We start from the raw sequence: 910,691 nt of genomic DNA, 5'->3' as shown, positions 1-910,691 counted from the left end.
ATTAACAAGTGTAACTATTAACACTATAATTTAAAGATTCATTAAAAAGCAAAATTTAAAGAAATTCAACCATATGAGTATAATAATCAATCATGCCCTTTTGGTGGTTTAAAATGCTATTAGAGTCTTTCCCTTCACATTTTGTGAGAAAATACAAGTCCTCATTTCTCCTCAAATACTAATAAGATATATGAAAACAATGTAATCTTTCAAGAGGCAGCCATTATTTTATGTATTTGTGCTCTGTGAGAACCTATTAATCTTTTAAAAAATTATTTGGGGGACTTTTTAAAAATAAAATTTGGAAAGCCATCTGAATTTTGGAAAGGTGGGTAAAGCCTGTCTCATTCTGTCATCAACTATAATTTTATTACTTTCAGATATAATTTCCAATTATAATCCCAAGGCAATAACATCAGAATTATTAGAGCACAATTAACTATACATCAGATAAATTATCTTTTTTTTTACTTATTCTAGTGTCATATAGAAGCCGTGTATTGCTTTGAAACCAGAAATGTTAAATTCCACATTTTTAAATCCCAAATCACTGACACCTCTAAATAACTGTTAAATTGTTGTGACTTCTGTTTTTGTTTCCTATGTTTCTAGTTTTAACTGAAAGAACCCGAGATCTAGATTTTATTTATTACCTGTGTCCTGAAGCTTGTCAGCCACATCCTCTGAGCATCACATTTCTCCTCTGCAAAGCAAAAATAACAATTCCTTCCTTAGTTCAGAAGGTGGTTGTAAAAATGAAATAATATAGAACCACATGGTAAACTCTACTGCAACTAGAAATGCAGTATTATTTTCTATCAGAAATACAAAGTGCTTAGATAAGCATCCCAAATTTATTTATTTATTATTATTATACTTTAAGTTTTAGAGTACATGTGCACAATGTGCAGGTTAGTTACATATGTATATATGTGCCATGCTGGTGTGCTGCACCCATTAACTTGCCATTTAGCATTAGATATATCTCCTAATGCTATCCCTCCCCCCTCCTTGAACAGGCAACCTACAAAATGGGAGAAAATTTTCACAACCTACTCATCTGACAAAGGGCTAATATCCAGAATCTACAATGAACTCAATCAAATTTACAAGAAAAAAACAAACAACCCCATCAAAAAGTGGGCGAAGGATATGAACAGACACTTCTCAACAGAGGACATTTATGCAGCCAAAAGACACATGAAAAATGCTCATCATCACTGGCCATCAGGGAAATGCAAATCAAAACCGCAATGAGATACCATCTCACACCAGTTAGAATGGCGATCATTAAAAAGTCAGGAAACAACAGGTGCTGGAGAAGATGTGGAGAAATAGGAACATTTTTACACTGTTGGTGGGACTGTAAACTAGTTCAACCATTGTGGAAGTCAGTGTGGCAATTCCTCGGGGATCTAAAATTAGAAGCATCCCAAATTTATTATTTCAGGCACTTGAAATCTCAGGCTTGGAATGTTACAATGAGTAAGTTATACCTCTTCCTACCATCCTTTCTCCATTTTGTCACCAAAATTATTTTCTCAGAGATGTTATGCTCTTCCCTAGAGTTCAGCCTCCTTAGAGTGTCTTTCAAAGCAGGTTTTGGTATTGCCCACATTTCGTGGATCTTCTCCAGTAGCCCTGAAACTTGATGACCTGCCTTTAACCCAAGTCATCAAGTTTAAACCTGTATTCTTTCTGTCTCTGTTATCTTGCTCATGTAATTCACTTTAATGGAAATATACAGTCAACCCCTTATGGTGTCTTCACTTCTTGCCCTATCCATTACTGAATATGTAATCCTATCACCTTTGAGAGAAACCCTAGTACAGAATGTGCTCTTTCCTCTATATATGCCCACTGCTTTTTAAAATACCAACAGTTTTCAGGTGCATAATGTGTTTTCCAGAGCTCATATTTTTATCTATTTAATAAAGTTGGTACTAAGCTCAAGATGTTCTCAAATTGCCCTTATATCTTAGAGTGTGGAATCAAAAGATGAACCATAAATGAAAACGATCATGAAAGAGGATGAAAAAAAAAAAAAAAGAGCAGAGGCAAAGTTTTGAGATGTTGGGAAAAGAAATCGCAATCCAGGACAGAGGAGAAAAAAAAAAAAAAAACGGGGGGGAGAAAAAAAATATATATATAAAAACAATAAAATAAAGAAACAAATGAAACAATTCAATTATTCCCTTGGCTGTTGATTTTTGTTTGTTTTAATGGTTCCCCTGTGTTTTCTCCTGAGGATTTAAATAAGGCCTTTTTAAAGCTGGATCAGTGGGAAGAAGCAGACATTCAGCAGTTCTTGCTGCTTAATTTTGAGATGTAAATTCTTTGAATTCCACTGTTTCTGAACATTTTCTCCTTTCAGTTAGTAAGGATAAGGAGAGTGGTCATGATTCAGTACCATTTTGGTGTGTCGGAGTTATGAGAAAATCTAGAAACATTATGTTCACTGTCTTATTTTTAAGGAAGAGATCTACTTTCACAATTAATTTATTCACTGTCTTAATTATTTGAGCTTTTGTCACTGACACCCAAGGCACCACTGTTAAACATTTAGAAATTTATTAACACTTTCTTAAAAATCAGATAAAAATATGAAGTGATAGTCAATTTTGCTTTCAATTTTCAAGGTTTTCTTGAGGGAGCAATCTTCAATTTCATTTAATTTTACCCATATTTTAAATGTAAAAATAATTTAATCCAGTGTAATAGAAAATATGAACATTATAATTCACATCATGATAATAACTACCATTTATTTAGCATCTACTATATGTCAGGTGCTTCATATACATATATCTGATTCTCACAAAAATTTTAAGTGCTCAGTATCTTAATACACATTTTATAAATGTGGAACCCAACTTTTTAAGTGAATATGTTGCTCAAAGTTATGCAGCTAATCAATGACAGAGCCACGTTTTTAATCCAGTGCAAACACACGCACACATTTTCCACTATGCCATGCTGAACAGGCCAAGCATTTTAAAAATTATCAAATGTCTTCAAACTCTCTGTAGCATTTGTAAAAATAGGACAAAAGAAAACATATAGGTTCCAAAACCTCTAATTATTTAAAATTCATAGTAGAGATCAACCAACTCTTCTATCCTGTGGTATGCCATGCCTGCAGATACCTCTAGGTGTCACTAGCAAGCCTAACGCATAAGTAGAGAAAATGCAGAAAAACAAGGAGATAGAAGAAAAGAAAAACAAAGAGCGAAATAAAAGAGAGGATACCACCACCAAATGGCTACCAGAGACCCCTGTTGCATAGATCTGTTTTCGTGTCAAATGCATTTTTGAAAATGTGTGTGAAAGTCTCATGCACATTAACCAGATAATAGTCAAATATGGGAAGAGTTTCTCTTCCCAGAGAGTTTAAAGAAAAAATTTTAAAAAGGCAACCTCTTCTTGTTAACACTTAATCTTCCATGATAAAATTCCAACATTTTATACATATTAAAGTTGTTTTTTTTTTTTTAACTTAACAACCAAATACAGGGTAGACCTGCTTACATCTAATCAGAATCTGGTTAAAATATATATATTTTTAAAACCTTAAAAATTTTCCACTTCTATTTAAAATGTATTAGGTTTCTGAGAGCCATAGCTCTTGTCAGCCGAGTCAGCATGTTTTGTTTTTCAGTTTTCATTTTTGTCAAGCAATAAGGACAAAATGCAATAAGATTAAAATAAGTATAAAAACTCTGGTGCACATAAATGGTGATATCAAAATGGAATAGCCTAAGAAGAGTTCTTTTTTGTGATAGCTTAAAATGTGCATCCACTGCTTATGAAAATCTGAAATCAGAATTCTGAAGGTCGTTTAAAGGACATAGATGTATAATTTGTGAAAATTAAACTATGGAAGAGGAACACATTTAGAAAAAGGTAACTACCTATAATTATCTACATTTTGTCTCCTTGGTTCAATCTCTCTGAGGCCATCTGGTTTTCCTTTAAGTATAATTTATCAAAAACAGGACTGCATTTTAAAATCTAAAGTAGTGAAAAGTTCATTTCATTACTTCAGGTTTTTTTTTGTTTGTTTGTTTTGTTTTTTTGTCTAAAAGGCAAATGCCCTCTTCCAGACACCATGGAAAAATGTAAGAATGGATCAGACTGAGTCTTCTTTCAAGGAACTACAAACCCTAGATCCATGAGAAGGCAAAGACTTTTTTGATATTGCTGAATTACAACAAATATTGGTTGAGTGGATGAATATGGTTTAAGAAGGGGAATGTATGCTATATAGATGTAGAAAGGAAGGAAAGAGAGAGAGAAAAAGAAAAAGAAAGGAAAGAAAAGGAAGGAAGGAAGAAAGGAAGGAAGGAAAGAAGGAAGGAAGGGAGGGAGGGAGGGAGGGAAGGGAAGGAAAGAGAAGGAGAGAGCATACTAAAACTAAAGGACTTAGAGCCAGGGGGAACTTCAGCAGTTACGTAATCTATGAAAAACCAGTCCAAGGTATTCCATTGAATAAGTGTTAACAAGCAATTGAATTGAGAATTAGTTTTTCATTTATAGTTCTCAATACAATGTTTTCCCAACAATGTAGTAAAATAAATGAATATGTATTAAATACCCAAGGTGAACTGAGGCAGGATCAGGCTTTATAAAGGATATAGGAAAAATGTGACTAGATTTCTTTGCACATTACTGTGTTTGCACAATAAATGGTAACTATCATTTATTAAGTAGTTCATGTCTAGAATTCTGAGGATGCCTCTTATTAATAAAACCATAACTACAAATACTTCTCAAGAAGTAAATAGGAAAATAAGAGCAAAAGGAGTCAACGTATTTTTATTTTCTTTATTTTATGTATTTATTTAACTTTTATTTTAGGTTCAGAGGTACATGTGCAGGTGTGTAACATAGGTAAATTGGTGTCATGGGGGTTTGGTATACAGATTATTTTGTCACCTAGATACTAAGCATAGTACTGGATAGTTACCTTTTTCAGGTCCTTTCCTTTCTCTCACCCTCCTCCCTCAAGTAGGACCCAGTGTGTGTTGTTTTCCTCTATGTGTCCATGTGTTCTCATTATTTAGCTCCCACTTATAAGAGAGGACGTGCAGTATTTGCTTTTCTATTCTTGCATTAGTTTGCTAAGGATAATGGCCTCCAGCTCCATCCATGTTACTGCAAAGGACATGATTTCATTCCTTTTTATCGCTGCATAGCATTCCATGGTGTGTATGTACTATGTTTTATTTTTCCAGTCTACCATTGATGGAAACTTAGATTTATTCCATGTCTTTGCTATTGTGAATAGCGGTGCATCGAACATACAAGTGCATGTGTCTTTATGGTAGAACAATTTATATTCCTTTGGTTATATACCCAGTAATGGAATTGCCGGGTAATACGGTAATTCTGTTTCTAGCTCTTTGAGGAATCTCCACACTGCTGTCCACAATGGCTGAATGAATTTATACTTTCACAAACAGTGTATAAGGGTTTCCTTTCCTCCACAATCTCACAAGCATCTTTGACTTTTTAATAATAGCCACTCTGACTGATGTAAGATAGCATCTCATTGTGGTTTGATTTGCATTTCTCTAATGATCATTGATAATGAGCTTTCTTTTTATATGCTTATTGGCCGTTTGTATGTCTTCTTTTGAGAAGTGTCTGTTCATGTTCTTTGCCCACATTTTAATGGGGTTGTTTTTGCTTTTAAATTTGTGTAAGTTCCTTATAGATTTGGGATATTAGACCTTTGTCAGAAGCATAGTTTGCAAAAATTTATTTACCATTCTGTAGGCTGCCTGTTTACTCTGTTGGTAGTTTCTTTTGTTGTGTGGAAGCTCTTGGGTTTAATTAGATTCCATTAGTCATTTTTTGCTTTTGTTGCAATCGTTTTCGGCAGCTTCATCAGGAAACCTTTGCTCATTCCTACGTCCTGAATGGTATTGCCTAGGCTATCTACAAGGGGTTTTTATAGTTTCGGGTTTCACACTTAAGTCTTTAATCCATCCTGAGTTGACTTTTGTATATGGTATAAAAAAGGGGTCCAGTTTCAGTCTTCTGCATCTGGCTAGCCAATTATCCCAGCACCATTTGTTAAATAGGGATTCATTTTCCCATTGCTTGTGTTTGTCAGTTTTGTCAAAAATCAGATGGTCGTAGGTGTGCAGTTTTATTTCTGGGCCCTCTCTTCTGTTCCACTGGTCAATGTGTCTGTTTTTCTCCCAGTACCATGATGTTTTGGTTACTGTAGCCCTGTAGTACAGTTTGAAGTCGGGTAATGTAATGCCTCCAGCTTTGTTCATTTTGCTTAGTATTGTCTCGCCTATTCAGGCTCATATGAATTTTTAAATAGTTTTTTCATATGAACTTTTGTTTTCATATGAATTTTCAAATAGTTTTTTCTTGTTTTGAGAAGAAATGCCGTTGGTAGTTTGATGGGAATAGCACTGAATCTCTTCATTCTCTTGGACAATATGGCCATTTTTAACATTATTGATTCTTCCTATCCATGAGAATTTGTTTGTGTCATCTCTGTTTTCTTTGAGCAGTGTTGTATTTTTTTAATTTTAGGGATGTTTCACTTCCCTGGTTAGCTGTATTCCTAGGTATTTTATTCTTTTTGTAGCAACTGTGAATGAGATTTCATTCCTGATTTGCCTCTGGGCTTGGATGTTGGTGTATTGGAATTTTACTGATTTTTGTACATTGATTTTGTACTCTGAAACTTTGCTGAAGTTGTTTATCAGCTAAAGGAGCTTTTAGACAGAGACTATGGGGTTTTCCAGGTATAGAATTAGGTCCTCTGCAAACAGGGATAGTTTGTCTTCCTCTTTTCCCATTTGGACGCCTGTCAAAGTAATTTTAAATAGCACCATAATATTGCTAGACTTTGCCACCCTTTACATAATATTTATCTCAGTTCTTTTCAGTAAACAGCTTACTAAACATCTTTCAATGTCATGAGGCATTTATTCTTTAAGATAAACTAAGGCTATTAAATGTTTCTTTTTAACTTCAGTTATACCTTATCTCTAGTGTTCTTTGGAAGTCTTAAAGTTTTTCAGCTTTGATTTCCGAATGGTGCCATTCCCTGAGGATGTTATCCTGTAAAAGAGGCAGATTAATCCAGCATATATCAAATAAGCTGCTCATTTTCCCTGAAGTAAGCTGAACAGCATTGCTGAGTTAGACCAAGTGCTGGAAAATACCTTCCTAGTATCTAGACAGCGATTGCAGGCATACTTGGGAACTTGCTTCAGAGAGTGGTGGTTTTCTTTGTTACTTGTTTTCATGTTTTTTTAAATTCTTTTCTTATTTTCATGTTAGATTTGCTTTTAGGGTAAATAATGACAAAACATGAAATATGATGGAGAAATATTTGCTGTAAGATCAAGCAACAATTTGAATTTTTGCTTTTGCTGAGATAATTTTTGGCATCTTCATCAGGAAATCTTTGCTCATTCCTATGTACTGAATGGTAACGCCTTGAATACCTGAATGGTATTGTTATGTTACTTTACAAAACGGCTGCACAAGGGACTCACTCAATAGCACAAGAACAGCAAGGAGGAAATCCACCTCCATGATCCAGTCACCTCCCACCAGGCCCCTCCTCCAATTTGACAGGAGATTTGGGCAGGGACACAAATCCAAACCATACTGTATGGCTAAATGAAATTATCCGTTAACACCTGCCATCACAGTCTTAATAAGTGGTACAAGAATAGTCTCAGAACTCTTTGTTTCAATTGGCCATTTAAGTTTAATAGTAAAAATCTGGGTAATGATAACAACACATCATAAAGCCTTTAGAAGAAAAGAAGAATGTTTTGTGGACTATTTTGTCATTTTCTGCATGGGGCAGTTTTAAGTTATTAGCTTTTAAAGTGAGTAATTTTTAATGGAAACAACTTGATTAAAAATCTGCCACAGAATTTTGAGACCCATTATAACAACACTTAATGAGAAAAAATTATATAGTAATCACTCATATTTAACTTATGTACCTTTTCTAGAATTTAAAAAGTCTGGATTAGAATACAGATAGCTATGTTTATTTCTTAGCTCTCATTTCAGAATCACAAGTTCCTGGAAGTTATAATGTGGGTTGATTTGTTTGTTGCCTGATGTTCCTACACTACATATTAAGTACTCTAGGTGCTGCTGCAAAATATTAGTTGACATTACTAATTAATTAACTTCAGACTTAAAAATTATACACAGCAAATTATTTAATGTAGTCACTAAATTAAACCTTTTTAACATTCAAGAGCAATCCATGTTTGCTAAAGAATATTGAGAATATTTAGAATAGAGTATAAGCCATAATAAGAAATCAAAATTGTTCATAGGTTCGCAAATAAGAGATGCATTTGTTCATTCAAAATTGTTCACCACCACGAGGGTTTAGGCTGGTCCCTTTGGGTACAGAGCTCAGACAAGCCCTACATTCACAATGCCTACGTTCCCATGGTGGGAGACAAACTGCAAACAAAATGAGCAAACAAAACCATAAAACTTGGAAGGAGCATGTTCTGGGGCAAAGATCACAAAGTGGGAAAGAATTTGATGTATGTGAAGCTTTTGTAGCTGAAGCAGAGGATGAGAATGGAATGAACATGTAGATGTTCATGAGGGCCAGTGTTAGGAAGTTGAGTTTTTACTATAAGTACAAAAGGAAGCCATTGAAAGCTTTTAGATAGGGAACTAATGTGGCGTTATTGGAAGGAAATAAACCCCCCAAATAAGAAGGCAAAACCAAACCAAACCACACTGATTGCTATAAGGATGGTGGGGGAGCAAAACTGGATCAAAAGAGCTCCAACAGGAAGCGGCTGCAATACTGCGTCTATCTAAGAGATGATGTGGCTTATGTTAAGGGGATAGCAGAGGAGGAGAGAAGATGATAGAGTCAAGATGTATTTGGGAAATAGAACTAAGAAGACTTGCTGATAGACTGGAAGCGGGTAGCAGGAGAGAAGAATGATCCTGGGATATTTTACTGGAACATTAAGTGGACAAGAGTTCTATTTCCTGAGATGGCAAGGGCTGACGGAGAGTTAGTGTGGCAGAGACCTGTGCTTTTCACGTATTACCAATAATCCCTTTCTTTCTTGGTGTCAGAATTCAGATTTTGTTAAGGATGGGAATGGATCCAGCCAAAATCCATTGCTGCCTTCCCTTTCTTGAAGCTAGGTATGTGGCCTTCGGCTGGGTTATGGCCAATCAGATACACATACTGAGAAGTATTATGTGAGATTTCTATAAAGGTGTTTGAGACTACATGATGTGACCCTTTTGTATTAAAGCTAAGCATATGTTTATCTGAAAACATAGCACTTGTTTTCTTAGATAAATATCTAGCAAAAAATGCATACATATGTTTACCACGAGGCATGTCCAAGAATATTTAAAACAGCACTATTTCTATAACTTCAAATTAGAAACAGGCCAAAATGTCCATGAACAAGTAGAATGGATAAATAATTTTTGGCATAATCATTCACAATGAAAACTGCTGCAAAATGCCACAAGATGAATGAATTTCACAAATATAATGTTAAACAAAAAGCAAGATACAAAAGAATATATATTATTTCATTTACAAAGGATAGTAACTAACATAGGATGTAGGAAGTCAAAGAGTAGATAGCAATGGGAAGGAGGTGGGGTTGATGATTGGGAGAAGCCATTGGGGGAGGTTTTAGGGGTGCTGGTGATGGTCCATGTTTTTAAACGAGTGCTGTTTTCATAAGTCGTCATTCACTTGGCAGAGTGTCAAATATAATAGGCATTCATTAAAGATGTGTGTTGAATAAACTTGTTGAATTTAAGGTGAGAAGGAGTTTTATCAGTGAGAAAATAGCTGTTGTATTATTGCAGTACTCCATAATGATTTATACTCCTACTGAAACCAAAATAACAAACGTGGTTAGGTTGTGCTTCACATATTCTTTTTAAAGCAAGAAAATATTTGTCAACCGTATATATTTTCCACATTTTGAATATTTAAATTAGCAAATTCCTAATTTCTGGAAAATTTCTTATTCAGATTATTTCTTCCCTGATTATTCTAGATTAATTAGGTAGTGGGGGTGAAAACATGTACATTGGTCACTAAATGTGTTTCTTGTGGTAATATCCAAGACAAAATGGTTTTCATTAAATTTCAGAAATGCAATGTTAAAGTTAACTCTAGAAGTTTTAGGAAGTGCCAGGAGAGAAAAATAGGAAAGCTTAAAAATGTCCCTAAAATGATAAGGCTTTCAACTCCACACTAATAGATTCTGAAGAATAAATTGGAATGCTTAGGAACTGTTACATGACAAATGAGAGTACAAATATTTTCTTTTTCTAAATGTGCTAAGAAAAAAAGAAAGATAAATACTTCCTGAAGAATAACTAAGCCATAGAAATTCAGAACATTTCAAATTTATGAGATATTAAAGCCAGGAAGTATTGCACATGAAATAAATTCTAACAATCTTAGAAAAAAATATAATAATCTTTTGTCTCCATGGTAAAGGAAGGTGATGGATTTCAAAGGGAAAGGAAAAAAAAAAAAAAACAAGTTTGCACTTTCATGTTCTTCTTTCCTATAACTAAATTTCAGATTTTCTACTTGCAGAAAAGGAGTGAATTCCCTTTTGTATTATAAGGTTAAGGAAGAAGGAAATCATTTGAACTCTCGATTATACTTTGAAGTGGACTCTGATTGTAATAATACTTTATAAACATTCAAACATCCCCAAAAGGCTGTTAATAAATAGTTATCTTAGATTTAACAACAAACAAAAACCCCCTAATGTTTCCTAACTACGGATTACATTTCCAGCTCCATTTAGCCAGCCCCACAAGGGTGCTCCTATTTAGAGGAACCAGGGGAGAGAGCAAACAATTTAATTCAGTGCAACCCATTCAACTCATTGAAAAACTACTCAAAGCATGCGCCTTATCAATGTGTATCTACAGTGTCATTGATTGTTTGTTATTATTACTATGGAATGTACATTATGAGAGGCCACTGGAACTCATAGTTCAGAATACAAATTCTAGAGGCAGATAGAGTTTGAATGCCGCCTTCACCACTTTTAAGCTGTGAATTTGGGTAAATTGCTCAACTACTGAGGGCCTCAAAGTCATTAACTGAGAAATGGGAATAACAGAGTCATATGTCACTTCTTGATGGGAATTCATTCTGAGATATGCATCAATAGGTGGTTTCATTGTTGACAAACATCCTTGGGTGTACTTACACAAACCTAGATGATAGAGCCTCCTACACATCCAGGATATATGGAATGAATAGTCTGTTGCTCCTAGGCTGCAACATCGCACAGCATGTTAGTGGACTGAATGCTATAGGCAATTGTAAGACAATAGAAAATATTCATGTATCTGAACATAGAAAAGGCATAGTAAAAGTATAGTATATAAGAAATAGTACACCTATATAGGGCAGTGGCCATGAAAGGAGGTTGCGGAATTGGAAGTTGCACTGGGTGAGTCTGTGAGTGGGTGGTGAGTAATGGCCTAGAACATTACTGTACACTACTGTAGACCTTATAAACACTGTATATCCAGACTACATTATTCAAAAATATTTTTCTTTCCTCATTAATAAACTAACCTTAGCTCACTGTAATGTTTTAATGTATAAACGTTTGATTTCTAACTTTTTGGCTCCTTTGCAATAACACTTAGCTTTAAAACACAAATTCATTGTACAACTGTCCAAAAATGTTTTCTTTTATTATATCCTTATTCTACAAGCTTTTTTTCTCTTTTTAAAATTTCTCATTTTTAAATTTTTTACTTTTGAAACACTTTTGTTGAAAATTAAGACACAAACACACATATTGATCTAGGCCAATACAGGGTCGGAATCACCAGTTTCACTGTCTTCCACCTCCACATCCTGTCCCACTTGGAAGGTCCTTGGGGGTAATAATATGTATAGAAATGTCATCTCCTATATAAACAGTTCCTTCTCCTGGAATACTTCCTGAAACATATGCCTGAGGCTGTTTTATAGTTAACGTTTTTTAAGTAAGTAGAAAGAGTACACTCTATAATAATAATAAAAAATATAGTATAGTGAATGCATAAACCAGTAATAACATTGTTTGTTATCACTAGCAAGTATTATGTATTACACATAGTTATGCTATATGTGCTATATTTTTACATTGCTGTCAGCACAATAGGCTTGTTTACACCAGCATCACCACAAACATGTGAGTAATGTGTTCCACAATGACATTAGGATAGCTACAGTGTCACTAAGCCATAGGAAGTTTTCAGCTTCATTATAATATTATGAGACCACTTTTATTTATGCAGTCTGTCTTCCACCAAAACATTGTTGGGAAGCACATGACTGTTTATTTACCTCATGGAACTACGAAGATTAATGAGTTACATGTAAAACATGTACTTATGATCTAGCACCTAGTAAGTTCTAACAAATGTTAATCATCATCATTGTCACTTTTCTTGCTATTATTGTGTAACGCAGAGAATAGGAAAGGTCAGAGACTTATACACTTTGCCCTAAGAAAGAAGGATGCACGAGTCATAATTAAATTGATCCAAGTAATCACAGCATCCCCTAGAGCTGCTGTGGGAGCAGAGTGTGGAAGAAAGAATCAGTTGCAAAAATGCTTTCTCCATCACTTCCTGGTCTAAGTGGGAGTCTTCCACTACCACTGGAGCAGTTGCAGCTCTTCCTATGGATGATGGGAAAAGACATGGGAAGCCCCACTACCTGCTGGACCAATCACTGTGAGGCTGAGAGATAAGACCTTGAGGCTAGGTGATGTGAGATGCATGATAATGACTGAACAATGGGCAGAGGACCCAGGTGAGAACAGTGAGGGGAAAATGGGACTCCTGCTGAGTCTGCCATACCTCTAACAACTTTAAGGAGCTCTTTTTTTTTTTTTTTTTTTGATTGTTTGTTTGTTTTTGATACAGAGTCTCACTCTGTCACCCAGGCTGGAGTGCAATGGCACCAACTCAGCTCACTGCAACCTCCACCTCTTGGGTTCAAGTGATTCTCCTGCCTCAGCTTCCTGAGTAGCTAGAATTACCTTCCAAAGACTCTACCTCCAAATATTACCACATTGGAAAGTAAGTTTTCAACATACGAATTTTGAAGGAAAACAAACATTTAGTCCATTCCATGTATGTATGCGTGTGTGTGTGTGTGCATGTGTGTGTGTGTGTATCTGGTTTCTTTTGCTAGGTAGGGTAGTGAGGGAGGCATAAGTAAACATAATGTGTCCTTATGTTTTTGATAATGGTAAATTAATTCAACTTTCTAAGCTTCTCCCGTCTTTTTTATTTGTCTAAACATAGAATTTGTTTTGCCCAATGAGTCAGTTGTGATGGGCCTGTCAAACATTGGAACAGACTGTTGCCAAATAGCCTCCAAAAAGCAAGTGCTGATTTACAATATGAATGCATGCCAGCACAAACGCTCCTCTATCAAAGCACTGAGCCAATATTTCTTAAAACCTATAGTAGACTGTATGTTTTACATCAAGTTTACAACAAAACAACAGTAGTGAAGAACCCCAAATGCATTCTATGTAAGGCAGCATGCTTAGCCTTGTTGTGGACAGAAAGACATGCAAAGACCCTACTCTCTAGGTACACAGAAAGAAAGTAAAAACACTGCGGAATGAGAGATGTATTCATTCCTGCCATGCAAACCTGTGAATGTGAGCCATTTGTTTACCTCCTCTTGGTGAGCCCCAGTTTCCCATACATTCTCAATTCCCAGGGTTGATCTGAGATAACGTGGAGGTTGTTCTTACTCTTGAAATTCTTGAAATCAATCTGACTAGAATGTACACACAAGAAACGTAGGCAATAATGTCAAAACATAAGGGAGGTTAAGTATGCAATGAGTGTTATCGCTACCGTGAGAATCCAGGGCAAAGAGTTCACTGCAGGCTGAGAGGTGGAGGAGAGGCTCCCTGGAGAAGGGAGGACTTCACTGGAAACTTCAAGACAGAGTACGAGATGGATACACAGTAAAGACAGGATAGGGAGTTTTATTTGGCTGACGTGGCGGTAGGATTGTGGGTGATAAAGATGGAGGGTAATGACATGAGAAGAAAGTTTTGTTGAAAATTAAAAACCACAAGATAAGTTTGGGAAAATACGCTGCAACTGCTATGATTCACTCATTCCCCACCTTTTGGTGAAAAATCTCAAAGAAACATGATGCCTTGTGAGATGAACTCATTCTGGCAATGTTATTAATTACTTATTTCCATAATTTTCTAATTGTGTTATATATTTAATAAATTATGAAACAGAACAAGCTTTTATAACATTTTCTAGTTTTTATTTTCTTAAAGCAAATAAACAATAAATTTGTATAAAAAACCCTTTATAGTAACAAATAATGTTAAATATCGTGAAAAATAACATATAATAATTTAATAATTTTGTAATATATATAATTGGTCTAGATGTCAATAAATATTTATTTGGCACCTCCTATGCGTCAGGCTCTGTGGCAGGTGCTGGGACAGATACAAATCAAAATGCTCTCTGATTGGAGTAAGAAATAATTTTTCAAACCACGAGTGAATGGAATAAGGAGGAAGTTATGAAACCAACAAAACTCAGTCAATAATATAATGAAAATAGGTCTTTCTGATAAATGAAGAATGTTTCGATTTATATGTACTTTTTTCCAAAGAAACCTGACAAATATTTTTTGCCTTGATTTATTAACATTGATCGATCCTGATACATAACTATTAATTTCATTCAACAAATATGTTTTTACAATATCAACGCAGAATATTTAAATTAGATTGATTATTCTTAGCTTGTAGAGGTGACCAAATTTATCATATAATTATTTCAAAATATCCATTTATTAGAAAGAAGGAAATAGAAACTTTGGACGTCCCAAAAATGCCCACGAGCTCTGTTTCCTTAACTACAAAATAAAAAGGTGGTGACAGAATGATGACATTACTTCCTGGGAGAAAATTTTACAATGCCATGAATTTGGCAGGGCATATCCTTATCTATCAATTTTCAGACTTAATATGGTTTGGATGTGTGTCTACTCCAAATCTCAGGCAGAAATGTGATCCCTAGTGTTGGAGGTGGGGCCTCGTGGGAGGCACTGGAACACGGGAGCAGATCCCTTATGAATGTCTTGGTGCCATCCCCCTGGTAATGAGTGAGCTCATGCTCTGAGTTCACGCAGGATCTGATTGTTTAAAAGTGTTGCCGGGTGCAGTGGCTCATGCCTGTAATCCCAGCACTTTGGGAGGCTGGGGCAGTCGGATCACATGATGTCGGGAGTTCGAGGCCAGCCTGACCAACATGGAGAAACCCGGTCTCTACTAAAAATACAAAAAGTAGCCGGATGTGGTGGCACATGCCTGCAATCCCAGCTACTCGGGAGGCTGAGGCAGGAGAATCACTTGAACCCTGGAGGCAGAGGTTGGGTGAGCCGAGATCGTACCATTGCACTCCAGCCTGGGCAACAAGAGTGAAACTCCGTCTCAAAAAGTAAATAAAGAAAGAAAGAAAGAAAGAAAGAAAGAAAGAAAGAAAGTGTATGGGACCTCCTGCTTCTCTCTCTTGCCATGTGATGTGCAGGTTCTCCTTTGCCTCCTGCCATGATTGTAAGCTTCCAGAGTACCTCATCAGAAGCAGATGCTGGCACTGTACTTTGTGTACAGTCTGCAGAACCACGAGCCAAAATAAAACCTCTTTTCTTTATAAATTAACCAGCCTCAAGTATTCCTAGATAGCAACGAAAAAACAGACTAACACAGAGTGTTTTGGATTTTCCTTGAAGAAACAGAAGCTATAGCAGCAGGAACACACAAGGTTAACTGCATAGTTGCTTTTCAGGGAAGAATTTGTTAAAGCAGATAGACTCAGACAGTGACATGAACAATGACACAGGCTTTTCACTTGTTATCTAAGTCCCTTTCCTTCCTCAATTCTCTGAGATTTCGCTTCTGTAATTTCTCTGAGTCTACAAAATACCCATCAGTTTCCTCCTACAAATGACTAAACAGTCACATTTTAATTTTTTAAGCAAAGTGTTTAACGTTAGCATTAACAATGGTGATTATTAGTGGGGCGTGGCTAATACGGGATTAAGAAGATGGAAGAGAGGGGTGAAGACTTGGAAGCAGGCGACAGAGACAGGAAAGAGATGTCTCACTGTATATATTTTAATGTTTTCTGGTATCTGAAGCACATAATTGTAGCCCCTTGACAAAAACACAAGTAAGTGCCTAACAACAACAACAAAAAAAACAAACACCTACCCCCAGCAACAATAACACATCTGGAAAGAACAAAATTCACCCTTCAATATATATGCAGATTGTTAGTATCAAGTTATAATAACCAGAAGTTGCTAGTGATATATAAGTAAATTAGGTAAGATATTTCAACTGTGAACTTTTCCTGTAAAATATACAACCTACACAACATTTTAAATATTTCTAATGGCTGGGTGCAGCGGCTCATGACTGTAATTCCAACACTTTGGGTGGCTGAGGCAGGTGGATCACTTGAGTTTAGGAGTTCAAGACCAGCCTGAGCAACATGGCAATACCACGTCTCTACTGAAATACCAAAATTTGCTGGGTATGATGGTGCACACCTGTAATCCCAGCTACTCAAGAGACTGAGGCACAAGAATTACTTGAACCCAGGAGGCAAAGGTTGTAGTGAGCAAAGAGCATGCCACTACACTCCAGCCTGAGCAATAGAGCAAGACCTTGCCAAAAAAAAAAAAAGAAAAAGAAAAAGAAAAAGAAAAAAATCTGCTTATGTTTTAAAATATTTACTTAATTGACATGTTTACACCATTAGCCATCTTCCCAAGCCCCAAATGCCTCAGATCATATTACTGTCACTCTACATTTGTGGGAAGGATATCAGTCTAATTCCTTGCAGCTTGAGCTAAGGTTAAATATTGCATGCTATTAGTCAAGTATGATTTTACATATGATAATTCACAGAGAAAGCCAATATTTCTCAAGTATTTTCTATTAAAAGAAAAGCTCTCTTGCAATTCTTTCTGAAAGTAAGGAAGAGAGGAGTTTTACTCATTTTCTTATTACATGCTATTTTTCTAGTACAGAAAACATTTTAAGTACTTTTGCCATTCCTGGGTTCTAAGAAGAGTGGTAAATAAAAAACACTGAATGATTGTGGCTGCTCTAATGCCTTACATCTCTAGAAAGTCTTCCATAGGCAACTTCAAATACATTGCATTTAGAGTACTATAGTACTATCCTTATTTTACACACAAGTCAACAAAGGCTTTAAGAGGCTAAGGGAGTTATCCACAATTACAGAGTTAGTGGGGAAGTATGTTCTCAGAGAAATCCTCATTCAGGCACTTTGCTAATGACATCTGACTACAGCGTGGAAAGAATGACTATGACAATGTGGAAATGTATATGGCTACACAGGGTTAATCAGTGATATTATGATTTGAGAGACCTTATGCTACAGACTGTATGCTTGGATCCCCCCAAATTTATATGTCTAAACCTGACCCTGAATGCAATGGTATTTGGACATGGGGCTTTGGGGAGATGATTAGGTAATGAGGGTAAAGCCCTCATGAATGGGATTAGTGCCTTTATGAAAGCAACCCCAAAGAGCTGTCTCACCCCTTCCACCATATGAGGACATAGCAAGAAGAAGGTCATCTGTGAACCAGAAACAGGCCCTCAATATCTACCAAATATGCCAGAGCCTTGATCTTGGACTTCACAGCCTCCAGAACTGTGAGAAATACATTTCTGTTGTCTATAAGCTACTCATTCTAAGATATTGTATTATAGCAGCCTAAATGGGCCAAAAAACTTTTTTACTTAAATATACATCTTCCCGGAGTTTGGATTCAAGCTGAACCTTGTGGCTGGAATGCCTTCTCCTCAGTCATTGTTTTCCACGTTCTACTGCAGAAAGAACATGAGTTCTCCAAGAGTGTAAGCGTAAGAAAATGTTGGAAAGTGGAGAAACTATTGTAATAAATATATTTTTAAAATCACAAAATTGAGTTGATGAACATTTAATGTCTACAAAGTGCACATTGTAGTATCTTGTCAAATGTAATTCAACTCACATGATTATGCATAAATGGGCACATTTTAAATATGTTTCATGTCATTAAGTACTTCAAAGAATGTCAGAGGCTCTGAGGGACTTAAAAGAACCCCACCTCTTACCCTGGCCTGCCTGGAGACAACTCTACATTGATCAAATGCCAGCTCAACTTCACTTCCTCTGAGAGGCTGTTTACTAATCTGCATTTCTGTTTCCTCTAGGCTAAAAAGTTAAGCATGTATTTCTCTGTGTTGTGATGATAATTTATTCGTATTATGACTTCTGTCATTTATTGTGGTTTTTGTTGTTTGCTTGTTTTTGGGTGTGCTCTAAAATACTGCCTGGATTTTTAGTTTATCTAGAACAGGGACCCGGTATTACTCATCTCTTTATTCCCAGCAGTAAAAACAGTACAGGTAAGATAGTAGGTGCCCCAAAGTCACTTACTGGATTAAATTCCATTTCTGTTCAGATGCCAGCGCACCTGAAATTATCCCTATATAATTACACTTTTTTGTAGTTTACCAATCTTATAAAATGCACATAATCTTGAGAATTATATTGGAGGGTTTTCCTGGATCTTTTGCATACCTTACTGTTTTACCTAGGAGTGCATAGACACAGAATATCGGAATCGTATTTGATCATTTAACTTTTACTCAAAGGATGATGGATAAACTGAAGCTTCCTCTCTCCCCCATTTACTTTTTCTGTTTCTTCTCTTTATTATAATAAAATGTTTTCTCCTCATTCCTTCCAATTTGGACCTATCATAAAGATTTTTACCAAGAATCAGTTTTCTTTAGGGTTATTTATCTCAAAACTTTGAAGATTCAAGATTTTCTTTCAAATAAACCTTTTCATAATTTACTCTTAATTCTAAGATATTCATTTTCTCTTTTAGTGAATAGGAAAAAAACAAGAGACAGAGAATGCTTATCCTCATATTTAATATTTTTACATTTACTGATTCTTGATTAATTACAGCTATATGCTACAGATGTCCAGCATAAACTGGATCATTTAATGCATAATTGCTCTTTTTAGATGAACTCAAGATCTGCTGCTGTTATTTTCCATGGACTGCGGCAATTATGTGCCTGAACAGAATTAAGTTCCCATCTTCTCATGTCATGGGACATTGTCTCATGGAATATAAGAAAGAAATAGAAACTAACTTGAGGAGAAAGTGTTCTTATCATAGCCAAAGTGATAATTTTATGAATGCTTTGAGGTTCCTGAAAGGAGGAAAACTGCAGATATCACCATTAACTCATGTAAAAAACAAATTTCATTTTGCAGAAACTGTTCACATGATAGAAATATTGTCACTAGAGGAGTAAGTTTTCAAGAAATGCATCATGGATTTGGTAACAAAATATTGTTCATATGCTTTAACTTTCTTCAATTAACAAGAAAAACCTAAGAAAAAATTTAGAGTGTTGAAGAGATGAAAGAGTCGAAGGAAGAAAAGTCTATAGCATATATTTTTGCTTCATTTTGAATTTTATTTTTCATATTGACATATAGCTAACAAAATGTGTTAGTTTTTCCATAAGGATAACTATTATTTATGACAGCACTGAGTGTGTGAGGGCTGAATTTTTGGTGACAACAGTAACCTTTTTACAATTTGATTGGTTTAATGTCATAACAGCATTAGAATTCCAACACAGACTTTTGAAAAAAACAATATCACCTATATTTCCAAATTATTTAATTGAATCGTGCACCTACTACCTTAATTTACTTGTTGGTTTTGATCACTTGTCTCTTTCTTGGAGGCATTTTTCAAATGGGATTAACAAACTGCTAATGTGCTTTTGAACCAAAAAGGTTACATGTCAGAGCTGCCTTGCAAAGGCCCTCTTTTGTAGAGCTATTTTATTGAGGTCTAAGGTCTGTTTCAGAATAGGACGATGAATGTGGAGCCCGCTGAGTGGCAGGTTTGACATGGCAGAGTTGTAGGCTACAAGCCAGAAGCCAGACTTAAGCGTTCAGTTCCATAACTACACTTTGTGATTGACTTTAGGCAGGCAAGTCATTAATTGTATAAAATTGGGGTGAACATACCTCATTCAAAGAATGGCTTTGAGAATGTGATGAGATGATACATAAAAAAGCACTTGAAAAGTGCAAAAGACAAAACAAATCTCAAACTCTATTTAGATTTTCTCCTGCTCTGCTACCTTAAAGCATCAAGCTTGACCTAAGGTTGAAGTATTCTGTTAAATCACAAAACTGTACCAAGAAGCACTTCTTTGGATTTAACTTCAAACACATTACAGGTTGAGTGCTCCTGATCTGAAAATCCAAAATTGGAAATGCTCCCAAATCTGAAACATTTTTAGTGTTGACATGATGCTCAACATTAATTTTATATCCAGATTACAGATGCTCAACTTGTAAGTATAAATCAAATATTCCCAAATCAGAAAAAAACCTGAAATCTGAAACATTTCTGGTATCCAGCATTTCAAATAAGTGATAGTCAACCTGTATGTACTCTTTTTGGTTGATTTAGTTCATCTCTGTTAATACAAATCAGACTTCATTAATAAAAAGCATCAATACTTAGATGGGGAGAATAAGTACCGGTGTTCTATTACATAGTATGGTAACTATAGCTAAGAACAACGTATTGTTATGTTTGAAGATAGGTAGAAAAGAGGATCTTGAAAATATCATCACAAAGAAATGATAAAGGTTTCAAGTGGCGGACATCCCAACTACCCTGATTTGATCACTATACATTGTACACATGTATTGAAACACCACCCTGTACCCTATAAACATGAACAATTATCATATATCAATTACAAACAAAATAAATAGCATCATAGCTGTCATTTATTGAAGCACTGTCCACTTCTAATTTAATCACCCACTAAAAGCTCTGTGAAGTAGCTCGTATTACCTGTACTTTAAAAAGGAAATTAAAAGAACTTGTTTAAGAAAACCAGAATGTAGGCCGGGTGCAGTGGCTCACACCTGTAATTCCAGAACTTTGGGAGGCCAACACAGGCAGGTCACCTGAGGTCAGTAGTTCAAGACCAGCCTGGCCAACATGGTGAAACTCTGTCTTTACTGAAAATACAAAAATTAGCCTGCCATGGTGGCGCATGCCTGTAATCCAGCTACTCAGGAGGCTGAGGCAGGAGAATTGCTTGAACTCAGGAGGCAGAGGTTGCAGTGAGCTGAGATCACGCCACTGCATTCCAGCCTGGGTAACAGAGTGAGACTGTCAAAAAAAAAAAAAAAAAAAGAAAGGAAGAAAGAAAAGAAAGAAAGAAAGAAAGAAAGAAAGAAAAAAAGAAAGAAAGGAGAGAAAGAAAACAAACCAGAATGTACATCCAGGTCTGCCTGTTCTCGCTTTCACACTTTCACATTGGTCCACAGATCCATGTTACCTACAGTGTATTACAATCTTCACTGTAATATCTAGGTTACTGAAATTTAACATGTTTAATTCTGAATTGATTATTTTCCTTCCAAGATGAGATTCTCGGCCTTGCATTAATAATTTAGTTAATTATAACAATATCTACTTAGACTTGCAAGCCAGAAACCTACAGTCGTTTTACGTTCTCTTTCTCTAAACCACCGTGGCCAAATAGTCAAAAAAATAGCCACTTCTACTATAAAAGTAGGTTTCATCATCTTCTACCCACACAGCCATATTTTTAGTCCAAATTCAAATAATTGTTAGTTGATATGATAGCCTTTACATTGGTCTCCTTGCTACCAGTTATTCTCTATCTAAAAGCACCTATCACGTTATAACTCCTTATCAAGACACAGCATCCTTTATTAACATGCCTTGACCTATATTTCCGGTTTCATTTTCGGCATACTTTGTATCCAATCCTTGGACACATGAAACTTGTCTAGAAAGTGTTTGTTCTAGCTTCTACTTCAATGGGCTTCCCCAATATTTCTTGCCTTTAAAACTCTCTTCCATTCTTCAGACTTAGCTTTTCCTAGCTCCTTTATTAAGTCTTTCTTTAGTTATCTGTCTGCATGCGTGTGTCTCCTGGTAAACTGACAACTCCTGGAAGGTAAGACTCAGGATTTAGTCCCCCATACCTGAAAACTACAGTATTATCATATATAGAAGTGCTTAATAATTTTTTTTGTGAAATAAATGATTGAATTAATAGTCTACATCTGAATACACAAGAAATTCAAAAGGTTATCAAAACCATATTTTATTTTAATAAGGTCTGGACATATTTATACTCAGTAATATTGTATAGACATAGAAAATGTTAACCTTAAATAATGAGATTCAGAAAATATAATTAGTTATAGAGTACATTCCAGCTCAAAGCTTGAGAATAGCCACCTAGTAACACAGATTCCAGTTTCCCTAAATATATACTCCAATTAGCAGCAGTTCCAGGTAGATTTTTAAAGAAAAAAGAAGAAGCCATTCCTAAGTTGTTTTCCAATAATTTACCTTAAAATAACATAAGCTCTTGATTGGCTGTAGATTGTTTTTTGCGTCACAAATTCCAGGAACATGAAGGTAATGGAGGAGGCAGCTAGTCAGGAACAAAATGCCCTTTAACAATTGCCCTGGCATGAGTGTGGTAGATGTGGAGTGGAACGTGACTGAAATAATGAGTAATGCCCCAACCAGGAAAGGAACGCTGATTGGAAGTCTTGTTGCCATTGGCCAGACCACCAGGTGGCCCATTACTCAAGATAACCATCACAACCAGATAAGCGACCTGCAGGCCCTACCCCTCACCCACTTTGCCTAGCAGAGCCTGCATACCCTATCCCTGTTGTTGTCGCCGGAAAAAGAGGTCCTGATCCAGACTCCAAGACAGGATATTTGGATCTTCTGCAGGAAGGAATGCAAGGCGAGTTACAGAGCGCAGTGAGAAGAGAGAGTTTAATGAAAGCTACTCAGTTACAGAGTAGGGTGTTCTCAGAAAGCAAGAGGAGGAATGCAACATCTGTGTTTTTGAGTTTTTTAAGCTTATATAGGGGTCTTATCTATGCAAAAGCTAAGCTAAATTATGTCTGCATGTGGGTGGGCTGACAGAATGACAGAATTTATTACTTTGTTGATTTAAAGAAGGTTATCCTTGGCATTTTAGTGCATAAGCACAAAGCATAAGTATTATCACTTAAAAAATGCATATTGTTATATAATATTGGGACATCTGGGTGTTTAGTTGTCCCAGGTGTTTATCCTTGCAGGCATTATTAAGCTGCTTCCTCAGCCTTAAACATCATATGACCGTGGGTCATGACTGGCAAGGAATGTGCCTTGATAGTTTTAAGATGGAGTTGATTTTTAAAAAGGTGTCACTCGGCCGTGACACCGCGGTGGCCCATGCCTGTAATCCCAGCACTTCGGCAGGCCAAGGCAGGTGGATCACGAGGTCCAGAGATAGAAACCATCCGGGCTAACACGATGAAACCCCGTCTCTACTAAAAATACAAAAAATTAGCTGGGAGTGGTGGCACCTGCCTGTAGTCCCAGCTACTCGGGAGGCTGAAGCAGGAGAAACGCTTGAACCCGGGAAGTGGATGTTGCAGTGAGCTGAGATGGCGCCACTGCACTCCACACTCCAGCCTGGGCGACAGATCTAGATTCCATCTCAAAAAGAAAAAAAAAAAAGAAAAGAAAGATGTCACTCTGGCTCTCCTATGCTCCCGTTTTCCCAGCAAAGTCAATTCCTGCACTTTGTCTAATAAAAAAAAATCCCTACTGGCTTTTTTTTTTTTTTTTTGACAGAGTCTCGCTCTATCGCCAGGCTGTAGCACAGTGGCACGATCTCGGCTCACTGCAACCTCTGCCTCCCAGGTTCAAGTGATTCTCCTGCCTCAGCCTCCCGAGCAGATGGGATTACAAGAACGCGCCACCACGCCCAGCTAATTTTTGTTTGTTTAGTAGAGACGGGGTTTCCCCACATTGGGCTGGTCTCAATCTTCAGACCTCGTGATCCGCCCGCCTCAGCCTCCCAAAGTGCTGGGATTACAGGCCTGAGCCACCGCGCTCGGCACCTACTGGCTTTTTAAAGAGCTGGCCAGAGGATACTTGTACCTCTGCTGTTTCCCTTGCACTGGAGCACAAGCCCTGAAATAAAGCCTTATCTGGGAAATCCCCTTGGCCCATGTAAATTTCCATTACATAAGGCCCCAAGAGCCTGTGGTCTGTAACAAAAGTAGGTAAGAAATTAGGTGATAGACTTCCAGCGTGGCAGCATGAGGAACCACGCTCCCCTGTTCCCTACTGAAATGGGTGAAAACTACAAGAAATAACAACCTTGTAAAACCTCTAGAGATCATCCCAAGGACAAAGAGCAAATGAACAAACATCTATTCAAGAACACCTGTGAAAATTCAATAATAAAGGCAAGAATTTACAGTACTTGAGCCAAGACCAGTTCCTCCCGACTCCCTGTCATCTCAGTGAGGCAGACTCCACACTACTGCCTCCAAGAACACAGGGCTGCATTTCCTCCCAGTTCTCAATTGGAGGGCTTTCCTCCCAGGAGGAGCAGGGCATCCTTCCTTTCCATTCCTGATCCCAACCACCTGCTGCTGAGGCAAAGTTCTGTGTGAGTGTGGTGGAGGAGTGGGGATACCCGTCTGCCTAGGCATCACTCCTGGGTCAGAGACTCTACCAGGGGTGAGTTCTGCTGAAATACTGGGGCCATGCTCACTCTTGCTGCCACTCACTGAGTACTGGGGTCCTAGAGCAGGGATGTCACTCACAGAGACCGCCATCCTCTCCGCCCATAATTCCAGAACCTTAGTTCAAAGATTTTGCCTGAGTGAAAACAAGCCAAAAAATAGTTAACACCTGATTGATTGACTGAGACGGAGTCTTGCTCTGTCGCCCAGGCTGGAATGCAGTGGCACGTTCTGGGCTCACTGCAACCTCTGCCTCCTGGATTCCAGTGATTCTCTTGCCTCAGCCTCCGGAGTAGACTAGCTAGGATTATAGGCAAGTGCCACCATGTCGGGCTAATTTTTGTATTTTTAGGAGAGACAGGGTTTCACCATGTTGGCCAGGCTGGTCTCGAACTCCTTACCTCAGGTGATCCACCCACCTCAGCCTCCGAAAGTGCTGGGATTACAGGTGTGAGCCACCGCGCCTGGCCCACCTCATTTATTTTTAAGGAACTGACTTCATTTGCAACAGAGAGAAGAAATTCAATTCTAGAGGCACTGTCAAGAATAATGGCAGTTGTGGCTGGGTACAGTGGCTCACACCTGTAATCCCAGCCCTTTGGGAGGCCAAGGCGGGCGCATCACCTGAGGTCAGGAGTTTGAGACCAGCCTGCCCAACATGACGAAACCCCGTCTTTACAAAAAATACAAAAAATTACCTGAGCATGGTGGCGGGCCTCTGTAATCCCAGCTACTCAGGAGGCTGAGGCAGAAGAATCACTTGAACCCGGGAGGCGGAGGTTGCAGTGAGCTGATATCATGCCACTGCACTCCAGCCTGGGCAACAGAGCAAGACTCTGTCTCAAAACAAAACAAAACAAAACAAAAAAACAAAAAAAAAACAAACAAAAAAACGAATAATGGCAGTTGGAGTGAAAGGCAATTGAAAGGAGATTTAAGATCTCCTTATAAAGTAAGTCTGGCTAGGCTAGGCTCATGCCTGTAATCCCAGCACTTTGGGAGGCCAAGGCAGGAAGACTGCTTGACTCCAGAAGTTCAAAGCCAGTGAGACCCCATCTCTACAAAAAACAATTTTAGAAAACTATAACTATTCTGTCAAAGAAGCTACAATTTGATTGGGTTAGTTCATGGAACAGTTTATGTCACAGGGCATTGTTAAAGACAATAGAACAATCTACCGGCAACTGGTGGAGTTTAATAGCTAAGAGTGGTCAGTGAAAGAAATGAAAATAGTCCTACTAGTACCACTGTCATTTTAGGGTGACTATAGGCACACCTGAAGCTATACCTCCCAGAGGAAAGACATCAAAAGCTAACAACAGAGATGAAGAGAAATAGATTTTGCTGAAATAATCCACTCAGGCAAATAATAACAAGCCCTCCCTGGGGTTGGGTAGTACTCAGAATTTCTGAGTAGTCTTATAAATTAATTAAGATATACATTAAATATATATGTAATTATATATACTATATACAATTTTCAACAAAGAAATTGTGAGGCATACAAAAAAAAGGAAAGTATGACCCGAACAGTTAAAAAAAAGTAAATAAAGCAATAGAAACTGCATGTGAGAGAGACCAGATGTTAGGTTTTTCAGAAAAAGACTTTGAAGTAGCCATTATAAGCATGTTCACAGAGCTAATGCAACAAAAAATAAAGAAATAAAGAAAGAATAATAACAACATTAAATCAAATATACAATATCAATAGAGACAGAAATTTTAGAAAACAAATGAAAATTCTAATTACTAAAATTTAAAAAACTATCAGAAGGGCTGAAAGAAGGGTGCAACATTAGATTTGATCTCACAGAAGAAACAATAAGGAAGTAGAAGACAGATCAATAAAAATTATGTAAGCTGAAAAAGAGAAATAAAGAGAATGAATATAAAGAATGAAGAAAAGTGACAAATGCTTCAGAGAAATGTGGGACATCATTGAGCATATCAATATATGTGTAATGGGAGTACCAAAGGAGAGGAGAGAAAGGAACAGAAAAAGAGTAGGCAAAAAATCAATAGCTGAAAGCTTCCCAAATTTATTGAAAAACAGTATTGTACCCATCCAGAAAGCTCAATGCATTGTATATAGGATAAACTCAGAAAGAACCACCAATGTACAAATCATAGTAAAAATGTTGAAAGGTGAAGACAAGGAAAACATCTTGTGGGCAGTAAGAGAAAAATTACTCAGTATTTAAAAGGGAACCCCAATAATATTGCTAAGCCATAAAACAAGCCTCAATAACTTTAAAAGGATAGAAATAATGCAAAATACGTTCTCTGACTACAATGAAATGAAATTAGAAATCAACAGCATTCAAAAAATTGGTAACTCATAAATATGTGGAAATTAAACACACTCCTGAATCATCAGTGGGTCAAAGAATAAATCAAACGAAAAATCAGAAAATACTTTGCGATAAATGAAAATGAACACACACCATATCAAAACTTATTAGATGCAATTGAAGCAGTGCCTAGAGGCCATTTCATTGCAGTAAATGCCTATCACGTAAAGGAAGAAAATATCTTAAATCAATAACCTAACCTTCTACCTTTTGATGCTGGAAAAGGAAGTGCACACTAAACATAAAGCAAGCAGAATGGAGAATACAATGAATAATAGAAAAAAATTAACGAATTAATGGATAGGAAAATAATAGAGAAAACTCAATGAAACCAAAAGCTGGTTCTTTAAAAAGAATAACAAAATTAGCAAGTCTTTAGCTAGATTTACCACAGAAAAGAGAGAGGACTCAAGTCACCTGAATCAGAAATTTAAAAGGGAACATTACTATGGACCCTACAGGAATAAAAAGGATTTTAAATGAATACTATATAGAATTGTATGCCAACAAATCAGGCAGCTTAGAAAAAAATGGACTAATTCCTGAAAATGTATAAATGACTAAAACTGACTCCAGACAAAAATAGACAATCTGACTAGACATGTGATAAGTGGCTAGACTGAAGGAGTAATAATGATAATAATAAATTACCCACAAAGAAAAGTCCAGGCCTAGAGGGCTTCACCACTAAATCTTACCAAATATTATATTTAAAGAATAATTAAAACCAATTATTTATGAACCCTTTCAAAAAAATGGAAGAGAAGGGAATATTTCCCAACTCTTTTTATGAGACTTCTATTACGTTGATACCAAAATTAGACAAAGACATCATAAGAAAAGTACAGCTTAATATATCTTATAAAGATAGGCACAAATTTCCTTAACCAAGAAAACACAAGAATAAATCTTTATGACCTTGCATTTGGCAATGGATTCTTAGGCATGATACCAAAAACATGAACAACAAAACAACAAATAGATAAATTAGATTTCAACAAAGTTAAAAAAAAAAAAAAACTTTTGTGCTTCCAAGGACACCATCTAAAAAGTGAAAAGACAACCCTCAGAATGGCAGAAAATATTTGCAAACCATATATCTGATAAAGGACTTCTATCCAGACTATATAAAAACTCTAACAATTCAAAAATTAAAAAAAAATTAAAAATGGACAAAGGATCTGAATAGACACTTTTGTAAGGAAGGCATACAAGTGCCTAATAAGCACATGAAAAGATTCTTGACATAATTAGTCATCAGGAAAATGCAAATAAATATCACAAGTTACCACTTCCTAACCACTAGGATGGCTAGAATCCTAAGTCTGATACTATCGCGTGTTGGTGAGAAACACCAACACTGGATAAATCAGTACCTTCATACACTACTGGTAAGAATGTACGATCATGCAGCTGCTTTGGAAAACAGTCTAGCAGTTTCTCAAATAATTAAATATGGTGTTATCAAATAACTCAGCAATTCCACTGCTAGATTTCATGCCAAATAAATAAAAACATATGTCTACATAGAAACTTGTATAAGGATATTTATAGAAACACTATTTGTAACAGCCAAAAGGTGGAAACAAACTAAATGTGCATCAACTGATGAACAGATAAACAAAAGGTTGTATAGCAACGCAATGAAATACTACTCAGCCATAAAAAAGGAATATAGTACTGATATGTTCTACAACACAGATGAACCGTAAAAACAGCATGCTAAGTGCCAGAAGCCAGTCACAACATACCACCTTTTATACAATTGTATTTAAATCAAAGTCCAAAACAAGGAAATCTGTAGAGACAAAGTAGATTGGTAGTTGCCTTGGGCTGGGGTGACAGCTTGGGTGAGGATGATAGCTTGAAAACTATGAGGTTTTTGAGATGAAAAAATATTCTAACATTGACTATAATGATGATTCTACACAAATCTGAATATATTAAAAACCATTGAATAATTGTACACTTTAAATAAGTGAATTGGTATGGTATGTGAATTATATCTCAATAAAGTTGTGGGTTTTTTTGTTTTGTTTTGTTTTGAGACGGAGTTTTGCTCACTGCAACCTCTGCCTCCCGGGTTCAAGTGATTCTCCTGCCTCAGCCTCCAGAGTAGCAGGGATTACAGGCGCCTGCCACTATGCCCTGCTAATTTTTGTATTTTTAGTAGAGACGGGGTTTCACTATGTTGGACAGGCTGGTCTGGAACTCCTGACCTCAGGTGATCTACCCGCCTCGGCCTCCCAAAGTGGCAGGATTACAGGCATGAGCCACCGCACTCGGCCAATAAAGTTGTTTTAAAAAAGAAGAAATCAGGCAAAACTCTAACATTTTTTAAAAGGCCAAGCATGAGCTAGCATGTCAGTTGGTGGAAGGTGGAAGCCTCAGGCACAAGTTGCATTCACAATTACTTTCCATAGGCTTCTATCAGGTGCTCACAAAGAAGTCTGGAGGCAGAGCAAGAAACTGGAGATTTCCCTTTGATGGCAACAAAGGCAACTGGCTGCTGGTGGGGGACAAGCCTGGAGTACTACCACTTGGATGGTCTCTGCTGCAATGTAGAAGGCTTAAATCACCAGAATAGGGTCAGCAATTCAGCTCCTTGTCCATATACCAGGAGCTCAGCTGACAATCCATGTCCTCTGGGGAAGAGTAGAAACAAAATCCATCTGCCTGTAGAAGGGTAGGTAAACCTCTTGTATCTCAGGACACAGACAAAGGTTTATTGCTGCTAGGGAAGGGGGACAAAGGGAATGTACTGGTTTGTGAAGGTTGTCGTAACAAACTACTAGAGACTGGGTGGCTTAAATAGCAGAAATTTATGTTTTCAGAGTTCTGGAGGAGGTCCAAGATCAGTTGACGGGTTTGATTTCTTCTGAGGTCTCTCTCCTTGGCCTGAAAACAGCCACCTTCTGTGTTCTCACATGGCCACATCTGCCCAGGTGCACATCCCTGGGGTCTCTATGAGTTCAAATTTCATTTCCTTATAAGGACACCTGTCAGATTGCATTAAGGCACATCCTAACAACCTCGTTTTAAGTTAACGTCCTCTTCAAAGGCTCTGTCTGCAAATACAGCAGCATTCTGAAGTACTGAGGGTTAGGGCTTTGACATAATAATTTTGAGTAAGACAAAATTCAGTTCTTAACAGGATAGAAACTGTAACTCCCAGTCCTTAGATCAGAAAACTGTCTTGTCTGGGATCCTAAATCAATACTCAGAAGAGATCTATTAACGCTGGGTTAGGTCAGAGAACTCTTTCCTCCTTAAGACCAATGCCACAGTGAGGATACCTGGGAGTGCTGAAGTACAATCCTCGAAGGCCAGTCACACACACAGGCCAGAAGGAGACCCAGCCCCGAGGGCCAGTCACACACACAGGCCAGAAGGAGACCCAGCCCCGAGGGCCAAGAAGGAGACCACAGAACTCCCTCCATTGCTGCTCCCACCCTATATCTAGCACCTTGTGGGGATAGAAAGGGAAGAGAGACTGTTTTTTAGCTTAGACATACGGGTGCTGCTGAACATGAGGGTGGAGCGTGAGCACAGAAAGAAACCTCTAGCGCCTTAGTCTGTACTCAAAGCTCAAGATAACAATAGCCAATTGCTAGAAAATTCGAAGTCTGGTAAACTAAAGAGCATGAGAACAGAAACAAAGACATAAGCTTCTGATTAAAATATCTCAAACCCACGCACTAAAACCATGACTAAAGAAGAGGTATATGCTCATTTGCACACATAAATACTATTTACTTCAGTCTCTGCTGTTCTATGTATGATATCCAGCATTCAATAAAAATCTACCAGGGCCAGGTGCTATGGTGGCATGCACCTGTAATCCAAGCACTTCAGGAGGCTGAGATGGGAGGATCGCTTGAGCCCAGAAGTTGGAGGCTGCAGCAAGTCATCATTGTGCCACTGCACTCCTGTCTAGATGACAGAATGAGACCCAGTCTCTTAGAATAAATAAATAAATAAATAAATAAATAAATAAATAAATAAAGCTATTTATCAGACAGATTTAAAAAACAAGGAAAACAATCCATCATGAGGAGACAAAGTAATCAAAAGGTCCAGTTTTGAAGTGACTGAGATGTTGAAATTATCTGATAGAGAATTTTAAATAACTATAACTCACAAGAAGCTTGTGGAAAAGTAAACACGTATGAGAAGAAGGGGAATTTTAGCAGATAAGAAGAAATCATTTCTAAAAAGTCCAGTGAAGACATTAAAAATAAAATGTAGGATATCAGAGGTGAAAAAGTCCCACAATGGGCTCATCAGCCGGCTAAGTGTAGCTGAGAAAATAATAAATAAACTTGAACATGGGTCAGTAGAAATGATCCAGACTGAAGCTCAAAGATAAAAACTGTAAAAACAAACCCAAAACAGACTGAGCTCCCAGGAGCTTCAGGACAATATCAAATGGTCTAACATATACGAAAGGGGAGTCCCAAAAGAAGAAGAAGACAGAGAATGGAACAGAATAAAAATATGCAGAGAAAATAGCTAGACATTTTTTCTTTATTTTTTTTCTAGACGCCGGAAAAGGCAAGGATTGTTTTTTGAAATTTTTCAAAATTAATGGAAAAAACATAAGCCACAGAACTATGAAGCTCAAAGAGCCCTAAGCAGGGTAAATTTCTGAAAACACACCTATACGCATCATGATCAATCAGCTAAAAATGAATGCTAAACAGAAAAATATAGAAAGCAACCAGAAAAAATACAAATATTACAGAGAGAAACAAAGATAATAATTTCGTTAGACTTCTTAGAAACTCTGTAACTCCTCCAAAAATTAGTGATATCTTTAAAGTAATGCAAGAAATCTTTCAACATGACTTTTATACTAAGCAAAAAATATCTTTAAAAAGTTAATACGAAATAGAAAGTTGATTAGGCAAATAAAGGCTTAGAGGATTTATTGGCATTAGCCCTTTGTTTATTAAAGAAGTTCTTTATTCTTTAGACAGAGGAATATAACATCAGATTGAAAATTAGAAACTATCCAAAGAAACATTGTGCCTGGAAGGGTAAAAATAATGGTAAAATATAAAAGACATGTTTCCATGTTTTGAATTGCTTTAAAAGATAATAATGTAGAAATATTAGCAATGTACTGTGGAGTTTTGACATATACAGATGCAAAAGTATACAAAAAACAGCATATAGGAAAAGAGGGAGAAGATAGAAAAATACTGTTGTAAGGCCCTTACACTATACGTGAAATGACATTTGAAAGTTTACTGTGATAAGTTACTGATGTGTAGTATAAACATCTACATCAATCACTTAAAAATAATATAACATTTTACCTGTAGTGGAGTACAAGAAATCCTTAAAATAAAAATATAACAGTTTAAATCTATCTTGATAATAATTAGTGATCTGATGCTCTCATAAAACCTTTGCTATCAGTTGAAAATGCAAACATATTTTAATGTAAGTCTTTAATTCTAAAATCAATACATTTATCTTTTTACATGCTGTAGTCTTTCTGCAAATTCAAACATAAAATAACTAAGATTAGCTGGGCATGGTGGTCATGCCTGTAGTCTCAGCTACTTAGGAGGCTGAGGCAGGAGGATCACTGCAGCCCAGCCCAGGAGTAAGTTCAGCCTGGGAAACATAGCAAGAGGCTGTCTCAAAAACAAACAAACAAACAAAAACCACATAAACAAACATAAAAATCCCCTAATATTTATATAGTAAAGGATCTTGTGGAGCAAGTGAACAATATTTTGTTAGCAAGTAATAAGATGAATTCTTCTCCGTTCCACTCCTTACCATGGTAGAAAAAATAATGAACATGCATTATAAAATCACTTTCCAAGGCATTATATTTCTAAATATACCACTGCAAATATATAGACAGTGTAAAAAGCTTCAGCACAAAGAGGAATTTTATTTGTGGAGCTTTTAATGGGAAGAAAGGACATGGTTTATTTGGTCCTAATGCATTTTACTCCACTTTAATTCATACTGATATTTTAGATCCAAAAGACATCAAGAAAATATAATATTTATCTTTTTAGTTCCCATCAAACACATTTAGTTCCAATAAAACACAAAAGTTGAGCTTTTAATTGTAATATCAGCTTTGATAATTTTTCAACTTCCAAATTACAGTTATTGCTGTAATATGATTCATAGAAGCCCATCAAACACTGTCTCCATTCTTGCACTAATTGATACACATTCATTCTGATCTTTGGCTTGGTAGTGGTTTTATGCTCTGCATGGAAATAAACACTGGCCAAGCTGGTTTTCAGAAATCTTTTTCCATCATTCTTCCTTTCTTTTCAGTTCTGCCTCTAGATGCTGCAGTAGATCAAAGCATCTCAAAAGCAGCAATGTGCTCATTGTCTTTTGAGTCATGGTATGATAGAGAGTGATGAAGAGGAACAAGAATATTTGGAACAGCTACAATAGTATCTATTATGCATCAATCATAGAAGGGCGAGCTGAACTGTGCAGAATTGATATGTGCCTATTGTAGAAGGTTTTTCTGTAACCTCAGATAGAAATAATCACTTGGAACTAGGATTTTTAGGGGGAAGATAGCCTCTGTTGGACGAGCATTTTCAGTGCAGTAGGTGGTTCTGCAATTAATGTAAGACACATCAAATGAGCAATTCAATTTCAAAGAATTGGTTTTAATTAGTTTGGCAACGCGAAATGACCAAGCATTGAAATCTATAATACCAAGCACCGGTTGGCAGTCTTTTGAATCAGAAATAGTCTATTATCATATTTGTGTCTTACAAGCATCTTAAGTGTGGAAAAAGGCAAATGTTTCGGGAAACTGCAAGTGGGCATCTGCCAAATAGGTATCCATTAGGAGAAAAATTTCTAGTGCTCTCAAAAATTTTAAAATTTGCTTTCAGAAATTTCTAGATCACAGAAATCCTGTTTGGCACATGCATAATGTGTCTTGTCTCTATATGTAGGGCACAGGTGACTGTGCATTGTTTTCCTCTGTTAGCATTTACAGTTTTAAATAAAAATGTTCCATATTTTATTCTATCTAATTATATGATACAATATCTCTGAATCTGATAAACTCCATCAAATGTTCTTCAAAAAGTGAAATTCCAAGGTCATTTTGTAATCAAAATTTTCTAGAGGAATTTATTTTGTAGAAAAATGTACACATTTAAGAAAAACTGGTGGATTTTTGTAGCTTTCTGATACTATCAAAAAATACATTTTCTAATAGGCACATTATTAGAATGAAAACTGACCAATTTTAGCAACTTAAAAGGTGACTAAAAAGAAAAAAAAGTCTCATGCGAGAAGTTGAACTTAACTTATAGATTAAGGAATCTATAAGTTCCTTACTATTTTTACATGTAAGGGAAAGATCTGCCTCCAGACTATCACATGGGATTCTTCCCAAGAAACAGAGCTCCCGGGACCCAAGAACTGTGCAGGCATAGAGAGGGGGTGACCTAAGAATTTCCTACCAGGGGCACTGAGACACTCGGCTTGTCTGGGCAGGTGCAAAGAGGTGACTTCTTTCCATCATGGCCACAATTAGACTGGAGTAGACTAAAGAGGGTAGCAAAATAAAGGACTCAAGCCTCAGTTTCATGATTTGACACAGACCAGAACCAATCTCTCTCTCTCTCTCTCTCTTGCTCCTCTCGCTATACATACGTACATAGACATAGACATAGACATGTATCTCTATCTCTATTTCTATCTCTCTATATTGTTCTTGAGAATGCTATGCTTTTATCAGTACTTTGTTCTACCATCACTACAAAGTTCTCTGTTAAACTGCAAATTTTCTGGACAAAAAGAGTTTTCCTTTTGCGGTCTGTAATGTAACACCTGTGTACAGACATGGGCTAGAATTATATATGGGTTTGAATGTGCTACTTTTATACCTGGACAGACTTAATGTCATTTAAATGAATACATTTCCTTCTTTCTGTAGCTGAAATAATTACTAATTTTCAGGCACACTGACATCAATTATTATCACTTTTGATATTAATGTGATTATAGTGTCGAGTTCTATCACAAGTCTGCTTTAATTTGACATTAAATACCCTCTACTTCCTGAAATTTGTTTCCATGAGCAGATTAATAATGAACAGTATTGTGACATGTATTTTAATGTGCTTCAAGATTTGTACAGTTCAGTACTTTACACATTTGCATCTGCAGCAAAAGTAAGGTCCTATACATTGATTTGTGAGGAATAACATATCACCTCCTCAGAATATCTCACCATAGAATGTTTATTAGGAAAGTCAAAGTAAAGTGGAATTGTGCTTATTGGAGTGTACTAGACCAAATGAATGCAAAATTTGCCAAGTAAGTATTTATTGTGATCCTTCCTGATTTATTTTAAAAGCAATTTTAATAACTTTGCTAATTCAGTGATAATCTTTCATGAGTTTTATTTTTAAGTTATTTTTATCATTCTGCTCTTACAGTCTGTTCTCAAAGCACGTAATGCCTTCTGTATTAGTCAGGGGTTTTCTAGAGGGACAGAACTAGTAGTATATATGTATATATGAAAGGGCGTTTATTAAGGAGAATTAACTCACACGATCACAAGGTAAAGTCTCGTAATAGGCCATCTGCAAGTTGAGGAGCAAGGAAGTTGTGGTTCAGTACAAGTTCCAAAACTTCAAAAGTAGGAAAGCCAACAGTGCAGGCTTCAGTCTGTGGCCAAAGGCCTGAGAGCCCCTGGCAAGCCACTGGTGTAAGTTCAACAGTCCAAAAGCTGAAGAACTTGGGTCTGATGTTCGAGGGCAGGAAGCATCCAGCACAGGAGAAAGATGAAGACTCAACAAGTCTCCCTCATTCCACTTTCTTCTACCTGCTTTATTCTAGCCATACTGATAGCTGATAAGATGGTGCCCACCCATATTGAGGGTGGGTCTGCCTCTCCCAGTCCAACGACTCAAATGATAATCTCCTTTGGCAATATCCTCACAGACATATCCAGGAACAATACTTTGCATCCTTCAATCCAATCAAGTTGACACTCAATATTAACCGTTACACCTTCTGAAAATCTATCAATATAATATTTTGGCTGGGCATGGTAGCTCATACCTATAATCCCAGCACTTTGGGAGGCTGAGGCTGGAGAATCACTTGAGCTCAGGAGTTTGAGACCACCCTGGACAATGTAGTGAGATGTTGTATCTACAAAAAAATTTTAAAAATAGCTGGGTGTGGTGGCATATGCCTGAAGTCCCAGCCTCTTGGGAAACTGAGGTGGCAGGATCACTTGAGCCTACAAGGTTGAGGTTGAAGTGACCTGTGATCACACTGCACTTTGGCCTGGGTGAGAGAGTGAGACCATCTCAAAAAATAGGAAAAAAAAAATCAAAAAATTTTTTTTTTATTTTAATAATTTTTTTCTGAAAAACTTAACTTGTGATTGATTATGATTGACCCTGAATAACAGGCAATATGCAGAAGTATCTGTAAAGAAGATGTGGAAGAATTATTGGAAACCTGAAGGGATACATTTTTCTAACACATTCCTTGTCTGCATTCCCAGGTCCTCATCTGCATCTGAAGTTGCATTCTTATTCTCTTATATTCTCAGCCAATTCATAATATATTTCCCATGCATATTATCTATGAACTAATAATGGCAAAAATGGTAGGTTCTTATAATGGTAGTATTATGAACTGAATGTTTGTGTATACTCAAAATTCAAATGTTGAGGCCCTAACCTCAATGTGATGGCATTTGATATGAGGCCTTTAGGAGATTAATTAAGATTAAACGAGGTTATGAAGGTCGAACCCTCGTGATGGGATTAGTGCACTTATAAGAAGAGAAACCAGACCGGGCACGGTGGCTCGTCTGTAATCCCAGAACTTTGGGAGGCCAAGGTGGGTGGATCATCTGAGGTCCAGAGTTCGAGACCAGCCTTGTCAACATGATGAAACCCCATCTCTACTAAAAATACAAAAATGAGCTGGGTATGGTAGTGCATGCCTGTAATCCCAGCTACTTGGGAGGCTGAGGCAGGAGAATCTCTTGAACCCAGGAGGCAGAGGTTGCAGTGAGCCAAGATTGCACCACTGCACTCCAGCCTGGACAACAGAGCAAGACTCCATCTCAAAAATAAATAAATAAATAAATAGAGACACCAGCGAGGTGGCTTGAGTGTACACAAAAAAGAGGTCATATAAGGACAAATGGAGGTTGCATCCACCTCCAAGCCAGGAGGCCTCAGCAAGAAACCTGACTTGTTGGCCCCTTGATTTTGGACTTCCCAGCCTCGAGATGTTTGAGAAATAAATGTCTGTTTTTTAAGCAACCCAGTTGAGGATACATTGTTATAGCAGCCAGAATAAGAAAAGCACCAACTTATGTTGCTTAAGTTGGTATTCTTTGGTTGTTTAGCAACAGAAACTAACCTTAATAACTTAAGCAACAAAAAAAAAGACACTCTGGAAGGATACCAGGGAGCTCTCAGAATTAAAGAAAAAAGCAGAACAACCAGAATCCGAGAATAATATGATGTAGGTTTGCTTTGAGTGTCGCCATATCGGGAGTAAGGTCATCAGGTTTCCAGGCATTTCTCTCAGGTGCTTCAGCCTTGTTCACTTCATAACCACTTTCCATTCTATGCCTTTGTTTAAGACACAAATTCCCACTAGAGAGAACTTCATTGACCTACCTGGGATTGGTAACATTTATTTCCTAATTGTATATCAATTTTTATAAGTAACATCTGTCAAAATTATATTTTCTTTGCTGTATTCCAGTTTTTTGACATAGTAAGGCAGGTATCACAATTGAAAAAGAAGAACAATGGTATAGAATTGTTTAAATCGCATGTAAATATCTTCTTTTCTTTTTTTGTTTTTTGAGACAGAGTCTCACCCTGTTGCCCAGGCTGGAGTGCTGTGGCACAATCTGTGTTCACTGCAACCTCCACCTCCTGGGTTCAAGTGATTCTCATGCCTCAGCCTCCCAAGTAGCTGGGACTACAGGTGCGTACCAACATGCCCAGCTAAGTTTTGTATTTTTAGTAGAGACTGGGTTTCACCATGTTGGCCAGGCTGGTCTTGAACTGCTGGCCTCAAGTGATCCATCCACCTCGGCCTCCCAAAGTGCTGGGATAACAGGCATGAGCCACCGTGCCTGGCAAAATCACACGTAAATATTTTTCTAGAAGATCTGAAATAATTTCCTTTGAAATCATCTTTGCTTTTGGATTTCTGAATGTCTGCTACAGTTATTACTCCATGATTTCTGTTATCTGTTGTCTCAATTTTTTATTGACATTTCCCAAGAAAATCATTAATTTTACCTAGGTTTTCAAATTGATTAGCCTTTATTAGTACAAATTACTTTTTATAGTTTCAAAATCTGGCCAGTATTTGTAAAGCTTTTCCTTATCTCATTTCTCTTCCTCATTTTCACATTTTCTTTATTTTATTGAACTAGCTGGTAGCTTATCTCTTTTATTACCATCGAAGTGCATGGGTCTCATAATCAGTTTTAATATATGCCCGTGTGTTATAATTTGTCAAATTTCCCATTTGATCTTTATTAGTCAGTTTTTAATGTAGTCCATAGGTTTGTTATTCTTTTGCCATTTTTAATTGAATTAAATACATAATTAAATTAGCCTTATACCTACTGGCAAAATAAGTAAAGTGACAAATCTTCACATGCATACATCTTTAGTGACATCTCAGAAAAAGATAACTCTTTGTCACCAATCCACAAATATATTACACAATCAAACCGTTCTTTTATCTCTTCTCATTAACAGTTGTCTCTGAGACAGATTTTAATTTTCTGTCAGGTAAATTAAGTTTCGGTTTGGTTTCTACTTAGGCCATAATGATTTCCGTTGCTTTTTGAAAAGAGAACATAATCAATTCAGGTGATGTTATTGTATTGATTTTTTTAGGATTCTTTTAATTATCAATTTTTATAAATATTTCATGGAGCTTGGAAAGATATGTTTTTGATAGGGTGTAGATTTTTATGTGTTTCTAGACTAGCCTTATTATTTATACCTTATACACTTAAGTTTTTGACGTATTTGATTTGCTAATGACAGGGACAATTATGTTTAAATCTCTCCCTAGTATTGTTTTCTACTCAGAGGATTTTTTTTCTTTATATATTTAAATATTATGTGATTTGGTAAAGAGGGTTCGTGGTAGTTATGCTATCATTACTGATCATATTCTTTATAAGCATAAAAAGAGCTCCCAGTAACACTTACTGATATTTCCTTGGCTTCAGCTTTTTCAAATATTAATTTTCTTAATCAGAATATGATTTTGCTGACATTTAAAAAAATATGACTCAGTTCACCACTCTACTTTCAACTTCACTTTACATTAGGTGTATGTTTTGTATACAGTAAGTGTTTTTGTGTTTTTAACCAATAAATATTCTTTTTGCTTTTACTAAAATATCTATGGTATTTATAAATTTTGTTTACTGTCATTTTTAAGAGCTGAAAGCATAAAAATTTAGAAAGCATAAAAATTAGGTCTCACCAAAAACAGAATATCAACAAATATATTGAAATTATAAAAAAGAACTAAACTGAAATTATGCAGGTGAAAAATACAATAACTGAAATTTTAAAAAGATTACTAGAGGGTCTCAAAAGCAGATTCCAGCATGCAGAAGAAAGAAGCAGTACATTTAAAGATTATACAGTTCTCTAGTATGAGAAACAGAAAGAAAAATAAATGAAGGAAAATGAACAGACTTCAGAGATCTGTGGGAACTATGAAGTACACTAACAACCATTCATGGGACGCCAAGAAGAAGGAGGAAAAGTAAAATGGCCAGAAAGAACGTATGAAGAAATATGGGCAAATATTTCTCAAATTTGATATCAAAAAACTATACACATGCATGAATCTCAAGAAAAACTCTAGAAGAAAACAGTATAAATCTTCTTGACCTTGCAATTGGCAAGAGTTTCTTAGACATAACATGTAACACACTACCAAGGGCAAAACATAAAGAAATCATACATCATAAAAATAAAAACAAATTGTACATCAAAGGACATGATTAAGGAAGCGAAAAGACAACCCACAGAATGGCAGAAAGTGTTTGCAAATCATCTGTCTGATAAGGGTCTAGTATCCACAATATATAGAGAACACTTACAACTCAACAATTTAAAAATAAGTCCATGAAAAATGGCCAAAGTATTTGAGTAGACAGTTTGTTTTTGGAGCTCCCAGCTAAACTGAGGTTCTAGTACTAGAGAAGCTAGCAACCCTACCCTAACACAATATGAAGAAGAGCTAGATGTGGGTGTTTACTCTGTGCTTTTCATGGGATACTTCTTTTACCTGGCAGGTGACCTGAAGCCTTGCTGTCCAACCTGTGACTAGGGGATTGTCTCTCACATGGGAAACCTGTGACACTGGCAGATGCCCTTGTGGCTCTTCTGCAATGTGTCAAGTTTATGCTTCTCTGACTAAGGCTCTGGGGCTAGGAACCTGACCTTGTGTTCTCTTCTGGTGTCCCAGGGAAAGCTCAACCTGGAGCAACCCTTGGTCCTTTAGGTGGAAGGCACAAATTTAATACACCACCACAATAGGGAACAAGTTCAAAGGTTTTTACTTACAGATCCTGGTCAAGGAGGGCGCAATGAGTCAGAAGAGTGGTCCTTTATCCCTGTATCATGTAGGCAGGAATGAAGAGTCAGGCAGAAAGAGAATGAGCTCATGAAAGTATATATAAGGAAATAGGGTGTGGATCACTTTAAGTTTGTGGGCAAATGCTTGAATAGTGCATTTAAAGGAAGTGGCAGGAAAGAGGGAATCCCAGTCTCCTAGACAGAAAAGGCATCCCTAAGTTCTCATCTCTGGCCACCAGCTTGAGTAATTTGGGTGTGGTCTAGACTGGACACTGTGTCAAGGGTAAATGAGTGCTGCTTCTGGTGTGAGAAAGTTAAGCTTGTATTGAAAATGGATACAGGTGCAACATAAAATTTTAAGAATTCATTACACAGATCTCCAAAGAAGATACACAAATGGCTAACAAGCACATGAAAAGATTCCTAACATTATTAGTCATCAGAGAAATCCAACTTAAAACCACAAAATACCACTTTATCACCACAAGGGTGGCTACAATAAAAAATATGGATATTAACAAATCTTTGTGACAATATGGGGAAACTGGAAACCTCATGTGTTGCTGGTAAGAATGTAAATGATGCAATCAGTGTGGAAAATAGTTTGGTGATATCTGAAGAAGTTAAAAAATATAAGCCAGTAATCTTACTCCTTGATATATACACAAGATAATTGAAACCATTTGTCACACAAAAACTTATACATGAATGTGCATAGCAGACCTATTCATAATAGCTGAAAAGTGGAAATAATTCATTTTATCAACTGATGAATGTACAAAATGTGACATATCTATACCATATAAATATATCCATATATCTATATATTATTCAACAATACATAGTATTAAAGTACTAGAACATCCTACAACATTGACAATCTTGAAAACATTAGCTAAGTGAAAGAAGCCAGACAGAAAAAGTTACATATTATATAAGTTCCCTATTTTTCTGTGAATTCTGCAGAGAAGTAGATAATTTCATCTATATTAAGTATCCAGAATAGGGAAATCTACAAAGACAGAAAGTGCATTACCGATTGTCAGGTAATGTGGGAAAGGGAGAATTGGGAATAAGGGCTCACAGATATGGAATTTGTTTTTGAGGTGATAGAAACATTCTGGGATTAGACTGTGGTAATAGATGCACAAGATGAGCATATATATAAAAACCACTGAATTTTATAATTTATATAGGGGTAATAAGGCTATTGTTTTTTGTAAGTTCTTCGATGATGATTCATTTAGGCAGGAACCCTGTTAATGGGGGTAAACCTCCTAGGGATAGTAGAATTAGTGGAATTATGGGTGTCAACCATGCTCATTTGTCTCAGGCATGAGATAGTGACAGGGTTGTGGTGCTTATACTCAGGTTGAGTGCTAGAAATGCGGTTGTTGTTAAGATAAGGTAAATAATCAGGTTTAGGGTGGTAATATTTGGGTTATAAATTAGTACTGCTATTATTCAACCTATGTGAGTGATTGAGGAGTAGGCCAGGGTTTTACACAGTTGGGTTTCATTAAGTCCCCCTCAACTGCTAACTCTAATGGATAGGATTCTGATAGATAGGAGGATGTTCATGTTTGTTGATGGGAAAATTTGAAACATAATTGAGATAGGGGCTAGTTTTTGTCATATCAGGAGAAGTGTACCAGACATTAGAGAGATTCCTTGGGTTACCTCTGAGACTCAGAAGTGAAAGGGGGCTATTCCTAGTTCTATTACTAGGGCCACTATTATTAAGAATGAGAATTGATTGACAGTGTTTATAATTATTCATTGTTTGGAAGCCAGGTTATTGGGAGGGATGTCTATCATGAGAATTATAGATGTGCTTGCTTGTGTAAGGAAATATTTGGTGGCTGCTTCTGTAGAGCAGGGATTTATTTTTTAAATTAAGATTGGAGTAAGGCTAGTTTGTTTATTTCTAGGCCTGTTCAGGTGAGAAATCAGTGTGAACCTAGCATTGTGATAAGAGTTCCTGTGAAAATAGTAAGAGAAATACTAAGTTGAGCTAAGGGATTAATTAGTACAGGAAGGGTGTAACCTACATTTGTGAGGTATGGACCCGATAGCTTATTTAGCTCACCTTGCTCTAGGATGTGGTGTAATAGACAGCAAAGAGAATTTTGGATTCTCAGGGGTAGGTTCAATTCCTATAGAACCTAGGAATTATTTCAAATCCTAGAAATAAGAGGATTTTAACCTCTATTGTTTACTCTATCAAAGTAATTCTTTTGTCAGACATATTTCGTATGTTTGGGGTGGGATGCTGAAAATTAAGACAGGCATTGAGATATGTCATATGCAAAAATGCTAGTGTAAGTGGTAGGTTTGTTAAGATGGCAGAGCCCAGCAATTGCATAAAACCTAAAACTTTAAAATCAGAAGTTCAACTCCTCTTCTTAACAATATGCCTATAATTAACGTTCTCCTTATCCCCACTCTTACTGTTACAGCGTTCCTTGCACTCATAGAACAAAAAATTTTAGGCTATATACAACCACACAAAGGACCCAATATTGTAGGTCCCTATGGCCTGCTTCAACCATTCATTGATGCAATAAAACTTTTCACCAAAGAACCTTTACTGCCCTCAATATCTACTATTACCCTTTATGTTATTGCTCCAACCCTAGCCCTTTCTATCACTCTCTTCTTACGAAGTCCCCTCCCTACGGAGGTTGAATTATGCTCCGAGGTCACCCCATCCAAATTTTTTAATGCAGGGATACTAGGCTAGGGCCTCTAGGCTTGTTTGAGTTTTTATTTGCATTAACGAATTACAGCTCCATAGGGTCTTCTTGTCTTATTTGTTTATATCCGCCTCTTCATGGATAGGTCAATTTCACTGATTAAAAGTAAGAGATAGCTGAACCCTTGTGTGGCCATTCATACAAGTCCCTATTTAGGGAACAAGTGATTATGCTACCTTTGCACAGTCAGGATACCACAGCCATTGAACATATATCACTGGGCAGGCAGCGCCTGTAATACTGGTAATGCTAGAGGTGATGTTTTTGGTAAACAGGCGGGGTAAGATTTGCTGAATCCCTTTTACTTTTTGTAATCTTTCCTTAGAACATGGCTGTGTTGGGTTAACAGTGTAAATAATAGGGTGCTTATTATATTGTTTATTAATATTAGGCTGTTAACTATCAGTGGGTTATTCCGGTCTGATGTAAGCTTATGCAATGGAGAAAGTCTTCATGTTACTTGTATAATAGGCTAAATGGTAAATATTATGGTATATGAATTATCTCAACTTAAAAAAATCAAAATACATAGTTTCATGAATTATCACATAAATCATGGTTGTGTAATAGCCTCTAAGTCAAAAAGGAGGTCATTGTCAAGATCTCCTTTTCATATTCTCTTTCGTAATTTCACCACCTAGACTTGCACACCTAAATACTATATTCCTCATATATATGTTTTTGCATCTACCCTCTTTCCTGAACATTGTGTTTGTGAGATTCGATACTGTTGCATGTACTGCAGTATGTTCATTCGATTGTTCTATTTTATTACTATGCTACACTTCACTTAATGTATTACACACACACACACAATTGACAGATATTTGGATTTTTTCCTATTTATCATAATGTGGTAATCATTATCCTTATATATGTCTCTCAATCCACATATGTATAAATTTTGTGTACTGGTTGCACATTTTATTGGAGATATATATATATATATAAATATATATAATTCCTGGATTCACATATGTATGGAATTCCTGAAGGGGGTGAATGGTAGGTTATGAGGTAGCCATATGCTCAGCTTTAGAAGATAATGCCACACTTACATTCTTAGCAGCAGGTATGAAAGTCTAGTTGCTTCACTTCCTAGGCATTGTCAACAGTTTGTTGGCAACATCCTTGGTATTTGCCAGTTGTCTTAGTCAACTTGGGCTACTGTAACAAAACACCATAGTCTGGTGGCTTAGACAACAGAAACATATTTCTCACAGTTATGGAAGCTGGGATATCTAAGATCAATGTGCTGACAGGGTAGGTTTCATTTTGAAAACTCCTCTTGGCTTTAGGCAGCTGCCATCTCATTGTGTGCTCACATGATCTATTTTTTTCACATGCATGGCATAATGGAGAGCAAGACAGAGGAACAGAGAGAGAGAGAGAAAGAGAGAGAAAGACAGAGGCAGGGAGAAAGAGAAAGAGAGAAAGAGACAGAGAGGGACACAGAGAGAGGTTTCTCTGGGTGTCTCTCATAAGGCCAGTAATCCCATCATGGTGGTCCCACTCTCATGACCTCAGCTAACATTAGTTACCTCACAAACGCCCCGTTTCCAAATGCTATCACATTGGGGGTTAGGACTTAACATATGAATCTGAGGAGACACAGTCAGTCTATAATACTAACACTGAGTATTGTCAGTCTTCTTAAATTTTAGCCATTCTGCTTGGCAAGTAGTAGTCTGTATGAACCTAGTATCTAGTGCCATCTAGTTGTACATTTAATTTGGATTTGCCAGATAATTTACAAGGTTGGGATGCATTCATATGATTATGTGCTCATTTTGTTTTGTCAATTTCATGTTCAAGTATCTTGCTAATTTTTCTGTTGTTTTTTTCTTACGGGTTTGGAGTTTTAAAAAAAAATACGTTCTGTCCAGGCATGGTGGGTCATGCCTGTAATCCCAGCACTTTGAGAGGCCAAGGCAGGAGAATCACTTGAGACCAGGAGTTTGAGACCAACCTGAACTACATACTGAAGTAGTGTCTCTCCAAAAAAATAAAATAAAAAAATAAAAAGCACACATCAGTAGTCCCAGCTACTCTGGAGGCTGAGGCAGGTGGATTGTTCAATCCCAGGAGATTGAGGCTGCAGTAAGCCATGATTGCACCATTGCACTCAAGCCTGGGTGACAGAGTAATAAAAATATATTCTTTGTATATGTATCTTATTAGTTTTATGTAGTTCACTCTTTTTCATCTCTTAATGGCATCTTTTGTTGAACAGAAGTGTCTAAATTTAATATCATCCAATTTATTAATCTTTTCTCTTATGGTGAATTTTGTGCTCATTTAAGAAGTCTTCCTCTTACGGAGATAATAATCATATTTTTGTATATATTATATTCTAGGTCATTCTAGGAGGTTTACTCTTATGTCTTTCACATTTAGATGGATAGACGCTCCTCCACTTATGATGGGGTTACATCCTGATAAACACATAGCAAATTGAAAATATCATAAGCCAAAAATGCATTCAACACATTCAATTTACCAAACTTCATAGCTTGGCCTAGTCTACTCTAGACATGCTCAGAACACTTACATTAGCCTACAGTTGGACAAAATCATGTAACAAAAAGCTTATTTTATAATAAATTGTTGAATATTTCATGTAACTTATTGAATACCATACAGAAAGTGAAAAACAATGGTTGTGTGGGTACTCAAAGTACAGTTTCTACTGAATATTCCTTTCATAGCATTGTAAAGTCAAAAAATCCTAAATGAAACCGTCATAAATTGGGGAACATTTGTTCAATAAAGCCCACCTGGAATTGATATTCACATAAAGTAGATGCGGGATGTCAGGTTTCACTAATTTTTCTGCATGGAAACAAAGCTTTAGCCCATCATTGAAAATGCCCTTTCTGCACTATTTTGCAGTGCCCCATTTGTTGGAAATCAGATATCCCTCCGTGTGGGTGTCTGTTTCTGGGACCTCTACTCTTTCTCTTCGGTTTGTCTATCTTTATAGATAGACAATATCACAATGTGAAAATTATGCTAACTTTATATATGATCTTCAGTAAAGAATTCCTCACACCACATTCTTCAAGACTTTCTTAGATAATTTTAGGTCACTGGATTTCCTTATGGATTTTAGAACCAGTTTCTCAGGGCTTTAATATCTGGCAGAAATTTGGTAAGAATTTAATTGAATCTTTACAGATCAATTTGAAAAAGTACATAGCATATGTCTCTATTTATATGTCTTCTTTAATATCTCTTATTAAAATTTTGAAGTTATATGTGTCTTTTGTAAAATTTATTCTAATGTATTTATTTTTACTTATTATTTTACTTATTTTATATTTGTTTCAAGATCTATAGCAATTCAATTAAACATTATATATTAATCATATAACTAACAAACCTACTAAAGTCAATAATTTATTAACCTTGAGATTGTTCTAAACTTTCTGTGTAACCAATCATACTATCTGTAAATAATTACAGTATTTTTTTCCTTTTCAGTTCTTATACCTTATATTTCTTTTTCATGTCTTATTTTCTCAGTAAGATACCCAGTAAGCAGTTAAAATATCTTGAAAGAAGTGGCAATAGTGGGTATACTTGGCTTATTCCTCATATCAAAGTGAAAGTTTTCAACATTGTACCATTAACTATAGCTGTGAGTTTTTTTTGCAGTTGCCTTTTATCATATTAATAAAGTTAACTTTCCTTCATTTCCTAGTTTTCTAAAAATTTTTATTATGAACAGATGTATTTTACCAAATGTTTTCTATGCACCTATTATAATTATCATGTACTTTTTTCTCATTCCGCTAATGTGTTGAGTTACACTGAGGTTTTAAGTTAGACCAAACTTGCATTCATGGAGTAACTATAAAAACAGATATATATATTATATATTATATATATATATATACATATTATATATATATATACATATAATATATATATATATATATATACATATAATATATATATATATACATATAATATATATATTATATATATACACACACACAAACACACACATACACATATATATTTGGTTATTCACATATATCATATATTTATATTATGTATAACATATATTTATTACTTCACATCATATATTACATAATATATATTATATGCACACAATGCTTCACATTTGTGTTTATATGTAACATTGGCCTAAAATTTTTCTTTCTTACAATGTCTTTGTCAGGGTTTGTATCAAAACTATGCTGTGCTCATGACATGTATTGGGAAGTATTACATCTTTTCCTATTCTTTGAAAGTACTTGTAGAAGTTAGTCAATTCTTAAATGTAATCAATTTAAATGTAATTAAATTAAATTAATTAAATATGATTAATTTTTTTTTTTTTGAGATGGAGTCTTGCTCTGTCACCCAGGCTGGAGTGCAGTGGTGTGATCTCAGTTCAATGCAAGCTCTGCCTCCCAGGTTTCCTGCCTCAGCCTCCCAAGTAGCTGGGACTACAGGCGCCTGTCACCACACCTGGCTAATTTTTTTGTATTTTTAGTAGAGACGGGGTTTCACCATGTTAGCCAGGATGGTCTCCATCTCCTGACCTCATGATCTGCCCATCTCGGCCTCCCAAAGTGCTGGGATTACAGGTGTGAGCCACTGCGCCCAGCCAAATGTGATTAATTCTTAAAAGTTGCTAGTGATGGAACAGGAATTAAAAGAAATTAAAGAATGTGTAAGCAAAAATTCAGTTGTATGTAAGAAAACCCAATTCCCCCTGAAGAAGAGAAAGAGCTGGAGTCCTTTAAAATTAACTGCCTGTTTTTCTGTGGCTAGTGAGCCTTATCTCTCCCTTTCCCAGGCATTGTGAAGACCCTGTTTCTCTAGCTGTGCAGCTGCAAGGTCACTAAGCAGATAAACTCAAGTCGTAAAACGCGTTGTTCCTTGAAAAGTAAGAAATGATGTAATGCGTGTCTTAATTGAATAACTGTCTTTGTTTCTCGCTTCTGTAATATGCTTCCCCCTGCACAGATCTCCCCCCACCCCACAAAATATTTAAAAGGTAACCAGACTCTTTGTTCAGGGCTCAGTCCTTTGGATGTTAATACGACTGGGTCGGTGCACCTAAATAATTAAATAATGCCTCCTCAACCCCTCGGTCTCTCTGATTCCTTAATTATGCCACTGCAGTGAAACTTATGAACTTAGAGTTTGTTGAAGGAAGATTATTTAACATGAATCAATTACTTTGTTATAGGACTACTTAGCTCTTCTATTTCTTATGTTTGTTTTAGAAAACTTGCATTTTTCAGAAATCTATTTCCACTGAATTTTGATTATTTTTGTCATAAAGCTTTTCAATAAACAACATTTTAATTATCCTCTTAATGTTTGTAAGATCTGGGGTGATTATATCATTTTTATTTCTGACATTGGCTATTTGTGCATTGTCTTTTTTCTCTGATTTTTAAGTGTTTATTATTAATTTTGTAATTTGTTTTTGCCAGAGGTTTATCAATTTTTGTTTCATCAAGGATTTATCACTGTTTTCATAAAAGCAATATTTAGTTTTGTTTACCGACTTCATTTTATATGTGTTTCTATTTTATTAATTTCTTACCTTGTATGCTTGAAAAAACTCCAGTACTGATGAGAGAATAATTACGAGGCTGGCATCTAGAAGGCAGACGTCCTAGGAGGATAGATGGGCAATGGCCACATTATACACATTGTTTGTTACTCAGCTGTCATCTCACTTCCTCATTGCCTTCTCTCACTTCTTTCACTATAAAAATTCTTTACAAAGATTTGTCGATCAAATTAACAGCAAGACAAGTTTTGTCACAGTGACTAAATCTTTTCTTTAACCATTAGTTTATGGTTATTAATAGATTAAATATTTATGTAATAGTTTTAGTAAGAACTGGATAAAAAAAACTAGATTTGTCATTGCTGATCTGTTAGGATGACATTTCTTTTATTGGCCCTAAATTATATTACACTGACTGCAGATAATTATTCTAATTTACCAAGCAGATTTCTCAGTAACAAAACTCTGGATAGATACTATGAAGTTTCAAGGGAGTTACCTCTAAAAAAGCCAGACCAGGCCTAAATAAATAAGCAAAAATTTAAATAATTAGAAAAACAAAAAACTCTTTATTATTACGTCTCCATTCTAGAGAAGAAAACGTGCTTTTTAGAGCACTTTACTTTCTCAGAATGTTTAATGACATGTATCACTGTGAATTTTTAAGTAGGTCCTTAAATATTATAATCATTTATATTTGTTCATGCATACTCAAATTGATTCACAGATATAGAGTCCTTTAATTCAAGATATAGCTTGTACCTAAGTTTCATTAAAATTTCACAAGTGGATGCTTGCAGAAAGTGGTGCCTTCTACTTGTAATTAATTATTTAAAGAGTAGGTTCTTGAGTTTGATGATTACTTGCTTTAGGTACTAACCCTTGCATTGGTTTTATAGACATATTAACAATGAAATGCAAAGCATTTTGCAAGTTGACACCAAGAAAAGCAGAATAACATTAAGAACTGCAAAGCTGTCATTGGTTTGACATTGAAATATACACTTAAAGTTTGATTTTTTTTTAAAAGGCCACTAGGGAAAAAAAAAAGTCCAGTCTTTTTATATTTCATGATGAATTTTCCCTGGTTTTTATTTATAGGAATGAAATTTAAGACTACTTATTGCAAAAAACATTCCCCTGGATATAGTAATTGGTTTATCTAAATGCATACCCTTAAAAGCCAAACACAATGCAGTTAGTATTTCAAGGAGAACATGAATCTTCAGTTCTTAGTGTGATAAATATGAAAAATGACTGAAGAACAGGAAGCTAAAAAGGGAAAAGCAAATTCTTACATAGTTTTTTCAATGTTCCATCTAAATATAAAAAGGAATATTCAAAGATGATATGGATATAATAGAATGACATAACACATTTATATTGTGAGAAAACATTAAAATGAACTTCACATACATTTGTTTTCAGCTCAATATCCTTTGTATTATTTTTAATTTATTATCATGTGAAAATTGGCTGTTTCTGATTAAAATACACATATGGGGAAATAATCAGAGCACCAATTAGATTAATAAATATTACTCTACTATATATATTTTTTTTTTTGAGACGGTGTCTCTGTTACCCAGGCTGGAGTGCAGTGGCGTGATCTCAGCAATCTCAGCTCACTGCAAGCTCCACCTCCCGGGTTCACGTCATTCTCCTGCCTCAGCCTCCTGAGTAGCTGGGACTACAGGTGCCCGCCACCATGCCCGGTGAATTTTTTTGTATTTGTGGCAGAGATAGGGTTTCACCGTGTTAGCAAGGATGGTCTCGATCTCCTGACCTTGTGATCTGCCCGTCTCGGCCTCCCAAAGTGTTGGAATTACAAGCATGAGCCACTGGGCCCGGCCTACTGTACTATTTATAGTACATTATTTCAACATTGTTCTAAGCTAATGCTCATCAAAAGAACTTATTGGGATGATGACAATGTTCTCTAGTTGCCCAATATAGTAGCTACTGGCACATTTAGCTACTGAGCACTTGGAATGTAGCTAGTGTGTCTGAGGAACTACATTTTAGATTTCATTTAATTTTATTGACAGATGGAATCTAATTAAACTAAAGAGCTTCTGCACAGCAAAAGAAGCTATCAACAGAGTAAACAGACAACCTGCAAATGGAGAAAATTTTTATAAACTATGCATCTGACAAAGGTCTATTATCCAGAATCTATAAGGAACTTAAACAAATTTACAAGAGAAAAACAAACCCCATTAAAATGTAGGTGAAGGACATGAACAGACTCTTCTCAAAGGAAGACATACATGCAGCCAACAAGCATATGAAAAAAAAGCTCAACATTACTGATCATTAGAGAGACGCAAATCAAAACCACAATAAGATACTATCTCACAACAGTCAGAATGGCCATTATCGAAAAGTCAGAAAATAACTGAAAAGATGTTGACGAGGTTGCAGAGAAAAAGGAATGCTTATGCACTCTTGATAGGAGTGTAAAACAGTTCAACCATTGTGGAAAGCAGTGTGGTGATTCCTCAAAGAACTAAAAACAGAACAACCATTTGATCCAGAAATCCCATTATGAGAGATCTACCCAAAGGAATATAAATTGTTCTATTATGAAGACACATGCACGCATATGCTCATTGCAGCACTTTTCACAATAGCAAAGACATAGAGTCAACCTAAAGGCTTGCCAATGGTAGACTGGATAAAGAAAATGTGGTACATATACACCATAGAATAGTATGCAGCCCTAAAAAAGAATGAGATCATGTCCTTTACAGGAACATGGGTGTAGCTAGAAGCCATTAACCTTAGCAAACTAACATGGGAGCAGAAAACAGAATATGCTTAAGGGTATGCATATTATCACTTATAAGTGGGAGCTAAATGATGAGAACACATAGTGGGGAACAACAAACACTGAGTCCTATTGAAGGGTAGCGGATAGGGGGAGGGAGAGGATCAAGAAAAATAACTAATGGGTCCTAGGCTTAATACCTGGGTGACAAAATGATCTGTACAACAAACTCTCATGACACAAGTTTACCTACATAACAACCCTGCACATGTACCCCCAAACATAAAATAAAAGTTTAAAAATGTATATGTAATTTTAATTAATTTAAATTTCAAATTAAATAGCCACATATGGCTAGTTACTACAGTAGTATATGGTATGTTATTCACATTTACATGAGTTAAAATACATAAAATACTTAGAACAGTATTTGGCAGATAATCCATACGTACTTGTGTTTCTTGTTGCTATTGTTATATAATTTTATGCTTAAAGTATGTTTTGGAAAATAGGTTGTATAATTGTGGGCACTGTACACTGGTTTTTCCTTCTTACACCTTTGCCTGTTTTTACAATCACAATGGTGCAAATTTGGACTTATGCCAAATGTTTTCCAAAGAAAAATGATGCAAAGAAAACTAAATTCTTCATTCCTGAATCTCATATCAAATAAAGAAAACTGAACAAGGGCACTGAAACTATTTTACACATTGAATAAGAAAAATCAGTTTTATTCTTTTAGTTTCACAGAATTGCAATCTGTATTTATAACATCTTACTAACTACTTGCTTTAAGCAGTTTAGGGCGCATATAACTTGCACCTGAAGAGAAACTTAAACACCCTTAAGAGTACTCTCCTTTGGGCGTATACCCAGTAATGGGATTGCTGGGTCAAATGGTATTTCTGGTTCTAGATCTTTGAGGAATTGCCACACTGTCTTCCACAATGGTTGAACTAATTTGCACTCCCAACAACAGGGTAAAAGCATTCCTATTTCTCTACATCCTCTCCAGGATCTGCTGTTTCCTGAATTTTTAATGATCACCATTCAAACTGGCGTGAGATGGTATCTCACTGTGGTTTTAATTAGCATTTCTCCAATGACCAGTGATGATGAGCTTTTTTCCATGTTTGTTGGCTGCATAAATGTCTTCTTTTGAGAAGTGTCTGTTCGTATCCTTTGCTCACTTTTTGATGGGGTTGTTTTTTTCTTGTAAATTTGTTTAAGTTCCTTGTAGATTCTGGATATCAGCCCTTTGTCAGATAGATTGCAAAATTTTCTCCCATTCTGTAGGTTGCCTGTTCACTCTGATGATAGTTTCTTTTGCTGTGCAGAAGGTCTTTAGTTTAATTAGATCCCATTTGTCAATTATGGCTTTTGTTGCCATTGCTTTTGGTATTTTAGTCATGAGGTCTTTGCCCATGCCTATGTCCTGAATGGTATTGCCTAGGTTTTCTTCTAGGGTTTTTATGGTTTTAGGTCTAACATTTAAGTTTTTAATCCATCTTGAGTTAATTTTTGTATAAGGTGTAAGGAAGGGGTCCAGTTTCAGTTTTCTGCATATTGCTAGCCCATTTTCCCAACAGCATTTATTAAATACGGAATCCTTTCTCCATTGCTTGTTTTTGTCAGTTTTGTCAAAGATCAGATGGTTGTAGATGTATGGCATTATTTCTGAGGCCTCTGTTCTGTTCCATTGGTCTATATGTCTGTTTTGGTACAAGTACCATGCTGTTTTGGTTACTATAGCCTTGTAGCATAGTTTGAAGTCAGGTAGCATGACGCCTCTAGCATTATAATCTTTTTGCTTAGGATTGTCTTGGCTATACAGGCTCTTTTTTGGTTCCATATGAAATTTAAGGTAGCTTTTTTCTTATTCTGTGAAGAAAGTCAATGGTAGCCAGATAGGAATAGCATTTAATCTATAAATTACTTTGGGCAGTAAACCATTCTACTATAAAGACACATGCACACATATGTTTATTGCAGCACTATTCACAATAACAAAGACTTGGAACCAACCCAAATGCCCATAATTGATAGACTGGATAAAGAAAATGAGGCACATATACACCATGGAATACTATGCAGCCATTAAAAAAGAATGAGCTCATGTCCTTTGCAGGGACATGGATGAAGCTGGAAACCATCATTCTCAGCAAACACACACAGGAACAGAAAACCAAACACCACATGTTCTCCCTGATACATGGATGTTGAACAATGAGAACACATGAGCACAGGGAGAGAACATCACACACTGGGGTCTGTTGGGGGGTTAGGGGCTAGGGGAAGGAGAGCATTAGGGCAAATACTTAATGTAGATGAGTGGTTGATGGGTGCAGCAAATCACCATGGCACATGTATACTTATGCAACAAACCTGCACGTTCTGCACATGTATCCCAGAATTTAAAGTAGAATTTAAAAAAAAAAAAAAAGAGTACTCTCATTTCTGTTCTTTGTTGATTTTCTGTCACTAACCTGTATTTGGGGCTCCTTATATGTCATGAATTCTCTCAATATCCCTGTGAAGCAGGCCAGTTGAAGTTGTAGAATAATCTTTATTATCTTTTGTGTAAGGAATTGCATTTTCCTGCATTTTTCATGTAGTAGCCTCAAGTTCTTTACTGAGACCATAGCTGAATTTTAATTCTATTCTTTTTAAAAGAATACTGTATGCTTAAGCAAAGATTCTGAATCTATGTGGATAACATTAGTAGTTTTAAGCTAAAACAAATGCAACTTTCAAAAGTGCATATGTCCCACAATGCCAAGATTCAGACTGAGTCAAGGACAAGAACAACACCTGCTACTACTACTGATCTTTCCTTGTGTGAATATTTCTGAAATCAAAAACGTTGATGTCAATATGAAGGCAGCATTTAGTAAAAGACAATACAGAGCAAAGGAATAATGCATTCAAAAAAATTAATTTAGATAAAATTTGAGATTAATTTACTGCAAGACTGATGAGAAATAATATTTCTCCACCAGTCTGTACTTTTACAAAAGGCACTAATAGAATAATGAAACTTACATGGTGTACAACTGACTTTCTATTGGGCTTAGAAATGTCCCAGATTATCACGTGGTAGTGACTCCTGGCTTTTTCTCCTCTTCAACCCCTTCAGGGCAAAGGCTGGGCAGATTGCTAATCCATTCTATCTAAATCCACTGAAATGACTGCAGGGCACATTACTAGAGAGAGGGACATTTCTTTCCTTTAGATGCTGATTGCTGCCTAATAGATATAATCCCCTTCACCTTTCCTAACTTCAATTTCATTTAAGAACCTACCGTCATCTGCTTCACAAGGTGCTTCACAGACACTCTCAGCGCCAGGGGGTGTAAGTTGAGGGTTCCAGCCAATCATGGTGGCCTCATCGCCTTTGAAGCGATTGGCTTAGCCTGAGCTCCACGTTTATGCTGGCCAATAAGAAGAATGCTGTGGAGGGAAGTGCGTGGGGGAAGGGATTTTTTTGCTGGTAAAAAATGAAAAGCAGAAAGAAATGGGCCTTTCTCTGCCTCTGAACTTTACTGCGAACACAACGATGCTGCAGCTTATGGAGCACTCATCTAACCTGTAGGGGAGCTAACCTGAGAACACAGGCTGGGAAGTGAAACTCATCAACCTATGAGGTCCTTACTGGGGTCATGGAAGTGTTACAACGACCATCCTAAGAAGGGCTCCATCTCCTAATTTCCTGGTTTGGGAGGTAATTATTGCCACATGATTCAAGACATTCGCTTGGGGAGTTTTCAGTTTCTTGTAGCTACAAGCTTCTTAACTCATAGGTTTAGCATTATTTGTATGCCTATAGAAAAGCATTAAGTAATTATTTGAAAAAGGCAAGAATAGGAGGATAATTTATCACATTTTTTTACAAAGTGCTGAAACAACTTATGATTATGTTGCCTTGGATTTCTTTGATTTGTCCATTTCTGCCCGTGTGTATACCAAGTCAGTTCACCTGTGTTTCTAAGCTATACGGCAAAGAAAGAGCATTTTAAAACGTGTTTATATTCAGAATCTGAAACAAATTGATTCATCATTTTAAAAAAAGATAAAATCAAAGAAAAACAACAAACTTGATTAAACAGAAATTTTATTAAAATATTCAGATGTTCAGTGAAGATAAGGTACTGATTCTGATTCCATATAAACATTCTCTATATTCTGTAAGAAAATTCATTCATAAATGTTATAATTACACTGGCATTTACAATCCTTTCTCTTTTTACCATTGTAGAAGATGAGTTTCTATCAGATTGTGGAGACTTCAATTTTCTAGAAACTACACATGTTGGATCAGACTTGGTCTCGATGCTGCTGTTTGAGATGATGTGACAGGGTATCCAGGCTTCCTGATGTTGTGCCATATAATGGGTTTGAGAAGGAATAGACAGAACTCTGACGAAGAAAAACACATTTGAAAGGGTGGAATTTTAGGCATTAAAATAAGAAACCTCTTTAAAGATCAGGCAGAATGCAGCAAAGGTCCCAATGGATTTTCACTGGAGTAATAACTAGAACATCCCTGACGCTTCTTCCAGCACCTACATCCCACACTGCTTGAGTTTCTGACATAAGCCTAGATTCCATGTATCCTGGGGTCCTCAGGACTTAGGCACCACTGCCTCACCTCTGGTGGGGTGGGGAAATGCAATGACCAATATTTTGGCTACTTCTTTCTCTGGTGCTGGTTTCACTAAGGCTTCTGTATTGAATATAGTTAGGTTAGACAAAACAAAACAAAACCGATGGCTTTAAGTAAATAAAGACATTTTATATAAGTTTAAATGCCATTTCATTTAAGTTTCCTGTAAACTATAATTATATAGTTTACAGGAAAATCTACAATGTGCGAAATTCTATAGGACAAGCAATCTGGTTTCTTCAACAAATAATGTGCAAGAAAAAAAATGAGAGAATGGAACCTAGAGATGAAAAGAGATTTAAGAGACATATCTACCCATTTGGATGCATATACCTTCTAAAATTTCTGATTTTTAAAATATAGCAACAACAAAACCCCTACAGAAAACCTTTTAGGTTTTAATGAGACAATTGGCGTAGGTTGAACACTGAATGTTTGATGGCCTCAAGACATTACTGTTAAATGTTTAGGTATGATCCTGCAGTTATATTTTTAAAAGTCCTTGTCCTTTAAAAACACAACTGAAGTCTTTACAGTTGAAATAAAATGATATCTGAGATTTGTTTGAAAACCTTCTGGAGGGTGAGGAAATGGAGGGCAGTAGAGGTGAAACAACAATGACCATGGGTTGATAGTCCTTGAAGCTGGCTGATGGCACGTGGCAGTTGCTTACAATGAATATTGCCATGAATATTGGCATGAATTGCCAACGAATGTTGCCATGAATATTCTCTCCATTTCTGTATCAGAATGTGAGAGTTTTCTCCAATAATTTAAAACATAGTTTGAAAGATAGACTTAGAGAAGTCTATCTTTCTCATGATGGGGAAAGTAGACCTAGGTTAATCAATACAAAGTCATTTGTTTCTGAAACAATAGAAATCAAAATAGCCACAAAGGTCAGGAGATGTGCCAGGATTTCTTCTTTAGCCATTCATAATGAAAGGAAAACAGAAAATGAAAAAGGAGTTTTTCTTTTATCGAAATAGAAAATAAACATAAATCACTTCTGAGGTGCTCTCAAGTCATCCATTATGCCACCACACTCACACACAGTGGAAACCATCTTGAAAGCAGGTTGAAAGGTGGGTCTTTGATGGAGGCCCCTTCCTGTACTTGCTGAGAAGTACAAATCTGAATGCAACAGAACCCATCTCAGTAGAAAGTAAAGAATCCATAACACCTACCGAGCCACTTTTTAGTTACTACAAGTTTATGAGGCACTAATACAAAAAATATAAAATTTAAAAGATCTCACTTTAATTCCTTATCTCATGTGTATCTTTCAGACAGTAAAAGTTAAACTAATCTGAGGATAAAAAATATTAAATGTTCTGGCCAGGTACAGTGGCTCACGCCTGTAATCCTAGCACTTTGGGAGGCCAAGGAGGGCGGATCACCTAAGGTCAGGAGTTCGAGATCAGCCTGGCCAACATGGTGAAACCCTGTCTCTACTAAAAATACAAAAATTAGCTGGGCATGGTAGCAGGCACCTGTAATCCCAGCTACTCAGGTGGCTGAGGCAGGAGAATCACTTGAACCCAGGAGATGGAGGTTGCAGTGAATCGAGATCACACCTTTGCACTCCAGCCTGGGTGACAACAGTGAAACTCTGTCTCAAAAAATAAATAAATAATAGATTTTCTTTCTCTAGTAAAAATGAAAATATATTTATATTACACCATCCTATTTTGTCAAAAAGATATATTACATTTGTCTTCTTAAATGTGTATGTGTTTTTTTATCCATGAAGTAAGTCTACCTTTTCATTTTTACTCTGTCTTGATTTATTTGTCAAATCATCTAAATTCATTTTCTTTGTGCTTTAGGAAATCATTTACTTCCTGTTTTCATTCCTATCAAAACAATACTAAAAGTGTGTATCATATCATTATTGACTGAAGCACAAAAAATAAAAAAGTCAAGTGTTTTGTTAGACTTCGGCCACAGCACTCAAGGCTCTTAAACTACTAGAAACCACCTGACCTGATACCTCGCTACTCATTTTCCTAACCAGAAACAAGATAAAAAACTAAGACCTATTTTCATAAAGAAAGAGAATAATTAAAACTTTAGCTTTTTATAATACTCATTTTATAAGGAGTGAATTTTATATAGCTCTAAACTCAGATGTAATAAACTTTTACAGTTCAGAAGTGGTGTGTCATAACTAAACTTACTTTATATCCAGATGAATTCTCATAACACTTACTTAAGAAAGGAATGGGAAAATAAAAAGAAAGGAATGAGATATTGATCAAAGAGTGCAAAGTTTTTGTGCAGGATGAATAAATTCTGGGGATCTAATGTATAGCATGTGACTATAATACTGTGTGATATACTCAAAATTTGCTAAGAGAGATCCTAAATGTTTTCAGCACACACACACACACACACACACACACACACACACACAAAGTTAACTATGTGAGGTGATAGATATTTTAAATAGTTTTATTGTAGTAATCACTTCACAGTGTATACCTATAGTAAAATATAATGTATACCTTAAACATATAAAAGTTTTATTTGTCAACTATACCTAAAAATGACTTAAAATTTAAAAAATCTAAAAAAGGAACAAGAAAGGTTTTCCTTGCCATTTTCTCCCTGCTTATAAAAATAAGGGGTACTCCCAAAAAGAGCCAAGGAAGATGTAATACATTCTCATTTCTTTTTTCTCTTCTAAGTTATCAGGTAATGGCCCTCACTAGTCATCCTAAATTTAAACAGAACATAGAATGCTATCCTCTCTTTTGTTTTTGAGAATAAAATATGAAAGACATTCAATGAATAGTTACTGTAAGTAGCTGACTAATACTCTGTGGGTTAAACTGATATTTTCCAGATTTGTCAGCTCTTTTTGAGTATAAACAGTGACCACAACGCCATTTAGCAGTGAACTGATCTTACAAGCGGACTGAAACTGTCCTGAAATGGACAATTCTCACAGCATATTTATAGAGACAGAAACTCCTTTCTACCCCCAACTGAAATAACTCCACTAAAACATTTCTTTTAGTTATGATGTAGAAACATGTTCAAGCAACACTGGTTCAGTGTGTGTGTGTATGTGTGTGTGCATGTGTGTGCATTTGTGTGAAATGATACAGTTCACCCTTGCCACTTACCTCTGTTTTTTCTGGGTTGCTCCAGTTCCCGTAAACTGGATTGACAAAGGCACAGTTACCACTTCCCTCGGTTTTCCTTAAAGCACACAGGGCCATCAAAAATAAAAAACGAATGACATTTACCATAGTACATTTTCAGGTTATTGTTTGTTAGAAACTTTTGAGAGACATGTCGTCTAGCGAGCACACTTATTTTCATGAATGTATTACCATAAGTAAAGTTTGTTTCTTATGTTTTATTTTTTGCAAGACACCAAGGTGACCACATTCATGAAAGCAAATGTAATTTGAACTCTGAGTGTTTAGATCCAAATAAACCCAGGCAAATAAAAGAAATGGCAAAAGTTAGTCTTAATGTTGATTTCTTAAAATATGACTCAGTGCAAAGTGTCCAACATTAGAAAGAACAATGTAACATGAAGCTGTACTGGTGATAAAGAAAGGCCATCTTCAAGTCCTTGACACTGCAAAGTGCCAAACCACTACATCCTGAAGACTGTTTTCCATGACAGTATCTGTCATAAAGATCTGTAGCACATGAGTCATAGTCTTTAACATTTTAGTCAGCAAATTTAAATACAAGTGCTTTGAAAAGTTCTTTAGGGTAGCGTTTCATGAAAATCAAAAACAGCAAGCCCTTGGTAATATCACATATTGGACTAGATATGCATAATTCATTATAATTAACTGGGCTCCATATGATTATTTTCCTTTTATACTTTACTTAAGAATAGACTTATTAGAAGACACGCAGCCCTGGACTACTTGGTGACAACTGATGAAGAAAAAATGTCTATCATAGGAACAACAACAAAAAATAACCAAAAACTAAATAAACACACACACACACACAAACACACACAAGAAAGGATCGTATGCATGCATGTGTACACACACACACACACACACAATGGAGAATGGAAGACCAATTCCAGGATGATTATTTTAAGAGCTTAATGACAAGAATAACAAATATATAATGTGTGATAATTGTATAATACAATGTATAATGTATGTATAATGTATATTTTTGCCTAATCAGGATATAGTGAAAATTAATGTTTGTCAGTAATATAATTCTAAATCCCAAAATAAAATGTAGCAAAAAGGGGGCTCTTACTGATTTGATTTCTGAAAACAAATTGCCATAGGCATAACTGCCTATTGTCATCTACCAAACCACATGGTCCTTTTCAAAGAAACTGCAGCATCAGTGAGCCTAACAGTCTAATCTGGCTAATTATGTTTGGCTGGCAATACATTTTCCCTGTGGATTCAGTGTCTTTTAAGCTTCCTGATCTCCACTGGCTTAAATATACAATAGATTAAATGTTTCACCCTCACTGCGGGTACATTTTGCTTATTGATGAATACGGCCATATGCATCTATTTTGTGGGTTATTATTGAAAAAAGTCTGAATTGAGTCAACAAATATCTGTTAATTCATTAACCACTAATTGAATGCTTATTAGGTGCTCTGATTAATTTGAATAAGTTGTGTTTGACTCTTTGCCTTTACTTTATTCAAGACTAGTCTACATTAAATTCTCAGAGTAGTAATCTCAGTACATAGCATGGTTAGTGCATGAACTGAGCCAGGGATGATCTTGGAGTTGAGACTGGGTAGGGAGTGAAGTGTAGTTTTGAAATGCATCAAAATACCAAAGCAGGAAAAATTGGACATGGAAGTAGCGATGATCAAAACATAATAGAAATTAGGAACTAAGTAAAGATAAGACAGACACTGACACCAAGAGCTCAGAAAAATTAAGAGGCTGAAATCAGGCATGAAATCAGGAAGCAGGAGGAAACCCAAACCACAGGGCTAGACAGAACAGATGGTCAAAGCCTGAGCATACAACCAGGAGCTGAAGGGACCAGCTTGGCCGTCAGTTGCAAGGATGTGAGGCAGAAGCAACACAAAAGATCTTGATATGAAGCAATTATTTTTGGTCTTAAACTGCTGGAACTCCAGATGACCCAGACCATGGTCGGCAGGCAGAAGCCAGGTAAATTTATACAATTCTCAGCTCTGTTAATTCAATTATTGAAGCTACTTGTCTTCTGAAAGGGTTTTAAGTCTGAAATAATTTTCTAGTAAAATGAAAAAACATTTGAAGGTGTCTGGCCTTCAAGATTTGGGTAACTACAAAGAAGGAAGATGATTTTTAACAGTAAGGATGTGGAGTTGTAATAAAAGAAGAAAGGGTTTCAGTGTGGGTATTGGAAGGTGAGGAATGGCAAATCCTTCCTACTTCAACTTTTGTTTTTTAGTATTCCCAAATTGCTTTTATTTTTCCTAGATCAAAGATATATCTCCCATTCTTGAAAATCCCTGGATTATTAGGCTTAAATTTTAACATCTTTCCTATTTATTTATAAGGTAAACTATTACACCGTCCACAGATTCTTCCATGAAGGAAATTGCTAGTGTCACTCTATACATTTACTATTTCAAGTTCAATATTATGATTTTCCATTTTCATCAACTATGTCCATTTGATATTCAAATACAGGCAATTTTACTTAAAATGGTGGATCCTTACATGAGGGAAATAAAATGTTTGTTTCATTATAAAGTTTCCTGCCAGTTCTGAAACTCGATGGTGTAATGATGAGTCTTCATCAGGCCAAAAAAAAAAAATGCAATGTTTGACTTACTGTATTTGTCAATATGCCGGTAGCTCTTAAGCAATTGATTTTTTTTACCCCCAATGAATAAGTGAGTTGTAAGAATTGAGGTTCTAAAGAATATAACCACTTCCAGGAATAATGATGATAAAGGAACTGACTTAGAAATTTTGAGTAGAGGAAAGGAAGTTGCATGGATCATGTAAGTTTTTCTCCCTTATCATGCATTCACATAAATTATTATTAAGTTTATCGTACATCCATTACGTGCAGATACTGTGTGAAGTGGCATTCTGAATGTGCGACAAGAGACCTAGGTCAATGCACAACTAAGATAATTCTGATGGCAGTTTCCAATTTTAATTTAGTGAGCATATTTATACTTCTAATGGAATTCACTTATTAACTGACAACATTGTTTTAGTGTTGATAAAAGCATGGAAGTGTTTATAATAGTCTGAAATTATTACAAATGGGAAGGGAGAAAAAAAGAATAAAACAAAAACCAATCTATGTTACATCCAATAAATATGACTTGGAGGTGAATATTTTATATTTTTATTTTTAACAGCTTTATGGAGCTATAAATCACATGCCATACAATTCACAAACTTAAAGTACACAATTCAATGGTTTTCAGTAATGTTACTTTTATTAATTTTTAATTTTTAAAAGAGTGGTATATATCACATAAAATTTGCCATTTTAACCATTTCAAGTATACAATTCAATGCCATTAATTCCATTCACAGGGTTGTGCTACCATTACCACTATTTCCCACGTTTTTATAACTCTGAACCGAAACTCCATGGCCAGTAAGCATTAATACCCCATTCCCCTCCAACCAATCCCAGGTAAATTCTGATTTACCTTCTGTCTTTATGAGACTCGAGGTACCTCACCTAACTGGAATCGTACAGTATTTGTCCTTTTGTGTTTGGCTTATTTCACTTAGCATAATGTTTTCAAGATTCATCCATATTGCAGCATGTATCAGAACTTTAATCATTTTTATTGCTGAATAATATTCCATTGCATGTATATGCCACATTTTGTTTATTCATTCACCTGTTGATGGAAATTTGGGTAGTTTCCATCTTTTGACTATTGTGAATATTGCTATGGGGAACACTGCTGCATGAATATCTGTTTAAGTCTCTATTTTGATTCTTCGAGGTGTATAACTAGGAGTTGAATTGATAGAACACATGGTAATTCTTATTTAGCTTTTGAGGAACTGCCAAACTGTTTTTGATAGTGCTGCACCATTTTACATTCCCACCAGCAACGTGTGAGGGTTTCTATTTCTCCTCATCCTCATCAACACTTGTTATTTTCAGTTGTTAAATTATTATTATTATTGCTATCAATGGATGTGAATTGGTATCTAATTGTGGTACTGATTTTCATTTCCCTAATGACTAGTGATGTTGAACATCTTTTTATGTTCAACTATATGTAATCTTCTTTGAAGAAATGACTATTCTAGTCCTTTGCCCATTTTGAAATTGGGTTGTCTTTTTGTTCTTAAGTTGTATGGATTTTTATATATTCTGTATATTAAACTTTTATCAGATACATAATTTTGAATATTTTCTACCATTTTGTAGATTGTCTTTTCACTTTTTTGATAATGTCTTTTGTTGCACAAAAGGTCTTGATTTTGATAAAGTCCAATTTACTTATTTATTTTTTGTTGTTGCTTGTGCTTTTGGTGTCATATTTAAGAAAGAATCAATTTCCAAATCCAAGATCATGAAGATTTACCACTATGTTTTCTTTTAAATGCATTATGGCTTTTGCTCTTACATGTAGCTCTTTGATCCATTTTGAGCTAATTTCTATATGTGGTGTGAAGTAGGGGGTCCATCTGCATTCTTTTGCATTGCAAAATCCAGTTGTCCCAATATCATCTATTGAAGAGACTATTTGATCCCCATTGGATGGACTTGGCATCTTTGTCAAACAACAATTCATGATTGATGTATGGGATTATATTTGAATTTTCAATTCAGTTCAATTCAATTGATCTATATGTCTGTTCTCATGCCTCATGCCAATACCACACTGTTTTGATTACTGTACTTTTGTAGTAAATTTCGAAATTTGGAAGTTTGAGTTCTCCAACATTGTTTTGGCTATTTGGTACCCTTGCAATTTATAAATTTGAGAAGAGGTTTTTCATTTTTGCAAAAATGGCGTTGGAATTTTCAATAGAGATTTCCTTGAATCTGTAGGTTGCTGTATTAGTCTGCTGTCATGCTGCTGTGAAGAAATACCTGAGCCTGGGTAATTTATAAATGAAAGAGGTTTAATTGACTCACAGTTCCACAGGCCTGGGGAGGCCTCAGGTAACTTACAATCATGGTAGAAGGGGAAGCAAACATGCCCTTCTTCACACAGTGGCAGCCAGAAGGGAAGAGCAAAAGCAGGAAAAGCCCCTTATAAAGCCATCAGACCTTGTGAGAACTTACTCACTATCATGAGAACAGCAGCATGTGGGTAACCACCCCCATGATTACATTACCTCCCACTAGGTCCCTCCCACGACTTATGGGGATTATGGAAACTAGAATTCAAGATGAGATTTGGGTGGGAACATGGAGCCAAACCATATCAGTTGCTTTAGTTAGTATTAACGTCTTGACAATATTGTCTTCCTTTCCATGAACTTAGTGTGTCATACCATTTAGTTAGGTCTTATTTAATTTCTTTCAATAATGCTTTGTGATTTTAAGTGTATAAATCTTTCACCTCATTGGTTAAATTTATTCCCAGGTATTTTATTCTTCTAGATGCTATTGTCAATAGAATTGCCTTCAAGATTCCTTTTCTGATTGTTCATTGCTGGTATGTAGCAATACAACTGATTTTTAAGTGTTGCTCTTATACCTTGTAACTTCTCTGAATTTGTTTATTTGCTCTAGTAGCTTTCTTGTGGACTCTTTGGGATTTCTTATATATAGTATCATGCCATTTGTCAATACTGAATTTTACGTCTTCTTTTCCAATTTGAATGCCTTTTACTTCCTTTTTTCCCAATTCCTCTGGCAAAAGTTTATTTTTGATAACCACATTTATCCCTAGCTTAGTGGGGCTATAAAACTTCCTTAATATAAACAATTTAAAGCTAGTGTATAGGAAAATTATTATGGCAATGTTGGACAGTTTCAGGGTAGAGTCTCATTGCCACTTAAAGTGAACATCTTTAGACTAGATAAGTGAATAAACCTTTATCTGGGTTGAAAGGAAACAATGGTGACAGTGAGACTAGCTGTCACTCCGAATGCTGAAGTGTCTAGGACAGAGTGACAGCACAGTGTTCCTGCTGAGAGGCCTGTCCTTCAAAATGAACATCTTTTTACAAAGATTGCAAGTTTGTTAATTTTTAAAATACACTTTTATAATTTGTTTTACTGAGTGTTTTCTATTAACTTTATTTACTAAATTGATTGCCATTTTTGGTGATAAATGGGTGATTTAATTTCTTTATGTTAACTACAGATGTGTGCTTTTTTTTTTCTTCCCCCCTAATTTACAAGTAAGTCACTTGGTGTGTCTGTAAAACTGCTCAGACTGCTTAGTGAAACTCACCAGACACCTAGTTTCCACTGCCATCTCATGGGAGTAACACTGTTGCAATAGTTCATATTTAAAATTAGGTTTAGAAAATATTCAAAGAAAAATGAGCTCAAAAGCTTAAATTTTTTTATTTTTTATTTTTAGAGACAGAGTCTCACTCTGTTGCCCAGGCTTGTATACAGTGGTGTGATCATAGCTCACTGCAGCCTTGAACTCCTGGGCCCAAGCGATCCTCCCGCCTCAGCCCCCTGAGTTGCTGGGACTATAGGTGCATGCCAACACACCTGGCTAATTTTAAAACTGCTCAAGCTGCTTAGTGAAATTCACCAAACACCTAGTTTCTACTACTATCTCATGGGAGTAACACTGTTGCAATATGTTCATATTTAAAAGCAGACTTAGAAAATACTCAAAGAAAACTTAGCTCAAAAGTTTAAATGTTTTTTATTTTTTATTTTTAGAGACACAGTCTCACTCTGTTGACTAGGCTGGTGTACAGTGGTGTGATCATAGCTCACTGCAGCCCTGAACTCCTGGGCCCAAGTGATCCACCTGGTGTACAGTGGTGTGATCATAGCTCACTGCAGCCCTGAAATCCTGGGCCCAAGCGATCCTCCTGCCTCGGCCTCCTGAGTTGCTGGGACTATAGGTGCATGCCAACACACCTGGCTAATTTTTTAATTTTTTGTAGAGATGGGGTCTTGCTATATTGTCCAATCTGGTCTTGAACTCAAAACTCCTGACTCAAGCAATCCTCTCATCTTGGTCTCCTAAAGCACTGGGATCATGGGTGTGAGCCACTGTGCCTGACCTGAGCTCAAAACTTTAGGACGGATGTTTTAAGTCAAAGGGAATACCATTTGTGAGGGTCATGGATGATTATTTCTATTGTATCTTGGTGGACTGTGTGATAAAACTTTAGTGTGAAAACCTGTTCACTCAAAAGTATGAAGAATCATACTGTCTGAAATTAGGATAATTACAATGCAGCTGTCCAATGATGTTAATGGATAAACATAATAATTTATCTATTAAAAGATATTTTCTCTGTATTTCATCTGTGGAGGATTGGTTCTCATGCTTTCATGAGTGAAATGATTTCTAAACATTGTTTCTAAGATGTCAGACAATATCCTAAAATCTGAGACACAATTGTCATGAGTTAAGTGCCTGAAAGGAACCGATGCTCTCCAATGTGGTAACTCACTCCTTAAGATGGTGGAAAGAGAATTTTTAAATGTTACTTATCATTTTTCTTATTTATTTATTGACATTCACCCATGTCTAGGACACATACTACGTAGTAAATGTTGCACTGGGTCCTAGACTTACTAAGTTGATTAGTATACGGCTCCTACCCCTAGAGGTTTTCAGAGGGTGGCAACTGCTGGTTTCTGTCTCTCAGATGAAATGATGTGTTTATAAAAATGCTTATCACAAGTAGGTGCCCACCAATAGTTGAGTGCTATTCTCTTCACCTTCTTTCCTTATGCTTTCCTCCTTTTGTCATTTACATCTTCTTTTAAACTTCCTGCTTCTTTCTCCTGATCCCCAAATTTGTGAAATGAAAGGACATTGGTATAAAGAACAATAATAAGGAGGTGTCAAAATTAATAATCACTGTAGTACTTTGAACTTTTTCCACCTTTTTTTTTTTTTTTTTTTAGAGACATGTTCTTGCTCTGTCACCTAGGCTGTAATACAGTGGCATGATCCTACCTCACAGCAGCCTCCAACTCCTGGGCTCAAGAGATCCTCCTGCCTCAGCCTCCTGACTAGCTGGGACTACAGGAATGTGCTATCACACCCAGCTAATTTTTAAATTTTTCAAAGAGATGACATCTCACTATATTTCCCGGGCTGGTCTTGAACTTCTAGCCTCAAGCAATCCTCCCACCTCAGCCTCTGAACGTGCTGGGATTACAGGTATGAGCCACCATGCCTAGCATTACTTTTAATTAAAAAAAATAGATTTATTAATTTAGAGTCTAGCAAGAACCCTTGCAATCATCTTGTCTCTGTCTTCTATTACAGATGGAGCAACTGAGATTCTTCCCCAGCTAGATTATAAGTCCTCTGAGGGATAAGGAACACATCTGGTTTCCTCATCTCTCTGTCACAGCACCTTGTGAATGCCTAGAAGACAGTAAGAATCAACTGAATATTTGTAGAAAGAATAACGATAATTACCTATAGTCTAAAGGTTTAGTGATGAAATGAAGTCCACTAACTTCTCTCTGCTTATTTCCACCCTCAATAATATATTTCCTCAACCCCCACAGAGGAAAGACAATTCATTTTTTACTATTGTTTAATACAGCCATGTTTGTACATAGCTTCCTGTTCTGCTTAGCCCAAGACGTTAAGTGGGTCAGGAGTAACCTCTGCCCTCTGTTTTTTTTCCATTCCTCTGTCACCTGCTTAAGTGGCAGCCCAGAGTAGCTTGGGGGCTTCCCTGAAGATGAGCAGAGTACAGTAGATTAGGCATGGCTTTTCTATTTCTACTATGGAGAAACTGAAAAAGCTATATGGCTGGAAAAAAATCACCTTGGTACTAATTTGCTATTTTACAATATTTGAAAATAAAGACCTGTGGTCTTCCTATGTATTTATTTTGAAACAACGAGGGGTATGGAACAACATCTATGCATAAACATCAAGGTCTTCAAGTGAATTTTCAGGTTGTGAAGTATGTGATCTGTTACTACGAGGGAGAGATGTTTCCTAACCATAAAAATGAATGTGACTTTTTTTTAAAGGATGCATCTAAATTATAAAAGACAATCATTTCACTGGCGGGAATAGAATTCACTTATTCTGAGTCATGCCTATTACATTATATTTTGTTTAGCATAATTAATGGTGAATCTGAGTTGTCCCAGAGAAGTAAACCTTAATTCTCCTCTCCCTACTTCCACCTCTCTCATTTTAAAGTCTTCGATTAGTTTTTCCCAAATGTTTCCAGTCTTAAGATTTAAGGAATTTGAAGCCTTTCCCAAAGATCCAATCTTCCAGATAAAAGGAAAATATAACACAGCATTCCAATAAAAATAAAATATTCTTGGGTTTCCATTTTTAATTATACCTATTTTTAATGCTCATTAAATATATTTCCCTCTGCCAAGAAGAGAGCTTTTTAGAAATGTTTGTTTCTTAACCAGTGTACTGTTTTCTTTTTTTTAACTTTGTCTTATCCCAAAAATCAATGAGCAATGTTCTTTTATTTTTTTTTTCTTCCCTGGCTTTATAACCTAAGGAAATAGGTTTTGTGGTATGTTTACTTGTTCATTTTTAACTTGCAGTAATCATGAGAGATTGGTGCCCTGTGTTTCCTATGTAACTCACAGTCTCAAATGATTCACATGTATCATCTTTCTTTTCTCAAAACCTTAAAGTGTTATTTTACACCTGGTCTCTGATCATTTACAGTCCATTTTTTAGCCTGTTTGAATAGACTGTTTTTTCAAGGAAAGTAATCATAAATTTTAATTTTAGGCACTATTTTGTCCTTTTTGTACTAAGGACAGATTTATAGCATTTTACAAAGAAAAAAATAGCACAGTAAAAGAACATAAAACAAATACGAAATAGGAAGTTGGAGAAGGGGAATCTGAGAACAGGAAAATAGAATTGAGGCAAAGGTAACAAGACGGAGAGTTCATGAAATGGATATCATCAGAGTATGTATATTTATTAGAGGCAGGATGCAACTTAGACTTTAAGATTCTAGAAATCAAATTTAAGCAGGACAATCAATTACGCAGGCTATAATTTCAAAAAGAAACAAACAAACCGGATGCTTAGAAGCACTTCTCTAACTCAAGAGATAAAGCATTTATTTTGTGGATCCTGTTACTGTAATCTAATGTAACAAAGTAACAAGTCCCTAACCACATTATTTTAGGAAAATCAGCAAAGGGTTACACTAGGTTGTTTCAACGAATACTCTTCAAACACCAGGCTGAAACGATGCCAAGATGCGCTTCAGTAAAAGCTACCCAGAAAGTGTTGGCAAGGAGGGAGGAGAGATTTTATGGAGATCTTGAAGCACAACAATGCCTTAGAGAATTTGATTTTGGGGGCATTTTCATATGTTCATGTTTATCATAAAAAAGTCAACACCAAGCTTATAATTTATAGTGCATCATTGCAGTGTAACACATTAGATCTGTTATAAAAGTCTACAGGTAGAAAAAAAATTGCACAGAGTCATAAGGTAATAGAAGAAATAAGTTGAGTCTATGAAGTCAACCTATTCTCATTGAGTGTACACTCCCATAAAATACCATGTTATCTGACTACTGCTAATAAAAAGAGAGACAGAGAGAGAAATTATAAGAGAATGTAAATAGTAAACTATCTAATTGTCTCTATTCCTGTCAAAATGATGATTTTTTTAAAAAAAATAAACAATCTGGAGGAAAAGGAAGAAAGAAAAGAAGTCAATTTGAAAAAGCAAGGATACATTAGGGGGAAATGTCTATGAGTTCACATTTTCATTTCCAAGTCCTTAAGGAACAAACTGAACCAAATGTTTGGGTGAAAAAGTTCAGAAAGAACTGCGTTTGCAAACACAACCAGAAATGCCACAAAAGGCAGAGGAAAAGATTCATCACCCAGGGTCACAAAACCAAACAACTGGAACACCAAATTTTGCCAAACTCATTCACATGATACAGCAGCTGCTTTATTTTTCTTCCACTCTTTTCAGGCAGGAAGTAAATATGCTGACCACAAAAGCTGTCACCGTTTAAGCACTCTTGCTGTGGCAGAGCACTTTAACGGGAACATGCCCAGGAATATGGAGGCAATTAGTAGGAATAAAACTGACCCAGGTTTCTGTAACTTAATCTTAAAGAAAACCCAGGCTGCCAATGGGAGCTCCGTCTTCACTCCACTTCACAAGTGCAGTGTTAGCAAATTCACAACCACCTAATAGAAACCAGATGCCTAGCAGGAAAGTCCCTTTGGAAATATATTTTATAGCATATATATATATATATTTGGACAGTGTCTTGCTCTGCTGCCCAGGTTGGAGTGCAGTCATGGGATCATAGTTCGACCTCCTGGACTCACGCAATCCTCCCTACTCAGCCTCTTGGGTAGCTAGCCCTACAGCCACATACCGCCATGACCAGCTAATTTTTTTTTTTTAAATTGTTTTGCCAAGATGAGCTCTTGCTGTGTTGCCTTGAGCTCCCGGACTCAAGCAATCCTCCTGCCTTGGCCTCACAAAGTGCTGGGATTAAAGGCATGAGCCACCATGCCTGGCCTAACAGCACATTTTAAAAATCCATCTTGGCCTAGTAAAAGTATTGGAGTCAGTCTTTAGGTAATAATTAGAGAGAAAGACAAAAATGTATATAGAAAAAGTTCATCACAAATTAGAAAAATTAGACGCAAGCTCAATGTCTAATAATAGGAGAATGGTTAAATGACAATGCATGTACTTGACACAGCATTATTCAACCTCTTCAAGTCATGCTTTAAAGAATGTTTAGTGGTACAGGGCTGTGACATGGTTTGGATGTTTGTCCCCTTCAAATCTCATGATGAAATGCAATCCCTAATATTGGAGGTAGAGCCTGGTGGGACCTGACTGGATCACGAGGGCAGATCCCAAGGAAAGGCTTAGAGCCACATCGCCTAGGTGATGAGTGAGTTCTTGTGTTGAGTTCATGTGATCTGGTTGTTTAAAAATGTGTGGGACCTCCTTCCGGTCTCTTTTGCTCTTGCTGTTGCTACATGATGTGCTTGCTCCTGCTTCACCTTCTGCCATTAGTAAAAGCTCCCTGATTCCTCCACAGGGGTTGAGTAGATGCTGGCACCAAGCTTCTTATGCAGCTTGCAGAATTGTGAGCCAATTAAGTCCCTTTTCTTTATAAATTATCCAGCCTCAACCTCAGGTATTGCTTCTGTGCTGCTGTTGTTGCTTCTTCTTCTTCTTCCTCTTCTTCTTCCTCTTCTTCCTCTTCTTCTTCTTCCTCTTCTTATTCTTCCTCTTCTTCTTCCTTTCTTCCTCTTCCTCTTCTTCCTCTTCTTCTTCCTCTTCCTCTTCTTCTTCTTCCTCTTCCTCTTCTTCTTCCTCTTCTTATTCCTCTACTTCTTCTTCCTCTCCTTCTTCTTCTTCCTCTTCTTTTATTTATTTATTTATTTTTTGAGATAGAATCTTTCTGGAGTGCAGTGGAGCAATCTTGGCTCGCTGCAGCCTCCACCTCCTTGGTTCAAGTGATTCTCATGTCTCAACCCCCAAGTAGCTGAAATTGCAAGTGTGTGCCACCATGCCTGACTAATTTTTGTATTTTTAGTAGGAACAGGGTTTTGCCATGTTGGCCAGGCTGGTCTTAAACTCCTGACCTCAAGTGTTTCACCAGTCTTGGCCTCCCAAAGTGCTGAGATTATAGGTGTGAGCCACTGCACCCAGCCCCAGCCTCAGGTATTTCTTTATAGCAACCCAAAAATGGCCTAACACAGCCTGTGGTTTTCAAAGTGTGGGCTCTGGACTTCTGGAGGTTCTAAGACACCTTCCAAGGATCTACAAATTCAAAACTAATTTTCTCATTAGTAATAAAACACATGGGTAAAATATTCACTGAAATTTCAAGCTAGATTAATGAATTTTTATTATAATAGACTTTTTACTGGGATGACATTTACACTGATGGCCCAGATGTGATGGAGGGGAAAACTGCTGGTATCTTAGTACTAGTTCTTAGCACTAGTTAAAGCCATGGTGCCAAATTATACACTGTGTTCTTCATCACCATCTGCTGCCAGTAAAGCCAGTTACGCTGCAAAATGACTTTGATAAAGCCTCAAAAATTATTAATCATATTAACTTTCAAGTCATTACTACAAGTCATTTTTATATTCTGTGAAGTATGCATATAAAGCATCTTTGTGGAATACTGAAGCACATGTTGTCTTATGGAAAAGCACTGAGATTGAGTTGCATGCTAAACTAGCCACTTTTTCATCCCGGAGCAAAACTTGTATTTGAAAGAATTACTGACAGAAAAACTATGGTTCTTTACACTAGGGCATTTGGCAGACATTTTCATAAAAACAAGTGAAGCAAGGCTCTTAAATCAAATAAAACACCTGATAGTATCTATTGCTGATGAGAAACTTCAAACATCCAAAGAAAAATGAGAATTTTGAAAAATAAGTGTTGTTCACCATGAGTATGACAAGTTCCCCATACTTTAAATACTTGATTGATGAAGGTTTTGTTTTGTTTTGTTTTTTGTTTTTTTGCTAAATTGCAGAATGAAATGGGTCAGCATCTGACACACTGCATAAATCACTGAACCAATATTTTCTAAATGTAACATGCATGATGCTACAAAATCACACATAGGTAAGTGATCCATTCAAAGTGAAAAATAGACCAGTGAATTTTTAACGTAACAGTTCAAAAATTCTATGGATGTGGTTTCAGATTCTGCATTACAACTGCATTTTAAGAAACTACCCCATGTAAAGTTTTGGTGTAATAGAAAAGTATCAATAATTATCTCAAAAGCTAGTAAAATACACCTTCTGTATTTTTCCATTCTTGCATTGCTATGATGAAATACTTGAGACTGGGTAATTTATAAAGAAAAGAGGTTTAATTGGCTCATAGTTCTGCAGGCTGTACAGGAAGCATAGTGGCTTCTGTTTCTGGGGATGCCTGAGGAAATATACAGTCAAGTGGAAGCAGGCACGTCTTACATGGCTGGGGCAGGAGCAAGAGAGAGTCAGGGCAGGTGCCACACAGTTTTAAACAACCAGATCTCACAATAACTCACTCACTATCAGTAGAACAGCACTGGTGGGGATGGTGCTAACCCATTAATGAAAACTCCGCCCCCATGATTCAATCACCTCCCAGCAGGCTCCACCTCCAACAATGGGGATTACAATTTGAGCTGAAGTTTGGTGGGGACACAGATCCAAACCATATCACCTCCTTTTTAAAAATACATATCTGTGTGAGGTTGAATTGTGTTTAATATATTTCAACAAATCAAGATAATGGCTTTAATGCAGGAGTAGATATAAGAATCCCACACTAGCCCTCACTAAAGGTTTGTTTTAGTTTGAGTAGTGATATGATTTGGATGTTTTGTCCCCTTCAAGTCTCATGTTGAAATGTGACCTCCAATGTTGGAAAGTGGGCCTACTGGGAGGTGTTTGGGCCACGGGGGCAGATCCCCCATGAAGGGCTTAGTGCTGCCCTTGCAGTAATGAGTGAGTTCTCACTCTACGAATCCATGAGAGGTCTAGTTGTTTACAAGAGCATGGCACCTCCTCCCTCTCTCTCTCGATCACTCTTGTCATGTGATGTTCCAGTTTCCCCTTTGCCTTCTGCCATGATTGTAAGTTTCCTGAGGTCTCACCACAAGCAGATGCCGGCATTATGCTGTTTGTATAGCCTGCGGAATCGTCGGCCAAAAAAATCTCTTTTCTTTATAAATTACCCACCCTCAGGTATTTCTTTATAGCAATGCAAATGGAGTAATACAAGTAGCTTTGTTCTACTAAGCACTGGGGGTTCAAATATGAGTAAATACTTATTTACTTGGCTAACATATACTTTTCTCCAGTAAATTTTTGCTAGTTACCTATTCTGGAAATATTTTTTTCCCACACTTTCTTCAACAAATGTGATACCTCAAAGCCCCACAGTTGGTAAAGGTCATTTTTAAATAGAATGTTATATTTTATATATAGATAAATATTATACATATACTTTAAATATACAAATATGTTTTCATAATAGGTTATAATGGATATCTTGTCATTTTAAAATATATTAACAAATATAATTGTAAATATTTCTTAGTTTAATTTCTTATATGGTAAGTCTTGATAGGTATAAACCACCTTAAGAAAAGTCTTTGGGGTCTTCAATAAGTTTTAAAGGTGTGATGGTATGTTGAGCCCAAAATGTTTGAGAATGGTCAGTATAGGGAAATAAGGAGAAATAAATTTCATAGCAATATCAATTTTAAGAGGAAAGAGTGCATGTACATATTTATACATTGATAAAAGTTCAAAAGAAGATACATCAAAATGTTAACAGTATGTAACTCTGGGTGATGAGATTAACTAACATTTTAAATTATTTTAAACCCATGTAGTTGGATTTCCCAAGTTCTATTTATGGGGCTGTTGTGCATTGGAATCTCAGGGTAGGGGTGATAGTTTCACAATTTGGAAAGATCACAAGCTGTGTCCCCAACTTGAGCTCCCCACCTCCACCCTGCCCACACACCTTGTAGGACATTCGCCTAAATAAAAGATGCGATCCGCATGCCTCATGATCTTCACGTTCCCTGTTTTGCTGATTCCCCTCTTTTATCATCTCTTCTCCTAGCCCTGCAGCACTACTCAACACTTTTTGGATGTGTTACATTGATATGGGGATGGGGACAGGGAAGTGCTTGGTAGAAAAGGCAGGTCCCTGGTGAGGGCTCTACCCCCAGGACTGTGCCCACGGACCTAGGTGAGGACAAGCATTTCTGCTTTCTTGCCCAAATGTTGCATTTCCCAGACCATCCCGGCCTGCCAAGCCCCCATCTTGTGCGTATAAAAATCCCGAGACCCTAGCAGACAGACACGCAGGCAGCTGGACGTCGAGAGGAACACTCTGGTGGAAGAATACCCAAACAGACGTCAGCAGAAGCCGGTAGACGCCGGCAGGCTGACCAGCAGAACGATGCGGAGTTTGGCCGGGGTGGTTGGAGGGGAGTCCGGCCACTGGGCAGCCCTACTCTGGGAGAAAACCACCTTCCCAATCCATTCCCTTCTGGCTCCCCCATCTTCTGAGAGCTACCACCACTCAATAAAAACCCTTGCACCCATCCTCCAAGCCCACGTGTGATCCGATTTTTCCAATACACCAAAGCAAGAATCCAGGAAACAGAAAGCCCTCTGTCTTTGCCATAAGGCAGAGGGTCTAATGGAGCTGAATAACACAAGCCGCCTACAGACAGCTAAACTGAAAGAGCACACTATAACACACGCCCACTGGGGCGCTGTAAAAACTCAACTCTAGACACTGCCATGGGGGTCGGATCCCCACAACTTGCCTGTCTGCATGCTCCCCCTAGAGGTTTGGGCAGCGGGGCATCGACAGAGCGAGCCCCACACACACATTGCATGCTCTGCAAGAGCGATAAGGGGACTTTTCCCATTTCAACATTTTTCTTAACTCTTGGATTTGCTTTTGAATCCCTTTCTCATTGGCCAGAACCTTTGCTAACTCCGGAACCAGACTGACCACTTCTCTGCACGTCACTGTGCATTGTGCATTTTACCACCAGGATGTCTAATACTTTCTCTCTTTGCAATAAAATACTTTTCCAACTAGATTGCTCTATATGCAAACTCACTCTACTTTCCTTATTAAATTCTCTTAGACATATAATCTCTTGGGTTGAAAATGAATTGCAATACTGCTCTTTGTGATTGCCCTTAGCAACCACCTAGCAACTTGCTTCTTAAATACTTTTCAGACAATTAAAAGTTGACAACCTATGTAAGAATCTGACCAGAAAAATGGACTTAGTGGCATCTATTTATTTACATTCATGTCTCTTGAAGATTAACTTCCTATGGGCAGAGACAAAGTCTTTATTTTCCAACTTACTTAGGAAACATTATTTGAGCTCCAACTATATGCTTTATCCCCTACCACAGAGCTACTCAGAGTGTGGTTTATGTATGGTTTTGGTCTTATCTGGATATGGTTCCAGGATCAGATAAGTATAAGAATGAAGAATAAATGTTTAGAAACATTCATAGCAATTTGACAGAGTAATTTTATGTCTGTTGATGATAAGAATAAGAAAGTTGGACTAGTATTTTGCGTGTCTTTTTATTTCCTGTTTCTTTTTTTATGTGTGGTTTTAAGGAGTGGAGAGTTTAATAGGCAAGAAAGAAGGAAGACAGCAGAAGAAAGAAGCTCCCCTGTACAGAGACAGAGGGAGGCGGACTCCTCCAAAGCCAAAAGAGGAACCTCCCCCCTTCATTTCTGGTTTCTAAGAATTATTTTTATTATATTTTACAAAACATTGGCATATAATGGATTGTAAACAAAAACAAAAACACAAAAACAGAGATGTTCTTTCAACACACAGCATTTGAGTGGCTCTGTTCTATTGACAGGGATATGAGTAAATATTGACTTACATGGTTGACTTCTATTTTTCATTCAACATGTTTTTGCTGGCTATCTCTTCTAAAAATAGTCTTTTCTCTTCCTTTCCCCTTATGAATGTGATATCTCCAAGCTTCCACAGTTGGAAAGGTCCAGGTACTGCCTAACCTTCTCTGATCATAAGGAAATATTTTTTCCCTACAAATTGCTCTATATGAAAACTCACCATAATTTTTTATTGGGTTCTTTTAGACATATAATCTGTTTGATTGAAAACTAATTCAATGTTAAAGTTAATTATCAGCTTTCATGATTTCCCTTAGCAATCACCTAGCAGCTTCCTTTTTCCTATTTTTTAGACAATTTAAACTTAATAGCCTTATGTAAGAATCTGTCTAGAAAAATGATCTTATTTCATTATGACTCCTGCATATCCACAAATTCCTTTACATATATCTCATTTTGGGTTTATTAATACATTGAGTTAAACTGTTCTGAATCTATGAACAATTTCAGCTTTTAGGACAATGGAAACACTGCAAAAGGCAATAAAAGTGCATTTTCTTGTAGTTATTTTAAAATAACCTATTTAAAAACAAATTATAGGCATACAAAGTTACGATTAGTATTTTATTCGATTTCTTAAAAGTGATCTTTCTCTATTAAATTCCTAGTCAATTGCCCACCATTTTTTCATCCTTGACCTGTGTTCTATTCATAGTAACCATGCAATTCTGAAGCTGACCCAAGTGTTCCATAGAGCTGATGTTTATAGTTTCTTTGACTAAACACAGAAATTGATATTTGTCTTATTTGAGTTCCTTTCTTGGGAAACCAACCATCAGGCCTCCCAGATCGTATCAAGGACCTGAAACTCATCAGACCACTGGATCTGGACAATGAGATGTCAGACCCCTCACCCATTATGATTTTCCCACTGACCACCTGTCCCCTTTTGACCAGTTCCTCTTCCTTACCCCTCTCTAATTCCTGTTTTCCCACAGATAGTTATATTTCTTCCCTGCTACTCCATGATTTTAATTGGTAAGGGAGATGGATTTGAGACTGATCTCCCATCTCCTTGGCTACAGAACCCCATTAAAACCTTCTTCCCTGGCAATACTTGTTGTCTCAGTGATTGGCTTTCTGTGTGGCGAGCGGCAGGGCCTAGATCAAACCCCTGGTGTTTCAGAAACAATTCCCTGTCACAGTCTGTGCCACACACATATACACAGTTTGCTATATTTTTTGGGGTGCTCTTCTTTGACACTTGGTGGATTTCAATCCATGAGTCCAGGTTGGAGTGATACAGCACCTCTGCACCAACCCTTTCTCAACCTTCCATATTATCATTACCTTCAAACCAAAGACTGTCTCTCCTTTTCCAGTGCTTTCTATGAAGTGACTGTATATGTTTGATATATGCTTATTGCAGTATTGAGATTATTTGCTTTTATATATACCTCCTCCATTAGAGCATAAACTATTATTTATTCTTATATTCCTAGCCCCTAACACAGTGACTAGCAAATAATAGGTGCTTAACAGATGTTTGTCAAAAAATATAAGAATGAATTTCTAAGAGTTTCTGACTTATATGTTTCTTTCTTTGAAAAGATGAAAATAAACTGGTCTTTGAAGAACTTTGATTCATTAGTGAGCTTGAAAACCCCACACAATAAACAGATAGTGGAAGTTGAAGGAGTATCCCTAAGGATGCATTTAAGGAGAAATGATGTGACAGAAGATTTGAAAGCAAAAAAGAATCTATCAGGAAGATAAGAAAGCAATTATTAAATAAAAATTAAGAAGCCAATTGCCCTCCCAAGTTTCTACCCCTTGGTAACATGATTGATTCACACTAGTCAAAAGTGCTGAATAATTTGCTACATGCCATTGGAAAACTATATAACCTACTACTAATAAAACACCTCACTTGTTTTTACTGTCTTTCTTCATTTACCCAAGTCACCTCTTTTAAGAGGCATCTCTGATTTGCCTACAACACATTCATCTACACTGATTGCTTGTACAAGAAAATAATGCAACCCAGAAATGTCAGAGACTGAAAGGTTGTCTTCTTGCTGTGTAAGATTTACTGTGAATACAGGGAAGATGCGGAAAAATGCTACAACCATTGCTCCAGGGACTATCTCTGCCAAACAGAGATATTATACTGACGAAATGATAATGGTGAAATAGCTGTCAGACCAAATAATTAGAATATGGATCCGTAATACAGTAAAGTAGTCTTCATATATTTTATATAGTTTATATTGTTCTATAGGTTGCTTGGAGTTTGCATCCAATGAAAATGGATTTAGAACAACCTGGGATACTTAGTAATAACAACGCACAAACATATGTATACACACCAAAGAAGCGTGCATTATTCAATAAAAGTGTTCCTGATACGTTGCATGTAAACTGATTTTGTATGGTCAAATAATATCTTAAATGATCCAGGAATTGATTAAAGAAATATGAGATATTAGTTACAATAGGAAATCATTTTGAAATACATGTGAAATTTTAAATCATGTTCCATCAATAAATATAATTATTACTTTTTTAAAAAGGGTTCATCATGCACTCATTTCTCTAAAAAAATAATGCAAGAGTGATATCCTTATTAGTAACATTGGTAAATACGTTTTCAGCTGCCAGGCACTGCTTTTCAGGAACTTAGGGGCAGACTCTGTCACACATATAGATATCCAAATTAAATAGTCTAAAGTGAGGGCAATATTGGAATGACTGAGCACAGTCCCTCTGCTTGTTTGGTTTTGTTTGGTTTTGTTATTCAGATAGGGTCTTGCTTTGTTGCCCAGGCTGGAGTGCAGTGGTGTGATCATGGCTCACTACAGCCTCCAACTCCTGGGCTCAAGCGATCTTCTCCCTCAGATTCTGATTTTGCACCTGCCCAACATGTTATTTATAAAATTCCCACAATGTGTTAGGGAAGATGCAAGACAGGCAGTGCTGTCCCTACTTTCCAGAGGTTTTTCAGCAAATAGAATTACAACAAATGAGCCCCAGACTTTGTTGTTTTAACCATCAGTCAGTTGTGTAGTTAAGACCAGCATACAGATAAACTTGCCGAGTGTCTCATCTAATCATGAATTGTAAATTAGGCATCTTTTTAATTTTTAAAATGAGCATTAACTCTTTCAGGGAGTTGTAATGCAAAGATAAGTACAGAGCACTACTCAGTCAAATTAAAGACACCCTAATAGCTGAAAGATCTAATGCCAAGTTACACTGCAACTAGGGAATACTTAGGACCCAAAAGAACTAAGCTCAATATTCTATTTAAATCATAGAATTTCAGAGTTGGGAAATAACCTTAAAATAATTTATTATTTCCCATTATGTTGTGGGTGTGAATGGCTCATAAAAGAGATTAACTTTAGGCAACACAAAGATTATAATTTTATAGATAAATTTCATATTAAAGGTATAATGAAAAATAATACATATTTAGACAGAATCTTGCTCTATCACCCAGGCTAGAGTGCAGCGGCCAATCTCCAATCTTAGCTCTCTACAACCTTTGCCTCCTGGGTTCAAGGATTCTCCTGCCTCAGGCCCCCAAGTAGCTGGTGCATGCCACCATACCTGGCTAATTTTTGTATTTTTTTTTTTTTAAATACAGATGGGGTTTCACCATGTTAGCCAGGCTGGTCTTGAACTCCTGGCCTAAAATGATCTTCCCACCTTGGCCTCCCAAAGCACTGGGATTACAGGCATGAGCCGCAGCACCCAGTCATAACGGAAATATTTTTAAATGGCACATCAAACCCATGGCTTCATGAATATTTTTGCTTAGGAAAGAGCAAAGTAAAAAGTCAATTTTAAAAAATGAAAAAAAAAAAAAAGGCTTATCCATGTTTCTGAGATACACTGTTTCCATTTCAAAATAAATGTGGCCCGCCAGGTGTGGCGGCTGATGCCTGTAATCCCAGCACTTTGGTAGGCCGAGGCGGGCAGATCACCTGAAGTCAGGAGTTCCAAGACCATCTTGGCCAACATGGTGAAACCCCATCTCTACTAAAAATACAAAAATTAGCTGGGTGTGGTGGCGTGTGCCTGTAGTCCCAGCTACTCAGGAGGCTGAGGCAGGAGAATCGCTTCAACTTGGGAGGCAGAGGTTGTGGTGAACTGAGATCGTGCCACCGCACTCCAGCCTGGGTGACAGAGCGAGGCTCCGTCTCCAAAAATAAATAAATAAAAGTAAAAAATAAATGTGGCCAGGCATGGTGGCTCAGGCATATGATTCTAGTACTTTGGGAGGCCCCGGGAGGAGAATCACTTGAGCCCAGGAGTTTGAATCCAGTCTGGACAATATAGCAAGACCATGTCTGTACAAAAAAAAAAAAAAAATAGCTGGGAATGTTGGGTACACGCCTGTGGTCACAGCTATTAAGGAGGCTAAGATGGGAGAATTGCTTGAGCCTGGGAGGTTGAGGCTGCGGTGAACCATGATTGTGCCCTTGCACTTCAGCATGGGCAGCAGAACAAGACCCTGTTTAAAAAAAAAAAAAAGTAAAAAAAAAAAAAAAAAAAAACATAACATCATATGTAGTCATGGTCTAAATTGTGGGGGTAGTCTATACATGATAGAAGTTTGGATAAAACTGATTTATGCCAACTGCCTCATTTTATACATAAGAAGATATACATTATCAAAATAATTTCCTTCCCTACTGCCCAAATAAGCTTTCCTCTTCAGTTTTCAGATCTCAGCATTACCAACTGTGCAGTCACCTAAGTATAATACTATGGGATCATCTTTGATGCTTGCTTTTTTTTTTTATTTTCTCACTTCCTGTATTAAGTCAATCACTGCTGCTCAGGTTCAAGTCCTCATCATCTCTCATCTAACTCGTCTGAACAGGCTTATGCCCTTTAGACTGAAAATCTCTCTCAATCTTTTAAAATCTATTCTCGTACTCTGCATTCTTCTCTTAAACACAGACATCCTCTTGTCTTCTTCTGCTTAGAGCACTTGCCTTGTTCGTATCAGTTAGAGCCCTAGCAGGAACCAGCTGACATACTTAAATTGGAAAATTTGAAGTTTTGATAAAGTGGCAATTTACAAAGGTGTGGCCAGAATAAAGTGAAATCCTAAGTGATGTGCATTGTGCTGGGCTAACAATATCAGGCCTGTTACCACCTTAAGCTGGACGGAAGAAGAAGGAGAAGGAGAAGGAGGAGGAGAAGGAGAAGGAGAAGGAGGAAGAGAAGGAGGAGGAGGAAGAGGAGGAGGAGGAGGAAGAGGAGGAGGAGGAAGAAGATGAAAGGAGGAGGAGGAGAAGGAAGAAGAAGAAAGGAGGAGGAGAAGGAAGAAGAAGAAGGGAGGAACAGGAGGAGGAGAAGGGAGAAGTAGAAGAAAGGAGGAGAAGGAAGAAGAAGAAAGGAAGAGAAGGAGAAGGAGGAGGAGGAGAAGGAGGAGGAGGTAAAGGAGAAGGAGGAGGAAGAGGAGGAGGAGGAAGGGTTATTGGAAGTTGTCAGTGTAAAGGTATGCTGACAGACCTGTCACTCCAAGCAGCCAGCTGGAATTAGGTTGCAGGAAGGAATCCAGGGTTGTGAATATCCAGTTCTCCCTATTTTTCCTGTCTCAAGGTGCTCCAGTTTGGTCAAACATAATGTAAATTCAGATGACAGGGAGCCCATTAATGAAATCCATAAAAGCCAGCTCCTAGATCCAACTGCTATCCTTCTCTGTCTTGTTTGGTGGACAATGGGTGGAGGGTGGATCTGAGAGGGAGACAGGAGACAACACTCGGCCCTTTTTTTCCTTTTTAAAAATAAATTACAGTCAGTGGCTCATGCCTGTAATCCTAGCACTTTGGGAGGCCGAGGTGGGCAAATCACCTGAGGTCAGGAGTTTGAGACTAGGCTGGCCCACGTGGCAAAAACCCTGTCACTACTAAAAATACAAAAATTAGCCAGGCGTGGTGGTGGGCACCTGTAATCCCACCTACAAGGGAGGCTGGGGAGACTGAGGCAGGAGAATCACTTGAACTCGGGGCCGAGGGGGGCGGGGGCAGAGGTTGCAGTGAGCTGAGATCATTCCACTTCACTTCACTCCATCCTCTAGCCTGGGCGAAAGAGCAAAAGTCCATCTCAAATAAAATAAAATAAATGAAAATAAAATAAATGAAAATCACTTTCGTTAGCTTTCAAAGACCTTAACCACGTTTCTACAACACACTTTTCTAAGTGTAATCTGTTTCCCTTCCCATACTCTCTAGCTGTGTTCATCATTTTTGAAACCACAAGTTTCTGCATTTTCTTTTATTTTCTTGAACTCCCTTTCCGCATCTCTACCAGATTTCTCCATCCTTCAGATCTCAATCCAAATGCTATCTCATTTTATAGCCCTGTGAATTCATCCATCCAAATTGCTGGCTCTCCAGTATCCTTCAATACTGGAAGCTCTTCAATACTGCTGGCTCTTCAGTGTCTAGTATGACCTTCAAGTCGTATATCAAGGTGCACCTCTCATTTGACTCTGAACAAGGAGGTCTAACTTCATGAAATCTCTGGAAAAAGGGTAAGGGGTAGAACGTTTTCTGGGTGGAATAAATAATGACTGGCTTGAAAAAAAATACTTTCTTTCCTTTGAAGCCTCTCTTGTGGGCCTTTTTTTTTTTTTTTTTTTTTTTTTTTTTTTTTTTTTTTTTTACTATTGCAGGACATGAGTACAAGGTTAGGGAGTAATGAAAAAATCAGAGATCAGGCTGTTTAGGCTTCTCTTTTAAAATAGAAAAGAAGAAAAAAGAAGGAGGAGGAGGAGGAGGAGGAATCACGCTGGTGGCCTAACCCTGTTTTTAAGGCTAAGATTTCAAAACCCTGTTCTCAATTTCCCTTTTCTTGCTCAAAGTTAACATTTAGCAGGATTGTCAGAGCGTGGCCAATATATGCACAAGGGACTGGGATTTGGGAGTGAGGTTTGTGGATCTCAAACTGTGAGAACAGCTTTACTTCTTGTAGGCGAAGGCACATGTGGACACGTGGAGAGAGTAACGGTTTTGCCAGCATTATGAGATGACCTCGGTCACTGTGCTAGTGAAATTCCAGTTTGCTAAGGCTAAGTATTTCTGGGACCAGGACATGCTCACTCATGACACTCTAGCTGCAAAAGCAGCTGTATGCCTTGAGGCACAGAGTAAGTAAGATTTTGATTTTTGCTAAGGATAAATATTCATCGGTGGGTGCAGACTAGGCCTACCTAGGGATGTCAGGCTTGGACAGCAGCTAAACTTCTGCCTTCAAGGATTCACATTATCATACAAATGTCTGAGGTGAGAAAGGGTCTGATAGAGAGAATATAATATTACAGGAACAGATATTTCATTTGGGGCCAGGACCAACCATTCAAGAATCTCAAACAATATTCTGTACCTCCCACGGGGTTAGCTAGTCCAAGATTTGGGATCCTAATCACCTCTCTTTCTTTCTTTTTTTGTAGAGACAGGGTTTTGTCATGTTGCCGTAGCTAGTCTTGAACTCCTGGGTTCAAGTCATCTGCCTGCCTCGTTCTCCCAATGTGCTGGGATTACAGGCATGAGCACCCACTCCTGGTCTCTTTCTTTCCTTATCAGAAATATAAACAAGCATCATTCTCTTGATCATTCTTTCCTTCCAATTTACCCCCAAAGTATTTCTATCACAGCATTTATCAGAGTCAAACATATATTATAACTGAACATATTCAGATGAACCAGAAAGTGAGGGTATTATTTGCTGACACAAAGGAAGTCTTAATAAATGTTTGTGGAAGGGAATTATGAGACTTGCTCCAGATCACATTCACATCTTATAATTTCCTACTCAACAATCTTTCTACCATTGCATACTTACTGTGATGAACTGAACGTTTGTGTCCCCCCATATTTATATATTGAAGCCCTATTAAAGCGATGGCATTAGGAGGTGGGGCACTTGGAAGTAATTTGGCTTACATGAGGCCACGAGGGTGGCGCCCTCATGCCCTTATAAGAAGGGAAACAGGCTCCAGATCTTTCTCTCTTTGCCATGTAATAATACAAAGGAAGGTGGCTGTCTGCAAGCCAGAGAGAGGGTCCTCACCAGAAACTGAATCTGCTAGTTCCTGGATCTTAGACTTTTTAGCCTCCAGAACTGTGAGAAATAAATGCTTGTTTATACCACCCAGTTTATGGTATTTTGTTATAATAGCCCAAACTGACTTATGATTCTATGAAATTACTCAGAATACTTCCAGATCTAAACTTTTCAAACAACTTTTCACATGAATATATGTTATTTCTCAGCAGAGCTAAAAAAAAAATTCTGATTTTTAACTTTTGTTAGTTTATTTACTAAATTAGTACAATGCTTCAAGAGGATATGCCCCAATGCTGAACAGTAAACAGTTATTTATTGCAAATGTTTCCCCAGTCAAAGATGATACAGTCTAAAAAGGAAAGCAATGGGCATAGTCAGGCTGCTGGTAAGGTAAGAATAAATGGCTTACTGTTTATTTTTACCCTTTATTTTTAAATTTTTATTTAATTTATTTATTTGTTTTTGAGTCAGAGTCTTGCTCTGTCACCTAGACTGGAGTGCAGTGGCACAATCTCAGCTCACTGCAACCTCCGCTTCCTGGGTTCAAGTGGTTCTCCTGCCTTAGCCTTCTGAGTAGCTGGGATTACAGGGACCTGCCACCACCCCTGGCTAACTTTTGTATTTTTAGTAGAGATAGGGTTTTGCTATGTTGGCCAGGCTAGTTTTGAACTCCTGAGCTCAAGTGATCCACCTGCCTTGGCCTCCCAAAGTGCTGGGATTACCGATATGAGCCACTGCACCAGACCTATTTGTACCCTTTAATCTTGATTTACAGATACAGATTTGATGATTACATTTCTCTTCTTTTACTATGAACTCTTGAAGGCTGCTGTATTTCCTGCTTCCTTGAAGGTGTCATGAATGAGAATCTTCAGTATTTTAAACCATAAGGATAGATGTAGAAGACAGCTTTCAGAGATCTTTCATGATGACTTCTTTTTTGGCCCGTCCCCACCACGAAAGTGCCTTGGTATGTTTCCCTGTAGCTATGGTGTGCTGTGGCCCTTGCCCCATATACAATCACCCTCTAGGCAACACTATTTTGTCATAGGGACAGGAAGCAGAGAAAATATACCTGCAGAGAGAGAATCAAAATAGACAAGCAAAAAGAAGCAGAGATGAGAGGCAGATGAAGAATTCCTCTGGCTCAGGCCTTTCTGAGGCCCCACTCATTCATTCTCACCCTTGAGCTCTGTGAGACATCCTGTGTCTTTACCTTGAATTCTTTATTTTGATCAAATCATCATGAGTTGCTTTTGTTCCCCTGTAATCAAAGTGTCCTCACTAACACATTAGGTGGCAAGTAGCCAACAGAAGAGTCACAGAATGTGTAATAAAATCCAGGAAATCAAATCTCTAACAACAACTTTAAGAGGCTTGTTCCTGTGCTTAGCTTTGTCTGAGCACACCATGCTCCATTCCATGTTTTTAAAAAGCAATACAAAAATTTTACTTCAAGTTATTGAAGTCCTCTTACGCCACAAATTCTTTGTACAAAATCTAATGAAAAATCTTAAGGTTAAGGTTAATTTCAAGAGGGTGATGGTTTTCTGCTTACATGAAGTTCTGTGTAGCTCAAGGTTTGGGCATTATTTTCAAGGTGAGCCACATTATTTCATTTAGCCATCTCTTGCCCAAACATTTTAACTTACTTTAGGGCTTAAATGATTTCATGCAAAAAGACTGATTTTGAGGTTTAACTTGTAATATCATTATGTGGATGTAATCAATGGATATAAGCAATGGTTTTGGTGATGCTTTCAAGTAGATAATCTTAAATAAAGTCTAGATAATCTTCGGCAATCATATATTGGATACAAATTATGCATACAATCCCAGATACCAGAAATATAAAAATAAGGATTAATATGGAAATAGCTGTTACAACATGATGTCATCATTGCTATAACATTGTTGCTGAGGATAGCATTCTGAGTGACTCACCCTGACAGGATGGCAGGAAATATTTGCCTGGTATCAAATATATATGTGGTTGAATAGCTCTGCCAGGCAGAGGGCATGAATAGTCATGTGCTTTTTGGAAATAGTGAGACTTTTCCCAAGAGTAGGGTGTGGAAGAATGGGAACAGTGAAAAATTAAACTTGCGGTAGTGGTTTTTGAACATTATCACTTGAATATTTCTTAAAATAATTTTGAAAAGCTATGCATCTCCTTTTGCATCTTTAAGTTCATACCTAAGACTTTTACTATACATTTACATTTCTAACAAATTTTATGTTGTAGATGTGCTTTAAATATAATAGCATGAAATTCTGAAGATGTAAATTGAGTTCCTTAAAACTAGAGAAATTGTCTTTCATTTAGTCTAAAGGACAAAGCCAGTTGGGCTGTCTGTCCAGTCAATGAAATCAGAATTTTCTTTTGAGAAGTTTAACTTTAGTGTCCAACTCAAATAGAAATGTTAAAATATGTCCTAGCACAATCATCTCTATTGATTGTGATTTCTAACTCTAAGGGGTGAGAAGAGAAAGGAAGAAGAGGGAGAAGGGAGGAGGGAGAAGGGAGAAGGTAAGGGATGGAGAAGAGAAAGAGAAAAGAAGGAGGAAAAGGGGGAGGGAGAAGAAGAGAAGGGGAGGGGAGAGGAGGGGAGGGGAAGGGGAAAGGGAAGGGGAGGGGAGGGGAAGTGGAAGGGGAGGGGAGGAAAGGGAAGGGAAGGGAAATACAGAAACTTGGTAAAGGTTTGTCTCCTGCTCCTTTTTCCATACTGCTTGTCTCAAATCTCATCTTTTGCTACTTAAGTTTCTTTTTTGGGTGCTTCAGTCCCTGACTGTCCCTCCGCTCCCTTCTTCCAGGGCATATTCCTCCATCACCCCAACCCAGTTTTAAGATAAGGAAAAGGACATTTGAGAAAGAGGAAATGACAAAGAAGGCCCAGCAGGCTGGTGCACCTTCCTCAATCAGATCTCTTTCAGAAGAGAATATATGACATTTGAGCATCTGCAAAATGATTCCCTAGAACTATCTGGGCCACATCCACTCATGAGGTCACTGAGGCCTGAGAGTAAGCATCTGAGGATCTAAAGAACTTGAGTAGGGTGAACCTTTGGGTCTGCCTAGCCATCTGCTGGGCTGGTCTGCTTCCTTTGAGGGACTCCTTCTCTCTCTCTTTCTCACTTTTTAATTTATTTTATTTTATTTTTAGAGAGACAGGGTCTTGCTTTGTCACCCAGGCTGGAGTGCAGTGGCACAATCACAGCTCATTGAAGCCTTGACCTCCTAGGCTCAAGCAATCCACTCACCTCTGCCTCCGGAATAGCTGGGACTACAGGCACATACCACCATGCCTGGCTAATTTTTGTATTTTTTTGTAGAGGTGGGGTTTTGCTATGTTGCCCAGGGTAGTCTTGAGCTAACGATCCCTCACCTTGGTCTCCCAAAGTGTTAGGATTACAGGTATAAGCCACTGCACCCAGCCTGAGGGAATCCTTCTCTCTTGAGTGCAACTTGTAAGAACTTCATTATCTTGGTCTTAAGAGCAGGTGTGGATCAAATGACTCAAAAGGTCACCCAGACTGACAAAAGTCTTGGGTGATAATTGTTTTTGGCAGTCATAGAGAAAAAAGCCTTTTGTTTGGAGATTAGGGAAATCAGAAGAGAAGGTTATCAAGGAAAGGGAAAATGACAACAGGAAGATAATCAGAGGGTTAGAGACAGATATTATCTTGGACCTAACCCACTTCTGTTAGGTAGTAGAGACTAAGACTTGAGTCACTCATAGATCGAGTAACACAACAAGGTAGTTTAAAAATATGAAAGTGCTCCTATTTTTTGCAATTATTCATTTCTTTCATATTTTATCAACCTCCTCCCTTCCTGGTCCAGTTCATCTATCTTGGGCAAATTTCATAAATTCATGGTCACTTTTAATGATTAAAACTTAGTCCAGTCCCCTTTAAGGCTGTCAAATAAAACCAAATTCCAACCTCTATTTGCCTCCTACCCTTTCCTCATGGCAGGTTGCAGATTTGTACAAGGCTGCTGCCTCGAGCAAGGAAAAGGGGGAAAGTTATGTTCTGGCTCTGAAGCATGCCCCTCTCTTTTGTCAAGGCTTAGCTGTAAGGTGTAGACACAGAGAAGAGATGGAAACAGAGGCTGGAAACTTCTTCAGTAACTTGTTACTTGTCAATAGTAGGGAGGTGTCTTCTATTGCAGTGGGTTAATGTAGTTCTGACCTTTTGGCTTGACTTTTCTGTTGTTGTGGACTTCATGGTGACAGTGTAATGATTTCGTGTGTGTGTGTGTGTGTGTGTGTCTAAATCAATTTCACTTGGGACGCTTCTATCATTGGATGTCTTTTGATATACTATGATATATTAATAGTTTGGTTATTTATTGCCACCCAAATCTCATGTTGAATTATAATCCCCAGTGTTGGAGATGGGGCCTGGTGGGAGGTATTTGTGTCATGGGAGCAGATCCCTCATGACTTGGTGCTGTTCTTACTGTAGTGAGTGAGGTCTCACCAGATCTGGTCGTTTAAAAGTGTGTGGCACTTCCCCCCTACTCTCTCTCTCTCCTGCTCCTGTTTTCACCATGTGACGTGCAAGTTCCTGCCTTGCCTTCTGCCATGAGTAAAAGCCTCCTGAAGCCTCCCCAGAAGCAGACGCTGGTGCTATGCTTCCTATATAGCCTGCAGAACTGTGAGCCAATTAAACATCTTTTTAAATAAATGACCCAGTTTCAGGTATGTCTTTGTAGCAATGCAACAATAGCCCAATACATCTTTTAAAGGAAAGTTAGCTGTGTCTACCTTCAGCTCAACCCTGCCCCTATTGCCCTCTCCAGGAAGGGCATCACCTCACCTGAATGAGCACTGCCTGAACAACCCTACAGTTCCAATTTATCTCTATTTTCCATGTTTCCTCAAATGGACTGAAAGTAAACTCCAGCTTCCACATCTTCCATGGATCTGCATAACTGAGACATAATACAATTTCCTCCCTCCCTCCTTTCCCTCCTTTCCCCACAGTACAATTTTCTCCCTTCCCAGGTACATATTACACCATGGTCTTTATTATTATTATTATTATTATTATTATTATTATTATTATACTTTAAATTCTGGGATACATCTGCAGAACGTGCAGGTTTTTTACACAGGTATACATGTGCCATGGTGGTTTGCTGCACCCATCAACCCGTCATCTAGGTTTTAAGCCTTGCAGGCATTAGGTATTTGCCCTAATGCTCTCCCTCCCCTTGTCCCCATCCCCCAACAAGCCCCAGCATGTGATATTCCCCTCCTTGTGTCCATGTGTTCTCATTGTTCAACTCCCACTTATGGTGAGAACATGCAGTGTTTGGTTTTCTGTTCCTGTGTTAGTTTGCTAAGAATGATGGTTCCCAGCTTCATCCATGTCCCTGCAAAGGGCATGAACTTATTCTTTTTTTATGGCCACATAGTATTCCATACCACAGTCTTTTTAAGACTTGCTGAGACAGAATACTCCAGTGGCCATCTACTTTCAAAACATTAAGCCAAAAATTGTCTTTACACTCCTAGAAACGTTTTCTTTACTCTCTACTCTGATGCAGCTCCAGGGAGATTTTTGTAGATTTTGCACCTGTTTTCCAGGCATCATCAATCTAAACTATTGGTTCTTTTGGAGCCTTTCCATCATTGGTTTTGGGTAGTGCTGGTGATGGTATCTTCCTCTCCTTCCCCATTTCTTCTCCCAGAAAAGAGGAAAAACTTCCCACCAAAGATACTGCACTATTCCAAAGACAATAACTTCAAAACTCTCATCCTCCTTTCTTTCCAGTTGTCTCCTGGTACAGACTGGGAAGAGGAAACAGATGGTTCAACAGAAATGGTTCTGCTTCCTTTTGTGAGCCTCAGGGATTTGTGTCTGACCCCAATTATTAGTAGTATTTGGCAGTTGATAGAACATCTGTTACTTGGACCTCTTATTTGAGGGGTGTAGCCAATTTTACTCAATTCCTTGTGATACTTGTATATGAGGGATTGATACTATTAGAGTTCTGATGTGTTTGGTAAGATAATAAAAACAGCTATATCTGAGCTTTAAACCTCAAATAATGAGCTACCCTTTATTCCTCAGGCTTCACAGGTAGATTCCAGGATATAGAAATTATAAGCACTAATATCTCATATGTTAAGGTCAAAGTAGTTAGAGAAATATTCAGCTGGAAAGTCTAACAAATGGTTGAAAGCATGGTATGGATCTGGAGCTTGGAAAAATATTTCAGTAAAAGAGAGGCCTGACTTGAAAGCATTCACATCTAGATGTCACTTAAAACCTTGAAAACGAATGACATCTGTGGAGAATGTGTAGAGGAGGAAGAAAAGTGGATGGAGAGGCAAACCCTGGGGAATCTAAATAAGTTACTGGAAGAAAATACTCTTAGAAACAGGGAGACAGAAGAAAAATTGAGGTTAAGAGAAGATGGACAAATAAATAGGGAAAGGGTAAATAGGAGTAGAGCCTGGCAAAGAAAGAAGGTAAGAAGCAAAGAGAAAGGAACATGTAAAATTAAAGAAAATGAGAGAAATAGAAGAGAGCAAGAGAGGTGGCTCTGTTGCACTGTGGCATAGTGCCACCAATATCTGCCCGAGGGGCCTCTCAATAACTTCCATATGATAGGCTGTTCAACATGAATCTGGAGAAACTGTGAAATTTAGAATTCTTTTGGAATGCTCTTGCTGGGGGTGTGAAAATGACAGCTTGTTTCTATATTATGAAAGTAAACTTTTTGTGTTAACTTGGCTAGGCTATGATGCCCGATTGTTTGGTCAGACACTAGTCTAGAGGTTGCTGTGGAGGTAGTTTTCAGACGTGATTAACCTTTATAATCAGTAGACTTTAATTAAGGCACATGGCCCTCCATAATGGGGGCGGGGGCGGGGGCTCAAGTGCAGACTGGGATTTCCTTATGAAGAAAGGGTTCTGCCTCAAGACTGAGATGCAAAAACTCTGTCAGAGTTTCCTGCCTGGTGGTTTGCCCTGCAGATTTTAGACTCAAGACTGGACCATCAACTCTTACTTGGATTTCTACTCTGCTGGTCTGCCTTATAGGTTTCAAGCTTGCCAGTCCCCACAATTGCACGAGACAACTCCTTAAATCTTTCTCTCTCTTTCTCTTTCTCTCTCGGTCTCTATCTCTATATCCTATTTTTTTGTGTGTTTTTCTGGAGAAGCCAGACAAACACACGTGTGTATTCCAGCATACAACTAGTATTTCACCTAGTGGTTTATGTATCTGCTTCTTTCCCTAGATTACAAACTTCTTTAAGTCTAGACTGCTTCTCATTCATGTTTGTGTTCATGTTGTCTAGCATATTGTAGGCTCATAAAAAATAAATAAAGAATTAATAATGAATAAGATATCCTTTTTTTTTTCTGGAGTCTCACTTTGTCACCCAGGTTGGAGTGTGGTGGCATGACCTCAGCTCACTGCAACCTCTGCCTCCCAGGTTCAAATGATTCTCCTGTCTCAGTCTCCCAAGCAGCTGGGATTACAGGCATATGCCACCACACTAGGCTAATTTTTTTTTTTTAAATTTTGGGCAGAGATGGGGTTTCCTCATGTTGGCCAGGCTGGTCTTGAACTCCTGACCTCAAGTGGTCTGCCCATCTTGGCCTCCCAAAGTGCTGGGATTACAGTTATGAGACACTGTGCCCCGACCAAGATAGTCTTAATAGATTAAAAATACCATTTTTTTTCTAATGAACACCATAATTCTCTAATAACCTTGCTATAATTGCTGTTATCAAGATAGCTGTCTGCTTATTCACATGATTGCAGGCTGGAGATCTGAAGAGAATTCATCAGGCGGATGTACAATTTGACATCAAGGAAAACAGTGAATTATCCTTTGCTCTGTGACATGTTTGGTGTTGCAGCAGAGCTGAATTTCTGACCACAAACTCAGGTATTCAAGACATGATGTATTTCTTTAATTTCTAAAAATGTTATTAAATATTTTAGTGAGCCCTTATCTTGCTGAGTTCATAAAAGCCAATCACATTCGTTACTTGGTTTACTCAGAACCCATATACTAGGAATGAGAAAATGGGTAATGGGTTGAAAAGATCCAGGACCCTTAGTGTCACTGTTGATTGGCAGGGTCTCTGAGTCTTGCATGAGCCCAGCCTGCAGAGTTCCTTCATGCAGATGCAGCAGCTCTTGGCCCCCGTTTTGCACATGCTCAGTACATGGGATGCTTGGGCTAAAACATTAGTGCCAAGAGTCCTGCCTCCCTATGTGATACGGTTCAGCTGTGTCTCCACCCAGATCTCACCTTAAATTGTAATAATTCTCATGTGTCATCGGAGTGACTTGGTGGAAGGTAATTGAATCATGGGGGTTAGTTTTTCCCATGCTGTTCTTATGATAGTGATTACGTCTCACAAGATCTAATGGTTTTATAAAGGGGAGTTCCCCTACACAAGCTCTCTTGCCTGCTGCCATGAAAGACATGCCTTTGGCGGCCGGGCACGGTGACTCATGTCTGTAATCCCAGCACTTTGGGGAGGCTGAGGCGGGTGGATTACGAGGTCAGGAGTTTGAGACCAGCCTGGTCAAGATGGTGAAATCCTGTCTCTACTAACAATAAAAAATAAAAAATAAAAAATTAGCAGGGCATGGTGGCAGGTGCCTGTAATCCCAGCTACTCGGGAGGCTGAGGCAGAAGAATCACGTGAACCCAGGTGGTGGAGGTTGCAGTGAGCCGAGACTGTGCCACTGCACTCCAGCCTGGGCAACAGAGTGAGACTCCATCTCAAAAAAAAAAAAAAAAAAGAAAGAAAGAAAGAAAAACATGCCTTTGCTTCTCTTTTGCCTTCTACCATGACTGTGAGGCCTCCCCAGCCATATGAAACTGTGAGTCCATTAAACTTCTTTCCTTTATAAATTATGCAGTCTTGGTATGTCTTTATTAGCAGTGTGAGAACAGGCTAATACACTGTGTAAGTGAAGAAAGAATTTCCTTTGCCGTTCTGCTATCTTCCCCAGGCACCACCACTAATGGCAAATCTAGCCCTTCATCTCTTTTTAGTCTGTGGATAATGTCATATATATATATTTCATATATATTTATATATTTCATATATATTTATATTTTTTTATTATACTTTAAGTTCTAGGGTACATGTGCACAACGTGCAAGTTTGTTACAACTGTATACATGTGCCATGTTGGTGTGCTGCACCCATTAACTCGTCATTTACATTGGGTATATCTCCTAATGCTATCCCTCCCCCCTCCCCCCACCCCATGACAGGCCCTGGTGTGTGATGTTACCCTTCCCCTGTCCAAGTGTTCTCATTGTTCAATTCCCACCTGTGAGTGAGAACATGCGGTGTTTGTTTTTTGTCCTTGCGATAGTTTGCTGAGAATGATGGTTCCCAGCTTCACCCATGTCCCTGCAAAGGACATGAACTCATCATTTTTTATGGCTGCATAGTATTCCATGGTGTATATGTGTCACATTTTCTTAATCCAGTGTATCATTGTTTGACATTTGGGTTGGTTCCAAGTCTTTGCTATTGTGAATAGTGCCGCAATAAACATATGTGTGCATGTGTCTTTATAGCAGCATGATTTATAATCCTTTGGGTATATACCCACTAATAGGATGGCTGGGTCAAATCGTATTTCTAGTTCTAGATCCTTGAGGAATCACCACACTGTCTTCCACAATGGTTGAACTAGTTTACAGTCCCACCAACAGTGTAAAAGTGTGCCTATTTCTCCATACCCTCTCCAGCACCTGTTGTTTCCTGACTTTTTAATGATTGCCATTCTAACTGGTGTGAGATGATATCTCATTGTGGTTTTGATTTGCATTTCTCTGATGGCCAGTGATGATGAGCATTTTTTCATGTGTCTGTTGGCTGCATAAATGTCTTCTTTTGAGAAGTGTCTGTTCATATCCTTCACCCACTTGTTGATGGGGTTGTTTGTTTTTTTCTTGTGAATTTGTTTGAGTTCTTTGTAGATTCTGGATATTAGCCCTTTGTCAGATGAGTAGATTGCAAAAATTTTCTCCCATTCTGTAGGTTGCCTGCTCACTCTGATGGTAGTTTCTTTTGCTGTGCAGAAGCTCTTTAGTTTAATTAGATCCCATTTGTCAATTTTGGCTTTTGTTGCCATAGCTTTTGGTGTTTTAGACACGAAGTCCTTGCCCAGGCCTATGTCCTGAATGGTATTACCTAGGTTTTCTTCTAGGGTTTTTATGGTTTTAGGTTTAACGTTTAAGTCTTTAATCCATCTTGAATTAATTTTTGTATAAGGTGTAAGGAAGTGATCCAGTTTCAGCTTTCTACATATGGCTAGCCAGTTTTCCCAGCACCATTTGTTAAATAGGGAATCCTTTCCCCATTGCTTGTTTTTGTCAGGTTTGTCAAAGGTCAGATAGTTGTAGATGTGTGGTATTATTTCTGAGGGCTCTGCTCTGTTCCTTTGGTTTATATCTCTGTTTTGGTACCAGTACCATGCTGTTTTGGTTACTGTAGCCTTGTAGTATAGTTTGAAGTCAGGTAGCGTGATGCCTCCAGCTTTGTTCTTTTGGCTTAGGATTGACTTGGCTATGAGGGCTCTTTTTTGGTTCCATGTGAACTTTAAAGTAGTTTTTTCCAATTCTGTGAAGAAAGTCATTGGTTGCTTGATGGGGATGGCACTGAATCTATAAATTACCTTGGGCAGTGTGGCCATTTTCACGATATTGATTCTTCCTATCCATGAGCGTGGAATGTTCTTCCATTTGTTTGCGTCCTCTTTTATTTCGTTGAGCAGTGGTTTGTAGTTCTCCTTGAAGAGGTCCTTCATGTCCCTTGTAAGTTGGATTCCTAGGTATTTTATTCTCTTTGAGGTAATTGTGAATGGGAGTTCACTCATGATTTGGCTCTCTGTTTGTCTGTTATTGGTGTATAATGTTTGTGATTTCTGCACATTGATGTTGTATCCTGAGACTTTGCTGAAGTTGCCTATCAGCTTAAGGAGATTTTGGGCTGAGACGATGGGGTTTTCTAGATATACAATCATGTCATCTGCAAACAGGGACAATTTGACTTCCTCTTTTCCTAATTGAATACCCTTTCTTTCTTTCTCCTGCCTGATTGCCCTGGCCAGATCTTCCAACACTACGTTGAATAGGAGTGGTGAGAGAGGGCATCCATGTCTTATGCCAGTTTTCAAAGGGAATGCTTCCAGTTTTTGCCCATTCAGTATGATACTGGCTGTGGGTTTGTCATAAATATCTCTTATTATTTTGAGATATGTCCCATCCATACCTAATTTATTGAGAGTTTTTAGCATGAAGGGCTGTTGAATTTTGTCGAAGGCCTTTTCTGCATCTATTGAGATAATCATGTGGTTTTTGTCTTTGGTTCTGTTTATATGCTGGATTACATTTATTGATTTGCATATGTTGAACCAGCCTTGCATCCAAGGGATGAAATTTTAAATATATATACATATAAAATTTCATATATATATAAATTTCATATATATATAAATTTCATATATATATAAATTTCATATATATAAATTTCATATATATATAAATTTCATAAATATATATATATATATATATATATATATATATATGCCCTCAAAAAGGCTCCTAATATAATCTGAAAAGTAAACTTCAGGCTTTATACTAAAAAAAGAAGAGCAATTCTTGTTAGGTAGCTCCTCTTTTCTGACCAGAAAAAGAAATCCATAAAGCAGCAAAACACTAAAGTTTCCTGCATGTAATATGGAGTGAAAGAAAAAAGTAGCAAAGGAAATGTTGCAGAAAATTTTTCTGCTATGGTGTATTTCATTTAGTAACTAAAGGCATCACTTACCTTATTGGTACTTTCCTGTTTGCAAGAAAACACAAGACTGCAACTGTGATATGAATCATCAGGAATGCTAATCCAATACCCAGGAGAGTCCATATATCTGGAATTTTAAACCAAAGAAAAAGATAAATATGCAGTCAAATATATTAGAGACCACCCCAAACCAAGTCATTTGTTTAGTCATAATGTCACCTACTATTCTGAGCGTATGTAAAGTCTGTAGTAGGAGGATTAAACTTGATATGGCATCGATTTCCTTTCCATCCTTGTCTACATCTGGAAATGGATAAAATGAAATAGTTGGAAAAAAGAAAAGTGAAAAGATATCTGAACACAACCAGCATGGGATAAAATCATGAATGTCAATAAATAACGAGATACTAGGAACATGGATAACTTTGATAAAAAACCAAAAACTCTAAGCCAAAGCAAAACCAAAATTAAATTGTATCATTTTCATATCGTTGTGTAAGATAATTTTCTTCAATATTTATCTTCTTGACTTTATAAGGTAGAAACATGGTTTCCACATCATTCTTTGTTTTTAAAAATTGACTCATTTTTCACCAGCGTCCAATATTACTTTCCTTTATCCATCATTTGCTTCAAATCCAAAAGGTGGCACATTTTTCTATAGTGAAGAGATTCAAGTCATTTCAGAAAACCAACGGAGGAGATTCAAATTTTACATTACCATAAATACAAACCAGAGAACACACTTATTTCTCATTACAAAGGGATAATCCTTCAAGTGTTTAGATTTGGAAACAGGTTAATAATCTCATTTGATGTACTAGTAAATTCTCAGACACTTACTAGGGTTCCATCACCTTTGTTTTATTTAGGGATGTACATGATGAAACTTTTAACACTGGTACAGATGGTCTTGAGAAAGTTAAGAATGAAAGAGTACCTTCTGCCTCTAAGGGATAAGGTTTATTGCTAAGCAGTAAATGCATTGAAATTTTTCTGGTAGTATCTGAAAGTTCATGTACACACACTTGTTTAACAGCAGTAACAGGATACAAATTATGAAGGGTTTGGTCAAATTTCCTGCCAACTTCACAGTACATGCTACAAAATAGGATGAAAATGTAGCTTTTGCATATGAGTGTATAAAAACTGAGTGTTAGAAGCAATGCTTCTTCAGCCCAATGTATTGAATTTTCACTTAATGTCTTTTAAATTTGAAAATTTGTATGCTCAAAAGTAATTCCTTCACAAAAGCAATCAGCTTCTTTAAATATAAAAAGCTTAGAGGTTCATGGAGGCCTATCAGCATGCCTTTCTTTCTTTAGCAAATATTATTTTAAAAGTAGAAATGAAGACAATTTCATTGTTTTAACATTTCTGCAATTCAAGTTAAAATAAATTAGAATTGTGAGAGATTGGGGTATTTGTTTTTTTCCCTCACAATCCTTAAGATGCATTCCTTGTCAGTCCTCATTTGACCTTGTGAATCCTACCTGTCAATCTTTCACACGTGCGCACACTGGTATGATCTAGAGATGGGGACACATTTTCACTCTGAGTTAATTCAGTTCCTTTAAATGTTGAAAGTGCCACTTTCCTAGCATCAGGGCTACAGTAATCATCTTAGACAAATAGTACACGTTTGAATGTGCTTACTGATAAATTTTAGTGGAAAACTGTCTTGGATTATCAGTTAAAAAAATAATGGAGAAACCCAAGACATATGGAGAAAGAATATGAATGCTGTCTGTCTGTCTAACTATCTATCTATCTACCTACCTATTATTCTTTCATTCTATCTTCTATCCCTCTATCTATTATCTATACTGCCTATTTATCTAAATGTATATATATTTATATTTATATATAAAACCTGGTGATGAACAAATAGAGTACTGAGTGGCATTTTGACAGTTCCATGGAGAGTTCAACTAGACTGAAATAATTCTTATGTTAATTTTACAGAAAATACACATAGAATGAGGGATAAAACAAAAAATAAAGATAGAAAATTTGCTCTTATTGACAAAAGTTTGCCTATAAAAATAAAAATAACAGAAAGATTTGGTGAGAAATAAACCTCATCACCCATTTAGAGGCCCAGGATATTCTCTAATTCTGAACTTTGTAAAGACCTGCCTATTCTAGTGTTAGAAGTTTTATTATGTATGTTTCTAAATAAAACAAAGGAATTGGAATCTTCGTAGGGATCTTCCTTCCGATAGCTATGGAAATATATACTACTAATTGATTGATTGATTTTCCACAGAGCAGTTACGCTACAGAACAAATTAAAGTAATATCATCCTATCAGTTAACATGAGAAAATAACAGGAAAAAACTACTGTAAGGGTCAAAAGCAGTTTCAAAATATGTTGAATTTTAGTTATTTTTGGCCAAGGAAAACTTGAATTTAATAAGTATGATTTATTTGTATCGTTTTTTGTTGTGTATTTACATAACAAACTGTTAAAAAAATGATTTTAGAGAAAAATGAATACACTCCCCCCCAAAAATTTCCACTTCAGTTTTTTTTGTGTATCAGCCTGCCATCTTGAAACACAATAATTTCTATACATGTTTTCGAGATAATTTACCTTCTATAAATTGTAATAGATTTCAGTAAATTTTCAAATGGGAGTAGAGATTACTGAGATTTTAAACTTATATAGTGAAATCTATGATTCCAAAAATTTTAGTCAGTAAGTATGACTATAAATGAATATGTTGCTACTTGAAGAAAAAATTGCAATCTCCACACTAAAATTCTCAAATTATCCCCTCCTGCGTAACAATTTTTCTTGTACAATCACAGAACTGTCATGGGATAAAATGATGAATGTCAATAAATAATGAGATACCAGGAACATGGATAACTTTGATAAGAAACCAAAAACGTTAAGCCAAAGCAAAACCAAAAATAAATTGTATTATTTTCATATCATTGTATAAGATAATTTTTTTCAATATTCATCTTGTTGACTTTATAAGGTAGAAACATGGTTTCCACATCATTCTTTGTTTTTAAAAATTGACTCATTTTTTACCAGTGTCCAATATTACTTTACTTTATCCATCATTTGCCTCAAATACAAAAGGGAGTGCATTTTTCTATAGTGAAGAAAAATGTTCTATAGTGAAGAAAATTTTCCTTGTAAAATTGTCACTTGACGTTTATTACATTAAAAATAATATATGCTTGAAGTGTCAAGGAAATTACCTGCCAATGTATGTTAAAACACAAACCTTCATTCCTATATGCAATTCCATCCTCCCAAGGTAACTAAGGTATGTCTCCTACTATTTTCACCTTCTCATAGAACACATACACGTACAGATACACACAAACACACACAGAGGTATCTATATATCAGTTTTGTATGTGTGTTTCCTGTAATAGAAGCATATACTTCTCTCTGCACCTAGATTTTTCTCTCAGCAATGTATCACGAACTTCCTTAAGGTCAGATGTCTGCACAAATAACTGTCACAGACATTTATTTTTAGAAATTATCATACTGTATGTGCATACATAAATATATATTTTTAGTTCAAACTTTTTGTTGCTGTTGCTTTTCTTTCCTCTTCTTCTTTCCTCTTCACCCCAATACATAAAGGTGGAGGGGGAGGAGAAGGGAGAGACATTTGCTTGGTTGCAGAAAGAAGCAAGTGAGAATATTTAACATGCATTTTCATCTTTGTTAAACTAAACCTCCTCCATGGAATATCCAGTGTTCAAAGTAGTTGTGGCAGTCTGATTCCTGGATTTCTTTAAAATCTCCCTGAAAGGGGTGAGTTTCCAACCCTTCTAATGGCACGCTGAGAACAGCATTAATCACATGCTAGAATGGTGTGTTGAAGTTCCACCCATTCTTTGAGCAACAGCAGTGAAAGAAATTTCTCTCTTACCATCCCCGAGTACTGTGGGCTGGAAGCGAAAATAGAAAATCCTGTCTGCACTAACTAGAGCTTGGTGGACTCTCTTATCTTCCAAGCTGACCATAACTACCTATTAAGAATCATTAGAGCTGGGCATGGTGGCTCATGCCTGTAATTCCAGCACTTTGGGAGGCCGAGGTGGGAGGATTACTTGAGGCCAGGAGTTTGAGATCAGTCTGGGCAACAGGGAGAGACCTTCTTTACAAAAATTTAAAAAATTAGCCATGCAAGATGGTGTGCCCCTGTAGTCCTAATTACTAAGGAGGCTAAGGTAAGAGAATTGCTTAAGCCCAAGAGTTGGAGGCTGCAGGGAGCTATGCACTGCATTCCAACATGGGTGACAGAGCAAGACCCTGTCTCAAATAATAATAATAATAATAGGCCGAGCACAGTGGCTCATGCCTGTAATCCCAGCACTTTGGGAGGCCAAGGCAGGCAGATCATCTGAGATCCGAAGTTCCAAGACCAGCCTGGCCAACATGGCAAAATCCCTTCTCTACTAAAAATACAAAAATTAGCTGGGTGTGGTGGTGGGTGCCTGTAATCCCAGCGATGTGGGAGGCTGAGGCAGGAGAACTGCTTGAACCTGGGAGGCGGAGTTTGCAGTGACTCGAGATCACTCCACCGCACTCCAGCCTGGGCAACAGAGTGAGACTCCATCTCCAAAAATAAGATAAAATAAAAATAAATAATACTAATAATAATTAAGGTGCTTTACAAAGAAAATGCTACAGTGATTTTCTCCATTATTTTTCACATGGAATCTGGGTAGGGAAGCTTAGCTATCTTCCTCATCTATTTATTAGATTGGTGCGAAAGTAACTGCAGTCATTGTCTCTAAAAGGAATGGCCAAAAGCGAAATTACTTTTGTACCAACTTTCTCAATAGTAAATCAGTAAGATTTGTATAACAAATGAAAAACGAGAAAATGTCTAATCCTGAAGGGATAAAGCAAGTATTTGTTTTAAAATGCTGTGTTGGGTATTTTTATAGTTGGTTGGGGTAAAGGGTGAAGGCTCCTGTAGAGAGAAATAGGACAAGGAAAGTGGATAAGCTCTGTGAAGGTAATTCAGTGGGTTTAGGCTAGGCTGATGCCAACCAGAGAAAACCAGTGCAAGTGGGGACATCTTAGGCATAGCTGTGGGAAGCTGAGTGGTTGAGTGGGTTGGTGGGTGGGTATGGGAAATGCTGAACCATTGTCTGAGTCCAGAAAGAAGGATCCTAAAGGAATAGCACAATGAGATTCACCTTATGAGCTTGACAATTACTTAAGGACTAGAAGAGCCCTTTGCAGGTAATCTCTGCTATTTTACGACTACACAAGGCTGAATGCAAATATGATTCTGCCCCTTGTGTAATCCAAAAAGATCCATAAAGACCATGAACATTAAATAATACTTGTACTAAGACACATCAGTCTAAATTAGAATGCTTGTTTGTTTTAATGTCAAGAAGAAAAAAAATGTTAGATATGATGTAATTACTTTGGCCATCTTATAGGAAATTATTAGAGTCAGTTTTACTCATAAAATTAACAATTAAGCTTAATAGAAGGGAAAAAAATCCACTCATTATTTTTTTTTTTTTCAAAGAGCACTCATAAGTAAAAAGCATCCCGGGAGGACCTGATGTATTTTGAGCTTTTATGGGGCTCTAAATTTTACCACTTCTTTTGTGCGTCTAGTAAGCGTGACTGTAACACTGCGACATTTCAGCCTTATTTTTTGAACTCTGGAAGTTTAAACTATTACCCAATGTATGTTGCACATGCTGTGGTTGCCGCCTTCAAATTCATTTAGCCTTCCATCCTCACTCCCTTTCCTCCACAAATTGTATAGCATTTCCACTATTTGGTTGGGATTGTCACAGTAGGTCGCTAGTCAGATATTAACAGGGCAGGAGAAGGGACCCCTCCACCAGAAATGCCAAGTGACCATCAGGTGAATGGTTAGGCAGTTGTTAAGCTGCCTCTCTAAAATAATAATTGGCCACAGCCGGAGCAAGGGAAAGGCAGTCTCCCATTGGATAGAAACACCTGAAACTGGAGATCAGCAGCTTCCTAATAAGATCTCAGGAGTTGAGCAAATGGGCTCACACATGCACACTAAGAGGCAAAACGGCAGAGTTTAACTGGTACATGACCTTCCTCTAGGGATGTTGGACTGGTAAGGGAAGAATGCCTCGAATGAGCATGTGCACAAGTCCAGCAAACACGCCATGCACGGCCACTCCCAAGCATCGGTGGGCCCCCACACATGCAGACAGCCCACCCCAAGGGAAGAATCACGGGAGAAGGGATGCAAGACCCTGGAAGTATGCCAACATGTAAAACTCCAAGTCAAACGTCAAACTGTGCTCTTGATCTCTCAAGTTTCCCTCTTGGCCCTCTTCCAGGTGTACTTTACTCCTTTTCATTCCTGTTCTAAAGCTTTTTAATAAATTTTCACTCCTGCTCTGAAACTTGCCTGTGTCTCTCCTCTGTCTTATGCCCCTCGGTGGAACTCTTTCTTCTGAGAAGGCAAGAATGGAAGTTGCTGCAGACCCATAAGAATTCACTGCCTACAGTAACATACTTAGGTGCTGCATGACTCAGATACTCTCCATTGCTAACAGAATTGGACCCTCAACCCGATTCCTAGGGCCATGCCATTTTTCTTCCTGTAATTGGGCTCAGAACCACACCTATCACCACACGGCATTGCTAATCCATGGGACTGGTTCATAGATAGACATGGATGTAAGTTTGTCCAGTAAGAATTCTGGCACAGAAGGGTATATTTCGATGGATAATTGTGGTAAGAGACCTATTTTCCCCAACTCTGATGTAAAAGGAAGCATCCAGCCCTCTTAAGTTCAGGTACTCATATGCTACCATTCTGCTACAATAAGCAGCCTAGGGATAAAATCAGTTGATAGGAAGACAGAGCCTTCAAAGTCATTGAGAAACAGCAAAGCAACTTTGATGGCATTGCAAACTTTTCCACCAGTTCATGTTCCAAGCCTGCTCTGCCTGTAGACTTTTAGTTGTATAAGTCAATAAATTCCTGTATCATTTGAGCCAGTTTGAATTGGGTCTTCGATTACTAGCACACACACACATCTACACACAAACTTTAATTCTTCTACTTCTCCATTTTGCTCCCTACAGCTCTTCTCATTAAATCAATAATCCTGTGTTCATAAAATATTTATTGAACGTCTACTATGTACAAGATACTCTACCAGATATGTTGAGGATATAAAGATGGACAAGCCATGGCTGGGGAATTTGTAGAAGCATGAACTTAGAGAGAAAATGAAAAATACATGTAAAAATAACTAAGATGCAAAATAGAAAATAAAATAGAAGAAAGACAAAGAAAAGTTCTTAAAGAGAGCATGAAAAAATTGCTTCATGAATCTTTATTTTTCCAGACCTAGAAAGTAAAAAATGTGCAATCTCACCTGGGCATTTATGGACCATATGATATATTAAATTATATTTATTCCAAAGAAGGAAGTGTTTATATATGTATACTGTATCTGTGCTTTGAAAAAATTGGTTATCCAAGTATACAGAAATCCTATAACTGATTTTTTCTGGAGAGATACATCCAAATATGAGTTATTAATAGGATCCTACACTAACCTGCAGATTTACTAATTCTATATCATAGTATACTGATTCCATACCATGCTCAGTCTCTAATTTTGTAGTTTTAAAGGATGTGGAAGAAAAATTCCTTCAGAAGCAGTATGTTTGGAATATATTCCAGATTCGATTTATAATTTAGTTTTACAGTACGTAGCCTTGTTTTTCTTTTTAGCAGGCTATGTTTATTTATTTATTTGTTTTTGAGTTAGAGTCTTGCTCTGTCACCCAGGCTGGAGTGCAACGGCACAATCTTGGCTCACTGCAACCTCCATCTCCCAGGTTCAAGCGATTCTCCTGCCTCAGCCATCTGAGTAGCTGAGACTACAGACATGCGCCATCATGTCTAATTTTTGTATTTTTAGTAGAGATGGGGTTTCGCCATGTTGACCAGGCTGGTCTCAAAATCCTGGCCTCAAGTGATCCATCTGCCTCGGCCTCCCAAAGTGCTGGAATTACAGGCATGAGCCACCATGCCCAGCCATTAGCAGGTATTTTTTACAGCAACATAACTATGAAACTCATGTCTACCATGTTGAAAGGTGATGGTGTCACTCTCCATTTACATGACATGCTTTAGAAATTATATAAAGCCCACCCAATAAGAAATATTTATTGAGCACTTGTTATGTGCTAGACAAGATTCTAAATGCTTTCTAGATTTTTTTATAATATGATAATATTACAAAGTCAGAATTATTTCCTCATTTCACAGTGAAGAAGATGAAGTCACAGAGAGATTGCACTGTAAATCACCAAAGGGTGCAATCTGATGGAGATTTTCAACTTTGGCTCTGTTGACTACACGGTTTTGCTTCACTAAAGTTAAAATACGCAGACATAAAAAAGAATGAGTTCATGTCCTTTGCAGGAACGTGGATGAAGCCGGAAACCATCATCCTCAGCAAACTAACACAGGAACAGAAAACCAAACATTGCATGTTCTCACTCATAAGTGAGAGCTGAACAATGAGAACACATGGACACAGGGAGGGGAACATCACACACTGGGGCCTGTTAGGGGGTGGGGGACAAGGGGAGGGAGAGCATTAGGACAAATGCCTAATGCATGCTGGGCTTGAAACCTAGATGACGGGTTGATATGTGCAGCAAACCACCAAAGCACACGCATACCTATGTAACAATCCTGCACGTTCTGCACGTGTATCCCAGAACTGAAAGTAAAATAAATAAATAAATAAAAGAATATAAAAAATCTTTTGTAATGCTAATTAACTTTTCAATTTTTATCTGTTATGAGAGCAACACTCTCATAACATAATAAATTTCTGGCTGTAAAGGTCTGAAAATGTCTGTTTATCACATTAAGACTCACCCTGCAAACATCTCAAGATATAGAGAGGCAGCTGTGACGCTGGAAAGAGAAAGGAATGCAGGACTTAGGGCACCTGGAGTTCAAGTTAGACTCTGCTGCTTTCTAGCTATGTGGCTTTGGGAGAGTCAGGGAGATTCAGTTTCCTATTTACAAATCGCAATGAGTATCACTCTCAGAATGTGTATGAGAATTAAATATTACGATGCACATGAAAATACATTGTAGACTGTAAAGTGCTATGCCAAGCTGTTTGCTACACAATCTTTAGCTTTCTGCTATAAATTCTGGTCGTGGCTTTTCCCAGCTGACCTTAGGCCCACATTCCCTAACAGCCTGGCCCGCCAGGGAGCTGGATCTAACAAAGGCAGTCTCCGATCCCATTGTGAGCATTTGGTTAAGACTTAGAAAGAGTAAAAGGTCACAGCCATAGTTTCTGTTTTCATGGCTTACCAATACTTCCATTTCGAAACCTCTTTTTTTTTTTTTTTTGTAGAGATGGGGTTTCCCCATATTGGCCAGGCTGGTCTTTACGACCTGGCCTCAAGTGATCTGCCTGCCTTGGCCTCCCACAGTGCTGAGATTACAGGAGTGAGCCACTGTGCCTGGCCTCAAACCCATTTTGATGTCTCAGTAGGCTGGAGGCTTTTGATCCTGTTACACAGGAATGGGAAGAATCAGCAGGTGCTGAAGATGCTCAGGGCCTGACATGTGCATGACTTTTCCCTATGCCCAGGTGAGGTTTCTATCCCATCAGAAGGGCTCCAGGCGGGAGAAAGTACTACTCTTCCAACTTAACTTGAAAGCTGCAGCTCAGATCGAGTGTTTTCTGGGCCATATGCTGAACCTCTGTCAGCAGAAGGGAAAATTGAGGTAATCCTCAGCAAGCCATTTTCATTGTCATGGGTGAATTATATCGTAACAAAATGAGAAAGCAAGAGAAGCCACTAAATAATCTCTGAGCCACAAAGCGCTAAAATTCCACATTGAGTAGCAGTGATTAATTTGCTTGGACTAATTTCTTCCACATCTAATTAGCTCTGGCATGTTTCATAATGTTTATAAGTATTAGGCAGAGCCCACCTGAAAGAGAGAGATAAACATCCCGCTCCATTCATGCATAAGAGCCTGTTTTCTTAGCATGAAGAGGAGAAAGGAAAAAATAAAATATAATTGGACGCTTTCAGCCACAGCCAACCTAATCAAATCTTTCTTAAATTCTAACAGGTCTTTTGCTATTAGTAGGTTATAACGAAGGAGTTTTTGAAATAACTTATTTCTGAGTGTGCCTGGTAACACCCATTCATTACTCACTAACACCTGGAACAAAAACTCCTCCCACCCTTATTGTCATTGTGTGCCCATCTCAGCTCATTTGTCTCATTGTCAGAGAAAACAAACGAGGAACCTCATATTTTCTAAGCATGGGTTTACGATTAATTTGGTTGGAACTGGCAGAGGTTTACTCCAGTCTTTTAATCAACTTGAATTGTTCTAATAAGTCTAAAGTAAAAAAAAAAGTTTTATTTATTTATAATTGTTCTAATAAGTCTAAAGTAAAATAAAGTGCTAACACACAGATGTAGTTATTCCATAAAATGTTGGTGTCCCAGAAATTAGCTGGGTGTGGTGGTGCATGCCTGTAGTCCCAGCTACAGCTAATGTGGGGAGACAGAGGTAGCAGTGAGCTGAGACTGTGCCACTGCACTCCAGCCTGAAAACAGAGCAAGACTCTGTCTCAAAAAAAAAAAAAAAGTGACATTTCCCCACAAAAACCCCATCCAAAGGTCAGTAGCCTTAAAGATCAAAGATAGAGAAAGTCATGAAGATGAGAAAGAATCAACGAAAAAATGCAGAAAACTCAAAAACCTAGAGTGCCTCTTTTCCTCCAAATGATTGCAACACCTCTCTAGCAAGGGCACAGAGCTGGGCTGAGGCTGAGATGGATGAACTGACAGAAGTCGGCTTCAGAAGGTGGGTAATAATGAACTTTGTTGAGCTAAAGGAGCATGTTCTAACCCAATGCAAAGAAGCTAAGAACCATGATAAAACATTACAGGAGGTGTTAACCAGAATAACCAGGTTTGAGGCAAGCATAAATGACCTGATGGAGCTGAAAAAACACAACACAAGAACGTCACAATGCAATCACAAATATCAATAGCCAAACTGACCAAGCAGAGTAAAGAATTTCAGAGCGTAAAGACTATCTTGCTGAAATAAGACAGGCAGACATGATTAGAGAAAAAAGAATAAAAAGGAATGAACGAAACCTCAGAGAACTATGGGATTATGTAAAAAAGACCGAACCCACGACTGATTGGGGTACCTGAAAGAGATGAGGAAAATGGAACCAGGTTGGAAAACATACTTCAGGATATCATCCAGGAGAACTTCCCGAACCTAGCCAGACAGACCAACATTCAAATCCAACATTCAAATTCGGGAAATCAAGAGAACCTCAGTAAGATACTCCAGAAGAAGACCAACCCCAAGACACATAATCAGATTCTCCAAGGTCAAAATGTTAAGGGCAGCCAGAGAGAAAGGCCAGGTCATCTACAAAGAGAAGCCCATCAGACTAACAGCAGACCTCTCAGCAGAAACCCTACAAGCCAGAAGATATCGGAGGCCAATATTTAACATTCTTAAAGAAAATAATTTCCAACCCAGAATTTCATATCTGGCCAAACTAAGCTTCATAAGCAAAAGAGAAATATTAATAAAATCCTTTTCAGGCAAGCAAATGCTGAGGGAATTCATCACCACCAGGCCTGCCTTCCAAGAGCTCCTGAAGGAAGAACTAAATATGGAAAGGAAAAACTGTTACCAGCCACTACAAAAACACACTGAAGTACAAAGACCAATGACACTATGAAGCAACCACATCAACAAGTCTGCAAAATAACCAGCCAGCATCATGATGACAGGATCACATTCACGTATAACAATATTAACCTTAAATGTAAATGGGCTAAATGCCCCAATTAAAAGACACAGAATGGCAAGATGGATATAGAGTCAAGACCCATCGCTGTGCTGTATTCAAGAGATCCATCTCACATCGAAAGATACACATAGGCTCAAAATAAAGTATGATACTGGCAAACCGAATCCAGCAGCACATCAAAAAGCTTATCCACCATGATCAAGTGGGCTTCATCCCTGGGATGCAAGGCTGGTTCAATATACACAAATCAATCAATGTAATCCAGCATATAAACAGAACCAAAGACAAAAACCACATGATTATCTCAATAGATGCAGAAAAGGCCTTTGACAAAATTCAACCACCCTTCATGCTAAAAACTCTCAATAAATTAGGTATTGATGGGATGTATCTCAAAATAATAAGAGCTATCTATGACAAACCCACAGCCAATATCATACTGAATGGGCAAAAACTGGAAGCATTCCCTTTGAAAACTGGCACAAGACAGGGATGCCCTCTCTCACCACTCCTATTCAACATACTGTTGGAAGTTCTGGCTAGGGCAATTAGGCAGGAGAAGGAAATAATGGGTATTCAATTAGGAAAAGAGGAAGTCAAATTGTCCCTGTTTGCAGATGACATGATTGTATATCTAGAAAACCCCATCGTCTCAGCTCAAAATCTCCTTAAGGTGATAAGCAACTTCAGCAAAGTCTCAGGATACAAAATCAATGTACAAAAATCACAAGCATTCTTATATACCAACAACAGACAAACAGAGAGCCAAATCATGAGTGAACTCCCATTCACAATTGCTTCAAAGAGAATAAAATACCTAGGAATCCAACTTACAAGGGACGTGAAGGACCAATTCAAGGAGAACTACAAACCACTGCTCAAGGAAATAAAAGAGGATACAAACAAATGGAAGAACATTCCATGCTCATGGGTAGGAAGAATCAGTATCATGAAAATGGCCATACTGCCCAAAGTAATTTACAGATTTAATGCCATCCCCATCAAGCTACCAATGACTTTCTTCACAGAATTGGAAAAAACTACTTTAAAGTTCATATGGAACCAAAAAAGAGCCCGAATCGCCAAGTCAATCCTAAGCCAAAAGAACAAAGCTGGAGGCATCACACTACCTGACTTCAAACTATACTACAAGGCTACAGTAACCAAAACAGCATCGTACTGGTACCAAAACAGAGATATAGACCAATGGAACAGAACAGAGCCCTCAGAAATAACGCTGCATATCTACAACTATCTGATCTTTGACAAACCTGAGAAAAACAAGCAATGGGGAAAGGATTCCCTATTTAATAAATGGTGCTGGGAAAACTGGCTAGCCATATGTAGAAAGCTGAAACTGGATCCCTTCCTTACATCTTATACAAAAATCAATTCAAGATGGATTAAAGACTTAAACGTTAGACCTAAAACCATAAAAACCCTAGAAGAAAACCTAGGCATTACCATTCAGGACATAGGCATGGGCAAGGACTTCATGTCTAAAACACGAAAAGCAATGGCAACAAAAGCCAAAATTGACAAATGGGATCTAATTAAACTCAAGAGCTTCTGCACAGCAAAAGAAACTACCATCAGAGTGAACAGGCAACCTACAAAATGGGAGAAAATTTTCGCAACCTACTCATCTGACAAAGGGCTAATATCCAGAATCTACCATGAACTCAAACAAATTTACAAGAAAAAAACAAACAACCCCATCAAAAAGTGGGCAAAAGACATGAACAGACACTTCTCAAAAGAAGACATTTATGCAACCAAAAAACACATGAAAAAATGCTCACCATCACTGGCCATCAGAGAAATGCAAATCAAAACCACAATGAGATACCATCTCACACCAGTTAGAATGGCAACCATTAAAAAGTCAGGAAACAACAGGTGCTGGAGAGGATGTGGAGAAACAGGAACACTTTTACACTGTTGGTGGGACTGTAAACTAGTTCAACCATTGTGGAAGTCAGTGTGGCGATTCCTCAGGGATCTAGAACTAGAAATACCATTTGACCCAGCCATCCCATTACTGGGTACATACCCAAAGGACTGTAAATCATGCTGCTATAAAGACGCATGCACACGTATGTTTACTGTGGCACTATTCACAATAGCAAAGACTTGGAACCAACCCAAATGTCAAACAATGATAGACTGGATTAAGAAAATGTGGCACATATACACCATGGAATACTATGCAGCCATAAAAAAGGATGAGTTCATGTCCTTTGTAGGGAGATGGATGAAATTGGAAATCATCATTCTCAGTAAACTATTGCAAGAACAAAAAACCAAACACCGCATATTCTCACTCATAGGTGGGAACTGAACAATGAGAACACATGGACACAGGAAGGGGAACATCACACTCTGGGGACTGTTGTGGGGTGGGGGGAGGGAGGAGGGATAGCATTGGGAGATATACCTAATGCTAGATGACGAGTTAGTGGGTGCAGCGCACCAGCATGGCACATGTATACATATGTAACTAACCTGCACATTGCGCACACGTACCCTAAAACCTAAAGTATAATAAATAAATAAATAAATAAATAAATAAATAAATAAAAAGACTAAAATTTAAAGAGTAGGGAATTAAAGAGCTAGTTCAATGAAGACATTTTCAAGAAAAAAAAAAAAGATAAAGTATGGAGGGAAATTTACCAAGCAAATGGAAAGCAGACAAAAGCAGGGGTTGCAATCCTAGTTTCCGGCAAAACACACTTTAAAGCGACAAAGATCAAAAAAGACAAGGGCATTACATAATGGTAAAGGGGTCAATTCAACAAGAAGAGCTAACTATTCTAAATATATATGCACCCAATACAGGAGCACCCAGATTCATAAAACAAGTTCTTAGAGACCTACAAAGAGACTTTTACTTCCACACAATAATAGTGGAAGACTTTAACACCCAACTGTCAATATTACACAGATCACTGAGACAGAAAATAAACAAGGATATTCAGGACTTGAGCTTAGCTCTGAATCAACTGGACCTGATAGATATCTGTAGAACTGTACACTGCAAAACAAAAGAATATACATTCTTCTTGGCACCACATGGCACTTACTCTAAAATTGATCACATAATTGGAAGTAAAACACTCTTCAGCAAATGCAAAAGAACTGAAATCACAACAAACAGTCTCTCAGACCACAGCACAATGAAACTAGAACTCAAGATTAAGAAACTTACTCAAAACCACACAACTAAATGGAAATTGAACAATCTGCTTCTGAATGATTCCTGGGTAAATAATGAAATTAAGGTAGAAATGAAGTTATTTGAAACCAATGAGAACAAAGGGACAATGTACCAGAATCTCTGGGACACAGCTAAAGCAGTGTTAAGAGGGAAATTTGTAGCACTAAATCCCCACATCGAAAAGCTCAAAAGATCTCAAATTGACATCCTAACATCAAACTAAAAGAACTAGAGAACCAAGAGGAAAAAAACCCCAAAGCTAGCAGAAGACAAGAAATAACCAAGATTAAGGTGGAACTGAAGGAGACACAGGCATGAAAAACCCTTCAAAAGATCAACGAATCCAGGAGGTGTTTTTTGAAAAAAAATAATAAAATAGACCACTAGCTAGACTAATAAAGAAGAAAAGAGAGAATAATTAAATAGACACAATAAAAATGATGAAGGGGCTATCACAACTGAACCCACAGAAATACAAACAATCATCAGAGAATAGTGTAAATACCTCTATGCAAATAAACTAGAAAATCTAGAAGAAATTGACAAATTCCTGGACACATACACCCTCCCAAGACTGAACCAGAAAGAAGTTGAATCCCTGAATAGACCAATAACAAGTTCTGAAATTGAGGCAGTAATAAATAGCCTACCAACAAATAAAAGCCCAGGACCAGTTGAATTTACCACTGAATTCTACCAGAGGTACAAAGAGAAGCTGGTACCATTCCTTCTGAAATTATTCCAAACAATTAACAAGGGAGGACTCCTCCCTAACTCATTTAATGGGACCAGCATCATCCTGATACCAAAATCTGGTAGAGATACAACAAAAAAAGAAAACATCAGACAAATATCCCTGATAAACATTAATGCAAAAATTCTCAATAAAATACTGGCAAACTGAATCCAGCAGCACATCAAAAAGCTTATCTACCACGATCAAAGTGACTTCAACCCCAGGATGCAAGGCTGGTTCAACATATGCAAATCAATAAGCATAATTCATCACATAAACAGAACTAAAGACAAAAATCACATAATCATGGATTGTCTCAATAGACGCAGAAAAGGCCTTCAATAAAATACCACATCCCTTCCTGTTAAAAACTCTCAATAAACTAGGTATTGATGGAATGTATCTCAAAATAATAAGAGCCATTTATGACAAACTCACAGCCAATATCATACTGAATGGGCAAAAGCTGGAAGCATTCCCTTTGAAAACCAGCATAAGACAAGGATGTCCTCTTTCATCACTCCTATTCAACACAGAATTGGAAGTTCCGGCCAGGGCAATCAGACAACAGAAAGAAATAAAGGGTATCCAAATAGGAAGAATTACAGATTACATACTCCTATATCTAAAAAACCCTATCATCTCAGCCCAAAAGCTTCTTAAGCTGAAAAGCAACTTCAGCAAAGTCTCAGGATACAAAATCAATGTACAAAAATCACAAGCATTCCTATACAACAACAATATACAAGCAGAGAGCCAAATCATGAATGGACTCCCATTCACAATTGCTACAAAGAGAATACGATATCTAGGGATACAGCTAACAAGGGAAATGAAGGACCTCTTCAAGGAGAACTACAAACCTCTCCTCAAGGAAAGCAGAGAGGACACAAACAAATGGTAAGACATTCCAGGCTCATGGATAGGAAGAATCAATATTGTGAAAATGGCCATACTGCCCAAAGTAATTTATAAATTCACTGCTATTCCCATTAAATGACTATTGACATTCTTCACAGAATTAGAAAAAAACTACCTTAAAATTCATATGGAAAGAAAAAAGAGCCAATATAGCCAAGACAATCCTAAGCTAAAAGAACAAAACTGGAGGCATCATGCTACCTGGCTTCAAACTGTACTACAAGGCTACAGTAACCAAAACAGCATGGTACTAGTACAAAAACAGAAACACAGACCAATAGAACAGAATCTAGAACTCAGAAGTAAGACCACACATCTACAACCAACTGATCTTTGACAAACCTGACAAAAACTAGCAATGAGGAAAGGATTCCCTATTTAATAAATGGTGTTGGGATAAGGGGCTAGCATATGCAGAAAATTGAAACTGGATCCCTCTTTTACACATTACACAAAAATTAATTCAAGATGGATTAAAGACTTAAATGTAAAACCCAAAACTATAAAAACCCTAGAAGAAAATTTAGGCAATACTATTCAGGATGTAGACACAGGCAAAGATTTCATGATGAAAGTGTCAAAAGCAATTGCCACAAAAGCAAACATTGACAAATGGGATCTAATTATACTAAAGAGGTTCTGCACAGCAAAAGAAAGTATCATCAGAGTGGACAGACAACCTACAGAATGGGAGAAAATTTTTGCAACTATTCATCTGACAAATGTCTAATATCCAGAATCTACAAGGGACTTAAACAAATTTACAAATATAAACCCCAAACAACCCCATTAAAAAGTGGACAAAGGACACAAACAAACACTTCTCAAAAGAAGACATTTATGCAGCCAACAAACATATTTTTTTAAAAAAGCTCAACATCACTGATCATTAGAGAAATGCAAATCAAAACCGCAATGAGATACCATCACACAGCAGTCAGAATGGCGATCATTAAAAAGTCAAGAAACAACAGATGCTGTGAGACTGTGGAGAAATGGGAATGCTTTTACATTGCTGGTGGGAATGTAAATTAGTTCAACCATTATGGAAGACAGTGTGACGATTCCTCGAAGACCTAGAACCAGAAATACCATTTCACCCAGCAATCCCATTACTGGGTATATACCCAAAGGAATATAAATCATTCTATTATAAAGATACGGGCTCACATATGTTCATTGCAGCACTATTCACAACAGCAAAGACATGGAGTCAACCCATTCTAGTCAATGATAGACTAGAAAAACAATGTGGTACATATACACCATGGGCTACTATGCAGCCACAAAACACAATGAGATCATGTTCTTGGCAGGGACATGGATGGAGCTGGAAGCCATTATCCTTAGCAAACTAACTCAAGAACAGAAAATCAAACACCGAATGTTCTCACTTATAAGTGGAAGCTGAACAATGAGAACACATGAACTCAGGAAGGGGAACAATACACACTGGGTCCTGTCGGGGCAGAGGGAGAGCATCAGTAAAAATAGCTAATGCATGCCGGGCTTAATACGTAGGTGATGGGTTGATAGGTACAGCAAACCACCATAGCACATGTTTACCTATGTAACAAACCTGCACATCCTGCACACGTATCCCGGAACTAAAATAAGACAGTGACATTTATATGTTCCAGTTTAGAACACGTTATAAATGTAAACAAGATAACAGGATCCAATACTTTTCCCTGATTCAAGATAATGGAGAGAACACACCTGGCTGCATTATTCAAACTTAAAGGAATCATTAAGTCCATTTCAAATCATGACATTCCAGGCATCAGAAAGAGATAAGAATTTTATATTTAAAAACTTGTAGGTTAAAAAGTATGTCCAAATTCTCATATTCACTCCATCACTTTATCTTAGTCAGGACTGTCCCATCAATTTCGCCTAAATATCTCTAGGCTACTTTGTCCTGCCCATCCTGCATCTGCCATGTGGCAAAGGCCCTCATCACTCTAGTACTGTACCAGGATCCGAACTTCATTTCCTGACTCCAGACTGATGTCACGTGGTATAAGTTTCCTGACTCAAAAGCTTTACTACTTTCCCACAGCTTTTAGAATCTTGTCCCTATGAGGTGGTTTTACATACAGGCATCTTGTTATCTGGCTTTTCGCTGGCACAGCTAGTTTCATCTCAATTCCTGCTTAACTCACAAACCCTCTGCTCTTATTCAAAGCCCCTTCCCCCAAGAAACATACTGTCATACTTCAAGGGCTTTCCACGACATCTATTTTCATTGACTGGAAGATGGCTTCACTTCTTATCAATCTTGCTAACTCATCTTTACCTTTAAGGATACAGACCAATTATCATTTATCTCTGGAAGCCTTTCTTGGTGCCTGTGCTTTAGACATGCCATCTTTGGTCTCATGGAACCCAGCAAACTCTTATGACAGTGCTTAATCACACAGTACTTCCCTTGCCAGTTTCTTTATCAATCTTTGCAAGCTATATGCTTTTAGAAGATAGGATCTATACCTGTTTACTCTTGTACACTGCAATTAGCACAAGCTTGTCCATCAATATTTACTGAAAATAGGCATTACCATCACAGTAACAGTAGCTAACATTTGGATAATGTGTTATGGTTAACAAAGCACTTTTTTGGAGTACATATATTATCTCATTTAATAATGAAAATAATCACTTACAATTTTAGCATGCATCAGAATCATCTGGAAAGTCTGTTAAAACACAGATTATTTAGTCTCCTCCCCAGAGTTTCTGATTCATTAGGTCCGGGTTGGCCCAATAATTTCGTTTCTAACACTCTCAAGTGATGCTGCCTCTGCTAGTCTGGGGTACACACTTTGAGAACCACTGCCTTAAAACATCCCTGTGAAAGGTTAAATGTTATTCCCAATTTACAGAGGAATTGAAGCTCAGAGAGCAATGGCTTTGTAAGTAGTAAATTCAGGGCCTCTGAACTGCTTGTCTGCTTGTCATTGTACCATGTGAATATTAGTGAAATGGTAAATTTATTTCAGTTCTTCATAAAAGGCAGTTTATATATTATCAAATTCTGTCCTTAGGAGATTATAATTTGAAAACGCAAATCATGTGCTCTTGTGTGGTTTTTATCGCAATTTTCATTTGAATTGGTAGTCAAGTTGCATAGAATTGCAAATGTAGGAAGGAAGCACATTTCAACATTATTTCAAAATTATTACAGTACAGTAGAAATAACTTTAATTACTTGAGTAGAAATGCAGCAGATAAAAAGTGTTCTTTTCCCTCCTTGTTCAAACAGGTTGATAGTATGATGTTATGGCTGAGATGATACTAAAAAAAAATGTTTTAGTTAAAAAAAAATGTCCTGAAGTTGGTGTTTTGAGCTTCTATTTCTCCTGCCTTTCCTTTTTTTCAAGCTGTTATGAAGTAATATTTCCCTGGAGCTGGATAGAAAAAAAAAGGAAGAAGAAATAGAGAGGAAACTAAATAATTCAGAAACTGGGCAATTGAAAATGGCTGCAAGTCAATAGAAATCAGTCTTGTTTTAAGGTGAAGAAGGTGAAGGCATTAAATTTTTGCTGTGGAGTGTAGTCCTTCCAAGAAACAGGTTTTTGAAATTTTTCTCCTCTTTTCACAGGAAGTCTGAAAAATTTTTCCTTTAAAATGTATATTCTGGCCTCTTATTTCCAGTAAGATCGTATTCATGTTTTCTCTTTATCACTTGAAATATACACAAAAGCACACAAATAAACAAAAATGGGAAAGTTGAAATTAGAATAAGCAATGAATTGCTGGGCTCTGGAAAGAAGGAATTTCTACCAACTGCAGAATCTGTGAGGGGCCAGGCTGAGAATCTATGAGGCTCTAAGACTCTCTTTGACCTTTTGGGAAAACAAGGAGGTTCTCTACTTGCTCAACATAAAACAGGAAATTTTTCAATGGCTTTCCATCAGACGGAGATAAAAAGTGTAAACTCTGAACATGTTGGCTAGCGAGTAATCATTAAGTACCTTCTATTTGCTAGGCTTTGCACTAGGTTGTAAGCATCATATCCTATCAAACCATGTGCTTTCTGGCCTCTGAACTGACTCACTGGAGATAAGGTTACGCCATTCCCTAAATATACTAAGCTTATCCTTTTCTTAGTGACTTCATGTTTGCTCTTTCCAGTGACAGATACACTCTACCCAAATCTTAGACTATCTTGCACTTTCATGGAATTGAGGTCTTAACTCAAATTATACCCTCTCAGAGATGTCTTAGTCAACAAGTCTAAGATAGGCCACTGCCATCATCTCTTCCCCATATCTTTCTGCCATCTGCTTACCCTAATTCTCTTTATTTCATTTTTTACTACCCAAACTTTACGCACACACACATGCACCCAGACACATACATGCACACGCATATAAATTATGTATATATATTTAAAATATATTTGTAAGTATAATAAAAGTACTTAAATATTATGTACATATATTAAAATAGATATATCAATAGACATCTGAAAACCTGAACAAAATGAATGATTTTAAAGCGATACTATAAATCATAAAAAAGTAACAGAAACTGTAGAAATCCATGATAGTTCAATAATATTTATGATACTGAAAAATTCTTACCACATGCTTCAATCCAGGCTATTTGGCTGTTTGTTCTTTTCAGGAAAAGGTAATCTTCATGCTATACATTTGGAAAATAAGCCAATATTTGCCTGGTAATAGAAGCTCAAAAAATCTTATGCACAGAAGAAAATCTGAAAACAGTGTCATTTATAGATGTGAACATCTTAACTAAATTATCGGCAATCTGAATATAAGAGTACATTGTGCTGCAGCATTTAGTGAACACTGCCTCTTCCCTCAGTATACAGTTCTAATCCATAAGGAAAAGGCAAATAATTTTATTTATTTATTTATTTATTTATTTATTTATTTATTTATTTTGAGACGGAGTCCCGCTCTGTCACCCAGGCTGGAGTGCAGTGGTGCGATCTCGGCTTACTGCAAGCTCTACCTGCTGGGTTCACCCCATTCTCCTGCCTCAGCCTCCTGAGAAGCTGGGACTACAGGCGCCCACCACCATGCCTGGCTAATTTTTTTGTATTTTTTTTTTTAGTAGAGATGGAGTTTCACCATGTTAGCCAGGATGGTCTCAATCTCCTGACCTCGGGATCTGCCCTCCTCAGCCTCCCAAAGTGCTGGGATTACAGGCGTGAGCCACTGCGCCCGACCAAAGGCAAATAAATTTGTATAAAAAGCAGAGGACCTTGTGGGAGAGAAGTAAAAATACAGCAGAAAATCTATTGTCCTAAGTTATCCACAGACTACCTCCAATAATATTTCCACCAAAGAGCACTGTACTTATGAATTTCCTCAAACTCTTAGTGAATAAATAATCCTCATGTTATATAAGCTCTTCTAAAGATATAAAATGAGTAAAATCAAAACTACTTTCCTATTAATGAAGAATCTCTTAAGATATTTTCTGGCCTCCATCAATTTACTGGTGAATTATCTCAAAAATGTTTAATAAACAGGTAATTCTCAGGTTATATGTACTCTTTTAGAAAGATGAAGGCTAACTGATAGGTTTCAAAAAGATATATATCGGTCAGATGCAGTGGCTCACACCTGTAATCCCAGCACTTTGGGAGGCCGAGGCAGACAGATCACCTGAGGTCAGGAGTTCGACTCCAGCCTGGCCAACATGGCAAAACCCTTTCTCCACTAAAAATACAAAAATTAGCCAGGCATGGTGGCGTGCACTTGTAGTACCAGCTACTCGAGAAGCTGAGGCAGGAGAATTGCCTGAACCCAGGAGGCGGAGGTTGCAGTGAGCTGAGATTGTGCCACTATACTCTAGCCTAGGTGACAGAGAGAGACTGTCTCAAAAAACAAAATACAAAAAAAAAAAAAAAAGCTATATATCTCTGGTTGCATCAATCAAATATAACACATCTACAAAGTCAAAGATCAACCTCAAAGTTGATCTATGCAGTAGATAATCTCCTATAAAAGAGTCTAAAGAGCTGGCAGTAATATAATATTATATATATAGAGAGAGATCTAAGAGCAATTCCACTGTTTATATCTTTGTTGTTAGATGACTTAATGATCTCTGAAATCTTCACACCCTTGGACAAAATGAAGAATGATGGTCTTTAATGTGTGACACCTGTGAAGATGGGGCTGGAGGTGACAGAGATGTGGACTCTCTGGAATAAGAATAGGGTGGCATGGCTAACAATGGAAGAAAAATGAGTCTCCTAGGAACTATTTCATGTTGTAATAATCTCATAAGTTTTAAGGACAATAGAACATTTACCACCTGGCCTGTGGACACTCTAGTTGGTTCGGGCAAGAGAAAATTGGAAAAAAGAAAGAAAGAATGAAAAAAAAAGGCAGAGCAAGAGATGACTGCTACCAAAGAAAGGTTGCCTTATCTTCTGCTTCAGGTTCAGCAGTTTCTGTCACAATAAATCCTGGTACCAAGTGATTTTGCCCCATCCCATCTACAGAGCAACAGGAATTTTCTGTTAAATTAAAAATGTGTAGAGTTTTCATTATTTCCTGAGCATTCTACCACATTTTCCAGGAAACAAACGGACACTAAAATTCTAATTTTTAGGCAATGGATACATAGCATGTATTGGTGGTGTTTGTAGCGATAAATATTTACTTACTATTTATTTTTTGGAGACACAGTCTCACTCTGTCACCGAGAGTGGAGTGCTGGAGTGCAGTGGTGCCATCTCAGCTCACTCTATCCTCCACCTCCTGGGTTCAAGTGGTTCTCTTGCCTCAACCTCCTGAGTGACTGGGACTACAGGTGCGTGCCACCACACTTGGCTAATTTTTATATTTTTAGTAGAGACGAGGTTTTGCCATGTTGGTCAGGCTGGTCTCGAACTTCTAACCTCAGGTGACCCACCCACCTTGGCCTCTCAAAGTGTTGTGATTACAGGTGTCAGTCACCGTGCCTGGCCAATATTCAGCTATTTTTGTAGCATGTTATATTTACATATGTAACATACACACAGATTGGTGCAAAATAATAAATGCATATCAGCATGGAATTTACATTCCATATTTATACTAAATAGAAGGGGTTTTAAGGTTTAGATTTTAAAAATCTATTCAAGTAGTCCCCATATTGTACATTCCACAGTGTGCACTATACATTTTATGCTAAGATATCTTTTAGAAAATCATTGTCTTATCCTGGCTAACATGGTGAAACCCTGTCTCTACTAAAAATAAAAAAAAAAAAGATAAAAAAAATTAGCCAGGCGTGGGGGCAGGTGCCTGTAGTCCCAGCTACTCCGGAGGCTGAGGCAGGAGAATGGCGTGAACCCTGGAGTTCGGCTTGCAGTGAGCTGAGATGGTGCCACTGCACTCCAGCCTGGGCGACAGAGCAAGACTCCATCTCAAAAAAAGAAAAATCATTGTCTTGTTGAGAAATAAAGATATTATAGTGGCCAAAATATTTATTGAAGGCTAGGTGCTATGTATTAAGAATCAGGATAGCAGCACAAAAGATAAACTCCCTGACTTCATGAAGTTTACATTTTATTGAAGGGAGTGTGTGTATGTGTTGAGAAAGACAATATGCAAAGACATAAGTAACTAGGTTGTTGGTGGAGTCAGGGGTGTTGCAGTGCCAGTGGGAGGACCAAGTTGGAAACAGCAATGTGGTCAAATCTTTCAAGAAGTTTTATCACGAAATGAACAAGACGAATCTGTTGGAAGTTGGAATACGAGTGGGGACAAGTGAGGGTTGTTTTGTGTTTTTCTTGTTTTAGGGTGGCCGTGTGAATCTGCTTGTTGATAATTCAGCAGACAATTCAGTAGAGTGACTACTGTCTGAATAAGAGAGCAAGACCGTAAAGAAAATTCTTGGGAAGAGGAGGAGGAATGGGTTTCCGAGTGTTGGAGGCAAAGGGTCTTTTCTGAGGGAAGACATGGATCACGACAACACGTGAAAGCTGGCTGATGGGTTTGCTGATGGAACAACTTGGGAATTCTTTGATAATGAATCACTTAAGAAAATTCATGGGTAAATAATTCGCAGAAATGTGGAGTGGGAGGATTGAGGGGAAGAGAAGAAAGCATACATTTGGAGTAATTTTTAACTTCCAGAAAGCTAGAAACATATCGTGAAACTTTAAGGCAGGGCTGAATGCCTATTTAAGGTTATAACTGTGTGTGCGTGTGTGTGTGTGTGTGTGCGCGCAAGAGAAGAGGGCATTATACTTTATTTTAATTATTTTATGCATATTGTTCAAAAATTCAAGTTGCACTAGAAGTCTTGAGCTCTGACAACAAAGAATTTTGATTTCTTTGTTTATTCTAGTGTAAACCTCCATTTTGATAAATAATACACATGTGTGAGGTTCTTTATCTATTTTATTGTTATAACTAAAAATTTTTCTGTATTATATAATCAGCAGTTTCTTATTCACTCACTGCTTCCTAGCAGCCTCTCTCTATCACCTGATACAATTAAATTCATATTCAGAGTTTATAACATTATTACTACATAAATAGTATTGTTTACTGCTGAGCCAATAGTGTATGAGGATTAATGATCATTTATTTTTTATTTTTTTTCTAGAGTTAATTATCTAATTTATTTTCATTTGCTCAGCTCTCTATACTTTATGGCTAATTCCTAAACTCTCCAATAACTTCTCAACATAATCTTATACTAAATTAAATTATTAGATAAACTATGAGTACCCTTTTCCTTTAGGAAAGGGAAACTTATAAATGTTTTAGAAGAAGACTCCCAAAACCCCCTGTCCCTTTGCTCCAACCTGAATGGCTTGTCCTCAGGGTCTTCCCCTTAACAACCTGTAGGCCTTCTCTCAAACATCAGCCCTGGGTCCCAGATCCCAGCTCTTCCTCTTCCTCAGTTTCCTCCCTCATTTTGCTAGAGTACAGGATGCATGGGAGGTTAATTTCTAAAGATTTTTGTTTGTTTCAAATACTATGTTCACAGTCCATTTTTAGTTTGGTTGGCTTTGGAACTCAGGTTCAAAAATTATTTAATCTAATGAACGCAAATCTTCTAGCTTCTAGATAGCTTCTCCATTATCTTCTAGCTTCTAGATAGCTTCTCCATTATCTTCCAGCTTCTAGATAACTCTATCATCTTCCAGTTTCTAAGAAGATCACTCCAGTGTCTTCCAGCTTCCAGCGATTCTTTCAGTATTCATGAATCTTTTTATGTTAACAGTTATATTCACAGATAATCTTTATGGATAGTGCTGCCATCTCAGTTTCCCTGAAATTTCCCTATGGAGGGCCTTGGCATAAATCTTTCCTAATTTGTACCTGGAAGTTAGAGGCTTTCATCAATCTGGGGAAATTTTTGCATTATTTATTTTACCATTTTCTCCCTGGTCCATTTTCTCTGTTCTCTCTTCCTGAAACTTCTACTATTTGCATATTGAACCTTATGAATTGACCCTTAAATTTTCTTTTTTTTTTCATATTTTCCTTTCCTTTATACTCTTTTTTTGGAGGAGAAGGGGTTAAATTTATATTCCAGTATTTTTGTCAATGTCTAAAATTTTCGAGTGTTGTATTTTAATTTCCTAAATCCCTTTTTTCCTCTAGTCATTACTTTTTCACAGACACCAGGTAAATATTCTAATTCTTTGCACATATTAAATAGAATTAAATGTTTCTCTTCAGCTCTCTATATCATTTCTGTTTCATCGGGGTTATATTTTTCTACCAGAATCTGTTGATTTATTAGTTTTATCTGCCTTTCTTATTAGTGGCATTCTGCCACATTTGGTTATTCTCAGCTTTCTGGGTGCATTGATGAGTAAAGCCTTGAAAAAATGATCACTGGATGCCTAGCATGGGCTGGACTGGGTGACTGAAGGGCTATGTTTTAGGTCACCAGCCTCCCTTTCTTGGTGCATGCCCTATTATAGAATTTTCAAGGCTTCATTCTGGTGTCATTTTGCCTCCCCATTGAGAAATACTTCCAACTTTCACTCTGTGGTGACAGTGGGAGTTTGGCATGGGGAAGATCTAAGTGTGGCTGCTGGTGTCCCAGGAACCAGGGAGGAAATGAGAATAGGTTTCTCTCCAATAAACATGAAAATGGGCAATTCTTGCGTGCTATGGTCTGAATGTTTGTATCTCCTTAAATTTATTTCTTGAGAACCTAATTACCAATGGGATGATATTCAGAGGTGGGGTCTTTAGGAGGTGTTGAGATCATGAAGGTGGAGCCCTCATTAATGGCATTAATGCCCTTATAAAAGAGACCCCAGAGGATTGCTTTGCCCCTTCCATCATGTGAGGACACAGCAAAAAGCACCATCTATGAACCAGAGATTGCTCACAACAGACACTGAATCTGCCAGGAGCTTGATCTTGGACTTCTCAGCCTCCAGAACTATGAAAAATAAATTTGTGTTGTTTATAAGTTACCCCTTCTATGGTGTATCAGACCATCATTGCATTACCGTAAAGAAATACCCTAGGTAATTTATAAAGAGAGGAGGTTTGATTGGCTCACAGTTTTGCAGACGGTACAGAAAGCATGGTGCTGCATCTGCTCGGCTTCTGGTGAAGCCTCAGGGAGCTTTCAATCGTGGCAGAAAGCAAAGGGGAAGCCGGCACATTACACAGTGTAAGCAGGGGTAAGCAAGCAGTGGTAAGCAAGAGAGAGAAAGAGACAGTGGCAGGGAGGTGCCACACACTTTTAAATAACCAGCTCTCACGAGAACTCACTATGGTGAAGACAGCACCAAGCCACAAAGAATCTGTCCCCACGACCCAAACACTTCCCACCAGGCCCCAACTCTAGCATTGGAGATTACAGTTCAACATGAGATTTGGGCAGGGACACAGATCCAAACTATGTCATGTGGTGTTTTGTTACAGCAGCCCCACAGGACTAAAACATTGGAACAGTACCTCATAGCTGGCCCCTGCTAAGTAAGCTGTTACTGAGTCCAGATTTTTTTTTTTTCCTTTTTTAAATAGAGATAAGATCTGCCTATGTTGCCCAGGCTGGTCTCAAACTCCTGGCTTCAAGCGATCCTTCGCCTCAGCCTCCTAAAGCACTGGGATTATAGGTGTGAGCCACAGAACCTGGCCTCAGTCCAAAGTTTTTAGCACAATTTTTCTAGAGAATAAATCTCCTTAATTGAGAGGCAGTGCTGGGGGTGGGGCCTTCTGGGGTGCAGCTGGAGTTTGGATATCAAAGAACTCCTTACAGGGTAGCAAGCAATTTCTGTCCAATTTAGTGTTCCATCCAGCAGTGTGAGGTGCAGGTTACCTCTAATTCCTGGGCCTCCTAGGGTATCTGTAAAGTGAATGCATTTGCTCCTCATTGATAGCTTCTTCTGCAGGTACACAAGTTCTAGCTCTTCCACTCAGATAAGTCACTCCACCATCTTCTAAAATGTTATTAACTTTTTTTGTTCATTCTTCACTGCCCTGCCCTTGTGGATTTATACGGCTTTATTCTTTTTTGTTATTGTTTTGGTGAGTCTGGAAAGGGAGAAATTATAAAGGCTTATGCTACCAGCTACCTACCAGCATTTAAAATTTTCTCCATCTACTTTAGCTGCTCTAACGCAGTCACAGAAAAGACAGGTAGTTGGGTTCATTTGGAAGTATAGCTTTTCCCAATAAACACGATTCAGGGAGAAAGGTAAAAAGAAATTGGCAATATTCCCAAGAGAATACTCTCAATAATGGATCATGTAATTTAAGTTTGGTAAGGATGGAGGTAAAGGAAGATGAGGAAAATAATGAAATATGTAAAAATGGGTTTGAGGTCAATAGTTTGAGAATCTGAATAAGAACAGAGAATACTGCAGTGGAAGTACTAGACTGATTCCATAGCCTAGTAGTATACAGCACTATAGTCAGAAACAGTGATATCTGAAATGGAAATACTATAGCTGTAGGTGGTGACAATGTCCAGAATGTGACAAAAAGAATGAAAAGATCTGAAAGTATAGAAGAAAAGCTAATTAAGGAGAGGTCAGAGAATTGAAAGGACCAACAGCATTTGGAAGATAAACTCATGGATGGTTAGGTGACTAAGAATGATTACAGGAATGGAAATAAATACAGGTAAAAGATACAAATCAATAAATGTGAGGAGGTCGATGCCAGGAACTATGAGGAATAGCAAACAGGGTAGCTAGATGGCACATGCCCCAGAGAAGCTAGTGGCTTTGAAAGAGGAGGGAGGATGAAAGTTTTGGGGGAAGCAAGGAGGGATGAAGAGGACACCTATCTCCCTCCTGGGTTTGAATTCCAACCATTTGACTTGTGAATATATAACCAGCTTGCACTGAGAGGGCCACAGCGAAAGCACTGTCCTCCAGGGACAGTCTGTTTTCGTTAGGGCAAGGAATTAAAAAAAAAAAAAAATCATTAGAGAAGATCTCAAGGCTACAGGGCAGTTAGTTAACCACAGAGCCGGAGATCCAGGGAACACAAAGAAAGAGTTTGGGAAAATGGAGGGACGACAGGATTAATTTAGATGAGCAAATGTATTCTGCAAAATGGAATCAGAAATCCTGAGTGGTAATCGATGGCTTTGAGAGCAAAAGCATAGATAAGTTAATATTTAAGTTAAAGCGCTGAATGCCCACATTTTAGTAGAATTTCAGGGAAGCTGCTGTACCAGTAGTGTGACATGGTGAGATGTCTTGGGGGAAGAAGGTGAAGGGGATCTGAGTTATGTCACCCTAAAATGTGCCACTTTGGAAAAAGGATCACTTTGAGGCAAACGAGAAAAAAACCACAGAGGATGAACTCTACCATTCCCTTTATCTGCCTGAAAACAGAACAGAAATTCTCCTTAGGAAGGTCCTACCCCTGCTCTGCTTCCGCTACGAGAAATGGGAGAACAACCTTATCACCGGAGGAAAGATGGCACTGAGATGCTACGCAAAGGAACCTTATTAGCTAGCCCTCATCTACCATTAGTTTCCCTCTATATTTGTCCCACAACTTTCCACCCCAGAAGCTCAAAATCCATTTTGTTTGTTTGTTTGATTTGTTTTGTCTTGTCACTTCTCTGTAAATATATTGTTCTCTTGTTAGGATGCTATGTAAGCCTAAATTCTAACCACCTCTGAGTTACTCATCACGGAGTTCTCCCACATGTATATATGCGTTAATAAACTTCTGTTTGTTTTTTGTCTTGCTAATCTATATTTTGTCAGTCTAATTTGCAGAGCCCTAGTCAATGAACCTAAGATGGGTAGAGGACAAAGTTATTTTCTTCTCTTACAAAGGGTATAAATATAATCAGTCTTAATAAGTGCCTCTTGATCTGGTAAGATTCAAGGTAATTGGCCTTTGGTTTAAATCTAAATTTTTGATGATAGGTGAATGATTAATATTATTTTACAATAACATTTCTAATGAAATGCAAAAAAATGGTCATGATAAAAAGTACAAAAATAAGCATTCCAATGGTTAATAAACTGTATGATCCCACTTTTAAAGGTAAAGATACACAAACATATTAATTTTGGTTATTTCTGAGGTTTTCGGTTTAAATTGGATAAGCTTCTGAATTTTTAAATTATTTACAATAAATATATTAAAACACACTTTTTCAATATAGAAATCACACAAATTTAAAAATTGTATCAGTAATACAGGAATTACATGTTTTTCTTTCCTTAGATGTGGGGCTCCATTTATTTAAAGAAAGATGTTGTTATTCTGTGAAGCCTTTAACTTAATAAACAAGCTTGCTTTTGACATATACAAAGGCCATTAAATTGAATTAACACTTGAAACCAGCAATTTACAACTACACTCATCATCAGAATTACCAGGAAAGCAATTAAAAACAGAAGGAGGAAAAAAAAGAGATCTCCTGAGCCTGCCCGAGAATTACTGAATCAAAAATCCCTGGAGCGCATGATTATTCTGATGATTAGATAATACATAAAATTTTGAAACCACTGTCACAAGAAAGGCACAAAGCAAAAGAAATTAAATTAGATCTAATTAATCATTAAATTAACAATCTAAATTAGCAGGTAGATGAAACTAGTCAACATGTTTCTTTATTTTAATTTGTACTATGACACTAGAGTCGTAGATGGTTTAAAGGCATTTCATTTTATTCTTGCCGCTGATCACAAGAAAAACAACCCTGGAGAAAATATGAAAGTCACCTATGGAAGACTCTGAAGGTAGAGAAGAGAAGGCAAATTGTTCAGGGACTTTAGGAATCAATGAACCACTTAGGGATGAATTCCCTCTTGTTTTTGATTGTTTGTTTGCCTTTTCCTTGTTTCTTATATGTCCCTGCCTGGCCAGTAGAAAAGGCCACAACCCAGAAATGTGTATGGGTGTGGCCAATAAAAGTTCCCCAAAAGATCTGTTCTGTCTAGCCGAAAAAACACTGGTCAAAGCTAGCCCAGCAGGACAGAACATTTTAACCATATCCACCTGTTGTCTGGACCAATATCAGGGAAAAAAAACTCCCATTTCTCTACCCTAACAAGCGAATTATTATGAAATGGTCTGAAAGCAGTTCATCTGTTTCCCAGATGAAGGGTTTGAGAGCCAGATGTTGTCTGCCTGAGGGTTGTGGGAGCTCTGTGGAAGCTGAGTGCAGCCCCTACCATGCAACCTGGGTTCTGCTCTATCTTCTGACAACCCGTTAAAAATCCTGCTCCAATTTCTCAAAGAACTAAAACTAGAACCACTATTTGATTCTGCACTCCCTTTACTGGCTATCTACCCAAAGGAAAAGAAGCCATTACATTAAAAAAGACACCTGCATTTGTATGTTCATTGCAGCACTATTCACAATAGGAAAGTCATGGAATCAACTTAAGTGTCTTTCAGTGGAGGACTGGATAAGGAAAATGTCATAGATATATACCATGGAATACTACTCAGCCATAAGAAAAAATGAAGTCATGTCTTTTGCAGCAACATGGATGAACCTGGAGGCCATTATCCTAAGTGAAATAACTGAGAAAAAGAAAGTCAAATACCACATGATCACACTTATAAGTGGGAGCTAAATAATTTGTACACATGGGCATAGAGAGTGGAATAACAGGCACTGGAGGCTCAAAAATACGAAAGGGTGGAAGAGGGGTGAGGGATGGAAAATTAACAATTGGGTGCAATGTCCATTATATGGGTGATGGTTAAGCTAAAAGCCTAGACTTTGCCACTACACAGCATATCCATGTAACAAAACCGCACTTTTACTCCCTAAATCTATAAAAATAAATAAAATAAAACATACAAATCCAGTAATTACAAAAAATACCACTACAGGGCCACTCAAGCCATCCATGGATATGGTATACTCCTTTTCTGAGGGTCAACATTCCATGATTAACGAAAAATGGACTCTTCTCTTGAAGCTTTTTACCTTGGCTTTTCCTAGAATGAATTCTTGGCCTCCTCATCACACTTATCTGAGTGATCTCTGAGAGTTTTCAGATTTTTGATTCATTTTTCTTACTCTTATTGCTTTTGTTATGGAACTGGCATGGGTGATAGGCCAAGTCACACCTTGATGAATCATAATCAGGATCATGTTTTCCAAAGTTATATACAGAAATGCACAAAATGGTGCAAAAACATGAGCAGTTGAAAATCTAAAAACCAGACTGTTCTCTTTCCTTGAATAATTGGATGACCTTGCGTAAATCATTAAAACTCTTAATACATTGGTCTGCACACACTGCTGTATATTCTTTACATCTTAGAAATGCTACAAATACATAATGTTTTAAGAGTGGGAGAGTCTTTTGGATTCTTCAAAAAGAATGACAGTATATTAAACTCGAAAATAGTATTTAATTTTGTTAAATAACAAATGGTGAATAAAAGAATGAGTTATCTCTCTGCTTTTTGCTTCTGCAACCTGCTGCTCTGTAATGAAATTAGTGTGCTTCCTAATCTCCCTTAAAGATCAGGTGAAGGAGAGCCTCAATGGAGACTTTCATCTTAAAGGTCCTTTAACTTCCATTCAAGCTTTGATTTTGCTGTATGCATTTTGCTTCAAATAACAAGTTAATTTATGTGTATTCAATTATAAATATGAAATAGTGTTAGTATTGAACAGTACCTAGTCAATAGCAAGAATATATGAAAAAAGTCTTATTCAATTATTTTTTGTCTTCCTAGGACTTAGAATAGTACATAATAATTATACTCTTTCATATTAAAATAGTCTGTGATTACATTAACAGATGCTACTTCTTCGGATAGTTAAAAAATAAAAATGTAGGAATGTGTGTCATATTGAATCCATTTATATATTGGAAAATGAATTTAGAATCTCAGTTTTTGAACCTGAAGTACTTATTTTGTTCATCTTGGTGTTAGCCATGGTGTTTCATAGATGTATCATTTCTGACAATAACAGTTAAGGCTGTTTTCCTCAGTTTGTTCTCTGTAATTATATTCTTGTTAATTTTCATCTGTCACTTGTTTTCCTTTTTACCAAACAAAAATTCTTTTTTTTAAAATTATACTTTAAGTTTTAGGGTACATGTGCACAACGTGCAGGTTTGTTACATATGTGTACAGGTGCCATGTTGGTGTGCCGCACCCATTAACTCGTCATTTAACTTTAGGTATATCTCCTAATGCTATCCTTCCCCCCTCCCCCTACCCCACAACAGGCCCCAGTGTGTGATGTTTCCCTTCCTGTGTCCATGTGTTGTCATTGCTCAATTCCGACCTATGAGTGAGAACATTCGGTGTTTGGTTTTTTGTCCTTGTGATAGTTTGCTGAGAATTATGGTTTCCAGCTTCATCCATGTCCCTACAAAGGACATGAACTCATCCTTTTTTATGTCTGCATAGTATTCCATGGTGTATATGTGCCACATTTTCTTAATCCAGTCTATCATTGTTGGACATTTGGCTTGGTTCCAAGTCTTTGCTATTGTGAATAGTGCTGCAATAAACATATGTGTGCATGTGTCTTTATAGCAGTATGATTTATAATCCTTTGGGTATATACCCCGTAATGGGATTGTTGGGTCAAATGGTATTTCTGGTTCTAGATCCCTGAGGAATCGCCACACTGACTTCCACAATGGTTGAACTAGTTTACAGTCCCATCAACAGTGTAAAAGTGTTCCTATTTCTCCACATCCTCTCCAGCACCTGTTGTTTCCTAACTTTTTAATGATCACCATTCTAACTGGTGTGAGATGGTACCTCATTGTGGTTTTGATTTGCATTTCTCTGATGGCCAGTGATAATGAACATTTTTTCATGTGTCTGTTGGCTGCATAAATGTCTTCTTTCAAGAAGTGTCTGTTCATATCCTTCACCCACTTTTTGATGGAGTTGTTACCAAACAAAAATTCTTAAGTGTGTTAGGAAGAATGGTGTTGAAGTAACTGAAGTATCTACTACCTCTTCTACCTCTTTCTGCATGCAAAAAATAACAGGTTGAACTTAGGGGAAACATAGTTAAACAAGGAAATCCAATTGTAAAACAGTTCTTTGAGGAACGATGAGAACTGTGGCTAACTAGGTGTCTCTTTTATGAAAATGAAAGGAAGTGGAAAACCCTGCTAGAATTAATGCCACTGGTATTTTGACACATGCTATTTTATTACATTGGATACTTATGGGAGAAAATATCCCATGCTTTCAAGTGATGACAATTGCTCTTTACTCTCAAAAGCAAGTCAAGTCAAAATAAAACAAAACTACTTTTCACATGGAGGAAGGTGAAGGTAGTACATAAGTTACTCTGGGAATTTTAACATGGTGCCTGATGACTGTAAACATGCCTAGGATGTTGTTCTTCTACTCCCATTAAACTCATCATGCATATAGAGTGACTCATTAAAAGTGTATTTCTCCTCTCAGCCTCTAAGGTCCAGGAAGGCAGTAGTACCATCTACCTTGGTCACTGCTTTGTCTACAGGTTTGGATAGGTTTGGTTTTTGGTCATAAAATTTACACATTTTGAATTAAATTGTGCTGATGTGGCTCTATAACCCAGAATGTCACAGAGAAAAAGAAGAAAACTTAAAATCAATATTGTCTGGGAGAAATTTCTCCAAATCATAAATCCGGCAGACTAAGACAAACATACCCGAGCTCTGACATATTGTCTGTATAACCAGACTTTAATCACAAGTTCAGAGTCAGTGCCTAGCAGAGAACAAAAAAGTCATTTTGTTACTACAAGGGTGTACTTTTCTCTCTATGTCCTTTCAGTGGAATAAACCCCCAGAGAGAAACACGGCCCAAAGGTACTGACTGGGGCATATGACGACTGTCTGATTTAGTTCTTACAGCTAAAGTCACTGTAAGGGGAGATGGAGTTAGGGAGAAATTCTCCTAATAGCTCAGGCTGTGCTCTGTATCTTAGAAAATTCAGTGCCTGTTATTTACCAATTCAGCAAATCAGACGACAAAATAGCATGGATAGGGAATTTTCTACCTCAGTAGAGTGTGGAGCTGAAAATAGAACACTCATCATTCGATTTGAGACGGGGCTTCAAATTACCCAGGAAGAAACGCAACAGGGGCATTAGTACTTCATATATTTTATTTATTGACTTTATATAAAAACATGAGAAAATTAAATATGCAATCTATGTGTAATCTTACAATTATGTTAGAAAAAGTTAAAAAGTTGAAAGGAACATTATCCTGAAGATCCAGACAATGTGTTATTCTAAGCAGAAATGGCTTTTATGAGGCAGACAACTGGTGAAGAGAATGAGATCGACATGAACAGGAAAAATATATGGAATCCCATATTAAAATTTAAAATAAAATTTAAGATTATCTATATGTCAGTGGTAATGAATATAGAAATAGGTATTTCAAAAAATAGTTGATTGATGAGGAGTAACTTAAGAATCTCATCACGTAAGTAAGAAGATAAAGACAATGATTTAATCCCTTTGTCCTTCTGTTTCCTTATTTGTGAAACACACAAACATAATAGCACCCATCTCCTAGGGCTATTGTAAGTCTTAACTCATTAAGCACATGAAAGTGCCTAGAACTGTACATATTACATACTCTATGAATATTTGCTATTATTACCATAAATGATCATTTTATTAAGCTCCTAATATATGCAGTGTATAGTGCTAATTATTAGAAGTATAAAGGCTAAAGCAACTGACATATTGATAAAAGTTGTTCAGATAACTAGCAGAAGACTGAAATAGGAAGAGCTCTCTGTCCTAAAATAACCCTGATGGCTAAAGAGCAAAAAGTAGGAAAATACACAGACTAGTCATTTTTTTGGTCCATTTGGTAAACAGGCAGCTTTCTGCTTTGCCAATTAAAACATTTACAGATAATAAACCATTTGTTTTCCAAAGTAAACGTTTGGCTCAATTGATTTTTCATTTCTTTCTTAAAAAAAATCAAGATTGTTTTTAATGGCATTCTTCTAGGAAAATTCATGCAGCAATGACTACTGTCTGAGGTAAACCATCAAGAGAGACAGAGCGTGGTTTTCAACTCTGGCCAATGGTACAGTGGAAAAGAAATAGTATGAAATTGGAGGTCATACCAACTACCATGGTAGGTAAATAGGAGAGAGTAATAGAAATTCAAGTTGGCAGGGACCTTAATTGTTCTTCTTGTTCAAGTCCCTGCCTCTACTTTGATTTACACATAAGAAAGTTGGAGATCAGAGAAGTGAATCAACTGGAGAGAAATAGCCCAGCTTTTGACAGAGCAGTTATTAGGCCGATAACTCTTGACCCTTACTTAATATAAAGATCTCTCTAATATTCCAAACTGGGGTGTGTGTTTGTGTGCATGTATGTGTATGTGTGGTGTGTCTTCCTAACCACTAGACTACCAGGGATAAACTGTTTAGCTCTCTTGCTCTCTTTCAAAAGCTAAAATATCTTTGATGCTTGATATCTACAGAATAGAAGCTTCAAATAACTTCTATACACATTATTTTATTCAGATCTCAGAATAGCCCTATGAATCACCCAAGGCAAACATTGTTACTACATTTTACAGACGAAGACATTAATGTTTAAAGAGGTCTCAAAAGCAAAAATAGCAGAAGGCAAGATGTGTAGACTTAATGAATGTATAATGGAGATTCTTAATGTTTTATGACTTGTACATTTTGAAATTAGTGGGGTTTTTTTGTTTATTTTGTTTTGAGATGGAGTTTCGCTCTTGTTGCCCAGGCTAGAGTGCAACGGCATGATCTCGGCTCACAGCAACCTCCGCCTCCTGGGTTCAAGAGATTCTCCTGCCTCAACCTCCCGAGTAGCTGGGATTACAGGCATGCGCCACTATGCCTGGCTAATTTTTATATTTTCAGTAGAGACAGGGTTTCTCCATGTTGGTCAGGCTGGTCTCAAACTCCCAACCTCAGGTGATCCACCTGCCTCAGCCTCCCAAAGGGCTGGGATTACAGGCATGAGCTGCTGCACCTGGCCAAAGTTACTGGTGTATTTAACTAATTATTAAATGCATGTGTAAATAATCTATATTGTTTGATTCTTCTTTCATCATTCCTTTATTTTTGAAGTAAACCACAAAAAAACCCTGTGAGACTATAGTCAATAATAATTGTTTAATTTAAAATAGCTAACAGAGTATGATTGGTTGTTTATCTCAAAACATAAATGCTTGAGGTGATGGATACCCAATTCTCCGTGATGTGATTATTAATCATTCATGCTTGTACCAAAATATTTCATGTGTCCCATTATATATATGTCTAATATGTAACAACAAAAATTAAAACTAAAAAAAAAAAGTTAAGAAAAAAATCTCAACTCTGTAATTTACTGTCTTTGTAGTCATTTCTCAGTATGTAGGGAGGGCTCCTTCTTGACTGGGTTTCCTGACCCCAGATACAGATGCCCCTGATGTGGACCCTTGGGCTGGAGTGTGTTCTTCCTGGGTTCTTCTGGAAAGCCTCTCTGAGCTCTGAATTTTTAAGAAAGAGAAAGTAAAGACCTGAAGATTGAGTACGGAAGAATTGTACATTGTTAGGATGTGGGAAAGGGGAGCTAATTCAACAAAGAATAAAAACTCAATTAGTGTAAAGGCCAGATTAGTCCTCAAAGCAAAAGCTGAAGATAGGTCAGAGAGAGAAAAGACTGAATTAGCTAATTAGGGAGTGGGCGAGGGGTCAGAACACCTTTGCCAGTGCATCACAGTATCAAGGGTAAAGGAATGAAAAGACTGTGAGAGAATGAGGATAGAAGCTGTGATCTATAGATTGGAAAAATTTGGTGGACGGAAGGAAGGACACAAAACCATCACTTACCATTTTGGCAAAACATTATTTGATCCATATCTATGTTGGTGCAATACATTGATTTAGTAGCAACTATGCTTTTAGATCCTCTAAATTAAAAATAAAAAGAAACCAGATCGATAGACAGCTCACAACAAAACTGCAAGTGCTTGTAAGCAGAGTGAAGAAAGGTATTACAGCAAATGAGATTGAGTGTGTCATAATGAAAAGAGTCTCAAAATAAAATGCTTCATGAAGACAAGGTCGAGGTCACTATTAGACAAGCTGATAGACACCCTAATGAATAAATGGTTGTCTGCTCTAAAATCATCATACCACTCATAAAGCAGGTATACAGCTGAGAAATGTTCCCAGAATGCCAAATTTGTATCTATTGGGAAAGTTTTTGTAAGATTACATGGAGGCTGCAGATAAATACACAGGGCAGAGGTTAATTTGAGTCAGACAGAAAAAACAAATGTTTGCTGTGTGAAATATTGCCAGGGTTTCTTGGGCCACAGTAGCAAAACGAATACTGAGAATGAATGGTGGCCCTTCAGCAAGAAGTAATTGGCCCTTATTATTATTCTACATCATATTTAATAAAGAAAAACACTTATTTATAGAATTAGTAAATTGGAAAGTTTAGGTGAATGTATCTGATTATTGTTCTCACAAAACACTAATTATAAGAGTAATATATAGGCTATTGTAAATAACACCAAATAAAGCACTCTAAAATAAGTGAACTTTCATAGATATTTTTCAAATATGAGTTTATAAGTGGTTAGCATAAACAAACCCAAGAATGGCTTGGAATCTCTAAACACCTCAAGTAGTATTAGGACTCATCCATTTGGGTCAAGATATCAGATACTCTGCTTTTTGATAAATTCTGTAAAATGGTAGAGTTTTCCTCGGTGCAAATCCACTGAAATAATTATAAATCGTTTCAAGAACTGAGCACTTACTTTTTACCTGGCATTGTTTTACCAATATTCACTCATTTAATCCTTACACTTAAACTCTGAGATGGGTTCCATTACTATCTACAATTTATATATGAGAATATTGAAGAGAATGTGATTAACATGTCCAAGCTCCTGCAGCTAGACAGCATCAGAGCCAGGTACCAACTCAGACACTCTGTCCTCAAATTCCATACACTTAATCAGCTAGATGGCATCAGACCCAGATACTTACTCAGACACCTGTCCCCAAATTCCATACACTCTACTGCCTGAAATCAATGAAGGTAAGTGTGTGGCCCTTTAGCAGAATAGAAATATGTAGAAATTGGCAGAAGATAAATTAGAGATGTGGTAATAATGAGTCTTTCTATTTCAGTCAGTACCTGCCCTAAAAGAAAATCTTTATCCTATTGGTATTTTTTTTTTTCGACAAAGAGTATGTCGTATGTCTAGATATATCTCACAAAGCAATTATATCTCATGTATAATTAGAATTAGAATTGTGAATAAAATTATCTCCATAAATATATATATATATACACACACACGTATACATGTACACACACACATATATATGTACACACACGCATATATATAACTTCCTGGGACCTCTAGGCTCTTTGATGTCAACAATATCTTCAAATCAACAATAATTACATTGAAGAAAGTAAGATCTGGAGGGCCAAATAATATGGAGAAATTGGGGCCAGAAATGGTTTATAAAATTACTTGTCTCTTCCTGCCATTCAGGCATACTAGGGACAAATTTCTAGAAACAGACCCTTTTTCTCAAGTCTTACTGCAGAAATTAAAAAAACCTCCAATTTGCATTTCATTTTCAAAATTAATTTGACCAAAAGACTGTGGGAGAACAACAACAACAACAAAAATTACATATGTATGTTTCTTTTTGATCTCAAATGCAGTTTCTATAACCTTTGCAGCTTTATTCTGTCTACAGATTCCTATTCTTCATGATTCTTATTCCATAGAACATGGCAAAGTATTGACAAATTGCATCGTGTTTGTTTCTAAAATGTATATTTAGTTTCACATAATTCTGATTTATTTAAAGTTATTATTAACAGGAAATAATGTGGCACTTCTTTAATCCCTACTGAACTCAAACAGCTCAAATCTTCATAAGATTTTTATGCAGCAGGTGGGGTAGGAAGCTGAAACAGTCCATAAATATGTAAGCGTCCAGCCCCAGCACACACAGATGTGTCTATCTTTTACATTCCTTTCTTGTGTCTAATTCTCTTGGTAGCCACTTCCTGATTTCCCTTCTGTGCCTGGATATTTTCAGCTTCAATTTTCATTCTGTCTCATTGGTATTTTACTGTACTCAACAACAAAGGCAGTTTCTTTCGGGAACTTTGTTTCCTAAGCTCTTTTTACTTTAAGAACATTGGATTTTAGATTCAACTGAAAGTTATTTGTTAGCAATTGAGAGTAAGTGAAAGCAAAGAAAAGGCAGTCATTTATTACCAGCAAAGGTTTCCTTTCTCAAATATAGTCAGAACAAGCAACTTCACTATTTAATATGACTCTCCTTTTGGGTTCATCTATGTAGAGATATTGATAATGGTCATTTGTCCCAGCTGAAGTCAGCCTTTATATTTGTTTCCATTGATGCTTACACTATAAATCATCAAAGCACTGATAAAATTAAACAGACATTTACACACAGGCTTGAATGATGACTGTGTTTGGTTAAACGTGTTCTGCTACACATCTTGTTAATAAGACATGCTTAAAAAAAACCCCACTTTTTTGATAAAATTGTTTTCTTTCCCTTTTCTTAATCGTGGCTTAGTCTTTTATCCACCAAACGTGTTTGTTCCCACTGGATGGAGGATGCTAGGGGATGTATCATTCCTGCCAGGTAGATGGCAGTGCTTATGGGAGGTGATAAATCATTTTGTCATTTCAAAAAAATCACAAATTCATCTGCTCCCAAAGGAGACAATATTATGCTTTAAATAGCTATGGCTGCCTATTTTTAATGTGGCACATGTCAGGAAGTTACTCACTGTATTAATGATAACTCTGCTCATTGGTAACAAAGAGTTTAATTAAAAAGTTAACGCTTGTGATTAGTTGCGCTTGGATTTCACCCATCTGGATGACTCTGGTTTGAGATGTAGAATCATTTCTCAGCAGCAAAGGAGTGCCCAAATTAGCTCTCCATCAAAGTCTCAAAAAAATAGAGGAGAAAGACAAGACCTGATAGTGGAAAAATTATTGAAATGGATCACCATGGACCACCAAAGAATAACTTTGATATTACTCTGAAATTTACATAGACTATTTGGATGTTGCCTTTGAGTTACCTGCTTAGAGAAGAAGTTTGATATTACCCTGAAATTTACATAGACTATTCGGACATTGCCTTTGAGTTACCTACTTAGAGGTAAGAAACAAAGTCTCCCAGAGGCAAGAAGAAAAAATTAAAAATGAACAAATGAAAACCTCAACACAAGAGAACATAGGAACTTTAAGCTCTTTCCCAAGGATTTCTGTCTGCTACTATTTCTGTTTCACTTTTAAACCTATGGAACAACAATTTAGATCTGAGGAAACAAAAAATCTTGCTTCGGGAGGCTGAAGTGGGTGGACTGCTTGAGACCAGGAGTTTGAGACCAGCCTGGGTAACATAGTGAGACCTCCCTCTTTCTAAAGAAATTCAAAAATTGGCTGAGTGTGGTGGTGCATGTCTGTAGTCCCAGCTACTCAGGAGGCTAAGGTGCGATGATCACCTGAGCCCAGGATTTTGAGGCTGTAGTGAGCTATGATTGTGCCACTGCACTCCAGCCTGGGTGACAGAGTGAAACCCTGTCTCAAAAAAAAAAAATTAATAAAATGTAAAAGAGAAATCAGTAAGAGATGGAAACTGATCAGATGTTTCCAGCTGCTCAGGGATGAAAGAAAATGAATGGCTTCCCAAAACACTCAAGACTGCTGATTTGTACAATAGATTGCTAGGAATAATGACCTCTGAATCAGAGAGGCAGATACATTAGAAGGTTTTGCAAGATGATGTTGAATTCAATCTTAGACATACTGATATGTAAATTATGCCTATGGTGATTTCTCCTGGAGAGTTCTAAATGAATGTCTGGCACTTAGACAAGATTGTTGAGAAAGAACCAACATTGCATGGTGTCAGGAGCCAAAGCTTTTTGTCAGACTCTTTGGTTTGAGTCTCTGCTCTACAACTTACAAGCTATATGATCTTGATAAGTTATTTAAATCTGTAAACCTCAGTTTCTTCAACTATAAAATGGGAACAATCTCTACCCCTAAGGTTTATATAAAGAGTTAGATAATGTATGCCAATCCCAGGGTATACAATTTCCTGGTAAGCTGGTAGTTCTTAGGTGTTGGGGTTACAGGTGTGAGTCACTGCACCCAGCCAGTTTAATCACCTCTGGACAAATCCTCCTTGCTTCAGTGCAGTATTGACCCACACTTGGTTCACAGAGCATCTCCCACAGCACACAGTGAATTTCATAAAACTCAAATCCCAGAATATCTCTTCCCATCTCTCCAAGGATAAAGTTTATACTCTTTACAGTATCATACACAAACTTTCATGATCTTGGTACTATCAAACTTTGAAATTTCACCTTCCATGCCTCTCTCATATGGGCCACATACTCAAGTACTACTAAACTACTTGCAGTTTGAAAATTATGCTTTTGCACATTTGGCTCTTTCTTCTCAGAACATGTAATTCCTTGCCTATTTAGTAAGCATGTATTTATTGTTCAATATTCACCTCAAGAGTGCTTTAAAAATGAAGTGGGAGGACAAACCAACCTTGTATGATAAAATCGGACACACCTGCCACTTGCTTTTTTGGTTTCCACATCAGCCAGGGTGTTGGCACATGACACAGGCTCTGCCAAGAACAGGCTCTCATCCTGGACTTTGAATTTGGATCTAGTCATGCCTCATGGTCACCCTCGCTGGCCCTGTTGGCAGTTTCATCAGTTGTCAGTTTCTGAGACAGTATCGCCCCAAGGCTAGCCCTAGGTTCAAGTCGCAGCCACACTGGTGCCCCTTCTCCATCAGCTCTGTGGCATCAATTTGGCCCTTGTGCCTGGCTTCATAGACCCCAAGCCTTGTTCTCCAGACCTCCAGGTGTTTCTGTGGGTCATGCAACATTAAAAAAAACAAAATTCCTCCTTGGTATTTAAATTCGTCAGAGTCATTTCTGTTGCTTGTAACTAAGAGCCCTGACATCATGCTCAGACAGAATGAATCAAGCCCTACTCTCTGATCTCATGGCATTCTTTCTACAGTGCTTACATGTCTTTTACAGTGAGATGTTGTGCAATATCTCATTATATTGTGGCTCTGTTGCTCATCTGTCTCTCCCATTATATTAACCATCTGAGAGCTTGGATAATTGCCTTCTTTATGTTTTTATCCACACCTGATCCCAGGTCCTTGTACATAATAATGCTCATTAAGTGTTGTTTGTTTGTTTGTTTGTTTTGTATGAGGGAACTATTTAATGAATAACTGAATAATTGTGGTTTTGAAGTAGTCTGCTTTTTCACGTTATGCTTTTTCTCCTTCAAATAATGGCCTTCTTTTAAAATAAGAATAATATGTAAGTAGGATGCATTGGCCTACCTTAAATCATTATTTATAGTGTTTTCTAAAGACACATGGTTGAGGGATGAAACAATCCCTTGTTTTTAATTTAGAAAGAAACTAACTTTTTTGAAGTTAGATAAGAACTAGATCACCATAGCACATCCCAACATATTCAAGGATGCTCCAGTCCCAATCAGTTTTACTAACTAATCTTCAGTTAACTAGAAATATCAACTTCCTAACCATGACAGTTAATTAAAATATTACTGTAACTAAGACAGTAACTAAATTCTTTGGACTTGTGGCCATTTAACATTTTTTTAAACAGAGAAAAGGAAGAGAAATGGCATTGTGTAAAATATGCCATTATTGACTTAAAGTATTCCATTTGGGTCAAGAACAGAGACCATCTTTTGATATGGACAAACAGTGGGGAGACTGGCTTTCTATTATCCACTCAGTGGGTTTGGAAACCACTCCTGATGCATTCTCTAATTTGCAGTACACTCTCCTGCTGTCAGGATTGACTGTCAGGCCAAAAGGACACCTATTCTCACTCTTAGTAGAAACTGCTGCTAAACTGCTGATACTAAACCTAATAGGAGACAAAGGAGGCAGCTCCGGGAGCCTGAGCTGAATTGAAAGGTGCTTGAGAACTTGTTGGAAATCTGGAATGTTAAGACGTATTAAAATGCGATTACAGAGACATTAGTCGAGCCTGCAATCTACTTTTATTGACTTTACACCTCCGTATAATTGAGAAACTCCCTATCTCCTACTTTACAAATGTAATAAATTCACAAGAATATAATTCCATTGCCCCACCTCATCATTATTTTGCTATTATTATATCTCTTACTCTACATATTTCCTATTTCCTACCTAACGATGTTACAGAAAACTTATTACAGATTTTCTATAAGCTGTTAGTTGTCTTTTAAGGAAAAATAAGGAAAAACAGCATACTCTTCTACATTTATTTCTTAATTGCCATTCTTGATGCCTTTGTTTTTCTCTATAGATGCACGTTTCCATTTTGTATTATTTCTCTTCAGCCTGCATGCTATTTTTATGCATTTCTTATAGTAGACAGCTGCTGATGACAAATTTTCACAGTTTTTGTCTATCTGAAGTTGTGTTGTATTTCATGTTTGCTGTCAGTGATATTTTTATTGGACAATTCCTTTTTGCTTCATCACTGTAGACTTTTCCAGATAGGATAATTTCTGTCTTCAAAGCCACTGAATCTTTATTCTGCCATCTGTAATCTGCTAATCCTACTCAGGAAAATTTTCAGTCCAATTATTGACTCTTCAGTTCTAGAGTTTCCATTTTGTTCTTTTTTATAATTTCCATTTCTCTGCTAAGATTCCATATCTGTTTAAAAATTAAGATCATACTTTCCTTTAATTCTTTGAGCATATGACAAAAACAAGCAATGGGGAAAAGACTCCCTATTCAATAAATGATGCTGGGATAACTGGCTAGTCATATGCAGAAGACTGAAGCTGGAAACCTTCCTTACACCATATATAAAAATCAACTCAAGATGGATTAATGGGTTAAATGTAAAACAGAAAACTATAAAAACCCTGGAAGACAAGCTAGGCAATACCATCCTGGACACAGGAACGGGCAGAAATGTCATGACAAAGACACCAAAAGCAATCACAACAGAGGCAAAAATTGACCAATGGTATCTAAACTAAAGAGCTTCTGCACAGCAAAAGAAACTATCAACAGAGTAAACAGACAACCCACAAAATGGGAGAAAATATTTGCAAACTATGCATCTGACAAAGGTCTAATATCCAGAATCTATAAGGAACTTAAACAAAGTTACAAGAGAAAAACAACTCCATTAAAAAGTGGTCAAAGGACATGAACAGACACTTCTGAAAAAAAGACATACGTGTGGCCAAGAAGCATATGAAAAGAAGCTCAATATCACTGATCATTAGAGAAAGGCAATCAAAACCACATGACATACCATCTCACACCTGTCCAAATGGTTACTATTAAAAAGTCAAAAAATAACAGATGCTGGCGAGGTTGCAGAGAAAAGGGAACACTTACACACTATTGGTGGGAGTATAAATTAGTTCAATTATTCTGGAAAGCACTGTGGTGATTCCTCAAGGAGCTAAAAGCAGAACTACCATTCAACCCAGCAATCTCATTACTGGGTGTATACCCAGAGGAATAGAAAGCATTCTACCATAAAGACACATAAACATGAATGTTCATTGCAGCAGTGTTCACAATAGCAAAGCCATGGAATCCATCTAAATGCCCATCAATGACAGACTGGATAAAGAAAATGTGGAAGATATCCACCATGGAATATTATGCAGCCATAAAAAAGAACAAGATCATGTCTTTTGTAAGATCGTGGATGGAGCTGGAGGCTATCATCCTTAGCAAACTAACGCAGGAACAGGAAACCAAATACCGCATGTTCTCCCTTATAAGTGGGGGCTAAATGATAAGAACTTATGAACCCAAAGAAGGAAACAACAGACATCGGGGTCTACTTGAGGTGGGTGAAAGGAGGGAGAGGAGCAGGAAAGATAGCTATTGGGTACTGGTCTTTATACCTGGGTGATGAAATATTATGTACAACAAATCCCCATGACACACGTTTACCTATATAACAAACTTTCACATTTACTCCCAAAACTAAAAGTTTAAAAAATGTTACAATGAAAAATTGTTTTAGCATATATACAAAATAGATGCTAACTGCAATAATCAGATATTTTGGAGTTGGTTTGTATTGGCTGCTTTTTTCTTTGACTAAGGGTTACCTTTTTCTGAATCTTTAAGTTTGTATTCACTTGATCTGTAGGTTATACGCTGGAGATATTTTGGTCATCTTCCTCTGAAGAGTGTTGATGTTTTTCTCTAGCAGACCTCAGTTGTTCATTTATTGGTTGATTATCTTGAAACTTGTGAAAGCATGGTTTTAAGCTATGATAGGGCTAATCTGTGAAAGCCTAAGGGGTTTTCCAAGCTCCTCTAACTTGGTGGACTCAACCTCCAAACTTTCTCTCCCTGGTGCATTTGTCAAGGTTTGATTTTAGGCTTTGTTGTAATGATCTATGGAATAGGCCTTATTCTGGGGTGTGATTCTTAATCTAAAGTAAGGCTTTCTCTTGTAACAGATTTTATGTGTCTTGAATGAATACCAGTGATGCTAAGAAATGTCTTAATAAGATCTTTCTATTTGGTCATGTTGGACTTCCAACACCTGTCAGAACTGCTTGATCTCTAGTATTTCTCTTTCATTTCTGGCCCCACAGCAGTTTCTCTGGTAACCCATGAGGAGTTTCACACTGTGCATGTGGAACACAGCCTTCACATTCTTCTAGGCCTCTCTTCTGCAGAGGTTCCTCCTCCCTGAGTCCTGCTTTGCAAATTCCAGTAGCTCCAGCTTCCCTAGTCATCATACTCTGCTTGGACACTTACATTCTGTGCCACAATTGGGAAATTATCCCCAGGCAGAGAGTCTGCAAAATCATGGGACTTGCCTCCTGAGTTTCCCTTCTCACAGGGATTGCTGTGTGGTGCAGCCCTCTTGTCCAGTGTTGGAAAAGAGTTGTGTCATGTATTTTGCCTAGTTTTATGGTTGTCGAAAACAAGTTGGTTAAGTCTCATGTGAGTTATTCCACAATAGCTGGAAACAAAAGTTCTAATATTTCATATTATTGATGTAATGACTTCATTTAGTCTATCTCCTGCCAATCTTTTTGATACATAAGATGTCAATATCCCAGGTTAAACCAGTTGGACAGTTCTTGCTCTATCAGTTGCACAATTTACTTAGGCTCTCCCTATATAAATTAGATTACCACATGTCCTGGTTTACTTGGGACAGTGTTGCTTAATTTGTCCTTGCTAAATTGTGACCCTTTCACATTCAAACGTGTTCCACTTTCCACTTTAGAAAATAAATCACTGGTCACTTTACTAGTCTATTCCTATTCCTATTCAGGTGCAGCCCATTTTTAACAGTCACTTTCCTATGGAAGGCCTACTTGCCATGTACTCCCAAGGAGACTGGGCTTGGTAAGCTCCTCTACCTTGGTTTTCCTCTAACAGGCTGGTCTAATAGTGGTGTGCTAGGAATAATCAAAACACAGTAGAAATGGCATACTTAATTGTGAGACATCAATTAGATTCAATGAGTTTGGAAAAAACATTGCTATCTAAAGATACATGCAGATAAAATAGGGCGTACATTGCAAATTTTCATGACTTTTTCAAGATAAAACAGGGCACTTTGATGAAACGTCACGTTTGCAAGGAGCTGCTTCAAGCTGTACCCTCAGATTTCTCCAGGGAAGTGCATTCATTTCTTCTTGATGCTAGGGCTCTGTTGTTGAAACATATTTAAGAAACACTTCTAGGTCACCTGAGGACATTTTTCAAGTTTCATCCAGCTTTTTAAAGTGATCTCTGTTCCTTTCTCCTGTCTGCTCAATTACCTCTCATAGGTCTTTGATCACTCAGTGCTCAGCAGAGCTCAGTTAGGAGTTTTCAGTTAATGATTACACCTCCAGCACATTTCATATCTTAAACTACGATGCAATGCCTTCTGTCCCTTTCTTCTGTCACAAACAAGAGTGAAAGATTACGTGTGTTATCTCTCATTCAACACACAAAACAACTTTATAAAAATGAGGATTATCATTAGCATTATATATATATATTTTTTAAAGCACACATTTGCCAGACACTGTTTTGAGTGTCAGGGATACAGAGATAAACAGTACTTACCTCCTATTGTTGAGAAACTAATAGAGCCTAACAGAAGAAACTTCAAGACCTACTTTAAACTTATTATTATTATTTTTTTCTTGAGACACAGTCTCGCTCTGTCACCCAGACTGGAGTGCAGTGGTGCGATCTCGGCTCACTGCAACCTCCGCCTCCCAGGTTCAGGCAGTTCTCCTGCCTCAGCCTCCCAAGTAGCTGGTATTACATGTGCGTGCCACTACACCCAGCTAATTTTTTGTATTTTTAGTAGAGATGGGGTTTTGCCATGTTGGCCAGGCTGGTCTTGAATTCCTGGCCTCAAGTGATCTGCCCCCCTCGGCCTCCCGAAGTGCTGCCATTATAGGCATGAGCCACTGGGCCAAGCCCTAAAATATTTTATGTTCTACAACTATTTTGGTCATTGGTTAACCAAAAGCTGGAAGTCATGTAGTAGATCAGACAGTGTAGAGAGTTTTCCTATTAGTAACCGCAGCCAGCAGCCCCTACATGCCAGCACTCTTCCTAATGAACTGCTGTATAGGAAATGCTAATCTTTGGATAGTCTCAGAGAAAATAAACAAAAGAAGAAACAGTCTCATGTTTTAAAAAGAAAAGAAAAATTTTTGAAAAAACTTTATCCATGTTTATTATAAAAATAATTTGCTTTTTCTATTTCTACAAGCTACAAACTTACATTTAGTTCACAAGAACAAAAACAAAAATAAAGGCAAACCAGAATTTGTTTTCATAGGAAAACAGACAAGTTGTTGTTTAATTTACTATTTAAAAATAAAAAAAGAAAAATTTGACTCCTATCCATTTCTTTTTTTTTTTTTGTTATTATACTTTAAGTTTTAGGGTACATGTGCACAATGTGCAGGTTAGTTACATATGTATACATGTGCCATGTTGGTGTGCTGCACCCATTAACTCGTCATTTACATTAGGCATGTCTCCTAATTCTATCCCTCCCCCCTCCCCCCACCCCACAACAGGCCCCAGTGTGTGATGTTCCCCTTCCTGTGTCCATGTGTTCTCATTGTTCAATTCCCACCTATGAGTGAGAACATGCGGTGTTTGTTTTTTTGTCCTTGGGAGTTTGCTGAAAATGATGGTTTCCAGCTTCATCCATGTCCCTGCAAAGGACATGAACTCATCATTTTTTATGGCTGCATAGTATTCCATAGTATATATGTGCCACATTTTCTTAATCCAATGTATCATTGTTGGACATTTGGCTTGGTTCCAAGTCTTTGCTATTGTGAATAGTGCCGCAATAAACATACGTGTGCATGTGTCTTTATAGCAGCATGATTTATAATCCTTTGGGTATATACCCAGTAATGGGATCGCTGGGTCAAATGGTATTTCTAGTTCTAGATCCCTGAGGAATTGCCACACTGACTTCCACAAAGGTTGAACTAGTTTACAGTCCCATCAACAGTGTAAAAGTGTTCCTATTTCTCCACATCCTCTCCAGCACCTGTTGTTTCCTGACTTTTTAATGATCGCCATTCTAACTGGTGTGAGATGGTATCTCATTGCGGTTTTGATTTGCATTTTTCTGATGTCCTATCCATTTCGTATATACTGAATTCAGAGGTCATATCTAATATTTTACAAGATATAATGACACTATTGAAACGAGAAAATAAGAAAAATGATCTGATAATGTCTTTGAATTTGAATTAATGTGATTTATTCCAAGTTTTAATCAGTACTAGATAATTGCTTCATTCTATTATCAAAACAATATCAATTTTTACAGGATCTGTTACTTACTCCACATGGACAATAGATTTGTGAACTACTGCTTTTTTTATCTGCACTAAGAGGCTAGTTATGAGGGTTAAGAGTTATAGGAATATTACTTACAGGTAGACAAATTTGGTTTACATTCCAATTTTGCTGCTTGTTAGCTGCATGACTTTAGGAATGTATGTCTAATCCTCAAATTCATCATGTGAAAGTAACACCCTCATTATTTTTCTTAGAATTAAATGAGACAATGGTGCCTGACTCATAATATTAAAAAATGGTGACCATTTATATTATTAGATGTTATATTATCTACTAACACATTTTTTCGGGGTCTTGTCATGGGATAAGATCTTCTTGGAAAGTGCTTATCTTTAAGACTGTCCTGGCTTAAGTTCATTTCATGGCTTAGAATAAGATGCTGTCTTGTATGGAAGGATAAAGTCATATAACCTTTACTTACACAAGCACAAACTGGCCCCCATCACTATGCATAATCTAAATGAAGTAACTGCTTCCTTTTGTTCATGTCTGATGACCGTAAGCAAAGCATTTGGGGGCATAAATTTCTTCTAGCAAAGTAGACTGATAAGGCAGTTGCAGTAAGAACCTTCTGAGCCTCCAGGCAACGTTAATGTCTCTTTCAAATGAATGATGATGGGATTTCTTCATCAGATCAGGTATCTAAAATGAGCTCAGGAAGATAGTATCCCACAGAATTTCTGGTTCCTGTAGTTAGGGAAGCTACAAACCTATAAAGCATTGCCTTTGAATCTTCTCCCTTCTTAACATCAAGAGTTTGAAGACGAGGAGTTTATCAGGGTTCCAGCAGAACACAGAGGACATAGTCAAGTTGGGTTTTTAAGGAGAGTTCATTGAAGGGAATTTTACAAAACACTGGAAAGGTTTAGGCAATGCAACAAAAGATGGAGCAGTATGTTAGGTCAAATAGCAGTAAAAAGCTGAAGAGGCAAGAGGAGAGAGCTCTTTGAAGAAATAGATCTCTAGCAGAGAGCTGCTTGCCAGAAGCTAGCTCTTGTTAAAGCACAGTCAACAGTGGTGCAGAAGGAAGGGAGCTGGGGAAGACACTCTCATTCTCCCTCTACCCTCTGACCTTTGCCAGTGCATCCCACTGGCTAATTCAGTTAGAAGCCAGAGGATAAGGGAGCCTCTTGATGCGGCCCAGGATGGCCAGCATCCCAGGAACAGAGTATGGGAGAAGAAAGGGAGAGAATAGATAGAAAAGGGGAAACGCAATGCATGCTTCAAGGAAGGGGACAGAATACGCAGTGTTTCTGGACTTGATACTGTATACTAATAAATGCGATTCTACTTAAAACATTCTGGTGTCTACACTTTAATCTGTTATTGGAGTAGTGTAGGGGCTCAAATCAGAATTAGTGCTGATTTTTCTACTCTAATGTCTTAATTAATATGAGCATCTATTATAAAATTATGTTGAAACTATTGGGCATTTTAGTCAAAGAATCGATTAACTTTGGTTAACTGAATAAATAATAAACACAGTCTTATTCATGAATGCTTAAACATTTTTTTTTTTTTTTTGAGACGGAGTTTCTTTCTTGTTGCCCACACTGAAGTGCATTGGCGCAGTCTCGGCTCACTGAAACCTCCGCCTCCCAGGTTCAAGCAATTCTCCTGCCTCAGCCTCCTGAGTAGTTGGGATTACAGGCACCTGCCACCATGTCCGGCTAATTTTTTTTTTCTTTTTTCTGTATTTTTATTAGAGACGGGGTTTCACCATGCTGGCCAGGCTGGTCGCGAACTCCCGACCTGAGGTGATCCACCCACCTCTGCCTCCCAGAGTGCTGGGATTACAGGTGTGAGCCACCGCTCCGGGCTTAAACAATTTTTATTTTACCCACATTACCACTAATTACCACATTACTACTAATTCTACAACAGAGAGAATATAAAAAAAGAAATATGAAGACAACTGGACTTGATCACTAGCCACAAGGATGTGATAAGATGGCAACGTTCAAACTAACTACAAAATTACTACAATTATTAAGTCATAGTGTGAATAAAGTTCAATGAGAACCTGAAGAAGAAGGAATTTCTGGAGCCAGTGGTAACAATGCCTTTGTTTGCTCACGCCTATCAGCATCTACTCCCTGAAACCTATTAGAAATGTTCTCTCTCATGCCCTCCCTCTTCCCTAACAACCTTATACCCCCTACTAGTAATACATAGATGCAACAATCTTTGACTCTTTCCCTCTAGGCTCTCAAACTTGAGACATTTAATGAAGGACTTCAAATTTCAGAAGCCTCAGATCTTCTCCTAGGAATGTTACCCACATTGAACTTGAGGATTTCTATGCAGAATGTGTTTTTTGTTGTTGCTTTTAGATCTAATTTATTCCTAGCTTTAGAAGTAGATTTATCCAGATAGATGGTAGGTATTAGTTACTGTACTGCTAATTTTGATATTTTTCCCCCTGTGATTCTATTCAATACATTCTAGCTTGTTTTGTATTATTTTGCTTTTCCTTTATCTTCCACTTTTACTGAGGAATGGGAAGTAGCAATGTAAGAGGGTCAACTATGCAGGCAGACTGAGTTTCAAATAAAGAAATTTGTCATTCTTGTTTGCTTTGGTTAGCTCTTTGTAAGTACTTTCTGTATCTCTGAATGGATTTCAAAAGCAGGAGTACAGTCTCATTAAAAAAAGAAAATTTTTAAAATGACCCATTTGCTGATTCTCGAGATCACAGAGTTCAATATACCTTCACAGAAGAGTGACACAATTAACTACCAAGATTCATTAGATTTTCTGGAATAGTCTGTCATCTGGTTTCTACAATTCAAGCCAATATGAGAAGATGCATAAACTAACAAGCAAAATATATGTTTTGCTGATATAACCCTTTGAAACTAAGCATGCTATGAACTTTTAATAAATTTAGTTTGGGGTTGAGTTTGTAATGTATCATTTGAAGACATTTTTTAGAAATATTCTCCAAATGATCAAGATTAGTTTTAATTTTGAGGCAGATTATGCATTAATCTTTTTTTCACTCAAAGACAATCTTTGACTCCTACTATTCTGAACTACCTGTTATTGCCAATAATAAAAGGACAGAGTTTAGATCTGTGGGTTGTAACACCACTTGGGTCATTTAACATACATGAGCATTCAATTTACAATTTCCCTCTGGGGAAGCCATGTCTAGTGATTGGGAAATATTTTGTAAAATGCACCTGTAATTAAATTTATGCTGCTTGTACCAGCCATGAAAAATCAACTAATGAGCTTGCATAAGGGAGAGGCAAGCTCACGTTAGATTATAAATTGAGAAATTGAGAAACATAGCCACAATGCTAATTCTTTCCGAACAAAGGTTCTTGACTCCAAGAATATAACAAATGGTTTCTGAAGGTCCTGTTTTTTCCATAATTTATATGTTGCCTCCCATGATATGCAAAGAAGAACTAGAGTCTAACAAAGAACCAGAGTCTAACAAAGGGTTCTAAATGATGTCCAATGTGGTACTGGGGAGAAGACATTTGTTCAATAAGTGAAACAAAATTATACATCTTTCTTAGTGCAGGTGTCTTTTGCTTGTCCGAATCGTATTCTTAAAATAAAGTATTATCCACTACCTTGTTTCCTTTTTGTATTTCAGAGTGCATTCTTTTCTTTTGCATGTAAAGCCTCTGTTTAGTGATCAAAGGGCAATGAGTGGTGTACATATAACTATTGCTTTACACTGTGACATGTACAGTTTATCTATAATATCTTCGGTGTTGCATTATTCAATTACTTTATCCGAGAACGAGGTTTTGAACGCTAAATCTGGAATGTCACTATGTATCTAGCTGTTCGTCACATTCATCCTACCATATTTGTTGTCCTAAAAAAATTACCCGCCATCACAGGGACTGTATTACATTAAATATACCTTTAGGGATGTTTTAATCGGATAAATGGATGCAATAGTCTTTTTCTCTCATTTAAGCCTAGCTTTTTCTGCCAAGGGACCATTAGTAAAAGTGAATATCCAAGATAAATAAATGTACATGGCATTAAAATGATAATATGGGTAGAAAACAATTCTTAGATGATTTCCTATTGGATATGAAAACTATTTTTTTTTTCAAATACAGAACTCCATTATTTTAACAAATTATTTTATTTGCCTTTTAAACAATTTTCATTAGATAAACGAGAACTTACTATATCATTTCCACATTTCAGCAATTTTGCTGTGTAATACCACAAATACAGTTATTTCTGGATTGGGTAGAAAGGGGAAAGGAGGAAACTAGATAAGTTCAAAAAATGAAATTTAAAAAAAAAAACCTTTTTAACCACAGGGTAACAGTGACCTAGAAAGATACAAATTAGAATTAGATGCTGTTGGATACCACATTTTCCAAAATAGTCTCATGCTAGGAGACTTCATAAAATACCTTATATAGAACAGGGTTAGGGTAGAAAGGAACACGAATAAATGTTGCCTCAATTAGCAACTTTTTTGAAATTCTCCACAGACATTTATTTACTTGAAAAAAAAAATTAAAACATACTTTCTTCTCCTGTCGCTTCTTTTCCAGGAATGAAAGTGCCTTTGGATGTTGCGATGGGACCGTAAGGAATGTTAGCCAGTGAGTAGAAGACAATGAAGGCCAGGTGCAGTGGCACATGCCTGTAATCATAGCATTTTGGGAGGCCAAGGTGGGTGGACCACCTGAGGTCAGGAGTTTGAGACCAGCCTGGCCAACAGGGTGAAACCCCATCTCTACTAAAATACAAAAATTAGCCGGGTGTGGTGGTGTACACCTGTAATCCCAGGTACTCGGGAGGCTGAGGCAGGAGAATAGCTTGAACCCGGGAGGTAGAGGTTGCAATGAGGTGAGACGGGGCCACTGCACTCCAGCCTGGGTGACAAGAGCGAAACTCTTTCTCAAGAAAAAAATAAAATTAAAAAAGAAGACAATGAAGCATCCCTTCCCCCATGGTGGGCCTCACAGTCAATGGGGAGTAACTGCATTTACTCCCTATGCACTTGGGGGAAAGAAAGTGACTTGACTCATTTCAATGGAACCTGCACAGCTTTGCTGTGGACTTAACCTCCATCTCCATTCTTACCACTCCCCCCAAAATCCCATATTTTCTAATATATGTAAAATATAGATACAAAGCCACACATTGACTCTTTAGGGCAATGGTAACTCTAGGTTTAGTTAATGGTGACTGAAACTACAACTTGCCCTGTTGTGTTAAAAACATTCATATTACCTGTATTCTGAAAACGATACTGTGCTTAGCTTTCCACCAGAGGCATATATGTTGGAAATAGGATCAGAGAGCATACTAACATTCAACTGCTATACATTTATACTCTTTTAGTCTCCTCTCTCAATAAAATCATTTGTGTCTGTCATTTCTCACACTAACATGGTGGAAGGCTTGAGATGCACACTAATGGTTCCCGTGAGCTACAGGAATGGACCACTGAGATTTAAGTGACTCCTTTAGGGATACTGTGCAGAGTGAAACTCCGATTTTGAAGTGTTATTTTTGTTGCTGATGTCTCAAAATGTATGGTGTGAACTGAGGAAACGTTGCCTTAAAGGGTATGGCATCTCCATGTGTGGTAGGCAGAGAATTATTTTATAGGATTCTTGTGGAGATCAAAGAGATGTGTCTATTTCATTTTAACTCCATCTCAGCCACTTGCCCAATCAAGATCCCTTAGAGACGACTATATCCTGGAGTGTTCTAGAGACAAATAATAAACTCATTTAAGTTTCACCCATCTGTGTACAGCTGAGTCTTCCTTGATGATATAATGGATACTTTTTCTGAAATAAAAGTCCTGGATCAAGACTATTTTATTTTTCTTTGCTACACAATCACTTTTTGAAGGAGAAAAATATTGCTCATTTTTAACCGTATATGTGTTTCTACATCTGAACTTTTGGACCATGCCGTACTTCCATTTCCTAATTTTTACTTTCGGTTTGGTTTTCTTTCTTAGGGAGCTCTGGTTGATTTCTTCCCCAACCTTCGCCCCCCTCCGACCCCCAAACAACCCTTAGATAAATCAAATTTTGAGAACTTAGTATTCATGAGGCTTCAATTACAAAAATAAAACATAAAATAAAATAAAGACTGGCTTCCTGTTACTATGGTCACCCACATGACAAAAAGGAAGTTAAACTGTTTGCTGACATGTCTCTTATGGTTTGAGTCTGAGCTCCCTTCTTAGGAGTCTTGCCAAATACTCAGCTTCCACAGACAACCTTATGTGGGTGGTGATCTCACTGGAATCTGAGGGCAAAGGCTAAAATACATGCCATAATCATTGCAAACAAACCCTAGCTCTGGTGCAGGATTGCTTGACTCACATTCCTGAAGTAGCTGGAAATATGCTTTTTGGACAGTTTAATAGAACAGTAGGTCTCTTCTCTTAAAAACAACACTTCTAGACATTCCACTTCCTTCTTAAAGTACTACCATTTTCCAAGTGATTAAGAAGGCTCAGCGTACTTTGATTTTTCTTTCTTCTTGATCATCCCTCACTCATACTCAATTAATTAATAATTCTAAAATCTCTTTTCTAAAATAAACCTTCTGCTACTCCCTTAATGCAGTATAACTTTACTTTTAGATGACTAATAGAGTGTCTGTCACTTTTATTATTTTCAATCTCTGTAAACAATCTCTCTACTTTCATCCCCACCTCCTTTTGTTTTCCCTGTGTCTGTAACATACTTGACATGTTTATATAATTCATGGAAAGCAACAAAAAGGAAAAAAAAGTAGCCTTTGGCATGTGACCTTATTCACAGCCTTTGCTTAGATACTTACCTTATAAAACCTTGGTCGTCGTTTTGTTGACAGATTAGCATGGATAGTTTTGCTATAGCTACCGAATTCTATTTTTTTTTTTATTTTTTTGAGACTGAGTTTTTCTCTTGTTGCCCAGGCTAGAGTGCAGTAGCACAATCTCTGCTCACTGCAACTCCTGCCTCCTGGGTTTAAGCAATTCTCCTGCCTCAGCCTCCTGAGTAGCTGGGATTACAGGCACCCGCCGCCACCACACCTGGCTAATTTTTGTATTTTTAGTAGAGATGGGGTTTCACCATATTGGCCAGGCTGGTCTTGAACTCCTGACCTCAGGTGATCCACCTGCCTCGGCCTCCCAAAGTGCTGGAATTACAGACATGAACCACCGTATCTGGCCTACCGAATTCTTAAATGTGCCGCGTGATGCTCTCTCCCTAGGATCACCTGGCTGCTTTTCAAGAAAGTGATCTCAAATCGGTTTTGGGAACTACATGTACTTTCATTACCACATACCAGTGCCCTGACTTAGCCCCAGGTGCCCACCACGTCACGTGGCTGCATGTTGGCTAAGGCATTTCTTTTTTCTACAAAGTGAATAGGACAATAACCTCTCTAAAAATAATTTTAATCATGTGGCTTATGTAGTCACACACCATCAGCAACTCCTCTCTCAACTGGATTTCTGGAGCCAGGTCAACATGGTATCCAGTTTTATCGTGAGCACAAGGGCAAGCTTCTGAACCTCTCTATGACTAAGTCACTTTACCTGGTAACAATAAACTTGATTTTCTAATAATTTACTTTTGATTTAAGATTAATCTGTACTTCCTTTCCACTGTCCTTAATCATTGTTGATACCATCATTATCTCAAGTCTTATCCGATAAGTAGGATAGTTTTCTACCTCTTTTTTTGTTCATTTGTTTCTGAGATAGGTGGCATGAAACTGACATTATTGTTGAATGAAAATTTGGTAAAGTTAAGCTTTAAAACCATCAGATATGGGAGTTTGCTTTGCAATTATTTGTTAGGTTGACATATGTATTTTCTTCAATTTTCTAAATGTATATTTCACATTAAAAGGTGAAGGAAAAAGTAAACTTATCAAGTCTTATTGGCCCTTTAATAGGATGACTTTTTGGTTATCAATTTAATTTATTTAGGGTGACAAGTTTACTTTTATTTCATCCTAAGTCATTTCTGGTAATTTAAAATTTCCAGATAATTACCAATTTTGTATAGTTTTAAAATTTATTGACAAAATAATATAGTAATCTCATATTTAAAAAAAATCTACTCTGAATGCCTTTTATTTTTTATTTTATTTATTTTTTTTTTGAGACGGAGTCTCGCTCTGTCACCCAGGCTGGAGTGCAATGGCACAATCTTGGCTCACTGCAACTTCTGCCTCCCAGACTCAAGTGATTCTCTTGCCTCAGCCTCCGGAGTAGCTGGGATTACAGGCACATGCCGCCGCGCCTGGCTAAGTTTTGTATTTTTATTAGAGATGGGGTTTCACCATGTTTCTCTGGCTGGTCTTGAACTCCTGACTTCAGGTGATCCACTCGCCACAGCCTCCCAAAGTGCTGGGATTACAGACGTGAGCCACTGTACTGGGCCTAAGTTTTATTCTTTCTTCCATCCTAGAAATGTATTTTTCTTGTAATTTGGTCAATTTTTACTATACATATTTATTTTGAGGCTGTGTTGTTTTGTGTATTTAAGTTCATGAGGAATTTTTTTTAATCCACCTTTATTCATAAGAAAGATTGGTCTATACTTCTTTTGTTCTGTCCCTAGGCATTGTTGATACCAACATTATCCCAATTGTTTTGTTTATCTTCATGTTCTTTTTGGGGATAAACTTCTCTTTTTGCTTAAATACGAATTACCAAGGAATTATTTGCTTTATTGGAAAGTCAATGGGTAGTAAATGTTCCTAACTCTGTTTGGCTGACAATGTCTTTATTTCTCCCTCCTGTCTTAATAGAACTAGTTTACTTGGGCATGAAATTCTAGTTCGACAATTTGCCTTAGTATTTTCTTTCTGTTGTCTTCTGATATCTATTGTCCTGAGAGAATTCCATGGTCAATGTAGTTGTTAAAACTATATAGGTAATTTGTACTACTTCTGTGAAGGCTTTTAAAATATTTTATTTTCCAAAAAATTAGCCGGGCGTGGTGGTGCTCGTCTGTAATCCCAGCTACTGGGAAGGCTGAGGCAGGAGAATTGCTTGAACCCAGGAAGAGGAGGTTGCAGTGAGCCAAGATTGTGCCATTGCACTCCAGCCTGGGTGACAGAGTGACACTGCGTTTCAAAAAAAAAAAAAAAAAATTAACAATAAATAAATAAATACAATAAAAATTTAAATATTTTATTTTCCTTGTTTTCCTGCAATTTTACAATAATATGTCAAGGTGTGCATTTTTAGTTTATTTCAGTGTATGTTTTGCATGCATGTGTATGAGAGCATTTTGTGTGTTAATTTTGAGGTTATTTTATGCAAATTTATGCAAATATGAAATATTCTCAGATATTTTATTCTTTCACTATGTTTAAAAAATATTTTAGCTAAGACTTCTAGAAATCCTAGCAGCCATACATTGTAGCTTTTCCATCTATTCATCCATATATCACATATATCATCACTGTTCTTTTGTATTTTTTTATCTTTTTTTCTTTCCGTGTTGTATTCTGAGTAAATTCCTTAATGATATCCTTCACTTTATTACTTCTCTCTTTGACTGTATTTAACTTGGATTTGATTTTAAATTTCCAGGGACTAGTTTTTATGCCTAATTTTTCTTTAATCAGCTGCTTTTGAACTTTTTAACTCTTTTTGTTTCTTACGAACTATATTTCTTCAAGTTTTTGAGAATCATAAACACACTTATTTAAACACATTTTCAGTTGACTTATTCTTTTTATTTTATCAGGAGCATATTTTCCAATTGCCGATTTCACTTTCTGTCTCTTTTACCATAAGATTTTCTTACTGTCTTGGAGTTTTATTTTTGAGCTTCTCTTGAATTGAAGTTTTCTCCCTTATGATGTTTTTGTATGCAGTGATTTTACGGTTACTTTCCTTAGGTTTTCTTCCATTCTCCAGTTAAGTGTTTTGCTGTTTCAAGGTCCCTGTGCTGCCATCACCTTAGGGATTATTCCTCTAAAAGGTCTAATCCAAGTACTAGTTGCAAGGCAGTCTGTGATCCTTGCCATGACAAATATTCAGTTCTGGAAAAGCTACAGATCAAGGCAAAATTTTACCATTTCTTCATTCTAATTTCATTGGTACAGGATGTTGCTTGCACACCCAGTTTCATATGGCGAACCTCTATTTCACCAACCTGGAAGCGCTTTTTGTTGATTCTTTTAGTGGAGTCAGATGTCCAGCCAATTTAGCTTTGTTGTTGTTGTTGTTGTTTTTCAAATAGGTCCCTGGAATCCAACTTTTCTTGCTAAGTTTTTATAGTGTTCTGACTTCTTATAGCATATGATTATTTTTTAGCTGTGCAACCATGTTGAGGTCCCTGGTCTAGTTCACTCTGCTTGCTTTCCAGATGAGTATTACGGAAAAGACTGCTGTGATCTTAGCCCATGTCTATTTTTTCCTTTCTTACCAACAGAACCCAGAACAATGCCGAGCTGAAAATCTAAGTCTCTATATTCCGAAAGCATGACTTTTGGAATATAATTTAAAATAGAAATCCATTTTGTCTTCCATGATCTTTAAATCTGCTACACTTGAATAACATTTCTACTAGATCTCATGACTTCCTTGATCACTCTTGGGTAAACCAATAATGTGATGGGCACTCTAAGTCACAAAAATGGGCCTAATTTTGGTGACTTAAATGCTCGGTGTTGTGTAACAACAAAAACCTCAAATTTAGCAGCATTTCTTCCCCTCCAGAAGGTTGACCATCGACTGAGTAGGTGAGTTGACATTTTTGTTCTTCTTCAGCTACTCCAGTCCCAGTGTCTTCCGCTCATCTGGCATTGGAGTCTGAGAAGGCAGCAGGAAAGGAGAGGAATAACTTTTTGATTTGAGTGTGCTTCCAGTTCTCTGGGCCTGGCAGGTATTTTAGGAAGAAACTGTGTAGCCGGGTGCGGTGGCTCATGTCTGTAATCCCAGCAGTTTGGGAGGCCGAAGTGGGAGGATCACTTGAGGACAGGAGTTCAAGACCAGCCTGGCCAACATGGCAAAACACCATTTCTACTAAAAATACAACAAAACTAGCTGGACCTGGGGCTTCCCCCTGTAGTCCCAGCTACTTGGGAGGCTGAGGCAGGAGAATTGCTTGAACCCCAGAGGTGGAGGCTGCAGTGAGCTGAGATCGTCCCACTGCACTACAGCCTGGGTGACAGAGCGAGACTCTGTCAAAAAAAAAAAGAAAGAAAGAAAAAGAAAAGAAAAGAAAGAAACTGTGGCCTATAATCATACTATCCTGAATGTGTTTGAGTGTCTGATCTCATCTGGTCTTGTCAAAGCTAAGCCAGGGTTGGGCCTGGTTACTACCTGAATGGGAAGCTTCCTGGGAATACTGTGTGCTGTAGTCTCAAAAAAAAAATCTGTAAGTTTTTTTTTCACAAGGCTTTTTGGAGTTTCTTTACTTTGGGGTCTCCTCAACTTCTGACAAAACTATTTGGGGAAATCTTTTTGAAGCCACCAGGCTGGCATTACTAATATGGGTAGGATATTCTGTCTGTAGGATTTGTATATTTTTGACCCACTTCTAAGGGGAGAAGTGGAGTTTCCAGTGTTCCAGCTACTCTCACTCTGCTTTGACATGATGGGCCAACAGCCACAGCAAATGTCTTTAGATACCTCACGTGCTTGACAAACATTCCTACGAGCTTTTACTACTGTAAGAAACATATCAATGCTCTCTGGGAAGTCCCCTTGAAGTTAAATACACTGTGCTTCTCCGTTGAGGGGGCATGAAACCCACAACATGGCCAAGAAATCTTGAAAAGTCCTCTCTCTCTCTGTCTCTCTTTTTTTTCCTTTGAGACAGAATCTTGCTCTGTTGCCAAGGCTGCAGTGCAGTGTCACGATCTTGGCTCACTGTAGCCTACACCTCCCAGATTCAAGTGCTCTCCAGCCTCAACCTCCGGAATAGCTGTGATTACAGGTGTACACCACCACACTCAGCTAATTTTTGTAACTTTAGTAGAGACAGGGTTTCACTATATTGGCCAGGCTGGTCTTGAACTCTTCACCTCAAGTGATCCACCTGCCTCAGCCTCCCAAAGTGTTGGGATTACAGGCATGAGCCACCGTGCCTGGCCCAGAAGTCCACTCTCTTAACATTTCTCTCTCAACACTTTTCATAGCCTCAATGTAGCACAAAAGTTCTAAAAAATCACACTCATAATCTGGATAATCTCTTATTTATTGGTCATTATACCTTAATCTAAACATCCACTTAATATTTTTTCAGCATATTTCTTAGGAAAATAAGACATATGTAAAAATTGTTGGGTGAGGCCTCTGGTTGAGCTCTTTTTGTTTTTCTGCCCTGTCTTTTTTGGGGTTTGTCTGGAAAGGGGTTAGGGTGGAGCTCTGGGCCCAGCACGAAAGGTTGGGAGAATCATAGATTTGTTTCTGACATCCTTGAATAAGTGAAACAATGTTGGTAATCATTTATCAACAGAATTTTTGTTATCAAAAAAATCATTATTCCTTAGGTTTTTAAGCCAGGTTTTTATTTCTAGAAACTGAATGATCTTTATAACTTTTACATATACTAAGATAGAGATGAAAAGATTCACCAGCATCACTATGCTGGCTCAGAGCCTCTTCTATGCTCTATTCAGAGCCCTGGGAGAAAGGAATCTATGGACTGCTTTCCTATCCATGTTGCCTGGTTGGCTGGCTTCCTGCTGTTCTTGGCCTATGGAAGACAGCAACTGGAGATTGGAAGGTGGAAGGACAGAGGATGTGGAATACATTTTGCCTGCTTCCTCCAACTTCTTCACGATGGCAGTAACCAGGTTGTCCTCCAACTACAGATTTTTCTTTGAAGCTCTACCACAGTGCCAGTTCTCATTAGAAGCTAGTTAACCAAGGTCTACTCCTTGTCTCTTTAGATTTAGGCTTTCTACTGCTGCTAGTTTTCTGGAACCTCAATATGTTGTTCTTTCAACCTTGCTCATACCTTCATTAAACTAAGAGGCCACTTTATGAAAATTTTGTTATTTGGGCCATCTGGCTTGAATTCTCTTTCTACCAGGTTCCTGACTGATACTGCTGTACAATTATTAAGTCCAGCAGCAGAAGAAACTATCTACAGAGTAAACAAACATCCTAGAGAATGGGAGAAAATCTTTGCAAACTAGGCATCTGACAAAGGGCTAATATCCAGCATCTATAAGGAACTTGAACAAATTTAGAAGAAAAAGCAACTCCATTAAGAAGTGGGCAAATGACACGAACAGACTTTTCAAAAGAAGACATACATGCAGCCAACATGCATATGAAGAAAAGCTCAATCACTGATCACTAGAGAAATGTAAATCAAAACCACAATGACATACCATCTCACACCAATCAGAATGGCTATTATTAAAAAGTCAAAAAATAACAGATGCTGGCGAGGTTGCGGAGAAAAATGAACCTTACACACTGTTGGTGAGAGTGTAAATTAGTTCAACCATTGTGGAAAGCAGTGTGATGATTCCTCAAAGAACTAAAAGAAGCTACCATTGGATCCAGCAATCCCATTACTGGATATGTACCCAAAGGAATATAAATTGTCCTACCATAAAGACACATGCATGCGTATGTTCATTATAGCACTATTCACAATATCAAAGATATGGAATCAACTTACATGCCAATCAATGGTAGACTGGATAAAGGAAATATGATACATATACATCATGAAATACTATGCAGCCATAAAAAACAAAGAGATTATGTCCTTTACAAGAACATGGATGGAGCTGGAGGCCATCATCCTTAGTAAACTAATGCAGGAACAAAAAACCACATACCACCTGTTCTCACTCACAAGTGGGAGCTAAATGATGAGAACACATGGACACATAGAGGCGAACAACAGACACTGGGGCCTACTTGAAGGTGCAGGTTGGGAGGAGGAAAAGGATCAGAAAAAAATAACTATTGGTTATTAGACTTAGTACTGGGTGATGAATAATCTGTCCAACAAACCTCCATGACATAAGTTTGCCTATATTACAAACCTCCACATGTACCTCTGAATCTAAAATAAAAGTTTTTCTAGTGCAGTCAAGGCAGGTCTTTTAATTCCAAGGCCAGTCTTCCTTCCCTTGTACATCACAATGTTTCATATACTTTATAGCCAATGAATGACTAATTTAGTTTTATATATTATGATGTTTTGCCATAAAAACAAACCAAAAAATATAGGCAAATACTTGTCAATATAAATATATATTTGTTTGCTAGGGCGATTTATCCTAGTTAAATATATGCTTATCAATACATATTTATATATATAAAATACCTTTCACTTATTCTTTTTATGTACATAACTTGTGTTCCCTTGACACCACAAAATCCATAAACAATAGCAAAAGACAATACATCATAACTTACATTGCTATGGAGAAAATTCTTATAATATCATTTTTAATTTCAACAAATGGAAAAGAATAATATATGCAAAGCCTTATTCTCATTACTAAAGTCTTTATTCAAAGTAAACACACTCTCATTCTAACACTGTAACAGGAAAATACTGCTTTTTGGTTTTTATCTACAGAATGAAAAATGTAATTCTTAGAAAATGTTCTTATTCCAAAGTTAGAATTCCCCCTGTATATTCAGAAAGCATGCTACATTAGTCCTCAAAATTGTTAGATGGTGGTAGCACTAAAATGAAAAGACTTACTATGAAGTGATATTATATGTTTTCATTCTGGATGCCCAAACAATAAATTTTAAAGAGATATATTTTTGAATTCAATACCAAAGTGTATGTTTATATAAACATATATAAAAACTCTAACCACTGATCATGAATAGTCATAATTTAACCTTAAACTGGGGAACATAAACCAATTTCATTATCTCCTTCTTTTGCCTGGTGGACATAAGGAAAATAAGTCTTTCTCTGAAAAATACAAAGGGATTTCCTACGTGGCAGATTTACAGACAGCAGATTAGGGCAATGGCAAACATAAACTAGTTCTTTCAGAGGATAAGAAAAGTCCCACGGGGGTTTCAAAATTAAAATGCATTGAACTACTTAGATCTGTCAACATTTCTCTACTAAGAGGGATAAGTTCAAAAAGTTCTACCTCATTTGCTAGATTTTGCTTCTGTAAGGCAGAGATCAGCCACCTAGCAACAGCACAAAAGCTTCTACTCTGACATAGTTAAACTCATGCTGGCTGAGCAGGAAGAAAAGCTGTGTAGGATCAGAGCAGAGCTGGATGGCCTGCCGTTCCAGGGCCACTGGGGAGGCCTGATTGGGGAAATTGTGAAATTCAGCCTGAGGAACGACTTTTTGTCAGCATTCTTAGAAGCTCCCGTCTCTTGAGCGCCACCACTGAGCTGTGTCTCTTGCTTCCATTCAGTAGAGTGCGTTGGCCACATGCACACACATCACACAGAGCAAAGAAAGAAAAGGTGTCATTTTCAACCAACCGCTACCCCATGAAGCTTGGTCGTGCACATGCTAGGAAAACTGATAAAGTGAAAATTGTGTAGAAACATTTTCCTATGCAGTCACTTTAGGATGGAGGATGGAGTGAGCTTTTTGAATCTCCTGATTCTTACACTCTAGACAGCTATTTCTTGTTCTCTCTTTTAAAACAAGTCCTCTGGCATTAGGTACTGCCTCACAAATAACCCACCACTCCTCTCAGAGGACAGAAATATCTACTTAACAGTCAGGTCATACCAGAGATCTTGGAAAATATCTGGATCACAAATCCCTGTCAGCAAAGACCAGTGAACAGAATCTGGGCCATGCCTTTCCTTAGAGGATGCCCTCCCTGGATGAGTCAACAGATCATTCATTCGGATGGTGCCAACTGCGAATGCTTACAGCTATCACCAAGAGCCTAAAAACCATTTAATAGCTAAGTGTACAAACATATCATGAGGCTTTCTTTCTGGGAAAGGGGCAGAGAGGGGAAATTAGGTATCATTGTGCTTTTCATTTTTGTGACTCTGTTAGCATATGTGATTGGAGTACAATCCAGCTCTGCAAATTAGGCAGGGAAGAAGGCTTGGTGAGCTTGGCGAGAGCCGTTTGTTGCTTCACCTTCTATCACATTCCTGGTCTGTCTTGCTTGCTTGGATCTGCAAGAGGCAGAAAGTGTGTAATGCTTTCTAACAACACGGAAAGAAAAACTGAGGGACGGGCACATTCATCTGCAGGACACTTTGTTAGAAGCAGCCAACTGACTCTGCCTTTTACTGTAAGACATGTTAGTATTTTTAAAAATGTAAAAACTCTTTTTTTCTTTTATTTTGTTTCTTACCTGAAAAAATAGCAAAATATGTTTTCAAAAATCTTTTTAATCCTTTTTTTAAGTTATAAAAAGCAGTACCTGGTAAAACAAAAATGCAAAAATTCAAGTATGAAATCTCTCTTTCCCCCAAGCCAATCTTCTACAGAGCTCACTAACTATTCTTAACAGTTTGATGTGTAACTCACCAGTCTCCTTTTTTTCTTTTTCATACACAGTTACACATTTTCTCCCTCTCCAAATAGGATCTTAATATACATATTATTCTGGCATTTGCGTTTTCCCCTAACAATATGGATACTTTTCTATGTCAGGATTTATATTTTGTATGTCAGGATTTATATCTTCTATTTAAAAAAAAAGTTACATACTATTCCATGACATTATTTGGAACACTTAATTGTGTTTTCAATATGGTGCTATTGCAAAATGCTGAGAGCAATACGTTTGTGTTTGTATTTCTTGTTAATATGTTAGTAGGCTAGACTCCTAGGATTGAGATTGTTGAATTAAGGAATGTGTATATTAAAACATTGAATGAATATTGCCACTTTATTTTTCAAAAAGTTGTATTTTTCTCCATGTTGTATATTTAGAAAAGCTATAGTCCCACAAGCTATATATAAAAGGGACAGTGTTTCTATAGTTTCACAAATAATGGATGTTACCAAAAAATGTTTTGTCACTTTAATAGGTAAAAGCAAGATATCAACGACTTACTTTGCACTTATTTATTCATTAGGTTGAATTTTTTTTCAGATGTGTGTTGACCATTTATTTTCCTTTTTCTGTAAATAATGTTTGTCTAGTTTATCTGTTACATAATTTTGTTTTGAATTTTTTTCAGATGTGCGTTGACCATTTATTTTCCTTTTTCTGTAAATAATGTGTGTCTAGTTTATCTGCTACATAATTTTTATTGTTTGAGTATATATTATGACTAATCCCTAGCTGTAGTGTATCCTGTATATTTTCCTCCTGGCCTGGCCTGTTATTGTTTTTTTTTTCTTTTTTCCTTTTTTTTTTTTTTTTTTTGAGACACTCTCGCTCTGTCACCAAGGCTGGAGTGCAGTGGTGGAATATTGGCTCACTGCGAAACCTCTGCCCACCTTGTTCAAGTGATTCTCCTACCCCAGCTTCCCGTGTAGCTGGGATTACAGGAACCTGCCACCACGCCTGGTTAATTTTTTGTATATTTTTGTAATTGTATTTTTGTATTTTTAGAAGAGATGGGGTTTCATCATGTTGGCCAGGCTAGTCTTGTACTCCTGACCTCATGTAATCCACCCTACCTGGCCCCCCAAAGTGCTGGGATTACAGGTGTGAGCCACCACACCTGGCCCTGTTATTGTTTTTTTGTTGCTTGTTTGTTTGTTTGTTGTTTTTTTCTTAATTTTGTTTATGGTGTCTTTTACCACACTGAATACTTTTAAGAATCATCCACGTGATCAAGTTTTCGAATCTGTTTATCTTTTATTTTATGGCTGCTTAGTAAGCTTAGAAAAGACCTTCATACTTCAAGATTTTAAAATATTCTTGTATGCTATTTTCCCAAAGAAATTTTATACTTTTCCTCTCTATATATTTTTAATAATTCTGAAGTTAATTCCTGTGTGTTATGTCAATAATAATTTACATTTTAAATTAATGGCTAACCAATTATCATAATATCAATTATTACATATTCCAACTCATCCATTCTCATTAACTTGAAAGCCACCTATTTTATACTAATTTTATGTAACCACGTTAAGCTATTTACAGACTTTTTATTCTTTCCCAAGTGTCTATTTGTCTATTCCTGTTCCAGCTTCATAATATTTATTACAATGACTTTATAGCAAGCTCTATTGTCAAGTATTGTAAATACCATTTCATAATTTTGGCTTTAAGTTTTATTTATTTTTCCAAGTGAACATTAAAATCCATCTGCCTATTTCAAAATCAAACAAAAATCTAAATTATTAACTAGATTTAATTAGCCAATGTAATTAATTGGCTAATGGTCATTTGTGCAATATTGAAAATTACTAACCCTAGAAAGTGGTTTGTTCATTTTTTTTTCTATCCATTTATTTAGGTCTTCTGTGAGGGTCCTTCATTTGTGCTTTTTAGCATTCTTTATGTGGGTGATGCGCATGTACTATTCAGTATAGGCCTCTATATATTATAATAATTGCTGCTATTTCAGAATGGAGCCCTTTTCCAATTATCAAGTTTAATTATTGTTACTACTGGTGAAAAGGAAATTCACCTAGTCTTTTATATTTATCTCATGTCCATCTATCTCGCTGAACCCTGTTTTTAATCTAATAGTATTGCAGTACATTTGCGTGGATTTCCTAGGCTGTCAATATCTGCAAAAATATTTGTTTCTTCTTTTTCAATATGTTTAGCTTCTACTTGTTTTGGCTTGTACCTTTGGCTAAAACCCCATGAGCAAATAGAATAATCTAAGGCCTGGCAGATCTCTCTGACTTAAAAAAAAAAAAAAAAAAAAATCTTGGTTTTAAGGGAAAATGCCTTCAGTTTTTTGACAGAAAACACATTGAAATTTTTTGAAGGGAGAGACTACAGTTTTGACTTTCATATTTCTCCTATGTCCACCAATGTATTCAACTTTTATGCCTATTCTTGGGCCAATTTTAGTAATTTATGTTCTTCCACAAAATTGTCTTTTCCATAAGTTGGATTTGAAAATAATGCACCACCCTGCATGGCCTCTCACGCTTATTACCTAAAAGATATCTAAATATTCTCCACTTTAAATTGACTTTTTGAAACTTTGGAATGATTTTTCTTTGCAAAACATTCCCATGTTATTATGAGGATTTTTGTTGGTCCTTAACACTTGAATACTATGTTATATTTGAAAAAAATAACAGCAGAGGCCATGGTCTTCAATTTTGATGATTTGTTCTGTATTCCACCTAGTAAAGAATGATTGTTGGTTGCTATGGAGATGATTTAGCTGATGTTAAATATGCAATTGGCAAACAGATTACTAGTGACTCCCACTTAGATACACAATTTTTAAAAAACATTCTTCAGTAAAGAAAACAATTATTAATGATATATTTCAGCAAATGCACTACTCCCTTTTAATTCACAGCTTCAACATGGCAGAGAAGGTGAGTTTTAAGCAAATGTCCATTTTCATCTTCGGCCTTGGAGAGAGGTTAGGTCATTTTTTTAAGTCATGGAGTTAGTTAGCAGTGGAGCTCATATCCAAACCTGGGTCTGCCTGTTTTTAGAATCATATCTCTTTCCTTTTCTGTACACTGCACTGCACACAGGATATGATCTGTATGCTTATGGGTTCAGGGAATGTTCTAGAGAGGATATTCTACATTAACTGGGAAGTAAAGGATAAATCTGGAGTTTTTCAGTTAGTCAAGGTGGGAAAGCGTAAAATAGGCAAAAGCAACCATATGAATTTTCATAGGAACAAAACTGCACAGTACGTTAAAGAAAAGGAAACAGCCAAATGCAAATAAAGCTAAGGTTTAGATTTTCTTTAAGGCATTTTATTCAAATTTGTCCTCATAGTATCATGGAACTCTGGAATCATAAGCCATCTAGTCAGATCTCCAAAGAGGCAACATCCACAAAGGTTGAGCATAGATCATGGCCTGAGAACTAGGTTTGATTCTGGACTCTAGCTCTGTTTTATTTTTTGTCTCTGGGAAAAGTACTTAATTTCACCATGTCTCATGTCTCTCTCTCTCTTTTTAAAATAGGATCTCGTTCAGTCACACAAGCTAAAGTGCAGTGTTGCAATCATAGCTCACTACAGCCTGGGCTCAAGCAATCCTCCCACTTCTGCCTCCGAAGTGCTAGGATTACAGGTGTGAGCCACTGTGCTCAGCCTCATCTAAATGTTCCCCATCTTTTTTTTTTTCTTTTTTTGAGAAAGTCTCACTCCACCACCTAGGCTGGAGTGTGGAGTGCAGTGGTGCGATCTCAGCTCACTGCAACCTCCACCTCCCAGGTTCAGGTGATTCTCCTGCCTTAGCCTCCAGAGCAGCTAAAATTACAGGCACATGCCATCACCCCCGGCTAATTTTGTAGTTTTAGTAGAGATGGGGTTTCACTATGTTGGCCAGGCTGGTCTCGAACTCCTGATCTCAAGTGATCCACCTGCCTTGACCTCCCAAAGTGCTGGGATTATAGGTGTGGGCCACCATGCCCGGCCTAAATGCTCCTCATCTTAACTGCTAAATTACACATACTACTATCTGCTCCACAGGTTTATGCCATGACCATAGGCATGTCAAACACGTGACATGTAATTATCAACAATAACACACTTTTTAGGTTATTTTAAAATTTGAGTCAAAGGAAAGGAAGCTGCAGAACAGTTTCAGTGATGATAACTATATTTTTTTCATTTTCCTTTAGCTTTCCACAGAAAATAACTTTCCTATACCTGGCCCAAGGAATGCTTCTTAACTGTTCTATGTTCCCTTGCATTCCATTGTGTTGGTGTATCATATAATAGATTATTCATCCGTGGGCATTTAGGATGTCTCCAATATTTTCAAAGTACAAAAGCAACAGAGTGAGTAGCCTTATGGACATGTATTTTCATAGTGTTAGAACTGTGCCTACAGAATAAATTCCATAAATGGAATTGTTAAGTCCCAAAGTGAATGAATATGTAGTTTTGTTATAGATTACCAAATTCACCTCCACGAGAATTACACCAATTTGCATTAGCAATTAGCAAAGTGTGTGTTTCTTCATATCTTTGCTATCAGAATATGTTGCTTATTCAAGAGGTGAGAAATGACATCTTAGCATTGTTTTAATTTGCTTTTTTAAATAAATGAATCTTTTTTCATATGTTTATGCACTGTGATGGTTAATTTTATGTTTTAACTGAGCTAAGGGATGCCCAGATAGTGGTAAAATATTATTTCTGAGTGTGTCTGTGAGGATGTTTCCAGAAGAGATTGGCATTTTAATCAGTAGACTGGGTAAAAAAGATTCACCTTCACCAATGAGGGGAGGCTTCATGCAACCTATAGAGAGCCCAAATAGAATAAAAAGGTGAAGGGAGGGGGAACTGGTTCCTTCTTGAGATGGGACAACCATCTTGCTGCTGTTAGACATCAGAGGTCTTGGTTGTCAGTCTTGGGATTTTGGATGTACACCAGCCATCCCCAGTTCTCAGGCCTATAGCCTTGGACTGGGAGTTACAGCACTGGCTTCTCTGGTTCTTCTTAGTCCTTCAAACGGGGACTGAATTACATCACTGTATTTCCTGGTTCTTCAGTTTGCAGATGGCATGTTGTGGGATTTCCCAGCCTGCATAACCACAGGAGCCAATTCTCATCATAAATCTTTGCTTATATATCTATACATATCCTATTGGTTCTGGTTCTCTGAAGAACATTGATAAATACAAGCATCATTCTCTATATTTTAAAATGAATTTTTTATCTCTTTCTTCTCTGTGATATTCGGGCTTTCCCTGTATATTAAAATAGTTCTTTATGTATTAGGGATATTTGTCCTTTTTCTGATACATGCAACATAAGTATTTTCCCTCAGATTGCCACTTATCTTTTGATATTGCTTATGGTGGTATTTTTTGTCATTAAAAAAGGTTTTTAAAAATAAATTTTTATGTAATTAACTTTATCTGTCTTCAAATGCAATTGCATTTGAGTCATTGAAAAAAGCTTTTTCCTACATTCATAATATAAGAAATTTACTGCGTATTTATATAGTGTGTATGGTTTCACTTTGAACTCTGATTTAAGTGAAGATTATCTTTGTGTATATACAGTGTGAGGTATGGCTCTAATTTTATCTTTTTCCAAATACTTAACTAGTTGCCCCAATACTCCTTTTTAAAAAGTTCATCTTTGTCCAGAAATTTGAGATGCCATCTTTATCATTTACTAAATTTTCATTTGTACTTGGATACATTTTTTAACTTTCTACTCTGCTAGTCTGAAATGTCGAATTGTCTATTCAAATGCCTGCATAATACTGGTTAATAATAAGAGCTTTATTCTATTGATACTGGTAGGCTCAGTACTACTGAGCTATGAAGCTCAGTAGTACTCATATTCTCATAGCTACTCAGATTCTCATAGCTTGGGTTTTTTTTTTTTTTTTCAGTGTTTTACTAGCTATTGTTCCACTTATTTTTCCATACGAATGGAATATCTAATTATTTACCCCTATGAAAAGCTTGTAGGTCTTTTTTGTTGAGATTGTGTTAAACTTATAGAATTACCTAGGGAGAAGTAACATCTTTATGATGTTGAGTCAACTATCCAGGAAAGGAAATGTTTTTCCACTTGTTTAAGTTCTTCCAGATTGTTTTTATTATATAGATTTGCTTTTATTTTATTAAATGTATTTCTAATATTTTATCTTTTGTTGTCAATGTGAATAGAGTTTTGTTTTTCATTTTTTCCTTTTAATAGTTTTGTCTATGTATGTAGACTATTAATCTAAGAATACTAATTTTATGTCCTCCAAACCAACTTACTAATTGTTTTTATTGTTTGAATTAACTTTTATCAATTCTCTAGGGTTTTTCAGATAGATCATCATGATAACTTCTTTTCTGATTCTTAATAATTTTTTTTCTTATTCGTGACTACCTTCAGTACAATATGAAATACCAGTGAAACTAGTGTTTATACTTGCTTTGCTTCTAACTTTAATGGAAGTGCTTTTTATGGTTTTCTCTTAAGGGAGGTGCTACATTTAGGAATAGGGAATATAGAGTTTACCACACTTAAAAAATATCCATCAATTTACATTTTCCATAGTGCCTCTTTTTAAAATATAAAGAATGGATGTTAATTTTTTTCAAAGACTTTTTCACAACTCTGGAGACAATCACGAGTTTTCTTTGTTTCTTTGCTTTCAGAAGTCTAATGCCAACCAAATTCTTTGTCCTCTTGTGTTATTTGGTTCTTTTCCTAGAGGCCATGAAAAATTTTTTTTCTGTATCTTAAAGTTAAATATTTTTACCAGGATATACAATAGAGTTTTTGGTTTTGTGTTAAAAATTTCACGTACTTGCTGACTTTTGCAATATGTAAATTCAGGTCTCTTTTCATTTCTTGAAAAAAGTTTACTTGAATTATGGTTTAAATGTTAGTTCTGTTCTACTATTTCATTTTCTTCTTTAGGGACTCCAATCATATGCATGTTCTTTTTCTTCCACTTTAACTACTTTCTCTTTGATTCTCCTTATTTTATCTCATTTCCATTTCCTTATTTTTCCACCTTTGTTAAACATTTCTTAATACATTTACATTTGAATATATCATCGTTTGAAAATGATAATTTAATCTTTACTTTTTCAATTTCATTTTTTCATGAGTTCAAGCAATTCGGTTAATTCAGCCAATTTATTTCCTGGGGTTCAACTGATTCTTACTGTTTTTTTGTTTTTTTTGTTTGTTTTTTTTTTTACCTATTTTTATACTTAGACTTTAAACTTTTAAATTAAAGTGTTGCATGTATTTGTTTTCAAATATCCCCAATTATATGTTTTATAAATAATATTTAATTTAGCTTGGAATTGGAGTTCAAGGTCTTAATGTATTTTATTTTTTACACCATGTTTCTTTGTTGTTTTTTGGGTGGGGAGGGGAAGTGTTCTAACTGAATTTTATTTTTAACAAAGGCCTTGTATGAATGAAAATTTCATTTGTCTCTTCATTTGATGAAATTTGAGATAGTTTACAAGATTTTTAATTTAAGAGCACCCTCTTCTGTCATTGCAGTAAAATGGAATTTCTTTAATAGATGATTTTTTTTATTTTTTTGGTAGTTGCTCTATCCTATAAACTGGAGAGTAATTTCTTTTTAGTATAATGAACACATCATATGCTTACTCAATACTTCTTGTTGCATACATGGAAAATCCCCCACTAATTCTTTTTTGAATGGTAGTTTGGGTTGTGGTGAGGTCATTTTCTCATATTTCAATACATTTCAAGAATATATTTCAATGTATTGATGCTTTTCTTTGAAATTTCAGGACTTTACATTCATTCATCATTTATTTTGTGAGCACATATTGAAATAACTCTTGCAATGTCAGTTATTCATTAGGGATGGGTCATGAATATGTACTGAAGACATGATGTTTATTTTCTTGGCCCATGGTCTTCAAAATTTTTGCCCAGGAACTCTCCAAAGGAGTTTTTGAAAAATTTCATAGCCCCTTTAATTTTAAGTCAAAATTAATGTTTTTCAGGTTAATATTAATCAATTGCAAAAGATAGAATTTCCAGGTTACTGTAAATGAAACTGACATCACTCTCTTAAATGTGGACATCAAAAATGCAATTACAATGGTGATTGAATATACGTCATCTTTCAATACAAAATACCTAAAAGTTTTTAACAGTTAGACATTTTAATTGGGAGCTAAACATCAAATATACATGGACACAAAGAAGGGAACAACAAACACTGGGGCCTACTTGAGAGTGGAGGGTGGGAGGAGGGTGAGGATAGAACTGCTACCTATTGGGTACTATTCTTATTATCTGGGTGATGAAATAATCTGTACACCACACCTGTGAGACAGCAAACCTACACATGTACCCATGAACCTAAAATAAAAGTTAATAAATAAGTAAAAAAAATTTTAAATGTACCTCTCCTCCTTAAACTAATACTTTGATTTCTCTTCTTGGCATATTTTTATCCTAATCTATTTTATACTTTAAGGTCTTTGATTATATTATTAATCTTTTTCTGCCACAAAATATAAATAATATTTTATTATTATTATTATTATTATTGAGACAGGAACTTACTCTGTCACTCAGGCTGGCGCGATCAAGACTCATTGCAGCCTCTACCTCCCAGGCTCAAGCAATCCTCCTGCCTCAGTCTCCCAAAGTATTGAGACTATGAGGGTGAGGGTGAGCCACTGAACCTGGCCCTTATTTGGATGAAATGCTTTTTATTAACCATGACATTTTTAAGTTGTCACATTTGTGAGATAGTAATTTAGTTTTGATATTTTGAACAAATTATCAGATCAGAAATATAAATTCTTGCAAAAGATAAATAAGAATTAATAGCTAGAAAAACTAGCAATGCAATGATGTCAGTATATAATGTTACACTTTACAATAGATGTTTCTTTCAGAAAAGCAACTGATCTGTTGTGCTATTATTTATTCCTTTCTTTCCTCTTTTGTGTTAGTTTTAAACAGTTTTCATTCCTGTTTCATTAATTTATATAATGTATAATTTGTAAGAAGTCAGCATATTTTATATTTTTTCAATGACCATAATTGTTGGAGGTATCCTTAAAAATGAAAACTAGTAAAAAGTTGGGCAAAACAAATTCTGATCATCATAAAGAACAGAATTTTACTGGAAATGCATTTTTTAGATAGATAGGGCTGATTTTCAACAGGTAGTTTTGTAAAACTAACACTCATAAAATATTGTGGAAACGGAAGCAAGAGAGGAGAGGAGCCAGAAGGAGGAAAAAGCGACCCTCCCTGGCTGGAATCGGCTTCCCAGAAAAAACATCACCTATGTTGGATCTAAAGGATGAAAAGGCATCCTCTGGGCAAATAGGTTAAACAAAGAGAAAGTTCTAGACGGAAGGATCAGTTTATTCAAAGCTTGGAGAAATAAAGGAACATGGCCTGTCCAGAAAACTGGTCTTTTAGAACACGTGAACTTCGTGATGCCTAGGAGATATCCAAATAAAATCTGAATGAGATCTGGCGTCCTGTCGGTGGTTAAATCTAAGAATGCGAACTCTGGTCTGCTGGTAAGCTGTATTCGAAGTCTACAGATTTTATTCATAGGTCCAAGGCTAGACAAGATTAGAGAGTGAGCGAGTGTAGACAAACAGAAGAGAAACTGCAAGCATCGTCTAACGTCCCAATATTTAGACAACAGGAAAGAAAAAGAATGGGTGAAGGAGAGTAACAGGCATGGTCAGTGATATCCCAGAAATCAGGTAATGAGAAAGGGCAATCCACTGTAAACACTGCCAAGACAAGAAGGTGAAAAGTAAAGATTATCACTTTATTGTAAATTCCAGGTTAAAGTGCCTTTTTAATATAAGGGGTTTCAAATTTACAAGAAGAAAACAAACAACCCCATTAAAAAGTGAGCAAAGGACATGAACAGACATTTTTTGAAAGAAGACACACAAGTTGCCAATAAGCATATGAAAAAAAGGCCCAACATCACTGATCATTTAGAGGAATGGAAGTCAAAACCATAGTGACATACCATCTCACACCAGTCAAAATGGCTATTATTAAAAAGTCAAAAAATATCAGATGCTAGCAAGGTTGTGGAGAAAAAGGAACACTTATATACTGCTGGTGAAAGTGTAAATTACTTCAACCATTGTCAAAGCAGTGTGGTGATTCCTCAAAGAGCTAAAAACAGAACTACCATTGGACCCAGCAATCCCATTACTGGGTATATACCCAAAGGAATATAAGTTTTACTATCATAAAGGCACCTCCATACGTATGTTCACTGCAGCACTATTCACAATAGCAATGACGTAGAATCAATCTAAATGCCCATCGATGGTAGACTGGATAAAGGAAATGTGGTACATATACACCATGGAACACTATGCAGCCTTAAAAAAAGAATTAGATCATGTCCTTTGCAGGAACATAGATGGAGCCAGAGGACATTATCTTTAGCAAACTAACGCAGGAACAGAAAACCAAATACCACATATTCTCACTTACAAGTGTGAGCTAAATGATGAGAACACATGGATGCACAAAGGGAAACAACAGACACTGGGGACTACTGAAGCATGGAGGGTGGGAGAAAAGAGAGGGTCAGGCAAAATAAAAAATGAGTACTAGGCTTAGTACCTGCGTGATGGAATAATCTGTACAAAATCCCCCGTGATGAGTTTACTTAATAAATATTTAACTCAGTAAATTTTTGATAAATAAAACTACATATGTAGGTTTGTTACATAAGTAAACTTGTCATGGGAGATTTTGAACCTAAAATAAACCTTGAACCTAAAATAAATGTTAGAAGAATATATAAGGGATCTAGGAATTTAAAATTGTGTGTATGTGTGCTTGTGTAAAGAAAAATATATCTAAATGGATACAAACCTTACTACTACAGTGTAGGATTTGAGTGTCAAGAGTTCCACTTTTTGCCTGATAAACTACTGTATATTTTAAAAAGACTCATGACAACCCACATATATTACTTTTTTAGTACATAATTTTAAACAAAGAAAAACTTGAATGAAATGGCTAAGCTATTACAATACGGAGAAAGTTTCAAAAGTCATTTTTTCATACCTACATTCTAGACAGCACTAATTCCAACATTTGTTTGCATTGATGTTCATTATAGTTATTTCACTATTTGTAAAGTATTATTTGCTATCAAAAATAATACTTTAGGATATTTGATTGACTTTCTTAGCAGTGAATTCCTTTCTACATTTTTCTCCACTGACTTCCTTTCTTCTCTCAATTCTCTGTCTCATCTCCCTCACCTTAGAGTTCTCCCATTTGAGAGAAGTCTAAGACTTCACCATCTGGATTTTAATTTTTCAAGTTTATTTAAGACCACGAGAGTGTTGCCAAGAATGTAAAGCTCTTTTCTTGCTCTTTCTGGGAGTTTTCTGGCCTGTCAGGATTAAAGTGGACAAAAATCAACCTCTTTACTGTAAGCAGTTGACATTAAATAATATTATCTACTCAGCTGATATTTAATAAACTTTTTGGCATCATTCAAACTTCTTTCAGGAGATTTTAGAAATTAATATTATGTATCCTGTCTTTCCATCAAGTAATAGTTTCTGATAAATTAATTTCCATGGAAACTGATATGGGGAAAGTATAATTTTGTTGACATATTGAGAAATAAATTATGTAAAGCATTGAAAGAGAAAACAGTTCCAAGAAACTCATTAGTAATTACATTTCAACAATATTAAACTAAAGCAGTGTCTAAATATGGTCCATCATAAAATTTTTGTTATTGTTTTAATTGGTAGAATTTTTTATTTTTTTAGGAATAAATTACTTTTTCTAAACTATGTGTGTTGATTAAGACAGAAATAAGGACTCAAACAACTATTAATCATTGTTTTTCAGATACCTTTGTGTGTTTTGTAATGACTTGAATAGCAACCTTCAATGAGTTTTCTAATAAGGAAAGTGATATATCCATTGGTCTGCTAAATTATAAAGGCATAAACACAAATATAATGAAATATGCATCATTTCCTTTGGAGTTTTTGAAACTGTTTTGCACAATTCCCCAAAGTGTGAGAGAAGAAATCAAGCCATCTTTGATATGCAATATAAATATTTCCCCAAAGAAATCACAAGGCCTATTTTTGTTTACTCTTGCTTTGAGTATGCACATGTATTTCTTATCTATACCTTAACTTTACTTATAAATACCCACTGCATAAACCAGCAAATGATATTATTTATAAATTAATTTCATCCTTTGTTAAAGAGAAATAAGAACATTGAAATGAAAAGAAAAATACAGACACAAAGTTCATCTGAAATAGAAAGATATATCAGAAAAAAACTTTTAAAAACCTGACAGAAATAATAAATGCAAGGAATAGTGAGTATTATTAAAATTATATATTACACATATAAAATGTTGAAAAACATGCACAATCATAATAAATAATAGATATTTCTCTGAAATGCACTCACATATTCCTTTACCTTATTCAGACAGATAAATGCAAATAGTGCCATTATCCACTATTTTTACCTTACTAACCACAAACTGATTGATGCTCTATTATATCAGCCTATAGAAAAATAAGTAAGCCAGCTCCAAAAAATCTTAAAAAAAAATTAAACAATGCTTCTTACCGACACATGGGACCATTTTTCTCCACTACACAAGTCCCACCATTTCTGCAGTAATTTAATGGACATTCTAAAAAGAAGCATCACAAAGACACCAGTTAATTATAAATAGTATTAGGAGGAAGAAGAAGATATCACTACTTGTCATTACATTAAATCTAATCTCTGAGAGTAAATTCCTTTCCAGGTGCAAAAAGCAAAAGAATTCCCATAGGCTACTTTCCTGTACTCTCTTCAAATTTGTTCACTGGCCCCTGCTGCCCTGAATGTGTTCATGCCCTTCGCGTGCCTGAATAATCCGCAAAAAGAGAAGACTTTTAAAAAGTTATTTACTTGTTTAATTTTTTAATTTTTATTTATTTTTTGCCATTCTTTCTTTCTCTCTCTCTCTCTCTTTTTTTTTTTTTTTTGAGGCAGGGTCTTGCTCTGTCATTCAGGCTGGAATGCAGTGGCATAAACACAGCTCACTACAGCCTCAACCTCCTGGGCTCAAGCAATCCTCCCACCTCAGCCTTGAATAGCTGGGGCCACAGGGGCACACTACTACACTTGCCTAATTTTTAAATTATTGTAAAGATGGGATCTTGCCATTGTTGTCCAGTCTGGTCTTAAACTCTTAGCCTCAAGCAATCCTGCCACCTTGACCTCCCAAAATGCTAGGATTACAGGTGCGAACCATCGCATCAGACCTCTTTTTTTTTAATTGACATATAATAATTTTTCATATTTATGGAGTACAAAGTTATATGTATATAGATAGTGTATAGTGACCAGATCAGGGAAATTAGCATATCCATCATCTCAAACATTTATCATTTCTTTGTGTTGAGAACACTCAATATCCTCCTTGGAACTATTTGAAACTGTACGATATATTATTGTTAACTATAGTCATCTCACAGTGCTTTAGAACACTAGAACTTCTCCCCTGGATTGGGTATCATCTACTTATTTAGAATGTGTCTGCATGACATATTTGTGATGACAATAAAGTGTTTTGTTAACTGAAATATTTCTGTAGTTCTACACAACAGTCCTCATGTCATGGCAGGCAAAAGCCTTTTTTGATAAGTCACTCACTTATGAGCATGCAGATGTCCTACCTCTGCATCCATGATCAATGTCAGTATAACTCAAATTTGTCCCTGGTCCTCCTATTTCACTGCTTGTGTCGCTCTCTAGTTCCAGTTTAACAAGAGCATTTATTTTCAAAGGCAGTTTACTTATAGGTTAAAAAGAAGCTAAATATCTTCATAGAGTAACTACCGTGAGAGTGGTTAGCACAGTTAGCTCCTGATGTTGTGTTCATATGAACTGCCTCCTTATTCCCTCATGAGACATCTTGACCTACTAAGGCCTGTCAAGTCCCCTATTCAGTTAAGACCCAAGTTGCTCCTAGGCCTTTTGTTTTTACTTAACGCATTGCAATTGTACATATTTATGGGGTATAATTCAACACCTTTCTTGCAGAATACCAGTCCTCCCTTGTTGGGTTACTTTAGCTCCAACACTTGATTAAAATTTCCTCTGTCTTTAATTTTAATTGAACAAATTTATTCTGAGCACCTATAAAATGTCTGGCACTGGGCTGGGCACTGGAAATATAATAATAACATAGACATCTTAGTATAGTTGTTCATACTGAGGGCACAGGAGCCCAATTGCTCTTCTCAGCTCAATTTATTAGCTGAGTAGTATTGGGTAAGGTAGTTAATCTCTCTGTGCCTCTGTTTGCTTTCTGTAAACAAGGTTAACAAATAATAACTATCTCATAGGGTTGTGAGACTGTTAGAAGAACAACCAGTTCATAGTATGAGTTTAATAAATGTTGACGTTAAAAGATATACAGCCAGGGTTCCTGCTCCTACTGTCCTTCCAGATGAAAAAAAAAAATGTGAGTGTGGCATTAAAATGCAGAATGAAATTACTCTATTGGGATGGATATTCTAAGGGTGATGGGAACACCAAGAAGAGCACTTTGGTCACATTTGGGGAGTAAGACAAAGCTTTCCAGAGAGAATCAGCAGCCATTTATTTGGGCAGTAGTGGTAGTGTGTGTGTAAAGGTGAGCATAAAGATCCAGAGGCCAGAGAAGAGGGTGTTGCATGTTTGAGGAACTGAAGACAGCCCAGACTGGTTGAATTGCTCATAATACAAAGATAGTGTAGAAAAAATTCAGAGACACACAGTTTCTGGGTCACACCAGCCCAGCAGGGCCAAGATTTTAAGAAGGAAAGTGCCATGTTTCATGTGTTAGAATTCTGGCTGCAGTGTGTCAAGTCAACAGAAAGACCAAGACTAAAATTTGGGAGCCCCATTAAGAGTTTTTTTGGTAATAAACTAGCAAAAATATAATGGTTGCCTGAACTAAAGGATTAGGGAGGGGTTGGGGGTAGAAAGTTGTCGAATTTTTAAGAGATATTTAAATATTGGGATTGAAACATCTCGGTGACTATTTGGAAGAGTCGAGGATAATGTCCACACTTCTGGCTGGGTCATTGGCTAGTTGGTGGTTTCATTCACCGAGGGGGATTTATGGAGAATTAAGATTTTTAAAGGAAAAGATAATGTTATATTTTAAGTGCATAAGGGGCATCCAAGTGGAAGTGACCCAACCTGTGGGCATTGGAATTTGCAGGTCTGAACCTCAGATGAAATATTTAATATGAAGTAGAGATATAGATTTGTGGTCTTTCTTCATATTTTTTTTTCTGCCTTTTAGATAGCACCACTGTTCAGGGTTTTTCCTCAAGTCATTTTGAGATTATTGTTTCTGGTACATAGATATGCTCCTTGTCTTTGATAAGCCCAATCTTAGCAGAGACAGAGAAAACATTTACTAGAACAGAGAAATGATGATAATCATGAAGGATAGTGAGAAAATAGAGAACTAGAAATTTTATGTAAGCAATACGTATTGAAGTAAAACATACAAGGAAAGGGTGGCATGAGAGAGTAGCCTGTTAAGCAGTGATAAGGTTTGGTTCTGTGTCCCCATCCAAATCTTATGTCAAACTGTGATCCCCAGTGTTGGAGGTGGGGCCTAGTGGGAGGTGACTGGATCATGGGAGTGGTTTCTAATAGGTTACCACCATCCCCCTAGTGCTGTCTCATAATAGAGTTCTCATGAGATCTGGTTGTTTGAAAGTGTTTAGCACTTCCCGCTCTCTCTCTCTCTCCTGCCAGCCAAGTGAATATGTGCTTGCTTTGTCTTCCATCATGATTGTAAGTTTCCTGAAGCCAGCTTAGAAGCAGAATCCTGTCTAACCTGCAGAACCATGAGCCAATTAAACCTCTTTTTTTTTTTTTAAATAAACTACCCAGTCTCAGGTATGACTTTATAGCAGTGTGAAAATGGGTTAATAAAGGCAGTCATTGCACACTAGAGAAGGGATAGCAGGCATTAAGAAAGAGGAAAGCAAGGAAGGAGGGAAGTTGCCGTTTAGGATCAAAACTGAAATATATCTTGAGTCTGGCAACATTTTTGGTTTAAAAAAAAATCAGCAATTTGTTTTCCCAGGGATGTATTTCCCATCTTGCCCTCCCTTAGTCCTCCTTATTTAACTAATTACATAAAACAGGGGAGTAAGGTGCCAAAGATGAGAGTAAGGAGCTCCATACCTCAGGACTGGGGGGCATGCTCCTCTGAACAGAACAAACATAAGCTCTCCTTTACAAATAAGGAATTTGCTGGTTTGACTGAAGAATAGCCACCAAGATGATAAAGCATAAATTGGTATAAACCTTGTTAGATAAGCTGTTTTATTGTTATTTTTGATCTTAGGTATAATTTCAGTCTTCCTCAAATATGGATTCTGTTTTATTGAAAAATGAGAAGAGTGTCTGAGACTGCAGAGTATCAGAAAACAAACAGTACAGGAGAGCTGCCCATTTTTGGGTGGGTCATTCATATTTAAATTTATTACAGAAAATGAAACATAAGCTTGCTTTACATCAGAATGATTCTGTGTGAATCTAAATACGCATTTTTATGCTGTATAGTGGAGCACAGTGCAAAGAACACAGATGTTCACTGGAACCAGAGGTGAATCCTGTTGTTTTGCAGGGCAGAAAACTCACAGTTCATCTCTGTGATAAGATTTTATAACTTTCTGCTTTAGACCCAGGTTCTTTATCCGTAATACAGAAAGACACAGCACAAAGTATTTTCAGCTTTGATTTACTCAAAACAATTTTAAGCAGAGAGCAAATGAAACGGGGAAGGAGATGGATATGGCTAATTAGCCATGAAGAGGCTGAGTATTCCCAAGAGATAAGTAGATATAATTCCCAATATGGGAACTGGGAATCTATGGGATAATATTATCATTAGCAGAGGTTCCCAATCTTTAGCCACAGTAATGTCTCTCTGGTTTGTACCCCTTTGTGTTGGTTATTATGAATATGTGTCTGGAGGCCAATACAATTCACAACTGATTACACAGAAATATCATTCTGAGTATTTCACATTGAATCCCATTCTGATATATGTCAGTGGAAAAGTAGGAACATGCATATAAAAACAATAGTAACTTTAAAACTTAAATAGAAATAATTTGCAAGTAAGCCCTCATTTTTCCCCCTTAAGGTACATAGAGACTAGGGAAGTGACAGGTGCTATATACTAGTTTGCTGGGAAGATTGATAACCACATGAGTCCTGGTGTACCCTGATGATACCTGGCTCAGTCATTTAAGAGTTATGGGACTTTGAGCTAGGTACTCTAAGATTCTTCATGTAGAAATATGTATGATATCACTTTCTTATAGGACTTCTAGGAAGGTGAAATTAAATTTCTTAGAATTTTTATACTAGTGAATGGTGTGTATAAGGTATTAAATAATTGTTCTCAATCATCTTTCTATACTGGGGGGGAGTATTTGCATTGTCTATGAAACCTAGTTTCCTCGACCTTGTTCTCTCCATCTTCTCCTTCTTCTCTTCCTTTTCTTCCTTTGTGGTTATAATCACCATCACCATCACTATCACCACTACCATTTACGTAAGGCCCGCTATGTGTCAGGGACTGGCCTAAGAGTTTTACATGTGTTATCTCACTTAGTCCTTCATAACATTGTGTCTTATATACCATAATTATCCTCATTTTGCAGAGGAGGAAAGTGAGGCCTCAAGTGGTTCATGTAACTTACTGGAGTTAATAGCAAAGAAGCATCTGAACTAGAACTAAACCCTGGTCTTCTGACTCCAAAGCCTGTTAGAGTAAAAATGTCAAATGATTGGCTATTTAGCTCAGAATTTCTACAACGCCTTGCAGTTTTTGATGCTGTGGGCATACGAACCTCTTTAAATCATGTGGCATTTATGTACTGTCCCAGATAAGTATGCATATACACAATTATCTGCATATAGTTTGAAGATATATATACAACCTAGGAGTCTACCCGAAGATTTTGTGCAACAAAGCAAGTCTCAGAGGGAAGAGATTATTCTCTTTATCTTGAAATCCTGGCACAGGGACTGCAGGAAAATCTATCAAACCTCAAAAGTTGATATCATAGAAGCAGAGAATAGAACAGTGCTTACCAGTGACTGGAGAGGGGAGGAAAAGGACAGGCAGAGGTTGGCCAGTGGGTACAAAGTTACTATTAGATAGAAGGAATAAGTTTTGGTGTTCTATTGCACAGTAGGGTAATGCATAAATAATAAGATATTGTATATTACAAAACAGCTAGGAGAGAGGCTCTTCGACGTTCTTACCGCAAAGAAATAACTAATGCATGAGGTGATGGATAAGCTAACTACCCTGATTTGATTATTATACAAAACATATGCACTGAAATGTCAAATTGTATCCCATAAATATGTACAATTATAATGTGTTAATTAAAAAATAATAATAATAATAATAAACAAACTTGAAGTAGCTCCACAGTACTTGCCTGAGAAGTGTTTGTGTTTGTTTTGGTTTGTTTTTTAAATACTTCTGAGACTTTATTAAGCTGCATCATCATCATCATCACCACCATTGTCAATATTTATTATGTTAAGTATTATATTTATAATGTCCCATCCTACAATTTTACATTTTTAGTGTCCTTTCCCAATTCTCCTTCAAATGAATGATTATCATAATTATAGTTTTGCCTTAGCATAAGCTTTATTAACCTCTACTACCACAAATGACTAGAAAAACACTTTCAGTTTAGATTTACCCAGACAAATGCTGGCCAATAATTTCTGGTTGCAAAGCAACCAAAACTTGAAAACAATATACTTTTATAATATAAATTAGGCATGAACAGGATTCATTGACATATATGTAGCCTGCAACATCCATACAGTGCCCGAGCTTAATGTTTTTGTTTATGACTTAAACCTCAAGGTAGGTGAGGCCAGATTCTGACCATGGTGAGACCACTATGGGAATTATTGGATGCTGTAAGGATTGGGTTCACAAAAGCCTATTAAATGCTGACCTTAAAAGAATATAATGTTGGAAAGAAAGAGTAATGTGTAATGTACACTGACAAATCTTTAGTGTGGGTCAGGCTTAAAGATATCTTAAAAACAGAAGCTTGGCTTTATTATATTTGATTGACAAGCCAAAAAGCATACAACATGTAAACAGATAAAACATAATATAATAGGGATTTTATTTCTGAAAACTGTATTTCACTAGTTCTTTATTTTACTCTAACCCAATAGCTGTGTCAACATGACCTACACTTTGTAAGTGAACTGTAAACATGACTGGTGAGTGATGAAAAGGGATGGACACAAAAATGTGTTCTATAGTACTACCTACAGATTGTCTATGGCTGGGTATGAATGACAAGTCTTCTGTTTTTCTGATCCTGTATTTAAAAGTAGATTATATCAAAGAAGATAACAGATTATAACGTATTATATTTGTGCTCATATAGGACCATGCTGAAGATAATCTTGTCTTTATGTAAATAAGTTTGGGTCTGGCATAAATACTGTGTCTTAATAGTGTCAAAGAATGGAGCTATTCAGTAATGGCTTTCTTACTCTCTGGAAAGAAAATAATACTGGTATCTCATCTGAAGTACATGCATTCTGAGTGCAGAAAAAGTGACAAAGAGTACCCATCTTTGCACATTTTATGGGGCCAGATCTGGTCACTTTCTCATTTGCTTTTGTACTCATAAAATGCAGTGGTATGTGAGTACTCACCTCCAGTGTATTAAAAAATAAGACTTTTTCACAATGTGGTTGGATTACAATTATCATGCTTCTACCATATATCTCATAAAGTTCTCCTCTCTTGAAAGATACAGAATATTTTCCTAAATAGTTTTGATATAAAATATTTCCAACTTATTTAGGAAATTTCACTGAATATATCTCTATAATTAATTTACATTATCCTTTAGTTAGGACAAAATCATATTACCTTTAATGGTCTGTTATTTTATACATCCCCTATGTGAAATAAAAAAATCATTTACTCAGGAGAGATGTTAACAAAGAGCTACAATAAATTAGAAAATTTTAAAGCAGTTTTGATAAAAGTATAATGACAGATATATACTGTCAGTTCTTATGCTGTATAAATGTTCCAAGGTCAGAAGAAAGAAAAATGTTTAGAAGTCAAGCTAACGTTTAATAAGTTTACTATTAAATATGTAACTAGATTACGCAAATAGAAAACTCTTCTAAAGAAGTGGACAAAGGAAGACCACAATTTAAAAATAAAATAATAGCAGTAGATTGTATAGGGTTGCCTTACTATAGAAACCAAGCAATTTTCAGATGAGAGATTATTAAATGCTAATAATCTTAAATTACATTGTGTTAAAATTACATATTTGATTTTTCTTTTCTTATCAAACATTGTGTAGAACTAGCATGAGCCCATTATATGTTTATAATTTTTTAGACATGTAGCAATTAATGTCAACATTCTTTCTGCCCCCAAACGAAGAATAGAAATTCAATTATTCCACGCTTGCCATTATTTAAAACCTCAAGTTTTAATATTTTCATTGTGTTGCAGGTTAAGTTGCTGGTTCATATCACAAGACTATTTGAATGGAAATGGGGTACCTGAGCAGCTGGACTCATCAAGCTGGAAATCCATGCAGTCAGCAAAACCATCACAGCGCTGGTGGGCTGGGATACAGCTGTTAGAGGAGGCACACACCAGAGCTCCATTAGAACAGCTCTTGTTGGCTGCAAAAAAAAGAATAATGATCAGGGATGCAAGCATGAATTTTTTTTGTCCCAATGAATTCTCACAACAAAATAATATAAAACAGTTTATTATATTACTCTTGATTTTTTCTAGTCTGATATTTTAGAACACAGTTCTTTTTGAAGAATATTTCAAATGGATTAACTTAAAAATTTCTGAAAGAAAAACCACATTTGCCTGAAGAATCACTTCCCAGACGTGCATTCTTAGGGACTGAATTGTGTCCTCACCTCGACGTTCATATCTTGAAACCCTAACCCGCAATAGGACTGTATTTACAGATAGCAGCTTTAAGAAGGTAACAAAGGTTATAAGAAGAGAGAGACATCAGGGATGCACTGACATACAGGAAAGGCTACGTGAAGACACAGCAAGAAGGCAGCCATCTGTAAGCCAAGGAGAGAGGCCTTAGGAGACACCAAACCTGCCTACATGTTGATCTTGGACTTTTAGCCTCCCGAAGTGGGAGAAAATAAATTCCTGTTGTTTTAGCTATCCAGTGTGTGTTATTTTCTTATGGCAGCCTGTGCTAATACATGCATTATGTAGTATTACACATATCATCAAATGCATTGCATGAAATGCAAGCAGACACTGATCTGACTTCAATAGGCAAACATTTCAATAGCATACAGATGCTATTACTCGTAAGACTTCAGTTGTTTCGAAAAGTGTCCTTATTGATGCCCATCAAGAGCACTGATGCCTGTTCAATGGCTACCTAGTCTTACAAAGCACTTTACCTTTCTGTATACAACTTGATTAATTTAATTATATCTGATTTGTCTATTAGGAAGCCCAGTTTTCAGTTCTAAAATTGTATTATCTTCTTCCTTTCTTTAGGATTACAACATCCTAGAAAGAAGAGGCTATGGTTGGCATTGGTTTTTATGTGTTAGAGTTAAATGGGTACTTCTCATTTCAGGCTGCCATCAAGTGTGAAATATGGTTCCTCTATTATCCTGCTTGCTTCAGGACCTGGAAGCCAAGAAGCCTGCGTTGCAGGCCTGATCCCTTTTCTGGTTCTCCTCTGGTTCTGGTCTGTGCCAGTGGTGATTTCATCTTGTTTCTCAGAGTGTTTAATGGTATAACTCTACTCTCTAGCACTGTGATGTGTCTGGAGCAGAGGGAACGTGTCAAAGCAAGAACCTACTGCACCATTTTGTCAGAAAGTCTGGATAGATTTCAAAAGCACTAAAAAATAATGGTATTGATCTATACTTGTTTTCTAACCCTGCTCCTCTGAGTACCAGGGTTCAGCAGAAATATGTCAAAGGCAGCAGTAGGTAGTCAGAACTGTCTTGCACTTAACCCAGGTTCAACAAGAACAGCTTTGTTTTCCTCTGATTTACTTAATGCTGTCATATACAACTTCTCATTTGAACATTTTACTCCAAACCTGCTACTAAAAGTTTAAAGAGGATTAGTCTGAAAAATTCCTTGCACATGAATAAAGACAATGAAGTTACAACCTTTTCAAGGTAAATTACTTAAATGACCCAAGAATAAATGTCCCCATATATGGTTCTTATACAGATATTGCCAGTTCTTTCATAAATTATTGTTTTCTTCAAGTATAATTATGGGTTGGAACAAATAATTTATTTTACTTATCATAGGTAATCGACACAATTAATTTTGAAAACGGCCCATTAAAATATATTTTAAAGTTGGACATAAAAAATAGTGTTTTTAAGAATATGTGTCTTCATTGACTGAAAATGCTGACTCTGAAAAATTTAGGCAATACTCTTTATTGAGCAATTCTTCCTAAGGTGCTAGAATATCAATTCACCCCCAAAAATATTGAGCTTCCACCACATGTAACACAGTGTCTCAGAACTGAGAATGTAGAGTTCAGGGGAGAAATTTAAAAATGAACGACCAGAATCATACATGGTGATGACAAGAGAGCAACAATATAGGAGTGATAAACAGCTTAAAATAATAAGAAAAGAAATTCCATAAGGTCAAACTTAGTAGGCAAAGCATTGTTGTAGATAAGAATTTATAAAAACGAAAATTCCTTTAGCATATGGAGATCTATAAAGACTGAAGGTTAAGACCAGAATATTGAAATACATTTTAAATTTTAATATTTCTAGAGAAAAGCCATATAGTAAAGTAGGAATAAAGTCTACAGATGGAAAATCAATGTTTTCTATTGGTTCAGTGAGTACAGCAGGTCGCTTTTGAGTAGGGAGGTTGGATAAGGAAGTAGCATAGATAAACCAAAAAAAAAAAAAAAAAAAAGAAAGAAAGAAAAACAAAGCTGGTCCAGGCGCAGTGGCTCACGCCTGTAATCCCAGCAGTTTGGAATGCCGAGGTGGGCAGATCACATGAGGTCAGGAGTTTGAGACCAGCCTGGCCAACACGGTGAAACCCCTTCTCTACTAACATAATAATAATAATAAAATTAAATTAAATAAACATAGCCAGGATTGGTGGCTCATGCCTGCAGTCCCAGCTACTTGGGAGGCTGAGGAAGGAGAATCACTTGAACCTGGGAGGTGGAGGTTGCAGTGAGCCAAGATCGTGCCACTGCACTCCAGCCAGGGAACAGCACAAGATTCTGTAAAAAAAAAAAAAAAAAAAAAAAAATCTGTAATCAAATGGTAGAAATTGTCTAGGGTTTCAGGAGAAGACTGATTTTCAGCTTTCCCAAACGTTTAAATCATTTTAGGATATACATAGCCAAGATAAATTACATTGCAGACCAAGTAAACTAGGAAATAACAATCTTCAAACTCTTATAAGATAAACTCTTGAAGCAAAATCTTAAAGATAATGTTTATTAAAAATGAAGAAGTATGTACAGGTATATCTCAGCAATATGGCAGGCTCAGTTCCAGATAACCATAATAAAGCTAATGTTGCATTAATGCAAGTCACATAAAATTGTTTTGTTTCCCAGTGCATATAAATGTTATGTCTACACTATACCTTAGTCAATTAAATGTGCAACAGCCTCATGCCTAAAAAAATAATAACTAGAAAATATTTAGTTTTTAGTTAAGCCAGGCATTGACTTCTCTCTAGCTGTGGAAGTCCTACGTGGCATCTTCTTCCAATAGAAGGCGCTTTCATCGACACTGAAAATCCGTTGTTCAGTGTAGCCACCTTCATCAATGATTTTAGCTAGATCTAGATAACTTGGTACAGCTTCTCCATCTCAGCATTTGCTGATTCATCCTGTACTTTCATGTTATGGTGATGGCTTCTTTCCTTCAACTTCATAAACCAACTTCTGCTATCTTCCAGCTTTTCTTCCAAAGCTTCCTCACCTCTCTCAGACTTCATAGAATTAAAGATAGTTAGAACTTTGCGCTAGATTAGGCTGGAGCAGAGGGAATGTGTCAAATAATGAACCCATTGCACCATTTTGTCAGAAAGTCTGGAAAGATTTCAAAAGCACTAAATAATAGTGGTATCAATCTATTCTTGTCTTCTAACCCTGATCCTCTGAGTTCCAGGATTCAGCAGACATATGTCAAAACTTTCTCCATATCCACAATAAGGCTGTTTTGCTTTCCTATCATTTGTGTATTCACTGGAGTAGTGTTTTAATTGCCTTCAAGTATTTTTCCTGCACATTCACAACTTGGCTGTTTAGAGCAAGAGGCCCAGCTTTCAGCCTATCTTGGTGTTCAACATGCTTTCCTCATTAATAGTCATTTCCAGCTTTTGATTTAAAGTGCGAGATCTGCATTTCCTCCTTTCACTTAAATACTTAGAAGCTATTGTAGTCGGCCAAACTGCAATATTGTTCAGCCTCAGGGAATTGGGAGACCCAAGGAGAGGAAAAGACAAATGGGGGAATGACTGATTGGTGGAGCAGTCAGAACATACACAACTTTATCAATTAAATTTACCATCTTATATGGGCATGGTTCATGGCACCGCAGAACAATTACAATAGAAACATCAAAGATCACTGATCACAGATCACCATAGCAGATATAATAGTCATGAAGAAGTTTGAAATATTGTGAGAATCATTAAAATGGGATACAGACACGAAATGAGCATATACTGTTAGAAAATATGAACCCAAAAAAGGGCCCGCATTGCCAAGACAATCCTAAGCCAAAACAACAAAGCTGGAGGCATCATGCTAGCGGACTTCAAACTATACTACAAGGCTATAGTAACCAAAACAGCATAGTACTGGTACCAAAACAGAGATATAGACCAATGGAACAGAACAGAGCCCTCAGAAATAATACCACACATCTACAACCATCTGATCTTTGACAAACCTGACAAAAACAAGAAATGGGGAAAGGAGTCCCTATTTAATAAATGGTGCTGGGAAAACTGGCTAGCCATATGTAGAAAGCTGAAACTGGATCCCTTCCTTACACCTTACACAAAAATTAATTCAAGATGGATTAAAGACTTAAACATTAAACCTAAAACCATAAAAACCCTAGAAGAAAACCTAGGCAATACCATTCAGGACATAGGCCTGGGCAAGGACTTCATGTCTAAAACACCAAAAGCAATGGCAACAAAAGCCAAAATTGACAAATGGGATCTAATTAAACTCAAGAGCTTCTGCAAAGCAAAAGGAATTACTATCAGAGTGAACAGGCAGCCTACAGAATGGGAGAAAAGTTTTGCAATCTACTCATCTGACAAAAGGCTAATATCCAGAATTTACAAAGAACTCAAACAAATTTACAAGAAAAAAGACAAACAACCCCATCGACAAGTGGGCGAAGGATATGAACAGACACTTCGCAAAAGAAGACATTTATGCAGCCAACAGACACATGAAAAAATGCTCATCATCACTGGCCATCAGAGAAATGCAAATCAAAACCACAATGAGATACCATCTCACACCAGTTAGAATGGCAATCATTAAAAAGTCAGGAAGCAACAGGTGCTGGAGAGGATGTGGAGAAATAGGAACACTTTTACACTGTTGGTGGGACTGTAAACTAGTTCAGCCATTGTGGAAGACAGTGTGGTGATTCCTCAAGGATCTAGAACTAGAAATACCATTTGACCCAGCCATCCCATTACTGGGTATATACCCAAAGGATTATAAATCATGCTGCTATAAAGACACATGCACATGTATGTTTATTGTGGCACTATTCACAATAGCAAAGACCTGGAACCAACCCAAATGTCTGTCAATGATAGATGGGATTAAGGAAATGTGACACATATACACCATGGAACACTATGCAGCCATAAAAAATGATGAGTTCATGTCCTTTGTAGGGACATGGATGAAGCTGGAAACCATCATTCTCAGCAAACTATCGCAAGGACAAAAAAACAAACACCGCGTGTTCTCACTCATAGGTGGGAATTGAACAATGAGAACACTTGGACACAGCAAGGGGAACATCACACACCAGGGCCTGTCATGGGGTGGGGGGAGCGGGGAGGGATAGCATTAGGAGATATACCTAATGTAAATGACGAGCTAATGGGTGCAGCATACCAACATGGCACATGTATACATATGTAACAAACCTGCACGTTGTGCACATGCACCCTAGAACTTAAAGTATTAAAAAAAAAAAAAAAAAGACTATGCTACCTGCAAAGACGGACCAAAAAAAAAAAAAAAGAAAATTGGCACTGATAGACCTGCAGGATGCAAGGATGAAGACCTCCAATTTGTAAAAAATGCAACATCTGTGAAGCGCAATAAAGCAATACACAATAAAACAAGGTATGCCTGTTTTATTTATTTTATTTTGTATGCACACAAAAATATGTGTGTATATATGTATCTATGATATATATGTGTGTACATATATACACACATATTTTTTGTGTGCATACATATTTTTCTCATTATTTTTCATTGCAAAAAGCTGAGAGATCATATAAGATCATAGTTTCAAGGTTTTAAACAATATAACATATTAACATTTTTATACAAATATGGCAGATACTACTCATCTTCTTGAAAACATATACTTTGAACCCTTCCTCTACTGGAGATAGGAATTTATCCATATTTCTTCTTCCAATTTCTAATGTGACTGGTAACTTATTTTCAAGTTGACTGTATAATAAAGAGCTCTAATTTATAAGTGTTATAAGTTCACAACTTTGGCACAAATACAGTTGAAACACACTAAAAAATCAGAAAATAAATGGTTTCAATATAAAAAGCTTTACTTTTTTCTTAGAAAGTTAACCGCTTAGATAGTTAAAAACTGACTTTGGCTTTACGAAATTTGTAAACAAAAATATTAGCTTCTGTTGCATTTTAAATAGCATTGTTATATTTAATATTTATAAATTTTCTTTTAAGAGTAGGTAGCAAATAAATTATGAATGCATCTAATATTTATTGGCATCCATAAAGCAAATAACATTGTACTGAATATAGGAAAATAATCTGAGCCATTTACTTTCTATTGTTCCTTCTTTATTAATATATGTACAACATAGAATAATTCCAAAATTAAGCCAAAAAATTCACACATAAAATTCATGGAAAACTTAGATTTCAAAATGTTTCCATGAATAATATCTATTTTTTGGTACATTCTCTTTCAGATATTATATTTTAATATCTATAAAATATTTATTTGGCTGAGCACAGTGGCTCATACCTGTAAGCCCAAAACTTTGGGAGACCAAGGCGGCAGGATCATTTGAACCCAGAAGCTTTAAACCAGCCTGAGCCACCTAGCAAGACCCTACCTCTACAAATTTTGTTTTAAAAAATTAGCCAGACTTGGTGGAGCATGCCTGTGCTGCTTGGGAGACTAAGGTGGGGGGATTGCTTGAGCCTGGCAGGGCAAGGCTGCAGTGATTTACAACTGTGCCACTGCACTCCAACCTGGGCAAAAGAGTGAGACTCTGCCTCAAAAACAAACAAACAAACAAACAAAAATAGTTATTTCATCTATCATCCTAGAAATTGGTATTCTTTCTTAACAAAATAGGCTAAGTAACACAGGGCATTTTGTGCCACATAGCTCATTCACTCAGGTTGATGATACTTTAAACAATTCACGAATAGTTCATTGGCGCTACTTCCTGAAAGCAAAATTTCTTAATAGATTATAGTTGCTGCATGGAAAATATATTCGAATGTAAAGTATGTAAGACTATGGATGTATACCCATTTTCTACTAAAATAAAATTTATACGCAGCAGGTCAATATTTCTAATGGTAGAGAAACTATGGTCTTGGGCTATGAGAATGAAGGCTACAAGCCCTTCAGGGCACACACACCTAACATACAGCAGGATGGATATTTATTTTATTCTTGATTTCAATTCAACCAGTACTCTTATTAAAATACCTTAGCAGTTTAAATAATTTTCAATGAAACTATAAGATAATTTAATGGGGAAAGGATAATAATTTATTGTGTGTATTATGCACTTTACCATATTGATTTCACTTACTCCTCCAATATCTCCCTGAAACAGATGAATTACCATGATTTTTAATGTCAAAAAAACTGAGGAACACTGTTGTAAGAAATGAAGCTTGTAAATGCAGAGGAAAAATCTTTACACTGTTGTTCAAAATCACTATCAGCTGTTGGGATCATAGCTTTCATATTTAAAGGCCAATAGCAAAAATATTGATGATAAGGTTTGATCTACAAGTCTTAAGAACATGGCCCTTTCTAAATCACCAGAAGTGGCCTGCACTTCACAGGACACCTCCACTGCTACTGGAAAGGAGGTAAACTACCCACTTCTTCCCTTTGTTTTTCACAGTTGTTCTGTCACTGATGGATAGTTTCCATGTACTTCTGATCTATTCTCCACTTTCTCTCCCCATCTGGGACCTGGAAGGCTGGATGATAAGGATACATTAATAAGCCTTTTAATCTTCTGGTGTGTGATTGGATTTGGCCAATGGGTATCACCACCAGCAGATTAATACAGAGCGAAGAGACTCTTTGACATCAGCATGGACTAACTGCTTCCCTTAACTAAACATCATGCCTCTTACCAAGTACTCCCTTCTCACTCTAGGCTCACGCAACTGAACCTCCTCTCACACTCTTTGGTCTATAGGTGATAAAAAACCCCCACTCTTACTATCCCTTATGGCTTTGCTATGCATACTATTTCTCTAATAAACAATCCCCTTATTAATATTTTTTCAACTTATGCGATATCAATAACTATTTCTTGCCAGGATATTGACTGACACAACAGCTGATGAAATCTTGAAACCCTCCTGGTGAAGAGAAGATGGCTATCAGAGGAATATCAGTGAAAAGAGTGTTTCTAGTTTTGTGATGTTCTTCCATATAATTAACCATGCTTCTTTTTTCTTTTTCTTTTTTTTTTTTATGAAAAGGGGATATGTTTGATAAAAACTATATTGCTTCAGTCCATGAAAAATTAACGCTTCCAATGGAAAGACAATATTCAATATGAAGTGTTCTTAAATGTTGAACTCACAGGTTTATCTAAACACTTCTAATGCTAGAAAAATTATTTCTGCAAAAATAAAGGCCTGTAAATATCAATTATTATTGATTTCCCTGTCTAAAATTGTAAACATCTCCAAATCCTTAGTCCTACAACATTTAAACATGAGAAAGCCACTGAAAACAAAGAAACCAATTCTTTTTTCCTGCATTCCACTCCAATTACAACTTCTTGAAAGAGTTATCTACAATTGATTTCCCTCTTTGACATTTCCCATTTGCTCTTAAAAAAGAGTGGCTTCAGAATTCTGCCCTCCCACTCCATAAAAAGTTCTCTCTCCAAAATCACCAAAACCCACTTTTTTGGCTTTTTCCAATTTATATTTTTTAGGCCCTCTCTTATTTGATCTCTCAGAAACATTTCGACCTGTGAATATTTTGATACTAAAGGATTTTTGCCTTTAAGATCCTCAGTCTCTTCTGACCCCGCTATGTCTAGGACCACATCTTCTCAGTGTCTTCAATGTCTGCTTTTTCTAAATGGTCTTTTAGCTGTTCCTTCAGGTTCTGCCTGCCACTTTATCTCTGTCCTCTCTCTTTGATCTCATCTACACCCACAGCTTCAATAATCATATGCTGATGGCCATGTATCCTTATATTATTTTAGCTATCTCCTGAGCTTTATATATACACACTTCCAAACACATTCTGAACCTTTTCATGTGCATGGGTCACAGGTATCACAAATACAACACATCTAAAAATGAAGCCATATCTTCCCCCAACATGTTCTTCTCCTCTTATTTTCCCTAGCTCAAGCAATGGCACATGAGCTGACCTGATGTCCAAATTAGAAACCTGGAAGTCCTTCTTTTTTTTTTTTTTAATTAAAAAAACCACTCAGACTGCATTCTCTCCCTTTTACTTTCTGGAAGGAAGAGAAGGACATAATCAATGGCAAATGGTAGTTGGAACAAAGCAAGACCAAGAGCCAGCTTCATGCTCAGGAGAGAAGGCTGTGCCTCTTCCTTGTGCTTCTGGTGCCCTACTACATGTTCAGAAAAACTTCTCTAGTGGCAAACTACAGACATGATCCCTGAAAGCATAGTCTTGGAAGTCACTGTTGATTCCTTTCTCTTCCTCATCACCTGACCATCCCTTAAGTCTATTAATAATATTTACCTTACACTGTTACCTAATCAATTGCTTTGTACTCGAACTGTGACATCTCCTAACCATTCCCTCTTCGTCACTCCAATCCATCTCATATCCAACTTAAGTGCAATTATATAGCATTGGCATGGTGGCAGGGTGGTGAGGATTCTGCAAGATCTGGGTCCTGCTTCTGTCTACAGGATTCTTTCTACATTTCCAACCACAGGCTCTTCTCTAGCAACACAAAATATGCTTCACTCTAACGACTTGTTCTCTGCTCCTGGAACAATCTTCACTTCACTTGAATCCAGATCTCTGCTTTATTCGTCCAATGACTATTTGTCTTTCCAAGTTTGGCTGTGTAATCACTCTTCTTGTGAAAATGTAAAGACTCCCTAGCACCATAGAGAGTTCCCTATGTGCCTTCTAACACAAGGTGCTTGTCTCTGTCACAGGATTGATCATATAGTATTCCTCACTTTCATTGACTAGCCTCCTTCACTAATGTATAGCACATCTTCAGCCTGAGCTCTGACAGTGTCATATCCATCTGTCTCATCGATGTGTAACATAATATGTGGCATCAGTTAGGATCTTAATGAGGTTTGTGAATAAATGAATGAATGAATGTGAGTTTACAAAATGACATTCTAAACCAATAGGGAAGCCCCCAAAGACTGTTATATCTTCAAACGTTTGGTGAATTGTGGCCACTGAATTCTCTTATTCTATAATTTTGCTCTAGAATTTTGTTCCCAGTCTATTCCTAACATGGGCTTATTTCCCTTTTGGAACAGAACTTCACAGGACTAGGCAAACTCCAATTTTCCAATGAATGCCTAGCATTAAAAGGACACAGTACTTTCCTAAGCTTCTCTTTAAATAGCAGTCTTATTTGAAGCCAAATATCATATGGCTATATTGAACTTAATATGATTTCTATCAGCCAAATTACATTACAGCTCTGATGGGAACAGGGATAAGTAATTTGGCAGGCTTTCTCTTTTCTATTCACCTCCATTTGCTTACCTTTTTTCTAAGAAAAGATTATAAGACCTGACAGGTTGGCTTTATCTCAGAGAGAATATATAGGTAGGAAATAACAGGGAGTTGGAAAACCAATTTGTTAGCCCGAACCAGGAGAAGAGTTTCACTGATTTAAGGCTAAAGCCTTTAAACATCCCAAGGCCATCTGTCTTTCCTTTCATTCATCTTTACTCCTCTTCCAATTGTTCCAGATTTCTAGAGGTCCCATATTACACAGGACCCTAAAATAGCCCTTGCTTTCTTCCTTCCATCTTTCCATCATTCCTTCCTTCCTTCCTTCTCTCTGTCCCTCCCTGCCTCCCTCCCTCCCCCATTTCCTCCTTTCCTCCCTTCCTCCCTTCCCCTCTTCTTTCCTTCTCTCTTTCTCTTTCTTTCGTTCTTTTCTTTTCTTTTCTTTTCTTTTTTTTTTTTTGAGACAGAGTCTCACTTTGTCACCCAGGCTGGGGTGCAGTGGTCCAGTAGCACAATCATAGTTCACTGCAGCCTCAAACTCCTGTGCCCAAGCAATCCTTCCACCTCAGCCTCCAGAGTAGCTGGAACTACAGTCATGCGCCACCAAACCTGGTTACCACTATTGCTATTTTTGTATAGATGGGGTCTCACTATGTTGCCCAGGCTGGCTTAAACTCCTGGGCCCAAGGGATCCTCCCACCTCAGTGCTGGGAGGACAGGCCTTTCAAAGGCCACTTTCAAAGTGCTGGGATAATAGGCCTGAGCCACTGCACCCAGCCTCATTCAATGTTCCCCTCTTCTAGTTACATTTCAAAGTGCCTTTTACTATTCCAAAAAGTATAATCATTAACATGTAGTTTATGGACTACTAGCACTGCAGCACTCATCCAAAAATACAATATGGTATAAAAAAATATAAAATATAAAATAAGTAAGGAAGCAAACAAATAACTAAATAAAATGTTAGGGGCATTTGGACACCACCATGATTATGTACTCACTTTAAGATGTGTGTAATTACTTCTTACCTAACATTTTTCCTTCCCTACCTGACACTGGCTAATTACACTAAAAATAAAAGGTACTGAATATACAGCTTGGAATTTTACATGCATTTGCTCAAATCATCACAGCCTTGTAAGTTAGGTATTATTGAATTCAATACCTGGATGACAAAATGAAATTGGCAGCACTCAAATAACTTCCGCCAAGACTGCACACATAGTAAGTAACAGGGATGAAATGCAAACCCACATCTCTAGGATGTATTATCCCATGAACTCTTAATGACATGACATTTACTCAGGTAATTATCCAGATCCAACCCTTAACTATATATATCCATTAAAATCAATATTTGTCACTTGATCAAAAAGGAAATCTCTATCAATATGCCCTTTACTTGAGCCATTTTCATGAATCTTTATGGTAGGAAGAAATTCTAACTGAACTTCTTCAAACCACTCCCATAAACACATGTTAATAAGAACACATAACGGCATCTCCCACATAAATGACTCAGATATAAATGGAAAAGGAAAAAGACAGGTTTAACAAAAATTAGCATGACCACAAACGGGTTGTTGCTAGAAACACTAAGCAAAGGACAGATGCCTTGTTTTGCAATATAACACAGAAAGCTGTGTTATTAACGATACAATCACAGTAAGGCTCCAGAGAACTTCATTTTATCTGTCGAGCTTTCTTTCTTATTTTAAAACAGCATTCCTTCCCTGACACACTGAGTTAGTGAAAATAACTCACAGCAGATGAGCTCATCTTCATTAAAGTGGCAGTCGGGCACTCCATCGCATAGCAGGAGGGAAGGGATACATTCGTCTGTAGAGCACGAGAACTCCATGTTACTGCAGAGTGGAGGGGTGGGGCTGAGAGGACAATCCATTTCATCAGATCCGTCTATGCAGTCTTCATGTCCGTCACATTTCCCTGAGAGAGGGACACAATGGAGTGTGTAGATACAAGAAAACTGATCAGCTTCACAGGGTGATGGCTGCACTGGGACAGGACCTAAAAAAGAGAGCAAGTCAAGTCATTTTGGCATTAGGGAGTTTCCCTCCATCCAGTGTTGGGACATTACAGGTTGCATTTCTTATTGTATAGAATGAATTTTGTTAATTGAAGTAAATTAATTTCCAATTAGGATTAATATGAAGCCTACAAACCTGATTCAAGAATATGCCTTATCATAATGTCAGGAACATAAAAAATTATTTTAATTTCAATAATTTGGGGGGAACAGGTGGTTTTTGGTTACATCGATAAGTTATTTAGTGGTGATTTCTGAGATTTTTGTGCACCCATCACCTGAGCAGTGTACACTGTACCCGATATATAGTCTTTTATCTCTCACCACACGCCCAATCTTTCCCCTTGAGTCCCCGCAGTCCATTATATCATTATTATGCCTTTGCATCCTCACAGCTTAGCTCCCACTTATACATGAGAACATACAATATTTAGTTTTCCATTCCTGGTTTACTTCATTTAGAATAATGGCCTCCAGCTCCATCCTAGTTGCTGCAAAAGACATTTTCTCATTCCTTTTTATGGCTGAGCAGTGCTCCATGATGTATATATACCACATTTTCTTTAACAACTTATTGATTGATGGGCATTTGGGTTGGTTCCATATCTTTGCAACTGTGAATTGTGCTGCTATAAACATGCATAAGGATGTGTCTTTTTCATATAATGACTTTTCTGGGGTATAAATACCCAGTAGTGAGATTGCTGGATCAAATGGTAGTTCAACTTTCAGTTCTTTAAGGCAGCTCCATACTATTTTCCATAGTGGCTGTACTAATTTACATTCCCACCAGCAGTATAAAAGTGTTCCCTTTTCACCACATCCGCACCAACTTCTACTGTTTTTTTACTTTTAATTATGGCCATTCTTACAGGTACAATATTTTTTAAAAGGCATCATTGACATGAAAACTGACACCTTCAAATTAAAGAAGAAATTTTGATTTCTATGCCTTCAATTGGATTATTAAATCAGATTGTGCTCGAGTGTAAAGATACTTTCATGCAGTAAATTAAAAACTTTGGAAAGATGCACTCACAATTTTAGAATTTAAGGGAACTGTTACAATATCAGATATCATTTATTTACTGTCTCATAGAGGCCTCCACCCAGGGAATTTGGCTCTTGAGACCCTGGCCACAGTTGGGCCACAGAAATAGAGATCTGCTATGGTTTTGTCACACTGCACTCTGTCCTTGAATCTTGGTTACAGGTCAAAGGCCATGTGCTGTCATATCCAAAGCTAGATAAAATCACAGTGTAATCTAAGATGTTGCATTAGGAATCCTGAAGATAACCTGCTTCAAACCCAACCAACTCATTTTACAAATGAAGGCACTGAAGCCCACAAATTTTAAATATCCAAAGACTCAATGCTAGTGTAATAAACTTTTGTTACATGAAACTTTTCTGCAGCAAAGGTTTGAGTCTACATTAAGTCAAACTTAAAGCAGAGGCTGACTGTTGAGTGTTGACTATCTCATGTTTCTAAAGGTCAGAGAATGTATGTGAATATATAGAACTGCACTAATTGGTGATTAGTGGGATGCTTCTTACACTTTGTATTGTCTCTGTGCTAGTTAATGAGGGACTCATCAATATATTAAGGGAAAATATAGAGCCAGGTAGCAATGGAGGCCAGTTCAGGAATGGTTTGTTTTCTTGACATTTTAAACTATTTTTATTTATGGGTTGTATGAGAATAATTTGTATTATATGTAAAGATGTTATAGCAAATTCATTTAAAAAATGAGATTTGAAAGTCCCTCTTCCTCCTCACTAAACCAATAGCAAAGATGTATCTAGAAGGTATTTAGACTCTGACCCTATGACCAAAGCCATGTATCTGAGATATATGTGGCTGTGCTTAGGGAGCCTATGTTTGTGGAAATCAGTATATTTAAGTAGGAGAGAGATAAATGTATGACTTGGCGACATCGCTATCATGTTTTAATCTAACTGCCTGAGATCACAGCAGCATATAAAATTGCAGTGTTCCAATGTGCAAATTATAAATTCGAACTCTGAAAGCAAATTGGATTTAAATCTTTATACTTTTATATATAGCTCTTCTGGTACTGGACCATGGTCAAATAAATAGTTTCTCTGCAATCTTTCCATAAGATTAATCTCACACTTAAAGGACAGAAATTCTTCGTTTTTTTAAAGTATTTTATGCATAAAACTTTCATCTTTATGAGCTCACCAAAGGTTGAAAAGATTCAGCAAATTCTTTGCATATAACAAGAATCTACAACCAACTTTAGTAATATATCTATGACTTAGCTAAGTATTAACATTTTCTTTTTAAAAAATGAGGAAAATAATGTCCTCTATTCAAAAACAAAGACTTTATGTTTCCCAGTTCCTGTTCAGAATGGTGTGTGTGTGTGTGTGTGTGTGTGTGTGTGTGTCTTTATATTTTTCCTTATAGTGGATATGCAAAAATAAAATTTTCTCCTTTTGGAGGCAGGCATTGAATTAAATGCAGAAATATTTTTTATTGAATGGTACTCAGAACTCACTTGTTCTAGGCCCTTCTTTTCAAGGACGCCATTGGGCTTGTCCTGCATAAAATAGATACTGGCTTGTACTGCCCAGCTTTCTCCATCCACATCAAGGTGTCCATTCCCCCAGCTGCTGGGAGGTTGCCAGATGACAGCTCGTGGTTGAGTCAGGCCCCAGGAATTGCCCTCCAGAGTTACACCTCCTCCTGGGAACAGCTCCATTCATTGACCGGTGAGTTGGAGATAAGATGGCCCAGGCCCTATGCCTCAATGTAGGGCATCTACGAAGAGCCATTGCAGCTCCAGAGCTCCCCGTGGTATCGGCTGAGCCTCTTATTGCACCTGCATCACAGCTAAACCCCACCTGCCACCAGGCAGATGCCCAGTTCTGTTTCCTCCCCTCCTTTGCAGGGATGTTCCTGAGAGAATTTCTAAGAAATCTCTGATTTGGAGTCTGCCTTAAAGTCAGCTTTCAAGGAAACCTGACTTATAACACTCTCCACACATAAAAATGAATCTAGTTTAAACTAAATCTCCTCTAAATTGCCCCTCAAATTTTCTAATGAAATATTTCTGATGTAGGGAGAAAATGACTTTGCTTCCCACAGAGAGTCTAGGTAGTCTGTTAGTCAAAAGGCAGTCCTTCATTCACTTCATGTTTCTTTTGTCTCTTGTTTTAACCTAATGAAAATTCCGTATTCTACTATAAATCCATACTTTTTTGATATAAGTGGTTTCCTTTAGGTGATCAAATAAAACTAATACTCCTGGAAGATATACTATCTTTATCTTTTGACTTGGATGCACTTTGCCACATACATGCTTCAAGAAGTGTGGCTGGATGGGCATGGTGGCTCACGCCTGTAATCCCAACAGTTTGGGAGGCTGAGGTGGGCAGATCATCTGAGGTCAGGAGTTCGAGACCAGCCTGGCCAACACGGTGAATCCCCCCGTCTCTTCTAAAAATACAAAAAGTAACCTGCATGGTGGCACACGCCTGTAATCCCAGCAACTCAGGAGGCTAAGGCAAGAGAATCACTTGAACCGAGGAGGCGAAGGTTGCAGTGAGCCAAGATAGTGCAACTGCACTCCAGCCTGGACAACAAGAGCAAAACTTCATCAAAAAAAAAAAAAAAAAAAAAAAAAAAAAAAAAAAAAAAAAAAACTAAAATAAAGGGAAGGAAGGAAGGAAAGAAAGAAGTAAGTGTGGCCACTGTTAAGAAAGTTAATGTTAATGGATTTATTCTTGGGTTTCACCCATGGATTTACCTAATTATCACAGGAGGATCGCAAATTTCAAGTGTGTTGGAATCAACCATAAAGTGTATCTCATTTTGCAGTTTGCAGTTGATTTATTCTTTATATATTGGAGCTGATAATAATATACAATTCCTTTAACTCTGTAAAATAAGAACAACATTCATTGCTCTCTTTTTAATACTCTGAAAAACCTCAGCACTACCTTAAATGCATGTTACTAAGTGAAAGAAGCCAATCTGAAAAGGCTACGTGCTGTCTGATTTCGACTATATGACATTCTAGAAAAGGTAAAATTACGGAGACAGGAAAAAGATCTTCCAGGAATTATGGGGTGCGAGGTAGGGCAAGGAGGATTGAATAGGTAGAGTACAGGAGATTTTTAGGGCGGTGAAACGAACTGTATGTGTCATATTATAATGGTAGATACATGTCATTATGTGTTTGCCAAACTCCATAGAACTTTCAACACAAAGAGTGAAACTTAATGTATACTATGGACTTTGGGTGACAACAATGTGCCAAAGTAGGCTCACCTCATTGACTGTAACAAGTGTTCCACTCTGGTGCAGAAAATAGCGGGGAAGACTATGAGGGTGGGGGCAGGGAATATATGGGAAATTTTCTTCTCAATTGTGCTGTGAAACTAAAACTGTTGCAGAATATAAAGTCTACACATACACACACACGGACACACACACACACACTGTATATATACACGCATTAATTTTGAAATATAAAAATAAAATACTGGTGGTGAGATATCTATCTATTGATCTGTCTTATGAAACTTTGAGGAGCAATTCAGAGGAGATTTAATTTAAACTAGATTCATTTTTATATTTGGAGAGTGTTATAAGTCAGGTTCCCTGCGAAGCTGACTTTAAGGCACACTCCAAATCAGAGATTTCTTAGAAATTCTCTCAGGAACATCCCTGCAAAGGCATAGGACAGATCTATAGATAGATCTATAGATAGATATCTCACCACCTATATATGTTATATAATATATGTATATAAACATATATTATATAACTATGCATATATACATATATAAAATATGCATATATACATATATAAAATATATACATATATAAAATATGTATATATACATATATAAAATATATACATATATAAAATATGTATATATACATATATTATATAAAATATATACATATATAAAATATGTATATATACATATATAATATATATAAAATATATACATGTATATAAAATATATACATATATAATATATGTATATATACATATAATTTATATATATATATAACCACCAATATTCCTTAGAACCTACATTGTAACCAACACCTCATGTTTGATGATTTTCTCTTAAAATTTCTATGTTCTAATTTCTCCAAATTTCTTTGAGAATGTAGCAATTCAGCAAGTAAATGCATAACATTTTGATAAACGCACTGTGCCTTGATCAAGCACATTGGTCCATTTCTTACTATGCCCAGTGAGCTGCTTGGTCAGGTTGCTTAAAACCAATGGCATTGAGGTGTAAGGCCAGTGATCGTGCATGGGAAATGTTGTAAGGCCGGTCCCGACAGTAGTTAGCTTCCTTGGAAATTCATGTTGTTGTTCATTGTGTGAGACAATTACTGTGTAGAAGAGCCTAACACGCTCAGAGCAAAAATAAAACTTAGATCAGGAAAGCAAACGAAAATAGCACATTCTGTGTTGATAATGTCGTTCGCATATACCCCAAAGAGTACCATCAGAAAGGATGAAGGGATGTACAAAAGAAATGTAGATGGGCACTCAGAAATGTTGATGACTGTGATGGAGGGAAAGAGATGATAAAATAAAAACATTCCAAAAAAGTGTTGATTAATTTTGACAAGATGACTCATTATATATCTTAGGGGTGTTTGTTTGTTTATGTTTTGTTAAGTCAACAGTTTTCAAGCTACCTCTGATTAGGGGTATTATACAGACCTAATGCTGGGGTGAGAAGAACAAAGAGACTTATATGAAAGCTTAGTTTATATGCTTTAGGGAGTGTTTCTCAAAAGCAGGATCCCAAGTTTCAAGTGTGTTGGAATCAGCAATAAAGCGTTCTCATGCCATTGTTTGCAACTGATTCATTCTTTGTATATTGGAGATGATTCAAGGCTGTACCAGCAATAAAGTTACTCTCATTCACTTGCATGCCACCAAATATGCTTCCTTCAGTAAGGAACAAGGGTGTGGAGTCACATCTATATACACAGCTACATATACATAGACATACTTTATTTATACACACTAATACTGGTATACGTAAATACCAATATTGGTATTGAGCTATCTATCTTCTATCTATCTATCCACTCATCTATCTATCTATCTATCTATCTATCTATCTATCTATCTTGGACCAATATCCCTTAGAACCTATGTTTCAGTCTGTACAACATATTTGATACTTTTCTTTTAGAATTTTAATTTTTTAATTTCTCCAAATCCCTTTTAATATTCAGTAATCCAATGCTTAAAATGTACAATAAAATGTTTACCCTTGTCTTTATTGTGCAAGTAATGTGACAAGCACATAAACATCAGCTAGCATGGGTTTCAGCAGAAAACAGGTTAAGAAATGTTGCTTTAGGCCGGGCGCGGTGGCTCATGCCTGTAATCCTGGCACTTTGGGAGGCCGAGGCGGGCGGATGACTTGAGGTCAGCAGTTCAAGATCAGCCTGGCCAGCATGGTGAAACCCTATCTCTACTAAAAATAAAAAAATTAGTCAGGCATGGTAGTGGGTGCCTGTAATCCCAGCTACTTGGAAGGCCGAGGTGAGAGAATCACTGTAACCCAGGAGGTGGAGGTTGCAGTGAGCAGAGATCACGCCATTGTATTCCAGCCTGGGCGACAGAGCAAGACTCCGTCTCTACATACATGAATAAATAAGAAATGTTGCTTTAGAATTTAGGGAATCGGTGTACAAATTAGTTTTGAGAAAAAGGATTCTGAAACAACAGAAAATCCCACAATCAAAGCTATACTTGTGCTTTGTCAGGAAATTGTAATTGCACCACTACAACAGCATCTTCACCAAGTCTTTACTCATGTTTTGCTCAAAATTGTGACTTCAAATAGAGCTTGGACACTCCAAATCATATTGGACAAGTTTTAACCTCTCTTTGAGAATACACTGACATCCTAATGCCCAACAGAGTAAATGGCATGAGATATGTGTTCAATCAATATTTCTTACACTGATGAATAATACATCAATGATTTAAATAGTAATTTTACTTTTCTTGATAATTAATATGGAGTTAGATAATCAAAATGGACGAACTGAAGAATGCTTTCATTGACTATTTCCATGGAATAAATCATAAATAGTAAAAGGATAGATCAACAATATAGAAATTGGAAAGGTCTTTAAAAAATAAATTTTCAAATATATTTGAATATAAACTTATAATTAAGTAAAGAACTCTGTCATTCATTTCATATGCATCCTACAGGTCTTTACCAATTGCTTCAGAAGTTTTATATGATTTTACATAAAGGACTTTTGCAGATGATGTTGTATATACATGTATATATATTTAAAAGAATAAACCTGCCATTTTTGTTTCCTACTAGGTCTTAAATGAGAGGAAAGGAAAATATTTAAGAAAAAAAAACACCTAGGATAAGGGATTTAGGAACTGGCATTTGGGACCTTCGACATTCCTAGTAACCAAGACATCTCTTTGATTACCATACTCCACTTCACTTTGTGCTATGCAGACAGTTCCAATTCCTGGCATTTAGGAACTTTGACATTCCCAGTAACCAAGACATCTCTCTGATTCCCATACTCCACTTCACTTTGTGCTATGCAGACAGTTCCAGTTCCTGATATTGTAGGTGTTTCTTTGTCCTCCCACAAGATGTTTTCATTGTTCATTTAATGTTTGCACAGCAGTAGAAACATATTTCTTATGGCAATAAAAATTACATCACATGGATAATTTGCAGTGAAATTCAATGAAATGTTCTCATGAATTTCATACAAGTTCCGTAAAAGCCTAAAGTGCCCAAGGATAATCTGATGGATTTTTACCTTTATGATTAATATGTTTAGAGAAAAGGAAAATTGTCTGTTTTGAAAGAAAAAATGATATGCAAGTAGAACTTCAGTTTTAAAGGGCAGAAATTATGTTGTTGCCAAACATTGTCATACTCAGTGATATAGACAGTAAAAATGCTCATTGTAAAATATAATACGCCTGTTACAATTGGGTAACTGTTTCTGGTAGGCATTTTATTAACAGCATTCAAAAAGATTACAAAAAACTATGAGGGAGGAAACTATTATAATTTAGTGGCTGCAATTATACATACTCTTGTTTTGAGGTTATTGTGAATTATAACTTTGTGCTTATGTCTCCATAAGAGCCTTTCATAAAGTATACAAATATTAATTTCTTTTTTAGTTTAAAAAATCATCCTCTGTAATGGGGAAAGAGAAAAGAATAATTTGATCTTATTTCATTTCCATATATTTATTAGCTTAAATATTCCTGGAAAGATGGAACATGACCTCTATTTGACTAAAGACTCAGAGAGTCCTGGCGTGCGTGGGAAAGTACACAGAATGTGTGTAGTATAAGGAATCAGGAAGGCTTGTTTGGCCATGACCAAAATGTCAAAAGCCAGACAGAGAGACAAGAGTGAAGAAAACGGAGAACTTTCCAGAAGTTTTGTCCAATATGGAAGCTAACAAGTACCTGAGAAGAGATGCCAAGTACAAAATGATAATTATTTTCAAAGTGAATAACTGCAGCTAGTCGAGGCCAAAGCTAAATAAAATCAACATAGGAGGGAGCTGGAAAAAATTCAGACTTAACACAAACATAAATGCACTTATGTATGTATATGTGATTTGTACAAATATGTGTGCATGCATGTACACATATCCAGAGGCAGGTTACCTGAAAGCAGGAAGCTACTCACTAATAATAGAGGAGTTTTGGAGAAGATAGCTGGGCAGTGGATGATGGGCAATGTCATTCAGAGGAAACATGAGATTGAGGTGGAGAAGTGAAAACCCTATTATCAGAGTTCTTCCTTTCCTCCAGCACATACAGAGGCTGCAAACTTGAAAGAAAATAAGATCTGAAGAAACAGAATGTCTTAAGAGGCCCCAAAAGAGTTATCGCTTTTACCCAATATCAATATTTGCCAGGATTATAAAGAATTCCTCCATAACCAAAAATAGTGATACCACTGCAAATGGCTGAAATTGCATACATGATGAATTTGCTGTCTTCGTATAACCCCCAATAATCTAAAATGTATGTGAAAGTGATAGAATATATTAAAAATATAAAAAGGGAGTGTGGTTGCTGGCCATTTTTTTTCCTGCCATGAGGCCTGCAACCCAGAAGGACCCCTGTGGATTACAGATTCATTCCTGTTTAATCATTTCCATATGGTGCTTTAGTTCCCAGTCTGACGTATCTGTGTTAGTGTGGCCGCAATTATATGCAATGTTGGACGAGGTTGTGTACTTGGCCTAATTTAACGCTGTTGCTCACTGATAGCTCTAGCCCATATTGACTGCAAGTTTATTTAATAGCTAAAGCATTCCCCAAATCCTCAACTCTTGACTTCTAACTTTAGGCCCAGTATTATTAAATACATTCCTCTTTCAATTCAATGTTCACATTTCTTCCAGCACACATTTCCCAAAGGAAGAACTCTGCTCAAAAATGGTTCTCCAATGCCTTACAGGGTTAAGTCTACCGTTTTTGGTTGGTATTCAACAAACTGACACCTGATTCAGACTCACCTATGCTCACATTCTTCCCCAAAAAACCGTAAAATTACAGAGGAAATAATGAATATATGAGATGATAGGACATGCATTATATTCTTGGCTAGCTGATATAGGGCTGAGAAAGAGAAAGTCATCATCGGTCCTATGAGTGGAAAGCTGTTACTTACAGAAATTATGAGCAGGTGCTTTGGTACCAATACATAATCAGATCTTTCTCTTAGTATAAAAGGCTGAGAATGGAGAGTTAGAAGCCATCTCTCATCACATACCGTAAATACATACAATAAAAAAATTCTAGTCTAGGAGTTTTAGACAATCTATCAGTGAAGGAAGAATGTCAAATTTCACATGCACTTTGGGAACAACAGTTTTATCTGTCTTAGAAAGGTCAAATGAAAGACAAATCATTTAGTGAGATGGGCATTAGAGAAGACCACTCAAGAGTCAGATATTATTCTACAATTGTCTATTAGAGACCTTCCAGGTGCAATATCTCAACTACTCTATGATGCAATCAAATAGAACAAGTGGCTGTGATACCATAACTTCCAGTTAATAGTGATCGGCACTGAAGACAAAGACAAATATAGCTATGTTTAATGGAAGAGTAACTGAGGAATGTGAATGAGTAGCTTAACCTAAAGTTTAGAGCATTGTATACGACTGTATCATTATTTTATAAAAGAAAGAGGTTTACGTGAATTTCTGCATTCCTAATAGAAACAACTAAATGTGATTAGATTAAGTGGTGTTGGGTTATCTTGTCCCATTATATAACACGTGTTCTTGGAGACTGTTGGTCAGAACAGGATGGCTCAAGTATGAAGATGTAAGCTAAAAGATGTATATATGGAAACCCACAGGGCGCACATCTCACCAGCATAACATGAGTTACATTACCATCAGAAGAGGAAGGAAGGGCAAAACACAAGGTTTAGATATTTTGGTTCTTGGACTGGTCTTTAAATTGGACAGTCGTGTACTGTGAAAAAAAAAAAAAAAAAAACCCAGCCATGAGCTTGTCACCTCTTTTCTGTCCCCCAGGCTGGAGTGCAGTGACATGATCTCAGCTCACTGCAACCTCTGCCTCCTGGGTTCAAGCAATTATTCTGCCTCATCTTCCCAAGTAGTTGAGGTTACAGGCATGCGCCACCACATTTAGCTAATTTTTGTATTTATCGTAGAGACGGGACTTCACCATGTTGGCCAGGGTGGTCTCAAACACCTGACCTCAGGTGTTACACCTGCCTCAGCCTTCCAAAGTGCTGGAATTACAGGCGTGAGCCACTGTACCCGGAACCTGGTTATTTCTCTAATCCCATGCTTTCTATTTTGAGCAACTTTACATTGGCGAAAAATGAAAACTCATATATGTATACACAGTCACTCTTTGTTGAACCATGAATCCCACCCAGGCCGTCATTTTCAGCTATTTCTACAAATAGCAACTGGTCCTTTCTGGGTGAAATATTCTTACACATCAATAAGATGCTACTGCAAAACAAAACAAAACAAAAACTGGTCATTCTGGGAAAGTCTCGTTTTTCTATTTGAAAAAAAATCTTTTCTTAAAACGTAGACTATTTAGTAAAACAGCGTTGCATTCTCCTATTTATTAGGCAACAAATGAACTTGTTTTTATAAAGTCTGGATGCTTTTCAGCAAATAACATATGTGTTCCAGGGAATCAGAAAAATCGTAATAAAAGTAGTCTCTCACAGCCCAAGAGAACAAAACAGGGCCAGACTGACCCTGGCTGTGAAAAGCCCACAGAATCTCTCTGACATATTTGGCCTGGTAAAACATTTGGATGCTGAGCTTTTCTGAGTGAAAATAAGAGTCAGCAAAGGTTATAATTTCCAAAAGTGACCAGGAATTTAGGAATTGATTATTGTTTCCATATGGTTGTGAAATGACTAAGTTACCATGTTATGCTTTATTTTATATATATATATGTTATGTTACATATATATTAATGCATATGTGTTTATGTGGCCAATGTCATTGTTCACATAAAAGCCTTCATCTTTAAGACAGAGTGTTGGGACAGTGATTTGTGTTTTATCTTTGAGTTCTAGATGAGATACTTGTGAAATTCAAGCTAATGGAATATAGTTCACACTGAGAGTGATTTTTCCATGGTTGTCATTTGGAGTTCTTCCTCCTAATTCAACAAAATTCCTTCCAGCCTGATGATCAGCAGGCAACCAAGTAAGAACCACCTCCTAGTATAACAGGCAGACTCCTCCAAAGGCTGAGAAGCAGGGAAACCAGGTTTTACTCCCGTAAGCCTGCCTGGTACTAGCATTTAATGGCATTTTCTGGCTCTAGTGTTTTTGCCTTCAAATCTAATATCCTCTCTAGGAGCAAAACGGAATTAACCCATCTTTTGACAAACAGTAAGGACTTCATGACCCACAGTAATAGATTTAAAAATCTAATAATATTCTATAATTCAATAAGTGAATCAGGATTGCCTGGTAATCATTTCCTTTCGGCTTTTATACATTTATCACTATTCATTTTAAAACGAGGCCTTATGTATCACTAACTGAACCAAAATCATAAAAATGACACTTGTATTAAAACCAAGTTTTAAATAATTTATCTACAAATGTTATATTACATACAATACATACCTACTCTACGTTATATATTGACTTGAAATTTATTTTACATTTTTCTCAATCAACTTTGAAGTTAAAGATCACTCATTCTTGCCAAATCAAAAAAAAATGACAATATGGATTTTTCAACGAGGAGGAACTAAAAATGACAGAGAAAAAGCTACAGATATCAACAATACCTTATAAGATATACTATAGAAGAACTGCAAAGTTAAGACTAAGACAATCTCAGAGCATGGTTTTCTGTGGGGAGGATTCAGGATAAATTCATGAAGAAAGCAGCTTTCGCTCTGCCCCTGAAATTGGAGGAGGATTTACACAAGAGGAGATAAAGGGCTGTGCTTTCTCAGCCAGAGAAGTGGTAAGACTAAAATCATGGAGAGGAGGGGATATGGGTAATGACTTGAGAAAGACAAACGATCCTGTTTGAAGGGATCATTTTATAGACAGAGACAGACAAGTCAGTAGGTGTACTAAAGAATAAGAAACTTATTTAGTAGGCAATTAACCACTAAGCATTTTTCTCCTCTTTATAACTTACATGAATTTATGTATTTTGATTAATTTCCTTTCCATTTGCTCTATATTATACAACACAAAAGTATACATAGAGGGTTTATTGTTGCTGGTTAATGTTATAATTTGGCACAAATGTTGCAGAATTTTCAAGCTTAATTCTGATAAAATGAGAGTAAGAACTGCTATCATCCAGAGATGCATGTTGCGTAAATAAAGATGATAGAGTAACTTAATGTGACTTTGAAGTGTGGAAATATGACTTGGGATTGGAAATGGTATGCTCCAACCAGCACTTTCAATTTCAGAGGAATGGCATAGGGAGTATTTGAGATTATTCATAGTGATGTCAGAGGGGTAGATAGCACAGCTTCCAAAGCTATTACTTGAAGGCAGTGGTATTAGCCAGTCTTACCCTTGAATGTTGTCAACCTCACTTGCCTCCTGCTCATGTCCTTGGTTTGGGTTCTTAGCCTTACTTCTGAATTTTTGAGCAATCCAATAACCTTTCAGTAAACTTACTTTTTGCTTAAGTTAGCCCAAGTGCAATTCTGTTGCTTGCAATAACATATTCTTTGGGCTATTGTGGTAAGATAGGGGAGTGGTCTATCTTTCTGGAAATGACAACATAATTGGTACTAGAGGACTAATTTGGGAGTTGTATATGTGTGAGTAAATTAGATATATCAGTTATGTGGCCATTACAGAGAATCTAATGAACAATCATAAGGTTTCAAATGAGAAATTGGGCAGTAAAAAGAAACCGGGAGAAGAAAAGATGGCAACATTTATAGAACATGCTGACTGAGCTGTACTAAGAGTAAGCATATGGAGCAGTGGACGATAACTGGTTTCAAAGTGGATATTTAGAAAGGTAGGCACAGGCACTGAAGACATTAATGGCATTTTCTTATTATTTATAACCAAGAGATTTTTGATGCCTTCTTTATCAACTGAAACAACAGGTACAAATATCCTTATTATGAAAAAAAACTATTGCTCGTTGGCAATAATCTCTATTGGTAAGCTGAGTAAGTGTGTGTGTGTGTGTGTGTCAGTGTGTGTGTGTGTGTGTGTGTGTGTGTTTTCCATGAACCATGGCCTTTACTTTCATTCCACTGTCTAGCTGGGAGGGAGGTGGTGCTGTTGAACCTGGGGCTCACTCCTCTGACACTATGTGTAGCAGACTGCTTGTACTGTGCTGAGCATCTATTTTTAATATCACCTTCAGTGATGTCACATGCACAGCTTGAAATCAACCATGCTGGGAGTATTTACACCAAAGAAATAGGCAAATGCCACAAATTGGGGCTTTGTTTAGCCCTACTGGGTCTTGCTTATACCAATAGTTGGTCCTCTGTATATGTGGGTTTTGCATCCCATGAGTATTGCATTTGCCATCTGCATTTGGTTGAAGAAAATCCATAAATAAGTGAACCTGGGCAATTCAAACCCATGTTGTTTAAGGACAAACTGTACTTTAAACTTTCAAGTATGCCTCATTAGAACAGTATTTTCTTAGACTGTAAACTCCTTGAGAGCTGTAGACACTACTACATTCCTACCTGTCTTTCCAATCCAACTCAAGGGCACCACACAGATTTTCAACAAGTATTGACCGAATGAATGGCAAACTTAAATTCAAAGACACGCCCAGTAGTGAGAAGTCTTCTGCACCTAACTGCAATGACATTTCTACTTTTACCTCACTGCCCTAATTCTCAGATCTCCTTTTAACTCCCTCCTCATTTTCTCTGAACTCTCTCCTCTCCCCGTGCCTTCTTTCTGTTTCCCTAATCCTCTCCACCAAATTCGGTATCATATAATCATAAAATGGCAGAGTTGGAAGGGATTTAAGCAATCATCTATTTCACTTCCCTGGTGACATAACATGGTCTAGAGAGTTTAAATGATTTGCTCAAAATTGTACAAGTATGGCACAGCCATAGTTTAGATCAAGCTCTCCAAAATTTTATTCCAGTGGTCCTCTTTCCATCACTTGATACAACCACACAGAGCCTGCCAGCCTATTCACAAAATTCATTCTCTCTCTCTCTCTGCCTGTCTCTTGGTCGCGATCTCTCTTTTCCCCAAACACGAAATTGAGAACAACTTTGGAGGCTGAGGTCATTGGTGAGTATGAAGAGAGAGGTGCCACATAACATATAAATTCATCTGATAGTGACTTTTACTTAATTATCTCTTCATTCAACATATTTCTCTAGTCATACAACATACTTATTTAATGCTTACTACATAACAGGAACTCATCCAGGCATATAGAATACACCATTGAACACAACTGACAAAGATCTCTGCCTTTAAATAATTTGTGCTTAAGAGATTACACCTGAAAATACTTACTTGGACTTGCTATTCAAGCCTAGAGACACGAAAGAAGAATGGGGGTCTCTATTCATTAATGAAGTGAGAGCTATTATTTTTCAGCAGTGAAGCAGAATTTGCACTATTCCCCTTGACTTTCTTATGAATTTTATTCTTTATTTTGTTTGGCACCTTGCTATTTGCCATTAACTTATATTTATCAAGTCAAGACAAAAAGGATGCCCTATGATGACATTTCTTTTCTTTAGAATCTGCATTCACTCTCCGAAGGTCTATTTTGTTTCAATTCAATAACAACAAAACCTAGTTGGGGGGCGGGGTGGGGAAAAAGTGCCCATAATGTTAATCTCCCAAACTGGAGTTTTCTCAGCTTTTGAACATGTCGTAGCACCTCATTATCTATTGTATTTATCTAAGGGAGTTTCAGATGCAGCATGTTTCAATGGGGAATATTAAATGACACATTAGGTCACTTAAGAATTATTCTTAGGTTTTTCAAAATGATTCCTCATTTGTGTGAAGTGGTTAATGCAACTCTTAGGAAAGGCATATTCCTAAATCCTGACAATAATCATTTCACGGATGAGAAAAATCAGGTCCCATGAGTAGTAAGTTAGCATAATGAAGATTTTTTTTCTTTTTTGGGGGGAAGGGGTGGCTGAACATGGGAAAAGTTTAATGATTGTTCTGGGAAGAGAACGAAAATGAGACAGGCAGTGAATCCATGCTTTTCCTGACTAAAGTTGGATGAAATGTGATTTATTTCCTCATTTCTCTGCTCCACTGGGCTTCCATGAAACCACTTCCTGGCTGTCTCTTCTGCCCAGGGCTGCTGCCGCCACCTGACTCAGAGGAATGGGCACCAGGGGCTGGCTGAGCTGGGTAGGTGCCCTGATCTACCACGCCTGCCATGCAGAGCCATGCCAGCCTTGAGTCCCTCCTAGGAGAGGGCCATGGTGATGTGAGTCTGAGCCTTAACGGCTTCCAGGGCCAGGGAGGGTTTCCAACCACCTTGACCTGGGCCAAGATCCAGAAGGAACACGTGCCATGGTCAAGGTCATCTGCCCACTGTACAGAATCTAGAGCTCATGGCTCAGTGGGGTCCCTTCCCAGACAGCAAACAAGAGAGACAGAAAGCAAATCAGGAAGCAGTGCGTAATGAAGATTTGCACCCAGTTCTTGACTACAAAGTAGACTTCAATGTTCCCAGTTGTGTTAGTTTCCTAAGGTCGCGGTAACAAAGTATCCCAAGCTGGATGGCTGAAAACACCAGACATTTATGCTTCCATAGCTGTGGAGGCCAGAAGTCTGAATTCAAAGTATTGCTAGGGCCCTGCTCTCTCTGAAGACTCTGGGGAGAAGCTGCTCCACTCCTTTGTCTTAGCTTCTTTTTAGCTGACCATGTTGGGCATTCCCTGGCTTGTAGATGAGTTACTCCAATCTCTGCCCCCTTCATCACAGGGTACTCTCTGTGTGTTTTCTCCTCTTCTTCTTCTAAGGACATTGGTCATATTGGATTAGGGCCCATCCTACTCCAAAATGCCCTTAATTTACATCTTAATTACATCTACAAAAGCCATATTTCTAAATGGGATCCCATTCTGAGGTCTTGCAAAGGACATGGATTTTTGAGGAGATGCTATTCTACCCAGTATACCAGCCAACTTCTCTATGGAAATAATCCACTTCCTAGCTATGGTGCAGTCTCCATAGGGTTGTGTCTATTGGTATTTGCCACCTTATTAAACTCCTGACAAAACTGTGTAGAAACGCACAGTATTTTCAAGCTGTTGTTGTTTCAAATATTTTACAACCTCGCATATAGTTTTAAAAGTATCAATGTCCTAACAGTGCTGTAAAATGTTTCTTCATCATGGAGACAGATGAGATCCTCCTTGTTTCAAATGATAGAAGTAAAACAGAAAACACATTTCTCTCTTGGAAACTCACATGGCTAAGGAAAACAGATGCAATAAAAATAAACACACTCTTCTGCTGACTCAGAATTTCTGGAGATGCTCTATTTCATCAAGTTTGTCTCATTTACAAAATGTTGCCCTGGGAAACCTAAAGGAATTAAGGTAGGACAGAGAAGTAATAATGCAGAAAGTAAAAGTTGGTGGGGGATAGGACTGCTGGTTTTAGTGGAATCTTCCACATGGAAAGAAAACTGCAGGTAACTTGGGGTGACAAATGTTATTCTATATTCCTTCTGATTATGGGAGTTTGTGAGGTGGTAAAAACAACAACAAAACACCTAATACGAGGTTGAAATGAAGTTGAGAGTTTGCCGTTTTTCATCGTAAGATGTTAATCTGGACCTGAGCAGAAAGCTGGCGTGTTCAACATACAAATCTGGATGTTTTGTTATAAGATCTTAAGAAAACTATCTGTTAATTCAGGCGCCTTGGTTCATTTGTGTCTTGTCTGAGTTAACTAAGGAAAGACAAACAAAGCTAGTAGTTTTAATGGTATAGACTTTTTCACATTTCCTAAGGGCTGAAGTATGAATACATAAGTGAATACTGAAAAAAAATCTATTTAATTTCCGTTTCTTGCTTTATTCAGTAAACATTCATTGTGGTAGGTCCTGTATTATCAGAATTCTTGCAATTTTTAACAAATATATTTCAATGGAAAACTGCATCATATTCTGAAGATTTTTAGCCTATAAAATAAAAACTTTAAAGAGGAATGTCTCAAAATTTGACCTATTTTAAATTTTATGTGAAAAAGAATGCTTCCTTTATCCAGCATTTCTGGGAAATGAAGTTTTCCTTGCTAAGTACTAACACTTAAAAGACAATTTTTACCAAATGTCTCTGAGGCATATGTATAATTGTTATTTTTTTTTTCCTTCTTGAACATCTAAAAATTCTGTCTGACTTCGTTGGCTGCTATTTGGAAAGTTAAGGCAACTGGAAGAAAAACTGCTAAGGCAAAACTAATTCTAGATTACTCATTCTTACACAGGATAAAGATTTGCTCCAGAACAGTGAAACATCAGATCCCTGAACCACTAGCAGAACATCTCACCCATAATTTTTATTCTGCCTGATGTTCCCTAACTTTGGCAAGTAAGAAGAGCTAATTATAATCTGTTCTCACATTTCTCAAAGTTTCACAGATATGAGTTATTATTAACAGGAATAACTATTGGAAAAACACAGGACTCAAAGTAATAGAAATAAATCCATCTATGAAATAGTTCCCTATAAAAATCCAATAAATAACTTAATTTAGGGCAGGATTAAAACAATAATTAACCCAAAATATGTGGTTCTTAATTATATGTATCATGACCTTATATTTTTACTTGATAAAGTAACATCATTATTTTTTCCAAATTACAAATAACACAGTTTTAAGAAGACATTTTAAAATACGGAAGAAAAATACCACGAAGAAAATAAAAATAATTCATATTTCTATTTTTCAGAGACAGATATTATATTTTGTATATCTTTCAGGATTTATAGATAGATATCTTTTTTGATGGATACCTTATTAAAATTGGTTTCACACTTTACCATTTTTCTACACTTAAAAACAGACTCTTGTATTATTTAGATCTTGCATTGGTTATAACTTTCATATTCACCAATATATTATGCATATTGTCCATTATATGACACAGGTGTTCAATGTCTAAATTATCTATTAGCTACCTCTCAAAATTTTCCACCATAGTGCCACAAACCACAGGGAAGAGGACATTAGTAATAGCGCTAAAGGATCACATTTCTTTAAAGCTTTCTGTTTTCTCTTTGACATTCCAGTCTATAGTAGATTTGAGTTTACTTCAAATGTCACATAATAAGTTATTTAACCTTTCTTCCCAAATCTTCAAATAAACCCAATGAATTACAACAGATTTATTTTGTGGTATTGCATAATCCCTAGGACATTGCTGTGGGCATCTGTACACCCCAGTTGGAGGAGTGCTGATCTAATTTATGATTTTCTAAAAGCATCTGCCTGAATCAATGATGAAGTCGTGCTGTAGAAGCTATGCCTTAAGACTCTGGATTTTGGAGGAGAGAATGGGACTGGGGAGAGGTACTTTTATTACACAAAATGACAAAGTTCAAGGTTTAATGCAAAAGGTCTTAGTGTTTTGCTTTTTTAAATCGTCCTTGACAGTAAAGTCTGTCCTATAACATACAGGAAAAGATGAACCTTTATACTTTGGTGAATGTTAGGCTGTTGTTCACATAATCAGTTTTCATTGTTAGTATATTATTTTGAAAAATAGTAATTTCTTAGGCTACATTTCCTAGGCCCTATGTTAGAATCTGGAGATGAAATACAAGCTCTAAAGCTTCTCTTGCTCTTGAGGAGCTGAAAATTAGTAAAATACATACAAATATGTATTATTCCAATATATACATATGGAATAATATATATAAGAAATATATGTAAATATATATTCCAGTATATATAGAATATATATAATGATATATATGGAATTATATATATGGACTGCATGTTAATATATGTTATTAATGTATAATATAATAATGTAATTAGCAATATATAATAATCTATAATAATACATTTTATAATATATATACATATTATGGAATATATATATAAAAGACAGAGCCAAGAATGAGTGAAAGAAGAGGTATTGAAGACACGAGCTACAGAAGACTTTTATGGAGCAATGGCTGAGAGAAGTTGAGAAAGCAAATGTTCTAAAAATATATATTCATGCTTGGGAAGATGGAGATTTTTTTTCCTGAGATAAATGGTGAGAAAAAGAATTTGGAGGCAGATGCAGGCCCATTTGGAGGTGAAAATGAGAAAATTAAAGGAATTTGTCACAAAATGGCTTTATTTCTCTTCAAAGCACACAAGAGAACCAGCAGAGTGAAGAGCATGCCAGGGAGAAATCGGAGGATTTGAGGGTTGCTGGAGAAAATTGGTGCCAGGAAATGAGAAACTCATGCGTCTGGGACCCCACAAGGCCTAGCTAAGGGGATAAACCAGCATATTTAGTGCTCCCTATTAGCATGACCAGCAGCAGTTTTGGAAACTTCAAATGGTTATATGACCTCAACTGCAAAGATGATTAAAGCCATCATGGCAGAATACGGGATGAATAATCTATTCATATTATTATATGAATATAGATCTAGAATCTATCTACAATAATAGATTTACTTACTGTAAATAAATTATAATTTATTGTAAATAAGTTTATTTATCATAAAGCCATTATGGCAGAATATGAGCTGAATAACCTATTCCTATTATTATATGAATATATATCTAGAAACTACAGGGGTGTGCTGATAAATAAATGTATGAATATGTGCAAAATGCTTAGCAAATTGCCTTGTACATACAATTCAAATTTGTGCGAAAAATTTAAGAAATAGAACATAATAGAATTCAAAATTCAGAATGCAAATGGATTTGGATAAGATGTTAATCATTAAATCTATAATTATTGGGGGAAAAGGTAAGAGGCTGCTTATGGAACCCCAAAAACCAGGAGGCCTTGATGATCTAGAATACATATTTTTTTCTTATTAATATTACTAGAAAACGGGTTTAGGAGGAGTAATGAAGATGAGAAAGTGGTGATTATATGAGATTTTTAACCTTAAGATTTCAAAGGGGATGCTCAGGCCCTGAATGTAACTATGGGAGTGACTTCTTGAGGAAGCAGGTTTGCACTGGTTATCAGACTTGAAGAAGTTGATGTTTTAGATAGGGTGTGTCACCTGAAGTTGAAATTGCCCAGGATTTTGAATCCAGAGAAAAACTATGAGAAGAATAAAAATTCAGATGTATGGCCTTAAAAGGAAAGAAACTTTGTTAGGAAAAAAAAAACAAAAACAAAAACAAAACCACTTTAAAAGAGGCATTGAGTAGCTAGAAAGACAATGACCCTACTATTCAATATTTTTAATGGAAGACTGAGTAAGGAAACAAACAGCCCCACTTAGGGGGAAACATCTTAAACAGCAGAAATTCAGATTTCAGTTAAAGGGGTGACTTTTTAGAAAAGGTGTTTAGAATAGAACATTTTTTTTTCTTTTTGAAATAGAATGAGCATTCTAGCCTGTACAGTAGAAATGGTTAGGAGATGGAACGTGGCCTGGGGAAGGGAAAAGGTTAATACAGATGGAGAAGACAGTCTGGAAGATAATAGGTAGCCACAGGGGCCTTTGCCTTGTGCAGTTCTTGTGAACCTTTGGGAATAAGGAAAGCAGAAAATAAAGCTACATTCACTGAACAAAATTTCCTCAGGGTTTCTAAAACAACTTTAGTGCAAAGTTATTTTGCTGTCTACAAGACATGAAAATTTCATGGCAAAGTTCATGGGCAGAGAAACTTTACTTCTTACTATATATGATTCTTTTCCATGTGTAAATAGAACTGGACCCGGAAATAAATGTAATTCCTCAGAGATTCCCAAATCTTTAGTATATTTAGATACTAAAAACAAATACTTATTCCCATTTTCTGAAAGAATCACTTACCTCCAGTCACACACTCTGGAGTAAAAGAGATGTCATCAAGAGCAATAAAGATGTCCTCATTTCCATCCAAATCAGCTTCAAATGCCACCTTAAATGGACTGTTACTGGAGAGAGGCACATAGCTATATGTCCATCCCGTTCTTTTATTTCCAATCACTGACCATACCAGGATGTTTAGCCCCGATTCTTCAATGGTATACACCTTTAAAAATGATTAAAAAATAACTTTTTATGATTGGATATTAGAAGTATCAGGAGATCCACATGACTGATGAAAGAATGAAATCTCTGGCTATGTAACAGCTCAATATATTGACTGTTGTATTTTCTATCTGTAGAAATTGTGGGTTATAAAGTGAGCCAACGGATGTTATATTTTCCTTGGTTAGTAGGACCTTTGTTTGCTTCTGTCATCAACTTCTACATGTCAAACTGGACGTAATAAAAAAAACTGGAACTGTCTTAAGCATTTAAAAAGCTGGAGGAGATATAAACACAAATTTTTTATTGCTAAAGAACTTTGTCTATGTTAGACTAAGGTTGTGTGACTGCAGAAAAAGAGGACCCTCATGATACATGAATATGATAAATGAATATGAGATTATAGAAGTCATTTTAAAAACCACAGTAATGTGCAGAAAATATTTTAACATTTTGAAGACAGAAAATCTTCCTGGATTAACTAACATCGATATTCAGTACTTTTTTTATAGTTCAGTGACTAACAAATGCAAGAAACAAGGAAAAAAAAATAGAGTTAGCTTTGAAACCAACAAACATGCCAGATTCTAGTATTTTTGTTTATCAGTAGAAATAATTAAAAAAATAAAATATGGCATTTTCTAGTGCTATTTCAAACATTTTATAATTAATGAGAAAAAAGGTAAGATTAAAGAGTTGTATTTCTATGTTCTCTTTTTGCACCTAAATTTTATAGTTATCAGATACCAACGTTATATATAATTTGGTAATATAGTAATATTTATATATCATACCATATATAATTAGATATATATATAAAATACTATCTATATATCTCTATATATTTATATTTGGCTTATAGTATACTTCAGCAATGAGTTATACAACCATTTTTTCACATGGGAAAAATGAGACCCAGAGAAAAGAAAACACATGGATATTAATTTTCTTCTATTGCAATAGTACATTTTTCCAATGACTTCCCTCTTACTAAAAAATCTTCCCGTGTCACTGTTTTCTTAGTGTCAAAATTTAGCTACAGTTAACTACAGTTAACAGTTATACAGTTAACTATAAAATATGGCTTGGCGCGGTGGCTCACGCCTGTAATCCCAGCACTTTGGGAGGCCGAGGCGGGCGGATCATGAGGTCAGGAGATCGAGACCATCCTGGCTAACACAGTGAAACCCCGTCTCTACTAAAAATACAAAAAAAAAAAAAAAATTAGCCGGGTGTGGTGGTGGGTGCCTGCAGTCCCAGCTCCTACTCAGGAGGCTGAGGCAGGAGAATGGCGTGAACCCGGGAGATGTAGCTTGCAGTGAGAGGAGATCATGACACTGTACTCCAGCCTGGGTGACAGAGGGAGACTCCGTCTCAAAAAATAAACAAAAAAATAAAAAATAAAAAATATATATCCAAAATTTATTCTATAAGGAAAGAATAACAGTCATCTTATTACATTTTATGATATTAAATTGTCATTCCAGAAATACTAGGAAGAATCACCAAATATTCCAGAGCCAGAAGATAAGAATGCTGCTAGTGTCCCCAAGTACAAAATAAATCTAAGATCAATTTCAGAAATCGAGCTGTTAATGGAAATTAAACAAAACAAAAATAAATCAAGATGATTATAAACTAAAGAAAAATTTAAAACTTGCCCGAAGTTTGGAAACCTGAAATGTGAGACTTTAACCCTAAAATCAAATTGGACATTTTGGAAAAGAAGCTTCTCAAGACATTTCTCAAGCAAAAAATTACTTTTAATGTTGATCCTTTAATTAACAAAAGCAGCTAAGATTCAATCTGAAGGGAATTTGGATCCGTTGACTACTTCCAGTCTGACACGTAAGCATTCATCCCAAAGAATCTTCAGCTCCAGGATCTGGTGGATACTTGGTTTACAAGTTTATGTAATTACTTTTCCATTTCTTAAAAATTAAAAATAAAAAGATGTGAAGTTTCTAATTCAAATTGTTGATAACAGAGCATACTATACAGAACCTAATTAAACTGAACTCTGATTTTTACACAAATCTTGGTTTACATCACAATAACTTAAAAAGAAATGGCTTTATTATATTTATTTTGTAAGTTTTTTCTGGCAAAATTAGTTTACAAATTACATGAAAATGTAACTGCAACACTTTGTTTTTCCCCAAACCTCAGCAAATATTTATTTATTAATGTGTCTATTTTTATTGGTTTTACAGTTTATTTTTCTCTCTGCATTCAGTCTTTTTAATCTTCAATCCTACATGCTCTTGTCAAATTCATTTTCCTTCCATTTTCTTCCTACTCTACTTCTCAATGACTTTCCCTCCCCAATGTCATGAGCATTAAACTCTCCAATACATGTCAACACATCTTACCCCATTATTTGACCCTACCACTAGTCCCAATTAATTCTGGTCAACTTTTCTAACTCACTATTTATTTCAATGAAATTTCTGGCCAGTTTGTAGGTTATTTCATTAGTAACATGTTATTTATAATACCTCCAGTGTATTAAGTTGAATAATCACATGTTATGTCAAGTGTTTTCATAGCCACTGCGGCCAATGCGAAAACTAGGAGTATTACTTAGGAACTCATAATATTGTTTATTCATTATGTCTAATGGGAAGCCCACTAACAACTAAAATTATAGCATATATTTCTGTCCTTCAACAGAAATGATATTATTGTATTCTGAGGGTGTCTTTGTGATAACTCTCAGCAAAGTATTTATTTTTAATAACTTTTAAATGTTGACAATTTTGAAAAACCACAATGGCTAACTTCCTTGAAAAATAATTAATTCTAATGTCATTTGTTTCTAATTTTACATTTATTAAACATACTTAACTAAAATGGCAACTCATATCACAGTAATAATTATTTGAAATAGCTTTCTAAAAATTAACTGCTGGATGAATTTGGCTATTTCTATTTTAATATTTTTTAAATTTTAGTGAAACACAGGCCCAGTAATATATTAACTGTCAACATTTTGTAATGTAAAGTAATAATTTTAGCATAACTTTTGTCATAAAATATGGATACCAAGAATATACAAAAATATTAAATTATAGTAGAGTTTATGCTATCATCAAGGTTATATGCAAAGGTTATATTATGATCAAAGCTACTGCTTATAATGTAGAACATTAAAAACTTAAAGAGAACTTGCTAAATTTAAACATAGATAGACCAAAATCAGGTCATCTAAATATAACTATTATAATATTATCAAATTAAATCTATGTTAAATTTTTTGATGAAGAAACTCCTCAGTATTTATTTATTTATTTATTTATTTATTTTTTTTTTTTAATATGAAAATTGGTTTATGGTTCAATCTGATTCCAGATGTAGGTGTTTGAACATCTTGCAGTGAAGTTATCAAACACTAAATACTGATACTCTGAAGAAAACTAATGAGTTTTTGAAGTATCAGTATTTATTTTTAATGAAGACACCTTTGAAGGAAAACATTCAACAGCAGATATGAAGAAGTTATAGAAAATATGAGTGTTAATTGTTAAGTTCCAGAATAGATGGTGTATTAAGCCATGCATGCATTTCTATAAAGGAATACCTGAGACTGGGTAATACTTAAGAAAAGAGGTTTAACTGTCTCATGGTTCTGCAGGCTCTCCAGGAAGCATGGCACCAGCAACTGCTTCTGGGGAGGCTTCAAGAATCTTTTTCTCATGGCAGAAGGCCAACTGGGAGCAGGCACATCACATGGGGAAAGCAGGAAAAACACAGTGCCGGAGGCGGGCAGTGTGCCACACTTTACAAAAATCAGATTTTGTGAGAACTCACTATCAGCCATGAGAGATCCACACCCAAGACCCCACCAGGCCCCACCTCCAACATTGGGGATTACATCTCAATATGATATGGAGGGGACATACAAACTACATCAGATGTGTATTAGAGACCATCTACTTCAACAATGTCCATGTATCTAGAAAATGATTAGGAGTTTTTCCTGAAGTTCCTCTCCTGCAGTATCCAGACACTCCTGGTGCCTGCAATGTTGAAGGCAGGTCACTGGCACTGACTTGAAGTCTCTGAGTGAAATCCTTTGGCTATGAGAAACACTGCATGCATTTCACTAGGTTTGTAGCTTATTAAAACCAGTGTGCGAAATGCATCAGTGAGAGGACAATATGACATTTCTTGGCCCCAGCTACACTCAGCTGTTCTAATAGGGGTCTGCTCTTTAGTTACCACTGATGAGGCAAAGCAATGAACTGAGTTACTGCTTAATCATTAGAAGTGCATAGTTTCCTATGGGTTAGTTTGAAAACACTCAAATAATATATAAGAAGAAAGAAAAAAATCTAAAGTAATAGGAAAATTTCCCTTGAAGAGAAGAGGTTACAGGTTTTAAGGTAAGTTGATACAGGATGGACATAACAACAATGCTACCGATATTAATGAAAATTTAGCTCATTCCCACATTTTCTGTCATGTCTCCTAAGTGATGTATGAGTGTAGGGTAAGACCAATTAACTGCCCTCTATAGCTTCAGAATTACAGATATATAGAGAGATCGAACAATCCATTAACTATATACAGCACAGACTTGCAGTCTCTGGTCCAGCATATAAGGAACTGGAAATCATTGATCCAGTCTTCACACACACAATAAAAGGCTGAATAAACTGAAAATCAACAACTATTTTCAGATCCATTAGAGCAGTGATCCCCAGTCTTTTTGGCACCAGGGACCCTTTCATGGAAGACAATTTTTTCCACGGATGGGGTGCCAGGGGAAATGGCTTTGTAATCAAATTGCTCTACCTCAGATCATCAGGCATTAGTTAGATTCTCATGAGGAGCACACAGTCTAGGTCCCTCACATGCACAGGTTACAATAGGGTTCATGCTTCTATGGGAATCTAACACTGCTGCCACTGATCTGACAGGAGATGGAGCTCAGAAGTTAATGCTCACTCACCTGCCCCTCACCTTCTGCAGTGCAACCTAGTTCCTAACAGGCCATGGGCCCAGAGCTTGGATACCCCTGTGTTAGAGAATTGAGGTCACAGGACAAACTGCTACCCCTTAAACTGAAGAAAGAGAGAGGGGGACACATTGAACCACAATGTACTAGAACAGAAGCTCAGGGAAAGGTAGTCCTGCAGGAACTAAGACAAGGGTAGAAAATCCTAAACTGTAATTGATCAACTCCTGGAGGCTCAGTGTGAACAAGTTTGAAAGTTAAATACTCTGAGTGTTGAGGGGAGGAACTCTTTTGAGGACACCCACAGTTTCATGAGTGTTACTTCCAGAAGTCTCATCAAGTTCTTTATTTATTTATTTATTTATTTATTTATTTATTTATTTATTTATGACAGAGTCTCGCTCTGTCGCCCAGGCTGGAGTGCATGGTGCAATCTTGGCTCGCTGCAACCTCCACCTTCTGAGTTCAAGCAATTCTCTGCCTCAGCCTCCCGAGTAGCTGAGATTACAGGTGCCCGCCACCACGCCTGGCTAATTTTTGTATTTTTAGCAGAAATGGGGTTTCACCATCTTGGCCAGGCTGGTCTTGAACTCCTGACCTCGTGATCCACCCGCATTGGCCTCCCAAAGTGCTGGGATTACAGGCGTGAGCCACTGCGCCTGGCCTCATCAAGTTCTTATAATGAAGATCAGAGCAACATTCCCTCCTGTTTCTGGTAGGAGGGGGAAATAGCTATTTTGAAACATACCAAGAATGTTCTGTTCTTGCCAATGAGGCCTGCCTTTAAGGTAAACTATTTAAAGAGAGCTTAACTGACTGGAGCGTACCACAGCCTAACAAAAGTATGGGAGGGAAAATATAAAACTCCATCCCCTCTAGTTCTCCACGGGGGAGAAGGGAAATAACCAGTTCCAGGCATTCCAGCCTTCTTGTTTCATCCAAGAAGGAGAAAAAAGAAAAAAAAAAAAATGCTGAGAGGCCATTGTAAAGGACACAACTCAGGGCGCAGTCTCGCTAGACTGAGACCTAATCATAACCCCATTTAAAAATTTCTTCTATTCACAAATGACCCAGTCAAAGACATTGTTACAGCAGCCCAAATGGACTGATACAGCATTATATAATGTTCAAGAGACATAACAATCATTTATGTGTATGCACCTAACAACAGAGCATCATTTGAGGCAAAAGCTCACAGAATTGCAAAGGGAAATACTTGCCAATTTACTAATGAATTTACTATTATAGTTAAAGATGCCAAGATTCCTCTCTAAGTAATTGGCAGATCAGAGGGCAGCAAACCAGTCAGGCAGTAGTTGAACTTAACAGCATCAATCAACTGGGTCTAATTTACATTCATAAAGTACTTCACCCAGAAACAGCAGAATACACACTCTTCTCAAGCTCACACAGAACATTCATGAAGATTGACAACATTCTGAGCTATTAAACAAACTGTAGCAAATTTAAAAGAATAGAAATCATACAATGTATGCTCTTAGAACACAATGGAATTAAAATAGAAGTCAATAACAGGGAGATGGCTGAAAAATCCTGTTTGATATTATACTACACAATTTTCTTTTTATTATAAATTATTTTATTTTTATTTCTCAAATGCCCAATTCCCAAATTGCCATTAGATATATTAGACAGATTTTTAATTATGCATAGTCAGGAAACTTTTTATTTTTTATTTTTTCCTTTAGTATGATTATCAGTTCTTTTTATTATACTTTAAGTTTTGGGATACATGTGTAGAACCTGCAGGTTTGTTACATAGGTATACACGTGCCATGGTGGTTTGCTGTACCCATCAACCCGTTATCTACGTTAGGTATTTCTCCTAATGCTATCCCTCCCCTATCCCCCACCCCAACAGGCCCCAGTGTGTGATGTTCCCCTCCCTGTGTCCATGTGTTCTCATTGTTCAACTCCCACTTATAAGTGAGAACATGTGCTGTTTGGTTTTCTGTTCCTGTGTTAGTTTGCTGAGAATGATGGTTTCCAGCTTCATCCATGTCCCTGCAAAAGACATGAACTCATCCTTTTTTATGGCTACATAGTATTCTGTGGTGTATATGTGCCACATTTTCTTTATCTAGTCTATCATTGATGGGCATTTGGGTTGGTTCCAAGTCTTTGCTATTGTGAATAGTGCTGCAATAAACATACATGTGCATGTGTCTTTATTTATTTATTATTTTATTTTATTTTATTTTTTAAGATGGAGTCTCACTCTGTCACCAGGCTGGAAAGTGCAGTGGTGCAATCTTGGCTCACTGCAACCTCCACCTCCTGGGTTCAAGTGATTCTCCTGCCTCAGCCTCCCAAGTAGCTGGGACTACAGGTGCCTGACACCACGCCTGGCTCATTTTTTGTATTTTTAGTAGAGACAGTGTTTCACCATGTTTGCCAGGATGGCCTCGAGCTCTTGACCTTGTGATCTACCCACCTCAGATTCCCAAAGTGCTGGGATTATAGGCGTGAGCCACTGCACCCGGCCATGCATGTGTCTGTAAAGTAGAATGATTTATAATCCTTTGGGTATATACCCAGTAATGGGATGGCTGGGTCAAATAGTATTTCTGCTTCTAGATCCTTGAGGAATCGCCACACTGTCTTCCACAATGGTTGAATTAATTCACACTCCTAACAACAGTGTGAAAGCATGCCTATTTCTCCACATCCTCTCCAGCATCTGTTGTTTCCTGACTTTTTAATGATCACCATTCTGGTGTGAGATGGTATATCATTGTGGTTTTGATTTGCATTTCTCTAATGACCAGTGATGATGAGCTTTTTTTCATATGTTTGTTGGCCTCATAAATGTCTTCTTTTGAGAAGTGTCTGTTCACATCCTTCGCCCATGGTTTGATGGGGTTGTTTCTCTTTTTTCTTGTAAATTTGTTTAACTTTCTTGTAGATTCTGGATATTAGCCCTTTGTCAGATGGATAGATTGCGAAAATTTTCTCCCATTCTCTAGGTTGCCTTCACTCTGATAATGGTTTCTTTTGCTTTGCAGAAGTCCTTTAGTTTAATTAGAACCCATTTGTCAATTTTGGCCTTTGTTGCCATTGCTTTTGGTGTTTTGGGCATGATGTCTTTGACCAGGTGGATTCACAGACAAATTCTACACAATTTCCAATAACACACAGGTCAACGAAGTTCCAAGAGAAATTTTAAAATATTCTATTTCAATTAAAAATTAAAAATAAAATATGCTTAATCAAAGTATATGGGATGAAGTGAAGCAGTGCTTAGAGGAAAATTTTATAGCATTGAATGCATATAGTTTAAAGTAAGAAAAACTGGAAATCAATAAAAAGTTGATTCTTTGAAAAGATTAATACAATTGCTAAACCTCTAGCCAAGTTACCTGAGAAAAAAAGAGAGAAGACCCAAAGCATTAATATTGAAAATGACAAAAGAACCATCACTACTGATCCCATGAATTTTAAAAGGGTAAAGAAAAATATTATCATCATCATTATTATTATTGAGACAGTCCTGCTCTGTCGTCCAGGCTGGAGTGCAGTGGTGCTATCTCGGCTCACTGCAACTTCTGCCTCCCAGGTTCAAGCAATTCTCCCACCTCAGCCTCCTGAGTAACTGGGATCATAGGTGCCCACCATCATGCCTGGCTAATTTTTGCATTTTTAGTAGAGACAGGTTTCACCATGTTGGCCAGGCTGGTCTTGAATCCCTAACCTCAAGTGATCTGCCCACCTCAGCCTCCCAAAGTGCTGGGATTACAGGTGTGCGTCACCGCACCCAGCCAAAAAATATTATTAACAATTTATACCATATATTTGATAATCTAGATGTAATTGACCAATTCCTTGAAAGGCACATCTACTGAAATTCACACAAGAAAAAACAAATAATCTGACTACACCTATATCTATTAAACAAATTCAATCAATTATTAATAACCTTTCAAAACAAAACCATAATACAAAACCAGACAAGAACATTACTAGAAAGGAAAACTACAGACCAACATTTCTCATGAAGATAGATGCAAAAATTCTCAAAAAGTATTAGCAAATTAAATTCAACAATGGAAGAAAATAATAATATACCATGATCCGGTAGGATTTATTCCAAGTATGCTAGGCCAGTAAACATTGGAAAATCAATTAATGTAATCCATCATATCAACAAGCTACAGAATAAACATTAAATAATTATATCAATACATGCAGAAAAGAATATGATGAAAAGCAATACCCATTCATGATGACAACTGTTAGGGAACTAGGAATAGAAGGGAACTTCATATTGATAAAGAATATTGATGAAGAACCTATAGCTAATATCATCCTTAATAGTGAAAAACTAGCCATTTTCCTACTAAAATCATGAACAAGCAAGGATGTCTGCTCTCACAACTCCTATTTAACATCATACTGGAAGTCTTTGGTGCATAATGATAGAAAAAAGGGGGAAAAAGCATACTAATCGAGAAAGAAATAAAACTGTTCATAGATGACATGATTGTCTCTGTAGAAAATCAACCAATAATCAACCAAAAAAATTCCTGGAAGTGAGAAGCAATTAGAGAAAAGTTGCAGGATGCAAGAATAATATGCAAATTTAGTTATTTTTTATATAGCAGGAATGAACAATTGGAATTGAAAATTTAAAACAATGCAATTTATATTACCACGGAAAAAGAAATATATATTTATAAATATAACAAAAAAGTACATGATATATATGAAGAACACTATAAAACTGATGAAAAAATCTCAAAGATAGATAAATAGATGTTATTTCATAAGGAAGACTCAATATTGTCAAGATGTAAGTTCTTCCCAACTTGATTTATAGATTCAATCAATCATAGTCAAAGTCCTAGCAATTTATTTTAAGGATACTGAGAGGCTCACTTGGAAGTTTAAAAAAGGAAAGTCAAAGACTCCGAATAACCAACACAAGGTTAAAGGAGAAGAACAAAGTCACATAACTGACACTACCAGACTTTAGACATAATATAAGGCTATAATAATCAAGACAATGTAGTATTTGTGAAAGAATAGACACATTGATAATGGAATAGAATAGAGAGCCCAGAAACAGACTCACACAAATAGAAGTAACTGATATTTGACAAGGAATCAAAGGCAATCTAATGCAGAAAGGATAATGCAGAACAACTACACCCACAAACAAGCAAACAAAAAAAAAGAATCTAGACACACAGTATACATGTGTTACCAAAATTAACTCAAAATTGTTCACTGAATTAAAAGTCAACTGCAAACTATAAAACTTGTAGAAGATAACATAGGGGAAAATGTAGTGGCTTTGGGTGTTGCAATGACTTTTTACATATATCGCCAAAACCAGGAACCATAAATGTGAAATTGGTAAGTTGGACTTTGTTAAAGTAAAAACTTCTATGTAAATGACACTGTTAGGAGAATGAAAAGACAAGCTAGAGACCAAAGAAAATATTCTAAAACACATATCTGATAAGGCCTGGTATTCAAAATATATAAAGAACTTTAAAAACTCAAAAATAAGAAAATAAACAACCTGATGAGAAAAATGGATGAAACATCTGAATAGAAACCACCCTAAAGAATCTATTCAAATGGCTAATGGCATATAGAAAATACTCAAACTCATTTGTTATCAGGGATTTTCAAATTAAAACAAAAATGAGATGCCATTAAACATCTTTTAAAATGGCTATTTCCAAATCACTGACATCATCAAACACTCCTGAGGATATAGAGGAACAGGAACTCTCATTCACTATGAAACATTAGAAGATAACAGAGGAGGTTATCTTCTGGTGGGAATGCAAACTGGTATAGCCACTTCGTCAGACAGTTTGGCAGTTTCTTACAAAACTGAACATACTCTTACCGTGTGAACCAGCAACTGTACTACTTGATATTCACCCAGATGTGCTGAATGTTTATGTCTACACTAAATGTGCACGTGATTGTTTATAGCAACTTTATTTATAATTGCCAAAACTTGGAAGCAACCAACATGTCTTTGAACTGGTGAATAAATGAACTCTGGCACATCCATAGTATGGAATCTTATTCTGTAATAAGTAAATGAGGCATCAAGCCATGAAAAGACAGAGATGGGACTTACATGTATATTTTTAAGTGAAATAAGTCAATCTGAAAAGGGTAGTTACTGTATGATTCCAACTATGTGAATTCATGGAAAAGGTAAAACTATGGAGACAGTAAAAAAAAGGGTTTTGGGGGAGAAAGGGATAAATAGGTGGAGCAAAGGAGAATTTTAGGGCAGTGAAACTATTCTGCATGATACTATGGATATAGGTCATACATTTGTCAAAATCCATGAAATGCGCAACCCAGAGGGAGCCCTAATGTAAACTATAAACTTTAATGATAATGCCTCGATATTGGCTCATCAATTGTAAGTAATGTTCTACACTAATGGAAGATGTTAATGATGGATGAAAACTGGGTGGGACAAGGGGAAGTTGAGAGGGATTATATTATATGAAAACTTTGTTCTCTCCACTCAAGTTTTCCTATAAACCTAAAACTGCTCCAATAATAAAGCTGTTTAACGTTTAAAAGTAAATTTTTAAAATACACAGTACAGAAATGATAGCGCTGGTGAGAGAATTTTCCTTATTTCCTTTGGTTTACTGAGTTGCCTTAGTTGGAAAAACACAAATGTCTCATCAATTTCAATGCCAATTAAAGAAATTATTAAAATAATCACTTGTTCCCTTAATACATTTAGTCACCCTCCTTTTCTCTCTCTCTGTCATGCTTTCTGTCTCTAATTTTGGACTTTAAAATAAATCAGTAGCATACCATCATTAACCTTGCCAATATCAACTACTTTCCCCAACTCAATCTTTAGAGACCAAACATCTTTGCCTAATTAGAGGCAAAAATGATCGAAGTACCAGGTACATTAATCTATCAAAGGGGACACTTTAGAATTAACTCAGTAATAGTTTTCTAGAACTGGGTGCCACAAACACATCGTAAGAATGTCTTTACAATGGTGTAGAAATTTTCTCTGGTACTGTTGTGAGAGCTAGTAGTGTTCTTACTATGTTTACAAATAAGGAGACAGAGACACACACACACAAAAAAAACATTCAAAACATCAACAAATTCAAGAGCTGGCACTTTGAAAAAAATTAATAAAGTAGGTAGACTGCTAGCTAGACTAATAAAGAAGAAAAGAGAGAAGATTCAAATAAACACAATAAGAAATGATAAGGGTGATATTACCACTGACTCCACAGAAATACAAACAATCATCAGAGAACACTGTAAATACCTCTATGCACAAGAACTAAGAAATCTAGAATAAATTGATAAATTTCTGGACATATACACCCTGAATTGAATCCCTGAACAGGCCAATAACGAGTTCTGAAATTGAAGCAGTAATAAATGGCCTAACAACCAAAAAATCCTAGGAAAAGATTAATTCACAGCTGAATTCTACCAGATGTACAAAGAATAGCTGGTACCATTCCTACAGAAACCATACAAAAAAAATGGAAAAAAAGGGACTGCTTCCTAACTCACTCTATGAGGCCAGCATCATCCTGATACCAAAACCTGGCAGAGATACAACAAAAAAAGAAAACTCCAGGCCAATATCTTTGATGAACGTGAATGCAAAAATCCTCAAAAAAAAATACTGGCAAACTAATCTAGCAGCACATCAAAAAGCTTATTTACCATAGTCAAGTAGCCTTCATCTCTAGGATGCAAGGTTCATTCAACATACAGAAATCAACAAATGTGATTCATCACATAAACAAAACTAAAAACAAAAACCACATGATTATCTCAATAGATGCAGAAAGGCTTTCATTGAAATTCAGCATCCGTTCAGGTTAAAAACTCTTAATAAACTAGATATTGAAGGAATATATCTCAAAATAATAAGAGCCACATAGGATAACCCACAGCCAATATTATACTCAATAGGCAAAAGCTAGAAGTGTTCCTCTTTCAAGACAAGGATGTATTCTCACCACTCCTATTCAACACAGTGCTGAAAGTCCAGGCCAGGGCAATCGGGAAAGATAAAGAAATAAAGGACTTCCAAAAAGGAAGAGAGAAAGTTAAATCACCCCTGTTTGCAGGCGACATGATCCTATATCTTGAAAACCCCATTGTCTCAGTGCAAAGGCTCCTTAAGCTGATAAGCAACTTCAGTAAAGTCTAAAGATACAAAATCAACATACAAAAATCAGTAGCATTCCTATATACCAGCAACAGTCAAGCCGAGAGCTGAGCCAGGAATAAAATCCCATTCACGATGGCAACGAATGAATAAAATATCTAGGAATACAGTGAACCAGGGAGGTGAAAGATCTCTACAATGAAAATTACAAGACAGTGCTGAAAAATATCACAGATGACACAAACAAATGGAAAAACATTTCATGCTCATGGATAGGAAGAAGTAATATCATTAAAATGGCCATACTGCCCAAAGCAATTTATAGATTTGATGCTAGTCCCATTAAAATACCATTGGCATTCTTCACAGAACCAGAAAATACTATTTTAAAATTTATATGGAACCAATAAAGAGCCTGAATAGCCAAGGCTATCCTAAACAAAAAGAACAAAGCAAAAAAGAGCCCAAATAACCAAGGCAATCCTAAGCAAAAAGTACAGAATAAACAGACAACCTACAGAATGGGAGGAAATATTTGCATACTGTGCATCTTATAAAGGTCTAATATCCAGCATCTCTAAAGAACTTAAGTTTATAGGAACAAAAACAACCTTATTAAAAATGGGCAAAGGACATGAACAGACACTTTTCAAAAGAAGACCTACATGCAGCCAACAATCATATGAAAAAAAAGCTCAATCACTGATCTTTACAGAAATGCAAATCCAAACCACAATGAGATATCATCTCACACCAGTCAGAATGGCTATTATTAAAAAGGCAAAAAATAACAGATGCTGGCAATGTTGTGGAGAAAAAGGAACACTTATATTGTGGAAGACAGTGCGGTGATTCCTCAAAAACCTAGAAACAGAACTAGCATTTTACCCAGCAATCCCATTATGAGGTATATACCTCCCAAAATATAAATCATTCTATTATAAAGACATAGACGTAGGTATGTATGTTCATTGCAGCACTATTAATGGTAGCAAAGAAACGGAATCAACCTAAATCCCTATTAGTGATAAGGGATAAGGAAAATGTGGTACATACACACCATGGAATACTACGCAGCCATTAAAAAGAATGAGATCATGTCCTTTGCAGGGACATGGATGGAGCTAGAAGCCATTATCCTCAGGAAACTAATGCTGGAACAGAAAATCAAATACCACATGTTCTCACACTTAAGTGGGAGCTAAATGATGAGAACATCTGGACACACAGAGGGGAATCCACACACACTGGGGCCTATCGGAGGGTGGAGGTTGGAAGGAGGTAGAGGATCAGGAAAAACAATTAATGGGTACGAGTTATTTGGATTAATACCTAGGGGATGAAATAATAATAAAAAAAACCATGACACATGTTTATCTATGTAACAAACCTGCACATGTAACCCTGAACTTAAAATTAAAAAGTCTAAAAAACATAATTACTTTGTTACACTAAAACTTCATCACAATTTCTGGGTTTGGATGTCACTGAATTATAAATAATCTAGGGCATGTTATAAAGAATGTACCATAGGCAAGTAGGGGAGTGGGTAATTATAAAAAACAAATCTTAGAACAATCAGAATTAGGATGAAATAAGAATCTACAATTCAGCTGAGTCATTAAAGACTGAGGAAATAGATCATTCTTGTCTTTTTTTCACCTTTCTTATTTATGATGAAGACCAAGAATCCCACAGTTTTCTTTCTAACACCTCACAGCAAATTAAATGGTTTTATATATGAAATACTTTTTCAAACTATAAAGGACTGTCCAAAATTGGTTGATGATTATTTGTGATATAGGGAGGCATTTCTCTCTATTATATTTCAAAAGCACAAAACTTTCCCCCAATGTTTAACCTACCTATTAGCCAGAAGGCTGAGCAATGTAATAGTTAGGAATTAGGACCCAGATTCCAATCCTGTCTCTGCCCAGATTAATTGAATGTTTTAGGCCAAGTTACTTAATCTCTTTAAATTTCAGTTTCCACTGCTATTAAATGAAAGACATTAATAAGCAGAGCTCAAAGATATTGCAGGTTCAGTTCCAGACTACTGCAATAAACCGAATATTGTAATAACGTGAGTCATACAAATCTTTTGGTTTCCCAGCACATATAAAAGTCATGTTTACACTATACTGTAGTCAGTTAAGTGTGCAACAGCATTGTGCCTACAAAAAGCAATGTATATACCTTAACTTAAAAATATATTATTGCTAAAATATGCTAATGACCATCTCAGCCTTCAAGTCATAATCTTGCTGGCGAAGGGTCTTGCTTTGTTGGGCTGCTCACTGATTAGGGTGGTGATTGCTGAAGGTTGGAGTGGCTGTGGCAATTTCTTAAAACAAGACAATAAGCTTGCTGCATGATCGACTCTTCCTTGCTCAAAAGATTTTTTTGATCTTTTTTTTTTTGATGCTATTTGATAGCGTTTTACCCACAGTAGAACTTCTTTCAAAATTGGAGTCCATCCTCTCAAGCCCTGTTGCTGCTTTATCAAGCACTCTGTGAGCACTTTCTGCTTCACTTTGTACTTTCATGTTACGAAGGTGGCTTCTTCCCTTAAACTTCATGAACTAACCATCCTCTACTAGCTTCCAACTTTCCTTCCACAGCTTCTTCACCTCTCTCAGCCAAACTGAAGAGAGTTGGGTCTTGCTCTGCATTAGGCTTTGGCTTAAGGGAATGTTGAAGCTGGTTTGGTCTTCTATCCAGACCACTTAAGCTTTCTTCATATTAGCACTAAGGCTGTTTTGTTTCGTTATCATTTGTGTGTTCACTGGAGTAGCACTTTTAACTTCCTTCACGAACTTTTCCCTTGCATCCCCAACTTGACTAGCTGTTTGGAGCAAGAGGTCTAGCTTTCAGCCTATCTCACCTTTCGACATGCTTTCCTCACTAAGCTTAATCATTTCTAGCTTTTGATTTAAAGTGAGAGAAGTGCTGTTCTTCCTTTCACTTGAACACTTAAAGACCATTGGCCTTTAAGGATTGGCCTAATTTCAACGTGGTCTTGTCTCAGGAAATAGGAAGTCCCGAAGAGAGGGAGAGACACAAGGGATCCACGGGTCAATCTAGCAGTCAGAACACACACAGTATTTATCAATTATATTCACCATTTTATATTACAGTTCATAACACCCCAGAAAAAAATACAATAGTAGCATCAAAGATCACTGATCACAGATCACTATAAGAAATATAATGAGGCCAGGCACGGTGACAATTTTAGTAAGTCATAGAGCTGTTAGGGAGGATGATTCAGGCCAGTCATATCTTGCCAAAGATCTACTTTTACTTGGGTGATGGGTAAGTGAGAAGTGTGCAGTTAATTTTCATTCATAATAAATAACTTAAATTTTCACCAAATTTTAAGGAAAAATTGTCAGTATCTAAAAATATTCTTCTATATCTGCCTCATCTTACCTTCATACTCTGAAATTCCCTTATAGCAAACAGAGCTAGGGAAACATTAAAAATTTACCCTATTTATTTTCTGGAACTAAATCAAGCCTTAACTATAACCTTATGAGAGTAATGGGAACTACTGCTGGCTTTAAATAAATAAAAGTCATTGTTTTCAACAGTGTAAAAATCAATCAATCAATAAATAATTTAATAGGCAATAAAAATTATGTCCACTTTAGAAAAAAAGGCACAGCAATTAAAATTTATAAACACTGGGAATAAGGAAGAACAAAGAAAATCTAACCAACCCATCTAAAGACTCAAGTAGGCCGGGCGTGGTGGTTCACGCCTGTAATCCTGGCACTTTGGGAGGCAGAGGGGGGCAGATCACCTGATGTCAGGAGTTCAAGATCAGTCTGACCAACATGGTGAAACCCCATCTCTACTAAAAATACAAACTTAGCCAGGGGTGGTGGCACATGCCTGTAATCCCAGCTACTTGGGAGGCTGAGGCAGGAGTATTGCCTGAACTGGGAGGTGGAGGTTGCAGTGATCTGAGATTGTGCCATTGCACTCCAGCCTTGGCAACAAGAGGGAAACTTTGTCACAAAAAAAAAAAAAAAAAAAAAGTATAGTGATAACAGAAAAGCTTGAAATGTTGGGAGAATTATCAAAATGTGACACAGAAACACAAAGCAAGCACAAGCTGTTGGGAAAATAGCAGTCATACATGGGCTTGTTGAATGCAATGTTGTTACAAACCTTCAATTTGTAAAAAAAAAATATATATATATATATACACATATATATATACATCTGTGAAGTTCAGTAAAATGGAGTACAATAAACAAAGTGTGCTGTAGCTCCCTGATAGATCTGTTATTAGGTTTAAATTTAAGTGAAGTATGTCAATTCAGTACCAACACTAAGCACATTTTATTACTATTGCTATTATATATCATATATATCTTATGGTGGAAAAAAGGAGCTAATATAGAAGGATAAGTCATGTAATGTTAATGGGAGTGGTAACTGGGGAATTTCATTATGAGAAGCTGGCATTCTTTTGTGGGATTAAAAAAATAATAATTTCAGATGTAGTTTTAGGTTTTTCAGATTTTTTTTTAAAGCATTGCTAAGGTCCTTGCAAATAAGAAGGACGAGAAGCAGAAAGCTTTAGAAATTTCTGAGTTTCTAATCCTTAGTGACTTGCAAAGCTGGGTGTTGGACACAGGTTTCCTGTGTTCCAGTCGGGCAGTCTTTCTTGCACCTCACTTGGTTTGTAATAAACATCACTGAATGTCTCACGGGGGAAGAACTAAAAACTTATAGCTACTATGCATGTGGAAATTGAAATGGCTGATTTGTATTTAGCTCTTCAACGTTAACCCCACATTATTTGAAAGAGACCAAGTAATTAGAAATAGGAGTAATCAGAAATAAAGCACCAAGAAAATGCCTCTTCATAGCAAAATGACCAATGTAGCATTTAATGTTAGTTAGCCCGACACTTACAGGCTTTTCTCTCAATGAACAATATCACTGCACAGACCACCTTCAGAATGCCTTCAAAACACCTCCCCTCAAATTGAAAGAAAATTTACACTGCAAGACAGCAAATAGGGGAAAAAATGAATTTCTGAGCTGAATTACTCTTCTTTCAGTAGGTTCTTCAGAAGTTGTAAATATTTAGAAAAATCATTTCTGGTTCTGATGGCGAACTGAAAACACACACTTACCTATACTCTCCAAAAATGTTCCACTGGAAAGACAGGAAAAACACTGACATAAATCCACAGAAGCACTGGAAAATCAGGATCACAGGTACCAGCTTACAAAAATAGTTAGAACTTTCTGGAAGTTTTAAATCAAATGGAAACTGTTTGATGAAAATACGTAAACAGAACTGAGGCATTTGCAAACACCTACAGGTAAAAGAAAAGATCAGTACCAATGACAAAAATGTGAACTGTTCCAGCCAAGTTCTGGAATAACTCAAAGGGACAAAGACCAAAGAGAAGAAGCCATGCATATGTCACCATCTGGTAATTAATCCAAGGACTCCAGAAGAGCCAGGTTGATTCCTTGGGTTAGGAGTTGCTGATTCTAGCATTTGTACCCAGAACAGACAAGATGGGTAAATATTGCTGAAATGGAGCTCTGACACAGGAGTTTCCAAGAGTTTGTACTGAGACCAGAGAAATGATGTAATGTCCCTTATGACTGCCATAAAAATACATGTACCTCCTTCAACACATAAACAAGCTAACAATACATCATAAACATAAACACATTAGAAAACAGCTAGTCCTTTACATCAGGGCAATATGAAACCAGAGATCCTGAATCAGAATGCATATTCACTGTTAGGGAAAGGAAATTTCTTACTTGGTCTGAGAAGATAAAGCACACACAGTAATATTATTCAATCTAGACTCATCTATCTATAGAAATAGAACACTAATACTAAGTAACCAGACAGTTGTGAAAAACCGTAAAATAGAAACTCTACATTAAACAGAATACTGAACACCATGGGGAAGACAGTTAATAGAACCAATGGAAAAAAGACAGAAAGAAATATAATTAACTCTCTTGAGAGATTTGAGTGTCAGTCATATCTAACAGGCAAATATGAAAGGGGGAAGCATTCACAGTTCTTGGAAATTAACAGTATGATTGTAAAAATAAAACCCTCAGAGATAGACTGAATAGGAAAACTGATCCAGATTAAATACCAAAAAGTGAATTGGAAAACTGAAAGAAGTGATCCTCCAAGACCACAGTGCCAGAGGACTAAAAGCTGAAAACGTTGTGAATTTACGTGAGGGCTTGGTGGGGAAAGGTCCAGAAGTTTGCAGATCTGTCTAATGATTTTCCTTGAAGGAGATAACCAAGCAAATTACAGCTGAAAATCTCCCTAAGGTGACGAATGATGAGGGCTCATTAAATTTCCAGGAAAATTTATGGATTCCAGGGAATAAAAAGAACATTTTATTCACATATGGGGAAAAGTAGGTAGTGTAAAAGTCTTGAAGGAGAAATAATCAGACAGATGTCAGTCTTCTAAAAGGTAGGCAGGTACTGGATATTAGCATGCAATGCAGCCACATCTTCAATTATGTAAGGAAAAATAATTTTCAACCTAGAAATCTATACCCAACCAATATTTCCAATATAGACACATGATTGTTTTTTTCAATCAGGAACTCAAAAGGTTAGCATTTTGCACTTATCTGAAATGCATATGAGCAAAACATATTGTTACAGGATGAATGTATTCCCCTAAAGTTCATATGTTGCAGCCCTAAACCACAGAACCTCAGAATGTGACTGTATTTTGAAACAGGGCCTCATTAAGTTATAATGAGGCTCTTAGGGTAGGCTCTAAGCCAATGTGAATGATGCCCTTATAAAAAGAAAAAATTTAGACATAAGAAGAAACATGAGGGATAGATATGCCTGCACAGAGGGAAGACCTCATGAGGACAGTGGAAAGGTGACCAGTGACCAGTCAAGGAAGAAGCCTCAGAAGAACCCACACCTGCTGACACCTTGATCTTGGACCTCCAGCCTCCATGATTATAAGGAAATACATTTCTATTGTTGAAGCCACCCAGTCTATGGTATCTTGTTATGGCAACTCTAGCAAGCTAATACGCATATCAAACAAAAAGAATCCAATATAGTAGACTGCATAGGCATTAATAAAGAGTGGTGGGCAAAGATAACTTGCCCACTGCTTGATATTATCATTAAGTTAAATGCATAGTTTTACTTGATGATAATATACTGTGACTTGAAAAATTGAAGAGAGGCCATGGTCATTTTTATGAATATGATTGCCAAGAAGGTAGAGAAATGATTTGCACTTTGGTTCCAGAGAATTTTAATAAGTCATAGAGCTGTTAGAGAGGATGATTCAGGCCACCCAAATCTGGCCAAAGATCTACTTTTAGTGAGTGGTGGGTAGGTTATTAATTTTCATTCATAATAAATACTTTAATAGACAATAAAAATTGTGTCCACTCTAGAAAAAAAAAAGGCACAGCAATTAAAACTTATAAACACTGGGAATAAGGAAGAATTAAAGAAATCTAGCCAACCCATCTAAAGACTCAAGTAGGCCTGGTGTGGTGACTCACGGCCTCAATCCCAGCACTTTGGGATGGGAGGCCTAGGTGGGCGAATCACTTGAGGTCAGGAGTTCGAGACCAGCCTGGCCAACATGGTGAAACCCATTCTCTACTAAAACTACAAAAATTAGCCAGGGGTGGTGGCAGGCACTTGTAGTCCCAGCTACTTGGGAGGCTGAGGCAGGAGAATCGCCTGAGCCCAGGAGGCAGAGGTTATGTCACACCATTGCATTCCGGCCTGAGTGACAAGAGCGAGACTCCATCTAAAAAAAAAAAAAAAACACCTAAAACAAAGCAAAAAAGACTGAAGTAGAGGGGAAAAATAAAAAATACAAGTAGAAAACACACAACCAAAAGATCTATATGACAATGAAACCGTAACCACAACACATATAAAAAGACTGAACTGAATTATTTAAAAAACTAGAAGCTCAGATTGTGTGAAAAAAACACAATTCAGCCATATAGTGTTTATAATAGGCATAACTAAAGCCAAGTAGCATGGAATAATTAAAATAAAGATAAGATATATATTGATTTAAAAAGAAGAAGGTGAGATGAAATTAACGTTAAGTAGAGAGTTTATTTGGGGCAGGCTTGAGGATGGAAACCCAGGAGCATAGATTCCAGTTGCCCTGAATATACACTTCATTTAGCAGCAGTTACAAGTTGATTTGTAAAGGCAAAAATAGGGATAAGGAGTAAGTTGATACAAAGTTGTTTGCCAAGAATTCTCCATTGGTTTGCAGAAATAACATGGATTAGTGATTGGCTATGCATTGTTAAGCTACAGAGTTTGGGTTACAGTGTCTGGTGTGCCATTATTATCTTAATTCATAGATGGTTGGGGCAATCACAAACAGTTTGAAGAGATAACTACATAACTCAAAAAGGGGAGTAAGCCTAGTACGGTGGCTCAGCACTTTGGGATTCTCAGGCAGGAGGACAGCTTGTGCCCAGGAGTTGGAGACCAGCCTAGAAAACATAGTGAGACTCCATCTCTGTCTCAAAAAAAAAAAAAAAAAAAAAAAAATCAGCTGGGCGTGATTTTTACATCTGTAGTCCCAGCTACTTGAAGGCTGAGGCCAGAGAATTGCTTGAACCTAGGAAGCCAAGGCTGCAGTGAGCTGTGATTGCACCACTGTACTCCAGCCTGACTGACAGTACAAGACCCTGTCTCAAAAAAAAAAAAAAAAAAAAAGGAAAAAGAAAAATCCAGGGGAGTAGGGTGTGATTGCTATCTCAGTTTAATGTCTTCCTCGATGTAATAATTAATAGTACTCTTGCATTGCTCAGATAAAAGTTCCTTCATTTTCTTATATGAATCAGACAAAAAATGAAGACAGTAGAACATCCATATTATTAACAAATAATACAGGATTTCCATGGAAAGTACAAAGAAGGCTATTTACTGTTGATAAAAGTTGTAATTCCCCAAACAGACATAACTGTCTTGAATCTTTAGGCATTCAACAACATAACTTCGACACATAAAAATCTAAGACAGGTAAAACAAAAAGACAAATAGACACTTTTATAATTGTACTGGAGGCTTTTAAAACACCTTTTTCCTACATTGACAAATTAAGCCAAAAACAGTAAGGATAGAGAGAATTATGGTTTGTCTCTGTATTTCTAACATCTATTTATCTACCTATCTTTGTATCCAACTGAGAAGCTATCATTCTTTCACACATTTCAAGAAAATTTACATCTGTATATATAAATTTAACATGTGATAGTGGAGGCATGTCCAATCCACAGGAGAGGACAAAGAATTATATCAATGACATTGGAAATACTATACAGCAATTTGGAAAAAAACCATCAGGAGATTCTAACCTCTCACCACTCATAAACAAAAATGAATTATAACTAGATTAAGTAGTTAAAACTAGAAATCAGAATTATATAATTATTAAAATTATAAATTATATAATTATTAAAACAAATGAAAATATTTTGTTATTTTATGACAGAAAATGGCTTCCTAAATGAGGCATTAAACCCAGACTCTGTAAAGAAAATAAAGATGGGTGGCTTTCATGAAATAAAAATGTAAAAGAAAAGTTACTTGAGCTTCAAGTATATTAAATAGTTTTTATAAAGAAATAATATTCAGCTTCAGACCCAGACTTCCAAGTGAAGCTGATTAAGGTTTTTTCTCAAGGTGACTTTACACCTAGTCTGTTTGTAGTCAGGTGTAAGAAAGACCTTCTTTTGCAAATTCCCATGCCTCTGTCTTAAAACTGTGACTCGATTTTAATTTTTAGTTGCATAACTCCTCAAGTTGAGTTTACTTTTATTTTTCTACTTTTATTATATTGTGAAAGGAAAGTCTATTTTGAAGGCCAAATTAGATTAGCTTTTTCTCTTGAGTGTTGACCTTTGCATTTTGTGTGGTGCCTTCCCATCCTGCCTAATTTATAATTTAATGGCAAACTTAATACCAGTGTTTTTTGCCATCCTGTGGTTTATATTTTCTATTATTCACAATGGAAGATACATAGCACATTTTAGCAAGGTTTACTCTGGCGCAGCTGTCAAAGTGTCTCTTTGCTATCAAGACCTATTCACCCATCTTTGCTAAAGTGTTAATATGAGCCGGTGATTCTTACTATGTGAGAGATTATGTTTGTACGCTTGACACAATCCTAAGTGTACCTTGTCGCAGGATCCTAAGTGTCTCTGGCACACCAGACCAAACCTTGCCTTTTTCTGCTATTCAATAAAACATATTAGATTGAAATATAAGACATTGATGCTATAGAGGGAGAAACTTGAATCTGTTCTTACAAAGAGAAAACAATCACTAAAAAATACGCTGCTTCATTTTAACTACTGCTATAACACATTACTCATGTCATATTGTACAAATGATTTCAATGTGCCAGGACGAGTGACACATTAAGAGCTATTGCCCTAGAATATTACTTTTCTTGTTTCTGCTGAAAATAGTAAGACATGCTCAGATTTAAGGTATAATAAGGTTTTATAAATTTGTTAAGTATGCTTAAAAACTTCTACACACATCTCCCTACCTTTTATGCATGGGGATAATTGCACATGTCTTTTAAATACTATCTAATATTTTTCTCCAAAGCTACCATTGAAAAGCAGTTTAACACCACTTGTAAAAATGATGGCCATGAGGTTCAGCATAAACAGAAATGAAAGAGAACTGGTTAGTCTAGAAAATTAGTTAAAATATACTTTGAAAATGAATAAATTTAGAGACAGAATACTGATAGTGCCACTCAATAACTTTCCTAATAAGATTGCATTTTTACAGTGTCAATAATACAAGAAATACAACAAAAAGCCCCGATGTTTATATTGCCTTAAGCATACGTTATACAAACTAGTACCCACTTAATTCCTTTCATTTTTTTACCCTGAATGTATTTTTATTTTTAAAGAGACAAGGTCTTGCCATGTTGCCCAGGCTGGTCTCAAATTCCTGGCATCAAGCAATCCTTCTGCTTTGGCCTCCCAAAGTGCTGGGATTACAGCCGTGAGCCACTGTGCCTGGCCTTCCATTTTTAATTTCTGAAAATATACATATTTTTGTAAATTTAAGTGAATATTCAACTTTTTTCCACTTCTCTTTTCACTCAACATATGCCTGGAGAAATTTCTGCAGCACAAGTGATAACTATGAGATGGGCTGGGTCCTTGTCTATATAGTAACATCTCATGAGAATAACCAGAGCCTTTTTAGCAGCTCATTAACAAGGTTTATCATTTTCTAAATTATTACTTCACTGCAATAAATGATAACCTAGTACCTGATTAAGTGAATATAAGTATCAATGCATTTCCTCTATTATTAGAAACTCTTTGTGCACCATATTTCATTGGTTCATTATTCATATTGCTGTGTTATCTTATTATGGGTTGTGAGAATCACTGTTGAATGATGTATCAAAAGCCTTACTACCTCAAAATACCTTGCACTGTGGGTGCCATGTGTCTTTGCACCACACCCCAGAGGGCCCACAGTCATTCTGCATTTAAGAGAGGCTGAGTTGGGGTAAGACTCTTTTTCTTCCCTGCTAAACTTCCTATTCTGATGATTAGATGTCTGCTATCATCACAGGGAACAGAATGTCCTCTTGCACTAGCCTAAAGAAGGGGTTCCAGAAACGTCTGACAATTCTAACAGGACAACTGTAGATCTAATGACAAATTCTAGGTGATTACAAAATCGACCAGAAGGGCCCTCAGTGAGTTTGACAAAGAAGATACAGTCTTGGTGGCCCTTGTCCTTGAGCAGCTCATTCAAAAGTTAATCACCTCAAGCAGCAGAACACGCTGCGCATGTGGCTCACACCTATAATCCGAGCACTATAGGAGGCCGAGGTCGGCAGATCACTTGAGCTCAGGAGTTCAAGACCAGCCTGGGCAACATGTCAAAACCCCATCACTGTGCACACACACACACACACACACACACACAAATTAGCTGGGTGTGGTGGCGCATGCTGGTAGTCCCAGCTACTAGGGAGGCTGACGTCGGAGGATAACTTGAGCCCAGGAGGTTGAGACTGCAGTAAGTGGAGATTGCACCACTGCACTCCAGCCTGCGTGTGACAGAGTGAGACCCTGTCTCAAAAATACAAAAAAATAAAAAAACAAAGCAGCAGAACAAAAGGATTGCATGGCATGTCTTACAGGCAACTATTGGTAAGATAAATACTTATAGCATCCCCCATATCAGCTCACACACACTAAGCATTTGGGGACACATCTAACTATTTAAGTAACCATGATGCCATTTTGTAAAATTTATAATTCAAATCAAATGTATACTGAAAAATATAATATGCAGAACACAAAATATGCAAAATACCTTTTAAAGAATTAGATTTTATCAACTCCAGGTAGAAAATATAAGACAATTTTGAATAATGAAAATGCAAACCCTCAATACGTCACAAAATAGCCCTCTAGTTCTGAAAGGCAGAAAAGCGTAGTAGTTATAAGCAGAGAGTAGAGATAGGCCATGTGGAAAAACCTGCCCAGCTCTATGACCTTGGACAAATTCCTGAAGCTTTGTCTGTCTCATTTGCCTTATCTGTTAAAATGTAGATAATGTCAGGACTTGCCTCATTGGAGGGTGTGAGAATCAGATTAATTAATTTATGATAAAGGACTTTGAATGGTGTATGGCATATCGTAACCATCTGATCTTATTAAGTCTGACTCTGATATTATTCTCCATTTTTTTCCTCTGCTTTTACTATCTTCCTAAATATTACATTGAAACAAAACAAAACAAAACTCAATAGCACCAGCTCACAACAATAATAGTTTTCTGAACTGGAGCATATACATGCTAAATGTCTTATCCTATGGGTTTTACTGAAACACATTTAGGCCTAAGAATGCCTCAAATCTAAGACAGAGACTATTTCAACACCATAGGCTACTTGTTCTGAAATACAAACAATCGGTTTCCGGAATCCCATATATATATATATAACCTTATCTGTTATCACGGAAGTTTTAGAAAGTAGCTTTTTTTTTTCATTAGCAATTAGAAATTTATATAAATTACAAAAATATTATGAAAAGTATAAATTGTGAGTTACCTATTCATTTTCCCTTTATTTCTTTAAGTTTGGAGTAATAAAATATATTAGATATTTTTAGAGAAATCATCTTGTTCAGTGCCAAGTTATCTGCTTTTTGTAGATCAAATCAATTGAGATAGCATTAAACATCAAAACAAGACAAAAGGTAGGAAGCGGAAAAACTGTAATTAAATAATATAATGGGAAATTAATTTGGTTTCATTTAGGGCTCTTTTGGCAGTATGGATCAAAAAGGGACCAACATCATTTTAAAGAGTGCTTTTAATTTGACATGTAAGTAGGTAATTGAAAGACAGAAAGAAACTGAACTTTGTAAGTTCTTCTGGTTTGGCATTACCAGAAAATAAAGCAATTATTAAGTAAGTACAAATTAGCATTGTTCTCTAATTCCTTCAGCCTTTAATTGAAGGATATTGATGCCCATGTGAACATTTTATTATTCTGATTATCAGTCACTTACGATGAAAAGACATTGAAGTCTTCCTAATTTCTATAAAATATTTTCTTTATGCAGCCCTCTACTTTGAAGGCTGAGATAAATCAGCATAGTTTGGCTTTTTATCCTAAAACATAATAGGAAAATCATAACTGAATTTCACCTTGATCTCATCGACTATACTAGTTGTTGATTGCTTTTGCTTTATATGATACACTTCATTAATATGCTAATAAAATTCAGCTATGCTTTATTTAGAAAATTATCTTAAATGTCAGCGAAGATCTAAGTCCTGTACATTATTTACAGACATTGGTTTTCAGTTTATCTTTATATTCCATTTTAAATCAAGCCACATCTTTGTTGCCCTGGACTTCTGAAATCATCTTTACTTTTCTCCCTGTGCAATGGACTGAACATTACTCCCCAAGATTCACATGTTGAAATCCTAACCCCGAAGGTGATGGTATTAGTAGGTAGGGCCTATAGGAGGGACAAGATCATGAAGGGGGAGACCTCATGAATGGGATTAGTGCCCTTATAAAGAGACTGAAGTCAAGTAAGAGAAATAACAGAAAACAAACAACATAGGTAGCTATGAAACTTTCCATTTGTGATATAGTTCTCTGGAAAAAAAAATAAGTTTCCCATGATAAGTAATTACTCATCTTCTGCTGAGAGAGGTATTTTATATCAAATGATAAGAAAGGCCCTCTGAGAAAGATGATGTTTGAATACAAGAAGCCAGCCTTGTGAATATCTGGAGAAAGAGGAGGGAGAAGAAAAAGGAGAGAGAAGAGAGCTCTCCTGCCTTTTCCATCATGTGAAGTCACAAAAAAGGTCTGGTAAGACACCAAACTTGCCAGCCCCTTGATCTGGGACTTCCCAGCCTCCAGAACTATAAGAAATAAATTTATGTTGTTTATAAGTCATGCAGTCAATAGTATTTGGTAATAGCAACCTGAAAGAACTAAGACATCAAGTTTCATTTTCACTTTGGCCTCCTCCTACCCACCAGATTCCAGCCCTTTTCCACATAGCAGCCAAACAGCCCTTTTACATATTTTTAATTACTCTTCATGTTAATACTCTCCGATAGCTTCCCATGGCTTTTAGAATAAAACTGAGTCTCCTTATCATGTACAAGGTCATAAATGACCTGGTCTCTTCCTACAACTTCAATCTTATTTATCCTCTTGTCTATGTTGTTCCAGCTATGCCAGCCCTTGAAATTTCTACATGGGAGCTTTTTCATTAACTTGCAACCTCTGCTTAGAGCAGTTTTTCTCCAGATAGTTACAAGGCTGGCTCCTTCTTGCTTTTCAACTCTAAATCCAAATATCATCTTTCTCAGAGGGGCTTTCTTACCATTCAATATAAAATGCCTCTCTCAGCAGGTGATGAGTAATTATCACGGGAAACTTTCTTATTTGCTCCAGCGCTGTACGACAAATGGAAGGTGTCACAGTTATCTGTTTTGTTTGTTTACCTGTTTTCTGTTATCACCTACTAGAACCTTATTCAGAAATAAGTTAATGTAATGAGGACAAATTGAAGCTGACTGTCACTCAATTTTTTTTATTATTTTGTAAGGTCATAGCATCAAAAGATTTCGTTTTCTTTACAGTGCACACTTATATCAGACAAATTCAAGTTTAGAGTAGCTAAACTAACATATTTCAAATAAAGGAAGTTTAATATAGAGAGATAAGGGACTGATTACAAATGTTATGAAAGAGATGAGAAATCAGCAAGGAAATTATGATGCAACCTACCATATGTAGAATGTTTCCATCCCTAAAACGAGAGGGACAAAGGAAGAATGTCACCAAAGTCAAGCTGCTGGAAGAATGTAACAAACCTGCACGTTGTGCACATGTACCCTAAAACTTAAAGTATAATTAAAACAAAAAAAAAAGAAAAAGAAAATTTTTCGGGCATGTTCTATGGGAGCTGGAGCTAAGGAAGCATGGCCTAATTGGGGGAAGCTGAGTCACAGATAAGGTACAGTTAGAGACTCAATCCAAAACAGGAAGAGAGAGGAGAAAGGCTTGTCTTCTCTTCCTGTCCTCAGGTCTTTGGTGAGTACCTTCCATTGACCAAGCCTACCTAGGAAGGCAGAAAGCAAAGGAGCTGGGGAAGTGTAGTTCTCTGGAATAAAGAGCAGATCCTGGAAGGGCAGGGAATGCATAAACTTTAGTGAGATTTCAGAAAATTTACGCTGACAAGGAGACATACTCCCACAATCTACAATTTGGAATCTCTTTTGAGAATGCATTCCTATTTTTATTGCCTCATAAACCCTTGCCTCTGAAAATTCATCTTAGGTATTTTCTTTGCCACATCCCCTCTGAAGGGTTTCTATAATCAACGCAAGAAATAGTTGCAGACAACTGTAATCTACCATATACTCTGGAGCCACATTTGCTATTATTAACTCAAGACATCATGTGTTTATGGCACATTCTGGGGCAGTGTCTCTCAACCCTTCCAAATATGAGGACCCTTTAGAAATACATAATTTTTATTAGAAAGCTAATACAAATTTCATGTAGAAAAATTATAAAATACATAAGACTGCAAAATAATAAACTTTTTCATCTCAAAAAGTACAAATAATTAACCATTGTAGTGTGTATTTCTCCATTTATTTCTTTTCCCTGTCATATACATATGTATATATATATATACATATATATACATATATTTATGAGGTAAATATCTATAGCCATATACATATTTTCACACAAAATTTGATATTTTTTAAAAAATTTCATACTAGTATACATATTCCTTAACAATCTGCTTAGGTCATTAAAGAATCATAAACATTTCTTTTTATCACTAATTATTCATTCACAGAATTAATTGTTCTACAGTGTTTCCGTATGGCTGAATGTACTATATTTTAGTAATTCCTACTATATGATGCTCAAGTGGTTTCCAGTATTTACTAGGGTAAACATTGAGATAAAAAAAAAAAACTTTGGTCGGGCGCAGTGGCTCACGCCTGCAATCCCAGCACTTTAGGAAGCCGAGATGGGCGAATCACTAGGTCAGGAGATCGAGACCAGCCTGGCCAACAGGGTGAAACGCCTTCTCTACTAAAAGTACAAAAGTTAGCTGGGTGTGGTGGCGCCTGCCTGTAACCCCAGCTACTCCGGAGGCTGAGGCAGGAGAATCGCTTGAACCAGGGAGGCGGAGGTTGCAGCAAGCCGAGATCGCACCACTGCACTCCAGTCTGGCAACAGAGTGAGACTCCATCTCAAAAAACAACAACAACAACAACAATAAAACTTTATAAATAAAATAGCATATATATCTATCTTTATTTCATTACAATAAATTTCTAGATGTAAAATGTTTTAGTAAATAATATAAAAAATATAAATTTTTTAATTGTCAAAATATTCTTCATAATTGTAAATTGATAGTCCAGCTAGCAATGAATATCTGTTTCTTTACATCCACACCAACAGTAGATATGATCATTTATTTTATTCTTTTAAGATTTTTTTTTATGGTGGCAACATTATTAGAGAAGGGGAAAAAGGACTTCTTTTTTACTTAGAAAAAGAAGTTTTTTCCCACCACAAGTTCAGATTATATTAATTGGACTTTTGGCATCAATTATTTGTAAAAACTAGAGCCACAAACATGGGTCCACATCTCCTTTATAAGGAGTGATCCTGCAGTACTATAATACCCAAATTAGAGTTTGTAAGAAAGCACAAACTTGCAGGTGAAAGAAAAGCATGCTAATGGAAAGCCTCAATCCAAAGAACAGGGAGAATGGGTTTCCACTTCATTGGTTCCTCCACATGTAAAATTACTGCATGCTTAGGAAGGTTTTCAGTCTGTGAATAACTCAAGATTTTCCACAGCAATAGTTGAGAAAATAAGATTTTCCCCAGCTGCTATGATCCATCAGTGATATAAGGCCACATTATGAAAACAGTTTTTGCCGAGTTTCTGTAATGGTTAGGGCTTTTTCAGTAGCAAGTAACAAAAGGAGAATTCTACTGGTGCAGAAAAAGTGGGATTGAGGGTACCTTTCTGTTTCTTCCCCTTTCTTTAGCTCTGTGTCCCCGTGTGTTAGCTTCTTTGTCAAACAATCTCTCTCCCTTTGTGGGGAAAGATGGCTTCCAACAGCCCCAAGCCTAGTCTATGTTCCTACAACTTGTAATCCAAAAGAAAGAGAAATACCTCTCTTCCTCTGCATCAAATGCTTAGAGGGGCCTATGAGTGGCCCTACTGAGGTCACCCATGGACGTGGTAAAAGAAAGTCACTGTGGCAGTCAACCCCACTGATATAGTTTGGATGTTTGACCTCGTCCAAATCTCATGTTGAATTGTAATCCCCAATGCTGGAGGTTGGGAATGGTGGGAGTTGTTGGGTCATGGGGGCAGATCTGTCATGACTGGATGCTGTCTTCATGATAGGGAGTGAGTTCTCATGATATCTGGTCCTTTAAAAGGGTTAGCATCTCCCTCTCTTGCCTCTGCTTTCACCCTGTGACAGCTCCCACTTTGCATTCCGCCATACTTGAATGCTTCTTGAGGCCTCATCAGAAGCTGAGCAGATGGCCGATGCCATGCTTCCTATACAGCCTGCAGAACTGTGAGCCAATTAAACCTATTTCCTTTATAAATTACCAGTCTCAGGTATTTCTTTACAGCAATGCAAGAATGACCTAATACACCCACCAAGACCGTTGCTACAGAAAAATCAATATCATGCTGATTATCAATTTCCTGCCACTATTCTTTCTAGTAGACCTCTCTGAAAACTTCCCAGAGTAGAAAAGCATCGTTATACTTAACTGCTGCTTTCTGGTTAGAAAAACCAGTAAGCACCAAAGTCAGGTATCAGAAATCAGACGTGAGGTCAATATTTCTATTTCAAAGGCTATTTACAGAAACATGGCTAAACACAGAGGGCCACTTAACTGGATGACTAAGGAACTGAAGGCCCAGCTGGTGAGCAGCTAAAGAACACATGGGTGGTCTTTTTGAATTGAGGAAGCAACAATTTCTTAGAAAGTGACCGAAATCTGCATGTATTATATGAAAAGGTCTGGTGGCCTTTCCATTGATACTTGCTTCGATGAGGAACTGTAGACTAGTGTCCTCTTCAATTACAGCAATCTGTGTTTAATAATGTCAGTAGAAATAAGGTGTTGTTGTGGAGTTTATTGAAAAATTACACTGGATAAAATTTAGCATAAGCAATAGGCTAATCTATTGAATATTCATCGATTAGATGTAAAAACTATGAAAAATAATTTAAAATTTTTACATGCTTTGCATTTATTCGTGTGCTCCCAAACTGCTAAAAATGAACCTCTTTCTCTGTTGTTTTACTGGCTTCCTTTGAAAAAACAGACATTCTCATAGAGTCAGGATAAATTCTCAACTTTCTTTGCATGTTTAGATTTTTACTTAAGAGTTTCAATTTCTGTCGATGTCTAGAATTGATAAGACCTTTTTACTTTCTCTCATTTTCCCACGTTTCTCTTCTGACTTCTTTGGTTGACCACAGAGAATCTGAGAAACAAAACTGGGTAATAGATATCATATTTTTGAGAGGAGGGGCTTGGTGGCTCAGGCCTGTAATCCCAGCACCCTGGGAGGCTGAGGTGGGTGGATCATGAGGTCAGGAGTTTGAGACCAGCCTGGCCAACATGGTGAAACCCCATCTCTACTAAAACTACAAAAAATTAGCTGGGCTTGGTGATGCATGCCTGTAATCCCAGCTACTCAGGCGGCTGAGGCAGGAAAATCACTTGAATCTGGGAGGCGGAGGTTCCAGTGAACTGAGATCGCACCACTGCACTTCAGGTGGGGCGATAGAGCAAGACTCTGTCTGTCCCTCCTCCCTACCAAAAAAAAGATATCCGATTTTTGAAATCAGAATTTTCACTGTGAAATGTTGAAAAAGTTACTAAGGCTTTTTGAGTCTCAGTTTCTTTGTTGTAAACTTGGGGAAAATATACTTACCTCATCAGGTGAAGGTGAGAATTAAAATTGATACCATAGAGTATTTATAATACACGTAAATATAAGGCAGAACTTCATAAGACCTGCTATTATTTACACAGGACCATATTTGATATAAAGACAAAAATCCCATTTGTGTTTATTCAAAAAACATCATTGGATAATTGTAAGTTAATAACACTAGGTGTGGTGTGCTGATACGTAATCATTTAATTAGAAACCAAGATCTTAAAATTGGTTCATGATGATTGAAAAACTCATTGATACAATGAAAAGTATAAGTGCAGCAACTTGTTTCATTACAGGTATCTGCATTTGGTACAGATTATTGCTTTAAACTAGTTAAAAATAGAGCATGCGTGTTGATTTTACTGTGAGCTGATATATACTTAAAGTCTTAAATTTGCTTTTCCTTTACTGAATTTTGGGTAGAAAATTATCTTCTTCACCATTATGCATCACATCACATTTCTTTACTGTCCCTAGCTAAGCTGCTAATAGAAAATACATGTGGAATCTGCCCAAACTCTTTTATCTCCAGATAATCTTTTAAATCGCATGTGACATAATTGAGTTCAGGTGGCAGCCGTCAGTGAGATAAATCTTGAATGAGATTAAGATGAATGACAGCACAGCTTGCCAAAGTCCCATTACCCCAGAAAGAAATGAGAAATTAATGGCATCAGCACTGGTAATGTGACCAACAAAAATACAAATAAGACAAGGGAAGACAATGTTTAAACATGTCATGCATATTTCAATGATCGTAAATCTCTGGCTTCCTTTTTTACCTTTAATATTCCCATACTCCTGGGATCGATCATGTAGAACCAGAATCGAACAGTACACATTCCAAGGCTTGCTGGGAAGGATTTGGAGGTAGTAATTCTGGCAATGGATCCTTCCTTGGAGCCAGATGAGTTGACGTACAGGAAGTGCTGACCACTACCTTGAAATAGATTAACACAATTTTCTTCAGTGCAATTATAATATCGCATGAGTCAGAACGCGTTTAAACCATTAACAGATATCTTTTTATCCTTATACATACACACAATCAAACAGAACTCATTTTCATTTTGGGAGTCATATATCAATAACATTTAATTCTTCTGAGCCAGAAAAGTGTCACTATGATCATGTGATTCACAAAATTTCCTTGAGCCAGTGACTCATAAAGTAATCAAATATTGGTTTTGAATATGAAGATGTATTCTTATTCTCCTAATTTGCTTAAACCTGTCAGATTCCAGAAATAAAATACTCTGTATGCTGTGCATACAGCAAATACAGAGTAGGTACTGGGGACTGATAGGGAGTGTATCTTATTTTCAGTTGCTCTGATTCCCACACCAGCCGGGGTAGTAGTGACTGGCTATAACCGCAAAGTGAAATGTGATTCTGAGAGTCATTACAACAGCTTTTTCTGAGTAATACACTATTTCTTTTCTTCTCAAATGCATTAGTATGGGAAAGATTTCTGCATTTAATCACAGTTGGATTTTTTTCTGTTGCCATTGTCAGAAATTCATCGTAGCTACCATTCCCCTTTGTGGGTAGGTAAATATAAAATATATATATATGTGTGTGTATTTTTTCCTTAAGTTAAATATTTATTTGTAGTCCCATTCAAAACTATTAATATATTTATATATAAATATATTATATGATATATATTATAATTATATATTACATATTATATAAATATATATTATATATAATATTTATAATATTATATTGAGAGGACAGTAGAGTTTCCTGTGTATATTTATAATATATTTATATAATATATATTATATAGATATATTATTATATATTATATAATATATATTATATAGATATATTATTATATATTATATAATATATATTATATAGATATATTATTATATAGTCTAATTATACATCATATATTATATATAATATATAAATATGTAGAAAATATATTAATAGTCTTGAATGGGACTACAAATAAATACTTAAAGAAAAAATACACATATATTTTTTAATTCACGCTATATGTATTTACACACACATCTATATTTATATATTTATAATACATAATATATAATTAAATATATTTATCATATATTAATATATAATTTGATCATATATATCTTTAATATATAATATATTAAAATATTTTCTATATATATTTATATATTATCTATGTGTATGAGTGTGTATTTTTTCCTTCAGTTAAATATTTATTTTAGTTCCAAATTTAGGCTATTAAAATATTTTATAATTAAAAGTATTCTTGATTTCCTGTGGTATTTTAGTATTGTTATTCAGACATATATTTTTAAAGCATTACTTGTGAGTTAGTGGTCCAACAGGCTTCTCTTTTGAAGACTTTCTTTTTAAAAACTTGTTGTCAGGTCAATTGAGTACCCTTCATATCATCAGGGTATGTATTAGTTTACCTTTATCTCCCAGCATTTAATTCTTCGGTGCAAGGAATACTCATGTGCTATACCCTTGAATACAATTGAAACTGAATACAATTGAAAATTGAAGTGGCTAGAATATACTGCAAAGGAGAATTAGAGAACCATGTCATACCAACTAATGGCCTGGCTTTTTGTCTTTTCATTTTTTTGAAGGACATTTCAACAATGTCCTTCAAAATATAGAAGATGACGAAAATGAATACACAGTTTTTTAGAGCAACTTTAGGTTTAAAGGAAGTTGAGAAGATAGTAGAGAGTTTCTTGTGTAATCATAACTCTCCCACAGACCATTTGTGTATTATTAACCTTTTGCACTAGTGTGGTACATTAGTTACTATTAATGAGCCAATATTGATACATTCTTATTAATTAAATATTGTTTTGGCTATTGTGAGTCTTTTGACTTTCCATGCAATCTTTAGAATCGGTTTGTTAATATCTACAAAATAACTTGGGATTGGAATTGCATTGAATTTATACACCATGTTGGGAACAACTGTCTACAAAATATTGTCTTCCTATCCACGCACATAGAACATATTCTATGTTTTGTCTTCTTGGAGTAATGATCTAATTATTACTACATAATGTTATGTAATGTTTCTTTTTGTTCCTGTAATCTTCCTTGCTCCAAAGTCATCTTTATCTAAATTTCTACATTCTTTTGATTAATGTTAGCATGGTATATGTTTCTCTATGCCTTTACTTTTAATCTGTGTGTTTATATTAAATGTAGGTTTCTTACTGACAATACACAGTTGGGTCTTGTGTTTGCATCTATTTTGACAAATAGGTGAATTTAGATGATTAGCACTTAAAGTAATTATTCATATAGTTGGACTAATATTTATAACATCTACTATATTTGTCTTCGTTTTGTATTCAATAATCTTAGATTCTTAACCTTTGTTTTTTTTCCCCCACTCTCCTGTTTTTTTCTGTCTTCTCTGGTATTTTAATTGAAAATTTCACGATTCTGTTTTTATCCTCTCTTAACATATCAATTTTACATCTTCTGTTTTTACATTCTTTTTTTAGGGACTGACTTTGAATTTGCAATATACATTATAACTACCAAACCAAATCCTCTGTCAAATATCATCATACCATTTTATAAGCAACTTACATAACAACATAACTAACCCATTTCATGGGTAGTACAAGTACTATAAAACAGAGTATTTTCAACTATTCCCTCCCACTTCTTACAACATAATTGGGTATTTCTATTCCCCTAGGTTGGTTAGGTTCTGGTAAAATAGTTTTCTTGAAGGCAGGCTTTGTTAAGAATAGAATGCTCTAGGAATATTTCAAAATGGCTACTTTCCCCCTTTTCCCTGCTGAAAACTGAAGGGATTTTTCTTTCATCTTTGCTGTGAGAATGTGGAAGGGCTCCTGAAGGGACATTCACCAAAGTGTTTGGGCTACCAAGGGCTGGGTCCTCATGACATTATTATCTCTCAGACTTGTCCACATTGAGGCAGCAGCAATCTGTCAGTTACAGTTAGGATTCCTCCACCAGTACTTGTCCCTGAAGAGTTCCCGTTCATGGGCTACTTGCCCAGGTAAGTTGCGATACTCTGTGTCTGGCTGTCTGTCTGTCCAATGTTGGGGGTAGTGGTTTGCCTGTGACTTCAGTTCTCTAATGAATCTAAAAAGAATTGTTGATTTTCAGTTGGTTCACATTTCCTTCTATGATGATAGGAATGATGCCTTCCAAGCTCCTTACACGCTGGACTGGAAGATGCAAATAACTTGCATCTATTTTTTTTTAAAAAAGCTATTTTACTGAAAATATCTCTTTTCAACAATACCCCTTTATAAAGGCTGCCAAAATAAGAAAATCTCAATAAAATATTTATTTATTTATTTATTTATTTATTTATTTATTTATTTAGAGATGGAGTCTTGCTCTGTCACCAGGCTGGAGTGCAGTGGCACGATCTTGGCTCACTGCAACCTCTGCCCCCAGGGTTCAAGCAATTCTCCTGCCTCAGCCTCCCAAATAGATGGGACTACAGGTGTGTGCCACCAAGCCCAGCTAATTTTTGTATTTTTGGTAGAGATGGGGTTTCACCAGGATGGTCTCGATCTCCTGACCTTGTGATTTGCCCACCTCGGCTTCCCAAAGTGCTGGGATTACAGGCGTGAACCACCATGCCCGGCCTAATTTTATGTCAGTGAGATAAGCAGGGAACTTTGTCTGAGAATTATTGCAGCAAAATTTTCAGTAGAAAAGATTACACATGAAAGCAACTTGGACTGTTCCTGTAGCATCGGTAAGCTGTTTTCTATCCTCATTGTCCTTTGAAATATATTGTATGTACCACCAAATATTGAGTTAGGAAAACTGAACACAGTACTTAATTTAGCCACAGAAAAAAAAGTTTTCTAAGTTTTACATTTTGTTCCAAAAATACTGCTTGTTTGTTTCCTTATTTGGAAAATCACAACATAGGTGGCATGCAAAGCCAATATACAGCATCTGTCAAACCTGCTATTAACGGTGGCTTATTCATTAAAAACGTACTTTCTTTAAATCCATGGTATTTTTAATTAAATAAGAACATCTGGATTTCTCCACATTCTGTTGCCTTTTACACACTTGAGAATTTCTAATGCATTTAGACTGCACTTTATCAGACCAACTTTAAAACATCATCTTCAGTAAGAAAAATATGGTATAATCCAATGAGCTATAATAACTTTTCATGTACAGTAGGGCTTAATTGAAAGTATGGAATATATTCATCCTATATTGGATGTGAATAAATAGCCTTGACTTTGTCCCAAATAGTTAAATAACTAATATGTTTGTATAAGTTATTTTTATTTTATAGTTCAGTTCTCAAATACTATAACGTATATAATGATAACTCATGTACTTCCATCTCAGAAGCAGATCCTATTTAATTCAGACTTTAAATATTTCTTTTTCCATGTTGTAGTGTCAACCTGATGTTGAAAGCCAAATATTTAAAGCAGTAGGTAAATTAGTAATTAGGTTCACTGACACAAATTTAACCAATTTTGCCAAGTTAGGAATTGAATTCTGATTTAAAATCTTGTATTTATGTAAATTTATTCCTCCAATTGCATACACACATTGAAACTTCACTAATTCAGATATTTCTTTTCAATACTTTTACTCCAATATTTAATTATAAAAGGCCAATTTTAAGTTTCCACAGCAACCTGAATTAAGTCACACCAAATGCTCCATTCTTTGTAATAACTTACAGGCTCCTAAAGTAACTCAAGTCACATCTTTAGAGTCTCAGTAATTTACTAATAAAGAAAAGTAAAAAACAAAATTGAGATATTTCTTCCAGCCTGGTACCTAACAACATTTCAAGTACTTGAAAAATATTCTAACAACATCGCAGGTACTTGGAAAATTACTGCACACAGGTGGAAACAATAACATATGTATTATTTCTTTCTTAAATAGCCACAGTTATTTTCTAATGGGGTATGTGTCTTTTGGGCCCTACACAAATTCCCAAACCTTGAAATCAGACTGAACATCACCTTCTTTTCCTATTCCACATTTTCCCCAGTAAATGTCACTTTTGTGACAGCAACTACTAAAACCAGCTTAGCAAAGATATGACTTCGTAAAAAGAAATGTTATATAATCTAATGTTTGCATTTTAGGGCTACATCATGAAATGCAATGTAAAGAAAATTAATTCACTAGGAATGATAATCCACCATTTCACTGCAGCATATTTATTTTGGCACAGGACAATCAATGTCATGTAAGGCCCAATATCAAAGCTAACCATTCCAATTATTAATTAAGGGACTCTGGGCTGAGTTATCAAAGTATATCCCCACTTAACATCTTCAAATTTGCATACTCAATTTTGGTCTTACAAAATTGTGCAGTCTAACACAAAAGTCAGAAAACTGAATCTTGGCCAAAGTATTAATGCATGCCAAGGTATTCATTTTAAAATTTAAGAATGCAAAAATGTACCTGGAAATTTAGAAGACACCATTGCAAATTTAATCTTTGGCAATTTTTAATTCTGAAACTCTAGCATATCTAAGTTTGACCTTATAAGAGGGACGAACTTTTGTGATGCCATATATATATATATTTTTGGAGAATCATAAAGATGAAAGTTGCTTAGCCTCTTGAAATTATTAATAGAAATACATGAATTATCCAGAAACTATGTACTGTATCTCAATGTTATAACACCTTACATTGAATTATACTTTCAGAAATAGACTCATTCTTTATCTAGCAAGCTCAGACTAGACCCACTTTCAAACATTTACAAACTTTCAGTTGCTTCATTGAGACCTACCTATTTATATCTACCAAAATCCTTGGGGAAGGTCAATGTAGCCTCTTGCACAAAGTTCAGAATTTATTAAAGCAGATAATAAAGCTTAAATGTCTGAACTGCCACAACATATTTAGAATTTAATGGTAAATCATTAAACCAACTCGCTTTATTTATATGACTCTATGAAAAGATCAACAACATTCACAGGACAGCTATTTATAGAAGCAGAATTTTCGTTTATTTGTTTGATTTTGGACTGTTCTACAGCTTACTACTTGCCATTTCAAAAGCTACTTAACTCTCATATATTCAGATCAGAATGCATTCAATTAATTTTGTAAAGTCGATTACACTTTAATTAAATACTACCAGGTGTAGTGTTCTGGAATATTGTATTCATTAAATATATCTGCATTTTGCCTCTCCCAAACTGACACCAAATATTTTCTGGACACTTTTCATTTAATACTTCACTTTTGCTTGTATAAGTTTATGATTGTAAGTTCTTAAGATTCCTGGGGCACAGATTTTATATTTTGCATCTTAATCAGCTACAGTTAGGCAATGAATAGAGATTTCCAATTAATATTCAACTTTTACCTTAAAACCTCTTTAAAAGAATTGCACATATTTTTGAAAATTGTAGCTGCTTAATGTCAAATACAATAGTATAAATTCAGCATCAAAGTGTACTATCCTCAAATCACAATAGTTACTTAATATCAGAATGCCAAATATATACTATCCAAATTCAGAATCGATCACTATGCTTCATGGACATTTTTTCACATTGATGTCAGCAGAGGGTTAAAAATTCTAATTTGTCTTTTAGATGTGATTAGCTACACTCTTGAGATTTTAAAACTGTTTCATTGAGTCATTCTACTATAAGGTAATCAATTTTACATTTTTCTGTTAAAAAAAAAAGTTGATACTTCTAAAGGAAAGCTAGCCGGGCTCGGTGGCTCACGCCTGTAATCTCAGCACTTTGGGAGGCCCAGAAGGGCAGATCACCTAGGGTCAGGAGTTCGAGACCAGCCTGACCAACATAGGGAAACCCTGTCTCTACTGAAAAAAAAAAAAAAAAATTAGCTGGGCATAGTGGTGCATGCCTGTAATCCCAGCTACTTGGGAGGCCGAGGCAGGAGAATCGCTTGAACCTAGGAGGCGGGAGGTTGCAGTGAGCCGAGATTATGCCATTACACTTCAGCCTGGATGACAAAAGTAAAACTCCATCTCAAAATAATAATAGTAATAGTAATAAAATTTAAAAAATAAAATAAAGGGAAGGTATGCTTTGGCAGCTTCAGTGCCCTAAGAAGAATCATACTTACTGTACTAAGGAAAAATAATAAAAGACAATTTCTCACTTCAAGTGATCTGAATTCAATCCCTGCTTTAAATTAAGACTCAATTTTAGACTTTTTTTTCTTATTTTCCCATTCATAAAATAAAGCTGGCTAATAGTTTTTAAAAATGCTGTGCATTATGCCTCTTTCAAAATAGCAAAAGCTCCATTCTTCAGAGTCAGATTTATTCAGTCTGCCTCTGCATCCTCCATAATTTCTGCCTGTCTCTCACTCTCAATAGAAGGGTGTCTGATGACTATCAGGTGAAATGCTCTCAATCTCTTTTTGTGCTTTTATTTTCTTCCCGCAGATTTCCAACGTACATCTGCAATTATTTTTTTCTCACTCTGTCTCCCAGGCTGCAGTGCAGTGGCACAATCTTGGCTCACTGCAACCTCCGCCTCTCGGGTTCAAGTGATTCTCGTGCCTCAGCCTCCCAAGTAGCTGGGACTACAGGCACGCACCATCACGCCCAGCTAATTTTTTGTATTTTTAGTAGAGACAGGGTTTCACCATGTTGGCCAGGCTGATCTCGAACTCCTGACCTCAGGTGATCCACCACCTTGGCCTCCCAAAGTGCTGGAATTACAGGCGTAAGTAACTGCACCCTGCTCACATCTGCAATTTTTAAAGGCTGTGAAATGTAAGTATGGCCAGCGAGAGACCAAGTTTCCTCAAAGTTGTCAGAATGGAAAACACAGACGCAGTGTTTCTGGAGGCAAATGAATTTTTCTCATAGCATTTGATAAAAATGTCTGTTATTACATTATTTTGATTTGCTTTTTAAAGAGTGATACAATGACTATTTCCTTTAAATGTCATAAATGATATTTTGTTCCAATAAGTTATGCTTTAGGCATTAATCTCTTTTGAGACTAATTATTGGCACTTTAAATAAAAACACTTTTTTACCAGAATGTCTCATTTTAATGCTATTAACTGAAATCAAAATCAATATTATAAACTCCCCCCATGCACCCCCCGCAGTATGCATTAATCTGATACAAAAATGAAGCTTCTGGTTGTGGCATGCCAACACAAGGTAGAGTCATCTTATTTTTAAAGATCCTAATATGCTTAGCAGCAAGAATACCTCAATCACAGGAAGATGATATATAAGTGAAATTTGTTGCCATTTCCTATAAGTTACAGCTAGAGACAAGAGATTCTGAATCTCTGCATCCTCATATTCAAAGAACCCTGAAAAACCTCTTTATGAGTCACTTATTTGTCAAGATGCCTTTGGAAACATGAATTAACTTAATAACATTTCCGTAACTTTGTTTTCCAAATGAGATTACAGGTAAAATTTGTTTCATGGTCATGCAGGCAGGCAAAACTAATAAATGATAGATGCTTTTACTTAGGTAAAATGATAAGTGGTCACTATTATAAAAGAGCTTTGACTTCATTTAAATTTCAGATCTATTTTACCTGGAGGAGTGTGGAAAGCAAGTAAGAACAGAAGAACAGTTATTTTCATTGAAACTGAGAAATATATTATCACATTATTTTAATGAATATGTAATCGGCAGAACTGTAGGCAGGATTGTCCACTGGTTAAGTCTGAAGGCACTGGAGCTCTAGACTTTGATTTGCATCCTGACTCTACCGCTTATTAGGTATGTGACCTTGGGCAACCTACTTAAATTCTCTAGGACTCAGAAGCGATAAGAGATAATTATAGTACATACTTCAGCCTCATGGGGTTGTGGTAAAAAATAAATGATCTACTACATGTAAAGTACTTAGAACATAGTTGCAAATTAGTGCTACTCTCCTGGGAAATTTAGAGAATAGATATAAAGATGATTCTACCAGTGGAAATTAGACAATTAATTGCAAGTTATTGATTGAATAACTACTATAGAGAAGGTAGCATGTCTTTCATTTGGATGTAGAATGATGTGCAAGATAAGACTGATAAAATGCGAAGCAAATCCAAAAGAATCTTACAAGCTAATAATATGTATTGTTTTAAAGACAAGCTCTGAGTCAAACTGCCTGAGTTAAAAGCCAAATACTGATACTTATAAGCTTTGTGACTTTGGGAAAATTTCTTAATCCCTACTATGTCTCATATTTATCATCTATCAAATGGGGATAATAATAATTTACAGCTCATTTGGATTATTCGGAGCATATAGTACCAAATATTGATGTAGATCATAAATGCTATATAGTTCAACAAATAAAAGATGGCTTAAATTTGGTGGAGGAGGAAAAACTTCACAAAAGTGTGTCCTAATGGGGTACTACCACTGAAAGACAGGCCATCCTGCAGTTCTTATTTAAGAAGAAGCTTCTAAGGAAATTCAACTATCATAAGGAAGACAAAGACAAGGATACCAGAGGAAATGTTACCTTCTGACACCTACAGCTATAACAAACAGTAAATACAATCTTGGTCCTAGTCAGATAAACATTAAAAACCTCACACTAATGGCCTTTTAATCTCAGTTCCTTTTACCCAGTATATAGTGTCTACTATCAGCCAAAAATAACAAATCACACCAAAACAATGGTACAATGAAGTGTTGATATTAATAAAACCCAAAGAACTTTTGAGCTGCAAGAACTCAGTTTGTAGAAGAAGAACGTAAGAATTAAAATGAAAAATACAATTTGTAGAAGAATGCAGAGAGTCCTTGATGCTAAACTGAAAGGCAATGAAGAGCCTCTGATTATTTGGAGGACCAGGAGTCACCAATTATAAATATTAATCTTGCATCAATGTGAACAGTGGCCTCGTTCAGAATAGTTGCATTGTAAATGAGTGGTCTTATCTACAACAGCCCAGAAGTGAGTATGGATGACAGATGTGAAAATGCAAAGATATGAAAACATATACTCAGCTGAGAAAGAGAGCTGACAGAATTTGAAATTGAGAAAGAATTAACGGTGTTAACAATGATGATGACAATAACAGAAATACTAGGGTCATGAGAAGAAGAGGCTTTCTGCAAGGAAGGCAAGTTTATGTTTGAAAATGTGACTTGGAGATACTAACAATTACCTAGTGTGCAAATGACAGTATGGAACTCAAATGTGGAAATAAGTGATAGATCAGTGGTATTAAATACATACAATAGCAAGAATCAGGTTGTTACAATTTAAAAAATCATAAACGTCCTTGAAGAGAACTAGAATATATTCAAGAGGACAGAGACTGCAGTTTGTAAAATACTATCTTTACACTATCTAGATCAATGACCAAGAATGAGTGATCAACAATTATTAGTTACAGAAATAATATTTTGCAGAAGACAGATTGAAGGGCACCAAGGAAGGTGTGGATAGTGAGGGGGAGGATACAAAGTGCATGAGGAATGGTTATTTAATATATATTAATATCGAAAACAATAATCATTAGAAGAGAATCTAGACTAAGTGTATTTCATTTTATCTTATTTTGGTTAAGGTCAGAGAGAACTGTGATGCTTGAAGACAAACAGTATGATGCAGTGATTGAATGACAGTTTAAAGACACTAAAGGAAATAAATTCAAGGAAGCAAGATTTTGGAAAGATAGAAATGATTAAGCAGTTCATTATTTTACTGGGAAATACAGTCTGTAAATAAATACATATTTAGGAGATTATTTTTAGAGAAATTACGGTGTCTAGATGCTTATAAAATGATGAAATAATTATTCTGAAAAGTTTTCAGATTACATATTCAGAGTTTAATCATGCCCTCCAAGATTCCAAATGAACTGATTCATTCACATGTTTTTCACTCAGTATCATCTCACAGATAATACCATTCACATAAACAAAAAATGCAAGCAAGCAAGCATCATTTGGGTCGTGCTTGAAACAGTTGTTAAGTATTCTTGGAAATATTTTAAATAAGTGTAGACAAATACACCAAAGTAAAGGAAAGAATATTTGATTGGGTATCTGATTCAGATGGTACATGTGGATGAATAGAAGGGGTTCATATTTTCACACCAACATTGCTTTTTGGCAGCAAAATGAAAATTACTGTTTGTTTGATGGGGTGAATAGCTGAAGAAATATAGAGCAGCTATAGATAATCAGTGTTTGTTTTTGTTGTCTAAACATCACTAAGGTAAAAAACCTGTCTCAGAAAAAAATAAAAGAAACAGGAAGGACCCTAATCTAAACACTCACTATGGTTTCATAGAGAAACATTTTTATTCTAATTGTGGTTAACAAGCAAACAATGTCTATCATTTATTCCTTTTCACAGAAAACTTTTAAGAAAACTAAATCTGCAAGACACATTCTGAGGCTTATCAGCCAACAAAGTCACCTGGATTTCTTTTTTGATGGTATTGTATGTTTGGAGTAGAATACTTGTATTTCTAAAAAGTTAAATAAGACAAGGAGAAAGTAGAAATGATACTGATATGTAGGAAGAAAACAGCAACCAGAGTAACTAAGGAGGATAGAAAAAACATACTTACTTGTTTTGAGCCATTTGGTAGACAAAATGCAATGACAAAGATGATATCAATTGCAGCATTTTTTTTTTTAGAAAACAAACCATCAATTACCATTTTTATGTCATCGGTTTTATACATTTTCGGATGCTTTGAGAAATCCACATTAAAGGACAGTGGTTACAAATATAGCCTTTTGCTTTAGGCGCACACGAGTTTCAATGCTAAGTTCAACAAGTGCCTTCTGTGTAGTTGGGGGAAAGTTAGTAACCCTCTTTGTGCATCAATTTCCTCTTCTGTGAAAGACTCAAGGTTGTTGTGAGGATTAAATGGAAAAGCCTGTTCAGAGCCAGGTGCACGGTGATTGACACTCAGTGAATAGTAGCTACAAAGGGTCACATCAGTTTTGACAACAAGACATGTTCTATTTAGGTGGACATAACAATGATCTACCTTTAGTTATAGGTTATTCCTTTAAAAAGAGGTAAACAATAGCAACTGTAAGAACCCCTCTTCATTTGCTTTGTATGAAAGTAGACCGTTTTATAGTCTTTCGTTCCAAACTAAAGTATTTACTTAATCATTGAACAAATATAATATTTAGAAAATATCAGAACCAGGTTTTTGTTGTTGTTTGAGAAGGCACCTAGCTCTGTTTCCCTGGCTACATTGCAGTGGCGTGATAACAGTTCATCACAGCTTCAACCTCCTGTGCTCAAGCAATCTTCTCACTTCAGCTTCCCGAGTAGCTAGGACTACAGGCACACACCTGGCTACCTTATAAAAAAAATTGTAGGAACAGGGTCTCACTATGTCTCCCAGGCTGGTCTCAAATTCCTGGGCTCAAGGAGTCCTCCTGCCTCCTGCGATGGCCTCCCAAAGTGCTAGGATTACAGGTGTAAGCCTCTGTGCCCAGCCTAGAACCAAATTATTTTTAAAAGATGATACTAAAGATTTTTCAAAGTATATAATGAGTATAGGAAATATTAGTAATATTAATAACTGTTCATTTTATACTAATAGTTTGTCATTCTCCTTGATAAAAATCTCCTTTCACCTCATGCTTATATGTTTTGGTGACATAATAGGAGAAAAGTCAAAGGAAAAGAAAAAGTAGGAGGCAACAATAGAAGAAAATGAGAAAAAAACTGATATTCATAGTGTAGATAAATGCTATTATGCAAAACTTTACTATGCTGAAGAAAAATTTTGACAATGAAAGAAAATTAGAAAAAGTATATACTTTTTTAAAGTAATGGTAAACATGAAAGGGATATTTCTAGGGCAAGTCAAAGAAAAGAGACAAAAAGAGAGAAAGCTTTTAAAATAACCTGAGATACATTCATACATCATTTAAAAGTGAGATCCTGCATTACATACACCAAACGGCATTATAGGGATAATGCTGTCCAATTCATTGTAAAAGCAAAACATCTAAAGCAAATCAACTTTATGACTAGTGTTGCACTGGCAGTGCTGATGGTCATAATTGTCACTGTGGTTGTGAGTGATTTATGAATGGCAATTGCCACTAAAATTGAAACCAATTACGTAGTAAGTCAAAGTTTGTTCTATTTAGGAAGTTTCAGAACATGATTGTTAGTGAAACAACTAAACATTTTATTAAGAAAAGTACCTTTCTGCTGACAAAGATAATTGCATTTTAGCATTTATGAAAAAAAAATGTTCACACCATTACCTGAAAATGCAGAGCCTGTAACAATACAAAATTTGGAAATAGAGATCTGGATGATTTTGTATAATTAATTATGAAGGCAACATATGTCATTATAGAGATGTTATCACACTATCATAAATACTATCTCACAGGTCAGTAGAGACTCTGTAATTTCAAAAAATAATAAAACATCAACTTTGACATTATATAAGAAAAAGAAAAACATATAAAAGATAAAGAAAATACAAAATTAAGAATGTCATTGTTTTTCTCTATGGAAATTAGAAAACAGAAATGATAACATCTGCACAATAATTCAGAAGACAGTTATTTATGGATATTGAAATTGCTGATATATTCAGATTGCCATGTTAATGTTGTTAAATTAAATTAGCAGGAGGCCACTAGTCTGAGGTTGTCTCTTTGAGTTTCTGCAAAACAAACTACAACCTAACTTAGTATGTACACAAACTATAATAAAACTTAGGAGTATAACAAACAACAGAGCTTCAGCTAATCATAAGCAGCTGTGTTTCAGCCAGTCACAGGCAGGCAACTAATCACAACATTCCGAAATAAAGCAGATGCCTAGCAGTATGGCCAATCAAGGGATTCCCTAAAGTGCTTCTGTGTTTGGCTCATAAAAACTTGCTCAAACTCAGGCAGAGCTCTCTGAAACTTTTCTGGTTCTGAGTGCTACCTGATTTATAAATCATATCTGCAGAAATAAACTCTGCTAAATTTAATTTGTCTAAATTAACTGTTTGGTGTCAGAAGTGGGATGTGGAGGAAACCTCCTATGACCCTCAGAAGCACCAAGTGACCAAGCAAAGGTACTTGCCGAGTCCATTATGTCCATTGCTCTCTTGCAACAAGTGAAGGCTGTGGGTGAGTTCTCTCTTAGATTTGAGCTCCTTGAATTTGTGTTTTGAGCTTCCTGATTTTATTTGAACAATTATTCGATATGACTGTGCCCAGGCTCATACTGAACTTCATAACAAAACTGGACTGGATCCAATAGGTAAGGTTACTACATAAAATTGTAGGTCATCTGTATCCAAGGTATCTAGAACTCCCCCATCTGGAACACCAGTTGATTTCATATATAAGAACTATGGACCTAGAATCTGTGTTTTTCTACAGAAATGGGTGAACTTTATCAAAGGTAACTTAGAGTTACATTGGCTACAGCGAGAAAACTCTTTAGAAAAGGTGTGATGCATGTCTTTGTATCTATGGGACTAAGAGGTCCTCCTTGTGTGTATTTTAAAACCCAAACTGAGATATTTCAAACTAGAACCTCGTGCCCTGAGATTTCTGCCTTTATTGTAAATAGCCAGGCTATTGGAAAAGAAATTGCCCGTGTTTTCACCAGCCATCTGATGAATGCACTCACATTGGCCTGGAATGCTTCCCTACTGGAGAAAGTACTTAAGGGCTTGACTCCCAGGATGATAACCAACCAATCCCTCAGATAAAAAAGCATATTTCTATGGTGGGAGTTTCAAGTCATGCCCCCAAAAGTCTACAGTCTTAATCTATCCGATTGATATTTGGATCATTTTCAGAAAAACGTTTGTTAGAATTAGTTCTGTTTTTTCTATTCAATCCTGCTTCAACCAGGGGAATTACTTGGTCAACAAAAACCCCTCATCTCAAACCCCTGATGACATAAAAAGCCTTACTTTTGTTTTAAGTGCTTGTCATGGCCATCTTGTCTTAACTGGGCTTTTAACTATGCCGTTCTTTCTTGGTTTAGGCAGACTACAGTATTTAAGCCTGAAGTTTAAGCTCTGTGACTTTAAGATGTAAAAATTTAACCCTGTCTTCTGTAGGACCTCATAGATATCATTTTAAAATGCAAGTATAGAGAAAATGATAATGATGAAGGAGAAGGAGGAGAAGAGGGAGGAGAAGAAGGGGAAGGAGAAGAGAAAGAACAAGGAAGAAGGAAGAGGGAGGGAGGTAAGCAAGGGAGGGAGGGAGGTAAGCAAGTGAGGGAGGGAGGTAAGCAAGTGAGGGAGGGAGGTAAGCAAGGGAGGGAGGGAGGAAGGGAGGGAGGAGATGAGGAGGAAGAAGAGTAGTAGGAGGAAGAAGAGTAGGAAGAGGAAGAGGAGGAGGAGGAAGAGGAGGAGCAGGAGGAGGAGGAGAAGATATTTGAAAATTGAACAAATGAAAAAATCTTAAAAGTTTCCCCACAAATATTAGTAGAATATTTAGTCATCTAGGAAAACAATCTTGTTCCACGGACAAGAAAAAGAATTTTACTCTAGATCTTTAATAAATTAGTGAGTTTCATATTATTGTACTTGAAACATGGTTTAAATTTTTCAAATAAAACCTATAAGAAATGTTTCTGTCTATATATTTTTGTCTAATTGTCTATATGTTATGTATGTGTGGTATTTTTCTACCACCTTACAGGACTGCCAAAATTAAATTGTAAAAGAGTTCTGTTACACTGGCTTAAAAAAATGAGCACTTGCGTAAATTAGATATTCCTTAAACTCTAAGATAGAAACTAACACAAATTATTTTCAAATTTACATAATCTGGGATACTCTTTGGTAAATAAAAGCTAATTAAAGTGTGTGAGTTTGATTAAAGCAGGTACATCTCCAGATTTCTCAACATTAGATATAATTCAGATGCACAACTTTTTCTGCCTAGGTTTATTAGTAAAACAAGCTTATGTTATCACTATATTACAAAATTTGTCAGCAAGGAAAATAAGTTAAGATGATAGCTAGTTGTTTAATGTCTCATCTTCATAAGCAATCCAAGCATAATCATAAAAACAAGTGAATTAAATAGATGTAAGTAATCTAAAATTCCCATGTGAATGATGTCCTTATACTAGCTGTTTTAACGTTGTTATCAGCAAGAAAAGAAAGTTGGCCGTGCACGGTAGCTCACGCCTGTAATCCCATCTCTTTGGGAGGCCAAGGTGGGCAGATCACGAGGTCAGGAGATTGAGACCATCCTGGCTAACATGGTGAAACCACATCTCTACTAAAAATACAAAAAAACCCATCTCTACTAAAAATGCAAAAAAAAAAAAAAAATTAGCCAGGCGTTGTGGCGGGTGCCTGTAGTCCCAGCTACTCGGGAGGCTGAGGCAGGAGAATGACGTGAACCCAGGAGGCAGAGCTTGCAGTGAGCCGAGATCGGGCCACTGTGCTCCAGCCTGGGCAACAGAGCGAGACTCTGTCTCAAAAAATAAAAATAAAAATAAAAATAAAGAGAAAGTTGAGGCTAAGGGAAATCTGTACGAACAACCATTTAAAGTGACCTACTAAAAAAAAACTTTGTAAGGACAGAGATAAAATTTTGCCTCTTTTATAGTTTCTCATTACAGGACTAAAGGTGGTTTAAACTGTTAGTACACATGTTCCGTGTCATACCAAAAAAAGTGTACTACGAAAAAGTACATGTTTCTAGAAATTATGATTCATAGATTTGCCAATCTACAGGAAGCTGGTGTAACATACCTCAGTTGCTTGCTTCCTAGTGTTCCCTGTAAATTAAGGTCACTAAGAGTTCATTATTTGAATTCATACATGTAACTAAAATTACTAGAAATAATGAGAAAAACCATTCTAAATCCAAGTATATAAAGATGGTAAGCTATGCTTTTGGTAAGAAAAGCTATAAAGTATAAAGTTGTGTTTTTGTTGTTTGTTAAGTAAAAAAGATTTTTTTCTGTCCTAAAGCATAAGAAATGGCTGTTTCAAAATGGGAAAAAGAAAAAAGTATAAAGCAAAAACTGAATGGACGTAAGGGTATTGTAGATGGAATGGACAGACATTTTATGTGTGATCAAACTGGCTGCAATTAGAAGAGAATTATTTTTAAGTCTTCCAGAAAAATAAGCATTTATATCAAAAGTACACTGATACAAAACAAGAATTTGATCCTCTATGTTAAAACAACAAGGTTGTCTTGGAGTATTGGTCTGCTTTTAGTAGAAAATTGTGAACGGCTTTCCTTTAAGATAATTGACCTAGGAAACAAATATTCTGTGTTTTATCAAGATAATTTCCTACGCTTCATGCAGTCTGTATGGGATCTTTCATTTCTTAAGAAAAGTGAGTTCTGTTTATTAAATGAACTAAGGTTTTTCTTTCCTGTAACTATGTACCTTTCTGTATTTGTCTTTAAATATTTTAATTATCACTCTAGTTAAATGAGTAAGCATTGTTTCACAGTGCCCTGTAATCCCATTTTAATCAAGTATTTAAAACCTCTTATTTTTCACAACTTCCCAAAATCAAAGTCTAAATTAGGATCTTTTGACTTTGAACTAACTTAGGGAGTTTTCCTACAGGCCATAGAAATATCTCAAAAGAATTTTTTTCTTTCTCTTTATTAAAAGAGAGGTGTAAAACTAATTAGGCTTATCTAACATGTTAAATGGCATGGGAAACATTGTTAAATAATAAGTGACACTAAACCTTATTTCAGTTATATTGTATGATATGTTATTAATATGTGTTTGAGAAATTATATAAAATTCCAAGGAAACTGATAGTTCTAGTATAATGCTGTCAGTCATAATTCTAGTTATTACCTTAAATTATTTTATGTTGCAAAAACAAAATTTTCTTGCCAGTTGCACTATAATAAACTGTAATAAGATCTTTAAGCCATGGCCATTTTAAGTCTTGTCATCTGTAGATAGTTAATTGTTTTATTCTGTTACGTTCCTGAAAGCTATTACAAACAGCTGTAAGCCTAAAATATTTTGTCTTTGAGGGGATTCACAGAAAGGACTCTAACAAGTACAGGTTTCTGGTAACTTTAAGATCCCATCATTTGACTAGGTAAGAATTCTCAGAATTTTAATGAAGAAACTGATTGGCACCTAAATTGCTAACCCAATATCAAGTAGAACAAGAATTAATTGAATGCCAAGAAAATGCTGTTGCAGATTTTCATGGTAAGTCAGCCAATACTGAAATTGTTAAGATACTGTGTTAGTTAATTTTGCATTGCTATAAAGGAGTACCTTAGGTTGGATAATTTATAAGAAAAAAAAAGAGATTTATTTGGCTCATGGTTCTGCAGGCTGTATAAGCATGGCACCAGTATCTGCTTGGCTTCTGGTGAGGCCTCAGGAAGCTTATAGTCATGACAGAAGGGAAAAGGGGACCTGCTGTATCACATAGTGAGAAAGGAAGCAAGAGAGTGAAGGGGGAGGTCCCACACACATTTTAACAATGAGTTCTCATGTGGACTCATTACCAGAGGTGGAGCACCATGCCGTTCATAAGGAATCCATCCTTATGACCCAAACACCGCTCACTAGGTCCCATCTCCAACACTGGGGATTGCCTTTTAACATGAGATTTGGAGGGGACAAACATACAAACCATATCATATATGCAATTTAAGTGAACACAGTAAGATTGACCCCAGTCAAATTATCTCTGGCAACCTATTTAATAAACAGTGCTATACACCTGAAATGAAGAACAAATGTGTTATTTAAAATAAAGTAAATTCAATGTTAATTGTACACCCATGGAGGACCCAGATGACCACTTGGTCCTTCCTGAGTCCTTAAATCTTCCATTATTTAAAACTATGCACTCCACGAATCATTATGGAAATTTCAAAATGACTTAAATTATGAAAAAAAATCTTGGAGTGATTAGTCTAAAATTGTTAAATGGTTTGTAAACATTTTTTGGTTTGTCAAACCCATAATTCTGGGAAGACAATCAAATCTTTAGGTGTTGCATTTCTACCAATAAATCTTTTAAACTTTTACAAATGGATTTAACTCAATTGCCACCTTCAGTGGGATATCAATGTGTTCTTGTAGTTTGTATGTTTCCTGGTTAGACAGAAGCTTTCCTGTATAGGAAAGCCAATGCTATGACAGTAACTAAGAGGTTATTATAAATGTTTTTCTTTTATGGGGTATTCTTGAAGAAATTTCCAGTGATGGAGGCACTCATTTCACCGGGCAAATCATCAAACAGTTAAATAAGATATTACAAACACAATGGCATTATGCAAAGCTAACTGAATAGACTGGATTGCCTTGGGCAAATGTGTTACTGCTGTCCTTGATGGCAATAATATCTATTCTCCCTGGAAAACACCAATTATGAAATCTTATAAAATAGTCACTGAAGCCTTTGCCCATAATAATAGAGCTGCCTGTATCTCCTGTTCTTATAAATGATTAAATATTGCCAAGCTTTAATGTATTATGCCAGAGTATATGTTTACCATGTAAAAAAAGCCCTTTGTGACCCACCAATTGATGATAACCACATTTTTCATGATCTAGGACACAGAGAATGGCTCTTTTGGAAATGACATTAGAGAAAGACTGCCCCTTAGCCCCACTGGAGGGAAAGCTACCAAGCTCTTTTAAGCAATCATACTGCAGCAAAACTTTATAAACTTCAGTCTTGGCTCCACATCTCTCAACTCAAGAGGACTCCTCCAAGACTGCACATCTTTTGGAGACCTCAAGGCAAAACTGACCAAGGAGATTTCTGTTCAGAAGATGACATCCTAGATGTGGCCAACTTTCCCAAAAACAAAGATCAAAACTTCTCCCCTCTCTCATTGTGAAAACTTTGTCTTTTTTATTTTTTCTCTGTGTTTCTTTTTGGTTTACAAATGGTAACATAATGCCAAAATCAAGATTTCATAGTTGATAACTTCAGTAGAAAACCTAACTGAATGTTGACTATGTCATGTTAAACCAATATCCCTACATGATCTTGGAGATCCTCTAGTTCACCCTAAAACAAAATTTACTGATATTCCAAACGTGACCACTTTCTCGTATTGCAGATTTGGTTCTTCTATAGGGTTAGACTTTTAGATTTACATATTCATATTCCTTGTTTAAAGCTAACAGTAGACAAAACATATAGTGAGGGTTTTGCAGTTAATTACGCCAGAAATTGAATAGGAACAACAAAAGATAGTTTGGCATTTTGTAGACAAATAGATAACCCTAATCGTTGATGGGCTCTAACCATGCTATGATTTGATAATAAATCCTTGGATAAATTTTAGTACTTTCCTACCAGTGACCCTTAAATCGCAAGACATCTTAAAGGGAACTGTCTGTTGTGGCCCTTGAAGATATATTTTTATTTGTAGAGAATTTAAAGATCAGCCGTGTGCATAGCAACTCCATGTCTCAAAAAGTGGCCAATGTGGGTTAGGTATTTTAACGGCACCACTCACTCCGTAATCAACTGGAAACTGATCATTGATCTATACAATTCAATTTTCACTGTAAAATAAATAAGATTTTTTCTAGCTGTAAATGAGCATCTTTGGATAGAACGCTCCTTTCCTGGCTTGGCATAAATATAATAAAGTTATGGTTAGAAATCGGTCTCAAATATTAACTGATATAGCTGACTATACTGCAAAGGCTATGGCTGTCCAGTACATTTCTTTAAATTCTCTTGATAAGGTTGTTTTAGATAGCAAGATTGCTTTGGACAACCTGTTGGCTGAACAGCGGGGAGTATCTGCAATAGCTAACACCTCTTGCTGCACACGGATACATACATCTGGTATAGAAACTAATTTGCAAGAATTCAACAAACAAGCTATTTGGTTAAAACAAGTAGATTCCACTTCTGGTTTATTTTTTGATTTATGTGATTTTAATTTATTTGGTTCATAGGGCTCCTGCTATGGAGTAAACTTCAGTGTCTTGGTATTATCCTTCTGATAGTCATCATAGTAGTCTCCCTGGTACACTCTATTCTCTCAAGAGTCTTAATTGCTTGTGTATAGCCATTCACTGTGTATCAAATGGTCTCACTTTGGTATGAACAACAAAAACACAAAGAGAACATAATCATTCAGCTGACTCAATGCTGTACCTTGTGAGTTCCATACTGAGACCAAAAATGTCCACTATGATGGTGACAAACAGTAGCATCAATGCCCAAGGTTTGTATCAATTTCTCAAGATTGAGAGACTGACCAGAAAAGGGAATTGTCAAAGTAAATAAGCAAGAGGCCATTCCTGAAGTCCTCTTTGTACTTTGAGTTCCTAGATGACCAACTGCAACCTAACTTAGTACGGAAATAAACCAAAACCAAATTTAGGAGTATAACAAACAGATAAATTTCAGCCAATCATGGGCAGCCAGCTCATCGCACCATGCCCAAATGAGGCAGATGCCTAGCTATAGTCAATCAGATAATTTCTCTACTTTGCTTCTGTTTTTGGCTCATAAAAGCTTGTTGCTCACACTGAAAGGTGGAGCTCTCTGAACCACTTTTGGTTCTGAGTGCTGCCCAATTCATGAATTACTCACTGTGCAAATAAACTCTGCTAAATGTAGTTCGTCTAACATTCTTCTTTTAATAATGTTTAATTATTAGGATATACTTCGTTAATATACATAATGTAATATAAAGATAATAGATTAAGCTAAATTGTTATAATTACACCACTTTGCTTTTCATTGTTCTCTTTTTCTCCAAAGTACTTTTTGCTCAAAGTGGATTGGATGTAGACCATCTTTGCCACTTCTTGCTGCAAGTGTGCAAATTTATAAGTAAAAGACTACTCATCTTCAAAGTTATATAAGGATGGCTTTTTTCAATATTTCTTTAGTCAAGTCCAATGTTTTATTCACTTGGTAGACAAGAAAGCCTTCTTTACCTATGCAGTGTAATATTTAACAGGGTTGTCCAATGAAAACAATGTGAGCCACATACATAGTTTTAGAATATTTAGTAGCCACATTTTAAAAAGTAAAAAAGGTAAGTTTTTAGTAATTTATTTAATCTAATATATCCAAAATGTTATAAATTTCAACATATAATAAATATAAAACTTACCAGTACAATATTTTATATTCTTTGTTTGTTACTAATTTGAAATCCAGTTTGTAATTTACACATACAGCACATCTCAATTTTGACTAGCCACATTTCAGGGGCTCAATAGTTCCATGTGGCTAGTTGCTATCACATTGGGCAGTGTAGGTTCAGAAGAAAGTGTTTTGAGTCAGAAAATTTGGTATTCCAATCTACCTGCTCAGTCATCCATGTGACATGGCAAAGCTTTTTAATCTTTCTAAAAATATGATATGTTTTACATCACAGTGTTTTAAAAATATTAAATAAGACAACATACATAAATTCTTTTTTTCACAGTTTCTGACTAGGAAACATTTAATAAATGTCAGTTCTCTTCCTCTAAATCATTCTGAGATTTCTCATTGTGTTTGAAAAACACTTTTTTGTTTATTCAGCATACATCACACATCCATCCATCCATCCACAACTCTGTGAAAAACTAAAAACACTAATGAAAGCATCTTTATTGCAGTAGTTACATGCAACATTTTATTTAACTCACTCTTCTTCCCCCACCATCATCCAGAAACCCCTACTTTTCTTTTTTTCCTATAGCACTTATCAACAACAAACAAACTATACAAATTTGTTATGAATAATGCTTCATATTGACTTTCTTTCTCCCTTTGCTACAGTGTCAGCCACATGATGGCAGAGATCCTTCTCTGATTTATTCAACAGATATTCCAAGCACCTAGAATAGTGCCTCAAAAAATGGGCTTCAAAAAATATTTCTTGGATGAATGAACGATTGAAGAAACATTTCTTTCATCATGCCAACGTACATTATTTTACTTTTCTGTCACCCACCTGTGAAAACGCCTCCATTTATTCACACACGTTTTCAATGTGGTGATTGAAGCATCACAGAAATCCCAGATGTTTCACTTTAACACTCTCAGGATTTATTATTATCATGACTATTCGTAGTAATTAACTCCTCTTGAGTATCCAAACACTAACCAGTATTAAACAGAAATTTGTTCTGAACTGGCATCACAATAAATTCCAATGCATTGTTTAAAATTCATATTAAAGAAGAATTTATGTATCATATTCTTTGTTATGTTTCAGTATACCTTGAAAACCTAGTGAAGAGATATTATTATTTATTGTCTTCACTTCTATCTGGTGTACAACTCCCTTGGTATTTTCTAAATAATCAGTTCTAATTCCACACTAGATTTCACATTGTTAGGTTTTTTAACTTGGTTTGATCACATTCATACTTTGTGGGAACCATTTTTCTAAACAATTTTATTTTGAAAATTTTTACATTTATACCAAAGTAGAAAGAATAGACTAATGAACTCCTACCTACCCCAAACCCAGTTTTAACCATTTTCAACTCATGGTGATATAGTTTGGATATTGGTTCCTGCCTAAATCTCATGCTTAACTGAAATCCCCATTGCTGGAGTTGGGGCCTGGTGAGAGGTGACTGGATCATGGTGGAAGATCCCTCCCTCATGGTTCGGTGCTCTCTTTGTGAGTTCTCTGGAGATCTGGTCATTTAAAAGAGTGGCACCTCTTCTCCCCACCACTCTCTCTTGCTCCTGCTTTCACCATGTGATGTGCCTGCTCACCCTTCACCATCTGCCATAATTGCAAGCTTCCTGAGGCCTTCCCAGAAGCCAAGTGGATGTTGGCACTATTCTTCCTGTAAAGGCTGTAGAACTGTGAGTCAACTAAATTTCTTTATCAATTACCCAGTCTCAGGTATTTCTTTATAGCAATGCAAGGATGGCCTAATACACATGGTCCATCTTGCTTTGTCTATATTTCCACCTACATTTTCAATACAACAGAATTATTTGAAAGCAAGCCTGGTATCAAATTGCACCATCTTTAAATACTTCAGTATGTATTTTTATCAGATAATGACTTCTTTTTTATTACTGGCATATTACATTTAACTATACTTATTATCATATCTAACCAATAGAAAATATATTTTATGTAAATATTTACTTAAATATATATGCACATTTACATTAGAATATATACATGTATATGGGAATATATATATATATCAACAATATTTTTAGTCTCATGATAAAAATGGTTGCACTTGTATGGCACACAAGTGTCAACAGATGAGGATAATCGCTGCTCACTTCCAAATAAATGCCTTCTACTACATCTGATTGATAGCTTTCATCCTAAGTACATGAGAATTTGAAGGAGATTGGGATCATATAGCTGGATAATGAACCTAGTCACAGTTTTCTAAAGAGCAATGAGAAATCTGATTTTTGTCCATTATGCTGAGTTCTATTTCTTCCAGTGATAACTGTTCTTTTCCTCTACTTTCTCTTTGATGACATTGGTTGTCTTCAAATGTAAGGTGATTCTTGGTTATTCATTTAAGCTCATGAATGAAAGCCTGTGTTGCTTAGCACACAATAAAGAATTTCAATAGTCAACATAAAGAACTGTTTTCCCAACAGACTTCTTTGATTGGGAGGATGAATAGCAGGTGCTTTGAATGTAGGTTGAGCATGCAGGCAGTACGCTTCCCCGCAGGGCAGGCGTTCTCATCCTTGACCATGCACTGGAATCCCATGCAGAATTCTTAAAAATCTTCATGCCCAGGCTACAGCATAGACCAATTAAATCAGAATCTCTGTGGGTGGGACCCAGCTATTAGTACTTTTATTAAGTCTCTAGATGATTCTAATATGCAGCCAAGGTTCAAAAGCACTCCCTATTGTGATGATCCTGTGTAACCCCAACTACAACACTGACTCATTTTCAGGCTGTAATTATCTCATGATTATCTTTCCCCAGGCAGATGTCCAAATTTCTTTAGACTGCCCTTCCCTGACTTTATCCTGAGAGAAAAAGCCATTTATGTGAGCAGTTGTCTTTGGAAGCAGTGATCATTGGTGGGAAATGTGAGAAGCAGGGCCAATTTCCCTATTCCTCCAAGTAGTCTGAGTGAGTTCCCCTGAAAAGTTCTTCACAACCTTTCTTAGTATTTGTATTAGTCTGCTAGCACTGCCATAACAAAACACCAGAGGCTGAGTGACTTAAACAACAGAAATTTATTTCTTCACAGTTCTGAAGGCTGGAAGTCCAAGACCAAGGTGCCAGGAGATCCGATTTTTCCCGATGCCTCTTTCCTTGGCTTGCAATGACTGTCCTCTCTCTGTGTCCTTAAGTGGCCTTTCCTCTGTACTTGAAGATTCCTGATGCTTCTCCCTCATTTTATGAGGACAGCAGTCCTACTGAATTAGGACTCTTATGACCCCATTTAACATTAATTACCTACTTAAGATCTCCAAATAGTCACAGTAGGATTAGCACTTCAACATAAGAATTCTGGAGGAAGGGGGCACAATTCAGTCCTTACCAGTATTTTTTACTTGCATCTTAGGATATCTGTATATATGTGTAGCTTCTTTGGGAAGACCTATAGTGAACTATTTTTCCTTAACTTAGGATTTCTGATGTTCTTCCTCCATTCATTCTGATCCCATTTGCCTTTTTCCTGTTCCTCCTACTCTACCTCTCCCTCTTCCTCCTCCTCTGCCTCTTTCTCCTTCTTTTTCTCCCCCCAGCTCCCCCCATCTTCTCCTTCTTTTTCTTGGAATGCCTCAAAAGTTTTTTGTCCAACAGTTGAATCTTTAAAAAATATGTTACAATATAGTCATTATATGTTTCTGTATATGTGTGTGTGTGTGTGTCTGTACATGAGTGTGTGTGCAAGTATGTCTTTAAGTGTATGTGTGTGTTTGAGCACATATGAGTAAGATCAAAGTGGATCCAAGAATAATGATCTGGGAATCACCTGAGGGAGGGCTGGCTTTTCTATACCTAACTCCATATCCCTGTCCAACCTTCTCAAGCAAATGAATCAGTAGAAGCAGAGGAGTCTCCCTCTATTCTATCAGAGACCAGGGTGATATAAATCAAGAGTGAAATCGAGGTCTAATGGCCCTGAATATGAAGGTTAAGGGGATTCAGGCAGAGCTGTATATAAGGAAAGAACACACTACAGTGATGTCCTGGAAAAGGGCTTGGATTAGGATCCATACACCAGGGTTTCCACTCTGGCTTTGCTACTCATTTTACAGGCTAAGAAAAACCATAATATCTGTGTTCCTCATCTCTGATATCAGAATAATGTCTGTCCTGTCTGCCCATAGGAAGTACAGTTATCATCTGCTTAACCTGCAGGACACTATCAACCAAATATCAAATTGAGTTGTATTTATTGAATACTATATGTCTTAAATTGCTATTATACATAGGAGAGCATTAGCTTGCTAAGATTATTTGGGGGTATTTTCGGACCTTGAGTGGTGAGTATAGAAATGCATGATAGTAAGCTTGTATGCTGTTATCAGCCAGCATATTTGATTCCTTAGTTACTTACCAATCATTTAGTTAATTCATATTCTCAGTTCCCAACACAATGAATGGTATTTAGGAGGCACTCAGGAAACGCTTAATGCATTAAGTAATCCAAAATACTTCACTGTCAATAAATATAGTAGGGGATAGTTCCAAGTAACCTGCAGAAGTATTTATCAGGTGCAATTCAAACTTATTTAAATGCTAGAGGAGACGTAACAATAGCAAAAGATGTGACAGTTGTCTTACTGGAGTTGATAGTCTAATTGTGGAGATGGCCAATTATATCATTTAAAAGAACATAAAGTTATGAAGGAAGGGAAAAAGAGAGACAGCAGCAGCTTTGTGCCTTATGCCTTCATTAATTCAAGCTACATAACTGTCACTCTTGCCATTCAATCTTGTATATATTAAGTCTAAACAGTATTCATGTGTAGACCAGAGAGTCGATTGATGTTTGTTGTTTCTCTCTCAAACTTCGTCAATGTCTCCAAAATGGCTCATAAATAGCCCTGTGATGGGCATTGAAAATGGCCCTCTTACGTATCTAATTCTTCATCTTGATAACAATAAGTGCAAAGGTTCATAAATACAATTTTAATTAACAGCTATGATGTGATGCTTAGAAATAGACCATAGGCTCATTGAATTTGTTGGCCTTCTCATAAAAATTTTGTTTTTCCCAGAGGGTCAAAATTAATTAATGTCCTTACAATTTATTCAGCATCCCATTATCTCAGAGATGCCTAAATAGTCTCACTCAGCCGTATTAGTGTATTAAGAATGATATAATCAGGCTGCTTTGAAGAGAGCCCTCTGTAAAATATACTGTCTCAAGTAGTGATTAACAAGGTGGATAATAAAGTATTCTGTCAGAATTACTGCTTTTTTTTTAAATCTGCAGACAACATTGCTTATATATAAGATTACATAAATAACCAGATTCAAAACATTTCATGTGGTCTTTGATGAACATACACAAGCTCTAAAAGTTCAAAAAAGAAAAATTAATACTCTTATTAATAGTCTTTAATGTTTCCATTAAAAGGTATTGATTGATCACTCGTGTTTTCTTTCTGAACAACAGATGTAAACTTTCTCATATCTATTGACTACACTTTAATCTTGTTCTCAACTGAGCCTGCAGTTTTTGTATCATTAGTATTATTAAGCAGAAGACACGCCCTGTAGTTTTCAAATACCATCCTAGGATAAGGGAAGATTGTGGCAGATAATATCTAATGAACTCACAGGCATTTGTGTCCACACGTTATTGTCTAGATCTTAGCAGAATAAATGAAAATTGGCTTGTTTCTCATATTTTCTCAAAAAATCCCATACATTCATCTTTGGGAATTAGAGAAGTAAAAAAGTTACATCTAAATGTAAATTCGTTGTTGTGATATTTATCATAATGGAGAAAATAATATGTTTATAGTACAATTTTATAAATTTTGATACTTTCAAAAAGTAAAATACTATAAAACTACGCTGTGCAAGATACTTCACTACATATAAACTTATTTACACTGTATTTTTAGAATTACAAAATCAACTAGAAACCTATTTCTCTTTGAAAATGCATACATTAAGAAAGAATGGGAGTATGAACATACACAAGGCTTATCGATGGTTTTACCGTTACTCTGAGGTTACTAGAAAACTTTTTTCTGCTTATTTATATTTTAAAAATTTTAGAAAAAGTATATTCTTTAGTAATGTAAAATTGATAAATGGAAATATTGAAGAAAAAGTAAATATTGAAAGGACAAGAACAGTTCAGACCTTTCAAGTGGCAAACCTTAATATATTCACCACGTTTTTCACGAACACGCAAATGTGCTACCACCATGTATTATTGCATTTTCTTTTCAGGTACAGTTCCTGTTACTTGCTTCTTCTTTTCTTCTTTCTTTTTTTTTTTTTTTTTTTTTTTTGAGACAGAGTCTTGCTGGAGTGCAATGGAGTAAACACAACACTGCAGCCTCAATCTCATGGGCTCAAGCCATCCTCCTGCCTCAGCCTCCCGAGTAGTGGGGACAACAGGCACAACACCACACCTGGCTAATTTTTTATTTTTTGTAGAGATGGGGTTTCACTATGTTGCCCAGGCTGGTCTCGACCAGCTGGGTTCAAGCAATCCTCCTGCCTCAGCCTCCCAAAGGGCTGGGATTACAGGCATGAGCCACCCTGCCCAGCCTTGTTTCTTTTTCTACTGAGTTTATTTCCTTCTGTATTTTAACCCTGTCACCCATTCAAGTAATCTATGTTCATAAACAAGTATGTATCCTTTTATCCTTTCCTCCATGCTCACAGTCATTCATAGAAATATCTATGTACAGATTTATACATATGCACAATAAGGGTGTACTAGTCGTTGTCTGCTTTAGAAAAACTAGATCACACTATCTTAACATTTTGCATATTGCTTTACTACTTCAACACTGTCATTTGGAAATCCTTTCAAATCAAATATACATGACTAAACTCTTTTTAGTGACTGCATAATATGGCACACTGTGGATTTTACAAGTTACCTTGGCTTCCAGGCTGTTTCTCTGGGTTCTCAACAGGGGAAATTTCTAAAGATATTTTGGCTTTATTATAATTAGAAAGAGGAGTGCTTCTGACATCTAGTTGGCAGAGGCCTCAAGTGCTGCTAAACATCTTACAATGGCACAGGTCAAACCCCTAATTAATTAGACTGCCCCAAATGTCATTAGCAACCAGGTTGAGATACCTTCCAAACACAGGCTGATCTAGCTCTGGAACATTCTTTCCTTAGGTAACCACAGGTCACTTCCTCACAGCTCCTTCAGGTCTCTTGTTGAATGGCATTTCTCCACACGGTCTAATTTGACCAGCCTATTTACATGGCCATCCTCCCAACTCCAAGGCACATACCTATCTACTGGCTTTCACACTCCTATGTACTCTATTCCTTTCTTTTTCTCCCCTTAACTTCTAAAAAGCCATCTAATTTATTTATTTATTATGTTTACCCATTATCTGTTCCCTCCTTCTGTAATGTAAGCTCTACTGTGACAGGGATTTATGCCTGTTTTATTCACTGATGCATCCACAGGACCTGGCCAAGTGCCTGGCATTTGAGAAATAGCTAAGTGAATGAAGGAAGGAACACATAAATGATCACATAATAGGCATTCATTTATTTCCCATTATTTCTGCTAAAAGCAATGCTGACATAAATATCCTCATATAAGTCATTACGTGTTGGCCCTTCTATGTCAAAGAGGCCAAAATGCTTTCTAAATTGGGTTTAGAAGCTGACTTCAGGTTTTAAAAGTTGACTTCTATGTCAAAGAGGCCAAAAAGCTTTCTAAATTGGGTTTAGGAGGTTTTAAAACATTCTGCTCTAAATTACACACAGTTTACTCTCTGTTTTCTTGCAAAGATTTTCTTGTTTTCATTTGTTACATTTAAGTCTTTATCTATATTGTATTGCTGTATATTATGTAAAACTTGGATTTGATTTTAAGCCCTTCTAGGTGGATAGCCAGATATGGCAGCACCATACTGTATCATCCATCTTTTTCCCACTGTTTTAAATATCTACCTTTGTTATACACTAAATCCTTCTAATAACTGACCTTAGTTTCTTGATTCTCTGTCCTGTTCATCTTGTAGTATACACTAACTTCATGTTTTTAAGGGAAACAAAAACTTGTGAAAGGGAGCTACAACATGGCAAGTCAAAAGGAGTTAGAATATTCAATTTAAAGATTAATTCTACCAGACATAAAAAGAAGAGCTGGTGACAATTCCAAAAATTCAAGGAGGAGGGACTCCTCCCTAACTCATTCTATGAAGTCAGCATTACCCTGATACTAAAATCTGGCAAAGCCACAGTGAAAAAAGTAAACTACAGGCCAATATTCCTGATAAACACAGACACAAAAGTCCTCAACAAAATACTTGAAAACCAAATCCACCATCATATCAAAGAGTTAATTCACCACAATCCAGTAGGGTTCATTCCTAAGATGCAAGGTTGGTTTGACACATGCAAATCAATACATGTGATTTACCATATAAAAGGAATTAGGGAAAAATCTTTAAAACAAGAATGAATGTCCATACTGTAATTGAATAACATGATACATTCAATCTGCCTGGAATATATAAATAATAAAATTAATGTGCTCTTTTCACTAGTGATATAATGGCTAGGACAATCTTTTGAAAGTTACTGAAATTCCACATAATCTTGTTCTTTTTTACTGTGCATATGCTTCAACTGTTTTGAAGAATATTGTATTGGTTAGGGTTCTCCTGAGAAACAGAATCAATAGGATGTGTGTATATATAGAAGGAAATTTATTATAAGGAATTGGCTCATGACGTTATGAAGGCTGCCAAGTCCAATATCTGCAGGGCGGACTGTCAGGCTGGAGAACCATAAAAGCCCATGGTGCACATGAAATCTGAAGACATTCTCTTGGGGATCCTCCTTGCTGCATAGGCTGGTGTTTTGTTTTGTTTTTTTTCTATTTAGGCCTTCACCTGATTGGAGGAGGCCACATTATGAGGGGCAATCCACTTTACTCAAAGTTCATCAATTTAAATGTTGATCTCTTGCAAAACACCTCCAATTTGACACATAAAATTAGCATCACAAATATCTTAGATTTTTTTTATCCCTAATAAAAGCTAGATTTCTAAGATAAATTCTGAGTCAGTAGGACTTTTTTGTAAGAGTAAATAAGATTACAAGTTTACTCCTACTTTGAGTCCATTAACTGTAAAGCCATTAAAGATTGCATAATCTGAAATCACAGGGTAGAAAGCAACAATTGTGAAGATTGTGCTGATACTCACTCATTCCATCACCACTTACCATTTTACACTTTGGCTCCTGTACTTCAAAATGATGGGAAGGAAATTGGTGGTCAGCCATTTCATTGTTGTGACTGGCCATTGTTACAACAGGATAACTTTTAGCATTCCCAGTTGTATATCTTTGCATATTGCTATCATTAATTTGAATGCCACCCACCTACCCTCCCCCAATTGAGGAATTTAATGGCACCCTTAGGGTACAGTGAGTAAAATCTGCGAGTCTCTTAAAATATGAGTCATGAGTTGCTTTGTTGTAGCAGTGTCAGCTCTGGGTCTATTTAGTAATTCAGAGTTTGCAATAGAAGGGACTAGCCCTCTTTCCATAAAACCTACTGAGCTCTATCCCCACAAACACATAAGAAATGCACACTGAAATTCACACAAATTGTTAAAGCAGACTTCCAGATGAGTGGATTTCTTGGTCTAGAGATGGCTACTAGATTTACCTGGCGTGTGATCAGAGTCTGGAATTAACACTTCGGCAGGAATTCTGCTGCCAATGGCCCAGTCCAAGTCATCCTCAGAGTCTTGAGTAAGACTGCAGGCTGTGGTCCAGTTTCCTGAACTTATTTCAAAATTGCAGCTTCCTGTTGTGCTTGTATACTGTGCTGGGGAAGCAAAAACATTCATGGAAATTTCTGGAAATGTCTATCACATTTGCTACTACCCTCTATTTGGGATCATTTAAAATTAGTATCTGCATATTCTAATTCTTTATAAATACATTTACAGCATCAAGACATTTATACTCATTGGTAATATTTTAATTGAAGGATCTAGAAGCAGTGTATGAATGTTGTCACTTATTAAGGAGTCATATGCATTGATGAATAATATTTATAGATGATAGTTAAAACTGTATCTACACATGAACAATGAACATAACATTATGCTAATACAAGATTATTCAGGTCAAATAAATAAACAGCTTCAGTTGTCTGGATGTTTAATTCACTACCTTCCCTTATTCTGATGTTTGAATAGCATAGCCTATTAGCGATGCAAAGTCATTTACTAAAGAAAAGGCACTTTGGTAGAAGTAGTAAACTGTATAGGAAACAAATTACCTCGGACACCATACCAATCACTGCAGCATCAAATATCAGAGCTAGTCACTAAATTAAAGAAAGAAATTCTCTTCTAAAAGTGTTGATTGATAACTCATTAAAAATTAAATTATTCACAATGAAAAAAATTAATAGATAATAACTGTATCTATTTCTAGTCACCTGTGAAAAGTGCCATCATGATACCCTGATCTAGGCTTTCATTTTTCTTCCTTTTTTTTGTACATTAGTTATTACTTTTGAGCACTCACTGTAAAATCAGACTGTGTTGTACAGACAGAATGAATGATTGGGTGATTTAATCAGTATGAATCAATTGAAATTGTCATTGACTTTTCCTTTCTTTTTAGAAAGAAAGTTTGTGTTATTTTTAAACTTTCTTCTCATTCACAACTTTTCCTTAACATACAACCAATGTTAGCATATAGAAATGTAATCAGAAAAAAGCCTTGCTATAAAAGTTGATACTAAATATACAGCACGCAAAGCTTTAATATTTCCACACAAACTTTCTGGATCCCTGAGATTATTTAAATAAAATATCAGCATTTTACTTCTCAAGCATTATTGTATCTTATCCCTACAAATTACAACCACTTGTATTCATGTACATTCCTTTCGTTCATTCTATATGACTATATATAATCTATTGCTTCTTGTATGCTTATTTATGGGCTCTGTGTGCCTTTTTTGTGTTTGCCATGCCAGTGTTATATAATATAGAATAGGTTTTTATTATATGATATGGATAAAAAATGAGACATTCCGTTCTGCTGGTGTTCAGCCAACACATCTGTAAAAATTCAGAATCTTGCAATGGACATAAAAGACAGCCATTATATGTTCTTTAGAATGATGTCACCTGCACATTCTTTACTAGTGTTCTATGTAAGTGACTCCCTGACATACAGCCCTACGATATTTATTCTGCATCCTTTTCTATTCTCTGTGATCATCCTTGTACCTCCTGTCCCGCCTTGCTTAATATATGACTTTATCTTTGACGCTAAAGATACTTATCCAATCAGGATAAATTCTCTTACATTTCATTCTCTCAATCTCAAAAATATGCCACTTTTCTCTTTCCTAAGGCTAATCTCTGTTTATGATCTCAACTCCTTATCAAAACACTGCTATTGACATTCTACAGCTTCATTTTCTTCAAAGTTACACATTTTTCCATGTCCTTCAATTTCACATTCTCTTCTAATTCCTTTCTTCTAATTTGCAGCCACACAGCCAGGCTGCCCCTATTAATTTAAAAACATTCACTATATTTGCTTGCTTACATTTCTCACTCTGTATTGGCCTTAGTCATCCCTTTCCATGACCTTTCACACTTTTACGCAGATGTCCCACCAATCAATGACTGCGATGGTTAATTTGAGATTATTTGAGGTTGTTAACTTGAGATCTTTCCAACTTTTTGATGTGGGCATTTGGTGCTATAAATTTCCCTCTTAACACTGTCTTAGCTGTGTCCCAGAGATTCTGAAATGTTGTATGCCTGTTCTCATTAGTTTCAAAGAACTTCTCAATTTCTACCTTAATTTCATCATTTACCCAAAAGTCATTCAGAAGCAGGTTGTTTAATTTCTGTGTAAATGTATGGTTTTGAGAGCTCTTCTTGGTATTGATTTTTATTTTTATTGTGCTGTGATGGTTAGTATAATTTCATTTTTTTTTGGAATTTGCTGAGGATTGTTTTATGTACAACTGTGTGGTCAATTTTAAAGTATGTGCCATCTGGCAATAAGAAGAATGTATATTCTGTGGTTTTGGGGTGGGCTGTTCTGCAGATGTCTATTAGGTCCATTGATCAAATGTTGAGTTCAGGTCCTGAATATCTTTTTAAATTTTCTGCCTCAATTATCTGTCTAATACTGTCAGTGGGGTGTTGAAGTCTTCCACTATTATTGTTTGGGAGTCTAAGTCTCTTCATAGGTCTCTAGAAACTGGCTTTATAAATATGGGTACTCCTGTGTTGGGTGCCTATATATTTACAATAGTTAGGTCTTCTTGTTGAATTGAATCCTTTACCATATCTACTGTCGTTGTCTTTCTTGATCTCTACTGCTTTAAAGTCTATTTTGTCTGAAATGAGGTTTGCAATCTCTGCTTTTTATTGATTTCCATTTGCTTGGTAGATTTTTCTCCTTCCCTTTATTTTGAGCCTATTGGTGTCATTGAATGTGAGATGGCTCTCTTGAAGACAGCCAACCACTTGGTCTTACTTCTTTATTTAGCTTGCCACTCTGTGCCTTTTAATTGGGGCATTTTGCCCATTTACATTCAAGGTTAACATGATATGCATGGATTTAATCCTGTCATCATGTCATTAGCTGGTTGTTATGCAGACTTGTTTGGTTGCTTACAGTGTCACTGGTCTGTGTACTTAGGTGTGTTTTTGTAGTGGCTGGTGATGGTCTTCAGAAGCTCTTGTAAGGCAGGTTTGCTGATAATGAATTATCTCAGCATTTGCTTGTCTGAAAAGGATGTTATTTCTCCTTCATTATGAAGTTTAGTTTGCCTGTATGTGAAATTCTTGGTTGTAGGTTTTTTTGTTTTGTTTTTTTGTTGTTGTTGTTGTTGTTTGTTTTTAGAATGTTGAATACAGGCCCTCAATTTCTTCTGGCTTGGAGGGTAAAAGATTCACTGCTGAAAGATTCACTGTTAGTCTGATGAGGTTCCCTTTGTAGGTGACCTGCCCTTTCTTTTTATCTACCTTTAACATTTTTTCTTTCATTTTGACCTTGGGAAATGTGATTATTATGGCCAGGTGTGGTGGCTCACACCCGTAATCCCAGCACTTTGGGAGGCCGAGGCAGGCAGATCACTTGAGATCAGGAGTTTGAGACCAGCCTGACCAACATGGCAACACCCCATCTCTACTAAAAATAGAAAAATTAGCTGGGTGTGGCGGTAGACAACTGCAATCCCAGCTACTAAGGAGGCTGAGGCAGGATAATTGCTTGAACCTGGGAGGCAGAGGTTGCAGTGATCTGAGATTGTGCCACTGCACTCTAGCCTGGGTGACAGAGCAAGACTCTATCTCACAAAAAAAAAAAAAAAGTGATGATTATGGGTCTTGTGGATGATCTTCATGTGTAATATCTTGCAGGGATTCTCTTCATTTCCTGAATTTGAATGTTGGCCTCTTTAGTGAGGTTGGTGAAGTTTTTATTAACAATATCCTGAAAGCAATTTTTCAAGTTGCTTGCTTTCTCCCTGTCTCTTTCGAGGATACCAGTGATTCATAGGTTTGGCCTCTTAACAAAATCCCATATTTCTCAGAGAATTTTTTCATTCCTTTTTATTCTTTTTTCTTCGTTTTTGTCTATATTATTTCAGTAAGCCAGTCTTCAAGCTCTGTGATTCTTTCCTGAACTTGTTCTATTCTGGTGCTAATACTTGTGATTACATTGTAAAATTCTTGTAGTGTATTTTTCAGCTCCATTAGGTGAGTTAGGTTTTTTTTTATAGTGGATATTTCATCTGTCAGCTCCTGCATAATGGTTATTCTTAGCTTCTTTGGATTGGGTTTCAATGTCCTCCTGAATCTCAATAATATTTGTTCCTACCCATATTCTGAATTCTATGTGTGCCATTTCAGCCATCTCACCTGATTAAGAACCCTTGCTGGAGAACTAGCACGGTCCTTTGGAGAACAGAAGACACTCTGGCCACTTGAGTTGCCAGAGTTCTTTCACTGGTTCTTTCTTATTTCTGTGTGCCAATGTTCCTTTAACTTCAGTGTAGATTGAGTACAGTCATTATAATTCTTTTCTGGATGTTTCCAGAGGGCTGAGGCTTTGCTCAGGGTCTTCATTTGTAGCTGACTTCTTGCCTTTGGTTTGATGGAGGGTATGCTAGCAAAGTACTTTGGTGTTGAAGATCTGGGGTGTAATCCAGCCAGCATGTGGCGCTAAGTGCAGTGGTCAGTAGGTAGGCTCTTAATCATGTGGCTCCTCTATATTTCCTCACAGTTGCAGCTGTGCTCCCTCTTAATGCTCTGAATGTGTGGGCTCCTCTTCCACCTGAGTGCTGGCTGCAGTTTACAGGCTTGAATTTGTCCAAGTTTTTACTCTTTCGTGGGTGACTATTAAATGCCCTACTTAGTACATCTTGTGGGGAAAATGGTGATTTCACACGTTTTAGAGTCTTCCATTGAAATTAATTCCTTACTCTCAGTATTTTTAAAAATACACTTTTGTCGTGTTTTTTTTTTTTTTTGAGACAAGTCTCACTCTGTCGCCCAGGCTGGAGTGCAGTGGTACAATCTCAGCTCACTGCAACCTCCGCCTCCCAGGTTCAAGCAGTTCTCTGCCTCAGCCTCCCGAGTGGCTGGGATTACAGGCGTCCACCACCAGGCCCGGCTAATTTTTTTTTTTTTTTAGTAGGGATGGGGTTTCACCATGTTGGCCAGGCTGGTCTTGAACTCCTGACCTTGTGATCCACCTGCATCGGCCTCCCAAAGTGCTGGGACTACAGGTGTGAGCCACTGCGCCCAGCCGATGAATTTAAAAGAAGCTAGAAATAACACTAAAAAGTGTTACGCAGTGCACTATAAGTTTTATTTGAGAATGTACTTACTATGAAAGAAATACATGATATTTTATAAAATTAATACTATAATTCTTTGGCATTAGTAATAAAGTCTTAAGATGTGTTGATTGTTTTGACTTTTTAAAAATACTTTCATTTAAAATTAAAATACGAAATGAACCTTGAAGACATTATGGTAAGTGACATAAGCCAGTCACAGAAAAGAAAAATACTATATGACTCCACCGATATGAGGTACCTAGAATAGAAATGAAAGATCTTTTATAGAGATGGACATGAGAAGGGTAGTTACCATGGTCTAGGGGAAGCGGTAAATGGAGTGTTATTCTTTAATTAGTACAGTTTTGTTTTTTTTGGATGAAAATAGTTCTAGAGATGGATGGTGGCAGTGGTTGCACAACAATACAAACGTACTTAATGCCATTAAATTATATATTTTAAATGGTTAAAATGGTAAATTTTTATTATGTATTTTTTCCCACAGCTTTTTAAAGTTTAAAAATATATTTAAAATTTTAAATAGAAAATAAGCCCATTGGAAGCATCAGTATAAGATCCTAAGAAATAAAAAATTAAATTGAGCTATAAAATTAAAATGTAAATATGCTTATCTGGTAGTTTGTCTCCGGAAAGGTCACCCTACAACCTTCTCTTCATTTGATGTGTGATGTTTTCCTATTGAAAGTCTAGTCTAGACTTTGTTTTCCCATTGAAAGTCTAGTCTAGACTTTGTTATTTGCTTGGCCATTAGCAGGAATCAGGTATGGTATTATGGAACATCTGAGGCTAAATCAAAGTAACTGTTGCTATTTTTCCTGAGGCTCGGGGGACACTTTCTAGTAGAAGCCAGCCCTGTGTACAACGGCTTACCACCCTGTGACTGCCATGTTATATAAAACCCAAGCCACATGGAGTACTCTGGAGGATGAGAGTACTCCAGAGTACTAGAGAGATGTCTTACTCTCTCTAGTAAGACAGAGAGACCAAAGAGTATCAAGAGAAGAAGTCATCTTGGATGTGATTATCCTGTCCCACCCTATCAGTTCGACTCAGGCCATCAGAGACAAACTGCCCAGAAGAGCTCTTCCTGAATTACTGACCTAAAAAATTGTGAGCAAAATTTAACAGTGGCCTAGACCACTAACTTCTGGGGTAGCTTGTTAGGCAGCAAATGGTAACTGCAACAGGTAGCTGGTATTGTATCAATATTCTCTAGGAAAGATAAGATAAATGGAAAAAAGATCCTTTTTTTCCAATACAATATATGGAAAAAAGATCCTTTGAATTTAAATATCTGCTCATATTTTAAAATTATATACTTAGTTTTATATATGTTTTAAAATATTGCTTGAATTAAAGCTTGAATAAAAATACAATGGGGCCCATCCAGTCCTCTTTCTCCAGTGCAATGTAATTGATAAAATTAATTACTAAACTGGTATTTATTAAAAGTGCTCATTTTCAGCCACATATACAAAATCAACAATTTTTTGGAAAAAAAATAGAAAAAAAAACAAAGACCAATAAAGAAAGACAGATTGCCACTGCAGTTCCTAGAAACTTTAATTCTCACCCTAGACACAGTGTGCCTAATTACAGAATGGGATTATTTTTCGGTAAAATGATTTTCTATAGACTTGTTACAGTTCTCAGTACGGAGTAAAGAATATGAAAGGGCTGTCATTTGTATTTGTATTTGATACTTGTATACAAGTTTGGGGAAATATTTGGGCTATTCTAAATCTACTCTAGTGCGTGAAAATAATATTTCTTCTCCATCATCAACGCCAATATCTAACTCTACTTATGAAGGAAAATCTCTGCTGAACTGGCTGCCATACAGCAGATAGATAAACTTACCACAGTGAGCTTCATCAGACCTATCAGAGCAGTCTGGCTTATAGTCACAAACAAGGTGGGATGCAATGCACTTCTTGTCCCGGCACAAAAAATCAGTGGTTTCCGGACAAATCTCAGAGATCTCTCCCACTAGGGAACACCAAAAAAACAAAAGCAGTGTTTCATCAACATTTTCATTAGACTTGAAGATTCCTGTTAGGTATTTTATAGATTTCACACCAGTAAGGAAGTTAAGGATTTCAACAGTTGCCTAAGGTGGACTTCCCCAACTTCCTCTTTCTCAGTCCCACCTTCAATGGTTCAGCAAGTTATATAGATTCTACTTCTGAAATATCTTTTATGCACTTTGATGGTGCTGAAAATCTCCTTGCCTGTGATTCTCATGGATGAGACACTCAAATTTGTGGCCCACAACTACCTGGAACCTGGTAAAGGGTATGTGCAGCCTGCCACCAAATCCTGCTCGTTGTCAGCATGCACCGATGAGATTTCCTGGCCATTTGTGCTGCTCATAATGCTCCTGGTGATCTGAGTCTATAGCACAGACACCAATTTTAGTGATATGTTCCTGTCTTGACTGACAATTTTACATAAAGAAGATGTTAACTTTATCGGTTAAAGCAACTGTCTATTTCTGCTGAATTTTCACATGAACATACTGGCTGGTGGAGGTTTCATACTCTAAATTTTATTTTGCTTTTTCTGACTTCCATGGGGCATGATTTTCCTTTTTTATACACATAATTAAACTGTCCATTGACAAGTACAGAGAACTAACACTATTTTATGCAAATTTTTTTGTAGATGAAAAAGTATGGACAGTGTTTAATACTCATCCTCGTATAAAAAAATAGTCAAGCCAGCAGACATTGTCAGAAAATTAATTGGCAGCAAACTTTAGGAAATGAATGTGTGTGTTTTATTCTAAAACTAAAGAGCATGTATTGTGTCTTTTGCATGATGATCTGAATTTAATTTGATATCACAGTCTAATTTTTATTCATAAGCCAATTTTTCTGCACTGAGCAGAGTCCTGCTCCCTCAGTTAGTGTTGTTTTGGTCTGCCATTTCACTCACCCACCTCAGCCTCCCTTCACCGCACCCCCACTCTACCCTCACACCCCTAACCCTGCTCCCCACCCCGCCCCACTTGGCTTCTTCTGTTTACATCAGTTTTAAAGAGAGGTATGCCTGTTTACATCAGTTTTAACGAGAGGTATGCCTGTACTCGCTTGTGCAGAAAACATCGTTTCAGATTTAATCGACCGGGTTTATGTCCCTTCACATGGTTTTTAAGATTATTTAAATGTCTAATGTGTTATATTGTAACAGACATTGTTTTGCCAACATTGCCTATTTCAGTGGCACATCACAACCTAATTTAAAAAGAAAAATCAAACATTTTAAATGGACAAAGGAAAAAAAGATAAAAAGATATTTTTTCTTTCATAATTGAGATCGTATTGGTTGAGGATCAGTACAGACATTTCAATATGTACATAATTCTTAACACATGTGCCAAAAATCTAAAAAGCTATATATTGTAATTCTTTTTAAAAGTGATTCCAGTGACTTTCCAGCTTAAAATCTGGAAGCAAATTTTCCTTAAGAGGCTATCAAGTACCAGTATCTTCACATGTTGACAAGCTGTTACCTACATCCCACCAATTCACAACTGAATAGCATGTATACTACATATTCAAATTTTTGATCTTTCACAGCACAGTAACAAAGTTATTAGGAAAATAGGACTATCACAACCAAAGAGGCTACAGAGTGCCCACAATTCTGACAGGAGAGCCACGATCAAGGAGTAGTTTTCTTTAGGAAACAATTCTACTACAAAACAACATGGGAATAGAAGTAATTTAAAATGCTAAAGACGTTAGATGCAAGACTGTGACTCCATACTGCCATTTAATATGCTTTGTATTATAGGATATAAAAATTAACCCCCCATCGACGGAATGTTAAGCTGACACCCAAGACAGTGAAAGCATCCCCTAATTCAATATCCCACACTATTCTCTGGTTGTACCAAAAAATAAACAACCAGCGAATGATTTCACCTCTTAAAAAAAAAGCATTTACACTTAAAAAATAGGATGAGATGGGATTCCCTCCTTCTTAAAAATGTTTCTGGAGCTGCTACTAAACAACTTGCATTTACAAAATGGTTGATAAAAATATTCCCCTGGATTGTACAAGAAGGGAGACAGGGACTACTGATAAGACATGGTACATAGTATTAATCAGACTTGGCTACTTTCTCTCCTGCTTCATCAAAGGCTGGACTCTCCTCAGTTTTCGTTTCCCCGTTTTCTGCAGGTAACTCTTCTTCACTTTCGTGGTTAGCCACTTAGGCCTGTTTTCCCTTTGCTCCCCTTTTCCCTTTCGTTTGTGCTTTTTTGTCTTAAGAAGTATCCTTCGCTGCTGCCTTTTTTGGCTTCGCCTCCACTTTTGCAGGAGCAGGTTTACCTGACAACAGCGCTGACCTCCTGTTAGGCTCTTCCTGTGGCGGTCCCTTCAGCGGAGCTGACCTTCCTCTTGGGCGCTCTGGCTCCGGAAGGGCGCGGGTGCGGTGCCTGGCGCTGCCGCTCCTCCACCCTCCGAGCTGCTGAGACCCCTGGCGGGGGATGGTGGGAGAACCGGATAGAACCGGATTGGGAGCCCGCCTTCTCCTCCGCCCCCCTAAATGTTTTCAATACACGGGATCTTAATAACCCATGGAATAACCCAAACTACTTCTTAGAAAATGCAAAGTATTCTTAACAAAAATCCTAAGTCTGCAGGAAGGTCATTCATGACATTTGACCTCTTTGCATGGCCACATACCTTTCCATCGTTGTACACGTGGGGACTGAGGCTGATCATTACCTAGTACATACATCAAAAGCCCCTAATAAAGACATTAAAAATCCTTTGTCCTTGGTTCCAGCTTAGTTTTCCAGTCTTATTTTCTGTGACTCTCAAGTAACTGCAATCGGTCTATATCCTGTGACTGAAGATTTCACATATCTGTCCCTTGCTCTTCGTTTTTACAGGCATTCACAGGAGCTACTTCCTGTCTGCCCTGACTATTCCCTCCAGAGCCCCAGGTGCCCGCTGCCCAAACTTATGATTCAATGAAATGACTTCTCTCTCTCTACTTTTGTCTTGCCTTTCTCACTGCCATCTTTGTCCCAGGTGAGACACTTCTGTTTCATGCCACCTAAGTACCCTTTTATTCCTATATTACAATGAATATCATCACATATAAGAGCTATTTATACATGGCTGGCTGTCCCCCCCAGACTCCAAGCTCGTTAGAACCAGAAGTTTTTATCGTGTTCTCTTGGGCCTCACATAGAACCTGATATATAGTTGGCTCTTTATAAATCTTGGTTATCATAATTTCAGAAACAATGGTTTCATCTAAAGGGGGCTTAGAAAAGTGAATTGACATAGAATTTTTAGAGCAATTCTTATATTTAAATATTATTTAATCAGATATGTAGTCAAATGATAATACTTCACAGATTCATAGTGACTTATATTAAAGGTTTACAATTTTTTTATCAACTTCAACAAATTAAATAAAATTCAGCAGTTCCTTTGTTACACAGGTGATTATAGGTTCAGAGGTGATGTACCTGAGGTGGAGGTAATTTACTGACAATTAGGCAGTACTTCCACAAATAAAAAGAACACAGCTCTACAGACTTGACTAAAAGTGCATATCCAGAGGCTTTGGATTATGCCCATAATACAATAGCTAAAACCTGTATGATATCCAAGAACAATTTACCAGTAAAATTTGGTGTATACAAATATGAAGACTGAAGAAAGAACATCTGAGACAACAGCAAATGGTCCAATTATGGGCATTAACAAGACGAAGACTTAAAGGTCATGTTTACCGAGTAGTTTAGGAACTTTGCCACATAATTTTAATTAACACTAGTGAGAATTTACAGTTAACCCTAGGGCAGTATGTGGACATTTTTTCCATATGCAAGTCTGTGCATTTGAGATTATTTTATTTTTCCATGCCATAGGATGTAAAGCCATATAATTACTCCACAGGGGAAATGTGCTTTGACATCACTCTAAATAGTTGGTTATTTGGTTTTTATAAAAAAAAATGGCTAAAATAGGCTACATCTCTAAATAAGGCTTATTTTCTTTGATAATATAGAATAGCAAAGCCATGAAGAGAAATAAAGTGATGCTTTAAATTGCAGTAAACTGAACAATGACTAGAATATCTATGAAACATTAGGTGTCCAAAGAAAAAAAAAAACAAATAAAAAACAGCCTCACATATCTTTTTTAAGAATACAGTAAATTGAAAAGATAGATTTTTTTAATGAAAGACTGTTTTGCGTGTGTTTAGCCATTTTATATTTTTTATTCAGCCAAAATGGTAATAATAAAGGCAATAACTATTCACCTGGTTGTCAAATATATAAAATGAAAGATATCTCACATATTCTATATTTGATGATACAAGAATGGATAGAACATTGGTGCTCACAATAAAAGTTGAAAATAACCTGGCCAACAGATTATGGCATATGAAAAAACTAGAATATTTATTTTGCTATTAATAGACTGACAAATAGAGATCTAAAGACCTAACTAAAGCATGAGAAACTGAAAGATCCTGTGAAGGCCGTGGAAAATAATGCAGCCATAGGAAAACAAAATTTAATCCAGTAAGAACATAAGGTAGATATAGGACTAATCTACTGTAGATTTAAACAGACTCTCACCAACCTGAAAGTGACATCAATTGAAAACTAGTTTCATTTTACTTTGAAACAGAACTTACAAATCCTCGATCCTATAAATTTCAATTTGGATTAAAATCGTTTTGTACACAGAGCTCATTACACTGAACTAGACATAATCATTCTATAGATAATATTTATGAAGAAACACTTGTTGTTTTATTACTTTCTTAAGCTGATGACATTCAATATGCTCTGAGATTCCAGACGGCAAGTTTCATATGGACACGCATTTCCAAGCACCTTTGTTTTTCACGTAACCACATGAAGAATATTAAAATGGGCATAATCCCTGCTTTTGAAGACTATGCTATTTAGTTGACAAATCCACATATTCAGCTTTGGAATCAACTGAAAAGAAATAATTAGGGTTTCTAATGCTGCTATATATGTATGGAAGACCTAGTGAAATTCCAAGTACAAGAGAACTTTCCCACGGAATACAGTGAGTCAGGAAACGTATCTAAGAAAAGTCCTAAGCAAGTAAACATCTAGATGCATTGAAGGCATGAAAGGAGCTTAGACCACAACAAAGAATTTTAACTATCAAAGACTCAAAGATGTTCATGAGTGAGCAGGAGTTTAAAAAACTGATCAGACTTAAAAAGGTATGTTGTTCTGTGAAGTATTGGAGAAACTACGTCTTTTGGTTCTGAAAATGCAGATTGACATTTGATTTAATGTGATAAGTAAATGGAAACCTCTGAGCTTTTAAAACATATTTTATTATGATAAGAGTTTAAATACATAATAATGTAGAAAAAAACAAAAAACAATCTCTCCTTCTTTACACAATGTCTTTAACATTTTGTCGCATTTTTCTTTTTAAATTTTTTTGTAACTAGGTTAAATACTTGTAATCATAACATATACACAATATTTTCTCTACCTTTTTATATTTATCATATCATAAATATTTTGTGGTCTGATTTTCACAGTAATCACTAATATCTATAAAATATAATGAAAACTGAATATACCCCTAATTTAGTTAACAATTCCATTCTATTCATTATAGAGTTGTTTCATTATTTTACATTTAAACAAAACTATATTTAGCTTCTTCACGATTGGAAATAGTTATGTAAGACAGACTCCTAACATGCCATTATTGGGTATAAAAATGTGTTGATGGATTTGTGTCTTTTAGGGCTTTTGATATCTATCAATAAAATTAATTGCTTGTTTAAAAAGCTACACTGATTTATTTTATTAATATTACTATTTTTTTTTCTTTTTTTTTTGAGACAGAGTCTTGCTCTGTCGCCCAGGCTGGAGTGCAGTGGCGCGATCTGGGCTCACTGCAAGCTCCGCCTTCCAGGTTCACGCCATTCTCCTGCCTCAGCCTCCTGAGTAGCTGGGACTACAGGTGCCCGCCACCACGCCCAGCTAATTTTTTGTATTTTTAGTAGAGACGGGCTTTCACCCTGTTAGCCAGAATGGTCTTGATCTCCTGACCTTGTGATCTGCCCGCCTCAGCCTCCCAAAGTGCTGGGATTACAGGCGTGAGCCACCGTGCCCAGCCTTCTTTATTATTTTAAAAATATTTTTAATTTTCATAGGTTTAGGGGTGGAAATGGTTGTGGTTACATGATGAATTGTATAGTGATAAAGTCTAGGCTTTTAGTGCAACTATAATACAAATAGAGTACATACATTATACCCATCAGGTAGTTTTTCATCCCTCGAACTACCCTCTCAGCCTCCCTCTTTCTGAGTTTCCCATGTTCTTTATACCATTCTGTATACCACTCCATATATCCATAGCTTAGCTCCCACTTTTAAGTGAGAACATGCAGTATTTGGTTTTCCATTCCTGAGTTACTTCGCTTAGGACAGTGGCTTCCAGTTCCATCCAACTTGCTGCAAAAGACCTTATTTCATTATTTTCTGTGGCTGAGTAGTATTTCATGGTGTATATATACCACATTTTCCTTATCCACTCATGGGTTGCTGAGCTCTTAGGTTGATTCCATATCTTTGCAATTGTGAATTGTGCTGTTGATAAACATACACATGGAGGTATCTTTTGTAAATAATGCCTTCTTTTCCTTTGGGTAGATACACAGTAGTGAGATTGCTGGATCAAATGGTACCTTTAGTACTCTGAGAAATCTCCACATTGTTTTCCATAGAGGTTGTATTAGTTTACATTCCCATCAGCAGTGTATAAATGTTCCCTTTTAACAATATCTCTGCCAACATATATTATTATGCTTTTAAAAAGTATTTTCAAATGTTTCCAGTGAGTGGGAAGCATATCCTATGGTTTCATTAATTTTTCTGTAGTCCAATTTGTAATATAAAATTAATAGTTTAAAAAACTGTTGCTATTTTGCCATGAATTATAAAAATAACCTCATGAAAACCCCATAAATCAATTTTCTGCAAATAATACTCCTTATTTAAGACAAACTTTATGCTAATTGCATATTGTCTAATAGTAAATTTATTCTTTAAAAAAACTTAAAACTGACACATGCACTCTGTTTTTCATGTTCACATACAAGTAAATATGTATGAACATCTGGGTGCATTAATTAAAACAGAAATATTAAAATGCATTTTAGTAGCTAGAAAACTTTTCTTATTTATTTTTATAATTTCAATTTTATTTTAGATTCACAGGGGACATGGCACAGGTTTGTCACATGGGTATATTGTGTGATGCTGAGATTTGAGATACAAATAATCCTGTCACCTAGGTAGTGAGCTTGTCACAAAAGTTAGCGTGTCAATCTTTGCCCTCCTCCCTCCCTTCTCTCATCAGTAGTTCCCAGTGTTTATTGTTGCCATCTTTATGTCCATGAGCACCCAAGGTTTAGCCCTCATGTTAAGTGAGAAGATGTGGTATTTGGTTTTCTGTTCCTGTGTTAATTCACTTAGGATAATGGTCTTCAGCTACATCCATGTTGCTGCAAAGGATATATCATATCTTTTTATGGCTGTGTAGTATTCCAAAGTGTATAATATGTACATTTTCTTTATTCAATCCACTGTTGATGGGCACCTAGGTTGATTCCATGTCTTTGCTATTGAGAATGGTGCTATGAAGAGCATATGCATGCATGCATCTTTTTTTTAGTAGAAATATTTATTTTCTTTTGAATATATATCCAGTAATGGGATTGCTGAGTTGAATGTTAGTTCTAAGTTCAAGAAATCTCCAAACTGCTTTCCACAGTGGCTGAACAAATTTATATTTCCACCAGCAGTGTATAAGCATTACCTCGCCAGCATCTGTTATTTTTTGACTTTCTAATAGTAACCATTCTGACTAATGTGAAATGGTATCTCATTGTGGCTTTAATTTGCATTTCTCTGAAGACTGGTGATGTGGAACATTTTTCATGTTCGTTGGCCATATGTATGTCTTCTTTTGAGAAGTGTCTGTTCATGTCCTTTGCCCACTTTTTAATGGGGTATTTTGCTTATCAACTTCAGTTGCTTATAGATTCTGAATATTAGACCTTTGTTGTATGCATAGTCTGTGAATGTTTTCTCTCATTCTGTAAATTTTCTGTTGACTCTGTTGATAGTTTCTTTTGCTGTGCAGAAGCTCTTTAGTTTAATTAGGTTCCATTTGTCAATTTTTGTTTTTGTTGCAATTGCTTTTGAGGACTTAGTCATAATTTATTTCCCAAGGTCAATGACAAAAATGGTGTTTCCTAGGTTTTTTTTCTAGGATTCTTATAGTTTGAGGTCTTCCATTAAATCTTTAATCCATTTTGAGTTAATTTTTGTAAAAGGTGTGTGGCCTTATTTTTGGGTTCTGTTCCATTGGTCTATGTGTCTATTTTTTGTACCAGTGCCACGCCGTTTTGGTTAATGTAGCCTTATAATATAGTTTGAAGTAATGTAATGTGATGACTCTAGCTTTGTTCTTTGTACTTAGGATTACTCTGGCTATTTGGGCTCTTTTATGGTTCCATATGGATTTTAGGATAGTGTTTTCTAATTTTGTGAAAAATGATATTAGTTGTTTGATAGGAATAGCATTGAATCTGCTGAATGATTTGGGCAGTATGGCCATTTTAATGATACTGATTCTTCCAACCCATAAACATGGACTGTTTTTCCATTTTTTGTGTTATTTATGATTACTTTCAGCAGCGTTTTATAGTTCTTTTTGTAGATATCTTTCACCTCCTTGGTTAGATATATTCCTAAGTTTTGTGTGTGTGTGTGTGTGTGTGTGTGTGTGTGTGTGTGTGTGTGTGGTGGGTGGGTGGGTGGGTGTCTGTTGTAAATGGGATTGTGCTCTTTACTTAGGTCTCAGCTTGAACCTTATTAGTGTATAGAAATGCTACTATTTTTTGCGCATTGTTGTGGATCAGTTACAGGGGCCTTCTGGAAGAGTCTTTTGGGCTTTCTAGGTATAGAATCCTATCATCAGCGAAGACAGATAGTTTGACTTCTTACCCTATTTGGATGCCTTTTATTTCTTTCTCCTCTCTCATTGCTCTGGCTAGGACTTCCAGAAAATTTTCTATAAAACTGTTTTTTTGTTTGATTTTTTTAATCTTTTTAATATATGAATTTTCCTTGTCATCTATGTGTTTTGACTTGTTGATAAATTATCTTTGGACAGTTTTTATGGTAGGCATGTTTCAAAAGTTTTGAATTTACAAGCAAAAGTTAACCTCTTGTTAGACCTGGTAATTCTGGAGAGTAAACACTGATTGCTATTGAGCAGTGCAAATATGTAGACCAAGAAAATGATTTGAACCCCAGTTCTTATAAAAGTTGTAATCTTTGATAAGTCATTTAATGTGATTTCTAAATGAGAATAATAAGAATAACCACTTTCTCACACCAAGTACAGTGTGTTTACATCTAGTGATGCCAACAATTTAGAACCTTCCATTTATTCAAGCCAGAAACATGTACTGAGCAACTATCAGACACTATGGAAAATATTGAGATAGCTCTCACCTTCGAGGAATTTATGATCCAGTGATGAAATGTTATTAGTAAAACAGTATATTTAGTGCTATAATTGAATATATTTATGAGTTGCTGTCAGAAGACAATAAAAGCAGCCCTAGCTTATACTGGTGTGTTAATATAAATTGTTGACGACTTTTCAAATTACCTACCATTCTAGCTGGTCATTTAACCAAGTAGAATTAATAGGCCAGACACTCAATAGAAAGGGATCAATTCCTTTTTGAATTTCCTTATTTATAAAATTCCATTCTTCTCAGTTTCCTTATCAAGCAAGTTTGGCAACATATTGCAAATAAATATGACTAGAAGATTCATACTTACATGAAGGAAGAGCAACATTTGAGAAAATAAAAGGGACATATATTTTGGGAAGATCATGCACCCAAATGTCTCTTCACAGATGAACTACTACTTATTTCACTTGGTTGCTCTCTTATTCTAGAAGGAACTATCAGGGGCAAGTTTGCAAATAAAAGGACATCTCAACACTGCCAATGATTTGATATCACATGACCAGTATTTTCAAATGTCTAGAACATACACATAATAGAATATTTTCGATTCACCATGATAATTTAAGTCTATCTTAAGTTCAAAAGAATTAGGTTTAAAGGTCAATGCATATATCAGGCAATTAATAGCAACACGTCTGAAACTGTAGCCTTAGTGATCTCAGTGACAGCAAACTTCAGTTTGCATCAAAATTATCAGAGGTGTTATCAGAGTTACTGGACCATGTATCAGTGTACAGAAACAGTTTAGAAAAATATTTTAAAATGTGATTTCACTGGCAATACACAGAGGCAAGGTGCATGCTGAAAGGAGTATTTCCTGAAGTTTGACTTTTCATATTTTAAATAAAAAGATGACTTCATAAACTGTATGTATACTTGTTTGAAAATATATATATATATATATAGAGAGAGAGAGAGAGAGAGAGAGAGCAAGCTCTCTTTTCTGACATGAAACTCATTTTATCTTTAGTATTTTGTGCATGGACATATTTTAAATATCCAGTTTTTAAAATGAATTCTTCATATAATTTTAGAACAACTGATTGCTGAACCGTAGGCTATGCATACTTCAAATCACTGGTTTAAAATTTCAGACCAAAAAAAAAAAAAAAAGCCTGTTCAGAAAGCCTAGAAAGAAGGAAGAAGAGATAACAAGAAATTAAAGCAACACAAGAACAAAAACTCAGAACAGGTACACCTGACAAGGACCACTATGATCTTATGCAAAAAGAAACATTTTCAGTGCTTTAGTGATTCAGAAGTCATCATTCACTCCTTGCTTCTTAGCAATTTCTATTACTGCACTAAAAGAACTCTTGCTTATATATCTAATGATGTCCTAATTACCATTTTAAAATAAATGTCAACCCTTCCCATTCTGGATTTATTGCTGCTGCTGATATGCTGAAAATGCCCTCCACTTTGAAACGTCAATTCCTTAAGCTCTTTGGCGTGATATTCCTGGTACTCTGTCAGTGTCTCAACCCTCCCTCTCCTCTCTTGGTTCCTTTTCCAGTCTGGACTTTTAAATGCTAGAAAAACAAACTGTGACTCCAGATGATTTTCCTTGGTAGTCCCACTTGATTTTAACTGCTATCTGGAGGCTGATGGCCCGATGTCTACAATCGCAACCTGTTCCTTTTGCTGAGATCTAAACACTTATTGTGCATTTTCTGTGAGATTTCTCTGCAACATATCAGATACACTAAACAGGATTAAAAATTCACACACTATCTTCTTTCTTTACCTCCTAATTTATCATTCTCTACTCCTTGACTCATGAGCAATCTCACGATAACCATCCATGTATGGTCCAGAGATGTACACCATCTTCTTTCACACACTCGTCCCTCCTCAGCTGCATGGTGGAGAAGGATGGCTATTTCAGGTTATTTGGTCACGCTTCTATAGGACATGCTTGTTTCTGGGCTGTGGCTGCTCACACAGGCACTTTTATCAGCTCCTTTTACTACTAGGTGAGATCATGAGGTTGAGTTCTAACCCTTGGAATGTGAGTAGAAGTAATGTGCACACATCCAGGTGAGGCCATACAGACTTCCACACACTGTTCCCCATGTTCTGTACCTCTTCACATGGATGGAAAAGTCATGATCAGTGGGATGGACCTTGAAGGCCACGGATTGAAGGCCTGGGTCCCTGAGTAAATTCAATAGAAAAGCCGCCCCACCAATCTGTTTACATGACAACTGCTATAAAGTGGATAGGAGATAAACTTCCTGGATTATGTTTTTTGGGGATCTATTTTGTTATAGCAGTAGCCTGATATGATAAAGATGTGATGATGATGATGGTGACACTAGCGCTTATGGAGAATTTATACATGCCTCATTCAATTTAAGCACATTACATATTAATATATTAACTCATGTAATTCTCAAAACAGTTTCGTGAAGCAGGTACTAGAATTCTTATTTCACTTACCTAATTTCATGTAGTTACTTAATAGCCAAGCCAGAATTCATGCTTTGGCACCACAGTCTTTACCCTTAGCCAATAAAATCCATATGTTCTCTCATCTGACTCAAATATGAATTCCTATAACTCACACCTTAGGTGCTGTTCCTTCCATGAAGAATTATCTGACCTGCCTCAGACCCATCTATCCATCTGGCTCTCCTGGGACTCCAGATATCCTAATTATAGCACATGATATTGAAATGCTATACAATGGTGCATTTTCTATTTGATTTCCTTACTCTGTAACAGATAAACTAAACTTGCCCATTCTGAAGAAAATGAAGAATCCTTAAAGGAAGAAATTGTATTATAATCATCACTATATACTCAATACTAGCACAAAACCTAGATACCTTTTGAGTGATCAAATAGTATTTTATGGGACTGTGTTTAAATTTGGTAAAACTGCTTGGGCTGCCTTCACCATTGCAGTGAGAATAGGTGGCTATTTGAAACACCAAATACATTCTAAACATGCTATTTGTACTAGGCTAATTCCTACATTTAATGAATTTAAAATACTTTGGGTAAAATGATTCTTAGAATATTTTACAGTTAAGAATGGTTGCTAAAAAGGCTCTCAACCATTGAAAACCATTCAGAGGATAAATAGCCTGTGTGATAATTATTGTCATTGCCCAAGATAATTTCTGAAATGTGATGTATTTGGGGACTTTAATACTCTATATAAACACAGCTAACGAAGTAATTCACTGGTTGATACATAGACAAGGAGGCCCATGGTACGCGATGAAATGAGGCAGAAAGCAAAGGTAAACAAACCAGAAATGGGTCAAAGCAATAAGGAGTACTGAAATAATAAATGCTCTTTTTGAGAAAGGTGAACTTAGTACGAGATATAAAATTGCAAGGAAAGAAAAGAAATTAGACTAGGAAACTGTAATCCTCATTAAAAAGGGGCCCTTCATTAAGGGTACTTTTCACGTGCTGCATTTTAACTCTAACTTGAAGAAAACCATGATTGATGAGATATGTTATGTGTTTAGTCTTAATTAATATTTTCTAATTGCTATATTGAGAGGGGAGTGCACACATTACTCCTAGCTTATCTCCACTCCACTGAAGGTGAGGTGTAAAATGAAATTTTTACAATAAAGCATCAATGTCATATATATATGATAGGGAATGGCAAAAGGAGGCAGGTTCAACTGAGCATCTTACTTTTGTCTTGGGAGATGATTATTTCCTTTGTTCAGATAGCTTTTGCTTAGGATTTGCCTTGAAGCATTCGCTTATCTTTTCAAAACAATAATGCGCAGTAAGGATATGTGTTTAATTGGCTATATTGTGTGATAAAGTTGATTTATTTTGATGGAGTTTGAAAATGTTAGGGCCAGAGAGTCCTTGGTAAGATTTCCCTTTTAATAAAAGCAGCCCCAAAATCATTTCCTTTCCAACAAAGAGCAGCCTGTAAAATCCAGCTGCAGACATAGAAAGAGAAAATAGAAGGTTGCACAGGTGAATGCCGGCAACTGTGCCAATAGAAAAGGGTTACTTGGGAGCCAGGCATGTTCAACATGGCAGCTCCAACTTTCCTTTTGTCAACCATGTGTACAATAATGAACAGACAACATGGTGATGGCCAGGTAGAGACTCCATCTGCATAATAAAAGATTAGGGTGGGATGATCAGCTTCTTCATGTGCTATGCAAATGTCACACCTGGTCTGACCAATCTCTTGGGCCCTGTGTAAATCAGACACTGCCTCCTCAAGCTTATCTATGAAATCTGGTGCATTTCATCATAAAACTAGAAGTCCCACTTGGGAGCCCCTCTCTCTCTGCAAGAGAGAGCGCTATTCTTTTTTCTCTTTCTTTTGCCTATTAAACCTCCACCCTTAAACTCACTTCTTGTGTGTCTGCATCCACAATTTCTCTGGCGTGAGACAATGAACCCCAGGTATTTGCCCCAGACAATGATGCTGCTTCATGACCAAGCAAGTCAACAATTATTATGTTTATTTATTTATTTATTTCCAACTACTCTAAAGTAGCAGAATAGTCACTCAGCTGAGAGCTAACAGGCCTTATTTCTATTTTCCCATTTGTAAAATCCCCCAAGCAACTTTGAATGATATCATTCAATTACTTTGGATCTTCAAAATGTTATGGAGTATTGAATATTACCTTGAAGATACTTAGTTAATTCATTGACAGTTCTTTTGTTGCCTTTAAAATATATAAATGCAAGTATAAAAATTTCTATGACAAGTAATATAAGAGTATCATTTTCAGCTATGCAATAATATATTCCTCTTATGAGGTAAAATGTAAGATTAAAATTCTATTAATATTGTTGAGCACTAAGAGGTTAAAACGTATTCTTGTAGTGCATTTCAAGCCATAGGCATTCCGATCTCTGAATGTATGTTTCCACTGGAATAAAAAAATCAAGAATTATATAGAGCTGAGAGTTTACTACCATTGATCCTAAAAAATGAGATGTTGGAATACCTGCAAAAAAATCAAAACATTAATGTTTTTCAGTAGAAAACTTTTTTTTTTAAATTTGACAAAGAAGTTAGGTTAATGAAATGGAGAGTTTGGAAGCATATGTTGAAATATAGAGATGTATTTCTGAAGTGTACATATCTCCACGAAAGACTCATGAATCTTCCATGTTCATTGTGTAAGAACATGTCATATGAAAAAAAACATAATTAGAGTCTTGTAAAATAAGTGCTATTATGTGCAGCCTGGAATGGTGTCCAAAGTAAACACAAAATGAATGTATATCCTGGTTCAAGACGACCGCTCAGGCTATAGTTGTAGATCCACCTCTAACCTATTCACATACAAATGCCTCAAATCCACAGTCATTGCTTAGTCACCCCATCAGCCTGGGGTAAGCACACCAGCAAGGCAGATCACTGAAAGAGGACAGAGCTGGGGAAGAGGACTACAAAGACCTCTGAAGTAGACGTGGACCACAGGAACCTGAGATCCTGGATCTGGAACAGGGAGTATGTCCCTGAGTGGGCGTGTCTTCTTAGCCGGACACATCCCTTGCCAAGTGAGGAAGGGTGTAGCTCAGAGAGGGACAGAAAAGAGCCCTCAAATACTCATTATCCTGGATCTCAAGATGGTATTATATGGCTTATTGACCTAAGGATAGACAACTGATCAAAGACAGAATAACAGGACTATTCCATTTGGGATTGAATGCTGTACTAAAACACGTAGAGATGCCAAGTTTGGCGTAGACAGGCATCTAGTGGGCAGCTCATTGGAGCAAATTTCCGTAAACACCTACTGCTGAGATCCTTGGACCTTACTCTCCCCAAGGATGGCTTCCACAATTGTTTCTTCACTTTTCCGACCCATCATTCCCCAATCTTTGGCAAAAATGCCCTTGATTTATTTAAGGTATGTGCACTAAAAAGAATATTAACTATTAATTGCATCTATTATTGCTCTTTTTAGGTCCCAATCTAAAAGTGAGGAGAGGAGCGCAACAATAATCACTGATGTGTGTAATAAAAGGAAAACAATCCCACATTCAAGGAAATATAACTTTCCCAAACATAAGGTTTTAGAATCTCTCTGATTTTGATAACATTAATGGGCTTTAGTGAAGAATAAGAGATTTTGAGAAGCTGAGCAATCACATTGAGACCTTTTAATTAGCCTTTCTTGTGTATTATTGACATAGAAAGGTCACTGCAGAACACAGTTACATAATTTTCAATTTATGTGCAAATTTCAGGGTCAAACAATGAACAAGTTATGTTTTTCTGCATAAAATGAATACAAACAAGTCTAATCACAGCCTAATATTGTCTTTGACCCTTTCCATTGAACTTGCTTATATTTAGGGAATGTATAACAATTTAATCTCTACTATATTTTTGACATAGTATTTCAATCATGCCTTCAGAATTCAATAGGTTTGCTGTGAACTGAGGATTATTATTGACACTGGGACTCAAGATTAATATTTTTACCTTATATTCTTTATTTTGTAATTGTTAACAAAGCTACAAAAAAGAAAATTTAAGGAAAGTTTATTATTATTTTTTTTTTGAGACGGAGTCTTACTCTGTTGCCCAGGCTGGAATGCAGTGGTGCAATCTTGGCTCACTGCAAGCTCCGCCTCCTGGGTTCACACCATTCTCCTGCCTCAGCCTCCCGAGTAGCTGGGACTACAGGCGCCCACCACCACGCCCGGCTAATTTTTTGTATTTTTAGTAGAGACGGGGTTTCACCCTGTTAGCCAGGATGTTCTCGATCTCCTGACCTCATGATCTGCCCGCCTCGGCCTCCCAAAGTGCTGGGATTATAGGCATGAGCCACTGCGCCCAGCCAGAAAGTTTAAAATGTTTTTAAATGAAATTTTAAAATCCTTCAGCAAAATCTGCCACAACTGTGTGATTTGGTTAAATTTAACAAATCTTTCTGAGCCTCATATTTCTCATGTGACAAATAGGGATTTTGAACTTCCTATATGAAGTGGTACGTAAACATTTAATGAACTAATGAATGCAAAATTTTCAGTACATGTTTGGCATTTAATAAATGTTATATAACATTCATTTTTCTAGGTTTTTTTTCCTCCTTGATTCTTAATTTCCTGCCCTGTTACACCCTTATTTCTATAAAATGGCTTCTAGTAAGATTTTGCCAAGATAAAATAAAATATATAAAGTTGACAAAACAGTTCTTGATTTATAGGAAATGCTGAAAGTTCTAATTTTTGTTGTTGTTGTTTTCATCCTTGGCCAGCATTCTTTTAAGAAGAAAATGCTTCTTTGAGAAAACATAAATAATATTTTATATTATCATTTACATTCTAAATAAAGTTATAAAATAATATTAGCAGATGATATTAAAATTGATAACTTACAATGGGCTTATTCCCTATAATTACACCAGGGAACAACATCAGTTGGTGAATGAAAAGGATGGCAAAAGACATTGTTCAACAGACTGTGTCCAAATGTATGGTAGATTAAAAAGAAAAGCTATGCCTTAGAGCAAAGAATATTTTGTTACTAATGAGATTATAGCAAACAAAGACTTGACTATTTGATGAAGAGATTTTTAAAACTTGGACACTTCTATTCAAATCTCTTTGGATGTACATCGGAAATAGGATAAATTTATAAATGTTTCTATATTTATAACTGTATATGCACTTATATTTTCTTATTAGCTGCTCAATGACAAAGCAGAAGAGTGATCCTACTCTTCACATTCATCTCTTTACTGATTTAAAAAAAATGACTGCTTAAAACTTGACAAAAGCAATAATAAAAAAAATAACCTGACTAATAAATGGGCAAAGGACTTAAGTAGATATTTCTCCAAAGAACATACACAAATGTCCAATAAGCACATGAAACGATGTTCAACATCACTAATCATTAGGGAAATACAAATGAAAACCAAAATTAGATACCATCTTACACCCATGAGAATGACTACTATGAAAAAAAACAAAACAAAACAGAAAATACGTGTGTTGGTGAAGATGTGGAGAAAATGGAACCCTCGTGCACTTTTGGTGGGATTGTAAAATGATAGAGCCGCTATGGAAAAGAATGTGGTGGTTCTTACAAAAATTACAAATAGAATTACCATATAATCAAACCGTTCCACTTCTGGCTTATATCGAAAGGAACTGAAAGCAGGGACCTGAACAGGGATTTGTGCACCAATGTCATAGCAGCATTTTTCACAATAGTCAAAAGGCAAAAGCAATCCAAGTGTCCATTGACAGATAAAATGTGGTATATGCATACAATAGAATATTATTCTGCCTGAAAAAAACAAGTTTTCATGGAAGTTTTGACACAGGCTACAACAGGATAAGCTTTGAGGACATTATGCTAAATGCAATAAACCAGTCACAAATGGGCAAATACTGTATGATTCCACTTATGTGTGGCACCCAGAGTAGAAAAATTCACAGAGACAGAAAGTAAAATGGTGGACATCAGGGGCTGGGGAAGGAGAAGACGATGCATTATTGTCAACAGGTACAGAATTTCAGTTTTGCAAGATGGAAATTCTGGAGATGGATGATGGTGATGGTTGAACAACATAAATGTACTTAAGGCTACCGAACTGGTAGGCCTAACAATGATTAAGATGGTAATTTTATGTTCCATATATTTTACCACAATTTTTAAACACTTTTTAAAAAATTACACATTTATTTGCTTGTTGTCTGTAGTATGCCAGGCACTGTTATAGGAGCAGGGTATACGTCATAAGCTCACTTTATCCTCAACTTAAATTTTGAGGATAAAGTGAGGTTATGAACAAGCTTTCACATTTCTTACATATGAACAAGCTTTGGATGCCAAAAATGTTTAGCTTCAGTTTCCATTGAGTGTGGAATATTGTCACTGGAACGGCAAATATTATTGTCTAGGATATTAAAATTGCATATTTAAAAAATATATGTGAAGGATATGAGATAAATTCATATTTATCAATGATTAAATTTAGAAGTCAGAAAATCATGATTAGAACAGAAATAAATGACATAGGGAACGAGAAAAAAATTGAAAAGATAAAAAAACTACAAGTTTGTTTTTTGAAAAGATATACAAAATTGATAAACCTTTAGCTAGACTTAGAAAGGCCAGATAACAACATAAATAATATTATAAATGATATTACCACTGTTACCACAGAGATACAAAGGATCATATGATACAACTATTAATAATTGTATTCTAACAACTTTGATAACCAAAAGAAATAGATAAATTCCTAGTAACATACTTTCTACCAAGACTGAATCATGAAGAAAGAGAAAATCTGAACAGACCAATAATGAGTAAAGAGATTGAATCAGTTATCAAAAACTCTTAACAAAGAAAAGCCCAGGACTGGACTGCTTGACTGGTGAATTGTACCAAATTCTTCTTTTAAAAAAGATTGATGACAACCCTTCTCAAACTTTCACAAATAACTGAAGAGGAGGAAATACTTTCAAGTTCATTTACGAGACCTGCATCACTCTGATATCAAATCCAGACAAGAACACTACAAGAAAAGAAAATACAGGCAAATATTCCTGATAAACATCCATGCAAAATTCTCAGCAAAGCTCTAGCAAACAGAACTCAACAGCACGTTGAAAGGATCATACACCATGATCAAGTGTGATTTATTCGTGAGATTCAAAGTTGGTTCAACGTAGGTAAATCAAGAAATGTGGTACACCACATTAACTGACGAAGGATTAAAAATCATACAATCATTTCAATAGATGGAGAAAAAGCATTTGACAAATTTCAACATCTTATGATGAAACCTGTCAACAAATTTAGGTATAGAAGGAATTAACCCAACACAATAAAAGCCATATGTGAAAGCTCAATGGTGAAAAAGAAAAATGTTTTTCCTCTAAGATCAGGAACAAAGCAAGAATGCCCACTCTTACCACTTTTATTTAAAACAGTACTGCAAGTCCTTGCAAGGGAAAATAGATAAGAAAAGGAAATAAAAGCCATCCAAATTTGAAAGAAAAAATAAAGTTGTCTCTGTTTGTAGATGACATTATCTTATATATAGAAAACTCTGAAGAATCCACAAAAAAAATCTGTTAGAATTATTAAACAAATTTTGTAAAGTTGCAGGATACAAAAATCAACTTACAAAAATCAGTAGTGTTTCTTCATGATAAAAATAAACTATATGAAAAAGAAATTAGGCAAACAAACCCATCTATGAAAGAATCAAAAAAAAAATTTAAGCAGAGGTGAAATATATGTATACTGAAAATTAAAAAAAAATCCTGAAAAAAATAGGAAAAGGGACAAATAACTGGGAAGAAATCTCATGTTCATGAATTGAAACATTAATATTGTTAAAATGTCTATACTACCCAAAGTGATCCACACATTCAATGCAATCCTCATCCAAATTCCAAGTCGTTTTCCACAGAAATAGAAAAAAAAGTCCTAAAATTCATATCAAATTACAAAATACCCTGATTAGACAAAGCAACCTCAAGTAAGAAAAATACAGCCAAAGGCATCATATTTCCTGATTTCAAAAGATATTACAAAGCCACAGTAATGAAAACAGCGTGGATACTGGCATTAAAACCAGACCCATAGACCAATGGAACATAATCAAGAGCCCAGAAATAAGTCCATACATGTATGACTAACTAATTTTGGACAAGGGTGCCAAGAATACACAATGAAAAAAGAATAATCTCTTCAGCAAATGGTACTGGGGAAACTGAATACCCACATGCACAAGAATGCAATTGAACATTTATCTTACAAACAAAAAAATCAACTCAAATGGATTAAAACGAAACAAGACCCCGAATGGTAAAACTCCTAAAAAAAAGATAGGGGAAAATTTCCTTGACATTGATCTTGGCAATAAATTTTTGGATGTCAGCCCCTAACGTCAGGCAACAAAAACAAAAATAAACAAGTAATACTACATCAAACTGAAAAGCTTCTGCATAGTAAAGGAAGCAAACAACAAAATGAAAAGGCAGCCTACACTACCCAAGAAAATATTAGGAGAAAATATTTGTGAATCATATATCTGATAAGGGATTAATATCCAAAATATATAAGTAGCTCACACAACAGAAAAAAAATAATAATTAACTTGCAAAAATTGCCAAACACCCTGAATGGACATTTTCCCAAAAAAGACATAACAAATGGACAACAGGTATATGAAAACATGGACAATATCACTAATCATTAGAGAAATACAAATCAAAACTTCCATGGGCTATCTCCACACACCTCTTGGGATGGCTATTGTTTTGAAAAATAAAAGATAGGGGAGAATGTGGAGAAAAGGAAACCATTGCACACTGTTGGTGAAAATGTAAGTTGGTACAACTATACAGAAAATAGTAGAGAGTTTCCTTCAAAAATTAAAAATAAAACTATCATAATAAACTGGCAATCCTACTTCTGGGTATATATCCCAAAGGAATTGATATTAATATCTCAAAGAGATATTTACACCTGGTATCACAATTGCAGCATTATAACCAAGATATGGAAACAACCTAAATGTCCATGGATGGATGAGTGCATAAAGAAAATGTGGTATACACACGCAATGGAATATTATTCAACCTTGAAAAATGAAGGGAATCCTGCCATTTGGGAGAACACGGGTGACTCTGGAAGGTATTAGCTAAGTGAAATATGCCAGACACAGAAAGATAAATATGACATGACTTTAGTTATATGTGGAATCTTCTTTTAGATTCACAGAAGCATAGAATGGTGATTGCCAGAGTCTCGTGGAAGGGGGAAATGTGGAGGTAATGTTTAAGAGGTACAAAGTTTCAGTTATGCAAGATAAATAAGTTCTGGGGTTGCCCTATATTGTATAGTGCCTCTAGATAATAACACCATATTGAATATTTAAAATTTGGGAAGAAGGTAGATCTTATGTTTAGTGTTCTTACCATAAAATGTCCAACGAAGGGGATGGGGAGGAAACTTTGGGATGTGAGGTACACGTCTATGGCCTTGACATTGGTGACTTTTTTCATGAGTGTATACTTATTCCCAAACACATTGAGTTGTATACACTAAATACAGCTTTTTATATGGCAATCACACTTGAATAAAGTTTTTTGGAAAGAAGGAGAATAACAATTTTTGATTATGCAACACTGACTTTTGGCATGTAACTTACTTTTGGCATGTAACCCAGTTCAAACACCTGCAGGACAATGCAATAGCAAAACTCCTATCTTAGCAAACATCCCAATTCTATGTGGATGAGGTTTCTTATTACTTACTTCCATAAAAGAAAAAAATTAGAAGCAAAATGGAATTCTTTCTTATTTTAGGAATATTCATCCATGATTACATAAAGTCATTGATGAAATGAATGAGTCACAGCGCTGTGCGTAGTGAAGAATCTCAAACACACATCGCTCAGAAAGAAGCAAGTCACCAAAATGCATACAATTTTGTAGTGTGACTATCTTTATAAAGGATAAAAAGCGGCAAAATTAAATAGCATTATTTAGGTATACAATCAGCTGTGCTAAAACTAAAAATAAAGTCAAGAAGATCATTATCATAAAAGACATGGTAGTGACTTCCTCTAGCAGAAGAGAAAAGTACATAATTCGACAAGAACACATAAAAAATTTCCCAAAGACAGGTAATACGCTTAATTTGTGTGGAGTAACTAAGGGGAATATCTTATTTTATTATTAAGCTGAAAGTGTACATTAAAAATACTCTTTTATGTGTATAATAAGGGTTCACATTACTGTCTTCACCTCAGAATAATTTGAAGCTTTAAAAAGTACGGATTCCAGGACCCCATACCGAGAGAGAATGATTTAATTGGTCTGCTGTGGGGCCCAGGCAGAAACAGTATTTTATGTTCCTCAAAAGATTTTTATATGTAGCCAAGTTTGAGAACTACAATCACTGAGGCATTTCACGATAGGAAATAAACATTATTTATTAAAAAAATTAAGAGGAGGGAGGGAAGAGTGATTGAGAAATAAAGAAAACTGAAAGGAAAACAAAGTTTTACCTTTTCATAGAAATATATTTGTCATGGAGGGCTGTGGGTAACAGTATCAGAACCAATGAGAACAAAGGGCAAAAAAATTAAACAAAAGCGTATTTCTGGGAATGGGTTTTCTGGGATCTTGTAAACACTGGAGATACAGAATCTTTCAGATTATATAAACACTGAGGCTTTGGTGGTGTAGGGCCCCCAGCTAACCTCACAGAGGCTGTGTTATTACAGTCTGTTTCAGATATTCCCTAGCTTATTGGAAAATTTTATCTAGTTCCCAGAGAAAGCTGTAGTCTACTCAACTTCATTTCAATGTGCTTATGATATTTAATATATACCAAGATAACTTTCAATCAGTGACTCAACTCATGAAAATATATCTAGGAAAAAATAACTCACACTAAAGAAGATCTAGAAATATATTAACATGAGTAAAACATTAGTGAGTGATACAATTATTAATTTCTAAATATGTTCATCTCTTTTTTGTTTTCTTTTTAAAATTAATTCAACTAACACATTTAATCTTAGTATAGATTAAAAGAACCTTTTAATATTTTGGACTATGCTTACATTTTAAGCAATTAAGAAAATAAAAGCATCACCCAGCCAAATGAATTCCTGTAAGTCTGCGATAATCAGGATAATCACCTAATTCCACAGTTTAGTTTCCACCAGAGTGGGACAATTAAGGGAATTCTAATTAACCATTAAGAAATAAACAACTAAAATGAATACAGGATGTTCTCTTGGTGCAAAGTACAACAGATTTTTTTTTGTTTTAAAGTATCTAGGCCAGGCATGGTGGCTCACCTACGTAATCCCAGCACTTTGGGAGGCTGAGGCAGGTGAATCACTTGAGGTCAGGACTTCGAGACCAGTCTGGCCAACATGGAGAAACCCAGTCTCTACTAAACATACAAAAATTAGCTGGGCACGGTGGCGCATGCCTGTAATCTCAGCTGCTCGGGAGGCTGAAGCAGAACTACTTGAACCCAAGAGGCAGAGGTTGCAGTGAGCCAAGATCGTGCCACTGCACTCCAGCCTGGGCAACAGAGTGAGACTCCATCTCAAAAAAAATTTTTTTAATTAAAAAAAAATTTTTTAAGTGTGTAGATTATGCAACAAGGGAAATAATATATACTAGCATTTTGTAAAGGGAAAAAACCTTGTTAGACAAAAGAAGCCAAAAAAGCTTTATGGTACATTATTTTGGTAGGGAACTTGGGAATAAGGTATGGTTCAAGGACATTTGCATATGAGGACTGTAGCATTATTGTGGGGTGAATTACATCCTTTCCCCCAAAATTCCTAAGTTGAAGTCCCAACCCCTGGTATCTCAAATGAAGTCATATTTTGAAATAAGGCCTTTAAAGAGATAATTAAGGTTAAATGAGATAATATGGGTAAGCTATAATCCATGTTATTATATTTAAAGATAGGGCTGTAACAAAGGTCTTTTTTTTTTTTTTTGAGACTAAGTCTCGCTCCGTCGCCCAGGCTGGAGTGCAGTGGTGCAATCTCGGCTCACTGCAAGCTCCGCCTCCTGTGTTCACGCCATTCTCCTGCCTCAGCCTCCCGAGTACCTGAGACTACAGCCGTCCGCCACCACCCCCAGCTAATTTTTTTGTATTTTTAGTAGAGACGGGGTTTCACCGTGTTAGCCAGGATGGTCTTGATCTCCTGACCTCATGATCCGCCCGCCTCAGCCTCCCAAAGTGCTGGGATTACAGGCGTGAGACACCATGCCTGGCCAAGAAAGGTCCTTAAATTGAACTGAAGCCCTAAGGGTGGAGCAGTAATCCAATGTGACTTCTGTCCTTAGAAAGCATGAGACAGATGCCAGGCATGAACATGTTAAACATCCCTAATCTGAAAATCCAAAATTGGTAATGCTTCAAAAGTCAAAATGTTTTCAGCACGGAGTTATGACGTCAGTGAAAAATTCCACACCTGGTTTCATGTGATGGGTCATATATATTATCTAAAATATTGTATAAAATTACCTTCAGGCTATATGCATAGGTGTATATGAAACATAAGTGAATTTTGTGTTTGGATCTGGGCCCCATTCCCAAGATATCTCATGTATATGCAAATACTCCAAACTCTGAAAAAATAAAAAATTCAAAACACTTCTGGTCCCAAGGATTTCCAATAAGGAATACTCAACAGGTACATGCACAGAGGAAAGAACTTGTAGTAACACAAGCAGAAGAAAATCATCTTCAAGCTGTGGAGAGAGGCCTCAGAAGAAACCAAGCCTGCTGACACTTTGATCCTGGACTTCCGGCCTCCAGAACTGTGAGAAAGTTAACTTCTCTTGTTTAAGATGCCTAGTCTGTGGTATTTTATTATGACAGCCCAAGCAAACTAATATAGGCACGAAAATGTAAAGATAGAAAATATAGAAACACATGAATAATATTTATTTAATTTTAGGGGGCTTCTTAAGCTTAACGACAAAGGCAGAAGCAATAAAAGAAAATCTTGACTAAATTAAACAAATTGGAAAAAAAGTTTTCATCAAAATTACTAGAAACAATATGCAAAGACAACAAAAATCAAGAAAAACATATTTACATTATATCTTATAAAAAAGGTTAATATAGTTAATGAAGACAGACCACTTCTGAATGAATACAAGAAAACAAGAAGCTCAACAGAAATTCTTGGCAAGAAAATAAATGGATAATTCTCAAAAGAAGAAAAATAAATGTTTAATAATTAGCACATGAATTTTAAAAAAAGATTCAACCTCATTATTAATCACAGATGTAAATTAAAACAATCTATAATTTCATCTGCTTGATTAGGAAATTTTTCCATTTAAAAAACTGAAATTTCTTTTTAAAAAGTTTGGTGAGAATTTAAAGAAATTGACAAATTATTTCATCTAAATTAAAAAAGGAAAGGAACCTGATGGGAGTGGTGAGATTATAAGAAAGGTTCAAGTTTTTGAATTACAGAGACAGGGAAAGATATCCACAGACTCTGGAGAGGCCAATCGTGGTGGCTCAGTAATCGCAGTACTTTGGGAGGCCAAAGCAGGTAGATTGCTTGAGCTCAGGAGTTTGAGACTAGCCTGGGCAACATGGCAAAATCCTGTCTCTATTAAAAATACAAAAAATTAGCTGGACGTGCTGGCACATGTGCCTGTGGTCATGGCTACTTGAGAGGCTGAGGCGGAAGGATTGCTGGAGCCTGTGAAGTTTAGGCTGCAGTGAGCTGTGATCATGCTATTATACTTCAGCCTGGGTGACAGAGTGAGACTATGTCTCAAAAAAATTTTTTTAAAAAGACTCCAGAGAATCAAACAACAAGCAACCTCAACAGAGAGTATGTGAAGAAACAGCCCTAAGAACACGGGGTTAGGCGAAAATTTACATTTGATACAAATTCTTAATTGACAATATATATTAAAGTCATACTTTTACATATTTTTAAGCTCACAAATAACCTTATAAAAAGCCATTTATGACAAACTGAGAGCCAATAGAATAATGAAAGGGGAAAAGTTGAAAGCATTCCCTTTGAGAACTGGAACAAGACAAGGATGCCCACTCTCACTACCTCTATTCAACAGAGTAGTGGAAGCCCTAGCTAGAGCAATCAGACAAGAGAAAGAAATAAAGGACATTTAAATTGGTAAGGAGGAAGTCAAACTCTCACTGTTTGCTGATGATATGATCATATACCTAGAAAACCCTAAAGACTCCTCCGAAAAGCTCCTAAAACTGATAAATGAATTCAACAAAGTTTCAGGATACAAAATTAACATACACAATTCAGTAGCTCTGCTATACAACAACAATGACAAAGCTGGGAATCAAATCAAGAACTCAACCACTTTTACAAGAGCTGTAAAAAAAAAAAAAAAAAAAAAAAAAAAATTGGAATTATACCTAACCAAGGAGGTGAAAGACCTCTACAAGGAAAACTATTAAACACTGCTGAAAGAAATTACAGGCAACACAAACAAATGGAAACACGTCCCATGTTTGGGGATGGGTAGAATCAATATTGTGAAAATGACCATCCTGCCAAAAGCAATCTACAAATTCAATGTAGTTCCCATGAAAATACCACCATCATTCTCACAGAACTAGAAAAAAACAATCCTAAAATTCATATGGAACAGAAAAGAGCCCACATAGCCAAAGCAAGACTAACCAAAAAGAACAAATCTGAAGGCATCACATTACGTGACTTCAAACTGTACTATACGGCCATAATCACCAAAACAGCATGGTAGTGGTATAAAAATAGGAACATAGACCAATGGAACAGAATAGAGAACCAATAAATAAACCCCAAATACTTACAGCCAACTGATCTTTGACAAAGCAAGCAAAAACATAAATTACAGAAAGGACACCCTATTCAAAAAATGGTGCTGGCATAATTGGCAAGCCACATGCAGGAAAATGCAACTGGATCCTCATCTCTCACCTTATACAAAAATCAACTCAAGATGGATCAAGGACTTAAATCTAAGACCTGAAACTATAAAAATCGGAAAAACCCTTCTAGCCATTGGCTTAGACAAAGACTTCACGACCAAGAACCCAAAAGCAAATTCAACAAAAACAAAGATAAACAAGTGGGACTTAATTAAAGAGCTGCTGCGTAGCAAAAGGAACAGTGAGGAGAGTAAACAGACAACCTACAGAGTGGGAGAAAAATCTTCACAATATATACCTCTGACAAAGGACTAACATCCAGAATCTACAATGAACTCGAACAAACTAGCAAGAAAAAAACAATCCCATCAAAAAGTAGGCTAAGGACATAAATAGACAATTTTTCAAAGAAGGTATACAAATGGTCAACAAACATATGAAAAAATGTCCAACATCACTAATGATAAGGGAAATGCAAATCAAAACCACAATGTGATACCACCCTATTAGTGCAAGAATGGCCATAATCACAAAATCAAAAAATAATAGATGTTGGTGTGGATGTGGCGCAAAGGAAACACTTTTACACTGCTGGTGGGAATGTAAACTAGTACAACCACTATGGAAAACAGTGTGAATAGTCCTTAAAGAACCAAGAGTAGAAATACCATTTGATCCAGCAAGCCCACTACTGGGTATCTACCCAGAGGAAAAGAAGTAATTATATGAAAAAACATACTTGCACAAGCATGTTTATAGCAGCACAGTTCACAGTTTCAAAAATATGTAACCAAATGCCCACCAGTCAATGAGTAGATAAAGAAAGAGTAGATAAAGATATATATATGTATATATACACTATATATACATATGTGTATATATACACACATATATCTGTATATATATATATACACACATATATCTGTATATATATACAGATATATATATCTGTATATATATATAGATATATGTGTGTATATATATATATACAGATATGTGTGTGTGTGTGTGTGTGTATATATATATATACAGCAACCTGTATATATATATGTGTGTGTGTGTGTGTATATATATCTATACAGCAACCTGGATGGAACTAGAGACTGTTATTCTAAGTAAACTAACTTGGGAATGGAAAACCAAATATCCTATGTTCTTACTCGTAAGTGGGAGCTAAGCTATGAGGATGCAAAGGCATAAGAATGATACAATGGACTTTGAGGACTCAGGAAAGGGTGGGTGGTGGAAGAGAGGTGAGGGATTAAAAAACTACAAATTGGGTTCACTGTGTACTGCTCATGTGATGAGTGCACCAAAATCTCTCAAATCACCACTAAAGAACATACTCATGTAACCAGATACCACCTATTCCCCCAAAACCTATGGAAATAAAAAAATGAATAAAATTAAAATTAAATTTAAAAATAAAAGAAATAAAAAAAGAAATTACCGTATAAGAAATTGTGGTAGGCTATTGGTTCTCTATACAAATATACATTCCCTTCCTCTTTCCTAGTAATACAACTTAGTTTTGAATAAACCCATTTCATAGATTTCCTTATGATTTAACCACACAACAAAATTTTGTTTAATTCATTATAAGTAGAATTAATACACAAAAGCTTCAAGAAAACAATTTTAAAAGACACCAAGTATGTGTTCTTCCTTTGCCTCTTTCCCTGCCTTATTTTTTCTTGCCAGCCAGATGAAAGCTATAATAACCAGAGCTAAAGCAGTCTCTTGAATTATCATTCCTCTCACAATATTTCAGGCAGCCCCCTCTCCGTCTCCACTCTCACTGTACTGCTCTAGTGCAGTTCATTACTTTTTATCCTCACTATTGGACTAGCCATCTATTAGAAGAATCGACTTATCTGTGTAATATCCTTCTATACTTGCTAGTAGGAGGTACTGTATTAATATTTATTGAATGCAAAATATCATGTTCTAAGAACAGATTTTCAATGAGCTTATAGTGGATTTGTGTTTTCATTTAGGTTTTAGTAATATTTAGGCATGGTGAGGCCAACAGATCAGGAAATGACTGCCATGGAAAAGATAGGTTTTTATACTCACAGAACCTGAGTGAAGGGAGAACACTTCACTGTAGGGAGGCTACACAGGGAAACACTCGGATTGATCCGGAGGCAGAAGGAGATGCAAAATTGTGGGCAAGAGCCTTTATTGTAGTTTCTATGAGAAGCAGATTTACAATTGGCTAGTTTGAATAATTTCAGTAAACTCTGGGGCATGGTGGCTCTTCCTAGTCTCTGGTACTTACCCTAGGATGATTAGGGCAGGTGGATAGTGGCTCTGAGTGTGAGGGCTTCATAAAGGAAGTAGGTGGAGATGTGGGCTCTAGAGTGGTTGGTTTGCATTTGAAAAATGCACTCAAGAGGAAGTGCTTTACTATTGCTAGGAAGCATCAGAATACAGAAAATAAGACATAGTGAATATGATTTGTATACCCAGCTCCCCTATTCTGGTGACACTCCTTCATCGATAAGGTCACCAAGGTGGAGTTCCAGTAGGCATGTTTGTCTAATGTATCCTGCCATCCGTCTACAATAACTAGTCTGAGGGTGGCCATTTGACCCAAGATAGGTCAGAGAATTTAGAAATAAAACTAAAGGATGCCTGCAACAATGTGTCCAGGCTCGTGTATTCCCCGGAGTCATGTTTTCTGTATGTATGGTAAAGTAGAGATGGACGTTCCGCAGAAAGAGAAATTAAATAGATGAGCTGAAAGACACAGTTTCTGTCACCCAGGTTGGAGTGCAGTGGTGAGATCATGACTCACTGCAGCCTCAACCTCCCAGGCTCAAGTGATCTTGCCTCAGCCTTCTAAGTAGCTGGGACCACAGGTGTACACCACCGCAGCAGCCAATTTTTAAATTTTTTTTGTAGAGATGGGGTCTCACTATGTTGCCCAGGCTGAACTTCTGAGCTCAAGTGATCTTCCTGCCTCAGCCTCCTCCCACAGTGTAGGATTACAGATGTGAGCCACTGCCCCTACCCCCTCTCACTTTTTAATCTTTGATTTTCATATCTTCCTGACGTTGTACTGTATTCTTGATCTATGTGTTTCCTTGTACCTTTACATGAACTCCTTTTATTTTGACATTGTTGGCAGTTAGAGTAAATCTAGTTAACATGGAGATTTCCAAGAAATCATCATGAGAATGTACAAAGACTAAAAGACCAAAAAAGTAAGCTAGTGGAAAGAACTCCAAACACACTTGGTTTCTTTTTCTGAACTCCTTCCTGACCTTTTAATCAACGATTTTAAACTCTTCATTTCCCAGTTTCTCTAAGACAACTTTCCAGACAATTTGTGTGAGTCATTTGACTCAAATCCTTCAAGAATCCATTCCATATTAAATATCCTTATTCCCCTCTTAAATGAGATTGTGTATATGCTGGGTCTAGTATGATCTTGTCACCCATTGATTTTTCAATATCTATTCATTTCCTTCCATTGTCTTGATTGTCACTTATTCAATGCACGCTTCTGTAAAACAACTAAACAAGTAGGCATGTATGCAACTGATCAGTGGAGGAATTAGGTTACTATAACACAGAAGTTGTATTCATTGGTCCATGATTTTGACCACTACAGTAATTCTTGTAGCACCAACATAACAGCAGATGAAACCAAAGTGTACTTGCACAGCTGAGCTCAGCAAGTCATAGAGGAATTCCAGGACTGCACAGAGTGTGCTTCAGTCAACGTTTTCAGATGAGTTATCCACGTGCTCTCTTTTGAAAGTGCTTCTTTATTGCCTAGTTCTCCTGGTCTTCGGGTAATTTGCTCTTGCCTTCAAAATTCAACAGCCTTAAACATTTTATACTACGTTTACATCAAGGGTCCTTGCCTCCCACCCACCCCCACTGTTTTAGGTAGAGTCATACATTTACTCAAAAGTTCCTCTATTTATTAGGAATTCAAGATACTTTAAACTGTACTAGTAGTTTGAATATGATTGCTAGTGTTTATATTAGTGCTGGCTAACTAGGTTACCTATGATTACAGTGGCTTGCTCCAGTCCTATTTTTCCAAAGGCTTTCTTCTTTTCATATTATTCAAAACATGAGGTTTTTCAGAAACTTACAGTAAAAAAAAAAAAAATCTGTGTGCGAGTACGTGCATTTGTGTGTGTGCTCCATTAAGTGTAATAGACAAGAAAATTGGTTTCTAGTCCTGGCTTAATATTTGTGCATGTATAAATATCTGTAGATTTTATTGTTAACTGTTTCTTTATGTTTGGCTCAACTAGATGTAATTTTCATGTGTTCCACATTTACTCAAGTTCAACTGTAGCTTATACATCTTATATACTAGTATATATCTGTACCGATATTTCAGGACTAAATAACATATACTTCAATTATGTAGTGGAAAAAATATATATCAGTACAAAGTAGGAGTCTTCTTGATAAACATCAATATTCATTTTGAGTGAAAATAAGTAAAATATAGTTCAGTAAAAATTGAAACACCATATCATCACAAAAACTCTATGCAACGGTCCTACTGACCTAGATCCTAAACATGAAAATTTTCATTGTCATTGAAACAAATTCTAATTAGAAATTACATGAACTGAGGATAATGTTAACATTCAGATTTACAGTTGCCTCTATTTGAACCTAGGGATATTTCAAGGGCTATTTAAGCCTTACTAAAATGTCTGCTCAAATAATTATTTTTTCTTAATAATGTAAATGAACCAAGTTATATCATTGTGCTTGGATTATAATTAAATATAATTACATTAAATAGTAATATTTATCATTATAATATGATTTAAATTACATCTTTAAATATAGACCTTTTTAACATTCAGATGCTAATTTTCTTAATTTTATTGAGAGATAAAGCAGTATTTGATGCTTTCAAGGTATGTAACAAATGGTTTACTTGAATACAATGTTAAAGTAATTAGATTCATCCATGGCTTTGATTTTTTTAATTTAAAATCACTGATTAAAAGTATAATAAACTCAATCACATAGTTCTTTTGATTAAAGAATGGCCTTGGACCAGAAAAAAAGAACTAGTCCCTGATTTTATAAGAAACAAATAATTGGGCTCTAAGGCTTAATGAAGAACAATGCAGTTAGTTGACCATGGTAATGAAGCCTCTCTTCTGAAGCCTGTCTCAAATCAATTCAAGCAATAAAAGAAAGCTAGATTTATAACTGGCAATGACTGAATGTAGAGAGTTGATGTCACAAAGACTATCTCCACCTCTTCGTTCAGAATTTTGTTTAGTGTCAACTTTATTCACTGAGGGTACTTCCTCAAAAGGCTGAACCCAGGAATGCTGGGAGCTTTTGGTTAACACTTTTAGACTATTAGAATCTGAAGGTAAGTATACTTCTCTCTTACATCTTCAGGTTGAATAAAACTGCAAAGGATTGATAGCTTGGTTGTGATTTCTTTTTGTTTATTAATTAAGCAACCATAATCCTCAGACTGTGACCTTAAATACAGCAAATGTATTTGCTTCCAAGGTGGAGAAACTGGAAAACTCAATGTTAAATAATGTCTCTTTATGTAATATTGCATTGTGTGTTAGGTAGTAGATTGCATGTTGTGTTAGGATGGGCTTGATGGTATACTTTTAAAATACCACTTAAATCTTAAAAAGAACTATATATATATATATAACTCAACTATATGTATCTAAAAAACAAGTTGGCTAAGAGGTTCTCCTCTACAGATTCAGGAAGATGAGGCAGATGTAGATATACTATCAGGGATATAAGGCCCCTTTTAACATGCAAGGGAGACCTGATGAGATTTACTTTTGAATTCAAAATAAATCTGTAACGATGAAAATTGTACACTACATTTTAAATATTTCAACTGGAAATGACACATGCTACTTCCTCACAGCACATTGGCCAGTTCTGATTCATATTGACCCGTTTAACTAAAAGGGAGACATGCAGGAAAGAAACTGATATCATTCAAAGAGTAAATATCTCTACCACATGTGGTGATACATTTTCAAAAAGATAGCATCTGTTTATAAATCAATGACAAAGATGTCACCATTCTTACCTTTTGATAATCAAAATTCTTCAATCAATAAAAATCAGTTACCTTTCACTGAAAAGTCAAAATTAATCTTTGTATCCATATATGATATCTAGTTAGTAAAATATGAATTTATATACGGACATGTTATTAATATTGATAAGTAAGTTGGAATACAACATATAATCAGGAGATTAATTATAACAAGCTATTTTTAAACATGACTTTGATACTTTTTGTTAATCAATATTTGCAGGGATGTAGTTACTTCAAATAAGACTACTTTGTCATTTGAGAAGCATTACGTACTTCATCCTGCCAATAAGTAAAGTTTCATTTAAAGTACAGGTTTAAATATATGGATTCTTCTATAAAGAATATATTTAACAAATTATATCAATTGTTGGCAGAAAATTTTAGCTCTAGGTACAAAAGGTACATTGCAGTGTATAAAGAAACCTAGTATAAAAATAGTCATACATAATCAGGTAAAGAAATAAACTGCTATGATGTGGGTCTGATTCAAGTTAAATAATATTTGTAGTTAAGGGTCATATTCTTTCCCCTCCCTTTCCTTACTGAAAATATTTTGAATCCAAAGTAAAACAAACCTGGAACAATAAGGATTATTTGAATATTAAAAATTTTTAAAACATCACTTACAATGCTTTAAAATACTTAAACTAGTATTACTAAAACATTCTACTATTAGAAACACTAATGATATGACTGATATCCCTTATTTTCTTTCAAGACCATTTGAAATCATTGGCAAACTAGATAATGCCAAACATTTCTCCCTGTGGCCTTGGACCAACCCAGTTCTCCCTAGTTTCTTGCTTGCAGTTCTCAAGAAGAAACGACAAATGTGCTAGGAATGCAACATTCCGAGATAAGAAGGAACGTTCTAGAACAGCCCAGTCTTGGTTCCAATTTCTTTTAGAAACAGAACATCCTTTCATGCTTTCACCTGAGGTATAAAACCCAGGGCGGACTTTGCCAGATCATCAGCTGTGGTGCAACAGGGTCTTGCACAGATGAGATTCCATCCATCCCGGGCAGCTTTCCTGAGCCTTGGGGGACCAGCTTAATGATGAACCCTAATCTTCTGTTGTCCCTTGCTGCCTATCTGTAGGTAATAAACCCGCTTTACGTAACTAGTGTATGAGGATTCTGTCTCACCAGACTCAGCAAGTTGGTAACCAGTAGACAGTGAACCTGCTTGACAGATATGTCAGGTGCTATGTGACTGCTGTTACCTCCAAGTTGTTTATCATTATTTTAGTAGTATTCTATGATGTTATGGCTAAATATGGCTGTTTCCATGCCATTAAGCATCAGGAAGGAAATCACCTCAGCTGATATTTGGTTTAACATCTAGCTATTTCAATTTTTCAGAGTCTTAAGGATTCAATTAAATATGATGGTGTTGATGAGTGATGGCAATCATATCAAACATTGCTTGAGTAGTTACCATGAAGAGTTATTGTATAAAGCACTTGGCATATAGTAACTTTTAAATCCACACTATCATTCTAATAATATAAGGCAGGTTCTTTTTTCCTTTTTTTTTTTTTTTAATCCCAGCTACTCAGGAGGCTGAGACATGAGAATCACTTGGACCCAGGAGGTGGAGTTTGCAGTGAGCTGAGATCGTGCCATTGCACTCCAGCCTGGCGACAGAGAGAGACTGTCTCAAAATAAATAAATAAATAAATAAATACATACATACATGTCACTTTTAATTATTTCATTAGGGTGAGATGTGCATTACTTTTCTACTCATTGCCTTCTTTTTCTTGTCTGACATTTACTTTAAAAGAAGACTGCGAGCGATCTGAATGCAATACTCAGAGCACTCAAATGTGAGCAGAAATACAGCTTTTCATGTAAACTAAGTGAAGAAGGTAAGTTCTGAAGTTAAACCCTATGGAGTTCTCTTTATAGATTTATTTGTGTGTGAACTTTATATAGAGCAATCACTACTTTGCGATCTCCCAAGTTCAATTTGAATCCAGAGTGATGCTGCATTGAGATCATTATCATCATGCCACGATTTTTCACTACAGATCAATCACTGTTTAAAGGACACTCAGGAGTCATACATACAGTTTTTAACAGGAAAAAATGAAAGATGTGAAAGTGGCTATAATAAAAAAGAATGTCTTTTTACATTATGTGTGAAGACAACACCTAAGACATCTGAAATTATAATAATGCCAGCTTCTTTTATTTTACCCTCAAGGTATTTTTTTCTTTTCATAATTAAGATTATTTGGGGGGTGTGAGTGTTTTGCTATGTATGAATGTAGGGAAAGATTGAGTAGCTACTGTCAGAAGATTCTGGAAACATTCTCTGTTCCCTAAATTATCTCTTCCTCTTCCTTGAACTGAAAACTGGTCACCATTCAATTGAATTTTCTAGATATTCAGTTGAAAAGGCAACATCTTATACCATTATTGGATTCTATCCTGAGGTCATGGGTTTACCAGTGTCTTCGAGCAGTTCACAGAGGGGTCTTGGAAATAGAAAACATGGGGCGGGGGTGGGGAACACACTAGGGAAGGAGACAAATGCCAGGAATTAAGAAAGGGGCACTGAAAAGGGAAACAGAAAAATCCACAGAACTGAACACTCTGGAATGCACACATTTCAGCCCAGCTCTCCGTAGATGTGTGCAGTGCATTGCACAAAGCTTTCTGCAGACTAGAAAATCGATGTTTGCAGAACATGTGAAAATGAAGAAACAAAATAGAATAGGATTCTAAATGTGATAATGTGATGTAAAAAGTGTTGTCCCTAAAGCAATTAAGAAGCCTTGCAGTGTAGCTCATTTATATGTATTGGCCAATGAATATTCAGATGCTTGCTATATCTCATGTGTTTTTCAAAGTACCTTGTATAGAGTTAATAATCTAATCCTCATAAGAACTTTATGAGATAGAAGCATTATTATTACTATTTTATAGATGAAAAACATAAGGCAAAAGAAGATCATGTCATTTGCCTAAAATCATAGAGTAGATAGCAAATGGGTAAGCTAGGACTAACACCTAGTGGTCTTATTGCTGATCTGGGATCTTAACAGCTGACACAAACGCTACTTAGTATTAATAGTAAGCTCCCTGAGTATCAGGTGAATGACTGTACTTAAGAAATGACTGTACTTTAAGTAAGGTTCTGAAATTTTAGAAGTCATTTAAATTTTGAACTTTAGAATTACAATGATAGGATATCCCTTTCTTTTCAATATGAATTGTCTTCCTACTTCTTTGTTCTGTGGAATGGTTGCTGCATTTTATAAGATTTCTGTACAAACCATTTTTAAACCAACTTGAATAAAAAGGAGACACATCAAATTTATAATCTGTCATTTATTTTTCTATGAATAAGCTACTTGCTTCCTTATTAACTTGTCCAAAAAGGAGAGAGGCTTCTTACTGTGTTCCTGGACAGACTACAGAATATGCCCATTATTTTGCTTTATTTTTCTTTTTAGAAAAATACATTTGATAGTAAGTTGAAGATAGCACCATAATGTATCCAGAATGCAAAGAAATAAAAAAGAATATGTCTAGCTTTATGTTGGCTATTTTCTAAATATTATCTAACAAATTGAGTTGTAAGTTTTTGAATAGAAAGTGAGAAAGAAATATGAAACTTAAATAGCTTTCCTATTTGCAGCTAAAGTAGATAACTACCAAATATGTACCATACATATTATGGTATATATAATGTGTGTGTGTGTGTGTGTGTATGTGTGCACGGACAGTCCTGGATTTACAACGGTTTGATTTATAATCCTTCAACTTTACAATGGGTTTATCAGGACATAACCTCATCACAAATCCAGGAGCTTCTGCATTTACAATGATTTGACTTACAATTTTTTGACTTTATAATGGGTTTATTGGATATGGAATGCATTTTCAACTTATATGGGTTTATCCATATATAACACCATCATAAGTCCAGGAATATTTGTATTGCCATTATATATAGATATATATAATTTATATGTATGTATCATATAATTATATATATATATCGTATGTATAATCCACCTTTCCTCATTTCTACTCACAACCAATTTAAAATTTGCTCTCAATGATTCTGAAATTTAAAAACATATGCATAAATTCCAGAGTTTTATCAGATAATTGTAGGGAAATCGCAGAGACTACCTATTATGATCCTGTTGTTTTGTGGATAAGGAACCTGAGGCTCTAAAAGAATATGATTAAATTAATATGATTAGGGTCAAAATCCGAAAAGAGTACATAAGTCTATAAAATCTATATAAATCTATAAAAATATGGTGATTGCTTTTTGACATTTCCTAGCTAACGTTCTCTCTCACACTTTGAAGCGAATCTTTTCTTGTCTTCAACTGTCCCTAGACTGTTCAATTTGATTCCACTCCCAGGAGTGTTTTTATTGGCATCTTTGTTTTTTAATTGTATGGTTTTTGAATGTGGGCTGTTGTTATAGAAGGGAATCCTGTTGGATCAATTTTGAGAGTTCAAATTGTTCCAGCCCCACAGACCTCATCACAGATAAGTTGGACCCATTCATTCTCCAAGTCAGAAAACCTGTCCACTGTTAGTTGCCATTCTCAAACCTGGCTGCATTTTCCAGTGAATACCTGTTGACTCTTTTTGTGATTTTCCTGCCTTCCCCCTTATAGAAATAAATAATACACAAGTCTTGTAACTGTTTGTGGTTTGTCCTATTCGTTTGTATTTTTGGATTTTGTAAGGATGTATTTTCATTTAATTTTGTTGCATATGTTTTTCATGACTTGCTGACTTTGCTAATTAGGTTCTCTGACTGTTTTGTGTGAGGACTTAAGAAAATCCAAAAGCTGTTATGCCACTACTATCGTCATCTTTCCAGAATTCTTGATCTTTTTTCTTTGAGACAGGGTCTGACTGTTACCCAGGCTGGAGTGCAGTGGCTCATTGAAACCTCCAGCTCCTGGGCTTAGCCTCTTGCAATTCTCCTGCCTCAGCCTCCTGAGTAGCTGGGACTACAGGCACAAGCCACAATGCCTGGCTTATGTTTTAATTTTCAATTTTTTTTTTTCAGACGGAGTCTTGCTCCATCACCTTAGCTGGAATGCAGTGGCACGATCTTGGCTCACTGCAAACCTCTGCCTCCCTGGTTCAGGCAATTCTCATGCCTCAGCCTGCTGAGTAGCTGGGATTACAAGCATGTGCCACAACACCCAGCTAATTTTTCTATTTTTAGTAGAGTTGGAGTTTCACCATGTTGGCCAGGCTAGTCTCGAACTCCTGGCCTTAATTAATCCACCTGCCTCAACCTCCCAAAGTGCTGGATTGCAGGAATGAGCCACAGTGCCCGGCCTAAAATTTTTATAGGGATGGGAGTTTCGCTATGTTGCCCAGGTTAGTCATTCCTTTCATTTAAAAAGTTTTAGTGATTTATAATTTACATGCCATTAAGTTTAGCCACATAACATTTAATGTTTCTAATATGTTTATGAAGTTGTACAATGATCACTATAAACAACATTAGAATATTTTTATCACTCCATGAAGAAACCCAATATCAATTAGCAGCCATTCCCCTTTCCCCATTCCCTCACACCTAAGTAACCACTCACCTCCTCTCTGTCTCTATACATTTGTCTGTTCTGTACCTTTCATATAAATGGTAGCATACAATATGTGGGGATTTTTTGTGATTAGTAAAATGTGACAGAAATAAACATTCAGTCATTTTTTAAGTTATTTCACATGCAGAACATCAACAACTTCATGATAAATTGTGTGGTGACCTGGTAGTTTATGATCTGAAGTTGGTTTCCTAATACAGGGCAATAAAGCACCATTTGAGAATATGGCATGTTACTAATAATGATGATCACTGTAATAATAAAATGTAACATTAATTTTTCTATGTGCCAAGACTATTCAAAGAACTTCACATATATTAACATATTTAATATTCATGTAAACCTACAATGAAAATACTACTTTCATCTTCTCAATTTTATTGATGAGGAAACTGACGCAAAGCGAAATGAAGAAACTTACCTGAGCCAGATGACACAGCCAGATGCCATGCCCACATAGTTTGACTCAAGGCTCCTTGTTCTTAACCACTATGATAAAGTGCCTTTCTGACTTTGACGTGTTTTGTTAAATACCATTCTCATCTTCTAAAGTGGCAACTGCAGAAAGCAACTTAGTGTAACTTACACTCTAAGCTCCTTCTGATCACCCATGTTACACAGCCCTGATATTTCACCGGCATAAAGCTAAACACTAAGATGATTAAAAAGAATGTTGTTTAGTTCCATTCATAGTCTTTCAAACTTTCTCATAATTTTTTCATTTTTTTTATCTTAACTGAAAAACAATTTGAAAATCCTTGTTAATTGTAGATGGCTGGGCTGTTAAAAACCAATGGCTACTTTTTCTGAAAATGCATTAAATGTGTAATTTACTATATTCAACTATAATTGACAACATGATGCCTCTTTACTTGATGAAAAAGAAAGAACTATAGGCCTAAAAGCAGTTGATCACTAAATGTAAGATATTAAAGTATAACTTAGTAAGCCAAGTGTTGGCTTCAATTGAACAAAATTAATTGTAATCACGTAAACTCTCACAGAACTCTATTACAAAAAAGGGAAGAAAGAGTGCAGACTTCCACATGAAACTAGCAAAGCTAGAATAATAACTCTCAGTTTCCTTCCGTCCTGAATCAACCCATCTAGGAATCATTCTGCTTCCCTTGAGAGGAAAGGAATTTCTCTTATTGAATAAAGCTTCTTTCTTTATAAAATCTTAGAGAAAGTTTTGAAGAATTTTTCCTTTTCAAGTTGCCAGAATCATTTCTAGATTGAGTTACTAACCATAATAGAATTTCAACATATTACTTGGAAAGTTACTAGGAGAGAGTTCAAGAAGCATATTCTCACATCTAAGATTCCCTTTACACAAATACATGTGCAAAACCTCATCTTCTTTCATTAAGACACCCTCTCCCCAGCATCTTGAAGCCCAAATCCTGTCACCTGCATGACATAGATACCTGGAGCTACATGCTCCTTACATGGTATGAAACACATAATTTCTGATTTTATATAACATAAGGTGGCTGAGTAACAACCACCTTTTCTGGAAACATAGGTTGGAGGAGAGGGAATTCAAAGTTTAAAGAATGTATTTCTAAGCAGAATCTTTTGAAACAGTACCGCTCATAAAAAGAGCAGATGCTCTAACACTACGAAAAAACCAAAGTCACATTTTTGAACTGCCTCAGTGAAATGATATTTTAATATGAGAGCAACAATAAAATTAAATAGCATTCAGGTTTAGCTCTTTTAGTCGCAGAGGCTTACTGCCAAGTGAATCAGTATAGAAAACCACAGAAGGCATATCTTTCATTGGCAGTATATCTCACACAGGATTATTTTGGAAACCAAATGGAATAATTCCTCTGAAAGAACCTTGCAAACTGTGAAATTGTACAAATGTATTTATAATTATTTTTGACATTTTCTGGGTAGTTTTGTAAAGAGAATCGAAGTGTAGTTATACTTCTCATTTAGAAACGTGGTAAGTGGCAGTACTTTTTTTTTCAAGTTACTGTTCACAGGCTGGAGTAGCATCTTCAAATCTCCAAAGCACAGCTCTCAGCTCAATTTCTGCTTGAATTTTGCCTGATTGAATTTATTTCTTATAGATGCACTAACTACCACATTTTTAACCTGTTTTTACTGGTTCATTTATAATTAGTTTAAATTAGGTAAATACATGTAAATATTAGGCTCACATTTAAAATTGTGTTGAAAAACAAATTCAGAAGGGAAAAAATATTCATGTTAGAAAGTGGATGGTATGGAAGGAAGAGGGGAGTTACTTGTGCAATTGAAAAATGAAGAAGATATTGCTACGGCCTAACTGTTTATTCTCCTCCCTTCATTCCTATGTTGAAATCCTAAACCCAAAGGTGACAGTGTCCACAGATGGGGTCTTCAGGAAGATGACTAGGTCATGAGGGCTCTGCCCTCATGAATGGGATTAGTGCCCTTATAAAATAGGCCCAAGGGAGCTCATTTTATAAGGGCTCCACTTGGACTCCACCAAGTGAAGACACAGCAAGAAGGTGCCGTATATTAACCAGGAAATGAGCCTTCACCAGATACCAAATCTGCCTGTCTTGATCTTGGACTTCGCAGCCTCCAGAACCACAAGGAAAAAATTTCTGTTGTTTATATGCTACCCAGCTTATGGCATTTTGTAACAGCAACCCAAACAGACTAAGATAGGTATTATCTCTTAACATATAGTTTTAAGTTCATAATTATAAAATTATACCTTTCCATTGATTTGTGTATGTGTACAAAATACATAACAGTAAAGCATTTTAAACATATGTAACAAAAATGAAATGGCTAGATTACACATGTGTTACCAAATGGAAGTGCTTTCTGGAAACTTACCAGTTGTGCAGTTTTTAAATTCAATATCATCAATTGCAGCTCCTCCTCCCAGGTCCCTTGTTCTGATACCTTGAAATATGACTTCAAAATTCCTTAACTTTCCTAGCAGGATGTCAGCGTTTTGCCAATGATTACCAGGGTTCTGCTTACTTTCTTGCCATACTTTTGATAGTCCTTTCTCTGTCTGAAAGTAAAGAAGTTTGTATGAGGGAAATAATCAAACACAAAAGAAGATGACGTAGTATGGGGCAAAACCCAGTTATTTATCTCAAAAGCATTTGACCAATAAAAACTGAAAAAACAAAGAAGCACTGAATCTGTGAAAGCTGATCTTACAAACTGAGTCATTCTCATCAAACCCAACTCAAACACAGTCAAGAGGTCAGGGGTCGGGGAAAGCATTCAGGGCACGTAACACTGCTCCAAAAATATAATTCTCTACAAACCTGGCTCCTGAAACTGACAATTGTAACCTGAAACTAGTTGTATCTGACAGATACTGAAACAATCTGCTGAGACTCTAAAACTAGTTTTACCCATCATGCACCAGTTAGAGCTTTCCAGCTCTGCACAACTTTACTAGTGCCAATGAACTTTCTTTCACAACAGTATGGAACATTTATTTTTTTTTTCCCCCTGAAAAACTTTTATTTTAGTTTCAGGGGTACCTGAGCAGGTTTGCTATACAGGCAAACTCCTGTCTTGGAGGTTTGATGTACAGATTATTTTATCGACCAGGTACTAAGCATAGTACCAAATAATTATTTTTACATTTCTCTTTTATAAAACCTCCAATCTTCCCTTTGTTCTTCAGATATACTGAAGACCACCTGGTCTGTATATATGCCCCAAATTGCAATTCTTGCTTCCCTCAAAAAAATTTTTAGAGATTTTCATCTATATTTTATTTGACTTCAACATATCTCTGATGATAACTATGACATAGTTTATCTCACCGAAACAGAGGCATATTAATCTACTAAAGTATTTCCCAAAATAAAAACTAGCAGAATTAGCAATACACTTATTTTGGAATTTTTAGAGACACCATTATTATAAATTGCTCTACTCGGATCACGAGGTCAAGAGATTGAGACCATCTTGGCCAACATGGTAAAACCCCGTCTCTCCTAAAAATACAAACGTTAGCTGGGCATGGTGGCGTGCACCAGTAGTCCCAGCTACTTGGGAGGCTGAGGCAGGAGAATTGCTTGAACCCAGGAGGCAGAGGTTGCAGTGAGCTGAGATCACGCCACTGCACTCCAGCCTGGCAACAGAGTGAGACTCTACCTCAAAATAAATAAATAAATAAACTAAACTAAAATAAAACAAATTGCCCTACTCAGTAAAATCTACCTTTCCTTGCATTTACACAAATTATTTATATTTGATGAAAACTGAACGATTTACTGAGGCCCTGGGATTCTAGTTCCAGATATCATTAGCTATCCAAACTTCTATTCATGCTGTGTAATTATTCAAGGTGTAGCTTCTTACAAAAAGCTTAAATCACTGACATAGGAAAAGAGAAAAGGAGAAACATGTTGGAGAAATCACTTATCCCTGAAGGATGTAATAAAGGATTTATGAAGTGAATTGAGTGTGGAGGAAAAGTGATAATTTTAACAGCAGTCAGATTCCAAAAATTATATTATTATATAATCATATTATTTTGATTTTCATAAATTCTGTTATAATGTAATTATTAAATAACAACTATAATTATTTTTAAATAAAATTTTTTAATTGAAAAGAAAAAATTAATTTTCTAAAAATCTTATATAAACATGAATACCTGAGGTTGGTTAACTAGTAATTCAATATTCTAATATATGAACAGTCCCAGTATAAGGTAACATGACATAAAATGACATATAATCCCAATGACCGAATAAAAATGACAACTTCATTAAAACAGCATATTAACCAGTTGAGCACAGGACGAGGCTTAGATTGTATACACTGTTCTTTGGCATTCTAGGTCTAGCCCTGTCTGGGAACTAGATGATTTAACAAATCATAATGATGGATATTTGGCAAAGAAAAAAATATACATATATACACACTATTATGTTTGTTAGCTCCCAGTTAATATTCCTTGTTCCTGGGTCATCGTATTTTCTTTTTTTTTTTTATTATTATTATACTTTAAGTTTTAGGGTACATGTGCACAATGTGCAGGTTAGTTACATATGTATACATGTGCCATGCTGGTGTGCTGCACCCATTAACTCACCATTTAGCATTAGGTATATCTCCTAATGCTATCCCTCCCCTCTCCCCCCACCCCACATCAGTCCCCAGAGTGTGATGTTCCCCTTCCTGTGTCCATGTGTTCTCATTGTTCAATTCCCATCTATGAGTGAGAATATGCGGTGTTTGGTTTTTTGTCCTTGCGATAGTTTACTGAGAATGTTGATTTCCAATTTCATCCATGTCCCTACAAAGGACATGAACTCATAATTTTTTTATGGTTGCATAGTATTCCATGGTGTATATGTGCCACATTTTCTTAATCCAGTCTATCATTGTTGGACATTTGGCTTGGTTCCAAGTCTTTGCTATTGTGAATAGTGCTGCAATAAACATATGTGTGCATGTGTCTTTATAGCAGCATGATTTATAGTCCTTTGGGTATATACCCAGTAATGGGATGGCTGGGTCAAATCGTATTTCTAGTTCTAGATCCCTGAGGAATCGCCACACTGACTTCCACAATGGTTGAACTAGTTTACAGTCCCACCAACAGTGTAAAAGTGTTCCTATTTCTCCACATCCTGTCCAGTGCCTGTTGTTTCCTGACTTTTTAATGATTGCCATTCTAACTGGTGTGAGATGGTATCTCATTGTGGTTTTGATTTGCATTTCTCTGATGGCCAGTGATGATGAGCATTTTTTCATGTGTCTTTTGGCTGCATAAATGTCTTCTTTTGAAAAGTGTCTGTTCATATCCTTCGCCCACTTTTTGATGGGGTTGTTTGTTTTTTTCTTGAAAATTTGTTTGAGTTCTTTGTAGATTCTGGATATTAGCCCTTTGTCAGATGAGTAGGTTGCGAAAATTTTCTCCCATTTTGTAGGTTGCCTGTCACTAACTGGGAGGCACCCCCTAGTAGGGGCAGACTGACACCTCACACAGCCGGGTACTCCTCTGAGACAAAACTTCCAGAGGAACGATCAGACAGCAGCATTCGCAGATCATGAAAATCCGTGGTTCTGCAGACACCACTGCTGATACCCAGGCAAACAGGGTCTGGAGTGGACCTCTAGCAAACTCCAACAGACCTGCAGCTGAGGGTCTTGTCTGTTACAAGGAAAACTAACAAACAGAAAGGACATCCACACCAAAAACCCATCTGTACAACACCATCATCAAAGACCAAAAATAGATAAAACCACAAAGATGAGGAAAAAACAGAGCAGAAAAACTGGAAACTCTAAAAGCAGAGCGCCTCTCCTCCTCCAAAGGAACGCAGTTTCTCACCAGCAACGGAACAAAGCTGGATGGAGAATGATTTTGACGAGTTGAGAGAAGAAGGCTTCAGACGATCATACTACTCCGAGCTACAGGAGGAAATTCAAACCAAAGGCAAAGAAATTGAAAACTTTGAAAAAACTTTAGACGAATGTATAACCAGAATAACCAATACAGAGAAGTGCTTAAAGGAGCTGATGGAGCTGAAAGCCAAGGCTTGAGAACTACTTGAAGAATGCAGAAGCCTCAGGAGCCGATGCGACCAACTGGAAGAAAGGGTATCAGTGATGGAAGATGAAATGAATGAAATGAAGCGAGAAGGGAAGTTTAGAGAAAAAAGAATAAAAAGAAATGAACAAAGCCTCCAAGAAATGTGGGACTATGTGAAAAGACCAAATCTACGTCTGATTGGTGTACCTGAAAGTGACGGGGAGAATGGAACCAAGTTGGAAAACACTCTGCAGGATGTTATCCAGGAGAACTTCCCCAATCTAGCAAGGCAGGCCAACATTCAGATTCAGGAAATACAGAGAACACCACAAAGATACTCCTCGAGAAGAGCAACTCCAAGACACATCGTATTTTCATGATGATTCACAAGAAAAACTTTGTCTCTGAAGCTTGTAATCAAAACAGTAGACTAAAGAAGATTTAGGCAAATGACATACAGAAGTGAAGCAAAATGTTCCAATAGATTTATAGCATATAGGTATGAAATGTGTAATTTATACATAATTTAAAGAATAAAAGCTAAAGAGGAAAAAAAAAGGAATGTCTGAAGAGGGTATACCAAGGAGCTAGACATTCATAACTTCATGTTTTCAGGGAACTAATGCTAATAAATATGTCTGACGCCTTGTTCTGCTGAGGTAGATGAAGATGTTTGATCAAGTGGTTCTTCCTCTGCATGGTTACACAGAGCACAACTATGCACACGATAATCTAAAATTAACTTTGCAAAACAACTAACAGTTTATAGATAGATCATTAACATCCTTATCAAAACAACAACAATCTGACACCCACAGATTCATGTAACTTCTGTATTGAAAGGGGTGGAGAATTCACACCTAATTAATGGAATTTCGTATCTTTTTGATGAGTAAAGAAGGTAAGTTCTTCTCAAGGTTAGTCTTTGACTCTGATGTCTTAGTGATTTGAAATCAAAGGGATGGTTAATTAAATTAAAAATTAAATGAAAGGGTGGTCTATCTGACTCCTAGCAATATTAGAGGCTGGATATTGATAAAAGCCTGTCTTGATTTACAAACTTAATTCAGTTTACTAACTTTTCCTATTTATCGGCCTCTGCAGTTTATAAAGCCACTGATTAGCTATGCCAAATCCCCAAAGAATTTTCAACAAATACCATCAAAGAAGAGAATACGATCACGCTAATCAAAAAATACAAACCATTTCTTAAATCTTACAACTGGTCTTCTAGTAAAAAAAGAGACTACGTATTCACTGCCATTTTATGTGTTAGAAAAAAAATGAGGGTAAATTATTTTGCAAACCAACCATGGATCAACCTAATAATGATGTACTACAAGACATCATTCTAATATATTAGCTGTTGTTTCATAACATCAAATGTTATCCCTATAATTAACAAAAATACTCATCTTAATGTGCAATGGAGGTTTATTTCTTTATCCATTCATTCATTCCTTTATTCAGCAAACTTTTTGTGCTCACACAGTGCCAGGTACTATGTTAGATGCCAGGGACAAAAAGGTGAAAAGACATGGAGCCTATCTGGAGATGTAATAATTTAATACAGGAGAAAAAGTCATAAAAATAAACTACTATAAAAGTGCTCTCACTCTTGCTCGTGCTCTGTGTGTGTGTGTGTGTGTGTGTGTGTGTGTGTGTGTTCCTAACAGAGAAACTTCTTAAAAAGTGATTATGTAGTCAATTCCCAAATTTTTATTCCACATATGTTGTTACTTCACCTATTTACTTAATATCCTGATTTAAACTCATTCTAAAGTGTGAAAGTGAGAAATTGCTCACTCCCAACTCATAACTTTGCCACTGCTGAGGGACTTTTCCCTTGTATATATATAGATTTTAATCTCAATACCCAGAGGAAATAAGCATTTGAAAAGTGATTAACCACATTAATAATAGGAAAAAATAGACATTAATACAAAAATGGATAGAGATATTGAAGAATTATTTCCTTCTTATAATTTAATCTTTTTCCAAATTTTGAATTGATTCCTCACATAGAGTATATGCATGGACCTTTTGTCTTACAAATTGCATATTTATTTTATAGTGTGTTTGTCTTCATACTTTATGCCAGTCTTTCCTTTATGGGCTGTGCAAAGAAAGGCAATAAGAAACACTAAAAAGACAGAACTACTTCAAAATGTACAAACATATTAATAGATAGATCTCCTTGGAAGTTCCATTTCATATGTTTGAAGTGAATATACAAATTTTTCCCAAATAACTAGCCATTTTTTTAAACCATTTAAATAATACCTCTCTTTTTTCCAACTGACATCTTTATCTATTTCCAGACTTTTTAGTATTTCATAAGGGTAAATAAATATAAGAATGTATTTTTCTGCATTTCCAACTGAGGTACCGGGTTCATCTCACTAGGGCTTGTTGGACAGTGGGTGCAGCCCACACAGTGTGAGCTGAAGCAGGGCAGGGCATCGCCTCACCTGGGAACCACAAGGGATTGGGGAATTCCATTTCCTAGCCAAGGGAAGCCATGACAGACGGTACCTGGAAAATCAGGACACTCCCACGCTAATACTGCACTTTTCCAATGGTCTTAGCAAACGGCACACCAGGAGATTATATCCCGTGCCTGGCTCAGAGGGTCCCACGCCCACAGAGGCTCGCTCATGGCTAGCACACCAGTCTAAGATTGAACTGCAAGGCAGCAGCAAGGCTGAGGGAGGGGCGTCCACCACTGCTGAGGCTTGAGTAGGTAAACAAAGTGACCAGGAAGCTCGAACTGGGTGGAGCCCACAGCAGCTCAAGGTGGCCTGCCTGCCTCTGTAGACTCCACCTCTGAGGGCAGGGCATAGCTGAACAAAAGGCAGCAGAAACTTCTGCAGACTTAAACTTCCCTGTCTGACAGCTTTGAACAGAGTAGTGGTTCTCCCAGCACAGAGTTTGAGATCTGAGAACGAACAGACTGCCTCCTCAAGTGGGTCCCTGAGCCCAAGTAGCCTAAGTGGGAGACACCTCCCAGTAGGGGCCGACTGACACCTCACACAGGTGGGTGCCCCTCTGAGATGAAGCTTCCAGAGGAAGGATCAGGCAGCACCATTTGCCATTCTGTAGTAGTTGCTGTTCTGCAGACTCCGCTGGTGATACCCAGGCAAACGGGGTCTGGAGTAGACCTCCAGCAAACCTGCAGCTGAGGGTCCTGACTGTTAGAAGGAAAACTAACAAACAGAAAGGACATCCACACCAAAACCCCATCTGTATGTCACCATCATCAAAGACCAAAGGTAGATAAAACCACAAAGATGGGGAGAAACCAGAGCAGAAAAGCTGAAAATTCTAAAAATCAGAGTGCCTCTTCTCCTCCAAAGGAACGCAGCTCCTCGCCAGCAACAGAACAAAGCTGGACAGAGAATGACTTTGATGAGTTGACAGAAGTCGGCTTCAGATGATTGGTAATAACAAACTTCTCCGAGCTAAAGGAGGATGTTCGAACCCATGGAAAAGAAGCTAAAAACCTTGAAAAAGGATTAGATGAATGGCTAACTAGAATAAACAGTATAGAGAAGACCTTAAATGACCTGATGGAGCTGAAAATCATGGCCCGAGAGCTACGTGATACATGTACAAGCTTCAGTAGCTGATTCAATCAACTGGAAGAAAGGGTATCAGTGATTGAAGATCAAATGAATGAGATGAGGCAAGAAGACAAGGTTAGAGAGAAAAGAGTAAAAAGAAATGAACAAAGCTTCCAAGAAATATGGGACTACATGAAAAGACCAAATCTAAGTCTGATTGGTGTACCTGAAAGTGACGGGGAGAATGGAACCAAGTTGGAAAACACTCTGCAGGACATTATCCAGAACTTCCCCAACCTAGCAAGGCAGGCCAACATTCAAATTCAGGAAATACAGAGAATGCCACAAAGATACTCCTTGAGAAGAGCAGCTCCAAGACACATAATTGTCAGATACACCAAAGTTGAAATAAAGGAAAAAATGTTAAGGGCAGCCAGAGAGAAAGGTCGGGTTACCCACAAAAGGGATGCCCATCAGATTAACAATGGATCTTTTGGCAGAAACTCTACAAGCCAGAAGAGAGTGGGGGCCAATATTCAACATTCTTAAAGAAAAGAATTTTCAACCCAGAATTTCATATCCAGCCAAACTAAGCTTCATAAGTGAAGGAGAAATAAAATTCTTTACAGACAAGCAAATGCTGAGAGATTTTGTCACCAACAAGCCTGCCTTACAAGAGCTCCTGAAGGAGGCACTAAACATGGAAAGAACGACTGGTACCAGCCACTGCAAAAACATGCCAAATTGTAAAGACCATGGATGCTAGAAAGAAACTGCATCAACTAACGAGCAAAATAACCAGCTAACATCATAATGACAGGATAAAATTCACACTAACAATATTAACCTTAATTGTAAATGGGCTTAATGTTTCAACTAAAAGACACAGACTGGCAAATTGGATCAAGAGTCAAGACCCATTAGTGTGCTGTATTCAGGAGACCCATCTCACATGCAGAGACACACATAGGCTCAAAATAAAGGGATGGAGGAAGATCTATCAAGCAAATGGAAAACAAAAAAAAGCAGGGGTTGCAATCCTAGTCTCTGATAAAACAGACTTTAAACCAACAAAGATTCAAAGAGACAAGGAAGGCCATTACATAATGATAAAGGGATCAATTCAACAAGAAGAGCTAACTATCCTAAATATATATGCACCCAATACAGGAGCACCCAGATTCATAAAGCAAGTCCTTAGAGACCTACAAAGAGACTTAGACTCCCACACAATAATAACACCCCACTGTCAACGTTAGACAGATCAACGAAACAGAAAGTTAACAAGGATATCCAGGACTTGAACTTAGCTGTGCACCAAGTGGACCTAATAGACATCTACAGAACTCTCCACCCCAGATCAACAGAATATACATTCTTCTCAGCACCGCATCACACTTATTACAAAATTGACCACACAGTTGGAAATAAAGCACTCCTCAGCAAATGTAAAAGAACAGAAATGATAACAAACTGTTTCTCAGACCACAATGCAATCAAATTAGAACTCAGGATCAAAACCGCTCAACTACATGGAAACTGAACAACCTGCTCCTGAATGACTACTGAGTACATAACGAAATGAAGGCAGAAATAAAGATGCCCTTGAAACCAATGAGAGCAAAGACACCACATACCAGAATCTCTGGGACACATTTAAAGCAGTGTGTAGAGGGAAATTTATAGCACTAAATGCCCACAAGAGAAAACAGGAAAGATCTAAAATTGACACTCTAACATCGCAATTAAAAGAACTAGAGGAGCAAGAGTAATCACACTCAAAAGCTAGCAGAAGGCAAGAAATAACTAAGATCAGAGCAGAACTGAAGGAGATAGAAACACAAAAAAACCCTGCAAAAAATCAATGAATCCAGGGGCTGGTTTTTAGAAAAGATCAACAAAGTTGATAGACTGCTAGCAAGACTAATAAAGTAGAAAAGAGAGAAGAATCAAATAGACGCAATAAAAAATGATAAAGGGGATATCACCACCAATCCCACAGAAATACAAACTACCATCAGAGAATACTATAAACACCTCTATGCAAATAAACTAGAAAATCTACCAGAAATAGATAAATTCCTAGACACATACACCCTCCCAAGACTAAACCAGGAAGAAGTTGAATCCCTGAATAGGTCATTATCAGGCTCTGAAATTGAGGCAATAATTAATAGCCTACCAACCAAAAAAAGTCCAGGATGAGATGGATTCCCAGCCAAATTCTACCACAAGTACAAAGAGGAGCTGGTACTATTCCTTCTGAAACTATTCCAATCAGTAGAAAAAGAGGGAATCCTCCCTAACTCATTTTATGAGGCCAGCATCATCCTCATACCAAAGCCTGGCAGAGACACAACAAAAAAAGAGAATTTTAGACCAATATCCCTGATGAACCTCAGTGCAAAAATCCTCAATAAAATACTGGCAAACCGAATCCAGCAACACATCAAAAAGCTTATCCACTGTGATAAAGTGGGCTTCATCCCTGGGATGCAAGGCTGGTTCAACATATGCAAATCAATAAATGTAATCCAGCATATAAACAGAACCAAAGACAAAAACCAAACGATTATCTCAATAGATGCAAAAAAGGCCTTTGACAAAATTCAACAGCACTTCCTGCTAAAAACTCTCAGTAAATTAGGTATTGCTGGGACATATCTCAAAACAATAAGAGCTATTTATGACAAACCCACAGCTAATATCATACTGAATGAGCAAAAACTGGAAGCATTCCCTTTGAAAACTGGCACAAGACAGGGATGCCTTCTCTCACCACTCCTATATTGTCCCTGTTTGCAGATGACATGATTGTATATTTAGAAAACTCTACCATCTCAGCCCCAAATTTCCTTAAGCTGATAAGCAGCTTCAGCAAAATCTCAGTATACAAAATAAATGTGCAAAAATCACAAGCATTCCTATACACCAATAACAGACTAACAGCCAAATCATGAGTGAACTCCCATTCACAATTGCTCCAAAGAGAATAAAATACCTAGGAATCCAACTTACAAGGGATGTGAAGGAACTCTGCAAGGAGAACTACAAACCAATGCTCAATGAAATAAAAGAGGATACAAACAAATGGAAGAACATTCCATGCTCATGGGTAGGAAGAATCAATATTGTGAAAATGGCCATACTGCCCAAGGTTATTTATAGATTCAATGCCATCCCCATCAAGCTACCAATGACTTTCTTCACAGAATTGGAAAAAACTACTTCAAAGTTCATATGGAAACAAAAAAGAGCCTGCATTTTCAAGACAATCCTAAGCCAAAAGAACAAAGCTGGAGGCATCATGCTACCTGACTTCAAACTATACTACAAGGCTACTGTAACCCAAATAGCATGGTACTGGTACCAAAAAAGAGATATAGACCAATGGAACAGAACAGAGCCCTCAGAAATAATGCCGCGCATCTACAACCATCTGATCTTTGACAAACCTGACAAAAAAAAGAAATGGGGAAAGGATTCCCTATTTAATAAATGGTGCTGGGAAAACTGGCTAGCCATATGTAGAAAGCTGAAACTGGATACCTTCCTTACACCTTATACAAAAATTAATTCAAGGTGGATTAAAGACTTACATGTTAGACCTAAAACCATAAAAACCCTAGAAGAAAACCTAGGCAATACCATTCAGGACATAGGCATGGGAAAGGACTTCATGACTAAAACACCAAAAGCAATGGCAACAAAAGCCAAAATTGACAAATGGGATCTAATTAAACTAAAGAACTTCTGCACAGGAAAAGAAACTACCATCAGAGTGAACAGGCAACCTACAGAATGGGAGAAAATTTTTACAATCTACCCATCTTACAAAGGACAAATATCCAGAATCTACAAAGAACTTAAATTTCCAAGAAAAAATCAAACCACCCATCAGAAAGTGGGCAAAGGATATGAACACACACTTTTCAAAAGAAGACATTTATGCAGCCAAAAGACACATGAAAAAATGCTCATCATCACTGGCCATCAGAGAAATGCAAATCAAAACCACAATGAGATACCATCTCACACCAGTTAGAATGGTGATCATTAAAAAGTCAGGAAACAACAGGTGCTGGACAGGATGTGGAGAAACAGGAACACTTTTACACTGTTGGTGGGACTGTAAACTAGTTCTACCATTGTGGAAGACAGTGTGGTGATTCCTCAAGGATCTAGAACTAGAAATACCATTTGACCCAGAAATCCCATTACTGGGTATATATCCACAGAATTATAAATCATGCTGCTATAAAGACACATGCACACGTATGTTTATTGCTGCACTATTCACAATAGCAAAGATTTGGAACCAACCCAAATGTCCATCAATGATAGACTGGATTAAGAAAATGTGGCACATATACACCATGGAATACTATGCAACCATAAAAAAGGATGAGTTCATGTCCTTTGTAGGGACATGGATGAAGCTGGAAACCATCATTCTGAGCAAACTATTGCAAGAACAGAAAACCAAACACCGCATGTTCTCACTCATAAGTGGGAACTGAACAATGAGAACACTTGGACACAGGGTGGGGAACATCACACATCGGGGCCTGTTTGGGGTTGTGGGTGGGGAGGCATAGTATTAGGAGAAATACCTAATGTAAATGATGAGTTAATAGGTGTAGCACACCAGCATGACACATGTATACATATGTAACAAACCTGCATGTTGTGCACATGTACCCTAGAACTTAAAGTATAATTTAAAAAAAAAGAATGGGTTTTAAGCTATAGGTAAAAACCCTCATAAGAACAAAAATAAAATGCAAAACTTGAAAAAATATGAAACAGAATAGCAATAAGCCTTATCATAATACAAACTGAAACATAGACTACAGACTAAAAACTAGTATACAAACAGAACTCTCCCCAAGTCAATGCGAAAATGACAGTAAAACAGAAAAATATGAAAGAGATCTTTTTAAACATTTTACAGGAGACAACAGTTCAACAAGCATGAAGAGAGATGCTCAGACTTGTTGGCAATCAGACAGTGGTAGGATGGATACCTAAAGTGTGATGAGTATGCCCCAGGAAATGTTTCACAGCAGGGAGAAGCAATGGACTGGATGTATACATCAAAGCCAAGATGGATCTTTAAGATGTAGAAAGAAGGGGAAAATGTAATAAAGAATATGTAAGTTTTGACACACTCGAAGTAACAGCACACATATTATAAGACATATTCAACCAAAGAATATACATTAGAAAAGTTGCCTATGTAGTAAAAGGGAAATGGAGTGGGGAAGGGGGATAAAAGGTAAAATAAAATACATACAATACAAAGTGAAAAATATGACACATTCAAAACAATAGTATACATATTATATACTTATTATTTATATCTATGTATACACACACTAAATACATTAAAATAAAGAAAGGAAACTATATTTTTAGCTAATTACTATAGTTGTATAGCTAATGTACTGTACTCTAAATACTTTGACTTTTAATTATATTGTCTTGTTACTGCATCGGTTTTATTTACTCCTTGCTAATATTTATCCCCCTCTTTTTTTTGAGACAGGGTCTTGCTTTGTCGCCCAGCCTAGAGTGCAGTGGTGTGACTCTAGCTCACTACAGCCTCTGATCTCCCAGGCACAAATGAACCTCCTGCCTCAGCCTCCCACTGTCAGGACTGCAGGGATGCGCCACTACAATCAGTGAATAGTTTTAAAATTTATTTTCGTGCGGAGACCAGGCCTTACTATGTTGCCCAGGCTGGTTTTAAACTACTGGGCTCAAGCTATCCTCCTGCCTTGGCCTTCCAAAGTGCCGGAATTGCAGGCAAGAGCCACCATGCCCAGCTTCTTCTCGCTTTTAACTTTATTTGTACATTGCCTTAATCTTTCAGAACCATGTTTAACAATGAACATAATAATGGCTGTTTTATGTAATTTTTAAATTAAATTTTAATTAAAATTGTAATTTTTAAAAACAATTACAAATTAAAATGCAACAGATGGGTAGTTTTCAAGTATTATCTGTGAGAATTTTGAGGAAATTAGCATCTTGTAAACATATCCATGACCTCATCATGCTCCTAGTTCCCTGATGGAGACACATAACTATGATAGTAAACAGCCAGTTGATTCAAGAAAAAGCATTGGTTGCCAGTGAATCTTGGATGAACGGTACCCATGCTGCAGGCATTGAGTTCAGAAGAGCCTGGGATAGATCCTGTGGAAAACGTTTTTACTGAACATTATTCACGCTGCAATCTACAAAGAAGTCTTGTCTGTCTGAGCCATGGGGTCTGGTGGGCACAAGAAAAAAAGTCACTCACCACTCAGTAGAACCCAATAGCTTGTATGAACACTAAAGTAAACCATCAAAATCACACCAAGTCTATTTCACACCCACTGAGATGGCTACTATAAAACAAAATAACAAGTGTTGGTGAAGAGGCGAAGAAACTGGAACACTTGTGCATGTTGGTAAGAATGTAGAATGGTACAGTCACTGTAGAAAACAGTATGGAGGTTCTATAGAAAACAAAAAATAGAATTACTATGTGACCCAGCAATTATGCTTCTGGGTAAGTAATTGAAGGCAGAGACTTGAAGAGATATAGTTGTAAACCCATGTTAATAACAACATTATTTGCAAAAGCAAAATTTGGAAGCAATCTACATGTGTATCCATGAATGAATGGATATGTGGTATATATAATCCATTATGTAATGTGGTATATATATAAAATGGAATATTATTCAGCCTTAAAAAGAAAGCCAATTCTGACAAATGCTACAACATGCATGTACTTTGAGGACATTTTTATATTTGAGGACATATTTATATTTCTATTGTGCAGAGTAGGGTAGTGATGAAAAGACAAATACTCTATGATTCCACCTATATAAGACACCTAGAGTAAAAAAAGAAACACAGAGACAGAAAGTGAGATGGTGGTTTTTAAGGGTTGGGGGAGGGAAGAAAGAAGAGTTAGAGTGTAATGGGTACAGAATTTCAGTTTTTCAAGATGAAAAGAGCTCTTGAATAGATATTACCGCAATTTAAAATAAAAAAATCTAAAACTCACATCAGGGACTTCTATCAAGGCATATTTAATAGCAGAGAAAGACACGTTCTCAAAAAGAAACTACCAAAAATTGTAAGGAAGGACTTGGAATGGGGCAATTTGAGGATGTAAAGAACTGGGTCTATTAAGACAAAATTATTTCAGAAAAAAAGCTTAAATGAATAATAGAATTGAGATTTCTAGAAGCCAAATATGTGATCTGAAATAAGTGAGGTGATCTCAAAATACAGCATGTATTACTGTATCAATGGGCCTCTAGGCTCTGAAGGTAGACTGCCAGGTCTAAAACTAAGCTCAGCCCTTATCAGCAGCTAGCATTAGCATATAACATTAGTTGTTGATATTATATTCAAACAATATTTATTATTAACACTATTAAGCAAAATGAGAAAAATGAATATTGTGAGTGAAAAGACAAGCAATGTGAATGGATTCAGGAAATCTAGATCCAAACGTGAGTTCCAGAGGAAAATAGGTTGAGGAGAAAAAATAATAATAATAAAAGACAATTTCTGGGCTGAAGAATAATTCAAAATGTTAAGATTGAAACACGTCCTGGTGACATTTCTAAACTCCAAGTTTAAGAGAAAATGTCACAAGCTTCCAGAAACTGGAAGTTATTTACTTACAAAGAAAGAAAATCATATCTGTATCAGGGCCCTCTCAACTGAAACATTAAATATACAAAGCAGTGGAACAAACAAACAAAAACAAAGAAAATATAAATAAATAAAAAGAAGAAACAAAATAAAACAAAGAACAAAGAAACAAAACATGTGATCTTAGGACCAATACCCAAGCCATCATATCATTTATCTGTTAACTACAAAGATTTAAGCTCTGTATTGTGGCCTTGTCCTTTTGGGGTGTTTGTCATTTTCTTCTGCTACAGAATCCTGTCTACAAAAAAATCACACTCATTTTGCTAATATTCATTGCACGTTCAGTGTTTGAAGAATCATTATATTCCCCCTCAAATACTCCTCCTAAATGTAATTGTCATAATATTCTAGAAAACCCAAAAGTATAGGATTTGATAAAGCTATCAGTGACTGTCAGTGGTCCAGTAGTATGGGAAGATAACTGAATAGGTGAGGAACAGGGGATTTCTTTAGAGCAGTGACACTCTTCTGTATAATGTGGTAATGGGAAACTCAAGATACTAAGCATTTGTCAAAACTCATACAACTTAACAGCATGTTATGCCATTAAAAGTAAGCCATTTAAAAAGATTATTTAGGAGTTTTGAAGTATGCCAGGAAGAAACGCAGAATCTGACCAATCAATGCAAATGTATTACAAATGTATGAAACAACCTCATAGAGGGATGAGTGGAAATAAGATATTGACCTAGGAAAATGGGGAAATGAGATGGAGTCTGTAAAACTAAAGGGAAAAGGAACTGCACATAAGCACTGTACTCTGCTTACTAAAGCTGTTTCCTACAGGGGTATAGGTCTACAATTCTGAAAGCACTATCCACATCTACAAAAATTAAATGATTAATTAAATGGTTAGGGGATGGAACCATTTTAATGAAATGTTATATAGAAATCAGGTTTCTCACTGTTGGAGTGAAAGATTACAGTTAAGCTAATGGAGAAGACTGGAATGATCCCTGTGGTAATAGACTGTAGTTGGAAATAATATAAAATTGTATTTAGATCAATTTAGATACAGATGATTGCATATACAAATATTTATAGATATGTGTATATTCACGGATCTGTACATAGACTCAGGTCTCTTAGCTCTGTCAGCTGAGAGGCCCAGCAAGCAACACAGCGCTCAGTTGTCGCTTCTAGTATTATTCTCCAATAAAAGAACCAGTGGTCTTTGGAGAAATGGCTGATTCTAGGACTTGGTCTTGCAATCTACAAGAGCCTGGGACATCTTGTAGGGCTGAAGTCAGAAAGTGGTTAAATAAATAAATTCCCACAATAACGGGGATACATCAGGTGATACAGGTGCTGAGAGTTCCCAGTGCCCAAAGCTGGAACAACTTGAGCAACAAAACAAATAGAGTACTATTGAATTATAACCCACATTACAAGATAAATATGAACGAGCCCATACTAATATAAATAAATGGTTGAATAAAGAAATAAATGTGAGAATAGATAAACATCCCATGCTAAAGAATTCCAAATGATTTACATAGATCCTCCACCCTTACGGAGGTGGACCATGATTTCTCACTCTTTGAGCGTGGGCTGCACACAGTGGATTTCTTCTGAAAAGTACAATAAGGGCATAAGGGACAGCAACTTTCCAGGGATATGGGAAGGAACTTGACAACTTTATCAAGTCTGGTGATTAAATTTACTATCAACCATGACCTTGCATTTTGATACTACGGACTCTTGACATGATGTGATAACAATGGGACTTCTGTGGTCTTATTCTCCAACATATTACCCCAATCTATTCATTAAAAAAAAAGCATCAGATTAAATACCAATTAATGGACTTTCTAAAAAATACCTGATCAGTATGCCTTAAAACTGTCATGATCACCAAAAACAAGAAAAGACTGGGAAACTGTCACAACCAAGAGGAGGCTAGGAAGGCCTGAGTACTACAACAGAAAATGACATTAGTCAAAAACCAAGGAAATCCGGATAAGGTATGGACTCAGTTACTAATAGCGGACAATACTGGTTCATTAATTGTGACAAATGTACTATCCTAATGTAAGATGTTAATAACAGGGGAAAATGAGTGCGAGGTATATAGGAACTCCCTGTGCTATCTTTGCAATAATTACCTAAATCTGAAACTGTTCTAAAATAAGGCAGTTAATTAAATAAATTTTTAAAAGCTGAAAGCTGCTCTCTCTATATATAAATAGGATATTATAAAATAAAATATATATTATAAAATACATTATGTATATTTTTGTATAATTCCCACATGTAATGAGAATTTATCAAATTGAATCTGACAAAGTCAGAACAATTAATAACTGTAAGAACTGTCTGATCTTTATTCATTTTTAATATAATAGAGCATAACTTTCAATATTTTAATTAAATAAAACTTTCTTTTTGTGTCTGGTATGTCCAATACTTATTTTGTTAATTTTTTTCATATTTTATCAATTAAACCTTAAGCTATGCTTAAGGCAGAGCATGCAAATAATAAATAAAAAGATTCAGGACCATATAGGAATCATTTTGAATCTAATCAACAGCAACAGAAAAATTATTTTACACGTGTGTGGCCCTAATCACTGCCATGAAGGTCTAGTTTTATCTTTTGCCTCAGAAAAAGACTAGAACATAAAAATATTTCAAGCTACATAGATGGTTTTCTGGTATTAAAATCCTCCATAGTTACAATAAAATATTTTTAAATATCTTTAAAAAAATGCAAAGGAGTGGCTTGAATGTAGAATAATATCTGAATCTAGATTAATATATATAATTATTTAAATCATTTAAAATATTAAAAATTTGGAAAAAAATGAATAGAAAAGTTATATTCTTTAAACTGCAAACATTTTGAAATGTTTAAAGTTTATACATATGTTAATTATATTTTGAATTTTTAAAAATAAAATGAAATCAGTGTAGACTATTTTAAATTTACATAAAATCTTGTCTACAGAAATATCTTGCAAACAACTATTGTTCTTGTAGAAACACCTGTATCAGTGGCTCTTACATTTATAGGAAATTTTCTTCCCTGAGATAACAATTATGAAGGTTAGATCAATATACACATTGGGTAGACAGGTGTAATTTTAGACACACATTTTATAAAATCGTTTTAAACAGACAGAATGTCCTCCCATTCTTTACTAGAATAGTGTTCTTTAAATCTGAAATATTTATTTACTGACACTTTTCTTTAAAGATTTGGGCCAATACGCGACTCAAAGGTGAAGGAGGAATTTAAATGCAAATCATGAAGATCAAAGGAGCTGAAGAGGTAGAAAACATATTTAGTAATCATTTTCGTTTTTACCATACCAGTCTTTCTCTGTTTTTCAGGGTTTCCAATTACAGAACCATAAACTCATTTATATTATATATGATAGAAAGTTTAGTTTCTCTTTCATTCACACAAACACACAAATATGATATAAATATCCCTGTGTGTGTGTGTGCGCGCGCGTGTGTGTGTGTTTGCCATATAACTGCTGGCAAAGGTCCTTCAAGGGTCTTCCTATGGAAATAGAAACCACATTCTCACCCTGGCCATTATTTGCCCCGTGTCTATCTACGCAGTGGTCACAGTTCCCATGCATGACTCTCACTGAGCCTTTCTACTCTCCACACAGGTGTTCATTTTTTTTTCTCCATGTTCAAATGGTCATTTTCTGCTATGATCATGAGTGGAAGTTAATAAAGCAACATCTGACAGCTGCCTCTAGATCTTCAAAATAGTTAATGGAGTTAAAAACTTTTCACAATGTCCTAAAGCATGTCCAATAAGCCATCTAACTGACATGACTGCTGACCAAAATTTGACTTATCAAGTGATCTTATGAAATCAATACCAAAATATGACACTAAGAGGCTGTCGTGTTAAAAGGGCTCAGAGGCCCTCTGCCCAGCTTCATTTCCTATCATGCTTCTCCTCACTCCTGCTCCAGTCACACATTCCCTTTCAAAGAGTCTTCCAAGATCCCTCCCATCTCAGGACATTTATAGGAAATACTCTTTGTCTTTCCCCATTTCAAACTCCTTAATTTCTACACATTTCAGCGGAATCACGTCCTCATGGGAGACTTCACTGACCCCCTCAACAAAGGCATGCCTCCCTGCCATACACTCTGAGAGCAGGATATACTTCTCCTTCTTAGAACTTACTACACTTACATACAGTTTTCCCTGGTATGATAACCTGATAAATATGTCTCTTTGATTAGATAAAAATAATATAAGGATAGAGAAAATCTGATAAGGAGTACCTAACACAGTGTCCTGCACATAAAAAGTGTTCAATAAATAACTGCAAGTGGAATAACTGTATCTACATATACATATATGTGTGCAGAGGCACTACAAGTGTATTATGTAACAGATACTGAGAGTGCATGGAATGTAAAGAATGTAATTTTAAAATGTGTTTATTATAAAGCATCCAAAGTTATTCAGTTTTCTCTTTGAAATGTTCACAACAGCCTTTGGATATTGCAAGTTTGTGGGAGAAAGAGAAAACATATCAGGAATGCAATCGTTGGAATTGCAGAAAAGCAATATTTAGTGATTGGCTTTTTCTCTTCAAATATCACTTTGGAGAAGCCTTTTCAGAGATTTCACAATGGGCTCCATTCTTATTCATGTTGAATCAACTTATTTTTTTATAGCACCTTTCACTTCTCTTTTCAAAATCATAGTTGTTCATTGTCTGTCTTCCCATCACAATTTAAGATTCATGAGGACAAGCCCTTTCTCCACTTCATTCATTTCTGGATTTCCCATGCCTAAAACAGAGCATTGTGAAGGCACTAAATAAATATTTGTTTAATCAATTAATTTCAACTGAATGAATTAAGGCATTTCATGGAACCGTAACCACTGGCTAAAAGTTGACTCAAAACTTCCCTATCCAACTATTAGATTTCAGATTCTTTCTCTGATATAGGTAAAAAATAATCTTAATTAGTTTAAATTGCATAACTAAATTGCACAAGTGTGTTTTTCCTAAACAGTGAATTGTTTCATTTATATAGGTGATTTTCCTGAGGCCTACTATCATTGTTCTCAATCTTACATAACACAAAAAAGAGTAAGCATTGTCTATAACAGACAATAGCCAATGGTGCTCATTGCTCTGACAAAGTTATATTCAGAATGACTCATACCAGGTCCTTACTATACTGTATAGAAAAGGCTCACTAACCTAATTAAAACCCCAATCCATGACATTCAAGATGATTTCCCACTTAGTGGTTGACGGCTGATTTTCACTGTCTTTCACACTACATTTGGTTCCTGAAGGAGAAAAAAAATTCATATGGTAGAACATAGAAGAACAATGGGAAAAAAATTAAAAATGAAAAGTCCTTAGGAAGCACCTGACAGGAAGAGTAATAAGTAAAGGCAGCAAGGTCAAAAGCAAGGTGTCAGTTATGAATGATTGTATCTGTCCCGTGGCACACTGTCATTCATGAAGGTTGATAACCATTCAATGCAAACAGAAGAACAGTATTTTATGGCAAAATTATTGGACATAACTCAGCTCACTTGTCTTCCTTGAGGGGTGGGGAATAATGAGAGAGAAAATAAAACAAATGTATGCATGTGAAACAGCAACTGTGTATAAAGGAACAACAAATTCCAAGCCAAGATTCTTGTACCAATTTCTCTTCCCAGAGAACACCTGCATACATTGGGTATAAATGAATAAAAGTCTTTTGAGGAGACTTTTCATTTATTCATTTATTCATTTGCTAAAAGCAAAATGTTCAACGTGAAATTTTCTGAAAACCAATACTATCTAACAGTACATAAAAATAAAATATAGAAATATGTTACTACTCAGAAAAGTAGATACTGTATACATATAAGGGAATGGGAGAATTTTCTGGCTTGAATAAATTGCTGGATTCTCCAAAATAGAAATGCTATTTTGTATTTCCTTAACAATAGACAGGTCAAAATATCCAAAATTTACTCTCAAAATATACTAATGAATTAGAAAGACATACTGAAAAAAAAGAAGTACAAACCTAAAAAATGAACCTTATGCTAAAACAACAAAGCATTAAAGGAAGAATTAAGTCTATAACAAAAGAGAGAAGTCTAGCCATTAATTCAGGCAGGATGGGAATTAAGTAGGATAAAAATTGGTTTACTATTCATGGGGTCTGGGGAGGGAAAGAGTTAGGAAAAATAGCTAATATATGATGGGCTTAATACATAGGTGATGGGTTGACAGGTACAGCAAACTACCATGGCACACATTTATCTATGTAACAAACCTTCACATCCTGTACATGTACACCAGAACTTGAAATAAAAATAAATATTAAAAAATGGCTTATTAACTAAAGATTAGAATCCCAACATGATAAATTTATTTTTTTCTTACTTACTCAACCCATATATGGAGCATCAAGTCTACATTAGGCACCCTTCTATTTGCTGGTAAAGTGTTATAATAATAGAAATACACCTTAAATTTATGCTTGTTTTACACAAACTCGAACGAGGCATATTTAACTTGCTCAATACATTTTAATACTCCTTAGCGCAGGTGAGGACACATATAATGAAACCTGCACAGATACAATCCACATTAAGGTCATATTTTCATTCAAATCCAATTAATATTAAGTGTCTTTTATGTGTCAATAGAACTGGGTGTCACATGGGAAAATAAGAATACATGATTTAAGGAGCTCACAGATAAAAGGCAATGAAAACACGTAACGATACTTGTGTGTGAGCAAATTTTATTATATTATAGTAAAAAGGGAGAGTACTTTAGTGGGCTCTCAGTGAAATGAAGGACCTGCATGAAATTAGCAAGGTGTAATAAAGTGTGTAGCACTTGAAGTGGGCCTTGGAAAGTGAACAGGATACCAGCAAGAGCATAAAGAAAATGAGGAGGCCAGGCATGGTGGCTCACGCCTGTAATCCCAGCGCTTTGGGAGGCCAAGGTGGGTGGATCACGAGGTCAGGAGATCGAGACCATCCTGGCTAACAGTGAAACCCCATGTCTACTAAAAATACAGAAACAAAATTAGCCGGGCGTGGTGGTGGGTGCCTGTAGTCCCAACTACTCGGGAGGCTGAGGCAGAAGAATGGCATGAACCCAGGAGGCAGAGCTTGCGGTGAGCCGAGATTGCGCCACTGCACTCCAGCCTGGGTGACAGAGTGAGACTCTGTCTTAAAAAAAAAAAAAAAGAAAGAAAATGAGGAAATTCCAAGCAAAGAAACCAAGAAACTGCATGATTGAAGGCACCGGAATATGGAAGTGTTTGAATATTTTGGAACCTTGAATAGTCTGAGATGTTGAGAACATCAATAGTGAGTTAAAGACCTTAAGAAGTCATGACTAGGTACATAGGCCATATTCTGAAAGTGTCTATGACAAGGATTTGTGGGATGGGTGAGCGCAGGAATCTTAAAGATGGTAGGGAATTTGGGGAGGTGGAGCTGAGGGGCCTGAGAGTAGGCAGGGCCTTGGAATAATAAGTGGGAGAATTGAAGGGTCACAATGAAGATCTAGTTGACATTAGATATCATAAATTCATTAATGGAACTGATCAATATGAGCTCAATATCAAGAACTAGAAATCAGATGAAGATAATTGAACATATGGGGGTAAAATATCTAGGATAGGGCTGAGAATATAGGGGGCTATAGCAAGTATCAAAAAACCCACAAGATTTGCAGCAACTGGACACAGGCTCTGAGTACCAAGTGACTCTATTTGTTTTGTTTTGAGATGGAATCTCACTCTGTTGCCCAGGCTGGGGTACAATGGCACGGCCTCAGCTCACTGCAACCTCCACCTCCCAGGTTCAAGTGATTCTCTGGCTTCAGCCCTCTGAGTAGCTGGGATTACAGGTGTGTGCCACCAAGCCTGGTTAATTTTTGTATTTTTAGTAGAGATGGGGTTTCATCATGTTGGCCAGGCTGGTCTTAAACTCGTGACCTCTGGCGATCTGCCTGTCTAGGCCTCCTGAAGTGCTGGGATTACAGGTGTGAGCCACCGCACCCAGCCTAAGTGACTCTATTTGACTCCCAGTCACATCACACTAGTATGTGACTTTGGGCAAGTCACTCAATTTATTCTGGCTTTGTTTTCCTTAGTTGTAAAATGAAGATAATAGTAATACGTATTTACAGTCCCTTAATTCAAGCCTTTGTGGTCAAGTGTGTTTTTAAATTCAGAATTGCTTAAACTTTAGAAAGTTTTTATAGAACACATACCATATACTAGGTGTAATAACCACATAAGTTTGTAATAGCAGTTCCATAATAAGATACAGGAATACTTCCAAAGTAAAATATATGGCTATTTATGTTCAATGGAATAAATTCAGACTACAAATAGGCTCACATCAGTTTTTGCCAAATTTGATGGCAAGTGAGTTACAATTTTTTTAAAAAGCTTCAGAGCTTTTTAGACTTTGAATTTATGGTTATTTTTGTAGAATAGATTTTATGCAAATCTAAAATAGTCTACAGTTAATTTCATTTTATTCTGAAAATACAAAATGGGATTAACTTATACGTAAACTTTAAATATTTCACTATGCTTGTGGTTTAAATAATGTAACTTTTTTATTACCTGATTTTTTTTCAAATTTTTGACATTTCAAATGATTGAAAGAGTTTCTGGATAGGCGTGTGTGGACTTTAGCACCTAAACCATAAGGTTGTGATAATTAAAAGAGATAATAAGTGTGAAGGATTTTGGAGAGCATCTGGACCTGGAAGCACTCAGTAGTTCCTGTGGTGGTGATGATGGTGGTGTTTATGAAGGAAAAGAAGAGGCAGAGATTAGGAGAATAAGAGGCATTTGGGGTTACCGTGAGATAGAAAAGTCATTTGAGAAATAAAATGGCAGAAGATCGTATTCAGGGATTAAAATTTCAGAGTTAAAGATTTCAGAATGAGATCAGAACAATTTCAGGTGAAGAAGACTTTTCTGAAGCAGTTTCCTAGGTTCAGGTCTAAGAGAAGAAAAAAGAGGAAGTCAGATAAACCTATGCGTGAGCTTCATAAAGAAGGAAAACCTTTGATGAAATTAATTAAACATGGAGCTTGCCATGAAATCTCAGTGAAACGCTTGGAGATCATCCACCCATCTCCTAACTGCCAACACCTCATCTCTCAAAGCTTCCCTGCCCACCGCAAGGAGAAACTAAGGCAGTAGAGGAAAGTGACGCTGGGTCAAACTGTTCTTTATTCTGTCCACAAGGTGGGAACGTTGATGCTGGTCAGAGATTCTGGACAGGTTAAGAGAGGCAAAGTATTTAAAGCTCTTGATGCTTCTAGCTCAGGAAATTAGTGTATGCAAATTGAGATTTAGGCTGCATTCATATGTGTATACAGTGATATGCAGCATACATGAGCTTCTCACTGGGATTGCATTCAAGGCAAATTCCATGTCTTAAATCTCTGTGTTCCTCTATCAAAGATGCATCCTACACAGAAGATGCTCAGTAAACTGCAAAATGATTGGGACTCTTTTAGCCCTCATGTAGGTATGTTCTATATATAAATTATAATAATATTAACCCCAAAATAGATGTAACTATACTAGGATCTTACACACAGTCTATATAACGCCAATAATAACCCCTAAAAGACCTATTATTTATCCATTTTACAAATAAGGAAATTGAGGCTCAGACTACTTAGGGGATGAGGCCAAAAATACATTGCAGGAAATTTAAGAGATTGAACCCAGATTTGTTTGAATTTGATGTCCATGCTACCATCCACTACTGGGAACTAGAGAGCTAAATTAACAAGAGGCCATCTGCGAGACACGGTTTAAGCCAGTGTTAGGCAATTGTCATATTTCTCTTTAAAATGGCAATAACAACACTCACTCTATAATCTATTATCTGGACATTTTAACTGCTGAAACACCAGGGTGAGAATTAAACATAAAATTTTTATTTGGTTTAGCCTCTCAATTTATTATGTATATAAAAATATGATAGCCATGCTCATTAAGGTTTAATATTATGAAATAGCTGTGTATGTCTCTTAAAGCCTTGGGCAACAGGACTGAGACCCAAATGCCCATGAATAGTGGATTAATTACTCAGCAATAAATGGTAAGACATTTACTAAGAACAAGGATGCCATACAGAAAGAAAAATTATTGATTTTATTAATTCATATCCTTGTTCTAAGGATTAAAAATGGAGGAACTAGAATATAAAATATAAAACTAAGCAACAAAACTGGTTAAGAGAAAATTCATGTAAAAATAAAGCAAATCCTAGTGCACTGACCTAGGTGTCAGCATCGACATTCATCACAGCGACAGTCATTATGGAAAAGAAACTGCAAATATACACATGCACATACAACACACATTTATATAATTGAAAAGAGGAAGCTAATTAGAAAAGTGTTACGAGACCACATTTAAAAGGAAAAAAAAATATGAAAACCTACCCATAGACTTAAGATGCCAGAATTTATTTTCACTTATCAAAGCCTGAATGTTTTTGTTTGTTTGTTTGTTTGTTTTGAGATGGAGCCCAGGCTGGAGTGCAGTGGCGTGATCTCGGCTCACTGCAACCTCTACCTCCCAGGTTCAAGTGATTCTCTAGCCTCAGCCTCCCGAGAAGCTGGGACTACAGGCATGCCCCACCATGCCCAGCTAATTTTTTGTGTTTTTAGTGGAGACGGGGTTTTACCATGTTGGCCAGGCTGGTCTCAAACTCCTGACCTCAAATGATTCACCCACCTCAACCTCCCAAAGTGCTGGGATTACAAGCATGAGTCACTGCGCCCAGCCAAAGCCTGAAAATTTTAAAACTGCATGTGGCTAGTAGGAAAATATATATATATATATATGATGACTGATTAGTGATGTCTTTCATAAGTGCTGAATGGGAAAAAAAATCACGCTTTCTGCAGGTATTTTCCATCCCTTAAACTTCATGGTAAGTGACAAATGAACTGAACTCTTTCACTATTCTCAAACTCCACTCATCTATATTTACTTTATTTTGAACTCAATGGAGTGTAACAGAAATAATCCAGCTCTCTATTTATTTGACATGTTTTAACCACTAAGTACCCCATTTTCCTCATTCTGAAACATGGAAACTGTCACATTTACCAAGCAGGCTACCGTGAGGATTGGAAATCAAGGATTTAAAGCTTCTCACATGATGCTTGGCATATGGAAGACATTAACATTTTGCTGATATATATTCACATGTCAACACTCATTAATAAGACTGTTAAAAGTATTGTTCTAAAATATAAATAATAGTTGTTTAAACAATAGCATCCCTCATCTTATTTTCTTTCCAGTGAAATGTTTTGGGAGAGAGATGAAGAAAATGAAAACTAAGGAAAAATATACATGTATGTCTGAATTTGTCATGGATTAGATTAGTGCTCTGGGATTTGGGCAGGAGGCAAGACTAATGAATGAGCTGGTAGCCTGTGGTTCGAAGGAGACTCTAAGGACAAATAATCACCCTTATTTTAATTTTTAACAATTCAATCGTCCTCCTCCACAACTCCCAGGACCACAGACATTTCCATGTTAAAATTATTTGTTCTATCAAGAAATGGAGTCAAACGCGGGCTGGAAATCTTTTCCCTCTTACTTCCCTCTCCAGTTTTACACATCTCAGGAGCATGCGCTGAACTCCCTTAATGCAACAGAGAACAGGTACATTGTCCCTCACTTCGCTCTGCCCTTGCAGTTCTCTGCAGCCCATCGAGAACAGTTACATCCTTCCTATAATGCACACTTGTCAGCCTTCGGTTTAAAAGAAAGAAAAGAAAAGAAAAGACAGTCACAGACAGATGTGTGGGTATGGATCCATGTATACATACACACACACGTATATACTTCCACACACACATACACACTTCCACACACACGTACACCCTTCTACCAGAACATACTCAATGCTACTATTCCTTAATAGTCACTGGAGACCATTTTTTCCACAGGGCTGACTCACTGATGATGAATAAAGGGAAGAAGGGGAAATCATAAATAATACATTAAGACCAAACTGAGGTAAAATGTCAAAAGCAATAGCCAAAACTCTATTATTAAGGCTAATAAGGAAAAGACGAATTTTTAAAGGCTAATAAAAAGGGCTTGGGTTTACTTCACATTGTCATTTAATAGCTGCTAAAGGGCAGATCGTCACTCTCTTGGAAAGCCACTCTGGAAGATAAAAAGAGAAGAAATGGCCCCCAAGCACTTTTTAATGATGTGATTAAATATAAAACTATCATATTTTAAAAGTCAAATCCAAAAATAATTCACGTCAACCATGAATATGATTTTTGGAAAGTGTTCTCCCTGTTGTAATCCTATCCTTTTCTCCTTTGTTGCCTTTATTTTTTTTCCATTTCACTCTTTGGTTCCTTTGACATTCAGTTTTAAAGAGCCACCCTTTTGTCAGCTAGAGACCCAGAATTTTCTAGTGCCTGATATTAACCCAGTTGCTGGTATCTGCTCCCAAGCAAATTCAGGTCAGAATTCTACTGCTTTTGGATAAAAGCCATATCAAGACTTGGAGAAAAAAACAAATGTGATTTTTAAAGAAAATATGAATTCTTACCATCAAACACAATTGGAGGAGTTTCTGAAAACCAAATCAGGCAATACTGAATTGTCCATTTCACAAAAGCAACGAACACATTTATGTAATATTTTAATTGTAACACTGAAAATTACTTTAGCCCTGATTTTTGAAATATCAGTGAAAAAAGCAGATCTCGTATTAGTGTATGTTTTTGTGTAGAAAAGTGAGTATTTTTATTTTTAAATATTGTTTTAGAACTGAAATTAGTTAAGGTTACATTTAAGAATAATTGGCAGCTGGGCATGGTGGCTCACGCCTGTGATCCCAGAACTTTGGGAGGCTGAGGCAGGTGGATCACTTGAAGTCAGGAGATCGAGACCAGACTGGCCAACATGGCGAAACCCCATCTCTACTAAAAATACAAAAATGAGCTAAGTGTGGTGGTGGGTGCCTGTAATCCCAGCTACTCGAGAGGCTGAGGCAGGAGAATCGCTTGAACCTGGAAGGTAGAGGTTGCAGTAAGCTGAGATTGTGCCACTGCACTCCACCCTGGCTGGGCAACAGAGCAAGACTCTATCTAAAAAACAAAAAAATAAACAAACAAAAAAAAAGAAAAACAAAGAACAGGTGGCATAATTGCAGAAACATACATGAGCTACATTTCCAAACTCTTGGCTCAACTTGTTTCATTAAACTGATACTCAAAACAAATTGGGTTTTTTTTTTTCTATTTTCAACTATAGATGTTATGTCCATCTCTAAGGTTGCATTAATATTTGTACATGTCATCTCTGTAAGATTAAGATCCAGCATAAATGATCCATATGAAATAATCACCTCCATTTAGTCTTGTGACATTTGAGTCAGCCCCTTCCTATGTCAAACTGTGTTCATTGTTAGGACAGCCGCCTGTATGCAGATTGAAATCAGCCTCCCTGCTGCATCCTGGCTGTTCTTGAACAGCAGAAGGAAGTGCTTCAGGGTGACATGAATCTGCCAATTTTACATGTCTCTTTTCAGTTTTAGGGAAGGAACACATGACCTCTCTCCTAGGGCCTCAATCCCCTGATTTCTCCTCTCCCATTCCTGGCAGCTGAATGGGTGCTCTCATCATTTGACATACATGATGACCTGCCATGGGAACCTCTCCATGTGCCTATATTCTTCCATAGACACTCAGAGCACCACCTGTACTACATAGCTTGCAGACAGAGTGACTCATGGCTTAATGTATTTTGTTTAAACTTTGCCATCACCATTCACTCAGAGCACTTCATTGTAGGTTTATGTTTTTCTGGGGAGTGGGAGGGTATTTTTGTATCAGATTAATCTACTTATCATTTAATATATTATTTAATATTGATTTAATAATAAGCTTCTTAATTATTGGGGAAACAGTCTACCTTAAAAATAGTAGAAATCATCATTATAATATTTGTTCGTAGATTGGTAATAACTCCAGGTCCACAGAGATTAAATTTAGAGTCAAATTGAGCAAATAGGATTGCATTTTACCATGGAGTGGTAGGTGTGTACAACATCCTAGATCTGTTTGTTTGAACAATATAAATTGCAATCTGACAAAATCTTCTACACAAGATTTAGATGATCCTCAAATAGCCACTGCTAGGCTTCGCAAAACTTGCTAAATTGGAATTAGCACATTTTTTGGTTGGTATTAGTCTTTCAATTCTAAAGGCATCGTCCAACCTGACAGCATAGGACAGGAAGCCACGAGTCTATGGTGAGCACTGCAAGGGCTTAAGAATCTCACTTCTTAGGAGAACAGCAGATGTGAGCAGTACAAGAGATACCAGAGCCTACTTACTGATGGGATTGCCCTGAAGTGAGATAGAAACAGAGCACAGGCCCAAACTGCTTCTCTTGGAGGCATACTTGAAATACAAGAGCCAAAAATGAAAATGCTATCATTATTCAGCACTTTTTGTCATTGAAATTTCCAGCCTAATTAGTGAGGCTTCATAAACTTTCCCCATTGAGGGGGAAAGGAAAACTCAGACAAAATAAACTTCAGGAAAAGATTCTAGACACAAGGTGAAATCTGGCTTAGAAAATGATATAATATAGTAATTACTTTACATAGTTCCAGTAAACCATAGATCCAGGGTATTCTACATCTACTCATGAAGTATAAAAATGCAATTCTCATTTGTTCAATTTCACTCTAAATCTGTATCTCTGGGGCCAGAAGGCAATTACTACTCTATGCACAAACAATACAGAGTAATAATTATCTTTACTATCCTTAAATCCTCTCTTACATTTTGTCTAACTAGCCTTCAGGTTTTATACCATGACTGATGCAAATGTCGTAAGTCTTCTGGTTACTCCATGTTTTTCTGTGTTTACTCTCTATATATGACATTTTTAACATCTAAAAGATATTTTCTCACCAATATCTTTGTTATTGTTTTGTTTGAAATGTATTTCTCATACATTGATTACTGTTCTGGCACAAAGGTATTTTATTGATCATAAAATTGCAAAGATACTGCGAAGTGGGATTCCATCTCAGGGCTTCACAGAAAATTTTACTAATTATTAGTAATGCCAACATGAGGTTAGAAAAGAACATGATTTAAATGGAACCTAATAGAAGCAGTAAGACTTTCTAAAGGTTAAATCAATGTGGTTTCCTTTTGAAAATGTTTTCCTGGAAGAAATGCTGTTTTTCTACACCAGCATCTTTATCAGTCTTCCAGATGATCTTGCTCATTACTGGGATCATTCACTATTCTTTGTTGTGTTTTAATTATTTTTTGTTGCATCATCAAAGGCAATTTGCTACAGATGGGTCCAGTCATATGCTCCTTCCATCCTTCTTGGCACAAACACACTCACTTTGGCTCTGATCTTCAAAATCTCTGCATCTAAGCCAAACTCTCAACATATCTTTCAAGTACAGGGTTTAACCCTTTACTGGCCAGGGGAAAAAAGGCAATAGCAATCTGCCTCTGAAAAGTGGAGAGAAAAATGATTAATTGTAAAAATTGCCTTTATGAGCTGCTGACAATCCAATACTATGACAGTGGGAAAAACACAAATGATGTTTTTAACCTTATTAACATTACTAGAAGAGACGGGATACGTTGACTAGTGCAGCCATTAATCATTGATGCATTTAGCAAAATTTGCAATAATGAAATGTGTTTCTCATACTCTTTAGTGTGTAAAGCTTTTAAACATTCTCTAACTGGGGCATAATTATCTAGGGACACAGTAATTACAGGACTTGGTATCTGTAATGCCCCATACTTATTTCACTGCAGCCTCTAACCAGAAATTAAAAATACTCCCTTTTAAGATTGCCCATCTTTTCCCACAATTACTTGTTATTCCCTACTTAAGTTAGTGACTTTCTCCATTCATCTCCAAAGCTAGCATTAGAATGTCAGCGCTTAGAATCAGAGTGCATTGGAGAGCCAGTGTTCAAATCCTGGTGTCACTGGCAGAGTTTCTAAAACATAGCATTTAACAAATTCTAGGATGAAAGTGTGCACAAACATACACACCTACACACACACACACAAACAGATGCATCAAAAGCATCTTCAGAGACAGGAAAAGACATTAGGTATTGTTGTTTTGGCTGATTTGAAGGGGGCACTAACCCTTTGAGGTGGCTGATTACAGAGCAAGATCTCTTCCATTACCCCAGACTCTGTGCCCCACATATCCTTGGGAATATTCATCTTTATCATTCAAATCCCATAATCAACCAAGGGTAGAGTCATTTTGCAAGTGTAAGAGAGGGTACTCAGGTAAGTCTATGTGAACAAAATCAAAATGAATGGCAACTCAAAAGAGACAAGTAGCCGTGTTTCCATAAAAAATGAAATGCACCCTTCTGATTCCAGTGGTGAGGATGGTTTCACAGCCTTCCCCACTTTGGAGTTGCCCATTTTAGTGATGCTGTGAGCCTCTGATGGCGTTGCTATCCCTGTGCACTGCATTTATTGTGTATCTCTACATCCCTGGAAGTTTCTGTAAGTCAAATGCATTTTTTTAAATTTTACAATATTGCTTTGCAGCATGGGAGACAAAGCTCTGATCCAGGCAGAGTGTATGTGCACAAAAGACTCTAAAAGACACAATAATAAGGATTTAAAAATAACATGTTCCTTATCTAGTTGCAACTTGATTAAATGGCTTGTTACCTAGAGCATGAATCACTGATGAGCATTAGTTAAATATAGACATGACTTTAAGAGAAAACTTATTCCTCTGTTTTTCATATTAGATGTAGGGAATAGTGATTCTATGGAAACAAATATATGATTGCTTTTCCTTACGAAGATAACTTGTGTTAGATATAAGTTCTAAATTTCTTTTCAAAGAATCAATAGTATGTTCAATTCTTTGCCTTCTACTTTTAAGCTTAACTTCTTCATAAAGCAAACTTTTTCGATTGCCTGCTCCACCCTGACTCATTCCGATTACCTGCTCTGTCATAACCATTTTTCCTGCCAAACCACTCACCCCGTCATTCTCTTTAAATGAGCCAATCAGAATTATTTTAGCCTGCTCAGTCTAACCCTAGCCAGCAGGGGAACGACACAGCAGCAGGGGCCACATGCGTCGGGCATAAAGAACCCCTTCCCCTCCCTTGTCCAAGTGTGCGCTCCATTGCTCCTTCTGTAAGGGTGCAACCTTCTATAGAAGTATCTTGCCTTGCTGAGAATTAAAAAGAAAATTTTATATTCCAGTGCTATTCATTTTGTGGCATTGAAACTTTACATATAACACTTTGATCTTTCTATTTAATAGAGGACAGTGAGTGACACTTTATGTCTTCTTTTTATTTTTTTTCTTTCCTAATAGTAGGATAGTATTTAGTTTATTGATCCATTCAATAAACATTTATCATGCCTGGCTCTAAGCTCTACGAATAAGAAAAGTTGACGGCTATTCAGGAGTTCAGAGTCTATTGGAAAAGATAGCTGTAAAATACAATACTATAACTACTACAATTAAAGTATGAATATATTGCAGGGATCACTGTTTTGGGCTGGAATGTTTCAGAGAAGCAGTAATATTGAATGGGATTTGAAGAGTAAAAGGATTTTTCCGTTTGAAAGAAGGAAAATCGGCCAGGCATGGTGGCTCACACCTGTAATCCCAGCACTTTGGGAGGCAGAGGCCAGCAGATTACCTGAGGCCAGGAGTTTGAGACCAGCCTGGCCAACTACTCTTTTTAGTAGAGACAGTGCAACCCCATCTCTACTAAAAAAAAAAAAAAAAAATTAAATTAGCTGGGCATGGTGGCGTACACCTGTAGTCATGGCTACTCAGGGGGCTGATACAGGAGAATCACTTGAACCCAGGAGGTGGAGGTTACAGTGAGCTGAGATCATGCCACCGCACTCCAGCCTGGGTGACAGAATGAGACTCAGTCTCAAACAAAACAAAACAAAACAAAAAACAAAGAAAGAAAGAAGAAGAAGGAGAATGAGAATGAGAATAAGGAAAATCATTTTAAGAGGACTATGTTTTAAACCAGGAAAGTGTAAGGATCATGAGTTAAGGGAAATGAAGATATTAAAAGACAAGGGTATACAGATCACGTGGGAGTCAGGTGGCAGAGGATGGAGATGTGGAAAGGAAGGCGGTTAGCTGGAGAAGGTTGTGCATATTGAAATGGTTGAGTTCATCCTCTGTGGTTATGGGAAACCACCAAATGATTTTGAATAATGAAATGATCATGTATGTGCTCTACCATACTACTTTTTTTGTGGCAGGATAGATAGAATAGCTTTCAAGGAGACAGTGGATATAGGGCATCGTCCCAGGCACTAAGAGAGATGTGAAGTTAGAATGAAAGGAGGCCAATCCCAAAACTGCTATGTGATAACCTGAGCTAAGATTTTGGTTATAAGGATAGAAAAAATTATGAAAGGCTTAAGGGTTTAATTGATAGACAATCACAATTTATTGACCTTAAGATTTGAAATATATATTTTTTCCATTGGCAGATAAAGAGATATCTCTTCTATGTGGCTTGGAAAAGAAGCTTTTATATCACATTTCATGATTAAAATATGATGTCTTAATTTTGCAATTATTTTAGTAATCAGAAATGTATCTAAGGAAAATTATATGATCATAACAGTGTAGCATCCACACTGAAATTATTCTCTGTTATTGTAAACAATTTAGACATCATAGAAGGCACTAAAAGCAAACATTCCTTACAATGTTACTACATGTCAGGCATAGCAGTGGCTGTTGGAGTTCATTTAAAGGTGAATAAAACCTTAATCTCAATCTCCAAAAAACGTATGCTGAAATCTCAAGAAAAATATAAAACATACCTAAAAAGAGATTAGCTTGAAAAACATAATCTTTTTTAAAAATTATTTTTAGTTTAAAATCTTAATCATGGCATTCATGTTTGAAAGCAATGTGTATTTGTTGGGGGCGGGGGGGGATGGTGCATAGTTGATCTATTTTCTAGCTAGTTTACTGAACATATCTCTTTCCTAGGCACAGATAATCTATAATGATAGTTTATCAACATATCTATATCTATAGATAGATAGATAGAGACAGATCAATTGATCTACATTCATCCTAAGGCTTTACTTTATGATGAAAATATTCATTTGGGATCATCAATATTAAAAAAATTTGTCAAGACTTTTCTTAGATAAATTTGTTTTACTTAAGAGAAATTAATCCAGAGGGCAGGTATGTGTGTGTGTGTGTGTGTGTGTGTGTGTGTGTGTGTGGTTTGCTGTTGTAAACCCAGTGCACTGTAGGCACTCATTAACTCAGTAAAGTTTTGTTGAACAATAAGGAAATGATGGTTTCACTATATCATACATTTATATGATGTGACACATAGTGTAATCCATACCATGTTACATGCATTCAGCTCGCTCAGAATTGAGATCTTTACATTGTATTGAATTACTGAGTAAAAACAGTGCTCAATTAACTGCTGCTCAAGGTGTACCTAAAAATGAATGATCTCAGTCTAAGGAAAGCATTCTGGAATGCTGATGTGACACTCAATATCATAATCATTTAAAAATATTACATATGCTAACTTAAGATAAAATTTTAGAGATCTCTGCTTATGTAAATTAGTAAAGCTAATTAAAACTTTACTTAAGAGTAAATTTGTTCCACTGCCTAAAGCTGTGGAACAAATTTATTTCACAGGGTTTGTCTTGCCATATTGATATGTTAATGGAATTCAATGAGTATTAAATACCAAATAGTCCCCTCTCCTGGTATATGTCATAACAAGTTGAAAAATACAAAATGCTATTTACAACTAATATACAAAAAGTATTTACAACTAATTTGGGGAAGATAAGTCATATACACATGAAAGTGTTATAAAATAGAGAAACTTAAAAATGTCCACCAAAATCAAAGTTCAATTTGGTATGCTAAATTTATTGTAAATCCAATTGATTAGGCAGTTTGATATGAGTTAAAGAATAAAACAGTGGACATTTATAGCTATATGAAAGGATACAACGACCCAGAGAGACCATGTGAAGAGAAAAATTAAGGAGGCAAAGACCCAGTATCCAGTCCTCAGGTAATCCAGTATTTAGAAGTTGGAAGGGACACAGCTGGAAAAAGAGATAAGAATAAAAAGCTGGGACAGTGGGAGGAAAACCAAAGAGGTATGGTATCCCATAAGCTAAGAAGAGAAAGGGCTTCCAAGAAGGGCTGGCCATAGTTGTTGAATGTGACTGAACAGTCAAGCAATTTGGTGACAGGCAGCAAACTGTTCATCATCTGTTGGTGAGATGAAACTGATGACCTTTCCAAGAGCAGATTCTATGGAGTTTCAGGGATTGGTCAGTGAATACAAATTAAAGAAGCGAGAGAAAGAATGGCAAGTTTTTGAAAAGTTTTCCTGTGCAGGGAAGCAGAGTAAAGAAGTGATAACTCAAGCAAGGAATATGATAGATGAAAACCTTTTAAAGTTGTTTGTAGGCTCATTTGCTGACACAGTGAGAGGGTGAGACTTGAAATAGAAGAAAGAGTATCAAGTAAACAAGGTCCTTGAGCAGAAGAACAGGATTAAAATCCAGAACATAGCTGGATGGTAAATAGAGAGGTATTGTATGAGATATAGCTGTAAAAGTTGACTTTTGTTGCCAAACTGTTGAGAGTGATACACAAGAATTACATGTTTGGACTTTTTTTTTCCACCTGGCAATGAGGAGCTTGCTGAATATATTTGAGCAGATGAGAAGGGTTAGAACTCACATCAATGAAGATTAAGCTGCCAGTGGTTATCAGGATGTCCCTGGGGCAATCAGCCTCCAAGATGGACCTTAATCTCTGCCTCTCAATATTCATTTATTCTAGCCTGCGGTGCTCTTCGGTAGTCCCTTCCCACATTGAATAGTACTGGCTGATACAATAAATCACATATTGTGGAAATGCTGATTTGTGGCTTCTCTGATTCTCTCAATTGGGTTACTTTCAGATAATTCGTGGAACAGATCACTTCCTTGTAACTCTCATTTACTATTTTTGTACTTTCTGCTTTTCATACTGCCTATAATACATTTGGAAAATGTTTAAGAATTGCCTAAATGAAGGTAAAACTGACAAAAAACTATAAGCAGTCATGGATGTTATCCATGTATTAATTATGTGACATGGCTTGGAACAGACACAGAGCAAGCTATTAATTAACTAAAACCTGAAATATCAATGACTAAGATTATTTTGTTGTCCATTTTGTGATGATATTGTGGACTACAGATTGTACAGATCTAAATATGTCATGATCACCATATATTATATGTATCAAAATATCACTATGCACCCCATGCACATGCATATTATTTTTCAACTAAAATTAAGTTAAATTAAAAATTAAAAAAGAAGATGGAGATGCTTTTACATTGTACAAATTAGAAGTAAATTTTAGCTGTATAAAAGCTAAATGAAACTAAACCACCACTAGAATTTAAATTTAACACAATTATTTTTAACCAAAGTTTTTATTGTGAGATAACTATGAATTCACATTAAGTTTTTAGAAATAATATGGAGCAATCTCAAATACCTTTTATCCAGTTCCCCCAATGCTAACATCTTTCAAAACTAGAGTACGATATCATAACTAGGATATTGACACAAATACAGTCAAGATATAAAACATTTCCATTACCACAAGGATTGATAATATTCTTCATGTTACTCTCTAATAGCTGTACCCACTTTTCTCCTATCCCATTTCCCTCCTTAACTGTTTGCAATCCCTAATATGTTATCTATTTATTTTTATTTTATTTTTTTTTTTTTAAAGACGGGGTCTCACTTTGTTGCCCAGACTAGAGTGCATTGGTGTGATCATAGCTCACTGCAGCCTTGATCTCCTGGGCCCAAGTGGTCTTCCTGCTCCAGCTTCCCAAAGCACTGAGAGTACAGGTGTAAGCCACTGCACTCACCCAGCCTGTTATCCATTTCTGAAGGAATTTGGTCATTTCAAAAATGTCATATGAATGGAATAAAAAAATTAGTCACTTTTTGGAATCCTCCTTTCACTCAATCTGATTTTTTAGTGATTCATCCAGGTTGTTGCATGCAATAGCTTGCTCTTTTTCATTGCTGAGTGGTAGTCTATGGTATGGATGTACCACAGTTTATTTAACCATTCACTCACTGAAGGCCATCTGGGTTGTTTCTAGATATTGGCTATTACAAAGAATGTTGTTTCTAGATAATGGCTAGTACAGTTAACAGAATGCTGTTACAAACATCTGTGTACAGGTATTCGTGTGAACATAAGTCTTCATTTCTCTGGGATAGACAACTATGAGTGCAACTTCTGGATTATATGGTAGTTGCATGTTTAGTTTTTGGTTTATTTAAGAAACTGCCAAACCCTTTGTTACAGAGTTTCTATACCATTTTATATTCTCAGCAGCAATGTATAATGATTCAGCATCTCTATATCCTCCCAAGCATTTGGTATTGACATTATCATTTAAATTTTTTTCACTATTCTGGTCAGTGTGTAGTGATATCTCACTGTGGATTTACCTTGTATTTCCCTAATGGCTACTGATGCTGAAAACCTTTTCATGTTTTTGTTTTGCCATCTGTATATTCTCTTCAGTGAAATGTCTCTTTCTGTCTTGTGCCCATTTTCTAATTAGATTGTTTAATTTTTTTGTTAATGCATTTCACTCATGTATGATTTTCATTGTTTGAATATATCACCGATTATTTAATGGAGTTCATCTATTCATTGGAAGGATAGAATATACGATTCCTTTAAAAAAAACTCAAAGGAGAGTCAAATCTGAAGTCAAGGATCAAGGCTGGGAACTAGAATGTGCTTATGAAGAGAAAACATGTGTGAAGTTTGATATTTGTCTTTCATTTTGTGATGAAACTGGCCCAATTTTCCAAGAAGCCAGATGCCCATAGAACTGAAGATTGAGAAACCTACAGTTTCACCTACAGATGGACCTGCCACCTGCTGACCAACTGCTATTCCTTACCCTTCCCTAATTCCTGTTTTCCTTCACGTGGTTACCATGAGATACTAGACCCTTCATTCAAGCACCTGCTGCCTGTTCATCAACTTCTTTTCCTTTCCCTTCCTGTTTTCCTTCCCATCTATAACAATCCTTTAGTTGGGGAGGAGGAATGGAGTTGAAATTTGGCTATCATCTCTCTGGCTGACATTACCTGTAATATATTAAAGCATTCTTCCCTGGCAATACTCATTGTCTCAGTGATTGGCTTTCTGTAAGGTAAGCAAGGGAACCTAGACTGAATCCATGGTGTTTGATAACAGTATCATGGAAACACCCATTTTGAGGGTTTTTCAAAACTCTCTGCTTTGAACATTTTTGCTTATGCCTCTTGGACACACAGATAAGTATTTTTTCTAGAGAAAACACAAACGAGGAACATAGCTATGTAATGGGATAATATATGTAGCTTCAATTTTACTTACTACTGCCAAATTGTTATTGTTTTACCAATTTATACTCCTGCCAGGAGTATACTAAATTTTTAACTGTTTGTTCCACATCCACAGGAATCCTTGGTATTAGCTTTTTAACTTTTGCTCAACATTTGGGTATTTAGGCTTTATTTGCATTATCCTGATCACTATAGTGGTAGGGCATCTTTTTATAGGTTTATTAGTTGCCTTTTCTATGTCCTCTTAGGTGTGATACCTATGTATGTCTTTTGTCAATTTGTCTATGCTTTAGCAATTAGAAGTTCAGTATTTTTTATTTTTATTATTATTAATTTTTAAGAAACAGGGTTTGCTCTGTTGCCCAGACTGGAGTGCAGTGGCACAATCATAGCTCACTGCAGCCTTAAACTCCTGCACTCCAGTGAGCCTCCCACCTCAGCGTCCTGGGTTGTTGGGACTACAGGTGCACACCACCACATATGGCTATTGACTATTATTTTATTTTATTTGTAGTGATAGGATCTCACTATGTTTCCCAAAGTGGTCTTGAACTCCTGGCTTAAAGGAATCCTTCTACCTCAGCATCCTAAAGTGCTGGGATTACAGCTGTGAGCTACCATGCCTGGCCAGGGGTTATTTATAGAGGCAGTAGTATATGGTGGTTACAAGCACAGGTACTAAAGCTTAAATCCTGGGATTTGATCCCTGCTCATAAAAGCCTGATTCCAGAATTGGGGAGTGGGGAGTAGAGTCAAGACTAAAGGTGGAGGAGGTGGAATTCATCAGGAAGACGGACCCCTCCTCATTTAAGACAGGAAGCAGCACATGTGTTTGGTGGTGGAAGGTATACACGAGGGTTCTATATGAAAAACTAAAAAAAAGTCTGATATATTAATCATCAGATTATCCTCCTATTTTGTGTTTTTATGGAGAAGTTGGCACTCTAATAACAAGTGAGGGTGTTGTATTTTTTCTCACTGAAGAGCTAATAAGTGAGTTGTTTATGGCACTATGTCATCTTAATGCTCTTTTGTCTGTGAGATAGGGTCATTATTTGAACATTCATCATGTACGAGAACGGCAGAAGGTTTTTCTTTTTTTTTTTTAAAGAATATGTTAACAGATCTCAATGCCCTTCCTTTGCTTTAAAAACAAACATTTTAGTTTTCCTTGGATATTTATTCGTCATAAATAACTCACCCGCTGACAACACTCTCCCTTTCTAACATTATCTCCTAAATGACAGACACCCTTAGCCAGGTTATGGGAGGCAAACAATAACAGCTTGTGCTCTAAGCTTAACACCTGATGGGATCTCATCGAGGCCCAGCTATCAGTGAATACAGGCACGAAGTTTAACGAACACCCATCCAAACAGACAATGTGTGAGAACAAACACATAGGATGAACTCTGGCATTAAGTGAAAGGGCATTTAAATGGAAATACAATGAAAACTCCTGTTCAGAAAAGTAATAGATTGCATAGTTTTAGATGACACAGATATTAATGCAGTCTGTTTTAACAACACAACTAAACAAATATTCTGAATTTTACTTTTTCTCCCTTTCTTATGCTTACATTTCATGAAGGATTAATTTTAGAAAACTTTACCTAAAGTGTGTTAAATGCTTTATAGTTTCCAAAGCACTCTTTCATCCATTGTTATAGCATTTGGTGGCCCTGAAAACAATTTGCAACTCACATTATAATCATCATTTTATATATGTAAAGAAAGCGGCTTCTGGATTCTAAATAATTTGCCCAAGATAATGAGTAGTAAGCGGCAGAGTTGACATTCAAATCCAAGTCTGTCTCCAGCTACATGGCCAGTGATCTTTTGTCACATCTAGGAGCCCACTGTGACATTCTGTTGGCTAAATACCTCATACTTCAGGAAATAAACTCTATAGGTCACATGGTCTTCATCGCTCCAGTAAAAAGAAAAAAAAAAATGCATCCTAATGCAAAAGTAATCCCTATGTCTAGTGAGTGGTGTTATCTGAAAATGGAGTCTATGTATGCATTGGAAGAATAGAACTTGTGGCTCCTTTAAAAGATTCAAAGGAATAAGTCTAGGAACTAGGATATGTGTATGGAGAGAATCTATGTGTGAAAGTTTGATATCTAATTTTCCTTTTGTACTCGGAGTACAGCCATATTCTGGCTTCTAAGATTCTAATTAGGATCAACGCTTCTGTAAAATCTATAATATGCAAACAAGCCATGTGTTTGTGTTTTTGTTTTGAACTGATGGATGGGACAAAAGAGAGATGTGGTTTTCCTCCCATTGAATCTTTGTTGAAAACAGTATGCTGATTATAGCAGATGATCAAGTCAGGGGTCTCAGACTCTCAGGCAGCAACTAGAACAGAATAATCAATGACCAAAACTGTTGTTGTAAGTTGCAGGGAAAAGTACACAATACTGAGAAGCAGTGCACAGTAAACAACTCCGTGGTAGATATAAAAATAATCGCAAAAATACAAGAGAATGGTGGGACTTCAAAGAGGGAGAGGAGGTGACTCTTCTTGTTGAACATAAATTTCCAGAAAACATAATAATTATGTTCATATTTCTCCTTCTACATTCTACCAGTAGTTCTAACTTCCTTGGTGCAAAATAATAAATAAGATGTAGAAGCATTCTTACCAAATTAAGAAATATTTAGAAAGTTGAGGTAACGTGTATATATGCGAAAGACCACCTCATTTCAATGCCTCATTTCAAATTTTGATTATTTTCACAAATTCTGCCTTTCACGGGATTGATTTTTTGTTGTCATGAAAAACCTACTAAATAAAATGCTAGTTCTCTTCATGAATATACATAGGACATGCATTTTCATGGATGCATGCATAAGAAGTTATAAGGAAAAGCAACTAGTACATTTGCTTACTCTTCTCTGTGCACAGAATTTCGTATATTTTCAGAGCTCACCATATATGAGAAGATACAAATGGATATATCGAGTGCTCTGTTATTATTATTATTTTTAATTTTATTATTATTATTATTATACTTTAGGTTTTATGGTACATGTGCGTAATGAGCAGGTAAGTTACATATGTATACATGTGCCATGCTGGTGCGCTGCACCCACTAACTTGTCATCTAGCATTAGGTATATCTCCCAATGTTATCCCTCCCCCCTCCCCCAACACCACAACAGTCCCCAGAGTGTGATGTTCCCCTTCCTGTGTCCATGTGTTCTCGTTGTTCAATTCCCACCTATGAGTGAGAATATGCGGTGTTTGGTTTTTTGTTCTTGCGATAGTTTACTGAGAATGATGATTTCCAATTTCATCCATGTCCCTACAAAGGACGTGAACTCATCATTTTTTATGGCTGCATAGTATTCCATGGTGTATATGTGCCACATTTTCTTAATCCAGTCTATCATTGTTGGACATTTGGGTTGGTTCCAAGTCTTTGCTATTGTGAATAATGCCACAATAAACATACGTGTGCATGTGTCTTTAGAGCAGCATGATTTATAGTCCTTTGGGTATATACCCAGTAATGGGATGGCTGGGTCGAATGGAATTTCTAGTTCTAGATCCCTGAGGAATCGCCACACTGACTTCCACAATGGGTGAACTAGTTTACAGTCCCACCAACAGTGTAAAAGTGTTCCTATTTCTCCACATCCTCTCCAGCACCTGTTGTTTCCTGACTTTTTAATGATTGCCATTCTAACTGGTGTGAGATGGTATCTCATTGTGGTTTTGATTTGCATTTCTCTGTATAATGATTCTGATCCAGGGCATTCACACTGAAGTTATTAAATTTAACAGAAATTTTCTGAAGTGCTATTTTTTAAACAAATTATTTCAGAAACAGAATTTTAAGTAATTTGCAGTATGTGTGTGCAAAATGAGTGAAGGGATATAAAACGATCACTTCCCCAGAGGTCTAGGAAAACAAAGTGACTCTATTATGGATATGTCAGTTATTTTCCACCATTGATTGTTTTCCTACTCAATGATCTGTCTATATTTACATTAATAAAATTTTCTAAAATATTTAACAGTGCTTAAGCTACTTAGAAAAAAACACATATATTTGTGGCTTGGAAGTTTAGAGGAAAATAAGTAGAAGATTTTCAAGGGAGCAACATACATCAGAAACTTCTAATATGAAATAGAATATACTACATCTTAGCCAAAGATAAATTATCTGTAGTTCCAGGTCAACACTCTGCCCTTAATCGTTCTACAAGGCATAAAAAAATTTTAAGTATTGAGATATCTGCTTAAAATTATTGTACGAGTTTTTTTCCTAATGATGTTTGCTACTACATGGATAAAGTAATAATAAAAAAGCATAAGTGCATTCTGAAATCACAGCAAACCATCTATCTATAAAAATAAAACTGTTCACAATCTCCCTACATCTAAGGAAACATAGTAAATTGTAAATGTTTTACTTATATGCTCCCATTATATTTTGTGTTCAAATGGAAAAACAAAATAAAAAGTATTTTTTTCTCTAAGCTTGACTATATTTTTAATTTATCTTCTGCTTAGACATTTTTAAAAAACCTCACAAGGAACAAAATTGCTTAGTAAAAAGCTTAACTTGTTTAATGCCACTTGAAGTATTATTTTACGCTTTTCACAATACGTTTTCTTATGTTTTATATTCTTTTGACTACCAAGAAAATTCAGCTCTGATTCTAATGAAGCCAACAAAGTAATTAATTTCAATGTTCTGCCTTATAATTTGGGAATTTTCTGAAAAATAACTTAAAAGAAAACTCTAAAAAGACTAAAGAATATTCTCACCATTCTTCCATCATTCAGGAGCCATATGCAGCTCTAACTTTGGTAAGATTTTATTTGCTGAATGACCCCCCAGTGAAGTCAAAAAGAGTCAAGATAACTCATTAAAAATATGACCTGTAAAATCCTTAGGGCTCATGAATGCTGATGAAAAGGAATCCATGAATTCACATAAAAATATTATTTTACCCTTCTTTTTAACCTTAAGTCTCTATGTCACTTCAATTGCTAGCACTCAGAATAATGATCCCTCAGCTCATAAGTCTGAAAAACTAAGTATGCTTTCTTGTCACCAACAGGTTAGCATGAAAGAGGACAAAGCAATGTTCAATGATTACATGTGGATATATTAAAAGACACATTGTGAATGGAAAACAAAATGTATCAGCATTTGTAACCCATAACAAAGTCCTCAATGAGTCATTCATGGAATTTTTAATGGCAAAACCCTAATACATATGATTTAATTCATAAAGTAAATTCATAACCAGATGATCTAATTTATAAAAATGATAGTAATTCATCCAAGTCCATTTTAATAGCTTCTATTTTTTATTCATGAAGACATAATACTCACAACATGATGTAAGAGTTTTAAATCAGGACTACAAAACTAGACTTTTTTTTCTGGAAAACATACATTCTTTTTAGGCTGCATAGATAATTCCATCATCAGCTCCCAATTTCCCCCAAATCTTCCACTTTGTAAATTATTATTATAGGTTGACATATTTTTCTCCTTGTTTATAGTTAAGCTTCTTTAAGCACTATAAATGTCTTATTTTTTCTAACATTATATGAGTCTACAATGGGACATTTATTATGGAAGACACAAAACTAAATTGTACCTACATCTGACTTTCAAGGTAGTGGTAGTAAGTGACAAGACGCAGAAGGGAAAATATTCAATCTGGGTCTAGAAAGATGTTCAGGATTTGATTATGTCAAAATCTACGTATGTGTGTTTCGTGGGAAGGATGGAAAGGAGACAAGCATTCCGAATGTAGAAAAAGACATGGATTTAACAAAGGCACAGATAAGAAAAAGGCATAAATAAGAGCATGGAAGACACATGTGTATTAATAATATGTGGTTACCCTGGCTTATTAAGAAAGATTTTAAGGGAATAACTATTTTATTTTATTCATTTTTTTTGAGATGGGGTATATTAGTCTGTTCTCATGCTGCTAATAAAGACATACCCAAGAGTGGGTAATTTATAAAGGAAAGAAATTTAATTGACTCACAGTTCCACATGGCTGGGGAGGCCTCACAGTCATGGCTGAAGGCAAGTGAGGAGCAAAGTCATGTTTTACATGGTGGCAGGCCAGAGAGCTTGTGCTCTGATTTATAAAACCATTGGGTCTCCTAAGAGTTATTCACCACCAAGAGAACAGTACAGGGGAATTCGCCCCCATAATTCAACAATCTCCACCTGGCCCCGTTCTTGACATGTGGGGATTATTACAATTCAAGGTGAGATTTGGGTGGGGACACAGCCAAACCATATCATGGGGTCTCACTATGTTGTCCATGATGGTTTCAATCTCTGGGACTCAAGTTTGGTGATTGTGTTAAGTTTGACAACTTGCTCTCTCAAAAGATAAAGAATGATGGCCTTCCCAGAAGAAAGAGCGTTCTGAGACTGACAGGTGGGACTTGGAGAAAAAGTAGAGGGTATAATATGCATTCTTAAGAGGGGCCAATATTGCTCCCAAGGGGACAAAAATGGTTTTGGGGGAGCAGAATTTTAGATATCACATAGTTTGTGGCTTTCCAAAGCTCAGTGTTACATGTAAGTCTCATTCTTCAATATTTAATTATTCTTGTTGGGTTTATGTAAGTATCATGTTTTCTTAAGTATCAACATGAGTGGTATTAGAGTTCTTCAAAATTACATAAAAAGTGCACAAGACAAATGCTACAAAATGTTGGCAAATAGATTGCTTTGATTAAATAACTCTCTTTCGATTGTTTGATCAATCTTAAAGTCGTATCACTAGAGGTGGCCAGTGTGTGCCTGTTGGCTGCCAGTGACTGTTGTGTTGATGCTTTTTATGCTTGATTCTCGGTGATCTTGTGTGAACTTGAGCCATGAGAATTAAATTAAAAATTTATATTTTGTTAATTCTACAAAAGTTATTTTATCTATCATTATGTCCATTGCTGCAAAGAAAATAATGTCAATGTCTGAATGAATATCTAGCAACTAAGTTGAAATTTGTTTTCTCATATCAAGAAAAAATTAAAAGTTAAGGTCATTCAAATAATATTCAAGGATTTCATTTTTCAGTTGTTTTCCTTCTGCCATTCAAAAAGCAGTTTTGAATTAGTTTTCAATTTGGTTACTTCCTATTATTTGTGTTTATACGAACTGCTAATTTGCATATATAATTTGGTACATAACTTACTTAATTTAAATACATTACATTAGAAGTTACCCAAAAGAAATGATTACAAAGTTAAATGAAAGCTAAATATGTTAATAAATCAGAAATAATTGAAAATTATAGAAACAATGAAAGCAGTGCTATGTTAAATAATGCAAATAGAATCACAGTATCAGATATGCAAATGTATGACACAGACTGTAGAGGGTAGAATAAATGCATATTTTTATTGTCATTAATATCATATCCTTAATTACTATGCAATAATTGGTGAACTCAGGGTCCACTCAATACATCCCAGTCTTCTCTTCCTTTGTGTATTCTCTCATTTGAAATAATGTTCCCCTTTCTTTCTTCTTCTTCTTTTTTTATTTTTTTATTTTTGAGACATAGTCTCCCTCTGTCGCCCAGGCTAGAGTGCAGTGGCACAATCTTGGCTCACTGCAACCTCCGCCTTTTGGGTTCAAGCGATTCTCCTGCCTCAGCCTCCCGAGTAACTAGGATTACAGGAACGTGTCACCACGCCCGGCTAATTTTTTATTTTTAGTAGAGATGGGGTTTCACCATGTTGGCCAGGCTGGTCTCAAACTTCTGACCTCAAGTGATCTGCCTGCCTTGGCCTCCAAAAGTGCTGGGATTATAGGCGTGGGCTACCACACCTGGCCTCTTTCTTCTATTTTTCCAAATTCTACTTGTCTTTCAAAATCCAATTTAATTTTTTTTATCTCTTCTAAACACTTACAGCCTATAAATATTTCAGTAGCTTTTTAATTCTTAGAATATTGAATTATTCTGTAGAGTTGGCATTTATGTACTGCTTGCACATTCAATCTTTCTTTCAATTAAAAAATATGTGTTTTATACCTACTATGTCCTGGGCACTATGCTACTTGCTACAGACAGGACAGTAAACAAGGCAGATGAGGTCTGCATCATGAAACTTCCCTAGTCACTGGAGAATGGAACTTTTCACATACTCAGTCATCATGCAGCGTAGCAGTGCCAGGAGACAAAGACTTAATCATATGGGAACACACCGCCACTTAATTCAAACTCATTCCATGAACCTCAGAGAGGTTCCAGTGCCAAGAATGTAGCACATGAAGTCATAAACTACCTTTTCAGGAAAATGATGACTTCAGAAGGAGGAGAATTAAATATTGAAGGACATTCAGGTTCTAATGAGAAGCTCTTACAACTTCTGATAGAAAGAATCCGTGTCGTACCGTTGCTTTTTGCCAGCAGTTAAGCCCACTTTAAACACAAAAGCTCCATGAGAGCAGAGAGTGTATTTAGGAAAATCTCACTAAATAGATGTTTAAATTGCAATGAATGAAAGCAAGGGTGAAAAGAATTGGGATGGAGCTGGAAACTCAGTACTTGCAGAAGAAAGTTGTAATCCTAAATTAAAGGAATTGTTAGTTAGAAATAGTCTAAGTTGGGCATAGTATATCCCAAACTGCTCAGCTTTTTTTTGTTTATATCTTTCACATAATACTATCCACAGTGGGAGAACCATAGCAGAATTTACCAAAGAGCTTTATTGTCACAACAGATTATCAGAAAATATTCCTGACTTCTTTACAAGATGTAAAGAAATACACTAATCTAGAAAATGTAAGTTTAAGTCTAAATATTTCTTCATTTGTTAAAAAAAGTTTAAAACATTTATTTTAATTAAAATTCCCTCAAAGATTACAAATGGTATTGTTTTGTATATTCATTTCTTACAGAGATAAGATATCTAAGATTATTGCCATTTTAATTGCTTATTTTATCAATGCATACAAGAGTGAATCATGGTTTTCTCTCTACTCCAAGTATGTAATCTGTAATTGGTAAAAACGGACTGCCAAACTTATAGCAGCATCTGAGTCAGAAATGTGATTCAGTTAGAACAATCAGCCCACTGATAAGCAATTCTGCCTTACTTTGGTTGGAGCATGTATTGCAAACTCCATAGAAAATGAAGAGTAGGCATTAAAAATTAATTAAGAACTTAATGAGTTCTACAAAGAGCTACTCTCATGTGCTGAAAACTGTTACAATTTTTCAAGCAATGCCCTAGAAAAATGAGAAGAGAGAAAAAGAAATGTCTCACCATGAAAAATGTGTTTGAAATAATCAAAATTCAAATATTTTCAGTAAATAAGCAGAAGTTAAATTGAAATTAACTGGCTCTCAGGATTCCTACACAGACTAGTTGCGTGTATAGCAGTTGTACCTACAAAGTTTCTGTGGGCAAATGGACAGTAACCATGTGAAGCCACATTTTAAACTAGACAAGCCACAATATTGCTTTTATTCTCTTCCTTCTCTCAGATCTTATAATACCTAAGATGACAATGTCTATGACTACTTATGACATTTGAAGAGACACTCTTGAGTCTGGGTGACAAATCTCTCACTACATTAATTCACGAGCAGCCAGTATGCAAGTTGCTGACTCTACCTGGCTGCAGGCCTGATGTCTAGTTGGCTGAAATAGCTCTTTGCTGCGGCAGCATTTAAACCCATTTATACTTAGTCTGCTCTAAACTTGTCTCAGATAGAATGCTATCTTCAGTGACTTAATGGATCTCAAATATTAGACGCTGGAATTGCTTTTTCATATAAGAAATTCCTCTGCAGACAAGGCACACTAATATTTCTTAATAAATAATGTAAACACTGAGCACATAAGATAGATGTCCTCATAAAATTAAAAATTCTTCAGCCTCCTTATAAATAGAATATTAATTTTCAAGAGAGTTATAACATGGATGGAGGAAATACATCTTTATTTTCACAAACTTCAACTAAAGTTTTGGTATTTTCTTCAAATTGTGAATACAGGCAACAGATCACAGGTATTAGTAGTATGTGTGACTTTCTCATTAATAGTAATAGTAGATATTTTAATATCCCATTATAATACTTTGGCTATCTCAAAAGTATCATTTATGTTCATCACGCCTTTAAAATAATGGTAGTTACTTCATCCTCCATAAATCTTCTTGTTTAACATATATTCACAAAGTCACTATTATAGATTTTTACAAATATTTTAATAATTGGTATTAATTTGTTTCTAATTCATTCTTTCCTAACCAACATTAAAATGCAGCTATTCCTATAAAACTACTAGAAGAAAATATTGAAGAAATGCTTCAGGGCATCAGAATGCACAAGGATTTTTTTGGATAAGACCTCAAATTCACAGACAACAAAAGCAAAAATAGACAAACGACATTGCATCAAACTATAAAGCTTCCACACAGCAAAGGAAACAATCAACAGAATGAAGAGACAATCTATAGAATGGTATAAAATATTTGCAAACTCTACATCTGACAAAGGGATAATATCGAGAATATATAAGGAACTCAAAAAATTCAAGTCAAAAAAGCAAATAATCTGATTAAACAATGGGAAAAAGACCTTAATATATATGCTTAAATGAGAGCATATACATGGCCAAGAGATATGTAAAAAAAAAAATGCTCAGCATCACTAATCATCAGGGAAATACAAATCCAAACCATGATGGATATCACCTCGTGCCTGTTAGAATGGCTATTATCAAAAAGACAAAAGATAAAGAAGTGTTAGCAAGGTTGTGGAACTAGGATAAGACCTCAAATTCACAGACAACAAAAGCAAAAATAGTATAACAAGTGTTATACACCCAGTAACACTGTCCCCTTGCACACTGTTAGTGGGATTATAAATTAGTACAGCCATTATGAAAACAGTATGTCGGTTCCTCAAAAAAAAAAAATTCAAACAGAGCTACCATATAATCTACCAAATCCACTACTGGGTACATATCCGAAGGAAATGAAATCAATAGGTTGAGATATCTGTCCTCTCGTGTTTATTGTAGCACTATTCACAATACCCAAGATATGGAATCAACTTAAGTGTCCAAAAATGAATAAATGGATAAAGAAAATGGGGTCCATATACACAATGGATTATTACTCATCCATTAAAAAAATGAAATCCTGTTATTTCCAATAATATTGATAAGGCTGGAGGAAATTATGTTAAGTGAAATACACCAGGTACAGAAAGACAGACATCTCATGATCTCATTCATATGCAGGACCTGAAAACATGTATCTCATAGAAGCAGGGAGTAGAACAGTAGTTACCAGAGAATGTGGAGGGGACAGGGGAGGTGAAGATGGGGAGAGATTGGTGGAGTATGAAGTTACCGTCAGTAGGAATGAGTCCTGGTGTTTCTTTGCACAGTGAGGTGAATATAATTAAAAATAATGTATATTTCAAAATAGTGAGCAGAGAGGATTTTCATTGATCTTACCACAAAGAAATGACAGATATTTGAGGTTATAGATGTGCTAATTACCCTGATTTGATCATTACACAATGTATACATGTATCAAAACATCACATTGTTCCCCATAAATATGTGCAATTATTATGTGTCAATTAAAAGTAATTTAAAAAATAAAATGCAGCTATATTAAACATGATTTTAAAATGTCTGAGTTATATTAAATATGATAAAGAATAATTTAGATAAATGCGGTAACTGTTACTAGATGCTGGCAAGCTAAGTTAGAAAACAAAACTGCTGAAGTTGATGAACAAAAAGTAGTCACCTCTCCTCTGTAACATGTGTGGAATACATCTATAGATTTATTAATATGTAGAGATGGAAATTTCTGATTTGTAGGACTTCAGAGACACTAGAAAACTTTGAGGGACAGTAACCTCTCTGACTCCTGAGTATTAGAATACTTTAAATTCTAATAGCAGAAGATGAGTATAGTGGTTAAGAGCATGAATATTGAAGCTAGAATTGTTTTTTAATCCTGATTATTCAACATAATTTTTATGTGACATGGGTCTTAATTTTGTGGTCTGTAAAATTAGAAAACAAAGTATCTTCCTTGCCATCTTATTTTGAAGATCAAATGGATTCATATAGTTGGAAGACTTAGCGCATGATATAGAAAAAAACGAGGCCAGCGCGGTGGCTCATGAATGTAATCTGGCTCTTTGGAAGGACGAGACAGGAGAATCACAAGGCCAGGAGTTTGAGACCAGCCTGAGCAACATGGTGAAACCCCCGTCTTTACTAAAAATACAAAAATTAGCCAGGCGTGGTGGCGTGCACCTGTGTTCCCAGCTACCCAGGAGGCTGAGGCAGGAGAATCGCTTGAACCAGGGAGGTGGAGGTTGCAGCGAGCTGAGATTGCATCACTGCACCCCAGCCAGGGCGACAGAAAAAGACTCCGTCAAAAAAAAAAAAAAAAAAAAAAAAGAAACGAAGGAATGAATGAATGAATCAGTCAATATTTGGACTGGACACAAGAGTAGCAGTGCTAGTGGGAGTAGAATAGAATGGCAACAATAATAGTGATAATGTCATTCTTTAGAGCTGACTATATGCTTTCCTGTAAAGCAAACACTCCTGGGCTCCTGGGACAAATTAAACTAAGGTGTTAGCATCCTAATGGAAATCTTTTCTTCAGGACAGAAGAGATTCTGGTGGAACTAGCTTCGTAGGAGTCCTACGTGGAAATAGTAGAGACACTGAAAGAGATAAAGAACATGGGAACAGAAGAAGTTTAAAAGAAAAATTTCACATATTCAAAAATATGCCTGGAATAATTATTGCCATGTTCTCCAAGATGATATAAAGAAACATTTATTTTATATAACTAGAGCACTGTGACGTTGTGGCAACTAACTGAATTAAACTCTGGGTGTGTTGATATCTTGTGTGGTTATAACTTTGTGAAAAGAAAATAAATCTTGGGGCCCCAGAATCACTTAGCTAAAGGCAAAAGTCGAGCTGGAACAGCTTAGGGCAAACCTGCCTCCCATTCTATCCAGTCATCCCTCTGCTCACTGAGATACACGCATAACTGATTGCCTCCCTTGGAAAGGCTAATCAGAAACTCAAAGGAATGCAACCATTTGTCTCTTATCTACCTATGACCCGGAAGCCCTCTCCCCAGTTCGAGTAGCTCCCCCTTTGCTTCGAGTTGTCCCACCTTTCTGGAACAAACCAATGTTCATCTTACACATGTTGACTGATGTCTCATGTGTACCTAAAAATGTATAAAACCAAGCTGTGCTCCAACCACCTTGGGCACATGTCATCAGGACCTCTGGAGACTGTGTCATGGGCACACATCCTTAACTCTGGGAAAATAAACTTCCTAAATTGACTGAGATCTGTCTCAGATATTTGGTGGTTCACACCTTGAAATGAAAAGATCAACTTTTCTCCAATTATTTGGCCAAGTACGCTAGTACAATATAACAAAACTATGCAGATTACACTGCTAAGATACTGAAACAATTCTGAAAAAGCACTAAAAATGTAGTTTAATTGATTTACATTCCAAAATCCACATGATAGTCTTGGAGAAGTCAAATTCCCTATCTAGATTCTATGAATCTTCTATATTATCTATACTTTTTCTGAAATAATGAATAAAATGCAAACAGTATACTCAAAATAACATTAGATATTCAGTAGCTTGTCAATATCAAAATAAACCTAACTTTTAAAACCTGTCTGATTACTACTCTAGTATAAGCAATTACACGATGAGTATCCCTAACCCTGCAATCCAAAATCTGAAATGCTCTAAAATCCAAAACTTTTAGAAGGTTGACATGATGCTCAAAGCAAAGACTCACTGGAGCATTTCAAATTTTGGATTTTTGGATAAGGAATACTCAATCTGTGTTGTAAATCTTTTCAGATTAGGGCAGTGGTGAATATGCATGCAGAGGATGGGGTGGAGGGGGTTTGGATGGATGCAGAGAGCTTACCATGAATTCAGTTGACCCTTGTCTACAACCAAGGCTCACTGCTCCCTAGACTAAGGTTAAAAGTGGACACAGAATGACCACAGTCTTTCACATAATTAAAGGAAGCTATCTTCTTTTTATCTGACATTTTCCACAGCCTCTTGAACAAAATATTTATTTCCCTATTACATATCAAAATTGTTAGATAAAATTTCTAGGAAGACATGTAGAAGAGCCTTAAGTTAGAATTCAGAAAAAATGAATTCATATCCTGACTTTTTTCTTAAAATACCATGTGAGCTCAGGCAAGAAATATAACCTCTTACTCTTACTTCCTTCATCTGTAAAATGAATAGCTGAGAGTAAGACCCCACCAACTCTAAAATTATCTGAACCACTGAGCAAGATAAAGCGATGAACTAATTTAATTGTGGTCTTTCAGCATAACTAGGTTACTATATCAGGAGGGCTCTCCTGAAACACATTATTTTTCTCCACTTCTGGCTTGAATATATTATGTTTTCTATCATGACTGCATAATGGATAGTCCTGAACACCTTCAATTAAATACATTCAAATTCCCTAAAGCATGCAGTAATCTTGATTAAAATATCAACAGTTTATTACAGATGGAATAGTTCCAAAAGAAGATAATGCTCTTCAGGTAGCAGGTGTTCCTGCATTTCATTCAAAAGCCTGGTTGAAAAGATGCAAAAGTCTTTTGTTTCTTGTACAGGCTAGACAGATTTTACCCAATGAAAACAAATTGTCGAAAACAAAGTCCATTTCAAAATTTCCCTGAAATTAGTTTTAGTGTATTCATGTATACATATTACTCATCATTAATTAACCCCATCAGTGCCAGGCACGCTGGCTCAAGCCTGTAATCCCAGCACTTTGGGAGGCCAAGGCAGGCAGACCACGAGGTCAGGAGATGGAGACCATCCGGGCTAACGTGGTGAAACTCCGTCTCTACTAAAAATACAAAAAAAAAAAATTAGCCAGGCGTGGTGGCGGGTGCCTGCAGCCTCAGCTACTTGGGAGGCTGAGGCAGGAGAATGGCGTGAACCTGGGAAGCGCAGCTTGCAGTGAGCCGAGATTGCGCCACTGCACTCCAGCCTGGGCGACAGAGCGAGACTCTGTCTCAAAAAAAAAAAAAAAAAAAATTAACTCCATCAGGAAACAAGAGACTAGAAAATAGGTAAAATAGTGGGAGTAAACTTTGTGAAATAAGTTAATTTCATGTTGTAAAACCCCTTTTCTACTCTTGAGTACTTGTTTTATTTTTTGTTTCAAATCTTAGGTGGTCTGGAAGGTAATGCATTTAAATTTAATGAGAAATTTAATACTGAATGAGTTAAAAATGAAAAATGAGAAATGTTAGCAAAACTAAGGATGCCATTTTAAAAACGAACTATTACAAAATTCAGAAAAAGATAGGGCCCCGTTATTTTAACTTACATTAACATCCAAACCTACTCCTTAGAAAGACATACACCAAATCAATTATGCAGACTTTCTAAACTTAATTTCAGAATACCTGAGTTCAAGTCATAGTCAATCCACTTACTGGTGACCTTGAGTTTATAACTTAGCCCATCTGAGCCTCTCTTGGCTCACTCATAAAATGAAGGAGTGGAGTAACAGAGATTCTCATTGCTTCCCACAGGCTGAATCTCATGCACACAGTGTTTGGCTTGGCTGAAGCAGACAGTGAGAGCCAATCATCCTACCTGGTAAACCCTCTGATCGCATACCAAACAAACTGTGTTTAAAAAATTGTTATTCCTTCAAAAAAGTTTAACTGCGTCCTTTTAAAGGTTATTTTTTTCTCATTTATAACTAAAGCAAACTTCAAGAAAAAGAAAAAATTAACATCAATTTCTCAATTTTTTTGATCCTCTTATTATTCACCCATTGCTTGATTGAAGACACAAAACTTAGATTTGTTTCAGTTGCATCTCTCTAATGAAAAGCAACTCTCATGTAACCAAAGGCAAAAAATACAGAAATAGGTAATATGGTACTGTTTTTACCAAATGTTCTCAAAAGCAATAGCTTTGCTTTGTTGAGGTTTCTCTGAATTTACTTTTTTATTACAAGAGTCATTTAAGAATCATATATGGCCATTCTAAGAACAATGATTCATTTTGTTTTTTTCTAAAAAAAATACTCTATGCAATGTGTATAGATCTGGGTAAAGGGGGATCTTCATTTCAATATTAAAGTCAGTGTGGAACACTTGGGGCTCAGGGTTGGGAGTAAACAAGTGAGTTTTGGACATAGACATACTTGGATTTATGTTCCCACTCTGTCACTGACTAGGTATTTAGCTATAGGGTGGTAAAGTTATTTCTGTGACTTCTCTACCCCTTTAGTAAAATAAGGCTCCCACTATTTAACTGAGAGGGGTGTGTTAAGAATTCCATGAAATAATATATGTGATGGTGTTCTATAAATGACATATTTATGCATGCACTGTTGTAGTGATCTATAATCAGTATTACCCCATATAAATGATGCTACCAATTAATTATTGTTCAATGGCACATGCTTTTATATCTGATTCCATGTATATGTTTCTGATTTAGATGAGAGATTCTTCTTCAGGCTAGATTTGAATGTCATGCGTGTAACGCACAATGGCCATCCCTTCACAAGGGTTGTCCTAAATAAGGGTTAGCTCCAGCCCAGCCACAACCTCTGGAAGGCCACCACTTTTTTGCTTCATCCAGCAGTCCCTTCTCTGAAGATCTGAGAAGGACACTTGAAGCCTAAAACTTCAGTGCCTTGCTCTCAAGACTTTACAGTCAGTTTGTTGAACTAGAATAATTTCTAATGAACAGCCAGTTAGCAGGAATCTTTCTGGAACTGCAAGACACTCAGAAAAGGAATCATTGTGGGAGGCTAGGCAAATGTGGCCAAGGAAATTTCTGCAAAAGGCCGAGTTTTCCCGATTGGGTGTGACTCGGTGTGGAGGGAAAAGACAGAAAACACAGAAGGAGGCCTACCTAAGAATAGACAGGGAGGGCCAAGCCAGAGGGAGTGCCTGTGTGTACTGGAACATCTTAAAAGACAAAGAGGAAAGAAAGAAAGAAGGAATTTGGAGGCAGAATCCTTGCCTTTATTGGGCTTACCATCTAGCTAGGATGCTTTCAAACTAATGAGCAAGGTAAAATCTAGCATGATTCCACATAGAGACAGCCAAATAACTACTTTGTAATGCTGGTTGAAAATACATATCTTATTAATCACCAAGATGAAATGATTGCCCCAATATTCATGAATATAGAACCCAAATATGTGATGAGAGATTTCTTTTCTTCACAATCAACGTGACTAATTAAGTACAGGCATATACTTTTTAAGTGTGTGTGTATGTTTGTGTGTGTGTGCAGTAGGAAAGATAGGCTTTTTAAAATGCTGTTAAATTTCCCTAAGAATCAATTAGAGGAACCACAGGAATTCTATGCATTGGTAGGAAGACTAATATCGCAAAAATGGTTTAATACTACACTTTCTAGAAATAAAAAGCTTGTTACTGTAACATAATTGAAATGTAAATATGACTGAAGCAAATAATCAAAGCAAAGCCCACAGAACAGTACAAAATCTCTTACATGGTGCACACCATAGAATCAAGTATCACATATCAAGAGTGCTGGTGAGGTCCTCTTATGAGAACTTTAAGTGCTATATTTTTGTAAGTTTCCATCTTTAAATATAAGAATGATTTGCTGTGGTTCTTGCAACATGTATTTTATTAGGCAGACTTTTCTGCATCATTATAGAAGAGTCCTAAGTTATAAAGTCAATTCTGGTTTCCGATAAAACATAGACTCTGCAGACATAAGCTGTTCAGAGGTAGAAGCTCTTTGGTATTCAGCTCAGGCATTTTCTATCAGTGCCAGGGCACTTAACCAAAGCTCATGTGTCATTAAAAAAAAAAAAAAAAGCAATGGTCTCCACAGCATGCTTTAAAGTAAGCTTTCTTGGCGTTCTACCTAGATTCTTCAAATAAATACACACATACCTGCACGTGCACATATACATCTCCTTTCAGTTACTGTTTTAGCTCAGTAAAGAGTAAAGGTGTTTGACCAAGTCTCATTAATATTAATATTTACTATGTTATTTTGTTCCCTGAACACTGTCACTTTGTTATACTAAATTAAAGCTCTGACAGAAACATCCAATTAATCCTCAGTAAGAAAATGCATTACTGTGTCACAGTTAATAAGCAGTTCCATGTAATCATACCTTGATCATTCCCCTGAGTAGTTCAGTCCTTTGCACGGTGTGCTTAGAACCAGAATGTCTATTATTAGTTCCCTTAATGAATGCTCATATGTGAGGAAAAATGGATAGCCACTCTTCTTTCAGAAGCACAAATAATCTATTTTCTTTTATTGGAAAGGAAAGGGAAGGAAACAACTAAACAGGAAGAAGAAATGTATGTGTCCTAGATTATTATTATATAAGGAGTCTCGGATTCAGTCATAATCACAGGATATGATGTTGAACTCAAAGCTGGTTCTCATGCCCCAGCTTACCAAACCCCATAGATCATTTCAGCCACAGGAGATGGCACCTTTGAAAAACAGGGGGCCTTCTCTAGCCAAGTCAACTCCCTCAGGCCACATGCCACCTATAGAGAGGGGCCAGGTGTGGTGGCTCATGCATGTAGTCCCAGCACTTTGAGAGGTTGAAGTGGGAGGACTGCTAGAGCCCAGGAATTTGAGACAAGCCTGGGCAACACAGAATATAAAATCTCTACAAAAAATATAAAATTATTCTCTACAAAGAATAAAAAATTATCCAGGCATGATGGTGCATGCCTGTAGTCCCAGTTATTCGGGAGGCGGAGGCAGGAGGATTGCTTGAGTCCAGGAGTTGGAGGCTGCAGTAAGCCATGGCTGCACCATTGCACAGCAGCCTGAGTGACAGAGCAAGACCCTGTCTCTAAAACAGAACAAAACAAACTCAGAGGCATCACAGGCCATGTTCCTACCTTGATGAGAATCTGAATGGATCCTGTGGCCTTTGCAGATATGAAATACCAGAAGCTCATGGTGCAGGCTGCACTGGATTCTCGCCACATGGCACTCCTGAGGTGTGCTTTGTCACTCTGAAGGCCCACTGGAGTAGCCTCCAGATACATGAAGTGCCCTAGGAACAAGGACAGAATTCAGAGAAGACCGAAATAACAATGATGGGATTATTTTTGCGTTTCCATCATAGTTAAGGTCTTTAATTACAATTCATATGATCTGAGCTGCCAAAAGTATTTTCATTTGGAATAGAAAGAAAATCTAATAGCCTTGCCTCTAGCTTGCTGACAGAACAATTTCCAACTGTCTGTGCTTTCAGCACGTGCTTCACAGTATGCAGATTAACTGATCTGATGGGATATTTATGCCATCACATCAACAAGATAGCTACAAAAATTATTTTATAGATTTCACAAACTATCAAGTGATTGTAAAATAATGTAAAGACTACCAATGAAATCTAAAATAAAAATGATATGATGTGCTTTTAAAAATTCAGTCATCATCTGTTGAGTGTGTAAATATAACACTAAGAAATTTAATAAGTAACATGGGAAGAAAGGTATTGAGTTTTGTTCTTGCACACTGACATATCCATAACATTTCATGTATGTAGAGCTTAGTGTTTGAATGAGACTTTTGTCTTGCTTTCCCTGGCTTGTTCAGTTTTTTTTTTTTCAATAGACCTATGGAATTTCAATATTTAGATCTCTTTGCCTATTACGTAGCATCCAGGGATTCAGGGTCCCTTCTTCATTCTGCTACTGTCCTTTATTCCTTCACCCAGGAGGCTGAGACTTGATCTCAGCTACTCACTACAAAAATGAGCCATGCCCAACACCCTTAACATATGTGGCTTTACAGTTAAGTTTTCATGGCATCTCTATATGTTTCAAACTCTTTTCCCTTCATATACATCATCTCCACAATCTCTGTGCAGCACACAGGTCAAATTTTATTATCTCAAAATGACAGATGAGGAATTTGAAAATCCAAAATTTAAATGACTTGCTAATGATCATATGAGTGGCAGAATTCAGGGTTATTGATTACAAGTGTGTACCATTTAGGAAAGATGTCTGATGGCAGCATACATTATCATCTAACTTCAATTACTGAATTAATGATTAATATTGTATTTTGGCTAAAAACTGTTATGGCTTGAATTGTGTTCCCTCCTTCCCAAAAATATGCCAAAGTTCTAACCCCCAGTTCTTATGAATGTGACCTTATTTGGAAATAGTGTTTTTGCTGATGATCAGGTTACAAGGAGGCCACTGGATGGACAGTAATCCAATATGACTGGGTCCTAATAAAACAGGGAATTTGGACCTAAAAACAGACATGCTCACAGAGAAGATGATGTGAAGACTTAGGGAAAACCACCATCCACAAGCCAAGGAACTAATGAAACTACCAGAATCTAAGAGGGGACATGGAAGAGATGATGCTCCCTCACAACCCTCAGGAGAAATCACCATTGCCAATATCTTGATCTTGAACTTCCAGCATGCAGAATTTGAGACAATAAATGTCTGTTGTCTAAGTCATCCACTCTGTGGCCCTTTCTTACGGCAGCCCTAAGAAAAAAATACACTCACTAAATGTTTGATTGCCTTGCAATATCACTGTGGTGGTCTCTTCAGAGCTCCCCAGTTGCTGTCAGAAAAGACATTTTGATGTACATTGTGAATATCATATGAAAGCAATTACAACAGTCTAATAACCCACCATTTTCATTTCCAAGTGTATGGTCTTTGGGAGGTCTTAAGCTTTGATGAGAGCCAACCCCTAAAACCCAATCAAAGTTGTCAGCCAGGGAGTTTTGCCAGCCACACCAGCCTTTTTCAAAAGTACAGGAGCTACCACACTCATTTTCATCAGTATTATCTCCACAGTCATCTACGAAGTTACACCTTTGTTCCAGCCCATAGCATTTTCCATTCTGACATTCCCAATAGCCAAGTGGGCAGAAACCTAAAACAAAACAAAACAAAACAAGAATGAGCGAACACTCCAAACACATTCAGTGAGGTCAAAAAGCAGTAAGAGTGGATTTATTTTAATCTATAAAGGAACATATTGTTCTTAGGAATTTGAGGTACTTGAACCCCATCTCGCTCTCTCCCACTCTGCTCCAGAGCTCTAACCTATAGAGGCTTATTCATGACTATGATTATTCACAAATGCTAAAAAAAAAAAAAGCTTCACTTTATTGATCTAGGAAAGTACCTCTCCATCTCCCCAAATGCAGCATTCCTTGTAAACTGTGTTCAAGGATGTAAATTACATCTGAGAGCCAATGTGAGGCCTTCTATTTTTTCATCCTGAAACAAAATCTTTAAGGAACTAAGAGATCAAGTATTATGTGGCATTTGGAAATACGTTCCATTAGCATCCATTCACTCCAATATTTTTCAGAAGCCAGGATATGTAAGATACCTCCTTAGAAGCACGGCTATGCATATATAACTAATAACTGACACCACAACAGATTTTTCTCTAAAATGCATATTTATTTGTCTATAATTTGGAATTTTAGAAGCAATTTTTCTACAATGCAATGCCAACCATAGAGATTTGTTTACAAAACATAAGAAAACGCAATGCTTTTGAAGACCTGAGTTTGACCTCTAGTGCTGATATTTATTAGTAATGTGACTTGGATCATACCAACATTTGATAAACTTTAGTTTCCTTAGCTCAAAAGAGAAAAAAAGAGCAAAATCCTAGAGAAGTTAAGCTAATTTAAAAAAACATTGTGTGTGTGTATGTATATGTATTTGTGTGTGTCTATATATATATATACGTATATATGTATGTGTATATATATACACATATATATGTGTATATATATACACATGTGTATATATATATACACATATATATATATATATACGTATATGTGTATATATATATATATATATATATATCACCAGTGCCTAGAACAGTGCCTGGTCCTTACTATGTGATTAGTAAATATTAGTCAAATAAATGAATGAGTGAAATAAAGTGCTTTGGAATAAGGTTATTTAGAATGTATATTGAAGGTATTATTATTACACTACTCCAATATTACAATAGAATTTAACTGTCATGGGTAACAATATTTCAATAGAAAAAGTTGTTTAGAAATCCAACTTGGGATATCAGTTTCACATTTTTTTCTCTGAAACTACAGGATCTGACATTTTCTTTTTTTCTTGTCTTCTCCATCTTCCAGGTAGAGGAGCTGATAACATCACTCCTTGCTTTACTTCAAAGGTGGTAGCCCCACCCCGCCGCATGAACCTCTGGAGGCAAGTTACCTGGTAGATGAGGGTTGATGTGGGTCAGAGGTAGAAGATGAAGTTCAGGTATTTATTATAAGGTTTTCTGGGAGCTGGAAATGGCTGGTGATACAACCTCATATAGAAGCTTGTACCTCCTGGATAAGTCTCACATTTTAGACAATAGATGGTCAAGAGGGAAGAGAGTAGAAGATGAAGATGAATGGAATCCCACATTGAAGCCACTGGAGAGGAAACGTATTATGAAGGCTTCTGGCAATTTTGTGTGTTACACTGTTCCTGAACTGTTTGAGGTTGCCTAATTAGGTTGACTTTCCATTACGAAGCCATTGAAAGTAAGTTTCAACCATGGACTCTGTCTGTGACAAAATTTTTTTGGTTAGGTTAATCATTAATATTTTATGAAATGAAAACACAACATAGCAAAACTTGTGAGATGCAGCAAAAGCAGTACTAACAGGGAAGTGTATAGTGATAAATACCTACATTAAAAAAGAAAGATCTTAAATAAATATCCTAACTTTATTTGACAGAAAACTAGAAGAAAAAGAACTAAACCTGAAGTTAGCAGAACTAAAATAATTATAAAGATTAGAACATAAATAAATAATATAGAGAATAAACCATAGAAAATACCAGTAAAATACGTGGTTCATTTTTTGAAAAGATAAAACTGACAAACAGCTAGATGAACAAAGAAAAAAGAAGACTCAGGTAAATAAACTTAGAAATTAAAGGAGGAGTTAATACAACTGATTCCATAGAAACATAAAGGATCATTGAGACTTCTATGAACAATTATACACCAAAAATTGAATAACCTGGATAAATGGATACATTCCTAGAAATTCCTACAGCCTACTAAGACTGAATCATAAGAAACAGAAAATCTGAACAGACCAATAATGAGTAATGAGATTGAAATGGTAACAACCCTCCCATTAAAGAAAAGCCCAGAACTAGATGGCTTCAAGGGTGAATTCTACTAAACATTCAGAGAAGAATTGCCATTAATCCTTCTCAAACTCTTCCAAAAAATTGAAGAGAAGTGAACATTTCCTAATTCATTTTATTAATCCAGCATTACCTCGATACTAAAGCCATGCAAAAACACTACAAAAGGAGAAAACTACAGCCAATATCCCTAATAAATATGGATGCAAAAATCCTCAATAAAATATTGGAAAACCAAATTCAACAGCACCTTAAGAGGATCATACATCATTACCACATAAGATTACACCTGATATGCAAGAATAGTTTAACATCCCCAAATTAATAATGTGATACCCCACATTAACAGAATGAAGAATAAAAATCTTATGATCATTTCAATAGATGCAGAAAAAGCATGTGACAAAATTCAACACCATTTCATAATAAAATCTCTTAAACTGTATATAGAAGGAATTTACATCAACATAATAAACGTCATATATAAAAAGCTCAAATACAACATCACACTCAACAGTGAAATATTTTCAGTTCTTTCTCTAGCATAAGGAGCAAAGAATTAATGCCAGGTCTTGGCACTTCTATTCAAAATAGTACTAGTAGTCCTAGCCTGAACAATTAGGCAAGAAAAAGAAAAAAATGAAGCATTCAAATATAAAAAGAATAAATGAAATTCTATATGTTGTATAGTATATATAATTTTATCTATACTACATAATATATAATATATTATATATAATATATATTATATCTACTATATAATATATAGTATATATAATATATATATTATTATATATACTATATAATATATATAATATATATATTATATATACTATATACTATATAATATATATATTATATATACTATATACTATATAATATATATATATACTATATAATATATATATTATATATTTATATTTATATATTATATATTATATATAATACATATATTATATAGTATATATAATACATATATGATATATTATATATTATATATAATACATATATGATATATTATATATTATATATAATACATATATGATATATAATATATAATACATATATGATATATTATATATAATACATATATGATATATTATATATAATACATATATGATATATTATATAATACATATATTATATATTTTATATATATATATATAAACTCTTACAACTCTATAGCACAAAATCCAGATAACCTGATTTAAAAATTGGCAAAAGACATTTCTCCAAAGAACATACAAGTGGACTATATATATATATATATAAAGGATGCTCAACATCATGAATCCTCAGGGGAATGCAAATGCAAACCACAATATCATCTCACACCATGCCCTCTCTTATCTGGAATACTTATCTTCCAATACCAGAATTATCATTCAGACTTTAAGTCTTTTTTCTTAGGGTTCCCTTTTTTTACCATTTGGTCTAATTTAGGTTCTACAAACTTAAATGCTATACATTTCCCTAACACCTCACACTTCCCATATCATAGCACTCATCATACTTTAATTCCTTGCTTAAATAATCTGCCTCTCTCAAAGTTCTAGAGAATGTACTATTTCCATTTTGCTGCAGACCCAGGGCTTAGCATCTAGTATCTATTTAATACTGAATAAGAAATAGACTTAAAATAGACAGCCCATAAAGTTTTTGTTATTGGAAGCGATATTTTGATCGTCACATGTAAATATGATTTACCTAAGTAATGGAAATAATAATAACACTTGTCTACCTTTCAGAGTTACAAGGATTAAAATTAGTTAACATGTAATAGACTAAGCAGCATGAAGCATATAAAGTATGTACTTAGTAACTCTCAGTTCATATTCACTATCAAAAAGTTATCAAAGGAATATAAATCATTCTACCGTAAAGACACATGCACACGCGTGGTCATCACAGCACTATCCAGAATAGCAAACACATGGAATGACCTAAACGCCCATAACAGTAGACTGGATAAGGAAAATGTGGTATATATTCACCGTAGAATTCTATGTAGCCATAAAAGAGAATGAGAGTATATCCTTTGCAGCAACATAGGTGGAGCTGGAGGCCATTATCCTAAGTAACATAACACAGGAACAGAAAGCCAATACTGTATGTTCTCACTTATCAATGGGAGGTAAACTTTGAGGACACATGGACACTAAGAAAGGAACAGCAGACACCAGGGCTTACTTGATGGTGGAGGATGGGAGGAGACTGCAGATCAAAAAGCTACCTATCAGGTACTATGTTGATTACCTGGGTGACAAAATAATCAGTACACCAAACCCCCATGACATGCAAGTTACCTATATAACAAACATTTCATCTAGATTAGCAAACTGTGTACATAGAGATGTTCATAATATTCTTTTATTACTCTTTTAATGTCCATGGTATGTGTACTGGTGTTCCCTACTTCATTTCTGATATTAATAATTTGCATAAAACATTTAATAAATTGTAGTAAGTCATATAAAGAAGTTTGGTACTGAAGGTTGTAAGAATCTAACTACTAAAGAAAGAGTATATATCCTTTTAACATTTGCAGAAACACTGAGTAGCAGGAGTGGTACAGGATGAAAATCTTCTACCTGAAATAATTTTATCACACAAGTATCTATGTTGTTAAACATTCTAGTATACTAACAGCTCCTACTCAGTGAGCCTTCTGGTGAGTGGAGGTTGAGGGTTCCATATATTTGTAATGACTCCCAGAGCAGACCAGGAAAATTAATGGAAAGAACAAAGTACATAAAGAAGAAAGCCTGGATCAAGACTTTTATCTGAATTAAACAGCAGGTATAAATCCCAAGTATTTACTTCTGCAGTCCTATATTACATAAACTCAAACATGACAAATAAAACTTCTATTATAAAAATCAGAGTTACTAAAATTAAGAGACACAACTATGCCTTCTAGTTTGTGATTACATAATAGCAGATAAGCAAAGAATAAAACCATTCAGATATTCTAACTTTTATGCCAACGTTCCTTTTACTATGTCCATTTCTCTCTATTTCTCTAAGACACACACGCACACACACACTCACACACACACACACGCTTCCATCTATCAAATAATATCAGATGTCATCCCATGCGTCACACTACACTACAAGTAGATCAGGCCTGTTGTGAATGTCAAAATTCTATTTATTTTTACAGGTATTCAGGAAAAGACATCAAAACAACATACTGTGGGGATGATCTAGAGTTTTGGAATTTCTTAGCACAATGAAGTCTGAGACTCTTATATTATTAAAACAATCCTTAATTGTTAAAGCCAGGCAGCGTTTAAGAGAACAGACACATTCTTGACATTAAGGGTATAGACTGGAGTAATGTTTTGAAGTTCAATTATCTATAAGCTGTTTCTCAAGTATACACACCTGAATATATATGCACACAAATTTCGTAGTAGCATTGGTCAAAATAATGTCTTAATACATACCACAAAATCTGTTAAAATTTTACTCAGTTGGAAATACCATTTATTCCCTGAACTCTCATGTTGCTTTTTGTTCCATAATATTAATGATAATCATTTTTATTGTATTCTATTTTTGAGACGGAGTCTTACTCTTGTCACCCAGGCTGGAGTGCAGTGGTGTAATCTCGACTCACTGCAAACTCCACCTCCCAGGTTCAAGCAATTCTCCTGCCTCAGCCTCCCAAGTAGCTGGGATTACAGGTGTCTGGCACCGGGCCCGGCTAATTTTTTTTTTTGTATTTTTAGTACAGAAAGAGTTTCACCATGTAGGCCAGGCTGGTCTCGAACTCCTGACCTCAAGTGATCCACCCACCTTGGCCTCCCGTTATGCTGGGATTACAGGCATGAGCCACCGTGCCTGGCCATAACCCATTTTTCAATGAGGTTATAATGAAAATAATAGAGAATGCAATACACGATATATCTGTAAGGAGAGCTATTTAGAGATAAGACATTTGGCTAACGTGCCTTCAGCAGATCTTGTGAAAGTCTTTGTCACCAAAAGACTCTATTACGAAATTGCTACGGAATGTCCTTTAGAAAGAAATCAAGTGATCCCAGAAGAAAAACCTAAGATGTCACAAAAAATTTCCAGTAAAGAAAGCAGCACACTTGACGATAAATATTAAAAACAATGACAACAATAATGCCAAATTTTGATGTAATGTATCAAAATGTGGCAAAACAACTAACCACAAGTAAATGGATAGAGAGGAAATGATTAAAACATTTTTAAATTCTATATAATATTCAAAAGGATGATAAATATATTAAATTACTTTAAACCTTATAATATTATGTATGGACATTAAACTTCTATGGTAAAGACTATATAAAAATGTAAGAGGAAGAGAAAATTGGGATTTAAGAGAAACAGTAAATTGGGATTTTACTTGAGAGAAAAAGTGTGTAAAGTAAAATTCCAAACACTTTTAAAAGAAATAAGAACGTAAGCAAAAAATGAAACAAAAGAACTACGCAACAGCCGAGGGGAATAATTCATATAAATCACTTAGGGCCAATAGGTGTTGGAATTCCACCAGAATGGAGAGAATAAGTGGAACTCATGGTATGGAATACTTCCAAGAACAAAGAGGACCATTTTGCAGTAATAAAGGGTCATTCAATTGAAAAAAAAAAAAAAAAAAAAAAAGAAGAAGGCTGGGTGCAGTGGCTAACACCTGTAATCCCAGCACTTTGGGAAGCCAAGGCAGGTGGATCACCTGAGGTCAGGAGTTCGAGACCAGCCTGGCCAACATGGTGAAACCCAGTCTCTACTAAAAATACAAAAATCAGCCAGGCGTGGTGGTGCATGTCTGTAATCCCAGCTACTTGGGAGGCTGAGGCAGGAGAAGTCCTGGAACCTGGGAGGCAGAGGCTGCAGTGAGCCAAGATCCTGTCACTGCACTCCAGCCTGGGTGACAGAGTGACACTCTGTCTCAAAAAAAAAAAAAAAAAAAAAAAAAACTTCAGTGTTTATCCACGTAATTACAACAAACAAACACTGACAGAATCACAAGGAGAAATAAGCAAATCTGCAAGGTTAGTTGGAAGTATTACCGCCCTTCTTTCAGTTACTGATAAAACACAAAGTAAATGTATGGAAGACATGAACCCATGATCAAGCATACTGGTCTAGTTAACATTTACATAACACTACACCAAACAAGAACAGAATATACATTGTTTTCAAGGACATGTGAAATAGTCACTAGCTGGACCATATAAAAGGCCATAAAACAGGTTTCAATAAATTTAGAAGAATTAAAATCATGCAGAGTATGCTCTCTAAGCACAACAGAATTAAAATAGAAATCAGTATCAAATTAGGTATCTGAAAAATCACCCAAATATTTGACAACATATTTGTAAGTAACCATTGAGTCAAAGAAGAAATAACAACAGTAGTTAGAATATAGTTTGAACTCTATGAAAGTGAAAACTCAGCATATCAAAATTTATGGGCTCCAGGTAAAGCAGTTCAGGTAACATATAGCTATAAGTGCTTACATTTAACAAAACAAGATCCAAAATCAATTAACTAAGTTTCGATCATAAGAAGCTAGAAAAATAAAAGCAAATTTATCACAAAGTAAGTAGAAGGAGGAAAATAATAAAGAGGAAATATCCATTAAAGACAAAATAAACAATTGTGAAAAACAGCAGTTCAATCAAAAGCTGTTTAGTGGTAAATATCAATAAAACTGATAAAACATCATCTGTACTGATGAATAAATACATAAAAATAAGACAAAGATTACCAACATGAAAAATGAAAGACAAGATATCACTACATGTTGTATACACTTTAAAAAGATAATAAAATATTATTATGAGCAAGTTTATAACAATAAACTTGACAACTTTGGTAAAATACATCAATTCCTTCAAAAACAAATTACCAAATCCAACTAGAGGATAAAAAAGGTGAATAGCCCTACAACTATTACATGGATAGAAACCATAATTAACAGTCTTGTCACAAAGAAGACTCTGGGGCAAAATTTGGCTGATGAATTCTACAACACATGTAAACAGAAAGAATAGTAACCCAACATGTACTCTTCCATAAAATAGAGGAAAAGGGAGCACTCTCACATGTATTTTATGATGTCAATATTACTCTAATACCAAAAGCAGAAAAATACACGACAAGACAATAGACCAATATGTCTCATGAACATAGGCACAAAATTTTGTACTAAATTAGCCAATAAAGTTCTGCACATAATACAGTACGTCATGATCATGTTCATGTCAGAGTGCAAGGAATTCATTTGAATATCAAGTAACATAAATAACCATAAACAAACTAAAGGGAAAAACACAAGATTTTTTAATAGATTCAGAAAAAGACATAAACAAAAAATATTTGTCTTCTGAAATATCTGGTACACATCAGAGCAAGAGGTAGAACATACACTGATTGATCACAGGCCCTGTGTCCTTTCAACTACTCATGTCTTAAGACTTTGCTGTTGCAGATTAATACTTCTTTCCATGGCCACCAAAAAGATGCTGAATGAATCTGGAAAATATCTGTTGATACAGTGGTATAGAAGGGGTTTTGACAACATATTCATTCAACCAAATCCACTTCTACCATGGATTTCAGTTCATCATTATCATCACAAGAGCATGTGATAAATTACAGTGGAGAATTTATTTTCAATAATTCTTTTGGAAATGCAAAATGAATTCCCTTCTTCATTAATTGAATACATATTGTTTAAGCTTTGGTATGGTTCTAGTTCAAGACAGAGAGGTATCTTCCGTATAGTATAAAATCTAATACTGGCCCTCTGGAAATGTCAAGTTTAGAGTACAAAAACTGTATATATTTGAAAAGCTAAAAGCTACTTTCTAATAAAGTAGGGACAGAAAAATGTCAATTAATCCAATTATGCTTTAAAATCTGTGTGTCAGCTTACTTTAATCACAGAATTCTTGATTGACAAAAATGGTGAAAATTGTGAATGAAAGAGATTGGGATTTTATTGCTGGCAATTATCAATGGTATTTCATAGAAGTGGGCAAAGCTTTTTGCATAGAGTATTTTAAACTCCACTGAAGGGAAATTATATTTCATTATTTATAAAGTTTAGGTTTATTAATTTGCTTATAGAATACTGGCAATGCAAACAAAATACTCAGAAATAATAATGTATTAATTGCTGAAATCACCTCATTTTATACCTGATATTTTCCTTTACCATATATGTTCATTGTAACAAATTCGTTCTTAAATCATTAATGGTTATGGGATTTGTATCAAAAATAAAAAAAATAATTAAGACAGAGACTTATAATTTTCAGTTGTTAGTCACGCTTATAAGAATTTTATGTATCTTATTCAATCTTCACAACAATCTTATGAAGTAATTCTGTTTAATAACCTCATTTTACAGATGAAAAAACTAACGAGCAGAGAATAAAGCATCTTCCTCAATGTTACACAGTTGAGTAGGGAGCAGACCTGAGATCTGAATCTAGGTAATTTGGTTCCAGAATCCATTCTTAGTAACTTTGCATATTACCAGTTGCTTAAGGGCATGAAATGTATTTTAGTAAGAAAATGTTAGTTTCTTTAGTAAGAAAATGTTATATTATTTTTTATTTAATACATAAAAATCACCCATGCATTATTCCTTTCCTTTTTTAAAAATACAACAAAATAACAACCCATCTTTTCATTTTTGAAGTGATCTTACTATTTCTCTTCACTTTATAAAAGTTAACCAACAAATTATCTAGCAATGGAATTAAGGTGCTTGAACATCAGTTTTGAGCTCAACAGTTATGCATAGCTTTATTTATGCCTATTTATATATAATATTAAATTTAAATACAAGAATTAATATTTAAATGTTATATATAAATATATTTAAATATATATTAACACATACACAGAGGAATAATAAATATATTCCTCTGGAGTATCTGCTAAAGTATCTATTTGTCTGTTTAACATTGAGTTATAGATATCTGTTATATATACTTGATGCAAGTATCATTGTATATATTACTGATATATTATTTAAAGAAATCTATTTAAATTATATATACACACACACACAAAAACACACACACACACACACATACACAAATCACCAAAACGCACAAGCAAAAAACTATCAGGAAAAAGCAAATTGAAGTCTACAAGAAAAACACCAAAACACTGAGGAAAGAGATTGAAGAGGATACAAACGACTGGAAAAACATCCCATGGTCACTGAGCAGAATTAATATTGTTAAAATAACCATACTATATAAGAAATCTACAGACTCAATACAATTTCTAAAAATATCAATGACATTCTTCACAGACATAAAAAAAAATACTGATATGGCATTACAAAAGACCCCAAATAGTGAAAGCAATCCTCAACCAAAAGAACAAAGCTGCAGGCATCACACTACCAAACTTCAAAATACATTACAAAGCTGTAGTAACCAAAAAACATGGTATTGGCATAAAAACAGAAACATAGACCAATGGAACAGAATACAGAACCCCAAAATGAATCCACAATTCTACAGTCAATTGATTTTTGACAAAGGCACCAAGAACAGACATTAGGGAAAGGACAGTGTCTTCAATAAATGGTGCTAGGGAAACCTAGATATCCACATGCAGAAGAAGGAAACTAGGCCCCCACTTCTCAGCCTATACAAAATTAAAATTGATCAAAGACCTAATTTAAGACACAAAACTATAAGCCTACTAGAAGAAAACATAAGGGAAATGCTTCAGGAGTTTTGGCTGGGAAATCAATTCATGAATAGGACCAAAAAAGCACAGGCAAAAAACAAACAAAACAAACAAAAATAAAACAAAGTAAATACATGGGATTATATAAAAATAAAAAGTTTTTGCATAGCAAAGAAAACAATCAACAGAGTAAAAAGACAGCCTGTTGAATTGAAAATATTGCAAACTATCCATCCAACGGAGGACTAATATCCAGAATATATGAGGAAAACATACATCTCAACAGCAAAATAACAATAATAATACTCCAATTTAAAAATAGGGAAATGATCTGAACAAACATTTCTCAAAACGCACAGAAATGGCCAACAATTGTATGAAAAAAATGATCAACATCACTAATCACCAGGGAAATGCAAATCAAAATAACAATGAAGTATCATATCATCCCTTGTTAGGATGGCTATTATACAATAAGACAAAAAATAAATACTGGTGAGAATGCAGAGAAAAGAGAACTCTTATACACTCTTCTTGAGAATGAAAACTAGTGCAGCCACTATAAAGAACAGTATGGAGGTTCCTCAGAAAACTTCAAATAGAACTGCCATACAATCCCCCCACAGGCAGTTATCCGAAGGGGGAAAAATAATTAGTTCATCAAAGAGATACACACACTCTTATGTCTACTGCAGCACTATTCACAATAGCCAAGATAAGAAATGAGCCTAGGTGTCCAATAACAAGTGAATGGATAAAGTAAATGTGGTAAAAATATGCAATGCAATCTTATTCAGCCATAAAAAGGCATGAAATCCCGTCGTGAGCAGCAACATGGATGGAACTGGAGACATTATGTTAAGTGAAATAAGCCAGGAATAGAAAGTTAAACAACACATGTTCTCACTCATATGTAGAAGCTAAAATAAAGTTGATTGCCTAGAAGTAAACAGTAGAACAGAGGATACTAGAGGCTTGGAAGGGTAGAAGGAAGAGAAAGATAGGGAGAGATTTGCTAAAGGTATAAAATTACAGCTAGAGAAAAGGAGTAAGATCTAGTGTATTATAGCACACTAGGATGACTATAGCTAACAATAATATATTACAGTTTCAAATAGCTAGAAGGAGGATACTGAATGTTTCCAATACAAATAAATAATACACATTTGAAATCGATATGCAAATTACCCTGATCTGATCACTATACATTGCATGTATTACAGTATCACTATGTACCCCATAAATAAGTACAGTTATGATGTGGCAATTTAAAAATTTTTTAAATGCAAATTGAAAGTACAATGCAAGACTTTATGCCCACTAGAACTGCTAAACTTAAAGACACTGACAAACCAAATACTGGTGAAGATGTGGGGCAACTACAAGTTTCATACACTGAAATTTGCCAGTGAGATTATAAAGTGATATACATATTTGAAAATTGTTTAGTTATTTCTTATGAAGTAAGACATGCTTCTGGACCCAGCAACCAAAGTTCCAGGTACTCACAAGGAGATGTGTACATACATTTTCACAGCAGCCTAATGCACAAGATCTAACGGTTTGAACCAACCCATATGTTCATCACCAGAATGCATAAGCACATTATGAAATAGTCATACAATAAAATGCTATTCATTAATTTAAAATAAACAAGTAAACAATAGAACAATATGTATATGTTGCAAAAATATTAGGTTGAGATAAAGGAGTCAGACACCCTAGAAAAGGGGTCTCCAAACCCTGGGCCACAGACTGGTACCAGTCCATAGCCTGTTAGGAACTGTTCACATAGCAGGTGAGCAGCAGGCAAATGAGCTAAGCTTCATCTGTATTTACAGCTGCTCTCCACCGCTCACATTACCACCTGAGCTCTGCCTCCTGTCAAATCAGCAGCAGTGCTAGATTCTCATAGGAGCGCAAACCCTATTATTTGCTGGGCATGCGAGGGATCTAGGTTGTGCGCTCCTTATGAGAACCTAATGCCTGATGATCTGTCACTGTCTCCCATCACCCCCGGATGGGACCATCTAGTTGCAGGAAAACAAACTCAGGGCTCCCACTGATTCTACATTATGGTAAGTTGTATATTTATTTCATTACATATTACAGTGTAGTAATAATAATAGAAATAAAGTACACAATAAATGTAATATACTTGAATCATCCCTAAACCACCCCTTTCTCCTACTCCCCAGCAGGTAGAAAAATTGTCTTCCATGAAACTGGTCCCTGGTGCCAAAAAGGTTGTGGATCGCTGCTCTAAAATTCACATAATTGAGAGGAAGCTCATGACAAACAAATCTAATATATGGTAATAGACATCAAAATACTAGTTGCCTCTGAGTGCTGGGGTGGAGGGCAGTATTACCAGGAAGGAGAACAGGAAAGTTTCTGGGTTGATGTAGATGTTCCCTATTTTGGTGTAGTTGAATTTATGCTGGTCTGTATTTGTCAGAATTCATCGTATTGTACACCAAAATGAAAGGATAAGATGAGACGATCCAAGTAAGTCTCATCAGAGATCCGAAGGAGAGAAAAGATTAAATGAGAGAAAGCAATATTCAAAAAACATAGTAGCTTGTTTTGTTTTTTTTAGAGTCTATAAAACATGTCAATTCTCAGATTGAGAAATCTTAATGAATCTCAAACAGGATGAATAAGAAACCATTCTAATACACATGATAATATCGAGTGGAATACCAGAGACAAAGAGAAAATCACAAAAGCTTAAAAGGAAAAAAAAGACTTTGCTTAAAAGGTGTAACAATTAGATTCAGAGCTGATTTCTTGATCTCAAAATTAGAAACCAAGAGACAGTGATAAAATGTCTGTTGAAAATATCTAACAGAAAATAACTTCCAACCTAAACCTGTAGTATGTCCAATTCAACTATTTTCAAACACTCTGCTGAAGTAAAAGTATTTAAGTTAATTACAGGTAACCACAAAAAAAATCATCATTAAAGGCATTTCTTAGAGTTAGCATATTTAAAGAATGAAGAAAATAATCTGAGAAGGCAGAATAGAGATGTAAGTAGAGACAAATGAGTAGGAAAACTGGATCTAAAAATTTTAAGCATTTTCCTCTTCATTTTATTTCATTTTAAATTAAATATATTTCATAGAGAAAACATGTATGTGTTTTCATTTTCATGGTTTGACACAAAATTTTATATAAACAATTTTAAAATTTTAAATGACATTCTTTTTAGAAATGTTATTTTTGTAATCTATTCATGTATCTGTGAAAGCAGATGATGTGGTGGCAGGTTGGGAAGACCAGTATCAGTTGAAATAATAGCACTCAGATATGCTAATCCCCAATATCTTTCCACAGAAATGAAATAAATGGCTTATGTGGACAGAATCCTCAATTGAATTAAGGACATTTTCTTGGAACAATGATAGAGTTAAAAATTAAAGTATTTTAAACTGCACATCTCACCCCTATTACATAAGTAGAGTACAGCCAATTGGCATTTCAAGTGAAGCTGAAGTTTTCTAACAAATTCAGTTCATTGGGATATGAAATATATTCAGTTTCACACAATAATATTTTTCTTCCAAGAGAAATGTAATGTGTTGTTTCACTTACACTCAACTATTCAAAATAGATTATCATATGACCATTTTTTGTTTTCATTTAACTAGAACATATTTTAGCAGCTCACACGGTAAAAAATAGTTTAGTTTTAGCTTGATAACCAAGATAATGCCAATAATTCTGTAATTTCAAACTTGCCTTATATTTCAGTAAAGATTAAGTTTATCAGAAACACAAACACATATATTACTTAGGACATCAAAAAGGTAGTCTTTTGGTTTTTAGAGCTCCTAAGAAAGAACCAAATTGTGAGTGCTAAGGAACATATTTGTGACACAGAAGCATATTTTGGGGAATTATGCAATGATTTAATTCCTACCAATCACTTACAAGAAATGAGGTATTCATTTTAAGTTAGCATATAAAGTAATAAATTTAAATCATGTCAGTTGTTATTAAATGATTATAGTGCAAGGTGCTACCTTTGCAAGATCCACAGAGCATCACCCTCAGTTAATTTCATCCTTGACACTGATCATTATGATCCTTACATTTTTATCCTAAAACAGTGATTTCCAGTTCTTTCTTGTCCTCTAATGCAAAAACTGGTTTTCCCTTCCTCCTCCCATGCTGATATTTTTTAACTTTTTGGCCCCTTCACAATCCTTTCCATCATGCCCTAGGATTCTGTGTTTGTAAACAAATTCCTTCATATTCTCAGGGCCTTCACAAAACACTACTCTATCTCTTTTTTACTGCAATGCACTATTTTCCATCCTGGTTGCATATTAGAATCACCTGATGATCAGTCCTCAACCACAGAAATACTGACTTATGGGACACTGGAAGTGGGATGTCTTGGGAGTTAGAATTTTTAAAGAAATTCCTGATGATTCTTTGAAAGCCAGGGTACTATATTCTGGCTCTTCTCACAGGACAAACCCTCCCTCTGTAACTCCTAGTCTCATCAAGACTCATTCATCCTTTAAGACCCACGTCTCCCACTTATGAAAACACTCATTCATCCTTTAAGACCCATGTCTCCCACTTATGAAACCTCCAGTTGCTTCTTATTTACTGTCTTCTCTCAATCTCCTGGTCAACCTCTGGCATTCTCTAAGAATTTGGGCCATTTCTTATAGTCTCATTTCACTACAAGTTTTGTCATTATACAAGCGATTTCAAGGTTGAGGAGGAAGACACACACAGCGCAAAATTGCTCTCATAAAATTCACCACTGCCTTGCACATTGCTAAATCCAATGGCCAGTTTCAGATCTCATTTTGCTTAACCCAGCAGCAACATCTGACGTAGTCACTCCTGGGTAATACTCATTTTCTTTTGGCTTCCAGAACACCGTTCACCTGATGGTCTTCCTTTCACTCTGGTCTCTCTATGTCTGTTTCCTTTGTTGCCTTTTCTTTTTTTATTTTATTTATTTTTTATTTTTTTATTTTATTATTATTATTATTATTATTATTATACTTTAGGTTTTATGGTACATGTGTGCAATGTGCAGGTAAGTTACATATGTATACATGTGCCATGCTGGTGCGCTGCACCCACCAACTCGTCATCTAGCATTAGGTATATCTCCCAATGCTATCCCTCCCCCCTCCCCCCACCCCACAACAGTCCCCAGAGTGTGATGTTCCCCTTCCTGTGTCCATGTGTTCTCATTGTTCAATTCCCACCTGTGAGTGAGAATATGCGGTGTTTGGTTTTTTGTTCTTGCGATAGTTTACTGAGAATGATGATTTCCAATTTCATCCATGTCCCTACAAAGGACGTGAACTCATCATTTTTTATGGCTGCATAGTATTCCATGGTGTATATGTGCCACATTTTCTTAATCCAGTCTATCATTGTTGGACATTTGGGTTGGTTCCAAGTCTTTGCTATTGTGAATAATGCCGCAATAAACATACGTGTGCATGTGTCTTTATAGCAGCATGATTTATAGTCCTTTGGGTATATACCCAGTAATGGGATGGCTGGGTCGAATGGAATTTCTAGTTCTAGATCCCTGAGGAATCGTTAGCCATATGTAGAAAGCTGAAACTGTTGCCTTTTCTTTATCTCTTGAACTCATAACGTTGAATGTCCCAGGGCTTAGCTCCTGGTTCTTTATTTTTCTCCAGAACTTCTCTTATCCTTTATTATTCATTCTTCAAGGAATAAATGTCTGTTCATTCTTTGATGATTTTATATGCATATGACTTTAATTCTGACAACTCCTAGATTAATGTCTGCCTCTCAGGCCTCCCTCAAAGCTTAGATTTGTATTGAAATGCTGAGTTGACATCTGTACGTGCCTAGATGATGGACATTTAAACTGAGCATGTCCAAACTGAATGCTTGAACTCTCCCCCATGAAATCTGCTCCTCCCACAGTCTTTCTCATTTCCTCTGATGGCAAATTCATCCTTCAAGGGCCTCAAATCAAAAATCTCTCTTAATTCCTCTTTTTACCTCTCACCTCACATCTAGTCTTTCATTTAACCACCTCTTGCTATCTTCCTTGCCACCATACTGGTCTATGGCATTATCATTTCTTGCTTGCATAACTTCAACGTCCTCCTAAGTAGTCCTGCTGCTCTAACCTGGTTATTCTGAAATCTCTCTACATTAAAGCCAAAAAGATTCTTTCTAAATATAAGTCAGATCACATCACTTGCAGGGTTTTATCCATTTTGCTCAAAATTAAAACCAAAGCCCTTGTAGTAACCTACAAAACCTGCCTCCCCATCTCCTCTCTGACCTCCTATCCCACTACCTTCTTCCAGCTTTAGTTTCTCAGCTACATTGGCCTCTTCTTTAAATTTGTCAGGCATGCCCTGTCTTGGTACCTTCACCTGGGATGCTTCCTATGTGTGGGATACTCTCTTGTCTCATGTCTGCTTAGCTAATTTCCATATCTCCTTCAAGTCTGCTCAAATACCCTCCCATGAAATTACTTTTTGTCTTTGCTTATCTGTATTGTTTACATGACCTGATTAGATTTGGAGGGAGTGAGGGTATGTTACCATTAGAGGAACGTTACTAGTAATACATGGCACAAAATAATACTTTCAATATTATCTACAGTTACCAGGAAAGAAGTATCCATTAAAGGCAAAGTATTAGAATACCAAATGGTGGTTTCCATAGCAGAGTGAGTGGTATAAGAAATTCAAGTATTATAGGAGTGAATTGGATACACTGAAGTTGATAACCAGAGAGTTTATAAAAAGAAATAATTGGCTCTTAAATTCTTGACTCACGGGCTGGTCAGAAATTCAGAGTATTGCTATGATAGCCCTAAAAGAATTTCTTCTTGCTTGTAGGCACAAAGCTGACGTAGGCAAAAATCAGACACAGGATTTAACTCACCAGATTGCAGAATTAGAATAAAGATTAAAACCAAGCCTGGAAAGGTCCTATAAGTAAAATTTGGGGCACTTTCTTGGGAAAAAAATTTGAATCTTTAGAATCAGAATGGCACATCTAGAAAATTTATACAACCACAAGTGATTCAAACAATAAAACCCAACTTTTGATAAGAAATACTGAGGTTAGTCAGGGTTTAAATGCAGACTATCTAAATCACCATAAATGTTTTAAGCAGAATGTAATTTTATGGAGAGAATTTTACATAGATAAAGTGTTGAAATGGTTAGAGGAGTGAGCTCTATTGAGGTCTTCCAGAAATGGCTCCCAGAATTGGCTCTCCATGAAACCGATTACCAATACAGAAGTCACAGAACATCTTTCTTGATGACTTCTGGGAAAGTAGAGATCTTCTGAGTTTAACTAGGGATAAGCCAACATTCAGTTAAATATCCTAGTTACATAGCACATCATAATGAAAAATAGTAAGTTCCTTTATTACGATGTAGGCTTAGCTGCTATGCCAAACCACAAGATAGCAGTGAAAAGGTGAGAAATTACTCTCTTTTTCACAGAACAATATGAGCTAAGAAATCGTAGGCTGATATGGCAGCTCTTTAGTGTCTGGGGGATGGGAACCAGACCCCTTCTACCGTGTTCTTTGCTGAAGAGGCAATTCTTCAAACTCGTGAACTGAGATCAAAACTTGAGCTCCTGCCCTCACATTCACATGCTGGGCAGTGAGAAGGAGAGAAGGGAAATGGAGGGAATGCCTCTTTTCTTTAATTGCACAACCTATAGATTGTGTATAGTATGTGTTCACATTCCATTGGCAAAATGTATTCACATGTTCCACACTGGTGATAACAGAGACTGGGAAATAGAGTCCTTACTCTGTTTGGCTATGTATCTATATAAGTATTGGGAGTTTTATTACTACAAGAAACAGAAGAGAATGGCTGTTGAGGAGCAAATAGCAGACTACCACACCTCCAGTCTTGGGTGATTTGATAAAACAATGACACCTTGTTTAGGCAACAGTGCTTACTTTTATATAGTTAATTTGTGTAATAATAAGACCATAGTAAAGCTATATGAAAGAATGAATTTCAAAAAAAAAAACTTCACTGGTTACCTTAACCAGAGATTTTAAAATAATACTATGCTACTATGAACTAATATTGCAGTACAATAATATGCAATATAATTGATAACACGTAACATTATTACTATTTTCTACTAAATCATTCTATAATTTTCATACATAATGATGTCATGCATTTTTAAATTGATGCACTGGGTAAATAATGTGGGAGAAGCTGCTTTGTCAATATTTATAAGGCTGTTTACTATGTGTTGTTACATTCAAAAACAATTTTAAATATATTAAAAATATTAGCTAGTATTTCCAGGAGTGTTTTCTATGCAGGCCATACAGAATTTTATACAATTTCTGTACTATAATATCTGAAATTGGAAGAAGGAGGATAGGTAAAATATAGATCACCAGCAATAGAGGAATTTGGGAATGAGAGTGAGGAGGGATGGATAGACAATCTAGCTGCCATAATGAAGAAATTTTAGTCCTTAGGACAAATATACAAGAAAGCAGGTTTCCAGGAAAATATCTTGTATTTAAAGGAGAGAGAGGCTGTGGAGCTATTTAGGCTATTTATTATTAGATCCACGAACAGAAGATAAGTATTTTTAAATAGACCTAGGAAGCAGAAAATAAACAGAGCTTTCAGACATTAAAAGGCCCAGTTCATCCCTGGCCATTCAGAGATCTGAAGTCTCACAAGTCCAAGTGCTGACCGAATATATACACCATCATGCCTCATGGAGAATTTAAATAAAGTATATCTCCTACTTATATACTTTTAGTAATGTATTCCTGAAAGTCAGTTGTCCTGCTTATATAAATGAAATGCTAGATCCTAGAGGCAATTTCTCATTATAATTATAATAATTATTTTAATTTTTCTCTTTTAAAATTTCCCATTATGTAAATGGGGATAATTATAAGGTATTCCATATCTACCATCATTCTAAGTTCTTAAAATGCAGATGAAATCCAGTGAAACTAATAAAGGTGTAATGTTTATCATGGCATTTGCAAGGGCCATAAATTCTTTTAAACCAGTGATGTCTATCCGTGTGATGAGCTGGTTTGTTGGGTCTTCACTGCTCTCTTCTTTAGACTAACGTTACATGTTTATATGAATAAACTTGGTAGTGAATCCCTCAGTTACATTTTCCAAGAGTTCTTTAATTATTTTTTTTCATCTACTTCATCAAAGCCAGCTCTCCTGGGTCAAAATCCTGTATTCTTTTTATGTTCTCCTACATTGTGATGTCTTTTTTCTCACTTGCTTTGCTTTCCTCTCCACAATTTTCTCCAACACTTTCTCAACTTCTAGGGCCATTTATAGCTCAAGTTAGACAAAAACATTACTACACAGGAAAGACTATAGTGAAATTTATTTGGAAGAATTGCACAATGGAGTATTGGCCCACAGTGCATCTAATGCTGTGCTGTTTCTCCCAGTTCCAGCAACACCCATGATGAACAGCCTCCATTGCTACTCCACAAAATCTTCAAAACGCATTTGTCTACCAGTTTGGAATGGAACTTGTATTTGGAATAGAACTTGTGATTTTTCTTGCACAACATACTGTATGAACAGTAGTCTAGTGTGTTTGGGGTGATGTCAATATGTATTTCCAATACAGATATTAGTCAAAAACCAAAAGCAAAAAGAGGCATTCTGTGAAATTTGGATATTAAAAACCAAGAAGTGTTTTATTGGGAAAACATTAATTTGGAAAATATTCAGTGGAATATGCCAATATTTTTAAAAATGAACTTTTCTCTACCACACACACTCATATCCAGCCAACTCATCAACTTCTCTGAATCTCAGTTCTGTTTTGTAAGGTTTTCCAGGTTCAAAACTAGAATATCTTCTTTGTCTCCTTCGTCCATCAGTAGCCGTCATGTCAATTCTATCTCTGGATCTTTATTGTGACTGTTCTTTCTTCTCCATTTCTTATTATGAATAATCAGTTAAACCACCACATTTAGCAATTAGAAATTTTAGAGACTTTTTGAAAGCAATTTTTTTTTTCTGAAGAGAAAATGAAGGCAAAGGAGATCTGAACCCTTGCTTTCAGTAGCGAATAGAAAATGAGGAAGAAAGAACATCAAGTACAAAATATGCTTTTAAGAAATGTCAACATGTGTACTGTTTAATTTCATAGTCTCCTTAGCGGGAATAAAGAGAGGCAAAAAAAGTAACACATAACAACGACTATATTCCACACATTGTTCAACAAGTGCTATATGTTACTATCTGATTTATTTTTCAAATCACTCAGAAGTAGATTCCAACAGTCCCAATGGTACAGAACATAAAGATAGGAATTAGAGAGGTTTAAGTAGATTAGCTGACGTCACACAGTTAGTAAGCAGTATCAACATCCAAGTTGATATCTTTAAACCTCAGAATGTAACACATGTACTTTGCACTAAACGGCATATGTAGGTTTCACGAAATTATTTAGCCATACACAACCAGCCAGATATTCCTAATTCAGGACTCTGAGTGAGTTGCTACGCCAGCATTCTCATCACTAGGCACTAGTTTTAAAGCACTGCTAGATATTGCAGAGAAATGAGTGACCTGAAAGATGAGCTATTCAGTCCTCATTGTTTCACATACATTTTTTAAAGAAATTGATTACCATGTTATATCCCAAAACAGATGTATTGAACAACCCCTGTTTGGAAGTAGCTGTGGTGATTAAACTCATACACACACACACACACACACACAAACACACACACACACACACACACTTGACTCCTGCCCTGATTGTATATATATAGGTTTTATTAAATATCTGTCAATAAGTAGAGAATATGACCGTGACTGAATTTGCATATGGACATTTAGAAGAGGAAAGTTGGTTGTCTTTTTCTTATTAAAATTCATAAAACAATTATTTTTATCCTTCATCATTTAGCAATTAACAAAATTGCCATCCAAATAAGCTCTTAAATGTGACTCCTAGGGACTTAATAATAATTTAATATTACTTTTGCTAATAAAGCCCTGGGTCTATTTTGATTAATCAGAATTACTGATTCCAGATTCTGCTCAATTGCATCTTCCTAAACATATACATTTTTCCCCTCTTGTCTTTTCTATTTTAAGCTATCCTTGATGGAGTTATTAGCCTACACACATGAATATAGATGAAAGGTCTGTGTGAACTAGAGTCATTTCCAAAAGTTTAATGGATGTTGTTACTGTTGCTAGAACATAATGCCATTTATTCCAGTTTACTCTGTGCAAATTCCAAGTTAAGTGTTTTTGCAGTAATGAGAAATTAAGAATCATTAAACATTCTAACACATATACACACTACTCATGAGACATCAAAAATAAGAGGTTTTCAATAAATAATAAGATTTGATAGTTGTAATATAAAATAAGGATATGCTTGTGATATCTGCAAGAAATATAATTTTGCCAAAACAAATAAAAGAAACATGTTCTTAACAAAATGCAAATAAACAAGGCTTACTGTCAAATGTTTACACCACCTAAAGAATACAGGTAAAGATATAAAAAATACAGGATAATGTAAAATGAGATTTTTTTTTGAAAAATACCTACCATATGCCGGACATTAAGTAAATTACATGGGCAGTTACCTCTTTTAATTCTTAAGAGTCTTAGAACCTAAGAAACATATGGAAATTATCTCTGCTTTACAGATAAGGAAACTGTGTTTCAGATAAATTGGGTAAAAATAGCTAATAAGAAGAGAGTCTGATATTAATATCTAATCCACTAGAACATGGTGCCTGTGCTTTCACATTTGACCTTGAGGTGCATTATTTTTTTGTTTTTTATTTATTTTTTTTCAGACAGAGTCTCACCTTGTCGCCCAGGCTGGAGTGCAGGGGTAAGATCTGAGCTCACTGCAACCTCCGCCTCCCAGGTTCAAGCAATTCTCCCTGCCTCAGCATCCCAGGTAGCTGGAATTAAAGGCACCCACCACCATGCCTGGCTAATTTTTGTATTTTTAGTAGAGATGGAGTTTTGCCATGTTGGTCAGGCTGGTCTTGAACTCCTGACCTCCGGTGATCTGCCCACCTCAGCCTCCCAAAGTGCTGGGATTACAGGTGTGAGCCACCGTGCCTGGCAAGGTACATTTTTATACTTCTATTAAATAGGAAAATAGTTGAAATTATGGGAAGTTTACAAATATCACGTCAACTAATGGAGCTCTTTCGTCAGAGACAGGCCCAAAAGTGCCCTAGAGTGCTGATTTTATCTCCTTTGCTGTCCACTGGGGTAACCAATAGCCATGAGTACCTAATGGGTAATGGAAATGTGACTAATTCATACTGAGATGTGCTGTGAGTGTACAATACACACTGGATTTAAAAACTTAGTATGTAAACAAGAATGCAGAATATCTCATTAATACTTTATACTGATTTTGTGTTAAGCTGGTAAAATTTGGGTAGATCGAATTAAAATATATTATTAAAATTAATATCATTTTTAAAAATTTGACTATTAGAAAATGTAAAAGTAAATATATGGCTTACACATTGTGACTCTATTGGAAATTCATGGTATTCCTTAACTCGCTTACACCAACTTCCATAAATATCAAAAGAAACATGCTGGCTTTTTATTTGCTCAAGATACCACTATCCCCATTTCTGGCTTTATCCTCCCCTCCATATAGATATAGATAGATGTTAGATACAGTTACAGATTTACATAGATATAGATATACCTCACCAAGAAAGATGTTCTGTAACTTCATATAGATATAAACGATAGATATAGATATACATACAGACATAAATATATCTCACCAAGAAAGATGTCCTGTAACTATTGTAGTGGTAGTTGGTCTTGCGGAGAGCCAATTCTGGGAGCCATTTCTAGAAGACCTCATTAGAGCTCATTCATCCAACCATTTCAACAGTTTACACATATAAAATTGTCTCCACTGAATTACACTCTGCTTAAAATATTTAGAGTGACTTATATTGTCTGCATTCCAACCCTAACCCCAGCATATATATAAAATATATATTTTATATATATATTACATATAACCTCAGCATATATATATATTCAGCATACATATATATATGCTGAGCTAATATGTAATATATAATATATATATAATATATATGCTTCCCTAAAAATATCAGAGACTCCTGCAGAGTTCAGAACTCTCAAAGAAGTTAAGGTGTTTCAGAATCATTTCGCAGCTTGAGTCTCTAAACCAAGTTTAGCATTTCACTTTTACCAAGAAATGAGTATATACTTTTAGTTTCTGAAGGCACAATTAAAGGTACATCAAGTAGCTTATAGGAAAGTGAATTCCACATGCATTTATTTGTCATCTGCTTCACTTGAATGCAAGCGTTACAGCTGAGATAGCTATACAAATATTGCAGTATCTCGCCTCAATTTTCAGAATGCTCCTAATCATAGAAATAAAGGCATTCAGTTATTTTTCTTGGAGTCTTTCTACTGCAGACATTCCCACACGTTATCATACCTTATATGAATGAATATTCTTTTTTATTTTAATGTAATAAATTATATTAATGTTTAATATAATTAACCTTTTATATTAACTTTTCATATTCTTATATTAAATTCTTGTTTATTCTTTGTTTTCTAAGACCATTTAATATCTTTTCAATGTAGGTTCATTTTGAGAAAAAATTAAACAGACACTCAAGGTGGTCCACAATTTGGCTGTATTTCCTTTGTAATATCTCAGATAGCTACATAAGGTGCCCACCTCAGCCAAATCATCACCACAGCCCACCCTGCAGTGTGCACGACACCATCCCTGTTTTTCTTATGCCATTTAGCCTGCCTACAGCACTCTCACAACCATATCCTTTATCTGGTCCTCCAGGGCTCAAATTCCACCGCCCCTGCCCTACAAACCGAACGGATCTTTCCCTCCTATGAGCTCTAAGTGTGGTTCCAAATTCTTGAGCATCCTATAAATACATTTCAAATTAGATATCCTCAGCTGAATGTTTTATTTTTCGCTACAACCTCATAAAAGCTTTTCTGCTTACTTTTCTCCAAATTTCTTTTTTACTTTTAATATTTATGGATACACAATAGCTGTACATACTTATAGGGGGCATGTGATATTTTGATACAAGCATGCAATGTGTAATGATCAAATCAGGGTAATTGGGATAACCATCACCTCAAACATTTATCATTTTTTTAAATGTTGGGAACATTCCAAATCCATTCCTCTAGTTATTTGGAAATATACAGTAAATTATTGTTAATTATATTCATCCTATTTGCAACACGGATGGAACTGGAAGATATTATGTTAAGTGAAATAAGCCAGGCACAGAGACAAATATCACGTGTTCTCACTCACATGCGAGAACTAAAAAAAATGATCCCACAAAGGTAGAGAGTAGAATGGTAGTTACCAGAGGCTGGAAAGGGTAGCGGCGATGGGGAGATAAAGAGAGGTTGGTTAATGGGTACAAAAATACAGTTAGATTGAAGGAATACAATCTAGTGTTCAGTACTGCATAATGTTTAAATATTTCTCCTGGCATTTAGTTACATCCTACTCAATAATAAAGTTATTCAGGGCATTTTTTTCCTACCCACTTGCCATCTTGTATTATTTTTAAGAGCAATTTAAAAAAAAATTACATTCATTAAAAATTTTAATACACCCCTTCAAATATTATGATATTCAAAGAGCTCTGGTGTGATTCAGCTGTGCCCTTAATTTGTAATTAGTGTATAATCAATACTATTTTGTACATACTTTAAAATTTTCCTGTTGGAGGTTTCCTAAAAGATGACCTCATTCAAGATTTTACTAGTTTAAGGTCTTAAAATCCCCAACAAGATTGGTTTGTTCCTTTTGTATTCCACTCGAGAGTTGTTTATTAAATTTTAAAGTGGTTTAACTTTTTTTTTTTTTAATGTTGCTTCCTTGAGTCGGGCATGTGGCTCATGCCTGTAATCCCAGGACTTTGGGAGGCTGAGGCAGGTGGATTGCTTTGAACTCAAGAGTTTGAGACCAGCCTGGCCAACATAACGAAAACCCGTCTCTACCAAAAAACAAAAAACAAACAAACAAACAAAAAAACCACCAGAAAACTCTTGCTCCCCCACCAACTGGATGCTACCAGATTATTTTTTATTATGATCAAATAATTATTCTTCAAAGGACCAGACTTATATAAGACCTATATCTGCCATCAAACATCCCACACAGAACGAAAGGCAAAGTTTTTCTTGGAGAAGTAGAGTATCTTGGGCAGGTCAATTACCTTTGCATTAAATCCACCTATGTATATTTCCCTTTCATTACAGTCTTAAAATGTTTATTTGCTTTCCTCTATATTATTCCATATAGTGTTAGAAACCTGTCAGGCAAATAGCTTGTTTAACTAATTTTCAAGTGGGAAACATTTACCTAGAAACTTCCTTGTAACCAAATGAAAATACTCGCTTTGAAATAAGTGGGGAAGGCAGAAATGGCAACACTGCCCATTCCATCTACTATGTTACAAGCCAGAGCAAACAAATTAGTTTGCTCTTAATAAACCATTTTTATATTCATCAATTATAATAAATATAATTTAAATATCAATGAAACTGCACTTATGTTTTCTACACTAGACTCATGGTTTAAAAAATTAATATCTGCTGGGCATGGTGGCTCATGCCTATAATCTCAGTACTTCGGGAGGCCAAGGCAGGTGGATCTCTTGAGCCCCGGAGTCTGAGACCAACCTAGGCAATATAGTGAGACCCCATCTCTGCAAAAAAAACACAAAAATTTGCCAGGTGTGGCGGAGCATGCCTGTAAACCCAGCTATTCAGGAGGCTGAGGCGGAAGGATCAATTGAGCCCAGGAGGAAGAGGTTGCAGTGAGCTGAGATTGTACCACTGCACTCCAGTGTGGGTGACTGAGCTACATCCTGTCTCAAAAAAAGAAAAAAAGAAAAAAAAAAGTAGTGTCTATCATATCATTGGCTAATAAAATTTACTCCTTTGTCTCGTTGATAATATTTATTGCATTTATTTTCATCTCAGACCTGTAATATTATATGGGTTAATGGTGCTTGCTAATTCTACTACTTACAACATTGTATCTGCAGGAATTACATTGAACATCTGCCAATTCAACATTTGAGTAAAATTCTTTCAACAAATTATCAAAAGTTATTTTAGGTTAAAAGGACATATGAACACACTTAATCATCTGCTCTGTTTCAATATCAAATTGGCATGCTCACAGGTCCATGAAGAAGGTGGCAAATATCGCAACCACAAAAATGTCTAATTAAAATTGAATAAATCTGTCCTCAATTTACTTACATTTTATTGGAAGTGAATAGATATGTTTGCTTAGGATTAAATTCTGAAGCAGACTGCAAACAAAGGAGTCTTATTTTATTGATCTAACAGGAAGGTGACTAAACAGAGAAGTCAGGAACTGATAAACAGACCAAAGCTTGGAGAAAATGTGGAAGACATTTTTATGAATAAAGGCTTGAGAAATATTTTTTTAAGTTTAAAAAGATCTTATATTTTCTTTATGAAAGTGATAAATTACTAGATGTTTATGCTATTTCTTTTGCATTTTCTTTCTTCCTTTTCACCTTTCACCATGCAAAAATACCACACACACAGAGACTAGAATGTACCTGTTGGAAGAGGCACTGCCAGTTCTTCTTGCACGGATTCATGGAGTGATAGACAATTTTCTGTAAGCACAATGTCATCAAGTGCAATGTCGCCACGCTGACCTTTCCCAACTCTACCTTCAAATTTGAGTTGGAAGTCTTCATCACCAAACAGTGACAGTTCTTCCCTCCGCCAGAAATTGCCTTGTTCTACAGTGAGGTTAAGTAGAATCTTCGTTTGGTTTGTGACTGACACCTGCATTAAGGTGAGTGCCCCAATGCCATTTCCATACATGTGATAATGAAAAATAATCTGTAATCAAGAATAGGAATATTACATATGATATGATTAGTATAATTAATATGACATTATTTTCAATTCTATCACATTGCCCTCTTCTTTATTAACAGATTTCTGGAGGAAAATTACACCTGTTTATTCTCTTGCTCTGTCTGCACTTTAACACTGAGTGAAGTTAGACCAGCCTTGAATCATATGTTGCAATGTATGGGAGACAGCAGAGGAAGAATCAAATAGAAACTTAGTAGGAATAAAATGGCTGAGTTTACTTTCTTTCTGTGACTTCTAAAAGCAAGATTCCTTCATAAACTCTTAGAGCCTATTGTCAAAGGAACAAAAGATCATTAAATTGCTATGCATTATACAAAAAGACTTTTCATGATTAAGAAATAACAGGAACAAAAGAAGATTATTTTTAATCTCATGAAACTTAAATTATTTTCTTTTCTTCTTTTGCTTATTCCACTGCCATTCTTGTACTTGAAACACTTTTTCAGTTCTGTAAGATTCTCTGGGCTCCATTTAAATACAGCAAAACCCCAGAACAGTAATTATCCAAATTTTACTTGAAATGCTACAAATGGGCCTTCGCAGAGCAGCTCAGGGAGCTTTTCTCTGAGTAAAAATTAATAAAAAGTATTTTCAGGGATTAATATTTAAATGTTGCATAGATGAAATTTACTAGATTTTGAGTGATTGTTACACAGTGGAAAAAGTCCGGAAAAATTCTGTGAAAAGAACAGGACAGGTTAGGAGCAGTAGGAATTCAAAGCCTTTAAAGCTTTTGTCTTCTCATCTGTGTGAATGAGGGAAAGCAGTGACGAAACTGTTCTGCACATAGGAAAAAAACATGTTTGAAACACTAGCAGTCACATATATCATACTCTACAAGAAGAAAAATGAACACCATTAAGTCATATATGCAGCGCATTAATTCAAAAAGGATCAACCAAGAATGGATGAGCCATGCAGTGACTCTACCCATCTCCCAACTGATGAAATCTTTAATTATTATTCTATGACCCCAAAATACTTGTTCTATGGACTAACTTTCCCAGCATGAGCTCTATGATCATTATGGATTGTCCTGGTACCGGTGAAACTTGGGTACCATGACTTACTTGAGTGAGAAACAAAGTGGCCAGGGGCCAACCTCTCGTACAGCATCCCAGGGCCACCTGTGTGGCACACTTCTGCAAGGACCCCTTGCAGCTACAAAGAGGGGCTTCTCCTTTTGTTTGTCTTATTTGTGCCACAAATATGAGGCATATGTTTTATGTCTCAGTAAATACGTTTGTATCTTCTTCAGGGCATTTGCTGAATGATGCCATCAGGTTAACATGCAAACAGATGCACCAACACCCCTATTTCCAGGGGGAACATCTGGTGACGACAAAGCCTAACACAGGGTAGTGAGAGTGAATAAAAATCTTCTAAGCATTGGCAGGCACGGTGGCTCACACCTGTAATCCCTTCACTTTGGGAGGCCAAGGCAGGCGGATCACCTGAGGTCAGGAGTTCGAGACCAGCCTTGCCAATTTGGTGAAACCCTGTCTCTATTAAAATACAACAACAACAAAAAACAGCTAGGCGTGGTGGTGTGCGCCTGCAGTCCCAGCTACTCAGGAAGCTGAGGCAGGAGAATTGCTTGAACCTGGGAGGCAGAGTTTGCAGTGAGCAGAGATCACACTTCTGCACTCCAGCCCGGGCAACAAAGTGAGACTCCATCTCAAAAAAAAAAAAAAAAGAAAAAAGAAAAAATCATTAAGGTCTCATCTCTTGTCTCATCACCCTCTACATGCATCCTTCCTATACACCAACCCCTACAAAGAAAAAAAAATACATTATCTCTGCTTGAAAGGTATTCCACAAGCTGAAGGGGCAGAGGTGATTCTCATAAAAATCTGGGAGGTCAATCTGCTTACCCGATGAATATATTTTTAATATGGGAGACCCAATATTTCCTAGCACAATCTTTCCTTACTTGCTTTTATTCAATCTATATCATAAATATTCATAAAATGAACCATTCATCATTAATTTTTTGACATTTCTTCCAGGCATACTTCATTATTCTCACACAGATGTTTAAAACATTGGGGACTCTAGTTCTGGGACCAGGGGAATATAGCAATGGATGAAATCTTAGTTACTACAGTATGAAAAAATAATCCACTGGACATTTTCAGAAGTGTCTAAATAGAAAAGCTTAGAGGTCAATCTGGAATTTTCATATTTTGTATTTAATATTTAATTAGGTTTCTAAGACTAAAACTAATTTGTGATTTTCAGAATATCTATAGATGTATAAAGCTAAATTTATAGATATATACCCAACATACAGAAAATCTGGTGTGCTTGGGTTTTATTCCTGAGAAAGTACTAAGTAATCTGGAAGATAGCAAAAACAGATAAAAACTATACTTGATAAAAACTCAATTTTTGCCAAAATAGATTTGTATGATTTACTTTCATTCTAGACTGCTGACCAAGTTCTATCACTAAAACTCTCATCTGATCATGTCACTTTCCTTACAGAAAAATCTTCACTGTGTATGTGATAGACAAAATTGCTCTATGAGAGTTAAACTATAAAATCAACTCACGATGAGAGAGAAAAACTCTTAAGACAAAGTAAAAGTTTAACATGTATTAATACTATGGCAGTGGTAAGGTGTTGAAGGCTGTTTGTTATGTCTCTCTCCCATGGTTAGGGCTCCGTCAGTTGTGGACACAGGCACAGGGAAGTGTAAACTGTGTTGGGAGGAGTGGCTCACGCCTATAATCCCAACACTTTGGGAGGTCAAGGTGGGCAGATCACCTGAGATCAGGAGTTTGAGACCAGCCTGGGCAACATGGTGAAACCCCATCTCTACTAAAAATACAAAAATTAGCTGGAATGGTGGCGCACGCCTGTAATCCCAGCTCCTCAGGCAGCTGAGGCAGGAGAACCACTTGAATCTGGGAGTTGGATGTTACAGTGAGCTGAAAATATGCCACTGCACTCCATATTGGCAGTGCCACTGCACTCTGTCTGGGCGACAGAGTGAGACTGTTGAAGGGTAGGGGAAGGGAAGGGAAGAAAGTTTCTGGATGTAATTCGTTTGCTTTTTGGAGTTCAAACATTGGGCAACACTCTAATCAGAATACATGTGTTCAGAAATTACAGACTGCATTTCTTATTGTAAATATATTTATTTCTGTATACATCTCTTGTAAGCAATAGATCTCTGAGTGCTTGTGATCTCTGAACACTTAATTTGTACTATACGTAAAGCTAAATTTACTTCCTAGCCTAGCTAACTCTTTTATGGAATATAAACAAACAAGCAAACAATAAACAAAGGAAAGTGGAAAACCCTGTAAATACGTAGTTATCGCATGAGGCTGCTGCTTTTCCCAAAGAGCCACACAACCTTATTTATACTTTTAATTCTCCACAGATGTTTTCATGAATTTTTCACAGGCTAATGACCAAGTCATGTTTTCTTCCTGCTGATAGAAATTATTCTACTTGTTTTAGGAATAAGTTCAGGGTCCTTTTTGTTTCATTTTTCATGAAGACTTAATTTTTTTTTGTGGCTCTAATTATAATATTCATTCTTGGAGATATTTAATTATATAATGACTGTTGTTTAATTCTGTTTGTGTTTGTAAAATTTCCATAGTTTTAATAAGTACTAAACTTCTTAAGAGAAAACCACTGATATCTTACTTCTTCTGTATTATACATGGTTGTGAATAACAACCATGGAATTTTCCAACATTTTCCCAAACTTCAACATCCATGGAATTTATCCATAGGATAAATTCTTCCAACAGTTATAGCAATCCTTCCCTTTCATTCTGAACTTCATTTTTTCCCTCCCTCACATATCCAAAGTTGAATAAATTCAAACTCATCTTTTCTCTGGCCCCAGCCACTCTATTTTCTGTATGTCAATTTATCAACTTGCTCACAATAATTCTGTGTTTGTTTGGTTGGTTGGTTTGATTTTCCCCATACCTTGCAGTTTTTGCTTCTCTTACTTATAACTGGACTTGAAATTCTGGCAGCTCTCATGGGCTGCTGAGGGAACAAACTCTTTATAAAGATGTAATGACCAGACGAATTTCCCAAAGTGTGATCTGCCGCTGGCTCTGTGCCTGCTGCAGGGATGCTGCTAGCTTTCAGATTCCAGTCAAAGTCCTCATCTTTCTCCTGCTCCCAGGAACAAAGATCAAATTCGAAATCACAGCGCCCACTGGAGGTACCTGGAAAATATTTCCAAATATATGTTACAGAAAATGGAAATTTGCCTACTTTAAAACATGCAATTCAAAACTGCAGTGATCTTGCTGTATCATGTAATATTTGAAACCTTATAATGCTATACTGATAGCAACATATAAAGAGACTATTTCGGTTTGCTATACGCACAGCTATTTCCATGGCTTCTGTAAGTTCATTTCTCTACAAATCTGGTCCCAGTTTCAAAACTGATAAACTAGTTTAGCATTACACACATTTCTTTCTGTAAATACCTATTTGGTCAATATAATTTATTTATTCTGTCTTCTCATCTATGCTTCTCAGGTCTTGGTAAGAAATTTATGAAGTTTATTATTCTACAATATATTTTAGGTTGGGTAATGCTGCCCCGAGCAAAAGTTATCATTTATCATAGTAGTTATTTTTTAGAACAGTCCTTTATTTTAGAGAAAATTGTCAAACAGAAAAGTGAGGTAAAAAGATGTGATAATTTGAATGAGTTTCTTGTAATAAGTTGCAGAAATTAAATATGTTAACTTGCATTAAATACCAAACTATCTCCCAGCTATTTTTTGAGGTATTTTATTACTGTCATTGCTTAAGTTGTTTTATTTTCCCATTTCCATGACAGTAGTAATTACACAGGCATCTTTTTATCGTGCTGCAAGTAAATTATAAAGGTGAAAATGGCAGTGAAGATGTTATAAAACTGAGCATTGTTGTATGAAGGTGTCATACCTTATACATTTATATATTTAGGACTTTTCATACTTTTCATTTTTAAGTCAATATTCACGATTCTGCATAAAACCAATGAGGGAGGCTGGGCATAGTGGCCCACACCTGTAATCCTAGCACATTGAGAGGCTGAGGCAGGTGGATCACCTGAGGTCAGGAGTTCAAGACCAGCCTGGCCAACATGGTGAAACCCCATCTCTACTAAAAATACAAAATTAGCTGGGCATGGTGGCAGGCATCTGTGGTACCAGCTACTTGGGAGGCTGAGGCAGAAGAATCGCTTGAACCCAGGAGGTAGAGGTTGCAGTGAGCCAAGATCGTGCCATTGCACTCCAGCCTGGGTGACACAGCGAGACTCCATCTCAAAAACAAAAAACAAAAAACCAATGAGTGAGTAATTTGATAAGTAACAAAATGTACTGTTTAGAATTCTTTAATGACAATAATTCTTTATGAAGTTCTTCTTGAAGATTACAACTGAAATAAAAATCTGTAAAATCATAAGTAAGTGTCCAAATATTAAAAATATTTGAAAAGAACCTAGCGTAGCATGTTGATATGTCTTCAGATAAATGTTTCTCTCTTAAATAAACCTCATTTAAACAATTGTTCAAAATTTTTAAGGCAAATGAGGTTAAGAATGATTCTGTCATCAAAACACTCAGGGACTTGCTCTCCACTGCACAAGCCAAAGAAAGGCAGATAACCCCACAGATGCTATGGTAATTCCTGGACAAATCATCTACTCTATTTTATTACATATGACTCTTTAAGAATGTCCAAGCTCTATTGCACTTGGCATCAAAACAGTGAGGTTTTTGTTTGTTTGTTTCTGTATAGATACATTCTTATAGTTATCCCAAGTCAGATAAAACTGTCTCAAGGTGCAAAATAAACCAATTACTCTTTGTAGTTTATAAGGTGGAGAATCATGAAAGCATACGAGGCTGGATGGAGTGGTTCACCCCTGTAATCACAACATTTTAGGAGGCTAAGGTGGGAGGATCACATGAGGCTAGGAGTTTGTTGACCATCCTGGCCAACAAAGTGAGACTTTGTCTCTACAAATAATTAAATTAAATTTTAAAAATTAAAAATTAAGAAAGAAAACATAGGAGTTTTACCATTGTTTCTATGTCATTTGGGGATATAAAAGAAAATACTAAAATAAAATGTAAGCTAACTTTATTACACCTCTGAGCAAGAAACTTGTACAATAAAGAAAAAAGGCTTAAAAGAATCATTTTTAGCTGTTGAACTAAAAAAAAAGATTACTTCAAGAAAACATCAAGACTAATAATTTGTTTTTCTAAATTGTTTAACAGTCAATATAAATTTGTAACATCTTCAAGGATAGAGATACATTTTCTGTCATAATTTATGTCATCAAATGAAGAGAATGCCTTTTAAAAATCTAATTGCTAATTCAGTTGTCAAATGTCATTTGAAATGTATTTTGTAATTTATTGTTTTTCCTGGAATAGACTATAATACTTATAACTTCTTGCAGTATAGAATACTGAAGTTCTAAGTATCCTTTCAAAGGACTGGGGAGTAGATGTCAGGAAAATAGTAATGAACCCCAACTCAGCATCTAGTTTAGAATATGAACCACTGTCTTAGTTAAGAACTATAAAATGAAGTAAATAATTCAGTTGCCTTGTGTTGGAAAATTTAGCAGCCTGTGAGAAATAGATTAGCATATAGAGCAGCATCTAGAGAGGCCATTTGTACAAGAAAATAATGTGTGCTGCTGAAAAACAGATTCGATATTTTTATTCATGTAAACACTGCTACATAGATCTTTATGATGTAAATCATATTTTTCTTTTGATCTTTTCCCTTGTTTTGAAGTTATGTTTCCTTGGAAAGTTTATTTCTAATATACCAGTGGGGAAAATAAAATAAGCAAAAATAAGTAGTTTGAATTTCACATCACTGTGATGAGGGGGAACAACTTATAAGTTCATATCCTATTATTTCCTATAGGCACCAGGTAAAAAAAGTAGCACATCGTCTTGGGAACTGATGATAATTCCTGGCATTTCTGATGCAATTAATGCCAATATCAGACACCTGCGCCATCAGAAAGACAATGATCACCTTTGTCTAAAGCTGTGTCATCCATCAAACTATTTTCTACCTTTCTAAATCCTATAATTTGTCCATTGATCAATATCTCTTACAGGTACAAAATATGCCTCATTTGAAAAGGCATATTTTGAAGGAACATAACATAATTCCTTTTGAGGTCCTACCATCAAACTCAAAAAATTAAAATCATACCAATTATATTCAGGTATTCATTCAATATACATTTATTCAGCATATTCTATAAATAAAGCACATTTAGGAAAATAGGAAAAGAGGGATAGTGGGTATTAAATATAATGTGTGCCAGGTCCTAAAACATTCTCTTTATATCTGTCATTTCATTTAACCCTCACTTCGTCTCTATATAATAGTTATTATTCTTATTTTGGTTGATGAGAAAGTTGAAGTTCAGAATTAAACTTTGCTTAGTATTCCACGGTAAGTAGCAGAGCTATGAGCTGAAGAAGGATACGACACACAGCTCCTTTAGTACTACTCCCTTTGATAATGTGGGATGCAGCAGTTAGGGGTGAGAGCTAAAATAAAACAAATTTACAAATACAATGGGATAAGAAAGTACATGTACCTATAGAAAAAATTCTCTAAGAGACTCCTTCCTCTGTGAGTAGGTAGCAACATGAAGATGGCAGTCGTTCAATTTAGTGTGATTATTCTTGAGGTATTATGACATGATATAGTTCATCACTTCTTTAACTGTTCATCTGAATGAGAATGTCCTACAGGTGTCAATTTGTCATTCAAAGGAAGAAGATTCTGCATTCAAATGAATGGGATCAATTCTATAAATTTTATCTTTCTTTGAAAGATTTTAAAAGATGCTAATATATTAAAGGCTCTGAGAATTCCCACAATATGCAAACTATTTCTTTATACAACAGAGTATATTCCCAATTTATTTGACTAAGGAATCTTTTTTTTTTTGGCCGAACTATTAACATATTGTAGAATACTATGCTAATGATACAGGACAAGATTTTCAAATCCTGATGTTAAGACACAAAAGCAAAAGGCATAATTAGAGAAGCTAGGTATTAGTTTCCTAGGGCTGCATAACAAAAGTATCACAAACTGGGTGGCTTAAATCAACAGAAATTTTTTCTCTGACTTTGTTTTCAGACTGGAAGTCTGAAATGAAGGTTTTGGCAGCATCATGCTCTCTCTGCTGGCTACAGAGAAGAATCCTTCCTTGCCTCTTCATAGCTGCTGGTGGCTACAGGCCATCATGGTGTTCCTTGGCTTGTAGACATATCACATCAATCACATGTCATTCTCCCTGTTTCTCTTCACATCATCTTCTGTCAGTCTGTGTCCAATTTTCCCTCTTCTGATAAGGACACGAGTCATAGAATTAGGTCCCACCTTTATCCAGCAGGACTTTAACTAGATGACATCTGCAAAAGCCCTATTTCCAAATAAGGTCACATTCTGAGATTCCAGGTGACCATGAGTTTAAAATTCCAGGTGACTAGGTGTCCACAAATTTTCAGTGGACATTATACAACCCAGTTACTTAAATGTTTACTTGTTTAAAGGTACATCTCTTGGGCTTTTGTACCATATAATCATATCATTCAAAAATAATTATAATTTGAGTATCCTTGATTTCATTTCATGTTTTATATGTTGACCAGCACCACAAAAATAATATTAAATAGTAATACTAATAGTAGATACTTTGACATGTTCTTGATTTTAATATAAGCACTTTCACCGTTCCCTACATTAATGTGTTATATCACCTTTAATGTGTTAAAATAATCGTATGTATGCTCTGCATATCGTAAGAAATGGTTGCTTAATTTAAACAAGTATTTTCAGCACCTATCAGCTTGCTGCTATTTTCTTCAGTGATTTGGGTACATTAACATATTATGACATTAAAATAAACTTAAAATGTTATATAAGATCTTCATCTCAAAATGCATGATATATTGCTATGTATATACTATATATATTATGATGAATTTAGTTTGCTAGCATTTTAAGCTTTTCTGCATGTATATTCATAGGATGTTTGAATATCACTTATCTAATTTTTGGAGGCTTCATTATCAGTGATATATTAGCTTAATAAAATAAATTCCATCTTTTCATATGGTTGAAATAGTTTCTTTGGGCATTATTAGTTCATTAAAATTTGATAGAACTCTGCAGTATCTATCCCAGGAGAAAGAACTGGAGGACATTTGTTGATAACTTATTTGATAGTTAATGGTCTTTTCAGGCTTTTTGCTTTATTAGTTAATTTTGGTTATTTTTCCCCTGGAAAATTAACTATTTCATTGACATTTGCAAATTAGCACAGAGTTATTGTTCTCTATATCCTTTTTATGTCTCCTTTAGCAAAACTACATTTATTTGTATCTTCCCTTTTTTAAATTAAAAATTAGTAAAATTTTCTCTACTATATCTACTTTTAAAAAGAACATTCTTGGACTTATCATTTGAATTTTTTTCAAGTTAGCATTTCTCATTTTCTTAACAATACTTTTGCAACCTTTTATTCTGAAATAGTTTCAAACTTGCAAAAAAGTTGCAAGAATAATAAAAATATCTTTCATTTACCCTTTAACCAAGTTCACAAATGTTTATATTTTCCCCATTCTATCTAAATTCATGTGTATGTGGATACACAGGCACACCTCTAATATATTGCTCTGTCAATTCCAGGCCATTGCAAAAAAGTCAATAACACAATAAAGCAAATCACATGAAATTTTGGCTTTCTCAGTGCATATAGAAGTTATGTTTACACGATACTACAGTGTCCTAAAAGTGCAGTAACATTATGTCTAAAAATGTAAATGCCTTAATTAAAATAATTTATTCCTAAAAAATGCTATCATCTGAACATTTAGTGAATCAAAATGCTTTTGCTGATGGAGGGTCTTGCCTCATTGTTGATGGTTGCTGAATGGTCAAGATGGTGGTTGCTGAAGGTGGCTACTAAGTTGGCTACTGTAGCAATTTCTTAAAATAAGACAACAATAAAGTTTGCTACGTTGGTTGACTCTTTACCAAAGACTTGTCTGTAGCATGTGATGCTGTATGATAGCATTTTACCTACAGTAGAACTTCTTTTCAATTGGAAGTCAGTCTTCTCAAACCCTACTGTTGCTTTATCAACTAAGTTGTAATATTCTAAATCCTTTGTTGTCATTTCAGCCATGTTTACAGAATTTTCACCAGTAGTAGACTCCATCTCAAGAAACCACTTATTGCTCATCTATCTGTAAGAAGCAATTCCTCTTCTATTCAAGTTTATTGTGAGATCGCAGCAATTTAGACACATCTTCAGGCTCCACTTCTAATTCTAGTTCTTTTGGTATTTCCACCACATCTGCGTTACTTCCTGCACTGAAATCTTGAAGCCCTCAAAGTCATCCATGAAGGTTAAAATCAACTTCTTCCATACTCCTATTAATGTTAGCATTTTGACCTTCTGCCATGAATCGCAAATGTTCTTTTAATGGCATCTAGAATGGTGAATCCTTTCCAGAACGTTTTAGATTTATTTTGCCCAGATCCATCAGAGGAATCACCCCCTATGGCAGTTGTTGCCTTATAAAATGTATTTCTTAAATAGTAAAACCTGAAAGTCAAAATTACTCCTTGATTCATGGACAACAAAACGAATATTGTGTTAGTAGGCATGAAAGCAACATTAATCTCCCATTACATCTCCATCAGAGCTCTTGGGTGACTAGGTGTATTGTCAATAAGCAGTAATATTTTGACAGGAATATATTTTTTTTCTGAGCAGTAAATTTGAACAGTGGGCTTCAGTAAACCATGCTATAAACAGATGTTCTGTCATTCAGGCTTTGTTGTTCCATTTAGGGAGTACACTCAAAATCCATACTGGGAAAATATGGAAACATGGATTCATATTGGGAAAAACATTATTACAACAGGGAACCCTGACACTTGAAAAGACCTTTGGTATGAGTCAATGTACTCTCTTTTCTGAAAATGTTGAAACAGGAATTAGGTGACTTCCTTCCACCTCCACTGTCAGCCAGGTCAGGGAAGTTATAGAAATGATTCCTTTACTGGTTGGTGTTTCATTTGATCAATTAATTTAACAATGTAATAGATGCTGGGGCTGGTTCATCAATAAGCATGTCCTAATGGAGTTCTCTCCCATTTTAATAGAATGGGGTAACTGCTAGGATGGAGATGAAAAATTTAGGATTAATTGTAATTGAGTACAATAAATACCATACAAAAGTCTAAAGTTACATCCCTGTTTCAATGAGCTTAAACTAAGAAAGACTTAAAACCTGCCAGGCCCAGTGGCTCTTGCCTGTAATCCCAGCACTTTGGGAAGCCGAGGTGGGTGGATCGCTTGAGGCCAGGAGTTTGAGACCAGTCTGGGCAACATGTTGAAACTCCATCTGTACTAAAAACACAAAAATTAGTCAGGCATGGTGGTGCACGCCTGTAGTCTCAACTACTCAGGAGGCTGAGGCACCAGAATCACTGGAACCTGAGAGGTGGAGGTTGCAGTGAGCCAAGATTGTACCACTGTACTACAGCTTGGGCAACAGAGTGAGTTCCTATCTCAAGAAAAGGAAAGAAGGGAGGGAGGGAGGGAGGGACAGACGGAGGGAGGTTGGTTAAAAACCATTTTTATTTTATGAAGGCACGACTGTCTACAAAGAAAATCTAAGGAGTGTACTGGGAAGTGGGGAAGGAGGAAGGGAGGAAGGGAGGAAAGGAGGGAGGGAGGGAAAAACTTAAAAACCATTTTTATTTTCCAAAGGCATGGCTGTCCACAAAGAAAACCTACAAAACTCTGATAGCTAATAAATGAGTCGGCAAGGACACAGGAAACAAGATTGACATACCATATTAATTAAGGAAAATTAAATAATTAACATTTATTTCTGAATCCAAGAAATGAAGACGGAAATAAAATTAAAATATAATACCATTTATAATCCTTCAAAAAGTGAAATAGGTGTAAATGTTGTAAGACTTACATAGAATTTGTATGCTGAAAACTACGAAATGCCGATTAGAGAAATCAAAGATCTAAATAATGGGGAGAAACCTACTATGCTCATGATTGGAAAACTCAATATATTGAAAATATGACTTCTCCCCAAATTGACATGGTATTAAATGCAATTTTTATCAAAGTTCCATCAAAATAATTTGTAGCTATATATTTTTATAAAATGTATATAGAACATCAAAGGAACTAGAATAACTAAAACAATTTTGTATAAGAAGAATGAATTAGGAGGAATTAATCTAACTGATTTCAAGATTTATGATACAGCTTTAGTTAACCAGACTGTCTTGTACTGGTGGAGGAATAGATACCTGGATCAACAGAACAGAAAAGAACCCAGAAATAGCTCCATGTAAGTACAACTAATGTTTGACAAAGGTACAAAAACAATTAAATAAAAGTAGGACAGTCTTGTCAATGATGCTGGAGTAGTTGGTTATAGGCAAACATAAAAATAAAGGAACTGTGACCACATTTGACACTTTAGACAAAAATTAACAAAATGATTCATACCCTTAAATGTAAAATGTAATACCACACAACTTTTTAAAGAACACAAAGGAAAAAATCAGGGACCTAGGACATGGTGAAGTATTCTTAGATGTGATATCAAAGCATGATCTGGAAGAGGAAAGATCAATATATTGAACTTCATCAGCATTAAAAATATTTGCTCTGCAAATGATCCTGTGAAGAGAACAAAAAAGACAACCCAAAGCCGGGGAGAAAATATCCGCCATTCACATATCTGTTAAAAGACTTATAACCATAATGTGTAAAGAACTCTCAAAACTCAACAGTTAAAAAGAAGTCTAATTAGAGAATGGGCAAAAGAGATATTTCAGCCAAGAGGATATATGGATTATAAACAAACACAGGAAATAATATTCAACATTACTAGCTATTGGGAAAGTGCAAATTAAGACCATGGTGAGATATTACTCCTTAGTTATAAGAAGGGTAATATAAAAATAAAATAGTAACACCACCAAATGATCACAAGGACGTGGAAACACTTGTTCTTGTGTACATTACTGGTGGTAGTGTGACACGATGCAATCGCTCTGGAAAATAGCACCAGGGTATGTTACCTTAATAGCATGAAACATGACTAAGCAATACAAAGGAAAACGTGATTTATACACACAGCAACTTTGATGGATCTCAAGAGGATGATGCTGAGAGAAAGAAGATCTTTGAGACCTATTCTCAAAGGTCACATCCTGTATAGTTCCATTTATATAACTTTCTCAAAATGATAAAGCAAAGAGATATAAAACAAAGTAGTGGCTTCCTGAGGTTAGGGATGATGGGAATGAGTTTGACTATAAAGAAGTAGCTCAAGGAAGATCTTTGTAAAGATGGAGTATCTTGATTGTGGCAATGATGCTTTACACAAATTTATGCATGTAACGAAATGCTGCAGCCTTTCAAACATTGAGACAACATTAGTTTCCGGGTTTTAATATTGCCCATAGTTACGTAACCACTGAGGGAAAAATGTATGAAGGGTACACAGTATTTTTCTGCACTCTCTTTGAAGTTTCTATGAATTCATAATTATTTCAAAATTAAAGGCTAAAAATATTAATATCACTTGCTGATTATCATTAGGAATTTATGATAGAGTGATTTCCAGTGTATTTTGTTATTCTGTGAAGTAATAATCATAAATACATTAAACAAAATTTTTCACACTGTGATGTACAGAATGACTGTCCTATAAAGGGCATATTTGTGTTCCTACAAAGAAAAAGGCAGTTTTGAGGGTAAATAATTTAGAAAAACTCTATGTGCATCAACTTTTTGAAAATTCATAAGGCACATTATATATCAAACATCTGGAAAACATGGATTATCTCATGAGTGATTCAGAGAGGTCCTTCACATATAATTTTTTCTTCTCTGTCAACGACCTGATTTTATAATCTGGAAAACATTATCCTAAGACTTGCCACTTAAGACACTGCGATAGTGAGAGGAGGGACCACTGCTGGTAATTTTGGAAAGACAATGAATGTGGTTTTAGCTCCGGTCACTCAGCTACAGCTGGCTCTAATGAATTCCTCAAGGTCAGGACAGCTGATCCCTCCCAGAAAGCCTGCCTTAGTAACATCATGATATCTGACCTACTTTCTAACATAATTTTTCAAAGAAAACAAAAGCTATTCTCAGTCCATGCTATTAACATCTTGAAAACACACTGGTCGTTTTCAAAGCAATGTGTTACTTTTATGAAAGCCCACGTTGGGATTAGTATTTATATATGACTAAATTATCTTCATTTCGCCCCTCCAAAAGTACTTGGCACTTTCTCTAACTCTCAAGAAATGCAAATGTTTATTTACATATCTCTTTTACTAGACAAGAAGCTCCACAATTATTCGGGTCATATCTTGTTTTCCTTTGTTTTTGCACTAAGGCCACTTCTATTGGGGGTGCCTAATGTTTACCAAATAAATAAATGAAAAGGAAATCTGGTAGTAATATGTCAGATAATGTGAGTGTTAATTATAAAATGCTTCCTTAGATTTTAAATGGTTATTGACTAAGAACAAAGTAATTACCCAGGTCAGTGGTTTTCAGTACTCAGGATAATGCACACTGGCGTACTCCCTAGCCCAGAGGCAGTGTACACTGTGAAATTAATTTTTGCCACAACGGAGCACTAATTATGAAATGACAAAAAGTTTCAGATGGAACATCGACCTTACTATAATAAATAAATAATATGTGTAACATAATCTTACTGCAAAAAGTAACAATTATACCTTCAAACCATAGCCCCTTCTCCCCCAGAATTCATCTGTTTACTTGGAAATTAGAGAATGCTATATAGTTGTATGCCATAACAATTAAAAGAGGGCAGTCAAGATGTGAACACATTAACTAAAAAAACTCAGTAAATAAAAACATCCTGAGGGATAAAGTGGGTGGTAAAATTCTCCTTATGCATTTACAGAACTCAAATGACACTGTTACTGACACGGTGATGACATAAAAGGGGCTGTGTTTTAATTATTCTTGGCTTTCAAAATATTTCTTTGATTTTTTTAATTCCTTCAATTATATCGCATATCCTTTGGCTTGATGCATTATTTTTCATTCTTTAGTCAAATATTAATTTCTCAATTAGAATTTCTATGACTGCCCTATTTAAAATTATAAGCCACCACTCCAAGCATTTTGCTTTACTTTGCCTTACTTTTTGCTGGACCACTAATCACTGTAATATGTGTGTGTGTGTGTGTGTCTGTGTGTGTTTTATATACATGTATGTATAAAATATGCGTGTGTGTATATATATGTGTATATATATCCATATACATATACACATAGATATATATATAGTGTGTTATTTTACTTATTTTGTTTGATGTTTGTGTCCCACCCACCACCAACAGTCAGAATGGAAACTCCACCACAACAGGACATGTGTATGTATTGTTCACTTCATTATCCCAAGAAACTAGAAAAAATGCCAGACATATCATAATAAACACTTGCTGAATGAATGCTCATTTTTACAAGTTTCTCAAAATCTTCAATAAGTTATATTAGCAGGCAAATACATGCATATGAACTGTCTTGACTTGAATATATTTTAGTCTATTCAAGTCATAAAAACAGAGAGAAAGTTGTAAATATAGAAAGACGTACAAAATAAAACACAAATTATTGCTAATGGTTAAAAAATTAATATTGAATATTAAAACCAATAAATATTTTCTTATGTTGACAAGGAACTAAAGAGTGCAATACTAGCTCCCCCTTCCACCAGAAAGCTTTGTAAAATTTTTTGTATTATTGAGAGCAATGCTTTTCAAATTTTAATACACATATGAATCATCTGAGGAACTTGCTAACATGAAGTTTACGATTTAGTGAGTCTCAGATGGGGCCTCAATGCTGGCAAAGATGCTGATGCTCTCTAGACCAAAATTTAAGTAGAGGTGAGTTTAATTATTTAGCAGTGTTAAATTTTGCACTGCTATGACATAAAAAGTAATGATATTTTGAGGCACAGTTCATCCAGTGGGAAATAACTTGTGTTTAAATATATCTGTAATAATTGTGAAAGACTCCTAGTAAGTGACTGAGTATAAGAGTTTGGCTGATTTTTTATTAAATGTTCTTTCCCCTCATCCTCCCAATCCAGGCAGAGTACACTTTTCTATCCCACTGATTTTAGAAATGGATTTGTGACTTTCTATGGCCAATGAAATATTTACAGGCATGACACAGGTAGAGAATAACATTTACTTTCATGTCTGGATTTGTGCCCTTTTCCTCCTATTTTTTGCTCAAAGAACATGCCTTAGGTAGCTGCTGGCTCAAGCCTGGACTCCATCCACACCTTACAACTAAGCCCTGCTAAGCTCAACCCGAATCACAGAACCTTGTGGGGATGTTAATGGGTACAAAAAAAAAGCTAGCACATCAAATTCACTATAGTCAATGATAAATTAATTTTACATTTTAAAATAACTAAAAGAGTGTAAATAGATTGTAACATATAGGATAAATGTTTGAGAGGGTAGATATCCCATTCTCTGGGATGTCATTATTTCTCACGGCATGCCTGTATCAAAACATCTTATGTAACCCGTGAATATAGACATCTACTATGAAATGGTTTGGCTCTTTGTCCCCATCCAAATGTCATCTCAAATTGTAATCTCCAATTGTCAGAGAGGGACCTGGTGGGAGGTAATTAGATCATGAGGACGGTTTCCCCCATGCTGTTCTTATGATAGTGAGCGAGTCTCAGGAGATCTGATGGTTTAAAAGTATGGTACTCATTCCTTCGCTCTCTCTGTTCTGCTTCCATGGAAGACGTTCCTTGCCTCCCCTACACCTTCCACTGTGATTGTAAGTTTCCAGAGGCCTCCCCAGCCATGTGAACTGTAAGTCAGTCAAACCTCTTTTATTTATAAAGTACCCAGTCTCAAATATGTCTTTATAGCAGTGTGAGAATGAACTAATATAACACATACTATGTACCTACAAAATTTAGAAATTTAAAAATTAAGAAAACAAATCACAGAACCTCATCACATACAGGGTGAAAATAAGAAACGGTTTTTAAATGGCAATTAATTTTGCTGTAGTTTGTTACACAGCATTATCATGATACAGATGACTTGTGCAGAAATTAGTACTTGTAATGGAGTGCTGACATAAAAATTACCTAAAATTTGTAGCAATGACCAGGATGGCAAGCAATAAAGGAACTGTTACAGGAGACTGAAAAATTTGAGATTTACATTATGTAACATCAAAACATTTGATAAACCTGGTGCCCAAGATATTGCGTAAAGCTGAATATGTATATAATTATATTACAAATTTGTGTGAGAAGCTTTCTGGGCAAAATGTTGAAAACGTGAATTGGCTACTACTTGACGTATTTGATAAGATGCCACAAGAAAAATATGAGCTCAGGAAAGAACTGAGCAGCTAGTAAACACATTTAAGAAGGCAAGGAGAGAGGTCAGAAATTCTGAGATTTTAAACCTCGGAAGGAGAAACTTTAATTGATCATTTAAATCGTGGAATGCTAAAACAAATCTTCCAGAAAAGACCAAACCCAGGGCTCCACCATGAAGGCATGGCCTTGGGATAAAGTCCAAACCAAGTGTAGAGCTGCAGACTGTTTTTCAGACTTTTGACAGGAAAACCATCCTCCTAGGTATGTGTGTGTGTGTGTGTGTGTGTGTGTGTATAGTCACCCTGACGTGCTATTAAATAGTAGGACTTATTAACTCATTCTAACTATATATATACACATAGTTGTATATATAGTATATAACTAGTATATGTATAAACTAGCATATAGTATATATGTAGTTTTTTATATATAGTATATAACTATGTATATATATGTATGTGTGTGTGTATATATATATAGTTAGAAATAATTAATAATACCTACTGTTTGACAGCACATCAGGGTGACTATAATCAATAATATCTTAGTTTTACTTAAAATAACTTAAAGAATATAATTGAATTGTTCGTAATTCAAAGGATAAATGCTTGAGGAGATGGATACCCCGTTCTCCACGGCATTATGATTTCACGTTGCATGCCTGTATCCAAACATCTCATGTACCCCATAAATATATACACCTACTATGATATGGTTTGGCTCTTTGCCCCCACCCAAATTTCTTCTCAAATTGTAATCCCCACTTGTCAGGGAGGGACCTGGTGGGAGGTGATATTTTTTATGGTTTATTTTGTTATGGTTTTACAAAAGTCTGAGACATCAAAAAAAAAACTGTGATTAAATTTAGAGAAAAAGGCACATCTCACAAAGAATTTTACAGTGAGTGAGAAGCAACATGAACTGCAGAACTTGTAGGCGGGGAGTCTCTTGCAAAAGCCGAAGTCACATCTGCAAACTGGTGAAGAGGCAGCTCTAAGCTCTGTTCAGCCACAGACACATCAAAATGCAAGCAGAAAATGTCAGAACCAATGTTGTCAGAACTCTAGAAAGCAGTCAAAAGATTACGACAAGCAAGCAAATGCTGAATCAAGAAGACAGAAACCTAAAAATGGTAGGAAGACTCTCTATGATTTCTTATAGAAGATGGAAGCAGAGGGAATATTTTCTTACTCATTGTGTGAAGCCAATATTACTTCTAATACCAAAACCAGACAAAAACTTATAAGAAACAAGAACTAAAGAGCAACATCTCTCATGAACGTAGATCTGAAAATCTTCAATAAAATACTAGCAAATCAAATCCAACAATGTCTAAAAATAACTACATGCCATAGCCAAAGGGGATTTGTTCCAGGTTTGTAAGTCTGGCTCAGCATTCGAAAACCAAATAATGTAATCCATCACATCAACAAGCTAACGAACAAAAATCATATAGTCATATCAATACATGAAGAAAAAGCATCTGACAAAATCCAACACGCATTCATGATAAAAACTCTCAGCAAACTAGAAATAGAGAGAAACTTTCTCAACTTCTTAAAGAACAACTACAAAAAAACCTACAGCTAAAATTACATTTAATGGTGAAAAGCTAGATGCGTTTTTGCTAGTATCAGGAGCAAGACAAGGATGTTCCCTCTCACAACTCCTTTTCAACATCACACTGACAGTCCTAGCTCATGCAATAAAACAAGAAAAGGAAGTAAAAGTTATGCAACTTAGGAAGGAAGATATAAAACTGTCTTTGGTCACATATGGCATAATTGCCTATGTAAAATTCTAAAAGAATAGACAAAAATATTCCATAACTAATAATCAATTACAGTGGGTTGCAGGATACATGATTAATACACAAAAGTCAATTGCTTTCCTACATATCAGCAATGAACAAGTGGAATTTGAAATTAAAAACATGATAACATTTATATAAGCACTCTCTCCCTGCAGAAATGAAATACTTAGGTATATGTCTAATAAAGTAGACGTAAGATTTATTTTTATTTTTATTTTTGTTTTTTTCGGAGGCAGACTCTCGCTCTGTCACCCAGGATGGAGTGCACTGGCATGATCTTGGCTCTCACTGCAACCTCTGCCTCCTGGGTTCAAGTGATTCTCCTGTCTCAGCCTCCTGAGTAGCTGGGATTACAGGTGCCCACCACCACACCCAGCTAATTTTTTGCAATTTTAGTAGAGACAGGGTTTCGCCATGTTAGCCAGGCTAGTCTCGAACTCCTGACCTCAGTGTATCCATCTGCCTTGGCCTCCCAAAGTGCTGGCATTACAGGCGTGAGCCACCGCACCCTGCCAGATGTAAGATTTATATGAGGAAAACTATTAAACTATGATAAAATATATCAAAGACTAACTAAATAAATGGAGAGTTATTTCATGTTCATCAATAGAAATGCTCAAGGTTGTCAAGATATCAATTCTTCCCAATTTGACCTCTAGATACAATGCAATCCCAATAAAGTCCCAGCAAGTTATTTTGTGGATATTGACAAACAATCCTAAGGCTTGCATAGAGAGGCAAAAGATTGAGAATAGTCAAGACAATAGTAAAAATAAAACAAAAGAAGATGGCTAATACTACCTGACCCCAGGCCTTACAATAAAGTTACAGTAATCAAGACAATGAGGTATTGGCAAAAGAATATACAAATAGATGAATCAAACAGAATACAGAGCCCAGAATCAGATGAACAAAAATATGGTTAACTGATATTTGAAAAACAGAACAAAGGCAAGTCAATGGAGAAAGAAGAGTCTTTTTAGTAAATGGTGCTGGAAAAAATGAACATCTACATGCAAAACAATGAATCTAGACACAGAGTTTATAAGTCTATGTCCTTCACAAAAATTAACTCAAAATGAATAATAGACATGAAAATACAAAACTGTAAAAATGCTAGAAAATAACATCTGAGAAGATCTAGATGACCTTTTGCTATGGTGATAGCTTTTTAAATACAATACCAATGGCACAATTCATGAAACAAATAATTGGTAAGTTGGACTTTGTTAAAATTTAAAACTGATGCTTTCTGAAAGACACTGTAAAGCAAATTACCGGTAGAAGACTAGTCACAAACTGGAAGAAAATACGTGAAAGATACATCTGAGAAAAAAATACTATCCAAAATATATGAAGAACACTCAAAACTCAAAAACAACCTAATTAATAAACGGACAGAAGATCTGAACAGACACCTCATCAAAGAAGATATACAATGGCAAGTAAGCAAATGAAACAATGCTCAACATCATATGTCATCAGAAATTGCAAATTTAAAAAATGACATACCACTAAATACCTATTAAGATAGCAAAAATTTAAAAAGAAAACTGAAAACAAGTGCTGGCAAAGATATGGAGTAACAGAAATGGCCATTCATTGATGCTGTGAATGCAAAATGGTACAGTCACTTTGGAAAACAGTTTGGCAGTTCCTTGCAGAACTAAACATACTTTACCATATAATCCAGTAAACTTGCTCCCTGATATTTACCCAAAGGAGTTAAAAACTTATGTCCACACAAGAACCTGCACATGCATGCTTACAGCAGCTTTATTCATAATTGCCAAAATTGGAAGCAACCAAGATGCCCCTCAGTGAGTGAATGGACAAACTGTGGGATGTTCAGACAACAGAATATTATCCAGCTGTAAAAAGAAATGAGCTATCACATCTATTATTAACTGAAAAAAGGAAATTTGAAAAGGCTACATGCTGTATGAGTCCAACTACATGATATTCTGGAAAAGACAAAACTATGGAGACAGGATCAAAATCAGTTGCCAGCTGTTTCAGGGTAGAAAGGAATGAACAAGCGGAGCATAGAGGATTTTTAGGGCAATGAAACGACTCTGTAGGATACTACGATAGTCGATACATGTTATTATACATTTGTTAAACCCACAGAATGTACAGCACCAAGAGTGAGACCTAATGTAAACTATGGAGTTTGAGTGTTAATGATGTGTCATTCTAGGTTTATCGATTGTAGAAAATGTACCACTCTTGTATGGGGAAGGCTGTGGGTATATGGAAAGAAGGAGTATATGTACTTTTTTTTTTTTTTTTTGAGACGGAATCTTGCTTTGTCACCAAGCTGGAGTACAGTAGCGCGATCTCGGCTCACTGCAATCTCTGCCTCCTGGGTTCAAGCAATTCCCCTGTCTCAGCCTCCCGAGTAGCTGGGACTACAAGCGTGTGTCACCACGCCCAGCTAATTTTTTGTAGTTTTAGTAGAGACAGGGTTTCACCATGTTGGCTAGGATGGTCTTGATCTCCTGAATTCATGATTCACCCGCCTCGGCCTCCCAAAGTGCTGGGATTACAGGTGTAAGCCACGAGGCCCGGTCGATAACTGTACTTTCTACTCAGTTTGTTGTAAACCTAAAATTGCTATAAAACTAAAGGTATTAAAAATAAACATGAAAAAAGACACTCTACAAAGTGATAATAAATATTTGCAAATTGCATATTTGAAAATGATTTAAGATTTATAATTCTAAAGAACTCCTATAACTCAACAAAAGATAATTCTGTAAAAAAATGGACAAAATACTTCAATACATATTTCTCCAAAAAAGATACACAAATAGCCAATAAGATCAAGAAAACGTGTTCAACATCATTCATCATTAGGGAAATGCAAGTCAAAACCACCATGAGATTACACTTCATACCCCCTAGGACGGCTATAACTAAAAAGCTGACAAACGAAAGCAGCAGGTCCCAGACCTCCTTCAAACATTTGCTTGAATACTTTCTCACCTAGGCCTGTCCTTACCATGCTACTTAATATTTTAATTTGCTACCCTTCCATTTTATGATTTCTTATGTTTTATCTTTTTCTCACAGCACTGATCACCTCTTAACAAGCTGTGTAATTTTACATACACATATGTAAGTGTGTACCTATTAAGCTGTGTAACTTACTTATATACACATATGTAAGTATGTACATATACACATTATATACACATATGTAAGTATGAAAGTTTACTTACATATACATATGTGTAAGTTTGTGTATAATATATACACAAATATATACACACAAAATATATTTTTTCTATTTAACACAAAAGTGCATGCTCAAGAAGAACAGGATATTTTTCTGTTTCATTTAATGATGTATACCAGATGTCTCAAACATTGCCTGCCATTTAACAACCGCCCAATAAATATATATTAATTAAATAGTTTTGTCTTTATTTTTCTTTATTCTTGGCAGGGTTTTGAAAATTTTATTGGTCTTCTGAAGTCCTCCATCTTAGATTTGTGTTCTATTTCATTAATTTGTGCTATTACCTAATTGGTTTCTAATATAATTTTTTAAGGCAATACATTTTTCTCTATCTACTGGCTTAGCAAATGCCCACAGTTTATGTTATGCAATATTCTTGTTATTTCTGTTTCAAAACATTTTTTTACTTTAATGTGATTTAGGAGGGGGCATGGGCTATTAAAAGTATCTTTCTCCTAAACACTGGGAGTTTCCTAGACATTGTCTTATCATTGATCTCCAGCCTAATTCAGAAGGTATACCCTAGGTGACTTTAACCCATCAAAAATGACTATTTAAAATTATAATCCTTTTTTGTTCCTTGCTAAATGTTCTATGTGTGCTTGAAAATCATATATATCTGAAGCTGGTAAATTGTGTTACATATGCCCTTAGATGTAGATCACTGACTATGTTGGTCAACTCTATTGCATCCTTACCACAGCACAAATCAAAACATTTTGAGAATGCCTGAGATACTCTGAATTGTGTCTCATCAGTAAATAAGCTAATTAGAATGTATTTGGAAACTAATAAAATGGTTGTTTCCCAAAGAAGTCTCTGTATCAATGGCATGATTATGCTCAAATAAGATTTTAGAGTTCCTAGATACACAAATCACTTTGACTACAACCTGTATTGTAGAAGTGTTATTCAGATTATTTTTTTAAATTACTTTTTTATATATTTTTGCTTTCAGAGTCTACATTGATCTACAGATAATTAAAGCAGGATGTACATGTTTACATTATAAAGAATTTCTAAGTATTTTATTCTCTTTGTAGCAATTGTGAATGGGAGTTCACTCATGATTTGGCTCTCTGTCTGTTATTGGCTGTTGGGGGGTGGGGGGCTGGGGAGGGACAGCATTAGGAGAAATGCCTAATGTAGATGACAGGTTGATGGGTGCAGCAAACCACCATGGCACGTGTATATCTATGTAACAAATCTGCATGTTCTGCACATATACCCCAGAACTTAAAGTATAACAATAATAATTTTTTTTCTCCATGAAACATCTTATATCTTTAAAAAGAGTTGATTTCTTTCATTCTTTCTGCTATTCCTAGATGGTATATTTCTACCTAGTCACATTTTCAAAGACTTCTTAGAGTTGTGATATATGTTCAAGCTTTACCTAGAATTCTCAAAACAAAACAAAACAAAGAAAGGAGACTGTGGAATTTAAACCCAAATACATGATTGGGTGCCAGCCAAACTTTTGAAATCAGTTGCTATGGTGATTCTTTTAATTTTGTCTTTCTCTTCTTCTGGGTCTAATTAGAGCATCAAAGTTTATAGCATATAAATATAATAACACCACTCATAATTCATATGGCAGATTCTAGCCACTTTATAACTAAAACACAACATTTAAGACCAGTAGACTGGAAATAAAGTTGAACTTTAAAAAAAAATTAGCAATGCTATATTAAAAGAAATAATTCTCATGTAATGGCAACCAATGCCAAAATCAGGTTTATTCTGATTTGTTTGTTTGTCCTAGGAGCTGAAAAAGTTTTACATTTCCTATGCATTATTTGGAACTAATTCAGCTTTCTTGCTCTAATATTACTGGTATGAATATGCCCACTCAAATCCAAAAAAAAAAAAAAAGAACAAGAGGTTTCGCAATCATTCACCAAAAAGCACTTTATGGTACAACTTATCCTCCAAAGGCTCATGATTACTTTTGCCTTTAGCTTTGAAATAAAAGAACTAACAAGACAGTACATTTTTAATATGTTTCTGATTCCCTTGGTAAATCAGCATACTTTCCCTAATACAGAGAGAAATTCCTAGAAATAAGCACAACTTTAGAGCCTAAATACAAAGAGTTCAAGAAATATTTAGCCAGAAATAAAATGATACTTTGAATTCTGAAAAATTACACTAAACTATATCTCTAGGAAAGAGATACACTGGCAACATTACAAATGAAATTCAAAATTCAACATTACAAATAAAATTCAAAATATGTGCTCCATTTAACTGTTAACCTTGTTTGTGTGATATTTAAGTGAAAATGACAATGAAGAAAACCTACAAGCATTTGATACAGAAATAACTAAAACAATAGCAGAAAATATTCATAAGGTAAAGATAAATATTAATAAATACAGAATTCCAGAGTAGCAAAGTATTTTTCCTTTTTCACATAATAATGGATATAATAAATAAACCAAAATTGAAGGAATATATAGTCATGTGATTTTAAAAGGACATCTATGTCTATAACTTTACAGAATAAGTTTTGTTTTCAACTGATACAGTAATTGTCATATTTATGGGGTACAGTGTAATATATATATATTATAGTACTGATCAAATCAAAGTTGACACTTACCGTCTCTCAAACAGTTGTCATCTGTTTGTGGTGAAAACATTAAGTTTTTTTTTTTTTAAGATTCAGTTATACACAAAAGTGGTAGGGTATATGCAGGAGAATGAAGCTGGAACTCTACCTTTTATCATACACAAATATAAACTCAGGATGGATTAAAGACTTAAAGGCAAGACCTAAAACTATAAAAATTCTAGAAGAAAACCAAGGAAACTGAATTTTTCACAACAGCCTTGGCAAGGAATTTATGACCAAATCATCAAAAGCAATTGAAATGAAACCAAAAATTGACAAGCGGGACCTAATTAAACTAAAGAGTTCTGCACAGAAAAACAAAACAAAACAAAAAAAACTTACCAACAGAGTAAACAGACAACCTACAAAACGGGAGAAAATAGTCACAGACTACGCATACAAGAAAGGTCAAATTTCCTGAATCCTTAAAGAATTCAACAAGCAAAAAACAACCTCATTAAAAAGTGGGCAAAGGACATGAACAGACACTTTTCAAAAGAAGGCAAACAAGCAGCCAACAAACATATGAAACAAATGCTCTGTATCACTAATCATCAGAGAAACACAAATCAAAACCACAGTGAGATACCATCTTACACTAGTCAAAATGGCCATTATTAAAAGCCAAAAAATAACAGATGTTGGCGAGGTCACCGAGAAAAGGGAAAGCTTACACATTGCTGGTGGGAATGTAGATTAGTTCAGCCACTGTGGAAAGGAGTTTGAAGACTTCTGAAAGAACTCAAAGCAGAATTACCATTTGACCCAGCAATTCTATTATTGGGTATATAACCAAAGGAAAATAAATCTTTCTCCCCAAAAGATACATGCATTCCTATGTTCATCGGAGCATGATTCACAATAGCAAAGACTTGGAATCAATCCAGGTGCCCATTAATGGTGGATTGAATAAAGAAAATCTGTTACATACACACCATGGAATACTACACAGTCATAAAAAAGAATGAAATCAAGTCCTTTGCATTAACATGGATGCAGGTGGAGGCCATAATTCTAAACGAATTAATGCAGGAACAGAAAACCAAACACTGCATATTCTCACTTATAAGTGGATGCTCAACACTGGGTAAATGTGGACATAAACATGGGAACAATAAGCGCTGGGGACTACTACAGTGGGGAGGAGGAGAGGAGCAAAAGGACTAAAAATCTATTATGTCCTATACTCACTATCTGGCTGACAAATCATACCCCAAATCTCACCATCACACAATATACAAGAAACCTGCACATGTACCACTGATTCTAAAATAAAACTTGAAATAATTTTTTTTTAAAGAAGTGGTATGGTAGCTTGGGCAAAACACTGGATCATAAATCAAAATACTTGAGTTCTAATGAGAACACATAGACACAGGGAGGGGAGCACCACACACCAGGGCCTGTCAGTAGGTAGGGGGCTAGGGGAGGGATAGCATTAGCAGAAATACTTAATGTTGATGGGTGCAGCAAAGAACTATGGCATATGTATACCTATGTAACAAACCTGCACGTTCTGCACATGTACTCCAGAACTTAAAGTATAATAATAAAAAATAAATACTTGTGTACTAGGACCAACTCTGTCAGTATATGTTTTATAAACTTTGACAAAACCTAAGCCACTCTTGTTGACAGCTTCATCTGTTGACTGCACTAAAATATCTTTCCCACGTACTTCTCAAGGCTTCTGAAGTTCAAATGAAGATTAATAAATAAAAAGGCTTTGAACGTTAAAAGTTCTATGTATATGTGAGCTCTATATACTGAAGTTGTTCATGATATTCCACGTTTGGTTCCAAGAAGCAAATAATATCAAACTGCAATATTCTAGCTCAGAAATTATTAAAGGTAATGGTGACATAATTTGTCAATCTTCTTTTTGACAATTTATATTCACCCCATCTGCAGTTAAATGAAGCAACAATGGACTATGTTGCACAATTTTACAGGCTTAGCAGAATGAGTACATATGGCCAATTTAGCTAAGGATATTTTAATATATGGTGTTCATTATGAGTTGATCTCCTTTTATCATATCACATAGCTGATATATATCTCCTTCAGAAATCACTTTGTCTATTTTATATACAGGTATTTATCAGGGTGTTGACTTTTTTTAACAACCTATCACATCTGATAATATGCACAGAGAAATGACAATCCTTTGAAATGCATCAGAGCCTGTAGACTCACCAGCCCTGCATGAATTGTCTTTAATGAAAATTTTGCCTGTCATTTTTCAAAAAAAAAAATTATTTCAGGCCAGGCACAATAACTCATGCCTGTAATCCCAGCACTTTGGGAAGCCAAGGTGGGTGGGTCATGAGGTCAAGAGATCAAGACCATCCTGGCCAACATGGTGAAACCCCATCTCTACTACAAATACAAAAATTAGCTGGGCATCGTGGCACGTGCCTGTAGTCCCAGCTATTCGGGAGGCTGAGGAAGGAGAATCACTTGAACCCGGGAGGCAGAGTTTGCAGTGAACCGAGATCGTACCACTGCACTCCATCCTGGCAACAGAGTGAGACTCCATCTCACAAAAACAAACAAAAACAAAAACAAAAATCCTTTCATATGAAAAATACTTGTTTCCATTCTGTTTTTCTTTGAAGACACCTGTTTTCCAATTTATCTCCAATTAATACACACATACACACACACACAGAGCCATCAATTGGTTTTAAATGAATTATGATTATAAATGAATTATTCAGAGAAAGGAGGGAATGTATCAAGTTAAATCACCTTACCTTCCCCCAGTGTTGAGATACACACACTCTGCATGTTTCAACAATAAACACAGATATTGAGTAACGTTGTGGGAGTTGAAGGCAAAAGCAAGAAAACAGAACCCTTTTACTTACGGCAAATGAAAGTAGTCTCATCTGAATTATCAGCACAATCATTCACAAAATCACACAGCTTGTCTTTTGCAATGCAGTGCTTATTAGCACACATGAATTCATGAGCAGTACACTTTCTCTCTGGGCTAAGCAAAGGGGAGCAATCTTGGAAGGAAATATCATCCACTGCTACATCTCCTATGTAACTGATACCACGTTTTGCTCTGAAGACAATCTAAAAAAAAAAAAAAAAAAGCCAGTTACAGTTAAACTGTCAATCAAGAAGTTCAAAACCTGGGCAAACATTAAGTATCAAGCACATCAAGCTTGAATCTGTTTTTTTTGTTTGTTTGTTTTGTTTTTTTTTGTTTTGTTTTGTTTTGTTTTTAATGTCCCTATGTTGAAAGTGACCCAGTAAATTTAAGGACCAGTTAAGACCCAGGTCATCCTCAACACCTACAAATGTGGGAGTGGCAACACCACTGGCTCATGTCTAGATTTTTAGGACATGGGTCTAGAAAATTGGCAGGAGACACTGATCCACTACTGCCTTTGCCAGCTCTCAGATCTCAAACAAGACCTACTCCTGTTTTAGAGCATCACTGCACAGGAAAGCAGTAGATCAGATGACATAAAGTACCAAGAGTGAAAAGATACAAGTAGATTCTTTATTTTGCTCAATTCTTGTCATTCCTCAGATCTCTCCATCCTACTATTTGAAAGCTAAAAGATAAGTCCTAAATACCGTATTTTTTGTAAATTGGACACATCTTTGGAATTGAAATGATTCTGATTTGCTTTGGATTCATGTATGTGATGAGCAGAATCTTCACGTGCCCTATTTTTTGACAACGATTTCCCATGTGTGTGGACTTCAGGAAGAATGAAGATTAGTAACAGGAATCATTAATGGTTTTACAAATTCCATCTTCAATTTGTTAACAATACCACTGCTTGGAATAAAAATGAATGCTGTTTCACAGGTACATAAAATGTCACATATTCTATAGTTTAGGATTTTTCAGAGAAATGAATTCAGTCTTTTTATTAAGTTTTTCTGCAAGCTAAATATGTTAACATAAGAAATATTCAGATATTTCAAAATAAATTTAGAACAATTAGAGGTGAGTTAACAAGGACAGTTTTATTTTAGTGATTTCGTACAAAATATTTACTGTTACCATATTTAGAAATATCTTTTGACCAATTGTGGACAATTATTTTTCTTAAAAGAAATAATTGTAGTTTTTTTTTTTTTTTCCTACAGATGTGGTAGGTCTTTATACTATTGTGTGAACCTAGGTGTTCTCCTCTTAACATGAGAGGTTGGAATAATTGAAATCATGCCTCTCACATTATCAAAAGAAAAATACAATCGTGTTCATATATTGAATTTACATAAAACGAATAGACTGCTCTTCATAGTAGGTGAGCTTGCAAAGAAAAAAAAATTTGTAAGATAGATGAAGAGCTTGAAAGTGATTAAAAAGAGATGAAACCAGAAAGTATAATAAGGACTACGACTTTCTTAAAAGGGAAATTGAGCCATGGAAAAATATTGATATGCAAAATATAAAAGATACTCTATTATCTGTATAGTCTAAAATTTCAATATATGCTGCAATGCTCTGTGAATAAGAAATCAGATAATGCAACGACTGTTGCACTGTTAATTGGCTTATCTTCTGCCATATAGGTACAATCTCAGATGCTTGCCTTGTTCAAATAATCAAATCATCACTTACATCTCAATGCTTCATATAAGGTTGGTTGGGATTCCCTAGACTTTAATACTGAATATGATTAACTGTTATTTAAAAAGAGAGAAACTACAATGTATCTTTCTTCAGACAGAATAAAGTCAGGGTTAATTATTTTTGTAACATTTGGTAGACAATGTAGCATGGCAGCTGCACTGTGGACTGGTGGAAGGCCGGACTTTGTCTACAGTCAGCCTCTGCCATTTGCAGTTACATAACTAAAGCAAAAGACCTAACATCTGGGTATTTCTGTATTCTAATTTATAATATGGAGATAATAATACTGTGTAACTCATAAGGTTATTGTGAAGGCAAAATGAGTAAATATTTTAAAAATTCATAAATAGTATGTAGCACTCAGTAACTGCTACATATGTGATTGCTCCAATAGGAAAAATTATTGTAATTAAATATTTTGTTTAAATTTGGGGGGTGGGGTACCCAAATAAAATTATACAAGCTTCCCAGTGATGCTTCAGCATACCATTTATAAAAATATTTTATACGTTTCCCCAAGGGCTAGAGGCAGTCATCTTTGTGAGACTAAAGAGAACGATCATGTAAGAAATGGCAGAATCACGAAGAGTGTGCCTAACTAACCACTGTCTTTCCCGTGCATGGTGCATAACAATGTGCTTTGCATGTAGTAAGTGCTTAATATGGAAGAAATCACACATGAAACAGCAAATATTCACAAGCCATTAATATTTACTTATAAGAGTCAAAAAAATCAGGGGTGTACTCCTCTTTAATCTCAATATGTGAAAAATTAGAAATTCAAAATGGCAAAATTAATAATTGATTGTATGTGCTGAAATTCCCCTTAATATTACTTCAAACACGATTTTACTACACAAATATTTTACATGCACAGAACTAGTTAAGACTTCATCGCCTGGGGTGGAAGCCCAAGTGTGGCAGAGTAATGGTTCCTTCTACATGTTCTTCCTGAGGTTTCTTCTCGCCTCAGTTTAAAGACCTGAGAGGCTGAACAATTGGGATCCCTCTAATAGAAAAGTTTCCTATTATGCAAGGCTATGAAATTGATATTCAGTCTTTACTGCTTCAGGTTGAACTTCCTTCTTATGCATATCCTAAATTATCTACAAGTGATTCATAAGAAAACTGGATTCCAGAGAGAGGCAAAAGATACATCGGATTTACTACACCTATCATTCCAAGAAATTGGCTGTAACACTCATCAGTGCTTTTATACAATGGAAGCCTGTATACTCCCAGTGGAGTTGAGAGGAGCTGATCTATCAGAGAAAGCACATGATTGTAGATGTATTTATCTGAACATTCACAGCCAACTTGGCTACCCCAGCTGCACACGGAAGAGTGAAAATGCAATATTTAACACGCATTTTATCCCTTCTATCTGGAGATAAACGGCTCTAAATTCATGGAATTAAGACCCAGGCAGTTAAGACTAAGAAGAAAATGTTGTACATAAATGTCTCTGTGTTCTCACTCTGCTTATTCAAATTTTAACAAATCTTCAGAGCTAAGCCTTATCTTCTAACAAAATTCCCAATAAAACAGCAGCCAATGGAGGTCTTGCTTTCTTGGTAATCCATAAGAAATATGCTTTGTGCCAAACATTTCAGCACATGCTTATTTCCAGTTTAAACATTTTCATCTGCGTACTAGTACTTTCCTTTAGCTATTAATATGTATAGGTCTCATCCTCTTACTATTATCACAAATTCCATGAAGACAAATACAGCATTACACAATATTGTGCCTCCGAAAAATATTTTTAAATTAGGTGAATCTATTCCCTATAATAAGGTTTAACAATATAATATGTTTTCCGAAGACTATCTTTTAAATTAGGGTTGAAAGAATTAATTGTTGTACAAGCTCTGAGAATATATTTGCAAAACAGAGCTAAATGTTCTTTATATGTGTGAGGCTGATTGTGGAGTAAAGGAAGGTTGTTATTCAAATTAAATGTTCCTAGAGGTACGAATATCTACTTGGAAGAAATTAGAGTGTTCTGAAGTTGTCAATTCCTTAGGTAAAATGCTCCACGGAGTGTTAAGTGTGGTGTCTACGCATCCACAGAACACATCAAAAAGGGAATGGGGGAAAGAATACTGTGAGTAGAGAAGGAAATAAATGAGGATGAAAAAAAATCAGAACTCACTCATCCGATAACAACCTGGATTACACACCTGTGTATGTGAACGAATGCCTAAAAACACTTCTGCTCTCTTCCACTGTGCACCTTGCCGTCCAGTTTGAGCCCACAATTTAGAAGTTACGTTATCTTTCTTGATGAGTACCTACAGAGATAAATCAGGTAAAAGGCATTGAAGTATTTTATCTTGAGAAATTGCAAATATGTAGAATTCTTCCAGTGATTTTTTTTTTTAGTTGCAATATCAACATGAAGTCCTGGAGAGAAGAGCTAAGTTATTTTTTATTAGATACCTTTGTTTTCTACAGCATTGTGCCTCTAGGGTACCTCACAAGCTTTGTACAATAAAGATGTGCATGAATATCTGTCAGTCAAGTCCTAAGGTATCTGGGCACCATTTAATTAAGAACTCAACTACATTAACTTTTAAAAAATCTGGCAGCAGTAACAATTGCTGTTTTATATATTAAATAATATTCATGTGGTCAAATGAGAAAGTATGGAATTGCTTACTAAAACACTCTTTTGAGAATGATCTTTCTCATTAGATGGTTCCAGAGAAGCAGTAATGTTACAATGTCAGCTCATTTCATCGTAAGTGCACAGATGGGTAAGATGAGTGAGCATCTATTTATGCTGCGCCAGTAAGAGCTTCCTGCCCAACAGCCATGAAACAAACATAGTCTCATCAATAGTGTACCCCCTCTGTAAAGCAGAATCCAGATTACTCTCAGGAAAATATTACGGCTCTTCTTTTAGAACGATACAAAATAAGCCATGAAGAGAGTAACTAAGGCGCAAAGGGGAGTGGAACAATTTCAGATTTTAAAATAACTGACTTAGACAGTGTATTAAATGATTTCACAACATTACTTTCTAAAAATATAATTTATACAACCAAATAATTATTCAGATAAAAGATTTGTGAAAGTCCTGACTTTTAAAAGTGAAGATGAATTTCAATGATTTCATTATCTGTTTTTTTAATTAAATTCACATTTTAAAAATGTAATTGGAGTTTCCAGAGTCATAGAAAAAATAATGTGTTACTAGCAAAACTATCATGAAATTATCAGTCTATAAAATTCAAATTAATTTGGAACATTATCAAGGTCAAGAAAATATCATTTCTAACCAATAAGTAAAAATCAATTTTGAAAGGCATTGAAAAAAATGTATAGCAAATGAGTCTTCTTTATATTAATACCACACTATATACAAATCACTGAGAAAAAATATGTTCAAGAAACTTACTAATGCAACATCTAATGTTATTTTATTTATCCATGTACAAAAATAAGGCATTGATATCATTTTATTCATTTTATAATTCCATACTTACAAAATTTTAATCCTTTTAAAGAAGTTCATCTATCAATACCAAATTTTATACTGAAAAAATGAAAGCATATTTCACATCATCAATCCTAACCCCACAATATTCCAGGCAGGCAAATAATTCTCATTTTATTGACAAAAATCTTACAGTAAGTTGTAGTAATTGTTTTGCCTAAAACATTTTTTAAAAGTCAATTTACAACAATAAGTTTTAATGTCAACCCAGAAGACCATTTGGATGTCTTTAGATTATTAAACATAACCATGCATGTATACACACAAATATACTTTTTAACTATTTTCAGAACGAAGTCTCACCTTATCATAAAAAAATTCTAAAATTGATATGAAATTTAATATGTTTTTTGAAAGAAACTACGTTTATCTCAAGTTTCTTTAGAAAAATGAATAACAATAGCCAGGAAAATCCTAGAATAAAACAAAATAGGAGTCGAGGTAGCACCTACTACTAATATTGCAATCAACCTTTTGGAAAACATATGACCTAGCAGTTAGTCACAGTCTATATCTCTCTACTGGGGAAAAAGAAAGCAGGAAACTCGTGTCTAATCTTGTTGCAAATATGCTAGAGATTTCTTGGCAAGCTAATAGTATTTAAAAGGGGGAGAGTCCTTATCAATAGATTGCTTCTAGCAAGATAGCCCTACTCTAAAACTGCTCATAGTACATACAATTCTGGAATTCGTGGATTTATTTTCAGACAGGGCTTCCTGGAAAGAAACACACAAGCTATGAAACAGAATAAATGGAGATGCTCCAAAATTGAGTTGCTTCTTCAGTATAACTGATGTGTCTACGCATATTACTCACGAACTTTATGCATTATTCTCTACCAGGGCATATGCAGTATGGGAAGACAGGACTTGGGAATCTGAATTAATTAATATTCCAGAACTGTTCTCTGGCCTGTATATGTTGGATGTCCCAGAAAAAAAAAAAATACAGGACTTCCTGAAAGAATAGTTAATTCCAGAGACAGGAGAGGATAAAAATAAGTTTGTAACATCTTGGCCAAATAGAAAGAATATGCTCAAAGAATAATGGGCCTTTTTAGAGAGACACGGAGGTTGGTTAAGAGGGACTCTTATTTCCAAATCTGAGACAATTTGAGGAGCAAATAAATACTACTACTAATAGATTATAATACATTGACTAAAATAGAAACTTATCAGTCCACATTGATATAAAACAGTAAATGAGCAAACAGATAGAGATGAGAATTTTTTTTCCAACATGAATCCAACCTATAAATGTGGACAGAATAATTGAGTTAGAAAATCACAATTAGGCAATCAGCATTGTAAAATTAATTCAATCAAAAAAAAAAAGCCACTACTGAAGGCAAAAATTTGTAGGTAAAATGGAGATGAAACCAATATTTTACATATTCTTAAAATATCTCTTCGCAAAATATTTATTGATAACAAAAAAACCACAAGAGTAATGGGGCTTATAAGGATCACTAACTAATAGGAGACAATAAAAATAACATGATATTGGTTATATAATAGGAAAAAAGAGCTTAACACAATAAAATTAAACTAAGAGACATTTTACAAAATAACTTGGCTATCGGCTTTTAAAATATCAAGTTTATGAAAACCTAGGGAATATAAGGAATTATTCCTGTTTGAAAGACAGTAGAAAGAAATAACTTGGTATAACATTATCCTATACTGGATTTTTTTTCTATAGGGGACATTACCAGGACAACTCGTTTTTTTTGTTTTTTTTTTTAAAATAAGATCTCTGAGTGAAGTATATATTGGAGTTGCCTGTGCTGTTCTTGAAACATTTTATGAGTTTAAAACAGTTTAATTTTTTTAACAGAGAAACATTTTGAAAAAGACTATTGCAGAATGTAGCACTACTACCATCAAAGGCAACAAGAAGACACATCCAGATATTACCCAAGTGTATATATTTATTTGATTGTGGTTATACCCAGAACACTGATACTGAAACCTGCATATGTTTCAGGTGTAAAATAGTATTACCCAGAAGCTGTAACCTCAGCATAGAGACAACATTCATAATTAAATAGAATAAAAATTACTTATTAGCTATTCATGTCCAATTCTGCTAAAGCTTTTACTCCATATACCACTATAAATCTAATGAAGTGTTGGTAATTGTCCGTTTTCACTTATTAACAGAATATATTTTAATGATACCAAATTATGCACTGTGAACTTTTACAGAGAAAATTCAGAAAATGTGATTGCCTAAGCAGTACCTGGAGAGAACCAATGGTGGCCCCATTCATATGTGTCCAGAACATCAAGGTACATTTTGGTCCCGTGAGTGAAATTATAGGGGTGAGAATGTCAGCTGTGTCACCAAATTTCCCATTAGAACTGTCAGCATACAGGTACCAGCCATCTGTGGTATTTCTGGAAAAGGAATTTGTCATATTATAAAAAGAATGAGAGGCCAGGCGCGGTGGCTCACGCCTGTAATCCCAGCAATTTGTGAGGCTGAGGCAGGTGGATCACCTGCGGTCAGGAGTTCGAGATCAGCCTGGCCAACATGATGAAACACCGTCTCTACTAAAAATAAGAAAAAATAAGCTGGCAGTGGTGGCGTGTGCCTGTAATCCCAGCTACTCAGGAGGCTGAGGCAGGAGAATCGCTTGAACCCAGGAGGTGCAGGTTGCAGTGAGCCGAGATCGCGTCATTGCACTCTTGTCTGGGCAACTAGAGTGAAACTCTGTCTCAAAAAGAAGAAGAAGAATATTGTGAAACATAGTACAGTTTGTCACTAACCATATTTTATTGCTTCATATTTTTTCCTAAAAGTATAATGTGTTACATAGCTTAATTATGGTCCATTATCTTCATCAGAAATAATACTTCTGCCACTTTGATTTTGAACCCATAGTCCTTGCAATGATATCAATTGGTACAATGTGTATAAAATTATGACAAAGACTGAAACTACCAAATCTGTAATAACTTGGTTGATATTTTTACAATAATACCACTAATACCCTAATCAGCTTTTTAGAGCTCATTTTAATGTGAGTAAAATGAGGCCCTTAAGCACTGATTGCCTTTAGAAGAAACATAAAAGGAAGGGAAAAACATGAATAAGTAGGGGATGAAAAACAGGAAACTGGTCTGAGCTTCAACTTATCAGTCTCAAAGGGTTTCCATTCAAATTTACTCTCTCTATATTGATTTAGCTCAGTTTCACTCCAACACATTTTAGTAACCTTGAATATAATTTTAAAGAATATCCTTTCTTTCCTAGGCCTAAATTAAAAAGGAAAAATAATGATGGAAACAATTAAATATGAATTTTTTTTGCCATAAAAGAAAGAATTTATGACCCTACTTGGACAATTAATCCAAAAAAGAGAATAAAACATTAAAGTCATTCTAGGTTATATACAGCTTTTTGAAGCATAAAGAAGTGATCTGCACAGTTTGGGTATTCTGGCACTCTGTTTCGGATTAACTTGATTTCTTGCCACTTTCTAAATTAAATATAGATGCTAGAAACTACAGAGTTTAAATTTGCTTCTTATTAAAGCTATTTTATTTTGAAATTTTTTATCATTTTGGGGGAATTATGAAGAGCAAACACATGGAAAGAGAGGTGGAAGTAGTCATTCAGTCACCATGTATTGACTGAGTGCTCAGTTTTGCAGGTCTTGCCAGTGGCTGTACAAGTTTCTAGGAATATAATTGTCTGCAAAAGACACAGCAGGGTTTGGCCTCAGGCCTCCTCATTTACTAGGTGGCCAATTTAGGGCAGATTATTTAACTTCTCTAAACACCTTAGTTTCTTCATTTCAGAAAATGAGACAGTTCCATGTATGGTGTTAATAAGAATCATAAATAAAATATATGGAATATCTAACACAGTACCTGGCCCATTTACATATTTTAAAAATGGTAGTTGTAATTTGTGGTTATATATGTATCATTCACTCTTCCTAATGAAATAAGTAGTGTCATGCAAACCACAGAGTTATGTTAATTTTTAAGAGGCAGAATTATCATTTATATTTGTCTGAATTATGTCTCAGTGAAAAAGCATTTCCGGCTTTCTCATATATCATACGCTAAATATCCCAGTATAACAGGGATACCCAGAACAAAGATGTATATACTTATACATCCAGATACATAGAAGTAACAGTCAAGAAACAATTGCATGCACATATCTATATGTATATGATTTATTTAACCTGTAAATCTTTCTTTAAGCAAATGTCACTATTATTATAATTTTATTATACTTCATTGAAAATTATTTCAATGTGCTACATCTAACTGTCCACCAGGAAATTGAATTCTACTTATGAGATGTAGTTTGAATTGTCCATTCCTCTCCAATTTTAATGCTACCACCTCATCAAATTTTTACTACCTTTTGCTTAGAATAATAAATCTCCTCATTGGTCTCTCACATCTACCGTTGATTCACGCTATTCATTCTTCACACATCACTTACAATAATTTTTTTTAATGGAGATTGGATTAAATCATGTCCCCCAATCCACTTCTTAAAACCTGCTAAAGTCTTTTTAATTGACATAGGATACCAGGAAGTGGGAGCAAAAAGGAAAAACGTGAAGTTGACTAATGGGTGCAAACATACAGTTTAATCGAAGAAAAAGATCTAGTGTTTGATAAATCAGTAGGGAGACTATAGTTTACAATAATCTACTGTACACTTCAAAGTGGCTAGAAGGGAATAATTCAGATGTTTCTAACAAAAGGAAAAGGCAAATATTTAAGGTGATGTATATCCCAGGTATGCTGATTTGATCTTTATGATTTGGTTGAATATATTAAATTATCACATGTACTCTGGAGCTATGTACATCTATCATGCATCAATTAAAACATAGTTTTGAAATAATTAAAAATATATATTTAATATGCCTTACAAATCTCTACATTACATATCTCTGTCTCCCAGTAGGAATGGGAGTTGGGAAGAGATGATTCCCATCATCCTTCCTGAGCCAATACAATCTGACTCCAGTACAACACTGCATGGGTGAATTATCAAACAAATTGATTTAAACATTAAATGAAATCCCACCACATTCCCAATAGACTTTATTTTTCAGAAATTGGAAAACTAATGTTAATGAAATACAAGGAGACAGTAATAGCCAATTTTATCATGAGAAGAAAAGAGGTGCAGGATTTAATCAGACATCAAGACTCCTTCAGGACACAGGTATGGGCAAAGATTTCATGACAAGAACACCAAAAGCAATTGCAACTAAAGCCAAAATAGACAAATGGGATCTAATTAAACTAAAGAGCTTCTGCTCAGCAAAAGAAACTATCAGAGTGAACAGGCAACCTACAGAATGGGAGAAAAGTTTTGCAATATACCCATCTGACAAAGTTCTAATATCCAGAAGCTACAAGGAACTTACAGAAATTTATAACAAAAAAAAAAACCCCTCAAAAAGTGGGCGAAGGATATGAACAGACACTTCTCAAAAGAAGACATTTATGTGGCCAACAAACATGAAAAAAAGCTCATCATCATAGGTCGTTAGAGAGATGCAAATCAAAACCACAGTGAGATACCATCTCATGCCAGTTAAAATGGCAATAATTAAAACAACAGGAAATAACAGATGCTGGAGAGGATGTGGAGAAATAGGAACACTTTTACATTGTTGGTGGGAGTGCAAATTAGTTCAACCATTGTAGAAGACAGTGTGGCAATTCCTCAAGGATCTGAATCAGAAATACCATTTGACCCAGCAATCCAATTACTGAGTATTTACCCAAAGGAATATAAATCATTCTACTATAAAGACATATGCACATGTATGTTTATTGCAGCACTATTTACAATAGCAAAGATTTGGAACCAATCCAAATTCCCATCAATGATAGATTGGATAAAGAAAATTTGGCGCATATACACCGTGGAATACTGTGCAGCCATAAAAAAGAATGAGTTCATGTCCTTTGCAGGGACATGGATGAAGCTGGAAACCATCATCCTCAGCAAAGTAACACAGGAACAGAAAACCAAACACTGCACGTTCTCCCTCATAAGTGGGGCTGAACAATGAGAACACATGGACACAGGAAGGGGAACATCGCACACCGGGGCCTGTGGGGGAGTAGGGGTAAAGGGAGGGAGATCATGCATGCAGGGCTTAAAACCTAGATGATGGGTTGATGGGTGCAGCTAACCACCATGGCACATGTATACCTATGTAACAAACCTGCACATTCAGCACATACATCCCAGAACCTAAAGTAAAATTTGAAAAAAAAAAAAAGCAGTTTTATAAAACTCAGGTTAGCAGTTTACAAATTCAATTTCATATGTGGCTACGAAAGAAAATAACTTTAAAAATTAAGATTTTTTGTCTACAAATGCATTAAATGTTTTAAATGCAAAAAATGCGGGGGGGAGGAGCCAAGATGGCCGAATAGGAACAGCTCCGGTCTACGGCTCCCAGCGCGAGCGACGCAGAAGACGGGTGATTTCTGCATTTCCATCTGAGGTACCGTGTTCATCTCACTAGGGAGTGCCAGACAGTGGGCGCAGGTCAGTGGGTGAGTGCACCGTGCGCCAGCCGAAGCAGGGGCGAGGCATTGCCTCACTCGGGAAGCGCAAGGGGTCAGGGAGTTCCCCTTCCAGGGGTGACAGACTGTACCTGGAAAATCGGGCCACTCCCACCCGAATACTGTGCTTTTCCGACGGGCTTAGGAAACGGTGCCCCAGGAGAGTATAGCCCGCACCTGGCTCAGAGGGTCCTACGCCCACGGAGTCTCGCTGATTGCTAGCACAGCAGTCTGAGATCAAACAGCAAGTCGGCAGCGAGGCTGGGGGAGGGGCGCCCGCCATTGCCCAGGCTCGCTTAGGTAAACAAAGCAGCCTGGAAGCTTGAACTGGGTGGAGCCCACCACAGCTCAAGGAGGCCTGCCTGCCTCTGTAGGCTCCACCTCTGGGGGCAGGACACAGACAAACAAAAAGACAGCAGTAACCTCTGCAGACTTAAATGTCCCTGTCTGACAGCTTTGAGGAGAGCAGTGGTTCTCCCAGCACGCAGCTGGAGATCTGAGAACGGGCTGACTGCCTCCTCAAGTGGGTCCCTGACCCCGACCCCCGAGCAGCCTAACTGGGAGGCACCCCCCAGCAGGGGCAGACTGACACCTCACACGGCCGGCCAGGTACTCCAACAGACCTGCAGCTGAGGGTTCTGTCTGTTAGAAGGAAAGCTAACAGAAAGGACATCCACACCAAAAACCCATCTGTACATCACCATCATCAAAGACCAAAAGTAGATAAAACCACAAAGATGGGGAAAAAACAGAGCAGAAAAACTGGAAACTCTAAAAACCAGAGTACCTCTCCTCCTCCAAAGGAACGCAGTTCCTCACCAGCAACGGAACAAAGCTGGACGGAGAATGACTTTGACGAGCTGAGAGAAGAAGGCTTCAGACGATCAAATTACTCCGAGCTACGGGAGGATATTCAAACCAAAGGCAAAGAAGTTGAAAACTTTGAAAAAAATTTAGAAGAATGTATAACTAGAATAACCAATACAGAGAAGTGCTTAAAGGAGCTGATGGAGCTGAAAACCAAGGCTCGAGAACTACGTGAAGAATGCAGAAGCCTCAGGAGCCGATGTGATCAAATGGAAGAAAGGGTATCAGCCCTGGAAGATGAAATGAATGAAATGAAGCGAGAAGGGAAGTTTAGAGAAAAAAGAATAAAAAGAAACGAGCAAAGCCTCCAAGAAATGTGGGACTATGTGAAAAGACCAAATCTACGTCTGATTGGTGTACCTGAAAGTGACGGGGAGAATGGAAACAAGTTGGAAAACACTCTGCAGGATATTATCCAGGAGAACTTCCCCAATCTAGCAAGGCAGGCCAACATTCAGATTCAGGAAATACAGAGAACGCCACAAAGATACTCCTCGAGAAGAGCAACTCCAAGACACATAATTGTCAGATTCACCAAAGTTGAAATGAAGGAAAAAATGTTAAGGGCAGCCAGAGAGAAAGGTCGGGTTACCATCAAAGGGAAGCCCATCAGACTAACAGCGGATCTCTCGGCAGAAACCCTACAAGCCAGAAGAGAGTGGGGGCCAATATTCAACATTCTTAAAGAAAAGAATTTTCAACCCAGAATTTCATATCCTGCCAAACTAAGCTTCATAAGTGAAGGAGAAATAAAATACTTTACAGACAAGCAAATGCTGAGAGATTTTGTCACCACCAGGCCTGCCCTAAAAGAGCTCCTGAAGGAAGCGCTAAACATGGAAAGGCACAACCGGTACCAGCCACTGCAAAATCATACCGAAATGTAAAGAACATCGAGACTAGGAAGAGACTGCATCAACTAACGAGCAAAATATCCAGCTAACATCATAATGACAGGATCAAATTCACACATAACAATATTAACTTTAAATGTAAATGGACTAAATGCTCCAATTAAAAGACACAGACTGGCAAACTGGATAAAGACTCAAGACCCATCGGTGTGCTGTATTCAGGAAACCCATCTCACGTGCAGAGACACACATAGGCTCAAAATAAAAGGATGGAGGAAGATCTACCAAGCAAATGGAAAACAAAAAAAGGCAGGGGTTGCAATCCTAGTCTCTGATAAAACAGACTTTAAACCAACAAAGATCAAAAGAGACAAAGAAGGCCATTACATAATGGTAAAGGGATTAATTCAACAAGAAGAGCTAACTATCCTAAATATATATGCACCCAATACAGGAGCACCCAGATTCATAAAGCAAGTCCTGAGTGACCTACAAAGAGACTTAGACTCCCACACATTAATAATGGGAGACTTTAACACCCCACTATCAACATTAGACAGATCAACGAGACAGAAAGTCAACAAGGATACCCAGGAATTGAACTCAGCTCTGCACCAAGCGGACCTAATAGACATCTACAGAACTCTCCACCCCAAATCAACAGAATATACATTTTTTTCAGCACCACACCTCACCTATTCCAAAACTGACCATATACTTGGAAGTAAAGCTCTCCTCAATAAATGTAAAAGAACAGAAATTGTAACAAACTGTCTCTCAGATCACAGTGCAATCAAGCTAGAACTCAGGATTAAGAATCTCACTCAAAACCGCTCAACTACATGGAAACTGAACAACCTGCTCCTGAATGACTACTGGGTACATAACGAAATGAAGGCAGAAATAAAGATGTTCTTTGAAACCAACGAGAACCAAGACACAACATACCAGAATCTCTGGGATGCATTCAAAGCAGTGTGTAGAGGGAAATTTATAGCACTAAATGCCCACAAGAGAAAGCAGGAAACATCCAAAATTGACACCCTAACATCACAATTAAAAGAACTAGAAAAGCAAGAGCAAACACATTCAAAAGCTAGCAGAAGGCAAGAAATAACTAAAATCAGAGCAGAACTGAAGGAAATAGAGACACAAAAAACCCTTCAAAAAATCAATGAATCCAGGAGCTGGTTTTTTGAAAGGATCAACAAAATTGATAGACCGCTAGCAAGATTAATAAAGAAAAAAAGAGAGAAGAATCAAATAGATGCAATAAAAAATGATAAAGGGGATATCACCACCGATCCCACAGAAATACAAACTACCATCAGAGAATATTACAAACACCTCTATGCAAATAAACTAGAAAATCTAGAAGAAATGGATAAATTCCTCAACACATACACCCTCCCAAGATTAAACCAGGAAGAAGTTGAATCTCTGAATAGACCAATAACAGGAGCTGAAATTGTGGCAATAATCAATAGCTTACCAACCAAAAAAAGTCCAGGTCCAGATGGATTCACAGCCGAATTCTACCAGAGGTACAAGGAGGAGCTGGTACCATTCCTTCTGAAACTATTCCAATCAATAGAAAAAGAGGGAAGCCTCCCTAACTCATTTTATGAGGCCAGCATCATCCTGATACCAAAGCCTGGCAGAGACACAACAAAAAAAGAGAATTTTAGACCAATATCCTTGATGAACATTGATGCAAAAATCCTCAATAAAATACTGGCAAACAGAATCCAGCAGCACATCAAAAAGCTTATCCACCACGATCAAGTGGGCTTCATCCCTGGGATGCAAGGCTGGTTCAATATACGCAAATCAATAAATGTAATCCAGCATATAAACAGAACGAAAGACAAAAACCACATGATTATCTCAATAGATGCAGAAAAGGCCTTTGACAAAATTCAACAACCCTTCATGCTAAAAACTCTCAATAAATTAGGAATTGATGGGACGTATCTCAAAATAATAAGAGCTATTTATGACAAACCCACAGCCAATATCATACTGAATGGGCAAAAACTGGAAGCATTCCCTTTGAAAACTGGCACAAGACAGGGATGCCCTCTCTCACCACTTCTATTCAACATAGTGTTGGAAGTTCTGGCCAGGGCAATTAGGCAGGAGAAGGAAATCAAGGGTATTCAATTAGGAAAAGAGGAAGTCAAATTGTCCCTGTTTGCAGATGACATGATTGTATATCTAGAAAACCCCATTGTCTCAGCCCAAAATCTCCTTAAGCTGATAAGCAACTTCAGCAAAGTCTCAGGATACAAAATCAATGTGCAAAAATCACAAGCATTCTTATACATCAATAACAGACAAACAGAGAGCCAAATCATGAGTGAACTCCCATTCACAATTGCTTCAAAGAGAATAAAATACCTAGGAATCCAACTTACAAGGGATGTGAAAGACCTCTTCAAGGAGAACTACAAACCACTGCTCAAGGAAATAAAAGAGGATACAAACAAATGGAAGAACATTCCATGCTCATGGGTAGGAAGAATCAATATCATGAAAATGGCCATCCTTCCCAAGGTAATTTACAGATTCAATGCCATCCCCATCAAGCTACCAATGACTTTCTTCACAGAACTGGAAAAAACTACTTTAAAGTTCATATGGAACCAAAAAAGAGCCCGCATCGCCAAGTCAATCCTAAGCCAAAAGAACAAAGCTGGAGGCATCACACTACCTGACTTCAAACTATACTACAAGGCTACAGTAACCAAAACAGCATGGTACTGGTACCAAAACAGAGATATAGATCAATGGAACAGAACAGAGCCATCAGAAATAATGCCACATATCTACAAGTATCTGATCTTTGACAAACCTGACAAAAACAAGAAATGGGGAAAGGATTCCCTATTTAATAAATGGTGCTGGGAAAACTGGCTAGCCATATGTAGAAAGCTGAAACTGGATCCCTTCCTTACACCTTATACAAAAATCAATTCAAGATGGATTAAAGACTTAAACGTTAGACCTGAAACCATAAAAACCCTAGAAGAAAACCTAGGCATTACCATTCAGGACATAGGCATGGGCAAGGACTTCATGTCTAAAACACCAAAAGCAATGGCAACAAAAGCCAAAATTGACAAATGGGATCTAATTAAACTAAAGAGCTTCTGCACAGCAAAAGAAACTACCATCAGAGTGAACAGGCAACCTACAAAATGGGAGAAAATTTTTGCAACCTACTCATCTGACAAAGGGCTAATATCCAGAATCTACAATGAACTCCAACAAATTTACAAGAAAAAAACAAACAACCCCATCAAAAAGTGGGCAAAGGACATGAACAGACACTTCTCAAAAGAAGACATTTATGCAGCCAAAAAACACATGAAAAAATGCTCCTCATCACTGGCCATCAGAGAAATGCAAATCAAAACCACAATGAGATACCATCTCACACCAGTTAGAATGGCAATCATTAAAAAGTCAGGAAACAACAGGTGCTGGAGAGGATGTGGAGAAATAGGAACACTTTTACACTGTTGGTGGGACTGTAAACTAGTTCAACCCTTGTGGAAGTCAGTGTGGCGATTCCTCAGGGATCTAGAACTAGAAATTCCATTCGACCCAGCCATCCCATTACTGGGTATATACCCAAAGGACTATAAATCATGCTGCTATAAAGACACATGCACACGTATGTTTATTGCGGCATTATTCACAATAGCAAAGACTTGGAACCAACCCAAATGTCCAACAATGATAGACTGGATTAAGAAAATGTGGCACATATACACCATGGAATACTATGCAGCCATAAAAAATGATGAGTTCACGTCCTTTGTAGGGACATGGATGAAATTGGAAATCATCATTCTCAGTAAACTATCGCAAGAACAAAAAACCAAACACCGCATATTCTCACTCATAGGTGGGAATTGAACAATGAGAACACATGGACACAGGAAGGGGAACATCACACTCTGGGGACTGTTGTGGGGTGGGGGGAGGGGGGAGGGATAGCATTGGGAGATATACCTAATGCTAGATGACGAGTTGGTGGGTGCAGCGCACCAGTATGGCACATGTATACATATGTAACTTACCTGCACATTGCGCACATGTACCATAAAACCTAAAGTATAATAATAATAATAATAATAATAATAAAAGAAAAAAAAAAATAACAAAGAGGTACAGAACTTGTACACTGAAAACTACAAAGCATTGCCAAATTACATTAAAGAAGACCTAAATAAATGGAAAAAAATAAAAAAATAAAAAAAAATAAAAAAAAAATAAATGCAAAAAATGCTTTAAGTTTAAAAAAAAAAGACTCATAAAGGTATAGTTATTAGGTGCTATGGTGTGAACATTTATGTTCCCCCCAAATTCACATGTTGAACTCCTAAATACAAAGGTGATCATCTTAGTATGCAGGGCCTTTGGGGAGTCGATTAAGTGACCTTAATGAGATTAATGCTCTTACAAAAGAGACCCCAGAGAGCTAGCAAGTCCCTTCTACCACGTGAGGAAACAGCAAGCAGGCGCCATCCACGAAGGAGGAAATAGGCTCTCACCAGATACCAAGTCTGCCAGCACCATGATCCAAGCCTCCAGAACTGTGATAAATAAATGTTTTATTTATAAGTCTCTTTGTTTATGAGATTTTTTGTTATAGCAGCCTGAATGGGCTAAAACATTAAGACAGAGTGGAATTAGAACAAGAACAAACAAACAATCCAGAGAACTATAAGAAATAGTCCTGAAACAGATCCACATGTATTTGGACACCTGATTCATGAAAACTGTGGCTCTTGTGAAGTGGTGATGGAAAGAATAACGTTTTTTATAAATGAACTGAATAAGTTAGTTAGCCATGAGGGGGAAAAATGAACCTTGACTGGTATTTCACAGCATTCGAAAATAACAAATTCCAGGTAGATGATACTTGGAATGAAAGCTTATATAACATAACAATATCTTCATGATGTGGGAATAAGAAAGTTTGTTTTCAACAGTATATAAAAATCACTAACCATAAAGGAAAATATTGAAAAAAAGAGACTGTATTCAAAATAAGGATTTCTGTTTATCATAAAAATCAATCTGATGAAAAGGCCAACCAGTCAATGGGAGAAAACATTTGTATCACGTTAAATGAATATAACATTTATTTATTGCCTTCTTTGTAGCATGCACTACGCCAGATGTTCAACTGTGTGTGTGGTGTGTGTGTGTGTGTGTGTGTGTCTGTGTATGTTATTATATGTACATATTTATTTAACTATATACCTACCAGCTAGAACTGGATAAAATATCCCAAAATGTTGTTATATTTATTGCTTTACTTAGGGACCATAACCATTTTGTTTTCTACACAGGGTCTAGTAGACCTTCAAAATAGGCAAAATAACCAAGTGAATTTAAAATTAATAAAGCACACATGTAATAAAAATATAAGGGTGTGACAGTAATTGTAGACTCAGATGAAATTACACATAAAAAGTTGATCATCGTTTCAGGCTGGGGCAAAAATAAAACGTAAGAAGAGACAGAACAAGGCTAATAGATCTGGAGACCATGGAGAAATTACATGACTAGAGGTCACAGTTCTAGAAATGATAAAAGCATTTGTCACTGGTTCTTCAAATAGAGGTCCCTGTATTAATTTCCCAGAAACTACACAAATAATAAAAAAAAAACCCAAAGGTAACCAAAGTATAATTTCCCCAATCCAACAGAATTCTAGAAAATTCAATCATAAGGACAAATGTAAAATAAACTATGGAAACAATTCTCTAATATTATATATCTCTGAAATACCCCTTTCGCCTGCAGGGAAAAGAAAAAAAAAGGAGATATCTCAGGAGATCAATTTGAAAAATGCAAACAACAAAACTGCACTTGTGTTTTTATCAAACTGTGAACAGTACAATATAGCAATATATCATTTGGTTTCCAGTCTTATAGGTATTAATTGGGGGCACATGATGTATGTATGATTCCTAATGGAAAAATGAAGAATTGCATAAACACCTGCCTATGTCTGCAATGAGATTATTCAAGCATACACCTGCAGAGGAAATCAGCTCCTCTCCTGGAATGAGCACAGCAGTAATGACCACAGCTAACAGTACTGTCACTCATAAAATATCAGCATCCCTCTACCAACCTTCAAATTATCTTTTCTCATACGAAGTGGGAAGTAGGACATTTTATAGAAGCATATCTTTTTCTAATAAAACATATCATAAACCACACAGTAGTAAAGGTTTAAGAAAATCGTGCTTTTTACTTTCAGGTGTTGCAAAAGTAAAGATCCAAGGTGATAATGTACAAGTCACTTTAAAAGTCATTATATAAAAAGAGATCTGATTTACAATCCATGCTATTTTCACAAAAGTTGCCTAGCTCTTACAGGATAATCAGTTTCTAAACTCTTACTATCACACAGATTAAGTAATTAAAACACTAATTGTTTTTTCCTTTGTTGAGAATCTCCTGAGTAGTTACTGTAATTCAATGAGTAGGAAAAAAACACCCATTCATGAGCAAATAAAGATATTTTTCAGTAAGGCCCATCAATCTTTGGGCCTGCACACACACAGTATGAGAGACATATTCTCCAGGATCAGATGGAATCTGTCCTTTGATTCACTGTGCTATCTTAGGCTGTCTTAGCATATCTGACAAGACATAATCCACTAAAAAACCTGTTGTGAACAATACTTCAAGCTGCAGAAAATACACAAAACTTGCTATGGTCTGAATGTTTAGAGTCCATACCCCAAAATTTGTATGTTGAAATCCTACTCTCCAAGGTAATGTTATTAAGGAGTGGGGCCACTGGGAGGTGGTTGGGTTTTTAGGGTAAAACTGTCATGATTGGGATTACTGTCCTTAGAAAAGAGACCCTAGAACTATCTCAGCTTTTCCACCATGGGAAAACACAGCTAGAAGGCTCTATCTACAAACAAGAAAGCTCTCAGCAAATATGGCAGTGCCTTGATCGTAGCCTTATTAGCCTTCAGAACTGTGAGAAATACCTGTTTGTTGTTTATAAGCAACCCAGTTTATAGCATTTAGAAACAGGAGCCCAAATGAACCAAGCCAGTGTTCGATAGTACTAGTATTCTTTAAAAAAATTTTTCTTTTAGTTTTAATTTTTGTGTGTATCTAGTAGGTATGTACATCTTTACGGGGACATGAGATATTTTGGTACAGGCATGCATGCGTAATAATTACATCATGGAAAAATTGGTATCTATCTCCTCAAGCATTTATCCTTTCTGTTACAATCTAATCATATTCCTTTAGTTATTTTAAGGTGCACAATTAAATTATTGACTATAGTCTCCCATTGTGCTATCAAATAGTAAGTCTTAATCATTCTATTTTTTGTACCCATTAACTATCCCCACCTCTGCCTTGCTCCCGTACTACCCTTCTCAGACTCTGATAACCACCCTTCTATTCTGTATCTCCATGAGTTCAATTGTTTTAGGTCCAGATCCCACAAATAGGTGACAGCACTAGACTTCTCATGGTTTCCACAGCATTACCCTGGTATCTGCAGTAGATCATTCCTCGTTGCGCAGAACTGCTCCCCATTCCCACTACCAACCCCATTGTGTGATGATAAAAGTCCCTGATCCACCAACTGCTGGAGTAAGTGGGCTTCATAAACACGCCAGACCAATCAGAGTTCTTGTGTGGAATTTTAGAATGTAAATTACTGAAAAAAAGAACATTCCGTATTGTTTGCCCAGTCTTATTACTGGCTGACTCCCCAGAGTTTGGAAACAGCTGTGGCCAACTCCATAGCTCCACACATGCCCTCTCTACTCTGCTGTGGTATTCCAGAAGAAACCAAGAAAGTCTTGTTTTTGACTTTATTGGTCCTTTCCAAAATACACATCTGATCCTAACATCCTGCATAGAAATGTTCACTACATCTTTACTGACTCAAGGTGAAGTCTTTGAACTAAACTGTATGGCATTGCTCTGGAAGAAAATACACGGTGTTACTAGAACATATATATTTACCTGCAGAGTAAGTGTCCTTAGGAAATTACATAAATTTACTAAGGAGTTTCCTTAGGAAATTACATAAATTTACTAAGGCGTTTCCTTAGGAAATTGCAAAAATTTTACTAAGGAGTTTAATAGTACCAATATAAAGGAGGCACAGAGAAATAAAAGTGCATGATTTATTTAAGTAAAGGCATGAACCCGTGAAATGGGTATATCCGGACGTCTGAGTAAATTCATAGGTATATGAATTTATACTAAAATAGTATAGTAGTATACTGTTATACTAAATTCGATGAATTTAGTATAACAGTATACTACTATACTATTTTAGTAAAATTGTACTATTTTAGTAAAATAATATAACTATTTATAAGTAAACATTATAAATAATAAAATAATTTAAAAATTTCAGCTAATATGGACTGTGTGCCTAGTAAATTATATGAATTACATAATACATTCATATTATATACATATATCATATATTATATATCAGATATATATTATATAACATAATATGCAACATATAATTAAATATGTATTATAATTATTATATATAATATATAACTATAATCATATAAATTATATTTATATATTTATATAAATTATATTCATATATTTATATAAATTATATAAATTTACTAAGCACACAGTCCAGATCAGCTGGAATTATTTTTGCATAGCAAGGTTTTCTTGATAAAGTGAATTAATTTGCATTCTATGAAAGCTCTTTATCTGGTCATACATAACACTTATAACTAACGATCAACAGACCGGTACTTCACATTGCACTGGTCTACAACTGGGGTCAGAAATTTCTTTGGTAAAGATCCAGATAGAAAATATTTCAGACGTTGAAGGCCATGTGGTCTCTGTTATGACTATTCAACTCTGCCTTTGTAGTACGAAAGCAGCCATGGATACTACTTAAAAGAGTGGTATGGCCATGCTCCAATAAAACCATATTTACAAAAACAGGCCTCAGAGTGGATTTTGCTTACAGGCTATAGTTTGCTCACTGCTGTTATACAGATAAAGACTCAACCTGTTAGGCTCTGAGGAATAACCTTCTATTCCAATTTCTACCTTCAAATTTACAGAAGAATTTATTCGGACACCCAGATATGCCCATTTCATGGATTCATGCAATTACTTAAATACATCATGCCTTTTCATTTCTCTGTGCCTCCTTTATGTTGGTCTTTCTTCTGGGCACACTTATAACTTCGGCTATTGGTCCTCCTTCCATAATACTTACTAATCTTCCACAGTATGTTTCAAATGCTCCCTCATTTTCAAGCCTTTTTAGATTCCTAGACTCAAGTTTCTAAACTCAAGATTTCTTGATTCACCTAAGAATTCTACAGCAACTTCTATGTAATTTTTTCAATGCATTCAACATTATAGATATCAATTCATTGACTACATAGTTGTATGCCCAGTAAGTTATAAGTTATACATACCAATGCACACATTTTTAACTTCTAGAATATCTAGAATATCTTGAAAAGTAGCTTGAACTCACGTGGCACTCAATAAATATTTGCTGAATCTGTCGCTAAATAAAACTGACAGAGGATTGTTGCTTTTCTATATGAAATTCTCCTTTATGAAGTAAGGCATCTTGATTTTGAAAATACACTTACAATTTTAGAAGAGTGATTTTAGATTTCTCTTTCCTAGTCTCGTGAAATAAAAATGATGTAACGACAACATTTGTTGAAATGTTACATAACCACCTAGGGCTTAACCAACCAAAAAATTCAATAACAAAGGTATCAGAGCCAACTATTCTAATTAGGGGCAACCACAGTTCCTGTTTCAATATTGTATGACATTCACTGGAGAATAACACTTTATTGGGAAAGCATAAACACATGAATAAAAAAGTCTAAGAAATTACATGATGTAATGTATTTTTATTTAAGACCTAATTTCAAATAGGACTTTAAGAGTCTCACTAAATAAATATTAGACTTTATAAAACATTTTAATTGATTCATAATAGACATACATAGTTTGAGGTATGTGTGATCATTTAATACCTTCATATAATTTGTAAAGATAAAATTGGGGTACTTGGGATATCAATCACCTTAAATTTTTGTCTTTCCTTCATACTAGAAACATTCAAATTATTCCATTCTAGCTATTTTGGGGAAAAAAGTCTCACTAAAGTAAATATAATCTTTGTAAATTAGATTTTAGGCCAAAAACATTCACATCTGAGATGTACGAAAATTTTAAATTACAGATTTTAGATCAGTCTTTAAGTTAGGAGGCTTTTAAGTTAGTACTAATATTCTATTGTTTAATATTTTCAATAAATCTGAGAAGTAAGGATTATAATCATGACTATTTCCTAGAAGAGATAACTAAAATTAAATAATCTGACAGTGGTAATTTGCATGGTGAGTGCTGAAGCCAGGATTTGAGACAGATTGATGTGCAAATGTTGTAGACTCTAAACCACATGTTCTCTTAGTGTAGCACCTGATTTGGCAACATCAGCATCACCAGGTTGCTTGTTAAAATGCCAGTTCTTGGGACCTATCTTACACCTACTGAATCAGGAACTCTGCAGTGAGGGTTCAGTAATCTAACAAAATCTCTAGTTTATTTTGGTGCATACTAAATTCTTGACCTCTTGGAAGATGTTCTGTTTTTACAATGGTCACTGTGGCCTTCCTTTTCGGCCATTGATCCTTTCCCTGCCCTTCATTTCTACTCATGTCTAACACCAATTCACCTACAGTAGCATTTCCCAGATTCTTCTGAAAGGAAATTTAAAATCTAATTTCATCTAAATGTCATCTACATTTCATCTAATGTCATCTAAAATCAGCATACAGCCTACTAGTCTATAGGAGGAAACCAGCGTAGAAGTAGTTGATGGGGTGGTAGGCATGCCAGATGTAAATGATGATCACCATTTTGCAAATGAGTCAAAGTTTTCCAGTCTCATTCTTACCCCCTTCAATATTATCAGGGTCTGAAAAAAACTGGAAAAGTATCTTATGTTTAAAATTTAAGTGGTTCCTATATATGTGTATTCACATATTGAAACACTTTTCTAGATGTTAAAGACTATGATGCCTTCAAATTTTAAACCCTTATACCTCTGTGCCATTATACATATACACTAACTCACACACACACACACACACACACACACATACACACACACACATATATATATATATATTCCTCTGTGCCCTGTACTGAACCAGAGGTTAATTAATAGAGCACAAGTAATAGCTTTAAGGCCTAAAACTATCCACTGTAATGTGTTATACAGAGAAAGCTGATCCTTGGATATAAACATTCAATGGAAGAACAGATAAGTTTATTCTAGTTCTTAACCTCCTCACAGTCACATTTACATGAGGGAATTCACGTGATGCCATTTCTTTCCTGTGTTTTGCCACCAGAGTTCAGTTTCAGTATTTTAATGTGTGGTATATGTACTTTGTTAAGATGATCATGAATTATCATTCTTTGACCTTTACATTGCCCTACAGCTTTGCTCATCAGCAACTGCCTTTATCGGTTATTTATAGCATCATGGCCCATGATAGAAAGGCCAATCTAAATTCTGAATATATAAAAGATGCAGATCATGCTGGAAGTATTTCAGAAGGCAAACAAATATCACCACAGTGTTTTGTGGCCTATCCCTGTTTTTATAATAACATGAGTACAAAATGTCACAACTGGAATTTATTCTAAGGCAATGCTAGCAGTGAGATGGAAATTTTACAAGCTTTAACAGTTTAAATACTGTTGAAAGGAAACTTTTCTTTGATTTGAACATGAAGAGTGAATGGGTCTAATCCAAATGAGTCAAATTCAGGATAATTTAAGAGCATATTTTCCCATTTCATAAAAATATATCATTGCATTTCATTTTTACCCTGAGCTTTGAAACGATGTTGATTATATTGACAGAAATATAGATTGTACATAATTTACATATTTTAGGATTTTATTGATAAAAATATTAAATTCTTGAACTTAATGACTTCATTTTAAAAAATATATTAATAAAGTAAAAAATATTTACTTTTAAAAATCTTTATTTTCTCATTAAGTCACTAGAATGCTTTCAGTTCATCACATCCTAGCAAATGTTTAGTTAGAAAATTTTGTATTTAATTTAAAAGGGAATAAAAGGTAATCACTAGTAGGAAATTTAGATATTTACTTTAAAGTAGATATGAGAAAATGTAATTTTAAACCTAGGAATTTCCCCAAATTCTAGCTGAAGACATTTTTCTGTGTCTTTCATCTTTTCTTAGAAGAAACTTCCTACATACTCATGAAAAATATAACCAATGTTAATAAAAGTAACATATCTGTGCATGAGTTAAGAATGTAACTTATAAGGGAATAATCCACAGAAGTATTAAAACTATATCTAAGCATCTTAGAAAAGAGAACTAATTTTATCTGAAAGATGTTATTATTGTTACTGTATCTCTTTTGCCGTTGTCTTCAGCTTCTCCTTAATATAAATGAACTATTCTCTTTTGTCCAAATACTATGTGTTTCAACTTTCTCTTTTTATCATTCAAGGTATCCTTCTCTTCTCATGGCCTAATCTGAGACCAGCACTAAGATAGATGTTGACTAAAAAGTAAATTAGTCAGTGTCGTTTCCCTTGAGATGCTTACAGACTCATGAGGGAGTTAAGTGAATTAATACTGATGGTGTTCTGGGACATGCACTGTAATACAGATAATACCCAGAGAAGGGACTGTGGGATCAGACTAGAGACAGCCATCAAGGAAAGTTGATCTTGAACTCAGTTTGGAAAGATGATTACGAGATCGTTTAATGAAGGCACAGTGGCACAAAATAGAGGCATACTGGAAGAACAGATGGATTAATTGCACGGATGGGAGAAGTAGGCTGCTGACTGAATCAAAAATAAGAAGCCTGGGCCACACAATGAAAGATCTTAAGACCAAATTTAGGAGATGAAGAACAGCCATTTGGATGTCTTCTGGTTTTCTTAAACTAAAGAATTCAAAACTAAGATGTATTATCTCCTGTGTTTACAGAACATTCCTAATTGGACTTCTGACAATCCAGGTTTGCAAGTTTAAAGCTAATGGTCCTCTTTATCTAGCTGCTTTTTGTTTTTCAACATGCATTTCCAATTAATCATCATACTGTATTGCCTTTACATCATGAATGTATCACAATTCAGTGTTTAAATGTAGTTATCCCTTCAATTGTCCTTTCTAACACTGCTCCTTATTCATCACTTACTCAGAAGATTTCAACAATGAAGCGACTCTCATGCATAAAATGATGTCCTACTCAAATCAGTCTCTGTTACCAATAACGTCAGTAAAAAAGCAAATCTAAGGACATCCTTCCCTTCATTTCCTATCTCTTTTATGACTCTACTGTTTGCAAAATAGTCCCAACTGGGAGGACCTTTACGCAGTAAAGGTTCCATTAGCCTTCTGACCTTGAATTAGATTTGGCCTGTGCGAGACACTGGCAAGAGATTGGAAAGTGAGAGGAAAGAGTTCACAGTATTTATTTCCACAACTCCAATCCCTTTCCTCCCTGCCTCACTGTGGGAGCTGGTCTCTTTTAAAGCCTTTTCTTTTGGATGGGGCAGTCTGGTCTCCTTCCCTTGCCCCTTCGGATTTAGGTGTTGCTGGTCTTTCAGTGCAGCACTCAATCCTTTGTAGTCTTTGCAGTAAAGTCTCTGATTAAATTCTTTGTGCCAACTGTTTGCTGCCTGGGCCCTAACTAATATAGCCCCCATCCTATCCTTTACCTATCTCATTTTTCCCCATGGAGCCTACCATTCTGTCACAGGTTACTTAACACCACTGTACAGATAACCTAGGACTCTTCATTGATCCCTGTTTTTGCAAAATCTGTCAACTCTTTTTAGAATACTTTTAACCAACTAGTTCATGCCATACATTTCTCAGTATTAAACACCAACACCACCTTTTCACCTGTTCTCTCTACTTATTTTCAATCTGTCTTTGACTATCTCACCTAAGCAAATACTTTTTTATCATTTCCCCCAGCACCTGGAATAGTGCCTGTTCAACACAGTACCTTTTAACAATAGTGGCCCATAACACTACTATAGATATACTGTAAAGGACCCTATATATAATAAATTTCAGTTACAGAGGTATAAATATGGTCTGGTAAATAGATATATTTTGGTAAAAATTCCCTCCCATCTTTTATAAAAATGAAGTAAGCAGAGAAAAAAGAGATATTATAAATTCTTAAATATTGGTGAGTGTTGTTATTTAAAGACTCTAAATAAAAGGTAAAGGCACCACACTGAAGGAGGCCAAGTTTCTACTCTGGTTACCATCTCTTCACTAAAAAAAATTATGCTCCATGAATCACCTCTGTGAGAATCAATCTCCACTGAATTCAACAGGCAAGCAAAAAAACAAAAGACATTCTGGTTCATTTAACAATGATAGAACAATGTTAAATTTAGATTTATGGTAATAGAACAAATCTTAAATCCTGTAATTTCCAATGCATTTGTCTGTCTTAATCCTGATTTGCAATACAAGCCCAAAACCCAGATTATAAAATATAGCTTCATTTTTGAAAAATCTAAAACAGAAACATACTCAATATTAGTCTCTCATACTACCTTCTCAGTTCAGCTGTCTTTGATTTATGACATTCTTAGTACAAAATAATTGTTTTAAAGATTAAATTGCATTTCTTTCTCTGAATTTGGAAATTTACATTAGGTAAGCTCTTTTGTTCCAAACACTGGACTAAAGCCCGAAGGGCCTGAGATAGGAAAGACACACTTTCTCCCTAATGGGCTCACAACGTAATAGGAGAAATGTGTTCTTAAGCCAGTAATTACAGTAGGACAAGTACGGCCTACTGTATAGTATAATGTCTGACTCTGTAACGTCATGCTAAACTCTACCTGGGGATAAGATATGGTGGCATCTCAAATCAGTATAAAATAGATAATTACAATATCTTTTTAGAAGAAGAACCAAACAGCCTGCAGAAACTATTATCTGGACTAGACTAAGCTTAAGACTCCCACTAGGCCAAGTTTATCCTCCTCACTCTGTCCACTTCTGCTAATCATTCCCTAGTCTATTACTTCTTTTTCTATTTCTGGATATAAAGAAAGTCCTAGTATTTTACATCACTATAGAATGAGTATAGATAACAATAATATACTCTATAGTTTACATAGGAGGAGGATATTGAATTTTCCCAACTCAAAGCCGTGATAAATGCTTGAGATGATGAATATGCTAATTACCCTGTTCTGATCATTACACATCATATAAAATCAAAACAATTGAATGCATAGACATAGAGAATAGAAGGATGGTGTTACCAGAGGCTGGGAAACGTAGTGGGAGTCTACGGGAAATGTAGGGATAGTTAATAAACACAAAAAAAATAGAAAGAAAGAATAATACCTATTAATTGACAGCACACTGGGGTGACTATAGCTGATAATAACTTAATTGTACATTTTAAAATAACTAAAAGAATGTAATTGGACTGTTTGTAACACAAAGGATAAATTCTTGAAGGAATGGATACCCCATTCTCCACGACATGATTTCTCATTTCATGCCTGTATCAAAACATCATATGTAGCGCATAAATATATACACCTACTATGGACCCACAAAATTTTTTAAAAAGACAAAAGCATTACTATATACCCCATAAATATGTGCAATTATTATTTGTCAATTCAAAATTAAATTTAATTAAATATTCAAGAAAGAAACAACTTTAGAGTAAGGTTAGCAGTAGGTTGATAGGTAGCAAAATTCTAATTTTTTTCATTCCAAACCCAATTCTCTATCCAATATTTTTCCTCCCCACTATAAAACTATGGAGGATAACTATGTCTCTGGCATTAGCTTCAGCATGTTGTTTTCATTACCAATTTGCCTCAAAGAGCCATGCCATGCAGTTCGCAAGTAAAAATGTGCCTCAGTCTGTTTCCTTAAGAAATGATCATCCTTTGAACTAATAATATCTCATCCACACCCCGAGTTATATATCACTGAAACTGTATTTTATGACTGAATGTGTCAAATTCTCAATTTTCACATCTCCCAAGCTAAAAAGTTAGGATTACTAGCTGTGTTGAGCTCAGCTCTTCCAAATCTGATGGAAAGACTGAAAGACTGCCTCCTGACAGTTGAGGGCTCATAGAAATCGGGTCCCAGCAGAATCATAGCATATGGTACAGATAAGGCAGTAGTGTCAGACAGAACTAATTCATCAAGTATCCCCCTTAGACAAATTAATGGAATACAGATGAAAATCCTTTGGTTCAGGTGAGAGAGTTTGATGTTTCTGTAGCTGAGAATAATTATCTCCTACCAAAGTATATAATGGGTACCCACTTCTGCACAATGAATGTGCAATGCATCCCAACTCAAGAAACAATAATATTGTTTATGTCATAACTGCAGACCCCATGAAGCATAATTTTTAAAATGTTGTTCCCTTACAATTCCAAGATCTCTGTCATATACCCTCTGTTCAGCATGATATGATGGTTTTCCTTCTGATATGTTTTGGCTGTATCCCCACCAAAATCTCTCTATATATATAAGTCAAGAATCTCCAGAGAAACAGAAACAATAGGATATAGATAGATGATGATGATGACTAATAGATAGATGATAGAAAGAGGGAGACAGAGAGAGATGATGATGGATAGACAGATATTGTGGGAATCGGCTCACATAATTATGGAGGCTGAGAAGTTCCACGATATGCCATTCGTAACCTGGAGAACATGAGAAGCTGATGGCATAATTTAGTCCAAGTCCACAGGCCAGGGAATCTGAGTGGCTGCTCATTCAAGTCAAATTCACCTTCCCGCTGTCTTTTTGTTCCTCAATGAATTGAATGGTGCCTGCTCACTTGGTGAGTACAGATCTTCCTTTCTTAGTCCAATGATTCAAATATCATTCTCTTCCAGAAACACCCTCACACACCCAGACATAACACTTGACCAGCTACCCCAGTATCCCTTAACCCAGTCAAGTTGAAACTTAAAATTAAGGATCATGTATGCTTTTGTTTTAAGGTAAAAATGATTCTTCTAAAAAGATGACCCAGTTTTTGTTTTTTGGTACTGGACTTTTCAGTATATTTGAAATAACGTGAGTATATGAATCCCCTTTTTCAAATGTAAATTTTAGGAAATCCAGAGAACAACTAATTCCAATGGGATTTTAGTTTTTAAATTACAATGTAGTGTGTAATATTCACACTGGATTTTGAAGATTATTTTAAAAAGGACATAAATATCTCAACTTTATATTGAGTACACGTTCAAATGAAAAGATTTGTATATATTAATGAAAATAAGTTAATGTATTATAGAAATAATCTCACCTATTTATTTTTGTATTTGTATGTTGTAGCTACTAGAAAATTTAAAATTACTCACATGGCTTGCATTATATTTCCATTGGATAGCACCAGCATAGAGTACAAGAGATATGCATTAGTTCAAGTTTGCTAATTGCATTAATTCTATGTATTTACTGTTTTGTCTATTCATTTTCTCTTTTGCAAAGTGTCTTAACATCTCCCATTTCAATTGTGAGTTTTTCTATTTATATCTGTGATTTCTGATCACTGCCAAATATTTATTTATATATTAAATGATAAGTTATAAGAGATACCCAAACTTGGTACTATAATAGATACTTGGTGTAATTACTATTTTATTTATCATTATAAAATGAATTGCTGTCTCCGTAGTAATTTTGACCTAATGTCTACTTTCTCAGATATTTATATTGTTATGCCAGCTGGCTTGTTTTGGTCTTGGGATAGTATATTATCTTTCTACCATACTATTTTCAAACTTGTTGAATCCTTTTATTTAACATGTTTATTTTTTAAGTACCGTACAGTTGGGTTTGGGGATGTGTATGTATAACTTTTCATCCAGTCTATCTTTGTCTTTCAATTGAGCATTTAGCCCAAACATATTTAATCTGTTGTTACTTTAGGGTTCAATTTTACCACCTTACCATTTTATACTCTTTGTTCCAACTTTTTTGCATTTCTTCTTTCATTTCCTTCCCTAACTAATCTGAGTTAAAGATATTTTTGCTTTACTTTTCTATTTTATTAGTTGTTAGTTATAAAATCTTATAAATTTTCACATCATCTGAGAATTTAAACTTGTATCTCTAGTAGTTTTAAAAAATTCATCCTTCACCTATTGAATATTTACCTCCTCCTATTTTTCAAAAAATTAGCCTTGAGTTGTAATTCACATACCATAAAGTTCACACGTCACATAGTTTTTGAAGTATACAATGTAGAGAATTTTAGTATATTCAGAGTTGTCAACCTCTATTTAATTCCAGGACATTTTGATCATCCCAAAAAGTAACCCCTTATCCATGCTACCTTTCTCTATCCTTTGGAAGACTTTCTCTTTCTGTAGATTTGCCCAATCTGGAAATTTCATATCAATGCAATAAAAATACACGTGGCCTTGCATTTGGCTTCTTTCACTTAGTATAATGTTCTCAACGTTCATCCAAGTTGTAGCACATAATGGTCCGTCATTCCATTTTACAGCTGAATAGCATTTCCTTATACGGATATCACATTTTTGTTTGTCCATTCATAGGATGATGGTCATTGAGTAGTGGCCACATTTTATCTATTATGAATAATGCTGTTATGAGTACTCATGTACAAGGTTTTGTGTGGGTATACGTTTTCACTTCTTCAGGTATACACCTATGAATCATATGGTGACTCATTCAATTGGTTGAGGAACTGCTGAGTCATATAATTCTGTCTGACTTTTTAAGAAACTGCTAGACAATGTTCACAGTTGCCTGTATAATTTTACATTACCATTAGCAAGTATGAGGACTTGAATTTCTGCACATTCTCATCAACACCTGTTACTGTCTAATTCTCCTCATTCTTATTGACATCCTAGTGGATGTGAAGTGGTATCTCACTCTGGTTTTGGTTTGAATTTTCTATTGACTACTGATGTTTAGCTTCTTTTATTTGACTTTTAGCTGTTTGTATAACTTCTTTGGAAAAACACCTACTCAAATGCTTTCCCTATTTTAAAGTAGGTTCTCTGTCTTTTTATGGCTTAGTTATAAGAGTTATTTACATGTTCTTTTTTTCCTTTTAACTTTTATTTTAGGTTCAAGGGGTACATGGGCAGGTTTGTTACACGGGTAAATTCTGTGTCACTGAGGTTTCATGTACAAATTATTTTGCCATCAGATAATGAGCATAGTACCCAATAGGTAGCATTTCAATCCTCGCACTCCTCCCACCTCCACCCTCAAGAAGGCCCCGGTGCCTGTTGTTCCCTTCTTTGTGTCCATGTGTACTCAACGTTTGGTTCTCACTTCTAAAGAAGAATATGTGGTATTTGGTTTTCTGTTCCTGTGTTAATTTTCTTAGGATGATGACCTCCAGCTTCATCCCTGTCACTGCAAAGGGCACGATCTCATTCTTTTCTATGGCTGCACTGTGTTCTATGCCGCATATATGTACCACATTTTCTTTATCCAGTCTGCTGTTGATGGGAATTTAGGTTGATTCCATGTCTTTGTTACTGTGAATAGCGCTGCCATGAACATACATGTAGTGTATGTGTCTTTATGGAAGAATGATTTATACTGCTTTGGATATATACTCAGTAATAGGATTGCTGGATCGAATGGTAATTCTGCTTTGAGTTCTTTGAGAAATCACCACACTGCTTTCCACAACAGCTGAACAGACTTACATTGCCACCAGCAGGGCATAAGCATTTACTTTTCCCTGTAACCTCATCAGCCTGTATTAATTTTTCACTTTTTAGTAATAGCCATTTTGACTGGTTTGAGATGGTATCTCACTGTGGTTTTGATTTGCAATTCTCTAATGATTAGTGATGAACATTTCTTCATCTGCTTGTTGGGCACCTGTATGTGTAACTTTGTGAAGTGTCTGCTTATGTCCTTTGCACATTTTCTAATGGGATTATTTGTTTTTGTTTGTTTGATTTCTTTAAGTTCCTTATGATTCTGGAAGTTAGGCCTTTTTCAATGCATAGTTTGCAAATATTTTCACCCATTCTATAGATTGTCTGTTTACTCTGTTGATAGCTTCTTTTGCTGTGCATAAGGTCTTTAGTTTAATTAGGTCTCACTTGTCAATTTTTGTTTTTGTTACCATTGCTTTTGGCACCTGCTTATGAAATCTTTGCCAGGGTCTACATCCAGAATAGTATTTCCTAGGATTTCTTATAAGGATTTTTTAGTTTTAGGTTTTACATTTAAATATTTTCATCCACATTGAGTTGATTTTTGAATATGGAATAAGGAAGGGGTCCAGTTTCAATCTTCTGTGTATATCTAGCCAGTTATCCCAGCATCGTTTATTGACTGGGAGATACCTTTCCCCATTGCTTGTTATTGTCAATTTTGTCAAAGATCAGATGGCTGGAGGTGTGCAGCTTTATTTCTGGATTCTCTAACCTCTTCTGTTGGTCTATGTGTCTATTTTTGTAACAGCATTATTCTATTTTGGTTACTGTAGCTTTGTAATATAGTTTGTTGGGTAGTATGATTTCTCCTGCTTTATTTTTGCTTAAGATTGCTTTTGCTATTCAGGCTCTTTTTTGGTTCCATATTAATTTTAGAATAGTTTTTTGAATTCTGTGAAAAATGTCATTGGCAATTTGATAGGAATAGCACTAAATCTATAAATTGCTTTAGGCAGTATAGCCATTTTAACAACATTGATTCTTCCTATCCATGAGCATTAATTTTTTTTCCATTTGCTTGTGTCATTTCTGTTTTATTTCAGAAGTGTTTCATAACTCTTGTTATAAAGATCTTTTACCTCACTGGTGAGCTGCATTCCTAGGTATCTTGTTCTTTTTTGTGGCCATTGTGAATGGAACTGCGTCCTTGATTTGACTCTCAGCTTGGATGTTGTTGGCATATAGAAATGTTACTGATTTTTGTACATTGATTTTATATCCTGAAATTTTGCTGAAGTTGTTTCTTGAATCCAGGAGCCTCTGAGCAGAACCTATGGGGTTTTCTAGCTATAGAATCATATTGTTTGTAAAGAGAGATAGTATGGCATCCTCTCTTCTTATTCAGATGCCTTTTTATTTATTTCTCTTGACTGATTGCCCTGGCTAAGACTCCAGAGCTATGTTGAATAGGAGTGATGAGAGTGGGCATCCTTGTCTTGTTCTGGTTCTCAGGGGGAATGCTTCCAGCTTTTGTCCTCTCAGTATGTTGTCTGTGGGTCTGTCATAGATGGCTCTTGTTATTTTGAGGTGTGTTTCTTCAATGCCTAGTTTGTTGAGGGTTTAACATGAAGAGATGTTGAATTTTGTCAAAAGTCTTTTCTGCATCTATTGAGATAATCATGTGTGTTTTGGTTTTAGTTCTGTTTATATGCTGAATCACATCACATTTATTGATTTGTGTATGTCGTGTATAAGTCTCTTTGTAGGTCTCTAAGAATTTGTTTTATGAATCCAGGTACGCCAGTGTTGGATGCATATATAATTAGGATAGATATATATTCTTGTTGAGTTGTACCCTTTATTATCTAATGCCCTTCTTTGTCCTTTTTGATCACTATTGGCTCAAAGTCTGTTTTGTCTGAAATTAGAATAGCAACCCTTGCTCCCTATTGTTTTCTATTTGACAGATCTTTCTCCGCCCCTTTACTTTGTATTTGATAGCTTTTGCCAGTTTTTATGGAGAAGCACAATTCCCAAGGCACTTACCATGTGAAGTGCCCCCCTTATACTGCTTTTTATACTATTAATTTTGTGTATCTTAATCAATATATGATTTACATGTTATAAATCAATATTATTTCATATAGCCTATATTCATTTAAATTCATTTGTACATTTATCTCTCAGCTTTTCATGCAATAATGCATTCCTTATTTCTATCTAGGATTATTTTCCTTCCGGTTGTAGACATTTCTTTTGTATAAGCCTGCTGATGACAAATTGTCTTGGTTTCATTTGTTTGAAAAAGTCTTTGCCTTCAGTTTTGAAGAATATTTTTACCACGTATAGAATTCTAGTTTTGATTTTTTTTTTCTCTGATACATTGTGCCTGGAACTACGCAAAGGATTTGAGGGTCTGGCTGATGTTATCTCCTCTCTAAGGAGATAAATGTTCACTTCTGGCCAACAAAATGTCTCCCAGCAAAACATCTTAAATATGGAGTGAACTGATTAAAGTTGTGCTTTGAGGTTTCCAATCCCTGTGAGCCAAAACTCTGCATTCTTCTTAACTTCTCACCCGCTCATGCTGCTGAGCATCTTAAGGTGCTGAGTACATCTCCACCAAGACACATTCTTATGTCTCTTTTCTAGTCCTGCTGGTGCTTTTTAAAAAGGCACTCTCCAAGTTTCCACAGTCATTCTCTTCTCTTACAGTTTAGTCATGACATTACCCATTTTACATTAATAATTTCCTATAGTCTCTCCCTCACACATGTTCCCCTTAGAATTCCCTTCCCCTTTTTTCCCTTTCTCCCTTTTCCCCTTTTTCCCTTGCTTCCCTTCCCTTCCCTTCCCTTCCCTTTCTTTCCCTTTGTTTCTCCTTGTTTCCTATCCTTTCCTTTCCTTCTTGTCTTTCCTATCAGTTCTCTTGTAAATCATGTCCTTTGTCCCATTCCAACCAAATATCATGTTGAAATTTGATCTCCAGTGTGGCAGTGTTGGGAGGTGAAGCAGGAGATATTTGGGTCATGGGCGCTGATTATCTAAGAATGGCTTGGTGCTTTTCTAGCAGTAGTGAGTTCCCACTCTCAGGAGACTGGATTGATTCTTGGGAATGGATTAGTGGGTTGTTATAAAGCAAAGAAGCCTCTTAGGCTTGTCCCATGTGCCCATTTCCCCTTTGGCCTTTTCTGCTATGTTTTGATGCAGCACAAAAGTCCTCACCAGAAACTGAGCAGATGCGGGCACCATGCTTCTTGTACAGTCTGCAGACCATGAGCTAAATAAACCTGTTTCATTTATATAGTATTCAGTCTGAGATATTCATTTAGAGCAACACAAAATGGATGAAGACACCTTCCAAGCTGTTGCTCTTAGACACTAAGTTTTTATATAATAAAATAATCATTTATTATTTCCCCATGTTGGGTGTAGCCATCGCTTTGCTTGATGAACTTCTATGCAATGCTTTACAGCCAACTCAAAAATTACCTTTCCCATAATGCTTTTTTTTCCCTTTGTGGATATGAAGCTTCTCTCCTCAGTTCCCATAGAACACTTTGTATCTTCTTTCAGGTCCTTACTTTGTTTTAAATGACACAGTTTTTTAAATCTAAATTTAAAGATCTTTGCATCTCCTGTTACTTGCATAAAATATTTCTCATATCTTGTATGCAAAATAGCTATAAAATTGCATTTTAACATGCCTTCGAAAGTAATATTTCATAGGGCAAATAATGGTATAAATATAGCTTATACATTTATGAGGTAGGGTATGCAGCCACTACATTCTTATAAAAGTGTAAATATATATATAAAGAAAAGTCTTAAAAATAGCCATGATGATCTATACTCTTACCCCAAACTTTATTATTCCAGAAACTGCATTACGTTTACTGTCATGCCACTAATAAAATGTCTAAATATTTTTTTAGTTACCTAAAGAAAACCAAATCTATATATACTCCCTCTTTTAATCTTATGATTATAGAATTAACTCTTTTAAATTATTTTATAGTGAATGAGAAAATTAGTTCATAAAGTGAAAACAATTATAAGTAAATAATTATTTCAATTAAAACAAAGTTCACAGAACTTGTATATGTCTAATGAGATCATTAATAATGCTTATACTTTTAAAATTTAATTTTATTGTTTACTTAAAACTCACCTTATTCTCAAAAACACATGCAATACAGTACAATATAATAAACTAAAAGATACACTCACACAAATATATATATATATTTATATATAAATAAAGATAATACCAAGAGAAAAGAGTTGAGGCACTAAATGGAGTCAACGATAAAAGTAGATCACAAAAGGCATTATAGAAATTTCATAGACTTACTAACAATATATGAAAAATTTGGTTCTAAGCTTTCTATGAGCCAATCTGAAGAAGAAAACATAATTAGTAATAATCATGAGAGCCTTATGAAAACACAAAAATAAACTGATTCTTCAGTAAAATTACATCATGTGCTCATAAATGACTGGAAACTAATTTCTCACAAATGTCTTCTCAAAGAGAACAAGTATAACATAATTAGCAATTACTTCCATCACATTTTTACAATGCATAATGAAGGACTTCCAACAGACTATTTTATATAACAAATACTCATATATGTCAATTCAATAAATCAATACATGAATAGACAATAAGATATTTAAATGTGTCCTTCATAAACCAGTCCCAGCTTATCTTGAAATGATAGTGCAGTTCTTTATAGTAAGCATATGCCTTAAATCCATTTCCTTTTAACACTTAAGTGCTGAGGAAAAGTTGATAAAACCTCCAGATAATATTTTGATATTTAACAATTATTTAAGAATAATTTATCATTCCTGAAATTTTCCCCACAAAATGATGAAGACAGCAATATTTTTCCAAACTGGAAAAATCATGCCAAAGCCTGCTTGCTCCTCTTATAAAACACATAGCTAGGAAAGTCAGACTATCAACTTGCCAAATAGGAAAGTGTCAGCCAAAAAATAATAATAATAAAAAATAAAAACACTAGAAATGTAAAAGGACTGTAATTCTGGGAGAGGAAATAGTTACATTTGAGGAAAAAGTGTAACAAAAGTACAGTCAGGTAAGCACATATCCAAAAAGATAATAAAGGTGAAAAAGTTATGAAGAAACTATATTTTGGAGCATGAAGTATTCCCTGGAACTGTTTTTAAAGTAATCTGCCTAGTATAGATGGCCATTTCCCAAGAGTTGGCTGTCCACCCTTGCAATGCTTTATAAAATACAAACATGTCCACCAACAAGATTCTGATTTCATTGAATGAAACAGGGCCTAGGTATCAGTATGTTTCAACACTGCCTCCAAGTAATTCCATTGTGCTGCCAATTTCAAGAACCAGATCTTGACTAAGTGGTCCTCAAAGTAAGGTTCCCACACCTGTAGCATCAGCATCACCTGGGAATTTGTTTAAAATGTAAATTCTTAGGGTCTACCCCAGACCTACTAAATCAGAAACTCTGGAATGAGCCCAAGATTCCTGTGTTTTAACAATTCTCCAGGCAATTCTGATGTGCTTGAGAATACAGCACAGGTGGAATGTGCTTTGCTAGGTACTAGGGCTACAATGGTGAACAAAATAGCCTCATTTCTACCTTCCTGGAGCTTGAGGTCTAGGAGACACATGAAAGATCCGTCCTTTGCAAAACTATTCTGTCTAGTTTATGCCAATAAAACCTGTTCAATTACTTCAATTAATTTTCTAACTTCCAGCTTTTTTCTTTCTCAAACCTGTCTACATACAAATATCACAATAAATATTTAATAAACATCTATTATCTTCTGACTGCACACTTCAAACCAAACCAAGGGCACAAACAGGAAACACACACACACACACACACACACCCAAAATATACTCGGGCAAGGCATAAAAAATGGTGAGCTTCATTAGTATCAAAGACATAAAAATATATATACAATTGGATACTATTTTAACTTGTCAAATTAGAAAATATGAAAAAATACTTACATATTCAGTGTTGGCAAGCACATAGAAAGACAGAAATCTCATAAACTTCTTGCAAAAGTGGTACATTTTTGAGGAGTAATTAAGACTTATCAAATGTCTAAATTACGAATAATAATTTGTAATAATTTATAATAATAATAATTAACACAAAATTCTACTGTGTATGGTTTCATTTTCCTTTCAGTACATGATGCGAGATGTGGCAAAGCTATACATTATTCAGTGAAGATTGATTAAAATTGTTTATCACCAAAAACAACTAATAACAGTGATGAATTAGTAAATTTTGGTACATTCACTTAATGGAATACTCTTGACTCATAAAAATATTAATAAATAGATCATTACAGATTGCAAACAAAATTAAAAGCATAGTCAAAAACAGTATGGTCAATATAAATGCATATTTATTAAAAATATATATGCATATATGCATAATGTTCATATCATGGTAGGATTATGATTAATGTCATTGTCTTTCTTATCTATATCTAAACACTTTTCTAAAATAAAAACGTATTTTTCTTTTCATAGTTAAAAAAAGAAATTTTGTAGCAATAAAAAAGCTAAGAAATTCTTAACAGTATATGGTCTTTACCCATTGTATTATTTTAGTTAACTTGTATTATCCAACAAAATCCAAAGATAGAGAATGCCTTGGGTATCTTTAAAGACAGACATACAACCAAGCACACAGTCCTGACAGGTCGTTACCTGAGTGGACCACTCTTTAAGTAAGTAACACTTTCTGCTGGGTTTTATACATCTACTCACAGCTTTCTGTTCTCACAGAGTAGGGGCTCAGGAAACACATGCCTAATGTTAAAGATAAATTGTATGCCTAGTCAATACAATCTATGAATCTTTTAGGCAATAAAGATGTTTGATTTGAGTAATTGATATATCTGCATAAATCACTATGTCACAAGATCATACTGATGTCATAAAAATGATTCATATTTCATATGGCATATTCATTTGTTCAAGTTCTTGTCTCATTATAGGGAATCAAGTCTAATTTACCTTTACTTAGTTTGGGAAACGTTTTCCCTACAATTTTTGGGGGCAATTATAACAATTCTTCATAGGATTTGGAATGTAAGTATAATTATTTCTTTTTAATGTGGTTAAAAGAAAAGCATACGTAAAGATTATATAATGAAAATGAATTTTTAATTTTTGAATGCAATTGTAACCGAGATATAAAAGTTATTATTTTATTATTAGTAAAAAATGCTGTGATCTTTGTTAACATAATTTTATAGACCTTTTTATGACTGTCTTCTTAAAACTTTACCTTACCTTGTATAGCAAGTATGCAACCTAACCACTCTCTCCGTCGTTTTAGATATGGTTCATATATTTTCAGCACAAATTTTTCTTAAATCCCATGTATTTCAAGTGACTGCATTTCATTTTTTTGTAAACATTTAGGTTCAGGGGTACATGTGCAGGTTCGTCATACAGGTAAAATTCATGTCACGGGGATTTGTTGTACAGATTATTTCATCGCCCAGGTAATAACCCTGGTACCCAGGTTATTTTTTCTGGTTCTCTTCCTCCTCCCCCCACCCTCCACCCTCAAATAGGTCACAGTGTCTGTTGTTCCCTTCTTTGTGTCCAAGACTTCTTTTCATTTAGCTCCCACTTATAAGTGAGAGCATGCGGTATTTGGTTTTCTGTTCCTGCATTATAGTTTGCTAAATATGATGGCCTTCAGCTCCATCCATGTTCCCACAAAAGACACGATCTCGTTCTTTTCTAGTTAATTTTTAAAAATTATCCAGCTAAAATACCTTTGAATAAAATCAAAATTAAAGTGATTTAATTTACTTATGCACAACAAATTACTGATATATATGAAAATGCAAATAATAGATCCTTAACTCAAGGACAATCTAAAATAAGGGCATTGTTTTGTGTGTTTAGAGGAATAATTATGCTTTATATTCAGTCCTATGGCGATACTGCCAGAATGCTACTTGACAACAAGTATCAAAACAGTTAAAAGAAAATAACTACATACTTGCACTTGGTGTCTTGGCAAAAAAATATATGTATATATAACAACAGTTAATTTAAATTTCAGCTGTTTGCACCACTTGCTTTTTATTGCACTAAAACTGTTTCTAAGGACTGGTATTTAACCATTATTTTAGATTTAAAAATCTTGATCTGTTAGAAATTATGCTGGGAGAATGTTATGGCTTCTAAACTGGCCTATAAAATATTGGCTTATCTTCTTACCAGAGAAGGCAATAATTCTGGTATTTACTGTCTAAGGGACTAAAGCTTTGAAAATTATTATCATTACAGAAAAAAATTATAATATTTTCTCTTTACTGAAGCTTTTATCCACATTCATATCCAGCACTAGATATAGAAGGATACACAGAGTTAGTATCACACGGACATAGTTTGCTTTTTTTTTTTTTTTTTTTTTTTTTGAGACAGAGTCTTGCTCTGTTGCCCAGGCTGGAGTGCAGTGGAGCAATCTCGGCTCACTGCAAGCTCCACCTCCCAGGTTCACGCCATTCTCCTGCCTCAGCCTCCTGAGTAGCTGGGACTACAGGCGCCCGCCACCAGGCCCGGCTAATTTTTTTGTATTTTTAGTAGAGACGGGGTTTCACCGTGTTAGCCAGGATGGTCTCGATCTTCTGACCTCGTGATCCGCCCGCCTCAGCCTCCCAAAGTGCTGGGATTACAGGCGTGAGCCACCGTGCCCGGCCTGCATTATTTATGTGGCTTTTCGTTTATCATGTGTCAAATCTGCACGAATGTATAATACAGATAGGAACGCAGGTGCACGAGCAGCAGTGGGGACCATAACTTATTTCCAACTGAAAGATAACGATCAGTGTAATTTTTTAAAAAATATCTGGGTATTTCTACTTTTCAAGATAGTGCATATTCAAACAAATAGTTTCTCAACCACCTGTAAGCAAGTCCTAACATTTTAAGCAAATCCACAACATTTTAAAATATCCATCACTTCCAGGTAATCATCAGATTGGTAGGTGAGTTTTTCTTTTGATCCAACAGAAAGACAAAGGTAATTTTGATTAGACTGAGAAGAGATCATGTCTGCAAAAATGACTGAGAAAAAAACATTGTGTATTGTACAATAAATGAAGCAAGCCAAAGGGTGCCTTGAAATGATGTTTTTTAGACTGACTCAGGGTAGAGTTTTCCCTCAAAACTATAGTTCCTTTAGGACACACAAATTAGATTTTTTTTTTTTTTTTTTTTTTTTTTGAGACAGTCTCACTCTGTCACCCAGGCTGGAGTGCAGTGGCACCATCTCGGCTTACTGCAAACTCCACCTTCTGGGTCGTAGCTATTCTCCTGACTCAGCCTCTTGAGTAACTGGGATTACAGGCACGCACCACCACATCTGACTAATTTTTTCCATTTTTAATAGAGATGGGGTTTCACCAAGTTGACCAGGCTGGTCTTGACCTCCTGACATCAAGTGATCCACCCGCCTCAGCCTCCCAAAGTGCTGGGATTACAGGTGTGAAGCACTGCACCCGGCCCACAAATTTTGTTTTATTTTTTTTAATGGAAGGACCTTAGAGCAATTTTTCTTTCTTCTGAAACATTTTGTTTTTTTTAATTAGTTATTAGATTTAGAGAAAAATGAATCTTCTCTGATCAAAATTGGAATTAGGTGAGAAAGCCACCCTCTCTCTTTTAGCACTACCTTCCCCACTTCTTGCCTTGAAAGCCCCTAACAGTGAGATTCTAGAAGCATCTAGAATTTGTAAAAATACAAATTCCCAACTCTATTCCATGAATTTTTTTTTCTTTTTAGAGATAAAGTGTCATTCCGTCACCCAGGCTGGAGTGCGATGGCATGATCATAGTGTACTACAACCTCAATTTCCTGGGCTCAAGTGATCCAACCACCTTTCCCCTCTCAATGGGATTACAGGTGTGAGTGACTGCACCTGGCCTCATTCCCAGAGATTTTAAACCAAGGTTTTAGAACCTGCATTTAAAAATATATAAGCAAATTTATATACAAATTTTCAATGGTCCTTAATCTCCATTTTGAGAATTTCCCCCAAGGGTTCTATGAGCATAGTTAGAAACCAATGACCTAGGATACACATAGGTATTCTATCACACATCATTTCACATGAATGAAGTGTGAGGAACTTTATTTTGCTTGAGGCAATAATTTTATACTCAAAAAAAGTGTTAATATTAAACATTATTTAACCAATAGATTGGCATTTAGTGAAATAAAATGTATTTGAGGACCAAGAATTTAAAACTTTGCTCTCTAGCTTCCAGCAATAAAAAATGAATAAATTGGATCAAATAAAGGCTTTTCTTATGAGATAAAAATGATCATAAAATTTATGGTGCTTGGCTATGAGCCAGTTTACATACTACAGAAACACTGTCTGGGCTAAGAGACTTGACCAATTAAACTAACTGTGTAGGTCAGAGTACAGGATTCTGAGATCATATAAAATCACAAACTGAGAGGAATCATTACACAAGACCTGCAAATATACAGTATTCTAAGCATATTTAAATGTGCACTATAAGGCTCAGATTCTAGGTGATCCAAGTATCTTGATTCAATGATAAGCAGATAATAATTTTTTTAAAAATTTCTCAGCTGAAGAGAACTCATGATTTTGCCAACTGCCTTAGTTGTTGGAGCATGAATGGGTACAAACTCATTTTATTTAATACTAGATTATGGTTCTTTTATCAAAATACTAGGAAAAATACTTTTCTACTAAATATTCTCCTTCCCTACATAATTTAAAGGAAATGGAAATCTTATTCAACCCCAATCTCAAAAAAACATGTAAATTGCAACTGATGATACTGTCTATGAATGATTTTTACCTTATCTTTCCATTGCATTATAGTTGAGAGCAGTATTTCCATATACCTTGATTACAACCTTAGAAAAATCACACCAGGTAACCTCAGTTGAGCCCTGCTGAGCAGGAGAAAGGGAGAATCCACTCACCGAACTCTGTGCTGAAAATGCCTCCATCTACAAGAAGAGATGCCTTTTTCTAATTCATGTAAAAATTAATAAACTAGCTGCATGGAATGGTGTTACTCTCCCACAAACACATAAAAAATAAAGATGCAATCTTAACTTTATATCACAGAGTTCACTTCATATGTACCAAGGATAGTCCATTAGATTGTGGATGCAAAAAAAAAAAAGCAGAATATCAGGTAGTCATGTCATTTTCATGGTAAAAAATATGCATTTTAAGACCTTGCCTAAGACTCAACTACAGAGTGAAAATTTCCCTACATATTCCTACCCTACTGTGGCTTTTCTAGACTTTTTATTGTTTCATTAAGTGTATAAAGCAAGAGAATATTTTCAAATATATTATTGTGGTTTTTTTCTCTTATACTTGCTTATAAATAATCCTTACTTTACTGAGCCAGAAGCAATCGTTGTCTCCAAGAGAGCTGGGATCAGAGAAAGAGACAAGAATTGACAGAAAGCCTTTCAATTTTTAAAACTAATCTTGAGAACTATTTCCAAAACAATATCCTTAAAAACCTGGCTTTAAATTTCTATAGCAAGATGCCTGAGAGAGAAAAGCCATTTTAAAATTAGAAAAATTTTCCTTCAAACACAAAAAACAAAATGTGGCAAACTAAGCTTAGAATCTTACTATAAGCTATAGAGTAGGATATCTGATGCATAAGAACTATTTTTTAAGAAAAGAAAAAATATCAAGCCTTCCTTGGCTGAGGAACGAGCCTAGAGAGAAAAGAAGAAAAGGAGAGGAGATACAAGGTTAGGTGCCATTCCCTTCTCCACGATTTAGTGTCATGTAGAGCACATATGTTAAATATTATCTGACTATTAAGAATTCCTATTTAAAACTTAATTTTGTGTTCTGTAGCCTATAATTATAAAACACAAATATATTGATGTGAATCAGCAACTAATTAATTCAACAAATAATTGTTGAGGCCTATTATGCACCAGACACCTGAAAATAATGCAACAGATTGGGAAATCACAGCTCCTGGGATTCCTCAGGAAATGTTCAGTCTATTGAAAGTGGTAGGGTGAGAGGAAATATAAATTACTGCCTTATACTACTTTGACATATTACTACTTCTACCTTTACCACTTATACGTGAAATTCCAGTCCACCTTTTCTTAATGGACTTATAGATTATTCATAAGATGTCGTTTATTGATATAAGCCACAAAAACTTTCTGTAAGTGCCTTTTGCTTTTTTTGTGAGTCAGAAGCAGCCCAAGGGAAAAAAATAAAAGAAAAAATCTTTTAAATAAAAAAATTTAAAAATTAAAAAATATTACATAAAAAACTGGAGCCATCTTAGTAGAACAAAAACAATGGCAAAAGAGAGCTCCAAAAGCAGGGAGGTGGAAAATCAGCCTAAAGAAAATAACTGGATGCTAAAGATATTGTGAATCTCTTGGGTATAAGGCCCATCTGCAGAAGGAGGTCCCAGACAGAGCAGCAGAGACACCATTAGTTTTCTTTGAAGCAGTGGCTACAGAGTCTGGGGGTTGTGAAGTTTTAACTGTGGAGAGGGCTGTAAAGGGCATAAAGATTTTGAAAAGATTCTTTAACATAAGAGCATCTGCAATAACATTTCCCTGGAATCATCAGAATGAGAGGACGAAGGATGGGGTCTCGCAGGACTTGGGCACACAATAGAATTGTGGACTACAAAACAGGGGAAAGATACTAGTTACCGATCCTCAGAAAAAGAGAAGATACTAAAATAAATAACAAAGAACAAAATGAGGTCACAAAATCCCTACTTAAAATAATTATTACCATGTAAATGTGAGGAGCAAATGAACAAGGAAAAATGTAAAGAAAAGGTAAAGAAAATGACACATGAAAAAGAAGCCAGAGAAGGATGAATACTTGTGCTGGGAAGGGTAGCAAGGGGCTGGGAGGGAGGTGGGGATGATTAATGGGTACAAAAAATAGAAAGAATGAATAGGACCTATTTAATAGCACAACAGGGTTATTATCATCAATAATAATGGTACACTTTAAAATAAGGAGAGTAACCAGATTGTTTGTAACTCAAAGGATAAATGCTTGAGAGGATGGATACCCCATTCTCCATGATATGATTATTATACATTGCATGCCTGTATCAAAACACCTTATGTAGTCCATAAATATATACATCTACCATGTACCCACAAAAATTAAAACTAGAGGTTTCAGTGAGCTGAGATTGAGCCACTGCACTCCAGCCTGTGTGGCAGAGTGAGACTCCAAAAAAGAAAAAAATTAAAACTTAAAAAAAAAAGACGAGGCCTTGAAAGATGGGTACTTGAAAAAATCCATTAAATTACTTTGTATGTCATGTTGCTTAATTTTTTTTAATTCATAAATTCATCTGAGTCAGTACCAACACATTCTTTCTCCCTGCTTGTTATACAGCAAGGAATATCCTTCTTCCAAGGTAACATTAATAATTCCACCTATGTCTTAGATTCTGCTCCCTATAAACAAGTCCTAATAAAAATCGAGCTGAACAACTATATAACTATATACAGTCATGTGTCACTTAATGACAGGAATAAGTTCTGAGGAATGCATTGCTAGGTGATTTGTCTTCACCTCAACATCATAGAGCATAGTTACACAAAACTACATGGTATAGTTTTTAAATTTACATGTGTAATTTTTATATGAAAAATCAAATATTCCAGCACCATTACTAAATATCAATCATTTTCCCTAGTTGGTTTAGGGGAATGCAAATTGATACTGCAATTGACATTGAGGAAAACAACATTAAGTTCATAAAACATCTATGGAAAATAAAAGGTAAGAAAACTATTAATTTTCACATAAAAATATAAACAAAAGAAACAATCATCATGCAATATCTAGCTCAGAAATTTCAAAAGAATCAGAATACTGCTAAGCTAAAATTTAAACAGAACTGTGTATAAATATACACAGTCAGAATGATGGGAGGGAGAGAAATAAGAATGTGGGGAGAGGAATAGAGGTTCCATTCCTCATAATATGTCAATAGAGGAAGCCAAAATTTTTGAATCAAGAAATGACTATATATTCCTTTATAAATATGGACTAGCACCTATAACCAGTCCCTAATAAAAGTGAGAAAAGTATAGAGGAATAATCTTAGGACATAATAGGGTATCTCCAGGGAATTGGATTGATGTTAATGAAGGAATGACAGCTGTCATTATAAGACTGTCAATTCTCTTTGACACTTTTAGACTAGATGCATGCAGTCACTGTGATAAAAATTTGTTACATGTGATACATAAAGATGAAAGTGGTAGACAGAAAAAGTTGGTATGTAAAATACAAACATGCTTACAACACTAGAAAATATTCATGCATTTCACAAAAGTGAAAAAAGTTCAAAATGGACGAAAGCCTTAATAGTCAACACAATAAAGAAAAAAAATTACATTTGTTGTGTAGCCTGCTCTTCTTGTCCCACCCCAGCCACGCTGGTCTTCCTGCATGGTCCCAGCTGAGGGCCTTTCCCTTTGTGTTCCATTCAGAAAGAAACGCTCCATCACTAACAAACCCTTTCCTTGTTTCCATTCTGCTGTGTAGCAGTTAACACCATCTGCAGCGCTTTCTATTTATTGACTTACTGCCTGTCTCCCTAATGAGAGCCAAGGATCATCTGTTTCAGTCACTCCTTTATTTCTAGTGCCTACCTCAGCGTTCTCACACAGTAAGCACTCTATTTCTTCTTTGAAGCAACTTTATAATATTGAGATAATGTGAAATTAACTGCGAAATCCACTAGTTGAGAACAGATTAGTAAATTGTTGAAAGTCATTACAGTGAAATGCAAATAATGATGAATATTTAATGGCATGATTTATTGAAAAGTGGAAAAATCTTTTCATCTATGTTGAAAACCTGCACATTTACCTGTGTTCATACATGTGTGACAAATACACATCGCAGTGAGAAAAAGTAGAAAGAGAGAAAGGGGAAAGGGGAGAGGGAAAAAAGGGAGGCTGAAGAAGAGGAAATGGGAGGAGGAGGTGGTGGAGGAGATGGAAAAGAGAAGAAGGAGAAAAGAGATTTGGGGAGGGAAGAAATCCATAGATCATTTTAAAAACAATATATTAACAGGGCTTTTCAAAGAGTGATAATATTAAATTATTTTGTTCACTTATTCATGCTCTTTGGTTTCTATGAAATTCACGAGAGCATTCATTGTTTTTTTTTTCTTTTATTATTATTATTATTATTATTATACTTTAGGTTTTATGGTACATGTGTGCAATGTGCAGGTAAGTTACATATGTATACATGTGCCATGCTGGTGCGCTGCACCCACCAACTCGTCATCTAGCATTAGGTATATCTCCCAATGCTATCCCTCCCCCCTCCCCCCACCCCACAACAGTCCCCAGAGTGTGATGTTCCCCTTCCTGTGTCCATGTTTCTCATTGTTCAATTCCCACCTATGAGTGAGAATATGCGGTGTTTGGTTTTTTGTTCTTGCGATTTTAATTGATATTTTTTCCATTTTGTATGAAAGAAAACACTCAGCCTTCTTTTCAACTTAACATTTGTCTTTACAATAGCATTGGCCTAGGATAAGGTGGTGGGGGCAGAAATTTAGGAGATGCTTAATAAATATTTCCCAGGAGACATATTCAAAATACATGGTCACTTACTGTGTATGATCCACTGATGGCCTGTGGTTTTCTTCGCCATGGTGAATGCCAATCCCGTTCCCAAGCCCCCACCTGAATGTGTTTGAATCTTGAAGTAAATGTACTGGGATTGGTTGATACCATTTACACAGGCTTCTTTTCTCAAAGCTGCAAACTTCCATAACTTGGACAGGGTAGAACAAAGAAAAGGTGAGCTAGTAAGTGGCAATTTCTATCTGTACAATCTTAATCAGCACTTTCTTACTCTTGTTTTTAATTATAATGTAACTTTTAAACATTATTAAAATAATTAGGCAAATGGTTTGTAAAATCACTGGAAGAGTTTCAAAGAAATCTAGGTTTATTCTAGTCAAATATTTATAGGAAAAAATACATATACTAATGATCTGGTTTCATGAGGAGGTGAGATTTTAATTAGCTTCTAAAGCAGCAATTTAAGCACTTCCATTAAGCAATTTCATTGCTTGCATGATCTCCAAGTTCTGACAAGTCTGTTCTTTTCTCAGTCTCTGAAGGGGTTATTGCTAATTCCCAACTTCAGTTTAAGCAACAAGGTTTCCAATAACTTTTATATTGGACCTGTTTCCTGGAAAGTTTTACAGATTCTTGTAATAATTTTATTCTAATATCACAGGAAATTACAGGTCCAGCAATTTTTTAAAATGTATAGGTTATGTGTAAAACTGTCGTCTGAATTCTCTCTCTGAATGTGTTCATGTGTCTGTCTAAAATCTTCCACTGCTGAATAAAAAAGAAATATTCAATTCAATGAAATTCTTGTGTATACTATAGAAAACCTGGTTTGCACTCTAGCTTTTAAATGACATTAACAGTGGCAGCATACCACTATGACCATTTAGAAATTTGGGTATATGAGTTAATGTAAAATCTGAAAAGGAAACATTTAAAAAAGTGTTTTTAGTCATGACATTCACGTGTATTAGTTAATCTCTGACATTAATTGTTTATCTTGTGAAGGGATTTAGGATACAATATATCTCTGTTCTTCATATCATTTAAAATATATAATTTGGAGGCTTTTTATAGAAGTATTAGAAAATATAACATGTCAAGCAAGATGAATAGGTTCCAGGGATCTGCTGTAAAATTTATACTAGAGTCAACCATAATGTATTGTACCCTTAACATTTTGTTAAGAGGGTAGATCTCATGTTATGTGTTCATTGTTTTTTTTTTTTTTTTTTTTTTTTTGAGACATCATCTCACTTTGTCACCCAGGCCAGAGTGCATTGGCATGATCTTGGCTCCCCCTCCCAGGCTCAAGCAATTCTCCTGCCTCAGGAGAATTGATTAACAATAACTTAATAGTAGGCATTCATTTAGGACATTTAAAGAATTTATCAAAACTTCCCCTCTAATCATAAATGATATTACTAAAATGATAAAGTTGAACTTAGAGGAAATTCAGTATTCCCTAAAGATACTCATTATGTGTAATTAATTAGGTTTTGTATAAACTCTTACAAACACTACAACTTATATAAGAGCATAAGGGGATTCGAATGCCTTCCAATGAGCAAGTCTGAACACCACCACACCTTCCATTGTATTATTTTCCATCTGTGATGCATGATATAAATCCCTGGCTAGCTTGAGTTAATTACTGTCTTATCTTATGCAGGAAGTGAGTCAGCTTTGATTTTATGACTTTTTTAGTCTAGATTAGATAGTTAATTGGTGGTGTACTTGTACATTAAAAAACATTTTTTCTGGATTAAAAGAATAAATATGAACCTCAATGGATTTCTTAAGTCCTAGAATTTCTTCACAAGGTTGACATAAAACAAGAGTTTCACTGCTCTGTGTTATCTGCCTGTTCTAAGCCCTTAATATTATCAAGACACTTGAGAAATATGATGGTACAGTCAATTCACAGGCTACTCCATGAAGAAGAGAGAAGGGAAAGATATTACAAAGTGTTTACCCCTTCTGATCCTATGCTTTGCTCATTCAGACACAGATTAATTTTTCTCCTCTCAGACTATATCTTTGGCTGAGAAGTCCACTTTTAAATTAAATAGTTTGTCTCTGATCCATTTAGGAAAAGCCATTGAATTGGCAGTTACCATTGAATTGGCAGGTAAAAACCAGGACACAGGGGATAAAGGTCTTATTTGCATTCAGATAGGTTTTCTCATGAACTCTGCATATTTTGATAGTACTAATGTTGTATGTGCATTTTGGCAATGGCAAAATTTGAATGAATTAATTTGACAGTACTATAAAGCTACCTCCCTAAACATTCCGTATTTTATAGTGTGAGGAGTACAGATCAAAGGGAATGGATGGAAAGAGCTACTAAATGCTACTCCCAGAGTCGAGTAAAGTTTGTGAAAACAATAGTTTTGAATCCAAAACATTAATCTAAAGACACTTACTTCTTACTGGGCCTGGTAGAAAATGAATTCTGATTCTTCCATTACAATTTTCTGTATGAATAACTGTTACATTTAGAAGTTGCTCTAACTCATGTTGAAAATATCTAACTACGATACTAGGCTGTGCTACTTAGAGATTACACTTGTATTTTCTTATCTATTTTGTAGCAATATTTAAACAAATTTTAAGAATCTACCTACCACAGGATGCTTCATCTGATTTGTCAGGGCAGTCATATTTAAAATCACATTTCTGCATTTTTTCGATGCAGTGACCATCAGACCTGCAGACAAATTCATTGTCTGTGCAGTTGTGTGGAGGTAATGTTACAGGAACTGAGGTTTCCGGTGGAGTTGGGAGGTCTGCTGGCAAATTACCTTGATAAGAAATAATATACAAGCATCATTTAGCAGGTTTTCTGGTTTTCTACTTCTTTAAAGATTTTACACAATGAAGCTTTCTAAATATGCCTCACAATTAATATCATAGAGAACAGTGGGTAGTATCGGCTACTCTGCTAAAATTAAATTGAGGTTCTCGTTTTTAGTAACAGTAAATAACTAAATATCTTTGATCATGAAAAATGATGAAGGTACAGATGGAAATTACTGGAAAGCTATTCAGAGCTCACCAAATAAATGGGAGGCCCAAGGACAGGGTTTAGAGAATCAGCAGGAACCAAGGGAGTTTCAGATTCTGCAATTAAGAGCCAGAGTAAAGATCCAAATAACTTTCTAATTTACTAGGTAAATAACCTTTGTTCTTCTACTGCTACAATAAATCTAACATCTCCTCATCTTCGTTTAACATACTTTCCCTTATTTAAAATTCAAGGTTTCAGGAAAGAATCAAACCAGAAATCCTCATCTAGAAATTTTGTACAAGATTACAATTTCTGAAATTACTGAGGATGGAAGACATTTATAGATGTTGATTGATTTATTAGTTATTCAATAAACGTGTATTGATAACATGTCTGTGCCATACACATGTTAGATGCAGGGCATCCAAGCTGTGGAGAAAAAGTTAAATATTAAACTTGAACTGAATTGAACATGGACACAAAGAATGATCACCAAGTCCCAGAACGGACAGTGTGAGCCCCTTGAGGCTTTCATCCAGCGTCGTTTAAAAGAAATCTCTATTTCAATCTATTCCTATACGTTAGTTATTAAAAAACAACAGACAATCGCAAAAACAAGTCAACCTTTTTGTGTTCCTTGGGCCCAGTCACGAAGGACCCTTATGACTGGACCTCACGCCAAACAACTCATTACAAAAAGAGCTAGGGTCCCAGACTGCTCCGAAACTTCATGAGACCTCTCCTCCTCTGTGCATGGACGAGTGGCCAACTCTGGAGCCTAGGCCACTGCTTCCGGGCCTGGTGGTGAATCCTCCATTGTCTGGTGAGTGCAGTGTGCAACTCTGGAGCCCAGGATGTTGCTTCCAACTTTGGTGGTGAATCCTCCATAGTCTGGTGAGTGTAAATATGTATATATCTTTTCCCTTCTCCCCTTCCCATTGCAATTTGCTTATTATACCATTTGCTTATTATATCAATTTGCTTATGTTAATTTGCTTACTATATAATTTGCTTATTATATCTGCATTGCTCTTTATGTGGGATAAAGCTTGTTTACCCTTAAAGGTATTGTGTGTGTGCCTTTCCTTCTCTCCTCACGCATTTCCTGCACAGAACACAAGTCAAACATGCCGTCTCTGCCATTAAATAGTTTACATCTAGTGGACAAGGCAGTCAGATATATCTTTCATTACAGGTATTTGTGATAAATTTATGGTAAAGATATAACTCCAGGGAAGCAAGAATGGCATCTTTCATCCCTGCATCCATAGCACAATTCACAGACCATGGTATATGGTGGGTATGCTAACATTGACAAGTGAATAGATGGATGGATGGATGGATGGACAGACGGATGAATGAATACCAGAGTGGATGAATGAATAAAATAACAAATGGAAGATTTCACAGTGTATTGAAAGGAAACAGAGGAAAACCATATATCAGATGGGAGTCAAATAAGATGCCTTGGCAAGCTGATGCTTAAACTGACTTTCAAAGGTGGATGAGCTCATCTTGCTAGGTGAAAAAGAATACAAGGTCTTTATGGGCAATGAGAAAAAACTTGTGTGAATGCATGGAAATACATTAAACTTTTTTATTTTAAATACTGTGAGAGTTTAACATGATAATATCTTGTGATATGATAAGCATGCATCTGATTGACTCATTAGATATGGAACTGGAGAGTAGACAGTTACCATAAAGAGCCAGCTGAAATCAACTTAGGAGTCTGAAATAAACACACAAAAATGCGGAGAAATAACAAGATATAAAATGTCTACTTCAAGATGTACTTTTTGTCATCAGTGTGAAGCATGAATTGTAGGTTGCTCTAACACTGGAAAAAAATAATAGTTACAATAGTTAACCTCTTTCTTTAATCCAGTCAACTAATAAACCAAAGCAGAGATGGTTTAAAGGAAAGAGCAAAAATCCAAGCAATATTAAACGTCCAGTATCTGGAGGACTGGGGATTTACATGCGGTTGGGAATCTGGGGAAAGTCCAATAACTAGTAGTTTATTTCTTAGCTCAAGTGCAGAGGCACTTAAGACCTAAGATTGAGGATAGATCAAAATATCAACTTTTTATTGATATAGCTAATCCTGAAGAAAATTTCCTATTTCTGTAGACAAGTGGTCTTCTAAAATGTGAAATCCAGAAATAAGAACCCAAACTAAGTCTTCCAGGCTACGCTGTGTGAAACTACAGCAAGGAAGAGTTGACCAGATTTCATATTTCCTCAGCTAGTAAACACTAAAAAGAAAAGAGGAGGTGAGGGACCACGCATGCACACTCAGATTCTTCTTGAAAACTCACCAATCCATTGTTGCTCTTCCTTCCTCTGGGAAGGAATGAATAAGAGGATGAAGAGACACGAGGAATATCAGGCTACCAGAAAGAGCTCAGTCTACATGAGAGACTAAGACCAAGGAAATAGTATTCTGATCCCATAGGGGTGAGTTTGAAATGATTAATGGATTGTTAAGTAAATGAGCGTTCTATTCCCCAAGATCAGATATATAAAATATAGAAGAGAAGGAGTCAGTTTTTAGGGACAAGAAATATTTTCTCACCAGGTATGGTGGCTTACACCTATAATCCCAGCACTTTTGGAGGCTAAGGCAGGTGGATCACTTGAGCTTAGGATTTTGAGACTAGCCTGGGCAACATGGTGAAACCTCATCTCTACAAAAATAAAAACTACAAAAATTAGCTGGGCATGGTGGCCCACACCTGTAGTTCCAACTACGTGGGAGGCTGAGGTGGGAAAATCACTTGAGTTGGGGAGGTTGAGGCTGCAGTGAGCCGAGATCACACCACTGCACTCTGGTCTGGGTGACAGAACAAGACCCCACCTTCCCACCCCCCAACCAAACTAAAAATAAAAAATTAAACAATCAAAATAAAATAAATGTAAAAAGAAATATTTTCTATCCTAAAATAAAAAGCCAATGACAGCAACACACAAAAAGGAGATCTTAACAGGTTGGAAACTTTATCTCACATCCAGTTGGATATACTCACATCTAAGTCATTGAACAAAAATAAGAACCCAATTAGAGGTGAAAGTTATTACCTTCCATAGAAATCTAATGCATCCAACATTATAATAAAATGTGAAAAAAATTAAAAAGAGAATCATTTTATCATTTTTCAATGCTGATGACTTTAAAGATCTTGAAGGACAGAGTTTGAATCAGAGAAAGAAAAATTTGCTAGCCTTGATGAAAAATTATTTTCAAATAAATCTATAATGAGATTATAAAAATCACTTCTGAGGGAATTTGCTGAGAACTGCAAAACATTCAATGGCCAGGTTGATGGATATTTTATATGTCTCAGTGGAATATATGGAACAAATTTCTTTGAAAATCATCCTTTTAAAATGTTTAAATACAAGGTCTTAAAAATAATCTTCTAATTTGATCGCTAAATTTGCTGTGACATTTCAGAGCATAATTCACTTACATAATTTTACTGAAAATATATATAATTAAAATGCATTAGAAGATGCATGTAAACTTTTTATTTGTATGTCCTGTATCAAAAATGTCATCTGGAAAGTGACGTTATTTTGTCAAAGTTTCAATGAAAGTTTGCCTTTAATCAAAGCAGAATGTCAAGTTCTTTCACTTTAGCACATGCTCATCCAAGCTGGTTTGTTCCATATTTAGATAATAAGGTTTTGGTTTAAGACAAAGATTTTAATTCCACAGAGATGATTGTCATTTCCACTGAGAAAAATGTTCTATGCTCTAATTTAGGCAGCTATTTTGAAATGCGTTAATTTCAAGAGAGAATGGGTAAATTTGTGTTCCAAGCTCAGGGTAAATACACATTACTAGAACAATAAAAGCCTTAAAAAACAGTGGATCACACGTTTTCCTGTTCTTCACATTGATGTATATTATGTATATTTATGGAAATAGAGATTTACAGTTAATCATCTTGCCTTAATACACAGAAACTTCAATAAACAGCTAAATGGAAACACATATATGATGCTCTTCACTGACTGTACTACTTTAAACTTGCTTGATAATACACTTCTAGTCACAAATACTTAGGATTTACTGATTTCTGATTTATTTTTTATTTTTATTTTTATTTTTATTTTTTGAGACAGAGTCGTGCTCTGTCAACCAGACTGTAGTGCGGTGGTGCGATCTCTGCTAACTGCAAGCTCCGCCTCCCAGGTTCAGGCCATTCTTCTGCCTCAGCCTCCCGAGTAGCTGGGACTACAGGCGCCCGCCACCACGCCCGGCTAATTTTTTTGTATTTTTAGCAGAGACGGGGTTTCACCGTGTTAGTCAGGATGGTCTCGATCTCCTGATCTCGTGATCCGCCTGTCTCGGCCTCCCAAAGTGCTGGGATTACAGGCGTGAGCCATTGCACCTGGCCGATTTCTGATTTTATTATTCTTCCTTCAAGAGAAGAGCATTTTAGGGCAGGACAGAAGCCCAGCGAATTGAGTGTCAATAACTTTGCATTTGAGACAAAGAAGACATCAACTGAACTGCTTCAGATTCAATTACATCTTTTCTTTAAGAAAATGACTTTAAATATGAATAACTTTAAACATTCATATAAATTAAGAAAATTATATAATAGATATGTGACTCCACCACTAAGACTAAATAAATTGTTATTATAGCATTGTTTCAGATCCTTATATTAACAAATAAATGAGGAAGAAAGAATAGAAAGAAAGAAAACCTTTCTATAAAGCTCAGACCTCATTCTTCCTCTTTCTGCCCCTTCACTAATGCCTACAGAGGGACCCTTATCCAAATACTAGTTTGTACCAATTTGTATTTTCTCATGTTTGTTTTCTAATTGTTTTTGTTGTGGTAAATAGTATTAAGGCTAGTCACATGGTGGTACAACACATCTGTAGAGCTTTTTTTAATCTCAAAAAACAGAAACTATATCCATTAAACACTTGTTCTCCTTCCTTCCTCCCTCCCCCCAGCTCTCGGCAAGCACCTTTCTACATTTGTTTCTATGATATTTCTACATTTGTTTCTATGATATTGATATGAGTTGAGTCCTATAATAGTTGTACTTTCGTAACTGGCTTATTTAGCTTAGCATGATGTCCTCGAGGTTAATCCATTGTCTTAGTCAGTTCAGGCTGCTATAACACATTACACACTGAGTGTCTTAAACAGCCATTTATTTATCTTAGTTCTGAAGGCTGGGAAGTGTAAGCTCAAGGTGCCAGCAGAAGTGGTGTCTGGCCCACTTCCTGGTTTGCTGTTGGCCATTTTCTCCTTGTATTCTCACATGGTAGAGAATAGGGAGAGAAAAAGCAAGCTCTCTCCTGTCTTTTTATAAAGGCATTGATTCCACCCATGAAAGCTTTACTCTCCTGACCTAATTATCCCACATACAAATACCATCACGTTGGGGGTTGGAATGTCAACATATAAATTTTGGGAAAATACATTCAGTCCACAGCATCTATATGGTAGCATGTGATGGGATTTCCTTCCCCCTTAAGGCTGCATAATATTCCATTGTATGTATATACCACATTTTCTTTATCCAATCATCTGTTAATAGACATTTGGGTTCTTCCACCCCTTAGCTATTGTGAATAATGTAGCAACGAACAAGGGGAGGCAAAAATCTCAAGATTCTGCTTTGAATAATTTTGGACATGTATCTGAAAGTAGCATTGCTACATCATAGGATAATTCTATTTTTAATTTTTTGAGGAATGGTCATACTGCTTTCCATAATGGCTAAACCACTTTACAGTCCCACCAAGAATGCACAAGAATTTTGATCTCTCTATATTCTCACTAATGCTATTTTTTATTATTTGGATAGTGGCCATCCTAATGGGTATGAGGTGATGTCTCATTGTGGTTTTGATTTCCATTTTCCTTATTTGGTCATGTTGAGCATCTTTTCATATGCTTGTTGGACACTGGCATATCTTTTTGTTCTCATCAATCCCAAATCTGACACCCTATTCCTGTCAGCACTTAGATCAGCAATGACAGTATCATGCAGACTAGTTTCACTGCTCTAAAAATCGTCCATCTATGCATCCTACCCTCTCCCCTAAACAATGGCAAACACTAATGTTTTTACTATCTCCATAGTTTTGCTTTTTTCCAGAACGTCATATTGTCAGAATCATAGGGTATGTAGCCTTTTCATATTGGCTTCTTCTGCTTAGTAATAGGCAGGTAAATTTCCTTCACAACTCAGCTTGACAACTCATTTATTTAGCACTGAATAATATTTTTCTCTGGATGTGATCCAGTTTATTACCTATTTATCTACTGAAGGACATCCTGGTTGCTTCCAAGTTTTAGCAATTGTGAATAAAGCTGCTATAAACACCTATCTATATCCAGGTTTTTTGTGTGAATATACTCATTTGGGTAAATACTAAAGCACTTGATTGCTGGATGACATGGTAAGACTATGTTTAATTCTAGAAGAAAATATCAAACCTTTTTCAAAGCGGCTATATAATTTGGTATTTCTACCAGCAATGAACGTGAATTCCTGTTGCTCCACATCCTTGCATTTGACATTTGACGTTTTAATTTGTATTTTCCTAATTATGGAAATTATGAAAATTATTGAGATTGTAAAAATTACGTAATTTTTACATCAAAAAATATTTTGGGTGGGAGTGTAAATTAGTTTAACCATTGTGGAAGACAGTGAGGCGATTCCTCAAGGATTTAGAACCAGAAACACCATTTGACCCAGTAATCCCATTACTGGATATATACCCAAAGGATTATAAATTATTCTACTATAAAGATACATGCAAACATATGTTTATTGCAGCACTATTTACAATAGCAAAGACTTGGAACCAACCCAAATATCCATCAATGATAGACTGGATAAAGAAAATGTGGCACATATACACCATGGAATACTATGCAGCCATAAAAAAGAATGAGTTCATTTCCTTTGCAGGGACATGGATGAAGCTGGAAACCATCATTCTCAGCAAACTAACACAGGAATGGAAAACTAAACACCACACGTTCTCACTCTCAGTAGGAGTTGAACAATAAGAACACCTGGACACAAGAAGGAGAACATCACACACCGGAGCCTGTGGTGGATGGAGGGCAATGGGAGGGATAGCATTAGGACAAATAGCTAATGCATGCAGGGCTTCAAACCTAGATGACAGGTTGATGAATGCAGCAAACCACCATGGCACATGTATACCTACTTAAAAAACCTGCACGCTCTGCACATGTATCCCAGAACTTAAAATATAATAAAAATAAATAAAAGATAAAATTTAAAATGAAATATTTTTAAATACATATTTTTAAAGGGCCACTTTGGTATTTTGCTCTGGCTTATAACTGATGGTTCATATCTCCTATTCTTTTTCCAATTGGATTATAGTTTTCTTATTTACAGGTTTATATTCCACATACTCCATTCTAATCCTCTTATTCAATTGTATGACAAATATATTCTCCTAGTCTGTAAAATGTCTTTTTGTTTTGTATGACGTCCTTCAAAAAAAAAAAAAATTAATGACCTTTAATTTATCAATCACTTATTTTATGGTTAATGCCTTAAAGTTTCTCTAATTTTTTTCTCTAATATTCCAGATGTTTCTATAATTTTTAAATTTTGTTAATTGTGGTTTGCACATTTAAGTCTTTACTTTAGACTTTATTGTATATCATCTATGATTATAATCTAATTTATATAAATAGCCAGTTTTGATCTATTAGTCTATTGAGCAGCACAAACTTTTCTCACTTATTTACATTTTATTATGAAATGTATAAATTTTTATTATACATGAATAAAAATGAGTAAAATATATGCCTGCTTTAAAGAATAAAAGATATGAACCTACCAGTCTGTTTATGAAATGTCAATTTCCTGACAGTTTTGAAGCCTCCGGTGTTTTTCTGCTGATTCTAACCCCTCATTGCTCATCTCTCAAGGTGAGTAGTATACTGAATCATTTTTCATTTATTTGCTTTTATGATTTTCCTCATTTGCAGGTGCACCAAATATCCTCTCACAGTTTCTATTTCATTGGGTTGTTATGTGATTAAATGAGTTAACTTTTTTTTTTTGAGACGGAATCTCGCTCTGTTGCCCAGGATGGAGTGCAGTGGTGAGATCTCGGCTCACTGCAACCTCCACCTCCCGGGTTCAAGTGATTCTCCTGCCTCAGCCTCCCAGGTAGCTGGGACTACAGGCGTGTGCCACCATGCCTGGCCAGTTTTTTGTGTTTTTGGTAAAGATGGGATTTCACCGTGTTAGCCAGGATGGTCTCGATCTCCTGACCTCGTGATCTGCCTGCCTTGGCCTCCCAAAGTGCTGGGATTACAGGCATGAGCCACCATACCTGGCCTAACATTTTTAAATTCTAATAATAGTGACAGAATATAGTAAACATCAGGGAGGTCCTTTTTAAATAAAATGGTATTTGGGTTTTGAACTTTAGATGAATGGAAGCTTTCTCTGTATCAGCAACAGAGATTACAACGATCAGAGATTTTAACCAATGCAATGTGGTATTTTCCTTAAGATAGTACTTTAATTCATTAGTGTTAATGTGTATATTGTAATTCAGTAATTCTGAATGCTGTCTAATATTTTATTATATGAAAATATATTGTAGTTAGCCATTCTACCATTAATGATTTTGGGGTTGATTCTTCTAAGGTATTGTTTTCTCATTTTGTACATTTCTCCTTATGTATCTAGAAACGGAATTGCTTGGTCACGGGGTATGTACAATTTCAACTTTAGGAGATAACACCAAACCGGTTTCCAAAGTAATTCTATACTTCCCAGCAGTATATAAACATTCAAGATGCATTATGTACTTGCCATCCATTCGTATATTTAGGTTTATCCATGTGTTTGCCATTTTTCATCACATCCCTGGTTGAGCTCATTTTGTGTCTTTCTGAGATTCACATTTACATAGTTCATTTGTCTGAACTGCAGAATCTGGTGCAGTGAAATAGTATCATTTTGTGTGTGCGTGTGTGTGTGTGTGTGTGTGTGTGTGTGTGTGTGTGTTATCCTTTGAATGCCATCTTAACCCTCTTTCCTGAAAAAGTTTTGCTTTGCTTTAGGCTAACAATTAATAGTTTTCAGAACTCTGAAAATTATATCTGTCCTCTGACTTCTGTTCTTGCTGTTGAGAAGTCAATCATCAGCCTAACTGTGGTTCTTTTGCAATTGACTCACTTCCGGCTCTCCTCTCCCCTTTTTCTCCATCTTGTCCATCCCATATGCTCTTACTCCCTAACTCTGGTATTTGCTTTGTCTTTCTGTTCTATTTCTCAATACTCTCTTTTTTTCCTCTCACCTGGAGATTTCCCCTTTTTAAGCTCAGCTTGACATTTAAATCAATGCATGTTATGTTATAGTTGACATTTCTAGGAATAAATAGTGTCACAGTTTTTAGGTCATCTGGTCTTCCATACTACTAAAACCAGCAGTCTGTTTGTTGTTGGTGTGTGTGTGTGTGTGTGTGAGAGAGAAAGAGAGAGAAGAGAGAGAAGAGAGACAGTCTCACTGCTGCCCAGGCTGGAGTGCAGTGGCGCGATCTCGAATCACTGCAACTTCTGCCTCCCAGTTCAAGCGATTCTTGTGCCTCAGCCTCCTGAGTAGCTGGGATTACAGGCATCTACCACCAGGCCCATCTAATTTTTTGTATTTTTAGTAAAGACCAGGTTTCACCATGTTGGCCAGGCTGGTCTCGAACTCCTGACCTCAGGTGATCCACTCGCCTCGGCCTCCCAAAGTCCTGGGATTACAGGCATGAGCCACCACGCTCAGCAAAACCAACAGTCTGAACTGCATCTTTAGTTCTGATTTCAACTTAACTAGAGAATAATCATTAGAGAGAAATCATGGACATGAGTTGGATGACTTGAAAGAGAGACCAATGAGTTCATACTGAGGAAAAGTAGAGACAATTCATTTTTATCCTAAAAAGGTTTCAGAGAGTAAGTAAAAGGACAACTACTCTAAGCAAAAACATTGTAAGAGTTTATAATTCTTAGTCCTATTCTCATTACTTCCTTATTTATTACTCCACCAGAATGAGGAAATTTTACAAACCAAGTAAGTCCAACATCTTGCATTGAAGAGAAGAGCACTAAAAGAGCTAAATGAGAAAAGCATTTCTTCTTTTGGAGCTGAACTTTGCAATTGGTGGTGGTTGTAACTGGGAAGATGGAGTTGCAGCTGATTTCACAGGTTCTGTGATGTGGAAGTAAAACAGAATCCAGAAACATGGTCAGGCCAATTCTTCATGTGTGACTGAGGCATGACAAGGACTGCAAGATTCCTGATGGACTCTCTGGTCCTCACACATTGTTTAGACTTTCCTCTAAGGGACATGAGGTCAACTCATTTAACTTTGCAAATAAGCAGAAGCATATTTTCTAAAGTATCACACTCTTAACTCAGGTAATGCTAGAAATGACTACACAGTATATGGAAAGAGAGAGCAAGAGAGCGAGAGAGCGCGCGAGAGCTCCTGTCTCATCCTCTTTTTGTAAGAGCACTAATCCCATCATGAGAACCCCATCCTCATGACCTAATCTACTCCAAATTACCTCTCAAAGGCCCCATTTCCAAATACCACCTCAATGGGGATTAAGGTTTCAATATATGAATTGTAGAGTGGGGCAAATATTCAACTCATTGCAAAGCTTATAGGGTTTTGTTGGCCTATAATTGCTTAGAATAAGGCCAAAATTGGTAGCAATGATAGATTTAAGTCTCTTCAAACAAAGAACACTAAAAGCTTTGCAGATGAAACAAAAATTGAAAAGATGAAATGCATATGACTGAAGTTTGCACTCACTAAGAAGCAGAGATTAGTTTGGTTTGATCTGATCTTCTTCCACATCTCTGAGACACAGGGGAACCAAATTATCTGCACATCTGTCACGTGGAAGATTTCATAAGTAGATGTCTCAGGCTCCAAATGGACTCAGTGATCTAACTCCTCGCTCTGTGAATTCACTGTAACAAATATGATAAACTTCAGGCCACACTAATATATTCTTTCTGGTAAAATAGATTTTCCAACTTGTTTTATACTAGACTTCCCTCCCTACAGCCATTCCCACATTGATAATTAAACAAATAAAACCAACATTTTAACATCTCTAGTCCTTGATAAATTATTACCAACTTTAGACATATGATTACTGAATGAGTTGCTTGACTAATATGAATCATTGTACTTTATATCTATCTGTAGGTAACAATGTATATGTTTTCCCTGTGACTTTTTGAGTTAAGAAATATATTTAATATAAAAATATAAAAGCATACTTGAAGCTTAAACAGTCTCTTTAGAAAATTTAAAATGTTTAAATATCTATAGCTTTTGGGGAATATCATATATTTCTTCTATTTCACTTAGTACAATAACTTGGAGTTATACTCACAAGATAAAAGAACTATGTTTAGTATGATTTTATTGAAGTGTCTATGTTAGATATACTTTCTAGGCAAAAAGATTTTATGAAAGCATAGCTATTCTTTGGATACTATTATAACAACTGTGTTATAGCTGTTTGCCACAAACTATGCAGTGCTTTTTTTTTTTTTTTTTTTTTTTCTGTCTCCGGTAGCCAATCAGCAATTTTTGAAATACTTTTGCTTTAAAACAAAGATTCAATGACATTTTCCATGTTTACAGGTATTCTACTATATTTGAATGTGACTACAAATGACTGAAGTAGCAGATGGAAAATTTCCAAGCTGTGAACTAACCATCTGGACAACCTTCTCCATGTTTAACATTTAGCATTTCTCTCAATTAAGAGAGAATGTAAAACAATGTAAAAGTTTTAACTTTAAAATAAGTTAAGTGAATAATTTGTTCAATTTTATTTTCTAAAAACACAATAAAACTGTTAATTGAACATATTGCAGACTTTGGCGAAATTTTTCTTTCCTATATATATGCTAAATCACTTTACAGACTACACCAAAGAAGCTAAAACCAGAATATTTAAGATTACAATCACCAAGGCTCAAATTTCTTTATTTTTCCCCTGAAATCTTACATTAAACTGCAAAACTTTCCAATAATCTGGTATTTTCTTCTGAGTCTACACCTCCTTTAGAAAAATACAAAAGAAAGGCATATTTCAAAACACAGTGCTTTCACGTAATTTATTATTCTGAGACAAATATAATGAATACGCCAAACAGCGCATTAGAAGATGAAAAGCTGCAGGTGATATCTTAAAAATAAAGCCAATAGTATTTACACTGTTCCCCTTGCTTTTTGATTCACACTGAAACAAGCATTCCTCTCTGCAGAATAAAGGAAGACTTAAATACCATTTGTAAATAAAGCTGGTGAGACATTGAGGCTAATAAGAAGGGTTGCCAAAAATGTAATCAACCCAGTTCAACAACAACAAAACAACACATTTAGTGTGTGAGGTGTGGCGGAGGACATCATAAAAATTACGTTAAGCGTCCTTAAAATAGTCATCATATTTTATCAATTTGAAGGCATCATCAGTTGTACAATGTGCCACTGCTTTAGTAACAGTTATCCTTGGGAAAATAAAATACTAAAATACTAATAATAATGTAAACATGGATATTCATATAATACTTACATTCTAATAACTAATAATTTTAGTAACTAACAATTCTAATGTGCATGCTGAAATCTGAAAATTTAAAAGAGAATAAAGAGCACATAAATTCTTTTTCAATTTGCAGACAGTATTTTGTGATGTAGTCAATGTTTTATTTTTCTAAATAAACCAGCTATCTCACCATTAATCCTTGGTGCAAGAAAGAAAATTCCTGTCATATGTGTTCGGTTGAAGAAAATATACTTCTGGCCTTTCTAATGAAGGACAGAAAGAATAATGAAAAGCAAATACTTCCTTTGAAATACACACTTTTTAATATAAATGTCTCAGAGCAATTCCTAATCTAATCTGAAGATCTGATTCAAGATATAAGGAAATATCTCTAACTCTGTCATCATTCCTCACCACGGTTTCCTCGGGTAATAGACAACATCATTTTACAGCTATGCAAAGAACTATAGAAATGTATTACGTGGCTAAGTTCCTACTGGAAATGTAATTAATTTTGCCTAATGGATTAGATTAAAAATAAGAATTATTTACATACTGCATATGCATTAACAAATTACTGATGCTATAGTTATTGTTAATAACATTTATCTTTTAGTATTTGGAGTTATAAGTGATTTACATATTATCATTACAGTACTAGTGTGTATTCTGTATTCTGAATTTAGAATTATTAAATATTATAAAAATAAAAAGATGTAAATTGTGAAAGTAAAAACATAAATGTTTGGATGGGAAGATGTGTAGGATTTTTGTATGGAATTCAAATTAAGTTTTTATCAGCTTAAAATGAATTGTTGTAACTATAAGCTGTTTTTGTAAGCCTTATGTTAAACACATAGCAAAAACCTATAGTAAATACACCAAAGGTAAAGAGAAAGCAATCAAAGCATACCCCTACAGAAAAACATCAGATCACAATGGAAGACAGCAAGAGAGAAAGAAACAAAATATCTACGAAACAGCTAGAAAGGAATTTTTTAAATGGCAATAGTAAGTCTTTGCCTATTAATAATTACTTTAAATGTAAGTGAATTACATTCTACAACAAAAAGACATAGAATGTCTTAATGGATTAAAAAAAAAACAATATCCAACACTGTGCTGCGTACAAGAGTCTCACTTCCACTTTGAGGACACAGATATGCTAAAACTGAAATAACAAAAAACACATTCCATGCAAATGCAAACCAAAAAAGAGCACAGGAGGCTAGACTTACATAAGACAAAATATACTTTAAGTAAAAAATGGTAAAAAGAGACAAAAAAGTCATTATATAAATATATAGCAATTAATCAAGAGGATATAATAATTATAAATATATATGTACTCAATGTGAGAGAACCCAAATATATAGCAAATATTAATAAATCTGAAGGGAGAAAGAGACAGCAAAACAATAATTGTAAAGGACTTCAATATCCCACTTCCAACAATGGATAGATCATACAGACAGAAAATCAATTAAGAAACATTGAACTTAAATGATACTTTAGAGCAAATTGACCTAACAATCTATACAAAACATTTCATTCAACAGCAGCAGAATACACCTTCTCAAGAGCACACAGAACATTCTCCAGGATAGTTAATATGTTAGGGCACAAAACAAGCATTAACAAATTAGGAAGTTTGAAGTCATATCCAGCATCTTTTCTAACCACGATGGTATGAAACTAGAAATCAATGACAGGGGAAAAGTTGAAAAATTCACAAACATGGCAATTAAAACAACACACTCCTTAAAAACCAGTAGGTCAAAGAAGAAATCAAAATGAAATAAAAAATCTGAGATAAATGAAAATGAAAACACAACATATCAAAACTTAGGTGATACAGCAATAGCAGTTCTAAGAGGAAAGTTTATAGTACTAAATACCTAAAAAATAAAAAAATTCAGAAATAAAAAAATCTCAAATAAGCAATCTATCTTTATACCTCAAGGAACTTGAAAAAGAACAAACTAAGCTCCAAGTTAATAGAAAGAAGGAACTAACAAAGATCAGAGCAAAAATAATTACAAAGAAGATAAGAAAATAATTAAAAGATCAATGAAACTGAAAATTAATTTTTTGAAAAGATAAAATTAACAACCTTTTAGATATAAGAAAAACAAAAGACCCAAATAAATAAAATCAGAAAGAGACATTACAACTGACGCCACAGAAATACAAAGGATCATACAAGACTGCTATGAACAATTATACTCCAAGAAATTGAATAGCATTAAAGAAATGGATAAATTCCTAGAAACATTCAACCTACCAAGATGGAATCAAGAAGAAATAAAAAAATCCAAACAGATGAATTATGAGTAATGAGATTGAATAATTAACCAAAAATCTCCCACCAAAGAAAAGTCCAGGGCCTGACGGATTCACTGCTAAATTCCACCAAATATTTAAATAATTCATAATAATCCTTATCAAACTCTTCCAAAAACTGAAGAGGAAGAAACACTTTCAAACTCATTTTTTAAGATCAGCCTGGGCTGGGTGCGGTGGCTCACGCCTGTAATCCCAGCACTTTGACAGGCCGAGGCAGGCGGATCCTGGCTAACACAGTGAAACACAGTCTCTGCTAAAAATACAAAAAATTAGCCGGGCGTGGTGGCGGGTGCCTATAGTCCCAGCTATTCCTGAGGGTGAGACTGGAGAATGGCGTGAACCTAGGAGGCGGAGCTTGCAGTGAGCCGAGATGGCGCCACTGCACTCTAGCCTGGGCGACAGGGTGAGACTTCGTCTCAAAAAAAAAAAAAAAAAAAAAAAAAAATTCAGCCTGATTCCAAGCCAGAAAAGGAGACTACAAGGAAAGAAAATTACAGGCCAATATGACTGATGAATATAGATGCAAAAATCCTTAACAAAATACTAGCAAGCTGATTTCAACAACAGTTTAAAAGGATCATATATTTTGACCAAGTGGAATTTATCCCTGAGAAATAAAGATGGTTCAACACATATGAAAATTAATAAATGTGATACATAACATTAACAGAATGAAGGCTTAAAATCTTATGATCAGGTCAATAAATGTAGAAAAGGCATTTGACAATATTTAACATCCTTTCATGATAAAAACTCCAAACAAATTAGGAATAGAAGAAATCCTCCTCAATACAGTAACAGTCTTAAAACTTTTAACAAGTATTGCGAGGATGTGGGTAAAAGTGAACCCCTGTACAAGCCCAAAGTTAACATCACACTCAATGGTAAAAAGCTAAAAGCTTTTCCTCTAAGATCCTCAAATCTTTGTCTCTAAGAAAAAAATTCATAGAGAACTACAAAAGATTCCAAATAGCTAAAGCAATTTTGAACAAGAAGAAAAAAACTGATGGCATCATACTTCCTGATTTCAAATTATATTACAATGCTGTAGTAATCAAAACAGCATGGTACTTGCATAAAAGCAGAAACATGGACCAATGGAGCATAATAGAAAGCACAGAAATAAGCCCACACATACACAGTCAAGTAATCTATAAAAAAAGTGACAAGAATACACAATGGGAAAAAATAATCTCTTCAATAAGTGGTGTTAAAGAAATGGATATCCACATGCAAAGCAAAATGAAATTGGGCTCTTATCTTACATCATGTACAAAAATCCCAATGAGAGAAAGTATTTCCAAACCATTTAACAGATAAGGAGTTAACACCAAACTACGTAAGAAACTTATACAGCTCAACAGCAAAAACAAACAAAACAAAAAACAACAAATAATCCAATTTTAAGAGGGGAAAAATACCTGAATAGACTTTTTTTTCCAAAGAAGACATAGACAACAGGTATATGAAAAGGCCCTCATTATCAGTAATGATCAGGAAAATGCAAATCAAAACTATGATGAGATATTAACTCTCATCTGTTAGGATGTCTATTATCAAAAGTTAAAAGATAGCAAGTGTTGGTGAAGATGTGGAGAAAAGGGAACACTTATACCTGTTGGTAGGAATGTAAATTGATACAGCCATTATGAAAAACAGTATGGAGGTTGCTCAAAAAATTTAAAATGTAAGTATCCACATGATCCAGCAATCCCAGTTCTGGGTGTATATCCAGGGGCAATAAAATCACTATTTCAAAGAGACATCTGGACTCCAATGAACTCCCATGTTCATTGCAGCATGATTCACAATAGCCACAATAGGGAAACAACTTACATGTATGGAGATAGATGAATGGATAAAGAAAATGTAACATACATGTACGATGGAACATTATGCAGCTTTAAAAAAATCAAGAAATCCTGTCATTATGAAATTAGAATAATGCCATGTCCATTACACTAAGTGAAATAAGACAGACACAGAAAGCAAATACTGCATGATTGCACATGTAAGAGGAATCTAAAAGTTGAACTCACAGAACAGAGTAGAGAGGTAGTTAGCAGAGGTTGAGGGATGAAAGAAATGGAGATATGTTGGTAAGATGGTACAAATTTTCAGTTATCAGAAGAATAAGTTCTGGTGACTATAGTCAGCAGTAAGATATTGTACAGTTGAAATTTGCTGAGAGTAGATCTTAAGTGCTTTTTTTTTTTTGAGACAGAGTCTTGCTCTGTCGCCCAGGCTGGAGTGCAGTAGCATGATCTTGGCTCACTGCAACCTCCACCTCCCAGTTTCAAGCAATTCTCCTGCCTCAGCCTCCTAAGTAGCTGGGATTACAAGTTTGTGCCACCATACCCAGCTAACTTTTGTATTTTTAGTATAGACCACGTTTCACCACGTTGACCAGGCTGGTGTTGAACTCCTGACCTCAGGTGATCTGCCCACCTCAGCTTCCCAAAGTGCTAGGATTACATGCACAAGCCACCGGGCCCGGCCAAGTTCTCTTACCACACACACAGAGGATGGGTAACTATATGAGGTTAGAAATGTGTTAATTATTAATAGTTTGGTTGTGGTAACTATTTCATAACATATAGACATGTCAAAACATCATATTGTACATCTTGACTATATACCATTTTGCCAATTATATCTTAATAAAGTAGGAAAAATAAATTAACAATATTATAAAGGTATTGAAACAAATCAGGTATAATTCATAACTGAGAATGATTTGAAAATTAAATTAGAAAAAAGCTATAGCTCAGAATATGAGAGAGAAGACTTGAAAGAGCAAATGATGATGTTTTAAGACAAAGTAAAATAAACTAATTTAAGGGCATAAAAACTATTGGGGAATATTAATAATATTTTTTTGTCTAATATTTGCTTTTCATTCAAGTCAACAACTGACTTGAATGAGAGTAATGGAAAAAACAGCAGGTCTAAGAAATATCTTGCGGTTGTAGTCAGTGGAATTTACAACCAAAGAAGTTTAAGAAGAAAGTCAAAGACGACTGTGGAAATTCAAGCCCAGGTTGCTGGAGAACACTGCTTTCATTAAAATTACAAGGCAGGCACGAGGGGAAAAGGTTGATTTTGAAGTACCAAAGAAAAGTAAAATAATCTACTGCTCAGTCATTTTCTATAAAATAAAAGTTGTAGGTAAGATAGAAACCCACATCTTGGGGATTAGGTCAACATTTTGGTTTGTGTGTATGTAACTTTGAGTTTTTATTTATTTTGCTTTGTTTTATTGGCCAAAGAAGAAAAATGCTATAAACAAATAATCAGTTAATATTAAAAAGAAATCAATGCCCCTTAGTGAAGTTACAAGCATGATTCTTACTTCAGATAATATGATGCTGTGAAAAAAAAATGACTGGAAAGCATCAAGAGTAACATTTTTTTTTTTATGTAGAGCCCAATTTTTATTTTTGTTTCATTTTATGGCAAGATTCCTTTATCAAATTCCTTTATCAAACCTATGGATTCAACAAGCCTTGTGGTTTTGACCCATAGTTTATTTTGTTATGAAGCCAATGCAAAAAACACAGCTCCCACAGTTTTTCAAGTTTTTAAATTTTTCTTCTAAAACTTGAAACAGAAAATTGGGACCAACACTCAGTAACTGATAATTTCGCATCTCTGCCTATGCTTCTAGTAGCTGTTTTACCTCCTCTTGGAACCTTGAGCCACAGAATGGATTTAGCCGGATAATTAGGGCAACAATAGTTTCAACGGTGACTTGTGTTTCTTTTCTGTGTTCTTTTTTTGTTCTCTTCTGACTCTGAGGTCACAGTGATTCTCTCTAATCTCAGATTTGGGGGCAATGTGGGGAAAGCCCTGAACATTGAAATCAGACCAGCTTAGGTAAAATCACAATCCAATCCTTAATTTTGTATTCTCATCCATGCTACTTATGCTCTTTAATTTTTCATATCTGTAAATTGGAGATTGTAGCCTCTTCCTTTCAGGTTTAGTGTGTTTGATGAGCCCTATAATACTAGTGGTGAACATTATGGTTCCAAGAAGCAGTGACTGTGTTCTGCCACTTTACAGCTAGGTACCCTTAAGCAGGTTAGCTCCTTTTCAATTTCCTCCATAAAACTGGTATAATAAAGGCATTAATCCTGCCCCACATACAACATCTATTCACCTATGATGGACCAGGCACTCTTCTAGACTCTTAAAATATTGTAAGATTAATTAAAATAAAATACGTATGAATGGCCAGTTGTAATATTTTCCTACACATCACCTCTCTTTCTTGTAAAGATTTTCTATCTCCCCTACCCTTGCTGAGCTCTCTGTAGGTGGAAAATACTTCTCTGCCCCATTGTTAGGATCTGATCAATGGATAATGAACATGAACAGACACAGTGAGATGTATACCATGTCCCAATTGAAATTTCAAATATGCTTTTTTTTCCATCCTCTATGAAATGTGTCAAATAGGGACTTGGTCTTTTAGCCATGGTCTCAGAGAGATAGGACCACGTGAAACAGAGACACATAGCTTAGAGCTACATAAAATTACACAGAGCTATGATTAAGATCTATCTGTCTGTCTATCTATCTGTCTGTCTGTCTATGTCTTTGCTCTTATTCTCTATGCCAACCCACACGCTTGAGAGCAAGAAATAAATGTAGTCATAAGCTAGTGAGACTTGGCTTTCAGTAAAAGCTGACTGACATATAATATAGTATCTGGCACATAGAAATAGTTAATATTTTAGCAATAATATTAAAACTAAACTAAAATATATAACGAGAGTATATAAAACACCTAAAATTATTGACATTCCTCCACCTACTTATCCATCCAACAAGTATTTGTTGAGTACTAGTATGTGTCAAATACTGTTGTAGGAATTGGAGATTAAACAGTGAAGAGGTGATATACCTGCTCTCATGCAACTAACATCATTATGGGGGAAAATAGAAATTTAACCATAAGGGTGATAGGTGTTGTGAAGACAAATAACACCAGGAATAGAAATAGAAAATGCCAGATAAGAAAGAAACTGTGTGTGTGTTGTGTTCAGAGGAGGCTTCCCTGAAGAAGAAACTCTGGCAGAGACCAGAAGAAAGTAAGGGAGGGAGTCAGATAGACATCTGTGGGAAACATGTTCCAGGAACAGGGGAAAGCAGATGGAAAAGCCCTAACCATATGATATGGTTTGGCAGTGTCCCTACCCAAATCTCATCTTGAATTATGGCTCCCATAATTCCCAAATGTCATGGGAGGGACCCATTGAGAGGTAATTGAATCACAGGGGCAGGTCTTTCCTACACTGTTCTTGTGAAAGTGAATAAGTCTTACAAGTTTTATAAAGGGGAGTTACCCTGTACACACTCTCTTTGCCTGTACCATGTAAGATGTGACTTTGATCCTCCTTCACCTTCTGCCATGATTGTGAGGCCTTCATAGCCATGTAGAACTGTGAGTCGGTTAAATCACCTTTCTTTATAAATTACCCAGGCTCGGGTATGTCTTTATTAGCAGTGTGAGAATGGACTAATACATCATAAATTGGCTGAAGTGCTCAAGTATTAGCTAAGAGGCCTTTGTAGTAGGGAAAAGTGAATGAGATATACACTGGTGAAAGGTGAATTCAAGAGGTATAAGAGGTTAGTCATTTATTCCTTGGAAGCTATCATTAGTTTGAGGTTTGCTCTGAATGAGATAGAAAGTCATAGGAAGATTCTGACAATAGAATGACCTAATCTCATCTAAGTTTGAAAAGAAACATGTGGGCTGCTGTTTTCAGAATATAGCACTCAAGGGTAGGAGCAGATAGATCATTTAAAAAGCAATTGCAATAATCCATGCATAGACACTGGTTGCTTGGACCATGGGGAAAGTGGTGAGGGCAATGAGGAGTGGGTACTAAACCAAATTTGTTAATATAAACCAGATTTGTTAATATGGAATAAGCAGCTAGACATAAACTGCCATTTGCTGAGATAGGGAGGTATACAAGAGTGGCAGGATTGAGAGGCAACTGGTAATCAGGAATTCACTTTTAGGCATTGAGAGGTAAGGGTAAATTTGTTCAGTTCTGCCTCTTGTTTTACTGGCCTTCAAGAGAGGGATTTGGCTGCCTCCAGAGTTCTATGAAAACCATGACACAGAGTGGTGACACCAACCGATCCTGTTAGGATGCTGAGTGGTGGGTGGGATCAGAGCTGTGTCACATAGCTACAACTGAAAAGATTGGAATCAGCCCCATCCCCTGACTCTGCCTGGGATGGAGCTGCTGCTCCGCTAACCAATGAGGCTAAGATGATAGAGCAGGGATGGATGTTAAGTTTTCAGCAATTGAGAATGTTGTTGGGCCCCAGCCTCTGATCACTCCAGGGAGGAGATCATGTTCCCTCTTGTCATGCACTTTAAGAGCTCTCAGTCTGATTGCCAAACTCCATTAGTTTAATATCCAGTCTTCTTAGATCACTATGCACTTCTCAGAAAGGGTTTCTCCTCATAACACTATTCAAGGCCTGGGTCGTGTTTATTTTGGGTTATTTCCTATCATTATCTTTAAGATGCCTTCTAGACATCCAGGTTAAGCTGTTGAGTAGGTAGTGAGTATATGAGTCTGGAGTTAGGGGAAAGTTTGAAAATTGATATATATCTGGAAAATATGTCATTTATGTCATTTTAATAGACACAAATCCATAATATAGTGAGGAAATGGTTGACAACAATTGTTAGAAATATTTAAAGTGCTTCCCGAGAGTAATCCGAGAGGTTAATAAAGTATCCAATGCGATGTAATTATAAGGCAAATGGTTTGGTTATTGTAACTCCTTAAATATAATGGAATTACATTTTAACTTCAGACATGATTTTCTAGTATTTTGCATGTGATAAGACATAGACATAAGTGATTCAAACATCTTGACTATGTTTGACACTTTAAAACTAATTACTAGCAAGGATCTAAAAAAATCTTTTCCAGAGTTAATACTTTTGAGAAAAAGAATAAAAGCAAGGTCATGTTGGAAATTTTGTAGAAATGAAATATTGATTTCCTTGGAAGTTTTCCAAGTAAACAGATTTAGAAATAACCCCAAATTGAAATGTTCTCTCTTACCAGGGTAGAGGGTGCAGTCCATAAATGAGAGATCATCAATCGCAATATCTCCAGTGAAGCCATCTCCCACTGAAGCCTCCACCAAGATCTGAAAAATAAATAAATAAATAAAAATAAGAAATGTGTTTATGTGGTAAAGGAAATTAAGTTATGGAATTGATGAAGAGGAATTTAAAATTTACCCAACTATAACCTTCTGTGCCATTAAAAAATTACTTTGCAGTAGTCTCCATAAGTGGTCATCTTGCCTTGAATACGTCTAGTAACAGAAATCTCCATACTTCATTGAGCCTATTAGACCCACGGAGCTCACTGAGTTTCTGATGAGTTTCCATTTTTGAAATTTCAGTATATTAGATTGATATCCACTGTCCTATAACTTTCAGCCATTAGTTCTAGATTTGTGTTCTTCCCTTCTGGTCCTTTAAGTATTTGAAGGCAAATAATTGTTCCCTCATCCCCCTGGGTCATTTGTTTCCCAAATTAAACCTCCTCATCCTCCTAGATTTTCTACCAGAGTTACTTGCTAGGATATACAGTTTAAAGGGCTTTAAAATGTTTCTCACATGACACTGATTCTGTAACACTTTATGGAATTGGCTAATCGTGATTAGATCTCCTTCAGGGCCACATTAATCACAGTGAACTCAGATGACATTTGTGCTGCTGCAGAAGCTGCAGTTCCACCAAAACTTAGTAAAATACGAAATACCACATATAGACAAACCACTGTAGTATATGAGATTGTGATTAGGGTTTAGATTTACTGTAATAGAATTGATCATGATGAATTATTTTAATACTTATGCAAATGTGTTGCGTGCTTGCTAGGAATCCCAGCATAATTTAATAATAAAGAACTTCTAGCAAACTCAAACTTAGAAAAATACATTATGTTTTCCCATTATTATATGAACATATGTTTTCATTTCATTTTCCTCACAAATGTTATATGTGGGAGTTGAAGTTTTACTTTTCATGCTCTAGCCTTCATTGAAAGTTACCACATACATTATTTGTTGACATTCTCCTTGAGAAAGAAAATTTTAAAAGGTCAAATTGCGACCTCAAACCTCTTAACACTTTTCCCCAACTTTCTACTCTTTCTTGAGGTCTACCAGGATTTTCTCCCTGATTTGTCACTGAGGAAATTAATTAATTTGAGAAATGTTTCTGCATAGAACTAGTGGGCAAATATAGTCCCCCTGACATTATTTGAACAACATTTAATGATGTTATACAGGAAGTGTCCTGCTGTTTTACAATGAGTCTCTCCAAAGATAAAAATGCATCCTTTTTCCCACCACCATCATGAGTGAAAGGCATTATAGGCAGAGAAAACAAAAATGTATAAAGAATGTTTAGTCCAAAATCATACAATTATTTTCAATAAACCTAAACTAGCAGACAGAATTTGAAAGAACATACTACAGAAAAACATATTCTGTTTTATTTTTTAAAATAGAGTTGGGTGAACAATTGGGGAAAAGGCACAAATATAAATTAATCACCAATAAATGTCCTGTACCCATACATGTAAATCCCACTGCAATAAAACACAGAACATGCTAACAAATTGCTTAGAAGAAACAGTAAAAGAAAGAAGAAACTAGGGTAAATAAAAATAAATACTATTGACTTGGCCTCACTCCTCATGATTATCATTATCTTATTAATGAGAAGGAATAGAAAATTGATATTAACATCCCACTTCATAGAGAGTGAGGCTGTTGTACATATAAGTAGCTGTAAACCAGCTTTAGGGATATATACACATTCATAGCTCCATTCTGGTGTTTGGAGTCAATTGTTCCAAGACTTTTTATTGTCTTTATATAGTCACAAATTAAAGAATTGGCTATTTATGAAAATTTCAGACAAAATTCTGTAACCCACAGAGGGCCATAACAGGTTAGAGAATGTGATTTGCTCAAGGCATTTTTCCTTTGGAGTTTCCTTCATGTTGCATGAGAAGTATTTTAATATTGTTTCTATCTGCATTCAAGGCCAATGGGAAGACAGAAACAATCCAAGACAGAAGACAGTTGGGTTTGCTCCAATACATAATTTAATCATAATTTTTACTAAAATATCTTCAATTTGTTAACCTCTAAATGTTAGCATTCTTGAGAATTAATGAACAATAATTACAATTTGAGAAACTAAAATTGTCCATTTGTATGATAGTCTCAATCTCTTTTGAATATTTAACAAAAGCATTTTTAAAAGACTTTTTGATCATAATCACACTTCAGAAACAAAGTTATGACTGTTAAGGTTTAACCCTACTTTAACTCTATATTTTAGTCCTGCAAAAAAGCTTGGTAAATTATTTTAAAATGCTAGTCCTAAGAAAATGGCCACAAAAAGAATAAACCCAAATGCCTCTATTATGAAAATGTCACTTTCATTTATGGTGTTTTTTCCCCGAGAATGAGTAGAAGATTATCAAAACACAAGAATTATACATTGTATGTAAGATAGTATTGATTCTGGAAATTAGGGAAGCCGAATTTTACTCCTAAGTCCCATTGCTACCTTACGGAGTGCCTCAAAGGGCAACTGAAAATCCAGTTTAGTTTAAATGACTTGCCTTATCTGTACAGGTCAATTCTACTTATATTAGAACTATCGTCATCTAGGAAATGTTATGAAGTAAACCAGCTCATCCAAGCTTTTCTTTGCATGGGCTGCCACCTGCTCCATGTAAAGACAGACTGGCCTTGGCAACCGCGTTGGAACTTTCAGGCTTAAACATTAACGAGGCTCTAGCAACTTTCCTGAACTCATCCTTCTATGTATTTAGGAAACTGAATGACTGACCAAAAATTTTAAATGATCTAGAAACGATTGTCCTCACATACAAACACATGTTTTAGCCTCCGTTAACTCATAAGAGAAATGGAATTAATTCAACCTGCTGCTTACTTTCACTTTAGCCATCACGTATTTGTAAAATATTACACAATTCCAATATAACATATCAGTTTTTAATATAATGTATCCTCAGATACATTATATTAAAATTGGTATGTTTTATAACTATGACGTATTTTCAGATATATTATAAATTTATAAACTTTAAACAAGAATTTCTGTCTCAAACATAATGTATTTTATATGAAGATACATTATATCTGAGGCAGAAATTTTAGTTTAAAATTTATAAAAAGCACATATTCTATGTGGAGCAACTGAGACTCCAATGCATTCCTGATGAGAATCCTAAATGGCACAGCCATATTAATACAACTAATTTGGCAGGTTCTTATAAAATTAAACATATACTTTCATATGACATGGCAATGCACATGTAGGTATTTGTTTATTCAAGACAAATGAAGATGTGTCTAAACAAAAACCCATTAACAAGGTCTATATAGGCTTTGTTAATAATCTCCAAAAGCTCAAATCAACCCAAATATCTCCCAACTGGTAAGTAGATAAGCAAATTGCAGTACATTTATACAATAGAATACCACTCAGGAACAAAAAGGAACAATGATGTATGCAACAACAGCTGTGAACCTCAAAAGCATTAAAGTGAAAGAAGCCAGATTCAAAAGCCTGTATCATTTATCAGCTCCTTTTATGCCATTTTAGAAAAGTCAGAATTATTGGTATATTAGAATACTCTCATGCTGCTATAAAGAACTGCCTAAGACTGGGTAATTCGCAAAGAAAAGAGGCTTAATTGACTCACAGTTCTGTAGGGCTGGGGAGGCCTCAAGAAACTTACAATTGTGGCAGAAGGGGAAGATAACATGTCCTTCTTCACATGGTGACAGGAGAGAGAATGAGACCCGAGCAAAGGGCGAAACCCCTCATAAAACCATCAGATCTTGTGAGAACAGTATGGGGAAACCACCCCCATATCTCTACCTGGTCCCACCCTTGACCTATGGTGATTATTACAATTCAAGGTGAGATTTGGGTGGGGACACAGAGCCAAACCATATCAATTAGAAAACAAATCAGATTTGTGTTGACAGGAGCTGGGGGTGTAAAAGGAGGAGATTGACTACATCAGGAAATGGAAGATTTGGGGGAATGGTGGAGATATACTCTATTTTGATTGTAGTGGTTGCTTACACAACTGTATACAGTTGACTCTTAAACAACATGAGTTTGAACTGCCTTGGTCCACTTATGTGTGGCTTATTTTAAACCAAACACAATAAAAAATACTTGTGGCTGTGAAAGATGTGTATACAGAGGGCCAACACTTTGTTCCCAGTGCAGGACTTGAGTATGTGCTGATTTAGTTACATGGGGGCAGTCCTGGAGCTGATCCTCTGAATCCCAAAAGACAACTGTACATTTGTTGAAATTCATAGAACTGCTCACCTAAACAGGATAAAATCGACATATAAATTATACCTCAATAAACAAATACAAAGCATTTATTCTATACTTATTGCCATAAGTCATCAATGTGTCTATTACTTTCACGTCTTTTTCTCAATTGCTAATTTAATGTGTGGCATTTTATAACCAGCATATAGTAATCTCAAGAATCTCAATCATTCTTCAATTCGGCTATGAACAATTTTCTGTTGTTATCCACTTATAATTTCCTAGAGGACAAATATTTATGCTCTCTCTTATACTTCTTAATGATACCCACTTATTTTTCATTGGATTTTCCAATAATTAAAAATGCACAAACAGAATGAAAGGAATTACATGAAGCTCTCTTTTAGCCCATTTTAACACCTAAGGTGCTAAGTAAACTCTTTTAAACACATTCAGACAACTGTCTAATATTTAACCACATAACCTACAATTCTTGGGAGCTTTTAGAAAATCAGTTTAGAATTCCAAACTTTTTAGGCCAATACTGAGGGAAATATTTCCTGGATACAATATAAAAGGGTTTTTAAATCATCTTTGCAATTGTTTACACAACCCTGAAACCAATCTCTATGAAATAAAACTCAGATTTGGCCTGACAAATTTTATGATTCTAACTCTGTGGCTGACTCTATCACGTACACAAAACTGCAGAATAATTGGAGTTTTTCAATTACTATAGTAGACATACGAAAACCATTTATCATGAAACAAGGGTCATAAGTGCCATATTAAAACTGTGTGAGAAACGGGAAAAAAGGAATGGATAATAATAACATTGTGGTAATAGTAGAGACAAAATAAAATGCTGGGATATATAAGTAGTCAAGAACTATAAGATGATTACTGACAAAAAAATATGATGTCTACTAAATCTGTGTTCTTATTTTGGGAAACAAAATCATGACAAAATTTATGTTGATCTTTTGGCTTTATATTGTATTTCTTCTTAGCTAATGTCTGGCTTATAGCTTGCTGAGAATTTTTGATTCAAAAAAGAAAAATGATTGCCTACTTAGGCATTGTGCCAAGTGATTCCACAGTTACCAGGGAGAAATAAATTCATCCCCATCCTTGACTATCTCACCATTTATGATAGAGAAGACTAAATGGTGGCCCTTGGGCTGGACCCAGTTCATAACAGTTTAGTCTAACTCCATCAGTGCTCTTGAGTCAGAATGGTTGCCAATATTTTAAAAGTAGGATATCTCACAAGAAGACATTGCTCCTCAACTGCTTCAGACACTAGTCCTCCCTATTATGCACCCACACCAAGGGTGTCAGTTGCCATCCATTATTTTAAACTTCACCTACTTTATCAGTTCATTTTCACATTGCTGTAAAGAACTACGTGAGACTGGGTAATCTATAAAGAAAAGAGGATTCATCGACTCACAGTTCCACAGCCTGTACAGGAAGCATGGCTTGGGAGGCCTCAGGAAACTTACAATCATGGCAGAAGGCAAAGGGAAGCCAGCATTTCCTACATGGCTGGAGTAGGAGGAATAGAATGAAGGGGAAAGAGGGAAAGTGCGACACACTTTTAAACAACCACATCTCATGAGAACTCCCTAATTATCATGAAAACAGCAAGGGGAAATCTGCCCCTATGATCCAATCACTTCCCACCAGTCCTGCCCCCAACACTGGGGATTACAAATCAACAAATCAACATGAGATTTAAGTGGGGGACACAGAGTCAAACCATATCACCTACTTCTTTCAATTCATGTCCCATGCCTGGTTCACATAGTTACTTGGGTTTGCCCTTCCTTGCGCAGTTCAAATCAGAAAGCATGAAGGGCCTGAGATTTTACCATACTTGGAAGCTAATGAGTAAATTTGCCACTATTTCATATATATACACTGATATAAGACACTAGATCCCTGATACAGAAAGACAGGAAAAAGCAACAGCCAGAGAAGTACCTTCCATTTCCACAGGGCAATATGAGGAGGCCTGGATGTTTACCTGCACGTGAGACAGTCACACCCATAGGAGAGGAATACAAAATGAGGAGACTCTAGCTGGAATAGGCTGCTGGCATGTCTGTCCATTCTCCCCTCCAGAGAAAGAGAGGTGGCAAGAAGAGCTTATTTTTACTCTGGAATGTAAGCAAATATCTCAAGGTAAAGACCATTTAAATATGCCCTTTGCTTAAAGGCTGAACTGGGCCAAACAGAAGAAATCCATGGAGAATTATCTCCAAACAGGGCACTTGGATGGTGCCACATGGTTGAAATATTTCATTTGTGGAAGTATTACGATCCCTTAATTCTTTTCTAATATATCTGCACATTGGAATGGTTAAATCAACTCAGCCTCCCCTCCCCTTATAAAATGTCTCATTTTATACTCTTCTGAAGGAAGGAGTCTCATTTGTTAGAGTCTTCCAGATTTGACTACCCACCTGCTGCTTGCCCACAAAGCCTTTTCCCATCAAGGCCTCTGCTGTGTTGAGGGCAGAGAGTAAATAATAATAATATTAAAAGAGAAATCAAAAAAGATTTAAGAAATTGGGCCGTTCAAAACCTCACACATGTTTTTTTACTTACAGAGAATTCTTTCTGCTAATCTTGTTGAGTGAAACAGAATACACACATTGAGAGAGAGAGAGGTAGAGAGAGGGAGGATGTGGGGAGTTGATCTTTACTTTGGAATCTAAACAAATGTCTTACATTACACATATCATCACACATATCTCTAAGTACTCAAGTCATATGAGATTAATTTGCTTTTGCGGTTTTTAAAGGATTCACAAACCACAAAATTCATTTCAGTTCCATTTTCCTCTGTGTGTTTTTAGATGCACAAAAAAAGGGCCAAAATTGGGGCACATTTGTGTTTTTGCCTCTAATATATAACAATGCCTTCCTGAAACCTGCCTAAGTAAATTTTAAAAAGAATCAATGTTGATCATCTTGAAATTAGTTTGCTACTTGAAACTCTGCCCACTCACATGCTATTTTAAAGTACCCTCTGAGAACCCATATACCCTGTAACCCACTTCGCATCTCACATATTATGTGAATGAGGACAAATCATTCTCAGTTTTTCCAAATCCTGAAAATTATATGGAACCTATTTTACTAAAGGTTACAAAGAAGGATTTAATTGAAAAAAGTCTGGTTGATATTTTAGAAAAAAAGTGAAGAAGTTTCAGAGCTATTGATTAAAATTTTCAGTAAATTGTGTTTTTATTATTTAAAAATGACATAATAAGGTATAATGAGATTTTAACAGAATACAATGTACTACTGTCCGATCAATAGGCTCACACATGCCAAAATTAAATTCTTATTTAGGAAGCATAGTTTTAAAATTCTTAAATGTCATTTTTTTCCCATCAGACTAATTTTATCTTCCATACCATTAAAGGTAATATTTAAAGAAAAGAGTTGAACTCTAATTTATTATTTTAATATACAAGTCTTTCTACAAAAAATCATCATATGCCTTTCATTCTCTTTGTAAAAGGAGATACCAAATCCCAAATTTACCCCTATTTTTATGTTTCTATGTAGCAACTTAACACTGATGTAGACCTAAAGCAGAAATTAAAAAAAAAGATAGATTTAAACTCTACTTAAACCTTAACTAACCCATGTTTGTCTTTTGTTCTAGCTCAGTGTCCCACATACCCACCCATTAGTCATTGTGAATTAGAAATTGTATCTGAAGTTCCAGGTTAGATGTTACTTCCTCAGAGAAGCCTTCCTTGACCACTCAAGCTAAGGCTATTTTCTTTTTATTTTTACAAACTTCTTATTGCTTATAATCACATAAGTATTTGTGCATTTAATATTTGTCTTCTCTATGAGACTTTAAGGACAACCTCCAGGAGGGACACTGAAGGACACAAGCACGGCAAACACAGCATCCAGCACAGTAACTAGCACATTATAAGCTCTTAATGTACTTTAAGAAAAAATGAAACTTCTCCTTTCAACTAAAACTGTGGGTGTTACGCTTGGTTTTACATGACACAAAATTATCAAAAGAACAAACATGTGCCAAAGATACTGATTATGCTAATATTTCACACTACTATCTAAACTGCTGACAAATCCTGCATCCTTTTACTTTAAAACCGTGTCTTTCTCTTCCTTACATGACCTAGTTCCTGGATTCCAATTCGATTTCTACCTACATTTATATAGTTTTGCCATGACTGTCCTCCTTTTTCCATTCCCCAACTTATGCCTGCATTTCCAAGTCCTTTCCTTCAATCTTCGGTTATTTATCAAGCATCACTTTCTATCTGGAGTAATATCAATTTCATTTGTTAGATGAATTAAAAGAAATATGTATACACACATACACACATATTTGTGTGTGTGCATATATATGTGTGTATGTGCACAGAGACATACAAACACGTGTATATATGTTTCAATTTAATTATATATCATATAAATATATTTAATATAAATATATCATATATAATTATATACTATAAAATATATAATATATGATTTATATTATAAAATATATAATATAAATTAAAACATATACACATATATGATATACACATATATCATATATGTTATATATCTGTATAATAGCTATTAGTTGTGGCCAGTCTTACAACATATTTTTTAAAATCTATCATTTCAATACTAAATGGGTCCATAGAGAACATTTAGAATCTAAAATTCTTAGTTTAGATTTGAATAAATGAGACCCACAAAATTTAAATAACTCATCCATAGGCCCATAGAAAGACCATTGGTTAAATGATGTCCAAACAGTCAAAGAGTCTAATTCTTGACTGGTTTAAAAAGTCCAAATGCTTCAAATTTTTACTTTCTCTTTTACTAGGCTTCTTGCTTTTTTTACTGATCACATAGTCACTAATACGTGTCAAATGACAGAGGAAGCTATACAAATAATACAAAACCAATTTAAACAGTTATTTATATTTAAACAACTATTAATTCTTAATATAAAATTGTAACATCTACCAAGTGGTTAGCACTATAATAATAATATAACATTTTCTACACGTGTCACACTTTTTTTTTTCATGGCACCTTAATACTCATTATGTAACTGACTTTGGACCCTTACAAGATGAACAAGTTCTGTAATAATAAATGTTTCTCCAAAATAAACACTTTTTTCAATTTAGATTTTAAAATCTCATTTTAGTGAAAATAATACCTGCTTTTGAAACTGTTAGATTAAATAAAACTTGGCCTAAAGTTTCCTCCATAGTTATTATGTTAGTACTTTGAATCCCTACATAGCAAACAGCAACCTTAGTATGTAAACAACCTGCAATCTAAGAGTATAATCTTGTAACCGAGTGTCTGCCAATCACAGCAGTCAAACTTCAGCACAAATGATTAAACCATGTTCACATAAAGCAAAAGCCTTAGCACACCATGCTCAAATAAGGCAAATGCTGAGCTCTAACCAATCAAGCTGTTTCTGTATATCACTTCCTTTTTCTGTCTACAAATACTGCCTGCCCATGTTACTGGGTGGAGCTCTCTGAACTTCTCCTGGTTCTGAGTGCTGCCCAATTCATGAATCTTTCCTTGCTCAATTAAATTATGTTAAATTTAATGTGGGTAAAGTTTTTATTTTAACAAAATTAATGCTGTTATTAACATTTTCTTCTTTAAAAGTTACAGTATTTCATTTGAAATGTAACTTTAAAGTTTTTTATTGTCAAGTTCCTGTCCACTTTGTAAATGCTCTTCAAATTAGACTTCCTCAAAAATAAAAATATAACATTAATGTCATATTTTTTATTACTTACATGTGGAAATGCTTTGGTGTCACCTAAGCCTCTGATTCTCAAAATGGTATTTGAGGGTATGTTGAACATTAACTGTGACATAATGTGCACATTATAATGTAGTTTGGGGGTGGGGGAATTTAGCTCATCAAAATCTATAATTTAACATACATTTCTCCTTACAATAAGGCTAATATATATAAAACAGACCTTACAAGACCAAAGAATCATAAGAACACAGGAATATTCATAAATGTTGCAAACCCTTTAACATAGAAACTAAACATCACTCCTTAACTGCTTGAAAAAAATAGATAATTTTAATTCCAGAAATCTAGAGTAAAATCTCTTTGGTGGTTTATACCTTGGGAAGACCTTGCAACCCAAGTTATCCTTGAATATTTAAGAGATATTTCATTACTTATGTGATTTCTTAACGTGGTAAATGTTAAGAGAATATTTTTAATGAAGTAATTTAATTTTTGAACATGTTGAGGGTCATTAATTTCTTAAGGCTTTTTGTTTTTGTATTTCTTTTTCAGTTTGTGAAGATGTGGCAGGAGTACAACCAACAAGCCCTTTGGCTTTTCTATTTAAAAAAATTCCATTTGCAAGAACTTTCTGGATCTTCAGTTCATGAGATCCTAGGCACTATGTAGACTAGCTGTGCAAATTAACTATTTTTGATTATATGTTTGGTCAAAGTTTTGCTAAACATCTTTCATCATAATTTCACTAAACCAGGTGGCAGCCTTTCTCATTATACACATTTGTATAATGGGATTTTTGACGGCAGTAAGTCACACAATTAAAGAAAAAAGAAACACGCCGTTGTATAGAGCCACATATTCATATTAAGTTAAGTGATAGAGAGCATCCCTTTATATCAAACTGATGAAATTGTCCATTAATGCTTTTCCCAAACTCATCAAGCATCATATTTTTGTACATACAAAAATAAAAATTAAGTATTCAATTCTGACAAATTAGTATACTACTTTCCCTGAAAACTGGGAATGAGTTATCAAAACCATTCTCACTGCATTATCTGGCAGCTCAACAGGATGGTCCTTTATCTCAGTTATGCCTGGGGTAAATATTCAAGCAATCACCCCAGCTTCATCTGTTACAAGATAAGCCTGAGTTCTATTTTTTGTTCTTGTACTCTGGTGTCCAGCCACTGCCCCAGGCTCCTATTTAAGAAGATGAGTTTGTCTCAAGCAATGCCTCAAATCAGAAATTCCTTTAAAGCATTAGGTCAGAAATTCCAGATCAAATTACATCCAGGCTTTTTCCCCTTCATGCCCAGGCATTTTACAGCAGAAGAAAATAAGCACTAGCACCTCATGCCAGCCTCTTATAGTGTCTCCCCCTCTGGGTATACTCAGCTTGTGTCTGGTCTTCAGTGACCTGGACAGTATCCCCAGAAAGTAACCATAAAACAAAATGCCAATTACTTAATACAAAATGAAAATATAACTCTACATGTGTCTGAATATTTATGCTAGCTGGTTATCAAAATATGGTTATCAGGAAAGGAAATCTACTTGAACAAAATCAAGGACAGAAGTGTTTGCTAAGCAGATAAAGTAGAGGGAAAGAGGTCTGGAATATTCTATTGAGATAGTATCAGCAAACTAATATATTCAGTTGTCTACCATCTAGAAAGGGATAGTGTATTGACACCCTCTCCTTTCTACAGAACTAAAAGCACAGATAAAATCTTCACCATTAACAAAAGCTCTCATTAACTGTTTGACACATCATCATTTTTTATAATTCAGCTACCTTCCACTGACTGCATTTAAGTTAGCATCTTTGTAATGAAATTTAAAGAGATAATATAGGGTCCTTGATGCTATTTAGGAGATAAGCTAGAATGAATTGTCACATTTACAATTCATCTCGAGAAATTTTTAAAATATATTGTGACATTCAATAGCATGGCACTTACTTTACACATCGTTTAATCTAATGTTTCCCCAATTTGTCTTTTTTACCATCAGAATCACTAACAGCTTTTGCTAAAAATACAGATTCTTAGGATTCTCCTCTGAAGCTTTCGATATTGGTGTTTGTAGGGAATCTACATTTTTGTATAAGACTTTAGGTTTTTCTGATAATTAGGAAAATTTAAGAGCTACTAATCTAACCTAAGTTCTGTGTTAAAAAGGACAAGTGGATTCCCAGGGATATAAAGTCCTGTGCCTGATAATGGAGATATTTTATAATTTTTCACACACATGCAATTAAAAGTCCTAGGAATATAAATTACTTGACCTGATAACTGAGATGAGTGAATTATCAATTCCTCTTAAATCAAATTTCTATTCAACTATGCAATGTGGAGAGAATATAGTATGCATACATTTATTTATTTTATGGCTCAAAAGAAAATTTTTGCTATGTTTTCCCTAGTCTATTGAGGATTCAGTTTGTACCTGGTAGTCTCCTATAAAACCAGCTAAAGCCTACACAAAAAATCATTTGTAATTTAGATGAGCTATTTATTTCTACTTCCCAAGAATCTATTCTGCTTTCTCTAGTTCCTCACATTACCTAGATTATAGTTAAAAATAATGCTGCATCTCATTCTGAACTCTCAGTGTATAAGCTTGTGTGGAATCTAGGACTTCTTCAATGACAACATTTCAACATTGAAACAAAATTAATACTAGTGCAGTCTGAAAGCCACTCAATACACAATTTATTTGTACCTGCTTTTCATCCCTTGGATTCTAAGAGGGATGCTCCAGCAATGCTGCAAGCTCACTGACAGAGTTCATGAGTTACTGTAACGTAATTTAACGTCATCTGAGGTACTATTCTGACTTCTCCTCTATTGATAGTCTTAGTTCACTGGCCACCTATGGGAGGTGCAGAGAAGCAACCACCTGACAAGGACATCTGTATTTGCTCTTAATTTATACCCAAGGCTGGGATGTTTCATATGATAAAGAGACCAAATGCAGAATTAGTCTATATGTGGTCTGGCAATTGATCTCTGCAATAATCAAACCTCAAAGACAATCAAACCTGAAATCTAAGCTACATATTAAATAGCTTGGTTTTTAGGTTGCACGTTGCACGTTGCTGTGTATGCTGGCTTCATAGAAAATGCAAGTAGCAATGGCCATTTTTTCAAAGCCATTAGCCCTGGAGCCCTCCTAGTTTTGAATCACATAGAAATAGAAATCAAATCTCACTAGATTTTTTTTTTTTGAAACAGGGTCTGGCTGAGTTGCCCAGGCTGAAGTGCAGGGCGTGATCTTGGCTCACACCTCTGCCTCTTGGACTCAAGCCATCCTCCCACCTCAGCCTTGGAGTAGGTGGGACCACAGGCATGTGCCACCATACCCAGCTAATATTTTTATTTTTGTACAAATGGGGTTTGTCATCTTTCCCAGGCCGGTCTCAAACTCCCAGACTCAAGCAACCCACCTGCCTTGAATTCCCAAAGTACTGGGTTTACAGGTGACAGCCACTACGCCCAGCAACTAAACTTCTAAAAATCAATTTTACATAAAATTATCTAAGTGTGCAAGGAAAGATAAGAAGCCTAAGGAACCAGTGAGTTGAAGAATAAATGCAGTTTAAAACATACATGTAAACAACATGATGTGATGTGGTAGGAATATCACCTAACATGCTTTAAAGCATGAGTAAAAGGTCTTTTCTTAGAAAACTGGATCTTAGTTTAGGATATCTTTAGATAAGAGTATGAAAAGTCATATCATATTGATGATTAAAGTGCTTCCTTTGGCTAATTTTAAAGATAGGATATTTACTTTCATATAATTCATAGGAATCTTAGAGTTAAAAATAAAATTTCCCTTCTCAAATCCTTACTTTCATACTTTTTTTGCATTTCTTTCGCTTTTGTGTTAATGGCCTGTGTCTCAACATATTCTATTAAGCCTTCTAAAAACACATACTTTGTTTTCAGCCTCTTCAGAGCACCATCACTCCACCTCCTAGGCTTCTGAAGAAGCAGACCCAAGCTTATTCTTATTACATATTTCTAAAACTAGGTGACCAAGAAAAATTGATACTTTTCCCATAATACCTTTAAGTTAATAATCAGGTGTATGCTGAGAGGTAAAGACCCAAGAGTGTTGGTTGTCTAATTGTGCAGCTGGATAAACAAATCTTAATGCTTGAAAATATTCAAAGGTTATTCTCACATTGATTGTTGCTAACTATGTGTAACAACATGAAAAGAAAAAAAATCAAAGAATTATGTCTGAGGATAATACACAATCTCTAAGGGTAAGAAGAGCAACAAAAATTCTGCTTCAATTACTACTGAAATAATATATTTATCTTGTGAAATCTACAGTGGCTGGTTGTAAAGATTAGGCATTAGCAAACTGATAAAGACTTTTTAATGAAAACATTATGAAATATAGTTTTTAAAAAGTTAAATACACCCACACCAGTTTTTCACATTCTTTGGTTTGCTTTAATACTGCCATTAAATAATTGATTTAGTTGTGACATAGATCCTATGTTCCATGGAGTCTACCATTCATAAAGATGTAATGTAAGGTAACAAAAATATAAATTGTGTGTGTGTGTGGGGGAGAAGTCAAGAGTATTTTTATGTGACCAAAGTTAAGCTGTTATCAGTTTAAAATAGTCTGTTACAAATACAGGACTCTGTATGTTAGTTTCACTAACCAGAAAGAAAAAAATTACAGCAGATACACACACACAAAAAAAAAACGGGAAAAGAAACAAAGCTTAGCACCACAGAAAACCACCAAACTAGAGAAGTAAACAATAAGAAAGGAAGAAGTGAACAAGTAATCTAAAAAACAATTAATGAAATGGTAGAAGGAAGTCCTAATTTATCAATAATAAACTTGAATAGAAGTGGATTAAACTCTAATTAAAAGATATAAAGTGGATGAATGGATTCAGATAGCAAAACCCACCAATATGCTGCCTACATGATACTTACCTCACTATTGAAGACAAATAGACTGAAAGTGAAGAGATGGAAAAATATATTTTATGCAAACAAATGAAAAGCAAGCAGGAGTAGCCACAGTCATGTCAGATTTTAAAAGGCTTTAAGTAAAAAACTATATAAAAAAAGAATGTCACTGTATAATGATAAAAGGGCCAATTCAATAGGAGGACATAACATATATATGACTTAGGTGTAACTATATATGTACCCAACACCAGAACACCCAGATATATAAAGCAAATATTAGATTTAAAGGTAGAGATAGACTGCAATACAATATTAGTAGGAAACTTCAACACTCCACTTTAAAAATGGACAGATTATCTGAAGAGAAAATCAACCAAAAAATGACAGACTCAAACTATACCATAGACCAAATGGACCTAGCAGGTAAAGAAGATCTCACCTGATATGGTTTGGATCTATATCCCCATCCAAATCTCATCTTGATTATAGCTCCCATAATTCACACATGTTGTGAGAGGGAACCAGTTGGAGTTAACTGAATCATGGGGGCGGTTTCCCCCATACTGTTCTTGTGGTATTGAATACATCTAACAAGATCTGATGGTTTTATAAGGCGGGACCCTTTCATTGGTTCTCATTTCAATTTTGTTTGCTACCATGTAAGATGTGCCTTTCACCTTCCACCGTGATTGGGAGACCTCCCCAGCCATGTGGAACTATGAGTTCACTAAACCTCTTTTTCTCTGTAAATTACCCAGTCTCGGGTATGTCTTTATCAGCAGTATGAAAACAGACTAATACATCATCCAACAGCTGCAGAATACACATTATTCTCAACTGTACACCAAACATTCTCTAGGACCAATCATATATTAGGACACATAATAAGTCTTAATAAACTTAAGTAGACAGATATCATATGAAGTATCTTTTCTGGTTACAATGATATAAAGCCAGAAATCAACAACAGGAAAGCCCTTGGAAATTTTATAAAAACATGGAAATTAAATAGCATGCACCCAAGAAACCAATGGGTCTCATTAAGACATTAATAGGAAAATTTCAAAAGTCACCGAGACAAGTAAGAATGAAAATCCATCATACCCAAACCTACGGAACATGGAAAAAGCAGTGCTAAGAGGGAAATTTATAGCAATAAAAGCCTACACCAAAAAAGAAGAAAGATTTGCAAATTACACAGCAAAATTATGCACTTCAAGTAACTAGAACATCAAAAACAAACTAAACCCAAAATTGGTAGAAGGAAGGAAATAATAAAGCTCACAGCAGATATAAATGAAAGACACTAAAAAATATTTCAAAAGATAAACAAAACAAAGTGTAAAGGTAAAACTGACAAACCTTTAGCTAAACCAAGACAAAAAGAGAGAAAATTCAAATAAATAAAAGATGAAAAAGGAGACATTACAACTGATAAACCACAGAAATACAAGGGATTGTAAGACATTACTCAACTATATGCCAACAAATTTGATAATGTAGAATAAAATGAATAAATTTCTGCACACATACAACTACCAAGATTAAATTGTGAAGAAATAGAACATCTGAACACATCAATAATGAGTTTGGAAGTTGAATCAGTAATAAAACATCTTCCATCAAAACAACAACAATAACAACCACCACCACCACCCAGGACCTGATGGCTTCACTGCTGAATTCTACCAAACAGTTAAAAAATAACTACCAATTCTTCACAAACTTTTCCACAAAAGTAATGAGGAAGGAATACTTCCATACTCATTTTATGAGGCTCGCAATATCCTGATTCTAAAACTAGATAAAGACATGCACAAAATGAAAATGACAGGCCAGTATTCCTGAAGAACATAGAAAATTCTCAACAAGATACAAGTAAACTGACTTCAACAGCACACTAAAAAGATTATTCACTATAATCAAGTGGGATTCATTCCAGGGATGGAAGGATGGCTTAACATGCACAAATCAGTAAATATGATACGCCACCACAATAGAAAGAAAAACAAAAACAATGTGATCATTTCAATAGATGCAAAAAGAGGACTTGACAAAAGTCAACATTCCTTTATGATAAAAACTGTCAACAAAGTAGGTATAGAAGGAGTGTACCTCAACACAGTAAAGGCCATATGTGACAAACCCACAGCTAACATCATATTTATGGTGAATAGTTAAATGCTTTTCCTCTATGATACAGAAGAAGACAAGGATGTCAACTTCTACCACTTCTATTTAGCATAGTACTGGAGGTCAGAGCCAGAGCAATTAGATGAAAGAAATAAATAAGAGGGATCCAAACTGGAAAGAAGGAAGTCAGATTGTTTCTGTTTGTAGAAAATGTGAGCATATATATATATGATATATGTATACATCTATGATATAGGGTTCTTTAGGGTTCTTTCTTTATATACTTATATAGAGTGAGAACCCTAAAGACTTGACCAAAAACTACTAGAAATAATAAATAAATTCAGTAAAGTTATAGGATACAAAATCAACACAGAAAATTCAGCGGTGTTTCTATATGCTAATAGTGGACTATCTGAAAAAGTCATCAAGAAAGCAATTCCATTTACAATAGCTACCAGGAAATCTGCAGATAAATTTAATCAAGGTCGTGAAAGATCTCTACAATGAAAACTATAACACACTGATGGAAAAAATTTACAATACACAAAAAATGGACATTATATACTCATGGATTGGAAGAACTAATACTATTGAAATGACCATACTAACAAAATGTCCTACAGATTCAGTGCAATCCCTATCAAAATTCCAATGAAATTCTTCACAGAAATAGAAAAAAATACCCTAAAATTTGTATGAAAACAGAAAAGACCCCAAATAACCAAAGCAATCCTGTGCAAAAATAACAAAGCTGGAGGCACCACACTACCTGACTTCATAATATACTACAAAGCCATAGTAACCAAAACAGCATGGCACTGGCATAAAGTAAACACATAGACCAATGGAACAGAATATACAGCTCAGAAATAAATTCTGATACCTAAAGTCAACTGATTTTCAAAAAAGGAGTCAAGAGCACACACAGGGGTAAAGACAGTCTCTTCATTAAATGGTACTGGGAAGATTGGATACCTACATGTGGGATAATGAAATTAGACCTCTATCTTTTACCTTATACAAAAATCAACTCAAATGCGATTAAAGACCTAAAGGTAAGACTGAAAACTATGAAAAACTACTAGAAGATAACATGGGAAATTCTCTATGACTTTGGGTTGTACAAAGATTTTTTAAATGAGACGTCAAAAGCACAGGCAACAAAAGTAAAAATAGATAAAGGTGGTTTCATCAAACTAAAATGCTTTTGCACAGCAAAGGAAACTTAACAGAGTGAAAAGACAACTTACAGAATGGGATACAATATTTGCAAACTATACAACTGCTAAGGAGTTAATGCCCAGATTATATAAGAAACTTAAACAACTCAACAGCAAAAACATAAATAACTTATTTAAAAATGGGCAAAACTGGGAGGCTGAGGCGGGTGGATCGCCTGAGGTCAGGAGTTTGAGACCAGCCTGACCAATATGGTGAAATTCCTTCTCTACTAAAAATACAAAAATTTAGCCAAACGTGGTGGCATGTGCCTGTAATCCCAGCTACTCAGCAGGCTGAGGCAGGGAAATTGCTTGAACCAGGGAGATGGAGGTTGCCGTGAGCCTCAATTGCACCACTGCACTGCAGCTTGGGCAACAGAGCAAGACTCCTTCTCAAAAAAAAAAAAAAAAGGGCAAAATACAGTAAAAGACATGCCACAAGAGAAAATATAGAAATGGTCAAGAGGAATATAAAAAAAAATAATGTTCAACATCACTAACCATCAGGGAAATGCAAATCAAAACCACAATGAGATACCAGTTCACCCATTAGAATGGCTATTACCAAAAAGGCAAAAGATAACAAGAGTTGTCAAGGAAGTGGAAAAAAGGGAACCCTTACACACTGTTGATGGGATTGTAAACTAGTACAACCATTAAGCAAAACTTTATGGAAGTTTGTTAAAAAATAGAAAAAACCAATCATTCGATCACATAACCCAGCAATCCCACTACTGGGTATATATCCATAGGAAAGGAAATCACTGTGTTTGAGAAATATCTGCACTCTTATGTTTACTGTAGCACTATTTCTAATAATCAGATATGGAATCAACCTATGTGTCTAAAAACAAATAAGTGAAGACCATGTATATATATATATATAATTATATATAATATATATTATATATTTATAATTATATTTATATTATATATATTTACAATACATATATTTATAATTATATTTATATTACTTACATTTATGATATATTATAAATATATATTATATTATATATACATATAAATGTATATTACATTATATATTATATTATAAATATATATTAATTATATGTAATGTATTGTATATTTATATTATATATTTATAATTATAAAATATATATAATTACATATTTATAATTATATAAATTATACATAATTATATATAACTACATATAGTTATAACTATATATAACTATATAAAATTATATATAATTATATATAACTATATAAAATTATATATAATTATATATAACTATATAAAATTATATATAATTATATATAACTATATAAAATTATATATAATTATATATAACTATATAAAATTATATATAATTATATATAATTATATAAAATTATATATAACTATATAAAATTATATATAATTATATATAACTGTATACAATTATATATAATTATATATAACTATATACAATTATATATAATTATATATAACTATATACAATTATATACAATTATAATTATATATAAAATTATATATATATATATTATATATATATATATGGACACACACACAATGAAATACTATTCAGCCATAAAAAAGAATGAAATTCTGCCAGTTGCAACAACATGGATGACCCTGTAGGATATAATGTTAAGTGAAATAAGCCAGACACAGACAGCAAATACCACATGATCTCCCTCATGTGTGGAATCTTAAAAAAAAAATGTTAATAGAGAAGTAGAGTAGAATAGTAGCTACCAAACAGTGAGGAAGAAGTGGGGAGGGCAAAATGGAGGGAGATTGGTTAACAGTTATGAAATCACAATTATATAGGAAGAATAAGTTGTAGTGTTCTTTGCACAGCAGGGTGACTATAGTTAAAAGTAAAGTATTGTATATTACAAAGTGTCTAGAAGGATTTTGAATTTTCTTATTAAAAAGAAATGATAAATGCATGAGGTAATTGATACACTAACTATCCTTATTGGATCATTATACAACATACATATTCATTGAAACATCAAATTGTATCCTATAAATCTATATAATTACAATGTGAAAATTTTTAAAAAATAAATTAATGAATTAATAATTTTAAAATGTTTTCAATCACCAGTGCAAAGTTCTGGAGCTTTGTTCTTGACTCAGCCTTAAGACTGAAAACTAACGTGTTAGAAATATTTGCAGATCCTCTCAATTTTGAAAGAATCCTAGCTAAACTACTGAAACATAAAATATATTTTATGTAATATGCTCTTAGGTATATTCTTAGGTGAACTGTGCTTTTAGATGAAGCTTATAAAAATGAAAAATGTATCTGAAATAAAATTTTAAAGTATTTGGAAAATTACAGCTTAATCTATTAAAGACAAATTTTCTATACAGTAATCTTCCTTTTTATGTGCTTTTGAAATGGGATATACAAGCAAAATGTAGAAAGTTGGTATTTTACCTAAGAAGTTAACTTAGGAAGAAACAGTGAGAGGCAGAGGAATGAGGGAAGAAAGGAAGGCTGATTATGGGATACCTTATCAAGTTGCTTAAAGCTGTACTGGAACCTAATAGGCCTTCTAAGGAGTCTTATTACATAATGCAAGACTTGTCAATCTGGGAGAAGGAAAGGGCTTTATTTTTGAGTGGTCACAGGTTGCCCCATTGGCATAAACTCTACCAAGCTTCTAGGTTACACCTGCATGAGTATCCCACCTGCTTAAGTGAGAGGAGCCACAAACTGTGGGCCATTCCAGGTAAGTGTCATATCACACCTGCACCAACTAGTCAAAGCCTGGGTCAAAGCAGGGTTTCTGCAGAACTGAGTGCTACAGCAGAGGCTAAAATAAGAAATGGGGCTAAGAGAGTGAAAAGCAGTGCCCATATGTATCCAAAAACAGGTTGAAGATATCTTTAGGAAGGAACAGATAATTTTTTTTATTCATACAATAAGAGATGCATATGAACTCCTCGAGTAGTCACCCATTTCTACTGTCAGCCCTTGGGCTTCATAATTGAATCATTCTTCCTTTGTAATCCAGTCCCACATTTTCGACTATCTCTATATGTTTATTATCTTAAATCTTTCTTTGCTCTATACTTTTCCTCTAGTCTTCAACCAATTTCTTTCTTTATTGTCCCAACCCACAGACTGTTATTTCCACTTTGATGTCCCATAGAAGCTTCAAGGGTTTGAAATAGCTAAAAAACAACTCATCTTTCTCCCTAAAACTCCCTCTCCTTCTCCCACTTCAAAATTTCAACTAATGGCTCCTCCTGTTATTCCCACCAGAATCCTGAATGATCCTTGTTTCTCCTCATTCACTCCATACATGTAAATCTCATTAACTTTACTTTCTAGATATTTCATGAATCCTTTCCATTCCATCTGTATTAGACAGTGTTCCCAGTTTAGACCCTGGTGGTTGGTGGTCTCTTACCTAGGCACGCTCTCTCTCTCTCTCTCTCTCTCTGTGTGTGGGTGTGGGTGTGTGTGTCCTGAGTATTTATTACTTCTGGTTTTTGTTTTTTTTTCAGTATCCAGAATCTACAGGGAACTTAAATCAATTAGAAAAAAAAATAACCCGATTAAAAAATGGGCAAAGGACATGAACAAACACTTCTCAAAAGAACACATACAAATGGCCAACAAATACATGAAAAAAGATGCTTAGAATCACTAATCATCAGAAAAATGCAACTCAAAACACAGTGAGATACCATTTCATACCGGTTGGAATGGCTATTATTAAAAAGTCAAAATACAACCGATGCCAGCAGGGCTGTGGACAAGAAGAAATGTCTGTATATTTTTAGCTATAGCCCTACTTCAAATGTGTCCCCCTTACAGCCAAGAGAGCGGCCTATCTAAAGAACTGCTCTGATCAGCTCACTTACCTGATTGAAACCTTCAGTGACTTCCATGGCCTGCAGGTCAATTCATGACTATAACATCTGAGATATCCTTGATCTGGCTACTGGTCTAGCCCTCTCTGACTCAAGCTTTACAAAGACCATGCATTCTGGAACTTTTTAGTTGTTTCCCACATCAGCATGCTGCTTCCCATCCATGTAGATTTGCAGAGACCTCCTCATCTTTTTAATATCCAACTCCCACTCTCAACATGGACCATCTCCTACCCACACTTCAAAACCTAAGCAAAACAACACCTTCCATGACACCACCATGCTGAGTCAGATGCCACCCCCTTTGTATTGTAGTTCTTTGCCTGTGTGCCTTTGTCTCACTTTGTTCTCTTTAAAATAAACTCCATGAGGACAATGATCACCTACTATTTGTGTTAATATCTCCACCAAGTGGCATAGTGTCTGGAGTATAGTAGGATCTATTTTCAAGGAACAAAAGATTATATCTATACCAATAGACATGAATTAGCACTTTTTTTTTAAAGATAAGCTCATTTTGAACTAAGTCAATGTTTACAAGGAGAGTTACACTAAAAAGTTCACTTTTGCTGCTTACATTTCATTTATTTCAGGCAATTAATTCATTGTTATTGGTAAATCGATACTTTTTATTGATACTGAAAAGAGAGAAATAAACTAATGACTATCTCTATTAGAGTAGATTTGTTCATATCTATCAGTAAAATGTTAATTATCTGAAAGTCAATAATAAAACATAAACTGTGATCTTAAATGTTTTTTAGGGGCTCAAAAATAAGTAGAATTCATGTCAGCATATAAAAAAAGATGAGGGTATTTTTAAGATATGATAAAAGTTTATTTTAGTTTCTTAATAGGGATTTTTGTGACCTTGTAGAGTTCAATTAATTGTAATTTTTAAAATAGGATTTATAGAGTTTTAGAATTAGAAACAATTTATAGATTATTATTCTTTTGAGGAATCAGGTCATCAGAAGATCAAGGAACACCTATAATGTCACTAGATCCTAATTTAATTTAAATTTTAGAATCCAGGTATTCTAACTCCTGTCTTGATACTATTTCTACTTTATTATGTTGCTTCCCAGGGCTTTAAAAAATAAAAAACCTGGGAAATTACATTTGCATTGCATTTACAGCACCAATTATCAAATTCAGCATAAAAGCATAATATGTATACATCAAAAACAAAACATAAAAACTTCATATTAAAAGCATCTCAAAACAATTGAATATAATAGGGAAACCTTATACAAATGCAACACTCCCCCATAAAAAAAAGAAACCAATTGGAGAAAAAAGAAATTAAATACAAACATGTTGGAATATAACCTAATTCATTTTAATCCAATGCTTCAAATTGAAGCAAATTAGCACTAATGTTATTTTCCTTTATCATTACAATCTTGTTTTTCATTACATTATGCTATGCTTTGTATTGAACATAAAATCAATTTTTCACCTTAACACATGCTACAAATACAGAGTCACCATGTTGGAAATCAGCAGAAAGTGTCTTTGTTTCTAACTATTTTTTTTTCTTTGAAAAAGCTTTCAGAAAAAAAATCATTTACAATGTTTAATTTTAATAAAGAATGTAATTGATTTTTGTTTGTTTGTTTTTGAGATGGAGTTTCACTTTTGTCACTCAGGCTGGAGTACAATGGCATGATCTCGGCTCACCGTAACCTCCACCTCCCAGGTTCAAATGATTCCCCTGTCTCAGCCTCCCGAGTAGCTGGGATGACAGGCACTCGCCACCACATCTGGCTAACTTTTGTATTTTTAATAGAGACGGGATTTCATCATGTTGGCCAGGCTGGTCTCAAACTCCTGACCTCAGGCAATCCGCCCACCTCAGCCTCCCAAAGAGCTGGGACTACAGGCTTGAGCCACCGCACCCAGCCAATTGAATTGTTGTTGTTTTTTTTTAATTTTATTATTAGTATACTCTAAGTTTTAGGGTACATGTGCACAATGTGCAGGTTAGTTACATATGTATACATGTGCCATGCTAGTGTGCTGCACCCATCAACTCATCATTTAGCATTAGGTATATCTCCTAAAGCTATCCCTTCCCCCTCCCCCAGCCCCACAACAGTCCCCAGAGTGTGATGTTCCGCTTCCTGTGTCCATGTGTTCTCATTGTTCAGTTCCCACCTATGAGTGAAAATAGGCGGTGTTTGGTTTTTTGTTCTTGCGATAGTTTACTGAGAATGATGATTTCCAATTTCATCCATGTCCCTACAAAGGACATGAGCTCATCATTTTTTATGGCTGCATAGTATTCCATGGTGTATATGTGCCACATTTTCTTAATCCAGTCTATCATTGTTGGACATTTGGGTTGGTTCCAAGTCTTTGCTATTGTGAATAATGCTGCAATAAACATACGTGTGCATGTGTCTTTATAGCAGCATGATTTATAGTCCTTTGGGTATATACCAAGTAATGGGATGGCTGGGTCAAATGGAATTTCTAGTTCTAGATCCCTGAGGAATCGCCACACGGATTTCCACAAGGGTTGAACTAGTTATCCAACTTACAAGGGACGTGAAGGACCTCTTCAAGGAGAACTACAAACCACTGGTTAATGAAATAAAAGAGGATACAAACAAATGGAAGAACATTCCACGCTCATGGGTAGGAAGAATCAATATTGTGAAAATGGCCTTACTGCCCAAGGTAATTTATAGATTCAATGCCATCCCCATCAAGCTACCAATGACTTTCTTCACAGAATTGGAAAAAACTACTTTAAAGTTCATATGGAACCAAAAAAGAGACTGCATCGCCAAGTCAAACCTAAGCCAAAAGAACAAAGCTGGAGGCATCACGCTACCTGACTTCAAACTATACTACAAGGCTACAGTCACCAAAACAGCATGGTACTGGTACCAAAACAGAGATATAGATCAATGGAACAGAACAGAGCCCTCAGAAATAACGCCGCATATCTACAACCATCTGATCTTTGACAAACCTGAGAAAAACAAGAAATGGGGAAAGGATTCCCTATTTAATAAATGGTGCTGGGAACACTGGTTAGCCATATGGAGAAAGCTGAAACTGGATCCCTTCCTTACACCTTATACAAAAATTAATTCAAGATGGATTAAAGACTTAAATGTTAGACCTAAAACCATAAAAACCCTAGAAGAAAACCTAGGCATTACCATTCAGGACATAGGCATGGGCAAGGACTTCATGTCTGAAACACCAAAAGCAATGGCAACAAAAGCCAAAATTGACAAATGGGATCTAATCAAACTAAAGAGCTTCTGCACAGCAAAGGAAACTACCATCAGAGTGAACAGGCAACCTACAGAATGGGAGAATATTTTCACAACCTACTCATCTGACAAAGGGCTAATATCCAGAATCTACAATGAACTCAAACAAATTTACAAGAAGAAAACAAACAACCCCATCAAAAAGTGGGCGAAGGACATGAACAGATACTTCTCAAAAGAAGACATTTATGCAGCCAAAAAACACATGAAAAAATGCTCCTCATCACTGGCCATCAGAGAAATGCAAATCAAAACCACAATGAGATACCATCTCACACCAGTTAGAATGGCAATCATTATAAAGTCAGGAAACAACAGGTGCTGGAGAGGATGTGGAGAAATAGGAACACTTTTACACTGTTGGTGGGACTATAAATTGAATTGTTTTTAACTCAGAGGATAAATGCTTGAGGTGATGGAAAGCCCATTCCTCATAATATGATTATTTCACATTGCATGCCTGTATCTAAACATCTCATGTACCCCACAAATATATACACCTCCTATGTATCCACAAAAATTTTATAAAATAATTAAAATATTTTAAAACTAAAAAAAATTTTTTTAATTAACGAATCTTATTTAAATAAAATCATTCTTCCTCATCCTCAGTCCTGGGATCTACCAGAAAGAATTAGAAACATCTTAAAGATGACAAAGTGTTAAAGATAAGATGCTATTAAGTAAAAGTGTGAAGTGCGGAGGGGACAAGCTGAATGCCTGAACCATTTTGTTCTATCTTTAGGACAGTGAAAGAGCAAGAAGCAGGGTTGGGGTGGGGAACACATGTTCTGTTGGGCATTGTCACCATTATATTCACTGAAATTCATCTGCATGCTTGTATGTATACTTTTGATTCTGCCTGATACACTGAAAATTATATGAAATTGTTCTCTATTCTTTAGGTAATTATAATCTAAGTGCTAATATTAAGCTTAGTATTTATATGAAATATTTATGCCCACAACAAAACATTTCAGCTATTTCCTGGATAATAATCTCACTTCACCCTGCAGAAAACAGGCACATGATCATGTCACTCTGACCTGGTTTGAGTCGAAAGAGACTTTTGTTTTTAAAATAATTTAGGTTAGTAGTTAAAATATGAACTTTGGGCCAGGAGTGGTGGCTCACGCCTATAATCCCAGCACTTCAGGAGACTGAGGCGGGCAGATGACTTGAAGTCAGGAGGTGGAGACAGGCCTGGCCAACATGCTGAAACCCCATCTCTACTAAAAAAAAAAAAAATACAAAAATTAGCTGGGTGTGGTGGTGGGTACCTATAATCCCAGCTACTTGGGAGACTGAGGCAGGAGAATTGCTTGAGCCTGGGAAGTGGAGGTTGCAGTGAGCAGAGATCTTACCACTACACTCCAAAACAAACAACAAACAAAAAAACTCTAGAGTCACACTGAAAATCTTAACAACCTGCTTCTACTACTCATTTTTTTTTAATTTTTATTTTGACCTGATTTTAGACTGATAGTAAAATGCACAAATAACACAAAGTGCCCCCTGTGTCCCTCACCCTACTTCCCCTAATACTAACATTTTCAGAGCCATCCTTATTTTCTCTATAAAAGAGCAGAATTCTCCTTTTAGAGATTTGGAAATATTATTAAAAAATAAGTTACAAAATACAGTACCTGCCATGTATAAAATATTAAATAAATATTAGCCATACTTAATTATTTTGTTTTAAGTCTATATGAGTCAAGTTTTAGTAGAAATATAGGCTAGAAAAAAAAAAAAACAGAAAGTGGGACTCTGTGATCTGACTTGGGCTTATAGAACAGACTGTACTAGTCTGTTCTCATGCTGCTAATAAAGTCATACCCAAGCCTGGGTAATTTATAAAGGAAAGAGGTTTAATTGACTCACAGTTCCACACGGCTGGGGAGGCCTCACAGTCATGGCAGAAGGCAAAAAAGAAGCAAAGGCACATCTTAAATGGTAGCAGAGAAGAAAGCTTGTGTAGGGAAACTCCCATTTTAAAACCATCAGATCTCATGAGACTTATTCACTACCACGAGAACAATGTGGGGGAAACCGCCCCTATGATTCAATTATCTCCACCTGACTCGATCCTTGACATGTGGGGATAATTACAATCAAGGTGAGATTTGGGCAGAGACACAGCCAAATCATATCAATGACTAATCAGGGTTATGTCCAGAACCTAATGAAAACCTGTCTGAGGCCAGGTTTCCTGTAAAGCAGATTTGAGATAGAGATTTGTGTAGAGAACATTTAACTGGGTAAAATCCTAGGAACCAACAACTGTGGGGAAAAAGCTGAATTGGATAAAGGGAGCTGAGATGTGAAGCAGTCACAACAAATACCTCAGCTAATCTCAAGGGGGAGTTGAGAAGCTGGGGTGACCCTTCAGAGTTGCCCTAAATTGAGGCAGGAGTATGGAGTTTTAATACCTTTCACTGGCCATTCTTCAGATATGAGTTGTCCCCAAGGATGGACATCAGCTTAACAAGTTATTAATTAGATTTCCTGAGAATAAATTCTAGAGAGAATCAGCTGAGAGGCATGATCTGCCAACTCTCCCAGTAGCTAGGCAAACTTCAGTTTTGAGGGAGGATTTGGGTCACACACAAAAGTCTCCACAACCAATTATTCATGAGAATTTTTATGTAGGCAGAGCTAATTAATGGCCAGTTAATCAAAACTATATAATCTATTTGGTTAAGCAACAGAAATTAAAAAGATAAAATAAAATCTATATGTTAACACTCAAAAGTTTTTAATGCATTTGCCTTGCATTTCATATGTTTTGCCTTGCATTTGTTTATTTGCTTTTAAGAACCTCTAGAGAACAATAATTAACTAATATAATATGGAGTAGCACAGCATAGAGGAGGGAAGCTAACTTTTTCCCTCTTCCCAGAACCTGAAACAGCTAAAGATCCTAAGCATTGTCTGCTTTGGTATCCGATATAGTTTGGATGTTTGTTCCCTTCAAATCTCATATTAAAATGTGATCCCCAATGTTGGAGATAGATGCCTCCTGAATGGCTTAGTGCTGTGCTCTTGGTAATGAATGAGTTCTTACCCTGTGAGTTCATGCAAGATCTGGTTGTTTAAAAGAGACTGACACCTCCTCCCTGTCTCTCTTGCTTCCTCTCTCACCATGTGACATGCTGGTTTCCCTTCACCTTCCACCATGATTGGAAGCTTTCTGAGGCCCTCCCTGGAAGCAGGTGCCAGTACTATGCTTCATGTACAGCCTGCAGAACAAGGAGCCAAATAAACCTCATTTCTTTATAAATTACCCAGCCTCAGGTATTTCTTTTTAACAATGCAAATGGGCTAACAGAGTATCAATCATAGACAATGTATTAGTCGATTTTCATGCTGCTGATAAAGACATACCCAAGACTGGGTAATTTATAAAGAAAAAGAGGTTTAATGAATTCACAGTTCCACACGGCTGAGGAGGCTTCACAATTATGGCAGAAAGTGAAAGACACGTCTTACATGGCAGCAGGCAAACAGAGAATGAGAACCAAGTGAAAGGCGAAAGGGGTTTCCCGTTATAAAACCATCAGATCTCATGAGACTTATTCACTACCACTAGAACAGCATGGGGAAAACTGCCCCCATGATTCACTTACCTCCCACCGGGTGCCTCCCACAACATGTGAATTATGGGAGCTACAGTGCAAGATGAGATTTGGGTGAGGACACAGCCAAACCATATCAGACTGTAATAACTTTCAATTGAATATAGCTAGGCTTTCTGTCAGTGGGTCACAGCAGTCTAGAGAATACATCAAAAAACTCTGGGAACAGCAGATATAGAGGTTAGATCTAGAGATTTTGAACAAAGTTTTGTGCTACAATGCATTGGTGACCACAGACAAAAGGTGTCTGTTGTTATAGTTTGTTTTCTGTCTTGTTTTTCATCATGGGAGGACAAAAAGAAAAAATGGGGGCAATGGTGAAGGGGAAATGAAAAAGACCTGCTTTTGTATAGGTGGAAGCTACTAAATGAGAGAATAAATTTGGATTACACAACAAAAGCAAATCAAGCTAGAAGCATGAAAGGCATGATTAAGGCCATGGTTCTAATAGAGATCAGCCAGTGGAACCAGGAGCATGCCACACCCAGAGAGGCTGCAGAGCCATTGCCTTCTCTCCTGTCAATGCTAAATTAATGAAATGGAACTCACAGAAGCACCATGTAATTAAATATTGGTGGGACACAAGCAAATTTTGAAAAAGTTTCTTTGATCAGTGATAATATCTTTTGGTGTAAATATCTCCTGAAAACATTTCAGGAAAAAAAAATGAAGCTATAATTTTCCTCTAGAAATATTTAACTTCGTTATACTAGTTTACTTATTTTTTACCTAATACATTCTGATATATTGTTACATAGGTTAATGATGATCGATTCATTCCACTGTGGAAAGCACACGTAATTTAGGCAATAATGCAAATTATTTTCAAATTATTTTATCAGTGTGTTCACTTCATTTTTATTTCAAACACAATACAAAATTACACGATGCTATCAAAGTGATGCTACAAAACCCCACTAAAATTTTTTGAATTCTTCAAGTCACACACATACACATACACACACACACACACACACACACAGACACACACACACCACATACATGCATTCCCCATACAGGCCTTCTTTGGGGGGGGACTGAGTAAATAATTGCCATTTTATTTTCAATTTTTCATTTTGAAATAATTAAAGACTTACCAAAAATGTTGCAAAACTACGTGCCTTTTTGAAGTAAAGTCTTGAGAAAGTTGTTTGGTATATCCTTTGCAGTAAAAAAAGAAAACACGTGTACATTCTGTTTATTAAAAGCATGCTGAGATTGTTAGACATGTGATTTCATCAGAGACTCCAACATAGAGCATAGCTGTAATGACAGCCGAAGAGTGTTCTAATTGAAATGTATTGGAAGAAGGTTCTAATTTTTTTCAACCCTTCTCAAGTTGGCACTCAGCAGATTTCCACTCTATAAAAATAACTCCTGCTCTGCAACTAATGTTCACAGATAAGCTCCAAACATATTTACAGCCCCATTTAAGTATAATGTACACACAGCAAAATTCACCCTTTTAAATGTGCAATTTAATGGGTTATGGCAGATGAATATCATCATTTGACCACAATCATGATCAAGATACAGAAAATCTGCATCATCACAAAATGTTTTCTTTTGCTGTTCTGCGTTCGATCTTTTCTCCATTCCTGAACACAGGCAACCACTAATCTGCTTCTGTTTCTACAGTTTGCATTTTCTAGAGTATCCTATTAGTGGAATGATACATTGGTGTCTTTCATGTCTAGCTTCTTTCACTGAGCATAATGCTTTTGATATTCATTTATATTGCTGTTGTATCAGTTTGCTCCTTTTTATTGTTGAGTGGCACTCCATCTACAACTGGTTTATCCATTTACAAGTTGATGGACACATCTGCTATGAACTTTAAGGATGAGGCTTGGCATGGATATGTTTTCATTTATTTTGGGTCACAGTGGAGTTATTTGGCTATATGATCAGTACTAAGTTTAATATTAAAAGAAACTGCCAAACTGCTTTCCAAAATGTCCATACCATTTTGAAGTCCCACCAGCCAGGTGTGAATAACAATTCTTCACATCATGTGGTATGGTCAATTCTGCTCGTGTCAGCCACTCCAGTGGGTGTATGGTGGTACCTCAAAGTGGTTTTAACTTGCATTTCCCTGATGACAAGTAATGTTAAGTATCTTTTCATTTGTGTATTGGACATCACCTCTTTTTAAATTAAAATATCTGTACAAATATTTGGCCCATTTAGGTCAAAATATTATGTTAAAGGAGTTATTTGTGTTTTGTTATTTAGTTTTTTAGTTATGCGTACATTCTAGATGAAAGTTCTTTATCAGACATATTTAAAATTATTCTGTCCCAATCTGTGGTTTGCCTTTTCATTTTTTGATGCTATGTTTTAAATTGCAAAAGTTTTAATTTCATGAAGTCCAACTTACTATTTTTTTCCATTTTCATCTATCCTTTTCTTATCTAAAAAATTTTTAGCTACAGTAAGATTATTAAAAATTTTTCCTATTCAGTAAGCTTTATACTTTTATATTTACATTATATATACAATACATATTCAGTTAATTTGAGGATATGGTGTGAGGTAATTCTGAAGGTCATATTCTCCATTTAATATCCAATTTTAATAGGACCATCTTTATAAACACATCGATTTCCTTATTGAATCATTTTGGCAACTTTGGCCATGTAAGGCTGGATATCTTTCTAAATTATTTATTATGTTTCACTGATATATATGTCTTCTTCATGCCAGTAACTTTACTGTACTGGTTAGTGTAGCTTTACAATATGTCTTGAAATTTGGAAAGTTTTCCAACTTTATTCTTCTTTCTAAAACATGCTCTAGCTGTTCTAGGACTTTTGCATTTAAAAAAAAATTAGAATCAGCTTTGTAATTTCTCCAAAAAGGCCTATAGGTTTGACTGGGATTGTGGCAAATCTGGAGATCAGTTTCAGGAGAATTATCATCTAATAAGTATTACATATATACTTATCAATGAACTTGATACATATTTCTACCTATTCAATTTCTCGTATTAGTGATTTAGAATTTTTTTTTTGATTAGAAAGCATGCTCCTTTATTTTATAAATCAGTAAAATATGGTTCAAGAGGTTAAGTTGCCATGGTCACACCTCAAGCTAGATGAATAACGTGTCACCATTTAATTATTTCCAAATATTATGTTTACCCTCAAAGAAGCACCATTTACTATTTCTAATGCTATTCAAAAAAATAGATCGCAAGTACCAAAAGGTATTTATTTATTATTTATATCTCCACCTTATCCCATAAATAACTTAAGATAATCAGAAAGACAATCGCAAAAGAACTGCAAAATGAAGATGATAAAATGTTGTGCAATGTCATATTACTTAGATTAAATCCTAGTTTAAAAGTCTGTTACATTACCTTATTAACCCATCTTAATTTTAAAAAGATAAGTAAAATATAAATCAATCAAGATAGGTGATGTTCCTGGACATTGGCATAACCATAATATTTCTGGTCATGGCTTCTTGACAAGAGGAAGCTGGTTGCTTCTTGCCTCGGTCCTTTGTGTTTCAAGGAAAGACTGCAAAGTTGTCCCCCACAGATCTTAGACCTTAGACAAATCAATCTACAATATAGTCTCATAGTAAGGAGGCTTATGAGTGACATACCTTTTATTAAATTTATTCTGAAGTATTTTATTATTTTTGACGCTATTATAAGTTAAATTGCTCACATAATTTTATTTTCTAATTGGTGTTGATTGTGTATAGAAATACAATTGATTTTATTTATTGATCTTTCATGCTACAATTTTGCTAAATTCACTTCATACCTCTACCACACTTCTGCAGATGCCTAAGGATTTTCTATGTATATGTTTACATCACATGAGAATATTTTTTTTCTTTCTTCCCAACTTCGGTGTCACTTATTTCTTATTTTCTTTTCTTTTCTCTTTATTTCTTTCTTCTCTCTGTCCATTCCTCCTTCCTTCCCTTCTTTCTTTCTCCCTGTTTTAGAATCAGTTTTGTAATTTATCCAAAAGGACCTATAAGGTTTCATGGGAATTACACTGAATCTAGAGATCAATTTCAGGAGAATTATCATCTCATAAGTATTAAATATTTATCAATGAACTTGGCATATATTTCCACTTATTTAATATTTAATGCAATACTTTAAAGAACTAGGGAGAAAGGACATCATTGCATTTTTCATAATCTTATGTAGAAAGTACTAAGGCTTTCACCATTTTAAGTAAGATGTTTCCTATAGATTTTTTGTAAACACGTAATCAGTTTGAAAATGTACTTGTCTATCCTTAGTTTGCTGGGAGTTTTTAATTTAAAAAATGTGTTACATTTTGTAAATTCCTTTTTTGCATCTATTGAGAGTGTCATGTGATTTTTATTTTTTTCTGTCAGCATGGTAGATTTTCAGTTGTTGAAACCAACTTGAGATAAACCCCATTTGGTTAAAACACATTATCATTTTTAAATATTCCTAGACTCAATTTGCTAATATTGTATTAAGAATGTTGCATCTAAGTTCGTAATGGTTATCAGTCTGTCATTTTTGAGTTGTGATATCTGTATTTGTTTTTGGTATCGAGAGAATCCACGTAAAACATCTACTTCTGTCATCAGTAATAATCCGACCAGGGATAACACCAAGAGTTATAGAGGAAGCTGTCATTACCTGTGGCAGCAGAGATATCAGAGATTCCAAAAAGAAAAGCAAGGCTAAATTTTCAAATATAATCACATGAAATATCAGAAAGCCAGGGGACAGAAACGTAGGAGAGCAAAATCTTAGAGGTCAAAACAAGTAGTTAAGTACTGCACATGATAATAAAAAGTAAAGTCTTTTCCTAAGGCAGAGCCTGGCTGCTGCCTAGCTTCTTTGACAATTCTTAGTAGGTTTTCATGGCTTTAGAAGGGCTTATACTTTAGGTAAAGTTATAGTCAGGGAAACGGTGGGTGTAGGTTGGCTCTGTACAAATGAAGCAATTATAGGAGCACTGCAGTTAGAAAGAAAATGATACTGATGATACTTTGGTCATACTAATAATACATGCTAATGATAATCATAGCAATCATGCTAATGACAGAAAAAGTATATATAATATTAACATGCTTCTATTTGCACATATACATATGTGAATAGAAACATTGATTTAAAGACATGAAAGTATAGAAACAGCCTACACCCAATAAAGATATGCTTATACACAATAACAAACATCAGTATAAACAGAAGTTTTGATGTATCAAAGAATTCTCCAATAGATCACAATTTTGACACTATAGGAACTGAGTTCTATTTTTATCATTTTTAGAACTTTTCTTTATCTCCATTATCTCCATTCTCTACTTCCAATATTCCTGGAGACTGAACTAAAGGATCAGTAAATATTCTCAACCTTAACCATAGCAGACTTCATTCATCCCATATATGCTTGTTATTTTTCCCTATTGGCAGAAGGCATTATACCATAAAATATAAAACATATCTTTGACAAACCTGACAAAAACAAACAATGAGGAAAGATTTACTGTTTAATAAATGGTGATGGGAAAACTGGCTAGCCATATGAAGAAAGCTGAAACTGGACCCCTTCCTTACACCTTATAAAAAAATTAACTCAAGATGGATTAAAGACTTAAACATAAGATCTAAAACCATAAAAACTCTAGAAGAAAACCTAGCCAATACCATTCAGAACATAGGCATAGGCAAAGACTTCATGACTAAAACACCAAAGGCAGTGGCAACAAAAGCCAAAATTGAGAAATGGGATCTAATTAAACTAAAGATAGCTTCTGCACAGCAAAAGAAACTATCATCGGAGTGAACATGCAACCTACAGAGTGGGAGAAAAGTTTTGCAATCTATCCTTCTAACAAAGGGCTAATATCCAGAATCTACAAGGAACTTAAACAAATCTACAAGAAAAAGACAAATAACCCCATCAAAAAGTGGGCAAAGGATATGAACAGACACTTCTCAAAAGAAGACATTTATGCGGCCAATAAACATATGAAAAAAAGCTCTTCATAGGCTGGGCGTAGTGGCTCACGCCTGTAATCTCATCACTTTGGGAGGCCAAGGTGGGTGGATCACAAGATCAGGAGTTCGAGACTTGCCTGGCCAATATGGTGAAACTCTGTCTCTACTAAAAACACACAAAAAAACTTTAGCCAGGCGTGGTGGCATATACCTGTAATCCCAGCTACTCAAGAGGCTAAGGCAGGAGAATTGCTTGAACCCATTAGGTGGAGGTTGCAGTGAGCTGAAATTATGCCACTGCACTCCACCCTGGGTGACAGAGCGAGACTGTCTCGAAGAAAAAAAAAAAAAAAAGCTCATCATCCCTGGTCCAATGAGATACCATCTCACACCAGTTAGAATGGCAATCATTAAAAAGTCAGGAAACAACAGGTGCTAGAGAGGATGTGGAGAAATAGGAATGCTTTTACACTGTTGGTGGGAGTGTAAATTAGTTCAACCATTGTGGAAGACAGTGTAGCGATTCCTCAAGGATCCAGAACAAGAAATACCATTTGACCTAGCAATCTCATTACTAGGTATATATCCAAAGGATTATAAATCATTCTACTGTAAAGACACATTCACACATATATTTATTGCAGCACTATTCACAATAGCAAAGACCAGGAACCAACCCAAATACCCACCAATGATAGACTGGATAAAGAATATATGGCACATATACACCATGGAATACTATGCAGCCATAAAAAAGGATGAATTCATGTCCTTTGCAGAGACATGGATGAAGCTGGAAACCATCATTCTCAGCAAACTAACACAAGAACAGAAAACCAAACACCACATGTTCTCACTCATAAGTGGGAGCTGAACAATGAGAACACATAGACACAGGGAGCAGAACATCACACACTGGGGCCTGTCAGTGGGTAGGAGGGATAGAGGAGGGATAGCATTAGGAGAAATACTTAGTGTAGATGACGGGTTGATGGGTGCAGCAAACCACGACAGCACATGCATACCTATTTCACAAAACTGCAAGTTCTGCATATGTATCCCAGAACTTAAAGTGTATGTATGTGTGTATATATATACACACAAACGTAAATATAAATAAATTCAAAATGGTAAAAATAGAAATATGTTTCCTACACAAATACTGACATAATAAAGCAAGATAGAATGTATGTTTGAGTCAAAAAAAAATTGCTTAGGAGACACCTTGAATTCCATTCCAAGGAACCAGTTTTCAAAAGTTTACAATCAGATTTCAGTTTGGCAAAAGGCAACAATGCTGTTTTGAAAATAATTTCTGAAAAGAGCTTCCCCAGCAGTTCCAAATGGCAGTCCTGACACAAGGAAGTAGGGGCAATTTTGTTACCACCAGGAACATTGAGTTTCTTTTCAGACCTTGAAATTCTGGGAGGCCCTCAAATAATAATCAACTATAATATTTTATTTTACATAGAAATATTGTTTTAATGTTAATATACAAGCTCATATATGAACTAAAATTGTCAATCTGCCACTTTTAAGAAAGAAGAATCCATTATGTCCCTAATCTATAGTGAGTTGATATGTTCCATAAGCAGTTCTGGAAGGAGGCTACACTTAGAGCATAAATTGGTATAGATCGCTTTGCTCTCACAGATAGCGACACAATATTTTCTGCTGAATGGGAAAAAGTTTGAAGGCATAAATCAGGATAAAGCAATCATCTGACAAAGAATTACAAAGAGGCGCCATACCTTTTTCTTAGTGAACGCCATGTGACACATTGATTTTCCACTGAAGATAAAAGCCAAAATCATGTGTTATCAATATAAAGCAAGCAAAACTATTTGGTTCAATATGTTATGGTACTTTCCAAAAAAAAAAAAAAAAAACCTGGCAGAGAAAAGACAAATCTGAAATGTTGCACATGATTCAAACAAGTCTGGATCAGCAGAGACATTTCAGAGGTCACTGCTAGAGAGTCAAGGATACATTAGAGAGAAATAAACTTCTGCTTTTTTGTTTATCTACTTATATACACAGATACTGTCTGATGAAGATGATTGATACCAGGTATGGTATTTGATGGTATAGTTATTTACAAAATAATTCATCCCTTATGATCTAATGCAATTTTCTTCATATTACACGTGTATATTTAAATACTTCCTTGTGAAGTGGAGGCTAGCCAGGCTGCTGTTAGCATATCCAGTACATTTCTGCAAATTCCAAAATGGCAAATCTCACAGTTGAAATTTCAACCCTCTCTAGAGTCCCTCAGCTGGATAGCATAATCAAGGCAAAAATCTGCAACATCAGAGGTGGCCGCCCCAGACACAAAGTCTATGTTTCTCATTCCATTCTACCAAATCTAGTCAGAAGTCTGGGTGAGGGGGCTTGGCAGTATCTATGAACAGAAAGCATTAAAATGGCTGGTATATGTGCTTCCAGGGAACTAAGGGAAAAAGAGAGAGAGGGAGGGAACAAGAAGGAAGAAGGGAACGCAAGGAGAGAGGAAGGGAAGGAGGCTGGGAAGAAGGGATAGAGGGAGCAAGGGAGGGAGGAATAAAGGAAGGAAGTTACACCAAGTTTCAAAACTGGCCACGGACTGAGAAGGGTTAAGAGACAAACTGAATTGAAAGATTTATGTTTATACTCGGTATTTTTCTTACCCATTCTTGCAAATTAGTAATTTAAAACATTTCATTTCCACAAATCCAAGTGTTTTCTTGTTTCTCTCTCTCCACTCTTTCTTTTTCTTTCTTTCCCTCCTGCCTTTCTTCTTTCTTTTCAACATAGGTTATATAAATATGTGAGAGCTATCACTAGTCTACATTAATCATCAGTATTTTCCTGTGTATTTCCAATTAAGATGACCCATAATAATATTCCACTGTAATTTTGGAGGGTCCAAAATACTAGATGGCATTTAGTGTTTTGGAAATCATGACAAGTCTAACGGGAATTAAATAATAAACCTATTAAGACATCTGATGTGTTTTCTTGCCCATACACTCTTTAATGAGGTCTGCTTGACCCTTTCTTCTTCCCTTCTCTAGTCATGGGTTCTTCACACTGAAAACTAAGCTTTGCATCAGTGTTTGACGAAGAGGTGACATAATAAACTGCAGTTATATTTTAAATTCAGCTCAAGATGGTAGATGAGAAATCTAAGATTGTGAAGTGAGATTTAGCATGCTGTTCAGTAAGCAACAAATCTGAGTGTTGCTCACACAGGATTCATACCAATAGGCTCCTTCCAAAACCTTTCAATGCAAATTCTAGCAAATGCACACTTGGAAGAAAAATGTTCCATGAAGCTGCATATGTAATTTATACTTTCAGCATTTATGTATATAATTTCAGGGAAAGTGGGATCAACTTAACATTATTAAACATGGTCCTACGTTATTTACAACATAACTTCAGAAACATTTTATTACTAGAAGTATTAAAAAAAAGATGTACCGTTTAGGATTTAAGACACACCCCACAAATGAAAAAACAAATTATATTATAAACAACATTTAAAAAAAATTATGCTATCTCTTTCACTACAAAATCCTCCTGGGGGATAAATATCTTTTCCTTCATTATTAAAGGATGTCATCAGAGCACAGTGGAATTCTTCCAGATTTAGTCGGAAGGTTCTCTGGAGTTAAGAGATCTATTGGAGAATATTTTCTTTGAAAGTTCATGTCCTTATCCCAGGCCTACATCATATATAAATAAACATTTCAGAAAAAGAGGCCATGTTAGGAAAAAGTGGGATGAAGATTGTAAGACCTGGTTCCTGGGTACCAAATAATTCACAAGTTGGAATAAGCTGGGTTTTTGTAACACTTCTCTATGACTGCCATTGATACTGAACTATGCCAAGGAACTCAGTCCTACCAAGGAAAAGCGGGAGGAAAACAGGTGTAAGAAAACATTTCCTGTCAGTGTGTCCAGAGATAGCATGAATCAACAGCTGCTCCTCATGAAGCCATCGATTCATAACACGAGAGTATCTAGAATGCATCTGGGTCAAATTATTAAAAAGAAAATTCTTCTCAAGCTAGTTGTAATGGTAGCTAATTTAAAAAATTAATGTTCTGTGATTCTGATAAAAACCTATGTGGTGAACCAACAATAAAGGCGGCTGAAGATATTGGTATGAAATAGTTATTTTTCATTATGTACCTGGACGTTCATGTAAGAAATTATACTTTTGGAAGGTCTGTAATATGCTCAGTGAATAAGAGTTGAATCGTTTTTAGAAGTTATTGTCAGAATTTTGCTTTAATAGTGTAATGAAGTGTCCATTCTCTCTCATTTTCATTCAACAGCCTCTACAAATTGAGCCTGGCTCAAAGGTCTTTACCTCTTGGAATATGACTTCTCCCATGTCCGTCTACATAGGCTATTCTATAACAAATTATTTTGCTGTCTTGATTTTTCAGAGACCTCATGCTAGTAGTAGAGAGCCAGCAGAAAGTGAGATGCCCTATATAAAAGGCCTGCTAGAAAAAGAAATCAGCACTGAGTTCTAAGGATACTGAACAACTTTTTAAAAAATAAAGCAAGCCATATTAAACACATTAGTTATAACCAAATTAGATAAAACAATGAAAATTATCCAAGAAGAAAAAGTACATCAACTGTCTAGGTTTAAAATTGTTTAAGGCTGCCATCCAATGACCATATATGATAACAAATACAGTAGTCTGTACTGACACAAAGTTTTAGTGATAGACATAATTACATTCTTCTACTGGTGGTGGTCTGGAATAAATGGAATATCTGCTGACCAAATCCGAATGCATCCCATAATATTAGTATGTAGGATCCCAGATCTGCAGGCACTATCTCTTTCTCAGATCCACACTTTCAATATTATGTTAGTAAAATGAGAAGTATGTTAGTAAAATGAGAAGTATGTTAGTAAAATGAGAAGTATGTTAGAAAATGTCTTTTAGAAAAGAAATATTGGCTGAGTATGGTGGCTCATGCCTGTAATCCCAACACTCTGGAAGGCCAAGCTGAGAGCATCTCTTGAGCTCAAGAATTTGAGACCAGCTTGGGCAACATAGTGAGACCTCATATCTATAAAAAAATTTAAAAATTAGGCCGGTGTGGTGGTGCACGCCTATAGGCACAGCTACTTGGGAGGCTGAATCAAGAGGATCACTTGAGCCTGGGAGTTTGAGGCTGCAGTGAACTGTGCACGTGGCACTGAACTCCAGTCTGGGCAACAGAGTAAGAACTTGTCTTCAAAAAAATAAAAAAGAAGAAAAAATAGGAAATATTGTGTTGACATATGCTACAGTACTCTTTCTTATATAAACTATTTCTTTGCAGTATTCTAGAGGATTTAAGACAAATTTACCATTTAATAATTTAGTATGGTATATTATTGCATTAGTATAGTATGTTATTATATAATTAGTATAAGTGACCAGGGCTGCAACAACCACATTCCAAAAAGTATTGTGACCTCCAAAGTGACAATGTCTAAATGACATTATTCTCTTTCATGAGACCATTATACCATAATTTTTCAGCACCATGAAAATCTACAAAGGCCCTCTAAAATATATTTAGAAAACATGTGGGAAAAAAGTAGATATAGTTTCAGAAGATACATATATTTTGAAAATTAGCCTTTTTGGAATAAATTATCCTTTATGACATATAAATAAACACATTTTTCAGACTAGTGGGGTAACATTTGGATCAGTCAAAATAATTAGATTACTAAAACTTGTAATCTTATTAGAAAAATGGTTTACTCAGGGAATCACTGGAATTATTAGCCTTCACGTTGCTACATATTGAATCTGATCAAAATAATTAAGATAATATTATTTCATTTTTCAGTATAATATCTCCTTAGTATTTTTGTTTCTTATTTAATATGTGATTATATTTACTTCTGTGAATAATATGGATGAAGATCTTTTTTTTTTTTTTTTTTTTTTTTTTTTTAGAATAAATTTTTTATTTTATTCTATTTTATTTATTTATTTATTTTTTTCTTTTATTGTAATTATTATTATTATTATTATTATTATACTTTAGGTTTTATGGTACATGTGCCCAATGTGCAGTAAGTTACATATGTATACATGTGCCATGCTGGTGCACTGCACCCACCAACTCGTCATCTAGCATTAGGTATATCTCCCAATGTTATCCCTCCCCCCTCCCCCCAACCCACAACAGTCCCTGAAGTGTGATGTTCCCCTTCCTGTGTCCATGTGTTCTCATTGTTCAATTCCCACCTATGAGTGAGAATATGCGGTGTTTGGTTTTTTGTTCTTGCGATAGTTTACTGAGAATGATGATTTCCAATTTCATCCATGTCCCTACAAAGGACATGAACTCATCATTTCTTATGGCTGCATAGTATTCCATGGTGTAGATGTGCCACATTTTCTTAATCCAGTCTATCATTGTTGGACATTTGGGTTGGTTCCAAGTCTTTGCTATTGTGAATAATGCGGCAATAAACATACGTGTGCATGTGTCTTTATAGCAGCATGATTTATAGTCCTTTGGGTATATACCCAGTAATGGGATGGCTGGGTCGAATGGAATTTCTAGTTCTAGATCCCTGAGGAATCGCCACACTGACTTCCACAAGGGTTGAACTAGTTTACAGTCCCACCAACAGTGTAAAAGTGTTCCTATTTCTCCACATCCTCTCCAGCACCTGTTGTTTCCTGACTTTTTAATGATTGCCATTCTAACTGGTGTGAGATGGTATCTCATTGTGGTTTTGATTTGCATTTCTCTGATGGCCAGTGATGGTGAGCATTTTTTCATGTGTCTTTTGGCTGCATAAATGTCTTCTTTTGAGAAGTGTCTGTTCATGTCCTTCGCCCACTTTTTGATGGGGTTGTTTGTTTTTTTCTTGTAAATTTGTTGGAGTTCATTGTAGATTCTGGATATTAGCCCTTTGTCAGATGAGTAGGTTGCGAAAATTTTCTCCCATTTTGTAGGTTGCCTGTTCACTCTGATGGTAGTTTCCTTTGCTGTGCAGAAGCTCTTTAGTTTAATTAGATCCCATTTGTCAATTTTGGCTTTTGTTGCCATTGCTTTTGGTGTTTTAGACATGAAGTCCTTGCCCATGCCTATGTCCTGAATGGTATTGCCTAGGTTTTCTTCTAGGGTTTTTATGGTTTTAGGTCTAACATTTAAGTCTTTAATCCATCTTGAATTGATTTTTGTATAAGGTGTAAGGAAGGGATCCAGTTTCAGCTTTCTACATATGGCTAGCCAGTTTTCCCAGCACCATTTATTAAATAGGGAATCCTTTCCCCATTTCTTGTTTTTGTCAGGTTTGTCAAAGATCAGATGGTTGTAGATATGTGGCATTATTTCTGACGGCTCTGTTCTGTTCCATTGATCTATATCTCTGTTTTGGTACCAGTACCATGCTGTTTTGGTTACTGTAGCCTTGTAGTATAGTTTGAAGTCAGGTAGCGTGATGCCTCCAGCTTTGTTCTTTTGGCTTAGGATTGACTTGGCGATGCGGGCTCTTTTTTGTTTCCATATGAACTTTAAAGTAGTTTTTTCCAATTCTGTGAAGAAAGTCATTGGTAGCTTGATGGGGATGGCATTGAATCTGTAAATTACCTTGGGAAGGATGGCCATTTTCATGATATTGATTCTTCCTACCCATGAGCATGGAATGTTCTTCCATTTGTTTGTATCCTCTTTTATTTCCTTGAGCAGGGGTTTGTAGTTCTCCTTGAAGAGGTCTTTCACATCCCTTGTAAGTTGGATTCCTAGGTATTTTATTCTCTTTGAAGCAATTGTGAATGGGAGTTCACTCATGATTTGGCTCTCTGTTTGTCTGTTATTGATGTATAAGAATGCTTGTGATTTTTGCACATTGATTTTGTATCCTGAGACTTTGCTGAAGTTGCTTATCAGCTTAAGGAGATTTTGGGCTGAGACAATGGGGTTTTCTAGATATACTATCATGTCATCTGCAAACAGGGACAATTTGACTTCCTCTTTTCCTAATTGAATACCCTTGATTTCCTTCTCCTGCCTAATTGCCCTGGCCAGAACTTCCAACACTATGTTGAATAGAAGTGGCGAGAGAGGGCATCCCTGTCTTGTGCCAGTTTTCAAAGGGAATGCTTTCAGTTTTTGCCCATTCAGTATGATATTGGCTGTGGGTTTGTCATAAATAGCTCTTATTATTTTGAGATACGTCCCATCAATTCCTAATTTATTGAGAGTTTTTAGCATGAAGGGTTGTTGAATTTTGTCAAAGGCCTTTTCTGCATCTATTGAGATAATCATGTGGTTTTTGTCTTTGGTTCTGTTTATATGCTGGATTACATTTATTGATTTGCGTATATTGAACCAGCCTTGCATCCCAGGGATGAAGCCCACTTGATCATGGTGGATAAGCTTTTTGATGTGCTGCTGGATTCTGTTTGCCAGTATTTTATTGAGGATTTTTGCATCAATGTTCATCAAGGATATTGGTCTAAAATTCTCTTTTTTTGTTGTGTCTCTGCCAGGCTTTGGTATCAGGATGATGCTGGCCTCATAAAATGAGTTAGGGAGGATTCCCTCTTTTTCTATTGATTGGAATAGTTTCAGAAGGAATGGTACCAGCTCCTCCTTGTACCTCTGGTAGAATTCGGCTGTGAACCCATCTGGTCCTGGACTTTTTTTGGTTGGTAAGCTATTGATTATTGCCATAATTTCAGCTCCTGTTATTGGTCTATTCAGAGATTGAACTTCTTCTTGGTTTAGTCTTGGGAGGGTGTATGTGTTGAGGAATTTATCCATTTCTTCTAGATTTTCTAGTTTATTTGCATAGAGGTGTTTGTAATATTCTCTGATGGTAGTTTGTATTTCTGTGGGATCGGTGGTGATATCCCCTTTATCATTTTTTATTGCATCTATTTGATTCTTCTCTCTTTTTTTCTTTATTAATCTTGCTAGCGGTCTATCAATTTTGTTGATCCTTTCAAAAAACCAGCTCCTGGATTCATTGATTTTTTGAAGGGTTTTTTGTGTCTCTATTTCCTTCAGTTCTGCTCTGATTTTAGTTATTTCTTGCCTTCTGCTAGCTTTTGAATGTGTTTGCTCTTGCTTTTCTAGTTCTTTTAATTGTGATGTTAGGGTGTCAATTTTGGATCTTTCCTGCTTTCTCTTGTGGGCATTTAGTGCTATAAATTTCCCTCTACACACTGCTTTGAATGCATCCCAGAGATTCTGGTATGTTGTGTCTTGGTTCTCGTTGGTTTCAAAGAACATCTTTATTTCTGCCTTCATTTCGTTATGTACCCAGTAGTCATTCAGGAGCAGGTTGTTCAGTTTCCACGTAGTTGAGCGGTTTTGAGTGAGATTCTTAATCCTGAGTTCTAGCTTGATTGCACTGTGATCTGAGAGACAGTTTGTTACAATTTCTGTTCTTTTACATTTATTGAGGAGAGCTTTACTTCCAAGGATATGGTCAATTTTGGAATAGGTGTGGTGTGGTGCTGAAAAAAATGTATATTCTGTTGATTTGGGGTGGAGAGTTCTGTAGATGTCTATTAGGTCTGCTTGGTGCAGAGCTGAGTTCAATTCCTGGGTATCCTTGTTGACTTTCTGTCTCGTTGATCTGTCTAATGTTGACAGTGGGGTGTTAAAGTCTCCCATTATTAATGTGTGGGAGTCTAAGTCTCTTTGTAGGTCACTCAGGACTTGCTTTATGAATCTGGGTGCTCCTGTATTGGGTGCATATATATTTAGGATAGTTAGCTCTTCTTGTTGAATTAATCCCTTTACCATTATGTAATGGCCTTCTTTGTCTCTTTTGATCTTTGTTGGTTTAAAGTCTGTTTTATCAGAGACTAGGATTGCAACCCCTGCCTTTTTTTGTTTTCCATTTGCTTGGTAGATCTTCCTCCATCCTTTTATTTTGAGCCTATGTGTGTCTCTGCACGTGAGATGGGTTTCCTGAATACAGCACACTGATGGGTCTTGAGTCTTTATCCAATTTGCCAGTCTGTGTCTTTTAATTGGACCATTTAGTCCATTTACATTTAAAGTTAATATTGTTATGTGTGAATTTGATCCTGTCATTATGATGTTAGCTCGATATTTTGCTCGTTAGTTGATGCAGTCTCTTCCTAGTCTCAATGGTCTTTACATTTCGGTATGATTTTGCAGTGGCTGGTACCGGTTGTGCCTTTCCATGTTTAGCGCTTCCTTCAAGAGCTCTTTTAGGGCAGGCCTGGTGGTGACAAAATCTCTCAGCATTTGCTTGTCTGTAAAGTATTTTATTTCTCCTTCACTTATGAAGCTTAGTTTGGCAGGATATGAAATTCTGGGTTGAAAATTCTTTTCTTTAAGAATGTTGAATATTGGCCCCCACTCTCTTCTGGCTTGTAGGGTTTCTGCCGAGAGATCCGCTGTTAGTCTGATGGGCTTCCCTTTGATGGTAACCCGTCCTTTCTCTCTGGCTGCCCTTAACATTTTTTCCTTCATTTCAACTTTGGTGAATCTGACAATTATGTGTCTTGGAGTTGCTCTTCTCGAAGAGTATCTTTGTGGCGTTCTCTGTATTTCCTGAATCTGAATGTTGGCCTGCCTTGCTAGATTGGGGAAGTTCTCCTGGATAATATCCTGCAGAGTGTTTTCCAACTTGTTCCCATTCTCCCCATCACTTTCAGGTACACCAATCAGACGTAGATTTGGTCTTTTCACATAGTCCCACATTTCTTGGAGGCTTTGCTCATTTCTTTTTATTCTTTTTTCTCTAAACTTCCCCTCTCGCTTCATTTCATTCATTTCATCTTCCAGGGCTGATACCCTTTCTTCCATTTGATCGCATCGGCTCCTGAGGCTTCTGCATTCTTCACGTAGTTCTCGAGCCTTGGTTTTCAGCTCCATCAGCTCCTTTAAGCACTTCTCTGTATTGGTTATTCTAGTTATACATTCTTCTAAATTTTTTTCAAAGTTTTCAACTTCTTTGCCTTTGGATTGAATATCCTCCCGTAGCTCGGAGTAATTTGATCGTCTGAAGCCTTCTTCTCTCAGCTCGTCAAAGTCATTCTCCGTCCAGCTTTGTTCCGTTGCTGGTGAGGAACTGCGTTCCTTTGGAGGAGGAGAGGTACTCTGGTTTTTAGAGTTTCCAGTTTTTCTGCTCTGTTTTTTCCCCATCTTTGTGGTTTTATCTACTTTTGGTCTTTGATGATGGTGATGTACAGATGGGTTTTTGGTGTGGATGTCCTTTCTGTTAGTTTTCCTTCTAACAGACAGAACCCTCAGCTGCAGGTCTGTTGGAGTACCTGGCCGGCCGTGTGAGGTGTCAGTCTGCCCCTGCTGGGGGGTGCCTCCCAGTTAGGCTGCTCGGGGGTCAGGGGTCAGGGACCCACTTGAGGAGGCAGTCAGCCCGTTCTCAGATCTCCAGCTGCGTGCTGGGAGAACCACTGCTCTCCTCACAGCTGTCAGACAGGGACATTTAAGTCTGCAGAGGTTACTGCTGTCTTTTTGTTTGTCTGTGCCCTGCCCCCAGAGGTGGAGCCTACAGAGGCAGGCAGGCCTCCTTGAGCTGTGGTGGGCTCCACCCAGTTCAAGCTTCCAGGCTGCTTTGTTTACCTAAGCGAGCCTGGGCAATGGCGGGCGCCCCTCCCCCAGCCTCGCTGCCGACTTGCTGTTTGATCTCAGACTGCTGTGCTAGCAATCAGCGAGACTCCGTGGGCGTAGGACCCTCTGAGCCAGGTGCGGGCTATACTCTCCTGGGGCACCGTTTCCTAAGCCCGTCGGAAAAGCACAGTATTCGGGTGGGAGTGGCCTGATTTTCCAGGTGCCGTCTGTCACCTCTGGAAGGGGAACTCCCTGACCCCTTGCGCTTCCCGAGTGAGGCAATGCCTCGCCCCTGCTTCGGCTGGCGCACGGTGCGCTCACCCACTGACCTGCGCCCACTGTCTGGCACTCCCTAGTGAGATGAACACGGTACCTCAGATGGAAATGCAGAAATCACCCGTCTTCTGCGTCGCTCGCGCTGGGAGCTGTAGATCGGAGCTGTTCCTATTCGGCCATCTTGGCTCCTCCGGATGAAGATCTTTACAGTGTCAAGATCACTGGGTTCTGAACACGGAAACCTGAAGTCTATTCTTTTTTCTTAAATACCTATAAGACTTTAAAGAAGACAGAGTTTCTGGACCCTAATTTCTCTATCTGTAGAATAAATGGGTTAGACCAAATAACTCCTTTCTGCTTATAAATTTTCTAATTATTTGACTGAGCTTACACCTGGAAAACAGTTTATCTCCTGTATAAATTAATGATGGAAATGAAAACCACCACGTTTCATGAAACTAACCACATAAATATTAACATCAACTGCTCAGAAGGACTTAAGTGCAAGTGTCACAGGAACTCTGAAGCACAGAGAACTAAAAATAAGAAATATAACACTGTTTGTATTTTCAAAGAAGATTTTAATAATTTATGTAAACACAGTAGCCTGTTCATAAGAAAAAAGAAAAGTGACGTCTTAGCATATTCAGGGTTCAACCAAAACTACTACTTGAATGTAAATCAAAGTAATATTCACCTAACTGTCATAATTGGCATGAATAATTTTAAGTAAAACACTTTTATTTGACATTAAATGTGAACAATAAGCCAAAACAGAGAAAATTAATAAATTGATTATTTACTGAAACTGAAATAAAAATATATAATTATTGAAGCCTCTTATATACATAAACCAATCATTGCTTAAATGACCTGACATACTAGCTCCATAGTTTCAAGTCACTAAGGAACTCTTATGAACACAATAAAGAAACCAGAATTAAGCACAAAGAATGATGAACTGGAAAGTTCATGGCTTTCTATCTACTAATTTAGGAGTACAATCTTTCAGTCAAATAGCCATTCAACAAACATTTAGCATACAGCTTCTGGGTACCAGGTACTGGGGTAGGTGCTAGAGCAACAAGGAAATAGTCCCTGCATTCAGTGAGCTCACAGGCAAGTAAACAGGTAAGCATAAAGACTGCATGATTGGTCGGGAGCAGTGGCTCACGCCTGTAATCCCAGCACTTTGGGAGGCCAACGTGGGCAGATCACAAGGTCAAGAGATCGAGACCATCCTGGCCAACACAGTGAAACCCCGTCTCTACTAAAAATACAAAAATTAGCTGGGCATGGTGGTGCACACCTGTAGTTACTCGGGAGGCTGAGGCAAGAGAATCACTTGAACCTGGGAGATGAAGTTTGCAGTGAGCTGAGATTGCACTACTGCACTCCAGCCTGGTGACAGAGTGAGACTCTGTCACAAAAAAAAAAAAAAAAAGACTGCATGATAAATGTATATCTACAAAGGGCACAAAGGAATGAGTAGCTAATTCCCTGAAGGCATATGGAGCAGTCAGTATAAGCTTCAGGAAAAGGTAACAGAAACTGAAGTAAAAAACTAACCTGAATCTGAAAAAAATGAGTAGGTATTTTCCAAGCATGTTTCAGGGGAGAAGTTGCAGGATGCAGAAGTCTTCCCAAGTACAAAAAGAGAATGAACTCTGGACTACTGGCAACTTATGGCACACAGGAATCAGTAAATGTAGGGATGAGAGGTGTACAGAAACATGGGCAAAAACAGGAATTCTGACTTTATTCCATAAATCATGGAAAGCCACCAATGGGTTTTAAGTAATAAAATACTAAGACCAGGTTTGCATTTTAGAAAAATCAATTTGATTTCAGTGAGGAGGTCCAAAAATGAGAGAAGCAAGGCCAGACAGAAGGTATTATTGCAACTAGCTATGGTTGGAGACGCACACCAAAACTAAAGTGAAATCATTTAGAAGAAAGAACATGGATATAACAGCCATTGGTTTGGCCTCTCCACATCTTTTGTTTGTTTGTTTTTGTTTTTTTGAGACCAAGCCTCACTCTGTAACCCAGGCTGGAGCGCAGTGGCGTAACCTCGGCTCACTGCAAGCTCCGTCTCCCGTGCTCACACCATTCTCCTGCCTCAGCCTCCAGAGTAGCTGGGACTACAGGCGCCCGCCACCACACCCAGCTACTTTTTTGCATTTTTAGCAGAGACGGGGTTTCATCGTGTTAGCCAGGATGGTCTCGATCTCTTGACCTCGTGATCCGCCAGCCTCGGCCTCCCAAAGTGCTGGGATTACAGGCGTGAGCCACCGCGTCCAGCTGGCCTCCCCACATCTTTACTGTTATATTGATAACATGAGGATGAAAATAAATATTATTTGTATTTAAACTATTATTGTTACATGAAAATTAAACAAATAACATATTATGATAACATCTGATGTTCAAGAAATACTCATTAAGTCTTGAAAACAGGAAAGATGAAAGGAAGGAAGGAAGGAAGCAGGGAGTGGGGAAGAAGGGAGTAGAAAGGAGAGAATATGGGCATGAGAGAGGACGAAAATAATAAGAAAGAAGTAGAAAGCCGGGTACAGTAGCTAATGCCTGTAATCCCAGCACTTTGGGAGGCCGATTCAGGCAGATCACAAGTCAGGAGTTCAAGACCAGCCTGGCCAATATGGTGAAACCTTGTCTCCACTAAAAATACAAAAACTAGCTGGGTGTGGTGGCAGGCACCTGTAGTCCCAGCTACTTGGGAGGCTGAGACAGGAAAATCACTTGACCCTGGGAGGCAGAGGTTGCAGTGAGCCAAGATAGCGCCACTGCACTCCAGCCTGGGTGACAGAGAAAGATGCTGTCTCAAAAAAAAGAAAGAAAGAAAGAAGTAGAAAAAGGTATAGTATTTCTTAATCAGCAGAAGCTACTCTTATTTTTCAATACTCTACCTTTCTAATGTATCACTGACAAGGACAGGTCTTGAATAATTGACTGAAGTCAGAATAGGTAAGGCACTCTACCTGTGGATATATGGGAGGCCTTAAAAAGTTCATGGAAAATGTATATTATGAAAAAAACCTATGCAAAGATTTCAATTTTGGCAGCAAAATAAACTCATACTAATTTATTATAGCATGTCTGAACAGGATCTAGTTTGAGACAGTAAGAAGGAGCAGACATTAGTTGGAAAAGAGCCCCTAGCAGAGCAATGTAAATTCTGCTAAATTGAAGCAAGAACAAACATTAGATTATGATGAAGCTTGGGTGAAAGAACGGTGAAATCATTGATGCTTTACAAGAAGCTTGGGGGGACAATGCACCAAAGAAATCAGTAGTTCACAAGTGGGCAGCTTTTTTAAAGAAGAAACGAGATGATGTAGAAGATGAAGTCCACAGGGACAGACCATCCATATCAATTTGCAAGGAAAAAAATTAATCTTGATTGTGCCCTAATTGAAGAGGACTGATAATCAACAGCACAAACAATAGCCAACATCATAGACATCTTAATTGGCTCAGCTTACACAGTTCTGACTGAAAAATTAAAGTTGAACCAACTTTCCACTGCATGGGTGCCAAAAGTGTTGTGCCCAGATCAGCTGCAGACAAGAGCAGAGCTCTCAATGCAAATTTTAAAGAACTAGGGTCAAGATCCTGAAGGATTTCTTTGAAGAATTGTAACAGAAGATAAAACGTGGCTTTCCCAGTATGATCCTGAGGACAAAACACAATCAAAGCAATGGCCACCAAGAGGTGGAAGTGGTCCAGTCAAAGCAAAAGGGGATCACTCAAGAGCAAAGGTCACAGCAACAGTTTTTTGGGGACATTCCAGGCATTTCGCTTGTTGACTTTGTGGAAAGTCAAAGAACAAGAATATCTGCTTATCATGAGAGTGTTTTGAATAAGTTAGCCAAAGTTTTAGTGGAAAATACCTAGGAAAGCTTTAGGAGAGAGTCCTCTAACACCAGAATGTTTCTGCTCATTCCTCTCATCAAGCAAAGGCAATTTTGTGAGAGTCTCAATGGGAAATCGTCAGGCATCCACCTTGCAGCTCTGATTTGGCTCCTTCTGACTTCTTTTTGTTTCCCAATCTCAACAAATGTTAAAGGGCACCCATTTTTCTTAAGTTAATAATGTATAAAAGACTGCATTGACATTGTTAAGTTCCCAGGACCATCAGTTCTTTAGGGATGAAAACTGAAGATCACATTTTCAATGTTTATCTTTTAACTTCATTTTTCCACAAACTTTTTGAAGTTCCTCCATACAAACGAGCACTTGCAAAATAAGCAAAGAGTCTCATTCAATGGACAGGAAGTTCTATGCCATCTAAAAATTATCTTAAGCAAGTTCAATGTGTAGCAACAGACTGTATTGATAAATATCAGTTAGGTTGACTTCTGCAATGACCATGATGGAGTAACAAGAACTAGACTTTCTCTCCCTCCTGAAACAACCAAAAAAATGGCCAAAATATATGCCCCAAAAGTTGGCAAGACGTTGTAAAGTCAGTCTCAAACAAGGTGAGCCCGACAACTGCCCTAATTTATGCCTGGAGAAAGTTTTCCAGCCCACTACTCCAGGAGAAGAGCCCAGGAGGAGCCCATTGTTCTCCCTGAGCTGAGGGGACAGAGCTGAGAGTCCACGGAAACCATGTTGACATGAGCTCTCAGGACAAGGTTTCCGAGAAGAAGGGGCTGCACAGAAAGAAAACTCCAGAGCTCTGCAAAGGGTCCCCCTAAAGTACATAGCTAAGTACTTGTTAGGACAGGCCTAGAGAAAAGTACCTAAGGTTGGGGAAAGAACACCCAGATAAGATGAAAAGTAACAGTACACATGCTCACCAAGGTCCAGTAATAGTGCTTATTTTACCAGCCAAACCAGAAACATCTCAAGATTCCCAGGGATACCCAGAAGGGTCTTGCCTCACTAGTTGGCAGTGATTAGCTCTAAAATGAGAACTGGTCTGATCCCACCTAATGAATTTTTAAAGCAAGACCAAAAAGAGTCAAACTCTTTCCAACTAAACTTAAATACACACCAATACAAAGATCAAGAATATTTATATATACTTCCAGCACTCAATAAGATAAAATTCACCATATCTGACATCCAGACACAAATTAGCAGAGATGCAACAGTAACAAAAAAAGACAGAAAAATATGGCTCATAATAAGGAGAAAAATCGCTCAGTCAGGACTGATCCAGAGTAAATCAGGATGCCAGAATTATCAATTAAGGACATTAAAATGCTCATTAAAACAGTATTCTATATGTTCTAAAATAGAGACATGCAAGATACACTAAAGGAGGCTGGGCGCAGTGGCTCACGCCTGTAATCTCAGCATTTTGGGAGGCCGAGGCAGGTGGATCACGAAGTCAGGAGTTCAAGACCAGCCTGACCAATATGGTGAAACCCCATCTCTACTAAAAATACAAAAATTAGCTGGGCATAGTAGCATGCGGCTGTAGTCCCAGCTACATGGTAGGCTGATAGCACATTAGTCATTAAGGAAGAAAAGATACACATCTCAAAATAAAATACAGAGAGAAAATAAATTTTTAAAAAACATGAACAGAGCAAGAGTAGACAGTAAATTTCAAGTAACTGAATTTATGTGTAATCTCAGTTCCCAAAGGAGAGGAGAGGGAAGATGTGAAAACATTTGGGACTTTGAGTAAGGCAAAGCTTTCTTTGATATGACCCCACAGCATGATTTATAAAATAATATATTGATAAGAAGAACTCATCAAATTTAAAAAAAAGAATCTGCTCTTGAAAAGAATCTATTAAGAGACTGAAAAGACAAGCTGCAGGCTGGGAGAAAATATTTGCAATTCAAATATCTGATAAAAGGCTTGCATCAAAAATATATTTTAAAAGCTCAAAATTTAATAATGAAAAACAAACAACCCCATTTAAAAGTTGGGCGAAAGACTAGAACAGACATTTCAAAGTAGACATTTGTTTGGTAAATAAGCACATATGCTCGGCATAATTAATGCTTAGGGCAATGCAAATTAAAACCACAATGAGACGCCACTATCTATTTTTAAATAGCTAAGATTAGCGTGACTGATAATAGTCAGCCAAGCACTGACTTGGATGTGGAGAAGCTGAAACTCTCATACACTGCTGATGGGAATAAAAAAAAGTGTAAACTTTGAAAAACAGTTTAAAAGTCCCTTAAAAAGTTAAACATACTTCTGCCGTAAGACTCAGCCATTGCACTCCTGGGTATTTACCCAAGAGAGATAAAAGTAGGTGTTCATATAATGATATCAACACAAATGTTCATAGCACATGTATTCATAATAGCCCAAACTAGAAACAGTCTAAATATTAATCAATACATTAATGAATCAACTTGCTTTATCCGAATTAATTATGGATACATGCTATAACATGAATGAATCTCAAAATAATTATACTAAATGAAACAAGGCAGACTCTAGAGGTAAAACATGCAGAGAAAAAAACATAAAATGTCAGACAAAAAAGTGCATAGTGTAAAATTTTATTTATATACATTTTTGACTGTATAAATTACTGTCCAGTGACAGAAAGCAGTTCGGTGGTTGTTAAGGGCCAGGAATGAGGGGCCAGAGAAATGTATTATAAAGAGGCATCAGGAAACTGGAGGTGAAGTATATTTCCATCACCTCGATTGTGTGCTGATGGTTTCTAAACTTTCAATATATTTAGTTTATTATATGTTATACAAAATAAAGCTTGTAATAAAAATCAAAAGATTGAACTGAAGTTTCATGTGTAATGATTTCCTGAGCCTTTACTGACCAAGGCACACATGAAAGCATTGGCTGATTATTTCAAATGATATTAACAAGTAAACTGGTTCCTGTATACTTACATGTACAATTTGTTCCTATCCTATTTCTTTCATTTTACATGAGTGATCGTGAAAAATCTCTGCATTTTTCTTTATGCAAACAAAGAATGAGTACCTCCTATCTGCTGGTAATTCCATCTACCATATCACAGTTAATTAAAATGCTGGTTGTTATTGCTGCTATTTCTCAGTAGAACAGAAACTATGTCTATCCATCATTCAATGGAAAAAAAAAAAATATCCTGTGCCTTAAATCAGCGTCCCACCCTGCCCAACCTTTTTTTTTTTTTTTTTTTTTTTTTGTGAGGAGTCATGCTCTGTTGCCCAGGCTGGAGTGCAGTAGCACATCTCGGCTCACTGCAACTTCCATGTCCCGGGTTCAAGCGATTCTCCTGCCTCAGCCTCCCAAGTAGCTGGGATTACAGGTGCGTGCCTGGCTAATTGTTTTCTATTTTTAGTAGAGATGGGGTTTTGCCATGTTGCCCAGGCTGGTCTTGATCTCCTGACCTCAAGTAATCCTCCCGCCTCAGCCTCCCAGTCTTGGGATTACAGGTGTGAGCCCCCTTTCAGGCCCCATTTTTTACTCACTGGAATGACAAATCCACACAGCATGGAGGATCTCTGATTTCATCTTTTTGGGCCTGAATCTTATTATTTTTTTTTTTAAGACTAAAAGGAGCTTTAGATAAAATCAATCAGAACACTCCATTTGTAACCCAACGTGGGTCTCAAACCTCAAGTTTCATGTTTGAGGTTCATGACGAAAGTGTTCCTTGGTTAGTCCCACGTTGATCTGGCTATGAAGCTGCTTCCCTGCAAAGTTGATTTTCTCCTGGAAACCAGTCCTTGAGTAAATATCATAAGAAGGGCTTATCCACTACATACTAGCTTGAGGCAAATTATAATTGACCCAATGAGACCTTAAGAATTAACTTGAAGTGGATAAGCCATTATTACACAAAAGTCAAAGGACTTCCTTTCCATTTCATTCCATATGATTACATGTATCTTATGTTTGTGGCAAACCAGAACGATGCCACACTGATGGGGGATTCATTCTCATGCTTACACATACCTTACGCTGTGGCGGAGCCAAACGATGCTACACTATAGATGGGGGATTCATTCTCTTGCTTACATGTACCTTACGCTGTGGGAGAGCCAAACGATGCCACACTATAGATGGGGGATTCATTCTCATGCTTACATGTACCTTACGCTGTGGGAGAGCCGAACGATGCCACACTATAGATGGGGGATTCATTCTCATGCTTACATGTACCTTACGCTGTGGGAGAGCCAAACGATGCCACACTATAGATGGGGGATTCATTCTCATGCTTACATGTACCTTACGCTGTGGGAGAGCCGAACGATGCCACACTATAGATGGGGGATTCATTCTTAGGCTTACATGTACATTACGCTGTGGCGGAGCCAAACGATGCCACACTGTAGATGGGGGATTCGTTCTCATGCTTTCAGTTTATATCTATCTGGACAAATCTCCCATTCCAATGTGTTCTTCACTGTACAGTCTACATCTATGACTTTTAGAAGATTTCAAAAGGTGGTCTGGAGCTAAGTTCTTGGCTACAAAACTGTTAACTAGATTTAGACATTTAGATAGATATAGTGCTTTAAATTTGGGTAACTAAAGTTTAGTACATGCAAAAAAAGTTTAGCCAGGAACAGGTAAGAAGTTTTTTTCCAGTATATTACGTGTAGATCAATTTGACTATAGGATGAAAGAACAAATATTCAAGCCCGCTGCATGTTATAGGCTCTATGATATGCTGGAAAGTAAATAAATGTTCATTAATCAGAAACTGTGAGTTCTGGTCCAAATCCCAGTTCTGCTGCCCATAAGCTATTTGGCCAGGGATAAACCACAAGCACTCTAAGCTTTTTTCTTTGAGTCTACAAAATTGGCTGAAAGGACTTCTGGCTTACCAAAATCAGGAAATAGCTGAGAGAATCAGATAGATAATATATATAAATTCCTTTACAAAACTGTTAACAGCCACATACGCATTTGAGCTTGCTATAGTAAGTCTGACTTTTAGAAAACAACAGGTGAAATCTGAAGTAAATAATATTCCCCCAGGAGTAAGGAGAACTATATTCAAACTCTAGCTCTTCCTCAGAGGAACTGATTGTTGAATAAAGCCTGGATTTCTGTTACTTACCTATAAAATGATAAAAATAAAATGAAATACGCAAAATCACAGATTTCAGTGTCTGTGCTTTTTGCAAAATATCAGAGATTGTGCAAAACTCTTCCCTCCACTTCCAAGTTGTTCATTTCAGTAGAACAATTACTTGAAATTGGAAGGACCTGCAGCTGTTTCCAATGGCCACATGTTCATCTTCAGAAATTCTAATCTTACATTATTGGGGGTAGTCAAGGAGGAAACAATGTAAAGAGCTTTGATACACCCTCAGTTAAATGATAAATGTGTGTCAACGTAACTTTGATCAAATTCCACTTGCTTTTATTTCAAGAATACAGTGATCTTTCATATTCCTTAGACATTCAGATGCATTTCAAATGTACATTATAAAACCCATTATCCATACCTGAAAGGGCTGCCTGCTGGAAATGTTGAGGTGTTTCCTAATCCATCTGTTGCCTTGATTCCCAAATATCTGCCACAGCAGCCGTCCCCTTGAGTCACTCCAGATTCGTTGGTAGATTGCCAACCTATAAATGCGCTTTCCGAACATGTGGTAATAGAAGCGGAAGGTGCAGCCTTTTGTATCAGTGGCATTAAGGACTGGGCTGAGTAAGGCAGCACTGTCTTGAAAAGCCTGTGGCTCTGAAGATTCTATGTAGAGATAGTGTCCTTTAGCTGTGCCCAGAGTGTTATCTTTCAATGGCCCTGTGTTAAGTGTTGGAGTTGGACCCTGGTTCCTGGTCCAATCAAAGTCATCTTTTGCATCTTGTTCCCAGTTACAGATTCCATTTTCAAAGTTACACTGCAGCTCAGGTGCTGAAATTCACATGAAATAAAAGCAAAAGATAATTAGGGACAAAAATACATGCAACCACATTCTATTTATTAATATTTAAAGAATGCTAGTTGATACTTTGCTCATGCCAAGGTAAGCCATTTTATTTTTAAAATCCAGCACTGAAGTGTTTTTTTTTTAAAGACTTTTTGTTTCTAAATGATATATCAATTAATAATATTTTATGAACTAAAGATGGAGTTTCTTTGGACATTTTTTTCCAAATATTTTTTAGGCACATCTCTTCTCCATTTCTACGACCATAACTCCAGGCAAATGATCAAGACCCCACGGCTGGCTCACTGTGAGAAACTTCTGGCTCAGTAGATTTCAACCTCAACTGAATGTTCCAATCGCCAGGGAACATTAAAAAACAAACAAACAAACACTAAAGCCCAGAATTCATCTCCAGAGGTGTTGATTTAATTGCTCCTAGTGGTAAAGCCATGCATCAGGATTTTTTCTAAGCTCCCTTGGTGATTCTAACAGGCAGAGCTGAGAACAATCATGTGTTAAGAATCACCTGGGGCTCATGGTAAAATTGCTGACTTCATAGTAAAACACTGAAACAGATACTAGCTTATTAGATATCGGGTGAAGCCCAGAAATCCACATTTTTAACAAGCACCCTGATGTAGATGTTTTCCTGACCTCATTCCCAAAATCTCTTGTCTTTGGTTCCATCCCGTCCCAGATCCTAGTGTCCCTACGCATCAGTGCCAAGATAACAATCCTTCAATGGCAGTATTACACTTCCTTTTCGAATCCAATTTCTTTCATGCATGCTCATAGAATCTAAACTTAAATAAAAACTCCTCTTTCAAACTCCACTTCTCCCAAATTAAAATGACTGCCTCATCCCTACTATTCTTCCCCATAGCCTGCACCATCTTCCCCATGTATTCTAAACACCCCACCTCTTCCTCCACCTCTGTTTAACCTAATGTTAGGTATGTGCCTTGACATTATTTTGCTGTGATTTATCAGTATGGGTCTTTTCTTCTCACTGGATTATAGCTCCTTTGAACTGCAACTTCCAACTTCCTTCAGTCCCTAGACAAATTCAGACTTAGGAAGAAAATTACAGCAGTCTCACCTTATCTGATGTTTTGCTTTTAGCAGTTACACTAACCCACAACCAACTGTGGTAAAAAAAAATGTGAAATGGAGAATTTCTGAAATAAGAAATTCATACATTTTGAGTTGCAGGTCATTCTGAGCAGCCTGATGAAATCTTGTACCATCACAAATAGTAGCTATCTCAGTTATCAGATCAACTGTAACAGGATCACAGTGCCTGTGTTTAAGTGTCACCCTTATTTTACTTAATAATGGCGCCAAAGTGCAAGAGTTATGGCGCAGGCATATTGTCATAATTGTTCTATTTTGTTAGTGGTTGTTAATCTCTTACAATGCCTAATTTATAAATTAAACATTATCAGGCTGGGCACAGTGGCTCACTCCTGTAATCCTAGCACTTTGGGAGGCCAAGGCAGGCAAATCACTTGAGGTCAGGAGTTCAAGACCAGCCCAGCCAACATGGTGAAACCCCATCTCTACTAAAAATACAAAAAAATTAGCTGAGAGTGGTGGCGGGCACCTGCAATCTCAGCTACTCAGGAGGCTGAGGCAGGAGAACCGCTTGAACCTGGGAGGCAGAGGTTGCAGTGAGCAGAGATCCTGCCACTGTACTCCAGCCTGAGTAACAGAGGGAGACTCTGTCTAAAAAAAAAAACCAAAAACCAAAAACAAAACAAAAACAAACAAACAAAAACCTTTATCATAGGTATGTATGTATAGGAGAAAACATAGTATATATAGGACTAGGTACTATTGTCAGTTTCACGAATCCACTGGTGATCTTCGAAGTCACCAGGTAACGGGAAGCCTACTGAAGTCAACAATTGAAAACTCTACCTAAATTTCTAGGGTAATATAGGAATGTGTCCATTTTTCAAATGATATTCACTGTAGAATAAATGGTATAAAATGGGCATTTGACAGTCTTTGGAGGAAGGGGACAGGTTTTAGAATTAACAAGTAGTTCTACATTTTAGCTTCATTTACATGTTAGTTGTTTTAAATAAATGTCAACTGTCCTTTATTCATCTTAGTAATGACACTTGATGCCAAAAGTGAACAAATACTCTGAAACAATAAATAAAAGGGTATGTGAATAAATGCAGCCAGGCGAGAATAAATCATCTGTCTTGGAAAATCACAGAAGTGGAGCTTAGACCTAATGAAGGGAACCAAGTGAGTAAATGTCAAGTGGGAGACGAGCTTTCTTTTGATATTTCCTCACTTGTGACTAATCAAGCCCAGCTGTGATGTGAATTGGGGGGACACAGTGTACCCTCCAGATGTCAGTCTTTGGCTGTAGGGCAGAAGGTGAATGGCAAGTTGCTGCGTTTCTGACATAAAACTGACGCTAAAGCAAACACACTTTTCTATTGTCTGTCTTGGTGCTGACTGCACACTCAAACTTCATTTCCAAAGGGAATACGCCTAGCTCCACCTTTCCATAAAAGACCGCATCTCTCAATATATTTCAGGAAATCCAACATGGATTTGTGGATCTCTAATGTACGCTATGTAATGAAGTAATATGCCTTGATGGAAAGCTGTGTGAGAAACTGACATTCTTTCACTAATCCATAATCACAAGAAGTATTTTGACACTATAGTTGTACTCCCATTATCACATCCTACTAAGTGAATATAGGGAAGTCTGAGGGGCAATTTGCTTATTTTTAGCAGCACATCAACATTTTTTAATGAGTGGGATTTAGAGAGCTTGAAAAGATGAAAAGGCTTTCTAAATTTGCAAAAATGAATTGGCCTTAGGAAAAGTTACACTTCATATGACAGTCACTGTCAAAATCACCAATTTTAATTATATCCACTCAAATATTGGTGTGTAAATTTCATGAGATGCATGGTAATTCTGAGTTTAATAGGCCTGACTTTGATATGCCTTTGATGATATGTGTACCAAAGATTACATATATGCAAAACTCTCTACAGTGATTTATATGGAAATTTCTTAATGTTTTCTATGATGTAGTAAGCAGTTTATATTTCTACTTTGGTTTGTAATTAGCATCCGTATTTCATGAACAGAAATTTAATACATAAAAGAAATAATTTACTTATAAAATAAATTTAATAAATTGCATAATTTATAAAATAATTTTCATATATAAAATATAAGTAATTTATAAAATAAATATAATATTCAAGTATCTTCAATCTTAAAAATCACTGCTATTTCTGCATGAGGAATCTGAGTCCAAGGAAAGATGCAAATTTTTTCTTTTCTTGACAGGGTTTTGTAATTAAAAAAAAAAAAATCCTATTAACTTCTAACTTATTTTCTGCACTCTACCACTAAGTGCAGAGGGAAATACTGGAGCTGGGTTCAAATTGTACTACTATGTACTACAAAGGCCTGTGAATCTGGCCTTCCCCACACCTTCATCCTTATTATATTTTGGGCCCTCTTTCCCCTTCATCTCCTTGCTCCAGCCACACTGGCTATTTTCCATCTGCCTTGCAGCCACATCTCAGGGTTTTTAGATACATGCTTTGACTTGTGATGTTTTTAGATCTGATCTAAGTCCTAATGTCTAGAAAGTCCAATGCCACTGTTATATAAGGTCACAGCACTCTTCTTTATTGCTCCTATCAAAGCTACCATTTCATTTTTCTTTATTAAATATTTAGATATTTGTCTTTCAGTAAGATTGTAAGCTGCACAAGGGCAGGGACTCTGTAGTTGTGTTTATCATTGTATCTCCAGTATTTGGTATCTAGTATCTAGTATCTAATAAATCCACTTAATAAATACTGATGGCTTGACTAATTAACCACACATAACATTCATCAGCTTTGGAGCTATGCTTACCGTTATCAGTTTGGTTGGCAAGACAAAAGTGAATTCATCAAGGTCAACACTTTCAAAATGAGAAAGAGAATCCCCCAACTAAAAAGAACTTACCACAGTTGACTTCATCAGTACGATCACCACAGTCATCCACCAGATCACATAACCGAAGCTTTTCTATGCAAGCCCTGGTGTGGCGACACCAGAAATGATCCAGCCCTTCACAGCTCTCAGCAGGAAGAGGGAGAGTACAATTTTCAAATCGGATGTCATCAATAGCTGAGACCCCATCATAAATGCCCAGACTGACTTTATCTAGTGACAAATGGAAGGGCTGAGAAAGGCGCCCTAGCTGAATGGTTGCCTCCGACCATTGTTTGCCCTGATTGTATAATACTCTCCAAATCACTGTTGAGTCATGAGAATTTTCCATATGTAGCTGCAGCTCAGCTGCTCCCACTGACAGGCCATAGTTATAGAACCTAAAAAAGAGTAAATGTAAGAAATAGAAGTGATTTAGAGAATAGACTACATATTTAACCTTTAGATTTTCTACTCGGTCAACAGTCAATTTTAATGAGTTATCATAAGACACTTTTCTTTCCTGCAATAACGGTGGCTGTCCATTTGCAAGAGCTTATCTACTGAGGCACACACTCTGTGGTTCTCACAACCCTGGGAACTTGTCTCAAGGAGCTCAGTACATAACAAGAGGAAGCAATCTTAATTAAATTATAATCCATGGTTGGAGGGAAAGAGCCCCTTTCATCTTAAGAAAGAAAACAACATATACTGAGAACACGCTCCTAGGTAAAATTAACATCATATGAATTTAATGCAATAGCTATTTTTAGAGTAAAACCAGCAGTAAACCACAGAAATGAATAAGTGCAGAGGTATGCCTGCAAACACTTGACCACTAGGGTTAACTGTTTAATATTGTTTAAATATTTGTTTAATATTTACCAGAAGGAAAGTATGCATCCAGGTCCTGTCTGGCTGAAAGTTGGGCTCTGAAGCTTAGCAACTTGCCACAAGCTGCTGCTTTTCTTCAGAATGAACATAAAATGCCCTGTTGACATACAAAAACAAACTCTTCATTAACCTATTGGATTCTAAAATGAGACATCTGTCTCTTAACCCTACACTGAGCAAGATCATTGTCTAACTGAAATTAAAATTATACAATAAACAATCAGTGACCCTTAGTCAAATTTGCTCTGATAAATGTTGAGCCACTATCTCATGCTAAATGATACCAAAGACAATTGGTAATTTCAGTTAGTTCAGCCAAAAATATATCTGTATGCTATCTGTACGACCCATAAAGGAATCAGTCCATGCAGACAGCATAACTGTAATTGACAATATTCAACTATCCGACTGTTTGTTGTAGTTATCACAGAACCGTACCAGCTTCCCTTTCTCTTCTGAAGTCTAACTAAACAGTAAATAGCAGTGGTTGGAGAGTCCCTGTTTGCTTCTTACCTTGAGATGTGTTGAGACTATGATCCCGAGGTGGAGCCTGCTGCTCAAAATCAGCAGAAAGTTCACTCTGAGAGCTCCATATCCAGTCAAAATGGTCACCACTAATTGCTTCAAACCAACCACAGCTGTTTGCTTCAAAATCACACTTGGAAACTGAAGAACAAAAGTGTGGCTCTTATGTTGGCTCTCCAAACTGCTCCCACGCTTTGAAAAGGCAGAGCTCAAATAGAATTCACCTTATTATGCTTCTGTATGTACATGAAGGGCAATGAGGGACACATTTCAGAAAATAAAAAAGATCCTTTCTCATTTGCAAAAATGGAGCTACTCTTTCCATACTGGAGATTGAGAAGGCAGAATTCTCAATTTCAGAAATACAAATTTTTTCTGAATATTCTGAGAAACAGCATCATTCAGCCCGATTGCTTATAGAATTGCCAAGGTATGCCTAATTCATTCTGATACTCATGTTAGTTTCCCTGCTACTGTTACATCAGCTGGGAGGCGTCATTGTTCCTACAGGGTATTTTATGTTAAATCGTGAAAAGCTGCTACTTCTAAACAATTTAATATGTGAAGAATCCCAGATACACTATATTTAATACAATGTGTACCCCAGATTTTCATAGAGCTTAATATTTCACAAAGTGTTATATGCATTGACTAATTGGTGCAGAAAATAATTTGAACTATTTTTCAGATAAATACGCAGAGAAATCAGTTAAATTCCACAGAGATATTTTGGAAGGTGAAGAGGAAAAAAGGAAGAAGAGAAAGAAAAAGAAAGGGAAATTATAACGTTAATAATGTAATAGTATAGCTGATAGTTATTGAACACTTTATGTAATAGACCCTGTGTGGAATATATATATCTAACTTTCACAAACAGCCATATAGGAAGGTATTATTGTTGTTGTTATTTTACAAAAGAAGACAGAGAGGTTGAGAGAAGTTATTAATGTAACCAAGGTCAAATATTTAGGAAGTTGTAGAGTGGGATTGTAATCCAAATATTGTGACTCCTAGGCTAATATTCTTTCTGCAACTGTTGACAATAAGTGTTAACTGTCATTAGATTGAAAAAAAAAGTAAAGTAAAAAGATATAATCTGAATTTGCTTGGCGTGAACATTCAGCTGTTACTACACAGACCAACCAACACAAAATGAAGTTTATTTTCATTGATGATGATTACACTGAAATTCTTAGCCACTGGCTATTTTTATCAAGGAATATAGTAATAAACTGCATAGACACACCCTTGTAAAATAAATTAGGAAGTAAACAATGAGTTTAGGGGAAAAAAGTATAAACTAAATCACTAAGTGAGATTATAAAATTTAAAATTATAAGGGCATTTAATGTAATAATAAAATTATAGGGAATTTAACCTAATTGTGAGAGCATTTTAACCTAATGATAAAAATATCATTTTGAATCCTGAAAATGCCTCTTCTACATGGAGAAGAATGTGAGGTAATAATATTACAAACAACTTATAAGTTTTTTATACTTTCTATGAAATATCTAATTTCAAAACCATATTTGCTTCCTATCAAATTTCCTGGCCCAAATTTGGCCAGCAAAGTAGTTCTGAATCTTATCAGAATCAAAGGGAATGTATAAATACGTCTATATATCTAAAAATAAATACTTTAAAAATGTCACATCTACTTTAATATGCAAGGCATAGCTATACTTCAGTATATAAAGACAATTAGAAACAAGTGAAATTAAAGAAGCTTTACTATATTTAGAGTAAAGATTTCTCAGTCCGGCGCCATGGCTCACACCTGTAATTCCAATACTTTGGGAGGCCTAGGCAGTCTGATCACGAGGTCAAGAGATCGAGACCATCCTGGCCAATATGGTGAAACCCCATCTCTACTAAAAATACAAAAATTAGCTGGGAAGGGTGGCATGCATCTGTAGTCCCAGCTACTCGGGAGGCTGAGGCAGGAGAATTGCTTGAATCTGGGAGGCTGAGGTTACAGTAAGCTGAGATCCTGCCACTGCACTCCAGCCTGGGTGACACAGATTTATCAAGTAAAGTTTAGAAATCTGTGGTAAAGCAAAATTATATACTGCTCAAAAATTAAAGATAATAACAGTAAATAATACAAGTTAGAAATAAAATGCAAAGGATATTTGTTTTCATATTATTAGAAGCTATCTCTATAAGTACATAATGTGCAAACAACACATAAATATACATAGAGTCCAGGGTTTTCAAAGTGTCTAGATGTCATTTCAATACCTGGGAAGCAAATGCTTTTGATTCTTATTTCAGATAATTCAGGGAACTGGATCTAGGAGTTATTGTTATGTAAATATGGGGAGAAAGCAGGTTATTATTAATGTATAATATCTATCTCACATAGCTACCTGAAAAGGGAACCTTATTATCTGCTATCCAGGGAGATATTGCTATAGAAATAAGTGAATATTCGAACCGTAGTAAAATTTAAGAAATCTTTGCAGTGACTTTGTAGTTCTCTTAGATAAGACTCTTCAAAGATAATGATTTTTCAACAGATGATTGTGCTGTTAAAATTCAAATATGCTTTTCTAGTATTCTTTATTCATATAGATTTAAAAATTCCCCTTGATCGATCATAAATGTAATAATCAATTAAATTAGTCTTCTAGTTAGCCATTAATTGAATATATAAATATATACGTGTATATGTCAACACACATGTATACATATATAAAATTTCTAAGTTAGAAAAGGAGAAATAGCCTGGATATGTTTTAAAAATTGAGATCCTAGGATTTTACACTGTTTCTGAAGCATTATTGACTTTCTCAGTTATCATCATTGGAATCCTCATTTTTGCAATAATAACTGCAATTAGCATTTACTCTGGGTTTAGCGTATAAAAATCATACAGCTTCTATTAAGTTAAATCATTAATAATAATTATAACAATTTTTAAACAGCTATTCTATGCCAAGCATTATGCTATGTGTTTTTAATGGAAGATGATACAAAATCAAAACACGTATGACCACGGGACACATTCTGGAAACAGGTGTTACACCATACAATAATAATGGCTGTTCAGTCCACCACACTGACTCTTCTTGTTCCTTTAAAGATTTTTTTTTTCTCTAGATTTTGTGACCCTGCTGAAAGTTGCATGAAGGAGGACAAAAGTTAATTGAGTATTCTAGTATGTTGGCTTAGGTTCATAGAGGTTGTCCTTTATTTGATTAAGCATTTGCTATAAACTCCAAATGCATGAATACTATATTCTCTATTTTGGAACAGGTTCTGTAACGTTGTAATTCTTTTGAGTTTCAGGCTTTTACATGCATTCTAATGGTTATGTGTTTGAAGTTATCGTAAGGTTGAAGCAATTAAACTCTAGACTTCATCAATAGTTAATAGTCATTAATTATTTAAAATAAACTATACAATAGTAAGGGAATGTTTGCAAAAGTACCATAAAATTATTTTAAAGCTGTCTATATAAATGAATAGAAATAATTAACTCTTTTAAAAATGTCAATACATAAATAATGAAATCATTATTGTATTTGGAATAAGAATAATTAATTATACTATTCTACCCATGGCTTAAAGGGTCTCCTGAGATCTAGACAATGCAGATATTATTGGTAGACAATTCCTCATGGGTCTCTTATGCTTCTGCACAGGTTATGAGCAGGGCCATTAACTGCCCCTTTGTTCCAGGCTATCCTTTCAAGGATATTTAAATAGCAGAGCTATGAAAGACAGATAGTGACTCCCTCTACAACAGAAGGCAAGTTATTATCCTGTAGAATAAAGATAATGTCTCCTTCTAAAGAAAAGGTCAGACAAGTTTATTTGCAGCCCATTATAAAAGATTTTAGTTCCACAAGTTTAGGCCTCTTTGGTGGTGATACAAGCCTGCTTCATGTGTACATCTATCTACCTGGGCACCTCTCTGTTGGTCCCTTTCTCAGGGGACATGGGGAGCAAGAAGAACCAATGCAAATATGTTGCTCACAACATTTGCTATACCATTAGTAATAAAGTCATCTGTCTGTGACACAGGAATCTCACCTCTTCTGTCAGCATCCATGAAACAATGGCAGGCTAACTTGTTTCCTTATCAGTCAGGTAAAATTTTAGATCCTTCACAATACTTGACACTATATTAAATATCTATGTATACTACCACTTTGCAGTGAGCCGAGATCACTCCACTGCACTACAGCCTGGGCGACAGAGACTCCATCTCAAAAAAAGAAAAAAGGTAAGCTTAGACTCTAGTGTGGGAAATTCATAAGCAAGTAAGCAATCATTAGGGAGTAATAACCACTATGTGCTCATTCATTCATTATTCATTCATTCGACAAAAACTTAGCAAATACATGCTATATGTCTGCACAAGTATAAAGTCTAAGAGCACAGCAGGGAAAAGAAAGAAAACTTCTGTCCTCATGGATTTTACATATGAAAGCCAGGCGGGTGTGGACATTAGTGGAGATAACAATAAAAACACAAGACAAATAGTAATGGTAAAAGGGCTAATAAAAAATAAAATAAGGAAGAATATTGAAAATGTTAGAGCAAAGGGCTGTAATTTTATCAATGATCAAGGAAGACTTTATAGAAAAGTTGACAACTAGGTAAATGGCTGAAGGAGGGAGGTGAGGAAGCAGGTTGTGCAGCTATGCAGGTAAAGGACACCCCACCACTAAGGGAATCACAGGGACAAAGCCTTGAGGCCAAAGCATGCTTCTCATGTTTCAGATGTATTCAGAGACCAGGGTGTCACAAGGACAATGGGTGAGAGTAGAATAATAAGATATTAAATTAGACAGGCACTTCCATTTTTTTGGCTATAATTCTGAATGAGATGGGAACCAATTGGGATGTTTTAAGCAGAGATGTGACAACATCTGACTTTACTGAAGAGAGTAGGGGACAAAAGAAGGAAGGGGAAGAATACTGCAAAAATCCAGACAAGAAATGAGAATTCGAGGTCAAGGTGTGATATGGTTTGGCTCTGTGCTCCCACCCAAATCTCATCTTGAATTGTAATTCTCATGTGCTGAGGGAGGGACCTGGGGGGATGAGATTGGATCATGGGGGCGATTTCCCCCCATGCTGTTCTCATTATTGTGAGTGAATTCTCATGAGAGCTGATGGTTTAAAAGTTGTGCTTCTCCTTTCACTCTCTCTCTCTCCTGCCACTATTTAAGATGTGCCTTGCTTCCCCTTCACCTTCTGCCATGATTGTGAGTTTCCTGAGGCCTCCCAAGCCATGCAGAACTGTGAGTCAATTAAACCTCTTTCCTTTATAAATTACCCAGCCTTGGGCTGTTCTTTAGAGCAGTGTGAAAACAGACTAATACAGGGTGGTAGCAATGAAGAAAAAAATAAGCCATTTTGGAGATATTTTGAAAGCAGACATGACAGGATTAATTGATATCAAAGGTGTAGTATGACAAAAACAGAAGTTAATGATTTCAAAGGCTCTAACCTAAGCATTTGGAACAATGGACGTACCATTTATGAAGTGGGGAAGACTGTGGGGAGGCAGGTTTGGAGGTGGTTGGGGAAACAGAATCTCAATTTTGGACGTGTTGCACTTGCTGTTCCTATTAGGTATTCAAGTGATCATGTCAGGTCAAGAGCTGTATGTATGAGTCCAGAGTTCACATGAGGAGGTTAGGCTGGAGATATAAATTAGAAAATTATCAAAGTGACAAAAAGAAGGCATAAAAATAGGAGAAAAAAAAACAAAGAGTGGTGCCCCATGCCATGGGAGCCAAGTCAAGTTTAAGTATTTGAAGGAGGAGGGTGATACCATCTGTGTCAAATGAAGACTGAGAATAGGTCACTGGATCTAGGTCACTGGTAGCTTGGATAAGAACAGCTTCTGTTGAATGGTGACAGCCAGAGCCTCATTGGACTGAGTTAAAAAGAGATTCAGAAGAGAAAGTTTAAAGAAAGTGAATACAGTGAATTCTTTTGAGTAATATAAAAGAAAGGAGGAAGATGTAAAGGAAATGAGAGAAAAATGGTATGTTAGCAGGAAGGAGAAATTAGATCAAGAGAAGATATTTTTAAGATGTGAGAGGTAAAAACATTTTTTTCTTTCTTATAGAAAAGACTGGTAGACAGAAGAACTTTCAGGAGTAATGCTATTGAACAGGCAAATAGAGAGGGATTCTACATAAAAGAAACACGGACAGTTTACTTCAGGTACAGGAGAAAAGACTGACTTTACAAGTGGGTAGAAGTGGTGCTGGAACTTCTAAAAGTTCTTTTCTGGTTGTTTCTATTTTTTCAGTGAAATAGTACGTAAGAACATCAGTTGAGGCTAGGAATAGGGAAGTGGAAGACAGATGTCAAAGAAGACAGAAGAAAAATGTGTTATTCATTGAGGAGGGCGGGGGAAGGAATGGATTGGGGAAATTGCATGTGCTTGCTGGGTAGCACCAAGAACACACTTTAGGGCAGCAATCCCCAATGTAAAGTGAGAACAGGTGTCACTGGGTTTTTGTTTGTTTGTTTGTTTTTGTTTTTCCATCTCTAGCCACATTCAGCTATGCTTTGTGGACTGGATATGGCGTATAAGGAAAAGGGTGGGTGGAGTTAAAGATGAGTACAAAGTTTTTACCTGTAGCAACTGAAGAATGGTGTTGTCATTTCTAACCCTGGGCATACCCTAAGACCGTGTTTGGAGGAAAGTCTCAGAAGCTTGCAGGTGGGTATGAAAAATTTAAGATCCCAATTAAACATCTAGGGGAAGATGTCTAATAGAGAGTTAGATATGAGTCTGGAGTTCAATGAAGAGGTTTAAACTAGAGATATAAATTTGGGAGACATGATCATATCAATGGCATTTAAAGCTGGAGACTAGATGAGTTTTCTACAGTAGTGAAGATAAAAGATCTAAGGTCTAGACATCAGAGCCAGAAAGAAAAAGGAGCAAAGATGAGAAGGAACAATCAAGGAAGTTGAGGAAAACCTAGGGAATTTGCCATCTTGAAAGCCAAGGGAATAAAATGTTTTCAGGAAATGGAAAATGTGGTTACCTGCAAATATTGCTTTTAGTAATCCCCATATATTTACAAGGGATATTTTCTGAGACCCCCTAGTAGATGGCTGAAGCTCTGGATTATACTGAACACTATGTACGCTGCTTTTCTATCTGAAAATCAAGTTGGCTAACAGGCAGGGGGGTCATAGACCACCTGAATACACTGGACAAAAGGATGATTCACATCCTGGGCAGGACAGATAAGGACAGCATGGGATTTCATCACACTACTCAGAATGGAGTGCAAATTAAAACTTGTGAATTTATTTCTGGAATTTTCCATTTTATATTTTCAGACTGAGATTGACTGTGGAAGGCAAAACTGCAGATAAGGGTGCACTACTGTATAAATCAGGATGAGGGCTAAGAATTGACTTTTAGATGTAACAATATAAGTCCCTTGTGGGTCCTGATTACAGGGGAAAAATCCTGAATGGAGAGAATTTAAGAAAATATTGGAGGAGAGAATAACTTTTGACAACATCTTTCTAAGACTTTATCAAGGAAAACTGAGAAATGAGGTGGAAAGCTGTCATATACAACAGGGTCAAGAGAGTTGAACAGCATGTTTATCTAGGCTTATGGGGAAGACAGAGTAGACAAGGAAAAAGTGGTGGGCTTTGCTGGAGAGACGCCATTGAATAGTAAAGAAAGGATGGGATCTAGTTCACAAGCAGAAAGTATAGAAGTGTCCAGACAGCTCGTGTATGGTAATAGACTGACAGTGTCATTATGGAAATTGTACTTTAGAAACTGGGAATAATGAAGAAACCAAGGCTGCTTGAGTAGCACTAAAGACTGACAGTGAAAAAGAAGAGAACGTTTTGTTGTTACTGGATAAATGACTCTCATCAGGAACTCTTGTAACTTGAGAGTCCTTAAAGAGGACTCAATAGGCTATGAAAAATATTACAAAAATACAATCAATAACTGTGTATTAATTCATACTAAATTTTTACAGGCTTACAAATAACCTATGTTTATTTTCTTTATCTTTATGTTTAAAAGTAAATATAACTTAGGCACATCAGGGTCTCTAAGGAGCACCCACAATTGCATTTGAAATGTGAAATTGTATTGGTGAGCTCATGTTAATAACAGTACCCATTACTATGCTTACATTTATGAGAAGATTGTTAGTGCTATGGTGATATGAGGTGGGTTGTTATTAGACAAATAATATAATTTTTTTAGATAATCACATTAACAGTATACTATAGCAATATAGATGAACAAAATGTATGATTCGTAAAAGACCCTACTATTTTTTCTCTGGGGGTAGGCAGAAATCAGTGATGTATTTTTAAAATAACGTAATTTTTTTCTGTCATGTTAAATGTTTATTTATATTGTCTTTGCATTATATATATATGTGTGTGTATATATATACATATTTTTCCCAGACTAAGCTAATGATCTCAAATGTTTTATACTTCTTGATAAAAGCTCAATTACCTAAAGAGCCAAAATATGAATATTTTAAGCTAAAACTCAAGTCGCTTGGTTAAAATTTGCAGGGATCTCTTATTACCCAAGATGACCTGCTTTCCAGGATATAAGGAATTATTTATATTAACCCTACCCATTTTTACAACCCAAATCAAGTGCAATTGCATTAATATTCCCATGTCTTGTAGCACAATTTAATAATTCCATTTATCTTTTCTTTTTTTTTTTTGAGATGGGGTCTCTCTGTGTTGCCCAGGCTAGATGCAGTGGCATGATCATGGCTCACTGCAGCCTCAACCTCCTGGGCTCGAGAGATCCTTTCATCTCAGCCTCTGAGTAGCTGGGACTACAGGCATGTGCCACCATGCCCAGCTAATTTTTGTATTTTTTGTAGAGATGAGGTTTTGCCATGTTGCCCAGACTGGTCTGGAACTCCTGGGCTCAAGCAATCCTCCTGCCTCAGCCTCTCAAAGTGCTGAGATTAAAGGTGTGAGCCACCGAGCCTGGCTTGATAGTTCCATCTTATTTCATGACTATATCTTATGTATGCCTGATGTTGTAAGTTATTTTATCACTACTTCCCATTCCCTCTTACAATTATATTGTTGATCGTTTGTTGAAATAATGTTGGCCTTCTTTCAGAACTCATTGTGGGGCATACAGTATTTCCAGGAACTGAAGAAATATTTGAAAAATCTGTCTAATAAATTTCAAAACTGAAAAGAATATAAAGCCATATTTCAAGGATCCCTGTGAGCATAAAAGAACAAATACAAAGAAAACCCACATAGGCACACCCTAGCCAAACTGCCAAAAATCTCTGCCAGAAAGAAAAATGTTAAAAGCAGCTGGAAAAAAAAAAGCATAAATCACTTTCAAAGAATAATTATTAGACCTCTTTAATAGATGCAATGGAAACTGGAAGGAAAAGGAATGTTATCTTTAGAGTGTTGAAAGAAAGTAACTGCCAGTGCATTTGTTTTCTATTGACACCCAGGGCATTTGTTTTATTTTAGTTTCTATTAGTTTTCTATTGCTATGTAACAAACAACCACAAACCTAGGGACTTGCAACACTCATTTATTATCTCTTAGTTTCTGTAGGTCAGAGGTCTAGGATGGAATGGCATGACTGTCTGCTTAGGGTCTCACAAGGTAGTAATAAAAGTACAAGGTACGATGGCTCTTATCTGGAGGCTGTGGGTGGAAATCTACTTCCTGGCTTATTCTCATTTAGGTGGTTGGCAGAATTCTGTTTCTTGTGGCTGCAAGACTGAGATCCTTGTTTTATTGCTGCCTGTCTGCTGAGGATTTCTTTCATCTCCTTAAGCCCACCTGTCATATCTTTTCATGTGGCTCCTTACATCTTTAAACCAGCAGTGGTATATCAAGCCCTCTTCTTATTTGCTTTTTCCTCTACTTTTTCTTTATTGTGATAAAATACACATAACATAAAATGTATTATTATCTAAACCATTTTAAGCGCACAACTTAGGAGTATTAAGTGCTTTCATACTGTTGCACAACCATCACCAACATCCATGTCCAAAACTCTTTTCATCTCGCAAAACTGACATCTGTACCCATTACATAAGAATTATCCACTCCTTTCTTCCCTCAGGCCCAGGAATCTACCACTCTACTTTCTGTCTCTAAGATTTAGGCTATTCACTATACCTCAGATAAGTCTAATCATATCATTATTTCTTTTTGTGACTGGCTTATTTCACTGAGCAGTATGTCCTCAAGAAGTTTTTTTTTATTATTTTATTTATTTCACTTATTTACTTATCCCTTTGGACGGAGTTTTGCTCTATTGCCTAGGCTGGAGTGCAGTGGCATGAGCGATTTCAGCTCACTACAACTTCCGCTTCCCAGGTTCACGCGATTCTCCTGCCTCAGCCTCCTGAGTAGCGGAGATTACAGGTGCACACCACCACTCCCAGCTAATTTTTGTATTTTTAGTAGAGATACGATTTCACCATGTTGGCCAGGCTAGTCTCAAACTCCTGATCTCAGGTGATCCACCTACCTCAGCCTCGCAAAGTGCTGGGATTACAGGCGTGAGTAACCGCGCCTAGCCATGTCCTCAAGTTTTATTCACTTTGTAGCATATGTCAGAATTTCTTTCCTTGTTATGACTAAATAACATTCCATTGTATGCATTCACCACATTTTTCTTATCCACTCATCAGTCAATGAATAATTGGGTTACTGTCAGGTTTTAGCTATTGTGAATAATGTTTCTACGAACATGAGTGTGCAAATATCTCTTTGAGATCCTGCTTTTAATTATTTTGAGTATATACCCAAAACTGGAATTGCCAAATCATATGGTAATTATATTTTTAATTTTTTTGAAGAATTGCTTTTCTCTTCCACAGTAGCTATGCCATTTTACATTCCCTAACAGTACACAAGAGTTCCGATTTCCACATCCTCACCAACACTTGTTAACTTCTGGATTGGTTTTTTGTTTGGTTTTGTTTTGAGTTTTTATTATTTTTGGGTAGTAATCTAATGGGTGCAACGTGGTATCTCATTGTTTTGATTTGCATTTCCCTAATGTTGGTGATGTTGGACATCTTATCACGTGCTTATTGGAGAAATGTCCCTTAAAATATTTTGTCTTCTTTGGAGAAATGTCCATTAAAATATTTTGTCTATTTTTGAATTGAGCTGTTGGTCTATTATTGAGTTTTAGAAGTTCTCTCCTATATTGTGGATATCAATCCCTTATCAGATGTATAATTTGCAAAAGTTTCTCCCCTTCTTGACGTTGTCTTTTTACTCTGTTGATAGTGTTTTAGGATGCAAAAAATTTCAAAGCTCTCATAAAGTCCAATTTGTCTATTTTTTATTTTGTTGCCTGTGCCTTTGGTGTCATCCATTAAATCATTGACAGACACAGCATCATAAGGTTTCCGTCCTATATTTTCTTCTAAGAGTTTTATAGTTTTAGGTCTTATATTTAGTTTATGGATTGATTTTGAGTTAATTTTTGAATATGAAGTTAGGTAAGGGTCCAACTTCATACTTTCGCAAGTTGATATCTAGTTTTCCCAGCAGCATGTATTGAAAATACTGGATTTTACCAATTGAATGGTGTTGGTACCTTTGCCAAAAAAAAATCACTTGTTCATATATGTGAGGGTTTATTTCTGGACTCTGTAATCTAGTCCACTGATCTATACATTGGTCTTTTTGGCAGTACCATACTGTTTTGTTTACTGTAGTTTTGTAATAAGTTTTGAAATCAGGGTGTGTGTGTCCTCCAACTGTGTTCCTCTTTTTCAGAATTATTTTGTCTATTTGGGGTTCTTTGAGATTCAATATGAACTTACTTTCTATTTCAGCTAAAAAATGTGATTGGTATTGTAACAGGGATTATATTGAATCTGTAGATCACTTTGAGTGGTACTGACATCTTAAGAATATTATGTCTTCTGATCTATGAATATGGAATGTCTTTTCATTATTTATATTTTTAAAAATTTATTTCAGAAATGTGTTTTATTTTTTATTGTACAAGTCTTTCACCATCTTGATTATTTCCTAAAGACTTTTATTCTTTTTTATGTTATTGCAAGAAAATTGGCTTTTTAATTTCCTTTTTGGATGGTTCATTGCTAATGTATAGAAATGCAACAAATTTTTGTATTTTAACTTTACATTTTGTTGAATTCATTTTTTAGTTCTAACAGAGTTTTTTGTAGAACTTACAGGGATATTTACATATAAAAATTCTTTCTTTCCAATTTGTATGACTTTTATTTCATTTTCCTTATTCCTATTATTTTCTTTTTTGTTATGTTTTAAAGTAATTGCTTTTGCTAGTACTACGAATAGAAGTGGCAAACGTGGATACAGATGGACATCCTTGCCTTATTCCTGATCTTAGAAGAAAAGCTTTTAGTCTTTCACCAGTGAGTGTAATGTAGCTGTGGGTTTTTCATATATGGCTTTTATTATGTTGAGGTGGTTTCCTTTTATTCCTGGTTTGTTGAGTATTTTTATCCTGAATTGAATATTGAATTGTATCAAATGTTTTTTTCTGCATCAATTGAGGTGATCACGTGTTTTTCTCCTTCCTTCATTCTGTTAATGTGGTGCATTACATAGACAGATATTCCTAGGTTGAACCATTCCTGCATTCCAGGAAAAAATCCCACTTGGTCATGTTGTATAATCTTTTTAATATACTTCTGAAATAAGTTTGCTAATATTTTGTTGAGGATTTTGCATAAATGATCATAAAGGATATAGGTTCATAGTTTTCTTTTTTTTGCAGTCTCTTTGTCTGGCTTGAGTCTCAGGGTAACGCTGGCCTCATTGAATAAGTTAGAAAATATTCTTTCTCTTCAATTTTTTGGAAAAATTTGAGAGGACTGTTGTTAGTTCTTTTTTACATATTTGGCAAACTTCACCACTGACACTAATGGGACAGTTCCCAAAGTAATGGGACAGGGCATTACTTTGTTGGCAGATCTTTTATTAATCATCAAATCTCTTCGCTAGTTGTAGGTCCATTCAGATTTTCTATTTCTTTGTGCTTTAGTCTTGGTAGGTTTTACATTTCTAGGAAACTGTTTATTACACTTAAGTTATCCAATTTTGTGGCATGTACTTGTGTATGGTACTCTAATCTTATAATCTTTTTTATTTATGTAGAATTGAAACTAATGTCCCCACTTTTATTTCTGATTATAGTAATTTGAATATTCTCTCTCTCTTTCTCTCTCCCTCTCTCTGTCTCTCTCCCTTTCTCTCTCTCCCTAGGTCCATTTAGTTAAAGGTTTGTCAATTTTATCAATCTTTTTGAATGACCAATGTTTGATTTCTCTGATTTGCTTTATTATCTTTGTATTATTTATTCATTTCTATCAAAGCTTTTCACTTCTACCTGCCTTCAAAATAGATCCAGAATCTGCCCCCTTCTGACCATCTCTACTGCTCTCACCCTACCTAGCTCAAGTCACCATCATTTCCTTATTCAGTCCTTGGAATACTCCCCAGCTGCTCTTTCTGCTTCCATTTTTGCCACTGGCCAACAGTTCGGAGTTTGCTGGTGATGTCATCTAGACTTTGGTGTTGCTAGTACCTGAACTGACAATAACAGCTGAGCTGTAGTGATCTTCCATTGAACATAAAGATTTGCACAGATCAACAACATTAAACAAGGTCGCTCTGTAGACTGAGAAACAAAACCACACAAAAAGAAGGCCACTCTATTCATTTCTGAACACAGACAAAAAAAAGATCAAAGTGTAAACTCGAAAGTGCTCAAATATTCATTCTCCTTTCCTGACTGACATGAGTATTGTATTTTAACCAATTATAACTTTAGTTCAATTTCTCTCACCTCCTAAATAAAATTTGTTCAGATATACAATTATAGAATTATCCTATTTCTTGAAAATGTCCAATCAAAAGAAAATTCTTGCTTCCTTGAGCCCTTCTGTAAATGACCCAACACAAGCCCAAATCCTAGAACAAGTTCCTCTTGCTAAGCCACATCCCAGTTTCTCCTAGTAGGCTATTTTCCTTGCTTAGCAACTATCAATAAACCCAATTTTGTTACAGGTGGTCATTGACGATGGGCATCAATAACCCCCTTCTATCTCTTTTCAATGTAGCAAACACAGTGATTGTGGCAAGCCAGATCTTGAAAGTCTTCTGTTCAAAATGCTCCCAGTCTCATTTAAAAGCTGGTGTTCTTACAATGACCCATAAGGCCTCGGCTGAAATGGTCGTCAACCTTGGCTGCACATAATTTAAAAATTATGAATGCCAGGATTCTACCCTAGAGATTGTGATTTAATTAGCCCTGCCTCAAGACTTTTTATTACGACTTTAATTTTAGATATAGTGAGTACATGTGCATATTTGTTACATGGCAATGTTGCACGATGCTGAGGTTTGGAGTACAGATCCCATAACCCAGGTAGTGAGCACAGTACCCAACAGGTAGTTTTGAAACATGCCCACCTCTCCACCCTCCAGTAGTCCATTGTCTATTGTGTCCATATTTATGTCCATGTGCACTCAGTGTTTTGGTACCCACTTACGAGTGAGAACATGTGGTATTTGTTTTCCGTTTCTATGTTAATTTGCTTAGGATTCTGGCCTCCAACTCAATCCATGTTGCTGCAAAGAACTCTGAGTGTCTCTCACACACAGTCAATGTTGGGAACCATTGCTCTAGGTGGGCTGCTCTTCCTCAACCTTATTATCCTATAATTGTTCTCTATAATCAACCTCTTTCAGCCACATTGGTCCCCTTGCTATTGTTCAAATTCACCAGATGTGTTCCTGTCCCAATCCCTTAGTTCCTTCCTTCTGCTTAGAACACTCTTTCATATCTTTTGCGATGTCTCACAGCTTGTTTCCTCACCTTCTCAAGTCTTTGTTACAATGCCACCTTGTAACTGAGATGTACTATGACCACTCTCTTGGAAACTGCAAAGTTCCCTTGCCTTCCCCCATTGCCCTTTCCTTGCCTCATTTTTTTTCTACAGCATACCTCCCTTCTAAAAATAGTACATAATTTATTCACTCATTTTAAGTGTCAGTCTCTCCCCAGCTAGGAAGCAGGGCCCTAATATTAATCCTCTTTATGCCTTATTTTACAGAGCTATAAATTAGTTTGTGCATGCAAATTTACTTCAAACACTGTCAGCTATAAAGTAAGTGCTTAAAAGTAAGCATGTGAGTATTTATACTATATAAATTAAGTAAATTATTATGTGGTCTTTTAGGTGTCTTTAAACCTATATCCCAAAGAGATAATTCTATCACATCAGAAGCAGTGTACATTTCACTCCCTACAGTGGTGTGTTTCTGCAAGGCAGGGAGACGTCGATTGCTTGGATGCTTGGAACACTTGGTGTTAGGTGGGGAAGGATCTTTACGCCCCCTTTTTACCTATCACACACATTGCTAACCTGAAAATGGAAACAAAATGAACAAGAGTAGTGGCATGGGAGAAAAGAGAAGAACTGAATAGTTGCAGCAGATAAGCAACAAAAAGAAAAGGAAAGCCAGTAATACTTCTAACACAATTTTAAGAGTGAAGAAGAACAATGATCTTGTCAAAAAAATAATAACCCAGCCGAGCTCAAAGTATGACATGGAAAAAAAAAATCCACTCTCTCCATAGTCACCATTAATAATCTAATGTATTGAAACTTAATCTTAAATAATCATAGAAGAAGGCTTTCTTGTTAAATGCCTGACTTTTATTCTCAACAGAATTTTCAACTGAGGAAGAAGAATCACTTATTTGCACTACTATCCTGAATTCTCCTAACAACATGATTATCTGCAGCAAAGATTGATCTAGATATCATGGGTTATTTATCAGATTTTACCTGACTATAGAAATACTTTTCACTTTTGTTTATCAGTGATCAATGACTTCCATAAATGAGGGTGAATAGACGTTTTCTCCACTTCTTGATTTTATGCCACAGAAATGATGAGCCTTCACCAGAAACAACCTCCCGTTAGGGTCTTTCACAATGACATCTGTCTAGAGGGATTTGTCTGAATAGAAAACAGTTGTCTAGATTTTAAACTTGAGGACAATGAGAAGAGAATGGAAATCCACTTTACTAAGGAAAAATAACTAGATAGGCTTTTTTTCCCTATAGAGACTTATTTACCAATATGCATTTAATAAAAGAGGAAGATACTCAATAATTAGCAAGTGTAGGTATATTTTCACACTTTTTTTCTTGTATACGGGGCTATGGAAAAAGAACATAAGATAGAACACAGAAAACAGCAGCTCATTTTCCCAGATCTTACAAAATTAAAAGTAATTTGTAATTATACAGAGAGACACATCATAGAAATCCTTTAATATTATAATTAAGATTAAGTATCTCCAATCTAGCCAAAAGGGCCTACTCAGAAACATTTTTCAGAAAATACACTGAAAAAATAGTCCTAATTCAAAGACTAAGACACACACACACACACACACACACACACCTCAAAAAATACAGAGCAGAGAGATGCTATAGGAAATTCAAGCCTTCTCTCAGTGCATTTATGTAATAAAAGAAAACATAAGTCACACTGCAGAGTAATGCAATTATTCTTGGTCAATAATGAGTACATAAGATACATGGCTTGCAAAGTATCAACACATATAAAACCACTTTGTCTCTATTATGTATCTCGGCTGTGGAAATGCCAGTGTCTAATTAACATGTTTCTGTGTTTAGCAGATACACTAGTTTGAGGAAAATATATAATCAGCATCTAAGATTGAATAAATAAATAAACAAATAATAAATCACTCCTTTTCCTTGTACTATTCAACCTGCCTTGGCTAAGATTTCATTGAATTCAACTACTCAGTAGAGACTTACATGGTTTTTTCTCATGAGTAGACAGAAAAGTAGAATATAGGAAATTGTTTAGAATTTTTTCATAAAATTAGTACGTGCACTTCAGACTAAATAGATTTTAGACAAACAAATTACAGTGCTCAGTAAGTGTTGTCTGGAAATATTAAAATGTCTTTACAACTTACAGAGCTGCTTAAGTAAATTTTGGCTTTCTTGCCTACATTACATAGCACAGCTAGAACAAAATAATTTATATATGTCCTGTTAATCCAATGTAGGTGTGAGAAAATGTACCATTGATATTATTTGACACATATCTTCATTTTCCAGTATACACATTATCTCCTGGAACGAAAGAAAGCACTACATAAAGTAGTATTATTTATTTTAGTCTTAAGGAAACAAAGTATTTGTTCACAAAACTAGGAACTTATAAATAGTATTTGCATAATCATGAAAAGTGAAAGTACTTCAAACACAGGGACACTGCCACAGTTTTACTTTGTTGATATGATTGTTTATCAGCATAATGTTTTGGGGAAACATTTGGCAAAATGTGTTGAATGTCATTAAATGACAATTCAGGCCGAGCACGGTGGCTCATGCCTGTAATCTCAGCACCTTGGGAGGCCAAGGCGGGTGGATCACCTGAGGTCAGGAGTTCGAGACCAGCCTGGCCAACATGGCAAAACCCCATCTCCACTAAAAATACAAAAATTAGCTGGGCATGGTGGTGCTCACCTGTAGTCTAGCCACTAGGGAGGCTGAGGCAGGAGAATCACTTGAACCCAGGAGACAGAGGTTGCAGTGAGCCAAGATTGCACCACTGCACCCCAGCCTGGGCGACAGAGCAAGACCCTGTTTCAAAAATAAAACAAAACAAAACAACAACAAAAAACTTTAACCCAAAATTTCCCTTTTTATGATCTATCCTAAAGAAACAATTCGGAGTAACAATTTTGATCTAAGAAAAATAAAGATAAGCTTTCAAAAATGATGAGGTGGCATTTTGATTGGCCTTTACATCCAATAACCTGTCCAGGAGAAATGGACTTTTCAGAACACTGGAATTATGGGAAGACACCTAGGTACTGGCTCTGCTCTCTGGAGCTCACTCCCAATCTGCCTCCATTTAGGGTTTGTCCTGATGCCAAGTTTGGCTTGAGAGCTAAGACGTGCAGACATGTTAAACATTCCCTTAAATGAAAACATACAGACTGTCTAGTTCCTCATAAATGGCAATGTGAGCCCAGGTGTAAAATCCACTCTGGTATTGAACTTTTATGATATGTTGTAATTCTGCCATGCGCAGGAAAAATTGTATCCAACAGTGATTCACCCTGTCACCCGTCCCTTCGAGTTTCTGAAGGTCCAGGGAAGTTTTCTTGAGATATGTTGTACCTGTCATGCTATGTAGGTATTTCAGTCCTACAGTTATCATGAATAAAATATCAGAGACAATTTTACATCATAGTCAGTGTGTGATGTTTTAACTGGCACAGAGAGAGAGACTCCTTGAAAACCTGTACACCTGGGTTACAATTTAAGTAATTGTACTTTTATATCATAATATAAATAAATATGGAAACATTCAATTAAATTATCCAAGACTATCAAAATTCTGCAAAAGTTCCTAACCTCTGTGTATCCCAAACAGCTCTTGAACAAATCCAATAGCTTTTTCTCTCATTTACCAAAATTGGCTACAATTTATGCTTGCTATTTTTTTTCTACAAAATCTGAAAATATTTCAAGGCACTGAAGACCCAACTTTTTAGCAAACTTAATAACCCATTTGAAGTAGGCCATAATCAGTCTCACGTAAAAGAGAAAGTACATTGTGTTAAAGATGGTTGGGAAAGTGAGAAAAATTAAAATAAATAGCATTAAAATATTAAATGTTTGAAATTCAAGAATAGCAATGGTCCTTTTTAGAAGGATTTAAGTTCATAAATAGAAATCCTGAGGGTGGCATTGCCTTTTCCTCCTTATAAGAAACCCCTGTTTTTTCAAGCAATTAAGGTCTCTGTAAGAGAAGTGATATGCTCATTTGTTCAACATTAGAATCACAGCCTGAATTTTGCATGCTTCCTTCAAACCTTTTTGCTGCAGAGAAGACAAGGAAAAAAAAAGACTCCTACTTCTCCGTATTCTTCACTGTGTCTTTACCTCACCTCCACTCATTGCCAGAATCTCTAATGAAAGGATTCACAAAAATGGGATGAAGAATTAGCATTTCTATGAATAAACAGATTCACAGTATAAAATTAGCTTTTTCAAAAAAACAGGCAAAAAAAAAAAAACAAAAAAACCTCAAAATAAGACTTTAGAGAACTGGAGCTCGTTTGCTAATTTTCTAATTCAATTCCCTATGACGGTGGGTCCATTATCCAAATAGTGATCTTTCATTTTCTTTTTACATCTAAAAAATTATCTTTTAAGTCCCTCAAAAGCACCATAAGAATTAAAAGCAATTTAATACATTTCAGATTTATAAAATGTACTGTGATTAAAGAAATAATTACTAAGGAGAAAGGATTAAGTATTATTTTTTAAAGACATTCATCCCTTAAACTTCTCGACAGCATTTACTAAGTGACCATTTGACATCTTAGGGACTAAGGGCATCGTTTCTTCTCCAAAAGTGAAGTTTTGATCATCGGCTTCAAACTTCCTATTGCTTAAACTGCTGATGTAGGGAACTTTTCACAGTTTCCAAAAACATCATTCTCAATGTAATGATGACCTTAAAATGATAGAAAGGCTGTACGATTTGCAGTTAAGAATGTAGGTTTTGGGCTGGGTGCGGTGGCTCACACCTGTAATCCCAGCACTTTAGGAGGCTGAGGTGGACGGATCACGAGGTCAGGAGACCGAGACCATCCGGCTAACACAGTGAAACCCCGTCTCTACTAAAAAAAATACAAAAAAAAATTAGCCGGGCATGGTGGCAGGCGCCTGTAGTCCCAGCTACTTGGAAGGCTAAGGCAGGAGAATGGCGTGAACCTGGGAGGCGGAGCTTGCAGCGAGACCAGATGGCGCCACTGCACTCCAGCCTGGGCGACAGAGAGGGACTCCATCTCAAAAAAAAAAAAAGAAAGAAAAAAAAAAGAATGTAGGTTTTGGAGGCAGACTGTGTTTAAAATGGAATTCTAACTGATAAGAAACTAAATGACAAGAAAGTTCGTAAAAGGAGGAAAATAGTACGTCTTATATTTGTTTTGATGATTAAAAGACTATATAGGTAAGGTTCTTAAACCATGTACATTTGGTAACAGTCTTAATGTATATCAGACACAGGCCTAGAACTGTTAATCCCTGGCAGAACTTGCAATAGACGCTCTTCTTATACAGCAAGAAAACTAGAAAACATCTTAAGAAATTCCTGCTGAGGACTTACCTACCTTCTATTGAATATATGCTCCAACTTCCTAGAGTTAAAATAGCTACTTGCTTACATCTCTATTCCAGTTATCATTACAACACTATTAAATCGATATATTTCTTACCTAATAGACTAAGCTTCTTTTCTTAATTTTTAAAGCAAATTTTATTAGGTATATTAAAGATACACAGCATAAGGTTATGGGATACATATAGATAGTAAAGTGGTTATTACAGTGAGGCAAATTAAATATCCATTATCTCACATAATTACCCTTTTTTTTCTTTTTTTGTGGCAAGAGTAGCTAAAACTTACTCATTTATCAAATCTCAAATCTCAAATCCAGGAAAGTGTTATTAACTGTAGTCCTCAAGTGTTATTAACTGTAGTCCTCACATTGTACATTACATCTCTAGACACATTTCTCCTCCATATCTGCTACATCGTATCCTCCAATCTACATATCTCCATTTCCTTCCCTTGGCCCCTGCCTCTGGTAACCACTGTTTTATTCTCTATATCTGTATATAATTTTTAGATGTCACCCATAATTGAGATCCCACAATATTTTCCTTCCTGTGTTTGGCTTATTTCACTTAGCATAATTTCCTCCAGATTCACCCAGGATGTGAAAAATGGCAGAATCTCTTTTTTAAGGCTGAATAATATTACACTGCTTTTTAGATACCACAGTTTAACTATCTGTACATTAAAAGACACTTAGGTTGTTTTCATATCTTGGCTATCAAGAATAATCCTGCAGTGAACACGGGAGTGCAGATAGCTTTATGAGGTGATAATTTCATTTCTTCTGGGTATATACCCAAAAGAGGGATTGCTAAATCATAGGGTAGTTTTATTGTTAATTTCTTTAGAAACCTCCATACCATATTCCATAATGGCTGCACAATTCACATTCGCACCAACAGTATATGAGTACTCTTTTCTCCACACTCTTACTAAAATGTGTTACCCTTTTTTTTTATTATTATAGCCATCCTAATTGATATGAGGAGGTATCTAAAACAGTTTTGGATTTGTATTTCCCTTATGATTAATGCCAATGAAATGTGGACTATCTGTTCATATACCAGTTGATTATTTTTATGTCTTCTGTGGGGAAGTGTCTATTCAGGGCCTTTGCCCGTGTTTTATCTAATTATCTATTTCTGAGTTGTATAAAATCTTCAAAAATTTTGAATATTAACCCCTTATCAGATACATGGTTTGCAAATATTTTTTCCCAATATGTCGGTTGCTATTTTATTTTGCTGAGTGTTTCCTTTACTGTGCAGAAGCTTTTTAGTTTGAGGTAATCCCATTATTTATTTCTGCTTTTGTAGCCAAGCACTTGGTGTGATATTAAAAAATCATTGCCAACCCTAATGTCAAGGAGTTTTTCCCCTATGTTCTCTTCTAGGAGTTTAATGATTTCAGGTCTTAAATTTAGGACTTTCTTACATTTCGAATTTATTTAAGCGTATGGTGTAAGACAAAGGTCCAATTTCATTCTTTCGCATGAGAACGTCCAGATTTTCCGGCACCATTTATTGAAGAGACTACTTTTTCCCTACTGTGTCCTCTTGGTGCCTTTATCAAAACTTAGTTGGTTTTTTATGTTTAGATTTATTTCTGAGCTCTCTGTAATAGGTTACGTTTCTTGAGGGAAATGATCACACTTTCTTCTTACCAAATCTCTTGGTATAGAAAAGACGCTCATAAGGTTTTTTGCGGGTCACAGCATGGCTGCTTGCCAATGTATTAGCACTCAGCAATGGCCCTGATTGTTCTCGTCCTTCTCATGTATGTTTTGAATGCAGAGGAAAGAATCTCTCCAACTCTTTGCCCCACCACACTTCTGGAAAATGTCTGTGTTCCTCCACTGTCTTGACTCAAAACCACCTTGGTTTTCACCTCGGGTATGGGTAATCAATAAGATGGGATGCTTCTCTTGCCTTTTTTTATTGTGTTCAATAGCACAGTTATTAAAATACTTTTGGAAAAGCTTATCCACCAACAGACAACCTTCTTTTTTTTTCTTCTTCTGTATCACTTTTTCAGGGATGCTAGGATAGTTTTAGTATCATTTAAGTAGAATGCAGAAAGAATGGAGGCATTGCCCTGGAAAAGGACAAACTGAAAGGAGACTCTCAAAGGTGGAAAAATATATAAAACTACGCAGGATCTATAGTTTTATGACAATAGAACTATTTATTGATACACTATCATTTGAAATAACATTTGTAAGCAGTATAAAGTGTTCTACTGCTAGTTGTACTGAAATAGCAACTGCTTAAGATAATAAGAATATTATGATGTTAAAAATAATTTAATAAAGAAATGTTTATAATAGATATATTGTGATAAGAAAATACAAGATCTACCCTCTTTTTTTGGGGGTGTGGCAGACAGGGTCTCTCTCTGTCACCCAGGCTGTAATGCAGTGGTGTGATCTCAGCTCACAGCAACCTGCACCTCCTGAGTAGCTGGGATTACAGGCATGTGCCATCATGCCCTGATAATTTTTATATTTTTAGTAGAGATGGGGTTTTGTGATGTTGGCCAGGCTGGTCTTGAACTCCTGGCCTCAAGTGATTCACCTGCCTCAGCCTCCCAAAGTGCTGGGATTACAGGCTTGAGCCACCGCGCCCAGCCAGATCTACCTCCATAACACATTTTTAAGTGTACAATACATTATCATTGACTTTAGGTACCATGTTATACAGCAGATGTCTAGAGCTTATTCATCTTGTTTGACTGAAAATGTATGCCTGTTGATTAGTAATTTTGCACTTCCTCTTCTCCCAGAACCTGGTTACCACAATTTTACTCTTTGATTCTACAAATTTGACTACATAGATACCTCATATAAATGGCATCATGTAGTACTTATTTTTCTATGACTGGCTAGATACATCCTTGTTCTTGTGTTTTGCGCTCTATCCTGCATGTATTTCAACTGTTATTCTCCAACAGGGCAAAACTGAAAGTTAGCAGGACGTTTTCATTCATCGCCTCTAGTTTAAAGTGAATCTGGTTTGTTCTCGCCGGCAAGTCATTGCCATCATGCAGAGGTCTCTATTCTGACTGTCTTCATCAAACAATGCTCACTTGAGTAGTATGCACTTTACGTTCAGATTAAATATGTACATATAAATATTTGCTGAAGGAGTCAGTAGTGCACTCACAGCAATTAGTTTCATGTGCTCCCTTTGGGCACTCAGGTGGAAAATGACGGATCTTCCTGGATGAAATACACCCTGCATCCTCACCTGGCACAAATCTAGCTTCAAAATTGAGATTAAGAGCGTAAAACAGGCTCTCTCCCTTTAACAAATAAACAGAATGCATAATTGTTTCATCAACACTAGCTTTTAAATATTCTGAAGGAGAAGAAGCTTGATTAAAGGCCAAATCAAAGTAGCACTTGTGATTTTCATCATGTGGACTGTGAGCAGAAAACTATGGCTCTGAGATTGCTTTGAAGTGGTGCAGCCATTTGTATGTCTATTAGATTTCAAAAGCTTCAAGTCCTGTACAGGGTCTGGGTAGTCTGGGTAAACCTTTGGCCATTCTGCTCCATACATACAGCAATTTACTGTCAATGGAACATGGCACGTTTTTAAATATACCTTTCAGTTTCTCTCCATAAACTTCTGCCCATTACTAATACTGAACTCCACAAATGAGATCCTATAATTGTCTACTGGAATATTTGCAAAAACAATAACAAACACCTTTTTTTCCTTTGTGTACATCCATTCATCTTTCAGGAATCGTTCATGTAATTTGTCCTAATTAGATATATTATCTATCCTACTGATCTGGTGTTCAGATGGATGCATATATCCATGAATCCTAAGTGAATTTAAGAAAAGAATTCTCTGTAAGCAAGATCAAGTGTCTCAAAAACTTCTGCTAAGGTTAATTTTAGTAATGATTTAAAACCTTTAACCACACTTTTGCCTCGGTAAGAGCTCAGGAAAGGCTGCCCCAAAGTACTTTGAACTGAAGGAGATTGGGAGGTACCCCAGGAGCAAGGTCACTCTGATCTTCCCTGACCTTTCTTTTTGAGTGCTGGTCATAAAGAAATTATCTGGCTTATCTTGCCTGAAATTAGGTCACAAGATCCTCATTGTAGAGGGGTCCTTTCCTGTTCCCAGGGGGGAAGAAATTCTACACAAGGGAGTCAAAGAGACTCTGAACACAGAGGCTTTGCTAAGTTTCCCTGCTCAGTCTGTTACCACTGGATCATACCCTTTTGTCCGATCACATTTCAAAATGGCTGTTTGTTTTTCACCAAAACTAAGCAGAAAAATACACAGTTTTCTAAATAGGAAAAGGGGCTGAAAAACAAATAAAAACGAAAAAATAAAATAAAGCACATGGTTTTCTCTGGGTCTTTGCATCTTCATTTCTGAAGGCTTCTGTGTCAAGTAAAACTTTGATAAACAAATTTGTTATGCTTTTCTCTCATTAAACTGTCTTTCATTCTCAGAATGTCAGCTGTGACCCTTATGATGGGTGAGGAAAGGTTTTTGTCACACCCTTCTGCCCCTATACCTCCAAATACTACATTACAAGAGAATGCTCTTCAATGTCAACTTTAATGCTTTTCAGCTATTATGATTCTGGTGATGTGGTATTTAATTAGGAAAAAGAAAATCTTTAATTAAACAACAAAAATAAGGTAATCCTGTTTAACCCTCAAAACCTTGTGAATCTTTCTTTTTTTTTTTTTTTTTTTTTGAGAGGAGTCTTGCTCTGTCACCCAGGCTTGAGTGCAGTGGAGCGATCTTGGCTCACTGCAAGCTCTGCCCCCTGGGTTCACACCATTCTCCTGCCTCAGCCTCCGGAGTAGCTGGGACTACAGGTGCCTGCCACCATACCCTGACTAATTTTTTTGTATTTTTAGTAGAGACAGGGTTTCACCATGTTGGCCAGGCAGGTCTTGAACTCCTGACCTCAAGTGATATGCCCAGCTCAGGCTCCCAAAGTGCTGGGATTACAGGTGTGAGCCACCTCGCCCGGCCAAACTCATGAATCTTTAAATGAATCATTAAATCTGCTGCTCTGCACTCTTCAGTGTCTATCAGAATCACACACACACGTGCACAGACACGCATGCACACACACACACACATGCACACATGCACGCACACACACGGACACACATGCACACACACACAGACACACAGGCATGCACACACACATACGCAGACACACAGGCAGACATGCACACACATGCACTCACACACACACACTTCCATGAACATATGCACAGAGGTTAGAATGGTCTATTATGCATGCAGGATACACATTCTGAATAAAGTAAATACATGTTAACCCAATATAAGTTAGCACCCAGAAATATACAATCTCTTGAATGAAAAATGTCTTTAATAAAGGACCTTTAATTAAAAGTTCTTTAATCGTCTCAATCTAGAATCATGCGACCCGAATTTTTCTTGATTAGTCCATTCAGCTCCTGTAAGAATACAACTGTTCCACTCACTAAATATGTTGTTTAAGTAAATATAACTTAGGAATATACAGTATGTCTGATTTTCATATGCAAATCTTTTCCACAGATACAGATGAAGAAAAATAAAGTGTGACACTTTTCAGAAAACATTTTTAACATTGTCAGATTCATTGAGATCTGAGGGTAGGAGTGGTCAGAGAGAAACGTCAATGAGTACTAGAAAGAGGAAGTAACTGAAGGTATAGTGTAAATTCTTTCAATGTGTACATGATCCCAGAATCTAAATAATGATTAGGTTTTAAAATACATAGTTGACTATATGAGATCCATTTTTATGGCAACATTTCCGGTCTTTAATTGATATTCTCTCCAAAAAATTTAGTCAAAGAATTAGACAAACTCCATCTGTGATTTGAAAATATTAAATTTTGAATAGAAACACAGAATTTTAAGATCCAGTTTTAAATTTTGGTTGGCCTTACATCATTTTCCCAAACACAACCTTTTTGTTTTTTTTGAACTTCTGGGTGATCCTGAAATATGAATATTATTACATGCTCATTTGAAGTTCTGAATAAAATTAATGGAGAAGTGAATATTTATAAAAGTGTATTTAAAATATGCAAAACAATTATAATTTTTTCATAATATTTATAATTAAAATATTTGGATGTAATAATTTCAGCTGCAAGCATAGAATATTTTCCATATTACTGGAAGAGAGGCCTAAGGACTAGACCAGATGTTTACCTTTTAAAAAATATATATATATATTTTAGGTTTCAAGAAGAGGTAATATAATCCACACCTTGTATTAGGTATTCGTGACTCTAATACATTTTATATTTTGATATTGAGAAGAGCTTAATTCAATGTTTAAAACAGCAACAATGACAAGGAAAAACTTACATTTGCTTTGTGTACTGGTCCTTGGTAGTGATTTATAGGAAATTTCACATTCCTGGGATACACTGATGTCATCTAGAGCAACAGTAGCATTTGACGACAAAACAGTAGCCTCCAAAATTAACTATAATTACAGAAAGATAAAACTGTTAAAAACACATCACAAAAGTAATGTCTTACAATCATATTTCTTTGTGTAGAGGAACCCTATTTACATCTGTCCCATTCTCCAATCTAATTTTAGAAAACTGTTCTGACCAGAACATCCTAATTTAAATTTATAAAACCATAACTGCTTTGACAGCATCTTATGTACCTTAATGCCAAAGGTAACCTTGTTTCAATTAAAAGTGGTAACATTCATCACGAGTGAAGGGCTCTCTTCCCATTGGAGCCATTAAGAGTCATATGCATTTATAATGAGCTCCTTGGGGTAATCAACTGTGTGGCTTACAACTCAATTTAATTGAGATATGAATTAATTTGTAATCAGTGTGCTGGAGGCAATGATTTATTTCCATATTAAAATATTTAAGTATTATATACATTCATAGAAACATAATATATATTATATACATACACAGAAACATACTCAATGTAGTGAAGCACACATCAATAACCACATATAGTGGCTGATAATATTCATATGCTGAAGCACTCAGAGACATCTATTTAATTTTAGTTTATTCTAACACTCTGAATAATGACTGATATAATTTGTTTTCTTTCTTGTTAATTACTCATATTATATTGTTATTCCAAGAAGAAAAAGAGAGAGAGAGAGAGAGAGAGAAAGGAGGGAAAGGAAGAAGTAATTTACACCAGGAATCTTATGAACCTGCAGAGTGGACCACCAGTCCAAGACACAGACAGAAGGTGCATCTCTATCTTATCATGGAGGGTCTCCAATCTCAAGGATCATTAAATTTACTTGTGCCAGGGCTCAGAACATGCTATCTCAAAATATAGCACCTTGGAGTCAGAACATGCTATCCCAAAATATGGCACCTTGGAGTCCCTCTCTGACTTCCCCTCTCTTTTCTTTGTGAGAGCCAGCCATAAACGAATTATCCAGCTTACTTCTCAAAATAGGTCATAAGAACCTCATGTAACTGGTGTCCTACCCTATCTATACCTGGATGAAAGAAACACTACACAGAGAGGTCCATAAAGATCTTTGCTGAGTTCTCTCCAATTTATTACAATGAGATCATATTCTTTTTGTCCATTTGTATTTCTTCATGATTGTCCATTCATTGTTGAACCTAAGTATAAACATAGAGAGTTTTTCCTGGTCTTTAGGCCTTTGTTTTTGAAGGCCCCTATGTCACATAAAATGTTAATAAATTTGTTATTTTTTTTCTTTTTAACCTCTCTTTTGTTATAGGGGTTCCAGCCATGTCCCTTGTGATGAGTGAGGAAACGGTATTACTTTTCCTCTCCTACACTTGGTATGATACATTCACTACACTACATCATAAATGCTGTATAAGAAATAAGATAAGATACTAGGAGACTCAAAGAAGACACTTCATTCTTTCTGCCAATAATGAGAGTTTGGGAAAAGATTTGGTGGAGAAGTAATAGTAAGCCTCCATGATACCAAATTTTGTTAGGCAAAACATTTTACCTCGAGAAACTGAGGCAGCAATCGCAGCAAAAACACAGAGATGAGAAAGTGCATGGTGTATTTAGAAAATGTTGATGGATGTTATCGGAGTATAAGATTTTAAGAGAACAACAAATTAATCAGATAATAGATGGAGAGGAAAATTCCATGAGTTGGTACAGCTCAATTGGAGAGAAACTAGACAGCATCCATCAAAAAGAAAAATTGCATAGACTATAAAAATTGAATTAATTTCTTGGCATTTATCCTAGAGAGACACTCAAAGGTATACACATGAAGGCTTGTGCAGGGATGTTTATTTCAGTGCTGGTTTTGATGACAAATGACAGGAAAGAACTTACATGTGAATAATCAATCAATAGTGAGAAATACTATACCAGTTAAAAATAATATCTATCTCCATATGTCATTATGAAAAGAAATTCAACATGTGTTCTGGAGTAAAAAAATTAAGTTACAGAAAAATATTATAGTATAATATTACTTAGGCTGAAAACATACAATGGTTTAGATTTCCAAGTATATGTGGTATGTTTATACATATTAAGTAAATAGAAAATGGACTGGAAGAAAAAATAAACTGGTATCTATAGATACTCAAGATAAAATCTACGGTGGGTGATGAGGGTGGTCAGCAGGGACTGTTGCTTTATTTGTAATTTTTGATATTTTAACGTGATGTACATAATAATTTTTAAGATTCTGATTAGAGATGGTTTCTGTAGAATCTTAACCAACTAAGAAATTTAGCCTTCATTCCAGAGGCAGAAAATAACGCAGGTTTTGAAGAAGGATCTTGGTAAAATATATACAAGTATTGTACTTTAGAAATATATTGTGTTTAATACCATTAAGTGACTGTGATTTTTTGGGACAGCTTTACCTTTGAAAGAGTTTTTCTAGATTCATTATTATAATACATCCTGCATTGATGTCCATTAAAATAGATGTTTAATTCTTCAGACTCATTAGACAAGAATTTGTTGACCATCATATTTGAAGGTCTGTGCTACTCAAAGAAAACTGGAGAAAAAAAATGACAGTTTGAGGCACTTCTCTATGCTCCTAAAAAGGTACATGCTCACATTATTTGAATGGAATGGGTGGGCCCTGGGATGAAGTGAAGTAAAATCATGAGGTAGTCTTTAAAATGTGGTTACATTATTTTACCTGAAGGGACCCACCAGGTTCCTTTAGATATTCGTATTAAAATGGAAGGATAAATCCAACTTCAAAAGCCAAATAAAAATAATATTAGGTCATCTATATTTTGCTTGCTTACTTCTACATAGTTAAATTCATAATTATACAATTAGAAATTGTAATTCTACCATTAATTAAAATCATACAAATTTTAAAATACAAACAATTACTTCCTTCAAAAAATGTCTGTTATACCTGTAAATAATGACCATTTCATGGTTTCAAAATCATCTTGGCTGTTCCTATTTTTTATTGCTGGTTTTAACCAAACATACATATATATACACACACACACACACACACACACACATATACACTCACATATACATAAATACATGTATATATATACACACACACAGACATATATATACATGTGTGTATTATATATGTATTTGTGTATGTGTATATATATACACATATATATATAAAAAAAATGTTGTGACAAATTCCCTTTCAGAACTACAGTCAGCATCAATTGGTAATCAGTAAGTGAGGAAGAGGTCACTCAGAAGAGCTGTTTCAACCACCGATGGAGGAAGAGTGAAAACCTCATTTGATAAGATTCTCAAGGTAATTGGATAATTTACATTTTAAATTAAATTAGATGACTCTCTCTTCTAAAACTATTTTTGGGATCTTGTTGATTTTTGTTTTATTCGATTATATTACACCCTCTATGAACAAAATAATTTCTTGCTTTTAGAAACCACAAAAATTCATAAATGTTCACAATCAAGTGATTACTTTTTACAAGTGCAAAACTCAAGTGCTTTTCCAGACAAATACGCAATTAACATAGAAATCTTGTTTTCAAAAAAAAAATAACAGGAGCAAAAAATGAATATGAATCCAAGAGAAAATAGAGACATAGTAAGAAAGAGTAGAGAGTAGTAGGAATATTTAATCTTTGAAGAATGATGATGGTATCAATAATAAGAGCAGCAGCCATCTTTTATTTAGCGCTTACTATATGCCAGTCACATTCGCTTGTTTTAATCCTGTGAAGATGATGCTATTTTCATCTTATTTTAAAGTGAAAGAAACAGAAGATTAGAGAATAGAAGTAACTGGTTGAATGTCACATGTCAAGTAAGAAAAATATGTAAGCGGAGCCATTAATGATTATACCATCCTGCATCTCTTTAATGAAATAAAGAGATAACTGGGCTTTAGTGGATGCTGCAGAATAGGGCTGCCTGGAGAAACAAGATTTCATGCAGCTCTAGATTAAGCAGGCCAAGGACACAGCAACTTTACGGAGACTTGATCACCTTTTACTTTTGTGTTATGAATCTTACCCCTTCACTGAATCGTCAAATAACTTCAGGAAATTGTTATTGATTTATATCATTGACTCCGATAAAGAGAGAACATGGTATCCATCACTGTGTGAAATTTCACAAAAGGTTCATTTCAAAATGAAATCTAAAATATGACACAATTACATTTTAATGGGAAGCTCAAAGAAAGTAGAGCAACTTGAAATCAATGGACTACTCAGAAAAAGCGCCACCTTGAGATACTAAAACAGCACAACAGTTAGGGGGAAAAGAAATATTACAAGAATCTATTTGTGTGAAAAGCTGAACATAGCAAGTGAGCAGGCCAAGTTAAAACAGATTTGAAAAATACTATTAACTCTTTGACCTAAATTTTTCCAATAAACTCTCACAAGAAATGGAGGGAATATTGACATGTCATTAATTTGCTGTTCTTACAGAATAAACAGTAAACCTAATTCTTTGCCAACAGGAAGAGCAAATGCCCTACCTAACTAGGGGTGCTTATTTGCTATGAAACCCAAAGCAATTTGTATTCTGTTATATTGTCTACAATTGACATCAAAAGAACCACAACGAATCAGAATTTCATGGCTAAAAGGGAACACGGAGGTCACATGATTTGATGTCTTTCTTCTTTCCAATATTTACACTGGGTTACACTGTATTGTATAAATATGTTCAGAGCTTAGTCACATGGAACTGAAAGCTAGACAATGAATAAGGTCACCCTTAAATGATTCAGGCTACTAATCTTAAATCCTAGCCTATTTCCAAGAAGACAAACTTTAAATATTTGAATATTTAAAAAGCTAGATTATTTGTAGGTAGAATATCTTTTTCATTTGTTGTCCATAAAACAACAAAGTAGAAATGTACCTAGCTAGAATCCTCATGTATATTTTCATATCTTTAAAAATACACTCAGAGAAATCAGGTTAAAGCCGACATAATATTAGCATCTTTTTTTTCTGCAGAGGATAAGAAATGGGATGGAGAGAGATACAAGGAAGACAAAAGTTACATCTTCATGAGCAAACAAACTTTAACATTATAAGAAAACAAAATGTTAACATTAGTTAATCCTGAGCTGTATTTAGGTATTTGTTTCTCTCTGTATTAACTACTAGTTTGAAATATTTAATAGTAAATATATGCAATACTCATGTATTAAATATTACCATGTATATATCTGTGCAAGTGTATCTATTTTTATATATTGCGTATGTATAAAATCCAGACTGATTCACAGCAGAACATCAATGCAAGTCCACAGTTCCTTATCTAAAGTCTTTGGGGCCAGATGAGTTTTGAAATGTGAACAGCTCAGATCTGAGAATGGTAATGTAACACCGAGAGTGTTTATTACACGATACCCTCTGGGAGATTGGGGGCAGCACTGTTTAATCAAACCTATCATGAAATAAGCCGCCTAAAGGCCTCACAGTGGTTCAGGGCAGCTTGGGTTTTGCCTCTAAGCTCATTTTTAAAAAGCTTATTGCTTTCCAAATTTAATTTTCTAAATTGCTGATTAGATATTATAGGGCTGTCATGGCCTTCTTGAGAGTGAAATTTGAGGGATTTTTTTTAATTTTTCTGTTAATCATCTGTAGTTTCCAAAATAAACGTGTGCTGTAGCCAACTCATAGCCAGATTAAGTGGAGAGGCACAGAGGAAAAGTCTTAGTTTCTCTGGGGTGAATTAAACGTGACTGAGGCCTCGAAAGAACTCAGCATTGAGGCTGATTGGAGAGAAAAAGCAATACAAGGTGCTGAGCCACAAGCAGGGGGATGAAGGGAGAGGGAAGAGCAGGGCTGGGTTAGAAACCCTTACACATGCATTGCAGCCAAATCACAGAATCTAACCAAACCACTGCCCATCTACAAACTGGTTAATATGCCCCCAGATACTAAGGGATAGTCTCCATTTGCACTGAAAAGCAAAACCATTACTATATCCAAAAAGGAGAACATTAAAGAGAAAACAAAAACTGCATTCACTGAAACTCTTCAGTAATGGTGATGGGTCCACGAGAGCTTCCAGCTGTAGACAGAAATGGCATGTGTTTCAACTCATATTTCTAAATTACCTACTGCTAGAAAGGACATTCTGTTTTCTTCTCAATATGTCAATTAGTGACAAACTCTGAACAATCTTCTTGGTGAGTTTCATTCTAACTAAAAGCAAACCGAATGAAAACAATTTTCTATAGAATATAAATGCAGGAGGCAAAAGATCAAATTGTTCTGATTTCATTGCCCTGCTCCTTGCAATGGAGATTGACACCAAAATGATTCCATGACCAGCCTTTGTGTCAAATGCTTCCCAATTAAGAGTTGCTAGTATTCATGATGTCTTTGTCCATTAAATATGAGAATAAATTGATCTTTGAGAAGGGAAGTTGGGGACCTTCACGGAGTAAAGAAGCCTTTAATGATTGAGCCTACAGTTCTGATCAAGCAGGAATTCCCTTTTTAAAACAGAGAACACTAATATTTATTGAGTGTCTACTATTTCCAGACAATATCCAAGGAATAACTATAGCAATAAAAATAGCTACATTCTGTGTTTGTGCCAGATTCGCTTCCATGTGCTTTACAAGTATACACCATATAATCCTCACAATAACTCTATAAAGTAGAGAACACTAATCGATTACAGTTGATGCTTATTCCCTATTCTTCTTGCTTCCATGGGGAGGCAGTTCCCTGTAGTAACATTGCTGTTACTTACCCCTCACTCTTTCCGTGACAGGAGGAAGATTTAGCTGACTGTGATGTTAGAAGAGTAACCTGGGGGAGCTTGACTCATCCTGTTGTCCCATTCAACACCCCCTATTGGGAGCCAGCCTGTCCTCAGGAGGCATGCATTCTGATATTATCTCTGGTAAATGGTAAGAGACTTCCCCTAGAGTATGAGCTGTATATTTCTCCAGCACAGTCAATTGTTCTCTGGGTAAGTCTATTTATTCTAAGATCAAGCATTATTTTAAATAAGTGACTCTACATTGTAAAGCCATCTGCTCCAAAATATGTATTCTCTACCTGTTTAACTTCTATATTTATCTCAGTTTGTTCAGAAATGAGGACGAGATAACATTAAAGCCCCAACTATTATCCTCACACCCCACTAATGAAAGAGGCATAGAGGGCTTGGGTAACTTACCTATGATCATACACTTTTTTGTTTTTGTTTTTTGTTTTTTTTAAGATGAAATCTCACTCTATTGCCCAGGCTGGAGTGCAGTGGTGCCATCTCGGCTCACTGCAACTTCCACCGCCCGGGTTCAAGTGCTTCTCCTGCCTCAGCCTCCCGAGTAGCTAGGACTACAGGCGCGTGTCATCACACCTGGCTAATTTTTTGTATTTTTTGTAGAGATGGGGTTTCACCGTGTTACTGAGGATGGTCTTGATCTCCTGACCTCGTGATCCGCCCGCCTCAGCCTCTCAAAGTGCTGGGATTACAGGCGTGAGCCACCGCACCCGGCCGATCATACACTTTAACTTGAACCCAAGGTTCCAGAGCCCATGTTCATGGCTGCCATTTTAGCTATATTATCTTTAACATTCAGACTTCCCTGGAGAATTGCTCTTATCATCACTGGTTTTCACACGTTAGGAAATTTGATGCACAAAGACAATATTTACACAGTCACTTAGCAACCAATGAGCAGAGCACAGACTAAAACTCAGACCACCTGACTCCAAAACAGTGTGTTTTCCAACATATTCCACTCCATCCAATCTAGTTTCCAAAATAGCTCTTTTCAAATGTCATCCAGAAGACTTATATACAGGAAGGTAGAAATTATAATGCCCATTTGACAAGATACAATTGGCTCCTTTTATTATTATATTTTATTAATACTTAGTAGTTGTACATATTTCTGGGGTAAATGTGACATTTTGATACATGCATATAATGTGTCATGATCAAATAAAGTTAATTAGGATATCCATCACCTCACACACTTCTCATTTCTTTGTGTTGGGAACGCTCCAAATCTTATCTCCTAAATATTTTGAAATACACAATAACTTGTTATAGTTGCCCTACAGTGCTATAAAACACTACAGCTTCTTCCTTCTAACTACATTTTTTAACCATTAACAAACCTCCCTTCCTAACCTCCTCCTTCCCACCTTTCTCAGCCTCTAGTAACCACCATTCTCCTCTCTACCTCCATCAGATCAACTTTTTAGCTCCCACACATGAGTGAGAACCTTCCATATTTGTCTTTCTGTGCCTGGCTTATTTCACTTAGTATAATGTCCTCCAGTTCCCAAAGGTGGATAACATTCTCAATGTTACCAGGCAGCAGAAAGTGAGGCAATAGGATAAAAATATTACAGCCCACGTCAGATTTTTTTTCACTACATCACATAATCCAACATCTTCACTTAGAAAAAGAAATCATTTTAAGTTACTCTTCTCTCTGCCATCTTATTCATTTCTTATCTCCACTTTTGCTACTATTCTACACATGTCTTGAGTGCATAGTCAAAACAACCTCTCTACTCATCACAGATCGTGTGTTTGATCTCTGAATGTCTTTGCTTCATTAATGTTGAATAAATTCATGAGCTACGTGTATTATTTTGTTATCTGAAACGATTAGCATTAAATAAGTGTCTTCTGTTGCATTGTATTAATTTCTTACGTGCTTACCTGAAACGGTACGAGTTATGTGTGTTATATTGTTATCTGAAAGGATTAGCATTAAATAAGTTTCTTCTGTTGAGTTGTATTAATTTCCTATGTGCTTACCTGAAAAGGTAGAGCAGATTCTCCCGCTTCCGCAGTGAGATCAATTTTTGCGTGGCTCCACTGAGATTCAGAGAATCTTATTATTTTGCCTTGCTTTTGCAAGTTTCCATCTAGAGATGTTCTTGTAAAAATTGAGAGATTTGAATGTTGAGACAAACGATACCAAAACTGCACCTGTTGAAAACATGTTTTCAATGATATAAATATTCCATTGACCTGTCTCTGGTAGTTTTTCCCATAATTTGAAATATTCCTGACCTCAGGTGATCTGCCTGCCTCAGCCTCCCAAAGTGCTGGGATTACAGGCATGAAACCACGCCTCTACTAATAATACAAAAAAATTAGCTGGGTGTGGTGGTGTGTGCCTGTAATCCCAGCTATTAGGAAGGCTGAGGTAGGAGAATCGCTTGAACCCAGAAGGTGGGGAGGTTGCAGTGAGCTGAAATCATGCCATTGCACTCCAGCCGGGGCAACAAGAGTGAGACTCCATCACAAAAAAAAAAAAATATATGTATATATTTATATATATATATATATTTATTTATATAATATATATTTATATAAAATATATATTTATATAAAAATATAGTTATATAATTATATATCATATAAAAATATAATTATATATATTCATATAATTATATATCATTATAATTATAATTAATATTAATTATATTTATATAATATAAATATGTACATTTATATAACTATACATATTTATATAATATAAATATGTATAGTTATATAAATAAATATATATAATATAAATATGTATATTTATATAAATAAATATATATAATATAAATATGTATAGTTATATAAATTAATATATATATATATTTTTTTTTTTTTTTGAGATGGAGTCTCGCTCTTCTTGCCCAGGCTGGAGTGCAGTGGCATGATTTCAGCTCACTGCAACCTCCCCGCCTTCTGGGTTCAAGCGATTCTCCTACGTCAGCCTTCCGAATAGCTGGGATTACATGCACACACCACCACACCCAGCTAATTTTTTTGTATTATTAGTAGAGACGTGGTTTCTACTAATATATATATAAAATATATATTTTATATATAATATATAATATATATATTTTAATATTTATATTTAATATTTATTAATATTAATATAATATATTATTATAATATAATATGTAATAATAAGATTATATATAGTAATATATTATGTTATGATTAATATATTATAATAATATATATAATTACAATATAATATATTATGATTACTATAATATATATTAATATATAATATATAGTAATTAATTATATATTAATATGTAATATAGATATATAGAATATATTATATATTATATATAATATAATATATAATATATATTATAATTAATATAATATAAATATTAATATTTATATTTATATTTAATATTTATCTATTATATAATATATATAAATATGTATATATATATATTCCAAACAACTTCTGCTTTAAATATAATCTTCTCAATTCTCCTTTCCCCCAGATGTGTAATCCAGTCATGGGCAGTACTACTGTTTCCATGGAAGTTTTCAGAATTCTTCTTTCTGGCTTCTTACAAATCTGAGAGATACATGTTGAGACTCAACGTTACAAAATCAAGTATTACTATACATGCTTGATGTTTCAAACAAGAAAAAGTTTCCTTAAAAAGTATTTTCTTAGTTAATTTTAAAAACTGTAATTAATACTTTATACCAATTTAGTCTCCGTGGTAGCATTAACAAATAACTTGGAAGCTCACAGGATACTGTTCATCAATAATTGAGCCAAGTAAGATAACGTTCTTTGAGGGTAGGGAGGCTTAATCATTTCACTTCCTATTCATCATCAATAATGACACAAACTAAAAGTTTGATGGCTTAACTACATAATGAAGAGAATAGAGAGGATTATTCCAGGTACTGACAGCAGTAGCCCTAACATGAAATTCCATACTGTTATTGATTCAACCAATATTTACTGAGCACTTTCTAAGTGTCTGGAGCTGTGTGAGGCAAAAATTAATTCCCTCAGTGTTGTTTGGATGATTCATTCTGTAAAATATGCCCACAAAACCTTCATTAAAACAAGTTCAGATATGCCACAGTCAAATTTTTTTGCTTCTTCTCATTATCATATAACAGGTCCTAAGGCTGTATGTTTTAAAGGAAAACCCAACATTTAAAGATGAGGTCCCACAAAAGTGGAATACTTCTCTTTAGATTCAGTGACATTTTTTCAGTTTCATTATATTTTAAATTCTTTTTTAAAAATGTTTTCCCATTCATCATTGTGCTTTTATACCGATACACAGACAGATACTAGTGTATATATAGGCAAGCCATGTATTTCACTGTTGGGACCCAATTCTAGTGATGAATGTTGACCAAAAAAAAATGTTTTAAATGCTTTTCTAAAAAAAATTGTTCATTTTAAAACACCAAGCATTCTATTTGGTACACATTTTTATCAATGTCTACTTAATTGTGACCACCTGATTTAAAAATTCTGATTGTTTATTTCATCTTAGATTTTATTACTGTGCTTACCTTAAGTCACACCTTGACAGGTAAGTTAGAAACAAAAATATGGAAATGTTTCATTAAATTCCATGGAAAGAGAGGATTCACGTTTCTCAACTGCAGTTACATTTTAGATCCCTGCTGTAAGTTTCACTATGTCCCAAGCTTGTAAATATGCAAAACAGAGCTTTAAACCTAGTTGTACAAGAGATGTGCATGTCCCATCAGAATTTTGAGCCGTCAAACTGTCACTCAGTACATCACCAGTGTGAAGTTATTTTAATAGTGTATTAAGTATAAATGCCAATGGGATCCATAGTCAATGGGATAAGAGCTCAGAACTTGTATTTAATTTACTTTTTTACACAATTTGCATTATGGACACTTAAATTCTTAAGTTATTAAATACCAAGGAATGCTCCATTATCTTTTGAATTTTTGAGGGTGAAATCACTGAACAAAAGTTATTGATACAGCCCACAAATTTTTTTATTTCATTGTTTTTCCTTTTTACTTTTATTTTAGGTTCAGGGGTACATGTGAAGATTTGTTACATAGGAAAACACATGTCACGGGGGCTTGTTGTACAGATTATTTAGTCACCCAGGTACTAAGCATTGTACCCAATAGTTATCTTTTCTGCTCCTCTCCCTCCTCCACCCTTACCCTTAAAGTAGACCCCCGTGTCTGTTGTTTCCTTCTTTGTGTTCATACGTTCTCATTATTTAGCTCCCAACTTGTAAGTGAGAATATGCGGTATTTGGTTTCCTCTTCCTGTGTTAGTTTGCTGAGGATAATGGCCTCCAGCTCCAGCCATGTTCCCACAAAAGACATGATCTTGTTTTTTTATGGCTGCATATTCTGTAGTACATATGTACCACTCTTTCTTTATCCAATCTGTCATTGATGGGCATCTAGGTTGATTCCATATCCTTGCTATTGTAAATAGCGCTGCAATGACCATTCACATGTACATGTCTTTATGATAGAATGATGTCTTTTTTTTTTTTTTTTTTTTTTTTGAGACAGGGTTTCACTCCAGTTGTTCAGGCTAGAGTGCAGTGGCATGATCACTGCTCACTGCAGCCTCAAACTCCCAAGCTCAGGTAATTCTCTCACCTCAGCCTTCTCAGTAATTGGGACTACAGGCATGCACCGCCACACCCAGCTAATTTTTTTTTTTTAATTTTAGTAGAGATGAGGGTTTCGCCATGTTACCCAGACTGGTATTAAACTCCTGGACTCAAGCACTCCACCCCCCTCAGCTGCCCAAAGTACTAGGATTACAGGCGTGAGCCACTGCACCTGACCTAAAGTAGAAAAATTTCTATTACTCTGGGTATATGTACCCAGTAATGGGATTGCTGGGTGGAATAGTAGTTCTGCTTTTAGCTCTTTGGGGAGTTGCCATACTGCTTTCTGCAACGGTTGAACTAATCTACTCTCCTATCAACAGTGTATAAGCATCCCTTTTTCTCCACAATCTTGCCGGCATGTTATTTTTCGACATTTTAATAATGGCCATTCTGACTGGTGTGAGATGATATCTCATTGTGGTTTTGATTTGAATTTCTCTAACGATCAATTTTAAGTTATTGATACAAGCTGTGACTTCACATAAGCAGTACTCAAGTATGCAAACTCTGTGCCTCTCAATCTGGTACATGCCAGTAGCAGAACACTAAACCTTAAACTCCAAATCATGAAACGTGTCATAAACTCCTCACAGAACTTATTATAGTAATTTGTATTTTCTAGGTATTCAGTTAATTGCATTGAAAAAAAAAGAAGAAAGAAATGAGTGGACTGTTAGTAAATGCTTATAAACATTCAGAAATATATATAGAGAGAAAGTAACAGAGAGAAAGAGAGAGAGGAAAGAGAGGAAGAAAGATAATCTATTCTATGTCAAAAAAATGTATAAGGCATTACAGGTCCTTAGGGACCTTTGAGTCTTTTGGAGGAAGAGTGGCAAAAGAAAATGACCATTTAATTATAATGAGCATAACTACAAAATTGTGAAAATAGTGTGGCTATTAAATTTAGATTAATTAAAATTAAACAAAGTGAAAAATTCAGTTTCTCAGTTATGGTTTTGTTTTTGTTGTTGTTGTTGTTTCTGAGACAGAGTTTCACTCTGTTGTCCAGGCTGGAGTGCTGTGGCATGATCTCGGCTCACTGCAGCCTCCGCCTCCTGGGTTCAAGTGATTCTCCTGCCTCAGCCTCCAGAGTAGCTGGGACTACAGGCACGTGCCACCACGCCCAGCTAATTTTTGTATTTTTAGTAGAGATGGGGTTTTACCATGTTGGCCAGGATGATCTCGATCTCCTGACCTCGTGATCCACCCGCCTCAGCCTCCCAAAGTGCTGGGATTACAGGCGAGAGCCACCGTGCCCGGCCTCTCAGTTGTTTTAAATGCTCAGTAGCTCTATGTAGCTAGTAGCTACTATACTTAACACAGGGGACATTGTCCATCATCCCAGAATGTTGCATTAAACAGGTCTGCAAAGCATGTAAGTGAAAATTACACCAAACATTCAAATTTTATTTACTACTTGACCATTTTTAAAGGAAATTTTCTTGATGCATGCCTGATTCATTCAAAAGAAGTTAAGTAAAATGTTAATAAAAAGGCTTGCTTTTATTTTTCTTGGGTCTCCACTAAGGCAGATTTTATATATAGTATGACTATTCAAGACTTTGAATCACTGCATTCAAGAGAATTTCATGTGGTTAAAAAAGTTTTCAACAAAGCAGTTCTTTTTGAATATTGAAGACAAAAATGGAAGCTCCAATATTTCATTTTTAATTGTATTCTTATGATTTTAAATTATTTCTATTTTAAAAAATATATATGTATATATTAAATCATACATTTTACTACCAAAGGAAAGAACATCTGGTGATTTACACCAGTTACTGCATATGGATGAGTACCTAAGCTGGAGAGGGGGTGATAGTCTTAGTTCCATTGGCTCTCGTGTCTGTACAGTGCCTCTGGGGCCTTGGGCTCTCTGATACTTCAGTCTGGGACACCTAAGGTCATGATTCAGGAGTTCAAAATGAATTCTTCCTTATTTTTCTGTTTTCTTTTTTTTTTTTTTTAATTTTGATCATCTCCTGTTGAAACCCTCCTCTTCAAATTTTCTGCCAATTTTCTCAACTTCCCTATGGCCTTTGTTCTAATTCCTTCTCAATCTCAGAGCTCCTTGGTCAGATTTTCATGGCCATTCTCGATCTTATTCCAAACCCTCAGCCACCTCTGCCTTCTCTGCTTCACATCAGACCCTTTATGCCTTCCTCAGTCTGCTTATTGCCACACTTGCTGCACCTTTATAAGATCTAGAATACAAAGATACAGAAGAACAAGAATAGCCAATAAAGCAAAATAAATAAATGGGGGAAAAGGAAAAAAAACAAGCTAAAATATCTATAGTTCCTCAAAATTCTGCTGGGAATAAGTATATATTGAAAGAGGGGATCATTCATCACATACATAAACACACAGACACACACACATATCCCTCACCATTACCATAGTGATTTTTATGGCTCCTAGTCAATTATGCTTTTTCCTGGGCATTCTTTTCCTGAACAAGCTTATGTTGAGGTTTAGAATCTTCAGTAAAACAGAATTTGTTTTTCCAGTTTAAATGATTAATCTTTATGTGCTTTGATAGACACATTGGAGAGAGCACCTGCTCGCCCTTTCCTCTGTAGACTGTTGCTTCCTCTGGAATCCATCAGCTATTCTAACATCGATCTTTGGATTAAACACAATGACCAGGGAATAGAGCACAACCGCACCATTGCAGGACATGATCCAAAATTACTTTTTTTCTAAATTGTTCTTTGACTCCAGTTCATTATCCTACTTTGGGGACATTGTAAGACATGGCCTTTCAAAACTCTTTGATAGAGATTTGTAAAGTAGAGTATTAGTATTATACTGGACTCACCCTCTTGTAGCTTGTAGCATTTTACACTGAATTGCCGTCAGTACGCCCCACTAAACTACATTTTGTTAGAGCAAGCATGTGTTTAGGTTGTTGCCATTATATTCCCTGCATCGAGGACTGTGATCAATACAGAGTAGATAAGCAATATATATGTGTTGAATCGTAGGTATAATGTTTACTTTGGTAATATAGCAAGCACTCAGGGGAGAAGTCTCAGAAGAACTATTTTCAGTTTTGTTTATTTCTTTTTACTTCCTTGAATCTGAACCACATGTGGCCCTCTCTGCTTTGGCAGACTCAAATGTCTAGGCAGGCCCTAATAAACTTTACTTTGGGATCCAACCTATCTCTGGTTTCATCTACCTTTGTCCTGATTTTCTCATTCATATTTGTAAAACAATCTATGAATTATCTTTTACTGAAGGAATATTAATGTAATTGTAAAACACATTGGAGAATTAGAAACAAAAGAAAGATCAATAGATGAACATACAAACTAACTTTGAAAGCAAAAGCTTCATATTATCCATCTTCCTGTATTTAATTGTGAAGTCCTAAAAGTAAGAGACTATGTTACTTACACAGTAACTCAAATATGAAAACTCAGAAAATATTAGTACCCACATTAATCCCCTTCATACTTTATATTTCCTAGTTAATTGTAAACAGTAACAGCATTTCAACAGCAGTAAGATAGAATAGCTTTGGGCTTCCTTGTGTTCTGTTTGTCCTATCTTGTATTTCAAAGAAAAATGCCAATTTTCCACTAGTGGCTGAAGGGACTTTTGAAGCATAAGTTAAAGTCCGCATGTTGAACAATGATTAGCTGCAGGAACAATTGTCCATGCTGATGCCATGTGTTGGCCACATATAAAGTACAAGGTAATCCATGCAAAATGGCCCTAAAATCGTGCTGTTAGAAATGGCAACTCACGAGAAAGCTCAAGTTGCTTTAAAGTCCTTTCAAAAAAAGAAAAACTTCTTAACTGTATTAGTCTGCTAGGATTATGTAGGAAAAAATAAACCATATAATTTCAGAAAATGAAGGCTTTAATCATATCGAAGTATCTCACACTGGTTATCTCACTGCTTGACTCTACTACCTTATAATGAAGAACACTGGTTCCATGAAAGCACTATTATCAATACGTTCCAGTTTGGAGGATTGGCTAGATTTTCCAATTACCCAAGAAGGTAAGAATTCGTTTTTTTGCTTATTCTGTAAACTTTATGTAAGAAAATATCAGCCAGGTGCGGTGGCTCACGCCTGTAATCCCAGCACTTTGGGAGGCCAAGGTGGGTGGATCACGAGGTCAGGAGATCGAGACCATCCTGGCTAACATGGTGAAACCCCTACTCTACTAAAAAATACAAAAAATTAGCCGGGAGTGGTGGTGGGCACCTGTAGTCCCAGCTACTCAGGAGGCTGAGGCAGGAGCTTGCAGTGAGCCCAGATCGCGCCACTGCACTCCAGCCTGGGTGACAGAGTGAGACTCTGTCTCAGAAAAAAAAAGAAAGAAAGAAAGAAAAAGAAAATATCATATATTGCCACAAACTTATTAAAAAAATTCATATTATACTCTTAGAAAAATCCTGAGAACCTTAGCTATGTGTATCTCAGACTATCAGCAACATTCTCCTATAGTCTACTCCTACTTCCTAAACTGGAAAGCATTACAAAGTCACTCAAATATCCTTCCTGCTAACTCAAAGCCTCCTAAAATTCAAGCACATAGAGAAAAGCGTGAAAAACAAATATCTCTTCTGGCAGTCTGCAGTGGCTATTTGAAAGTCTCAGTTTTTCAAAAACCAAGGCAAACCATTAAGTCAGTATCCATAGCCTTTAGAGATCGAAGCCTTGGTTTTGAGATAAACTACCAAGCACCCAAAATGTCCCTGACAGCATTTTCACTGAGACCCCACCTAAATAACACCCCAACCCCAACTAAGTTACCAATTTAAGCAAAAATAAGTGTCCTCAAGTGGAAACAATGATAAACTGAAACTCAATCCCAGTGACCACAAATCAATGGCTATCAGGAAGCATACAATGATGAGAAAGGTAGATTACCTTTTAAAATCATATACATGCATATGATTTCTCAGTGACTCTAGGTGAGTCATAGGATTTTCTAATACACTCTAAATATCTTCAAATTTCTGTAAAGCAGGCAGAATTAACACATCACATTCCCTTACATTCAATTTTATCTATATATCTAACATTCGTGATCTCATCACTTTAATGTATGACCTTGAATTAAATCTAAGTTAGCTTGTACTTTCAAAGAACAAGTGCTTCTGGAGTTTCCCCTCAAAAAAAAAAAAAACACTCTATATCTATCTTTCTCTTTTTCTGTCTATCTTATAGGATTTAATTAAAATAAAGAGGTGGGAATGGGTAAAAGGCATTTGGATAAAATGGAAATGGAAACCAGGCAGTTGTTTTAATTCTTATTCTCACAAAGAAATGGGAAGAAAAAAAAAACAAAAGAAAGGAAAAGAAAGTATCTTTAGGACTTTAAAAGAAAGTATCTATGGACATCACTGTTAAGAACTCAGGGCACTCCCACTTAGACTTATACCAAACTGAAAGTATAATTAGGTTTATACCTCAGAATAATATGTCATTTATCACCAGGGATGCCCGACTAAACTGCTCTAACACTACACCTACAGGCAATGAATTTACTGTGCAGCACTATTGATCTTTTCATTATTTTCTGATAAGTAAAGACGAAAAAATTAGCTGAAATTCTAAGGGCCGAGAGGCATGTTGGAGCTCTCAAAAGGACTGAAAATAAGACAAGCTGAATAGAGACCTCTGATTTAGGTGTTACTTTTATGGAAAACAAGGGAATTATGTTTACTGAATTAACATTATATTTGGTACATATATACCAATGTTTGGTACAAACATTGTTTACCTACTATGTACCAAATATTTTGCCAGGTGCTTTATTTAATCACATTTTAATCCTTGACATTACTCCATATAATCTTGTATGCTTCCAATGTAAACGCTGACATTTAATCCATACAATCATGTATGTTTCTGGTGTAGACACTGAGTCTCAAAAGGAATATACAATTTGTCTGAGCCACAATTAGAAAGTGGCAAAAGACACTTGAACCAAGGCTGACTAGTCTGTCCTCTCTAATATGCTGCTGAAATAAAATGGGTATTTCACTGCTTAGTTTGTGTTTGCCTGGCACCAGAGGACTCATTTAAAAAACTCAAATTTCAGTAAATATAATCATTTCCATTCATCTTTCTTTCAACAAACACTTATTTAACTGACTTTACTTTTCTCAATGTACATTGTTGGCCAAAAATTTTGGCAACATGTATCCACAGCTTTAGATTATTGAAATGACTGTGTGAAAAGAATATAAAATAACAGAAAGCTTCTTTAATAGCCTTCAAAAGAATGGTGCCAGTTATGTGTTACAAATGGTCTTCTAGAAGGACATAGCATTTCGTGTTGAAATAGCGCATGTAAATCTCTTAATTCATCATTAAAGTGCTAGTAAAACATGGCAGGCTTTTACTAGCAGAGTAACCCAAGCTCAGCGATTTACATCCACAGAATGGCCAGTGGAAATTCAGAAGAGTTGATTACCTGACATGGGGTAGAGGCAGTGAGCAATTTTGTAAGAACAGGACTTCCAAGCTTGGCCACCCCGGGGGACCGCTGTGCCTCCAAATAAATAAACGATCCTGCAAAAACAAAGGGAAAGTCATACGGATGCAAGTTCTCTTACACACTTAGCTGTTCTTTGCTCCAGAATCTTATCCTTGCACATGTTAAACTATCAATTAGATAAAGAAGATTACATTTTTACGTATTTACTATTATGGTTTGTAGATAATAAATAGCATTTATACCTGTATAACATTAAATACCTAAAATAACATTTAATCAATTAAAACAAGCTCTTGATACAAATCACCTAAACAAACATTTCTACTGGCTTCATTTATGTCATAGAGTTTGACATCAAATTAAATGAAGCTTCTAAGCTGACAATTAGATATTCAACACGCCCTTATGAAATACCCACGAGAGCTTTATTTTTTAGTTTCTTCACAAAGTACCGAACGATATGAGCTTATGGAATGAATTTTAGTTTCTCCCGGGTCTTACATGTTTGACATTGTTGTCTGTGCTAGAGGGGATGAAAACTTAATTGAAGATCTAATCTGAACATTAACAAAATAACCGCTTTTAGATTTTAACTACGACGGATGTGCTCATGGCAAATGTGCAAGGGATAACATCTCTCAGCAGCTTAAAAGATTACACGTTCGGAGCTGCTGTCTGGGGTAGTTTCACTGAATATTGAAGACTTACAAGGAAGGCTACACCCAACAATATCAAGGTCTGATTCTGCCCTTTGATAATCACAGTGATAGGCAATTTGGAAAACCAACTATTTTCATTGGAAAATACCGTATTCAGAGAGTGATTTTCCTAGATACAACTCAATGCCGACTGCACACAAAGGAAAGGATTTAGAATTAGAATGTATTATTTTATAGACTCCATCACATGTTTAACCAAACAACCAAGGATGTGAGTCAGCAGTGTCATCTTTGAGTGGGAAAAATAGAACCCAGTTTATATTGTTTTTAAATCTCAAAACCAACTTGGAAAGATAAAGATTACTGTCCCCAAATTCCAAACTACAGGTAACGGAAACAGTGCATGGAAGCAAGTTCATTAAATTCTCTATGCTTCACCTAAAAAGGAAAAGAATGGGAAAAGGTGATTTTGAAAAATTCTTCCACCTAAAAATGCTCAGATTTAGGTGAAATTCAACTGAATATTTTTAAAAAGATGATCAAAATTCTAAAAACAAATGAAATGATATTCAAAGACCTTACTCCTCCAGTCATTCAAAAGAATATACACAATTTCAAACAAGCGGTTAATGACGGTGAGAACATGTAAACATTAAGACGCCAAAATCTAAAAGAAGCAAAAGGCCTGAATAAATCGTTTAGACAACAAAAGAAACTGAAAAAGTAATGAAAAGAAAATCTAACGAGAAATGTATGGTCCCACATCTGAGTTAAATTTAATTTTCTTTTCTTTTTTTTTTTTTTTTTCCTGAGACAGGGTCTGGCTCTGTCATCTAGGCTAGAGTGCAGTAGCATGATTATGGCTCACTGCTGCCTGGAACTCCTGGGTTCAAACAATCCTCCAGCTTCAGCCTCCCACTGGGACTACAGGAGCACACTACCACTTACAGCAAATTTTTAAATTTTTTTGTAGGGGCAGAGTCTCAAACTCCTAGCCTCAAGCAATCCTCCTGCCTTGGCCTTTCAAAGTGCTGGGATTTCAAGCATGAGCCACTGCACCTGGCTCCCTATTTAATTTTTAAAAAACAAATATTTGCAACATTATTCGAGGAACCTCAGATCTTAGAAAAATATGGAGAGCTCCCTGATTCATTTTAGGTTGCCAGAATATCTTTAATTTTTAATAAAATGGATGAAAATAGGACAAAATTTAAAACTCTAGAGAGCAATCTCACTTGTGAGCATAGGAACAAATATCCTAATTAAAATGATATCAAATAAATTTGAAATCATTATCCAAAAATAGTGTGTCTTGATTAATCTGAGCCTTCCAAGAATGTAGGTTTGGTTTAATTTAGGAGCTCGGTCACCATATTCAGTTACATCAACAAATGAAAGTGTCAAGTCACAGAATCCTATCTAAATATTGAAAAGACTATAAAAACGAGTGAACAATTTCAAGTCTTAATAAAATAAAAGGAAATAATTAAAGACTAGTGAACAACCTCAAAATAATTAGCATTCTAAATGGCAAATGATAAAACAATAGTAATTAAAATGAGAAATGACATAATGTATTTCTGTCATAACTATCAATTAGAGATAATATTAGGCAATATTTATAATCTTAGACTAATATCTTAAAAGTCTGGTGAATGTAGAAGTCAAGGAAATAAAATATCTAGTAGACACTATAGAAAAAGAGAAGTAAATTTCTCATGTTTTACCAATAATACAATTGTAAAAATAGAAAGCCAAAGTATTCAATTTTTTATAATTATAGTATCATTTAGACAATTTGGTAAGCTAAATGGAAACAGATATATTACAAAATTACTTCTCTTAGCAGTAAGTTTCTAGATATATAAACAGCAAGAAATGTCCAACTCCTGATAGAAAAATTAATTTTTTTAATGTAGGAATAAATTTAACAGAAAAGGGACATGATTTATATGAAGAACATTATAAACTTTGTGAAAGACTACAAACTCTCTGGTTAGATGAAAAGAGATAACATGTTTCTAGATGGAAAGATAATAGAATTAAAATATGAAGTTACTGACCATTGATTTGGAAGCTAAATGCTATCCTATGATAATTTTAACCAAATATTTAGAAAGTTGACAATATTGCATTAAAATTAATATGTGCATGTAAGGGGTATAGAGAGTCTAAACTCTGACCACAGGCCCAGGGACTTCTAGGAACATGTCCCTTGATTTATCTTCCTATCAGCCTGCTCTTAACAATGAACCAAGTTGGAGAAATGTGGAATTAACCAGTTTTATTCCTGGTCATGGCAAGGAGTTTACTTCTGGTAATCAGAATTGTTTATTGTAAAACTCTTACACACCCACATACCCCAGAGGGGCTATGTGACCAGCACAATATAAAAATTAAAGGACGGAGTGAATAGTCTCCCTGGGTTAAAGTGTTCACATCTGGCTCGACCTCACCTTCTGCAAAACAGGTACCTTGTTAATGCACTGGCCTAGAAGTAACACCTTACATGTCTTAAGAACATTAGAGGCCAGTCTCTATAACTTTTACAAATGCAAAAGTTATAAACAAGCATTACCATATAGAATAAAGAAACGAATAATAAATAAAATTACTCCAATTAGGTTTGGTTCAGGAGTCTAAGAGGGGTTTAATATTTAAAAAAAACAATTTACCTTATAGACAAAAAAGATAATCTGACAATCATATCATAATAGATGCTGAAAAATACTGAAAACTTTTAACATACATTCAATTTTTTTATTTTTTTAAAAAGCACACTCTGAATAGAAGGGAACATTCTTATCTGATAAAGAATACAATTTTTCAGCAAGCATGGCACTTAAGGTTCAACTATTGACCACTTTTCCTCTGAGACAGAAATAAGACAAGTCTAGCAGCTACCACCAGTTCTATTCAACACATTCTAGAAATTCTTTCCAGTACATAAAACAACAAAAGGAAGATAGAAGTGTTAATATTTAGAAAAAAGGAAATAAAATTGCCATTATTTGCAGACAAAATAATTGTGATCCTAGAAAACAAAATATATATGTATAAGTTCCTAGTTATGATAAATAAAATTAGAAAGGCCACTGGATACAAGGTCAATATTTTCTATAAAAATGCATTTTTATATGTCAGCAATAATCAAAATCAGAAGTTCTTTAAAAGTAACATTTATAACAGCACAAAAACCTAGGAAAATATTAGCAAAAGATTTTCAAAATCTCTACACCGAAAGCTGTAAAATATTATTCAGTAAAATTAAAGAACCCAAATAAATTGAGACATTGGAAACATTTGAAAAAAATATTTTTCAGTGAAATGCAAATAAATATTACATATGAGAAATCATTGTACACGCATTAATTGGAAATTTTTATAGAGAATTATAATGCCTCTTGCTGGTAGGAAAATAGGAAAAAGTACCCCCATTTTGTCACTAAAAATTGAAGTACTAAAGTTTTAGGGTAAATGAATCTATAAATGTTTGTTGAAAATATAAATACATATCTTGCTTAAAAAATATAGGAGTCTCACTCCTAGTTATTATCTATTGAATAAAATCGAAAGTATCCTACATGAGGAAATGTGTACAAGAATAAATTTGAAACATCGTCATGATATTGATGTCACTGGATAGGGGAATGGCTAGATACATTATGGTATATCCAAATCAAATAAATTTAGCTAAATAAACAAACAGGAATCCAGTATCACAGACTGGATTTTATCTTCTGTCTTAAAAGAGCAAAAAAAAAAAATTAGAAAAAAGCATATTTAGCATGGACTGTCAAATATAGGACAATGGGAAGGTAAGATAGTGATAGATCACAGGATAGTGATCTCTGAGAGAGGGGAAACGAATGAGTTAAGTCCTGTAATTCCCACAGCTTACTGCCTAGACAGAGTTTCCAGGTGCCTGTGCAGAGGGGAAACACAGGAGTGTGGTAGTCTCCTTGAGTTGAAACAGATAGAGTCGGTGCTTTGGGGAGACCCACATGGGTAGATTTCATAAGACAGAGTGCCAGCTGCCCCTTTCAGGTACTGGAGCTTTGTAAAGACAGCAAGCTCCCGAGATCTGCAGACAGTCCCCCCTAAATTGCCATGTAAGGGCCGATCGTGTGCATGGATTGGAGAAAACTACCTGGGTCTGGGGGTAAAAACACCTGAAATGAATAGCTGGAACATTTCCCGAAGGTCACAGAAAGTCAGGAATGGTAGAGTTCTCTCACCAACCAGAGTGCAAAAAACAAAAAAACAAACAAACAAAAAAAACAGACATAGGCATTGGATAGAGAACTCAAACCAAATAAACACTTATGTCCAGACAAAAACACGTATGCAAATTTGTTGGTGTTTTTACTCATATTCGACAATATTTGGAAACAATCCAAGTGTCCTTCAGCTGGTTAGTGGATAAATGAAGTGTGGTTCATCCACACAATGGATCCAACTATTCAGCAGTGAAAAAGGAAGGAACTGTGGCTGAAGCCAGCGACATGGATGAGTCTCAAGTCCTTTATGGTAACTGAAAGAAGGCAGAATCAAAATGCTACATATGATATGATTCCATTTTCAAGACATTCTGGAATAGGCATACACTAGGGCTAGAAATCAGATCACTGGTGTCAGTGGTGGCAGGTGGGAGAATTGTTGAGTACAAAATGGCACAGAACAATGTGTGGGGCAGGAATAGAATTGTTTTATATCTTCATTTTTGTGATGGTTACACAATTGCATATGTATGTTAGAACTCAGTGAACTGTACACTAAAATGGTTGAATTTTACATTTTACCAATACTTTATCATAAAAATGAAAAAAAAATAGATAGTATTTGATGACTTGGAGCAACTGCCATAAGCTATCTTTAGTAACAAGATAGGGACAACAGTTACAAGATAATATATTTCTTATAAAATAAACAATCAAAGAAACACATATAATTTTGAATATGTATGTATCTACTATGTATATATCTGTGTGTGACTGTATGAACATAGATAAAAGTGGAACATAATTAATATGAGTTGCCTATTTCGATGGAAATTTAACAGAGTAGGAATAGGAAGGTAGAAACCAAGCAAAAAAGGCAGGAAGGAAATTCGAGGCTTACTTACACACATACACACGAAAACTACATAATATCAACATATCCACCCTGGTCAACACGGTGAAACCTCCGGCTCTACTAAAAATACAAAAACAAAAAATCAGCTGGGCATTCTGGTGTGCACCTGTAGTCCCAGCTACTTGGGAGGAAAAGGCAGGAGAATTGCTTGAACCTGGGAGGTGGACTTTGCAGTGAGCATAGATCACACCACTGCACTCCAGCCTGAGCAACTGAGACTCTGTCTCAGATAGACAGATAGATAGATAGATAGATAGATTTAAAAGCTGCAACCTATATGTTTAAGGCTCTAAGAACAAAATGAACTAGAACTCCACTTTCTTAGATATCAGAACTATTAGGCTGCCTCTGACTCTACCAGAAATTTCCATTTCATTTTCCTTTCTCTTCCTGGTCCTTTTTTTTTTTTTAATTCTCCTCCACACTTGCAATTTAAAACCACTACTGATTCTCTTTAAGGTTTGATCATGGCAATCATGGGTAAAGAGATGTTGACTCCCTGATCCAGATATATATATATATATATATTTTTTTTTTTATTGGCCCTTTCTAAAATGAGAAAGACTGCGTTTTTGTCCCTAACACTCTGGGTGAGACCAGCTGCCCCTAGTTTTATCAGTCATATTGTTATCTTTCACTATTCTTCATCTCACTGGAAAAGAATGGGTCTTTCAACATCTAACACAGGGGCTCTATTGGAATCTTTTTAATGCAAATCACAGTTACGTAGAAATTATAAGATGGCAAGAGACCAAAGGTGAATTACAAACATATTTTCTAATTGTCTTATCTGGTGTTATTCCTAGTCTTCTTATTAGAATGGACAACAAATATCTATTAATGTTTGTGGTGCTCTTACTACATGAAAAACCTTCACAGGTGTTATTTCATTTAATCCTCATGACAACTCCACAGAGAAGCTACTTTTCTTTTCTCTATTTTCTATCTAATAAAACTGAAGCACCCTAATATTTAGACATGGGTGCACCGTCAACATCGTGACAGAACCCTGGGCAGCCCGTGCTCTTCCCTAACTGGTTATGGTATGCTCACATCACACCACCATGACACACTGCCCGCACAGCTTCCCTTTGAGAATCACTGCCTTGGCTTAGGCCTTCATCATCTCTTACTGATATTTCTTTAGTACATCCATGTTTTTTCAACTCCAGCCTTTCACCCTCTCCATTCCCCTCATCTCAGGCAGAACAGCCCTTCAGAGCAAATTTGATTGGTCACATGCTTTAACATGACTACCTGGGTCACCATCATCCTGCAGACACATTTCCAATTCCTCAGCACTCTCTAGAGTCCCCTTCCTTCCTCTCCTGTTTCATCAGTTCTCTTCTCCCTGTCCAATCATACACATCTTTCATTCCTAACTACTCCCATCTTTCTGCCCTCTTTGGGGATTCTTTCCTCCAGTTAGGACATGATCCCTCCCACCTCTCTTTGGTTTCACCTTCTCTCCGTAATTCCTTACTTCTGGCTCCCTGACTACTTTTCATTTCCGTTCAGTGCTCATTTCAGGAGTCATCTCCTTCAATAAGGCATCTCGAATCCATCTGAATCACCTTCCATGCCTCTTAAAGCATTCTTCATAACCAATTGCAATTCCTTGCTTATCTACTTCAGCTACCAGACTCAGACCACCTCAAAGGCAGGGACCGTGGCATCCATCTTTGTGCATCCAGGTATCGTCTATGCTATGTATTTAATAATTGGCTTGAACAGAGGAAAAGAAGTAAAATATTAAATGAGTTTAGAGAAAATGTGCTGTTAATACATAGTTTCAATGATTTATAGTCCCCTTTCTATTTTAAACTTTAAACTTAACTTAGTCTGTTACAAAATGTTAAAGAAATGAGTCATGGCACAAAAGCAAAAATTAAGAACTTACCACACTGTTAAACAATGAACTAGGTTTATGGCTGTAGCCAACAGATGGATGGTTGAATTTTCCCACCCCATCCCCTAGCACCCTCACCCACTACCACCAACCCCAATTTCCAATGGCTGTAATTAAAAATATGATCAATACTTATTTTTGGTATAATTCTTTGGAAGTCTGAAAGAAGAAACAAATAGGATAATGTTCAATGAGGTTGAAAGATGATCTACAGTACAAGTACAGTTGTGCTGTTATAAGGTTGGCCAGGTATGGTGGCTCCCTCTTGCAATCCCAGCACTTTGGGAGGCTGAGGTGAGAGGATTGCTTGAGGCCAGGAGTTTGAGATCAGCCTGGGCAACATGGTGAGACACTGTCTTTACTTAAGACATATACATTTAAAAAGTAAAGTTAATATGATGCTAACGTCTATGGGGAATGACATTCGACGACAAATATAAACAAAACAAAAGAAAAAAGAGAACAAACCCTTTCTGTTTTATTGGAGTTTCACAGACGCTTACTGGAATACCACAGGTAGTTATGGTTCCTCTATTTTAAGACGATATGTAAACACTGGAATGATGGTTAAAAATATATATGTGGAAGAATAAGACTGTTTATTATAAGAAGCCCGAAGACTGATTAAATTGCATTCAAGTATTTGTAGATTTATTTTACAGATAGTGCTAAATCTCTGTTCTCAGTTCCCAGAAACAAGATTAGACTATTTTTCTTCCTGTTTTGAAAAAATTGGATTGCTCTAAAAAGAAGGCAAGCCTACTGTATTCGATTGTGGGCAACTTGAGAAAATGATCAGAAAACTTTTCCACCTCTTTATGCCTTTAACCCAACCGTATAAAAATTGCAACAACAAAAATGTTGGTGATTGAAACAACGCTCCTTTCAGGGAACTCAATTACCCACCAATTATTAACTTGGTCAGGAGGTTTTAAAGCAAGACAAACCAGAGTTCCATGTATATAGTCTACAGAAGAAAAATGAAAATACACAGTATCATCATTCCACAACATGCAAGAAAGAAAACTAATTTTTTTTAAAGAGGAAACTGTCCTACCATGATTTATGTTTGCTGTGTGATCAGCTGCAGGAAAGTGGTGCTCTCCATTATTCAATCCTTTCACCAGCTTCCAGTGTGAATCTTCTGTGAGAAATGGCTCCCAGCCACAGAAACCTGACTCAAAGTCACAGGTGAGATGCTTTGCTGTTACATGTGGAAGAGAAAACAGGTGAGGAGAAATGAAGAGCATGCCCGGAAACACTGCTCTACGCTAGCTAATCATCTTAGGAGGCCTGCAAAATTATTCTGCTTGGTAGTGAAGGTTCTCTAACGATCAGAATAGCTTTCCTTTATCCAGTCCCACACAATATCTCAGGTGCTGTGCGAGGCATGACCCTTCCACATGGAAGGGTCTGGTACATTTCTGTATCTGTAAGTCTGGTACATTTCATTCTGGTTGGCCATCTCCATTGTATTTAATGATGCAAGGTGGAACTCCAGAGCTTTTCAGGGAGTAACTAATTTGCTTGCCCAGTATAAACCTGCTGAGATGGTAGTTTAAAGGAAAAAATCCACTGGGAAGGGGGAAATTTAATTCTGGATACGCAAACAACTTGAGGTCAGCATCTCAGTATTCATTTTATTATTCTATCCTAACACTTTCTCAAAAAAAAAAATGCCTAGCCATTTTGGAATTGCAGGTAAATTAGATATTCTGAACTGAGCTGGTGTTATCTTTTGTCTTTTCTTTTTTTTTTTTTTAAGGCAGAGTCTCGCTCTGTCGCCCAGGCTGGAGTGCAGTGGTGCAGTCTCAGTTCAATGTCTCAATGCAATCTCCACCTCCTGGGTTCAAGCAATTCTCTTGCCTCAGCCTCCCAAATAGCTGGGATTACAGGTACATGCCACGATGCTCGGATATTTTTTGTATTTTTAGGAGAGACAGTGTTTCACTATGTTGGCCAGGCTGGTCTTGAACTCCTGACCTCAAGTGATCTGCTCATCTTGGCCTGCCAAAGTGCTGGGATTACAGGCGCAAGCCACTGTGCCCAGCCTGAGCCTGTCTTCTCTTAATACGTAACTCAAAAGTTGCCAAGCACTTAATTTCCTCCATTTATCATAAAAGAACTGGTTCTAGAGAAAGTCGGGGTTTGGAGCATACTTTATAGGCACCTTTCACAGTTTTGACACAAAATTTATGAGAGAAAAATAGATGGTTTCATAAGACTGGGCATTCGACTAGAAAGTCTAATAGCTTGATTTGTGCTTTCAAGAAATTCATTTTTATGTGCTTAAATTTCACTTTCCTAAAATAAGAATCATAGTATCAGACTATCTTAGATAGTACTTTCGGGGATAAATTAATACAATTAATTTAAAAGCTTATTCCTAAATATTCCTCTTTATGCTGAGGCACTTTTCAAACAGTGGGGGAGAAAAGGAGAATTAAGTTGTCAGAAAACACCCATAGTTTTGACAGGATTCCTAAGATCTTCATGCTATCATCTTTAATAGCAATAAAAACAGCCATACTACCACTGAGTTCCAAGTATGTAGCAGGTATTTTACATATATTAACCTTAATTCTTACACTCTACATAGTAAATACCATTTCCTAAAAGAGAAAATTGGAACTCAGAACATGAAGCAACTTGCCTGTGGTACATTTTAGAAAATGGAACATCCAGACTTTGAACCTGTCTGACACCAAAAGCTCATACTTTGAAGCCTCCTTAAACCAGGAACTCTGTTTCATAATTATAAAGACTCCATCACCATGGGTTGGCTTCTGACCACTGTGTTCAACTTGTAAATTTTAAATAATATGGCCAATTTAACCAGCATATCAAATAAGCTCACTATATCTTAATAATCAAAGCATCTTCAAGTCTCTGTAAATAGGGACACCTGATTCTATGACCACACATTTTATCACTGACATGTCAACTCTTAAAACATTGAAGTGCAGTATGCAAATGACAATGCCACTTCCGATTTCTCTACATGCAAATTGAATCTTTAGATCTGAAAGCCATGCTTGACAGTGGGTCTTCCATATCTGTGGGTTCCTTGTTGCAGATTCAACCAATAGTGATTCAAAAATATAGTACTAGCAGGATGTGTAAACTGCAGATACAAGAGCTGACTTTTCCCCGAGGCTCAAGTTCTCCAGGGACTTGAGCATCCATAGATTTTGGTACAGCATTTCTTTCATTACAAATGAATATTATTTTTCCCTCTAAATGGATTTCCCTACAAATAAAAAACAAGAAAGTTGACTATAGTATAATAATAAAAGCATGTTGCACATCGCCTAATAGTGCACTGATATGACAAGGAAGTGCAGTTTGCCCATATACCTAGCTGGAAATCTTTGCTGTTGGCTATGTTTTTCTTTTCTCAGGTGTGTCTACATAATTTATAGGATATGATTGTTGATAAAACATTACTCCCCAGGGGAGAGTGCCTTCTGTTTTTTGACACAATCTTGAGCACCTACAACCTAGCTGTGACTTTCTCCTTGGGCATTCACAGAACCCTCTTGTCTAATCCCTCGGTCCTCTGTGAGCTCTGCCACCTTCTATGCCACCTCCAAAATGTTCTGTCAGTTGGTGGAGTACAGAAATATTTAAGACTCAAAGTACATATCTGGCCTCTGAAATGTGCTTCAAAGTTCCAAATTCTTGGCTGTGGATTTCACGAAGGAATCCTTCTCTCTACAAGGGTACCCCCAATTCCTAGAACACACTTCCCTGGAATACAAAATCTTCCATGGGTAGAGTGACCACATGTCTGGCCTGGCCCAGGGTTGCCTCAATGCATGCCTGTTGTCCTAGTATAATAATTAATACCTCATCTCTTATTTTCCCTTTCTCAGTCCCTGTTTGGGTAATAAACTCAATATTGCACTGTTAGGGCAGCAAATTATGCATTGCTATACAAAGGAAGCAAGTCCATGCAAACAGCAATGTTCTTCATTGCAGATAGCTGCAGAAGGCACCATCCTAATTTCCCCAACAAGGCAATGGTGTGAAATGGCAACGAGATTGATGAGTGTGAAAATAGAAAGTACCATATGACTGATGCATCCCACACCCTTACCCAGACTCTTCACAACTGAGCTAGTCACTCAACCGCAAAGACATAAAGAAAGAAGCTCTCAAGATAAAAGCAACTTTTGATTGTATAAATGTTGAAATTTGGCTTTAGGACAAAAGTTCAAACCATTTCTTTCATTACCTAGATGTTTTATCGGTTAAAAAATGTCAATCATTGTGCTTTTTACAGAATGCTAACTACCACCGTCCTTTGAAAAATGAAAATTGGCTTTCAAAATCCATCACCGTAAAGATGTGTGAAAGCAACATGGTGACATGGTGCCACCACCTCTGTAAAAACCTTGGTGAATTGCTTGGCTGTTTTTACTAATGTGTTCCTGTACACGTAAAAGAATATTTTTTAAAGCTAAAAGTTCAAGAACTTCACAGAACTGTAAAATATAAATCAAATTCCAGTAACTAAATTGAAGTTCTTCCATTAATATCTCCCTTGTGTAATTCAAAATCTTTAAAGTGAATTTATAAATATCTGAAGAAAGCCAGGAGAGTCAAATGCATTCTGGCAATTATTAAATGTCTTATCATACTATATGTGTTAAATGTAAACATTAGCAAAATCTAAAAAAACTATTCATGTTATAAATAAAGTACTTTCATTAAAACAATGATTTTGATTACTTAGTTGCTTTTATTTTAACTTTGTGATTACAGAATACGCTTCACCATCTCTAAACGCAGTATGAGATATGGCGCTGTTCACAATTTTAGAGAAATTTTACTCAGAGTTCATCAGTTAAAGTAATATTTTAAGATTATGACAAAGCTTTCTCTTGCATATTTAACCACTGCAGCATATGGGCAGACAAGAAAGAATTTCATTGTTCAGCTGAGAAAAAACCTGGATCATGAAAAGTAAAATATTTTATGGATCCTCTAGAAGTTAATCAGCTCTCTGTGAAATAAGAAAAAAAAGCTATGTATGGGAAATGAATGGGGAATATTTCATTTAATGAGAATATATGAGATTTTAACAGGATTACATTATAAATATTTTGTTAATATGTATCAGAAACCCACACAGATCATTGCTACACTAAATATTTTTATATTGGTATTTCCTTTCCCTTCATGAAGTGTTTTAGCATTCAACTTTTTTTTTTTTTTTTTGAGATGGAGCCTCGCTCTGTGGCCCAGGCTGGAGTGCAGTGGCGCAATCTCGGCTCACTGCAAGCTCCACCTCCCGGGCTCACACCATTCTCCTGCCTCAGCCTCCCGAGTAGCTGGGACTACAGGCACCTACCACTACGCCCGGCTAATTTTTTGTATTTTTAGTAGAGATGGGGTTTCACTGTGTTAGCCAGGATGATCTCGATCTCCTGACCTTGTGATCCACCCGCCTTGGCCTCCCAAAGTGCTGGGATTACAGGCGTAAGCCACCGCACCCGGCCCAACATTTTTTTTTAACATGAAAGATGTCTAGAGACAATATCACAGTAAAAATTAATGCATTGTACAAGATCCTTGGTTTAAATTTCTTTCATTTGACTATTATACCAACGTCCCCTTTGAAGGTACACAATTCATATTAGCATTTAAAATTGTTTTTAAAGTCCTATAATTAAAAAAAACCCTTTTTCATGGAATTTCCTGAACTATTTTGATTTGAAGATAGATCTATCATGCCAACTTCTTTGGAACACAGTGAAGTAGATTCTATATATATATATATATTTTTTTTTCTATATGAGTTATTGAAAATTTTATATATAAATACAAATGTGTATTTTATTGTGGTAAAATATACATGACATAAATGTAACATTTTAACAATTTTTAATGTAAGCTTCTATGATATTAGGTACATTCTCATTGTTGTACAACCATTACCATCATCCATCTCCAGAACTTTTTCATTCCCAAACTGAATCTCCACCCCCATTAAGCAATAATTTCCATCTCCCCTCCCCTCAAACCCTGGCAAACACCATTTTACTATCTGTCTCTACGAGTTTGCCTACTTTAGGTACCTCATATAACTGGGATCAAACAATACGTGTCCTTTTGTCTCTGGCTTATTTCACTTAATGTCTTCAAGGTTCATCTATGTTGTAGCGTGTGTCTGAAAATTAGATCTATTTCATGTATAAACTGTTCAGGGATCCAATGTGTATCTTTGGATATGTTTGGCATGTTGTATTTTAATTATTTTGATAGAGATTTTTAAAACATATTGCATATATATGTATTAATTTTTTAAGCTTTATTGATGTATAAGTGACAAATAAAATTGTAACTAAGGTACGCAATGTAATGTTTTGATATACATATACATAGTGAAAGGATTACCACAGTAAAGCTAATTAGCATCATTTCATCATACAGTTACCTTTTGTGTGTGTGATCAGAACATTTCAGATCTACTCTCAGCAGATTTCAAGTATACAATAGAGTGTTATTAACTATAGTCACCAGGCTGTACATTAGACTCCCAGAACTTATTCATTTTGTAAGTGAAAATTTGTATCTTTTGACCAACACCTCCCGATTTCTGCCAGGCCTCAGCCCTGGACAACTGCCATTCTACTCTCCGTTTCTACAAATTCAACTTTTTTAGATTCCATGTATAAGTGAGATCGTGCTGTATTTGTCTTTCTCTGTCTGGGTTATTTCACTTTGCATAATCCCATCCAGGCTCATCATTGTCACAAATAGAAAGATTTTTTTCTTCATTATTGCTGAAAAATATTCCATTGTGAACACATATATATTTTATACACACACACACAAACACACACACACATACACACACCACTTGTTTGATCCATTCTCAGAGACTTCAGTTCTTTTAGTTGGATATTTTGAATAATGCTGCAATGAGCATGAGGGTGCAGATATATTTTAATCTTAACTGCCCTCATTTAATACAGGATTATGTTAATAAACATCAAAAATCTATTGTTAGGTTTTAGAGAAATTTTACTCAGAGTTCATCAGTTAAAGTAATATTTTAAGATTATGACAAAGCTTTCTCTTGCATATTTAACCACTACAGCATATGAGCAGACAAGAAAGAATTTCATTGTGCAGCTGAGAAAAATTCTGGATCACGAAAAGTAAAATATTTTATGAATCCTCCAGAAGTTAATCAGCTCTCTGTGAAATAAGAAAGAAAGCTATGTATGGGAAATGAATGGGGAATATTTCATTTAATGAGAATATACTAGATTCTAACAGGATTATATTATAAATATTGTGTTAATATATATTATAAATACACATTATAAATATTTTGTTAATATTGATGCTCTTAAGGACTAGCAAAGTAATGAGAGTTTTTGCTTCTACCCTGAGAGAACTCTGACTTGTCTGCCTTTAGTTTTCATCAATTTTTTTAGATGCCATCTTTTTTTTCCCCTAGCTGTCTTCCTTCCTGAAACCTCTTTGGTACAGTGGTTCTCAAAGTTTCATATGCAGACAAGTCACCTGGGACCTTGTTCCATGTAGCTTTTGGTTCTGTAAGGCTGGGCCAAGGCCTGAGGTTCTGCATTTCCACTAAGTTCCCAGGTAATGCTGATGCTTTTGTCCATGGAGTTTGCTATTGCAGCAAAACCCACAGGCCGTTTTCATTAACTGATTTTAAGAAGCCACCTGTCTGGAGGCTATGTTATGGCATATATTAAAATAATACCTAAAAGTAAGGGCAACTTGATAATGAGAGAAGACCTGAGTGAGTCTGCCTTTGGGGAAAAGCACACTGACTGTGGAATACCAACCGACAATCCTCTCGAGTTCATATTTACTTATTCTCCAGAATTTGGTAAGTATTCCTGGTGCTATTCAAACTGCCTGCACAAGCTATACCCTCCTAGAGATTCACTCTAAAGTGCACTAAAAAAAGATATAAAGGTATTTTTCTTGTGCTTCATAAACATGGAAGAATCGTTTATGAAAAAAACTTGATATTACAAATTCAAATTTGTAAAATACAAATGTTTACATATGTGTAAAATGTTTCAATATGGTTTTAAATTTCAAAGGAAAGCCTCTCTTATTTTGTAAGAATATACATATGCACGTGTCCATATGCACAAATATATTAAATACTTTGGTGCAGCAAATAGTGTAAATTTATATCAATTCTAATAATTCAAATCTATATAGTTTCACAGCATAAATAATTGTATATATATTTACATGAAACACTCATTTTGGTATCAAAATACATGAATACACATATATACTGTACACAATATGGCTACATTTTTATGACATATTCCCTATATCAAGTCAATCTCAATCACGCAAACATGACAGGTTTTCTTTGGACAAATGAGGTTACACTATTTAAAAACTTAAAAGACTGATAAGTAACACTGTTTTTGTTGAGAAACACAATTACCCGTTCCTGCATTCACCCAAAGAAAATAGCAAAATGGCATCAAGATCTACTGAACTGGAAAAATGTCATATACATAATCAATGAGACTTCAGTAAGTGAGAAAATATGTCGAAAATCAAATGCTAAACAATTTTTTAAAGGTGAACATAAAGTATGATTTACTACGGGGAAAACAATGAAAGGGAAAAAGCTAAGCTTCCAAATATACAAGTGCCCAGGTGTAGTGGCTCATGCCTGTAATCCCAGCACTTTGGGAGGCTGAGGCAGGTGGATCACCTGAGATCAGGAGTTCAAGACCAGCCTGGCCAACATGGTGAAAACCGTCACTACTGAAAATACAAAAATGATCTGGGTGTGGTGGCACATGCCTGTAATCCTAGCTACTCTGGAGGCCGAGGCAGGAGAATCACTTGAACCTCGGAAGTGGAGGTTGTAGTGAGCCGAGATCATGCCATTGCACTCCAGCCTGGGTGACAGAGCAAGACACTGTCTCAAAAAAAAAAAAAAAATTATATAAGTGGAAAGAAAGGAAATATATTTTCCTTCAGTTATTGACATTAAGAATTATAGAAACTGTTAGAAAGAAATATTTCCCCAACCGAAATGAAGCAAATTGTCTGTAAAATATTTAAATAAAACATAGAAAGAAACTTCACATACATTGGAGTAAATAAATTGTTCTTACACTGTTTGTTTTGAACAAAAGAAGAGAGCAGCCCAAAAGCTCCATTGAGCTCACACTGGTTAGCCTATTACTTGTTTTAAAGCTAGGAGTCTGAAGTATTAACTGGATTGCTGTTGATGAACATGGCAGAAGGGGATTTCAGCCTTACTTTCTCATCTCCTCTCTCCCATGTCCCTCTGCATTGCTCTTAATAAAATCCAAGCTTCCCAAGAGAAACCTATTATACAGAGCTTTTCACTTAAAAGGTGGCATTTATCTTATAATATTTTCACCTCTGCTCAACAAAACATCTCACTAAAATAAGACACTGCAGTAAAATAAATGTCAAATTTTTAATATCTTTTAAAAACCACCTGTTTGTGATACAGAAACTGGATTCATATCCTTGGAATTCATGTTTTCTAAAGAGACACAGGGATCTCAGTTGCTAAGTTACCTCATATGAGAATCATCCTGTGGATTGTAAATTAAATTATATTTTTGTTGAACTATGACTATGCTTGAATAGTAATGGGATCTCTTGTCATCACTTCTATCAAAGACTCTTCAGAAAAGGCCTGAAAGAAAGGTGTTGGGGCACTTGGGCCCTCCCAAACGCCAGTCATGGCTGAAGTGATTTCTTTTTTTTTTTTTTTCAGATGGAGTCTCACACTGTCACCTGGGCTGGAGTGCAATGGCGCGATCTCAGCTCACGGCAACCTCCACCTCCCATGTTCAGGCGGTTCTCCTACCTCAGCCTCCCAAGTAGCTGTGATTACAGGTGCCCACCACCATGCCTGGCTAATTTTTTGTATTTTTAGCAGAGAAGGGGGTTTCACTATGTTGGCCAGGCTGGTTTTGAACTCCTGACCTCGTGATCTGCCTGCCTCGGCCTCCCAAAGTGCTGGGATTACAGGAGTGAGCCATTGCGCCCGGCTGGCTGAAGTGTTTTCTAGGCAAGTAGGAGGACAGGGGCCCTTCCTCCAGGGCAGCCATGATGGCTGAAGTGATTTCTACAATCATGGTAGCTGCCCTGGAGGAAGGGCTGTCCTCCTCCTACTCGTCCCTCCCAGCTACAGCTTCCAAGATGATTGACTAGAGAGGAAAAAAAGCATACGCAATAAAAGTTAGCAACCCATACTATATGCCTCCAAGGTGAAGGTACAAAAAGTTTCCCTCTCCTACCCATCTTCTCTTTAATCAAAGCACACACATTCACACACCCAGCCAACAATAATCATAACTATTCAATTGTAGAATAAATTGAGAGATGTTGCAGACTTTGCAACAAGCACCAAAACATTAAGTTAAAATAGAGATCCCTGAAGGAATAGTACTAATAGTTTCAGAGCGATAATGCATATTTATCACATTTAATACATATATGACTTACCTTTGCCTTGATAGAAACAAAGACTATTTTAAATCCAACTAACAGTCCTGAATTAGAGCATGAAAACTAGTAAGTCATTCACTCACTTACAGCAAGTTGCTGGGTCTTCATCACTCTCATCGGAGCAGTCCTGCCGAGAGTCACAGACAGATTCTTTGGCGATGCACTGGCCACTAGCGCAAGGGAATTCGTCTGCAGAGCAAAGCTTTCTGGATTGGGCCTGTCTACAGGCATAGACCCAGAGGTGATCAAGCCCAATAAAACTTCTCTGGCTCAAAAGAGTCCCTTCAAAAATAATCTTTAGGAAGAAAAAGATCAATTTATGAGTTTGCAATCTCCTTAATAAGACAAAAAACTAAAGAAAGTTGATAAAGACAAAATAGTTATTGAGAAAAAGTGTTTAAAGCAACCAAGGCAATATATAACAAAGTTCCTGTTTGATAAGCTCAACCCGTGCTCATAAGACTGATGTAACAAACCTGCACGTTGTGCACATGTACCCTAAAACTTAAAGTATAAAAAAAAAAAACTGATGGAAACATTTGCTCCACTAAAGGCTCAGAGAAACCTCCCAGGATCAGGCAAAACACAAGCATCCCACTTAACTATCAAAAATGTCCCTGACTGCAAACTTGTTACTTGGTCATCATCTTTACATCTCTCTTTCTTTCATTTTCAAGGAAAATAAGAAGTATTGCCATTACTTATAGAACAAGAGCTGTAACTGCAACTGACTTATTTTTTAACTACTGAAATTAGTATTTGAATATATGAGGAAAAATATCAGGCAAACGGAAACAGACACAATATAAGAATAAAAAAATGTAAAGGAATAAACATAAAACTCTATTCAACTTACATAAAAGAGTAATTTCTTTAATGAGAAAAGAAGTGTCAAAGTAAATAAATTTTGTTGTCACCAATTGAATTGCTAGCTTTTCTGGAGATAAGCAATATTAGCAAATGAAACAACCACACATTGTTGGTCAAGTGTAAGATAATGTCAAAGTATTAGCATTCCTTGAGTTTCTACCAAGAGCAATTATTACTTAACACCAAAAGTGTAGAAATATAAATAGCTGACTGTATCACAAATAACTAATTATTTGCTGTCCAAAACATTAGTCATGAGCTACAGAGGACTATTTCAATTCAAATTAATGAAAATAAAATAAAATTTAGTTCCCTCAGTCATAGTAACCAAATTTCAATTGTTCAATAGCCTCATGTGATCAGTGGCTACCATACTGGACATCAGATATAAAGCATTTCCATTATGCAGAAAGTTCTATTAAACAGCACTAAATGTGGTAAAATTCCAGCCAGATACTAAGAATTAAAATTGACTTCCTTCAGTTTCATCCAGCTTAAAGTTACTGAATAGATTTTCTTTTCAAAACACGAGGGATAGGTCAGGTACGGCGACTCACACCTGTAATCCCAGCACTTTGTGAGGGCAAGGAGGTGGATCACTTGAGGTCAGGAGTTTGAGACCAGCCTGGCCAACATGATGAAACCCATCTCTACTAAAAATACAAAAAATTAGCCGTGCATGGTGGCACATGCCTGTAGTCCCAGCTGCTTGGGAGGCTAATGCAAGAGAATTGCTTGAGCCCAGGAGGTGGAAGCTGCAGTGAGACAAAATCCCACCACTGCACTCCAGCCTGGGTGACAGAGCAAGACTCCATTTCAAACAAAAAAAATACGAGGGATATATATTTGTTTGTTCATTAATAATTACTTAAGGTCAGATTTTCAGTTTGCAAATATGTCTAATAATTTGGTTTAGAAAATAATATTAAATTTAAATCATATCCAACAATAAGAAAACTTTGTATGCTGCTACATACTTTTCCCATAACAAATATCATACATGTAAAAATTATTAATGTACAGCTGTATATTTTCATAGCAGCAAGAGATCAGATATGCAGAAATGATATCAATTTGAGGTTCAAAAACTGATGGGTTTAAACTTAGATCTCAAAGGCCTATAATTATTGAACAGCTAATTACATTACATATCCACTTGAGAACTTGGAATAACTCTCAAATTCATTTTCTTTACATTTCACTTTGTTTTATCTTTGAGTTAAAACAAAATTTAATCTTCAGTTTATGAAAAAAGAAACTTGTTTAATACTTGAGAAGTTATAAAAACAGATATCAGCCTACAAAAATTAAATAGTGTCAAAATGTTAACTCAGTAGGCCGTGATAGGATATATAAATGGAATATCACTATAAAGAAATGAAATTGGTTTCATAACCCACACATATAATCAGTATCATCATTTTATATTCACACTCCAGCATAAATAAACTTACACATTCCCTATATCATGTTGGTGCAAAAATAATTGAGGTTTTAGCCATTAAAAGCAATGGCAAAAGCCACAATGGCAAAAGCTGCAATGACATTTGCACCAACCTAATACAACACAAAATATCAATTTAATTTTTTAAGAGACAGCATTCCTATTGAGCCTACGTATGTTTCATATGTTTCTTGGTGTACATAGAGCTATCCATGTGTTATAAAGATATGAATTATTGCATTCAAAATATTTGCCTATACTCTACTAAGTTTCAATACCAGTTTACTATTTATCTACTTCATAATGCAATTTGTTTCCCTGGGGCAAAGCATGGTGCTGGGGAGCAAGAAAGGAAGGCTGTGGAGAATAAGGAAGCTGTGAACAAGAGTGGATACACTCTATTTCCCCCGCCAAGGGAAATTTGGTCTCAGAAGGAAAAAGTACAATTTAAAAAGTAAGCAATCACTCTCCCCAAATATACAAGCACGCATCCCTAACTTAAATGCCAATTTAACTTTAGCAGTGCATGATCAATTTATTACTGCAAAGCTAAAATTTAAACCACGATAAAAAAATTGTTGTTTTTATTTTTCTTTCATACCTTAAATGTCTTCAGATCTTCTGGTATTAACACATCTGCTTTCACCCATTGGCTGTGAGTTGATATGTTGTATGTCCAAAATATTTCTTCTTCCTTTGATTTGAAGAGAAAGACATCACTCATTACCCATATTCTATTCTTCACATTTACATACATGCTCTCTTAATTGCATTTTAGCGGCTATTTCCTTAGCTGTATGATATAAAGTACTAGGAAATCTAAAGTCTTGGTAGTAAAATTGAAAAAGCTGAATATCATAAAAAAATAAGAAAATGAAGCATGTTTATGTAGTAAACCTGCTTTTTGTAGATAAACAGTATTAGGATGGAACAAAAATTTGGATGAAATCTTTAAAAAAACAGTACTGTGTTTCAAAAATAAAATTCTAAATAACAGTTAATAAGATCAGCAATTTAAATGTTGATCTCAATAACATTATTACATTTTGTAATATTGCCATGATACTAGAAAAGAAAAAGATTACAGGCAAACAATATAAAGGTTAAAAATGTTGTCAGATACATTTTCTGCACAATTTCAATTTATACTAAATATTTTTTCCTGTGGAAACATTTGGTCCAAGTTCCAAACAATACAGTTATATTCTGAAAAGTATTTTCTTAATTTGGTCATTCTATCAAAGGCCTATTTACATCTTTTAGAGAAATCTATGTCATGTACCTGTACAATGATCATTTTTCAGATTGCAAAGTGTATGTAAAATTGTCACTACATGCTATGAGTGTAGTAACAAGCCTTTACTGCATTCAAGACATTTATTGAATGTAAGAAGCTCAATAAAAGTCTATGGTGAAACTCCATCTCTACTAAAAATACAAAAATTAGCCAGGCGTGGTGGTGGGTGCCTGTAATCCCAGCTACTCAGGAGGCTGAAGCAGGAGAATCACTTGAATCCGGGAGGCGCAGGTTGCAGTGAGCCAAGATGGCACCACTACACTCCAGCCTGGGTGACAGAGCACGAATCCGTCTCAAAAAAACTAAATAAAATAAAAAAGTCTATAAGGTACTCAAAATTTTGTCTACGGCATGTATGGCATTGGTCTTTATGATTTATGATGATGCTTTTATGCTCTGAAATCTTCTTATTTTTATTTACATTTTATTAGACATTCAAACTGACATTTCTTCCCAAAAACAGACCAAATTGTTCATAATGTTTACATATAGAATGCATGAATTTTTAGGTAACAACATGGTAAAAATGTGAAGATTGACATAATTATGTCTCAGGTTGAGCTCTGAGCCTGGCTCTGTCCCACTTTCTAGCGTGAGATAGAAAACAGCCCTGAAAGGCAACATCTTGTTGTAATCCAAATGATACGTGATATCAATGTTTGTGTCCTCATTCAGCCTCACATATTTTATGCATGCCCAAGATTTTCTATAAATGAATCTTCTTTCAACTTAGTCCTGCACCCTCAGATGCCTACTCCAAATTTCCAAGTCCTAAATATTTCAGAAGATAGTCTAAATCCATTACAATTTACTTCATTACTTATTCATATCAACTGTGAAGATTTCCACAAGAAAATGAAGCACATGGGGTGGACATATTTTCGGCTGATAGCTTTCATGGTGGATCAGGATGAACTGGAGTTATAAAAAGTTGAGACAAGCAACTAATTTTTCTTCTGCTTATTTCTTACACAACTTCAGTTATTTAGCATCAAAACACTTACACCCTACACAGATGCTTTTAGTGACACCTCTTGGCAAATTGCATTCACCACTTTCCCCCGTTTTCATTTTATGAAATAATTTAGAGCTATTGTGCTCTTTTTTCACAGTGACTAATTGATTCCCCTCTGCTCCCCTTGAAGATGGGTGCACTTACATTTTTGAAAAGTGAGCAGTGTTCTTTCCAAACTTAAATGGTTTTTCATAAGCCAAGTTCATAGTATACAGTGAATGAGATCTAGATTTTTCTATACATTTTCCAGTCTAATGGTACTAGCAATGTTTTGTAAAAAGAATTTATTCTAAGTGAAATCAGGTTTCATTTTATTTCTGTTCTTACTCTCCCTCTTTCTAGTTACTTTTCACAGGTGTTAATGTAAAAAAGAAATCTCCAAATCAGCAAAGCTTTTCAAGTGATGTTCTACTTTCATCTTAAAATCAGTAAATATTTTTTTAAAAAATATATCTTTGCTCCCCCAGTCCAGGATCAATAATGCCAATTTACCTTTCAAGAAAAATATTTAACATATTTATTAACACTCTATCTCTTAGAGATGCCAGTCTGTGCTTTTCTCTTCCAGTGAAGAAATCAAGGGTACCAAAGTCAATTTTGTTGAGTTTCACTACTTTTGATCTCATCTAGGAATAAGACCATGTAATCTGGTAAAGAATTACAAGTATATTTGGTTGTAAAGAAAAATTACACGTAAATTTCTTGGTAAATAATTATATGGAAACTCTACACAGAACAAAAGTAGGCTGTTGCTATGAGTATTATTTTATAGATCATGGACGCAGACCTAAACCAAGAATGGTTAGATGGTACAAACCAGAATTGCTACACACTTGAGCTGATTCTAAAGAGTGAACTTTTTATTTAGCAACTTGCCTTCACCTGAGTTTTTCACTTCTCAAGTTCTAATGTTCTCTGGAAATAAAGAAAACAACCTTTAGCATTCTTGCTAGATATTTCTTGGCTTACCTGCTCACATTTATAGAGTAATAGATATTCACAACAGAAAACAGCATTCTATTCATGGAAAGATGTAAATCATCATTTTCATCAAGAGCTATTTTTTTAAATGATAGGTTTGGAGTCCTTTTAAGTGTGTGATAAAACATTGACTTGGGACTTCAATGTACTTTGACGCAGATTTTGCATCAGTGAGCAACATATGTATAGAGGATAGCAAATAGTGTCAGAAAAGACAGGACACCTCACAAGATACTAACGAATCAAGCATCAGTCAACAATCTCTAAGATGTACAACCATTTAGTTCTGGTTAATACACTAGATCATTTCCCTATGATTAACTTCTTTTCTTATAATATGAGAGACAGAATCTTGATAACTGTATTACTGATTAATAGAGTAAATGATGTGTGGTATCTAATGTCATTTATATATGATGTAACACTTGAAGCCAATTTGTTTTCACTCCTTTCTAGTATAGTTCTAAAGCCACCAGAAGAATGGCATGGCTCATTTTCAGTAATTCCAATCTATATACATTCATAATTACATACATACTACATACACACATTCATAATTACATAATACATACACACATTCATAATTACATATACACATTCATAATCACATACACAATACATACTCACATTCATAATTAAATACACAATTCCATTCTACATGCATTGAAACTTTTAAAATACATCACTCATTTTCACAGCAGATTAAAATAATCCTCAGGATTAGACTATATTATAATACAAATTTCTACTTCAATTTAGGCTAAGAATTCATTCAATTTTAATGAAATAATTAATTATCTGTCATCTGAAAAGCACTACCATAGGCCCACATATACAATTTAACCATTTAAACTATAATTTAAACTCATCGAAATTATTCTAGAATTTCTCTACTATGTCTTTATTGAAGAAGGAGTTGGAAATTATAGAATGTTGCAGATTGCATGGAGACTCGCTGGGATTGGTTCAAATAGCACAGGTGACAGCAACTGAAATATTGAGGCATGAATGGTGGAACATACATGGATACAGTTAAATTTTTTCTCTCTTCCTTTTTGGTAAAATTCATCCCATGTATCTGGACAGTTTGTAATGCTGCAGGAAGGATAGGGAGATGTTGTCCCCTTTTCTTCCTCCCCCCACACCTTACCAAATGGAATGAAATAAACAGATTGCAGGGCAGTGACTGCAAAGTACTATTGCAAAAAACACAAAAACATAACAAGTTCCAGAATGCCAGGAAAATTATATCTCATCCAATTAAAAAAGAATTTATATACATATGTATATTACTTTTTATATCTATATGTGTGTATATGGATGTGTGTGGAGATATATATGTATCACATCCACATCTACAGATATGTGATATATATGTATGACATCCATATTTATCTGTCTATATATTTATATCTATATGGATGTGTAGAGATATATATGTATAGATATCTCACATACATATAAATGTAATTATGTGAATCATATAAATATGGATACATAAAATAATAAATATACTATTTATTATATATTATATTACATATAATTATGCATTATATATTATTTATTATGAATATATTTATTCATCTCCAGTTTCTGGCAGAGAGTTCCCAAAAACCTGTTAATTTCCTAATCAATAGGGATGTTAATAGAATCGCAAGGGACTCATCACCAGAAAGATCAAGCTATGATTAGAAGCTTGGAACTTTCAGCCCCACCTCTTCGGGGAAGAAGAGAGGGGTTGGAGATTGAGCTAATAATTGATCATACCTACGTGACAAATCCTCTATAAAAATTCCTGAAGTACAGGTTTCAGAGAGCTTCTAGATTGCTGAATGCATGCTGGTTCCTAGAGGGTGCACACCTGGGGATGCATGGAAGCGAAGCACCACCCCTCTTCCCACATACCTTGCCCTATTCATCTCTTCCATATGGTTGTTCATCTACATTTTTAATAATAAATGGGTAACATGAATAAAATGTTTTCCTGAATTCTGTGAGCCATCCTAGCAAATTATCAAACCTAAGAAGGGGGTCATGGGAACTCCGATTTATAGCTGGTAGGTAAGAGGCACAATAGGAAGCTTGTGATTGACATCTGAAGTAGGGGTAGTCTTGTGGGCCTGAGACCTCAACCTGTGGAATCTGTACTATCTCCAGGTAGCAGTGTCAGAATTGAGGCAAATCACAGGACACTCAGTTGGTGTCCACTAGAGAACTGAATTGCTGTGTTGGAAAAAAAACATGCATCTGGTGTCAGAAGTGAGATATTGGGAGTGCTGAGTGCATAAGAGTAGAAAAAGCAGGGTTTTTTCCTATACTATCGAATCAGCTGTCAGTTTATTTTTATCTGTTATACTAATTGGAGTACTCACCCAACTTTACACTCTAGAACTCATTGAGCATATTGGACAAGGAGAGAGAGAAGAAGAATGGACTCACTCTACCCAGTGTGCCATTGTTCAATATTTAATCAATAATTACCAGTCTTAAAATTTATGTCTACTGCTACCCAAACAAGTAAGATTTAACCATTATATTTATAGTTCTAATGATATATAGATGTAATGTCCAAAACAGATCACATCAGAGCTTCAATACAGAGCTCACAATACAGAATCTCAGCTATCCCATTTTTATATCTATAGTTTCTTTAATATACTTTCATGAATTTTGAAAACTTTATGAAATAATATTGGGCAAGTTATCACATTAACGTTTGTACATGAGAGTGTCCCCTATGCTAGTTTCTTAATCATTCTTTTTAAAAGTATACCAAATAAAGTCAAGTTAAAGAATAAAAGCCTATACGCAATGGAGAAATCGAAACACAAGTTGCCAAGAGTTAGAAACTTCATTGATTCAATGAATTTGAAATAAATGCAACTTTCTTCTTACCTTATTATTATACAGTCTTACTCTCAGGACACTGTTTTCCATAGCATAATAGAATTGAAGATGACAGCTCTTGCCCAGGCAATGACACACAGAGCTATTTAGATAAGCCCTGCTGTCTAAATGGTTAAGAGTGAAAGCATTCTTAGCACCTACCCATACATAATAACCTGAAAGATAACAGAAAAAAGAAGCAATTTAGGAAAACATTAGCTTCTTTCTGTCTGACTAAAACTATTACATTTCTGAAGTTTTCAAAACCAGACTTAAAACACAAATATTTTACTTAAAACGATAGAGTGTTTTCAAATGATTACATCAACTACAAATAACAGGTTTTCATTTTGTATATTATTTCCAATATCTAGAGAAATCTCCTAATTTCTATAATCAAAATTTGATAATACCCTTTTGTAAAAATTCAAGATTCCTATAAAAGAAACCTACATATACAAATTGCTATACAAATTACTGTCATTTTCTTTTAAATATCACAATTCAATCCTTTTTTTAATCAAGAATTTTTCTTCATCCTTCCCAGAATTCTTGCCCCTCTAGATGATTTTTTGATTTACTTTTTGTAGAAAATCCTTTATAGTTTTAGGAAATGCAACTTAAAATGTCTTCTTTCTTACCAAGCCACATAGAGGTATGAGATATCTACAGTCCTTTTAAACGTCACCTATGGATTTTGTTTTACATAAAGATATTGTATATAAGTTTTCCCCATCTGATATTTAAAACCAATTTGAGCTGTTCTTGAACTTAATAACACTGACAACACAGATTTATAAAGAGATTTCTATAATTTTACAAATTCATTTTCAAAAATAAAGTCTGAAATGCTTCTTCATGCTACTGAAACTGCTGCATGTCTCTGATGTTTATTGAAAAAGAAGTCTCTAAGGAAACCCAAATACAACAAGAAAGACAAAAACAAGAACATGAGACCAAATTTTAGCCTCAGATATTTACAGCTACAGCAAATACTAAGCATAATATAATCCTTAGCTGGATAAACGTAATGTAAAAGCTTACACTATTTACATTAATGTCTTTTACACAGTAAATCATGTCTGACTTTCAACAAACTTACAAGGCACCTGCAAGGCAAAAAGCAGTTTGAAAAGAGTAATTCTAAAAATTAAGTCTATTAATCTTTTTGAAAATAGTCTGTACACTCTTCACAATAGCAAAGACATGGAATCAACCCAAATGCCCATCAATGATAGACTGGATAAAGGAAATGTGGTACATATACACCATGGAATACTATGCATCCATAAAAAGGAATGAGATCACATCCTTTGCAGGAGCATGGATGGAGCTGGAAGCCATTATCCTGAGCAAACTAATGCTGGAACAGAAAGCCAAGCACCACATGTTCTCACTTATATGTGGGAGCTGAACAGCTTGAACACAGACACAGGGAGGGGAACAACACACACTGGGGCCTGTTGAGGGGTGAGGGGAGGGAGAGCATTAGGATACATAGCTAATGCACGCTGGTCTTAATACCTAGGTAATGGGTTGACAGGTGCAGCCAACCACCACAGCACATGTTTACTTATGTAACAAACCTGCACATCCTGCACACGTAGCCTGGAACTTAAATAAAATAAACAACAATAATAATAATATTACTGCTACCCCAAAAAAATAAAAAATAAAAAATAATAATCTGCACAATACAATATACAAATATAATGCTAAAGACAGCAAAAACTAATTACATTTATAAATTGTACAAAAAAGAAATTAAATTTCATACAATTCTAATACATTCTATTAAAAACATATTAAGATACACTAGGAAATAAATAAGAAAATATTAGCAAGTATACACTTAAAACAAAAATAAACTAAGACTTTAAATTAAATGCTCAATAGGCAGAATATAACCTAGACTGGCCATAGTGTCAAAGAGAAAATTCACATACCAGAATCCCTGAAATGTAACTCAAAATAGAGTAAATTATATAGAAAATAAAAAGGAGCAGTCAAGTTATGGAGTATGAACATTAGTTGTGTTTAAAAGAAACTCAAGATGAAAAGATTAGAGAGAGTAAGAGACAATTACTTGAATAGAATAACATAATTTCTGCAAGTGATGATATGTGTGCATTCTGAGCATTAAAAATTAAACATATACTCATTCCTGCACTCACCATACTGAAATTTTCAAATAACAAAGATAAAAAAAAATTTTAAATCTGCATTAAACTAAAAACCATTACATGCACTCAGACTTCTCTGTCACTACAGCACATATCAGGAGCTAAAGAGGGAAAATCACCCTGTACTTAGAAATTAAAAAAAAAATTCTAAAATTGTATGACCAGATAAATTATTATTTCGAAGTGAGAACAATTTTAAAACCTTTTAAGTTTACAGGTACTGTGGGAGCTCATCACCACAGATCTTTTCTAAATAAAACAACAATTGATTAAAGAGTCAACCTTTGCAAGAGGATAAGGGAACCAAGAAGGAAAGCATAAAATCTAAAAAACAATGGTGAGTAAGAAAAATAATGAAATATATAATCTTAATAATTGCAAGTATCATAACAAGATATTGACTTTAAAACTCTTTAAAATGTTCAACTGCAACTCAGGACCAAAAAATAATTAAATGGTAGTTTGGTCTTTCTCATGTTCAAGAAGGCAGAAATACTAAAGCACTTTAGGTTTTTTAAAGAAATTTCATATAAAGAATATACCCTAAAAATTAAGAATAGTCATAACGATAAGATATATAAATTAAAGCTTCCAGATCAGTGAAAAAAAAAATGTAACAATACTCACCCCTCCAAGAAAAGGAAGAAAGAAAAAAAGCAAAAAGAATAAAAGTAAACAGAAAATACAAATTAATATGTTAGCAAGAGGAAGAAACTCATTGACAACACAGCAGTGTTGAAAGAAAGAAGGAAGGAAGGAAGGAGAGAAAGAAAGAAAGAAAGAAAGAAAGAAAGAAAGAAAGGAAAGAAAGAAAGAGAAAGAAAGAAAGAAAGAAAGAAAGAAAGAAAGAAAGAGAAAGAAAGAAAAAGAAGGCAGGCAGGCAGGCAAGCAAGCAAGCAAGCTGGCAGACTTGGCCGGGCATGATGGCTCACACTTGTAATCCCAGCACTTCAGGAGGCTAAGATGGGTTGATCACTTGAGGACAGGAGTTTGATACCAGCCTGGCCAACATGGTGAATTCCTGTCTCTACTAAAAATTCAAAAATTAGCCAGGCATGGTAGCATGTGCCTGTAGTCCCAGCTACTTGGGAGACTGAGGCAGGAGAATCGCTTGAACCCAGGAGGCGGGGGTTGCAGTGAGCCGAGATCTCACCACTGCATTCCAGCCTGGGTGACAGAGTGAGACTCTGTCTCAAAAAAAAAAAAAAAAAAAAAAAAAAAAAAAAAAGCTAAGCTAACAGGCTTAACAAAAAAAAAAAAAAAGCCTTTTAATACTTTTTGTTCACACAATAATAAATCCTGAAGGAAATAATAAAACTTAAAAGATACTGTTAACCTAATATAATTCTTCCTTTACACTGTTGGAAACATAATTGTTATTTTCACCTTCAGCTCCTATGGCAGAATGTATTTTCAATAAAATATACTCAGTATATTCACCAAGGCCTCCTATGTAATGTCTTATAACTAGTCACCATAAAGAAGAATACTGAAAGTAATACATAAAAGATATTATTTTTTTTTCTACCTTCATCATCACCTCCTTGATCCTGCTGAGGTGTGGATTCGAATGCAGGGACCTCTCTCGCTTTTGTGCGCATCCAGGAAATTTGGCCAGCAGATGCTTCTGACATCCACTCACACATGTCAAATTCAAACCCACAGGCCTGACACACTAAATGGGAGAAAAAGATCTTGGTGGACTATTAGTCTGCTAGAGTGGCTGCTTAACCAAATTATGTGTTGTAATCAACCAAAAGGCTTATATACACACAAACACATCAACACACACTAATTTATATCTGGAAGTTGGGATTCAATAAGCCTTAGAGTGTACCGGCAGCAACTCCATTTTGCAAAAATTTGTCAGTTGATCCACATGTACAATATCCTCTCAAATGAGACCCATTGCCATTAAAAAAAGGAGATTCCTAGTTTTTCTTGTATATGTCACCACTTCAGTCACAATATGTTTTAATTTTCTTAAGAGACAGGGTCTTGTTCTGCCACCCAGGCCAAATGCAGTGGTGCAATCATAGCCCACTGCAGCCTCAAACTCCTGGGCTCAAGCAATCTTCCAGCCTCAGCCTCCCAAGTAGCTAGGACCACAGGTGCATGCCACCAGGCTCAGGTAATTTTTTTTTTTTTTTTTTTTTTGGTAGAGATGACATCTTGCTATGTTTCCCAGGCTAATTTTGAGCTCTTAGCCTCAAGCAATCCTCTCATCCCGACCTCCCAAAGTGCTGGGATTACAGGCATGAGCCACCATACCCAGTCAACAATTTTTAAAATGGCTTTATATTTTACCTTACCTACCTTATGGGATTAGATTAGTTAGTTTAAATTATTTACTATTCATAATCACACTGAAATGTTATAGAAGAAACATTGCATATAATTCCACAATGGCATTAGTTTGTTTCAAAAAATGACATCGCCTTAAATTGATGTATTTAGTATAAACCACCACAGCCTCCCAATAACACTCCAGCTAAAACTAGGACATTAATGTCAACAAAGGTTGGCGTGTGTACATTCCTGTGAGTGGTCTCTGAGTCTCACATATTGCATATACACCAGAAAAGTGAATATCTCAATTTAACACTTACTTCTCAACTCTTCATCTGTAGCATCAAATCTACAGAGATCTGTATCTGGATGGCATAGCTTCTGCTCAGCATTCAATGCTTCTTGACACAGTAAAATTCCATCTGTTAAATTTAAAGATTGGCAAGAAGTGAAATGCAGGTGCAACTGGAGAAAGACTCAAGTATTTTGCTTTAATGTTAATATTCATTCTACAAAGCACTCTGTAACCAATTTCTCTTTATGATATCATCACCCTTTAGGTAACCCTATCTCTCTCTCAATCTCTCTCTCTCTGTCTCTCTCACACACACACACACACACACACACACACACACACACACACACACCACTCAAATAGAGAAAGAGAAAAACAGAACAAAACAACCATGCCAACGTTTCGGGATTTTAATCATATCTCCATAGTGACTGGCAAGCCCCAAAGCCAATCCTTCACAGGAGTAAAAAAATTGCCCTAATGTTGGAACTCAGAGTTTACTATTTGAAGGACAGTTGTACATGTGTCCAATACAAGATATGGTGTCCCCTTAAACCTGGAAGGTGGATCTTCCCTGGAACTGCTTTCTCTGGAGCTTTCTCAGACTGTGCCTGTTGGCTGGCCATGGTGACTCACACCTGTAATCCCAGGCATGGGCCGGCCTTTAGGAGGCCAAGGCAGGTGGATCACCTGAGGTCAGGAGTTCGAGATGAGCCTGGCCAACACGGTGAAACCCCATCTCTACTAAAAATACAAAAATTAGCTGGGCGTGGTGGCGTGCGTCCATAATCCCAGCTACTAGGGAGGCTGAGGCAGGAGAATCCCTTGAACCCAGGAGGCGGAGGTTGCAGTGAGCCAAGGTCACGCCACATTGCTCCAGCCTGGGTGACAGAGCGAGACTCCAACTCAAAAAAAAAAAAAGAAAAATTGTGCCTGTTTTTTTGTTTTATTTTCCCCAAGCCTTCCCAATATGACTTGAAAGTAGACTAGGAGTCCTTCCTGTCCCATACCACTTGCAGACGATTCTCCCTCTGACCTTCCTAAATACCCAGGCTTTGACTCTCATGATGCCAAATGACACCCCTCACTGTTTCAGCTTGTTACAATCACCTACAGACGCTGTAGGTGAGCCCTGAGGGTGCCCTGTCCCTCAATCCCTGAAGATTCTAGCTCTGAGCTCACTGTCATTCTCTGTCATTTCAATATTCACTTTTATTTGCTTCTCAGTTTCTTGATCTCTTATTGACCATGAAGGAGAACTTTGATGAAAAACAACTTCTGCCACCACTCTTCAAAAGGAGTTTTACCATTACTAATAATGATAACGTTTCCTTGTCTTAATTTCAAGTGGTCCACTCCCCAATCATCACCCCTATCTGTCCAACTCACTTCTTTTCATATCTCTACTCTAACAATATTTCGACTGTGCCAGGTTCTACAATCCCAGGGTCCTAAATTCTTTTCAATTATTTCCCTTACCTATCTTGTCTTCATTTTCTTTATTACAGATGTCAGACAAGCAATCACTCCCTGGCCATGCTCATACTTCTCCATACTCTCACAGCAAAAACTCTAGAAAATACAACCCTTCACCTACTCTAGCCTGTATCTGTGCAGCTGAATGAGTGAAGAAATCATGCAGATTTCACTTTGTCCACAATCATGCAGACGGGAATGACTTCGTATTCACGACTACTCACTCCATGCCATCATGGTGATCCTCATTCTTTCCTTTTCCGCATTCTTAGACAACTATTCAAAGCTTTCTATTCCCTCTGTTAACTTCCAGCTCTTCCTTCCTTATCATCATTCTCAGCTCACCACCTTGCTTCACATTTCATTGGGAAAATGAGAGAAATCAGAAGAAAACTTTTAAAGTCCCATCATCAATCTCACTGGCCGGCTGTCCACATGATTTGCCTCCTGTAGGAGCGGGTCAACTCTCCATGCCCTTCTCTGGATGACGCTTTCCATTTAGACAGAAACTTCATCTTTGTTTGGCTACTTAAGGAATCATGCTGCCAATTTCCTCTCCTCTCATTTACAACAATGTGTTCTCTTTCTCTACAAGATCATTTCCTTCAGGACCTAAATGACCAAAACTTCATCCATCTTAGAAAAACATTCTCCTGATCCGACAACCTTCTCCAACTAACTTCTCAAAGTTCTGCCTATTCTCACACTGACTCCAACACCAGTTCTTTCCCTTCCTATTCTCTCTTGAACCTATGTCAATAACATTTTTTTTAATTGAGATAAACTTCACAAAACATACCATTTACCCTTTCCATTTTATCTATTTTAAAGTGCACAAGTAGGCCGGGCACAGTGGCTCATGCCTGTAATCCCAGCACTTTCGGAAGCCAAGGCAGGTGGATCACTTGAGTTCAGGAGTTCGAGACCAGCCTGGCCAACATGGTGAAACCTCATCTCTACTAAAAATACAAAAATTAGCAAGTCATGGTGGCACACGCCTGTAATCCCAGCTAGGAAATCTGAGGCAGGAGAATTGCTTGAACCCAGGAGGCAGAGGTTGCAGTGAGCCAAGATTGCACCACAGCACTTTAGCCTGGGCAACAGAGCAAGAGTCCAACTGAAAAAAAAAAAAAAAAAAAAAAAAAGGCCGGGCACAGTGGCTCACGCCTGTAATCCCAGCATTTTGGGAGGCTGAGGCAGGTGGATCACCCGAGGTCAGGAGTTCAAGGCCATCCTGGCCAACACTGCGAAACTCCGTCTCTACTAGAAATACAAAAATTAGCCAGGTGTGGTGGCGCATGCCTTTAGTCCCAGCTAGTCAGGAGGCTGAGACAGGAGAATCACTTGAACCCTGGAGGCGGAGGTTGCAGTGAGCTGAGATCGCACCACTGCACTTCAGCCTGGGCAACAAGAGTGAAACTCTGCTTCAACAACAATAACAAAAAAGTGTACAAGTCAGTGGCTTTTATTAAATTTGCAATGTTGTGCAATCATCAAACTACCTAATTCCAAGACATTTTCATCACCTGTACCCATCAGTCACTTCACCATTCTCTCTTCTCCCCCAGCCCTGGCAGCCACTACATCTGCTTTCTCTCTCTATGGATTTGCCAACTCTATTTCACATAAATGGAATCATGCAAGTTGTAGCCTTTGTACTGGGCTTCTTTCACTCAGCAAAATGTTTCTGAGGTTCATCCATGTTGTCGCGTGGATCAGTATTTTATTCCTTATTTGTTTGTTTTTTGGTCACCTTTACAACTCCCCTGAAACTGCATATATCAAGATTGACCTCTATATTGCTAAATCTCATATTTAATTTTTTTTATCAACATACTTGACATATCAGTAATATTGGACAGGGCTGATCCCTCCCTTTTTCTTGAAATATTTTCTTCACCAGGCTTTTGCATAAAACTCTTCTCTGGTTTTCTGATTGTGTTACCACCTATTTTTTTTTTCTCAGTCTCTCTTGTGGTTTTCCCTCATCTGCTAAACATGAGACTGCCTCGAAGCTCAGTCCCTCCATCTCTTCTCCTCTCTACACACCCACAACGTTGTTAATATCACCTAGACACATGGTACTAAACCCTTTCCTAAATGCTGATGACTCATAAAATTATACCTCAGGCCCAAAATTTTTGCTGGACTCCAACTGTACACTCCAGCAGTATCCTGTTACTAACTTAAGCCTCTTCCCTTGGGTCACAGAAATAGGTCTAAATCTTGAAACCACCTTTGCAAAAGTATGACTGAGACAGTGAAAGAGATCTAACTTAATCGACGCCATCTTGCTTCTAACTTCCAAGCTGTCCTTGCTCATTCCTGGGTGGAGACTGGCCTAACTTTGGGAGGAAATTAGTTTATAGTTTAAACAAGGATGGTAACAGCCCTGTCCCAAAGCAGACCTCCTTCTTGTCTGGGAACTAGATTGCCTTTGTAGGACTGACATTAGCCACAAGAATAGAAATTATGGTTTGGGAGTCATGCAGCTGGAGGCTACAAAATTCTGACCTTCCCTAAACTGCTCCTAAGATCAGTGCTTGACATATTTTGCAGACCCTGCACTTGAAGGATCAACTGGCACCACCCAGGTCAATAAACTGGCTCATCTGATCTTGTAGCCTCAACCCAGGGACTGACAGAGCACAAGAAGACAGCTCCAACTCCCTATGATTTCATCTCTGACCAGTCAGCACTCCTGGCTGACAGGCTTCCCCCCATCCACCAAGTTATCCTCAAAAATTCTGCTCCCTGAATGCTCAGGGAGACTGATTTGAGTGATAATACAACTCCAGTCTCCCGCACAGCTGGCTCTGTGTGAATTACTCTTTCTCTATTGCAACTCCCCTGTCTTGATGAATCGGCTCTGTCGAGGAAGTAGGCAAGGTGAACCCCTTGGGCGGTTACAATCTCAACAAACTTCTGATTTTTCTCTGCCTAAACTTTCTCTTCCCACAGCCTTTCTTTTGAGATGGAGTCTTGCTCTGTCACCCAGGCTGGAGTGCAGTCTCCGCCCCCTGGGTTCAAGCCATTCTCCTGCCTCAGCCTCCCGAGTAGCAGGGACTACAGGCGCCTGCCACCTCGCCCGGCTAATTTTTTGTATTTTTAGTACAGAAGGGGTTTCACCGTGTTAGCCAGGATGGTCTCGATCTCCTGACCTTGTGATCTGCCTGCCTCGGCCTCCCAAAGTGCTGGGATTACAGGTGTGAGCCACCGCGCATGGCCCAGCCTTTCTTATCCCAGTTAATGAAACCCCATCCTCCTAGTTGAGGTGAAAAATTTGGAGTCTTCCATGACTCATCTCTTTTTCTCTCTCTCACCAAACATGCAATCCATCAGCAAATTTCTGCATTATCAATAAAACATATCCAGAATCTAACTACATCTTTCGACCTCCACTACTACTACCAACTCTGGCTCAGGAAACAGCATCTCTTTCTTGATCGTCTTAGTAACTTCTTAATTTGTCTTTCTGTCGTTGTCCCTGCTCCACTATAATCTTGTGGGTCAGATCATGTCTCCTCTGCTTAAAGCCCTTCCATGGGTTTCCATCCTACATGAAGTAAACATCAATGCCTTACTATGACCTTCTTCATATAAACCAAGGCCTCTTTCCTCAAGGCCTTTGCATTTATAGCTGGATCTATAAATAAAAAAATTAAATCCTAAGCCCCCAACCATCTGAATGGACTCCTCCTCTCATCCACGGACATTCCCAAGTTAACCTGTAAAACTAGTTCAGGCCATGATGGGAAAGTGAAGCCAGACATGCCTCATTATACCCTCCTCCCTTTTGCAATTACTGGTACAGCAAACTAAGTATGATAAGAAACATCTACAGTCTATTTTCTCTGAAGCTTGCTACCTGGAGGCTTCATCTACATGATAAAACCTTGGTCTCCACCAGCTCTTATTGTAACCTAGACAGTACTTTCTATTGATTCCAGGTCTTTAGATAATAACTCAACCAATGGTCAATCAGAAAATCTTTGAATCCACCTATGACCTGGAAGCCCCCTCTTCCAGTTGTTCTGCCTTTCTAAACTCAACCAATGTACATCTTGCATTCATTGATTGATATTTTATGTCTCCCCAAACTGTATAAAACCAACTTGCAGCCCAACCATCTTGGGCACCTGTTCTCAGGATCTCCTGAGGACTGTGTCATGAGCCATTGGTCACTCATGTTTGGCTCAGAATAAATCTCTTTTAATATTTTACAGAGCTTGACTCTTTCTGTCAACATATCTAATATTCACATGGCTTATTTCCTCTATTGTTTGGCTATTTTTCTCAGATCATATATTTTAATGTTACCATACTGACTATTTAAACATCACCATTTCATCCTCATTTCTGGAACTTCTTATCACAGTTTTTTGCTTTACTGTTCTCCATAGCAAATATCACCGCTTGACATAAACTATATTTTTTATTTATTTGCTTAGTATCATTTTTCTCCCTGACTAAATTGTAAGCTTGGTGAATGCAATGATTACTATTTGTTTTTTCACTGCTATCACACGACTATCTAAAAAACTTATTGGCATAATAGGTGCTCGATGTATACTTGTTTGATAAATGAATAAATGGCCTAAGAACAACCTGATGAAAAATTTTAAAACATTGTAGACTCAATATACATCATTTTCACTTTTATTTGTGATAAAACTGAAGCAATTGGTTATGGAAATGATTTATGAATGCATCCACAATCCGGTTTCTCATAATGGGAGTTTACAAATGATGAATATGCAAATCCTCTTGAATGTAAGATCCACTGAAAACAAAGCTGCATATGCAATTAAGGGAATGTTGGCAATAAATGAAGCTAAGATTGCACAATAATGATTACCATGAAACAATTAAAACTATAATTTTTGTAGATTCATATAATAGCTACAAATCTTCTGTCCCTAGAGCTACATAACTAAATATTGGTCATAGTTCAATTAAATGTTGTATATTATCTCTAATTTGTCACTATTTACACAAGACAAAAAAAAACCACCCAGAAGTACTGTAAACAAAAATAGAAAACAGATGAGTACAAATTGCATGGAATTAAAAACACAGCTTTTGTCAAATGTATTCCATTTCTTTCGCCAGTGTCTACCACTTTTACTACCTTTGGCCTGAAAACTGGAATTTACAACCATAAAACTAGTGGTATATGAGTAAGTATTTTGGCCTGGTATGCATAAATTGTCAATTAATAAATCTGGACAGCTCTTTTTATTTTAGTGCATTCAATCCCAGAGCTCAAAGCTATTTAAAGATGTCAGTTATTTATATTCATATTAATTCTCCCTCCTTCCCTCTCTCCTCTCCTCTTACTCTTTCTTTTTTTTTTTTTTTTTTACGACAGAATCTCACTCTGTTGCCCAGGCTGGAGTGCCGTGGCACAATCTCAGCTCACTGCAACCTCTGCCTCCCAGGTTCAAGTGATTCTCCTGCCTCAGCCTCCCCAGTAGCTGGGATTACAGGAGCCCGCCACCACGCCTGGCTAATTTTTGTATTTTTAGTAGAGATAGGGTTTTGTCATGTTGGCCAGCTTGAGGCTGGTCTCAAACTCCTGACCTCAGGTGATCTGCCCACCTCAGCCTCCCCAAGTGCTGAGATTACAGGTGTGAGCCACCATGCCCAACTCTCTTTCTCTTATTCTTACATTGTACCACAATCTGGCAGTACAATATTACTTTAGGGGTTTTCAAATCCTCCATCAATGATACGTGATTAGTGGAACGAAGCTTCGCCAACCATTTCAAGGTGTCTATACCGCTGAAGCCACATGTCTAGGACCTGCCATCCTTCAAATCTTATCTTGCACAAACAGATTAAATGAAATTGTCCAGACTCTCTCAGAGGGTAGAAAATGAAGTCCAAGTCTCAAGGCCATTGTGGTAAAAGTTATAATTGACATCCCGTTTTTACTCCAGAAGTTTTAGACAATTTGTCAATTATCCTTAATTAGTAGTGGATTTCAAGGAACTGTTACTGTCTCTTAAAACTGGAAGCTACTAAAATAAAAAAGGTCCTTAGTTATTTAACTGGATAATATATATGCATCATTCAGATTCTAATAAAGGGATGACTGGTATATTTGAGAGCTTTACAAATGAGACTTAGGCAAAGTCCTGAAAAGCCAATCTAAAAATATTCACAGAATATTCAAAATATTCTGATTATGAGCCACAGCATGAAATCATTATACAAAATTATAATCAGCTGTTTCTTTAAGAATCAGTGTTATTCAAGAATCAGTGATTAAACATGTTCTTATTTAATCACAATAGCAAGGCTTGATTTTTTTTCTCATACTAGCTACTTTGGTGAAATCTAAAGTGATCCTCTTTTCAATAAATGTACAATAAATTTTCATATCTTGGAAGGGGCAGAGGTTAAAATGGTATTGTTTGAAAATCTGGAAATAGTCTAAACAATTTCTTTCATATTAAAAATTAGTTTTATTGTCCAACTTGCAAAGTGTTCAGAAACTGTAAAAATACCTAATACTAAGCAGTTTTATAAATAAAATAGCTTATATGTATTTTTTTTCTTTTTTCTTTTGTTTGAGACGGAATCTCACCCTGTCACCCAGGCTGGAGTGCAGTGCCATGATCTCGGCTCACTGCAACCTCTGACTCCTGGGTTCAAGCGATTCTCCTGTCTCAGCCTCCCCAGTAGCTGGGATTACAGGCATGTGCCACCACGCCTGGCTAATTTTTATATTTTTAATAGATACAGGGTTTCACCATGTTGGCCAGGCTGGTCTCGAACTCCTGACCTCATGATATATTTTTATAGTAAAGAGAAATATATATGGTAAAATGATAGTTTCATTTTCATAAATAACAGTATAATAAATAAGCTATATATTGTAAACTTCCTCATCATCAGAATTTTTCAACTTTAAAAATTGGTCATTTCATTTTCAAATTTATTTATAAATTTACATATGGTAAAGTTCCTATTTTCCAGTATTCAGCTCTATGAGTTGTTTTTTACTTAAAAAATAAAATAAAAAGCTTTTATTTTAACTTCGGGGTACGTATGTGGGTTTGTTATATAGGTAAATTCATGTCATGGGGGTCTGTTATACAGATTGTTTGGTCACCCAGAGTATAGACCTCCTCTTGGGTGTCTGTAGACACCCCCTCTCCAAGAAGAGGGAGCACGTGGGAAAGTCCCAGCATCAGTCAGGAGGCAGAGGAAGAGGAGTGAAATGTGGGCAAGAAACTTTCTCCTGGTTCCTAGGAGAAGAAGCAGGGGAGGCAGGGTAAGCAGGCCCAGGACTGGCTAATTTTAATGATGTCAGCAGGCCCTAGACCATAGAAGCTGTTTCTAGTTGTCTGGAACTTGGTTATTATGGGCTAAATCATGCCTCCCAAAATTCCTATGTTGAAGTGTTAACCAAAACTACTACTGAAAGTGACTGTATTTGGAAATAGGGCCTTTATAGAGCTAACTAAGGTAAAATGAGGTAACCAGGGTGGCCCTAATCCAATACGGCTGGTGTACTTAGAGTGTAAGTCATAGTCAGGTATAGAATGACCATGTGAAGACACAAGGAGAAAACAGCCATCTATAAGCAAAGAAGAAAGGACACAAAACTCAATCAATCCTGCTGACATTTTGAACTTGGATGTCTGGCCTCAAGAATCAAGAGAAAATAAATTTCTATTGTTTGAGTAACACAGTCTGAGGAACTTTGTTACGGCAGCCATTAATAGACTAATATACTAGCCCTGGGGTGTGTGGGGCAGGTGCATAGTGGCCTGGGTATATGAAAAGAAGTATTTTTAGGAAACCTAAATGTCATTTTTTTTTTCCAGGACAGAGTCTTTTTTTGTCACCAAGGCTGGAGTACAGTGATGCCACCTCAGCTCACTGTAACCTCCACCTCCCAGGTTCAAGCGATTCTCCTGCCTCAGTGTCTGGAGTAGCTGGGATTAGAGCTGTATGCCACCATGCCCAGCTAATTTTTGTATTTTTAGTAGAGATGGGGTTTCACCATGTTGGCCAGGCTGGTCTCGAACCCCTGACCTCAAGTGATCCTCCCACCTCAGCCTGTTAAACAATCATTTCTATAAACCAAAAAGACTTATCACAAGATGGCTATGTTAGAACTTAAGTCCACTCATTTTCTTTAAGTCCACTCGTTTCTAAACACAATATTTCTGTTATAATATGGCAAAAGCACCTGTATGTCTATTAAAATATGGGAAATGCTTGGCTCAGATTAATTCTTCTTCAATAAAGCCTCATTGAGGCTTTATTGAAGAAGTTTGAGGACCTAGCTTCATTTTTCATACTAAAACAAAAACCTAGAAATAATATAATATTCTTAGCACAAATGTAAATACTGTTAAAAACATCTTCCCCTGATATTTTATTTAAATCTGCTTTTTTATGGAATAGAGCACATGTATCTCACAAGGAAGAAGAAATAATCCAAAATCTCAAATATTTGGCATTTGAATAACTGCACATGTTCTTTGTTCAATCATTTGGTCAATCTGTATTTATTAAGTGCTTGCTCTGTTCTAGGGTCCACAAATGAATTAGACAGGGTAGGAACTATGCCTCAAGGCACTTAGAATTTAGTCATGGAGCTAAATCAATATGTGTGTGTGTGTGTGTGTGTGTGTGTGTGTGTGTGTGTAGGGGGTGGTAGTGGCAATGTGGAGGGATAGTCTATAAGGGAAAAATTCCCTGCACAAGAAACCTCAACTCACAAGAAACTTTTGCTCAGAAACCTGAGCATAAATGGTGGAAGGGCATATCAAAAACAAAAAAAAAAAAAAGAAAGAAAGAAAGAAAAGGAAGGAACAAAGAAGGCAGAAGGGAGAAGAAGGAAGAAAAAGGAAAGGAGAGGAAGAGGGCAAGGGAGGTGAAGGAAGGAGGGAGGAGAAATGTAGGAGGAGGACAGAAGGGAGAGAAATGGGGAGAAAAGAGGGAAGAGAAGGTGGGGAGGATAGGGAGAGGATGAAGGAGAGGAAAAATGAGAAGAAGAAGAAAAAGAAAAGTCATGGAATGAGGCTTTCAGTCAGAGGAAAAGAGGTTTGCATAATACCCAAGAATTAGAGGACACTGTGTTGCTGAACTCACAAGTAATTTGTTTTGACCAGAGTATGGGATTCTTGGGGGAATTGTGAAGGAGGACATTGGACTACTGAAAAAGAGCAGTATCGTGAGGAGCTAATATCATGAGAAAATATTTGAATTCTGTCCTGGAGGCAGTAAGACTTATTGATGGATCTATCAGAAGTGGAGACCTGGCCATAGGTGTCTGTTATAAAGTATAATCTTTTGGAAGTAGATTGTTGAGTAGAATACATTAAAATTGGAAGAAAAAAAAATATCCCATAGGGGGAAAAAAAATGTGGGCTGGAACAAAGTCAGGGTTGGATAAATAATAGTAATAAATAAGAGGAGAAAATTTAAGAAATAAGGTAGGATATTCCCTCAATAATATTTTTTAGCCAAATTGATATAAGAGTGAAAAAAAGAGAAGAATATGTAAAAATTACTCTTAGCTTTTTGAGTGAGACAAAACAACTGCCAATGACTAAAACAGGGAATGAACGAGAGGGAACAGATTTTGAAAGAAAATTGAAGTTCACTTCTAAACACTGTTGATTTTCAGTTTCTGTAGCAAATATATTTGCTTATTCCACTCATAAATCTGTTCTCCTTGCTTACCTCTATTCCAAAGGCTAAAAGCGAAATATTCAGTTTTGTTAGCCTGCCTAGCAACTAAAGTTATCCAGATAAAATAGTCAAGCCAATGACTTGACCAAAACATTGCCAAAACATTTCCCCTTCTTATTTCTACCTTCTTCCTGCCCAAAATTTGAGATGTACAGGCCTTTAACAGTCATCTTATAGCCATAAAGTGACAAGCGTAAGGTAGTAAGGCAGATACAAAAAAATTAATTCCTTGGTCCCCGACTCTAACAGTATTGGGGGTGATGAACCTTTGCCATAATTACCTCCTCCATTTCCTTAAGTAATTTGAGCAAACTTGCCTGTTTTCTTGCATCCAAATCCAAGAAGCCCTATCCCTATCCTCCATAGTTATAAGATTTTCTGATAACGATGTCCAGAAGATGCTGGACTGCATGTCTCTGATGCTCCCTCCACCCCTGCCCCAACCACCACCACCAGGATTGCATGAGACTAAAACTACTCATTCTAGTTAGCTGGGACTCTGCCCCAAGTACAATCATCAGCAGGATACCAGACCTTGTGGTTCCCAAATGCTAGTCCTGTTCTTAAGCCTGGGCTCTACTGGCTTCATAAATAATAATAAAAAAAAAATCCTGAGAATCTTATTTAAAATTCAGGCTCCATTTACAGTGATTCCCATATATCACTGGAGTGAAGCCCAGAATCAATCACTCCCTGATGTGATTCTGATGATTAACTAGGTTTAGTCTGTTATGACAGTGCCTGAACTTGGCTAGAGAGTCCCATTTGGCAATTTAATGCTACTTAATTTTACAATCTCTCACATTTCTGCCATTTACAAAGTGCAGCTCCAGCCAAGTGCCAATCTCATCCCATAATGCTTTATGTTTTTCCTCTATTATTAATCTTCATGCTGCTGTGTTTTCCTCCCAAAAATGTAAAAATGCCCTCAGTCCTTATTTTACTTGAAAAACAAAAACAGAAACAACTCTCTGTGTCCTCATCTTCAGAGAACATACCAGTGACCTCATCTTAATCCTGGTTTTCTCCACAAGAAAACCACTTCCTTTGCAGCATTCCCAGGAGATGACATTGTTTGCAATGCCCCATAAAAGGCAAAGCCTAAAAATAGGGTTGCAGTTCATCTAAATCCCCAATGTTGCTTCAACACAAGTATTTATCTTTGAAAGTGTGCAAACATCTTGGTTCATGATATTCAGCTTATTGTCCTCTGTCATACGTGTAGGTCTACTTTCCATATGCACTGATGACTTCAGTCTTAGATTTCAAAGTCCTCTTCTCCAGTCCCAAAGCTTGTCATGTTACATAAATGTCATATTCATGTGAAAGGCTCAGACAATAAATGAGTCTTAACATTTATTGATGCCTCATCTTTAGTAAATTTCATTTCCACACCACCTCAAATACATTATGGTTATAATGATGTCTAGAACAATTACCTTAAAAATTGAAGATGCTCATGTTTTCCTATTGGATCACAATTTTCCTTTGACTATTCATCTTTCTGAAGTCTCACTTGTATTATGATTGCTTTTATACTTCTGTAGTGATTTTATAGTCTTTTTAAATACTTACTACAAATCTGACATTTGTCTTCTGAATATATATGATGGCCCATCTACTTGGTCTTTGTCCCAGTATACAGTTCATGGGTAAGTAGGGAAATGGCTTTGGTTCCCAGAGACAAAGATAGAGAGAAATTTATATCTAAAATGATAGCAGAATCTTATTACAGGCCATCTCAATTCCCAAGCACCACCCAAGCATGTGTATCTGTAAATTTGTAATGCAAATACAGTTTCAACGGCAGCAACCAATTCCTAACTTCCCTACAGTAGGAAAGTCCAGCCAACAGGTGATTTCCTTGCCTTTTTCTCCTTTGAATGTGATTATCCAGACTAGCCAATGAATACCACTAGTACACTAGTAAGGAATCATTTTGTTTGACAGACCCTGACCTCTCCAGAAACTATAAAATTGAGATATATAAAGACATTGCTGAAGGGATCAGGGTCAAGAAACAGATGTCTCATTAAAACTAAGATGGCTTTGCTCTGGACCCAGGAATACCATGAAAAGTAACAGAAGAGGGGGTATTAGAGAAGATTTTAAATAACAAAGCAGTCAGCAGTAGAGGCTGCATTGCCTTCAGTTAGCCTTATGTTCTCTATTGATAAATTGCATCCCTTTTGATAAGTCCAATAAATGTTATTTTCTAATAGTGAAACAGCATTGAGGATGATACTTTAATTATTTACTTCTAGGTTTGAGGCAGGGGGGTTATAATCTCTTCCCTTAAAGTTCTCTATTTCAATTGATATACTTTTAAATGTAGCATATAACGATTTCTCACTTGATAAATGCTGAGCACTAAAAATACAAAAGCAAACGAGAACTTTACATGTTCCAGTGTTACAAGCAGCGTCACCAGCTTCTATAAAACCCAGGCTTGGTCTATGTGGCAAGAAACATCTATCCGTAAGCTCTTATGCTAACAGAAGGGATGTTAAAAACCCAAGCACGGACTGCAGTGATGTTAGCAAGACAACTGACTAGAGATGCTTAATGTATTTTCCCTCCACTAAAAAGGACTAAAACAATGAATAAACAAGCACATTTTGACAACAGCAGCTGAGGGAAAGCACTACAGTGTTGCAGGGGAGTAGCAGTGACTCTGTAGAGCATGGGGACTCAGAATGGATTCATAGAAAATGGAAGAAAATACCCTATCTTTACTGCCCTGTCTCTCCAGTTGGGAGAGGTTCAGAATCAGAAGTAATTATCCTTGCAAAGAAAAGGTAAGTAGGAGGCCCCCAGCATCCCCCATCAAAGATCAGTTGCCACAGTTTTTGATGCTACAGAACTCTGCAGTCATCACAGGCCCTAAGCCCAGTCTAAGGTCACTGCCAGAAGTTGACATGACTATGCTGCTCCAAAGAAGGAGCCCACATTATGCCTTCTCTTCCCATGATCTACGTTGCTCTATAAAGTGCTATCTTGGGACTGGAGCCATGACTAGAGTGCATCTTTCTCTGGGGTCCAGTAGCCACTGCATCTCCCCACCTGTGAGGATCTGCTGGCACTACACTGTGCTCCCACGTGGTAGTGTGCCATTCTCCATCCAAGAAGCTATAGCTATCTACTTCTGTGAATAAATTGCCAGGAGGCACTCCAATCTTCCAATTCAAGTGGCTGCAGCACACCATCCCAGCTATTTGAAGCCTATACCTAGTGGTACTGCTGCAACCCCGGTGGCCAAGCTTATGAGATGTCTTGACCCCCAAATTATAGGCAATCTTGCCAGCCAGAGAGGTCGTGACTGATCCGGAGATAGAGCAGTCCTCATGCATCCTTGTGTGTGAAACAGTCTGGCACCATGAACATCACCAAAGAAACCACACCCAACCTGGCAGTGGAGCAGCCCTGACAAACCCTCAATACACAAAACAGCCCAACACTTCTGTCCCCGACAGGGAGGTAATGCTTGACCCAGTAACAGAACAGCTCTCATGCACACTTGGCATTCAGAACAGCCCAGCATCCCCACCTCCAGTGGGGAGGCTTGTCCAAGGAGCTGCACAAACTCCTATAACCTAAGCCAATGAGACACTTTCAGGTATTACTGATGTTGACTACCGTTGAAGAAATTACTCTGAGACTACACCACTGTGCCCACCTGGAACCAAAGTCAGTGTACCCTACCTAACCAATACTCTAAAGCACATGTGTAGTAAAGGTACCCTATCTAACCAATACTCTAAAACACAGGTGAAAATATTTCCCCCTGAAAGCCATTCTATAAAATTGGAAAGAGCAATTATTCCACCAGTTGCACAGATATCAACATAGGGAAACAAGAAATACAGAAAAGCAAAGAAACATGATACCAGCAAAGAAACACAATAACTCTCCAGTACCTGACCCCCACCAAAATGGAAATTTATATATTGCCCAAAAAGGAATTCAAAATAATAATTTTAAGGGAACTCAATGAGATAAAAGAGAATATACACAATTCAATAAAATTAGAAAAACAATTCATGAGCTCAATAATTAATTGAACAAAGAGATATCATTTATAAGACAGAAATCTTCTAGCTGAGGATATCAACAAATGAAACAAAAAATACAGTTGAGGATGTCAGTAACACACTAGTAGAACAAAGATTTTCTGAACTTGAAGACAAGTCTTTGAAATAGCTTAGGAGGGAAAAAAAAGAAGAGAGAATGGAAAACAGCAAGGAAAGCCTATGTGACCTATGGGAAACCATTAAGCAGACAAAGTTTTGCATTATACAATTTCCAGAGGGAGAAAAGATGAAGAAAGGCACAGTAATCTTACTTATTAAAATAATAGTTTAAAACCTCCCAAGCCTTGGGAGAAATATGAACATCCATATCCACAAAGCCTAAAGTCTGCATTAGATTCAATGTAAAGATGTCCTCTTTAAGACACATTATAATCATGTTACCAAAAGTCAAAGACAAATTGTGGGAGGACAGTAAAATTCTAGAATATTTGCATGCAACCAAACTTAAGTTGTTATCAGTTTAAAATAGTCTTCTATAAGATTTTTTAAATGTAAGCCCCATGGTAACCACAGAGAAAAAATAACAGCAGATAAACAAATGAGAAATAGAAAAGAATCAAAGCTTATCACTATAGAAAACCACCAAACCATAAAGATAAACAACAAGAGAAGAAAGAAACAAATTTCTACAAAATAACCAGAAAATAACGACTAAAATGAAAGGAGTAGGGCCTTAACTGTTAATAATAACATTAAATGTAAATGGATTAAATTTTCAAAATATATGGAGTGGATAAGTAGATTTTAAAAAAAAGACCAAATTATATGCTGCCTACAAGAGACTCACATCACCTGTAAGAATACCCATAGACTGAGAAAAAAAAGGAATGGAAGAAAAATATTCCATGCAAATAGAAACCAAAAGAGACCAGCAGTAGCTATAACTATATCAGATAAAATAGACTTTAATTTGAAAACTGAAAAAATGGATAATGATGGTCATAATACAATGATAAAGGGATCTATTTAGAAAAAGGATAAAATACTTGTAAATATATATTCACCCAAAACTAGACCTCCCAATATATAAAGCAAATATTATTAGATGTATAGAAACAGATAGACCGCAATACAATAATAGCAATGGATTTTAACTCCCTACTTTCAGTAATGGACAGATCATTCAGACAGAAAATGAACAAAGAAACATGATATTTAAACTGAACTCTAGATCAAACAAACCTAAAATATATTTGCAGAACATTCTACTTGATAATTACAAAATACACATTTTCCCATCAGCACATCGAATTTTCTCCAGGATATATCAAATGTTAGGCCACAAAACAAGTCTCAACAGCTTTTTAAAAGTCAAAATCATAGTAATTATCTTTTCCAGCCACAACGGAATAAAACTAGAATTCAACAATGAAATGAACTTTGGAAACTATACAAATACATGAAAATTAATCATACCCTTGAAGAACAAAATAAGCCAATGATGAAATTAAAAAGAACATTTAAATATTCCTTGAGACAAATAAAGATGGAGAAACAACCTACCAAAACTTAAGGAATACAGCAAAAGCAATTCTAAGGGAGGAGTTTATAGCAATAAATGCTTACATCAAAATATTAGAAAGATCTCAAACAACCTGATGTTGTACTTCAAGGAATTAGAAAACACAGGAAGAAACTAAACCCCAAATTAGTAGAAGGAAATAAATAATAAAGATCAGAGCAGACCCAAATGAAATAGACACTAAACAAAACAATACCAAAGACAACAAAGCAAAAATTGTTTTTTTAAAAAAGATAAAAATGACAAACAATAGCTGGATTAAGGGAAAAAAGATGGAAGATTCAAATAAAATGAGAGATGAAAATGGAGATATTATGACTGGTTGCACAGAAATACAAAGGATAAAAGACCATTATGAACAACCATAAACTGGAAAACCTAGAAGAAACAGATAAATTTCTAGACACATAAAACCTACTAAAGTTGAAGAAATAGAAAATCTGAACAGATCGAAACAGTAACAAAATGTCTCCCACCAAAGAACAACCCAGAACCTGATGGCTTCACTACTAAATTCTACCAAACATTTAATAAATAACTAATAACCTCTCACTCATATGTGAGAGCTAAAAAAAAAATTGATCTCATGGAAATAGAGAATAGAATGATAGATACTAGAGGCTGTGAAGGGTGAGTGGGTGGGAAGAGAATATAAACGGAGGCTGAATACATTCTATGCATGTAACAAACTCACATATACCCCATAAATATGTAAAATATTTCACTCATAGAATAAATAAACAAATAAATAAAACCAGTCCTTTTAAAAACATGAGATTACATCAAACTAAAAAGCTTCTGTACAACAAAGGAAACAAATGAGTGAAGAGACAACCTACAGGATTGGAGGCAATGTTTGCAAACTGTGCATCTAATAAGGGGTCAATACTCAGAATATATAAGAAACTCAAAACAACTCATTTTCAAGAAAACAAATAATCAAATTTGAAAATGGACAGAAAACCTCAATAGCTATTTCTCAGAAAAATGACCAATAAATAGAATATGAAAAAAATTATCAGTATCATTAATCATCAGGGAAATGCAAATTAAAACCACAATGAGATATCATCTCATACTTGTCAGAATGGCTACTATCAAAAAGTCAAAGTTAACAAATGCTGGTTCAGATTTGGATAAATGGGAATACTTATATACTGTTGGTAGAAATGCAGATTAGTACAATCATATAGAACAGTATGGAGTTTCCTCAAAAGTTGAAAATAGAAGTACCAAATGACTCAGCCATCCCACTTCTGAGTATTTATCCAAAGAAAATGAAATTAAAGAGATACAATTTCAAGCTCTGTCAAAGAGATTTTTGCATTCCCATGTTTATTGCAGAACTATTTACAATAGCCAAGATATGGAATTAACCTAAGTGTCTATCAATGGACAAATGGATAAAGAAAAAGTGGTAGTATACATGCAATAGAATTATTTTTTATTTAACTATAAAAAGAATAAAAGCCTATCATTTGTGACAATATGGATGAATCTGGAATATGTTAAACAAAATAAAACAGACACAGGAAAACAAATACCACATTATCTTACCCATTTGCAAAATTTTCAAAAGCCTATCTTACGGAAGTACAGTGTAGAATAGTAGTTACCAGAGGCTGGGGAGGATAGTGTGGACGATGTGTGTATGGAAACTGGTCAATGGGTATGAAATTGCTGAGAGATTGGAGGAATAAATTCAGTTTTTCTATTACAAAGTATAGTTAACAATATTATATTATTTCAAAATAACTAAAAGAGAGAATTTCAAATGTTCGTACTACAAAGAAAAATTTTTGGAATAACCAATAAGTTAAATACCCTGATTTAATCATTACACAATGGATACATGTATTTAACATCACATAGTATCCCATAAATATGTACAATTATGTGTTAATTGAAAATAAAATAAAACTTTTTAAAAACCAAGCACAATATCAAGATCCTATGGTCTTTCTTAAGTAGATGAAGACATCTCTTCCTGTCTTGAAATATTATTTACCACAACAACTATATCTTTGTACCAAATTGAACTCAGAAGCTTTATCTATAAAATACCTTCTTTATTCTGTTATATCATGCCACAATATAACAAAATTCTTAAAAGAAAAACCCTGAAATATATATATATATGACCGACTCTTTTTTATTATTGGATTAAGCCTGATATTTTATGCTATTCTAATTTTAATATTGAATTGTTTTCGGAATAATATAAATGAAGAACAGAATATTAGTTAATATAATCAAAGGAACAATATAAATAAAAATTTATATCTGATATATGTAGTTTATTGATGTGTCAATATAGAAAATAGATTATAACTAATACCTCTATTTTGTATCTTTCAGCAGAATAATCAAACCAATTGTCCAAGAAGACAATTTCAAGTCTATGGAGGCTAGTTTTCTCCCAGTCTCCTAGAAGGCACAGAGTTCTCTTGCTAAGATTTAACTTTAGCCATTGTAAACATTGCTACAAGATTTCAAGTTTGAGACTAAATTATCCCATTCAGTTCTTTACAGCATCAGTCAGTGAAAAACAGCCAATCTTCACTCCCAGTATAGATCCAGTCACTGTTATACAATGTATTAGAACGAAAAATATCCCACATGAAAACATCAGACAAAAATAAACAGCAGATTAAATTCATCACAATTTTTAAATTGCACTGAAATCTTTAAACACAATAAAGATCAAAATGAGAGAAAAAGTTCTTACCATTGGCAGGCAAGCAGCCTGAACTGAAAGATATATCATCAATAGCAATGACTTCATCCTGTTCATACGTTGAAGCCATTTGACCTTGAAAAACAACCTGCAGAAGAAAAACAAAACAAAACAAAAACATAAAGCAAAGAACATCACTGTCTTACAGTGTTATAAAAGAGAGCCTGCAATAGGAAACGTGTCACTCTCTAGAAGCACTTGTGTGACCATGCCAATTCCAGGTGCAAAGAAATCAAAGCAAACATTCTCAAAAACAAAGAAATGTAGGGTCATCACTGTATCTCAAATGTCTGGCATAGGATAGGTAACATGATAGTGAAATGCAGCAATACTCACCCGGATTTTTCCCTACAACCATCTCCTATGTTCAGTTCCTATGTGTTCATACTGTTTCGCATTTACCTGCTTTTGGATCCATGCTCCATCCTGAGCTCCAGTTCTTGGCATTTTGCAATTGTGTCCCATCTTCCCCTTTGGTTCTCTAAATCTTTTTTTATTTGAGACGGAGTCTCGCTCTTTCACCCAGGCCGGAGTGCAGTGGCGGGATCCGCAAGCTCCGCCTCCCACATTCATGCCATTCTCCTGCCTCAGCCTCCCGAGTAGCTGGGATTACAGGCGCCCGCCACCGCGCCCGGCTAATTTTTTGTATTTTTAGTAGAGACAGGGTTTCACCGTGTTAGCCAGGATGGTCTCGATCTCCTGACCTTGTGATTCGCCCACCTTGGCCTCCCAAAGTGCTGGGATTACAGGCTTGAGCCACCGCACCCGGCCGGTTCTCTAAATCTTATCCACTCTTGCCTTAGATGTCATCCTCATGCTATCCTATTGCACATTTTCTGCCATTATCTAAACATTGATTGGAAATGATTGTTCTGTGACTTATTGTTAAAATGACTGAACGTGGCCTGTCACAGCACCTCACACCTGTAATCCCAGCACTTTGGGAGGCTGAGGCGGGTGAATCACTTGAGGTCAGGAGTTTTAGACCAGCCTGGCAAACATGGCAAAACCCCATCTCTACTAAAAATACAAAAAATTAGCTGGGAGTGGTGGCAGGCACCTATAATTCCATATACTCAGGAGGCTAAGACGGGAGAATTACTTGAACCGGGAGGCGCAGGTTGCAGTGAGCAGAGATCGCGCCACTACACTCCAGTCCAGGTGACAGAGCAAGACTTGTTCTCAAAAAAAAAAAAAAGAAGAAGAAGAAGAAATGACTGAACGTGACATTAGGATATGGAGTCCGCCCAAGACACCACTAAGAAAAGATACTCTGGGATGATTGATCTGAGAAACTTAAAAAGAAGCCACTCTCTGATTTTCTAATTACCTAAATTGATAGAAAATTGGCATGTTGATGGCAGACATTATCCCACCCTTATTAATGAATATCACTGATGTTGGAGGCTTTGTTCATGGATGTGATGAACACATGTGCATTATTCAACCTTGTTTACAACATAAACATTTTATTTTTCAAGAAGTCACCCCAGATTTTTAGGTTTACAATTAATCTGGATGCAGCAAAACATAACAGATCATTTTTCTATGGTAAATTCTTTCATCCCTGTACAATATGCTGTACCAATATATTTCCTTTCAAGCCATATGCTATCTATCACTCTATTAAAAGTCCACTGAGAAACATCCACAACCTATGGAAAAATCTGTCAATAGGTAGCCCTAAGAAAGTCATATTTTCTTTATACAAAAATAAGTGTAACTACTTAGAAAATAGAACCATTTTGCAAAGGCCTGGCAAAGATTATTGTGTAGAGATAGTTTTATACAAAGGCAGTATAACATAATGATTAAAAGTATGGCTAGAATCTGAATCCAAGATATAGCTAGGATCTGAAACCAAGTAGTTTGATTCAAAATATATTTTTTCAAAAAATATATTTTTTATATCATATATGTAGTTATATAATATATATTATATAATTTATATTGTATATCATATATGATATAATAATATATGCTATACCATATATGTTATAATTATATTATAATATAGATTATAATTAAAACATTATAATATAGATATATGTTATAATTACAATATTATAACATATAATATAAATTAATATATATTATATAGATACAGATATTTTTAATCAAACTACTTGGAGATATATATAATATATATTATATATAATATATATTAATAAATTTGTAATATATATAAATATGTTATAGATATATCTCCAAGTAGATATATAACATATTTATATATATTATCAATTTATTCTATATGTATCCAAGTTGGATATATAATAATATAATAATATATACATTATATCACATATATAATATATATTATATGTATATATTATAGAATATATATTATATATACATATATGTATAATATACCTATATCATTATATACATATATGTACCTATAGTATATGTATTGTATATATTTTGCATATGTATATATGTGTATATACATAAAATTATGTATTATATATACAGATTATATATAATATATAATACATATTATATTATATGTATTATATATTATAATATAAATATTATATATTATATAATATACATATGTTATATATTTTATATAATATTACACAAATATTAATTATATTATATAAATTATATAATATGTAATTATTATATTATATATTATTGTAATACATAATATATGCATAATATAATATACATACCCAAGTTGGTTATATATAATATATAATTACATATATTATATATATCCAAGTAGTTTGATTCAAAATATCTATTTATAATATAGATATATAAATTATATATTTATTACATATTACATATATTTTGAATATTATATATATGTATTTCAAATCAAACTATTTGGATTCAGTTCCTTGCTATAACACTTAATAGCAACAGGACCTTGGAGAACTTATTTAACATCTGTGTACCTCAGTTTTCTTTTTTGTACAATGTAATGATAAAATGATAGCCTACATGATAAGGAAAAATGAGTTGCGAACATGTAAAACAGCACCTGGTATATAGTTAGCATTAAATAATGTTTGCTACTGCTATTGTAACATAGTTGTTAAAATATTTAAGCTGTTATATGAATTGTGTGTTTGTAGGTAAAAATGTGTTCTTTACAAATTAACATTTTATTCTTTCTGAAATCATTTTCATAGAGATAGTCCCTAGCTGTTGCTGAGTTAAGGATACGCCTGCAGTCACCATAGTTTAAAAAAGAAGTAGAAATAAGTGTTAACTATATCACATGTCTCTTGTTTTTTTTCTCCACACTCCTCACCAAAAAAAAAAAACACCATTCATCTTCAGGGTTGGTAAGTCGGAAACTTCCATTACAAATGTTAATCTCTCTCCTGAACTCTCCTCCCCAGTTTCCACAGCCTGCTGGACATTTTCACTCAGATGACACAAGTCATTTATAATTTACAACACTTTGTCCTTTCTCCTCGGATTGGAGCTCTCATCTCACTGTCATTTCCTGACAGTGGTACCAGAAGAATGCTGCTCTCCAATGCTCAAAACTCCAAATTGACCTTGAAAGTCCCTTTCTCCTCCATTCTCATGTCCAATGAGATAAACTCCACTAATCCCTATTTTCCTTTCATTCTTATTTCCTCTCCCATCTCCTCACCCTGGACTACTGAAATAGCTTTTAAATTACCTTCTTGCTGTAATCCTCTCCTCATTAGAGTTTGCAATAGATATTATATGTTTATTTGATTCTGTTAAATTACTTGTTAACTTGGTATAACTGATGAAACATTATTGTGAAATTTCGCTGCCATTTGAGTCCACTAGCCTAGCAGGAAGGAACATTTTTCTTAGGGAAATAACTATTTCTCGAAGTGGAGAGAAATTTATTAATGGGTCTATGTGGCTATAAAACACAAGACCCATCAGGCATAATTAAATAGCTAGACAGATTTAAATGAAAAGAGTTGACAAGGATTTGGGTTAGAATCTGGAAAATTAGCTAAAGAAAGTGGAACCCCAGGATGATTAAAAAAACAAACAAAAAATTATTATTATGGTGGTTCACACCTATAATCCCAACACTTTGGGAGGCCAAGGCAGGTGGATCACCTGAGGTCAGGAGTTCGAGACTAGCCTGGCCAACATGGCGAAACCCCATCTCAATTAAAAATACAAAAATTAGCCAGGTGTGGTGGTACACACCTGTAATCCCAGCCTCGGGAGGCTGAGGCAGGAGAACTGCTTGAACCCAGGAGGCAGAGGTTGCAATAAGAGATGGTGCCACTGTATGCCAACCTGGGTGACAGAGTGAGACTCCATTTTGAAAAAATATATATATATATATACACATATATATATGTATATGTATATATATATATGTGTGTGTGTGTGTGTGTGTGTTCTATGGAGGGTCCTGGGCAGAGCTGTGTTCGTGTATGGTAGTTTTATTTTTAGGAGAAGTAGTATCTGACATTCTTTGTTTTCTCCAAAACATCAGCAAGATTATTTCCCAAACGCCCACCTCATTTTAATAATGTTGGAGAATAAATACATATATATATAAAGGAGCAAAGCAGCAAAATAAAAGTGGATCATAGGAGAGATCATGGAGTTCCAGCACCACAGAAGTCAGGTACACCCTGCACTAATCCAACAGCGAACACGAAACAAATTCCTTGCATCCCAAACATTTTAAGAGAAGATGGATGACCTCTGAATAGACGTAAGCGGTCAGCACTCAAGCCACTTGATTTAAATGTTAGAGGAAATGGTGATGACCGATGGATAATACTGTGTGGATGGCATTGATACAGGAGCTCGAAAGAAAATATTTAGGCAGATAGTGAGGGTAAAAGAGTCCTTGGCAAGGCTTCCCTTCTACCAAATAGCAGCCCAATAAATTATTTTTTATAACGAATAGCAGCCTGAAAAATCGAGCTGTAAACATAGATAAGCAAGCTGGAAGCTTGCACGGGTGAATGCCAGCAGTTGTGCCAATAAAAAAAGGCTACCTGGGGGCCAGGCATAACCAATACAGAAGCTCCATCTTCCCTTTTATTACCACATGTACAGTAAAGAAACGGGCAACATGGCACCAGCCAGTTAGAGAACCCATTTGCATAATAAAATATTAGTGTGGGAAAGGCCAGCTTTTTGTGCCCTATGCAAACGACACACCTACCCCTAATCAGTTTTTTGTGCCTTATGCAAATAACACACCTAGTCTGACCAATCTTTACTGCCCTATGTAAATCAGACACCGCTTCCTCAAGCTCATCTATAAAACCCCCTGCATTTTGCCATGGATTGGAAACCCATTCAGGACCCCTCTCTCTGCAGGAGAGAGCTCTTCTCTTTCTTTCACCTATTAAACCTCCATTCTTAATCTCACTCCTTGTATGTTCATGTCTTTGATTTCCTTAGCATGAAACAATGAACCTCAGGTATCGCCCCAGACAATGAGGCTGCTTCAGAGTGAGTATAAACATTAAAAACACTTATGGTTGTATGTGTTATGTAAGAGTTTTCTTAATTAGTAGTATACATTCCATTTATTTCCCAAGCAAACATTTGAGACACAAAATGATGAGAATAATTATTTCCTCATCATGTGTTATCATAAATATTATTGAATTAAAAGGGAAAATACCTCAGATAATGATTTTGAAGAGTGAAGGTAGAATTTTAAGAGTTAAGAGTAAAATTTACATTTTTTAATGCAAAGCTCATCTTTTGTCTTTATTAATAAATTCTATTCTTTCTAAATAGGAGGCTGCTGAGAACTCTTCAGCATTTCTCAATGAAATATCAAAGAAATGAAAAGTAAATAATAGCATGTTAAAAATGCTCCAATATCTTTTTATACTTAAGGCACTGACAGTTCATTTAGTTTAACAATCCAGACATTCAACATGAAAATTATAGTCAGTGATATACTTAGTAGTAAGGTATAGTATTCATTCCTTCTTACCCATAAAACCGTTACGTGAGCTTCTTTCAAGAACAACAGCAACAAAAAGGAGTGAAAGTGTTACTGAAAAGAAGTCCCGATCCAGACCCCAAGAGAGGGTCTTGGATCTTGTGCAAGAAAGAATTGAGAGAATGTCCATAAAGTGAAAGCAAGTTTATTAAGAAAGTAGAGGGATAAAAGACTGGCCACTCAATAGACAGAGCAGGTTGTTCCTGAAAGTAAGAGGACGAATGTGTCCACCCTAAGTACAATACTCTTTTATATACAGGATAAAAAAAGATCATGGGGAGATGTGCTCTACTACAATCTTTTGTGATAAAGGATTAATTTTCTTAATTACTGTGTTTTGCAAGAATCGACATTATTATCTTTAAAGCAAAATTAGGAATGATTTTGTTCTCAGTGTATCGGGATACCAGGACACTCCTAAGTCCAGGTCTGTTTAGTAAATGTTATCAATCTGGTCCCTTAACAGTAAACATCTAGAGGATAGGGATACCCAGCTTTCTGGAAATGCAACACAGCAAGCTCATTTTCCTAGCCCTCACTCAAGATGGAGTCACTCTGGTACTAATGCCTCTGACAAAAGAAGGTTTCACCTGAATTGGGGACTACATTTCTACTGTATGTTTAGTTTGTTTTATTCTTTGTCTCCTTGAACATTTTAGGACAACTGTAAAATTAATTGCTTCTGTCTGCAATTTTTTTAAAATGTGATTGCAATTAATCAGCAGCATGCAATGCCTAAAATTGTTGTTTTACCCAGCACAGCCGACAAAAGAAAATTTAATGAGTCATACACTTCAGATTTGACCAAACTAGAGGTTGGGCTTTTTTTTCCCCTATGTATTCTAAATCCCTGTAATGCTTTAACATAATAAAAACATTATTATGGCTCAGTGGCTCAGTAATTGAGATCTGAAATCAAACTACCCTACAGTCTAAGCTGGTATGGGATTTAGTAGGTTATTTAACTCTCTAAAGCTTGTAATTCTCAGTGAATTATGGAGTAAATCATCTTTCTACCTTAGAGGATTTTTGAGAAGGGTCAATAAAATTATGTATCCAAAGAAGTAAACATAGTGCCTTACACATAGTAAGTGCTAAAGAAATTTTAGTTGTTATTATTCCTTAAATATCTTCAGAAACTCTCTGAAATGCTTCCGTCTTTGCTAAGTAGATAAATAGCAATCCTTGTGTATGCAGCAGCATTCCCTCAGAAGTTAACCTGCTTCAATTTCATTAAAGGAGAGACCTAGTCCTTCACAGATGGAGGTGATAAAGCCCCCAGGTGAGAGTCAGCTGCAGAGGCTTTCTCCAAAGCCCGTGCTAAGCTGGGATCCAGCTGGGACCAAAATCTCCTATTTGGACATTTTTAAAGGAAGGATGCGTGGCTTTTAAACTATTAGAAGTCAGCATGGAAAGGAAATGGCAGACAATGAAATAATTCTCAGAGGCTTGTAAGTTCTTGAGGCAGCAGATACTGTCTGGAGACTCTGATTACAGAATTCCCTCGAATAAGCCCCTCACAAAATCTTTTCAGGAGTGAGTTACTAGATGGTGGCAGGCTGTTTTACAAGCACAGCACTTCTCTGTGGCCCACCAAACAAAAGCAAATGAACATCTGGTCACATGCTGACAGGATAGAACTAAAGCATACCTGCAATCCGAAAAGGCTGGTGTAGCCGAAGGATCCCTAGAGAGTCGTATGGTCTCCTAATTTTTGCAAAGCCTTTAAGGTAAACGCACTGTTTTCACATGAGCAATAACGTATTTTGGGATATAAAATTCATATATTGCACATGCATCTGCTTTAGTTGAAGCCACTGGTACATTAAAGCACTCAAGTGAATAACCTTGCTGCCTCAGCTACAGCCGAATCACCCTGGATATTACATATTCTGGAGTTTTACGTTTTTTTTATTGATCTACTGCACATATTTAATCATCAGAACTCAGGATGTATCACTTGAGAATAGGAAGCTGAGCAAAACAAGGACGTTATTTTGAAAGGTTTGACCTACAAGATACAGCAAGTTCCAGCTCTACTCAACACTCTAATATCTTATGCTTCTAATAGAGACTTTGACCAAAAGACATAGACAGGTCTAAGAAGGCACAAAACTTGGCAAAAGTAGTTTAAGACTCCCATACCATCAGCTCTGTTTCAAAGTTGAAAAAGATGTGTAAATAATGATGGAGTTGACCCGTAGATAAGATTCTCATCTCACTTATTAAATCTCTACAAGAATGGAGAGAGATGGAACTTCAGCAAGATCATTCTTCAGAGTCTACTCGATGTGACTCAATCCCCATAAACACAATTTTGGCCTGGTTTTGTTGCTTTTGTTGTCGTTGTGGAGACAACAAGCAGACACAGGGGATTAAGAAGAGAAGTTTAAGAAATTAAATAACTTCTCCAGCGGTTAATAACACTTGAGCATCCACAGGAAATTAAATACATTATTGGTGCTCGGGGGTACTCATTCTGCATACCACAACCCTTGAAAGCCACAGCTGTCTTCAGGGCCCAGGGACACATAGTATCCCCTCCCCACACCTATCAATCATCTTCCCTTAACACAGTGTAGGGAACCTTCCCTTCATTGTACCTACTACATCCAAGAGCCTCAAATTTATCTTTCTTAAGTGAATGAATGAATTGTTGATAGAAAGACTTAAGTGCCTGATGGCTTAAGATGACTTTCCAACCACCCACACCCCCAACACTGATATTTGACTTCAATAGAGTACAGTCTCAGTCTCTGGTTAGTGTTTCCAATGGGAGTTTCTCTGAAGTCGTGCCATACAGGTGTCATTTAACCATCTGTTAAGGGATTTTTTGTAGCCTTCTTTTGATCCTCATTAAGTTTATCAAAGCCTGAAAATTCCAAATTATAGTGATTTATGACCAATCAATTAAGAAACTGTGCCATTCCTATATCTTATAATTCAACTTTTACAATGAAGATCCTGTTCATTTAGCCATTGTTTTCCTCTTAGGCACTCAAAAGAATCGATGGTAAAATTCAATCCAATTCAATCTCTATATTTAAGCAAGTGCTAAATCTACCATACAACAAATGATTTGATTTATATCAAATTTATAAAATTATTATATCATTCTAATAGCAGATGATAAAAAAAACCAACTTGGGTTAAATTGACTCACAGAGCAGGATTAGAAAGTTTTAAGGAATAAAATGCTTTCAAATCTCATGTTTAACAGGAAAATTTTGTTTGATTGTCCCAAATGTTAAAATAGGCAATACTTCTTCAAGAACTGGTAATAATCATTAGATTATCATTTCGACCATGCATAAGTTTTATTAGGCTGCATAAATATGTTTGTGTTTTATAGGTTTGCATAGGCTTTAATTCTCTAAATTACTTTAGAAAATAAAGGCTGTGTTAAGTTTATCTATGAAATGAATATGACAATTATTCTACTTCAACAGCATTTGGAATAAGTATTTAAACAGTCTCCTTCCTCATTACCCAGCATTCCCTTTTCTCAAAAGCATGAGAAAAGTCTGGAAGGAAAAAGAAATGAAAAGAAAGAGGAAGTTGGAGCAGTAAGAAAAGTAGAGAGGAAAATGGAGGGGGTTCAAGAAATTAGGAGAAAATTAAAAGGTTATATTTTACTGATATATTCGTATGTCTTAAAATATACCAACTTTAGTTTTAATACATAAAATTCAAAACCTTATTGTAAAAGTGTCTTTCAGAGTGACTAGCCATCCCAAATTGCCTGAGATGTCCACTTTCAGCATTTGAAAGTCCTGGGAAATCCCTCAGTCCCTGGCAAACTGGGACAGTTGCCTTACTTTTAGTTCATCTGGTGTTAAAGATCTGTATCTTATTTTTCTTCAAGGCCATAGTTAGAGAATAGAACACACATACCTGAAATCTCTGTGAACTCTGGATTTTGATGACATTTCTCTCCCACTGATTTGGGAGTGCAGCTGTGTTTTGCCATAAATGCTGAATAGGACCTCCACATGCAGTTTGAAGCCCAACCATTAATTTGCCACTCACTTGGCTGGAGAAGTAATAAAATGTAATCTGTGAAATACAATTAGTACCCAAACAATTATGATAAAGAAGTCCCCAAATGTGACAAAATATTTAAAATTCTGTGTGCTTTCAAATACCTGGCAGTCATGTTGATCATTTGTTGGAAGGAAAACTCTGCTTCTTAAACTTGAAGAAATAGAATCCACTCTGGAAACCAGTGAGAGGAAGTGAGCTATCAGAAAGAAGAGACAGGGTACAAAAATAAATAGAAAGAATGAATAAGACCTACTATTTGATAGCACAATGGGGTGACTATAGTCAATAATAATTTCACTGTACATTCAAAAATAACTAAAAGAGTGTGATTGGATTGTTTGTAACATAAAAGATCAATGCTTACGGGATGGGTACCCCATTCTCCATGATGTGATTATTATGCATTGGATACCTGTATCAAAACATCTCATGTACCCCATAAATATACACGTCTACTATGTACCAACAAAACTTAAAAAAAAAAAAAGACAATGTGTTAGATTCAGAGTGATCACTGGCAAATTTAAGACACAAAGTGATAATTCAGGCCCACATCCTCACTAGACTAATAATTTTTTTTTGTTTAAAGAACAAATAATTTAACCACATCATTTACTTTTGCAAACCATCTGATATTTTTACTTCTTTATGTTGCTCAGTGACATAGCTAATTGCAATTGTACTCCCTATAATATGACTATGGGCTACAGTTCACAACCCATTTTATCACATTTAACATAGAAAGGTACGTCCCTGCAAAGATGCTATCTAGGAAAAACATTATACTATTAGGACTGTCTACCAAAATAAGCAATTCGATGAAGACTTTTGACAGAGCAGGAGCACCATCATCTTGGACAAACACCACCATTTTAAGTTCCAGCTCCCTTTCTAACCTCATGCATTTCAAAGAAATCACTTCTAACAACAAGCAGCTAGAAAGAGCAGACAGTAAAATACAGATAAGACAGCTGTATGGTGTAAAGACCAAACTTCACACTCATACAATGGGCCCAAGTAAAACAGTGGGCCCTAATAAGCCCATTCCTTTCTCTTTAGGTTCACTAAGACAGGGAAGGAAGCTAAAAGCAGACTTGGGGGGTATGACTGCAGCTGCAGAAAGATGTATGCGAACAGACACAAAACTCTCCCTCCCAGATAAGCAAGACAAAGAGACACAGAAACATTCTGAGCCTGTGGTAGGCTCTCCCATCCTGAACCCTAAAATACTCTTAGTCTGTAAGAGAAAGGGCTCTTGACCTAACTCGGCCAGAGGGCCCTCTCAGGTTCATTCTTTAAAATAAACCTGTTTCTGACTGATGAGCCACTTTTCATGTTTCTTTCTTCCTTCTTCAACTCTTACAGCTTTAGAAGAGATTATTGCTCACTGTGCTTTTGTTCAGAAAAAGTTGGATTAGATAGTCCCAGCTTTTCCTAGGATTAAGGAAAACAACTCTGAGCCCTGATGCTTTCCTATGCACTGCAGTACGGATAATACCAGTGGACTCTCATGGTTTAGAAGCCTGTAAAATAAATGTTGAGCATTCCCTGGGCTCTCATAGATTTTCTGTGATGCTTTATGTGAGTTCTAGCATATAATCTGAGAACCATTGTTTTCTGCCACTCTATTTTACGTGCTTCTCTTTGTCAAAAGGAATGAGAAATATGATGATGATGACTATGATGACATAGCTACCTAAGTTATTCAGTGGTATTTTAAGTCAAATCAGTGGTATTGGAAATCAAATCTAATTGTCACATCATTAAAAGAATCAATAGTAAAATTATGAGACCTAAGGAAGAAACCTCTCTTCCCTACTCCTATTCCAAAATTGCATCCTAATTAAGCAGCAAACAGTGACATTAATGATTGCTTATGAATATAGTCAGAGACATAACTGAAGTAACTGTAATAACACACAATTATTCCAAGAATATACTTACGGGAATTATTATGTAAACACAATTTAGATGAAGAGTGAGTATCATGGTGATGCAAGTGGACTATCAATAGTTGGCTCTTGCATCAGGTAAACAAATGTTAAGCAAGTGAATAATCAAATAAGCATAATAAGCCATATGCATATATTATTTTAGGTTTAAATAATATTATTAGCAATACAAATGGTAATAGCATTCAGTCGGCTCTAAATTGTTGTTTATAAATATTGAACTACTAAAAAGAATCCCTGAGATACACAGAAAAATTATTTTTATTTGTCAAGGATATTGCCTAAATTATTCATATTTGTTTTTAAAAGCTTGATATTAAAAATCAGATTTGACACATTAAGTTACTAAATAATAAAAGTAGCATTTTTCAGTGATATTTTTCAACTCACATGAATAAATTATTTAAATATTTAAACAGAGTGTTTTATAAATAAAAACTTTGTCATTTGGTATGTATTATGGCACTATAAATTATTCTGTATTTTATCAAATATTCAATAAAGGTTAATCTTCAGGTTATAGTAGAAAGTAAAGGTTTACATTCAGAAACAGCTTGATATCTTTTGACATTTGTTCTAGTAATAAACTTTTTTCTTTGTATGGGGAAAAAATTGTTCAACATGCACCCAGTGGCAATATCTGTTTTCTATGATTAATTTTAACTTAGTGACAATCGCAAATTTTTTTAGTGTGCACTTCATTTTACCTTGCTCCTTTAGTATGAGTATGGAATTTCTTTAATTCACAGATGGAGATGTTCCCTAGAGAAAAATGTCACTTTATAGAAAGTTCCTTGGCTTTCCAGAGAACATTTTTCATCATGGCTGTTTATGAGTTCAAGAGAAAAAGGCAAATCTTTGACAGTATAACTTTTCTCCACATGACCATTCCCTCATTTAACACTCCCCTTTACTACAGCTCTAACCAGCCAGAAGAGACTGCGTGAAGCTCTTGAACAACAAACTTTACATTGAATATTCTTTCTATAAACCTCTTGTACTTCCTTTAGCAGCCTGGTAATACACATACCACATGCAAACACATAATCACCATTATCATCATATACCTCTATTAATCTCTACATCATCCTCATTACAGCTTGTTTACATGATACTTAAATTCCCACGTTGTGCCTGCATTCATAAAAGTCAATGCATAATGTCTTTGAAACACATGTGTAACATAATCTTGTGACAGAGTTAATTATTAAAATGACAAAATAACATAAATAGCATAATTTCATTTATAGTCTTAAATGTTTATGTTACAGGACTTTTAAAAATACTTTTTCTCAGTTACTGGTTAAGTATTGGAATGAAATCCCAAGTTCGATGACAAAAAAGGAGGTATATAAAATATGAAAGCAACAAAAACCATGAATCAAGGTTTGAGAGCTAAATCCAATAACTTTGGCAGTGAATTCTATCAACCTTGATCTTCAGGAAAGACAAGGCAGAATTTTCGGTCTCACTTTCCTCAACCATTGATGGGCAGCCTTGTACTTCCTCCATTTCCCACATTCTGAGAGATTAATGGACCTGAATGTGAGCAGGAGAGACATAAATCTTGTTGCATCCTACAGAGTAACCAACTGGCTCAAAGGAACTCAAAAAAGGAGCATTTTAACAGTGAGATAATATCAGTTCTCAAGAACATTTCATTCCAAGCCAGGCTGTAGGAATGGATCATCATAACAAGATCCAAGGCTTGAAGCAAATGTTAACATGTCAAAACTTATGGAAATATGAAAGTGCACTAATTTCCGACAAAAACATAGTTCTGATAATAGAGAGCAAATAGTAGTCTTAGATACAAATCTCTTCAAGTTGATTATTTCTGTCTATTTATTAAATTCTGTTTCCTTTGAATCATAAGTTTTGACTCATACCAATTTATTAAGCTAGCAAGCTCAACAGAACCAGGTAATATTTGCTAAAATTGTATCACTTAAAGAATACCCTCAAATAGTAATCCCTTATCATTACTACAAGTTGTACATGGATGCTGCCATATCAACTTATGTCTGACTTCAGTGACAAAGGGCTATGTGAGTCACTTTAGGAGATCATAAAATACATAATAAACCACAAGAGTATTGTTAATGAAAATGCCAGAATAGAGACCTCTGAAACTTTTTCCCCCACAAAAACAATTTTAAAACTGGCAAAAATGTCAGAATCCACTTGTATGAACTCTGGAAATTAGCCAAAGCTTTTTGGCAATTTGGAGGGCTTTTATTCAACAAATGGCTAAACCTCAGTTTTAAAAAATGGTGAGTTTTATGGGCTTTAACTTGCCCTAGTCTCATTGCCCACTCTCCAGTTTCACATTTAACTTTGAAAAATAGCAGCTTGCATTTCTGTGCAGCCTGGCAGCCACAAGAATGAGTAAAATGTTGCTAGACCTTTTTCAAAGCCTCATTCTCAAATAATTGTCATTATTTGACCTGTCTTTTGGTTCCCTGAAAGACCACAATTAAAATGCCATCTGAAATTGACCATAATAATAGCTTGCTCAGTATAAAATGCTTTTTCTACATAAGGGGTTTGTTGAAAACAATTACCAGCAAGTGTTATAACTTCCTAGTCACCTGAGGCAGTGTGTAACAGTTGGTGAAAATAATAAACTAATAGAATGAGACATTGATAGGGAGTTTAAAAAGTTCCAACATATTCCTGCAAATCTAGCCAGACATGTGCATGTGTAGGCCTGTGCACATGCTCTGGAAATACCTGAAAAGACCCTAGGCCCTAACATCTGGCTGATATTGAGGCTGTATGAAAGCAGGAAATGGAAACTAAGGCAGAGTTATCAGATGCCTGGATGAATGTGGAAAGTGCACCCCAACATACACACAGAATCCCTCAGCAAAACATAGAGATTTATTGGTCCCAGGCTGCTTTGGTCTGAATGTTTGTGCCCCTGCACACACACACATTCATATGTGGAAACATAATCTTTGAAGACGAGACTTTTGGGAGGTGAGTAGATCCTGAAGGTAGAGTCCTCATGGATGGATTTAATTCCTGTATAAAAGAAGGCCTAGAGAGTTGCTTTGCCCCTTCCACCATGTGAGAACACAGCAGGATAGTACTGTCTTATGAACCAGGAAGTGGTCCCTCATCAGACACTTGAATCTGCCAGTGCCTTGATCTTGGACTTTCCCAACCTACAGAACTGTGAGAAATAAATTTCCATTGTTTATAATCTACCCAGTTTCTGGCATTTTGTTCTAGCAGCCAAAATTGACTAAGACAATGACATCTAAGAGACTCTCAGTAAAGTCACTAAATTAACAACAAATAAAACAACTATAACTACAACAAACAGTAACAGAAGCGAATGTGTGGGAGTTTTTGGGAGAGTGAGCATCTGATTTCCAGAGGTCCAAGAGTATATTGTTTTAAATGTCTAGGTTTTTTTTTAAGTGAGAAACGCAAAGAAACAAGAAGATATATCCCATGCAGAGAGAAAAAAAGCAAAGCAATCAATACACAATGTCTCTGAGAAACACCAGACTTATTAGACAAAGACTTTAAATCAGCTATGTCAAATATTTTCAAAGAGCTAAGGAAAACCATATATAAAGAACTACAGAAATCATAAGAATAACGTGTCATAAAATAGAGAATATCAATAAAGAGGTAGATATATAATCAATAATGATTATAATCAATTATATAACTGATAAAAATCAATAATAATAACTTAGGTTATGGGCACAATATGTAATGATGTAATTTGTGGCAATAACAGCATAAAGAAGAAGTGAGCAGAACTATATAAGATCAAAATTTTTGTATATTGTTAAAATTATATTGGCATTAATCCAACCTAAGTTGTTGTAAATTAAAATGTTAAATGTAATCCCTAGGGCAACAACTAATAAAATAATTCAAAAATATATAGTAAAAAAAGAAAAGGATATTAATATAATACACTAGAAAATATCTATTTAACAAAATAAGGTAGTAATGGAGGAATAGAGTAATAAGAAAAAAAATAAGTCATACAGAAAACAAGTAGCAAAATGGCAATAAACAACCTATTGCTCTGATGATAGGTGTAAATCATAATTATATAATATGCGAATAGATTAAATTCTTAAATCAAAAGTAAGAAGTTGGCATATTGTATAAAAACATGATCTAACCATATGCTGTCTACAAGAGACACATTTTAGATTCAACTACAGAAAAAGGTTAAAAGTAAAAGGATATAAAAGACATACTATATAAACAATAACCAAAAGAAAGCTGAAATGGCTATACGAAATTGAGAAGAATGATTTTCTTTTCTTTTTAACTTTTATTTTAAGTTCTGGGGTACACGTGCAGGATGTGCAGGTTTGTTACACAGGTAAACATGTGCCATGGTGGTTTGCTGCACAGATCAATCCATCACTCAGGTATTAAGCCCAGCATCCATGAGCTATTCTTCGTGATGCTCTACCTCCTCTCTCCCCTCCTGACAGGTCCCAGTGTCTGTTGTTCCCTGCCATGTGTCCATGTGTTCTCATCATTCGTTTCCCACTTATAAGTGGGAACATGTGGTATTTGGTTTTCTGTTCCAGCCCTAGTTTGCTGAGGATAACAGTTTCCAGCTCTATCCGTGTCCCTGCAAAGGACATGATCTCATTCCTTTTTATGGCTGCATAAAATTCCGTGGTGTATATGTACCACATTTTCTTTATCCAGTCTATCATTGATGGGCATTTGGGTTGATTCCATGTCTTTGCTATTGTGAACAGTGCTCCAATGAACATATGCATGTGTGTGTCTTTATAATAGAATAATTTATATTTATTTGGGTATATACCCAGTAAAGGGATTGCTGAATCAAATGGCATTTCCAGTTCTAGATCTTTGAGGAATTGCCACACTGTCTTCCACAATGGTTGAACTAATTTACATTCTCACCCACTATGTAAAGCATTCCTTTTTCTCTGCATCCTCGCTAGCATCTGTTGTTTCTTGACTTTTTAATAATCATTATTCTGACTGGTGTGAGATGGTAATCTCATTGTGGTTTTGATTTGCATTTCTCTACTAATCAGTGATGTTGAGGTTTCTTTTGTATGTTTGTGGGCCACATGAATGTTTTATTTGAGAAGTATCTGTTCATGTCCTTTGCCCGCTTTTTAATGGGGTTGTTTGTTTTTTTCCTGAAAATTTGTTAAATTTCTGGTAGACTCTGGATATTAGACCTTTGCTGGGTGGATAGACTGAAAACATTTTCTCCCATCCTGTAGGTTTTCTGTTCATTCTGATGATAGTTTCTTTTGCTGTGCAGAAGCTCTTTAGTTTAATTAGATCCTATTTGTCAATTTTTGCTTTCAGTGCTGTTGCTTTCAGTGCTTTCATCATGAAATCTCTGCTTGTGTCTATGTCATGAATGTTATTGCCTGGATTTTCTTCTAGAATGTTTATACTTTTGGGTTTTACTTGTAAGTCTTTAATCCATCTTGAGTTAATTTTTGTAGAAGGTGTAAGGAAGGGGTCCAGCTACAATTTTTTGCATATGGGTAGCCAGTTCTCCCAGCACCATTTGTTAAACAGGGAATCCTTTCCCCATAGCTTGTTTTTGTCAGGTTTGTCAAAGATCAGATGGTTGTAGATGTGTGGTCCTAATTCTGAGTTCTTTAATATGTTCCATTTGCCTATGTGTCTTTTTCTGAACCAGTACCATGCTGTTTGGGTTACTGTAGCCTTGTAGTATAGTTTGAAGTTGGGTAGCATGATGCCTCCAGTTTTGCTCTTTTTGTTTAGAAGTGTCTTGGCTATGTGACCTCTTTTGGGTTATATACTAATTTTAAAATAGCTCCTTCTAATTTTATGAAGAATGCCAATGGTAGTTTAATGGTAATAGCATTAAATCTATAAATTACTTTGGTCAGTATGGCCATTTTTACAATACTGCGTCCTCCTATCCATGAGCATGGAATGTTTTCCCATTTCTTTGTGTCCTCTCTGATTTCTTTGAGCAGTGGTTTGTAGTTCTCCTTGAAGAGGTCCTTCACTTCCTTTGTTAACTGTATTCCTCGGTGTTTTATTCTCCTTGTAGCAACTGTGAATGGAACTTCCTTCATAATTTGGCTCTCTACTTGCCAGATGTTGGCATATAGGAGTGCTAGCAATTTTTGCACATTGATTTTGTATCCTGAGATTGCTGAAGTTGCTTATCAGCTTAAGGAGCTTTTGGGCTGAGACAATGGGGTTTTCTAGATATAGGATCATGTCTGCTGCAAATAAAGATAATTTGACTTCCTCTCTTCCTATCTGAATATGCTTTCTTTCTTTCTCTTGCCTGATTACCCTGGACAGAAGACAGAATTCTTATTGAGACAAAGCAGGGCATTTTATAATGACAAATGTGTCAACCAATCAAGAGTATATAAAAACTATAAACATCTGTGCACGTAAAACCAGAGCTCTGAAATATGTGAAGCAAAAGCTAAAATAATTGAAAAGTAGACCATTTAACAACAATAGTTGGAGACTCTAATATTCTACTTTCAAAAATAAATAGAACTATTTGATAGAAGATCTGCAAGAAAATAGAAAACTTGAGCAATTCTATAAACCAATTAGACCTAACAGATACATATGGCACACTTACTCCACCCAACAACAAAAGAATGCACATGCTTCTAAACTACACACAGAACATTCTCCAAGAAAGATAATATTTTAGGTCAGAAAACAAATCTCAATATATTTAAGAGCATACAAATCATACACATATGTTCTCCAGAAATAACAGAATGATTTAAATTAATAACAGAATGAAATCAGAAAAATTCACAAATATGTAGAATTAAATAACAGTCTCCTAAATAACCAATAGCTAAAGAAGAAATCCAAAGAGATGTTAGAAAATACTTTAAATAAATGAAAATAAAAATACAACATATAAAAATGGATGGGATGCTGTTATTTCAGTGCTTGGTAAGAAATGTATAGCTGTAAATGCCTAAATTTAAACAAGGAAAGATCTCAACATTAATAATAAGAAGCTAAAAGAAGAGAAAACTAAACCCAAAGCAAGCAGAGGAGGAAAATTAGAGAAGAAACAAATAAAATAGAAAATACAAAAACAACAAAAAAATTAAGAAACAAAAGTTCCTGGAAAGATCAATAAAATTGATAAACTTTTCACTAGATGAACCAAGAAAAAATAAAATTAAAAACTCAATTTACTAAAATGAAGAGTGAACAAGGGTCAGAACTTCTAACCTTACATAAATAAAAAGAATTACAAGGGAATACTATCAATAATTTCATGCTACCAAATTAGATAACCTAGAAGAGATGGGCAAATACCTAGAAACACAAACTACCAAAGCCAATTAAAGAAGAAATAAAAAATCCAAATAGACTGTAACAAGAAAAGAGAATGAATCAGTAATCAAAAATCTTTCCACAAACAAATGCTCCAGCACAAAAGGCTTACTAGTAAATTATATGAAACATTTAAATGATTAACACTAATACTTCACAAACTCTTATAAAAAACAAAAGAGGAAGAAACACTTCCCAACTCATTCTATAAGGCCACAATTACCTTAATAAACCAAAACCAGACAAAGACATCACAAGAAAAGCAAACAACAGACCAACATAACTGATGAATATACATCGAGCAACACATTTTAAAAATTTTTCACCATGGTCAAGTGGAATTTATCCTAGGAATGCAAAATTGGTTCAACACATAAAAATTCATCAGTACAAACACCATATTGATCAAGTAAAGAACAAAAACCACATGACCATGTCAATAGATGCAAAAAAAGATATGACAGTCTTAACACTCTCTTATAATAAAAGTTAATGGGTGCAGCACACCAGTATGGCACATGTATACATATGTAACAAACCTGCACATTGTGCACATGTACCCTAGAACTTAAAGTATAATAAAAAATAAATAAATAAAAAGTAAAATTCAAAAAAAAACTTTAAATCCTAATGATAATAGCTGACGTTTATTAACTATTTACTACGTACCATTTTTTGGCTAGCAACTTTTATGAATTATCTCATTAAATCTTCATAATAATAGCATCAAGAACTACAAATTCGTTTTCATGTAAGAAGGGAAATAAAATTACTTTATGGGTTTTGCTTTGAGGTTTGAAGAATGAAAACCATGCATTACTTGGAAAATAGTATAATTAAGTGAATTTTATTATCATCATCATCTCTTAGTTTACAAATGAGAAAACTAAGACTTAAATAATGTAAAAATCAGTTAACAAGGTTAAACAACTGATAGGTGGTAGAGGAACTGGGAAGAAATCTGTACCTGTCTGAATCTGGAGCAGGAACCCTTAAATGATGTGTCACTCCAGCAGGTCATCAGTTACTCTACAATACCTATTAAGTATACTTTATTTAGTGTATTTAGATTTATAGTAGATTTAGACTCTACTGTAAAAACAAGGACTTCAGACACCTGTTAGAAATTATCCATATCATCTTGTTTGAAAATTGTCCCTCTCTAGTGTTCTTTTCTAAACATGATTCCAAACTCCAAACTCTTGAATCAGGGCAACCTTTAGGGTCAGCATTAATAATTTCTCAATACTTAAAAAAGTTTCCTCCTGACTGTCACTATTATTGAGATTTCTCAAATGCCTTCCCTGAATTGGGTGTGCACTATCAAAAAAACGGCAGACATTTCTTTTTGTTAACCTAAGGGAATTTTAAAAACACATATAAACACACTGGTTTGTGACAGATTACCAGGCTTTATGTTTAGCAGGGTTTCCTAAGCAAAACACAAATTCTGTAAATCTACAGAATTAGACAAAACATTGACTCAATCCCTAGATGAGAGTATAATGGATTGTCATTTAATAACTTTTGTGACTGAAAATAAATGATGTAAAAATTAAAAGTTGGTAAGTTTATAGGATATAAAATCGATACACAAAAACCAGTTTCATTTCTATACACTGGCAAGGAACAATCTAAAATAAAATCAAGAAAATCTCATTTAAAGTTGCCTCCAAAACAATAAAAGACTTAGGAATAACTTTAATAAGTAAAAATCAAGATTTGTACAATAAAAATTTTAAAAATACAGTGTTGAAAGAAATCAAAGAAGACCTAAGTAAATGGAAAGACATGATGCATAATAGCCTGGAAAACTTAATATTGTTAAGATGACAATAGTTACCAAATTGATCTACCAATTCATGCAATTCCTCTCAAAATTCCAACCACCATTTTTGCAGAAATTTGCAAATTAATACTAAAATACATATGGAAATGGAAGAAACACAGAATAGACAAAAAACTCTTGAAAGAAAATAAGAAAATTATAAGACTTACTCTTCCTTAGTGACTTCCTTTCAAACTACAGTACAAGGCTGCAGTAATCAAGAAGATAGTGTGGTACTGTCATAAGCACAGGCAGAAAGATCAATGCAATCACATTGAGAGTTCAAAAGTAAACCAACACATCTATGAATTTTGACCGTGTTAAGATAATTTAGTGGGGAAAGTATAGACTTTTCAATATATGGTGCTCAGACAACTGGATAGCTACATGCAAAAGTGGATACCTCATACCATATTAAAATTAACTAAAGATGGATTAAAGACCTAAGTATAAGATATAAACTCTTACAAGGAACTATAAGTGTAAGTCTATGACCTTGGATTAGGCAATGGTTTCTTAGATGTAACACCTAAAACAAGAGCATCCATATAAAGAAGTAAATAAATAAATAAGTACATAGATAGATGGAAGAGAGAGAGAGAGATAGATAGATAGATAGATAGATAGATAGATAGATAGATAGATAGATGATGGCTAGGTAGATAATTAAATTTGACTTTATCAAAATTACACAGGCTAGGACAGTAGGGGCAAGTGGCATTAATGGAAGACAGATCCTTAATTTCTGGCATGATCTAAAGGGAAGCAATGAAGATGGGGTAAGAATAAAAAAAATAAACACATAAATGAAAAACTGGAGGAACTGGAGCCATGTAAAAGAGAAAAAGGAAAGCCCAGGGATTTTCCCCCAAATCATACCATTAATCAGTGTTTAAGGAGAATCCAGGTCTCCAGATAACTTTTAGAATTGTTCCTCTTTACTTAGTAAAATGGAGATTTTACTCGCTGCAAATGTTCGTTATTAGCAAGAATAGACAATCAAGAAAATATAAACCTTTCTTCCCCTAAAAACTTTGAATATTAGTGTACTCATTTTCCATTGCTTCCATAACAAATTACTATACACCTACTGGCTTAAAACAACACAAATGTATTATCTCACAGCTTCTGTAAGTCAGAAGTCCAGGCACGGTGTGGCTTAGCTGGTTCTTTGCTTAGATGCACAAAAGGCTGAAATGGAAGTGAGGGTCGTCTGTACTCCTTTCTGAAGACCCTGAGGATGAATATGCTTTCAAGCTCATTCAAGTGGTTGGCAGAATTCAATTCCACGCAGCCCTAAGAATTCAATTCCACGTAGCCCTAAGAATTCAATTCCACGTAGCCCTGAGACTGAGATCCCTGTGTCTTTGCTGGCTGTTAACCAGTGATTGTTCTCCACTTTTAGAGGCCCCTGTATTACTTTCTTGTGATCCCCTTTCTTCATTTCCAAAGCCAGCAATGCAGGTCAAGTCCTCAAACTTCAAATCTCTCTAATCTTCCCTTCTGCCTCAGTTCTCCTGCCTTCCACTTCTGCTTTTAAGGGCTCATGTGATTACACTGAGCCCACTTGAACAGTCCAAGATAATCTTTCGATTTTGAGGTCAGTTGATTAGTAACCCATTTACAAAATCTCTTCACAGCTGTGGCCAGATTAGTCTTGGATTGAATAACCAGAGGATAGGAAATTGGGGGCAGGGGCAGATTTTATAATCTGCCTGCCACAATTAGGTAGACAATAATTTGATTCTCTTTTTCCATTTGCAATATTCCACGGTATTGATCAAAATCTGTAAAGCCTAAAGTAGTTTGAGTCTCTTTAAGCTTCCTGGACTAATTCACTTGAAAGATACTTGAAATCAAAGTGAGCGTTCATCATACTTATCAGAGTTCATATGCAGATAATTGACATCTACTGGGTATGTTCAAATCAATTTCATTAGTAAAATATCATGGTCACCCTCATTTGACAGAATCTCAGTCAAATGACCATGGTTCAAAAGATATATCTTTTGAAATTTGTAATATATTTATTTTAATATAGTATTATAGGATTTTTATGTACTTCTGTTGAGCGTGAATTTTTTTCAATTGTGTCTAAATTAATTTGAAGAATATATCCATCTATAAATTTAACAAACAATCAAGCCATCTGCCTATAAAAATAAATTTGCTGCCAAATGAAAAGCAAATGATGCATAGAAAAATATTTCTATTTTTCAATAGAGAAATTAGAGAATGTATCATTTTTAGCTCTCATCAATACTCTAAGATATCTGACAGCTTGACTATTAATATTCCATTGCAAAACTTCATTGATATGGTATCAGTTAATTCAAATAAGTATCTAAGTTGTCAACTATGATTCCATCACTGACATATAACTCTGAATTTGAAATAAATGAAAAAATAGAACAAATATATTATCCAATACACAAAAGATGTCAACATTGTTGAGTGACTATGAAAATCTCATATAGTTCACCCATTTCAAATTCATGCACACACACAAACACACAGACATCAAGGACCTTGGCATTATTAGCTTAACAATGAAAGAATTTGTGCAAGAAACTAAAGCTCTCTGGAAAATATGGCTTGAGACAGAAGGAATCATTAAGCTCAAAATATGCATGCCCTTGAAATTCCTTACACTATTCCTCAACCACTGCCATAACATCCATCAATGTCTCTCATTTCTGCTGCCTGGTTGGACAGTGGCAGAAATAGGATTGTCAACTGTGAAGGAGTTTGGGTATAGGAAGAAAAAGAAGGCAAGGAAACAGTTCAGGTGAGCAAAATCAGTAACCTTTGGAGGACACAATTCTTGACATTCACAACATACACTTTTAGCCTATCTTCTTTGTTTCTAGTCATTTCTAGTCATAGTAGACTTCTATGTCATCGCCTGAGCACAGCAGCTATCTCCACCTGGTCCTATGTGGTTCTTTCCATTTGAAATACCACTTCTTTCATCTCTCCATCCATTGAAATACTACTCATCTTTCAACTATTTTCTCAAATGCTCTTTCACTTTCTGGAGTCAGAGTTTGTCTCTAGTCTCAGAGAAATTTATTCAAACCCAAATTTTGTACCTTTTTCTTTCTCCCAATAAGTAATTGTTTTATTCCCAAACATGTGTCTCAAAGAGATCACAAACACCTTGATATATAGCCTGTAACTTAATACAGGTTGAGTATCTCTTACCTAAAATGCTTGGGACCAGCAGTGTTTTGGATTTCAGATTTTTTCAGATTTTGGAATATTTGCACATACATTAGAGATGGGACGCAAGTCTAAACATAAAATTCATTTATTTTTCATATACACCTTATTCACATAACCTGAAGGTAATTTTGTACAATGTTTTAAAATAATTTTGTGCATAAAACAAAGTCTCTGCACATTAAACCATCAGAAACCAAAGGCGTCAGGTGTGGAATTTTCCACTTGTGGCATCATATTTGCCCTCAAAAAGTTTCCAATTTTGGAACACTTTGGATTTCAGATTTTTGGATAAGGGATGATAAACCTGTAGTCTTTATTATCTTAACAACATTATCATGATGTCTTACACACTGGAATTAATAAAAGCTTTTGCATTAAAATTAACAATAATAATCAGCATATATAAATCTAACAACATAAATATACATTTATAATAAATTTTTATTTTAATATTTTTACTTTTAAAATAACACAACTACCATATTAAAAATGGGTTAAGAGGCCTGGTGTGGCGGCTCACGCCTGTAATTCCAGCACTTCGAGAGGCCAAGGTGGGCAGATCACTTGAGGTCAGGAGTTCAAGACCAGTCTGGCCAACATGGTGAAACCCCATCTCTAATAAAAAATATAAGTATTAGCCGGGCATGGTGGCACATGCCTGTGATCCTAGCTACTCAAGAGCCTGAGGCAGGAGAATTGCTTGAATCCGGGAGGGGGAGGTTGCAGTGAGACGAGATCATGCCACTGCACTCCAGCCTGAGTGACAGAGTGAGACTCTGTCTAAAAGAAAAAAAAAAGGGGAGGAGGGGTAGGTGGAAAAAAAGACACTGTAATTCCATTTCGTTAACACATCTTGTTTGTACTCTCAGTACAAATAAGTACTAAAAGTATTTATTTTAAAGAAAGAGGTTTGACTGCTATAACAAAATTTCCCCCTTAATTGAAAGTTCAGATACATGTTTAAATAATAGCATAATAAAGCTGATTCTGATACAGAAATAAAGTTTGCTTCACTTATGTTTGCTATAAATGTGAACACTGGGCACTAAAATTAAGATTATAATGTATCTGTGTTCTTAGAGGAAGAATTATATTCTTTATTCATTTATGTCCAATATTGAATAGTGTCAGACATAAAATGCTCAATTAATGTTTATTGTGAACAGACATGGGGGCAGCAAACTGTAACCCACAGACAAATCCACCTGCCACCTAATTTTGCATATCCTATGAGTTAAGAAGTGTTTTTACATGCTTAAATCATTAAAAAAATTCGAAAAAATAAGTATTTTAAAACATGTAACAATGATATTAATTATACATTTCCATGTTCATAAATAAAAGGTTAACATAACACAGCCATGCTTTATGTGTTGTGTATATATGACTATTTTTATAGTGTAGATGGCAGAGTAGAGTTTTTGGGACATTGACCATATGGCCCAAAAAGCCAAAAATATTTACTATCAGCCCTTTCAATGAAGAGCGTGCAGATGCCTGGAATAGATGAGTTGATCAATGGAAATTTCTCAGATTACAAACAATATAGATGCTCCCCAGCAACATCTGGAAAACACACACATCGTATCCTTGTCACATTGTGAGCTTTGAAATGTGTACGTGCAAATAAGAAAATGGTTGCTGGTTGCTTTTTTCTAACTTTTAATATGTAATCATAAGTACGTGTATATTGTTTATGTCTCTATCACCAGATTGCAAGTTCACCAGGGACAAGAGCTGCATTCTTGTTCACTTTTATATCTTCAGGTCCTGGAAGAGCATGCGGAGCAATACAGATGTTCAGTAAAGAGTTTTCAAAGCAAATATAGAAAGGAATAAATGGACATTAAATTTTCATTGATTTAAAAATAAACAGATATTCAGACTACAGAGGCTGCAGAAACGTAATCTACAGAGTGAGAAAGTGGAATTCTTGTCTCCATGTTTGGTCTTTCACAGTTTCTTCTTAATAAAAGAACCCAACTCACCCTGTATGTAGCAGAGCCTACCTATTACTTAGGAATGGATTATGGCTCAGTTTCCCTTCAGAAAGGGCAGCATAGAACAGCTTAGGAGATGCTGGTATTCACTCAGCTGGGAAACTCAGTGATGAACATAATGATTACATTAGAAAAACAAGAAAAATCTATAAGCTGGGACCACAAGAGGACTTCGAGATAAAGAGAAGAGGCATTATTTTTAAGGGATAGGGAACTTAGGTGAAGGGATCACAGCAAATTCAATTCTGCCAGCCTTTGGCATAGGGTCCGGCTGCAGCTGCAGGTGGAGTGCAAGGCGAAAACTCTGAGAGAAGGGCTGCTCTCTCCTGGGCCTGAGGAACCAGGAAGGGCAGCCTGGAATAGCCAGGTATGACAGAAAAAAAGAAATTCTATAAAGAAGAGAGCCAGAAAAAAAATGAGTGCCCCATTTTCTATGAATAATCTCTGTCCAAGTCTCTGGCCAAAATGGAAACCTGCATGTGTAGGGAGCCCTTCTAGCAGCTAAGCCTAGAGGAATTGAATTGATATTTTGACTGCTGCCCACAGCATACAAAAGTTTGTCATTTGAGGCTGGACCTGGTGACTCACGCCTATAATCCCAGCACTTTGGGATGCTGAGGTGGGGAGATCACCTGAGGCCAGGAGTTCGAGACCAATCTGGCCAACATGGAGAACCTCATCTCTACTAAAAGTACAAAAATTAGCCAGGAGTGGTGGCACATGCCTGTAATCCCAGCTACTCAGGAGACTGACACAGGAGAATTGCTTGAACCTGGGTGGCAGAGGCTGTAGTGAGCTGAGATCACACTACTACACTCCAGCTTGGGCAACAGAGCCAGACTGTGTCTCCGGAAAACAAACAAACAAACAAAAAAAAGTTTGTCATTTGAGTCTATGCAACTTAATCATCTGCTTAAACAAATTATCACCATGCTTTGAAAAAATATACATAACGCATCCCAGAGCCTCCATTCACACATCCAGGATAAAATTCAAAATTACATGACAAAGAACTAGGACAACATAATCATACATCGGAAAATTTAATCAGCAGCAGGTAAATCTGAGATGATGCACGCATGGATTTTAAAACTCCCATTGTAATTATGCACAATGAAGTAAGGGAAAATATTCTTAAAATGAATGAAAAGATAACAGAGAACTTTTTTAAACTAAAACAACCAATTAAAAATTTTAGAATTGAAAAATACAATGCAGGCAATCCCTGACTTACAGTGAGTGGTTCCACTTAGGATTTTTCTGCTTTATGATGGTGAAAAAGTGATATATCTTCAGAGGGACACAACCACTCCATTTTTCACTTTCAGTACAATATGCAATAAATTACATGAGGTATTCAATACTTACTATGAAATAGGCTTGTGTTAGATGATTTGACCCAACCGTAGGCTAATGTATATGTTCTTGGCAAGTTTAAGGTAGGATAGACTAAGCTATGATTCTCAGTAGGTTGGGTGTATTAAATGCATTTTCAATTTATGATGGATTTATTGAGACATAATCCTATTATAATTTGAGGAGCATCTGTGGTTGATTTCTTTTTTAATCACTGGATAGGATTATCAGTAGAATGAAGGTAACAAGGGAAAAAATCACAGAACTTGAAGATAGATCAATTGAAATTATGCACTCTGAAAAACAGAAAACAAAATCAAAATATATGGAGAGATTTCATCTAACAGCATGTTAGACTTACAGACTAACACATTGATGATTGAAATACAAAAAGGAAATGAGAGAATGGGACAGAAGAAATATCTGAATAAACAAAAGCAAAATACTTTTCAAAATTGGCAGACAGCGTACATTTCAGATTCAAGAAGTTTAGTTAACGTAAGTATGATAAAATTTAAAATGTTCATGCTGAAATCCAAAAATAAAGACCAAATTCTGAAAGAATCAAAACAACAAAGATATATTACACACAGAAAAAAAAAAAGAAATTGTGGCTATCATAGTAGAAACTAGGTGAAGACAGCAAAATAATGCCTTTAAAGCACTAAAAGAAAAAAAAAAGAACATGAAAAAATATATATCCAGTAGGAATACATTTCAAGAATGAAGGCAAAATAAAAATATTTTCACGGGGAAAAACTAACATAATTTAACACCAGCAGAACTGCACTACAAGAAATACTAAAGGAATTTCTTCAAGCTGAAGAGAAATGATACCAGAGACAAACTCAGATAGGTAGAAGAAATAAAGAGTGCTGCAAATAATAAATATGACAAAAGAATATCTTCTTTTAAATTTATTTTTAATGCTGTCTAAAGCAAATATTATAACATTGATTTGTAGGGTTCATAATATATAGAGATTATAGAACCAATATATGTGAACACTATAGAACAAAATAAAAATATGGGATGGTGTTTAATAGTGTACATGTTTCATAATATATGAATTTTAGATCTAACAATTGATCAGAATAACAAAAGCTCTAATATCCTCATTTAAAACTGATTTTAAATGCCCAAATTAGGAAATAATAATCTGTGGCATAATGGGAAATATTTTTCAAATAAATTGTTTTTTAATCTTTGGTAGACTTAAAGTGAATTATACATTTAAAAACCCCTTTATCACCTTTAATATCAAATGAACTCCAGAATTACTTAAAACTTTCATATTTGCATTCCCATCTTTAAAAGTAGTTTCACCATCCTTACAAAGATGTTTTTGATTTTGTTGTAGTACTAATATTTTATCTATATGCAATGTTACATTCTTTTAAAAATCAGTACTACATTTCAATCATTCTTTCCCTGAGCTTTACTAGACTTCACATATTGACAACAGTGATGTTTTTAATGTTTTAATGGATTCTCAAACTTGCCACTCAAGGCATTGATTACATAATGAAAAATATAATTTTGGAGCACTGGCAAATCATTTCAAGAGTAAGTTAATCAAATTTTGGTTAATACTTATGAAATAAGAATTTTTGAGTAAAGACAGGATTCAGACCATTTGTCTATAAATATGTTCCAACAGCTAATATCTACAGCCAGAACACTTGCTTACTTAAAATTATTGCTAGAGACTACTTACATGTTAACATTCAATTGTATTTGTAAGAGATGCATGACTATTACCAAAGTTACCAGCCTTCAATGAGTTATGCAGGCAATATTTTGTCTCTTTTTCCTATGCAGCTTGCATTATTATTATCTCTGTTTTACAGATGAGGAAATTGAAACTACAAAACTAGCTGATTGGCAGGGCTAGGATTCAAACCCATCTAGTCTGACTCCAGAGATTTTAAGTAAACCCAGATGATATCATTCTATGGTATCTGCCTATACAACATCTCAGTTTCGATGTGAATTGCCCCATTTTACCTCTTGACTAGGCAATTAAAAATATGCATAAAAAAATGAGGGAAAATGGCAGAAAAGAAAGAGAGAAGAAAATTGGGAAGCACAGTGTCTTCTGAAGCTATTTAACTCCACAGTAAGGAGGCAAGCAAGAGGAATTCAGTAAGAGCCACTGACAAACAAAATTCTACAGTAAATTAATATGTGCTGTGAAAAACCTTCTGAGTAAAAGAAAGAAACAAAGGAGAGACATATGGAATCAGCAATCTGTAAGACTGCAATGGCCGTTAGGTTGGGAGCAAGATTCAATAAGACCATCTAACATAACTAAATCTGTAATAAAAGTTTCCTATGTTGCAATTAGTGCTTGTTACTATTTGTGAAGCTGGACCCTTTTTGGTAATAAAACTGGCTGATTCCTAAAAATGGTTAAGAATTCTAAACAAAAGTAATTTTTGACATTAAAGCCAAATTAAGAAACTCCATCTTATCAATTTAGAGGTAACATTAGCAACACCAAAATTATTCAGAAATGGACTAAACATCAATTTTTGAGTGCCAGGTTTTCTATAATCTCTATCAGCAATTTTTCATGTAGTTCTTAAAATAACCATCCTAAAAATTTGGCATCATTATTTCCCCTCTTAAAATTGTGAAAACTAAGGCTCAAAACTTAATTTAAGATTTTACAGCTAGGGAGGGACAGACCGGGGAGTCTAATCTGCTTGTGTAATATTTATGAAAACACTGCCAAACTAACATCCAATGCCTGAACATTTGCTTGTTTCAAATTACCTCCAGGGCAAAAAACATATTTTAACATTGAATTGAATTTATTTGAGGGAAGTATCACTTATAAAAATAACTAGCTTTTAGTTATGCAAGGAAATGTATTACCCCTTTTTCTACCACGTGTAAACCTATCAGATGAGGGCAGGTATGGAGTCCATTTTTCCTCCCTAATACATCTTAAACACCCGGTACCCAATGTTGAATGAATGGAGTTTATTAGTTAATAAATGAAGAAATTTCTGGCTCCAGAGCTACCTCAAAGTCTAGAGAGCAGTTCAGCAGAGCTTTCTAGTCAACTTGATTAAACAAGTGGTACTAGACAGAGCTGAAATCAGTCCAGCCAAAATAAAAGTAATTTGACTAATTAATCTAGGTATATTGTCCCATTTATGTTTTACAATTTCCATAAAGAATAAGAAAAACTGGAAAATCCCAATTATTCTCTAAATAGACCTATTGGAATCCAAGGAACCCAATTATGAGACTCTGATGTGATATTTTAAAATCATAAATATTTTGAAACTGGTTAAAGAATGCATAAAATTAGACATTTTAACTACAAATATGTAAGTATCAGACAAGATTTTGCTTCCCTAATTAAACATTTGGCAGGGAATGGAAGAAAGGGAGGTGGGAAAGAACGAAGAAGGAAGGGAGGGAAGGAAGGAAAGGAGGAAGGGAGAGAAGGGAGAAAATAAATTTAAAACATTTACCAGACACATCACCATTGTGATCATAAAATGGAGGTGATAGACCAGTCATCCCATTTCTCTTTGTCCAACTAGGTTGCAGACTCTGATCTTGAGCCATATTACAGAGACCATCCTCAAAATCACATCTTTCATAATTCCAACCTAATGAGAAAGAAGAAAAATTGGTTTTCACAACTGTGTTTAGCTTTTTAAAAAATAAGACAATAGCAGAAAAATAAAGTTTAGCAACAAGTGACAAACATAAGTCAACATAAAGATTATTCCTTATAAGTCTAAGTCTACTTTATTAATGCAAAGCTTTTTATGCATCCAATATTCTAATAAGTTACCACAACGAAAAACAGTGTGTTCTAATAGAAAGAATGCCACACGACATAGGATCAGAAGACTGAGGACCTAATCCGGATTTTGATTCTTATTAACTGAGTGTCTTAGCTTAACTATTCAACCATAGCAAGCCTTTTCTTTACTTGCAAAATTAGAACAATAACATCCTGTCCGGTGTCTCTCAAAAAATTGCTACGAAGATCTATGATACAATACATATAAAAATGCAGTTGGCCCTCTGTGTCTATGAATTCCTCATCTGTGGATTCAATCAATGGCAGATAAAAAATATTTGGGAAAAAAAATTGCATCTGTACTGAACACGTACAGATTTTTTCTTGTTATTGCCTAAAGAATACCAACTATTTACACAGTATTAATATTTACATTGTCTGAGGTATTATAAATTGTCTAGAGATGATTTAAAGTATACAGGAGGATATAGGTTATATGCAAATTCATCATTTTATATCACAGACTTGCTATCCATGGATAGCAAGAGACCATTGTACCTTACAACTCTTAGGTACCATAACATATAAGGAATTATTATTAAGGTTACATCTTAAAACTCAGCTTCCACCTTCGTGCCATGCAGGCATATCAGAATTTCAGGTTTGGGCAGATCAAATCACAGAGACCCCTCTGATGGAAACTCAACCATCAGTGGCTGAGATATACTCCTGAAATTAAGTACAGCACCTCATCATTGAATCTGCGTTTGAGGAAAGTTTAGTGTTTACAATCACAACAAAGACATTTCTGACTCTTTCTCTGGGTGATCCAACATCCAAGAGACTAGGGAGAAACAGAAGAAGTGGAGCACATGGTTGTTCACAATACCTACCCATGTAATGTCTATGAATGTCACATTCTGAAAATAGATGATCTCAACCACAAATGGTCCCTCCCCAGGTTGTGTTCCTCAGCAACTGTGAAGATGGTCTTTTTGGGGTAGGTGAATTATAGGACTTGTTTTCTGGTCACAACCCTGCTAACCAAAATAGGATCTGGTCCAGTCAGGATGAAGTGAAGAAGCCGGCAGAAACCAGCAGATAGCTACAAAAACAATCCCTAGATGCTCTAATTGCTCATTAGCATAAGACACTCCCACTAGTGCCATGACATTTTCCAAAGGCCATGGCAATGACCCAAAAGTTACCACTCCCTTTCTAGAGATGTCTTTCTTGCTTGCTTGCTTGCTTTCTCTTTCTTTCTTTCTTCCCTTTTCTTTTTTTTTTTTTTTTTTGAGACGGCGTTTTGCTCTTGTTGTCCAGGCTGGAGTGCAATGGGACGATCTTGGCTCACCACAACCTCTGCCTTCTGGGTTCAAGCAATTCTCCTGCCTCAGCCTCCCAAGTAGCTGGGATTACAGGCATGCACCAACATGCCCGGCTAATTTTGTATTTTTAGTAGAGACGGGTTTTCTCCATGTTGGTCAGGATGGTCTTGAACTCCTGACCTCAGGTGATCCACCTGCCTTGGCCTCCCAAAGTGCTGGGATTACAGGCATGAGCAACCGCACCTGGCCCTTTTCTACGGATTTCTAAATAGCCTGCCCCTCAATTTGCATTAATCTGCTCCTTAATTTGCACATAAATAACAATGGTATAACTGCAGTTGCCAACACCCGGCAAGCATGGCTCCAGGTGCACTACCTATGAGTTAGTCCTGCTCCGCATGAAGCAGCTACAATTCAATAAAATAAAAGATTGATGTTTAACAGCACCAGCTAACCTCTGAATTTTGTTTTTTTTGAGACAGAGTTTCTTTCTGTCGCCCCAGGCTGAAGTGCAGTGGTGCATTCTCGGCTTGCCACAACCTCCACCTCCTGGTTCAAGTGATTCTCCTACCTCAGCCTCCAGAGTAGCTGGGATTACAGGTGCATGCTGCCATGCTCAATTAATTTTTTTAACTTTTTTTTTTTTGTTCTAGAACAACAAAAAAACTCGATCTCGAACTCCTGACCTCAAGTGATCCACCTGCCTCCGCCTCCCAAAGTGCTGGGATTACAGGCATGAGACACTGCACCCAGCCTGAATTTTTCTTTTTTAATTTCCACAATTCACATTTAATACTTTTGCTGTAGCCAATATATGTTACATAATGCTTTGTTCTTCTTTCTCGTTTTTTTAACCTTCAGTTCAGAATAACATATTCCACAGTGGTAAAAAGGAGCAAAAGATATTCTCCTAATTTCTTTAACTCTAATCCTCTTTTAAGTTTGACTCAGAGTTGCCTAACAAAACAGATTAAAAATAAGATTACTACAGTGAGCTTGGATAAAGTAGAAAGAACAAACTTTAAAAAACCATGGAGATTTTACACTTTCTGTTCCATCACCAGAGTCACTTGGCTTTGAGATTTCCACATTTTTTTTAATTACTCGAACAAAACTCTGTTGCAGTAGAAAGTGGCTTTTAATTGCATTGAACTTGAACTCTGCACGTGCACAGAAGCAGACCTTGAGCATGATTTTAATAATTGTTGAACAATTGACTATATATCCAAAGCGTTTCCACTATGACTCTGAAACTTCTTTTAGTGAATTCTTTCCTGGGTGAATCTGAGAACCCTCCCAGGCTAAGCCCTAATTTCAGGGCTCAACTGCATGCCTGCATCACTCTCACAAGTTCCTTCATTTCCTGACTAGTTGCACTAGCTGTAGCTGGAGCAAACATGCTGGTTAATAGTTCAACAGTGCTTGGCAACCCAGTCAAAAGAACATAATTTTCATTTCATTCTATCACAAAACAATTACCTCAATAAATTGCAGCAATGAGGAATCTTATTATTACAGAACACCGCTGTTTGGCAAAATCTTTCAAAATAAGGGATCTAGGAGTAAAATCAATAAAACAGGCCATTGGTAATGAGGCTTGCATGTCTGTGGGTTCAGCATCTGTGGATTCAGCCAATCACATGCCACGAAGCCTACTTCATCACCATGGCCTACTTCGTTAATTTTACTCCTAGATCCCTTATTTTTAAAAAAATTTGCCAACTAGCTGTATTGTATAATAATAACAAGAATCCTCATTGCTACAATTTATTGAGGTAATTGGTCTGCACTGGGATTCCACTTGAAGTAACTTTTTTTTTTTTTTTTTTGAGGCGGAGTCTCACTCTGTCGCCCAGGCTGGAGTGCAGTGGCACGATCTCAGCTCACTGCAAGCTCCGCCTCCCAGGTTCACACCATTCTCTTGCCTCAGCCTCCCGAGTAGCTGGGACTACAGGTGCCCACCACCATGCCTGGCTAATTTTTTGTATTTTTAGTAGAGATGGGGTTTCACTGTGTTAGCCAGGATGGTCTCGATCTCCTGACCTCGTGATCTGCCCGCCTCAGCCTCCCAAAGTGCTGGGATTACAGGTGTGAGCCACTGCGTCTGGCCGAAGTAACATTTCTTATGAAGCAAGAAGAAAGCTTCATATGAAGCAAGAAGAAAGCCTCATGAAGCAAGCCTATTCTTCCATTTTAAAGATGAGATAACTCACATGATGTCTTGCAGACACTAAGTAACTTGCTCAAGATAGAAGAGCTAGTGAGTGGTAGTGTCGAGAGTGGAACACAAGTTTTTGTACTCTAGAACCATAGCTCTTAAAGCTTTCCTCTGAGGAGTAATTATTAATCCACTCTCCCATTTTTATTACTGAACTAGACTTAAAGATCTAACAGAGCTCCTTGTCAGCCTAAGGAAACTAGTATTTCCAGATAGAGTTGATGTCATTCTCTTCAAGAGCAAATAAATTCTATTAGTCTATGAATCATACTATGATTAAATATACAATTTCTATAAGGCCTTTGAAATATTTAGGATAGCTGGAATATCCAAATTATTACCTTATAGACTCCTAGTTATCCAGGGAATCCGGTTGAACAAAAAAAAGAACTGAATTGTATAGTCACTTGTGTTTGTGTGAATGTGAGATTCAATTAGCTATGCATGTATTGACATAAGTATGTATCTATTTTCAAGTTTCTTTTGGTTCTCAACAATTTTTACAATGATCTAGGATTATAAAATATTCTAAATTATTTTATCACTCTATTTCAACAATTATGTGTATGAAAGGTACACACATTCTCACACAGGTGGTCAAACATTTTTTAAATACCATTTCCCTGCAATACAATTACTTAGTTGATGTCTGTTTGCAATGTTCTTTGTTTTTTTAATACACAAGATAATGATAATTTTTTAGTGTAAGAACTAAAAAAAAATGGCTAAATAAAACATTTTCTCATCTAAATAGTCTCAACAGGGGTTCTTTTTGTTATAAAATGAATCTAATGAGCACAGGTTTTCAATTAATTCTTACCAAAAAAAAAAAAAAAGCAATCCCAAATTTCTAATAACTTCCAGATGACTCAAAAATACATCAGAAAGTTTTCTAGGTACTCATTTTCCCCAATAGAGAATTGCACATTTTAAACAATTTGAATAATTTTCCTTGAATTATAGCTGGTTTACCTTTTAACTTCATATGCCACACATCCACATTCAAGTCTGGAACTATCTGATGTAATAAAATCTGTCACAATGTAGATTACAGCCATCACTAAATAGTGTGAAGTAATAACACCAAAGTTGGACAACATAATGCACAATTAGGAGTGCTATACAGGAACTTATCAGTAGAATCCAAGTTCCTGGACTTTTTGAACTCGTGCAACGTATCACTTTGTTTTCAATTTTATAATCCCAAAGGTCAGATGTACTGCAGTCAGAGGGAGGATTGCAAAGGTTGCTTGGAAGCCACAATTATCTCCTGAGTTGGGTTCCACGTTGTCAGATTCTCTCATTATAGAATCATTAAAGAATTCCTCATAGTTTTGATCTTTAACACGATAATGGAAAGAAAAATATTAAATAATATGCCAAAGTGACAGTCAGCTTGGGGCATGCTTTTGAAAAGATGGGAATGAGTAGGATACATTTTCATTGTAGTAATGGTGAAGAAACTCAGATAATCCAGAACTCAGGATTAACTCTGGAAAGTATGGTCTGGGTAAAGCATCACAACATAATGTTCTTAGAAGACAGAACACAATGTAAGAATTATGAAAAATCTAGCAAAGGAAGAGATGAGATAGAAACCACACTTATTTCAAAATTTTCCCAGGTCAATATTAATGATGTACATTTTTCTTCCTCTTACAGGTTCTATAAGGTACAGTTGTAGTCTTCCCATCAGAGTCCTACTCTTGTTTCATTATTGTGGTAAAATATACATTACATAAACTTTTTTTTTTTTTTTTGAGACAGGGCCTTGCTCTGTCACCTAGGCTGGACTGTGATGGTGCAATCATGGCTCATTGTGGTCTTGACCTCCCCAGGCTCAAGTGATCCTCCCATCTCAGCCTCCCGAGTAGCTGGAACTACAGGTGCACACCACCACACCTGGCTAATTTTTTGCATTTTGTAGAGATGGTGTTTTGCCATGTTACTCAGGCTAATCTTGAGCTCCTGGGTTCAAAGAATCCACCAGCCTCGGACTCCCAAAGTGTTGGAATTACAGGCATGTAATTTTAACCATTTTTAAGTGTGTAGTTCTGTGGTATTCAGTATATTCACATTGTTAAGCAACCATCACCATCATCTATCCCCAGAAGTCGTTCCATCTTGCAAAACTGAAACTTTGTACCCATTAAACACCACCTTTCCATTTCTCCCTATTCAACCCCTGGCAACCACAATTCTACCTTCTGTCTGTATGAATTAGAGTAATGTAGGTAACTCATATAGGAGGAATCATATAGTGTATGTTTTTCTGTGTGTATGTGAGTTGCTTATTTCACTTAGCATAACGTCTTCAAGGTTGATCTATGTCGTAGCATATAAAATTTTGTTTATCCATTCATCTATCAATGGACACTTGAGTGGTTTTCAGCTTTGGGCTATTGTGAACAACACTGCTGTGAACATGGGTGTACAAATACTTGTTCGATTCCCTGCTTTGGTTTCTTTGGGGTATATATCAAGAAGTGAAAATGCTATATCATATGGTAATACTATTTCTAATATTTTGAGGAATTGCCATCTGTTTTCCAAAGTGGCTACAACATTTTACATTCCCACCGGAAAAGCACGAGTGTTTCAATTTCTGCAAATCTTCCTAAATACATTATTTTCTAGGAGATTTTTTGGATGCTTATAATAGCCATCACAATGGGTGTGAAGTGGTATCTCACTGTGGTTTTTATTTGTATTTTCCTAATGATGAACAATGTTGAGTATCTTTTCATGTGCTTATTGGACATTTATATATCTTTTTTGAGGAATGTCTATTCAAGGTCTTTGTTCATTTTTTAATTAGGTTATTTGTTTTTTTATCATTGTTGTTAAGCTGTAGTTCTTTTTACATTCTGATATCAACCTTTTATCAGATGTATGATTTGCAAATATTTTCTACTACTCTGTGGATTGCCTTTTCACTCTGTTGATACTGTCCTTTGACGAATAGAAGTTTTTAATTTCGATGAAGCCAGTGTATCTGTTTTGTTGCCTGTGCTGTTGGCGTCATATTGAATAAATCTTTAGCACATCTAATATTATGAAGCTTTTCTCCTATGTTACTAAGTTTTACAGTTTTAGCTCTTATAGTTAGGTCTTCAATCCATTTTGAGGAACCTTGTTGTATATGGTATAAGGTAAGGGTCCAACTCCAATTATTTTGCTTGTGGCTACACAATTTTCCCACCACCTTTGTTGAAAAGACTGTTCTTTCCCCACTGGTCTTGGGTCCCTTCTCAAAACTCACTTGACCATATATTTGAAGGTTTATTTCTGGGCTCTCTATTCTATTCCATGGTCTAGATGGCTGTCTTTATGTCAATACTACACTCAGGTACTGTAGCTTTTTAATAAGGTTTGAAATCAGGAAGTGTTAGACCTCTTACTTTCTTCTTTTCCCAGGTATTTATTTATTTGTTTGTTTGTTTATTCATTGGTTATTTGAGGTTCCTTGAGATTCCACATGAATTTCAGGATAAATTTTACTACTTTTACAGAAGAAAAATTATTGAAATTTTGACTGAGATTGCACTGACTCTGTAGATTGCTTTCGGTAGTACTGAAATCTTAGCAATATTAAATCTTCCAATCTACGGACACAGAATATCTTTTCCATTTATATCTTTGTAAATGTCTTTCAACAATGACATAGTTTTCAATATAAAAGATTTCTGTCTCTTTAGTCTACTTTATTCCTCAGTATTTCATTCTTCTTGTTGCTATTGTAAATGAAATTGGTTTATTCATTTCATTTTCAGACTGTTCATCATTAGTGTACTAAAATGCAACTGAATTTTGTGTGTTTGTTTTGTATCCTGCAACTTTGCTGAGTTTTTTAAGTTCTAACAGGTTTTTTTAAAAATAGAATCTACATTTAAGATCATGTTGTCTATGAACAGAGATACTTCTACTTCTTCCTTTCCAATTTGAATGCCTTTAAATTTTTCTTGCCTGATTACACTGTCTAAAACTTTCAAAACTATGCCAAATAGAAGTGATAAAAATGGGCATTCCTGTCTTGTTCCTGATGTTAAAGGAAAGGCTTTCAGTCTTTCTCCATCGAGTGTGATGTTAGCTGTGGGTTTCTCATATATTGGTTTTATTATGTTGAGGTGGTTTCCTTCTTTTCCAAGATTGTGAGTGTGTTTTATCCCTTTTTGAAGAAAGCTATGTGATACGGTTTGGATGTGTGACCCTTCCAAATCTCACATTGAAATGTGATCCCCAGTGTTAGAGGTGGAGCCTGGTAGGAGGTGTTTGGGTCATGGAGGTGAATCCCCTATGAATGGCTTGGTGCCCTCCCCATGGTAATGAGTGAGTTCTCCCTGTTAGTTCACAAGTGAGCTAGTTGTTTAAAGGAGCTTTGCACCATCTCTTCTCCCTTGCTTCCTGTCTCACAACGTGACACATCTGCTCCCCCATTGCCTTCTGCCATAAGTAGAAACTTCCTTACCAGAAGCCAAGCAGATGCTGGTGTCATGCTTCTGTGGCCTGAAGAGCCATGTGCCAGATCAAACTTTTTTTTTTTAATAAATTACCTAGTCTGAAAGATTCTAGGATAGCAACACAAAATGGACTAACACACTATGTATTGCCTTGACACAAAATTGTACATACAATTCATTGTATGGTTCTGGAAAACCATTCACTTCATTTAGATAACATACAAAAATATTTTCATAAAAATATTGTATTGTTCTGGAAAACCATTTACTTCATTTAGATAACATACAAAAATATTTTCATAAAAATAATTTCCCTTACTCTCAATTAATGTAAAAATTAGCAGCCAGTTCCTGAAAAGAATGAAATGAATCCAAAATATTCCAATTAAATGAAAGTAAAATATCATAATTCTCAAGAATAAATGTCAGTGAAAGACTGCTACTATTTGGCTTGCTGATTTAAAAGTACTAACTAGTGTTTATCAAGGATGTATTTGTTATCTTTTACATTGAATTAATTTTAATATTTTCATTGACACATAAACAATAAAAACTCTAAGTTACAAAGGTACACTATAGTGAATTAAATGAGTACTGTTAGAGCTCACACCAGAATTATCCAATATTCCTTCAGATGGATTCTTGTCATATACAGTTGCCTTTATCCTCAAGTCTTGAGAACATCTTTGGCAAGGATTGTGTCATCAATGGTATCTATATCAATGAAAAAAGGATTACCAGACCATGTTTCAACTTTATTATTGCCTGAGGATTCGTAACCTTCAAAGGAGGTCTTCAGTGTTTGCAGGTGTCTGACGATATTTGCAGAAATATTAACAAGGTATAGCATTCATTCCAGCTTACAGCAGTATTCACTCAAGTATTAGAAGTGTCATATGGCTGTTTAGAAATAATTCCCTATTCCTGAGTAGCAATTTGGCCAGAAGATGTAATGGCTTTTCAGTAGTTTCTGTAAGGATAAATACAGGGCCCTAAATAGAAAGTTTAATCTCTTGCATGGACAAATTTTTCATTAAGCTAATTCATGAACAAATGAACTCCTGTCATTTTTTTTTTCCAAATAGGTTTTCAATTTCTCTCAAAATAAGTAAAATTTCTTTTCCAAATTCAATCAAGCATTTCAAGACTTACCCAGTGGAAAGTCACAATTATTTGTGGGTAGTAGAGAACATTATATTCTATTCATATTTCTCTGATGGAAACTTATTTAAAAGATGTGATTCAAGGTCTTTGCCTTCATAGATTTGATAGCTTTCAAAACAGAATGTCAGGCTTCTCTCAGAATTCCTAGCCAAGCTTAAAGTGTCAACAAGTGCATGAAGAAATGATGTTTATTTACAAACATTTTTGCTTATAAGCAGAAAAACGTACATGGGATGACAGGCATGGCAGGGGTTCTATCTATGTACAGATATGGGCTCAGAAGACATTTTGCTTTGGAAGAAATGATTCACCATTTGATGTTGCCAGTTGTCTTTGAAATCTTCAAAGGGAGCTCACAAACTGAATATTCTTCTTGTGTGATATCAGTTTGCACACTTGAGTCACAAAATACGAGCAGACTACATTGCAAGACTGAGTAGTGTTATCCAACTCCATGGTGAAAGAAAATAGTGCAACTGAATATTCCTCCATTCACTAAGTCAGTCAGTAAACCAGTACTACCACCCAGTCTATTAAATATTTATTCACTCTAATTGCCAATCAGTCTTCTAGAAGTGGGAGAACTAGGTAAATTTCCTGATGGAATAGGGTTACTATTTTGCATTTTCATGAGCTCCTTAAAATACTAGAGAAACTGTTTGCAGTTCTGGAAGAATGGTATAATTTCATACAGAAATAATTCTTTTTTTAAATTAAAATCTCACTAGGGTACATGACCCCACCAAATTTGCCCTAATTGATACAAGGCATCTATTATTGGAATTGTGATAAGAAACCCTATAAGATGGGTTAAAATAAAATTCTGGCAAAGTTTTAGATTCCCCCTAGAAGAGTCACTGTGCAGCCAATTTTCAGAATATGCTGAGAACACTTCCTCAGTTCAATGCTTTCATGTGTTCACAGGTGGGAAGCACTGCCAGTTTTGCACATCACACCCAGAGATGAAAGAACAATCCACATTACTTATGGTTCATCTTTTCTTTTATATTTCCATTGCCCATTATGACACAAAACAGTCTACAACTAGGAAGCAATTATAGACACCAAAATATATTAAAGAAAATGATTTCTATTATACCACTCTATACCCCAGCATCTAAGTCATGCAACAATTGACAAGAGTGAAAAGTTCCTAATGGTATTATTTGACATAAAAAGTGTTTTATGAAGAGTGTTTTCAAAATAACAGAAGGAATCTAATAGACACACATCCCAAAAGGGGAAAAAAAAAAGACATACCCAGTGCAAGGTCTCTCTGAAGTCCATCCATGGGAACAAGATTAAAATTAACTCTCTTGGAAGAAAAATAGCATTGAGGGAAGAAGAAAAGATAGCATAGAAATAAAAAGCGTTGAATAAATAATAACAAAATGGCATTGAAGGAAGGAGAAAAGATAGCATAGAAAAAATAAAAAGCTTTAGTACATATGTTTATTTTAACTAAAATAAATAATAAAATTCCCAATAAACATTCGTACCATTGAAATACTAGTTACAAGTAAGTACTTGTAAATTTCATTTGCTATGCCTTGTTCACTGGAAAATTTTCAGAATCTACATCAGTAAAAGTTTCGACAAGGAGTTCAGTGTGGTGGGGTTGTTGTTGTTGCTGTTTGACCATAAATGTGAGGATTTATTTCTGTTTTCTCAGTTCTATTGTTTATATATCCAATTGTACTATAATGCAATATTTCTTTTCCTCTTTTTTTTTTTTTGATTTTCAACTTTTATTTTAAGTTCAGGGTTACATGTGCAGGATGTGCGAGTTTGTTACATAGGTAAACGTGTCCCATGGTGGTTTGCTGCACAGATCATCCCATCACCTAGGTATTAAGCCCAGCATCCATTAGCTATTCTTCCTGATGCTCTCCCTCCTGATGACACCCCACCCTCTGACAGGCCCCAGTGTGTGTTGTTCCTCTCCCTTTGTCCATGTGATCTCATTGCTCAGGTCACACTTATAAGTGAGAACATGTGGTATTTGGTTTTCTGTTACTGTGTTAGTTTGCTGAGGTTAATGGCTTCCAGCTACATCCATGTCCCTGAAAAGGACGATCACATTCATTTTTATGGCTACATAGTATTTCACATTTTCTTAATCCAGTCTATCATTGATGGGCATTTAGGCTGATTCCATGTCTTCACTGTTGTGAATAGTGCTGCTGCACATGATATAAGTCTGCTTTGACACTCTAGAATCTTCAAGGTAGATAACTTTGCCGACAAACCTTGAAATCTTAAAAAGAGTGTTTTTCTTTTTTCTTCACCTTCTACTCTGTGAGCTGTCTCTTGTCATTGCCTCTAGGAAAGTTAGAACCATTAGAAATGAAATACAAGGAAAAATAGACTATCCAATTTTTACTAAGAATTGGTCCTTGAATAGTTAATATGTCTGAATAACAGAGGGCATAGGCTTAACTCCGTGGAATTAGAATTGGAAAACCATAACGGGAGAGTGAGGAGACCCCATCCCTAGGAGGCCAGGCAAGGGTAAGGGGTCTGAGAAGAGGGCAGGAAAGATGGGCATGACTTTGCAGGAAGTAGTTAAGGGGGAAAGGACCAGAGAGAGAAAAAAGGACCTGATTTCCAGAAAATAGATCAAAAAGGAACTGTGTTCACCTCGTGTGATGGTTAAGCAACTTCTAGGCCAGCATCAGGGAGCAGCAGGGAAGCTGAGCTCAAACCTGCAGAAAAGTTGTTGCCTTCAAAGAAACACCGGCACAGAGGAACCACAATGAGCTCCTCTTACTGCTGTAAGGTAACGTACATAAAACAACTGCATGGGGCAGAAGGCTCAACACCAGAAACATCGGTGGATACTGGTGGGTACACACACAAGCACATGCACACAAAATCACAAAAGAGAGCCAAGACACTGTGCTCCAAAACAAAATAAAAAGATTGACACCCAGATGGGCAGTTGTGTAGGGGAAGGAAAAGTGCCAGACTCTGAACACAAATAGGACTAGACAATGCACGATTTAACCCTGTTACATAAACACTTTTCTTGCCGATATTAACTGCCTTTGCTAATATAACTTTGACAAATCATTTTACTAGCAAATTCTCAATTTCCTTACTCTGATTAAAAAATAACATCTGCAACAACAACAACAACAGAAAACCTTTTTCATTAGTTTGAGAAAAAACATAGAAATGAGAAAGAAAGAAAATGAATCCTCTTACATGGCATATATACCTAATATTATCTTGCTTTCATTTCTAAAATAAGCACAACTGCTAATAGGAATGCTGTTTATTAGATCATTTTAAAATATAATTTTATCTTCATTATAAAAAAAAAATAGATGCAGAGGGTCAGCGCAGTGGCTCACGCCTATAATCCCAGCACTTTGGGAGGCCACAGTGGGCGGATCACTTGAGGTCAGGAGTTCAAGACCAGCCTGGCCAACACAGTGAAACCCCATCTCTACTAAGAAAAATACAAAAAAATTAGCCGGGTATAGTGACATGCACCTGTAGTCCCAGCTACTCGGGAGGTTGAGGCAGGAGAATCGCTTGAACCGGGAGGCAGAGGTTGCAGTGAGCTGAGATCATGCCACTGCACTCCAGCCTGGGCAACAGAGCAAGAATCCATCTCAAAAAACAAAACAAAACCCCAAAAATAATAGATACTATTTTAGAAAATTTGAAATCATAAAGATATACAAAAAAGAAAAGTGATATATAAGCCCAACACACAGAGATAATTCCATCTCATATTTTATGTGCAGTGCCATACTATATTTTTAAGTACAATACATATATTGACGGGTAATCATGGTTTTTCTCATAACAATATATCATGAGCACTTTGTCATTTTTAAATAGCATCAAAAATTATGACAGATGGCTTCACAGATGTCCATATTATCGATGCATCATAATTTATTTAAACATTAACCTAATATAAAATTAAATGACTTCCTATTTCTACCATATGAAATGGTATTGTGAGGAGACTTTTTGCATGAACTCATTTTGTTTCTTAGAATAAACTTCTAAAAGTAAAATTACCAGTTAGGGGGCATGAACACTTTTGAAATCCTCTTTCATATTATAAAAATACTAAACAAAGAAAGGTAGAGTTTATAATTCTCTTGCCTGAAATAGCATCCGTCTTCTTATGCTCTTCCCAAGAATGCACATATTTTTTATTTTTCACATTTATTTTATTTTAAAAATATTGGCAGCTTTTTGTTTTCAATTGTGATTTACAATTAATAGTGAGGTTGATAACTTCATCATACATGGTCATTTCTATTTTTTTTGTGTGTGAGTTGTTTTCAAGAATTTTACCTATATTTTTATGAAAGAAAAATGCATCTTTGATTTATTGACCTGGAAAAGAATTATTGGTGTGCTATATTGCAGACGTTTTTCCTCTTTCATTTTACTTGCAATGTTTTGATATACTGAAACTTTTAATTTATATATTCTAATTTACTGACTTTTAAAGTTTTCTTCTTTCATTTAACACTTACAAAGGTCTTCTCCACCCCAATACTTATTCAATATCAATATTCAGCAAACATATTTTGAAAATCTGTTACACATCAAAGAAAAAGAGAAACTTTCCTTGACTTTTCTGATTATTAGGAGCAATAAAGATTATGGCTTCATTGTTAATATTTAACATTTTATCTTTAGAAATTTTTGGTCTCTGGAGCAAATAAGAAATGTATTTCATGAAATTGCCTCATATTCATTTGTTGTATGTAATAAAAACCAGCATGGTATAGTGGTTGGTATTGATGTTTCAGGATCAGATAGAATTGTTTGTGAATTCCAGCTGCTCCATGGAACAGCTCTGTGTCTTCTGGCATTTTCTTTTACCTAGTCTAAGCCTCATTTCCTCAAGCTGTAAAATAGGAACAACAATAAAACTACTATTCGTACTATGTTTGTGTTTGGTAAAAATTAAACGAGACACTGGATGGAGATTATTTAACAGTGCTTGGCATACACTAAGTACTGTATACAAATCAGCTGAAATTATTATCAGCTATTGTGTTTTCCCAACTAATTTGGAAGGCCAACTTTATTTGTTAAATATATTACACATATGCTTAATGTTTTTAACGATCACATTCTTTTCTAATTATAAACTTTCATAATGTTGGTTTAGTTTACATGCTACACTATCATACCTATTAATGAAAATTCTTTCTCTTTTTCTTCTCCCTCTTGCTAGCTATTTATCTCTCATTTTTCTAGATAAACTTCAAAGACACTTTATCAGGTTCCAAAGTTTATCCTTGCTAGATTTTGTACTAGAATGTAATTAAATTGATTCCATGAAAATGGTCCTATTCACACCGTTGAAACATCCCATTAAGAAGCATAGTATTGTCATGAGTCTTTTTTCTGCACATCTGTGTTTTTTCTGATTTTCTTCAGATAGGCTCTACATATTTATTTTTAGATTTCTTGCATACATAATTCTGTGGTACTATAAGCTGAATGTGTGTGTCCCCTCAAATTCATATTTAAAACCCTAATTCCCAATATGATAGTATTGGAAGGTGGGGCCTCGGGGAAGTTATGAGATCATGAGGATGGTGCCTTCAGGACTGGATGACTGCCCTCTCAAGAACAGCCACGGGAGAGGTGATCTGTCTCTGTGCTATGTGAGGTCTCAATAAGAAGGCAGCCATCTGCAGACCAAGCAGAGGACACCAGACACTGAATCTGCTGGCAGCTTGATGGTGCCAGCAACTAATAAATGTAATTAATGACCCATCAATCATTTCCTTGAATGTAAATGTATTGAATTCATCAAAAGACACAGAGTGGCTGAATAGGTAAAAAGTCATTTTGAGACCAGCATTACCTTGATAATAAAGCCAGATGGGGGCACTTAAAGGATAAAAGTTGCAAGCCAATATTCCTGATGAACACAGATGCAAACATTTTCAACAAAATATTTGCAAACTGAGTTCAACAACACATTGAAAGAATCATTTGGCATGATCAAGTGGGATTTAGCTCAGGATGGTAAGTATGGTTCAACTTATGCAAATCAATTAATGTGATACATCACATTAACAGAATGAAGAATAAAAACCATATAATCATCTCAATAGATTTGGAGAAAGCATTTGAAAAATTCAAAATCCTTTTATGATAAAATCTTTCAACAGATTACTTATAGAGAGAATACAATAAAAGCCACATGACCAACAGGTAGCAAACATCATACTTAACAGTGAAATGTTAAAAACTTTTTTTTCTAAGATCAGGGACAAAACAAAAATACCTATTCTCACCACCAATTTTCAGCATAGAACTGGAAGTCCTAGCCAGAACATTTATGCAAGAGAAAGAAATAAAAGGAATTCAGGTCAGAAAGAAAGAAGTAAAAGTGTACCTGTTTGCAGATGACATAATCTTATATGTAGAAACCCAAAAGACTTAACAAAAAACTGTTAAAACTAATAAAAAATTCAGTAACATTGAAGGATACAAAAGCAACATACAAAAATCAATCATTTTTCTATATACTAATAAGAAACCATCCAAAAAATATTTAGAAAACAATCCCATTTACAATAGCAACATATAAAGTATAATACTTGGGTATAAATTTAATTAACAAGGTGAAAGATCTGCATACTGAAAACTATAAAACACTGAGAATTAAACTGAAGGAAACACAATTACACGAAAAGGTATTCCATATTCATGGATTTAAAAAATTAATATTGTCAAAATGCCCATAGCACTCAAAGCGATCTACAGATTTAATGCAATCTCTATCAAAATTCCAATGTAATTTTCACAGAAATAGAAAAAAAAACTTAAATTCATATGAAATCACAAAAGATTCCAAGTAGCCAAAACAATCTTGAGCAAAAAGAACAAAGCTGGAAGCATTACACTATCTGGTTTCAAAATATACTATAAAGCAACTATAATCAAAACATAAAAATAGACCAGCAAAAATAGACAGATAGACCAACAGAACAAGCTAGAAAGCCCAGAACTAAAGCAACACTTTTTTTAACTCTAATTTTAGGTTCAAGGGTACATGTGCAAGTTTGTTATATAGGTAAGTTGTGTGTCATGAGGGTTTGTGTAGATTATTTTGCTACCCAGGTAATAAGAATAGTACTCAATAGGTGGTTTTTCGATCCTCACCCACCTCCCTCTTCCCTTAAGTAGTCCCCAATGTCTGTTGTTCCCCTCTTTGTGTCCATATGTATTCCATGTTTAGCTCCCACTTATAAGTGAGAACATGCAGCATTTGGTTTTCTGTTCCTGTATTAAGTGTCTATCAACCCACACATTGATGGTCAATTGACTTTGGCAAAAGTGACAGGAACACACAAGGGAGAAAGGACAGTCTCCTCAGTAAAAGATGTTAGAAAAACTGGACATCCATATGCAGATGAAGGAAACTGGACCCTTAAATCACACCATGTAAAATAATCAATTTGAAATGGATTAAAGACTTAAATATAAGACCTTAAACTATAAAACTTCTACCTGTAAAAGCAAAGATGGAGAAAAGCTCCATGACATTGGTATGGGCAACAGTTTTTGGCTATGTCCCCAAAAGCCCAGGCAACAAAAGCAAAAATATACAAATAGGACTGCATCAAACTGAAAAGCTTCTGTGCAGCAAAGATGACAATTAACAAAGTAAAGACAAAATCCACAGAATGGTAAAACAATATTTGTAGAGCACACATCTGATAATGGTTGCTATTCAGAATATATAAGGAGCTCAAGCAACTTCATAGCAAGAAAATAATATCCTGATTTAAAAGTGGGCAAAGGACCTTAGCAGATATTACTCAAAAGAAGACATACAAATGTTCAGTAGGTACATTAAAAAAAATTTCCGTATTACTAATCTTAGGAAAATGCAAATTACAACCACAATGAGATATAATCTCATATCTGTTAGAATGGCTTTTATCAAAAATAGATGAAAGACAACAAGTGCTGGCAGAATACAGAAATAAGGGATCTCTTGTACATTGTTGGTGTGAATGTAAATTAGTATTGTCATTATGGAAAACTATACAGAGCTTTCTCAAATATTAAAAATTAAGCTACCATATGATCCATCAATCCCAATTCTAGGTATATTTCTGAAGAAGAGAAAATCAGTTTATTGAAGGGATATCTGCACTCCTATGTTTATTCCAGTACTATTCACAATCGCCAAGATGTAGAATCAATTTAAGTGTACATCAATGGATACATAAAGAAAATGTGGTATGTACACACAGTGAAACACTATCAGTCATAAAAAGAAGGAAATCCTGTCATTCGTGACAACACGAATGAACCTGAAGGACATTATGCTAAGTGAAACATGCCAGGCACCAAAAGACAAATACCACACAATCTCATTACATGTGGAAACTAAAATCACTGAACTTAGAGAAGCAGAAAATAAAATGATGATTACCAGACACTGGGGTATAGGCGGCAATAATGGGAAGATAATAAAAGTCACAAAGTTTCGGATAGATAAGCAGAGTAAATTCTGAGATCTATTGCACAACAAGGTGACTACAGTCAATATTAATGTATTGTATATTCCAAAATAACTAAAAGTAAATTTCAATGTCTTGTCACAAAAAAAATGATAAGTAAGTGAGGCAACGGACTTGCAAATGGATTTCCAATGCTTTGCAAAGCAATGGATTACTTTGCTTGATTTAATCATTCCACATTATATACTTATATTATCACTGTGTACCCCATAATTGTATACAATTATAACTTGTCAAGTAAAAGTAATATTGATAAAAAGTAAAAATAAAAATAATTAAAGAGAATGAAGACTAGCCAATGTGAGTCAGCACAGAAGCAATATAACACTTATACTTTTTTAAAAACATGACTTAAAAGTTATTTTTAAATCATTTAAAAATTTTTTTAAAAAAATTACACAGACCAGTACCACAACTTATATTTCCCTTACTAAGCATGTTAATAGGTCCTAAAAGAGGGATTCTCATCAACACTAGACCCAAACAGTTATTAGACCTACAAATTACTTTTTTAGTTCACTATAGGTTAAGCGCTTAATATCATGTGAAAATGGAATTTATTTAATCTTGAGGACTCAGTTTTTTTTCTAATTTCTTAAAACAATACTGAGTAAAAATAAAAGGTTTACATATTCTAAAAAAGAAGTTCATGTAAAACAAGAACTTATTTTCTTTTTTTTAACGCACAGGTTTTTTTTTTTTAATTGTACTGAAGTCAGGCAACGGTCTGACAATAAAAAGACTGCGTGTGGAATACTGTTATGTTAAACTTCACTTGCAGATGTCAAATCCTTAGAACTGGGGTTTTCCCCAAGAAAAAGATTAATGGAAACATCAATTGCTTTTCAGACTTGATAGTTGCTGTTCAAAAGGTGGTTTTACACAAATACTTAAAAAAAAAAAAAAAAAAAAACTTTAGTACACAATGAATTGCTTTTAATTCTGTATACACCCACATTTCATCGTTTAGTGGTCCTGAACAGAAAGTGGAAAGATGAAGCAATTTGCCAGGAGGTCAAGCCCGCCAATTTCGGGGATCTGCTGTCCACACCAGCTTCTTTCTTAATTCCTGCTGAGGATCTTGAGAAGCAGCAGCAGCACCAAAACCAAGGCATGCACTAGATTCAAGTTTCTTTTTGTTTCAGTTGTCAGATTCCAAACTAGACCCCAATGGATTGCAAGGATGAGCAAATGAAAGCCCTGTTTAAAACTTCTTCAATTTTTAAAAACAAAAGCAATTACAGGCAAGTAAAACAATTCAGAGAGATCACGTGTGCTTATAAGTGTCTTCATGTGGCCTTTCTCCACGTTCAACCACCAAAGACTCCGAGAGCTGGCAGACCTAAGTAACCCTGGTGACTATTCTTTTCACCTTATCAAAACCTGAGCTAAAAACAATGCATCAGCTGATGACAGCAGAGGGTGGCAGGGCTGAGGACCGAATCTTCATTTCCCAGGCTGGTGAAGAGTGAGTAAGTACCGTCCCAAAACTAATCAAGGGAGGTAAGAGATTCTTTCCAACCTTACCTGATGGCTTCTGGCCTAAGCAAGGAAGTATCATAGAAGGTGTTGGGTGGTGATAGTGCAAAAAGGAACTTGAGGAGGGAAGAAAAAGCATCACCCCTCGATAAAGGTGGGGGAGACAAGATATGCAGAAAGCCCTGAATTCCTTACCGAAGGCCAATCTCAGAGGGGAGCAGAGGGGTTACAACCTATGCTTCAGCCAAGGGCAGGAGTAGAGGAGCACGGGAATAGGATGATGGCTTGGAAGGGGCATCATTTAAGACTTAAAGAAACCAGGGGTGCAGGCGAAGCACCCCACACACCCAGCTGCAGTCCTACAGGCTGCGACCTGAAACCTTCACATCTACTCTAAACAAGCCCCCCGGGCTAGAGGGCTGTTGTTGCATGGAAGGTGGGAGGCAGGAGGGTAAGGGGAGAAGGCAGAGACCCCAGGCCGTGTAATCAGCAGCAAGGTGATTGTGTGATGTGTCTTTTCACAGTTGAGTTAGATGCGCCCCACCAGTTATGATGGGAATCAATTTAAATAGACTTTCTTGATCCCAGAAGTTCAACTACATGGACAGTGGTTACACTTGACAGGATTTATTATAGCATAACTTATATATTTCAAATGGACAAAAAAAAGGATCATTTACAGTATGTTAAGATAAATTTCCTTTGAATGGGAGCTTCCTTTCCAGTACTTTGAGGTCTATAAGACGTATCTAGAAAATTTACTACTGTGGAAGATGAAGACTACTTAAATCGAATGGAGGGAAAGGGGAAGGGCCTGTGGCTTTTCTTTTTGATTAATTGCTGTAATACTGTTTATTTTTTTTAGACATCATTAGGCACCAATGCTCTTGCAGGACAACTTTGATGCTACATGAATTCTGCCATTTTGCTAGCACTGACACGGCTCTTGAATCCACCATGCCATCAAAGCTATTAACTCCATTCATATTAATTTTTGTTACAAATCTTACAATGGGGGGTGCTTCTAGGTATTTAGGTCCACATTCTATTTTAAGGCTGTATATTTGGTTTTCCTTTTTTTTTTTTTTTGAGACAGAGTCTCGCTCAGTCACCCAGGCTGGAGTGCAGTGGCACAATCTTGGCTCACTGCAAGTTCCACCTCCTGGGTTCACACCATTCTCCTGCTTCAGCCTCCCAAGTAGCTGGGACTACAGGCGCCCGCCACCATTCCCTGCTAATTTTTTGTATTTTTAATAGAGACGAGGTTTCACCGTGAGCCAGGATAGTCTTGATCTCCTGACCTCGTGATCCGCCCGCCTTGGCCTCCCAAAGTGCTGGGATTACAGGCGTGAACCACCACGCCCAGCCTATATTTGGTTTTCATAAATTGTTCTTGGAGGCCCAATTATCATTCCTGTCCATCTTGTAAATGTCATATCTTCATCATCTTCTAGACCCTAGCTAACCGTGCCATCTCCTACTCCTTTATGGCCTTCGAGTTCTTCCAACAGTCGGAAATTGAGAGGGACTTTTACTCCCAAGCCTGTGGCGGCTGCCATCTTGCATCCCCGTCCAAGAACTTATTTTCAAAAACGTATTAATAGCACCGGAGGCATTAGAAATTTCACTTCAGCTATGTCAATTTTATTCAGAAAAGTTGACATATTAATCTATTTCTTTAAAGGTCACACAAGTTGGATGTTAAAGGGGACTTTTTTAAATGTGGGTACTGTAAATCCTTATAAAGCTAGTTTTAAAAAATCTAATCTATAAGTTTAGCATCACAAGTTTCCATGAGTAAAATTGCTTGGCCATTGCTATTTCTTCACAATAGTTTCTTCTAGTGTGATATACAAAAGAAATTCATGCTTTAAAGCGATTCTCAGTTTTTATCTGCAGATTCTCACCCACATTTTAAATAAAATGCCAAAGTGGAAACTTCTCAGAAATGAAAATGAAAAGCAAGAAGGCCAAAAGGTGACTTCTCCATGTAACATTTAAAATGAAATCTGTTTATTCGACAGATCTATGCCTTCACTTCCTTCCAAGGCTATAAGTTATTAGAATTTTTCATGCAGCCAAGACCTTTCCTATTCAGCAGCTTTCCATTTCTTCACGTTAACCTTTTCTCTGAAGCAGGACCATGCATGTTATCACAGCCAGGGTACTGAAGGAAGCTTCATAGAGATTAATAATGGAAGGGACTTGGCACTGCTTGTCAAACCAGCCAAGTCGTTCTTCTTTGCTGCTCATCAAGGAACAGTAAGGGCTCTTCCAGACAGTCCAGAGCAAGGGGCAACAAGCCCACAGTTAGCATCTCTGGGGAAATTGGACAAATACAAATGAATCTTTGCCCTTGGCTGCACTTAGTATTGAATGGTTACTGATTAGTAACAGCATGACAGCTATCCCAGACTAAGACAAAAATATTATTAGCCTGTTTAATTCTACAGAGAAAAATGTTCTTCAGTAATCACTCTTCTGGTTTTAATGTAATAGCAACTGAATAGATAAATGGAAGGCAAACAATGGCAAAATCAAATATGTAGAACCTTATTTTAGCAGAAGAGAGTGAATTCTGTAAATATGAATTGATATTTTATCTGAATTTAAAAAAAGAATATATATGTTTGAGTTAAGTGACGTACAATAATAGAATTTGTGCCTCTGGATAATTAATTGCACCAATAGCTACTATGAACGCGCAATGAGCCCCTGGTAATTTTATGAAAATGTGGTTTATGAAGGGTGAATGTGTGTAAGAATGACACTAGTCTCCATTGCTGAAAGATGGTGAACCCTGAAGATTGCATATTGCAATAGAAATGACAGGAACATACATGTCGTTACCCATGTCTTCCCTTGGTAAGCTTCTTCCTGTTTCTTAGTGTTCTCCCAGTATGCCATGGGGTGTTTTCCCACCTGTGAGAGTTGCTTTATCTCATCTCATGACCTCTTATAATAAAATAAAGTTCAAAATCACACGAGATTTGGGTCCTGGATGACTCGTCTAGGACATCAATCTAGGTCTTGCATTCTCCGAAGCTTGTGCCCTTCTACTACTCTGAAATCAAAGGACAAAAGCCAGAGTTGTATCCCACATGCAATTGGTACCAACCCACTAGATAGTAGTGTTCTGTAAATGAAAATAAAATCTACCCATCCAATCTAAAATTCATTTCAAATATTTCCACGTTAAATTCACACGTAAGCTGTTGATCTCCATCATAGCACTTTACAGCTGCATTAATGAGTTCTTTTAAATTTTGTTTCACTCACATAACATCAAAAGCTACATCTTTGTTTAGCCCTCCTTCTTCATAATCAGTAAAAACTGACTGAAAAATATATTCCATCAGGTGACTATCTTCGTGATTTGATAATTTTTATATATGGACTCATCTCTTTAGTAAACAATATATCTTAGTTTCTGATCTACACTAAAGGTATACAAGATACAATGCATAAAGAGCCAAGTATGTAGCCAAATCTCCCAGACTGCTCAGAGGCCCTTGTTTCAGGCTGTACAGGGAATTGAAATTGGAGAAAAGAGAATGTCACTTACAGTGCCGTTCATCACTGCTATCCCCACACTGATCTGTGAAGTCACAAATGCTGTCAGGAGGCAAGGAGACTCCATTGTCACACTGAAAGCTTTCTGTTCCTTGCTGACCCAGTGTAGAATTGAAAACACAGGCAATCCAAAGGAAACAAAAAGCTTCATTCATGGGGAATGCCAACATTCTGTCCAGGAAGAAGAACATTACTTGGTATTGTCTATTAGAGATCAGGCAGTTGTAATAAGTAAGTCCATCATTGGAAACATTCTTTTATTTCTCTATTCTTCCTTTCCCAGATTTGCTTCTTATAAATGGATACTATTGGTAACTATCTGCAACTCTAACAAATTACTCCCCAGGCAGTTAACTTACTCTTTCAGAGGAGTGACTTTAGAAAATATTTAACTTGAGTAATTGCTCTGGTTCTTTATCTAGCTAACTATAGATGATTATTGCCCCCTGTATGCCATATTTACACAATTTAAGCCTTTATGGTCTTGCTATCTCCTGAAAGACATTTGTAAAAAATAAAGGCCAGGTAAATAAATAGCAGGGGAGAGGTAACCACAGTAAAGCTATAAATTACATAAAAATGGTCTGTCTTAATTCCTATACTCAATCACATTCGTGTAATTTAGAACATTATTGTGGACACTAAAACATATTCGAAATTTCAGGCCCAATTATTAGAATTGCTCTATGAAAATAAAATGCTTATCCATTATTATCAAATAGAAAACTCACCTTGCTTGTTTTTGTTTTGTTTTGTTTTTTTGTTTGTTTGTCTATAGACCATGGGTACTACTAAGTGCTTCTTGAGATAAATTAAGAACCATAGATTTTTAAAAGTTGAGGGGACATTGGATGTTATTATTTTATAAATCATATAACTTCAACCCAAGGAAGTTATGAGTTATATGTGAGAAAATACAATAAGTTGGTATAAGAAATTAGAGCTCAAATATCCTACTGCTAAGAACAGTGTTCCCTCTTCTATCGCACAAGAATTCACCTGTCAATTCATCACAATTTACTTTTACAAGTGAAACACGTGATTTCAGGATGCATATTCAGAATGAACAATATATTGAAGTTGAGATCACACAGACATAATAATTACATAATCTTATGAACGTGAATATTATAGAAATTATGTGATGTTGAATGTTCTATACATTGCTTTACATTTGATTTCTTAAGGGGATGTCAAAGTTCTTCTTCAACTATTTTATTTTAATTTCTGCAGTGTAACCACAAGAGGCAAAAATAACTGGAGAATGTAGAGTGGAAAGGACCATAGACCAGGGGCAGAAAAGGCATCTGAGCATTTTTAAAAATGTTCTAAGAATTACCCATATTGTAGGGGAAGAAACATATATATATTTTGTGTAGACATTCTGGATTCTGGGGGGCAGGGGGACAGGAATCCACAATTCTGCCTTACCTCTGAGCACTCCACATAATCTAACATTTTGTTGCACTGTGCTTCAGCCCTGTTTCAGATATTTATTCTTCTTACCTCTCTGTTTTGCAAACAAATACTAATAAATCCTTCATCTACCTCTTTTTCTTTGCTTGTCCCTTAAATGTTGACTATCCTTATAGTTCCATTTTAAGTTCTCCTTTCTCCTAAGATTATATTAATAAGTTTTTTCCAGGCTCTCTCTTCACTCTCATGATTTCAAGTAAGATCTCTTTATTTTTGTTTCCTCAATCTCTTCTGCAATCCTGATATGCACTTCTTCCTGAGTACACGCAGACACACACACACACACCCCTAATTAACACATCTACTTTTATAGAAAACTAAACTCATTTTCCTTTCCCCCATCGCCAACCAGCTCTTACTCCCATGTTCCATATTTCAATGAATGGTACCTTCTTCTGTCCAATTACCCAAGTAAGGAACCTCTATATTATTCCTGGAATACTCTCACCTATCCTATCTATTAATCACCCTGTCTGGTATTTTCCATATTTCCGTTGAAGAATATCCATTCTCATCTCAGCATGTTTCTAGTACTCACAACTCATTTCCTAGTCTTTGGGTAGAGTGATCTTTCTAAAGCACAAATCCACTCCTATCTATTTCCCTCTGAAATCAGTAGAACTGTCATACTCTGAATGTAGCTTACAAACACAGCTTACCCTGCAAGGCTCAATGCTTCCCTATGCTCTCCACCACAGCCCTACTGAGCAACTGTGCTGGCAGTTTTCTAAACATGCCATCTCTCAACTCCAGATCTGAAATCCTTTCCCCACCCCAATCACCAGGTTAATCATTATTCTTTATTTTTCATCTTAGGAGACTTTCTCTAAGATATCTTGGCTGATTTACCCAGGCTGAGTTACATTTCATTCCTAGGTTCTCTCGCAGCCTTCAATACTCATTCTTAGCACCTGAAGGTCCAGTATTGTCATTGTCTCCTCATGTGATTTCTTCACTATCCTATGAGATTGCAGCAGACTGTGCATTAGATCTCTAGACTTGCTCATTCTACATACATGCTACGTTGTATCCTATGAGCAACATTTCCCCATTTTCTTCCCCTGATCCTGATAAACACTGATTTGTTTTCTACATCTGTATATTTGATTTTTAGACTCCACACATGAATGAGATTATGCAATATTTTCTCTCTGTGTGTCTGGCTTACTTCACTTAGCATTGTGTCCTCCAGCCAGGCTCATCTACATTGTGGCAAATGCCAAAATCTTGCTCTTTTCAAGGGCCAAATAATATTTCATTGTATATATCTACCACAATTTCTTTATCCATTCATCTGTCAATGGATACTTAGGTTGTTTCCATATCTTGGCTTGCGAGCAAGTGCAAAGATCTAATGTACATGTAATCCCAGCACTTTGGGAGGCCGAGGCGGGCAGATCATGAGGGCAGAAGTTCAAGACCAGCCTGACCAACATGGTGAAACCCCATCTCTACTAAAAATACTAAATTAGCCAGACGTGGTGGTGTGCACCTGTAATCCCAGCTACTCAGGAGGCTGAGGCAGGAGAATCAATTGAACCTGGGAGGCAGAGGTTGCAGTGAGCAGGGATCACGCCACTGCATTCCAGCCTGGCGACAGAGCAAGACTCCATCTCAAAAAAAAAAAAACAAAAAAAAAAAAACTAATGTGCAGCATGAGTACTATAGGTAATACAATTATACCGTATATTGAGTTCATGCTGAATGAGAAGATTTTAGCTGATGTTTCCGTACACATACACACAAATGGGTAATGGTGAGACGCTGAATATGTCTATTTGCCTCACTATAGTAACCTTCTTTTGTTCTATATGTATTCCATAACATCATATTGTGCATCTTAACTACACATAGTAAAATTTTATAAGATGTCAAAATATTACAATAAACATATCTGACTTTGAAAAAATCAGATATTTGCTTTTTCCCCTTAAATATATGATTGTTAACCTATTAAATTTCTTCTGTTTCAGTGTGGAAATAAAAAATAAAAAAACATGCAGCAGGATTTTGACTTTTTCACTATTGAATCCCCAGGTACCAGCATAGTAGCACAGTATCCTGGCAGATAGCAGTTGCTCAAACAATTCAATTCAATAGTTAATTAAATGAAATTAATGAGGGATTACCATCATATCAACTTTGCTAGGCCCATGTAAATAATGCAATAAAGATGTGAAAATTTTAAACGCCACTAGGTAAAAGATATACAATTCTGATGTTCAGTGTTGCTTTTCCATGTCTAAGTCTTTTTAAAGACCCTTTAGGTTTTGAAACTGCAATTTTGTATTACAGTGGCAATACACTCCATCACCCCTCAACACTAAACAAGTCAGCGATTATATCAGAACAAAAGTCATGTCAAGTTTTCCTCTTTAAGAAAGAAATGAAGGAAAGGAGGAAGAAACAGAAAAAGAAATAAAAAAGAATAAAGAGGGAAGAAGAGAGAAAAGAAACAAAAGAATGTAAGGAAGCCATGTGAATAAATAGAAACATTTCAATTTTACATCCTTATTCTAAATTCAGGTCTCATAACATTTTTCATTTGGAAAAAAAATTCACATATTTTGTTGCTGTCATACTGTTTATTACCTAGTTTCAGCCAGTAAACTGCTTTATTAACTGTTACTACTTACTAAAAATAACAGTTCTCTATGGTGTTTCAAGTGTCATTCATCATTTAGATAAGAAATGAACTGGAATGTGGCACCCAAAGTAACTCAGTATCATCCAGTAGTATAATATTTTATAAGACAAATTTATGTTTTGTTTCCAAAAGATAAAATTATTTTCCACTTATAAATCTTTATCACTTTTTCTCTAAATGTACCAGAAAGGGCAAGGAATAAAGAAATACTGATAGCACCTAGGGTTGTTTTGATGCAGTTTATTGAGGAAGAGGAAAAAAGCCTGAATGGATTCTAGTGCCCTAACACTGTGCTGGTTGCTTCATGAACATTGTCATTATGTCTGATGTTTCCTCCTTTATTGTTCCCTTCTTTTATTTTAAAAACTAATGTTCAGGCCGGGTGCAGTGGCTCACGTCTGTAATTCCAGCACTTTAGGAGGCTGAGGCAGGTGGATCACTTGAGGTCAGGAGTTCGAGACCAGCCTGGCCAGTATGGCCAAACCCCATCTCTACGAAAAATACAAAAATGAGCCAGGTGAGGTGGCACACACCTGTAATCCCAGCTACTTGGGAGGCTGAGGCAGGAGAATAGCTTGAACCTGGGAGGCAGAAGTTGCAGTGAGCCAAGACTGTGACACTTCACTCCAGCCTGGGTGACAAAGCAAAACTTCACCTCAAAAAGAAAAGAAAATGAGCATCTATTTTACGCTAAATATTGGATATAGGTAAAACGAAGATAGAAGAGATACAATGAATAATAAAGCCATGTCCCTGACATTAAAAATTTTCAAACATAGGGAAGGATGTATAAAGGCACTTACAAAATATGTACACACATTACTTCTAGTTTTGGCAAGAATGGTTGATTACATTTTCTATTTTTTAAAAACCCAACTCTCTAACTACAGAAAAGCTATACATTGGGTGGAATGGGATATAAAATGCTCTTAAATATATAACCAAGTGCTGAACTTGCAAAATATAAAGCCAATTTCCAAAGTCGAAAAGGAGATTGGAGGATATAGAGGTGACACAAAAGAGAGTTTATTACTAAAACATCATGTTCAAGAATATTTTAAAGAAAATTCCAGGATTAATGTAAAATAAGCATTGAGTAAAAGTTTGAGATGCAAGAAGAAATGATGACTAAAGCCTGAAGACACATTTGCAGATAAAAGAAATCCAGACCCCTAAATCTTAAAAGATGAACTGGGAACTGTGATAAAAGGACTTGAACCTGCATAAATGAAGAATTAGAACGAATATCTTTGCATAAAGCCAGAGGAAGAATTTGCTACGGAAAAATTCCTGGCACTTTCAACAAGGCACTTCAGAACTCCTATAAATTATGATCATCTAAATAAGAACTCAAGTGAAAAATTAACTGGCATACAGGAAGGAAGCCTCTATGACTCAGAGCCAAAACAATCAAACGAGCAGAGGCAGAAGTAGACACTCAAAGTTGTCCACTGGCATTGTGAGATAGAGAATATAAAATAACTATCAAATATTCTAAAAGATTAAATTGTAAAATTATGCACAATGAACAATAAACTAACAAAATAACTAACCGTGATTTTGTTAAAGAATAATTAAAAATATAACTATAGAAAAGAAAAATAACAAAGAAAAAATAGAAGTGAATACAGAAAAAAATCGACGTGAATATAGCATTTAATGAATTGCAAGGTAGATACAAATAAATTACATGAAAGGCAATACAGATGTATAGAAAATATTAAGCATATATAGTTTAAGAAACCTGGGAACTAGGCCTGGCACTGTGCCTCATGCCTGTAATCTCAACACTTTGGGAGGCCAGGGCGGGTGGATCACCTGAGGTCAGGAGTTCGAGATCAGCCTGGCCAACATGGTGAACCACATCTGTACTAAAAAATACGAAAAATTAGCTGGGTATGGTGGCAGATGCCTGTATTCCCAGCTACTTGGGGGCTGAGGTAGGAGAATCGCTTGAACCCAGGAGGCAGAGGATGCAGTGAGCCAAGATCTCACCATTGCATTCCAGCCTGGGCAACAAGAGCGAAGCTCCATCTCAAAAAAAAAAAAAGAGAAAGAAACCTGGAACATAGAATGACAGGTCTAACATATGACTACATGACTACATAAGGTTGACGGGAGAGATAAAGCAGAAAATAGGGAGAGGCAATATATATTAATTATATATAAACATATATATTAATTATAAATTATATAATTATTAATATATTGATAGATACATAAATAATATATGACTTATATGAATAATATATAATATGTGAGTATATAATATGAATATATTATTAATAAATGATACTCTATATTTATTAATATATAAATGGAATTAATGAAGATATAAATTTTCCAGAAATTAAGAAAACATGCACTCTAAGTATCAGAGTGCAGAATAAATTTAAAACATATTCAGCTAGATACTTTGTAGTTAAACAGAAAAATTAACAAGAAAATAAAAATTCTTAAAATCTATTAGGGAGACAAAACATATTACCTACAAAGAAATATTATTTAGACCAGCAATTAACTTCTCAACAAGAACAATGCAAGCAAGCAGATGGTGGAATTATGTTTTCATAGGGATGATAAAAAAATTACACTTGGACTTAAACTGAGTAGCACACTAAGTGTTTATTCAGAATAGGGAACAAAATAAAGAAATTTGGGGACAATTAAAAACTGAGAATGTTATTCACAATACCAAAGACATGGAATCAACTGAAATGCCCATCAATAACAGACTGGATAAAGAAAATGTGGTACATATACACCATGGAATCCTATGCAGCCATAAAAAGGAATGAGATCATGTCCTTTGCAGGACCCAAGCAGATCTGGAAGCCATTATCCTCAGCAAACTAACCCGGGAACAGAAAACCAAACACTGCATGTTCTCACTTATAAGTGGGAGCTGAACGATGAAAACACACAGACACAGGGAAGGGAACAACACACACTGGGGCCTGTTGGAGTGGATAGGGGGAGGGAAAGCATCAGCATAAATAACTAATGCAAATGGAGCTTAATACTTAGGTAATGGGTTGACAGGTGCAACAAACCACCATGGCACACGTTTACCTACATAACAAACCTACATATCCTGCACATGTACCCCAGAACTTAAAACAAATAAAATTAAATAAATGTTTTAGAAATCTGAGAGTGTTTATTCCCAATAGCCCCTAATGAATATGTTTTAAATTCTGCACCAAACAAGAATGCATGCAAATAAAATACTAGTTTCTAAAACTAGATTCAAAATATCTCAAAGATCCAGTATTACACAGATGACATTTCTCTGATAGCCATGCCATTCAGTGCAAAACCAGAAAATAAAAAAAGAAATTTAAAAATGCATAAAAGTGAAAAATTTAGAAAGCAAAAAAACATGTAAGTGATAAGACATTTTGTACAGATGTCCTGGGAGTGTGAGCCATCTGCTTTTGGAATTTATTTGAGACTTCATGGCCTGTTCAAGTCTGGTATATACTGTTTTACTGAACCTTGTATCACTCCATTGATGATGGAGTGCTGCTTGGCATACTCAAATTTATAGCTTGGTGTATCTTATTACATTACATTTATTTTGAGCAGCTGAAGTTGCAAGATCATTAGTGCCTCATGGTGAGGAGTTTAGTCTCTATCTGAACCCAATAGCTATTTCTCAAGAGAACAACTATTTGCTGGCCTTGCTCCAAAACTTGAATGGGTCTTAAAAAATAATGGAAGATTATTGAAAGCAAAATCAGATTGTGACTCTGAAAACAGGTGCTCTCCCAATCACAGTTTCTTTACTGAATACATTGGCAAAGCCCCCGTACAGCTATCAATATGGAAGATGTATTGACTTATTTATTCCAATAAGCAGAGAACTCTAGAAATTTTTTTTCAGTCAGGAAGACATCAATATATCTTCACTATCTTAATTCAGAGCGCTAGCAGCTCACCTCCACTGAGTCACATGTAGTGTGCAGTTCTTTCAGTGCCTCACCTGCGGGACAGGGCATTTGCTCTTCCTCTATAGACACAGAACTTTTATGACAGCTTCTAGTAAGCATGGATTAGCAGGTTCTCTAAATACCTAAGCATGGATTAGCAGGTTCTCTAAATACCTAAGCATGGATTAGCAGGTTCTCTAAATACCTAAGCATGGATTAGCAGGTTCTCTAAATACCTAAGCATGGATTAGCAGGTTCTCTAAATTGGTGGAAACCATATATAAGAGGGGTATATAAACCCTGTGGATATATATAGGGTTCTGACACTTTCATGAATTTACTGGGAATGAAGATAACTCTCAAAGTAAGATGACTTGCTATATCATATACTACTGGGAATGTCAGCAGCGTACGCCAGGCTTCTTCTTCCCCAACTATTCAACTGTGGCTTTATGCTAACCCTTCCCAAAGCTTCTCTGACCCCTCTCTAGTTTTCAGGAGCTTTCAGTTTTAGTTTTTTGTTTTGTTTTGTTTTTTGTTTTTGCTTTTTTTGTTTGTTTGTTTGTTTGTTTTTGTTTTTGTTTCTGTTTTTGAGATGGAGTCTTGCTCTGTCGCCCAGGCTGGAGTGCAGTGGCGTGATCTCGGCTCACTACAACCTCCACCTCCCAGGTTCAAGCGATTCTACTGCCTCAGTCTCCCAAGTAGCTGGGACTACAGGTGCGTGCCCCCACACCTGGCTAATTTTTGTATTTTTAGTAGAGACAGGGTTTCACCAAATTGGCCAGGCTGGTCTCAAATTCCTGACCTTGTGATCTGCCCACCTCTGTCTCCCTAGATTTTTTTTTAATTCACTCCATCCCTATATTGATTAATCAAAATGTTAACAATGGAATAGCCCAGGAATGGCCCAGTTCTTTTTTCACCAGGCACCAAAATGTGATGAATCAGGCCAGTATACGAATAAATCAGTGCCTCACTTGGCATGCCAGCCCCGTGAGCTCTGTCACTGGCTATCCCATACAGGGATGGATCTGGTGTGAGGGTTCCTCTGTGGCCCTCTGTTGAGCAGTCTCAAGAGACGAATCCTTCTCTAGTCAAAAGCATGGCCTTTGTGAGAGCAGAGGCTATCGTCAAGGCAGAAGGGGTCAGAATACCCCTTATTTTGGCTCCAAGTTCACCTTTCAACTTATCCCTTTTTTATCCATTTATTTATTGAGGTCACTGGAAAGAAAAAAATTGGAGGGGCTTATGAAGCTAAACACCTTCTTTTAAAAACAGGGCAAATATCTTCAGAAATAACCATAAATAATTTGAATATTGAATTAGCACTGAGTTACCATTGACATAAAGCAAAAGGAAGTTGCATTGGGCCAATATCACAATAATTACTACGAAACTGCCCAGGAGTCATTAATCGAAGCATTTTAACATTAGGGATGCTGCTTGCATTGCCTTCTATATCTTCTTCTAAGTTATCTGCCTGAATAACTCCCGGTCATCCCTCAAGACTCAACTATCATAACATCCTCAGAAAACCATTCCTGACTTCTGCTACCCCCCACTTTGTTTGTTTGTTTCCATAATAGCCAGCTTACCTTTCTGCTATAGACTGCATCTTGCTGGTTGGCTTCAATGTCCAGTCCCTACTTCAAAACTGTGACCTCTTTAGAGCCTTATTTATTGTATTTTTTATAATTTCCATTTTTATTTTAGGCTTGGGAGTGCATGTGCAGATTTGTTACATGGGTGTATTGTATGACACTAAAATTTGGGGTATGAATGATTTTACCACCCAGGTAAAATAGTTTTTTAACCCTGCCACCTCCCTCCCTCCTATGGTAGTCTCCAGTGTCTACTGTTGCCATCTTTATGTCCACGAATACCTAATGTTTAGCTCCCACTAATAAGTGAGAACATGCAGTATTTGATTTTCTGTTTCTGCCTTAATTTGCTTAAGGATAATGGCCTCCAGCTGCATCCATATTGTTACAAAGGACATGAATTCCTTCTTTTTACTGGCTGCATACTATTCCATGGTGTATATGTACATTTTCTTTAACCAATCTCCTGTTGATGAGCACATAGGGTGATTCCCTGTCTTCGCTCTTGTCAATAGTGCTGTGAGGAGCCTATAAGGGCTTTATATTATGTTTTATCTTTTTATCTCCACTGCTAAGTATATATTATTCACCACATATTTGTGCCCAATAAATATTCATTGAACATACACACAAATGAATAAATGTTATATTATAAAAATGACTGCCTCTAATTATCAGTAGGGTTTTTTATTTGTTTATTTGAGTACCTCTCCAGCGCACATTTCTCCTTTTGGCAATAACATACTGATGTTTTTCTTTGAGAAACCACCCAAGCTGGTTTTAAGCCCCTATGTGGTTTCACAGGACTCGGAGGTGTTAGCACAAGTCTTAGTCAAGAGCAGTAAGGTCTATGTATCTTCCCAGCCTTGGTGATTGGTTCAGAGATAAGCATGTGACCCAAGGGAGGCGAAGGAGGAGCAGCCCCCAGGTGTCAGAAACTATCATAGAAGAGGTGCTCTCCCCTGCTGACCTGGCTAAACTAAGACAATGTGGCCAGATCTTCCAGTGGCCCTCTTGAGCACCATTTGGGAAGACTCTCTCTGACAGTGAGGCAAACACAGATGCTAGCTGAGTCAAGAGATGAAGATGAATAAATTCCTATTGACCCTGCATAAGCCTCTAAATACAGCTATGCCTAAAGCTGAATTTATGCCCGAGATTCTTCACTTACACAAGCTGATTTTGTTCTGATTATCTCTTCCTGTCAACCAAAAATGTCTGAGTTAATACATACAGTTTATTTTGTTTTATTATATTTAATGTTTATTTTGAATTTAATAAATAAAATATTAATTTTGAACTTAAGGGGGAAAATTTATATTTTAACACAGATCTTTTCTAACATCTACTCTTTCTCTACTCAATTTGTTTTAAGAAAGCTTTATTCTATAATTATTAGATTTAAAGACATATTTTCTAAAAATTATCATCAAACCACCAACTACCTCATGATTTTTAATATAAAGCTACTTAAAAGAATGTTTTGTGTAAGATAAAATTTCAACAAATTATAATGAGAATGCTGACAGCAGCCTGACGGTATTGTTGGAAAGTCATAGGAAATCCTAGTATGATTGTTGGAAATAAAATGTCTCTGTTGGAATTTAGAAGTGACTCTTTAATAGAATAAGGTGGTAGAGAACCTAAGAGATATAACAAATGCAAGATGGAAGAAATAGGTTCTTCTCCATTTAGGGTGTAGTCTATGTAATAGTTGTTCTCATTACGAACAGGGTTGGGGCAAGGATGGGTGGGGAATCACACAATTGAGGCTGAGCAACCAGCCAGTGTTCATCAACCCATAGATCATAGAAGAAGAGAAATTAGCATACATGACATTCAAGTGTAAGCATTGGGATCTCATGCCAAAATAGCAAGGAAGCTTAAATGAAAGACACCCCAGAGTTCCCACAATCTGAGACTACATACCTGTATAACCGCTGGGATGGGAAACAGGAGAAAGCAGCCACCCACAAGATTACTTTATCTGAGTTTACCTCACTTATTTAATTCTGTATCAAATTATGAATGGTATACAGGGGAAGAACACTCTCTGATTTAGTATGATAGATATTCCCAGGTAAAACTCTACACCAAACAAAGCTGGCAGTTTAGGAAATCTTTAAACATTGGCAATGACTGATGCCCTGTTTAGAAAAGGAATCCTACTTAAAGTGAAATTCACGCAAGTGTATGAAATGTTGAAAAGGCGTTCTAAATAATTGAAAAGAATATCACCCTGGTCTTCTTGCAATTGTTTCATTTTTATAGCTAAATCACATATGCAGCTCTAATATAGCTCCATTGTTCCAAATAAGAGTTGTTAAATATATATTATTTATCAGGCATTCAGGGGGTGCTGGGCATACAGACCTAATTACAATCTTGCACCTACTTCATGGAATTAATAGTAAACTTTAAAGAACTGCATATGAGTTAGTTCTACAAAATATGTGCTTTAATAGGTTCAACCTATGCTAAAAAAATTATCTGAAACTCTTTTGGAGATACAGGGAATACTTTATTTAGAAAAAATCAACAACACTATAAAAACCTGTCACCTCTGCAGGCGCAATTCCAGAAGCAGAAGATGCTCTCATTACTGTCTTCCAAAATTTCCCCCAAATCGTAGGCTTACAGATAATTTTCATGTAACGTGTATGATTTGTTATTTTATCAAATATTAACGAATATAATTTCAATTAAAATATAAAGAAAATGTTTAAAATTTTATATTACAAGATAGCACAGTATAAAATCTAATTTCACACAGTAACAAGGAAAGTCAGAGTTACTAGTAAGAATGTGGCTTCTGGCTCAGGGGAGACATTTAGATGGCACCAGACTTATTTTCAACTGATGAAATACAGTCTCAAAGGCTGAAATAGATCACAGGAAGAAAGTTTGATTTCATCATCCCATCACAGCTCCTACAATACCCATCTGTTTAAGACCACAACTCATTTTGTCTCTTTGATATGGAAGGTGACATATTCGGTGATAACAACACACCTAGAGCAATATTTTCAAAAACTTCTGAAAGATTTATCTCCACTGAGTGACATGTTACTCTGTACACAAAATGCAGCCAGCCCTTGAAACCAGAAATTCACCAAACCAAGAGAACAGAATCATGGAGTTTTTTGTTTTTTGTTTTTTTGTTTTCACACAGAGTGTCCCTTTGTTGCCAGGCTGGAGTGCAGTGGCACGATCTTGGCTCACTGCAACCTCCTCCTCCTTGGTTCAAGCAATTCTCCTGCCTCAGCCTCCCAAGTAGCTGGGATTACAGGCACGTGCCACCGTGCCCAGCTAATTTTTGTATTTTTAGTAGAGACAGGGTTTTACCATGTTGGCCACGATGCTCTCCATTTCCTGACCTCATGATCCACCCGCCTCCGCCTCCCAAACTGCTGGGATTACAGGCGTGAACCATCGCGCCTGGCCATCACAGAATTTCTTAAGATAATGATGCTTTCACAATGTTCTTGAAATTTCACTTTTGAAAACTTCTCTCAATATCAAAATACGCCGATTTTGTTTATCCTTCCCGTTCATTTTAACTGTAAAAGAGAAAATTCATACTCTGGTCTCAGAATTCGGAGCCACTATTGCTGGGATCTTACTTAATTGAAATGGATCCGTCTACATTTTCAGTTGTCTGTTCAATCCGTACAAGTCTAAGACTTTCATTTATCCATAAAGTTAGTTCTGTCTGCATCCACTGGGTAGATGGCAGTGTCATAATTAGTGCCTCCAAATCAGTTCAGACCTTCCAGGGCATTAAGATAACCTAAAGAGTTCGGTTAGGCATCTTTGCAGAATCTTGAAGCTGATAGGGGCTTGAATATGTTTGCCCTACAAATAAAGTCTTGGCTTGTATGAATCTCCTGCTAATTATCAGAATGTGTTATATTGACCTACTTGGCTGCTCCCCACTAGAACTGAGGACAATGGTGAGATCTTCTTCATCAATGTATCCCCAGGGCATGAAAGGATAGACCCAAAGAGGAAGTACTCCCAAGAAACAAACAATGGGGACTCCACAAACTGCAGACCAGGAAAATATTTCACAATAGTTCAAAGAATGTGTGTGAGTCATTAAAAAAGAAAATTTTTTAATACATTAATGAATTTAAGGCTCATTGCAGCTCACCTTTTGATGATCTCTGACATTATTAGGATTTACATTTTTTTTTTTTTTTTTTTGAGATGGAGTCTCGCTCTGTCGCCCAGGCTGGAGTGCAGTGGTGCGATCTCGGCTCACTGCAAGCTCGGCCTCCTGGGTTCATGCCATTTTCCTGTCTCAGCCTCCTGAGTAGCTGGGACTACAAGCGCCCGCCACCATGCCCGGCTAATTTTTTTGTATTTTCAGTAGAGACGGGGTTTCACCGTGTTAGCCAGGATAGTCTCGATCTCCTGATCTCGTGATCACCTGCCTCGGCCTCCCAAAGTGCTAGGATTACAGGTGTGAGCCACTGCGCCCAGCTAGGATTTAGATTTTTTAAATGCATGTTTGCTGTAACTACAGTTATTTAGAATTCAGTACTTGCTTAAAAAGTTTCAAACAATTCTGAAATACATGCTGTCAAAGTAAAAGTGGACACTATTCTGCTGCGTCCCCTCACAAAAAGATTAGATGTAGAACTTCTGAAGACATTCTCCAATAACTAGAAGCTACGGACAACGAATAATAATTTAAATGACAGAATCAGGCTCTTACTTTAATGTATTATACTTAGCTTCAAAGATAGTTTCAATATGCACCAAAATTTAATCCAGTAATTCCACTTCTAAAATTTTCTCTAAAGAGAGAGCAAAATTTTTCAAAAAATTATATAAAATTTTTATCCCAGAGTTTCTCAAAATAGGGAAAATGTAAATAGTTGAAAAGTTTATGAATATGATATAAGTATCCAATTTTGTTACTGAAAAATAGATCAGGGATTGCCATGTTATGGGCTGCAGGCCAAATTTGGCCTGTGGCCTGTTTCTATATAGCATGCAAGCTAAGAAATAGTTTTTATATATTTAAAGTACCGTAAAACAAACAAGAACAACAAAACAAAAGGACTATATACAATATAGACTGCATGTGGCTCACAAGGCTAAATAAAGTACTTGTTATCTATGCTGTTAGAAAAAAGTTACTGGCTTCTGTGATCAGTAAAAATTGACGTGAAAGGTACTCATAAAATAAATAGTATGCAAGACATCATGTGTAGTATTTACTTTTATAAAATTTTGCAAATGTATGTGTGTAGACATGCAGAAATGTCTGAAACATGATGAGCACAATTCTGAGAGTGGTAATCTCTGGGGAATAAAATTTTACGTTTTCTTTATTCTTTTCATTATAGATTGATGTTTAAAGTAACTTACATTTATCATTTTTATAATAAAAGGCTATTTTCATTTTGAAAAATAGAGCTACCTAAAATATAATAAACGCTAATACTTTTATCAGGCTTCTATTCTGTGCCAGGCACTGGTCTCAGGACTTATCATGCATGAATCCTCACAATATCCAAAGAAATAGGTAGATTTTTCATTTTATTTTCAAATTTCAAAAACTAAGGGTCAAAGACTTAATTAGTTGTCTAGGCTGGCACAACTGGTAGTGAATAGAGCCAAGGTCCAAATCTCAACAATCCTAAGACTGTGTTTAACCCCTAGACTGTATTACCACATATGAAACACATGCGGCCTCACAGCAATACTTGGGCAAAACTCCCGGGTCTTTTTTGATATTAACATTAGATGATTTAATGTGTGATATGGCATCTAGGAAAAAGCAAATTATTTTTTTCATTTTTTGAGACAGAATCTCACTCTGTCACCCAGGCTGGAGTGCAGTGGCATGATCTCAACTCATTGCAATCTCTACCTCCCAGATTCAAGCAGTTCTCCTGCCTCAGCCTCCCAAGTAGCTGAGTGGTATGCACCACCATGCCTGGCTAATTTTTGTATTTTTAGTAGAGACGGGGTTTCACCATATTGGCCAGGCTGGTCTCAAACTCCTGGCCTCAACTGATCCACCCATCTCGGCCTCCCAACGTGCTGGGATTGCAGGCATGAGCCACCGTGCCGACCTGTAAATCAATCTTTTGTTTCACAAATAGTATCCAGGACCAAGGAAGCTGTAGTTCTGCTCCTCATGGAGAGTGACCAGGAATACTTTGAGAATTGTGTTCACTTCTGAGTATTCTGCTTAGGGAGAAACATTGACATTGTGAAGCATTTCAAACAGAGAACAAGAGAACAATCAAGATGACAAAGTGACCCAAATGTTTGTTCTAAGATAAACTAAAAAGTTTAGCAGAAGAAGAGATGAATTAAGGAAAATCACACAGTTATAAAGGAAGGCTGAGCCTTGTTCTCTGTTGTTCCAAAGAGCAGAAATAGAACCATTAGGTATAAGTCACATGGAAGGACCTCTCACCATTGCACATGTAAGAATGTATTTTTAAATGCCCATAGCACAAGAAATGAACTTTTCACTTAACTAGTGTGAAACTTCCCCAAAGCATAAAAATGAAGACTCAGTTACTTTGCTGAGAATGATGGTTTCCAGCTTCATCCATGTCCCTGCAAAGGATATGATGTCATCCTTTTTTATGGCTGCATAGTACTCCATGGTGTATATGTGCCACATTTTCTTTATCCAGTCTATCACTGATGGGCATTTGGTTGGTTCCAAGTGTTTGCTATTGTAAATAGTGCTGCAATAAACACACGTGTGCATGTGTCTTTATAGTAGAATGATTTATAATCCTTCGGGAATAGAAGAGCAAACACCACATATTCTCACTCATAAGTGGGAGGTGAACAATGAAAATACATGGACACAGGGAGAGGAACATCACACATCAGGGCCTGTTGGGAGGTGGGGGACAGTGGGAGGGAGAGCATTAGAACAAAAACCTAATGCATGCAGAGGTTAAAACCTAGATGACAGGTTGATAGATGCAGCAAACCACCATGCCACAAGTATACCTATATAACAAACCTACACATTCTATACATGTATCCCAGAAATTAAAGTAAAATAAAAATTAAAAATGAAGACTAGGACACTACTTCAAGGGGACTGCGTGTGCTAACTTTTGGATGGCAGCCATAAATGGCATTGTAAAAATGGCAATAGGCTAAAAGGTAAAATTGTTTCATATACTAGGGATATCTTGACAACACAACAAAATCAATCAAAGAGACCAGTGTTTTGAAATTCCATACTAGGAAATACCCATCAGTGGAAAGAAAATTATGATCTCCATGTTCATGATAAGAACGCCAAAAAATGCACATTTTTAGACATTTAAGTTCTTCAAGAATGTGCATAAAGTAGAAGGTGAGACCAAGATTGTCACCTTCAACATTCATCCTAGATATTGAAACCAAAGCCATATGTTACGCCTTCACTAGCATTTCCTTACTCTTCCAGGACTGTCCTTGAGTTTTCATTCTAAAATACTTCGAATTTTTGCCTCAAAATCCTCATCTGGCTGTTTCTATCAATTCTGAACTGTTATATCAGTTCCAATTCTACTCAAGTCCTTGTACTGAAAGACCTGCCTTAACTCAAATGTCTAATTCTCGATATATCTGACCTTATCTTTCCTCCTGTGACACACTGCCAAAGCTTCGTGACTTAGCATTCTCCCTTTCCATAATAAGCATACAATCAACTTAGTCTTATCATTAGGTTTTGTTGGTAATGTTTGGAGAGTCCGTTTTTGACAAAGGCATCTAGGGAAAAGTGGCACCAAAAAATAATGATTACACAGAGAAAGAAAAAAAAAATTGACGTATAAGGAAATATAAAAGTTGTGAGGTCTGAACAACTTGGCAACATCAGAAGAGTGACACTCTAATGTTAAGGTGATTTGTTCAAGAAATATGTGAGGATGAATAAATGAAATAAATTGTGTGTCCATGTAGGTGTGTGTTTAGAAAAAAGGAGAAGTGGAATTATGCATCTTTTGTTATCTAACAAATGACTAAAACTCTTATCCCTCCACATGACATATGGAGGACCTGGCATGGTAGGCTTAAAGATAGAAGCTAGACAAACAAATCAGACATGGAATATGCCAAATGTTGTGATTAAATCTTGGTGATGTGCAATGCCTTGACATTTGCTTTTGTACTTGGCCTTTAACCTTCGTCCTCTGGCAGAAGTGAAGAGGCAGGAGTGAGGGGAAGGGAGGACAGAATAAGCTGCTTATTGTTATTGCAAAACTTCCTAGAATTGAGTTTCAAAAGCTTGAAAGAGAACAGGAAGATCTTCAAATAAATAAAATTTTTTTTTTTTTTTTTTTTGCCCTTCAGTGATAAACAAAGACATGTCTGGTCTTTCTCAGTCTATTCACCATTCTATTTTCCCCTAAGCTACTTTTGCTTCCATCATTTAAAGGCCCAGATCTGTTTGGAGTTCTCAGAGTTACAGTTGAATAAAATCTAAAGTCAGAGAATATATGATGTCTATGCCATGAGGTTGAGATGACAAAGCATGGGTCAGAGACACTCGGAAGCCATTAAAAGGTAAGTTTAAGGCAGATAATTCACAAAAACAAGCAGAAATGGGAGAAAGACCAGAAAGATTCAATAAATAAAGATAAATCTCCAAAAGAGGTTGGAATTGCACCTATATTAAAGACACTATATCTGTAAGAGTTGAGAAAGAAGAAAGTGGAGTTAGAAAGAAAAAATACCATCATTTATTATGTGTGGACCTGTTATAGAAACATGCTTATGAAGAGAAGATGCTTATGAAACAATACAAAAGTGTACAGTTCATGGAATGTAACACAAAAGATATTTAGAGAGAGCATCTAACCAGAAGAATATGACTGTTGTTGACAATTCTGGAATCTAATAATAAGATATGCAATATTTTCCTTAAAGCTGTATTTGGAATATTTCACAGGAACATGGGAATGGCCTTCTTTGCTCACTCCCATTCTTAGAACAATTGTGAAGGAGTAAAAAACATGAAGCACCAGGGTATGGAACGGTGAAAATGCCTGTCATGGGGGAGACAAAATGTGAGAAAAGGGAATTTATCCACCAGGTTTCACCTTCTATTAGTGTTAACGTCTCTGCTGGGCTGCACAAGTGTGGCTGCGTGGCATAATCAGAAAGGTTCCCAGGTGACATAAATAGAGACAGGAGGCAAAGCAAGCAAACAATAGGCACAGAGCTGGAACAAAAGACAGTGAGGATCTCAAATGGTACACAGAAAAAGGGGATACACAAGAGGTACACAAGGACAGTGGATACCAACAGAATTGAAAGCTATGATATAGGATTAAGAGCACCAAGGCAGTGAGAGGAAATAGAAACCGAATTCATAGGTTACTCCAGTGTTTAGAGGTCAGAAAGACAAAAAGCAAAAGTGGTGGAGAGGTTGGGGAAGTAGGATGAAAGCCAGGAGAGTGTGGGGTTCTAGAAACTAAATTAAGAAAGGAATTCAGCTGGGCAAGGTGGCTCATGCCTGTAACCCCAGCACTTTGGGAGGCCAAGGCAGGAGGATCACTTGAGGCCAGGAATTTGAGACCAGTCTGGGCAACACAGTGAGATCCTGTCTCTACAAAAAAAAAAAAAAGAAAGAAAAAAAAAGAAAGAAAAAAAAAGTTTTTAATTAGCCAGGCATGGTGCCTCATGCCTGTAGTCTCAGCTACTGGGGAGGCTGAAGCAGGAGGATCATTTGAGCTCAGGAGTTCAAGGCTGCAGTGAGCAATGATCACACCACTGCACTTCAGCCTGGATAACAGAGTGAGACCCTGTACAAGAAAAGGAAAGAAATAAAGACAGAGAGAGACAGAAAGGGAAGAGAAGGGAAAGGGGAAAGGGAAAGGGGGAAGGGAGAAGGGAAGTGAAGGAGGAAGGGAAAGGAAGCAGAGGGGAGAGGAGGGAAGAAAGACAGTGATCAACTATGTCATGGCAAATGCAGCCAAGAGATTAAGAAACTAACCAGCCATTGCGTATAGCAATGATGTGAAGGTTATTAGTGACTTTGTTAAGAGCAGCCAAAAAAGCCTACTTGGAGTAGATTAAATGGGAGGAGAGGAATTTGGGGAAATTATTATAGGTAACTCTTTCCAAACAGTTTTTTTATTGCTATGATAATATTTTTAATTGCTATGATAATATTTTAATGTACACATTTATGGAATAAAATGTGATATTTCAATGCATGTATACAATGTGTAATGATCAAATGTGTAATGATCAAATCAGGGTAATTAGCATATCCATCAGCTCCAACAACTTTTTTGTTGAAAACATTCAAAATTTGCTCTTCTAGCTATTTGAAAATATACAATAGATTGTTGTAAATTATAGTCACCCTATAGTGCTATAGAACACTAGGACTTTCTCCTATCTAGCTGTACTTCTGTATCTCTTCACCAGCCTCTGGCTATTCCCCTTTCTCCAATCCATCCCCACCTCTAGTAACCACTACTCTATACTACTTTTATGAAATCAACTGTTTTAGCTTTCACATATGAGTGAGAACATGTGGAAGGTATCTTTCTGTGCCTGGCTTGTTTCACTCAACAACTCAAGAGTTTCATCACAGTAGGAGAAAAAAAGTGGAAGATTACCTGAAAAGAAGACGTGGGTTGAAGGTGCTGCTTCTTTTAAGAGTAAAGTAATTATTACATGGCTATGGGAATAACCCAGAAGAATGGTAAAAATTGAGAATGTGAAACAGGAAAAAACTGCTGAAGGATTATCCTTGAGTGGGTGAAAGGAGATGTACTCTAGTGCCCACAAGGAAGAGGTACAGGGCAGTTTATCCATATTCGCTGAAGATGAGGCAAAGCATAGAAACACAGATTTTCTATGTAGCTAATAGTGGTGGTGATTAAGGACATTCTCTCCCTCTCTCACTCTCTCTCTTTTTCTTCTTTTTCTGATGGAGTCACGCTCTGTGGCCCAAGCTGGAGTGCATTGGTACAATGTTGTCTCGCTGCAACCTCCACCTCCCAGGTTCAAGCAATTCTCCTGCCTCAGCCTCCCAAGCAGCTGGGATTATAAGCATGCACCACCATGCCCAGCTAATTTTTGTATTTTTAGTAGAGACAGGGTTTCACCATGTTGGCCAGGATGGTCTCGAACTCCTGACCTCAAGTGATCTGCCTGCCCTGGCCTCCAAAAGTGCTGGGATTACAGGCGTGAGCCACTGCACCCGGCCTGCATTCCCTCAATTTTCTTAGAGATATAGTAAGCAAAGTCATAAGCTGAGCGTGAGTACTGGAGAGGAGGTACTAGAGGTTCGAGGAGAAAGGATATGTATAAAATGGGTCTATAGAAGATGAGGGGGAGTAAATTCAGTAGTGAAAACTGGATAATAGTAAGACAACATTAAGAGCCCCCAGAGGAATGACGCAGGGCTGACAGAACTGACTCTGGAGTAGACAGACAGCCTGATCGTGAACCTTCCACCAGCTTTTAGCTAAGTAAACTGGGGAAGTGAATGAACCTCTCTGATCTGCCCTTTCCTGCTCCATAATAACACATTCCATATTGAGTATTAGGAGAATATATAAAATATATGTACAGTTCATATATACTTATATACATATATGTTGTTCGTATATATTTATATATGTATACTATATATTGTTAGTATATATTAATATAAATATAATATATAGTTATTTATATACATATATAATCTATATTTTAGTATATTTATATATTATGTTGTTATATATTATATGAGCATATATTATCTACTGTTTATACATAAGTATAATATATTGTTTGTATATTTAACTTTATATTATATTGTTTATATATTGTAAATATATTATACATATTATATATAAGTATATTATATATGTAAGTATACATAATGTATAATATATAAAGTATATATTATACATATTTATATACTTATATAATAGTATATATAATATACAAGTATATAAATATATATTGTTTATATATTTATATACATATATAATGTATATTGTTCATATATACATACATATATATTATATATAGAATTGTGCCTCAAACAAAGATTCATATGTGATGACTATTGTCTACATTAACATTAGTTACCATGAACTCAAATTCAAGAGAAGCACCAAAGATCAACATTTATCAAAGTCACTTAGCTCTTTCTTTTTTTGCCACTAATAAGTTATCAAGTCCTGTTAATTATAATTTTAAAAAATTCAAATGTCACATTGAATGATATAAAATTGCCGATATTCAATTGCTAGTTTTCTACGAAAACTATATACAAGTGAACCTATTAAGTGCCCTAATTTGTGTCAGACCAACTCTTATGGAGGGACCCAAGCCCTAGCAGACTACCAGATTCATGCAGTGCTTTACTGGCAAGTTGTTTTAGCTAAGATACAACCGTCTTTGCAACATTTCCATATATTTTTCTATATCTATTCCTATTTGATTCTAGAACTTAATGACATTTACACACACCACCAAGAAAAATGTCTTCTAAAAACTTTCTTTAAAAAACAAATCACGGCAAAAACTATTTTTCTAAATTGAAGAAAAAGGCATCTAAGTTATGAGAAGAATGAGCGATGAGCTCTCGGAAGCCGACAGGAAAGTAATGGATCCAGGGTGAAAATCAACTGAGCCCTGGAGGGAGGAAAGGAAGCTTCAGCAGGGACCACCCCAGGCCCATGCCTGAGATTTCCCTGAAAAATATCACGAAGATGAACAATGAACCACAGGAGAGGCAAAGGGCTGAAAACGAACAAACAAAAACCTCTAAAACACTCAACGCTCATTAAAAAAAAAAAAGAAAGAAACTGAGACAAAATGACTTGCATTGTTTTTCCCGCAATACATAATGCAATGGATTCTACCCAAACATTCATTCCATCCTGCAAACTTCCAAATGATATTGCAGATACTCCAGTTGCCACCAAAGGAGTCCATTAAAAATGAACCTAAATTCTTCTGAACAGCCTTAGGTACTTGATGGATGATAATTTACCTTTTAAAAAATGTAGTTACAGTTTCTGAAGAGTGAAAATAGCATTTCAGTTCCAACTGCCGCTCCAGCAGTAAGGGAGCCTGTGTTTGCCGTGTCTCTATACTTGTGTTCCATCTAACTGTAGAGCACGCCAGAGTCAACGTGCAGGCTGCAAAGTCTGCCTGGGCTCCATGCTTAAGGGCAGCATTTCACAAACATAATCAGTTTTTAAATATGCAACCTTCTGCCTGTGTTTACACAGGGACCATTTTATTTTTGAATTTAAACTAGCAAAAATAAGTTTTATTTCCAGAAGAATTCACTATCAAACTTCTTCATTTCGCATCTGAGGTGCCAAGATGCATAATGCATATGTAATTTATGGAATTCCTATACATTTTAATTGCCAAATTCAAATTAAATAAATGATATTAATGAAAACCCAAGCAGTTGCAGGAACCCTTGGCTGAATCTATATTTAACAAGTATCGACAGGCACTTTTTTATTAAGAAGGCAATAATCACCCACCATCTGCTGCCAGTTAAATGAAACTAACTCAATTGTTAAATTACAAATGTAAGGACTGAGTTATAAATATGTTTGATTAAAATGGACCTTGGGCAGATTTTTTTTTTTTTGAAGCATCTGGTGCAGCAAATTCTCAATCATTTAAGGATGGGTAATTCGGACCCTTTGCTTCTTTCTCCTTCATCTTTGTGCTTTTAGTGTATTAGCAACTTTTGCCAGATAAAGGGCAAAATAAGAGGTAAGGAACCTACATCCATTCCTGCCAATGATTGACTCCAATGTTAAAAACAATAACACTACACATTGTTTGAGCATCTTTTCCAATAACAAGAAAATGACCAAAATTGTATATAATAATAAGTCCTCTATATGATAACTACAAAACAGTATTTTTCATGGTACCATATAGTTTTCAGATTAGTGACTTTCTACTTAAATACATATTTTGTGATGATTGTTATTAATCATTGTTTCTTAATTTATTCAATTCTCTCTAAGTCAATTTATAAAATTTACATTCTCCCGGGATGACGTATAAAAATGCCTAAGAATTTTAGTTAAATAGAAGATACTCTCTTTGATTCCTAAGCCTCTGAGGATAAGAGACAAAAAAGATATAAAGGAAAAGTACAGAGATTAGGAAAGAAGATAGCATAAAATAGATCCCAATGAAATTTTGAAACATAGAAAGTTGATGGAAAAATTGTAAGTAGCTTAGCAGAGAAGAGGAGGATAAAAAGATATTTGTCTCATGGAAATCCTGAGCATTCCAGTAATTGGAGGCAGCAGTACCTTGGAAAGCAGAGCTGAGTTGCAGGAATAAAAATCTGGACTTTAGGTTAGGCACGGTGGCTCAGGCCTATAATCCCACCATGTTGGGAGGTCAAGTTGGGAGGATTGCTTGAGGCCAGGAGTTTGAGGCCAGCCTGGGCAACATAGCAAGACCCCATCTCTACAAAAAAATTTTTAATTAATTAGGTATGCTGGCACATGCTTGTAATCCCAGCTACTCAGGGGGCTGAGGCAAGAGGAACACTTGAGACCAGGAGTTCAAGGCTGCAGTGAGCTGTGATTGTACCACTTCACTCTAGTCTGGACAACAGAGAAAGACCTGGTCTGTAAAATAAAATAAAAATTTAAGAAGTAGGATGTTATAAAAATCCTATATACAAATATTAGATTCTCTCAGACCTCTTCCTAACTCAGCACAGTCAGGCCAATGTACTTGATTCTAACTCTTTCTCCCTCTATTCTCCCAAAGATTGGCCTCCAAGAAATCCTAGACTCTCCAATTAGCTTTTAATTGCATCATTCACAAATGAGTAGCTAGCCAAAGATGATTACTATTTGAAGAAGGCTTTGTGCTGGATATTCTCTATGTGTCTCTCCAGAGCCTCCCCACTTCCTTCTCTACCCTGTACCATGACCCAGGAGGCTGAGCCCTAGAGAATGCAGGAGCCAGGCCCTGGAGTCCTGGCTCCCAGGTAGACTACGTTAAGGAGAGGCCCCGGCCAGGGATTGCAAGAGAAGAGTGAAGTCTCTCCCTGCTAAGCCAGTTTGGCTATAGTTATATTCCTTTATTAAACAACACAGTAAAATTGTTTAAAAATAACTGTAGCTACTTTCAGGCAGCTTTCTTCTCAAGTGGCAACCATCGTGTTCTAAGTCCCATTAATTTCTCCTTCCTCTTACCATTTAGGCCTACAGCAGTAAGAGGGCCTCACTACTGCTAACCTCTGTTTTTTGTTTTGTTTTGTTTGTTTTGTTTTACCATCTAGGGGTTGTTTACCCTAAACCCGGCAAACAGACCCTTTAAAGAAGCCTTTCCATCACCTTGCCTGAGAGTGACAACTATTACCTACCAGGATCCTGATAGAGCCTCTGACTTGAAACATACAGATCAAATCAAACCAGCAGAAAAAGAGACTTTTTTAAAAAATAGCTATAGCTTGGAAGAAGAGATATAAAAAATAATATCAGAGAAAAAAGAGAAGATATTAAGATATTATATCTAACAAACATTAGCAAGAACAGACTGCTGGAGAAAATAAGCAATCAGAAAAAGAAGAAAACTCTCTTGGAAATTAAAAATTCAATCAACTGAAGTTTTAAAAAATAGGGATGATAGAAGATAGAACAAAGAGAATCTACCAGAAACTAGAAGAAAAAGACCAAAACAAAAAATGGAGAGAGAAATAAGAAAATTTGAGCATCAGATCAGAACATCCAACATTCCACTAATAGATGTTCCAGAAAGAGAGAGAGCAGAGAAAACAAAGGCAGAGAAATTAAGAAAATAATTTTTGAAATTTAATTTAAGAAAAAAAAACTCCAACTGAAGAGCACAAATCTTCAAAACAAAAGGGCCCACAGATTGTCCAGCACGTCATTGTGAAATTTCAGCACATGGAACTTTTCCAGACTAAACAAACGGGAATAAAGAAAACTGATGCTGAATGCTGGGTACAAAGCAATAATGCAGTGTCTCATCCTGGACACGTCCTGGATCAGGGATTTTTTTTTTGCTACAAAATAAAGAATCTATAGATTAGAGTATTATATCAAAATTTGTTTCCTCATCTAGAAAATGCAACTGTGGTGAAAGAATGCCCTTGTTTTTAGAAAATACAAAAGCATTTAAGAGAAAAGGGGCATCATATCTGCAACTTACTCTCAAATTGTTCAAAATGAATAATAATATGCATGTCAATAGAAAGAGACATTGACAAATAGACTAATTACAAATATATTTTTTAAATTGGTAACATTCAGATAATCCAGGTGACATATGTAGAAAAATTATTTTTACTATTTTGGCATCTTTTTCATAAGCTTACATTATTTCAAAACGAAAAGTTAACATATATGATATATATGTACATACATATAATATATATACAAATTTATTTTGATATATGTATTTTAGTTAGAACAAACATTATCTGCAAAGATCAGAGTGGCACTAGACAGAATTCTCAATAGAAGCAATGGATCAATAATGTCAAAATTTTGAGGGAAAATTATTTTCAACCCAGAATTTTGAACCCACTCCACTGTCAATCAAATTTCAAGTATAAAATGAAGATATTTTGAGACATGTAATGATGAAAAGAAATGTATCATCGATGATCCCTTCCTCATGAAGCTACAATAAGATGTGCTATAGCAAAAGGAGGTAGAAAACCAAGAGACGACAACCTGGATTCAAGGCCAAGGATTTCGAACACGGGATACAGAGTGGGAAGTCCCAGAACAATAGCTGTGCAGCAACATCAGGAGCAAGCATCCCAGGCAGGAGCCAGGGATAGGGCCACAGCAGGAGGTTTCCAGGGAAAACAAAAGATTGTGGGTTAATGGGTTTGTTTAAATACTTGGAAAATTATTGGCCTGTTAAGTATTTGGTGGCTAAAAGAGATAGATAAAAAGAAAACTAAGCAAATGAGAAGAGAGAGAGAAAGCCATTAATTTCAGAAAACAGCAAAAGGCTGTGCCAGAAAGAAACCTATCAACGGTATTCACGTAATAATGATCATGTGAAATTGACTAATAGTGTAAATGAAAACTATAATACAGTTACATCAAGACTATGAGGAGGGAGTTGGCAAAGGAATGAAGTAGTATACAAGAGGCATATCATTGGCCACCATAACAGGAAGCAAATAAAATCTAAAATCAATAATCAAGAAATAATAACATTTGCATGTTGTTTAATATGAATATAAATATCAGAAGCAAAAGCAAGGAAGTTGAAAGTTTTTGCCTTTGTAAAAAGAGACCAAGAGTTGTGGGGAGGGAGGTGTTATTTCGAGTAAGCTTGGTGTTTTAATATTAAGTATCATATTACCTTGATAAAACTAAAAATTTAAATATTAAAATACGGCTGGGCACGGTGGCTCACGCCTGTAATCGCAGCACTTTGGGAGGCCGAGGCAGGTGGACCACGAGGTCAGGAGATCGAGACTATCCTGGCTAACACGATGAAACCCCGTCTCTACTAAAAATACAAAAATTAGCCAGGCGTGGTGGCAGTCGCCTGTAGTCCCAGCTAATTGAGAGGCTGAGGCAGGAGAATGGCGTGAACCCAGGAGGCAGAGCTTGCAGTGAGCAGAGATCCTGCCACTGCACTCCAGCCTGGGCGACAGAACAAGACTCTGTTTCAAAAAAAAAAAAAAAATTAAAATATAATGACCAAGTACTCCATATATATCCCATTACTTAATAGTAAAACATATTTATACATACATTTGTATTTACAGATATATTGCATTTTCTTCAAGGAGCTTGGTAAAATAAATAAATAAATGTGGAATGGAAATAATGATGAACCTCGAAATCCCCTAGATTCATGCTCACCTATTCATAGCACTTAAGATTTTCTGGAATAGTCTTATTTTCAAAGATTATTTCCAACCATCCCAATAAATATGCTTATGCTTGTCAGACAATGTGATCTGGTTTTCTGATTGAAAATTATTGTTACTCTAACCATATATTTAACCTTTTGCTAATTCAACTTAGGCATATCAAATAATTTAATGTTAGCACAGTTGTAAACTTTTACACAAGATATGGAAAAATCTACCGCCTCTATCTTTAGTGTGATAAAAGGTCATCTTCAGAAAAAAAAAAAAAATCACTGTCCTGTTTTAACCTTGGCATTTAAAGAATTGCAGCTATGTTCTAGAAAGATAGATCCATTTTGAAATCACCTGCCACAGTTTACTTAACCCTTTTAGGTAGCTAAATCATAAGGTGTGTTGAAAGTAAGGTAAAGAACTTCAAAAGAGAATAAATAAATGGTGGATGATGAACAAGTGGGAAAAAGGAAACAACAGTACACACATATCTATCAGTTCACTGAACTTTCTTAACTGCGTGAAGTTAATTATTCACAGGTTACAGATGACGAAACTGAAGTTCAGAGAGCAGGTAATTTGCCACGGATCATCTATCAATTTAATAGAACAATTATTAAACAATTACTGTGTGCCAAATACTGTGCCACCACACATTAGTAATGTGATGGTGATGGTTTTCAGGGAACTTACAAACTCAGGGGAAAAAAAAGATAAGAAATTGGATAAGAAGTAAATATACAGTGTGCTATGGACACACCTGAGAAGGGGCAGTGAATCCAGGGCTCCCTGGAAAGCTGACAGGTAAGCTGAAACCTGAAAGCTAAGTGGGAATTAGCTAGACAAAATGGGTTAGCTTAAGGGTGCTTCCAGAAGAGAAAAAAAAAATGAAATATATTTAAAGCCAGGATTTAACTGACTTCAAGATGTAGGTCTGTATTTGAATGAAATTGGCATCATTTGTTCATTCAAGTAGCATTGCTTCAGCATTGGTTGATAAGTGTTTTAGGGAATATCCAATATATACAATGTGTGGTTCCTATCTGTTATGGACTGACTGTGTCTTCCCAAAATTCTTATGTTGAAACTCTTTCCCCAATGTGATGATATTTGGAGGAGGAGTATTTGGAAGGTAATTAGGTTTAGATGAGGACAGGAGGGTAGTGCCCTTATGGTGGGATTAGTCAGCATATGAGAAGAGGAAGAGATTAGAGCTCTCCCTCTTTCTCCACCATGTGAGGACGCAGCAAAAAGGCAGCCATCAACAAGCCAGAAAGAGGATGATCCCCAGGAACCAAATGGACCTGCACCTTGACCTTGGACTTCTCAGGCTCTAGAACCGTGAGAAATGAATTCCCGTCATTTAAGTCTCCCAGTTTATGGTATTTTGTTATGGCTGATAAATATACCATCTTTTATAAAACTCAGAATATACCTAGAAGGCAAGATAGAACCACAAAACACATTAGTAAGTCAAAAATGGGCTGAAGTGCATCCAGTATAGAGTAACATCTGCTATCAAAATGACTTGGTTTGGGATCCAAATCCCTCAGTAAAGTGACTGAACCTCTCCACATTTCACATCTCTAAATTAGTAAGTATACATATCTTGTAGAGTTGCTGTGAGGATTGAATGAGGTAATGGAGTCCTTGTAAAGGCTTGAGAAATGATAACCATCACCATCCCAATTCATGACTAGTTAGTATTTAAAAACATGCTTGTTTTTGTCTTCAGCATCTTTGTTCTTCTTTCTCTGTGGAGCAGGCTCCCACTATCTTTTCCCTGGTCCAACCTCTTCTCATCTTTCAGATGTTTATTTTATTATCACCTTCTATGAGAATCCTTCCTGTCTTTAATGGTACTACCCTCTCCTTAATGGTACTATCTCAGCCCTATATTCTTTAAAGACGTGTCACTACATCAAACTACCTGTTTTAATTGTGTTATTTATCTGCTCCTAACAAGGTAAACTCCATGAAACTAGAGCCATTTTCTTATCTAATGCCCCATCCCAACACCTAAAACAAGTATCCAGTACAAAGTAGTAACTCAACAAACATTTTTAATTAATAAATAAATGCCATTAGATTAAAAATTATAAATCAGATATAGAGAATTTAATGGTTTCATGGGGAAATTGGCATCTATGTGAAACCTTGATAGTATCTGTGAGGTTCACCTCAAGGAGAATAACATTCTGTCCAGCAAGCCAGTGCGCACAAGTTCAGTAGCTGTGCCCATGTAACATTAGAATTTACCTTGATCTTGAAACACAGTCCATCAACTTGACATCTTTTCATCTCACCTATAGTTCTTGACCAGGGACAATATTACCCCCTTATGGCATATTGTCTCATTTTATTTTGTTTTGGCTGGTAGGTATTTTTTTTGATAAATACATGCAATGAATACTACCTGGGGACTTCTGCTGGCACAGAGGGCCTGAGAATGAGGAATGCTATGTGCCCTGCAATGCATTAGACAATCTCTCACAATGAATAATTGCCCTGAACAAAATTCCCTTTAGAGTAGAGACAGTGCAGAGCTAAGCTGCAGAGTTTCTCAGCTGTCGAGGCTGAGAACCCGAGAATGTGGGGTTTCCTTTTTGAACAACTGTACCTGCTTGCTCCCTAGCTAACAAATACTCTTCTCTCTGCTCCCACATTTACCCTTATCCCAGAAATCATTTCTGAACTGTCTTGTCCTAGAATTCCTAGCTTCTGGTTAAGGTAAATCTCTCAGTTGTCTATCTCATGCTTTAAGACTGCAATATTTTAGTGAATATCTGAAAATCCAATTTTCCCACAATCTGTAGTCCCAAAAGTAGTTTAACTGACAGCAGTACAGCATTTAAATTTTTTAAAAAACAATCTTCTATAATATACTAAATTGGTATTAATCTATATTAATAGGATTGAGAAGATGCAGACATAGGAATAGGTAATTTATCAGGCCTTTCATTTACTCAATATGTATTGTATTGCTCCTCTAATCATATAGGCACTGGACTGGGGACACGGGTGGTATAAGCATATATAGGTCTCGATCCTTTCATCAAAGACATTGGGAGACAATTTTTCACAGCTTGTTCATGATTCTATATATTGTGCTAACAGAAGCACTAACCACCTTTTTGTCTCAGACTATTTTTTCAAGGATGTTTGTAGAGCGAACAACAATTGGAAGATGCAGAGACCAGAAGTCAAGTTTGCTGATTGTCCAGTATAATAAATATACTGTCTCCCTCTGGAGCAAAACAAGCTGAAAGGCTTGTTTTATAGCACTTTACGTAAGATTCAGATCTCCTACATTTGGGGCTTGTCAGCTGGAACACAAAGCCCCAGAGTGCACAATATCCAACTGGGCTTCTCTTTGTTGATCCCATTGGACTTGAGGAACAAGAAGAATCAACAGAACATGAAGTCCATGTTGTCTGCAATGCCATATGTATTAAGGCCATTTGTCTCTGACCCAGGAGTCTCATGTCTTCTGGGTCCATGGAGTTGCAGAACAGTGTCCATGAAACTGTAACTTGTTAACTTGTAATTAATAGCTTGTAGTTAGGATAAATTCCCAGGCTGTTCATAGTACTTGCCAACAAATAAGTAGTAATTACAGTAGGCTAACATACAATATACAGCTTGAAATATATAATAGATAAAGTTGCATCAGAAATGAGAGGAAGAAAAAATGACTTTGGTAGCATTTGATTAAGATCTCAAAAAATAAATGTTTCAGTGATAAAGGAAATACATTTCAAACAGGAAGAAGTGTCATGTGCAGAAATACAGAACTGGAAAATATGATACAAGTTTAGGAAGTGACAAATAATTATTTTAGCTGGACTATGGAATTGATTAAAATAAAGCTAAATATAAAGGCCATTGCTTTCTGGCATGGAATATTTATTCTGGGGACTTAGATTGGAGTCAATGATCTATTGCCTCAGAGACCACTGAATAGCCTAGAATTTGTTCCTTTTGCTTTTGGAAATCTTTTAGGCTGTTTTCAAGACAAAGACTAGCTGCATAACCGGCTCTCAGATCACATCAACACTCATTGGCATGACTGCAATGTCCTTCTAGCTCATCTCCCCACCCCAGTGTCTATGTTTGTCCCACCAGCTACACTGCATTCCTGTCCACAAACTGGTCAGAAGAATCCTTTTTCCTAAATTGAAAAATAATGATTGTATATATTTATTAGGAATAACGTAATTTTTCAATATATATATAGTAGAATAATTAAATCAACCTAATTAACATGTTTGTCACCTCAATGGTCATATTTTTGTGATGAGAAGATTTAAAATCTATTCTTTCAGCAATTTTGAAATGCACATTGCTGTTAACTATAGTCACTATGCTATGCAATAATAGATCATAAAACTTACTAACCAAATCATAAAACTTGATCATAAAACTGTCTAACCAAAACTTTGTACTCCTTGACCAATATCTCCTCTTTCATCTTTTCCCTGACATAACCACTAGCCTCTGGAAATCACCATTCTAATTCTCTGCTTTTATGAGTTCAGCTTTCTAGATGAAACTGAAGGACATTATGCTCAGTGAAATAAGCCAAACACAGAAAGATGGATACTGCATGATCTCACTTACATATGGAATCTTAAAAAGAATAATCTGTTTTTTACATTTTTTTATTATACTTTAAGTTCTGGGATACAAGTGCAGAACATGCAAGTTTGTTGCACAGGTATACACACGCCACGTGGCTTGCTGCACCCATCAACCCGTCACCTACTTTAGGTATTTCTCCTAATGCTATCCCTCCCCTAGCCCCCAATCCTCCAACAGGACCCACTGTGTGATGTTCCCCTCCCTGTGTCCATGTATCTTCATTGTTCAACTCTCACTTATGAGTGAGAATATGTGGTATTTGGTTTTCTGTTCTTGTATTAGCTTGCTGAGAATGATGGTTTCCAGTTTCATCCATGTCCTCGCATAGGACATGAACTCATCCTTTTTTATGGCTGCATAGTATTCTACAGTGTATATTCAATGCTATCCCCATCAAGCTACCATTGACTTTCTTAACAGAATTAGAAAAAACTACTTTAAATTTCATATGGAACCAAAAAAGAGCCTGAATAGCCAAGAAAATCCTAAGCAGAAAGAAGAATCTTTTAAAATTACAAATCAGATCCAATAACTTTTGCATTAAGCCTTCAAAGGGCTTTTAATCATACTTGGAATAAAATCTAAACTCCTACACAATCTAGTCCTGGTGTAGATTCCCTTCCTTCACTCACTGCATTTCAGCCACAGTGAAAACTTGTACTAGCTTTTCCTAATTCTGTATAGTCTATTCTCATTAAGCTAGCTCCCTCATCTAATTAAAGCTACAGAATAATGTTACCATTCAGAGACATCTTCTCTGACCACACAATAGAAAGCGGCCACCCAGCTAAAGCTGTTGCATTGCACAACTCTGGGGTGCCTCTGACACCAAAGTCTATGTGGACAATATCCTGGGGTTCTCCAACACACATCCATTCAGACATAGATTAAATTCCCACAATCACTCTCTTTCACATTCTCTTGTTTTATTATAATCACATCACTTACTACAACATGTTTTTTTTGTTTTTATTTTTTATTTGTCATTGTCTATCTCCCTGCCTTAGTCTGCTCTTGCTGGTATAACAGAGTACCACAAACTGGGTCATGAATGAAGAACAGAAATTTATTTCTTACGGCTCTGGACGCTGAAGTTCAAGAGCAAGGTGCCGTCATTCAGTGAGGGCGGCTCTCTGCTTCAGAGATGGTACCTTGAAATGCTACATCCTCCAGAAGACAGGAAGGCTGTATCTTCACATGGTGGAAAGGACAAAAGAGTCAAAAGGGGGCCAAATTCCCTCCACATGTCCTTTTATAATGTCATCAATCTATTCATGAGAGTGGAGCCCTCACGACCTAAACAGCTTCCAAAAGGCCACACCTCTCAATACTCTTACACTAGGGATCATGTTTCAACATTCATCTTCGGAGGTGACGAAAACATTCAAATCATAGCACACTCCCCCTACTTGGATATAACCTCATAATACTGTTATTTTTCCCAGAACTGTGACATCATGTTATACATGTTATTTAATGTTACTCAGATGAATCAAGAAATATGGCATTGGTTCATATCATTTCTCTCCATTTTATTATTTGGCATATATTTACAATGTATCACACAAAATTCATTCTGAGTAAAAGGCAAATATATATTTTTCCAGCTGGAGAGCAATACTAAATAATGAGTGGGTGAGTTTGCTACAAGTTTTCTTAACCAACTGGGAATGTCACAATTTTTTTTTTTAAATTAAACAGAGTTTAATTGAGCAAGGAAAATAAATGATTTGCAAATTGGGCAGCCTCCAGAGTCACGGCAGATTTAGAGAGACTGTAGGGATGCCTTGTGGTCAGAGCAAATTTGATGAGACATGTACTTGTTCCCAAGGTCACCACAGAGTAATAAACTTCTAAGGTTCTGATACAAGCAGCAGTACAATCTATGTTTCTAATACAGATTATAAATACTAGGATTCTATCAGAAAGTAATATGGTATCTGAAAGCTTACTTCAAATAACCATGGGATAGTGGAGAATAAATTGGTCAGATTAACCTTCCTGTATATTTTAGAATCTGGAAAAAAGCTTACATATATTTATGCAGTATAACTATGCGTGTGTGTGTTTGTGTATGTGTGTGTATGTTTGTGTATGTGTTTATGTGTGTGTATGTGCATGTGTATGTGTGTGTGTGTGTGTGCACGTGCGTATGTGTGTGTGTGTGTGTGTGTGTATAAATGTCCTAGGGATGTTTTAACAATGTGCCACAAACTGCAAGGCTTAAGTGACAGAAATGTATCGTCTCACCATTCTGGAGGCTAGAAGTTCAAAACCAACATGTTGTCAGGGCTATGCTCCCTCCAAAGCCTCTAGAAAGGGAGCATTCTCTGCCTCTTCCCACTGCTGATAGCCCCAGGCATTCCCTAGATGGTGGCTGTGTGACTCTAATCTCTCCCTCTGTCTTCACATGGCCTTCTTCCCTTTGTGTCTGTGTCTAAATTTTCCTCTTCTTTGAGTAAGAATTCTGTCTTCTTGGATTGGATTTCCCTCATATTGGATTAAGGTCCAACCCCACCTTACTCCAGTATGACCTCATCTGAGGGAGTACTGTAGTAGTCCCTCCCATCCATGAGGGATACATTCCAAGACCTCTACTGGATGCCTGAAAACACAAATAGTACTAAACCCTATATGTACTATGTTTTTGCCTATACATACATATCTATGATAAAGTTTAATTTATAAATTAAGTACAGTAAGAGATTAACAATATACAGTAACAAAAGTTATGTGGATGTGGTCTCTCTCTTTCTGAAAATATTTTATTGTAGTCACTCTTCTTTGTGTGACAATGTGAGACAAAATGTCTGTGTGATGAGATGAAGTGAGGTGAATGACATAGACATTGTGATGTAATTATTAGGTTACTGCTGATTTTCCGACAATACATTGGAAGGATCATCCACTTCAGGGAGTCCTGAAACAGCAAGCCATGATGATGTCAATGGCTGGATGTCAGAAGCAGACATGTCAATGACTAACATCTAAATAGTGTACACAGTGTGGACACTCTGCCCAAAAGGATGATTCACATCCCAGGGAGGACACAGTTGAATGGCACGAGATTTCATCATGCTACTCAGAACAGCATGCAATTTAAAATGTGTGAATGGTTTATTTCTGGAATTTTTCATTCAATATTTTCAGACTGAGGCTGACTATAAGTAACTGAAACCACAGAAAGCAAAATCCTGGGTAAGGAGGGATTACTGTGTGTGTATGTATATATGAAGGCACTAGAGAAACCAGGCAGAAACTGAAAAAGAATCTGTCCTCAAAAGCAGAAGAGCGAGGGTCAGATTCATAATTTTCCAGTCTTTTTCTTGAATGAACTTCTCAGACTGTCCACTGCTCAGATGTACCACAGATTTGTACCACAGACTTATTGGCTTGAGGTGTCAAAGAAGAGTTAGGGGCTGACAAAACAACCATAAATTTGGGGTGATGACTAAATCCAGAAAAGGAGGAAGAGGAGCCACTGAGGTACTGAGCTCCAAAGATAAAATTAATCTTAATCCTTGGCTAACTTTTAATCTATATATGCTTAAGAAGAGGGTAGGGAGGATCCAGGAAACTTAGCAATAAATAAAACAAAACAACAAAAACAGTAACAGCAGCTTGGAGCTGAAACAACAGAGCTAGTTCCCAAGACAAAAGAGACAGAATTGAGAGTAGAGTCCAGCCTAATTAACTGACTCGATAACAACAACAACGGCAACAACAAAAACATGCCTCAGGAGAAAATAATAACAGAATCTAGAGTACCTACACTGTATTGCTTATGTTAAATCCAGTTAAAAATTACTTCACATGCAAAAAAATAAGAAAAGGTACCCATACTCAAGGGAAAAACCAGTCAAGAGAATCTACCCTAAGATGAACCAGATACTAGAATTAGCAAAGACTTTAAAGCAACTATTTTAAACACATTCAAGAAAGACATGTTTCTGGAGAGTGAGTAATCATTTTGGACAATCACATGGGCTATCTCAGCAAAAAAAACGGAAACTATAAAACACAACCAAATTAAAAAATTCTAGAACCAGAAATTGTAGTAACTATTAATAGAATAAAACATTACCTGGGTGGGCTAAACATAAGATCCATGGTAGCTGAAGATCAGTGAACTTGAGAATATATCAATAATAATTATCCAATCTTCAGAATAGAAAAAAAAATGATTGAGAAAAAAAAGATGGACAGAAAACTAAGAGACATGTACACAATACAAAGTGATCCAGCCTATGAGCAATTGAAGTCCCAAAAAGCCAGGAAAAAGAATGAGACAGAAAAAAGTATTTGAAAAATAATGGCAACTTCCAATTTCCAGTCTGATGTGTAAGGATTTTAGAAGTCATCAGTCCATCCTAACAACGAGTAAAAAAACTGAATGAGCTGAAAAATCGGCAGTCATAGGACAAACTGCTTGGAGAGACAGATGGATACAGAGAATCCCAAGAACTGTCATCAAGAGAAACTATTTTACCACAATCTGAAAGACGAGGGTATGACTAAAACCTACCCGACTTGGGTGAAGGAAAATGCCCAACTTCAGCCTCCTGTAGCCATCCTGTTCCACCAAAGGAGGTGAAGAAAATAAGAATTGAGAAGCACTTGTGAAGCTCATGGCCAGAGGGCTTAGGCACACGAAAAGACTGAGACCTAACCATAGGACTACAGGACACTTCTTACCCAACACCTCACAACTACATTGCAAAGGGCCTACTCCTGCAGTTCCTTTTATCCAATACATTAATAGTAAGTGTTATAACAGTCAATGGGCTTGCTGCCCAATGCACATAGAGGCCAATATCATGGCATTGTCTGCCTTTCCAAACAAAAATTCAAGGCCTGCTAAAAGTAAAAAATAAGTAAATAAATAAAAAGTCTGAAGCAACAGAACAAGCATCAGAACCAAATGGAAATTTTTGTACTACTCCTTGGTAATCGCCAAAACTATTAGACCATCAACCACCTTGAAACTGTTAACATTTATAGGGACTATATTCTCAAACTGTAGAATACATTGCTTTTCAAGTGCATGCCTACATTCAGCTAAATAGACCATATGTTGAGCCATAAAGCAATATTAATCATAATCCAGTGAGAAATTTTTATAGAAATTAATAAGCTATTTCCAAAATTTATATGGAAATACAAAGGACCTAGAATACCCAAAACAATCTTTCAAAATAAAAACAAAGTCAAAAAACATATACCATTTGACTACAAGATTTATTATAAAGCTATACAAATCCATCTCGACTTGGAATACAAATAGACAGGTTATTGGAATACAATACAGAGCCCAGAAATAGACCCACACTTACCACAGTTAATTTATATTTTGCAACAATTCCAAAGCAATTCAAACCAGAAAGTAAAATCTTTTCAACAAATGGTGTTGGGCCAACAGGACATTCAAATTAAAAAATCAATATATAACCCCCATCCTTATTTCACACCATATACAAAAATCATGCTGCAGTGAAGCAGAGTTCTAAATGTTAAAGACAACATCATCATAACACTTTTAAAAGGAAACAGAAAAATGTCCCTGTATAAGAAGTCAAAACTTCTTATACAGAAAGTAGAAAAGAAACAGAAAAATAAATGATAAATTACACTTTCTCAAAATTAAAAATTGCTTATCAAGAGACATCATTTAAAAAATTAACAGCAAACTACATACTAGGAGGAAATAACCACAAAACATACAGCTGACTAAGGTCTTATATCTAGAATATATAAAAACCTCTTACAATAGACACTTATCAAATAAATAACTAGTGGCACATAAAAAATGTTCAATATCATTTGCCATTGGGGAAATGCAAATTAAAAGCATAAAACATTACTAATAAAAAAGTAGAGTGCTACAACTACTTTGTAGATATATTTGGCATTTGTTGTAGAGTTAATTATACACCAACACCTTGGTCTAACAATTCTACTCCTAATTATTTACTTAAGAGAAATAAAAACATATGTTCAAAAAGAGACTTGTACAATAATATATACGTAGCAACTTTTGATCAACAGCCAAAAACATTATTTCAATTGCCCACGAAGCATTCAGCTAGATAGACCATGTGCTGGGTCATAAAACAATGGCAAATAACTATCATTGGGAGAATGGAATGACAAATTGCCATATACTCATAAGACTGAATGCGGCACAGCGTGGTGGCTCACGCCTGTAATCCCAGCACTTTGGGAGGCCGAGGTGGGTGGATCACGAAGTCAGGAGATCAAGACCATCCTGGCTAACACGGTGAAACCCCGTCTCTACTAAAAATACAAAAAATTAGCTGGGCGTGGTGGCAGGTGCCTGTAGTCCCAGCTACTAGGGAGGCTGAGGCAGGAGAATGGCGTGAACCCAGGGGGCGGAGCTTGCAGTGAGCCGAGATCGCGCCACTGCACTCCAGCCTGGGCGACAGAGCAAGACTCTGTCTCCAAAAAAAAAAAAAAAGATTGAATGCTACTCAGCAATGAAAAGGAACTGATTACTAATACATACAAAACGTGAATGACTGTCACAGATATTATTCTTAGTGAAAGATAGCAGAAAGAAACTAAGGGTTCCTAAATTCAAAGCTAGACCGGGAGAAAAAAATTAGAGTCTCTATTGTATGATTCAATTCACATGAAGCTCTAAAACAGGTAAAACCAAGTTATGGTGAGCAAAAAATCAGAATGGTCATTACCTGCCTAAGAGGGATGGTGGTGATGGCAGGAAGAGATTGCCTTGGTGATATAGGAGGGGGCCAGGGAAGTGCTTGGTAGAGAAAGGCCCCTGGTGAGGGCTCTACCCTTGGGCCTGTGCTCACAAACCTAGGTGAGGACAGGCACTCCTGTTTTCACACCCAAATGTTGCATTTTCCAAGACCACCCTGGCCTGCCATGCCCCCCAACCTGTGCCTATAAAAACTCCGAGACCCTATCGGGCAGAGACACAAACAGCTGGACATTGAGAGGAACACAGTAGCAGAAGAACATACAGACGCTGGCAGGCCATCCATAGGGGAACAATGTGGACACTTTGGGAAATTTGGTTGAGGTTGGTCAGAGAAAAGCCTGACAGCTGAGCGGCCCGACTCCAGGGGAAGACCACCTTCCCACTCCATACCTCTTCTGGCTCCCCATCCATGTGCTGAGAGCTACCTCCACCATTTAATACACCTTGCACTCATTCTCCAAGCTCATGTGTGATCCAATTTTTCCAGTACACTAAGGCAAGAACTTCCCATACAGAAAGCCCTCTGTCCTTGTGATAAGGCAGAGGGTCTAATTGAGCTGATTAACACAAGCCACCTATGGACAGCTAAACTCAAAGAGTGCACTGTAACACATGCCCACTGGGGCTTCAGAAGCTGTAAACACTCAACCCTAGACGTTGCTGTGGGGTCGGAGCCCACGCTCCCCGCAACCTGCCCATATGCATGCTTCCCCTAGGGGTTTGAGCTGCGGGGCACTGAAGAAGTGAGCCAGACCCCCATCACACGCCCTGCAAGGGGGATAAGGGAACTTTTCCCATTTCATTGGAAGGGACATCAGTGAACTTTCTAGGCAGATGAAAATGTATTATAATCATGATAGGGGTATAGTTTGCCTAAGTATAGACATTTGTCAAAAATTATACTGATAACATTTATGCATTTCCATATATGTAATTTTACATGAAAAAAGCTTTAAAAAATAAATAACAATTGAGTCGCCACTCAGTTATTAAGTGATAGGGAGACTGGATGACATGAGAATGACAGAATGATGATCATTATTGAATCTGAATCATTGGTATAAGAGGTTCATAATACTATATTCTTTATTTTGCATGTGCCTGGTATCTCTTGTGAGTTTTAAATTATTGTATAATGATTCCTTCATTCAACAAATTTTTCTTTGTGGTTTTGATGTGGTAAGTACTGTTTTCAGTTCTGATGAGAACAGCAAAAAAAATGGCTATTGTCATAGAACCAATACAAAAAAAATACAACCAATACAAAAAAAAAAATGGCTATTGTCATAGAACTCACATCCTGGTGAAGCAAGACAAACAAGAAATAAAATATTGAGTAAATAAATAATAAATAGGTAAAAGATACAATATAATGAATGGTTCAAGTGCTGTAAAGGAAAAGCAGACAGGGAGGGGAAATAGCAAGTATTATACCAAGCAATCAATGAGCTTGCTGCCCAATGTACATAGAAGCTGATACCATGGCATTGGCGTTTCAGAAAAGAAAAGCTTTATTTGGAGTCTACTGGCAAGGAGAAAGGAGGAAATGCTCAAATACATCTCCATGTGCTGGGGGTTGGGTCAGGGTTTATAAGCATAATGTAATGAGGTGTGATCCAGTTGGATCTTTCAATAAGGTGATACCAGCAGGCATGATCTAATTGGATCCTGCCATGGGGTGGTGCCATGGCTCAATGTGATTGGATGCCAGATCCTGCTATGCGGTGTCCACTTCTTAATTCAGTCCCTGCTCCTCAGTCTGAGCGCTTAGGTTCCCTCTGTGGTTGCACACTTTCTTCATCTGGGCATACTAAGGTTGCATGACCCGAGAGTCCATGGCAACTGAGAAAAAACTCACAACACTAATACATAAAAGTTGAACCAGATTGCTCTGGTGCACTTACATGAGGAACAGGGGCAGAGGATATCATTTTAAACAGGGTGACAAAGGGCCCACCGAGAAGCAGACATTTGAGGCAAGGCCTGAAGAAAGATCATGGGTGCCTGGGATAAAGGAAGAACAAATTCCCCAATATGGCAGCACCCCAGTGTGTTCAAGGAGCAGCAATGCACGACTAAGGGCTGATCGTTTATTAATGTCCTAGGCCAGGGCAGCAACTTTGGCTCTTAATTGTAGTGCAGTGTGGAACCACTAAAGGATTTTAAAGAGTAGGGGCTTGATCTTACTTTTTAATAGAATCGCTCTGGCTCCTGATGGGAATAAATTTAAGAAGACCAAGGTGAGGACAAGAAGAACATGCAGATAAGAGAAGGTTGGCTTGGACTAGTGTTGTATTTATGAAAGATATGAGAAATGGTCAGATTCGGGGCGTATTCTGAAGTCAAAACTGCCAAGTTCTGCTAAAGAATTACTTCTGGTGTGCAAGAGAAAGAGAAGAATGGAAAATAACTCCCAGATATTGGCCTGACAACTTAGAGATGGAGTTATATGTTTTATGGAAATAAGACTGTAGGAAGGGTAGATTTGGAGACATACTCCATTCTAGGAGGGCAGGGTGAAATCCTGGGAGTTCTAAACACTGGTACCCCTATAGACTCAACATCTGATATGGCAAACTTTGGGGCTTTCCAGTTTTTGAGAGTAGAACTCTGCAAGGCAAACTAAGATTTTATTATGTCTTGTCTGAAAGCTTCTTCCCCACAAGGGTAAAAGGGGGAATTTAGGATGACAGGAAGGAGAAAGGAAATCCAACTCTGCTCCATAGAAAGCAAGGAAAAGCCACGTGACTCTCAAAATTGGAACTGCAATTATTTACTGTCTCAAATGTAATTTAAAATTCCTAGTGGGTGGGAAGAAGGAAGTTAGATGAAAGCAGTTAGTATTAAGAGGTGGTGGAAACAAGAGTACATTATGGAGAGGAAGAAGGGGAGGGAGGGAGGGAGAGTGGGGAAGGGAGGGGAGGGGAGGAAGAGGAGGGGGGGGAGGGGGGAGATGGTTAATAATGAGTGTCAACTTGATTGGATTGAAGGATGCAAAGTATTGTTCCTGGGTGTGTCTGTGAAGGTGTTGCCAAAGGAGATTAGCATTTGAGTCAGTGGATGGGAAGAGGCAGACCCATGCTCAATTTGGGTAGGCACTATCTAATCAGCTGCCAGCATGGTTAGAATAAAGCGGGCAAAAGTTGGAAGGACTTGATTACGGAGTCTTCCGGCCTCCATCTTCCTCCCATGCTGGATGCCTCCTGCCCTCAAACATCAGACTCCAAGTTCTTCAGCTTTTGGACTCTTGAGTTTATACCAGCAGTTTGCCCTGGGGCTCTCAGGCCTTTGTCCACAGACTAAAGGCTGCACTGTTGGCTTCCCCACTTTGAAGTTTTGGGACTCGGACTGGCTTCCTTGCTCCTCAGCTTGCAGACAGCCTATTGTGGGACTTTACCTTGTGATCACGTGGGTCAATTCTCCTAATAAACTCTCCTTCATATATATATATATATATATATATATATATATATATATACATATCCTATTACTTCTGTCCCTCTAGAGAACCCTAATACAGGGAGGGAGGGAGGGAGGGAAGGAAGAAAGGAAGGAAGGGAGGGAGGGAAAACATAAGCAATCAATGCCTTTGTGCTGTGGAACCTTGCGGAAAACAAAAGCCAGAGGACCTTTTTCTGACATTATTGACAAGGTTGCCTCTGGTGGTTGTTGCTCATTCCAACCCTTTCCCTTCTTCCTTTTTGTCTAAGAGTGTTCCGCCAGTAGAGATCAAAAAGATCTCCTATCCTTCCATTTGTCTGCTTCTGAATGCTGTTGTGTTGGTACCTAATGCTTGGAGCTGCTGCAGTCATCCAGTGATACGTAGATGCCATATCCAGGGATATGAAGAAGTCATAACCAACACAGTGAGGATGTCACACAAAAGTAGAAAGAGTGGCACCTACTGTGCCACTGAACCAACTCTGAGACTTACTACTTCTGGATTTATTATGTGAGATAATTTGTTTAGTTTAAGCCACTTGAGTCAGAAGTTATCTTACATGTCACATAATGGAAACCATCTGAATCACTTCCTCTGTAGCACAGCAGCGGTTCTCAAAGTGTGATCCCTGTACCAGCAGCATCACCCTCACCTGGAAGCTCTACAGAAATACACATTTCTACACCTCCCCACCGAGTCTGTTTTAACAAGCCCTCGAGTGGATGCTGATGCACTTGCGGTTTGAGAATCGTGGATCTGTACTTAAATGATCGGGACCAGATGGATAGGAAAATCTTCATTGGATGCCCCTAAACTGAATCTAAAAAGCAGGTTCTATCAGGGCAGCAATGAAAACCTACTTTAATTTAAAAGATCTATGCTTCTACTTCAGAAACTTCAAACAGTAAGTCTAAGATTAAAATGGGCATAATCATGAAAAGTTTGCAGCAAGTCTGTGGTATTTGGCACAGGTTTATCCTCCTAGTAATAATTATTCATGAGAGATATTGAAAACTTAGCTATTAGGAGGAGAAGAAGGTATTAAGTCCAATACAGGCTATAGAACAGCCCTGTCCCTGAACACCCACATCATGGCCAAAGCTAATTTCACAGCCATCGCTAAAACCCTTTCTATATTCACATTTTAACTACCTCACCTGTAATCCCCAGACTTAGTCCCCACTGCTAAATTTATATATCCGTTGCTGGCAGCAGCCAAGTTTTTTAAGCATTGCCAATCATATTCCATATATTCAGAATTTAAATCACTTGAAGCTAATTTAATGGTTATGTTGAGCATCAGATACTTGAAGTGCAGCAATAAACTCTTGTTGCTTTCCTGACCAAACATGTAATACAATAGCCACTGTGTATTTTGACTGTCAAGATGATTCATGATATCCCATATACAACTTTTTTTCAAAAAGAGAGAGCAGGTTATATCAAATGTTTAGAATAAACATTTAAACCCAAGGTCATCAAATTGCTTGAGACATCTTTTGAAGTAATTGAAATGCAGGTATGCTCATTGAAATGATTTGAAGTCTCTTCCCAAATATAGAAGTCGTCTGAAAGCAACAACTTACCACCATGCTAACTGGGCTGTTAAACAATTATCAGTGACAGCTGTAGCTTAGGGATATACCAAGCGAGATTTGCACACAGCCAACTCTTTAATTCTTTCAGCTGACAGCTACTGAATTAAAGTTTGACACAGTTCTCCTTTATTTGTGATAATGGGTCCCCAAGATGCAAAATCTTGTCATATCTTATTAAGTGCAGAGGTCTGCAGTGTATACATATACACACCTCTCCTCACACCACTTCACAAAAAAGAAACCAGAACTCAAAGAAGACAAATGGTTTTCCCAGGACTCTGAAACTATTGATATTCTGATGCCTCTGATTCCAAAGTGCTTCTTCCCCCTATAGCATGACAGGGTTTTGTGTACAATAATTTCCCTAATTCTTTTTTATTATTATTATTATACTTTAAGTTCTAGGATACATGTGCACAATGTGCAGGTTTGTTACATATGTATACATGTGCCATGTTGGTGTGCTGCACCCATTAACTCATCATTTACATTAGGTATATCTCCTAATGCTATCCCTCCCCCCTACCCCCACCCCACAACAAGCCCCAGTGTGTGATGTTCCCCATCCTGTGTCCAAGTGTTCTCATTGTTCAATTCTCACCTATGAGTAAGAACATGTGGTGTTTGGTTTTCTGTCCTTGCAATAGTTTGCTCAGGATGCTGGTTTCCAGCTTCATCCATGTCCCTACAAAGGACATGAACTCATCCTTTTTTATGGCTGCATAGTATTCCATGGTGTATATGTGCCATATTTTCTTAATCCAGTCTATCATTGATGGACATTTGGGTTGGTTCCAAGTCTTTGCTATTATGAATAGTGCCACAGTAAACATACGTGTGCATGTGTCTTTATAGCACCATGATTTCTAATCCTTTGGGTATATACCCAGTAATGGGATGGCTGGGTCAAATGGTATTTCTAGTTCTAGATCCTTGAGGAATCGCCACACTGTCTTCCACAATGGTTGAACTAGTTTACAGTCCCACCCACAGTGTAAGTGTTCCTATTTCTCCATATCCTCTCCAGCACCTAATTCTTAAAGCCATTTCATAATGTGAGATGCCTATATTGTAATGTGTAAGAAATCAGACATCTTTCATGTTTCACTGTAAATTTTAAGAGTTGTCCCATTATAAGCCAGTTCTTTGAGTGGGGGGTGGAAGGGGATAGAGGAAGGTAGAGGAGGTAGAGAAGGCAGGCAAGTACGCAACCACTCACCAAGCACCTACCATATGGTGAATATGGTGCTTAATAATTTTTGCACATGTGAACTCACTTGATATCATTATCCCCACTATCCTGTGATGTGGATTTTTTTTTTTTTTTTTTTTTTTTTTTTTTTTTGTGACGGAGTCTTGCTCTGTAACCCAGGCTGGAGTGCAGTGGTGCAATCTCGGCTCACTTCAACCTCTGCCACCCGGGTTCAAGCAATTCTCCTGCCTCAGCCTCCCAAGTAGCTGGGATTACAGACATGCACCACCATGGCCAGCTAATTTTTGTACTTTTAGTAAAGATGGGGTTTCACCATGTTGGCCAGACTGGTCTTGAACTCCTCACCTCAAGTGATCCACCCACCTCGGCCTCCCAAAGTGCTGGGATTACAGGCATGAGCCACTGCACCCCGTCGATGTTCGTTCTTATGGTGAAGTTGAGTCTTAAAATGGTGAAATGAATTTTCCCACAGATTACAAAACTACTCAAAGGTGCAATTAGGATTAAAATTTAGTTCTGCATGATGAAAAGCAATTGCTTTTTCCATTACACTTTAAGATATATGCACTCCATCCTGCCACCACCACTATTTCTGGAATAAAACTCTAATAATAGAATTTCAGACAATAGGGTAACTTCCTATGGCCCTGCTGTAGACAAATGCCTCCTTCGGGCACCCTGGCTTCAGTCCCAATTAATACTGAAAAATATATGATTGCATCACTCAAAAACTTCATGTTTAGCCAAGCACTTTAACTGCTATTCTTCCTCTGTTTCCTCGCTGCTGAGCTCTGTAGCTGAGTTTCACTACCGTTGATTTCCCCTGGGCATCCTTCTGATGGATGCACTGTGAACTGACTATGAGCTGAAAAGAAGAAAACAACCAACTGAAGAAGTTCATAGCATTGTTATTGGAAAATTAAATGCAACTCCCTTACAACACATTTTATTTTTAAATGAAATATTAACTACAGATTGACGTACCTTAAATGTTGTGTAAGCGTTTTCACTAAGGAACTGCTAGCTTCTAATCCATTCATTCACTTACCAAACAGAAACTTTTCAAAATCTAGCATGCATTAAAGAACCTACTTTATATAATGGACTGAAACATTTTTCATGGTAATATTTTCCCTCATTTTAATGACTTTCTCAGCAGTTCTCAGCACCGTATTTATCAGTGCACATTTATCAAAATAAAAAAGGTTTAGACCTCCACATACAGTTAATCTGCAATGATTGTCAAAAGTATTCTAATTGATTTAATGCCCATTAAAATTCTATTCTGAAACATAAAAAACCCAGACATGTAATAAATAAATGATCAGTCATCTAACACAACCACAAAAACCCCACATTGATTATAAATTATTCTAACTGAAGTGGTATCTCAGCAAAATCTTTAGACCATCTCTGTCTGTGAATTAGATAAGGAAGAAGAAAAATCAAGATTTTAAAATGTATTTTCATAGTCAAATTGGTATTATGCTTCAAAAGCCTATTACCAGTTACTGGAAAATATTAAGACAAGCCCAAGTATTTATATTACTTTTGCGATACTTAAATTAAGAAAAAAAAAACACAAAAAGTGTCCATTAAACTTATGAAAATTATTTACTTCAAGGTTATATGTTAGACCAACTATTTTTCCAGGAATCTAATATGCTATGAAATTAATCTTGAAAAGCCTGGAGATATTTCCAAGAAAAACAAGATAAATTGCATCCTTATTAAAAAAAGGAAAGGAAGCAGATACCAAAGCTCAACATATTTTCAGCATTGAACTCTTTGAAATCTCACTCTTTCTCTAGATAGATGAAGATATAGATAGATAGATTTTAAAAACACATATGGACAGATAGATATTTTAACTCTCTCGTATATATATATATGATATATATCTTATCTATCTTATATATAGTCTTATATATAGCTATCTAGAGAGAGAAAATATCTCTCTAGACATATAGATATCTAGAAATATCAATATATATAAATATATACAGAGATATATCTAGATAACATATATAGATTTCTCTAGAAATCTACATAGAGAGAAATATATGTATCGATATCTCCAGATATATAGATATCTAGATATATAGATATCTAGAGAGATATAGCTCTCCATCTGTCTATCTAAATATCAATATAGATTTATTTTACTTTTTATTTTTAGTAAAGATAGGGACTCACTGTGTTGCCCAGGCTGGTCTCGAACCCCTGGCCTCAAGAGATTCTCCTACCTTGGACTCCCAAACCGCTGGGCTTATATAGAGATATTGAAATATCTAGATAGACAAATAGATAGATAGATAGATACATATATACATACATGCATACATACATAGATGATAGATACGGACAGCATGAGAGAGCAAGATCTGGAAACACAGCAAATATTGGACGTATTTGACCATGTTGTATCTCGTGAGAAATTGGTCAGATAATTCACAAAACCAGATGGGATGAATCCAGTAACCATGTGCAATGGGATATGTGCTCGCCAGATCATAACTTCTTTTATTTCTGCTTCTCCTGGGTTATTCTAAATGTACAGGTTTATTCAGCGAACATCAGAAATACAAATCATTTGACACAATGTATCACAGTTCATGTACACAGATCGATGAAAAAGTCATATTAATAGTTAATGCACTGCAATTGTGCCTAGCACATCTAAGTATTCACTGCTGTTTCTTTGGGCAAACTCACTTCCCTACTTCATTTAGGGGTGGCTTAATCCTCCCTGGCTCAAGGAGTTCAATCTGTGTCTGAGGTCCAGATTAATGGCTACTATTATAGGTCCAGAAATGTGTGGATGACTCATTTCCTGCCAATAAAATACAAGAAGTTTATTCTGGCTTCTAAGAAAGATGTTCACCTACTCTTCTGGAGAGCTTCTAGAAGGACCCTTATCTCTTCCTAGTATTGACAAGAAAACATAGTTCTGGTAATGGCTGGCAGCACCATTACTTATAAAAGGAAAAATAAGAATAAAGCCCACACTGTCAAAGGTAAATTGGAGAAACATAAATCAACTTAGTTCTCGATGAACTGAATGAGCCACTGTATCAAACCAGGCTCAAAGACCTTTGTATTTTCCAGATCCTTGAGTCAATGAACTTCCGTCATTCTTTATCGCCAGTTGGAGATGCTTTTCTCTTCCTAAGAATCAAACTCATTCAAAATGACATACTCACTTTAAAAACTGCTAATTCAATCAAATATATTTATTTAGCTTCTACTTTTAAAGAGGAACTAAAATTTGTGAAAAATAAAAAGGTCATATTTCTAGACTATTCCCAGGCATCAAAATAACAGGAACCTTGTATCACTTACCTTTTACTAAGTTACATGATGGTAACAACCCCAAATTCCATGGCTTACAACAATGCAGGATTATTCCTCACCTAAATTACATGTCCATTTTTTGGTCTTCCATATAATGTCTTAATTCTAAGTGTGTATTATTGTTGTGGGAAAGCTAAGCGCGCGCACACACACACACACACACACGCCTGCTCCTAAAGCGTTTATATGGAAGTGGCATGGGGGAATTCCACCTATATTTGATTGGCCAAGGCAAAGAATGTTGGCAAACATGATGTCACATGAATAACAGAGGGAAGGCATGAGAATAACTGAGAACAATAACAGATAAGATCATATACCCTGCAAGATGTTTTTATTTTTTAATTTAAAATTTTACTTTACAAAAGACATACGTAACACAAACATGCTATTTAAAAACCAAAATGGCCGGGTAAGGTGGCTCGTGCCTGTAATCCCAGGACTTTGGGAGTTCCAGGCAGATGGATCACTTGAGCCCAGGAGTTTGAGACCTGCCTTGGCAACATAGTGAGATGCAGTCTCTTCAAAAAGTTTTAAAAGCAGCTGGGCATGGTGGTGCATACCTGTAGTCCCAGCTACTTGGAAGGCTGAAATAACAGGATTGCTTGAGACCACAAAGTGGAGGTTGCAGTGAGCTGAGATCGTGCCACCACACTCCAGCTTGGGCAACAAAGCGTGAGCTTGTCTCAAAAAAAATTAAATTAAAAAATTATAAACAAAAATGATGAAAACCAGGAGAAAATGGAATGGTGTCTTCCCACTGCTGAGAAAAAATAACTGACAAACTAGAATGCTGATGCAAATGAAAACATCCATTTATGTCTGGTTCATTTCACTTAGCAGAGTCTTTCAGGTTTATTCACGTTGTCACAAACGACAGGATTAGCTGCCTTTTTTTAAGGCTGAATAGTATTTTGCTATATGTATATATCACATTTTCTTTATCCATACATCTGTTCATAAAAATTTGGGTTGCTTCTCACATCTTGGCTATTGAAAATAATAATGCAACGAACATCGGTGTGCAGATAATTCTTCAGGATCCTGACTTCAATTTTTGGAATATATAAATACTACATGATCCAATTTTTATGAGGAATCTAAAATAGTCAAACTCATAGAATTACAGAGTAGAACTGTGGTTGCCAGGAGCTAGGGAAGGGGGAAATGGGGAGGTATTGACTAAGGGTAAAAGTTTCCACTATGCAAGATGTGGGGGAATTCCACCTATATTTAACTGGCCAAAGCGAAGAATGTCGGCTTATCCTGAATGTCTCCTATCCCATATGGGATTCACTGCACTATATATAACATAGTATAGTAGCACGTGGTAGATCATTATACAACATAGTGCTATCGTGAATAATCCTCAAAAATCTTCTAAGAGGATAGATCTTATGTTAAGTGTTTTGTTTTGTTTGTTTGTTTGTTTGTTTGTTTGTTTGTTTTTGAGATGGAGTTTCACTCTTGTTGCCCAGGCTGGAGTGCAATGGCACAATCTTGGCTCACCACAATCTCCACCTCCTAGTTCAAGCAGTTCTCCTGCCTCAGCCTCCCGAGTAGCTGGGATTACAGGTGTGTGCCACCACACCCAGCTAATTTTGTATTTTTAGTAGAGATGGGGTTTCTCCATGTTGGTCGGGCTGGTCTCGAACTCCCAACCTCAGGTGATCCGCCTGCCTTGGCCTCCCAAAGTGCTGATATCCTACAAGCATGAGCCACCGTGCCTGGCCATGTTAAGTGTTCTTATCATGCACAGAAAAAAATCTTATCACAAAAATAAAATGAAGAGGGTGGGAGGAAACTTTTGGATATTCTGGATATGTTTATGGCATTGGTTGTGGTGATGTTTTCATAGGTGTATTCTTGTCTCCAAAATCATCAAGGCATATGCATTAAATATGTACAGAATTTTAATGTCAATAATACCCCAAAGAAATCATTTAAAAAATTCACCAAAAATAAAGTGGAGGAATTTCATTTCAGAATGGTGACATAGCTTCTTGTTGACCAACCTTTTCACAGATTGCAACAATAAACTCTAGACAAAATATAAAAATAAATTAACTGAAGTCAGGCTAAGGTTGGAGATCTTAAACCAACAGAAGCAGCCAGCTTCTTAGCCCTGAACTTCAGAGCAGATCTTGTTGTGCTGTATGTGAACATTTATGGATTTCCCACTTAAAAACATGTACAAGTAAGTCTGGAAAATATTAAGGCAAGCAAAGTTTATCATGGGTCTTTTCAGTTTTATTATGCCTGATTTCCTCTATGCATTTCTAAAAGAATAGTATATTATAGTTCATTTTCTAAACTTATTTGAACAGGTATACCTTTTCATCAAATGCCTCTTAACATCTCAAAAAAAACAAATTAGTGTTTTAAAAAAACAAAATTTGAGAATGTTTTTGATCTAAAGTTTACATAGTATATTTTCAAATACAAATATATTAAAATTTATTACCAAGAATAACTCAAAAATATTATATTGAATATTCCTTTTTCAAACTATGTAAATATAACTCCCTTTCTCCCTAGGAAATACCATCCTCCCATCCTTAATTGAGAGGCATTGTCCCAGATATTCCAGAAATATGGGAGGGAGCAAAAGTTATAAGAAAACCTGAGCAGGAATATGACTTACAAATAATAAGAGAAACAAATATATTTAGGATGCAGAAAATCCATAAAATATACACCTGTCATTTTTTAATTGAGTTCTTGCTATAGGGGCTGTGTCTGTATTAATTATAGATTACATAACAGATGGCATTAATTGTTTCTTTTTGTTATACAGCATACCTTTTTAAATGTTTAAATTTTTGAAATTTTTGTGAGTACATAGTATGTGTATATATTTATGGGGTACATAAGATGTTTGGATACAGGCATGAAATGTTAAATAAGCATATCATGGAGGATGGGGTATCTATCCCCTCAAGCATTTATCCTTTGAGCTACGAACAATCCAATTACATTCTTTAAGTTATTTTAAAATATACAATTATTATTGACTATAAAATCACCCTATTGTGCTATCAATGTCTTATTCATTTTTTATATTTTTTTCTACCCATTAACCATCCCCACTTCTCCCCCACTAATATAAGAATTAGGAAAAGCCACAGGCTCTCAAGTTCTTTGTTACTTTATTTACCAGTCAAGTAATTTAACTTCTACGAGTATTGCTTCCAGTCTGTAAGACTTTATGATCCTGTCCTATGTTTGTAATGATTAATCTTTTCCTTTTAGGATAAAAGCTAGTGAGAAATAACTTGAGTTCTGGAACCTAAGTTCAAGTCATTGCCCTTCCACTTGCTGTCTAGAGCATCTTCAACAAATTGCCTTACCCTTCTTTGTCTGTTTCTTCAATTGTAAATGGGAATAATAATAGTACTTACATCATAAGATTTTGTGGGAATTAATGTAATACATGAATAACATTTAGAACAGCACCTAGCAATCAGCTCTGATAAATGTTAACTTTTATTAAAGTGGCAGTATTGAATAAGGATGTATCTGAAGTGTCAATATCTCCTAATTTTTGGTGTTAAAAAAATCAGATTACTTAATACAGTGCCCTCTTGTGATAATTATCCAAATGTCAGTCTTTCTCTTCAGGGAAAGTTCCTGGATGCTCTCTTTTTTTCATTATATTAATAACTAATATTAGTTATTATTTTGGAACAGTTTTATTACATGCAAGCCCTTCACTAGACACTTCCAATTTATTTCCCGTTTCACCTCTGAAATGCCCTTGTGATAGGATTTGGCTGTGTCCCCACTCAAATCTCATCTTGAATTGTAGCTCCCATAATTCCCAAGTGTCATGAGAGAGACCTGGTGCGAGGTAATCGAATCACAGGGGTGGGTCTTTCCCATGCAGTTCTTGTGATGGTGAATTAGTCTCATGAGATCTGATGGTTTTATAAAGGGGAGTTCCCCTGCACATGCTGTCTTGCCTGCCACCATGTAAAACGTGCTTTTGCTCCTCCTTTGCCTTCATCCATGATTGTGAGTCTTCCCAGCCATGTGGAACTGTGAGTCTATTAAATTTCTCTTTCTTCATAAATTACCCACTCTCGGGTATGTCTTTATTAGCAGCATGAGAACAGACGAACACAGTAAATTGATGCCAGTAGAGTGGGGTGCTGCTGTAAAGATACCCAAAATGTGTAAGCAACCTTAGAACTGGGTAACAGGCAAAGGATGGATGGAACAGTATGGAGGGCTCAGAAGAATACAAAAAGATGTGGGATTTTGTTGCTATTGCTTTTGGTGTTTTAGACATGAAGTCCTTGCACATGCCTATGTCCTGAATGGTATTGCCTAAGTTTTCTTCTAGGGTTTTTATGGTTTTAGGTCTAACATTTAAGTCTTTAATCCATCTTGAATTAATTTTTGTATAAGGTGTAAGGAAGGGATCATAACATGTAAGGAAAGGATCCAGTTTCAGCTTTCTACATACAGCTAGCCAGTTTTCCCAGCACCATTTGTTAAATAGGGAATCCATTCCCCATTTCTTGTTTTTGTCAGGTTTGTCAAAGATCAGATGGTTGTAGATGTGTGGTATTATTTATGAGGGCTCTGTTCTGTTCCATTGGTCTATATCTCTGTTTTGGTACCAATACCATGCTGTTTTGGTTACAATAGCCTTGTAGTATAATTTGAAGTCAGGTAGAGTGATGCCTCCAGCTTCGTCCTTTTGGCTTAGGATTGTTTTGACAATGCAGGCCCTTTTTTGGTTCCATATGAACTTTAAAGTAGTTTTTTCCAATTCTGTGAAGAAAGGCCTTGGTAGTTTGATGGGGATGGCATTGAATCTATAAATTACCTAGGGCAGTATGGCCATTTTCACAATATTAATTCTTTCTATCCATGAGCATGGAATGTTCTTCCATTTGCTTGTCTCCTCTTTTATTTTGTTGAGCAGAGGTTTGTAGTTGTCCTTGAAAAGGTCCTTCACAAAATTGACAAATGGGGTCTAATTAAACTAAAGAGCTTCTGCACAGCAAAAGAAACTACCATCAGAGTGAACAGGCAATCTACAGAATGGGAGAAAATTTTTGAAATCTACTCATCTGACAAAGGGCTAATATCCAGAATCTACAAAGAACTCAAACAAATTTACAAGAAAAAAACAAACAACCCCATCCACAAGTGGGCAAAAGATACAAACAGACACTTCTCAAAAGAAGACATTTTTGCAGCCAACAGACACATGAAAAAATGCTCATCATCACTGGCCATCAGAGAAATGCAAATCAAAACCACAATGAGATACCATCTCACATCAGTTAGAATGGAGATCACTAAAAAGTCAGGAAACAACAGGTGATGGACAGGATGTGGAGAAATAGGAACAATTTTATACTGTTGGTGGGACTGTAAACTAGTTCAACCATTGTGGAAGACAGTGTGGCGATTCCTCAAGGATCTGCAACTAGAAATACCATTTGACCCAGCCATCCCATTACTGGGTATATACCCAAAGGATTATAAATCATGCTGCTATAAAGACACATGCACACATATGTTTATTGCGGCACTATTCACAACAGCCAAGACTTGGAACCAACCCAAATGTCCATCAATGATAGACTGGATTAAGAAAATGTGGCACATGGCTGGGCACAGTGGCTCACACCTGTAATCCCAGCACATTGGGAGGCCGAGGTGGGCAGATGACCAGGTCAGGAGATCCAGACCATCCTGGCTAACATGGTGAAACCCCATCTCTACTAAAAATACAAAAAATTAGCCGGGCGTGGTGGCAGACGCCTGTAGTCCCAGCTACTCGGGAGGCTGAGGCGGGAGAATGGCATGAACCCAGGAGGCGGAGCTTGTAGTGAGCAGAGATCACGCCACTGCACTCCAGCTTGGGTGACAGAGTGAGACTCCGCCTCAAAAAAAAAAAAGAAAATGTGGCACATATACACCATGCAATACTAGGCAGCCATAGAAAAGGATGAATTCATGTCCTTTTTAGAGACATGGATGAAGCTGGAAACCATCATTCTCAGGAAACCGTATCAAGGACCAAACACCAAACACCACATGTTCTCACTCATAGGTGGGAATTGAACAATGAGAGTACTTGGACACAGGAAGGGCAATATCACACACTGAGGCCTGTCATGGGGTGGGGGAAGAGGGGAGGGATAGCATCAGGAGATATACCTAATGTAAATGATAAGTTAATGGGTGCAGCACACCGACATGGCACTTGTATACATATGTAACAAACCTGCACGCTGTGCACATGTACCCTAGAACTTAAAGTATAAAAAGAAAAAAAAGATGTGGGAAATTTTAGAACTTTCTAGAGACTTGCTGGATGTCTTTGACCAAAATGCTGATAGTAATATGGACATTAAAGTCCGGCCTGAGGTGGTCTCAGATCGAGATGAGAAACTTGTTGGGAATTGGATCAAAGGTGACTCTTGCTATGTTTTAGCAAAGAGACTGGTGGCATTTTGCCCCTGCCCTAGAGATTTGTGGAACTTTGAATTTGAGAGAGATGATTTTCAGCATCTGGCAGAAGAAATTTCTAAGCAGCAAAGTATTCAAGCGGTGACTTTGGTACTGTTAAAATAATTCAGTTTTATTCATTCACAAATATATGGTTTGGAATAGGAACTTATGTTTAATGGGGAAGCAGAGCATAAAAGTTTGGAAAATTTGAAGCCTGACAATGTGACAGAAAAGAAAAACCCATTTTCTGAGGAGAACTTCAAGCCAGCTGCAGATATTTCCATAATTAATGAGGAGCCAAATGTTAATCAATGGCAAGACAATGGGGAAAATGTCTTCAGGGCATGTCAGAGGTCTTCACGGCAGCCTCTCCCATCACAGGCCCAGAGGCCAAGGAGGAAAAAATGGTTTCGCATGCCAGGCCCAGGGCCTTGCTGGTTTGTGCAGTCTTGGGACTTGGTGCCCTCCATCCCAGCCATGGCTAAAAGGGGCCAACAGAGAGCTCAGGCCATTGCTTCAGAGGGTGTGAGCCCCAAGACTTGGTGACTTACACATGATGTTAGGACTGCAAGTGCACAGAAGTCAAGGAGTGAGGTTTGGGAACCTCTACCTAGATTTCAGACAATGTATGGAAACGTTTGGAAGTCCAGGCAGAGGAGGTGTGCTGCAGGGGTGAAGCCCTCATGGAGAACCTCTCCTAGAGCAGTGAGGAACTGAAATGTGGGGTGCAAGTCCTCACACAGAGTCCCCACTGGGGCACTGCCTAGTGGAGCTGTGAGAAGACGGCCACTATCCTTTAGGCCCCAGAATAGTAGATCCACCAACAGCTTACACCATGCACCTGGAAAAGCCACAGACACTTAACGCCAGCCCGTTAAAGCAGCTGGTGTGGGAGTGGGCTGTACCCCGCAAAGCCACAGGGGCAGAGCTGCCCAAGACCATGGGAACCCACCTCTTGCATGATCTGGATGTGAGACATGGAGTCAAAGAGCTCATTTTGGAACTTTAAGATTTGACTGCCCTACTGGATTTCAGATTTGCATGGGGCTTATAGCCCCTTCATTTGGGCCAATCTCTTCCATTTGGAATGGATATATTTACCCAATGACTGTCCCCACATTGGATCAAGGAAGTAACTAAATTGCTTTTGATTTTACAGGTTCATAGGCAGAAAGGACTTGCCTTGTCTCAGATGAGACTTTGGACTGTGGACTTTTGAGTTAATGCTGAAATGAGTTAAGACTTTGGGGACTGTTGGGAAGGGATTCTTCTTGATTTGCAGGTCCCATAATTCTCACTTGTCATGGGAGGATCTGGTGGGAGTTAATTGAATCATGGGAGCAGGTCATTCCTTTGCTTTTCTCATAATAATGAATAAGTCTCATGACTGATGGTTTTATAAATGGGAGTTCCCCTGCACAAACTCTCTTTTCTGCTGCCATGTAAGATGTGAATTTGCTCCTCATTTGCCTTCCTCCATGATTGTGAGGCTTCCCTAGCCATGTGGAACTGTGAGTCCATTAAGCCTCTTTACTTTATAAATTATCCAGTCTCAGGTATGTCTTTATTAGCAGCATAAGAATAGATTTCTGTTACATTAATAATATTAGCTATTATTTTGGAACAGTTTTACTATATGCCCACTCTTCACTAGACACTTGCAGTTTATTTCCCACTTGATCTCTGAAATGCCCTTGTTATTTACCCTCAGGTTGCATATAATAAAATTAAGACCCAAAAAGATTCATTAAAATACCCAAAGTCACAAGGTTAATCAGGTAAATAAGTAAAGCCAGGAATCTCTTAGCACATTGTGATGGATTATATTTTCCAAAATTGACAGCAATAATATCTCTTGTCCCACCTGCTCTTCAACAATGTGCTTCCATGGTCTTCCCATTTGCACTTGAATCCAGATTTGCCGTGTGGTTAAACCAGAACCAAAAGAATGTGGCAAGACTGATGCCATGTGACATCTGATGCTACTTTAGACAAGGCCATGCAGAGGCTGAATTGTTCTCTTGACACACCTACTGGGGAAAGTCAGCTATCATGTAAGATTTTAGAATACCCTGAAGTCTCCCTGCTGGAGAGGCCACATATAGGTACATTTGCTGACATTTCCAGCTGAGCCCACTCTGCCAGCCATCCCTCCCAAGGCCCCAGACATATGAGTGAAGCCGAGTTTAGTCCTCTATACCAGTCCATCTACCAGTTGAGCACCACTTAGAGACTCAGTTGACTGCATACATTACAGAGGAATTACCTAGCTGAACTCTACATGAATTTCTAACCTACAGAACCCTGAGATATAATAAAAGGGTAGGTGCTTTAAGTTGCTACATTTTGAGAATGTTTGCAATACAGCCACAGTAACTGGAGCACACATGCATTGATTTCAATGTAAATTGATTTTACTTTCCTGTCAATCAATGCATAGGTTTGCTTTTGTGACAGTACTCAGGCCATTGTTCACGTATGCATTCCAGTCTCTTCCAACTAAAATAAAATCTGAACCATTTCTTTAAAACTTAACATTCTGCTCTCTGGCTGGATAACTAATTCATTTCAAATCTCTTGTGCTTTTAAATTATTCTACCAAAATAGAAAAACTTTAGCTCTGAAGTAATCAAAAGTTAACAAAAGATAGCAATCAACTTCTAAATGCAAATAAGAATACTGTGTTTGCTCTAACAATTAACTATCATCTTGGTGAAAGATAGTTCTCTTGCTTTCCTGAATAAGTTTGCCACCTAAATTTACTGTATTGACCCGGTTAGACTGTTAATGAAAGAAATAGATATCTACAATTGATTCTGAATGATTGACTTTTGCTGGCAAGTTTCATCAGAAATATTAGGAGATGTACAGGAGAGACTGAGAAATTTGTAGTCTGATCCTGTATTATTCGCTCTCTCCTATAAAGGTAACTATTTAAAGTCCCTTTCCTTCTCTAGGTCTGAATTTCTTAGTGTAAAAAGAAATAAGTGATTGTTACTGAAATATCTTTTATTTCACCGAGGAACTTGGAGAATGAATAATTATTTAGCACTTGGTTGAAGATGAAAAACAAAAGAATAGTTAAGGTCAAAGTACTTTTTGAATCAATTATCAGCTGAGGAAAAAAACATAGTAAATTGCCAATAAAGATATATGTTAAATGTGTTAAAATCAGAAATAATTTTATAGTAAAAGTTTTTTTATCTTGTTTTAATGTAAGTATATATAGTTACATAAGATTTTGAATAAAATTACATTAAAATACTAGAAGCTAAGAGAATATACTATATTCTTTATTTGGGACATATGTAATTAAACCTCTTAGTTTTAAGTCTTGTTTAGATAAAAGGAAGAAAAATAACTGTTTGTATCTAGGTTCCTATCTAAATTTGAATTGAAAAGACTCCAAGACCCAGTGCATGCATTTTTAATATCCTGATGAATAATGAAACCCACAGCACTGTGGACAGCTTAAAGAGAACACTCTATAATACCATTGTTAGCCTATCACACCACCATTAGTTATAAACTCAGTCTATAACCACTTGTTGAAGGATTTGAGGAGCTGAAATTGCTTCCTAAAGACTTGATGGGTTTAGTTTTTGGAGGAACACATGCAAAGAACACACAAGTTTCTTTCTGCATTTTTAAAATAACACCTTCTCGGCTGGGTGCAGTGGCTCACGTCTGTAATCTCAGCACTTTGGGAGGCTGAGGCGGGTGGATCACCTGAGGTCAGCCCAACACGGCGAAACCCCGTATCTACTAAAAATACAAAAATTAGCTGGGCATGGTGGTATGCGCCTGTAGTCCCAGCTACTCAGGAGTCTGAGGCAGGAGAATCGCTTGAAATTGGGAGGTGGAGGTTGCAGTGAGCCAAGATCGTGTCACTGCACTCCAACCTGGGTGACAGAGTGAGACTCCGTCTCAAAATAATAATAATAATAATAATAAGATAAAATAAAATAACACCTTCTTTAAATAAGGAGGAGGAAAGGAAACTCTCAGTTAAACACAGATTGCATTTAAGTATTAACCTCCACCCTAAACCAAAATCAATGTTAACATGAAGTTAAAGGACTTTCAGAAAGGAAATTCACAATTTACAAGAACAGAAGAGGGAATTATAACAGGTAAGACACATCAAACGAACATTGGAGACAGAAAAGAGACAAGCAGTAACTGACTCAGCATTTAGCAGAATGGTGAAACCCAACTGCTTAAAAAAAGAGTACAGTAAAAAGGAAACCAATTTCCACCACGACTCAGAGGTAAAAGAGGTACAAGAGGTGAAGAGACCAGCTAACATACCACTGAAAGCTGAACTTTGGGTGGGTTTAAATAGAGACCCGTTGAAGAAAACAGTCCAGACTTTGAGCTCTTGGAAACAGAAGGCTGCCCTGACCCAAAACAAAGAAAGGGTGCCCTTAAGCGATGTTGAATCTGAGACTGTCAGGACTCAGGAAACCAGGAATAACTGAAGGCAGGAGTAAGGCGTATTCAAATTTTAAAATGGAAATTATAACTAGCGTATGTGATCATGGTGCCTGACTAGGCAAATCTGGAATCTATGGGGCAGGCCATTAGAAAGGGCAGGCTAGAATTCTTGAACACAAGCTGAAGCTACTATCCATAGGCAGAATTTCTTCTTCTTCAGGGAAACCTCAGTTCTGCTCCTAATTCCTTTCAACTGATTGAATCTGGCCCACCCAGATTATACTGGGATATTCTCCCTTATAGATCAACTGATTGTGGACTTTAATCATAGCTACAAAGTACCTTTCCAGCAATACCAGAATTACTATTCATTGAATAACTTAGGACTGCAACTTAGCCAAGGTTACAGGTAAAACTGATCATCACACTAACATTAGGAAGATGCTCCTATGAAATGACCAGAACGCCATCCTAAGGCCTTCATTTGATAAGCACCACTCATGTACAGAGATCATTTGATCAGATTAATAGGGTCCCAATGGTTTATAATAAAAATAAGAATAAGGATAGTAATAAATATTTAAAGAAAATGTGAAACAAGAAACTAGGAATCAAAGTAAAGAAAGAAAAACTTCAATGAACATAAAAAGTTTAGAGAGTAATTTTAAAAATGTAAAAGACTAATGTGTATCTTCATACAGATGAGAAAATAAATTTTATTGTGATATAAAAATAGAATGCCATTTTACAAGAATATTCAAAGCATTAAAGGGGAATATGGCATTTTAAAATTTAATAACGTAAGTTAAAAGTTCAATAGAAGATCCAGAAGAAAAATTTGAGAAGCCATGGGGAAAAAGCACTCAGGGTACAAAACATTGCTCCAAGAAAGTACTTCTCGGCAAGCCTGACTGTTTAAACTATTGCAGCCTGAAACCAGTTTTACCTATAGCTTTTGAGATAACTTGCTGCAAATCCAGGAATAATTTTGCCCACCACCATTGCCTACCAGTTGAAGCTAGCCACCTCCTCAATCCCTAATTAATGCCAATGAACTTTCTTCGAGAGTGATACATAACATTTCTTTTTTTGTAAAACCTCTAACCTTCTCTCTGTTCTTTGGACAAACCTGAGACCACTTGGTCTGTGTGTGTGCCCTGAAATGCAATTCCTTCTTCCCAACTAAAACATTAAATTTCAAGATTTGTTTCTACATTTTTATTTTGGCTTTGACAAGTACTTTCGAATTACGAACTGAAAATAATTTTTAACCTAGAATTCTGTGCAACATTAGCAAGGAAGGTTAAAGGGAGGAGAATAATATTTTCAGACAAATAAGGTCACAAAAACTTTACTTTCAAAGCAACACTTCTCAAGAAGCAAATAGACTATATGCTTTACAGAAAGCAAGAAGAAAACCAAGAAAGAAGATATGGGATCCAGGAAGGTGAATTCTACACAGAAAAGAAGCAAAAATCATTTATAGATAATAAATGACAACTGTAGAACAGTCCTGGAGAATGCATCAGCAGAGAGTAGCCCCTACTGCAATTAGATTATATCTCTCATCTCTAGGAGTTATGTCCCCAAGGGGAACTTGGGAGTAGGAGGAACCCAATGTATTCAATTATGTTGATAACAGTTTTACAGTTCTGTCAGAGAAAACTAAGAAAAATTGAGGTTAAGGGGGAGGAACGCAAGTATTGTCCAAGAGAATCTGTACATTGAAGCAAATATTATCATGGAATGCAATGTAGTTCACTTTCCAAAAATACTCATTTTATCATTATTGTCCTATCAGCAATATTATCAAAGAGTTGGGACAGAGGACTGCTTTTTAAAATTATAATCCCTATGGTACTATTGACTTTTTAAATTATGTACAGTTATTTGTTTCATTAAAAAAATAAATTTTAGGCCAGATGCAGTGACTCACACCTGTAATCCCAGCACTTTGGGAAGCCGAGGCAGGTGGATCACCTGAGGTCAGGAGTTCAAGACCAGCATGGCCAACATGATGAAACCCCGTGTCTACTAAAAAATACAAAAAATAAGCCAGGCACAGTGGCAAGCTCCTGTAATCCCAGCTACTCAGGAGGCTGAGGCAAGAGAATCGCTTGAATCTGGGAGGTGGAGGTTGCAGTGAGCCAAGATTGCACTACTACACTTCAGCCTGGGTAACAGAGCGAGACTATCTCAGAAAAACAAAAATAAAAATAAATAAATTTTAAATGTAAAATAAAAAAATAAAACAACTTGAATTCTTAAATTTATTTTTTCATTCTATTTGTAATGTGTTTAATTTTCTATCTAAAATGAGAGATTTGGCCAAATTATTTCTATGTTCTCCCTCATTTCTATTATTTATTCTATGAATCTATGTGTCTATAGATACGATTTATCATTCCACTAGTAAAGAAGAATTATAAATCTGTAAAAAGAAAAAGCCCGTTGAATTCATTTTTGAGCTTTTTTCTAGGGTTCACCTTTGCTGAGTTAATAAGCTATTTTCAAGACCCATTTAGGCATTATCTTTAGATTAAAATTGGTGTAATATAGTCAGTTTTCATCCCTGCATTCTAACCTTTAAGAAGCAGTATATCTTTAAAAGCTGATGAATGCCCAGTGAATTTCATGATTGAGTTATCTTTTAGGAAGGAGATGGCTCTCTGGAATACCCAGTAGTTGCCAAGTACTTGCAGTCTCTGAACTTGCCCATAGTCTCCCTAAATGACTTTTAAGTTATTAATATATTTTTCTTTTTCTGAATTTATTAGAGAGTTATATTTTTGAAAATGAATTCTGCGCTAAAATTAATGAAATAGTACAAGAGGCCCTGACTAGTTTATGACAAGGTGAAATCAAAAATCAAAGAAGCACAATTTGCTTTTTCATGTTAAAGGTCAAATTTATAAGATGACTCTCGAAGGCACAAGTCTGCTTGCTGACTTTATCAAATATGATCTAGATGTATTGATTCAATCATTTTGATTGGCAACCCAACTGTACAGAATATGCCCTACCAGGAAGATTACCTAATTCTATATTTCATTCTTGCAGCAGATACTCAAGCTAAAAAAGACAAAACTGATTTGGCATAGTTGTGCATAAAATCTTTTATGATGCAGAAGCTTCAACTTTTTAATACAAATCATCTTAGAAACTAAGAGCAATTATATCTGAACCTTCCCACTGACACAACTAAAGCAAAATTATAGAGATTACCACTTGAATTTTGTCCAAATATTTTACAGCTGAGTCCATCAACCTATTTTAACTTAATGAATGGAGATGCCTGTACATTTTTCCTTAAAATAGAAAAGAATTTTCATAACACAATGGACATGCCACTGATGCATATTTGTAGTCAAAATATCCTAAGACAAGGTGAGAAGTACTATATTTAAAATATTTTCAGCCTTACACAAAACTTTAAGCAAGCAGAAAAAAATAATAATTATTATTATTATTATAATATTAAAGAAGTATTTAGGTCCAGGCATGGTGGCTCACACCTGTAATCTCAGCACTTTGGGAGGCCAAGGCAGGCAGATCACTTGAGACTAGGAGTTCAAGACCAACCTGGCCAACATGGTAAAACCTTGTCTCTACTAAAATTACAAAAATTAACCAGGCGTGGTGGTACACACCTGTAGTCCAAGCTATGTGGGAAGCTGAGGCAGAAGAATTGCTTGAACCCAGAAGGCGGTGGTTTGTGGTGAGCTGAGATCATGTCTCTGCACTCCAGCCTGGGCAACAGAGCAAGAGTTTCACCCAAAAAACCAAGTATTTGGATATCTCCGTGATGTATTCTGTTTAGTCAGCCTCTATATAGCCAAGATTAAATTCTCTACAACGTCAGGAAGAAATCCCATATATTCCTTCTTCAAAAATACAATAAATTATTACCCACTTGCTTCTATATCATGCTTAGAAAGGTAAGATGTGAGATTTGATACTAAAGCATTTATCAGTTCTGAAATTCAGGACTTAGAAGAGTTAAGTATCTGTAACTTAGGACACGTTTAGTTGTAAGAGTAAACGACCTGAATCAAATTGGCATTTAAAGCAAAATAGGAAATAAGAGGAAATTATTGCTGATGTAGCTGAAAAGTCCCACTCAGAGTGTAAAGCAGTCTCAGGACTCAATTTCCTTCCCTTAGCCCTGCCTTCCTCTGTGTTGGCTTTATTATCAGATTTTGTCAGTAGCTCTGAGCAGAGCCAGTTAACCATCCCCCTTGGTGGCAGAGGCCCAATGATGCAATGAAAACACACACTTCCCTTTCCCAACAGGCCCAGCAGATGTGCCCTTGACTCTGGTTTGTTTTAAGTCCATCATTAAACCAATCCTTGTGGCTGGTATAAGGCAGTGTTTGGAAAGGTCTAGATTGAGTTCCAGGTCTGCCACCCCAGCACATGGACTAAGAATAAGAGAAAGGTGTGGTTCACCAGAAGAAAACTGGAGTACTCTTCCTAGAGAAAAATTAATGGAGACTGATGGCAAAACCAAAAGTCATCAATCACAGTCCCCATCTGCTCTTTCATTCATGGTTTCCCTAACCTGTAACTTCCAATTTGCTCCATAAGTCAAGGAAAGACATTGTTCACTGTTAGGCTCTTCTTGCCAGTACCAGGCCAGAGAAGACTGATCATCTCCTTGATTCAGTTTCATCTAAAGCATAATTTTGTTCACCGCTCTCCTTCTCCACACTATCATAATCTTAAAAGGCATAAAGGAAGTTCTTTGTTATGGTAACGATATAGCAATAATATACTATATTCTAGTGTGCTAGAATTCCTGTAACAGATACATGTGTTTTAAAGCTCTAATTCTTAAACCTAGGAACTTATTATGCATTCTTTTTTTATCAGCTTTGTAGGGTATAGTAAATTCATTTTTCAAATCAAATATTAATGACACACTAGTTAAGAGAATATTTCCACTTTTTAAAAAGTTAATAGCTTTCTGTTCCAGAGTTTGAAAGCACTTTATATTATATCCCTATGTTCTTCGATTTTATTCAAAAAAGGAATTGCACCCGGGCATGGTGGCTCACGCCTATAATCCCAGCACTTTGGGAGGCCGAGGTGGGTGGATCACCTGAGGTCAGGAGTTCAAGACCAGACTGGCCAACATGGTGAAACTCCATCTCTACTAAAAATACAAAAATCAGCCAGCGGTGCATGACTATAATCCCAGCTACTCGGGAGGCTGAGGCAGGAGAATCACAAGCATCACTTGAACCCAGGAGGCGGAGGTTGCAGTGAGCTGAGATTGCACCATTGTACTCCAGCCTGGGAGACAGAGCGAGACTCTGTCTAAAAAAAAAAAAAAAAAGGAATCACAAATATTAATATTAACTCAATTTTTACAATGGAACATGGTCAGATTTCTTATAAGATTCTGTAGTAATTAAAACATAGGACCACTTTCCAGGAATAGATAAATAAATCTCACCATCTCAGTCTAATCAATAATAATTCAGGGGACAAATGGTACTCATAAGTTGTTATCAGGTTCTTAGACAAAGAAGTGGATGCCAAAGCTCTTTCCAATTTTATGATCCACACCCTCACCCTTACACACAATTTCCATGCATTACCATTATTCAAATAAGGTACTAGGTTGTTTTTTTTTTTGCCACTTCTTTCAAAATAATCAATTGAAAACAAAAAGACTTCACCTACTGCATCAGACTAGTTGGATTAAGTCTAGTTTTTGTTTCTGACTGATTCAAAGCAGTTTTCATGTACCACACCACACTGAACAACCTTAAAATGTTGTGGACGCATCTTTCAAACACCCTAAGCTTCCTTTTTTAGCACATTATATATGGTTAATTCTCATTGTTCCCAGTAGTTATAGTCTATGAAGTCTCTACAAACACTAAATTCCCAAGGGATAGACCCAGTTAGATTCCTGTGAGTTTCTGGTCACATTTTCCTCAGCCAATGAATAGAAAACCTTGTTTTTATGTGTGTTTCTGTTTAAAGACCCCCCCTAGTTCTTGTTGATTCATTATGTGTGTTGTTGTTATATATATAATAGATTCATTAACGTTGAACTCACAGCCATCAGCACTGTAACTCACACCTGAACTACGCTTACCAAATATCTGTGTTTTCTCTGTGAGGCACATCACAGCCTTCTTGTGGTTAAGAACATTAGACGGCACTTCAGCACTATGCCTGCAGGCCATTAACAGTGAAGCCACCAAAAAAAGCAAAAAAAAAAAAAAAAAGAATTAAAAAAAATGGCACTAAATTAGATCTCAAAAAAGACACTTGTTGACAGTCTAAGGGGTGAAAAAAGAAACCAAAGCATTGCCCATTTGCACCTCAGCTGGAAACGTGCATGTTAGTGACTCAAATTTTTTACTGCTCTGCATGTCTGTGAACGACAAGGCATTGAGAGGATGGGGGTCACATATACATTGGACCAAATAGATGAATTTGCAACTATGGTACCCATGAATAACCAGGACGGACTATATCTCCCATCCATGACTTTTTAAAATACTTCTTTAATATTTTATAATGTCCTTCTTTGGCTATCCACCATGTAAACCAATATTTTATTTGTTCTAAATTTATTTATCTCAAAGCTTTCATAGACATCTTTCAGTTACTCCTTTCCATGATTTTTTTTCAGATTCAAACAAAGTGTGTTTGATTTATTGTTGTTTATGTTCCAACTCCATTTTGGAGAAACTAGAAAAATATATATAATCCTATTTATTAATGCATGGTATTCTGTCTTACCCCCAGCTTTTTAGATTTCATTTGCTCTGTTTTTGTATTAATAGTTCATTTTCAAACTGCATATTGTACACCTTGATTAGTTGACATTTTTAGGCTTCTTTAAAGAGGCAGCTTCTTGGTGTCTGAGGCCAAAATGAGATTTGCACAGTCTTGCATTTAAAGATTAGAAGTTAAGCTGGAATTGAAAGCTTAATTGTGAGCAGCTCCTGCATTGCTGACTTTCTTCTAATGCCAAATTGAAGACAGAATCAACAGATACCTGAAATTTAAAAACATGAGTCTGCATACCAACTTTGAAAGGTTTCAATTCTCTCCATAATGAAAAGAATTTATTCTCTTAACTGTAGATTTTAGGACTAGGCATAGCCACAAAACCATTAGAACCTTTAAATTAGATCTCAAAACCATCTTAACACCTGTTATAACTCTTCTCCAACTGCCTGGGCTAATTAGGTACAGAAAAAAAATAGAACATATTGACTACCCTAACTTTTCAGTAAAAGATAAGCTAAAATTTCAAGTTTTCTACCTTTCCTACTTAACCAAACTATCTATTTCTAAAGGATTAAAATAGATACTTTGTGTATACTTTAGATTATACTCTGAAATACTGGCATTAAGAGCTATGAAGAGACAATCCTTCCGTTGAAAGGATGTTAACAGATTTCTTGAATTTTCTTCATAGCTCTTGATGGTTTAATAGCTTTCTTTTATCCCTTTTCCCTCCCACTGACACATGATTTTTCTGCCTGGTGTCATTTCACTTGCCACTCAGTGAAACTAAATTTCTATCACAGAGAAGCAGCAGCATTTCAAAGTTCAAATTTATGTTGCTTTATCTTTGTCTCTTGTGTCTGAACTTTGGCCTAATAATCCACAACACTAATTATAACCCCAGGGAAGATCAAGATGGGGACAAGAGTTGAGTTAGTGCTATAAAAGATAAAAGAATAAAAAACAACAGTGATAGTGACTTTCATTTTAAGTAATCCCTCTGTAGATGGTTCTTATCTAAGTTGCAGTTGACTGGTTATTAAACTTGGATTTTCTGGTTTTATATGATTCACTCTTTGAGGGAACTAATTGTCCTCTTTGTTGTTGAAAATTCAATCTTGGGAATCACTACGCAAATTATAATTTTAGATTTTAATAGTGTAGGTAAAGAAGTCAAGCAAATTTGAAATAGGAATGTATACTAGTTTATATTATCTATTCCGTCATACTCTCAAAGTTGAGGGTATGGTATCATAAAGACAGAAAATCTAAAGAGGTCATCTCACTTCTTTTTCAGCCTCACTCGCATCTGCCCTTCTGTTCTGACAGGCTGATACCAACAAAGACATTAGTGTACTGGGGCTGGCTCACACTGGCTCACCTGAGACCATTTCTTCCCAAACTCACTTTCAGTGAGGCACAGTGACAGCCTGAAATTGACCATGGTGGAATAATTTTTACCTTGGAAATCAGAAAATGCTACAAATGCAAGCATTTTTTCCCCTGGGAAGTATAGTTGTTAAACATTTATCATCATGCCACTGAAGTAGAGAAGCCCTTCCTTATCTGTGTGGAATTGATTCCAAGACCCCTAGTAGATGTCTGAAACTGCAGACAGTACTGAACCTTATATATACTATTTTTTCCTCCATAGGAAATATAGTGTATCTATACACATACCTATATGTATACATAAATGTATACACTAATGTATGCATATACATATTAGGAAGTTTAATTTGTAAAGTAGGCATAGTAAGAGATTAACAACAACTAGTAATAAAATAGAATTATAACAATATATTGTAATAAATGTAATGTGAATGTGCTCTCTCTCTCTCTATGTCTCTGTCTTTCAAAATATCTTACTGTACTGTGCTCACCTATTTATGTACCATGGTTGATTGCAGGTTAACTGAAATCATGCAAGCAAACCACCAGCAAGGAGTGATTACTGTAATGTATTCCAGGACTGGTAAAGGGAAGAAATGTCCACCTTCCAGAATAGCTGGTTTCAGAAAATAGTGGGACCATGGCTCTGCAGGAACATTCCTTAGGTGTTAATACCCCTAATTTTGTCCTTTAGCATATGCAATGTAAAAATCACAAATTGGCCCACAGGCTATTGAGTATTTAGTCATCTGTGACCAAAAATTACTACACAGACATTGCTCCAGAGTATAAAAGACTCAGGCTCTGAGAATGGCATTGACCTGCTATTTCCTGGAAAGGTCCCAGAAGATTATAACCTATTACCCATAATTTAGACTTACTAATCTGCAAAGGGACATTTCATAAAAATCAGATTTCATTTCCAGTTGTATGTCTTGCTGTTTGGTGTATCGGGAGAATTTTATTTATTTTTCTTTTTTTTTTTATTATACTTTAAGTTCTAGGGTACATGCACACAACGTGCAGGTTTGTTACATATGTACACATGTGCCATGTTGGTGTGCTGCACCCATTAACTCATCATTTACATTAGGTATATCTCCTAATGCTATCCCTCCTCCCTCCCCCGACCCCACGACAGGCCCTGGTGTGTGGTGTTCCCCACTCTGTGTCCAAGAGTTCTCATTGTTCAATTCCCACCTATGAGTGAGAACATGCGGTGTTTGGTTTTCTGTCCTTGCAATAGTTTGCTGAGAATGACGGTTTCCAGCTTCATCCATGTCCCTATAAGGGACATGGACTCATCCTTTTTATGGCTACATAGTATTCCATGGTGTATATGTGCCACATTTTCTTAATCCAGTCTATCATTGATGGACATTCGGGTTGCTTCCAAGTCTTTGCTATTGTGAATAGTGCCACAGTAAACACACATGTGCTTGTGTCTTTATAGCACCATGATTTATAATCCTCTGGGTATATACCCAGTAATGGGATGGCTGGGTCAAATGGTATTTCTAGTTCTAGATCCTTGAGGAATCACCGCACTGTCTTCCACAATGGTTGAACTAGTTTACAGTCGCACCAACAGTGTAAAAGGGTTCCTATTTCTTCACATCCTCTCTAGCACCTGTTGTTTCCTGACTTTTTAATGATTGCCATTCTAACTGGTGTGAGATGGTATCTCATTGTGGTTTTGATTTGCATTTCTCTGATGGCCAGTGATGGTGAGCATTTTTTCATGTGTATTTGGCTGCATAAATGTCTTCTTTTTAGAAGTGTCTGTTCATATCCTTCACCCACTTTGTGATGGGGTTGTTTGTTTTTTTCTTGTAAATTTGTTTGAGTTCTTTGTAGATTCTGGATATTAGCCCTTTGTCAGATGAGTAGATTGCAAAAATTTTCTCCCATTCTGTAGATTGCCTGTTCACTCTGATGGTAGTTTCTTTTGCTGTGCAGAAGCTCTTGAGTTTAATTAGATCCCATTTGTCAATTTTGGCTTTTGTTGCCATTGCTTTTGGTGTTTTAGACATGAAGTCCTTGCCCATGCCTATGTCCTGAATGGTATTGCCTAAGTTTTCTTCTAGGGTTTTTATGGTTTTAGGTCTGACATTTAAGTCTTTAATCCATCTTGAATTAACTTTTGTATAAGGTATAAAGAAGGGATCCAGTTTCAGCTTTCTACATATGGCTAGCCAGTTTTCCTAGCATCACTTATTAAATAGGGAATCCTTTCCCCATTGCTTGTTTTTGTCAAGTTTGTCAAAGATCACATGGTTGTAGATGTGTCATATTATTTCTGAGGGCTCTGTTCTGTTCCATTGTTCTATATCTCTGTTTTGTTACCAGTACCATGCTGTTTCGGTGACTGTAGCCTTGTAGTATAGTTGGAAGTCTGGTAGAGTGATGCCTCCAGCTTTGTTCTTTTGGCTTAGGATTGTCTTGGCAAATGCAGGCTCTTTTTTGGTTCCATATGAACTTTAAAGTAGTTTTTTCCAATTCTGTGAAGACAGTAATTGGTAGCTTGATGGGGATGGCATTGAATCTATAAATTACCTTGGGCAGTATGGTAATTTTCACGATATTGATTCTTCCCATCCAGGAGCATGGAATGTCCTTCCATTTGTTTGTGTCCTCTTTTATTTCATTGAGCAGTGGTTTGTAATTCTCCTTGAAGAGGTTCTTCACATCCCTTGTAAGTTGGATTCCTAGGTATTTTACTCTCTTTGAAGCAATTGTGAATGGCAGTTCACTCATTATTTGGCTCTCTGTTTGTCTGTTATTGGTGTATAGGAATGTTTGTGATTTTTGCACATTGATTTTGTATCCTGAGACTTTGCTGAAGTTGCTTATCAGCTCAAGGAGATTTTGGGCTGAGACAATGGGGTTTTCTAGATATACAATCACATCATCTGCAAACAGGGACAATTTAACTTCCTCTTTTCCTAATTGAATACCCTTTATTTCTCTCTCCTGCCTGATTGCCCTGGCCAGAACTTCCAACACTATGTTGAATAGGAGTGATGAGAGAGGGCATCCCTGTTTTGTGCCAGTTTTCAACGGGAATGCTTCCAGTTTTTGCCCATTCAGTATGGTACTGGCTGTGGGTTTGTCATAAATAGTTATTATTTTGAGATACGTCCCATCAATACCTAATTTATTGAGAGTTTTTAGCATGAAGGGCTGTTGGCCTTTTCTGCATCTATTGAGATAATCATGTGGTTTTTGTCTTTGGTTCTGTTTACATGGTGGATTATGTTTATTGATTTGCACATGTTAAACCAGCCTTGTGTCCCAGGGATGAACAGCCCACTTGATCATAGTGGATAAGCTTTTTGATGTGCTGCTGGATTCGGTTTGCCCGTATTTTATTGAGGATTTTTGCATCAATGTTCATCAGGGATATTGGTCTAAAATTCTCTTTTTTTGTTGTGTCTCTGTCAGGCTTTGGTATCAGGATGATGCTGGCCTCATAAAATGAGTTAGGGAGGATTCCTTCTTTTGTTATTGATTGGAATAGTTTCAGAAGGAATGGTACCAGCTCTTCCTTGTACCTCTGGTAGAACTCGGCTGTGAATCCATCTGGTCCTGGACTTTTTTTGGTTGGTAGGCTATTAATTACTGCCTCAATTTCAGAGCCTGTTATTGGTCTATTCAGGGATTCAACTTCTTGCTGATTTAGTCTTGGGAGGGTGTATGTGTCCAGGAATTTATCCATTTCTTCTAGATTTTCTAGTTTATTTGCATAGAGGTGTTTATAGTATTCTCTGATGGTAGTTTTTATCTCTGTGGGATCAGTGGTGATACCTCCTTTATCATTTTTTATTTCATCTATTTCATTCTTCTCTCTTTTCTTCTTTATTAGTCTTGCTAGCAGTCTATCAATTTTGTTGATCTTTTCAAAAAACCAGCTCCTGGATTCATTGATTTTTTGAAGGGTTTTCTGTGTCTCTATCTCCTTCAGTTCTGTTCTGATCTTAGTTATTTCTTGCCTTCTGCTAGCTTTTGAATGTGTTTGCTCTTGCTTCTCTAGTTCTTTTAATTGTGATGTTAAGGTGTCAATTTTAGATCTTTCCTGCTTTCTCTTGTGGGCATTTAGTGCTATAAATTTCCCTCTATACACTGCTGTAATGGTGTCCCAGAGATTCTGGTATGTTGTGTCTTTGTTCTCATTGGTTTCAAAGAACATCTTTATTTCTGCCTTCATTTCGTTATGTACCCAGTAGTCATTCAGGAGCAGGTTGTTCAGTTTCCATGTAGTTGGGCAGTTTTTAGTGAGTTTCTTAATCCTGAGTTCTAGTTTGATTGCATTGTAGTCTGAGAGACAGTTTGTTATAATTTCTGTTCTTTTACATTTGCTGAGGAGTGCTTTACTTCCAACTATGTGGTCAATCTTGGAATAAGTGCTATGTGGTGCTGAGAAGAGTGTATATTCTGTTGATTTGGGGTAGAGAGTTCTGCAGATGTCTATTAAGTCCACTTAGTGCAGAGCTGAGTTCAAGTCCTGGATATCCTTGTCAATTTTCTGTCTCGTGGATCTGTCTAATGTTGACAATGGGGTGTTAAAGTCTCCCATTATTATTTTGCGGGAGTCTAAGTCTCTTTGTAGGTCTCTAAGGCCTGGCTTTATGAATCTGGGTGCTCCTGTATTGGGTGCATATATATTTAGGATAGTTAGCTCTTCTTGTTAAATTGATCCCTTTACCATTATGCAATGGCCTTCTTTGTCCCTTCTGATCTTTGTTGGTTTAAAGTCTCTTTTATCAGAGACTAGGATTGCAACCACTGCTTTTTTTTGTTTTCCATTTGCTTGGTAGATCTTCCTCCATCCCTTTATTTTGAGCCTATGTGTGTCTCTGCAAGTGAGATGGGTCTCCTGAATACAGCACACTGATGGGTCTTGACTCTTTATCCAATGTGCCAGTCTGTGTCTTTTAATTGCAGCATTTAGCCCATTTACATTTAAGGTTAGTGTTGTTATGTGTGAATTTGATCCTGGCATTGTGATGTTACCTGGTTATTTTGCTCATTAGTTGATGCAGTTTCTTCCTAGCATCGATAGTCTTTACAATTTGGCATGTTTGTGCAGTGGCTGGTACCGGTTGTTCCTTTAAATATTTAGTGCTTCCTTCAGGAGCTCTTGTAAGGCATGCCTGGTGGTGACAAAATCTCTCAGCATTTGCTTGTGTGTAAAGGATTTTATTTCTCCTTCACTTATAAAGCTTAGTTTGGCTGGATATGAAATTCTGGGTTGAAAATTCTTTTCTTTAAGAATGTTGAATATTGACCCCCACTCTCTTCTGGCTTGTAGAGTTTCTGCCAAGAGATCGGCTGTTAGTCTGATGGGCTTCCCTTTGTGGGTAACCCGACCTTTCTCTCTAGCTGCCCTTAACATTTTTTTCCTTCATTTCAACTTTTGTTAATCTGACAATTAAGTGTCTTGGAGTTGCTCTTCTCGAGGAGTATCTTTGTCACATTTTCTGTATTTCCTTAATTTGAATGTTGGCCTACCTTGCTAGGTTGGGGAAGTTCTCCTGGATAATATCCTGCAGAGTGTTTTCCAACTTGCTTCCATTCTCCCTGTCACTTTCAGGTACACCAATCAGACGTAGATTTGGTCTTTTCACAGAGTCCCTTATTTCTTGGAGGCTTTGTTCATTTCTTTTTATTCTTTTTTCTCTAAACTTCTCTTCTTGCTTCATTGTTCTCGTGCCATGGTTTTCAGCTCCATCAGGTCATTTAAGGTCTTCTCTATGCTGTTTATTCTAGTTAGCCATTCATCCAATCTTTTTTCAAGGTTTTTAGCTTCTTTGTGATGGGTTCAAACATCCTCCTTTAGAGTTTGAGCTATTGCTGCTTCTCCATGTTCCTTAATTTTTCTAGTATATGTCATAGATGGAAGCTCTCTGAAGATCTCAACGTTATGCAAAATATTGGTTGCAGATCCTCACTCAGCACAGGAAATAGATCAAAAGCCCTGTCCTCATATTCTAGTTAAAACTAAAGCCTCCTTCCCTATATCTACTACCCTGAGGATTGTCTTATCATCAACTATAATTTACAACTATTCATTTGATTTTTTGTATTCCTATCTGGGCATTTCTCCCATATTTTTTTTCTCTTGAGTCAGGTAATATTTAAAAATTATTTTATGTTACTTAATCCAGCATTTCTATGTATTTATACCAGTAGATTAGGTATGTATCAATTCAGACCATCCTGTTTCCTTAACAGAGAGTTCCTCTTTTATTAAAAAATTTCAGGCCAGGCACAGTGGCTTATGCCTATAATCCTATCATTTTGGGAGGTCAAGGCAGGTGGATTACTTGAGGTCAGAAGTTTGAGACTAGCCTGACCAACATGGTGAAACCCTGTCTCTACTAAAAATACAAAAATTAGCTGGACCTGGTGGAATGCACTTGTAGTCCCAGCTACTTGGGAGGCTGAAGCAGGAGAATCGCTTGAACTCAGGAGGCCGAGGTTGCAGTGAGCTGAGATCACAACACTGCACTCCAGCCTGGGTGACGGAGTGAGACTCTGTCTCAAAAAAAAAAAAAAAAAAATCAGATTCTTCATTCCTGAAATACATTTGTAAATCAGTGGATAGAAATTCAATTAATGACATCATGTTATATATATTTTATATCATCCACCCATGACAATAGCCTCTAATATATAACTGAGTCAAGCTTCTGAGTCAAGTTTCTCGGCCTAACTCACTCTTCCTTTTACAGCAGATCTTCTTGAAGAAACACCAAAGTCCTCCCAATAAGTAGGATCTTGACAAGCATTCCCTATCGGTATTCAGACATATCTGAATGCAATTTGTAGACTAAGCCACGTGCAATCTGAGACTTCCTTCTATGCACAGAAATCATCTCACAAATAAAATATGTATGAACAAAGTAAGTAATACAGATCTGAATCAAATAATGGACATCAAATACAGAGGAAGAGAGAGAACAATGTGGACGCCAAAGGAACAAAATAAAAAGAATACTGCTAAAACAATTACCTTTATTTCTCTAGTTAAGTGACACCATGACAGTTTCCCTAGTAAGAGGGAACTGAAGTCATCAATTCGATATAGGTGTGTTCTTTTCCTTTCTTTTAAGTTTTAGATTCAGAGGGTATATGTGCTTGTTTGTTGAATGGATATATTGTGTAATAATGGGGGTTGGGCTTCTAGTATACTCAGCACCCCAAAATTGGACATTGTACCCAATAGGTAATTTTTCAACTCTAACCCTCCTCCTTCCCTTCCTGATTTTAAAGTCCCCAGAGTCTATTTACCTCATCTTTATGTCCATGCATACCTATGTTTAGCTCCCACTTACAAGTGAGAACATGTAATATTTGATTTTCTGCTTCTGTGTTAGTTCACTTAGGATAATAGCCTCCAGCTCCATCTATGTTGCCTCGAAGAACATGATTTCATTATTTTTATGGCTGCACAGTACTCCACAGTGTATATATACTATCTTTGTCCAATCAATCATTGGTGGATACTTAGGTTGGTTCCCTGACTTTGCTATTGTAAGTAGTACTGCAATATATGTATGCGTGCAGGTACCTCTTTTCATATAATGGTTTCTTTTCCTTGAGATAGATACAGTAGTAGGATTGCTGGGTCAAATGGTAGTTCTATTTTTAGTTCTTTGAGAAATTGCCACACTTTTTTCCATAGAGGTTGAACTATTTTACATTCTCTCCAACAGTGTATGAATACACTGAACTTTTTATTAAAAGTCTTGGTTTATTAAAACACTGTGAGTGTTCCCTTTTCTCCACATTCACACCATCTGTTGTTTTTTGACTTTTTAATAAAAGCCTTTCTGACTAGTGTAAGATGACGTCTCACTGTGGTTTTAATTTACATTTCTCCAGTGATTCATGATGTTGAGCATTTTTTCATGTGTTTGTTGGCTTCTCGTGTTTCTTCTTTTGAGAGATATCTTGGTCTGCTTTCAGGTTTTCCTGTAAATGACTTTACTACTTTTCCAGTTGTGCAACTTAAGTCCAACACTTGACTGAATTAGTCAGTTCTTGAATATTGATCATTAACAATCTATGCAAGGCCTTATTTTATTTAGTCAATTTAAAATATTATAATGGTCAATTTTAATCTATTACTCAAACCAATGAATGATCATAACAATAACTTAAACCTACAAGCTCATCTCCTCTCTTATCCCATTTCCCTTCCCCCATTTCAAACATTTTCCAGTGATAATAACTAATCTCACTTTATGCTAACAATTCCCTTCTGTATATCCCAAGGCAGCATAGTATTTGTATTTGTTAGTTTTGAACTTTATACCCAGTATATAGTCTTCTGAGACTTGACTTTTTCTTTCAAAATTATACGAAAAAATACTATCAGTGCTGCAATTTATAGCTAAAGTATTCCACAGTGGAAACATGCCACAATTTATCAGTATTTGACGAATATTTATGTTTTTTCTAATTTTTTGCTTTTGAACAGGAACATTACTTTTCATTTCTCCTGTTGCATCTGGGTAGAATTTTCTCTTTACTATATAGCTAGGATTGAAATTTCTTCATTATAAGATAGACAATTAAAGTATAATGGCCAATGTTTCAAGTACTAGCATATAACCTATCGGTAATATGTAAAGGATCTAGATAATCCATATCTCTTACGCTGGCAATTGTCAAACTTCTTAATTGTTGCCAGCATGAGTTTCTCCATCTTTGAAATGCCTCTTCATATATTTTACCCATTTTTATGTCATGCTGTTTGTATTTTTGTATTGACTTGTAGCAATTCTATGAATAATCTGGTTACTAGTACTGTCTCAGGTATTTGTAATAGAATTATCTTTTCCTAGGCTGTAGACTCTCTTTTTAGGTTCGTTAAGGTGTGTTTGGTAGGCAGAAATTCTTCATTTTAATGTAAAAAAGTGTACTTGTAGTTTCCCTTAGGTGTAACACATTTTGTATCTTAAAAAATCCTCTTGGGCAGGGCATGATGGCTCACACCTGTAATCCTAGCACTTTGGGAGGCCAAGATGTACGGATCACTTGAGGTCAGGAGTTCAAGACCAGCCTGGCCAACATGATGAAACCCTGACTCTACTAAACTACAAAAAAAATTAGCTAGGTGTGGTGGCACGCACCTGTAATCCTAGCTACTTGGGAGGCTGAGGCAGGAGAATTGCTTGAACCCAGGAGGCAGAGGTTTTGGTGAGCCGAGATCATGCCACTATACTCCAGTCTGGGTGACAGAGCAAGACTCCATCTCAAAACAAAGCAAAAAAATCCTCTCCAATCCTAAAGCTAGCAGAACACTTCTTTATGTTCTAGACATTTTAAAGCTTTGTTTTTGATATTTATGTCTTTAATACATTTTAGCTTTTAGTTTGGTGCAATGTAAGAACCCAGTATCATTTTATGTTTTCATATGGTCAACCAGTCCTTCCAACTCCCTGTAGGGAATGGTCTCTGTTCCACTATGGATCTGCTCTGTCACCTCTGTCAGATGTCAAGTTCAAAATCTGTATGGTCTATTGTCATCTTTCTGTTCTCTTTCATTGTTCAATGTGTCCTGTGTACTAACATCACACTGTCTTCATTACTATAGCTACATAAGAGTCTTGATACATAGTAAGTCAAGTCCTCTTTCATGCTTCTTTTTTTGGTGGTTTTGACTTTTCTTGACCCTTTGTACACTCCTATAAAATGTGAAAATTGATTTTTCAAGTTCTGTGAATAACTGTTGGAATTTTTATTGACCCCACATGGACCTTATAGACAGATTGAGGTAAACTGAATTATGAATCATATTGTCTGCTTACACATGAATTTAGCATAACTCTCCACTTTCAGAGTTTTTTTAATGCCTTTAATAAAATTTTATTATTATGTATCTTGTTCATCTTTTGTTAGATATATTTACATGTATTTTTCAGTTTTTGTTGCTACTATAGGGGGTGCTAAAAAGACTTTTTTGCAGGTCAACGGAGATACAATTGAATTGTTCATATTGATGTTATTATATGTTGTCATCTTACTAACCTTCTTTTAGATGGAACAATTTTTAATAATTTGTCAATAGATTATTTCAAATTTTTATGCAGATGACTATATTAAGCAAAACCATCAATAGTTGTATTTATCCCTTTCTATTCTTTATGTCTTTAATTTCTATTTTTTGACTTTATTTATAACATAAACCTCTAGTAAATTGTTTAATACAGATAATAACAGTCTGTGTATCTGTCCTTTTGGTGACTTTTAAAGTTATGTTGCTAATGTTTCTGCATTTAGGAAGATGATTGTTATGTACATATAATAAACACTACATATATGTTAGCAATATTATTTCCATTTTATGTTAGCTATTTTCACCATTTTGACTTGATTTATAGAATTCTGTTCCTTTTCTTCAAATTAATAATTTCTGTATTTCTAGTAGTATTTATGGTGACTCTCATGTATTTTTGCCTGCCTATCATCTCTTCCTCCTTCTTCTAACACATAAACACTCTTTCTAAGCAACATTTTATGTGGCTTATGGGAAGGTGAAGTTTCATACTTCCACCACAGACTTGAATAATCAGCCCAGTTCTTCCAAGCCATAGTGATTACTAGTCCAAGAAGAAGTCATCCTAGCTGGAACAACAGAGAAAGGAGAATCTGTCTCCTTCTGGGATCATAGATGCGAAGGCTTGTGTAAAGCAGAAGCTACTAAGGGCTATCTGGCTAGAATGTGGAGAAAGCCTGCCTGAGAATGAGCTACTGAAGAGCAAAACCAGCCCAGAAATGGGGACTGACGGTCCCCTCGTCCAACCATGCCAAAGAAATAACCTCCACTTTTCAGTTTTATGTGCCAAAAATTCTTACTTACATCGACTACTTTGGTCTCTACTATGTTGATTTTTGTTTCTTTTGTTTACAATCAATCAAATCTTAAATATTACACTGTTAGTATTCAGTCTTTATATCCCAGTAGTTCCAAAATATGAAAACAAAAATCATATCTGTTTTTACTCACCATTATATCCCTAGCACCCATTATAATGGCTAGCACAGAGTAGACAGTTCATTTTTAGCAAGTCAATGACTAGGATAAATACGTATATAAAAACCATATGTTTCCATAGAGTGTAAGATGATCTTTTTTTTAACATCAATCTAAATTTTTTGACAATTTAATCTTTTATGCACAACAAAATAATGATAAAGAATACATTTTTATAAATCTTTTTCTCTCTTTTTATCATGGTCACTCCTGTATTTTTGCTTTCATTTTTAAGCATGTAAACCCTTATTTCTGGTCTTGTTCTCCTCTCCTTTGAGCATTCATTCAGCAAGAATGTACCACTTGCCTCTATAACACCATGCTAGATGCTCCAGGGCACTCAAAATTGAATAAGGCATGATTGTAACCTTGAAAAATCATCCCCATGATCTTGCCCATGAATTCCAAATGTCTTCTGTGCATATAATAGAAATAAAGAGGGAAGAGAATAGTGATTTCTAGATGGTATTCTAGTAAGCCAAATAATAAAGTGCTGTAGGTATGTGATCTTTCCTGAGGCAAGCATGAAAATAAGCAGAAAAAACAGCAAGAAAAAGATAGCTAAACGTAGTATTATGATGAGGAGGTAAAAAATAAAGAGAAATGATGAAAGCCAGGAGCATATAATTAGGACTGAAACAGATGCTTAATCACCAGAATCATTTTTAAAGTCACATTTTACAAACAGCCAATGATTTCCAAAGTCTTAACCTATGAGAGTCCTTTTTCATATAAATCGCCTACTTTTAGCTAAGGCTGCAAGGCTCTGTATTTCTTCCAGGAGACTCAAGGAAGTAATGCCTTTACACAACATTTAAGCTTTTGTTGCTGCTGCTGCTGGTATTAATCTGGCCATTTATATTCCTGAGGTTAAATACAGCCTGCACCTCAGTTTCCTCATCTGTAAATGTAAAACATATTTCTAACATTCTAACTCACATTGACATTGGAGAAATTAAGTAAAATGCTGCACTTGAAAGTACACCATACACACCATGGACTTGACGTAATTTAACAGAGAAAACTAAGAGGTAATTACATCAAGAGAAACATTTTCCATTAAAACAAAAGAAATGCTCTAAGTTTTATATACCGAAAATGACTCCATTTTTTTAATCAACTTTTAAGTTCAGGGGTACATGTGCAGGATGTGCAGGTATGTTGCATAGGTAAATGTGTGCCATGGTGGTTTACTGCATAGATCATCCCATCACCTAGGTATTAAGCTCAGCATCCATTAACTATTCTCCAAAAATGACTCTTTTCAGATTACTGTCAATCCCAGAAATTGTTCTTTTCCTCTCCAAATCCTACAGTCTCTTCTCATGGGCACAGCATAGATCAAAGTTCACAGAGAAAAGTTTCAGAAAGAAATCAATAGTGGATAGAAAACTCATTCCTAGGATAACAGGCTTCAGATGCATCCCAGGAACTTTAATAAAGGAGAAATAATCTTCCTATGTGTCATCTTTGCTCAGATATTTACAGGAGTCATCAGAACAAAGAAGACGTATTTAGATGAAGCTCAGCAACCTACTAAGCCCCTTGCCTAGATCAGTACTATGCTCCCTGATGGGGCCACACCACTCGACTGCCACAGGTGGCCAGACATGTTTGAATCCCAGCAGCTGAGAAGACTAAGCTAAAGCTGCACTTGTCTATATGTGTATTTAGAGGAGACTAAAACAAGGAACACTATGGTAATATTAAAAACGGGTTAAGAGGATGGTGACACAGGATCAGGTCAGCAAAAGTAGGACCAAGGCAGAGATAATATGGAGTTACCCACTGGTTATATCTGTTAGATATTTGTTTTACATATACACATATATGATTATGTATGTATGCATTGTGTATACATATATGTGTGAATGTGTGTGTGTATATATATACTCACATATATATTCACGTTTTAGCTAATTGATAACAATAAATAAATAAGCTTAATTTATAAGTAAAAATAAAGACTATTTCCTTGTGTGGGCTCAGTCATTTAAACTAATTATAAGGTTACCTTTAAAATTTCTACATGAAAAAGCTCCTATTTTTGGCCAGGTGTGGTGGCTCACATCTGTAATCCCAGCACTTTGGGAGGCTGAGGCAGGTGGATCGCGAGGTCAGGAGTTCAAGACCAGCCTGACCAACATGGTGAAACCACGTCTCTAGTAAAAATACAAAAATTAGCCAGGTGTGGTGGCGGGCACCTGTAATCCCAGCTACTCAGGAGGCTGAGGCAGTAGAATCGCTTGAACCCAGGAGGCAGAGGTTGCAGCAAGCCAAGATCGTGCCACTGCACTCACCTGGCAACAGAGTGAGACCCCATCTCAAAAAAAAAAAAAAAAAAAGCTTCTATTTTTTTCTTGTCCTATACACAGTGCTGAGATTAAAAATTATATGTAAGCATTAACCCTTCAGTTATCAGATCTGAGTGATGAGAAAATCTAGACAGCTTGAGAGGGGAGAAGGGAGGTGATATGGTTTGGCTGTGTCCCCACCCAAATCTCATCTTGAATTCCCACATGTTGTGGGACGACCTGGTGGGAGGTAATGGAATCATGAGGGCAGGTCTTTCCCATGCTGTTCTAATGATAGTGAATAAGTGTCACGAGATCTGATGGCTTTATAAGGGGGTGTTACCCTGCATAAACTCTGTCTTTGCCTGTTGTCATCCATGTAAGATGTGCCTTTGCTCTTCCTTTGCTTTCCGCCATGATTGTGAGGCTTTCCCAATCACATGGAACTGTAAGTCCATTAAACCTCTTTATTTTGTAAATTGTCCAGTCTTGGGTATGTCTTAATCAGCAGTGCGAAAATGGACTAATACAGAAGGGGAGGAAGAATACTTAGGAGAATCAAGGAAGCAGCCTTTTAGCAACCAGTTCAGGAATATTTCAATATTTTAGCAACTGGTATGACTGGGTCACGTATGTACCCTCTACGCATCCCTAATGACAACTGCAGTTAAGACTGTAGCACCCAAAATAAACAAGCCAAATAAACAGCCCCTCTTATAGCCTGGTGACAATGAAGGCTGTGCTGTCTGAGTGAGCTATATTATATAAGAGAGCATATTATATGACTCAGGAGGAAAACAAGAAATTATTCACCGTGTTAAAAAAAAAGAGAGAGAGCGTTAAAGTAGGGTTAAGTAGACTGCAGTGTTTAGGTAAAGATTAGGAGACAGGAGAAGTATTTCATGTTAGTCAACTTGCTGAAAAAGGCTGAGTTTCATTGAAATTTAAGACTTTCCACAGCAGACTGCAAATTAAGTGCTTCACCCTAAAACCAATTCAGATGAAGCATCTACCAACTTAGCTGCTGCTGCTACTGCTACTAAGCAACTGGGATATGCCTTAGCTTCTAGGTTTAGTTGCTGGCTATACCATGCAATGGACCTATGTTTCCCCATCTGTTCTTCAGTAAGAACGGCTAATGCTTGATTTGTTATGTTCATGAACAAACAACTAATAGGTTTAGTGTAATTTGGAAGTCTCCCTCTGAGGAGAATTGTATGCGCCCTTCTAGTTTTAGAAGTAAGTCTTGGGATGCAGTCCGGGTCCCCAGAGGTGGCAGAGGTGGAGGCCTGAAGCAGTGCCAGGGAGGGCCTGAGGAGATGTCTGGGCTGCAGCAGGCCATAACCAGAGGCCACAGGCCACCCACCCACCTCAGGCCCATTGGCTGCCCCTCCCCTCACTATGCCTAGTCCCTGGCAGGGCCAGAGAGACCACCATTGCCACCCGGGCAAAGGGAAACCAAAAAACAGGTCCTTGGGGAAGAGCTCATGATGACAAGATGGCAACTCCAAGGGAGAGACAGAAGCTGAGTCACTGTGCTCGTCACTGGTGGCCAGGATGCTGCCTAACGCAACTACCCTGCTCTCAGCCCTCACCATCAGGGCGACTCTCACCACTTCAGGCTTGCTGCCCAAATAGACTGCAGAGTCCAAGAAAGCAGAGTCCTGGTGGTCCCATGACCTATATTCTTGGAAAGAGAAGGACTGGAGCATGTTGTAACTGTGCCTGTGGGGAGCAGGATTCCAGGGCAGAAACCTCTGTAGGTCTCAAAAAAAGAAAGTCTCAAAAAAAGATAGCAAAAAACCCACAAAGCCACCAATACTAAATATCATCATGGGTCTAATTTGAAAACTAGGGTCAAATTCTGCAGAGGCATTCAAGTGGCCAGGTATCACCCTATAGCCAGACCTGTAGGGTTTATCCATCATGCCAGGAAAAATGCTGCCTTCAGCATTCCTTAGCTCCTGGTTCTGGTTTCAGAACCAGAAACCATCTCTATATTGGAGAGGTTTTAAAGCTACCACTTACTCTTATTCACAGATCTGAATATGGAGTCAACAGAGGAAAGTGATATGTCCTAAGTGAGAGTAGAGTAGAGTCAACAAAAAAACAAGACAAACAACGACAGAGCCCCTAGTGTGTACTGGATACTGGTGAGCTACTGGGGATACACAGAGATTAAGAAAATGCAGTCCCTTCAAGAAGCTCAATCCAGCAAGGCAGACAGCCTCTTTGTAGGTGGGACCAGGCTTCCTCTCGCAGAAGGAAACTTGAAATCAGGGTAATGAGCCCCATCAGGGACTGGCCACCACGTTGTCCTGAGAGGATCTTGTGTGGACACAGAGCTGTGGCACAGCCTGCTTTGACCCTCTAGCTGTGCTGTAGAGCCAAGTGGGGCCTGGAGAGGCTTGATCTAGGGACTGCCATGAACTCTTTCCACTCCCCCAAGGAACTGCATAAGTAATGCCACCTTCTATTCACACAGCAAAATCAGGGACACCGTTTTCTAGCACATGGGATGACTCCCCTCGCCTCAGCTCAACAGATGGCCTACGCTTGTTGGTAGGTCCTTGTTCGTGTTACAGGTGGAATATCCCACAGGGTAGTGAGTGGTGAGCTGTGGCTCACAGGTCAGTGACAAGTGAAGGCTGAGCTGCAGAGCCCTTGGGAGCCACAGAGGGCCTGCTGCCTACCACAAAATGCTTACTCAGCTGCTGCTGGCCCACCTGTGGAAAGTAGTACTAATATAGAATCCTGGGACTAGTGCCAGGAACCTTATGGATACCCGGTGATCCAAGCGTGCACTTCTGTGGTGGCATTTATGGTCAGGGGATGACATGTGGTGAGCCGGCCAAAGGGATTTGGCCCAGCGTGAAGTCAACAGAAAAGCCAGAGACAAGATGTGGCTAGCACCTCAGGCCAATGGTGGCTTCATGTTGTCCATGTCAGAGGCTACTTCTTGATTGCTCCAAACCCTCTACTTGAGGATTCCAAATGAAATGAGCAAGTCTTCCCTTCGGGACTCAGGTGAGCTTCTGAAAACAGCAAAAGAAAGCAGGCCTCCTGAACTTCCCCAAGTGACTGATGCAAAGCACGTTCTGTACACTTCATAGCACAGTGGAGAGGATCTTCAGGGGCAAACCATGGACAACCTGAATGATATCTTGGACTGTCAGCAACTTGCAGAGCTACCCAACCAAGAAATTACAAGATGGAAGCAACCTTTGCAGGCAAAGAAGAAAAGGCCAGGGGAGGCCAAGGCAGAAATGGACAAGGCTGCAAATGTTGGAGTGGCTTCCCTGGCCCACATCTCACCAGGCATCCTGCATCTACTTGAGGGTGGGAGAGACCACGTGGAAGATGGGAACTTGGCAGTGGAGGTGAACAGGGAAGCAGGACATGGTGGTCCCTCAGCATTCTGGCCACAAGTCCCTGTGAAGACTGTGGGTGATGATGGTGACTCAGGTGTGTCCTTCAAATGTCCTGAGGGGGAGATTGAAGAAGCAGGCATGCCATCGTGAGAAGAAATCCAAAGGAGCACAGAACTCACAGCACAAATCCAAGATCTGCTCAGGAGGCAGGACTCTCTGCAGGATGCAAGTCCAGAGCTGGAGAGAGAGCTCAGATAGCTGCTGCTGCTGCTTCCTACTCTGCCTGAACTGCACCAAGAACACATGACGGGGCCTCAGCAGGAGTCTCTCATCAAGGTCCAGGCAGTATGTGTCCTCTTACCTGAACCTTTACCAGAGACTTCACAAGCTGTATGAAAACTTGAACTGTGAGTGTCAGATCGGCAACCACTACAAGAAAAATGGCCCAAGACCTGGCCCATGAATTGAAGAAAGGCACTTCCAATTTTCAGAGGGAGATCTTTTTTTTTTTTTTTTTTTGATACGGAGTCTCGCTTTTTCGCCAGGCTGGAATGCAGTCGTGTGATCTTGACTCACTGCAATCTCCACCAGGGAGTTCATCTTCTATGAGAAAATGGCCCAGGAAGGCTGGATGGCCACTGTGTCCACTGAGAGAGTGCTCCAGGCACTCCGGAAAGAACATGACCACAATAGGCAGAAGCCGACTGACTGCAAGGCCAAGTTCTAGCCTTTTCCGAGTGGTCCCTTGGCTCCTAGAGCTCCATCCACATCCCACGGGGGCCTGGAAGTGCCAAGGGGACCATGGGCTGCCAGGGACCACAGAATGAAAGCGAGCCACAATGTGAGAGCTTGGGTCCAGAGCACCTGCTGGTTTGATTCTGCTTTCCCTGTAGCCAGGTCCTGAATGGCCAGAAACTTGGCAGAGTATGAGCCAGGACTGCTCCCTTTAAAGCACTTTTGATTCATCTTTTGTTAGTTTTGCTACTGTTCATTAGTTGATGCTAAAAGTGCTCTTACTGAAGTTTGATAGATAGCATTAGAATTGTAAGGTACTATCTTTCGAATAGTACCCTTCAATTTAGGTAAGTACCAAAGTAAGACCTTCTGATCCATTGTGCGGTACTATTAAGTACAATTTAGGTTAGTATCACTAATCTTTTTGCTAAATTATCTTTTCACAATGAAGATGATGAGAAAAGAAAAATTAAACAAGATGGCATACAAAGTAAGACCTTCTGAACAACGTCAGGCCTTCCTGCTGCAACCATCTACACTTCATGGTCTAAAACTGAGCTTAGAGCCATTGTAAAGGACTTCCCTGATTCAAGGGAAAATTCTCAAAAATTTACTGAGGAATTTAGAATTCTCATAGGAGGTTATGACTCAAGATTCCCTGACCTTTACCAATTTATTCACTTGACCTTGGGGCCTGGCAACACCTGAAAATGGACGGCAAGAGTGGAACTGGACAAACCTGAGGAGGATATTAAAGATCTTTCAAAAACCTCTTTATGAGAAGGGCCAAAAGGAGCTAGAAAAAAATTGCTAAAGCCTTTAGATTCAATTCCTAAGATTTTTCCACAAAAAACTTGATTGGCCCATCATACAATCTCGTAGAAAAAAAAAAAAAAAGAGGAATCAACATACAGCAAAGAGCATTTCCTGCGGGGATTGGAATGACTTTAACTGCTCTGTTTATAAATGGACTCTGTCTTGAGCTTAGCAGTTTAATTAAAAAACATAAACTGAGACAAGAAGTTACAGATATGACTGAATGGGTGACTTTAGCTGAACATTTTGTGAGGACTCCAGGGCAAGAACAAACCCAAAAGGCTAACAAGCTTACGTCTCTCCAATCACAACAGTTACAAGGGACAAAGCCAAAGATATTTTCTCATCCTTACTTTAAGCTCCAACCAAGAGGTCCTAGAACAAGAAATTCTTTACCCCAAGTTGTCTGCCTTTATTGCAAACAACCAGGGCACTAGAAAAAAAACATTGTCTGCTTTTATAATAGTACCTGACAATAGGTCAGAAGGTCTTACTTTGTACAACAAATAAGGTGCAGTGTATACTGCTGGGGTAATGGGTGCACCAGGATCTCACAAATCACCACTAAAGAACTTACTCATGTAACCAAATAACACCTGTACCCCAATAACTTATGGAAAAATAAAATTAAAAAAATAAGAATAAAATAAAAATAAAAAGGTTTTTATGCCTTACTTTGTAAGGCATATCTTGTTTAATTTTTCTGTTTTCATCATCTTCATTGTGACAGGGTAATTTAGGAATGGGCTCAGAGTATATAGGTAGAAATGGATAGAGAAGGGATAGTTGGGGTTGGTTTGGTCACTGTATACCCCTTTTTGGTCATGTTCTTGGTCTGTTACTTAAGCTTCTCATTTGCTTTTTTGCAAAAAATAAATATATTTTAAGGCAGCAATTTTTGATTTGGATAGTCTTTTAGACGTCTCCATATACCAATTAAGAATACATTCCATTGTGTTTGCAGGATTTTTTAATCCTTTTTTCTTATATGCCTCGCAAATAAAGCATTTTATCCAATTTAAAACTCCATTGTGGCCATATTAATTCTAAGTTTTCTCTAGTAAGGTTAACCCATTTTTCTAAAAATGCATACATTCTGGGCTCATAATTTCTATACATAAAATGAACTAGAATCCCAGAAGGTGGAGCCCCAGACAATTTGGATTGAGACAAACCCATTATCAGAAATGCACCTGCCTAAGGTCCAAGGCCTCTAAGTAAATCCAAACCAGTTAATTATCAAATCTAATCTAATCCTGGATCCAATGCATCTAAATATTACTCAGATAAATTCAAAGAGCTCAGAATACACATTAGTGGGCTTCAGAATCTCAGAGACAACTCACCCATGACCTATAGTTTACAAACAAGGGAGCAGTGAGAAAAATTGGCTCTGTGGGCACATCACCTGGTCCCCTGCTGTTCCCGGGGACCACCAAAGTTTTACTTCCAATTTCACTTCTGATACCAGATCTGTTTAAATAAAAACTCTAGAGAAATTACATTTAACAGAGTTTAATTGAGCAAGACAAAAAATATGATTCATGAATCAGGCAGTCCCAAAAATTAGAACAGATTCAGAGAGACTCTGAGGCTGCCACATGGTCAGAGGAGATTTACAGGCAGAATAAAAGGAATATGATGCATGAAAACCAGAAGTGAGGCACAGAGGCCAGGCACAGTGGCTCACACCTGTAATCCCAGCACTTTGGGAGGCCAAGGCAGGTGGATCACTTGAGGTCAGGAGTTCAAGACCAGCCTGGCTAGCATGGCAAAACCCTGTCTGTACTAAAAATACAAAAATTAACCAGGGGTGTTGGTGGGTGCCTGTAATCCCAGCTACTCAGGAGGCTGAGGAAGGAGAATCGCTTGAACATGGTGGGTGGAGGTTGCAGCGAACCGAGATCATGCCACTGCACTCCAGCCTCCGCAACAGAGAGAAATTCTGCCTCAAAGGAAAAAAAAGAAAAAAAAAAAAAAAAGAAATGAGGCCTGGAAACAGTTGGATTGGTTATAGCTTGGCATTTGCCTTATTTGAAAACAATTTGAACAACTGGCTGCCTGTGCGTGGTTGAAGTAGAGCTGCTGTGTTTGCTGAGACTTAGCTCTTCTTACAGAAGCACATTCCTAAATTAGGTTTTCTGTTTGTTTACTTACTAAGTCAGGTTGCAGTTCATATGCAATAATTCAAGTGTATGAGTACAGAGGCTTTTGCAGACCAGATTTTAGTTTGATTTAACAATTGTAAAAATAAACATACATTCGATGCAAACATGCATGTATTGCCTGAGTGTTTGAGGTAGGAGAGAAACACTGTTATCTACCAGGATTAAAGCTGCACTTCAATCTCTTTCCAGCATTGCTAGCACCCTAGTGACATTTCCAGACCCCCGCAATTTCCACCCTGCAATTGGCTATATCCTATCACACAAACAAGATGCCTTACAAAGTAAGACCTTCAGCATTGTCTTGTGTTCCAACAAACCAGACCCCGAGCAAAACTCAAGTGCCGGTAGTTTATCTGAGAGATACAGGAAACCTCTCTCAGAGAATAAGGATGCGACCACAAAGAGAAAGCAGCCCCAAAAGGCTGTGTCATAAAGCCCGCTACCAAGGGGTGTGATAAACAATTTAGAATATACCCCTAGAGTTCTTTTCCAGAAGCCAGGAGTCAAATGTTACAGCCAGTAGTTGAGAGCTGCTGACGGTGGAGAATGCACTGATGAGTTTCTTGACACTTCCAAGACCTCAAGCTGAGTTGCCTTTGGTTTCAGAGAAAGTCCTCAAACAACAAGTTAGAGACACTGGCCATTGGAATATGACCTTCAGCCCCTGAAGTGGTATCCTAACACTTAGTCAGGCTGCTGTAACGAAACAGCATAGACTGGGGGCTTAAACAATAGAAATTTGTTTGTTGTTTGTTTGTTTGTTGCGGTTTTGGAGGCTGGAATTTGAAAATCAGGATGCCAGCATGATCATTGGTTCCCGTTAAGGAATCTCTTCCTGGCTCATAGACAGCCACCTTCTTGCTTGGTCCTCTCTTGGCTGGGAGAGAAAGAGGAGGTAAGCGCAAGCGCTTTGGAGTTTCTTCTAATAAGGACATTAATCCCATCATGAGGGCTCAGCTTCATGACTTTATCTAAATCTAATTATCTCTCAAAGGACCCATCTCCAAAGATCATCACATTGGGGGTCAGGGCTTCAACATATACATTTTAGGGGACACAATTTAGCCCATAGCATTAGTAAGATCAACAACTTATATATAAGCAGGGCACAGACAACAAGCACCTTTCCAGACCTAACTTGGCCACACAGAAACAGCCTATAATCTTGATCCACTAGCTTTCTGGTCTAACCATACACAGTCATAGGATACCAATCTTTGCATCAAGGACAGACTTGAAAATTGACCCTTTCTAAAACGTTACAGTCATATTTTCTCCAGAATAGTTTACTCACAATTATTCAGAGATAAACTGAATTAAGATGTTCCCAATTCCCTACGCAAATGTAAACTTCAGAAGAATTAACTGAAATTTTTGTAAAAATGTAATTAGTGGTGATCATTAAGTCTTATCCTAGAGTATTTTTATAACAAAGCAAAACTAAATAAAATATGAATGAATGTGGTTTAAATTGGAAAATTAGTCACTGTTTAATAGAAGCACCAAATGGATTTGTAGATGGAAACTAAATGAGCTGGAAATGACAGAGTAATGCACTAGGGATGCTATTCTTCATATAATACGTTTCTTGTGTCTGATGGACTCTGAATTGACCATCTTGTCAATATCTCAGAAGAGGGAAATGCCAGCATAGAAGAAAAATGTTAGAACCGAAATTCTTATTGTCCATGGTAGTCCTTCAACTCTGATGACAGAAATCCTAGGGCATGAGTTATTTCTCCATGCATAAGTGTACTTACTATCTCCCTGCAATTAAATTACAAGCCAAGCTCTTTAAGGATTAAGGTTATATCTCAACAGATCATACCTTTCATTAAACTATATAACTGTTTCAACATTTAAGCAATTAAGAAGAAATATTGATCACCCTTATTTCAACTAGGATAGTACTATGTACATTATTCCTGTCTTCCTTGACTATTCTCCTCCATACTCAAACAGTTTTAAAGTTATCACAATAGCTTAAATATCATGGTAGGTTGCCAAGTTGCTAGAGTATCTTCAAATAGTTCATCAAGTTGATTTAACAATTTATATAACCATTTCCTTTTGCCCCTAACATTTTTAGTCTTTTCAATATGTTTATATCACAAATAAATTGTCAAAAAGCTACTCCATGCTTTTAGTTTATTTTAAATTATGTCCACATGGTAAACTTCTTTCTGGATGGGATGCATTTTCTATACCAGCATCAGAGTATGAAACTACTTTGTACACAGTAAGCACACAATAAATGTTTGCTGGTAGCAGTGGAAAAATGATGACAAATATAAAAGTAGGCCAAACTAATTTGGTGAGCAAAATAAGACTGTGTTTACACAGGTAAATTGAGTTTAAAATCATGGCAATGACTTTGGGAGGCCGAGGCGGGCGGATCATGAGATCAAGAGATTGAGACCATCTTGGCTAACACGGTGAAACCTCGTCTCTACTAAAAATACAAAAAATTAGCCAGGCTTGGTGGCACATGACTGTGGTCCCAGCTACTTGGGAGGCTGAGGCAGGAGAATCGCTTGAACCCAGGAGGCAGATGTTGCAGTGAGCCAAGATCACGCCACTGCACTCCAGTCTGGGTGACAGAGCCAGACTTGGTCTCAAAAAAAGCAAAAACAAACAAAAAAAAACATGGCAATTATTCAGATCCTTTGATAAATGCAATGTTATAAATGAGGAAAAGGTAGTATGGTGGGCCTAAATTATTTATGTTATTTTAAATTATTTAGTTGGGTTGTGAAAAGACTCCACCTCTTGTTACCTAAGCCTCTACTTCACTTTGCTAGAAGGAAACATGAAGTTTCCAAATCAGCTAACTGAAATAATTTTTTTCTCAAAGTGAAATACCACTTCAACGTGTTAGTACTAACATTATTTAATTACACCATTCTGACTCTAAAAGCAATAAAGTTTTATTTGAATTTCACACATGATTTATTTCCTTAATTTATTTAGTTAAGCATGTATTCAGACCAACCACATACAAGGTTCTTTACTAGGCACGCAAGATTCAAAATGAATATGACATATGGTTCTTGCCTGCAAGACTTGCTTTACAGTATATCTAACAGGCATAGAACAAATGTAACACTATTTGTTAATTGCTGTTTTTAAAAATTATGTATGTATGTATAGTGCTATTTTATGCCCAAGAATAAGGCAGCTTATGGACACTTATTCTTAGTTTGATTCCTTAGAAGTATTCAGTCTAAAAGTAGTTGTCTGTCACCTGTTTTTAACGACCTTACTTAGTTCACAAAAGGACCCATATCACCCCACCAAACACTGTTGCATCCAAAATCTTCTCCAAAGACCTGCTTTTATCTGTAATATACCTGATTTCTAGTAGTACCAATAACAAGAGGAAAATGAAGACGAGATTCGAAGTAATTTGTACTATTAAATGAAATGCCAATGTTGCTGTATATCTTGTAGACATCTGACTAGAATTGGAATTAAAAGCTTATTATCTTAGGCCTCTGGAAATGAAAGGGATAATGATGAGTTTTGGCCATCAGTAAATTGACAATCTGAAAACCATAAAAATGGCAGAAAAGAGAAAAAGAAAAAGCCTTTGAAAGGACGAAATATGAGATAGTGGGTTGAGTTGAAACTGGAGTTTAGGGCTATGTATGCCAGGAAAGTCCCTAAGAATGATTTCCTGTCCGTTTCCCATTAATATAAGCAAAGGCAATAGATGATTCTTCACTGTTTTGTAACTCTCCATGAGCCACAGGGATATGCTTCCTGGGTAAGTTAATCTTGGCAAATAACATAATCTAACCAAACACATTTTTGCTAAGAGTAGTTTGTATCAGAAAAATACAAAAAATATTATTGTAATCATGAAAATATTTTTCTTGCATGCATTATACCCTCAAATTCCCCCATTTCAAGAAGAATTAACAAGACAAGCTAATTTAAGAGTACTTTAATAATGTCTGATCACTTCTGTTATTTCAGACTCTGATTATTAGAATAATAGACCAGACAGGGTACAAGGCAATAAGAAGGCCAGTAAGAAAACTATGTTTTGATGGGTAAATAGGTCCTCACGGAATCCTTCCACATATAACTAGTAGGTGACTGCATAGTTCACCCAATTTTATCTTTTAAAAATCCTGTTTTGGCCGGGCATGGTGGCTCATGTCTGTGATTCCAGCACTTGGGAAGGCTGAGGTGGGAAGATCACTTGAGGCCAGGAATTTGAGACCAGCCTGGGCAACAGAGCAAGACCTTGTCTCTACAAAAAATAAAATAACAAAAATCTTTTCTTTATTAGGGTTCTATTTGGTATCTGATAAAAAAAATTCTGAAAGATATTAGAGAAAACAAATACCTTATCTACCAAGGAGCACAGACAAGAATAACATCTGACTCCGCCTCAGAAACCACACAAGCAATAGGAGAGTGGAGTAAAATATTTAGAGCATTGAGGGTAAAACAACTACCAAACTAGAATTCAGTACCCTGAAAAATTTTCTTTCAAAAGTGAAGGAGAAACAAAGACTTTTCAGACAAACAAAACTTGAGGAAATCTGTTGCCAGTAGACTTGCCTAGCAAAAAAAAGCTGAAAGAAGTTATTTAAAGAGAAGAAAAATAATATATGTCAGAAACTTAGATCAACATAAAAAAAGAAGAGCACTGGAGAAAGAATAAGGTAAAATATAAACTTTTATTTTTCTTATTTTTAATTGAGTGAATAGATACCAGATTATTCAAAATAATAATGGAAACAATGTATTCAATTACATGTGTTTTTGTATGTGTTTTATAAATTAAAATGTATAACTATATTATATACAATTATATGCAAATATTTATATATAATGATATATGTGCAATATAGTTATACATACATAATACATACTCATACATAATTTATATATACTAATATATATTATTTATAAGTTATAATTATAATAACCATAATTACATATTTGTATATATACTTATGTATCCTTATGCATAAATAAAATGTATAAGTAAAATGAAAACAGTGATGGTACAAGGGATGGAAGGGAGGAATTCAAATTATTTTGTTATTATAAGGCACTTACACTACCCACAAAGAAGTATATTTGGATTAGTTGTAAATGCATACTGTGAACTCATGGGCAACAACAAAATGTAAATATATATATATATAATATGAGAAAGGAAAAAAATGGAATCATGTGAAATACTCAATTAAAGCCAAAATAAGCATAAAAACAGAAGAAGACAAAAATAGGAACAAAGAATAATGGCAGCAAATATAAAACAGTAATGAAGATGGTAGATATTAATCTAGCTATATCAATAATCACTGAACACTAATAATTGAAATATACCAATTAAAAGACAGAGATTGTCAGAGTGGATCAGAAAACAATAACCAACTATATGCTACCCTTTTTAAATATAAAGACATATATTGATTAAAAATAAGTGGATGTGGAAAGATAAACCATGCTAACACTAATGAAAAAAAAGTAGAAGTAGCTATATTAATTTCAGATACAGCAGATTTCAGAGGAAAGAAAGTTACCAGAGATAAGCAAGGCATTGGCAAATCAAATCCAAAATGTATTTGAAAAATTACATACCAGGACCAAGTGGGATTTATCCCAGTTATGCAAGGTTGATGGAACATTTGAAAATCAATTAATATAATCCAATATCTCAACAGACTGAAGAGGAAAAGTTACATGACTATATCAATAGATACAGAAAAAGCATTTGACAAAACCTAACACTCATTCATGAAAAAACCTCTCAGTAAACTAGGACTTACCTACAAAAAAAAAATACAGCTAACATCCTACTTAATGATGACAAACTAGAAGCTACTGATAACACTACAGACTGAGATCTTGCTAAGATCAGGAACACGGCAAGAATGCTACATTTTGCCACTGCTTTTCCACATTGTACTGGAAATCCTAGCTAATGCCATAAGACAAGTAAAAGAAATAAAATCTATACAGCTGGGAAGATAGAATTCAAACTGTCTTTTTTGATAGAGGACATGATTATCTATGTAGAAAAGCAAAACTAAAACAAAACTTCTGGAACTAAAACTTCTGGAGTTTTAGTTCTGGAAAACTTCAGGAACTTCTGGAACTAAACTTCTGGAACTAGAAAGTAATTATAACAAGTTTGCAGTAAACAAGGTTAACATACAGAAGTCAATTGCTTTCCTATATGCCAACAATGAACAAGTAGGATTTGACATTAAAAACACAACACCATTCACATTGGCCTCAAAAGATAAAATACTTAATTATAAATCTAACAAAATATGTACAAGACCTATATGAGGAAAACTATAAGAGTCTGATAAAAGACATCAAAGAACTAAAAATGGATAGGAAGACAATATTGTCAAGATCAGTTCTTCCCAACATAATCTAGAGATTCAATGCAATTTCAATAAAAATCCCATCAAGTTGTTTTGTGGATATTGACAAACAGATTCTAAAGTTTATACAGAGGCAAAAGACCAGAATAGCTAACAAAATATTGAAAAATGAGAATAAAGTCAGACAAATGACAGTATCAGAATTCAAGACTTACTATAAAACTACATTAAGCAAGACCACGTGGCATGGACAAAACAACAAACAAACTGGTCAATGGAACAAAATAGAAGCACTCAGAAATAGACCTACATAAATATGGTCAACTGATCTTTGATAAAGAGTCAAAGGCAATACCATGGAGAAAATACAGCGTTTTTGTTTTTTGTTTTTTGTTTTTTCAGCAAATGATGCCAGATGAACCAGACATGCATATGTTAAAAAAAAAAAAAAAGATCTAGACACACAATTTCCACACTTCACAAAAATTAACTCAAAATAGATTATAAACAGAAGTGTAAGATGTGAAACTACCAAACACCTAGAAGATAGCATATGAGAAAATATAGATGACCTTGGGTTTGGCAATGACTTTTTATTTTTTTTATTTATTTTTTATTTTTTTATTTTATTTTATTATTATTATACTTTAAGTTTTAGGGTACATGTGCACAATGTGCAGGTTAGTTACATATGTATACATGTGCCACGCTGGTGTGCTGCACCCATTAACTCGCCATTTAGCATTAGGTATATCTCCTAATGCTATCCCTCCCCACTCCCCCCACCCCACAACAGTCCCCAGAGTGTGATGTTCCCCTTCCTGTGTCCATGTGTTCTCATTGTTCAATTCCCACCTATGGGTGAGAACATGCGGTGTTTGGATTTTGTCCTTGCGATAGTTTACTGAGAATGATGATTTCCAATTTCATCCATGTTCCTACAAAGGACATGAACTCATCATTTTTTATGGCTGCATAGTATTCCATGGTGTATATGTGCCACATTTTCTTAATCCAGTCTATCATTGTTGGACATTTGGGTTGGTTCCAAGTCTTTGCTATTGTGAATAGTGCCGCAATAAACATACATGTGCAGGTGTTTTTATAGCAGCATGATTTATAATCCTTTGGGTATATACCCAGTAATGGGATGGCTGGGTCAAATGATATTTCTAGTTCTAGATCCCTGAGGAATCGCCACACTGACTTCCACAATGGTTGAACTAGTTTACAGTCCCACCAACAGTGTAAAAGTGTTCCTATTTCTCCACATCCTCTCCAGCACCTGTTGTTTCCTGACTTTTTAATGATTGCCATTCTAACTGGTGTGAGATGGTATCTCATTGTGGTTTTGATTTGCATTTCTCTGATGGCCAGTGATGGTGAGCATTTTTTCATGTGTTTTTTGGCTACATAAATGTCTTCTTTTTAGAAGTGTCTGTTCATGTCCTTTGCCCACTATTTGATGTGGTTCTTTGTTTTTTTCCTGTAAATTTGTTTGAGTTCATTGTAGATTCTGGATATTAGCCCTTTGTCAGATGAGTAGGTTGCAAAAATTTTCTCCCATTTTGTAGGTTGCCTGTTCACTCTGATGGTAGTTTCGTTTGCTGTGCAGAAGCTCTTTAGTTGAATTAGATCCCATTTGTCAATTTTGGCTTTTGTTGCCATTGCTTTTGGTGTTTTAGACATGAAGTCCTTGCCCATGCCTATGTCCTGAATGGTAATGCCTAGGTTTTCTTCTAGGGTTTTTATGGTTTTAGGTCTAACGTTTAAGTTTTTAATCCATCTTGAATTAATTTTTGTATAAGGTGTAAGGAAGGGATCCAGTTTCAGCTTTCTACATATGGCTAGCCAGTTTTCCCAGCACCATTTATTAAATAGGGAATCATTTCCCCATTGCTTGTTTTTCTCAGGTTTGTCAAAGATCAGATAGTTGTAGATATGTGGCGTTATTTCTGAGGGCTCTGTTCTGTTCCATTGATCTATATCTCTATTTTGGTACCAGTACCATGGCTTCATCCCTGGGATGCAAGGCTGGTTCAATATACGCAAATCAGTAAATGTAATCCAGCATATAAACAGAACCAAAGACAAAAACCACATGATTATCTCAATAGATGCAGAAAAGGCCTTTGACAAAATTCAACAACACTTCATGCTAAAAACTCTCAATAAATTAGATATTGATGGGAGGTATCTCAAAATAAGAAGAGCTATCTATGACAAATCCACAGCCAATATCATACTGAATGGGCAAAAGCTGGAAGCATTCCCTTTGAAAACTGGCACGAGACAGGGATGCCCTCTCTCACCACTCCTATTCAACATAGTGTTGGAAGTTCTGGCCAGGGCAATTAGCAGGAGAAAAAAATAAAGTGTATTCAATTAGGAAAAGAGGAAGTCAAATTGTCCCTGTTTGCAGATGACATGATTGTATATCTAGAAAACTCCATTGTCTCAGCCCAAAATCTCCTTAAGCTGATAAGCAACTTCAGCAAAGTCTCAGGATACAAAATCAATGTACAAAAATCACAAGCATTCTTATATACCAATAAGAGACAAACAGAGAGCCAAATCATGAGTGAACTCCCATTCACAATTGCTTCAAAGAGAATAAAATACCTAGGAATCCAATTTACAAGGGACGTGAAGGACCTCTTCAAGGAGAACTACAAACCACTGCTCAATGAAATAAAAGAGGATACAAACAAATGGAAGAACATTCCATGCTCATGGGTAGGAAGAATCAATATCGTGAAAATGGCCATACTGCCCAAGGTAATTTATAGATTCAATGCCATCCCCATCAAGCTACCAATGACTTTCTTCACAGAATTGGAAAAAACTACTTTAAAGTTCATATGGAACCAAAAAAGAGCCCGCATCGCCAAGTCAATCCTAAGCCAAAAGAACAAAGCTGGAGGCATCACGCTACCTGACTCCAAACTATACTACAAGGCTACAGTAACCAAAACGGCAATGACTTTTTAGAGACAATACAAAAGGCACAATCCATGAAAGAGAGAATTGCTAAGCTGAACTTCATTAAAATTAAAATTTTTTGTCCTGCAAAAGAAATTATCAAGAGAATGAGAAGACAAGTCACAGACTGAGAGAAAATATTTGCAAAACAAAACATGTCCACTAAAGGACTATTACCAAAATGTACAAAGGATGCTTAAAAGTCAACAAAAAGAAATCAAGCAACCTGATTATTAACTGGGCCAAAGACTTAACAGACACCTTATCAAATAAGATAGATGATTAATAAGTATATTAAAAGATTTTCCATATCATATGTCATCAGGGAAATGCAAATTAAAACAACAGGGAAATGCAAATTAAAACTACATGTCTATTAGAATGGCCAAAATCCAAATACTGAGACCACCAATGCTGTCAAGGATGTGGAGCAACAGGAAAACTCCTTCATTGCTAGTGGGAATGAAAACTGGTGCAGCAATTTTAGAAGACAGTTTGGCAATTTTCTACAAAAATAAACATACTATTACATATGATCCGGCAATCATGATCTTTGGTATTTAACCACAGTAGTTCAAAATTTATGTTCACACAAAAACATACACATGGATATTTATAGCAATTTTGTTCCTAATTGCCAAAACTTGGAAACCACCAAGTTGTCCTTCAGTAGAATGAGTAAATACATTGTGGTATATCCAGACAATGGAACTTTATTCAGCACTAAAAAGCAATGAGTTTCCAAGCCATGAAGAGATATGGAGGAACTATAAGTGCACATTACTAAGTGAAAGAAGACAATCGAAAAGGCTACATTCTATATGATTCCAAGTATATGATATTCTGGATAATACAAAACCAAGGCAGTGAAAACATCAGTGGTTTTTAGGCATTTGCAGGATGAATAGAACACAAAGTATTTTTATAGCAATGAAACTACTCTGTCTAATACCATAATGGTGGATGTACATCATTATAGATTTATCCAAACCCATGGAATATATAACACCAAGAGTGAAGCCTAATGGGAACTATGGACTCTGGGTGATAATGACATTGTCAATGTACGTTCATCAATACAATAAATGTACTATCCTTGTGGGGGATGTTGAAATTGCAGAAGGCTGTAGCTGTGTCAGGGATGAGAGTTTATGGGAACTCTTTATGCCTTCTGCTCAGTTTTGCTGTAAATCTAAAACTCCTCTAAAGAATAAAGTTTGACTTTAAAAAATGCTGACAGGAAAAAAATAGAAAATGTTAACAGAAAGTACAGTTGGTGCTTGAGAGATGGCTCACAGCATGGTGGAGAGAGAGTTCTTCAACGAAATAATATCAAGGTGCATCAGTAGCAATACAGACTGAGATGACCTGAATTACTCTTCTCACTATAAGCAACTAGGAATTCTGGACAATTTACAAAAATGGTCTAAAGGACTAATAAAAAATACTAGTCAAGCCTGTAATCGCAGCACTTTGGGAGGCCGAGGCGGGTGAATCACGAGGTCAGGAGATCGAAACCATCCTGGCTAACACAGTGAAACCCTGTCTCTACTAAAAATACAAAAAATTAGCCAGGCGTGGTGGTGGGTGCCTGTAGTCCCAGCTACTCAGGAGGCTGAGGCAGGAGAATGGCATAACCCAGGAGGCAGAGCTTGCAGTGTGCCGACATCGTGCGACTGCACTCCAACCTGGGTGACAGAGGGATACTCTGTCTCAAAAAAACAAAAAAGCAAAAAAAAATACTAGTCAAATTCAAGATATAGAAAGGAAACTCTCAAGACTGTATCAAGTTATTGTATTTAATTTACACCACTATCACATGAGATGGGTTGCTATTATTAACCTCATTTTACATGTGAATAAACTGGGGCACAGAAAAATTGGATAAATATCCCAAGGTGACCCTAATGGGTCTGCTGGTTATCAGAGCCAGGATTTGAACCCTGATATATTGGCTCAGAAGACTATACTTTTGAATGCTAAACAGTAAACCTCTCTCTAGCTAACTGGTAAAGCACAGCACTCCAGCCTGGGTGACAGAGTGAGACCCTGTCTCAAAAAATAATTTTTCGAGTATAGGACATTACCCTACTTTTATTCTTTGGATAAGTGACTCTCAACAGTCACGATTTTCTACCTTTCTTTTCTAAGCAATTATGATGAATTTAATGTATAATCATTTTTCTGATCACATTTTCTTATGGCCCCAAAAGAAAGACCTTCTGAATCAATAGAAAACATATAGAACTGGGCCGGGCGTGGTGGCTCACACCTGTAATCCCAGCACTTTGGGAGGCCAAGGCAGACAGATCACGAGGTCGGGAGATCGAGACCTCAGTGAAACCCTGTCCGTACTAAAAATACGACAAAACAAATTAGTTGGGCGTGGTGGTGGGCGCCTGTAGTCCCAGCTGCTCGGGAGGCTGAGGCAGGAGAATGGCGTGAACTCGGGAGGCGGAGCTTGCAGTGAGCCGAGATCGCACCACTGCACTCCAGCCTGAGCGACAGAGCGAGACTCCGTCTCAAAAAAAAAAAAAAAAAAAACTTATAGAACTGTATTATTTCTAAGAAGAGTATAAAACTCTAGAAATTTCTCTTAAAATAACATCATTTTGTATTAATACATTCTTGGCAATTTTGATTATTAGCATTTAAAACTAAAAGTACTATAATCCTTTATTTTAAATAGACGATTAAAAAATATTTTGTATAAAAACTATACCCACCTAAATTTAATTATTTTGAACACTTCCAAAGGTGTAAAAGTGAAAAAACATCATGTAATTACAAAATCAGTAACATTAGGTAAGTTCTAAAACCTGTCCAGAGTGCTAAAGTCCCAATTTAGAAGAAAGTTAAAAACTTTTCAACTATTATGATTTTTCAAGTACAGATATTGTAGTGCATATTTATTGGGTTCTAGCTACTCACAGTCATTTCACTTTCTTTGATAACAACAACTGAACTTCCTTTTGTGGAGTTATTTCTTCTCTATTTTGATATTGTCAGAAGGAATTTTAATCAATGTATCTTGCCATCCCTTAGACAAAGGGTGGGAATTTAAATCCACAACATGATACTCTATCCCTGTATTTTGAATCTTGAGAAGTGTTAAGAAAAGACTGGAGCTGGTCAAAACTTGTTTATAACAGCTGTGGTGACCAGGGCATACTGTTCCTACCTGGTCAAATTTATAGTTGCTGCTACTAGCTCTTCTAGTCTCCACTCATTGCCAGACCCAGTTCTTCAAACTTTCCATCAATTTGTGAGCTTTGAGATTTTCTTTATTCTGCTCTTAAGTTTCTTTCTTTCTTTTTTTTTTTTTTTTTTTTTTTTTAGGTTTGCCAAGTTTGTTTCTGTTGCTTGCAATTGAAACAGGTCTGTTTGAACCAACACTTGAAAATAGATATTTCTGTGTATTATAATGATAATAATGAAATCATCATTTACTGAGGGGAAACACAGAAATTACTCAAAAAAATCTTACATTCATACCATGATCAAAATATGATATTGGTTAGGAAACCCAGAGTGACTACAGAAGTCAGAGGCAGCTTATAAAGGAAGAACAAAGTCCTAGATAGTGAGAAAGAAGCGACTCAAGTCATAGACTGCAGGACGAGGATGACCAGGCAGCCAAATGAAATCAATAGAGCTTAAGGAACTCGAAATTGCCTGTAGGAGCAATACTCTGGAAAAGTATTACAGCTTAATCATTTCTAAACTCCAACACACCTAAAGGATGTTAAAAGAGATTCAGTTTCAAAAATCTAATGTCAATATCATTTTACTTTTCAAGTCTAAAATTTGTCAGACTGTCTATAAACTTCATAAAAGTAGCAATGTGATTTTGAATTCCTTGTAAGGAAAAACAGAAATATACATATGCCAAATTCATCTTTGTCATCATACATTTGCTCCTTAGGTACCTATAAGAAACTTACAGTCAATTATTGATAACCTTTACATTTGCAGTAGCATAGACAGTCACATCAGTCACAGTAATCGAGGTCAATATTCTTTTTTTCTTGCAAGAGTTTTTTTTTTTAAGATAGCAATTAATGTGATTTAATTTTCCTGATTTTTGATGATCGACTTTTACTAAAGGGAGCAAGGGACATGCAAGAAAGGAACGACAAAATGGAAGAAGCATGAAAAATTCACAAACTGTACAACCATCTGCTGCAAATTGAGAGTTGCATGTAAAATGGCACTCAGTTGTAGAGGAAGAAAAATTAAACAGAAAAGGGAATTATTCAAATAATCATGTAGTTGCTATGGCCACATAGCTGTGATGACCATATGGCATTGTCTCCTACTCATACGGAAGTCTCTGAACAAATAATACAACCAAATGTTTAGTCCTGGTTGAAGATTAATTCCTTAGTATGGCATGACAGAAATGTCATGATTCCTCTTTTTGATTTTATGAGTCTGGCTTTGTAAAGTTAAAGATTCTGAAAACTATTTTTATTGTTTTGCAGACCCAATTCAGCTAGAACAGAAGTTCAATTGTCATCCTATCTCAATCTTACAGTCTGAAAGAAAATTTCTTCAAAAATATTATATCAGTTGCTTTCTGAAATTGAAACATATTTTCTTAAGAGACAACATAATCTTGAAAAGGTAATGAGAGAGCACTTCTACCCAAGCAGAAGAACAGATGAGGACTATTTGCTCCCTACATCTACATGGATGACATTTAGACAACGTGTTGAAAAGTAATTGAACAAAAATGGAAACAAATAGGCCTTTTATTTCAGAACCTTTCCCTCAAAAACGGTCAGGAGAAGGAAGTAAGACAGAAAAGCCAATAGTCATTAAAAGATATTGATGCATAACCAAACTGTGAAATACTTTTATTCACAGAAGCATCTAGTTTTTTCTCCTAAATTGAAAATCATAATTCTGAACCTTATATAGATATCTATGGCACAGATTTTTTTAATATTTCAGTTGAGAAATTATTCTAGCAAAACTCAAATTATTCTGATTTCTGTCTTTCAACACATCCCAAAAGGTGTAATGTTATCTTACAGTGTCTTAGACGTTCCCTCCAGATGGAAATTCTAAGGTCCTTTCTTTTTATTAACAAAAAACTCCCACCAACAGAGAAAACTACATTTATTCTTATATTCTAGAGTTTGGTGGGGAAAAGCTTCCAAGTTCGATTAAGTTGAACGTTTCCTTTGAAGATATCCAAATCAATGCAATCCTGCAGAAAAGAAATTCCTCACTGATTTCATTATTCTAGAGCAGAGATCACCAAGCTCTTACTGTACATGGTCAGAAAGGAAGTATTTTAGATATCGTGAGCCACCCAGTCTCAGTCATAGCTATGCAGTTCTGCTGTTTTCATATGAAAGCAGCCATGGATTTGACTCCCAAGGCACAACATGTCAATCCCTGTCCTAGAGTATTACAGTGTTACAACATCCATCAAACCACGTTGAACTGGATATTTGCCGTTTAAATAAGTTGAGCAGAATATTTCCACAAGAAGAACCAATAGAATGTAAGAGTCAATAATTTCACCAATTTTTTTCTGATAAAGAGGTCACCTATATTATTTCAATAAAGGGGTAAACTTTTACTTTTTAGACTGGCTAGTTCCAAGTTATCTTTGTTAGGATATATTATTTCTTTCAGGTGGACTAAGGCAAGATTTCTGCCCTTAAAATTAAGTCTGATGGATAAAGTATTATATATTATATACACTAAATATAAATATATATAAAATATAATATTCCATTGCATATATATACATATATAGTCTGATGGATAAAGAAATTTTTATATATCACAATATATAAATATATGCATAATATTCCATTGTGTGTATGTGTGTGTACATATATACATACATATACACATATGTATATATACATATATGTGTGTATATATATACGTATGTGTATATATGTACATATATACATATATGTATACATACATACATATATATATACACAGACACACATATATTTTTAACAGATTTTTTTTCTCTTTTTAATATTCTTTCCAAAAGTGACCAGTGTTGCTGAGTGACTCAAGTAACTGGTGGCTTTTCCTGTGCAGCTGGCTTCTGGGGACTGTTCAGGTGAAGTTGGAAGATGATGCAGAAACAGCATTATTGGTCTGTTCATGGTCTCCAGCACTAGCATCGGAGGCTGCTGTGGCATTTGTGGGCATTGAAACAGCTGCTTGAATCCAAGCATGAGGAGGCATAAGGCTGGTAGCCAGAGATAGATTACTTGGCAGTTCTTGAGTGGTGAAGTGGAAGAGTGCAGGTGTGTCTCACCCATTTGGTCGTTTGACATCTGGATCCCGTAATTCATCAAAAAATGAATGTGCACAAGCTTCCAGTGGTGTCAGTCGAGAGTTGATGTATACTCCAGCAGATGGCTACACAGTGCAATTGCCTCCAGTGGAGTTCAGGGTCAGAAGACTATAGTCCAAGGATGTGTCTTATTTTGAGGGAATTTAAATTCTGTGTAGTTTGGGTTCACTTCTCTAATTTGCTCCCTTGTTGGAGTTCCCAGGACCTTGATTATTACATATATGTATACAGAACACACACACAATGGAATACTATTTGGCAATAAAAAGAAATGAAGCATTGAAACATACTACAAGTTGTCTGATCCTCAAAAACATTATACTAAGTAAACGAAGCCAGATGCAAAAGACATATATTGTATGAATCTTATTACATGAAATATCCAAAACAGGCACATCTATAGAGAAAGAAAGCAGATCAGTGGTTGTCATATTATGAGTCAAAGGGGATAATGGGTAAGAATAACATAATGGAAAAAAAAAGAATAACATAATGGGTATGAGGTGTTCTTGGGAGGTGATGAAATAATTTTGGAACTAGACAGTGATGGTGGTTGCACAACATTGTGAGTGCAGTCCCTGAAATTGTACACTTTAAATGGAATTTAAAGTATACAACTGGAATTTAAAGTATACAATTGCCCTGGAATTGTACACTTTAAATGGCTAATTGTATGTTATGTGAATTTCACCTCAATTATTTTTAAAATGTCTGTTGCCTAAGTCTGTCTTTTAGCTTAAAAACTTCGAGCCTATGCAATGCAAATATTCCTTGTAGCAGTGCTCTTATAATTTATTTATAGTATCATTCTTTAAATAAATGTATACTGTGTTCTCTCACAGACTTGGCACTGGAGACACAGTGGTAACAGACACTACCTTTGCCCTCATGAAAGTGACAAACTAGAGGTAATAGACATCACACAAGTAAGTAGAGTTCTATAAAGTATATATTCTAGGGATAAAGGAACATATAAAAAATTGACAACACAGACTTATTCTCATATGGGAAGAAGACCGTTGAGGTGTAGGTAAAGTTAGGGTAATGTTTCCCAAATACACTGAAGGATTTGTAAGAGCTCACCAGACCAATGGGCTAGAAGCAGCCTATGGAAAGGTGTGCAGCAAAACAGATGCAAGTGGGCCTGCAGTTTGCCAAGGAGAACATGGACCCCTCAACACCAGGCTGGAGAAGAGACAGGAGCCAATTCATGCAGCATGTGTGTGATGCTTTAATGATTTCTATTTATATCCTAACATCAACAGGAAGACACTCCAGGATACAGGCTGCTTTTTAAATGATCTCTGTGACTGTGTGTTCTGGACTGGGGAAGAACAAGAGGTGATGTGAAAAGACACATGAGGAAACTATTGCAAAGAAGTTAGGGGAAGGTAAAATGTTCATAACCACATGAATGATGTATACCTCCATTAGCAGTAAAGGACCAAATACTTTATTTCTCTTGTCCAAAAGGATCTTTCATGGCCCAAAAGGCTGTTATATAATATGACCTGCAAATTGTAGCATCAACTAAATTAGGCTTCTGTATACATTGAATTAAAATGCAATGCTTTCAGTTATTCTGTACTTTCACGGTGGCTTAATCTTGACTATATTCCATGTCAGAATTTCCCCACCCAATGCAAACTTCCAGAAAACAAAGATTCATTTTAAGAGTGCAGGTGAAGAAGTTCACAGCTCCTTCAAACACTTTAATTCTGAAAATAAATGAAAATAATTAATTTTTCAAAAAGAGACTATTACAAGAAACAGGTAGAGATCTTGCTGATTCCAAATAGAATGGAAGAAATGGTATGTACTGGTGTAAAATATTTAAAAATATTTAGCAGGAGAAATTACCAGGTCTTAGTCAGTGTTGGCATATGATTATGGAACAGGATAATAAATGGGACCTTTTCTCTTTTCTGGTTCTACCTTCTCCCCCACATTGATTAGACTCTAATCAATATGGCTTTCACCAGAAATTCCCAACTCCAGCCCCCTCCATCTGTCAAGGTGAGCAATGAAAAACTCCCAACCCCAGCCCCTTCTACTCTTTCTAACTCTCCTAAAAGGGGAAGATGTGTAGAAGGCTGAGAAGCACTTGTGAAGGTCACAGCATAGAGAAACAGGCTCACCAGAAGACTGAGACCTAATCGTAGAATTGTAGAATGTTCTTCCTGCCCCCACACCTTGCCAACACATCAATCAGGTTCCTGTATGATAACTGAGATTATAGCTAAAAGAATTGGAAACCTCAAATCCTATTTAAAAAGTAGTTTCTAGGGAAACCCAAAGACAACAAAGGAGACAATAATAAAGACACCAGAGAAAATTTTACTTTCTCTGACCTACAACTACAGCAAACAGTAGACACAGCTCAACTTCTAGCTAGATAAATATAAAAGCTTAGGCTAAAAGCCTATTGACCTCAGATCAATTTAATGAAATAAAGTGTGAAGACAAGATTAGAGATAAAAGAAAGAAAAGGAATGAACAAAACCTCTAAGAAATATGGGACTATGTGAAAAGACCAAACCTACGTTTGATTGATGTACCTGAATGTGACGGGGAGAATGGAACCAAGTTGGAAAACGCACACCAGGATATTATCCAAGAGAACTTCCCCTACCTAGCAAGACAGGCTAACATCCAAATTGAGGAAATACAGAGAACACCACAAAAATACTCCTCGAGAAGAGTAACCCCAAGACACATAATAATCAGATTCATCAAGGTTGAAATAAAGGAAAAAATGTTAAGGGCAGTTAGAGGGAAACGTCAGGTTACCCTCAAAGAGAAGCCCATCAGACTAACAGCGGATCTCTCTGCAGAAACCCTACAAGCCAGAAGAGAGTGGGGGCCAACACTCAACATTCTTAAAGAAAAGAATTTTCAACCCAGAATTTCATATCCAGCCAAGCTAAGCTTCGTAAGTGAAGGAGAAATAAAATCCTTTACAGAAAAGCAAATGCTGAGGGATTTCATCACCACCAGCCCTCCCTTACAAGAGCTCCTAAAGGAAGCACTAAATATGGATAAGAAAAACTGGTACCAGCCACTGCAAAAACAAACCAAAATGTAAAGACCATGGAAATTATAAAGAAACTGCATCAACTAATGGGCAAAATAACCAGCTAGCATCATGATGACAGGATCAAATCCACACATAACAATATTAACCTTAAATGTAAAAGGCACAGACTGGCCAATTGGATAAAGAGTCAAGACCCGTCGATATGCTGTATTCAGGAGACTCATTTCACATGCAAAGACACAGGCTAAAAATAAAGGGATAAAGAAAGTTTTACCAAGCAAATGGAAAGCAAAAAAAAAAAAAAAAGCAGGGGTTGCAATCCTACTCTCTGATAAAACAGACTTTAAACCAACAAAGATCAAAAAAGACAAAGAAGATCATCACATAATGGTACAGGGATGAATGCAACAACAAGAGCTAACTATCCTAAATATATATACACCCAATACAGGAGCACCCAGGTTTATAAAGCAGTTTTTAGAGACATACAAAGAGATTTAGACTCCCAAACAATAATACTGGGAGACTTTAACACCCCACTGTCCATATTAGATAGAGAAATAAGACAGAAAATTAACAAGAATATTCAGGACTTGAACTCAGCTCTGCACCAAGCAGACCTAATAGACATCTATAGAACTCTCCATCCCAAATCAACAGAATATACATTCTTCTCAGTACCACATAACACTTATTCTAAAATCAACCATATAATTGCAAGTAAAACACTCCTCAGCACAAGCAAAAGAAAAGAAATCATAACAAACACTTCCTCAGACCACAGTGCAATCAAATTAGACTTCAGGATTAACAAACTTACTCAAAACCGCACAACTACATGGAAACTGAACAACCTGCTCCTGAATGACTACTGGGTAAATAACGAAATGTAGGCAGAAATAAATAAGTTCTTTAAAACCAATGAGAACGAAGACACAACGTACCAGACTCTCTGGGACACAGCTAAAGCAGTGTTTAGAGGGAAATTTATAGCACTAAATGCCCAGTGAAAGATCTAAAATTGACACCCTAACATCACTATTGAAAGCACTAGAGAAGCAAGAGCAAACAAATTCAAAAGCTAGCAGAAGATAAGAAATAACTAAGATCAGAGCAGAACTGAAGGAGACAGAGACACGAAAAACACTTCAAAAAATCAGTAAATCCAGGAGCTAGTTTTTTAAAAGATTAACAAAATAGATAGACCGCTAGCCAGACTATAAAGAAGAAAAGATAGAAGAATCAAATAGACACAATAAAAAATGATAAAGGGGTATTACCACTGATCCCACAAAAATACAAATGACCATCAGAGAATACTATAAACACCCGTACACAATTAAACTAGAAAATCTAGAAGAAATTTATAAATTCCTGGACATATACACCCTCCCAAGACTAAACCAGGAAGAAGTCAAATCCCTGAATAGACCAATAACAACTTCTGAAATTGAGGCAGTAATTAATAGCCTACCAACCAAAAAAGCCCAGGACCAGATGGATTCACAGCCGAATTCTACCAGAGATATAAAGAGGAGCTGGTACCATTCCTTCTGAAACTATTCCAAACAATAGAAAGAGAGGGACTCCTCCATAATTCATTTTATGAGGCCAGCATCATTCTGATACCAAAACCTGGCAGAGACACAACAACAAAAAAAGAAAATTTCAGGCCAATATCTCTGAAGAATATTGATGCGAAAATCCTCAAGAAAATACTGCTAAACCAAATCCAGCAGTATATCAAAAAGCTTATCCACCACAATCAAGTCGGCTTCATCCCTAGGATGCAAGGCTGGCTCATCATATGCAAATCAATAAACATGATCCATCACATAAACAGAACCAATGACAAAAACCACATGATTACCTCAATAGATGCAGAAAAGGCCTTCAATAAAATTCAACACCCCTTCATGCTAAAAAACACTCAATAAGCTAGGTATGGATGGAACATATCCCAAAATAATAAGAGCTATTTATGACAAACCCAAAGCCAATATCATACTGAATGCACAAAAGCTGGAAGCGTTCCGTTTGAAAACTGGCAAAAGACAAGGATGCCCTCTCTCACCACTCCTATTCAACATAGTATTGGAAGTTGTGGCCAGGGCAATCATGCAAGAGAAAGAAATAAAGCATATTCAAATAGGAAAAGAGAAAGTCAAATTATCTCTATTTGTAGATGACAAGATTGTGTATCTAGAAACCCCATCATCTCAGCCAAAAATTCCTTAATCTGATAAGCAACTTCAACAAGGTCTCAGGATACAAAATCAATGTGCAAAAATCACAAGCATTCCTATACACCAGCAATAGACAAACAGAGAGCAAAATCATGAGCAAACTCCCATTCACAATTGCTACAAAGAGAATAAAACACTTAGGAATCCAACTTAGAAGGGATATGAAGGACGTCTTCGAGAAGAACTACAAACCACTCCTCAAGGAAACAAGAGAGGAGACAAACAGATGGGAAAACATTCCATGCTCATGGACAGGAAGAATCAATATCGTGAAAATGGCCATACTGCCCAAAGTAATTTATAGGTTCAATGCTATTCCCATCAAGCTACCATTGACTTTCTTTTAAATTTCATATGGAACCTAAAAAGAGCCTGTATAGCCAAGACAATCCTAAGCAAAAAGAACAAAGCTGGAGGCATCACGCTGCCTGACTTCAAACTATACTACAAGGCTACAGTAAACAAAATAGCATGCTACTGGTACCAAAACAGATATATAGACCAATGGAACAGCACAGAGGCCTCAGAAATCACACCACACATCTACAACCATCTATTCTTTGACAAACTTGACAAACACAAGCAATTGAGAAAGGATTCCCTATTTAATAAATGGTGTTGGGAAAACTGGCTAGCCATAGGCAGAAAACTGAAATTGGACCCCTTCCTTACACTTTATACAAAAATTAAGTCAAGATGGATTAAAGATTTAAATGTAAGACCTAAAACCATAAAAACCCTGGAAGAAAACCTAGGTAATACCATTCAGGACATAGGCATGGGCAAAGACTTCATGACTAAAACACCAAAAGTAATTGCAACAAAATCCAGAATTGACAAATAAGATCTAATTAAACTAAAGACCTTCTGCACAGCAAAATAAACCATCATCAGAGTGAATAGGCACCCTACAGAATGGGAGATAATTTTTGCAATCTATCCATCTGACAAAGGACTAATATCCAGAATCTACAAGGAACTTAACTTTACATGAAAAAAGCAACCCCATCAAAAAGTGGGCAAAGGATATGAACAAACACTTTCCAAAGGAAGACATTTATCTGGCCAACAAACACATGAAAAAATGCTCATCATCACTGGCCATCAGAGAAATGCAAATCAAAACCATAATGAGATGCCATCTCACGCCAGTTACAATGGTGATCATTAAAAAGACAGGAAACAACAGATGCTGGAGTGGACGTGAAAAAATAGGAACGCTTTTACACTGTTGATGGGAGTATAAATTAGTTCAACCATTGTGGAAGACAGTGTGGTGATTCCTCCAGGATTTAGAACTAGAAATACCATTTGACCCAGCAATTCCATTACTGGGTATATACCCAAAGGATTATAAATCATTCTATTATAAAGACACATGCACACGTATGTTTATTGCAACACTATTCACAATAGCAAAGACTTGGAACCAACCCAAACGACCATCAGTGTTAGACTGGATAAATAAAATGTGGCACATATACACCATGGAATACTCTGCAGCCATAAAAAAGAATGAATTCATGTCTTTTGGAGGGACACAGATGAAGCTGGAAACCATCATTCTCAGCAAACTAACACAAGAACAGTAAACCAAACAACCACATGTTCTCATTCATAAGTGGAAGTTGAACAATGATAACACATGGACACAGGGAGGAGAACGTCACACACCAGGGCCTGTCAGGTGGTGGACGGCAAGGGGAGGGATAGCACTAGGAGAAATACCTAACGTAGATGACAAGTTGATGGCAGCAGCAAACCGCCATGGCACATGTATACCTATGTAACAAACTTGCACTTTCTGCACATGTATCCTAGAACTTAAAGTATAATAATTAAAAAAAAATGCAAAACAAAACAAAAACGAAAATACATTTTAATAAATGTGATGCTTAAAAAAATTAATTGGTGATGACTTTTTAGATAGAATAACAAAAACATGGTTCATGAAAAAAATTGATGTTGAAATTTATTAAAATTAAAAACAATCTAATTTTTATTAATTTTACTAATTCATGAAAAGTTGAAGCTCTTTGATCACTCCAAATATAATTTTAGTGCCACATTGCTCATACAAATGTAAATGCATAGTTTATAGAAATAAATATGTATAAAGAAATAAATGTGATCGGGAGCAAATGACAAAAGAGATTAAACTTTCAAAAAAATCTAAAATTACAAAGTGCCTGGATATTTTTATTCCAGAAGCTGTCCAAATGCCTGTCATTGAACATCTTGGTCATATTTTCAATTCAGTATCTCTAATTATAACAATCACCAGAGTAAAGTTTGTAAAAAAATTTCTATTAAAATTTCCTATTTTCATTAGCATATGACTCCTTTGAACAATCTCTGTTAATTTTTACACTTCAGCTTCTCTGCTTATAGCTGAATGACAAATTTGAGAGCTGTGGTGAAAATACTTTTAGCTACGATTAGTTTTACTTAATAGATCTACTATCAAATTAACAGACTGAAAATGAGATTTTTATTTTATTTTCCCACTTTTTTCCCAATTTCCTGATATCAGTAATACAATAAAGTATTGAAAGTTTGAGGAAGAAAATAAATAGGGAAGATTATGAAAATGTATTAGGTATGGACAGGGGTGCTATTAGTTTTTAAAGATGGCAACATGTATCATATGACTTTCCAACTAGAATCAATAATGTCAGAAAAATCCATCCCATTTGTTCTTTGTACAGTGAATACTTGCTACTCACAGAGCACTATGCCAAGTGTCAGTCATTTATGTGAAAAGACTGGTAAAAAGCTACCATAGCCTTTAAATAGGACATATTATGTCCTGATGCAGTCATTGAAATGTAAAGCAACTTTCAAAGTTGTAATCATCTCACCTTCTCAAATGAAAACACCAGTGCCTACAGAGACAAAGTGACTTGCTCAAGACATATTCAGTTACTTAACAGATGTGAACATTAACCTCAGGACATCGAGAACGAGGTTTCCTGTTGATTTCAAATAATTTACCCTCTCCCACCCAACTCCCATCTTGAGATCACTGGGTTTTAATTTTTATTCATTTGCATCAGACATGTTTGAAAGGAAGAAATTAAAAGAACTAGTTAGGGTTTCAACCAAATACACAAGATATAGAAAGAACAAAATCCATTGCATGACAGTCATTTTAAAACAGACTTATCACAGGAAATCAAAGAACTGGGTTCAGTTATATAGAAGCACTTCTGCTTTATATTTAAGGAAACCTGGGCTCAAATCAGAAGACTCAGGAGGAGGAAATATTGGGGAAATATTGCAACACTGAAAAAAAGGAGCAGGTCCCATGTCTGCTAACCTCTAGCAGGGGTGGAGGGGTGGGGGGAAATCTGTGGATTTTCCTCATTGTTGTAAAAAAAAAAATAGGAAATATCTATCTTTGTCAGTATTAAACTATCTTTTTATGTTTTTCTTCAGAGTTCACTACAGCATATAGATTGATTAGTCAATAACAAGGGACCTTTATAAACACATGAATGTTTTCCCATTGCATAAATGTGCCTTCATAAATGTCACCAATCTTGCTGGTTTCAGCATTCTTCCCTTGCCTTATCAGCGCCAAGGTTCTGATAATTTTGCACAATCAGTTTCCAGAGGACAGTCTGTCTCCTTTATCAGTAGGTGAATCAAGCCCAGTCTCATCATTCAATTTTTTATCTCTGGGGCTGAACCTTTCAGATAAATCAGGTAAAAATAAACGCAGAAGTCTTGGGTGTCATTAGGCCCTTGTTCCTAGTTCCTAGGACAGCCCTAACACTCATTTCCACCTTCGAGTCTTTTCTTTAGCTTGCCTTTTCTGAAGCTGCCTACCTGCTACCCAGCCTAATAGGCTGATCCTCCAAGTAAAGACATGATTCCTAATTATATCCACCCCAAGCTACCCAAGTACACACCATTTTATAATTTAATAGAATTTCTTATCCTCACAATGAAATTATTTATCTTATTTTGCATTTCTGAGTGTCTCGTATGGCAGCAGACAATTAAGTAACCTTATTTGATGGGTCTGATCTCAAAGTCATTCTTTTCTGTAGCCATTTTGTTTCCCGTGTGCACGTCCAGATAAATGCTGACCTTATTTTATTAAACAGGAAGAATCAAATTTTGCCCTTCTTCCTAATAAATATACATTTTTAAATCTTTATGTTAACATGTTGTTGAATAAAGAAATTGCCATTCTACTTCTCTTCAGAACTATTTGAAGCTCTCCTGCTGTTTTTTTATTGCTAGAAAGTGTAAGATGGACAAATATAGCCCTCGTATTTTTTCCTCTTTACTTCACTACTTACTCTATTTCTCATTTAGGTAAAAGTGTGGGCTAGCCATCAAGGTAGCTCAAGTGGTCTGTGTGTATGCATATGTGTATGTATACTAATTGAGAAGGAAATAAGTAAAATATAAATTCTATATTATCCTTAAGTTATCCTTTTTACCGGTGTGCATTCCATGCAGATACAGAATAACCTACAAAGACATTTAGAGTATAGGTACTGAATGATTTACTTTGAACTGATTTTTTGGAGGAAAAAAAACCCTTTATAGGCCTAGACCTAGATATACATTTTATTATGCTATTTATGTCTTGATTATGAATAAAGAATTTGCTAATTGGTTAGAAATAGTCTGTGGAAGTATCTTTGGTTGCTACCTCTAATAATTCCAATAACTCTGAAAACATCTTTAAAAGCATATTAGAAACAGTAGAAAATTCCAACTTTTAATATCACAGTAAATTGTAGCCATTTCAATTAACATTGTTACGGGCAGTTGAGCAGAGCAAAATTATAAGTTTCACAATGCCCTTGCCCCCATTTGACAAACAAAAAAGTAAGACACATAGCAGCTTATTACTTAGACGGATACTGAAGCTTGAAGCACATGTATTAAATTTGGGCAGTCTTGGTGAAAATGAGAACTGGTTTCCTCATTATACAATCTAACATCCTTCATCTAAAACCAAATGAGATAATAAAGAGAAACGAGATATATTTTCTGCATAAAGAACCATATAATCCTTTACCTCATTTAAATAATAAATTCATAATTTTATTCCCACTAAACTCTTCTGTGAAACATTAACATGCTTACTAAGGCCACATGCTCAAAAACATACTTGATATTTCTGTATAAATGTTATGTGCATAAGTACTCACTTGTTTAGATTTCTGTCTAGTCATTTTTATGGAGTTTTTCATATCCATTTACTCTAAACTGTAAGAATATAAGGTAAGAGTTTTCTAAAAATAGGGTGACAAGCAACTTTTAATATAAAACTGAGAGTGACACTGAACTAACAATATTTAGTGTACATGTGAAAATGATGTGTATCATTCTCAGAATATCCAGTTTAGAAATAAGATTTTTAATTCCTGGAGATAGAGTTAACTTTAAAGAACCAGCTCAAATTTGTCCTGACTGTATTTAAAATAAAAATCACTTATTTTGCTTTACTCTTATGTTTAACATCTTTTCCAAATTCTGAAGCAAATTGAGTGGTAGACACACAACTTTTTACATTTTCATTGAACAAATGGCAACGAAATCTCTGAAACTTACACAATGATTATACTTCCACGTTCCAATATGTAATACAAAAAGCAAATATAGATTTCACATAACCTAGAATATTATGCCTAGTACAACATTATCCTTTCATGTATGCATAAGCAGACACACCCCAACCCCACCAGTCCCAACAAATGGTACCTAAAGTCTGTAAAAGCAGATAAAAGCTCTAAAAATGAATCTGCTTTCCAAGATTATTGAGTGAAAAGACTGCTAAATTTTTTGTTCCCTGGTTTTTTCCTCTCTTGGGACTCTTTTTTGAAGTCACAAACTATCAATTCCATAATTCAGTTCAATAAAGAGCACTGAATAAATATAGGTACCTTCCTTTTAGGAATTCAGAATCTAGTGGGGCCATCATAATATGATATCAATGGACCCTCATGGAAGTGTTTTTATTAACAACATTTTATACTCAATAACTCATTAGAGTTCATTGTTATTGTCCTATGAACAAATATCTATCTCCAAATCCAAAATAAAGAGTAAAGTGGGGCTGGGCACAGTGGCTCATGCCTGTAATATCAGTACTTTGGGAGGTCAAGGAGGGCAGATCATTTGAGGTCAGGAGTTCAAGACCAGCCTGGCCAACATGGTGAAACCCCATCTCTACTAAAAATACAAACATTAGCTGAGCATGGTGTCACGCACCTGTAGTCCCAGCTACATGGGAGTCTGAGGCAGAAGAATTGCTTGAACCTGGGAGGTGGAGGTTGCAGTGAGCTAAGATCGTGCCATTGCACTCCAGCCTGGGTGACAGAACATGACCCTGTCTCAAAGAAAAAAAAAAGAAAGAAAAAAAAAAAAGAGTGAAGTGGTTCCAAAACAGCCTTGGAGTTCCCAGTAACTTAGCTGTGAGAGCGGGGGATTTTGAGCCCAAGCAGAGGGACAGTAACACCCACCATCCCATTTCTCTCTCCAGCCCGATCAGCCTATTGTAATAATCTCAACGTTAGATCCCTCTCTACTCAATATATCCAGAGTAGTTCCTTTTCTCAGACTGGACACTCCCGACTGGATAATACTAGTATGAAATAGATCCACCTATTTTATTTTCAGTTTAGCTGGGTAATTGGTACATGTGAAAGAATGCAGAAAAATACCAACTGCCTTTTACAATTATAGATTAGTCTTACTGTAATTATTTTATGGAAGCTGCCTGAATATAAACAGAGGAATCCAAGGTCAAAAAAACTAAGTCAAGTCTGGAATAAAAGGCAATTGTACAGTGCGCTATGCTCCACATAAGTTATCTTCCTTTTCATAAATTACAGTCCTCCATCTATTAAGTGAATGAAGACAATGAGTACCAGGTGAGTCCTTTTTTCAAATGAATCTTGGGTGACTATTCAATGATGAGTGGACCTTCAAACAGAATCATCATCAGTCAGAATAAATACAGAATGTTCAGCTCCTCAAGCTGCTTAACAGCTGTCAGGATCAGTAAACAAAACATCAAATCTAAACATGCAAACATACATGTAATAAAATCCCATCATGAAAGTAGGAAAAAAGTGAATGTATTTAGGTAGATCACTGAAAGTTAATGCCACATTGGAAAATTCCGGTGAAATGTAGAAAACACTGAATGGATTGCTGTTAACCTATAAATTTTTCTGACTGGCAGTTGAGTTGCTAAGAAATATTGGAATCACATTTATTATCTTAAGATATTTTAATAAACGTAGCATTCACTCTTTATTAATTTAATTCAATATTTATTGATTTCCTACTATATGCTAGGAATTCCAAATATAAAGGCAGCCAGAACAATACACTGCCCTCACCTTAAGAATCTCAAAGTCTAAGCATTTTCCCCTTAAACAATGGTCACCCTAAGCTATGTTTAAAATTCTAAATTGTGAAAATGTAACACTCATTTCTCAGCAAAAAAAACCTTGCTTCAGAATTTGTTTTCCAAAATAATACTTTACATGAAGAATAGAATTTTTACTTGCCTGACATACAGATTAAACTTTAAAATAGAAAGGAAATTTATCTGGCATTGAAGTGTTTATATTAAAACTATAGACCATTAACACAATGTGTAAAGTGATGGAAATGATGAAAATCCAGTAATCTATGTCTCACTTCTTAAAAAATATATTTGTAGTAAAAAAATACTATTTGAAAAACAAATATTTCTTGTCTTTTTACTGTGTACCAGGTATTGTGCTAGACACAGAGTACAAAGAAATGTGATGCAGCTCTGTCCCCAAGATATTCACAGTCTAATCTAACCTATTTTATATGCAAAACTGGTCACTTTAGAGCACCTCAGAAAGGAAAATGCAATGCTCTTATTAAAAATGGTAATAATTGACTATTATCATTTCCTACACAAAGCCAGTACCAGATATGCCTAAAACATTGCTATTCTTGCATCTTTTCAAAATCATATGAAAGCATATTTTCCATTTAAGAAGAAAAGTATATAATGACTCTTTACTTGGCTTAGCCTACTTTTTAAACAAATATCTATTATAAAACTTATTGTACAAAAATTACAGGCTTTTTGGCAGGAAAGGCAAAGAGGGAAAAATTGTGATTTAAAGGAGAACAAAATGTCACCCTGAACTCATTCTGGGTCTCCAATGTTGCCAAACTTAACTGGCTTCAGTGACAAAGGAAAGGAAATACCTGATCATTTTAACCAATGTTTTCAGTAACTTTTAACCCATAGTCATAGCCAGGTTTCATACAAGTAAGTAAATAATTTTTTATAAAACAAACCAAAACATTTATACACACCTAATCCTGAGCTGCCATAGGATATGACTCCCTTGACACTTCTTTTATGCACATTCTTTAACTTTAACTTTTTTTAATTTCAATAGGTTTTTGCAGAACAAGTGGTGTTTCATTACATGAATAAGTTCTTTAGTGGTGATTTCTGAGATTCTGGTGCACCCATCACCTGAGCAGTGTACACTGTACCTAACGTGTAGTCTTTTATCCCTCACCACCCCCCTACTCTTTCTCCCAGTCCCCAAAGTCCAACCTATCATTCTATGCTTTTGCTTATGTATTCAATTGCACCCTCATAGCTTGGCTACCACATATGAGGGAGAACATACAAAGTTTGGTTTTCCATTCCTGAGTTACTTCACTTAGAAAAATAGCCTCTGATTCCACCCAGGTTGCTGTGCATGCCATTTTTTTATTGATCAATAAACTTTCATATAAACGTACGTATAAATGTAAAGCTTTACATATAAATGTAAGCCATACAAGCTTATGAAAGCCGTATAATGGCTACATTGATAAAGTATACACACAAGGGTCAACTTTTCTATGAATTAGTTTATCAGCCTTTTTTGAACAACTATTATGTGTTCAGAAGAAATTACTCTGGCAACTAGCTAGAAAACATTTATTGTTTGATTATTCATTAATCATTGACTTCATTTTAATTATTCATTAAAAATCATTGACTTCCTTCTTGACTTTTCTTTCTCAAGAGATTGTTAACAGAAATTCCATAACTGATGGTTGTTTTAGCTTATCAGAATTGTGGACAGATTCCTATTTCAATACAGGCATATGCTGTTTTATTACAATTTGTTTATTGTGCTTTGTGGATATTGTGTTTTTTTACAAATTGAAGGTTTGTGGCAAACCTGTGTTGAGCAAGTCTATCAGCACCATTTTTCAAACAGCATGTGATTACTTCATGTCTCTGTGTCACATTTTAGTAATTCTCACAATAGTTCAAACTTTTCCTTATTATTATATCTATTATGATGATCTGTGATCAGTGACCTTTCTATTTATTTTTATTTATGTATTTATTTTCATACAGAGTGAGATACAGAGTTTGATACAGAGGTTGCTCACTACAACCTCAAATTCCTGGGCTCAAGTGATCCTCCCACCTCAGTCTCCTGAGTGGCTAGAACTACAGGCACAAACCACCAGGCCCAGCTAAAAAACAAACAAACAAAAAATTATAGAGATGGGGTTGTTCAGGCTGGTCTCAAACTCCTGGAACATCTTTGATATTACTATTGCAATATTTTGGGGGAACAGCCAGGCCTATATAATATGGAAAACTTTTTTTGTGTGTATGCGTTAGGGTCTCACTCTGTCTCCTGGGCTGGAGTGCAGTGGTGTGATCACAGGTCACTGCAGCCTCAACATCCTGGACTCAAACGATCCTTGCTTAATTGATAACTGTTGTGTGTGTTCTGACTGTTTCACCAACCAGCCATTCCACTGCCTCTGTCCCTCTTCTTGGGCCTCCCTTTTTTCTGAGGTCAACAATAGTGAAACTAGGACACTTAATAACCCTCCTATCAAATGAAAGGCAAAGTCACACTTCTCTCACTTTAAAATCAAATCTAGAAATTATTAAGCTTAGCGAAGAAGGCATATCAAAAGCCAACCTTGGATGAAAGCTAGGCTTCTTGAGCCAGCTAACCAAGTTGTGAATGCAAAGGAAAGGCTCTTGAAGGAAATTAAAAGTGTTACTCCAGTAAACACACAAATAATAAAAAAGCGAAACAGCCTTCTTGCAGATACAGAGGACGTTTTAGTGGTCTGGATAGATCAAACCAGTCACAACATTCCCTTAAGCCAGAGCCTAATCCAGAGCAAGGCCATAATGAAGGCTGAGAAAGTTGAGGAAGCTGCAGAAGAAAAGTTCAAAACTAGCATAGGTTGGTTCATAGTTGAATAAAAGAAGCCATCTCTGTAACATAGAAATGCAAGGTGAAACACCAAGTGCTGATGAAGAAGCTGCAGCAAGTTATCGAGAAGATCTAGCTAAGATTATTGAGGAAAATGGATGTACTAAACAACATATTTTCAATGGAAATGAATACAGCCTTCTATTAGAAGAAGATGTCATCTAGGACTTGCACACCTAGAAAGGAGAAGTCAATGCCTGACTTCAAAGCTTCAAATGACAGGCTGACTCTCCTGTTAGGGGCTAATGGAGCTGATGACTTCAAGCTGAAGATAATGCTCACTTGCCATTCCAAAAATCCTAAGGCCCTGAAGAATGTTGCTAAATCTACTCTACTTGTGCCCTAGAAATTGAATAACAAAGCCTGGATGATAGTCCATCTGTTTATAGCATGATTTGCTGACTATGGAAAGCCCACTGTTGAGACCTACGGCTCAGAAAACAAAGATTCCTTTCAAAATATGAATGCTCATTGGCAATGCACCTAGTCACCCAATAACTCTGATGGAGATATATATGGAGACTAATCTTTATTTTATGCTGTCAAGACAACATCCATCCTGCAGCTTATGGATCAAAAAGTGATTCTGACTTTCATCAATTATTACTTAAGAAATCTATTTCATAAGGCTATAGCTGCCATAACAAGTGATTCCCCTGATGAATCTGGGAAAAGAAAGTTGAAAACCTTATGTAAAGGATTCACCAGTCTAGATGCCATTAACAACATTCATGATTCATGGAAGAAGGTAAAAATATCAACATTAACAAGAATTTGGAAAAAGTTTATTCTAACTCTCAAGGATGACTTCGAGGAGTTCAAGACTTCATTGGAGGAAACAACTGCAGATGTGGTCGAAATACAAGAGAACTAAAATTGGAAGTAGAGACTGAAAATATGACTGAATTGCTGCAATCTCATGACAAAACTTCAACGAATGAGTAGTTGCCCCTTACGAATAAGCAAAGAAAGCAGTTTCTTGAGATGGAATCTACTCCTAGTGAATATGCTGTGAACATTATTGAAATGACAACAAAGGCTTTAGAATATTACATCAACTTAGTTGATAAAGCAATGGCATGGTATGAGAAGATTGACTCCAATTTTAAAGGACGTTCTCCTGTGGATAAAATGCTATGAGACAACATTACATGCTATAGATAAATCTTTCATAAAGTGAAGAATCAACCAATGTGGAGAACCTCAATGTTGTCTTAAGAAATTTCCAGAGCCACTCCAATCTTCAGCAACCACCACCCTGATCAGTCAGCAGCCATCAACATCAAGGCAAGAACCTCCATCAGCAAAAGGAGTACAATTCACTCAAGACTCCGATGATTATTAACAGTTTTTAGCAATAAAGTATTTTTTAATTAAGGTATTCATATTTTTAGACATAATGTTATTGTGCACTTAATAGACTATGATATAGTGTAAATGTAACTTTTGTAGGTACTGGGAAACCAAAAAATTATTTTAACTCACTTAATTATGATATCCACCTTATTATGGTGGTCTGAAACTGACTCCACAATATCTCTGTGGTTTATCTATAACAGTAGAGTGGTCAAATCTCCCATAGACAATACTTACAAACTCTTGACAAAATATGAATAAAAACAACCTTTTTAATGCACTGTAGAATGAGCAAAGCTTACATAACTTAGGGGAAAACACCCTTGAAAGAGAGTTAATTCCCTGGGCAAAATTTGTTTTTGCAGCTTCTTCTGGGAGGATATGTCCCAGTCTGAATAGGTGAGGGCATTCTGAATGCATAGGATGGAGTTTAGGTCTGACAGAGAAAATCCCCAATGAGGACAGCTATAAAAGAGAAGGGTTAAATCTGTTTATAAACTCTACCCAAATCATTGGTTAATCCCTGAACTATATATACTCCAGAGGTTCAAGTGAAGGAAATAGTGGAGGCCCAAGAAATTGAGGGGAAATTTCAATTGCTTGTTCACCAAAGGAGTGACAGATTTAGGAGTTACAGTTTACCTAAATTAATTGTTGGGTAGGACAAAAGCCAAATTTCGAGGTTTTTCATTGAAATATAACAAAATTCAGAATGCCTACAATATAACAACTAAAATGTACATTACACAACAAAAATTACTAGACATTATTTTAAAAGAAAGCAAAACAAAAACAAAATTCCCATAATCAAGAGAAAAAAGTCAATAAAACCAACCCCACAATTACCCAGATGTGATAGTGTAGATTTCAGAACACCTATTATAAACATGTTCAAAAGTGTAAATAAAAATATTACTGAATGAATGAACAGACAGAAAATGTTAACAGAAATTTGGAAACTATAATTGTGAACTAAATGGAAATTTTAGAACTGAAAATTACAATGTCAAAATTAGAATTTTGCTTAATAGGCTTAACAGCACAATTGAGATTCCAAGAAAAGCACAATAAATGAAGAGAGATAAATAGAAATGTTCCAATCCAAAAAACAGAGAAAGAAAGATTGAAAAAATGATTAGAACACAGCTTCAATGATAGATATATGAAACAATATTAAGTCATCTAACAGTTGGAATCAGAGCCTAAAAAAAGAGGAGAGAGAGGAAGAAAAATATTTTAAAGAAACAGTAGTTGAAATTATCATAACTATGGTGAAAATTACAACCTTGAAATGGAAAGGAAAAAAAAATAGCAAATGCCAAGGAGGATAATAAAACAAACAAGCAAATATCTAGGCACATTACAGCCAAATGGCTAAAAATAAAAAGTTGAGAGAAAATCTTAAAATCAACCAGAGGAAAATGAGTATTACATTTGGAAAAGGGGAGCAACAATAACCAAAAAACAAAAATAAAAAACTTATTAAGGGCCAGAAAACAATACAACATCTTTAAAGTACTGAAAGAAAAATCTCAACCCAGAATTCTAATCTCCTGCAAATATTCCTTGAAAAATTACAGCAATAACTCAAGAAAAATAGGTAAAGGCTTTAGACACTTCTCCAAAGACTATATACAAATGGCTAATAAGCATATAAAAAGCTGTTCAACGTCACTGATCATTAAGGAAATGCAAATCAAAACCTTACACCCATCAGGATGGCCACTATCAAAAGAACAAAAAATATTAAGCATTAGTGAGAAAGCAGAGATGTTGAAACCCTTCCTCACTGTGGGTTGTAATGTAAAATGGTACAGCTATTATGGAAAACAGTATGGAGGGTCTTCAAAAATTCAAAATTATAATTAGCACAAAATCCAGAAATCTCACTTCTGGGTATACATCCAAAAGATTTCTAAGCAAGATCTCAAAGTATTTGTACAACCATCTTCTTTGCAGCATTATTCACAATAGCCAAGCCATGGAAACAACCTAGATACTCACTGACAGATGAGTGGAAAAAGAAAACGTTGTGTGTCTCTGTGTGTGTGTGTGTGTGAATATCATGCAGACTTAAAAAAGAAGAAAACTCCGTCACATGCTACAACATGGATGAACTTTGAAGATATTATGCTAAGGGAAATAAGCCAGTCACAAAAGGACAAATACTGTATTACTCTATGCAGATGAAATAACTAAAGGGTCAAAACTCATAAAAACAGTAAGTAGAAATCTGATTAGAGGAAAGAGAGAGAGAGTATTTATATCTAATGGGTATAGAGTTTCAGTGTTGCAAGCTGAGAAACTTCTAGAGATCTGTTGCACAAAAATACTTAACACTACTAAACTATATACTTGAAAATGGTTAAGGGTAAATTTAATGTTAAATGTTTTTATCATAATAAAATAAAGTTTAAAAAGCTATAAAAATAAAGACATTTTTAGACATATGAAAATTAAATTTGTCAGCAGCAGACATGCATTACAAGAAATGTTAAGGAAAGTACCTGAAGCTGAAACAACACCAGATGAAAACCTGGATACAAGTAATACCAGGCAATAACTCAGGTAAATAAGACCTGCATAAATGGAATTAAACTGATGCCAAACTGCTATTTTTGCTGGAATTAAGTCAGTACTAACTTGAAGTAGATGAAATATATAATATGCATCATTTTCATGGGTATATGATACATTCTGCAGAGAATATTGTAGGCCATAATACAAGTTTCAAGAATCTTTGAAGTATTTAAATAAAACAAAATGTATTCTCTGACCACAATGGAACTAAATTAGCAATCAATGGAAAGAAATATGAGAAACCCCTAAATATTTGGAAATTAAATAATACATATTTAAGTAACAAAAGTCAAAGAAATCACAAAGTAAATTAGAAAATTTCTTGAACTAAGTGAAAAAAAAAAAAAACTCCATAACATATCAACATTTAAGTAATGCAGTGAAAGCAGTGTCACTTGGCCCTTGTCACACGACTCTGAAGGAATTAGGGCTCAGGGAATCTAGAAAATTATGGAATGATTCCTACTGCTATTGCTGTGAGTTGCATACTGTCCTTTGCCTCTGACCCAGGAGTCTTCTATCTTTTTCCAGGATCCAAAATCTGTGGCAGGCTACCTTGTTAACTCAGAGGTAGAATAAAATCTCAGATCCTTCACAGTTTTTGACAAAGATCTATAAATCATAATCCAGGAACAGATCTAGTATATTTAAGAAGTTAATGTTTAACAAAGGAGGAATTTTAATTCAGTGGAAAACTGAAGTTCATCAAATGGTATTGAAACAACTGGCTTTCCAACTGGAATAAAATTAAAGCAGACTCATTATTTCACCATGTACATCAATAAATTTCAGAAGAACAAAACACTTAAGTGTAAAACATAAAACAATAAAATTTACACACAGTTTATAACCTCAGGGGATCATCTTTACCATGGAGAGAAATCCAGTAGGTATAAAAAGGAACTTATTTGAGTTACAGAAGTTTCAAAAAATTGTATGACATTAGGTACCAAAATGTAACAGATAAAGAAGAGACACTGATAATATTGCAATGCAAACAAAAAAGATTAACATATAATATGATGAATTATGCCATGAGATTTAAAAATAGGCAAGGCGGAGATAAACCACCCTGTAGAAAACTACACAAGGATATGAAAAGGCAATTCACGAACTCCTGAGCTCAGGTGATCCTCTGGACTCGGCCTCCCAGTGTGCTGGGATTACAGGCGTGAGCCCTGTATCTACTAAAAATACAAAAATTAGCCAGGCGTGGTGGCGTTTGCCTATAGTCCCAGCTACTTGGGAGGCTGAGATGGAAGAATTGCCTGAACCCAGGAGGCAGAGGTTGCAGTGAGCTGAGACTGTGCCTGCGCCACTGGGCAACAGAGCAAAGCTCCATCTGAAGAAAAAAAAAAAAAAAAGAAAGAAAAGAAAAATGAAAGGGCAATTCACAGATCTTACCCAAATGAAAAAAACATATATATTAGAAAAAGATGTCCAACTATACTAGCAATAAGAGTGTAAATGAAATTTGCTGTGATATAATATGTTATTCTCATACGCAAAAATTAAAAATTATCTTATCATCTCTTACAGGTGGAGCATAAGAGAACATAAGATTATATTCTTATACACTTCCTATGGCAATGTAGCTTGTTAGAAACTTTTGGAAAATGATCGATCAACAACTATTAAAATTAAGAATATTGAATGTGTACTCCTTCAAAATAGCAACCAGATATATGTACAAGAATATTAATTGCAACACTGTTCATAATGACTGAAACTGCAAACACACTGAATGCCCATTGTCAAAAGAATACTGGACAACTTATAGGATACCTGACCATGACATATTATATAGCCAATCAAAAGAATAAATAAGAAGTAAACTGTTGAATTTGGAAAGATTTCCAACTGCATTAAATGAGAAAAGCAAAATTCAGGAAACTGTATATTAATTAATTATCATTCATATCCATATATGTATATTTTATGTGATTATATAAGCATGAAAAAAATAGGAAAATCATGTTGTTAACATGGCATCTCTGTGTGGAGATGGTCAGTTTGATTTGATGGGAGAGGAAAGAAAAAAGAGTTCAGCAAAATGTAGAAGTGGATTCACAGTATCGTAAATTCATGAAATGTGTTTATTTCCATGGCTGTGTGTGTGTAAAATTTAACCATCAAACAACAGAGGCGTGTTTGAATACATGATAAGAAAATAATAGAATCTCTAAGTTATTGTGGTAAAAGGTAGAAAAGTACTCATTTTGATTAAGTAATCTGGCCTTAAATTTTGCCTTTGCCAATTACTAGCCTTGAAACTTTGGGCAAATTCAATAATCTCCCTGAGCCTCAGTTTCCTCATCTGCAAAATTTTATTAGACATATCCTAAATTATTTAGTTTCACAGGGTTGTTACAAAGATTACATTCTATAATGTATATTACATTTATAATAAATTGTAAAATTTGTACTGCATGACTGTTGTTATTGTTGTATTATAATTAGAATTATATAAATTAAAGATTGCATCCTAACCTTTCCATAAGCAGCTAAAGTTATCACTATGCAGAAATTATCCAGTCTTACTTCCAAAGTAAGGCAATGTTGGCACCGAAATGGAAAAGAATGATAAAAATCTTAAGCATATAAGTGGAAACTAATTTACTATAAGCTTTCCTTACCATGGAGAGAAATCCAGTAGGTATGAAAAGAAACTTATTTGAGTTACAAAAGTTTCAAAAAACTTTTGAAGGGCAACCATAACTTACCCTCCAAAATTTTAGATTAAATCTAGAGCAGCCTGAGTATCTTTCATCAGAAATATTGGACATGCACAATTTGTATTTGACCTTGTTCACAGTAAAACAAAATACTGAACAGGTGTTATTTTTCTGATTCTGCCTTACTGTTTCCTCACTTACTCATGTAACTATGAGGAAATCAAGAGTGAATATTAGAGATAAAGCAATCAGCTGCAGATTACTATAGAACCCAAGTGTCACTCCCATACTGGCCAATTACTGGTAGAGCAAAATTCTCAGTTGCATTCTCAGCCTTGCTACTCATAGTGTGGTTCATGCCCCCAGCAACGTCAGCATCAGCTGACAGTTTATTAAGGTGAATCATCTTAGGTCCCACCTCAGGTCAAATGAACAATCTGCACATCAACAAGATTCCCTGGGTGATTTATTTGTACATTACAGTCTAAGAAGCCAAGTCCTAAGCTATGTCTATCATGGAAAGTTATATATGGTTGCACAGATGCATGAACTGTTAGAAAATGACATCAGAAGTCATTTTGGCCAGTGATTTTTCTGGCCAATGTGGTGGCTCACGTCTGTAATCCCAGTGTTTTGGGAAGGTAAACTGGGAGGATGGCTTGAGGCCAGGAGTTCAAGACCAGCCTGGGGAACATAGCGAGCCCATCTCTACAAAAAATAAAAAGCCTTAGCTGGGTGTGGTGGTGCATGCCTGTAGTCCCAGCTACTCAGGAGGCTGAGGTGGGAGGCTCACCTGAGCCCAGGAGATTGAGGCTACAGTGAGCTCTGATGGTGCCACTGCACTTCAGCCTAGGAGACAAAGCCAGACATTGTCTCTAAAAGCACATTTTTAAAAAGGTGGATTTCATGAGCCAGCTTGAAGGAGAGTTGTTGGTGGATGGAGTTTGCAGGAGTTGTGTGTCTACGTGAGGCAAGAGGTGGAGGTGTGTATAGGTAGGGAAAGACAGTGAAAGTAGTATAGCAGAGGGCTTGCCATCTGCTGGTTACAATTTGCCTAGCCCTGAAGATGCCTATCTCAGCACTGTAGAAAGGAACGTCAGGCTGGCCGGGCGCGGTGGCTCACGCCTGTAAACCCAGCACTTTGGGAGGCCGAGGCGGGCAGATCACGAAGTCAGGAGATCGAGACCATCATGGCTAACAGGGTGAAACCCCGTCTCTACTAAAAAATACCAAAAAAATTAGCCAGGCGTGGTGGCGGGCACCTGTTGTCCCAGCTACCCGGGAGGCTGAGGCAGGAGAATGGCGTGAACCCGGTAGGCGGAGCTTGCAGTGAGCCGAGATCACGCCCCTGCACTCCAGCCTCGGCAACAGAGCAAGACTCTGTCAAGAAAGAAAGAAAGGCACTTTGGGAGGCTGAGACGGGCGGATCACGAGGTCAGGAGATCGAGACCACCCTGGCTAACACGGTGAAACCCCGTCTCTACTAAAAATACAAAAAATTAGCCGGGCGTGTTGGCGGGTGCCTGTAGTCCCAGCTACTTGGGAGGCTGAGGCAGGAGAATGGCGTGAACCCGGCAGGCGGATCTTGCAGTGAGCTGAGATCGCGCCACTGCACTCCAGCCTGGGGGACAGAGCGAGACTCCGTCTCAAAAAAAAAAAAAAAAAAAAAAAAAAAGAAAGAAAGAAAGGGAGGGAGGGAGGGAGGGAGGGAGGGAGGGAGGAAGGAAAGAAAGTCAGGCCAAAACTGAAGGTCTACTCCTCTGGAACCCTGGGAGACTTCTGCTCACAAGTTGTGCTGCTTCAGTTCCAGGTAGCAAAATATCACAAAATGGAAAAAGAGACTGTCTTTACACTTCAACCTGGGACAAGAACACGATGATGGTCAGCAGATGACTTCAGGAAAAGCTTACTTAGAATTTCTCCCAAAGCTGGAAAGCAATCATCGGGAAGAGAGGAAGCATAGACCCCCACATATTCTCCTGATGGCCACTGGTACCTCTGACTGTGCTAAAGCAGCCCCAAGCAGCATCCTGGGACTCAGCATCGAGGGAGAACTGGCATAGTAGAGAAGAACAGAATGAGCTTTCTCACTGCAGAGGAGTGAAAAAGCCTTGCTCTCCAGACACTTCTGGAGACTTCCTAAAGTAAGAGACGCAGGGCTCCAGATGCTCTGCATGGGGAGGTGGTGATGAGAAAGGTTGGTTTGGTTTCTTCATTTTACTTTTTTTTTTTTTTTTCAAGAGACAGGGTCTCACTCTGTCACCTAGGCTGGAGTGCAGTGGCACGATCATAGCTCACTGCAATCTCCAACTCCTGGGCTGAAGCAATCCTCCTGCCTCAGCCTCTCCAGTAGCTGGGACTACAACTACATGCCATCATATTCAGGTAAATTTTTTTATTTTATTTTTTGTAGAGATGGAGTCTCACTACGTTGTCCAGGCTGGCCTTAAACTCCTGGCTTCAAGAGATTCTCTACCTCAGCCTCCCAAAGTACAGGGACTACAGGTGTGAGCTACCACTTCCAGCTAAAGATGGTCATTTTTTAATGTGATTCCATTTGTCCTCCCATGCTAACTCATGTACCTTCATGTCACTTGGGGAAATACAGGTGACATTATGCAACATTTCTGTTTTCTTCTTTCTAAAACAGCATCTAAATGTGATTAAGCCATTCTTAGTGACTTCTAAGTTTCTAGGACCAAAGAGTTTCTATATATTCAACATATTTACCCACTTGGAAGCACAAATATAGCTGATTGATTTATATATTCCTAGTGGTAATAGTTATAGTTAATGAAAGCATCAGACTTCATTCTTTAAAGCTATTTTTCCAGGATGGTAAAAAATGATTGCTAATACGTTATCTTGCTTTAGACTACATTTTTTCTTGTCATAGACAATGAAAATGTCCCTTTTTTTATAGGAAGCAAGTTTAAAAAGATGTTTTCTATATTCTTAATTTAATTTGGTAATTATATAATCATCTCTCCTCTAAGGGAAACCAATGGCACTGTGGGTTTTTTTTTTTTTTCTTATTCTCTGAACTAAACTCCTACAATCAAACAAAGAGAAGGCAGGACAAAAGTGTCTATTCATTTATAAGTAAAATAAATTGAACCTTGACTTATTAGAAAATGCAATTTGAGAATGAAAAATTACTTTTTTCACAAAATGGCTTGGCATTTCTCATCCTTGCATAAATCTGTTCCTTTTAAACTCTAGCTTTTAGGCCTTGGCTGTTTTCATTATATTTAGAAAAATTGTCTTCAATTACATGACCCCAAACCAGGCCCTGGGCTCTTTACAAATCCATTTCTAATGTGCTGATCTTTATGCTGTACCTCAAAGACTCTTATCACTACGACTGAATGAAACTTCATAATGCTGGAGAATCACTATTCCTAGCATCTTAAACAGTAAATGAATAGTCAAGCAAAACAGAATCCTAGTGCTATGTACAACTGTCCTTGAGAAGCTAAAAACACGAGATGTTTCAGATCTCAAATGTCAGCCCACATTCTCCCATCAAATAGTCTCCATTACAAAGGACTTCCAGTGCAGGTGGTAACATTTTTGACATTTATTTAACAAAAATGTATTAAACACCTACTATGTGTTTGTACTGATCCTTGTACTTGGAATTAGACCATGACCAAGATATGTAGAATTGTTCACGACTATATCTGTGTCAGTGTGGCTTTTAGTTGATTCCATTTCTATCTGTAGATTCCAGAAGGAAATAATCACATATGAGAAATATTTAATCCATAAGACAAGGTACTACTTATGATATCAACAACTTGCTAAAAAGAAATGGTAGATATAAAGTACAGTATTCCCCTGACATTATGTGCTATTCAGGTCCTTGGTTTCTACTTCTCTTTATTGGACCCCCACTTCCCACCACTAAGAGGGACAAGAGAGACTTGAAAGAAGCATGTGCTTTGCTCTTTGCTGATTCAATAGCAAGGCAAAATCTCAACTTGTGGGCAGAAAATGTTGCTTCCAATGGCAGAAATCAATTAATTTGAGGGAAGCATCCTTCTTCTTGATTTAGGTGTAGTCTTTTACTACACACACTTTCATTTCCTGTCAATGAGAAGCAAAAGTAAAGATGTTCTTGGAATGCATTTCTATTTAAAAAAAATTAAATGGTCAGGCACGGTGGCTCACGCCTGTAATCCCAGCACTTTGGGCTGTAATCCCGGCGCTTTGGGAGGCTGAGGCAAACAGATCATAAAGTCAGGAGTTCAAGACTATCCTGACCAACATGGTGAAACCCCGTCTCTACTAAAAATTCAAAAAATTAGCCGGGTGTGGTGGCGGGCACCTGTAGTCCCAGCTACTCGGGAGGCTGAGGCAGGAGAATCGCCTGAACCTGGGAGGCAGAGGTTGAAGTGATCCAAGATTGTGCCACTGCACTCCAGCCTGGGCAACAGAGTGAGACTCCTTCTCAAAAAAAAAAAAATTAAATGTATATATAAATATACATGCAAAAGGATATTCCTTGCAGCAATGTTTGTAACAGTAATAACTAGAAGCATCCTCAGTGTCTATCACCGGGGTCAGATTAATGAATTTTGGTACAGCTATATAGTAAAATACTATGCAGAATGAAAAGCATGCTGTTTTTGCATTGTGGTAGGCTATATTCATTACCCCAATTTTTCACAGCTCCTGGTATTCACATTCTTTGTTAGTATATTCCCACACTGATTCTGCACTTGACCTTGTGATGGGCTTCAGTCAATAGGGTAACGGCAAATTTGACGCAAATAGAGGTTTGACAAAATTCCTATTGCCTCTGCATCAACTCTTGGATCCCTGCCTCTGTAATTATAACATGCATGAGCTAGCCTGCTTAAGAGATGTGAGAGGTAAATGGTGAAAAGCCAAGCTTTCCAGCTGATACCATTATAGACCAGCCAGCTCCTAGCCCACTTACTAACAGATTTATAAAAAAAAATGCAACTAAGATCAACCTATATTTGAAGAACTACCAGCTGAACCTATACACACATGAAAGATAATAAAGGGCTATTGTTTTAAGTCATTAAGCTTTGGGATATTTTGTTACACAGCATTACACTGGTAATAGATTAATGAAATGTACTAATTCAATCTCAAAAAAATATACTATTGAGTCATGAAGGCAAGTCAGAAAAATGATTAGCGAATGATTACATTATACAAAAAAGATGTCTGATTCATATATAGAAAAAAGATCTAGTACAGAGAGATATATACCAATATTTACAATATTTACCTCTAGTAAGAAAAATAGATTGAATGGGGAGTATAAGGTAGATTCTTACTTTAGAATATATATAATCTTTATTGATTTAAAAAAATTTTCCTAGTGAGCATATTTTCATGCATTATTTATATAATTTTTAAAAATCTTCAAGACAAACCACAGCTATAAGATATCACCACCACAATATATATTTTCTCTTCACCTAGCTCATTTGTTAAAAGGACATAAAACTTTATGTGATGAATATTTTAGTGAAATTTCATGTGACTTGCAGAACACTTTGAAAATTGAAAATTGTTTAAAAACCTCTTCAAGGAAGACGTAAGATAAACAGGCAGACAACAAGCATAAGAACAGATGCCTGGTTTACCAACTTCTTCATACTATTTAAATATAGCCTTAATTAGGTTAGATGGGAAACAACAGAAAAAGAAACACTCAGAATCCTCTTGAACTATCTGGGAGGCTCAGCATTGTCAGTACATTAGATATAAATACTATTTCCTTGAGCCCAGAATTGTCCCAGTACTTCAGTTGTGAGAGATGTTATCATTTTACAGCACCTAATTCTAAAGCATCTTTATTAAGGAAGTGTCTTAGTCTATTTTCTTTGCTGTAATGGAATACCACAGACTGGGTAATTTACAAAGAACAGAGGTTTATTTTGCTGACAGTTCTGGAGGCCAGGAAGTCCAAGTACATGGTCACGGCATCTGGTGAGGGCCTTCTTGCTAAATCATAACATGGCAAGAGGCCAAGAAAGTGCCAGTTCTGGTCTTTATCTTCTTATAAAGCCATCAGCCTCATCATGGGAACCCCTGCCTGATGACCTTAACTAATGCTAATTATCTCCCAAAGACCCCACCTCCAAGTAACATCAACATATGAAATTGGGAATTAAGTTTCCAACACATACAATTTGGGGGACATACTCAAACCATAACAGAAAGTTTCCATTAAGAATCATAAATTTTGAGTTTGATAATTTGGTATTTATATCCCAGTTTAGTCACTTTTTCAATCTTTTGGAGTCGGAATTTTTAAATCTACATGAAAAGGTAAATCTATGTATACTCTCACAAGATAATTGTGAGGATTAAATAAGATACTTCCCTTCACTGTATAAATAAATAATATTATTTAAATACCTTTTGAACCCACCAATAAAACACACAGAAGACAATCACTTACGGGGTAAGATTTTGAGAAAATCTGAATTTATTTTCCTGACCCTAAATATCATCCCCTCTCGTTTATTCTGGATCATTGAAATTTTGCAGTAGGAAATCCTTTACTTGGTTTAAAGAATGTTAGTTTTTTAGAATTTTACATCTAAAATCCCTAAGGGGACAGTGAAACCTTAATGTAAGAATAGTGAGTCTGACCTTCACTAGCTATGCAATGATGGCTACAATAAACAACTTATTTTGCAAAATTGTGGGAATCAAATAAGGTACTGAATATAATTGTGCCTAGCACTAAGAATGGGTCATATTAAGAAAGTAATAAACATTCTGTTGATCATTCTGACAAATCCAGTCATGTTAAGTAGATTCCTAAAGCCTTCAAAATCCCTTTGAAAAAAAGCAGCTCAACAGAACTATAGATACCTAAAACATTATTATCAGATGGAGCTGTTAGACAAACTTTTATTGAGCTCCTGTCATCTGCCAGGTACTATAATAGACCTAACAATGGAAAGTCAAGTAAAATAAAAATAAATGTCTCCACAAAATTCCCTATCCAGATTAGAAAAAAATGAAGGAAATAAGAATTCATTAAATAATGTGTTAAATGCAGTAACACAGTTGTGTTCAGGGTGCTATGGAACGAACCAACACAACAATGCTAGATTTCTACTCCAGCTCTGTCCAAATATGTCAGCCACCAGCCATATGTGGATAGTGTGACTAAATAACTGAATTTTAAATTTTATTTAATTTTTATTAATTTAAACTTAAATGGTCACATAAGCTAGTAGTTACCATATTAAACAGTGCAAATTTAAATATTTCCATCACTATGGAAATCTCTGTTGGAAAGTGCTGCTCTAGACAAGGAGTCAGTAAACATCTTCTGTAAAAGAGCAGATAATAAAACTTTTTTTTTTTGAGATGGAGTCTCACTTTGTTGCCAGGCTGGAGTGCAATGGTGCGATCTCAGCTCACTGCAACCTCCGCCTCCCAGGTTCAAGCGATTCTCCTGCCTCAGCCTTCTGAGTAGCTGGGATTACAGGCACATGCCACCACGCCCAGCTAACTTTTGTATTTTTAGTAGAGACAGGGTTTTACCATGTTGGCCAGGATGGTCTCAATCTCTTGACCTTGTGATCTGCCCATCTCAACCTCCCAAAGTGCTGGGATTACAGGCGTGAGCCACTGCGCCTGGCCTGATAATAAATATTTCAGTCTTTATGAGCCACATGTGCTCTCTCAAAACAACTGTACTTTGCCACTGTAGTCCAAAAGTAGCCCAAAAGTAGCCCAAAACAATGTATTATACAAGTGAGTATGGCTATGTTCCAATAAAACTTTATTTAGGAACACTAATATTTGATTTTCATATAATTTTCCTATGACACAATATTCTTTCGTTTTCCTCCTTTTTAACCATTTAAAAATGTAAAACTCATTCTGAACCATCACGCCATCCAGAAAACAGGCCCTGATTTGTCCTGCAGGCCAGTGACCCCTGCTCTAAACACTCAAGAAACACCTCAGACAGGTTTTATTTAGTTGAAATTTGAAAAACAGGCACTCACCAGGCTTATAATGTTCTATAGTAAAGTAAAAAAGGAGGAAGAGAAGAGGAAGGAGAGGAAAAGAAAGAGGGGGAGGAAGAGGAAGAAATGCGGAGAGAAATAAGGATGAAAGAAGACAACACATTCAGGGAACACAAGTAAAGCTGAGTATAGAATACATAAGGTTGATAGTGGCTGAAGATAAATTTGGGAAGCAGAGTCAGCAACTTGTAAACCAGTGTAATGTCCCTTCTTGCAGGTCTATTTGAGTTCAGCTAAGTAGTCAAGCCCACGATACTAATAGGCTGCACTTGGCATGAAATTAATTAAAGGACTGCCACACGCAAGCAAGTCAGTGTCAGGCATGTTTCCTCAGCAGGAGTTCTCACTGCAATCCACAGCCCAATCCTCTTTATCCCCAACCCCATCTAGCACTTGAGTACTAAGGAATGATATCGTGGATGTGGGAGCCACATTGATTTAGTAGCTCCACACCCCAAATAGGAACCAATATATCTTATAATAGTCCTGTAGACACAGCTTTTAGGGATCCAGAGACATGCCCCAATGAAACCATCACCACACTGAAGGATTCAATCCTGTGGTTTCCCACTTGCAATGCTCCTTCAGCAGGTGCAGTGTGTCAATAAGCAATTTTTGCCATTTGTAATATGGCCCAGTAACACAGCTGGACATTCCACTTTTATTGAGTCTTCAGGGGAAAAGAACTAGAAGCACTTATTCAAGATCAATTTCTCATGTAGAAAGGAAAAGAGTTGTTGACCCTTTACTTACAACTATGCTAAGGAACTTGGTTTTCATCTTATAGGGAACAGAAATCAATACAATCAAAGTTGCATTTTAGGAAGATTACTGTGATATCAACATGGAGGATGAAGGATGGAGGATGGAGAAATTTGACAGCAGCCAGTGGGTTAGATTCTGAGAAACTGAAAAGGAGTTGTTGCAATAATGCAGGAGACCATAATGGCCTGAACTAAGGCAGAAATCATGAAGAGAAAACTGAAAAGATTTGATGACTAATTCAATATGGGAGGTGAAAAAAGAGGACTGTACCAAAGGTAGCTCCCACATTTCTGACTTAATGACTAAGACTTGAGTAGCCATCAGTCGTTGAAATAGAAAATATAAGGAAAGGAAAGCTGTCAAAAGTTGTATTAACCTTACAAGAAAAAGTAAATAGCAACTCAGCACCATTTACAAAAGAAAAGCACAAAACAATCTTGATTTGTGTTCTCTTATGTGATATCTTGACCCAGAAAAAATGCATAGTTTTCAGTCTTAGAGCTATCTAAATACAGAGAGTAGTGCTGCCAAATGCACCCACCTATGTTAGAACACTTTACGTTAGAACCAAGAAAAAGTGATTTCTTTTATTCAACTGCTGACCAACAGAACAGATCACTATAAATCCAATTTATTTGATGTGGTGAGTTAGAGGCTCACTCATTAACAAGGCAGCCAACAAAGGGACTGATGTTGAAGGGAGGATCATTCCTGGTGCTTAATTCACGTGCTTGTTCACATCTCAAATCTTAGTATTGCTCCTTTTGAATGACACATAAATTTTGCCCTTGAAAGGGTCATTACAACCTGGTCATACCCTTAAAGAGGCATGGGAAAGTATGAATACAAAAAACAGATGGTATTCTCCTTTTAGACTTCCTTAGATTAGTAATTTTCAACAATTTTCTGATTGTAGAATACACAAGATATGATCACATTTGAAAAAAAAAAAAAAAACAAAACTAGAGTTAGTGAAAAAAGCCACCATAAGCCCTGTCTGGCAACCCTAAAACCCGCTGGTTTAGGAACTCTATGTTAGATTACACCTGTAATTTTTACTTTCTAGCATTTCCCTAGTTCCCATTACATTAGTGATCTAAAGCCAACCACAGAGTCTGTTTGAAGGAAGATTCTTCAAGGCCTGATGAGCTTGGACTTTGGGAAACATTTCTAGACAATCATCAAATCCATACCTTTTCTGTTACTGCTACATCTGTAATACATTGCAATGCCCTGAATATCAGAAAGGTGGAAGAGTGAAGTTCCATTGCAAAAATGAAGTCTTGTTGTTAATTATTCCTTAATCCTTCATGCTTATGGAAGTCTAGAAGGACGTACAGAACAAGTCCTTACTTTCGATGAGTCATCTACTGCTATCCACAGACTCCACCTGAAATGGGTTCTCTACACTATTCGAAATGACACCAAAACCTTAACAATCCAAAGAAAAATTCCATCTCACTTCTCAGAATCACCCCAAAAAATGGCACCCTCACCATGAACTTAATATCAGAATAAAAGAAAGGTACAGCCCAAAATTTCTCCTCAAGCTTTGCTGATAGCAAACATATTACAATATTTGGGCCTGGACAGATGCAATAGAGCTATCTTTCTCTACAGGTTTATGGCACATTGAGATTCATAAGTTGCCCTATTCAGCTCAACCTACCTGCTTCTTAGACACCCATCAGGCCTTCATTTTGGACTGCAAATATTTTCTAATTTTCTCTTTCCCACATTCGTTGTTAAGAGGAGTTTTTTATATCTTGTAAGCAGTTGCCCTTAGCTTCCTTTTTCTCCCCTGTGAATGAAAATAATCTGTCTCTATCACTTACTTTTTTATTACTTTTGGCTATTGGTGCAACATCCTAAAAAACACAGAGAATGAGAGTGAAAAAGGCATAAAAAAAATTGGAGGGACTCAGAGAGACCAGTTTCAATGAACAATATTTGTTTAAATCTGGAAAAGAATGGGAATCAAGACAAAAATCTACACTTGGGGTTTGTGGCACATGTCATTCCCAGAGAGTTGTCAGTAGGACATGCAAATCAACACAGTCATGGTCCCTTCTCACAAATCTCAAGGTTTCCTGGAGCTTTAATCTTCTGCTTTGGTGTTTCCACTCATACCTTACAGTAGAGGATTTCTGCGCATGTTAACAAATCTCACCGCTGAGCAGCAAACAAATGTTCATTAGATAGTTGTCTTTGCAACCATTGGTCAAACAAAGAGCACCTTCATGGCAGGTGGGCGTCTATAGACTAACAGGAAATGAATGGGTACTGTAAGAACACTTCTGTGCATTTCTGCCAAAGACAGGTAAAAGTTGAGCATTAGAAGACAAATACTCAACTCAACTTCACGAACTCCCCTTTCTTTAATTGAAGCAAATTGGGCCATTATATTAACCACATTTCTAGTTCCTGGAAGCTTCATGCTTCAACATCTGCCTTACACATGTATGCTGGACATAACCTGTTCTAGACACAGAATAATATATATGACTTGCTTTGCTTTGTTCTTTTGCCTCCCTCATCATCCTTTTTTCCTCAGAAGGAGTCACCTCCCAGGGACGCACTTTTCAAACAAACCAATCAAACTAGAATCCACATCCCCAACCACTTTTCTTACTGGACTTATTTTCTTATTGAACTCTCACACTCCAGGCGATTATATACACACCAGAGCCAGATACTATACAACTAGAGACAGTCTCTATGCCTCAGAGCCTGCTGAAATTATTCAGACTAGCCAATCTGAAGCCTGTTCACCCTGACTCACTCATTCCTTCCTGCAGAAATACAATAAAAGCTCTTACCTACTGTTTGCCCCCTCCCTCTGCTTCATGTCCAACTCCAGTGCTAGCCCATGTGGTGCCCCATGGTGTGACATGCCCTTTCTTTTGGGAACTGTGAGTAATAAACTATCCTTTTGATAGCAGTTATCTCTTGGTCTTTTGAACTTACTATACCTCAAATTTTCCATTATACACTATATTTTAGAACACCTGCTGACTTTCACTATAATATAGAACTGAGGAGAGAGAAACCATAGTGATTAGAAGGGGGAAGGTACTAAAGTCAACTAAAGTTAAAGTTAATTCCTAGTAACTCTCATTTGGGAAGAAAAGTTGTTAGAGAGCTACCATCTCCCAAGGGGCCCCATGTCGTGATGCCTTACCTCTTCCTTCAGAAGGACGGAATAAGGTACCAAGAGTCAAAGCACTCAAATCCACAAGGCTAGCCTGGCTCCATTTCTTTCCTAAAGTATTACTCTTTGATCAAACCATAAGTAAAATACTGATTTCAAACCCATGAGGTGTGTGAAAATTAAAGAAGTAATTGATGTGAAGTGTCTGTTCCAGTGTTTGGCACACCATAGTTGCTCAATAAATGGTAAATATTATTACTGGTACTACTAATAATACCTCATTATTCTTTTTCATTTTTTGTTTTATGTCTCACTTCATGCTGAAATGGTAGTTAAGAACCAACCAGGCCCAAAATTTCTGAATTGCTTCAAAAGAGTTAAAAACCAATGATCCATTTGTCAATAGAAAAAAAAAAACATAACATTTGTTATTTTATCACTCACAACTATTCTGATTTATTTTCACAATAAGCAGCTAGCTTGTCATGTTCTAGCCAATATGACTTATAAATTAGTCATACTGAGAGGAAGAGAAATCATAAGTGCCTGTTCCAAGGCAAGAAACCATCAAGCATTCAGTAATAAAAAGGCATAAACATAACTATAAAATAAAACATTTAAACATCAATAAACCTCAATCAAAAATATCACAGAATCTAGGTTCTAGCAGTGCATAGTGTTGGTGAATTGCGTGATAGTTGTTTCCATGATGGGGTAGAGGGTTCCCAGATAGTTAGTCAAACATTAATCTGAGTGTGCCTCTGAGGGTGTTTTTTGACGAGACTAACATTTAAATTGGTGAATTTAGTAAATCAGATCACCCTCCCTAGTGTGGATAGACCTCATCCAATCAGTTGAGGGCTGGAATAGAACAAAAAGTCTGATCCTTCCCTGAATAAGAGAGGATTCCTCCTGCCTGAATGCCTTTCAACTGGGATGTCATCTTTTTCCTGCCTTCAGACTTGAACTGAAATGTCAAGGCTTTCTGGGTCTCAAGTCTGCCAACTTTAGTGCTGAAACTATACCATCATCTCTCCTGTGTCTCCAGCTTGACAACAAACACTGGAGAACTTGAAACTTCTCAGCCTTCATAATCGCATGAGCCAATTCCTTTTAGTAAATCTCTTCCTATATATTTGGGGACTTCAAAACATTTGTGGGAATATGGAATTAAAAGATAAAAATAAAAAATATAAACTTTATTTTTCAACCAAGCTCAGTCAAGTTCAGGACACGTTTGATATTATATCAGCCATTTAGTCCATCCCTGAAGAACTGTGGGTCCTGGGAATTCAACCATGTCAATTTAGTCATTTTTTTTACATTGTTAACTGAAGAAAATTGGCACACTTCAAAGATTTTTTTTTTAAGATTAAGAACCAAAAAGAAGTCAGAAGGAGCCCAATCAGGACTGTCAGTGGATGCCGAATGACTTCCTATTGCAACTCACAAAATTGCCCTTGTTTGATGAGAAAAATGAGCAGGAGTATTATTGTGGTAGAGAAGGACCCTCTGGTGAAGTTTCCGTGGTTTCTTTTTTGGTGAAGCTTTGGCTAACTTTCTAAAAAAAAAAAAAAAAAAAAAAAACCTCACAATAAGCAGATGTTATCATGTTATCATTCTTTGGTCCTCCAGAAAGTCAACAAGCAAAATTCCTTGGGCATCCCAGAAAACTGTTGCCATGACCTTTGGTCTTGAACAGTCCACTCCTTGGTAGCCATTGCTTTGATTGTGCTTTGTCTTCAGGATCACACTGATAAAGCCATGTTTCATCTCCTGTTACAATTATTTGAAGAAATGCTTCAGGGTTTTGAACCCACTTGTTTAAAATTTGCATTGAAAGCTCTGTTCTTGTCTATAGCTAGTCTGGATGCAACAGTTTTGACATCTGAATGGAAAGTTTGCCCAACTTTAATTTTTCAGTCAGAATTATTTAAGCTGAACCAGTTGAGATGTCTGTGGTGTTAGGTATTTTTTGTACTGTTAGTCATTGGTCCTCGTCAATTAGGGCACACACAAGACAAATTTTTTCCTCACAAATTGACGTGGATGGTCTTCTGCTGCAGGCTATATCTTCAACATTGTCTTGTCCCTTCCTAAAATGAGTTATCAATTTGAAAACTACTGGTTTCTTTGGTGCATCATCCCCATAAACTTGTCATAAAGCATCCATGATTTCACCATCCATCTCCTCAAGCCTTACCATAAATTTGATGTCTGTTCTCACTTCGATTTTTACAGAATTCATGTTGCTCTGATAGGGGCTCTTTTCAAACAGATATCTTATCCTAATTAGTGTCCCAAACTAGGTCCTGTTCAGATATGTTGTAACAAGTTAGTATAAGTTCATTTAGGTGCAAAAGCAATTGAAATGCATGAGTAGTTTATTCATAGTATGCATTTTCAATGAACTTTTTGAAGACCCTCTCCTATATACATCTTCTTGATTGTTTCTCTGGAAAACCCTAACACACATGTCCAAGGACCTGTAATACTAATGAGAATAAATAATTGCAGTGTTTACTATGTGCCAAGTGCTGCTCTAGGCCCTTTATAGATATTTCCCCATTCCTTATCACATTTCCCATTTGCACCAAGAATACTGCATGGGCAGTGGGCTGCACTTCTTTTTCTAAATGGGAAATAGGTTAGAAAGCAACCCAATGAGGAAGTACCATTGATATTTACAGTAGAGAAAACAGAGGCATAGAGAGATGGAATAATTTCTATCAGATTATATAATCAGGATTTGAATCTACACACTGTGGCTCCAGAATCTATGCTTCTTTCCAAAATGGTGCTCTGCCTCTTATTTTGAGGAACAAAATACCTAGGGTGACATAGACCATCACTGGAAACCTAGTTATACTGTGGACAACTCTGTGTGACCACAGCCCTATATTCTCATCCTTTAGAAAATGACTTGTAGGAATTTTATATGAATTAAATATTCAACTCATAATATGTAAAGTGCCTACCATATTTTCCTAACACATCTGATACTCAATGGTTGCTACTTTCTTTCCCCATTGTGAATGAAATTTTCTTGATTCTATTACCATAGTCCTAGACTATATTAACCTACCAGGATTTCTGCTCACTGGAAAGTAATAAGCTTCTGTATTCTTTCATTTTTTGCTGTTTTGATGATTTATCTTTCATACACTTTCAAAATTAGCAGTAAACATAAAATCAACTCAGTTTTAATATCCAAATTTCCATCAAGTTACACCATGCTTGCCCATGTTGTAAAATATATTTGCATAATTTCATTATCATGATAAAGTGAAATATGACTTGCATTATGACATTAAAATAATATACCTTCTCTAAGGGCTGTAACTCTAGTTTCACAAATGTGACAGATTATTTTCTTATCCTATTCATGCTTTATGTGGGGAATTAACTTGCAGTTGAATTATATATAATTTGCATTGTTCTTTATTATAAGACATAAACTACAAGAGCTCATAATTTTTATAAATTTAAATTGATATCAGTAGCAGTAATGTTTTGTATACTTTGCATTTCTTTACATAAAACTGACTGTATTAGCACCTCTGGTATATTTTCATCTAGAGAATAGTCAAGGACACATCCATAGGCTTGCTTCTTTACAGCTAAGAAAATGCCAGTGTTTTTCCTTGCCTATTCTTGTTTGGTTTCAATTTGAATATGGATATATACACAAATACAATTCTTTCTTTCTTAACAGCTTTATTAAGGTATAATTGCCATGCAATAAACTGTACACTTTAACTCTATAATATTTTGACATATATATACATCCACGAAATAATCATTATAATCACCACAATCAAGAGAGTGAATATATCCATCATCCCCAGAAGTTTTCTTGTGCCCTTTTTTAAGTCTATCCCCTTCTCCTCCATTTTGGTGCCTTCCCATTCCCAAGGTTACCTTACAGACAAGGTAACCTCCTACTATTTATGCCCTTGCATAATCTCCTTCCTGTAAGCATAGGCTGAACCTGTGACTTCCTGCTAACCAAAAGAATATGGCAAAAGCGATGTTCATATTTGTCTGGTTCTGTTGCTTAACTCGATCTGTTATCACATTAGTCACATTAGTTTGCCTAACTTGGCACTTTTTTGCTACAAACAACAACAACAAAAATGGTGCTTGTTCTTAACAATCTAATCTCCACCTACTTCTTCAAGCCTATCTCCCATTAAACCCATGCCAAAGCCTCTTATCTAATCAAAACAAACTACTCATCTCCAAACAGGTCACAATTCTGAGGATTTTATTAATAACTAAGCAAGGTATCTTCCTACTTTTATAAATCATGCCACCATTCAAATTGTATTTCTACCTTGAGATCTAATCACATGAGTCTTCAACAATGATGACTTCCTCTGAATCTATGAAGCTTATCAGTAGTGTTTTCTATTTGTGTTTCACATACTCAATCAAGTACAGTGATTAGCTCATAAATTCTATGAAAGCAATGAATGAAAGCAGTGATCACATCTACTTCTTCTGCTCATTATTGTATCATAAGAACCTAAAGTAGTGCCTAACAAATAATAAGTGATCAATAAATATTTACCTCCAAAATGTAACCTCGCTGTTTCTTTTTTTTTTTTTTTCTTTTTTTGAGACAGAGTCTTGCTCTGTCGCCCAGGCTGGAGTGCAGTGGCGCTATCTCAGCTCACTGCAAGCTCCGCCTCCCGGGTTCACGCCATTCTCCTGCCTCAGCCTCCCGAGTAGCTGGGACTACAGGCGCCTGCCAGTACTCCTGGCTAATTTTTTGTGTTTTTAGTAGAGACGGGGTTTCACCGTGGTCTTGATCTCCTGACCTCGTGATCCACCTGCCTCACCTCTTTGTATTTCTAAAACTTAATGCTATATGGAGATCAAGTAATATAACTTATATATGATGATGATGATTAACAATAAAGAAAAATTAGAAGAAAGGAAGATATGCAGCAAAAGAAATGGGATTGGTGGAAAATACAGTGACTGCTTTTTTTCTGAAAACTTAATGTACATTTTTTCTTTTACCTAGTGATCACTGTAATAATTTTGTATTGAATTAAACCCTGTTTCATACCAGATACTGCTAGATAACTTGTACTTACAGTTGAACAAAATATTTAAACTCTCTTCTATTTACATTTATCTCTTCATACCCAAGAACCATGAGACCCAAACCATTAAAAAAAAAAACGATAACAACTTTAGAAAGCTTACTGATCTGAAATCCACAGCTTGTACTTCTCATCAGTTCAGATCAATAACCATCTATTGAGTGCTAACTATAGGACAGTCATGCTTAGGTGCTGGGGTTAGAAGATGAATAAGAATGGTCAATATTCTTGAGGAATATTTTTTGTACTGTGGACTTATTAATAGAAACTTAAATAGATTATTCTAATGCAATATATTAAAGAACAATGAGATAGAAGGCACAACTTCAAGGGCTTGGCACCGAATAGTAAGCACAAGGCCGTGTGGATAGGTTTGCTCTCCAGTTCTTATCAGAAATATTTTCACATCATCTTGGTATTAAAAATATTCCACCCTACCAATATAAGCCCCAAATAAAAATGTATAAACTTCAGGATAAGGGATTTTGAGAACAAATTCAGAAGGGAAAAAATTCACATAATTATTCTTTTGTTACTGTTGTCATAGGAGGGAATCTCAACCCAAGTGCTTTTCCATGACCTTGCTACCTGGCTTTAGTCTATTATAACATGCTAATTGAATTCTAAGAGGGAGCATCTCAAGGACAAACACACCAAGAGACAGGTAGAAGCTGAAATGCCTCTTGCGACCTTGCCTTTTTACTCATGCAGCATTATGTTTGCCCCATTCTACTGGCAAAAAATGGAATTCTAGGGTAAGCCAGGCTCAAAGACAGGGGAATACACAATGCTGTAAATACTGGGAAATATGATTCATTGAGGAGGGTATCATTGGAGGTTATTTACTATCCAAGAACTTTTTGATCATAGAAAAGCATTTACTCAGTTGACAGTCCCAGCTGATTTCTCAGCTGAAGACCAGCATCAACTGTCAACCACGAGTAAACTATCAGGAATCTCCATCCTGGTTGGGGAATGGATGGAGAATGGGAAGATGTTAGACAAAAAGTAGGAAGTTTCAGTTAAATAGGATGAATAAGTTATGGACATCTATTGTATAGCATGGTGATTATCATTAATAACAATGTACTGTATGCATGAAAATTGTTGAGAAAGATCTTAAATGTTCTCACTAAAAAATAATAAGTATATGAAGTGATAGATATGCTAATTCGCTAGATTTAATCATTTTACAATGCATACATAAATCAAAACATCATGTTTTACATCACAAGTATATATAATTTTTATTGGTCAGTTATGCCTTAATACAGCAGGAAAAAATAAAAAGCAATTCTCTCCAATAACTATCCTTCACAATCAGAATATAAAAGATCATGTCAACATGCACATTAAAAAAATAGAAAACACATTAAAATATTAAGAGGATATAGCTGTTCTTCTTTAAAGAAAAAAAAAAAACCCAGCCCAGTTAAGTTTTCGATAGGCACTGGTCCTAGTCATCATCTAATTAGAACCATATAAAAAACCCAAATAAGAATTGTCCAGGTAAGCCCAGTCGCCACAGAAACATGAGAAATAATTGTTGTCTTAAGGCAATAAGTTTCCTGGCAGTTTGTGTTATACAAAAATAGATAGCAGAAACATTTTGCATTTTCCAGACATAAGAATGTGTACTATAATATTTAAAGTAACAAGTAAAGGAATAGAAGAATGACTATATAAATAAAAAGCCAATAGGTAGGAAAAATACAAGATAATAAAAATAATCAACCCATCCAAACTTTAATTTCTAAGTATAATGTACTATTTCATAGCAGGCCAATGCTCTTGAAACAATAACTAGAAAAAAAGATAAGTAAATTACCGAAATCATACTTTTAAAGGTACTAGAAATGTATGGAAACAAAAAGAGTTATTTGAAATAAAATTCTAAAGAGAATTCTAAGAAGTATATAAGAGGAGAAACATTCTGAGAGAAGCTAATCTAATAATATCCAGGGGTTTTATGGTTTTCTGATTTTGTTTTGTTTTGTTTTCATGGAACATAAGCTAATTTCTGTTGTAGACTAATGATTTGGGTTGTGCAAGCTTCAGGCTTGCCTAAGAACAAAGCTTCTAATGAGAGAACTGTAAGCCAGAAAGACTTGTAGTAATCACAGAGGAAGTAGCGTGGCAAATTAAAAACTTGAAGAAATTGAGACAATAGTTGATGTGTTTATAAGACATTTTCTGCATTTTGATTTTGTAAAGAAATACAATAATACAGGTCAAATTCTTTTATAGGCAGACTGAAATTCTCTCCATTTTTTAATGCTAAGAAATAAAAACTTGTTTCAAGCACAATGTCAAGTTTATCTTCAAGATATTTGCCACATTTTGAAGATAGTCAGGGTATGAGCCTAGAGATTTGGGCTCTGAAGTAAAGAACTGGAACTTCTGTAGTATTTTACACCTGAGAAAAATTAGACGATCCAAGCTCTACACATAAGGTCTGGGAAAGCCACATCCTCAAAGCAAAGGTGAACCAGAGGTTGACTGTGTATTGCTGAAATTCAAACTCAGCTCCTACCCAGCTCAGTTTTGAATTGGACTGCAGTGACAAGATTCTCATCTTACCTGATTAATACAGAAAAGAAGAAAGAACTCTCTCTGGTGGAAGCTTACAACATCAGGAACCTCCTTAATTCTTTATATGTCCAACATATATAAATGTTCAACATGTAATAAAAAACTATTATAATTGGAAAGAAGTCAGAAAATGTTACCTATTAAAAAAGAGAAATGGCAGACAATAGAAACAGACATACAGATTATCCAAGTGTAAGTTTAGCAGACAATGGTATTTTAAAACAACTGCAATATGTTTGAGAAATAAATGAAAATATGGATCAAATAAGTGAAAGGATGGAATATAATGGAAAATTGGAATCTATAAATAGGTTCAAATGGACATTCTAGAACTGAACATAGAAAAACAGAATGTACAAAATAAAGAATACTATTGATAAGTTTAATAACAGATTGAATACAGCAGAACACAAGACTAGTAGATTGAAAGGTCAGTAAATAAAAATACTAAGTTAAGCACTGCAAAATAAAAAATAGTAGGGTTAGGAGACAGAACAGGGAATAGCAGGTAAATGTAAAATGCTCAAAATATCTATCACATTTATAACTGATATCCCTAAATGAGAGAAAAGAATGGGGCAGAAACAATTTGAAGAGATAATGGATGAGATAATTTCAAAACTAATATGAGACATTAATGCACAGTTTCCAAGAAGATCCACGAATCCAAAGCAGGATAAACCAAAGCTAAAGAATAAAGCTTCAAAGTAGACAAAGTGGGAAAACATTGCCTTCAAAGAAACAATATTAAAAATGACAGCATGCTTCTTAACAAAAAATAATGTAAACAAGAAGGAAATTAAAAGGCATCTCCAAAGGGCTGACAAAATGACTGCTAAACTAGAATTCTATATCCAGTGAAAATAACATTCGAAAATGAAAGTCCGCATGAACAAATGTGTAGACAATAACTGAGTTCAGTTACTTCCCAGACATAAACAAAAGAAAAGCTGAGAGCTCTTCAAGCAAAATAAAAATTATTCTAGAAGGAAATATAAAAATACAAAAGGAAGTGAAGATCACCAGTAAGAATATATATAGATAAATACTGGAGGTATATAAATATATACAAATGAACGTGAATACTACACAAATAACATATGTGAATAATGGTGTGAGTAGGCATAACAGGGTATTGCCTATAGATAGCAACAATTGTGATATTTTGTGAAATTTTAATTACATGTAGAAAAAAATTTTAAAAAGAAGATAATGTAAAGGTAGAAAGTAAGTAAAAAGATTTTAGAGATTTAAAGTTTTTACCACTCCTGGGGAAATACGAAAATTAATACTTTGCATTAGTCTATAATAAGGAGGTGACACATATTATAATTTCTATAGTAACCAATAAAAGATAGTAAAACAACGTATAACTAAAATATTTAATTAGTATTAGAATAGGTAATATAATAATAGAATTATAGTATTATAGTATTATAGTATTGGAGAAGGTAATATAATAATAGAAAAGGAAAAAAGTAAAGATAAAAGAAACATTAAAAATATGAATAAAAAAGAAAATAGTAATAGTATGATCATTTTAGGCCCAACTATTTCAAAGTTGCATTAAATACAAATGAATTAAATACCCCAAGGAAAAGCATAATATTGTCAAACTGGATTTAAAAATAACAACTACAGTTTAATGTTGTATATAAGAGACTGACTTTGAATAACAACAAATATGAGAAATGGTGCTTAGCATAATTCTTACCATCACTAGTCACTGGGAACATTAAAATTAAAACTACAATGAAATACAAAGACACCTATCCAAATGGCTAAATTTTAAAATGCTAATAGCATCAAATTTTGTTGATTAGGTGGAAAAATGGGAACTGTCATACAGTGCTAGGAAAAGTATAAATTGGTAAGGCCAAGAAGGACAACTATATGGCACTGTCCACTAAAGTTAAGTATATGCTCTTTCTATGATTCAGCAAATCCACTTCTAGGTATACATTCAACAAAACTGTCTGTGTATGTGCACCAGAAGACATGTATGAGAATGTTCATAATAGAATAATTCAGGATAGCAGAAACTAAAAATAACCCAAATGTCCAAAAAAGTAGATCAAATTGTCTTACACTTGTATAACCAAATATATAAAATAAATTTACTACAGCTAGTCACAAAAATGTGATGGAATATCATAAACATAATATTAATCAGCAGAAACGAAACCCAAATAATATCTTTAAATGATTCCAATTATATAACTATACCAAAGCTAATAATGGCAAAACTTAAACTATATGCTAGAGGTCAAGGTCAAAATTGTGGTTATTTGTGGGGGAGAACGTAGAAAAATTGGGAAAGGACATTAAAGGGTCTTCTCTAGTATTGGCAATGTTCCTATTTTTTTTTTTTTTTTTACCTAAATAGCAGTTACATACTTTAGGGTAATTCATTAAGCTAAGTGATTATAATTTGTTCTTTTTTTAAAGATGAGTATGTCAATAGAGAAATTTCAAAAATTATAGAAATGGATCTGTGTTTGTGAGATAACACTGCTGGGCTTACTACATGAGCTGAAACATTAAGCAAAGATGTATGAAATAATCCTTGCAGCAGACATCTTTTTGGCAGACATAGAAATGCAACAAGACAATGTGGGCTGAAAACACAGAGGATGAAAGAGAGACAGTTCCAAGGGATGGCAGGCAGCACTGGAAGATGCTTGTTATTATAAAGGGAGCAAATCTATGAAATTCTCTCTATATCAAATCACAACATAGTAATATGAAAATGAATGGAGGCTTTTAACTTATCACTTAAGAAAAATGTTTTTTCTAGGTTGTTTTTCCATCTACAAAACTGATTTGACTAAGCCTGGTGATAATAATAGTCAGTTGGCATCTAGTGTACAATCACAAAGTTTGGAGATGAAAATTATCTCTTTATTTGATCTATGCAAAAAGAGATCACATTTAGAAAGTCATATAATTTTGATAATGTCAATGTTTAATTTTTAAGTAGTTATTTAAACAACTGTGTAGGGATATGGCTTAATGAATTCTGAAGAGGCAGAAGAGAGAGAGAAATTCATAGTTGTTCAGTTGAAGTTCTACATAATTTTTTAATGGAAGTCCTGATTGCACAAATCGGGACTACAGAACTTCGGGTCTCCGGGTTGCTAACTCAGATATGTCAGGAAAACTTCTTTCATTTGCCAAAATAGCAATAATCACAACATTTAACATTCCTGGCACTGTGCTGCAGTAGGGATACAAAACTGAAATACGCTACAACATAACTTTAAAAATATGCCATTAGAAAATGGAGCTAAATCATTGTTATTACTCTCAGGAAAAATAAACTTGTGATATTCTAGGAAACATATGCAAAGCCGAACTATGATTAAAATTCACCATTTTACTATTGTAATGTTACTAGTATTTGTTTACTATTATTGTAAATTTATTTTATATTATTTATATAAATTTGCTTTGTATTATGTATATCTGAATAATATAATTGTGTATTATTACATAATATGTAATGTTTGTTTATAATTCATATTATATTTATATTATAATTTCCTATGACTATAACATTTACAATTATTATAAAGTTCACTATTACTTACCCAATTCCTACTTCTCATTTGCATCCTACTTTTTAAAGAATTTCCATTTTTATCATTAAAACCTGGTTTATTACTAGCAAGCAGAATGTCTTTAATTGAATTCATTTACTCAAACTACAAAAACACAAGGTTCTTGGATATTAAGTCCAAAAATGTGTTCAGATTCAGTTTGTAGATTATTAAATCTTACTAAAGTCCATTAAAGGATACCAACATGAGGCAAATGTTTATACTATTATTTTAATCAATAAAGGCTTAATATCCAGAATGTATAAAGAATTCTGGCAAATCAATTAGGAAAAGACACATGAGACAATGAAATATAGATACACAAAAAAAAAATAAAATAGAGGCATTTCACAGAAAAGTAAATAAGAGGCCAGAGAAAGATTTTTGATGTAACTAGTAGTCCTGGAAATATAAATTAAGACCAAATCAAGATATCGTTTTATACTCACCAAAATGAGTAAAAGATAAGAAGTCTAGCGATATTGCTTTGGCAACAATGTGGAATCCTGGAGATTTTTATATATCGTTAGCAGGATATAAATTACTGTAACTACATTAAAAAACAATTGAACACTTTAGCAATTTCTTATACAATTGAAGATGGGCATACTTTACCATTAATCAGTTCCACCCCCAGGCATATGGCACATAGATGCACATGTGCACAGGAATATGAGTATTATGAACAAAGAAACATTGTTGGTAATGCTAGCAAAAAATAACAGCAGACAATCCAAATGTCCAAAAACAGAAAAATGAAAAACTATAGAATATTAATATTAAAAATATTTTATGAAAATGATTGACTTAATACCATAAATGACTCTCCCAAGTATAATTTGACTTTTTCTCTTTTTTCTTTTTTTAAAAATTTTATTTTATTTTAAGTTCTGGGATACATGTGCAGGATGTGCCGGTTACACAGGTAAACATGTGCCATGGTGGTGTGCTGCACCTGTCAACCCATCACCTAGGTATTAAGCCCCACATGCATTAGCTATTTATCTTAATGCTCTCCCTCCTCCTGCCACACTCCCCAGAAGGCCCCAGTGTTTGTTGTTCCCCTCCCTGGGTCTGCATGTTCTCACTGTTCAGTTCCTACTTATAAGCGAGAACATGTGGCATTTGGTTTTCTGTTCCTGTGTTAGTTTGCTGAGAATGATGGTTTCCCACTTCATCCATGTCCCTGCAAAGGACATGATCTCATTTCTTTTCATTGCTGCATAGTGTCCCATGGTGTATATGTGCCACATACCCTTTATCCAGTCTATCATTAATGGGCATTTGGGTTGATTCCATGTCTTTGCTATTATGAATAGTGCTGCAATGAACATACATGTGCATATATCTTTATAATGGAATGATTTATATTCCTTTGGGTATATACCCAGTAATGGGATTGCTGGGACAAGTGGTATTTCTGGTTCTAGATCTTTAAGGAATCATTACACTGCCTTCCACAGTGGTTGAACTAATTTACATTCCCACCAACAGTGTAAAGGCATTCCTATTTCTCCACAGTCTTGCCAGCATCTGTTGTTTCTTGACTTTTTAAAAATCACCATTCTGAGTGGTGTGAGACGATATTTCATTGTGGTTTTGATTTGCATTTCTCTCATGGTCAGTGATATTAAGCTTTTTTTTCATATGTTTATTGGCTGCATAAGTGTCTTCTTTCGAGAAGTGTCTGTTCATGTCCTTTGCCCACTTTTTGATGGGGTTGTTTGCTTTTTCTTGTAAATTTAAGTTCCTTGTAGATTCTGGATATTATTAGACCTTTGTCAGATGGATAGAGTGCAAGAATTGTCTTCCATTCTGACTTTTTTCTTTTAAAATGAATTTTAATAAAGCTCACAAACAAAATAAAATAATATGATGTTTAAGGAACGGAACAACATTAACATCAGAATAGCAGTTACTGCTCAGAGCAAGGGTACAGGAGAAAGGTATTTAAGATCTGTGCTGGAAATGTTTTAGATCAGGGCTCAGCAAACTATAGCCATGGGTCACATCTGGCCTGATGCCTGTAAAGTTTTATTGGAACACATTCATTTACATATTGTGTATAGTGGCTTTCATGCTACAAAGGCAGACTTGAATGGTTGTAATAGAGATCCCATCTAGTCTACAAAACCCAAATATTTCCTATCCGGTCCTCTACAGAAAGTATTTACCAATCGCTATTACAGTTCATAAATTCAATGATAGGCTCCTGGCTCATTATGCTTCATAACTTACATTTGTAACTTAGATATGTTACATATATTCTTTTGTATATGTTACATAATTGTTTCAAAGCAGTGTTCTTATAGAAACACATTTTTACATTAGATTACTTGGATTGGCAATTCTTCTCTTTTTTTTTTTTTTTTTTTGAAACAGATTCACTCTGTCGCCCATGCTGGAGTGCAAGCGGCATGATCTCAGCTCACTGCAACCTCCACCTCCCAGGTTCAAGTGATTCTCCTGCCTCAGCCTGCGGAATAGTTGAGATTACATGTGCCTGCCACCATGCCCAGCTAATGTTGGTATTTTTAGCAGAGACGGGGTTCCACCAAGTTGCCCAGGCTGGACTTAAACTCCTGACCTAAAGTGAACTGCCCACCTCAGCCCCCCAAACTGATTACAGGCGTGAGCTACCGTGCCAGGGAATTGGCAAGTCTTTATATCAATGTGGCTGGGGGGAAACTTCATCATGCCAGCACCCTATTCTAAGGTCATCACTTACTTTTCATTAGATCAGTCATGCAAATTATCTGCTCCCAGTCATGGGGAGAATCAGCAAAATGGGCCTAACAAATAAGGAAGATAATAAGAATTACAATAACATCCCAACGCAAAAGGTAGTTGGTACATTGGTCTCCTGGGGCTACCATAACAAAATAGCTCAGACTGGGTGGCTTTAAACAACAGAAATTTATTCTCTCACACTTCTGGAAGCCAAACGTCTGAAATCAAGGTGTTGGAGGATGGGTTTCTTCTGGAAGCTCTGAAGAATCTGTTCCATGCCTCTCCTAGCTTCTAGTGGTTGCTGGCAATCCTTGATGTTCCTTGGCTTGTAGACACATCACTGTGATCTGTGCATCTGCCTGCACATGGCTTTTCTGTGTGTGTATCTCTGAGTCTTCGCATGACCTTCTTACAAGGACTCTAGTCATTGGGTTAAGAGCCCACCCTAATTCAGTATGACCTCATTCTAACTAATTACTTCTACAAAGATTCTATTTATAAATAAATTCATATACTGAGGTTTAGGCTGACATAAATTTTGGGAGTAAACTATTCAACCCAGTACCCCTATTGTCCCCAAATGAATAACTGCACTTCTGTGCTAGGGTATAGAAAATTCTTAAACTCGTTATCACAGTCCTGGCAAGTATATTGTTCAGGGGTCTTTAAGGAAGACAGAAACTACTCTAAACATTTAAAATAAAAGGAATATAGTAAAAATAATTGGTTACAGTGGTGTTTGAAGAAGTCAAGTATGGGACAATGAGTCAACCTGGACGTTGGCACAGAAGGAAGCCACTCTCACTCCTTGACTGGAGAGAGCGTGGAAGTGATGTTCTCAGCATCCAGGGATCAGGATCACACAACAGTAGCTAAAGCAGCAATGAGCCTGTCAGGTGGAAATTGCAGCCACTGAGGATATGAAGCAGCTAATTGAGATAAAATAGGGGGGTGGGAATAGGGAGGAGAGCAGGCTGGGGATAATCTGCCCCATTCTTCCACTGCCCTTTAAATTCCCACCCAGTCTCCCATTCGCCACACCCAACTGGAGGCCACCATCTGGTGGATAAAGCAGCCTGCAGGTGTTCACTTTACCGTCAAACAAAAGCCAAGCAAGGAAAGGCTACACTGGGTCAGAGGGCAAACAGGCCATGACAAGCCAAGCAAACCTAAACAAAGTTTAAAAAAATTCCCAGACACTTATAATTAGAATGAAAGATTAAAATCAAACACTTTAAGAGGTATGCTGGGCCTTAAATGCTTCTACCCTTTTCAGCCTTCTCACTGATAGGAAATTTCACTTTATTAGCCATCCCAGCTACTCAGGAGGCTGAGGCAGGAGAATCACTTGAACCCAGAAGGCAGAGGTTGCAGTGAGCCCAGATCGTGCCACTGCACTCCAGCCTGGTGACAGAGTGAGACTCTGTCTAAATAAATAAATAAATAAATAAATAAACAAATAAATAAATAAATAGAAAATTCTTAGAAGAGCATAGTACATTTTTTTAAATGTCGACTACCGTGTACAACTTAATATGTTAAGTATGGTATTAACCTAAGATTCCAAACACCTGTTTGCTCATTTGCCCTCTTTTCTGCGCTTGTTTTGAGCTTATATAAAAGCATTCTCTGTATAAATGGCCACGTTAATAAAGCAAGAGTAATATATGTGTACTTTTCCCTTTTTCCTTCTTCCCCATTAGAATTAAGGAAAGGAAAAAGCATGAAAACATACGAACATACTCCTCCTTAAGAATAATCCACTTACACATTCTGACTCAAATCTTCTTTTCTTTTTTTTTTTTTTTTTTCAGACAGAGTCTCGCTCTGTCGCCCCAGGTTGGAGTGCAGTGGTGCGATCTCAGCTCACTGCAAGCTCCGCCCCCTGGTTTCACGCCATTCTCCTGCCTCAGCCTCCCGAGTAGCTGGGACTACAGGCGCCTGCCACCAGGCCCGGCTAATTTTTTGTATTTTTAGTAGAGACGGGGTTTCACCATGTTAGCCAGGATGGTCTCAATCTCCTGACCTCATGATCCACCCGCCTCGGCCTCCCAAAGTGCTGGGATTACAGGCGTGAACCACCGTGCCTGGCCTCTGATTCAAATTTTCTAAACAATTTTAAAGTGTTTCAAAGCACTTTTAATTTCTTACAGAACTGCAAAAAGACTGTGTTCACCATGCGTAGATTTGATAAATAGTATGGAAATGTTATCAACTTAATATTTTGTGAATTGTCAATAACCTGAGTGCAATTCACCACATCTATTAAGAAAAAGCTAAAAAAAAAAAAAAAAAAAAAAGCATTGATGAAATGCATTGGTTCGAAAGCTATTAAAACCCTCCACGTTTTGGACAGATACCAATTTTTCGCTTCATGTCATTTTAAATAAATGACATAATAATAAAATAAATACTCACTGATATTTGAATTGCTTTGATGCAAGCCCATTCCTGGAATTATGGCAGCACAAATTATTAGGATTCTGATAATTTTGTGCGACTTGAGTGATGACAATATCATATGCAGAAAACTGAAGATGGCCAAGACATGGACTTTGCTGGAGAATCTGCAACCTAAAATATAATTTACAACATCCCTGGCAGATGGCACAGTTGTCCAATCGTCTTTGGAAAATAGCAAGAGATCTATTTAAAGCTGCCCTTTAGATCTTTTTTTGTTTTTTTTTTGAGAAAGAGTCTTGCTCTGTCACCTAGGCTGAGTGCAGTGGCACAATCTCAGCTCACTGCAACCTCCACCTCCTGAGTTAAGTGATATCCTGCCTCAGACTCCTGAGAAGCTGGGACTACAGGCATGTGCCACCATGCCCAGCTAATATTTGCATTTTTAGTAAAGATAGAGTTTCACCATGTTGGCCAGGCTGGTCTCAAACTCCTGACCTCAGGTAATCCACCCACCTCATCCTCCCAAAGTGCTGGGATTACAGACATGAGCCACGGTGCCCGGCTAGCTGCCTTTAGATCTTAAAGACTTGATAAACAGCAAGAATTCACAGGTTTGGGGTTCTTTACTACCTAAGCTTTTGCTGGTCATTTGCCTCCACCTCAGTAAAAGCACAAATAAATGGCCAATATATTCCTTAATGATGACATTTGTAAAAAGCATTAATGAAATTATTTTTCAATGAAAATTATCTGGAAAAAATGTCATTTAGACAAATTCACTGTCAAGCTATCCTGATAATTTTCTTAAAATTTAAATAAAACACACAATTTGATACTTTTAGACCATAAAAGAGATATACTTATTTGAACATTGCTCTGTGATCTTCAAAGGTGTAATTGAAACACAAATTAAAGGACTTTTAAGCCCAGTAAATTGCTTTCTTTCCCTTTTGCTTCATTCGCATTTATTTTTTAAAAATGTACTTTGAGAGTAAAGCAAGCCAATAAAAGACTCATTTGAAGTATAATCACAATTTATTGATCAAACAGGAAATTTTACTATGCAGTTAAGCAACCTGGTTATATAACAAACAGTTAAGCATAATTGAATTATGCCTCAGTTTGAATTTCCAGTTGTTTTCAGGGATGGATAGCCGGGAATAGGCTTTGTAGAGGTTAGGAACCCAGGCTTTGTAGTCAAGTACATCGTATGGATTAAAAACCAAGCTCTTCCATCTACTATCTGGGAAGTTACTTAAACTAAGCTTTGGTTTCACTGTTTTTTAAATGGGCTGATAATTGTACATTACACCTTTCTTTTCTGAAGTAAATGGCATGGTATCTATAAAGTGCTCAGACTCTAATACTGAATAATTTCTCAGTAAATAACTTTACAATATTGTTTTATATCGTTATTGAGGAATGAAGTTGTAAAATCCCTAAGTACCTGGTTTTCCCAAACTGTAACTAAAACAAGCAATTTCAAATGTCAATCAGGTCACTTCAGTTCAAAGTGTATCCTTAAATTATCTGTAGAGAATATTTTATGAAAGGAGAAAACCCAATCAATTCTGTTCTAAGAATTATTTATTGTTCAAAATCTCAGCGAGTTTTAGGAAACACGTTATGCTAACCACAAAGCAGGGAAGAGCTCCAGATATGAATGCGTGGCTCAGCAGCTGTTGAATGGACTATGGGGTTTAGCCAGAAGGGTGGGGAGAAATACCTGGGAGGCCAAAGTCTTGCAAACATCACATCGAAAAATGTTTAGTCTTTCAAGGCCTTCTATACATCTAACTTTACGTTGATGGCAAAACTGAATTTACACTACAGAATGAACTCTAGGCTAAGTTAATGTATCTTAAATATATAGGTACTACAGTAAGGTCTCACTACGCTGTAGTTATAGTTACGAGGGCTGTGCGGTTAAAGGTGGAATCAGGAAGAACAGCTAACATCTAATTGTGAGGAAAACAACTTCAGCCCAGTATTTAAGGCTAGAAGGGAGGATGAAAGGGATGTTTTAAGGTGAGGAAATAGTTCCCTCGTGGGGTTAAGGGTAAACCAGGAATGGCTTGGATGTTCTCATTCAGGTTATCGTCTAGTTTTATTTACTTGTCTCATCAGATTGAGAGCATAGGCTCTGGAGTCAAACATAGCAGTTTGCAGGCGTTGGCTAACCCTCACAGCCTCAGTTTCTACACTTGCAAAGTGGGAATAACAATGCCTGAACTCAGAATTGTTTCAAAGCCTAAAGAAGACAATGTATAAAAGCTGTAGTGAAACAGGAAATTTTCCCCGACCTCTTCACGGGGCTCACAAAAGGGGTGGCTCGTTTACTCAGACTGCAACTCTCAACCCCTCATAGGAGGAGGAGCACGCACCTGAGCAGGTACAGGGGCCAGGACGAGTGCTTCTGGGCGCTGGCAGGAGCAGAACTCCCTGCGGCCCATGGCAACATCTAGGGGGGTACCTGAGACCCCCTGGAGCCCCAGAGGGCGTGTGTTACAGTGCACTCTTTCAGCTTTGCTGTCCACGGGGGATTTCAGTGTTTAACAGCTCAATGTGACAGCCCTCTGTATCCCAAGCTCTTGTTCGGCATCCGGGAATAATTAGGTTGTATGAACAAACTGAACATGGTAAATGCAGGGAATTTTATTGCTGATGAAAGTGGTTCTCAGTGGGATGGAGAGCTGGGAAAGGGATGGAGCAGGAAGGTGATCTTCCCCTGGAGTTCACTTGTCCCCAGCCAAACTTTTCTCCAAGATCCCGCCATAAAGCCCCACCTCTGAAGTCAAGCTGCTTCCTCTCTTCTCTCCTCTCTGCCACTCTGCTGTCAGAGTAACCTGAGGTTTTTACGGGTACAGGATGTGGGGCAGGGCAGGCCATGGGTGGTTTTAGAAAAGGCAACATTCAAGCAGGAAACAGGAATGCATGTTCTCACTCTGAGCCACAGTTCCAGGTTTGAGGATAGGACTTCACCAGGGACCCCACCATCTTCTACCCAGTATTTCCCTGCCTCCTGTCCGTATCACTAGAACCAAGTCATCAGCCATTCAAGTAATCACTATTATTTCATTCTGAGTCAGCCATTGACATGCTTTAATAATTCATGTTCAACTTTTCATGTTTGCATTTGAAAGGAATAATGAAAGACTCTCCACCTCTTCAATTTCCTACATTCTCAAGAATAATGCAAAAACTATTAGGAACAAAAGTAACTGGAAATGGTCCATTCATTTCTCTTCTAGTAACATTTCCTAGGGGGATAATTTGAAATATCAGTAAAGGTTTATGTACAAAGACATGAATATGCCTAACAATTACGCTTACCAAGAGTTTTTATGCCACCAAAAAATTCTAATAATGCCTGAGAGGAATCAGATTCAAAATTTTATCTGTAGCCTGAACTCAGCCATTTTAAAATGCATAGAGAATAAAGGACAGAAACAAAGATGTGCTCTGAAACTGACCTCTACTTTCTGAACAATGCCTCCTGCCATAAGCTTTGTTGTGTGTGAGGTTTCAGATCTTCCCAGCTTTAGGCAGGGACATAGTACCTTCTGGGCCAAAAGTTGCCTGGAGGACTCTCTTATATTATTTGGAATCTCTTTGCTTATAATTGCTTCCTATCATTTGCAATTACACATGGCCAAACTCTAATGGCTGATATTAAAAACTGTTTGCTGCTACAATGGTGCATTGACATATATGAAGTCATGTTTATCCCATGCAGTAGAATAATTTCTTCATTCTCTGAAATTCTTGAAACAACAACAAAAACCATTGCTTCTCTCCAATTCCTTCTGTTCCCACTCTTCTAGCAGCATCTCATACACAGACTACTGAAAGAGTGTCAGCACTACTGTTCCTGCTAATAAACTCCATCTCTCTCATCCATTGTGTGACTACAAAGAAATCATCCCAAACCAAGGTTTAAATTATATTATTCTCATAATAGATGCCTTTTTCCTAATTAACAAAACCATACTTTTTGCAATTTTGCATTAGTCTCAATTTTTTAATCACTTCTTCCCCAGAACACAAGATCCCTGGTCAATCTAAATTCTGCTGCATTCCCCTGGAACATAGGCTAGGTAAAAACATTTCAAATGAATAAATGAATACAACAGCCAAAATGCACCCATCATTCCTCCACAATCCCATATAATCTAGCATCTATCATGTGTGTAGACCCTATCAGACCACTTTGTAGTGTAACTACTTCTGCCCCCGTATTGTTCTCTAAATATAAATTATTCGAATACAGGGAATGGTTTACACAGTTTTGTTTTCATAGTAATAACTCATGTTATCCTTGATCATGTCCATGATTATTCTGTGCATGTAGTCTTATTTCTCACCAGGACTTTCCTCATTGCCGTTCTCTGTTAATTTATAGTGTGGCTGAGGGTGAGTCAGAGCTTCTCTTAACCATAGCTTCCTGGCCTGTAAAAGGAGACAGTTGGACTGTGTGATTCCTAAAGCCCTTTCTAACTCCAACAAGCTGATTATTTTAGGGCCTGAAGGTAAAGGACCATGAAGGCAAAAATGGTCCAGGTTTCCAAATGACTTTCAGTTCAGTGTGGTCCATTAATATGTGAGTGAGAAAGTCAGTTGTTATGCATTGCAGGTAAAGCTTATTTATATTCAGAACATTGGGAAGTTTCCATGTAATACACAAGAAATGTCTAGCATGCCAATGAAGTTTCTGTCCTTTGAGGACTGTCCAACTTGAGAAACAAAACAACAAAATCAAAGAACTGCTAGAGGTAAAACATGTCAATCTTTCATGTCTTCGGGTAAAGACACGAACAGGCTTCCTATCAGACATGAATAAAGTCCTTTAATGCAGATATAGTTTTACTGTCCTTGCCAATGATGCAATCCAAAACCCAAATTAGTATTAGAATTTCCAAAGCTGTTGTGTTTAAGGTTTTTAATTTTGAAAAAAGCTATCTAATAATAATTCATTATGTCTTCAGTCTATATTTTCTAAGTATCTATTGTATCCCAGCTCTGGATTCTACATTACTAGCTACGTGAACTGGGGCAAGTTATTGAACTCACTTGTGCTTCAGATCCCTCATAAGTTGAATGAGGACAACAATTGTTCATATTTCACCGGCTATGGTGTGAATTAGAATTAATATACATAAAACTCTAGAACACGGACTAGTACATAGTTAACCAGTGGTTTTTTTTGTTTTTGTTTTTTTGTTTTTGTTTTTGTTTTTGAGATAGAGTCTTGCTCTGTTGTCTAGGCCTGAGTGCAGTGGCATGATCTAGGCTCACTGCAACCTCCCCCTCCTGGGTTCAAGTGATTCTCCTGCCTCAATCTCCCAAGTAGCAGGGATTATAGGTGTGCACCCCCATGCCCAGCTAATTTTTGTATTTTTACTAGACAGGTTTCACCATATTGGCCAGAGTTAACCATTTTTAGTGATTTATTTAATTATTGGCATTACTGTTATTCTGTTATTGTTATTTTTCCATGTAAGGCACTCCAGTAAATGTGTTGTAGGATTAAAAAATATATATATCACAAAGCATACTATCTATATGTTGCTTCTCAAAAACTTTAATATCATAGAAGAGGTAAAGATACTAAAAGAAGAAAGTGATGATGCCACATAAGACTAAAAGATAAACTGCCATGAAAATTAAGAAAAGAATTACTTACGTAAACTTCCACTATAGACCTTAAAACAGCATGTGACTTTTTAAAACATGCTTGTGGCTCCTCTCTGCCCCCACTCCGACTGCCCATGTTGGACTAAGTGTCCCCTGGAAGGTAGAACCATGACTAGTTCATCTTTGACTCACCTTGCCTTGCACAGAATACAATATAAAGGAAGGCATCAATAAATCTTGGTTTAATGGAATAAAAATCTTGGAATCAAGCAGATACCAATTGACTGTAAATTGAGCATCCAAATAGAAAAGTCTAAGAAGGAATTAGAAAAAGCAGAATTTTTGAAGTTTCTTGAGTAGAGAAAGGCCCATCCATATACTGAGATTTTTGCTTTCAGCAAAGAGTCTCATAGTTGCCTGTAGAATGAACTGGGAAAGAAAAAATAAGTCAGAAGGACATTTAGATTTTCCTGTGTTAATTCAAAATCTTCAATTTCCCAAGTTTTACATCTTTAATAAGATTTACATAAAACACTTCAATTCCATTATCGAAGTGGTATTACTTGGTTCATTATGAAAATGAAATCAGTACTTTCTAAATGTGAGACTGATGCCGAAGTTATATCAGTTCTAAGATAAAATTAATGCTTTAACTGTCAGAAAGAAGGATCTTAGAACAGAAACTCAGCTGAGAAAATTTTATTAGGAATTCTATGATTGTGACTTTCTGTATACCTAGGGCTCCCTACAAGAATTGGAATATAATCTACAGCCTTTTCAAAGTAATTTAGAACAACAGCTTTACAGTAAGTTAGAGAATTGAATTAATAAATCAGTCTCTTTTGTACTGCAGGCATTGCAGAAGCTGTGGTTAAAGTAAAATGTCACCCCTTTGTGATACCTCACAAATCATCCCCTGCACCTGCCAAAATTTGGAGTCATTTGCAACATGCCTTCCCACATCACAAGACAATCACTTATTTTCTTTTTCCTTGAAAGTTCAGAGTAATTGAAATGTTGGTTCCTTGTATCTCTGAAAATATGGTGAGAATTTGGTTTCTGGCCATTTGCAGATTAACATTCTAATCCCTCTACCCCAATCTATGACACACAAAAAAAGATACATTTTTTAAAAACCCACATACTTTTAAATGAATTATTAAGCTAAAAAGAAAGTCCACAAGAATTCCCAAAGGCAAAAAAAAAAATGATGATAATAATAATAAGCCACAAGCACAGTCAGAAAGAGAGTATGAAGTTGGAAAGGTCCTGGAGGCAAATGCCAATAGAGGAGCCTCAAGCTTTGGGGACTGAGATCATGCCAGGTGGATAACTGAGGATTAGACTGTGGGTCTTTGCCAGGGTAGAGACTGCTGGACATAAGCCCCCCATCAAAACAAACAACTCTATAAAGACACATGCACACGTATGTTTATTGCGACACTATTCACAATAGCAAAGACTTGGAACCAACCCAAATGTCCAACAACAATAGATCGGATTAAGAAAATGTGGCACTTATACACCATGGAATACTATGCAGCCACCAATACAATGAGAACACATGGACGCAGGAAGGGGAACATCACACTCCGGGGACTGTTGCGGGGTGAGGGGAGGGGGGAGGGATAGCATTAGGAGACACACCTAATGCTAAATGACGAGTTAATGGGTGCAGCACACCAACATGACACATGTATACATATGTAACAAACCTGCACATTGTGCACATGTACCCTAAAACTTAAAGTATAATAATAAAAAAAAAAAAAAACTCTAACGAGGTGGAAGAATGACCTGGGCAACTCCGGCCTGCAGCAGAGTTAAGAGAGCTAAGAAGAAAACTTGTCTGTCCCAACTTCAGTTAAAGGAGAGAAACATATTAGAAAACAAGATACCTTGAGAGTCAGTAAAAATAACAAAGAGGTTCAGAGCCCCAATACACAGAATTTTATATTAATAATAATTTAATATCATTTTATAATAGATATTAACACAATTTAATACATTATATATCATAATGTTATATTATACTAATATTAACAATACATTAATATATTGATATTAATATAAATATGTAATATATCAATCGAATTAAAATTAATGTTATTTATCATATTAATATTATATTATCATAATGATAATATATTCATTATATAATTATATTATACAGTTATAATTTATTAATATGTTATTTTATAATAATCATTGTAATTGTATAATTGTATTATGGTAATAATTTTTATTACCATAATTATATTATGATAATATGGTATTATAAGATTTAATTATTTAAAATAATTATTGTATGGTAATTATAAAATATAAAGTAAGGATATTTTTATATTAATATTAATAACATTTTATATTAATAATATTCTAGTATTAATACATGGAAGTTTATATTAATACTAGAATACACAGAATAGAAAATAATCAAGGATTAAAATGTTTAAAGAATAAAACCATAGCCAAGGATCAGGAGAATATTAAAGCAGTTTTGACAAAGAACCAAGTAAAACTTCTAAAAATTAAAAAAAATCATTGAAGTTCAACACTCAGAGGATGAGTTAAACAGCACATGAAACAAAACCAAAGGAAAAATTAATTAAGTATACCTGAAGAAATTAGCCAAATGCAGCTCAAAAAACAAAATAATTTAAGAGGTCTGGAGAACAGGATGAGAAGTTTTAACATATATCTAATCACAGTCAGAAAGAACAAAGAGGTTAGGGCATAGGCAATATTTAAAGAATAATGTCTAAGAATTTTCTAGAAATTATAAGCTTAGAAATACTCAAGCAAGGTTTTATTTAATAAAAAACAAAACAAAACAAAACAAAAAAACAGAAAAATCACAGCCTAGCCACAGCATAGTAAAAATTCAGAAAACCAAAGACAAGGAAAACATCCTTTAAAAAGTCATAAAAAGACAAAAGAATAAAAGAAAGATAAAGAAACAAAAGAATCAATAGCAGGATTAAATGAAATGGAAGCCAAAAATAAAAGTACAGTATATTCCATTTATCCTTGTCACATCAATGAGCATGAGCCTCACCACTTGGGACCCTCTGTAATTGCCTCAAAAAGAGACCCCCTATATACAAGAAAACATAATATATGATAAAATAGGCATTGCAAATCAGTAAAGATGAATTGGAGCTTAAATAATCATGTTGGAAAAGGGAATTTATAAAACAGTGAGGCTGGAATAATTGATTAAACACATTAAAATAAAAAGAAATGGGAACTCTATCTCACATCATACAAAAAAATCAATTCTAGATTAAAGATTTAAACGTGACAGGAGATTTTTCCATTTTAAAAAATATATAGGTTAGTATTTTTGGGACCCTGTGGTAAGGAAGTCTTTCTTAAACAGGATACAAAGCATAAATCATGATTGAAAAATAAATAAACTTGACTCATTAAAATTATGAAGTTTTCTTTTTATCAACAGATATTTTAAAAGAAAATGTAAAATCAAATATCAGCCTAGAAGATACTATTGCAATTGGTAGAGCATAAGCTAGAATACATAAACAATTCTCATAAATCAAGAAGGAAAAGACAAATGACTAATTGAAAAACACGTAAAAATAAGAAACATGGCCCAGTGCGATAGCTCATGCCTGTAATCCCGGCACTTTGGGAGGCCGAGGAGGGCGGATAACTTGAGGTCAGGAGTTAGAAACCAGTTTGGCCAATGTGGTGAAACCCTGTCTCCTTTTTGTAAAAAAAAACCCCGCGTTATTTTTTTTTTTTTGTAAAAAATACAAAAATTAGCTTGGCGGCACGTGCCTGTAATCCCAGCTACTAGGGAGACTGAGGCAAGAGAATCACTTGAACCTGGGAGGCGGAGGTTGCAGTGAACCTGAACCCAGATGGCGCCACTGCACTCCAGCCTGGATGACACAAGGAGACTCTGTCAAAAGGGGAGGGAAAGGGAAAGGGCAGATCTAAAGGGCAGCTTTTTTAGCCAGAGTCTCCCGCTGTCCTCCAGGCTGGAGTACAGTGGTGCAATCTCAGCTCACTGCAATCTCCGCCTCTCGCGATTCTCACGCCTGGACGACAGAGCGAGACTGCATGTAAAAAAAAAAGAAGAAGAAGAAGAGGAGGAGGAGGAAGAGGAGGAGGAGGAAGAGGAGCAGCAGGAGGGGAGGAAGAGCAGCAGCAGCAGCAACCAAATGTTCTTTGACAAGAGAATACATAAATAAATTTTCTTGTAGTTATACAATGAATTACTATTTGTGAAGATTAATGAATTACTGCTCCATACAATAGCAAAGATGAACTTCCAAAGCTAATGATGAATAATGTAAGGGTAAATACAAATTTAAAAAGACAAGGTTAACTTTCCCTGATGCAAAAAGAGAGACACCCTCTTCCCCTTTTGCTTTCAGAGCATTTTCTTTAGAAAACTTGTTATGATAAATTCCTTCTATGTCCCTTTGAGATGTGTGTCAACCTTTTTAAAATCTAAATAAGCCTTTTGGCAACTTTACAAACTAGGAATCTCAAGGACCTGGGAGCCATCTCTTTGAAATGTAATCATAATGGAAGACAGTACCCTATCTCCCAGTTTCTGTCAGAGGCGTGGAGCCTCACTTAGGTGGGCACCTTACTCCAAGACTAACTACATGCTGTCATAAAGGTATGAGAAGTTTAGTTTTTCCTTTGGATAAAACCAATTATCCAAAGGATAATTGCACATGGTGACTGCAATAACCAGGTGAATTTACCACGAACTATGACAAATGATGCTGTCAAGTCCTTTTACTTGAAGAGTAGTCATTACTTATCTTGAGAACATGTATGTGATGGGTTGTATTTGTGTAGCTATATGGAGGAGTGAGATCTTTTTCTGTCTTTCCAATCTCTTTAGCAGATTGCCTGTGGTGTGCATCACATTGTGATTTAATGTTTATTCAATAATAAAACGGTGTTCCTCCTCTTCTACCTTTGTGGAGACGTTTGCTGGATTGAAAGCTGTATTAGTCAGAGGTCTTCAGATAAACATAACCAATTGCTGTGAGTAAGAGAGAGAGATTTATTTTAAGGAACTGGCTCATGTGATTATAGAGGCTGGCAAGTCCAAAATCTGCAAGGTGAGCTAGTAGGCTACAGATCCATGAAAGAACCAATGTTTCACTTCCAGTCTGAAGGCTTGCAAGCTGGATACCCAGGAGAGTCAATGTTCCAGTTCAAATCTGAAAGCCATTAGGCATGAACCCAGGGAAGATCTGATGTTGTAATTCAAGTCCAAAGGCCATCATCTGCTTGCAGAATTCATTTCCTCTTGGAGGAGGTCAATCTTTTGTTCCACTGAGAGCTTCAACCGATTGAATGAGGTACACCACATTATGGAGAGTAATCTGCTTTACTCAAAGTCTACCAGTTTAACCATCAATCTCATCCAAAAACATTTTTCACTGAAACATCCAGCATAATGTTTGACCACATATGTAGGCACTCTGCGGCCCAACCAAGTTAATACATAAAATTAACTATCACAAGTGCAAATCTTGTCAACTTCGCACCCATACACATCTTCTTAAACCATATTAATCTCCAAATAACAACAATAATAAAGTCATACTTCTACCTAACATGATAAAGTATTCTGCATACAACCAAAAACATACTCTTTCCCCAGAAGAGGATACAAAGTTCTTGAGTGATGTTAAGTCTTCTCCTTTATATTCTATAACTTAAATACTATGTTGTAAAATTAAAGAGTACTTAAATACTATAAGTCAATATCTCTTACACTACATAATAACAGGCTAATGGAGGGAAATAAAACAAAAATGCACAAATGTATTCACAACAAAATAAGGAAAAAATGCTCATAACAGTTACAGTCTTCACTTCTGTAACTGACCATGTGGTCATAGCTGATATTAATATGTATAGCTACCTTCTTCCGTTACCCAGTCTGTATTCCTTTTGCCCTCAGCAAGTACCTCAGGTGGTCATGATTCTTTACGACGTACAGTGATCCAAGCTTCCTTTCCTGAAGACTCTGGGCCATTAGTAGTCCTTCCTGGATTGTTGTCATTTTCTATTGACTATAATCACAGGGCATAACACTAAGACACACCCTAAGTGACTTCCTCTATTCCAGATATACTCTTTCCTGCTACCATTTTAGCAAAGGAGTCCAATTTCCCTTTGACAGTCGGGATCAGTTGTGCCAGCCAACACCATAACACCCTGCTTAGCCTATTGACTCAGAGATATAAGGATCCCAAGGGGTCCAGGTGGCAGTCTTAACTTCCCATTGAATGGAATAATTGTTTTAGTTTCTGGTGAATGCATCCCTCCCTCTGCAACTAAGACCCCTAGACCAGCAGACAATAAAATTGCAGGAACAGGAAGCAAAAAATTTGCTAGCAGATTACTAGGAGTAATAGTGAGTAGTACCACTCCCATTTCCACTCCTTGATACCTGGACCTGTGAATCCTGTCTATGGGATAAACAGCACCATAGACTGGACTCTGATTCAGAGTATATAAAGCCTCCTGGAGAACGGTGACCCAGCCCCGCAAGGTATTGCCATCTATCTGGTGCTATAACTGAGTCTTCAAAATGCCACTCCATCATTCTATCAAGGAAGCTACATCAAGATGGTGAGCAACATGGTAAATACAGTGAATTCCATGAGCATAGGCCCATTACTATACTTCATTTACTGGGAAGTGAGTTCCTTAATCAGAAGCAATGTTGTATGGAATACCATAAGGGTGCAAAGGCATCTGTAAGTCTACAGGTGGTAGTTTTGGCAGAAGAACTGTGTGCAGGGAAGGAAAATCATATCCAGAGGGCCTATTCCAATAAGAATAAAACACTACCCCTTCCATGATGGAAGTAGTTCAATGTAATGACTTGCCCCAGGCAGCTGGCTGATCACCCCAGAGAATGATGCCATACTGAGTATTCAGTGTTCGCCTCTGCTGCTGGAACACCAGACACTCAACAGTAACTATTATCATTTTGGCCTTGGTAAGTAAAAGTGGATATTGTTAGCCCATCCCTAATCTCTCTCTTTGCCATGATGGTCATTTTGTTCATGGGTCCATAGGGCAGTGACAAGAGTGGCTGAGGAAACAGATTGGCTCGTATCAAAAGAATGGATCACACTGTCTACTTGATTATCAAAATCTGCCTCTATTAAGGTCACCCTTTAGTGAGCATTCACATAGTATACAAATATCTTCATGTTTTTTGCCAATTCAGAGAGGTCTATCTATGTATCTCTCTCCCAGATTTCTTTATCACCAATTTTCCAATCCTGTTCCTTCCAAGTCCATGACTATGCAGCTAAACAATTGGCCATGGCTTATAAGTCAGTCTATAATTGCTCATCCAGCCAATTCTCCTTCCAAGAAAAATGAACAACCAGGTGCACTGCTGGAAGTTCTGCCCAGTGGGAAGATTTCCCTTCACCACTGTCCTTCAGAGGTGTCCCTGAAGGCTGTATTGCGACAGTTGTCCAGTTTTGGATATTACATGCATATTATGCAAAACTATCTGTAAACCAGATTGAATTTACCCTTCCTCTGTTATTTGATCATATGGAACTCTCCATGAGGCTATAGGTTCAGGCTGAAAGAGAAAAGAAAGTGCAGCAGGAGTGGGGACCATGGGCATTTGGGCCACTTCTTCATGTAACTTACTTGTGCCTTCAGGGCCTACTTGGTCCTGATCACATGTACATCACCTCCATTTGATGATGGAGTGCTGCTATGTACATGTTATATATGCCCAACTTCAGGGCTTAGTATGAATTTTGGTGTACTATTTTTCTAGATCAGCTAAAACCCAGTTCATAATGGACAGCTCAGCTTCCAAGGTAACTTGATGGCCCATAACTCTATTAAGGCCCAGAAGCAAGTTAAGAATTGTTTATGAAAAAGAGAGTATAGGCCAGGGGCAATGGCTCACGCATGTAATCTCAGCACTCTGGGAAGCCAAGGTGGGAAGATTGCTTGAGCTCAGGACTTCAAGACAAGCCTGGGTAACACTAAAAAAAAAAAACAAAAACAAAAACAAAGCCAAAAAATATTAGCTAGGCACAGTGGTGTGTATCTGTAGTGCCAGCTACTCAGGCGGCTGAGGTGGGGGGATTGCTTGAGCTCAGTAGGTCAAGGTTGCAGTGAGCTATGATTGCACCACTGCACTCCTGCCTGGGCCACAGAGCAAGACCTTGTCTCATTATAAAATTAAATTAAAATTTAAAAAGGAGAGTAGTTGTCATCTTTGATTCTCCCATAAGGGTCAGCCAAAGGCATCAAACAGCATTCCTACCTACCACTGATACCTCAAACTCCATTGGATCTACTGGATCATGTGGCCCAACTGGCAGAGCAGTTGGCAGAGCAGCCTGGACCTGTTGCAGAACCTTCTCTTTTTATGAGCCCGACTCAAAACTGTACGTATATGGCTGGAGTAACACATCCAAATGAGGATATGTGGCCTCTAAAACTTAAAGAGGCCCACTAGGCATTGAGCCTCTTTTTTTGTTGTAGGAAGAGCCAGAGGCAAACAATATATCCTTCACTTTAAAAGGAATATCTCAACATGTCCTATACCACTGGACCTCTAGAAATTTCACTGAACTAGAAGACTCCCAAATTTTAGACTGATTTATATCGCACCCTCTTACATGCAAATGTCTTACCAATAAGTCTAGTGTGGTTTCTACTTCTTGCTCTCTAGGTCTAATCAGCAAATTGTCATCAATGTAATGGACCAGTGTAATATCTTGTGGAATGGCAAGTCTAACAAGATCCCTGCACTCTAAATTATGACACAAGGCTGAAGAGTTGATGTACCACTGAGGTAGAACAGTGAAGATGTACTGGTAGCATTGACAGCTGAAAGTAAAATAGCATTGACAGAAAGAAAGTAAAATCTTTCTCATGGACCTTATGGGCAGGTATGGAGGAAAAGTCACATTTCAGATCAATAGCTACATATCAGGTGCCAGGTATTAACTTGCTCAAATAATGAAACCACATTATCTGATACAGCAGCTGCAATTAGGGTCACCACCTGGTTAAGTTATAATAATCCATTGCCGTTCTCCAAAATCCATCCGTCTTCTGCACAGGCAAAGTAAGTGAACTAAAGAGGATTGTGGTGAGAATCACCACCCCTGTCTCTTTCAAGTCTTTGCTGGTGGCACTCATCTCTTGAAGCTCTCTAGGAACATGATACACATTTTAGTTTACTACTTTTCTAGATAAAGGCAATTCTAGTTGCTTACACTTATCTTTTCCCATCTTGATAGCCCTGATTCCACAGATCAGAGAATCAATGTGGTAATTCTGCCAGTTGCTGAGTAGGTCTATTCCAATTATGAATTACAGAACTGGGGTAACAACCAAGATGGCTTTGGGAATCCACCAGGCCCACAGACCTGAGCTAAAACTCCACCGATGACCTCCAGAAGTCCCTATTGGCTTACAGACCACAACAATGGTTTGAGTCTCTTGAAATCAGTACCACTTCAGTTAGTGTCCAGTAGTCCCCTAAAGTCTGATTAGTTCTTTTTCCCTTGTGCATAGCTACCATAGTAAAAAGCTGTAGTCCTTTGGGGGAAAGCTAGAAGAAAGGTTAACAGTACAAATTTTTAGCAGTTGACTAGGGTTCTTCCTCAACAGGATTTAACTGCCCCTTCATTCAAGGGGCTCCATGTCTATAAACTGGTTCAAATCTAATAATTGACATATGGGCCATGACTCTCTGTTTTTGTGACTCAGGTTAGACTTTTTTTCTCTTGACCTAGAGCTTTCTTGCTTATATAGATCAAGAATGAATTTAATAGTCTTCCTATCTATTTCACCTCTGGGAACATAACATTTAACTAGCCAATCCCATAATCAGCATGAGTCAGACTAATGAATCACTGTTTTGCCTCTGCTGTTCATTACAGTAACTGTATCTACCTGCCTTAGGTTGTTGAGTGCCACCACTTAGCCCCTACCACCCCAGGATGCAATTATTCCCATTGCATTTAGTTTTCCTAATTCAGTGGCTGTAGCTCTCACTGTAAGTTCTGGCCTACAGGGAACAGGGATCACAGAGCTCTTCAAGAATATTGGGGCTCCTCTAACAAATTCATTTCCCATAGTTGTAGGGAAAGCTCCCAGGGCAGGTAAGTAGGTCTTAGATGACAAATTCACTCTGACATTCCAAACTCCCTAACCCTTTGAATGGCTTCCTCTATGGTAAACCAAGGAAGATATGGCATTTCAGGTTCAATCAATATGGGCCTCCTTTTGCTCCATGTTTCAACCAACCAATCAACCAACCAACCAACCAATCTGTGAGAATTCTTTCTAACTCCCTGAACTGTGACTTAAATGCAGAATGTCTGATTAGTGAACAATCAATTCAGCCTGATCCAACTTTATTGGTTCCTTCCACCATTATTCCACACCCTTAATATTCATTTCCACACATATCCACGGGTTTCTGTTTGTATAAATTAAAAAATCAATACTCTTCTGGACAGTAGCACACTTCTGCGTGACTCACACTTTGTAATTCACCTTTGGGGACCTCTAAAACTTCAGTCTAGTTATAGGCAGAGAAGCAAAGATGGATATTTGGAATGAGTCCTAAGGAGAATGAGCATTGTCTTGCTTGGCAACTGCCTCAAGGGAAGCTGTTGCAGTTTCTTCAGGCAATGCACGGTTAATCTCCTCAATGGTGGTGGAGAGGCTGCTTCTGTAGGCAAGGAAGATGCAATCAAATTTAGGGGTTCAATGTCCCCAGCTTTTCCATGGTTTTCACACACACACATTCTCCAACTTCCTGAATCCCATTCCTTTCTAATCAATGCCCTCACCTTAACAGTAGACACGCTGTGAGACTGAGAATTCAATTTGCTTTGTAATACAGTCACTTACAAGATGAGATGCTGGTTTGGTTTTCAGCAATCTCAGTCCCACAGCTGTAGAAGTTAAGTGTTGCATTCTGGGCAGACATAGAAGCTTTCGGTTCATTCATTCTATGCTTGAGTTAGGAACTTGTATCCCTGAGTTCATCCTTTTCTTCTCCCACTTTTACCAGCAACATTAGGAGCAACCAGCCAGTCTCATTACACTCAGTTCGACAAAAATGTTCAAAGACATCCTATGCCTCATCACCCAGATCTTTGCCCTTTTTAGGTGTTTAAATTAGGAGTATCCAATGGTGATATTGTGCTTAATTCCATTGCCACATCATGCCAAGGATGGATAGACAATGGTATTGTATCTAGGTCAAATTTCTCAGGGTTTTGTTTTGTTTTTTGTTTTTGAGATGGAGTCTTGCTCTGTCACCCAGGCTGGAGTGCAGTGGCGCAATCTCTGCTCACTGCAACCTCCACCTCCCGGGTTCAAGCAATTCTCCTGCCTTAGCCTCCCAAGTAGCTGGGACAACAGACGCCCACCACCATGCCTGACTAATTTTTGTATTTTAGTAGAGACAGGTTTCACCATGTTGGCCAGCCTGGTCTCAAACTCCTGACCTCAGGTGATCCACCTGCCTCGGCCTCCCAAAGTGCTGGGATTACAGGCATGAGCCACCACGGCCAGCCAAATTTCTTAGTTTTGATCACTGTTCTATGGTTATGCAACATATTCCCATAATTGTAAGCTGAGTGAAGGGCATCTGAGAATTCTCTTTACTATTTCTGGAACTCTTCTGAAAGTCTGAAATAATCTCAGAATAAAGGATTAAATATTAATTTTTAATTTGAGGTTAAACCCAAAACTTCAACTTCCATAGTTCTTTGCCTGACCTATATGGTTATATGGTCACCAACAACACAAAAGAAAATTATTTTTAGTTTGTAGCTGGACCATATAATGGAACTTTCAATATTCAAAGACAATACATTTTTTAATTTCTGAATTAACAACAATTTAGTATACATTGGATTTTTGCCTGCATGAATTTTTTAACCAATATTTTGCAGCAACTCAAAACCAACAGAAAACTTAAAAGCAAACACATCAACATTTTGTGTTAGCAAAATACTGAAAGTAAAATTCTAGAAAATGTTAAAGAACAATATGGAGTAATTCCTGGCTCCCACCCACCACCTGCTCTTTGCCTGGGAACTTTTCCCTTAACCAATTGCAGTCCCTCTTGCCATGGCTAACTGGGCCTGGAATACACACTTGAGCTTGAAGGCCGCAGTCAGTTGGCTGAACCAATCAGGTTCTCTCCAGGAATTTACAATGTGGACACCAGACACTCTAGTACTGTATTCTGTTGATGCTAAATACACTTTTCACATATTTTATTTCCAAAATCATAATGCATCTTACAATAGCTTGTGCATTACATTTAACAGCATTTTTCCTTAGTAATACATTAAGCAATAGTGCATGTTAGCATATCTGAGATAGGGAGTATGAATCTGGTATGTGCCTCCTGAGCATTTTGGTGGGAGACCACATATGTCTGTTGCTGCCACTTCTCTTTCTGTACACATAAGCAAAAAAGAAAATCCTATGAAGAGAAGAGAAAGAATGAACCAAAGATACAGAGGAAAAATGAAGAGAGACTTGTAGCTATAGAGAGAGACAAAAAGATTTATATGGAAGAGTAAGATTTGCTGCTTTAGCTTCAGACAATGTTTCATTTTGTTTATCTCATTTTTTGTGCAACCAAATGGTACTTTCATCCTTAGGCTCTCCAAATTGCTTTTGTATATTCGTAATAAATCCTTCTTCACTATAAATTTTACACTAAAATATATAGGTTACTCAAGGACACCACAAAGATCAGTAAATCAGCCAAGTTTTCCAGAATTTCAAAAAGAAATTTGTTATTTGTATTGAATGTGTTTAATATGAAAGGTGCTAGTGTTCCTTATACATTCTAGCAAGGTGGTTTTTACTAGGCCAAAGGAACAAAGATTACAAAAGGATGTTTAAAGAGGAAGTACAATCTCATTAGGAAAGGACAAAGGAAAAATAAAGAAGAAATTAAGAAGAAACGCAAGCACATAATCGTCTTATACACAAATTCAATTAAACTGCTAAAACGAAGAACCCAGACATTATGTGTCCTCCTTTGCAAAAACATCCCTGGGATAGTATATTATTTGCCTCCTATATTTTCATCTTTTTTCATAACATCAATGTTTCTAATTTATGTCATGATTTTAGTATTTCAATTCTATAGGCATGGAAAGTGAATTCCTTATAAGTTTGCCCATTTGGTATCACAATTTTTATTGACTGACTTGTCTACTTGATTTTAGAATTTGGCAAAAATATATATATAAATAGGACACAAGTCATTGATACTGGAGCCTAATTTTTATTACATTTTTATATGCTCACTTGTAAATACCTACATGAGATCATTACCATAAAAACTGAGGAAGTGTTATGCTGCACATTCTTTTGCATCTAATATATTTTGCCTAACAAAATAAAAAGAGAACAGCATTTCAAAGGCAATGAGGAAGAGACAAGTGAACTACCAAGGCTCTCCATGTTGGGTAGTACTGTGGTACTTGAGCCTTCCTGCTTTTCTCTTTTTTTCTGATATCTTGGCTCAGGTTGCCCCAAAGACAAGAATTTGTATACAGGTAGTTTATTCTGGGAGGTGATCCCAAAACACAGGAATGGGGGACTGGAAAGAGTAAACAGAGAAGGGAAAGCACATCACAACGTACATTTTTTAAATGTGGTACATATATACAATGGAGTACTATGCAGCCATAAAAAAGAATGAGATCCTGTCATTTGTAACAACATGGATGGAACTGGAGGTCATTATGTCAAATGACGTAAGTCAGGCACAAAAAGACAAATTTCACAGGTTCTCACTTATTTGTCGGAGCTAAAAATTAAAATAATGGAACCAATGGAGATAGAGAGTAAGAGAATGGCTATCACAGGCTGGGAAGGGTAGTAGGGATAGTTAATGGGTACAGAAACAGAGTTAGAAAGAATAAGACCAAGTATTTGCTAGCATAACAGGGTGACTATAGTCAAAAATAATTGTACATTTTTAAATAACTAAAAGAGTACAATTGGATTGTTTGTAACAAAGGACAAATGCTTGAGGTGATGGATACCCCATTTGCCCTGATGTGATTATTATGTATTGTATGCCTATATCAAATATCTCATGTACCCCATAAATATATACACCTACGATGTACCCACAAAACTTTTTTTTAATGTACATGTTTGACCTGAGCACCCCTGTGGGCAACTGGAGCTGGGTCCTGCTGCTCTTATTGGATGCACTTCATAATGTCTGCATGAAGGACTGAAGAAGAAAGTACTCACGTATAGGCTCCTGCACCATGGGTCAAGGGCTAGCCCATGAAGTGTTCACTTTCTCACCCTTCCATTTTTATGCATAGCTTAAAGGGGTGGGATAGATTTCAGTGGACATCCTACAGAACAGCAGCAGAGAAGTCCTGGGGCAGAAAGCAAAGTGTTAACGGGTTATGCCTGCATATAGCTGGTTGCCACAGCAACAACTGGAGTATAAAGGTCATGAGGGTATCAGGAGGAGAAGACAGAGGTGAGCAACACTGCTGAGGTCCTATTCCTCTTGATATCACATAAATTCGATATCCTGGCCAGGTGAAGTGGCTCACACCTATAATCTCAGCACTTTGAAAGGCCAAGACAGAAGAATCACTTGAGCCAAGGAGTTTGGACAAGCCTGGGCAACATAGTGAGACCCCCATCTCTACAAAAAACTAAAAAAGTAGCTGGACATGGTAGTGCATGCAATAGTTCCAGCTATTCAGGAGGCTGAGGTGGGAGGATCCCTTGAGCCTCAGAGGTTGAGGCTGCAGTGAGCCTTGTTCGCAACGCTGCACACCAGCCTGGGCGACAGAGTGAGACCCTGTCTCAAAAGAAAATGTTTTAAATTTTAAAACCTACATATATATATATATATATATATAGTGTCTATATATATACTATATATATAGACACTATATATATACTATATATAGAGAGAGTATATATTATACACATATGTGTATATATACAATATATATACATATGTGTATATATACAATATATATACACATGTGTATATATACTATATATACATATGTGTATATATACAATATATACACATGTGTATATATAATACATATACACGTGTATATATACTATACATATACACATGTGTATATATACTGTATATATACACTTGTATATATACTGTATATATACAATATACAGTATATACGTGTATATATACAATATACAGTACATATATACGTGTATATATACACAATATACAGTACATATATACGTGTATATATACACAATATACAGTACATATATACGTGTATATATACAATATACAGTATATATATACTGTATATATACAATATACAGTATATATATACGTGTATATATACACAATATACAGTATATATACGTGTATATACACAATATACAGTACATATACTGTATATACAATATACAGTACATATACGTGTATATACAATATACAGTATATATACGTGTATATACAATATACAGTATATATACGTGTATATACAATATACAGTATATATACGTGTATGTACAATATACAGTAT

The 910,691-nt window shown here is 36.2% G+C and overlaps 1 protein-coding gene, 1 long non-coding RNA gene, 1 other non-coding gene and 1 pseudogene across 5 annotated transcripts; 1 reads left to right on the top strand and 3 right to left on the bottom strand.

The window, feature by feature from the left end:
- The first annotated feature begins 55,337 nt into the window (after positions 1-55,337).
- LOC129044940 (uncharacterized) lies at positions 55,338-73,160 on the top strand. 3 transcript variants are annotated; one of them, XR_008504860.2, is made up of 4 exons: positions 61,274-61,601; positions 67,474-67,732; positions 67,841-67,952; positions 73,075-73,160. It is a non-coding gene; the product is annotated as an uncharacterized LOC129044940 (long non-coding RNA). The 3 variants fall into 3 exon arrangements; XR_008504859.2 differs by lacking the exons at positions 61,274-61,601; positions 73,075-73,160 and adding an exon at positions 55,338-55,518 and having other exon boundaries at positions 67,841-69,839; XR_008504858.2 differs by lacking the exon at positions 73,075-73,160 and having other exon boundaries at positions 67,841-69,839.
- Positions 55,892-735,573, bottom strand: MALRD1 (MAM and LDL receptor class A domain containing 1). The gene is made up of 40 exons (XM_054503207.1): positions 735,237-735,573; positions 712,211-712,351; positions 691,122-691,216; positions 690,871-691,032; positions 681,030-681,126; positions 661,521-661,622; positions 660,440-660,586; positions 656,738-656,904; positions 651,151-651,243; positions 648,323-648,530; positions 638,778-638,924; positions 629,993-630,090; positions 619,899-620,072; positions 611,022-611,142; positions 584,393-584,545; positions 583,871-583,976; positions 583,019-583,386; positions 578,587-578,999; positions 522,173-522,260; positions 499,731-499,907; positions 497,131-497,293; positions 455,603-455,759; positions 452,042-452,152; positions 448,123-448,336; positions 424,029-424,276; positions 419,743-420,034; positions 391,852-392,097; positions 390,081-390,238; positions 332,660-332,843; positions 291,003-291,131; positions 283,956-284,117; positions 252,034-252,191; positions 218,335-218,536; positions 196,525-196,788; positions 184,078-184,203; positions 176,050-176,116; positions 97,078-97,157; positions 96,885-96,981; positions 59,592-59,667; positions 55,892-56,213 (listed from the first exon to the last, which is right to left on the bottom strand). Exons 1-40 carry the CDS (start codon positions 735,433-735,435, stop codon positions 56,112-56,114), a joined length of 6,492 nt encoding a protein of 2,163 aa, XP_054359182.1. The 5' UTR covers positions 735,436-735,573; the 3' UTR covers positions 55,892-56,111.
- Positions 193,502-193,718, bottom strand: LOC129007049 (small nucleolar RNA U3). The gene has a single exon (XR_008492219.1). It is a non-coding gene; the product is annotated as a small nucleolar RNA U3 (small nucleolar RNA).
- LOC129006466 (non-histone chromosomal protein HMG-14-like) lies at positions 293,251-293,845 on the bottom strand (annotated as a pseudogene).
- Positions 735,574-910,691: the final 175,118 nt, after the last annotated feature.

Source organism: Pongo pygmaeus, chromosome 8 (assembly GCF_028885625.2).
Source record: "Pongo pygmaeus isolate AG05252 chromosome 8, NHGRI_mPonPyg2-v2.0_pri, whole genome shotgun sequence".
Lineage (NCBI taxonomy): Eukaryota > Metazoa > Chordata > Mammalia > Primates > Hominidae > Pongo > Pongo pygmaeus.
The sequence above is the reverse complement of the archived record's forward strand: the minus strand, read 5'-3'. Positions and strand labels throughout refer to the sequence as shown.

Bases quoted from the DNA above. Each gene is read 5' to 3' on its own strand.
- MALRD1 (XM_054503207.1), bottom strand. From the start codon at position 735,435: ATGTTCTTCTTCCTGGACAGAATGTTGGCATTCCCCATGAATGAAGCT. The intron at 691,217-712,210 runs GTAAATGTTTTA...TCTTTCTGATAG, and splicing joins TCACAATGGTGATGTGTCTG to CTCACTTCCTCTCACTGGTT. The intron at 448,337-452,041 runs GTGTGTAATCCA...TTTTTTTTTTAG, and splicing joins GCATTCGTTCACATACACAG to ATTGTCTTCAGAGCAAAACG.